At 45.2% G+C, this 993387-nt stretch overlaps 119 protein-coding genes, 4 long non-coding RNA genes and 5 other non-coding genes across 222 annotated transcripts; 63 read left to right on the top strand and 65 right to left on the bottom strand.

Moving 5' to 3' along the window:
• The first annotated feature begins 18070 nt into the window (after positions 1–18070).
• Positions 18071–20682, top strand: LOC108031341 (uncharacterized). The gene is made up of 3 exons (XM_017104605.1): positions 18071–18170; positions 18827–19012; positions 19620–20682. The coding sequence occupies exons 1-3, from the start codon at positions 18088–18090 to the stop codon at positions 20680–20682; spliced, it is 1332 nt and encodes a 443-aa protein (XP_016960094.1). The 5' UTR covers positions 18071–18087.
• Positions 20683–39863: 19181 nt separating this feature from the next.
• On the bottom strand, positions 39864–43605 carry LOC108031010 (uncharacterized). Its single transcript, XM_017104209.1, has 3 exons — positions 42414–43605; positions 42209–42332; positions 39864–41586 (listed from the first exon to the last, which is right to left on the bottom strand). Exons 1-3 carry the CDS (start codon positions 43603–43605, stop codon positions 39864–39866), a joined length of 3039 nt encoding a protein of 1012 aa, XP_016959698.1.
• Positions 43606–44410: 805 nt separating this feature from the next.
• On the top strand, positions 44411–59087 carry LOC108031697 (myomegalin). Of its 4 annotated transcripts, XM_044092318.2 has the most exons (13): positions 44411–44808; positions 48781–51205; positions 54147–54298; positions 54361–54495; positions 54586–54843; positions 55333–55672; positions 55738–55824; positions 55886–56036; positions 56100–56409; positions 56645–56744; positions 56967–57149; positions 57690–57833; positions 58322–59087. In XM_044092318.2, the coding sequence occupies exons 2-13, from the start codon at positions 48954–48956 to the stop codon at positions 58755–58757; spliced, it is 4548 nt and encodes a 1515-aa protein (XP_043948253.1). In that variant the 5' UTR covers positions 44411–44808; positions 48781–48953; the 3' UTR covers positions 58758–59087. The 4 variants fall into 4 exon arrangements, with proteins under 4 accessions (XP_043948253.1, XP_016960844.1, XP_043948248.1 ...); XM_017105355.3 differs by lacking the exon at positions 56967–57149 and having other exon boundaries at positions 44412–44808; XM_044092313.2 differs by lacking the exons at positions 44411–44808; positions 56967–57149 and adding an exon at positions 48623–48701.
• Positions 59088–60018: 931 nt separating this feature from the next.
• LOC108031378 (sterile alpha motif domain-containing protein 5) lies at positions 60019–218385 on the top strand. 8 transcript variants are annotated; one of them, XM_044091128.2, is made up of 20 exons: positions 60019–60679; positions 69148–69196; positions 76936–76992; positions 102135–102934; positions 198266–198619; positions 198997–199283; positions 199344–199393; positions 199899–200005; positions 201367–201453; positions 202727–202783; positions 205947–206004; positions 206510–206628; positions 209002–209165; positions 210792–210873; positions 211433–211651; positions 212688–212880; positions 213815–213960; positions 214792–215057; positions 215132–215253; positions 215716–218385. In XM_044091128.2, exons 4-20 carry the CDS (start codon positions 102575–102577, stop codon positions 216156–216158), a joined length of 3114 nt encoding a protein of 1037 aa, XP_043947063.1. In that variant the 5' UTR covers positions 60019–60679; positions 69148–69196; positions 76936–76992; positions 102135–102574; the 3' UTR covers positions 216159–218385. The 8 variants fall into 8 exon arrangements, with proteins under 8 accessions (XP_043947063.1, XP_043947062.1, XP_043947061.1 ...); XM_044091127.2 differs by having other exon boundaries at positions 215695–218385; XM_044091126.2 differs by having other exon boundaries at positions 206510–206739.
• On the bottom strand, positions 121298–121913 carry LOC127011572 (uncharacterized). The gene is made up of 2 exons (XR_007764644.1): positions 121398–121913; positions 121298–121338 (listed from the first exon to the last, which is right to left on the bottom strand). It is a non-coding gene; the product is annotated as an uncharacterized LOC127011572 (long non-coding RNA).
• On the top strand, positions 140813–146499 carry LOC108031376 (poly(A) RNA polymerase gld-2 homolog A). The gene is made up of 4 exons (XM_017104723.3): positions 140813–141109; positions 141165–144011; positions 144258–144521; positions 144581–146499. Exons 2-4 carry the CDS (start codon positions 141357–141359, stop codon positions 145724–145726), a joined length of 4065 nt encoding a protein of 1354 aa, XP_016960212.1. The 5' UTR covers positions 140813–141109; positions 141165–141356; the 3' UTR covers positions 145727–146499.
• A 790-nt stretch (positions 218386–219175) lies between the features above and the next one.
• Positions 219176–225923, top strand: LOC108031938 (carcinine transporter). The gene is made up of 11 exons (XM_017105719.3): positions 219176–219269; positions 220097–220220; positions 221320–221837; positions 221894–222012; positions 222525–222687; positions 222767–222943; positions 223012–223161; positions 223523–223747; positions 224173–224300; positions 224371–224792; positions 225405–225923. Exons 3-11 carry the CDS (start codon positions 221530–221532, stop codon positions 225507–225509), a joined length of 1797 nt encoding a protein of 598 aa, XP_016961208.1. The 5' UTR covers positions 219176–219269; positions 220097–220220; positions 221320–221529; the 3' UTR covers positions 225510–225923.
• A 4591-nt stretch (positions 225924–230514) lies between these two features.
• LOC108031319 (uncharacterized) lies at positions 230515–249334 on the bottom strand. 4 transcript variants are annotated; one of them, XM_050888962.1, is made up of 8 exons: positions 248936–249334; positions 248095–248332; positions 242134–242768; positions 238714–238968; positions 238059–238236; positions 237739–237845; positions 234949–235026; positions 230515–234888 (listed from the first exon to the last, which is right to left on the bottom strand). In XM_050888962.1, exons 3-8 carry the CDS (start codon positions 242503–242505, stop codon positions 234754–234756), a joined length of 1125 nt encoding a protein of 374 aa, XP_050744919.1. In that variant the 5' UTR covers positions 242506–242768; positions 248095–248332; positions 248936–249334; the 3' UTR covers positions 230515–234753. The 4 variants fall into 4 exon arrangements, with proteins under 4 accessions (XP_050744919.1, XP_050744920.1, XP_050744921.1 ...); XM_050888963.1 differs by having other exon boundaries at positions 248095–248316; XM_050888964.1 differs by having other exon boundaries at positions 248989–249334.
• Positions 249335–255063: 5729 nt separating this feature from the next.
• LOC108031152 (uncharacterized) lies at positions 255064–256634 on the top strand. Of its 2 annotated transcripts, XM_050888965.1 has the most exons (3): positions 255090–255168; positions 255235–255464; positions 255531–256634. In XM_050888965.1, exons 1-3 carry the CDS (start codon positions 255120–255122, stop codon positions 256527–256529), a joined length of 1278 nt encoding a protein of 425 aa, XP_050744922.1. In that variant the 5' UTR covers positions 255090–255119; the 3' UTR covers positions 256530–256634. The 2 variants fall into 2 exon arrangements, with proteins under 2 accessions (XP_016959857.2, XP_050744922.1); XM_017104368.3 differs by having other exon boundaries at positions 255064–255464.
• A 688-nt stretch (positions 256635–257322) lies between these two features.
• Positions 257323–258387, top strand: LOC108031185 (uncharacterized). Its single transcript, XM_017104404.2, has 2 exons — positions 257323–257387; positions 257461–258387. The coding sequence occupies exons 1-2, from the start codon at positions 257358–257360 to the stop codon at positions 257797–257799; spliced, it is 369 nt and encodes a 122-aa protein (XP_016959893.1). The 5' UTR covers positions 257323–257357; the 3' UTR covers positions 257800–258387.
• On the bottom strand, positions 258373–259457 carry LOC108031008 (uncharacterized). The gene is made up of 2 exons (XM_017104208.3): positions 259273–259457; positions 258373–258981 (listed from the first exon to the last, which is right to left on the bottom strand). The coding sequence occupies exons 1-2, from the start codon at positions 259297–259299 to the stop codon at positions 258475–258477; spliced, it is 534 nt and encodes a 177-aa protein (XP_016959697.1). The 5' UTR covers positions 259300–259457; the 3' UTR covers positions 258373–258474.
• Positions 259458–262268: 2811 nt separating this feature from the next.
• LOC108031276 (uncharacterized) lies at positions 262269–266314 on the bottom strand. 2 transcript variants are annotated; one of them, XM_017104517.3, is made up of 2 exons: positions 266127–266314; positions 262269–262909 (listed from the first exon to the last, which is right to left on the bottom strand). In XM_017104517.3, the coding sequence occupies exon 2, from the start codon at positions 262896–262898 to the stop codon at positions 262401–262403; it is 498 nt and encodes a 165-aa protein (XP_016960006.1). In that variant the 5' UTR covers positions 262899–262909; positions 266127–266314; the 3' UTR covers positions 262269–262400. The 2 variants fall into 2 exon arrangements, with proteins under 2 accessions (XP_016960006.1, XP_043951460.1); XM_044095525.2 differs by lacking the exon at positions 266127–266314 and adding an exon at positions 263006–263073.
• Positions 266315–267784: 1470 nt separating this feature from the next.
• On the bottom strand, positions 267785–268696 carry LOC108031333 (alpha-protein kinase 1). Its single transcript, XM_017104585.2, has 3 exons — positions 268611–268696; positions 268035–268535; positions 267785–267965 (listed from the first exon to the last, which is right to left on the bottom strand). The coding sequence occupies exons 1-3, from the start codon at positions 268694–268696 to the stop codon at positions 267785–267787; spliced, it is 768 nt and encodes a 255-aa protein (XP_016960074.1).
• A 12449-nt stretch (positions 268697–281145) lies between these two features.
• Positions 281146–285795, top strand: LOC108032224 (farnesol dehydrogenase). Its single transcript, XM_017106086.3, has 5 exons — positions 281146–281363; positions 281423–281588; positions 281642–281768; positions 285205–285340; positions 285451–285795. The coding sequence occupies exons 1-5, from the start codon at positions 281223–281225 to the stop codon at positions 285625–285627; spliced, it is 747 nt and encodes a 248-aa protein (XP_016961575.1). The 5' UTR covers positions 281146–281222; the 3' UTR covers positions 285628–285795.
• Positions 285796–286307: 512 nt separating this feature from the next.
• On the top strand, positions 286308–290398 carry LOC108031817 (GTP-binding protein SAR1b). Of its 2 annotated transcripts, none has more exons than XM_017105545.3 (6): positions 286308–286414; positions 287204–287339; positions 287966–288085; positions 288152–288217; positions 289252–289487; positions 289561–290398. In XM_017105545.3, exons 2-6 carry the CDS (start codon positions 287297–287299, stop codon positions 289675–289677), a joined length of 582 nt encoding a protein of 193 aa, XP_016961034.1. In that variant the 5' UTR covers positions 286308–286414; positions 287204–287296; the 3' UTR covers positions 289678–290398. The 2 variants fall into 2 exon arrangements, with proteins under 2 accessions (XP_016961034.1, XP_016961033.1); XM_017105544.3 differs by having other exon boundaries at positions 286346–286463.
• A 61-nt stretch (positions 290399–290459) lies between these two features.
• LOC108031816 (bifunctional arginine demethylase and lysyl-hydroxylase PSR) lies at positions 290460–292074 on the bottom strand. The gene has a single exon (XM_017105543.3). The coding sequence runs from the start codon at positions 291977–291979 to the stop codon at positions 290756–290758; it is 1224 nt and encodes a 407-aa protein (XP_016961032.1). The 5' UTR covers positions 291980–292074; the 3' UTR covers positions 290460–290755.
• A 539-nt stretch (positions 292075–292613) lies between these two features.
• LOC108031612 (biogenesis of lysosome-related organelles complex 1 subunit 5) lies at positions 292614–293276 on the top strand. The gene is made up of 3 exons (XM_017105203.3): positions 292614–292701; positions 292765–293036; positions 293106–293276. Exons 1-3 carry the CDS (start codon positions 292680–292682, stop codon positions 293274–293276), a joined length of 465 nt encoding a protein of 154 aa, XP_016960692.1. The 5' UTR covers positions 292614–292679.
• Positions 293277–293281: 5 nt separating this feature from the next.
• Positions 293282–294342, top strand: LOC108031609 (uncharacterized). Its single transcript, XM_017105198.2, has 2 exons — positions 293282–293882; positions 293943–294342. Exons 1-2 carry the CDS (start codon positions 293282–293284, stop codon positions 294263–294265), a joined length of 924 nt encoding a protein of 307 aa, XP_016960687.1. The 3' UTR covers positions 294266–294342.
• Positions 294327–295845, bottom strand: LOC108031610 (zinc finger protein-like 1 homolog). Its single transcript, XM_017105200.3, has 5 exons — positions 295501–295845; positions 295324–295435; positions 295060–295253; positions 294799–295003; positions 294327–294723 (listed from the first exon to the last, which is right to left on the bottom strand). Exons 1-5 carry the CDS (start codon positions 295600–295602, stop codon positions 294434–294436), a joined length of 903 nt encoding a protein of 300 aa, XP_016960689.1. The 5' UTR covers positions 295603–295845; the 3' UTR covers positions 294327–294433.
• A 63-nt stretch (positions 295846–295908) lies between these two features.
• On the bottom strand, positions 295909–296921 carry LOC108031611 (probable DNA-directed RNA polymerase III subunit RPC6). The gene is made up of 2 exons (XM_017105201.2): positions 296471–296921; positions 295909–296411 (listed from the first exon to the last, which is right to left on the bottom strand). The coding sequence occupies exons 1-2, from the start codon at positions 296861–296863 to the stop codon at positions 295923–295925; spliced, it is 882 nt and encodes a 293-aa protein (XP_016960690.1). The 5' UTR covers positions 296864–296921; the 3' UTR covers positions 295909–295922.
• A 961-nt stretch (positions 296922–297882) lies between these two features.
• On the top strand, positions 297883–303396 carry LOC108031608 (pyruvate kinase). 3 transcript variants are annotated; one of them, XM_017105197.3, is made up of 4 exons: positions 297883–298046; positions 301445–302834; positions 302897–303053; positions 303120–303396. In XM_017105197.3, exons 2-4 carry the CDS (start codon positions 301466–301468, stop codon positions 303130–303132), a joined length of 1539 nt encoding a protein of 512 aa, XP_016960686.1. In that variant the 5' UTR covers positions 297883–298046; positions 301445–301465; the 3' UTR covers positions 303133–303396. The 3 variants fall into 3 exon arrangements, with proteins under 3 accessions (XP_016960686.1, XP_016960685.1, XP_016960684.1); XM_017105195.3 differs by lacking the exon at positions 297883–298046 and adding an exon at positions 299893–300166; XM_017105196.3 differs by lacking the exons at positions 297883–298046; positions 303120–303396 and adding an exon at positions 299891–300166 and having other exon boundaries at positions 302897–303057.
• Positions 303397–303568: 172 nt separating this feature from the next.
• Positions 303569–306008, top strand: LOC108031090 (pyruvate kinase). Its single transcript, XM_017104297.2, has 2 exons — positions 303569–303709; positions 303762–306008. Exon 2 carries the CDS (start codon positions 303933–303935, stop codon positions 305952–305954), a length of 2022 nt encoding a protein of 673 aa, XP_016959786.1. The 5' UTR covers positions 303569–303709; positions 303762–303932; the 3' UTR covers positions 305955–306008.
• Positions 306009–306165: 157 nt separating this feature from the next.
• Positions 306166–310176, top strand: LOC108032081 (uncharacterized). Its single transcript, XM_017105905.3, has 7 exons — positions 306166–307445; positions 307507–308156; positions 308210–308395; positions 308466–309041; positions 309106–309627; positions 309686–309856; positions 309911–310176. The coding sequence occupies exons 1-7, from the start codon at positions 306276–306278 to the stop codon at positions 310062–310064; spliced, it is 3429 nt and encodes a 1142-aa protein (XP_016961394.1). The 5' UTR covers positions 306166–306275; the 3' UTR covers positions 310065–310176.
• A 393-nt stretch (positions 310177–310569) lies between these two features.
• Positions 310570–311794, top strand: LOC108031007 (protein suppressor of variegation 3-7). 2 transcript variants are annotated; one of them, XM_017104207.3, is made up of 2 exons: positions 310570–310729; positions 310786–311794. In XM_017104207.3, exons 1-2 carry the CDS (start codon positions 310695–310697, stop codon positions 311666–311668), a joined length of 918 nt encoding a protein of 305 aa, XP_016959696.1. In that variant the 5' UTR covers positions 310570–310694; the 3' UTR covers positions 311669–311794. The 2 variants fall into 2 exon arrangements, with proteins under 2 accessions (XP_016959696.1, XP_043950352.2); XM_044094417.2 differs by having other exon boundaries at positions 310610–310729; positions 310790–311794.
• Positions 311795–311896: 102 nt separating this feature from the next.
• On the top strand, positions 311897–312731 carry LOC108031769 (uncharacterized). Its single transcript, XM_017105476.3, has 2 exons — positions 311897–312115; positions 312173–312731. Exons 1-2 carry the CDS (start codon positions 312017–312019, stop codon positions 312611–312613), a joined length of 540 nt encoding a protein of 179 aa, XP_016960965.1. The 5' UTR covers positions 311897–312016; the 3' UTR covers positions 312614–312731.
• Positions 312660–317286, top strand: LOC108031767 (E3 ubiquitin-protein ligase lubel). The gene is made up of 6 exons (XM_017105474.3): positions 312660–312841; positions 312903–313077; positions 313139–313718; positions 313781–313934; positions 313996–314088; positions 314146–317286. The coding sequence occupies exons 1-6, from the start codon at positions 312798–312800 to the stop codon at positions 317141–317143; spliced, it is 4044 nt and encodes a 1347-aa protein (XP_016960963.1). The 5' UTR covers positions 312660–312797; the 3' UTR covers positions 317144–317286.
• On the bottom strand, positions 317232–319305 carry LOC108031768 (carbonic anhydrase 15). Its single transcript, XM_017105475.3, has 4 exons — positions 319035–319305; positions 318074–318271; positions 317755–318017; positions 317232–317676 (listed from the first exon to the last, which is right to left on the bottom strand). The coding sequence occupies exons 1-4, from the start codon at positions 319096–319098 to the stop codon at positions 317290–317292; spliced, it is 912 nt and encodes a 303-aa protein (XP_016960964.1). The 5' UTR covers positions 319099–319305; the 3' UTR covers positions 317232–317289.
• A 1355-nt stretch (positions 319306–320660) lies between these two features.
• LOC108031094 (phosphoglycerate mutase 2) lies at positions 320661–323754 on the top strand. Of its 4 annotated transcripts, none has more exons than XM_050888979.1 (4): positions 320661–320679; positions 322469–322581; positions 322650–323144; positions 323414–323754. In XM_050888979.1, the coding sequence occupies exons 1-4, from the start codon at positions 320672–320674 to the stop codon at positions 323575–323577; spliced, it is 780 nt and encodes a 259-aa protein (XP_050744936.1). In that variant the 5' UTR covers positions 320661–320671; the 3' UTR covers positions 323578–323754. The 4 variants fall into 4 exon arrangements, with proteins under 4 accessions (XP_050744936.1, XP_016959790.1, XP_050744937.1 ...); XM_017104301.3 differs by lacking the exon at positions 320661–320679 and adding an exon at positions 320773–321095; XM_050888980.1 differs by lacking the exon at positions 320661–320679 and adding an exon at positions 320773–321100.
• A 147-nt stretch (positions 323755–323901) lies between these two features.
• Positions 323902–325674, bottom strand: LOC108031287 (uncharacterized). The gene is made up of 2 exons (XM_017104530.2): positions 325569–325674; positions 323902–325003 (listed from the first exon to the last, which is right to left on the bottom strand). Exon 2 carries the CDS (start codon positions 324989–324991, stop codon positions 323960–323962), a length of 1032 nt encoding a protein of 343 aa, XP_016960019.1. The 5' UTR covers positions 324992–325003; positions 325569–325674; the 3' UTR covers positions 323902–323959.
• Positions 325675–328545: 2871 nt separating this feature from the next.
• Trnas-gcu (transfer RNA serine (anticodon GCU)) lies at positions 328546–328627 on the top strand. Its single transcript has one exon. It is a non-coding gene; the product is annotated as a tRNA-Ser (tRNA).
• A 189-nt stretch (positions 328628–328816) lies between these two features.
• On the bottom strand, positions 328817–328898 carry Trnas-gcu (transfer RNA serine (anticodon GCU)). The gene has a single exon. It is a non-coding gene; the product is annotated as a tRNA-Ser (tRNA).
• Positions 328899–329304: 406 nt separating this feature from the next.
• Positions 329305–329386, bottom strand: Trnas-gcu (transfer RNA serine (anticodon GCU)). The gene has a single exon. It is a non-coding gene; the product is annotated as a tRNA-Ser (tRNA).
• A 319-nt stretch (positions 329387–329705) lies between these two features.
• Trnas-gcu (transfer RNA serine (anticodon GCU)) lies at positions 329706–329787 on the top strand. Its single transcript has one exon. It is a non-coding gene; the product is annotated as a tRNA-Ser (tRNA).
• A 5172-nt stretch (positions 329788–334959) lies between these two features.
• LOC108031247 (uncharacterized) lies at positions 334960–337596 on the top strand. Of its 2 annotated transcripts, none has more exons than XM_017104483.3 (2): positions 334960–335092; positions 336993–337596. In XM_017104483.3, exons 1-2 carry the CDS (start codon positions 335088–335090, stop codon positions 337558–337560), a joined length of 573 nt encoding a protein of 190 aa, XP_016959972.1. In that variant the 5' UTR covers positions 334960–335087; the 3' UTR covers positions 337561–337596. The 2 variants fall into 2 exon arrangements, with proteins under 2 accessions (XP_016959972.1, XP_016959973.1); XM_017104484.3 differs by having other exon boundaries at positions 334964–335319.
• An 845-nt stretch (positions 337597–338441) lies between these two features.
• On the top strand, positions 338442–341217 carry LOC108031994 (IQ and ubiquitin-like domain-containing protein). Its single transcript, XM_017105788.3, has 7 exons — positions 338442–339007; positions 339064–339319; positions 339383–339600; positions 339664–340307; positions 340362–340474; positions 340529–340713; positions 340764–341217. Exons 1-7 carry the CDS (start codon positions 338568–338570, stop codon positions 341026–341028), a joined length of 2121 nt encoding a protein of 706 aa, XP_016961277.1. The 5' UTR covers positions 338442–338567; the 3' UTR covers positions 341029–341217.
• Positions 341091–343431, bottom strand: LOC108031996 (FAST kinase domain-containing protein 4). The gene is made up of 7 exons (XM_050888854.1): positions 343391–343431; positions 343018–343215; positions 342238–342954; positions 341926–342175; positions 341591–341865; positions 341470–341539; positions 341091–341411 (listed from the first exon to the last, which is right to left on the bottom strand). Exons 2-7 carry the CDS (start codon positions 343193–343195, stop codon positions 341201–341203), a joined length of 1701 nt encoding a protein of 566 aa, XP_050744811.1. The 5' UTR covers positions 343196–343215; positions 343391–343431; the 3' UTR covers positions 341091–341200.
• A 303-nt stretch (positions 343432–343734) lies between these two features.
• On the top strand, positions 343735–351570 carry LOC108031591 (clathrin interactor 1). Of its 2 annotated transcripts, none has more exons than XM_017105162.3 (6): positions 343735–344095; positions 345111–345312; positions 345371–345731; positions 345796–345892; positions 345956–346713; positions 346980–350311. In XM_017105162.3, the coding sequence occupies exons 1-6, from the start codon at positions 344043–344045 to the stop codon at positions 349748–349750; spliced, it is 4242 nt and encodes a 1413-aa protein (XP_016960651.1). In that variant the 5' UTR covers positions 343735–344042; the 3' UTR covers positions 349751–350311. The 2 variants fall into 2 exon arrangements, with proteins under 2 accessions (XP_016960651.1, XP_016960652.1); XM_017105163.3 differs by lacking the exon at positions 346980–350311 and adding an exon at positions 350621–351570 and having other exon boundaries at positions 343743–344095.
• Positions 351571–351668: 98 nt separating this feature from the next.
• Positions 351669–353675, bottom strand: LOC108031593 (nucleolar protein 56). Its single transcript, XM_017105165.3, has 3 exons — positions 353525–353675; positions 352960–353362; positions 351669–352898 (listed from the first exon to the last, which is right to left on the bottom strand). Exons 1-3 carry the CDS (start codon positions 353525–353527, stop codon positions 351811–351813), a joined length of 1494 nt encoding a protein of 497 aa, XP_016960654.1. The 5' UTR covers positions 353528–353675; the 3' UTR covers positions 351669–351810.
• Positions 353676–353723: 48 nt separating this feature from the next.
• On the top strand, positions 353724–356062 carry LOC108031980 (MOB kinase activator-like 1). Its single transcript, XM_017105774.3, has 3 exons — positions 353724–354166; positions 354734–354900; positions 354958–356062. The coding sequence occupies exons 1-3, from the start codon at positions 354153–354155 to the stop codon at positions 355434–355436; spliced, it is 660 nt and encodes a 219-aa protein (XP_016961263.1). The 5' UTR covers positions 353724–354152; the 3' UTR covers positions 355437–356062.
• A 10-nt stretch (positions 356063–356072) lies between these two features.
• On the bottom strand, positions 356073–357680 carry LOC108031979 (retinol-binding protein pinta). Its single transcript, XM_017105773.3, has 3 exons — positions 357003–357680; positions 356602–356831; positions 356073–356546 (listed from the first exon to the last, which is right to left on the bottom strand). Exons 1-3 carry the CDS (start codon positions 357393–357395, stop codon positions 356348–356350), a joined length of 822 nt encoding a protein of 273 aa, XP_016961262.1. The 5' UTR covers positions 357396–357680; the 3' UTR covers positions 356073–356347.
• Positions 357681–358264: 584 nt separating this feature from the next.
• LOC108031340 (uncharacterized) lies at positions 358265–358567 on the top strand. The gene is made up of 2 exons (XR_006367333.1): positions 358265–358366; positions 358418–358567. It is a non-coding gene; the product is annotated as an uncharacterized LOC108031340 (transcript).
• A 93-nt stretch (positions 358568–358660) lies between these two features.
• Positions 358661–370573, bottom strand: LOC108032210 (ras-interacting protein RIP3). 2 transcript variants are annotated; one of them, XM_017106070.3, is made up of 4 exons: positions 370093–370573; positions 360497–361696; positions 359159–360170; positions 358661–359050 (listed from the first exon to the last, which is right to left on the bottom strand). In XM_017106070.3, exons 1-4 carry the CDS (start codon positions 370099–370101, stop codon positions 358989–358991), a joined length of 2283 nt encoding a protein of 760 aa, XP_016961559.1. In that variant the 5' UTR covers positions 370102–370573; the 3' UTR covers positions 358661–358988. The 2 variants fall into 2 exon arrangements, with proteins under 2 accessions (XP_016961559.1, XP_016961560.1); XM_017106071.3 differs by having other exon boundaries at positions 359159–360167.
• A 4947-nt stretch (positions 370574–375520) lies between these two features.
• Positions 375521–382007, bottom strand: LOC108031799 (uncharacterized). The gene is made up of 2 exons (XM_017105518.3): positions 381476–382007; positions 375521–381418 (listed from the first exon to the last, which is right to left on the bottom strand). Exons 1-2 carry the CDS (start codon positions 381915–381917, stop codon positions 375621–375623), a joined length of 6240 nt encoding a protein of 2079 aa, XP_016961007.2. The 5' UTR covers positions 381918–382007; the 3' UTR covers positions 375521–375620.
• A 126-nt stretch (positions 382008–382133) lies between these two features.
• Positions 382134–382788, bottom strand: LOC108031283 (uncharacterized). Its single transcript, XM_017104526.3, has 2 exons — positions 382550–382788; positions 382134–382490 (listed from the first exon to the last, which is right to left on the bottom strand). Exons 1-2 carry the CDS (start codon positions 382563–382565, stop codon positions 382342–382344), a joined length of 165 nt encoding a protein of 54 aa, XP_016960015.1. The 5' UTR covers positions 382566–382788; the 3' UTR covers positions 382134–382341.
• An 861-nt stretch (positions 382789–383649) lies between these two features.
• Positions 383650–394369, top strand: LOC108031635 (protein abrupt). Of its 4 annotated transcripts, none has more exons than XM_017105242.3 (3): positions 383650–384262; positions 389931–390854; positions 391973–393489. In XM_017105242.3, the coding sequence occupies exons 1-3, from the start codon at positions 384058–384060 to the stop codon at positions 392881–392883; spliced, it is 2040 nt and encodes a 679-aa protein (XP_016960731.1). In that variant the 5' UTR covers positions 383650–384057; the 3' UTR covers positions 392884–393489. The 4 variants fall into 4 exon arrangements, with proteins under 4 accessions (XP_016960731.1, XP_016960732.1, XP_050745387.1 ...); XM_017105243.3 differs by lacking the exon at positions 391973–393489 and adding an exon at positions 393505–394369 and having other exon boundaries at positions 383653–384262; XM_050889430.1 differs by lacking the exon at positions 391973–393489 and adding an exon at positions 390980–391279 and having other exon boundaries at positions 383654–384262.
• LOC108031634 (26S proteasome non-ATPase regulatory subunit 6) lies at positions 394284–395676 on the bottom strand. Its single transcript, XM_017105241.3, has one exon. The coding sequence runs from the start codon at positions 395542–395544 to the stop codon at positions 394375–394377; it is 1170 nt and encodes a 389-aa protein (XP_016960730.1). The 5' UTR covers positions 395545–395676; the 3' UTR covers positions 394284–394374.
• A 491-nt stretch (positions 395677–396167) lies between these two features.
• Positions 396168–398307, top strand: LOC108032096 (AP-2 complex subunit mu). The gene is made up of 3 exons (XM_017105924.3): positions 396168–396499; positions 396562–397000; positions 397058–398307. Exons 1-3 carry the CDS (start codon positions 396323–396325, stop codon positions 397753–397755), a joined length of 1314 nt encoding a protein of 437 aa, XP_016961413.1. The 5' UTR covers positions 396168–396322; the 3' UTR covers positions 397756–398307.
• Positions 398308–398586: 279 nt separating this feature from the next.
• On the top strand, positions 398587–399670 carry LOC108031928 (protein D3). The gene is made up of 3 exons (XM_017105705.3): positions 398587–398726; positions 398797–399405; positions 399470–399670. The coding sequence occupies exons 2-3, from the start codon at positions 399005–399007 to the stop codon at positions 399606–399608; spliced, it is 540 nt and encodes a 179-aa protein (XP_016961194.1). The 5' UTR covers positions 398587–398726; positions 398797–399004; the 3' UTR covers positions 399609–399670.
• Positions 399671–399761: 91 nt separating this feature from the next.
• LOC108031929 (protein D3) lies at positions 399762–400417 on the top strand. Its single transcript, XM_017105706.2, has one exon. It carries the CDS (start codon positions 399828–399830, stop codon positions 400356–400358), a length of 531 nt encoding a protein of 176 aa, XP_016961195.1. The 5' UTR covers positions 399762–399827; the 3' UTR covers positions 400359–400417.
• Positions 400418–400484: 67 nt separating this feature from the next.
• On the bottom strand, positions 400485–402081 carry LOC108031927 (valacyclovir hydrolase). 2 transcript variants are annotated; one of them, XM_050889429.1, is made up of 2 exons: positions 401933–402081; positions 400485–401837 (listed from the first exon to the last, which is right to left on the bottom strand). In XM_050889429.1, the coding sequence occupies exon 2, from the start codon at positions 401744–401746 to the stop codon at positions 401051–401053; it is 696 nt and encodes a 231-aa protein (XP_050745386.1). In that variant the 5' UTR covers positions 401747–401837; positions 401933–402081; the 3' UTR covers positions 400485–401050. The 2 variants fall into 2 exon arrangements, with proteins under 2 accessions (XP_050745386.1, XP_016961193.1); XM_017105704.3 differs by having other exon boundaries at positions 400485–402079.
• A 1356-nt stretch (positions 402082–403437) lies between these two features.
• LOC108031471 (neurexin-1) lies at positions 403438–422611 on the top strand. Of its 10 annotated transcripts, none has more exons than XR_006367362.2 (14): positions 403453–405411; positions 406059–406532; positions 406595–406906; positions 406967–407083; positions 407146–407530; positions 407628–407998; positions 408629–408749; positions 413101–413248; positions 413307–414064; positions 414468–414818; positions 414897–415132; positions 416517–416868; positions 418555–419662; positions 419724–422611. XR_006367362.2 is itself a non-coding variant. In XM_017104923.3 (13 exons), exons 1-13 carry the CDS (start codon positions 404476–404478, stop codon positions 419559–419561), a joined length of 5568 nt encoding a protein of 1855 aa, XP_016960412.1. In that variant the 5' UTR covers positions 403438–404475; the 3' UTR covers positions 419562–422611. The 10 variants fall into 10 exon arrangements, 8 of the variants coding, with proteins under 8 accessions (XP_016960412.1, XP_043947029.1, XP_016960415.1 ...); XR_006367363.2 differs by having other exon boundaries at positions 419721–422611; XM_017104923.3 differs by having other exon boundaries at positions 403438–405411; positions 418555–422611.
• Positions 422612–422825: 214 nt separating this feature from the next.
• On the top strand, positions 422826–423728 carry LOC108031084 (probable prefoldin subunit 5). Its single transcript, XM_017104290.2, has 3 exons — positions 422826–423017; positions 423140–423349; positions 423407–423728. The coding sequence occupies exons 1-3, from the start codon at positions 422919–422921 to the stop codon at positions 423599–423601; spliced, it is 504 nt and encodes a 167-aa protein (XP_016959779.1). The 5' UTR covers positions 422826–422918; the 3' UTR covers positions 423602–423728.
• On the bottom strand, positions 423659–424581 carry LOC108031083 (uncharacterized). Its single transcript, XM_017104289.3, has 3 exons — positions 424294–424581; positions 423819–424241; positions 423659–423762 (listed from the first exon to the last, which is right to left on the bottom strand). Exons 1-3 carry the CDS (start codon positions 424489–424491, stop codon positions 423694–423696), a joined length of 690 nt encoding a protein of 229 aa, XP_016959778.1. The 5' UTR covers positions 424492–424581; the 3' UTR covers positions 423659–423693.
• A 108-nt stretch (positions 424582–424689) lies between these two features.
• On the bottom strand, positions 424690–427045 carry LOC108032093 (T-complex protein 1 subunit alpha). The gene is made up of 4 exons (XM_017105919.2): positions 426875–427045; positions 426479–426632; positions 425533–426423; positions 424690–425472 (listed from the first exon to the last, which is right to left on the bottom strand). Exons 1-4 carry the CDS (start codon positions 426945–426947, stop codon positions 424917–424919), a joined length of 1674 nt encoding a protein of 557 aa, XP_016961408.1. The 5' UTR covers positions 426948–427045; the 3' UTR covers positions 424690–424916.
• Positions 427046–427477: 432 nt separating this feature from the next.
• On the top strand, positions 427478–429816 carry LOC108031280 (mobility group protein 1B). 2 transcript variants are annotated; one of them, XM_017104523.3, is made up of 4 exons: positions 427478–427625; positions 427686–428277; positions 428708–429533; positions 429611–429816. In XM_017104523.3, the coding sequence occupies exon 2, from the start codon at positions 427691–427693 to the stop codon at positions 428093–428095; it is 405 nt and encodes a 134-aa protein (XP_016960012.1). In that variant the 5' UTR covers positions 427478–427625; positions 427686–427690; the 3' UTR covers positions 428096–428277; positions 428708–429533; positions 429611–429816. The 2 variants fall into 2 exon arrangements, with proteins under 2 accessions (XP_016960012.1, XP_050744982.1); XM_050889025.1 differs by lacking the exons at positions 427478–427625; positions 427686–428277 and having other exon boundaries at positions 428734–429533.
• Positions 429817–434537: 4721 nt separating this feature from the next.
• Positions 434538–460526, top strand: LOC108031562 (octopamine receptor beta-1R). The gene is made up of 8 exons (XM_017105108.3): positions 434538–434663; positions 448990–449565; positions 452429–452626; positions 453231–453402; positions 454359–454495; positions 454578–454760; positions 455388–455541; positions 457071–460526. Exons 2-8 carry the CDS (start codon positions 449141–449143, stop codon positions 457332–457334), a joined length of 1533 nt encoding a protein of 510 aa, XP_016960597.1. The 5' UTR covers positions 434538–434663; positions 448990–449140; the 3' UTR covers positions 457335–460526.
• Positions 460346–469520, bottom strand: LOC108031563 (uncharacterized). The gene is made up of 6 exons (XM_050888393.1): positions 469244–469520; positions 467756–468082; positions 462740–462855; positions 461409–462161; positions 460801–460985; positions 460346–460697 (listed from the first exon to the last, which is right to left on the bottom strand). Exons 2-6 carry the CDS (start codon positions 467838–467840, stop codon positions 460628–460630), a joined length of 1209 nt encoding a protein of 402 aa, XP_050744350.1. The 5' UTR covers positions 467841–468082; positions 469244–469520; the 3' UTR covers positions 460346–460627.
• Positions 469521–469862: 342 nt separating this feature from the next.
• LOC108031138 (uncharacterized) lies at positions 469863–471496 on the bottom strand. Its single transcript, XM_017104353.3, has 5 exons — positions 471281–471496; positions 470947–471044; positions 470291–470893; positions 470095–470237; positions 469863–470035 (listed from the first exon to the last, which is right to left on the bottom strand). The coding sequence occupies exons 1-5, from the start codon at positions 471363–471365 to the stop codon at positions 469969–469971; spliced, it is 996 nt and encodes a 331-aa protein (XP_016959842.1). The 5' UTR covers positions 471366–471496; the 3' UTR covers positions 469863–469968.
• A 147-nt stretch (positions 471497–471643) lies between these two features.
• On the bottom strand, positions 471644–472919 carry LOC108031006 (uncharacterized). Its single transcript, XM_017104206.3, has 4 exons — positions 472710–472919; positions 472053–472655; positions 471852–471994; positions 471644–471798 (listed from the first exon to the last, which is right to left on the bottom strand). The coding sequence occupies exons 1-4, from the start codon at positions 472860–472862 to the stop codon at positions 471732–471734; spliced, it is 966 nt and encodes a 321-aa protein (XP_016959695.1). The 5' UTR covers positions 472863–472919; the 3' UTR covers positions 471644–471731.
• A 169-nt stretch (positions 472920–473088) lies between these two features.
• Positions 473089–481236, bottom strand: LOC108031969 (elongation of very long chain fatty acids protein AAEL008004). Of its 3 annotated transcripts, none has more exons than XM_017105761.3 (5): positions 480934–481236; positions 474805–474897; positions 474211–474468; positions 473849–474148; positions 473089–473789 (listed from the first exon to the last, which is right to left on the bottom strand). In XM_017105761.3, exons 2-5 carry the CDS (start codon positions 474886–474888, stop codon positions 473598–473600), a joined length of 834 nt encoding a protein of 277 aa, XP_016961250.1. In that variant the 5' UTR covers positions 474889–474897; positions 480934–481236; the 3' UTR covers positions 473089–473597. The 3 variants fall into 3 exon arrangements, with proteins under 3 accessions (XP_016961250.1, XP_050744907.1, XP_050744906.1); XM_050888950.1 differs by lacking the exon at positions 480934–481236 and adding an exon at positions 475057–475166; XM_050888949.1 differs by lacking the exon at positions 480934–481236 and adding an exon at positions 474956–475138.
• A 3825-nt stretch (positions 481237–485061) lies between these two features.
• Positions 485062–489234, bottom strand: LOC108031970 (adiponectin receptor protein). Of its 5 annotated transcripts, none has more exons than XM_017105762.3 (7): positions 489072–489234; positions 488119–488522; positions 487067–487165; positions 486511–486863; positions 486154–486455; positions 486014–486093; positions 485062–485955 (listed from the first exon to the last, which is right to left on the bottom strand). In XM_017105762.3, the coding sequence occupies exons 2-7, from the start codon at positions 488476–488478 to the stop codon at positions 485821–485823; spliced, it is 1329 nt and encodes a 442-aa protein (XP_016961251.1). In that variant the 5' UTR covers positions 488479–488522; positions 489072–489234; the 3' UTR covers positions 485062–485820. The 5 variants fall into 5 exon arrangements, with proteins under 5 accessions (XP_016961251.1, XP_050744627.1, XP_050744626.1 ...); XM_050888670.1 differs by lacking the exons at positions 488119–488522; positions 489072–489234 and adding exons at positions 487265–487420; positions 487476–487637; XM_050888669.1 differs by lacking the exon at positions 487067–487165.
• Positions 489235–492080: 2846 nt separating this feature from the next.
• On the top strand, positions 492081–497692 carry LOC108032067 (elongation of very long chain fatty acids protein 7). 2 transcript variants are annotated; one of them, XM_017105885.3, is made up of 4 exons: positions 492081–492274; positions 495825–495902; positions 495960–496150; positions 496622–497692. In XM_017105885.3, the coding sequence occupies exons 2-4, from the start codon at positions 495845–495847 to the stop codon at positions 497339–497341; spliced, it is 969 nt and encodes a 322-aa protein (XP_016961374.1). In that variant the 5' UTR covers positions 492081–492274; positions 495825–495844; the 3' UTR covers positions 497342–497692. The 2 variants fall into 2 exon arrangements, with proteins under 2 accessions (XP_016961374.1, XP_050744890.1); XM_050888933.1 differs by lacking the exon at positions 492081–492274 and adding an exon at positions 494747–495101.
• Positions 497693–499650: 1958 nt separating this feature from the next.
• LOC108031997 (elongation of very long chain fatty acids protein AAEL008004) lies at positions 499651–504113 on the bottom strand. Its single transcript, XM_017105790.3, has 4 exons — positions 504011–504113; positions 501812–501990; positions 501187–501752; positions 499651–500537 (listed from the first exon to the last, which is right to left on the bottom strand). Exons 2-4 carry the CDS (start codon positions 501870–501872, stop codon positions 500277–500279), a joined length of 888 nt encoding a protein of 295 aa, XP_016961279.1. The 5' UTR covers positions 501873–501990; positions 504011–504113; the 3' UTR covers positions 499651–500276.
• A 7885-nt stretch (positions 504114–511998) lies between these two features.
• Positions 511999–523304, top strand: LOC108031835 (elongation of very long chain fatty acids protein 7). The gene is made up of 6 exons (XM_017105584.3): positions 511999–512513; positions 514196–514386; positions 514466–514546; positions 516116–516278; positions 516762–516898; positions 522334–523304. The coding sequence occupies exons 1-6, from the start codon at positions 512354–512356 to the stop codon at positions 522598–522600; spliced, it is 999 nt and encodes a 332-aa protein (XP_016961073.1). The 5' UTR covers positions 511999–512353; the 3' UTR covers positions 522601–523304.
• Positions 523305–523883: 579 nt separating this feature from the next.
• Positions 523884–525108, top strand: LOC108031782 (COP9 signalosome complex subunit 6). Its single transcript, XM_017105496.3, has 2 exons — positions 523884–524364; positions 524424–525108. The coding sequence occupies exons 1-2, from the start codon at positions 523987–523989 to the stop codon at positions 525066–525068; spliced, it is 1023 nt and encodes a 340-aa protein (XP_016960985.1). The 5' UTR covers positions 523884–523986; the 3' UTR covers positions 525069–525108.
• On the bottom strand, positions 525104–526317 carry LOC108031783 (diphthine methyl ester synthase). The gene is made up of 2 exons (XM_017105497.3): positions 526062–526317; positions 525104–525992 (listed from the first exon to the last, which is right to left on the bottom strand). The coding sequence occupies exons 1-2, from the start codon at positions 526194–526196 to the stop codon at positions 525282–525284; spliced, it is 846 nt and encodes a 281-aa protein (XP_016960986.1). The 5' UTR covers positions 526197–526317; the 3' UTR covers positions 525104–525281.
• A 277-nt stretch (positions 526318–526594) lies between these two features.
• Positions 526595–528042, bottom strand: LOC108031787 (uncharacterized). The gene is made up of 6 exons (XM_017105500.3): positions 527811–528042; positions 527561–527746; positions 527295–527498; positions 526993–527229; positions 526894–526940; positions 526595–526834 (listed from the first exon to the last, which is right to left on the bottom strand). Exons 1-6 carry the CDS (start codon positions 527964–527966, stop codon positions 526780–526782), a joined length of 885 nt encoding a protein of 294 aa, XP_016960989.1. The 5' UTR covers positions 527967–528042; the 3' UTR covers positions 526595–526779.
• Positions 528043–528066: 24 nt separating this feature from the next.
• Positions 528067–529479, top strand: LOC108031786 (MKI67 FHA domain-interacting nucleolar phosphoprotein). The gene is made up of 3 exons (XM_017105499.2): positions 528067–528272; positions 528335–528679; positions 528744–529479. The coding sequence occupies exons 1-3, from the start codon at positions 528177–528179 to the stop codon at positions 529389–529391; spliced, it is 1089 nt and encodes a 362-aa protein (XP_016960988.1). The 5' UTR covers positions 528067–528176; the 3' UTR covers positions 529392–529479.
• LOC108031784 (homeobox protein Hox-A10a) lies at positions 529473–530363 on the bottom strand. The gene has a single exon (XM_017105498.3). The coding sequence runs from the start codon at positions 530101–530103 to the stop codon at positions 529474–529476; it is 630 nt and encodes a 209-aa protein (XP_016960987.2). The 5' UTR covers positions 530104–530363; the 3' UTR covers position 529473.
• A 570-nt stretch (positions 530364–530933) lies between these two features.
• LOC108031480 (PH and SEC7 domain-containing protein) lies at positions 530934–553415 on the top strand. 10 transcript variants are annotated; one of them, XM_050889250.1, is made up of 17 exons: positions 530934–531648; positions 543640–543706; positions 543785–543838; positions 544303–545108; positions 545173–546300; positions 546812–547060; positions 547445–547640; positions 548040–548493; positions 548564–548950; positions 549008–549171; positions 549235–549332; positions 549391–549666; positions 549726–549863; positions 549927–550138; positions 550394–551619; positions 551776–551887; positions 551963–553415. In XM_050889250.1, exons 1-15 carry the CDS (start codon positions 531511–531513, stop codon positions 550512–550514), a joined length of 4488 nt encoding a protein of 1495 aa, XP_050745207.1. In that variant the 5' UTR covers positions 530934–531510; the 3' UTR covers positions 550515–551619; positions 551776–551887; positions 551963–553415. The 10 variants fall into 10 exon arrangements, with proteins under 10 accessions (XP_050745207.1, XP_050745208.1, XP_050745205.1 ...); XM_050889251.1 differs by lacking the exon at positions 546812–547060 and having other exon boundaries at positions 551413–551619; XM_050889248.1 differs by having other exon boundaries at positions 547445–548493; positions 551413–551619.
• LOC108031481 (uncharacterized protein YdcI) lies at positions 553239–558267 on the bottom strand. The gene is made up of 11 exons (XM_017104958.2): positions 557916–558267; positions 557392–557862; positions 556903–557334; positions 556473–556840; positions 556135–556417; positions 555877–556076; positions 555626–555815; positions 555335–555565; positions 553961–554093; positions 553722–553851; positions 553239–553655 (listed from the first exon to the last, which is right to left on the bottom strand). The coding sequence occupies exons 1-11, from the start codon at positions 558071–558073 to the stop codon at positions 553432–553434; spliced, it is 2820 nt and encodes a 939-aa protein (XP_016960447.1). The 5' UTR covers positions 558074–558267; the 3' UTR covers positions 553239–553431.
• On the top strand, positions 554051–555351 carry LOC108031482 (uncharacterized). Its single transcript, XM_017104959.3, has 2 exons — positions 554051–554710; positions 554760–555351. Exons 1-2 carry the CDS (start codon positions 554142–554144, stop codon positions 555277–555279), a joined length of 1089 nt encoding a protein of 362 aa, XP_016960448.1. The 5' UTR covers positions 554051–554141; the 3' UTR covers positions 555280–555351.
• Positions 558268–558314: 47 nt separating the features above from the next.
• Positions 558315–561225, top strand: LOC108032013 (ribosome-releasing factor 2, mitochondrial). Of its 3 annotated transcripts, XM_017105814.3 has the most exons (9): positions 558316–558527; positions 558591–558753; positions 558810–559102; positions 559156–559525; positions 559581–559803; positions 559855–560366; positions 560429–560642; positions 560699–560848; positions 560910–561225. In XM_017105814.3, the coding sequence occupies exons 1-9, from the start codon at positions 558395–558397 to the stop codon at positions 561072–561074; spliced, it is 2223 nt and encodes a 740-aa protein (XP_016961303.1). In that variant the 5' UTR covers positions 558316–558394; the 3' UTR covers positions 561075–561225. The 3 variants fall into 3 exon arrangements, with proteins under 3 accessions (XP_043946776.1, XP_016961306.1, XP_016961303.1); XM_044090841.2 differs by lacking the exons at positions 560699–560848; positions 560910–561225 and having other exon boundaries at positions 558315–558527; positions 560434–560560; XM_017105817.3 differs by lacking the exons at positions 560429–560642; positions 560699–560848; positions 560910–561225 and having other exon boundaries at positions 558315–558527; positions 559862–559989.
• Positions 561158–562945, top strand: LOC108032014 (uncharacterized). The gene is made up of 3 exons (XM_017105818.3): positions 561158–562430; positions 562504–562659; positions 562721–562945. The coding sequence occupies exons 1-3, from the start codon at positions 561324–561326 to the stop codon at positions 562838–562840; spliced, it is 1383 nt and encodes a 460-aa protein (XP_016961307.2). The 5' UTR covers positions 561158–561323; the 3' UTR covers positions 562841–562945.
• A 167-nt stretch (positions 562946–563112) lies between these two features.
• LOC108032243 (probable 39S ribosomal protein L45, mitochondrial) lies at positions 563113–564425 on the top strand. Its single transcript, XM_017106107.1, has 2 exons — positions 563113–563228; positions 563296–564425. The coding sequence occupies exons 1-2, from the start codon at positions 563184–563186 to the stop codon at positions 564322–564324; spliced, it is 1074 nt and encodes a 357-aa protein (XP_016961596.1). The 5' UTR covers positions 563113–563183; the 3' UTR covers positions 564325–564425.
• Positions 564426–564627: 202 nt separating this feature from the next.
• On the bottom strand, positions 564628–566108 carry LOC122817809 (chymotrypsin A). Its single transcript, XM_044091160.2, has 4 exons — positions 565985–566108; positions 565886–565928; positions 565665–565834; positions 564628–565597 (listed from the first exon to the last, which is right to left on the bottom strand). The coding sequence occupies exons 1-4, from the start codon at positions 566058–566060 to the stop codon at positions 565512–565514; spliced, it is 375 nt and encodes a 124-aa protein (XP_043947095.1). The 5' UTR covers positions 566061–566108; the 3' UTR covers positions 564628–565511.
• Positions 566109–566434: 326 nt separating this feature from the next.
• LOC108031652 (regulator of G-protein signaling loco) lies at positions 566435–586480 on the bottom strand. 7 transcript variants are annotated; one of them, XM_044091004.2, is made up of 5 exons: positions 586145–586480; positions 583940–586080; positions 568499–569284; positions 567307–568438; positions 566435–567234 (listed from the first exon to the last, which is right to left on the bottom strand). In XM_044091004.2, the coding sequence occupies exons 2-5, from the start codon at positions 586070–586072 to the stop codon at positions 566666–566668; spliced, it is 4620 nt and encodes a 1539-aa protein (XP_043946939.1). In that variant the 5' UTR covers positions 586073–586080; positions 586145–586480; the 3' UTR covers positions 566435–566665. The 7 variants fall into 7 exon arrangements, with proteins under 7 accessions (XP_043946939.1, XP_016960772.1, XP_043947012.1 ...); XM_017105283.3 differs by lacking the exons at positions 583940–586080; positions 586145–586480 and adding exons at positions 576307–577363; positions 579655–579795; XM_044091077.2 differs by lacking the exons at positions 583940–586080; positions 586145–586480 and adding exons at positions 576307–577358; positions 579655–579792.
• Positions 586481–586804: 324 nt separating this feature from the next.
• LOC108031525 (uncharacterized) lies at positions 586805–635118 on the top strand. Of its 7 annotated transcripts, XM_017105049.3 has the most exons (13): positions 586805–586898; positions 601199–601590; positions 606420–606622; positions 607713–608148; positions 608640–608990; positions 616756–617147; positions 629886–629964; positions 630026–630129; positions 630190–630327; positions 630391–630615; positions 631182–631388; positions 631444–631654; positions 631719–635118. In XM_017105049.3, the coding sequence occupies exons 2-13, from the start codon at positions 601460–601462 to the stop codon at positions 634210–634212; spliced, it is 4971 nt and encodes a 1656-aa protein (XP_016960538.1). In that variant the 5' UTR covers positions 586805–586898; positions 601199–601459; the 3' UTR covers positions 634213–635118. The 7 variants fall into 7 exon arrangements, with proteins under 7 accessions (XP_016960538.1, XP_016960541.1, XP_016960542.1 ...); XM_017105052.3 differs by lacking the exons at positions 586805–586898; positions 601199–601590; positions 606420–606622; ... (1 more) ...; positions 608640–608990; positions 616756–617147 and adding exons at positions 619074–619334; positions 620264–620326; positions 628287–628537; positions 629209–629760; XM_017105053.3 differs by lacking the exons at positions 586805–586898; positions 601199–601590; positions 606420–606622; ... (1 more) ...; positions 608640–608990; positions 616756–617147 and adding exons at positions 619074–619663; positions 620264–620326; positions 628287–628537; positions 629209–629760.
• LOC108031281 (uncharacterized) lies at positions 588651–590625 on the bottom strand. Its single transcript, XR_001768541.3, has 4 exons — positions 590557–590625; positions 589656–590019; positions 588957–589090; positions 588651–588849 (listed from the first exon to the last, which is right to left on the bottom strand). It is a non-coding gene; the product is annotated as an uncharacterized LOC108031281 (long non-coding RNA).
• Positions 635119–637830: 2712 nt separating the features above from the next.
• Positions 637831–639056, bottom strand: LOC108031526 (glutamate--cysteine ligase regulatory subunit). Its single transcript, XM_017105054.3, has one exon. The coding sequence runs from the start codon at positions 638888–638890 to the stop codon at positions 638018–638020; it is 873 nt and encodes a 290-aa protein (XP_016960543.1). The 5' UTR covers positions 638891–639056; the 3' UTR covers positions 637831–638017.
• Positions 639057–639351: 295 nt separating this feature from the next.
• Positions 639352–640216, top strand: LOC108031273 (uncharacterized). 2 transcript variants are annotated; one of them, XM_050889337.1, is made up of 2 exons: positions 639352–639598; positions 639815–640216. In XM_050889337.1, exons 1-2 carry the CDS (start codon positions 639502–639504, stop codon positions 639994–639996), a joined length of 279 nt encoding a protein of 92 aa, XP_050745294.1. In that variant the 5' UTR covers positions 639352–639501; the 3' UTR covers positions 639997–640216. The 2 variants fall into 2 exon arrangements, with proteins under 2 accessions (XP_050745294.1, XP_016960003.1); XM_017104514.3 differs by having other exon boundaries at positions 639369–640216.
• On the bottom strand, positions 640134–643229 carry LOC108032089 (wolframin). The gene is made up of 4 exons (XM_017105915.3): positions 643086–643229; positions 642928–643026; positions 641301–642868; positions 640134–641241 (listed from the first exon to the last, which is right to left on the bottom strand). Exons 1-4 carry the CDS (start codon positions 643147–643149, stop codon positions 640402–640404), a joined length of 2571 nt encoding a protein of 856 aa, XP_016961404.1. The 5' UTR covers positions 643150–643229; the 3' UTR covers positions 640134–640401.
• A 216-nt stretch (positions 643230–643445) lies between these two features.
• LOC108032004 (nuclear pore complex protein Nup133) lies at positions 643446–647606 on the top strand. Its single transcript, XM_017105802.2, has 8 exons — positions 643446–643716; positions 643771–643945; positions 644013–644516; positions 644572–644884; positions 644943–645781; positions 645842–646520; positions 646584–647125; positions 647185–647606. Exons 1-8 carry the CDS (start codon positions 643541–643543, stop codon positions 647557–647559), a joined length of 3603 nt encoding a protein of 1200 aa, XP_016961291.1. The 5' UTR covers positions 643446–643540; the 3' UTR covers positions 647560–647606.
• A 250-nt stretch (positions 647607–647856) lies between these two features.
• Positions 647857–651085, top strand: LOC108031187 (chorion peroxidase). Of its 2 annotated transcripts, none has more exons than XM_017104406.1 (4): positions 647857–648023; positions 648419–650278; positions 650332–650501; positions 650574–651085. In XM_017104406.1, exons 1-4 carry the CDS (start codon positions 647857–647859, stop codon positions 650879–650881), a joined length of 2505 nt encoding a protein of 834 aa, XP_016959895.1. In that variant the 3' UTR covers positions 650882–651085. The 2 variants fall into 2 exon arrangements, with proteins under 2 accessions (XP_016959895.1, XP_016959897.1); XM_017104408.3 differs by having other exon boundaries at positions 647871–648090.
• Positions 651086–652274: 1189 nt separating this feature from the next.
• On the top strand, positions 652275–654425 carry LOC108032144 (probable cytochrome P450 6d4). The gene is made up of 3 exons (XM_017105984.3): positions 652275–653160; positions 653221–653423; positions 653482–654425. Exons 1-3 carry the CDS (start codon positions 652472–652474, stop codon positions 654135–654137), a joined length of 1548 nt encoding a protein of 515 aa, XP_016961473.1. The 5' UTR covers positions 652275–652471; the 3' UTR covers positions 654138–654425.
• A 314-nt stretch (positions 654426–654739) lies between these two features.
• Positions 654740–656533, bottom strand: LOC108031210 (cardioactive peptide). Its single transcript, XM_017104445.3, has 3 exons — positions 655981–656533; positions 655236–655299; positions 654740–655182 (listed from the first exon to the last, which is right to left on the bottom strand). The coding sequence occupies exons 1-3, from the start codon at positions 656086–656088 to the stop codon at positions 654890–654892; spliced, it is 465 nt and encodes a 154-aa protein (XP_016959934.1). The 5' UTR covers positions 656089–656533; the 3' UTR covers positions 654740–654889.
• Positions 656534–656609: 76 nt separating this feature from the next.
• On the top strand, positions 656610–659295 carry LOC108032132 (uncharacterized). Its single transcript, XM_017105966.3, has 6 exons — positions 656610–656909; positions 657561–657681; positions 658206–658544; positions 658608–658808; positions 658866–658979; positions 659050–659295. The coding sequence occupies exons 2-6, from the start codon at positions 657568–657570 to the stop codon at positions 659167–659169; spliced, it is 888 nt and encodes a 295-aa protein (XP_016961455.1). The 5' UTR covers positions 656610–656909; positions 657561–657567; the 3' UTR covers positions 659170–659295.
• Positions 659296–659300: 5 nt separating this feature from the next.
• Positions 659301–662303, bottom strand: LOC108032133 (uncharacterized). Its single transcript, XM_017105967.3, has 10 exons — positions 662117–662303; positions 661861–662061; positions 661537–661806; positions 661125–661479; positions 660876–661061; positions 660623–660792; positions 660423–660570; positions 660118–660359; positions 659505–659979; positions 659301–659438 (listed from the first exon to the last, which is right to left on the bottom strand). The coding sequence occupies exons 1-10, from the start codon at positions 662258–662260 to the stop codon at positions 659302–659304; spliced, it is 2328 nt and encodes a 775-aa protein (XP_016961456.1). The 5' UTR covers positions 662261–662303; the 3' UTR covers position 659301.
• A 591-nt stretch (positions 662304–662894) lies between these two features.
• On the bottom strand, positions 662895–665964 carry LOC108032256 (uncharacterized). 2 transcript variants are annotated; one of them, XM_050888418.1, is made up of 3 exons: positions 665919–665936; positions 665082–665864; positions 662895–665020 (listed from the first exon to the last, which is right to left on the bottom strand). In XM_050888418.1, the coding sequence occupies exons 2-3, from the start codon at positions 665860–665862 to the stop codon at positions 663018–663020; spliced, it is 2784 nt and encodes a 927-aa protein (XP_050744375.1). In that variant the 5' UTR covers positions 665863–665864; positions 665919–665936; the 3' UTR covers positions 662895–663017. The 2 variants fall into 2 exon arrangements, with proteins under 2 accessions (XP_050744375.1, XP_016961609.1); XM_017106120.3 differs by having other exon boundaries at positions 665082–665964.
• Positions 665965–665998: 34 nt separating this feature from the next.
• Positions 665999–676143, bottom strand: LOC108031692 (protein winged eye). Of its 6 annotated transcripts, none has more exons than XM_017105341.3 (11): positions 675076–676143; positions 674873–675019; positions 672142–672276; positions 671877–671993; positions 669500–671627; positions 668870–669440; positions 668549–668807; positions 667772–668367; positions 667399–667578; positions 667177–667338; positions 665999–667107 (listed from the first exon to the last, which is right to left on the bottom strand). In XM_017105341.3, exons 1-11 carry the CDS (start codon positions 675512–675514, stop codon positions 666829–666831), a joined length of 5013 nt encoding a protein of 1670 aa, XP_016960830.1. In that variant the 5' UTR covers positions 675515–676143; the 3' UTR covers positions 665999–666828. The 6 variants fall into 6 exon arrangements, with proteins under 6 accessions (XP_016960830.1, XP_016960834.1, XP_016960831.1 ...); XM_017105345.3 differs by having other exon boundaries at positions 667772–668340; XM_017105342.3 differs by having other exon boundaries at positions 669500–671624.
• A 235-nt stretch (positions 676144–676378) lies between these two features.
• Positions 676379–679599, bottom strand: LOC108031975 (cytoplasmic aconitate hydratase). Its single transcript, XM_017105769.1, has 7 exons — positions 679543–679599; positions 679396–679488; positions 679165–679334; positions 678378–679107; positions 678223–678323; positions 677390–678161; positions 676379–677327 (listed from the first exon to the last, which is right to left on the bottom strand). The coding sequence occupies exons 1-7, from the start codon at positions 679553–679555 to the stop codon at positions 676495–676497; spliced, it is 2712 nt and encodes a 903-aa protein (XP_016961258.1). The 5' UTR covers positions 679556–679599; the 3' UTR covers positions 676379–676494.
• Positions 679600–679952: 353 nt separating this feature from the next.
• Positions 679953–681585, bottom strand: LOC108031079 (E3 ubiquitin-protein ligase Rnf220). The gene has a single exon (XM_017104285.3). The coding sequence runs from the start codon at positions 681377–681379 to the stop codon at positions 680153–680155; it is 1227 nt and encodes a 408-aa protein (XP_016959774.1). The 5' UTR covers positions 681380–681585; the 3' UTR covers positions 679953–680152.
• A 195-nt stretch (positions 681586–681780) lies between these two features.
• Positions 681781–686169, top strand: LOC108031850 (transmembrane protein 47). 2 transcript variants are annotated; one of them, XM_017105604.3, is made up of 7 exons: positions 681782–681914; positions 683916–684184; positions 684260–684335; positions 684389–684575; positions 684652–684801; positions 684861–684923; positions 684989–686169. In XM_017105604.3, the coding sequence occupies exons 3-7, from the start codon at positions 684285–684287 to the stop codon at positions 685147–685149; spliced, it is 612 nt and encodes a 203-aa protein (XP_016961093.1). In that variant the 5' UTR covers positions 681782–681914; positions 683916–684184; positions 684260–684284; the 3' UTR covers positions 685150–686169. The 2 variants fall into 2 exon arrangements, with proteins under 2 accessions (XP_016961092.1, XP_016961093.1); XM_017105603.3 differs by lacking the exon at positions 683916–684184 and having other exon boundaries at positions 681781–682280.
• An 895-nt stretch (positions 686170–687064) lies between these two features.
• On the bottom strand, positions 687065–688325 carry LOC108031849 (mitogen-activated protein kinase kinase kinase 7). The gene is made up of 5 exons (XM_017105602.3): positions 688267–688325; positions 687908–688210; positions 687668–687847; positions 687476–687611; positions 687065–687416 (listed from the first exon to the last, which is right to left on the bottom strand). Exons 1-5 carry the CDS (start codon positions 688318–688320, stop codon positions 687247–687249), a joined length of 843 nt encoding a protein of 280 aa, XP_016961091.1. The 5' UTR covers positions 688321–688325; the 3' UTR covers positions 687065–687246.
• A 159-nt stretch (positions 688326–688484) lies between these two features.
• LOC108031696 (endoribonuclease Dcr-1) lies at positions 688485–695686 on the bottom strand. The gene is made up of 5 exons (XM_017105354.3): positions 694790–695686; positions 692899–694727; positions 691226–692834; positions 689066–691167; positions 688485–689006 (listed from the first exon to the last, which is right to left on the bottom strand). Exons 1-5 carry the CDS (start codon positions 695598–695600, stop codon positions 688596–688598), a joined length of 6762 nt encoding a protein of 2253 aa, XP_016960843.1. The 5' UTR covers positions 695601–695686; the 3' UTR covers positions 688485–688595.
• LOC108031191 (uncharacterized) lies at positions 695679–697781 on the top strand. 2 transcript variants are annotated; one of them, XM_044095515.2, is made up of 5 exons: positions 695679–695820; positions 695881–696712; positions 696770–697375; positions 697434–697487; positions 697544–697781. In XM_044095515.2, exons 2-5 carry the CDS (start codon positions 695888–695890, stop codon positions 697619–697621), a joined length of 1563 nt encoding a protein of 520 aa, XP_043951450.1. In that variant the 5' UTR covers positions 695679–695820; positions 695881–695887; the 3' UTR covers positions 697622–697781. The 2 variants fall into 2 exon arrangements, with proteins under 2 accessions (XP_043951450.1, XP_043951451.1); XM_044095516.2 differs by having other exon boundaries at positions 695730–695810.
• On the bottom strand, positions 697525–700231 carry LOC108031974 (protein vreteno). Its single transcript, XM_017105768.3, has 6 exons — positions 699855–700231; positions 699392–699805; positions 698524–699340; positions 698273–698457; positions 698022–698215; positions 697525–697963 (listed from the first exon to the last, which is right to left on the bottom strand). The coding sequence occupies exons 1-6, from the start codon at positions 700157–700159 to the stop codon at positions 697794–697796; spliced, it is 2085 nt and encodes a 694-aa protein (XP_016961257.1). The 5' UTR covers positions 700160–700231; the 3' UTR covers positions 697525–697793.
• LOC108031973 (chromobox protein homolog 3) lies at positions 700216–701293 on the top strand. Its single transcript, XM_017105767.3, has one exon. It carries the CDS (start codon positions 700405–700407, stop codon positions 701113–701115), a length of 711 nt encoding a protein of 236 aa, XP_016961256.1. The 5' UTR covers positions 700216–700404; the 3' UTR covers positions 701116–701293.
• On the bottom strand, positions 701129–702284 carry LOC108031972 (mitochondrial ribosome-associated GTPase 1). Its single transcript, XM_017105766.3, has 2 exons — positions 702019–702284; positions 701129–701959 (listed from the first exon to the last, which is right to left on the bottom strand). The coding sequence occupies exons 1-2, from the start codon at positions 702215–702217 to the stop codon at positions 701187–701189; spliced, it is 972 nt and encodes a 323-aa protein (XP_016961255.1). The 5' UTR covers positions 702218–702284; the 3' UTR covers positions 701129–701186.
• Positions 702285–702547: 263 nt separating this feature from the next.
• LOC108032191 (O-glucosyltransferase rumi) lies at positions 702548–703781 on the bottom strand. Its single transcript, XM_017106047.3, has 2 exons — positions 703564–703781; positions 702548–703510 (listed from the first exon to the last, which is right to left on the bottom strand). The coding sequence occupies exons 1-2, from the start codon at positions 703676–703678 to the stop codon at positions 702579–702581; spliced, it is 1047 nt and encodes a 348-aa protein (XP_016961536.2). The 5' UTR covers positions 703679–703781; the 3' UTR covers positions 702548–702578.
• An 11-nt stretch (positions 703782–703792) lies between these two features.
• Positions 703793–705296, bottom strand: LOC108032190 (O-glucosyltransferase rumi). The gene is made up of 2 exons (XM_017106046.2): positions 705111–705296; positions 703793–705044 (listed from the first exon to the last, which is right to left on the bottom strand). Exons 1-2 carry the CDS (start codon positions 705244–705246, stop codon positions 703945–703947), a joined length of 1236 nt encoding a protein of 411 aa, XP_016961535.1. The 5' UTR covers positions 705247–705296; the 3' UTR covers positions 703793–703944.
• A 3925-nt stretch (positions 705297–709221) lies between these two features.
• LOC127011579 (uncharacterized) lies at positions 709222–709933 on the bottom strand. Of its 2 annotated transcripts, none has more exons than XR_007764664.1 (2): positions 709789–709933; positions 709222–709664 (listed from the first exon to the last, which is right to left on the bottom strand). XR_007764664.1 is itself a non-coding variant. In XM_050889058.1 (2 exons), the coding sequence occupies exons 1-2, from the start codon at positions 709915–709917 to the stop codon at positions 709381–709383; spliced, it is 360 nt and encodes a 119-aa protein (XP_050745015.1). In that variant the 5' UTR covers positions 709918–709922; the 3' UTR covers positions 709222–709380. The 2 variants fall into 2 exon arrangements, 1 of the variants encoding a protein (XP_050745015.1); XM_050889058.1 differs by having other exon boundaries at positions 709842–709922.
• Positions 709934–713817: 3884 nt separating this feature from the next.
• On the bottom strand, positions 713818–716344 carry LOC108031354 (endothelin-converting enzyme homolog). The gene has a single exon (XM_017104623.3). It carries the CDS (start codon positions 716083–716085, stop codon positions 713854–713856), a length of 2232 nt encoding a protein of 743 aa, XP_016960112.1. The 5' UTR covers positions 716086–716344; the 3' UTR covers positions 713818–713853.
• A 108-nt stretch (positions 716345–716452) lies between these two features.
• On the bottom strand, positions 716453–718957 carry LOC108031355 (neprilysin-4). Its single transcript, XM_017104625.2, has one exon. The coding sequence runs from the start codon at positions 718612–718614 to the stop codon at positions 716524–716526; it is 2091 nt and encodes a 696-aa protein (XP_016960114.1). The 5' UTR covers positions 718615–718957; the 3' UTR covers positions 716453–716523.
• Positions 718958–719065: 108 nt separating this feature from the next.
• LOC108031356 (neprilysin-1) lies at positions 719066–721273 on the bottom strand. Its single transcript, XM_017104626.3, has one exon. The coding sequence runs from the start codon at positions 721199–721201 to the stop codon at positions 719141–719143; it is 2061 nt and encodes a 686-aa protein (XP_016960115.1). The 5' UTR covers positions 721202–721273; the 3' UTR covers positions 719066–719140.
• A 419-nt stretch (positions 721274–721692) lies between these two features.
• On the top strand, positions 721693–732499 carry LOC108031357 (ubiquitin carboxyl-terminal hydrolase 46). 2 transcript variants are annotated; one of them, XM_017104627.3, is made up of 2 exons: positions 721693–721805; positions 730862–732499. In XM_017104627.3, exon 2 carries the CDS (start codon positions 731073–731075, stop codon positions 732342–732344), a length of 1272 nt encoding a protein of 423 aa, XP_016960116.1. In that variant the 5' UTR covers positions 721693–721805; positions 730862–731072; the 3' UTR covers positions 732345–732499. The 2 variants fall into 2 exon arrangements, with proteins under 2 accessions (XP_016960116.1, XP_016960117.1); XM_017104628.3 differs by lacking the exon at positions 721693–721805 and adding an exon at positions 730669–730771.
• LOC108031352 (uncharacterized) lies at positions 721693–750359 on the top strand. 6 transcript variants are annotated; one of them, XM_017104619.3, is made up of 8 exons: positions 738007–738417; positions 740709–741620; positions 743354–744183; positions 744304–744862; positions 744923–745112; positions 745788–748307; positions 748555–748896; positions 749010–750359. In XM_017104619.3, exons 2-8 carry the CDS (start codon positions 740999–741001, stop codon positions 749029–749031), a joined length of 5085 nt encoding a protein of 1694 aa, XP_016960108.1. In that variant the 5' UTR covers positions 738007–738417; positions 740709–740998; the 3' UTR covers positions 749032–750359. The 6 variants fall into 6 exon arrangements, with proteins under 6 accessions (XP_016960111.1, XP_016960110.1, XP_016960109.1 ...); XM_017104621.3 differs by having other exon boundaries at positions 738006–738417; positions 743354–744862; positions 745821–748307; positions 748687–748896; XM_017104620.3 differs by having other exon boundaries at positions 738006–738417; positions 743354–744862; positions 748687–748896.
• On the bottom strand, positions 722190–722887 carry LOC108031359 (uncharacterized). Its single transcript, XM_017104630.3, has 3 exons — positions 722795–722887; positions 722656–722732; positions 722190–722594 (listed from the first exon to the last, which is right to left on the bottom strand). Exons 1-3 carry the CDS (start codon positions 722810–722812, stop codon positions 722327–722329), a joined length of 363 nt encoding a protein of 120 aa, XP_016960119.1. The 5' UTR covers positions 722813–722887; the 3' UTR covers positions 722190–722326.
• On the bottom strand, positions 723285–723929 carry LOC108031360 (uncharacterized). Its single transcript, XM_017104631.3, is given in 3 exon segments — positions 723285–723632; positions 723635–723752; positions 723815–723929. Coding segments are annotated over 3 exon segments (351 nt in total). The 5' UTR covers positions 723827–723929; the 3' UTR covers positions 723285–723411.
• Positions 723991–724956, bottom strand: LOC108031358 (uncharacterized). The gene is made up of 2 exons (XM_017104629.3): positions 724837–724956; positions 723991–724776 (listed from the first exon to the last, which is right to left on the bottom strand). Exons 1-2 carry the CDS (start codon positions 724846–724848, stop codon positions 724030–724032), a joined length of 759 nt encoding a protein of 252 aa, XP_016960118.1. The 5' UTR covers positions 724849–724956; the 3' UTR covers positions 723991–724029.
• LOC108031004 (uncharacterized) lies at positions 727033–727624 on the bottom strand. The gene is made up of 2 exons (XM_017104204.2): positions 727610–727624; positions 727033–727545 (listed from the first exon to the last, which is right to left on the bottom strand). The coding sequence occupies exons 1-2, from the start codon at positions 727619–727621 to the stop codon at positions 727132–727134; spliced, it is 426 nt and encodes a 141-aa protein (XP_016959693.1). The 5' UTR covers positions 727622–727624; the 3' UTR covers positions 727033–727131.
• Positions 750360–761988: 11629 nt separating the features above from the next.
• On the top strand, positions 761989–764130 carry LOC108031317 (neurogenic locus Notch protein). 2 transcript variants are annotated; one of them, XM_017104564.2, is made up of 2 exons: positions 761989–762071; positions 762757–764130. In XM_017104564.2, the coding sequence occupies exons 1-2, from the start codon at positions 762054–762056 to the stop codon at positions 764128–764130; spliced, it is 1392 nt and encodes a 463-aa protein (XP_016960053.1). In that variant the 5' UTR covers positions 761989–762053. The 2 variants fall into 2 exon arrangements, with proteins under 2 accessions (XP_016960053.1, XP_016960054.1); XM_017104565.1 differs by having other exon boundaries at positions 762054–762071; positions 762760–764130.
• Positions 764131–773730: 9600 nt separating this feature from the next.
• LOC108031277 (transcription factor SPT20 homolog) lies at positions 773731–775386 on the bottom strand. Its single transcript, XM_017104518.1, has one exon. It carries the CDS (start codon positions 775293–775295, stop codon positions 773820–773822), a length of 1476 nt encoding a protein of 491 aa, XP_016960007.1. The 5' UTR covers positions 775296–775386; the 3' UTR covers positions 773731–773819.
• A 4880-nt stretch (positions 775387–780266) lies between these two features.
• Positions 780267–787242, top strand: LOC127011546 (uncharacterized). The gene is made up of 3 exons (XR_007764569.1): positions 780267–780643; positions 780854–781287; positions 787096–787242. It is a non-coding gene; the product is annotated as an uncharacterized LOC127011546 (long non-coding RNA).
• Positions 787243–805630: 18388 nt separating this feature from the next.
• LOC108031225 (calcium uptake protein 1 homolog, mitochondrial) lies at positions 805631–807247 on the bottom strand. Its single transcript, XM_017104461.2, has 2 exons — positions 806328–807247; positions 805631–806272 (listed from the first exon to the last, which is right to left on the bottom strand). The coding sequence occupies exons 1-2, from the start codon at positions 807092–807094 to the stop codon at positions 805774–805776; spliced, it is 1266 nt and encodes a 421-aa protein (XP_016959950.1). The 5' UTR covers positions 807095–807247; the 3' UTR covers positions 805631–805773.
• A 19478-nt stretch (positions 807248–826725) lies between these two features.
• LOC108031211 (GTP-binding nuclear protein Ran-like) lies at positions 826726–827895 on the top strand. 2 transcript variants are annotated; one of them, XM_044094261.2, is made up of 2 exons: positions 826726–826844; positions 826965–827895. In XM_044094261.2, the coding sequence occupies exon 2, from the start codon at positions 827082–827084 to the stop codon at positions 827730–827732; it is 651 nt and encodes a 216-aa protein (XP_043950196.1). In that variant the 5' UTR covers positions 826726–826844; positions 826965–827081; the 3' UTR covers positions 827733–827895. The 2 variants fall into 2 exon arrangements, with proteins under 2 accessions (XP_043950196.1, XP_043950198.1); XM_044094263.2 differs by having other exon boundaries at positions 826788–826844; positions 826970–827895.
• A 5352-nt stretch (positions 827896–833247) lies between these two features.
• On the bottom strand, positions 833248–834133 carry LOC108031222 (GTP-binding nuclear protein Ran-like). Its single transcript, XM_044094334.2, has one exon. It carries the CDS (start codon positions 833981–833983, stop codon positions 833354–833356), a length of 630 nt encoding a protein of 209 aa, XP_043950269.1. The 5' UTR covers positions 833984–834133; the 3' UTR covers positions 833248–833353.
• Positions 834134–863436: 29303 nt separating this feature from the next.
• LOC108031698 (hemicentin-2) lies at positions 863437–926916 on the top strand. Of its 2 annotated transcripts, none has more exons than XM_017105358.3 (11): positions 863437–863707; positions 879239–879928; positions 913798–913950; positions 918176–918376; positions 918514–918635; positions 921006–921156; positions 921903–922000; positions 922548–922669; positions 923531–923711; positions 924861–925034; positions 925191–926916. In XM_017105358.3, exons 2-11 carry the CDS (start codon positions 879700–879702, stop codon positions 925407–925409), a joined length of 1650 nt encoding a protein of 549 aa, XP_016960847.1. In that variant the 5' UTR covers positions 863437–863707; positions 879239–879699; the 3' UTR covers positions 925410–926916. The 2 variants fall into 2 exon arrangements, with proteins under 2 accessions (XP_016960847.1, XP_016960846.1); XM_017105357.3 differs by having other exon boundaries at positions 863437–863732.
• LOC127011524 (uncharacterized) lies at positions 872073–876265 on the bottom strand. The gene is made up of 3 exons (XR_007764529.1): positions 875321–876265; positions 872415–875207; positions 872073–872360 (listed from the first exon to the last, which is right to left on the bottom strand). It is a non-coding gene; the product is annotated as an uncharacterized LOC127011524 (long non-coding RNA).
• Positions 887903–888973, top strand: LOC108031699 (elongation of very long chain fatty acids protein). Its single transcript, XM_017105359.3, has 2 exons — positions 887903–888310; positions 888373–888973. Exons 1-2 carry the CDS (start codon positions 887912–887914, stop codon positions 888802–888804), a joined length of 831 nt encoding a protein of 276 aa, XP_016960848.1. The 5' UTR covers positions 887903–887911; the 3' UTR covers positions 888805–888973.
• A 4273-nt stretch (positions 926917–931189) lies between the features above and the next one.
• Positions 931190–932657, top strand: LOC108031228 (uncharacterized). The gene is made up of 2 exons (XM_017104463.3): positions 931190–931456; positions 931511–932657. The coding sequence occupies exons 1-2, from the start codon at positions 931280–931282 to the stop codon at positions 931805–931807; spliced, it is 474 nt and encodes a 157-aa protein (XP_016959952.1). The 5' UTR covers positions 931190–931279; the 3' UTR covers positions 931808–932657.
• Positions 932658–942163: 9506 nt separating this feature from the next.
• LOC108031169 (uncharacterized) lies at positions 942164–942800 on the top strand. The gene has a single exon (XM_017104389.3). It carries the CDS (start codon positions 942210–942212, stop codon positions 942693–942695), a length of 486 nt encoding a protein of 161 aa, XP_016959878.1. The 5' UTR covers positions 942164–942209; the 3' UTR covers positions 942696–942800.
• Positions 942801–946490: 3690 nt separating this feature from the next.
• Positions 946491–964557, bottom strand: LOC108031959 (sodium/hydrogen exchanger 9B2). 3 transcript variants are annotated; one of them, XM_017105748.3, is made up of 11 exons: positions 964160–964557; positions 963279–963548; positions 956514–956874; positions 952089–952376; positions 951851–952033; positions 951601–951776; positions 951398–951504; positions 949267–949455; positions 948027–948170; positions 947606–947707; positions 946491–946872 (listed from the first exon to the last, which is right to left on the bottom strand). In XM_017105748.3, the coding sequence occupies exons 1-11, from the start codon at positions 964173–964175 to the stop codon at positions 946627–946629; spliced, it is 2082 nt and encodes a 693-aa protein (XP_016961237.1). In that variant the 5' UTR covers positions 964176–964557; the 3' UTR covers positions 946491–946626. The 3 variants fall into 3 exon arrangements, with proteins under 3 accessions (XP_016961237.1, XP_050744774.1, XP_043950258.1); XM_050888817.1 differs by lacking the exons at positions 963279–963548; positions 964160–964557 and adding an exon at positions 960284–960300; XM_044094323.2 differs by lacking the exons at positions 963279–963548; positions 964160–964557 and adding an exon at positions 959098–959284.
• LOC108031961 (odorant receptor 94a) lies at positions 952544–953830 on the top strand. The gene is made up of 3 exons (XM_017105750.1): positions 952544–953286; positions 953349–953715; positions 953777–953830. Exons 1-3 carry the CDS (start codon positions 952544–952546, stop codon positions 953828–953830), a joined length of 1164 nt encoding a protein of 387 aa, XP_016961239.1.
• LOC108031960 (odorant receptor 94b) lies at positions 954650–955944 on the top strand. The gene is made up of 2 exons (XM_017105749.1): positions 954650–955744; positions 955891–955944. The coding sequence occupies exons 1-2, from the start codon at positions 954650–954652 to the stop codon at positions 955942–955944; spliced, it is 1149 nt and encodes a 382-aa protein (XP_016961238.1).
• Positions 964558–965957: 1400 nt separating the features above from the next.
• On the bottom strand, positions 965958–976200 carry LOC108032130 (uncharacterized). 3 transcript variants are annotated; one of them, XM_044094000.2, is made up of 5 exons: positions 975274–975602; positions 973767–974086; positions 972423–972512; positions 968754–968925; positions 965958–967382 (listed from the first exon to the last, which is right to left on the bottom strand). In XM_044094000.2, exons 2-5 carry the CDS (start codon positions 974079–974081, stop codon positions 966262–966264), a joined length of 1698 nt encoding a protein of 565 aa, XP_043949935.1. In that variant the 5' UTR covers positions 974082–974086; positions 975274–975602; the 3' UTR covers positions 965958–966261. The 3 variants fall into 3 exon arrangements, with proteins under 3 accessions (XP_043949935.1, XP_050744773.1, XP_016961453.2); XM_050888816.1 differs by lacking the exon at positions 975274–975602 and adding an exon at positions 974664–975267; XM_017105964.3 differs by lacking the exon at positions 975274–975602 and adding an exon at positions 976035–976200 and having other exon boundaries at positions 965959–967382.
• A 1656-nt stretch (positions 976201–977856) lies between these two features.
• On the top strand, positions 977857–981182 carry LOC108031113 (uncharacterized). 2 transcript variants are annotated; one of them, XM_017104325.3, is made up of 4 exons: positions 977857–978129; positions 978194–978262; positions 979579–979701; positions 979825–981182. In XM_017104325.3, the coding sequence occupies exons 1-4, from the start codon at positions 977968–977970 to the stop codon at positions 980749–980751; spliced, it is 1281 nt and encodes a 426-aa protein (XP_016959814.1). In that variant the 5' UTR covers positions 977857–977967; the 3' UTR covers positions 980752–981182. The 2 variants fall into 2 exon arrangements, with proteins under 2 accessions (XP_016959814.1, XP_050744772.1); XM_050888815.1 differs by lacking the exons at positions 977857–978129; positions 978194–978262 and adding an exon at positions 979480–979511.
• A 6145-nt stretch (positions 981183–987327) lies between these two features.
• On the bottom strand, positions 987328–992664 carry LOC108032177 (uncharacterized). The gene is made up of 3 exons (XM_017106031.2): positions 990986–992664; positions 989814–989975; positions 987328–988430 (listed from the first exon to the last, which is right to left on the bottom strand). Exons 1-3 carry the CDS (start codon positions 992453–992455, stop codon positions 987606–987608), a joined length of 2457 nt encoding a protein of 818 aa, XP_016961520.1. The 5' UTR covers positions 992456–992664; the 3' UTR covers positions 987328–987605.
• Positions 992665–993387: the final 723 nt, after the last annotated feature.

The following is a 993387-nucleotide window of genomic DNA, read 5'->3' as shown; positions in this document are numbered from 1 at the left end:
TATGAGTACACTTAGAAAATCGTAAAGCTAAGAATTAAAATCGATTAAATGGCGTAGGAAACTGGGTAAAAATTGGAACATATTTTATACTAAAATTCATCTTTACATTTCAAAAGTAAAACCATTCTTAGAGACTTTTTTTCACGAATAAGAAAATTAGTTACAATAAAATCTCCATTCCAAAATTAATATATCATTCATAAAACAAATTCAAGAGCATTTTTGTCTTGATATCAAGAACGTTTTCTTTTCGAATAAGTAGAAAGGGCACGGATTTTAACTATTTTATATTTATTATTTATAAAAATATTGATTGTTTTTGAAATACATTTTTTTTAAATTTATCCCAACAATACAGTGTGGTTATACAATATTTTTCCCAGTGCACTGCGAGCTGTCTGTTTGTCAACATTGGCATCTCCCCTCCATAATTGCGCATTAAAGTGACAACAAAAGCGTTACATTTTCCAAACCGATGGTTTGCCTCCGTCAGCCACAAGTTCCATCTGTCTTAATCGAACGGAAGACCCTGTAACGTTTTTGTGGCTGAATAATAGAGATATACATGTTGACGAGGGCTGCAATTGTTTAAGCACCTCCTAGCCCCATAAATTGCGTTGGATCGCAAGGTCGCGGTCCCCTGCGAACTGAAAACCGTCGATAACCAAATGCGAGTAGCCATCCGTGCAGTTCACCAATACCCCAATGGAGGCACATAATATTGTCGCTTCCGAAGCGATGTCGTTGACAACGCTGAGCTGATGTAAATGAGTTTAACGCGGCGCGTGCAACGTTACGTATACGTTATGCTGCTCCAGCAACAACAAACAGAAGCCTCTCAAATATTTGCCTCCTAGTAACTACTTGGCAAACAGTAAACAATCCCAGAATGCGTGTATCTCAGGAATACATACATGTTCGTTCGGGATTTGCAAGCAAGAACAGATGCTGAGCTGGGATAGTCCTAGGCAGGAAAAGAAAAGTTTTTGGGCCATGAAAAACATAACTTAAGAGTTTAATTGAAGGAGAGTGGTATTAGGTAAAATAAATGAAAAACTTCAAGCATTGTTACCAGCTTAAAGCTAAGAAGACAAGGACCAAAGTCAACGAAATGCTTTCGCAGAATTTATCGACTTCGAAAATGCCGATATTAAAGAAGTGAAAATGCTTTGACAGAACCAAACTTATTGATGACTGGCTTAAAATTCCGTGAGGTCTTAGATGGCATAACCATGCCAATCAAAAAGGGCAGCACTTTTATTCTTCCTCCGATTTTTCTCAGCTAGAAGCTGCCATTTCCTACCCTTTTGGTCCAGTATTGATTACGTCGAATTTGAGAAGCCCCAGGATGACTACAGGGTAGTTTATCTGCCTAGCAACTTAAGGACCTTGAGACGGAAAATGCCTGCAATTGAATTTGTGTTGACTTCTATTTGATTTCAGGTCAATTTCATTTCTCTTGTGCCTTATTTGTGCAGAATTAGAAGGAGATTTTGGGGCGCAGGTGAAAGGTGAGCCAGCTGGAGCGGCGCACAATAGTAGCTTTCCTTTCAGGTTTTTCAAATAAATTTTAACTTTTTTCCCGTTGCCAATAAAATGCTAGCCAGAAGCCGACATTGATTTATTTGTATGTCCGTTTGGCCGGGCGTTCGGGTGTTGTGTGCTTTGTGGCACCGCCTTTGGTAATGCCGTCACGTGCTGGGCAAACTCTTATTTGTGCCACTGGTTGAGCTTTATTTGAGAGGGGCCCTGGCCACACAGCAAATTTACATAGCATGTTTAAATTATTATTATTCCCCCATCGCCGATGGCTTCCCTTCTCTGAGTGCTTTCTTCTCTTCCTGCACCGTTAATAAATAAATTTAATTCGAATTACCAGCATTCCATTATCGAGGGGATTATGTCTGGTTTTTATTCCCAGCTGAATGCCATCGCAATTGAGATGTACGGTGGGCTTTGCTCGGAGCGTATGCGTAATTAAAATGCGTAATGTGGCAGACATCTGCAAATCAAAGCTCCACTTTCCTGGAAATCGGGGCAGCTCACCCAAAAATCCTTGAACTGTGGAAGTGGCCACAAATTCCTAGATCCAATTTAGCAAAGGTGAAATTGGCAGGAGTGAGCAAACACAAATATTTTAAATAGTTCTTGCCTTCGGGCAAACTTTTGACTCTTTGAGTGGCAACTCGAAGGTTGTTCTTTAAATATAGATGGTAGGGGTATTTTAAATGTATTTCCAGGCCAGAATGAATTTTTTAAAATGTTTTCTCCGTTTTGTACTAGATTTTTATTTTACCCTTACTACTAATCAAGGCCACTTTAATTCTGAGGAACAGCATTCTGGCTAACAAGGTCTCCAAAAGTTTAACTACTGCAAAAACTTTGCGATGACATCTGCAGTAACTCGCATCTTAAGGTTTTAGGGCGTAAAGAAAAACTTTCGAAAGAAGAAAAAAGCAGCTTACAGGTAAATGTAGCTAAAACTTTCAAGGCATAACTTTCACCGGAGTGGAAATTCCTTTGTAAACATCTAGACAACAGGTTGAATATGCCGAGACAGGTTCAACGACATTTAACCAAAAATTCAGTCAACCGAGCATGAAAATTAATTTGTCGCTCTTTAGTCAACAATGAGATGAAATAATGAGAATTTGAGTTAAGTATCAATTTGTCATTCGGGAAACCAATGCGGAGGACATGGTGATGAATTAATTAAGTCACGACTACTGACAGAGCAAGGTCTTAATTTAATTTGATTCAGCAAATTAATTAGCAGAACGTCTTATGATCTGGCAGTCAATTTCAATTTTGGTAAGCCAGCTGTAAATATGTACACATTATAATTGACTTTTTCCTGGCAATCTCGCAGCTATTTGTTGGCAAATACGAGGGCTTTAAGCAGAATAAAGGGTTGCAGCTCATCCGGCCATGCAGTTTCGTCTGCCAAAGGCTTCTTAATTAATCGCCGACGGATTCAGTGAGCTCCGTGTACGGCGAGTCGGATGGATAACCATTGCCCCCCGAGGTTATTACTCTCGCTTTCATTATTTTTACACCTGCGGCAGGGGAAACATGCTCCATAAATCGGCCAAAAAGGTGGTTCGTGCTGGGTCACCACTGACCCATTCGTTAACAATTCAACAGGAGCTGTGGCGCCGGAAACGAATGCGACCAGTTCTGGCAGGAAAAGCAAAATGCCCCATTGTTACTCACCAGTTTTCCGTTTCGCAAGCAGACTGACGGACATGCTCGCATAAGTATGCAACACTTTTCCGCTTTGAACTTTGGACTGCGTCGAGTTGGTGGGAAAATGTTCAGCTGATGCCACTCTGCCATTCGGCGTAACAACTTGAACTCCCCGGAATTTCGGTTGAATTTCACAGAAGTTGCCGCGGCTGCAGCTCGCGCTTATTTGCAGTACCAACAAGCCAGTGGGCCGGGGGCGTATGAGTAACGAACCAAGGTGAAATGTTTTCGGCCATGGGATACATGCAGTTTAAGTGCTGCAAAAAATATTAAAATGAATAACAATATTTGTACTTTAATTTTATTTTCATTTGTAAATCTTGGGCGTTCTAATAATTTATTTAAAATTATAAATGCGTTTAAAAACTAATGTTTAAATCGGAATTAAATCAATTTAATTTCTATTTCGTTAAAAACATAAAACCAATAAAAAACAAAATATGTTGGTAAGTTTTGGGAATTTATTTAATTTTCTAATAATTTCTTTATTTATTGTAAGAATTTTATATTATTTTGCTTTGAGGATTTATTTATAACTCTTTAATTGAACCAATAAGAGATATATACATTTATTTTCCAGTGTCCTTGATGTCCGAGTTATGTGATATTTTGCTTATGAGATGCGCAAATTGAATGTGTTCTGATCGGCTTTCAACTAAGCCTGCTCTTAGGTATGCTCATTGATTTCGAACTGCTGTTATTACGATTCGACCAGACTGGGATTTAACAATTAATAAGATTACTCGTCAGTGCTAATGAGTTTACTCCACATTCAAGCTTCATTATTCCGGGAGTTGGTAATAACACAATTGTCCTTGAAAACTGTTTGCCAGAGCTTTTAGACCTTGTTTACTATGAATCTCAAAATCTTGAAGGCATCTATTGATTTTTAAGCCAAACGATTGTCAGTGCAGCAAATGTCGGGTTTCTCGGTCTAAAGTGACGCTCACCTGCGAAATTGGAAATGACCACCTGTCTGCACGTGTTTCGCTGTATGTTTTTTCTGCGTTTTTTTGTGGCCAACCGACCCTGAGAGCAATGAAAGTGATTTGTTTCTGACAGCTGTGTGGGGTTCATAGCTTGAGTTGGGTTAAAGGATGGTCGGCGGTGCGGTCACGTTATATTTAGCTAATTACCTAATTACACACCTGATTGAAACGAAATACCTGATGAGGTAAAAGCGTGAATAACTTTGAATGGCGAACCCACCCCTTTTCGGTTTATAATTAAATTGTTGAATTATAAATGCGGTTCTTGCTTGCGTGGGCTATAAAAATGTGAACTGACCATTATAAATTATTATTACGGTATTATAAATACGGCTGCCAATTTAAGCCAAGAGTTACTATAATTTTCTTTTATTTTGTATACCCTGGACTTTATTTTTACATCAAAATATAAAACGGGTATTTGGCTCCTAAACTTTAGTATTTTTTTATTGTGCAAAGCTGGCCCTCTAAAACTCGGGATTAATGTTCAACTCTTATACTAGAACTTAGGAGTGGACCCGAAATGATTTAAGGCGCAGCCTTAGGTTAAACCGTACGTGGTGGTCCTTCGGCTTTCCTTGAGACCCTCTGGATGACTCCCTCCTGGCCAATCGCATAATGGCGCCGGCTCTAAGTGGGCTTTCACTCGAGACAAGGAATTCCCTTTGCATCCGATGAATGCTCCATCCATCCTCGGCCAGGGATTAACTGCAGCCATGTGGGACATAAAAGTGCCGAGGCCCCATCAGATATATGACTAGGTCCCTCAGTTTTATGCGCCCCCATTTAGCAACCCGACCACCCACTTGGTTTATGGCCCTACCATAAGGAGGAGGCTATGCTGGCATTTCTGATATATTAAAAAGTTTTACAACAATAAAACAAACAGATTTTAACGGCTGTTTGTATAGGTTTATTGGGTTTTCCGCATAATGCAATACATCTTTCATAGAGTCCCTCAAACGTCCGCCTCCCGTTGCGATATTAATAGCATTAGAGGACTAGAAAGTGGCACCACTTCCTTCTTGCCTTTGAGTTTCGCCCCCTTGGCCGCCTGCCTGTTGACTTCCTGTCGTCATTAGTGATGTTTGCCTGTCGCCGCGTGACGGCCCATAAATATCAAAGTTAGATTTACAAGAATCGCATTCAATCGGAGCTGAGCCCGGCAGGTAGACTAATAGAATTCCAGCCAGGCAGTGGCACTTCAAAGTGCTTTGTTTTCCGTTTCTTGGGCAAGCAGCACAACGGGGAAGAGGCTGGCGAAATGTTTGCCAGGTCCAAAAACTAATTAAAGTCGGTGTTTGGCGGTGTGTTCAGGTGAAAGCAGTAGCCGGCTTCCTATTGCCAGAATTGGAAACTTCAATATGCATACGTAATTGCGTTTGTTGTGCCACAAAGCGAATAATATATATGCAGTCACTTTGTCGGCACAATGAAGATGTGGCAAATGCATATTAATGCCATCATTAAATTGTGTTTTTCAAATGAAATGGAAACCATTATCAGAACTGCACTTTATTGTGGCTTCAGTCACAGGTGAAGCGCCGATTTCGCAATGCCATGTGACCCTTTGCCGTTGAGTTTAATGACTGCTTAACTATAGTCCATAATCTATATATATTTTTCAGTTAGTCCCTTGTAAAATTAACATCACATTGAGAATTTTGATCCAAATTGCTCAGTACCTTTGTATCAAAGTATTTCAGACAATAACTTCTTATTAAAAATAGAAAATCCTTTAAAGTAGAGATATGTATTACTTTTGCAAATTAAGAAGTTGACTTGCAGCTTTAGCTGACATTTTCTAATGGAATATATCCAAGCCATATTTGTTGGCAATATAAAAGCCACATCCCAGAGGTCCTTAAAGCACAATTAAAGACCCCTAAAGCCGCCAGACATGAGACACTCCCTCGCCAATTGACAAACACACTCTGGAAGCGCGAATCCACGCAGACTAAAGCACTTTTTGCCGCATGTAAGTTGTTGCTAAGCGTCATCGTCCTGGATTCCACAGATTTACCTACCTCAAAAGACTCGGGAGCCGGATGAGGGTGGGCGGGATATAGTCTGACGCCATAAAGATAATTGGCGGCGGATGGCGGCTCATCAGCACGTTAATGCCCGCACGTAGTTTAGTTTAAACAGGGCTCAACTAGCTTAATGGTCAGTGGAATAAGTGTGTCGAACAAAAGTCGGGTGAAGTTGAATGGGCATTGAACACCACAGGTCCAAGGGAAGCGTGCTTACATATTAATTACTTCTGGTGGTCACTTCGCATGCGTGGGGAATGTGCCATTTGCTGTGACCGAAGGTCCTGTCTGCCCTGCAGTCGAAGTTTGCTCTGAGGCTCCGCCACAAGTTTGACGTTAAGCACATTCTGGGAACTCGAACTAGCTTGTTTATTTTTCCCAAAACCCTTCTATTGTTTTGGCCGACATTCTGGCACTTCGCTGGCGTTTTGATGAGCAGCCAGCTGCTCCAGTTGTGATTATAACATTCAAATGGCTGGCAGCTCCAGCTGATGATTAATTTAAAACTTTTGTGAAGAGTTCTAAAGCATGGAAAAATATAATTTCATTTTTAAGTTATCAATAAAACTACTATAAAAATTCGCCACATTAACATATCCACATTTAAAATGTAAAGGGTGGTTATGTGAATGCTTTTGACCTATTCATAAACCTTATAGTAGGAAGTACAAAAGACATTTATTTATTTGCTGTTTAATAAGAGTTTAAAATTAAAAATGGTTTATAACTGGTTATAATAAAATAAATCTGGCTTGTCAACTTATTAATAATTAAACACACTTACGAAAACCTAAAATATATATTTTAATTTTACTTTATCGAGAGTTAAAAATTGAAATAGTTGTTAAAAAAGTCAAAGTAGCTTATTTAAAAATGGTATATGTCTATCAAAATATTTAAAAACGATAGTTATGGCGCCTAAATAAATAAGTGATGCCAATTATCTACATTATTTAGCTGATAAACCTACCACATAGTGAAAGCTGCCAAGGGTTGGAACTTGGTAAAGGAAAAGCACTGTTTAACAGAGTTTTTTGGTATCAACACGAAAAGCTTTTCCAACCCGATGTCTGACGTTTGGTCAATGCTATGAAAGTATAGTTTCAAAAAATATTTTAAACTGTCAAAAAAGAAGTTAAAGAGTTTTAAAAATATATTTGAAAACAGCAAAAGGAATTGTATTCGGCCTAAAATATTTATTTAAAAACCAAAGCCAAATTGTACAATGCTTTTAAATTTTTATATATTTACACCAGTATAACAAAGACTTTTTGAATGACAGATGGAAAATTATAACTTCAAATGTTTATTTTAAAAAATATCTTTACCTTAATTATGTAATTTAGTAATTGCCGTTTAAATTAACCGAATAGTTATGAAGCAGTACAATAAATTAAGACAAATTATGAGCTCATCGCAGAACTATTACTGCCCCGACTCAGGTCCGATTCCGATCCCTTACCATCCCCCACTGACCGAACCCACAACCACTACCACTCAGGACGTGACCCATGTTGAGCTAATAGAGAGTTGGGTTTTGCGCGAGTTCGCGCTTTTGTGAAGCGCGACAAAGCGCCAGGAGCCGAGATGAGATGAGGAACTGCGCCTGGGATCCTGCAGCCGCTGCTCTGCGGAACACTCAGGCTTTTGCCCATCGGCCACTGCCGCCTTTGATTTGATTAATTGATGCATTAAGCTCATTTACGCATAATTAATGCCACTTCAATGTGTGTTTGAAATATTTTTTGCCCGCCTTTTTTGTCCTTTTTTTTTGATTTGCGAAAATGATTTTTTATGCGCCGCTGTGAAATGCAGCATAATCAGGAATTCAAGTCGTGCGACAACAGAAAAACTGATTTTCCAGCCTCGGGGCAAACGAAAAAAGAGGTGCAGTGGGAAAATAGGAAAAGCGAAGAGAAGCAGAAGAAGCGGAAGTACAAATTCAACATCTTGGCATGTTTGTCTGTTGACTGACAGTGCACTGTGTGTGTGCCAGTGGGTGTGCGGCAGATATGTCCTCTGTCTGTTTGCAGATACAGATAAGATGTCTCCTATATACGTGCGGGGTGCATATGCTGCACATAGAGTCGCAGCTAAGCCGAAGCTATATCTGAGCCACCTGGAAGTGTGGCAGTCGCAACTACGTGACTCCCTCGAAAAGAGCTCGGGAAATGCCGATTTTTATGAAGTTTATGCCACACAGGGGAGAAATATGTGTTATACATGAGGTTTTTTAGTTTTTGGTATAGTATCGAATCTTTATGGTGGTGAACCCTGTACTAATAAGATATGCCGGAGGAGCTTAAGGGATAAATCGTTTTGATTGGAATTTGAGTAGGAAGTTGTTGACACTCCACTAACATCACTTTAAAGGCTTAAATACCTCTTCACAATAAACTTCTTTGACAAAATATCTAATAAAACTTGTAGTATGTTTTCTTCATGTGCACTCTTTGCCAACATCTCGAAACTGAAGACAAAATGGATGCGGTATGCTAATGCAAAAACTTTTTCATTTCTTGTCTAATTTGGGTCATTTCCTTAAAGTGCAGCTGGCTAAGAATTTCAGCCATGTCTTGGAGCGAAAGCAATTACAGATAAGATCGACTCATCTCGCAGGCCTTTGGCTTCAGCTAAAGCCCAAGCTGTTTGCCAAGTGTTGGGAATTTCGCTTTTCACACTTGCCACACTGAGTGGCGATAAGCATCGGCCACTGTCACTTGCATTATGCCCGTCGCCACACTAAGCACATACAAATTGCATTTGGGTTTCGCTTTCCTTTTGCCCAGTGACACAGATTGATGACAGGCAGCTGATTAATTGCAATTTGCGTCATAATTCCAGCAGCCAGTCCAGCCAGGAGCCCTCTTCCTTCGCTTCGCTTCCCTCTCTTCCTGGCCATAATGGTTTCCCAAAGGTTGGCAGCGGCGAACAGGAAGTGCAAGGCGCCTGGGGAGCTCAAGGTGCCGCCAGTCATTGAAGTCTCCGCCTGGTAAGGTTGGAAAAACTTCAATAAGTAGTTTTTAATTTAAAAAAATTAATTAAATTAAACTCGTTATTTTAGTTTTCAAGACATTGAAAAAAAAAACATAAAAAAATGTAACTATTTTTTTATGAACAAATTCTAAAATAGCTTTACATACCTTCTTATAATACATTAACAATTCCTCAAATCAAATATCTTGTTTAAACACACAAAGTTTTCTGTAAATTCCATTTAAGCTAGTTAGATAGACATTTTTATCTATATAATAAGCTTCAAATAAATCTATATTTTATTATAATGAAAATAACTTAATTTTTTTATTTTAAATTGTATAAAGAAAACAGATAGACACCTAACTAGCTCATTTTAGATTTTATTAGCCGGACAATTTGCTCTCACTGAACTAATTATTTAATGTTTTTTATCTTATAGATTGCAATTTATATAAATTAGGGACTCTGCCGAAAAGTGACGGAATGCCTTCTCTTGAAATATAATTATCATAAACTAGACATTCTTGACACAGCACATCCCCTCGCCCCAAAACTTTTCAACCCCCCATAGTCCCAAAGCAAACGTCCCGACCCCTATTTCGATTCGGGATGAGAATGAGTGGAGGCCCTGCATTTCGCTGATGAGGGTAATTAAAAAGTTTTCACACCCCCGCAAGAACCGCAGAATTCAGGCAAATTGGTTGAAATGCAGGGATTGTAATCGTTTTAAATCTATAGGGTTAGGATGAGCTGCAGATGCGTGTGGAATAGCTGCCACTGCTCTTGACTAATTCCCACAAGACCCGGCCCCCGCCCACATCCTCCGGCATCCCTTTTGAGTCATCGAGAATGACGACGTCAACGACTTTGACTTTGTGCAGCAAAAACTTTTGCGTCTGCCAAAGTTTTATGACAAATTTTTGTGATTATGCAGCCTGCTCTGTGCCTCCCCCAAAAAAAGGAGCCAAATTTCCTATGCATTTGTTTGCCGGGAATGCAAATTAGATTTTAAATAGTTTTCGGTTTGATTGCAGAGCCGTAGGTCGTCGTCGTCCATCTGCCCAGATCAAAAGCCTAATGCCATTTCAATTTGGGTAATTTGAACAAGGGGCTGCCTTAAAGTCTGCCGCTGGACCTCGGCAAGCTCCATGGGGTCGAGCCACCCTTAAATGCATTTGACTTTTGCTTTCAAGCACTGCAATTTCAAACCCTCCCTCCCCCGGAATAATATGCCCACCCCTTGCGGCCACAAAAGCAACTAATTAAGAAATTAAAATAAAAAAAAAATGGTCAAAAAGTGAGCAAAAAATTCGAGAATGCAGTTTGCATGCAAATTTTATAAAAAATTTAACACAACAGCCAGCCGAGTGCAGCGGCAAAAAGTGCAACTCTTGCACAACGCCTATGAGTGGGAGGGGCCAGGCTGGCCCTAACCCCTGCTGGCCCATCCCTTAACCCCTTGCAGCCCCCCGTGTTTTTCGCAGCAAAACGATGACAATGACAGAAAATTGCACAGCTACAGAAATACCTTAAAGGTCTTCAAAAAGGCAGCTGCCGAAGGGTTGAGATAGGCTTCGGTCTGGTGGGAATGGGGCTCGGGGGGCTCACCCGAACAAAGGACCCTGGATACCTGCTCCACCCAAAGGACAAATTGCAAAAATCCGCAGCTCCGTTCTCGTTTTTCGGTTGCCCTCAAACTGTGTTTTGTTTTTAAGTTTTTCCTTTTTTTCGCCCCGCTCTGTAGGCAATGCAACGGAAATGTGAATGCACCGTAAAGTGAAGTGAAAAATACACTTGAATTTTCCTATTTTTCCCTAACTGTTTAATCTGCTCTTCTTTTTTTTATGCTCATACTGGGATTTTTATTGTAATTTTCGAAGGCCAAAAAAAAATGTAGAAATTAAAATGAGCGTTGCAAACGGGGAACAAGCGAAGGCATCATAATTTTCCCAGCCATCTCTAAGCGGTCTTGGAACGAGGAGGCTGGAAAAGAGGGCGTGGCATGTGCATGTACAACAAGAACAACAGCGGGCGGAACAACAATGTAAGCGCCCACGTACCAACGCCGGTGCAGAAAGGTGCCCTCGGTGGGTTTTCGATGGGTGGCAAATGGGTTTTTCAACTTGTTTTTGTTTTTTTCCTTTTTTTTTTGGGCGCAGGTGAGGGGCTAGGCGACTTGTTAGCGTGCTGCTTGTTCATCAACAATGCAGCGTTGTCGCCGCTTCTTCTTCTTCCACGCCGTCGTCGTCTTCCAGGAAAATTTCATTTTCCATGAGGGTGGCTCAAACACACACGACAAGAGTGCCAAAAGCCAGGCCAGATCCGAAATCAGGGCTGCCAGAAAAACTGCAGCTAGCTCACTGATTTCGCTTAATTATGCCCTTGGAGAGAGCAGCTCGGGGAGCATTATATGGTTCTGTAAAGAAAACCGTACATGTATAGTTTCTTTTTTAATATTTAACGGAAGTTAACTTTGAACATATATACATTTTACAGTACTGTTAAATATCATCTACAATTTTTATTTTAAAAGTATTTTGAATACCAAGTAATGACTTTCTTTAAAGGTTTTTATTTAACAATTATTATCTGCTCATAACATATCTCTCATTTAATTGTTGTTTTTGAACTTTGTTATGCAATTAAAACGATAAATTTTATTACATAAATAAATAGAGTCGATTCTTCGATACTGTCTTCGTTTTGAAAAATTCGTTATAAATTTTTTAATTACAAAGTACTTAACTTAAGGACCTCAACAGAACGATCTTAGATAACAAACATAAGAACATATAAAGAAATCATAATATTAAATAATATATATTTATACAATTAAATCAAAATTAAATAACCTTCTAAAAGTAGGTTCACCAACTAAAAAGGCCCCGCATTTATCACTTCACCCACTATATTAGGTTCAGTTTTTTTTAACCTAACTATCATCTTTAATAGATAAAATAATATATATAAATAGAAATATAATTATTATTATAAACTGTAATTGTTTAATATAATAACACTATTTATTTTTAAGCCATTTAGGTATTCTTGGTTTTATTCAGTTCATTATAACCTTATATATCAACCGCACTTTCTTGAGTCCAAATGGCACTATCGACACACCATATTCTTGATTTTGTTTAGGCTTCCAGGGTATTTAATATTCACCCCAACCCAAGCACACGTCCTTTTCTTATGCACTCGCTTAATCTAGCTGTCCCTTTTCCCCACCCCAACGAGCTGGTGTTGCCGAAAAAAAGAAGAGTACGAAATTAAAAGAATTTTTGTTAAAAGCGCTTCAAGTGGGTACTACGATGTCGTTGTTGTTGTCCTTCCCTGGCTTCGCAATCCATCCACCTGTCCTGCCGGTGGGTGTGCGGTTGTGTGTGTGTGTGTCTCTTGACTCGAAACACCTCATATTCGCCCGTGTGTGTGAGTCTATGTGTGCGAGTGGGCGGTGGGGGATTCCCCGTCCCCGGGCGGCCCTCACCTGAAACGCGGGTGCAGTGACACGACGACAGCTTCGCGCTTTTGGCTTTGACGTTTGCTGCTTGATTTTCAGCTGTAGCTTTTAATTTTTATTTTAATTTTAATTTTTTGTCCGTTTTTTATTTATGTGAATAATTTGTGGGCGACTCGCGAGAGTGTGTGGGTGGTTCTTGGCGAGTGCGAGCGTGTGTGTGTGCCAGGGAAATGTGTGAAGAGGCATGATGATTTGTTGGATCTGTCTGTGACAGGCATTTTGGATTCCAGCTGCCAGCCGCGAAATTCTAAAGGTTTTTCTATGGAAAGCGATTTGAATGTGACCTTTGATAATCCAATATTTAGTTTATCAATCTGCGGGACTCATTTATGTTACGTGGGAAAAAGGATAATTGGCATATTTGAATTTCTATGCTTTCCGAAAAAAGGTTATTTACGAAATTCGTTGAAGGATATATCATATGGAAGTGAAATGTATTTACCTACTTATCTAACTTATAACTTATAAATATTTTACCATAATTATATGTTATAAAAACTCGTTTTATTTATGTTTAATTTAGTATGCTATGATCAGATTTCGAATTATGTGTGAACTAATATTTAGACTTCTGTTTTTCTCTCGAATTTAAATGCTTAAAAATTTATTAAGATTTTACTAAAAATAAATTTAGTCTATATAATATGAGAATCTGGTGTTAAAAACTATATATAAAATATATACAAAAAAAATATTATATATATCTAGTTCTCTTAGATAATAATAATATTTCTCTTAAATAAATATAGTTTCACTACACTAAAATATTTGGTAAGTGTAATCCCAGTGTGTTCGATGCATGTTCCTCCGTGTCAGTGCCGTATTTGCCAAAAAAACATTTTTTGTGATTTTATTTGGATTTTAATTTTGTTGTGGCTTGTACTTGGCTTTTACATACTCCCCCTAGTAGCCCCAGCCCAGCCCGTTCCGAGAATCCCACTCCCGCTGCCGTTTGCCTCTGGGCCACTGCGATGCTGATGCCACGGAGCTCTGGTGCTACCTGGCTTAGCATTTTAGCGATGCATAATTAATCTTCGAGCGAAAGGTATGAGTCGCTTTCACCCTATCCTGCCCAGCGCCACTTCAATAAAATATCTTTTATTTTATTTTTAGTGCAGCTTTTCACTGCTGAAAAAATGTTTTTCATGTATCTGATGATGCCCCCTTCTGCTGAGTGCGGTGAAACACTGGGCTGGCGATGTAAAAGCGCAAAAATGTGACGGGCACGCTTGAGTGCGGCCCTCGTTCCCCGTGTTTTTGGCCCTTAAACCTTCTTCGTTTTGGGCCCGAACCCCTGGCCATGTTGTGTATTGTTTGTCAAACAACTTGAGAGCCGAAAGCGCCCCTTACCTGTGGGCGTGTGCCTCAATGGGGGTAATGACTTATGGACTATCCCAGATATATCTGATCCCAGAGCCAGCGCCAGTCGAAGTTACAGCGTCTTGGTTAATCAAAGGGTTAGCTCAAGTCAGGGGTCGAGTCGGTGTTAAGGGATAAGCCATGCATGAGCGGCGGGGCCATTGTTGCGTGGCCTTTTTAATTGGCCAGCCGGATGTCGGGTTAATGTTGCTGCAAATTCTTTCGCACATTTAATTATTCGCCGGCAACAAAACAAAGGCGAACGCATTACATTTTTAATTTGGGAGCGGAAGAGCGGGCGCCCGGAAAAAACTGCTTAATTTTCAGGAGTGTTTGCTTAGATTATTTCATTAAATTGACCAGAGACGATGGGCAAAGGACAAAGCCCGACTGGCCTTTGTCCAGGATCCGGGATTCAGGATTCACGATTCAGGATCCTGGATCCGGGACAATGCCGACAGAGAGAGAGCGGACAAACAAAAGTGTTGGCGGATAGCAAAAAGTTTGGCCAGACTCCCAGGACTCCTGCCATAAACGCCAAGGACTTTGGCCTGCCAAGGGGGTGGAACGTGCACTTAATTAAAGATAAGAATTAACTGCTGATTAGTAGTTCTTCTTTACACTTGACACTGTGCTCCGCCAGTCCTTCTGGTCCTTCTGTAGTGGTAGTCCTTCCGATAGTCCCGCTCCATGTCCAGGCCCAAGTCAGAGTCCAGGCACGTACTCCTCAGCGTCTTCGTCTTGGCTGCCGCCTAACGAGTTTTTATTTTTCTTTGCCAGTCCGCCGAAAAAGTTTATTTAGCACTGCCTGCTTAGGGGTTTCAAAGAGCTAATGTAGCCAAATGATTTATGCACTGGCCCAGACACATTTTCGCTGGGGTGGAGCACATGCACCGGCCGCATTTGCGATAATTGATGTCTAGGCCTTCTTTGATGTCCTTCCTGGAAGTACCCTGATTTCTGAGCCAAGAATGCCGGGCCATTGCGGGCTGAAACTGCCGGTTAAACTATTTGAGCTGGGCAAAGATACCCTGAACTTAATTCTTAACTGCCTTTTTTATTTCATAACAAAGTATTTCTATCAAGTCACGGGTATCACACTAGTCGTAAAATGGTTTGTATATCAAACTATATCTATGATACATAACCATATATATTGGAAATATAATTCTAGACTTAGTAAAAGTGTGAAATATAATATTTAACAATCTTAGCTTACACTGACATTAGCGAATTTTTTAGAATTTAAGAAGTTGCTGGTGACCAAATACTCTCCAAGGATACAGGGCATTATCTGTGTCGACTATGATTTACCTCCGGCTTTTGTGTACAATTTAATGCTCCTACGTGTTAATCACGGCAATTAATGTGTGCCTCTGCCTTTGTCCCCCATCTCGCCACTCTCCCAGCCTCCTCGATTGTCCTGCGAACACATACCCCGGGACAGATACAGATACAGAAAGAGCTACAGACATTGCAGACAGACACCGACGCAGAACGAGCTGGAGATATAGATGCAGACCCATAAATATCTGGCACGTTCGGCAAGGCGAAGGGAAAAACTTTCGTTGGCACTTGGCTTAAATGCCTCATTTTCCAGTCATTAAATTTTGCTGGGCGCTCACTGACCAATTTCGGCGGCCATAAAATCTTATAAAAATGTTGGTGGCAATTCGCCTACTGGAAAACTACAATATGTCCAAGTCAACTTGTTATTGACTCTCAGTCCCGTTCCGAGGAGGTCCTGAAATATGTTGACAATGGCGCCAGCAACAAAAGCTAAGTATAAATACCCTGTCCACAAAAAATACAGCCCCCCATTTATGTTCTCAAATTTTCAACCCCCCGAGGCATTTGACTTTTTGATATGCTTCCTATATTTTTTTGGAAGCATCAGCAAAAGTCCTCTGGTTTCTTTTCTATAGTTTTTTTCCCTTAACATTTCCTGGAGCGAATTGGGTGGGGGAGCGCGACAAATCAAAGCGTTACAAAGCTGGAAATGTGTGGAAAAGTTGCAGTGCAATTTATTATACGCTTTTGATCCTGCGATTCGGGCTGATGTTGTTTTTCTTGCTTCCACGTTGTTGCTGGCACTGCGGAAATGTTAAATATTTGTTATTGCAGTCTAATGTTTCCGGTTTTACTAAAGACAACAGCCAGGGACTTTTTAGATCTTGTGGTAAATGATGGTACATTTTTACACTTCTTTTTTAATATATTTAAAAAAATATTTTTAATTTATTCTAGAAGTAAGGAACTATTTAATAAAATATTTATCTGAGTCCATATAGCAGTATACTTTTTTCCCAAAATATATATTCTGCAAAATTTTAAAAAGGGAGATAAATAATAATATAATATTGATAGTATATTCGAGAAATTTTTCAGTAATATCCATATTTCTGATATTTTCTAATATTTAAAAACTTTAATTTCTTTTTCTTTAACCCTACCCTATATATAAACTCCGCTCAATACAGAAATATATTTTCTGGCAATGAAAACTATTAGCCCCAGTCATAAATCTTGGGGTCCAAGGAGGGAAGGCCAGGGGGGCGTGGATGTCAGGGCAGGGAATGCAATCACCCGGGCCGACCCGACCGAAAGCCTGGCTCTACTAACCGCACAAGGGACCGCAAGAACCGAGCTCCATTTGGCCGCGCGCAGACAGTGGCAAAGTCAGGGCCAGACATGGCACAATTATGACAATTTCTGATGCATAACGCTGCATCCATAGAGCTTTTAATGCAATAAACAGGCGACTGCAGAGTCATTAACACTGACAACCATCGGGGGCGGGCTGGCGAAGATGCCAAGGAGTGTTCCCGGCCTTTGTCGTGCACTAATTGTCTGGCCTGGCCGAAATGTGCAGCGCATGCATGCAACGCAACGCTCCAATTCAGGTGTGTGTCAGTTGGCCGATGTCGCCGCAAAACACTTTGCCGGCAATTGTCAGCTGGCAGTTGGGTACGCGTTATGAGCAGTGATGGGGATGGTACGGATCTATTAACAAGGTACAATAGCCAGTCGAGGTTCAAAATTAAATAGTATTTCTGCTTTAAGATTTATTTAAGCTGTTGTATATATTTTTTAGATTTAAAACTCGTGTATTACAAATAAATAATATTTTTCTTTATTTCAAATAAATACTAAAAGGTAACGGATAACTGTATGTACTTAACAGAAATGTGAAGAGTTTTGAATTCTATTTAAAGGGACACCTACAAGTATGCAGCGTTTTATGTTAAAACAAAAAACAGAATTAATTAATTTTAAATACGAAATTCTGAGGCCAATAAAAGTTTTTATATGAAATCGTATTAAAATTGAATATTAAAAAAAATACATATCCATAAAAAATAGATAAGATTTTATTGTAAAAGCTTAGAGTTCCTAAATACTTAAATTTTAATATACCTACATTTCAAATACACTTTGTTTACAATTTTCTTGGAATATTCCAGTAGTACCTAAGAAAATCAAAAGTTCTCGGAGGCAGGTACTCACCAATGTCTTGCAGTACAACCACTCACCATCACTACCATCGAGTGGGAGCAGTGCTGAGGCCGTTGCAGTTGCCAGTTGCTAGTTGTAGCCAAACTCACTTAGCAGCTGACAATGACAGGCCCCCTTATTTGCACCGCCGCCCCCACAAGTTCACCTGCGTTAATAGCCGCCTGCCAGCCAAGTGTCTGGCAAAGGCTTTGCCCAGTTGCCTAAACGACATTGTCACTTGCGGTTGGTTGGGCGCTCCATCTCCTGCTGCTGCTGCTGCTCCTCGTCCTGGTCGGCCTGGGCGTCCTGCTTCCTGCGGCTTCTGCAGTCGAGTTGCCGTCGGTTTATGGCAGGTTTAACACCAGCCGCAATGAGACACTGTGCCGCGAAGTGATAAACATATGCGCGTTTTGGCACAAATCAATTAGCAATTATTGCGAATCGTGAACTCAAAGACGGCCAAATGACCAACGGCCAAATGACGAATCAGCTGAATTTGCAGCAGCGGCATCCGTTGTTGCTAGCCATTCCGGGAAATAATTATGCGTAAGCCACGGCCAAAGGCATTCAGTGTGTCTATAAATGTATCGTATAGCCCGAAGTCAAATTCAATTTGTTGAAATTAATGAGTAACACATCTGAAAAATATATGCTTGTAAAGTTTATTGATTTCTTTTATCTAAATTGATGAAAAAAGTTTGAGTCTTAACCTATCTGTAACTCTTTACTCATAATTATAATTTAAAATGTTTTTTAGTAAACAAGCCTTTTTAAATAATTTGTTTCATTTTTTTAAGTTAAGTTTAAATAGAATATCAATCAAAATAAATTTTATTTTATCATGCTTTGATTTTGTGAAGATATAAAAGTGTTAAAGCACTACAAAATCACAGAAACATATCATTTATGAATGGATTTACTCTGAAATGCAAGGGAAAGCTCTTAGGCATTGCTAAAGAATCTGGCCCCATTGCTTACTCAAAAGCAACAGGATTAAGTGTAGCCTTTGACTTAAAGACTTAATGATGAAGTGTCGGAAGCATCTCCCACCGACGGCGATCCCCGGGCCCAACAGGAACCGCAGCAGGCGCGGACTGATACCTCAGGCACTTAGCCGGGCTAATGTGGGACACAAACAGGAGCGGCATCTCTGTCTCCGCCTCCTCTGCACCACTCATTCCCCGTGTCGTCTTCTCTTGCAGGCAAACGCAGCGCATGCATTACTATCCCAACCACTACTACCCGAGCCACTACTTCCCGGGCCATTACCACCAAGGACACCAAGGATTCCAGGGGCAGCTGGGTCGACCCCCGCTCCAGGCGGCCGCCAGCAGCCACAACGGTGCTTATGCGGCCACGGCGGCTGGCAGCGGACACTCCGGCTACGGGTAAGCAAAGAGCCACCCCTACACAGACAGAAAACCAGTGCAATTCGATTTTAATTTGAAAGAGACAGCATGATTCATATGATTTACAAACTAAGTCATTTCCACATTTCAACATTTTTTTAATTTAAATCCAAGTATTTTTTAAAAGCTTATGGTTCGTTCTTACACATTTAAGATTAATCCAAAAATCAAAAAGTTTTGATATTTTAATTTTAAGTAAAGCTGCAATTTTCATTCATTCTTCCTTTTTTAAATAATAGATAAATAGGATGACAACCTTTCGAAAGTTCCTAATTCCAAGAAGACAAACAAATGTATTTAAATGTTTAAATCAAAATTAAATTTTGGTATGTTATAAATAGTATCAGCTGGCAAGAGCTTTGAATATTTATGAATAAAACAAATATTTTATCAAATTGTTCAAAATTTTTCTATTTGAAGAGACTTAAAACTTAATTATCTTCTTTGTAAGTGATGGATTAGTTTGGCAACAGCTGTTTAAATTCCCTAGTTGCACTTTTTCCTCTGTGTAGTGAAAGCCAAAGTCAAACCGGAACCCCCAATCCCAGTCCAAACAGCGCGCCCTAATGCAAGTTTGAATTCGCAGCAGCATCGAGCCGTCGGTGGAGTATGAGCTGCCGCACGACCCACCCTCGGGCAGCTTCTCCTCCTACCACACCAGCAGTGCGGGCAGTGGGCCCGCATACCCGCCGCACCACCCACAGGAGGCGCCACCGCCGCCCCCGCCCACCAAGTCCTCGAAGAAATCGAAGAAGAGCGCCGGCTCGGTGATGAACGCCCTGACGCTGCTCTCGTTCTTCTTCTTCGTGAACATGCTGCAGAACTGCCTGAAGGATCACATGGCCGACATGAATCCCACCGTGATGGTGCTCACCGCCAGCGGGACGCGCAACCGTTTCAACAAATTAGCCGAGATGAACTCACGCGAACAGACCTCCACCACGGCCACCGAATCGGCGGCCGCATCATCTTGGAATCCGAATCTGCATCAGCATCCGAATCAGGCTGCTTTAGTTCCGGCCGCCGAGCCCAGTGTACCGCCCTCCATTGTTATGCCCACGGTGGTGCTCCAGTCGCCCTACAGCGGCGGACTGCCGGAGGTGGCTAATAGACCCCACCAGCAGCAGTACCCGCCGCAGAACTCCCATTCGCAGAACCCTCAGCAGAAACCCCCTGATTATCGCCCCCACATCGTGGACGATGATTATAATTACGGGCAGCGCAGACCTCCGCCCCAGACCTACTCGACCACCTCCGATTTGTATCCTAATCGCACACACATCGACCACTCGTCCCGGCCCGACTTTGAGTCGGACTCGGCGGGGTCCGATTACTATCAGCACCACTACAACCCGTATGCCGGCACAAATTCCCGCCGGCATCCTTGGTCTTATGGCAGGCAGCGTTACTCATCCGCACCGTGGTCTTCAGCTTCGTTGGGCGCTCAGTCGGGCGTGAGCTCTTACTTGGATAATGCCCAGCGCCGGCAAGGTGATGATGACGATGGTCATGGTTATGGCTATCGGGATGGGGATGGGGATGGGGATCGGGATCGGGAGGGAGGTGGCTATTGGGCTGGCGACGAGGATGAGGATGGTCAGCAGCGGCGACGCGGCGATGCCTTCTACACTCGCACACGCATTAATTGAATGCAAGAATCCCGCGCACATTTCTATGTTGCATGGCGGGGATTTGCTGCATTAACCCATTGCACAAAGTGGGGTGGAAAAGTGTAGATGGGTAGGATGGTTCCAATGGATTTTTCAGCGCTCCATAACCAGCGTTTATGGCGTGGAGCGCTTTATGGTCTCTAGATCTTTTAAGTGTGTTACAAATTCATTTTTGCTTTTTTAAATTCAAAAATATTAAAATATTATGTGCAGATATTAAAAGTTAAGTAAGTGTTTCTCTTTAAATTTGTATTTAATTTATAAAAATAACAAAGAAAACACTATGTTCAACCTAAAACTCTGTTTTAAATGGCTATGATTTATTGTTCCTTTGGGTTCAGTAAGTTTCATTCTATAATTTTGTATTTTTAAAACGTTATAAAAACAAATGTAATTTTTTTTAACGCATTAAATGTATGAAAGACTGATCAGCTCTGGTAGATTTGTATTTATTATACACAAAATTAGTTTTAAACATGCTTAAACAACCTATTTATTAAAAAAAATAAATTTTAGACTGCCAACAATGCTAAAAACTACAACAAGCAAAGGGTTAAAAACGCTAAGCTTACATGTACTTATAATTAAAAGCAAACAACGCGCATAAGAGCTGACAAAAAATGAATGGAAAAAGGCGAGGCGAGCAGACACACAGCAAGTTGGAATCGTAATGAAAATAAATGCTAATTTGTTGCACAACAAATTAAAAGTGCCCCCAGACTTTGCTGGGCTAAGACTTTATTTTATTGCCTGCCACAGCAACTAAGTTGCCATTTGCCCGGCTCACTCTCCGTGTCTTTCTGCTTTCCCGCTTTTCTAACTCAAATCTGGTAGATTTTTACCTAGCCACCAGGCTTGAGTCTGCTCACTTATTTAGTGCGACTTCGTTCTTGGGCCCCGCAATAATCACGACCAATGAGCCGCAAAAGCAAACTCGTGTCTGCGAATCGCGCAGGAGGGGTAGCTTTAATTAAACAATTTAGCGCAATTTAAAATGCATTTTGCCATTTGGCGCGCGTGCACTACAAACAATGCTATCAATTTCAACAACTTTGATTAAACGTCATTTGCAGTTGCCGTTGCATGTGGTGGCTTTTCCCCGGGCTGGCCTGGGAAAGTGGGCTGGGAAGGGCTGAAGTTGAAGCTGGCAATTGGCATTGTCAGCGCTTTGCTTCATTTGCAATTAAATGCACGCAGCAGATGCAGCCGCCGCAGTTGCAGTTGCAGCTGCAGCTGCAGAGCTGCATTTCGGCCGCAGTCTCAGTCGACACTCAAAAGCGTAATTTAAAATTCTCTTGGCTGCCATTTTTCGAGGCCCTTTCTTCGCTTTGTGTCGGTGATATGGCTGGTTGAAGTGCCCCTGCCACCGCCACTGCCACCGCCTCTGCTGCAGCCAGTTTTCCACGCATCGCGACTGGCTGACTGACTGGCTCACGGCACGGTCCACGGTGCGTATGAGTTATGCAACGACTGCAGCGAGCAGGAGCTGCAGTAGCTGCAGGAGCGGCGGGAGCACCACCTCACGGCCAAATGAAGTTAATATAAATTTTGCTTTACAACGGCAACCGGCGAACGAACGTGTGCGGCTCGAGCGTTTATATATACGGCTCTCTGCGCCCCATATATTTAAATAAATTTATGACTTTAAGTGCAAAGTGGCAGCTAATGCGTGATTTTTGGAGCCGACACGAGCACGTAACTGGCGTAAGTGCAGCTCAATGGTGGTGAGGTGGTCTAAAAATGGATGCCAGCAAGGTGATCGAACCGGTTGAGGATGACCAAAGACTTGTGGATTATCTTTAAATATTTTAAATATTTGGAGATAACCAAGCCAATTTTTAAGAAAATATAAGAAGAACGTTTTTTAAAAGTTAGTAGAAGTATGAGAAAGGACGAAAAGTAATATATTTTTAAATTTATATACTATTGATTTTTAACATATGAATCTTTGAATAAAAGTTTATTTTAGATTGAGAACATGCTGTTAATATTACTCAAAGCACTTTGTCAATCGAAGAGCTTCCATTAAATTTATCAAGGCATCATCTGACAGTTGTCAGTCACTAGAAACCTTTAGTAGTCAATAGTCAATAGGTGTTCCATTAGTAGATCTAGAACAAGTTAGGTCAGTCTAAACTAACAACGGAAATAGAAACGACGGGAATTTCAAAAGAAATGTCAGCTGTTTTTAAAATAATGTTCATACTCCTTTTGAGTTCAATACTTCTTCAAGGATCCGAGTTTCCACAGCTTAAATATCTCAATAGAATTTTGCGAATCACTATGAAAGAGCATAAGTACGAATCGATGTTGATTGTTCAACACCATCAACATAGCAATTGCACTTTGCAACACTGGAATCCTCGCGGAGCTGCCATTTTGCGGACGGCCACCTCAAAGGGATTGACCATCGTCGGCCACCTCAAAGGGATTGACCATCGTCGATAATTGGCCAAGAATGCATGTCTTGCAAAATAATTCATTGTTTGAGTGGCTCTTGAGCAGGTTTGTTATGTTTATCCAGGAGTCCGGAATTACCGGTCACTGGCAAAAAAATATAACTGAACTTCTGGAAAAGTCGTTCAACATGACAGTTTTTCCTCTCCCCAAAGCTCATAAGATGGCATTATCTATGGAGCACCTGAAGTGGTTATGGTATCTGCTTATCCTGGGCTACACAATGTCTTTATTGGTATTTATCGGCGAACTCCTTCTAAAGACACGTGGTGTAAATATATTATAATCATAATTTGATAATCTGAAATACTTATTAATAAGAAATTACATATTTTGTTAACATTATTAAAAATAAACAAGTACATCTCCATTAATTGGATTAAGGGGTCTAGTTTTAAAACAAGGGAAATTTAAAATGTAAAAAAAAAAAATTAAGCATTAGTTTAATCGAATTTTAATTTTTTTTATTATTTTAAAAGCTTTTACATTACAACAATTTTTTAAAATCATTAACCTCTACTTTCTAATATTCCATCATTACATAAAATCATCAGTTTAAGTAAATTAAATTCAGATATGAAAGTTATTTAAGTATAATTATAATGATTAAATCCATTTTATGTCAGCGATTGATGTTTTAGTGCCTTCTTAGAAATCGCTCCATAATAAAAACAAAAGTGGCTATACCGTGGCCAAGTCCCAGAATAAACCACAGCCACATTAGGTCCTCAAGGCCTATTGGAACTTTCCTTTGCCTGGGACTTGGATTTAAAGTTATATTGAGCGCTTTCTTCATATAGTAGGTCGAACTGTGTATCCAATGTTTCACGATTCCATTTTCCCGAACCATCCGTAAAAATCTTGAAAGTGGCCAGTCGTAAATTTAGTTGTTTCCCAGAACATACATTCTGGGAATGCCCGACATGATAATCAAATCTTTTGAGTTGCATAGAATGCCCCTTTTAATGGATTTTTGATAATTTTTCAGCACATTCCATTTTTCCAGCAGCATAATATAGGCATATGAGTCATTTAACGAGAGCAATAGTTGCAAGGCTTCATCATTGCTCACAAATATGGCTCTAGGTATTACCTTCTCAAAGAACCAATCGCCGATTTTGTTTTCAATATAGGTGCGAATGGCATGTCCCACAATTACGGACAAATCACTGTCCCGTAACTCATCGAAGTTCTTTACCTGGGGATGGTCCCTATTCATGGTCAGCAGGGCACTCAACTTGCAGCCGAAAAAGCTGCTAAAGACCAGTCCGAAAACGCTAATAGCCAAAAAGAGTTGTCTAAGTGAAAGGCTGGAGCGTCGGCTAATGGGAAATGACAGTCCCAAAATTGCCCTAAAGGCACGAAGATTCAGGAGCGGATTCAGGGAGGTCAATCGGTATGCATGGCCATGAAAGCGATGGGTCACCATCAGTATAATGGTTTCCACAACCACAAAGGTGACATAGACGGGTAGAAGGTATAGAAACAACCGCTGGACCTTGAGTTGTCTGAAGACGTCTCCAACGGTCTTCTTCCTGCTGCACGGCACTACTACAATCAGTGACGATATATCATATGGATTCAAATTTCTGACATCCGTACTGTTGGCCGTAAGCTCCGAGTGCAAGTAGATGTCAGGTGTCGCATTAGGGTCACCGCGTTGATGTTTCGAGTTCCCCATAATTTCGATGCTCAAATTGTGTCTCTTGGCGAACACAATGATTTCGCTGTCTTGGATTCTACTTAAAGGGAACGACAGGGTAGCGTTAATCGAAGCGTAAAGTTTGATTGAGGAGTCCGAATCTGGCTGCACGTAGGCCTTTCTGCCTCTGTAGTTGATAGTATTTTCAAGAAAAACTGATGTGGAGTTCAAGACATTTTCCTTTCGAACAAAATGAGCGCGTGGAAATGGGTCTAAGCACAAAACAATGGGATGCTCCTTCTTTCCATATTGCTCATTTATAATGAGCACTTTAATGAACTGATTGGCATTAATTAGGCACAAGATATCATTAAGAAGCTTCTGCGTAACTTTATGATGTACCCACAAGATAATTCGCTCCTGTCGCATTCCTTCGAAGGCTTCGGCCACATTTTCGAGCAGCCTGATGTCGGAATCCTTGCCGACGCAAACCAGGCAAAGGGCTATCATACCGAAGTGCCTTCTGGTCTCGACTTTAGTAAGGTCATCGAAACGTACAGTTGGAATTTCTCTGTTCTTCAAGTCCTTAAAGATACAGTCCTTACTCAGATGATGATTAAGCATCAGCATCGTATTGATTCGGAACTCGCGGTTTATGTTTGCAATAAGTTTGTTGAGAAAATCCACCTGGGAACTCTCAGTCGTGACTCCAGTGAGGATAATAATTAATAAAAGGGCGGATTTATCCATGTTAACTACCGCTTTCAAGTACTACAAAGGAATTACTAAAGTGTTCTGACTTTGCTATGGAAATTTTTTGCAGGGCACTGTAACTTGAGGACAGGCAGCTGTCCAACGATTAACATCCCTTTCAACAGAGCCCATTAGGTTAATATATCTTGATTACTTCGACTTTCCTCGAAGTAGTGTGGTCTGAAGATGTTTTCTCATTAACGAAAATTATGAACGTATCTTATCCTTTGTTCATATTTGGCCCATTATTATTCAAAAATTCCCATCAATATAAAAACAATAAATTTTAATTAGCGTGGAATACAATAATAATGTATACATAATAACATAATTGAAACATTGCTGTAGACATCGATTTCCTAGAAGATTACAGTAATTAGGTATTAAGAAGCGATATGATACGAGTATATATTTATCATTTTATATTATTAACATGTAATATGGTTGTTCTTTCTAATATGTTTGCAGTCCCTTGCCCAACAGATCTTCATTTTAAAACCACAACTGATAATGGTATGGCAATGCCTAAAATGGTCCACAGCCATTTGAAGTGATCAAATGATAGAACCCTAAAGTTGACAAAATACATTTATAAAGATAAAATAAAAGCTTACACTTTTATTACATAAAGATATTTAGGAGCTTGCAGCTTTGTAATTGTGTAAATGATTACGAAGGTGATAAGATTTTTATAATAAATATTTCTTTAACTACTTAAATAAAATGTCCTTTAGCCGCAGCCATATCTCCATTAGATTTTTTGATTTGAGCCCCCAGAGTAACTTCCAATAAGAAAACTATAATTGCAAGTGAGTATCCACAACCAAGAATAAGCCACAGCCATTTGAAATGACTGAGGGATAAAGGCCTATTGGTTTCTTGATGGTTGTTTTGGCAAATCGTGTCGTTGCCAAAAACTTTTTTAATAGTATAGGGCACAACATTGATCCACTGATTCATCATGCCATTCTCGTCCAGCCGCATCAAGAACCTAAATAGGTCTCTTTCCAGTATAGAGTTATTCTTGACAACATAGGTCATGGGCACACCCTGGATGACAGTTAGAGCCTCGGAGGTGCACAGCAAGTGTTGGCCACACATTTTCTGGTACTTATCCAGGACCTGCCAGTTCTCCGTGTACATAAAGTACGCGTTGCTGTCGTTAGGAGTTAGAATCATTCGTATACGATCAGTCTGGTTCACAAATTTCACGTTCGTCAAGTTGTGCCTGACGAATTCAGACCCAGTTTCACTATCAAGGAACGGCTTAAAGGTCGGTCCCACAATCACGTTCAGTCCGCTGGCTCGTAAGTCCTCAAAGTTCCTGACGGAAGGATTTTTGGACAGTCTAATGAGGAGGGCACTCAGCTTGCAGCTGAAGAAGTTGCTGAAGATCAAGCCAAAAACGCTGATGGACAGAAAGAGTTGACGCAGCGAAAGACTTGATCTGCGGCTTATGGGAAACGACATGCCTAAGATGGCACGAAAGGCACGGAGATTCAGGAGAGGGTTTAGATGGGTCAATCGGTATGCTTTGCCGGACATCCTATAGGTGACGAAAATGATAAAGGTTTCCGCCAGCACAAAGATTGCATATACAATACAAATATATAACAGCCACGAGTGCACATCCAGATGCTTGAAGACTTCCCCAATTCTCCACTGTTTTCCGCAAGGAACGACAACCAACAGCGAGGTCATGTCGAAGGGGTTCAAATTATCCAAGTTGTTGCGCAGCCGAGTGTTCAGTTTGATGTCAGGTATCACACCACTCAAGTTATACGAAGCATCCAAAACTCTCACACTCAAATTGTACTTAAAAATAAACTCGATTACTCCATAATCCTTAACTCGAACTATAGGTATGAATATCTCAGGGGCTAGTGGGAAATTGAGTTTATTGGCCGCGCCCCAATCAGGCAACACATTAATGGTTCTTCCTTTAAGGTTTGTCTCGGGATGGTGAAAAATGGGTCCTTCAATCTCGAATATCTCATCGATCCGATTAAAGTGTGCATTGGGAAAGGGATCCAGGCGTCGTATAGATACTGTTTCCTCTTGTTCGTCCTTGACCTCTAGGATGAGCATTTGAAAGAACTGAAGTTTCTCCACTTGGTCTGCAATCCCTTGAAGCTTTTCCAGTGTGATGTTAGCCTGAAACCATAGGATTATCCTTACATATCCCATCCGATTAAAGTTTTTGACCAGGTTTTCGAGAAGAGCCGTGTCGGTAGCATTGCAAATGCATACAAGACCCATGGCTACTTGGTTGAAATGTTGCCGGACTTCTACAGCTTCGAGTTCGTTAAAGCGCAGAGTGGGTATCATACGTGGGTTCCAGTTTTGGAGTGCACAGTCCTTAGTTTGATGATTTTGTAATATTAACAATGTTTCCACTGTCGCTTGGTTATCAATCTTTCGAAGCAGTTTGTTAAGGAATACCAGATTAATATTTTCATTGGTACCTCGATTAATGTAACTCATTAGTAAAGTAAAAACTGCAAACCTAGATGCTAAGTCCATGTTGCCAAACCTCTTATGTGCAGTGCAAAGAATAGACTGTAACATTGCTTTAAAACTGCTCAATTCCACAAATGTCCCTAGTGGAGTGCCCTATTCATAGGATGACAGCTGACAGCAGATAGAATGAACGAGAAGTCATTAAATTACTACAACTGCGTCAGGGGCTAGTAAGTATTTCTCATCGATTAAAAGACTTCATCACTAGCCAAACTTTAGTTTAATGATCGAATTTAATTGATTTATTAAAGAAGTTTTCAGTAATTCTTAGACAGCTTATAATTTCACTTAAATGAATTGATTAAATTATATTATTAGTTCATATATTTCATATACGTTTTTGCTTCACAAATACAATTTAAAAACCTTTATTTTTATAGGGCGTTTATGCTCTTTGATGAGTAAATATAAGAGGGCCTTGGGATACAAAGCAGTACAATTTGTAATGTTATATTAAGATTACGTCATGTTTAATATATAATATAGCATATATTGAATCTGAGCAGAACAGTAACGAATACTTTAAGCCACAAAAATATGATTCCTGGATCCCAAGTTCCAGTTCCTGCGATGATGACCTCCAATACAAATCTCGATGATAAAGACGAAAATGGCGAGCCCATGTCCACATCCAAGAATAGTCCACAGCCACTTGAAATGGGCTAAAGATAAGGATTCTACCCTGTGCTCGGCGTTATCTACAATGGATACATTTAGAGCAGATCTCAAATTGAAGGGAGCTCGCTGAGTCCAGTGCCCAAGGATGCCCGCCTCCTCAAGTTTCAATGAAAACAAGAATAAAGGCCAGTAGTACACGGAGTTATTTTGCGCGGTGTATGTCCTGGGAATACCTTTTATGATGGTCAGGTCCCTCGTCCAGCAAAAAACCTTTTTGCCGTAGAATTTTTGGTAGTTTCTCAAGCTGTACCAATTTTCCATTAGCAGAACATGTGCGTAAGCGCTATCGAGGGAAAGCAAAAATCTTATTTTTTCGTCCTGTGTCGTAAATTTGACATTTGTTATGATTTTAGTAAAAAAGTCAGATCCAAGTCTACTTTCAATGAGAGAACGCATTTGCGGGTCTACGAGAAGCGTCAATCCACTTGATCGTAGATCATCGAAGTTTCTGACCTGATTATGATGGGCGTGTTTTGTGAGCAGGGAACTCAATTTGCAGCTGAAGAAGTTGCTAAAGACAAAGCCGAAGACAGATATGACCAGGAAAAGTTGACGCAGCGAGAGGCTTGATCTCCGGCTGATGGGAAAAGACATGCCCAAAAGTGCCCGGAAGGCGCGCAGATTCAGCACACGATTTAGGCTCGTCAACCGATAGGCTTTGCCGGACATCCTATGGGTCACCACGAGTATGAAGGTCTCCGCCAGCACAAAAATTCCGTAGACTAGAAGAATTTGCAGAAGCCAGGACTGCACGTCCAAATGTCTGAACACTTCATCCATACGCAAAGCTCTTCCACAAGGAACCACAACTGTTATGGCTGATATATCGTAGGGATTAATGTATTTTATATAAGTGTTTCTTCTGAACAATGAATTGAGTTGAAAGTCAGGAACTCCCAAAGAACTCGACGTATTTTCGCTGGTCACTTCTAGGCTCAAATTATACCTATTTGCGAAATCCGTGACTATTTTGTCTTTCATTCGGTCTATTGGAACTCGAACTGTAGGTGTCAACCACATGTAGCTCTGTAGGCCAGTTCTCCAAGCAGGCTCTACAGTAGCCGTTTTTCCCCTAAAGTTGTACCTCTGTTTTGGAAAAATTGGGCCGTTTATTTCGAATATGTTCTTAATGCGTTGCATGTGATGACTGGGAAAAGGAAGTAGGCGGAATGCAGTCAATCTTTGTTCCGGATTGTCCATCGCCTCTATGACAAGAAGCTGCAGAAAACCGAGCTTCTCAGTTTGATTGGTAATTAAATGGAGCAGCTCCTGTGAGACGTTCGTTTCTATCCACAAAATAACTCGTTCTTGTCGCATTCCATCATAATCCTCGGCCAGAGCATCGAGAAGTACAGTGTCGAAGTGTTTGCCAATGCAGACCAGGCTCAACGGCCGATGATTGAAGTGACTTCTTACCCTTGCTATAGCCAGTTGATTGAACCGCAAAGTGGGTATTTCCTGCTGATGCCAGCTGAGAAGAGCACAGCTCCTGGACTCATTGTGATGTAGTACAAACATAGTCACCACTTCCTGCTCCTGTCTAATTTGTTGTATAAGTTTGTTGAGGAAACCCACTTGCGGGCTCTCAAACGTTCCTTTACTTATAGTAATGTTCAAAACTAAAAATAAAGTGATTGTAATTGGTTTTACCATATTTCATTACTACTTCAATGCAGAGTGGGCAATAAACTGAAGAGACTTCAACTTAAGGACATCCATGCAAAAATGCACTTAGCGGAGTGTCTATCTGTTGGGTTGACAGGTGACAGCGGATAAGTCTAACGAAAACTCATTAACTTATAAGTCAAACCAACCATTACGAATGAAAACATATATTTACCCAAAAGCACAAAACAAAGCCCGTAAAAATATATCAAATTTAAAGGCAAAGATGCAAAATCATATTCATGCATAAAATTAAATAAAATGGAACAAACTTTATTTGCGATTATATAGAAGTACAAAGGTGCTTGATGAATATGATACAAATATTCAAGAATTAATGTAAAACTTGGTGTTTAAGACAATACATCATCATGTTTCGTAGCTATTGGAGCAGCGTCCTTGGGCTGCTTTAATTTCTTTGAATTTGGGCTACCTCCGCGGAGCATCTCAATGAAAAATACCAGAGTGGCGATTGCATAACCAAATATCAGAAGACACCAAAGAAAGTTGAAGTGTTCAAAGGAGAGAGGAGTGGCCTCGTGTCGGACATTACTTGCGCTTGACATATTATACTGCCTGTCAAGATTATCCAGAAATTGCCTTTTCCAATGAATGTTGAGGCCAAACTGATGGGCTGCGAGAACAAAATTTCGAAGTGGCCACGTGTATATGGAGTTCACGGGCATATAAAACATTTTCGGTAGGTGCGAGACAATGGTCAGATTGCTGGAGTCGCAGAAAACTTTAGAACCTTTTGATTTTTGATATGTATCGAGAATGTGATAAACGTCATCTTGCATAACATAAGCGAAACTGTCGTTCAATGTCAATATCAGTTCCATTTTCTCCTTTAAGCTGACTTTCTCGACTTTGGGCAAATCCTTGTCCAGAAAGTGAACACCGAACTCTTCTTTTATGTAGTGTAAGAGGTCCCTATTTATCAGGATGGGTAAGCCACTGGCTCGCAGCTCCTCGAAGTCCTTGATCTGGGCATATCTAGAGTGTTTTGTAAGCAGGGCACTCAGCTTGCAGGCAAAGAAGTTGCTGAAAACGAGCCCAAAGATACTAAGAGTTAGGAAAAGCTGGCGCCGAGAGAAGCTCCATCGGTGATTCACGGAGATAGACAGGCCCAAAATGGCACCGATAGCGCGTAGGTGAACTAGGGGCCTTAGGTAGTACAGTCCCCGGGAATGGCCTTCCAACCGAACATTTACCACGAGCATAAGGCCCTCCACCATAACAAATGTGACATAGACGGGCAGGACGCACATGGCGCATTCAAGGAAGTTCAGCTGCTTGAAGACATCCTGAATGTTCTTCTCCTTGGCACAGGGCACGACAGCGATCAGGGAAACCGCTGTTAAGGAGTTGGCACTCTCGCTGGCCTCCCTCTTGGAAACGAAGCGAGGACTCAGCGCCAAATCAAAGCTTTTATGGTTCGTTCTATTCCCAAATCTTAGCTTCAAACTTAAGTTCGTTTTTTGAGCGAACACAAGTATCAGCTTATCTTGGGAAGAGGCTATGGAAAACGTACCCATGTGTTTAAAGCTAATGTTGTAGTGCAGAACAGTGTCGGCTCTCTGCATCACAGTGGCCGTCTTTCCTAGGAAATTTACTTTTTTGTCCAGAAAAATTCCTTTAAAGTCTGAAGTTTTTCGGAATCTCTCGAAGTGCGGTTCGGGAAAGGCTTTAAGTTTAATCAGTTGCCAAGTTCCGTTTTCTGTATTTTCCTTTTCCAGTATTAAAAGCCTTAAAAATGAATTTTCCTCCGCAAGCCTACCAATTTCCTTGAGAACCGATTCAGTAGCCTTTATCTGCATGAGTAGTACCATTCTTTCTTGCCGCCTGTGCTCATAGAGCTTGGCCAAAACACGGAGCATGCTGACATCTGACCTTTGACTTATGCAGACCACGGCCAATGAATGGGCTGCGTTAAAACTTTTCTTCAGTTCAAAGCTGGAATGCTCATTCGCCCGCACTATTGGAGTGCCGCAGGCTGACCATTCTTCGGTCACACAATTCTTCGCTCCATGATGCTGAAGTACCAGAATAGTTTCGACTTTCAACATTTTATTCATTTTCCTGACCAGTTCATCCAAAATCCTCAGCTGCTGGTGCTGTTCTTCACAACAGAGAGCTGGATTTAGCAACAGAAGTAGCCAAATCTTCGATATCCAGTGCATTATGGTATAGTACTACCAGGACCTTCTTCAAAAAGAGTTGGGAGAAAACTAACCAATATGGTTTTTCTTGAAGTGAGACCCAACAATCTGATGCAACCTCTAGTAACTTCTTGATCGACAGCTGTCCTAACATCATTTTAAGTTTCAGAAGGTCCACTTAGCTTAATAAGTGTCAGTTGATTGTTACTCTAGTGCTTAAGCTCTTAAAATGTTGAAATAATCTTTTAATCGACCTAAAACACATGCAGAGCTGTGGATAAAAATCATTGGCTAAAACAAGGAGTGTTTTCCCAAATTAGTGGATGGGTAAACCCCATTTTCGCTGTAGTTCCTAATTGTTAGAGTTTTCTCCGATTTTGCGGGAATATCGCTTTCAATGGCCATTAAATATGGCCGCAAATAATCTCACATCTGTCCGACTGGCATTCCGCCGGTTCTGTCTGGCGGAGAGCCACAGACAGTCATTAATCAGGCGGCAAATTGTCACAATTTGTGGCAATTGTTTGCCTGTATTTGTGCTGCTGTAATTATGACAATTTTGCTTAATTGTTTTTGTTGCGGTCGCCGATGCCGCTGTTTGTTTTTTTCCCGCTTCTCCCTCACTTATTTCACATATGATTGTTTACATTTAGCAATTGTTGGCCGCGCATCGCAAGTCGCTCGCTTTGGCTTAACGATGCTAATTTGATTAATTTCCCTTTGGCCGACACACGTCGTATACGTAATGCCCATAATCCGCCCCGTTACAGTTTATGAAACGTTAATTAGGACTGATAATTGCCGGGGCATGGGAGAATGTTAATTGAAGCACAGCACGCTGTTTTCATTATGCCGATTGAGCGAGGCACGATTCAATGGAATGTCAATCGGGGGCGATAATGACAGTTGGCACTCAGTTGCCGCTAATTGTATGCTAGCTTAGCATAATGTGCGTGCTTTAAAGCGATTTGCCAGCGAGCTGGTGTCGAAAATAAGTTCATTTTGGGTAATCCTATAAATAAAATGTCAATTTAAGAGAAAAATCTACACAAATCCAAGTCAATTTAAAGTGCGAACCATGCTTTACAGTATTAATGTTACAATATTGTCCCATCAAGGCTGACATCATGGCCACTCAATCAGTTGGGCGGCCTCGAAACCGCACGGGAAAAAAACTGAAGAAAATTTCATGAAAAATTGAATAAACAAATCTGATTATGCGTCGTGCACAGAGACACTCGGCCGCACACTCGCACACTCACAAAAACACTCGCTGTTCAATTTAGAAACCGCAATTTGTATTTTCCCCTGTCTGATATCCACATGCGCATGTATACGCATTTATACAGGGATGTGTATGCTTTCGGTCCAATTTCCAGCGCTGACAAATGCAAAACCCAGGCATTTGGCCGTCGGTTCACTCTAAATGTTATTTATAATAGAATTTATGCCTAGATGCCGAGCATCTATACCACGGCCTGCAATGAACTGGACCAAATGCAAATGGCAGCCTGTCGCCGGCGTCCCAATTTTATTCGAGTATCAGATTTTAATACCCTAAAATCGGATTGGGGGTGGGGCATACTATATTTTTGTACCCATACATTTTTATTTTAGGTATTTTTAAAAAATTCCTTACAATCTTGATAAGTTTCCTTTTTTAATTAAGGTTGGTAGGATTTATATAGCGAACCTGTAAATTTAAATATTTAAAGGCAAACTAAAGTTAAGAAAATATATAGGGTTTGGGCTTGGAATTCAACATATTATTTAGTTTATTATTTTGTTATGATATTGTAATTCAATATATTATTTAGTTTATTATATAGTTTTGCTCAAGATTAAAAATCTTCCTAAAGTAATCTTAGGTTAAATTAGAATTATTTAAATGCATTTTGAATGGTACTTCCAAGGCTCATATGATTGAGCAGCTTTTCTTCTATTTGTTTTCGTTTTCCCGGCCGGTTTAGGCAACCGCAGAATTCAGCAACAGCAATGGCGGACGGCGTTATAATGAACCATTTTGTGGCCGAAAATAGAAAAAATAAATGGTCGGTCCAATATTCGCAAAAAGTCCCAATTTTCTTTCCGAGATGCATTTCCAAATGATTCATAAATTGAAACTGAAATTGAAATGGACACTGGGCAAATAGCATTTGACATTATATTAAAATAAAGTCATAAATTGGGCAAAATGTGTGCTATTTGTTCGTTGCCACTTTCCGCTTTCTCCGACTTTCCCCGCTGCCATCTCCCTCTCTCTCTCCCCCTCGAACTGTGTTTGTGTGCGTGTGCCCCGAAGCGTTAAAATTGCATGAAGGCAAATCTCAATGGCATTTATGCGCTGTTGTGGCGCCGCCATTAACACGGTCAAAAATGGCGGAACGAGTGTGGGTGTGTTGGGGCATTGTCAGCCATTGTCAGCAGTGGTGTTGGCCACACAACAATGGCCGCTGGCGGCATGTGTCAACAGCTGTTGCACCGCCGTGGCAGTTGCATAATTTTTGGCCTCTGCCGCCACTTGCCCACTCGCCAAGCGCTAAGTGAACAACAAAACTGCAGGAACAACGGCGGCAAATGAATGCATTGGCAAAAGTCAATTAAATTACAAATAGGCGTTTTTAAATTTAAACCAACCCGCCTGGGTGTCACCACTTTTTCCGATTTACAGCTTATTTAGTTTGCAAATGCGGATCGAAAAAGAAACATCAGTATGTACGGTTTCCCTTACGATTTTTACTTTCTCTTAAAACTAAAGTTATAAACAATGAGAAAATAATATCTAACTCAACAGCTTTGTTAATAATATATAAGTACTCGAACTTAAAATGGAATTAATTTGTTCTCCTAACAATTGAAGAGACTTAAGATTTGAAGGAACCTAATTATGTGGTCTATATAAACCAGAATTATTATGTGAATTTATTAATAGCGAGCATTTATTATTTAATAGGCAATAACAAAGTTCGAACCCCATTTATTTAATAGGAAATATTTGAATAAAATGTTAAGCCTTAAATTTCATTATTAAATAATATTCCAATTAAAAAAACATTAACATCCTAATATCAAAATATTCTGAAAATTTCGATAAATAAATATTACTATCAAAAACATGCATTTTTAGTGAAATATTAAACAAAATGTATTTTTAACAATAAAGATTTTTTCTTTTAAATAAATGTTGTCCAAAATAAAGAATACATTTAGGTTGAAGGACCGTATTTTTAGTTTATGAACAACGTTCAAGATAACTTTAAATATTTTAGCGCTCACTCTCTTTTTGTGTGTGCGTGTAAATAGTTCACACGGCCACTAAAACGGAAGTCGCAACGCACACTCGCACACACTTACGAGGCATTCCCGCAGTGCGTGTGTGTTAGTGTGCCAGGGCAGGCGCTGCAAAGTATGCTACGAAATATTTTCAGTTTCATGCGCCAAGGCTTTACATTCATTGTGTGTGTTCCCGACACGCCCCTCGCCCGACATGCCGCCCCCTCGCCCAGCCCCTCTGTGGCAGAAAAATGGAATTGTTTATTTGCTTTCGCCTTTTCTTATTTAAAACTATTTTATGTGCCTGCTGTCCCAGCGTAAACTTTGCCAAAACGATAGAAAGTGCAAAAAAAAAGGAGGAAAACTACGAGCAGGATAGGGAAAGTCCTGATAGGGCGGCGAGATGTGCAGCAGCAGCAATTGGAGTGTGAAACGTTTTCACTTCCGTGTGCCTTTGGTCCAAGTCTCCGTCGCTCCTGCAGCACTTTCCTTAACATGCACATAAAGTTTAGTCGATTCTGTTGCTGCCTTCGTTTCGGCCATGGCTTACACTCGCTGCCGTTCGACCAAAATCCCATTTGGCACTGAATTGTGTGCACACATTGAATTTGTAGCTAACTTAAAACCGGAGCAATCTATGGGCATTAATAGATATTTTATCTCTGCATGTGTGCCACCGTACTATATATATCCACAGTGTAATTGAATTGCAAGAGCTTGAGGTCCCATTTTTACTTTTTCCCCCCCTTATTTGGGTTTTGTAAACTGATGTTGGTCGTTGGTCAGCCTACACACGAATGTTGGGTTTGATGCAGTGCGATATCACATAATAGGTAATTAACATGGTTTTTATATTATACTAGCCTTCAAGGAATACTAATTATCAGTGACATATCACCATTGTATTATCATAATGAATTTAAACAAAAAATCTAGGACTGATAAAATGTGAGTAACAGGAATAGAAGCCTTCAAAGAAAATAATGTTGTTTAAATTTTTAATTCTACCTTTTCGATCTATTAAGTTTAAAATTTATTGTTGCATACTTTTAGTCACCATTAATAGCTTTTAGGAAAAATGAGCAACTCTTGTTATTTTCCGTTAGGTATTTTTGTAAAATGGTCCCATTTTTCAAAACTGACCTTGTTTTTGGGCTATAATTATATTTTTCCCTGTGCATTTGAGGCCCTTCAACAAGCAACCGAAGATATCCGACGGTTTATGACGTGTTTATTCGCCACAACAATTGCGACACAATTGTGCCACATGCAGTGACATTTATGTGACCAACTTGAGTGCGAGAGAGATGGATGGTTGGTTGGCTGTTCGGCGGTCAGAAGCGGCAGGCGAGAGAGTTGTCTATGAGTTATGGTTCTTCAAGCGGCAACTGCAACCGCTGCATGCAACGTTGACACATTTTACTGTGTGTGTGATTAATGAAGCATGCCAAGAAAAGCCAAGTCAGGCACGTGACAATTGCGGCTGCCTTCCAGTGTTTGCTTTAATAGTTTAGGCCGGAAAATGGCTTAACTTTATGGCTAAATAGTTCATGATGTTGCGAAATAGTTTACTAATTGTGGATAATATGGAAGTAGACCGAGATATAACAAGGGATTTATCACGCCCAAATTTTTCACATTTAACTGCTGAGTAAGTTAAAAATAAATGAAAAAATAAAATCACCTTAGTTTTATTTTAATGTATTTTACCTCCATTAAACCCTAAAATCCACTTTACACAGCCATCCGCATGTAAATAAATGTGATCCATAGAAGTGAGCACCTGTCTTATTCAAATTAAAATCTCTACAGATTTTAGGCTTCGACTTGAGCTAGGCAAATTGGTTTTATTGAAAACGAAACTGTAAAAGGATTCTGGCTTGCCACCACCTGCGCGCCAGTTAAAGCCCGGGAAGGAATCTCTTTTCGGCCGGCAACTCCTTGGCAATTGAACAATGAAGTCATAATACTCTTTTCGTGTTCTTCCTCGCAAGCGCATGGAAAGGCTGTGTGAGCCGGGCTAAATGAAATAAAATGCAATAAAATAACAACTTAACACCTTTGGCGCAAAATAGACAGAGCGAGCATAAAAGGGAACTGCCATCGGAAGACCCCGAACCACCACCCACATCCACCATATCCTCACAACTCACCCACACAAGTGCGCAGGCAATGCAAAAAGCAAACCGTAAGCGCAGACTAAGCCGATTATAGCACGAAAGTAACGGCAATGATGGGCGGCATGGGAGTTGGGGATATACACTGGAAACATTACTAGTTGAGGTATTTCCTCAATTATCATAAGATATGGTGAAGTCTTGAAAACAATTCAGAATTATAAACAAGGAATTCCCAAGGTTTTGAAATCAATATTAAAGGCAAAAGTCTAAAAGTATGCAAGACTAAGTTTTGATTGCAGAGGTTCCATCGCTAATTCGATTAGACGACATTTATAACTAAATACTTTTAGCCACCCTTGTAAGTAATATCAAAACAGCGTTGATAAACAAACAAAATATAACTAATAATATTATTGGATGACATTAATGCGGAAAGATCCACAATTTTTCCGCTATGACGACGTTAATTTTTTACTGCATTCTTTTAGGCACCTTTGTAAGATATATGAAAGTACTGTTCATTATAATAAATAAATATAAAAACTATTTATGGAAATTAAAAATGTAGTTGCTTTCATAAATTCAAGTATAAAGTTAACTTCAAAAATACTTCTTCCTCGATTATTTTTCTCAGCGGAGTGTGGGAAGAGGGGGAGTCACTTGGCAGGAAGTGCGTGGCGGGCAGACAGAGACGGAGACACAGTTATAGACAAGGACGGACTAGGAGTCAGGCAGGCAATGAATTATCGCACTAGCTGCGCCAGCAGTCGAGACAAAAGTGTTGTAAAAAATGTAGTACTATTAATTTTCTTTGCATATCTTATTGTATCTTCATAAACAGACACGCACACAAGCCAGTCTGGGAAAAGAGGCAAAAGCAGTTGGATGTCCCGGCAGGGATAGCCCTCAGGAAACTGGCTTAGTGCTAAGAGATTTCTAATTCAGTTGAGCAGAAATAAATTACTTACCGTAATTGTTTGCCATATAAAACTGTAGCAAAACACCACTGAGATCTCTGAAACGACTCCCCCTTTTCCCCATGTTTTTTTTTTCACACAGTTCTGTAAAGGGATTCCAACAGCTTCGCCTGATGCGTAAGGAACATCTTAAATATCTCTCTGGGCTTTGGGGAACTTTAATAATTTTTGCAAAATTTATTCACTTGTTTACTTTTAATTTATCTACCGCACACTTATAGTTGACACGAGTGCAAATTAATGCCCTTTCATTTTGTGCTTTATGTGAGCATAAATAATTGTGCAAAGGCAGGCACAAATTTGCGTCGATTACAATTTTTAATTATTTTTTAATGAACTACGAACGGCAAAAAATATTGACAAAAAAGAATATGGCCGCTGAAAAAAACCTGTCCTTTACATTATAAATTTATGCGTGTTTAAAGTGAATTTATTGCTTGTTTAATTGTGGATAATGTGTCAGTCGCAGACGACCATCAGAAATCCCTTTCAGCCCCCGGACCTCCGGTGGGTAATGAAAATTTTCACTTTTATGATCTCAGCTGGGTGGTTGCTGCAGTAATAAAATCATGGCGCTCTGGCTTGGGTTGGATTAATGTGAGATTGTCCGCTTATCGGGGATCTTGGGAGTTCTTTATCACTCAGTTAAGGACTGAAATTGCTGAATGAAATAGTAGTTAATTTAACTACTATTCTATTACCGTGTTTACACGCAGACGTTTATGAAAATCAATTCACAAAAATTTATGTGTGGAAAATAAGACGATATTTCACAAGGCGTTCTAAGCCGGAGTTTTATTTCTAGACAAAATCAGCGTCCTGCAATTTTCGTTTGGTTTTTTTTCATTACATAAGATAAGTACTTAAATACACTTAATGTCTTTTGGACGAATAAAATTGTTTCATTTTTCTCTTAAGGTTTTATCCACTTTTTTAGAAAGACCTCACCAAGAAATACTACTATCGAGATGCTATAGCCCACAATGAGCAAGTACCATAACCACTGAAATTGTCCGATGGAAAGAGCATTTTTCTGCCCGCTGATGTTGGGGATAATAGTTTGATTTACTTTCTTTTCGAGAATTTTTGGAATCCTCTCAAACCAGTGGTTGTAAAGTCCAGACTCTTGCATAGTCGTTATGAACCTGCTCAACGGACTGTGATATATGGAATTATTTTGCTGAAAATGCATTCTCGGCAAATTCTCAGCGATGATTAAATCCTTAGAGGAGCAGAAAGCTCGCACTCCTTTGGATCGCTGATGGTTATCCAAAGATTGCCAATTGTCGGAAAACATGATTACGGCGTACCTGCTATTGCATAGAAACACAAGCTTTACTCTCTCTAATAATGGCAAAATCCTTTTTCTCGGCATATAGTGCTGATAAAACTCATTATTGAACTCCGTTCCCAAGAAATCGTTTGCGTATTCATCGACTAGTACAACCAAATCACTATCTCGCAACTCCTCAAAGTTAGTCACTTGGGGTCTGTGAAAGGGTTTTGTGAGCATTGCACTTAGCTTGCAGTTTATAAAGCTGCTAAACACCATTCCGAAAATGGTAATGGCCATAAAGAGTTGACGTAGCGAAATGCTCGACCTTCGAGGTTCCGGAAACGATAGGCCCAAAATGGCTCTGAAGGCGCAAAGATTGACAAGTGGGCTTAGGATCTTCAGGTGGGAGGCTTCTCCAGAAATCCATAGGGTCACCTTAATAATAAAGAGCTCAATCAGCACGCAAATTACATAGACAATTACAATGTACAAAATCCATTTATGGATACCAGACTGCTTGAGAACATCCTGGAAACTCATAGAGGTGCCACAGGGAACCACAACCACCAGCGACGAGGAGCAGAATGGGTTCACATAGTCCGTTAGCTCGGAGTAATCATTTTTGGTAATGATACGTTTTTTTAGCTGAATATCAAAGCGATCTTTGTTTGTGGGGGTTTCCTTCTGAAAGTGCAAAGTGAGGTTGTGTTTCAGTGCAAACCCAATGACTTCCCAGTCCTCGATTCGGGTGATGGGGAGCTTTCGCAAGTTCTTATGTGTGTCTCCCATTTTTGGACTCCAATTATAATCATGCTTCACAGTAGCCGTCTTTCCTTGGAAATTGTATTCTACGCGTTTGAAAAGTGAACCACCGAGCTTCGAAATGTTTTCGATTCTGTCAAAATGGGCATGAGGAAATGGATTCAGGCGATGACATGATACCTCTTCCTCTGGATTGTCATTCAAGACAATGAGATTCAAAAAGTTAAAATCTGTGGATTTTCTTGAAATCTTTTTGAGAAACTCCTTCGTAGGCTTCATTTGTGTCCACAATATTATTCTCTGTGTTCGCATGCTCTCAAAGGCTTCAGCCACATTATCCAACAAATTATTGTCTGAACTTTTTTCAATGCAAATAATGGCCAACGCGCGACTGTTAAAAGTATCTTTCATCCTGAACGTTTCAAGGTCGTTGGTTCTAATAATGGCTATTCCATGGGGATTCCAGTGCTGAAGAGAGCAATTGTTGTTTAGGTGATGTTTGAAAATCACAATCGTTTCAGTTTTTTCCTCCTTGATTATATTAAGAACAAATCTGCTCAGATACTTGAGCTGCGGAAACTCAGTTCCTCGCGCTGGCCTTAGAAGAAAAACTATTAGTATCAAATGGATTAGAGAACCCATTGCCCTTGTAACTCGCGTGCCTTCTGCTTTTTAAGGAAGTTTAGACTAAACTAACTTGAATCTATTTCGGAAGTGGTCATTCACTTAAGTCGCTATCAACGAATACATCTGAGATAGCAACTGTCAGTTAAGCTAGAGTATGTTTTTATCTGAGGTTGTATCCCTTAGCATATAAAAAAAAACCCTGGAAGTGGAAATATTCACTATTTGGTGATGGCAAATAAAATTGATTGACTTTATTAACTTCACAAATATTTGAATATCTTAATTTTAAACATTTAAAACATCGATTTGTAAGTTTTTTTTATACGATCGCATTACCACTCTGTATTTTCCTTGAATTTTTTCCGCATTTACTAATTTTTTTAAGACACATCTCGACCATAAAAACCAATGCGGCAATACTGTGCCCCATGATCAGCAAGTGCCACAGCCAGCTCAGGTGTTGAACAGATAGGGGAACAGCGCCGGTCCTAAACCTCGGAGGCAATGTCACATTAAATATTTGTTTTCGAAACATATTAATGCGTTCTGTCCAACACTGGGGAATACCAGACTCGTGAAGATATATCATAAACCGTGACAGCATCCATTTCACAATGGAGTTGTTGCCCAGAACGTACATCCTTGGAATATTCCAGGCTATGGTTAAGTTCTCTGGGCCGCAATATACCCTTTCGCCGATAGATCGCTGATAGGAGTCTAAAGAGGGCCAAAGCCTTGTGAGCATTATAAAGCTATAAGAGTCGTTTAAGGCTGTGAGCACTTCGTTTAGTTCCCTACCCTGAATAATCAAATAATTCGGTATGACCTCGTGAAAGAACTCTGGGTCGATTTCACTCTCTATAAAGGAGTGGGTGTACTCGTCTGTAAGGGTTATCAATCCGCTGGCCCGCAACTCCTCAAAGTTTCGCACTTGGGCATTGAGGGCTGGCCTTGTGAGCAGAGCACTCAGCTTGCAGCTAAAGAAATTGCTGAAGATAAAGCCAAAAACGCTAATGGCCAAAACGAGTTGACGTAGTGGAGTACTGGATCTGCGAATCTCCGGAAATGATAGGCCCAAAATGGCCCGAAAGGCACGCGGATTCAGTAGGGGATTTAAGTTGGCCATCCTGCCTGTTTCGCCGGATATCCGGTGTGTTAGCCACAGTATGAGGCTTTCCATCGAAACAAAGGCCACGTAGACCGCCAGAAGGCACAAAAACAGTGTCGGTGCACCCAATCTCTGGAGGACATCCACGAAACGCCACTGCCGGCTGCAGGGCACTATAACTATCAATGAGGAGGCGGTGGAGGGGTTTATGAAGTCCATCTGGTTGGGAAAGTTTCGTGTTATAAAGCGCTGACCGAACTGAATATCAAAGTCCCGGGCCGTTGTATCATTTTCATCACACAATTTCAAAGTCAAGTTATAGGTTCTGGCAAACTCAATGATTTCGAAGTCTTCCACGTGAGATATGGGTATACTTCCAGTCAAGGTGCTCACATAAAACCGAATGTTTGAGTCCGCACTTGACCTCACGAGGGCCGTCATACCATAGTAGTTGTAGCCAGATTCTAGGAAAACTGGACTTTTGATGTTAGATACATTTTTAAATTGAGGAGTCGGGTACGGATTCATTCGGTACAATGTTGGATTTCCTTCGGTATTATCGGCCATTGCCAGCATAAGTATTTGAGCAAACTTAAACTTGATGGACAGCCTGGAGATGTGATCTAGTAACTCCTTAGAGGGTTCTCTTTGGCTCCACAGTATGATTCTTTCCTGCCTCATGGTGTCTAAGGCGTCGGCCACGATTTCCAACAGCTGGGAGTCGGACTCAGAGTCAATGCAGACTAGGACCAGCACCATTTCATTAAAAATACCCCGAACCTTGATGGAAGCCAACTCATTGGCCCTCAGGATGGGAACTCCTCGTGCATTCCAATGTTGAAGGGAGCAGTTTCTGTTCTGACTATGCTGGATAATAACCATCGTTTCAATAGGCACTTCTTCTATAATGATATCAAGGAGCTTTTCTAGGAATTCCAAATGCGAGTAATTAGTTCCTTTTTTTATAGATGTAAGTAAAAGGAGTATGAGCAATATGTTTTGAAGTTTTGCCATTTTCTTAGTTAGTTGCTCTAGCTTAGGACAGTAGAAACTAAACTGAGTACTGCCAAAGCACTTTAGAAATGTCCTCCCCTGAATCAAACGCTTCTGTGTCAGCCAAACCAACACCTGTCAAATGTTGTTCAAACTTTGCTGGGCAATTAATTTAATTGAATTTTATAAACTCTAACACGTGGCGTTCTTACAAGTAAGGTCTTTTAATCTCAAGCAGTAATAAAAAAAACAATTATTAATTGTTTAGTTTTTCGCAATTTAATTATTGATTTGATTTTGATTATTTGCGCCACGAATCAAACAGTGCAACACCCAAAATATCTTCCTTTTGTTCGGGGAAATAATCAAACTCAAGTAATGAAAACAATCAAATCGGTTGGCTTTAAATCTGCCAAATCAACATCAAGCTATTATTGCCTTTCTCCAGCCGCTGATCTGGGAATGTTTTTCCACATTTTCGCTTTGTGGGTCAGCTGGGCGGCCTGTGCCGCTCCATTTGTTTGTGCAACCATCGAGATCTGTTTCGGTTAACCGTTTCCATTTGGCCCCTGATCGACGTCGAGTGGACCGCCAGCATTTAAGTCTATCGATAGCCCCGGCCGAGCGACAATTTTCCTCGGCAGCAGCACTTTTCCTCGGCCAAAGTGATCAGCTGCCTCTGCAGTCGTGTACCGCTTGCTGAGCCGTTTGGAACGCGAGCGCCGTGAGCGCCATTGTGAAAAGTGAAAAATGGATTTTCCGCCCTGGGCAGTCGATGCGCTTGGGCCGCCCGAGCATGTGCCGTCGCCTGTCAGCGATTAACAAGTGTTTTCCCCAGTTTTCCCCACCCCCCGTCAGCCATCCCCAAAGAAATCTTGTGGGCGTGGGCCAAGCGGAAATGAGAAAATTTCATTTTAACAAATATTAATTGTCATTCAGTGTCAAGTCAAATTGGAATACGTGTGTGTGTTTCTGTGTAATTGCGTAAATAATCTTTTAAAATAATTACTGAACGTTAATGTGTATGACTTATAAACAGTACTGTTGAAATTTCATAAATAATCCTGAACAAAGTCCCTTCAATTTGTTCAAGTAAGTTAAAGATCAAAAAGTGTCTTAAAGTGCCCAGCAAACGTATTCTTTGTTTTTCAAAAATCATTTAGGGTGAATTTTCTTTACTGCTAAAATTATAAATAAGCTTAAGGATTACAAAAATAATAATAACTTACAACAACAATAATAAGCATAATAAACAATAAGAAAAGTTAAAAAGGTAGGAACATTTTAGCAGTTTAGTTTACAAAAAACTCATTTTTCTTCAATTAATTTATTAATTATTATTATTATTTCTTTTTAATTAATTTATTTATACAAATTTAGCTTAGTGTAATTAAATTTAACTAAATTATTTTATCAAAACCTGAACCTAAATGTAATAAATTTAAAGAAATAACTCAATGAAAATGCCATGAAAGCGTTTTATGACCCATCACTGTAAATACATATTACATATTTGTTATTGTTTGGGCTGCGCTGCGATGCACACGATTAACTCGCTCAACACCTCAAGGCGGGCCTGTCGCAATCAATTTTTGTCGCCTGTCGCATGCCATAATAGTTTCACTAATTTTGAAATTTATTAGCGCCGTAGTAAACCGTTTTTATCACCTCCACGGGCCGCGGAGTGGAAAAGTCGAGCAGTTCAGAGAGCACACGGACAGTGTTTTGGAAAATCTTTAGCCGCTAGGCAGACGGACAGGCAGAAAAACATTAACCCGTCCCTGGGAGACGGAGCTCTGTGGCCGGAATGTTTTGGATCCGCTGCCTGATCTGGCATCAGTCAATGTCAGCTGGCCCAGTGCCAGGTCGACCGTGTGGGCGGCGACAAACAAACAATCGCCTGGCCGAGGAAAAGCAAATAGATGTTGAGTAAAGGGAAAGTGCTCGAAAGTGCTGCATATTCTCCATAGAAGTATATCTCGATGATCTAACCACAGATGAAACTGAGAGTACATACACTCCCCTAGTGCTCCACTCCCCTAGTGGGCTTGTCTTTCTCGGCTAGAAAAATACATTTCAATTGGACTTTTGCCTCCACACGTCAAGATTCAAGTGTTTTGTTACGATCCATATTTAAATCGTTAATGATGAACTGTGCGTTCCGTACAGCAACTGACATAAAGTTAAAAAAAGAGCTTAGATTGCATTTTTTAATTTAAAACAAATTTATTAAAATTGCAAAGTTAACTCTTTATGTATACCTTATAATCTTAAAAAACAAAATATTATACAAATTATTTTTCTAAATTTTATTTGAAGAATTTGCTCAAAATATAGTGTATACTATCTTTTATCTGAAGTATCGATAAAAAAAATTAATAATTTATATTCTTTATTTTTTCCTATTGCCTTTTATTTATTTTTCTCCTTTTTATTTACAAAATTTGTTTATTCGTTTAATCTTTTTTAAATACAAAATAAAGAACCCTCTAGTTCCGAAACGCACTGTACACATCTAAACGTGTTAATATGTATTGCCATATATTCCTCCTCAATTGCTAACATATGTTCAAACGTCGACAAAAGCATGCCAAATATTCCTGGCATATTTTTTGTTTCTGTCATTTTTTTGTCATATTATTTTAATTTCTATCAATTTCTGCCGCCTCCTACGCCGCAGAAGCCCGCCAAGAGAATAAATATTTTAACACATTTTTTAAAGGAATTTTTTAATGGATTTTATTGACTGAGTTTCTGGGCCTTTGGGTCGGGGCATTGGCATTGGCCAAGAGCAAAATTTATTATACATTTATCATTTAAGTATCGCATTTTGGGCCTTTTACTTTTGTATGTCTGTTTTACTTCACATTGAAAATGTTTATGATTTCTGAACTTGTGCAACAATTGGCAGATACAAAATGTAAATTCCACAATGATATAAAGCCTGTGCCAACTGGTTGAAGGCTGTAAACTTGAACCACTTATGAAGTGGGTCAGTGTTTTTCTAACAACGTTTTAAGGAAATAATAAAATTTATTTATTTCCTTTGCCTATTGATTTTGATCTTTCATATAGGAATTTCCATTTCATAGCCTTTATACTCGACTGCATCATTTCCGTTTTCGAATTTCGTGCCAAAAGTAAGAGCGTCATGCACTTGACCAGACCAGAACACCCAGGTCTTGCGAAATCCACCATTTCCACCTCCATTTCTCAATTTTATATATGAAAATATTTCGGAGGCGCTTGGTTTTTATCTATTTAAAAAAATCGGAAATATGTGCAAATTGCGCAGCTGTCTACATGTGAATCCCAAAATGCAAATTGTTCTCCGAAACATAAATTTTACTCTTGGCTTTCCTGGAATTACTCTGATTTAATTTTTATTGATAGATTTAAATTTTTAGTTTTTATTACCCGAAACTCGTTGTTTGGGAAATCATTTATATTTATATTTGTATATCCATCTCGATACATCTATAAATCTTCGGGAACATCCATTACATTGATCTGGCGCCCGTCTTTCGAGGTGACGTCAACGAGAGCCCTACGAGAGAATTTGCTTCGAATAGATATTTTTAGCCAGATTCAGTTGGTTGGAAAATCTGCGACTCTGTGTTTTATTTTACTGCTGCCTATAATTGGTGCGTTTATGTGCGACATGGAAGAGAGCATCCTGAACTTGAAATAGAAGGAAAAGGAGGAGTTTCTGGGCATGGAGGAAGTGCACTGGGATTATGATGCTGTGCTCGGTGCAGCGAGATTGGTTTATTTTTGTCGTGTTCGCTGCAATTTGAACTTTGGTTTGAGCGGAAAGACTAATGACTAAGGAGTGGCGCTGACTCAAGTGCAGATCTTTAAAGGGCACTGGAAAAAATATAGGAAAAGCAGAAAGAAGAATTTTCTATCATTATTTTACTTGGCATACTTTCAGGAGTTTTTAAAAATCACAAAACGAGAGGAAGGTGAAAGTGCTAACAGAATAGAATAGCTTTACCCCCAAAACACGTGAGATTTTCCAAGTTAAGCACACAATGTCGGTGAGTAATTTTCGCCTTCCGTCTGGGATTATTCAAATGCCTTCATAGCTGTCGAAGCCTCAATTCTGAGCTCTGGCTTTCAACAATGTACATTCTACAATTAGCAAATTGTTGTTGCTCATCGGATGACACATAATGACGCATTGCTTTGGCCCACAACAATGGGTCGGCAAACTGGCTCCCACTTTCTATCCATCAATTAATATTCATAAGCAATTATCAAGCTTACCATAAACATTGTATTTAGTTTCGACGGCCTGTGCGAGTGTGTGCTCTTCTGTAAGATAATTCAAATGAATTATGCCATGTGCCTTTTTTGCGATAAGTGCACTTGAAACTATTCTTTTCAGCCCAAATACTTAATTGAGTGGAAGTGAATATTTATGGCTTCAATTATTTTGGAAGCTCTTGATAAAGTCATAAAAACTTGAACGCCTAAAAAGAATAAAAAAATATTTACGGAAAAATTAGATAGGTTTATATTATATTGGCAAACAGAAACTTTAATTTTAAGTCTTAAATATTACAAATTTTAAATAGAATTAATAAGGAATACTGTCCGACAATAAGGAAAGCGAAGGAAAGGTTGATTACCTAGGGGTAAATATATTAAAAATATTAGGAACTACAACATTTTGTTATGGAATCATAACCTTATGTTATAAAATTGTTTAAAGAAATAACTATTAAAAATAATTTGGCATGCCTAACAATTTTCTGCCTGTGCACTGAGACGCCTGCTTGAACACACGCCCCAATGTAGTTACTCATATTTGTCCAGCATTATTGTCATCATCACGATGGTGCCGCTGGCAATAATGATGGCGATCATTATGGCCACAGTAGTCGCCTCTCATGGAGTGCCGACTGAGCGGCAGTCGCAGTTTACCCGCCGACCAAGTCGAATCTGTAGATCCGCCAAAAAACAGGGCGGAACGCGTGCGGGTAAACTAATTAACGCCAATTAATCCGCCCATCCACTAGCCACAAAAACTGATGTGAAATTGTAAAATATTTTCAACAGGTCGAAAGCATTTAAAACACAACAAAATACGAGATAATTGCAACAAAACAACGATTTGTTTATTACACGAAAAGCACACACAACGAAACGAAGGGAAACAAATGGATTTAGAAATAGTGGAAAATTAAAATAAATAGTTGGGACAGAGAAAGGCAGCCACAGAAAGAGCGAATATGTTTAATTTGCTGCGAAGATCGCGTCGTGGAAAAGCGCACAAAATCGTCGACGAGGAGGAGGAGGAGGCGGACAGACCCGTGAGATACAGTAAGATAGGCGAGCCATCTCTTCGCGAAGAGCGGCCGGGAAGAGCCCGCCGGGCGGTGATCGAAGAGCTGGAGGACTTTGCCAGCGACTTTGACGACGACGCCAGCAGAAAAGGCAACGGAGACGGCAACGGCGACGAAGAGCGTTTAAAATTAGCAAAAACAGCTGCTAATGGCCGCTCCGACAATTTGTATATAAATAAAATGGGCGGAGATGCGAGGACGTGGTCGTTTTCCTCGGGCGGTGATCGCAATGCGGCTCCCAGCAGTCAAAACGAGGCAGCCAGCGAGATCGCGAGCAGAAGCCATAGTGGTCAGCTAATTGGCACTATCGAGTCCGAAATCGATGGCCCTGCCACACCAATAACCCACCGCCAAACGCGCAACGACATCGAACCGCAAAAGCGACAATCCCTGCTCTCCATAGGCAGCTTCAAGCTAACCAATAGTAAAGATAGTCCGGTCAGCACAGATACTAGCGAGCAGACGAAAAAGCGCAAAACCCTGCAGAAGAGTCGCGATTTTCTGAGCGACATTTTCATGGCGCGTGGTCGAAACCATCAGCGGCAGCACCCAAACCAAAACCAAAAGCAGCAGAAAATCCCAGCCGCTGGCAAGGCAAATAAATCGAATAAAAGTAATGCCAAAGACGTAATCGCCGCAGCCATAGCCACACACCTTGAAACGAACTCCGACCCCGCGCTCGCATCCCCGACTACTTATCAAATGACTTTGGCTAATAATAGCGTAGAGAACAGCGGCCAGCGAAGAGCGCTCGAAGAGAAAAGTAAGCCAGCTGGAGGGCAGGAAGAGAGCTCCCCCAGTTTTCCCGCAGAGAACGTGGGTTTTCCCGAAAAGATCGAGCCGGAAAAAGAAGAGCCGCCAGCCATGCGTTCCTCGGCGTTCCTCATTCGAGCGGCAAGCGTTGAGCGGCCAACAGCAATTGCCGAACAGCAACATCAGCACGGCAATGCAACTGCTGCCCCGCAGCAACACCAAGCGCCACAGCAGCCACATCAAGTGCCATCAAGTGACATAACCATGGGCCAGACCAGTGCCAAACCGAGCGAAATCAGCTCGGCCCACAGTTCGCGCGCCAGTACGCCGCGTGAGTTCCGTGAGTCGGTCGTGAGTGCGCCGCAGGCCCCGCCCAGGCACCAGAAGTCACCGGAAGTGCCCAAAATCACCGTCGAGGATTGCAGTTTTCCCGACGAATCGCTGAATAAGTCACAGGAAATATTCTACGAGCTGAATGAGCCGGCTGAAGATTCACTTAATATCGAAGAGCTCAACGAGGCGCACATAGAGACCCTGGAGGACGAGGTCTTTGCCACGGACATACCAAGTACTGTCTACCAAAATTCGAATGGTCGTCCCTGGACTCGCTTGAGTAATGTCAAGCTGGAGAATGTCCAGGAGGAGGAAGAGCAGGAGGAAGAGGAGGAGGATCAAGACGAGGTTGATGAGGCGGTGGACCTTGACTATGAGCCCCATATGAACAGCAATCAAGCGAATGGCAACTCTCGACAATCTGCCAGTAGCGAACGAAGTGCCCTCAAGAGTGACTCCAATCTGAGCAGCAGCTACGCGGATTCCGGGATCGGAGATCAGGAATCTCCTGCCCCGCCCCAGCATCCGCCGCAGCCACCGCCCCGCAGCTCTTCGCACATGGCAACCACCCAACAGCATGGGAACCACACCTTTATCCGTGACGGCAACTCCACGGATTGCGAGGAGGCCTTTCTGCAGTGCGACGAACTCGGCGACATTGAGCATTTCAGCGAGTTCAGCGAGCGATTGGTGTGCATCGAGAGCATCAGTCTGCCGGATGTGGTCGTGGAGTCAACGACCGCCAATGCGACCGCATCAGGAACAACGCCTGCAGCCACAACAGCATCACCATCGCTGGCAACCACAAATGGCGGCGATTCGCAGATCAACATCAATATTGCCAATGGAGCGGGGGGCAACAGCATGGGCAATGTGCACTTCATACCCATCCACGTCGAGGGACGCAGCCGCAGCAACAGTCCCAAGCAGCGCAGCAGGGACGACAGTTGTCTTGGCCAGGACATGACGCCCTGCATCGAGATCATCGAGGATGGCAGTGTCCTCAACAAGCCAGTGCGCCAGGAGAGCCCCTTCGACAGTCAGGAACTCAGGTAAGCTGAATCTAACGGGGGCAGTATAAATTTTCATTTAGTCTGGAACTCGCATTTAACAACTACTCTTGTAGTAACGGATTGAAAAGAAAACAAGTTACATTTTCATTGATAGCATATACTTTCTCTGACTTATAAACATCTAGTAAAGTTCAATTTAATTAAAAATATCGATCAGGAAATTATACAAATTCAAAACAACGACGTTTCCCTAATGACGTATACTTGATATTCGCTTGTTGTAGCAGCTGCGGCTGCAAGTGCGGCGTATTTATTTAATAGCAAGCGCATGCCAACAATTTCACCATTAACATGGCAAGGTGCAGCCAATTTATCTTGATCTTTGTGTCATGGAACATGCTTTGTGATCGGTTTTTCTTACTGGGAAATCAGTCAGCGGAAATTTCCCTCCCACTTTCTTTGTTTTTTTTTTGCCAATCTGATTTGCGTTGACTTTTCCAGTCAGGGATGACTATTTTTAAATGGATCAGAACACATTTTATACACAATTTGATTGGGGAAATATTTTGTGGCATGTGCCAATCAAAAAATTTGTATGAAGTCAGATTCTTTGAGGCGTTAGCAATATATTTACTTTAGAAAGTTAAGTTGAATATCAGCTTAAGACAATATCTATTTCAGTTCTTTATGTTTTCATGGAAAGTGTCAAGAGAGTGACCCTCGTTTGAAGTGATCCGATTTGATGGATAATTTTCCTTAACAAAGTATTCGGCATGAATACCATAATTATAGAACCGAATTCCTTAGAATATCCCACTTGTTTTGGCTAGTGTCTCTCATTACGTATACGCAGTGTGAAAGGTGGCATTGTTTGGCCTTCGCCGATATGACAGATTATGACAGCCGCGCGGCAAGTGTCTCATAGCCAAATGGCAACAATTATTTCGACAATTTATATTTATGTAAATTTTCGTGTTTTAAATAATAAACATTGGATTTGCGTTCAAAATCGGTTGAACAAATGAACGGAGGCAAAAATAAATTCACTTCGTCATTTCTCGTTTGGCTTTCCTCCTTCTAATTTGCAATTTTTGTTGGCAACATGTTGGTCATTTCCCACGCTTGTTTTTTGCGCACCCTCACAGGAGGTAGTTGTAGTTTTTTTGGACTTATATGTATTTAAAGGTATAGAAAATCATTCTAGTTAAGGACATCAGATCAGTATAATACAAATTCAGAATACTTTGTTGAATATGTGACAATGTATTAAATATTTTTTGGATTATAAAAGCAAATATATATTTATTTTGGATTTTAAGAAAAATGTTTGCATTTAATTTTGTTTACCTCTTGTTATTTTAATGCTTTATTTCATTTTTAAATATGCACATTGGCATTTATAAGCAGTGTTTAAAATAGTAGATCGCTTTCTAGAGTATCTAAGGCCTCTACTCACCTAATCTTCTGAATTTTTCCCCCAATCATATTTTCTCATGTGTATAGAACACGATCTGCCTGCTCTAGTTTTATTCGCCTTGCTTATTTTAGGCGTAGTGCAAAAAGAGACATGTGAATTTGGAAGCGTTCATATTTAGAGCAAACTTGTGAGGAAATGCTCAAGGGGGGGGCGAGCACTTGTGGAATTTTATTTGGGTTGTTCTTGATTTTGGTGGATAATTGATTGGGCATGCGGGAGGAGCATCCTCCACTTGGCTAGCATTGAAAGATTGTTTATTCTATTACGCCGGCACATGCGGCGTATGCGTAATTTGCCCCGAATAACTAATGGGCATCTTCCCGAATCTTCGGTGGCTGTTTCCTTCTCTTCACCACCCGATGTTTATCTAATCCGATTTAATTATCAACTTGGGCATAAACAACGAAAGAATCCAAGCTGGCAACTATGCATTCGCCGCGGAAAGTTCACAGGCACCGGCAAAGATGCTCTTGCCAAAAATAATTCAAATAACTTTAAATCTAAGTACACGGGATGCATCTGTCCTTTGTGTATCCATCTTATTCTCATTTTCTAGATTTCTCTGTCTATCTTTATCTCCGACTATCTCTAGAGAAAAGCTGGGCACGCGTGTCACAACATTTGATAAATTTGCATTGTCTATACTGAAAATATGGGCGACTAAAGGGGACAGTGCAGGACATCATATATAACTTTAATTGAAAGACTTTAAGAAATGTGTTGATATAGCTCAAATACGAATGAAATATGTACGGAAAATATTGATGACAATGGAACCTCCGCATCGGAATAAAATATAAAAACATTATGATATTTTGAAAAGCACTTCTGACCACTAATTGATCGTGAAATTATCAGGTTGGCACTATCGGGACGCACTGTATCTTTTATAGAGAGCAACTGAGAGTTGGCAAAACGCGCGAACAAAAACAACGGAAAATCGTTGATTTAAAAATAAACTTTGCGCATTTTCGCAGCAACCGAGAATCGACTAGGATAAATTCAATTAAAACGTATTTCATTTTTGCGTTGAAAAGCCAAAACAAAACAAAGCACAGGCCAATATGCATATTATATAAAATTGTATCTCTGCACCTTTGTCTACGTCTGCGTTCGTTGTATCCGTAGCTATACATCTGTGTACGTATTGTATCTCAACAAATTATGGTTGAGGAAGACGTTGGCACTGTTTTTACACCTCATTCACGTTTAACGAGCTTTTCCATTCAAATTACGTCAGGCCAATGTCTAGCTATAGGTATAAACGCTGGGACGATAATATAAAAATAATAATAATTATTATTTTTCTGTGGTTTTCCGTTTATTTATTCCTACGCTTCGTGCTGCGTGCGCGAAACACGTTTGTGATTCATTTTGTTTGTGTTGGGGATTATTCAGTGACAAGATTTGTTTGAAATATATTCGTCTGACAGTTGAGCTGATCTGTCTGGGGATTTATGCTTCTATTCCGAGTGTTACTCATCCTGCCATTCGCTTTCCCAGAAAGGAGCTGAAACAGCAGAAAGCCCGTTTTGCCAGCCAATTGGACGAGGCCCACAAGAATGCCAGCCAGCTGGAGGCCAAGGTCGGCGAAATGCAGTTCAAGATCCAGAAACTGGAGCAGGAACTGTCCGTCAAGCAATGGAACGTGGAGAGTAAGGATTGCATTTTCAAAACAGTTTTAGGATACCTTTTAATTTAATTAAATATTTTTCAGGACTCCAAAGTGAACTAAGTGCTGCCCACAAGGACGATGAGTACGTGCGGAAAAAGCTGAAACTTTTGGAGGATGAAAAGGTTCACCTACGTCACAAGTACAGCGAAAATCAAGATGAATTCCAAATCAAATATGGTAATATAAGATTTTAATATTAAATGTTTTAAAATTTCAAAAAATGTACAACTATTTTATTTAGTAATTTATTTTATTTAATTTTTCCAGACGAACTCGAAGCTCAGTATACCGAACTAACCGAGAAGTACAAAGAGACCCAGGGCCTGGCCAAAAGTCTGCAAACCCAGCTGGCCTGTGCCCAAGTCGAAGCTGAGGAATGGCGACAGCAGGTGGAGAAGATCCGAGCGGAGCTGGAGGAGCAGATACGCATTCTGAAGAACGCCCTGGAGAACTCCGAGGCGGAGCGCAAGATCTGCGAGGACAAATGGCAGAAGGAGTTCGAAATGCTCAGGACACACAATCGAGGTGGGATTGCTATAGAGATAGAATGATCAGGGAATATTAAAATTTCAATAATCCCTTTTACAATTTAGAAGTATTGTATTTATTACTTTAAGCAATAACCCTTTCGTTGAACTTAAAAATATAAGCAATATTGATGGGCTATCAAAATTTTTTTTTTTTTTACAATTTTAAATATGTTAAATTTTTAATTTAAAGAAAATGGATTTATCCTAAGTATCTTACAGACACAACTTTGGACACAGGAATAATAAAGTTATTTGAGACTTTTAATTTCAAAGACCTAATGTAGATCTCATAATGTATAATTTTTTTACTTGTACACCTAGACCAAGAGGAGGTTCATTTTTATTGTTTAGTAAAAATATTCAAAATTAGGTTTTTCTGAAGTCCTAAAAATCACCTAGTGGATAATACAAAATTCCTTTAAGATACATTTTGCAAACTAAAAACTAAAAATATAAAATAAATATAATATCGATATATTTGTAGAACGCGAGGAGTCCCTGATGACGGACTGCGAGTGGCAGCTGCGCCAGATGCAGCGCCAGTGCAAGGACAAGACGGACAAGTGCAACTACGAGCGGAAGCAGGCGAGCGCCAAGGCGGAGGAGCTGGAGCTGGAGCTGCAGTCCCGCCGGCGGGAGTCCGAGATGCTGCGCACCTGCCAGGCGCAGGTGAGCTCGCTGCGGGGCGTGGTCAGCGAGCAGGAGCAGTCCATCCAGACCCTGATGGACCGCATCGAGAACCTGAAGGCGGACCTGCAGTCGGCCAACGAGAACCTCGAGACCCAGATCGAGGCGGTGCACAAGATCAAGTATCAGTGTGATAAGTGGGTATCTCTGGGATACATCTTTAAACAAATATATTAATAATGTATCCAAATTCTTCCTCAAGTGCCATCTACGACAAGGAGCGTCAAATGATCTACAAAATCGATGAGGTGCGCAACGAAGCGGCCGCCTTCTGGGAAAACAAACTTTAGTAAGCAATTTCTTTAAAATATGTCTCGGATATGGTTTATAAATTGCATTTACTACACCAGCACAGAGATGACAAGACTGACAAATGAACTGGAGTCCGTGTACGTGGACGAGCGCCGGGAAGCGTTGGACAAACTGCAGAACGAGCACATCGAGGAGCTGAGGGCCCTGACCAATCGCTACACGGCCAACGAGGAAGAACTACGAGCTGAGGTTAGATATCTTTGTAAAATAAAAGGAACATATTTTTAATTATAAACACCAAATCCCTTCTAGATCGAGGACCTGCACGAGAGCCTGGAGCTGAAGAAACAGGACTTCCTCAGCCTGCGCGAACGTTCGGACAACGCCCTGCTCCAGACCCGCATGCATTTGGATAAGGCCGACCGCGAGTACCAGAACGCCATGTGCCGCGAGGAGGACCGCCGCGTGGAGCTGGAGGAGAAGCTGAAGAAGGAGTTCGAGGCGGAGAAGGCCGAGATGGAGGACAAGTTCCGCGAGCGACTCGGCCAGGTGAAGGAGGAGTTCGCCAAGGAGCTGCAGCTCTCCACGCAGGACATGGTCGAGTCGCACCGCAAAGAGCTGGGTGAGATGCTAGTTCCCCCCCTGGGAACGATTTAATGTTTTACATAGTAATTTAAAAAAGCTTAAAGTTGTTAGTCGATAAAAAGAATTTTTCCAATAGAGGGAAATAGTTTGGATAGAATAGAATAGAATAGAATAGAATTAGAAAAGTACTAGATTATTAAAATATTGTTAAAATATTTATAAATATACAATACAATTTCTTAACCTTTGGTTCTGTTTCCCCTAAAAAATAGACTCTCAAAAGGCCAAGTTGCAGGCGGAGAAGGACGAGGCGTTGCAGGAACTTGTGGAACGACATCGCGCGAAAATGGCCGCTGCCGATGAACGAATCAAGTGAGTGGCAAGTGGCCAGTGGCTAGTGGCATGCCCCGCCCTATGAACATAGTTACCCCATAGTACCCCGACCACTGCTCCCTACTAAACTGCCCAAGGAACCGCCGGCTAATTGAATGTCCGCGTCCCACTCATTTGTCACCTCTGAGGCCTTGATCTCGATTCATTATCACATGAACTTGTATTCTGTTTCTCTCGTTTCACATTTATTCATTGGATCAGCATGGATCAGCACTTAGGTCGATCGACAACCTCTCCGGCCCTGTGGGCGTTGGCCAAGGGGGCGTGGCCGTATATGCCGACTCTATATGTGCTATATCTGACCATGTCGCCGCTGATCGCCATTGCATGCTTAGTGTTCAATATTGTGGCTGTGCTCTATGTCAAATACCGCCACCTCCTGATGCGCCAATAAAATTCTGATCCCCCGTTTAAGCTTGATATAGTCCTTGACTTAGTATGCGATTCTAGGGCTTGCAGAACATTGATTTAGGTGTCTAAAATTGGAAAAACTTTACCTGTATATCAAAGAGAATGTATCTAATCTTTTATTCAACCAAAATCAACTGCCTAATTTCATTCAAAAATTTATTCATAGTATATAATTTATTCGTAGTATACTATATCCCAAAACCAAACACTATTTACAACTTGTATTTAATATTCATTTTTGTTAGATTGTAGAACAGCTAAATGAATGTTTGTGCACCTGTAGAGTGCTTCAAAGACCCCCAGATTATCATATTTTTTCCTGGAATGCAGCTCCTCAAGCGTTGCCCTTTCGGAACGATTCTCTTAATATTTTACTTTCTCTTTCTCGCTATGTGTGTGTATCCAACTCAACCTCTGCCCACTCTATATAACCTGAATAACCGAACCCCGAATCTGAATCTGAATCCGAATCCGACCACGAACCCAAATCCGCCACCCCATCCGCGTCCGCAGCGATGTAGAACTTCGGCACCAGCGCAATCTCAAGGACCTGAAGGCGGCCTACGATGCCGAGAAGGCGGCGCTGGACAAGCGCGACATCAGCAACGCCAACGAGATCGAGCAGCTGCACCGCAAGTGCCGCTGCCTGACCAACCTGTAAGTGCCCCCACCCAGAGCCACCCACCCACCTTATCCCCAAAGTCGGGTTCTTAAGTCCATTATATTCGATCGAAAAACTAAGTATTACTGAGATTTGGAATGCAAAAATGCATAGTTATAAAGTATAATGATATGCTATAGGGTTCATTTTAAAGAAACCTTTATTATAATGATATACTTTTAAATTCATTAAGGAAACCCCTTATTATAATGATATATTACAGAATTCATAAAGAGGAACTCATAAAAGAAATTATATTTTATATAATTATATATAAATTATATAATTTTATTTTAATTTCACAATGAATTTAAGAACTTGACCGAAAGACTTTATATCTTTACCCGTCTTATCCAAACTTGTTATACTCCTGCTTGTCCGTGTTGTGGGATGTTGTACGCTAAGTCAGTGTCCAGTATCCGCTTAAGGTCCACATTTCTGATACTTTAATAACTAAACAATTCTATAACCAATATAACCCTAGGTTCGAGGAGATGCGCATGCGGTACGAAAGGCGGGATCCTCGAGCCGAGGACCTGCGTGAGATATCCGAGCTGCGAACACGATGCGAAAGCCAGGAGCGGGATCTGTACGTGCTCACCGACCGCCTGCGGGAAATGCAGATTCAAATGTCTGAGATGCAACAAAACGGCGACCGGAAGGGCGGTGGCAAGTCGGTGAAGAAGCCGCCGCCCAAGTCGATAGCCACCAGCTGTGACGTCATTTACGAGGAAAACGAGGAGCGCGAGTCCCCCGAGCAGGAAAATGGGGAGAACTCCTCCCAGGGCGATGACGACGAGGAGGAGGAGGAGGAAATCGATCAGGAGCCCAGCGATACCGAGTCGAACCACACGATCGAGGTCAATGGAAAGTCCGACCGGATCAACGAGGACGACGCCCACCTCATCACCGCCGTGTGATCGACCTCTTCTTAAATATCTTCCAATTTTGTGGCTGTATTCTTCGAGATCCCCCTGGAGTGGGTGTTCCAGGACCAAGGACGAGTGACCCGGGAGCTTTGGTGCTCTATGTGCTGCCCCCTGTATCGCAGGATACGGAATTCGACCCACTCAACAAAACCGCTCAAAGCTTGAACTCATAAAAATTGTAAATGAAATTTCTGAATTGGTTTCTGAAACCGCCAAAAAAAGAACGAATAAATGTAAATATTTTTAACAATAAAGAATAATTGTGTGGGTCTATTGGGAAAGTCTGTTTAACTATTTAATAAAAATTTTGTATGAAAAATATATTTTTATTTATTATTTTTAGTAACCAAATCAAAAAAAATTTTTTATTGGTAAAAAGTCAAAAATTAATTACCGAAAAATAAATTTATACATGGGTTCTACAGCCCGCTTTCTTTTTACATGTCAATTTACATTTTACGCCAATTCTATGTAACGCTGACAACCCTGTCTCCCAACTGCTTATTGCTTGCTCTCAATACACTCTCTTCCTCTCAAATTCAAACCAAAATGTTTGCAACTATCTCGCTCCTACGCACGAACTGTATTGTGAGAGAGTGCCAGCAGAGCGGAGCTAAAACAACCGGCTGTCCAGGATATCTTATCATTATTTTAGCTCAACGCAATTTTAAAAATATATGTGTACAAATTTATATAAATATGTATAAAAAAACTTAAGAAAAACGTTTGCTTAAAATTTAAATTCGTATTGAAAGTTCAACATTTTCTGAGCTAAATAGTTATTTAACATGGAACTCGCTTAAAAATTACATTTCAATAAAACTTTTTTGTATACTATATAACTTAGAAACTTGTTTTTAAAAAAGCCTAACTTGACTTGAGTATTTATGATCCATTATTCATTAAATTGGTTTAGAAGAAATAATAAGTACTTTATAAATGATTAAAGATAATCAACTAGATACATTACCGTTTCTCCAGTTTTTAACAATTTTTTTGTAAATTAAAGCCCAAAAAAAAACTTTCGAAAGTTAGTCCCAAAATATTGAAAATAAGCCAATGTTAATGCTAGCAACTGTTAACTCAACAGATGTTTTGGGCTCTGTTAGCTCCAGAGAGAGAGAGCGCGCCAGAGAGCGCGAGCGCATGCGCCCGAGCGAACGGCCGAGTGTACTAAACGATTAGCTCGTTTAGATCGGGTCCCGTGCACGAGTGCAGGCGGCTCACTCAGCGCCCGTTGCTGTCGCTGCGTCGCTCAGTTTGAAAACCAAACTCGAGGAAAACGGTCGAAAAGCGGTCGAGGCGGTCGATTGGGAAACCACCTCGGAACGGTCTGGTCGCGTGAAAAACTGAAAAAGCCGGCAAAACGCAGTTGCGGCAAAACTGATAACTGAGTCGAAGAAAGCAAGTGTTGTGATTGAGAAAAGCGGTGGCCAAACGAGCTGGCCAGTAACCAATAACCATTTGCCATCAGCCGTCGAGGAGGGGGAATCGTGATAACAAAGCGGAGACGAAAGAGCAGGCCCAACCGGCAGCAATTTGTTAATTTCAAGCGTCGTGTGTGTTCCTCTCCTGGCCACGGTAATTTACAAGCACTTCAATTTGCATTCTGAGGATACACTTTGGGCACATAGTTTGGCAAAATCGAGGAACAGCAAGGTCGTTGGGGTCAAATGTTGTGATGCAAGTGACAAAATCGAAATTGGAGTAAATAAGAAGCGAGTATGTAATTTTTTGAGCATCTTCGCGTCGCGTAACGGTAAATCCCTCGGCCTGCGTGTCTCTGTGTGCGTGTTTGAGTGTGCGTTTTTCGGTTTTGTTTTCGTCTCCTCCTTGCCGTCCTCCTTTACCACCTTCAATTGCCATCTCCTAATTTCCTCTGCGAAGCGAAGGGAGAAGAACGAGAGCCAAAAGTAAGTGCCGCTACTTATATTCCTTCTATGTGTTATTGTAAAAGATTTGCAGCCATGTGTGTGACTGTGTGTGAGGGAGATTTTGGGTGTGCGAGCGCGCGTATGTGTGTGTGTGTGTGTGTGTGCAGCCTCCACCAAGCGCCGCATTTAAAGGATATTCCTAATCCGTTTTATTGATTGCAGGGCAAAAAGGAGAGGAAAAAATAAAACGGCAACAACAACAAGCACACAGCTGGAGAGCTCAAATTGTTTGCGTCTGCCTACGTGTGTGTGCGTGTGTGTTTGCCGTGTTTAGTTGTTGTTCTCGGCAATCTGTGCCGCTTTTTTATGTTTTTATTCCCCCTCCATTTCCACTCTATCCTCATCCTCCGGGGTTGTAGTTGTTGCTGCCCCTGATTTTGTAGTGCCTGCTGTTTTCGTTTCTCCTCTCTCTCTCCCGTTCGCCTTCTAATTCTGACTCTTTGCCGGCTTTTTGTTGTTGCTGCCCACAGATTTCCCGACAAATGTTAATTATTTGTGCATCGCTTCCTTCTGCCGCTTTCCATTGAGCCTGATTTTTTATCATTCTCCAATTGTCAATTTCCACTTATTCGGTGCGACTCGAGTTGACATTTTGAAAAACTGTTTAAATTATAAGCAAAAATTGCATAGGCTACATACTAAAATAATAATACTACTTAATAAAAACGGCAAAAAGTTATATTATTATCCTTAAAAAAGTGGAAGTTATAATTGATTTACATAGAATTCCTAAAGATTTGTACAATATCTTACAATAGAAACTCAAAGAATATTATTGAAAGTAGTTTTGAACTATTTAAAGATGTCGAATACTAAGAGATTCTTAAAATATCATTCAAATACTTTTAAAACAAACAATTTTAAGACATAGCATATGAAAACAATGGAAACGTGGTTTGAAATTGTAAAATAAGATAAATCTACAGTTTAAATATTTAACTAAACCTAAAAAAAGGAAGTGTTTTTAAGTTGTAGTTTCTTTTTCAATTTGAAAACAATGATTTATTAAATTATATTAAATATAATGAATTGTGGTGATCAATCTCGCAATGAAAATCATTGTTAGTTTGTGAGATAATAAAGTGCTCTCAATTTAAAACGCTACCTGCGCTACTGAAATGTTTTTAAACACCTGTCGAGGCAGTGTGAAAATAAAACCTAAAGTTGCTGACTTTTGGACAGCGAAATGAATGTTTTTAAATCCCACCAACACACCTCTTCGCACATTTTTGCGAGTTCCTCTTTTACGCGCTTATCTCTGCCTATAACACTTGTACATTTTCGCGGCGTTCCATATCTCTGCGAATAACTTCATCAGAAAATTAAGCGAAATATGCCAGGCACCTGCCCCCGTGGGCATAGCTCAATAATCACATCAAATGTCGCCACTGGACCGCCTGGCACCCTTTGTGCCCCGGGAACGCCACTGCCCGCAGCAGTGGTCGCAACACCTCCTTAAGAGGTGTGTCCAGTCGCCCTGGCCGCCCCCCGCCCCTGGCCCCCAAGTCGCCCGGATCTGCGCGCTACCCAGCTTTTCAGCTCCCCAGCTAATGCCGCACAGCTGCGCGCCATTTAAGTCGCTGACAAGTGTTTTGCCGGCATCTCCGGAATGCGACGGATACGGCGAGGAGGAGAGGCCTGGCTTCCAGCCACCATGCTCCAGGTTCCGCAGCCACAGAAGCCGCAGCAAAAAGTGGCAGCCAACATTGCTACCAATTATGCGATAAGCGAGCGGCGTTCTCCCCGCGCCAGCTGATGCCATTTCACCGCGCAGTTGTGAGAAAACTTTGGGCAAACACAATGCGGGCCAGCAAATTAGATGCTTCCAGTTTGCAGGTCTCCAAATACCTGTGTTCATTGTCCAGCATTTTAATTGATTCAATTAGGCATTTAGTTGTGGGCCAACAAAATGTAAGTGTAGCGCTCTAAAGTCTGCAATTAGCAATATTTTGAACGATTACTAAAGCCAAATTGCAGTTGTCGGTACACTTTTGCACTATTATTAAGGGAAATTAAAAGTTTGCTTATGATACCTGCAATTATGATGGCAGCAATGTTGTATTTCAGCTGCAATTTGTGCATGTTTGATGGGTTCATTCAGGAAAATGTTTAAGAGAGATTAAAATCAAGAAAAATATCTTTATTAGATGTACTTTTTGGATTGGTAAAAATCTTTTTAAATCTATAACTACTTCCTCAATTTAAAATATCTACATTTGAAAACAACCCGATATTTTCGAAAACGAACTTCCCGAACATTGAGGAAAAACAAGTGGCTCTTTAAAAAATCCATAGACCACTAAAAGAAAGCAAAAGTCGCAGCGGCGATTACACTTCCCACACTTTCCAATTAAAGCCCATTTTTTTCGCACTTTGCCAGCGAGTTCGTGCAACTCGCAGCCGAACAACGTGTTAACATGGCCAAAAGCGGTGGGAGACCCCGGCTAATGAAGTGATTAGACTGCGATTTCGCCGATGTTGTTGCCCTTAAAGAGTATGCGAAAAAAGCATAATAATAATGGAAAAGCAGAAAAAAAGGCGAAAAAATGAAATTGGATGGGGAAAACTAACAAAAGGCCGCGTGCGCAGCCATCAAACGAAACGAAAAGCGTGCAACTGCAACAAAAACACCGGCAAGAACAAGAGCAGAGGAATGACCTTATATTGCAACTGCAAGTCAAACAAAGGGCCGCTAATGGGTGGTATTGAGGGGGTTCTCGACGGCCAGCGGTCCACGAGGCGGGGCGCAGGAAGGTGCAATCCCGGCGAGGAGCGAGGAGCGATGGGCGAGAACCGGTCGATGCCCATTGGAGTCCGCCGCTCTCCCGGCCAAGCGGCGCGGCTACTGCGGGGCAATTGGGCCAAAAGCATAAAAATCAGTCAAGAGTCGCCTCCGCCAGCTACGCTCAGCATTAAAAGCGACAAACAAACAAACAGACGGACACTGAGCGAAAATAAATAAAATCCCCATAAAGATAATCGTGGGTATAAAGCGGATTTATGAGTACTGAAAGTGAGGTATGCTCGCGAATCTATTTACTTGATGGTCGGCCACCGGCTCGAAGGAAACCTAAGACGGCGTTAAATAATTACCCGGGCTAATTTTTCTCCGCGGTGTATAATTTACAGACTCCTAAAGTCTTAAAACAGCTATCGAAGTATACTATTACATTTGGTAATTCAGTATAAGGTTTTAAATGTGGTTGTAATGTTTATAAAGTTGGAAAGTTCCGTTTTATTTCCCTATTAAAGAGAGATTTTTGTTATTTGATAAAAGGAATTTGCAGTTTATAGTACATCAGCCTTTATCTTTTGATATGTTATTTACTTTAAAGACAAATTCCTTTTCACTTTGGGAGAATTCTTTAATGGAGTAACCTTCAATATTTCTCGCTGTGGAGGAACTGGAGTGCAACTCCCCAACTGGGAATGGGACCGGGAGTGGGAATAATACTGTGCACTGTGGACCGGGGAATACGAATGCGACTCGGACTCGAACTCGAACTGGAGCTGGACCTGAAACCTGGACACTCGCATCCAAAAGGCCGCCCGTGCGAGCGCAGGCAGCGCTGAAATCGATTTTCTCGCAAACTTGGCCAGGACGGGCAGCCGCAGGGCCAACAACTACTCGCTGTCCTCGGTCCTCCGTCCTCCGTCCTCCGTCCTCCGTCCTCAGTCCTCGGCCCTCTGTGCTCTGTGCTGTGCTCCACATCGCCCCACTCCAAGTCCCAATCCCGTTCGCATTCCCACTCCCATTCCCATCTTCCGCCTGCTCCTGGGCCTCCTGTTATTCTGGCTGTAATGGATATGGTCCAGGCGCACGCGGTTTTCGTACCCGAGGTTCTCGTGGATTGTCGGGGTATATTGGATCATCAAAATTTAATGGTCGGCGGGAAGAGCCTAATGGTATATAAACTGTATTTGGTTTAGAGAATGCATGTTGTCCCATAAAATGGAGATATGTTATTGGCTCTGAATTGAAATTATTTCTGATTACCCATAAAGACTTTAATTGATATAGGAAAATAAAGACAGCTTTACTATCTTGAAACTTACGCTAATCCTGTAATTGGAGAATATTTTTAAAGAATTGTTTTACGATAAATAAACTTTCATTATAAGTATTTAAAGTATATTAGTGTTTTTAAAGTATCTTGAAAAGTATCTTCAAATCTAATCACTTCTTGAAATACATTTTATTATAACACTATCCACTGTTAGTATATCTTATCTGAGAAGAAGAAAGCTACTCAACGGGTATCGTGTAGTCGAAAAGCCCGGCTGTGGCTCACTTACCGCTTAATGATGATGCTGTTAATGATGATTCCTTTGATGGGGATGATGATGACGGTGCGGATGATGATGGGGATGATGCGGCGACCACGGTTCCGCCGATTTCGCTGCTGGGGCCTGCTGGTGCAGCTAAAATTGCAAGTCAAACTGTCGTCGCTCGGCGTTGTTTAGTTGTTTTACTCGTGGCATGGCGCTGCTCCTTCTCCACCCCTTTCACCCCGACTCCCCGCCGGTTGGTAATTGCAATTGCAATTTTCTCCAACTGCAAGTCCGGCTCCTCCGTCCGACTGCTTCACCGGCTCCCGCTCTTGCTGCTTCTGGGGGTTAGTAAATCTGCAAATCGCATTCGCCTAGCAAATTTAGTGGCAGCCGGAGTCAAGTCCATTGCTCTGAGTTATTTAATTTGGGTTATAAATAAATTTGTTTAAAGCAATAATTCGCCTTTCGCCGGGGGAAGGCACAAAGAAAAGGAAAGGTTTCGCTGCAATGTTTGCCCAAGACCCATAAACATTGATTTTATTACATTAGTTTATTGGTGGAATGTTATCTTTTTGAGGTCTTTCCGAGAGACAGCCATTCGAATGGATGACAGCGACCAATTAAAAAGCGTTTTAAATTCAGTACTTGAAAGGGCAACGCTTCTACTTGTATTCACAGCATAAGTTTGCAATAATCGGTTTCGAGTGCCACACTCACTAACGAATGGTACTAATTGAAATCATATTGCATCCACAGGGTGGCATGGGGGCGGAGGAGGAGGTGGGCTGTCAGAAGGCCAAACCAATTCCCGAGAAGAACAACATAATTCGAGGCCAGCAGGACGCGGGACGAGCACCACAGCCATGTGATGTGCAGCAGTGCAGCAGCATCCAAGTCGGGAATCGAGAACGGAGCACCGAGAGGCGAGCATCTAGACACGCAAGCAGCAGCGGCGGCAACGGCATTTGCATTTGGCCCGGACAGCAATTACCGAAGCAATTACCTCATGATTCTCTGCTGGCCCGAAGCCTTTGCCACCTGCTTGTCTGGGAAATCTCTGGGTGTCTTCCCCTGCCTGGGACCCATCATATTCGCAGGCAGGGTCACAGTGATAGCACTAGATGCGAAATCTTAAAGATATTATGTTTTGTGAAACACTGTTTCTGTTGATCATGTACAAACAAAATTTAATAGATAGAAATTTAAGATTAAAAATGTGCCCGAAGGCAGTAATGAAGTCAACGTATAGATTGAAGACTTTATAGTATAAAGACCATACTTTCAAGATTCTATATATTTAAGGGTCTAAAATTGCCATTATAATTCTTTGAATCTATGGAACTAATGAGTTCCTTACCAATAATAATTAATTTTTTTGCAAAAATATCATAGCTGCTATTATCTTGCCCACACTTGTGGCTGCGTGTGTGTTCCCAGCAGCTTAACTGACGTGACTGTCAATAGAAGGAAAAATGAGGAGGGGCTGGTGCTGGGGCGGCGGCTCTACATCGGGGGCATGGGAGCCCCCCTCGCGTTTTCATGTTTTTCAAGTTGTCTGCAAACGACACCCGGCGACGTCGCCTTTGCACTGATTTTTGCCTTAACGCTGTTCTGCAGGCTCATCAGAGAAGAACAACAACAAATCAACAAGGACGGGGGCATCAATGACAACCAAACAACAAGCAAACAACATCAGGGATGGGAAGTGCAATAGAGTTGTACGACTTGGGGATACCTGGTACTTCTGGGGGTTACTTGAAGTATGTGTATCTTGAAGGTGGGAAAGGAACTGTAAAATCATAAAGATACAATAATATCTTTAAGATTTGGTGTTTAAAAATAAGCCTAGCGGATAAGAAGTAACTTACAAGGGAAGAAATCTGTAATCCTTAAAAATCTTGGAATTGGGCGGATCCACCAGGTATAGGGCTAACCTTGGTATCTAGGAGATACAAGGACGGCGACGACGACGGAGGATAGACCTTGGGCTGCATCTTGCAACCCTTTGGCAACCCTGCGCCCACCCCCTCCCGCACATCCTGTGTACATAGGGACGGACCCGCATCATCTCATTCAGAAAGAGAGCTTGATGCATTTTTGCTTCCTCCTCGGGTGCTCTGGTTCCTCTTCCTGTTGTCGCTGTTGTTGTTGCTGCTGCTGCTGATGTTTTTGTTTATTTTGTGTTCCGAGTTGTTGTTGTTTTTGCCATTGCTTTAATTATTGTTCCGTTTCGTCTGGCATTGCCGCTGCACTTTTTCTTCGTGTTTTTCTGTTGTTTTTTCATCAGTTTTTGTTTTGGTTCTTGCTTTTTTGTTTTTGTTTTTGTTTTTATTTGGTTTTATTGCAGTTCTTCTGCATTTCAGAGGGGGTCAAAGGGGAGTGAACATAATACAATAGGCGCACCGAATTGCTTTAATCATTCACAGCTTGGGGCGGATGTGTAATGGATACGGCTGATTGAAGAGGGAAATAATCATGTAGAGAGCACAAGTGCATCGGTTTCGATGGAGTATTGATTTATCAGGCATTTTTGACTGCATTTATTCACTAAATTATATTGGAATTCGCTCAAAAAAAATAACGAAGATTAAGTAAAATAATCTGGAAACTAAGTATTTTACCGAAGGAAAGATACAAATTAGAAAATTAGAATACCCCTGAAGATCCCAGGTACCTGTTAGAAAGTACCCACCTTAAGAGGATTAGTCCAAAAACGAGGGCTCACTGCACTCTGCTCGATTGGCTTCGCTTCACTCCCTCGATAAGATCGTTGATCCATTAATTCGTCTCGGCGCTCTGTTATTCTTTGTGATCTCCCACCCGAATCCTCTTTTTTCGGACAGTGAATGATGCCAGTTGGTGATTCATTTCGACTTTTGTGCGACTACTTCTGGCATTGTTTCGGTCTGTGGGGGAAAGTCTCGCATGTAATTATTTTAAAGCGTTTTCCATTTTTTTTTCTCCCTTTTTTTGCCATTAAATGTCTGTGGAAGTGCAATTGCAGCGATTCTGCCGACTCTCTCCCGTGAAGTTCTAAAATCCAAAGCCAAGCCCAACCGCCCAAAAACATTTCACTTTTCTTTGTGCCAAAACGAGTAAAAACAAAAATACAAATACACAAATAAAATGCAAAAGTTCGAAGCCCCCGGAACGCTTTTGCCGGTTGCTTTAACTGCCGTGGCAAAAGGAGCAGCGGCAGCAGCGGGGAATAATACAAAATAAAAGCCGAGCGAAACGAAATAAACAAATCAAAATGGAAGGACGAGCCACGAATGCAGCCAGGACCTCGAGTTTTCCAGGCTCCTCGGCGAACTGCAACGTTCCAGATACTTTTTCATTGCAGCACAGCGAAAAATATCAATAAAATAATAATAAATATTTAAAAAATACCTTCTTTATTGTTTAACAGAGCATTGACATTTTTTTTTTTAGATATCTTGTATACTTATTATAAATTTAAAAAAAATGTATGAAGTTTCTAAGCAACATAAGTATCTTTCCAACTTGAAATCCTATAAAATAGTACAATTTTTTAACCGTATAAGACACTAATTTTTATAGTATAATGTAAAAGTAATAAAACTTTTTTCTCTGTGCTGCTGCTAGCCATTTTTGTGTGACTTAAATTGCATTTTATTTCTGCAACGTTGCAAAACATTTATTTACTTTCATGGTTTGTTGAGTATTTGCCAAGCCACAAGGAACTACTGCAACGACGAGGCATGAAATTCGCCAAGGATAAGGACGATGATGACGATGTTGTAATGCAATGATGACGATGTGGCAGAGGATGACGACGTCGTCGGAGTTTCAAACAGGCGAGCGGAACTGTTGACTGCTTTTGAACTTGTGCGTCGTCGTCCTCGGCAATTGCATCCTTAGACAATGACGCGTCCACAGAAGGCGGCTGCAGAATGGGTTGAATTCGCAGAGCTGCGGACATTTTGACAAGCGACAGTCTCCTTATTTTATTTTTACTTTTTTTGGCGGTTCGGCAAGGGTGTGCCCTTTAAGTAGCAAGCGGATTTCGTGAAAGGGCTTCAGATTATTATTACTTGGAATACCCTTTTTAGAATTTTGTCTTTTGAAAAAAACGTTTGAAATTCAACAAAATATTTTAAGAAAATTTGTATTATTATTTGCATTGCTAAACACAAATTCATCTTTTCTTTTAGATTTCGAAGACCAAAACATTGTTAACTTCATTTTAATACCTGACAAAATGTAAGTATTTTTTCTAAATATTTAATAACATATTTTAAGTCAGAAAGTTTAATGTATCAGAGAATGAGTGTTTTTTTTTTTGTATTTATCATAAAGAGTAAGACTTTTTCATGAGTATTCCAAACTTGGCGTAGCCAGGCATTTTGCCCTTGGAAAATTTGTTGCCAGGCGGATTAAGCAGATGAAGATTTTTCAACACGGCTGCGATTGAAATTGATGAGGCCTGCGCCCTGCAAGTCGCCTCGGCTGCCGCAATTATGCGCTAATTAAATGCTACATAATTTTTGTGAATACCGAAGACAACTAAAAAATGCATAACATATGTTGTGCAGCCCGAAAACGCTGGGATCTCATCCAGTCCCGGCTGAGTACCAGCCTCAGTCTGGGTTCCTCAAACCCAAACCCGATGGAGAACCAGAACCGCTTTTGTGTCTGGGTGAATTGTGGCCTCATGCCTTGGGCTCGGGGCACAAGAAACAATTTTCAGACACACACAAAGCGAAAGAAGCAGAAGCGGCAGCCATAACCATAACATGTTTTGTTATTAATTATAGTTTACGCAATGCAGGGGACAGGCCGAAGACAACAACAGTCACAGTCACTCAGGGATCGAGGCTGGTTGGATGGCTGACTGCCTGACTGGCTGACTGGCTGGCAGGAAGCTCGACTTGACCATGTGCTCCTCCTCCTCCGGCCTCGGCAGATCCTCCTCTTCCACTAAAAAAGGAAAATAAAAAAGAGTTCACTTAATTTGACGCACAAATGTCAGTCACAAGATGTTGTTGAACCGCGCCAGTTGTTCCCCGGGTTCGTTCGCCTTCCGCACGACTGCCTGTCGTTACTTTAGTTGTGAAAATAACTCAATAACTAATCCTTTTTGATGGTAGAAAAGGGTTGCTTGTTTGCCCAGGGCATTCCGAAAAGTCAAGCGAGGAGCATGTGGCAAGAGGCTTCACTCAGCCGCGGCGGACTTGACAATAAAAATTATCATAATTATATTTAAATTAATATGCAACAAGGCCCGAAAAGAACAGAAAAGAACAGCGAAGAATAACCCAAGCCGGCAATTTCCGCGCTCTCGACAAATTACAGGAAATGCCAAACACCAAAGGGGTGCTTCTAGCGGTCTTTTCGGTGTTAGTTCACAAACTGTTCATATTAATTAGGAGCCTCGAGTAGCTTCACACTCTGCCCCGAAGACCATAGAAGACCATGGCAATCCATAGAAGTCGCACCCACGCAGAGCCATATATAAAACACATTTATGACACAGCCTTCACGGAGGGGGAACATATTTTTTATGACCGTTTCACTTGAATGATTTCGTTTTCACACCTTTTAATCAATGAAACATAGGTTCAATGGGTAGTTCTAGCTGCAAAAGAAGCATATTTATGATTATTGAAAGTGGATAGTATTTATATTTGTGTAAAAAATATCTATCCATGCAGAGAAAAACTCCATATTTCTGTTTAAATTTTCTCCCCGTGCAGAGATAGAAATCCCTGTTCGAGCATTTTGTACAAATCTTTCTGTACTTCAGTTTTCCCGATAATCCCGGCCGAGCTCAATGTCATTATCGCTCCTCAAACTTCATCGAATGACAGTCAAGAAGTTGCTAAGCCCACCGACAGACTGAGGAAGACTTTAAGCCCCTTTCGACTCAGTTCCAGCCAATCAGGCCAAACGAGATGGTGGGGCAAATTAATCCGAGAGCAAGACAAATAACCAAAACTTGTAACAAATGCGAGCGACATTAATTATGCAAACAGAAATAGAAACAAACAGGGGAGCCAAACAAAGCAGACTACAGACTTCAGACTAAATCGTTCACTTTGGTTTATCTAAATCATGAGCGGCGTTTTAAAAATCATTAATCATCGGAGGCTGATGAGTCAGGCGATGTGAGCATGGGACAAACGAAATACAAACAAAGTACAAATGAAATACAATTTAGCATAAGTTATGCCCGGCTTCGAATTAAATAATTAAAATCACATTGCACATATGTAGAATTAACTTAATTATTTAATTTATGCCCACAGAGATGTCATCAAAAATGCAATAAAAATCCGAAATCCGAAAACTACAAAACATTTGTCAAAGCCGCCCGCTGATCGGGCTGAAATTAAAAATTTGCATAAATTTGCAATTGAATTGCAGAGAGCGTGGGAGTTGACAATATTAGTTTTTAATTGCCATATAAATTATAAATAAATTCACGCGTCTCTCGCGCAGGCATTTCAAACGCGAATAGTTTGAATAAATTATAGTAATTCCTCTGTCAGCAACTGAATTTTGGGCTGAGTGACTGGCTGGCTGGCTGACACCTGGCGAAAGAATCGGCCGAAAAATGCATGACAATGTAAATTAATTAAAATATTTATAAGCCTATGCCAAAAATCCGAGAGGATGTGGCTTAGCTAATTGATAATTAAATGTCAAATGCACGCGAGGCTGGCAGAGTAGGTAATTGGAAGAAAATTAGGCAAATACATAGGGATAGTTTGAGCTTTGGATAGGAAATATTTACTCTATAAGGTAATTTATTGGTTCCCACCATTTCCCCAACTAATCACTTCTAAATTTACCATTTAGCTCTGGGCTTCATTAGTTTAACCTCTGAATTTGTTTATTATTTATGACTTTCATTAGGCTTAACTGTTATCCCCTTTTTCCGCGCTTACAAGCATTTAAATACTTAATAAAAAACAGCTAAAACAACAAATGAATTAAGCCTTTGTTTACATTACGAAACTCATGTTAGATTTATTGGTTATTTTTTTCATTTCATTATTGCCCCGGGGCCTGGTCTATAATTTATTTAATGAAGCTCTTAATGTGACTCGATTGGAGTTTTTGTTTTAGTTGGTCGACAGTTGGTTATTTTCGTTGCTGCCATTGCTCGCTGGCCATAATAATGGTGTTTAGTGGGGCTTTGGGCTATTTGCATTGCATTTTCCCCACCATATGCATAATGAGTTTAATTGTCGGTCCGTTACTTAATTGAATACATTAATAACAAAAGCGCCGAGGACCCGGGCCATGTGTGTGCTTATGTGGATTACGGACCGAAACAACTCGGCTGACATTTAAGCCCCGTTTTCAAGTCAAATTAAAAGCAAATAAAATCGGAGAGACCAGGTTGTTAGCTTCGCATACATGGCCAGGAGTCAGCGATTTAGATAGCAATAAAATGCAGCTCACCTCGCTGAACTGCACATGCTCCATTACCAATTCAGAAATCTTTCGGCCGCGGCCAGAGAGCAATGGGGAAGCATGTTGCAACAACCACGTCGACAACAGTAGAGGAGTCACGAACTGCGGCCGGAACACAGTGCAGCGCGGTGCAACACGCTGCAGCAGCGACTGCGGCAAGAGCAACTGCTGCCACAGCAGTATCACAAGCAAATGCAACAGCCACAACAACAGCAACATCGGCAGGAGCAGCGGCTAAATAGTAAACATAAACAAAACATTTATGACTATTTACAGTTGAGCCCAAGACTTGAACTCCAACTGCCAGGGTTTTTTTCTGTCTTCAGGGTGGGGGCCAGTACGTGAGCAATATCTCCTCGTGTTGCTGCCGCTGCTGCCGTAGATGTTGCTGATGAAGTTCAATGAGTTTTCGGGTGTGAAAGGGTCAATTTTGTAAATAATAACGAAAAACTGTGAACAGCAAACACAACAGCAGCGGCAGCAGCTAGGCAACCGAAATCGAAAATGGAAAATAGAAGAAGGAGGGGGCAGAGTCCGAGGGTCCCCGGGTCGCAAGAGCTCATAAAAATATCACACGCATATAGGAAAAGCATTTGCGATAAGCATTGCACTATGCAAACACCAGAGACAAATATAAACAGGCACCGAGCACACAAGCGGAGCACCTAGAATTCAGGTACAGTGGGCACAGGGGCGAGTGGACGAATGGAGGGAAATCCCGAATGGAATTAGATGATATTGGTGCTTAAAAATTTTAAATAAAACTGCATTGTAAAACAATTAAAGATACATATTTGGAAAGGAAAAAAAGGATTTGAAAATAGGATATAATATGATATAATATAATACTTCTGATTAAATTAAACTGAATACTTTGAAAAAAATGTTTTCGAAAAAAAGTTTAAATAAATTGAAAGAATTTTTTATAACAATTTCTAAACCAACAGACAATATGATAAAAAAAGTTTAAATAAATTGAAAGAATTTTTTATAACAATTTCTAAACCAACAGACAATATGATAAATAGATAGAGCTCCGAATTGCACAATCTAGAAACCACTAATGACTCATTCTGGATTAACACACACGAACCACTTAGCAAGCGATCACTGTTGACAATAAAGCTCAGTTGCTATCAAAATTTGGGAGTGGGCAAGCGATATGGCGAGGGGACATAGGGTTTACATCGGGCCAGACAGACTGCCGCTTTTTTACGATGCAATTAAATATTGTGTTTAATGCATTTGTAAATAATAATAAATAAAAAACATTTACTACAGCAATCACGATAATGCAGCCGGGGGCAATAGTGTGGGGAGGCGGCGATAACGCGATAATGAAGCTGAAGTTTCGAATGCCCCTCACATGGCGAGTTGCTTTATTTTCCTACAGGAAATAAAATTGCCATAAAAACTCTCTGTCTCTGTCCAAGCGTACCTCATAAATGCATATAAATTATGACAGTAAATACGAGTGGGGGCATTACAGCGTTAAGCGAGGCTCATCTAACCCAAGCCCGGCCTTTTAGTCCAGCTGGCTGAGCATTTGACGCGGCAATTCGGTTTTATTGCAGCCGTCGATTGTCATCATAATCGAGCATTTAATGGCAACTTCAGTGCTGTCCCACATGTTTGCTCTACGCTTTTTTACTCAATTTTTTCTCTCTTTTTCGGGGGAAAAGCTTCTGCTAATTGATTTTGAAGTGTGGGCTTCCATTTGACATGCATAATCTGCATTTAAGTGTCTTGGGCGCCAGCGCTGACAATTGACACGGGATTAGTTTCGGGGCGAACAATAAAAATTACTCCTAAGTGGCTTTGAAAATATAACGAATTTATTGAGCTCCTGTGAAATACATGTTGTTTCAATTTTTGAGCTGGGAATTAAGATTTTATTGCTTTGAAATGCCTTGTCAGGGGATTTATTTTGCCTTTCTCTGCTTTAATTTAGTTGGAGCAAAGTTATAATAATCCGTTTGAAAATTTTGCTGTGCAGGCTTCTTTGAAAATATCTCAAATTGGCTTCAATTAAGGTGAAATATCTTGGAGGAATAATAAGTCTAGGCTTGAAAATGCTTAATATTTGAGAATAATAAAAGTAATTGTATAGTTTTAGTGGCACAATAATACCGTAAGAGTCCTTGTACTTGTAGAAATTCACCCAAGGTTTCCGCACTTACGAAGCATTTACATCTTTGACTGCCCTCAAGGGTCCTGCGTTAGTCCTTTATCCTGCCGCGCAATCAATGCAGTTCCCCTCGATTTTTTATTGCACATCTGAAGTGTGTGCGTGGCAGGATGCAAATGCAGGAGGCGGACCAACAATAGAGCTGTCAAAGATCCAAATGTCGAGTGTGTGCGTTTTTTCCCCGCTCTTAGTGCGCTTCAGTAGGGTTCTCAATCGATTCGCATCCGCAGGCTACTTTGGGACTCTTTGTTTTGACTAGCGGGGCAAAAGAAGCTTAAAAACCCCTTGGCATGCGTGTGAGCCTGGGGTTAATTGAACCCCCTCGCCGAGTGGGCTCGATGTCACATAATACTCAATCAAATTAGGGCTCAAGTTGACTCAAGTAATTAAATCTAAAACCAACAATTGCCGCACTTGAAACCCAAGAAGAGGCACGCACACACGCTTCGGGCCAAACTAGCCGTAAATAGCAACAATTTTCATATTAATTTTCATAATTTTCCAATGTTGACAGCAGAGCAAACACAAATACACGTTGGCAAACAAAGGGCAAGGAAAGGAAGTGAAAGGAGCCGGGGCAGGGGCAGGGGCAGGAGCAGGAAAAAAGTGTAAGGGATACTTGGCAGGACAATGGGGGGTAAAACACTGAACCTTGGTCACTTGTTGGTCAACGACAACCTGCTGAGAGAACGGGAGTGTGTGTATCTGTGTGGCGACAATTTGCCTAATAACACTGGGCCAAAGAGGGGCAAGTTGCAGTAGAGGAGGATGGGGAGGCGTGTGTTTGCCTTGCTTTTCAAACCTCTGCCCCCTGCGTTGTGGTTAGTTTGAACTGTTGACTTTGCGGTGAGCACTTTAAATTGATTAAGTTGAATTTGTCTAGCGGCGCCACCGCCTTGCGGTCTTAACCAACCCACCTGCGCCCCCAACTATCCATCCGTCCATCCACCTATCCATCTAACCATCCCACTAGTCGGGTACTTAATGCCACACAAACTGCAGCTGCTCTTTGATTAATTCATGTGTGGAGTGCGGCACCGAGGAAAAGAGTCTGCTCTGCGACTCCGCAACAACTCGTGAGACATTAAAACACTTGAATGCCAAAAAACTTTGCAGCAATTTGTGTCGACTTGGCCAGAAGGAGTTTGCAGCCGGAGCTGGAGTTCGAGTTCGCGCTCGACTTTTGCTGAAGCCTCAAACTCTGACTCTGCACGGAGAGAAAATTGCGGTAAAGAGTAATCGTAATTTGGATGTTATACCTAACAATGTAACAGGCTAAGGCTGAATACCAATAATTGTGGATTTCGTACATATGAAATATAATATATCTTCGAGTTTGAGTTATCATAATAAGCGAGTGCAGTCAATTATACATCAGAGAAACAATGTTTATGGTACTATATCAAAGCTTAATACCAAAAACAGCGGATTTAAAGTTAACATGTACTTTAGTATAGGTAATCATAATCTGATCCCTAATAATCTGTGTTTTTTAGTCGGAATCGGTTTAAATTTCATATTTACTTATTTCTCCGTGTATCCTGTCACTTCGGCTGGTTGGCTGACAAAAAACTTTCCAAGTCAAGCGTTGAAATTAAACTTTAGAGCGAAATTGTGAGTGCCCCAGACAACAACTAAAGTTACAAGTCACACAACAAAGGCAGTCAAGTGAGCGGACAAGAGGATCGACGAAGGGGTCGCACAAGGGGGGCAGCTGACGATGAGTTGGGAATGTCATCCCAGCCGAAAATTAATTTTCCAACGCCCAGAAAGAACACCTCATCAACTTTGTCATTTTTGCGTATTTTGCTCCACTTAAAGTTTTTGCACCTTTAAGAGCGATGCTCACCTTGTCGAGCGATTTTTGTGCAACGTCATTTCATGCTTGAACACGATGAACTGACCAGAAGTTGTAAACTGTGTGTGTTGCGGGAAAGATGGCCCGAAATGAAACTTTGGCTGGCTGGCCAAACAAACCACAAGATTCCTCTGCTCCGGCTCGACAGTCTGCCAAGTTCTCCAAGTGCCCCATCCCAGGTTTTCCACACCTTGCCTTACACCTCCCGATTTCCCACTCGCATCTCGCAGCTCCACTCCCCTGGCAATCATATCAAAGTGTCAATGTACATGGTCAGGCTGCCTTGGACCTGCACTTTGCATTTGGTCAGCACGAAAACAAACTCAAACACGAGAGAAAAAGGTGGTCCAAACGAGGCAGAGTTTGAGATACTCTGGGATATATAAGAAAATTACCAACTACTTGATTAAAAAATAGATAACTATTTCTATTTGATTTACTAATATTTATTATTGTCATCTCTTTTCGCTTCAGCTGTATAAACTAAGGACACTGGCTTTTAAAAATGACATGCTGTTAATATCTATCAAGGTGAGTTAAATAATTCTACAAAATTTAATTAAACTTAAAAGGCTGCTTTTAAAACTCCCTTGATGAAATATCTTTGGTTGTATGTAGGTTGCATTTGCTCGCTCTTTTTCTAATTCAATTCAGCATTTTGTTGGTTCTTTTCTTAAGCGCTTTAATTAATGTCTTGTGGCCTCGACGTCAAGTGTTCACTGTACTGGGTAAAGTACTTCTTTTAGTTGCTTTCGCTGAAGAGCCCACCATGTCTGGCATGGGCCTACAATCGACGACGCCTCCACACACTCCAGTTCCAGAGTCCCCCTGCCCCCTGAGGTGCCCCCTCTCGGTCGCCGCCCCTGTCCCACGCCCTCTGTGTCACCGTCCCTGTCCCCCTGTCTCTGTCTCTGTCTTGTCCTGATTCCCGCGCCCCAGCTACAATTGCAATTTGTGCACTTTACGCTGCCAGTTTGAAAATTGTGCACACATTCGTGGGGCGCAGTGGGAGGGGAAAGTAGTGGGCGGGGTGGGGCAAGGAGTGGGGGGGGGGGGGGGGAGGTCTCGGGCTGAGTGAAATTTTTGTATCTTGGCGAGTTTGCGCGGAAAATGTTCCGAGTTGTCGTTGCACTTGAAAAATAATGTCAACTAAAGGCTAAGTAATCGATGTGGCGTCGAAAAATGTAATTAAAAGTCTTGAAAAAATTCTATCAAGATATAATTTTATTAAAAAAGAATAGGTTTTTTTAATGAATATTTTATTTGCGGCAACTGCAGGCTTGTTCTTAAAAAGTAACCCTGCATATTTAGATCTATTTTTCTTGAAAAGTATTATTTTTGTAGGTATTATAGATAGAAATCCTACGAAGATTTAGAGTTTGATACCCACCTCTAATATAAAATGCATTTGAAAAACTTTCCTAATATTACAAAACGTGGTTAATTAGATATAGAAAATGTGTAGTAGGTATAATAGATATGGTTACTTAATTTTTCTCTCTGTACTCCCGACCGAAATCTGCTAGTCATTGTCGTTTGAGATGCGAGCGTGCAGCTCTAGCTGCATGCCACATAGTTGCTTCTCACTTGAAAAAGTTGCTCATTTTTACACACTTTATTTTTGGTGCACTCCGGGTTTCGGTTCAGCTTGGAGCTTGGAGTTTGGGTGTTTGGCTTCGTTCGCTGCCATGTTGTACTGGGCTCCCTTGTTGCACTTACAACTTGGAACATTGTTTCAGCACTTAGGCGACACACACAAACCAAGGCAAACTAAGCGACCAGGTGAAAGAGGGTCCAGGGGTGGCGGTGCAGCTGATTGAGGGGGATCGGGATTCGGGATCCAAAAAAAAGGGGGCGGGGGTAGATGAGCAGGGCAACGGCATTCACTTTGCCCCCCACAGAGATGTGTGCGCTCAAATGTTTAAACATTGTGGCAGCCGCAGGAAAAAGTGGGAGGGGTTCTCCACAAAAGCAATCCCAAAAACTGAACCCAAACTGAACCAATCCACACACAGGTTCAGGCAAACACACACACAGAGACTGATGCTGCAGCCTTTTGTTTGAAGTTTGTCTTCGAATGGAAAACTTTTGTGAAAATTAATTACGAATTCGTGAGGTCAATCGTTTTTCGGTGATAATCGAGTGGGTGCCAGGCTCGGGAGGGAGTTTTCATGGGCATGGGGGCGGTACAGGTTGTTTAATAGCGCCTTCCAGCAGGGGGCGGCTGTCCCCCGGCACTTTTCCCCCTCTCCTTTTGTGGTGCCATGCTGAGTGTGTGAGAGTCCGAGTGCATTTTTGGTATTCTCACTTCCAACTTTGGATTTTCCGAGCCAGAGTGCCTCATCATCGGCAGCCAAATGGGTTTGGGATCTCTTGGGGGCATGGGTTTCTTTGGATACCCTCTCCCGTAAACGGATAATCCATGGAATCTTTAGAAAAAGTCTTGAACTTATAAAAATCACCTTTTCTTATTTACCTAAACTGGTTTATTCGTTGTTGATTTAATTAAGAAAGTAGTTTTTTATTTTCGATAAAATCATATTTTATAATTTAATCCAATTTACATATTTCATTTGAACTATTTGGTGATCATATCATATTCACATTCTTCTTGCTTTTGCCCACCTTTTGGTATATTATTCATAATTATTTACTGTATTTATCTCACCAGTGTAAGTAGCTATGAACTATGTGAGGACCAAGAGTAGATACTTTAAGGTTTTGCCTCCTTGAAGTTCCTCCCTTCATTGTTCTTTGGCAGTTTGTTTCTTGCTGTTTGCTTATAATTTGGTAATTTGCAGTTTTGTCGACGTCAACATTGTCGTGCCAAAGATTTTATAATTTTGTTCACATTTTCGGAAGTGGCTCCCACTGATGTTGCTGCTGCTGCTGTGCAGCAATTTCAGTTGCTGTTGCTGCTGTTGCTGTTGCATTTTGCATAATTTTCCATTTGGCTGTGGCTGGGGCTTGTTGCGTGTCTGCCCCGGCAAGTCGTGAGGCGTAATTAAAGAGTTTATTTTATGATTTGCGGTTCGTTGATGCTGCTGCTGCTGCTGCTGCTGCCGCTGCTGCTGGTTGCATCTTTTGCTCCTCGGTGGAATGCCTGGGTGGCCCGAAAGTCGAAGTTGATTTTCCAGATGAGCGTCTTTTTTCCCAAAGGTGCCTCGCAGCTAGTCGGGCATGGCATGCAGCCTTCGGTTCGGAGGTTCCGAGGAGAGCTATCCAGCCAGCCAGCCAGCCAGCCAGCTAGCCTGCCTTTGACGTTGTCATCGCACTTGTCAGCGGCACGACATTGTCCCCGCAAATCCCCCGACTCGAAAGCAAAAGCAAAACCAAAACGTTTTCGTGTCCTTTGCCAGGCCCTCGAGCCATTCGATGATTCTGCGTCGTCGTCTTGTTTGCTTTGGCATATTGGGGAGACATCCCCGACAGGCACTAATTTTAACTAAATAACTTTGATGAGTTGGCTTTCGGGCCGCAAGGCTTAAGCCAGCCGGAGAACCTTTGCTCCCCGAGCTTAACCTTTGTTTAACCCATCTTAAGCTTTAGTTTTTTTTTTCATATTTCAGCTACCAACATATTTGTTTAGGTGCTCTCGATGGGATGTCCCTTGGAAAAGGATTGTATTTGTGTATTTAATATATTCAACGCACATATGGCGTCGACTGGAAACCGAAAAACCCCTGCCTAAATGCTTTAATTAAATGAAATCTCATGGTTTTCGGATGGATCAAGGGGATGGCAGTTGGGGCGGGGGTAGAGGAAGGGAAAGGACATTGGCCGGTCCTGTAACACGTTTCACAGTTGCACGCACAACTATGCGAGATGCTGGTCCTGCGGCGGGGGGGATGGCGGCGCTACGGCGGGGCACCCATGGATCCGGGGGTTGTCAGAGGTCCGGCATTCAAAAATTGAAAAACCAAAATTTAAGCTGGGCCAGCTTTTTGAATTTATGACCAAATGTGGCACACACTCACACGAAATACGCATGGGAATGCATGTAAAAACTATAAAGGATCAGCCAATGCTAAGGGGTGCCCGGCTTTGGGTTGGGGTAGTTTTTCCCTGCCCTTTTCGGGGTGGCGATTGCGTAACACGACGTAATGGCATGAGCAACGGACATATATTATATGTGTGTGGCGGGCCAGAAGGGAGCACATCTCCATGTTGGAATGGAAAATACATTTGATTAAAAGTTGATAAATTACCTCCAATGCATTACTGTTGGCACAGGGCTTGTTGGGGAAAACTATACAAAGTAGTAAGGGATTTTAGGTGATACCATTAGATATTACTATAATAATTACTATTTCCTGCTATGCAGTTTCTGAATACCTATTTACGAATGAATAGCAGGATGAAGATACAATCCCTTCGAAAGCGGCCACACAATGCTGTTCATTTCTTAGGGATTCGGAAGGATAATTTTCCTAACCACTTTCAAATTACTTTGTATCCGTTCCCCGCCCACTGCAAATCCTCTTCGATTGCAGCATTTTCGATGCCCAGTTACCTAAGCAGGTATTTCCCATTGGCCCAATGAAGATAGCCACATGCGCTGGCCTTCCGAACGGACATTCTCGCCCTCCTTTAATCCCAAAACCAAAGTCGGTTGCAGGAGGGACAGGACATGTCTCCTATCTCCATCTCCTGGCATAATGTGACACGTTTCGGGGTTGTTTTCTAATCCCAAAACGAAGCAAAGGCCAGAGCGAAGAGGGTTTTCGGTTCGCCTAGAAGAGGGAGTGTGCTGTGCCACAACCTGACACTCTGGTGTCGGAGTTGTGAAATCAGGCAGCAAAAATTGCTCGGCTTACCTGGGCAGCAGCAGCAGCAGCAGCATTTGCTCATCATATCCCAGATATATCCCAGGGATACAGCCCAAGTGGCAGCTGTAAGATGGACACACAAAAAGACAATTATTCATGTATGCATTGGACTATAATGCTCTGCTCGGCTCGAAACTCACCTGAATGGCTTGAATGGCCATGCAGCATTTCACTTTGCATTATGTAAAACATTTTCACAGGCGACAAACATTTGCATGATTAACCATAATTGAAAATCCGAAAGAGGCGGCGGCGGCGGTGTGGCGGTGGCAACTGCCTTCCTGGAGCGTAAGTCCAATCAGTAGCGCTCCATTCAACTCAATTTATCTACGCATGCCAGGCAGCCAACCTTCGGATTTCAGATTTCAGAATTCGGATTTCTCAGCAGCTCCCCTTTCAGTGCGTCATTTCAGCTCGGTTTAGTTCAGCTAACTTGAGTGGAGTGGAGTGGAGTCAGTCGCCTACGTTGGGTGGGGATTTGCTTTTCCGACTTTCGGTGCTCTTTTTCTCTGGCCGCCTTGGAATGCGATGATGTTGTTAGGACTTGTTCTGGGGTCTACCAAGACTGGCTTTCAAAGTTTCATCCAAAATGGGGCTTAAAAATGGTTAGAAAGTGGCAGCCCATCATCATGTAATAATTATGGATGGTCGGGAGAAACTTTCAGTTAATAAAGTAATTTTATAAATATTTTAATCATTTTTGGTTATTATTTAAAGTGGTTAGAGATACCTGAACATTTAATTTTAAATCAACTAGTTCCATTAATTTTATTTAGTAGGTAATTGAATCCCGGGTAACCTCTTAAATTTTCTACCCCAGTATAAAAAGTTGTATTCAATAATAAATCCATTACAAAATCGAGGTTATATAATTAAAATGGTAGAAAATCCATTGTTACAAATTGAAATCCAGGTCACTTGTTAATATTTTACTGCCATTATAAGAGTTCCAATTATATGGAAATATTAACGCGATACTTGGGGAGTGGTAACCCCTTTCGAGTTGGAATTCCCGCTTTTGTTAGACCGACAGCTCTGACCTGTGCCGCCCCGCAACTGTAATTTAAAACTCATTCATAATTGAATCTCGGTATGTTGTGCAGAGTGGAAAATGCTTCCTGCTCATTAATGTTGCAGGGGAACGCAGAAGGAACTCGAACTCCAGCTCGAACCGGTGTAATATTGAGGCGAAAGGTAATCAGTCAAGTGCAACTTTTCCCCAGGTCTTGCCTCATTTTTGCCCCCGAATGCCAGTGGCTTTTGTTCTTTGGGGCTAATGGGAGGCTTCCTGTTTAGATGGGGGTTTTGTTGCTTTAATTAGTTGATCGCACGTGATAGAGGCCCGGGGCCCCGACTGCTGCCACTGCTCGCCGGCCATCGCAGTCGCTTTTGTTGTTATATTAGCACTTGTCCAGCTTTAAATTGCTTGTACAGATTATCTATGGAAAACTCACACTCAATTTGCGCTCCAACTTCGGCGTGCATATATGAGGCATAATCTGTGCAAAATCTTAAGTAGCTTACAATGAGGGGCGTTGGTTTCGGCCTGGCCCGAAGACAATGCAGATGGGATGGCGGAATGCTGGGATGGGGGCTCTGTGCCCCCCCGTATTACCACCATCGTTCGTCCGTAGCTACGTACACTTGACCGTCCAGCAGACATTCTCTATCCTTGTAAGCCAAAGGATACATAAATTGCAGATGTGCGGAGCCCGAGGAGCGGACAGAAATTGCTTGGCAAATGCACAGCTGTTGCCAACAAATCTACAAGCAATTCGAGTTTCCACTGAAATAACAATAATATCCACACACATATATTGAGGCAACAGCAGTTGTTGCTTCCGCTCCATGTCCTTGTCGCTCCTCGTCGCTGTTGTAGTGCTTGTACATATCTGTTGCTGTTCTAGTTATCCTTGTTCTTGTAGTTGTTGCTGCCAGTTGGCCAGTTGTCCTCCCTGCGTTTGTTTGTAATTTGATGCGCGCTTTTAGTTAATTGTGGCATCAGGACATGAACATTTCGGGCTATGCGCAATAACTAAGCCTCTTTCGCCAGCGGCCTATCGCTCGCACTTTGCTGACTCATGCGGTGGTACAGTGCGTACTGAGAGTGTAGGTTGCTTTCAAATACAAATTTGAGCATCAAGAAAAATTTGATAGATTATTGAATAATTCAAAGCATTAAATTAATGTAAAATATTTTCAAAAACCTTATGATATTAAATTATAACTCGAATGAAAATTTTTAAATATTTTGTTATTCAAAAATATTTTTCAATTACCAATTAATTTTTTATAAATAAGTAGAATAAGTAATTATGCGCTTAATGAACATTTTTCAAAGCCCAAAAAGCCTTAGCCAATATATTTTCGCAACGCACTGTACCGGCTTGTGTGTAGCTTCTGGGAATTGCCGGCCAAGTGACATTTTGTCGCAGTTGCTGCTGCCAAAGTGGGCTGGCCACTCGTATTTCTCGGTTTTTGATCGCTTTGTTAGGCCAAGCCGGATCGGGGTTGGAGAACATTGGGTTTTAAATTTGCACTGCACTTGTCACTGCCCCTCCCCGGCTGGGCATATTTTAGTTAATTAATTTTGTGGTCAAGTGCATGCAAATCGTCTGATATAGATATGGATCCCACAAATATACGACTGACTTTGATTGGCAAGTGATTTTGAGCTGTCTGGGCGGTTTTTGCAGTCTCCTCCGTCAGGAATGCAATGGAGTCACCCCCTTGATTTAATTGCATTTGCCCAGTGCTGAAAAGGTGAAATGAAGCCTATTAGGCTCTCCGATGCTGGAATGTTTTTGTGTGAATTTATGTGAATTTAAAACCGAAGCATTCTGCATTATTGCTCACAAATTCACACACAACCAATCGAATATAATTGGAAATTGCGGTTGGCCTTTCATGTTGAGCTGGAAAACTATGCTGCTGCCTTCTCAATGACAGAAAATAACTCATCTTTTGGTTATTATCAATTATCAAACAGATGGCCACTTTTGAGTCGATGAGGTAAAAGTAATTGATGCAATGCTGCATCTTGCCATGAAATGAAATTGGGAATATTTAAAAATTTAATTATAGAAGGAAAATTTATGATTGCTTTTTTGTGTGCCTTGTATAAAATAACACGATTATTTTATTAATAAATAACGACTTGTTTATCAAATAATTTATGGATATTTTAATGGATAACATATTTGGATTTTTATAATTGCATTATATGTCTTGCTAAATTACCATAAATTCTGGATTATTCACTGAACAATTTTCCTACCGTTATTCGCGCTGTAGAACAGAAACTCCGAATGTTACCTGATTAATTAATGAATATGGCCTCACTTCCGCCAAAAACTCAAGGGCCCAAATGGCCTTGCCCGAACCAGGCCAAAATGCTGAAACCACTTCAATTTACCCCGATTTTCTCATACTCTCACCGCCGCGCTCTTAACCCGTGCTCTCATTACTTATTGAAGCACTTTACAAAAGTTACAAATTTACAATATTTTTCGTCGTAATTATGCTTGGCATATGCGCGCATATTTCAACAAGTTTGGCCATTCAACAACCCCTGATATCGGGGTTAAAAAATGTATCGAAGTACGAATTTCCATCACTCTCAACAGTTTTCCCTCCGCATGCAAAGCGAAATGGAGTGGAGTTTTAAGAGCTGAGACCCAAACCCACTTGACCAGTTGGACATCGTCCGGGAGGCACATTAGTCATCTTCGGCTAAACGCTATTTGAGTTTCGCATTTCAGACTTTTTGTGCCGGCTGACGATGCTGCTGGGGCCTTTCTTTTATTGGGTTTCTCGAGTAGGACGTTGGGCTTCTCGGGTCCACTGATTAGCGTTTTGCATGCGAAATGCATAAATCACTTTGGGGGCGCGGAGAAAACGAGTGGAAAAAGAGGGATATTCCATTCCGACGGGGCTGCAATTGCCATTTGGTCTGCGGCGACGTCGTTGACATTTTTATTGCCTGAGAAAATAGAATTTTTTTCTTTATTTACTCCTCCTCGCCGGGGTTGCATTTTTCTGCACGCTAAAAACAAGATTTAGCTGCATAAATTTGGTTTTTATCGCAGCTAAATGGCCGCAAATGCTCAGCGGTTGATATGCTGGGCTAAATAAAATATATTGTCAATAAATAATACAACAAAATAAATGGGTGGGTTGGATGAGGCAGTGACACGAGGTCCTTGGCAGTGGGCGTTGATCTCGATGGCCAAGTCATAAAAGCTGAATATGCAGGGCATGAATCATGGTCTGTAATAAAATTAACTGATTGTTAAGAGCAAATAAAATGGCCCAGAGGACCAAGTTTAAAATGGTAAGGGGTTGATTGGAATATATAGTTTTAAGGACTTTAAGGCAGAGATTTCACATGTTCTATGGTAAAGATAGATAAAGCTAGCTGCCAATTAAAAAAATAATCAAGATAGTTATTTTCTAATTACTCGTTATTCCCTCAATTACGTAGGCAATAATATAAATATTTAATGGCGGTCCGCCCTCAAGAGCATCCCCTTCTTTTCTTTCCCATATCTCCTGGCTCCACTTTGACCCTCCTCGCTGCGACTAATATGCAGCATAAAGTCGTAACTTAATTTACTGCTGGGCGAGAGGAAACTACTGTGAACGGGAAAAGCTAGAGCCAAGGCTAAAAGTGTAATAAGGAAAAGTCTTTTACTAATTGAGGCCAAAGAAGCAGCGGCAGCAGCAGCACAAATTATGAGCACGAAAAGAAAATAATAATTTTATTTTACAGCTTCTTTTTTTTGGGGTTTTTTCTTTTCTCTACCGCCAGCCAGCCGGGTGTGCTTTGTTTTTGCTGTTGCTATTTGCTCCTTAATAGCCGTCAAGATTCTCGGAAAGAAATAAAGCAAACGGCGCAAGGCACACAGAAGAAGCGGCGAAGACGAACCCTTTTCTCAGGCTCCCCAAATGTGCGCAAGCGTTGAGCTGTGAAAAGGCACAAAAGCAACACCACAGCAGCGGCAACGGCAGCACAGCAGCAACATCAGCCCAGCACAGCAGCAACACTGCAACAGCAAAAGCAACGGCAACGGCAACAAGAAGTGGCTGCAACAGCGACGCGAGGCAGCCAAGTGAAGTGGCGTGTGGCGTCATCAGGTTGCAGATGCTGCGCCGCTGCTGCTCCCTGGCTGCCTGAAAAAAATGCGTTCTACTTAATGTTGCATGCATTTATAGCAAATATTTCCCATGCCCCACGCCTTGGCCTGCCCACAATTGCTAATGATGCAGGAGCAGTGCGGCACTGCAAGGAGCAACATAAGGAGTTACACCGAAAAAAATGGTATAAAAAGAAAAGGATTTATGAAATATTTTATTAATAATAAATGTGGCCCTTTGACACTGGCCTAGCTTTTGACAAACTTAATGGATTTTAGTCAAGGCAACCTAGACAATAAATGACCACAGATCAACTACTTATAAAATTATAATATAAAAAAGATAATATTTTATAGATTAAATCCAATACAAATATTCGAACTTATTAAAATCAAGTCGATCAGTAAGATATGTATATAATAGTAACCATAATCCAGAAATAGTTTCCTGAGGTGTAACATTTCGGGATATATTTCGGTGCAATATTTGCGGTGCATAAAGCTACCCCGTTTCTCCGGGTGTAACTTTCACAGGGAGCTACAGCTCATAGAACCCATTCCCAGCTGCTGTTGCCGCTGCCAGTGCAACTTAGTTGGCGCTCTTGTCATTAAGCTGCGCAGCATTTACAGTTCTTGCCCGCTGGCCCCGCTGAGCTTGGCTTACTGCTTTTCGATTTAACTGCTGATAGCTTTTGAAGTTCGAGTAAGTTACGTAGTGCACTTGGCGCACACTTATCTATCATTATCATCAGTAACACACACACACAGCCACAGCCGCAGCCACAAAGGCACACATCGTGGCAACTTTTCTATTACGCTGCAAACTGCACTTATCGTCATCATCAGCGGCAGCAGGCGCAGCGGCAGCCGCAGCCGCAGCAGCAACATCTCCTGCACAGCGGCAACATCTCGCCAGCACAGCAGCAACATCCCTACCCTCGGCAGCTTCAAGTGCAGCAAGACGATGATGACGATGCATCCGAGGAAGGAAGCGAGGAAGCACTGGGCCGGGTAACGTCCACTCTAATCACTATATGCATCAGCCTTGATGGCATTAGTTGGACTGCTGGGAGCCGGAGCTGCCACTGGGTGGATGCCACTTGAGTTGTTGCCATCTCAGCTCTCAGCTGACGAGGATGACGACGAGTGCGGACTGTTTGGCAGCTGTTGAGTCTCGCTCCCGCCGAGCGGTGCAGTGCGTTTCGGCGATGTAGGGTCAGATTCATGGGTTTTCAGATGGCAGATCGAATTCAGCTGACAACATTGGTTGATATTGGGTGTCATGAATTATTTCCGTAAACCGTATTCCCTAAAAGTTATAAACTTTATATCAAAACCCACACACTTCTCTGCCCAACGGAACTCAGGGTAAATTACTAAACTAACTTGGCTGCAGCTAAACTAAAACTGTTAATAAAGAAAGTTGCTTTCGATAGCCTTGTTTACTTATAATTAGAGTGAGATATTTCTCCATCAAGCAACTTGGCTGCCGCAGTCTTCTTTGGCGTTCGCAGAAAACTGTATCTATCCATCTCGCTGGCCCTAGCTTTTTCTCGCTCCCCGGCCTGCGGCCTAATTTTGTATAATTTTTTTGTATTATGAATTTGCTGGAAAATTGCAATTTTATGTGCAATTTCTCGTGGCCCTCCTACTGCAACGCCCTGCTCCTTTGCTCAGCCCCGCTGGCTTACATTTATTAGAATAATTTAATTGCTTATTAAATCATCTTTGCCTTCATGACTCTTTTTCTCTTCTGTTTTTTTTAGGTGAGTTTGTTGATCTACTGCGGGGCCTTTGGACTAATTAGTTTTGCTGTTGTTGCGGCTGCTGTTGCTGCTGCTGCTGCTGTTGCTGTTGCTGCAACTGCAACTGATATTGCTGCCGATGCTGATGGTGATGCAGCAGTGGCCGGTGCAACTTTATTAACCGCTCGGGGTTTCAATCTGCGGCTGTCAAATTAAATGAAATTTACACTATACCGTTAAATTGCCAGGTACGTTAGAAAATTGCCCGGCCAGGTCCATAAATTTTTACACAGACCCCTTTGTGTGCATTTTAAAGTTGATGCGGGCCAACGAAAAATATTTAGAAGCGACTGGGAGCGCCCGCCTCCCCAGCATTTCTTTCTGCCCCACGGTGGCAGCATCCGATTTTGACACAATTTTGCAGTTGAGCGGCATAAAAAATAAATATAGTTATAGTGCGGAGTGTAGAGGGTTGTGGAATTGACGGATTCCCCCGGCTCCATGCTCTACGCTGTATGTATTATGCATTTCGCATTTCGTCATCCATCCCTTCTGCCACTGAAATTCCAGCTGCATGCCTCAATGCACTTTGCACTGGAATAGAGAAATTCCACTATTTGGTTTCTATTGCTCTGGTTGTTTGTTACCCCTTTCATGCAACTGGTTTTTTGTGTGCATCGAAAAGGAGAGGCACAAAAAAATAATGCTTACAGCAAATATAAACATGGAAAAAAGTTGAACAAACTTTGCTGGGTTTTCGTTTCTTTTTTTTCGCTTCAGCCTTCGGGGCGGAGGTTTGAGTCCGTTCAGAAAACAGAAATGAAGGAGTACAACAAATAATGCCTATAGAAGGCATAATATACCGATGGCACTCGCGTGGGATTGGTCGTTTTAGGGGATACACTTTCACTTCCAGGAACTCCCCACGTGCAGGAAGTTGAACTGAAAGTTTAATTTAGATTTTAGTGTTTGTCTTCGGGGGGATAGTAAAATTTATGGCACAGTTTTTAGAGGGCTTGGGCATTAAGCATTGACTTCGGATAGCTATGGAAGAGAACAACTTTTGGATTATAGGATAATCATTATGTAGATTAGATGTTTGAATACAGATTGCCTTTGAATAATGATTTCTATATTAATTAATTTTGTAATACCTTTAGGTCTAATACCAATTCTATATGCCCTGGCCTTTAACAGCTCTGTGCTACAAATGCTGGAAAAAAGAGAAAAAAAGAAAAGTAGAAAAATAGAAAAATAGAAAAATAGAGAGCCATGAAATGGAAACTGCAGTCCAAATATGAATCAAGCCGTGGCCCAGGCACGACCCAAAACCAAATGGGCCAGAAGACCAGAAACAGACCAAGAACAGAGGAGGCTTTATGGCCAGCAGTCTCCCTCCGCCCTCCCCCTCCCTTACCAGCACTCCCTGGGCTTTTGGCCAACTGGTCCAGAGATGTCTGTTCTGCTCCGTTCTGTCGACTGCGGCTGTTGCATTGTCTTGTGGCTTTGGCTGCAGTTGCACTTGGCGCTGCTGTTTGGATTTATATTTTTTTTGTTTGTGTTTCGGTTATTCCTTTTTACATTTGCCGGCTTTTGCCTTTGACCAATGGCCAGGGCGTGTTGCCTGTGTGTTCCCCGTGTTCTGGCCATGTTTTGGTTTTGTTTAAAAACATTTCTACATACTGTCCGACTCGCTGTGTGTGTGTAATGCATTGTTGTTGCACCGTAGTTGCAACATGCTCTTACACATGTCCAGCTGACCTAATTTCCCGAATATTTAAATTTTCATAAAGCCCGAACGAGGTTTATTACATTTTTTGTTATGCTAAATTCATATTTGAATTTCGTTTGTGCTGGGAAATGTTATTCCCGAAATGCCATGCGAGTATGAACCAATTAGGAACGCAGAGCAGCGTGCCTCAATCAAAAATGTTATTTGGCCGCAAAAGTCCTAAATCAACAAGGACATAATCCAAATGCCCCTAAAAGGTCGCAGAGTGTTGACAACATCGAACCATGCTGTTGGTTCAAACTAAAGTATTTGTGTAAATATTGTTTGGCTGAAATTTGATTTCTCGGGCTAATGCTAATTTTCATTCTGGCAAAATCTGTAAATAAACAAAACTTAACAATGGCAATTGTTGTTTTCCCCGCTTTTCACGTTTTCCGGGAAAAATGTAGTGCCACGAAAAACCAACCACCGAAATGAACGATGGAAACATGTTTTCATTAGTCGAAATTATTACCCCCGAATGCGATTTGATTTTCCATATTGTCCAGGACACGCTTGCCTTCCATCCCGACTATATCCATCCATCTGTCCAGTCATCAATACTTGTCGCACAAATCCTTTACACCATCGGCAGCACCCCAAAGTAAGGCCGGGAAGTTCATTTATTTTGTGTTTAACAGCATTTAGGGATTCGAATTTTCCACGCATTGTCTTATTTGCGCACCCCGAAATCCGGGGGTTGCTAAATAATTTATTTCTTTCTTTTCTGCCCGTTAATGCCCTTCAAGTGTTCGCTGGAAAGCGCAAAGTCCTTTTTAGGCCTCCTGATTTGTCCGTGGATTAATTTGACCCTGAACCGGAGTTTTCATTCGGCCTCTCTCTCGCTGTCTCTTGTTGGGATATTTAATTTATTTGGGTCTTTTTGTCCAGAAACTGACCACGCAAAACTTTGGCCTTCAAAAAAATGTTTTCAAAAATAATACGCTACCCTTGACCAAAAAAAAGGGGAAAGGAATAAAGAAAGAAATCAGCGCGCAAAACCCCAAAAAGCAATTTCTATGCACAGGCAACAACATAAAGTCAATTTTTCAGCACGAGCCCTAAAAGAAAACACACAGGGAAAAAAATGTGTAAAAAAAAGAATACGAAATCCGGGGCCAAAGTCAGGCTGCCAATAAATCCGTAACGAATCCTTTTGCCAACAGCAGGGAAGGATCTACGCTTCAGTGCATTTTTGATGGACGTATCCGAGCGTAGCATATTGATGGCAAGTTTTGCGCATTTTACGGATATTGCACAATTCCTTTTTTACTCTTTATTTGGCTCTGCACTCTCACTTGGCGGGCGAAAAAAATGATTAATTATACAGGCGAAATGGGCGTGATTGAGGCAAACGCTGTGCGAGGACTTTTAATTGGCTTTTGAGTCATCGACTAATAAAGATTAATTGTTTTTTAAAAGCAAAAATGTTGACAATGCGGCCAGTCGGGGTGGAAGGAAGGTGAAGGAGAAAGGCCCATGCGAGGGAAGGGGAAAGATGAGTGTGGAAGTGGCAGAGTTTCGGGGCCAGAGGACACTCGGATGCGTCTGGATGTCCAGGACATGCCAGTTTATCTATGTCAGCACAGTGGTACGCACTCAATTGGAAGATTAAATGCAAGCCAAACAGTCTGCTCGCGGTCTGGTTCGGGTGTGATCGCTTGGCTACAGTGCGTTGTGTGGCTATAAGGCGGAAGTTTACAGGTTTTATAGATGATCTGTTTCATTGCATGGTAACATACCGATATTTTCTCATTACATTAAACAAAAATAAAAGACAAACCATTTTTAAAGGTGTCTGTAAGCATGCAACACTTTTTTATAAACAAAGTTTGATAGATTCATATAGGTCTTTATTTTTTATTGCATACTCTTAGGAACCTTTGAAGGTGATTTCAAATTATTGGATATTTCTGCAACATTCTCCAAATAAGTGTCTAACTATAACAATATTAGCCACAGTACATTTTATTAATATACGTATTTACAAATGCATTACAATGTATTACAGCTTATACTATTGTTAGGCACTGTAGCCTTTTGGTCTCCGTTTGTGGCACTTGCCAATGCCGCACTTTTTTCTCGTTTTCCTCCAGACAATGTGTTATTGTGTTCCCCCGCTTCTCGTTGTCGGTTGCACATGCGGTGGTGGCTACTGTGGAGCGTCGTCCATTGGCAGGTCGAACGGTTCAAATGGGCCGCTCGATGTGGCTGATGGTGCTGCTGTTGCTGCTGTTGCTTTTGCTGCTGCTGCCTCATCCATTTTTGCGTATGAATTGCAAAACGCCGCACATATTTCACGTTATTGTTTGGTGGGGCTCGGTCCTCCGACCATCCGTCCGTCTGTCTGTCTGCGGCTGCGAGTGCTGGGCAAAGCAGGTAACCCTCCTCCGATCCGATTCGATGCTATCCAATGGCATTCCAAGTCGTGCCACACATTTGATATATGTTTTGGTGTCGAGCATGAGTTAACTGTGTCACAGGCATCGTAAATTTTCGCCACATTTTCCAAGGGTTCGATGAGTGGAGGGTGTGGAGTGCAGTGCATTGAAATTGCTAGAAATAATCGCAAAACGATGAAGTCGTCTTCTGCAATATGAACTTCAACTTGGGCACCGAAACAAATGATTTATGTGTGTTTGCATTTTTGCGGGGTGGTCGCACTTAATTATCATATTTCTTTCTGCGCTCCCTGAGATGGGAAAATACACGTAGATGTATGGACAGCTAAATTAGTTGAGTAGTTGTTTGGGGACTAATTAGGCGGCTGCAATTGCACTTTCAAGTGGCTGACAACAATGACAGGATATGTATGCCCACCGTAAATATACCTGCATGTGTGTCGGGGATACGTCATGAAAAATGATACACAAAACCCGCTTTGGCCAAGGGGCAGCTGCCCCTCGGTTGGATGCCTTCTGTCTTTTATTTTCTGCCTCCGAGCCCTTTTGTTTTTTGCCGCCAATGGGCCTTTTGTTGTTGTCGTCGTCGTCGTCCCTCTCTGTCGCTCCTTTTCGAGTGTAATTTCGTTAAATATTGTTCATTTTAGTTGTGTAATTGTGCGACGTTGTCAAATGACAACTCCACCTCCGTCGCTTCCTTCACTTTCGTTTTTCAATTTTTCATTTCAGCCGAATTGTTGGTTGTCCTCTTCGGTTTTTTCCCTTTGCGCCGTATTGTTCTTGCCAGAGATCAGTTTACAGGCTACAAGGAACCCAACCTGACCGAGGGTCGCGTGGGTATCGGATGCAAACAGATATATGTACATCTGTAGGTATAGTCCTTCATCGTACCTGCCTGGGTCTTTAGATCGGCAGCCCTGTCATATGAGGTTTGAGGTATAAAAGTGGCTTAAAGGGCAGCGCCACATTTTGACATGACATTCTCGGGTTTTTATCTGATCCAAAGCAGCAGTCAGTCGGTTGGAAAATTCCCTGCTCTTCCCTGAAGCAATTCCAATATATCGCATCGTAATTTTCATTAATGGTCTGTGGCGACTCAGTTTTATGGGGCATCTGTCTGGGCTGCGACGAGATTCTGCTAGGCTAATCAAAATGATGAAATTTCAATTCTTCGCCGTGGGTTCTTCAGTGTGAAATTTGAGCTATCCGATGGGTTCTTAGGGTAATGCGGCTTGACACTGATTTGGATATGTTTTGAGTGCATAGATTTGACATGATTGAGATGGGGATAAACTGTTAGAAGGTTAGGATCTGATGGAGAATGGTATAGGGGTGTTTTGGTGAGGATCTCGGCGAGATCTTGATATGCTTTTTGAAAAGGTCCAAACGGAAATGAATTTAAGCGGAGATTTTAAGGCTTGATAGTGGCATAATATAGATATTTTTGAATATGATGATTAGTTTTAAATGAAGCATAAATATCCTGATAGATTCATATTAATCATTGAGAAAAGCAGAGGCCTAATACTTGCTATGATTAATTAGTAACAAAAAGGTACCCGCATGAAGTTTTAAATAAAAGTTTCAACAGTAAACATCTCAAGGGCTTTTCGGTCTTAATTTATAGAGGCCACCTTATGATGAAAGTTGGTTAGAGATAACAAATTGGCTCGATCATGAGGCGGATACAGTTTTTAAAAGTTTCCTAAACATAACAAATTGCTGCGATCATGATGATGGCCAATGATCGATATACCTTTAGCCAAGGTCTTTGTTATCGCAGTCACGCCTATCGTTCGCTTGTAGTTTCAATTGTATCTGCCGGATCGGAGCTGGGAGGCCCCCGTTTAACCCCCTGCAGCCCCTGGGAGCTTTGCCAATATCCCGTGGCGAGTGCGTGAGTCGATCGAAAGAAACGCACTTGGAAGTCATTAATCAAGGCCCACTTAAACAGATTTAAACGCTTACGAATTGTAACGAGCCCGACCACGATTTATTTTTTGTGGGTTTTCTTTCTTATTTCTCGCTTTATTATTATTATTATTGATACAATGTCGTTTGTGTTAACCGTTGCCATAAATTCACTTTATTCGAGCATCGGAAACGATGACGACGACGCATGCGCCGCTGCCACAAAGACGGCGATGAAATCTCAATAAGAGGAGAAGCTGGGGACATCAGAAAAAAAGAGATCGCTGGCAAATCGGAATGTAAATTTTGTCGCTTCTCGGGAATTGATTTATATCTGCAGCAAGTCTGTTGGCGGCGGCCCCTCATTTGGTTCGGCTTGGATTGGATTGGCTCGGCTTGGATTGGCTTGGCGTACTTCACTCCACTTTATTATTCAATGGAAACACAAGTCGGCCTGGGATGCTGATGAACCGAATGAAGTAAAATTAAGCAGAAACTCAGCCCCGACAATACCCATAAAACCGATGGCAAAATCAAAGCCATAGCCACCGTAGTAAAGTCCCAGGCCGGAGCTTTGAATTTCAATTAATTTGACTGACTGTATGACTGATGGTCGATGGACTTGCCTGCCCGAGGGAGGAGAGGCTCGTAAATGTGGGCATTTTCATTTTTATGGGTTAATTGCCATTGTACGTTTGGTTCGCTTCGGTTCAATCAAAGGCAAATGGCAAAAAATAAAGGAGGACAGGAGTGGGAAAAGAGCCCAAGTTTATTTATCTTCCGACCGGCGAGAATTTGTTGTGATTTATGTGACTCCTTGGGGTTACAAAAATTGATAAAAGATGTGACAGCCAAGGGAAGACAATCTGGCACACTGACAAAATGCTAAATTGGAAATTAATCAATGAAAATTGAATGCCAAATTAATATTTATGGGAAAGCTTTTTCCCAAAAGCCGAAGACCAATTAATGCCATCAGATTTAAATATGAAATATTATTCCGATTTGCTCGTATCGCATAAAACGGGGCAAAGGAATATTAAAAAAGGCATTTATGCATTGGTTAACAATGGGAAAAATCAATTATTTTAATAAATGGCCAAAGAATAATAACAATTAGGCCTGAGTGCTCAACTTTTTATTAAAAAGTTGTATATCAACGCAAAATAAATGTTGCTCTGCAACTTAAAATGCATTCCGCACAACAATTGCCCGTTCATACGAAAAAATTGACTTAAATCGATGTTTACAAAAACTTAAAGTTTCCCCATTCGGCCACCGCACACACATCAAAATAATAATCATTGTAATTGTAGTCGGAGCCATAGTAATAATCATAAAATTGTGAAAAATATTCAGACCAGTGGACGAGTAAATTGCCTTGCCAACTTTTGACCGTTTTCCCCCGATTCCCCTACCAAACCTTAACCCTTGTCGCCGCCCGTCTGCTGTGCACAAATTATGCCTGCATTTAAGTAATTGTCGCAACCGATGACAACGCTGCTGTTGCATGTCCTCCACTGACTATCTCTGTCACTTGCATTGACAACAAAAAATACGCAAAATGTGTGCATATATATTTATGTATAGTGTGGAAAGCAGGACCAAGCGAAATTCATAAACTGCAGCGACGACAAATTGATAGAGGGCGGGGGGCAGAGAATGCACCTCGTATAAAATTTTATGAAACGCCATAAAAATATTTATAAAATTGTCACCAAGCTCCATGTTTACGAGCATTTAAAAATAATATTTCCAATAATGCGAAAATTATACTGATAAAAAGGGAATACTTAAACCGATTGCACGAAACGGAAATTACAGAGATCGCTGAGATAGAAGCGTATGGTGTTAAAGATATTTAATGTTCAGTGGTGTTTACTTTTTTCTTAGTAATGAAATTGTAAGGAATTAAGTTTTTTATACCAATATTTTGAAATCATTAATCATTCCTTTTTTTTTAGGAAATCTCAATATGATTGCATTTTCTAAAAGAAAATGCCAAAGAATTTCATTTTTCTGATGTGACACTATTATTTTCCATGTACAACATACCCAATATTATACCATTTCCATCTGCAATTTAGCTCGATTCCTAACCATTTCCTTTATGAGTTTTAGAGGAGTACGCTTCATTGATTTCGCTTAGCTTTTGACAGTTGAATGCATTTTTGATGCTCACTTTCTGAGTGGGGTTGGTGCAGATACATAATGTGCACATGTATCTGGCGGTCCGGGCTCCGGGTGAATAGCGTGAGTGTGTTGCACGTGTCACTAACCCAGCAGGCGGTGCATGGGTGTGCAAAATCAGGAGAATACTTCACACTTGCTCGACTCCTGGCCCTGGCTGACCCAAGGCGATGCCATGCTGCACAGCCCAAACGAATACACGCAACTCCGAATTGACTAATCCAAAAAGCATTCCTGACACTTGCCCGGGTTGCCTTCGTTACTAATGACTTGGCACTTTTCGCAGAGGCAGGACAGCAGCAGCAGCAGCGGCAGCAGCAGCGGCAGCAGCAGCAGCAAAATCAGTAACAGCAGGCAACCTGTGTGCCACGCCCTTGGCTGTCAGGCATTTGTCATATTTCTGTCAAATAAGCGCTTTTAATATTGATAGCTGCCGCCTGCCACTGTCAACAGGATGTTGGCTTCAGCGCGTTTTCAGCTGAGGAAGTGGAGGACTCGAGCTGAAGCTCCAGATACTCCCCGACCCGAGCCCAGGAATCAGCTCAGTGCAGCTCGGAACGCAATCAGGCGTTTTATGTGAGCAGCTTAATGTGAATTTATTGCATTTCAGCCAGTTGCCACCCGCTTCCTGCTCTTCGCCCTTACATAATGAGTCTCCATTTATTTCCTTTTCATCTTTTATTTTTTTCTGCCTTTTCGTCCGCTTGAAAAGAAATCAATAAGTATGCAAACGTCCCTCGCTGAGCTGCCAAATTTTGATTATGAGGGTTAACGATTTAACATTTCAAGGGGTCAGCGTAATGACGAGGATTTATAGATGCCTCTTTGACTTAACTGTAGCGCCATTTGTTTCCTGGGACGAGCCAACAAATAAAGACAAACAAAAATGCTAAATTATGGAGCATTAAAAACATTAACTTGACTCGAAAAGTTGAGGTTTTATTTTAAGGCAACGTTTGTTGAAGCCACCTGCGCGTTTTTTCTTGCCAGTATCTTTTTGTTTTTGACCACCCGCTGCGGCGGAATACCAAAAAAATGATATAAATTTATTTATACTGCGCCCCAGCTTTTGGCTCTGGGGCATTTGACTTTCGCGAGTGTGTGTTTCTTAGGGGGTTTTGCAAAAAATGCAAAATGCCAAAAGGTCATCAGCTTTTGGGCCCAGCGTGAAGCATTTTCGCTGGGAGAGCACAAAAATTATGATTGCAACATTTCAGGCTGCGCAGGGCAATGGGCTTGGGAGATCATTATTAGGAGGCCGCAGAGAGGGGCTTTTTTTTTATTATATTCAGTTATAGCCCTTGGTTATGGGCTATAAAACTAGAGTAACAACATCAATCGGTGGCCGTGATACCACTTCAATTGGCGGCAATTAAGGGGTGAGCCTGGGGCCATAAAACAGCGAGATAGTGCAGTTCTACATGGGAAGTCAAAGTCGTTAGGGGCTTTTGATTGGGCAATATAAGAATAATTGTCTAAGGAGATTTCATTGAACCAAGCAACTAAATAAAGTTTTTTAGCATTTTGCCTCAATTGGCTTAATCAAAAAACTGGATCACAAAAATAAAACCAAATGAATGGCTACAATTAATAACACTCAAACATGGGCTGGTATTATTAATGACAAACTCTAATTTAGATAGAAAGGGCAGTAAATAAATGAGACTTTAATTGAAATGCTAAATTTGTTTTTATTAATTAATAAAAAAAAACACATATATCTGCCAGTAGTCTTTATAAGTTGACATAGCTTCCATTGCAGTTGTCCTGATTTATATTTTAATTAAAATACACATTTAAACGGAAAATTAATTAAATGAACATGTTCTACCTCTATTAAAAATAAATAATTTTGTTTGCTATTAAGCCTCAATCAATAGGTTTTTGGGCCCATCTCCTTGGGGACTTCGGCTCAAGATACATTTATTGCAGTCGGGCCCACCTCACACGAGTCAATTGCTGCTTAATTGCCAGCCAAGACTTCTTGCATTGCGACCTGTCCCCTTGGATCGTGTCCGAGCAATCAATTCCTTAAAGTTTACACAACAATTGCGGTTTAATTAGAGTCATGCATACTACATTATAAATGCCAAAGCCAGACATGTGTGTGAATCTGAATCTGAGTCTGGTTTGCCTTTGGTTTTCGCCCGGAGACAGGGACAGTTTTCAATATTTATTGCTGGGTGTGGCCAACAGCCCCTCTCGGCCCACCTGGCATTAAAAAGGGGCTAGTCTGAGTTCGAAATTCGTAATTAATTTATTGAATGCGTTCGCCTGCTTTCGGTTTCATGTGGATGTGTGTTTTAGCCCGGAGGTTGTAAAATTTTAATGTCCACTTCATTATCTCGACTTGAAAATCTAATTACCAAAAGTGACTGCAGTCAGGTCGTTCGGCCCAGTTCCGTTCCCTTTTCGGGACATTCTTGAAGTGCCCATTGCCCAATGTATATATAGGTATATTATACACATGTGTGACAGGGAATCGTTTTGGCTTCTTTTTTCCCTGCAGCTGACGCCACACAAAAGTCAAGAATTTTCTGGGCTCAATTAAAGAGTCGAACTGAAACCGAAACTTGGCTGGCTGCCGACTTGGCCGGGCCTTTATTATCTTGATGAGCGGCCAAACTATTTTACGAGCTCAACAACAAGTTAATTAGCCGTTGGTATTAATGCCCCCAGTGGCGGCAGTTGCTTGAAACAAAAATTTTATGTTGTCAAATGGATTTTGGCCCCTTCGCCGTTCCACTTCCTATCATTAATGAAGACGCCCTGGCCTGCTGGCAATTTATTTGCTTTTCCCCTCCCTCTCGTCGGTATATTTCCGTATAATTTTGATTGCCCACTGACTGCGGGGACTATGCAAAAATTGTATAAATACATAAGTATATACAGATGTGAATTCCAGTGTTTGCTCAGCTAATGATTATAATTAGACTGCCCCGAGAAGTGCGTGGTCTTGGCCATCCCGTCTTACTTGCCATTAAGTCAAAGTCGTGGACCGGCGAGCGTGTGAACATTTTGTTTAGGCCGTTTCCGTTGCGCACCTGCAGAAAAATCAAAAGAAAAATAAGAAAATAAAAAAGCAAGAAAAATAATGATAAATGAAATCAACAAAAAATTGTTTCGCCTGGCTGTGCAAATAATTTTTAATTAAATGGCAATTGCGCATACGCCGCGTGTCCCCGCGAGATGTTGGATAGATAAATCGCCAGACAGCCAAGTGCCAGCTGACACAGCTGTTGGCGACGTGTTGCAACTGCTGTCGCTCTTGCCGCGCTGCAACTGCAACACCGACCGAACAATCCCAATTGTAATTTGCTTGGCCGTTTATTGAGCCGCAATTTGATTTGCCCGGCAACACCTCTCACAATTGTCTTAGGCTAAGGCCAAGAGTCAAACACGATCCCAGTGACAGCGTTTAAATGTGGAAAAAACAAAAACAAGAAGACCGCCAGACAGACAGACAAATTGAACTGGCCGAGGAGACCCTAAAAAAGCGAGAAAATCTGAGAAAAATCGTTTTGGTATAAAATGCGTTACGACAACACGCCCACACGATATCAATTTGTTGTTGACTGAAGACAACAACTGCAACAAGTCCGGCCGCAATTTATTCGATGATGTTGCATTAAATTGTTGTTCAGTTCGGCTTAGTTTTCTTTTACTTTTTGTTTTTCATCTCCACCCGCTGTGAACTGCGTGGGCGGAAGATACGAAATTAAACAGAAACAAAAAGGAAAAACCAAAACAAAAGCAAAACAAATCGAGCCCCCGACAAACTTTGACCCCAAAAACAAAAATATGCAAAGCCAATAGGTCGGAAGTGAAAGGGTTTGCTTGGGCTCGGGTCTCATGGGGACCAGAAGCGTTGGCATTTAAGTTGATGTCGGCTTTATAATAAAATTTAATATATTATGATTGATTTATTGAAAAAGTTTGAGACGGAGTTACTTAACAAAGAGCCGTTGAAAATAGGCTTAATTGTAAGCTTCAAACGAAAGAAAATTAATAAAACAACGCAAAGGAATAATTAACAATCAATTAAAGCCATAAAAACCCTTTACATGTCGTTGCCAATAATTCTAAATGAATTTCCCAATCAATCTGCCATCGAACGTGCGCACACTTTAGCCACACATTTTCCATTAAATCATTGAAATAAAAAATACCCCAGCTCGTAATTGATTCCATAGACTCTTCAAAATCACTTTCCCAGCAATTTGCGATTGATTTCCGCTTAGCGCAGCAAGTAAAAGTTCAATTCATGACATTTGGTCGACAGTTTTATTGGTGAATAATTGGTCATCATTGAAGTATTTGTACGGCGAACCGAATACCATCGAACCCGTCCATGATTGATCTATTCAATGCCAATGAAAATGAAAATGGAAACAAAGCAGCTGCCACACCAGGCAACAAAAACGAAAACAGCCAAAACGACAACAACGCAGCCACAAAAGCAAGGGAAAAACTAGGGAAGAGCGACTGAAAAAACAAGAAATCAGCTTAGTCACGGGGAAAAGAGGTGGGTGGGTGGCTCTGATTCTGATTCTGATTCTGGGGAGTGGAACATAAATTATATGATATGTTTGTCCCTTGCGCGAAAGGTGTGGGGGTGGTGAGATTGGGCGAGGCCTTCTGGATTATGGGAACGATTATACCTGGTAGCTAGAAGCGGGAAAGGGTATATTGGGCTAACGAAGGGTTATATGTTGGGGATACATTTTATAGAGGAACTTTTTTTTAATGTTTTTATTATGATACTATTTTTTCTTATTTTTATAAATTTTTTTATTTTGTTAGACTTTGGTTGATGGGAGTCCCAAGTTCCATAGCTGGACATCTTACCATGCGTTCCTTTTTTACTGGCGGCTGCTCGCTGTCGAGCCAAGCAACCACTAAAATAATCCATTAAAGATAAACTAAAAGCAAACACTAAACTTTGGTGCTAAGCCCGGGGAAACCGCAGGGCGCCCACAACACACCCACTCGCACAGCCCATGAATGGATTGATAATCAATCATTTATCAATGAGCGAGGGAGCCGAAAGCGCGGCACACGCCTTCCCAGAAAAGTATCGCCTGTGTGTGTATAAGCTTTTAGTTTGCGTTTAACGCCTCATGGATTCTCCAAAGCGGAAGCCACTCTTGGGTGGGGGTTGCCATTCGAATACATATATGGTATGATGGAGTGGTGGAGTGATATGTGAGCATGGGCAGGAATGCACGCATTATAAGCCCTTTACCTAGATAAGAAGTTCCCGGCCAAGAGAGTGTGGGAATTTCCGAGGGGGTGGAACGAAGTGAGGGCGTGCAGTTGAACAAACCGCAGCTGCTGCTGCTACTGCTGGATACTGGATTTAATTAATTCTCTAGCATTCTCCTCCGAGTCTGATTTGAATCTCGGCTGTGCAACGTCATCAACATCAATTGTGGCAATAGCCGCGGGCTCTATTGATTTGTGCGAGATATATTATGGTGGGAAAACCAGATTTTCCCGGGCGCAGGGTAGGCTTCGGTTAGGTTATATCATCTATTTTGCATAGGCATATGCGGGCACACCATATGCGGCCAGCCATTTCAAATTTATGCAATTTTCCGGCCGCTCTCTCTAAATTATTGAAAATAAACGCTTTTCGCGCTGACTACTAAAATTCCCCCATTTCTGTTTTTTCCCAACCATTTTTGCAGGAGCCATGCGGAGTAGCGGCGGCGCCAAACAAAATGTGAGGATAAACCAGCGCTGGAGCCTTCTGGGATTATGCTAAAAATGCTCAAAGTGCGATATAAATTTTTATGAGTGTACGCGTTGAATTTTTACGACTGTCTGGGGGCGGGGGAAGCACCAACAAAAATTAGAGAAAATGCTCCAGGGAGGACGATTTAAAACAATACAATAGCTTAAAGTGGCAACGGAAATTGCATGCAAGCAGGAGGCGTGGCACTGAACGCCCCCCGGAGCACGTGACGCGCGCACACACCAGTACGGCGAAACTAATAGACGCCATTTTGTAACAGTAATTGGCAGGGCACACGTAAGCAGCACAGCTCCTTACGCCAAGGAACCACCCCAAGGATACTAACCAGAAATCACCGGGAAACACCATACACACTCTCACCTCATCACCATCATGGCCGTTAGCAACATTGTCTGCGAGTGGCTAAGAGCTTTGGGCCTGGCCCAGTACGCCGAGAGCTTCCTGGACAATGGCTACGACGACCTGGAGATCTGCAAGCAGGTCGGCGATCCCGACCTGGACGCCATCGGCGTCGAGAACCCTGCCCATCGACACAAGCTGCTCAAGAGCATACGATCGCTGAGGGAGAAGGGCGCTGCATCCGTCTACTTTATGCTCAACGATCCCAACTCGCTCTCGGGCAGCATGGAGATCCTCTGCGAAACACCGCCCAGCAACGAACTGGAGCTCGTCCTGCGGGAGCAGCTGGAAACGGACGGAGTCCGTCTCACGGCGCACCCATACTCAACACCGGTAAGTGTTTTTCATATGATATTAATTAAATAATTGCAATGTAAAAGAAAAAACCAAGCCCAAAGTATACCTAGTTGAATGTAATGTAAGCCCCTAGAATTCCTTATCCCCCGAAAAGTTGGCAAAATTCCACTTGAAAATCTGGCGTCGAGCATCATTAACATGCCAAATTCGACTCCCCTGGCTGATACAGAATCCGAGGCGAGGGTTTAAATATCTATTAAAAGTATCCGCCCCTGCCTGTCATAAAACTTTCAATCCAGCATGTTGAAATAACCCCCCGAACACACCCGCTGCAAGCAAAACTTTGTCCCGAGCTTTCTATTACGAAATCCAATTGCAAACAAAACTGAAATTGCACTCGCCCGGTCCCCTAAACTATGGAACATAGCCCCCCCCTCCCCAGTATCTGTGGGTTGGGTTCCGGTTGAACCCAGTGGTTCCATTTACCGCCCACAACAAAAGGGAGGCGAACGAGCGGGGGCTGTGCTCCCTGGCGAAAAACTATTCAATGTCAGTTTACATACTTAAATTAAAATTCTCGACATGCGAAGCAGAATCAAATAATGGAGGAGGGCAAAGGAGCACTACGACCGTAGAACGGGAATGGGATTCGGCATGGGGATCCCAGGGGCAGTTGCATCGTTGGCAAATGTCAACCCGGTCCGGTCCGCACTTGACAGTAAAATGGAGAACATTAAACAGAGGCAAAGCAGGCAACTCCACCTTCGGTCTCTGGACTAAGGCTCCGGTCTCCTCTCATCCAGATCCAAGTGCTCAACACCAACTCTCCGCTGACCAGTGGCCAGTGGCCGCCTTTTGTGTGGGAATGGGGGAAGCTTTTAGCTTTGGCCTCGCAGTGCAGCGAGTATATTGTATACCCCCTTATCCTCGGACTCGAGATTCGAGACTCGAGTGTCATGTTGCTCCATGCCGGTCTCCATTGTTCTCCACTCAGCGAGTGCTTCGCTCTTTGTGCCCCTCGTCCAAGTCCCCCGAATCCCCGAATCCCTGAATCCCAGAAACTGCAACTCCAACTCCTGGCCAAAGCATCTCCCAGGTAGGCGACATATCATGTGTTACCAAAAAGGCACCGATGGCCCCAAAAATGTTTCATTTTCTGACCAGCAAATCCACAGGGCGCACTGAAAAATAAATTTAAAGAATATTATTAAATCGATAAAAAACATATTGAATGACAAATAGGAATATTAAATTATGAAATAAAAGATAAAAATATTTTATATTGTTAAAGTAATTTTTATTGTTTTCTAAGAGCATCGTAATTTTTTCCAGTACAAGGGAGCATTTAAAAAATACCTTAAGCCTTTTGGCTTCAGGTTCTGGGTGCTGGGTTTTACTGCTGCGAGCCTTTTGCATTGGGAGCCCCGGCTTGAGTGTAATTAAAATAATGCCAAAGAGCAGACAAGTTGCCGGATAAATGGCAACATTTGATGGACTTCGTCGAAGCTATGGGAAAAAGGCTAAGTATAAAGCGGCAGCCCCGGCGGAAGTTTGATTTATTATGCAAAAATATTTCGCAGCTTTAAGTTATGGGCCCCCCAAAAAGAACAAGAAATCTTAGAGGACGAGAACCCTTTTCAGCGGAGCTGGGGCCGAAGACGAGGAATTTTGCACATCAGCTCAGTGAAATGTGATTTATTTATATGAGGCAGGATTTTGCAAAAGGACGGGGTTCTGCGGATGGAATGCCCGCAACGTTGGCGGCACAAATCACGTCATTGAGTTGTTTTCATCAAAAGGGCAGGCATGCAGAGGAGTCTCAGTTTCAGTTTCAGTCCCTCATTCATTCATCCATTCGGTGGGGCAGTCAGCCAGCCAGTCAGACACTCCTGCCTCCTCCTTGGCGAGTATTTTTATCCCGAAAACTATCTTTGGGGCCTGACGACCGACAACCGACAGCGGACAACCGTCGACGTCTTGCAGTTTTGTATCTGCGTATATATCGCTGGCATACAATTTTTATTTATTACTCATTCAGCTGCAAAATTGTTCCTTAATTGCCCATATCAGCTGAGAAATGAAATTTATTACCTGGCGTGTGTATATCGCCAGTGTCCAGCCGTCTTCCACTCCGAGTCTCTCCTGTCTGTTTGTATCTCGGCCTGTCTGCCGCATCATTATCAGGCTGAACACAAGCCGAAGTTGGTTGGATTCCCTGGCAGCAGCAGCAGCAGCAGCAGGAGTGGAGGCATCGCCAGATATTCCCCCAGCTTCATCGACATCATTAGTTTTGTGCGCCGTGCCGACAACGTTTTGTATATTTACTTAATATTGCATTCGGTGCTCTTGGCCGAAGAAGCCATGACCATTTATCTCGGAGTCCGAGGAGAGCAGCCTTCTGTGATTTCTGATTTCTTATGCCAATTTACTCGGGCTTACTCGTCGTTGAGGTTGCTCCACATCGTCGGATGAGCCGGCTATTCAGCCATCTGACCATCCAGCCATCCAACCATCCTCATCATGCAACATCATCATCTTCATCCGAAGCCACCATAGATCAAAAGACAGTTTGCTTTAGTTTTCCCTCCTCGCCGTTGTATAATTTTATTTTATGTGCCTTTAGCCTTGACCAGGTCAAGTTGGTTGGGTTTTGGGGTCGTCTCCTGTATATTCCCTCTGTGTTTCATTCTTCCTGACCGACGACCGGCGACCGACTGACTTGGCTGACTTTAAGTTATTTCTGCACTGGGGCCTTTATTGATTTGTCCTCTTTGATCTTCTGCCTGGGCTGTGGCATGATTTCATTTTTATGAACTTGAGTCTTGAGTTTGGATTGTCTTTTGCCCCTTTCCTTGGCTCTCTTGGATTTTGCGTAGCGTGGCAAGTAATTGCCGCAATTCAATTTTTTCACTTTGCCTACGTGCTGTGTGGCTTTATTATTGTTGATTTAACTCGCCCATTATGGCGGAACTTTTGTAGGAAATTGGTCAGTCGGCCTGGTCTTGTCTGGTCTTGCTGCTCATTTACTTTCGATTATGTGCTGCCCCTGAATTGAAATTAATGGGCAAATATAAATCATGTTTGTGGGAATTATGGTTTTGGTTTCATATCTCCAAGAAAAGCCATAAATTAAACACCATTGGTTATCTCCGAAACTAATTTTCAACAAAATGTGTATTTCCATTAAATATGATAACCGATTTTAAAAATTTTAAAGCTGCTTTTCAGCTCCCAACTCAATTTGTTTTATTTGCGAGGGGAAAGTTTAGTTTATTATTTACCTAACCAAGGGTTCAGACCATCACCCCAGAAACTTTGACAGATTTCTTGTAAATCTCCATTAACCATCCCCCAGAACAGCCTTTGGCCAATTAATTTTGGTAAAATCTTTAGCAGCTTGAGTGATTTTTCTTTCATTTACCCGCATTTTCTTCAATATCTGCATTCATCTTGAGCCTGCATTTTCCAGGGTCTAGAATTAAACTTTTGTCATTGCACTAATTAAGACAAAAAGAGGGAATTGTTATGGAGTTTACCCACCCCCCAGGAAGCAGCAACATCAAAGCAGCCAATTTCCCAACTTGAACCAGAAAGGGGGAAAATTTGCATAGCTTTCACCATTCAACTTAATCAAGCATTTAACACCAAAAAGTAAAACTGCGAAACCATTCATTGCTCATAAAAAATTAAAGTCTAATTGTGCGCGGCGGCGAAGGGAAAATGAGGAAATTGGTGGAAATGCCGGGGAGTTGGCAAGTTGGGGTTGGGCCAAAAAGGGAAACCATGTCCGGGGCAACATTGTATTTTTTGTTTTGTTTTCCTTTCACACCGCCTGCCATCCGTTTGGACCCTAAACTGAATGGCAAGCGGGAAAACCCTCTTCAAAAATATCCTCCTCGGAACACAGGAGCGCAGGAACAGAAACTGAAATTCAGGAGCAACAGGAACAGGAGTGGGCAACCGAACCGTTTGCTAACGTGCTGCGGCTGCGTGCTTTTTAATTAATTTAATTGCAATTTAATTACGCTTGCTATTTAATTAAACACATTGAACAAGCGAACGCGAACAAGTTGGCCGTTACGTTTCGTTCCGACGTTTGCTCAAGCCCAATTGCATGTAAAGCTGGCTTTTGGTTTACTTTCCGGGGGCGGATCCCTGGCCCTCTAAAAATTTGGCAATAGTTTTTCGGTGGCTTCATTAGACCCGAGTGCACAAGTTTAATTGATTTGTTAGCCGGAAGAGGTTAATAAGGAGTTTGCCTTTTCAGTTCAGGAGCAATGTGAAATAGGGGAATTTGTTAAATAGTTTTATTTGGAGGTTAATTTAACTGGTGATTAAGTTAAAATTTGTTGTGAATTGAGATGATTTTATTTATTTATTTATTTGTTAGTTCGAAGAGGTTAATCGCCCATCAGCTTAGGAGTGTAAAGTGGAAACAATCGGTAATTTAATGTGAAGTTAAATTTAACTGAAGGTTATTGGAATTACCCATTTTTCTATTTATATGGTTACACATACCGCAATGCGATTTCAACACATAATTTAGTCTACCGATTGCAATGGCTTTTTCCTCACCATTTTCGAGGTACAATGTTGCATCCTGGATTCAGCTGCTTGCTCCCCACAGGCCTAGATAATTTGCAGCTCCGTTGATAATTGACGATTAATTTAATAGAATGCCCAAGTTGGGAGTTGTGGCCACTACTCTTTATTTTTTACCTTCAACTTTCCTGGCTGCCCGTTGTCGGCATGCTCAATTGTGCGAAGTTATTTCGCATTCGCCGCAAAGTGGCACCAAAATGCTGTCGTCGCCTGTCGCCTGCCTGTCGTGGCGGTTGCTGTTTCCTCGGTTTGGTTAGTTCTAAACAACTTGCCACATGCTTCGGAGCTAGAGCTATGGAGCTGTGGATCCCTGGACTTGGCCTTACTTGGAGTTTATCTCATATTTCACATGCCGCCGCAATTACTGCGGCTACTTACTGCTGCCGCTGCCGCTGCCTTTTGCTCCCAGGCCCCAAACAACTGCAGTGTCAACTGGCTGGAAAAAGAGTAGGAGCCGCCGTGTCCGCTGGCTTGAAATGTTTCATAAATACTTGAGCAACGCGGCAAACATTTTGCTTATAAATCAAAAAGTGACCACGGCGGTTTCTCTTTCTCCGTTTCTCTCTCTTTTGCTAGCTCGTTGACAGGCGCTTATAAATCTTGTCGCGCACTTCGCGACCAGCTTCCCCCAGTGGACCACGGTGGCCGGGACCAAGAGCCCAGGCAACGAGGCATCCACCGCCAGCGAGGACTGGAGGACTTGGACTTGAACGTGTACTTCTTGGCCCGGCCAGTTGGACAGTTGGCCGGTGCAGCCTACGCCAGGGCCACTTGTGCGTTTCATATAACCAATTACAGAAAACAGTAAGAGACATCGGAGGGCAGGGAAAGAGACAGCTTGGGAGGATGAGGGGACAGGAGCGGACTCATCGTGTCCTTTATTCAATTTGTTGCAAAGGCTTGTAGCCTTCTCTCATACCCTTGCCCGGAAGGTACTTAACTTTTTGAAGGAAGTACAATTGAATTCAAAAACAATTACATTTCTGAATTTAATAAGTTATCTGCTTAGATAGTAATATGCAAACACTTTAGCTTTCTTCAAATTAGGCTTTGGTCACACTTCGAATAAGTTTTTTCCTTGTTTTTCTCACTTGTCTCAAACTAAACTATGGTAACACTATTATCAAAAAGCAAATTTGTTTAGACTTGAAAAAATGTTTTTTATTTTTCTATTCTTAACTTTTTAATTGAGTATCTTAAAGCCACATTACTTAGGGCACTCCACCATCATACTCACTTGTTACGCTTAAATTTATGTTTTTCCAGGGGAAATATACTCATTGGCAGCAACAGATCCGGCAGAGCTGAAAAAATGGGGGGAAATGCGATAGCTAAACAAATCGCATTCGAGTTGACATAACTCGCTGTCAATGTGTCGTCTGTATGTCTCATAGTTGCTGCTGCTGCTGCTGATGTTGCTATTGCCACGCTATTGCCGATGTTGCTGCTGTTGTAGCAGCAATTACACATTTCACAATTGTGCCACGCTAATGATGGGAGTCCCACGTCCAAAGCGCCATTGACAACTGCCTGTAGATTTTTGTGACATTAGCCAATTGTACAATTGCGTGGAGTGAAAGGCGGCCTAGGAGCACAGAGTACCGACTTCATTTCTCCGTCTCCATCTCCTTTGGGTTCGGGTTTGGGATTGGGGTGATTGTGCTGTCCAGTTCATTGATATGCCCGTCGCTGCTAAATGTCAATTAATGTCATCAACTTAGTAGTTGGCTTCTCCTCGGTCCCTTGCTTGTATTCCTCGTTTTTTTTTTCTTCCTTTTTTTCCAGCCTTTGAACGTTTTCGCTTTTATTTGGGCGTTCGGCCAGCGAGCAGCCTAGATTTATAGTGGGCGGTCCTATAGGCAGATTCCACTGCTCTTGACTTCAACCGCTGAATGATTAACCAGCAAGTGAAAGTTGTTTGCCTGACACATTTACTGCCTGGCAAGGCAAGGAGCTGCATTCAAAGGGATTCGTCCTCGTTCCTTTCTATTCCTCCATTTCTCCATCTTTATCCCCCGCTCCAGTTTTTGGGCCCGTTTTTGAAGCTGGAGCTAATTAGAGCAGTTCCAGGCTGCATGCATAAATCAAACATTGCACAAGTGCAGCGGAGGTCCAGAGGATGTGGTGGTTGCAGATGCTGCCTTGGATTGCAGTTTGTGTTTGCCGTAATTAACAACTAGCTGCAGCGATTAGAAACGAGTTACCAAAAAAAAATACCACGATAAAATTATTGTCACTTGCCTAACGACTGCAAAATACCCGATGATTCGGTGACACAGTGTGACCAAAGAAAGAAAGACAATTTTTGAAATAGTCTATTTGGTAAGGTATCAAATAGTTAAAGTATCCAAATTAAATAATGCTAGGTTTTTGAAATGATCTTTCCTTAAATAAGTTGTTCTCTAAAAACTCCTCGATGAGTATTCCATTGCACCTAAAAATCTAGGGTACGAATGCAAATTTCAGTGAATTGAAAAGTGTTGCAGCTAGATGATGGTAGATATCCAACGACTACCTAGGCTTCTTCCCCCAAAAAACCTGGTTGCAAATGTTGTGCAAATAGTCACAGAATTTGGTGCAAACGCAGCTCGAGGCTAAGTGGAGATGGGGGATTTCAGGAGTCTCTGTTTGGCTCCTCAACTCATGGATTTTTGGGTCGCTTTGGTTGGAGTTTTTGATTTTTGCCTTGGCCATGTTGTCATAATTCTCAGCATGCTGAGATGGATGTTTGCATTCTGGTGGGGCGGGTGGTGGAAAAAGGTTTTCTCCGGGGTTAAGGATGGGGATACGGTCGTTCACGTTGCGAGATGTTGTTTGGCTTACACTAAACGACATAAGCATAAATCTCACTTACCTACAACTTGATTTACTTACTTCTGTCTGTCTTTCTCCCTCCGCTTCTGCCCCGTCGCTTTCCCTGCCTCACTCTCTCTCTGTTTCGGTCTCTTTCTCTATGCGACGTCATAACGAATGTGGCCCTGTCAACATTTCAACTTTGCGCCATTTATGTTGGTCAGCCGCCTGCAGTTTTCTGCTGAGCTTTGAGCTCCAAGTCGTGGACACTGGGTGTGTGTGTTTTTCAGTGTGTGGGAGTGGGTGCTTCACGTTTATTTTTGCATGTGCAGACATTGCCCTCTGTCTCTTCTCGTAGGCGTAGCATTTTCCCTTCCCAGTCTCCTATACAGAGAAAAATAATGCGAAAATTACTCATCATCCCGAACTTAAAATACCAGAACTTAACAGTGTGACCTTGCAATTTGAAAAGCTGGATTTTAAAATTACTATGATTTAGAGGAAAAACATTTTAAAAATTCGTTCAAAATATAATTTGTTTCACAAACTATTACGTATGACTATACTTTTTTCTCCGTGCAGGAGTATTTCATGGGTTACTTCATAAATATATTTCCTGTTTTATGGTGGTCCACTCTCACTCCGAGTCGTTACTTATGATTCATTTGGCAATTTGGGGTCGTCTGACATTTGATATAAATGTTGAACATTTTGTGCAGCCTCATAAGGATTTGCATAATGATGATGATGGCGATGATCATTGGGGGCTAGCTAGACTAAATGGCTGGGGGTTGTCACGGTCCACCAGCATGGGTTAAGCCGTCAGCTTCTTTCACATGACACGCCGGGGCCATAAATTTGCAATTCCCCCGAATCGGTTGGCGACTAATCCCTGGGCTCTAAAACACAGCCAGCCATAGCCACACCTCACTAAATACATTTCCATTTGGCGGACACCTGCACCATTTTATCACCTCGGAAAAGGCTTGTACGCAAAAACAAATTTGGAGCACCCACACAAAGGAGGAAATTTAGTTGTTAAACTCAAACAATTTCAACAATATTTCTGCACATAAATTGCCGCCATTGGAGGGACACACTTAACCCCTTGCGAGCCCCGCCTTCGGTTGACATTGTTGCACCATGCAGTTGCATCCGTTGCAGTTGTTGCGGTGGCTGCTCCCCTTTTTCTCCCTCTTTCTTTGGCTTTTTTTGGTCAGTCAACGACTTCGCCTGGGGGTCATAAATTTCCACTTGGCGAAGGGGGAGGAAGCACCGACGACATTTTGGCATTTTCCCCGCATGTTGCTTCAAGTGAATTATGTTTGGCAGACGCAACTGCAACTGCAACAGCAACTGCAGCAACAATGAGTTCTCATTTATTTATTTGCATTTAACTTTGGCTTAATTACTTTTCCAGTGATCGGAGGAAGAGCATTGATCAGATGCTTGGTTATAGGAGTGTAGTGTGACCGTGCACCTTAAAAAACGGGATTTAACAAATTTGGATCTAAATGAAATAAAGTGAAAGATAGAAATGATTTTCTTTGAAATACGTTCAACTTATTAGGCTGCCTCATATTTCCCTAGACGCCATTTGCTTAGCCCTAATTACTGACCAGACGTAATCCGTTGGCTCCTCCAGCGGCAGCTGCATAAATCCAATCCTTTGCCAGCCCCCTTGATTTGCTCGATAATATTACATTTTCATTAGCCTGTCTGGCTGCCTGCTGGCTGCTTAATTAATTTAAGTTGATTGTGCGACGCGTGGCATCTGCGGAGTGTCCAATAACCAGCCAAATTTCGAGCGCCAGCCGGGAGTCTTATCTCCTGCCGTCTTTCGTCCCTGACTCGCAGTCTGGCGATTCGATTCGATTCGGGACGGTTCGCTTCGCTTTGAAGCTCAGGATGAAGCTCGCTCATCAACGGGTTTTCGCAAGCATATCAGTTTTCATAATTGGCACTGCCCAGAGTTGCCTGCGGTATTTGTTGTTTTTGTTGCTCTTGCCTTTGCTGTTGCTGCGCAAACATTTCATGTTCAAGCTTCCCACTCAAGTGGACATTTGAGCCTCCTTTTCGGCCAGGTCTCTCATCTGAGCTCATCGGAGACCCGGCTTCAGTTCTGGTCCATTGCCATGGCAATGTTTATGTTGTTGCGTTGTATCTCTACTGATATGTGCAGCATCATCACCTCATTTAGATATGCGATATGCAAACGCTTTGGCTACGCTTTACGACTGCCGTAGCAAAAGATACATTGAGGGAAAATAATATTTAAATTGAGATTTAACTTGGAATTTTGAAAATTTGGCTGCAAATATAAAGTGTTTACTGACTTTATATTACTTGCATATCAATCAGATAAAATAGAGATAGTGTGACCATGCAACTAAAACAAAGGGATTTGCAAAAAGTCTTTCTTTCTTTCTTTATCTATAATTTTTAAGAACGTGGAAGACTTTTTTAACAACATCAAAACGAAAATTAATTATAAGTTTCGAAAATAATAAGTTCCTTTTAAATGTTGTGACTACAACATCCCACATTTCTTCTCACTGCATCTGCTTTCAGAGGGTCTTATTTTTTCCATTTGCAACTCGGTTGTCGTTGAACTTGACCCTGAGGCTAAGCCAATGAAGAACATGCGCCTTAAATGCCTGAAACCGACTCGGACACGGACGCTTCCTTTGCAGTCTCCAGACTCCGGTTCCCAGTTCGTGTTCCTTGGTGCCAACGCATTGCACTCAATGAAATGAATTGGTTGACATTAGTAAGCAGACGAGTGTTGTTGCAGTTGCAGATGAAATTCTAAACGGGCAGAGGGACACTGCCTCGGAGGCCATGACCATGAGGTGTGAGAAGCGGTTGTGGGTCTTAGCTGCCTATAAATGGGGTATATATGTCGGATTGTTTAAGCGAAAATTGAGATGGAGTCGGATCGCTTAGGTTGCGAATGGTCATGCCGATAAGATACGGAAATTGAATTGGTGTGCCATATGCGAGAATGGGATTCATGGGAAGGTGCCACCACAAAATGCAGAAATTTATCAGAATAATGGAAAGTAAACAGAATATTGCAAACATCTCAGGGATAAGACGATAATATGTGGACTATTGAGTAGTAAAGTTACTACTACAAATAGGTTTGGCCATTACAGTGTTCTTGATGCTTAATTCATAGCTTCTTGAAATTCTTAAATTTTCTATGATGCACACACTTGCAAAGCAATTTATTTCTATCTAAATGGTTTGAAAATTCCTAGCGTTTTTAAATGTTTCTCATTTTAGATCGTTTAACATCCCATGACCGAGTTAAGTTCATCGTGGCAATTAAGCGAGTTTTCCAGGCGGATTCATGAATATATTCAGTTCCATCTGTCATGGTCTATCAAAAGTGTTGTCACTTCACAGCTGTCTGAGCTGCTTAGGCCCAATTCATATCAATTTTCATGTAGTCCACCCCCTGACTGCAGCTCCATTTCCCAGATCCATTCCCACTGCGTCGTCGTCGCACATTCCCAAACACTCCACTCAGCGCCAACTAATTTCGCATGCCCCGCCATCACGAGTCGAGCACTTCAATCCCCGTTTCCAGAGGCAAGACAAAATGCATAATAATTTCTGCCTTGGTCCCTTTTTTCCCTGGATTCCACCCCATCCTGGCTCCCATCCACAAAACTCCAAACAGACTGAGACTGAGACGGGACTCAACCCAATTCCATAAAACGAAAATCTCAATGGCCGTGTGGGGGGGAGGGAGGCATCCATATCCATATGCTAAAACGAATTCGCCGTGGCGCACTTGTCTAAAATGACATAATTTACGGCGTAGCGCAGTGCCGCAGATACGCCCACCCAACAGGGCGAGGAATTTTATAAATAATATTTCACTTGTACATATGAAAATTACCCAAGCTCTCGCACAGTTGTAAACATACAGTGAGCAAAATGATATCATCAAATAGGGTATATGAACTTTGTAATAACACCATGATTGTTAAAAAGTTATAATGAAATTCAATCTTCAATAACTGTAGGGTTAATGTGACCATGCGGTTGAAAATATGGGATTTCAATCTATTGCTTATTGTTTTTTTTAGAAGTCCGCTTTGTTTATAACTTAATGTATATTTTGAAAACAAGTTTGTTATTAACTTGGTTATTAATTAAATACATAATTAATCCACTTTGCCTTTCTTTAGTGCCCCTGCCTAATTATAATCTAGAAAACCCCTTTTCCCACAGTGGAAACTAGTGGTGCGAATGTATTCATAGGGCGTCGTGCAATTTCTTGACTCTGCTCTGATCTGTCTGTTGGTCTGTCGGCTTGCTCTTATTGCCAAATAAATTCGTGCAGCAGTGAAAATGAAATGTGTAAAATATGTGGCACGACTGTCTGAGCCGCAGGCAGCGGTGGCCAACAGCCACCGGCAAAAAGGAGGAGGAGGCCTTGTGCCCCAAACTTACGGCCCCAGCTCGGGGCAAAAGCCATTTTTATATGGTTTTCACTTTTTGTGTTGCTCTGCTGTTCTGTTCGCTTGTTGATTGTAGTTGCAGATGTGTTGCCACACCGCAGCAGAAACAGCAACACTGCCCTGCCCCAAACTCCAGACCCAGTTTCGGCTGCCGCTTCTCCGCTCGGCCTTAATTAACTGCTTATGAATCTGCATATGCAGAGGCAGTCGTCCTCCCTTTGTGTGTAGGTGCTGCTGTTGCTGCTTGGTGCAAAACTCAAAAAAGTACGGAAAAACACCAGGGAGAAGTGGAGAAGAAGCCAGAAAAAAAGAGAAAACAGGATGCTCATTTAAATATTTAATGAAGTGCCTGTGTTGCTGCAAGAGATCTAGGCTGCAGCTAATCGTGCCAAGCTCCCCACATGTAACAGTTTCTGTTTTTTTCTACACTTAGTTTTCATTTTTCCTCTTCTCGATTTTGGTTTTTTTTTTGGTGGCCAGCACCTCTTGACCCATATCGAGGCCGTCTTTAATTAGAAATTAATTGCAACAAAATCGGGCAGAGTAGAAAGAAAATATGGAGGAAGGAAAAATACAAGCGGCGCCCGGAGCGCCTTGAATTGATGGACATGAGCTTGTTGGCAGACTTGACTTGACACATGCCAAAACAGGCAAGAAACTATGAGCCAGCACTGGTTTTTTATTGGCAATGGTGTTGTGAGCACAAAAAGAAATATTGTCTTAGTTGGGACTAATAACCAGGACTAATAACACTTTATAAAAAAGTAAAATAAAGTTTTGAAATAACAGGAAATAAAATTAAATATTTTTGAAATTTATTTTCATTGCATGGTCACACTAATTTTTGTTAGGAAACTCTGATCATTTGGTAACATTGCTTAGCCTTTGTATTCCCTTTGTGTTCTGTGTACTTTCTGTGGTTTTTTACTTATTTATTTTGGTTTGCATTACATGGACATGCCTTCAATTCAGTTGGCAACACCTTTCAGTCAAGTCATGGTTTGTCTGGGGTCTGGGTTTCGGTCCATTGTCTCGATGACTTCTCTGCAGTTTTCTCTCCGCACCGCCTACACATGGTCCTGGGTGATTTTTGCTTAAATTTATATTTACTTTTGCCTGGCTCTTGGATGGACCTCATGTTGTTATCATGTGACATATGTGCATCAACGCCCCATGTTCGTTCGAGGCCTGTCAACGCGGCCAGGAAAGACACCCGTGGTGGTGATTGTATTGGTTGCTGGTGGCGGTGGTGGTGGTGTTGCTGCTGCTGCTGCTCCTGGAGTGGAGTGGGTCCAAGATTTATGCTGACAACTCAGTGTTTGATTGGCAAATGGATGGGGTCGTGGCTTCGGGGGAGCCAGCGCGTCGTATGCGTAATTTGACAAGTCTTAAAGTTGCCAGTGATTTAATGCCGGAGAATACACACCCAATATATACACACTGAGCTGAAATGCAGCCAGAGAAGTGACAACTTCCGCATGCCGCTAATTGGCAGGAGCTGTGTGGTGGCAAGCTGAGGGGCAGGAGCCACAGGGGGCATCCTTGGCTGGCAATTAACCCGCATTGCCCCAGTCGCCGGGTAGTTGAACTCCAAGCTCCAAGTCGGGCTTTTGTTCTCCTCAATGCTGTGCTTTGCTGTGCCGTGCAGCGCCTGTGCCTTCTTTCTTTTTCGGCAATAAACTAATGAGCGACAAAATGCAAAAGCCGCAGACTAGTGAGAAAGGGTCCAAAGGGGAGGCGTTTCACACTTGGCATGCAATGATACACTGCGCCAAATAATTAAGAAGCCTGAGGGAAAAGAGTTAGCAATGGAAGATTTCTGCACAGAAATTAAAATGTAAATATTATGTTGATAATCTCATGGTAAAGTTAGTGCTTTTCATGTTATCTGCTTTGTTGATAATGAAAATTGCAATCGATTACCTGTTTTTTAAGGTGCAGCCTTGCCTGTTCTGGGCCTTAATTAGAAGGCAACTCCCAGTGCCCAAGTTGGCTTAGACGCTGACGATGACACCCAAACAACTTGCAACTATGCACTATTAACCCTTTGTGCCTCATGTGACTGTCTGTCTGGCCGGGAGTGTGTGTGCTTGTGAGGCATGCGGGTGTCCTCGGCAAATCTCATTTAGCAATTTAGCCGCACACCCACTCGCACACTCGCCCTGGTATCTGGTGATTCTGGCCCGGTTTTCTGGCCCTGTCCCTGCACCCATGGCTCCATGGCTCCACGGATCTGTGGATCCTTGGCTCACGTCCATCAGTCGTTTGCTCGTTTGCCTGCTCGCTCATTTAATTAACAGTCGCGCGCCACGCCATGCCCTCACTCCTCGGAGGAAAAAATAAAGGAGGCTGGGTGGGTTCTTCTTCTGGTTCTTCTCTGAACTGAAGTCGAGGCTGAACTGGAGCCATATCTATAGCCAAAGTTGGAGCCTGGCTCAAGGCGTGCTGCTGGTGCGGCTGCAATGATTCTTTTCGGCCTCTCCACCGTTTCCCTTTGACGGCAGATGAGCAAGTTGCATGTTTTTTTAATTATGAATTATCGTTCCGCCCCGGAGGAGACGGCTGGCTGCTTGACTGACTGACTGCCTGACTGCCTGACTGACTGGCTGGCTCGCATGGAGCTTGTTGCATTTAAATGACATAATTATGGCGCATAAAGAAACTCCCACACAGAAAGCGGCGTCTCAAAGGTAAACTAACCACCCAGCAGCAGCAGACAAAGGGAAATATACACTGCACCTCCCATCCCTCTCCGTGGGTAAATTAATATTTCCGAACTGGCGGCAGACAACTTGAAAATTCCCGCACAACAAAATACGAGTGCCAAACAATGCAAAAAAAATAAAAAGGAATCTTTATTTTCTATTTATATTGTATAACAATTTTTATTTGCACTGCCGAAGCCACTTAACTGCCACGCCCCCAACAGACTGCACTTGAGTATTTTATTTTTATTTTTTTTTTCTGAACAGAGATTCGCAAAATTTGGACAATTGAGAGCGTATTTGAGCGTTAAGGCGCATATTATGTGTGCAAATATATTGCAAGCGAAAAAATTGTATTTCAATTCTATTTGATTTTCATGTATTTCCTGTGGGTTTTCCCTTACTTTTTATGGTGCTGTACTTCAGAGTGAAGGCCACTTGTGAAAACCATTTTCATTATGAGTGCTGGGTAGCCACCAAATATAAAAAGTGGAAGTGGAGTAAAAATAAAATGTATAATAAAACTGCAAATAGAAGGAATAAAATTCCCTATCGATCCGGCACACACGGATATAAAACCGTCAATGGCCTAAACAAATAAAATGATGAGCGCCAATGAAGCGGATGCTAAAATGTTTGACTCTCCAGGGGAAAAAAGGATCCTACAGAAAAGGGAAAGGGATTTTGTCTGCGTGGATGTGTGTTGATTAACAAGTACAGTAGTTATTCTCTAGAGCAGTCAGTAGAATAAAAAATAATTTGAAAATAAATGTGAATAATTTATACTTGAATCCTATTTTTGAATCCTATTTTTACGGTCAAGTTTAGTTTATTGTACTTCTGTACCGTGAGTTCTTTATCCCTTTTATCGTTTATCCACTGTTCCCCAATTGGCATTGATTGATTTCGATTTTCAAGTGCAATGAGCTTGATGAAGCACCCAGCTCCTGCAGTTTTATTGTATTGCATTTTAGTTCAATTTTAGTTGAAGTATTTAACTTAATTGAAATTCTGTTTGACTTTGCCACCTAAAAGGAAAGCGCAGAGCATAGGAAGGCAATGATAATACCGATGGCAACGGCTAAATAAAGCTATTCAAGAAAGGAACAAAACAAAGGATACCAGACATATATCGAATTGGAATTAACAATCAGCTTAATGAGAAACAATGACAGCTGCAGCAGCTAGCTTAGCTTAACTTTGTCTGAAAATAATTATTACGCTTTTAAATGATTATTAAATTGAGAATGGAAAACTAAATTCTCCGTTGCAATTAAAATGCCGCGAAGCCTGAAAAGGAAAAATGCAATAAAAGGGGACAACAATGGCATGCTTTCGCATAAAGGCTAATTAACTATCGATTGTTTTTGTTATAGATTTTGTTTTTTCATTATTCTTTGAGCGAAAATTATTACATGGCAATTATAAATGGCCGGCAATGGGTTTGCAATTAAGCATGCATGAAACCACAAATTTGCATTAAATACGCACGGAGTATTAGCAACAGAATCGAACATAGTTTTTATCTATGAACAAAAACCTACTTTTAAGCTGATTAATAAAAATGCGAAAATTGAACGCAGGCTTAATAATCCTTCGCCAGCTTGGTTAAATTACTAATTAAAAGGGGAAATTAATGCAGGAATGGAATGGGGGCGCGTCGAGGACGTGCCAATGCATAACAAATGATTTTAGTTGCTACAGTTCCTCCGCTCTACGGCATTATAATATGATAATTATATCAGTAAGCTAGGCTCTGGCTTAACTAATAATTAATTTTATTGATCGACGGCAGCATTAATTGCCCTGCTTACGATTCCAAGAGCCCAAGATGAATGGCCCGCTACTTGCGTAACCATTCATCAAGTTCTGGGGGACTTGACAAAAACTAAGCAACTAAATATACGGCAATGCGCAGTGTTGGCGCTAATGAGCCTTAATGGCTTCCCCGAAAACTAGGCAATACTTTGCTGAAAATTTTAATATCCAAACACACGCAGCTGGGAAAAAGGCCTGGTGCGCGGGCCTGTTAACTTGTCTGCATCGTCAACACCTACGGCACTTGATTTATGACCCACCAAGGCACTAACCCCCTAAAAATTCCCCCTCAAATCTGCGGGAAAAAATAAATTCCTGGAGCTGCGACTATTCCTGCGCTATGTAGCACTTAATGGTAATGCATAAAAACGCACTTAAGCAATCCCACGCAATTAATCCAGCATACTGGTTTCTTACCTCTCCCAACTCTGCTTTGTTTGCTTAATTGGTAAACATTTTGTTACACTTTTACGAGCGCCAAGGTGAAGGCAGCAAATCAACCATCAGTCGACACTCTCTGCTCCGCAGAAAAACAGAAGTCGCCGCTGCACACTGGAGTTCGGTTAATGGAGCAACTTTTAACAGCGTTTACACACACCCATCGCCCGTCGCGGCACACACGCACCCAATTTAATGTGGCCCTTTTATTGTTGCCCGCTACTTGCCTTTGTTAATTAAAACACAAACACGTGCAGTACGCATAAAACATTCAGCAGGGAGTCCCCACCTTTCAAGGCTGCGGGGACCTATCCCTCCCTATCTCTGGGCATATCCCAAAACGCACTGCCATGGTAAATGATATCATGCCGTTTTCACTATGTGTTTCATGACCCACATAAAGATACTCCTAGGATTAATTAGAGCTTGGAGAGGAGAATAAAATCGGTCCGCCTCCCCAAGGAGAAATGGTATGTTTAAACTGAATATTCGAGTTCTGGATCTTGGAAAATTGTATTATATTTATTCGCCCATATCAAAAATCACCGAGTTTATGGTGAAAAACACACATTGCTTTAAAAGTAATCTCCCCCGTTTATTAAAATCCCTCCGATTCGTGTACATACACTTTTCCCATAAATGCAATGCAAATTTAATCCTTTTAGCAAGTCGTTTTCATTACATTAACGAGACAAATAACATTTTGGTTTTATCAAAATATAAAAAACATTTTATTTTCAAGGAGCGGCAGCCAACAAAAAATGCCGGTTCGTGCTCCTTTGGCTGTTTCATTTTTTTACGCCTGTTTGTTTTAAGCGGCGAGAATATTTCAGTTATGCTTTTTTCACATGCCCCGGCAATCATATTCGTTTATCCGCATCCATATCCCTTTTCATGTTTGTTTGCCTGCTGTTATGTGCAAAACAATTTCATGTCCCGTTTGTGCCCTCTCTAGGTTTTTTTTTTCGGTTTGTTGGTTTTGCTGCAACATTTTGTGGCTGCCAAAAATGTGCGTGTTTGTGGAAGACGTCGGGCCGCAAAAGGACAACGTGAATACTAAAATATTAAAATATAGAAAACAGCATAGGGCTCCAGAGGAAAGTTTAGAAACTGGTTACAAAATATTTGTTTAATTTTTGATAGGTTTTTTCAACTGTTAACCAGTTTGATTTGAAGTGAAGGATATTCCCATTCCTCCTGCACCCCTCTGTTTCATCTCGCTCAGTTTGTAATTCTTGACCCGCTTTCAATGCCAAAAATATGTAAAATTCTGGGTTGCCCCAGCAGAAAAATGTGAAAATGGGAACAAAAACATGAAATGGTTTCGTCATGAAAGATGCAAAAAGCGTCGACATGCCAAAGGATAACCCCCGAATGTGTGAAGATGAGGGGGGCGGTGGCGGCCAAAAAGAAAGAAAGAACGGAGTGATATGGTTATGCAAAGGAAGGGAAACAAAAATCAAATCAAATCAAGTATACGCAGCGTCAGACAAATGCAAAGTGGCAGGCGGGAAAAAGCGAAAGGAGAATTTCTGAGAAAATAAGCACGAAAATTCCTCAAACATAAATATGAATATGTTGCGCAGCTTAAGGCCCACTCTTTAATGTGCTGAAAATGTGAATTAAATTGAAATGGGTGCGACGGCGCTGGGCTGTGCGAGTACGTACATCCACCAGCAGTCCGCATATTCATGGTGGTCGAGGGCCTGTCACGTTGTCTGCGGTCGACACAACTGAAATTCACCTTGAGCGGCCACAGAAACGATGTCCAGTGCAGTTGGGGCAGCTGCCGCAATCGACCGCAGAGGAGTTGGCAAAAATCTTGATGCAATTATTCATATAAAACGCAACACGCACGAACCGAAGCCAACTGAAACGGAGTGAAACAAGTCGAGATGCAAAAACTCAACGAGTTGAAGGTGTGTGCCCGGCGGCAACAGCTGCGACCCGATCCACCGATGCTCCGATGCTCCTCCCGATCTTTCGAATCTTTTGAATCTGTCTCAACGCCACTGATCCTCCACTGACAGTTTTCCTGGGAACTTGGGCATGGGCACTCGGCACTCTCGGCTCTCGGAACACCGGCCCCAATGCGAAATTCATTTGTCATGCTTATAATTGTCTCACTCCGTTTCGTTCGCCGGCCAAATTGCAATTTTACGGAGCAAGCTCGGTGTATTTTCCTTTTTTTATTTCAGTTTTTTCCCTGCCGCTCTTGTTGTGCGTGGCCCGCAGATTGGCCAAGGCAGCAATTTTAATGAAAACGTTTTGGCCCAGCCCAACACTGGAAGAAAGAAAATACCTCTAACATAAAAAAATGAATATAGGTTCTACCAGAGAATCTCCATTACGTCCTACAACGAATTTGTTTTTTAGACTTGTGTTAGGTAATTAAATGTTTATTATTATAGGAACATTAAGCTGAAGCTCAGGTGTTAGTTAGTCATCTGTAAAATTGTGTTCATGATTTTTAGGAATATATGCTTGAAGGTCGGTTTTAAATTCCACCAAATTTAACACATATATATATATATTATTCAGTGATTTGAATTAGCCATTTGGGGTCTAGTAATTTATTCCTATTTGTTTGTAAGGTATGCTTGACGTTTGGTTTATATGCTCTCCAGAATGTAAGCTATGTACTATTTTTAATTTTCTGCGCTTTATTTCTGACAGTGCCGCCTTCAGTTTCTGGCCAAGATCCTGGGCTGCCTTCACGTAGCCCTTGGTTGGGCCGCCGCCTGTGTGTGGGGCCGCCTCGATTGCTGTCAGTAATTATGCTTAATTTTTGGCTGTTTGTTTGTATTCTTACTTTTCTCGTGTTTTTTTTTTTATTTTCTTACTGGCTATCGGGCATTTTCTCGGAGGCGCAGTGAAAGGGCATTCGTGGCAGTTGAAACATTTATTTCGGCTGGCCAGGAATTCGGCATCCATTCCATCCATCCGGGATGCCGGCTCTTCCCAGGGCTTTTGTCTGTATTAAGTTGTTTGGCAGCTGCTGCCGCTTTTGCTTCCGTTGGGATAAAAACGAGGCTGAAGATGAGGCCGGGGCTGGGGCTGTGGATGAGGATGAGAACGGGAACGAGGATGATGATGCCCGGTTCGTTGTTTAAAATTGAATAATGCCCGCTCATTTGGTTTTATGACATTTCGATAATGATGATTGTGTGTTGGGCTGCCTTTGTTCTGGGCTTAACTTTATAAGGCAAACAAATTGTTGTAATTTGGCCGCAGCGCCAAGAGCTAAAGACCACAAAAGTCGGAGTCAGTTGGGCAAAGACTGTCGACATTGACGGGGTAATTCAATGCAGCGAAATCGTATAATTCCCAGACAGCGGCGATCAAAACGAGGAGGCAGAAAAAAAGCGAGACAGAAGAAGGGAAATAAAACAATCCCGAGCTGAAAATGAAATCGATCATGATTGAAATCGAGCAGAGCAGCCGCGTCCGCAGCTTCGAGAGGGCGAGTGTTTTGTGAAACATCAACATTTTGACAGGCACACAAATCCTCTTGAAAATGAGATTTATAAAACACAGCGCGGCGGCCGCAATAAAAACAGAAACCCGGCGAAAAGGCCAAAGTCATTGTCAGCCGATTCGAGTCGACTCGAGCGTTGCGCTTGGCTGCAAAATCTCAAAGGCAAACAGAACAAAAAAGAGGATATATCAACACAGTAGCGGCCAGAATAATAGTGCAGCAGGTGACTATTGAATAATTGGGTTAATTCCAATAAAAATACCAAATATTTTAAGTATTTAAGTTAACTGATACTCAATTCATAAAGCATAACTTTATATTTGGGCATAGATTTCTTCATATAGATGTGAATCGCAATTAAAATATTTGGTATATATTCTATCTATTAGAACTGATTTATGTTCAAAGTATGACAATGGTTTATTGAAGAAAAATAGGTTTTTAAGTAATTGAAAAAGGCAATATCCGATACCCACTTCCTTGGCCTCTGCTGTGCAGATTCACCTTAATTCGGGCAGAACTGGGGGCTCAAGACCGATGCGGTTTAATGTGTAACATGTAGCCAGGTCGGACTGTCTGTCGACGGTGCGGACCTGCGGACCGTGTTGTTGCCAATGTTGCTGCCTCATGTTGTCGCGGTCTTCACTCAGGTCCCGGCTGGAGCGTATTTATTTTCATTTCGAAGACATTGTAGTGTCATTTCAGCGACCGCAGCATGAAAAGCAAATAAAAGGCAACAACACACCACCGCATCACATTGCAACGCATCCCGTCCAATCCGATCCAATTCGATTCGATGCGATTCAATTCCAGTCCGAATCCGAATCCGTGGAACAATCCCGGGCTTTGCTGCAGCTTTTAATTAAGCCAAAGAGCAACCAGTTGCTGGACGTCTTCGTCTTCGTCTTGGCCAAGAAACAGAAAACAGAAAAAAAAATAACGAAAAGAAAAAAAGCAAAACAAAACACAAAAGAAGTAAAAAACCGAAGAAAAATAATTTATCTGCCGCCGCGCGTGTATCTGTATCTCAGTATCTGTATCGGGCAATATGTATCTCTCGCCTGCCGATGTTGCAGTTGCTTTGTTTGCTCAAGCCTCAGTTTTAGTATCGGTATCAGTCGGACTCGTAGCTGGCATCGCTCTCTGATGACGACGATGATGCTCCTGCCCTCATCCACTGTCCCGCTGAGCCAGCAACACCCCAGATCTGTGGGGCTCACTGTGCGTTCGGATGCGCTGGATTTACGGTTTTCTAGGGTATGCCGAAAGAGTGACACCGAAGGATCAGGCAGATAAATATTTGTCATGTACATATTTTTTTAAATTGCAATAATAAGAAAATAGTTTTGTAGGCATGTATTCAACTATTATTTGCCATTGCTTTGAAGTTATACATTAGAAATATTGGATTTCAAGTTCATTCCCTCCCAAAACTTTTTTAAAAAGCAATATTCTAAGGATAGAATATCCCATATTTAAGTAGATATCACAAAAAGAGCTAAAGGTAAAACCATTTTAGGGATAAAAGGAACATCTTTTAATAGTTCTGGAATAGTAAATGTTCGATAGCACAGCTATCTCTGCAACTTTACAGGGTGCTTCCAAATCGACAGGCTCCCCTCAACTCTTTTTATTTATCTTCCTCTTTTCTACAAACCCAATCCAAACCTCAGAGCTGAGGCCCAGCCGCCCGGCAGCATCTCACGTTCATGCGTGGCCACATTTTTTGCAGCGCTGCCTGCGTTTTGTTCGTTTTTATGGCAATAATTGCAACTTGATGACTTAATTGCGGATGCAACTTGTTTTCCAGCCTCAGCCTCAGCATCAGTGCGGCGTATGCTGCTGCCTGGAAATTGAATTTTTCCACCTGGTCTGTCCCGCCTGGCTCTCTGCTTATTTTCCTTATATTTTTTTAAGCAGGATACGCTTTCATTACTATAGATAGCTAGTGGATAGATGATGGGGGGCAGTGGGGCGCGGCTGCAATTTTCCCCATTGCATAAGCAAATAAAAATTCATTAATTTATGACTGCCAACGGGCAGAGCAAACCGAAGTTCCAGCCAGTTCCCCGGACCTCCTCCTCGGCAGTTTGGAGTTTCGAGTTATTTTTATAATCGCAGCAACGTGACATTTATGCGAGTGTTCATGTAAATGATTATTACGTGCCGCAGACTGAACGAAACCAACCAACCGACGGCACCCCGCTGTCTCCGCCATATATTTCTCGATACCCCCGGAACCCGTGGAACCCCCAGTCCCCAGTCCCCAGTTCCAAGTTCCCACTTCACAGAGTTGTTTGCCCAAGTAGATTTCATTTGATTTATTCGCCCCAGCAGCACTATCTCCCGCTCCTTTCCTTCTTTTTCTGTGGCTCTGCGGCAGCGCCAAAGTAATTTTATGTTTAATTAAAAAGAATTCTGCGTCATTTGCTTGGAGAGCAGACTTTGATGGACATTTTTGCTATTCACGCTGCCTTGCTGTCGATTGTTGTGTGTGTTTGCCTTGCTGTTGATATTTATGTTTAATTATAGTTAACATGTTTTGTGTCTGTTGTAGGTTTCGTAGTTGTGGGCAGCGGAGGGTTAAATGGAGGCAAATGGGAATGTCTATGTCTGTGCACGACTTTGATGTTCGTTTTGTAATTACATTGCGTGGGCCATATTCAAATCGAGTTCGGTTCTGAGATGTGGGGAACGATACAGTGCGTATCGGGGCTGTAAGACGGCTGTCTGTCAATCAGGGGTTAAGTCGGACAGGTTAGTTATAGCCTGTTGATTAATAATGGTTTTCCGGTGCGAGGAGTTCTTAGTGCATTTAAATATAAATTTAAATATATATAGATTTAAAGGTTCCTGTATATGAAAGATTTTAAAAATATATCATTTTTTTATTGGACTTTATTCAGCATAAAAATCTTCCTCGAAAAGTTATCTCGAAAATGTACCCCGAAACGCGATTAAAACTTTCCCATCCAAGCACTTAACTTTGATTGATCGCCGGCCCATCAAATGAACCTCATTTGTCGCCCCTAAAGCTCTTTTTGGTTTTAACTGCAATTACAGATACCCGGAAAAAACACACAATTTAATTAACATTTCTCTTGCCTCTTATTTCGTTTCAGGTAAGTTGTTAAAGCCGACCGAAAAGTCAAACCTTCTTCAGGCCATATCGAAACGTTTTGTCAGACATTAAAATCGAAACGTGGGTTAAATGTAAAACGTAAGTGACTTCAACTTCCACCGAAAATACAAATACAAACCGACTTCCAGCACTCGCGCACAAATGAAATACGGGAAAAAAGAGGGAATCAAAAATTGATAAGACCCGCCCCGCTACGTAGGGAGTTTAAAAACTCATTTAGTGTCCAATCAAGCGGCCATAAAATAAAGTCAATAAATCAAGCATAAAAGTAACAAATGCACGGGCAGTTCACAGATAACACGCACACACGTTGAGATGGGCCTGCAGATACGCACCCATACAGCTGCACTTGGCTGCATTTCAATAAAAATTCGATACGTTTTGGGGCTGGGGCTCGGGGGTTCCTGTTGGGGATTGAGATGGGGCAGCCCTGTGGCCCTTGCCCCTCCCCATCCTCTTTATCAAGGTGTGATGATCACTTGCGTGCCATCGGCGCCTGACTTGCATTTCAGAGCATCGCCACCTCGGCACCTCCACCACCTTTTTATCCCCCTCCCTCACTTCCCCCCGGGAATCAATAAAAATAAATCGAAATGTCACAGCGCTGCATGTTTTCTTCAAGTGTGAGGTCCCGCAGCTCTCAATCTACGGCTACGAAGCACAAAAAAAGCTTTGAAAACTGTAAATGACTTTGTGGACAGCAAAATTCATTGGAAATTCAATCTGCCAACTAACTCTGTGTATTAATTTCAAGAAATTGGAAATTAGTTGCCTTTAAAGCTATTGAATTACCCGGCGGTGGGCGAGGTGAAAAGTGCAGAGAAAAAAATGTTGTGTCATAGCTAGAAATATTCTTATGAAAATCACTTCAAAGTAAACCTTCAAAAGAGGTGATATATATTACAAGTATTAGATTGAAATTCAAATTGCAGGCCAAATATTTTTTGGAACATAAAAATGGAATTTTAGTGCTTCACACTGCACACTAAATATGTAAATATTTGATACTGATATGATGCCAGATCCCACTGATTACATTAAAAGTAAACAACAAAGATGGAAAACATTAATATGGTAATGGGGTTTATTTTTCGCCGTGTGAGTTTCGATTCAGAAAAATCAACAATCGATTGTTCGGGGCCGCACATAAATCCCCGAAATGAGAAATGTGTGGCACACAGCATCGCAGTGCCCCATCAGCGGGGGTCTCCCTGCCCCCCACCTTCCTTGCCTCTGACGCAGTTCCTCTGTAAAGGGTCCAGGCCCAAGCCCAAGCCCAAGTCCAACGACTATCCACAAATTGGTCGTGTTCAGCCTTAAATCGTTTTACGTAGTTTCCATCGAGACAAGTTTCGCGGCCCCGTAAATGTTTGCCAAATGTGGCGCTGTTTGTAAATCACGCACGCTGCAAGTTGCACGCAAGCGTCGTCGATCGATTACCGCTCTCTTTCGCTCCCCATGTTCCCGTCTCTTTCGCAGTCGGACGAGAGCCCCCCACCGTCTTTGGATCGCCGGAGTATGTTAATCTTGGTCAGCCGTGACTTGGCTGGAGTCGCCCCCTCCGACTCCTTAACCCATACCTCCGCACATGGGTTAAAATTTATGCGCTGTTCAAACGGCGCGTAATAAATTTGTTTGCTCTTCAACTGTGTGCGCGCATGTTCATTGAATTGTGGGCAGGGGGGCGGGGGAAAGATGGGCGGGGAAGCGGTACCGAATCGAAACGAAAGCAGGCTCAATCCCAGTACCATTCCCAAACCCAGTTTCCAATTCCGATCTCTGTTCCAATACTGATACACTTGGAATAAATATCGTGGGACCTATGTAGGTTAAGGATTACAAAGGGTAGAGTCCTGCGAAAACTAAAAAACGATTAAGAGATTCAAGGGGACTTTGAATAAAATATAAATAAAGATCTAAGGAATAGTTTTTCCATACCTTTTCTATTCTCAGTTAACTCAAATTTTTAGTATTCTTGTACTGCCACATTTTTAATAGGGATATTTAAACACAGTTATATCTTTTGAATATACTTAAAACCTATTTTAGTAAGTCAAATAATTTAGTAGCTACTTCCTAAGCCCATTTCCCTTCGATTTGCATTGCTAATTAAAGCTCGTTTTAATTTCGCAGTGTAAACGTTGCATTGCCAACGGCCACTTCATTTTGTAGCTTTTAACAGCATTTCAGCATTCTTCTGTATTTGTTTATCTAAACGTTTTATTCATTTGTGGGGCTGCTTCTGCCGTTCTGCTGTGCGGCGTTCTGGAGCTTGAAGATGGGAACTCGCCACTTGGAGGTTGGCGTTCCTGTGGCATTGCTTTATCTTTTGGTCAGTCTCCTGGCTTTTGCAGTTCGTGCTGCCGTTCCTGGCGGCCTAATTGATGCGCACTTGGCTGGGATTCCGGCCCCCGTTGACCCTCCTCCCGTGGCCAGGGCTCCGCTGCGCATGCGCAACATTCACACTTTGCCGGCTTCAGTCCGCCGGTTGTCGCCGTTCGCCCGTCGCCATCACCAAGTTGATTGCACATTTTATTTGCGCATTTATTTGCATTTTTTCTCACACCAAGCGTCCAGTTTAGTTCAGTTCCGTTCCGATCCGTTTGGCTCCCCTTGTTTGTTTGTCTGCCTGGCCTGCCATCCCCATCGCCAATGCCATTGCCAATGCCAATGCAATTCAATTGTCTTCAGAGTGAGCGCTTTTCGTCTTGGCCTTCTTCATTTGTTTGTTTGTTTTCCGTTTTAGCAGTGGCTGCTTGGGGGTTTTCTCATGTTCGCCGCCGACTGAGGCCGCCTCCTTTAATAGTTCATTTAGTTTGCATTTTTATGAAGTCTTTGTGTGGGTTGTGTAATAAATTTAACTCAAGTTTATTTATGTGCCATCGCCGAGACATTTATCACTCAATTTGAAGGCGTAATTGGGCGCAAAGCGACAGGAGGCTGCCACAGGAGTTGTTTTCCTCTGCCTTTCTTGGCCCTCTCGGCTCTCGTCTCCCGCCTCCCGTTTTCCGTCTCCAACTCGACTTAAATCAACTCCGACTTTGCCTCTGACGACTGACAGCCGATATGGCATCTGTGTTGCATATTTTGCATATCGTTATGCACTTGGGCTCTTTGAGTTGAAGTCGGAGCTGCCTCCTGATTGGCAAAGCCGTCTCTGGAGTTGGCCAAAATTGGATGATCCCCTGGCTAAGGGGACATGATCTTAACGGTTCCGCCGCAATTCGTGTCGTGTGGGGACAATTTCATTTAATTTGCATATGCAAAGTTTTATTTTTTATTTTCGCACTGTCAAAGTGGAGTAGCATTGCGACACCCGGCGAGGCGAGGAATTTATGGAAATCCATTATTAATCAGATTTTAAAATCATAATAAATAACTAGGCTCTAACTGCAATGTATTTATTTATCAATAATTTATAACCGAAATTGCACATTTGTTGAGACATTAGCGCCTAAATATGCAAATGAATAACCATTTGGCGGACATTTTAGAGCACACCTCGGTTGGCAGCATTCAGATGCCAAGTTGAATGGATCGAAAAATGTCCAAATTAATTTACTGCTTCATCAAGCATCAATTTTTGGCATTTCCCTCGAATTGTTTCCTGTGCCACCGAAAGCCAAATGCCGGCCATTCGCCATCCGCCAGACAGCAGACGATGAGTTTGCAATCCGAAATTTTATAGTTTGAATAGAACAATGATGCCACATTCCCACACTCGCACACAAATCTAGAAATCTGCTTAGCAAGAGCAATACACGGATGGAGAGATACTCGAACACGTGTATTTCGGCACCTGTTTTCAGCCATCGCACTCCAACAATGGCCAGCAGCGCTGAAAATGTCGTTTAGCAACCAGAAACCATTTTAAACAATAAATAAGCAATTTATGTCACAATGCCAGCGGGAAATGGAAATGGCAAACGAAGGTTGGGGCAGCCAGGCAGTCAGGCAGTCAGTCTGTGTCTGAGTGGGTGGCATGCAAAAGTGCTACAAAAGAATGCTACGACGAGCATTCAACACATTTTGTAATTTCATTTCGCTCACTGCTCCTGATGGATAGTTGAAGGATGGCTGAGGAAAAAAGAGGGGATAAATGAATAAATGTCTGAGCATCAGCAATTTAAGGGGAGCCCTTAGCGCTAAAAATGATTAAAATTTGCCAAGTAAAAAATTAATCCATCTAATAAAAGAGTTATCTACGCGTTTGTTTATATTTAGCTCGCCTGCAGCCACAGTGTTTTTGACCGAAAATCGTTTGCCTCGAAATTGCATTGGACCTATTTTTTTCCATGCCACCCGCGAGATTCCTAACTGCGACTCCGATTCCGTTCCGACTTCCGTCTGGCATTTGTTGCTGTCTGATTGCCCGCAAAAGACTAGTAGCCAAGCGGCGGTGCTGGGGTGCTGCTGCTATATGGACGAGCAGGCTGGGCTGAGGAGCATCATCAGTGGCACATTGCATCCTCGCACTCGCACACGGCGAACAAAAAATCGAATTTCCCGTGCGGACTGATTCGATTTGGCGTTGCAATTTCACGCTGTGTTATTGCAAAGTGGCTGCAACTGTCGGCGCCAGGCGATATCCACCATCTACCATCCACCACCCACTCATCCGGCGAAAGCCCAGCGCACCACCGCCACCACCACCACCACCTACCATTTTGGGCCATTCTAGCCACTCTGGCGATGCCAAAGCCACAGGAACAGAGCAGAAACAGGAGCACCAGGCTGACTGGCAGGCGGGCAGGAACTCGCTCGTTCGGCCACCAAAATAGCAATTTCGATGGCGCACAACAATGGCCAAAAACGAGCGAATTTGCAACAAAAAATACCGAACCGTAAACGAAAAAAATCTCATTTAGTGACGAATTAAGCGCCAAAACAGACAGGCGATTCAGTTTGTCAGACAAGCGCTAGACACCGACATGGATACTTGAACAAGTGCACTGGGAGAAAGTTTGGGGAATAGAAATATTAAAATATTATTTAGAAATTAAGGAGAAGTTCTAGCACTACCAATAAGAGTTACCACAACAAAGGCTAAAAGAAAGTTTAAAACCTCAAAACTAGTTGAGCTTAATGTTGACTAAAATATGAAGGGAGAAAGGGGGAAATGAAATGAAATATCATGTGAGGATCCTTTCCTAAATTGGATCATAAAACTAATTATATTATAATGGGAAAGAAAAAATGTAAACGAAATGTCATGAATGAAATGTCATGTCTTTTTTAGGAGTGCTATAATATTATTATGGAGAAGGAAAAATGAAAATGAAATGTCCTGAATGAAATGTTATGTCTTTTATAGGAGTTTTACATATTAGGAAAAAATAAATACCAGTTTTTTTTCGTAGTGCAAACTTCCGTTAGAGTCCAGGTTGAGGTCTAGGTCCACGTTTTGGGTCCGGGTATCGGTTTGCAGGCCTGGTCAGCAAGTGGGGCGCTGTCAAGTGCAGGAGGACGAACGGACGGGAGTAGATGACTCGGCACTATCTATGGCCTGGCATCGATTGGTTTGCCATGGTCGTCTAAACCCAACCTCTAGCGCTTCCCCAAAAACCCTCTCCTTTGACTCCGTCGACTCGTTTGCTGTTTATGGCCTTAAACGCCATTTTGTGCGCACTCATTCACGCCACGGTTTGACATTGCCATACTGGTGCAACTCGTACTTGGTAGTGGTATCCCCGTGTCCCCCTCCTGTTCCATTGACCGTCTGCCGTAGGATCTATGGATCCATTGTCTGCTCGGGCAGGACCCGTCCTCGTCCGCATCCGCTTCCTGTGGGTGCTGCACTCCCATTCTGACAGATTGTTGCAAGGGCAAGTGCAATATTAGAACATGATTTATTTATGCAATTTTTACCATAAAGCGAGCAATTTTCGTTCACTTTGCAGCGCGCGAATTTTCCCCATTTTCCATTTGGCATTTGTCTATCATTTTCGGCGGAGCGCGAGCTTACAATTTGTTTTTTCGAGTAGGGATTTCCCCCCTGTAGTGGCAGTCATAGTCATGTCCATTAGTCGATGTGTCGGCACGTCAATTTGTTTGGGTCCGTCCTCAGTGCCCTGCTCTTCTGTCGACTTCCATGTCTATCTATCCCATCCATCCATCGTCGAACTGCCGGCACTGACTTGCAATGTTGGCATTGGAAATTATGATATGAAGGGCAGTGGCAATCGCAATCCCGATTCGAATCCGCGGAGTTTTGGGCCTAATAAGTTCTTACTGTGCACTCGCATTTTGGCAATTAGCCGTGGCATACTGACTGTAATTAGTGGAAGGGTCGAAAAGATGAGAGGGTTAGCTAATGGAATGGTTTTCGAAATGCTGTCGGAGTGATGATGGCATGTTGATGAATGTTTCGTTTGATCTTTGAGTCTATCAATAGGAGTGAATTTTGAGGGTATTCTCGGGAGACTTTAGGGAGTCGTGTGTAGTAATTAATTAGGCTATCGACGCATTTTAAAGGAATTTAATTTACGCCACTTTGGCGTTCGGGAACTTATCACCTCCGTGAAAAGCTTTCCATTAACGCGACACCCTCGCTTTTCGTGGTTGAATAACATTTCCCCCATTTCCCTCTAAGCCAACATAATCAACCGCAATCAACACCAAAGAGCCAAAAGTAATAAAAAAAAGAGAAATGCATAATCAACATTTTTATCATTAGCGATAGAGGGAGATATGCAAAGCAGAGCGAAGAACGAGCCAAGTATTTCAGAATGGAGAACGGAGAATGCAGCGGAAAAACTAAGAGGGGCGGGGAAATGAAATGAAGCACATTATAAATGCCAGAGTACATGCTAACTACAACAATTATCCTTAATGTTGCCAGCAACTGCCATTAGGGAGAAATGCGGGTGGCGCAAAATCGCCTTGTCCATGGCTGATCACTTGCTGGAAAGAAATTCAAATTAAAATGCTTCCAGTGCTATGCAAAATAGTTTCAATTTTCCGCCAGAGAGCCCTCCAGGAATGCTCATTATTCAACTGGAGAAGTTCAGCGGAATACAGGACACAGGACACAGGACATTGGGATGCCATTAGAAAGATGGGAATTGAATATCAAGGAATGCAGGACAGGGCAGCGGAATCAATATCGCGAGTCAAATTGCAGTTAATTACGGGCCAGTCGGGAGTTCTTTCCGTTCTCGTGCCTATTGATTCACGCTAATAAACCTCAACCTTTTAAACAGAGGACAAACGCCTGTTAACAAGGCGCCACAACACGCGATGGACACCATTTCCAACGCCCCGGCCAAGGGATAAGGCATACGGAACACCGAATAGGGGTAGTACCATATATATACCATATATACACATGCGGTACGGAATTCTAGGTATATCCTCTGGCCCCTAAAGCCACCCCCTGTAATCAAAGCCAGCTGCCAACTGCCGTCTGCATTCCATTTACCTTGCTCAGAGCACTTTTCAATTATGTTATTAAAACAAGCAAACGGGGCAGTTAAGGACCCTTTTGCAGGACCTGCCCAACATTGCGTGTCTGCGCCGTTTGTTGTTGCTGCTGTTAGCTTTTTTTCCAAACACTCGCTCACATATCGTTAAATATATAATTCTGGCTTTTTAGAATTTCCCAACTCATAAATGCTGCAGCAATAGTAATGGCAGCGTGGCAAACATGAAAATTCAATTATGAATGCCCGGCTTAAGGTTGACGCCCCGTAATTTCCATCCCCATGGCCCCGCGCCGTCCAAGTCTGTGGCTCAAGGCAATTTGCATGGGTAAATATTGTAAATCTATGACGGGTTTGCAATCATTTGCAATCGGAGACCGCAGATGGAATGGAATGAGCGCAGCTATTCGAATCGATTCGCAGACATCGTCTAATTATGTCGAGTGGCAAACAAGATACAGATACTAACGCACACACTCGCTTGCATGCAGTCAGTTGCCAGATGCAAATAAAAATAAATATTTACATTCAATTTCGACAAACGCGCCAGCCACCGAGCGCCAACTTTTGCCAAAGGAAAATTGTGCGTAAAAAGCAGCGGGAGCAGTCGACGCATATTTGTTAACCTCAAGCAACAGACCAAAACCCGGACCCCGAACCAGAACCAGAACCTGCACACAAACCTGAACTAAACTGGGAGAAACTATCCGTAGGAATTATATATAATTATTTGGAGGAACTATATTGTAATATAATATATATAGAATTACTGGATATTAAATGATCTAATATGTTATGATTTAATATGACATAATAAGATATGATATGACATATGAGAATATTATGTCTTTTTGTACTCTATGGAATTATAAGTATCGTCCTCAGAAATATTTTGGATATTTGTTCAAAACACAGTCCTACACAGATATCGTTACAGAAAATACTACGGGTTTCAAATCATTTTAAAATGTGTCTAAAAGTATGCTGTTAATAATAGGTACATTGCTTTGCTGGTCTCAAAACCTAATGTTGCATACTTTTAGACACATTTCTCTCAAGCAATTACCGTGGATTGAAAAGACAAAATGCTTCAAAATATTTTGGTTAGCACCTGTCAGTTTCGCTTACAACTTTTTAAGATTTCTCTCAGTGCCGAACGAGTTCGATTTCGATGCCGCCCAGACAAAATCGATTACCGACTGATTGACTGAAATGCTGGCTCTCTGCGCCCATCGAATGGTTTGCTGCACGTTAAGTTCGGCATATGGATAAATCGCTATGGCTATGAAGGATATATCTATGGCTGGCTATAGCAACAGCAGCTTCGAGGACTGTCAGTTAAAATGGTAATTGACTTTTGCGCGGAACCGCAATGTGTTTGTAAACTTGTTGCCATGTTTGTTGTCTATGTACACACACAACAATTCCCCGTTGCAATATCGCCGCGCTGCACCGCACCGCCCCGCCGCGGGGATTTCCCGCGAACTCTCGAACCCGAACCCGTTTGCAATTTCGCAAAATACTGTGGCATACGCCAAGGCGCACAAGCCGAAGGCTCCGCTCTTGCCATAATGTCATATTAGGGTTTATCAACTTGCATGGCTATGAAAATTTAGAGCGCTCCTGCTCGAAGGACGACGACAGCCTGCAATTTTCAATTTCGCGCACACTTTGCACAGATAATAGAAATTTCTTTCGCTCCTCGAGTTGCTTCTGCCACTGGAGTTTGCCTGCTTTCTCCTCAGCGCTGCGTTTATTGACACAAATCGCAAACGCATTTGGCATAAGTACCGGCCAACAAGCTGCCTGCTTTCCCCCGCTTTCCGCTCTTCCTGCTTTTTCACATAGCCATGCCATTTGTACTTATTGTTTTTCTCCTCACCACCACCACCACCACCCTCTTAAAGTATCTGGGTTATGAGTGGTTTAATGGCAGCTTTGTTGGTTGTTGCCTTCCTCCGGCTTGAATGCCTTGGCTGGTTTGTTCTGGCCAAGTTCTGGTAAAGGAACTATTTCCTAAGCAGCTTAGCAAAATGTGTAATGCCTTGCTTAGACAATTGCTAAAGGGAAGGAATAGATGAGGAAACTGCCAGTAAACCTTAAGAACTTTATCTATTTTCTTCGGAAATCGAAAGAGTTGAAATGTTATGCACAGTAAAGTATTATATCAAGAAAAATAATATACATATTTGAAATATTACCCTAATTAACCGAAATTCGCCAAGTACCCAAAGTAATAAAGCACTTTCCTTGATGGCCTCTCACAATGCCAATCAAATGTGCGGCGAGAACAAGCCATTTCCGACTTGCGAAGAGGGAAAAATATTCGCATAATTATGACTTCAGCGGTTACAGTCTGGCAAATTTTCCATGTGAATGAATTTCGCACAATTACACACGCGTAGGCAGAACTGAAATCCTCAAAAAAAAAAAAGCGGAGAAACCGGGGGAGTGGGCACATGTCGGCACATGACGAGGAGGCAGATCAACTTCATTCACAATTAAGCTAAAAATACAAGCCCCCCAGTTCGCTGAATATAATTTATTGTCAAGTGCAGAGTCACAACATTCAAGATGTGTAACAGTCGCAGTCACAGTCGAAATAATTGGGCAGCGGGGAGGCCCACCAGCAAAATAAGTCTGGATCAGGTCTAGGTGTAACAAAGGGAGAGACTCTGGGAAACACGCAAAATGGGGATGGATGGAGGTGGAGTCACGCTGTCGCTCACAGGGAAGTACAGAAGAAGAACAGAAAGACGCAGAGGGCCGGGCAAATCAACAACGCAATCTTAATGAAGGCAATAATTCAAACAAAATGCAAAATTCCCTTGGCAAGCTGAAGGAGCTGAAGTCACGGCGAGTCACTCACTCCGCAGCGAAGACAGCCGCTGAAAAATTGCCGCCCAAGAAAGAATTCCGGGTTGAAATTAAATTTTTACAAAATCAAATAAAATCCAGAGTGGCAGTCACTCACTCACTCACTAAACTCAATTCCCCCGGGCTCCCGTTCGGGCCACTTCGATCCTCCCCCGATATTCCTCTTATTAATTAGTCTGTATATTTTTGGCATACGCAGCGCAACACGAAATTGTTTAACATTTTATTCCCGGCACATTAAGTGGCAACATTTGTCAATTTGTTTTCGGTTGTAATTTTTGGGCCCCGAGAGGGAGGGTCATCGTCACCACGCTCCCAACACTCGGACTCTTGGGCGTTTTGTGTGTAGTTAATGGCCAAACATTTGCCTAAATAATGAGGCACCGGTGTATTGCTTTGCATTCGATTTGGCTTGATTAAAAATATATTTCATTGTCGAGAGCCGTTGGTTCTGTGTAAGTGGGTCGTAAGTTGGCCGTCACTGGGCACCCGGACTTGTGGGTGGATCGGAATGGGGGCTTGGATTGCATTAACTTCACGAGAAACAACAGCTGAGAAGCTAATCAGGCAAATGTGGCACAGTTTTCGGTAAGGTGAATTCATTAGTACTGGAATACTACGGATACATTTGGGGGGCTGGACAAATGACTAAAGTGGAGTCGTAAGCCAGGTGGCATTGAGTAATGCCCCTTGGAATCAAAATCATTGGGAAACTCATTGGAATTTGAAAGTAAAATGAGAAAATTGTTGCTTAAAACATACATGATAAAAAAATCATTTAAATCGTATGATATCTATAACAAAGAAAGGTTTTTTTTTAAAAGATGAATATTTATTGAATAATAAATAGTTAAATGTTTCTTATTTCAAGGCAATCTGTATTTCTAGTCTTGAAACTATAATAGTTACTTTGTATGCCGAAGACTGAATATTGTTTTATGAAATAACTTTTCATTTGTTCAATTCCCCTTGCTAAGTTTGGTACGAGTATAAACCAATCCAATCTGCTCCAATGTTTGTTGAAATCTAGCTCGCTGCATAATTAAAAGTGGGAAAAAGTGAAAAACGAAAACGCTCGCCTATTTCCTGTCGCGCAGCAATGCAATTTTCACTTTTTCCCGTGTCGCTCCGTTTTCTCATTTTGTCAAATAGCCTCAAGGCTCGGAGCGAAGGCAGTTGGCAGGAGGGCAGGGCAAACTTTCGAAATTTAACGCCGGGCACAATGGGGCAGGAACAGCCAGGAGCAGCCAGAAGCAGCAAGGAGCAGCCAGGAGCAGGAGGCGGAATCATCGCTGGCTGCCAGCCGCAGTGGCGGAGAACAATTACTATGGGGGTTTTTCCCTTTTCGGTCTTATGCAAACAGGAAACGCATAATGAACAAAGTCCGAACGGGCCGAGGAGTCACACTCACTTGCCCGCAGAATGGAGCAAGCGACTCCGGCCCGACTCCTGTTGCCCGGCATTCATTCATTCATTTTTGAGCGGTTTCGTGGTTAACAACCGCTTCCTTATCCTTATTATTTTAATGCCTGCGGCAGCATTCCATCTTACTTACATTTTTCTCCTCGCTGTGATGTGGCTTAAATATTTTAACTACTGCCAGCTACTAGTTGGCTGTCTGTCTGCCAGTCTCCGGCTGTCTGGGCTGGGTCTTTCTGCCCGTAATTGGGGTTAACTGCAGGGAGCAGGTGAGTGGCCGAGGAGTCGGCATTGTGTGTCAAAGTGTGCCAAAAGGAAAAGTACAATTTTCCCTGCCGCACTTATAAATTGTCCGTGCTGGAGTTTAAATTTGGTTTTCCTTCTCTTCAGTTTCATTTTTTTTTTCTAGCTTGGGGCCCGGCAATTAACTGCAATTGAAAGTGAAATTGAATTTGTGAATTTGAGCTGAAATAGACGGACGGTGCGCTGCCTTTGACAGAGTGTCACAGTTGACACGCATGCTGAGGAAATTCAATTAAAATTTTCACTGCAATCGGTACGCTGTCTGTCCCACTCGGTTTTTCGCCAACTCATCGTCGATTCAGTTGATAATTATTTTTACGCGCCGAGTTGCAGGGTAAAGTGCATTAAAAATGCAAATGGCAACACTTTGCCACTTTGATGCCAGTGTTGCCAGTGTTGTCACGTTTGCCGTTTTATTAATTTATTAAATTAAAAACAACGCAAAAGGAGGCAACACCGCCGGGCTGCACTCTGGCATGTGTAATTGTAAATTTATGAGCGTGCCACAAATAAAAAGGAGGCTCAGTACTACAGTAAAGTAAAAAGAAAAAAAATGGCCAACCGACGGCGGGCCAACGAGTTCAACTGGGGCGCACTGTCAATCGTGTTGCATGAATTATTAATTATTTGCTTTTCGCACACACATCCCGATAAAGGGACAGTCCGCGAGAGTCCACAGATACAAAAATTTATACGGCGGCAGTGTTGCAATGCGGCATTCGGCTGTCAACTCCGCCACTTTGACAAGGGAAACACTAATAAAATTATTAACCAAAATGGCAAGAAAAAAGGCACAAGAATTCGTTACATCACTGATTGGCAATAAAAAGAGAAACCGAAATTAGTTTGATCTAATTACCTGTCACGCTTTATTGTCTTTAGCATAACGAAATGGATTTGGGCGGAATAAAAAGTCAGTGCCTAGGATTTTTACAAAGCCAAAAAAAAAATCGAGAAATGAAATAGGTATTTTTGGGTGTGTTGGTAATGTGAGCGTCCAACCCCGGGGACCCACGCAGGATTTACAAAGTTCTCCACCCCTGGGCGCTGCCTTATTTATCCTGCGATTTTCCCCGGGGACACGGGCCACGGCATTTTCCTTGGCTCTCTGTGAATTATTCAGGCCCTCAATCGATGGCCCAAGCATCTTCATTGCATACCATACTATATACTCGTATATACAGTACACGCCTCCCACTTCCTTTTCTATATCCCTCAGTGCTGCTGACAGTTTATTTGCCAAATTGCTTGCATGTAATATGAAACTTTCTTTTTTCCTGGCCATTTCTGTTTTGGGGCTAATTTTTAGTTCAGCAAAAAGAGGGTCCAAAAAAAATGTCTCTCGGTGTGTGCTAAATCGAAAATCTGTAACACGCGTCACACAGCATTAAACGAGGAGGATGGCAGTACCAGTGGGTTTATGAGGCGGAGGGGAGAGCCCTCTAATACGGCATGACTCAACTGATTTCCACGTAAAGTTTTATGGCCGGGAGACCTATCTTTGTTGGTTTATCTTTATTCTTGGATATATGCACTTGAAAAAATAATATTTGAAAAAATAATAATTGTTTTTCAAGATTGTTAAACCATTTAGGGGCTAATTTTTTTATAATTATTGCCATAAAAATGTTTTCTACACATGTACTTATTTTTCAAACACACTGTCATACCATTTATTAGAGATGTGCTCATATTTAAAAATATATTTATATTTTTTTCCTTAAACATTATAAACCTTTTCGAAGTGCATCTGGCGAACCCCTTGTCCTGTGGCCTGACCATAATTCATGAAAACTTTTAAATTTGAAAATCTGGCCGTAGAAGGGCGGAGTAATGGGAGGAAGAGCCCAGTTATTGTTGCGTTATAAATCTAATTAGAATATGTGAGCGTCCGGGGCCCCGTATCCGAATATGCACGTAGACCGAACCAATTCCATCCACCTTCCCCTTCCCGGGGCTCATTTCATATGCTCACCGCATCTGGCCGCATCTGAAAATTGCCAATGGCGCCGCTGCGTCTGGGGTAATAAATTTGATTTGTTTCAAATTACAGAAGAACGCAATTTCTTCTCTTTTTTCGGTTGCATTTTTCGGGCTGAGCCGGCAAATCGAATTGAATTTTTGAATCCTTGGAGCTGCGGTTGCTTTTTGTGGGCAATCTTCATAATTTACATAAGCAAATCAAATTGTAAACGTAATGCGGAGACAAAGGAAGCGAAGGGAGAAAATGGAGTCTGGGCCGACTTTGAATGGAACTATGTTGAGTGGATGGCGTAGATTTTCTGCTTTTATTTTCAGCTTGTTTTGAAAAAATGTGTCAGCTTTTTGCGAAAGCCCTCTTTGTTTTAGTCAATGCGCCAGGAGAAATTTAGCTCAAGTGGTGAGTGGGGAAAGTTGAAAGGATTGCCACCCGGAAAAAGAGAGTGTGAATCCTGCAATAAAAAACCCTTTGAAGTGAAAGTGTTCAATATGTGCGCCACTTGCTTTTTATTTTTTTGCCCAACACTGAAGAACAATCGATGGTTTACTTACCAACACTGCTGGACGGAGTTCCAGACATGACAGGTGAATTTATTACATATGTGTGTGTTGTGATTAATCAGTGAAAATTGCGTAATATTTCTCTAAAAATTGTGGGACAAATCTAAAACCGAGGGCAGTCTTATGCAGGAAAAGGGAAGATCAGAAAAATAGAAACCATCCTAAGACATAATGAAGCCTTTTAGATCGGCACTTTAAGGTAGATATTTTCCAGCACCTTTGTACAAAATAATCCCTTGATTGGCTATTTCTAGAGCCCCTTTCACCCAACCCAAAAATCGAATCCCCATTCGCGTGGCGTTCAGTTTGCTGTCAACTCTTTGCTTACTAGGAGTGACAGATTAAGGTACCGGACACACAACATATTCTTTAGCAATCCGCGTTTGCGTACGCACATATATATAGATATATGTCGTTTGGATCGTGATTTGGCCGTATCGGTAGCAATGTCCACTGCCCTGGCAATGGCAGCAGCGGCATCCTCGAGTGCCACGGCAGCAGCAGCAACAACGACGACCACTAGCAACACCACCAACACCACAGCGTCTCCGGCAACAACCACCAACCATCCCACGCACACCGTCACCACAACGAAGATCGTACCAACGTCTGGAGGAGGAGCCGTATTCATGGAACCGGCTCCAATTTTGGAAGTCAAAGAACCTGCAAGGGATGAGGTGGACGATTTTGGGCCACCATTAGAGCTCAGTGCGCCGAAGCCGCGGAGGCAGCGCAAAACCACAGTGGTGCACACATGCCCCCGACCACCGGGGGGCTACAAGTACTCCATGGAGTTTCTCTACGGGATCGGCAGCGGCATGGCTGGAGTTACCCTCAATATACCCACGCCCTCCTCTATAACGCCAAGAACTTTGAGGACCACGGCTCCCCTACTAACCACCCACATGCCCTTTCTCTCCACCATGGGCGTGCCAACACCGCGTTCCGCTGGCTGCAGTACGTCGGGAATTCGTTATGCCGCTGGAATGGGTATGCCAGGAGTGCCTGGAGGAGGAGCTGCGGCGGGAGCTGCATCAACAAGCACAACAATGACAACGCCGAGTTCCCCGGCAGGATCTGGGGCAGAGGGAGTGACAGGATCCGTCTCATCTGGTTCCCTACCAACCGGTGCAGCGGGCGGAATACCGGCTGCACAGTTCATTTACCAGGGATACCTGCCAACTGGACCCCAGCGTCGTTTGTGGCACACGGAGAACGCCGTCTGGCAGTTCGATCGGAATTATCCCTACAATCAGGCTTATTCCTCGCAGTACGGAATACCAATGATGCCGGTGGGCTTTGAGCATCCATATGGTCAGAGGATTATATATCCGGGCTACTACAATCAGGCCACTGCTGGATTACACGCTACGGTGCCGGGAATGTCGAGAACCAGTCGCCATGTGACCACCCAGCAGCCACATTTGTTGGCCCAACCAGCGGTTCCAGGAGACGCTAATGAGGAATCCCCTCCCAGCCTAACGAATACTCCTCAGGTAAGCAGCCCCTGGCGCTATGGAAGACCTGGAGCACACCGCGATCGCATGGGATCGGCAAGACAGGGAGTGGCCACTGCCGCGGGTACGACTGTCTTCCACAGGGATTCCAAGACCTTCTACAATAGCATCACCGGCGGAATGGGTGGAGGACCTCGATACAAAGCACCGTTTGTGGCAAATCCCCGTAGCTTCCAGAGCGTCGGAACTGTACCTGCTGGAGGAGCAGGAACCACCACCGTGGTGGCCGCAGGAGCTACTCCATCAACAGCAGCAGCTAGCTCCAATGAGCCAGCAAGCCCGGCCAACAATCGCAGCAATCAGGGAGCTTCGACCCAAAACTTTTCCAGAAATCGTCACAATTCCAAGAGAGGCGGCAAGAATTCGGTGGGCAAGGAGCAGCAGACTTCTAACTCCTCGGGTTCCCTGTCCAATTCCTCCTCGAAATCGGCACTAGACAAGCATCCCACCAGTTCTAGTACCTCGATTTCGCCTAGCAAGCATCCCAATCGCATCTATAGGAATCGAATGCGTTACAATGCCAATGAGCCAATTGAGCAGAAACCCCAAGCTACTGCAGCTCCAATGAATAACAATTACCAACCGCCACAGCAACTGCAAAATGCAGGGCGCAGGGCTTCCAAGTTCCAGGGGGGAAATGCCTATCAAGGACACACAGCCAATCGACAGCAATCACGCTACTATCAATCCCGACACATGGACGCCTATGTCTATCAACCCGGTCACTATATGGTCTATTCATCCGGAACACCAGTTCTGGGAGCCGCAGGAGGTATGGGAGGAGGAGCAGCAGGTGGTGGAGTACCCATGCCAGGGGTGGCAGGAGCAGGATCTTCTGGAGGAGGAGGAGGAGCAGGAGCAGTTGGAGGAGGAGCAGCCACGGTCACGGCCAGCAGCGCCACCTCGGAGGGCGAGCAGCCGCTGGACTCGGACTTTGATCAGCGCCAGGAATATGCTGACTTGGGTCTGGATCCAGCCAATGGCGGCTTCTCCTCCGACCTGGAGCCGCACAATTTCAAGCAGGACACCTCCGAAATGGACGCCTACTCTTGTCTGCTATCGCATCCGAGTTCCGAAGTGGACGGCGATGACGGCCACTCTTTCGCCAGCTTGGCTGCCAGTGGGCAGAGCGATGTGACCGAGAGTGACCTTAGTGATGCCTCCGTGGAGTCGGTTGTGCGCGATATAATGGTCAGTTGTTTAGCCAAGGCCACCGGAGCCCAGGAGCCCGATCTAAGTGGGCCGAATCTGGTGCCCTACGGCGACATGCATCACCTCAAGGAGCTGGAGAGGAAGTCGCAGCAAACTGGACTCATAAACGGCTACAGGAGCCATGTGCACCACTCCTTCAGTCCCAGAGGAATGAGTTGCTGCGGGGATATGCTAAGTCAACCCGCAGATGATTTGGTCTACAAACTGGACCCGAATCAGCAGGATGTCTATGATTCTGGAAAGAGCCTTTTGAAGGAGATCGCCGAGGAGCCCGACAACATCTCGGTGGCCTCCAATCTCTCCTGCAGTCCATCCGCCTGCTCCAGCAAAAGTGCAATGGCTCCCAGTTCCCTCAAGGTCAATAGCATAATGGTATGTTAACTTCCATACCTTCTTGTGTCCGATTGTCTAATGGTTTTTTTATGACACAGGATTTGATTACTTCTTTTATGAAATAAAAACTTTTTCGTTATGGACTTGAAAAAAATTTGTAAAGTTGTATGATAAGTAGTTCCATAAATGATATTCATAAAAGTAGTACTTCAAAGTTACCAAAAAAATGTGTGTCACCTTTCCCCATCCTATTTTATTCCCTAATCCCAATCCTAATTCCCAAAGCCAGAAGAAATCACTGAAGAAGAACTTCCCTTGGTGATTCACAATCGGTATTGGCGCGAATTCTTTGGCTATACGCCAGCGGATCGTTTTTTGCTGCGAGCCAAGCAGGTGGAAATGAAAAGACCACCGAAAACCCTGGCCAACAGGAGCAAATGGGAGCCCCTGTCCATTTCCATCTGGAGAAAGTTTCTCGAGGCCCAGCAGACGAGCCACATCTACAAGACCAAGATGCGGCTGTGGCGTTCCATTTACACTGTGGCAATGGTAAGTTTAGTCGGGATGTTGTAATAAAGAGCTAAAAAGGATTATCCACCGATCTTCAGACGAGCTATCCAAGATATGGTCTATATTTGGTTGGCTCCACTATCTCCTACTTTGGCTCCAAGTGCTCGGACATGGACATTTGCATGCTGGCCTGCACAAATCCCAACATCGATCCCCGCATGGAGGCCGTCTATCATTTGCAGTTGATGAAGGAGCTGCTGAACCGCACAAATATGTTCCAGGACTTTAATCTCATCGAGGCGCGAGTGCCCATACTCCGATTCACCGACCGGCGACACAAGGTGGAGGTGGACATAAACTTTAACAACTCCGTTGGGATCAGGAACACCCATCTCCTGTACTGCTATTCCCAGCTGGAGTGGCGAGTTCGTCCGATGGCCCTGACTGTGAAGCAGTGGGCCCAGTACCACAACATCAACAATGCCAAGAACATGACCATATCGAGCTATTCCCTCATGCTGATGGTCATACACTTTCTGCAGGTCGGAGTGAATCCCCCCGTGCTGCCATGTCTGCACAAGCTGTATCCGGATAAGTTTGGACTGCTGCATCCCAGTGATTTCGGATACGTGGACATGAACGAGGTGGTGGCTCCGTTTCAGTCGGAGAACACCCAGTCCCTGGGTGAGCTGATGCTGAGTTTCCTGCACTACTACAGCGTGTTTGAGTACGGCAAGTATGCCATCTCCATAAGAGTGGGTGGAGTTCTGCCCATCGACGTTTGCCGCGCCGCGACTGCACCCAAAAACGACATACACCAATGGAACGAGCTGTGCATCGAGGAGCCCTTCGATCAGACGAATACAGCGAGATCGGTGTACGATTCGGATACCTTTGAGCGCATCAGGGCCATCTTTGTGGCCAGCTACCGGAGGCTGGAGTCGACGAGGAATCTCAGTTCCATATTCGAGGGCTACGACGGACCCACAATCCTGATGCAACAGCCCTCAGTGGACTCGGAGAACGAGTTCTACGAGAGTCAGCACCATCATTTGATGGCCAACAGAGGCTCCTCCAGATCCAACAGCAAAATGCCCTCGCCCAGACCATCGAAACTAATGGTGGACAAAGCAACGACAGCCATTTGGAGTGATATCAATAGAAAACCAGACCAGAGAAACAAGGTCTCCAAGGATATGCGGTCCAAAGAGGACTCTGTGGTCACCCAGCCACACCCTGCATAAAAAAAAAAATATTACCATATATAGAAACCAAACCCAAAAATACACAGCACACAAAACGCACACCATCTTAATGAGAAGAAATACTTTTATATTCCTACGCTAGTCGGGATGTAGAAAAAAATTGCAAGGTTGTGAACGGAAGTTTTTTGTAGTAGTTGCCGGACGCTTTTAAACCGATTTAAATTTGACGTTGGATAATTTATATGTAAAGTAGGAAATTAGATGATTTCGATTCACTATCTGTGAAATGACCAAATAAATAACGACACATCTATCTCAACGCAAAGTCGGTCGCAAAAAAAACACTAAAATCTGCAAAAATGCAAGAAAGAGTTTCAAGTGTTTGCGTACCTCACAAGCTTCATCTCAAGATAATTGCTAAAAAAAACAAAGCCTGGAAAAAGGAGTATCTAAAAATCCAAAAAAAAAACAAAATTCAAAAATGTTAAAAAATATATAAAAACAATTTTGTACGTAGTAGGAAAATATACATTTTCACGATTCCTACTTTTTATACAGGAGGCATAGGGTTTGTAGGTGACATAAATCATAATAACAGAAAAAACACAAAACAAAAAAAAACTTAAAACGAACAAAATGTATCACAAAAACGACAAAATTTGTAACAAAACAGTGTAAAATTTAAAAACCGCGCCAATCTTCACAAAAAAGCTCACGAGTTAAACGGCAGGGTGGATAGCCCAGCCCAGAACTTGAATTAACCTGATGATAGCGCCAAAAAAATGTTATAAAATAAAAGCCCGAACAGGAAAGGTTTTTTCTTTTGAATATCCTTCCCAAAACCGAATGTTTCCATGCATGTGTGCATAAATCAACCCAATGAAGTCATCCATCATCAGGCCATTAAAATCGGAATCCGATCCCAGAGCCCATGCATGCCTTCGTTTCAACACTTGGACTCTCCTGGGGTCTCGGGCTCGAACTATGGGCGAATGAAATTATTTAGGATGCTCAATTTGATATTCCGCTCTGATTAATTCTTAGTGGTCGCCGTCATCATCGAATATCACCCTTGGGACGGGCACACACTCTCCGCATGGCCGAAATTCTCGCACATGTTTCAGTTTGGCAATTATCTAAGGAAATCAAATCAAATCATTGATGCAGCTGTTACGCAATGGAGGATTGGCTAGAGGATGGTGGATGGAGGACGCTGGGTGGTGGTAGCTGATGGACAATGCCACTCTGCTGAAAGGGGGGGGGCGTGGCGACAGGTCCAGGCATTTTCCATTTTCGATCCTAAACTCTGTTACCATCTCCCTGTGCATCTGCATCTGTGTCGCTTCGGTATCGATGGCAACCAAAAATGTCAGTGCAGCAAATTATTTCATCAATTGCAATGCTCGATTTCAGGAGGTGCACAATCGGTGGCCGTGCGTTTTTGGGGTTGGCCGGGTAGTCGGGGGTGTCCTGTCGCTGGGTAATTGATATAATGCCGATGGTTCCTGTCGTCGCCCACCTAATGGCGAAAATTGTCAACGGGATTTGGTTTGGGATTTCGGATTGCCGTTGGGTGGGGGTGGTTGCTTGGCGGCTGTGTGCGCATGGTTTGGCTGTAATGCAATATCGAATGGCAGGCAGCATTGGCTCAGCAGCGCTCCATAATCGTCATCATCATTAACGCAGCCGAACAATTGTCACACTAATTTGTGCATATGTGCAAAAATGTTTGGCAATTAAACGGCGCAGCGAAGTCGTCGCCGAGGTCCCTCAGCCATTTTTCATTCGCCCGAGTAATTAATGTCTTTTGTTAATGGTAATGCATTTGCATTCGGAATTGGAATTATATACCCCCCAACCGGGGCTAAGACAATTTGCACAACAAAGGGCGTTCCGCCGTTCGGCGGAATGCTAGAGATGAACTTCATTAAAATTTTGCACGGACGGGAAAAATTCGAGGAGGGAAAAATAGAGAGCAGCAGCTGCTGCATTAAAATTCCTGTCCGGGATTTGGTCTTTGGTCTTGAATAATTATTCATTGTCATTGTAATTGGCGTGCCAGGCGCTAAATGGAATCATAAAGGGGGGGCTGGGGGTGAAACCTCTGCCTGACAATTTTCATTTTTCCACCAGAGCCGGCAAATTGAAGTTGCTCGATTACTTGGACACTTTTCTTTTTTCCCGTTTTCGCTTTTTGTCCCACCCACATGAGAGGTTTTCCTTTTTGTCTTTTTCTGGGCCGGAGCAAGAGCGATTACTCCCCATGGATCTCGGGATCGGGATTGGGATTGGGTTTTCGGTCTTCGGTCTTGGCTTTTATATTGTTTGGGACACGTACGGGAATTTTCATTCGATGTCATTTCAATTTTGCTCTGCCCCTTTTTTATGGACGCACGGAGACAAAAAGGGTTTGGATTGGTTCGCAAAAGATGCAGCCAGCACAGAAGGACCCGGCATGGGATTGCGTTTCTATGTCTCTGGGCCTTTGTTCCCCCGTTGGTCACTGAGCAACAAATTACCTGAGGCAGGTGGACACTGCAGGACCGTAGAATAAGAGAGTAGACGGCTGAACGAATGAATGAATAAATGAATGAGTGCATGGGGAATGTGTGAGTCCAAGGTTGAGTGGCTCCTGATTGAGTTGGAGCTGCTCGGCTGGCGTCCAGCATTCCCGCTTTATTTTAATGAACTTTAAATGCCCTTAATGCCATTCTAGTTTTTCCAAAACAGCTTACTAAATTACACTCTCTATTTGTTCTTTTAATTGCAGGTAAGCTCATTACGACAAACCTTTTTAACACACCACAAAAGCAGCATCAGGCGGCAACAGCAATAATAAATAATGTTAGCGTAAGTGCTTGTCTACAATTTTAATTAGTTTTAAATGCAATTTAATGCATTTGTTTTTCTGTTTTTCGTTTTCGTTTTTTTTTGTCGAGCCGTGTTTTGGTTTGCCTAATGCCAGAGCACTTAGCATAATTCAGAGACAGAGAGCTGAATTTAAATTTGAAAACAATAAATCATTTCAACTTTGTGATAAATGCCGTGCATAATACAATGTAGATTAGTGTGGGCGAATTGCTCACATGTGTGTGCATTCCCGCACAATTAGAAATGCATTAAATATTTAAAATCCCCGTCCACACATTGTGAAAATGTTCTGCGTGCTTAGAACAAACATTTATTTTGGCATGCGAACACTTGATTGTATTTACTCACCACGAATAGGATCTTAGCCTTATAAAAAATAAAGTACTAAAAATAAAAATGTTTATTACGAATGCGCATAGCGGAGATAATTTTTAAAAGCATAGTTTTATTTGTTCTTCCACTTAAAACCTATCATTTGGGTAGCTTTGTTTAAGGGTCTCCCATAAAAGAGTGGCGACACATGACATTAAAGTCCTTCCACTAGTTTTATGGCTCATTTGGAGTTTGTTTTCCTCAGTTTCCGCCCTGTGCATTTAAAACAACTCAATTTCTGTAATCGCCACGCCTTGGCCATAACAAGTTGGTGGGGAAACAACGTCGACCGAAAATCAATCAAAGTAAAAAGCGCGGAAAGTTGCCTCATAGTAAAGCTTTAAGGCGTGTTTGAACTGTCGCGGCCACGCCCACTGCCGCAGCCTTTTCCGCCGATTCGGCAATCAAGCTCATTTATTATGCATTTTTCATATGACGGGTTTTCTTTTTTCTCTGGCTTTTTTTTGGCGAATTCTGGGCAGACAATTTAAAATCAACCGCAGAAAAAGCTGCATGTCCTGCCTCCTCAGGCAGGAAAATTGTGAAAAACCATGAGTGTGCGGCAAGGAAAGGGGTGAGAGCGAGACGGGGCCCACGCATGCCAGGGCTGCCTTTGTGTGACAAGAGTGACAACCGATGGAAACAAAATCGATCGCAAAAATCCACGCACACACAAATTACCCGCATTTTTTGTTTATATGAAAATTGAAATTCATGCAGGGCCCAGCCCTTCATCATCCGTGTCCGTATCCATATCTGCCCGAATGTATCTAGCTGCAATCCATATCCCTGTCGTATCGCTGTCATCGATTGCCCCCTAACAATCTATCGATAAGGATTTCTTTTTGCACACTTGCGGGTGAGAAAGTGTAACTGGAATCGGTAACGTGAAGGATAAGCCATACTCTCTAAAAATATTGTAAGAAATAAGTAAAAAGTTAATACTTTGAATTCTCAGTATTATTTTATTTTATTTAAAAAGTACTAGAATTAGTTATCTCTTCGTTAAGTGCCTAAATCCAAATAAATATTCTTAAACATATATATTTTTAGCTTTCTTGATCAATTTCACACTACTTGCCAAATAGTTAATCTATTACTTTGCCTGCCGCTGTAGTTCGTTGCATAAATTGTTTCTTTTGCTTTTTGGGAATGTTGAAGAGTTACGAAAAGAGTTTTGGCGAGGGTCGCTTGTTTACCTGGCCCCCGAGGGTTGCCACATGCACATTTGCATATCGCTTCAAGTGCGAGCCAAGTAAAAGGGGTCGCACTTTTCCCGGGGGCGGGGGTCTGAGGTTGGGTAGGCGTGGCACTGCTTATCGCCACAACACTTGCCGCGAACGGGGGCAAGTATTTCCGTTGCCTGGGCACGCTTGTTAGTCGAAGAGCCGCTGGGGAAAAAGTGGGCGGGGGAGTGGGTTGGAAATGAACTGGGGAAATGGGGAAAATGGAGGTGGTGGCTCGGTGGAGTTGCAAGTGTCAGCTCTGCGGCGGAGTTCAAGTCGAAGTTGCCGGTTGTCGCTTAACGATTTCGTGTCATTTTTTGCATTTCCTTCTTGTGCCTGGCTTTCAGTTTTATTTTCCACTGCTTCAGTCCGCCACTCCAAGGATTTTCCTCGTGCGGTTTTCCGCCTTCGAGTGCGGCGGCGGTGGCCAGTCTTATCGCGTGCTACCTGTGTGGCACCTTCAGACAGCCACAGACTGGGAGAGAGTGATAAAAATTAAGGCAAAAAAAGCAAAAAGTAACAGAAAGCAGGAAAAATCATAATAAGAAAAACAAGGCGGCTTCAGGGAAATTCATACTCGTGGAAAATAAATCACCAAGTAGCAGAAGCAGCAGCGCAACTCGTAAATTTCTCTGGCCTCCTCGTGTACGTGTTAAAAACTTCTCACGTGTCAGTCGTTAGGATCTTGCAAAAGTGAAGTAAAGTCACAGGACTCGCAGGACTCCAACGGATGTTCGCTCTATCTGCAATGCAGAAGATAACTTTGGCCCGTCTGCCGGGCATATCATTTGCATTTGGCACCCTCCGCCACAAACGTCTTGGCGCGATTATGAATTTTTGTGTTATACTTATTCCGAAATGATGAATGCGCCCAGAGAGCCCAGAACCAGAAGCAGAGCCAAAAGCGTCTGCAATTAGTGGCCAGGAGCAGGAAAGGAGTGGCGCAACTCCAAGGAGTTGTCCTCGCGAATCAGATCAATTAAAAAGCAACTTACGGATGCCGGTGGTCATGGCGCTGCCTTCCGACTGTCAGCTCCTCGCAGCTCGTCGTGATTAATTTCAGTGCCCATTTGCATGCGCCCTGGTGAATGATGCCATAATCCTTGCTGGCTGCTGTCCTGCCCTGTCCTGTCCCTTCAGCAGCTCCTTTGTCTCAGTCCGGGCTGCTGTTTTAAGTAATTTGTGGCCTTAACTAGAGGGTATTGTGAATATGTTAAGGAGCCAGGGAAATGCTCCTCAGCTGCTGGCCAAAACAAGTCATTTAATGAGGATCTTTCAGTTGTTTCTTTTTCATAATGTATTCTTTAGAAATCGTTTAATACTTGTGTTACAAAATAGAGACCCCATGGCTTGCCTTATTTTTAAGAACTTCTTAGAGAGTATTTAGCCCTTCGGCTCGTTGAGACATTTGAACTTTTTCCCCCTCAGCCCGGTGGTAAAGGAAAGAAATTAAAAAAAGCACGAGCTTCGCCTGCCAGGATAAGGCTTAAGTGTCTGCCCGGACTCAGACTCCTACCTGGTGTACTGCGTCCTTCGTCCTGCAGCCTGCGTCCTTTGGCCGGACCTGGACAACGTTGCAGTCCGCGCTGCGAGGAATATTACAAAAAACGTGCCAAACGTTTATTTAAAAGGATTTATGTGCGTTACGTGCTAAATGTGAAATAATAATTTTTCTCACTCATTCTTTATACCCTCGATGGCTCTTTTCCCCTTTTTTAATACCTTTTGCGAGTGCAGAATGCAGTTAGAGTGGGCGAGCGAATATTCTGCACCCATCTCCTTTCGACTCTCTCTGAGCCGGGCATTAACTCAAGTCCTTTTCGCAATTTTTATTGAGCTGACTGGACGCATGAAATTTTTGTGGAAAAACTCGAGGCTTTCGCACACACAGACTCTCCAACTGAGATTTTTCCCGGCTACGAGACTTAATTGCATTTCAAGTTGCTGTTGTTATTGCTGTTATTGTTGTGGTTTCTTCATCAGCTCCTTGTGGGTCCTAAGTGCTGGCCGAAAGGAAAAGTTTTTCCCAGTTTTCTCTGGCTGCCATTGCCAATTTCTAGCTCTCTTCGGGCAATTTCTTTATTTGTATTGAAATCGAAAATGCGTAGCTGGGGAATACCAGAAATCCAAAGCTGGGAACTGGAGTGAAGAGGATGAAAATGGGCAGGGAAGAGTGGCCACAACAATGGTTGGGACAGCAGTCCAAGTTTAAGTCGTCCTAGTCCATGGTCCGTGTTCATTTTCCCAGTTGGGTTTCTACTTATTATTATGTGCTATACCCGTCTCCCTCTCCTGGCCAGTACTGCCACCTCTTTCTCACGCCATCTCGCTGCCTCTTTCTAGGGCCGTCTGTGCGTTTGTTTTGCACCCCGCACGCATATAGCATAATAATTAGGCGGAGAGTCCTGCTGCCAGACTCGTCCTGTTAATGCGAGACTCCTTCTGTCTGACTTTAGCCCGTCCAGACAAGGAGGGCTATGTGCCAGCGGAAAGAGACGGACTGCGGGATTGGGGGCTGAGGGACTCGGGGGTCACACTTTCCACAGTTCATTTTGCGGCGCACAAAGTTTCTTAATTTTTTCCTTTGCCTTTTGTCTCTGGCAAATGGCAAACACGAAAAAGAGAAAAGTTTTAATATGATTTGCAGTCAGACAGCTAAAAATAATTAAAGCTGGAAAGTCGGAGCAGCCAGCCCCTTAAATGCGTATTTCGTCCTCCTCATCCAGGGAGGGTTCCTGAACTTTACTTAGTCATAACTTATGCATGTGCATCTTGGCCTCCAGGAATTCGCAGGATAAGTGGGCGTGTGTGAATAGTTTTTGCCGTGCCCTTATGCACTGAAATAAATCTGCTTAAATATCGTATAAGAATCTACATATGTATATTCCATTTTCATAATTATGTATTTCATTTTAACATTTCGAAAACAATAATATTGCCTTATAATACCAGTTTGAAAGTAATAAGTAACTAGATATATATTGAAGAAGAGGTTTTCCTTTCTTTCCTTACCCACTTCCCCATTTTATAAATCTTTTGTCTGCCTTTCTGCCGCATTCTTCAAGACACCCAGCGGCTTTCAATGTTCTGTTTGTCAAAGCCAGTTTTCCTTTCTTAATTTTCTTCCGCTTTCTTTTCGAGTGTAGACAATGTGCTCCTTTTTTAACTTTGCCTTAACTTGGCTTTTTGTGCCCAACTTATTACCTTAAACTTGGCGAAAAGGTTGTTGACTGGCTGCAATTTGTTGACACAGACAGACGACTTCTGAAGTGGGTGTAAGGATATGGGCCTGGGCGTGTGTGGATACCTCGTGTATATAGGTGTGTGTAAGGTATATATGTGCGAGTCGGGGCTGTTGTCCTTGGAATGTGACTCTTGGGCATGTGCATGTACCTAAGAAGCTTGCAAATTGAAATTCATATGCGGAAAGTGTGTGTTTTTCCGCTCTTGATATCCACCTGTGCTTTCGCAGTCATTGTTTTGCATTTGTCGAGTGCATCAAGGAAAGCCTCGTTTTCTTTCTCTAATTTTCATTAGCAAAACGCAGCTCTCCACTCGGTTGACCAGGCTGCCATTCTCTGCACATTTCTTTCTCTTTCTCCGGACTCCATGGAGTGTCGAAAGCTTTAAAGGCGCTCAAGTGAAAGTAATCTCCTGCATTTTATGTTTGTCTAATTCAATTAGGCCAACAGAGGAGATATAAAAATGGAGAAGGAATACAATAAAACCCAAAGAGGCTTTTTCAGGGAAAATATCGCAACCAGCGATGCAACTTTAAGTTGCTTAAAGCCTCACTCACTGCGGAATTAAGTTAAGTTGCTATCTCTTCCGCAACGCTGACTAAGGCAATAAAACTTCAATTAAATTAAATAAATCTCTGTAAAAATGTGCAACTTTTCCGCCAGTCGGTGCGCAGGAGGGAGAGCAATCAACAAACAGCCTGCGGTCATCATTAAATGTCTAATTTATTTCGAAAACAACAACAACGGGCAGTACGAACGGGAAAACTGAGTTTTTACAACAGGATTTTCCATTTTCTTTGGCCGGCGCCCAGCTCGTCGTAAAAATTGATTTAATAAAACAGGCACGTTTCCATTTGAAGTGCTGTAAATTTTAATTTAGTTGTTGCTTCTCGCACAGCTGCGACACGCCCACACTTTTCCAAAGGGGGCTGTTGGGATGCTTGGGATTCTGGATACTGGTTGCTGGAGAACATCATCAAAGACGAGAGGAAAACTTTGATAGAGATCACACGACGGCCTTCATTAACAATGGGGAAAAGCGGAGCGGCGGAACCGCTTCGCAGCGGAAGTGACTTGTAAACCATCCTGGTTGTCATTTATTCTGCTTTGTTGTCTTGTTTATTATTATCTCTTATCACTGCAGAAGTTCCACTTTAATGAGTTTTATCTGAGAGTTGGGCGGTGACTCGCCGGAATTGACTGCTATTTTCAAAGGCCGCGAGCTGTGAGCACACCGAAAGAAAAAAGTGGGGAAATACGGACATTCTTGAGGGCAATCAAATGGAAAATATGCTACTGTTACTTTGTTATTTGCCTTGCCTTTGCCCTTTCCCCGGCAAACGGAATATTTATGAATATTTATGAGTGTGACAAAAGTTTTGCGAGACCTGTTTAGTTTCGCTCCGTTGTTTATTTTATTTAAATGCGCCTTCAGCTATGCAATTGTATATTAATTCCCCCGACTCCCGGCGCAAGGTTCCCGCTAGACAGCGACAAATGCTAACTGACAAGACAATTTCGCTGGGGTTTGCTTTTGAGCGCAAAAGTTTTGTCGGTTGGGTTTTAGGACGCAGGATGGTTTGGTTACATGGCTAGATGGTTAGGATCCCTAGCAGCTGACAGCCCTGGCAACAACGGCAAGTAAATACGGCAACAGCGGCTACAACAAAACTTGCCACTGACACACGTTGACATCGAATTATGCAAAAATGGCAAAAGGCGAATTAAAAATGCAAATTCCCAGCGACCAAAGTTGAAGGACAGACACCCCTGAAAATGTACACAAAACTTGGCCAAGGTGTGGGTGGTGCCGGAAGGGCAGGGGCAGGGGCAGAGTGGAAAATGGAAAATGGAACTGAGGGTACATTTATGTCCGAGAACTAATCAAGTCGGCCTGACAGTCGTCGTGGGCTGGATCCAGATCCCGGGCTAGACAGTATTTGATGATGCTTGAATTGACTGCGGCAACTCAAGTGGAAATATCACATTTCGACTCAGTATTTGGGGAAATATTAGCCAGGAAAATGCCTTTCTTCTTGAACTTGATTTTCCCCGAGGAACGTGAACTGAAATGATAATTGTACGCTTGTCTAGTGGAAAATCTTTTTGGAATGGAGCTTTTCGAAATATATTTACAATTTAAATGGGGAGTGCTTTTACAGGTTTTAATTATTATTTATAGATTTCTTGTGAATGATTAAAAATAAAAAAGTGAGGAACTTAGGAAATAACACATAACTTAATAAATAAATTCATTAAATGTTGTTAAGATATAGACCCTTTTTTTATATTTAAGACAATTCAGTATATAAGCTCGAACTAAAGCCAGTGTCAAAAGCCCTTAAGTAATGTTCTTGATAAATTAAAGAGTAATCGTTTGTTCGATCCCCCCGAGTGCAAACATTTCATTATTTCTATTCATTGATTTAGTTGTCATCTCACGCCTACGCTTAGTATGCGCCTCAATTGAAATTGTTTTGCGGGTGGGTTTATTCATGTGATTGTCATTCGCTTACGCATGAAAATGCGCTCTGGCGTGCACATCAAAGTAAATTGAAAAAAATACCTTTGCCGGCATCTTTTCCTCAGTCATCGCTTTGTCAATCTGTCGGTTTTCATATTTTCAACATTTCCCCCAACAAAATAGCTTAACTGCCTGTGTCAGCTGCATGCGGTTGAGGTGGTTCAGAGTGGCGCGCTGTGGTGGCGCCCCAAAACCCAATAAGTATGCAGTAGGGTTTTGCCATTGTCAACTGCCTCTGATTGCTGGCTGAAATGCTGAGCTTCTTACCTGACATTACGTATACGCCATGCTGTGTGTCGCGGGGAGTTTTTATTGCTTTCGATTTTCATTTTGACTGCTCGCACGTGCGGCGACACGACAAGGTCTTCCAGGGAAAACGAAACGGGAAAAAGGCAGCCTGTCCGTCCGTCCGTCCTCTCACTCTGCTCGAAACTTTCCAGTTCGATGGCGTAAATTTTCTTTAAGCATTATTTTATTACATATTTCCCAGGCAGCAGGAGCAGCCGCCTTGTCCTTTTCATCCGCTGCTTGGCTGGGTTTGTTTTCGCTTTGCGTGAAATTCAATTTCCCATTTGCCACACATCCAGTTCATGTAGCCAACTGAGGCTTTTCTTTTCCCTTTTCCCTCTTTTTTTTTGCCAACCCAACACTCTCTATTTCTCCGCCTCTCGATATAAAGATATTCATTCAGCCTGCCACACGACTTCATTTTTGCATATATCTGCGGAGCAAAGGAAGCGGCAAATATAAGCCACTACAGTGCCAGTCGGCACTATAAGGATAGTGCACTGTGGGGTGACACAAAGATGAAATAGGAAAGTCTTAACATTGAGATGAAAATTTAGACAACTCTTTAAAACTATAGTATATGACGTGTTTTATTGTGAGTTCATTAAGCCTTTAATTTTCTAAGATACATTATAAAAAAATGTAGTTAAGAAATATTCTATTCATTGTAGAAATATTCATACTATTTTATCATAAAATGTTCCCTATTTTTTACCAAAGATTTGAAAATTTTGGCTTTTCCTTGACTGATTTATGGCTAATGAAACGGTGACTGAAGGCAGACAAGTTGGGCTTTACATTTTCTCGCATTCGCAGCGCAACATAAATTTAATTTAAGAGGCTTGGCTTTGTCTTACGTGGTTGAGTTACCACAGTTTTTACAGCCCAGAAGCAGCACCCTGCAGCTTAATCGTTTTTCCCGCTCCTATCCTATCCCTACCCTATCCGTACCCCTGAGAACCCGTATTCGACTTTACGCCATCCTCTCGTGTGGGTCTCAATGGCTTCCCGTCTTATCTGCAGACGCCATCGCTGCCGCCGATTTACTTTTCCGTTCGCCGTTCGGTTTTCCAACAACGTTGCAGGGGTTTTCCTAACGGGTGGAAATTCATTGCAAATATTCTTGATTTTTATTGCGTTCGCTCGCAAGTGAAATTGCTTCAAATGTATTTGAGTTTTGCTTTCTTTTTCAATTTTTTTCCCCCGTCCCCACTTTTTTATTAGTTCTGCAATGCTAGACATTTCTGGCCTGTTATCCCGGCTCGTCCTTTTGGCATGCCAAATGCCTGCAAAACAATTTGTTCGTCGCTCCTCGTTTTGTTGTTTTTATGGAATTCCTTTCGGGTTTATTACTCTGTTTTGTTGGGCTCTTCTTGGCGAGATTTGGTCGAAACTCATTCTGTTTATTTGGCCCAAACATGCAAGGGCTTCGGCTTTGTTTTCTTTTCTCGGAGCACTTCCCACATTTTTCATGTGCATTATCTGGACCGATTTTGACATAATTTATGTGGACAATTTTTGCCATCGTCTACGGGATTTCTTTCCCCCTTTACTTTGCTTTTGATCGAGTGTGCCTAAATGTGCATTTTATTGTGACTCATTTACATTTTTTCTCCCTCCCCCTTGAGGTTGTCTTGAAAGAGTACCCGAAAAGCATAAAAGCAGTGCGGAATGCGATGAAAAAATAAAAACAGAAATACAAAATAAAATATAAATCATACGCACCATTTAACAAAGGCGAAAGCTGCGCCATCGCCAATCCGCAATACAATGGCACACATAAAAAGCAGCGCAGCAGCTTTCAGTATCACTTATAATGCCACGCCCCCTCTGCCAAGCGGTGCGGCCGCCCACTCTTGAAGCTGCCATTTGCAACGGAAATCAAGTCGCACATGCGAAAGTAAAAATTCAAACAATTGCGAGTGGCGAAGGAGCAGAGGGAGGACCCCCCGGCCAAATACAAACATTTAAAGTGAAATTCTGCAACATTTAACCCGGGAAAAAGCCATTTGAAAGGCGAAACAAAAGGCAACAAGCTGCTGAGGTAGAAACAAAAAAGAACAAAAATATTCCTTCTTTCAAAAGCGAGAAGGTCAGCAGCAGCTAAACGTAAAAAAAATATCTAATGAATGTTGAAAATCAATTACAAAAGCGAAACAAAGCGAAATCGCAATCGAAACGGGAACAAAAGCGAAAACATTGTGAAAAGCGGGGCTGAGGAGTGGAAAATGGAAAGTGAATATGCTAAAAGCTGCCCATGACGACGATGATGAGGTTCTGGATCCCGAGAGCTGATTGTTGCCGCTCAATTGGTTGAAGGTTCGATGATGATAATGCTGCCCCAACGATTTCCGCTGAAAATTGCCAGCCATTAGAGGAAAATTGAAAAAAGCTAGAACCTTAAGGGAGCCAATAACTGGAAAGTTTGGCTTAAATTTATAAAATGTTAGGAAACCATAACTAACTTTTTACGATAATTAGGCAATGCATTTGAAAAAGTAATTCAATATTGTTTTCGAAAAGTTATATTCTTAAAGTTCGCTTTCTCACATGAACCAAACTACAAAAGTTTGGCGGAGCTAAAACTTAACAACTTTTGGTTTACAATTTAACACATCATGCTACTTTAAACGGCTTTCCGCAGAACTTTCTTGGCCAGCAGCCAGTGCTCCTTGCCCTTTAAGAACGCGGGACTCATGTGGGCACCGCAGTGGGGAAATGGGAAAATGGCAAAGGGAAAAGCTTGCATACTTGCAGGCTTTTCAATAAGCATAAAATAAGCAACTGCAGCGGAGTGGGCGAGCCTTGAGAGTTGAGTTTAATATAATGACACATTTTATGATTGCATTTGCTTGGCCCGGGCCGGCGCTGCAGCTGGTCAATCTCACGTCTCACGATGGGGCATAAAAAGTTGGCCAACCGATGGGAAAATGGGAAGATGTAGCCCTCTGGACGCAGCCAAGTCAGCACATTGTGCAAAAATGGAAGGCGTTGCCTAACGAGCTCTAAGAACTGCTGGTACGCTGTCCTGTTTCATCCTATCTTTGATTGCACTCAGAGAAATTAGGCTGTTTTTAATGATTATTATTTGACAATACTGTTTCTGAGTATAATTTTAAGACGCCTTTTACAAAAAAGGACCGATTTCTCAATGTCATGTTAAGGATCTAGGGCTGATTTCACAAAGTTAAGGTTTTAGTGTGTTTCTTTTACAGAAACTTATCTTTAAGTTAAATGCTTTGGAGACAAACATATATCTTCTCAATAAGAATTTAAATAAATTTAACCAGAACAATGGTATTGCCTAAAACAGAATTCACTCCAATTTAAAGTTACTTAAAAATAAAAAACTGAATTTGTTTTGAACCGATATTGAACAAAGCGACAGGAGCAACATTACACTGAGAACGTGTTAATTGTTGTTAGTGAAATCATTTTTCACAGCAAAGCCCTAGCTTATTTTTTCAGTGTATCCCGCCCTGTCTTCTCTGCTTGTGCCCTTCGTTCGATGGCTGCTTTTGAGGTCTTTTTCTTTTGCCGTGTTCATATACACAATTACCAGCTAAGGCGATTTGCAAAGACACGGCAGTGGCAACAAGAACAACAACGACCTCAGGTGGCTTTGCCCCTGCACTCAAGTGCTGTGTTATGCCATTGTCCTTACCAGCCCTGCCACGCCCCCTTTGGCCCCGCACCGCCCCCGCTGATTGTTTGACAATGTTTACAGGTGCAAATTTCAAAGTGAATTGCTTTTCTATCGCTCGGAAAAGTGCTGCAACACGCAGGCAACCTAAGTAGTTACTGCTTGCCAAGAAATTTTCCTGGAAAATTAGTTCGAGGCGGGGGAAAACTTGAGGAAAAGCCGAGCTAAGCGGATTTGCTTATGGCTGCTGTTGCTGCTGCTGCTGCCGCCTGGTCGTGACAGTTTGTCATACAATCTCAGCCATTAGGCTGATGCCACCTCGGGGATTCCCCCTTCTCCCCAGTGCCCAGCCCACCTGAAGACGGGCCCATTCTTTGGCAATTGACAGGTTATTGTCGTTCGCTTTTGGCTGTCTCAATTTTAATTGAATTGTCTCCCTTTTTCAACGCACAAAGGGCATTTATTAACAATAATTGCATTTTCATATGGAAGTGGAACACAAGAAAACTGTCAGCAAATGTCCAAAACTAATTTATCAATAAACGAGCGAACAAGGCATGGAAAATTGCTTTGGCTAACCATAAATGGTCGAGTGTTTGGTAAACACACACACCCGAAAATATGTACATATTCTGGGAATTTAAGTAAAAAGTTTGCAAAAATAATGAAGCATGGCCCTGGGGCAACGGAAGGGGTTTCTCGATTCAGGGAAAATGCAAATTGCAAACAGGCGAGACAAACAAAATCCCCAAACTAACCAAATGGGGATCCGAAGAGCACACACACTCGTTCGAAACCAACGAAAACAGAAACGGACACACCTAGCTGACCACAGGATCCTGACCAGCCAGGACATCTGTCTGCAGTAACCTCAGCCCCAAAGAGCCCATCCTTCGGTGATCCTTTGAGTACATCTCCCCCTGGCTGGAGGCCAGAGCAAACGCACTGGCACGCAAGCTTACGATTTTTCAAAACCAAAATGTGCAGAGGGAGAAATTAACGTTTAATGTTTAGAGGGATTAAAGGAATATAATTTTTTTATTCAAAACACTTCAAAAGATTATAAATGTGATGATTTTCCTGTAAAAACCTATAATAGAACATATTTGTAATAATATGTTTACCCATTTTATCTCCCAGTGCTTGCCTACCCACTTGACCAAAACTGATTGCTCGCTTTGCTAGCCCTTTCCATTAGATTTGATCAACTGACTGGCTCACAATGAAATTTTTGTTAAATTTTGCAGTACCCCTTGCCCGTTTGGATGTGGGTTTCGGTTTGGGTTGGGGCTTGGTTCTGCGTCTGGCTCTGGATGTTGTCCCCAAAGGATTACCTGGGCTTTGGCCTGTTCCCGTGTCGCTCCGTCTGTCCGCCTGTCGCACAGTTGGCTACCATTTCTGTCCGGGATGCCGTCGCGTGTCACGCACTTGTGGCGCCCCTCCTCCGCCTGTCAATCTCCCTATATTCACACATCCAATCAGGGACCTCCTCATCCCGCAGTGCCCGGTTGCATTTGGAAAAGTGCATAAGCAAAGTCAAGCAACTCTTTCACATTTCAATTTGGATTTTATAACTGTCTCACCTGGCTCCCTGGCTCCTCGATGGGAACCCATCTATACTTGACTCTGGGTAAAAGTTTGCTCAACTTGTTTTCAATAGTTTCCATTGAATATACATGGCCAACTTCCTCCGCTCGGTTTTCAGTTCTCAGTATGCTCTGATTGCTCTTGGTCCGGACTTATTGATTTCCCCGGCCTGACAGTGCGTGTCAAAAACGTAAGGATACTTGTAGATTCGATTCAAGTCAAAGTTAGGAAGGATATACAATTATTAGAGTAACTTTGGCGCTCTGATAACAGCTAAATTGTAAAAAAAAATGCTGTCAAGTAGTAATCAAAATATTTAAGTATTACCATAGTTTTCCTATAAACAAAAAACCATAGAGATCTGAACCGCACTGTGCAACTTCTTGCTATGTAGGTGGAACTTGCATTTCATCGATGCCTTGGGCTGCCGGCCAGAAATTGTTATGTGGGCAGGACAAGTTTATCTACTCGAAACTTATTCAATCTCTAGAGAAATTATCCATTTGCCATTTTTGTTTAGCTGAAACTTAATTTGGTTATTGTTATTGCTGCTGCTCCTGATTGCCAATGGATTTGAATTGCAAATTTGAACTTATGAAACCAAGATTGTGAAAGCCAAAATTCTAATGAAACGCATGTCTCTCTCTCTTCCTTGCAGGTAAGCTGATTGATCAATGAGAATTGTTTGGCCTTCGACACCAGGTTTTTATAATACCTATTCTTTTCTGATAAATACACTCGTCATCGGGCTAAGCCCGCTGTGTCAAGTGCAAGGTTAAAGATCATAAATCAGGCACGCGGGAGTAGCAGTTATTTTCGGAGGCTTGGAAATATAAATGTCCAATTTGCGCTGCCGGCAAGTTTTCCCCACCAAAATGATTAACTTGATTTATGCGTGCGGCGACAAAGTTTCGAAGGCAACGGCCCAAAACGACTCGACTGCCAGGTGGTGGCCGAGAAAAGTTTGGATAAAAAATGGTACACAAAAAGTACAAAAGGAAGAAGTGGGAAAAATGTGGGCGAAAATACATTTGTCGCGTCGCGTCAAGGCGTTAATTTCTTGGCACTAACTTGAGGCTGCCCGAAAAAGTATGCTACACCACTTTTTGTGCGGAGGTCGTGGTGCTCGTTGGTGCTTTTGTTTTTGGGACCTGGAACTATAACAAGCTCCATTAGTTGGCCATGTCGTTTCGACAGCTGCTAGTCGTCGTCTGGCTGCCACTGGCCTCATTTGTTTTAATGTGTCAATTTGTTGACTTTTCCTGCTGTTCTGCCCCCTTTGAGACTTGAACTGCGGAGAAGGAGTCTTCCTTCTCTCCTTCAGGAGGTTGAAGCAAGAAGCCACCTGTAATCTGTCCTCAGACGCTTTAATAAACGTTTAACAATGTGGGCAAACAAACTTGATCAACACAACCAACTTTCCGGTTGTCTCATTAATTTGTGAGGCTTGGAAATTCAGGAAAAGTTATTAGTTTGACATATTTCACGCCTTTTGCATTTGTTTTTTATGGTTTCAAAGGTAATAAACAAAGTTTTTTTCAAGAATTTGAAAAACCATAAATCAATGTATAAGTGTAAACAGGGCTTGTTGCCTTTTTGGAATATATATTATTGAACAGGCCATGAAAAAAATTGTGTTATTATTATTTTCCCCTGTTAAAGTTAATGCTGGCATATTTTAAGAATTTATGGTTTGATTTTTATGCTTCCGCTAGGAAAACTTTGTCGTAAAAATGTTCCCCCTCTGTTTATTGATGCTCTTTGATGAAGTGTTAAGTTGGAGTTGGACACTTTGAGGGATCTTTAAGACTTTCAGCTGCCATATCTTGTTTCCCATTGTTTAAAGCTCACTTAAGGCAACAATTTCGCCTGATTTACAGGTCATATACGCTCCTATGTGTTCCTGTGTGGGATGTGGGCTCCATTAAATTTTTATTAAGTGCAAAATGAAATTGCCTCACTTTTGTTCCCCCGAAAACCCTCCGCATTCACCGCCACCCGCTGTCTCTGTCTTTTGTTTTTGTTGGGGCTTAATGCGCTTTAAGCCCGCTGGAACTTTGGTGGCCATTTAAAATTTGTGCCGACATAAAGCATAAATTATGGCGTTTGCCGGGGACTTATGCCCCCTTCTTCTTCTTTTTGCCTCCTTCCTCTTAAATGTTAAACAAGCTCATATACGACCATGTGTGTGTGTGTGTTGAGCATATGGCGAACGTTTTCCCAGCCATTTTCCCTCCTTTTTCCCGTCGTTTTGTTTATGTGAAACTAGCGCATTGAAATTGCATTTTTAATGCGCTTATTAAAATGATAAAGTGGCCAGCAATAGCCCGGCTAATTCTTCATAGAAAGCTAGACAACTATGGTACTATAGTGTGTTGTGTGTGCGTTGGTCAACCATTTTGTTGGGTCATTAATGTTGTTGCTTTGTTCTCGGTGCATTCGTTTCTGGGTTTTTTAAGTTCTTCTTTTTTGGCAGTCGGGCAAAAGTTAATTAAGTTGCAAATGCCTCGCGTAAGTACATTAAAAACTAATTGCTGCTATCGTTATCGTTACGGTTGGGCATTACCGTTACGTAACGGTAACGTAGGGCTCATTACGATTCGCTTGGCTACGCCCACACAGTTAAAGACTGCAAATTGCCCTCTTTTATGTGAGGAAATGGGGTAGTGGCCTTAAAGTTTAACAGTATTTGGGATACTAGTGGTTTGCCGTGGCTATTATAGGCTTTAGCTTATGAAAATACCACATAAAGGTGCCAAAAAGTATGCTACAATAAATTGTATGCTGATGTATTAAATTTCACTGCATACTTTTGGGCACCTCTTCAATAGTACATGTGCTTATCCCCTGTCCTGTGATAGTTCTGCTACTGTATGGCTGTCCCAGCTTAAATTCAATTTATATTCTCAGTTTAAATAGTGAAACCCAATTTCTATTTTAAAATTGCATTCTTTCTTCGCCCCGTTTCATTTTTAATTCAATCGGGATGAATTTGGCGTCATAATTTATTTATACCAATTACACTTTGCCCTCGAGTCCTGGCCAACAGTGCCCACACCCCGTCCGTGACTCTTTAGCTGATTGTTCTGTATCCTTCTCAAACGGTCGTGTTGTGTGTTTTGTTTTCTGTTTTCGACCTTAATTTCATTGACGCGCCCACATTTTGCTGACATGGCCGCAGACACCCAAATCCACACCCAAACCCAAGCCCACATGGAGATACCCGGGAGCACACACGTAAAAAATTTGTTTGTCCTCACACTTGAGTGCCAGCCACAGCCGGAATTTCGTCCTTTCGCCTCACTTTCAGTTTGTTTAGTTTTTTGTTTTCTCCCCGCTCGGTATTTATTCCCGGGATTGTGTGTGCTGCTCGGTTTTTTTAGTGTTCCGTCGTTTACATTGTCTAAACAGCCGGAGTGCCCAACAAGTGTACGGGTCTTTGGCATAAAGGTATATCGTTCTGCAGATCTCACACCCTCCTCCCCTGAATATATATTTTCCCCATCTCTATTCCCAACTGAATCCCCCTTTTCATCGCACTCTCGGCAGCTTCTCATCTTGCCGGAAAAGTTTGTTGGCTCTTGTTTTTTCGCCGTTGCGCACTTTTTTATGATTTTCAGTTTCAGCTTACCACCCCACAAAAGGCTCGCATGTGTAGGTGTTTATGCACTGGAATAAGAAATGCAAGGAACAATCAGGATTGGCACAATAAAATTGTGTTTGTACTTAGACCTTACCAATCTTAAAATTCGGAAAAATGTGTTTTAAAATATTTTATTTTATGAGTTGGTTTACAAGGATTTACGATTTTTTGCTTGAGAGCCGGACAAAAATCGAAAACAGTATTACCGAATTAAGTATCCGCTTTTCTTTTGTGTACCCCCAAATACATATAGACATATTATGGAGGACTTATTCACCCCCTGCTGTTCCTGCCACGCGTTGTACATTTAATGGCGTTGATATGGTTTTATGACCTTTGTGGCCTGTTACACATACGCCCCCGAAAATTGCATTGTTGGCTTTATTTTCGCCCGCCCCTCTTTTGCTTTTTTATTACATTTATTTTATGTTTTTTATGATTTTGTGCTTTTGTTTCTCTCATTCGCTATAAATACATGTGTGTGTGCCGAGTTTAATTTTCCTTTCGCCCAGCAGCATCACCAAGGAGTCATAATTTCTAAGTTGATTTTCTTGTTTTCTTCGAACGAAAATATGTAGGGGTGTCGACATAGGCTTTTAAAAATCTGCTTATTTTTTATTTCTTCCCCTGTGAATGCAATACATTCACCGCGCTGAAGTGGCGAGTGCATTTCTGCAAATAAAAATGCAATTGGATTTCGCAATGATGCTGTTTGCTTTTGTTTGTCATCGTATTTCAAATGTGACAAATTGAGTGGTTGCCCAACGCAGCCCCATGGAACACCTGTCACTGAAATTTGTTTGCATTTTTAAAAGATTCATTCGCTTTGGGGGGAGAAAAATCGAGATGCGTTTGGTTTATTGATGCCAGACGGGAAAACCGCAACCTGTAAAGGGTGAAAAATATCTAGGAAAAGGGCGAAATGCAGGACATACAACTTGAACTGGGGTTAAGGTTTTATTTTCACGTTCTGGGTGGTTGCCTTTTAAAAGCATTTTTAAATACATAAAGGAGAATGTGGAATTTGAAACACTTTTCAAAGGCTTCGAAGTAAAAGCCTTTAAATACAAAGGTATTTCCTGATAAAAGGGTTTCCTTTCCTGCAATGGGAACGGGTAAACATAACGTTTGGTATCAATTTGATAATGGATCAATTTCTAGGCCAATATTGCCCATAAAATTAGTGTTTTAGCGGCCTGGGAGTACCAGGCGCCATCAAGCCAATCGATCTGCGAAAGAATTTAACGCCCGTCTCTAACTTCCGATTAAGCTCTATTACCTGCCCCATACCCCAGTCATAAATCCACAAAATTGACCCGAAATCGTGGAAATCGTTGATTTATGGCTGCGAAGCAGACAATTCCATCAGGAAATTGCGTGACTGTTTAATTGAAATGAGTCGCAGTTCGTGAGTGCCGAGGTCGGCGTAATGGTATGCAAAACGAGGTCCTTCACTTGGGAGAAAAAGGCCGAGCTGGCAGACATGCCAGACAGTTTATGGCCAGAAGAAAGCCCCCAGTTGACTCGACTTGACTGACTCTCTCCTCGAGCGTGCTCCAAAATTCATGAGCCACGAAAACGCATAAATATAAAGTTTTTCCCTGCTCTCCTCGTACTTTTGCCTTCTATTATATGAGACACGAAAGTGGCACAAAATAAAAGAACCGAAAATAAAAGTATAGGCCAAAACAGTAGGAAACAGGAGGAATAGAAGGCAATTTTGATGAAAATTATGACAATAATTGTCATTAAATCAAAAATGCTCAGTAATTGTCTCATAAATTTACTAAGCAAATTGTGAGGCAGGGCCATGAAAATCAAGGGGAGGGGGCGGGAGGGGAGTTGGAAAAGGGACCAAGTTCCGTGTTGGACTTTGCAAATTTTACGATATCAATAAAAACGTCGACAATATAAACTTTACTTCTGGCTCTCGTGGGCACTACCTCCTTGGGGCATTAAATTTGTATAGCATATTTCTAGGCGCACGTTGGTCTTAGTTCTCGTTGTGTTGGCATGTTTGTTGTTTAGAGCCCAAAACGAGCGCGCACAGCCACAAAAGTTTTTACGACGCCTCATAAAAGCCAAAAGCCGAACTGGCCAAAAGGACTCACTCCTCCTCGAAAAGGTAGCAGCGCCGCCAAGTTGTGCTGCAAAGGATTAGATAAGAGGCATAAACCCGATGGCCCGTTCTTACCTTTTTATGCCCATGCACTTGTCGTCGTCGTTATGTGGAAGGTCGGTCGGTTGGCCGCTAGGTTGGTATTAAAAAACAGCAAACAAAAATGCAAATAAAAAACCGATATAGCGCCTTTAAAAGCCCCGAACCGAACTCCGTCCAGAGGCGATTTAAAGTTCGACGCCCACAAATTTGCACGGTCGTCGAAGAGGAGGAGCGCCGAGAGCATGCCAAAAGTGGGCGGGGTGACCACAGGAAGCCGCAAAGTGGCTTTTTAATGCACAGCAGGAGCAACAACAGGATCAACATGAGCAGTCGGTTCAGCAGAACAGCAATAACGTAATCTACGACCAGCAACAGCAGCAGAAGCAACAGCTAAAGTAACGAGAGTAGTGGCAACACTATTAAACTCAACAGCAGCATTAACAATTAAAGAAACGGGAGCAGCTTAAATAAAAGGATTTCCTAAGGAAACGACCACTGAAAGAATCGCTTTTAAATAAAACTTGCATCATAATTTGATATTTAAACAATACAACAGTAATCACTGGGCTTTTGAAATCACTTAATAAAGTGGCTAAAAGTAGGCAATAAAAGACACTTGTTGTTTTTGAAACAACAACCACAAAAACCAAATAGTTTTATCTAAATAATCAAATAAAAAAAAATTAAAAATATATTGTTGCATGCTTTTGGACACATTGTGACAACGAAAATTATATTGTTGCATACTTTTTAACATTTGATATAATTCAATATTTTTGAAAAAGGAAACTTTGGACACTCTCATTTTCTTTGCATCAGTAAAAACGCGCATTCTTCGAGCCACGTTAACAACGGCGGAGTTAACAGCCACAAAAGCCGCAAAAATTTCAAGAACCGCAGCAAATAGCAAAGGGAATTTCAAACGAAATAGCTGATATTTTAAGAGCAGCAGCGTCAGCCAAAATATGTTGCACACACAGCGACATGCAATTATATGTAAAAATCAGTCGGCAGCGAGATGGATGGAAATCGGGGAAAAAACACAACACTCGCCGAAATTGCTTACTTTGCTGCCCACAAACACGCCCACACTGCGTGTGTGTGCAGGAGTGGTGAGCATGTGTGCGTGTGCACTGCAGGAGTATGTGGTCTGTTGTGTTAATTTAATTAAGGCCTTGTTTGCCCTGCTACAACGCAACAAATTAAATACACATATTTAAAGGCGATGCCGGAATTGGGTTTGCGGAAAATTCCTCAAGGTCGGAGACTAACATATTTATTTGTGTACAGTGTACATTGTACACCCAAGGCTTTAAAAACCCCAATTCAAATTTTTATTTTGTTTTGGCAAACAAAGCCATATGCTGGCCAACACAATTTGGACGCTTCATTAATAATTCAACAGGAGCCGTGAGCAGCAAGGGGCCACAATACAAACCTTTTTCCATCAATGGCCCAAATGTTGCATATCTTTACGGAATACACCATATATAATGGTTGGCTAGGTCAAACCCAAAAAACTGGGCCCAAAAAAGGGGAGATTTATTAGAAAGCGAATATACGAAAAGGTAATACCCTTTCTATTTCATACCTTAAAATAAATAATTAACATCAGATGGCTTGTCAATTTTATGTTGAAAAGAAATTTAGGTTCATTTTTACACCTTAAATAAGTTTTTGGAGAACATTTTCAATGCTTTGAAACTTTAAAAATACTTCCAATTGACATATGCCCAAAGCAAGCTCCTTCTCTTTTTAACTATTGTATCCAAAAAGGTAACCAACAAAAGCAAGTTTCCTAGATTTCGGACAACAAAATCCAGTGATTTATGAATCGGTTCTGCGAAAATCCAAAGGATAACTCAAGTGGCTGTATTATTTCTCGCTTTTCGAAAACATCCATGGGAACCATCCTCCCCTTATTATTTTAGACAGCTTGAGAAATTATTATGTTTTGCTTTTAGCATGATTGAAATGAAATTAAACTGCTTGCCTTGCACGCGTTTCAGTCGTTTGCCAGCTGCCAAGGACATGTGTTGACATAAACAAAATTAAACGGAAGCGAAAAAAAAGTGTTCTACAAAAAATGAAGATAAACTAGAAGACAAAGTTGATGGCGCTACCAACAAAATTTCATTTACAAAATGAAAATTTAGTAAAGGGCGTAAAAAAGTACCCTTAACGTACATTCTCATGTTATGAAATATACTTCTCTGAAGGATCTTAATCGCCTGTGCTCGGGATGCTGACAATTTGCGCGTCTTATTTATGGACAATTTTTTTATTGTCAGCTGCATTGCAGCACACACATCCTTGTACTTGTATCCTTATTGTGTGTGTTTGACAGCAAAAACCTTTTAAATCCTGGTTAACTTCTCTAAATGCTCAGGTTGCTTTTTGAGACTCCCCCTCACATGTATTTTATGCATATAAAGGACATTTATATTGCTCGTGGGCTTGGCTTTGTGTCATCAGCAGCGGTATTTGGCTGGAAGTAAAAAAATAAATTGAAAAGCATTTGAGAAAAGGTTCTTCCTCAGTTTTTTTTTTTGGTTCGTTCCTTATAAATAAACTGAAATTATGCTGATTGTTGGTTGAGCTTTCGCTGATGCCCGGAGACTCTGGCAAATCGAAACAAATGAGTATGGAAATCGGTTTTTAGCTGCTAAGTGAAAATTATGTGTGCAAAGTCTCTGGGGGATTTTGGGAGAAAGGGGAAGGGCGGCCGCCCATGGGAGAAGATGAAAACAGACAATTTAAAATGTAAGGAAAAATGTTCCTGAAAGAGAATAGGAAAAACGAAAGCTTAACCCTCACTTGCAACTCGTTGAGCAACTTTAGTATTATCTTTTTTCCCCCAGCCATTATTCATTCATTTATTCTCGGTTTTCATTTTGATTGCCCGCCAAATCTATGCAAATTAGCCGAGCTTAAGACAAAAATGCTTAACAAAATGAGGGGAAAGACAAAAAAACTCAGACCTACTTATAAGGCATTAAAAATAGTTGGAACCCGGATGACCATGAAATGCAACTGCCAATCTCTTTCAGCTTTTCTCCGGAGGAGCTTAAGTGTAAATGCGGCATATAAATGAACTCATTAAATGCGACACAGGAGGAATGGGTCCCAAGATAATATTTTTGCTATTTGAGAAATGTATTTTTCATTAATTTGAGACATTTAAATATTTACACAGCAGCCGGGTGTATAATTAATTGTTTGGCCTTCAAGTGGCTGACTGGAAATTTTTCACTTGGCTGGTAAATTATGCGAATGGTGCCGCATTTCACACTTTAAGCTGACAGCTGAAGGAGGTGTTGCCGGGAAGGTGAAAATTTATGCAACGAAATTAATTCCATGCAAAAACAATTAAGTTAATTTAGCAAAAGGCGGCAAGAGGCGGCGAGGGGCGGCCGAAAAGCGCAACAGCAGAAAAATCAGGCTCAACTGAAATATAATAAACTTTTTGCTAGAAGTCGGGGGCGTAGTAGTTGATGGGCGGGGGAGGGTCGCTGGGAAATGCTTTAAATTTCCATTGCCATCGCCATCGCCATTTGGCATTGCCATTGCCTGGCTGTTGTTTCGCCTGTGTGTTGTAATACAAACGCAATTAAAACCCGCTGAAGAGGCGCAAACAACAGACAGCCGCAGGGGTGGGGACTTCCGCGGAGCCGGGGGTGTAATTTAAGAGGTGGCTGGATTGGGGGGTGGAAAACTGGAGACGGAAAGTGGGAAAATGGGAAAACGGGAACCAGGAGCCAGCAAATGAAATGAACGAACAGAAAGCGAGAGAAACGACACCGTAAAACATTTAAATGCCGAAAAATAGACAAAAAAGAAATGGAAAGGGTAGCCCAAGAGGCGAGGGGGTGAAAGCAGGCGGAGAAAGGGGGTGCCAGAAGAGAGAAAGGCCGTGCGAGCGGAATTTCGCTTTCAAATTTGCGTTGGCGCGTGAAATATACTTGCGAATGTATGTGTACATATTTTAATGTGTGTGTTTGGGTGAAAGGATTGCGAATTTCACAGTCAATGCATTTAACGTTTCGCAAATGAAAAGCGGGGGGAAATGTTAACAACCAGTGTAATTTTACAGCTGAGCTCGGGCAGGCAAAAGCTGGGAAAACCCCAAAGGAAATGTAAATGCACGGGAAATAAAATACTTTTGAAAATAATTTTTAGGAATTAAATAAATAAATTTATTAAATTATTTATTATTTTTTTAGATGCTAGAAAATAAATACATTACAATTTAGTTGCTGGTAAAGTTCAATTTTGAGGCCAATATTTTGTTTATCTATTGTAAAAACATTTTTGAACAGTGTCACAGGACAGCCCTGAACTAGATAAGATAACTTATCTCATCGGCTGATTGTTGCTTCATTTATCACGCAAATGTCAGGATCCGCTGGCGCAGCTCAAAATGAATAGCGAAAAAAAATACGTTTTTAATTGCATTTCAGCTTTACCACCCTCTCGCTGAGGTGTTAAGTGCCGGAGGAGATAGAGGGCGAGTCTGGAGAACAGTAGCCACCCCCTGGGCGGTGCGCCATTGACATTGACACAACCCCTAGTTTTTCCAACCCTCCCACCTCCGTTTGCAGCTCTCCAATTTTCAGCTGGCCAACTCACAAGCGTGCAATAAATATTTCAATGTCATGCTGCGTATCTATAGGAAACAAGAACAGGCGAATGTCCTCGATGGGGAAGGCATCTAGGTGTGGGTATCGCAGCTAAACCCTTCGTCCTTCGTCTTTAGACCACTAAGCACCCAAACAGCAAAACAAACTTCCAATCAGACCCAAGTCAGTCACCCCCTCTCTGTTTTGGCTGCGACTTTGTGATAAATGTGCTACAGCTTTTTGTCTTTACTTCATTTGAAGTTGGCTTGGTGTGGCTTGGCCAGCTGGAATCGGTTTTTCCAGCTCCATCTCCATTTCCACCGTCCCGTCCAAGTTTGCTGAAAGTGTTGAAGCAGCACTTTGGCAGCGCATCAACGCCAGCGCATCAACGCCACCACCGCCCCTTTTGGGGCCATCGGCATGTTTGTTTTTTTATCTGCGTTTTGCATGTGACTTTGAGTCTCGGAATCTTAAACGTAGTTTAAGCGTTGCCCTTAAAGAGGTTACTTAGGTTGAGGGAAGCGGATGGAGTCATTAAGAATATTTGTTATAGGGAAATGAAATGAAACCATTAAAGGGTTTCGAATAGTAGGAAATACGGAACACTCATTTTAATCTTAAAAAATAATACCTTTTTTAAGATCATTTTGGGAACACTGTATTGGAACTTTGCTCAGATACTTACCTTCGATAGAACTCAACCAAACTTTATTTTCAACAACGCAACTACGTACATTTCCTGGTGTTAAGGGAGCTATTACTCGGCAGAGTATTAAAAACTTCAACTTCAAGGCAACACTTCTATGTAGTGCTTTTTTATCCTGCGCACAAGTTACATTTTTAATCGCGCCTTTGAGACTTCATTAGTGCAACGGAAGCCAGGAGGACGGAGCGGCACGTAGCGCAGGGGGCCAGGGGGAAATGGGATACAGGGGGAGGATTTACCGGGAGGATACGGCGAGACTGAAACATGTGCGACGTTGCTTCAAGTGCAGCTGATGCTGGAAGCCCCCATTATTCCCACTCCCAAGCCATTTTCATTCTTGTTGTCTGCCAAATGGCGCATGAAACACTGGCGAAGAACAGGCACTATCCGCCCGTCTCTTTCCCCCCGAGTGAGGCCGTCTCGCTCTGCGACTGTCTGGGCTCTTGGCTTTGCTTCAAGTGTTGTCTCTGCTTTTTGCCGAAACCCTTTCTCTTTCTCGCTTTAAGTGAAGAGTGTTTGTCTTGAGCTTCAAGTGTGGCAGGTTGTGATTTTTATTTAAAACTAAGCAAACAACCACAATGGTCATAAGGCAATCTCAGCATTTCATCAGTTTTATTTGGGATCTTGAGCAATTTATGGCTGATATTTGCTCACACACTTGACATGGCTTTGCCGGGCAAAACACCTTTTCCCCGCTGAAACGACGTACCGCATGTCGTATGCGTGTTGCGTGCCTTAATTGGCGAAACATAAAATGTGCATAAATTCCAGCATATTTCACGTTTCGTTTCGCTCCACTCTTGTCTTTGTTCGGCGTGGAATCGTAAAAACCCAACATTCGCCAAAGAATTCAACACAGAAATGTTTTCTATATACAATATTTTCATTTCATTTGCAGCTTATTGACAATTGACATGAAATTGCCATTTTCCTCACCGTGCGCTGTTGCTTCTTTTATGCCTTTGTTATGCGACTGCAAATAAAGTAATAAAAGTTGAAGTAAAATCACAGCGCCAGTAATGAAAGCACAGAACATGCAACAAAATGTAGAACATTTTCTCGTTTTTCCCTTCTGAATCCCCCGAATGACACACAACATTGACATTTTTCAGCTCAAAACCCTCCTTAGCCGTGAGTCATTTTCCGCAGAAAGTTTTTTATCAGGTATTCTGGGCGAAGGTAAAGGCAAATAGTTGGCATTTTCGCTGGCCTTAAAAATATGATAAGCATTTGTGTGGTCCTTCGGGCAAGTGCAACCCCCAACTAATTGGGACTTAGCTATGCGATATATAGCTTGACTTTGGGACTTGAGTTCTCAGTCACCCTTTCGGCTGTTACTTTGCCAGCAAAGCCCTTAAGTCTTTAGACTATCCATCTATCTGTCTCTGCTTTTCCTTCCTGATTTTCCAGATTTTTTCGACCCTGCCTCTTCGCAGCTGTCATGCGATATCTCCGAGCTAAAAAATTCTATTGCCACTCCTCTTTGATATATCTCAAATCCCAGCAATCTGTTTGCCAACTGAAACCGAAGAAGATTTATGGTGCCTCAAAAAAAAAGAAAATGCAGGGGAAACAAATTTTGTTGCCTAGGTGTCAAGTGGCGTATATAACAATTTGTAAATAATATTTTTATTGAAATCCAAGACTTTTGACGGGCAGTTTCAATCAGCAAACTGTTGCTGTACAGCGACTCCTTGCTGGTGGTTTATAAATCACGGCGATGATGTCGTCGCTCGTCCTGACTAACTGGCTAGCTGAAGACATAATTAATTAGCTTTTAATGCTGCTGCCGAGACAAGGGATAAATCCGTAGCCAAGGAATGCCGCTGGCAGTTTGTTCCGCAGAATGCAGACGGTAGAACGGGAGAGAGTGCATTTAGTCAGACGGAAAATGATGTCGGGAAATGCCAAGGCAGCCAGTGGCTGTGTTCGTGAATCTGACAGAGAGACTGCGAGGCAGCGGGACAGGCAGACATATATGCCGTATCCTTTGTAGACATTTCGTTAAAAGTTAGCACAGAGCACTGCCAACAATCAAATCAAAAGCAAACAATGGGCAAAAATGTAAGAAAACATAACCAGAGATAAGCGGCTTCAGTTCAGGCAAAAAAGATGGCGACAGACGGAAACGCAGACGGGCGAGTACAACAAAAAAGGAAAATATATATGTATAAAGAAAAAAACAGGATCGGGCCAAAAGGAACAGGACGCGCTGGGTGAAATGGGAGTGCCCGACTGTTGTCTGCTGCAAATACCGCAACATGTACTCAAGCAGATAATGTTAAATACCACTCGAGAGGAGGACGTGTAGCCGGGGCAGAGCAGCGCCGGCAAAGGAAGCAGCAAATCCAGGGGCAACAAAAGACATAAGCGCTATAGCGGCGGCTCTTGGCCCGATCCGAGCTTGCCCGTCGTTCCGAGTCTGCAATTGGTATTTGGGACAGGGAGAGCATGGGACCGGCTCTTGAACTGGGAACTGGGGCTGCTAGTGGAGGAGGTAGTGGAACTGGGAACTGGGTCTGGGGACTGGGACTGGACGAGCAGTTAAAAGGACACCGGCGAAGGACACATGCAGAATGCGAAAAACGAAACCGAAAGCAGCGAGTGCACTGAGCCAAATGAGCCAAAATAAGAAATACTAACTAAACTTCTTCAATTTGTTGCTTAAAACAAAATTCCCAAATAATTCGAGTGTAATAATAAATCAAAGATATAGATATATAGATAGACAGTATGGTGACTGTCACTATTCATATTATCTAACCAAATACCAAATAAGTCCATTGTGTAAACACACTAATCTATTAAGTGCCCAACAACATTACCATAATATCCCATTTTCAAACTCTTAAGATCACTAAACCTGTTTTATATCAAATGATATAAGAATAATCAACTTTTCTTAATCACTTAAGTTCAATATAATAACATAATTATATGTATTTAGTAGTTTATCTTGTTTTGCTTGATCCTGGTGACCACTTTCTTGGCCAGTGTAAAGTCTTCTAATCCCGAAGCACCCTTTATCCGCCCGCTGGTAAGGCCTGTCCTGGCCAGTCAGACACATAAAGCGAAAAAAAAGTTCAAAGACACGCCGAGTCGGGGAGACATTTCCGAGGCGGCTCCACCAGCTTCACTCAGTTAGCTGATTTTGTTGCCACTTCTGCCGCTGCGCCTGAGCCGGAAAATTTAAGCGTAACATTAAATAATTTACAAACAAATGGCGCGACGTCGTCGTGTTCGGCTTAATCGCCGGAAGTACGCAAAAAAAAAGAGGAGCCCAACTTGAATGGGGATCCCGGAGCTGGGAGGGAAAGTGGGTTTTCAAGGGGGCCAGAGCCACAGGGCCAGGGTCGTCGACGCATGTGCATGTGGCAGGCGAAGAAAATCAATAAAACGTGCGAGGATGCGGCGGTTTTGCTTTTTGCCACTTTTACTTTTGCGACGAGGAGTCGGAGACTGATGGCAGGACAAGCAGCTTCCGATGTCGTCCTGCAGCCTCCATTCTTCCTGCTTTGTCATTTGTTTGGCCTGCAGCTAAATTTGCCTGTCTATGTGGTTCTCCAACCTTCCAACCTTCAATCCCGCCGTCCTGCAATCCTCCAACTTCCCCAACCAGGCTGCTCGCCTTATTTTCATCCTGGCATCCTGGCCTCCCCTTTGTGCTGCTCACCAACACACACTCACTTGCCAGGACTTAGGTGTGGCTCCTGGCAGCTGTTTCAGCTCTCGTCCTCGCTCTTTCCGTGCAGGCTACAAAGTGCAACAAACCGAATTGAACATGGAAATTTGCGACGCCACTCACGCTTGGGATGCTCTAGTTATGGGTATTATTGCTATGAAATGCAACGTACTTAACGTAAAAAAAATAAACAAAAAACACAAATAAACTGCAACATTTTATTAAGCTTAAGGCAACAGGTTGTGAAAAAAGATAGAGAAACCCTACTTCTCACATATATAGAATATCTATAAGTATTATATACATAGGTACCAGTTGGAAAAGTCTACTTCTCGAAGGTATAGTCCATATATAGAGTATTTTTTACCCAAAAATAGCCCTTCTATTCATGTTACATTTTTAAAAAGACCCCGAAAATGGGAATTCGTGGAAAAGGAAGATCCAGACCTTGGGAGTGGGTCCTGACAAGCGTTAATCTCGAAATAAAATATTTGTTATGCGCGGCATCGAAAGGGAAGGCTTCGCAGGTCCAAGGCGGGTGCGAATTCAACCACCAAAAAATCGTAGCATACTTAGGAGCTCACCAAGTCGTGAACTGTTCCTTGGGCTTTTTCCCTTTATTTTTTCGTTTTTGGTCTCCTTTTTTGTTGGTGTGTGCCAGTTGCTGATTATCTTTGGCGGCGAAGGCAATGGCAAAGGCAAAGCGCCTTTCCATAGACTTTGCATAAATTTTCAACTGCACAAAAGTTTTCAAACACACTCAGACGCCCGAATGTTTGGGGATATCTTTTACTTCTAAGCTCTGGCAAATTGACAAAGAACTTCACTCGAGTCTGAATTTTCTGTGGCTTCTTTTTTCCAAGGGCCAGGTGTGTGTTTATCCTGTCAATGTCTCGCAGTCGTCTCGCTATTTGCATATCAACTATGCGGGGCTGGGGGTGTGTGTGTGACACGCTAACATTCTGTTTGTATTTCATTAATATTTCAGAGGTGGCGTTGTTTGAAATCAAAACATAAATATTAACATACACGAATTGAAACGCTGTATCGCCGCCAGCGCATTTCCTGCCAACTTCACACACACATCGCAGGCCGCCAGAAAAAAAACCATATAGTAAAAAATCTGAGAACCCTAACCGAAAAAATAGGGAAGAGAAAAAAATATGATATAAATGCCGCCCGCAGAAACCGCAAACCAAACAACAAATACCCGACACACAGAGCACACACGCCGAATAAAAATGTTCCAAAACTCTGAAACAAAACGCGAAGCTCAGAAAAATAAACGAGATTTAACCCGCTGCAATGCAAGGCAAATATTTTCGTATTTTTGTCTAGCATGAATTGGATTTGCCATTGGGATTGGGATTGGAATTGCACATTTTCCAGGCGGCGATTCTGATTTGCTTGTTTTTCATTTAGCACGCAAATATTTTGTGGCATGCAAACGATTTTGTTTCATAATTTTAAGCAAATACGAAATGCGGCGGCACGGGGAATTGACAAGAAACACACAAGAGTTAATTATAAAAGTGATATTTATTATTTATCGCAGAGATATGAGGCCAATTAAAGCGGGCAGATTTATGCGACGTGTGATTGGAAAATGCAGATTTATTGAAAAACGAACAAATGGGAATTGAATAATATATTAAATAGAATGTATAAATCAGTCGATGACTTTTCTAGTTTGCTAATTTACCTTTACTATCTTCTCTTTCTAGGTAAGCGACGGAAGCCCGAATCACCTCCTAAAATTGCAATCAATGTTTTCCTCGCTCTCTCTGTCTATCTGCACACCATCCAATCAAAGTTTGCCATTCCTTCAGTCAAACATTATTTCATTACCCGCATTCGAACCTGCATACTTTCATGATTTCCATCGTTTTTAATGTAGCTAGTATTATGTCCATGCCTCTACTAACAATCCCAACCGGAAACGTAAAAATTGATATGTGTGTGCGCTGCGCTGTGTTTGTTGTAAGTCTCTCTGTGTGATTTTCGTTACAAATTGTGGTAAATATTTAAACATTTTCATTATCATTTCGCAGACGAGCGCGGGAAATCTGTCAGAGATTTGCCAAACCGCCAAAAACAATTTGTGTGCCTAATTAAAAATTTAAATTACATCAAATAGGACGAGGGCGGGCGGGTTCTGAACAATTTGTGCGTGTGACAAATTTCGCCGGCGAACGAAGGCCGAGGCAAAGTTGCAGCCATTATGACATGCATTATGGTGGGTACAGTGGGCCCAGAGGGGGTGGCACTGCGGAAGGACGAAGGACGAGGCAATATGCCACATGCTGCTGCCACACTAATTTGTGCGTTGTGCCAACTTGGGTGCGAAAAACACAGAGAGCGACGCCGCCGAAAACTTTTGCCCAGTCGAACGAAGGAAGGTCCTTGCCACGCCCACTCCCCCCTGCCCCTTCGCAGCCCCCTCGTTGAGTGCAGAAATTAATTGCATTAGAAAAGTTGCCCCAAAGTAGAGGCAGAAAGAGAGAGCTGCACATGTGCCCGGGTGGCAAGTTGCGCTTATTTAAGTTTAGAAATGCCTTGGCAAAAGTTGCCACCTCCTGCGCTCGCTCTCCTTCCGAATTTTGGCGAACAAACGTTTGTCAGCAAACTTAATTTCTGAACTTTTGCCGAGGCAAATGGCAGGCAATCCCCAATTTTGCCCCATCTCAAGCCAAACCCCCGGCCCAATTCGGTGCTTACAAAATGCTCGTCACCAACTTGAGCTGCGCTTTTTCAACGTCTTTCGGAGCTCCAAGTCCCCCGATGTACGTATATTTGCGCATATTTTAAAGGCCAAACTTGCCAGACGCACATTTTACATAAATGTTGCACTTAAATGCACATTTTGTCATAATGTTGCCCTGTCCCACCGTTGGGAGCACAAGTGCTTTCAAGGGGTTTCACTTGACTAACGGAAAACCGAGCGAAAAAAAGAAAAACAAGAAAAGCCCCTGCCTTTAAGCTGCCTCGGAACTTGGAACTTGGCAGCAAAATTAAGATTCTTGTCTGGGCAAGTCTATAACAATTTTCAATAAATAACATTTTGTTTATTTTTGCCTGCAAAAATATTTCCCTCACAAGGGTTAAAGGAAAACTTTGTAACTGGAGGGCGGGAGAGCACTTTGTGCAGTGAAATGGAAATGAACGCTGTTGCCAAATGAAGGTAATGCCAGGGGTTTTTTTTACTTTGTGCATATATCCTTTTCTGAGTGCGTACGAAGGTGTGTGTTCATGTGTCGCTTGTTAGTGCCATTGCAATTGAAGAGAAACAAACGAGGCATTGCATCTGCCCCGGTCTTCGCTCGCCGAGTCACTTTGTATTGAAATTAGACACATTTCCGTTCAATGGAAAATGCCAACGGCTGCTGGCAACCCCTCATCCTTTTCCTTTAGCCGCCCCTTTTGTGGAGCATTGATATGCTCAGAGGTACAGAAAAGGCCGGAGTAATAGAGCTATGCGTTCACCCGGAGGCCAAAAATATCACAGAAACAAAAAAATATAAATAGTTCATTATTATAAGTAAACTAGGTAGTTTGAGTGAACAAACATAAAAAAAATACGCAAACATCAGCAATCATTCAAGAATTTATTCTTTACTTCATACAGCGAATTCTTTAGCATTTTTGGAATTCTTAGCATTGTCATTCAAAAAAACGCGAGGAGTGATATGTTCAAGTGGTAAATAAATATTCAACTAAGCACATAATTTTAAGACGCTTAAATAGCTTACTAAAACCTAAAGATATTGAAACTCCTATTATTTTGACCCCAGCTGTAAAATGCAGTCTTGCACTCGAATGCAGCTGCAAAGTATGCTATAGATTTTTGCTCGAGCGCCTCGCACATCCTGAGGTAATGGCAACGCTAACGGGTGTGTGGTTGTGGGTGGGCGGGTGTAACGAGTGGGTGGTTGGGCGGCTGAGCGAGTGCGTGTTGTGGGTGATGTGTGGGGTGGGGAGGGTGAGGTGCAGCTGCCTGCCTGTCTGTCTGTCTGTCTGGCGACACTCGTTGACATTGGGGGCGACAATGCGTCAAGGCAGCCTTCCTCTTCGCCGCCCACTCACCCCCCATTCGACTCACTAATTTGCATATTTATGCAATTATACGCTACCTTTTGTGCCCCTGCCAACGTTTTTGTACGTACATCAACCCTTTTTCGGGACCCGAAACGCGAACCCAACCTCAACAGTTGGTCGCCGGCCCGGGAAAACAGTCGCTGGAAAACACCGGCAGCAGGGCAGACTCAGAGCCAGAGTCAGAGGCACAGGCACAGCATGTCACTTGTCACGCCAAACACGAACACGTTAAATGTCAACAATGAAGTGACGCAGCACGGCAACAGGGGGTTAAGGCGCACCGGGGGCTAGGGGTTAAGGTGGGTGGCTCACTAGTTGGGTGGATGAGCGGTCATTGTCCCCTTGCGCGCCTACCAACTGAGACAACATCCGCAGCGGCTCGGATTTGAGAAGCACTGAGGGAAACGAAACCAATTAGGGATTGTAAATATGTTGAAAACTTAGGAACTGCTATAAATAATAAATATGAAACATATATATGTTATGTAAGGAACTTTCACCTAAATATTCCATTGAAACCGATTATATTAGAGATCTATTGAGTCATATTTAAAAACAATTGTTTTTTAAGAAGTGAGATCTTAAATTTAAATAGGAGTGTTTTTTATAGATAGATTAATATATTCAATATTCTTGAATTTGGGGTATTTGGGGTATATTAAATTACAGATCAGTTTGCTCATACTCAAGACATTCTGCTTAATTAAGAAAATGTTATTTAATTAAAAAGGGTAGTGAGGTTTTTATATATGGATATGAAAGTATTAAAAATTTGTATATTTTCCAGTGCAGCACCCTTCAAGCCCTTGTCCCCTGGCCAGTCGCCACCGCCCCTTGTCTCCTCACATTTGACACTGTCACAGCGTTTAGTGATTTATTTGATGGTGACATGCGTCGCTGTTGTTGGCCCGCTAAAAAACTGGAAATAGGAAAAGGAAAATATTTCGGAACGAAGCAAACATTTTTGCTTAATTTTTGTTATTTCTATTTGTATTGTCGGTCGGCGAGATGGAAGTCGTAGATGGGAGATGGTGCCCTCGTTCTATTAAATGCAAATGAAGTTATGAAAATTGCTCAGCAGCCCTCAAACCGCAGCATTGTTGCCGCGTGCCAACAAAAAAGGGTCCTGGCGATATCTTCGGCAAATGATCTCAATTTAAAGGGGGAGCGCGCATTATGAAAATTGCATAATTCTGCCATAAGGGTTGTGTGCCGCCACGGTGCTACACCCCTTACTAAAAAACACCGCCAATGGCACTTCAATTAGGGAAGCAAATAAAAACAAATATAAACAACATTTTGTGGCGGGTTCAAACTTTGCACTCAAGCTGTAGAAGCAGCAGCAGCGGAAGCGGCAGCAGCAGCAGCTCCTTTTGAGACTTTTCCAATCCGACAAGTTTATAATCTCGCTGGGGGAGGGGAAGACAAGATCTTGGCCCGGCTTGTATGTCAACAGCTTTAATTCGGCCTTTCATTGGCTGCTATTGCTGCCGTTCGCTTTTCAATTACCAGCTCAATGGCTTCTGGGTAAAATCCTTGCAACAATGCCAGGATGCTGTGGCAGCCAAATAGTTGCACTTTTCCAAGGAGCCAACAACGTCTGGCCGCCCCGCCGCTTTTCCTCCCGCAGCTCGCAGCCCACAGCTTTTCAGCTGCAGCTTTTCAACTTTCAGCTTCATTGAGCATTGGACATTTATTGTTGCTGCGCATTAAGGCATTAGCAGGAGGTTGGCAGGCGGTGGGAAGGGGTTGGGAAGCTGTTCCGAGGGGGCCAAGGAAGCACTAGAGGAGCACTAGGAGCCGGAGTGCCAGTGCCAGGAGTTATGAACGTATTTTTGACTTTGTTCGACACTTTTATTGCCCAAGTGGCGCAGCGTTTACATTAAATCCGACAGCCGATTTTAATGTTTCCCGGTAAATTTTAGTGCATACGTATTAAGGAAGCAATATTTTGGGGAAATATTTGGTAGGGCAAATCAGAGTAAAGGATGAATTCATAGATACAAACTCATTAAGCTGATGCTGATTCCATAAGGGTCGACTACAATTAGATATATGTGCTGTTTAAATGAGATATTTTTCTGTAATAAGTAATCATATACAAATTATTTAAAGTGTGGACAAAGCTTTAAAGTAACATTTGAAATATTCAAATGCTTTAAAAAACAGCCGTTTAAACCCTTGTTAGCCGACCTTTGCTGCTCCCCAATATTGTTATTTATTTATTTATTTAGCTGGTTAATTTCTTGCGGCATTTGCAAGGGGTCCTGGCCTTTTTTGATCCGTCTGCATAAACTTTTTGACGGCAAAGGCGGCGGGGTGGGATATGATGAGTTGTTTTGGGGGTGAGCAAAAAAGGAGGAGCACATACAGCGAATTCCTTGCCTTGCCTTTGACTGACATGATTATAAGTTTGTCTGAGTCTGAGCCTGAGTCTGTTGCCATCCCGAGTCAGAGTCAGAGTCTCAGTCTGGATCTCGTCTCGGCACGTTAACTCAAACGAAACTAATTTAATGCGCTGCAAAAGTATTCAAACAATTGCACAAGGCGACGCCCAAAGTGAAAGCAGCCAAAGCCAAAGCAGTACGAAAAATAAAAAACGAAACAGGCAACACAAAAACTGAACTCGACTGAAAAGGAACATAGATGGATCTGGGGACTTTTTCGGGGGACCCAGAACAACTCGTGCTCACATCAAACGAGCGAATTTCATTTGCCAGCCAGCGAAAAGGAAAAAGTTTTTGTCTTCCCCCGTTGTCTCTCGGTGTTTTTATTCTATACGTATTTATTCCTTTTTTAGAAATATACTTATGTATAGAAATTTCGTGTACCCGATCTCCACGAAACAAATTCAATTGTTGGGGCGTGTGCGTGATGATGGCGCAAAGGGGGCGGGGGCGGGGCCGGGCGAGAGAATGTTAACAATTTTATTTATGTTTGCTTTGAACTTGTCTTCATTATTTGTCAGCGACAGCAGCCAGATGTTTTCCGATTAAATGTTTTCCAGCGGATTTGGTTTAACACTTTAACATGCTGGATTTAAGTGACTCATATACAAGAAGGGAATGTTATAAATCATTTTGATAATATAAATGAAAGCTCCAACTATCACAAACCTTTGGCTTAAATTTGCCCCTGCTTGAAATTAAAATTAGCTTAAAAAGTTCCACCTCCCGACCACGGAAAGCCATTACTCACGAACAACCATTAGGGCACCTTTAAGGCCCGAACCCAGACATGAAATATTTGGGCACAAACTAAATACATTTGTGTTAATTTCCACACACACACACAATCTGCCAGTAGGGAAGGGGGAGCGGTGGCCGAACCCTTTCCGAAAAATTTGCATATGTGTGGCTGCCCCTCGAGCGAGGGGAGGTGAAGAAGTACGAGCCACTCATACATCAAACTATTAAAAGCCTCGTGCAAAAGCCTCCAGGGCATCGCAGCGCAGCCACAACAACCACCTTTGGCATTAGAAAGGGGCACACACTCCCGTCCCGAACGGTGTGTCCTGGGTGTCCTTTCTGTCTTGCCGGCATTTGTCAAATGCTGTTGCGAGGCTTCAGCGCCCCATGGAAAAGTTGCCTGCCAAAATAGCAACAGTTTTTCCCCGCAGCGGGGGCGAAAGTTCTCCAGCAGCCGAAAAACTTACCGCAGACCCCAGCATCTCCACCCCAAAAAAGTTTAAGTGTATTTGCCGTGGAGAAGGAAAGGTGCGCCAGGTGCACATATTTACATACTTTTGGGTATACACTTTTTTGGTCTGGGCCCTTTGGATATTTGCGGACAAATGATTTTAAGCCTTTTGCTTTGGCTTAGATTGTTTCTGGCTCCCCAGACGAGCTGCTCACTAAATTAGTTTCATTTATCTACCGGGGCCGCCCGTACAAAAGTTTTCTAGATTGGAAGATTTCGTGTCGTTTTTTTTGGTTTCTGGTGAGCCAAGCTCACGTAAATTTCCACAGCCGACCCAGACATCATAAACAATCCATGTGGCTATCATAAATTGCTTTTCTTTGGCCATTTCCCCACATTTTCTCAAATCCAAACAAAGTCTGGGTCATTTTTTACGGCTTCCCAGACAGAAGGCGGGGCAGGGCTGGGCTGGGTGGTATAATAATGGGAAACTTTACCAGGGGGTCTTAGGGGCAATTAAAATAAATTATGATGTGCAGATTTACGAAAATTAAGAGATTGTTTTTCCTGCCACTTAAAGCGGAGCCAAAGCCGGCTGAGTGAACTACGAAATTACGTAATAAAGGGAGCGCAGCGAAAGGGGATAAGTGAAATCAACTTGCAGGTTAAACGGCTACGTCTCCTATCTGTGGGCGAAGGATGCCGGGATCTCTGGAAGGAGGGCAACACGTGCTCTGGCCTCATCAGCAGTCAGAACACCTGACGCGACCCCCAAGCACACACACACATTGGAATTGGGTGTGGGTTCGGGTGTGGGTTCGGGTGTGGGTTCGGGTGTGGGTTCGGGTGTGGGAGTGGGTGTGGGGAAAGGGATGGCTGCCTTTGGTTTTTCGAGGCGAATCCCGGCTCCTTGGGCAATCAAGAATTCAGGTCATGTGCATGTGAACTCAATTAAGCAGCACATAACTTACAAACCGGATTACAATCATCATCATCAACAACATCTGAGGGAGGGACCTTTGTGCCCCGTGGAAGATCCTGGCCTCCTCGTTGTTGTTTGGCATGCAAAACAGTGGCCGTAACAGTTGGACCTTTGGATGCCTTTGGTTGCCTTTCGGTTGCCTTTGACTTTGCACCAACCGAGTATGTTGCTCATCCGCCCCGTCGTCCCGTTGGCCGCAACCTTTTTCGGGTGCAAAACAATTTGCAACCATAAATTGCGGACCGTTTTGGGGCAGGGTCAACAGCAGCTGTCGATTGTCGAACTTATTTCGCATGTAGTGCAGGATATGAGAATTTTCACTTGAATAATTAATTGAACGTAAAGGTTTCCTGGGGGTGGGATTTTCCCCTCATTTTCCCCACCCTTGCTGCGGTTGGTTGGCCGTCCATCTGGCGAAAATTGCTGCCCGTTGTCTTCTGTCGTGTCTTGTGGCTCCTTTTCCCTTTTGTTAATTAAGCCATACACTATACACACCAGCGACAGTGGGCGGTTTTCACCATTTTGGGGTTGCTTACCACCGCCACCAGCTACTCCTCATTTTTTCATAAGCCGCTTTCGAGCGTCGCCGCCGCAACAGGCAAAACAACATTTAAGCCTTTTCGTGATAAGCATTTAAATAAATTAAATCCAAATCCGCTTTCGCCCCCTGCCCAGCATTTTGCATTCTAACCGCATGCAAGAGCTCTAATGAAAAATAGCGAGAGTGCCGGGCATAAACAAACACAAACCGACGGCGACAAAGCCAACAACAGGAACCAAAAAAAAAGATTGCAGGCGACATAAAGATTTGTCAACGTTGATAAACAACAACAAAGGCCAGAAATGCGACGCGACTGGATGGCCGAGAGTGTGTGTGTGCATGTCTGCTCTGTGGTGAATTTTCACTGCCCGCCCAGTGGGTGGAAAAGCCAGGGGGCGTGGCAGCTCCCCAGCGGGCAAACAAACCCGAATCAAATGTGCAACTGTTGCGGCCAGGGCTGCCGCCTCAGCTGTCGCTTTGATGGAAAGTGTCAATCTGCCGATGAAGAGCAGACGGATGACAAGTGACAGGAAGTGGGGGTGATATGATCCGAAGGGTACCCTGTAACGCTGCGGAACTTAGGATCATTTAAAAAAGTATCTAGATAATTTAAAACCGCTTGAACAACCCTTCTACTTAATATTTTTCAAAAAATATAGAATCTTAGGACTTGAAATCTTTGCATATACTGAGTTTAAGGATTACTAAGAAATTAAAAAAAATTGTGTAACATATAATTATGTACAATTTGGAAATATAGTTCTGGAACGCTAAGTGAACCTGTCTTTTTCGCAATATTAAATTGAAATTGATAGTTTTGATAATATTTGAATTCTTTAATAAAAACAAATTACCTGTTCTAATGCATAAATGCATCCCATATTGAGTCCGCCTAACTAATTTAATTAATTTAGCTACGACTGCTTGTTTATAATTTACCAGCAGTATCCCTTCTTGCCTTACATTAATGTACCCCCATTCAGCACCATTTACAGGGTATCCAAAAAGTATTCAGCCAGCCGCAAAATAGGTGCCCTGTTAAGTATGCTATATTAATTTGCATTGTGCGGATTTGCAATTGATGCTCTTATTTCAAAGCCGCTGTCTGCGGCTAAATGAATTCAGCCGGGGTGTGAGCTTTAGATTGATATGACAGCGATGCCATTTTGGTGGCTCATTCGAATGGAATGTTTATTGTCGGCTCATTGTTCGGCGATCAAATTCTTTTCTAAGCAGCATTTATCACCCATCCACTCCACTCCGCCGAAACAACGCCCATCAATTCAATCAGAACTCTGCGACACAGCGTCCACCGTGTCGCATACGTTGCCATTAGAGATAATCACTTTTGCATTTTTAATGCCCTGCCCCGGACACACGGACACATAAAATGAAATTGCAATTGCCAGAGCGCCAATAGCTTTGATAAGCCATAATCATTTCGATACCGCCCTGGGGAGGGGGAGAGACTGGCAGTGAGACGGGAAATTAGCATAATAAATGCAAGTCGTGGCTCCATAAAATTTTATTAATTTGCCAGCCATCGCAGCGCTCGCACAAAAGCGAGGCACTCAAGGGCTTAACAGATTTACAGCTCGCAAAAAGCCAAAGCCATAAATACAGCCATGCAAAAAGCGTGCAAAAGTGCACTAAAAGCAGACAATGACTCATGGGCGGCGAGCTGAGCAGGGGCGCAGGGGGCTGGGGGGGTTTGTGTACACCACTTTCTAGGTCAGCCAATTGGCAAGTGCACTAAAAGCCAAACAGCCGGCAAGCAAACGGACAGATAGTTGTCAAGCGGCCGTCGACGTTTCGCAAGGTATGCCGAAGGGGCGTGTCCAGCCCATCGTCACCCCTTTGGCAGCCCCTTCGCGTCCGCACCCGTGCACCACCCCCTCGTGCACCTTGTGCGCCGGCTGTCAACAGTGTCTAACGGGTTGCCCTGGGCCGGGCTGACAAGTGTGTACGCCTCGCAGATGGCTGGCAGATTGCGATTCCTGGGCGCAGACAGTGCACTGCCAAAAATTTTGGGTGGTATTCAAATTTTGGGGCTAAACGTCAGAAAAATGGCTCTTAATTCAAGTAATTAATTAATACTATTAAAAAGATATCTTTTTCTTAAATAAATCATCAAGTAGTGCTAGTACAGAAAACTTATACCATCAAAAGTAAATCCAAATCAGATATAATATATTTATTTGAAATCCTTATTCAATTTGAAAAAATAGGAATCAATGATAAATTTTTTGTACTCTTGTTCTTCTTTTAGATAGATACCGCCCTTTAAAAAAAAAATTCCAAAATCGACTTGTTATTCGCCTATTCTTTAAATAATTATGACACTACATCTTAAAAGGAAAGGAAAGGAAAAAAATACCTATAAATCTTTCTTTTACACTGAGTATTATTTACTAAATCCCAAAGAATTGCCCACCCGTTTCTCGCCGTGTGGCAAGGCCGACGGAGAGCAGCATGTATGCACTTTTCGGCACAAAAACATGGGCAGACATTGTGTCTGGGCCCGTGTTTTTGGCTGGCTTCATTAGGAAGAAGGGTGCACTTGTCTGTTGTCTGTCTGTTGGCTGTTTTCCGTTGACTGCCGACTGTTTCTACGGACTGTTTCTGCCTCCGCCGTTGCCGCTTTTCCACTGCCAAAGTGCCAACAGCCAACAGCCAACTGCCTGCTGTCTTTCTGTTTGCCATTTGCTGCTCTGCTCGGCTCCTCCCGCCTCCGAGGGCACAAACTATTTACGTTGACGCACACTGGGACACGGAACGCCCACTTGGGCACACCCAACTTGAACCTACACATCACCTACAAACGTGCCTCCTCTGCTCCTCCTTTGTTGCCCACTCAAAAGTTCAATGCACGCGCTTTTGTTTTGCAAAAAACTGCAAAAAAAAAACAAAAAAAATGGCGAAGCGAAAAAAGGAAATTGTTGTAGGCCAAACGTTGCCATTTTCTTTTCTCATTTTCCGCGGCTTTCAGCGCCGCACACAATCTGCGATGTCACGCCCACTTTTGGCCCAATGCCAGGGCAAAGTTGGTCTTTGGGTCGCCGTGACTTGCAGCTGATAAAAAATTAAGCATAGTTTTAGGCCAGCAAGTGCTGATTCTGCTCCTGCCACAGCCACTTTGGCCGCTGCTTCCACTGCCACTTGCCCCGACTTGATGAAGAAAGTTTTATTGCTCGGGGGCCGGGAGTCTGCACAAGTCCATTTGCCTTTTTAATTTTAAACAAATATTTTGCCAAAGCGTTTTTCTGCTCCGCTGTCCTCTGGCCCCTTTCTTATTACCTTCCTTTTTTCTTTTGTATTTTTGGTTTTTATTAAAATGTTGACAGCTTGTTTGGCGGCAAAAGTTTCTCGCTTTCTTCGGCTAATGATAATGAAATTATGCTGAGATTAGGCATCTAGCCGGGACTTAAAAAACTAAATGAAAAAGTCTTTAAATTTGAAGGTTGAAATTTCTTAAAATATGTCTTTGTATTTACAAAGTGATTTCATAGATTATTCTAATTATGAGAAGTATTTAATTTAATTTTACAAGGAGATTCCTAAATACAAATCCTGGGGGGTTTCTATAATTTAGTACTATACTAGTAAAAGAGTATACTAGGTAAAGAGCCGAAAAATGCCATTATTGAGTTCTAAAAAATACTCTTGGTAACTCTAAGCCTTGGTAACTTTTTCTATAAAAAATGAAAAACATTTGAAACGTGGCGCATTTACTTCTGTCGTAATTGTATATACTTCTTGGGGTGCACATCAAACAATGCAAATTGATTGCGGGAGAAAAGGAAACGCGTAAATTTGGGCAAATATTACTGCCAGTCAAACGGCAAGGAATCAGGTTCGGCTCCCGGGGATGGAATGGGCCTGATCCGCCCTGAGCCGCAGCCAAAGTCTTGCCACATGCCTGCGCATACCAAGTGGGTGAGTTCGAGGAACAGCAGAAGCAGCAGGAGCAGGAGCACGAGCAGGAGGATGGGTTGCGGCAACATGGCCATATGTGCGGCATAATGAGGAATCCCGGCGAAGGCAAGTCGTGCATGCAGTCGCCGCATCTGACAGCAAATCAATTCATATGCCTGGCCAGAAGCCGCCGAGGAGGATGGGATATATGGGATAGGATCGTCGGGGAATGGGCGAATAAATTCATCAAAACGCCGGGGCCCATTGTTGTGGGCGCTTAACAACTGCAAATATGACTCGGGGGTGCCGCACAGTCGTTATACTTATACGTACACTTATACAATGTCTAAACGGATTCTCCCCGACAATGGACAATGACCGAAGGCGGAACTTAATCCATTTTGTCTTCTGCTTTTTACTCCGACAAATGAAGTCAATTGGATTGCGATGCGACTGGCCGGCCACCGCATCAAAGTAAATTGTTTTAAGCATTCCGACTTGATGCCATGGATTAGCATCGGTGGGCGAAATGACAAAGAGCTTTGGCAACGCCTTAACAACCAACCCCCAGCCCCCAACCCCCAACCCCCACCGCAATTGCAGTTCTTGGCCCGAACTTTGAACCCTCGTCCTCGGCGGCCACATTTATTACACACGCTCATTTGTTTCTCGGCCGCCGGAGCAGCTGTCATATTAAGCAACTTTGACCATTCGAGTGGCCACGCTCGAGATAGAAATCTTTTTTGTTCATTTCGTTTTATGTCCACTACGGCCATGGCCCACGCACACACGCATTTTTGGCAATTTCCTGGCCTTTCCTTGGCCATTTTACTGCCCCAACCACCCGTGTCTGCTGTCTGACCAATGCCTCAATTTGACATTGATGTGCCAAATGTGGAAATTTTCCCTCACTGACCGAGCTGGGAAAGCAAAAAAGTGGAGGAAAAAATAATAGTAATGAAAAGTTGTGGCTCCCATGGCGAAGCTTTGAATACACTTTCCGTGTCAGCCTTAGTAGTTTACTTCATAGAAGTTATCGAAAAACTTAAATAAAAAAAATACTATTTAAATACCAATTTTGTTTAGTATTTTCAAGTAATGTTGTTCTTGAAAAATGTAGTATTTTATATATTATTTTATCCGTTTTTGCCTACCCCTTCAAAAGTGTATCAAAAAAAGGAAGCCCCCTCGTAAGCCGAGAGAAACTGTAACGGCAAAAGGCTGTTGAAATGTAATTTGGCAAAATATTTGGGTGCTATCCTCGCTTGACTTTGGTTTCGTGTGTTCCACCCAAATGAAACTCAATCTGTCAGTCGCTCCGTCTCCGTCTGTCGCCGTCCGTCCCTGTCTGTCTGCCCTGCCAGTCATGTTGCCACCTCACCGCCCACTTTCAAGGCCTACAGGGTCCCTTATACGGGAACAGCACCCCACAAGCCCCGCCTCATATGTGCGTTAGTCATTTTGGCACTTTCTCATGTCGTCAGTCGCTTGGCCTCTTACTCATTCGCACAGCAACGCCTACCCATTTTCATACCACCGCACATGGGAGCGGATTGTTTTTCCCCATTTTCCCCATTTCCCAGCCTGTTTTTTCGCTCCTGTGGCAGATTAGTCTATGTACTCTTGGTGTTGCTGCCACATTTCTTTCTTTTTGAGTTTTTCTTCCCTGTTCGATTGTGCATTTAATGCCAATTTGCTGTGTTGTTGGTGCAGAACTGACAGACCTATGACAAATGTTTGTCTTCAAACGAAATGAAATCAATCAAGGGCAGGCGATTGAAGGAGGGCTCAGCAAGTGATTAGCCGGGGTTTCTTGCCTATTTCTTACTCCAGAAAAATACAGAATACCATTTAAGTATTCCCAGCTAATTTAACTGACATTTGAACAGACCTTGCACTTTGCTCTCTGAACCTAAAATTTATGAATCATTCAGTCTAGACATAATGAGAAATATTCATGCTCTAATCTCCCCTTCAATGGCCAACCCCTGAAAATCCATTGTCCATTTGCAAACTCATTTACAATTAAAACAACATTAATTTTCCTCTAATATGACCTCAAGCATTTGGCTGTCTGCCTGTCCGAAAATTTAAATTGCCAGAGACGCACAAGAACAACAATAAATGATTGTCCATCCTGGAACTCCGCCCCCCTCATTGTGTATAAATGCCGCAAAAAAGTAATTAAATTACGCTGCAAACCCAACCCACGACCAAACCCCAAACCCCAAAAACCAGACCAACCAGGCCAAAACCGAAGCCAAGCCAGAAAACCCCAGGAAAACTTAAAATGCCCCGCCCATGCAACAAGCGTTTAGCCACGCCCACTCCCTTTGGGGGCGGCAGGAGGTCCTGCTGTGTGCGAAAATTTCGCATAATTGCGTCAGGCGAGCGCATAAATTGCCAAAGACAAGCGGCCTGGGGGCACGTGCGTATCCGCAGGGGGGTCGAAATGGCGGCAACTGAAAGGGGAGAATCCATGGAAAAAAGGGGGACGGGGGCGGCAATCAAACGCTGCACTTTGCGTGTGCATATGTCAAATGGAACGGCTGCGGAACCCCCCTCGATGGCATATCAGACACCCACCATCTATGTGCCATCCACCCGCAAAGTGCAAGGACTCGCTGTCCTGGGCATTGCATGGCTGTCACTCCGAGCTGATAAAGGGGGAAATAAGAGACATAGAGCGCGGGGGCGTGGAGTGCCATGCATTTTGCCAACTTAAATTATATTAAGTATGAAATATTATGCTAATTATGGCTGATTTCATTCCATTTGAAGCACAAAGAACACGAACCCAGCGCGCTGCAGAGACAATGCAAATGAATTAAAATTAAATGGCTGGGAAAATGGAAATGAAAATGCGAATGCGAGTGGAAATTGAAATGTAATGCCAGTCGCTTGGCTCCCCCTTCTACGCAACGCAGTACTTTCGCCCTGCAGCTGTCTGACTTTTACACTTTCATGTGAAACGCGGCGTATGCGTAATTTTTGCCTTTTTTCGCCCACGAACGTCGCAACCCTTTGACAATTTCCACGCACTCCAGCTTGCTTTTTATATGTGTTTGAAATGATTTTTCCATCACTTACAAATGAGAAATTAAATTATTTGCTGCTAATGTATGAGCCAGCTGCAGGCAGAGCGGGGGTGGTGAAAATGTGTGGAAATGCCCCGCCCCTGGAGCGGAAATGATACAGCAAAAGAGCCAGAAGGGCAGCCATCTGAAGATGAAATTGTGCGCCGTGTGTCGCGTGGAAAACTAAAACTCATTTCTGGCAAATTAAACTTAAATGTGCCACGTTTTGGATGGAATGGAAGATGCCAGGCGGAATGAGTTGAGTCCGGAAGAGGAAAGGGCTGGTGGAGGATGTGTTGTAGGGGGTGTGTCTGTGCCAGCGTCTCAGTTGTGAAAATTAAAAGGCATTTCCGCAGAATGTCAGCGTCATATTGTAAAACATGAGTATTTAATTAGAAAATACTTTTAGGCAGCTACCTTCCTATAGCCTTCTCTTTTTGCACCGAAGTACACTTGGAGCATAGAATTGAATGACATTTTAAATGATATATTAAATTGAATATGATGTTTTATAAAGTAAGTTCACATATCCCAAAGAGTTTCTTCAAAAAGCCTTCGACATTGTCTTACTTTAAAGTATATCGCAAAGTAGTATAATTTCATTGTATCACTGCTATCATCACTTGATAGACTTTTTCTGCCCGTGTACTCCCCTCGTTTCCTTGTGTCGATACATGCGCCTGGCTAATGAATTCCTCCAGGAAGAGTTCGCCCCAAGTTCTGTGCTTTTTAACAACTTAACATAGTTTTGGTCTCGAGTCTCGAGTTTGTTGCCTGCTCATGTAAGGATGTAAGTACAAAATAGCATTTTCCTTAATGGAAAACCTCCTTCGCCTAGGCTCCGAACTTTGCATGTATGCGGGATATTAACACGGAAAAACCAACAGCCAAAACAGCGAGCTACAAGCAGGAATGGTGTTGGCTGAAAGTGCCGGCCAAGAAGAGGTCGCCGCCGGGGGGTTCAAAGGGCAAGGATAAGGACAAGGACGACGATGATGGCGATGATGATGATGGTGCTCATAATGACGGCCCCTGTGTGGCGATGATGATGATAACGATGATGGCTGTGTTAATGGCCAGGCATTATTCAGAGCCTCATTCCCAGATTGTCACACAGCGATAGGCGAGGGCGTGTGTGTGAGTGCGAGGGTATCTAGATTGCCGGCAGGCGGGGGTCAAAGGAGGCCCAGTGTCCACTGGCCATGTCAAAACTCATTTGCCGTTAACGAGCAGCCATTGTGCTTATAAAAGGATTATTTACAAATCACTGACTTTCAAAAATTGTCAACTGCAGGGCAAATGCCTGAGCAGCGCCCGGCCCCCCAACCCCTGACCCCCGACCGGCTGCTTTGATGTACAATTTATGGAATTAACCCTTAAGTGCTCGCCGGCATCAGACAGCAGCCGTGGATCAACGCTCCAGTTGATTTCTTTCGGCTGATTGCGGCCGAAGCGGAAACGGATCTGCCTTTTCTGCTCGAATCCAATCCAAACCAGCCATCCATCTCACAACAGTTGTGACTTGCAAATAGATTTTGCGATTTACAATTTGCAATTGATGGCCGTCTAAATGGCTGACTGAATGACTAAACCGCCCAAGGGAAGAAGGGGCAGACTTAAAGAGTCTGGGTTCCCCCTAATTGATGCCCTTTGTTTGCCCTGTGGTCACTCTAATTGGTGTTTGCATCTGGCTCTGGAAGTCTTGTGTAAACACGAGATTCTGGCTGACCGGCAGCGGAAAGGAATAACCACATGCCACTCCTGCTCCTGAGCTTCTTTTGTAATTTTGCGTGCGTTGTGTTTGCTCATTAAACGGATTTAGCCAGGCGCAGAATGGGGCAATATCACATCATTGGATTTGTTCGATTCTGAATGCTCTTTGCCGTTTTTTTGAAGAGAGTGAATATGTCGTTTAAGTATAAGGATTGTAAATTTCGAAATAAGGCCTTTTTCCCCCAGAAATTATTATGTACCTTGTATAGTTATTTATGCAAAAGTGTGGATCAGGTGTTGCTACAAAGCCACATACCCTCGCCAACCTGAATTATTATTCGCCCCTGGACGGACGTCATCAATTAGCAGGCCGCAAGTCGAGTGGCTACAGCCAAGTTTGCGGAAAAAATTGACAACTGGGCGGCGAGTGTTGCGACCGGGCCTAATGAGCAAACCAAAACCGACGGCGGGACTTAACGCCACTTGCGAAATCACATGTCAAAAGTTATTAGCCCGGCGTGTAATTTGCGACGGGCTGATTACCGAAATGTACATGAAACAAATAAACAAAGTCATTTGGCTGGGCCAGCAGGAATAACAAAATTCGCTGCCAAAAAGTTGGGATGCTGCTGTCACTGCCAAAATCCGGGGCCAAAGTTGCTCGATCCAAGCCAGCGCCTTTCCGCCCCTCGATTCAGGCTGTCAATATCGTGGCAACATATTTCCTCGCTTAATATTTTCTCCCTACACTTTTTTTTTATTACGCCCTGGCTCCTGTCGCTATTTCAGTTGCTGTTACTGTCTGCGAGGACGTGAGGGCGTTAAACTCATACATCACTTTATCCCGGCTCCGGCTGCCTGGATATCCAAGTCCTGGGACGTTGGCAGGCTCCCTAACTAACTGCCTCGCCTCCCCCCGACTCGCCTGCTGTTTGTCTTGGTCTGGCGCGTTTTTCTCGCACCGCGATGTGTGTCAAGAGTTGCCAATAAAGCGGCAACAGCAGCAGTGGCAGCAGCGGCAGAAGTAGCAGCTCCCCAATTCTCAACCCGATCGCTCCTGCGGAGAAGCTATTGAAAATAAATTTATAACGCATACGTCATGTGAGCCAAGACAGAGTTCGCAGTTTATTGCATTTGTCGCTGGCATTGCAAAACTTCAATAAATTATTTTATTGCGACAGTTATTTTGCTTGCTTTTGGCCCTCGCAGCACTCGTATGGGTTTTTATGAATTTGTTCAGCTCGCCAGAGCCAGCACCATATAACCATGAGCATAAGTGCGATGTATCTATGGCGAAATCCATCTGGCAGGAGCTAACTTTCTGTCAGTTGGCATTTTCGTTCATTTGGCACTCAAGTCTCTGGCAGCCAAATTGCAAATGACTTTATGAATTTGCTGTTACGACTTGGACAAGCTCCGCTGACCTTTTGCCAAGGGGGGGAGAATGGCTTGGCTTGGCATGGCAAAGTATGTATAGTATGTAGTAATAATCAACCCTATGCCGGGATGAAATTGATTCCACATGAGGCATAAAGCCGGAATTGCATAATAAATTTGTGCACGAGCATAATGAGTTGTTGAAAGATGGTTTTCTGGGTTATGGGCAAGGGAAAACCCACAGACAATTGCTACAGAACGGAGACGGTTTATAAGGCATAACATGTTGATTGATACGCAGACAGCCAGCCCGGTGATCCGATCGTTTTGCGGCCATATCAAGTCCCTTTCGCCCAGACCCATTCCAATCGGGCATTAAACACACTTTGTCAGACATAAAGGGCCAAAACACTTTCGTTCCCCTTCATCAAAAGTTGACACTTTGCAAGTTAACCTTTAATGAAAAGGCCAAACAAGCCGGCAGCCTGGAGGGCTCATTGTGAAATTACCCAAAGCGCAAAGGGGGCGCAGACGACAGGAAAAAATAAGAAAATGGAACTCTGGCTGGTAGTGGTATGGCCGAGGGCTAGGAAACTCTTACTTTTCCCTCTGCTGGCATCCTAGTCAAAGAGGCAATAAGTAGCAAAAATTACGCTAAACGTGGCAATTTCCTCGCAAATTGCACAATATATACACAAAGCGAGTTCTTATGCTCTACGCATGTCTGGGCTGTAGGTCCTTCGTCTGCTCAATTTAACTATGGAGAGGAAAATTTGCTAAAATATTAAGGTAGGACTTGAAATACTCTATGATGTTGAATAAAAATAAAGGGAAAATCGAAGTTAACTTTGGTGGCAATTTTTCAATGGCAAGTTGAGGGTATAGCTAATTATCTGTCGGATAAAACTAACATGAAGATAAGATGTTTAAAAATTGAGTTACACTTTCTCAATGTGACACTAATTTTACGCACGATAACTTTCATTCAATAAAAGAGAAAAACAATGTTAATTTATGCCTGATTTTTGGATATAATAAGTTCAAGTTAGCTAACTGACGGTTAAATTAACAAATACTATACTATACTAAAAACTATAATTTTAATTAATAATTTAACAAGACATTAAGAAATCGCCTTAGGAAATACACTCTTTAACAACATTTCAATTAAGATCCTAATTTCTATTCCATTTGGTTAAATCTCGTAGCTCCGTTATGTCACATACAGGGTAATATAATTTTATTACGGCGACAAATTGCTGATAAAAGTCTACTTAAACCGGCAAAAAGAGAGTATAATAAGGCCCGTAGAGCAGCGAGGCACGTATTTTTCATCCGTCAAAGCACGACGCACCCATAACTGGCGCACTGCAGATGCCCAGGTAAAATCCGGGGCCAGGTGCCAAGCTGAAGCCTGTCAATTTCCACATGGCCCGCACATGAGGTGGGTAAAATGGGGCAGGATATGGGACAGAAATTGCGGACGGAGCGCGGCCGGAGGAATCGGGCGATATTTTAATGCGTGTCATATTTGATTGATGCCAGCGCAGCGCAGCGCGGAGCCGTGGAACAATGTCAAGCGTTTAACATTGCCCCGAGCGCCACTCAAAATGTCAAGGCAGTGGGGTGTACCCCAGCCCCAACCCCAACCCTTAATCCCCAGCCCCTTTTAAACCCCGCCATTTCCGCTCTTTTTTCGCCCTGCAAAATTGCCCCTGCAGGTATGCAATGAAAAAGTGCGTAAGGGAAACCCATTGTTCCTGTGATTGAGTGTGTGTGAGTGGGCGGGGGTGGGAGTGTGTGCGAGTGCCTCTGTTTTGTGTAATTTAACATGGCAGTTTGTTAACAATTTTATCAGGCCCGAGATGCTTCGCCTACCGAATAGGGGGAAATCGCTTCGAGAGCCGTAAATACAGCCGCCTGCGTGGGTGGGTGGCATAATTTATGCCCAGACTAAGTGCATTATGTTTGGTGCTCGGGCTTTTAGTTGCCCCCGCCTCCTATTCCGCCCCAAGGCAGACTCAATTATTTGTGGCAATTGGCAGCGGCAGTTGGCGCAACTAATTTGACTTGAGCGGCGTATTGTAGGCAAACAAGCAAACATATGGGCTGGGCTATGTGGGAGTGTATTTAATTATGGCAAGGGTACACGACAACACAAATCTGAACAAGCTTTAATTATATTTCCCACTTGGTACTAAGTACGCTTCTATAAACATAGAAATAGAATAACTAATTTAAGAATAAGAATTCATCCACGCCTCCTTTAAAAATTCTAACCAAACATACTAAAATTGAAAAAGAAAAAACCTCTTAACCCTCGTGTCAATGTGCAACCCGTAGTGAAGTAATGACCTCTGTTAATAAACCACCTAAGCGAATTAACCCCTTAAGCTATTAACCCGGTGACTAGCCCAACCGCTAACCCCATCCAACGCCAACATCAATGTAGCATCATTAACCGCTCCGCCTCTGTGCATTCTCCACCATTCTCCACTCTGTCTCACCCTGAACTCATCTAGTTAGCCCCACTGTAACCTCCGCACCTTATAAAGCATTCATAACATCCCCCAGCCACCAAACCCACTCCATACTTTGCCGACCAAAAAATAGAAATCGAAAACTTGGCCCAGTGTTTCACCGTTCTCTGCTGCTCGTTTCTCGATCTTTTGCAGGATGGACAACGCGGCCATTTAGAGGGCCTGGCATCCGTCTATTGCGAGCTGCTAATGGCTCCCTTCGGGGACATTTTGGCGGCTCTCGAGCAGGCGCGCCAGGCGGCCTGGGCGGAGCGCAGTCCGCTGCACAGTGCCGCCCAGTTAGGGGGCGGCGGCGGAGGAGTAGGCGGAGGCGGTGGGGCTGGCGGCAGCACGGGCAGCGGCAGCGGCGGTGCGGCCAGCGGTGGCAGCGGCGGGAGCAGCGGCGTCCTGCACCACCGCCAGCAGCACGGCCACCGCGGCCACTCGATGCACGGCGCCGGTCTGCCCAATAGTCATAGCCAGCCCATTTATGTGCCCGGAAAGTACTCGGTATGTATGATGATGACCCGGAACCACCCAACCATCCAAACCCCAAACTTCCCGCCTCCCTAATCACCAAAACGAAAAAATCCGAAAAATAGAAAGACTCCATTAGCGGTCCCCTAAGGAAAATATTTACAAAATCAACAGAAAAGGGAATTTTCCAAAACGAAACAAATTGATGTTGGCGTTGCTTGAAAAAATAACAACCGAAAAAACCATTAAGCATCTATCTGAATAAATTTATTTAATTGTGTGTTAAGAATTGTGTAAATATTTTTTGCTTGCTTGCGTTCTCCACTTTCACTTGCATGATGTAGTTGTGTTTACTTAGCCCCAGAAGAGTAAACAACAAAGTCACTAATTTGTTTAAACAATTTTTGCAGCCCTCGAGTTGCTTGTCGGACAAGGAGGAGGATGAGATCTATGGGTTCGGCTATGGCGTCTTTGCACCCCGCGTGGCCAGGGGCGGGTTAACGCAGCAGCAGCAGCTGTTGCAGCAGCAGACGCTGCAGACGCAGCAGAGCATACAGCAGCAGCAGCAGCAGATGCAGATGCAACAGCAGCAGCAGCAGTTACCACTTGTGCAGGGCCAGCAACAGGCGGGAAATGGACCCCATCAGCACCAGACTCTGCCGTCCAATGTCGCCCATCTGAACTTTGTGCAGCAAAAGTGAGTACAGGACTTGAATAACTTCGAATACCCTCCATTGAATGTTGATGCCTTTTGCAGCTGCCTGAGTCCGCGCTCTGCTTATTTCTATGAATTTCCACCGACAGCAGGTAAGTTGAAGGAGGAAAAGCCGTGGAAATACGTTTCTTAACCTTGCTGGGGATTTCTAAGGTCTTTTTGAAAAGGCGATGACGCGATAGTCAAAAGGGAAAAAGGAAATATTCATTTAAGCAAAACAGAAACTCTAAGAAGTGTAGAGAACTTAAACAAACTAAGTAGGTTGATAAATACAGGATCTATAAAGTTGATTGTAACAACAAATTGCAAAAAATACCAAATACAAAAAAAGACATTGTGACAATCGTTTTTAAAGTATTAGTTATATTTTTATGGAATCGTAATGTCGAAACTCTTATTTTCAAGTTCTACAGCACCAACTTGGTTACTTATTATGTTTAAAAAGTAATTTGAACTCTATAATTTGAAATGATAGCCCCCACTGCAAGGTTATGGAGCTCCTAAAAAAAGGGAAAATGCAAATCAGCGCTGACTTGAATTTCCTTCACTAATTCAATTTCTCTCCTCTTTCACCGACTTTTCCCCCGCGACTTTCAGAGGGTCGCGAGACAAAGAAACGCACCACTCTGGCCCGATTGCTGAAAGGCTTGAAGACTGTCAATCGACGGGATCGGAACAATCAACAGAATGGAGCCCAGGCCAGGGTAAGCAAAGCACTCCCTCAATACATTTTCCCCAGAATTTTGCCCCGTTTTCCCGCCATCCCCTGGACCTTCTGCGAGCTGAAACTCATTTTCGCGCTTCGTTTTATGACCGCAAGCAAATTGTTTGTCGTGTCCCGCAACTTTTGTGTCCCCAGCCTTTCATTTGAATCAACTGCTGCGGTAATTCTTTCAATTTATTTGCTCGCATTTCGTTTGGTTTTCTTACCATTCCTTCCACGAGCTGCCCTCTTCTAGGCTGCCATTTTATGACTTTCTGCGTCTTGACTTGAATATTCCGCAGTGCTCTGTGTAGTACACTTAATCTTGGCCCTGGGGACATGTAAATTTTTATGCGCGCAGCGCCAGCTTCTCCTTTTGCCAGCTGAAAAGGTTAAAAATGTTTTGCCCACGGCCATGTCTACATTGCCACTTCTCATCCTGGCTGCAACAGTGGCAGCTTCCTTCCACCCTCCCCCCGCCAGTTGTTGTACACTCGCTTTATCTGCGCCGCTCACAAAGGATTCATTCAGCGCCTTTGATTAGAGCAACCTTTGGGGAAAAGCATCAGGATCGAGGAGCTGGAGCTGGAGCCGGAGCTGGTTGTGGAACAGCTGGCACCGGCGGGGGCACTATTCTTGAGCCGAGCCCGAGCCCGAGCCTGGCAATGAAACTGCGGCCAGGAGCAGAGATAACGTGCCACAGGACGGCGACGCTGCTCATAAATAAGCAAGGACATGCATAAATTTTTCACAAGCAGCGCAGAAAAGAATAAATAAGGCAGGGGCGGAGCGAGCGAAAAAAAAATAAAAATAATAAACTGCCAGGGGGAGGAAGAAGGCAGCAAAAAATAAACAGCCGGTGAAGCCAGGACCTGCTACACAGATAAGCGCAGGAAATGACTAAGGATATGTGCCTAAGTAGCGGCATCCTACTCGGCAGCCGTGGCCTTTCAAAATATAATTAAACAGCACTCACCTGGGCCATGCGTTCGCTCGCTCGCCGGTTCTCCCACCTGATTTGCTATTTATGATAAGAAAACAAACGCATTAACAGCGACCCTGCCGAGAACAAGGGTCGCAGGGTGACCCTAACCTGACCCTTGACTCGTTATTAATTAAAAATTAAAGCCCCGCCGAAAGGTGTGAAATACAAAATGGCGTCCTAATGGCGATAAAGCACGATGCTGTTCTGGCCCTCTTTCAGGGAGCCCTTGATTTACGAGCAGCCTTTTGCCCCCAATACCCTCACACCCTGACCTTTGTGCATACTTGAGAAAGTTAATAAGGGCGGCGATTGAAGGCACGCCCCAAAATGAATTTAAACTTGGCTCTAAATTGATTCTTTCTGCACTTTCCTTCCAGGCGGCCAACGATCGTCTGAGGCACTTTCAAATGATAAACGGCGGCGCCGGCGGACAGCAGCACAGTTTCGAGGAGACAATCCACAGGGTGAGTTCCATAAAAACCTGGATGCACCGATAAACAAAATGGATGTACATTAATAGGACATTTTGGGGAGAAATTCAGGTTTGAGAAGAAGTTCAAGCGGGTATAAAATACATACACTTAAGTAGGCACGAAAGAATAAATATAATAAAATGGATTTCGATTTAAGGCAGGAGTTCTGATTTAAAAATATTTTGTTTTGTAATATCTTTTTATTTCATCATTTAAGAAGTTATAGAAAAAGGAATACGATTGTATGTTTTTAATTACAAATGGCTTACGTGTCTTATGAGTAATTTGTATAAAAACCTTTAAGACCTCAAATGGAGACGGTGATGAATCTTAAAGTCACATTTTAGAAGGAAACTTAAACTCAATAAAATGTCAATTTAGAGATAGTAGAAATAAACAATTCAGTAAAGCTTTTAAAAAATGTATCTGTATTTTAACCATCATATACATTTTCTCCTGATTTAAAAACTATACTCCTCCAGCATGTTAAATATGCGTCTGCTAGTGGGATGTTTGGTTGGTTAGAATGGAATAGTCGCATAAATATTTATGCCGCAAATTTAACAAGCTGATGTTTCTGCTATGCTGCCGCTGCTGCTGCTGCTTGCTTCTGTGTTGCAACAGCTGCGACAGCCAACAAAAATTGTGTTGCAACAAAAAAATTTGCACAAACTGCACGGGGAGCGGCAAGAACAGGGGTAAAGTTTCGCACAAACGCCAACCCCCTTTTCGACTGCATTTGCAATGCAATTTCAACACGAAAGCTGCGGCTGTTGCTTTTGAGCACGTTTACCTGTAATGGCATGCCACCAGCAACAACAACTGCAACAGGAGTTGCACCCAGCCCCGGGGGGAGGTTGGTGGAAAGGAAGAGGAAGTGGCAGCGTGTGGATGCATGCAACATTTAAAAGTTCATTGCCGTCAACATTCATTATTAATGACAGCGCGCACGGCGCCAAACTAAAAACAAGCAGCAGAATGCAATCAACGGCGACAGCAGCAGCAACAGACAGACAGCAGCAACACCTGCAACAGCAACATCAGCAGCAGCAGCAGCAGCGGCAGCAACACCTGAAGCAACAGCAGCTGTAACAATAGTTAGAAAATGCATAATGCATAGCCAAACATCCTGCGATTCAAAGGCACCAACTTGCCCCCTTTAGACTTTAAATTTTCGTTAGCCAAGAAATTAGTTGCCGCATTCATAAATAAACAAAGTCACTCAGCAAACGACAAGAGCTAATAGACAAATTTCCAATTGCAGCTGAAAGTACAAGAGGCCATGCGGAAAAAGGAAAAATTTCAACGTGAACACGAGGAGGTAAGTGACTTGAGTCCCAGCGTCCAACATCCTGTGACCACAAGCCAAAGATTTATGCCTTCAAGATGTCTATTCCAAAATTGATAAATGCGTATGGCAAACTTTTGCAGTGGCCAGGGATAAATCAAGCATATTTGTTCTGGGCACTTTTCACAAATTAAATAAACATAAAACACTCACAGGCCCGAGGGTCGAGAGTTGGCTGAAATTGCAGTGGGCTAGTTGGTTGCACTATTAATTTCACAGATTCCGTAGCCTTTTATTTGCATGCATTAAATACACAAACGGAAGAAACAGTTGCAATTGCACAGGCCAAAAGGTTTTGCTTGCTTTTTCTTGCCCTCCGGCATACAGTGCGTTTCGGTGTTGTAAGACAGCCTTTAGGATAGGTAAATAAATATTACAGAAAAGATAGATTTAAGTGGGCTTAGTTTGGGGAAAAACCGTAATTAAGTTTGTTTATATAAAAAACTGACCAGAAAAGATAATAAAGTTTATGGGCAGCACAGAGCCGCCATAAACTTCTTGATTCCTTTTTGAAGTTATGCGGAAATCCACTCATAAAACTTCGCTTAATTGCGAAGCATAAATGCAAGCAACTTATAGTTGCGTCACGCACTGTTTGCATTCGGACTTGTTTTCGCAATATATAAATGCTACGACTTCTACATGCACAAGCCAATTAAAAAAGCTATTAAAAATATTTGATATAAAAACAGCAATTATTCCAAGGCATAAAAGCCCGAAGACCAGGCCAAAAGCCCGAGCTGCCAAATAAATGTGTGTGCGAGTGTGAGTGGCGAGCAAACATGCAAAACAGAGGCAGACAAAATGTTGAGCGCACAGATACTCACCAACGCACACACACACACACACACACACAGAGCCCAAAACGAGGCAACAAAAACAATGAAGTGCAACGTGGCGAATGATAAACTTTGGACTGTCATAAAAAAAAGAAAGTACTTTCCTCACTTGAAAAACGTTGTCCAAACGAAGGACATGATAAAAACGGATGGGCGTGTCGGTGAAAGAGACTAACTTATTTATATTTATATGTATGCCCAGAGAATTAAATGTGAAAGCCGAGCAAAATATTTCATGTTGATTGCTTGATACCCCGGGCTGATTGATAATATAAGCCCCTCATTCAGCGTGAGCCACGTGGAGAGCTGAGATTTTTTGCCTGGGCTTAAAACCGAAATCGATTAAGGAAATCATTACTTCCACGGCACTCGGCATCTTCAATCAAGTTGGCAGCAGCAGCCAGCATAGTTAATTATGCCAGTTATCAGGCTCAATGATGGATGCGCAGCATGCTGAGGCGAACTTACACTCGCCAAGCACAGGAGCACTGAGAAAAAGTAACATGTGAATTAATAAACTAAAGAAGCGATTTTACATCAAAACTTACAAGGTGACTCAAAAAATGCAATGAATATTAAAAGTGGTATTCGAATAAACTCTTAAAACGCACGAGATTTTACTTACAATAAATTAAACGTGTCTAAAAGTATGCAGTGCCTAAAAATGTATTCGCATCGTAGAAGAATATTTGGAAAAATAATATTGTTGCATACTTTTAGGCATGTAAAATTACATTCGAAGTTATAATCACCGAATATCTCTGATTTTTAGTTTTACTTATCAAACTAGAGAGATATTGCTTATTTTCAGCAACATTTATAAATAAAAGAACCTTCAAATTGATCACGGTGCACTCGCACAAATTGCGTTGCTGCACGACAATTTGTCGACTGTTTGCTGGCAGTCCAGGAAAATGTGTGCTTCTAAGCAAGGGCAATAATTTTTGTGCATAAATGAAAAGCACACAAGAGTGCGGGCTACGATATATAGGAGTCTACTAGTTCGGCGCTAAAGAGGCGGCTGTGGGGGCCAGGGTGTCACATTGTTATTGTTGTTAGTGCTGATGCTACTGCTGCTGCTTAACTTGTGCAAACAACATTCTGTTTGTCTAATTGTAATTGCTGTTTTTGCAGCCCCCACATGGAAAGGAGGCTGTTTTCCATTGGTCCAGGAAAAGCTGGAAAAGCTGTGTGTGTGCCTGTGTGCCGAGCAACATGAAATATTTATGATGGGAGTGGGCTAGAAATTCTTCATTCTACTTTTTTTGTTTTCTGGGGTCTTTGCATTTGGCCAGGCAATTAAGCAGGCGGGCCTCAGACCTCAGATGTGATTAGAATTGTAAGAAAAGTGCCAGTTGCTTCTTGGCCAAGTAAATTTCAATTTGGTAACGGAAAGATCCGACCAATTGTGGGGGAGCGGACCATATAACATCGCAACCCACTGCCATTTGAATGCATTTTAAATGCGACTGGCCAAAAAAGCTTTTAGCTAATTTTTCAGCGCCCCGCTTTTATTGCCCGCTGTGTCTCTATTTGTGTTCTGCTGTTTTCTGCCATGGCCCTGGCATGCTTTTCGCTTTTCGGCAGCAGAAACATTTTCATATATGCTCTCGGAATTAGTATGCAGCACACATAGAATGCCATTATGCTGCAGGACACTCAGGACATGCCGTGCCCAACAACAGAAAAATGGGAACAAGTAGCGCGCTCTAGTAGTAGTCGCAGTAGTAGTAGTAGCTCGGAAAATTGTTTTAGTTTTCAAATGGAATTTTGTAATTTTAACGCCTTTGCTCGAGACTGAGACTGAGCCTCAGAGCCAGCAGACTTGGCTAATAAGATGCCGGCTGTAGAAGCAGAAGCTGTCGAAGCAGCCCGAAAGTTGACAACATTTCGTCCTTTCATTTCGCACAGCAGTCACGTTTGGCACGCAGACAAAGTGCTGCCCAAATACGAGCAAACATGCATACGAATGCGAATCCAAATGCGAATAAAAGAACCCCTGGCGAAGGCGTCGACTTTAATATGGACAAGTTTTATTCAGTCTGGCAGAGGGTGCCAAAAAGTTACCTCTTTCTCTGACCATTTGCAAACTTGCCACACTGCTGATTAGTCTTGATTGAAAGAAATTATATTGAAGGCTCAAAATCAACACAATATAGTGAAATCTTCAAATAAGGTGTCTAAAAGTTGGCCAAAAAATATTTTAAAATTTATTTATGGCATTGCATACTTCTCGACGCCTTATATCTCTTAATAATTTGTTATAAACTAAAGCAACTTTGTTTTATCCTTTATAGATCCTGCGTGACATTCGACAAGGACTGTTGCAAATGAGTCGCGGCGAAGGACGCATGGGTGAGTAAAAAAAGAGCTCTAAAGAGAAGGACAAAGGAAAACTGGCGAAAAAGAGGAAAATCTAGGCGAGTGCCCCGAAAAGTATGCAGCCAGGAATTTTACACTTGAAGTGCTTCCACTGTTGCAAGTTGCAACTGCCTCTGCTGCAGCACTGGCAAAGGGGGCGTGGCCGGTCCGCCCGTCTGGCAAGCGTCACATGCATAAGCGAGCATAAAATCTTATGTCCGTTTCCGGGCCAGAATCCGCACATAAGCCCCGGACTCCGGACTCCAGACTGCGGAGCAACTTGCTCTGCTGCTCGCATGTGGCAAATGGCATAGCAAGTTTTGTGTGCAACGTGGCGTATAATAATATTGTGTTGCAGCCATTCTGCTGGCACTGCACATTTTTCGGTGGCTCGCAAAAAGTTTTTAAAGTTCCTCCTTCTTCCTGGTTTTTCCCCCTCTCTTGGAACTAATCGTAAGCCTTACTTGCGGCTGCTAAACTGGGCTTGTTCTCCTTGCAGACGATACGTACATGTACGACGAGGCGTTGAGGACGGGCGGCGGCATGGGCATCGCCGGCCTGGGCATGCCCATCGGTCTGGCCGGCAACGGAGGCGGTGGGGGAGCTGCCCACTATGCGGTGAGTGCCCTGCATCATCAAGGTCATTGGTACGACGAGCCGCCCTACGAGAGCGATCCCGATGACTTTCTCATGGCCGGGCTCAACTGCGGTCCAGCTGCCACTATACAGGTGAGGTTCATCGTTACAGTACATGGGAAAATACCCTCTAGTAGGGACTAAAGTATAAGTGTAGCATAGTGAAGCCTTCATTTAATTTTTAATCCATATGTGGAGGCAAAAGTTGTAGCTTTAAACACTTACAAATAGTAGAGTTTTATAACCTAATTTTTTATATTTAGATTTTTTTTGTTACTTGTTACTACCTCTTCAAATATTTTGATAGAGCCCACAAAGTGATAATATAAGTTTATCTAAGTTCAGTATTTTCACGCCGACCTTAGCTAGTATTTTAGTGACTTGTTCAATGCGGCCTGAGTCATTCGGTAGAAACAAAAAATTGGCAGCGGCAACATTGTCGCAGTGGCAATCACATTTGAAATTTATGCGCCGCATCCTGTGTCGCCGTTAATCCTGGGTCCTGGTTGCTGGTTACTGGGCGGCTTCCTTCGGGCCGAGGGCCAAACCCGATCCAATACCAATTTCCAGTGCAGCCCGCCTTGATTTCTCTGTGGAATTTGCCAGCCACAAAAGTTGTGAGGGAGTTTCCGCTCGCAGACATTTTTTTCCGCCGTCGAGTTGGGTTTTCTTCAGCGATTTTCGCTTTGTGGCTTTCTTCTATTTGCTTTATTAAATTATACGCTGAATATATTTTTGTGCTGGCGCATTGATTTCTACCCACTTCGATTGGTATGTCCATGTCCTTTGGCATTTCGTCGTTCCTTTGCTGTGTGCATAACTCCAGGACAAACTGCGACTCGAACTCACTTTATTTTTATTGACAGTCAAAAAGTGCATAATTCTTGTTGACTTGCTCGACTTTGACTCTCTCGTTGGTCTGATTGTGGCTTGATCCTGGGGGGCGGGAGTGCTGGAAAACTCTGCGAAAGACGTCGCCGTCTTGAGACTTTCCTTTTGCATAATTTTCTTTGCCCCTTGATTTCTTTTTCCCATTTTTTTTCCTGCGTCTCCGGGAGTTGCGCTTTTGTCGGAACGCATTAGGCAAGTTATCGGGGGAATTTGTTTTCTTAGTCAATTGAAATCACTCAGCGCTGAAGCGTTCGAAGCGGCCCAACTCTCGGGGGCCATTTGTGCGGGCCTCCTTCGCTCTGGGCCCTTTGATGTGGCCACGAAATTTGTTTAAAATTGAAATGAAACTTTTGCGGCTCCCGAAAAAGGTTAAGCTCTCGCGTTTGTGGCTGCCTAACGGACCGAAGTAGCCGGAGATAATGCATTGAAATTGTTGAATTGTCGGTTTGGGGTTGCCTTTGGGTCCAGCCTCTTTGATCAGGGGAACATGATATGGCTCTATGTCAAACCAATTCCAGAGGACTCTCTGTGTTCCCCAAATATTGCGGATTAACCGAACCCGAAAGGAGGTCCGCTCGATTCAAAAAAAAATCTAATTCAGATTGGAGGTTTTTCCACACTCCCTGCGCACCCAAAACTTTGCTGCATCGCCTAAATTAAAAACGAGAAAACTTTGCAATTTCCGTTGCCAACCAAACATACGCAAAAAAGAGGAGCGCGGAAAGAAAACCAAATTTTATGTTCACTAAATTTAAAATTCCGAGCCGAAACCGGCAGCCACATCAAATCACTGGAAAAAACAACAACAGCCAGTAAGGGTACAGTGAAGCCAGGGCAGCCGCAACGGCAAATAAACTCGCTCCTCTCTCACGGCCCCATAAAGTTTTATAACTTTGTTAATTTTTCATAATTTTGTTGCTCTACAGCGGCCAACAAATTCTACTTGAATGCTAATCCCCATGTTGTGCGCACTCTATCTCCCCCTCTTCTTTTACAAATAGGTGCACTAAACAAAAAAATGCGGGGAAAAAATCTAAAACTTAAGAATAAAAACAGATAACCAAATATTTCAAACAAATATTTTAAGATACGTAAACATTTTATATTATGTTGTATATTTATTATTTTATATTATATTATTTAAAGGGCCTCTTAGAATATTTATTTTTATGTATTTTTGACATACTGTAAATATTATTAATATTTATTTATTTATATTTAATCTTACACTCATTCTGGCAAATAATGATTATCTTTAGTACCTAGGCTTAGTTTAAAATAGTTAATTGCATTTTTCACTTAGCCTAATGTAGTTCTAATGTACTTTCATTTCACATCTCACCACGAGCAATCCTAGATGCTAATTTCTCAATCCACTGTTTTGTCTCTCGATTTTAGATGGCGTTTTTCCCCCAGTGTATGTATGCCCCTCACTCACCGCTTTCTTCTCCGCTTTTTTTCCAGGGTGGCCGGGTGCGCTTCTCGAACAACCGCGAGAGCACGGGCGTAATTTCATTAAGATCCGCCGGAGATATTTCATTGCCGCAACGTGGACCGCCGCGTAGAGGTCTTATCGTGCCGCAGCAGCCGCCAAATCCACCGACAATAATACCCTTAACGCACGCCAGGTGAGTTTCCACCCGCGGGGCAGGGAGCTTGGGGGTGGGCACTGCCCGGTTGTTGATTGCCATTATTATTTGCAGTTGAGTTTATGGCCGAAGGGCCGACACCGACGTGAAGGTGGCGCATTAATAAATAAAACGAAGCCCCCAGAGTGGGCAGTTATGATATGGCAAATACAATTGCCGAACTCGAACCCAAGCCCAAGCTCGAACTCGAACCCTTTTCCGCACTTCAAAGAAGGAGCCGGGATCATTGAACCATAAAACTGTGCCACAAACGAGCCCAGTCTGGCGTGAAAAGGCCAAGCCTTTCGACCAGCAAACACTAATAGCCGACTGGCTGACCAAGGCGAAAGCAATCAAACAGCTCAAGTCTGGCATCTCGCATTTATTTGTCAATCGGCAAAAGGTGCGCACGGCGAACGCCCAAACCCACGCAGACAGACAGGAAAAAATCGGTGAAAAAGGGTAGACTTCACTTCATTAGTGCGGTTATCAACGGTCTGCAGGCAGGGTGTTCACCGAGCGAATGAATGAATGGGGGCTTGAATGAGGGAATTAGTGATTGAGTGGGGAGTGAGTGTCGCACGAGGAGGGGCACCACCTTGACTGACAGACGGCACACATATCGAAACGCATCGGAGCGAAAGTCATCAATTTCATATTGTTACGCATGCCACACTCGCTTTACACTTATATATGTATGGATTCGGATTCGGATTCTAGATTCTGGATCCTGAGTCCTCTATCCGAAAGCAATAAGAACAGGGCAGCAAGACAGGCCGGGACACTTGAATGAAATGGCATTATTGCTACTTCAACGCCAATCCACAAGTCAGGGCGCCAGCTCCTCAATCAGCCAGCTAGGTAGACAGCAGGAAGAGGAAAATTCCAGGGGGGCTTCTGGGCTGATGCGAAATGGAAAACGAGGAGCCCGAGTCCTGCGTTTTCCACACGTACGCATACAAAAGGACTTGCTGAAATAACTTATACGCCTCGTGCGCCGCTGGGGCCACAAAGGGAGCCAAACGAAAAGAAAACTTTTTCTTCTCACGAAATGCGGAGGGAGAAGCCAGGAAGAGCGGGCCTCGTGGTGGGAAAGGTGGAAAACAAACAGCAAAGGCAACCAAAAGTGAAAATCTCAACCAGTGTGGAAGCCAAATGGCAAAGGGAATGGCATCTGCCGGGAGAAAAAAATACAAGAAAAAGATATCAAGTATTTATTTATATGACCTTTGTTTGCCACTCGACCTCGGGTCGTGTATACCCACCTTACCTCTCGGCCCGACACCTTCCTGTCCCTTGCTTATTGTTTGCCATCAAAATGTTTGCCGTTTTCGATTTTAAAGTTATTTCTGGCCATTATAAGGGGCAATTTTCAGAGCAGCTTGATGAGAAAGAAAAGATTTTGTGTATAGAAAAATGAAAAGTGGAATGGATAGCAGTTGTTGGGGATTTCACTTGGACTTAAGGTGAAAATGATTATACTACTGAAGCTTTGTTTGGGGTTTAAGAAGCTAAGGTCGTTGGGTTGAGAGGTTTACCTAGACGAAAAGCTTAGGTTCCCCTGGGAATGGATATCTCTATATATTTGGATTCTTCTGTTGCTAATGTTTGTCTTTTACATTGCAGATCTCATGATCGCGAGAGCGGCGACTACGCGGGCTCCATCTCAGACCTTCAAAGCGTTACCTCCAGGCTCAGTGCGGTGTCGGTAAGTTGAGGAACCGAGTTCCTCTCGGATCGGGCTCATTTCACTTGCAGCTTTGGTGGCTCCTCCGACTCCAACTCCCCTACAAATCCAACTCCACCTCTAGCCCCAACTCCGTGCCCAACTGCGACTGCATCTGAATGCGTCTAAATTGATTAAGTGCTCTTTGTGACAAACAAACTTCGCATTTGGCCAATGTCGTCTGGTCGAAAATGGACGATGGCTGAAATGCACGTAGATAGAGGGAAATAAAAACGAGCGGGCGAGCTAGCAAACGCACACAAACTTGAAAAGCTTTTTAGCCAAGTTTTTCCCCCACCGCCCCGCCCCGGGCTTTAGGATTTTTTCCTTGTTTTCCCGGAGTCGGAGTTGGCACTTAAGCCAGCTAAACGTTGCCGGAATACCAACGGCAAATGCTATTGGTTTGGATTTGGAATGAGGACGAGCATGAGGACGGGGGGCAGCGACCATTTCATTTGCAAAGTTGACTTGCCCTAACTTGGCTAATATGGAAACGCACTCAATCCGCTTTTCTCCCTCCCCCGTGTTTTTTCCCGTACAGATTGGCACCAACAACTGCACGGCCCGCTACAGAACCCTGAGCGGCGGAATCGGGGAATCGCCGTCGTTGTCGCCCAGCCCATCGTCGGATTACGAGGACATCGGGGTGACCCGGGGTCACGGATGCCTGCCGCCCAGCCTGCTGGCCGCGAAGGCCAAAAAGAACGGACTGCCCCACGGCAAGGCGAACACCATTTGCCAAAAGGCCACGGTGCATCATGTAAGTTAATTAAACGCTAATGCCAGGAGGGGAGAGCGGCTCCAGATTGCAGGAGGATGGGGAGGCCAAGTGCATCGGGAGATGCAGTCACGGAGATTTTGTTGACACATTTGTGGCCTGCAAAATGTAATTAGCCACTTGGGGGCCTGCATATGCAATTGGCTTCAACCGGGCCTTGGCCACGGCTAAAGCTAAGTCCTTATAATGGCCCCCACGGCCTGGACCACAACTCTTTGGCGCGACATGCACTCTAAATGCAAATGCCAGTTTAATGAGTTTTTATGGCCGCTTGCACTGTTTGGCGCGCTCGTAAAAGTGAAAGTTCGTCTCGCAAACTTTCGATGCGAGTCGAGGCCTGCCAAAAAAATATGAGGAAAGTTTCCTGGCGTCCAGACCTGGGCCTAGGTCTCTCAGCTTAAGGCCAAGAGAAACTAATGCAGGCAGTGCTTAAATCCGAATAACAAGACACCGGAAAATATTTTAATCAAAATTGAAAAAATATATATGTTTTTAAAATTGTTTAAAAAAAATATTTGCCCAAAAAGAACAGCTTTTTAAAACTGATTTATCAGTAAATAGAATATATTGTTTAAATAAAAAGTATTAGTAGATTTGTATTGCGTTTAATTTAAGCGAAAGCAATATTTTAAAAATGTCTAAGATACCTATACAAAAGGGTTCATTCAAAAGGGAGACAAATATATAGAATGAGATTAATAGTTGGATCCCAACAAAATAAGAGCTACTATTTATTTACCGTGTACTCAAAACCAAGGCTCCTGCTCTACGCTCTGCCTTGACGTATTGGTATGTTCGTTTTAAACTTTTTAATGATTTAACTAACAAAACTTTCCTGCTGTTCTTGTTCTCTTACTGGCGCTCCCCTTCAACATGCAATTTATTGCACAACGATGACGACGACGACTGCGACGACGACGCAACCAAACACACGGAAAAAACACGGATAACTTTCACTCCGGCTGGGCTGGCCTGGCCTGACTTTGCTTGGGGATTGGAACTGGAATTGGATTGCTAGTCGGGCGAGATGCGTAGCTCGGCAAAGGAAATTGGCGCATTTAATGAGAATGGACGAAACTTTGTTGCCACAAAGGATACGTCGAGGGATTTCAGCAATTCCCAAGATAATACCGACCGTGGCAGCATGAGCGATCAGGCGTTCGCCTGCTCGGCCAGCTCCGTGGAAAGTTTGCCCAGTGCTTCCGGTTCGAGTAAGTATATATAATGGAGGGATAAGGGATACGGATACGGGATACGGGATACGGGATGCAGGGCTGTGTATCTCCCGGGCTGTGTATCTTTGTCTGAGCTGGCAATTTAGAGTTTTCGGGTTTGATTTCCGTCTGCTGCTACTGCTGCTCCTGCTGCACCAAGCTGTCTGCTGGATGCTCCTTTCCACCGGGAGATGGCCATGGAAAAATTCCCAGACTGCCTTGCTGGCTGCTGGCTGGCTTGCATATTGGTCTATTAACAGTTGTAGTTCTTGTTGCGGTTTTTTGTTGCTCCTTCAAATTTTGCAAACTTAATGAATTTTTAATGCACTTGCTGCTCTGCAGCCTGGCCTCTTGGGTGTTCAAAAAAAGGGGCCAAGTGCCGATGGGCGATGGGCGGGGCAGATTGCAATGTCTGGGGCGTGGTTAAATGAAGGGCAACCGCTTCCTTTTTAATGAACAAAACTTTTGTCCAAATAAAAGGCAACACCAGAGGGGGTGGCGGGCATGGCCGGGTGATACAACTTTGAAAAGTGCAAGGAAAAATACTTTATTTTTCATGTGGCCAGGACACAAAGCAGGGATTAGCCAAAAGCTTTGGCCAGCAAACCAAACAAAAGCAACGCAAAGAAAACAACACAGCACAGAGAAATAATGGAAAACTTCAAGTGCATATTTGAATATTTTCGGGGCCAAGTGTACGAGTACTCAGTGTGTGGGTGTGTTTGAAAATATTTGAAAAGTTTTTAATTAACCAAACGAACGGGTGTGAGTTCGAGTGTGCATGTGCATGGCTGGCTGTTTGTCCATAGTAAATTCCTAGGGTCCTGCGGCTAATTGGCTGTGGGCGCATTAATTGGAAATTTGCCAGGACAAACTTTGGCCCAAAAGCGGAGCCCAAATATTTATCAATCCCCCTCTTTCGCCCCCGCAGGCACCCAGGCTCTGGTTCGTCCTGGCAGTCCGCACAGCTCGATTTCGGCCGAGGATCGCACCTCGATGGCCAGCTGCATCTGCAAGGCCAAGGCTCTGGTGGACAGCCTGCCCAATCCCTACGACAAGGAGGCGCTTAAATTCAAGGTGAGTTGATATTCCTAAGGGATTACAGGGATTTTTATTTAGAAAGCTTTTGAATTTTAAAAAAAGTGGTTTTAATATGTTTTTTTTTTTTTATTTAATTAACATCTTTATTTAATATAATCCAGGAACAGATCTAATTAAAGCATTTAACCTAAATGTTTTCTTAAGTAAATAATCTCTTAATTATAAATTATAATTAGTTTTCAACTTGGTATATAGGAGTAGATCAAATTACGACTAGTTTCAAGTAAATAATATATTCATATTAGTCTCTTAGGAGCAGCCCAAAATGTCTTCTTTTGAGCCTGCGAATTGGGATAGCCCCCTGTAATCTCCGGGCTAGACGATTACGGTGGGCAGTTAGACGGTCGTTGTACCTGCTTGAGAAGAACGATATTTGGTCTTCAACAAGACTCAGGTTTAGGTCATTGTGAAGCGTTTGGCCGCTAACGAACCACTCACAGCCAGTGATTTGTCTTAATGTTTTGTTCTGGACGGTTTGGAAACGTTTTCGGTGGGACGCAGCCGTTTAATATGTTTAAAACTAGAAAAAAGTAGTTTAAGTATTATTTTGGAGTGTCTAAAAGTAGGCAGCGAATAATGATTATTCGTCTTTCTGAATGAATGGTAGTTTTGAATTTAATAAAATAGTGTTGCATACTTTTAGACACCCAAAATGACATCTAAAAGCGATTTCAAGACTGTTGTGATGCTTATAAGAACTAGTTTCCCTGTCCAAAATCAGTTTTCCCCTGCAAGAAACTCTCATTACTACTCCAAAGGATTTTCCCAAGCATGCTTTATCTAATAACATTATTACCCCATCTGCAGAAGGGCGAGCTTATTGATGTGCTGTCGATGAACGCCTCGGGCATCTGGAAAGGACGATGCCACGGCCGCGTGGGCCACTTCAAGTTCATCAACGTGGAGGTGCTGCCGGAGCAGCGGATGAAGAACTCCAGCAGCAAGACCCTCGCACCCGGCTCCCGCCTGGCCAATCCCGGCAACGGCAGCCACAACGGCGGACCCTGCTCCGTGGAGGACCTGCTCATTCGCATCGGACTCAAGGAGTACACCTCCGTGTTCGTGCTCAACGGGTAAGTGGTGTAGATGAAACAAATTTACCAACAATATTTTTGTTGGATTGTTTCACCTATCGTTCCATTTGCAGCTACGAGGACCTGGAGCTCTTCAAGGAACTGGAACCCGCCGACCTGGACTACCTGGGCATCCTCAACCAGGAGCATCGTGCCAAGCTGCTGACGGCTGTGCAGCTGCTGCATGACATTGAATGTAAGTCCAGCCACCGGAAACTCCCTTTGAAACCCCTGAATTCTAGATATTCTATGCATTTGTTATCACGGTAATAAAGGCTAACGTTAGAAACTTGGACATAAAATTAACTGCTCTTAAACAAAGTTCATGTTTTTGTAATTTGTTAAGGAATTGTGAAATCGATCAATTTAAATCTAAAATTTATTTGGCGTTGAAGTACTACAATGTGGTCTTTATCGGCTTCCAAAGCAATACGTTTTCTGATAAGTTTTATGCAGCCATAAACGCGATTTTGTAAATTAGTTTTGAAAGCCTTGTTTTGCGTTCGCCCTTTGCCGTGAGTCAGTGCTCAAATAGATTAAATATTGATAAAACCTAACCTAAACCACTGTCACCATTTACTAAACACCAAACCCACACCCACTATCATCACCGACCACACATCACTTATACTCACAGCTACAAATTTCGCCCGCACAGGCTCCGACGTGGATATAGCCGGTTCCAGCTCGGAAAACGACGAGGCCCGCCTGAACAACATCAACATCAAGCACGGAGCTTCGCCCTTTGGACGGCGGCACTTTCCCCGCGACTCCGGGTGCTACGAGGGATCGCCGCTGCCCAGCTCGCAGACACCCACGCAGGCGGTGAACTCGACGGACGAGTCGAACAGCCTGGATGACGTGGTGACCAAGTGCTCCAGCGAGATCATGAAGCGTGTGGAGAGCGCCCGCCGCTGCAAGGACAATCCGTTCAAGGCCACGCTGCCGGGCGGAGGACGCCTGGGCAAGAAGTCCTTTCTCGGCGGCAACGGCCTTATGGCGGACGATACGCTCACGCGTGGAGGGCTTAGCGAGAAGTCGAGCGATTCGGGGGTCAGCAGCAGTTCGCTATCGTCGGGTCCGCTGAAGAGCAGCACTTAACATTTGCCCACCATACTGGCCCACGAGTTGCTGCTGGGCGTGGGCTCGGGCATGGGTTTGGGCATGGGCCTTGGCCAAATGGGCCACGGCACTACAGGAACCCTGACGCCCCATGGAGTGGCCACCGCCACCTCGCCCACAGCCCACTCGGCGCCGCTGGGAAACATCTGCAACACGCTGCCGCATGCGCCGAGCTCCTCCAGTGGCGGGGTGTCATCCTCCATGGCCAGCAATCTGCCACTGAACCGGAATCTGGTGATGCTGCGCAATCACCTGCGAAAGAATACGGGCGGCAGCAGCATCGCCGGAAACGGCGGCGCAGGATGCTCGTCCGGTGTGGGAGTGCAGCTGCTGCAGGATCAGGACGACCGACTGGAGGATCAATAACCCATTTACTACATCAAGTTCTTAGTTTAGTCTCCCGTTGAGTTAGGTGTATTTCAATTGCTGTGATTCGATAGTGAAAACAAAAGGCCAACACGCGTCTTTCAGTTCAAATGTATAGTATGTATAGAGAGAGATAGACAGACAGTTAGGGAAAGAGACAGAGAGAGAGATGGGGAGAGGCAGTAGGCAGAGGTAGTCAGAGTCAGTCAATCCTTCCTCCGATAATGTTGGCATTTACACAAATATTTAACACCTATGTATACACATATAAATACAGACTTTACAGACTTATATATACATACACATCTGCAGAAAATGAGAAATTTTATATACTTAGACGTAACAGAAGCGTTTGAAATGTTTTGACTATTTTTAGTTAGCCTCAAGCTGTGTATTGAATGAGACTTGTATGATTTGCCATTTGTTTACTGTTTAATTGCTTTGTGTAAGCATATTTCTCAACGTGATATTGTGAAACGTCCAACTTGAATTGCATTTTACATAGATTCTTTCCAACGTTTTAATAACACACACACATAGAAGTTGATTCCTATTTTAAGGCACAAGTCTGAGTGCAAGCAATAGACCAATTCAATTTTAACAAGCGAGAAAAACAAAATATTTATACACGAGAAAATACAAACGTAGGAAGAACAGAACACCAACTGCCATTCGAAACTAATTTTAATTTGTTAAACTCGTACATATAAGGACAATGTAAAGGGAACGAATGCATCGTGCAAATCCGTCAGAAACTTGTAAAAATTAATGCCGAAAATTGCCAAATCGCGCAAAAAAGTAATGTACGCTAAGCAATATTTTCAAATCGTAGCGAGTCGGGTCCGGATCACTTGTACATATATAGGATTGCGATCCAGTTAGGATTTATTATGCCACTTATAGAAGATATCAAAACGTATCCACTATGAGCGATTTAGCGATAATCAAAAGCAGACAATGAAATTAGTCAGGCAGCGCAAATGTTTTTAATCAGTTTCCAGCAATTAGTTAAATAAATGAACGAGTATTTATCACGGCACAACAACTACGAATAACATATTAAAGTTTAAACTGATAAAATACACATTAAAGAATAGCATAACCTAGCGTAGAGCATACGATTCTAATTTAGCAATTGACTAAATGTAAATGAGTTTATTTGGAGAACGCTTTGACTTCTACTCAGAACGTAATTAAACCTGAACATATTTTGTGAACATAAGATATATCGATATTCGTATTGTAACTCAATTAACTTTAATCGCAAGTAAATTAAATCAAATTTAAACAACAAACAAATCGCACGTGTTACAGCCAGACGAAGAGAAGGTTAAAGCCAGATATATAACAAGAGTATGTGAAATACTGAATTATAGGCATTTTTTAAATTAACTATCCCAAATTACGTTTAAGTGTTTCAACTGTAAATTGTATCAAAGTCAACAAAGGAATATTTATATATTTAAAAAGTCGAAGTGAGAAGCAAACACAAAACGAACACATCCACACAGCATGTGCTGCTAGCATTTTCTAATTATCACTGTAAAATGATGTAATTTAAAGACAGAATATATAAGCAATATTAAAGTTTAACCTAACAAGGAGCCACAAAATTGATCATTAAGTCAACACATTACAATTGCAAAACAAAAACAGTAAAATTCCAATACACAAAGTAAAACGAGAGCGCAAAGTAAAGTAATCAGAGTTCAGTAAATTTTAGAAGAAATTTTCAAGAAAACCAAAAGCGAGATTGCGAAGGAGCGATGATTCATGTTTAAGCATAAATCAAAGTAAAATTCTTTAAATAAAAGTGAACATATCTAAAAAGTAAAGCATAGTGGAAGGTGTTATTATTGGGATGCGGTTGGTTTCTTTACGCCATTTATAGGCAACTATTTTTAAGTAGCTGCCTGGTCATTACCTTTCATTGACTCTTATTGGCATTGACTTTCCCATACCCTTGGCTCTGAACCTATATAATTTTCGATGGGTAGAGCGCTACTTAAGTGCCATCCAGCCTTTGATCGGGCAAAGGAGACCGCCATAGTGGTTCCAAGAAGCAATTGGGACTACACTCTGTCTTCCAGGCAATTGGAATTTAGCGGATGACCTCGGCAGCTCAAGTGATTCACCAAAGCCCAACGAAAGATTCGTGAAATGTAAGCGATCTCCGAACCAGGAACCCTTGAATCTCCGACGCGCTCTGATGGCCCCACCGACTTGGTGTCGGTGTCAGTCAATAGATTAGCCCAGCGCCGACGTAAACTGCTCTGATTAAATTTACAGATCCACTCCTTATCCCAGATCTATACTATCTGCTGTGCCGGTGCTGATAATGACAGTGATGCTGATGATGATGTTTATTCATAGAGTGACAGTCGGCGCTGGCTTAGTTTTTTACAGCGTCTAGTCGGGCGGCCGGGAACTGAATTTGCGCTTAAGTGCTTTAGTAAATTGTTAAATTGCTTTTGTCTTTCGCTCGGCCAGTATATGAAAATATGAAAATTGATATTATTGCATTTGCACAAGCCGAGCCAAGTGGACACCATCTCATTGCCAGCTACGTGTTCTCGGCTTGGTTTCAGTCCCAGTTCCAGTCCCATTCGCCGTCCCAGCCGCAGTCCCAGTCACAGTCGACAGTCAAAAGCGGCAGCAGCTCAAACAGAGCAGCAAGATAAACGCTTGTTTAATCTAATAAGCAAATAGAAACAACGGAGAAAAGTATGAAATTCGAAAGAAATCCAGATAAACTCCTAACGTTAAAGTGCAAGTGCAATGGCTGTTGTCAAAATAGCTATATTTCTCCGGATCCTAATCGGGCTTAGTTTGGAGTTATAGCGCTTAGCCGCCCGACTTTGCTTTGTCTAGTCCCCGAAATAATATTTCTGAATCCCGAAAGCCATCGTCTCGTGTTTTGTCTGCCTTATCTGCCGAGGGGCTTTCGAACTCGGTGGGCTACTGGCTTATGGCCTCCATAAAGATGAAATTGCATCTGCAATCGCCGGGAGGCCCCATATCAATCAAAATAGTTCATTTTATATAAGTGACAGCAATCGAAATGTAAACACTTTTACGACCACCTATATGTTATAATAATGTGAGACTCCCGACTTCATTAAGAACTAATTAACCATTTGTTTTGCTGTACCACCGATTAGCATGATGACCCACCCGGCCCTTATCAGTGATAGTGGAGAAAGGTGATTAGATTCGAGGGCTCAGTGGAAAACATAACCTGCCCAACGGGGCAGCCATCACATTCAGAAACAATTCGGGCAGGTTCAGAGTGCCCGGTTCTCGCAATGGTTATACACATTTGTGTAAATCAGATAGACGTTCTGTTATCAGTAATTCGTTTTATAATACCCGTCTTGGCCTGATAAGTCGCCCCACGGCCCTTGGGGCACTCAGAACAGCACCGCCGTGTGTTGGCCACAGTTGATGAGCTCTCGCAGGCCTCTGAGTCAAAAGTTTCGCCGTTTCGCGACGGGATGTGAAAAGTGCTGTGAAGCTGGCAGAACCCGTTTATATTTCCAAATTTCCCTTAGATTGGGATGAAGCTCGAACAGAATTCATAAATCCAAAAAGCAAAATCAAAAGTGTGAAGAAACCAGGTTTTCAGAAAACAAATCCAAAATAGTCAAGTTGTTGTGCGCACACTTAAAACTAGTGGTAAGTGAAATATAGAAAGTTATATTTTTGAGCGAAAACTACAAAAATATATTTATAAAGCAGGGTAACAATAGTTTCAATTATTTGTTAAATGTTTTTTTCTAAAATATGACAAAAATATTTGACAAATCTAAATCCTTTTTTTAAAGACAGGCACTTGTTATTATTATAAAGCTTAAACGGATAGTTTTTCATTACTTTATATTACCAAATCAAAAGTGAAAAGAACACAAGGCGTCAGAAAATGTATCAAAAATAGTGTAAAGTGGTTTTGCCCCACACAAATTAAAGTTGTGATAAGTGAAATCAAGAACTTGAGCTAATTTGTTGTAAAATAATTTTTTGGAGTGGTTCCCACACAAACAAATTTTATTAAAGCAGAAATTTCATAACAAAACGTAAGTTATATGGTTATTTGTGCTAAAAGTTTAAATTATTTGTAAAATATATTTTTGAGAATAATAAAAACATAGGAAATTGAGAAATCTAAACGCTTGTTCATAGAAGGAAGGTATTCATTATACTTTATAACAAAGCGACATTTTAAAAGTGTGAGGATACCAAGTTTTTTACAACATATAAGCAAAATGGTTTATTTTTTGTCCGCACAATTAAAATTAGTGCCAAGTGAAATATGTTTTTTAAGATTTTTTTCCTTGAGTGCAAACCACACAAACATTTATTGTTAAAAAAATAATAAAACCTATGATATATTGTTCTTTGTGCTATAATTTATATTTATTTGTAAAATGGACTTTTGGGGAATAAACATTTGACTAATCTTAAATCTTTTTCATGAAACCTAGCCATTTATTACCTCTTAGTAATAACAATAACAAGACGTAATTTATATTGTTAAAGCCTTGCAAATGTTTACTCTAAAATACATATGGTATAAAGATAACATCCCATTATCCCTTTGGACAATAAAATAAGAGAATAATCCAGTTCCAAAGTGCTATGATATCCCATACATTCCTCCAGCTAGCAAACATTTGTCAATTAGAAACGTATGGCTTCAAAGCTGCTTATTATTATGAATGGTTTATTGGCTCCAATCATATATGACTTAATGAGTTTTTATGTTCATAATTTAAAGATATTACCAAGTGACTGGCGCCAAGAAGTGTCTGGCGTGGCCAGAGGTGTTTGGCTAGAAGCTACGACAATCTTCCGGAGCTAATTGCCGAGCAATCTCCTCATCCGATCTTCGCTCTGCGCCCCAGATGCCATAAAGATTACATGCTTATCAGACCCTACGACTGACTAAGTACTGAGGCACCGCCACCTGGAGAACTGGTAGTGCAAAATGAGAGACAAGAAGGAACAGGCGAACAGCCGGAAGGCCTCCCAGGCCTCGGGACACTTCTCCCAGATGGACGTTGACGACTCGGAGTTCAACGATCCCTTCCAGACCCTGATGGAGAAGGCCGGCAACCACGGTCGCTACCAAACGCTGTACAATTTCATGTTCGTCGGGGGTTTGGCCTGCAGCGGCGCCATGATCTACATGAATATAATCCTGGCCCTCAACATACCCGATCACTGGTGCACCGTGCCGGGCAGGGAAAACACCAACTTTACGCTGGAGGAGTGGCGCGATATCACCCTGCCCAAGTAAGTAGAGTGTGCATTCATCCAAATGCAATAAACTGATTCTACTTTCTGAACAGACAGGCCGACAATCGGGGCAGAGAGACCTTCAGCAACTGCCTGATGTTCCAGACCAACTTTTCAGAGATCACGGACTGGTCCGCCTGGAACACCAGCCAGCGGACAAAAACTACTGAGGGTGAGAACTGAAAACATTGTTTGTAAGTTAAGGATAATAGACATGGCTATATATTGATAACTTGCAATTTCAATATATAGAATCAGTTTAAAAATTCTGTTACAAAAGTATTCATTTTTAACTATAAAAAACGCTTTAAAGATTGCTTTAGTTTAGAAAACATAAAACGAGCAAGGTTTTTAATTTGTTATTCATTTCCAAGTTAAAACCCAGTGGCAGGAAAAAAACCAAAGCTACAGACCACTCCAAACAGAATCTTGAACAAAGTATGAAATGTGTTTATTTCTGTTAACTTTCTGATAAACCACATCAAGTGCCGGGCTTATTGCCAAATATTTATCGAGCTCCCCGTTTTCCATCAAACAAAGATAAAGTAAATACATACGTTGCCGGATTAGTGGCGAAATTACTTGGCTCTCCTGCTCTGTTTTCTTATAAATATTTGCAACTTTGCACTCGAATGCATTTTACGAGCGCCCCCACCAATCCCGAACTCCCACTCGTCCTTCCAGCCTGCCAGAACGGCTGGAGCTACGACAAGACCTGGTACGAGAGCACCATCCCCACGGACCACAACTGGGTGTGCGCCAAGGATTTGTTCGTGACAAATGTGTTCGTGGTGGGTCGTGTGACGGAGGTGGCCGGTTCATTTATATTGGGACAAATGGGCGACTCGTAAGTAGCGCGACTTCCACCTAACTAAGTTATGGCAGCGCCGGTAATTGAATTTGTCCACTTGCTCCTCCCCTGCCAGCTGTGGTCGCCGCTTCGTGTACTACATCAGTGTGGTCTTCTGCTCGCTGGGCCGCTTTGGTTCCATCATGTGCACCAGCTCGTACACGTGGTTCCTCATCATGACCGGCATCGTGGGCCTCACCGTCAACAGCCTCTTCCAATCGCCCCAAATTATCGGCATGGAGATCTCCCGGGAGTAAGTTTCTCGAAAAGTTTCCCTCCAACTTTTATTGCTGACCCACACTCCAATCCGTTTGTGTCCAGGGAGGACCGCAGTCGGATTGCCTTCTTCCAGAGCTGCGGCTGGTCCGTGGGCACCACCCTGATGCCCCTGCTCTACTGGTGGCTGCGCCACTGGGACTCCTTCATGTGGCTCACCTCGATACCCACGGCGACGTCCCTGCTTTTTTCCAAGTAAGTCACGCAGCCATGGCCCATTCCACACCTAATCACCTCCCTTCTGTTGTGACAGTAATTATTTCTTAAGTTTCTCCATCTTCTCTCATGAGAAGTAATCACAAAGTTTGTCAGGCAATATAGAGCCATTTCTGGCTTTACTAACCATAACCTTTTTGAAGACAAATCCAAGGTTTTTATAACAATTCCTGTAAATAGCCGTGACTTTCTTAATGATTTCTCGGATATTTCAAATCGAACCATCTCAATTCTTCACTTTGTTTCCACTTTTAAACGAAACCATAACTGCTTTAAAGCGCAATACCATACCCATCCAATAAATCCTGTCTCCGTGTGAATAATCGTGAATTTCCTACAGATACGTAATCGAATCGCCTCGATGGTTGATTAGCAAACGGCGTTTCCGCGAGGCCATTGTCCAGCTGCAGAAGATAGCCAAAATTAACGGCCATCGCTTCGACATGACCGAGAAGGAACTGACCGAGATCTATAGTCGGGACAAGCAGGAAGTCACCTACGGCATGGCATCGCTCTTTGCTAGCTGGCGGTTGGCCCGCAACACAATCATCATGGGCTTCAGTTGGTGAGAAATGGGGATGAACTGGGGGAAAACGGTGCAACTTTAATATAGGGACAATTCAGGTCCTAGGTTGGTCTTGAAGCATTCATATTGTTTTGTTAAACAATCTATTTCCTTAAAGGCCATTAAAATAATTACTTGGAATCGAATTTCGAGAATCATCTTTTGATGAAACAGCGTCCAATTTCGATTAGAGCAGAATTCGTTATTAGGGTATTATAAAATTATAAGAGAAAATCCCAAAATATTACTTCTAAAAGTATGTTCTAGAAAATGTATTCGTAAAAAATCCTGTGATTATTATTCCTCCGTCCAACGTTAGAAACTGTTTCAAGATACTAGAATTGACTAGAATTTTTCCGACTGCATTGCGGATTTCACACCGAAAGCAATTTGCATGTCTAACTGCCGATTCACTCCGCTTGCAGGTGCGTGGTGGCCGTCTCCTATTTCACGCTGGTGCTCTTCAGCTCCCGCATGGCGGGCAATCCCTTCCTGAACTTTTTGTACCAGAGCGTTGTGGAGATCCCCGCCTACGTGGTGGGCCGCTATCTGGGTGAGTGCTGCGGGGCGTGACGCCACGCTGATTGGAGCAGTCCATCACCGGCCATCTCTGCTTTTTCCAGGCGATACGTATGGGCGGCGCTTCACCAACTCCGTGTCCTTCCTCGTCGCGTTCGTCACCTGCCTGCCCATCATTGTGTACGCGACGGACGAGCGCTACGAGAGCCTGATGATCTACCTGGCCACGTTCATCAAGTTCCTTAACGCCCTCACCTTCTTCACGGCGAACCTGCAGTGCCTGGAGATCTACCCCACGTGCATGCGGCAGACGGGCGTCGCCCTGGGCACCATCCTGGCCAACGCCATCGGAGTGCTGGCCCCGTACCTGGTCTACCTGGGCACCACCGTGGACATCCGGGCGCCGTACTACATTCTGGGCGTGCTCTTCCTGACGGGTGGCATCGGAGCCCTCTTCCTGCCGGAGACCCTGCACAAGAAGCTGCCGGACACCATGGAGGAGGCCAGTCACTTCGGACAACACGATGTGAGTGCAATCAGGCCTAAGCTCTTACTCAGATTCTCAAGGTGTCTCATTTGATAAAAGAAGGGATGACAGTTTTGTTTATAGTTGGCTAATAATCAATCATGAGGTAAATTCATCTAGTTTCAAATTTGTGATTACGTTTTTTGACTATTAAATTGTAAACAGAATCTCAAAATAAGTAAGAAATTTATTCACTATATACTAAAGACCTTTTAATATTGAGACTAATAATAGTCTTACATTTAAGATAACTATTATATACCTTTATATGTAAAACATTTCTGAGCTAATATTATTCACAGTATTTATTATATTCACACACTCTAAACTATCAAAGGTAACCATAATATCATTGATCAGTTTAATATTTACCCAATCTGGAAAATCAAGGATAAAAATCAGCAAGAATCTTACAAGAAGGCAACTAAGTATGAAAGCAGCCAGGGCAATTTCACTGTAATTACTTTCTCCAAAGTGGCAAGAGTTCTTCAACCTGCTTCCGCTCCATGAGCAATGAGCCACGCTGGAGTTGTGCCGGCACATCTAATTTATAATCTAAATTATGCAAAGCAGCCGTAGCCTAATTTCATTTTTCACAAATTTAATTTACAGAAATTCTTCAGTCTGCCGAAACCGCCGCCGGCGGCGGAGAACGACGACAGCCTGTCATCCCATCCGGAGTTGGCCAGGCTCAGGCGCTCGGAGACGGCGCCCTGAACTCCCGAACACCCGAACACCTGAATCCCAGAATCCTCGAGACTACTCCTTCGATGTCGAAGTGCTCGCTGGCAATCGATTCCCGTATCCGCATCCGTATCCGCACCGCAGCCGTATCCCTACCCGTTCAACGCTCACGTACCCTTGTGATGTTACGTTAAGTTTGCCCCAAGTATTGCGAATAAAGTATTGTTATGTAGGCAGCCGTAATAAGACCCGCATAAATCACAAATCACCCAGCGCCCGACCAGCGGCGCACAAAGAAATCCCGGCAATGAGTTTATCAGCGCATCTGTCAGAAATTTACAAATTACCTGGGGTGGCTAATGCTGTGGCTAATTTAATAAATGACGCCCCGCCAGGACCGCACACATGGCGTATGCGTAATGCGTGGCAGGCGTCTGATTTATGCAAGTTATGTATCAATTTTTATCACCAGTTGCAGGAATTGAGCCCTCGTCCCAGTCCCTGGCTCTCGCCCTGGAAGTTGGCCAAGTGCTAAACTGTAAGCAGCCACTAATACCAAACCAACTGTCTGCGGCAGCGAGAAATACAATGTTGAAGAAGAATACTATGCCGAAGTTGGGATGCACTTGAAAAAGGCTGATAGAACAAATAACTTGGGAGGGAAAAAATCAGTTAACTAAAAATTAAAGAATGAATACTATTTTATTGAGCCCTGAGAGTCTTTTATTTTGGAAGAATTTCTTGGAAACCAGACTTCTTTACCTAAATCCTTAAATACGTATATTAAATATAACCCTCTTTTTTAATACAGTAGAACTGCCATTTAAATCCCCTAATGTCTTCACACCTTATCGCCGCCATTGGAGAGCTAAACTTTCTCCACCAGACTGATATGATCCTGCCCGAACTTACCATCTTGGCCCGGTAAAAACTTTTACCCGTACGGCTTGCCAGAAGCAGGACGTGCAACTTTTGTGCGCAAAGGTGTTTCGTTTTTCAAGTTATTTATTATGATTTATTTGCCAATGTGGCGCGCTGATGTGGCAACGTCTCGGGCGGAGACTGAATCCTGGTCCTGGCCTTGTTCTTGTTCTTGTTCTTGGCCCGGGTATGGAGCCACTCCCACTCCAACTCCGGCTGGCGTGGCTGCAGTGGCGATAAGTAAATTGTTTATCCTACTTGTGAGTTATGTGCTGCGACGACCAGCCAGCAAGCCAGGCCAAGGAGCGAAATGAGGATGGGGGCAGGACTACAGCCATTCAGTTTGATGATCATGTTGATGTTGGCCCTGGGTTGGACCTCGAAACGGAGCTGGCGGAGCTCTCAAATGGCCGGGGCAGCTAACATTGTTATGCTTTCATAAACAGCTGAGCGCAATTTTCTGATAAGCCCGGTCCCGTGCCTCGGTGTGCGCCGGTGTTGGTGGCTATTTGTTTCAATTTATCATAAAAGGCAACGCCGGAAGTCAGCCGAGCTGCAGTTGAATGAACGATGGAGGCGCCGGAGTACGGGTCTTGAGGCGGCTTAGCCGTAAGACGGCCGGCAGAAGTCCTTGGCAGCCGGCTGAGCGGCATTAGAAGGGATTCCCGGCCATTCGCATCGAGGAGCGGCCTTCCTAAGGACTGCATAAATACGGCTCACAATTATCGCTGTCGCCAGGAAGGGCTGCTGCACTGGGGAAAAATCATTGTAGAATTATTAAATTGTTGTTGTTGCCTAAATATGATCAAAAAGTAGAAAGGGTTCTCAGAAAGAGCATTGCTGGACGTGTTGGAGAAAACTTCCACAGTAGGTTTTAAAAATGTCACAGTAAACATATTGTAGTATTTTGGTTAATTATAGGTCCTTTTCAAGTTATTGTAGGCAAACAGCTTAAATTGGCATTAAGTAAAACTTTTTCCAACTTCAAGCTTAAGCTTTTAAGAAATGGGTAAAAGTATTTTAAAAATCAGTCTTTAAAACCACTCAGAATCCGGAACTAGCTTTCCCCCAAGCTTTCTCCCCAGTGTACCCAAATTACCCCCGCTGCTTCGGCTTCAGCTTGTCTTGAGCACTGCTCCTTCTCCGGCTTGGTCCAGTTCGTCCTGGCCTTCCTGGGCCGCCTCGTCCTGGCAGTAATGAAAACAAATGCCCGGCCATTTGCAGCAACAGGGACAATTAAAGAGGCAAACATTAGGAGACTGCAATGGCAGAGCAACGAAAATGAAAAGTAAATCTGGAGTGCATTGCCGCTGCAGGGGCGAGGCTTTTACTACACATTTTCCCGGGCTTTTTCATATTTCACGCAATTGAGAAGGAGCCAAACTATTTGCAATATTTCAGGCTGCCACACGAACGAAATCCAGACATGAAAAATGCAATGCTTGCTTGGGCTTCCTTCAGTGGGCGGAAAAGCGGTGGAAAGGCGGTGTAAAGGCGGTGGAAATGCGGAAAATTGGGTGGGATTGGGCGCAAGAAGCGGGTGCCACAACAGTGATTGCGCTTTATTTGTGATAATAAAACACACCATCGCGCCGAGACGACGACGACAACGTTGGAAATGTGCGGCAGGGATGGGGCTCAAGTTGGGGGAAAATCGAACCGCGAAATTGCAACAAACTGCGCGTGCATTGGCCCCCACGGAAGGGGGAGAAGTGCCAGGAAAAGGGGTCAGGACACAGGGAACAGAGCAGAAGTCAGGACCTTGCTGTCGGGGTAAGAATATTTAAGCTGCAACAACGTTGCAGCAAATATTAAAGGAAAACACGGACGGCAGCGGGGCGCAAAAGGATTTACTGCATATTTCATGTTCACAACGAACCAATTTTACGCTCTTCAAATCCTATTAGTCAATGGCCCTGTGGGGATGCACCACCACCACCAGCGGCAGAACCACCAGCAGTAGCATCCGCACTACACAGGGGAAAAAATGTAGTTTGTTATTGATTAAATAATAAAAAAATATTTTAAATCTAAAATAATAGGGGATCCATTTAAATATTTAAAATATAAAATATATATGTGAAATATATATCACATAAATAAAATAAAAAAAAATATTTTATTTAAATCGAGCACTGAAATAATAATTTTTATAATTTTTATATTAATATTCATAATACTAAAATACTAAATAAATATACTAAGTTCTTAAAATAGTAGTGACAACATAAACAAGATTTTAAAATTATTTATTCATAAAATGTAGTAGTTCCTATGCCTTTTTTTAAACCCGATGTTAGTAAGAACCACCTCCCTACTTGATATGATTTTTGCAACTTGTATTGGCAACCTATGAGGATAGTTCCCTGTGCATCCAACAGGAGCTTCGGCGGAATCAAGCAGGACCTTCAGCAAGGCAGCTGTTCGAGAAAGGGTTGAGATCCGGCCGGGCGGTGCGGCGGTGGGTGTGGGGCGGCGCGGAGTGGGTGGTGCAGGGTGATTGGTGATGCCTCGGCTCGGATACAGCGATTTACTGGCACACACTCGAATGTGTGTATCTGCAGATATATCTTTATGTACGTGGAGCGCACTCCATATATAAGTAAGACTCTGGCCTGGGTCAGCTTAGTGTGTCTGGCATTTCCGCACGATTATGCATGTGAGTGGCGGTGTGGTGCCCGCTGGAAAGCCGGTTTTGGTCGGATGGCAGGGTGGCTGGGTGGGGATAAGCCCAGTGGACAGCCCGCAAATGCCCGCCTGGAAACGGTTCTCATCAATCTAGTTACTTCGAGAGCATGAATTATGAAAAACGTGCAAAATGCAAACGGAAATTAAAATTTATAAAAAAAAGCGGTGCAAGATGGAAGGGGTTTTGGGGACTGAGAACTTCCACTCGGTTAGACAAATGTGCTTTGGCGGGGCGGCCCCAGCTTACGGAAATCAAAGGAAGCACTAGCCAAAGGAGCGAAATAACAAATGAAAAAGGCCAGAAGAGCTGGGGAGCTGGGGAAATATGTTTGGGGAAAATTAAACATATTATCCCAGACTTCTGCCGGTTTTTGCCGCACAGCTGTTGAAAAACAAACCTCAACTTTGGCCGCACACAACATTTTTGTCAGGGTCCTGCTGGTGTCCTTTATTAATTTAACAGGCGATGGCAGTGATGCGATGCGACTTTGACTACAACTTGAACTACAAAAGAGGGGCGCAGGGACGCCGACGGAATTCAACAAGCCATAAAACATATGAGGCAGCCGAGTCACATGCATTTTTCATGAGCCGCTGGCTTTTGTGCCCATCGCAATCATCGGACGAGGCCCGAAAAGTCCCAGGCCCGGGGAGTCCCCTGCTCCAACTCCGACTTCCATCCTCCTGGCGACGCCGACAATCATCATCATCCAGCGGAGTCAGTTGGAGGACTCCTGGCTGCTCCTGCTCCTGACTTCACCACTCTTGGCTACACTTGAACTTACAATGACACGTTCGAGGTTCGAATAATGCGGGGATGATGGGCTGGGATCGGGATGGGGGTAGGGATTGGGATACCAACTGGGACTGGAATTGGGGGAGGCCCTGCATATTTGTTTGGGAATATTCGAGTAGGAACCTGCCATTGCATTTCCTTTTTTTGTGCCCACACAACTCTTTACCCTTAGATTCCACACAAATTGCTTTCATTTGTTTTAATGGGATATGGATCTGCAAACTAAGCACTCCGATTTGTGCTGAAGGAATTTGAACACACATATAATAAAATCCATATTGGTGTGTTGAAGAATATATATTTGAATATTTATTTACTAAATATAAATCATCTAAGTGTATCTTTAAGTAAATCATAAGATAATATCATTTAAACTGCTTTGAATTTAATTTAATCTTCACCTTTAAGGTTCTGCTAACAATAAAACAATAATAATTTATTCCAGGCAGTTAAGAAAACGACTTTATCAAGTGCCTTTCATTATCTCCCCAATAAAATACCTTTATGGAGCTTCGTAGGTACACACTATCATTAACTTATATGCCATCTCGTATTTCCCCTTTTTTATCTCAGCTCTCAGACTCCAATGAGAACTGTTTAAATCCCCAGTCCCCACAACTCGCTGATATATTCAGCCACTATTTGTAACCCCTACGACTTACTTCCCTTCCTGCGATTTTCCCAGAAGGAGCAGGAGCAGGTTTAGGGCAATCTCAGCTTGCAGGAAGCGTTAGGGCAATCATCAATCATCCGCCAGCATCTTGAAGATACCGAGGAACACCTGAAGGGACAGCGACATTGATGGAGACCAACACCTGGATTTTCGTGGCCGTTTTAAACAGCCGCATAAAAATAAGTAAAGACTCTGTTTTTTATAAACTTATACCAAAACAGACAGTATTTTCTCTTCATCACTGAAAACTGATCTCTTTTCAATCCAATTTAGGAACAAATTCTATCAAAAACCAAATTAAATATTCAAAATATAACCAATTTATAACGTTGACAAGTGTTTTGGCTAAATGCAAACTAATTTAATTTAGGAAGGCACAGAAAAGCAAAAGCACTAAAATACAATTTTGTAGAACATACAAAGTGGTTCCTATGTTCCTTCTTTTCCAGATGTGTTATGCTTTTAAATTGGCTGCTCCCAGCACTACCACCCATCCAGAAAAACTGCAATTTGCTGCACATTTCGGGAAAACTCTATATTTCCATGCGAACCGAACTTTAAAAATATTTTATTTTACCATATAACGTATGCAAATTTCGCTACACTCTTTTTGCGACTGCTGGGCCAATTTTTTGTTTTGATTACAATTGCAAAACATTTGGGGCATACGCTCGCTAAATATTTGTTTTAAACACTTTATATGCTAGGGGTGTATACATATAACTATACAAATGTGTGTAAATATATTCACTATGTTTATATGGGTAATTCTGACACGCTTTCACGCGTGCTCTATTTTCATAAATATTATTTATTTATTTATTCGGGCAATCAATTTGCGTACTTTTTGTCGTTCTGTTGCTTCTTCTGTTGCTGTTCCATTTGCATTTGAAATGCTTTGGCATTTTGCTTAAACACTTACGTATGTAAATTGAAATTTGTCGATGGCTGACCATCAACTTTTATTGTAAATATTCGCATGTGGCTAAACGTAGGTATAAGTTATTTGCTGATGTATATTTGTGTGTGGACCGTTGGTCGTCAATATCCGTAATAAATTAATAGATATAAATATAAATATCTGTAAGCCTAATTGCCGAGCCTGCCGCCCGGAGATTCGGGCTCAGATCGCTATACCTCTGCTCCCTCATTTTGTTTATTGTGATTTGTTGGCCAAGTACGAGCTGCCGTCTGCTTGACTTGGCAGCTCAATTTCTACACCCTTCCCCCGAAACTGGGTCACTAAGTCTGCCCACTCAGGAGGTCCTAATTTAAATTACGATTGGGCTTACGCATAAATTAATTGTCCCGGACCCCGAGCTCAGGCTGGGATCAATGTCGAAATGCCTCTCTCTTGATTGGCAGTGAATGCTATGGCTACTATCATTACGCTGGGTGCACTGCTCAATCGGTTTTTATTATTTATCATTCGTTTTATCCGAATTAAAGCTAGCATGCCAGGCTGCATTTGACTTTGTATTTTACAGTTTACGCTTTAATTGCCGTCCCTGGTAAGTTTCGGCCGATTGCTCTCATTGTTTTTGGCCATTTAACTGACTGTGCTGCTGTATGGGTGCTCTATATGTACTGTATGTATATGCCTATGTATTGGTAGTTAAACAATTATATGTATATTAAACTGGCGCACAATTTTACACTCGACTGCCCGCTCAGAGTTTGTTGCTTTGTTTTCACTTTGCCTATATTTAATTTCACCTTTTTTCACTGTTTGCATTTTGTTTGTTTGTTTGTCTATACTATTTTCACTATTGCTGGTTGCTGGTTGGCTGTACTTGCTGCATTTAATTTAATTTAAATAAAATGATCATCGAGGCCTGACAGGGTTAATTGCACGTTAACACACGCGAGAAGGCAATCGAATAAAAATGAAATATTAAATGGCCGCCATGGCAGCCGGAAAACTTTGCCTACTCTGTCCGCTGGCTGGGGCAAGTGCTTAAGCTAATTGCACTTTCGGCGACAGGCGGAACCGGAAACGGGCCTCCGAATGGCCGCGAATCCCTTGGCAAACGCACTCACGTAGCCGCTAAATGTTTCAATTTTCTGGCAGCTCAGCGCGGCGCCGCAGACATTTAATAATAAACGCAGCTGCAGCACCGAAATGGCCAGAACTTTCCCGGATGTCTCCCTGGCTTTTTGGGGGTGGGGCAAGTGGGTTTGGGGACGGGTTTTGGGGATTGCAATTGGAATGGGAGGAGGGCGGGGTGCTGGGCTGACAAAGACAACCGCGGGCAAATGGCCATCGACCATTTTGATGCCTCTCGGCCAGAGAGCAAACAAAATTAAAAACGAATTTGAAATGCCTTTGCCAGGCTCAAAAATGCAAATCGCATTCTCTGTCACAAAATAGCGATGGGAAATGGTCTATCATGGCGCACGAAGGGTAGAAATTTCTTTTAAAACAAAAAAAAACAATTCATTTTTTTAATTAATGTAGCTATTATTAAAGGTTTTACTTAAAATAAAAAAAGGAAAGGTCAATTTTAAATGTTTACCATAAAAAACTCAATAGAACCTTTTTAACAAAAAACCTCAAAATTCTTAAATAATAAAGAAAAGTATTGGAAGGCATGTCCTAAAAGATGAGCTCATCATATATGGTTATTTTGTAATGTCCACAAAAATAGTGAAATCTCATATTTCTAATTTAGTGCTATCTTTTGTAAAAAAAATACATACATATTATGTTCATCATATAGGTGATTAATTTTTTTAAGTTAGACAATTTTTACAATATTTTAGATTGTTTAGTTTAAAAAAAAATAATTTTAATAATCTTTATATTATATTCACCAATTTACTAGGTCTCTGGTAATTCGTTGAGTAAACGAGGATAGAAAATAAGTGCCATGTTCCACAAGGACCTCCCATCACTATTGTGCTGCACCAACACACACACACAGGGCAAGAAAGAGAGACAATCGCACACGCACAGGTTGGAGCCGGACAAGTTGCATACTTTCGGGCGCAACATGCAATTAAAATGCAAAAAAGGCAGTGGCAGGGCGGCCATTTCGGCTTCAGGTTGGTTTCGACTCGTTTTTGGCCGCTTCGACCCGCTCCGTTCAGCCTGCAGCTGCAGCTCGAAAAACCAAAGACCAAAATCGATGCAGTGCCAAGTTGAAACGGAAATGCCTGAGCCGAATCCGCATCCGCATCCGTGTCCGTCCGTCCCTCTGTGTGCGTGTCCGTGTGTCTGTGCAACGTCTGCGGTTGGGACAAGTTTGCCAGTCGGCATCTGGCTCTGTGTGAGTGCCGGTGTGCGAGTGTGCGTGTTGATTTAGCGTTAAGCTTGTTGGATTTTTGCGTTTTGTCAACATTCCCCCGGCCAGTTGTCGATGCATTCGCAGACTGCTGCTGCGGCGGCTTTCTCGGGGTGTTCAAATAATTGCCGATAGACTTCGGGGCAAGAGCATTTCGAGATTGATTCTGGTTGGGTGGGAGTACGCACACAGAGGAAAATGGGCGTAGAGGAGTTGTTTTGAGGAAAACTTTAAGCTCAAGTTGTCATGGAAAGTTGTCTTAGGTGGCATTGAGTTTAGATCTATACATCGATATTAAGTGTCTGAAAGTATGCAGTAAAAAAGCTTTTTCATCTTATAAGATTACTTTACCTTTATAATACTTGCATACTTTTAGACTCCTGTCTTTATCTTGATTTGATTATAATAACAAAATGTATAGGAAGTAAATAGTTTAAGTTTTGAAACTGTGACAAAAAGACATCCATGTGTTCTTTGTTTGATTTAGATTTTTTTCTCCGTGCTGTATACTGTAGTGTCGGCTGCAAGGGGAGGTGAAGTGCTGCTTAGCCTAGGCTTACTGTTCATTAATGGTCAGGTGACTATACAGTGGGTACAGGTGGTGATCAGGTTGGGTACGTCAATTAGTCCTAAGGGTAAGTTTAACTGAACACTTGCTGATATTATTCCTATGGCTATTTCTCTGCCTATTTGTAAGTTATGAGTGCACTGATATTGCTTCGTTGGCCTGCTATATTTCCCTTTCTATTTAGCCTCATCATTTAGATTATGATTCTGTCTTTCTTAAGATTTTGTATCACCTGATTGAGAACAATGATTGATTCAACAATTTGTATAAGTGAGTGTCTTTGCTTTTGTGATTGCCGGTTGTCCTGGATGCGGAGTCTAAGCAGCTGCGCTGCTGAGGGCCGAGTCCTAGGGATGCTTTGTATAATTGTTGAGCGGCATCTCGTTCACATGGGTGTGGGCCACCTCCTTGTTCCGCTCGTGGATGGCCATCTCCAAAGGGGCGCTGGCCGGCTTCTTTTGGGCCGCCTTCTGTGTCTTTAGCTGGAATGAATTATTGTGTTTTTAGCAGTTATTTCCTGAAATTAGGTCTCTTATATTTACTCTCTGTATCGTCTTTTCGAAGTCCTGATGCGGCTCCGGTCGCTTCATCGTGCTGCAATTTCGCAGACGTTCGTTGGTCTATAAAATATATAAATTATTTAATAATATTTTAACAAAAATTTTAATTTTCATTGTCAAAAAACGTTGTTTTAGTTTTGCACCTGTTATTCAAATTAAATGAAGTAAATTATACCTCGCCCGTCTGTTATTCCTGCCATTTGTGCCAACCCATGATTACTTCATTAACTCGAGCCAGACCCAACAAATCGACACCTCAAAACAACCGCAGCCAAGACTTCAAATGGGAATGTCAAATGAAAAGCGGCGGACAGCCGAGTCCGAGCAAGTGTAATGAAAGGCCAGCGCTGGATGTTTCCCGGGTCCCGGGTCTCGGGTCCCGGGAGCAGCAGACCGCATAATGAGTGCCACTACTGGCGTTCGGAGGAGCTGGGACACACGCTCGCCGGGTGACCTTTGCCCGGGGGCGAAAGCACAGCCAGGGAGAATCACGAGCTGTGGCCAAAGAAAGGTAATGAGTGCCAGAGGACACGCCGCACACACAAAAGAAGTTGTCCCGAACACGGAGCACGGAGCACAATTGTCGCCAGTGCTTAGCCCAAGTCATTTTCAAAATTGACCGCAAAAGTCGGGAGCAGCCGGAGTGGACAATCTGCAGCCGTGGTCCTCGTCCTCGTTCTCGGCGGCGGCAAATTGTGCTTAAATATTAAATGAACAGCCGGCGAAGGAGCGGGCACACACACAAAAGGAAAACCGGACAACAACCGTAAAACACGAAAAGTTATAAACTCTCCCAGGACCGGAGGACCCCGAAAAGTACGGGGAAACCGAAATAAAAAGACACAGAAAAGTAACCAAAAAAACCGAGGGAATTGGGTGGAAATGGAAAAGTGCACGGCGAGGACACACAAAACAAAACACTTTGGCACGCCTGAAATAATAAAAACAAATGCGAGCGGAAAAAGGACAATCGTGTGTAGGGGCTCCACCCGATCCCCACCCAGGTCCTCGCATCCGGCATAACAACCGCAGCAAAGCCGAAACCCGCCAAGGTGCAAATGACCAGGTAACGTGGAGTTCCAGGGACGTGCTCCTCGGGTCCTTGACAACGCCCCCGACAATGTGATTGGCGCACTCGTCCCCGGCTTTGTCCTCTGCGATGCCCGTTCTCGGTGCACTGGGAAAAACGATCCTAAAGAGCGAGCTATCACCAGAAAATCTGTATCTTGCTTAGTTTTTAAAAACATATCATCTGTTTTTAGCTTGTTGATAAAATAAAATATTTTTTTGGTCTGCAATTATGATAATAATTATTATTATAATAAGAGCCTACAATTACTTATTAGGCTTTTGATCGCATTACAGTAGTACAAAAATTAAGTAGTTGTGTTTTCTGCGCCCGATATTTGGAATATAATTTATAAGTTATAATAATTTATTTATTGTTATTTATACATATACATTAAATCTCCGGCATTTTATCTCCAATATAAATTGTATCTATATTTGACACGCATTTTTTGCGAGTACAATCCGCATCCTGTTCTGGATGTCCATCTGTATCTGGCACTTGCACTTGCAGGACCCCCTCCCTCATTGGCAGCTCATATCTCCGAGTCTGCCATTTGCATCCGGCACATGTCCTTGCCGCGCCGCCCTGTCCTTTGTCCCCTGACCCCGTGATCAGCAAGCCCACTCCCTTTGCCACTCCCAATCCCGCCCTGCTCTTTTTGCTCCGGCTGTGTTGTCATTGTCTGGTCTCGACCACTCGCCCAGCGCAAGTCAACGCAATTAACGGTAATTGCCTTTTATCGGCTTAGCCTTGATAAAGTTTTCCACCGCCCCCGGGCTTTTCCGCCCCTCCCTGCCCCGCCCCACGCTTTTCCCAGAACGCGAACTTTCCTAGTTATTGCTGCTATTGTTGTTGTTGCTGCGGCCATCGTTGTTATTTGTAGGTTTAAGCGGTTTTTATATTTTAATTTAATTTTATAAGTAGTCCCAGTGCTCCGCCTCCTCAAACCGGCGAACTTGTCCATGGCAAAAATTCGACATTAAACAGAGCAGCAGCGGACGGTCGGGCGGGCGGGGCTGGAAAAGTTTTGTTTTGAATGCGGCAAGGAAATGCTTTGAAGTTGGCTCAAAATTATGGAACTTTTCATGGCTTTCCAGAGAGATAGGAAGCGGAGGAAGGGAACCCGCCCGGTCCCGAATTAAGGAGCCGGGAATTAAACTGCGACCGAAATGCGAAAACTCCTTCCATTTTCATAATTCTGGGGCAGCTTAGGGGGTGTCAAGTGCTCCACTAATGAAAATGTCGCTGTCTATATGGCGCCGAACATAAGTGTCGCATGAAAACTAAAGTTTAAATATTTTATTGCACCACCTTTTCAGTCGCGACATTAAAAATGAAATAAACTGTCTGTCACACTAATTATAAAATTAATGTATGTATATGTTAAGACCTGATTCTTAAAATTTGAAATACCAATTAAGTAGCTAAGTAAAAGAGTTTTTCCATTAAACAACTCTTTGTTTTAAGTTTTAGGAATTTTCTTCATTTATTTGTTTGATTTTCCCTTTTTTTTTTTCCCTCCCTTTCTCAAAACTTTTCGACCTTTTTTTACCACCACAAACAACCCAAAAACGAGCCTAAAAGCAGGCAATAAAATCGGCTTATAAACCGGAAATGACAAAATCACACACGGAATCGTCTCCAAATAAAAGGCTTACCTTTGTTGTAAGTGGCACCCCATTTGCGACCTCCAAACTCACCTTCAGCTGCATTCCCTCCGTGGCGTTCAGCTCGTCTCCGCTCTGCCGAAGGCCCTGCAAAAACCTGGCGAAGACCGTCCTCCGCTGCTTGTGCTTGCTGCGACCCTCTACCCGTCCAATTCCCATCCGGATCCGAGTGCGAGGCAGTGAGGCGAACAATCAAACCGAGAATCAAACAGACATTCATTTGATTAACCAGACAGTCAAAGTTTAAGCGCAAACCAATTTAATTGAATTAAAAGCCATAAAAACCAAACAGCCGCCAAACTGTCTCTAACCGCAAGCCGAGTACCCCCTTCGCAGACTTAGCTGCTCCTCACCTGTTGCCGAAAAGTCGTAAAAGAAATTGGTCCGTGCTCCAGGATAGCTGTGCTGCATCCCGTTCAGATTCAGAGCCGACTTGGAGTCGATGGCGTTCCGGGCCATGCGGTTGGCCAAGTCATTCTGCGTGTAGCTGTAGATCTCGTTCTCCTCGCGATTCGACAGGCAGCTGGAGGGCTGCACGTGCACGGAAAATGAATTTTAAGTATGGATAAGAGATATTAGAGATCAATGTATAATGGACTAATAACCTTTGTATCTTTACAACCCATCTGTACTATAAAAGAAGACCCCTTTTAAAAGGGGTTTTAAAGTTTTAAAATAAAGTATAATTCATATTTTTAAACATATTTTTATATCACAAGAAAGAATTATAACAAAATCTGTACCATAACGCAAAACGTTTCTAACTCAGAGCCCTAGTGAAGGCGAAAACCAGACGCACACACTAAAATATATCACTGACTTAAGAGACCCCTTACCACTGACCCAATAAATTTCTTTCGGTGCAAGTACACATAAAAGGGCACACATGCGCATGCATAATAAACGAAACGGAACGGAACGGAAATGAATTAGAGTCTGATTAGCTAAGGGTCGTAAAAGCCTCTCCGGCCGTAAAAGTCAGGGGCCGAAGCCGGAGCATCTGCTTACCAAGTACTTGCCGGGCACATAGAGCGGCTGGCTGTGGCTGGTGGGCATCACCGAGGAGCCGACCAGGCCCGTGCCGCTGCAGCTGGGCCCGGCCATGCGGCGGGTCAGGGTGTGCCCCGTGGAGATGCGCACGTGGCGCTCCTTCCACTTGGACAGGCGCACCTGCTCGATGGCGTCCAGCACGTCCTCGTAGGGCATGTTGATCTGCTTGCTGTAGTGGGCGGCCAGGCCCTCCAGGTAGCCCCGCTTGCCCTCCTGCAGGGGGGAAAACAATCTAGTTACTTCAAAACAATAACGGAATAAGATACATTATATACGAAAGATTCAGATACAGTTAGAGGCAGAATATAAAATATATATTATCTTTGAAAAACAATATAATTTAACTTATGTTTCGAATAAATGTTCTTGCCTAAACCCAATTACAGAATCGAGATTTCCCTCTGTGCACCGGAGAGTTACTAGTTTCAGCAGTCTCCCCTAAGTCCCTAACTCCCAGTCTCAGCCGCAATCCCCTAAGGCCAGGGTCAAAAGGAGTCGGCAGGGCAGGCGCACAAGTGTTAATATCTTCCGGTAATTAGCGTGAGGTTGCCACTTAAATGTGCCCTGTTTGACATTCAAAGCGGTCACTGAAGCGGCAGCATCGTGCCCTGCTCCTTTATGCAGCTCCATCTGCAGCTGCCTGTGCATCCGCATCCGCATCTGCATCTTGTGTGTGCCCAAGTCTATGGCCATGTCTGCACCTGCATCCTCGACTCGAGAGAACTAAGCCTGAACCGAAGGCGCCTCCCTCCAGCCTGGCAAATTCATTTAGCGTCGCATTCATGTAATGCACATGCAAACATTTGTGCTGAAATGCAACTTGTCTGCAGCTGTCAGTCAGTTAGACACACAGATACTATATAGTACTACGTAGACCCTCCCAAGCACCCAGCGCCCAGCACCTCCCAGCTCCCACACACCCAGAGGGCTGTCTGTCTCATCAGCGCAAAGTGCAATTAGTTGAAGTTGGAGCCCGCGCGTCAACATGGCCCAGACGAAGTGGGGTCGAGGGGGCCAGAAGCCAACAAGTCCTGTCTAACTCCTGCAGCGCCCTCGCATCCTGCAGACACCTTTCTTCGCCGCCATTCGCTATAATTCCATTTCGGGCTTTAAGCTGCATTTCAATTTGCTCCGCCACAAAGACAACAATCGTAAATATTTAACCACATTTTAGCGCTCAAACTATGCCAAGTACAGAGCCATAAACTTGTGGGGGACAGGAAAAAAGCTGACAGCTTGCGCTAATTAAAATGCAAAGCAGCAAAACCTGATGACAGCCTATGACAAAGTTTTCACGCATAGCCACGGAGCAGTCTCAACACTTTTCGACAGGAGCAGGAACAGAAATTGGAGTGCTGATGCACACAGAAAATGTGCAGCACATGCCAGGACACTATGCATAACTACTCAATAAATAGATGTAGGGGCATATTTTTCTATAACTTAGGAACAGGGCGTCAAAATTTTAAGGCCAAGATTTTTAAGAACTGCTTTGACTAAAAAACGCATCTTTAAAATGCATCTTAAGTGGAAAGCATTGCGCCTTTTTTTGTCTTTAAAAAGTATTAATCGGTTTATTTTTCTGGATTTATATTTGCAACCTTTTTTGTTATTTTTTACTTGCACATATTGCTATAAATTTATTGACAATATTAACTCTGATTTTTTTAGTTTTGTTTTTCTCAGTTTGCCTAACAAATTCAGCACCACAATCTGTAGCTGGAGCGGAAGCCTGCGGAGCGTGGCCTGCATATTAAGCAGCTGCATCGGCATCTGAAGAGTGTCTGGCAAACTGTCAGCACTCCATGCGTGCTCAATGGGCACGCCTGCCACGCCCATTGCCCCCACCGCCCCCGAGGCTGAAGCACACGTGCACATGCACCTCCTCTGCTCACCGCTGGAAATTACTTCGAATGGAGATGGCTTTGCATCTATTTGCATTGCATTGGATTGCAGTTCTTTGGCGGAACGCAGGCGGCCCTGAACCAGTGACACGTTTTCAGGTATGAACAGCCAGCCAACAAAGCGCGGACAAAGCACCAGAAGTCATCACTGCCAAATGCCTTTCAATGCACATTTCTTTCACACGGTCACAGTGGTCCTGCCAGCTAGAAAACTAGATCAAAATTGGACAGGAAGCACAGAAAAACGAACAGAAAAAACGAACTTTTAGGAATAACACAGAGTAATGATTCATTTGTAAAACTTAACCTTTAAGTTGGTTAAGGTTTAAAAAATATCTGGGATTAAAGTATAAAAGTTCCCCAGTGATATTTATAATTGTTGTTTTTATAAGATAATCGCAAAAGGACAGGGGAAAACAAACAGTTCGTTATCCAACAGACTTCTAAAATTATTTTATATTTTCAGAGCAACACAAGAACTGAGTATTGTTAAATAACATAATTTCGACTCTTTTTCCCTCCCTGCCTGTGCTGCCATATTTATAGGTACCACAGAGTTTGTCCTGCTGGAACCTGCAATTTGCTGACCCGGCAATTTCGGCTGATCATTTAGTGGCTCCCCTTTCCCGCGCCCAGTTCCACTTCCCCGCGGCGCGACCACAATGCAGAGCTTTATCTCTAAGCCAGCAGCAGTGACCAAAAAATACGCGCCAAAATAAACAAAATTAACGCAATGCAAAATCATTTCCCGGCCGGGGACCAACATGCATATAATAAAATAAACAAAGCAGAGCAGGCCGAACAGCAGGAGCAGGGTGGTCCGAGGTGGACATGGCGAATGTTGAGGTGACCCAGCGGGACTTCGCTGGTTGGCCACTCGGTTTAACTAAATTAAAATCGTGTTAATTTCACATTAGAGCGCACACAGCACTGGCTCCCCGAACGAGTGTCACACGTTGCACTGCATGCTGGGCCCACCCACCACCGCCCACAGAAGCCCCCTTTGCCACGCCCCCGGGGGCAGGATGCAAATTGCCAGGGCCCTAAACAAAACGACCATAGATAAGAGCAATCGCTGGCTGGTTGCTCGCCACACTTGGCTGGAATAGTTACCCGAAGCAGGAGTGATACCTTAACAAAATCATAAAAGAACAACCAAATAATAGTAGCCATAAAGGGAAAACTGGGGTGAAAATTACAGTCGCCAGTTGTGTGTGTCGGCAAAGATTTAGATGTAGAAATATTAAAGTTAAAAATATAATAAAATATAACTGAAGAAGTGCCACACAAATTACTTTTAAATATCTTTAAGATGTCTAAAAGTATGCAACAAGATATTTTGAACTAAGAAGAGCAATGAAAACACTCAAAAAGGATAACATTCTTTATTCTCTGCATACTTTTGGACACCTAAATTGATTAACATTTTAGAGATTTGTCTGGCCTCTTAAAAGGTATATAACCATGAACTCACCGGCGTGGAGTACGGGTGGGCGGTGAGCCGGATGCCGTCCGCCTCGAGGTGGCGCTTCATAACCGCCTCCAGCTCCTTCATGGTCACCGGCGTATCACAGTCGGAGGCCAGGATCTCGTTGCTGCTGCTCAGGGCCTTGGGGTCGTTGATGAGCACGTAGACAATGGCGGCGCCCTTCTCCCGCAGCATGCGCACGCTCTTCAGCAGCTTGCCCCGGTGCGAGGGGTTGTCCACCCCGATGGCGTCCAGGTCGATCTCCCCGATCTGCTTGCAGATCTCCAGCTCGTCGTAGCCGTTCTCCAGGAAGCTCTCGCCGTAGTGGGCCAGTCCGATGGTGCGCAGCCACTCGCAGACGATGTTGTGGTGCGGCATCGTGGTGCTGGCACTCGTGCTCGCATTCGCGTATCACGTGGCTCCGCCGGGAAACGGCAGGTCCAGCGGTGCGAAGGACACCTTGTTGAGGCGGTGCGGCTTCGTCGAGGTGCTGGCACCACTGGCTCCGCTTCCTCCACTGGACGCAATCCCAGTCGCCGGCGGTGGCTCCGGTTGGTTGCAGCTGCTGGCGGCACTGCTGCAGCTGCTGCTGGAGGTTGCCTTCATAGCAGCGGCGACGGGAGCGAGTGGCGCGGAGTACTCTGTGGCAGGTGAAAGTTCAACAAATTTAATAATTTATAGATTTAATGAAGCCATTAAGTTAAATGGTGCAAATTATGTGCATATCCGAAAATTGATATTTTATTTGATGGGTAATTTACAATTTAATAAACGGATAAAAGGATGTTTTCATTTCATTTTTTCATAATATCTTAAAAACATACAGAAAAGCAACGTCAGAGAAACAATTCCACAAAAATACCCCTAGAAACATTAAATGGAATTTATTTTTCCCTACACCATAGCAAATAAACATATTGTTTATTTTGGCATATTTAAGACTAATGCCCACCTACCAACATATGTTGATAACCAACAATGATAAGAGCTTTTGTAAATTGATTTTAAATTACGATACATATTTCAGTACTGCTATAATTGCGGGTTGAATACCATGATTTAAAAGCGAAAACATAAAATTAAAAATGAAATTGAAACTATGATATTTGCGTTCTCGCAACAATTGCAAGCTGAAATACGCTTTAGATTGTAGCCCAGCTTGAAACATAAAATTTAATTGAATCGCCAGTGGGAGCGCAACGAAAGTTATGGTTTCGATTGCCAAGTGCGACGGTGCGTATGCGTAATACGGTTTCGGCAACTTCCGGTAGCCATTAAACCCGCCTGACAGGTGTAGGTCAAGGGGGGAAGTGCCTGGCTCCGTGGAGTGGACGGCGGGGCATGGCATATCAATTTGCGTTAATAGCAGTCATTGTTCACTCGCAACGAGGGAAAGGGAGTTCGAGTGGCCAAGAGGCCTCTGCCCACAGAGGCCTGCCTATAAGCACTTAATGATAATGCTCGGTCATGTACACGAGCCACTAAAACACTTGAATATGCTTAGCCCCGGAAGCCACTTGCATATGAATAAGCCACTTAAAATGACAGATGGACCCGTGCAGACGGAGGAGGCTTCTCCAGGGGATGGGTGCGGGCGTGGCCGGATGGCTGCGCCCCCGGGTCACAGACAAAGGACAAAGGGAAGTCGTCTAACTATTTGTGCAACGCCCTTTCCCCCGAAAGCGACCCCGATCCCTGTTTGTTGTCTCCGGGTGAGTGGTGAGTGGTGAGTGGCGAGTGAGTGTGTGTTCGGTTGTAAAAATATTTTTGCTTGTCGAAAAATGAAATGCAAATGTCTGCTGGCAGCAGAAATATTGTCCAGCCGCCTCCTCCGCCAGGTGGCCGGGCCGTCTACATCTGCATCTGGCCCGGAAAGTGTGGTCCAAGGAGGCAGACAATGGCATAATGAAAATAATGTGGCTACAGTTTGCTCACACAGGCAGCTGCAGCTGTCACTGAGTGTGCTAGATTGAAGTGGCTCGGTGCTCGGTCTTCCAGGTCCATTCCCCAAATCTCGTCTAGCCCGTGGATTTATGTACAAGAAGTTCGGGGCCGAAGTGAGAGACAACTAATTGACTGAGCTTGACTTGGCTCCGCATACCTTTCATATTGATAAACACATGCTAGACAAGATGCCAGAATCCCGGACAATGGGGCGTATGAGCGACCTCCGGCCGAGGGATGAAAGTGATGAGGCTTTTAGCAGATGAAAGGCCCAGATTGCTGGAAGGGTCAGAAAGGAACTTGGGCAGGAGGAATCCGATAGCCCGGGCAATTCAGAGCTATTTTAATATTGAAATGATTTAAGATATGAATTGATAAGGGAAGGAAACGGGCGAGGCTTCAAAGAAAACCAAGCCTCGGCAATCGGGGCAGTTAAGCTTGCCCTTGACTGTTGTTACTCGAAAGTATCTTTAAACTCTACTTTACTTGATTTTTTTAAATATTTAAAAATGCTTTACTAACTTCATTATTTTAATAAATTTAAGCAGAATATTCTCCAAATTTTATTTAAAATATACTGAAAAATAAACTCGATTAAAACCTGGATTCGGCGAACCTTGTTTCGTTGCCTTCAGCTTGCCTTCACATAAATATTTCAGTTTCCTTGTTTAGCTAACTTAGAGATAAAATTGCAAATCTGTAATTCAGTTATGAGGGGCCTTAGCAGAGTGGTTCCAGCCTCTTGCCAACGCCCCTGAGCTGCTGCAGCTGCAAATATTTAACCACATGCCCCCCTGCCCCCATCCCAGCCCCCCGGAAAACTTTCGGCACATTGTTAGCATAATAAACACATAATAAAATGCAAAAGGCAAAATCAGTAAAGTCAATTTTGAAGATGTTTTGCATACGCAGCCGTTGCAAGCAGCTTGCCAAAGTTTATTTACGAGCTGGCCGAGCGAACCCCGTTCCGGCCCAAAAAGGTTGCAGTTCTCGGTTAATGAATGGCAGTGGTAGCCCTTACATAAGGCAAATTCCGCCCTGTATATAAGATATACAGAAAATGTCATTTATAAGATGCTACGGGTCGAGTGTAATTACATGAAAGCTGGCCAGAAATTTGCATATGCCGCAAACTGACTACGATAAGCGTCCTAAATTTTCAATTTCATTGTTTATTAAGTGCCAAATAATTGTTTGTGTGCAGTGAGGTGAAATCTGTGATCAAAGGTGTTCGGCCAGCCCACGTTTTCCGTTTGTAATTTGCAATTTCCTGAGTTTCCCCAACTTCCCCTTCACCGGCAAGTGAGACTTCCTTCGGTGTAATTATGAGCAGTTTGTGGCCCCTGAACCGTGTGAAAATTCGCAAATGCAACGCGCTTTCTCTAATTACCGCCATCGATTATCGCCTTAGCTCTCCAATTATGAAACCCTAGACTTTCCAAGGGGATCAAATGCAACTCCTTCGCCCACTTAGGGCCCACTGTGCTGAAATTAAACAGAAACAACACTCACGAGCCCAGATAAATACACCACACATGCCCGCTCGACAATGGCCCCATTGTTTATGGCTTTCACACAAATTTTTATGCAAAAGGCAAAATTTCAGCCGGAGTAATTAATTTTAATATGAAAGCCAAACATGCGCGCTCTAACAATTGTCATATAATTTGCCGTCTAGACAGTGGAAATTTAGTATTTTCAATTAACTGCAATGGCAACTGGGCGCTGCACCAGCCCCCTTAACCCACGCCACCCCCTTAACACCGCCTGCCTGCAACAATGCGCACAAAAAGGCGCACACTGATTATTTCCACGGCGAGGGGCAGGAAGTGGAAAAGCGGAGCGGAGCCTTTCTGGCTGACTGCCATGTTGACATTGTTGGCTCAAAAAATAAAAAGGGGGAAAATAAAAACAACTAAAGTTCGAAGCAAGAAAGTGTGTGTTCCCTGCAGTCCGACTGGCTGGCTCACTTTCAAATGCACAATTATTTATTTTAAGCTCGGTAAATACTCGAGAAAATAATATTTTTCGTATATTTACTTAAAGAAACTATAAAAATATTTAAAAGTGACACTTTTGGATTTTTTGTTGAAACTCTAGATTATTTTTTCTAAACTTTCTGCCCTGGTGATTAAAAATACTAAATAAATGAAAATAAGTATTTTTAAAGAATTTTTTTTAAATATTATTTTGATTAAAGTAAATGTATTTTCAGTTTAGAATTAGTTTATATTGTAAACTTGGAAGTAAACTGTAACCCTTGACTCTACAAATTTGTCCAAAGCAGAATCTGTATTTATAATATATAATGGTTACTAGAAAACTCCTTTTCATATTATTTTTAGAAAATATTCGTTTGAGATGAACAAATATTTATTAACATTTTAAATATTTACTTGCCCTTTAAAATGATAAATAAAATGTAAGCCCGGTCTCCACAAATTTCTCCATAGCATATTCACCTGTTATAGTATCTTATGGATACCAGAATACCCCTTAGTCGCAGGGACAGCCAGTGTGAAGGGGAACTCAGCCCACCTGCGAGTTCGGTGGGAAACAGCGAGGTGGAGCCGGCATCCGATCCCCTCTGCACGGACGCCCCTTGCAGCCTTGACTCCGGAATAGCAGGCGTTCAGCAGACGGCAGAGCGACGTCCTCAAGGTTGGCAACAAAATTGCACTGGCAGTCACTCGAAAGGGGTTCCCGCCGGGTGAGCCAGGGGGCTCTGGGAGGGATCAGGGTGCAGCCTCGTTCGTGTGCCAATGTCAGTGCACCTGGCACTGCACTTGCCACTCGGCACTCACTTCGACTCGCTGCTGAACCCAACCCAACGCAACTCAACTCGCCTCGACTCGCTCCCTTTCCCAGGCCAACAGTGCGTACTGCGGTGGCCGGGAAGCCTTGCAAAAAAAGCGGGCCTACCCCACCCGTGGCCGGCTTCGATTTCACTTTTTTTTCGGTCCCCGGCTTGCACTCGTTTTTTAATTGAAATTTCATTTGCCCCGTTTGTTTGAACATAATTACGAATCGGGGGACTTTTGTCGCTTGTTATGCAAATTTAAGACCGGCTCATCCCGAGATGAATGAGTGTGAATAGACCGGGGGATGCATGAATGCCCGGCTGGAGCTGCATTCCCATCTCTCATATTTTCTTTCTTTTTTCGGCTTCGCTGCGGTTTCATTGTGGTCGGAGATGGCCCAAAAAGGATGGTTTCAGCCCGGCTGAAAGGATGAAGACAGCCTGCAGCCAGCCGAGGCTCCATTCAGCTCCAAGTATTTCTATGCTAAACAAATGAGCCCAGAACTAAAACCCATTCAAATAGTGAAGTCGGCTGGGGATAAACCAAGAAGCTCTCAAAGTTTGCCAAATGCATCACTTAAACTGTGCTACTTAGAGATCGCAAGTTGCAAAATGTTTCAAATTAAAGAACCTTTCAATGTAGCGAAGGGAAATTAGTCTCAGTACTTAGTTTTTGTCCAGCTAAATGCTTTCGCCTGAAAAAAATTTTTTTTTAAGTATGGCAATAGTTTTTTTAGTCTCGGATTTTGCATAAATTACTATACTAAAAAATCGTGCTTCTGGCAAACTTTAATTAATTATGCGTACTTTTTCCTTAAAAAATTCTTTATTTTATTTAAGCTCTAGCTAAAAAAGAATTAACAGAAAATAATAATAGTTAGCCTCAATTCGCTGGAAATGTAGCGTAGCTAAACTTGAATTATTCAAGTAATAAGCTTTGGGATAATAGGGATAATAATTATTCAGTAGATGTGAATTTTAACCGGAGTATTCTGAACTTCTTATAGTTCCTCGCCATATAGCCACGTTAATAACCTATTAAAGCAATCTAGCGAGACACAACTATCAATTTGACATCGATCCGGGCATTAAGCTCTATCCAGGATTAGCAATTCACGCAGATTTAGTTCCCCTCCCAGCCAGCCGGAAATCCGGCAGTTAAACCCATTGACTGCTGATTGAGTAATCAACGAATCGACCCCGTAATTCCGCAATTTACTTACATTGTGAGCCGTAATCAGTAGGTGAGCCCGGAACGTACTGCCAGGAACTCTCAAGACATGCAAACACCCGCGCACACTCACACGCGACTGGGCGGTTCAGGAGTCGCTCTGTAATCAAATGCTGCGGCACTTCATTTGCCGGGGACTGGCCGACTGCCCCGTGCCCGCAAAGACATAATCCCAATGGCGCCCACTTGTTGGGACTCGGCCGCAGGACAAGTTCTACACGGAGGAGAAACTAAACGAAAATGTTACCGATTCATAATTATTAAACTAATGGATTTTTCAGATCCTAATGAATCCCCCAAAAGAGAATACGCCTATTTATCTTTTATGACAATTTTCTAATATGTTCTCCTTTTCCAGTGTTACACATCTTTGATTTTATTTTACTTTAAATACAAATCTAAAGTGATTCAGCCTTCTATAAACTATTTTCCTAGTATATATGATGTTTGATCCCAATATGTTTAGTGAAAAACAAAGAAAGTTATTTTAAGAAAAAATCGTATGAACTGTGTCTACAAACTTTTAATATTTTTGTATATCAACTTCATATTCTATGTATTTGACAATATATAAGTAAGAAACGCCGCTAATAGTCAATTATTGCAAAGTTTTTTATACAATGGTATTAATATGACAATATATAGGTTATGGTTTTTATGGCATCTTCGTAAGTTTTTATTTGTTTAATATTACAATACAGGGAAGCCAGTTTTTACTATATAGCTACAAAATGCTTGTAGAAAGCTGTATTTACTAAGTTTATATTTTCTGGCATTCAGCTATGAACTCTACTTTTTCATTAATATTATTAGTTATGAATATGAAAACATACAGATCGAGGTTTTTTAATTTTTCTCTCGGTGTAGAGCCTGCCCGATCACTCACGCACAATTGCCGGTCGTTTGATTTACGGCATCGGATCCTGAAAATCCGGCCGTAGCCTGCGTTTATTTTTTCGGGTCGCCGGCAGGACAATGGCTGGCAAAAAACGGGCGCGAAAACGGTCACCGGAAGTGGGGTCGCCAACCGGAAACGCGGAACGGTGCAAAATGGCGGGCAAATTACGCGAGAAGCGGCAGTTTGCTGCCCGGCTGACTTTGATTCCGATGGCGGAAGGTGCTCGGCGAGACGTCCAAAACAAGCAAAGGCAAAAGGGCGAACTGCAACGAGCAATTGTGCAACCGGGAGCGGAGCAAAAAACGCAACCAAAGTATGCAAAGCACGCGAGCGTACTGTGGCACCATCGGCAGAACACGGCCTCCTGGGCCTGGGCTTTTGCCACTGCCACTGCCGCACGGCCTCTGCCGCTGCCGGAGAATCGAGAATTGAGAATCGAGAATCGGGCAGGGCAGAGCGGAGCGGAGCTGAGAACTGAACCCGACTCCTCGAGGAAGGCCGCGCCGTGAACATTAACGCTGGCGTTAACGCTAGCGGGCGGACGACGGGAGGATGGGGCCGCCGGGGTCTCTGGCTGGTTGCAAGTGCCCCGTTGTAAGCGATACCCAGGAGGGAGGTTTTTCCCAGCTTTATATTTCGCTTTTTTTTATTATTTTTTACTTTTTTGCAAGCCATGCATTCTCTTTTTATTCTCGCTGCAGCCACCCCGAAGCGGAGGCTTCAGACCAAGAGCGGAAAGTAGGTGAGGCACATGAGTGAGGCGGCGAGTGTTTACCCCGGCTTAGACGGCTCTGACAGGCCGTCTGGGCTCCAAAGCATGAATGAGTTGTGGAAGCAAATGAAGTGCCGCGCCAGCCGACGTTGCAACCCGCAGCGTGTTTAAATATAGCAGAGAACGAGCGGCAGCAGCAGCAGTGCAACGCGTGCAGCAGCAGCAGCAGAGCAGCCAGCAGAGACCAACGCTGCGATGCACTCAAAAAAATACCTAGTATAATTACCTACCTTGTAGAAAACATTCTTGGATGAGAAGAACACATTAGAACTCATTTATATTATAATCAGAAATGGGTTCAAAAGTATTATATCCCGCACCACATAAAGTTAAGATCAGTTGAGACTGGCTTTAGGTCCAATGTTATATCCTTGATTGGCTTTTCGCACAAATTAATATGATTTTTTGACAGTGAGTTTGTAAAGAACTAGGTTTCATATCATTATTTCCCAATTATAATAGAACAAATTCATAACAGAACTTTTAAGTTAAAAAGGATACACCCACTTGGTATGTTCCCCTAAAATAACTTAAAGGCAAATAGATATTTTCAAGATTTTCAGAACATTTTCAGCAAGACACCTTAGTTTTCCTCAGTGTGCCAGGATGGTCGGCAGCCGCTCACAGGCTATCATGTCACCGCTGGCGTCCTCATTTGTCTGTTTGCCTGTGTGCTTGTGCAATTTTTATTTTAATTTCTTTTTTTTAGCGAGACTGGCAGTCAGTCAGTTTAGTTGCGAGCGAGCCTGGGCATATTTTGTGCTTCATCATCTCGGCCGCTGATGATGACACATGCGAATGACTGCAAACAAATCAGGGGAGCGGCAGTTGCTGCTGCTGCTGATGTTGCTGTTGCAAGTGCCGGTTGGTATGCTGCTGTCATCAGCAACATTTCGCTGGAACTTTCTCGTGGAGCGGGCTTCTATTTGCTGATGCAGACGAATGCGAAAAGCGGGGGCCGACCTTGGTGGGTGGGTCTAGACTCGGAAAGAGCTCTCCCACGGTAGTTCAATCAGCGAATTACGCCGGATTCGAGTGTTAATAATGCAGATGTATAGATACCCATGCAGACTAATCAGATTAATTACAGCCTCCCGGGGAATGCAAAATGAAAGGGAAGGAGAGTGTCCTAAGCCCCTTTTCTGGTTTGCATCATGCTAAACATTTTCAAAATTAAATTGTTTAAGTAGACCTAATCATTACAAATCTATTTTATACTTTTCATAATTATGATTATGATCAGTATCAGTACATTCTAAAACATTTAAAAACGTTCTAAAACGTTCTAAAACATTCTAAAACGTTTAAAAATATATAAATCCACGTTGGAGATTAAGAAAATAATAAAGGGGTTCCTGTGAAATTATAAAACAAAGACCCCAAGATGGGGCGGTCATGGAGCTGGGATCCGGAATCCGAATCAGACTGATTCCAGGGCGGAAGGCACGGCCTGCTTATGGGCTGTCCGGGGCACGTACTTGCGGTGGCAGCCACATAATGAGAGCTGGCTGCGGCACAAACGTGCCATAAACTGTGGCACGCCCCCAAGCCCCTCCGCCCCTGCGTCTCCTTCCCCCTTCAGACCTCCTCAAAGCAACCGATGAATATTCCATGTGGCATGCGTTGACAAAGCATTCGGGCCTCATCATCTGGAGCATGAGAGCATATCATATAGGCAAAGTTTTCCTCCTGCCAGCGCACTCGGGGATCTGCACATACCACATACATAGTCGCCGTACATCAGGAGGGGCCGCGAGTCGGGACTCAACTTTTATCGGTCTTGTTTTGATAGTTGACTCGCTGCTAAGCCTATTAAGGCGCTTGAGTCGTCCAACAAGCCAGAGGCTTTTGCACCAACCGGGTTTCCACGGCCGATCCATCCCTAGCCCAAACCCGAGCCCAAGCCCGAAACCCTTTGGGTCTATGGCTTTTTCTCTGATTTTTTGTTTTGTCTCCCTAGGAAATGATAGGCCCCACAAGGGAGCTAAGCTCTCGTTGCCGTGTCTGTTGCTGTGGCTCCTGTGTTAATTATGGGTGGTGCGGGTGGTTGGGCTGGCTTTTCGGGTGGGTGGAGGTTGGTCTGCCGGTGCAGGTGGCTGGCTGCTCGTTAGTGACGTCCTCGAAGGGCCTCATCTCTTTCTCCATCCGCTCTGGCTGCAATTTTCTCAAGAAGCCGCACTTAAATGGCTTCCTATGCGGGTGCAAACAAAAGCTGCCAAACACACACACACACATGTCTGCTCCCCTGCTTTCAGTGTGTGTGTCTGCGACAGTTGCAAAAAACAAAAAAAAAGTTGCAAAAAATAAGGCAAAAATCGCTGCTTCAAGTGGTGGTTGAATTTATACTTTTTCTCCTTGTTTTTGTCTTGCAACGTGCAAATGGAAAAAGAGTTGCAAATTTGTACTGCTGATGTTCTGCGCAACACATGCGCCATTATGCAATTGATTTTTCTTCGTTTTTTGCCAGCTCGCCAGTTTGCCAACGCTGTTGCATTGTTTGCCTGCCCCAGCCTGGCTCCTCGGCTTTCTGTTGCCATTATTTTCCCTTTTTTTTCGGTTCGCCGGGCTGCCAGAGGTCATTCAACCTGGCTGCCACTAATTTGCCGCTGCCCGGGCAGGTGCGCCTAATTAAGCAGATCGCCTGCCGCCAGCTAAAGCCCAAAAGTCGGCAACAAAGCGGCTGGCAAACACACACAGGTGTCTAAAGTGACGCTTTGTATGGCGAAAAATAAACTGAAAGAACACGCACACAAGCGGGCGGAAGAAGTGCACGTGCTCTATCTGCGCGCCGGTTGCATGCAACTTATGCAACTTGTGCCACTCGGCCGGGGCTCATAACCCTGAATGCACGACTGCAATGAATGCAAACAGGCTGCGAAGACAGACAACTCACAGACGCACCCACACCCAGCTCAGGGTGGAGAGGCCTCTGCGCCAGAACGGCCGCCCACCGCCCGCGCAGCCTCCCACTCTTTAAAAGACTTGACTGCAGCAGATTGCGTATACGCAGCATTGGCCACTTGCATTATGAGGCGGCCCCTGCTCTCGAGTCGGCGTGATAAGCCACCGCATCTCGGCATCTGCATTTCCATCTGCGACAGCTGCCCGCGTTTTGTGCGTTTTTACACTGCAATAAATGTTGTGATCCCTAAATCATTCTGGTGTGTGGTTATAAGATTTATACTTGCACTTTATACTCGTCTAAAATAATATGAAAATAAAAGAAAATGCTGAAATAGATGGGAGATAATATTATATTCTAAAGTATCTTTTAACAAAATTGATTTTAGTTTATCTGAATTTTAGATTTTAAAATTAAGAAATTAATTAATGTTAGGTAAGAAATAGAATCTACTTATAGTATGGCACTTTGAACATGTAAGAAATAGTAATGTCCTTTGATTTGTAGTTTTATTCACTAATAAACTCACTATTAAACATTTAGATTTTTCTTCAATTCATCTAACTTTTAGATTTATAAAATAATTAAATAATATGTTAGCGAATCTTTTGGGAGAGAAATGTATCTATCACTTTATAGATACCAACTTAAAATATCACCTACTTAAAATTATTGAAGCACTTTTAAGAAAAAGTAAAGTCATTTGATTTTTAGGTCTTAAAACTAATACACTCAATATTATAGTATTTTGAGGAAAGTAAATTAATTAAAATTTAAAATGTTCTTTTACGATGCATTCTAGCCAGAACGTTTTAATTTTAAATGTATCTTTTCTTAAAACATTTTAGATGCTATGGTTGATAAACAGCTGGTTGTTAACCCTTCAAATATTTCTTCTCAGGCAGTAACTTCTACCTTGAACAATTCTTCGAGTGTGCTGCCCCGCCCCCCTGGACGCCTCCGCTGATCTCCGCCGCATTCATGGCGAATGTCAAGTGTTGGCAGTTGGCTTGCCAAGATGTTTTGTTTGACGCCGGAGCAACGCCAGCAACATTTGCTGTGTCAAGTGGCAGTCAAGTGCATTTAACAGGGCGCGTCTTTGATTGACGTTAGCCCGCGTTCGGAACTGCGGCAAAGGACGCAGGACTCGGAACTCGGGACTCCGTATGCCGCACGCAGGACGAGGGCAATTGCCAAGGAATTGTGCTGCAGGCGAACGTCAGCAGCTGAATGCGTGCAATTGTCAAACGGAAACGCTGAAGCGCAGAAACAAAGGCGATGTCAGCACAGTTCAGGGGCCAAAGACGGGCTCCTTTAATGTTCAAGAGCAGAAACCTTTCCGCTGTTTGTCAATCGCTTAATCCGGTCGAATGGATGTTGCAACAGCGCAGGCAGCCAATCAACTGGTTTGCTGCATATTTATGAGCCCATCTGGTTAGCCTAATTATGTGCGAAACGACACTGGATGATTGGTCTGTCTTGTGTAAAGTTACAACACAGCAGTCCGAAGATGCAGTCTCTCCTCTCCTTTAATGAACGCATTTATTATCGGCAATCAAAGTATCATTATATCTCCCACCCAATCACGCCGTATTTGGATGGTGTACCAAAGAAGATCAACACTTATGGGAAAATTATGGGCCTTAAGATGCCGCACCCCAAAACAGATGCTATTTTTACGGCTCGCCGTTGGATAAATCATCTAAATCGACAGACAAATACAAACAGAAATCTACGAATGTATCTTTGCACATTTGAGGCAAGATCCAACTTTTACTTTTCACCGAGCTTCGAAACCTAACGCGCTTCGCAGAAAGCACAGACAAATGATGCGAAGCAAATTAAATTACATTACATTAAACTTGGCCGAAGCGAACCGCACTGAAGTGGCTAAACGCGGAAAGGCCGAAAACATTTTCACGGCCCTCACACTAAAAAAAATATATAAACTATCAGAGGTAAACGATTTTTAATAATAAATAATTATATTACCTACAATACATAAACTGAAAAATAAAAAACATAATATAAAAGAGCCCCTGTCACATTTTTGGAGGCCATTTAGATTTGAAAAACTTTTCTTTAAGTTGTATTTATTTTACATTAAAAATATTGTATATGATATTATCAAATTTTCTTGATGTTTTTTTGTTTCGCTATATTTCCTAGATCATTCTTTACTTTAATCGAGGTGAGAAACAATGTATTGTTGTTCTTAATTTTCATTTCGCTACATTACTGGCATATTTCTTGAATTCAGTCAAAGGTAAATATTATTTTTTATTACAAATCCAGTTTGTTTCCTGCTAAAAACATTCAAAATGTTAATGGTAATGAGATATTTTTCCAAGTGCGTGGAGAAATGCAGGCAGACAATGAAGAGCAGGCGAGCAGCGAGCTGGCTGGCACTTTAATTATGACAAAATTTGCGTGAGTGATAGTCAAATGATGCCGCAAGCACCGACGATCGCTGAAGTGTTGGAGCGGGGAAAAGGTAAACAAGTAAAAAACCAACGACGCAGAGACAATAAATGGAAAAGAAATTATGAAATGTGCTCAGAGTGTTACCACAAATCAAAGCCAGTTGGCAGAAGCGATGGCAGTCGGAGCAGCAGCATCTTGAGGTATCCGAAAACCCGTTTTCGGAGTGATCTTCTGGCGGGTTGGCTTTGCGGCTGTCTGCCCCGCCGGAGTTCATTTAGCTGCCAGCAGGCGAAGAGACCACAACGCTCCGTTTACCCCCAAAAAAAACAGAGCAAGATGACCTCCCTCTGGCTGTTAATATCGATGGTGGGTTCACTACAGGCTTTCCCTAGGATTACCTTGCCTAAACTGGATTTATTTCTTAACCCACAGCTGGCCTTGGTTGGCAGCCAGGAGTACCATTACCATCGACCCCAGACTCCTTTCGGGGTGGAAACCTACCATCACCAGGCTCAGTCAAAGCCACGTATCCACAAGTTCGTGGTGGAGACCTTGGGTCGCACGTACGGCTTGGAAACGCAGCGGGCACCGGCCGTCTACGAGGATCACCAGACCCAGATTGTGCAGGCTGTGCACCAGCGTCAGGTGCCGCAGTATCAGCAGTATACCCAGTACCAGGCTCCCCAGCAGCAGTTGCACACCTCCAGCTACCAGAATCCCCTGCTGGTCAGCACCAATTACCAGGCGCCTCCTGTGTCCGCGCCTCCTCCAGTGCCCGCTCCTCCTCCGCAGCCCCTCAGCTACTACGCGCCACAGCAGCAGCAGCTGCAGCCTCAGCCTGCTCCCATCCAGGCTGCCAACTACTACCCCCAACAGCAGCCAGCTCCGCAGCCACCAGCCACCTATCTGCCTCCTCAGCAGCCTGCCCAGAAACTCTTCTTCGGCAATCCCTTTCCCTATGCCCCAGTCACCACAGGATCGGGACAACAGGTCCTGGACGCAGGACACGGGTCTGGAGTGGCGCCCAATGAGGTGCAGGCTCAGCTGCTGCAGGCCACGGGATCGGCTCAGCCGGAAACCCGGGTGGGTGACCATGTGGGCCAGTCGCAGAGCTCCAACCTAGATGGCTACGACTACAAGCAGACCGTTGCCGGGGACACCAGGGACTACCAGCGGTTCGTCACGAGCTGCTCGGGAGGTGGAGGCTGCCAGCAGAGGGAGCTGAATCCCGGCGAGGTAGATGAGAGCCACCAGAGGGTCCTGCAGACTGTCAGGGCCTCCACCCAGGCGCGCGTCGAGGGCTGCTTTAAGAGCCCGGTGGTCTATGTGCCAGCTGGAGCAGCTGTCAATGCTCAGGGTCAACTGAGGCCCAGGAACCGACGCATCTTCGAGCGCAAGGAGCAGATCCTCTCCAGATATCCCTACAACTAAGTCCCGCCTCTCTAAACACTCACCGAACTTCACATCGAATTTATTAGTTGTTATGCTTAGTTGTCCGCTCGTTGATTGTTGTAAATAAATCGACCGAAGATTACTTTTTAACCGATTCGCGTTTAAGCTAACAAGCCCAAAAGTAGGCATATTGTATGTGGGAAAAATCAAGTAATTCAGCAAATATGCTAATCACATAACCTGTTGTTTGTTGCTTAATCAGCTCGATGGTGATATTTCATTGTGCGATTGCGTACGGCCGAGCCATCGAATGCTAATTAGCCAAAATGGGATGCACAGCGAGAAAATGAGAGGTCGAATGGCCAAACCATAGATGCACATGTTTATGTGTAAATGCAAATGGGGTAAACACGAGCCAAACGTAAGGGAAATTTTTAACAGCCATAAATTAGTGTTGATAGGGGGGAAAATGCAAAACACATTAATCAAAACTGTCAAATCAAAGCAAGATTTGTCATAGTAAAAGAAAGATACGAAAAGAAAGAAACGTTTATTGTATAACTTATTTTTAAGTTTTTTATTTAGGATAAATATTTTTAATTCACCCAATTTCTGTCTCTGTTGTCAATGTTGCAAAAAAAAAGTGGATACCATTCACGTTTCTTTCACAAACAAAACAACTGGTTTCTCTCTCTGTCAACAATATTTTTTAGCGCTTAGATTATGCCATAACCGCTAGCATAATTGCATAATAGGTTCTAAGGGCAGGTGAACAGCCATTGGGAGACTGGAACCGGAGAATCCAGCCTTAGTCAGTTTTTGGAGCCCGAAGCGACGAGACATACTAAGAATCCGGCTCGCAGAACCATGAAGACGACTTTGGTGCTAGCATTTGTGGTAATCATAGATCAGAGATCGGAATATCCCATAACTGGTTTCCAAACTCATGACGTGAAATGCTCTCCGCTAGATGATGATGCTCGGAGTGACATTGGGTTTTGTGTTGGCCGATGCCGATGATGGTTACCTATATGCCCTGCCATCAGGTGAGCAGCTCCAGGAAATCCAAGAGGTCACTCGTCCCAGGAAGCACCGCCTGAGGCCACGTGTCTACCCAGTGCATCCCTCCCAGGGTTGCGGGAACTCGGAGGAGGCGGATCACGCCGCAGCTGTCATCACCTACCATGCCAACCGCCCCCAACCGCGTCGCATTTACAACCACCAGGAAGTCCAGGTGGACAGCTCGTTCTTCGAGCCATCGCCGGAACGGATCGAGGAACTCAAGCGGATTCTGCTGGATCAGGAATAAAGTGAATGTTTTTTTCGAAAAGTGAGATTGGTTTCCTTATGAAGGGAGTACGTGTCTAGACGCTTCCCTCAGTAGTGACCATATGTGAATGGTAGTATTCATTGCCCGCCACACAGACCATTTACGTTAAAACTCAAAACGTTTTCGGAGAACCAAAAGTGACTTTAAATTTATACGTAAAATCAAGTTAATTTACAAACATGGCATGAGTCAACTAATGACTTAGTCTCCTATTTAAGATACATTTTTGTGCCAACATTTAGGGTAGTCTGCGAAATGTATTTCTGAGATACTTTTTTCTTGTGATCAATTAGAACTGCAAAGTAAACAGTTAAGTGCAATCTATTTTCTGGGAAATTTAGGATGCTTAATAAATTTATTTTTAAATTATTTCTTTGTCAGTTCTAATACATTTAGAACGTAGCTAAAAATACCCAGAAAAGTATCTCTCCGGAATTGGTCTGCTTTCGGTCATAAAGTGAATGTTAATGGTTTCCGACCAATTATAAGAATCGAATGGCTCCAGCAAAAAGTGGCTGAAACAGCATTCCAATCGAAACAACGAAAATCCCATTGCAGTTAACAATAAATAAATAATTTATTTGTGAGCTTAAACCAAACGAAAACAAAAACATAAACATACACAGTCGGGCTGGAGGGGAATGCCCCATCCATCTAGGCATCGTAGTTGTACTTCTTGCTGTTGCCGGGATTGAGGCTGTACAGATCGTAGTCGAACTGGTCCCACTCCTGGTGGTCGGCTCCCCTGGGCTGGGTGCTGCCCTTCTTCAGCTTGAGCAGCGCCTTCTTCTCCCGGTTGACGTCCACGTGGGGGACCTGCTGGCGGGCCCGCTTCTCCTGGGCGGTCAGAGGCTGGGGCGCCCTCACAGGAGTGTGGCTCAGGAACTGGGACTCCTCCATGCCCAGATCGGAGTCGGGGCTCATCTGGGCGTCGTAGAAGTCGGCGAAGTTCTGCAGCTGCATGGACTCGGCCGGATGGTGGTCATAGTAGTCGGGCATGATCAGGTTGTAGTTGCCGGTGAGGGTCATGGGTTCCTGGGGACTGGGGGCATAGGCGAAGCTGGGGGCGCTGCCGGCGGAAGCCAGATCCCTGGGGCGACTGTAGCGAGGAAGGGCTTCCGAGAGGCTCAGAAGCACAGCCAAGCTGCAGCTGAACAGGATCTTTATGGGAGGTAAAGGATAAAAGAAGCATTTTTAATTAATACTTTGAGAACCTTTAAGGTTTTAAAAATTCATTATTGAATGTACCCAAAAATTAACCAACATTTTTGTTTTTTTAATATAAATAATTTGACTGGAATCTTACAAAAGTGGTTTAAATCCAAAAATAATATTAATATAATATTAAAAATGGTCTCAACAAAAATTTGTATATTATTTATATATTATTTCAATAATATTGGTAATATATTTTAAGCCACCAAGGTTCAAAAATTCACTGAAGATGCTTACCATTTGAGTGTTATATTTGCCAGCCATTGGGAATATAAGTGTATTAACGCCAAAAATGATTTTATATAATTAGCTGGAATGTTATTTTAGCACTTTCTTGGTGGTTCACACTTGCTGGAGGATCGGACGTCTGACTTTATTCCCCGTCGGTGCGCTTAACTCGAGCTCTTAAACCAGTCTAATGTTCTGAGCCGTGCGATTTTGTATTTAAAGCAAACGCCAGGCGAAAGCCGAAAGAATTTCATTTCATTTCGTTTGATTTGTTTTGTTTGCCAGCCTCGGCTTTATTGGCATGCAAATCCGGTTTCTAACTTTGATTTCCAGCCGAGCCGAGATGAATCTGATTCCGACGACGATGCTGATGCGGAGGCTGAGGCTGAGGCTCCGAGATTCCGAGGTTCGCGGAGTGAGTGACACACGACGAGCCGGGGAGCACAGGTCAGGAACACCTGAGGAAAGCCGCGGATCCAGCACTCCGGGATCGGGTTTGTGGCGTCAGGCACTGGGACTGCGGACCGCGGACAAAAGAAATGCAAATCCGGCCGAGATGCTCGACTATGAGGCGCTCGCGCTGACACACTTTTGATGGGATGATTCATGGAATGTGCGCGGCAATTAATCCAAATTGTACGTAATAAAAATATTAATTGCACTCGCGTTGTACCACTGAACTTGGGTGTTTCGTTTCGCTCGGGGGTAATTAAGTCGGGGAGGGGATATGTTAATTAACAGATTACAAATTGGCACATCAATCATTGCTCTTTATTGCCTCGCATTGATCTGACGTTTCAATTTTGTCAACCGCCTGTCACTTTAAGCACTGATAATCCTGCGGCGGTTCAATAACTTCTCGCCACATCCCGTCGGGAAAATCCCAGGCCAGGCAGTGCCTCTTGGAGCCTGGAGCTCGGCTCCGAGATTGTATCTTAATCCAAACAGGTAGCTCTGCTGAGCTTGCAAATAAAGTAACAAGAAATTAGAGCACACTTCAATTTGCGCTCTTTAATTGGCGGCCTCTTAAGATCACTTTAGATAAGAGTTAGGAAAATCTAAGCCAGATTTGCAGTCTTAGGTCCAAAGCTCAGCTCTTTGATACCCAGTATTTGAAAGGAATTTAACAATCAGTTTAATAAACTTTTGACAATCACTTAACTTTATTACTTTGCAAATATTAAAGTATTAATGGAGTTAATAAATAAATGTACCTTTAACCAATTGACTACCTTCTCAATAATTCCTGAAATATTAAAACTAATTAATGTTAATTTTTTGACATAATACAAATTAATAATACAATATACATGTTTTTATATTTATAAAAAAGCACAAATAAATTCCGACTGAAGTTTTAGCATTCCTTTTTGTTTTTGTTTACTTTTTACCCTGTAGGAAGTATGTCTTGTGACTTTTGGGGAAATCTAAGATCCGAGAAATGATGACAAGCCATCTGGAATCCAAGACAAATCGTTCCACATATTTTCTTGGCTTAGGCGGATGGCCAACTGGGTTTAACCACAGTTTATTTACAGCTTTCGATGGGAAGTTGTTGGCAGCCGACATCGATGTTATTTCCCGCAGTTCAGAAATAAATTAGCGTGTTCCCATGTTTTATATTTAGTTGGAGTGTCAGGCGCACTCGCTCGTGAGTGCCAGAGGGAGACGGCAGGCCACCCCCTCGATCAAAACGAAGGCATAAATAAGTTTTAGTGTCTCGGGGAAGCCCGTTGGCCGGTTTCAGCATTTCGCATTTCTCGCATTTTTTTGGGGAAATATTTAATGCCCCCGGCGAAGTCAGAACTCATTTAGCTCTGTTTTAAGCACTTACATTTCGTTTCATTTAATTTGCTTGCGATTTATATTTTGCATATGCACAAAGTTGTTTTGCCTCCTCTTCGTTTTTCCTTTTGTGTGTAAATTGGCCCGTTTTTAATTTTTATATATTTTTTATACTTTGTTTTGTCATTTTGTGCACATGTTTTGGAGATCAAAGACATGTTCTCGAGCTTTGCGAGCAGTGAAAACAATGTATTTTTTGTCTCTGGATTACAATATGTAAAACATTCCGTTGGGAATTTGCGTCAGAGTCGGAATTGTATACTTTTGCTTAAGCCTGGCATAAAATTTCAATTATCCGGGGCAGGATTCCAGCCGAGGGGCTTTTCTGGGAGGCGAAGGGGCTGGGTGTCCGCCTCTGTTTGCGCTTAACTATTTGCCAAAGCCCACGCCACAACGCCGATCGAGTTGGCAGCCTCAAAGCAACGTGCCCCGGAATACAACCACAAAATTACTTACTCGCCAGACACTCCCTGCCCCCAACCTCGCCCGAAAATCTGAGGATACTCCGCCGCCTCTGCGGTTGCCTAGACAAACGTTTCCCCAACCCAGCGCCCAGCCCAGTCCCAGTCCAAGCTGTAAACCAAACCAAACCAAACAGCCAAGTGTCGCCTGGGGCAGCGCGTCATTATCGATGCAGGCAGCGACGAATGCAAATCGCATTAAATCTAATATGCAACTTGACCGCAACAAACTGTGCACATCATTTGCCATGGACCCACACAAACCACCCCGAAACCCACCGCAAACAATCCACTCTGCACCGCCCACAATCGAATCTCCGCCAGCTGGGCGCTGGTCAGCTGGAGACCTCAGACAGACTTGCACCTCGGGTTCATTGTTTTCCTGCTTGTGTCCAGATAAAGTCACAGTGGCCGGATAAATAATCACCGCTCACAATAATTCACCTGCACTTACCTTGATGAAGTTATGATGCCTTGCAATGCCAAATTAAGCAGGCAGAGAGCAGAAGGGAATTTGAGAATTGAAAATTACACAATTGCTTTAATTGATTTGGAAAATTGTATTCCCAATATGAGTTATTGGGCTGCTGTTAACTATGGCAGAGATTTACGTTAACGGAGTCCTTAGATTAATTAATTGAAAATATAGGTTCAGCAATAATTAAATGCTTGGATTTCCCATGCGTATATGAGGTAACATTAAAACCTTCAAGGCATTTTATTAAAATAATATATTTTATATGAGATAATATATCTTAAACGCCTTTACATATCCCGATAGTTGTCTGAAAAGTCCTTTTGAAATAAATGACAAAGATTTAAGGGCAGTATCTAGTGCATGCGGTACATCAGCCTGGGTCGACGGTGGCGCTGTCTGGTGATGACCTCCTGCACATCCTGAACCGCCGACTTGACGAAGGACATCGCCATCTGGCCATACATGTACCAGGCCCTGTAGGGACACTGGTCGAAGCGGATGAGCGCCTGCTGCATCACCATGCCGTTGGCCAGGACGTTGGCCAGCAGGACCAGGACATAGAAGCAAGCCACGCCCGTGATGACCATCTTGTGCTGCGAGGGATTCTCGCACCGCTCGTTCCACTTGGAGAGGGCGAACACGGTGACGGCGCTGAGCGGAGCGGCGGCCACGGCCATGTAGGTGTCGAAGCGGTAGCTCAGCACCATCACCGCCGAGTACTTGACCCGCAGGAAGAAGGAGTCCACGAAGATGCTGAAGTTCATCTGCGGGCGGACCAGAGCGGCCAGGAGCAGGACATACAGGACCAGGAAGGCCGCTCCCTGGCGCACGCTCACCTCGATCTGGGCCATTTTAAATTAGGCTGGGGACAGAGCAGTAATATCTTTGTAGCTTTTACTTAAATAAATGTACTATTAAGCTTGTATGAATGGTTGTAATCTCAAGGATTTTAAAGTACCTTCATTAGAAAAATACCATTTTGACAGAAAACAATATGTAAACTTTACTATATGAACAAGAACAGTTTTTATGACTAAGTTTATAGTATTATGTTTAAGTTTATAAATGTATTATTATGATTATGTCTATAAATCTATTCTTAAGCCATTTAAATCGTTTAATGTATAGCTATTAAACCTTCATAAATCATATCAGTAATTAAATTGTTATTGTGCATGTTATATATCATACAAAGCGTATGTGTTAAATTTATTTTTTATGTGATTACAAGGTATTTTTGTTAGGGTTATAATCATTCCTTTGATTAATGAAGCAAATAAAAATAAAGATTATAAAAATATTAAAATATATTTAATTCCGCGCCGTATCACTCCCTCATTATAATTTGAACCCGACTCGTGACCAATCTAGCTGTCCGATCTTGCCCAACTCCGGCTAACCCGCTTGCTCGGACTTTTGCCTGCCCAATACCGAGTACCCTAATTAAGACCCACTCCCCCGGGCGGCTGGTCGGTGCTTGTTCAGACCATCCATCAACCCAAATAGACTTCAATTAACTGCAGTTCATCAGCCTCCGCAGACGAGTGTTTCCCCACCTTGCCGCAGACTTCTTCGGTTTCGACGACTCATCGAAGCCTTTTGCAATTACTTAACACATTCGAAATGTCATCACAAATGCACTGGCAGTCGCGAAAAGCTACCCACACTCCCTCGCACAAGTGGCCAGCAGTAATAACCTCATAATATGGGTCATTAGCGCAGGCGGAGCAAGTGTTGGGGCAACCGCGGCCACGCCCATTAATTACTTGCGTCTCCATCGATATACCCAGTGAATCTGAATCTTCACACTTTGCAAAGACCAAAAAACGCGGCGAAAAAAGGAAGGGAGTAAGGAAAACGAGAAAAGCGGAAAAGTCAATGGAGGCGAGAGCAAAAACAAGCGGTGAAGCTTAATTAATTGTGCATTTTCCATGCTGGCGAACTGTAGTGGAAAATTAACTGACATGGAAAATGGGAAAATTAAAAATGCCAATGGGGAAAATCGGACAGAGCGCAGTCTTGGCGACAGCGTCAATAAATCAATGCAAATGCCCTAACAATGCCGGCTAATTGCGAAATGATTAAGCGAAAGTGGCCGAATCAAAATTCAAAATTCATTTCCATGTGCCTGTAGTGCCGTGTGTGTGGGTGGTAGGAGCGGGGTTTGGGTGGCAAAGTGGCATTGTGGACCACCCGTTGACAGCGATAAATCAGCAGGTGTAATGAGTCAAAGTTATCGTTGTGCATGGATCATTAATCACACACGCATAACAAATTAAGAGTACATTATTCCATTGCCGCACCAGCACGCACACACATTTGAAAGAGCGGGGCGCCGTGTGTGCGTGGTCCTTAGTGTTGCATACTTTTAGGCCTTTTAGCTGACGGTTTGCTACCCTAAACCAGGACATTTCATTATAGTTATCACGGGATCTTTAATATGCAGAATGGGGGGGTATATAATAAATTTGTTCATATATTTTATAGGTTTATACATTATTTAAGGAATTAAATATGTGCGTGGCCCTTAGTGTTGCATACTTTTAGGCCTTTCAGCTGACGGTTTGCTACCCTAAATCAGGAGATTTATTAAAGTTATCAGGGGATCTTTAATATACAGATTGTGGGAATATAAAATAAACCTATTAAAATTATTATTTTACCAAATTAGACTCCTTTAGCTTACAGGACTCTAAAACCAAGTGTCTTAAAAAATAAAGCAGCTAATTCCAAAGCGTGCCTGTTGCCACGATCCCCAAATCGAGCTCTAGTTTATTTTGGCACCCTGACTTGGAGCATTCTCGCAGCATCTCTCTATTTACCCACTCGCTAATTGTAAATGCCAATCAGGACAGTGCCAGGACCCAGCTGACAAGACAAAGCCAACTGTCTCCGAGCTCCGCCGTCAGTTGAGTGCGGCTGAGTGCTGGGGGGCTGGCACTGGAAGCGGGTTTGGATTTAGGTTCGGGACTGGTATGGGCTGTCTGGAGCTGCAAACGGGCCAAAAAGCCGGAGAGCCGGGCTGAGTTCAGCTGGCTGATTGCTCCAATTGCCAGGCGACCGGGCACGCACGGCTGCCTCATACAAACTTGCAACTAAACAGGACTCTGCGACTCTGGCACTCCCTGCTCCATGCTCCATGCTCCATGCTCCAGGACTACAGGACTCACTCGGCAGGAGCAACAACAACCGCTTCTGTCAACGCACAAAAGACAGCGCTGACGTAACGAAACGGTTAATTTAGAGTACGACAACGACAACGACAACAAACGAAGGCAGTTCAAAAGCCGTCAGCGCGAGATGAGATGAGGTTGCAGATGGGCACAAAGAGAACAACACGGAGCAGCAGCAGCAATATTTACACTCGGAAAAATGAGGACTTGTTCCTATAAAATTGGGTTGCGAAACAGCCCTTAAGCAGGACAACTTAATTCCTAAAAATGCACTGTTTCCTATTTAGGGGACACACATAATCTACATTGTACATATATAAACTACCCTATGAAGTAAGCACCTTAATATATTATTAAGAAATCACCGTTCTTAGCATCACAGAAATTTTAATTAATCATTTTAATTATCAATTTAAGCTAGACACATATATAAAGTTAAATTATTACTTTATAAAGCAAAACATAATATTGAAATGCCAGTAAAGTCTTAAGATCTGATCTTTATATTTAAAATATTTTTGTTAAGGCTGCCTACATTATTCTCAGTGCACTAGCAACTACAACAAAAGCAGGAGCTTTGTGCCATTTGCATAGGGGCGTGCACGAAGTCCGGGATCTGCAATTACAAAGCACCAGCTCGAGATTGGATGGAGGCTGGGATGGGATGCGATGGTTTGAGGATGGGTACGTATGGGAGATGAGGGCGAGGGAACCCGGAACGGGCTCTAGATCCTAGTCATATAAACCATTTTTTAGTGCGCTGCGCTGGCGAATGTTTAGAATTTAATTAGCCACGCTCCCTGATTATGCGCGCATGAAATTACAGCCCTCGAATGGAGCCCTATAAAATGTGTATCAAAGTGCCGATGACAACAAAGGAGCCACCTCCCAAGCCACTCTACTCACATCTGCAAGACGTCAAAGGGTCGGAGCCACAGCCACAGCCACATCCAATCCAATTTCAGTTTGATTGTCAAAACCTACAGCGAACGGGTACTAAGCTCGAATTTTGAAGATATTCTTTAACATTGCCAAGTACACATTTTTGTATTAATTTGGAATGTTTTAAAATGGTTTTTTGACTCTGGTGGAAAAGATTGCTGGGTATTGGTAAAATAAATATATATATTAAATATTTATTTTATCATTATTTTGTTTACAGACAATGGAGTTCTAACTACTTAATAATCAATCTATACATTTTAATTGTAATATATCTAGTGAACTCTATTGGTTGTCTGGTGTTTCTCCTCTACTATCACTTCGATGCCAGACCTTAGATAAAACCCCCTAAGATGTATCCGATTGAAGACCCCCTCCTACCCACACCCTTCGACTATTCCGGTCATCAACTCCTTGCGGCCAATGCAAATGCAGGCAGCTGCTCCGCTGACAGCACAAACAATGGGCGACACTTCAGCACTTTCATTTTCCCGCTCGAACACTTGCGAAAAACACTCCGCCGCAGACTCAACGCTCCGGCACACATACATTTTGCGGATTTTTTATTTATTATTTTGCTTCTTTCTTTTTGCGGTGGTGCCGGTGGTGCTGGTGGTGCAGTTCACCCACACAGACGGCCCACAATTTGCGAGTCGCACTCAACATGAAGTGTTTTGTGCGGTTTTTTCGTGTTGCATGTTTTATGCTCGTACGTATATTTTTAGAAATTGTTTTTAGTTGCATGTTTTACTTTTATGCTGAGTTCTGCGACAGCTCGAAACGAGTCCTGGTGGGTGAGGACCTGGGCGGTGGTGATGGCCTAGGTTCACTTCGCACCCAGTCGGGGGAAGCCCAAGCCATGATGACAGATAAGTCACATATTGTTCGGGAAAATTCCGGTCTGCAGAGGGTGACAACTAAATCGGTTAACAGATTTAGCACAGATGGTATTGAAATTAAGAAAACCAGCTAAAAAAATGTATCTTGATAAGATAAACAACTTTAACTTTTTTTTTGTTTAATTTATTTGCACAAGGAATTTCTACAAATATCTTCAGGTTAACTTCATTTAAACCGCATGTTGACTTTGTTGAATGTTTTTTAACTACAAATTTTCATACGCTTTCTAATTTTAAAAGAAGAAACAATAGTAACATATGTTAGGAATATTTAATTTTTATAATATTTATCCTTCAGAAAACCTTTCCATTTCACATTGATTTCATCAAGGACCTTCTGCAAATATATTTTCACGGTAGGTTAACTTATTTCAAACCTCTTTTTCTGTACATCATACTAATCATTAACTAAAAGTAGTTTTTAAACTCAAAATATCTTTAGGTTTTTAAATTTAAAATTTTTTAGTTTAACTGGTAGGCAAGAAAGTGACTCAAATAAAGACAAGCTGCCTTTTTCTTCGTATGAACAATATCCCAATAACCTTTGAGTCGTTTCAAAAATAATCTGCCCCAGCTGCCGTTCTCATACAGATGAGAATCGAGTGCACACACATGCACGGCCACCAATACCCACACACGATCGACCGCCCCGAAAGTATGCAACACTCTGCCCGACTCTCTATGCGCATCTTTATTAATTATGCCAGCGATTTAATTAAAAACTTAACCAGCTGTCGCCTTGAGCGCCGTGGCACTGAGCAGCGGCACCGCCTCGTAGCCACTCCCCAAGGAGGGCGTGGCGGGCGTGGTGGGCGTGGCACCGGGCCTGCCTGCAACAGCGGCAACTTGCGATGGATTGCCGCTGAGCTGGCAACTTGCTGGCGCTGCAACTCTCGGGGATGGGCTAATTAAAATGCATTGTTTAATGCAAATAATGGATTATATAAGTTGGTAGTTTTCAGTGTTTACTTACGGCGGGTGGCTCTCGAGACGCGGCGCCCAAACGGCTGCGGCTGGCGGCGCCTCAGCGATTTTTGGCCCGGCTCCTATATATTGTTGTTCAGTCTGAATTGGCTTTTGCTCCGGCTTGGGCCTGGGCCTGGGCCTGGGCTTTGGCTGGAGGCCGGGCTGCTCAGGTTGCAGATTGACGCCATTGAACCCGGCCAATATCTGAGGTGGTTGACCCGCGGCGTTTTCATAAACAAAAAAGTGTTGCCCCCCTTGTTGCGGTTGATTTGTGGCCTGTTGTTGCTGCTGTTTTGGCTGGTGTTGCTGGTGGGCTGGCGGATGTTGCTGCTGCTGCTGCTGCCGGGATTGCTCCTGCCAATTTGGCACAGTTTGGCCCAGTAACTCGAGCAACAATGGCGCCAACGCCTCGCTGCCCGTGATTTGCTGCAGATGCTGCCGGAGAGCGGCTGCCTCAACCTGCACACCCTCCGCCCGATTGATGCTCAAAGTGCCGCTGCTGTGGCTCCTGTAAGCAAATAGTTTGCTCAATAGATTGACCCGCCACTGGGAGCCACCGCCCACTGGAATCCGGACGACCTACTTTGTCAGCGGCTGTGCAAACATTTGCGAACCAACTGCCAAACAAACCGGCAGCAAGTGGAGCAGAACGAGCCAATTTGGATACATATTTAAAGGCTTATTAGAGCTAGAAGACCTTCCCGTCGAAACGCTGGCCAAGAACTAAACTCCGACTAACTAAACTCCCCCATCAAGTGTGCTCCGGGATGTGCTTGATTATGCCCAGCCATTCAATTGGGTTTCTTGTTTTCGGGCATTAATTATTTTGCAGCTAATTATACAGGCACATTAATATGCAAATATTATGAAGTGTGAACATTTTGATATGCCCCATTGGCTTCGGTATGATAATTACGAATTTGGCTTTACAAATCCAAATAGAGGCAGCGATCCTCGAATGACTGGGTCTCAATCGGGCTAAAAAAATATGACTAATTAAGCCGTCTAATCGAATAATACACATAAGCTGTTTATAACTGCTAAGTAAATTGGGAACACACTAAAAAAGAAGAATACGAAGTGTTTATAATAAAAATAAGTGGTCCTAAAATTATAACTAAGTGAAGAACGCCTTCAACATTGTACTTATTTCTTAACAAGAAGCACTTAAATTAAGTAACAAGCTTGGCTTAAACCTATGGTTATGCCTCCATAAACTATATGATTGCAACACTCTTAGCGAAAAGAGCTCTTAAACTGGAATCCATAAAGGCAGGCATCTCAAACTGTTGCATTAGCATACGGGTGAGAAGAGCCGGCCATAAATCGGAGCTAAAATGTCAACCGGCTGGCAGAGGCTGTCAAACTGTAAAGTGGCCCTTAGCTCAGGCTCCCACTTTCCGCTCTCCGTGGATGTGTGGCAAAATGTTTTTCCATTAAATTACAATCCCCCCAACCCCCTCCGGCGGAAAATCCCCCCTCAACATCAATGGCCTTCGTCTGCGTGTTGGCTCGACCAGCAAAGTCATGAAATTTAGTGTTGGCGGCATAATTAGACCATCAATTGCGGAAAACTCATGACAGTCATGAATGGCCGACTCTGTGAGCGTGTGTGTGTCCCTGTGTTGGTGTGGCCAACCGCAGGGGCGGCGGCGGGGGAGGGGCGTGGCCAGGGGCTAGGACACACTCTCCGGAATAAAGTAATATGGGCCCCAAGCATAAACTCATCAGAGTCGGAAAAGCTGACAGCGATGAGGACGACAGCAGCAACAAGAGCAGCACATCATCACACGGCGAAAAACTTAATTTGATTATGATTCAATTAAATGGGGTTATGATCACTTGGATATATTTTTTAATACAATTTAATATTTCAAAATCATTCTTAGGACCTTTTTTTAACATCCTCAAATAATATTTCTTGGCTAAATCACCAAAAAACTTCTACAGATCTCTTGGGACCTTCTAAAATTATAATAAAATATTAAAAAATTGCTTTATTGTTTTTAATACAAAAATGGTTTGTGAAATTGAATTTTCATTTTTCTCGGTGCTCCAAAGGCTGCCACAAAAGGCGGCCGGAATTTCGACGATGGACGGGACTGTTGCTCGCATAGCCAGCAACAACGACTACTCTGGGCCACAATAAAGTCGGAATGCAAAGCACAAATGCTACTTTTGCTGCTCATAAATATTCACTGGAATATATATTCGGTCTGCGCCGCTCTTAGCTGTTGTCCTTGCGGGTTCGCTTTCATTTTCCGCCGCTTTTCGGCCAAAGGCGCAAAAGTGTGAAATGGCCAAGTGCGAGTGTTCATGTACATATATTTTCTATTTTTATGACGATTTTTCGGTGACTGTTTTAGCCAGCCGAGTGTGAAAGCTAAGCACATAAATTACCGGCGAGCGCTGCGAGAGAAATTAAAAGCGCAGTGCACAGTGGCCGAAAACCAGAAAACACTTAAAATATGGCAACAAGCGCTCGCAGGGGATCCCCCTTTCCGCACACACACACAGCCGAGGTCAAGGCCATAGGTTCACTGTGAACTTGAACCTGGAATGCAAAGCGAAATCCCGACGTTTCTGTTAAAAAAATTAAATTTAAATTTCTTATTTTTTGTTAAATATTTTCAATTGGTTTTTCTTTAAGCCCACCAAAAGGCATTACTATTTAGCGACAAACAACTGTTGCCATGTGTGTGAAGTGCGGCTCGTTGGCGCTTTTTAGCAAAATTACACGCTCTAATCCACAACTTTTGAGAGGACCCAACCCCCCCGAAACATGGGAAAAAAGGGGAAAGCCCACGTCGAGTAGAATCTCTCAGGGAGAGATGAAAGGCGACTGCCGAGGGCATCAAGGGCTGCAAGAATGCGCCAGACAGCGCCAAAGACCTAAACGCAAAACAAGCAAAGCCCACAAACTCAGCCTGAAAGTATGCAAAACATAATTCATGCTGATGGAATTGTATGCATGAATATATGAGGAAAGCCCCAAATCCCAGACTCCAGGGAGCAGGGAACCCCAGACCCCAGACCCCGGCACCGTAACCCCTGGGCTGGCTAAAAATCATATGCATCACGTGATTAAACGCGTCATGCATGAAAATGTAAAATATTGTGCAACCATATAGCTCACAGACAGCGTCGGGAAAAGGGGAACCCCCGGGTCGGGTTGACTGGCTGGCGAAATAAAAAACGTTGAAAGGGGAAAAAATTAGACCCCGCACATCATGTTTACTTGACTTGACTGGCAGTCTGGTATCCGTGACCAAAGCAAACGAGAGCAAACAAAACGCCTCGGTTACAAATTTTTCACAATTTTTCCCAGCCCCTTTGCCCCGTCCCCGCCCCTGGGCCCGATTTAAATGTAGAGAAATGGCGGAGATGGAGCCGAATCTGAATCTGGTGGTGATGGCGATGGCGATGCTGGTGCTGATGCCGAGGCTTCCGCTGACGGAGATGAATCTGGGCAGCACGTGCCCCAGACGCCGCCAGACATTGGCTTGAACTTGGCCATAACCAGACGTTGTTGCTATTTGTTTGGGAACCCCCTCCGAATATGGAAGCCCTTTTTGGGCAAGGGGCGTGGCTCCGACTGCAATGGCCATTTGCGGCTTTAATCGAGTCGACCTGAAGGTCAAAAACAAGCGACAAACGTGAAAAAAATTATGAATAAATATTCATACGCATTTTTTAGGGTTTACTGATTTGAGGCCACAGCTGGAATATGCGTTTTATGAATATTAATTAAAATTAAAGTATTTTTTACGTGGCTTTCACATGAAGCCTTTGAGCTCGGCTAAGTCGATGTATTTTAATGGTTTTTCCATTTTACAAAAAATGAAATTAATTAATTTAATTATGTTCTAGTTTTTTATAATTCAAACATGAGCTCATTTATAATTTTAACATTGGCAATTGATAACAAACAACAAATGGACAAATTCGCAGAATAATTTTATAATATTTCGCTTTAATTTTAACTACATTAACTACATCTTCAATGGCTACTCTTTTGAACTGATTTCTATGCTAAACTGGTTGGTTCTCTCCTTTAAGGCACTCACAATCCGCATTGCAAGTTGCCATACAAATTATGCGCTTATTGCAATTGCGCTTTTCCGACTCTTTTCTAACTATCTGATGCCAGCCAGCCATATGGAAATGGCTTGAAAGGGAGTTCACATACAAAAAGGACTTAGCAACTTTGGCATACTTTGTGGCATGACTGGAGGAATTTATTACTACCCCTCGGATATATCATTCAGGACTGGCGCCGGGCGCACTTCTCGCGAATTATGTCAGCGAAAAAAGCTGAAGTTTAACTACTTTTCTACGACTTTTTCGCAATGTAGCCAGTTAAAACGGAGAAAGCAGAGAGCGGTGAAAGGGCAAGCGAACTTTCTTCATTTGCCGTGCCGCACACTTTGTCGCAGTTGCCGCACTTGGCTTAGTTGATTATTTTAGTCGCCTCTTTAGAGCTCCTGCCGCAGCCTACAAAATGTGACAAATCCCCGCCTTTCTTTCTCCGTCCACGCCTGACACATATTCGCCTTTTTTCTCCGGGCCTCGAGCCCCAGTTTTTCGCAGCAGTGCGGCCAAATTATTGCGGACACGTCGCATCCACTTGCAGATAGAAGAAAAGCGGGCCAACAAAAAGGAGTAAGTATCCCAGATTTGAAAGGGCTTGGGAGACCTAAATGCAGTTTAAATTTGGACTTTCCCTGACCAAAGAAATAGAGAAAGAAGCTGCGAGGGAACCTTTCAATTGTAATAATTTGGCTTAATAAAAATCACTTTAATCCTTTACAACCAGTTGAATTTTATTTTATACATTTATAATTTATATTTTATTGATTTTATGCATAACATAGGGGTCGTAGATGTAAAAGCACTATTGTAATTTATTTAAAAAAAAATTGATTGAAAGGCTTTAAATCAACTTAGATTTACCATACCCCTGTAACCTACAAAGAGACACTTTAAATAATGCATCAAAAACTGTAAGAGACCATACGTGCGACTCTGAGGCCAACTACTTGCACATTAGGAGCAGCTACGGGCAGCCAGTCTTCATTAGGGAGTCCATTGAAATTTAGCATGTCCAGGCTCTGGGCAGTGCATTGCATACTTTAAGACCTCCTCCGTGGACCGACTGGCAGACCTGCGGGAAAAAAGAAACTTTGCTTTGCAGCAAATCAGCGAAAGCGCCAACAAACTATTAAAAACTTTCGCAACAAGATAAAGTTGCAGGACCAAGATTCCTGCTCCTTCGGCTGCTCCTGCTCCTCTTCGGGCTCCTGGTGATGGCATCCATATCTGACGAGTGCCAAAAAGCAAAAGTTTCCACCGCCAGTGCTGCATACAATGTTTGTGCTGATTGCAGCACAGCAAATGGCTTTTGATTTCACAAATCAAAAGTTTCTTGTGCGCGCCGCACGTGATTTATGCCTGCGGCAGGAGCAGGTCCAGATTCGGAAAATCTGCCAGAATGAAGGACGCTGCTGGATGCTGGATGCAGTGGAAGCTGGCCAGGATCGCCATGTCGGCGACATGCACGAGTGCCCGGCTGTAAAAACTTAGCCCAGCCGAGCCCGAGGGTCAGATGAAAAGAATCCAGTGGAGTAAGAAAGACACAGAGGATATTATTACCAAGCAATGTGACTTGCCAAAATGGATTTTTGTAATTCTTGGATATAAGAATTTTATAAAAAGTATTTACAAATTATAGAATTTTTTAGGGCAAACAAATAAAGTTTATTTTTCTCCGTGCAGCAAAAGAAATCCGCCAAGACTTCCAAGGGAATACTCCAACTAAGTTGCCCATTTTGTTTGCAGCTTAATGCACATTTAGATTTCGCTCAACATCCTAATGGCAGCTCATCAGGCAGTCGAAAAAGTGGCAAGAAGCTCCCCCTAATGAAGGCGGAATCCTCAGCATCCTCAGCTCCTTAACACCTACCTCTAATTGCCGGCGAAAGTTGTGCCGCGCAATGAAAATAACATGGCAGACCTTATGGGGCCGAAAGCAGGTGAACAGCTGGCAGCCGAGTGTGCGGGTGTTGCATGTGGCAATTTACGTCTTAACGTCTGCAACTCATAAATAACATCAAATAATAGCCCTGCGCGCTATCCTGCTTCGGCCCGCTCGCTAATAAAGTGCCGGGAACAACAAAAACAGTCGCCAGCAACTAGCAACATCAGCGGCAACTAGCAGCACTTGCAACACTTGCACACTTGCAACACCCACCAGCAACTAGCAGCAGCATTCGAGTTGCAGCTTGCCAGCTGCCACCCGCAGCCCCTAAAAAGTTTTGTGGTCGTGCATCCGCTTAGCGGTAAATGCAGCGCAGTTAACTCTTTATGGCAGCGGCTTGTAAACACGGAAATGGTCACAAATATAGCATACCCTATAGGTTTTAGGGAATTACAAAATAGGTTTAGTTTATAACATCATCAAATCACTTTTAAAATCACCCAAAAGTATGCAAGGATATTGCACAATTTTGTTAACATCACGTTAAAAATCACTTTTTTTTTTTTTTTTTTTTAATTAACATCTTTATTTAATATAATCCAGGAACAGATCTAATTAAAGCCTTTAACCTAAATGTTTTCTTAAGTAAATAATCTCTTAATTATAAATTATAATTAGTTTTCAACTTGGTATATAGGAGTAGATCAAATTACGACTAGTTTCAAGTAAATAATATATTCATATTAGTCTCTTAGGAGCAGCCCAAAATGTCTTCTTTTGAGCCTGCGAATTGGGATAGCCCCCACTAGATTTCTAAAACCACTTGAAAATAGTGTCTTAAAGTATGCAACAATAAAAAGAGTGTCCTTGGTCACATGGACTTTTGGATGGTTTATGATGCTTGCATATTTTATGGCGCATATATAATCGATTTCAAAACACCTGTTGTACCTATCACAATTACAAATGTGTTACTTCGACCGGAAAAGTCTATGCTGGTTGAATACTTTTTTAAAGTATCAGAGAAACATTTAATCTAAAATTTGTCTTGACTACTCCTAAATATTTAAAATGCCATACAATGCAGCCCAATCCACTTCGTTCACCCTACATATATTTCGCTTGGTACCCACTTATCAGGTGGTGGCTGCGTAGCCTGCTAACAAATTTAGGCTAATTAGTTGGACTTAAGCGCGGCTTATGTGCCGTCTAACGGCCCCCTTTCCCTTCATCTCCCCCAACTCTCTAAACTCTTTCGTCCACAACTGAAAGCACACTTTTGGGCGGACGAGCATTTAATATATGTAATTGCAGTTGTTGTTCTTTCAGGCCACAAAACAAAAAATACCCTAAAACGTTGGCAACAATTTTTTGGGGACAAACTCAAAATTACTGCGGAGATTCACGGGCAAGAGGAAAAGGGGAAACACACGCAAATTGTCAGTAGACCGCAAAACATGCAAAACATTAAGGCCACGTTCTAGCACTCACACCCCATTTCTGGCTCATCTGTTTTGCCCTGTCATTGAAGCGTAAATGAGACATTTGCGACGCTTGTTTAATTAAAATAAATTTCAATTTAATCAAAATTCGTCTGACGACTGGGGAACGAGCCAGCCAGCAGGACGAGTGAACACCGTTTTGGAATTTCGCATTAAAATTGTTGGCATAGTTTTTAGAGGTCTCTAAAATGGATTCTGTGCCGTCATCGCCCCTGACAACTGTCGCTCTGCGAGCTTTAAAATTCCGACCAACTTTTGTAACTGCCTTTTGGTTAGCACCTCTGCCCATCCCCCACCGAGTTTTCTAAGTGCCCAACTCCGTGTCATGTCGTACAGGTGTCAATGTGGGCGTGGCACTTAATTAAATCATTGTGTCAACCTTTGATTAATAGTTTATGACAAATATTTCGAGGATTGTGTGTGACGCAGCGTCACTTAAGGTGTAACTCACTTAAACTGAAGACGGCCAATTGGAGAACCATTTGGAGTGGGTACTGATTTTGGTAATTTAAATTTTAGGGAAAATTTAAAATGCAACATTAAGAAAATTATCTTACTACATCTTAATTATATTTTCTAAGAATGTCCCACAAAGAACTAGGGTGATAAAATAAGACTTATATGAAATTTTAAGTGTCTAAAAGTATGTAGTATTTAGAATCACGAAAACTGTTTATTAACTGCATACTTGTATGCCCCTAAAAAAGTGATGTTTAAATCCTATTGATATTTCCTATCCAAAGAAAAGTTAAGTATCATAAAGTTTCCAGTGTTTTCACTTCTTACTGGTAAAACAAAAATTAAGCAACCTTTTAAAAGCTTACACATTTTCGCATATTATTCGATGCCTTTTAAATATTGTTTACTTAAACAAGTGCTTGCCCAGCAGGCAAAAAAGTTCCTTGAATACACAGACTTTACAACTTTTATTTCACGTTTTCCACACAGATGGAAGTGCGAGAGCATGCGGTAATTTAATTAAATGCTTAGGCTTGAAAGGAAAGTTGTTCTAATTTAATTGGACATTTTGTTTGCACACGCCGCGAGTATTTCAACGCGGCCATTGTTTCCATTTACATTTGCGGAATCCGCTTCTTTTTATTCGATTTAGGGGGCCACATGGCGTATGAGTGATATGCGTATAATAAAAACGTAAGCGCTAATTGCCGAAAATGCTGGTAAATGCAATTTAAGTTTTTGGCTCCGGCAAATGTGTTATGGCAATTGAAAAAGGAAAGCGACCGGATGCAGTGGATGGAAAGCCCGGCGAGGCCATGAAACAAGCATATTTGGGTTTAACCGAAAAATAAACAAGGTTGGGGGAGGTCAAGGGTCAGGCTACACATGTACGCAGGGTAAATTCTTTTCCACACCCCTGCGTCGTGGGTTTTTTGCATGCCACGGGGCGCTGAGCCGAAAAGTATGCAACAATAAATTCTGCCACGACGGGAGCTTTTCATTTATTTGAAACACCCCCCGGAAAAACCACACCCACACCCCATTTTAGCACCCGCCAACGGTGAGCATTTCGGGCAGAGAAAGGAAATAAAATCGGGCAAACTGTTGCCAAACTAAAAACAGTTGTACGCCAATTTTCTATCAATTTTCATTGGCGTTATCAGGCAACACTCACAAAAAAGTCAGTTTTTATTTTCCTTTGATTTTTTTTTTTTTTTTTTTTTTTTTTTTTTTTTTAATTAACATCTTTATTTAATATAATCCAGGAACAGATCTAATTAAAGCCTTTAACCTAAATGTTTTCTTAAGTAAATAATCTCTTAATTATAAATTATAATTAGTTTTCAACTAGGTATATAGGAGTAGATCAAATTACGACTAGTTTCAAGTAAATAATATATTCATATTAGTCTCTTAGGAGCAGCCCAAAATGTCTTCTTTTGAGCCTGCGAATTGGGATAGCCCCCTGTAATCTCCGGGCTAGACGATTACGGTGGGCAGTTAGACGGTCGTTGTACCTGCTTGAGAAGAACGATATTTGGTCTTCAACAAGACTCAGGTTTAGGTCATTGTGAAGCGTTTGGCCGCTAACGAACCACTCACAGCCAGTGATTTGTCTTAATGTTTTGTTCTGGACGGTTTGGAAACGTTTTCGGTGGGACGCAGCCGCCACTCCCCAAATTTGGATTCCATATCTCCAAGTTGGTGCGATGATTTGTTGATAAATGTGCCGCTTGCATCTTAGAGATAGTTTGCTTTTCTTGTTTAGCATCCAGAATAATTGGTTCCGCTTTAGGTTGCACATTTTGACGACTCTGGCAATATGTTCTCGGAAGGTTAGGCGTTTGTCCAGTGTGAGGCCTAGGTATTTCGCCTTAGTCGCTTGCTCTATGTCCACATTATTAATGTGGACCACCGGAGTTGTTTTTCGGCGTAACGTAAAGCAAACGTTTACGCATTTGCTTTCGTTGATTTTGATATTGTTCGCCGTGGCCCATTTCTCGAATTCGTTGAGGTAGGTTTGCAGCGTTTGTGAAGACTCGGTCTCACTGTTCGAGGAGCTGAGAAAGCAGACGTCGTCAGCGAAGCTGGCCAGCAGCATTTTGCTGTTGTCGTAGGTCATTTCTTCATAGCTTGGCTTGGGGATGTCTGCTGTAAAGATGGAGTACAGTAGCGGTCCTAAGACGCTTCCTTGGGGAACGCCAGCTGTAATGGCAACATTTGCAGAGATTGCGTCTCTGGACTGGACGCAAAAATCTCTGTTTGTGAGAAACGATCTGATGAGCTCAAACAGGTTGGCTGGCAGCGCTGTTTTGACTTTGGCTAGTAGTCCCGGGATCCAAACTCTATCAAATGCCTGTTGTATGTCAAGAAAGATGCCGTTGCAGTATTCTTTATTGTCGTAGGCCTTCAGGATGTGATTGACTACACGGTGCAATTGCTCAATCGTACTGTGGCCGGCTCTGAATCCGAATTGGTGCATTGGGATAGTATCATTGTCTTCTAGGTGTATTATAAGTCGGGAAGCTATCAGCCTTTCCATTACCTTCGATAAAGAGGGCAGGAGGCTGATAGGCCGGTAGGAGCATGGATCCTGTTCCGGTTTCCCTGGCTTTAGAATCATACTGATTCTAGCACTCTTCCATTTTTTGGGAAAGTATTGCACTCTAAGTATCGCATTGAATATCAATGTGATAAGTAATAGTGCTCTCTTGGGAAGGATTTTAAGTACTGCGTTGCTTATTAGGTCATGACCTGGCGCCTTTCGACTTTTGAGGGTACGTATCATGTTTGAGACTTCTTCCAGACGGATATGTCTTATTGGAGGTGACATCTGGAAAGGTCCTTTGATTTTGAATATGTTTTTGTGTTAAGAAAGGTTTGCTATGGAAATTAGGAACTCGTTTTATCAAAGTTTAATGTGCTTTTATGGATTATGGTTTTAAAAAAATGGTTTTAATTAACTAGACTTTTTAAAATTTGTGTATATTTTTATAGGAATTAAAAACGATTTTTCATTACTGTCACTGTATATAGCTGAAAACAGCTTTTTGTGTGAAGACTTGTGTTTTTTTAAATTAAAAGTTGTTTATTATGTCTTTAAATAAAGCTTTTGGTGAAGAAATGATTTTTTTTAAATATTGTTATATATTTTATGGTCTGATAAACGTACTTCATTTTTTGCACGAATTTAAAATCTGATTGGTTTGATGTGCAAGAAATGAAGGCCACCACAAACTGGAACGTTTTTGCAGTGCAGTAAAGGCACTCTAAGTGCCAGGAAAATATTTACAATTGTACTTCTGTGTGCAGCTCAAAATGCCAGCCACTTTGATGACCCACAGCCAAGACTGCAGCTCCTCGTTCTGGCCACTTTCGGTTTATGGCCCATAAATTCTGTCGCCTTGCCCGGCTTTTCCCCCAGCTGCCGGGCAATTGCAATTGATTTGCATGGCTCGGCCGGCTGTTAGTTAACAGCCAGCACAACTGTACCACACAAATGCGAGGGAATTTATGGCCGGCCAATCGAAACAATTGCCTGACTTCTGGCCGATTGCAGCCATTGAGCCACAAAGGACTCCTGCTCCGTCTCCTGCACCTGCATTTCATGGCTGTCAACTGCAACGTACTGTCCTACCAAAACCCAGTCTAAGTGCATTTTTTGGTGCATCTCCAGTTGAGACTGACATGCAAATACTTTCCACCGGCCGAGATAAAGTTGATTTTTGATTTGCCAGCAGACTCACTGAGCCGTGGCCAAGAAGCCAGCCAAGTGGCACTTCCCCCCTCATACCATCATCTGGCCGAGCTGTTGTTTGGTAATTACAAAAATACGATAAGGCTCGGAGCAGCCCGTTCGACTGGAAAGCGAGTTCAAATGCCTGGGCGAATATTCATGGCCTGGCGATGAAACTATCAAAACATAATGGAATATGTTATGCCGGATTATCGATAATGCATATTTTTGTGTGTGCCGAATTGGGGATTGACGAATGAATTGCTTGCTAATATTTGATAAGCGGGAGTGGAATAGGAAATGGATATAAGATACATAAAAAGCAGTTTTTTTTTATTATTTTCTGGGCTTCACTTAATTTAAGGTTCAACTTCGAAATTAATTACTTTAAGAAACAACTTCAGCAGAATTTTAAAATTCCTAAATAAACAATCACACCTCAGTGGGGAAATCCCACGCTTAATAAATATCTCGCAATGAAAATAAATCTTAAGAGTATGAAACCTTCGAGTGTTTAGAGGACTTCCACTGTTGCCAAGCCATTTTGCACCCACCCCACGTGGTCTGCCCTTTGTGAATAGAAATATGAAAATAATCCCCAAGTGTCAGCCCGAGAGATTAGTGACAACAAACCAAAGCCGCAGAGCGAAATGAGATTTTTCATTTGGTATCAAATATCCGCAAAACCGACCAGGAAAACCCGAGCTGACAAAAGAAAACGTTAAAAAAGGAGGATAGCTTAAACTAGAAGTGAAATGCAAGCGAGTGCAATGCTCCGTGAATGGGAAAGGGAAAGGAAAGAGCCGGGGCTGAGGCACAAAGTGCAACTAGGCAAATGCAAACTACAAACTACAGCCGCACAATGCAAACACGAGTGGAATGACAGCCAGTAAATTGCAATCAATTAAATCCGACTTCTCCCGGAGAGACGCCTGCCCCCTGATCCCGTCTAAATGGAAAAGACGCCGATAAAAATAGAACATTTTGTTGAAAACCATTAGGAGGCATTGTTTTCTAATTATGCTTAAAGGTTTTGGCTTTAAAGCACTTGGGATTAAATTCCTTGTAGTGTCTATAATAACAGGTTGTATTGTCAATAAATATTTTTATTTTAAGGTCATGGATTGTAATTTAAGATTTTGAAATACATGATGAAAATTTCTTTCATTGAAGAAAAGGTTCTTCTGCCACAAACAAATTATTTTTTAGCTCATATATCAAAAAAATGCCAATAAAATATTAACAAATTATTTTTTAATGTGTACAAAAATTCCTAATTAATTTCTTTTTATTTTTATTGTAAACTCATATAGCATATTAATTTAATAAAGTATTTCCTTCCAATTTGGGCTTGACTTTTTGGTATATTAGACCCACTGTGCTGCATTTGCAGCTGCGACAGATGGAGCAACGATCTTCTCATCATCATCATCCATCAGCAGTTGTCACTGGCATTCGAAGCCGTCCGGTTATCTCCGCTTGAACTACATCTTGTCTTAATAGATTCAACCCATCTCCGATATGGAAAATAATTTCTACTGGCGGAACAAGGTGGCCGTGGTCACCGGCGCCTCTGTGGGAATTGGGGCCAGCACAGCTGTGGAATTGGCCAACGCGGGAATGGTGGTTATAGGACTAGCCCGTCGAGCGGAGTTGATTGAGGTAAATCATTATTTGTTGATAAAAACCCCTTTAACCCGAAAATTTTAAATATATTTAAGGCTCTCAAAGATCAAGTCAAGGGCGAGGGCAAGATATTTGCCCGGCAATGCGACCTCAACGACGAAGAGCAGTTGATCAGTGCTTTCAACTGGATAAGGGACAAGTTTGAGGGCATTCACGTGCTGGTGTGCAATGCCGGCATCCTTAAGGCCAACTTCCTGAGTGGTAAATGCTTGAAAAATATAAAGTTTTCAATTTTTGAGATAACATTCCCGCAGAGTCGCCAACCAAGGACATAAAGGAACTGTTCGACACGAATGTCGTGGCCACCGCCAGCTGTCTGCGGGAGGCCCTGAAGCACATGGCTGCGGTCAAGGGTCGCGGTCACATTGTGGTCATGAACAGGTGAGTGTGGGTGACCCCAGGAAAATTATATCTTCCTCAGGTAAGGCATACTGAGCACGGAATGTCGATGAGCTGAAAATATCCAACAATAAATCTGTTGTAATAATGAAAGCAATTTTAGCGGTCCAAAGAAATTCACTTAGCATTTCATTAGTGCATATTGATTTAAATATTTATGATCCATGGAATTTAAACTGTTTTATGGTAAAATATGTTTTCTCTTGCTTGTCATGTATAGTGGGTAAAATATTTATATTAACCAAGAATTTGAGGGTCTTTTGAAATCAAAATAATATTTAAATTGCGACTTGATATAGCTCTTTAGTACTTAAAAATCTATGATTTTACATCTTAAATATCTACTTATCTTCTCAAAAACTTCACATATTTAAAAATGATTAATCATTTGTTTGCAAATCGTTTGCCACCGGGGTGGCCACCCCTTATACACCGAAATAACCATGTTCGTTTTGAGTTCCTTCGATAGTTTCGGCTTCAACACTTGGAGGCTCTATTAGTCCTCCCAAGAGAAGCCTGTCCGGTGGAAAGTGTCGGAGGCCGGCTGCAAGGAGGGAGCCTTCGATTGCAAGCTACACTTGAAAGGATTGTCTGTTGACTCGAGACAATTAGATAGAGCTACAAAATTAGCACAACGGCAAACACAGAGAGCCCCTCCCCTCGGGCGTATTGTTATCATTTCGGGAGCGATGTTTGCCCAGCTGAAATGGGAAAATTGGGCTTAAATCGAAATCAGTGCGGCGGTGTGCGGAGGCAGAGTCGGAGGTAAATCATTTCGCACATATTTGCTTTATAGTTTTGCTTGGGCCGGGCAAACAACTGACCAAAGCGGCTGCCTTGAGTGGCAAAATATTTGCCAAATTATGTCCTACAGGGTGTTGCATGGGCGGGGCCTAGCAGGGGCTCGGCCCAGCGGCGGCGGCGGCGGCGGCCGCGGAGAGGGGCTTAATGAAAGTGCAAACAATGCAGCCGGTCAGTCAATAGCCGAGTTTGGAGCTGGTCAGCTCAATGCGTTCTCCATGGGCGGGGGCGCGCACAAAGCTGAAGGGTTCGCAGTGGTGGGCGCGTTATTTAAATTAAATTAAAAGCCAGGCGGCAAACAAACAGCACAACGGCACAAACATTTATTGATATTTAAATGCTGAAACGCCGCGCGCGGAGGGGGCACGCACCGTGCTCTTGCGGTGCGGGTGGTGCATTAAAAGCTTTGCATGCCCAATGTGTTTGTCCCAAACAACTCGGCATCAGCAACAGCAACAATAACTCAATTATTCAACATAATTAAGTATATTGCATTAAGCCGAATGCGTATTGCATTTGCATTTGCATTTCGCATTCCTCCATTGGCAGTCGTCGATGTGATTTTTATTATTTCATGGAATCCCATGCGTACCGCATTTAAAATCAAAAATGTTGCGCATTAAGCCGCATGTTTGATTTGCGCTATGGCTTTAATTTCAAATTGCATTGATTTAATTTTAATGAAATTTACTTGAGTGCATGCGCCCGCCCACCGCCCACCGCCCAATCAGATAGCAATTATTGCCATTGCCAATGCCACAGCCACGGCCATTGCATTCGCCCATGAGCAAAAGGCAAAATTGAATAATTGCGTATACGCACTGTGGGCGGCTGTGAGTGCGCCCGCCTTTTTTCCCGCCTGTAAGGCCACTCGGCAGGCGGAAATGTTGAGGCAAATTCAACAAAGCCAACGTCAATCTTATTTATTGATTGCCTTTTAGTTTATGCAAAGACGCCAATTTATTCGGGCGAATTTGGCCTGGCAAACAGTGATGCACTCGTTTTTGTGAACATTAAAAATCTGCTTAAACTATTTTATTACCTTTCCTAAGCATATGTACAGTGACTTACTATCAAAATTTGATTTTTTTCACTTTGATAATTGTATACAAATATTTTAAAAAGTAAAGATTATAAAAAAAATAATTGGAAATTTGTAAGTCATTACCGTAGCCAAAAAATTCAAATTTGTTTAACACCTCATTTTTTTTAATTAAACTTAAATATTTAAAAATTAAAAAAAAAATACCAAGGAAACTTCATACTCCCTCTAAGAGAAAAAAATCATATAAGAACGTAAATAAAAATATCGTTTCTTGAATCATTATGCTAGTCCATAATTCTACATTTTTAATAGACTTTTTTATAGTTTCCTTGAAATACGAATACAAAAATTCAAAAATGCACTGCTTTCTTGTATTCCTGGGGAGTCCTTAAGAGAGTTCTTTGAGATACCTCAGCATGGCGGCCACTTCTCACCACGGAGTCGGAAAGTGCAGCCTCGTAGTGCATTAAAGACACACCGTAAACACGCATTTTCCGGAATTTTCATACGCATTTTTCCGGCATAATGAGCAGCGGACACAGGCGTATTGTCCGCAATCGAATACAATTGAGAATTGTGCACGGGCAGGATGTGCGGAAAGGGCGGCGTAAATGCGACTTCGAACTTCGCAAACGTTAATTAATGAGAAAATGTATTTATTTGGCGGCGTGGCGCGGCAAAGACAATCCCGCTCTGAAAAGGTTGCTGAGGCGTTGCTAATGAGCGTGTGACGTTGCGGGGGGCGTGTACCTGTGTGCGCCCGGGGGCGTGGCGGGTGGGCAGGGGGCGGTCGTCAATATGCATTTCGCTTAATGTCAGTGCAATAATATTAAGACTTAATTAATTAAAAAATGCAAGGGTATGCCGGCCGGCCAGCATATGCAGCGTCGTCGGCAATTGTTTGCATTAAATGCCACGCCCATTGCCCCTCCCCATAAGTACAACCCCCACTCTTGAAGCTGCACTGTAAAAATAAATCTGTTAGTGGGCTTATAACAACAAATAATACTTGCAAGAATCGCATTAGTTACATAAACTTGTTTTTAATAAATAGGTTTCAGTATTTTAGGGGAAATAATATAAAATAATTCCAAATATTTTTAGATCGCATGACTGCAATTATTTTAAAATCATAATTTATTAAAATTAAAGCATATTTTTCTGAGTGCGTGGGTTAAATTAAAAGAAGTTTACGCAATGTTTGCACAAAATGCACAGCGACATATGCAGGCAGGTGAAATGCTGGACGCAGAATGCAGAAAACTGAAAGCTGGAAACAGGCATGGGACATCCGCACACATTCTTTGAGGCATGCAAAGTGGGTTTTCCGGGGGGTGCGGTGGGGTGGGGTGGGGTGGTCTGTGGGTGGATATTCTGTAGGTCCCGTCAGCTGCTGACCGTCATTTTCCGTAAGTGTTCGACGGCGACTTGTTTTTTGCTGCTGTTTTAAGTGCTGGGAATCCGTTGTGTTGACTTTATTTACCCACTCGCCCGCCGTTTGTGACCCCTCTCCACTGTCTTCTCCTTTTTTCGATGCTCCTCCGCCGGGGACACATGGACATATGACAACAGCGTGCTCGGCCACCGGATTCCGGAGGTGCCGGTGCCCTTATTCAGCGTTTATCCGGCCACGAAGCATGCAATTACGGCCCTCTGCCAAACGGTGCGCCAGGAAATACATTTTCTCAAATTAAATATTAAATTAACGGTAAGTTAAATGCAGTGCATACACGGCGCCCGTCCTCCCTTATTGGGGAGTCGCGGCAAACATGACGCGTCTGGCGGTGCTAACCCCTTCCTTGCTCCCCACTCCCGCAGAGCATCTGCCCGGGCATGGTGGACACGGACTTCCTCAGTGTTTACTCGCAGGCGGTGGCCGAGCTGCCCAAGCTGCAGGCGCAGGATGTGGCCAAGGCCGTGCTGTTCGCGCTGGACACTCCCGATGGCGTCCAGGTGGAGGACATCGTCCTGCAACAGATGCGGAAGGTCAACTGAAGGCCCGGCTGGGCTCTAAGAAAAATATTTGTTACCTAAAGGAATTCTGTATCTACTGTTTCCATATCTTATATTCAAAATGTACAAATTAATGCTCTTTTTCTGTGCTTAATTGAGTTAAGCTCCAAAAAGCTATGAAAATAAAGGACAATATTCATGATATAAAAATGGGCTTTGATAATTTCCGTAAAAATTTATTCATCGGCATAAGACAATTTTTTGATGAGGTTTATAATATAACCAAAGCATTTTTGAATATTACTCGTATCGCATTCTAAAATTGAAGTTTTCAAAGTTCATTACACAAAAGAGAGTTTTCATAAGTTTGGAAAATATGTTTGATAGGCTCAAGAAAACTTGCCTTGTTGAGTTAGATAGTTATAACAACACTAAATTAAAATTAATAATGTTTATAAATTTTAGATATACGAAAAATATAAGATTAATTTTTTGGATTAAGGCATAACAATTTAAACCTTATTTCTCATATAAAGTAAGATTAGAAGATTAAGATTAGAAAATATCTCACAATTTAAATTAAAACAGAGATGCCATCTGAAACGGTTAGGCAGTGCTGCCAGACCCGCGCAGGATAACCGCACTTAGCCAGCTCCTCCACCCGCCCTTAGCAGATACACCCTCCTGCTCAGCAAAGTCACCGCCTCGCATATCGATTACACTACATTTCAGCCAGCCGATAGCACCCCCCGATTTTTGCAGCTCCCGCCCGTTGGTCACACTGGGCTTATGGTTAAAAAAACTGAACTGACTCCAATAAAAACGTGAGGTAGAAAAAGCGAATTGGGTTGACAATTGATACACACAGCACCTGCACGGTAACCAGCAGCGAAATGCGATCAGGGCGCGCGGCGGCAGCAGCAGACGCAAGCGACCATGTGGCCACGGCAGGCGCGGCGCCCGCAGAGGCAGCGGGATCGAAAATCCCGAAATGCGTCCACGTAGTGCAAAATCCGAGCCTCGAGCCGATCCGGAATCGGATGTCTGGGCGCTTTTCCAGGTCGAGGGCGCGGCTGGGACGGGGTGAGCCTGCGATCCCAAGTGTGATTACGAAATGTGCTGGTGCCCCGAAAGGCGAAACGATATTATAAAGTATAATATGCGTGTTACCACGTAGTTCCGCACACAGACAGCCAGGCACACGCACACACGCCCGAGCGCGCACACACACACGGCCGCAGCAGACAGAGAAAGAGTGAGCGAGAGAACAGATGTGGGAGAGGGAGGGGCGAGGAGACAGAAAGAAAGTGCTGCCCAGTGGACAAAGAACAGGTTTTAACCCAATTAACTGGGCAAAAGCCCCGAGATGTGCCGCCAGAAGCAGAAGGAAGCTACATCCGCAAGGTCCCCGGCGGTCGAGTGTGCCTGTGTATGTGTGTCAAGGTTCCGGAAGGCGAGCCGCCGTAGAATTGATTTCCTATAAGCCGTTGTTGTTCTCCTTGCCGTCGCTGCTGCCGCTGCGCCCGCCTTGTGGTTGCAGCTGGACATTGAACCTGAGTCTAATTGCGCACTAACCCCCACTATCTATATATCTCTTCGATCTCGTGTGTCCGTACAGCCGTCTAGCCCAGCAGCTCTCTTCCCCCGCAAAACACACACACGCTGCTTTTGGAGCCTCTTGCCCGCAACCGACAGCCACAACAACATCAGGATGTTCATCTGGGACTGGTTCACCGGAGTGCTGGGATACCTGGGTAAGAGTCGCCGTCTGCGAGGTCCCCGCACCTCTGACATTGTGCCTTGGCGCGGCGTTTCTTGAGCGAGTGCCAACAAAGCAGCCAGACAAAAGAGGCCGAAACTCGAGTGTCGCACAGCGGAGGTCAAAGTGATAGCTCTAGAACAGGCGATTATCTCGAGATCTTCTAGTGAGATGAGAGAGAGGGGTTAGCGAGCTTTCGTAAGACTTAGTATCACTTTATATTAGGCTTCTGACAGATTAGCATAATTTGCTGATTAATCAGGCTATCTATCTGGTTTTCGAACCGCTTAGTCAATGGAAATAGTTTTGCTAGTTGCTAAAGCCTATACACTATCTATACTTCTAAGATTTGTAATATTTTTCAACCATATTTCCACCTACATTTAATTCAGATAGTGCTTACAACCCCTAATTAATATTCATTCACTTAAGTACATTTGGGAATTTGGCGGCAAAACCAATTATTAACCCCGCTCCTAGAGCTATTATTTCGACCTCAAATGTGTGTTGGCATGTGGCTACGCAAACACAGGTGATCCGTCACTGGTGTTGGTATAGCTGCGTATAATACTCGGCGGCGATTAACTAGAATAAGCCCATTCAACGCCTTCATCGTTTCAGGTCTGTGGAAAAAGTCTGGCAAACTATTGTTCCTGGGTCTGGATAATGCTGGCAAAACCACACTGTTGCATATGCTCAAAGATGATAAGCTGGCGCAGCATGTGCCCACACTGCATCCAAGTGAGTAGCCTTCGGGTGACATTTCCCGGCTGGATTCCTAATCACTCGCTTTAATTGTCCCTGCAGCATCCGAGGAGCTGTCCATCGGCAACATGCGCTTCACTACATTCGACTTGGGTGGCCACACTCAGGGTAAGTGCCTAATCTCCACCGGAGCCACGGGGAATGTGCATCCAAATATTTGCTATTTTCCGAACGTGCCCACGACTAAATATAGATCAGCATGCGAATATCGCAGGGCGACACTTGCATAAAGCGCCAGATGCACGACAATCAGCGAGAAATATAGCACAGCGGGTCACCCATACAGACAGTGGGTCTTACGCTCTGTGCATTTGTTGCGTTCAATCAGCGTCACACACTCGAACGCCCATCCAAGCAATGCCATTACAGTGGTCTTGAACCTAGAATTTAGTTTCAGGTGATAGATGTAGGGACATCTTTCAACCGCTTAATATCCACCAATGATTCCATTAATATTTATGGTAATGTTTCCTAAGAATCTCTTATAGAATTCTCCCATGAAGGGGTCAAAAAATAGCCTCCCTCCCCACTGTGCATCTATAGGCGAAGCATTTATGAATAAAATAAGTATGAAGGCAAACACTCTTTATAGATAACAAACACAAACAAAAGCAAAATGCCAGCTGAGCGAGAACAAAAACATGTTTGTGGACGGAGAACTCATGATTTCTCACAGACGCGACTTAGTATATGTGTATAAATAGGATTATTAAATTTGGTAAAATATTATGAAATGGCTTCTAAGGGGCAATTGTTTTTGATAAAGGAGCCTAGTGCTTCGCTATAAGTGCAACTTGTCATCGTGACGATCGCTTTGCGTTCGGAGCTGGGTAACCGTGATCAGACTAACGTAGAGAGAGGTTCGGGAAACGCTGTCTCAACAGCGGAAAGATATCACAACTTGGTGCCTGATAACAATGATTCGCGTTTTGTGTGTTCCAGTGATGTTATATAAATTATAGATTGTGGGTTGAAAAGCAGCGACTAGTGAAGTACACTAATTAAAATAATTATTCACTCTGAAGAAAAGGAAAAAAAATGAGGTTTTATTATCCTAAAAATAGCTTTTAACAAAGATACAAAATATTATTCTGCCTCTGTATTTATTGTACCATATTATATGTATTGGCTTTCGTTTTCAGCACGACGCGTCTGGAAGGACTACTTCCCAGCTGTGGATGCCATCGTCTTCTTGATAGACGCCTGGGACCGTGGTCGCTTCCAGGAGAGCAAAAACGAGCTGGATTCGCTGCTCACGGATGAGGCGCTGTCCAACTGCCCCGTGCTCATACTGGGCAACAAAATCGATAAGCCCGGCGCGGCCAGCGAGGATGAGCTGAGAAACGTGTTTGGACTGTATCAGCTAACAACCGGCAAGGTAAACAAAGCCCTCCTCCGCTCTGTTGGCCATTTTTCCCACAAAACATAATTCATTTTCGTTTGATTTTCAGGGCAAAGTTGCACGCGCCGAGTTGCCCGGCCGCCCGTTGGAACTGTTCATGTGCTCCGTGCTGAAGCGACAGGGCTACGGCGAGGGTTTCCGTTGGTTAGCGCAGTATATCGATTAAGTCAGCATTAACAACCACCACAACACCATATAATTCAACAACACTCAAACCGAAAACCTGGCTACAAATTTAAACAATTTCGACTACAGAAGCAGAACCGCGAGGAAATGAACCCAGCAAAGCCCCAACCGTCAGACCTTAAGCAAAACGAAGCTGCGTGCGCAATTTCTAATTTATACAAAACAATTACAACTATTTCATAATAATAAAAACCACAAAACAAAACAATGTACAAGAGAAAAACACAACACAACATCAGAGTGCAAACCACTTTTCTATCTAGAACATCGGGATACAATAATAAGGAGCTGAAGGATGAGAGGAGTGCGCGAGGGAAACTTTTAATAATAATTATGAATAACAAATTGTAGCAAATTAAAGGTGATTTATTTAAGAGCATGTGCTTTCCACGACGCTGTTCCGTAAATAAAATTGAGCTATCTACCTTTTATTTAAAGATACGAATTGTAAATGTCACCACTGATTTCCTTTTTAGTTTAGTTTGGCTGCAAAATATTGTACACACCCAGACCTTCCATTGCCCGTTTCCCCTTCCGATAATAGTATATCATATTTTAGCTAAAATTTTTAAGTTGCATGTCATGGATGTACTTTGTTTCTTTTTATACGATACGAAAGGGAAAACCATTTATATAAAATCGCATTTTTGTTTGCAAAATAATTCTAAATAAAACGGAGAAAAGTAATTTTGTAAAATAAATTTGGTGGCTGTTTTTGGTTTGGGTTCAAATTGTTGACAATGATAAAGCACATCGGAGGTATACAAATATATTGAATTTATTTATTTTGCAATTAAGGTTTAGGCTAATGAGTCACGTTGGAGCATCTATTGAAATCAGGGAGCAGGCTTTCGATGGGGGCGAGCACGGAATCAAACAGCCGCAAACATGCTTGTCTAGGTAGAAAAATATTACAAAACCCTGGTACGGCCAGGCTGCGGATGATGGTGGAGACCCTAGTGCTAGCTGCGGTGGCAGCGGGGCAGCCGCCGCAGCAGCATCAGCTGCCGCTGAAAGAGGCGCATGAGCAAGCCTTTGCGCTTGGCCCGCTCCCTGCATCAGGAGCGCGAAGATCCGCCCATGGAACCGGATCCCGATCCTCCGCCCGCCATGCGTCGCTTTTTCTTCTTCTTGGCCGTGAGACTCTCCTGACCACTGTCCGTGTTGGAGTCGCCGCCATCCTCGCTCTCCTCCGACGACGAAGAGGAACTGCTCGAGGAGGAGGAGCTCGAGTTGCTGGAGCTGTCCGAGGCGAAGCCGGTGCTCTCGTTCAGGTTAATACTATCGGCGATCTGGGCCAGCTCCGGCCGCTGCTCTCGCAGCACGCGCAGCCACTTTCGGGACAGCTTGGGGCGTCCGCGAACAGTCTTGTGCCAGACGCAGGGAAAGTTCGTCTGCGAACTGAAGTTCTGGGTAATGGCAATGGTGTCGTCCAGATTGAGCACCACGTGCCACCAACCGCCGGGCACGAAGACAGTCTCGCCCTCCCCCTGGAGCACCTCGATGGGCCGGTACTGTTCCGGCCAACTGGGCAACTGGGTGCGCGGATATATGGTGCTGAACCAGGTGATGGCCTCGTCGCGCTGCTTGCCGCCCATGGCGCTGGTGACCTTCAGCAGCTCCTTGGGCGTTTGGGTGGGGAATAGGCACCAGCGCTTGTGGCCGCGGATGAGCGTGTTCCAGGCACTGGTGCCCAGCGGATCGATGTGGATGCCGGTGCCGGAGCGAGCAGGTCCCATGACAAACCACCGGTACGGCGGACGGCGGTTCTCGCCGCAGTACTGAAAGAGGTCGTCGCGGAAGTACCGGGGCACCACATAGTCATCCAGGAGTTTGCGCCGCCGGTGGTGCTCGCCGAAGCTGCTGTCGAAGATGTACAGCGGGCTGTCGTCGCGCGTGCCCTGCATGTACTCCACATAGTACTTCATCTTCATCTTGACGCTGTAGCCCTCGTTGTCCTCGCCGCACTTGAACTTCTGGTTGCGGTACTTCTTGGCCAGGCGGGCCAGTGTCCACTTCTCCAGCGCCAGCCAGCCCTCGGTGCAGCCCCGGATGACCACCGGCTTGTAGGGCCGCTCGAAGCGCTCGATGAACTCCGCCTCCGGCACCTCCGACTCCACAATCCGCTCTAGGTTATCCGTGAAGTCCCAGAAGGGTTCGAACTTTTCGCAGTACCGCATGGCCGACCAGGCGTTCTCGCCGTCCAGCTCCGGGCGAGCCTTGCGCTTCACCTCGCGGGTGCGCTTCCGGGAACGCTTGGGCAGTTTGAATTCCTCGCTCATCCTGGGGAAATTGGCCAATTTTCAACGGGCTCCTGGATTTTCTAACGCAACGTGAGTGCAGTGTGGCCAGGCGGTGCAAGTGTGAACATGCTGCTACCGCGAGTGGGGGCCACACCTGGTCACTCAGCTGGTCGTGGAAGCAGGGCTTCTGCTTTGCCTTTCCAGGACATTCCGGTAACGGGACTTTTCGGGTGGTAGTGGACGTGGGCCATTACAGTATCACACGTTTCTGCATACATTTTTTTTAACTCACGACGGAAAGTTATTTTCATTTAGCACCAGGGCTGCTAAAATAAAGCGTGACCAGAGTTTAACTTGGAAGTTACTTTAAGTGGTAATTTAAAATTAAGAAATCAAAATATATAAATATCATAAAATGTTGGATTTATAATTTTCTTTTTTTTTAAGTGGTGTATTTTTAATCAAGTTTTGCTAGATGGTACAACACATGTGTTCATAACAAGAGTTTGATTTTTCATTTTTAATAGTGAATATAAGATACTTTTCAAAACTAAATTAGAAATACGTATTATTATTGTTCTGCTATCAAAGGTTTATTTATACGGATTCGTAACTATAAAACTTAATCAAAATAAAGTAAATACCAAAATCATCAAATTCCCGTTAGGCTTCTCGGTTGTGCGTCCAGCCCTGGTTTCGGTGGGATTTCTCATGTGACAGCTGTGGGCAGAGAAAAATAATGATAAGCCAAGTCGGACAAGGTGTAGTTTCTGCCAATATCCAATCGAAAATCATTGATAACCGGCCTTTTCCGCTTTTCCCAGAGCTCTCCAAGGTGCCGCTTCGCATTTTAGACCACCGCGTATTTGTAAACGGCGAAATCGATACCTTCCTGGAGAACTTTGAGGTGCGCCGCAACGACAGCGAGGTGGAGAAACTTTTCCAGGTCACCGAGACTGTGGGATCCCTAAAGTACGATCTCTCCGACCGGTGCATTGCATCCGGAACGCAAAACCTCGCCCAACTGGACTCGCAGGTCAACCTACTGCTGGACGGGGTCAACGCACTGCTAGCGAAGGCAAAAGTGGAACGAACTGTTAGTGGGCCACCGCCGTAATCTCTGCCCCTTTATCATTGATTAATTGCCCTTTTTACCGGTTTCCAGGCCAGCACCCAGTTGCAGGAGGCGCGACTGGCACGTGAGCAACGGCGGGCGGAGTTTCTGACCAATTTGGAGCACGGCTATCGCCGCATCGAGAACTCATTCGAGGAGAAGGAGGAGGAAATCGCCGAGCTCTACTCGGACCTGCAACTGAAACTGAACATTGCCAAGTAGAAATCATGCTGAAGTCGACGATCGTGGACTCTCGGGTGCGCCTGGTGCCATCGAAGAAGCTGCTGGACTTTCTGGACGCCCAGAAAGAGCACTTCCAGCAGGTGCCAGAAAATGTGGCCAAGGTTATGAAGCACAAGGGCCTCACACTGCCACTAAGCACCAAGATTATCAAGGACAACGAGGTGGTCACCCAACGGCCAAAGATCGACCAAGCTCTGCTAAAGAAACTAACTGAAAATATAACCAACATACCCGAAAAGCCCGTCAATGACAAACCGGATTCCCCAAAGGAGAAGGATGATGTTGAAGCAAGTGATGAGTCACCAGAGCGATCGAAATATGTTCTGTATTTAAGTGACCTGCACTGGCTCTCCTCCACGCTGATTGAGCTGCGCAGCCGGGACCATTGCCAGGTCTTTCTCCACCAGCTGATCGAGACCTGCGAACTCGTTCTGCCCGAAAACGAGATGAAGCCTCGCAATCCCGAGTTGGAAGCCCGCTGTCAGCGCCTTCGCGCGGAGCAGCACAACCGGGATTACTTGAAGATGACCAAGAACGTGGATGCCGGCCTTAAACATTACCCAGAGGATACCATCTCCTATCAGAGTGAGTGCTGGCTTGCTTGAACCAGTTAATTATTTTCTAAACGTTTGTGCCATTTTCCAGTTAAGAGCCTCAACAAGCAGATCATTGCCGTGGTGCAGTTTATCTTCTCAGTGGCCGCTGGCTTTACTTTCGGTTTCTTTGGAGTCAACTTGATGGTGGGCCCGCTGCCCTTCGGCTTTCGCATTCTGCTCGGAGTGATTGTGGCGCTCATTATAGCTCTGGCCGAGATGTACTTCCTGGCCAAGAAGCTACACGAATACGATGAGGTCCTGGATGCACCGAAGCGCAAACCGCAGCCATCCACGCCGGTGAAGCGCAAGGTGGTCGTCCAACCGCCCGCCGAGGGCAGCCAGGTCCAGACTCTGAAACCCCATGCTGACTAGACAATTAAGAACTTCAATTCGTTCTCATACACACATCCTTGTATTATTTCGCGTTGCAATGTTAGGTTATATAAATAGCTGTAAAAGTTTTATTCTTTCGGGATCGGGGATTTGGATATCGATTATATGCTACGTATGCTTGTTTCGATTATGAACCCCAGGCAAAGCCTATTCGTAGTGGTTCGGCTGTGGATTGGGGTTGTTCCAGCCCTCGTCCTCCAGGTCGGAATGACCACGTCCCAGCCAGGCCATCAGGTAGACGAACAAGACAAAGGTAAAGATGCCGGCGGTCACTAGGAACCAGGTGCGGCGCCACGGCGGCCGCGAGGAGGGCGCATAGAAGCGGCGTGTCCAGCGAGAAAAAAGTTCCGCAGGAGTGCGGCGCTGGTACTTGTTGTCGTCGCGGTCCGTTCCCCCGATGGGCGACTGACGTGGCAGCAGCGGTCTTCTGCTGCTGGCTGTTGAAGGATCAAAAGGAGTTAGATAAAATCATAGGAAAGTACTCTAATAAAGAGCACTCAAAGGTATCGCACCATAGTCGCCCGCGCTGGGCGGATTAAATGCATCCATAAGGAGCACGGAATGTGGACTCGCGGCGTCGTGGCCATTGGGCTTCGTGCGCTCCCGCTCGCCCCCGGAATGGATGTGGTGCACTTTGGTCATGTTGCTGACGGCCGCCTGGCTGGACACCTTGACTGGCTTGATGACCTTAAGGCTGCTGCTCTGGTCCTCGGAGAGCTGCAAGACATTTCGCGATGAAATCGAGAGAAAGAGTGAACTCCTTGAAAGCCTACCAGGGCCAGTCCCAGGCCGTTCCGGCCCCAGTTGACCTGCGCCAGGAAGTTCTTCAGGGCATCGGCCACCGGCGAGACCAGGTTGGAGTTGGGGAAGATCTCCACGTTGCAGGCGGGGCACTGGTGACCCCGCGGCGCTGTGTTGGCAGGCAGGGCGGCTTGGCGGGCGTTCAGGCAGTCCCAGTGGAAAACATCTGCAAGTGGCAAGATCAAGGGCTAGCGTTTAGTGGCTGGATTAGCTGAAGGTGGATGCAAGATCCTTACGGTAGCAGACGAGGCGCACACAATCGCCCTGCTCCAGTGTGGTGCCGCACAGGGTGCAGTTGGAGATGTAGTCGCTGTCCCGCAGCCACTGCAGATACGACTGCACAATGCACTGAAAGGGAGTACCAAGAATTGCAATCTACAGATATGATAAAGCTGGGATTAGGAGATTTCTACCTTCGGGTGCGACTGCACCATGCAATGCTCGCACACATTCACACGGTGCTCGAAACAAAATTGGTTGGTCACCAGTCGCTTGGGACACTTGCACAGACCCATATTTACAGATTCGTTTCGGAAAGCTATCGCATAGTAATTCCCAATTCAATTAATTCGTATTTCTTTTCGCTGCTTTGGTAGGATTTTTCGAGTTGGCATTCACAGATCCGACAGCCACGTATCTGTTCCTGCGCTCCGGGCGAATGGCAGCCAGCTGACGAATATCGTGGGGGTGAATGACAAGATACGATATAAGTTTTGGGTGTTGCTTTTGTGGATTTAAAAAGTTCGCTACAGTTTGAATTTTCCAAATGTTGACGAAAAATCCAGAATATTTGTCAAACTTCCCATCAATCAAATACGACCTTTCAGGTAACTCCTCAGTCCAACCAATCTCGCATATATTCACAGGTTATGGCAGTTACATCGCCGCAGTTGGAGCAGTTCTTGATGACGGGACAAATGCCGCAGGGCATCTGCACCAGTCCCGTGGGTGGCAGCGGGGAGTTGACCGCCCGGTAGACGTGGGATCCATCCTGCTGACGCACCCGCTCCGCATTGCCGTCGTACACCACCGTTTTGAGGATGGTCTCCAGGTCGGCCTCCGCCAGCTTGACCTTGCTGATGCCCAGGTCCGAGATGAACTTCTGCACCTCGTTGACCGTGCAGCAGGACATCTGCTTGAAGGCCAGAGGACCCTCGCGCTTCTTCTCCGCACTGTCGCGTTTCATTTGCAAGAAGCGCAGGCACTGCTGGTTCAGCACATCCACGAATTCCACCTCGAAGTCCTGGTCCTGGTACCAAGCGCCTCCCGTGATGGACAGATCCGGCTCCAGGTTGTATAGCATATAAACCTTTTTTTTGCTGGCCTGGTGAGTTATTTCGTAATAAATATTGGGTATAGCCGGTGTATCATCGTGTAACCTACGTTCACCGACTTGACCGCCTTGATGAGCTTCTTGGTCTCCAGGTTCTTGAGGATCTTGTTGAGCTGTATCATGTTCAGGTTGGACTTCATGCGTATGTCTCTGATCCAGATGCCCTTGTTGCCGCCCTCCTCCACAATGCCGTAGACCACCTTCTCCTCGTTGTCGGCATCCTTGGGCAGGGCGCTCTTCTTCTCCGGATCCTTGGCGCGGTACACCAGCTTCTCGCCCTTCTTCAGGATCTCGATTCCGCCCTGCTGCAGCAGTATGTTCAGGGCCTCCACCCGCGTGGCCGGTGCGACATCGGGCAGCGCCTTGGTCAGGTCATCGTTGGTGGCGCCGGCCGGAATGCCCTGGATCACAGCCAGCAAGAGTTGGGACACCTCGGTAGCCATAGTCCTGATTTCTGATGAATGCTGTAGTGAAACGTAAAGTTAATTAGAAATATCAACATGCTTACCGTATAAATCAGAATCAAAACAAACGGTTCGCGGCGAACGGCAAGCAGTCCAGTGTGACCGAGCCGAGAAAAATACCCTCCAGTCCAAAAATAGATACTATTTCAGTTTAAAAAAATCAAATTTGAAATTCTAAGGTTGCGGTCGGCTTATAATACCATCAAATTCTGAACTTATTTTTTTAAGCAATTCAGAACTTACATCAAAGTAACAACGAAACTTATGCAAATAACCTGTAGTACAAAGATGCAGTTTAAATCGTTGGCTACATTCCGTCGAAGAACTATTAATAAATTGTAGTGTACTCCACTTAACAAATAATATTTTCAGATCATTTTTTCTTGATCCGCGCTATATCCGTAAAAAATTTTAAGCAAAATGGATATTGCTCGTCCTAAAAGAATATAAACGAATGCTGGAGCTAGCTGTTGTTACAGCATTAGTTATAAAGGACGAAAAACTAAGAAGCGACCTGGATTTTATTTGGTTGATCCGAATTTGGGATAACGTCTTAAGAAGGGACGATGTAAGATTTGTAAATAAAGTATTAATACCTACTATAACAGTTGAATTAAAATTAATACAAAATAAAATTTAACAGTGACACTTACGGTTGCTTACGTTTGCTTACGTCAAACCCAACAAAAAAGGAGTAAGATGGGCAGGTCGAAATTAGTATACCCTCGCAGTTATAAGAAACAATCAACGTTAGTAACACCATGTTACATTTCAAGGATTCTGATATTAGTGATATTGAAAAAATCAACGGACAGACGGACGTCTTGTAATTCTGATCAAGAGCGTATAAACTTTATGGGGTCGGATACGTCCTTCACTGCGTTGCAAACTTCTGGCTGAAATCATTATACCCTCTGCAGGGGTATAAAAATACTGAAAAAGTATCGTTCGGCGGTTGAAAAGCTTTTTTGTGAGTAGCCCTGGTATTGTAGAAAGCGTCGATGCTCTCCACCTCTATTGCTTTAAATCGCCGGACGCACTGTTTCTGATTGGTTCTGATTGGAGTGTTCGCTGCCTGTGCATTTAAGTCGATTAACTAATTCCAAAACAGGAAGAGCAAATACATCTCTCCGCGAGTTCACCTTTACTGTTCGAAAAGCAGGTAATTATCAGACCATCTGGGGGTGACCTCAACCGAAGGTGCCTCCATCATCCCATTTAAGAGCCTTGAAATCAGCGGCAAATCCCTTTGTTGTTGATGATGCAAGCAATTTCTCCGCATTATGTTGAACTGAGTTTGCCGCCGCGGAGACCCACTCACACAACCGCCGGCGAGCTGAATTCGCACACCCACACAGTCGCAGAGTGCCTCGTTAGCGGAATGTGTAAAGGTGAAATAGAAGTCATTCCATACGAGCGCGCTTCAAGTAGAAAGCCCCACACCAGGGCAATCACACCCTGTAGAACACGCCACTGGAACAATGCAGCAATAACAATCTCGAACTGCTGTAAACTTCCACTATCGCAATTGGCTAATTCCCTGTGACGACGGCTCTTGATGAGTAATTTCGCATAAATTTCGTCTGCGCCGGGTGTCTCAGTGATAAGCAATTGTTGTTGTAGGCCGAGCTTGAAACGTAACGATGCCAACGTCCTTTCCAGTACAAGTTCAAGGTTAAATTCCCCACATACATAACACATATTACATATTCACCTAACGGTGAGCTCTGGAAAAGCACTTTCACTTTCAGAACTTTTCTCTTGCGTTTTCCCGGCGACGAAAGCTGCGCGTTAGAAAGCTCTTGCGGCACGCTTTTTGCGCATGCTGCTCTCGATGGGCGAAAAGGGAGGCAGATAAAAGAAAAGCTATTGAACTGCTCACGCACTTGCATAATGGCGGTGCGAGCGAGACGGAGCTGCTTTTGGGGCGAGATTAACTTGTCAAGGTCAGCGCCAGTGGAAACGTAGGTGGAAGTGGGACAGTGGGCTCCTTCACGTTTTTTGACAGCTGATAAGGGATCCCACAGCTGGTGATCGGTTTTTGTTTACCTCGCACACACCATCATCACGTGCTCATCTGACTGCACATATTTTAAAAATTAATAACACTCGATGATTCGTTGAACCCTCCGATTGCCGGCTGCGGCTGGCCTAGCAACGAGCTTTGCGCCAGTTAACTCCGAAGCTCCGCGCTCTTGGATAGACTTTTTGCATCCCCTGCTCGAAGGGAGTTAGAGGATGTTGGGTTCTGGGGTATCCCGATCTTCTCGAATTTATTTAGAGGCATTAATTCTACATTTTATCCGTGAAAATATTAATTTCTCAGATGTTTCGCACTCTTTGGTTGTACTTATTGCATCCCCTGCTCGAAAGGAGTTGGGGTGTGTTGGGATCCTGATTTAATTGAAATTATTTTGCCTAAATTTTTTTTTTTTATTTGCGAAACTTTTAGCATCCGCTCCTCGAAAAGATTTAGGGTATTATAGGAAAATTTTTTACCAATGTTTTTCCTTTTCCTTCCTTCTAAGTATAATTAACATTTTTATAATTTCTTAAATTTTTTTCATATAATGATATATTTAACATTTATAAAGATTTCCTTTACAATTCTAATAAAAGCTAAAAGTTGAAATACAAAATCGCAAATATCACAATTATTTTGAGGAAATATATCATAACAAAGAAACCATTGACACAATACTCATAGTTCCTCTTAATTGGAATTGGCTTTTTACACCACTGCCCTAGGCCTCATCAACTGAGTATCTGGGATTTCAAGTCTACGGTCGAGTATACCCTGGGATACACCCTTCCTGCTAGCTTCTCGCGAAAGTTGGCTCTTTAGGGGTGGCCTGTTGCGTCCGTCTCCGCCTCTTCGGGCCCAAACTCTCTTGCGGCTCTCGGGGCTTCTGCGCCTCTGCTCTCTTCTTTTCGGGCTACCGACATTCTGAGCGCTTTTGCCGCGGCTCGGGAAATTTTCCGCTTGCCAAAAAATCTGTGCGGCAGTCTAACTTTCTGCCTCGTCCTCGCCGCGTCCGACTTCTGATATATCCGGATTTTCGGCTCGAACTTGGAAGATACATAGCCAAGATACTCAACTCGGCTAGCCGCGGCCCTGTGTGTGTTGTGCGTGGTGTTGTGAGTGCAGCTGGAAGGCACAGGCGTCCATATCCCCGGACCAATCTTGACTGCAAGTGCGATCCCCGTTGGTTGCGTACTGCCCCTTTGGTAGCCAACAAAATGGTGAACGTAACCATCTACGACGAGGCCCCGCAGCTGAAGGTACGCCAGTGTCACGGGTCTGGAACTCACCCGAACTGGTCCATAAAGATATACATAATCAGTTGGCAGGCGGGTCTCCACGATGTCAGAGTCTCTGGGGGAAAACGAGAATTATGCAACTGCAACTGCGAAAATTCTGTCGGTCGCGGTCGGCAGAACTGACCTTCGGCGGTGCAGCGATGCCGACGACGACGTCGCTGCGCACTTTTCTTCCGCATGCTGCTTTCTCTCGTCCACTCTCTCCCCTGCTCGGCCTTTCTACGGCCCTCTCTCTGGGTCCTCCCACAGCCACCCACTCAAGCACTTCAAGTAGCCTCACTTTGTTTACATCAGCATATTCAGAGCGACAGATTCCGGGTATAGAAAATAGATATAGTATAAACATTGAAGGAATATCATTGTTTTTTAGATCATGCTTAAAAAAGACCTATTATTTTATTAAAATATTCGATTTATTAGACTTCGAGTTAAAAGGGTAGTCAAAGGGTGATTTCTAATGGGTTAGAAGCGTTCCATTTTGTCCTATTTGATTTTATCAGTGGCTTTTTTACATGCCATAGAACAAAATCATAATGGAATATCAGGGCCAAGCGTTATCATATTAGTTCGTGTTGATATTAATTAGTACGATATTGATTTATTTGAACTACCCTATATACATATATACAATATTTATGGTCACAGCGTTTAGAAAAAATCGATTGGTTGGGCCAGCATTTGGGAAAACCTATGTAGCTGTGCTGCCTAGTCGCTTCTATTTATAAGCTGGCAGTAAAACTTAATTTGGTCGATAAAAACATTATCGATGCCTATTCGTAAAAAAGCGTAAGGGTTATAACCACTACTCCACGTTTTCGGGCCCTAATTGTGTTTCATAATTTCCTTACAATATTGCACAAGGGGTTGATTTAGATTTCAGGGAACTCGTTATTTCGGCAAAAACTGGAATTGTGAAATAGATTGGTTTTTGTTGCTATGGAAAGACTGCTGACTACTTGTGTAAATAGTCACTTGTGCCGATATCTAAAGACAAGGATTGCGAAACTTAAAGCAGTTGTTTACAGACTTGGAATTGTCTTCGATAAACCAACTTAAAAAAGTTTAAACCATTTTAAAATGGAACAATGCCAATTGTGTAAATTAATTTAGCCTCAAATTGAATAATTCCGATTAATTTGCACATAAAATTTATAAAAATAATGTTTAAACAATTCCCCCTATACCCGATTTTAATGCGAATTCACCAAACAATGTAGTATCACTTTTCTGATCTTCCAGCCCAACGAAGTACCGCAAAACATGGCCGCCGGAGCTGATACCCAACTGGAGCACATGTGCCGTCTGCAGTTCGACTCGCCTGTGCCCCATGTCCGCCTGTCCGGAATCGTGTGCACCATCGGACCGGCCTCCAGCAGCGTGGAGATGCTGGAGAAGATGATGGCCACCGGCATGAACATCGCTCGCATGAACTTCTCGCACGGATCGCACGAGTACCACGCCGCCACCGTGGCCAATGTGCGTCAGGCGGTGAAGAACTACTCGGCTAAGCTGGGCTACGAGCACCCCGTGGCCATTGCCCTGGACACCAAGGGACCCGAGATCCGCACTGGTCTGATCGGAGGCAGCGGCACCGCCGAAATCGAGCTGAAGAAGGGCGAGAAGATCAAGCTGTCCACCAACAAGGAGTTCCTGGAGAAGGGCTCCCTGGAGGTGGTCTACGTGGACTACGAGAACATTGTCAACGTGGTGAAGCCCGGCAACCGGGTGTTCGTCGATGACGGTCTGATCTCCCTGATTGTGCGTGAGGTGTCCAAGGACACCATCACCTGCGAGGTGGAGAACGGTGGCTCCCTGGGATCCCGCAAGGGCGTGAACCTGCCCGGCGTGCCCGTCGATCTGCCCGCCGTCTCTGAGAAGGACAAGAGCGATCTGCTGTTCGGCGTGGAGCAGGAGGTGGACATGGTCTTTGCCTCGTTCATCCGTAACGCCGCCGCTCTGACCGAAATCCGCAAGGTTCTCGGCGAGAAGGGCAAGAACATCAAGATCATTTCCAAGATCGAGAACCAGCAGGGTATGCACAACCTGGACGAGATCATCGAGGCCGGTGACGGTATCATGGTGGCCCGTGGAGACCTGGGTATTGAGATCCCCGCCGAGAAGGTCTTCCTCGCCCAGAAGGCCATGATCGCCCGTTGCAACAAGGCTGGCAAGCCTGTGATCTGCGCCACCCAGATGTTGGAGTCCATGGTGAAGAAGCCACGCCCCACTCGCGCTGAGATCTCCGATGTGGCCAACGCCGTGCTCGATGGCGCCGATTGCGTCATGTTGTCGGGTGAGACCGCCAAGGGCGAGTACCCGCTGGAGTGCGTCCTGACCATGGCCAAGACCTGCAAGGAGGCTGAGGCCGCCCTCTGGCACCAGAACCTCTTCAACGACCTGGTGCGCGGCGCCACCACCATCGATGCTTCTCACGCCGCTGCCATCGCTGCCGTCGAGGCCGCCACGAAGGCCAAGGCCGCCGCCATCGTGGTGATCACCACCAGCGGCAAGTCGGCCTTCCAGGTGAGCAAGTACCGCCCACGCTGCCCCATCATCGCGGTCACCCGTTTCCCCCAGACCGCCCGTCAGGCCCATCTCTACCGTGGCCTGGTGCCACTCATCTACAAGGGTGAGTCTTCCGCCATCCCAAGAGATGCAATCTTTCTATTCTATCTTGTCTTGTGCTCGCAGAACCCGCTCTTAATGACTGGCTGAAGGACGTCGATGTGCGCGTCCAGTTCGGCCTGCAGGTGGGCAAGAAGAACGGCTTCATCAAGACCGGCGATTCCGTCGTTGTGGTTACCGGCTGGAAGCAGGGCTCCGGCTTCACCAACACCATCCGCATTGTGTAAGTTTCTGTTTTACTATGAACCCTTAGAAATCTCTTATTAATCCAACTTATTGTCCCTTTCAGCACCGTCGAATAAATTGTATCGCTCAGGAAGTACCTGGAACCGTCGCAGCTGCCGCGGGCGTCGCGTTGATTACTCTTAATAACCAAGTTAATTTATTAATTACACAATATTCGGAATATTGGAAACTGCAGGAGGCTGCTAGACCCGCTGTCAGAAGCGCCGAAGGCCGGCCCGGGCCTCAAACAGACACACAAATATAATATACCATTGTTGAATAATATAGATTTCTTCGAAAAGTATAATAAAGTCATCACTGTATTTATGTATGTATGGAAACTTGAGTGGAATTTTGTTAGCAAGGACTTTCATATTATCTTGTTTAATTTATTGTTTGAGAATTGTGCTGGCAAACTAAGGGATTGCTCTGCATGGGTCATAAGTTTTAAGCTCACTCGTTCAGTTCTTAGAAAATGTATGACTTTTTACGCTTTGACAAATAACATATTAGACTCTTTTGGTTTTGGTTTCTCAAAAATTCCTCAAAATTCATCCGTACGCAAGAATCGTTTGCCAAAGGGCAAAACCGCCTGTATGTTCCCTGTCGAGCCTTAGGTATCGCTGCTATGGGAGCAATTGCAAAAAGAAGAAGGTGAGTGGTGGGTGGCTAGGTCCTAGGGCAACTACTAACCAATCTCCGCTAGGAACCGCCGAAGTTCCGGCTGGACCGCGGACCCTTTGCCTCCCAGTTGGACTACCAGTCGCGGCTGCAGTACCAGGCACCTGCTCTGAGCGTGCCCCTCAGCGGCATCATATGCACCATTGGGCCCTCATCCAACTGTCCGGAAGTGCTCCTGGAGCTCATCCGAGCGGGGATGCGGGTAGTGCGTATGAACTTCTCTCACGGCACCCACGAGTACCACTGCCAGACGATTCAGGCGGCCCGCAAGGCCATGGCCATGTACGTGGAGCAAACCGGTCTGCCCAGGACCGTGGCCATTGCTCTGGATACCAAGGGTCCGGAGATTCGGACGGGCAAGATGGCCGGTGGCAGTGATACCGCTGAGGTCGAGCTGAAGCCCGGGGACAAGGTCACTTTGAGCACCAAGAAGGAACTGGCCGATAAGTGCACCAAGGAGAACATATACGTGGACTACCAGCGGTTACCCGAGCTTGCGAAACCGGGGAATCGAATCTTTGTGGACGACGGACTAATTGCACTTTTGGTTAAGGAATCCAAGGGGGACGAGGTGGTCTGCCAGGTGGAAAACGGTGGCAAACTTGGCTCTCGCAAGGGAATCAATTTGCCGGGCATTGCGGTGGATCTGCCCGGGGTAACCGAGAAGGACAAGCAGGACCTCAAGTTCGGCGCGGAGCAGAAGGTGGACATGGTCTTTGCGTCGTTCGTCCGCGATGGAAAGGCGCTGAAAGAAATTCGCCAGGCCCTCGGACCTGCGGGTGAAAACATTAAGGTCATCTCCAAGATCGAAAATCATCAGGGGCTAATCAACATAGATGAAATTATCCGAGAATCGGACGGCATAATGGTGGCCCGAGGTGATATGGGCATTGAGATCCCAACCGAGGATGTTCCGCTGGCCCAGAAATGCATCGTGGCCAAGTGCAACAAGGTCGGCAAGCCCGTGATTTGCGCCACCCAGATGATGGAGTCGATGACGGCCAAGCCACGACCCACACGTGCCGAAGCCTCGGATGTGGCCAATGCGATCTTCGACGGATGTGACGCCGTAATGTTGTCCGGTGAGACCGCTAAGGGCAAGTATCCGGTCGAGTGCGTCGTGACCATGGCCAAGATCTGTGCCAAGGTCGAGGCGGTCTTGTGGTACGAGAACCTGCAGAACAGCCTCAAGAGGGAAATCCGGACGAGTGCCGCCGATCACATTTCCGCCGTGACCACAGCCATCGCGGAGGCGGCCACGGTGGGTCAGGCCCGGGCCATCGTGGTGGCCAGTCCGTGCGCCATGGTGGCCCAGATGGTCAGCCACATGAGGCCGCCGTGTCCCATTGTGATGCTCACGGGATGCCAGTCCGAGGCGGCCCAGTCCCTGCTCTTCCGGGGCGTTTACCCACTGCTCGTCGAGGAGATGGTCATGGGGAGCCTGAACTTTCGACGCATCATGCAGTCGGGCCTGAAGCTGATGGGCAAGATGGACATCCTTGAGCCGGGCCAAAAGGGATCGGTGGTATTGGTCAATGCCATGTCGGCGGAGAAGATCACCTTCCGGCTCTTCACCATCCGGCAGCAGACCAAGGAGGAGCGGGATCAGGAGGAGCGATGCCGGAAGCTGGCCCAGGAGCAGCGCTGCAAGGAGCGGGCTGAAAAGGAGGCCTGCGAGAAGCACAAGCAGGCGGAGAAGTGCCGGAAAATGTTCGAGGCGGAGAAGTGCAAGAAGAAGCAACAGCCAGCGGCGTGCCCGAAGAAAGAGTGTCCCAAGGAAGACGATGAGATTGCGAAATGCATGCAGATGGAGAAAGAGCGGAAGCGGAGGGAAGAATCCGAAAAGTGCTGCAAACTAGCTCAGGAACAGGAGTCTGAGGATTGCAAGAAGGAAGACGAGTTGGCCAAGTTAGAAGCTGCCGAGGAGGCCAAGCGTGCAAAGGAGGACGAGAAAAGGGAGGCGGAACTCATGACCTGCAAGCAGATTTGCGAGCAAAGAAAGAAGAAGGAACAGGCTGAAAGGTGCAGAAAGCAGGAGCACGAAAAGAAATTGGCAGAAATTGAGAAGAAATGGAAGCAGGTCGCGGCCAAAAGAAAGCAGAAAAGGGAAGCCGAGCTCTGCAAGAAAATGGCGCAGGAAGAGGTTTTGAAATCGGTATGCAAAAAGCTGAAGGAGTCTCTCTCGGAACCTGACGACTCGAGCAAATGCAAAAAATAGGTTTAAAGGACTTAATAAATTCTGTAAATAAAGTAAATTAATAATATTTTAAAATGATTTTTTTTTTAATCAAGGGCTTGTGTTAGGCATCCACTGAAGATGCGCTTCTTCGCCCACCTGGCCACCAACACAAGGCACTCCACTCAATCGATAAATTGCCCGCGAATCCCAATTCAAAATGCACAATCGATAGGTTCATGGATAGGTTGCCTATCGAATTGCGCCACGCCATGTAAACAAATCACGTTGAATTTCCTCAAGTTGTGAAACATTAATGCTAAATAAGTTACAACTCGGCTATCACCAGGAGGAGCTAGTACCATGTCAGTGCCGACGACAAAAGCTACCACGGCGACGGCAACCCACGCGGTTGTCCAGGCCGTGGAGACCTACATTCAGAACCAGAATTTGCTGGGCGAGATCGCCGAACTGGACGACATGCTTTACGATCTGGTCGTAATGCACAAGGACAACGAGTTGGCCCTGAAGCGGGTGCTGCAGTGCATCCACAACCTGTTGCAGACGAACAGCAAGTGGAACGTACGCTTCGGCCCGAAGGTGTTCCACAAACTGGTCTCTGTGGTGATTGCTGACAACCGGGAGGATTCAGTCAGCCGGCGGCAACTTTTGGCCAACTTGCTGGTCTGCGTGCAGCTCCACGTGAGGAAGTTCCCGCGCATCGAAGCCAAGTTCGTGCTGCAGCAGCTCTGGTCGCTCAGCCAGAGCATTGAGCACCAGCCTCATGCGGGCCAGATCTTGGTCCACCTTTTCGATGATTTTATCAACAACCTGGGTAAGGATTGCGCCCAGGAGCTGCTGGCAGTGACCCAGAACCTTCTGCAGTCTGAGGTGCGCGAGGATCGTCGATCGGCCTATTTTCTCATGCACAAGTTGAAAGAGATCGAGGAAGTGCGGACCGCCGTTCAGTGCAGCGAAATTCAGTGGAGCGCCTATGTGGGCATCATGGAGAACCTGGAGGAGCAGCAGTCGCACCTGGTGCTGCCCACTTTGAGCACGCTTCTGCCGCGCTTGGGATTGATGTCTAACGACTTGAGTGAGGATTGGCTCGGCTGGCTAAGGATTCTGTGCATACGGCTCTTGGGCGACAACAACATCCTAGTCCTGCGTTGGACCTTGAAGTACTTCCTGTCACATTTCAGCTTGGCTCGGCTATCCCGCTTCAGTCTGTTGACAGAATTCCTGGCGGCCACCAATCGAACGCAGCTTTACAATCCGGAGGTGGCCGACTGCCTCACTCAGGAGCAAATAAATGGTTTCATGGCGGAATACCCGGCAGAACTTTTGCTGGAGGCCCTGGTTGCAGTTCCGTGGCATTGTGTACCCCTGCTCCATTGGCTGATGGGCTGGGAGCTAACGCAGTTGCCGGTGGTGTCCAAGGATCTGTTATTCCAGCTATGCGCCCGCATTCGCGTCCTTCAAAATACCGTTTTGCGTGGCGCTGCTATTAAATATGTCATCTTTTCGTTAAGTGTAAGTTGAACTGCCATATAATTTTTATCATTAAATGATTTTTTTTGGTTGCCTTTTCCAGCACACAATAGAAAGTCTGTCTTTGGGCGACTACCTGCTGTTCATTGAGTCTTTGTACAACACAATCGACCGATTTGAAGAGCATTATCGGCTAATAGACAAGATCGAAAAATGCACCGATTTAGAGGAACATATTGCTAATTTCAACACTCGTTGCTGCGAACTTGTCTCTCAAATGGACTACAAGTACGAAGTGTTCGTTGCGTTTTTAAAAAGACTACGGACAGTGCCGAAAGCCAAACACGGTTGGTGGCGTCTTTTACCCATATTTCTACACAGGGACCTGGATAGGCCCGAGGAATATTTGGATTTCTACCGCTCTGTCTATTGCGTAGATACATCATTGCTTGAGAGTGGTGTGAGTCTGGAGGAGATGCAGCGGCACCTTTTAGATCGCTTAGATTGCCAGACCAGAGAGGAGAAGTCCTTTGTGCGCGAGCACTGCGTGGATCTCTTTGTGAGGATTAACCTTTCAACGTGGAGCAAGTTGGCGGAGTTGAACCTTAAACCCTTGGAACTCTTGGATCAGGGCACTGAAGCTACATTTTCCACCTTGACAAACAGCTTGACTTCGCACAACCAACCACTAGAAGATGAGAAATTGTTGCCCGCTTTGATTTCGCGGGTTGGGAAGTTTAAGCCTCGAGAAGCGTAAGTAACAAGAGCCAAGTTTTTGCATTTCGTATATTCAAAATATTTATTAGGCAAGACATTCTAAAGTATGCGGTTGACAATCTTGGTGCAGAAGAGTATGAGGAATGCGTAGTGGATGTTTTGCAAAGAAACACTTTCCTTTTGGGCACCATGAACTGTGAAGAGTATATTAAAGCTCCGCCTTCGTTTGTTCTAAAAAAATTGCTGGAAGGAGAAACCACTACTGGCGATGCTCGGTAAGGGAGTTAATACTTATATTACTTTCTTAACAAACCACCACTTACAACAATAATATTAATTTCCTAGCATAGAACGCGCTTTTGAGCTAACCTTTGGCCAACGTCAGGATCCAGAAGCCATGTCTCGATTGCAATTTATTTCTTACGCAAAGAACAGCAGCGGCTTGGATGTTAGCTGTATCTGTGACGATTTGCTGAGAATGAATACCGAATTATCCAGAAAAAAACCTCGTTACTTTGCCAACTGCAAGGAGCACAGAACGAAAATAAGAATTGCAACAGCTCTGCTTGACCTAAGCGACAGGTGGAAATGGTCGGATGAGTTGTGGGAGGCCGTCCTGTGTCCCAGCGATCAGCCCAACATTAGCTTTATGTACGAGTACCTTGTATCCAAAATGTTGCCCAGCATTGGTCCTTTATTGGAGCAATTAAAGCTGCTCTCAACTCTGAAGCCCAGCCAACAAATGTCGCTTGTCTCTGTAGTACACATATACTGCTTGTCGCGCTGGGAAAGTCTTAAGGAAGAACAACTAACCACAATCGTTGACGTCCTCTTGCCTCTAACAATGGGAGCCAATTTTCAGACCCGTCTGCTGGCCCAGCTGGTTTTGTATCGTATTTGTACTCAGTGCGAAGAAAGCAGGTAATGTGTTTTCTATATGCCATCATTGTAAAATTATTTTTTAATAATAGGTATTTATCTACAGCATGCAAATGCCATTTGCTAATGCGTTAAAGAAGTCAATCGAGGCCACGTTGGGCGACAAGTTGGATGAGTTTCAAGGCGAAGCTCGACTTTTGTTACCCGAGCTATGCTTAGAGTGTCCCACATCCCAGTCTGGTGCGATTCTCTGGATGACGAATGCACCATTTGATGAAAACATTAGTTTCGTCAGCTGTCGATACGCCTTTCGAGTAAAACTTGAACGCGCTCGCGAGGCGTTTAAAGTGAAAAAGTCGGGACTGACACCAGAGCTGTCGTCGCCTTTGGGGGCTTCCAACGGAAATGTACAGAGAAAAATGAATCCGGTTGGAGATATATACCCGGAGAGTGACTTTGTCGATGCGGGCAAAGCGCCTGATAACCGCGAGCTCATTGTGGTGGCTTCCCTGATAGACAAATTACCGAATTTGGGTGGACTGGCGCGCACTTGTGAAGTGCTGGGCGTTAAGACCCTGATATTGGGTCTGAAATCACAGGCGGAAAAAAGCGATTTTACCAATTTGAGGTATGTATAAACGCCAATCGAACTATACAACATATCGCATTTAAACTTAATACTTTAGCATGACTGCGGAGAAAACTTTAAACATAGTGGAGGTTAAACCGGAAACTCTGGCTGAATTCCTACTAGAAAAACAAATGGAGGGCTACAAAATCGTTGGAGCCGAGCAAACTGCACACAGCACAAACTTTGTCGACTTCAAATTTCCCAAAAAGAGCATTCTGTTGTTGGGGTAACTAGTTAACTTGGCTTATTATTTCGAAATTTATAACATCCTATCTCTCAGGCACGAAAAGCACGGAATACCAGCGGACCTCATTGGATTCTTGGACTACGCCGTTGAAATCCCACAGTTTGGCTTGGTGCGCTCCTTAAATGTGCATGTGACTGGATCACTTTTTATTTGGGAGTATTGCAAGCAGCACTTGACCAAGGAGTAGTCCCATTTGTTGGCGCCCGATACTATAATCCAAGATTGCCTTATGAAACTTTGTACATATGTACCTTACTGTTAAAGCAGTATAAAATAATAAACTCTAAAATTTTAATAAATTATTAAAAACCATTCTTTTGTAAATATAATTGCGTACTATCATTTTAAAAGTCCATCAAGTTAAATAATACAATATTAATATTTGAAATAGTTGATAATTTGCGGCTTGTTGTTATCGATAAACTGATTTGTTGTCGATTTTCGGCTCGAACAGCTGATAGTCGTTGGCCTAGAGTATTAGATACCGTAGATTAATTTATTTAAATACTTATAATAACTATAATTATAGATAATTACAATATTACAAATTGTGCTAAGCCGTTTTTAGAATTATAGGCGTTAAAGTGGGCATGGCTGACAAATATGCACTTCTTAAGGCCAGAAAGGTTTTCACCTGCTATATACTTTACGACGAGCCCAATATACCCTATTAATTCAAAAGTAACGGGTATGCAAATAAACCACAAGTACATGGCAAAAGCGGCAGTGTTATTGAGACCAACAGCAAAAGATGATTTAAAAACAAATAAAGTTAAAAAAAACATAGTACAACAAATAACAATTTCACGAAACAACCATGAGCTTCTCAGAAAACACCTCCGATTCGGAATGGTGAGCACCCTAAACTTAGAGGGAACTCTAGTTCTTACTAAAATCAACTTTTTTAGGAAGGCGGCCAAGGTGAAGGTGCACAGGACCATCAAGCAATCCTCCAAGAGGGAGAAGGAGCACAGGTCCCCCAAGCCCAAGTACAACCAGAAGTTCTGCGAGAAGTGGCTCAAGATCTTCGAGCCGTGGCTGCGACGTGCGGCCGAGGATCCCAGCAAGCCCTTCTGTCGCGCCTGCCAGTGCGCCATGGACAGCAATCGCTGCCACCTCGTGCGCCACGAGCGGACCACCAAGCACAAGCGCAACCTGCAGGCCCTGCTCACCAAGGGCGAGGGGGCTGTGGTCCAGGAGTTCAAGATCCGCCAGAAGCGCAGCAAGTACTATCACCAGCGGAAGTCGGCCATGCAGCGGGAGAAAGAAGTGGAGGAGGAGCCGCGGGTGGAAAGCCCGGGCCTAAAGCCCACTCCGGAAGATGCTGTGCCCATGGTTATCCTTGCAGAGCCTAACTCCCCCTCTTCAGCCATCGAGCAGGTAACGGTGCCTAAGCAAGAGCTTCTTTCGGAGACGGAGGCCCCCACAAAGGGGGCTGAACTCTCATCCAGCCTGCCTAGACGGAGTGAGTCCTCCTCCGTCGCCTCCAACCAAGAGGGCCTCAAGTTACTCATGCAGATTCATCAGGACAAGAACGAGCTGATGGACTCCTTCCGCGAGCTGATGGGCAGCCAAAGAGCACTGAATCAAACACCGCCGCCCAAGGAGAAGAACCATATCGACCTATTTTTTGAGAGTGTCAGTTCCAGTGTAAAGGCTCTGTCCCCTAAGTTGGTGGCCGAGGCCAAGATGCGGGTGTCGCAACTGATCTGCGAACTGGAGCTGCGCGGCCTCAGCGAGAACAGTCCCAAGGAGGCGATGCAGCAGCCTAGTTTTAGCGGAATAAGTTGAGCGAGTCAATCAGTCTTATGACTGATTTTTGTACATAATTAAATACATTATTTAAATACCAAGTGTATTTTCTGTAAAAAAATAAATCATACTACAAGCGTTACCTTTATATTAAGCTAAATAAAAACATAAATATAAAACATTTGAAGAAATCTTATTTCTTTTTTAAAATTCTTTTTCAAAAAGGAGGAAGGTAATCGAACCCATCTGATTATCGATAGGCAAAACATCAGGTCATCGGCTTCCATCTACAAAGCGAGACTGCATTTAGTTGAATTATGTATTAAATTTTACTAAATAGAGAAGTTTATAGCCTTAAAGGGCTTGATAGATATTAAACACATTAGCATGTGGATCCGGCCGAAATTGTATAAGAAGAGGACCACCAAAAACGAGGAAAACGAGCAGGAGGAGACTGCATACGTCAAAAAGGAGGATTATATGAAGGTAAGGCTGGAAAATGTCCACATAATTTACGAGGATTAACATCACATGCGTTTGCAGTGCGGGAGGACAAAATCGCTACTCACCAATAGCATCACCATATCACCAAGGAGAAATCAGCTAGCCTACTCGATGCCGATCCCCCAGAACCGCCAGGAACTGCTCCAGAGCATCGGTCGGGATCGAGAGGTTCTGGGAGCCTACTTCCAAAAACTGTCCTCGCAGCGAGAGACATCCACTTCGCCTGATGCAGCACCACCTAATCCTCCTGCTCCCCAGAGAAACAGCTACGACCTCTTCTTTGAAAGCGCCTGCATCAGTGTCAAAGGCTTGCCACCGAAACTGGCCGCTGAAGCCAAGAGCCGCATCTCCCAGATCATCACTGAGTTCGAGATTCGCGCCATCTCGGAAATGGAAGCCCAGCAGGAGCGCCAAATGCAGACGCAACCCAGGGTGGATGGTGCAACTGGGATCGTCTACGAGTTTCGTCCATGCTCGTAAAGTAGGTTGGGTGTTTGCCTTAACTCATCTCATACAGTCACTTCACATTTGGACGTCATCTTACTCTGGACTATCAAAATTCACAATAAAATTTAAAGCGTTCTACATTTAGTAAACACACAGGCGGTCATTTGGTCGTGTTTCGGCCCTAAATTGTTTAATACGTTGATTTAAAGTTGGATCGATGGACGGAAAGCTGAAAGTATGCATCATTGGCGCCGAGGGCTGGTAGGTTCTCCAACTGCCAAGCTGTACCCTCATCTAACTCAACCGGGATTGCATTTTTCAGGGGCTCGGCCATTGCAGCCGCCGTGAGCAACAATGTCTTGAAGGGAGACTTCGACAGCCGGGTGCACATGTATGTCTACGATGAGATGATTCGGAACAGCGTCCTATCGGAGATCATCAACAGTCGTCATGAGAATGTCAAGTATCTGCCTGGGATCAAGCTTCCCAAAAACCTGGTGAGGGCACTATCTTTTGGTTCTGCAATGCGAAACAGAATGAAATGAAAATACTTTTTAGGTCGCTGTTAATGATCTCTTGGAAGCTGCCCAGAATGCAGATATCCTGATATTTTCCACGCCACATGAGTTCGTCAAATCCTACTGCAACATCCTCTCCGGAAATCTGAAGGAGTCGGCCTTTGCCGTGTCCATGACCAAAGGCATGGTACGCGTCCGTGGTGCGGAGATTGGTCTCGTGTCGCACACCATCAGCGAGCGACTTGGCATTCCGTGCTACTCGATGATGTCCGCTCATAGTGCCATGGAAATGGCTCAAGGGAAGTTGTGCGAGGTTACCATCGGTTGCAACGATGATGCTCATGCCAAGTTGCTGACTGCCGTCCTGCAAACCAACAACTGCCGAGTTATTTCTGTTAATGATGTTGATGGAGTGGAGCTCTGTGGAACGCTGACGGACGTCATTGCCCTGGGAGCAGGGTTCGTCGATGGGCTGCGACTGGGCGAGAACGCTCGGGTGGCCGCCATCCATCTGGGCATTAAGGAGATGATGCGGTTTATCAAGACGTTCTTCCCGTCCGCCAAAATGTCGACATTCTACGAGAGCTGCGGTGTGACGAACTCTGTGGCTTCGAGCTATGGTGCGTACAATGCTAGGAAATGTAATATATTCGTTTTAAACATTATTTACCATCCTCTATAGTCGATAAAAACGCCACCTTCGCAAAGAGTTTGATTACCTCGGGGAAAACTATCGAGGAAATAGAAGCCTACCTACACAAAGGTCGCAGGATACTAGGACCCAAGGTGGCCAGTGATGTAAATGTATTGTTGGAGAGGGAGCTAATGCAACACGAGTATGTCAAAACAGTATAAGTTGAAACATACATATACGAAAAATTCCTTTTAAACATACAGATTTCCGCTTTTTACGGCCATTCATCTCATTTGCCAAAATGAAGCTTCGCCGGACCTTCTGGTGGAAGCACTGCGAAATCACCCAGATTTGAGGTATAGTACTCACGCCTTGTCCAAGATAATCTTAAGCCATCCTTATTCTTTAAACAGCAATTCGTCGATATCGCAATTACTTATCCATGAGAAGGGTGAGCCAAATGTGGACCAAGTGCTAGGTCAGGTAGCTGACACCCTTCCCAAACTGAGGACCGCCTTAGATAAGGTATTGGCGGAGGCCGGAAATGAGAATTTAAAGCACTTAAAGGTGACGGAAGACTGGACGGAAGTTAACGATTACGACGTCGAAGAAACTGATCGCCGACAAATGGCGTCACAGGATGAGATCGAACAGCTCCCCAGACAACTGAGTGTGCAAGCTGCCCGGCTTCATAATGACATCCGAGAAGGGAATGTGCAGGTGGCCTTCAATATGGACATCGAAGAGGGCGAACGGCATGTGCGGCTCTTGCTGGAGGAGGACAGAGACGAATTTAGAAACCAAACGGGGTCTTTAATATCACCCCGATTGGTTGCAGGCCAAGAGAGTGATAATGGCAGGATGGGTCAGGGAAACTTCATAAACTCTTCCTCTGATCACATGGCCACCAGAGGTCCAGATACGCCTGATGTCCTTGACCTGAGTTCCGAATCTGAGCCACTGAATCCGTTAAATAAAAATAGCAAGCCAATGGATGATGCGAAACCAAATCCCTCCAAACTTTTAGAAATGGCTAATTTGAAATCTAAAATCGACGAACAAGAAGCGGCTAATTTTAAAGCTCAGGAAAATCTAATAAAATCAATTAGGCAAACTATTCAAGCTCTCGGTGATAAAGAAAAAATGGAAAATCTAATCGCTAGCAGTCAACTAAAGGAGGAAGCTTTCCAAATGAAAAGCCAAGGAGAGGAGGAAGCTTCTCAATTGAAAGGCACAATGGATGAGGAAACCTCTGAAGCAAAAACAGAAAAGGTGACGGAAACTTCCCAACTAAAAAGCCAAACAGAGGAGGAATCTTCTCAAATATTCGAGGAAACTGTTCACATAAATAATGAAATGGAGGAGGAACCTTCTCAACTGAATAGCCAAATGGAAGAGGAAGCCCTTGAACCTAAAAAGGAAATGGAATCGTCAAAACTGAAAAGCCAAATGGATGAGGAATCTTCAGAACTGAAAATCCAGATGGATGAGGAATCTTCAGAACTGAAAAGCCAAATGGATGAGGAAACTTCAGAACTAAAAAGCCAAATGGAGGAAGAAACATCTCAACTTAAAAGTCCATTGGATGAATCCGAATTTATAGGTAAAAACGCTGATGAAGAGTCACTTCTAGAAGAAACAACAGGTAAACATCAGTACAAATTGAGATCAAATACTGAAAACCTTAAAGCTCTTATGTTCAATGAATCCGAAGAGCATTTGGAGGCCGAAAAGCATGTTGATATGAAGCTGCAGGACGAACACGATTTTGATTTGGACGAGGAGCCAGCCATAGAAAAGAAAAACCGTACTTACACTAAAGAGAACATGGAGCTGGAGGAGCTGCTCGAGTGGCAAAAGCTAATGCGACGAGAAAAAGATAATTTATACTCCTCAGCAGAACTGGAAGACCCCGCAGCTTGGGAAGAAAACTCCAGGCTCCCGATCGAGCATGAAGACAGATTGCAGGATATGAGTAGCAACCAGAATGCAGAACTCATTCAAGTACGAGCTGAGAAACAGGTCAGCGGAGCTGAGGACCAGAGTCTGTTGAACAAGGTGGACGATGCAAAGTTTCGCTACTATAGCGAAAACAAAGCTGGTGAGTCTGGTACCCATGAGTGGGATTGGTTAAAAAACAATGAGGGGATCGAATCCGAAGAGCGCATGACCGAATTTTCCACCAACGAAATAAATGAAACTCTCAGCAAATCCGACCAGGATAAGCTGCAAAATCTTACACATCAACTTAATGAAGCCTTGCAGCATGATTTGGACATAATGTCGGCTAGCCGGGGTGATGAGTCCAAAGAAACCCTGTCCGGTGAGGACTTCGATCCCGAAGCTGCTAAGAAAATCACTGAGCAGCCTGGAAATCCCACTCCCTCCCAAATTCCCGCAGTGCCATTGCCGATGCCTTTGCCCAACAAACAGTCCCACATCCGCGAGGGCACTCCACAGTTCCAGAATCAGCCCCGATCTATTCCTCCACCGTCGCCTCAAACCAAACCGCCCTCGCCCAAGGAGCAGCAGCCTCATCCCATCAAATTTGAGCACATGGATGAAGTCTCTCAGCCTGAGATGTCAGTTGCTGACCAGGAGGTCCCTGAGATGTCAGTTAAGGACCAGAAGGTCCCGGAGTCTAAGAAGGTATCCAAAATAGAGCCCGTAATTGAGCCGGTGGTAAAGGATGCTTCTACACCGCCACCAAAACTCAAAGGGGAAACTTCACCTACAAACAGCCGGCCACAGAAAATAAGTCACAAAAGTGACTCTGGTAAACCACCTGGAGAAGGCACTCCTGCAGAACAACGTAAGACTACGGGAACAACTGAAAAGCAACGGAAAAATATAGAAAACCAGAAGGCCCAGCTGGAAAGAATGGGCAAAAAGATCAGCGTTATGCGAAAGGGTCAGGACCGTCGGGTCAGCTACAGGGGCGAAAACCCCTTCAGGGGGCAGCCAGATCTAGACTCGAGGCCGCCGATGGACACCAGCCACGAAAATGAAAGAGCGGGGGAGTCCCAAGGACTGGGCCACCAGCGTCGCAAGGTGGTGGTGACGGCGCCCTTTCATCCCCCTATCAATCCACGAATGCGCGTGCCACGGCCACCCTTCGATGGACGGGATCATGAGTTCCACACGATGAGCGTCAGACCGATGGGGGAACACTTTGTTTCGACGGTGAAGTGGTACCCCATGCCCGCAAGTCAGAGGCAGAATCGCACCTCCTTGGTGGCCACCATTCAGGCGAAACAGTTTGGCGCACTACCCAGCCAGGGACAGCCCATCCCGCGACCCTGGTTGAAGATTCCCTCGGGAATGCCACGCACACCCACGTTTACAAAGATCATTTGCGCCCTCCAGTTGGGACTGCTGGCCACCTACCTGGCCCAGCGAAGGAGGGACTAGTCGCTGGTTAAGCAGCTAAGGATGCAAAGATTTGACGAACCCTAGCTCGGCGTCTCGATTCCCCTGATGCAGGCACAAGCAGCTCTAATGAATATAGAATACTTTAATTTTTATACAAATAAAGGGTGTTACGTCTCATCTTATGGCTACAACCAGATCAGTTCTTGCAGCTGCTCCGTCTGCACCGGCACAAAAGGTTGTCGATGGAAGACCAGCCTGTTTTCCTGCGACTGTAGTGGCCGGAAGTTCTTTTGCAGCGGGCGACCCAGGTTGTCGCGGAGCTGCCAGAACTTGGGCAGTTCCTGGTGCGAGATGGGCAGCACCTCGCCGAACACATGCCATTGCACCACCGGAGAGCAGGGTGGTGTGGTTAGGGAACCCTTGTACGTGAAGAAATTGCCTCTGTCCAGGTTTCCCAGCAGCGACCCCAGGGTGATCCGCTCCTGCACCGTGTAGCTGCTGTTGAAGTTTCCCAAATGGAGCAGGGAACTAAAGACTTCATGAAGTCCGGGCTGGTAGAACGTGGGACCCGCCTGAAACAGAATGGGTCGCACAGTACCAGTATATCTGAATCTGAAATGTAGTTGTAATTAGTTGTAATCTTCACTTACCCTCACAACCTTAAAGAGCACAGCCAATACGGTCACTCCGTCGCTTTTGTTCAATGCTTCTTCAAGAGTCAGATACTTGGTGTTCCGATGGACCATGTGCATCTCCAGATCAAATCGGCGGCCGTTGAGCACATGCTCCGATCCCTTGCTCTCCGGAGACCCCCAATGGAAGTGCACACCCTCAGCCTCGTAGCAGTCTTGCATCAGACCCCCGGTAATATAGGGTCTCACGCCGTAGACGGTCGCCGGAACCTTAAACTCAACTATAAGCAGAATGTATTAGTTTTCCATTGCGGTGAAAGGCAATCCTTATAAATACCCGTGTGTCCATTATTTGTCATGGTTACTAGGTCATCAAAAAACTCATCGTATACCCCAAATACCAGTGGGGGCAAGCTGAGAGGTATTGCTTTGCGTTTGCTGATGGCAATTGGCGACTGATCTGAACCGCCACACTGAGGGAAGTTGTCCTGCCACCTCGCTGGCGCTTTGTAATCGAAGTCATTGGACCTAAAATCTGAAAAATATTTAAATAAATACAAAAATAACTTTCTAAATCAAACGTCAAAGGCATGTAAATTATAATTAGATCTGGTGATTTTGGGATACACCATGAATTTTCCATTATATTTATATTTCTTGTGTAATCTCCAGATCCCAAAGGGCTGGTCACTTTGCAAACCATTAGGAAGGCCGTTGAAGCAATTTCTGCACTTGCCAATTTCCAAAAACGTCTCCGCAATTTCAGCGGTATCGCAGAGCCTACGGTTATGTCTAAGCGTAGCATAATTGCTTGATTTCGGGTCCGGACCATGGAAACCTCCTTTTGTTTACATTGTTCCAAACGACGGATCGCACACGCCGGTCTTATAACAATGGATGGTACTTCGACATCTACTCCGCCCCCGAAATTGACGCGCTCATTGGCTTTCATGGGGCATTTGTGGATGCAAATTTAATTATTGTTATTATTTACAAGCCACCGGGTTGTTTGCTATCCATTAGATGAACCGCGATGAGACAGTTTTATGGGCGTCGAGTGTGACATTCGGCGGTTTGGCTGGAGGAGATGGCTCATAAATTCTCCTATGAGCATGAGGCATGCGTAACAGGCGGCGTTTCACCTCAAAATGTCTCAAAATCTGGGGTACTGGGTCTGGAGACTGGGCCTATTCGATCCATTGATGGATGTCTGGGGTGTCTCAATATCAAGGAGATCCACTGCCGTATTGTGTTCTTCGGATGCGACACAGCTCACTGGTTTGCATTTCGGTACTCACTTGCGGCGAACGGCAAGAGAAGCAGAATGCGCTGATAGAAGTCGTCAAAAGCCGGAAAATGCATTTTCCACCTGATCACCCGCTATAAACCTAGACCAAATTCGAAGCACGCCGTAACCCCTGACCGAAGAGCAAAGCTAGCCACGCACGCGTCTCTGCAGACTGAGCCACGATCGGCTTAGGCCAAAACCTTTATACCAAAGGGCCCAGTCTGCGGGGTCTTGGCTTCCGTCACTGGTAGAGCAACATTGTCAAACGCTCGACGGAGCAGCTATGATGGTAATCTCGACTCGAAGTCGTCGTACCCGGCACTGGAGTTCGGGCGCCATTACCCCAAGATTGCAAGCTATAATTGAAAAACGGGGTTCGATAGGGACAAAAAAGATTACACAAATTGAAATTCTTTGACATAACTTGTGCAGTCAGTCGTCCATTATCTAGGTTTTGCTGCTCCTTCCCCAATATATCATCCTGCTTATAAAAAATATGTCTAAATATACAAACAAATGAAACATTTCACATATTTAGGTTGAAGGGAAAAAGCTTGTTCCTTTCTGCTGATGTAATTGACAAGAAAGATTAGTTGGGTTATTAAAAACTTTTGTCGTAATTTTAAGATTTAAGATATCCTCTAATGCTGTCATATAGATCAATTTTTTTCTGTTTAACAGTGGCGGATCCAGGAGTTGCTTATAAGGGTATATACAAAACATTTGATAAGTACAAATAAAAAATTTGAAATATAATAAATATTTTGATTGTAATTTTATATATTTTTGGCTGAATAAAGGTAAAAAAATTGGAACACAGCGCTTACTTTACTTGTATTATCTTAATACTATTTTTTTTTTTTTTTAACCTGAGTGCGGGATACGTATTGTTATTTAGAATAGGAAAGAGAAGATGTAAGACCAAAGGTACTTGGTGTTATATTATTTATTTTAACTCACTCCAACATTTTTATTTTAAAAGACAATTATAATTAAATAATTAATGATATACCCCGCAATAATACTTTTTTGTAACATAGTTAACATGCCTTATTTCATATCACCCATAAATCATGTTTATTTTGATCTCTGCTTATGACATCCTCTCGTCACATACATGCACAAGTCACATTTTAGGCTTCTTGTTGGTCCTTGAATTATGTATATGTTAATTTCGAGCTTGGCTTAGAAAGGCAGCCAGACTGCAGACTCTTGAGATCCAGTTCTCAGTTGAACCTCTGTTGCAGCTGCGGAACGCAAAGAGTTTTCATTATTTCCCAGATGTATCACACAATCGAAATATAGAACATGGCTTGTATAATTTTTACTTTTACAATACGAACTTGAAACAGCTTTCAGGTGAGTTTGTTCAACAAATCAGCTAAAATTAAATACAGAGTTGCAAATCGCGCGTGGCAGAATCTTTTGGCTAAAAGAGACAAAAGTTTTTTGCATTTTCGTTTGGTAGATTTAAATGAGTAACTAAGAGTGTAACTAAGGTCAAATAAACAAATTATAGAGTTTTTTTCTATATGTCAACAATAAAGTGGAGATGCTAGAAACGAAAACTTATTGTTGACAAAAAGGTTTATTCGATGTGCCAGATTCTCCATAGTTTTTTCTACCAAAGCAACAAGTAACTATGGGATGTTTGGGTAAGACTTGGACCAAAACACCACTTGAAAAACGCTTAATGTGCATTCGTTTGCTATTTAGCAGTCCAGTTGACGGGAATGTAAACAGTTCGTTTTAACTCAGACAACAAAAACAAGTAAAAAATTTCAGTTAATGTTGTTATTATTATTGATTTTCCCCAGTCGATTCGAAATTGAGCGTAAAACCCAGCGAATCAGCTGTTTGGCGGCAGCGAGAGGAAAACAAAACAATTAAATATCCGCCGCAGCCGCAACAAAAAAAACAACATAAGAAGAAAACAACTGCGCCGCGATAAAATTGTTTGCCAATAAGAATCGGGCTTAGTGCGAATTGGCATCCGAAAGATACAGGAACGCGGTGGCTGCAGCTGCACCAGGAAGACCATGGTTTTCTTCAAGTTCTTGAAGACCAAACTGTAACGTATATATAAAAGCACACCAGATCAACGTAAACACACGCGAATATCAGAAAACACAAAAAGATACAAAAAAGATACGATAAAGATACGCGAAAGATTCCAAAGGGAACAACAATGCGCGAAATCCAGGCGTAAGTATGCGAAGGTGCGGGGGCGTTGTTTACGTCTAGGAAGTATCTGGTATCTCCATTTCCAAGCTGGAGGGTACCTGGCCGATATAGGTGGGGAATCCGGAGGAGAATCACAGGGTGAGAGCCACTGCGAGACAGAGCGGAGATTGGGATTGAGAATTGAGATTCGAGCGAGAACGAGGCGAGCAAAACACCAAAGCCGAAAACGACGCCAAGCCAGCAAATAGTATCTGTGTGAATGAATGGGCCAGCTTCGTGGGGGTGTGTTCGTGTGATTATGCTGCCGTCTGGACATCAGAATCAGATAATGCGAATTATATTTTGTTTTTGTCTCGTCATGTTGGCCGAGCCGCGCGCTTTTTTGCCGCGCTTTGTATCTATCAGATACACTAGCCAAAAATATGTGCGGAATGCGCGGTGTTTTCGTCGGATGTCGGATTTTGTCTCCTATTCTGTTTTTTTTTTTCGTCGGGGCTTCGCGGGGAGTCCGCCGCTGGACCGCGCTTCAATCGCATCCGGACGGTGTCGAGGTGAGCACACGTTCGAATTCTCCAGTCTCCAGTCCCCGGCGCTCGGCAGTTGTATGCGCACGAGTGTATCTGTACCTTCACCCTTATCATCCGCGAAACGACATCCGCCGGCAGCCATGAGGTATATGTTCCTCTCCAGATTGCAGTTCACCCCCGGCTAATCGGGCGGCTAAGCCCCGCACTAAACTTTATGGTGGATAAACCAAAGCAGCGAGGCCAGATAAGGGCAAAGCCAAAGCCAAGCACCGAGTGCCACTGCATTCGAATGCCCGGAAAACCCGTGAAGCACCTAACATCAACAACATGTACCACCAGTAGCAAAACTGTGATCCAATTGCATTACGTGTTTACCCTTTTACTTTACACTCGCATAAGTGAACGCGATCACTTCGTTCCAAAGTTTTAAGTCCCTGGAAATTACAGGCAGCATTACTTAGTCAATATGTTTCTTATAACTTCATTTGGCATCATCGTTGAGGTGGCGAATAATATTAATAATAACATCAACATGTAAAATAATATCATTCAGAAATTATCATGTTTAGTGTAACTTCCTAAACTCAAACCTTTTATGAACTTTTATAATGTCTTCTATATAGCGACTTGAAATTTAGGACGTCCTACTTACAAAAGTTCAACTGTACATATTTCCACAAATACTTAGATATTTGAATTTTGACCTAACCTTATTATCTCTTCCTATTTTCAGCTCCCAATTTATGACGAAGACAAATCGCTTGGTGGTTTTGCGGCACGGCGAAAGCGACTTCAACATAGAGAATAAGTTCTGTGGGTGGCATGATGCGCCGTTGAGTGAATTCGGTGAGATTCAACTATAAATACTTCAGTGATATCTGGTTCATATAAAACCATTAACTCTTTAACATTAGGAATCCAGGAGGCTCTGACAGTGGCGATTCCTGCGCTGGCCCAGTCCCAGCTGGAATTCGACGTGGTCTACTCATCCGTTCTAAGTAGATCGCGACAGACTGCCGAGCTGATTCTCTGCAAGCTCAACTGTGCCTATGTGCCCATAAAGGAGGATTGGCGGCTGTGCGAACGCCACTACGGAGACCTCACGGGCTACCGGAAGCGGAAGGTTGCCGATCGCTACGGGGAGGAGCAGGTGCAGGCCTGGCGACGAGGATACGACTGTGTGCCGCCGCCCATTGAGGAGAGCAACCGCTACTACTACACCATCTGCAGCAATCCCATCTTCGACGACGTCCCACCCGGCGAGTTCCCCCTCGCCGAGTCCCTACACATGTGCGTCGACCGGGTGAAGCCCGTCTGGAAGGAGGTCAAGCGGGAGGTGCTCAAGGGCTCCCGGGTTCTGATGTGCGTCCATGGCACTGTGGCGCGCGCCCTTGTCCAGCACATCGAGGGTGAGTCATCTATAAACAGAGAAACCATAAAAAGTCAAAACCTATTCTTCCACTCTCTTTGCTACGATTTTTGTAGACCTCTTCAATTTGTTCTGACTTATTCCCAAAATAGACAAAAGCTTTTATGCTGGGCGATAGATAGACAAAAACTAAACTTAACCTCCCCAAGCAATAGACCTCATCTCTCTATAAATATATCATCTTAACCGCAACCAATTCAGATTTATATTATTTAATATTGTTTTAAATCGTCCTCCTTATCTCCACAGGAATCTCCAACGAGGCCATCGAAAAGGTCAACATTCCTAACTGCGTGCCACGCGTCTACGAGTTCGACTTAAACACGGGAGGCTTGGTGAGCGGCGCCATAAACCTGGGAGATCAGGAGTATATCCGGCGGAAAACCGCCCAGGTGGCAGCCATTGGCGACTGACTGAGGAACAGTCCTCGACTTTTATGGGATTTACATACTTGAGCCCTGCGGAGAAGTTGTTTGCCTTCGCTGCTGGAAGTCTAAGGAGCTCTGCTGTTTAGGATTATAACATTTATTTATTTGTCTAACTTGTCTGATATTTTCCGCCAAAAATATACAATTTATACAAGACATAAATTATGGAAAGGATTTCTTTTAAACGAAGCTTTCTTTTGTATTAAGCGATATACTTTGGATAATCCCAAGAAAAAATCACCTTATGTTAAGGAAAATATACTTTATTAAATTATTTTGTAGGCCTCATTAAGATCCAAATGAGGACCTAGTAAATGCGTTATGTAATACTTTCTGTTGGTGCCACAGCCATGTGCAGAAGGAGCCTTCAGTAGTAGCTCTGCTCGTTGTAGAGCGGACTCAGGTTGTTGGGCAGGATGTAGATGTCCTCGGGACGACCGTTGAACACGAAGGGACGCTTCAGGGATGTCAGTTTGGAGTCCTGCTGGGGAACTGGCATGGAAGCCAGGCCGAAGCTCTGCTGGGAGCCCCCGTAGCCACCCATCGAGGGTGTCGCCATGGGTCTGTAGGGATTACTGGGCGTGGGTGGCCGCATGCCGAATCCGCCTCCCCCCAGGCCCGGGGTCAGGGCACCCAGTCCCTCTCCCGGGGATCCATTCACCTGGTACACTCCAGTGGGCTTTCCGTTGGCCAAAAAGTTCACGGGGAGATTGAACACGGATCCGTAGGCGGAGAAGGAGGGCATCGGCTGGTAGGTGAGCAGCGGAGAGAACCCTCCGCCAAACGGAGACGTCGGCATGTTGGGCAAAAACATGTAGGGCGTGGGCGGTAGTCTCACGTAGTAAATGGGTGAATTCCGAGCGGCTGAAGGGTGATTGGCCGCAGGACGTCTTCCACCGGCAGCTCTGGACATCACCACGTCCTCGAGGTCGTTGCTCGGGGCTCCGGAGAAGGCGGGATAGAACATGTCCGGAGCCAGGTATAGGGGAAAGGGGATAAGCACTGGCTGGGCGTAGCCAATGAAGGGCAGCATCTTGGGCATGGCTTCGTAGGGATTCCCGTGGGGCGCGGCATAGGGACTCCAGGGAAAGTTGGCAGAGCTGGGCAGACGGGACTCCTGTTTCGACTCCTGCAGCAGCTGGTAGGGATCGTGATCCTCCTCCTCCTCGGACTTGAGTTCCTGCTGCTCTGCCAGGTTATCCTGGACATACTGCTGGGCATGGATCTGCTGTCCCTGCGGCAGTGGCTGTCCTGGCTGCTGCCCCGCCTGCGAGGACTGCACCTGCTTCTGCTGACTCTGCTTCTTCACCAGCTGGGCGAGATTGGCAGCCTGGGTTTCGGCCACTAGCTGCTCCAGCACCAGCAGCACCAAGACGATGCTCCACATGTGGTTGCCCATTTCAGGTGGTAGCTGTAATTGAACCATGGCATTGCCGGTGAGCTAAACTTCTGCTGATCTCCAACTGACCCCAAAACATTCGAGCTGATTTGCATGCCTCCAGCTAGTTTCTCACACTCCAATTGCGCAACCAGCGGATTTTCCCTGGCCAGCACAAGTAAAAAACGGAAAAAATATGAGCAGCACTTGGGATCACCACGGCTGGTTAAGATCGCGGAGAAATATGTGCTAGCAAAGTGGGTAAAATCCCAGGCCTAATAACTCCTTATTACATAAAGTACCCTAAGTTGAGTAATGTGTAGCTATTACCTTTCTACTTGGAATTTAAGCCGACGGATTTGTTAATTTGTATGTTGTTTAATATATTTGTAAGCCGACTCGAGTTTGTTTAAGCTCAGAAGATTGTTAATAGGAAAAGATACCAGATAAATTATATTTCCATAAATGGTTTATAATATCTTAGGTGGAATATGAATTCTCTGAATTATCTATTACTTAAAGAACTCTGAGACCTTACACCTTCTCTAAAAAGGACTCTTTTTCTTTAAAGTTCACTTTTCACTGGTCCAAAACTCACCTGTCAATAAGGAAGATATCTATAATTTCTCAACGGGATCGGAGAGTCCTGATCGGGATGCCACCGATTCAATTTGCCCACTGCTCGGCAGGCGCGTTCGACTGGAAATGAGTGTGATCGCGGCCGGAATCGGGGCTTTATATAGTGGGGGCCTGGCCCGGGCAGAATCCCCACATTCCCAGTGGCTAAGGCTCAGCCGGCGTCGACGGCGCTGCGCATGCGCAGAACTGAAGAAGAGGCAAAGCGAAGTGAAGAAGTTAAGTGCGCCGAGTGTTTGGGCCATAAGTTTGTTTGCATTTGGCCGAGCTTTTCTCAGCGATCTCGGGCCATGATTTTGAGGTTCTGTGGCAAGTGATAAATCGGCTAATTGCCAGCGGCTTAAACGCCGGCTTAATTAGCCCGACTGCGCATAACCCGGCGACGGAGTAACCCTGCCAGCTGCAAAACAACCATATCCACATGCAATTGCTGCATTTTGCTATCTAAAGCCAAAGGTATGGCCGCAGCGATGGGGAATCGCGAGCAATGTTAATTACCACCGGCAAAAGGTCCCCGACTAGGGTAACAAGAGCCCTCCGAGCAACGCCCGCGATTATGCATTTTAATTTTTATGACAGGGCAAAAGAAGACGTCGGGTTGAGTCGGAGATGGGCTCATTAGTCAATGATATCCGCCTGGCATTCCACATGGCACCTAGCCCAGCACCTAGCCCAGCACCTAGCCCAGCACCTAGCCCAGCACCTAGCGCCCAGCATAGAGCCATAGAAGCCGGCAAGCCGTCTAAAGCACCTGCTCCTGCTGATCTAAAGATCTCTTCCCAGTTGCATAATTGGGCATAATTGTGCGATTGCATCGGCGTGCCTACATATTTAGTTAGTGTGCAACTTTATTGTCCGCCTAACGATTACCAAGTGAGAGCCAGTCAGCGATGCCAGTCAAAGTCTCCCAGGCTGGGAGCAAGAGAAGGAGAAAATATGGAAAACGTCTGTCAAACAGGTCATAATTATGCCAGATTCCGCAGATACTCCGGAGCAGATAAACCCGGCAGGCACTATTAATATTCTAATATGAATAATTTGTTTATTTGTCAAAGCCAGCGGCACTGGCGCCGGCGTTGAGATTAGAGCAATAATAAATTACGCAGCTAATTAAGCGGCGGTTGCAGCAGCAGCAGCAACATCCACGCAGATGCAAAAGATACAGATACATGCCGCAGATTGCGGCGGCTGCCGCAACAAGCGACGACAATAATGAACGGTTCGTGTTCTATGTGTGTATTACTATTACCCAACGAGAGGCACTATCATAGAGTCCGGTAGCCAGTACGAAGAAGCCGGGCCTAAAACTCCAACCGAAACTCCGCACAAAGCCCAAACCAAGCCCAAAGAGCCCAACTTGGCCAAGCCCCATGCCACACGTAATTAGCCTTGGAATGTCCTTGTGCACGTGACTAGCCCCGCTCCCCGGTTCTGCGGGCCCGAGGATCCGAGTCGCCCTGGTGTGGGGCTAAATATAAAACGCGCGTGCCTGCGGATCATCAAACTTGGCCACTTTCCTAACGAAGCCACGTTAGGTGACAATGTTGTCGATGCACTGCGAGAAATCTGTAGGTCTTGGGTTGCAGGATAAATGCTTGAGGTACTGCTATATAAATCTCCCTTATATCAATGATATTTATGAAAACATATTTTGGACTATGGAAATAAAGAATAAAATTGATGTAATGTAATCATTATACATTTTAAGGTAAATTATATCTTCTGGCTTACTATTGATTTCATATTGTATTAATTCGATGCAAACTTCTTCTTAGTTCTAAAGAATATTTAATAGCATAGAGTTTCAAAAAGTTGTTTAATTCCTATATTATTTCAAAAGCTTTCTTTAGTGTATTTGTTTAAAATATTTTTTTTATAGATATCAAGGCTAAGATTAAATATTTTTAAACCTTTTCCTTTTTAGAAGATTACCCTAGTTTGGAACTCTGACAACACAACTTGGTAAGTACAAATATTAGATCAATTAAGTCATATTCCTTTACTTAGTACTCTTCAGTGTAGGATCGGCGTTGCTATCGCGGTATCGGCATTCGGAACGTAAACAACTAACAGCTATCAGGCTACAAGGGTTCATTAACACCAACTGACAGCCTGGACACAAACACGGCCCAAACAAAACGCCGTGGCTGTTTGGGCCACTGCTACTGCTGATGGCCATTGCCATTTAAGAGGCAGAAGCTCTCGTATTAAATCATCAGCCCCATCATCGCTTCGCTACCGACACACTCGCTTGAGCATGGCCCATCTAAAGTAAACCACTTTTGTTTTTTACACCACAGAGAGAGATATAAAAAGAAATCGAAGCCAAGACAGAAGATCGGCAGAGAACTGGGTCAGAAGCGGCACGACCGCCGGCCGAGAATCTGAATTATTGAAAACCCCTCAGGAAGTTGCCCTCCAGACGGGCTAGGTAAACAAATTACTCGATGATTATTAATATTTAGCATACCTAAACCAAAATACCCTGTACTAAGCACTATCAAGCTTACCGTAACGAGAAATTTCCAATTCTGTTTACATGTTCTCATAGTCTAAAGGATTTCCTAGTCTTAAATACCCTCTTTTGAACCCTAAGCTGCACTTAAGATGTCGCCCCCACACGAGCCACACTCAGCTACTTTCTTTAACTGCAAACAAATGAACGACCTAGGCAAACAAATCTTTAAAAGCTTAATTGTGGTGCTTGCAATTATTTTTGCCAATGCCATTGACACAGTTTTTGATAAACAAACAATTGAGAGTTTGCTAGAGAAATGGAGCAATCACTTCCGGATAACGTGGCTGTGATACGAATCAGTTTAGTTCACTCATTATCTCTTTCGATAGGGTTCAATTGGTTTCAGTTTTCTTGGGTTCTTTGATAAGAACTTGGTTTGGTTTTGCGCCAAATAGTGTTTTTCACAAGCTGACTCTCCAAAGACGAGGTGGCCGAGAGGTTAAGGCGTTGGACTGCTAATCCAATGTGCTCTGCACGCGTGGGTTCGAATCCCATCCTCGTCGAAAGATCCTTTTTAACATCTTTTTGGGAATTTTTTAGTTTTATTACTGCTTTTTATTTTAACCTATATATAACACAAGCCGGATCATCCATCATCTAGAAATATAATTAATTTATTTTGTAAAAATAATTAAACCGTAACTATTTAAAAAAAAAGGTTACAAAAGAAAGTGGCTACAAAAAATTAATTTCGACGAGGATGGGATTCGAACCCACGCGTGCAGAGCACATTGGATTAGCAGTCCAACGCCTTAACCTCTCGGCCACCTCGTCAACTTGGAATTAGCCGTTTTAGATCGTTTTTTGAAATTGGGCTTGCAAATATTTTGCACAATTAATAAAGAATGCCATAAATGTCCTTAACTTAAATGTCCTTTAACGATATGTAAGTACCATTCATTTTAAATTAAATGTAACGTATTTAACGAACTCAATTAAGTAATTTTAATTGTGCGGTCTCGTTTTAAGAATAAATAAAATGTGCGGGTAAAATAAAAGTACTTACACTTATTCATCTATAGGGGTGCCATAACAATTTTAAATATTAATAGGTTTTATTCAAGCTAAACGTAATATTTTGGTTAACAACGTGAACGGTTATTCTTTTTATTTATTTTGGCATTAGTTAAAATTCTAAATTAGAAACATAGAAACACTTAAAAAAGACAAAAAGTTTCGTCGACGAGGATGGGATTCGAACCCACGCGTGCAGAGCACATTGGATTAGCAGTCCAACGCCTTAACCACTCGGCCACCTCGTCCAGTGACTCGGGTAGGTCCAACAGGGCACTAGTTCTGAGCGAACCACTATGGCACATTGTTACCGACATCAAGCAGTGCAAGACAGCATTAGAACATTATTTTTAGGGCGTTTCAAAGATCTTTAAGCCTTATTGAAACTTGTTTTATACATCTTAATATAAGAAGTTTATGTTTATGTTATTTTATTTTACTTACATTGTTTTTTTCCAGCCGCATTTAGTGTTTGTTTAGCGGACCTTTCACCGTTAAGAACCTCCACTGCTTGCCGCCAGAGCAAGCGGTGCACGAAATGAGCATTTGGCTGCCAAGGTCGCATATGACGAGGTGGCCGAGAGGTTAAGGCGTTGGACTGCTAATCCAATGTGCTCTGCACGCGTGGGTTCGAATCCCATCCTCGTCGTGGTCTATTTTGTCATTTTTTCGACTCCGATTTTTTTTGAATAACGTTTTTTTGTGCTACCGTAAAACAAAAATAAAGTTTATTTATAAGAACCGACTCATTAAACCACACACAACGCTCTGAATCCAGATGCTAATCGTGTTTCAATTGAAACTAAAGTTTTACGGCCTTGTCCCCTGAAGGGAGACAATAATGGCCGGCCGAGCGGTTTAAAAGCAATGAAATAGATACATTGATAAGGGCTTAAGTGTCTCGCTGATGGTGGCATTGGATGATCTTTTGCTGGGGCGATAAGATGAGATGTGTGTGGAGGACCGTCGCCAACTAGATGGATTCTCCAGAAACGGGGTTTATTGACACCGTGGAGGGGAGATAGCCACGCAGAAGTGTGACTTCGGTGGCCATTAATGGCTCGATGGTCACTCAAGGTCGACGGATGGGTTCGTCCGTGGGGCGCATCTTTTTTGCCAACTCTCATTTAGGCCAGCTACAAAGATGGCAAATACGAACAATGCCCACTCTCGAAATTAAATTCCAATTGAAATAATAGTTCGCTTTTGCTGCCTCTGGCGGGCAGCCGAAACAATATAAGCCGCCGGGTAATTAACGTCGTTTCCAATGATTTCTTTCTCGTCCGCTGGCCGGCAAATAATTAATGCATTTAACGCAATTACAATACAAACATCGGGGTATATTATGTTTTCCGTTCGGCTGGGGTTTCGTCTGCTTTTCCCTTTTACTGGCCAACTGGTTTTCAATTATCTAAAACTTACTTCTCGGTCATTAATGGAAAAGCCAAAGAATTTTTGCGCCATTCGCCGGGCGACGTGTTAAAATCTCCCAGCCACTGAAAAAGGCCATAAAGCCATCATTAACGATCTATCCATATATCCATCTATCGCTTGCTCTGATTGTTGGCCGCTTGGAAAGTTTCGCAGGTCGGCTTTATGGCGGGTATAAATCAACGGCTCCGAGAGATATACTCGGCTATCGGGGAAAACAGAGGTCTTAATCCGGCGTGGGAGGTGACGGTTTCTTTGAACGAGCTGGTCAAGCTCTATATGGGCTAAGGATTCGCCCGTCATGTCAACCATGTCGAGATACTCATCTTTAAAGACAAACGATCTCTCTGACAGCTGAAGGTCGAATTTATTGCTGGTGAATTTTATCTTGCACGCCAAATAATAATTACCAATTTTTTTTGATTAAGTTGCCCTTACCTTGACATATTTTGATAATTTCCTACAATTTTTTACAAATATAGATTATTAGGACTAGTAAGGACAAGTCAAGAAATATTTAAACCAGAATATTTAAACCAGAAGAAATATATTAAACCATATATTATCAGAACCCGGGGATTCCCCTCAACTTGCGCCTGCTCTCTTGGGGGCTCACTCTTTCTTTCCTCGCTGGACAGCTGGAGGAGCTGAAGAGCTCTTTCCCCGAACCACTTGAGCCCCTGGTTATGACTCAATAGAGCCAGACTCAATGGGTCTTGACTGCCGCTGGCCGACTGGCACTTCAATCCAATCCAAAGCCAGCCAATCGCCCCCATTCGGTGTCGGTGGAGGCCATGCTCCGCTGGAAATCGCAACGCCCATTTTAAGCTGCTCCCTGCCCCCGGGCACTTTCACAAATCCCGCGAAGAATTCGCTAAACGTTTTGGAACGGATGAGCAAATATTGAATCTTGCGGCTGACAATCGGTGGCCGGCCAGCAGGTCTTTTCCTTTCGTTACACTTTTCTTTTTGCGTGCTCCACAAATATTTGACTTTCGATGAAAGTCGCCGAGCTGGAGCCGCCGACGTGTTGGCAGCTATGACCCCGATAACCGGGGGCTAAGCTCTCAGAAATGCCAAGTGCACGGCCGAATCGGGATGGTTGGCATTGCGTAAGTCCAGTCTACAACTTCATTCCGAATGCACTCGATGGAGATCCGATGGAGATCCGATGGGGATCCGGTGTGGATCCAAGGTGGTGTCCACATGCCAAGCACCCCGAGTGAGAAAAGCAAACAAATACGGAGACAAAGCCCCTGCTGGAAGTGCCTGAACTCCGCAAGTGAGTCAGTTTATGGGCTCTGCGGGTTTAACGAACCTGCGAATTTATCGACAATAAAAGATTCGCTATAATTGGCCCATATATAATCGCTGCGATTTAAGCCGGCTGATTAGTCGGCTCAACTGTGACGTAGCGCTGGCGGTGGGTGTTCCCGCCATTCATCTAAATGGATCTCGGATCCCCCGGCCCGGCGCTGTGTGTCTTTATAAGCGGCTAATTAAAACGTTGCCAATGTAAATGAAGCCTTAGAGCGCCGCTCTCCCCTCCTTTAACCTCTTCGACTCCACGGCATGCTGGCAAATGCTTAAAAATTCAGTAGCCAACACGCAAGCGCCAGCAGGCCAGGCCCAAAGACACAAGAGCCAAGAGTTGGGAGCTAAGAGCTGAGCGCTAAGAGTGTGTTTGTCATTCAGACCCAAGACACCGGGCCAAGACCGAAAGACTGGCTTCCAGCCAGAAACTCGGACCGAGTCTGCTGATGACTTTGGAAAGGTTGATAAGCGCGGGGTGGGTCTGGTGCACGGGAAAAAACGCAACAATCTGAGTAAGATCCTTATCGCCAACCGAATTATGTACCTTACCTGTGACTTATTAACATAACTTCGCGATCATTCTTAAGCAATAAATGTATATTTTAAATGGGACCAAATTTAAAATAATAAATGAATTCTAAAATGTAACTGATTTTTTAATTTTAAAAACTGCACTTGTGAGATAACTAGATAAATACCCGAACATCAAACTGTGTATCTCAATGCACTTCCTTAGAATTTATAATTTTTTCACATGCCTAACTATAGTCAATGAAATCTCTTTTACCCATTTTTCTAAAAGGACGGAGAATTTTTCCGCCGTGAGCACCTTCTTTGGCCTAGTGTTCATTTCAAAATCTAAGAAAAAAATCGTGTTTAGTTCCCCTTCCTAAAAGACACACATTTTCTCAACGTGCACTCCCAGCTGTCTGTTCTGGTGCCCCGTGCCCGGCCATCTATCCTCATTGCTTCCGTCAGCATTAAACATATTACTCTTAATAATGCCTAAAAGTAGGTTCACACAAGGCGCCCGCATGGAACTGAATCGGAGTCAGTATGGGTATCAGTATCAGCGGCACGAAGACGCTGCAGATGCACCGGGAGCAGATCAGGCGTTTGCAGCTTGTTCGTGATTTGTGCTGTCTAATCGCTAACAATTACAATTAGGCCTCTGACTGCCCGTTCTTCTGGCAGGTGCTGCGTGCAGTGGGCTGTGAGAACGGGCATATGCCACACGGGGATATGTATAGATGCCGATACCAGTGGCCATTTGGCACATGCGAGAGCTTACGCACTTCAACACACACTTTAAACCGGAGGCCTAATGGCCGGGAGTTCTGCCGCTGGCGCGGCTAATTAATATTTCAAGTGCCTGGCCAGCGGAGACAGAAGTCGGGGAAGTTGTACGCTTCCAATGTTTGCGGTTATGTCATTTGTTTTTCATTCAGCTCCCCAAATTTTAGACAGTCTCTGTGGTCGAGAGAGCTGGTGAAAGATGACTGGGCCCTGGGAAAGTTGGAAATGCCTTTATGTAATCCCTCATCGCGGCAATTGTGTTAGTTGCTTTTACTTGTTTTAATTAGCGGCTCATAAAACGGTGCCTCGAAGGGAAGTGATTTGACTGAGGCACGTTCGCCCGAATTTCGCCACGAATTATGAGCATTTTCTTTGATTTACCGGGGGACTTTCTGGCTCATTGGGTCACAGCTTCCACATCTGCCACGGGCACCGGTTGCAAGGTCGAGCGACTTCCCTCTCAATCATCCCAACACTCCCAATCAGCGTCAGCAGCTCACGCAGAAGTGTTTAGCAAAATGCCCCGAACACCATTTGCCATTCCAATTAAATTATGATGAGGGCAGAAACGCACAGATCCCTTGGAGCGCCACACGCATATGGTCTGCTGGAGCTGGAGCCGGAGCCGGAGCTGCCTGGTGGCCTGTCAATAAGGCGAACCGAAAAAGCACCCATAAAGCCACCCGGAGAAGACAAGACCCAAGCCCTACCTCAACGAGGGCTTCGTGTTACCGCCATCGGCTTTTGTTGTCGTAGGTTCATTTGTAACTAATTTGTGCAGAGTATCGGAAAGACAAAGGAGCTGCCAGCCGGACTAGTCTTAACCCTCTTTCTTATGAATAATAAAAGAATAATAGCTTATCGCCAATCCTGGCCATCGGAAGCCTTTATTAAAACAAAAACCCATGGTTATCATATTTAATGGAGCTTTATTGTTAGTTAAGAGCATAATGAAGGATTTGTAAAAAGCTTAGTAAAAATAAAAATAGATTTGGCAAAAGTATTAAATAAAAAATAAACACCGAAACTCACAAATTAATTTGCATCATCCACCTCATGTTATCAAAACAAGCCGAGAAGAGATTCAAATTCATGCAAATACATACAGTTTTGTATCTGTTGTGAAGAAATTTGTACCAATTAGGTAAAGATTTAATAATGATCTTAGCAGCAAAGAATACCTAGCCATAAAAGTAAAAGAATAATCGTTGTTGGGGTTTTATAGAGTGCTAAACATAATTATAATTTGGTTTAGGTGACTTTAAATAATGAATAATAGGGGGTAATAAAGGGTTCAGAGCCTGCCACCTGGCCTCGCACATCTCCAGAGGGTTAAGGCAGCTACGGAGCTGTAATCCAATCGAGAGCAGACCGAGTGGTCAAGTGGTGTTGGATTTCCTGCCCAGTTCTGGTCGGGCAGCCGAGAAATGCAGAACTGATGAATTTGTTAGGCAAATGGCAAGCGCGGAGCAGGCAAATCCCGCCAAGTGCAATTGCCAAGTGTAACAGTAAGTGGACAAACAATAAACTGGCTAATTTATGGCCGCTCATCATCCGCAGATCATCCGCCATCCGGCGAGCCAGTTGGCTCCCCAGTCTCCGTCGGCTGCGCTGCTCTGGCATGGGAGGCGATGGGTTGGGACCTCACACAATAGTAAATCCAGTTGCCGCCGATGACGACGGAGCGGTCGGAGCGGCGGAGCAGCGACGCCGGCAGAGCGGCCGACTGATTTTTGATTTAAGAAGAAAATGAGAAAAAAACAAATTACAAACAGTCCGCAGATCTCATTTATTTGCGGCACTCCGAGCCGTTCACAACGCTCAAAGGCTGCGCGCTCGAGCTGAAATAAAAAGTAACGCCGAGGCGTCGGCAAAGCAGTGCGAGGAAAGCGCGAAAAACCAACGCGAATGAAGTGCGCCTTAGATACGACACTCCAAGTATAATTTAAATAACCAGCCACCAGCGTGGCAGAACGTGCGCGCAGCATTAGGCATAAATTAATTTCCACAATCTAGCCGTTCAAGTGATCATCTCCGCTTGAAGGACACGCGGGCCATAAATTGCACAATCGGCAAATATAATTAAGGAAAATCAGCAATTGACTTGGCCAGCCGGCAGCTGCAGTCACAGCCATTTAAAGTGAGTGCGATTAGAGCACGGTCGTATGCCCATAGAACGTTAAATCATTTGCATTCGACGGCTGGCAGGCGGTTCATTAATAAGTTTATAATTGCCGCCCGTCCGCATCGAGTTCGCTGCCAGAGTCTTTCGTTTGCAGCGGGCTCGCTCGCTTCGAGTTCGTTGCCTGAGTCTTTCGTCTTTCGTCTTTCACCACAGAGAGCATGGTGGGGAGCGTGATATGATTAATCATGGCCAGCATCAGGAAAATGACCTTGGCAATGCTGTTGATATAGGCGCAAAATAAAACAGCCTCAGATAATTGAAGTCAGTGAGTGGACAAATTAAATTTGGTTTCCAGTTTCTAGTTCCTGAACTGCGCGAACTGCGAGTCATTAGGGTTTCGAACAATTAAATTGTAATGAGCCTAGGCGCTTAAGGTGTGTGGTCTCCCGAAGTTCGCACTTGGCTCTTTGTTCTATTATCGCAGCGATCCCTGATCACCCCGACATCATATATCATGCGGGGCTTGTGATCGGCCAACAGAACAAAATCCCCACTTTCTGCAATTTATCTGATACACGTTTTTTTTGGGTATTCTGCCAGAGCTAAGAACTAGACAAATGTCTTTATCGGAAAAACATGTCTTCCTGGTGATTTGCATAGCCCGCAAACTGCTGAAACGGTGGGCGAACCGCAGACGCCCCTAGTTAGCCCCGCCAGTCGTGTTATCCACTTCGATCCCAGGTTTTTCGGCTGTTGCGGCGATCAATTTATTTTCCACTGGCTCATTAATCACCGAAGCGTTGAAACCTGCGCCGCGGATGGCGCTCGACTCGCTCATTAGGGTAATTGCTCTGCCGGCGTCGCTTTGATTAGCGTGCATTAAATGCTTTCATTTAAATCAAATCGAAACGAAAATCATCTCTGGCCCGTAAGTGCCTCGGTTTCCATGTGTACTTGTGTTCGCTGCACGGGTATGTGGGGAACGTGAGAAACTTTACAATGTAAAGGCGAAACATTTTGCGCTTTGATGCGCACAGACAATTTATTTGTTATTAAATTATTCGGCTTTGGCATGTGACTTGCAGAAAACCGCATTGGCCATTATTACCATTATTTTGATTGCGGGCAGTCGAGTTCGCCACTTCGGTTGCCACCCCATCGATCAAAACCGTGAACAATCGGACAACCCGTCGAGTGGGGCGTGGGTGGCACTCAGCACTTTCGTTGCCTGTCGCCTTGACATTCTCTCACCTTTCATAAGCCTTGGCCAGCCAGATTTCTAGACCTATTCATTGTACTTGAATTTTAAAATATATAGCTGACTACGTTTTAAGGATATTTAAATAACAAACTATGAATTATAGTTCATTCATTTTTGTATAATTAATTTGATTAATAATCTGATTTTAATGTAACGTTGTTATAATCTTTATCTATTAATAGCAAATAGAATATTGCTCGAGTTATGACAATTGACTTTTTTAAGCTTAGATGGGAAAATTTTAATCAAAGGTTTATGAAAACTGGTTTGCTGAAGTAGGTAGGATAGATAGATAATTTTGTTTAAAAAAATGTTTCGAAATTACGAAGTTTAAATAATATTTTCCATCGTTTTAACAAGCTGGCTTAAATTTTTCTTGCATTATACTTTTAAGTCTAACTCTAAAAACCTACCTCTCTCTACTTAGAATGTCGCCGCTGCTTCCATGGGCATCCCTCCTCATTTTGGCCAATTTGGTGGCAGCTCGGCCCTATTCCTATGGCCCAAGGGCAGAGGCGTCGCCGCCCACGAGATTGGCCAACCGGATTGTGGTGCAGTCGCCGTCGCTGGACAACCTGTACATGGACTACGTGGTCACGTCGAAGCCGCTGAACCTGCGCAAGTACAGCAAGAACGGCAGTAAGACGAAAAAAACGAAAAAGGATTCGAAAATATACTACATACCCGTACCCCCACTGCCCTTCCGCCACATACCCGGCATCGGTCTGGACTATCAGCCGATGAAAATCAATCCCATCCTCCAGGAGGCGGAGAAGACGACGAAGAGCCCGACGGATCGTTCCTCGACGACGACATCCAGACCCAATCTGGACCACCGGGGTCCCAGTAAGGTGCTCCGAGTGCAGCACCACAAGGACTACTACTTCAACGGACGCCCACATCGACTGCAGGTGGCCCATGCCGACAAAAAGTCCGGACTGACGGCCCTCAACCTGAAGTCCAACTTTTACTACAACAAAAATATTATTTATTAGTACTCTTAGTTAGCAAATAATAAAATTATAAAGAAACAGCCAACAATTGCTTTGTTTTTCGGGGCTCGCCGAATATGTTAAGCGGCTTTTGTATGGAGCCCGCCCGAAAGGGGAAATGGCAAAACCTTTCAACTGGATCGCGTTTCCTACGAGCCGCATTGACACAATCCCCCGAATTGGGTCAAAAGAAATCGCTAAGAGCTGGGGGCCATTAAATTTGATGATATCTGTTTGGATCATGATATAATAGTTAACCATCATTATTAAGACGGCTTCCGCATCGGCAGCCCCCTCGGTGGCTTAAAATCATCTTCACGTGTGGTCCGACCATCTCTCCAATCCATTTAGTAAAAGTAATTACTGTCACCGTTGTCATTGCGCATGCCGAATGCTTCGTTGTGCAATAAATAATAACAAATAATAAGCCGCTGAGAGGTGGCAGATCGAGCTGGGAAGACGCCGAAAATGGGGCAATTAGAAAATATTGTGGGTATGCAAATTTGTAAATGCCCAGTGAAGTTGAGGAGCTCATTAGATGATTGGGTGCTTTCACCCGTGGAAACTCACTGCGAATGCGTGAGAAAAGTTAAACACAGTCGGAATTCTATAAGTAGAACGTAAAAGGGCGGGCTCAATAAAATTGGGATCATATTGATAAATCATAATTATAAATTCGTTTAATTAGTACAGTGTTCTAGGAATAAATAATATTTATACATTTTTAAAGCATATTTCAGTATATTAAAAAGGTCTTTTAATGGCGTGAGTATTTCCACTGTACTCGAACCCCACGAAATTAGGGCTAAACGGGTTTTTGGCCCTCAACCCGTTGCCACAACAGGGCGCCTAGCAGCGGCTAAATGTTATTGAACAAATTCGTGGCTCCCACCCAGGGCCTTCCTCTTTTGTACTCCATCTCAGCAGGCAGCTTTCAGGCCTAATTTGGAAATACCTCAGCTACAAACTATTATTCTCCTCCCATCGATAAGTATATTTTGTGTGGCAAGATGAGCGTGGAGGAGCGTGGCCCGGAGTACGTGTGCAATGTGCAGCTACATGTGGAACCAAGCGAACGGCCCAGGTTGCCACCGGGATGTCCGCCTCCTTTGGATTCCCGGAGCACCGAATCGGAGCCGCAACACTCGGAAGAATGCTGCGTGGAGCTGGAGAATGTGACCGTTAAGTTCCGGCTCTCGGAATCCGACATCCTGGCCCAGGTCTATCCCAACTGCATGACTCTGGGCGAGGTGAAGCAGGACGTTGCTCGAAAATTCGAGGTGGAACCGGGTTGGCTGGTTCTGCAGCAGGATGGTCGCATCCTCTGCGACTCTGTGCCCCTGAACTCCACCGCCCTGGATGAGTTCGGCATCCACGAGTTCCAGCTGCAACTTCTTAAAGAGGGTACAGAGGATCTGACCTCAAAGTTGGATCTGGATGTCTACTACGAGTGGGTATACGAAATTGCCCCTTTTCCAACCCATTACTACCTTCCCTTCGTACCAGCAAACACCGCCTGGCGGACTTTATCACCGTCCACATCTCCGGCGAGGACACCCAGGATGGGCACTCCAAAACTGTGGTGGTGGAGATCGAAAATGCGGCCATAGTCAAGCCCTTCCTGTGTGGCTACCGGGACAAGAACACTGGCAAGGAGTACCTGGATGCCTTCACCCAAACTGGACCGTACTTCGACAAGATGAAGTACCGGAAGTACAAGTCGCGGGACACGCAAACCTGGGAGCACAAGGAAAAGATTCTGGTGGGTCTTAACAGACATTAGTTTAAGGATATGTGCAATCGATTACCCCTTAATCCTCTCCAGAACACAGCCCACGAGCAGTCGGTGCAATGCCATCTGGATGGCATCAACATTTTGTATGTTTCCGCAGCCCATGACTTCACCATAGTTCCTGGCAAGTACCAGACCTTTGCCCAGAGGGAGCGGGCTGAGCGCAAGCTCGAGAAGATCTTGCTCATACAGCGAAACTGGAGGCGCTGGATTTTGTGGAAATATATCCACATGCGAGCCAAGGAATATCGGTGGGTGGTGGTCTTATCCATGAGGGGTTTACATGATGTATTCTTTCCGATAATCCCTTCCAGTCGTTTGGTCCAGAACCGCGAGCAGGAGGATGAGCGATATGAGAAGTGCGTGGAGCAGCGAGTGGAGCGGCATCGCATAGTTAAGCAGTTCCCCCGCAACAAGGACGACTTTGACCTGCTCTATGCAGAGGTGGGCCGGTGGAAGAAGGCGGAGCTCAAGAGGATCACGGCCAACTATGAGGGCCCTGCTCGCATTGCTGAGGTGAACATCCTGCTGGACAAGGAGATCCAACTTCTGAACGGCGTGGAGCGGCAGCGCAACCTCGTCTACAAGGCCATGGAGGAATTCCGCAATGATCAGCTGTTGAAAGAGATGGGCAAGCCGATCGAGTGGATCGGTTACAAGGACTCCAAGATCCACATGGACCTGTTGAGCACACAGCGGGTGCGCTTCCTCACCGAGATTTACAAGGATCTTCGAAAGCCGCGCACCAAGGAGGAGAGGTTGGACTTCATACGTCAAGTCATGGTAGTGCTCTTGGAGGAGACTTGCTTTCCAAACTTTCCCGAGCTCTTCGATCTCTTCGAACGCGAAAAGAATCTGCTGCTCTATGCTAAATCCTTCGATGTGGAAATTTTGCGAAAGCGCCAGACTCATCTGTTCTTCGAACTGATTAAGTTCCAAAAGGGCGAACCCAAGCAAAGTGAGTATTGATTAGAGAAATCTATACAATTAAGTCTGAAGTGTGAAACTCCAGAAACTCCATCGCGCATGTGCATCGTATGCAAGAAGGTCAAGACCTATGCCGAGTTTGCCATTAGGACCCGCCAGAGCCATGTGGATACCTGCAAGCACTGCTACTATCTAAAGGTAAGTACTATCAGTATTAAACTGTTTAAGCTGATTTCTATAAATATTACATAGCTTACGGCTACAGAGAACACGGTGTACCAGTCCATCCTGCGGTGCATCCATCGGGATGAGCGCAAGCGCAAGTGCTCCACATCCTTCGCCTTCGTAATGCAGCCAGATGATGTGCGTCATATCATAGACAAGATTTGGCATGGGCACTCGGCTCTCAGCAAGACGGAGAATTTGAGTGAACTAAGGTAATCTACATACTAACTTATAATTTAAACTAAAAATACTTGTACTTCAGATTGCCGCGTTGGAACAAGAGCGATGACTGGGCACCTTGGAACTGCATTTGCCTGACGGAGCGGGAGACGCGAGATCACTACAAGATCGACGACATCGAGAAGGTCTACGACCCCAAATTCGTTTTGCACATCGGCAATCTTCACATGCTGGCACGCAGCCTGTTCCACACCCTGGCTGCAGTGGCCACCGAGTTCCAGGAGACGGGTCAGTGGTGGAAAGTGGGCATGAACAAGCAACGTTCCAGTAAACTAGATGCTCTCTAAAATACACTTAAACTTACAGCCTAAATTATGCTACAAGACTCACGGCAATATAACAGACTACATTATTTGGGTTTAGCTTGTAATTCAGCGCCTAATTTAACATTTACAAAATTTAAACAATTCAAATATTGATCAATCATGACAAGGAAAATTAAATAAGCTACAACTGCAATTATTTGCTACTTGCAATCGCCTTGAACTTCGACTCCAAATACTGAACGCGCTTCAGTAGTTTGTCACTGGTGCTGAACTCGTTGTAGGGCACGGGGATAACATGGTAACCACTCTTTTCCAGCAGGTCAAATGTCAGATTCGTGACGCCGCTTCCGCTGCGATGCGTGCCGTGGCAAATGTCATGGAAATCAATAACCATCAGCGCAGCCCTAAAATAAGGATTTATGAATTAGAAAAAGAAAGTAAAAACTATTTTGATTTATTTACCTAATCGCGTTGGGGTTTTCCTTGTCCAAAGGCAGGGGGTTTTTGCTAGCATCAAAGTGGACCAAAGCGTCTGAAACAAAAACCAATTAGGAATTTCCGATTTTTAGGACGGCTTCCCTACCTATGAGGAAGCCCATTTTACTGTCCACCGCGCTCTGCAAATGATTGCTGGCCGGCAGCAAGCTCTTGAGGGCATCCAGCATGCCATTAACAAGCACTTGTTTTGTTTTAGGATGCGCCATGGGCACCTGGTAGGCAGGACTGTCGGCAGCCAACAGTGGACCCTTGTAATCTGTGGCTAATAGCTGGGCGTAGCTGTTCAGGTTGAGTAGCCTCATTTTGGACGTTGCTGTGACCCCAGCTTTGTCCTTTTGCAATGCCTCTAGGAAGTCCGCACTGCATGTACATTTAAATAGAGGATCAAAGTGTGTTCAAAAAATAAAGCTAACAACAAACCTTAAGACGGATGCCAAGTGACTGTGTTCCACTAGACCCAGCATTGTGAGTGACCACACAAAGCTCAGCCACTCGGATTGCTTTGTAAAATCCTCGCGGACAATGGATTTCACCAGCTTGATGCTCACTTCCTCTAGCTGGGCGCTCTTGAAGTTCAGCAGCGCCGAGGTGAGGAAATAGGCGCTGAGATCTTGCGGTCTGCAGATTTCACTGTTTTTTAAGAGCCACTGCGTCAGCGATTCCAAGATATCTAGGGCAAAATAAGATATATGAAGGACGAATATGATTTAAAAGGTCTGTGGGAAAACTAACCCAGATCCCGGTAGCGCAGAATGCCCAGACTGGTGATGATGGATCCCACTACGGCGGACTTTTCCACATTCTTAGGCAGCGCCGTCTGCACATCCGCACACACCTTGGCGCCCAGCACCGAGTCCTGGAAATTCAGCGTGGACATGGCGAACAGCACATCAGCCGACTGTTTCAAATCCAGTGCCTCCGAGGCGCTGCTAATGTTGAATGCCAGGGAACGCAGGAGAGGAGTACTACGCCTCTTTCGCTGGGCCAGCGTGCTCATAACCTTGACCATCTGGGGCAGACTGATACTGGCTATCAGCTTGGCCGCCTCATCGTCACCAGCTACACCCAGGACGGTGTTTAGGTCATCCGTCCGGAAGCCGGAAATCCGCTTGCTGGTGGAGTTGTTCTCAGCAATAGTCTTGTCGTTAGCAGCGCCATTACTTTTTGGAACCGTCCTGCCCAACATCCGGCAAATACGCAGGAATCTGGTGTCGTTCTCGAATTCTGAGATCTTCACCCGATCCATGGTGCTCCACTCGGCCAGGATGGAGACTATTCTAAGGGCATGCTTCCTCGAGAAGGCGCTGTTGTTCTCCGTGATGCCCAGCAGTCCATTGACTGTTTTGGCATTGATGATGCGCTCATCAATCTTGCTAGAGGCCAGGCTCTTGCCCTCATCTTTGGTACCGTCGTTTTTCAGAGACTCGAAGGCGGCGGCTACCATTTGGCCTGGAAGCGGGGGAGAGTAGCAACCAATTAATACGCATATTGGCGGTAGGAGCAACTACTTACCCCTGGGCTTCCTGGCCTGCGCCTCTGCAGCCGGCTTGCGTGCCTCCGACTCCACAGCATCGGCTTGTCCCGCAGTGGGATTCAGTGGAACGCCTGCCGCCCGCGCATTGCTGCTGTAGGCGGCACGGCGGTATAACTGGGCGGCAAAACTGCCGGCGAATCGTTGCAGTCCCAACATTTTCAGTCAATCTACACGCTGCAAGAGACCACAGAAGTTTACATAACCTTTTTGTTTACATTTTAAGCGGCCGAAAGTGGGCTCTTTCTAGCATGCCAGGGTTACAGCAGTATGTTTATGAATTGGTAAGACGTATTCCCTTTGAAATGATACATGTTTCATTTAGTAATTGCTTTAATTTAAGTAAACTTTCCTAATTGAACGTTGAGAATCCACAGATGACGGCAGCTTTCAGCTGTTTTTAGCCAACACTAATAACAGACCGCCTGGCCAAGCTTTTGCAACACTGCTTGGCTTCCAGTGTTGCAGCTCAGCTTTTTATAACTAGAGTTAGACGTTTCCGAATCCCGATAGAAAGAACTTTTTTGGCTATTACTTTTACTGCTTTTATTTCTCATATCCAAGCACTATATTTATAGAAACTGCAATTAAACAAATTTAATACAATTACTAAAGATAATACTTTTATTTACTGTATTATTAATGTTTTCATACTTCAAGCCGAATTCAAAGGTGATAGCACAGTGGCAACCTCAGATTTAGTTGCGAGTTGGCAGCACCTTTTGCAACACTGGACACGACAGCTCACCAAAAACTAGCTGCTCTGCTGTGATTTTGTTTTACAATTTTCGTTTAAATTTTTACATTTTTGTTTGCGGCGGATAGCGCGGGTGCGAGAACAGAGCGCAGTTTCCATGCAAAAGTGCAAATCGGCGGCTATAGAGCAAGCAAAAAACGGCACGCCAAGCGAAAACGAGTTCGACGTCTTGTTGTAGTTGGATTTTCCAGCCACTTTTCGACGAGATTGTGTGAAAAATTCCGAAGCATTCAATAGCATAGCTCCAAAATGGTGGATAAGTTCATCAGCATGTGGAAAGTGCGCGAATTGGCGGACAAGGTGTAAGTGATTAGGAGTAATCCTAAATATGCATTTATATGTAATGAGCTGTGTGTATAACATTCCCTCGAGTCGAAGTGAATGTAGAGACTCCCACGCCCCAACTTCGCGAGCTCCCTTATTTCCCGCCACACCCCCTGCTCCTCATAGCTTTTCGCAGTTTTACATCCTGCTGAAGTCCCTAATAGTTCATTGGAATTTCCTATTCACGGATGCACTGCATCGGGGCGCTGGATTAGGTTCACTTTTTACCTGTTTTCAAGGTTGTTCGCAATTCCAAACGAGCTTTACCAACACCACCACCGCATTCCGATATGGATATCCGTGTGTGCATGTGTGCGTGGGGCTTTATCAAGAAACAATTTGTTTGCTTTCGACTGCCCAAATATAACAAAATGCTTCCACCTGTGCTAACACTTCCCACTTCCAGGCCTTCCAGTGAAACGGGTGTTTCTGCCGCGCCATCGAATTATTAATTACCAGCGTCCCCTTTCACCTGCCCCATTTATGGGGTGGTGGCACCTGAAAAGGTGGCTTTTGTTCCACTAATTCCAAGCCCATGGAGTTCCAGTAGTGGGCTCGCAAATCATTAGGTTAAGTGCAGTCCCCATTGGGAGAACGGGTACTGTTCCTAGGGCTTATCTCGAACTGATAAGGAACCACTTTCTGGCCCAGTTGCGTCAGTTGGCCCTCTTCCATCACGTTTCGAACGCCTATCAACGTCGCAGCCAAGTCGTATTACTTATTTGCCTCTATCTGGGGGCATTATGAAGCCGCATTGTCACACACCGTTTATTGTAAGATACGAGTTCTGATTAATCAGTTTGATTATCATTTAGGCCCTCCATTGAATTTATCAATGTGCCTAGGTAATAAGCCATGCTTAACTTTACTACAACAAGATTACTATAGTAGTATGGTTTAGGGGGAGGGTCTACCTATCTAAATGAAATTAAATCTATTGGCGTTGTTTTTTATTCAAATAATAATAAACTAATAATTTTAATCTTTTTCCAGCACCAATGTCGTGATGAACTACACGGAGACGGAGGGCAAGGTTCGGGAAGCCACCAACGATGATCCCTGGGGGCCAACTGGTCCCCTCATGCAGGAGCTGGCCTACGCCACCTTCTCCTACGAAACCTTCCCGGAGGTGATGTCCATGCTGTGGAAGCGCATGTTGCAAGACAACAAAACCAATTGGCGACGCACCTACAAGGTATGACCTACCAAAGACAATTATAAATACAAAAATAAAATCATTTTCCCTTTTACAGAGCCTCCTGCTGCTGAACTACTTGGTGCGGAATGGCTCGGAGCGAGTAGTGACCTCCTCCCGGGAGCATATCTACGATTTGCGCTCGCTGGAGAACTACACGTTCACCGACGAGGGCGGCAAGGATCAGGGTATTAACGTTAGGCATAAGGTACGAGAGCTTATAGACTTTATTCAAGACGATGATCGATTGCGGGAGGAGCGGAAAAAGGCGAAGAAGAATAAGGACAAGTACATCGGCATGAGCAGTGACGCCATGGGCATGCGGAGCGGCGGCTACAGTGGATACAGCGGTGGATCTGGAGGAGGCGGCGGTGGCTACAACGATGGTGACTACCGCTCTAGTCGTGGAGACAATTGGTGTAAGTTAGCTAATCCGCTATTAAATATTGTTGTAAAACAAATAAACAATGTTAATCGATGCAGACTCCGACAAGAACGCCGATAAGGATCGGTATGAGGATGATGATACTCACTATGATGGAGAGCGCGAGGGGTCCGACAGCGACTCACCCAGTCCAAGGTATGTCATTGCCTTATCTTCCTTTACACAGACTTGCTAATTAAAGTTGTATTGGTTTCACAGACGTAATTATCGCTACAATGACCGCGCCAGTCCTGCGGAGGTGGCTAGCGAGGTCAAGCCCTCCAGCCTGAACATGAACATTCGCTCGAAGGCCGTTAGTTCCCCAGTTTCCAAGCAGCCCACTTCGACGGTATCAGCCAAGCCGGCACTATCCCAGAAGAAAATCGATCTGGGTGCGGCAGCAAACTTTGGGAAGCCAGCACCTGGCGGAGCAGCTGGCATTCACTCGCCTACTCACCGCGACACTCCCACCAGCGTGGATCTTATGGGCGGCGGCTCGCCGTCACCGTCCACCTCCAAGGCTAACAATAATACGCAAAGCAATAACAACGATCTGCTAGACGATCTGTTCAAGACCTGCTCGCCACCTCCAGCGCAGGAAAAGAACCTTAACAGTGCCGCAGTGATCGTGGACGATGATGATGACTTTAATCCGCGGGCCAGCGATGCTAGCCAGCAGGAATTCGGAGACTTTGCCGCCGCTTTCGGCGCCCCCTCAGCAGGATCGGCGATTTGCGAGCCACCATCAACGGGCCTGATTCCGGCTGCCAACGATGAGTTCGCGGACTTTGCAGCATTCCAAGGCGCGACAACGTCGACCTCTGCTCTGGACGGGAATCTGCTGAAGACGGCCACCCCGGCGAACGATTCCTTCGACCTGTTCAATGCTGCCCCCGCGTCGACGGCAGCGGCCACAACGGCCACAGATCTCCTGGCGGGCCTGGGCGATCTGTCCATTCACCAAAGCATGCCCATGGGTGAGTTACACCTCAGTTCTCGTAGTGTAACTTAGTATTAACTTAGAATTAGTATTAGGATTAGAGTAATTGTCTTGGCTTTAGTCAATTTATGACGTATTTAGGAATTGCTGCATGAAGGCGCGACCCCCGAGCTTGACTAGAGCCATTATCTCTACCTCGAGCTCCCCAGCCTCACACAAAGATACACTATCACATCCTCTCACACATAAACGGCAACATATTCCAATCGGATGCACTCGTTCTCTTCTCATTCTCTCTCGCAGCTGTCGAAGAGCAGTTGGCATCCGGTAATGATTCGATGTCGTCGCCTTCTCCGCTGCCGCCGCCGGAGGCAGTGCGTCAGGCTTTGGCAAGGGCGCAGAAACAGCTACGTGACCTGAAACAAGTCCAAAGCGCATCAGCTGTCGCCCAAGTGGCAGCCGTTCTGAGGGAGCTGCATAACTCAAACGCATTGCCCGGCTTTGCCACCCCAGAGCAGTTGGTGGGTCTCGATCGGCAGCCCTACGATTGGAGTTCGTTGGTCAATGCAGAGTACGCAGCGTTGCTGGGCCAATTGGTAGAGCTATTCAATCAGGATTGGCCGGAACCCTCGCGGGATGTAGACGTCCTGAACCTTTTTAAACTCGATCACAGCTTCGATTATGTACGCGTTGCATTTGAGACGCTTCAGGGAAAATTGGATCAGTTTCCCGGAACTATTACGGCCTTACTGGAACACATGCTGAAGGATGAGAGCCTGATTTCCATCACCTTGCTGCACATCGCCCGCCAAAGAGGGTCCTTGATGCTGCGGTATGCTGGGACTATCAAAGTAATGCCAGAGCGGCGCGTGGAGGAGTTTGATGCCCAAGTGAAGGCGTTCTTTCAACTGATTATCAGTCTTCCCGCCCAGGTGGCCAATCGACTAGGTCGCAAGCTGCCGGAGATGTTCGCGCCCGTTTCTTATCAGCAGATCCTTCTGCGCCAGTGGCTGAAGTCCTTGTATTTTGTGCTGCAGTGCGAAGATGGCGGGGAATACTTTGATTTGGAACCCTACTCATGGCTTTTGTCGCAGCTTGTAAACTTAATATTCCATGGTCCAACTTTGGAGGGTTTCCTACGAGTGCTTAAGGACTACGCGGTAGCTCCCATTGGAAGGAAAGTGGTGCGCAGCATAATGAGGGAGTTGGATCCCGCTGCTTGCCTGAAGACAGCTCAATCGGCACTTTCAGCTGAACTGAATCTCTACATCCTTATTGGCCCGGCTGCCTTGGAAGCTCCTCACTGGAAGCACTGCCTGCTCCAGAAGGTGCCACTCCAAAGGACACCCGTGGAAAACAAACAGCTCAAAACCTTGGCGACGTATCTCAATGTCGTTGCTCCTGCACATCTGCAGGTGCTTTTTAACCAGTTGCTCGGAATCTGGTCTAAGCGCATCTCCTTGCACAAGCTGAGCAGCCAGGAGCACTTGGCTATATCCAAACTGCTTGTGCTAGCTGGAAAGTGCATTTTCCGGAGTCTAGAAATGGATGTGGACACCAAGCGTCAGCTGCACGATGGCCTTAGTAACCATCTGCAGTCGCCGGATTCACTGCAGCGACATGTGGGTATGAAGACAGTGGAGCTAATCTTCAACTTTATGGCTTTGCCCGATACAAAGGAGGAAGATCGTCTACGCTTTGATTACGAGACATTAATGGATACACTGCAATGGCACATCTTCGAGGAGTTTGATGACTTGGCACAGTTTGAAAGCCCGAGCAAGTCCAAGCTGGATGAGAAGCCTGGCAAGGATCAGCTGGAAGAATTAGAATCACATCTCAAGGACTTTATGGGTAGTTCAGAGAAGAAGGAGCAGCACTATCGGCAGAAGATCGAAACCAAAGCAAAGCCAGCTGCCAAAACGGAGAACGTAAAGATGCAGTTGGACTCGGATGACGATGAGCCACTGGATGAAGACGACGATGATTTGAAGCCGTACGACATGTCTAATGATACAACAAGCACCATTGAGACGCGTCCCAAGTTTGTAATGGACTTATTGCACCTGCTCCGAACTAAAGTGGAGAACTATCAGGTGTTTGAAGGGGCCTTGGGCACAGCGGAACAGCTCATCCGCGGCCAGCTGGCCAGGCATGATACTCAGTTGGCCTTGGATCTGCTCCAGCTTTTCCTAGTTATGGAAATGCAGTTCTATTATGAGCACTTTGAGCGAACACAATTTAAGTGTTGTGTGGCCATTTGCGTCGCTCATCCTGGTCCGTGTGCCGAGTACTTGTGCCGCCAGTTTCACACGGACAACACTACCTATGCAGCAAGCGTGCGTATTTTGATCCTCCAGGTGCTGGCAGCAGCTGCCAAAGAGCTTTCTGGCGATGAGAACAAGCAAGATGAGAATGAAATCCTGGATGTAGTGCCTCCGGCAGCCAAGCTGCCTCGAAAGTTTGAGCTGCAGCAGGAGGAGGAGAATCCTGCCGCGCGTCTAGCCGCTGCCCAAAGGATCATTCGCGAACGACTTCGGGCCAAGACCAAGCGGTATTTCAGCAAGCCAAAGTCTGGGGATCGATTGGAAAGACCAAACCCCTTTCACCCGGTGGCCGGCACCTTCTTTTTCAGTTTGGTTAGAGGTCAGAGGACACGGCAGATGCTCTTCGTCAAGTACGAGAACATATCTCACGACATCGACACCCAGTTGCTTGTGAATCTGCTGCACACCCTGTCAGTGCTGGTCATGTGCTCCCAGAACTGTCCACTGTTGCCGGCGATGACCCGCGAGATCTTCGATTTGTGCGCCTTTGTGCGTTTCAATGCCGAGGCTCGCGTCCGCGCGGCCACTCTGCAGCTGATAGGTATCGCCCTGGTCACCACACCCAGCCATGTGCTGGCCCAGCACTTTGCCGAGTCGCTGAACGAGCTGCAGCGCTGGCTGGAGGACTTTATAAGATCGCCCCTCGTGGGCGGGGAGACTTCCGAGGAGTGCCGGAATCTGGCCCAAAGCATTCTGGACACCTGTTACAGGCTCTTCGACTCAGCCGCCATGGAACAGGCTGCCTAGCTTAGCCATTTTACCATATTTTTTATGAATCCAAAACTACAGAATCCTAAGATATCTTAACTATAGAAACTGTATTCTAAATACATAATCCTTATCCGTTATCGAATAAATATTGTGAAATATTTATATTACTATTCTTGACTGCTTACAGATTGAAGTAACTAATGTTAATGAATATAAGAACCATCCTTTGATTTTCTTATACTTTTTATATTTCATAAATCCATTAAAATAATTTAAGACAATTGTTAACTAAGCCCAACACACCAACATTGAACACTGTGTCCTTGAACATTTCCTTAATGTTATAAAAGCATATTCATATTTATGGACTCCGAAGGGAGATTTATTTGCTAGAAATAAGATTGTAGTTCGAGAAATTATTGTTTACTTCTCGCTATCCAAGCCATTGTATTGCAGGTATACCTATACGGATTAACTTCATTTAAACCACTTTCTTTTGTTTATTTGTTTTTCTCTTACTGCATATTTGTATTGCAACCACACACACATCGGATCCAATTTTATTTCTCAAATATATATGTACTTAATTATGGTGAATTGAAAAGCATTTCTCAATATTCCGGGCATTGTGCGGCCACCGCAGCCGCGGACTCATTAGGTAAACCAACCCCAATAAGCAGCCATAAGCGCAATAGCCATAAAACAGATACCAACCTATTCTTTGACTATGTAATTGCACTTGATTTGCAGCGCAAACGCTTCCGAGTAGTGACCACCTCATTAGCCGATCACCAAGTAGCCGCATTTGCAATTCTATCGAAGCCACACATTCAAAACAGCTTTTTGTGAAACAAAACCGAAAGTGGAAACCTGAATAACATTACTACTTTTGTTTATTTTTTCCAGACAATATGCTGCCTCCTATCGCCGCCGTCACGGGCAATAATCTGCTCCAGCCCATGTCGGTGACCAATAATAACAATAATACCAACGGGGGCGCACTCACCGCCGCCTCAAGTGTCCAGCCCACCAACGTGGGTGCCACCTGGTCGGGCGACCTGAAGGGCGGCAAGATGAACATCGACCTGGACAACCTGCTGATGAGCAAGTCGGGCAAGCCCAGTGCCCCGGCTCCCTCGATGAACGCCCTGAAGACCCACAGTCCGGCCAAGGCCCCGCTGAATGTGCAGACGGGCGGCGGCTTCTCCGGACTGTCGCCGATGAGCAGCCCCAATATATTCGGGGCTCCGGCGCCCCAGCAGAGCATTCCACAAAACCAATCAGCATTTGCCAACTTTGGAGCGTTCCAGCAGCAGCAGCAGAATCACAGCAATAATAACAATAACGGCTCGTCGGCGTTCGACTTGTTTCAATGATATTGTTTAGACTAATTTAACCCACCCCAGCCTTGAACTACTCCCGAAATTTCCACTCTCACATTCACATTTCCACGATCGCTTACCTTGTCAGTTCTATATATTATTTACGTTCTCCCCAAACCCTTGCTGTACAAAGTTTGCGAAGCGTGCAATTTGTTGCTAAATTTATTGTTAAACAAGTTCCCCCGATGCAGTTTTCGGATCGCACCCATGAATTCCACATCCGTCCTGATTGTCCACTCGGAATTTGAATGTCGTCATCAAATGCAATACAGAGTAGTTGAATAATGGTTGTACTGAACGGATTTGTTAGCACAACGCGCGGACGGACGGCTGAGCGATCCATCATTGAAATTGTTAAACAAAATACTACAAATAATGAAATCAAACAATTCTAGCAATAGTTAACGTTACGATGTGTCTGTATATAAATTGAATGTAAAACAAATACGAAATATAAAAGAAATGAAACCAATACTTTGGAAAGTGTTTTTCGAAACCAGAAGGTCCAGTTAAATATTGATGTACTATACTAAATGTTTAGTAGTGTAAGCCCAATCAAAAGTCAAAGCAAATTTCAGGGGTATACCCTCCAAAGTATAAGTATGTTTATTAAAATTGATTTGGGATCCATTTGGGTCAAAGAAAATACAAAAGAAGGAAGTAAAGTAAAAGGTTATGGTTCGAACTAAGACTAAGCTGAATGTATGGAGACAATTACGCCACCACGGCTTCCTTGTTTTTGTTCTTCTTTTTCTTCTTCTTCTTGGGCTCTCCGTCATCGTTTCCGTTGCCATTCTCGGCCTCGGCGGCTGCTCCGTTTCCGTTGCTGGCGCCATTGGCCTCGCCTTCATCCTCCGCTGCCCGCTTCTTCTTCTTGTTCTTCTTCTTTTCGGACTGGGGAGTGGCTGCCGCCTCTTGGCCAGCTGCCTCGATGGCCTCCTTCATCACCTCAATGTTCTTGCGCGGCACATCGCCAGACTCGTAGAACTTGAGGCGATCCTCGACCTGCTGCTTTAGGGTGTCGCCAAAGACGCTGGTCGGCTGCTCCAGGAAGCAATCGATACGCGACGCGATGGAGCACTTGTTGGCCAGGAAGCGAGAGATGCGGCCCTTGTTCTTCAGGCCAGCGCGGCCGATGAACGAGGAGTGATAGATAAGACCATACTTAGGCGTATTAGAGCGGGTCTTCAGGGCCCGGAAGAGCGCCTTCTCGGCTCCCAGGATTTGTACTGTCGATGCGGGGTACTTGGCCAGATTGGTCAAGCTGCCGGCATGGGAAATCAGGCGAGCTCCAACCTGGTCGCCAATCAAAGACTGGAGATTGGGCGCCACCAGGTTCATTTTGTTGTGCAAGTAGGTGGACAGCTTCTTTCGGTACTCGGAGAGCTTCACAACGCGCTCGGCGAACAGCTCAATGTTCATCAGATCCACAATGGAGATATCCATGCCCATGGACATCTTGGCGGCGTCGATGATGGCCTGAGCCTTGGCAGAGTCCATAACGATCTTCTCAAGATCCTCCAGCTGGTCTTGCGTGAGGTTCTTGCGATCCTTGATGAACTTGGCCGACTTGGCGAACATGTAGTTGTCGGGAACGATTTTGACCAGTTCTGGGAAGTGGTACGAGTACCACTCGCGTATCCGCATGGAGAAGGTGTTCACATCCTTGTCCAGCTGATCCAGCAGGGCAATCGACTGGATGATCATGTTGTCGGAACGATGGACATTGAACTTGACCTTGGCACGCGAGTAGCTGTGGCCCAGACCCAGCTGAGCAACGCCAGCTGACTTGTCGGTGAATCCTGGAGAGAAAAAAGTTTATAATTAGATATACGATTTTTTGCAAAAGAGAGACCACCATACCTTTGACAAGCTTGGCGAAATGGAATCGCACGCCACGCAGGATCTCAGGAACAACTCCGAAGTGACTGCACTGCACGCCAATGGCCTCGGTGATGGCGGCTCCCAGCTTGGCATCCGCAATGCCCAGGGTGCACTGCTTCTTCTTAAGCTTGGCGAAGAAGTCGTCCAGGAAGGTGAGCAGATCCTGCGGCACAATGCCCTCCGAAATGGCATTGATGTTTTCCAGAGCAGCGATGGCCGTCTTAAAGGGCGCAAATCCAGCCAGCTTCACAATGGAGTTGAACTTGGCGAGGTCCGTCACCGAGGACTCCACCTGGGGCAGGAACATGGACACCTCCTCGAACTCCTTGACGGAGAAGAGCGAGAAGCCCGCCGCGTGCTCGTACAGCACGAACAGTTTCGACTGGAGTGGGGGAAATGGAAATTGATCAGTTTGGTGCGGTGGCAAGCACATGTGTTTGGGGTGCTCCGCCAGTTTAGGTTAGTTTTCGCCGGGAAAACATTTATTCCTTTCCGGCACTCCAAGGAGCAATTAAAGATATGTCTACAGATATTGAATATTTACCATATTTATGCCGAATGAATGCCGTTTTTATAAAGAATTACGCAGTTTTATCCACCCACGATGCTTCCACAGTTGTTTTTTCCACGTGCTAACCTGAAAGTGTGACCGCAGCAGGCCTGTGGGGGAATGTCAAAGAGATACCAAAAAAATACCGAGTACCGTACTCAGTTATTTCAACAGGCTGGCCACGTTGATAACCTGTCGCGTTGTCCCTCTCGCACCTTCAGCAACTGTCTCTGTGTGAAAGCAATTTTATTTTTATTTATAACAATTTTTGCGTTTATAAACAACAGAAACACAATAGCTGGCTCGCCACTCTTCCTGGAACCGCTCGCATCAGCTGTTGGGCTCCGGCATTACATAGTTAATAGAGCAGACCGAGCAACTGGAGCCAGATACCAACGTTTCCACCTCCATTTCCCAGTCGTCCGCAAAAAGAAACCTGCTGCCAATTTCAGCCACTTTTGTTGATCGTTATTCGGCGATAATTGTGTGGAAATCGGCCAAATAAAGCTGCCGACACGTCACAGGAGAGCCGGGAAAGCGGTGTGGCACTCGCCGGAATAGTCGACGCACAGGAAAATTCCATTGGAGGCCAGTGAAAGGCGAAGCAATTCAACTGCATGCCATGGACTTCTTATTGTAAGTTCTCGGGGGAAAAAGGAGCAACAACTGCGGTCCCTGGGAGCACAAAGAAAGCTCTGATCACCCCACCCACGATTTCCGACCTTCCGGCTTTGTTTCCCCTTTTCGGGGTGATATCCCCAACTCCTGTACAGTGTAACTTCCCTAACTCAATCGGGGGTGTTCTTGACTCCCACCAAATTCAGTATTTACTGCCCCAGAAACCTATTCCATTGGTAAAAGAACCATAGATAAGGTTAAAAGTGAGGTTCCCACATTTTTTTTTTTAAGTTTTTGGGGGTGTAACATTAAATATTTTCTCCCAAAGCGCGGTCAACCTCTGAAATATTTCAGATTCAACAAAGTCTTGCAATTCCAGAAGACTTTCGTACCTTTGACATGTTTTCAGTCATTTACACAACCTAAAAATTGTGGAAATTTTAATGCAGCTTAAATAAATTTAATGTTAATTCCTTGAAAAAATTATGTTCAAGAAAAACGCTCTCGGTGCCGCTTATGCACATTCTACTGTATTACTGTTTAGGGTTGCTGGGGTCGTGACTTATTGCCCTTCTCTTTCCACAGCGGTTCCCGTTCCAGCAAGACTTTCAAGCCCAAGAAGAACATCCCGGAGGGAACCCACCAGTATGATCTCATGAAGCACGCGGCAGCCACGCTGGGGTCGGGAAACCTGCGCAATGCAGTGGCCCTGCCGGATGGCGAGGATCTCAACGAGTGGGTGGCGGTCAACAGTGAGTATAGTATTGGATAGCCCTAAAAAGACCCAATCTAAGCTTAATCCCTCGCAGCCGTGGACTTCTTTAACCAGATCAACATGTTGTACGGCACCATCACCGAGTTTTGCACCGAGGATACCTGTGGCATCATGTCGGCTGGCCCGAAATACGAATACCACTGGGCCGACGGTTTAACCGTGAAGAAGCCCATCAAGTGCAGCGCCCCCAAGTACATTGACTATCTGATGACCTGGGTTCAGGACCAGCTGGACGACGAGACCCTGTTTCCCTCCAAGATCGGCGTGCCGTTTCCAAAGAACTTTCACTCCTCCGCCAAGACCATACTGAAGCGTCTGTTCCGCGTGTATGCGCACATCTACCACCAGCACTTCACAGAGGTGGTGACGCTGGGCGAGGAGGCCCATCTGAACACGTCCTTCAAGCACTTCATCTTCTTCGTGCAGGAGTTCAATCTGATTGAGCGGCGCGAGCTGGCCCCGCTGCAGGAGCTCATCGATAAGCTGACGGCAAAGGACGAGCGGCAGATATAGGAATCACTGCAGGCGGCCGGGAATCCCAGGGATTCCGGCGGTGGTGGCGTTGGCCTGGGCTTGCAGTTGGACTTGTGATGGGAGCGCTCTGGTAGACTTGTGTATTACGCTTTAGTTAGTTACCGCCAATCCTTTAAAGTTTCGTTCATTGCTTCATGGGGTGCCACCCACTAAAAACAACACAAAAAAAAGAAAAGTGCACCGAACTATAGCGGGCTAATTGCTGATCCAGAGCAACTACTATATTTTTTATATGTGAATCGTAAACTTTAAGGAGTAAAAATCATATTTATATGTATATGTAAAGGAGAAAACAAAAGCATCAGCAGCAACAGCACGCCTTCTACCACTAACACCTCCCGCTTTCGAGAAACATCCAACATTACGTTCACAAACTATGCGTGTTTCCTTGTTTATCGTTTTCTTTCTGTATGTATTGTATGTATTTATTACTATTAAACTATCGCTATTTAGCTCGGAGTCGTCCAGCGGATCAAGCGATTTTGTAATGCGAACCCCTGCAATGTGAGGCGATGGTCGACAGCACCCAATAACTGATAATAATTGTAGACTTGATAAACATTTTTGATACGTTTTATACTAATAAAGAGAATATTATGAATAAAGTCAGCTCTCTTTTAGGTTTATCGTGCAATGACACTTTATTTGGACACAAAAAAAAACACCGATATCTATTACCATGATGAAAATACCCCTTTTAAAGAGGTACAACGTAATGCCTTACAATATAATTGCAATTTAGTGGGGAATTACTGAGTACTTATAGCACCCTTCCATAAAATATGACAACTGATATGCGCCTGTGTGCATTTGCGCATTGTAAATGTTTGCGACTAATCTATAGCATTCGGCTAATCGCCCTGTTATCACTGTCGCCACACTAACCCCAATCACTTGAGCTTGCTTTTGTATTTGTCTTGCTCGACATAGAAATTGGCGTTCTCCTCCACCAGCTGTTTCCACTTGAGACCCAGTTCCTTATAGCTGAGTCCTTGGCCACCCAGTTCTTTGGGCAGTTGATCACAGGTCACAGAGGTTCCCTCCCGCCGCACGAAAAGTCTGGATCTAATCTTCGGCGTCATGAATATTCTGAAGTGGTATATTATTATGACATATTTTAGATATAGCATATAGTATTACTTACCTGAAGGTATTTAGAAAGAAGTTAACATGGCGCGGGGCGTTGGTGAACTCCAGTAGCTTGGGCTGACAGGGATAGGCGGTCCAGCTTTCCACGGACCGCTTGATCAGCTTGGGGTTCATTTGGAGGGCATGGCCCAGTTGGACGCCCTGCATGTCCAGAATCGCCACCATTCCGCGGGCACAAGTCTCGGGCTCGAGCTTTAGCAGCAGATCCAATATCATTTTGCTGGTCTGGGAGGCAAAGGTCGGATATGTGTAAATGGTGAAAACATGTTTATCAAATATCCATAAAAAGAAAAGGAATTAATCAGAAAGTATAATGACATTATAACAAAGTCTTTTCTCTGTGTATATTGTATATAGTATAGACAAGATATATAGGCACGTATTTCCCTGACTCACCTTAAAGACATTGTTCTGGCTGTGGAGCTTGGGATCGTGTGCCGCTGTCCGGATGACCACCACCATTCTTTGTTCCGCATCCGGACCGATGGGTAGGAACACCCCCAGATTGAGTAGCTCCTGGATTTCGGGCAACTTGGGATCGCGATTATCGAACCACTCGGTGCGCTCCGCCCTCATTTGGTAGAAGGTCTTCAGCTTCTTCTTGGTGCGCTCCACATCGAACTTTGAGGTTCTGAGGAAGAAGTGCAGGTTCTCGAAGGTGTTGCACCCGTTTACGTGCGGGTTGTCCAGGAGCCAATCGCTGAGCTCCTGCACCTGCGCCAAAACCCGTTCGGGGTCACCATCGCTGGAGGCCACTTGTCTCTTGGCACTGCTGCTGCGCGACCACATGGCGCTCTTTTGGGGACGACGACTGTCGGCTAACTAAAAGAATTGTTTATAAACAAATTGCGACATGCACTCGCCAGTCGATATAAGCTTTCCAAGCTTTTACGCGTACTCAGCGTTTTTTTTAATCGCTCGTTTCGTCAGCACTTCGCACTGGCGGATTCTAAAAATACATAATTGCTGATCCATTGCAAGCTTAATTGTTGCGTTTTGGCGCAATTGGATTAATTTAATTCGAATTGATTGGCGAGAAGCGCTGACTTTGTGGCCTGTGTTTTGTATTTTGAGCTTGCCGATTTCGATAGGCCGGAAGCACGCTCGTTAGAGATGGGAGACTTTGAATGAGCTTACATTCTCTGCTAACCCGCTGTTAACTCCAACTTTGTAACGGTTCTGTGATCTTTTCTTAACAGTGAGGAAAACATTAAAATTAAGTTTTACTCGTTTTTTCTATCTTGGCAAATAAAAAATGATTTTATATTGCACAATTTATATGCATTAACAATATGGAACAAAAATATTATTAGCTTAATATTTACATTAAATAGATATTTTTGACGGTTAATGAAAAGGTGATATTGTAACTATTTTAGACTGGAATGTTTAATGATTTTAATATATTTTATTGGTTAGTCCAATATGAATAGGAACTTTGTAAAGACTCCTTCCTATTTCTAAGCTAACACTTCATGCTTTGAAATAAAACTAATTAGAATACTAACCTAGTTTGAAGGCACAGAACAAGGCTTATGAGATAAGACGATGTGATTGATGAGCCCAAGAGGAAAACTTGGTTAATTTGCATGCAGGTATGCCACTTACTTTGGGTATATAAGCCCAGCATATTTGGATGGTTCTACAGTTAAGATTCAGCATTATCATCATGTTTTCTCGTGTGCTCTTGGTTTGCTTGGCCCTGTTCGCTGTGGCATATGCACAACCTGTCCCTGGGGATACGGTCGATGTCAGTGATGGTGAGTCCACATACTTTACACGCTGCAGCACTTGGTTAACCCTCTTTTTAGTTCCCCGTTCGGGTCTAGCTCGTCCTTTGGTTGTTCCCGAGCCAGACGATAATCCCCAGCAGCGCACTTTGTTTCTTCTCCTCCCGATTCTATTCCCGGAATACTATTACTACTCGTAATTGAATAAATAAAAAACATTGATCAAGCTTATTTTACTGATTTTATTCTCGGTTTGGTAATTTACAAGCTAGAAAAGGGAAAACATATTATTTTTCTAAAAAAAAGTTACTGAAAACCACATCGAGTTGTACTTTAAGATAAACTTTATTCACATAGAAAATAAATAATGGTTACACTTCAACACTTTGCTCTGCCAATTGCCTCACCATAAGTTCCTCCACATATCCTCCGCATAGCTCATTCTGCTCGCTTTTATGTAATTCTCTTAGATCGACGCTTATGTTTTAAAATAAAGTGTATATTTACAAAGATGTTTTTACGCAAAACTTAAGTCAACTTGTGGGGCGGTAGACATTGGTTTTCTGGGTGAAAAGGACTCAGGAGCAGGAGGTGTTTGGTGGTGCGGGATGGTGGTGCTGGTGGTGGTGGTGCTTTTTGGTGGTGCAAGTGCTCAGAAGGCCCCGTTGAAGTGCAGGTTTTGTGAGGCGAACTGCGGTATCCCGTGGTTGAGAGCTAAAACTTTACTGATTACTTTCAATTCGTCAAGATTTCTTAAGCTGCTAAATTGACTAAGATGATTGCCGCTGGGGCCACTCGGTCTGCTCTTAAAGTGTGCATTACCTGGACTAATGTCGCCGCTGGCTTTTGGTTGCTGCTGCTGCTGCTGTTGCTGCTGCAGATATTGCTGGGCGTTCTGCTGCAGCTGGTTGCTCAACTGGGGCGTCAAATGCTGCCTGTAGAAGTTCTGATTCTCCAGGCTGGGATTGGTATTTAGGCCAGGCTGTTGGCTAACAATTGTGGTGGCAAAGGAGTTGCTGGGCTGGATCTCCACGTTGGCATTCAGGCCAAAGTTGCCCACTCCCGTCTCCTGGCGGAACTGCCGAGCCCTCTGTTGCTGCTGGAACACCGCATTGCTGACGTAGTTGGGCACCAGCAACTGTTGCTGCTGTACGTGTTGCTGCTGCTGCTGCTGTTGAAATGGCTTGTAATTGTTGTGGGGCAAGGCCTGAAGTGGCGACGCCTCGGCCGGTGCAAAGTTGAACTGATTGGAGGGCTGCACCTGGGGGCTCTCGTTCGATTTCTGCAGAGATTGCTGCAAGTTTTGGTAAATCTGCTGCACTGCATTCGCCGGCGGCTTCTGGTAGTTATTCGCGTTTATGTTGCCATTGTGCAGGGCGAATTTATGACCCGCAACGGCATCGCGCAGCGGCAATTGCTGCTCAATTGGATATGTGGGATAAATAACAGTCTTGGTATGTGTGCTGGGTATAAATTCCACCGAAGGTCTTATGGAGTAACCGCCGCCCAGAGAGGGCGGTTGCAGGCCCGTCTGAATGGCCTCCAGCGAACCATGTTGCTGCTGGACTTGCGGCAGTTGCTGTTGTACGTGGTGCTGCTGCTGCTGCTGCTGCTGTTGCTGCTGTGGCTGCAATGTGCTAGGTTGTGCAATGGGGGTGCCCTGGAAACGGCTCTGGGTCTGCTCCTCCAGCAGCTTCAGCTGGCGCAGGATCAGAGCCTGTTGCTGCTGCGCCTGAACCTTCAGCTGGTAGATCTGCTGCTCCAGAGCTCGCTGCCGCTCGATCAGGTAGTTGTTCACGCTGGGCGGCTCAGCCAGATTGTTCAGGGGTTCCTGCTGATATAGATGAAGTAGTTTTAAAATAGACAAACAAGTATTTTAGATTTTGAAATAAGGACTAAAGTATACTCGTACCTCAAATAGATATAATCATAGTCTCGAATTAGTTTTTCAAGAACAAAATAGTCTCAAAATCATCTAATCTTGAAATTGAGAAATCTACATTGATTGAATCATGGCTCACTTTTGAGATCAAGAGAAACCGTTTTTCAGGGCATTATAACTATTCTAAGGTATTAGTAAGATAATTCTTGAATATTAAACAAAAAGGTATTTGAAAATCGACCAAATTGCAGATGTGTTTTAATGTTATACTAGCATACCTTCACATAGTTGCTGGTGGAGCTGGCCAGGAAGGCGGGAGTGGTGGAGAAACCGCCGCCGGCAGTGGTACTGGTGCTCGTGCTGACCTGGGTGGTGGTGCTGCTGCTGCTGGTGGGCGGAAACTGTGTGGGCAGCGCAGTGGCCGGTGGCTCCGATTCCAAGACATTCAGCTTGGTGATGGTGGGTCCGATGTGGGGCAGCTGTTGCTGTTGCGGTGGTGCTACGAAATTGCTGCTACGCTGGTTGCCCGCCAGCAGGGGGCGGAACTTTTGGGCAGTGCCCCGCTCGTCCAGATCCACAGTGAAGGCGGTCACCAGTGGAGCTTCCTGGATGCGAATGTCCTGCTTGTCCACCAGCTCTATGTTCTCCCCATCCTCGTTGTGGGTGGGTCTGGGTGTGGTCGTTGTGGTTGTCGTCGTCGTGGTGGTGGTGCGACGTCTGGTGGTGCGGGGTCTTGGCGTGGTGGTTGTGGTGGTGGTTGTGGTGGTGGTCGAGGATGTGGTGGTTGTGGGTGTGGTGGCCCTTCGCACATTGCTGATCTCAAACTTAATCTCATGGCTTCCGCTGTCGTGGGAGATCTCGTTGCTGCTCACGGATCCGGAACTGGAGGAATCCACGCTCCGGGTGAGCTGGCGATTCTCCGGACCCTCGGCCGTCGCTGATTTCGGTTCGAGTGGCAGGGAGACTGCAGTGGCGGTGGGTGAGTTCTGTTTCCGTAGCGTGGTCTTCTTCCACAGCTTGGAACGGTCAATGAAGGAGGATAGCAGCTGCTCCTGGGCGTTCTTCTCGTCGAAGGTGGCCGTGTAGAACTGGACAGTGGGCACCACAGGTTCCGGCTCGTTTCCCCGGGTGCTCTCCTCCAGAATCTCATCCTTCTCGCGGTGTGAGGGCATGGTGGAGGTCTCTGTTTGGAGGAGAAGGGACCGGGATCCACTGCTGCTAGCATTCTCCTCGCCACTTTCCGTGGCAGCCGCCTCCTCCTGCTCCAGTTTATCGATGGCCCGCAGTAAGGCCTGCCGCACGGAGTAGTCCAGCTTCTGAATGGCCTCCCGGGGAATGATCTCGTTGCTCTCCGTGCTGGAACTGTCCACCTCCGCCTCCTTCTGCTCCCCACTCGACTCGGCACTGGCCACATGGAGCTTCAGAGCAGCCAGCAGAAGAATCGCCAGCAAAGCCCAGGGCAGGCTGTTCAAATGTCTCTATTTAGGGAAACAACGAAACCAAGAGAGAGGAAACATTAATGGATACGCTTAGACTTAATAACTTAATAAGGTCGGCAGCCTTCTCTTGGGGGTCTTAGTTTCAGGCCTCATTTGCCCTAATGGCCACTGATGCTCGGCTAGTTGGAGACACCTTGGGCGCCGGAGCACCTGGGAGCTTGGGCTAATTGTCTGTGACACCTCAGCCATTAGTAAAAGTGGGTTTTGCCGAGTGGCTTGCGGATTTATTCAGCTTGTGCCATTTTTCTGCTACATTAAGTAAAATTAAGTTTGGTAATTCTTTCAAAATAATTCGTATAAAAAATCGCTTGCAAAAATGCATAAAATTCACCTAAACGAATTTAAAAATGAAACTTGTTACATCTAGTTAGCGAATTAAAGCGAGGCATGTATTTGTGATCCATATTGGTGTTATTCGTGGGATTTTTGTAACAACATAAGGTCTACGAAAATTTCATAATTTCGAAAAAAATGTTAGAGATTTTGGTAACTTTACATAGGTAAAATAGTGACATAAGATATATACAAATTTTTTCGTTAACTTGCATAATAAATTTCCTGATTTTCCTGGAATTGTGGTGAACTCTTTGGAATTTCGAGTGCATTTCATTCGCCAGATTAGAAGCCAAGCCCAATTGCGGGAAAACTTTTGCAAGCTGGTGGAAAATGCAAGCACGGTCTGCAGCCTGTGACCCCTTCTGCTGTGCCAGCCAAAGCCTGCTAATCGCGGCGTGGAAATCTTTCCGGCACTTGCGCAGATGGAAAATCATAACGCATTGTACATAGTTTTTGCTGGTCAGGCTGCCCACTCATGGCATTCGGTTTTCTTTCCATTTTTGGGGGGAAGCTCTGCCTTTGCCTTGCTCAATTTCCCATTTTCAACAGCTTGGCGATTGATTCCTGGTGGTTTTTCATGTGCTTCGGCGAGACCGTTTGCAAATTGGCCGGCAACTGGCCGGGCTTGTTTTTCTGTGGCCAAGTGCTTAGGCTAATTGTTGCATCAACGACCGGGAATTCGGCTGGCTGGAGAGCCAGACCATCTGACCACCTGTCGCCGGAGCTACGTGGGTTCCTCGCTGCGATTTGGTTTTATTTTGGGTATTGCTTTCTGGCCTGGCTTTTCTGGCTCTTGGGGGTTCACTCTGTGTGCTGGGCGCTGGGTGCCGGTGCCCAGGATTGTGTGGCAGTCACGTTGCTGCCACTTGGCACTTGGCATTACTCCGCATTGCTGGCCAAATTTGAACAATCGTGGCCCAGTCGTTGCCTGACTGGAAATTATTTAATCGGCATCAGCGGCGGCGGATGGAATGAAAAGCCCATTTGATTCGCAGCAAGGATTCCAGCGATTTGCGATGCCAATGTTGCATAAATCTTCGCTGTGCACGGGGAATAATTTCTAAATATTTTAAGATGATATCTGAGATGATTTATATTTAAAAAAATGAAATTATTGTGCGAGAAACTTTTAAAATTTATGAACTTAAAGGTTTAATGATAAAAATACTTGTTGATTTAATGACCTAGTATAATATTTCACACACCTTATGCAGTAAATACTTAATATCTTAAAATATTAATGAAACAATTAATTATTTAACGTACAAATAAATTATAAGCTATAAATTATAAAAAAGTAAACAAGTATTTGGGGAGGTTAAAAACTAAATTTTTAAACATAAAAGTGGAAAGATTTAAATACTTGTTGAAATATTAACTACCCCTTAGAAAGCTAACAAGATTGAACACTTGTGAAAGACTTAAGAGTTAAAGCCTCAATAAAATACTAATACTTTGCCTGGACTGGGTTAAGTGCAAAAATTATTAAGTCAATTTTTCAGTTTTTCAGACCCTGAAGATCATCAATCTTGTCCGTTGATTAAATCTTACGACTCTGCTCAACACCTTTGACTGGGGCTCGTCCCCCAAACTTTCTACTTGTCCGCCTTCCAATAGGCGAAGTCGTCTCCTTTGATGTTCAATGCTATAAAATCGAACATGACTCGGGTTTTTCACCTTCAAATAGGATGGCGAAAATAAGCATTATTGTTCATTTCAGTTGAAACTGGCATCCGCCCGCCGCCCGCCGCCCGAGCCAAGGCCAGAGTTCAAGTTCTGCTAAAGGGCAAAGCATTATGGACCACGCCAACGGCCAGGAGGCAGAGGCAACCATTTCTGATGGGAAGTAAGCCCGGTCGGCTGGCGTTTCTCCCCACAACTTGTTTGCTATTGACTTTCCGCCTGGCTCTCCGCTTTTTGGCCAACGAAATCGATGGCGTTGTCTGCCTTGCTGCCTGGCCGCTCATTTGCGTCAATTTCACTATGGAAATCATCGTGAACATCAAGTCAGCCAACCCAATGGTCGGACAGTCCGTCAGTCGCGTCAAGTTGGCGCTAAGCTAATCAAGTTTATATGTACCGGCTTTGATTTCGCGGATCGGGCTGGGAAAAGGTACGAAACAAATGGCCGGGGAGGAGGATTCACAGGCCCACGGCACGGCAAAAGGAAATAGCAATCATCATAAATCGTAATGGTCAGTTGGGAATCTCAGCAGCTATATTAAAAGGCAGGGGCTCGATTGCATGTGGCCGTTTCCATTTATTTCATTTCGGGCCATTTCCCTGCCATGTTTGGCACTCCGAAACACGTAAATTCCATGCGGCACTCGCGGAAGTGCTTAATAGTAAATATTTGGGATATACGAGGGTATTACTGATTATGCTGCCGTAAATAAATTTGAATGCATTTTACAATTTTCACAGGTGGTGGAGGGTCCTAATGGTTTAGTATCACATTAAGCTTTAATACTTAAAAATTCTACAAAATGCAAAGTTAATTATGTAGACGATTTCACTTTAAATTACGATGAGTAAAGAAATTGAAACCTATTTTTATAAACATTTCTCTGAGCTAGGTAAATACCTTGTGCATTTTTAAGTAACTTTTTCATTATTTGCTATTTATTTTTAGATTTCCATATAGCCAAGGGCTAACAAGCCTGGCAGCAATTCGAAAATTTCTCCGTTTAAACATCGTGCTAGTTCCCAGCTAAAACCCAATCAAAAGGCGCCGCGAATTTCCGTTTTAATTGGATGAATATATTCACATGGCAAGTTAAAATTAAGAGGCGCGTAAAACGCCATAAGGCAGCTCAATAAAATTCCTTTAATTATCCATAATTACCCTCGGTGGCCGCTGGGTTCCGCAAAGGCCCGCGGTCTTGGCTCAACCGCAAACATGCGGCAAAGTGTAAAAAGTGATTTAACAACAATCGGACATCGCCAATAAATTAGCAATACCTCAATGGATAATGGCCCAGAGCTGTCTATATAATTTATCCATCTCTTGTGTGTGGGTTGAAAGTGTTTTCATTGTTTTCCCCCCTCCCCAGGCATCTCCTCGGGCCAAGAGAAGCGGCAGTTGCATAATTCGAAGACTGACCAAAGCCGAAACTTCACTTTCGACGTGCTGGCCGGACTGGGTAACCCAGTTCCACTGGACAACAATGAAAAAGTGGCACATCATATTCGCGTATGCCAGTAATTCGAGCTGTCAGTTGGGCGGGGGGAGTTTGTGTTTTTGATTTCCCCGTTTTTTCCCCCTTATTGTGATTAATTTCACGCCTGCCGAGCGCCGCTGCACCTCAGATATTTCGCATTCTGCAGATGCATTTTGCATTTCGCATTAAGCAATGCCCAAGCCCGCGGCGGTTGCATCCTCGGCCGCAGCCACAAGACTCCACGCATTATTAAGCAGCTGGCTGGCTGGCAAGATGATAAAGCCCGGGCTTCGAGAGCCGGCCGAAAGTGGTTTATCTGGCTCTGGATGTAACAGTTCGCCTCATAACGCAATCCCCAATCCGAAGACCCATCCCCTCGCCAATTGGCGAGCCAGTGCAAATTGGCGTCCATGGCTTATGTGGGCCAGCATACGTATTAATGTTGTAAAAATTATGTTGTAATCCCTCTGCCCCGACAAAGTCGTAAAATGCAACCGCATTTAATGCTGATATATTTCAATAAAAGCTTGTTCAAGACAAGTTCACACCCAGATAAACGATTGATGGCCTGGAGGGTGAACCCTTGCGGGTATATTCATCTTCACACAAAGTTGGTATAAACGGCCCATTATTATGATATACAAATTGGACGGCATTCATAACCAAATTTTTGTCAGATAATTAATACAATGGGACTGATCAAAGGCACAGGCGTTACAGAAATCTTCTTTGGTTGAGATACATGATCAGCTAAAGCCAAATGTAGATGTCACCTAAATAGGTATCTTATGGTTTTAGACTCTAATAAGTTTCTTAATGGGCTATGGTCGAACACAAAGAAGGTTCCGTTTATAAAAGAATTTAGAAGAGGGAATATAAGGTAACTTTTTGAATAGTCTCTTAAAAATATATATTTAATTCTCATAATTTACCAGCATTTCTTAATAAACACAACCCTCCTTTAGATCCCTAGATCCCATGTGAGAGCATGCACAAATCGATGTCTCCGCTGCTATTTAGTAGCCTTTATCAATGATTGTCTTTCCTTGGCTCGGTTGCCCAATAAATTTGTTACAGTATTTTATGGGCTTTTAACTGCCTTTGTGGCTACCAAGCTGCCTTGTCCACGGACCCATAAAAAACCTCCGGAATTGCGTGTGTGGGCCTCGGCAGCCTCTCCTCTCAATGGGAGCCACGCCACGCCATACCACACCATCCCATCCAGCGCGATACCAGATAGCAGGTCCCGGCCAGCCCATTTGCATATTTCACACTCACAGTTCGAGGCTGACGCGCCCTGATCTCAGCTTTGTGGCATTGCTTCCACCCGATACGATATCAATAAAATCGCTGGGCCTAGGCTGTTTTGACATGGAAGCGAGCTTTAGACTTTTGATTGGCATTGATTGGGTCGCTGGATGTTGACCAATAACGCGAGATATCGTATCTCCTCGGAAATCGGATTCACAGCTGTTTACATTTCGATTAGGGCCCATTTTGCAGACAGTTATTTGCATATTTATGTGCATTTAATTGGGTTTTGGTTTTCGTTTCGCCTTTGGCTTGTGACGGTTATATGGCAGATCGCATCTCAGCCATAAGGTTATTTTCGGCTGATTGGCCAGAGGTCAAGTTGGCCGATGGACCGCCGATAACCAGCTGAAGTTCAAGTCTGCGCATCAAATTGAATTTGCCAGGCAGATGATAATGATATTATGCCGTCTGTTGCAACAGGTTTCCAGCAGGCATATGAATCTTCATTTTTTCGCCACGCCAAACTCTCGCTGGCCGAGTGAAAATCCGCGGAGTGAGCTTATTGACCAACGCTTTGGGCCACCTTCCCCGCAGCGTTTCATAATAAAAATAAGACAAAATTACCGATGTGCGCATATTACGATAAATTTCCGCAGCCCATCCTCACCAGTCGCAGTCATGGCGCTAAAGTTTTTCCAACCTATAGAAATTTCTGTTTGTTTTTGGTTCGCGTAATGTCTGCCCATTGTTCGGGGCTCGGGTTTCGAGGGGGGCTGCCGGGGGAGACCTCTGTATTTTCTTTTACCATTTTTCCCCCGCTTTTTGTTTTGCTCTTTACATCTAATGGCGCGTCGAGACAAAAATGCAATGTCAATGGCATCATTGGGCCGTGTGCTGGGTACCCGGCAATTTCGGTTTCACTTTTATCGATGCCCGGGCATCAGGCCTCCTCGGCTACGGTCTCGGGAGATCCCGCTGTTGAGGAAGACCCGTGATGAAGATGCTGCCGGTGGCAGAGATCATCGGTGGCCAGTGGAAGTGGTAAGTGCTGGGCATAAACAGCCTTTGTTTGGCCTGTCTATACGGTTACACATTATTATGTAAATCGCTTACATTGTGTGTGCGGCGTCGTGTGCCAGTTACCACTTGAGGGGCACCAGCCGAGCAGCCACAGTTGCCAGTTCGAAGTGCTGCTGTTGACCTTTCGGCGGCCAGATGCGTCGATGGCTTTGCAAAACAAAAGACTTAGGCAACGAACTCGGCGCTAAACTCCCCCTAAAAGCGTTGCATGACCGCCAGCCCATCCATTTCCACTGCACTTGCTGATTCCACAAGTGGCGATGATTTATTCGAGGGGTTTTACCCCTCCGCCGCCACTCTGGCTGCCCATCATCTATCATATGGTAAATTGTAAATTGCTATTTTGACAATTGCACAATTTCGTGCAGAGTCTGGTCTCAGATACAGATCTCCGCGCACGACATGTGTGTTCGCCGCTCGGTGTGCGGGCGGATTTTTCTTGTTATTTATTTCTTGTTGAATCCATGAATTGGATATCTTGTGAATGAAGCGCCGATCGTGAGTGAGTGTGCGGCACTTTTACTTTTGTTGCGGCGGCGGCGGGTCAACAGTTCCGATAATCAAAATCGCAATCAAAGTAGCACTCCCCCGATCTGATCAATCACTGCGAAAATGGTAGCCCCGCGGCGCTCGAAAACGTTAATTGAAATGACCGAGTGAAACTCACGGGTGATAAAATTCCTTGTAACGCATTACCCGGGTTATATTTCGGATTTTTGGGGAAACGATAGCCAATGACTGGGATCATTACTTAACCAATTGTATTTTACCATGTGCGGGGACGGGCTTTCATTAATGAGTAGTACATTTTCATGTTTTTGAATTGTTGATGTGGATTAGAAATTACCACAAAGGCGAAATTGTATTTGGTATTGCGTATGTACTTTCTTTATATGGCCTAACAAAAGAAGCAATTAGTTTTGTTAGTTTACAGCGATGAGCTCGGATATTTGGGGGTGAAGACACCCAATGACTTTCTGAAATTAGGCACCTATATATTGATATTATTAAGGCATTTGTTTGGTAAAACTATAAAACTGGTCTAAAGGTGTGATATCAAAAAGATCCCTAATGGGATTTTCCGTTCAATTTTAAAATTAGAGATTTCTTCCTTAGTTTTTTTGAGCAAATAGGGAAAACCCCACGGCGCATCCCTTGACACCGACTGCCTCTGGATGATTTATGACCCGATGGCTAATTTTGGGCCGGTGAAATCAGCGGCCGGCAAGGAAGCCGCCGCTTTTTTGCCAGCTTAAACAGAAAAGCGAAAAAACGCAGCATAATCAATTTTAAGCATTGTCAAACTGCAATTATGCAACGGTGAAAAGTGAAATTTTATTGCATGTCAACAACGGCAGACATCTACACACATCTTGCGTTTTGGGACGTCTTCGCGGATGACTGGTGGATGGGCTGGGATTGGCCGTTTCTTGTTGTTGCTCTGGCACTGGCACTGGGACTGGGACTGGGAGTCGATCCGGTTGCTCGGTTGCTCGGGTCCAGTCGAAGGCTGCAGCCAACTCTCAACTCTGGCTGGCGAACAGGTCGCACTGGCCATTTGAATTTGCCCATAAACTGTCGATTGCGCAAGCTGGAAATCGGATATGTCCGGGGTGTGGGCTTCGACCTGGCTGACATGCGGGCCAGAAGGCACATAAATCCTTGTGCAGACTTGGCCAATCTAATTGGGTTAAACGACCGTCGCTGCGACCAGCACCCGAGATTTAAACGCCTATTATAACCACCATCATCTCGCACTGCGACCTCAAAGTCACGGCTTTATCGGTCGCCTTTGACGGTCTTAATCGGGCATAGTTTCCAAATGGACTTTGAGTGATTAACGGTCGTAAAACAACTCGATCGGTAGCTGGCACACGCATTAAATGCGGCTCACATGTCGCTAATTAAATTGTTTTATTGGCTCCGAAATGGAATCATTAAACGGCATTAAAAACCCATTACACAAATGAGTTGGCAGATGACTTTCAATAATTTGGTCTGGCCAAAAACTGAGAAATCCCATGCATATATTCATGGTTGGGCTGTCTGATCGATTGGCGTCGATCGAAGCTGTCAGATCATAGTCCGCAACTCCCACGCCCGGGCTGTCGAAGTGCCAAAAATGGGAGGGGCTATTTGTATGCCTTACTAATTTACTTAATTCAATTAGCAATCTGGGAGAAATTTCTGTTGAGTTGAACAACAAGAGTTAGGGGATCATCAATTAAAATAATGCTAAGTGATCGCTTCGTGGAAAACAAGTTATCAAGTTAAATCTTTTTAGAACAAAGCTTAGTAAGGTATTAGTATTATTTTTTAACCAAAACTATTAAAGATGCTCCGAATTACCATTTGACCATAAATAATGATTGTAATTTACATCTTGTTTTCAGACCTTTAGAAATTTCTTAATACCAATAGTTTCTTGTAAATAGCCAATAAAAATGTTAAGTTGTCAAGGTAAGAATACCTTTTAAATATATTTCAACTTATAAATAAAATACTTGACCACTTTGTAATGCAGTATTTTACACTGGTACTTACCACCAGCATTTTGATGATGTATCTCAGTGGGATATATCCAAATTTATGGCGCTGTAATCCGATGGCTTGACGACCACTCCGCAGCACTTTCTGCCTCGCCTCCAGATGGTGCACGCAATAAAATCGTAATTTTCGAATCGAGTCAGAAACATAAACTAATCAAATGCGAATTAGCTGCCAACGTTTCCCCTATTGTACTTGGATTATATTCATTTGATTTGTATAAGGCCAATACGCCACGGGCAGTTGGCCGATGCTCGTTGCACTTTATTTTCGTTTAATTGCCAAATTTCGAATCGTTATTTTCGAATTAGCGGACAATAGTTCACACCGGGCGATAATTTTCGCGGCTCAGAGCTAGCAAGATTTTGTTTTTCTGATTTTCTGCTTAGAGGTTGTGCTTTATTTTCCGTTGTTTTCTATTTTGTGGGCGGCCAACCGCTGGCGGAGGGAAACTGAGCCAAACCAAACCAAACCGTCTGAACGCTCGATGCAGACTGAGGCGCGAACGACTCGAGGTTTCCTGGCCGAAGACAAAAGCATAAAGCCACAGCCAAATCCACAAGCGAAGGCCTGAAGATGCTGCAGATGTTGCTGCCGGGCGGCAACATGTTGCTGGCGTGCTTGGCATGAATGAAAGCCAGCGACTCCAGCTCATTATGGCCAACTCTCGTTGTTTTTTAGGCTTGAACTTGGCTGGCAGCCAACTGCAAGCCCACTACACCTTTAATGGCCATCATGACGCAACGGAATTCTAGTGGAACTGCATTGCCTGGGGGTTAATTAAGTTATACACATTTACATTTATTTATATTTGGGATTTTATGCTGCGTGTCTCGCCGGCAGACTTTCTCGGCTTCGCGGCATTACCCAACGTCTCGGGTTTCGCTTTCGACCAAAATCCTTGCCCACAGCCTAATGAGCGCTCCAAGCCAGTTTGGGCCAACTCACACACGTGCCGCAGATCAAAGTTTGCGCTCGGACGCGGACTCGCTGGCACTTCCTCCTGGCCGGGTTGGCTGGCCAATTTTTGGGCCACTCCGCGGCGCGAATTTCTCGCGAATTAGCGCCAATCTAGCATGTAAATTAACTCATTTCTGGAGACGCATGTTTCAATATTCGATTTCCGCCTGCCTTTTCCACTTCCGCTCAACTTTGCCACTTGCAATTATTTCTTCGACGCGGCTTCGATGAGCAACTGAGTGCCAAACAGGCCAGACATGGAAACATCACCTGCCCATCTATGGTAAAAATGCGGTGCAAAACAAAAACGGACCAAGGAAAAACTAGTGATATTTAATTAACAAAGTTTTGAAGATAAAAAAAAAAAATAACCCACAGATTTTTCTATTCAATTTTTGGAACATTTAATTTAAAACAAATCCATAATAGTAGGACCAAGTATATTTAATTATAAGATACAATTCAAATCAAGGTAGAAAATTATCATAAATGATTCATATTTACATCAGCCTTTCCCTATAGAAATTAAAAGGTAGTTTATATAGAATAGTTTATATAGAATCCTAAAATATACTATTATTTTCCTAGTTACAATATTTCACATTTATTTAATTACCTCGATAGGTGACAGAAAATCGTAGACGCCCCATCTTGATATGTGTTGTCTAAAAAATTCGACAAAATATTTTTAAACTTTTGATGAACACAATTCATGGAGGTATATTTTCAATGTAACATCCATATTCATGAAAACCAAAAGGGAAATATTTTAATTGGCTATGAAACTAATGAATTCATACATGATTCAAAACAATATCGCAGAAACATAAATTTATAAATGCAGATTATTCAGAAAAACAACAGAAAATGTTTAAATAGGGTGTTTAGTTTTTGAACCAAATAGGTTTTCTTTTTAAAGTAAATAGGTAATGCACCATTGCATTTAATAACATCTCTTGGGTATTACCAAATCGTCGTTGGTAGCTGCCATAACACCTTTTGGGTAACCGTAACCTGCCTGGGAAATCACCAGTCGGCGGGGGAGTGGGGCCCCAGGCCCATCCTCTGTCATTGGGGAATCGGCAGGCAGTGAAAAGCACTTTCCGCCACCCGACTAGTTTCCACATCCACATGCCACTGGGAGGAGAGTCTGGGGTCGCATCTCTTAGCGGCAGATTATTTGGCAAATGCTTGGTAAAGACCACAGAAAGCCACAAAAGCGAGCCAAAAAGCAAACATCGAACACGCCGAACGTCGAATGGCAAACCAGCTTTCTTCGTCGTGACTTTTGATATTTGAAATGATGCCGAGACGCCTCGACGCCGCTTTTGAACCCGTTTGCACCCTTTTCCAACTGTTCCATGCGTTTTCCCCCGCCTGCCGGTTTTCAATTTGACTTTTCCGATTCCATGTCGTTTGCTGCTCTGTATGCTGAACAAATTTTGATTGCGACCAGGACACAACGGTGGCCACGTTCGCCCCTCTGGAGGCTGAACGTGATGATCCGCGGGCCGTTTGGGTGGGGAATGGTCTGCAAAGTAACGCTATCATACACTCAGACATTCTGGGGGTCAATGCAGATTATATAGATTTATTTTGGTCATTTATGAGGCAAGCCTGGGAACTTTAATATTTATTTTAAAATTTGTAATAAGTGATTTTGAAACGTTTGAGATTTTTTTTACAAATATCTTTATGTCTTGCGTTTTTTAATTTGACCATTCTTTAAAAAGTTATAAGAAAGTAAAGTGTTTTCTCGGAAACAGCAATTTACTCCATGCATATATCCATCTCCCTCGCACTGCTTTTGGCAGGGGAAACGGGTAACTAAAAGTATAGTTGTATTTTTTTAGTGGAAAAATGATCTGATATTTAAATAAATATTATTGAAGATTAAATAATTTTTTTATTAAAGCAATAATTAACTTTAAGCTATTATCCCGCTTTTGAAATTTAGTTTTTGAATTGAAATACATTTTTTTTCTGTTCTTTTTGTAGTGCAAGGCAAGTGGAAAAGGCATGCTGTTGGTCTTAAAGCTGAACTGGATTCCTAATGAAGTTTTGCGGTTACGGATTGGCATCCGATCAGAGGTGATCTAAGCCGCCGTGAATCAAGTCAACCGCAACTTCGACCCCCCCACCGAGCTCCGTTTGGCAGCCCACCGCTGACCTTAGCCACTTGCCTCAATTGGCCACGCCCCTTGCCCACTACCGTTTACCAATCTCCCATGGACCGCATAATAAAGTCATCCATCTGGGCAAGCGATCATCGATATCTAGGCGCCTGGGGCTAAGCTTTATTGTGACACTTGATTGAAGACCCCGCCCGAGCTCTTCGGGCCCCAGGAGCCATCACAGGCCATCCCAGGCATTTATGATTGGCAGGGGCAAATGAAATCATAAATAGCAGAAAGAGCAACGAGTTCAATAAATGGCACAAACGGACAATCGGGAAATTTGTTTATAAATAAATTTGTATAAATTGCATACGCTTGGCATAAGACAAAGGCCTTTGTGCGCCAAGAAATAAACGTGTCAATGAGGGCCGTGGTAATAATTTAAAATGCAAATAGACGAAAAAGGCAATCTCGGACTGTCGTTTAAGGTGTGAAATATGAACGCGGCAGAAGCAGCTCTAATCTCCGGACCCCATGGGAGGCGGCGATCCGAAACCCGAGAAAAGATTTGCCAACGCACTGCGGATAATCATATGCATCCAAATGTCTTTGGCTGCGAGGGGCCCGGGGATGCCCATAAGCACATCCACTCTCGTTTTAAACATTGGGGGTCTTCGGTTACATTTCACGTTCGGGGCCTTGTCAGTTCCGGATTAGACAAAATTGGTTTTTAAGTAAGCTAAATCAATCATTTGACAGCAGCCTAATTGTCCCGCGATCGGTGGCCACGCCCACAAGGGGCTCTGGGATTGTCTTCTGGTTTTGGGACAGCTACCGTCTGACCTCTTGAACCCCCCTTTTTTTTGGCCCATTGTGGACGGTTCAATGCCATGGCAGCCCGATTTTCTTCGGCTATTTTTCACCACGATTGAAATATGTTCGGGAACTTAAATGTCAGGGAAACTTGAAATTGAAGGATTTTGATTGATGCGTGAAGTAAGTGAAATCTCACATGCCTTTATAAAGAGAAATCTCATTACCATCGTGTGAAAATACAAGAACATATACATGCTGATACACTACAAGGCTCAATATAAACAAATACTTAAAAAATAATGTCAAAGCAGCTAATTAATAGGGCTTACGGTTTAATAGATGTATTAATTAACTATTTCTGGGAACTTATCAAAAAAAGTTAAACGAGATAAGCGTAAAAATAGAAAAAAAATTGTGTTTTAATTACTTTGAACAAATATTAAGCAAGGTTTATTTTTAAAACAATGCCTGGCTGATGGGCTTCCACCTCTCAATCAACCCAATAAAAACTTGTTTTCCCAGCAACCTTATGAAGATGTGGCCACTTAATGCCACCTCGATTTACGACCCATTTTTTAGGGCTTAATGATTATAACTAGTTAGCCATCCAATATTAATATAATCCATCAAATGGTATAATATGAGATGATTTCCGAGATCATTTGCTTTTTTTATTTGCTTATTCCCATGTTGTTTATGCCCCGGGCCCATCAATTTATACATTTATGCGATCCACTAGGTTTTTCAGGCCAAAGATACATTTGATACGTTTTGGGATGACGTCCGCCTCATAAACAACAAGCTGCCAGGCAATATCAATCAATTATTTGGGTTCCACTCGCATCTGCAACTCTAGAGCCCGGCCGACCCAACCCCGGGTTTTATGTAACGAAGTGGCTTAGATTTCGAGACATCTAGTAAAATCATAAATCTTGTGAATATTTTCGTTCGCCGATTGCGTCAACTTTGCGCACTTTGTTTTACATATTAGAAATTCAAAGACCAAAATCAGTTGGGTTTTGTTTTGTTTGTTTTTGGCTTAAGCTCTTTGGGGTGATTAACATTTTGTTGACCCAACAAATTGTAGGTGGTGCCTGGGGTCGCGGAAGATGCAGACCTACCTTATGGATAGATGGTACAGATGGAGGGTGAACGCCCACCTGTGCTGCGTGTGAAAACGGATTGGCCAAATTAACAAACACTAAAGGGTTTTGCCATGGTCCATACTCTGTCTTCGGATTTTCCTCTTTTTGGGCTTAACCGATCTTTTGTTATGCTGATTGCTCGTAATTTGTCATACGCTGCGGGCCGGCTAATGAAGGTTGACGGGGCTTATGGAGCAGTCGCAGACATGACAGTTCATTTTCAACACATCTGTGAGTGATTCGCTTTGAGGGGCAGTCGCGAGTGACTCCCACAAATATTGATACACTATGAGTTACGGCGGTAATAAGTCAGACTGAGCCGCTGAGAGGAGTACTTAATCATCGTACTCGGCAACTCCTAACTAGCATTAATATATCATACCATGGTTTAAAATTTCATTGCATACAATTTAATAAATCGAAGACTCTTTATGCCTATACGGTAAACACATTTCAATAGCTTAACCTATAGCGAAACCTAAACTTCCTACTCTGCTGAGTCCGCCAGCGGCTTGGATTCCTCCTCGCTCTCCGTCTTGTGGACTCGTGCCCACTCTATGACGTACTCGCGCAGACTGGACAGCGCGAGGACGGCAGGAGCCTCGAGCTGTTGATCCTTGGCCAGCCAGTCGCAGTACTCGGCACGCGAGCAAGCGCCAGAGCCGCCAAAGCTCCTCACGTAACGCACTCCCGCCAGCTGCTCCGGCCAGTGCCGAGAGATGCACTCAAACAGGACATCCAGTTGGGCGGGGGACAAGGCACGATGCTGGCCACTGGCCGAGCCACTTCTCCATAAAACGTTGAGCAGGCGACCCAGGCCGGGAATAGAAATCCGTGGCGAAAGCAGAGGCAGCAACTGCAGCACCAGCCGATGCACTCGCAACTGGACATGGTCGTAGTCCAGCAGTTCCGAGCGAGAGGCGGCCAGGGAATACCACAGATTGTTGATGATGCTGATGACGCCCTCGATGATGTCGAACTGATGGAACTCCGTGTCGCGTATGACGCCTACCAGCCAGGACAGGATGCCTACGTGCTCCAGCATGATCTTCACGGCTCCGGGGATCTTAACGCAAGTAGAAAGCACCGATAGCAACAGCAGGTTCGTTTCCAGAGTTGCCAAGCTGGAGCCGTAGAATCCGAGCAGCACCTTGAACGTATTGGTGGATACCAGCAGGAAGAGATCGGCGCTGCACTTGATGCCGCACCTCAGCAGCTCCACAATAAACTCGCGGTACTGCTGGTGCTCCGGTTCCTGGGAGTAGAAGAACACATTGAAGTCGGGTATCGTCTGGAAGTTGAAGCTCTGCTTCAGCCGCAGATACATCATGAGTCGTTTATACAACAGATGCGTTGGATCTGTGCTCAGATTGAAGCTGTGGGCGATGAACAGAGCTGGGATCAGGGGCACCCTAGGCGTTCCTCCGTGCGTTCTTCGCTGCGCCAGCCAGGAGTTCCTCAGCTCGCTCAAACCGGCCTGAATGTTTTCGTAGGCCTGAGTCCACAGCGGACGCTCGTAGAATTTGGAGAGCTCAAAGTGGGTGCGATAGCGTTGCTGGCAACTGGCAGCAGCCAGTCGCATGTCCTTGTCCAGCGAGGATAGCCCACAAAAGGTGATAGCTAGCAATCCATTCTGCACCGGCCAGCGGGCCCACACCACAGACTCCGGTGCGAAGCAGTGCATCATCAGGGGCAGCAGGAATGCGGGATCGTAGCAGGTCTCGTAGACTTTCTCGCGCTTCGGACAGATGCGCCGCAGCTCCTGTGGGAAATCTTCCTGGCCTTGTTCCACCATTTGCTCCAGAAGATTGTCGCCGAAACTTTGGTATTTCTTTGCGGGATTTTTAAACTCCACGGACGGCAGTTGTTGGCTGGCATGCAGGCTCCTCCAAATCGGGAAGTTCTCAATGGTGTACTCGCTGGTCTCCCGAACAATCAGGGCCAGCACCTGGGCCACGTTCGTCTCCTGCTGCTGTAGCCGTGCGCGCTCATTGTCGTCCGCAGCTCTTAAAGCATAGTGGGCCACAGCGCTTTCGCCCCAAATAAAAGGTCTAAACTTATCCAAACCCACGTCGAAGCGTTCGTAGTGCTCCAGCAGAGCCAATCCATAGCGATCCGCAGTAGACAGTTTGGCATGATAGGAGCCCAGGATCACAGGCACGTGGCCGGATTGCAGGGCACTGGGTGCCTTTCTGGCCAACGCCTCCATGAGCTGCAAAATATGTGTTTTGGTTTCACTCTGGGTGCCCAATAGATGATCAAAGCAGCAGGAATGAGTGCAAATCATTTCATACAGAAGTGCTGGTGTGGGATCCTCCTCCTGCTGCACTTCCTCGTTGTAATCCTCATACATTCCGTCACACAAAAAGGCCATCAGCTTGAGCACAAGCCCATTGGTTTCATCCTGAAGAGGCTGTCGTTCCGGACCAAGATGCAGGGCTAGCTTTAAGCAGCTCTTGCAAAAGTTGAGCCACTGCGGGTTCTTCAGCAAACGACTCCAGTCCAGAGGTAAGTCCTTGTTCTGATTTCCTTTCCACCATTCAAAACAGTTCCAGGAGATTTGCTCCAGCTTGGGCAGGTCCAAAGCCTGCTTCTTCAAATCCAGCGCCAACAGCTGAACATTGAGGTTTATGTAGTTTACGAAGACGTTGGCTTTCTGCTTCTCATCTTTGGCGGCAGCAAAGGCCTGCCAGTAAATCTCCCGTAAAACTCGCACTTGGAAGAGCTCCACGGAGTCGAGTTTAAGCTGTTTCTGGCAGTAATCCAAGCACTCGGACTTGGGCATGCAAAGGGCAATAAGCAGGGCACTGGCCTCCGCATGCTCCCGGTAGATTAGGGCAGCCTTCTGAGGCTTTTCGATGCTCTTCATGAATCCGTTCTTGTATGTCTGATAGCAACGTTGAAGCACAGCTTGAGGTAGTGGGTAGTTTTTGGTCAAAGCAATATCCAGGAGGGGATACACCAGCTCCTTCTGGTCCAAGTTGCTGGGCAGTAGCTCTGCGAATTTATCGGCCAATCGGGGTTGACGATCCAGTAGCAAACTGGCCAGACGTATGGCAGATTTGCTCAGCTTCCGAGAGGCGGTAAAGAAACAGGCAAAGAAATCGCTGTCGCACTCCTCCAGGTGGTGATGGTAACTAAGCAATAGCTGCAAAATGGCTGCCTCCAAAGGTTCCAGCTGCTGTTCACTTAGCTCGCAGAAATCTTTGTAGAAGGTCAGTAGAACCTTGAATGACTGCTTGCAGTCGATTGGCTCCTTTAGCGTGGTAAGTCGCTCTAGAAGGCGTAAAAGTAAGTCAAAGTAATGATTGGGTCTACCATTCGGAATAAAGTCCTTAGCTTGCACCTTGCTTGTAAGTAAGTCCAGCATCTGAACGCATTCACTAGAGTTCAATTCAAAGGAATCCACTAATGCCACGAACTCGACGAGTTGCTGTTGATGCTCCAGTTGATCCACCGATGTATCCAAAGCAATATCTAAGGTCTTGATCAAGTGAATTCGGTAGTTGGCAGCATGGCTCTCGAATCTAGGTAAAGTCCGACAATGCTCCGACAATTTCCTTAAGAAAATAACATAGTTCAAGCGAGATTCGCTCGTCTCACTTAGCATTTCAGTGGGGTGCAATGCCCACAGCCGAATGCTGAAAATGTAGTGAAGCAAATTCTGAGTGTGCGTTTCGTCCTTCTGCTGCTCATCCTCCTCCAGAACCTCTTCCCTGCCATCGTCAACCTGGGTGGCAATTTGCAGGAACTTAATCAAATAATTTGCCGTGAGTTCAGCTTGAAGTTTACTCAATCGCTGGCTGGTGAAAAGTTGGCTGAAAACGAAGAGAAGATCCTGAACGTACATCATGTTGCGACGCGGATTGCTGAGGCTGAAGTGTAACAATAAAGTCTGGCCCTCGCCCAGCTGCAGCTCGAAGTTCTTGTCAGCCACCTCCACCTTAAATAGCTGTTCGAAAGGCTTTGAGTCCTCATCTATGATTGCCTTGCGCATCTGTTTTAGAAGGGGCCACTTATCGGCCAAGATAGATGGAAGTTTTTTCGGTTTTTCCTTTCCGGTGCCAGGCAGCCAACTCTTCATATAATCACTGTGCTTCTCTAGGTGATTCTCGTATAGTTGCAGCACTTGCTCCGGCTTGCTGTGATAGTGGAATAGCAAAATAAATACTAGCTCCACATAGGCGTCGTAGGGTTCCTCCAAATCAACACCCTGCAGCAGCAGCGGCATCGTATTGCTCAGGGTCAGTGTTTCCACGTAGGCCTGCACCGTTTGGCCCTGCTCGATTTGAGCGAAGAGTTTGCTCAGGTTTTTGGTGTTAACGGCCGTTTCCGCAATACTTAGTTTCGGAAGCTCTATGTTCCTCCAATCCAAGCTGAGTATTGTCAGCAGGATTTCCACCACGTTGGTCACAGTTTCCGCATCAAATCCGATGAGAGCCTCAAGCCAAATGTTGATCTCATGCCCGCAGGAATCAAACAAGCCTGTGTTGTGGAACAGGCGGTTCAATATGTTTCCAGCCTCTGACTTGATGGACACATCATCCAACATGTAGGCCTTTACGAACGATTGAAATACCTTGCCAAAAAGATCTCCTTGAGGGTTTAAGGACCGCGGAAAGAGCAGAAGGATGGTTTTAATCGACTTCAACTCTAGTTGAATCTTTAAGCGTTCCTCCGGTCTATTTAGTTCGTCAAAATCGGTCTGATAAAGAGGTCGCAGTACTTCCAAATAGTCCAGAATTTGACTCGTCTTGTTCACAAAAGCTCGATTCTCCTTGCACATTAGCAGCACCAGGTCCAAAGTGACCGTTAAACACTCCAGCACGTTCACTCCCTCTGCGGTCTGCTGTTTGATGGACAGATACAGAGAGTACAGAATGGACTCGATCGTGGGAAAGTGGACCAGTAGGTGGTTTAGCAAGTCGAACTTGAATTTACGCAGCGAGTTGCCGGCCTTTTTCGACTGCTCGCGGACAGCAATGGCGTGCACATAGTGGCTGTACTGTTTCATCATGGAATGAAGAAGGTGAAGCACAGCCACTCGCAAACGGAAGTCGATATGGGTGAGGTACTTCTTACCAGTGATGTGTAACAAAGCTTCAATGGGCAGACACAGCTCCTTGATCCAAAATCCGAAATCGGTTAAAGTCATCTTATCGAAAGCTGTTGACAGAGCACTCGGAGGAACTGCATCAATGATTTGTGCCAGGAAAATCAATGCCTTGGGCAAATCCTCCATCTTTGTCCTGGCCGGACTGAGCAGGCATGAGAAATTCCTTACGGTGTTGCGCCCCAAATCCGGACAAGCTGTCAGTGTTTGGATGACCAAATCGGTTTTGCGGGGATTATCGTAGGGCTTGTAAAGGGAACCGAGCACCCTGCCCTGCAGTTTGTTCTGTTTCTGGCGATAGTGGGTCATGGCATCGAAGCAGACACCGTGCTTGCGAGAGGTCAAGAGGACCAGTAGCAGTTCGTGAACTGCGGCCGAGACGGCTTCAGCTTCCTTTGGGTTCGGTGGCTGTCTCATCTGCTTCACCTGCTTCTTACTTTTCTCAAACAGCAGGGGAAGGCCGTTGGGTCCCTCCCAGTCGTAGAGCCGGCGGAGGCTTTTGCAGCACTCCAAGTCGAACACCAGCACCTTCTTAGTCTTTTGTATCTCTGGGTTCTCCAGCACATATTGCCTTAGTGCGTTCACCACCACGCATACGGTTACATGGTCATCGTAGACCAATCCCTTGGCCAGCACGCCAATCAGTTGTCCCCGGTCCAGGATATTCCTGATGAGCAGCGTATTGCTATCGACCAAGAAGGCCAGAATAAAGTGTATATACGCCTTGCGCACTGTGTCCTCGTTTTGGTAATCATTCTTCGCATGTGACAGCATTTGCTGCATCACAGTGACGTTGGAGAGCACGTCGTAGGAGTTTAGAACCTGGCGTCCCAACTGGGGTTCCACGCATACGATGGCGGTAAGCAGTTTAAGGGCGTTGCGCCGATGACTTGGTCGCGAGGATTGCAGCAGATTTTCGAGCACTCCGCCGTGAACCTTGAGGAAATAGCGACAGCCATGAACCGCCGATTCCATGTGGTTTTTCTGGTTGGTGAGTATTTCCATCGCAACCCGCTGCAGTGCCTCTGTGAGGTAGTCCACATGAAGAATGTTGCTCTTGTCGATCCTTTCGAAGGCCTCGGCCAGTTCCAAGGGTTTGCCGCGCTTCTCAATGTACTTGGCCGGCAGTTTGGGTCTGGTGGTGGCGCACATGTGCAGGAAGTGTCTCAGTTCTGGGATGGAAAATCAAAGGGTTAGTGGGTATTTGATTTTTGAATGCCCGTACCCACCTGTAATAAAATTATTGCTGCGCAGCTTAGTGCGGAAATGCATCATCTTAAAGTCGTTGGGAAAGCGAATGCTGGTTTCTTCCGGCTCAATGCCGGAGTCCGGACTTATCTCATCCTCATCCTGCTGGACATCCTTCCGTTTCTTGTGCTTCTTGGAGACAGATTCGGTCTCCTCCACTCCCACCTGTTGCTCCTCATTTTCCTCTGTTGTTTTCGGATGTTTTACCTTCTTCTTTGACGGAGTGGTGTCTGCAGACTCTGTTCCATTTGTTTCCGGCGCGGTTTCATCTAATAATCCCTCAGGTTTATTCTTTTTTTTCGCTTTCTTTGGCGTGTCGGACTCCTTGGCCAGTTTTTTGGGCACCTCCACTTCGCCTTCATCCTGCTGCCCTGCCTCCGCCTCGTGGTGCTTCCTCTTCCGCCGGTTGGGTTGAATGGCCATTCTGACTTTGTACTTTTTATTATATTCCCCTATTCACCGTCGAAAATCGCTAAAACTAAAAGTTAAACCAAAAACAACCGCACACACGTGCTGGCGGGGAACGGTATGACCGTTTGGAAAATACTGAAAAATACAATTCCTCCGCAGTGTTGGAAAATGCGACTTTTGGCGCGCAGTTAAAATGTTAACTAGCGCAAAAACAGATACTTATCCAAATTGATTAAAGTTTTTATTTAATTTAGCAATTAGCTTAACTGTGAAACCATTAAGAACGTATTTTTACAAAAAATAATAACAATGACAAGGTCATGCGTAAGGAAAATCCGCCAGCCACACGATCGTGACTCATGATCCATACTGCCATTTGGCAATTTACACCTTTCACCTCGACGTAATCGCTTTTCTCTGTTGATCTAAACCTGATCTAGTCATCCTCAAGGGCCGCATTGGTAGCTCCTCCGGGTCCCGGAGCCGTGGTGGTCACCGCTCCGGAGACAGGAAATTCCGGCAAGGTGGAGCGCTGCTTTCCCGGAGCAGGAGGAACCGCGGGAAGGTCTACCGATTTGCTTGTGCCTGCAAACACACCGCCAATTAGTCGCTTTTGTTTGTGCAGATATCTGTAAATCACTTACTAAAACAACAACCCATTGTGATATACTCTTGAACGATTCTCCGGGCGAGTGGGCTAATTTGCTAAAAGTTCTTAGAGCACTAAATCAGGCAAACCAAATCGGTGGCCAATTGACGAGGAATGCGTATGTGTGCACCTGTGGCGTGCAAACGACTCATGGCTTATTGATAAGCTTCGCTGTTACTTTTATTCTCTTTTTGTTTAAAATGTAAAGTGGGTTATATATGACACCATGGGCAGGTCTGCTATCAGGTTGTAGTTCCCAACGGGCTGCTCGAAACAGGTGGGAGAGAGCACAGAACTATGTGGAGAGCGCACACTGCCAGTCGGATACAACCGGAACGCAGGGACCAACAAACCAATTAAGATAAGCGCTTATCAGGGCAAACCGTTTTCAATGCTTTGTCGTTTGGCGCTAAAAGTTCAATTGTCAAGGGTGATCGGTTATCGAAGTATCGAATAAAATCGTTCGGTTAAAAACCGTTATTTAACCCGGTTCAAAGAATCCATAAACGGTAAAAATCACATTTCTTACATTCATTAATTTTGTAAATAAAATAAGACTTAAAAATCATGAAATTGAGGCGAAATTCTTTTAAAATAAATATAAATAAAAACTTTAACAAGAAAAAAAATTGTTCATGATTTATTTATATAAAGCTATGTTAGTGTAAAAATATAAGATAGCTATTAATTGGAGCGCTTGCAAGTAAGGCTTTCGACTTGTCTGGGACTTTTATTTCGGAACAGTTTTTCGAAGAAGGTAGAGTATTTTTTAATGTTGATGTTAGTTGGGTTTGCAATAGTGTTAATGGAGTTTTTAATAGTTAGTGTTGGAATAATGATGGGGCTATTATTATTATTATGTTTTTAACCCTTTTTTTTGGTAGAGGTTGGTAAGGTTACAGTTGGATACACAAAAAAAGGAATCATATCATGTGCACAAAAGAGTATTTTTAAGGTAATATACTTACTACTTTTGATAAATTGAATAAGATATATAAAAGGAAATTTTGCTACTAACCAATGTGACCATGCCTGATTACCCACAAAAATCCCCCTTTTCACAGCTCCCTCGAGTTGGCAAGGGGGCGCGGGGCGGCGCGTTCATTATCAGCCGGAACGTAAACAGCGTCGCTGCTTTTCACGCTTACCGATAAAAATGTTTAAATCACACTGTGTTAATTAGAGCCCAAATCAAAATCAATGCGCCTGTGGACGCGAACGACTCGAGATCGTGTGCGCGTGAACGCGGATTAAGTAGCGACATTAACAGAAAACAAATAAAAACAGAGAGCGACGAGTAGCAGAGTGCGTGAGAAGGCGTGATTTGTGATTTTTGGCCCGTGAACGAATCACGAGCAAAGCGGATAAACAAAAGCCATAAAAAACAGATTCGCACGAGAATCGAAGAGGTCTGTGCGAGTAAATTACACTCCGGAATTGGCATTGAAACTACGTTTGGAGAAGTCCAGTCCCATCCCCCCTGGAAAGAGGCGAGCGTACGCCATGGACGACGAGTTCAAGCTGTGCTGGAAGAACTTCCAGGACAACATCGCCAGCGGCTTCCAGAACCTTTACGACCGCGGCGACCTGGTGGACGTGACCCTGGCCTGCGACGGAAAGCTGCTCCATGCCCACAAGATAGTCCTGGCCATCTGCAGCCCCTACTTCCAGGAGATCTTCACCACCAATCCCTGCAAGCATCCCATCAGTGAGTACCTTCCGGTCCAATCAATACACTGCCCCGCCGGCGACCTCGGTGCGCCACCTTTAAATGCTAAGTTGTACTGCGGTCAGCACCGTACATATGGAAATCACATATGCTCCAAGTTTTCCACCGCTTGATCAGATTCCCGAATGAGTAATCCATTATCTATCGGCTAGCTCTCTCAAGAGTTTTTTCGGCTATACCTACGCAAGATCATGGTAAAGCCACCAAGTCCCCCAAATATGTTTTATACTGTCTATCGTAGCCCTGGCCATGTCATACATATGTGTACATGATCATGGTGTGGCCACTTGGGTCTCCACATATTGTTACATAGTCTAAGCTCAGTTCCCGCCATGTCATACTTATTCATGATCATGCTGACACCACTTAGTCCTCCAGTGACTCCCCCACCAATTGCTCAGGTAATGTCAGGGAAAGGTGTCCACTTGTTACCCTGTGTATTGGTTTTAAACATTTCCGCACCATTCCTCCAGAAATCGGTCAGTTTATCACTGGGACAGCGGTGTCAGTTTATCGAGGAGCCCGCCCGTCAGCCTGTCTGTTCGTCACTCTTGTCAAATGCTTAGATATAAATCAACCTTTGTGTTAAATTCCATGACACATTCGCTGGTTATCAGCCCGGCTCCACCTCCAGTTCGATTTCGAGTTCCATCGGAGTCCCAGCCACGGCAGCACGTGAAGGGTCTGCTCCAGGGCGATACAGTATCACTTCCGTAAACCCGACGTTACTAACGCTGGATTTAATACCATTTAATCTTTACTACTCCATTTCAGTTTTCTAAGTTTCCGCTGCAGTTCGATAGTAGCAATCAATTAGCTTTCATACAAAGCCATCTTAAATGGTGATGGAATAGTGCTGATATATATATTTTTTTATGTTTAAAAATCCGAAATGCTTGTCAAGTATATATTCTATATTAGTAAATATATCAGTAATTAAGTATATACTCTGTCCGATCTGAATGCAGTTGTAAAAATCCACTTTTCTATATACTTGAGTCAAATATCCCACGACCAAGATCACGTTTCTAAACACTGCAAAATTTAAAATACTCTTTATTGACTTATTTATGAGTACAACAACCAGCCAAATTTAGGATTACGATCGACTGCCAGTGTTCCAGATATTGGAGTTCGACCGTAGAGCCATTCTGCTGGTCGTAAATCTAAAGACAAACAGCAGCAACCCACAAAGAATCGAGGTCTGGTGATAATCCTAGAGCGAGCCGGGTGCCGCCACGTTGTCTATGCCCATGTGGTAGCTGCCGAGGTCCTCCGCCTCCAGAGCCGCACTCGGATTCGGATTGTTTACCCTCGCCACGCACGGGAGTATCCAGCGAGATAAGGTCCATGGCGAGAGGGGGAGCCCCTTCGCTCCGATCGGGAGATTGGGTGCGTTGCTGACCTCATCAAACGTACTTCAAATGGACTCTCGAACGGTGGTATATGGATATGATATCGCCGGAGCCCCTCCCGGTCGGTTCCCGGTCCGATTCCCGGTCCGATTCCGATTTCGTTCGCGGTCGTGTTGAACACGGCTGCCTGCTGCACGGTGGCTTTATCTGATCAGGCGGCCATAAAAAATAAGGTTTTATCTTTTCAAGTAGCAGCAGAAAGGTGCTACCTACCAACGGCGCTGCTACAAGAGGTATTTCCAAAGATAAAGAATATTAGTATACCCTATAAATAACGCCCAGCGCGAGCGGGGGCAAGTTATTAAAAATAGACCAAATAGTCCAAACAGACCAGCCAACGATCAAGCCAGCCAACAGGAGTCATCGAGGTGCTAACAAGCCAAATGGCTCTGCCTCGCCTCGATGTTGCCTTGTGTGCTGTGTGTAACACGCGGGAACAACAATAGTCTAAATATTTGTATCTTTTTATCGCGTTTAACAATCATTTATTGCCCAACTGAGCAACTGGGTCCGCGTCAACCACTCGAAGACTTTAGTTGCCCAGATATTGATTAGAGAGCCTCGCCCGGTTGATATAGGTACGTGTTCCCACCGCTGCGGGCGTGTAAATCAATCCACGCCGTCCGGGCCACTTGGCCCATTATATCTGCCCAACGGCCGCAGTCCCGGTCCCCAATACAATGCTAATCCTCGAAAATTATCTATTTATTATTGGCATAAACAAGACGGACATCGTCTGGGGGCGGCGGTTTATCAGCCCTGCGTTTAGTGCCAGCCACTTTACTTTGGGTATCACTCTTGATCGTAAAATAAGATTTTGAACTTATTGCTCGTTAGATAACGCACTCAGACAACCGCAGCATGTGCCGTGGGTGATATTGGGCCTCTCCAAGAGCCAGGTCCACAGCCCCGCGCCACCTGGCCATTTCCACACCCGCTCCCATTCCCACTCCCGATTTGAAGTAGCCACGGCGATCGCCTGTAGCCGCAGTTGCTTACCAGCCATAAACGTTCGGGTTCGGGAAGATAATATAATATCGATCGCTGGACTTGTCGTAAATACTAAATACCCAGTGCTAATAATATATTGCCGAACCGTGACTAAAGCAAAGACGTCGGGTTTTTCAGTCGAGCTCCAGAGGGGGTAAACAATTTTTATGAAGGGGTGCACTATTTATTTCGCCAAATTATTTCATTTTGGACTAGGTTGAACTTTGAGTTCCCTAATCTATAATTTGCCTATGTCGATGTTATAAGCTTGCCAAGATTATCGAAGGTGCTTTAGGAGCCAAGAAAGTAGGGACGAACTGAGTGGATTGTGTCATAAATTGACTGAGATTTATTTGGTTCCTAACAAGTATCTACGGTATTTATTTTACTAATATTGTACTTGACAATATTTAGCATAAAAATAAGAATGCCAAGTATACAAATAATAATAAGTAATAAAAGAACACGGAAGTAATAAGATGTACAAAGCATATATATACAAAGATATGTATGTGTCTTTAACTTTCTGGTCTTTTACCATTTAAAAAACGATTTCTATTTTTTTCATCTGTTTTTAAAAATTCTGATTTTTTTTAAATTTGAAAACCTTAAATTTCTAACGTTCCTCTCTAAAGAACGAAAATTGAGAAATATATTATTTATATAGAGTACTATACGCAACTAAAAAACCTAAATACCTCTTAAGGCGAATTTATGAAACCCTTCCACAGTTTCCGCTCCTGGGTTACCCAATCGATCACATCAATAGCTGTTTACGTATAGCAGCACTTTATGGTCTCTTCATATTATATCAAACTTTGACTTTGGGCATATGAAATTTCATAAACGCTTTTATTGGCCTTTTGTGTTGACAATTGGTAATTTATGGGCCAGCAAGAAGCCAGAAGCCAGTAGTTAGCAGCAGTCGCCACCATAAGACTGGGCAATCGGCTAAGCTGGCCTAATCCCTGTCCAGCTGGGCTCCTTGCAGACATTGGCCACGGACTTCTCTGGGGCGGGAAGGGGTGGCGATGGGAGGCTATGACCACCCTTTTCGACGTTGGGTTGGCTGGGCTGTCGCTGGGCTTCTTGGTTTTATCAGGTTGTACCACCACCAGCACGACAATTCGATTCGACTACTCGACTATTATGGCGTTCGGAGATAACAAATATTTATGAATGTTTGTGCGACGACATTGTCAAAATGAGGCAGCCCACTCCAATACACGGCCGTCGGCTGTGCGCTTCGACGAGGAGCACTACACACAGAACCTATTGGCGTTCTGATTCGATAAACATTTATCATAATCATAAAACAAAACTGTTTTCGAAACCGATCGCCTGCGATCCGATTGGCGGAGCCGTTCCGAGTGGGCGTGATCTTGGCAGCGAGGGTGTTGGGCCCGAAACAAATCGAACGCGAGCCCAGGAAGATATCGCTGCAGTTCCCCCACCCAGCCAGCCCCCGGCCTGGGTCCGAGCACCCTCGATCTACTTTCGGGCCGCTCTGATATCAGCGGAGATCACCGCGGGTCAGGCGCCCATTTGGGCACACAGCGTTCGAGACGGGATGATCTGAGTTTTGGGTACTGTCGATCTGCTTATCAGCAGCCCGCACGGATTTATCACGTTCTCCGTGAACTCTGGACAGAGTTTATCTACAGGCGGGGTCCGCGAATGGTTATTGATTCGAGGGAATTCTGTGTGTGGATCTCTTTGTCTTGATCCACGGCCGGGCTCTTTATCTCCGGCGATGCTGGCGATGCGCATATCTGTGCCGCAGAGCACGGAGAGGTAGGGCAAACGATAGTGATAGTGGGATGTGGGATCGAGCAGCCGAACGCCGACTGCCCCCTATATGTAATCCCGTATCTATCTGGGATCAGCAGTCGCTGTGTGTACTGTACCCCGGGGTGGAGCAACGTATAGTCCGGATTTTGATCTTCGCCATGCGATCACTCGGTCGAATACGGACATGCCAAGGCGCAGATAGATAGATAGGCGAGACAAAATGATCCGTAATGACGACTACGGCGAATGATAGGGCACTCTGATGTCGTCGCACGGCCAGATTAAGCAACCGAGTTTGTCTGTTGCTGATCGGCGATTTAATATTGTATTTACATACAGCCGCACACAGGCGATCTATGTACGCCGGTCTGTGTAATAAAATTGTTATTGAGAACAAGTGATAATATTGTTTTTAACTAGATGTTGATGCTGCGAGGGACGCGCACAGTGGGCCGGCGGCGCGGGGAAAGTGCTGATAAGGATCGCTTTCAGATCAGCGATTTTTAAATGATCTCTGGGAAAAAGTCCGAACTTGGAACCCCCGAAAGCGTTTTAAGCACTTGAATTATTTTAGAAATTTATAAATGAGTAATCTCGCCGTACCTTGTTTTATTTGTTTTCGTTATTTACATTTTAATGTATCTATATATTATTTAGACATGCATTCATATAATACAAATTATTAACCCTAAAACAATAATCTTACGAATTTATATTCAATTCCAATTTGTTCAAAATTGTAATCAGGAGGTCCACAATGGGGCACATTTCGACATCTTTTTGAGATGCTTAGAAACAGGCGAACCAATTTTACTACTTGCTGTGAACTTAAGTATTAAAACTTATGTGGCATGATCTCGAGTCCAGGGGTAACAGATAACAGGTCCGCACCACTGTGGATCGGCGTCGAGTCCGGACTGTTTCCCAGCTTCTTGGGCCGCTTCGAGAGCACGCGGATGATATGTCAGGCTACTTATTTTATAATTATGGCTGGGCTACTGCGCTGCTGTTGTTGAGTTTATATTTAAGTTTCCAGATTTCTTATCGTAGCCGTTTTTATGTATTGATTTAGTATTTGAACGTTTCGATGATAACATCTCCACTACGAATGACCTCCTTTCCACTGATGTTTTTGTCGCTGCGAGTCTTAATGTAAACAAGCAATTACGCTGAATAATTTTCGGGAGAAGGGGAAACCTTAAAATCTGGTTGTAATCTCCTTGGAAATATTTAAAATTCCCTTAAATTTAAAACGCATTTCAAATATTCCCGTTCCCCAAGTTGTTGACAAACATCTTCTGGGATTTCTTTCTTTAGCTAAAATTATTATTTAGCAATAATGTTTTTATAATTCCGAAAAAATACAAATTAGATTACACGTTTTTAAAATATTTCCCAAATGGCTGACAATCTCTTCAATAAATTTCCCCAAATTCCTTTATCTCTTCCAGTCATACTCAAAGATGTGAGCTTTAACATTATGATGGAGCTGCTGGAGTTCATGTACCAGGGCGTGGTGAATGTTAAGCACACTGAGCTGCAGTCCTTCATGAAGATTGGCCAGCTGCTGCAGATCAAGGGCCTGGCCACCAACTCCAACTCCTCCCCCGGATCGAGTGTCTCCGAGAAGTCCTCTAGTCAGCCCCAAGCGGAGGAGTCGAACAACAGCAACCATCACAACTCAAACTCTAATAGCAATAACAATAGCAAAACAGAAGCGGATCACAATGAGTCCAAGGGACAGAGCAATTCGAGGACAACTTCGCCGGGCTCTGCCAGCAGAGCCTCCAACGAAGCCAGCCACCTGTATGCGTCCAGCAAGCGGCCGATGCCGTCGGATTTTGGCAGCGATTCCCTGTCCATCTACTCCGGCAAACAGTTGCGGCGCTCCCTCAAGGATCACGGGTCCGGGGGAAGCGATGGCGGCGGTGGCGAGAACGCGGATAGTGCAGCTGGCTTGGACAACAGCCTGAATTCAGAGGAGTTCTTTCTGCCCCCCATTCCACACATTACCATGGGCGAGCAGCGGTACGACCTCGGAGCCTTGAAACGCGAATCCGATAGCCACCATCATGGTCCATCATCGAGCGGTGGAGGCGGGAGCTCGAACAGCGTGGGCAGCCTCACCTCCTCGGCCTCCCCGTCTGCACCAATCCGAAATCCCTTTGGCCCGGCCTTCAGCATGGACAACTACAACTTCTTCAAGAGCAGCAACAACAGTGGGCCCAGTGGGAGTTCCAATAACTCGGTTGGTCCCGGAGGCATCAACAACAATGGATCCGTGGGCCTTGGCTCCGGCACCGAGTACCCCAACGAGCTGTACATGCCCAACGATTACTCCAAGAACTTTGCCAACCACATGGACATTCCCTCAGGTATGTGGCACTCTTTTGACCACTTTTCTGTTGCATGTAGCTCGGCACTCATCTTTGTTTTTATTTTATGCTTTATAAGATTGGGTTTTTGTTTTTCATTCATCGTTTGGCTTACATAACATCAGCATTCATCCCACGAACCCGCTAGCCCACTCACCAGGAATGGAACCAATTGGAAACCTAACAAAGCCTCGATTGATTGTAGAGGGATATTTGCTGATTTAACTGGGGTAAAAGTATTAAGCAGAAGTGCTCGAACTGAAGGTATAGTTAGATAAACAAGAGATAGCTCTGATTGGCCCCGAGATCCATTTGTTCAACCGACTTGGCAGACTGGTAGGCCTCGAGGCACATGTTTTGATAAACATATGTATATCTGAGAGGCTAGAAACTTCTGAAATACATAAAAACCTACTTAGATTTCAGTTCTTTATGTTTTTATCGTAGCTAAAAAACTACTTGAAATCTTTTTATCAAATTAAAAAAATCATAAAACATTGTAAAAACCTTTGGGTAGAAGTAAGGTGAATTTGTTTGTAGAATAAAAAATCTGTTTTTATTCTTCATTTCATTCTTTTTAAAGTAATCCCCTTCCGATAAATACACTTATGCCATAGCCTTTTCCTTTGGGTCTTTAAACTTTAAATTTACTTTGAAAAATTCAACTTGCTTTTTGCCGACTGTAGTGTTTCCCAAATTGAGTTTAATTTAAATTGAGTTTAATTTTTGAAAAGATGTTAGGAAGCACCCAAGAATAAGTTGACTGTTTTCTTTAATAAGATCTTGAAGAACTACAAATAACATTCAAAAACAGATTCCTACAGATTATAGCTCTATAACATTTTAGCCGCATTTTACACACATATAGTTTAGTGCTTTTACTACATATTTATAAAATTGATCTTAGTTTTGGTTGCTTAACTTGGTAAATTAAATCCTTTAACGCCTAACAAGCCGCACAGTATCAACGACACGCACACTCAATCGCATATTCCAAGAGGGGAAGGATTATGACTCCTGCCCCACTTTACAATAGCTTTCCTTCCCCCTGTAAATAACCCCATTTGAGTGATCCAGCGTAGAACAGACCACTAATGATCCACCATTGTCCGGAGCAGGCGGCAGCAACATGGTGATGCTGTCCACCACCTCGCTGCTCCACGGCAACTGCGTGTTCAACCGCAACAACACGGTGGCCACGCAGCAGGGCATGAAGACCTACTGGCTGTGCAAGTCCTACCGGATCAGCATGTGCCGGGCGCGGTGCATCACCCACCTGGGCAGGATCATCTCCGCCACGGGCGTCCACAACCATACGCCGCACATGCGCGGTGGTCAGGGCTCATCGGCAGCCTCGACGGCCTCAGTTTCTGGGACTCCTTCTGCCTCTGGGCCGATTCCCAGCCAGGCGGGTTACTCTCTGACGGATGGTGGTGGCCACCTGGGCTCGGATCTGCAGCACGGCAACCGAGTGAGCAACATGTTTGCCAATCAAACGCCTCCGCCGCCGCCGCCACCACCGCCACTCCCAGTGGCTTCAGCGCCGCACCACCCGCATCACCATCACCACCTTGGACAACCGCTGCCAAACCTACTGGTCCAGCACCACCCGGCGCCGCCACACATGGAGCAGCACGGCGGCTCGTCTAACCTCATGCACAATCCTAATCTGATGCACCTGCAGACACAGACGCACCACCACCAGCAACACCACCAGCAGCACTCGCCACACAATCCGCCACCTCCCCAGCAGCACAATCTGGAAATGGGTGGTGGCTCCGGCGCGGGAGCAGTGCTCCTCTCGCCGGCGCACCTGCAGCAGAGTCCGCAATCCAACCGCAGCAGCCACTCCCTCCAGGCACCGAGTCCACCACCACAGCCCGTGGAGGAGCAGCAGGCACTCCAGCAGCAGCAGCAGCAGGAAGGAGCCACCGCTGAGGCAGCCACGGATCCCAGCGCAGCCCACGTGATCAACTCCATTACCATATCCCCCAACAGCAGGCACACCTTCAAGATGGAGAACATGTAAGGCGGCCGGCGGGGGAGTCGCCACAGTCGCCACACTGCCTCAACAGCGGAGAAGGAGGATGAGGAGGAGTAATTTATTTTTGCCTAGCTAGAGTTTGTAGTAGAAAATTGAATTTGATTCGAAACTGAGAGATAGTAACCAATGTAAATACCCGAACAGATGTGCATAATGTATTTGATAAACTAATGCGAAACGATAAACCAAAAAGTACTAATGGGCGCTGTGAAATGAATCCCAGATGAAGCTAACCAGAGTAATTTTGGATGTGTTTCCTGGCCCTGTGCGTATATCAATGGGTATTCCAATGGCCAGCCACCAACTAACCAATTAGAAATAGGCCTTCGTTTGTAAGATAGAATAATTGCATTTTGGATCTGATGTTAAGAGATATTACGTTTGCAGTGTCAGATCTCAAGTGTTATTTAATTCCTGTAACCACCTGGCAGGTAAGTGAAATGCATGACTCACATAAACACACATAATTGGGCTCATTCGTGTACGTCCCGGCATCCAAAACCAACCATAACCAACCGAGGGAACGGAGCAAACCACTCCAAGCATACCCATCAGCAACCTCAGACCCGAACCGATCCTCACTAGCCTTCTCGTCCTGTCTTGTAGTCGCACCCGGCGAGCACTGGTTCAAGGGCAAACTGGAGTTCATGCTGAGCCAGCGGGGCAAGCCGCTGCTGGTCCACGACGGCCACACCTTCGGCATCCAGTACGTGCGCAAGGACAAGAAGTACTGGCAGTGCAACCTGTCGCGCAAGTTCAACTGCAAGGCGCGCGTGACCACCACGGACACCGGCGACATCATCGTGACTAACAACGAGCACTGCCACACGGAGATACGCCAGCACTTGCGCAAGGACTACCAGCGCAACAAGGTGATGATGAACGCCCTGATCAATCTGAGTACAAACCAAATGCGGCGCAACAATATGGTCGGTCTGGGTGGCCTGCCCATAGGGCCGGAGGTCCTGGCCCAAGTCCAGAATCTGCACGACATGGCGGCCAAGGCAACGGCAGAGCAGCAGCAGCATCATCAGCAACAACAGCAGCAGCGACTCAGGGCTCAGGAACTAGAGGAACCGCTGGACTGCGGCCTCCGATCCTCGGCGGCTCTAGAGGAGATGGCGCGCAATTTCATGGCCAAGCCGACCATCGCCTTTCCGGGCAGCGAGGGCGGCCACAACCTTGCCCACGAAACCAAGGAGGAGCCGTCGTGGAAGGAGAAGAGCGAGGGCGACGCTTAGGCTTAGGCAGGTCAATCGAGAGTTAAGTACAAAAATGGAATGATTGCAATAATACTCAAATACACTAAAGACGGCGTAACCAAAACAATTCCAAAGAATTTAGTTAATACACAAGCGAGCGTACAATCCACTAGAGCATTTCCATGAGTTTTTATCGTTTTTATTATTGTACGTTGCGTTAGCTTTACACTGTAATAAATGTTGAATTTGAATAAACCTTTTTATATGAACTACATTAGATGTTAATCACGCGGCTCAGCTTCTGGATGCGATTGAGCAGCAGATCGCCCTGCTTGATGGTGGCCTGGTACTGCCAGTTCTTGTTGTCGGGTCGATTGGTCTCCACGATGCCGCCCACACGGTCCACCTTGGCGTGCAGCCGTCCGGCGGCGATGAAGCGTGCCAGCTCCTGGTCGATGTAGTCCACGGTGACGCCGAAGGACTCGGCCATATACTGCAGGGTGAGGGAGCGGTAGGACTCCAGCAGCTGGGTATAGCCCAGGATGCGCATCTCGCGCACGTAGTAACGATAGTGGGGATGGATGAGGTAGTCCGAGCGCAGCTGCTTCTCCACGCCGGCCAGGTGCACATAGAAGTTCTCGTACTGGCAGTTGTACAGGGCGAAGAGGAACTGCTTGACGTCGGGCAGGCCGTGGAGCACCTCCTGGATCTCGGAGCCCTTGATCACCTTGTCGCGCAGCTCATTGCGGGGCAGGGCGATCATGGCCACGTACACGGTGTAGCGCACAAAGGTGGGGTAGTCCATCAGCTCGTAGGAGGTGAAGGTGCTCACGGTGTCCAGGAAGAAGGTGGCCGCCGCCTTGAAGTCACGCACCGCCACCGAGTAGACGCCCTGGTAGACCTTCAGCCGGTTGCGGCGGTCCCAGTCGCCGCCCTCCTCGATCAGATACTTGGCCTTGTCGATGTTGCGCGTGATGAGGTCGTGGTCCAGGTAGAACAGTCCCAAGCGGATCAGGTGGAACACAATGTCCAGGCGGTGGCCGAGCGACACGGTCTTCTCGTAGGTCTTGCGGAAGGCGGTCTCCGCCGCAGCCTTGTCGCCGATGCGGCACAAGTACTCCGACTTCTTCAGATTCGCCTCGCGCACCTCCATCTCGCCCAGGTTCTTCTCCGCATCCTCGATGGCCGCGTCCAGCTGCTCCACCTCCACGCGGTTGTTCTCCTTCATGCGGGCCAACAGATCCTTGTCCACGGCCCAGCCGAGTTCCGTGCAGATGTGCTCGTACCACGGGGCCATGTTCTCCGTGCGAATCGCCTCCAGGAGCTTAGCCTTCAGCGCGGCATCCTGCTTGTACTCCGCCAGCGTGAGCAGAAACTTGGTCTGGGCCAGCTCCAGGTTCGGGTTCTTCTCCAGGCCCTGCTCCTCCAGGTTTTCGGCAGGCATGGTGATCGATTTGCGTCCTTCGCTTTGTTTAGCACAGAGAAATAGTTAATTTTTTCAACAAAATATTTTTGAGAGTCATGCACAGTGTGACCAAAGCAATCTGCCGAATAAATATACCCCGGCGTTCAAAAATATACCTTTTATGATTTTCATGTTTACAGCCCAAAAGCTGAATGTCTTGACACTATCGGTATTTTGAACTAAAAACTAGAGCAATTTTGTAAAAATTATTTTAATGATTTATTTTGTCATCAAATTAAGGCACAAGTCTTAATCTAAAACATAAATTCAAGAAAAAAACAAATCTACCCAAATTTTAATAGTTAGCAGTAGAACAAGAGATCATAAATTGTTCTTATTTATTTTTATAGCAACTTTGACTTTTTGTGACTAAGACAAATTATGTTTCCCAAAATAATTATCATAATAATTAAGATGGTCGAGATTTAAATTCTATGTAATTGTTTCGAAATTATAATCCGCATAAAGGACCCTAGATATAATAATGTTATATTTTTTAGTTATTTTCGCACATGATTTAACATTTACAACTCCCATAAATACGCAAAGAAAACTAGTGTCATGGTGCTATAATTGAATGACCATCGCGATTTTGGTATTTATTGAACCACGAACGGCCACACTAAAGGGGAGTGAAATTGATTTTCTGATAAAAATTTTCGCTTGAAGCTCCAGCATCGGACCACAAATATATCTTATATTCCAATATATAAAGATATAATTTCCGACTTGGACTAACCTTCAGACAGCGCACAAGATGATCGGCGGCCTGTTCGTCTACAACCACAAGGGCGAGGTGCTCATCTCGCGGGTGTATCGCGACGACATCGGTCGCAATGCCGTGGACGCCTTTCGGGTCAACGTCATCCACGCCCGCCAGCAAGTGCGCTCGCCAGTGACCAACATTGCGCGGACCAGCTTCTTCCACATCAAGGTGGGTGCTCCAGGTCCACATCCCATATCCCCGCCCACTCACCGCTCCATCTCCTCCCACAGCGGGCAAACATTTGGCTGGCGGCTGTGACCAAGCAGAATGTGAACGCCGCCATGGTCTTTGAGTTCCTGCTGAAGATCATCGAGGTGATGCAGTCGTACTTCGGCAAGATCTCCGAGGAGAACATCAAGAACAACTTCGTGCTCATCTACGAGCTGCTGGACGAGATCCTGGACTTTGGCTACCCGCAGAACACGGACTCCGGCACCCTGAAGACGTTCATCACGCAGCAGGGCATCAAGTCGGCCACCAAGGAGGAGCAGATGCAGATCACCTCGCAGGTCACCGGCCAGATCGGCTGGCGTCGCGAGGGCATTAAATACAGGCGCAACGAGCTGTTCCTCGACGTCCTGGAGTACGTAAACCTGCTGATGAGCCCGCAGGGTCAGGTCCTGTCCGCCCATGTGGCCGGTAAGGTGGTGATGAAGTCGTATCTGTCGGGTGAGTCTAAATAAACCATCTATAAACCATTGGAAGTTAACAATCTCCCGTTTACAGGCATGCCCGAGTGCAAATTCGGCATCAACGACAAGATCGTGATGGAGTCCAAGGGACGGGGTCTCTCCGGCAACTCAGAGGCGGAAACCTCCCGCTCCGGCAAGCCCGTTGTGGTGATCGATGACTGCCAGTTCCATCAGTGCGTCAAGCTGAGCAAATTCGAGACGGAGCACTCGATCAGCTTCATCCCGCCGGACGGGGAGTTTGAGCTGATGCGCTACCGAACCACCAAAGACATTTCGTTGCCCTTCCGTGTCATTCCGCTGGTGCGCGAGGTAGGTCGCACCAAGATGGAGGTCAAGGTAGTGCTCAAGTCCAACTTTAAGCCCTCGCTGCTGGGCCAGAAGATCGAGGTGAAGATTCCCACGCCACTGAATACATCGGGAGTGCAGCTCATCTGCCTGAAGGGTAAAGCAAAGTATAAGGCCTCGGAGAACGCAATAGTGTGGAAAATCAAGCGCATGGCTGGCATGAAGGAGACCCAGCTGTCGGCTGAGATCGAGCTGCTGGAGACGGACACCAAGAAGAAGTGGACCCGGCCGCCCATCTCCATGAACTTCGAGGTGCCGTTTGCGCCATCCGGATTCAAGGTGCGCTACCTCAAGGTGTTCGAGCCCAAGCTCAACTACTCCGACCACGACGTGGTCAAATGGGTGCGCTACATCGGACGCAGCGGACTCTATGAGACGCGCTGCTAGAGCGGCCAGCCATCGCCATCACGTAGCAAGAGTATCACAGTTGAATTTAACGAAATGAATGGAGAACGTGTTACCGCATCTATTGGTATTTCCTCAATCAAATTGAACCAGCAGTTAATGTATTCCAAGATTAGTTCCAGCAAGCCCGGAGGACGGCCGAGTAGCGGCTCTCCCCCGGACACCTTATGCCGTAAACCGCACACACTGCCTCCGCGAGCACTGGTTATGCGGGCGGGGCGTGTTCCCTATAGACATACCACTAGGTACTATGATTTACCCTACTATGTAATTGTAAACTATGTTGTTTTATATGCGTCGCGGGACGCCTCTCAAATCTCACGCTCACGTTTTCACAACTCTAATTATTATTTGTATTATCGTATTATTAATATATATATATTAATCATTATTTTCATTGTGCGAAGAACAAAGGCGAAACATGCAACTAAGCGTATTAGTAGACCAAAACTCTCTGTCAGCGCTATCAATATGATATTCAAGTGTTAATAATATTCGAATTGTTTAATAAATTAGCATGATATATATACTAAACGAAGAGGGGCTTTCTACTCTGTTTGGATCTGAAGTCAAGCCATATATATGGAAAGGCCATAATATCGAACTGATACACTGTCGGCCTATAATAAAACAAAAAGGTACCATTTCAACCTCATAAATGTACAATATATGACTTTATGATCCCCTGCTGTCTTTGCTATCAGGTGTGCACATTGGTTCAAAGTCAGCTCAGTTTTAAAATATTCAAGTGGTTATTATATGGGTTTGGAGTAGTGTCATCGCCAAAGAAGTGAAAACAAGTTCCCACCTGTGACTCATCGTAACAACCATAAAGTTGTTAATTTTAGTGATCTTTGCGTTTGCAGTAAAAATGCCTAAATAATGCCAGTTCGCATAAAAGCTTTGCTATCGCCGGAGGGCTTTTCACAATTTTCCATTGGCGACAAATCAATGTGGGTATACTGACCACCAAATCGGTTTACCAACCACAACAAAACCAATCCATAAAACTATTATTTCCAGGCGTTAGCTGTTGCCAGCGAGGGATAACCTTGGGCGGTTTCAACATCCAGATATTAATTAATTGGACTGGAAATTTTAATAAAACCGAAAGACATCCGCTGTATCAGTCAGAAGCTTTCGCCTTGTTATCATCCAGCCGGCTTGGTCATCAGTGATAAGACAAAAACAGTACCGTCATTTTCACCGGCTGACTCGACTGACACGTAACATGGATGACATAGTGCCCGATGTTGTGGATGCGGTTCCCGCTGGCACCGTAAAGGTCACCTATAACGGAGGCCTTCAGGTGGACCAGGGCAACGAGCTGACGCCCACCCAGGTGAAGGATCAACCGGCTGTCGACTGGTCGGGGCTGGAGGGAAAGTCCAACCTGATTACCCTGCTGATGGTAGACCCCGACGCGCCCACTCGTCAGGATCCCAAGTACCGCGAGATCCTGCACTGGGCTGTGGTCAACATTCCCGGCAGCAATACCGATCCCTCCGGGGGCTATCCCCTGGCAGCCTACGTGGGCTCCGGTCCGCCGGAGGGCACTGGCCTGCATCGCTACATTTTCCTGGTCTACCGCCAGGAGAACAAGATCGAGGAGACGCCCACCATTTCCAACACGTATGATATACAGTTCAATCCTTATCAGTTAAAGTAATACTGACAAGACTCTTTGAATTCTCAGCACTCGGGCCGGTCGTTTGAACTTTAACGCCCGGGACTTTGCCGCCAAGCACGGATTGGGGGATCCCATCGCCGCCAATTATTACCAGGCCCAGTACGATGACTTTGTGCCAATCCGGAATAAAACGTTCACCGGCTAGATTTGTGCATATATCACGCCGGACTTTCTGTGCCCAGTCAATAAAGCCTAACCAATCGCTTATCTATCTATCTATGCGTCGGGGTGTTAGGTAAAAAGTGCACGGAACTGATTAGGCGACGGTCCCCGTCCGGCGATAAAAGGCCAGCCATCGGGGATCCGGGCCAGAGTCACCTCGCTAACGCCACACCGAGCAGAAGCAGCAGAACTACCAGCTAACATGGACACCGCCGGCATCATTCCCGACATCATCGACGTCAAGCCCGCCTCCAAGGCCACCATCACCTACCCTTCCGGCGTTCAGGTTGAGCTGGGCAAGGAGCTGACTCCCACGCAGGTGAAGGACCAGCCCACCGTCGTCTACGATGCCGACGCCAACTCGCTGTACACCATCCTGTTGGTGGACCCCGACGCACCCAGCCGCGAGGACCCCAAGTTCCGTGAGCTGCTCCACTGGCTGGTGATCAACATCCCCGGCAACAAGGTGTCCGAGGGCCAGACCATCGCCGAGTACATCGGAGCTGGTCCCCGCGAGGGAACCGGTCTGCACCGCTACGTCTTCCTGGTGTTCAAGCAGAACGAGAAGATCACCACCGAGAAGTTCGTGTCCAAGACCAGCCGCACCGGCCGCATCAACGTCAAGGCCCGCGACTACATCCAGAAGTACAGCTTCGGCGGCCCCGTGGCCGGAAACTTCTTCCAGGCCCAGTACGATGACTACGTGAAGACCCTCATCGAGACGGTCCAGTAATCTGGCCACCCACTGATCAGCTCTCTGTGAAATAATAAACTTTAAATATGTACTAGTAATCATACAAAACTGGCCTTACTTTCTAGAGGGTGAAGTTGTGATATAGTACTCGACTTCCGTCGCATATAAGCAGCTCAGTCTCATTCATAAGCATTTTTATTAGATAGTGTTTCGGAATTAGTTTGGCCTTGCCGAGATTTACATTTTGCTTCAAAGTGAATCAATGTTTCTGCGAACTTAAGACTGATATCTCTTCGTTTAGTAATTCTTTTGGAATATACTATACCACAGCGATATGGAATATTCCTACACATTTATTGACCTTGATTTAAATTATTTCAAATGTCACTTTCATTTATTTTTCTGCTGCGAAGTTAAGTGATATGATTATTCTTCAATTAATTTCGACATGATTCACTTAATTGATAAACAAATTTCCTTAGCTTAGATATGAATTTGATTCATCAAAACTATCAGGTTCATTTCTTTAAGTTCGACCTTTGGACAGCTGCCTCCCCATTTAAGATAACTTTTTCACTTACAGTCGATATGATAGAAGTCCAAATACTATCTGCCGCTGAAGAGTCGGCTTACAAACCACTTGTAGTACTTTCGAAGTGTTTTTTATCTTTTCCGTTTAAAATGTGACTTGACTTTAAAAGATTTCAAGTTGATTCAACTATATAGCTAATCTATTCCTTTTTGTTGAAGAAATCAGCCACTAGTTTGTTGAACTCCTCCGCATAACGCAGATGGATATTATGCTTGCCCTCGGGGAACTCGTAGTACTCTGCCTGGGGCAACCGCTCCCTTAGCCAGGGAATGTGCTCCGCCGCTATCATGGGATCCTTTTTGCCGTGCAATATAAAAGTGGGGGCCTTTATTTGTTCAACCTCAGAGCGACAGAAGTCGCCATCTCGTTGGTCATAGAAGGCGCAGGCGGCGTCCACCCATTCGGCCCATAGTTGGGGAAACCGCTCCACGCCGTACACCTTCTCCATGGGTTCCCGCATCCGCGGCGACCACTTGGCCACATCCCGGATGTTCTTGAGGGCCTTGACTTCGTCGGCGTTTAGGTAGGCACCTGCTCCCCAGATGGCCAGTCGATCTACAGCCTCTGCATGGCGGCCTGCCACGATGAGCGCCGTGATTCCTCCATCGCTCCATCCTAGAATGGAGAAGCGAGGCCTGTCCAAAGCGCGCATTAAGTCCACGGCAGCCTGGGCATCCTCCCGAAAGAATTCCAGACCGAACATGCGTCGCGGGGGCACCGACTTGCCGTAGCCCGGTGGATCCCAGGCGATGATCGTGTGTCCCGGCAGCAGCTTCGGCAGCTGCTCGATCTGGGGCTTAAAGTCGGTCCAGGCGGAGCCCAGGGCTCCGGGCATGAGGAGCAGACTCCTCTCACCACTGCCGCTCTCCACAATGTTCAAGTCGGAGCCATTAACCCGTACCTTCCGCTCCGTGTGCACCAATCGCCTGAAGACGGGCGCACGGAAACCCAAGAGTCGGCCCAAATTGCCCAGCATTACGTAAGCGGGATCGGACAGGGATTTTGGAGTATGGCAACTTACTTGGTCGATTCTCAAGGGCTCTCGAGATGCAGTCCAGAAAACGGTTTGCGGCTTGTCCAAATCCCAACACACGACGTCTTGTAAAGTGCACTTGATAAGTGCCGCTGATAACAGCTGATTGATAAGAACAGCTGTAAGTAAACGATCGGATCAGTGTGGCTGTGGCATGCGGTGACGCAATATACTACTGCCTTTAAAATAAATATACTAAGAAAAAATGTTTTATTTTTCGAAAAACTGTTTTTGAAGTCTGGTTTTCAAATATTTAAGAAAGATTAAAAAATAAGAAAGATTAAGAATAATAAGATTTAAGAAAGTAGCCGAAAAAATAGCAGATGTATTATCCAAAAACTTTTTTAAAAGGTACCCCTGAAAAAGTGTATTAAAAAGTACAAACATTATTTAATTAGTTTGTAAATGATAATACTTTTTAATGGAGCTTAAATACGTTGAGTTTTAGTGCTGTTCTTAATATTGGTAGATCCCCAATCATTTAAAAGAAGTGGAGAGTTCCTGAAATACGCGTAGTTAAAAAGCCCCTTAAAGTTCTACAGAAAAGGAACCCGCTCAATTTAAATAGAAGCTTTTTGCTCCTCCTCCAGCTTTTTGGCATTCCCAGTCCCGTTAGTCCGCTCGAACGTCACGGCTCCGAAGGACAATGGACAGCACGTGCGGGCATTTGTTTAGCCTTTAGCGTGCGTTAAAAAATTATTAAAAAATGTAAGTGCCAGCGAGCGGGGACCGAGTCCCGATCCCTGGCGTAATGGTCAGTGCGTGATTGGTGTGCTCAAGTTAATGTGTTCCCCAGGACGACCAGGATTAATGGAGGCGACGGCCTTGCAATTGTGTCCCTGAAGAGGCCAGGGAGTGCGAGAGGGAGGGGGAAGGGGAAGGGACACACACCCACACACAGCCAGAGAACAGGACCGCACACATTCCATTGCCAATGCAAATGCAAATCGAATTCGACACCGAGTCGTCGAAGTTGCGTAGTAAATGTCAAGGAATTTACACGGGTCGTCTCGGAGATAGCATGAGAGTGTGTGGGAGTCGGTGGGTGGGGGTGGTGTGGCCACAGGACACGCGTATGTGTGTATCCGTGTGGCATCTAATACGCTTTAGTGGTGCAGGTTATGAACCTGCGTGCTGTGCGCTCATTACGCATGTGTGAGTGGGCAGCTGGTGCCTGTGTGTGGGTTTGTGTGTTAGTAGTACGCATATGCATGCCTCGTGCGAAGTAAGCGAGCTTTTAATTTTTGGCATTCCCACACACTACGCCTAAGGACACGGGTCCATTAGTTTTCATAGCATACTTTTTGGGGCCAAACAAAAAGCAGCTCAGTCTTCGTATCTTCCAGTGAGTTTTCTGTACTTCTATACCCTTCTAACTTATTTACATTAAATATTAGTGTAATAAACATTTAGCTTCTCCTGCCAAGTGCCATTACAGCGTCCTTCCTCCAGTCGTCTAGGCCGCAGCAGTGGCTCTTTGTGAATAAGCTGGCGGAGCTTTCGTTATCCGCTGGAAACGTAGCGAGGAAATTAAGTTTGAAATTGCAGTTCAGTCTTGTCGTGGATGCAGCGCGGATCGATATCGGAGCCCAGAGCAGCGGAAGGCGCTGCTAGCAAGTTTCGACACACAACATTTTTGTATACCTCAAAAATGGAACCGAAAAATCTCCAAAAATAAATTCACCCCCTGCAAGGAAAACGCGTCGTGCTGAAGCCAAAACTAAGTAGTTACATAAAGCGAAAACGACACAGACAACGTTCGAGTCCAACGGAATAATTGTGTAATTGAAAAATAGCAGTGTGTGCAAAGATAATCGTTTCCAATCGGCAGCTTAATCGATACGCATGAATAAGTGATTAGTTTGACGTGGATTTGAGGTGGAGCGCCCGTTGCAGGGGTCTTCGCAGTGAGGTGCTTGGAAAATTTTTCGCCTACATCCGCGACATGCAGTGAAAATTTTTTCCGATTTTTAGTATGTACATGTACGTTGGAGCGCTCGTGGGCGCCACAACCTCGGGTGGCAGGGGTCTCCGGCAAGCTTTCGCAACCCCCACAGCCCCCAGTGCTGGTAGTACAGCCGCCGCGGCCGGAGCAACGGCTATCTGACCCCGCATCGGTGCGAAACATGTGTCCGTGTCCAATTAGTTTGCCAAACATTATGCAAATCAAGTGTGCGAATTGCCAAAAACCCAAGGTGCCCAGCATTAAGGACCAGAAAAGCAGGCAATAAACGGTGCAGTGCCGTTAACAGTCGACGGGTACCGTTAACAGCCGCAGCCAACTTCGCCTGGCCGAGCTTTCGCTCCGTCGCGCTCTCACGCTCGCCTCAGCAGGCGCGGATAAGAACGGATAGGAGTCCTCTTCCAATCCCGAGTAACACCAACACAAGGACACGCGAAAAGCTCGCGCTCAAGGACTGGAATACGCGAGGAGCAAGAGAGAGGGCTATAGAGAGTCGCTTTACGTTTACGCGCGCAACGTGCGTAGGTGCCTCTGTGTGGGTGAGGGCCCCGAGTGGCCGTGCGTGTGAATGAAGGCGCCACAGCAGCCACATAGTGCAACATATCAGGATAACTATGCTCCTGCGGCCATGACAGCCAGGACACGGCCCAACATGGACAGGGATCAGCAGCGAACTCGAAATCCGGCTGAGCTGAGGCTCCTGCCCGCCTCCGCCTCCACATCCACCTCCACCTCCGCATCCGCCTCCGCCTTCGAATCCCCGGACTTGCGGTTCAACAAGGCCCGCTGCCGGCGGAGAGGCGAGCCAGTGCCTCCGGTGATCGTGGAATACCGCCGCTCGTACCGCGTGCTCATCGTCAGCGCCCTGCTGGTCAGCCTGGCGGCCAGCTTCGTGACCCTTAGCGCCGGATTCCAGCTGGACGGCTCAGGCAACTCCGTCTACACCTTCCGCAAGTGGTACACCGGCCTGAATGGCACCCTGGAGCTGGAGTTCAAGACGGAGCAGCCCAACGGACTGGTCCTCTACACCGACGACGGCGGCACCTACGACTTCTTCGAGCTGAAGCTGGTGGAGGGAGCCCTCCGGCTGCGATACAACCTGGGCGGTGGGGCGCAAATCATCACCGTGGGCCGGGAGTTGCACGACGGCCACTGGCACAAGGTGCAGGTCCTGCGGAACGACGAGCAGACCTCGCTCATCGTCGACGGCGTCTCGCAGCAGCGGTCCACGAAGGGCAAGGAGTTCCAGTTCGGCAAGTTCGCCAGCAACTCGGACGTCTACGTGGGCGGAATGCCCAACTGGTACAGCACCAAGCTGGCGCTCCTGGCCCTGCCCAGCGTCATCTTCGAGCCGCGTTTCCGGGGGGCCATCCGGAACCTGGTCTACGCCGATCAGCCGGGCGGCCCCACAAGGCGCCAGGAGATCAAGCAGCAGCGCGACATCAAGTGCGGCGATGTGCCCTGCGATCACGGCGAGCTGACCGCCCGCGAAAGGCCCCTCAGGGTGAGTCCTTTAACAAGATTTTTTTTATGAATAACTGATACCTCTAAGATCATAAACCACTAGGCTCCAAGTACCATCTACTTTTATTGATTGAGTAATCTCATTTGAATTCTAGATCTTTTTATTATTTATAATACACAGTAATATTTACCAGTCCCCTCTAAAATTCTATTAGCTGAAACTGTTGGTAAAATAAAAACCTATCTGTTACGTCCCTTAAAATTCATCCTGCATGAAATCAAACTTAATTTAGCGGAACCCCATTAAATTATAATTATACTGTCCTAACGTTTTTGTATTTTGAGATTGTTATTCGTAACCATATATTTTGATAGCCTATTACAGAAGTTTCTCAACCAGTTAGTATGAGTGTTGTTAATACTCGTATATTAATATATTTCTATCATATTTTTATCGCATCCTTTGAAATTCAGAAGGGAATATATTCCTAGTTTACTGAGACCTATAAAACAAAACAGTCCAAAATATATCCAAACCAATATTTTACTTAATCCCCTGTTCTACAATTTCGTATACCTGGCCGAGTTTATTGGTTGAGGTGTTTGTTCATTAACATACCTATTTTAAATCCAAGTGTTCCCAAAATGTATCAATATCCATAACACCCACTAAAAATCATCCTCCAGGGCGTTCGGGGCAACACCACCGATGCCTGCGAGCGGAACGATCCCTGCCAGCACGGCGGCATCTGTATATCCACTGATTCCGGTCCAATTTGCGAGTGTCGAAACCTCGAGTACGATGGCCAGTATTGTGAGAAGGAGAAGGCGCCATCGGAAGCCACGTTCCGCGGTACACAGTTCCTCTCGTACGACTTGGGCCAGACGGGCGCCGAGCCGATAGTGAGTGCCCAGGATGCCATATCCTTCTACTTCCGCACGCGCCAGCCGAACGGCCTGCTCTTCTACACGGGCCACGGCACCGACTATCTGAACCTGGCGCTGCGGGACGGAGGCGTCTCGCTGACCATGGGACTGGCCAACGGCAAGCAGGAGATGCACATCAAGCCGTCGAAGGTGCGCTTCGACGACCACCAGTGGCACAAGGTCACCGTGCACCGTCGCATCCAGGAGATCTCCTCCATCACCAGCTTCTGTCGCGTAGGTATCTCTAAGATTTGGTATGCAACTGAAGATAAAGCGGATTCTCTGTCATCCTCCAGCTGGTCACTGTGGTGGACGATGTCTACACGGATCACTCCCACATCGCCGGCAAGTTCACCATGCTCTCCTCCTCGCGGGTATATGTGGGCGGTGCGGTGAATCCCAGGGCTCTTTTGGGAGCCCGTGTCCACACCAACTTCGTGGGCTGCTTGCGCAAAGTGGAGTTCTCGGCGGATACACTCAATCTGAACCTCATCGACCTGGCAAAAAGCGGTTCCAAGCTGATTCAGGTGGCTGGCAATCTGGAGTACCAGTGTCCCAGTGGAGATCCACAAGACCCTGTGACCTTCACCACCCGCGAATCGCATTTGGTAGGTTTGGTATATCTTTATATTATATATATAAATATATCACATTCATTTTTCTTATAGGTTCTGCCTCCTTGGGAAACTGGCAAGCAGAGTTCCATCAGCTTCAAGTTCCGCACCAAGGAGCCCAACGGCATCATTGTCCTGGCCACGGGATCCAAGCAACCAAGGGCCAAAAACGTGAGTTGACTCAGGAAAGACGATTATCCCGTGCCACTTTGCATAACCCACATATTCCTCAGCCCGTTTTGATTGCCATCGAGCTGCTGAATGGCCACATCTACATCCACTTGGACCTGGGATCCGGAGCCTCCAAGGTGCGAGCCTCGCGACGTCGCGTGGACGATGGCGACTGGCATGACCTGATTCTCCGGCGGAATGGTCGCGACGCCAAGGTGAGCGTGGACGGGGTGTGGAACGACTTCCGGACGCCCGGCGACGGCACCATCCTCGAGCTGGACGGGCACATGTACCTGGGCGGAGTGGGACCCGCCTACAATAGCGTGGCCTGGCCGGCGGCCATTTGGACGGCCACGCTGCGCCAGGGATTCGTGGGCTGCTTGCGTGACCTGGTGCTGAGTGGCAAGGCGATCGATATAGCGGCCTTTGCACGCGTCCAGGATTCGGGTGAGTAGTCCTCGCAGGAGTGGTCACGCCAGCGATGGTTCCATTACTGATAAACCGTAATCCGTAACCCGAAACCCGTAACCCACTCGGGGAGCAGCCTCCGTGAAGCCATCGTGCCATGTGCAGGCCAACGTGTGCAACGGCAATCCCTGCCTGAACGGAGGCACCTGCCTGGAGGGCTGGAACCGGCCCATCTGCGACTGCTCGGCCACCTTGTACGGAGGACCCACCTGCGGCCGGGAACTGGCCACGCTGGCCTTCAACGGCAGCCAGCACATGACCATCTGGCTGGGCAACGGACAGGGCACGAAGACGCAGACCGAGGAGCTGGTCATCCGCTTCAAGACCTCCCGTCCGGCGGGCCTGCTGCTGCTGACCAGCGCCGAGTCCAACTCCCCGGACCGGCTGGAGATCGCTCTGGTGGCGGGAAGGGTGAGGGCCAGTGTGCGGCTGAGCGACCGCGAGAAGGTGAGTTTTTGCGGGGAAGGTGCTCAACGCGACCCGACAGAAGTCCTCTGCTCCTGAAAATCGCCTTTTACTTTCGGCCTTGGGTAACTTAAATTAAACGAAGGATGTGTTTGAAATCCTCAACATTTATTTTCTCTTTAGGAATCCGAACTTTATTTAAATGTGTTTTTTTAAAACATTATCCAGAAGAACCAATTTTTTGTCGTTGTTCTTTTGCACATGGTTTTTTAATTGTAGTAATATATTTAGATTAAATCAAATTATGTCATTTTTTTTAATTAGACGTCGGATTATATATATATAACACTCTTTAAACCTCGCTTTTTCCGTGTTCCTTGATTGGTTAAAAATTTGTTTTACAAAACCATTATTCGCTATAGATTTAAGTTTATAATGATATATGTAACAAAAGTATAACTTACTTTTTGTTGTTAATATTTAGTAGTAAATTATCTGCATTCTATGTTTCAAACGATAAGATATATACTCGTATTTAGGGGATATAAACCTATCCCCTATACGGCTTAAGTTCCTCACCCACATTTGACTAAGCCAAGGTCAATCCGAAAGAAAAGGCGATTTTCAATGGCTTCCGGACAGTCTCTGAGAGAGTGTGCTAATCCCTTGCAGAACCTGCTGGCCGGCCAGTCGGTGCTCAACGACAACAACTGGCACACGATCCGCTTCTCGCGCAGGGCCTCCAATCTGCGGCTTCAAGTCGACGGGGCTCCCCCCGTCAGGGGTATGTTATGTATGTATCAACAGCACATCTATGCCCTACTACGTGTCGTGCCGTGTCGTTTTTTTTACCAACCAACTAAACCAACCAATGAACCAACCAACCGACAACCTACCAACTCCCTTCGTAGGGTCATAGGAGTGTCCCCCAGCGATTAGCTTCCATGAAAGGTGCTCCACGCACCACCTGCAGGTTCAAGTTCAAGTAGGAAAAGCCCCTCCCCGCCCCCAAGAACTCAGCAGGAAGGTGTGTGAAGGTGCTTCAGGGCAGTTGAAAAGAAAGGAGACCTGAGAAAAAGATACAAAGAAAAAGATATAATATATATATATAGGGAGAAAATCAATACAGAAGGAAAGTGCAGTCGGCGGCGCGTCTTCCTGTTTTTAAGTTCCACTTAAACTTTTCAGTTGAGAGCTTTTCAGTTAACACGGATTCTCACACCAACACAGCCTCACGAACACGCACACATACGACACATGCGATTACACCTGAAGAAATGCAGTGGAAGTACTGTCGAAAAGAAGAACTACCGAACCGAATTTGAAAGTATCTAGCATATTTATTACCTCTCATTTCTCATGACACATTTCTCGAACTTCCTTCCCCCGATGATGATGACGATGATGATGAGGGGGAAGAACTGATTTGACTAGACAGCTCTATCCGTAACTCTATCTATCCACCTATATCTACCTCGCTCTGTACCTCTGAACATCGTTAAGCATCTGCAAAGTATAGTTTGAACATCATAAGACACCCGGCTCCACATCCACACCATTCCACACATTGTACGCCTCTCTGAAAGTTTGTTTAAGCATACCATGTGCTCATGCGATGGGTCGAAGACCCCTCGGATGGGTGGTGTCCTTCGATCGCATTCTCAACTAACCATTCGTAATGATTTTTTATATATTTTGCTCTTGTAAGTTCCTCTCAAAACTCTTTCGAACATCTCGATGTTGTGTTTTCATTTGCGATACTTACTTACTTTGTTTGATTTCCCAATTACGATTGCCAATTCAATTCCAATTACAACTCAATTCCAATTCCTAAGCCCACACAGAAAGTATTGTAATCGATAAGCGTAAATACGAAAGCAAAGAAAGTTGGACAGCTGTAAAGTTTCAGCCTTAAGTGTTATAAATACCTTATATTGACTGTCTTGTAAATTGTTTTGTCCTTGATGATCGAGTTATATGTTTGGTTTTCATTGAAGATCTGTTGTGTTGTTGAGCGAATAGCCCGGGGAACCCTTTAATTTCTAAGCTAGCTAACGATGTTTATCAGAGTTTCTATTATATAATTTAGTCAGTTGTTTTAAGAAGCCTATATTTTTTGCTTTTTCCATTTTGATTTTTATGTTTCGGCGCCATTAATAATCCCCGGGACTGGCTCAGCAACTTTAAAATACCTTATGTCCTATGTTCGCTCTTGGTTTTTGTAAATATTTATCTGGAAAAGAGTAATCGTTTGCAGTCCTAGGATAAGCTTAACAATGAAAACAACTTAAATAATTGCTGTACCATAATTTAAACGACACGTGCGGTATGTTAACGTTAAAAGGTGTTTGTTTCAGACTTCTACCGAACGAATGTAGAACAGCGAACAACAACCATGGTGTTCCGAGCACTACGACAAGTAATAACAGTGTCATATGCAAATGCAATTCCCCTATCACGAGCGTGATCTAAATGACCTTCTTTGAAAAAAGCGAAATGCGACCGACAAGCGAGAAAAGTAAAGTACTAAAGAGCAAAAATGAGTAAGGCGAACAGTGCAAAAATGTCGGGAACGCAACGTAAATAATTTCAGTGTACAATATCGTTTTTCGTTTCATGTTTTAGGCGAGAGAAAAAAATCGACACGCAAGAACTCGGGGAAACATTTTTTTGCCCAAATCGCTCGATGAAAGTCACGCTATCGGCGAATTGCGATTGCGATTGAAGTGGAGTTCCATTGCAAAATGGGCATTAGCGTTGGCATTAGCATTTGCATTAGCATTAGCCGTGGCTTATTGAGACGAGAGGGCAAAACAATGTTTGAAAGCGCCCAGGGCTGTAATTTTGCACCATTTAATATGTAATTAGCTTTGTGTTAAGTAAACTCAACTATCGTAAACATCAATACAACAATACCGCAACCGCAACCAACTTGCAACTAACTAATCAAGCCTAACGTGTCTCACGTAAAATTAGATTCTTGTTGTGTAAGTGTGTCCAAAAAATAAACACAGAACTGAAAATAAGGAGAACCGAAAGGCAGGCGACGGAGAAGGCTACACTGAAAAAGAACTACCTGGCATTAGGGCTACTCTGATGTTTTTCAAGTACAAAAGGATCTGATAAAGGTCATGTTATACTAACGTTTCTATTGGCTAGGAAACTCATTAGTCACGCTAAAATAGTATATTATTGATCGATAAATATGCAGTAATAAAAAAAATCACTAGTACCACATAGTTCCGAACTTTTAAATAAATTCAGAGTTAATTGTTATTTATATAAACTTTTCACAACTTACGAACCTTAGTAAAACTCTTAAAGATGAAATAAACATTGAAAAACTATTTAAACAAGACCAAGTTAAAGATTAGGGAAAGTTAGGAGTTTTCCTTATAGCCGGATCCTGCTCCTGCCTGGAACGAGAACACACACACACTTAATGTCAACTGGAAGTCTCGCACACCTGCACAGGCCCATACCCACACTCTCTCACGCACCGTTGCACCAGAACACACACACACGTGACGCGTTTGCATGTGAGCACCTGAATATTAAAGAGAAAAACAAGCAGCAGCAACGAAACTATGTAATGCCCATTAAGTAAGCAGCAACAGCCATGACTGTCAGTTGGAATGAATGATATAGCCTGTCTAAGACCGCATGACCTGCTCACGAAATCGGACCATAGCCCCTGTACAGTGTATAGTGTATATCTTTGTTTCTCTATATCGAACCGTATCGTACTCTATCGTATTCGTATCGCTCGCCATCGCATCTCTCAGCCCCCTCAGTCCACTCAGCGATTCAAGTGTATGAATAAGTAACTGTAAATGCGCCAAATTGCCAGCTGCAAGAACAGTGGCCTACTTCGACTTCGCCCGCCAACCACCGCCCACCACCCACCGCCCACCTCATCGCCCCTTCCTTCACTCTCTATTGCTCTCTCTCTCTCTCTTGCTGTTACTCTGCTACTTCTGTCTCTGTCGCCGCAGTCATTTGCATGTCAAGATGTCAATCATTTCGGAGGCCCACGCGTCGTATGCGCAATGTGGTCGCTCGTTAAGGCTAATGCACCCCTATTAACTTAGACGTAGTCGCCGCACACACACTCAGCCACTCGAACACACACACGGAACTCTCCAGGGCGCAGATTAACACATTTACAGTAACAGAACACACGGACAGCTTACCAATACTCGGAAACCCATCGATGTTTAGTTCAATGTCGTTAAGCAAAGACCGAATTACTTTCCAATTTTCGTTTCAATTATTACCAAATACTATCCCTGACCTTTTGAGTTGCCCTTTTCTAGACCGTAGGTTGCCTCAGTGAACCCTCTCATATATTATACTTTTCCTCGGTTCCCACGCACAGCTGAGAGGTGAAAGCTCAATGAAATTATCTGAAATGTCACCGCCACCGTAATCGTATTGAAAATGTATCTCACACACCAAACTAGTCTAAGAAAATGAAAAATATATATATACTCCGCAAAATGTCAACCAATGCATATTGCATATTCGTATGTAAACAAGAACAAAATGCGCACCAACTAACCTAATCTAATCAACTTAGCGAACTCTTTACTTTTACTTAGTTTCCTTTGGTTTGCGCTGTGGCAGCGATTTTCGATTACCGATTTCGTTTGGACTCTTAATTAACAATTAACAATTAATAACTACAACTACTATCCGTACCAGTACATTGTATGTATTGTATCTGCACATTTCTTTAGTATGTACAAAGCTGCAACTAACTAAATAACAATACTCCAATCGAATTCCAACTACATTCAGCCACTTGTCGAGTGAAAATACAACTGCTTGAAAATCTATGAACCAACAAAACTAGATCTATGTCTACTAAAACCGCATTCCTATATCTACTCTATATATTCTTATATACTCTTTGACTACTACATATGCGTATGTGCTTCTTGTCACCAACTATACTCCATATACTACTCGTACCAACTCTACCTATATGCCAATATATAATCTATCCATATGTAACTGTAACCAGTGTTAACGGTACTCCGCCTAGTCAACAACTTAGAGCCAGCCGATCCTGGCTAGACAAACCCCGTGGCGAGGCCCCCCTTTTTATCCATATCTTGTTTTTGGACATGTTCCTTCCACAGCCGAAACGATCCTGGGTCGCCACAGCACCATGGAGATCCGCTCGATCCACCTGGGCGGCCTCTTCCACGCCGAGGAGGAGATCCAGATGACCTCCACCATGCCGAACTTCGTGGGCCAGATGCAGGGCCTGGTGTTCAATGGCCAGCGGTGGGTATCGCCTGGGTCGAGTCCGATTGTAGACCTCTATTTTTGCTTTTACCCTCAGCTACCTGGACATCGTCAAGAGCCTGGGACCGGAGCTCTCGGCCCTGCCCAGTGCCACCTTCAAGCTGACGGCCCGCTTCGTGAACTCCCCGGCTGGGCAGCCCTACCACGCGGCCACCTTCCGCTCCAAGCACTCCTACGTGGGACTGGCCATGCTGAAGGCCTACAACAGCATCTCCATTGACTTCCGCTTCAAGACCGTGGAGCCCAATGGGCTGCTGGTCTTCAATGGCGGAAGACGCAACGACTTCGTGGCAGTGGAGCTGGTCAATGGTCACATCCACTACACCTTCGATCTGGGCGACGGACCGGTGACCATGAGGGACAAGTCGCGCATCCACATGAACGACAACCGCTGGCACCAGGTCAGCATTAGGCGCCCGGGACCCAAGACGCACACGCTGACCGTGGACGACTCCTTCGAGATCATCAGCCTGACCGGGAACAACATGCACCTAGAGCTGGCGGGCATCCTGTACATTGGCGGCGTCTTCAAGGACATGTACTCCAAGCTGCCGGCCTCGATCTCCTCGAGGTCCGGTTTCGAGGGCTGCCTGGCCTCCCTGGACCTGGGCGACGCCTCTCCCTCGCTGACCAGCGACGCAGTGGTGCCCAGTTCCCTGGTGGTCAGTGGCTGCGAGGGACCCACCAAGTGCAGCCAGAATGCCTGCGCCAACAGGGGCAACTGCGTGCAGCAGTGGAACGCCTACGCCTGTGAGTGCGAGATGACCTCCTACACGGGACCCACTTGTTACGATGGTAAGAATAAATCTAGGGAAGCTCTGAAAGGTGATAATTCAATATTTAAGGACACTTTTTGATTCCATAGTTTTGCAAATTCTTAACAGAGAGTTAAAGTCCCTGCTACACTTATCTCTGTAACTGAGACTTGCGAAAAACCATTTTCTTAACCGAAGCTTTATATGTTAAGGAAACGTTAGCATGTTTTTATGTTAAGTATTGATTCTGATAAACGTTTCCAGGAATTATAAATCCTTAAAATAGTAACTTGATTGGTTCTGAGATTTTGAACACCACAAGTCAGTAACCGTACTAAATATTTTCTATTTGTTTATCAAAATAATAAGATTTCAAAACACCTTACTTTCAATTTTCGAATCATTAGTCCGTTGATTTAAAATCTATATATTTGCGCCCCCAGAATCGATTGCCTATGAGTTCGGCAACAACAAGGGCATGGTACAGTACACGTTCCCAGAGAACGCCCAGGCCGACACCGAGGAGGACAACATAGCCCTGGGCTTCATAACCACCCGGCCGGACGCAGTGCTCCTGCGGGTGGAGAGCGCCACCACGCAGGACTACATGGAGCTGGAGATAGTGGAGGGCAACATCTTCATGGTGTACAACATTGGCAGCGTGGACCTGCCGCTGGGCGAGATCGGGACGAAGGTGAACGACAACGCCTACCACGTGGTGCGGTTCCAGCGGAAGGGAGGCAACGCAACGCTGCAGCTGGACGACTACAATGTGCAGGCGCTCACGCCGCAGAGTAAGTGGACGGGGGTTAGACACAGCCCTGCTGCGGGGGTACTTAACTCTGCTTTCGATCTTCTTCCCCACCTGGCAGGCCATCACTCGACCGTGTTCAATACCATGTCCAACGTTCAGGTCGGCGGCAAGTTCAGTCGGAACGGTCGCAGCCGCATCGAGCGACCGTTCGCCGGCGTGATTGCCGGACTGTCGGTTAACAAGTTACGCATCCTGGACTTGGCCGTCGAACGCGACCCCCAAATCACCATCCGCGGAGATGTTCAATTGGTAACTGGAGTATTAGATAGAAATGATCTGCAGAGAATGCAGCAGGTTAGGGAATTTATTTGAAATTTTATTTGAATTCCTCTCAACTTTCAACTTTCCAAGTATTTTTCTCATCGTAAACCAAGTTTATTCAAAATTCTTTCTTTAATTAAAACCAAAAAAAAAAGAAAATCTAACCAAATTATCGTATTAATCCGCTTCATGAGTTGTGGAACCCCTTTTCCCAAATGATTTGACATGATTTGATTGCACCTCCGAAATTCGAAAACCGATTCGAATAATGTACAGTTCCCAGCACTATCCTGATATTTTAAATGCATATCCGTTAACCGTATCGAATCTAACTACATCTGTACATTGAAGTCATCGTCATCATAATCAAATCCGGGAAATTCGGTTCGACATTCAGTACAAACGTTAACCGTTCTAACTAACTAAAAGTATTAGCTAACTAACTGTATAACCTAGTGTAAATGCTGCATTTGAATTGACCTTATGATTTCCCTCGGGCGCCTTCGTTTTTACTGTAACGCTTTTAACGCACCAACCAATTAACAAAAAGAAAACAAAAGAGAACCGCCAGATTTTCCACTAACCAGCTACTTGAGTTTCCTGAATTTGTATCCATTGCTGCACAGCACATTAACCGATAATTGTGAATATATATACAGCCATATCAGCTGATACGATTTACTATGCACTAGAACTCGTCGCACTTATGCCGCATGACTCTAATCAAAGCTCACATTAAACTTGAACACAAGCCAAAGCACAAGTATGGGAAAGCCAGTGGAGGTTCAAGGTATCATAGGTAGTACTTTGTACTTTTTTGAAGATGATTTATACATCTAATAAAACATCATGAATTCACCAGCAACAAGAAATGTGGGCATTAATATATAATAAAATTGAATTTCTTTAAAATACAAAACCCGGATAAGAAGTATAACAACTTCATAACTCTACACACAGAATAAATCGTTCTCAATAGCGTTCTCCCGATCTATAAGTCAGCTAAGACCGATTCAATCTCAATTCTTCATCCCCTAATTTTCTTCCGTCTCGAAAAACAAAATCGAGAAATTTTTAATCTTGAATACAAAATATTGAGAGCACTTTGGACTTGATTTCAAGAACGGGGTTGGGGAGTAAAAATAAAGAAGAATTTTCATTTGAGACTATTCTCTGAAAGCAATATAACATATTTTATTGTTAAAATAAGCTAATTATTACATAAAATGATTGTTTTAGTTTTAAGATCCTAATATACCTAAAAAGGCTCTCTCTTCACTGGCTTCACCTGCTCACACGCACCCATATATACTTAACCAAACAGCACCTTACAACAAACTTACTAATCCAGTTAACAAGCCCATACAATAACCATCGCTTGGCCCGGCTGCCGCCAGATCAACTGAAGTAAAATTAGACTTTGAACTCTACTCGACAGACGCCGGCGAGTGGTTATCCGGGTGCGCTGGACGATCTGATCTTCTCGGGAGCCGGATCCGGATGTCGCGGCGACGACGAGGACGAGTGCACGCCGCCATTCGAATCGGGTAGCGGGGACGATCTGATCACACCGGTGTATGTGCCGCCCACCAAGCAGACAACCACCTCCCAGCAGGGGAATAGCCTGAGTACCGGCGGGAACAACAGTGGCGGTGCCATCACCAACGGCACCGAGCGGGCCTGCGACGACGAGGACTGCGTCCACGGCTCCGGCGACTACGGGGAGACCACGGAGCAGTTCACCTCGACGAGCACAGCCAGGGGTTCAGGTGAGTGCCTTAGCCGGTGTGTGTTGGTCTCATTTTGTCATTGGCATTTGGATCAATCACGGAAGACACTGAAAACTAGACACCATACAAAGACATACACTTCATCACAGACATTAGCTAGCCCCACTCGAAACTCAAGTTAAGTATACGCCGTAGTAACGTAGCCAACGTGTTAACGATTAAGCTGTGGGTTTCATTGTGTTCGAGTTCCAGTTTGAGTTTGAGTTCGAGCTATATAGCCTGCCATCGAAGCTCTCCATGTGTAACCGCCTAAGCATAACCGTTTAGCTAGTGACGCTTTGCCTTTTCAGTTTTGTTCAGTGTTCCACGGAGACCGAGGATACCCCAGTTAGGTTACTGCCAATGCAACGCCAACGCTTTGACCGCTTACACGACCACATTGAAACAGCCAAACAGCTCTGAATATAATATGTATATGTATCGCCTCTATCGCACCCCTCGCAATGCATCAACCCAACCAGAAACCAACCAATATCAATCAAATCGCCGTGTCATCTCAGCTCAGATCAGCCCAGAAAAAAAAAAAACAAAACGAAAGTATCGCTACAAACGTCGCCTATATCCTTCATCTCCACCTGTCGCCGATGATCGATTGCCTTCTAATTTGAACTGACAACGAGTACGCCTTATGTGTCTCTTTCAGAATGTGAAATCGCCTTCATATTTCTGACTGTGATCGCGCCATGGATACTCTGTAAATTCCCATAAGCAAACAACCAATGCAACCAAGCAATGCACTTAGGCTAAGCTTCCAACTAGACCTCTGTCTATCTGTATAACTAACTCTAGCATTACGAGAGCTAAGCCACCAGCTAAACCAACAGCAACAGCAAAAATAATGCAACTTCAACAACCAGAACAACAACTACCAACTATAACAGCCAGAACAACAACTACAACAACCACACCGATCATTGGCGAGGGTTTTTGGCTGAGCGAGGGTTAAGCGTTAAGCGATAAGGGTTAAGCGTTACAAGCAGGCACTCCATATGCACTTATGGGTGTCCCGATCGAAGATGTATATGTTTTGTACATAGTAGCGATAAAAGCAGCGTCTGCAGGTGTAAGATGTGATTTTCCCACTCCTTCTCCTCCTCCTCCTCCTCCTTCCTCGATTGCATAGTTCTACGTTCTTCCAATTCCAATGTGTACATATCGTGCGAAAAAATCGAAGGTCCAGCACCCACTACAAGAAAGACACACTTCAACATATCTCTCAATATCTAAATCTCTAATCCTCTCTGTGTTGAATAAACTATGAAAAGCAAAGCACAACTGGCGGTTCGAGTGATTTCTGGGGGGAAGCTAAGTAACTCAAGAACAGGGATCCTTAAGTAGGTGATACAATACAAGATTTTATTATAAAATATTTCATTTTAATTTATGGCTTTAAATATTACTAATAATTTGGTCTTAACTTTTGATACTTTTCGCAGTGAGGTACTGTAGATACTCTGATAATTTTACTATCTTATCATAAGTATTAGTAAAATATGGTTGACATTTTAAAAATCAAATGATAGATCATTTTCTTCTTAAAAATGGGGTACTGAAAATAACTTAGTTAGATGTGATGCCACTAAACGCACACCCACACTTGCAACAGACATCTTTAAAGAGCACCCACTTGAGAACACTTGAATAAACTCAACCGACTGCTTGCAGAGTCCAACAATGAGATGGTCACGATCACCACCACGGGGCGCAGCGATGTGACCACGGAGCAGCAGCAACACGGCAGCAGCAGCAGCAGCAGCAGCGGCAGCACTCCCTCCTACGCCACCACCCAGTCGAGCAGCAGCAGCAGCAGCGGAGGAGCCAGCACTCCGGGCCAGGTGAGCACCACCAGTAGCGCGGCCACCACGTCCACGCAGCGCTCCACCAGCAGCAGCACCAGCACGAGCACCAGTACAACCTCGACGACCACGACCACCACCACCACGCAGGCCACTCCGCCGCCGGAGATCCGGAGCACGGTCACCGAGAAGGACACCACGCCGTACGACGTTTACGTGGCAGGAGGCGGCCTGGGAGGCTCCGGGCGCAATGACCACGACCGCATGCAGCTGCCGGACGAGCACCACCCGCTGCCACCACTGCCGCCGCCCATCCCGCCGCAGGATCCTCCGCCCTACGGACCCTATGGCGGCAACACCTACAACACCAACATGAACAACTACCGGCCCAAGGGCAAGGGCGGCAGGATCAACTCGATCGAGGAGGAGCGCACTGCCATGATCATAGGCATAGTGGCGGGCATACTCATCGCAGTGGTGCTGGTTATCCTGCTGGTCCTGTGGCTCAAATCCAACGGCGATCGTGGCTACAAGACGGAGAGCGAGAAGGCGGCCGCCTACGGATCCCACAACCCGAATGCCGCCCTGCTGGGCAACACCAGCACCAACGGCTCGTACCACCAGCAGAGGCAGCACCACATGCAGGGAGGAGGAGGCGGCGGCGGAGGAGGAGCTGGGCAGCAGCAGCACCATGGCCAACAGCAGATGCACAACGGCCACAACGGAAACGGAGGCGGTGGCGGCGGCGGCGGCATGATGTCCAGCGGAAGTGGGTCCCTGGGCTACGGCAGCGATGGAAGACCCCAGATGGCGGGCCTGGTGCAGCCGAAGGCCAAGAAGCGCGACTCCAAGGACGTCAAGGAGTGGTATGTGTAAGGCGGCATGGTCGCCCGGGAATCATCGTCAAATTAGCAATAAATGCAAATAGTGCAAAGCGAGCAGAAAGTGAAAGTCCCCTAAGATACAGATAAATACAGGTAGATGCAGAAACAAACATACACACACATAAGCGTATATAAATATATATTTATTTAGCAGCCTCATAACGTTAATTAAACAATTAGAGAGCGGACACAGTGGGACACTGGGTGTACGTGTACAAACGGAAGCGGAAGCGGAAGTAGAAGCGGACGGAAGGATAATAATAGCTAGCTGGGCAATACGCGGTTAACGACGGCTGATAACGTTAGCAGCATGCAGATAGCAGATAGCAGATAGCAGATAGACACGCAAATACTTTAGACAAGTGCGTCTGGCCAGGAGCATTGGTTCGCCCCGAAAGTAACGTCTAGATTACGCCTAAGAAATTATAGCTTCAACTCAAGACTTGCTAATAGATCTACCACTGGAGAGCAGCCACAGCCGTCAGCGAATAGGCATATTAATTACACTAAACGAATACCACTATATATATTATATATATCACAGCGTTACGATAAATTATGCCCACTAGCCAATCAAGTAATTGTGTAAAATATTTCGCCACAAAGTACGCTATGAAAAGTTCGAAGGAGGAAAACCCAAGAAGCAAAAAAAAGAAAAACCAATTAAACCACAAATCTTCTAGCAAAACCACTAAACAATTTAGCAAAAATTCAATATAAACGTACTTAAAAATATATATATTTATATGTAAACGTAAAGTAACGAGGTTCTGAGTGGGTTTTTCTTCGCGTGTAAAGTTACAAAATGTGGTGCTGTAAACGTAGGAGACAAACATTGGTTGACTACAATAATAGTAATAATAATAATAATGACGACGGGGAATGCAAGAATTTATGCTACGGATTGTTTGTTGAATTGAAACCGGCTTTAATTAGTTAAACGATGTAAATGAGATAAGGGATAACCAGGCGAAATCGGATAATACGATGCGGAGGGCACAGTAGATACCCACGATTTGGTTGACGTGATGACGACGATGCGTGATGCGACTTTTTCGTTTGCGTGCAGCAACTCGATGCGATTTTGTGTTAGTCCCCTCCACTCCCGAGCCCAACACATATACTTTTTATATGTATTTGAGACTAAATACTGCCACCCAGCCGCGTGCAGTATGAACTCAGACATATCAAGGAAAAGACAAGACACGTGCCACAAGACACAGGACACAATCACGCGCCACACACCCCAGGACACTCTGACACACTGAAGCGAACCTACCTAGCTTTTCTACCACAACTGCTATGCGATGTGAGCGAACATTACTTTACCGCCTCAGCGCGAGGAGATCAAGCAACAATTTTACAGTATTATAGCAGCTTTAAGCGTATTTTTCGAGGCCCACGTGACGTATACACAATCGGCAGTCACCAGCACACACACACGCTGACACCGACGCCAACACAGATACACCCACAGCAGCACACACAGCGAAATTCGACTTTATGCAGCCGCCATTGAACTCTGTATACATATATCCAACCGCATATATCATTTTGATGCGCTATATTCAAGTTTTGCCTCACTATCAGTACCAATTAGAGTATCATTTTGGATTAGATATACAAGATACGAAAACCTATATACACTTGATATACTAATACTAATACACGCACACTCACCTCACCCTCGCACACACACTCACCCACTCACCACTCACGCATTCGAAACTACTGGACATACTTCTCTCAAATTCTGAAAGGAAAATAAGGCGAGGTATGCTGTATATACCTAGGACGTACTATATATACACGAACATATATATATTTAACAACTAACAAACATATATACTGCATTTCAAGAAACTTTTGATATATTTTCGAGTTTTTTAAACCCTTAACTTGTATACAAAGGATGCGAAAGCGAAAACACGAGACAAACTAGCGAATCTAGCTGAAATGAACACCTAGGACAATTACAATTACAAGTCACTCATAGCGAGACACAGTACATCACAGTACATAGGCAGACAATGGAAGACACACAATTATATTATACAAGACATACTATAATAAATGTACATCTCTATACAACATATACTGGCATACGGTATCAAGTGCGAATATGATTACTATGTATTACGTCCCTTCGATTTGATAATCCAAATCCAAACGAGAAACCACAAGTTTTAAACGCTGTTAACCTGATAACCAAAACCATTCCCACTTATATATGTAACACTCTCTCCCGACAACTTTCTCTCTATCTCTTCACAATGTTAATGCTGCACAATGAAAACTCTGCATTTAAAGTAAACCACTAACGTTTATTCATTTCGATTCAAGAGAAAACCAAAACCAAATTAAATATAACTAATTATACGAATTTGCCTTGCGGTTTATCAGCGAGCACACGATATTGAGTCCCCGAGTTCCCACGATAAGGATATCGATCTGACTCGCCCCAAGAGCAAACTTCTTCATTGTTTCCGGAATATTACATTTTATTAGAGATCAAAAGCAGTTCAAGGTAAATGTTATGTATGTATGATATGGGGACAGGATCGAGAAGGACGAGTACAGTTAGTTGTATGGGTAACAGTAACATAGTTAAAGCATGTAACGTAATAGTTCAAGTCGACGAAGGAGCAGCGGGTGCGAGTGGGAGCGCATTGGGCGAGGAACGATCGCTAGTATCGGTACTAAAACTTACTTCTACCTAGGCTTAATATCATTGTTATCTAATCTATACATATATATAAACCGACACACAACACCCCCACATATAACAGAGAATATGTATATGAACTTGTATTGGACGCGCGGCGCTTGAGCTGTGCCTACTTATATATATATTTAACAAATTGTAACGTGTATGTATATGTAGCGGCAGTGATTGTTAAAGAAAATGCTTTGTTTTGTGTTAGATTTTATAATTTACGAGGAAACCAAAAACAAAATTGTAAAACGCATACAAATACAGAATGACTGACAAAACACAGAATTATAACATTGCATATAATAAATACAATAAAAATATAATTGAAAAAACGTTGCTGGCTTATGGTTTGGGAACTGAATATTCAATATTGCAGCGCGCCTCTATTTTAAAAATTGGCGCCAATTAATCCGTTTAAGTATTTAAATACAAGGCAACCCTGCCGTAGAGCTGTTAAGCCATCGACGATAGTATCGATTCTAGGTCACCATGGTTTCTATCGATATTATCTATCGTTTAAGTTACGATAGAAGTTTGCAGCCCTGTTAAGCGGAATTCGCAAAGGTGGCAACTTTGCGAGGAATAAAATAAAGTTGAAATTTATTTTATAAATTATAAGTTTAAGCACAAACGATGGCTGCCACCCCAAGCGCCCCGGGCAAGGCCGAGATGATCGACCTGACCAAGTTGAGTCCGGAACAGCTGCTGCAGATCAAGCAGGAGTTCGAGCAGGTGAGTGCTCCGCATGTAGGTGTGCGATGAGTCAGGAGGAAGAGGAGGGAGGGGGCTCCATGGCGGAGGGGCGCCGCAAATGGCACATGCTTCATCAAACCCGCCATTTATGTGCTTCCCAGGAGATGACCAACATACAGGACTCGCTGTCGACGCTGCACGGCTGTAAGGCCAAGTACGCTGGCTCCAAGGAGGCCCTGGAGACCTTCAATTCCGATTGGGAGAACCGCGAGATCCTGGTGCCGCTGACCAGCAGCATGTACGTGCCAGGACGCGTCAAGGATCTCAACAACTTTGTCATCGACATCGGCACCGGCTACTACATCGAAAAGGTACGTCTTCCACATCCAAGCCCTACCATCTGGTTATAACATCTGTTTTTTCGACAGGATCTGGATGGCTCCAAGGACTACTTCAAGCGGCGCGTAGAGTACGTGCAGGAGCAGATCGAGAAAATCGAGAAGATCCACTTGCAGAAGACGCGCTTCCTCAACTCTGTGATCGGCGTGCTGGAGCTGAAGCAGGCGGCCGCCGCCAAAATGCTGCAGGCCCAGCAGCAATCGGCGGCCCCCCAGACCTCCTAAGACCACGCAGAACAGACACAGAAAGCATTAAATTATTAAACTTATAAACGAGATGTGTGCATTTAATTAACATAGTTTATTAAATTGTTCGGCTACTTTTTGGCTTCCTCCAGGGCCACAGTGAGAACCTTAAGCTTCTGTTCGTACGCGGACTTTAGATCCTGAAAGGGAAGTATGTATAACTAGTGCTAAGAAATATGCTGTCAGCCCAACGCACCTTGAATATCCTGGACTGGGTGTCGTACTCCGATCGCAGCTTGTCGTACACTCCCTTCGAGATGGCCAACTTCTTCTCCGTGAGCACACACTTGTCCTGCTCCGCCTTGATCCACAGCTGGCTCTTCTCCAGACGCGCCTGCGTGTGCTCACACTCGGCGGTCTTCAGCTGCAGCATGTCCTTGGTCACCTGCAGTACATCCTTAACCGTCTCCACCTGGGTCTTGAGCACGGATATCTGCTGCTCCTGCTGCTTGTTTACCTTGGTCTTCTCGAACAGCAGGGTTTTGGCTTTCAGGAGCAGTTCCTCCTGCTCTTGCCTGGACTTGGGTGCATCTGTGCCGCCCAGCATGACGGACTGCTTGAGGGACTGCTCCAGCTGGACCACTCTCTTTTTCAACCGCTCATTCTCCACCTTGGCTTCCTGCAATGAGGGTCAGTGATTGGGTGCAGGCCATGGAAACGGGTCAACTAACCTCAAAGTCTTTGCGGAGTGCCCCGATCCGCTTTCGGGACTCCTCTAGCAGCGCCTGCTTTTCGCTTTCCAACGTGAAAACCATGTCGAGCAGTTCGTTCTGCGGCTGCTCCGGCGGATGCACTTCCTCCTGACCATTGCCTGTGATATTGTTGTTTACATCGCCGCCAACGGCTCCCTCCTCGGTATTATCGGACATTTTAATGGAGAAAACTTTTTAATTCTAAAAACTCGTTGAGCAATGTGCGTTTTCCGTGCCTTTGGGTTGTGTTTTCTTTTTGTATTAATAGACCAAATAGATGCAGACGCTATTTATAGGATATCCCACTCTCCGGCTCACTCTCTGCCTGCTCTGCTCTACGCTAGATCTCTCTCCCGAAATAACAAACCATTTCCCTCCAGTTTAGTTTGCGCCTCAGCATATTCTGAAGTTCAATTTATTATACATTGAAGCGTGGATGAGAAAGGATTACTGATGTGCGGTGTTAATACAGATCGCGAGGGGCAACACAATTAAATTGTGGCTACAATCGAATGGGGCGACAATTGAAAGTGAGTGATTTGATTAAAATTAAATGCCTAAACAGAGTAGAAGAAATGTGCTTCGCTCGCAGAGGAGAATATCTAACCATCCAGCTCGCCGGCGGCGCAGGCATCGGCGTAGCTCTTGCCGCTCTTGTCCTCCGGGTTGAGCTTGATCATGTCGTCAATACGCAAAATGGTGATGGCGGCCTCCGTGGCAAACTTCAGCGACTTGATCTTGGACATGGCCGGCTCCAGAACACCAGCCTTCTTGTTGTCCCTGACCAAGCCCTCGATCAGATCCAGGCCGGTCCACTTGAGGTCCGAGCGCTCGGGCTTCGTCTGGCTGGAGTTGTGGTAGGAGCGCAGCTTGGCCACCAGATCCGTGGCATCCTTGGCCGCGTTCACGGACAGTGTCTTGGGAATGACCAAAAGCGACTTGGCGAACTCGGCAATGGCCAACTGTTCGCGGGAAGCCAGCGAGGTGGCGAAGTTCTCAAGGTAGATGGATAGGGCGGCCTCCACGCAGCCGCCGCCAGCCACCACCTTCTTGCTCTCCAGCACACGCTTCACCACGCACAGGGCGTCGTGAACGGAGCGCTCCATCTCATCACAGTAGAAGTCGTTGGGACCACGCAGGATAATGGAAGCAGCAGCACTAAAATTGGATAGGAATGTAATAAATGACCTGTATCTGCAGAATTAAATCTCCACTTACCGCGCCTTTGTGCCCTTGATGAGAATAAGCTCATCATCGCAGATGCGCTCCTGGGCCACCTCGGCGGCCTCACCCACCATAGAGGCATCGAAGCTCTCCTCGCCGTCCATGTTGGTCAGCGAGGTCAGGAAGGCGGCGCCGGTGGCCTTGGCAATGATCTTCAGATCACTCTTCTTCACGCGTCGCACAGCCATGGCTCCAGCCTCAACGAAGTACTTCATACACAGATCGTCGACTCCACCGCTGACGAGGACCACATTGACACCGGTGCCCAGGATCATGTTGATGCGCTCCTTGGTGATGTCCAGCTCGCGGGCACGGATGGCCTCCAGCTTGTCGGGGTCGTTGATTAGCACCTGGACGCCCATCTTCATCTTGGTCTTCTGCAGCGAGAAGTCCAGGCAGGCGATCTTGGCGTTGACAATCTTCTTGGGCATCTGCTGGGAGGCAATGGTGCAGTTCAGGGCGTAGCCAGGAATCAGCACGGACTCGCGGGCAGACTTGCCATGGGCCTTCAGGACATTGATGGCCTTGATCGAGTAGGCGGTCTGTCCACGGGGATCTGTGATCTTCACCGACTGAGCGGCGTCCACCACCATGGCTGAGAAAAACTCAGCGTCGGCGCCAATGATCTTGGAGCTCATCGAGGTCTTGGCAATGTTGATCAGGGAATCGCGACCCAGCTCGTCCACGGGGGCGGTCAGGTGCTCCGAGATGTACTTGCAGGCCTCCTTGCACGCAATGCGGTAGCCCGAGATGATGGAGGTGGGGTGGATCTTCTGCTTGACCAGCTCGTCGGCGTTCTTCAGCAGCTCGGCGGCTAGGATGACCACCGAGGTGGTGCCATCGCCGACCTCCTCGTCCTGCAGCTGAGCCAGCTCAACCAGGACCCTTAAAATTTATAAGTTAGTTTGTGCTCAAGGGGTTTTACTGCCCGAGAACTTACTTGGCCGCCGGGTGCTCCACCTCCAGCAGTCGCAGAATGGTGGCTCCATCGTTGGTCACTGTCACATCGCCGATGTCGTCCACCAGCATCTTGTCCAGACCCACGGGTCCCAGGGAGCTCTTCACGATGTTTGATATGGACAGAGCAGCCATAACTGAAAGGACATGGAATCACAGTTGCAGTCATAACCTCAAACTGATGGGGATCGTCTATTAGAGCTTGGAGGTTCCTGAGTTTAATTTGTGCTTTTGGTAAGCCCAATAAACTCTTATAGAACCACCCTTTCCCGATTTTGTTCCGGAACATTCCCCACGCAGAGCATGACCGCCCGATGAGTAAGAAACGTGCTCCGCCGGCAGACGCACCGCAGATGTTGACAAAAACCGGGATTCTCACCGTTCTGTGTGCGCACCGATGCGCCGGACTGGCGGGTGCCAGCAATGGACAAAGGAGAGGCCAGGGTCGACATTTTCTTCTGGGCTTCGGCGACTTTTAATAAAAAACGAGATAAATCAAATACGCTGAAAACCGCACGTTAAACCGCCTGACTCACTTAGTAGAGATGCAAGAAAATCGATATCACTTTCGATAGCATCTGTGTCTTTTAAAAAGGGCGATACTTTGATGTGTTTTTTTTAAACATAGAGGTTTTCATCAAATAATACAATTTATACATTTATTTAATAAAATAATCGCCTAAGTAAGTTATATTTATTCTTAGTTAATAAAATCCTGGTTGATAAAATTGTAAACCATCTTCAAGTTATCGACGTTTATCGATACCTTCGATTGTTCCCCTACCAGCCCTGGTTACAAATATAGCTGTAACGTATATTTAAATTTGGGTGGTTCATCTTTCGGATTATTGAGGTTTCGGCTCTGCCAAATATGGTTCCAAAAGTAATAAAAGAGCAACAGCAAAAACGATTAACGATTCTGACCTTATTTTATAGCGTAAAACATCCTTTGGCGTCTAAAACTTAAATATAATCGTTAGGTACGTAGTAGGCTGTGAAGTTTATTTCGTTGTGGAAGTCTTGTCGACCTTAGACTTTCCTCATTCCTTTTCTAGAGCTCAACGATTCAAAGTCAAAAACCAGGTTTCCGTAATTCTTATAAATAATTTTATTAGTGTACAAATTTTTGTGTAAGTTTTGAGAAATTCAAAATCTATTTTTACCTCTACTAAAGTTAAAAGCATTTTTAGAAACAATGTCATCCTGTGGAGCTCGTCCGAAGAGACCCTTGACTGCCTACTTGTTGTGGTTGAACTCTTACGGGCGCGAACTCATCAAATCGGAGCACCCCGAGTTCAAGGTCAAGGAGGTGGCTGTCCGGGCCGGTGAATTGTGGCGCAGCATGGCCGCTGAAGATAAGTCCGTGTGGCAGGAGTCTGCGTCCGTGGCAATGGCGAAATACAAGGAGGACGTGGAGCAGTGGAAGTTCCAGGTGGAACTGCAGATGCATGACGTTCCAGCCCCTTCGCCCTCAAAATTCCCGAACTCTTCAGACCCGGAAACCCTCTTTGTGTACGACAGCAGGGATAAAACTTTTTCTCCGATCTGCAGGGATTGTTACTTAAAGTCGCCGGGTTCTAACTATAGGTCGTCCTCCTAATACTCTTCTAAATTATTGCGTTGGTTCGTCTCGCCTCAAAATGAGAAATTCTTACAACCGGGAATTTAAATTAAATTAAATAAAAATAAATTTAATTTAGATTTGACTTCAAAGAGAAACGAAATATTTTTTTACTGGTCTTGCATAAGTGATTTTATGCCAAAAGTGTTGCTTTACACTATGTGAGTTCAAATGTATAATCAAATATACAATGTATAGTAGTCGCCTTTGCACACCCTCATCGTGCGCTTCGTCACTATGTGAACCGCCGTCCATAGTGATAGAGAAATCATATATGGTTAAATATTTCAAAAACATTTGTTTCTTTAAAAAAAATTCTTAAAAATTATACCCAACAGTATCTAAACGTAAATTGATCGAGAGAACAATTGCAAACTAAACTAATCCAATATAAATACAGATATTTAGGTTAATAAAAACAAAGTCATTATTAAAATTTATTAAATATATCAAACTGTTAATATTAAATTATTCTTAGTATTCTATCTGTGCAAAAATGATGCGCCACCGCTTAAACACGCTATTAAGCTTGTGATAACAGAATCCACTTTTGGGAATTTTTGCTGTGCTAAAATTCGGTGTCTTCCTCAGACATAAATACGGTCATCGATGTTCAGTCAGTCGAACCGTAGTGCAGAGCAGGTCGGATTCATTTGATCAGTGTCTTTCCGGTGCTCCCGACGTCCCAAAGAAATGAAGTCGATCACTTTATTTTTAACTTTGTCGGTTTTGCTGTCGGCAAAGCTGAGCCTCACCGAGGCAGCCTCACCGAGGGACTATTACCAGATTCTCCAGCCCGTCGTCGCTCACTTCAAAGAGTTCAAGCAGAAGGCCGACCAAAACCACAACCTGAATTGGAAAATAGCTGACTTGCAAGAGAACATTAAACTTCTAAAAAGTGAGCTAGCAGCGGCTGATGCCCAAATCACAGTGAAAAGAGACATCATAAGTGTACAGGATGAAAAAATCCGCAACTTGCTGCAAAGCAAAACCGTGAATTTGTTACACGAAAATATTAAGAACTTGCAGGATGCGCTAAAAATGGCCCAAGGTGAAATTGTAAGCCAAAGTGTATTGTTAAACAACCAATTTGAGAAAAGCACGGCGGAAAAGGAGCTGCTAAAAAACCAAATCGCGGGTCTAAGTGAGCAACTGCAGAACTTGAACCGTGAGTGGGAAGTCGCTAAAGGTGTCATCAAAACGAACCAGGAGGCCATCACGTCAAAAAACGAGCAAATCCAGAGTCTAAGTGCACTGCTCAAAATCAAAGACAGTCGCATTGACGAGTTAAAGGCTCAGATTTTGCTCAAGGACGACGAAATCTCTAGCCAAAAGGCGAGGCTAGAGCGCATACAAGATTTTCTTGCTGGAGTAAATCTGGAGTAATCTGATTTTGAGTGTTGTAACCATAACGCTTGTAAGTATTTTTAACTTGTTTAAAATTATGTGAACTGAAGAACTTAAAAAATTGTTTTTATTCATTTTTCCATGTAGGCGTAACCAGATTATCACTTGGAAGCGACTGAAGACATCGGTTTGAAAAATACTTGGGCTTCCCTAGCCGCGTTAAAGTGCATACCCAATAAATCCAATAATTTTATAAAGTTAATCGATTACCTCAGACAAAATATGAATTGTAAAATTTCCAAAAAAATGCCTGTATCAAGGTTTTTAATAAACGCATTTCGAATAAAAGCATATTAATACGTATGTATGTAGTATCACAAAAGTAATAATCAACCGAAATGTGGCGCAGGCCAAAGATCAAGACAATAATTTAAATTATATATTTTGTTTTTTCACAGAATTTAATTTCTACACATTACCATTCATTTCGACAAATCATGCAATCATGCATTTAACTTTAGAAAGTTGGGAATGGTTATTGTAAATGCACAATCAGTTCCTGGATTCGAATTTCTGAATATCAAAGTGTCACGCCTATTTTCAGGCGCTGAGATTTTTTACTCGAAACAATTTATTGTTTTATGCGGAAAAGTTGCTGTTTTTGTTTACAATCTGTGGTTGTGAACAACTCAATTATTCAGTAGAGTAACAGAAATCTGATATTAACGTTTCTAGTGTTTTACTTGATGTTAGATAGTTTAATATTGACTGAGTTTTCGTCCAAAAGCGTAGATACTTATTTTATCACAACAAGTGCGCAAAGTAATCATTGCCTTTGGTTTTCAGTTTGGCTTTTCATTGCAAAACAAGTCATTAGATTTTATTATTTTCGCAGAATTGTTATTAAATGATTTTCGTCTAGAAGCGTGGATACTTGTTTTATCACTACAAGCGCGCAAGGAAATCTTTGCTTTTGGTTTTCACTTTGTTCCTTGCCTGCTGTTTTAGCCAAAAGCTAATTCAGCTTTTTGTTTTCCGTGCCGGCACGTCGTGCAATGTTTTTGCTCTGGCTGGTTTTTCCTGCTCCTTGCAATTAAAGCTGCCAGCTCTTGCTACTTTTTTCCTTCCCTCCTGTCGGCTCTGCCTTTGGCTCTGAGAACCAAGACTGAGTGTCTTAACAATTTAGGGCGCTATAATAGCACATAAAAATATATGCAAGAGTAAAATTGTTGCAAAAAAGTAGTGTCGCTTTTCACTTATATAGCCCCAAAAAAATGTCACAAAAATTTAAACAAATTATGTATAATTATAAAACTTAAGTCATTATCAAAAAACTCATATGTATGCTTTTATTATTTTCTTGTAATGAGTTTTTAAAAATATTAATTAGGTTTTAAAAGTTTTTCTAAAAAATAGGTCTTGTATGGCTTAGATGTGCTATTATTTTGACAGCTATTATTTTGCCTGACTTTGGTGTATGCCAATATGTGAACCTACACACTTACATGGCCACAGCTGATAATTGCAGTGGAGAAAACGGCAATGCCTCCTGCAATAAAAGTCACAATGGCGACAGCTCACGACACATTGCCGGCGACCCACCCCCACCCCCACCGTCCCCGCTTTCGCCTTTCTTCCTTTGCCCGATGTGTGTGTTTGGGTGTGGGCGTGATTGACGGCCGGCGGGCTTTCCCAGTGGAAAGCCAGTGCCGTGGCTGTAGTTATTGTTGAATTCAATTTGCCGTAAATGTATTGTTGGCCTGGCTCGGCGCTCGGGACTTGTGGTCGCTTCTGTTGCCTTTGGTTACAGCTCATTAGCAGCAGCTCACTTGCACACAGTGTGTAATATCACTCAACCACTTTTCCGAGCAAGCGCAGATAACCTTGGGTTAACTTAAGTTCAAAAGCAACGTTCGCCCCAAAAAGGGGTTATAGGTATAATGGATGTAAGCTAGTTAATACATCTTTAAGGAAATGTAGCCCAAAACAATGCAGTATTACCAACAACTAGCCATGTTGACAGAACATTCTATAACAATTATAGATAGTATTTCTATATTTGGTAAAATATTGTTATTTCCAATGAACAATGATTAATGGAAGTCAATATATTTTGTATCAAAGGTAGCTTCGGAAAGTCGATGTGGTTTTACACTGGCAAACTAAATGGATTAGAAAGATTAATACTAATATATTGCATCATACTTACCTTGAAAGATATGACCAACATTGTAATTCCATCTTTTAGCATAATAAAACTCAGAACACCCATCGTATAATACCTTTTAATTGACTTTTTTCAAAGGTCCTTGTAATATTCGAACATTTAACAGTTCATTAACCAATTTAGGACACAATAATTTTGTATCTAAAGGTTTAATAATCGAGACCTGCCCGTACAAGCCACAGCCATTAAGTCCGACTGAGTGCAAACAATTCCGATTGATTTATTGTCGCAATGGTTAATACGATTAAGCGATGGTGTGTACAGTGCGAGTGAAACAAAGGCCCAGTGTTCGGTGGCCATCACAATGGGTCTCACCTGTACTTCTTTGAAAGGGAGTGTGTGTGTGTGAATTACGCCATAGCACATGTGTGCGAGGGCTTTAATTGCCAGTCGGTTGGGCTCAGTTTGTCTCGCCGAGTCCTGCGGCCGAGGAAGTGGATGAGGATGGGGAAGTGGATGTGGATGTGGTTGGGATTTATGCTTGTTCTACATGCATGTTGTACAAACAATTCAGCTGTAACTGCGACACACACTCGCTGGCAAGCCTGCCTCAACACTCACACGGGCGCACACGTACGATGGGGACTCGGTATGCGTGCAGGACGACCTCCATTTAACACCAAACGTGTCATTTGTGGCCATTTGCTGGCGGTACGTATGTAGGTTTAAATGTGCTCTGCTGCCTGGCTGCTTTACGAGGCTCTGGCTGCGTTTTGTGGTCTATTAAGTGGCTCGCACTAAACCAAAAAATCATCTTTATGCGGCGTGTGCAACACGGCGTATGAGCGTTATGCCTCAAGTGAGCAACAAGCGCCGCCGAATGTATGCCATACTTTCACCGTAAAGCTTAAGTTCCCATTGGATGGCCAGTAAAACGCCTGAGTGCTTTGGTTAACATGGAAGGGAGTGAGCATTTACTATGTGTATAAACTAAAGTTCATTAAAAGTAAAATCTGAGTACATCTCGAAAGTGAGAGCACAAAGTTGTGATACACTTCCCTCGGCGAGGCAGTAAAACAAAAGGTTTTATTTAGCATAGGCACACAAACTACTTACCTGGCACAATGGTCTATCTGGATCCACAATTTTAGGGCTCTTATTAATCCAGCTCTTCTGAATTGACACACCTGTAATACCCCCGACCGAAGAGTATAATAAAAGCAGTGAGGGATAAAGCAGCTTTACAGCAAGGGATGATAAGGAGAAGAGCCTCAGCTACTGGTAGAAAGTATATCTGAGCAAGTTGGAAGGTTCAGATCTTTCAATATATATATAATAATGTTTCATTTTCAAATATTAAGTTGAATTACGTTTGTCTGGCGATAAGAGTACAACAAAAATGTATTAAAGGGGATGAAAAAAAAAACAAAAAGGTTCCAGAGGGTAAATCCCCGCACTGATATGATGAGTTGAGAGTACCAAAACACTGAAATAGGTACAGCCACTTGGCCACCGCTCAGCACTGTGCTCGAAGAAGATGTTTACGACCCTGCCCGCTGTGCATGCAACAGGGGCGCAGGCGGCGGGTCCGGCGGAGAAAGCTGAAATGTCGACGGCTTCGCCTACGCCAGAGATAAAGGCGTCCAAGAAAACTTTCTCCCGCCGCCGGAACCGAGGCGAAGCAACAGTGGAACACCGAGCCAAGGCAACAGACACCGCCTGCCGCATGTATGGGTTGCAAGAAGCTGTCTATCTGAGCTAAGCCCGCTCCCGGTTATGTGAGTGTATTAAAAGCACATAAAAAGCTGGCCAGGAATAGCCATGCCCGGTGGCCCGGTGGCCCGGTGGCCTGGCACGGCTTTGCGGAAAAGTGAGCAGCTCGACGAGCTGAGCGATGCACAGATAAAGAAATAAACAAATTAATAAAAGGCAAATAATGAAACAAGACGGGAGCACGAGTCATAAATTAAATAGCAACAGCGAAAATTACTTATACAAAGGCGACTCCGAACTCCAGACGAGGACGAGAAAATTGTCCTCTTTGCGTTGTGGCTGTCAATTTTTCGTGGCATACACACAGGCGCGGGTCCTCGACAAAAAGTTTGGTAAAAGAAGGAAAGAAGCCTGCCAGGCAGGGAATACGATGTGGCAGGAGCAACTGGGTGCCAGCACGAATAATCTACTAGCGATTTATTTGAGACGGAGTCGGAGTCGGCTCCGCCGCCCCGGCTGCTATTTTGGTTACTTCTTTTATACACAAGTACCTTTGGGCTCAAGGGTATATTGGATTCTGGAGTACTATAATATATCTCTGACAAGTACTGAAAGAATGTTCTTTGGATTGAGTACCTAAACTGAATACATAATATTATAGTCTTGTTTTCTTGCAAATATTTTATAGTTCGCCGTATAAATAATATAAAAACATTAAAATTATATAAACACTATATTTGAGGGGGCTATTCATAGTATTATGTTGGAAACTATAAAAAATTTGTGACTAATTATGAATAAAAATTCTTTAAAGTGAGTTCTAGTAAAAATATAACATTTTAGGTATATGTTTTAGCTATACTTATAAAGAACTGCTTGAAACTATAGTTTACATTGTAAATATTACAAAAATATTCGTATATTATATTATATTATATTATATTATAGTAGAGCTCTGAAGTAAACCAGTCTGAGGTACGGAAAGATTTAAAAACACCCCGGGGACTTTAAGGAATCCAATAGTCGGGTCACTCGACCGTGGCATTCTTCCCTGTTCATATTTCTAATTCAGCTTACTTTCACCGACAGCGATAGAACCGACGGTGACGACGACGCAGTCGCTCGGATCCGCCAGCGTTTCGTGATGGGAGCTCGGCTCCTGGTCGGCAGCCGCAGTCGTGCGTTGTCCTTTGCTGGTGTCGGTTGTGTCCGCGCTCCGGTGGCTTTGCTTCCCCAGAAATCCTGAATCAGCGGCCTCGACTTTCTCGGAGCCTGCTCGGGCACACACCTGTGCGCTATCTCCCTCCACTGGCGAGTAACGTAAGCAAATTTGCACGTAAATTGCGCTAAATTATCCTACAACACAGCGAACATTTGCCTGGCGCGGATTTCGCGTGCGCCAGTGCCCTCCAATCCACTCCACTCCACTTCACACCGATCCCCATGCTCGTCCATGCCATCCCCATCCATTTTCCTCAAGGGGAGCAGTGCAGAAGGCAGGAAAACACGAAATAACCGCTAAGTGTTTTACAACTTGAAGGCGTTAAGTTGGCCATCCTGGGCCCTCCAAGTTTTCCCTGGCCTGTCTCGCGGGTCTTAGGCCAGAATGGCAAACAAAAATCTGTGTAAGCAGCTTTCCGGGTGGCTCGGGAGAACCCGCTAGCCATCGGCTTGTCAACGGCTCTGGGTCCTTTTTTATAGTTGCCTTATTGAATTTTAAAGATCGCGGAAAGTGTGGCGTTTTACATGCATAATGAGGGGCCCTGGCTTCGCAGGGCCTGCGAAAGTGGAAACGCGATGGCATGGCAAGAACATAAATTAAAACTTTCTCTTTTAACTCAATTAACAACTTTCGTGTGCACAAAAACAATGCAAGCTATTTACCTTTTTTTAATGGAAAGTTATTCGTAATTACGTACTCAAACTAGTGCTAATTAGGCTGACTTTTTAACATTTTGTATTTGCATAAAGTTGGCGGAGTTAGTGCAGGCAAAAAAGTCAGTTGTTTGTTATTATATGTATATAATTCAGCGGTTTTAAATATTAATTTAAGGAGTTTAAAGCGGTAACATCGGTGTTCTTCGAGCTATTTAGGTTATAAAGAAGCCAATTTATTATATTTAAAAAAAAGTCGAACTTATTATTTAATGTGTATTCAAAATTATTTCAATATTGGTTAAGTTATAAAAAATTATTACATATTTTAATTGTAATAGCATATCAACATCTTTTTTTATAGTTTATCTTTATATCCCTCATTGATCCGCAGATGTCTCCTTTTTAATAACAAGAAATTGTTCCTAATAGTCTTAAAAAATGTTAAATTTTATTCACTTTCATAGAACTCTCTAAGGCTTTGATGGGAGATATATTTCCCAATTTTGTATAAAGTAAAAAAGTGAATTAGTATGCAATACCAAAAATGTTCTTAAAGCTCCCACAATCAAATCCTGGATCCCTCTTTGATTCGTTGTGTTTATTTTTCACATAAAAACCCCTAAAAATCAGTAATGAAAAAACTAAAACACAAGTACGTAATTGACTGTAAATACGTTATTTTAGGCATTAAAAGTACGCAATACCGCCAGCTAACATTTCTAGGGCTCCCCCTAAGTGGCCCCCGGGACGTCCTGGATCTCGGCAGGATTCGTTGATGTAGGCTCTTACTCGCCACTCGGCGGCTCGGCGAACTGCGCCCAAGGTCCTGGCACTTGTCAGCAGGAGGGATTACTCCATCCGCGCTGCTTGGCTGGCCACATTTTATTGTTTGTCAGCATTTACATGTCCTTTTCCCTGGAATCGCCTGCTGCGAGAGTGTGTGGTGTGTGCGCTGTGTGTGTGGCGGTAATGGCCGCGACAGTTTTGTTGTTTCCTTGTTAGCCACGCATAAATTTTAATAGTTTTGCCATGCTTTAAGTGGCCCCGGGCCGTGGCTGTCCGCCTCCTCACTCCGCCTTTCACCACACGCTTTCACCTGCCTTTCGAGTGGCTAAAAATAAAGCCCGAAACGCCGACGAGCTTATCCTTGCCTTGAGCTGTTCAAAATGGAATTATTAATATTTCACGTACCGAAATATAGACATGACCGACTGAAAATGCCTTCCACACACGGCTGGCTGCGGCAATCCCCGGCTTTCTCCTGTCTTCTCCTACTTTCTCCCACTCGCTGCCACTCTCTCCGTCTTCCCCACACACAGGACGGTTGTTTATTCGCGCATCAGGACTCGTGGGCCTTTTTAATCATAACGAAATGCGGTTCACCTATATACTCGTACATATAAGGCGGGGGCGGTGCGTGTGTTGTTCTGGATTTCCATTAGCGCATTTCATTTTAATTAAACTGGCAACTGTCACGTAGTCGATCGATTTGTTGGGCATTAGGAGTGTAATTTGGTCTCCAAACCGCCCCCTCCCCCGCCGCGGCGACATTATCCTTAGCTTTTTTGATTTGTCTTACCCAACTATGAGCAAGAAGTTGATAAAGTAAACTTTCTGGAAAAAGTTCAAAAGTTTTTCGGCAAATTGCGGTCGTCCACCAGAAATACGAGTACACACCAGGCGGAGGCAGCCTTACGGGATGTTCTGGGCCCGGACTCCAAGTGGAATTTGTGGCCACAATTTCAATATTAATTTCAGCCCGCAAGCCACCTGAGCGAAAAGCAAGGGCAAACAATCGAAATTTTAGAAAAATACCTGGGAGCCCAATTTGACCCAGATCGGCGAAGCTATCGCCCAACAATGTGTAAACTGTCTTAACGAATTATTTGCCATAATATTTTGCCGGGACCAAAGCGGTTTGCATAGTTGGGCAAAGTTTTCGGCTCTTCCCCAAACTCACACTTCGATGCCGACTCTCAATTAAACGCATTTTAAGCGTTATGTGCTGCCAAACTTTTGTGGCAAAGTACTTGGGTGTCGGGATGAAGTCGTTCGAGGGCGGGGAGGACAGAAAACTTTTTCAATCGATGGCATAAAAGCCACGCCAGGCAATTAATGCCCCGAAAAGCAGGAAAACACAACTGTGAGTGGAAATTGGCGTGTTTGTCTGCGATTGTTGTTCGTGCCTTTGTTTCTGGCCGGGAAATGAAAATGCCAACGGGGACGAGGATGGGCATCCCCGTCTGCTTTTGAAGTAGTTCATTAAGTGATTGTTTGATTGATGGCTCATCTTCATCCGATTTGATTTTCATTGCCGATACCGCACTTTGTTTGGCCTTTAATTGGCCGGCTGAACGGGGCAAGCAGCGTATAACCGGGCTGTTTGCAGCGTCGTTAATAATAGCCCGGCCACGGGGTCAACTATAGACATGCGACCTTGGAGAACCCATCGCTGCACTTGCAAGTCGGTGGAAGCAGCTCGGTGGCTGGGTTTGATTGATGACCTGGCTGGCGATAAATTGGAGTGTGTTATTAATAAGCTTATGGTGCAGCTATAGTGGTCCTTTGTCCGGCATTTGATTGAATGACATTTCAATTATCTTATTTAGCAACGAAAGGTTAATGGAAAATAAGTGCATGTGGTCAGGCATTTTGAATGACACTGTCCACTATTTAAGGGATTACATCGAAGGGAAAAGCATTTGGAAAGACTTTTCACAGCATCAAAAATGTATTTTTAAATTAAAGGAATATATTCATTTGATATGTAAGCTAAGTATGTCATATATTAATCCTATCTCCACTAGTTTAAGCTGATTGCCGTTTTTCCCTTTCCAATTAATTGCTCAACACTGCAAATTGCCACAGCATAATATGTCAAATATCCTATTTACCTACATAATTACTCTTTGTATAGTTATTCAGTCAATTTGTAGATTCAATTATGTGCATGATTAGAGAAACACAAATCGCAATTCCAGTGAACTAACTCAATCAGCTCGTCTGCCGAAAATCAGCCACGTTACGTATACGCAGCGGATGCCCGTTGACAATGTATGCCCAACTAACTAGCTGCCAGCTAGTAGACAGGCACACAAGGCCATTGTGCGGATAGGTGGGTGGGTGGTTGGCTGGGTGGATGGGCGAAGGGGTAAGGAATCAGCCATTCATAAACACACAAGCACCACCAAGCACCACCATCCCGGCCTGCTCATCTGTCAGCTGGAGTTTGGTTAGTCGAACGTTTGTTACATTTCGCTGGCTAAAAATACGAGCTTGTGTATCCACGAGGTACTGGATCTGCCAGTGGGGCACCAGGTGTTCCAGGGCTGCGACGATAGTAGTTCGCTTATCTAATTATAGCTTCATTACGGCGCTGCCTGATGGAACTCGGATGGACCGGGGCTGGGGTAACCAATGGCCCTCCGTGAGCCAGCGAGCAGCCGAACCTCCCACCGCCGAAGGACAGACGCTGGCAAGTAGGCCATGTGCAACCCATTTGGCTCTGGCCTAGACATATTATTATCTCGCCAGGCAGTCAGGCAGGCGGTGAGGCAGCCATGTAGTTCGGTTTCCCAGCTCTCGATTCCTGGGCCTGTTAGTCAACATAATCATCGTCATCAGCGGACGAGTACATTATCGCAGGCACTGGCATGATAATGAACCCATAGCGCGAAATTGCAGCCATTAGTTGGCCCAAAAACGCTGGCAAAGAGGCCCTTCGAGTGTTTACCACTTGGGCTCTGGCATTTTCTTGCTACTGCGGGAATTCTACGATAAAAATGGGGGGAAAAAACGAGAAAAGCAGAAAGTGTCGACCCAGTGATTTGATTTTATTTGATTTGCCTTCACTTTTCATGTGATTTTTCGATTCCTTTCGCTTTTTTGTGGACTTCTTTTTTCTGGCTCTTGTTGACGCTGATTGAATACAAATACAAATATAAACAAATGGCGCTCACCTGCACGTAAATAAAAGCTTTAATACATCAACAAATAATGGCATGTCTGACAGTCACCTCGATGGCCCGCCCCCACTTCCGTTTCCGCTTCCCTTTTTATATTTTTCTTGTTTTATTTTTACTCTCCCCGCCCTGCGAAGCTGGCAGCAGTGGCAGCAAATTCGATTTTCAACATTTTACACTTTGATTTCGTTGGCGCTGTCCTTGTCATTATGTGATTTTGGTATTTTGCGCAAAAACACACAATAGAAGTAATGGAAAGGGAGGCAGTGGCAGTGGGTGTGGGTGTGGGTGTGGGTGTGGGGATGCTTAGCAGGCGCCGCCTTGAAAACTCCCCGTAGAGCATTTGGCTTTAATGGCGCTCGGGGTTCGAACTTGCAAGGATATTGACATGTTATGATGCGTGGCCGAGCTGCCATATACTTGGCTATCCGGACCCATATTAAATGTGCGAGCTGCGTGCCTGGCCTGGTAACTGCCGGCAGGAGCGGTCCTTTGTCTCCGCCGCCCGCCTCCCGCCGACCCCGATGCAATCCTCCCCTCTTATATTAATTCAATCACTTTGGTTGCATGCTCCGCTTTATGGACAGTGCTCGGATCATCAAACTCCCGCCTTTTGACCTTTACGGCTTGGAACACATTTATGGCTTTCAGTTCGGTGATGAAACTTTAAATTTCCTTCCCTCCTGGCCGCCCCGCAAATCGCAGAGAAGACAAAGGGACAGGCCATAAGCCTGCTGGGATGTATCTATATCTATATTTATCCCTGTTGCGGCGGATGCTGAGGCAGAATCTGTTGTCCGTATTGTTTCTTGTCAGCTTGAGTTTTCGTGATTTTTCATGTGTCTGTCAGCAGAAAAGAAAAGCCCCTTCCCATTGCCCTTCGTCCTCGGTTTTCCCACAGAATATCCGAGAGTTGCCCCCGAGCATTCTGCGATTGAGTGGGGGAATCCGAAATGATGGGGATGACCTTTGCCAACAATCGGTTTCCATTTCCAAATCGCATTATATATGCTGCACCAATAAAAGTTAAATTGTCCTCCGACTGCGAGAGGACATCAATATGGGATTTCATATTTGTCTGCTTAATATTTCAGCGCGACCGTGAAAAGGACATTGAAAAAGGGACTTTCAAAGGGGAACCCCCAGTGCGATTTATCAAAGCTGTTTTTTTCTATGTGGCGAATAAAAACGGAATTAGACAGTGTGGCAGCAGCGAGTTGATTGAATCCAGAATTGAGTTCACATTGCGCAAACTTTTTGCCACCACCATTCATTGCTAGCACTCGAAAACGACTGTAAATCATTTATTGAAATGCATTTCTTAGTGGGCCAAAGTTTAACAAGTTTTTAGTCGCCCAACGTGTGAAATAATTGATGATTCGGGTTCTGTTTTCCATTCGAAAATAACAAGTCACTTGCTCACCCAAAAACACAGACGGCCATAAGGTCATGTGAGTGGCGGTCTCCGCTTTCCATTTGATGTGTTTTCGATTACATTTCAATACGTATTTCTGGACACCGAACTTTTCTGGCTTATTAAATGTTTATTTATGGCCAGAATGCGTGGCCCGACCTTCCAGCACGTGCCACTTGAAACTGTCTGAAGAAGGAGTCCGGCTGCAGTTACAAGTTTAATATTAAAAATTGAAATCTAATGCCTAGGAACGCTGACTCGTTACACTCTAAGCCGAATTTTAACATTCGGAAAACTTATTTTATTGAAATCCCATTGCGTTTTATGTTTATGCGCGCCCCAGGAAGAAGTTCCAAATCTCAAACTCAATTTGTTAAAAGTACGTAATTGTGGCTAATGGCCCTGGAAAGTTGGCCCAGCCGGCTGAGGGAGGATAACTCCCAATCAGATGTCTACGCACACTTGGAGCTGGCGTGTGTGCCGGGTAAATAAAATAGGTAGAAAATTGCTGGCGTATTAGCCAGCGAAATGCCATAAAAATGTGCTCACATTTATACACTCGAGTGTGCTCCGGTGTCCCATAAAAAGTCGGAGCCCGGGCGCAGAACAAAGCAGAGACATTCGATTCACTTGCGTGCCCGCACTCACCCAAAGGTACACTGAAAAAAATGCTAAGTTAAAGCCGCCGAAATTTCTAGAGACTCTGTATATAGTGTATATAAACCTTGAATATGTAGAAGAAAAATTTGAGAGTGTCTTGGAACAAATGTCCGTAGCACCTCGGAAATTCTGCCTTTTTTCATGGTTAGTGTTCTCCTGAATTCATTGGAAATATTATTTTTCTTCAGCTGTGACAATAAATTATTGTAAATTAGTTTGCGTACATTTCTTATCTCAGATAAAATAATGTACATAAAATATAATATAAAATTTGAGAAAATTCCATTCTTTAAAAAATGGGTTGAAAATAGTCTTCGAACTGTACCCAATTGTTATGATAAGGGGTCCTGTTTTCTCTCTGTGCAGCCTTCTTTTTGGGCCAGTTCCGTTCAGAGACAGAGGCACGAGCACAAGCACACTCACTAACTCGCAGGGGTATAAATGCAAATGGCAATTGACTTTCATTGCGGATGGATACGGATCGGGTGGCCAAGGAAGGGGCGGATGGGAGGGCCCAACCTGGGGACCTGGGCACCGAGCACAATGTCAAATTCAATCGCCGGCGAAGGTCGCGCACTTGGCATGAAAAGGCCAGAGCCCAAAGCCAAAAGCCGAAAGCCGAACCAAAGACAAAGTCAAAGTCGAAGCAAAAGCCATCGACATTGAGTATCGACTTAGGTGAGTGACTCCACTCCGGAGTCGCCGGAGACGAGAACCGGGGAACCGGAGAGCCGTAGAACCGGAGAACCGGTGAACTGGAGAGCCCGGCGGTGCCATGTACGTGATTTCATGCTAATTGCTTGGGCACTGCAGCGGCACTTGGTTTTCTGGCACCCAGTTTTCCTGGCCAGCGGCCCTGTTTTCGCTCCTGGCCAAATACTCTTCGGCCGTTTTGCGCTCCGTTTGTCAGCGTCGTCTGAGGAGCTGGGGAACCTTCGAATTGTCGCCAACTTCTCGGGGCCGTGCAATTAATTAACGCTAATGAAGCTGCCTCGGACTCCCACGCCCGTTTGTCTGGCAAAGTTTTTATTTGGACTGCACACTCTTCCAGGCGGGTGGAGGCGGTGACTGAAGACCACCTAATCGCTCAAGGTCTTGACTGCAGGTTGCTCAACTGGCAGTCGGAAAAGAGACAAAACCAAAACCAAGCACTCGTGCCAAGAGCAGGATGCCTCCTCCTCCGCCTGGCCCACCTGCCTCTGGCCCACCTGAAACAATCAGCATAGAAAGTAACAACAATTGAGCAAAATACTTTCCTGTGTGCTTTTACTTTTAGCCAGCTCCTCCACTGCCACATTTCAACCCCTCCATTTATTTTTCCACTTTTCCCCATGCCAAAAGCAGCAGCAAGTAGTACAACAATGCCCTCTCCATGATGTTTTTGTTTTGAGCGGGTCTCTGGGTGTGTGTGTGTGCTTGTGTGTCCTTGATAAGGATGCATCTTTCTATTGTTAGCTTGGCATTTTGAAAAATGCTCTCAACGTGTAGCTCGCACTCTCTGCGTTGCCTCTTTTTGCTCAGCCCGAAACGAAAGCCAGCGGCTTTTGAAGTATGTGTGTGTCTGCCTATGTTACATGACTGCACGTGCTCCTACACTCCCTCCAGTCCTTCGACCCCCAGCCCACCCCCGCTGCACTCGGAAATAATTTGAAATGCAAAATCATGCGGAAGGCAGGCGCAGTGCGGCAGACGCAGGCGGCCCGCCACCTGCTCACCGACATCCGTGTGGCACTTGTTGTTCTTGTTTTCGCTGGGCCCTAAGCACACTCAAACATACGGACACAGGGACATACGGACACAGGGACATACGGACAAAAAGACATACGGACACACGGGCACACGCACCCGCAGACTCGCAGATACTCGTGTTCAGGTTCAGGATCTGGGCAGTCGTGCGTAGCTTTTAGCAATTTGATACCCTGTAAAATGGTTCTGCCGTGCAGTATTAGTACTGCGAAGAGTGGCGTCCGAGAGGGGCTCACATTTAAATTATGGCCTTACAAAATGTGGCGCCCCACGAGGGATCCTGTTATGTACTTAAAGTGTTAGGCAAAGATACCCCTATTTTCCCCATTCCATTGGTTACCTTCTCTAAAGTTCCTACTCGGGTGCCAGTGTCGTTCTCTAATGATCTTAATCCTTTGGCTAAAATGGAAAAAACTGTACCTTGAACGCTATTTAATGGGAATCATCCTAGCCATTCCTACTCTGGTGCCAATGGTGCTTTATAAATTGTACAGTTTAAATACCCTTTTATAAGATCGGACGAATGAACATAAACTGTTGGACAAATAGAACAGCCCCACTATAAACATATTGAATGAGTACCTTCCCCACCACTCCTGTTTGGGCGCCACTCCTGCTAATGTGTCAACAGAATATGCTGAATATTTGAAACGTCCGCTGGGAAACGGCACCCTGTATATCAATTAAAGCGTGGCTAGCACGTTTTGGTCGTTACTTTCCCCTCTTCAAGGGGCAGCCCTGCGAATTAAATTTCCTTTGTCCGCTTGTATGCGTATGCTGTAAGTCATTTCCGCAAGTTGTAAATTTATTTTAATAAAGCTGCGGTGCGTGTGAGAATGCTTGCGCCCCCCTAGCTGTCAAGTGGCAGGGCAGCGGTCAAAGGGACCCCAACTATGACGGGGCATGTGGGCAAACAATTTTCACACTTTTTGGCTTGGGCCAGCGGTAACCGTATAAATGATATAAACAACAGCCCGAAGAGGAGCGACATGCATCATGGATCCACGGAGCCAGTTCCTCGACGCGACGCCGCGCTCTACGTGCAAATATAGTGAAATATTCAACAGCTCCGGGGGCCTGGTTCGCAGTTCCACCGTTCTGCCACTCTGGCGAGGCAATGGGACTGCCAGGGAGCACTCATATTTGTGGCTTGTGTGTAAGATAAAACCCCGCACATGTGGGCCCGGGCGGAAGGCATCATCAGCAGTGGCCGCCGCAGCCAGCGAAATTAATTAAAAATTGCATAACCGCCACTTTTATGGGGCCAGCTTCCCTACGCCGGCTGGCCATTGCGAATGCTCAGGGCCCGGGGCTATGGCTACCCCTTTTTTTAACTTTCTTAATGTCTGACCCATTTTCCGGCAGACGAGAATGCAATTTAATTAGCAGCCTCGCAGCGAAAATAGATAAAGTACATAGAGCACCTAACAGGTAAAGCAGAGCAGAGTGTTTCCCTATTTCCATTTCATTGTGGTCACGAGCTAGTCAATTTAAACGTTGGCTCTGCCAGGGCTGGCTTTGCAAAGCCATTGTAAATAATTAATGAATTAATTAATTCCATATTTGCCTACCCATAAATGGTTACCGGTGACATTTCCCATTCAAACGTTTACTTTGCATTGTAATTTATACGGAGCATGAAATATGTATGGCCTGTTTTCTGCTGACTATGTTTATTTTGTAAATATTTCCAAAATGCTGCTCGAATTATGCAGTTCATTATTCAGCCGGGGACCACTCACTCCGGCCCGGGGAATCCACACGGTGAAAGGCCACAGGAGCCGCAGGACACGCTGTCGTTGTCGTTGGCTGTGCTGTCAACGCTCCTGCCGTCAGGCCCCAAAATGCAGGCCTGAAAAATGCCAACTAAAATGCTCATCTATTTTCGGCCAGGTGTGCGTCTGTGTGTGCGGATAATGTAAACCAAATACACAGACACTGGGGGAAAAATGGGGTTCTTAAATAAGCTATGCCGTTGAGTGACTTGTTCAGTAAATATATTGTTACTTTGGTACCTTGTTTTGGGGTACTTACAGCACTTACGACATTTCAATTATAAATGTTTTTCTTCTGAGTGCTTACATATTTTCTTATGTATTAAATTCGAACTATTATATTATGAAGAGTTAACCGCAAATCATTTTGAATAGTTTTTCCAGGTTTTCGCACTATTGGATTTGTCATTAATTATCTACCCAGAATAAATCACCACATTCTAAATAAATCATATTGATAATTTAATCCTAATGTAATGTTCGAGTATATTTGCATAGTGCCTATATAAAGAATACACATATTATTTTTCTCATTTTTTTCCAAGTGTCTGCGCAAACTCTTCCCTATTCTAAATGTTTTGTTATATGTTCATACACCTAAGCTGAGAATTTATAAAATCCCATGTTTTGGTATGTTAATTCCAATCTCATTTCTGAGTATCCTAAATGTTATGTTAAATCTTGAATTCTACCTTGAAATACCTACCCAGAAAATTCAACAAATTCCTATTATAACATTTTGATAAGTTGGTCGAAAACTTGTTTTCAAGTATTTTTGCTTAGTGCCCAAATAAAAATGCTGCTTGAAAAGGGATCGGGGTTGGGGCAGCAGTGCAAATAGAGCTCGTAATGCTGCAATTTAAAATGTAAATGCGAACAAGGCCAAGTCCGCTGATGGCCAGCATATGAATATGTATCTGTGTATCTGTGCGGGCCGCAATCGGGGCGGCAGAGGCGGGGGCGTGGTCTGGGGCACGGCCAGATGAATAATTGAACTTTCACTTCCGCCTTGTCAGCCTGATTGCCTTCGGGGCCTCTGCTGGTGGCTCCTTAATACAGATATATACAAGTTTTTCTTTCCGTTTTTATTATTTTTTTCGCTCTCTCTGTTGTTTGATTTAGCAAATGGCCGACATAAACGCAACAAAGTTAGCTTTGTTTTCCTTTGGCGACCCCGAACCACAACTTTTTCTCGGCTGACCGCCGTCGATTTATCTTTGCATATTTCCAGGCGTCCAATTAGTTTCGACTCGCTGCCGTTCGATTCGTTTTCCGTTTGGATTCGATTTGTTCTTGGGATGACAAGCGTTTCAGCCCGGTTTCATTTCCTCGGGCCGCCTTTGTCTCGGGGCTTTTTGGCACTCAATTAAATCGCTTTTCGAGGGACATATTTCTGAGCCCGCTGGCCCGCTGGTCCGCTTGTAATTCCTCCAATGATAAATGACTGGCTCCCGATTGGGTCACTCAATTAGAGGGCGCTGCGTGTGCTTAAGTGGCATCTTCGGGATTAAGTCTAAATCGATTAGCGAAAGGGATGAAAAAATAAGGAGCCCCTCGAAGATTTGCCGGTTCTTTGCATAAATTAAAAATTAATTAAGAGCCATGGAAGACGGACCAGGGAGCTCTTCGAAAAGTAATTAAGGCTGACCATCAATCTGGGAGCCGCAGACGAGCCCAAACCACAGGAACCCAAGCCAAATCCGTGACCAAACAAATGAAAGATTCCAAATTAAATTCTTTTTGCGGCTTTCTGTGGCCAAAAGCAAACATCAACGCTTGTGGCCGGGCCCAAGTCGCTCGGCTGTAAATAAACAGAGGCAAATTCAAATAAGCAAAGAATAAGTTAGAATAAATAACTAACAAGCCAAAGTTGCTCTTAAGTCCCCGAGCTGACTGCACTGGCACAATGGAGCAGGCCAGAAGCGAAATAAATCACATCCATTCACAATGCGAGTGAAGCGTGGCGGGTCCTGGCAAGGACCCATCCCCAAACAACCCAGCCAACCCACCCAAAATCCACCCGAAACCCACCCAAACCACCAACCATCCAAAGCCAGCCAATTTCCAGACAGTGGACGCTGGCTGAAATATTATTCGGGCCAAAATATCCCACAGATTCTATTTGATGTTCGTATTGATTGCGTTGATTGATTTAAACTTCAATTGAATTGCTGGCAGTTTTCGGGGATTCACATGTATATGATCGCCTGGGTGCGCTCCCCCGGGCATCCGCATTTGCATCCAGAGCCCCTGTATGATAACTTTGAAAGGTCAAACGCAGGCAGGAGTCGCAGAAAGGTAAGATGCTGGCTCACCGGAAAAGTGTATACATATATTAAAAAATAACCGTTGATACAGACGGCACCGGCTGCGGATGAGGTATTGTGATGGCTCCCCAGTCCCCAGCCCTCCGACCTCCGCCCGGTCTCGCAGCCAGACAAAGACTTGGCATTGTTGTGGGGCATTGTCAGTGCGTTTGACAAAAGCACTCGGTGGGCGAAATTGGAGGAGTGCGGGCGGAGCGCGACCTGCGAGTACGAGCCTTTTCAATTCGTTGTCCCTTATTGATTTAAAGTTCACTTCAGTCGCGGTTGCTTTGTTGGCGAGTGGCGGTGGCGGTGGCGGTGGCACACAGACCACACGAAACCCATTTCCCCGAAGGTGCGGCATGTATACTACCTACACCCACCTATGTGCCGCACGCAAATAAACACAGTTCCTCTGCTGACACTCGTATTTGTTATCCGGAGTTTACTTAGTTGGCCGACATGGGAATTACACGTTCCGTTCCCCGAAATGTTTGCCTACTCCGAGGGGAAAAAGACAGATAGAAGCACTGGCCCATTTGAAAGGCAAATGGAAGAGTGTGGCCCCCAGGCAGGGAGGCTGATGGGCGGCTGGCATCGATTACCAGGCCAGCAAATTGCAAAATAAATGTACATAATTTGAAAATTGACATTTGCTAATGATAAGCCTCCGCTGATGCTGGAATATGGCCGGGATGCGGGGAGACAGCGAGCAGCTGCCATCGGCTGGCCGGGATGAGTGGCAACTTAGGCAGGCAGCAGCTGGTGCCATCTCGGAGAGGAAGGAAGCTAAGTTTCGACGGGCCCGAGCGGAAATTTCCTCCCACGGCTCCGAGACTGAAGCTGTTTATGGTAAATTAAACCAATTGAGTGGGATTACGTTTTGCGCACTACAGCGACGCCTGCAAGTGTTTTCCCGCCTCCTCGACAGGGTTTCAATTTCATTGTCTGCCCGAGCCTGCGGCCAACGAAATTTATGTACCTACCCATCAAAGCCACAAGGTGTTTATGGGCTTAGCTCGGCTATGATTTTGCTTATTCTGCCGCCTCCGAGATTTGCATGCTCCACGACTTCTGGAGGCCTGGGAGAGGGCCTGGCATGGGGATGCGGAGCGAGGGATGAGCTGGCGAACGGAAGACAAATGGCCAGCACGTTGCGGTTCATTTGGCTGTCACAACAAATGCCGAATTGATGCAAATGTAAATGGATATCGAATCCAGGCAAGCGTCGGCGGAATCCCAAGCAGAAGTCAAGGGATGAATGCTGAGCCCAGGGAACCTGATACACTCTCTCAAAGGTCGCTTAGAGGGATCCTAATCGGTGTGAATCCATCGGGCACGTAGCCAGGCTACCGAAATGCCGAAGAATATTTACTTTTCTTTAAAAATAAATGTTTCGTTGCTTTAAATGTTTGATTGCTGAAAACTTGGATTGGAGATTGATGGCATTCCGTTAATTTTTTCTTAGGGAACTCCTTTCAAAATTGTTTAAAAAGGGGTCTAAATTTGTGACTAGGATTAATAAACTATATTAATTATACCACTTTTTTCCTAATTTTATTTAACTTAAACTAGTGATAACAATACCTTAAATGTTTGGTTACTAAAAGTGAAATGGGTTTAAAACATGTGTTTAATATTTCAACTTTTTATTTCTATTATTTTCGGGCTGAAATTACTCAAATATTTTTAATTTTAAATACCCGTCAATAAAAAGGAATGTTCACGTTTAAATCCTCCCATAAATGCCAACTATTTGTATTGCTCTCTACTTAAGCATTCTGCAGACTCCAATGCGAAAATACCACTTTTGCCATCAACAAACTGGCTTACAAACTGCTGGCCCTTGAAAAGTGCGCTCATAAATGCGGCAGCGAATAAATCGAGTTTCTTTTTCAATTGCAGGACTTGGCAAGCGATTGGCAATAATAGCGGTCATCAGAATGAGAGCAAATGTCAGCCGGGCAGCATGTCGTCCGCATTGAGAGTCCTCTTCCGTGGCACTAGGACAACATTTCGCTGTGGCAACTGAGGGGCACCGCCTGTGGCCATCACCATGACGCTTCTGCAGAGACTCCAGGCCATGTCGGCCACCACAACCAGGACGATGTTGGAGGGCAGCATCGGAGGCGGCATCGATAGCATCGGCGGCACAAAGGAGCCGCTGGCGGGCAAGCTGCCCGTGCTGGAGGAGTCCGCCTCGCACGCCCGTTATTTGAAATTCATCGCCGACGGGCTCATCGACGAGGGACTGGGCAGTGCGGTGGGCAGCGGGAGCAGCATCGCCGTGTCCGTCGAAGATGTCGTCGCCGGACAGGCACAGGACATGCAGGCGGGCGAGGGATCCTCGGACGACGCCGACGGCAGCAGCCATCTGGCATTAGTCTTCGTCAAGTGTTTCATTATTGGTTTCATCATACTGGCCGCCATCCTGGGCAACATGCTGGTGATTGTGTCCGTCATGCGCCACCGGAAATTGCGGTGAGTCCTTGTGGCTGTTCCTCATCCTCCCTCTCCCCCTTCCGCATCCGCCGGCTGGTCATGTGTGTTCATATGTCTGGGTTGGTTACCATTGGCTCCATTAATTTGTCGCCCTGAATCAAGTGGTTTTTACTTACCAGCCACGGTGTCGGTTTCGTTGGATTGGATTGTCCTTTAAAAGAGAGCAGGGAAAAGGGTCTTTTGCTTAGACTCAAAAGAGCATGGTCCTTTGGCACTTGCTAATGTGTTGACTTACTCAATGGGCTTAAAACAGTTTAATTTAATATAAGACAGTTAAGACAGTTTCTGTAGTTGCTTAGCTCTCCACTAATTGACCTATTTAGTATATTATAAATATGTTTTGGTTTAATATTTAAATTTTGCTTTTTAAGTTAACGTTTTTTTTTTAAATCCAGTTAGTTAGTGGAGTTAACGGTTAATACAGCCATATGATACTTACCAAAATGCCTTAATACATCAAGTTTACCTGCTTTAATATTTATTTTCAAGTTTATAGCCCTTTTTGTAATAATCTTTGAAAATCTACAGCCAAAAACAAAGGCTCTGCTCACCACATTTATTCCCTTTATGTTCCCCTTTGTTTGTGAGCAATTGCCTGAGTTGTAACCTGCCACATTGTCCACGAATCGCGGATGTTGTAGCTGTCAAGGACATGACTTGGCCCTGTAGTCCCCCTTTTTCGGGCTTAGGTTCCTTTTTATTTGCACCTTAATGCCGAGCGTTTTTGTGCGATTTGACCGCGCTCGGCTTGCGAGTCGTTGGAGCAGCTACCTCGTTTTTGCGGCCATTAATTTGTCATCATTTATCATATTTTCCATCATTTTCGCGTGTCAAGCGCACAGAACTCATCTTGTCCGCCTCCCGAGCGCGCGGGGCGTGGCAGGTTGACTCCGCAGCCAGTTGGCCAAGTTAAATGCTAGATACGTGCGTAATTACATTAGAAATGTTAATAAGGGGCGAGCATAAAAATATTGTTGCCTACTTAGGAGGGCGCCATTGGCATTTACTTTATGGACGGCCATATAATTTGTCAATTTTGCGAATTGCGCACCGCCTCCACATGAGATACACACTTGGCCAGGTGGGCGGCCGAGGAATATGGCTGCGAAGAAGTGTGTGTACGTGTTTCGGCCGCAAATTCATAAGCCAGCAGCGCTGGCATTTAAAGAACCCGACATAAAACACTCGCAGCGAGGCGACAATGGTGTAATGGCGCAACCTAACCCCGGGACATTCAATGTCAAGGCGCAGACTATTAAAGCGGCCCCGAGAAAATGGCTTCCACTGTCATTGCCGTTTTCCTTTCGCCTTGGCAGCACAGCCGGCCGACGCACACCTGACATTTGCGGCTGCCTCTAAGGATGCGACTGAGGATTCGACCGAGGATGAGGATGAGCCTCATTTAGCCTGCCAGGGACAGGCAATTTGGGACCTGGCCCTGACTTCGTCTGTGCCATGTTGCCGTTTTTAACCCAACCGCCCGGGCCAGCATCTCTTCCATTGCCGTGCTCATTGTCATGTGCGTTTTCCGCACCATTTTCACCTTTTGCGCCTCGCTAGGCAGTTTAAATCATCACGGCAAATTAGACTTAATTACGAAACAACATGTATTCCCACTTAGGCCCTATGTTACATCTGCCACCAGCCCATGCCGAGTTCCTGTGACCCAGGGAATCTCTTTTTTCTGGCTATGCCAGCTGGCCGACATTTGTGCGACTTTGCCGCTTAAACACTCAACTTGAATAATTCATGTCACACAAATCGATAGATTGGGTGACGAATTAAAGTCGGGCCCAAGATCAAGTGCGGACAAGGCTAGGGGATGTCCCTCCACTTTCCCTATCAACTCGACTCCCTCGGAAAGTGTCTACTCATAATTGTAATCAAACCTGACACCCATCAGGCGACCCCTTCGTTCCCACGCACCCACTATGTAAGCGGCTTTTGGGTAACGCCTCAATAACATTTTCCGCATTTTGCCTTTGTGCTTTGCGGCGCTTTAAGCCTGCCCCCGGACCCGGATGGTCGACCTTTCGGGCCGTCTGCGGTTGGCTCAGTTTGCGGCCGTAATTAGGTTTGCGGACGGTGGTTGAATGTCCAGGTGAAATATGACAAAATAGCCAGCGATTGTTAACGAGTTTAGTGGACAAATCCTGAGTATAAACGAATATAAAGGGCACACAATCCATGATTGATGCAGTTGAAAAAGTTCGTCCATTCAAAAGTTTATCTTGCATATTAAACCGTTTAGTCTGCGAGAAAAACTTTCATTTGCGAGTCAAGTCCCCGCAGACATTCTGCTTTTAAACTTGTATCTCAACCGCCCATTCGGTTGCGGTTATGGCTGCGAAATAAGGGGGTTGTGCACGCCTGATTGTTTGAAAATCCATTCTGACGGACGATAAACGCATTTGCTGCTCCACATTGCGTATACGCCGCGTGCACCTAATTGACTTAACGTTTTGCGGTGCCACGCAACGTTGATGATCGCTGGTGGAAGTTGTGGTGGCGTTAAGCTAATTATTAATTAACCCATTAAACAATGAAATCCACTCAGAGTGCCGCTGTGCCACATTAAACAGCGGGCGCACGCGGCGTATGCGCAATGTGCGCCCCAAAGTTTTCAACTCAAGTTCGCTGGGAAGACTGAGGAACGATTAGCGCTGTGAGCAGTGAGCGACTCGAAAGCTTAATGCACAAATTTAATTTGAGAACTTGGCAATCTCGATTCCACTGGCACTCAGGCTGCCTCCTCCCGGTGCCTGGCTGTGTGGCTTCCGCCTTGGATCCTGCTTAGACTTATCCCGGCTCTCGCTTTTACCCCCACTCCCTGGGACTGCAGCATCATTACCAACTACTTTGTGGTCTCGCTGGCCGTCGCCGACATGCTGGTGGCCCTCTGTGCGATGACTTTTAATGCTTCCGTCATGATCTCGGGCAAGTGGATGTTCGGATCGGTGATGTGCGACATGTGGAACAGCTTCGACGTCTACTTCTCCACCGCCAGCATCATGCACCTCTGCTGCATATCCGTGGACAGGTGAGTGCGGTTTACCTTGCCATGGCTAATTGATTTAACTGTTGAGCATCAAGGGAATAAGTATAAGATATTTAATAAATGCATTACACATACCTTAATTACTATAAAAAGTGCGGCCAGCAAAGGTCGTATAAGAAATGTAATAAGTGCAATGCACGTACCTTATTAAGGAATTACTTTTACATATAAGGAGAGGTGGCATGCAATTGAATATTTATTTATATTCTTACTCTGCGGCAATTTTTTCAATATTACTTTTTATTTCTTTTATTGGTGCGCCTAAGAGTATGCTATGATAAATTGGTACTGCCTACTTTTAGGTGTGTATTAGGTGTGTTAGATCTTTCCACGACCTATTCATATATCGATATTAAATAATACTAATCCTATATATAGTATTTAAAATTGTGAATTTCCTACAAGAAGAGGTGTCATGCACTTTAATATTTAATTATCTCATAAATGCGCCTATGCTGCAATACAGTTTCACCGCATACTTTTAGGCACCTGTGTAAGTTATTGCCAAGACTTATTAATAAATAGTACGCATTTTTTCCAACATAAATTGTATTTCAAAGTATTTCCTCTTTCTACCTTCGTATAGATACTACGCCATCGTCCAGCCACTGGATTATCCGCTAATCATGACGCAGCGGCGCGTGTTCATCATGCTCCTGATGGTGTGGCTGTCCCCGGCGCTTCTCTCGTTCCTGCCCATCTGCTCCGGGTGGTACACAACGACCGAGAACTACAAGTATCTCAAATCGAATCCGCACGTGAGTAGCCCACATAAGCCCCGCTGCCGCTTAATGCATCTAATTGGACAATTAAATTCACCATTAATGCGATGTCCCACATTAAGGGCTGCCCTGCCCCCACCAGATTTGCTCGGGAGGTTGCCCCCGGTGGGCCTGCATTATTTATTCAATTTTCTAGCACATCAAACTAATAGAAAATTCTAATTTAGTTGAAACGGTAGCAAAACGGTATCGACTTTGCATGCATTTTGCATGGCATCTCGGCCACGTGGGCGTCTGTGCCTTTGACTTCTCCCCGACCCACCTAAACGGAAATTGATTTATGTTTGTGGGTGGCTGAAGCAGTTTTACGCCTTTCAGGCTGCCAGCCGACAGGTAGCATATTTATTACCCCATTTTATTGGTTTTCCCGGCAAATACTTGGCAGCTCCTCCGGGGGATCTACCACCACATATATATATGTGTTTCTAGACGTCAGCAGCTGCTGCTCCCACTCCAGTGCGGTGGCTATCATTGCGCAATAAAACGCTGATGTAGAAATAAATGTAGGTAATTCCATTCCGGTTTGAAGGCAGGCTGTGCATAATTTTTGGCTTTGCCTCCAGTGCCACCGACGCGGAAGGCCCTTTGCATACATTAGCCGCCGCGAGTGGGAGGGCTCTAATTAGTTTTACTTGTTTATGCTAATAAGTGTCAGCGCAGGAGACCAAGCGTACTGGCCGTAAATCCGATTAGATGTCTTCTGGTGGCCTTTTGTCATGCCACCGCCGTAATGCACGGTGTAATTGAGTTTTTATTGTCGCACTTGGCATTGCATTGCCCATACGCAACGTTGGCCACTGCCGGGCATTGCGCTCCATTAGGGCTCGCCACTGGCATTCGGCCATGGTCCAGTGTCCATTTCGATTTATTTATAGTCGCTAATTGAGTTGCCCGTCGTCGGTTTCGATTCCGATGCCAATTTGCCGTTTCAGATATGCGAGTTCAAAGTGAACAAGGCGTACGCCATAGTCAGCTCCTCGATGAGCTTCTGGATCCCCGGCATCGTGATGCTCTCGATGTACTACCGCATTTACCAGGAGGCCGACCGGCAGGAGCGCCTGGTCTACAGGTAACCACCACCAGCCCTTCGAGTGGCCCATTCATTTGGCCAGCGCCAATTAACGCTAATTACTTGTGTGTGTGCCCGGCAGATCCAAGGTGGCCGCCCTGCTGCTCGAGAAGCATCTGCAGATTAGCCAAATTCCCAAGCCGCGGCCCAGCATCCAGGTGGAGCAGTCGACCATCTCGACGATGCGGCGGGAGCGGAAGGCCGCCCGCACCCTGGGCATCATCATGAGCGCCTTCCTCATCTGCTGGCTGCCGTTCTTCCTCTGGTGCGTATGCTTGATGGCCCAAATTGGGCGTAAATACTCGTATCTCTAATGCTCTGAAGCCGCAGGGTTGGGGGGTTTTCAATTAAGTCGGGCTTGCTCGAAATATTTTTTTAGGAGATGGTAAAAGTACATCTAGAATTTATCTATCTGAATATTAAAATATGCAGGGTGTACCTGATTGGTAACATTTTATATGATATTTATTACGCAGTTTTAAATAGTTTTATATAATTAAACTTTTTTACCAAAAGAGTATATAAAAAATATACAATATATACTTGAGTATACTCATTTTTCGTCAGGATGTATTTTAAAAGTAGTGGTTATTTTATTTCGTATATTTTCTCAATACTTAGGTGTTTTTCAAAAATAAAATAGATGATTTATTTCAGTCCCTTAATACATTTTAAGAAAATAAAAAAATAGGTTTATCTAATTTTAATTATAGGATTTTGTTAGGGCAATGCGACATATAATAACTATAAGAAATTCGAACTGAAGGCTTAAAGTGTTTTTTCCCTTATAATAAAAGAATTACAGTTCTAGTATCTCAAAAACAAATTGAATACAACTTGAAAGTGAAAACTAACCCTTCTCACCCTCCACTCGCCCCTAATTGAATGCCAGGTACATCGTATCCTCGCTGTGCGATAGCTGCATCACTCCGCGCCTGCTCGTCGGCATCCTGTTTTGGATCGGCTACTTCAACTCGGCCCTGAACCCCATTATTTATGCATACTTCAACCGCGACTTCAGGGCCGCCTTTAAGAAGACCCTCAAGGTGAGTTGCGGGCTGGCCTTCGAGTAATTTGCATTTATTTTCGACTTCGACATCTTGATGGGACTTTTATTCTATTCAATTTCGCTTTGTTCGGGCATCCAAACTGAATTCTCTGCACCACCTTTAGACTTAGTACAGGGCTTCGGCCACCGCTGCAATCGCCAAGGACAGGGCCACCGCCACCCCATCCACCCCATGCACAGAGGCGGCAGCGGCAGCTATATCGACGGCAATACCAGCTGGCAACACGGCCGCGAGTGCGGCAACAGCGGCGTCCAACCGAAGAGGCTCACGTTTAGCGTTTATTTTGGTAGCTATTGGCTCAAGGATGCACAGAGAACAAGCACATTATAGTTCAAATTTCATTTACAAACAGTTGAATAGCTAGTTCTTATGTATAAAATAAAATATTTAATAGTTTAAAAATCGATAGAGGCATCTTTACTACTTTACTTTATTGGATTTCAATCATTTTATTAGAAAAATCCTTACTTATCTAACTATATTTTTGTCAGCTAAATATCTTTAAGATGCAAAAATCCTGAGATACCAATAAGAAAAGTAAGCCGTGCTTTTTCTCTGTGCAGTCCTGTGTTCAGCGGAGAGTGTAGACGCGTAGCGTTCATATTAGCTGATTGAAATGCTTCATCTACTGGTTGCTAAGCAAGAAAAATAGCTTTTCCACTGCCTGAAGAACTGAAAACTCTGCACGTTCTTTGCTCTACTGCTCTACTGCTCTGCCTGCCTGCGCCTGCTCTCTGTCTCTCTATCGGTTTCCTGCGGGACGGGATTTTGGGGCCAGTCCCGGCGTGGGCCTTCTAATCGCTTCAACACTCTGCTTGCCACTTACCACGCATACAGTACACAGTACCATCTACAGCTCGAACATCTACCATCTCTCCTTCCACGCACAGTGGCGCCCACTGTGCTGCTTCGTTGCCTCTGGCCCGGCGAAAGCTAAGCGCGCCAAAGTATGCAACAGAAGCAGAAAGCACAAACGTAATATTTAAATTAAAACCGAACCTTTCTCTATACGTACGCCTCACTCGCACACCCACACCTCCGCCACACAGGCGTAAATGCTGATGATGAAATGTTATTCTTTCTCTAAAAATGCTCCCTTTTATGCTGCACACTTTGACACACCACCAACACCCAGACACCCGGGCACACGGACGGGTCCTTGTTCGTCCCTTTTTTCCTACGAATGCGCGGCCTTTCATTTCGTTTAGCATTTTTTGTGCGTGTGCTTGTCTCTTTTGTATTTTTTTCCCCGGCCGCCCTTAGCCTTTGTTTTTTGTGTGTGAAACCAAATTGTCACAGACATGTGCCGCCACCGAACCCAAGAACCCACCACCCCCTCCCCCGGGGCCGCCGATTGTGGCCCGTCCCACGCGGCGTATGCTTAACCTCTGAGTGCTGTACAGTAGCGAGCTAACTCTATTAAGTTACCACACATAGCGAACTCTAAGCGAAACGGGCGAGACTATGTGGATCCACTGATGGCACGGCCTTGTTTCTCCCCGCAGAGCCTCTTCCCCTACGCCTTCTACTTCTGTCGGCGCAACAGGGGGCGGGACGACGACCGGGACCTGGAGTTCGGCGGCCCCAGTCGGCGGGGCACCAACGGAGCCCGCGCCGGCTCCGGCTCCGCCGAGCTGCCCAACTGCGTCAACTCGACGGCCTCGTCGGAGATCCACATGAGCGTGATGCGGGCCCGCCAGTACGCCGTCAACGTCACGCCCACCACGGACGCCCAGATGCAGCAGCTGCACCCCCTCTACACCAACTAGGACGCACTTGATCTCAGCTCCTGTGCTTCACAACGTCTGTTCATGAGTGCGCAGTGCTCTCCAAGTGTTCTCCAGAAACCAGATTGCCAGCTCACAGATACACTACTCGTCAGAACGAAAAAACATTCCTCAAAATAGCTGCTAAGAGGGCTAAAAAGAATTTAACCACAGGCAAAACAGCTAAAGCAACAGCAACAATACGACAATCCCACAGATTATAGAAAGCCTTCAAGAACAGCAAATTGACGTGCAAAATGAATTGAAATACAAATAGAATTATTTCGACATACAATTTACTCCGTGACACGTAAATTGTCAGAAATTTCATAGAGAGGTGTTTATAAATGCGCATGCAGAATAGATATATGAATTGAATGTTTGATATACGTATATAAAAACAAAAACGAGATGTTAACCCAAAAAACAAATATGAAATAATACTCTGAAGTAAAAAGTAAACAGAAGCCATAGTTACACTGTAGGTGGAAGGTCTGGTTGAAGAGTTCTTTTGTCCAAAATATTCGTTGATAAATGTTGGATTTTTCTATATGTTACTTACTCTAAAAACCCGTCGAAGAACAAGATTCATTTAATATGTGTTCTACTTTTATTCGATTAGCGAGTAAAGACTGATCAGTAATCAGTGACTAGTTTGATTAACTCATGTTGTAAATATTCAAGGCACTCAACCAGGTCTTTAGTCTACTGTTAGTTACCTAAAACTAAGGTTAGCGAGGTGTTCTTATTTTTCGTATAACTCATATACTCACTTCTCTAAAGGGATTGGAGAAAGTTCATTTCGATCAAGACATTAAAGATAATCTACGCCATTAAATTAAAATCAAAGTATATATGACATAACACATAACCAAAGAGAAGATTCATTCGTATGCTGTAGCATATAGAAGCTAAAGCACTACTAACATATCCGCTGGGTCTTTTAGCCTCAACCTTGATGTTTCCCGACTCTGAGTCCCACACTGTTGTTGTAGTCAAGCTAGCGCCTTAGGGCTATATACTATATACGATCTATACCTGTAGCCGAGTACTTGTGTACCTCCCCTCTGCAAATAGATGCAAGCGACCTTCCTGGAACTGTTTTGTAATCTTTTGAGCAAGTGTGACTAATTCCTATATCGCTACTCTCTTGCCTGGACAATCTTAACGAAGCACAATAAACTAAATCCCCAGACTCCAAGCCTGTTTAGTTGACTTTCGCTTTCGACTCGAAATTAGCTGAGTAGCAGATATAAGAGAAATTATCAGTGACTGCCACGCCCCGCGCCGAATTCGTCGCCGCCCTTGCGCCCATAAATCAAAGGTGTTTCTGCGGAAAGCTGGCTGAAGTTGTTTGCCCAAAATATCAAACCGTGCAGAAAATATATGTACGACATGCATAAAACGCCGCCGTTTTCCTGCGATTCACAGTCATTATTTAAAGCGCCGGCTTAAGAGCTCACCGCCGCCGACAAATGAGCATCTGCCGTCTCTGTCGGCGTGACTACCCCTACTACCCCTAGAACACCCTACTCCCCCGCCCCCAGTGGGCGTGTCAATATTTGCTTTATTTAACTCTCGACGCTTTGTTTAAACTGCGGAACGCCCACGAGAAAGTTGGCAGGCGGCGCGTTGATAACATTTGAAATGTAGCCAAATATTGTTAACTAAATTAGCGTCGAACGATAAGAAGGCGAAGTACAAAACGCGAATGCTCTCTAAAGTTTAAACAGTTTTGCATTGACTAAAATAACTTGAATGTATTTATTTGTGGTACCTGCGTGATTTCATTGTTGCCACAAGTGTTTCCAGGTGCATTGCACTTTAGTAGAAGTTGCAATCGTTGAACGAGGAAGTAAGAGTATCTATCTACAACATAGAATTTGTATGTTGTGTGTAATATTGTTATTAAAATGTAAGCACTTGCAGTTTTTAAGTTGTTCATTATATGTTATTTTACATATTGTATTCAGCATCTGTATTTCAAAAAGCTGTATGAATTATAAATGTATTTCCTCGTTTTCAAAACCCTTGTACCCCTAAAATGAGGGTACTTTTCCGGAGAAGTACGGCGCGTGTCCGTAAACCACCTGGATCACGGCGGCCATAACAAAAACAGCCATAATTAACGAAAATACGATTTAGTTTAACCGCAAATTGGCATGTCAACTCAGGGGAGCATGTGACTCTCGAATGAAAACAGACTAAAAAGTGGCGCAAGTGTCGAAAAGTAAATAATTAAATAATGGCAATTAGGTAAAGCTCACGACGATTACAGTCGCCCGGCGAGGTATGCTGACGAGTCACTCCATGATGCAATCCCAGATAAGTTGACACTTCACGCACATTCCAGATAAATCCCCGAGTCCCTTGGGTGACGATGACTGGTGAAACACTTCTGCCAGCGACTGTAGTACGATCTTATACGACTGATTCATTTTATTTCGTTTTCCTACGATGCGATAGAGATACAAGGTACCTAAGACGTAACCATAACAGCTGAAAGAGGCTCAATGTTCAAACAAATTTACTCATGCAGATGCACTCCAAACAAAAATCGAAGCCAAAACAAGTTAAATGTCCAACAGAAGCGCCGAGCTGAAGCTTATTTTGTAACAGAAACACACACTGAGTGTCTAATAATAATGGTAGTCGAATAATTGTTGAATATTGTATGTATTATGCATGTGAATAGTTGAAGTCAATGCCATGTAAAGCAAAAGTAAATAAAAGATAATTTTAAAATCAGACCACATGGAGGTAATGAAATATTAATGCGAAACTCATATATTCATAGCTAACTCGGCCACACGGCATTAAATACAAAACGCAAATAACGAGCGGAAAATGTTAATTAACTTGTGAAAAACATTTACAAACCACAAAAAAAGAGAACAACTAGCACGGATCTTGTGGTCGATTGTCGGTCAATTTCGGAACTGTACGCAGATACCTTCCAAGTTTCACGAGCAACCATTAGGCGAAACCCCTCGACTTAAGTAAATGTTAACATGTGCGTTTTTCAGTGGAAACTATATTAAATTATACATATATATTTATTATACAAAGGGATATGTTTACGGTGTATGCATGTATTGTATATAGTATCGCGATACATATAAATTAATGAAATGAAGCAATTACAATCGTATGGAATAAAGTAAAGGTAATAATAAAAAGGTTCAAAACATCATATGAGTTGCTGCCTTTCATTTCCACCCCACCCCATCGGTTCCCACGACGAACTCCACTCCGGCTCAGGTAGAGATGCGATGGATGGCCGGCGGCTGCTGTCGCTACGAGTGGTTGTTACTCCTGTACGTATCCCTAAACTTCTTCTGAATCAACTGATATGCATTGTAGACCCTGTTGATTTACGACCGCCAATCGTCGGCGATAAGCCAGAAGCAAGAACGAAAGCAAATCGATTTAGTACAGGAAGTGTTAATAAAACCCAGTGGTAACCAACCTCTCTTTCGCCGCCTTGAATGACTTCTTGCGCTGCTTGAGACACGCCTTGTCCTGGGCGGCATCTGGGTTGGGCAGATCGGTGGGCGATATCATGGTTATGTTGTCCGGGTGGCAGAAGAACGCTATGGAGTGCCGACCGCGGGCCCGGATCGTTTCCTGCTCGGGTATGATCACGCGGTGTTGCTGGGGGTGTAGTAAAATGGATTAGAGGGATTAACTCCACTTGAAACTAATATTAGTTATAGGTTTTAGCCAATCTGTATGTTGACAATAAGCAATAAGGAAAATTAGCTTGTTATTAAGTCAATATATCAAGCTTTAGTCCAATACATTAATCACTTTATAGCTTACTAACACGTTGTTTAAATACATTTTATTTCCAAAACAGATTGAAAGCTGTTGGAACGTTATATTTATAGCTGTATTCAAAACAATATAAGCGTTTCAGAATGATAAGAAAGCCAGGTGTACAAGCACTTAAGTAAGAAACATTTTTACATCAATCTATGTAGGAAATTGAAGATACTTTCTTATCAATAAGAACTTCCTTTATATTATTATTATTATCTTTTATTTATTATTATTACACAACTTTTAGCTACTCACCAGTGCGGGATACCGCCCCTGTGTCCAGATGTTCAAGATCTCGCCGCAGTTGACGAGAATGGAGCCGGGCAGGTGGCCCACGCGGTTCCACTTCTCGCTGCCGGGCAGCCTCACCTCCAGGCCGCCCTCCGAGTCCTGGGAGAGCAGGGTGAAGGTGCCGTAGTCCACGTGCGGCGGGCACTGAATGACGGCTCCGCTGCCCAGCTTGTGCTCGAACAGCTGGCCGTTGGTCCCGTCCACCTCGTTGAGGTCGTCCTCGTCGCGGGGATTGTGCTCCGGCCGGAAGTCCGGCTGGTTGGACAGACAGCGCTGGTAGCTGTACTGGCAGCGGCCCTTAATCACGTCGTTCTGGCCGGGCTCGTCGTCCACGATGGGCGGGTAGTAGAGCATGCGCAGGGAGCTCATGTTGTCATGGTCGCCGGACAGCATGTGCGAGTGCTTTTCGAGGAAGAAGGTGTGCGGAATGTCCAGGGAGACGGCCAGGGCCTGCAGGATGAAGCTGGCCAGCGCCTTGAAGTCCGTGGCCAGGGTGCTGATGTGGTCCGCGAATCCCGGCAGCGGCTCCTCGGGCAGATTCTGGGCGTTCAGTGTGCTGATGTTGAAGGCGTGCCGCAGCTCCGGGGCCTTGCCGTCGAAGCGCTGCTGGCCGCGGCTCACGTAGCCGTGCTTGTCGCCCTCCGCGCGGATGTAGTGCTGCCTCACATCCGGCGGAAGGTCCACGAAGTCATCCAGGTGGTCCCAGGCAGTCTTGAGCTGTTCCAGGGGGAAGGAGGAAATTCCAGATTAGGTGGATTGTTTCATTTTAGATTTTACCATTATATATTTAACAGAAAACTAGTGTGTCCCATTTTAATAACATATTTTTATTCTGATTAAGCAAGAATGTTCTTAGATGGTGAGCTTTCTTTGAGCTTTATCATCAGCGGTTCTCGGAATTACGGGTACATTAACCTTGAAACTGTTTTACTGTTTAATCTCTCTAGAGATAGGGTTCCCCCTGGAATAGGAGCTATTAATTTCAACTCCTATCATGCTGATATGAAAAGCATATATATTTCCTTACTGAGATTTTAAATTTACAGATAGCTGGGTAAGTTATGACGCTATGGTTATTTTCTACTTAAAGTCAGAGATTAAAGTTTGTTCATTGAGTAACCAATGCATTTTAATATTCCCTGGAGAACTGATCTGGAGATTCTTCGTATCCAACCACAATAAAATTTTAATTTAAATAAAATGTAAATTATTAATATTATTAGTATTACAATTTAAATATTAAAACCTAACAAACCGAACTTATATATTATTCGTTTATTATTCTTCAGTCTCACCTTCTCGTCCGATATGCCATGGTTGACCAGCAGGGCCATGCCCTTCTCGGAAAGGGCCTTCTTCAGCTGGTGGCCCACGCGGTTGACCACAGACTTGACCGGCACCTCCTCGATACCTGAAGCGAAATCGGGATAAGAAGAGATTAGTGGGCGTGGGAATAGCCAGCGGAACTGCCACTCAATCGCTAATTGTTTTGTGGTCGTCGGTTTATGGCCACCCGAACTGTTTTCCACCTGGCCATCATAAAGTGTGGGCCTGGTTTATGGCAGATTGTTCACTCCGTGGCCGAGGGCAATAAATAACTGTCTCGCGGGCACTTGGCCGATGATTTGAATGTCAGGGCCCATTGAGAAGTGTGGCTGAGAGGCGTCCACATCCACGTGCCGCCCACCGAACACGTAAGTCCCCCACTCGGACGAGATAATCGGGCACTTGGAATCTTGAACAACCCCCTATCGCAGCCATGGCAGGCAAAATGCGAAGTCGATAATGTGCACAGCCCAATGCAATAAAGGTAAATGCAATCAATTTCAATGCAACGAAGGCGGCATTGACAATGCACGCGGAAAATTAAATAGAAAATGCGCGGAAAAGCCGCAGCGGATGTGGCTGCGGTCCACCCCGCCGACCGCTTCGTGCGCCAAAGATGGACTTTCAACCAGATAGGCGGTGCCTGATATCTGCAGGAAGGGTGTAGGGAACCTCCCCTGCCAGAAACCTTGCACTTACTCACCGGGGGACAAGTCATGAATGAAATCGGGGAATGCAAAGCAATCAAACACTGCCACAGAGCCACACCGGGCGTATGCGCAATCTATAAATAGAGTTCCCCGCTGGCGGTTACCTTCTGGCTGCCTGCCCTCAGCTCCCCATTTGGCCTGTGACGCACTGAACCCGGTTGCGATAAGGGTTTTTAGAATTTCAGCACTTAGCATTTCACAAATAATAACAATTACGCCTCCTTATCATCTCATTCCGGGCGAAACGAGAGCCCTGTCGCCAGGCGGGAAGTACTCGAACTCGCACTCGCACTCGTAATATCATTGTTATTTGCCCAACTGGCGGGCAGATGATGATGCGGAATACTGATGAGTCGGCGGAGAGGTCAGTCGGGCGAACCGAATGATTCCAATTGACGCCACCGGTCAGCCAGCGGATCGCCTTTCCTTTTCATTGGGCGGCGGTCCAGTTGAGCTTCGTTATTTTCCGTGCGGATTCTCGTTTTCAGCTGGCATGCAATTCAATTAGGCGGCAATTGGGATGCGAGTCGCTTTTCAATTTGCCGTTTTTCGTGGTTCCCGGCCAGCTAGTTGTCAGTGCTAACTTGTCGCTAATTCAGCTAATTGAGTCAGCGGATTCACTCGACTCGCTCGCCGAGGAGGCCAAGCAGCCCGAAGATCAACTGCCAGAATTTCTCGACGTCTCGACTTGTTTTCCCCATGTTTCATTGTGTTTTCCCATTTGATTGGCGTCCGCTGTACAAATTTATTGCTGAAATTGATTGGCTTTTATGCATTTATGGTCGGACATCAATTGCGGGCACGCGTTAAGCATTTCTATAGTTTGTTTTCGACGCCATTTGATTCTGTACACTTGTAATTCAATTGCAATGGGCAAACGAACTCTGGTTCCACTGGGAAAAAATGCGAGCCCGTCACGCGGATTCCATATGAACATGTTAATTAAATTCTTGAGCTTTTTTCTGCCTCTTTTAAATAGGAATTTCTACATACCCATCATGCGGGAATAACCCCTTAAACAAGGCCCTCAAATAGATCCCAAATTACCACTCGACTCCCTCGGTTGATTTAACTCGATTCAATATTTATAGACCCATTGAGCCCGCATATATGTACGTGGCAATTTAGTTGCGGAATTTCGCCGAGAAATATGGCTGTGCAGTATAACTTATTTATAGAAAACTGAATTGCGGCCATTGGAAGCGGCTTTAAGTGGGGGGAAATGGCTTGCAGATGTCGGGCTAATGGAAAAACAATTTCGATGGCATTGAAACATGCGGAGAGGAGTCAACGGCATCGCGGTAATTGGCCGGAATAACATTATCGACTGTGAATTAAAGCTAGCATCAAAGTGTTGGAGGCTCCAGCTGTCAATTCGATTTGTCCAGAGAACTCAATTCAGGTGGCGTGTGTGGGGGGTCAAGAGAAATCCGCCGGCGATTTCTACGTATTTTCAGTTGGCCACAAACAGGCAAAACGCGATTGTGGCCATTAAACAAAGCGCCAGGCACGTCGGCCGGACCAAGAATCAACAGGTTTAAGCTGGTTTCGATCGGTTGTGGTTGTGGCTGTGGCAAAAGCCCAACTACTTAGCATGCCCGAGCCGCCGTTGGCCCCTCTCGACGCTACGCATTTCGGTGGTATCACCTGTGGCTTCCGAGTAAAACAAGGCGAGGTCCCCCAGTGACGCTGGGCAGTGAATCCCCAGAGTGCCAAAACAAGATGCGTCACGGAGCGGCCGTTTCCAAACTGGTAGCTGGTCACCGGCGGTGTGTAAATAAAGCTGCAGCGATCAAATAATGCCCATTGCATTCACAACAAAATCAGGTTTCGTAACTCAAACAATTGTAAATACTTTGAGGCGTCTTGTTTGAGTTTCCGCACTGACTACAGTGACATTGGGCGCGTAGAGATCAAAACATTCCACAAATGCCACAAGTACGCGTTCCAATATAGTTCAAAAACCTCTCCAACCTCTGAGGGGCGCACAAAAAGCAAAAAACATAAACAAAACAAAGGGGAGAAAAATCCAATTGAAGTTCCGTTGACATAAAAACGCCGCAAGGCAGCGATTTAATTGCTTCTAGCTGCTTTGGGGGTCAATGGCTCCGGACGGGCGGGAAGGTCGAGAGAGTGCTTCCACCAAGGCCAGGCCGCACTGTACCGTACCCTCGGCGAAGCTACGGCCAGATAAGCAGGCAGTGCGTATGCGCCACCTCTCCACGGCGCATTGGAGTACCCTGCCTTCTGGAGGAGGAGAAACTGTGTCACGTATCGGCGGAGACCCAGTTAACACAATGGGCACGGCTCCGAAATAGGCAAATGGAAAATTTCGGGCTGGCCCAAAAAGGGCAGAAGAAACGCCGCGCAGAACAAACAGAGCCATTAAATCTGCTGGAGCGGGTTTGAACCCGGTATCTTAGAGGTTATCCACACAGCTCGTGGTAATCTGGGCAGCACAAGCACAGCGCACGATCTAAAATGTATTTCTCTTCATCTTTGAGATACACAATACTAACTGAACTACTTCAATTATTATTTATCACACTAAGCTTGTAGAGTTCCCTTAGCAGTATGCATTATTTATAAGCTTCCACACATGGATATAAATATTTATAAGTTTGGTTTATCACACCAGATCGATCTATAAATGTGGAACTGAATTTATTGAGCACTCTGTGTTTTTAATGAACCACAACAAAGGAAAATCTCCACCGTTTTGGAGAGCAATCACTCGGACATTACTCATGATTTATTATGGTAGTACCAAGAATGGCAGGCTCCCATAGCGTGATACTGGCCGGGTTTTCATGCACATAAGTACTCCATAGATTAACTATCTACTTTCAATTAGTCGACTCTGAACGATAAGGTATACATTCTACGTAGTTTCTTAGTCAGATTTCTGCCAGTTGACTCGAAGATCACATTTGCATTTTTCACTCGATTCCGCTGAGAACCCCAGCTGCCAAAGATCAGGTGTCGGCTGCACAAGTCCGTAATTACTTATAATTAACTACGACGTAGCTACTCCGGCAAAATTAAGTAACTGCAATTAGGGAAGCCCAGTAGCCCTGAACAATTGGGAATAGTCAGCCGCACAGAACTGTCGATGACTCATAAGCCCAGCTGACGGCGGAGTTTTCAAGTGCACAAGGAAAATACTAATAGTAATAAATATATTTTTTATATTTGTATTGCTACTGAAGAAATCTTGATTCTATCAAAATACTACACTTCCCAGCTGTTTAATTTAAAAGTGAATATATGACTTGGACCATCAAAATTCCAAGGAATGCTATTTGAAGTGTGGAATATGTATATATACCATCATATCCCGAGTCCATGATTCATTGGATTTTTAACATTTTTTTTTAATGTTTAAGTTGCTACTGAAGTAATCTTTATCTATCAATATTATACACTATATATCGGTTTAATTACAAAGTTAATATATGACTTAAATCATAAAAATTCAAAGGAATGCTATTTGAAGTGTGGAATATGTGTATGGACCATCATATTGCGAGTCCATGATTCATTGGATTTTTAACATTTTTTTTTAATGTTTAAGTTGCTACTGAAGTAATCTTTATCTATCAATATTATACACTATATATCGGTTTAATTACAAAGTTAATATATGACTTAAATCATAAAAATTCCAGGGAATGCTACATATTTGAAATGTTGAATATGTTTATGGACCATTATATTGCGAATCCATGAATCATTGGAATTTTAACATTTTGTTTTGCTGTTTTTATCGTAGTTCTTGGGAATTTTAATGGTGATATCAGTAGCTCTCAGTTTTTTACCATCAGAAGATTTTCTATGCTAACCAGAAAGTACTTCCGCTGGTAAAACACAAATTGAAGAGTTCATATAGTAACTTTAGAATTACGATTCATTTTATAAAGAAAAACCCACCGAAAATATTATAGAAATAAGTTGAAATTTGTTTCCCCTGGCTTTTGTTTGCACAGATGGTTTCCATTTCACAACAAACTTAGCCGTGAACGTGGAATAGAATTTATCGTGCCCGGAGACGCCTAATCATTTCCACCTCTCCGAGACAAGTCGCAGATAAGTGTTATTTTTGAATGGAAAAACCTGCCCATTGATGGCCGGGTGCCGCCTGTTTCTCTCCGTGCACGAGCGCTGGCCTAGCAACGGGTTGGAGTGGCGATCAGCCGCCTGCTCTAAGGGGTGGCGCTAGGGGGGACTCTATGGTGTACACACAGGGCCTGTGTGCACCCAGATGGGGGCACTTACCACAGTGGGCGAGATCGATGATCGGCACCACGCTGCGCGAGAGGAGCGTGTCGAGCTTGTCGTCGCTGCTCTTTGTTTTTATCATTTTGCGGGAGTGGTGTTGGCGGTGGTGGTGGTGGTGGAGTCTTCCAGAGGGTCTTCGCCGTCTAAAGTTCTTTGGTTTCCGATTGTCGCAGCAATCGAACACTCGCCGCGCTGGTGCTCGCTTTATCTTTATCACTCGGGGGACTCACTGGAGTCTCGGCGGCTCCGGGGACGCAGTGCACTTCCAGCGGTGGCAGATTAAATAAAACTGAATGACAGCAGCGCCCGAACTCGATTATTAGACTGGTTATGCCGGGCGAAAAGAAAGAAAACCAAACAATCAAATCGCGCATCCGAGGGTTTTATTTTTGTTTAAATTTCGTGTTTTGTTTTTGCAACGGCTATTGTGTTTGTTTGGCTGGCAGGCGAACGCTTTGACAGCAGAACCGGGCATGAGGGGGGCGCTCTGGGGTTTACGATCCGATACAATCCGAAATACGAACGGCTGATTGGGTGGTTGGGTGATTGGCGATTCTAGAAGGGCGCGTGGCGGACGAGGGGCGATCGAACGATCGCGGCGCGCTTCTTGAGCGGTCTGTTCACCCGTTCTGCTTTTCGGGGGGCTCTGGGTTCTGGGTTCTGGGTTCTGGGTTCTGGGTTCCAGCGCTTATCGCTGCCGACTGGCTACACCTTTGCCTCGGTTTACGATTTTATTTTGCAAAGCCCACTGATTGCCAGAGGTGTGTAAGGTGTATGGGGTGTACGCAGTTAGATAAAACCTAATCAAATCAAAAATTGTGATAACTAAATTAGCACTTGTCGTGCTGGGGGAGGGGCTGGGCGGTGCGGGGCCTCGAGCTCAGTACTCGAGAGACCACACTCCGGCTTATGGTGAGCAGGGCCGAAAGGTGAGACCATCCAGAGCCGTCAACAGGTAGCCCCGTCTCGGTTTGCTTTTGCAATATTTGCGATGGCTATTAACGTGGCTCAGGCACAGGCACAGCCATACACACAGATGTACACTTGGGCATGAGCGAGATACAGATACTCCGCTCTGGCTTGTATCTTGCATCTTATGGATCGCATTGGTTGTATCTGGCAGATCCCGTTTGCCGCCTAACGGCACTCGGTCTCAGGTGTGAGCCCTCCTGCCTGTCCCTCTTTTCACCCCTAAATGAACCAGCTGAGCGATCGACCGCCGCTGTTGCCAGGCGGCTTGTTCGGGAAATGCCGGATGAACAAAGTCTGGTCTTTCAGTCTGCCAGTCTGCACTCGGCTCTGAGGGGTAGGGTTCGGGGTCGGGCCTCAGGGGCTTAAAGATACACATATATGTGCCCGGGGCATGAGTAAGCGTTCGCCTCGCCTTTCGTTGCGAAAACACTACGCCAGCGAGCAGTCACTAAAACTACTCGAAGCGCCTATTCAGCTGAAATGCTGCGATCTAAGCCGAGGGATTTTGCTTACAGTGAAAACTCGCTTTCTTTTTTCGCACAGGTTTCGCTTTTCATCGAACACCCGACCCGACGAGACGACAGCGCACAGCGCACAGCAGTTGGCCAACAATCTACTTAGTCAATTTTCGTATCGCCTTCTGATGCTTTTTTTGCACACTTTCCATCATTTTGTAACACACTCCGCTCGCGAATTTAACCTAGATACACCTGAACTGGCGCAGAGAGGAACGGCGTCTGTCTCAACTCGAAAACATTCGCGATCCGCGATCTTTGGCCGTTTCGAATCGGATCCAGTTCGAGACCGATATCAGGCCTATCGGTAGTCGCTGTGGGGCCTATCGATATTTACACAGGGCCTGGGGTCTCTGCGATCGCGTAGAAAGACCGTTAACATTTGGATGTTAAAACTGGTTTATTTTACATTGGCAATGTATAGATTACGAATTTTTAACGATAAATAGACTTAAAAAATTAATTTAAGACTTAGAAATGTATATTTTAAAAGTTATAAATAGCTTTTGTTTTAGATATTTTTAGGGAAGTTTTGAACTCGAATCATTTACATGTAACAATGTAAAGCCTTTTATTTCCCATAATTCACTAAGCTTTGAACACATTTTATTTGATTATTACTTTATTATTATTTGATTATTACTTTATTCAAAAATTGCAATTTGTTTACCACTCCCAATGAGTTCTACAGCTGCAATAATCTTTTGCCCCAGATTCGTTGGTTTATTGAGATCGCTGACCGTAGGTGTCATTAAACTTTTTCTGTATCAGTTCATAGGCAGTGTATACTCTTAGGGTTAGGAAAAGAAATATGAGATAATGTTTCATATTAAACAATACAAAACTTACTTGTCCTTGCTCGGTTCCTCGACTTCACTCGAGAGATCGTTGGGAGATATCAGGGTCTCATTATTGGGATGGCAAAAATAGGCAATGGAGTGCCTGCCGCGAGTTCGTATATGATCTTGTTCGGGTATAACCACGCGATGAGGCTGGTGAGATATAAGATAATAAGAACGTTTCCCAGAGCTCTGGAATAACCCACCAGGGCATGGTATCGCTGCTTGGTCCAGATGGACAGGAGTTCGCCGCCGTTGATGAGTATGGCTCCAGGTAGATGACCCACTCGTTCCCACTTCTCGCTGCCCGGCAGTTGCACCTCCAAGCCGCCTTCGGAATCCTGGGCGAGGAGGGTGAAGGTTCCGTAGTCCACATGGGCACCGCAACGAATGGCCCCCTCACTCTGGCCCGGTTCGTCGTCCACAATCGCCGGATAGTACAGCATCCTCAGGGTGCTCATGTTCAGATCATCCCCTTCCAACATCTGGGAGTGCTTGTCGATAAGGTAGGACGGTGAAATCTCCAGAGCCACCTCCATGGCCTTCAGAATAAACGTAGACATGGCCTTCAAATCCGTGCAAAGGGTCGTAACCTCTTCTGCGAATTCTGGCAATGGATCCCTCGGAATATTTTGTTCATCCAGCTTGCAAATGTTGTAGGCGTGGCGGAGCTCTGGGGTGCTTCCATCGAATCGCTCCATCCCCGGACTGACGTATCCATAATTAACCCCATCCCTTCGCCTGTAGCGATCCTGAACCTCTGCTGGCAGGTCCAAGAAGTTGTCGAATTGGTCCCAAACAGCTTTGATCTGTGGGCTAAGAAGGGTTAATAAAATTTACCATAATGTATGCCCCAACCTACCTTGTCTTCTGCTATCCCGTGGTTGACCAGGAAAGCAATTCCTTTTTCAGTGAAAGCCTTGTGGAGTTGCTGACCCACCCGATTGACTAGGGACTTTCCTAAAATTGTGAGTAATCATTAGTAATAGTTACTTTTTTAACACTTATTATTTAATATATATATTCAGATACAGAGCATTAGCAGGGCTTATCAACCCATGCCCTCATCAACTGCTTTGATTTCAGGGATGGTGGTTAATTTTTGTAAACAACGCCTCGCCCACTGTGTTATTCTTTTAGATTATTTATTCTTATTACATTCAATTAACTTAATGGGATGGGATGTGGAAACTTACCGCAGTGGGCGAGATCGATGATCGGCACAGCGCTGCGCGAAACAAGCGTTTCCAACTTGTCCTCCCTTATCTTGCTGTTTATCATTCTTGGCAAATAAGCCCCGGAGAGGTAAACCAAATACGAAACAGATTGCGTCTGGAAATTTTCTGCTTGCTCAGACCTCTGGGTACCTCCGATGCGAACTCGACAACCTTCTCCGGCAGACTGACCCAAACAGAGCGAGGCATTTGCATTATTTCTAATCGCTACGTACCTACCTTTCTTTCAGCGATCGAACTCCGATGGTATAGCCTATTCTAGGGATGTGTGAAAAAACATTTGTATGATAAACGGGGGTTATCTTTTTTAAATATACCATAGAATTCCTACTTTAATACCATTTATTTGCTTTATAAAATATATAACACTGGTTGGAATTTTGAAAAATACATAAGGAATTTTACTTTTTTCTTAAGAATAGTTATGACCGTATGCGCCTTTTGCCAGAGCCATACATATATCATATGCGTTGTATATCCTGAAAGAAAGGGAATTGGTAGGCATTTTAATATCTTAAATACCTCTACTTACTCTCGTGGGGCGGACTCCTTAACTGGAATATTTAACTCTTCAGGATCGATCAGTGTGGAGTTGTCAGGATGGCAAAAATAGGCAATGGAGTGCCTGCCTCGTTGGCGGGTGTCCTCCTGATTTGGAACAACCACTCGATGTTGCTGTGGAAAGTAATAATATCAGTATTGTAATGTCTTCATCTTAAGTTTTTGTCCTTACCAGGGCGTGATAAAGCTGATCCGTCCATGCAGCCATGGTTTCGCCGCAGTTTATGAAGAGTGCTCCCGGCAGATGACCCACTCGCTCCCATTTGTCACTGCCCCGCAGCTTGACCTCCAAGCCACCCTCCGAATCCTGGGCCAACAGGGTGAAGGTGCAATAGTCGGCATGGGCCCCACACCGGATTATATTGCCATGATCTAGATCTTGCACCGGTGGATAGAAGAGCATTCGCAGGGTGGTGAGGTTGAAGCGATCGTCGGACAGCATATAAGAGTGTTTATCGAGGAAGAAGGAGGGAGGAGCGTCCAGGGAAAGTGCCAAGGCCTTAAGGATGAATCTACCCAAGACATTGAAGTCATCGGTCAGTGAGTTTAGGTGGTTTGTGATTCCAGGGAGCTCCTTCTCGGGTAGAAATTCAGCCTGCAACTTGCATATATTGTACGCATGCCGCAGTTCCGGAGTCCTGCCATCGAATCGCTCCAGTCCCGGACTCACATAGCCGTGATTTTCGGCATCCGGAGCTTTGCTTCTTTCATAGGACAGTCTGACGTCGTTTGGTAGCTCAACAAATCCATCGAAATAGTCCCAAGCTGTCTTGATCTAAGTGGCCTTAGAGTTAGTTTCTTAGCCCTATGGATTAGATTTACAATGTACCTTCTCAATGGAAATTCCATGGTTTATCAGCAGAGCATAGCCCTGTGCTGAGAGAGCCTTCCCTAACTCTTTAGCCACATTCTCAATGCTGTGCCCTAAATCTATAATAGCAACAGCATTTCGTGAGAGCAGAGTATCAATACTTGATTCCATTTTTGTTTGAGACTATCAAAGTTCCTTATCAAGTGAGCCGAGGATGATGTTATTCCAATCACAAGAAAAGTAAGACTGAAGCCCAGACAAAGGTTTTGATTTTAATGCAGGGAAAGAGATTGTATGTATAGTTATTATCTTATAATATACTTTTAGGTAGGTTTAGCCAAGTAACACGTGTGTAGAAATCATGTAGATATCTCCAAATAAGTAAATATAACCAATGTTTACATATGAATCGTTTTTTATTGTTGCAAATAAAATATACAAAGTTACATTTCATCATTAAAATGGGCACTTCTTTGCTCTGCGACAGGCAAAAGTTCAGAGTTCTCCGACCTTATCGGCATTGCCATTCGCCTGTCCAATTTCGACCTCGACTTTCACAGTCCATAGGATAAAGTCTAACACTAAACTATAATATTTGGTACTATTACACTATCCCAATACAGAAAGTGCAGCGATCTCTTGCACTCTGCAATGGCGACTGATCCGAACAAGTACAAAAGGGGCCGCTATCCTCGAACTAACGAAATACTACGAAACAAGCTTACGCAACTACAGATTGTATAATATCCATCTTGACCTATGTATACCTAGGGGGAGGATATTGGGGGTGGTTGGGGAGGGGATTCTGGGATGGGTTTGGGAGTGGGGTGTAAGGGATGGGATTCTAGGGAAGGACCATAAAAATAATTGAGCATAGCTTAAGGTAGCGCCAACTAACGCCGCTTCCTACTCCTTTTTCGCCGCCAGCTTGGCCTGGGCAGCCGCCTCCTTCTTGTAGTTGGCCACGTAAAAGGCACTGAACATGTAGGTGAAGAGGCCGGCGTTGAAGGTCAAGAGGGCGGCAATGGACTTGGGGAAGTTGCAGTTGGGCTGGAATTGGATCTGCAGCGTGTGCACGAAGATGATCAGGAATTGGACCTACAAGGAAGGGAGCATTTATTACCAGATCCAGGATAAGCTAAGGGGAAACCACTTACAATCTGCAGGATGGTGATGTACTTCTTCCACCAGAGGTACTTCTGCACGGCGGGTCCCATGGCGGAGAGCAGGTAGTAGGCGTACATGATGATGTGGATGAAGGAGTTGATGAAGCCCAGCAGGGTTCCATGGCCGCCGGCGAAGTACTTGACGCCAATGAAGGCGCACACGGGCATCAGGGTGTGGTGGTACAGGTGGAGGAACGAGATCTGGCGCTGCTTCTTGCGCAGCACGAAGAACACGGTGTCCAGCAGCTCGGTGATCTTGGCAATGTAGTACAGCCACACGGCACGGGCCATCTACGAAGGATGCGGGGTATTAGCAGGGTCTTAGGAGGGTTACAGAGCGGCTATAAGCTTACCCTCATGGAAATCGGATCCGACTCGTAGGTCACCGGCTGGCACTTGAAGTTGTAGTGGCCGCCCCAGCCGCCCTTGTAGCCCTCGTAGAAGAGCACCCAGCTGAGGAGCACCTGGACCGCGTTGTAGACCAGCAGGGTGTTCTTCAGCTCGAACGGCTTGCGGTCGCGCATGTAGCGGGGTCCGGCGTACAAGCAGAAGTACAGGTAGGCTCCCAGGATCATGAACAGCGGTCCGGGGGCGTTCGAGAGGAACCAGTTCTGGAGAAGTCAAGAATGATTATATTTCGATTAAAATTATGGATTAATAAGATCGTAACATCCCAGAACCTTTTGATTTATTAAATTATAATGATAAAAATGTTTAATACAACTTGAACCAATGAATATTCCATTATATAATGTCAAGTTCTACAAGCCACTCTACCATTTCCCATTGATGACATGACAAAGAATATTTAAAAATCCACAAAATATATATAGTGCTGAGTTTACACATTTCCCCTTATAAATGCAATATAAAATTTAAAATAATACCCTTCGGTTACCAGGTGACTATACGTATTTCATTATGCCTTCGCCAGCTTGGCTACCCACCTTGGTGCGCAGATCCTCGTGCTCCACAAAGAAGTTGACCATCCGATCAACGATGGTGTTCGTCTCGTTCAGAGTGACCGACATCTTGGCAATCTGTAAGTGCGGGCAATCAATAGATTAGTTTGGATTATGCAGTGCCGTGGATTAGCACCTTCTACGACCGTGGACCGGGCGGTAGAAGCAAAACGCATTCGATCTGTGTTTGATTTACGCGCCGTGAGCATTTCCTGTTAATCAACCAGACACACAAACCCAAAGTAATGCTGCCCAAGGCGAGACCGCGCCTACGCTTCGCCAGATCGGAGTATATATGTGCGGAGCTAGCCGTCGATATTTGCAGGCCCATGATACACTGATCGTTGCGGGTGCGAAATGTCGTATTAGTGGAATCGTGTAAATCAGGCGTAGCGTTGCAAATTTCGGAATGCCAATAACCTGGCGGCTTGATTTCCGTTGAGTTTGCGGAAAAAGCCACGGGCAAACAGTTTAGGCTCGTAATTTATCGAGGGTTTATTCGAGCTCTCAGAGCCAAACTGTCGCCTCAGCAATTGCAATTACCCGTTGCGCATTAAGTTCTTTTTTCAAGATTATGATTTACATGTATTGTTAAGTGGCAGTCGGCGGCACTGAGCAGGCCGAAACAAGGGACTCGAAGCGGTGGCTTACGTGCACAGAACTGGTTTCGAGCTCATCGCTGGCTGCGTTAACTTGGCCAAATTAGCCACTTGTCCCCGACCCTCCTCCTGGCTAGTTTTTGTCCAGGCCTTTGGGAAAAACCCAGGAAGCAGGATAGTCCAAGGACAGGCTGTCGGGCCCGTGCATCATTAAGTTTATGGCAGGGCAGTCAGGGAGGACAAACCGGTTGATAGTGATTATGGGTTCGACAGCACAAATCATGTCTGACTTTAAAAGGGAACCCTTACTGCCACAATTAAATCACAAATCTTAAATGCTGTCTTACTATTATGTTATTATTTTAGTAAAGATGCTCTTCTATTTTTTGTAATATTTTTAGATGATATTTTATCCCCCTCATATATTTACCACTCCCTTGAGTTCGCCCCTTCCTTTATTTTTACTTAAGACTTGAGCTTTAAGCCAAGATCCTTAACTGATTTTTTAGAATTATTTATAGATCATATTGTGTATCCCCATGGGACCATTCCTTTGTCTTCTCCACTGACTGTCTTTGTAAATAACCTATAGGCAAGGACAAGCTGCAGATACATGGCAACATGATGGGCATTGTGTTAAGGAAACCAGTTTTGGGATGCAGTTTGTGCAACAGTTGACGATCGTGATTATCGGTCGGAGGGCCCATCCCAAAATTCTTTAGCAACGGTGACTAGACGGTTTCGATGCCCGCTGATATCGGTCATTATCCGGCCATTATTCGAGACGACATCAATGGCTCCTTGACGCACCGACTCGGCCGGATAGCTGGCCCAGTTCGGCTCCGTCTAACCCACTTGGCCCGGCCACTGGAATCGTCGTTCGGCCCGGGCTTTATTAATTGTGTGAGCACCTGCCATCTGCGACTCCGGCTCGCACTCCAAGTGAACGCCATTATCGAATTACCCAGCGTTTTCTGTGCAGTCATCGCTCTCAGCGGAGCTGCGCGCCAAAAATGCATTCATTCAGCTGGATATTGAGCTATTGACTAACGAGAATTTCGACCGACTTATTTGCATTATTTCGAGTGCCTGTGCCGAGTGCTTTTGCAAGGCCGCCCCTTTCAATCGCCCAGAGCAGCCCGGCCAATGGTGCCTCGAGGGTGTGAAGTTGTGGTGCAAGAGGCCCACATGGCATGGCCACATTCTGCAGTTCAAGAAGGATGTAGAATAACAAATGATTTATTTGTAGGAAGAACTTAGCTTTCATTTATCTTGTATATCTCAATGCTAATTCTAAACCCGTTTTATGTGCCTGCGAGCGTTAATAATTTCATAAACATTATTCCGCACGTAAGTTTATGCCTGCTCCAATAACCTGTTAATGCAATTTCTACTCGAATTTCACCCGCAAAACTCAAATGAAACACTAAAAGCGAATTGAAATATTATATAATCTTCTACCGGTTTATTCTTTATTTATTCAGCGGTCGAGGCTTGAACTTGGACTTGGTTTTCGGTGTTCGGTTTGGGGGACTTTCGACTGCCAAGTTCTTTTATGACCACTAAACAGTCATAAATAGTTAGATAAGATGGGCAGAATTCCAGTTTTGTTTTTTGGAGAGGCCACCGTCTCCGCGAGATTCTCCCCGCCTGAACCTTCCGGTCTCTGAGATCAGCCCCGCGATGAGTATCTCGTCATCGGAATCGCTGTAAAGTTTTGCATATCTATTTGCCTATTGATTGCCAGAATCGTCCGATGTTCAAATGCAAATTAGTTTGGACTTTATGGCCAAAAACCAAGAGTCAGCGTTACTTTGCATGCTGATTTTTAGAATGTGCCGGCGTTAAATAGTTTACGGCTCCGAACGGAAAACTCCGGTTAGTGGGACCCTGAGATCTGCTCTCGTTTTGCATAATGTCGGGGGAAAACATTGCGCAAATCCTGGCCACTTTTCCAATAATACTGCTGACGGCCGTTTGCATGCCAATTAGCGATCGACAGTGATCGAGAGTGCGTGGCAACGACAGAGTCAATATTATGCCAAGCCAAATAATGGCAAAGCAAATAGGTGTATAAATACATATCACCCGCCCCCTGACGTCACATACCAGTTTATTATAATGCGACAATCAGCCCGTTCAGAAGTCGGCCGATAAATTCTGGACACGCGTCGGGCTAAAGATTCGCACGTTTTGTTCTGTCGCCAAGCTGGCCACCATTTTTGGTCGCCCAAGCACATGGGGCGTATGCGCAATGCGCGGCTCATTATGCTGGGGGCGGCGGAGTCGGGCTGTATTCTATTTACAGACTCTACTATGGACTCTAGGCTGATAAGAGGCCGCACGGGAAGGTCTCGGCTGGGGGGAAAATGGCCCGGAATGTGGAGGACGGCACTCGTAGCCAGGGAGGTGGGGAAAACTATTGAATCACTCAGAAAATAGGAAGTGTCTAAGTCCCATAAATATGGAATTGTTTTCCTTTGAAGCCCCAACGCTTGGCTATATTTTTCCCAGTGTAGGCCAACTTAAGAGAAGACAAAATACCCAACTCGAAGCCGGAGCGGCAGCCTCTGATCAATCGATTGAATGGACCCCAGGCAATGGCATCGGCATCGGCAACGCATTTAAAATCTCTGCGAAGGTCGCACGTTTTGAGGAAACAAAAAGCGGAGACGCGGAGCCGCGGAGCCACGGAGCTGATCTCTTGCATTGGAGAGCAGCTTGAGATTGGGCTGTATCAACACCATCCGCTCCCAGTGCGGATGCGGATCTGTCGGGCGTGGCTAGCCAAACACATAGCTATGTATACTTTATGGGGGGCCCCATGCGTTGGAGGCGTATTATCTGTGCCTCAGTCTCTTTTCGTATGCTCATTTGAATTTTATTGGCTTTACTATTTTGCATTAGCCTTAGTCTGTGCTCTGACCTTGAACTAGTGGCTAGAGTTGGTTGCTGCAGGCGCATAAATTAGTCGATTTAGTCGATTTCACTGACTTCCGCGTGGCGGGCTGAAAAGTAAAAACATTCCAGAAGGAATGCCACATAAGCTAACTAACTCCCGGCATTCCCGTCGCCAATTAACTGGATTTACAAAGTTTCCATTACTTCAGACTACAAATGTCTGTAAGTGCTAATTGAGTCAGTAGTCATTGGCTATATGTCTAGTTCGATCGGGCCTGATGTGTGGGCTATGCGACAGCCAATCGATTGGATCGGCTGTTCTACACCCTCCATTGACGGAGGCGGCTCGAATGTAAATTATTCCAGATGCTTTCTTCTCTCATTGGATTATTCAAATATTGGCAATTTGTCTTTATAAATATGCAATTTCCCGTGAAGGTTCCCCAATGCATTGCACACGAAAAACAAGTCAAAGTTCGTCGCCTCAGTCTTTTGACTGGGTAGCGCAGAATAAATTACGAAAGGAGAAAAAATAGCCTCTAATTGCGCATGCCACAAATCAAATAGATCGCTCGATAGGCAGTCGCATCGATCGGCGACTACACGACGGGCCCTTCTTTTAATTATGATCAATTAGGTTCTCCAGCCGGGAAAAATACGCGACAAGTAACAGCTTTCGATAGGCAGTCATCAAGTTGTTCTTCACTCAACGATCATTGCTTTGCCCATTGTTTGCTTCTCTTATTAATGTCATTGCACTTGCAGTCGCAAGAATCATTTGGTCCAGCCCAAGGGTGCCCAGAATGACCCAGTCATGCATATAAGCAGGCCGTGTGCCTGGGCACTTGCCTCCCCCTTCCCATGCGTATTCAATCTCTGCGACTTCTGACCTCCAATATTTGCCATTGTCATCACCTACATCATCATCATCATCGTCACCGTCGCCGTCGCCTTGTTCTGCCTGGCGAATTGTTTACCTTGCCATTATTATCAGCTTTTTCTGGCTTTTGGACAAGCCACCGAGTGCCGCCTTGTTGGGCAAACAAGTCACTTGGAAACGCACTCGGCCGAGATGAAACGATGAAGAAACCCCAAAACCAGATGGAAATTCGGTGGACTTTTCGGCTCGCTTTATTGTAGGTGTGACCGCCAGCGCATGTGACCCCAATTGGACTGAAAATATTAAAAAGTAATTTGCCGGGGCGGGAAATGTCACCGAAGAGTCGCCACTCGCCCACCCCGCCAACGTGCGAACGGATGTGCAGCAGAAACCTTTTCGGACCCCGATCCCAAGACACCATGGCAGTTTCGCTCTCCGCCTGACTAACTATCTCCGCGGGTGTTGACGCCAAGAAAACAACAATAAAATCATAAATAAACAAAATGTGCGCATGCGTGAACGTCACCGTCGCAGCCCTTTCCCAAGGGCAATTCCAGCCAAATTATATTGGTGAAAAATTGCTGGCAACTGTGTATGATGGCACGGAGCGTGATCTTCGAATTAGGCTTTTTATGAATGAATGGCATCTGCGGCCGTATTTCGAAATAAAAGATCAAACGTCTGGCAAAGCCAATAAACATGTCATGTTCTTATCACATCGCAACTTGGGCCAAAGTGTAAACGCAAAACGGTCGAGATGGTATTGGGATTTCCGCCGATGTGTATCGCTCCATTTAGCACTTCTTCTGATTGTTATTTATATCGCAAACTTGTCCAGTTGTTCCCATTGTGTCGAAAATGTAACGCGAAATTCAGGGCTAAACAAGAGGGCACAGAGATGATATAAGGCTGCCTGAAATCGGATGCCATATGCACGCAGAGAAAATACTATCTTAAATAGTAACTGACAGGACTTTAAAATTTAATGGTGCATTTTATGGGCGCAATTTATCAAGCCAAATTATAGAGATTTTAATTTGAGTTTTAATTTTTCAAAAGATCTCAAAAAAAAATTAAAATGTGAAGTTTGAACTGGCAGAAATTTAAAATTTAGTGGTGCATTTTTTAGCCAATTTATGTATATAGAAATTTAAGGATTAGAGAAAAGCGAATAAATAATGTTGAATATTTTTAAAATAATGCTAGCTATAAAAAAACATTATTAAAACCATAAATCAATTATAAATGCAGTTAAGACTTTTTTGTAATTTTTCCCTGTGCACAAAACAGTGGTAATGCAACTGCCAGTGGCAGCTTTTATCGGGCTGAGATGCGTTCGCCTTCATCTGCGAGGGATTACAATAACGTTTAAAATTGATCAATCGCCGTGCGATTTGCATATGGGCCACATTAGCCGTATGATTGACTTGGCCCACTCGAACCGACTTGCTGGCCATCCTCATCTCCGGCCATTTCAGCTGGTTTTGTAAGCCCGTCTTTTTCTTTTTTCTTGCCTCGCCGCTCTGCCATGTTATTTATTTATACAATATTTAGTTTGTATTTTTCTTTCGAATTCGTCCGTGCCCGGGTCTTTGGGCTTGGGTGTCGTTTCGCAATGACCCCAAAAAAAAATGTCTCAAATCTTTAACAGGTTGCCGTCGTGTGCGCATAACTTAGCATAAAATCTGAACACAATCTTCCATTGTTTTTTCCCTATGGTTCTTTAACACTTGCCTTTCTGGTGAATTAATTTCTGGAGGGGAGCCAGAAAATATTGAACGTCGGTGATTTATTTGCGGCACGACACAGCACACGGCACAAACGAATGCACACACAACCGACCCGGCGAAGGACAGACACTAAAGGCACTTTCTGTTATCCTTCGAGGCGATATCACGCATACGCGGCGTTGTCGATCAGAACTCAGAACACGAGGCGGCAGATCTCGGGATCGCGTGCTCCACGGCTACCCAGGTTACCCAGCGATTACTTGGCAGTTGAGGCGCCGACAGCAGACTAAGCGATATCCGGGCCCTACAAGCGGTCTTGTAGCGATCGTATCACGGATACGAGTACGAGCGCGGTGCTTTCGGCCAAGATTCGCAGTACAGGTCTGCCTACCCGTTCGGTATTCGGCCAAGATCGTATTCGTATTCGGCCGATGTTCGCAGCAGGTGAGCAGCACTTGCCACGACCAGAATCCCGACGCAGATACATTTGCACATGCAGATGCGGATACAGATACATTTCCAGCTGACTGACAGTCGTTGCATGTTTTTTAGGGCCGATTCTAGGATCAGCCCAGCTAATCGCCCATCGGGCATAAAATATATGCAGAGTGGTAATGAGAAGTCGATAATTAACTTAATGAAGCACCACCTTTCGGCGGTGGAAACGAATTATTTATGAGTTTGCAGCTGGCAGTGAAGCAAATCATAACAGAAACCCAGCCCGACTGCATCTATCATCGGCTGGCCCATATGGGTCTGCAGCGGGAGTGTGGTGTGCAAAATGATTGTGCAATTAAATGGCCCCAAAATGCCTCTGGCCCAAAGCCTCCAGTGGCCACTTGATGGATTTCAGCCGCGTCATTCCCTCGCTCACTTGCAAAGTCGCGGCTTTTCGGTCGGAAAGTCGCAAACTGCATTACACCGCGTACTAAGGCATTGTGTGGGGCTGAAAAGAAGTCTACAAAGGTCCATATGGACGCACTGCCTCCGCGTCGAAATGCAAGTCTGACATTTGCCAAAGTTGGGAAAAATGCAGCTAAGTGCGCTTCAATGGGTCGTCGAGTGCTGATTGCCGGGACACACCCACGCCTTTATGGCTCCAATGTGCACTTCGCCGGCTCGCCGCAGTCCGAGATCCGAAATTCCATCGATTCATTCACAGATCCGCTGCTGCCTTAAATCTCGCGATTACGATTAGGCCGATGCCCAATTCGATTTCAGCCGAGCTTCCGCAAATGCGAAGGTCGCCTCCGCCGGCATGTTGGCATGCCCGACGCGTGCCCGAATCTCATTTTGGAGGGGCTCTGTGCGCGGGGCTCATTTCAATTGCTAAATATTTTTGGCAATTTGAGGAAGATTCTACGCAGCTCGTTTTACGCCGACGAGCCCCGCGTTTGAACCCATTTCAAGGCGTGCCGAAGCACAGGAGAAGACATTCAAACTTCCCCAAACTACATTTTAAGTAATATCCTAAGTTCTACAAATATTTCCTATAAGATCAGTGCTATCTTTAGTTGATAATCAAGCAATTTAAGCATTCGCATTAGACTTTTATCGTTCCGTTTTATGGAACTTCAGAAGTTGCAAACAAAGTCATAAAAGAAAGAAGCCATCAAATAATTGTTATGGTGCCTTAAAGACAGAAAGAAATATTAACATTTAATATCACAAATCTTCAAACGTGACATTTATTATTCAGCGTGAGCCGTGGAAGTCCGACTGTGTTTCCCCACAGGTGACAAAGCCAGCACTTAATCAATCAGTTCATTGTTGGGCGCCGATTTCCGTAAATTTTCCATCCGAATTTTCACCTTTGTCTTCAGTCCAAAGCATTTCAAAGTCAATGTCGCCTGGCGGAAACAAAAGACTTCGGACACGAACTCGCATCGATGCCCCGGAGCATCGGTTTATAGGCACCGCTGCTGTTCATTTAACGACTCATTCGATTAGAGTTTTTTATTCAAAGCATCTTTACATGGGCAACAACAAAGCGATAATAAACAAAAACATCTCGTCTGTGGTGGGCATTATACGGTTTTAATGTTTTCGAACTTGACAAGATAGCATAATTTGCATGAAAATGATTGGCTTCGGTATTTCTGCAAGAATAGGATTGATCGTTAGGCGGCGGGGCAAAAAATTCTGCCTCCTCTTTGCCTTATTTTGCTCTTAATTTAGCCATTTTCGGTGGTTTTTGTCGTTTTGCTCGCTTTTTGTGGCAATTCTGGTGCGCAATCGCCTGCGTACATTAAAACTCAATTAATGCGTAACACTTGGAGAACGCTGATGCCGATGGTGGAAGGTGGAAAAAACGCAGCCAGAGCCAGCCGAATCTCGGCGAGGTGAACTGAGGCTGATTGGAAATCAATGAACCAACGAAATGGACTCACAGCGGATGCTGTGCGACAGCCTTGACCATAACACTTAAACGCCAAAAACCTTCAAAGACCAGTTGCCACTTGCTGGCTGTCAGTCTGCGTATGAGTCTGGGCCTGGGTCTGGGTCCGAGACCGAGTCCGAGTCTTACCCGCAGTCTCAGTTGGGCTACTCTATGTTTATTGAATTCAACGCGAAAAGGCAACTGCACAAGACCATTAATAAAGCGCTGAAAGCCGAATCTGGGTGGCAGCCTCAACTGAACTCTGCATATGAGTACGCATTTGGGGTCTGCCGCCGCCGACATTGAACTGCACAAAGCACCGATACGCGGATGCTGATGCATATCTCGCAGTGCCTATGACAGCCAAGTGGCGATAGCTTCTCTTCCGGATAGCTTGGCCCACTGAGCGGTCTCGCAGTCAGTCTAATTATGTGCAATGAGGGTAATTAGAGCTCAGACCTGTGCGTGCGTTGGCCTCTGAACATCGTATTTAACTGAAAGTGAAAGCCCATTTATAACTGCGTTGCTGCCTGTGGCAAATCAAACTTGAGTCTAATGACAATCTTTTGACACTTGTAAGGGGGTTGAGTAAATCAGTGCCAAACAGTGTCATCGAATAGCTCAAGACCCGCCTTCGAAAACAAAGGCATTTCCCCATCTGGCACCAATTTGCAGCCACTTGATTTGCATTTTTATAAAGCGCGGGCTTGGGGATACAATACTGCTGGGTGTTTTTATGCACCTCCGCACCACGGTTTTTTTAAACGTAAAATGTAAAATACGCTGGCTCTTAGCAATATTTTTAGATTTAATGGCACTCGGGGGCGGATCAGACGAGAGTTTGATGGATAAATCGATTGTAAAGAAAAAGCTGCACATTTATTCCACATAAGGGAAGTAAAGTATTTTATATTACCAGTTATTAATAATAAGATTAATAAATCTGTACACATTACCAATAATAATAACAATACCCTAAAAATCCAGCCACCGAGACCGCACTGCACATTTATTCCACATAAGGGAAGTAATGTATTTTATATTATTATAAAAATAATCATTTAAATAATGAGATTAATAAATATGTACAAAAGATGATAATACCGTAAAAATCCTCTCACCGAGTCCACACTGTACCATTAGCTATGCACATGCTTACGAGTCATTAAGGTATTTTTAAAATATTTCTCTTTGACTTTGGTTTTCTCCATTTTGCTCAACTTCCGAACTGATTTTCGCCTTATTTCGACCGAGTCACTTGCCTTTTTAGCTGCTGAACTTGAATTTTTGAAGTAAAAAAACTGCAATCGCATTTAGTTGAAAGACACGTGCCGAAAAGTTGTCAAGTACAAAGTTCGATCGTTTGCGAAAGGCAGAATAAAAGGTTGATTCGTTGTATAAATCTAGCGCACGGCGAAGACAATGACGCCGCATAGAACACAAGGCAGCGGAGGAATCAGATCGAGATCCGAGATCGCGAACACTAGACCACGGCTGCTCACTTCACCAAGGGGGTCAAAGTCAACTCAGCATTCGCCCAGTCATCAGCGGCAAATGCTCGCAAATGCCCTCGCCTAGCACACCGAAATCCACTAATAACCCCAATGCGGATTTCTAGTTCTCTGGGGCGATATTTATGGCCAGGCATTAGGGTGACGGCAACCGAATTGCCAAATCGCAATCAGCCATCTTAACATATACCTTTTGACAAGCAATAAAAAATATGGTTTAATAAATGTCACCAAGCGAGAGTTTAGAAGTCTTTTCAGTTTTTTATTGTTTTGATTCGCATTATGTTATGTGAAAGATCTGCAACTATAATGTATACGGTGATATAATATCGAGGGTTTCATTCGCGCTGGTTCTGCTGTCCGAGTGCATGGATATGGATGCGAAGTGTGTGATGTGTAGTGTGTAGGTGTGCATGTTAAATCAGACCCCATTTAACGACAAAAATGTATGTTGACTATCCATACAACCCTAACAATTCTAAGCGGTATATTCTAGTTCCACAAAGGGAGGTTCTAATTGCATAACTTAAAGTAGAAATTGCTTGGCTGGCTTTTTGAAAACGTTCATAGCAACGGTAACCCTGAGCGGAAGCCACCTCGCGATGGCTCCTGGCTTATGTTTAGCATATTGCCAATTCCAGATGCAAGCATTCCTGCACTACCCCAAAGGTCGATCAACTTAGAATAACATTAAGTAGACGATTCGGAATTTTATAAATAATTGTACATATATTGATTACTCTACTGCAGATTTGATTCGACAATCAACTGTGTTTGCTAGGTTTCTTTATGTAAGATTTTGATGCTAAATACGCGGAATTTGACTGTGTATGTCTCTTGAATATGGTTCCGTCGAATTTGAATAACAAGGTACAAATGCTCACCAAACGCTAAAAAGGTTGCATTGTAAAACTGCACTAGTTCGCATTATTATTTGTATGAAATGAAGGGGATTGTATGTGCTTTCACGGTGATTGTTCCTTGGCATCTGCTTCAGCATCTAGAAGGTGATTGGTTCGATGGGAACGGTGCACTCGCTGTACATGACGCGGTACATGGCCATTTCGGAGATGCCGTGATAGTGGACAAAGGCAGCCGCAATGACCAGGATGTGGAATATCTGATGAGATTGGCCCTGCGAAATGATAGAATATTAGGAGGGTCCAAAGGTCAAAATTATTCCAAATGCATACCCATATGTCGAACTTGCCAGGGAACCAGCGCTCGGGAACACGGAGAGCATACAGCAGGGCGCCAAGGATGTAGAGAAGGCCTACAAATTATATATGGTCATAAAGTTTTCATTATTTAGTCCCTTTTCAGCCACACTCACCCATGAGAATCAGCCATCCAAGACTGGCGCGGCTCATCTGGCTGAACCAGCCCTCCATGATGCTGTAGTGGATCGCCGGAATCACGCCGGACAGACCAAAGCTCATGAACACGCCAGCGCGCAAGGGCCGAAGGGCCGGCTCCGAGAACTTGTCCCACAGCGAGACAACGATGGAGAGAACGCCCAGAACGCACACCACAGACAGGTAAATCACCTTCGGCTGGTAATGACAGTAGAATCCATAGTAGAGCCAAGGCACAAAGGAGCCCATGATCAGCAGCGCAATTCCACAATAGTCAAGTCTGTAGATATATTAATGGATGAATAAAAATCCACCAATAACCCGTAATAACTTACTTTGAAAACAGTCTTCCCATCTCTACCGAGTGACAGCTTAATGTGTGAAATGCGAAGGAGAAACCCAGGCACACGATGGCCCCGATGAAGAAGGCGCCAAAGACGATCTTCTCCTGCGTTTGAATCTCAACCGAGGGCCGGGAAATGAAGTACAAAGCCACGCCGATGAAGGCAATGCAGCCCAACAGATGTGTCCAGATGTTGCCGGTTTCCGTGTGCACGCGGAAAATCGATTTGAAGCAAGCGCGGAATGAGGGGAGCGGTGGCCGGTGGCCGCGGTGTAGGAAGTCGTTATCCTGCAGCCACTTGGGTAGATTTTTGTAGTGGCACACTTTCCAGCTGGCCTCCCAGACCTAGGAATGGTATAAAATTAAAATTGTTAATGGGTTTATGCAACTGGACAACAATAAAACTACAAACCACCACATAAAATAAAGACAGTCACAAGACGTACACTATTTATTTAAAGGAAAACAAAAATGGCAAAAAATCAAAGATCTTGACAGGGTATCCTCCACTTAGGCCATTCTCCACCAGGCTTAAACCCTTCGCTTACCTTGCGCACAAACTCCTCTGCCTGCTCGGCGGCATTGTGGGCCAACGCGCCCAAATCGATCTCATCGGAGAGAACGCCAGCCTTCAGCACTTCCGTCATCTGTGGGATAGATTGATAAGACATTAATACGTCCTCAAAACGGATACGATAAGCTTAGACTACGGGATAGCAAAGAAACTAAAAGCGGATGCGACTAACGACTTGTTTTTCAGCTTGCGCCTCGATTGGGTCCTGCTGCTGAGGGCTCTTCGGCTCTTGACTGACATCCGGCTCCAGATCCGGGTTGACACGCACTACAACCTCCGGCTGGGTCTGCATATTGAGCGTGTAACAGAGATTCGAACAGAACTAGAACTAAGTGTGCGAAACAATGAGCGTTCGTACTTTGAAGCTTCTAACAGTCGCATACTCAGTCGGCTCAATTTGTTTAGACGTTGTTGGCGGAACAAGAAAGCACCGAATGCGTTCTAGCGATAAGATAAGCGCGACCGAAACAGTCTTCTCTCCGGGCATTATCAGCACCGCATCGAAGTGATTTTTTTCTATTTTTTCAGTATCTGTCGTGTAAGGGCCTACACAGAAGCTTTTCGAATTTAATCTGAGCCTGACCTCTCAGCCAGTCAGCGAAATCTGCTGATTGGCCAAATTTAAGCCTGAAATCAAGGAATTATACTTGACAGCTTTTGAGCAGGCATTAAAGGCATAGATAGATAAGGTTTTAAATTGTTATAGCTCTGCAATAGGCAACAAATTGAGCAATGGTATTTAGTGAGTCATAAACCAAGAGAAATGGTCAAGATAAGGTTTTACCGCCCTCCACGGCTATGGTACATTTGAATGTGGCAACTAGTCACTGGGCCAATGCAACATTTGTATTGATAAGAGTTCGACATTTAAATGACTGCCTGCGCAGTCGGAAAATTGCGACTAACAAGTGGCAGACGATAACCACATGGCGGGCGGGTCAGCGATAAGAGCTCGAAAAATGTTTTGTTGATTTAAACTTGTACTTTTCCACCTGGGGGGAGCAGAGGTTGGTAACCCCAACTCACCTCCGCCTCGATCAGCTGTGTGTCCTCCGGGGTGGAGGGCAGTGGACACCCAGCGTCGTCCTCCTCTACCAACTCATCATCGTACTCCAGGAGGTCGAGATCGTTGGGGCTGAGGGAATCCTCGGGGCCCCAGCCCCGACGCTTGCGCAGGATCATCTGCACCTGCTCGAAGATGTCTTCGTCAGATCCTGCTGAGCGCAGAGTGGCCGTGGTGGTGGTTTCTCCCTCGGCCGTCGCATTTCCGGCGGCATCCATGCCAAAGGTGGCCCTGGCCCGCGTGGTAACCTCAACTTCAGCAGGCCCACTGCTTAGATCGGCCGTCGAGCTGTGTCGCTCGAGAAGAGTGGTGGCCGAGTCCATGGCCTAGATGATCCCGGATCCGTTGGGCACTCCGCAAATGGGTTCTGTAATTAAAAGAGTTTTGCTCAATACGATACGCTCGAATTTAGTTGCTCGCAGGCAATGTGAAACGGTTGTTCGTTCAACGCTAGCTTAACTGGGAAATGTGATATGTACTTATTTATTTGTTTATTAGTCTGTCCCGATCGCCTGGCTATGCAGTATGGAACGACCTTTGTATTCCCCAATGAATCGGTTTGTGTACAGCGTATGTGTGTATCTGGTTTTCGTGAGTTTGTGTTGCTTTGTGTGTTTATCACTTAGGGAATTAGCTGCCAATTAAGATTTTACATAATGGGGTCCAAATGGGACGCGCGGTTTTCGGTGGGTTAAGGAGCAAGTGCGTTTTCGGGGAAACCTTCACAGGGAAAATACGATTCCCCCGAAACCCAGTCGAAAGGCCACGTGTAAAGGGAACAGCACCAACTGGTTTGACCCACACCTGCTCCCCAGTTGCGCAGTTCATTTGCGTTCCCATTTTCCCTTCCCGAAGTTTCAGGCCGTTGAAGGGTTAATCACTCGATTTCACTGGCAATTCGTCACTACTCACTTACCACTCGAAAGTCGCGCAATTGACGTCACTTCAACACCAGGCCCTGGAGTAAACACTGGCGCGGAAAACTACTTACTGCACTTGTTTCAATTATATACAATTGCAGTTTTTCATCTGTTTTCCCATACAACTTTTTTTCTTTATTTCTTTCAGTGTGACCGTCTGCGGGAAAAGGAAAATCTCTGGAAAACATATGTTACACCAGAAATGCAGTCACTCTTGGCTGCAACAGCTGTTAACAGCTGTTAACACTGCTTCGTATGTACCAGCTCGGTAAATCAGTATGGCAACTCCCAAAGCAGCCCGCCAAAATTTGAAACCGCCGACCACAAATTCTCATTGCTCCCGGTAAACAAGGTGCTTTCATTATTAGCCAAACATTGTTGGGAGCCCACAACTTTTTAATGGCGATCAAAGGTGATAATTCTACTGTTTAAATATTGGTTATTTACCTAAATACTTCACATACAATATACTTTTCATGAGAAATTGTCGACCGTGACGAAATTACAAGACGTAAATTATCAGAATACAGTCTTTCTCCTCAGTTCGTCAACAACAAAGTTACAGAAAAATTGTTTTAAAAACTTTCCTAAAACCCCTTATCAAAATCAATTAAGAATGAATCAATGAAGTCAACTCAAAACTGGTAGTGTTGAAATGGCAAAGTGAGTTCCCGTGGATTTTACCTACTTAAGTTTGCATATATTTGCATTTCACTGGATGGGTTCCGGAAAGCCAGAAAGCTCGTCGCGAGCACTGAAAGAAGATAATGTGTTATATAACAAAACAAGAACTAGTGGTTTTTAAATTTAAATAATAAAGGTTTAAGTTAAGATGTCAAAATTAGTTAATATTAGCATCTGCAGTGGAAAGAACTTTATTCCCTTAGAAACTGTTACCAAAATCATCAAGAAACTTTGCAATTAAATTTTTTAATACTCGACAAATATCAAAAATTGTATAGCTTAAAAAGTCTATTAAAACAATTATATACAGAGATATATTACTATTTATATATTTTTAACTATATTAAAACGTAATCACTGTTTTGAAAATATTTTGATAGTCAGGAAATATAACCGGCCGTCTAGGCCTATAAAAGTTCACTTGTTTGGCCGCTTCTCAAAAACTCAATTTAATTACTCCTTAACAGCCCCCATAGAATATTTATTGCAAGGTATAAGCAAATAAAAACTAATACGTTGAGGCATTCGTCTTTGTTTCTTAAAATCGTTCAAAATTAAAAAAATATCCATAGAACTAGTTTTCCTTGCTTTCCTCAGGGACAGCACAAAAAGACGAAGCCCTATTGACGAATCCGGGCCAATACCATCAATCAGCTCTCGGCGTTCTGACCAGCGCCGTCAGAAACTCGGCCAAGGAGCAGATTTCGCACAGACCCCGGCTAGCGGTTTAATCGACTGTATTAATATTAGTAGCGCTGAAGTTCAGGGTCATGATCACGAAAGAGAAGCGGCGATAATACGCGCCGCTTGAATGGCGAGCGGCGATAACAAATGCAAAACGGCTTGTTGCTTTTGGCCCGCCGCCATGTGGCTCAAATGGAAATGCTAAAGACCCGGAAGAGCGGCGACCAATACAGCTGCAGTGCATCGACTGCGGCAAATATTTGAATATTTGGCCGGGCACTTAGCACGTGGGTGGAGCAGTGGGTCACACAATTCGGGACTTTGGGAAAGCGAGTGAAATTCCCCATCGGTGGGCCGGCTAATCGCTTCCCATCGGCCCAAAAATGTGTTAAGTACGCCCGTAAATCCCTGTTTGCGTAAGTTAAGTAAGTGCCCGTAATAGAGTTGGGGCGTGTCGCCTACATTCGTACCTCAAGTATGTGTGCTGCCCATTGAGTCCGTCTCAATGACGTGACAGCGATAATAAATCAATTGTCCAGCGGTTTATTTAAAGCCAATTTGGCTGCTAGGAAGGGGTGCACGGAAAAAAATCAGCTAAGTCGGTCAGCCATTTTATAGTTTTATTTGAGGTTTTTACATTATTAGAGGGTTTAAGAAAGTTTTTATTATAAACTGCATAAATATTTTAATAATTATTACTTAATATAACATAAGGGGAAATTTAACTTGTTTTTGGAAGGTTGTTTGCTAAACTTTAGAGGTGTTCCATTTAAATTGTTTACAAATAATTTATTAGAGTAAGATGAAAACTGGGGTTTTTGTTATCACAACATCAAAACAAAGTATTTGGGATGACGCAAAATCCAGGTAACCTAATTATCACTTAATAATTAAAGTCTTAAAACCCGGCGTATATTATTCCATCCATTTTGGCATTTTCCCTAGGAAATGCATCCCTACAAATTTCAGTGGCATAAAAGCAAAATCTGAGTAGCTTTTTGTAGCTGCATAGTATTTATTTATGATTATGAACTAAGTTGCATGTTGTATGTTTTGTTAAATAAGTTTTCCCCATATATTAGAGATACCTTGCATATTCAATTTATCATTAAATGTACTTAATTTTCTCTGTGTACCTTTTTGCTACCCTCTTTGCTTTCGTTTTCTTTTTGCCGCTCTTTTCGCGATAGGATCTGCATGCTTTTTTGGCCAACCGGGAAAGGGTTAATAAACTTGTTCAAAATAAACCAAGAGAACCCGCTCGCATGTAGCTGCTATCGTTGGCAGTTTTGCTTTCTTTTCTCGCCACAGACATTCGCTTTAATGGCTTCAAACTTGACCTTAGCACCAGAAAGCCAAAAATCACCAAAGAAACCAAAACCTACTAGTGCTAAACTGAAAAAAGAAAAGAGCGCGCAACTCGAATTGGCCATTAACGCGACTTCGACTTGCATCGCATCGAACCCGGCCGAGTGACGCAAAAATGTATTAAAAAAGGTTAAGTATACGCCGAGCGGGCCGAGCGTCGACTGCGCTGCCCGCCGCGGCGGCGACGGCGGCGTCAAAAGTTGGCCGGTCCGCGAAGCCCGTTCATTTTGTTTATTTATACAGCCGAGCGGGTAGAACTCCATATTAGTGTCTTCTTGGCGTTTGCCGCAGTCGAGTCCGAGCCTCGAGTCCGTATCTGAAGCTGAGTCCCCAGGCTACGGTCGTGCGACAGTGTGTGTGTGTGGCAGAGCGTCGTGTGTGTGTTAGCCCAGTTCGAGCGTCGAAGCAGGGAGCCCAGAGCCCAGAGCCCAGAGCCCAGAGCCCAAAGCCTAAGAGCCAACAGGTACGGAAGTGACATCCATTTACTGGGGGAGGTTGTGAAAGTGTTGCCTAAATTAGAGAGCAGTTCTTGGCCAAAGTGGGCTGAAACTGGATTGGCCGCGTACGTTGCCAGCCCAAGCCTGGCTAGTTCTGCCGCTGCAACTGCAACTGCAACTGCCACTGTCTGATTTTTCTCGTCGACCTTAACCCAATGCATCGTACATAGATTAAGCGCTGAAAACTGGCTTGAGGAGCTGCAATTTTGCCAGTCAGCCAAGGCCAAGACTCTGGCTGCAGCATTGAGGCGGCCAAAACTAAACGATTTGAACTTGTAATCGATTGCGATTCAATTTGCAGCTGCACCGGCCGAGGGGCCTTCCCAAGCCACCCAGCAACCAGCCATTATGCACACCCCCTCGCGAAGATGACCACATTTCATGGTTAGGCAAACAAATTAGAAGTCCGAGTTCCCACGAAGAGGCCGTGGGCTGTGTATCCGTTACAGTTTCTAGCGAAAACACAGACGCTCCGAAGTTTGGGCCAGGAAAAAATCCAATTAACGCCGCAAATATTTGCCAAGTAATTAAAGGTTGTCAGTCGGCCCGAAAAGTCACCAGCCACAAACTCTGGCTGGCTGTGCACAGGGAAAAATGGTATTTTAGGGGGTTTTCTAAATTTCATAAATAGAAACTAATAACGTTATAAAGCATTTTCAACAACAGAAGTTTCATTACTAAGATCTTGTTTTTAATTCCAGTATTACTCATTTTTTAGATCGCAGTATCTATAAAAAAAAATTGAATATTTTAATAGAATTTTAAAAATATTTCGATAATAATAGATATTTGATCATATCTTTTTCCACCGTGTGGGTTATAGTTATGGATGTGTATGTGGCGTTTCTGCGGTTCGCCAAGTGCTGGCTGACGCGGCGCGATTTGCTGCCTCCTCTGTAAATGCCTCGGCTGGCAGAAAAAATTAATTTACAGCGCTAAGCAAGCATGAAACCATAAAACATGTGCACTTGACACAGGCAAAACTAAATGATTAACCTGTTGCACTCTTCGAGCCACGTCGGGAAAACAATGTGCACGGCGTTGGGGAAAATTAAACAATTTTCTGGCTTCTCGACCCGGTGACATACCCTGTACTTAGAACCCCTGCTTTTTATGGGCTCAGCCATTGGGTTGCCGTGCACCTGCAACACCTCCAAACTTCTGACGCCCCATGGGTAAGGGCTAATGTTAATGTATTCGGGAATTTCACATGGCTAATTGCTGTCATTCGGCGAACACTCGAGTGCGTGTGAAAATCGTGCTACGAGGCGTGTAATCTATAGAAAACATCCGCCCATTGGATTGCAGTTTGCACAGGGAGCCAGCTAGTTTGGGGATTTTGTAACGACCAACAAACAATCTTAAGAAATATAAGCTGCATATTTATGTTGCCAAATTTTCATAGTATAGTTTCCTGTGTAGACACGTGGCGACATGGCCCCAAGAACACCCCTGCCTTCTATGCGCAATCTTGCAAAATAAACATGCAAAACTTGCAGCTCTTGCCTGTGGCACATTAATAACATTTAAATCGCAGCAGCAGCTACAGATACAGATAGACGCAGTCAGATATAAAGACAGATGTGAAAGACTAATGCCCCACCGGCCTTCATTAGATTTCGAATTAGTGGCAAATTAAGTTGTTTTTACCCGAACCTTTTATTTTTAGAGGCAAAATCGTAAAAATTAACGCTTTTTTCGGTGCTTTTCCGCACCGAGACAGACGGACAGCGCTTTTGGGTATTTAGATACTTTTCGAATTAGTCACAACGTTTGAAATTATGGCAGAGCCGTGTTCGAGTGCTGGATAAACCCAGTTCCGAGTATCGAGTATCGCCTCCGTCGTTCTGATAGTGCTGACAAGGCAGCCCGGCTCTTAAAGGGTACAGAAATTGGCAAAAGCGAAAATCAATTATGCATACAATACACATAATTTTAATGCGTGCGCGGCAGAATGTGGCTGTTGCTTCTGCGTTTATTTTTAATTTATTTAAGGCGGAAGACTTCGAGCTGCTGCCGGCAGAGGTGGCCTTTTGGTGCTCCGAATCTGTGGCAGAAGGTGCTGGGGGTTTCCCAAAAAGGGGGCCTACGCCATCGTCCCATAATCCCCGGGGGGCAGGGCGATCAACGTCAGCAGCTGCGAAGGCAGCCAGCGGAACACTCGCCTGACTTTCAATGGGCGTCACATTTTTGGTCGACTATGTGCGGTGATGATCGTGAATATCGTCGTTACAGTGAGGGTGATGCGGCAGCCAGCTCACTTTTCCTGTCTCCAGTGTCAGTCTATCGCAGCCAAGTGCCTTGCATACGAATCAATCAGCAATCTGGGAAAGGCTAACCCAATGGGTGTATGGACATGGGAAGGCGATTGCGATGGCGATTGGGATTGCTTTAACCCTGACAGAGACCCAGTCTCAGTCGCTGTCGATCGGCGGCAGTCAGCACATATCAATCATACGCCGAGTGTGTCCAATTAGCGGCTGCTGCAGGTGTTTGCTCTGTTCTTCGGCCCGACTCTCCACATCCAATTACACGCCATGTGATCCATGAAGAGGGCTGCAGTCCCATGAAGAGAACAAATCCCCAGTCATCGCAGAATCATTATAGCGGAGCAGGCCCTGCCTTCAAAGTAACAAACAAGAATCAAGTTCGAGTTTCGTTTCGATCGGATCTGCGACGTCCCCAACTGGATATCTTTTAGCACAGCCCAGCAGCTAATTATACAAGCCAATCTGTATATATAGATCTCTTCGAGAATCTTCTGCCGAGCGAGTTCCGGTTCGAGTTGGCTAGGTCAGTGGTTAACGCAGAGAACAGCCACCGAAAACATTATGTAATGACCGACGAAACGGGTTCTGGCTGCCCTGTAATTGAATACATTTGATGGTTCATTTTCAATCAAACTCTTTCCGCGTGCAATTTAAATAACAATGTGAGGCAAGAACATGGGTGCCATTGGCTAGAACATTAAGTCCGTGTGCTGCGGCGATTGTATCTGAAAAATAAAAAACATACACCGGTGCCCGGATAGATGCCAAGATGAATGCCAAAGTTAGTCGAATCTTTAGTGCCAAGGCGAGAAATTCAAATGAAGCCTTGAGTCCGGCTCTGTTCAGGTTTCCAAGCCACTGACTTGCGGTCGTGGTTTAGTCAAGAATCCAAGATCTTGAAGGCATCTTCGTTTGGCCGCCGATGCGAGAGAGGTGCCTAGCTGTAGGGCTAATCTCTGTGCCCCGACTTGCTGTCGTCATTCATCACTCGATTGGGGATAACTCAATAGGCGATTTCTTCGCGCCTTTCATTAATAAATCATTGGCGTGCCTCGCCAGAAATTCCGATGCACAGCACGCTCCTCGGCGAGCCGAGCTGGAGGAAACGTGCCGAGCTTCTCCAAGCGATCGCGACTTAGAATACCTTTTTTCATTCAATATTTTGGCAACGCGGCGTGCGGACGTCGGGCTCTGAATTCTCGATTTTGGCCGACAATTTCTAAAGCTCGTAAACCTTTTCTTCCAGTTGCCAATTGCAGAGCCAGAATGACGACCTACATGAAGATTGTCGAGGAGCGCATCTCCGGCCTCTCGAAGGGAGTGGGTGAGTGGAAATATGACCAAAATATATATTACACACTAATGTTCGATTGTGCCCCAGATGAGACGGTGGACAGCTGGTTCCTGATGAGCTCCCCCGCCCCCGTGGTGGCCGTGGTGCTGGTCTACCTGGCCTTCGTGCTCAAGATCGGCCCCGAGTACATGAAGAACCGCAAGCCCATGGACCTCAAGCGCATCATGGTCTTCTACAACGCCTTCCAGGTCTTGTACTCCATTTGGATGTGCCGCACGGTGAGTCCATAAAACCAAGCGCTCCCGATAAATGTATTATTCATTTTAATAAGCCACGCGCAAGATTGGTTTGGATTTTTGGTTAACTTTTAATATTCTGGTCTTGAGCCGAAAGATACAATTAAAATTTGGCAATTGTCAGACTATTAAATTGCGGAGTAGCGTTGCCTTTCAATGAATGAACTCTCCCAATTCACAAATCACAAGCACGTGAACGTCCAAATGGAATTTAAGTTAAATAAAACTATAAAAAGGCGTTTAAAAATCAGTTAAAAGTTAGAAATAACAGTTTTATAACGGTGCCTCAGAAATCACTTAAGTGTCACCTCGTGATTTATTTATTTTACTGCACATAAAAAACCTACGCTGAATGGGCTTCCGATGACATCTGAGGCAACCGCCTCATTTATTATTCAGTTATATTATAAAAAACAATATATACTATAATAATATTCCCTACCCTTCTTGCAGTCCATCCAAGAGAGCAACGTGATGGCCTCGATCCTGTCGAAGAAGTGCGAGATCAACCGCACCAGGGAGCAGAACCTGACCCTCTACTCCGGCGCCTGGTTCTACTTCTTCTCGAAGATCATCGACCTGCTGGACACGACGTTCTTTGTGCTGCGCAAGAAGGACAACCAGGTGTCCTTCCTGCACGTCTACCACCACACGATCACGGTGCTCTTCTCCTGGGGCTACCTGAAGTACGCTCCCGGGGAGCAGGGCGTGATCATCGGCATCCTCAACTCCGGCGTGCACATCATCATGTACTTCTACTACATGGTGGCCGCGATGGGACCCCAGTACCAGAAGTACCTATGGTGGAAGAAGTACATGACCAGCATCCAGCTGATCCAGTTCGTCCTCATCCTGGGCTACATGCTGACCGTGGGCGCCAAGGGCTGCAACATGCCCAAGACGCTGACCTTCTTCTTCGTGGGCAACACCATCATCTTCCTGTACCTGTTCGGCAATTTCTACCGCAAGACCTACAAGAAGGCCAAGAGCCTGGACGGCGGCAGTCGCACCACCGGCAGCAGCCTGGCCCAGTCCGCCCTGAGGGCCGCCGGCGGAATGGGCTGCATGCCCCAGACGATGAACGCCGGCAAGCACCTCCTGCAGAACGGACAGCCCGGCAAGGCCTACCTCGACTTGAACAACAACAGCGTGAAGCCGATGAAGCTGGAATGAGAGCGGTGCCGCCTGGTATCATTGGGCTTCAGTTATTTAGCATTACGTCCTTAGCGCGGGGTTTAGTTCGTAACTCTTATCTTTACCTTTACCTTTACCATTTATCAGTAGTCTGCGGAGAACAACTTGTATAATGTTTATATGCCGGGCAGGCGACGATTCCAACCCAAAAAGTAGCTAGAACCCTAAGTGAGTGAATGTGGCCAAGTCTGACTGAGTACGTGTTAATGTTTTTCTAGCTGAGTGTGAGTGAGCTAGTGTGATAGAGCTTATTAATGAAATGCAGCCGTAAATCGCTTCGCGAAACAAGAAGAATTCAATAAAACTTTGATTTTGTATATTTAATAAAAAGCCAACGCTGTGTCTGTGTTCTTTGCCGGCGAAATTCGGGTTTCGGGCTTGGCATTCTGGGGTTCTGGGATTTTCTACTCTGCACGAGGCTCTCGGGTTAGGTAACCAAACCGGATCCCCTTGGAAGCCATTATTTATGGCACCACCACTGGTGGCACAGCCTGGCCACGCGCTCCAACCACCCTAAAAAAAAATATGCAGATCGGGAAGACATCGCATATTCGCCGGCCATAAAGCATGATTAATACCTGTCGATTTACCACTGATTTGCCAATTGTCCCAGCCAAGAAATAAGATGGCCAAACAAGTTTATCAGTACTGCGACCCATTTCAGAACACATTGGTTGGAATATGCATAACAACCTTTCTTAAAAATATAATTGGGATCTGAAGAATTTGAATAAATTTAACATTTTTAATTACTGACGCCCTCCCTTTTTTTCCCAGTGTGGATCTTAGTACGCGTGCTGGGGTGATTATGCAACACTAAGTCCCCGACCCGTTTTCCTGCCCGGCTTAGACACCCTGGCGACGATTGGGAGAATGTCTTTGCCAAATTAGAATTTCTAATCAATTTTTTCCCTCGCCTTGACTCACACACATGTAGCAGTTTTATTTATGCAGATTGCGAATAAAAATCGCTTGGTGATTATCATCATCGGAGTCAGAGTTCAAGGGCCTGAAAAAGAGTTTGATATGTATCATCTAGGTAGGCGTGTATTTATAAACATGCCCTCGCCTTTGCCGAATTTGCATAGGTCAAGCTCTTTTCTCCCGCCGAAAAACAACAACTGCCTGAAAGTATGCCTCGAAACGTGATTATGGAAATTTTTCCGAAGTTCCTCCGGTTCTGTTCTGCTCCATCTCGGATCGGGGCTGATAGAATCTATGGTGATCAGGCCATAAAACTGGAATAATATTGGCATATCAGCTCCGGTTGGGCCAGATGATAGACCGAGTCTTGGCTCAGAGGTTCGCTTTGTTTCTTTCCCGTGTTTGTGGTCAAGATCAAGGTCAAGCCCCCAAACCGGCTCCATTGAATACTGTGCGCCGTATCCGCACTTCGGTGGCCGCAACCCCACTTGAAGATGCGTTTTCACTTCCGCTTCGGTTCCGTTGTGACTGATCGATCAATAAAAGGCTGTGGAATTTATCAAAATCGTATCTCGTCTGCCTCTCAAGGTGCCTGCGAAATCAGCTCTAATGAGTGGCGAAGTCGTGTTCCCAGAGCCTCGTAAAAATTCATGAACTGGACCTGCTGCATCACCCCATCACCCGATCACCCCACAGACCTGTTGTTCTAGCCACGCCCTTTCATATTCAAATCAGCCATCATCTTACGGATGTCTTGGCTTCCGCTGCTGGATGAAAAGATTCGGCTCTATACACCAGCTGGTGCTTCGATTTAAGTCGGTTCCTTGAGAAAAGGTTTCCTCAAGTGATTTATCTGAGGTTAAACAAGATCATGAATGGTTAGATTAGCCAGGGAATAGGTGTGGCTGCTCCTCGGGAGATGCCCAATGCTATCTTCAAGACACATAAGATTAAGTTGGTATGACTCTATAAATAAACATTGAGCGAACACCGCTGATTACAGGAAATGGCTTTTTCTGCAATACTTTCAAGGCCAACATGCGATTTATGCGCTCATTATTCCATCAGTTAAAATGGATCTGATTTATTTATATAATTTTTCAGAAGTACCTATTTAAGTAGTTTGCGACCATTATTTACAGCTTTGTTTAAAATAAATGGAATGCTATGAAACAGAAATATAACAAGTTCAAGTTCAAGATCTGAAAAAGGTATATGGAAATATTTCTGCAAATGTGTTCACTTCAGATAAACCAGTAATATTTTCATATTTATTACTCCAACTAGGAAAAATCGTACTGGAAGGTGTATCTTTATATTTTCACCTGCCAAATTCCCATCCATCAACCAAAGAATACACCTCATTGTTTTCTCGATATTTTTGTAGAAAAATTCTAGATTTATTTGTAAAATGGGTTGTGTTTATTTTATGGGTTTGTTATTTGCTAGTTTTTCACTTGTTTTATGCCTACTTTACATACCACACGTATATAAAATCTAAAGAAAACACATTCGCATGCGTACCTACACTTATTTACACAACTAACGCTTCTTCTGCCTGTTTACTTAACTTAGTTCAGTTTTGGCCGAAAGACATTCGACTTCTTTCATTTGGTCCGCCAGATGCGAACTTCAAACGGAGCGAGCGATGATGACGATGGCTGCAAAAAGCAATTTCGACTGTTTGAACATTTACATTTACGTTTACATTAACATTTACATAATATGTGTATCTGTGTCTCGAAAACCTCATTTGCTCTACTCGACTGTATATTCGTCTCGTTTCTTATTTTCTTACTTTGCGTGCTAACGTCTTTTTGGCGGCGGATTACTTAAGAAATTAGTCAACAAGGTTGCACATAGAACATGGGTGGCTCTCAGCGGGTGTTTGCCCCGCTTTTGTACGAGTATTGAAGGGGATTGTGGGTGGTGCGGGCGGGTGGTGGGTGAGGTTGGGTGGGTGTGTGGGCGCTGACTCTGCAGACCCCCTCTACAAGGCCTTCTGCTTCTCCTGCTGCAGCTCCACGGCCTTGTTCAGGTCCTTGGCACAGCCATCGTTGTTGTTGTCCGCCGTCAGAGCCTTCGCCTTGGCGGCCGCCTGCTTCTTCTTGTAGGACTTCTGGTAGAAGTCGTTGAACAGGAAGTAGAAGAAGACGGCGTTGGGCAGGGTGAAGCACACCGACCACCTGGGGTAGCCACAGTCCGTGTACAGCAGCTGGGTCTGGTGGATGAAGGCGCAGCAGAACTGGATCTGGGGGATAGTGGTGAGGTCACAGGGTTAGTGGTGGCTACAAAACGGAGTCTTTTAAGTCTCATAAAACGTTATTCATGAAGAAAACTTTCCCTCTCAACATGGTAAATATAATAATTAGTACAGTTAACTAATAAATTAACTAATAATATTTACACCCAAACGAAGTGTTTAACCTATTATTTTCCTGCAGTATTCTAAAGATAATATATAATCCAGCAGAAACGTTCTTGAAATTAAGAAGCATGTACTCTTGATTTCCGTTTTGGTTTAGTGCTTCAGAAGGAAGTGGTGTCGCAAACGGTAATATCTGTCTGTCACCTATCCGAGAAGAAACGTTCTTGAAATTAAGAAGCATGTATTCTCAATTTCCGTTTTGATTACTGTTAGGAAGGAAGGGGTATCGCAAACGGTACTAATATCTTCCTTAGCTGATTGAGAGTGACTGTTCTTACTAACTTGTTGTATGTGTGCAAATTAGACACATTTATCACCTTTCGGTGGAACTCTAAACTATAATTCTAGACATTTTAGCACTTTTAACACAGTTATTAACTGTTACGTTGTTCTACATATATTGAGGGCCGTAATTATTAAATTAACCCTTGCTAACCCCGCAAAGTGCTACAACAAGGAACTCAGTACTCACCATCTGCAGGTTGGTGATGTGCTTCTTCCACCACAGGTACTTCTGCATGTGGGGTCCGAAGGCGGAGAGGAAGTAGTAGGAGTACATGATGATGTGCACGAAGGAGTTGATCCAGCCGATGAAGGTGCCGTGTCCGCCGGGGTAGTACTTGCTGGTGCCCCAGCTGATCATGGGCATGACGGTGTGGTGGTACACGTGCAGGAAGGTCACCTGGCGGTCGTTCTTGCGCAGCACGAAGAAGATGGTGTCCAGCAGCTCGGTTATCTTGGCCAGGTAGTAGACGTAGACGACGCGGGCCTCGCGGTAGGCCTTGGGCGTGCGGGACCAGTCCACCGGCTGGCACCTCCAGCTGTAGTACTGCCAGATGATCACGCCCTCGTAGACCATCCACACGCTGAGGGCCACCTGGAAGAAGTTGTAGACGAGCAGGGTGCGTTCCAGCTTGAAGGGCTTGCGGTCCTTCATGAACCGGGGTCCCCAGGACAGCACGAAGAAGAGGTAGAATCCGAGGATGCCCAGCAGGGGCAGCGGCGACTTGATGAGGAACCAGTCATTGGTGCGGGGATCTACAATTACCCAGTTATATTCCACTCTTGCGTTCTGCCAAGCAAAAAGCCCCACTCACCCGCCAGATCTGTGAACAGAAAGTTCCAATAGTCCACCTGCGTTGCGTTGACGGCTGCCATTTTTAAACTCTACAGTGGCCTCTTGCTTCCACAAACACGAGTATTGAGCTTCGATCGCTTCGGTGTGAAATTCAAAAATCTGCTAAGCCTGCGTCGCAACGAACGAGTTTTGCGAAATCTGAATGGGGGAAGATCGGAAGGGAGTCTGGATGAGCGAAAGATCTTTGCCAGTTTCGTAGCTAAGTTATGGTAATGCCATTCTCGAGCCACAGCCACAGCCACAGCCGCAGCCGCAGCCATGGCATTTGGCTGTTGCCGAGCCCAGAAATATAAATAAAATTAAAATAATAATCAGACGCGAGGGAGAATAGCGAGTGTGACGGCGGCGGTGAAATGCCGTGAAATTATCATGTAACAGCAACAGTAAATTATATTCATTATTATGAATTAAACAACCGCGGCGCACAACAGCCCGCAACAAATTGGTGGCCACCTCATCCAGTCGCATACGGTTGCCCCATTGCCACACGGCCCGGGCAATTGGGTGCCGTCTGCCTCACGTGTGGAACGCATAAGACTGAGACCCACTCCCAAAGCCAAAGCCAAAGCCAAAGCCATGGAAACTGTGTGTGTGTTGTGCAGCTCGTAAGAGATTTTAACAGAAGCCGCTTGCAAAGTGGGTCTGAGACCGACTGAAGTGCTCCTCCACTCCCGGTGATTAATCGTCCCGAAGAACTGGCTCTTCGAAGGACCATTAGAGAACCGCAGAGCCAACGAGCACGAGTGCCATGCTGAAATCCACACAATCACGTTCGTTGACTTGAAGTCTCACACTTGAACTTGGCAGAGGCCGATTAAGACCACAATAATCGAATAGCATTATGATTTCTTTCGTCGTTTTCGAGGCTATTCTGATCGGCTTCTTGGTCCAGCGTGGAGTGTGCGAAGTGTGAGGAACAAATTGAAATTATAAATGAGTGAAACGGAGGTATTTCGAAGGGCAAGTTGGCCAACACTCCAGCTATCAGCCGTCAACAGGTTTGGCTCGGCTCTCCGGTCATTTCCTGCACCTCGGCTGTGGGCCATTTGAATATTGCCCGCAACATTTGGCGCAGAATGGGGCCAGAAAATCGGGGGGTGACAAAAGGCGGCCATAAGCCAAAAGGTGCTAAACGCTTTTGTTGCCAAGAAATTCCAGTTTATCAATTTTCAGTCGGAGCTGCGACCTTGCCAGCCATTCCAGAAATGGGTGGGAATCGGTCTACGAAAAACCCTACAACTGTCGCATCTTTGGACGCCGTCGTGTCTGGCTGATCATCGCCGGTCATTTCGGAGGCATTTCCACTTGGTTAGTCATTTGGTAAATGGCCGAAGATCGCAGACCTTGGGCACGCCTAGAGCGAGCAAATAGAAAATTGTGTCACCTATTGCCCAACTGTCGAAGCCGAAAGCCCGAAGGCGGCTTGGTTTTGGCAAATTAAAATGTGGCGCAAAAGTTGAACGACCTTGACAGGTGCGGATCTTCAGTCACCTTATGAGGCACTTGTTCTAATTCAGCCAGCTCTACTTTTTATGGGATAGAAAGACGCGAAATGTGAAAAGTCATCTCTTTGTATCTGAGCTATGAGATAGTGTTGTGATCACAATTCAATGGATGTCGAAAAAGAAACTTATCAATGATGCAATCTTTAATAAAGATTTCCGAATATCCTATGATAGCTTGATAGCGAATATCTAATGATCTTGTTAAGCAAAGTCTGGATTATAGACACTTTTCTTAAACGGAAAGAATTTCCTTTTAAGCCAGGCTTGAAAGTGGAGTTACTTTTGATAGATAGTAGTTCTCCCATCTATTATATCTTTTCTTATGTAGCTGCTTTGGGGAACTCTACTTGAAGCCCGTGGTTACAAAGACACAATTCTACAGTTCCTCCTCTCGATCGCTTCGATCTGATTGATCACTCGGATATAGGGACACACACTGGCACACACAACTGAAGAGCTCTGGCACCTGTTGCAATCTCTTCGATTGCCGTGCACTTAATTTTGAGCGACGACAGCGACAACGCTTAATGCTAACACCGTGACAACTGTTTTTCAGTCTGGTTCCATCTGCTTCTTTTCTGGGGCCGAGGCGAGGTATTATAGTATGGTTTGGAGTATAGTATAGTTTGGTGTGGTGTAGAGGAGGGAGAGACCTTTGCTGGCATCCGCTACCCACGAGACTTGTACGCGCACTGAACTGCTCCGCCGAGGTGTACGGAGCTATGTATAAAAATTTCGACTAGGGTTCGATTTGGCGCTGCTGTTTCTTGGCCGCTGCTCTTCGATTTGTTTTTGCTTCAGCTTCAGCCTCAGCCCCAGCTTCGGTTTCTGTGCCTGTTTCTGTTTCTGTATCTGTTTCTATTTCTATTTCAGTTTGAGATTCAGATTTAGTTTTTGTTTAAGCCGAACCTTTGTCTCGGCCATTCGGCATCTTGCTCATCCTCATCTCATCTTTGACTCCGGCTTTAGCTCTGCCTTTGGTCGAGATGTTCTTTTGTGCCCCGTGGATGTGGATTCGATTCGTATGCGCTATAAGCAAGTGTATCGAACGATCGCCTGGTCTCGTTTTCCTATGACAGTGGCGTTGACAATGTTGACATTGTGAGCGTGCTTGCCGGCTTTTTGTTGCTGCTGGCCAAATTCGCCTGGCTTTTAATTCGTTTTGTATTCGGCCGCGCAGCCTTTGTACAATTAAAAGAATCATAAAATATTCCCCAGTAGTTGTCACTTTCGATCGATTGGGTCAAAGCGGTTGCGGCAGAACTTTGAGGATGCGGCTTGTTGTGCCTTCAGTAGGCCTCTCCAAGTTTTGAAAAGAAATAATAACAAAACCCAAACACATGATAGATAAATTGTATTTTTAAGTGGAATAAATTTTTTTGCAGCTAATGTTTTAAGAATTTGAGTACATCGATGTTTTATACATAAACACTTTATAAGTGTTAAACCAAACCAGTATATACGACGAACATTTTTTTACTAACAACCACAGAAACCAGAATTCTGCAACCAAATGGGGAAATATTCTTTGTATATATTGCCCTAATGATACTTTCATTTTCCCTCAATTAACTGCCTTCCAAACACCCGCAAGTCATCATTGAATTCTCGGTTCTCGCTTGTTTATCCGTTCCCCTGGGCACTTTCATCATTAGCCAGAGAATGAAAACAAACTTAGCAAATGGTCTCGCATAGCCCCAGAATGAAGTGTTCATTCTATTCGGTTTTCTCTTCTTTGGTGGTTCTTATTTTTTTATATCTACCCCGAAAAACCGCGTGCCCAACCTTGACCCACTTGAACAACTTTTTCGCGCTTCATCTCCACCACGATGAACTTTAGAACCGAAGCGAAATTGCGTACTTGGTTAATTATTTCGTTGACCTTTTTAAGGGCCAGTCAGCGAAATTCTCGAGACTATTTTACAAGCCACTCCATAACTGTTTAAAACAAGCCTAAAACATTGCTATTGACAGCAATAAATGGAGTGATTTACAGCCAGAAATGCCTGCCTGTGCGCTTGGTTCCGGAGAGTTTGTTCAAGGAGACTGCGTATTTACCTGGCCATTTACATACAAATTCTTGGGCCCTAGGGCTCCGATTCCGATTCTAACGACCCACAAAGATCGGAGTGTTGCGATTGAGGCCCACTTCCGGGTCAAGTCTGCTGGCTAATGAAACCGAACCAATAGCAACGTTTTGGCCAAGACTCCAAACCGAGTCTGAAAGCGAAGCGGAGGCTGAGGCTGGGGTCACCGAAAAGCTAACTGTGTCACCGGCGAATTGAACTTGAACTTGCCGATTAACTTATGCGTATCGCGTCCTAACCAGTTCGAATCCGATTGGACTGCATAAGATGTGGGTGAATGTCGACCGGACGAGGTGGCGGGTGAATCCCTTCGGCTCCCAGGAATCAATCATACGCCGTGTGCGCCGCCGCCCTGCTCTTCCGGTATCGCATCTTAGCAGCTATGTGCGATTTGCATGCGTCTTTTGTTTGTCCAGCAGCCACATAGCAGATCGTAATGGTATGCAAAAGACGTTAGTTTATTATCAACGGCGCTGCAGACGATTCATGCGATCGAGCTCGACACATTGTATACGAGGGGGACTGCCAGTTATGCAAATACCTTCCGCAAACATTTACATTTAGCCAACAGCCAAACTGGCCAACAAACCGTTAAACAATTATGGTCGAATTTGTTTGTATATTCACGCCAAATTGCGTAGACAAAACTGTCACTCGGGCCACAATCAAATGTGCAAAATCTTTTGCTTGTGGGGTTCTTAATTGGCAATGGGACAGAACATTATAAAGTAATTATTTATCTTGTTAATTTTCAGTTTTCAAGGGCTTCAAACAGTTTCGAATCGATTTCCTAGGCCCAACAAGTTCTGCAAAGTTAATCCAGATAACTGACTTTATTTCACTGCCTACAGCACTGTATGGGTCGTAAGATTGTTAACAGCAATTGCAAATGGGGCTCTTAAATGTTTAATTGGCCGCATTAAAGTTGTTTGCGGTCTGCCGGCCTGAGTTCCGAGCTTGGCTTTTTCACACGCTGCTGGCGGCATCTAGAGTTCGAGTTTTTAAAGCTTGGCTTAAAGCTCGTTGGCAATTGGGAGTTGCCAGTTTGCTGGAAAAATATAGGTTTAAATACGTAGCCGTTAAAAAGTAAGTTTGATTAAAATTAATAAAAAGGAAAGGAATAGTTAGAATGTAAAGACTTAATTTTTGAGATTGAGTAAATAACTACTGATGATAAAAAACAAAAAAGGCAGCTAGCTTGGAGCATTTGGATTTTTATAAAACTAAAAACTAATTGCAGAAATTAGGATAATGTTCCTTATTAATTTAATACCGATTATGTTCGAGGAAAATGAAATATAACTATCGCAGCTATATGATATAGACGTCCTAGCTTGCGTAAAAGGGTCATATATATGGATAGATCGCATCCTTTATTAGGATTATAATGGGATAAATACACTTTATGGCGTCTTAAACGTCTACTTACTTCTACTTCACCCTCTGCTAGGTTAAACAAATAAAAACTTAGAAGACCGATTCACAAAATCACTCAAATTCATGTACCTAATGATCATAACAGGGGATAAACATTTTCTTCTGGAATTCCCCAAGTAGTAGAGCAATGGCGTATTCATAGTTGAGATCACGAACGTCAAATTCGGTTTGGTTTTGGTAAACATTAAAAATGCCCACTAATGACTTTTTACAAATAACTGATCAAATAACTTCCCTACGGACTAAGAATCCTTTTATTAATAAAGGAAAAATAATAAAATAAATATTAATGAAACTTCTTATTTCTTTGACTTTAACTTATTTGAAAATTCAAAGAAAAAGGTCACTGAAAAAAGAAAGGTTCAAGCAATAAGTTTTAATTCATGTCTTCAACACTTAGTTATTATAGGAGATACATTCGCATACACGTGACTTAATTAAAGCCTCAGCCAAAAACTAATTTTTGCGTTTATCCCCAAGACGGCATTTGATTAGAAGACACCCAATCGAGAAAACAATGGGTAAATGAGCAGTTCCGATTAACAGATTACATGACAGGTCGCCACTGATTGGGATGGGATTGTAAGGGTCGATGCTCTATGGCCACTCATCCAAAGTGGCTCGTTACCGAGTCAATTGCGCAAATCGAACTCGTTTGCCAGCGCGGAAATACCGGAGCCGTGGCAAAGATACATATTTATATATAGATCTAACTAGCGGGCCTCTCGCGAACTCTCCGCCTCCGATCAATCGAATTTTTGGAGTCGTAGCTGGCCAACTATCCACCAGCAACTACCGTTGGCTTGCCCTTGGGAGGAACTCGTTTCGAGCGATAAATCGAGGGAAAAACAAAAAGATTAATATGTGGAGAAAAAGAAATCGCACTTCCGTTTCCTGATCGATCAGATGACGGCGGGGCAGAAAAGCCTAAGAAGCTTAATGGATTCGATGGCGCAGAGCGGTTTTCATTTAAATGCATAATTATAAATTCTAGTCTTGATATTTTCTGCCAGCTTTCGAAACGTATCGCAGCAATTCACCGTCTGTGATTTTTGCGCTCGACAACTGTGTCAAGTTCAGAGTAAACTTTTAATTGCTAATTGAGTGACGAGGGATCTATTCTTGGATCGGTCCGCTCTTAATTAGATTCAAAATTGTGTATCGCGGAGTTTTCAAGTTCAACACTCGGCGGCGACATGTGTTTGCCGAGAACTTTACCATTTGCCCGCCGTCTCGCCTCATAAACCAGAAAATAAAACGCCAACTGCCCGGTCGAGTTCATATTTTGGCTACGAAATGGGGGAGCATCTTCTTCATTCACCGGATTGGTTTGGCTGTAACTGAGCACACGTTTGACCAATTGATTAGCGGCCTTAGCGGCACTCGGCCTCCAAACCTGTTCAGTGGTGTGATCCAGGGGGCTAAAGGGTTCTTTATGTTGGGGAACTGGATTAGTCCCAAAATAAACTATTTAATACTTTTTATGGTAATCTGCTTTCTTGTCTTCGGTTTCGATTTAAAATCTTTATTTTTGCAGTTCCCTATTGGCACCAAATTTTTACCTAACTTTAAATGTTATTTTTATATTTTTTTTTAATTTTAAAAGTTATTATTAGAGTTTAGCTTTAAGTAAATTATTTTAAGCCCCCTTTCACAGCCCCTGACCATATTACTGAGCGTGACCATCGAACGTGCCATCTTCTCGACTCCACCAATTCTCTTGGGCCATTACTCAACTGAATCTGGGCAGGCTACTTGCGGGTTTACCCATTCAATTAGGGCCAAAAGTGGTGTGCTCGGCAAAAGTCTTAGTCGCGCAAGTGCGTGTATATTGAGCTTGAAATTCCGAGTGCCCAAATCATCTGCACATGTGATATAAATATGCTCGACTGTTTAAATTAAACTCTTGTCTCTTTTCGGGCCGTCCCAAGGTCAGGGCGTGCTCGCTTTTCTGCACCAAATTGCAACGCCATTAAGACTAAGTACTATATGTGGCCAGATCTGCAGATAAGCCCTCGCAGACAGAGTTGACATGAAGGATTTGGCAATCCAATAATTAGCAGCGATTGCGAAACTCGAACTCCGCACAAAAATGTGGCTACCTCGGCGTCAGCGTCTGTAACAGTTTAATTGGTAATTACTATTTACAGCTCCGATAATCGGGGGGCTGACCGGCGGCCGGCCTTTCGAAAAATTCCGTTATCAATTAGAGAACGCCGGCGGTCAGCGGTCAACCGGCGAGCCCGGGATCGAGCGTTCTAAGGCGCTCCAAAAACGCCCATAGTCCGACGTGTTAGCACCCACACCTTATTCTATTCAGCGCTAATTAATTTATGATTGTTAATTATTTGCTACATAGCTGCACTTGCTAATTACAATTTCTGCATGCTCATTCTATTGTTCCGCGACTGAAATGCTCAGTAATCAATTGGCTAATCGATAAAGCAAACATTTTGGCGTTTTATGTGTTGCTTAACGGTTAAGAAGACATATATAACAGCTTGATAAATATTTTGGTTGGTGTTCCACAAAAACAAGTGGAAAAACAGAATGGGTTTGTTATTGTTATTTGTTTTTATACAGAACCTTCTAGTCAGTAAAAATCCCAATCTTAAAAACTTTCCATTTCTTTAACCTAAAGTAAACATATTTTGTAAATATTTACTACGTTTTTAGAGACTAATATTATTATTGTAAGTAATTTTTTAAATCTATATTTCGATTGTTCCATTGCCATTTAAAGGGGCATTACAGAAACTTTGAAAATGCAAAAACTTAACTAATTACTTAATCAACCGATGACGAACTTTCTGGCTAAAATATCGAATTCTTGTCAACACCAGGGCCATTAATCAGGCGAATAATAAGCGACAAACATTTAGCATTTGCCATGATGAACATATTCAAAACATATTGATTATGATGAACACAAAGCTGTTTCGCCAATGGCAAAATCTCACATTGATGGAACGGAAACTTGCAAAAACGACGCACAAAATCACAACAAAACTGGAGCTATCAAAGCATGCATTTATCATCGAAATCTTGGTCCGGTTGGCTGGCGGCGTTGCCTTCTGTGACTTCTTTGACTTCCGATTAACCTAGACCTAGGCCGTGAAGTGCCGCGGGGCTGTTACCAAGCTCATCCACGCTTAGGAGCCGGAGAAAACGGAGAGACGAGCGTGGCCGATCCGCATTCAACCGTTAGCGGTGGCAGTGGCCAACGTCATCCTTGCCGGCTTCAGCTGCGTCTTCGGCTTCGGCCCCAAACATGGCCAAAATAATCAAGCCAAAGGTCGAACCGCCGGGCTGAACTTCAAAGAACAATTTACTCGGCGTTAATTTGTCACAAAAATGAAACGCAAATGGTTCTGTGCGATACTCAATGGCACAATTACGGGCAAGATACTCGAATAAAGACCTCAATGAAGGTTTCGCCGCACGTCCGATACTTGACACGGCTTAACGACTGGCAAACATAGCCCAGTGCCTTTGCCTTGATCACGGTGGATCTCCACACGTTCCATCCGCGGATTGATTATGGATCTGAGGCCACCTGCCGGTGCCACCTTGACACGTTTACCACCTCGGAATCGAGCCCTCTGGATGATAGTCCAGATGCCAACCCCCCAACTGGCCGAGAACATATTTAGCATATCCACATCAACCAACCCCGAATCACCACCTCCAGGGCCGATTGGCCGAGAACAGGTTAGTCTGCTTGTAAGCATGAATGGGAATTACAAAAAACACTCGCCGCTCGAATAAACATCGCCTGAGGTCACCCGAAGACAAGCCGGAAGTCCAGGAATCAACCTAGCGCAAGCCTTTAATTTAGTCTGTCGCAAAGTAAGGCACATTCGCATTAAAGTTGCCATTAAAAACTTGTTTAATGTACGTGCTTCGCTGGTGGACAACTCGTTTATCCCCATAGAAAACGAAAATAAAACTATGCGAATTACAATCGTCTGCGAAGTTTATTTGCCACAGGGGCTTTGGGGTGAAATGGGAGATGGCAGGTGGGGTTCCCCATGGTTTTAGTATTAATCGCTTGGGATGGAAAGGTTTTAATGGGGGTTTTAATAAACTAATTAAATAATCCGATGAACTTTAGTACTAGTACAATACCTATTAACAATTTTACAGGGCAGCACTTAAATAATAGATTTTACATTTACAGTTTCATTAAACTAGAATTATTTTATTATTTTTTTAGAAATGTTCTTCGCACTCATAAAACTCGTAAATTGAAAATAAAATTTTACTTATTATTCCTATTTGTTTAAAAAAATAACACATTCATCACTTTAAACTTAAATTCAACTTCCTTGAAAAAGGTTTTTGCAATTATAGTCATAGCTTCCACGGGTATTTATTACGCATATGATATGTCGTAACTTCTTCCTATGAGGCATTGGAATATTCTGAAATAAAAATCGAATTGAAATATTGATGATAAATTATATAAAAACCTTCCCTTAGAAACTTAACATTTTTCTTATTTAAATTTAATTCTTATCAGTGTTTATCTGTTAAAGACACCTAACCAATTGCCTGTTTGAGCTGCTAATTAATCACGTATTTCAGCCAAGATGGCAAATACAAATTCTTTGCAGACTGCATACCTCAGCCAGACGAAATTTTCATTGGCAAACACCAGGGTTCGGCCATATCTCAGTGCATTGACCTATAAAAAGTCGAAATCACCTGGTGGCTTCAACCACCGGCAGCAGCAGCATCATCTGCGCCGAATGTTGAACGTTGAATGCCAAACGGAACATGCTAAAAATCGAAAAAACTCGAAAGCGACTCAGTGGGCCAAGCACACACACGCACATAATGGGGGTTTGGGCCAGCACACACGTGCGGAGCAGTCACAGGCACGGATACAGATACAGATACAGCCAGAGCCAGTAAAAATTGCATGCAGTGCGGCGCCAACTGAACGAAACTTCCGTTGTTCTATGGCGCTTATTCGGGGCTCGTTGAGTTTCCGAAGTCGGGCTTTATCTGGCACTCGCAGTAGTTGTTGTGGGCCGCCAGGTATTTTGCACAAGCGATCATGACGACCGCCGCTGCTCAGCCTCTGCCGCCGCCGCGGCCGCTGCTCTGCTCCGGTGGCGCTGCGAAAAAGTTACTTTATCTTGTGATTGCTGAGAAGTTTTAGATTCAGTTGAGCATAAACATTCCTACGGTGTGGTGGTAGAATCCAGCCAGATCTGCGCGGATATATTCGAAATCGAATTGAGCAATATCCAGTATATTCAGCAATTCAGCGAGTCGAAAGTGATTTTTCTGAGCGTGAACAGTGATTCATTTGCAGGCTTGAGCGCAGCATGCAAATTCCTGCGGCGAGCCTCTGACAAAACCAAGAACTGAAAAGTAAACATAAAGGAAACGCCTCGAATCCCAGCGTTTTTCGGATACTTCAAGTTTCGGCAGCAAACCAGGAGCTAGAACCCAGCCATCGCCATGAGTATGAACTACCACAACTACAACAGCAGCTCGCGATTCGACATGGTCGTGGAGATAGCCAATATCGCGCTGGATGAGTTCAAGACCCATCACATAACGCGCAACTACACGGGCCTGGTGCAGCGGTACTACCAGCTGGTGGAGGAGGATTACGGCGGTAGGTGTCGTCGAGTGCTTGAGTGCCCGAGTTTTTCGAATATTTAGTGCAGCGGCTGGCTAAATTACAAATCCATAAAAATGACGAATTGCCATGAAATTGTCATTTTTATGGCTTGCAAATCGTAACGAAAACGTAAATGCCAAACAAAACGAATAAAAAACAGCAAACAAAAAACGAACAAGCTGAAGAGAAGAAAGAAATGAAAAAGGTTGACAGACAAAGCCAAAAGCTAAGCCAAAAACTTCTAGGACAATTAAAAAAGGTCTCTTTTCTGTGTGTGCGCGCTTTAAATTGCGACCTTGGCAGTGTCAATTGTATTTTTGACAATTATTAACGTAATTAAAATGTATTTACATTGCTTATCTTAGACATTTTTATGAAGCGACCGTCGACATCGACGACTTTGGTTTCGCCGTGTGCAGCTGAGCATGTATTTATTATTATCAAGTACAATAGCAGCCGGAGCACTTCGAACATGCCAAGTGCCTCTGGCGTCTGGTATTGTGTTCCGTTTTCAGAGCCACTTGCGGAGTGTGCCCCATATTCACATTCCAGGCACTGCGAAAAGTCACCGGTGAAAGGTCAATGGCAGGCAATTGCAATTAAAGGCAGTGCAAATAGTGATTTTTTGGCTTAGTGACACTTAACGGGGTTAAAGGAGATTACTTTGCGCCAAAATCATGCTTACATAGCAAAAATGTTCAGCGTTTCTGGCAACAAACAAAAGACCTAGAACACGAACTTGAAAAAAATAAAAATTTGGGTGGACAAACAAAAAACTTAGGACACGAACTTGAGGTGCTAACAGGGAATGTTTTTCTACAATTTCTTTTCCCTAGAAATTTAAATTTTAAAAAATGATTAAATCACATTATTTAGTTAGGTAGAATAAATAAATATGTAAGGATTATCGATTAATTTTATTATAACATTACAAATATCCCAAATAAATGTGAGAACATTTTTTTTAAAGAACATTTACAATAAATTAAATCAATTAAATATTTAGAAATACAACATTAACTATGTAATTTACAAAAATTTTAACGTTTTCACTGCATATCAGAATTAAAAAGTAAAGAAATTTAATATGTTGACTGCGCAGCTTCGAACCCAATAGGTTGCTCAGTTCAACAGGTCAAGAATTCCCGGCATAATAAGTGATCCCAAGCTGCCAATGGAATATTTGCAGTAAACAAGCACTTATTAGAAATATTGTTGATCTGGAAAATAAATCATAGCCACTTCTGAAACCGCTGTAAACAGTGCTATGGAAAAGTTGGTGCACTTCTAGAATGCAAGCCACTGGCAATTAATTCGCATATGGGTTCTGGGGGTTCCTCTAGATTACCGACCTATGACGTCGGTGTTTACTAAGATGTGGAATAGTTCCCTTAGCGGCATGCCAGTCTCACATATTTTCAACTAATGCCCGTGTATAGGCGATTGTGCTGACACTTTAAACGATACGAGTGACAAGTAGACTTTATATTTAGCCACGATTTCATTCAATTGAATGGCTTTGCTTGGACTGGCTGTCCCAACACGAAGTTCCATAAACTAATGAAATGCAAATCCAAGCTGTTTCGACTCGTCTCTGCATTTAAAACAGGCAAAAGCTCAAGCAAAATTAATTAAAAACTAAATTGCGGCAATTAATTAGATGGTTAAATTTACAGATCCGCGAGCAACGCGCTTCCCGCTGATGGAGCACCCGATGTTCACCTTCGGCATGGTGGCCGTCTACTTGTCCTGGGTCCTGGTCATCGGACCGCTCTTCATGCGCGACCGCAAGCCCTTCCAGCTGCGCCGCACCCTGGTCGTCTACAACGCCTTCCAGGTGGCCCTCAGCGGCTACATGTTCTACGAGGTAAGTTCTGGAAGACCTGGCGGTTAGCATAGCGTTCGTCCACCTAATGTCGCTCCCCTTCCGGTTTCCCCCCGAACAGCACCTAATGGCCGGCTGGCTGAACTACTACAATCTGAAGTGCCAACCGGTCGACTACTCCGATAGTCCCAGCTCGAAGCGGGTAAGTGCTCACAACCGGTCGGAGTCCTATTCTAAAATTCTACAGCAAATGCAAAGTCCGATCGAAACTCGCTCATCCCCTATCGAAATTCTATTTCGAGAGGCACGCGTGGACTTAAGGAGTTTATGGTCTCCATTATATAATTTGGCATTTGTCATTTGGCCGGTTGGTTTTTCGGTTTTTATCGGTGGCTCTTTGTTTTCGCCTCACCTTGCCGGCTTCATCTTCCGCTGTTGGCTAGCAAGTTCGTTGCCTCTGGCTCTTGTGATGACTCACTGACTCCGCCAGACTCAAGAGCCATTTAGTTGGGCCGTAAAGTTCAGCTCAAAGCCACTTTTTTGGCCAGTCATAGCGCAGAAACGTAAACAACTACAAAATGCAAACAAAAATGTTTTTAATTATGCCTCTGCGATGGCACAAAGTTCACATTCAAATGTACTGAGCAGGGCAATTAAGTGGCCAGCTTCTTAATCCAAATTCTATGTCTAATGGCTTTTCGGGCAGCCATCGATTGTTTCCCCTTTCCCAGGCTACTCAGCTCGGGCAATTAATAAATAATTGTGTAATGGAAGCTTAAACTTCGAAGTTAAATGCATAATTTTATGCCAATTTGTCTGGGCACCGCAAATGAGGCATTTAAATGTTCGTAAAATTGTAACAGTGGCAAAGCTAACTGCGGGTAACCTTTACACAGATTTTTAAGCACTAGTAATAATTTTTAAAAATGGTTAATACAACACATGCATTAGATAAGCATAAATATTTTTAGCATTCGGTAGACTTATTACTTCCATGGAATCTTTTTATTCTTGTGTTAATCTAGCCAAAGTCAATAAGTCTCCATTGCAATCACTTGAACCACCAGTACTACCACTGGAAAAATATTAGAGACAGCCACACCCTCAAGGCCTTTCAATATTGCCTATGTTACAATAAAATTAACAACATTTAAGCGGCTCTAAACAGTTCAGTTTGTTCCGCCGTTTGTTTGCAATTCGAATTGTACTTCAGCTCTGTTTGCGCTTTGAATCAATAGAGCATAAATTCTGTGAAAACCGCTGACCAGTCCGGACCTTTTTCCACTCATTCATTGATCGGTTTCACATCCGCAACGAACCCAACAGATTTGAAGAGCAAAAGCCCAACCGAGCCCACAAGACAAGTCAATAAACTCCGTTGGACCCCAGAGTCATTAGCGTCTGTCATCCAGTTTTATGGTCATTTCCATAAGTCCACGGCGCCTTAGCGCAGTCGTAAAAGACAGCATTGTTTACATTGCGCATACGCAGCGTGCGCCCCAACGATTCACCTGCAAGCCAGCAGAATTCTTGGGCGGCAAATGAAAACAAAAGTGTGAGGTGTTCCGAAGAGAAGAGAAACACCGCGAAACGAAACTAAACGCGGTGGAACGAAGACTTTGTCAATGTCATTGCGCAAGTTCTTCTGCGGTTTCTACGCTAATTGGGCACGTTGCCCGATGGGCGCGAGTTGCACAACGACCTTGCTAGGTCAACCGCACTGATAGCCCACTTGACGCCCCGTCTATAACTCTCTATCTCAACCCGGCAGATGCTCAACCTGTGCTACCTGTACTACCTGTCCAAGCTGACCGAGTTCGCCGACACCATGTTCTTCGTGCTGCGAAAGAAGTCGTCGCAGATCACCTGGCTGCACGTGTACCATCACTCGGTGACGCCCCTGGAGACCTGGGTGCTCGTCAAGTTCCTGGCAGGTGAGTTGCAGCCGTCCGTCTGGCAATAACAATCAAGTTAGGCTTAAAGTCCATAAGTTGTCACATAGAGTTAGCTTTTGTTGGCTGGCATTTTTACAAAATGAATTTTATCTGCCATTATTCGGTACGGAGTGTAGGAATGGGTATATAAATAAGATTATTGGTAATAAAAATCAAGAACACCAGGCGTTATATTGTCTAGTAGCCAAAATGATGAATGAATGAATTTAACTTATTTGTTAGTTACTGATTAAATATTTCATTAAATACTAGTTTTATTGCGGTCATTCGATTTTAACTATTAAGGAACTACAATTGTTAACTAAAGTGAAGGAAAAACCTTTAATTGGTATCTTTAAACATATATTTGCATTGTATCTTAGGAAATTTATAGAAAAATGGTGTAGCCCAAAGGACTTTCAGATTGTAGTGCTTCTCCCAATTTATCCCCACCCTATAACCCCACTTCCCCATCTCTTGCAGGTGGAAACGCCACATTCCCCAATCTGCTGAACAACTTCGTGCACGTGTGCATGTACTTCTACTACATGATGGCCGCCATGGGACCCGAGTACGCCAAGTTCCTGTGGTGGAAGAAATACATGACCGAGCTGCAGATCGTAAGTACTATTACCGAGACTCATTAAAATTGAATCAGTTCCAGCCCAGATACCGCCCGTAAATCAAACGAAACTTGTTCAGAAGTCTGGGCTGGCATGTGCGAAATGTATTTTTCGGACATAGATCGAAGTTAGTCGCTGTTGGCCAGCAATTGCCGGGCTGATTTGGCCAAGACGCTGCCAAAAAACCAAGAAATGCAAACCAGTTAGACCGGCAGTCGTGCCTCAAAGCTAGACTCCCGGCCAGCCTCTGCCACATAAATTGGCATTATTCAGTGGGCCCAAAGGCACGCACACCACCGCATCCGCCGCGGAGACCAGTTGCTATCCGTGTTTATATTGCCAAAATAAAATGTTGGCCAATGCTTCTAGCCGACTCTTGCATTTGTCTAAAATTCCGAAATGCCACTGCGAAACCGAGACTCGGCCTCCGCCGGTTTGTTTGCAGTGGAGCTTAAGTTTTTGGCCAAACTTCTGGGGCCAAAGGCCAATCTCCTGAGCATCGATCGCACATTCTGGCCGATTACGACACATCGAGATCCGAAAGCAAGAGTGAGGCGAGACCACAGCGAATCCAGAGATTGTCGCCAATCATGTGGTCTAGATATCTCGTCTGGTTTCTGGTTTTTCCCATCTGATTTCTGAGCTACTGCCAACTTGGTATTGTATTGGCCTGGCGCTCGGAACTCGGCTTCACTTCAACGGTTCTCGCTGACCAGTCGTTTTTATGTGGCCACGCACTATTGAAAACCCAAATAGTACGAGCGTAGCCGGTAAATAAGTTCCATTGCACTTCGGCTTCTATTTTTTCCATCCCTCTCGCGTTTTCAAAGTTTCGAAATTCTTGAAACGAATGGAAATATGGCGAGCTTAGTTTGTTCTGCCGCGACTGGCCTCCTTCGAATCGAGATTCAATGCTGTAGTTGTTATTGTCGCAGTCGCTAGTTAGTGAATTGCCTTGAAGCTCTGCTCCACAGTTGAGTTGTCAAACGTTCGGTGACTAACTTAAGTAGCAAGCACAGGTTTTTTTGTAGTGGCGGTGCAGGAGGCGAGCAGTGGGGATTCTCGAGTTGTATTCAGAAACTACAAACAGTTGGAAAAAATGGGACCACTGACAAAAAACGAACACTAAAGCAAATATCTCGAAATATGTACTTGTAGAATTCCTTAATTTTATAGAAAAAACAATTTCTCATTAATATCATAGTTTATAGTCCTGAATTAACTGTAAATGCTAAATTTAATTAGAAAACCTTTTTAAGCATTCATGGCTATAAACAGCATTTTTGGCTAGAGCTGTAGAAGTGTTTCTAACATATTTTACGAATGTTAAACCAGTTTCCAAATCAGATATTCCTAAAAACAGTTTACTTTACAATTAAAGGCAATTGTTTGTTTTTATACTACAAACTCTCTAATGGTTGCATAGGGAAATGAAAGCAATTAAAAATATTAAACGACTGAATAAAATTGTATGGAAGTTGCAGAATGAAAAGAAGTTAAAAGATTTTAGGTTCCAAAAATTGGTCGTTCAGTCGCTATTAAGGAGTGCCAACTGTCTCCATTTTATGCGTCTGTAAAATGTTGCATAGGTATTCGATAAAGTGCCTGTTTTGACTGCTTTTTTATGGTTGTCGTAGTGCAGTTTTCTTAATGTTTTCCAATTGCTTTTCGCTGAGTTCTACACAGAAAAAAACAAAATTAGTTTAAACTTAAAAGAAAAATAAAAAAATATCAAAAAGCTGAGTTGTAGATGGTGGAAGCCAGGGGTAAGGGAAATTATCAAAGAAATTGGCTTTGGGGCTTAGCCTAAAATACTTGGGGTCCTTCGATATCAGTCATTTTTCCCAGTGCACATCGCTGCGCTGCACTGACATTTGTAATGAGTGGGCGAGCGCATCATATGGATAATTTGAGTGTCATGCCCAGTTGTTGTGATTCTAGCTGGCTTTCAGTAAGTGTTGCCAATTGGCTGCGCAACCAGTTGGATTCCTCCGGTTCCGCTCCTGCCGGCCAATTAGCCGCAAACTGCCTGACCACACGTCGCAAGTGCTCCACATTGCAGCCAAGAGCCCGGCCCAAGTTGAAGTTAAGTTCCGATTTGCCGATTCCGATTGCCGTGTGCAACATTTCGACGAGCCGGCCGCGGCTTGTTGCAACACATCCATCCCCGCCGCTCGCCGAGGTAGGCCAATTCCAATTCCAAATCCACCGAGAGTTTCCACATTTGCGGCACCAACTAACCAACCAAGCGGCCAACCGACCAACCGACCAACCGACCCACCGATCCGACCAGTTTCGATTACATTATCATTTCGTGTTCGTTCCGTTTTGCGGCAATGAATGTCGAGCGGCAGCGTTCACTTTTGTCCAGCACCGCGACGAACTTGCCACACCAACCGGGTGAGTGTCTATGTCGGCTATATGTTGCGGCTCTATCTGGAGTCCCCCTGCTGCTAGCCGGGTCTTTTGGGCCAGGCGATGGCGACCACTGGGCAGACTACTCATGCAATTTGGCACGGCGTGTCTGGGTAAAAGTCAACAAGCAGCCTGCCACTTTCAATTGCCGGTGCGGCGATCCAAGTCGATCCAAGTCGCCAGTGGAGATCAGTCATGTTGCAAGTGCAACTGCCTTTTGTTTGCGATCGCCAGTAGCCGGCACACGCGGCACAGCGTTCAATGATCTATGGCAAGATTGCGCAACAATAATTGTGCCGGAACAGTGGGATAGTTTGTAGAAAAAATAAATTAATATACGAAAATGTTGGATATTGATAAGAACTCAATATGAAATTTAAAATTGCATTTTTTAAACATTATTGAATACATATATCCTACATCGAAACAATGTTTTCCAAACAAACAGTACTAGTTACTTCTTAAAATCAGGCTAAATAAATTCAGTCATAGATCAAAGACATCCATTATTGTATTTTACAGATACAATAGTGTTAAATAGTAAATAATAATTGTTAGCGCACACATCTGACTTGTGCTTTTAACCTAAAATCAAAGTAGTTAAACTAGGGCTATAAAAGTGTGTTTAAACTTCAAACTGTTATTAAATGCGAAATAAACATTTTTATACTGAACAAATTGATCACAAAGGCCACTTTGGCTATAATCTAAAATATATTTAAGCCAAAAATAATGCAAAAACAGGCTAGAAAGGGGCTTGCCTAGATGGCCTTACGAAGTTTAGATGACAATATCCATTTAAGCGAGCAGAAAAGATTTATGAGCACTTAGCATGGGTTTGCAGTTAGAAATCAATTGATTTTACAGGTCAGCGACTAAAAAAGTAACTAACTATTTTTGTATATTAAACTGGCTTTAGCAAGAGTAAAACACAAGCAAAAGCTATTTCCGTTTCTCAAGAACTCGTACAAGAACTAACAAAATCTTCACTCTCAGATTTATAATGGAAAATCCGGCACGAATCACAAACAAGTGGCCGAGGTCAAAACTCTTAAGAAAACGTGCAAAAATAATTTAGCATTTAACTACAAACACTTTATGGAAGATGCTACTGCGATCGAGCTATAAGCTTTGCATGCATAATGTGAGGAAGAAGCGTTTTGACACTGTTTTAATTCTATGGAGGCTGTTTACACTCAATTTATAAGGAAGCCGGACTGAAGACCTGCCGGACTTCTTATCGAATCTACTGTAGATACATTGCCCCATTTCCATCAATCACCTGTGTGTAGCCCACGGTGCTCGTGCCGCGTGCAATGGGGCATTTAAGCGTCGACGTTGGCTTTCAACGGACCGCAAGAGGCAAACTTGGCCAGTTGCAGTCGGCATCTTGGCCAACAGTTGTTGCCGCCGCTGGCTCAGTGACTTTGCTGCAGTGGTAATGGAAACCTGCAGCGCTTGGCTGGCCAGCGTAATATTTTGTAGGTCACCGAAAACTGCACACTGTCGAGATTACTGCACAGGAAAAAATATTTCAAGTAATTATAGTCGTTAAAACAAGACGGAAAGCCTTGTTTCGGGGCTGAAGGTTGAATGCATGTTAGGATTTTAAGATATATTCTCCTCTCTTTTCTTGTATCTATTAAAAATATGTTTTATTGGAATATGTTAAACACTAAACCCATAGGGTGTTAAATATAGCATTTAATTTTTTTTCTTCTAAATTTTAAATTGTCTATCGCCTATTACCAAGCATGCGTGAATATTTTTCCGATGGAATTCGTATTTTAATCCATTGACATTCCCCTCTTTATTCTACTTGAACTGCACATACATGCCACTCAAGCATATAGCGAATTCCTCAGCCTCACTTGACAATTCTTCGTCCAACGTAACTAGATTTTCAAGTCAATTGACATTCCTTGAAATCCAAGTGTGTCTTACCAACTAGAATCTCAGCACTAAGACTCGTGGGAGTGGGTGCCATCAATATGTGTTATGATCGATCAATATCAAACAGCAGCGATAAGTATGGGCTTGCAACACGCGCCAAGCCTCAAGCCAGCTTGTTGGACTTGGCTAAACATAGCCACTATAGTGGCTCAGCATCGCGGCTAGTTAATAGCCGCATATCGGGAAACTGACACTCCGGCTAATTCTAATTCCGAACCCAATCAATGTGCGCTCATTGTAGCCGCACTGAGTGCTTTTTGATTGCCCGCCCAGCTCAAGGGTGCTCCACTGCCAGCCGTTTTATTAGCCGCATTCAAAGAGCCGTAACCCGGGCTGCAAAAAAGTTATGACTCGGCAGTAAGCGACTTGGCTAATTGGATGACGTTACAACTTCCGTAACGAGACTGGCTCTCTGCCCTTCGCCAGCGCCAATGACCAGAAAGAGGTGGGTCAAGTTGAGCTCTGATTAAGACCCCCGTTGTAATGGGCGTGTGGGGCGTGAGCTCTCTTCAGAACTTTCCCAGCATTCAGGCGTAACAAGTTCAGTGCCAACGATTCCCACAACCCCTTAATTTGTGTGATTAGGTATGACCACGTTAATAAAGTTAGAGGCTAGATAAAAATTACATCAACCATTTAAATGCGGACTTTTCTCGAGCTTCGGCGATGTGCTTATATGAAGACTATATTTTTGTATGCTTCTTTATAATTATTTTACAAGCGAAGTGCAGTTAAAATATAAATTAATAAGAAAATATTAAATAACTAAATTTAAAGAGATTAAAATATATACATATGTGTTCAGAAAGTTATATTTGATGTTTTGTGAAGAAATTTAAATCAAATATTCCATAAATAATATTTATAATAAATATTGTAATTTAAAACCTATGCAAAAATAAAAATAATTAGATTAAATAAATATAAAATAACTAAAAAAAAAATACATTTCACATGTTTAGTAAGGTCTACGTTTTATCACTACCTAAAGTATTTTTTAACCACTTCTTCTTTTTTTATAATACAAGACTGACCTGAAAATGAAATCCTTCCCCTTCTTCTAGGCCCAGTTCGTGCTGTGCATCTTCCACACCATCCGCGCCCTCTTCAGCAACCAGTGCCAGTTCTCCAAGTTCATCTCTGCGCTGCTCCTGCTGAATGCCTCCATTTTCTTCTGCCTCTTCATGAACTTCTACATGCAGAGCTACAGGAAGTCCAAGGCGGCGCAGCAGCAGCTGCAGCAGCAGCAGCAGCCACTTCCGGCCACGCCCTGCAAGGCGGACGACAACAACAACACGGCGATGCTGACGCACAAGCTGAAAGCCAACTAAGGCGAGTGCGGAACAGAAATCAGTCAGATGTTGACGGAAAGTGCTTCCAGGGATTGCCCGAAGGGGGAACAAATTTTGCATAAACGGATCAGATTGGTGATGGCAACGGACGGAACGGAAGTAGTTTTGGTACAAAGGTTTCAACTAACGCTAAGCTAAGCTTAAGAGCCATACATACACGAGCGTGCACACACACAGAAAAGGAAACGGAAAGGGAAACAGAGGAAGTCGGGAGAGTCCGCCGGCCGATGAAGGAGGACCCGGGGCGTATGCGCAATTTGAGCTCCAACTTGATTACCCATTCACCAGCTCCTCCTAGCTTCGCTTGATTGCTTCGCTTCGCATTCTGAAATTCTCAAATTCTCGTATTCTCGCCATCTGTGGCTGCTGCAATCGCACATGTGTAGAACCGTACAACAAACTGGGTCAATTTTCGAGATCTGACTAATGTGTAAGTCGCCTAATTCTAGAACCTCACGAACGAAGCGCGTTTAGTTTTAATCCCCTTAGGCTAAGTGATTATTGTAATTGTGTATAGACGATTTGTAAATAGCCTGTTAAATGTTAATGTTAAATATTTGTAGTCCTAAGCCAACTAGTCTAACTGACAACATTCGCGCGAACAAATACGGCGAGCACGAAATTAAAACGAAGACAAATAAAAGCGAAGAAAAGATAAATAAAATAAAACGAAAAAAAACCAACCAAGTGGGTTTATGTTTGTTCTGTCTTCTCGGCAAGGAAACAGAGCTGTGAAATGGCAGGGTCGTCGTCGCGGAAGAGATCAATAAATCTCAAGAACTGACAATAGAATATCAGATATCGGAAATAGCGGATTATATAGAATTGATAGTTTGGTCTATTTTGATTCGCTGCTAGATGAACAAAAGAAATAATTCAAAGCTTGAGTTATAAATTATTAAGAAAATAATTGTATCAGTAAAAAGACTTCAACAAATTATTATAAAGTCTTTGATTTATCGAAAAATGAAATTTAAACTTGGTTAAATTTAAAAAATTTAAAAATTTATACCGTTATTTAGTTTTTTTAAACTCGGAAACCCCTTTGTTAATAAATAAATGTTTGTTATATATGGTAAAAGATTTTTAAGGCTTTTTTAAGTATCCGGAAATGGATTTGAAATTAGTCGCCATTTTTTTTCGCAACATGGCAACGCTGAGCCTGGGTTTGAGTCTTCACTGAAAATTTTAAGGAAAAATTATGGGTCATTCTGCCCTAATATCGAGGTACTATAGCGCCCGATAGGTTCGCACAAATAATATCGAAGAACGATAGACCGATAGCATAGCCGGAGCTTATCAAACAAAAGGAATAAACTTAGCTTTCTAGCGCAAACTACGACTAAACAAAGGCCCCCGGACAGCATGGAGCAAATGGAAGTGGATGTGGACATGTCGGCCAAGCCGAGCACCTCGTCCTCCTCCGGCGGGGCCAGCAAAGCACAGGAGCCCACCCCAAACCCACAACCGCAGCCCCAGGGAAACATAATGGCCGCGGTGGGCACCAGTGGCTCGGTGACCATTTCGCTGCATCCCCTGGTCATCATGAACATATCGGAGCACTGGACACGATTTCGGGCGCAGCACGGAGAGCCGCGACAGGTGTACGGGGCCCTGATTGGCAAGCAGAAGGGCCGCAACATTGAGATTATGAACTCGTTCGAACTCAAGACGGATGTGATCGGGGATGAAACGGTGATCAACAAGGATTACTACAACAAGAAGGAGCAGCAGTACAAGCAGGTGGGTTCCCCGGGATCAACTCACCCGCCATCACTGTCTAAGGCTCCGTTTTTCCCCAGGTATTCAGCGATCTCGACTTTATAGGATGGTACACAACGGGCGAGAATCCCACTGCCGACGACATTAAGATCCAGAAACAAATAGCCGCCATCAACGAGTGTCCCATCATGCTGCAGCTGAATCCGCTGTCCCGCAGCGTGGACCACCTTCCCCTGAAGCTCTTCGAGTCCCTGATCGATCTGGTGGACGGCGAGGCCACCATGCTATTCGTGCCCCTCACCTACACACTGGCCACCGAGGAGGCGGAGCGCATTGGCGTGGATCATGTGGCCCGGATGACCTCAAACGAGTCCGGCGAGAAGAGCGTGGTGGCCGAGCATCTGGTGGCCCAGGACAGCGCCATCAAGATGCTTAACACACGCATCAAGATCGTGCTGCAGTATATCAGGGACGTGGAGGCCGGCAAGCTGCGGGCCAACCAGGAGATTCTGCGTGAGGCCTACGCCCTCTGCCACCGACTGCCCGTGATGCAGGTGCCCGCCTTCCAGGAGGAATTCTACACGCAGTGCAACGATGTGGGACTGATCAGCTACTTGGGCACGCTGACCAAGGGCTGCAACGACATGCACCACTTTGTGAACAAGTTTAATATGCTATACGACCGCCAGGGATCCTCTCGCCGCATGCGGGGCCTCTACTATTGATATGCAAACCTCTATTAAAGCTTCTGAGATAAATATACGATGGGTGAATGCGGTTTTATTTCAGCTGCCGAAGGGCAGGCTACATACGTATACGGGTGGCATCAAGCGATATCACTTTCTTCCTGAGCTTCCAGCTCCTCTAGCTTCGTAAATTCAATTCAGATGCACAGACAACATTTCCTAGACACTTAATTAGGTATTTTCGCAGCGGAATTAGTGGTTGTAGTCGTCCAACTTGAGGCTGGCGGCGTACTGCTGCAGGAACTCCACCTCCAGCGGGTGCATCTCCTTGGCGGGAATGATGAGCGAGTGCAGCGGCCCTCCCAGATCGGTGGAGCGCATCTCGAGCAGCGTGCTGACGGCGATCTGCTGCGATTCCTGGCCCACACGGGCCAGTCCCACGCACAGTGACTGCTCGTTGAGCACTGTGTTCTTCTCCAGCGAGTCCTTCTTCTCCACAATGGACAGCAGCTGGTGGGCGGCCTCCGCGACGGTCATGAAACGCGGCGGCATGTACTCCTTGCGTTTGCGCATCAGGGACTCTGGCGTGGGCTCCTTCACCTTGATGTCCAGCAGACACAGCGTGTGCATGTTGTGCAGGCGGTTTAGCTTGATCTTGTCGTAGAAGCTGTCCGGCTTCCAGGTCTCGTCCCAGTAGGGAATCGACACGGTCTCGCCGAATTTGTACAATTGCAGGCCGCAGCAGCCCACGGCGTTCATGATCGAGGCGTTGTGGATGACCTTGTAGGGGATGTTCTTCTCCTTGGCGCGCAGTATGAAGTCTGTGTGGGTGGTGGCGCCGAAGGGGTCGCCCACCACGAGCAGCGCCACGTCGGATTCGCCCGCACCAGCCAGGATCTCATCCGCTCCCTGCTCCACCAGATCGCGGTCGGCCAGCAGGAGGGGTCGTCCGTAGAACTCTTGCTGCGGGCGGGAAAGGCAGAGGTGTGATATGATGTGTGCAAGGGTGGGTGCTCCGCGCTAGATACCTACCATATCCTCAAGGCTGCAGCCCAGAATCGAGGTGTACATCTCCAGGTAAACACGGCTGCATTGCTTGACTATCTCCAGACCCTTGACCGTGATGTCCTTCAGGTCGCCAAGGCCGAGGCCGATTAGGTAGAACATGCTGGGCGACTGGTGCGACTGCTCGGCCACTGCAACTCCTGCCAAATGTTGTTAAAAGCGCTTTTTAAATGCAGTCAACAACACGTGCCGTGGGGCGTTGTGTGACCGCCGCCAGAGCGCCAAAAAATCCAGCTGTGGCGAAAAGGTACTAAAAAAGACTGGTTGGGAATTTATATTTAAATATCTAATTTAACTTTATAAAAATAAGTTAAATAGTTGGAAAGCTAATAATAACACAAAGCTAAAAGGAAGAAGCCATTAATTACCTCATAATGAGTACAAATCGCTTTCTCCCTGACCAATACTGCCAGACATTTTAAAGCTCAGTATGACCTTACACTGCAGACAAAAAGGCGGGCGTTTCAAATTTCAAGGTCAATACTAATCAGTTTCATTTAAACATAAAAAATTGTAATACCTTTTATTAAAATAAAAAAGGCTTAAATTACTACTTAACAAATTAAAAGTTTGGTCTTCTTTTTTGATCTCAGCTGTATGCTTAATTTACATAATACCTTTCTCTTAAGTCAATGGTTACTAACCAATTTAGGAATCTTTAACAGTATCACACTTCATCCAACATCTATTGAGACTCTGAATTCGCCAGCTCGGAAATCTTGTAGTTGCAAAGTTGAGGTCTGCGGGGAGTAAAGATTAAAAATAAAACCATCGCTTTTAAAGGTACACATGAACTTACGTTGTTGTGGCTCCGCGAACCACGCAGTACGCAATGTAACGCTCAATCTGGAAATAATAAATATCAAAAGGGTTTCCTGGGGAAAAAGTACTCACATACCATCATTTCGAAGGACCCGAAAGCGGCCGTGTGATCAAATGCCTTGCGCACTTGAAGGAAGTATTTGTGTATCTCGGCGCCCAGGTTATTCGTCCAGTCCACACACTCCTCGCGTATCCGGCGACAATTGATGATCAGGCTGAATGTCCGGACCAGCATAAACATATCCGCCTGGCGGCCACTGTCCGCCAATTGCTGCCAGTTGATCAGTTTGGCCATTTCAAAAGCTTTGTGGGCCTGAAAGGGTGAAGTTTACATAGGGAGATTACTTAAGATGGTTAAACAACCCGTCCTATGCTTACATATTCCTTTCTATCCAATTGAACTGGTACTCTCGTGTACTGAGACATGATTGTGAGCAGTAGGGCCACGGCAATATTGTTGCCCAGGCTGCAGGAATCCACCAAGGCGGGAATGGCGGCCTGCATGTCCAGAACCCTTTCCAAGCGCTCCAGTCCCACGCCGGTCACCAAGTTGGCGTATAAGCCAGTGGCCATGTAGTTCATCTGAGGAGAGACATATCAGGTGAATACATAGTTTGACATAGTTTCTATGCGGGATTTGCTACCTCTTCCGAATCCAGCGAGTCCGGCAGATGGCAGACCGCATCCACTAGCATAAAACGCTCCTTCATCAGCAGTAAGTTGTCTCTTTCGTAGGTCATCATCATAATGGACAGGGTAAACAGGTCCAGGAGATTCTCCAGATTCAGCTCCAAATTTCCCGATAAGGTGGTCACAAAGCAATCCAGTAGCTACATAAGTTTATTTACCATTTAAGTGAGAGTCACTTAGTTAACAGAAAATAATATCAATTACCTGCTTGGCGTCTGTGGTGTCATTCGCATAGGGAAACAGGTCCTTGATAGACGATTTCCCAAGGAAGGTCTTGATGTCCTCATGGTTATAGCCAAGGCGCATTTCGTCCTCTTCCTGAAAGGAGTTATTTAGCGACGCCGCAGACACATTCATCATATATTGGCGGCAAAATAAAATGCGCAAAACAAAAGAAAAGAACCAGAAAACAAAGAGTGACCAGGCGCCAAGATCCGACAAAAGCCACTAACTCATAGAAACGCACTAACGCCAAAGGTTGCTTCTTCTTATCGCTCTTGCTCCACGTGCGGCGGTTTTTATATTTTTACTGAGTTTACTCCCGATTTTAATTATATTACTCGACTTAAAATGCCGCCTGTCAAGAAACCCAAGGCGCAGAAGATCGAGAAACAGGCCACGCCCAAGAAAACCATAGATAAAACCAAAGATGTGGTCTCCGGACAGGTGAGCCCCCACAAAAACAACTGTTCCTCCTGGTGGATAACCGTAAACTGCATCCATTTTAGCTGAAAAAAAAGGTGGCCAAGGCCAAGCCCCAAAAGCCAAAGGGTCCGGAACGCGGCGTGGTCATTGTGAAGCACCTGCCCCACGGATTCTTCGAGCAGCAGCTGCGCCAGTACTTCCGCCAGTTCGGCCGGGTGCTCCGCGTCCGCTTGGCCCGATCTCTGCGCACCGGCAACAGCAAGGGCTACGCCTTCGTGGAGTTCGAGTACCCGGAGGTGGCCAAGGTGGCCGCCGACACCATGGACAACTACCTCATGTTCCAGAAGGTGGTCAAGGCCTCCTACATTCCGCCCGAGAAGCAGACCTTTAACTTCTTCAGGACCTCGTTGAAGAAGGTCACAAATAAGGTGAGTCTCTCCTTACCGATCACATTATGAAGTTACTTACCCTTCAAATTCAACCCCTTTGCAGGCCGGCAAGGAAATCTACGTCTCGGACGTGACCAAAGCCACCCAGCGCAGCGTGAAAAAGCAAAACAACTGGGACGAGTCCGCCTGCCAGAAGCGAACCGTGACCAATCTCAACAAGATCAAGAAGCTGCAGGAGAAGTACAAGGACTTGGGCATTGATTTCTCCAACCTACTGGTTGAGCCAGTAAAGAAGACAAAGAAGGGATCAGAGGAAACTGAGGCATCTACGAGCAAGGCAGCAGCCAAGACAGCTGGCAAGAAACAGAAACAGTCGACGAAGAAGGAGCCCAAGCTGGAGGACTTGCTGGGCACCACCATCAACGAGGACTCTGACGATGAGGACTACGTAGACGCCTCCGATGATGAGTCTGAGCTGGAGGTCGACGAGGAGGAGGCGGAGGACAGTGAGCAGAACAGCGATGACAGTGATGAGGAGGAGGATCTGCCGCCACCGCCCAAGAAGAAGAACAAGGCTAGCCTGGCAGATAAACTGAAGCGCAAGCCAGGCACCGGCGGGGTCCAGAAAAAGAAACTAGCTCCGCCTGCCAAGGGCAACAAGAATGCCGCCACCCAGAAGCTGCAGCTGGCCGCAGCAAAGTCGCTGGCCAAACCCTTGCCCAAGGGAAAGGCCAAGAAGTCCAAGAAGTAGCTTAAAATACCTTTACTATAGTTGTTAAGTAAGCGAAAACATTTTGTAAGATGAATTCTGTTAAAATATGTCCTTGTACAAACTAGAAGTGAGTTTTGATGGCGCTGCCCTGCTCCTCCTGCTTGATGCGCTTGCACTTCATGCGGCGGTTCTGGAACCACACCTTTACCTGCCGCTCCGTCAGCTCCAGGGCAACTGCGATCTCGTAGCGACGCAGACGGGTCAGGTAGTTGGAGTAGCAGAACTCGGCTTCCAACTCCTTGAGCTGCATTTTTGAAAAGGCTGTGCGTTCCTTGCGATTCGAGGAAGTGTTTCGCAGTTTGGGAAGGTCTTGTCTTGGAAGATCCTGGCCAGCAACTGCCTCGTTCTGTAACCACTGAGCGCTGGCTTCGCTGCACCAATTGGCCTCTATTTTATTGCAATCCATGTAGGCTGAAGTTACACCTTGAACGTATCCATAGCTGCAGTCCGCGTATCCCTCGGTTTGATTGAGCCACGATTTTGTAATGTCCTCGTAGTAGCAAGACTCGTAGTCTGCGTTCGCGTGGGAGTTCTTCATTCCGGCTGTCTTCACTTCTAGGGCCAAGCAAATACTGAGATCTCGGACTCGGGGGTGGCCGCTTATTAAGGAAGACGCAGCGTGCGCCAGGCAATCTGCTTTTTCACTTAGTCGCAAATGATGTGCTGCTGATATGATAATTGTGCGCAACATCTGGAGCCCGAGTACGAGTATGAGTGGTTATGACACCCGCAGATCGGCTTGTTGTCTTTGCCCACGAACTGTTGTCACAACAAACCCGAATCCGAGCCCGATCCCCCGTCGTCCGGTCAGGAGCGGAAGTGGACGCATGAGTCAAGTGCTTTGTGCCACCAACTGCGGAGCTATAAAATTTGAATAGACAGCCGATGCGTCGGCGGATCGTAAAATCGAGTCGGAGATTTATCTGAAAGTCGCAATTGCACGCGCTTTTAGGCTGATGCGGCGGATTAATCGCAGCTACCGAGCGTAGATCCCAGGATTTTGCTTACCAGAGTGGAGTTTGATGTTGTAATTGATGTGCGAATCAGCGCGTGCCCCAGAAAAGCTGAAAGGGGAATAAAGTTATCAATAATTAAGTTCTTTAAATTGTTGGGATGTAAAATAATTGATCAGATTAATAGTTACCAATTTTTTAATGGAAATATAAGTTTGTTTTAAATGTACAACGATGTAAACATGTATTATAATTTTAAAATAAATACTCCCGATCAATATTTATGTAAGGCTTTAATTTATTAACCAAACACATACGGCAGTATGCAAAAGAAGGAGATAGAATTTCATTTAATCATTTTAAATTACCCGCCATTTGAAAATTTTCGAACTAAAACAGTGTTGGGAAGTCCGTGCAGGGTTGTGTCTCCGCTAAGGAGCTGCCAGACTGCTGAAAGGTGGCCGTATCTTGGAAAACTATCGGCAAGCGATAGTTTTGGTATTTATGGAGGCCCACGCAGTGGTATTTATCTCCCGGCCGCACGGTATTTTCGGTCGCTGGCCGCGCAGTCACACTCCAGTACAACGACAACTAACTAGTTAATTTACAGTTTACGTACAATGCGCTAGCTGGCATCCACATTCGCCCCAAAATGTGCGGTTAAACTCCCCCCGCGAACCGCAGAGCGGCGGCGAACAGTCGGACAAAGCGACCGAGACGAAACGAAGCGAGAAGAAGAAGGGCAGATTAAACAAGTTTGCGTGGAACGGAACGGAAAATTGCGTGAGAAGAAGAAAGCCACAGCGTCGGATGCAATAATGCCAAATGTTTAAACAAATTCGCCCAGGCGTCGGAGACTCGAGTCCATTTTTGTTGCGTCCGTCACCCGTGCGTGCGTGTGAGTGTGTGTCCGTGCTGTGCCGTGCCGTGCCGTGCCGTGTGTGTAGTGGCAAGTGAGAGTGTCTCGCCCCGAGTGCAAATGAAGTTGGCCAAGCCCAAAACGAGAATTAATTAAAGCGACTAGCAAAGGTGCCCGGCGCGGAGGATTAACTGCGCCCAGGGGTCAGCCCACAAAGAGCGAGAGACCAACAGACTAACCCTACCGATCGGGGGCAGGACGGGGCCGCGGCAGGATCCCATCCGAAATGAGCGAGGAGCTGAAGGTGGTGCTGCGCCGCAGCGAGCAGCATTCCGGTTTCGGGTTTTCGCTGCTCGGAACCACCGGACCGCCACATGTCATCTACGACATCGTCGAGAATTCGCCGGCAGCCGATTGCGGAGCGGTAAGTGTGGCATATGTACATCGCACTCGTGTGTGCTGTGCATTCAGGCTGCTCCCGTCCTTTGTGTGTGCGCCAGTCCATTCCCGTCTGGGACGGGAGCCAAACCAACCCACCCACCCACTCGCCCACCGGTGACCCCCGCCCATCTATGACTTCATCAACCACCGGGCCATGAAGACAGCAACAGCCACAGCCACAACACTGCTCTGGCGCATTTCGGCCTACAGTAGAGCCTGCCCGAAGCAAACATCAACCAAGATGGCCTTGGGACTTCCCAGGAATTCTGTATAACCCTTTAGTGTTTCATTTTCCATGAGTGCAGGGATGTTTAAAATAATAACTGCTTAAATTGTATGAAAAACTGAGATAACTTATACTAAATATCATCTTTTAAATGATACTTTCCAAAAAGTTAGCTGATTTTCAGGGGAAATATGTAACCTCAGTTCAATTACCTAAAATTTCACAATTTGTGAACTTCTAATTTCCCTGGAAACAGCCACTTTCCCGGTTAAGATCCCCGAAGACGCATTTTTCTTGGAACTGTTTTTGTTGTCTTACTTTTCAGAGAAGGTTTAAACGATAGCATTGTGTCGCCTGTATATTCGTACTCTATTTTGCATATTCAAGTAGGAATAGTATCATCTTTTGGTATCACTTTGGTTATTTTTAAAAATGCCGAATTAATGTTCTTCATATATATGTACCAGAATCCCCCAAAAAGTCTAGTGACATGTGCAAGCTTTTAAGCGGAAATACAATTATTCATCGCGATTTATCTAACCCGAGCTGCATACGTACGTAGATAAGAACAACTTTGTGTGGCAGCTGGCGGTTTGTGTTTTAGGATTCGGCCTGTATGCAAAGCGGCCCGCCCCTCGTCTGCTGATAAGAACACTTTCCACTTTTCCATTTTTCCACTTCTTTTTACGCTGATGACCATGGCTGTCTGGCGTATGTGAAAGCATTTCAATTTGCACAGCGGCGAACAGCGAGGCGAGAGTCCTCTGCTGGCGTGTCATCATTGCTTGCCGCCCGTGATGTCATCGCGGCCCTAATTGGTGGGCGGCAAAGGGGGAGTCTGCGGGCGGGGGGACACACAAAAGACACTGTATCAATTTTCCGGCTTGCTTTGCTTTTATTTACTATTTACTGTCACCGCGGCGCATCTGAAATGCTTAGAGCCGAGTGCAAAAGGAAAACAAGAGCGGGCAAATACTGGGAACAAAGTAAGGCAAATATTTTTAAATGAAATGGCAATATGTTTGCTTGCTCAATTGTTGCTGCCCGAGTAAAGATCAATTTGTGGTCAATTTAATGGAATCACCGATGGCTGGAATTCCTGAGATATAACTATGTAAGTAGCTTTTCAGTCATCAGATACTATCTGTGGCAAACATAGTCGAAGTAGGGGTTAAGGTTCCTATGAAACAGCCTTATCCGCAGTGGATATTTACATAGCCTAATCTTATCTCGGTGAATTTCGGTAAACATTTCAATAAAAGTATGTAGTGGCTTTTGGCCATTACCATGGATTTCTGAGAACTAAAAACGCACCCAACGGATATTGGATAAGCATGGACCCTACGTGGGGCCCATTTCAATTACTATCAATCTCCCGGCGCAACTCCAATTCGAAAGAAGTGCAACGCACAGTTACGTATCGACAGAATGCAAATGCAGCGCTATAAAAAGCGATGCAAAGACAACATTCTATAAATAAACCTTCTCGGGCAGAAGCAAACACACACAGGCTGACGCAGGGACGGACGGACTCAGACTTACTTTGTAATTATCGGACGTGGCAACCATAAACGATTTACACGAAGACCCAAACAGAACTTTAAGTGTACGCAGCCGATCACCGAAAACTTGGTGGCGAGCAAACAAACGAAATCCGTGAAAGCAGAGTGCAAAAAACGCGTTGGGAATTTAAATCGCTGAAATTATTAAGTAATTCCCCACAAGCCAGGTATGACGAAAGGAAGAAGCAAATGCGCCGGGGTAATTGTCTTCAGGCAACGAACTGACACGGACCCACAGATACGACCGCACACTTTATATACAGATGCAGCGGCACGCACTTTTCCAATTTCTTATCGCTTTCGCTTACAACTTGTTGTTATTTTCGTGGCCCGTCTTGTTTTGCGGCCGCTCGACTTGTCCTCTATCTCTGCGCCGCGCACTCCTCATAAAGTGGGTGCGCAAGTGTCACTCGGCACTTTGGGTATCGGAAAAACACATTACAATACCACACTCCTTGGGGCGTTTGACGAATTACTTTATTCGGTTGCCAGGCACCTCTTAATTAAAATATTGCCTTGTTTTTCGCTGGTACTAATGATAAACCCCAGTTCAAAAATATATGGGCTCAAAAAATATATGTTTTTGTTTTTATTTCCTCAATAAAATATACAGTGATGATAATATTTTGTGAGTTAGTCCATGGTTTTATAATAAATTTGTTTTTATACCCCATCTGAGAGTGTTTTTTTTAATATTCAGTGATAATAAATTATATTCTGATAATGATAATATCTAGAGAGTTTAGTTCATAGGCTTATAACAAATTGGTTTTCTTATAACACGTGTGGGTTTTACCCCCTCCTAACCCATTCTTCTGAGAGTCAGTAGGTTCTAACCCAAGTTGCACGCAATTTTACCATATAAAGTTTACAGTCTCTAATTACTTGATGTTCTGCAGACCCCTCCCCACTAAATTCAAAGCCTAATGAGTAACCACCTCGTCGGCCCCCGGGTGCAATTAGTTTTACTTTTTATATGCCGTCATTCTGGTTGCGGTACAATTTTATTTTTCAATGAATGCACAGACATACACACACTCTCCGCTGGGTGTGTACCATCCGTATGTACGTGTGCTTGTCCACGCTGTCGTCGGCTGTCTTTTGTCGCCTTCGCCTTCGCTTTTCCATTTTCCACAGCCATTTCCACTTCCATTTTCTTCTCTCTTCTCTGCTTTTCTCTTCTCCTCCTCAGTCCGCTGCAGTCGCCGTTTGTTGTTGTTTGCCCATGCATTTTCCCCGCGTTTGTTTATTTCCCTACTCCTCCAAGTTGATATATCAAGTATGCCCCACACTCCAGGCTCCACACTCGCGCGACGACAAAAAAGTCTGCGTCTCGAAGTGACTGAGTGGCAAATTGTGCATTAATTGCCAGGCGACTAAAGTACTCACATTCAATTCTATTCTGATTCATACTGACACTCACTCTGAGAGATAAACCCTTTTTGGGGGTTTATTTTAGCAGAGACAAGGTGGAATTCCTTGTTCATAGATGGGAAATGTAACTCTCAAAAGCCTGGGCATAGCCTCTTAATTCACAAAATAAAGTTAGATAGATAGTGAAGTTGAAATGTTTAAAAACAATCGGAAATCGATAAACAGCTCAAAAGATGCCGATAAGATGGTTGTTAATTTACCTCTGTCGTTAATGTTCAATTCATATTTCAGCACTTACTGTTTGCAATTCTTTGTTTATAGATGAAGAGTATTGGCAAAACTACTTAATATATTAAATAATGTTAAAAAGAAAGTGAGTATTGCAATTTAGAAAAAAATAGAAATCGAAAATAATCGATAAATATAGTTGTAACTAGTACTGTAATGTTCATCTCAATCTGCTTTATTCTAAAAAATATTCCTTTGGAATACTTGTTTTTAAATATTTGACCAAAATTTCTGTTACTTTACTTGTTATAAAATAATGCTAAACAGGTAGTGGGTACTGCAATTTTCAAAAATAATCAAAATTCGAAAAAACAGTTAAAAAGACGGTGATTGTTACTTAAACTGTGGTGAATAAATCAGTTTTATTTTAAAAAATATTGCGTTGGAATACAGTTTTTTATATTTTTTTAAATATTTGGAGCTATACATAATAATACGGAATTACTTTATTATTATTATTTTTGTTTATCACTGTACTACTAGATCACTGGAAAAAAGACAGCGAATTTTTGGGTTAATTCGCTCATCCCCAATTATAGAAACAACAACTCGGTTGTTGGTGTTTTTGGTTTTTAGAAATTATTTACTTTTGTTCAGTCATTAATCATTTGGGGTGCCAAGTAATTTGCTCTCTCCTCGCCTGTTCAAACTAATTTTTCGCCAGCATTCCGAAAACAAGAGTTTAATATTCGCATTTTTAGGGCAAACAAAAAATAGGAAACATGCTGAGGCAGAAAAAACCTTTAAAACGGCAGCTGTGTGTGCCTCGCCGGATTCTTTTTTCGTTCGCTGTCACTTGGGCCTCCTTCGAAAACTGTAGCTTCTTTTGTTCTCACTGGCGTTGTTGCAAAATTCTAACGTTATGCTTAATTACTCGTTAACTGGAAATGACAAACGACTTTTCACTGTTGCCGCTTTTGTTGTCATTGTTCCCTTTGTGGTTGTTGTTGTTCTTGTGGGGCTCCGCCCGCTGCTAGCAACAAATTAATTGCCACCGACAAGTCGCAGACAACAAAAAGGCACAAGCGGAAAAAAGTAGAAGAAGCTCTGGCTCATATCTATTTATTGATTTTCCCCGTCGGAATGGAATGGGCATGTTTGCCGTCCCGATCCCGATCATCGCTCTCTCCCCGTCTTTTCTCAAACTGTGGCTAATGACAATTGACACGTTCAAGAAGTCCCCGGCAACGACAACACACTGTCTGGCAGGCCGGCCAACTTCAAGCTCTGAAAAGCACAATCCAGCGGCAAGCGCTCACTCGATTACAATTGCGAGATGGAAGTAAATGTCAAGAGATTGGGAAGCCACTTTAACTTCTGCTCTTCATGCCCTTTCAGGGGCTCTTCTAGTTCCATCCATATTAGTATCTAATAGATATCTTTGTATCTCTATCTCTTGGATCTCTATATCTGGGTATCTATTTCATAGATATCCTTTTTCTGATAAAAGATACTTTTAAGACGAAAGATACAAATTGTGTTTTTGGTTCAATGTCCATAAATTATCACGTATGGGAAGGATGATATATCATATCATTATTATATCTTAACAAATAAATGCAATATATTATATATCTATAATTGGTTTGGCCTTACAAAACTGTTTCTTAACCATTTATAACGGCTTTTCTTAATTTTGAATGCATGTAGAACACATTATGAAGATGATACACAGTAAAATATAACGACTTGTAATGGATTACTTCTTTACTAGGGCATTAAATAGCTTACTTTCGAATTGGGCCCTTCTGTGCATTTATTTCCGCCCCTCCCTCTCGGTTCACTCGAAGTCAAAAGTGCAAAAAAGTAGAGTAAACTCGCTTTAATTGAATTACAAAAGTAGGAAAATTGCGCACGCGTTTATTAAGTTGGTTTTCTTGCTGCTCTTTGCTTTCTGCCCGATGGAAGGCAAAGGCAGGAGGCCCAGCCCAACTAAATTCAGCCGGGCTCAATTCGGTTCCCTCCCAGCCGGCTTTTCTTGAGCTCCAGCTCCGGGGGTGGCACCTTCTCCCGCTGCTCGGAGGTGGAAACGGAGTGGATACTCTTCTCCATGAGGACGGCGATGGGGTGGAGATGGCGGCCCGAGGTGGACGAGCGAGTGCTCTGTGTGCGCTCCGCCGCTCCGGTTCGTTGCACGCCACGGCACAGCGCACAGCAGTGGCACAGCGGCAGCAACTACAACAGTCAAAGAAATAATAAGAACAATAAGTGCATAAGGCACTCACCTAGCCGACGCTCCAGAGATGCCAAATAAGTGTGGGCTCACGATTTCAATGTCCAGTTCAGGCTAAGGCCGTGTTTAAAATTTAAAAATAACAAACCTTGACTTTTCCACCGCCGTCAAAAGTGTGATTCATTTAGATTAAGTACCTCCATATTTGTCAAATTGTGGTGTTAAGCGTAGACCATTGAACTCTAAAGGCATGACTTTACTTTGTATCCTCACGTAATAACATTTTAATACTTTTCGCCAAAAATTAAAATTAAAACTTGAAAGTTACAACTTTAAATTCAGTTCAAAATATATGTTATGTTTTTAATTTTATATATTCCAGATTTAAGCTTTCTTGAAAAGCCTTAGCAAATTACGAATTATTGACTGTACTCACATTTTCTAAAATCAAGAATTAAGTGTTCTTAATTCTTTTCTTGCGAAACAAGTTCCTTTGCCCTCGTTCCAGAAAAGTGCTGTTACTGAAAAAGCGAAACAAAATAACAATTTAAGGGACCTTTTGGTGCTCTTTGATTGTACTCGCAATTTGTAAAATCAAGAATAAAATGTTCTTGATTCCTCTTTGAGAAGCACTCCGTAATTGGCTACAGTCCATAGATTTCTTACAATTAACATTACATATTAACACATTAAGGGATCTTTAAGTGCTTTTTGACTGTACTCATAATTTAAAAATCAAGAATAAACTCTTCTTGATTATTCTTCGCTAAACTAGCCATATTTGGCTACAATCCGGCCAAGTGGCCACCACCTCTTCGTACTGCCTGACTCAGATTCAGACTCAGGCATGCAAAAAGTGCTGTAGAAAGCTTAGCGGCGAGCGGTAGCAGTAAACTTTGCGCTAAATCTCGAGCATTTATATGCGGCGTTGTTTTTGTGCTCGCTGGCTCGCTCGCTCATTATGTGCCCACTCGCTCGTTCGTGTGTGCGTCCAAGCATTGCCGAAGATGCAACAAATGCGGCACGGAGGCCACCTCCGTCTCGGGCGGGTGCAGTGCATCCGAGTCGGAGTCGGACGGTGCTGCCACTTGGCGGCTGTCTGCCTGCAAATGGAGTGGCAGCACTTCTTGTGCCATCTCACGGCATCGCATCTCATGCCATGCCACCCCTTCTCACCTCGCCTTATTGTTTCCTTCCCCTCTTTTGTTTGGAATGCTCAATTAGCCGGCCTGCCTTGCCCCCCTCTGCTGGGTATCTGTTTCCCCTTTTTTGCGACTTTCTGGCCCACATTTGCAGTTTCGCCTAGGAAAATGCGGCTACCAAGGCAATTGCAAATCAATAACAAAAATAAACCCAGGCACACTGCCTAAACATGGGAATAGCTTTGAAAAGTAAAGAGAAAAGAAGTTCTAAAATTGAAATCAAAATATAAAAAACAATTTTTCAGATAAAAAAATAAAATGAAAAAAATATATATATTTGTATAATACATTTAAAATCCCTCTTATATCTATGTATTAGCCGAGATCATTTTAAATAAAAATATGTAAAAGATACTTTAGTAAATAATTTTAAGAACATTTAGTTAGGCTGACTAAATTCCCTCAGTGTTGCCAACAGTCCAATAAAACTCAGACATGCACAGGGTACACAAACTTTTTGTTTGAAAAACATTTGTTGTTTGTGTCTCTACTTTTCGTTCTTGTTGCAGTTTCATTTTTATGCGTTTTGCACAATTGCAAATCCCGCACGAGCCGCACTCACACAGCGCCCGTAAATTCCACGGGTGGATCCGTGGAGCACACACAACCCAACAGGCCGTCTATTTAAATTTTCCGGCATAGAAAATGCGCACATTTTTCGGATATTTACAAGGCAGAAAACATAAAACAACAGAGGCTAATTTAGCAGGCTAAACATTGATTTAAGCCTGCGATAAAATAGCGTGTGACGCAATAGTTGCCCAGCCTTGAAACCTAAGACAGCCAAAGTTAGTTTACAGAAAAATATAATATTTTACGGAGATGGTATAATCAATATTTTGGTTCTTCATGGGAAAACCATTGTTAAGAAGAGAAATCCATTAAACTTTCCCAAGTTGCTTGTAAACTTTACCCTTAAATTCAAGTACCCACTAAAAGCAAAACAAGGGGATTTTTATATAATATCTTATTATAGGGCAATGATTCCGTGAAATGTGTGCCCGTTAACATGGCAAACTTTTTAGTTATCCAGTTGGAAATTGAGCAAACAACCTGCCCCAGAATCCGGAGAGATCTCGGTGAAATAGGTTTATCTTGGCCAAGTGAGAAGGCCATTTCCCAAAACCCCCATATCTGCGGTGACAGGGCGTGAATCACTCAATCCAAATCTCAAGTTGAGCCATTGGCACAGTTCTGTGCAAGTTAGCACTTCATTACCATAATGGGTTCCCGCGCCGGAATCACTCCGCTAAGCGGCAGGGCGATAGCATCGCCATCGCCACTTCCATTCACCGACTTCCGATTCCCGCGATTGCACAACACCCACCGGAGCATGATAATGAAATAAACCAATTCATGCTAATTTGCTGCTCCCCCTCTTTTATCTGGTGCAAATATGAAAGGAAATCCACAATGGATGTGCCTGCAAGGTCGTCAAAATAAATAAAACAGCGGCCGAGCGCTGCGTATAGTATGTGATATGGGGGTATTGGCTTGTGTGCCCGTGCTCCTACTTATTTGATTTGCTATTGTCCGGGGCTCTGCACATGTTTATTAGCCAAACATGATAAGAGATATCGCCGCAAGAGAACCCCTTTGCGTCATAGCTCAAAGTCGTTAATTGGTGTTGGGGGAATTGAATACTCCTGGATTCCAAAATATACTATGATGCAATCGCTTCTAATTTCCCCTTCTGCTGTTTTCTTTAGCAGAAAGCAAGGAACCGGGCTATTATGTGCTAAAATTAGTGCAATTGGCAGTTTTTTCGCCCGTTTCGCTTGTAATAAGGGTTGTGATTGATGTCCAGGGGAAACGCTGTGCCCCTAAGTGCCCTCCCGAAAGACAGAACAAGGTAAACAAAGCCAGCGAAGCCGTGTAGAATGCAAATAGCCGGAGAAGTGGCAAAATCATTAGTCCAATAACAGGCGGTGAGCTGAGAGGGCCAAGAGTGGGGATAGGTGCCAAGTGTCTGGCTCTATCCGCACCCCTACCTCGTCTGAGTGCGTCATTTGCGACGCCCACGTGGAAGGCGGACGACTGTCTCTTATCCGCCTGCCTACCCCAACATTGATTTTCTGGGCTCCGGCGAAAAGAAAAGAGGTTAGTGGGTTCTGCCATTACTGCAGTCTGTCAACGACTCTGCGGCACTAGACCGCCGACCATGCCCTCCATCCCGTGGAGCCGGATAACCGTGTGGCGGTGGAGGCACTGCACGGAACCGTACTCGACTAGGTCGTCGTAGTCGCTAATACAATCAATCAATCGCCTTGTTTACCCCCACACAGCCAGTGGGCGGGCTGTTGTTGTTGCCCTTGTTAATTGGTATTGGCTTAGTTCGTGTCAATAAAGCGTCATTGAACCGAAAATCAAAACACACACAAGGAGAGCGCCGAAAAAACGTGGAGCCATTGTTCACTTGGCATTAATTTGAGACTTCAAGTGCTCGGTAATTGAAAGCCGAATGTGACGTGAATGCTAAATAGTATCTGGCGCTGGCTTTATCAGCCTCGGTGCGTTCACAGGCGATTACTGGGAGTGAGGAATTTCCTGATAAGCTTCTCTTTATGGCCATTAGTGTCGTGTTCAGATTCCCTGAAGGTAGTCCCCGTAAACACCTGTTCTAGGGTAAACATGGGGGTTCTCTGAACCCTTTTCCCCGTTGCAAACACTTTTAAAATAAAAACTTCAGTTACAGGAAATAAAAAATGAGTTCTATAACTGATAATAAATATACAACAATAATACTGAAAGAAAATCATGATTGAAATGGATAGGAATTTCTTTAAGTATCCAATGCCTAGGTTTTTGATAAGAAAAGGGGTTTCTAAAACTTATAAATAATACTGGAGTGCTATCTTCTTAAAACTACAGATTGAAAACTCACCCGAACTGCAACCTTTCTTTGTAACTTTTATGTCAGCAAATCTCATTGCAGCACAATCACAGTGATGGTTTGTTTTCCCCCCTCAAAGTGCAGCTTATCGTCCTGTGGTCTTGTGGTACCTTCAACGCCAGTTGACTGTGTTTTCCCTTGGAACAGGGCATGACATTGCGGATAACAAACAAGACTTCCGACCAGACCAAATACGAGTCGAGTGGATGGGTCGTAAGAAATGCAGGAGAGCCTCTCCCCGATTGTCATTGGTGTCGTTGGATGTGAAAACAAATCAATTCGAACCAATTTCAATTTGAGCAGCCAGTGGTGCAGCCGACGGGGTGGGGGTCACATGCAGGTCGTCAGGGGGTCACGGGAGTGCGGATGGGAGGAAAGTGGGAAGGGGGGCAGAGCGGCAGCCGAGTGTAACTGATTGATTTAACTTTTAACTGTGCAGCCTGCTGGTTGTTGGCCGTTGGTTGCCGGCTGCTGGTTGACTAGCTCGACTAGCTTGACTGCCTGCCCGACTCAACAGCTCTGGCCCCAGGGGGCCCACTATCTCTACGCCTGCTTACAGGGCAGCCAGCTCAAGAAGAACGCCACAAATATTTTATTAGATGATTATTATTTAATGGGCTTCACTTAAACATGTCACGCCTTTAAAGCTGGCTGACCACTCTCCTAAAAGATCGAAGTTTCTTGAATATATGTTTCAATCAATTTTATAAAATCTATATATTTGCCAGTATGTATATATATGTATATATATTTAAGATAGTATCATACTATAAAAACATAATCATCATCAACAAATTACCATGTCCAATAGCACCTCCAAGTAAACTTATAAATCAAAGCTTTACAGTCTCTAGTACAAGTTTCGCTGATTAGCTTGTGCCACTATCCAATAGAAATGCAGTTGACAAGGGTCGAGTTACCGGGGTTCCACTGTGCTCGTATCTTGTAGCTATCGTTCGCTGCTCCCCTCCGGAGCGTGAAAGTGAAATGCAAAAGCAATTTCTTTGGGGCGCGTAGCCCTGTGTGTTTGTGTGCACCTGCTGCTGGCTGCTGGCTGCTTTCGAGTGCCTAATCGAATCTGGAGGAGCTTCCTCGGCGCTGGCAGCCATTAATCGCGGCTTGTTATCAAAGGCGGCGAACACGAATCCAAAGTGGCCAGAGGTGGTGCTGCTGGTTCCTTTGTCGTGTTATGCAGATGCTGCCACGGGGAAAACATCAAATTTGCATTACGAGTTTGACTTTCTTTCATTTTCGCCCAGAGAATTGCACCAGGGGTGGCTTGGGCGGCCTGGGCGGCCTGGGTGGCTTGTTTGTTATGCAACTCTGCCGCTTGTCGACATTTTTTGGCTGGCACAATTAATTTAAGCACCGTTTTAATTGAATTGCATCGCCGCCCGCGGCAACAGCAGCTGAGCAGCAGCCATATGTGGCACCCACTCTCGCTGCGGCTGCAAAGTTCTCCGGGTGCTCTCTCCTAGCCTATTTTTCCCCCCGATTCTCGCTCTCTTCTCGGCCACGTGCAGACCTCTCTCGTGCAGACACAGGAATCGTGGCTTCGCCAGCGACATAGTAAGAGAGCATGGATTAGTGCGACTTTTAGTTTTAATTGCCGCCCGCAGTTCGCGTCAAGTGTCTCCGAAGGAAGCCAGCACACCCAACTTCCTTTAGGGCGTATAGACCATCCTGGGCATTAATAATAAAGGCCCGGGTGCGGCCAGGAAACCCCTGGAACTAATTATGCAATAATAGTATCCAAGTAATTTGTGCTTCTTGTGCATGCATTTCCCATGAATCCAGAAGCGCGTGTGGCGCACTCAAAATTGCCCCGACTCGCAGGGCCTATGCTGTGTTACATAGCATATTTATTGAATAATCTATGAGTGCTGGCCGGAGGTGAAGGTTCCACGTACCACTCAACCCCGGATACGGACACAGAAAAGCTCTTCGGCCCGTTCTCGTACGTCAGCAAGTAAATAAGGCGCCAATGTCGTCCCACGTTGTGATTTCATGCTGCTTCCCCCCGCCCATTTTCCGCATTTCCACGCGCCTCGCAACGCAGGCCCATCGAGAAGAAAATTAAAAATAGTTTACAAGTGCCGACAGCCGGGGTTTGGCTATGCCTAACATGCGAATAATAATAACAAAGCCAACTCGAGCCGAAGGAAAATCAATAGGCTTTGCGTTGTCAATACAATCGAAGGGGCATTGCCAGTGATTTGCCTACTAAATGTGCCTCTTTCGGTCCTCCATTCGCAGGTTGAGGCCGGGGATGTCATCCTCAAAGTCAACGGAACGGATGTCCATCGCTACACAACGAAGGAAGGTGAGTTCCCGAGGGGAGCCGTCGGCGTAGTAGAGGCGGAAAGCCGTGAATAATTAACCAAAACATATTCCCAAACAGTTCTCAAATGCCTGCGCCTGTCGGAACAGCTGGTGACCTTGGAGCTGAAGCGAGGTAGGTGGAAATGTATATCAATCTTCAAGGATGCAAACTGGTTTCGAACCACACTGAACCAAGCCAAACCGATTCAATCTAAACTGAACTAAACCGAACCGATCCAAACCGCTTTGCCGATGTCTTGGGTTTTTAAGAAGATTTTTTGTTTGTAAATGGTTAATGACTCACAATAATTAAAAATAATGTTGTGTCTCAGGGTAACACGGATTAGGAATCCAAAAAGGAATTATTAAACGCCAGAATATGAGTAAAGTCGCTTTAATACACTCTTGTATAAAATCATAAAAGGTTAATTATGATTTAATAAAAAAGTTGTTAACCACTCAACTATCACAAGAGATTTCACTTATAATCGTAGTGCGACGAAAAGCGTATTTCCCTTAATTTAATATTTTTAATCGGTTTGCATCCTAGGTAGTTATCTTTAAAGGCAGATAGGTAATACTCTATTCTTTCCGCAGATCCCAAGCTCAAGGCGCGGATCAAAGAGCAGCTGGCCAACACGCAGAGTCCGCACTATGTGGACATTGAGTCGCCGAACATCTACGACTACCACAGCAACAGCACCAACTCCTCGCCGAATCACCGGGCCAACGCCGGCGGAAAGGGGACGGCGACGACCACGCCCTCCCAGAGCGGACTGCGCTACAAGTCGCCCACGCACTTGCCCTCGCTGCGCCAGAACTCGTCGCCCCTGCTGGCGAGTGGATCCACCACGACCACGACCACCGCCACGCACACGCACACCCATAGTCGCAACTCCTCGGCGAGCTCCACCAAGATCAAGGTGGTGGAGACGAGCATCACCACCTCGACCACGGGTATTGTGGGTCTCGCGTCACCCACCGGCAGTGCTGGTGGTGGAGTTGGCGGGGAGGCCACCTCGCCGACCTTTCGTCCCTCACGCATTCCACAAGCGCTGACCAAATGTGCCGTACCCAAGCCAGTGCCCGTTCTCCATTCGCCACAGAATAAGCGGCCACGCCCCTCGCAGATTCCGACGAAGGCGGCGAACGGCAACGGTAACGGCCATACCGCCCAGCTGCCGCCACAGTCGCTGCAGCACTCGAACAGCTACAGCGGCAGTCCGGTGACCAGGCAGCGGTTCACGGACAGGGAGCAGGAGCGGGAGCCGGAACCCAACTCGGCGCCACCGCAGCCGGCGAAGGCGCCACGCTTTGAGGCTTATATGATGACCGGTGACCTGATCCTGAATCTGTCCCGGACACCGCAAACCAGCAATCCCCTGCCCGCCCAGGCCAAGAAGGTAAGTTATTGGTAAACCACCATATAAACTCAGATAAAGATGACCTAATCAAATCCATTTGCAGGTGGACAGCCTCCGGGATTCGCCCAGTCGCTTAGTTAACGCGCGGATCAATGGTGCATTAGCACCGCGTGCCTCCGGTGAATCCTCGCCCACTTCCTCCTCCTCGGTGGACTCCCCCACCAACACTAGCTCGGATTCGGTGAAGCGCGAGGCGAAGCTGCTGCGGAAACAACAACAGCAGCAGCAGCAACAACAACCTCACCAACAGCAACAGCAGCGGGACAGCATCAACAACAGCTACAATCGCAAGGATTCGCTGACCAACGACACGTTGCTAATGTGCGAGGAGCTGGAGCCGGACGAGGAGGGCGAGTATGTCCTGGAGGAGGACAACAAGCAGCAGCGACAACGCCAACAGCAGCACCGATACCGCCAGCAGCAAAACCAGCAACGCTACGAATACTACCAAAACGAGGACGAGCTGGAGGAGCAGGAGGAGGTGGAGGAGGAACGCGAGGAGGATCAAACGCACTATGACATCACCAACATCGACACCTACCAGAGCGGTCTGGGCCGGGGAGACGAAGATGACAGCGATCGGCAGTGTCTGGTGGACGATGACGACGATGATGATGCCTACGACGACGAGGAGAATGATGCCGGCGACGAGGACTACTCGACCAACTCGCTGGGCTCCGGTTCGGCCAAACAGAGATTGCGGGCGCTTAAGCAACGGACCGCAACCCGCCAGCAGCAGCGAAATCGGGATGCCGTCGACTGCGCCGGACGCTCCGGATCGGGATCTTCGTCCACCACGGTCAAGAGCGAGGCTGGCGGCCTGGGCCTGGATGAAACCTCCTTCTCAGTGCCAACCTCTCCCATCTCGCTGTCAACGCCGCTGATCGACAAGGAGACGGCTAACTCGGTGCCCACCAGCCCGGAGCCCAGTTCGCTGGTCCCAGAGTTGAGCAGCGGGGCTGGCGCCGGAGCCGTCGTGGTGCGCCGACACAACGGGCATGTGGTGCGGAAGTGCGATGCCGCCGGTTTCCGCACCAGCAAGTCCGAGGACCATCTGCAGCAGATCCAGCGCGAGGGCATCGCCGCTGTGATACCCATCGACATCGATGAGGATGTGAATAGCTCGCTGAACACGCTGCTGGACACGCGTCAGGACTCCGAGGACTCGCAGGTGAGGCGTCGCCGGGCTTAGGCACTCCCACTCCACCCAGGATAGTCCGCCGGATAGAGCTAGCGAACCATCGAGCAGTCGAATTTTCCTCCGCCAGATCTCCCCCAGAACACTCGACACTTGTAGTTGATGAGTTACTATCCCCCTTACGCTCCCCGTTCTCAAGTGCTTCTGTAGAGTACGGTTTTCGTTAACTGGTTTCTGTAGTCTGTTGTCTATTGTACATCTATGTGTTTTGCGTGTGTGTTAGCCATTGCATTGTTCCATAAGTCAAGCCATACCATCCAATCTCATCCCTAGACCTACCCCCAACCCACTGTTTTTCTTGCTCACTTGTTACTTTGAACTTTCCTACTTAACTTACTTAATTACTTACTACTAAACTCTCTGTCTATCTTACTCTCTTGTTTCGTGTTTCTTTCTTTCGTTTTCTCGTTTCTCTGTTTCCTACTTTGACTCTTCTCGAATCGATTTGATATGCGCAATTTATTGTCCCCCGTGAGCTTTCTAGTCGATGGCCACTGTAATTGTAAACAACTCGTCACTGGCCTCGAACAACAACGAGGGCGAGCAGAACGACAACCGCAGCAGCAGCAGCAGCTCCAGCGACAACAATAACTGCGGCAGCGGCAACACCGGCGAACCAGCGACATCCGCAACTGCAGCAGCAAGTGCAACAATCACGACTGCGACTGCAGCTGCAACATCAACGAGAACGATGAATTGCAGCAGCAAATTAAACTATATTTTATGCAAAAAGGTTGCCATTTGCATAGTTGGCATGCTGATTAACGTGACTTTTGATTTGATTTCGTTTCGATTTGCCACTTTTGATTTCTTGCCTGCGCTTGGAAAAGTTTTGTATGTAGAAGATGAGAGCCTCTCGCCACCAAACGCTTGTCCACAACGTACACACACCACAACACATGACACCCAAGTTTCCGACACTCTCACACAGAACAGACACCGAACGCTTCCAGCACTCGGAAAATTGTTTGGGACTCCTCAGAGAGATTGGGCAACGGCAAATGGAAATTCGAGATCTGACAAACAATCCATAGAGCATAATATCGATTAACAACATAAAAAGAAAAAACCCTTGTTATTACTGTATCACTAATCTCTGGTTTGTTGCACATCCTAGGCTTCGGATCGCGACCGGATCGTGTGGACCTATAATGCCCCACTGCAGCCGCACCAACTGGCGGCCCTCCAGCGACAGCAGCAACTGCAAGAGCAGCAATTCCAACAGCAACAGCAGCAACTCCAGCAGCAACATCAGCAGCAACATCAGCAGCAGCAGCTCCAGCAGCAGCAACAGCAGCAGCAGCAACTCTACGGTCAGCAATCGCATTCAAATTCACATTCAAGTTCCATTAGTTCGTCGCCCCAGCACTCGGCTGTGGGCAGTCCGGCCTCGCCCACGTCGGTTTCCTCGTCGGTGATGTCCTCGTCAGGCTCCAAGGGCGCCCTGGGCCTGGGCAGCAGCAGCAACGGTCCCATGGCCGCCGTGCAGCAACAACAGCAGCGGGAGCAGGGCGGCCAGGTCGCGCATCCGCCCAGCGGTATTCCCGGCCTGCTGAGCTGCCCAGGCGGCGTGCCCGGGAACAATGGTGGTGGTGGAGGCATCTGTGGTGGTGGTGGCAACAACGATCAGAGCGTCTCAGAGGCCATTTCGAATATATCTAGTCCCGACTACCAAGACGACGATAACTTATTAAGCTCTCGCGATATTCTAGGCGGCATGGTACTTAGCGATCCCAGTGACTCGGACTCGACCATCCTCGTCTCGGACGCGGCCGCCCAGCAGCGCCAGCAGCTCAAGCAGCAGCTGCGCGCCCAGCAGCAACAGCAGAGGGACAGGGAGCGGGAGAGGGATCGGGATCGGGAACAGTCCGAGCACAAGGTGGTCATCCAAGTGCGGGGACTGGACAGCAACAGCAGCGGTGGCGGCAACGGCCGATCCGAGGAGGATGTGGTCACGCTGACGGACGAGCCGCTGGGCACGATGAACGTCGGTATGCGGGACGCCTCGCCACCCGTTTCCGACGATGGCAGCGATGTGGAGTCGCTCCACTCTTATCACTACTCGCCCAAGGCCGTGGACATGCCCTCGGCCATTCGCCTGGCCAAAAGACTGTACTCTCTCGACGGTTTCAAGAAGAGTGATGTGTCGCGACACCTCAGCAAAAAGTGAGAAAACTAATTCTTAGTGTAAAACTTGTAAACTTAAAACTAAACTGAATTTTCCCGCTATTTGCAGCAACGACTTTAGTCGAGCGGTGGCCGATGAGTATCTCAAGCATTTCACCTTCGAGAAGAAGTCCCTGGACCAAGCGCTGCGTGAGTTCCTGCAGCAGTTCTCACTGTCCGGCGAAACGCAGGAACGGGAGCGGGTGCTGGTGCACTTTTCCAAGCGCTTCCTCGACTGCAATCCCGGCACCTTCAACTCGCAGGACGCTGTGCACACGCTGACCTGTGCCATAATGCTGCTGAACACGGATCTGCACGGCCAGAACATGAATCGCAAGATGAGCTGTGCGGAGTTCGTCGACAACCTGGCAGATCTCAACGATGGCGAGAACTTTCCCAAGGATGTGCTAAAGTCGCTTTACCAGGCCATTAAGACCAAGCCGCTGGAGTGGGCGCTGTAAGAGGAGTAAATTATATTAAACCATCATTTTCTCATCATAATTTACAATTTCAGAGACGAAGAGGCGGGAGATCTGCAGCAGCAAAGAGCCAACAATAGTGCCCTGGGGAATGTGGGACAGAATCCCTTCCTCGATCCCCCAGAATTGGCCACTGCTGTGGAGTACAAAAAAGGCTATGTGATGCGTAAATGCTGCTACGACAGCAGCTTTAAGAAAAGTAAGCTCCATATTAACGATGTAATGGCAGGGATTATAATATAATAATATCATTTTTTGCTAGCTCCCTTTGGAAAACGCTCTTGGAAGATGTTCTACTGCACGCTGCGTGATCTTGTGCTGTATTTGCATAAGGATGAGCACGGTTTTCGGAAAAGTCAAGTGAGTATAATGTTCTTCTTGTGTGGGAACTATAAGTAATTTCCAACCTTATCCACAGATGTCCGACAATCTGCACAATGCAATACGCATACATCACGCACTGGCCACCAAGGCCAACGACTACACCAAGAAGCAACATGTGTTCCGTCTGCAGACGGCCGACCAGGCCGAATATCTGTTCCAGACCAGCGACTCCAAGGAGCTGCAGTCGTGGGTTGAGACGATCAATTATGTGTGCGCCGCGATATCAGCGCCTCCGCTCGAGGGAGGCGTGGGCAGCCAGAAGCGGTTCCAGCGGCCACTCCTGCCCAGCAAACAGTCCAAACTGTTGCTGGTGAGTACAGAAAGATAGTTCCTCCATGATCTGTTATTCATATTTTTATGCTGTTGCAGAAGGAGCAGTTGGATTCGCACGAGGTGCAGTTGGCCCAGTTGGACCAGGAGCTCAACGAGCACAAGAAGGGTCCGATTCCCAGCAAGGGCTTGGCTTTGCAGAACTACAAGGAGAAGGAGAGCTACCTGCAGTACGAAGTAAGCTTTACCCATGACCCTTTCGAACTGAGTCGATTTCTAATTTATTTTTTTGTACTGCAGCTGAGGCGCTACCGCACCTATGTGAGCATCCTGAGCGCCAAGATGCTAGCTGACCAGCAGCAGCTGGAGCTGCAGGCCCAGCAGCCTGCTCCGGGGGCGCACGAGGAAGAGGCCGACACATTCCCAGTGGGCACCACCGCCTGCCCGCCATCCACGCCGCAAAGTATTAACCAGAAGGATCTGCAGAAGGAGCAGCAACAGCCAACGAACAGGTACAGTCAGCAGCAGCGCCCAAGCGGCAGCAGCTCCTCGTCCGCCGGCCATGTGCAGCAGGACATTGGCTGACGCGTAATGGGAGTTTTCTCAGCTTGTGTGGTTTAAGCGATCGCTCCGATCCACTCGTTATGTTCCGTCACATCCTTGGCTATATGTTTTTTCTGTACTTTCTCCGCTTTCGTTGTTATTTTGTGTTGAGCTTCCCCGAGATTTCCTTTCTTTCCCTTACTGTTGTGTTGTTCATTCCGCAGAGCTCCCAGGATCTCAGTGTCGACCAATGTGGGTTGGCGCAAGCTGTTCTGGGACTCCGTGTGCTGCGGTGTTTTGTTGTGTTGCTGGCATTACTGTGCTGTTATCACTGTTATCACCTAATCCGTTCTCTGTGTAAATATATTTCGTGTGCGTTCCTTTCGTTTTGCATTTCGCATCCGCCTCATAATACGCCCGCATCCCCACGAGTACAAGCATTAATTTTGAATAGTTTTAACTACGATACGTATAACAATAACTGAATCCAGACTTAAGTGTTGCGCGTAGGCAATTAAAACCACGAGGAGGCAGAGGGACCCCTAATGTAATTAGTTCTTATGTGAATAATGGTTTTATTTTGGAAGCAACCACAACCACACAACATGCTGTGAAAACTCAATGAACAATTCATAATCGATAACTAGGAATTTAGAGACCCAAACGTGCGAGCGTTCGAAGGGATTCGAAGTCAAGATTGGAATAGTTAACTATAGAAAACCGTTTTTTGTAGCACTAGTAGTAATCCAAAGTTTTGGCGTTAAATGTATACAAACAAAAACTATATTTAGAAACGAAATTTAACGAAGAATTGTAGAAAACACAAATGTGGTTCATAGTAGCAAACGTTTACGTTTAAACCTAAGCTAGAGGCATTCTAAATATACATGCAAACAACATAATCACCGACGAAAAATAGCCTCAGACATGTTTTACAAACCCGCAAACATCCAGAAGTTAGAGATACAATTTTAAGTAGACAGAATCAATTGAAAAGCCATCCCACACTCGCTCACGACACGACACTACACTGATTGCGGCTACACCGCTGTACCACATAAGACTCATGCTAACCCGACGACATTTGGTGACCCCGACCCCTAGGTGAAGCCAAAGCAGTTGCCGTTACTCGTTGCCCGTTGCCATTCCGTTACCCCGTTCAAATGCGTTGCTACGTAACACCCAAATGCAATGTCCCAAGTGAAAAGCAAAACCCAAATGGAAGAATTCTTCAATCTTACAGATGGTTCGATGTCTTCTGCTGCTGTAGCCCAATCTGGCGGCACTTGATCCATTCGAAAAGCCATTAACCAACTTAGTCTCTTGCCAAGATTTAGCGTCAGCCACAGCACAGTCCACGAAGCACCGCGCCAGAGGCTAGTGATCCGCTCCAAGAGCTCCAGGTGCTCCTTGTAAATGCCCCGACCCGTACCGAGCGCCTGTCTTAAATGTGAGCAGGCCGAGGCCAAATCTCAATGTTAATTGTTAACTCCTCAGTGTCTAGCTTGGCTTAGTGCGAACCTATACGAATATCCACCATCTGACACCCCGTTTTTCGTTTCCAATGCCACGATTGCTAACCTCGCTTATCGTTCTACACTTGCAGAAAAGAGAAGAAAAAGAAATAATTAAGTTTTATTTCGCTCTTGATTTCGATCATTTCAAACTCGCATACCAACACACACACCTCCACCACAGTCCCCGCCTTCTGGCCATCGGTAAGTCCCACGCCCAGATTGAAATTGCCAGCGATTCGACCCAAGCATGTAACCTATGTTTTCTCTTCCCACCAGAGCAGCAGGCGATCGAATGAATGAATTTGAATAGAATACTCCGAAATGCCGGGCTGCCTCCGCCGGGAACACAGACAGATCAAACTCACAGAACCACTGAACCACTCACCCACTCGCACACTCTGCACCACTCACGCCACCACCCACTTACACTCAAGCGTTGCGGCTGTGCCGTGCCTGCCACAGAAGAAATTCGGAATTTGTGCACTTTCAATTAGTTGAGACCCCAGGAGGGGGGCTAAATGGGAGATCATTTGAGACAATTAGACTACCAACACGATAATTAACGAGGGAAAGTTTTACGTTTGAAGGTCGTTCATCAGAAGCTATCGGCAGCATCTCGAATTCGAGCATTTGATACCATAAGTACGGAGCTACTTATCCAAAAGCGGGTACTCGAAATCGGTCTCACCTGAGTTGAAGATATACAACTATTCGATTCCAATTTGAATTTGAATTATCGTTCATGTCTGCTTCGCCAAAGATTCTGCTGGACGGCTGCTTAGGAGCGAGAATGAATACTGCTTATACACATAGACTTATTATTACAAGAGTTGATAAACAATACTTACATCATTACCTATGCTATCATTATAAATGATAAAAATAAATTATAAATTATTGAACAATATCTCTACACAACTAGAAGATGGAGAACATCGGCCGTAACAATAAAACACAATGAGAACCAGGACAAGAGCATTAGCATTAAGCCTAAGCAATTACTACCATACCATGTACGACTTGTTTTTGGTCTTTGCGATACATTATCACATTATCTGTGTAGGTACACTTACTCTAATATTATGTACGGATTAAAATATTTATTTAAACACTTATCGGTTGATTACGCGACATGTCCATGTAGCTAGAATATGAAATTGATATCGATTACGGGGTAGAGAGAGAAGAGGAATCAATAAATTTAAATGCATCATATATTTTTGAACATATTATCATTATTGTATTGTGTAATTATGTAAATGCAGATTATATAACATTGTTTATAATAATTTTTAACAATTCTACTGAAACGGCAATAAATTCGAGAAAACACTAACTGAAAAGCGAAAGTGAAAGCAACTTGCCTGCAAACCAAGCGCCTAAATGTACGCATATTGTATATTTATTTAGTCACACATTTTAACTGGCTTACGAGGGCATCACTTAGTTTTTAAAGCAATACCCTTTTGATACCGATTCACAAGAGCATTCAGTTAAGAGAACTTGCGAACAAATGGCGAAGAGGGAAACAGGATGTCGAACGCGGAGACGGTGATTTTTATGTGAACATTTATTACTAACTGATAAGCTTTGAGTAAACTTAGGAAAGCCGTTATACTATGCATATACACGTATACATATATGAACAATATATAGTGTATCTATGAATGCTCATGTGAGCAACCAAACAATTACGATATGAATCATTAAATACTTCCGAAAGCATTAAGTCCCGCAGTTTGTCTTTAACCCTCCGTCTTGAAGGTGAACGAGGTGTCCGTCTCCACCAGCATGTTCTCCAAGCGCAATCCCAGCTGACGGCGCTGCAGATCCAACTTTACCACCGACGCCACTATCCGATCGCCGATGCTCAGCTCGCTGTTGTTCATGTGACTGTTGTGTATGAGGCCATCGCGCTCCACTCCCACGTCCACGAAGGCACCAAACTGGGTCACGTTGGTCACAGCTCCTGGAATTCCAGAGAGTAGGGATAAGTTCTAAGCTTTAAATTGGGCCTGCTTCGCCTGTCACTGACCTGTGACTACATCGCCTATGCTCAGATCATCCAGCCGTGTTAGGCCCTGTTTGAAGAGAGGTCTCTTGTCCAAATCGGCTCGATAGTCTTGGAGCAATTCGCGCTGCAGGGCAACCAGCAGAAATTCCAACTAAAACAGAAAAATCCAATTTACTCAAAGAATTAGACCAAGTCTTTTAATGTTAAAAGCCAGTTCTCCGCACTTTAGAAACAAGAATATAGGGAAATAGCTGACTTACCCGCTCCATGGGAAGCTTGTGCTGCTTGGCTATGCGATCAAGTTTCGACTGGGACTCTGAAAACTGCTTGATGCTTGCTATAAAGGCAGCCTTGCCTACATCTGACAGCCTTAAGTTACATTCCCCCACGATACTGAAAAGACGAAAATTATTTAGCTTTACAAAATTAAAAATTATTAAAATGATAGCCGATCTGAAGCGGCTGTATGACGAGCGCTGGCACTATCCTCCAAAGCTGCCGCCGGCCAAGACAAAGTATGTTGCCTGTGGAAAGGTTCCCTTTTACGGGCACAACGACAAGCCGGATTACCGGCCCTGCTGGCAGCATCCGCTTAATGTGCCGAACCAAGCTCTCTTCGGAGTTTGCTGGGAGTATCCGCCGGAACGGTACAAGCGTCGCCCACTTCCGCCTCCATGCCGAGGATCGACCATTCCCATCCACTTGCTAAAGCCCACCTTCAAGCATTGTGAGAACATCTACACCCGGTATGATTTTAAGCTGGAGCAGTGCGTGCATGAGCAAATTCTGGTCGTTGACCAGAAACTAAAGAAGCTGAGGCACCAGCTGGCCAAGGCCAAGCCCTTGCAGATCGAGAAGGTTAAGGAGATGCGGTACCATGGAGTGCGCTATCGCATTTTGGTGGGCTCTACCGGATGCACCAAGATCTATCCCGAGTACCTAAGCCGGATGACCGAGGAGCGGGAGCTCTGCGAGTTTCAGAGGGCCTACAATCTGGTCAATCAATCCAAGTAAGTTAAATGTTGGTGGCAGTGGCATCGCTAATTGTGAACACTTTAGTTCTGATTTGACCAAATCGTTTTTGGACATGCGGGAATCCAAAGAGGAGTTGGAACTACGCCTGACCAGACTAGACCGATCCCTAGATAGTATATTTTTGCAAGATCTAGACTCGGTGCTGAAAATGATCGAAGACCTGAAGACGTACTTCTTTGGTGTGATCGTAAAGCTAAAAACGTGGGCGGAACTGATGGACCCGATGAAGGAGCACTCCATCGAAGACTATCTGGCACTTTTGTGTCAGGACTCTGACTTCAAGAGCTTCATGAGGGCTGGCATGGAGAATTGCACCTGCAAGCGGTGCGACAAGAAGGATCCCCTGAAGCCGTATCTTCCATGTTGGTGCCAGCACCCCGAATCCAGCGATGAATCAGTACTTAAGAAATTCGATGATGATTGTCCAAAGATCATTGCTGCCGTCGTGCAAAGCGACAGTGACGTTGTCTTTGAATCTAGCACTTCGATGCTAGTGAAAGCGGAAGCTGAGAAGGCCAGGATTACAGCGGAACAGGCGGAGTAAAGTGCTTCATAATGTGCTATACAATATCGTTTGTTGTATAATATACTTGGCCTACCTTTCAGCCACTTTATAGCTCTCCGGATGCACCCAAGTACAGTCCAGCGGGTTCTGAAGTCGTCCTCCCACGCTTAGCGGTTCGATGCGCACAAAGCCGGCGCACTGGACAAACGACTTCTCGCCTATAGTTCGCACCGATAGCAGATCCTTGCGGGACTGAAATGGTCCCTTCTGCGTTCGGTACTCAATGATCTTCTCAGCCTTCTTTTCAGACAGGCCAGCAATGTGCCTTTAAATCGGGAAACTGTTAGATAATATTTCTCATGGGGGACTTTCTGCAAAAACCTACTTGAGCACACTTAAACTGGCTGTGTTGAGGTCGACGCCTACATAACTGACACATTCAGACACAACGTCCTTCAGCGATTCTGTCAGAATCTTCTCGGAAACATCGTGCTGGTACATGCCTACTCCCAGGTGTCTGGGCTCTATCTTGACATACTCACTCAGCGGGTCGTTCAACCGACGCGCTATGGATACTATAAATAATTTGAAGTTTATATTCATATTATTTTTTAATGCTAACTTTATAGTACAAACCTGCACTCCTTTCGTTAGTATCCATATTGGGAAATTCCTTAGAGGCCACATCGCTGCAAGAGTAAACAGAAGCCCCGTTTTCGTTAACGATGCTGTAACGAATGCTTCTGCTGTCCAGAAGGCCGGAGTGGAACATATCGGTTAGCCAGTGCTCCGTTTCACGACAGGCAGTTCCATTGCCCAGGGCAATAATTTGGCAGCTTTTACAGAAGTTCAAATTAATAAATTGTTCCGAAAATCTAACTACAATTAATATACTTGTGATCCGAAAGAAGCTGAACCAGTTTTTGTTCGGCTCCACGCCTATTGGACCTGGCTCCATGAGGGTAAATTACACCCGTGTCCAGCACATCGGCCGTCTCGGATATAACCGCCAGTTTGCAGCCATTGGTGTAGCCCGGATCTATGCCCAAAATGCGCTCGCCTTTGAGTGGAGACATCAGCAGCAGTTGCTTTAGGTTCTTTGCAAACACATCGATGGCTGCCTTTTGGGCCTTTTCCTTCAGATCGGCGCGAATCTGTCTGCACATCAATGGCTGCACTGCAATGACAATTATTTATTAACTTCCCATGAGTTTTTATTTCGTTTTTATTACACTTTTTTGAGTAGCATTCCTCCAGGGATTTTGTAAACACTTCCCTTCTTAGTGGATACTGCAGACCTTCGTTCATGTACTGATCTGTTATAAAGCGCATCAGATCTCTTTTGAGATAGTCGCTGGTGTCTAATTTGACAGAAAGGAACTTGTGTTTCTCCCCACGATTGATGGCCAACATTTGATGGGGTTTTATGGTTTTAATATCACCCTGAAAGTTGAAGTAGTTCTCAAACTTTGAGCTGTCCAATTTTTTGTCTGCGATGCCGTTGGCTGATTTACTTTTGCTTGCTTTACTTGAACTAGCTTTGGACGATGCCGACTCCTTGGTCTTGCTGCACTTCAGGAATACCCGATGCACATTTTGTCTGGAATGGATACGGATATAGAGAGTGTTGGCAATAAAATACAACATACTTAGTATGCTTACAGTCTGCGAATTTCCTCCAACACATTTGTGTTCTTGCTAATGTTGTGTATAATAATGTTGCATATTCCACTCATCACCAATGCTTCCGTGGCCAAGTCCTCGTTTCCGGGGTCCACTATTTCTTTAAGATTTACTTTAGGAACTGAGCCGTAGAGCAAACGGTCGGCATACTCCTCCAGGCCCAAAGCTTTCGCTCGTTCCGCCAAAGTGCCCTTGCTGGCCGGCTTGTAAGGAGCGTACAGAAACTCCAATTCCTCGTTGGTCTTGGCGCACATCAGCTCCTCACGGATTTCAGTGTTTAGGACGTTTTCACGCTCCAACTGACTGACGATGTTCTCCGCCTTCTTGCGGAGATCTACGATCTCAGTGTACGTGTTGCGAATGTCTCTCAGGCGATCTGGAGCTATGTGATCCACCAGATCTCGACGGTAGCTGCAGGTATACAACAATTGAGTGGAAGTTCGGGTACATAATGGTTAAGAAACATACCGACATATAAAAGGAATGGTGTTTTCGTTCTCAAACAGCTGCACAATGTTCTTCGCTGCCTGCGGCTGTATGTTCTCCGTTTCGGCGAGAAGCTCGTGGATGTTCCACACCTTGCGCCGCTCCCAGAAGGAACTCCGTCCAGTGGTGGAGCTGGGTACAGGTCCATCTGGTTGTGTCATAGCTGACGGAGGTACCAAGTCTTCCTTCTGCGGATCATTTTCCACCACTTTTTCTTTTCTGGCACGCTTTCTCTTGGGAGCTGTAGTTTCGGAACTCCTTTCATTGGTGGAGCTAGCTGCAGAACCTTTATGTCGGTTTGTAGATGAGGATTCAATCTGGACATCAAGTTCGACATTGTGCTCATTAGGACAAGCATTTTCGTCTTCTTTTTCCTTTCTGGCCCGTTTCTTCTTGGGGGCTGCTGCCTCAGTTGGTGAACTCTTAGATGTGGGCCATCGTTGGCGCTTGCTCCTGCAAAGGATTCCTAAATAAGCAATATCCTTAGTGGGTTAGTCATTACTTACCCGCCTGCCTGGGCATTTACAGCGCGGTCTATCCTGCGGTTCTTGGTCTCTGGCGGCCTGTAATCATCGTTTTCCGTAAGATTCAGTTCCTCATCCGAGTCGGAGAGCTCAATTACCAGCTTTTTTGTGGCTGCCGCGCGTCGGGGTCTTGTGGACATTTCGAATGTATCAACAAGTCGGTAAGATGGGGTTTCACAAAGCAGGGGTCTACTTTAACTATTTCGGGGATGTATTCTCAAGTGTTTATTAATATACATAAAATAAATTTTTATGCATAAATCAGTTGTAAATCAGTTTTAAACGGCTAAAGCAAAGGGGTTTAAAAATTTGGCGTGCCCTAGATAAAACCGCAAATACTCGAATAATCGATTGGCAGCAACAGCTGATTGTGGTCTTATCGATAACGATTGCAGTAAAACAGCTGCTAAGGGCGGTTTTATTTTGCAACGATATTTTCTTTTTTAATTTTATCAAAGAAAATGCTGAGATATGGACTGCAAATCTGTGGGAAACGAGGACATAGATTCCCCTGGCACCTGACCAATCAAAGCTGGAGACGCAGCTACAGCAGCAAGATCAGGAACATCGGAATACTAGCGCACATCGATGCAGGTGAGCTAACTGAAAAAATATCTGATTACACTAAAGTTTACCTGGTAAATATAACCACGTTAGGCAAAACAACGACCACGGAACGCATGCTGTTCTATGCGGGCAAGACGCGGGCTCTGGGTGAAGTGCATCGCGGGAATACGGTCACCGATTACCTAACCCAGGAGCGAGAACGAGGCATCACCATCTGTAGCTCGGCAGTCACGTTTCCCTGGAATGACCACCGGTAGGGGTTTCCTTTGCTACTCCTGGTTCTTCGCCTAGCTCATACCCTTTATACAGCATCAACCTGCTGGACACACCCGGCCACATTGACTTCACCATGGAGGTAGAGCAGTCCCTCTATGCGGTGGATGGAGTGGTCGTGGTTCTGGATGGCACAGCTGGCGTTGAGGCCCAAACAGTCACTGTGTGGTCTCAGGCGGATAAGCATAAGCTTCCCCGCCTGATATTCGTCAACAAGATGGATCGCCCAGATGCGGACTTCGAAAAGTGCGTCAGCGATCTGAAGGATAAGCTGGAAACGCAGCCTGTTTGCATACAGTATCCGGTAAAAAACGAAGAAGGAGTTTTGGGTAAAGTCTCAATAATTATCTTAAAAGTATACTTAATCAAAACTAACCTTTAGCCATCAACGATGTGATAACCCTGGAGCGACTAAGCTGGCAACAAAAGGACCTGGGTCGCAGCTACAAAAGTGTTAAGCTAGAGCCCTCAGATGACCTGCGCCAGCTGCAGGAAAAGCGCAATCAGCTGATTGATCAGCTTTCGGGATTGGATGACGAACTGGCCGATGTGGTCATCAGCACGGAGAGCTTCGATAAGGTGGACAATTCACTAATCGAAAGAGCTCTTCGACGGGCAACCAGTCAACAGAAAGTTGTGCCAGTGCTGCTAGGATCGGCCTACAAAAACGTAGGCATTCAGCGGCTGATGGATGCTGTGAATGCCTATCTGCCCGCTCCAGAGGAGCGCAACCAAATCTACGACTGCTTTGGGTAGGAGTGTAACTAAGATGCAGAATTCTTCTATGTTAAAACTCTCTTCATGCAGCACAGAAGTGGCTGGCAAGGTCTTTAAGATTGTACACGACAAACAACGTGGCGCACTGACCCTGGTACGGATTCTAAGGGGCGAGATTAAACGCGGTATGCGTTTGATTTCAGCTCGCGGCCAAGCAGAAGTTGTTTCAAAGCTTTATGAGCCTTTGGCGGATGAATATCGAGAGATAAGCGCAGTGCAGTCGGGTGATGTGGTGATCTGTGCAGGTCTCAAGGTAAACGATTGAAAATACATCTAGTTAAGCACAGACTTAATAAAAGAGTAGTCCACAGTGACGGGAGATCTGCTGACCTCCAGCCAGTCAGCCTTGAAGAATGCTCAGAAACGTCTGAAACAAAGCCTGGGTGCTGTGGCAAGCAAGGATGAGGAAGATGATGAGCTTGACGAGTCAGACGAGCTATTTGCCATCGATCCTCAGATACCCGACGCCGTATACTTCTGTTCCATCGAGCCCCCCAGCGTATCCTCACAAACGGCCATGGAGCAGGCATTAAGGCAACTGCAGCGGGAGGATCCCAGCTTGCGTGTCAGTTACGATTCAGTCACCGGACAGACAGTGCTCGGTGGAATGGGAGAGCTGCACATGGACATCATCAAGTCGCGTATCTTGAGCGAGTACAAAATCGACGTTGATCTGGGTCCACTGCAAATTGCCTATAAAGAGACTATTGATTCCCCTGCGCTGACCACATTAAGTGTGGAGAAGGAAATCGCTGGCAGCAAGCAGAATGTCAGCATTACGCTGGAGGTGGTCAAGAATCAAACGGAGTTGTTCAGGTAAGCTAAAACCCAAGATCTCTCCTTTAAATCCGTTCTAATTGTGTAATTTTCCATCAAAGCTTAGATAAGTCGCCGGAGAACTTGCCAAACCTCAATACGCTGCGACCACGAATTCTGCAGGTTCTTCGAAAAGGCTCAATCAGTGCCCTGGAGCGAGGACCACGCGTTGGTGGACAGGTAGTGGAGACGCAGATTCGCCTGCACAACGCTACTATTGGTCGGGGCACTGCTGACTCTTTTGTCATGGCTACGGCAGCCCAGTGTGTGCAAAAGGTACGTTGAAGCGGTGACATATACTGGAGTTACGAATACCATCCTCGACTTTACAGCTGCTAAGCACGAGTGGCACCCGGCTGTTGGAACCCATTATGTCCCTTCAAATCGTAGCACCCAGTGAACGAATTTCCGGCATTATAGCCGATCTTTCACGGCGACGTGCGCTGATCAACGATGTCCTGCCGAAGGGTGATAAAAATAAGGTGAGTGTATGGTTAAGTTAATGTTTCAAAGACTTTTAAGAAACGCACTCTTTTTTTTTAGATGATTCTGGTAAATGCACCTCTGGCGGAGCTCTCCGGTTACTCCAGTGCCCTGCGCACAATTAGTTCCGGCACAGCCAGCATGACGATGCAGCCATGTGGCTTCTCTTCCATGAACTCTGCGGACGAATCTCTGGCGGAGCGAAGAGCCCAGGGCCTAGAATAGTATCCAGTGCACTTAGAATTGTTAGATAGTTATACTCCGCCCAGCAGGCGGACTGTCAACTGCCTGCTGCCCTGATTGGGCGAATATTTGTTTGTAAATTTTGATCTGTCCAGCAATAGACTTTTTTGTGACAATACATGTCGGACCCTTATTTTGTTGTTCATTTTCAGACCCCCAGCCTTAAGTTTTTTGAAAGTGTTGTAAATTCGCGTCACAGATTTTTTTTTGCCCGAAGCGCTATCCGCAACCATGGCGTTCTCCACTCAAAAGGAGTTCTTTCACGTGCCGTTTAGTAACGAGACATACGAATTCGAGTGCATCGATTCGTGCGTTAAGCTGAAGAGCTATCCATCCACCATCGACGACAGATCATGGTCGGCAAACGAGGACAAGAAGTCGCAGTTTGTGGCCGATCTGGTGGCCTGCAATTCACCGATTAAGAAGCAACGTGATGAAGATGGAAGGCCTTTGCCTAGAACAGCGGGGCCAGAGGATGAGTACGGTAGCAACTTGGTGGTGGGCGACAGTCTGATTAACGCCGCCGACGACACTATCGGCCGAATGCAGGATCTGATGATTAAGAACAATATGCTGCAGAAGAAACTAGCCGATTCCGATGATAAACTGAGGACGGCCAACCAGGAGAGCGACGAGATCAAGCGGATTATGGACCAGCGCTATGACCCGGCCAAGAGCAAGGCCCTGAGGAAAAAGATCAAGCAGCTGGCCGACGACAATAAGATCACTACGCAGGACGAGAAGGAGCTCAACGATCTGCAGGCGGCCATCGACGATATGAACAAGGCCCACGATATTCTGGAGGCGGAGAATGCCAATCTAAAGAGGCTGATTGAGAAGCAATCAAAGCGCTGTAAGCTGGACAGCATCCCTGTAGAACCGGAAAAGAGCACCGACATCCCGTACCTGCAGAAGAAGATCGACGATATGGGCAAGGAGGTGGCCCTTCTGCGTCAGTTCGAGGACGAAGTGATGAAGCGGTGTGCCAAAAAGTGCGGAGCCGAAGGCGGCGGTGGCGGTGGTGGTCCTGCTGCTTCCGGCGGAGGTGCTCCTGGCAAAGGCAGCTTCTCGCCGAACAAGGATGCCGATAACATCCAAAAAATCCTGGCTGATCGCGATGCCCTGCGCAAGAAGTGCAAGGAACTGGAGGAGCTCGGCGAAAAGGTCAACCAGCTGGAGCAGAAGGCCAACGAAGCCGAGTGCCTGACGAACAACCTCGAGGACAATCTTCAGCAGCAGTGCCACTGCATGCAGCAGTTGCAATGCGAGATGCAGGAGATGCAGAGCTACTACGAGAACGAGGTGGACAAGGTCAAGGGAAACGAGGAGATACTAAAGGTACCTATGTCCTGGATCCTAAATTATTATATAATATTAATATAACAAGTGGTTTCCCTGCCTCTATCCCCAGTGCCGGTGCAATCAGATGAAGCAGGAGCTCGTGGCCGCCAAGGTTGCCGCCCAGCGGGCCCAGTGTCTGCAAATGGAGATCGATGTGCTAAGAAACGAGCTACGCAAGCGGGACATAGCCCTCAACGCGTACGACTGCCAGTACCAGCAGCTAATGGTGAGTATCGACAGGGAGCTGCTGGGACGGACCATCTAAATGCCTTTCATTCGGCCTCCAGATGAAGGCCAAGATGTTCAAGAACGCCGGCTACCGTTTCCTCGACGATCTGCCCCCCGATTGCAGCGAAGGCTGTACCGATTGTGCCGAGGAGGAGGAAGAAGGAAACGGAGAACCCTGAAACCGGAATAGCTTTCCTTTTGTTCAGATTGTTTCCAAATTTCCAACAGCAATTGATCGAAATCTACAGTTTTAACAAATTAAACCATTCATGAAACCGCCAAAATTGCTATATGTAGTTAATTCGTTTTAATTTTAGGTTCACAAATGTTTAATCTTGCCGTCCAAAGATTTTACAAATGTAACGAAATATTTTTTAAATTCAAAACCATCTTGTAAATAATCGAATGATAAATCGATAACGGTTTGTTTACCTAATCGAATGTCACGCGTTAGTGCATTTCGGTGGTTCTTCAATAGTTTGTTATTGCGGAGTTCCCTATTTATATAATAAATAAAATACGATGGAGAAGCTTGCGTCGGCCAAAACGTGTCTTAAACTGTTGCAGGTGAGTGGGCAAATGGTTGGGAAATCAAACATACCTCTCGTAACAAGACCGTCATTGATAATCCCAGGTTGTGCCCGGCGTGCAGCAGGCGGCCACCATTCCTGGTGGCCTGGCTCCTCCGCTCCAGAACCTGATTCAGATGCAGCAGGTGCGACACAGGCAAACCAAGCACTGGCAGCCCGAGTTCAAGCGGCTGCGCAAGCTGAAGTTTGTGAAAATGGATCTGCCCAATCTGCGAGAGAAACAGGAGGATATCAGCAAAGAGGAGATGCGCAGCCGGATGAAGGAGCGCGGTGTTCTGCCGCCGCGTCCCTGGATGGAGCGACCATTCCACATCAGCTGCACTGGGGGCATCTTCGAGGCGTATGTGCCGCCGGAGGGCGATGGCAAGAAGTCAATAATCTCGACATCGGGCGCCAAGCAGAAGCTGGAGTTTCTGGAGAAGAAGTCCAAGAGTCTTATGGCCGTGCGCAAGATTCGCTCCTACGAGGAGAGCTTCAGCACCGACGAGTTTGGGTCCGAAGCCCAGGATATCTACATCCAGGCGCACACGCACATGTCCGCCAAGGAGAAGTACAAGATCCGTGAGTTTGTCACCGAGCGCTGCTATCCAGAGATGATGCACAACGTCAAGGACAAGACTATTCGCTGGAAGTTCCTGCAGTCCCTAGAGCCACCTCGCGTCGTACATGCCCGCGTCACAGAGGTGATCACAAAGGAAAACCAGTTTGCTCAGGTCACTGTGCGTTTCCACAGCCAACAAATGTTGGCCATCTACGATCGCTTCGGCCGGCTGATGCACGGAAGCGAGATCCTTACCAAGGACGTCTTGGAGTATGTAGTGTTCGAGAAGCACATCTCCAATGAGTACGGTAAGTGGCGGCTACACGACAAGATTATCCCCGATTGGCTGCCGCCCAAGGAGCCGGCCCCCATTACCTATCGCCTCATCGAGGATGTGGAGGAGGAGCCTCCAAAGGAACTGAGCGCTGGCGAGGAGGCAAAACAACTGGAGGCAGGCAGCGAACAGCCCAAGGAGCAACTGCAGCTTGCCTCGCCAATTGAGAACCGTGCGAAACCGTCTCTGACCATTTGATTATACTTTTTGTGGGCCGCCTGGCGGCTCAGAAGGATGCGCCTTAGTGTAGCCGAATGATTTTTGAGCCACCACGTTGTTAAATTATAATTTTAAAAACATTTTCATTTGTTTTTATTTTTCGTGTTGTTTGATGAATCAATACATTAATTTATGTATTTTTTGAAAGTAGGTTGATTGACTGGTCCCACCATTTATAAAATACCACACATTTTCTTTTTACTTTACATTAAATTTTATTCTTAATTTATAATGAGAAAATATTTTTAAAAATGAAACTTTACATAAAGACATTTTTCGCTTAGGTTAACCTTGGACAATTTTTCGGGCTCACAATTTAAAAAATTGAACCCAGTCGCACGCAGATCAAAAATAGTAAACATTATTTTGCGTAATTATACTGACTGTTGCTCGTGACATAGCTTAAATTTCATTTACAAAAATCTTATTCTGCTAGAAATCCAACTACTTAGGATACTTAAAAAACCTTTTTAATTTCCTTTTGAGGGCTTTAAAACTCCGGCCGATGCGCGGTAGGTGAGTTCATACACTTGGGATTGAGGTCTGCTCTGGCCTATGGGTTCCTCGTCTTCATCTGCAACTATTTGTAATATCCAATCCATAAAATGTTGAATATCGGTGAAGACGATCACCCCATTCCTAAAATGGGTTATTATGCCAACCAGGAGATAACTATTGATCCCATACACCTTTTTATAAATAACTCATGGAGTTCAAGGTGGCGTGAGGTAGGTGCTTACGGTCGGTGATCAGAGTGCCTTTGATAGTGCCCTGAAGAAGGGATACCTCCCAAAGGCGCACTGTAATATTACCCGGCCAGTGGCTGCCGCACTCCTCAACCAAAAGGGAGTCGGAGTCGTTGTATTTTTGCACCATTTCAGCAATCCAGTCTTGGTAGCTCTACACCTTCGTGAAAACACCTCTGCCATTACACTGGGTTGAACCGTAGCTCAGGATCCCGACCTGCACGTAGCTTTTATTCCCCTGATACTCATAGTCCGCCGCCATCGGCCCCCCGGAGTCGCCGGAACAGGTATCGCCCCCATTGGATGACTCCGCACAGAACTGGTCGTCCCTGGTTAACATGCTCTCGCATTCCCTGAGGCTTTTTCGAGTTAAGACGACGCTCCTAATTATATCGCTGTACACCAGTACGTCAGGGTTCGTCAAGCCCAGCCGTAGGCCCTACCTTTAATGTTATCCGGGAAGCTGACAGCCCTATCTACGATTATGCAAATAGGGCGGATGTAGCCTGCAAATATATTAAGCATTGGAAAACTTAAAAGTAGAAGCAGAAGCTGAGTATGAGTACTTCTTACTATTATAATCAACCGTTTCGCTCAGCTTTATAAGGCCTATATCGTACATCCTAGGAAAAGTCTTGCTTTCAAATCGGGGATGAGGTATCACCTGGCTCACGGTATACTCCCTTACATTTGTACGTATCGGGGCTCGGCACGATCTATCCTTCTCCCCAAGGCGCACGAATCTAGTCCAAAATAGTTAGAGTGCCAGCCATCAAAGTTCCAAAAATACTTACCTTAAGGATCTATGTAAGCAATGAGCTGCTGTTAAAACAAAGCCTAATTAAAATAAGATAATTAATATCTGGTATTAACTTTAATTTCCCTATGCTCACGATTGGTAATAAGCGTTCCGCCGCTTATAAATGCCCCTTTACTACTGTATAAGCTGGCCATCCACGCCGTGTCCATTTCCCGAGCGTCATGGCCTAGGTGTACTAGTGAGCCAAGCTCTATATGACCCTCGCATGCCTTATCCAGGAGATAGTCCCTGGTGGATGAACAGGACCGCGAACAGAGCGATCGAAAACAAAGACATCATTTGCGCCGGAGAGATGCTGAGCTACTGAAGCCGACTCTTAAGCTTAAGCGTAAAAAACGAATTTTTATATGGTTGATAAGGTTTGATTGCTTTATAAACGCATTTTATGTGCTGTCAAAAATACTTATAAGTACGTGTTATCTCTGGGAAGAACAAGTCATGCCAATCGGAAACACGTAATAGTACTAAGTAAGATAGTTGATAACTAAGAAAATCCTTCCTCTCGCAAATAACACACATAAGAGGTATTACATGTTTGTGGTATATTTATACAAAATGTAGTAAAGCTAGAGCTTATGGTTGCTAGTTATAAATACAGGCGTTCACTCAGTAGATAACATAAAAAAGTTCGTCATGGATAGGGTGGACATTTAACAGGGAAAAGGATATACAGTATCAATAAATAGTGCACATACACACGTATATATACAAGCCAGATCAGTAAAGCCATTTCAAACACATGGGCACCCCCGTATCACACAAAGCTGCTGCTGGGCTCGTCGAGGTACGCACACCGCGAGCCCGCCTCCTCCAGAGACTTTCGCCCCAGTTCCAGTGGAATTTTGCTCACAAACGTTGCCGGCTTGGATGCTTCTTTGGGCGATGTCGGCACCTGTTTGCTGGGGGAGAACTTGTTGCAATAGTTGCCCGTGGGCTGGGCCACGGCCACGCCCCAGTTCGAAGGCTTGATCGGCAGCACCTTTGGCTTCGGAGGCAGCGGGGGCGGCGCTTTGGCAAATTCCGTTTGGTCCTGCGCCTCGGCAGACAACTCAGTCTCTTGCTCCTGGTCCACCTTCATCGGCGACACCGGCTGTTGGCCCCGGGTGATGGACAGACGTGGCGCCGGCTGGGGGATCTCCGTGGGCGTGGTAGGCCCCTTGCTCACGGGACTCAGGCTGGCGCGCACCTTGCGCAGCTTCGAGACAGCTGCGCTGAGATTCTCCTTGTTCTTCAGGAAATCGGGCAAATCGAAGTTGATCTCGGTGCCACGTTGATCCTCCAGCCGAGCCAGCTGTGCCCGCTTCAGGCCCTCGAGTAGTTCATCTGGAATTGCAGAAAAGAGAGGAAAACAGTCAGCTTGGCACTCTTGGGCGGGGGCACGGCAAGGCTACCCACCTTGGTGCTCGGCTACTCGCTCCGTCACCTGCAGCTTCACGCCAGCCTTCAGCTTGGCTATGATCGGCTTCTTGGGGTCCGCGGCAGCCTGGGTCGTCGCCGCCTCCTCGGACTGCTGACTGCTAGTGGACTTCTTCTTGAGCTTGGGCAGCTTGCTGCCCGGAATGTTGGCTCCATCGCGCTGCTGGCGCCGCATGCGTTCGAACAGCGACGACGTCTCCGAGGGCGCCTCGTTGGACTTCATGGAGCACAGATCGGCGGGCCGCGACTTATCGGTGGCCGCCGCATCCGCCTTGCTGGCCAGCAGCTCGTTGAACACCTTGTTCGTCAGTTCATCCAGCTGGCCCTGCGGCAGCGGCTTCATTGGTTTGCTTTGCTTCGGCGGCATGCTACTGCCGCCGCCTGCCTGAAAATCCGAATTGAGCAGCAGGATGCGCAGGCGCTGGCCATCGGCCATGGTCACCGGCTGATTGAGGTCCAGCGGCGCCTGAGTATCCCTCATGACCACCTGCACCTGCTCCATCTTGTAGTTGTACTTGCTGAGTATGGGCCGGATCACCTCGTGCAGCTGCTTCTTGGGCTTGCTCTTCACCGATATCACCTTGGGATCGGGCAGGTCCAGCTTGAAGGCCACCCGCCGCTCGATCACCACCTCCTTGCCGGCCAGCAGTTGCGAGGGCTGCTGCACATCTATGGACTTGGTGCTGCCCTGGAACACAATGTCGTAGTACGGATACACAAGGTTCCGCTTCTCCAGCAGTCGCTCCACCAGCTCGCCCACCGTTTCTCCCGCACGCGTCTGCACTATGGTGGTGGCTCCATCGGTGAGGATCACCCGGCACAGCGAGCACACGCTCTCCGCACTGGCGGCGCCGGTGGCTGTGCCCGCGTCAAAGGAGGACAACGAGGACCTGGAGCTGTGTATATCGCTCAGGGAGTTCTGCCCGGAGACGAGCTTAAGGGAGGCACTGGTGAGCGGGGCAGGTGGCGGTAGTGGTGGGGCCGGCATCAGCGAGTTCTGCAGGTCAGCCATTATCTCGGTGCGATCGCGGGACTTGCTCCGCGTCTTCCGGTGCCAGGGAAGCAGACTCTTGCGTCTCCGATCCTCCGCATTGCTAGCCGATTTTTTGAGCTACCGAAGAAGGAGTGGGTTTAAGTAGGTATTTCAGATAAATATGTAGTAACAACTCACCTTGGAGAAGGCACCCAGGTGAAAATTTGTCTTCAGAAGGTCGTCCAGATCCAGACCGCTGTAGGGCAGAGGCTGGTTCTTCTGCTCCGCCTCCACGCAGCTCTTGTACATATCCGAGCGGATGAAGCGCTGGTAGCTGTCGAACTTCATCAGATTGAAGATCTGCTTCTGGGCCGGCGCGAATATATCCGGAGCGGCGCCGGCCAGCTTCTCCTCCGTGAGGCTGCGTGCCTGGGAGTCCACGTTGACGGGGTCACTGCTGTTGTTGGCCAAATGCTTGCCAAAGATCTCACGGGCCTGGACCACGCGATCCGCCTCGGACTCCAGCAGACGGTAGCGCTCGCAGGCGGTCCAGAAGTAGATGTTCTCCGCGGAGAACTCCTTCTTGAGGAACTCGGAGAAGGTCTGCATGCCGGCGGCGTCCTGCAGCATGCGCTCGAACGAACCGCCCCAGCTGCTGGGGCAGCCGTGCTCCTGGGCCGCATCCTCTGCAGCTACGGAGGCGGTGATGGCGGAGGGCGGGGCCGGCGTGGTCAGGATCTTGGGCACCTGCAGCAGGCTGAGCTGATGCTGACTGCGCGCGGACTTGAGGTCCGAGTCCAGCATCAGGGTCTTGATGTACATGTCGTTGTCGGAGGCGTTCATCGAGGCAGTGCGTCTCACTGGCGACGCCAGGCCCGGCTGCTGCAGCTGTTCTTTGGCCACCTTGTCGGAGCGGGGTGTGCGGAAGGAAGACTGTCCCCAGGCTCGGCGGAAGGGCGAGGCATTGGCGGGCAGAGCGCGATTCTGGAAGGATCAAGAGCAGAAGCGGCATTAAATAAATGTAGGTGGATAGGGATTATATAGATCATAGATAATTAAGATGTTTTAGTGAGTGGAAGACCTTAAAAATGGAAAATCACATTGAAATAGGAATATTTCTACTAATATTATTTATTTTCTCAGGAGAAAAGTGGTTTATTGCTTTGTAAACCCTTTATGTTTCAATTAAGGCGAACTTGTTGCAAGTGCAAGTACGCAATAGACTAGGAAGCAAGACGTCGATTCATGGGCCATTCACAGCTACAAATTGCGGGCATCCAGAAGAGACCGTCATAATCATGGTCAGACGGCACGATAAACTTTTGAACTCCCAAGCCAAGTCATAAATTTGTTTGTGTGACGCATGGTGGGTCGTTTGCCCCTCCCCCTCCGAAAACTACGAGTGGAGTATGTTTTCCAATTGTGTGTTAAGACATTCTGGAGTGGTTCCATGGGAGTTGCCTCGAGTCGAGGTCCCCTATGCCGATGGTGATTATGACGATGGTGGGCCCCCTACCCAGACCCATGGCCATAGCCATCTACTTACTGCACTTGGGGCCACGATAATCGCTGCTCAAACAAGCCGAGAATCTCTCCAGTCGCAAACTGGTCATTGTATTTGTGCATTTCCCACCGACTTTTCGTTTAACGACAGCTCTTGTGCGCCATCCCCTTATGGCGAGAGATTAATGAATTCCACTCCTAGACCCATCATTCTATTCAGATCTCGCGTTTCGCAGAAACCATAACTCACTCCCAGCTCAGAAACAACACAAAAATACATTTGTTTTGTCGGCCAGCTCCGATTGTTACAGATAAAAGAGAAAATTTCAACACTTCCGGTTGGTTTTAGCTCACTCTCTGCCCGAGCCCAAGAAGGGGAGAAGCAATTTTCACCCGTTTTAGGCCATTAATAGAAACCAATTTGTATCGAGCTGGGCAAGTTCGTTTCATAATTTATAAATTGGTTCGACACACGCTGGCAATTGAGCAGATTGTCGTCCAGTGCTGGGAAGCTATCTCCCTGCACTCATGTTTTTATGAGCAAGACATCCAACGAACTGCGATTTCATCACTGCAAGAAATCCCTTGTGACGCAAAAGATATGCCAGTAGGATGTAACCCTATCGCGCTGAGCGAATCCAAATTGAAATATATGGGTCAAAAGGCAAGAGGCACTTTGACACTACTTAAGCTGCACTGGGGCTTGACTTGGCTTTTCCTCGAAATGGGGCCTTAAAATTTCTGAAAAATCTCCCAGCGCCGCAGAACAGGCTGACAAACACTCATCAAAATCAACGAGTAAAAGCGGCGAGGCGAACATAAATCAGCGCTGATTGCCAAACAATAGGAGGCTGCTGCGGGGGAAAGCGGGGGTCCGCCGGCGGTAAGTAGGAAGTGAGCAATTTGGCAAAGAAATAATTAAAGTAAATACGTAAACGAGGGCTGGCTAATTCGCAGATTGTCGACTCCAGGCTGCCAATGCGAAATCGAATGGCAACGGAGGCAGGGCAACCGAATTCAGCAAGAGTGAATCGTGCGAGAATGAACCACCAAGAAATCGCACAGCAAAAGTACACCGAGAAAAACACCAGCCATCTCCACTCCGTTCCGCTCACTGGCCAGCAAGGCGGGTGCGGGCGGGGCATATTTCTCCGCTTCAGTGGACACTGACTTGGACATTTTCCGGTGCCGCCATGGGTACGTTCACATCCACAGGCCCATTTACGAGGCAACCCTCTCTTGCTGTCTCCACACATTAAACTCATCATTGGACACTGCGAGAAACCAGTCACTTTAATAATCACACTTTAACAACTATAATTGTTTCCTTATTTATGATGTAGACGTTTCTTTAACTGAAGGGCTTCTTAGGTGATTTCTGTTCATAATTAGATTTAAGTTTTCACCCGAATTTATAATGAAAGATTCAAATTGAAATAAAAAATCTATATAATGTGAAGGATTTTCTAAAATACTTAACTAGATTTAAATAAGCAAATCTCCTACACAAGTTCTTTGGCAAAAATAAGCTTCTTCAGAGAAGTACAAGTTAAAATTAAAATGTTTCATTTTGAAATAAAACAACTTGACAACTTCAAACTAAACTGAAGTTATTGAATGCTATGTAAATCGATGGAATTTTCCCCCAGTGCACTTATAGACTCGGCCCAACTCTCTGGCTTGCCTTCATCCACATCTCCCGCTCTCCCACCGGGTGCCAAGTCATTGAGCTGAGTTTGCATTTCGAGGCGGCGAAGAGCTGAAGGCATACAAAGTCCCACGAGTGAATTATCCGCAATGGCTTTCGGCTCGGGTTACCACTCTCCAGCGCCTGGCCACAATACCATTTTTTCCAGATGCACAACCCGATCCCGATCCGTGGCACCGATCGGCGAACCTGCCGCCGCCTTCTGGGGTGGCACTTAATTAGCAGGGCTGCGGTAATTGGAGTCTGGAGCCGATGGAACCGCAACGGTCTGCTGGACACGCTGGAAAATTGAGATCCATCGAAGGGTTTCGGTTGGTCATTCTCTCGGGGGCCTCCACCTCGGCGACTTGGCGATACCATCCGCAATCTGGGCCCCAGACACTTGAGAATATCACGTAGTCGCGTTCGGGGTGCCCACCCGTACCCGTGAGTCGCACCCTCCCCACATGCTTCGGGCAAATATCACGCATATCTGTTTCTTGGGAAACACATTTCAGGCGATAAACAGGGCGGGCAAATATGATATCAAAAGTACGTATGACGAAGAAGGTTTTGGGGGTCCCATTCCAAGACCACTCAACGCTCAAATATTTATCTCCGTCTAGAGTTCGCCGAAGTGTGCCAGAAATTCAGAGAACTTATGACAAATCATACGTACCAGCCCTTATTTTGTGGAATGCATGTGTTTTCTGTACTCATACAGCTGCGGGTAAATTGGTGGCCCAAACAGATGTCTTTAATGAATGGCAAATTGTATGGATCTACGCGATTAATGGAACACATGGGTTGGAACCGCCGAATGAGGTGAGGGAGGTGGCAACTTCTAAAGTGTATCTTTTACTAGAAGACCTTAAGTCCTCCCTGTAACTAGTGAAACGGGCTGTACATCTGTTTAGTTACTATGAAGTGGAATTCTTGCAGATATACATTTGTGTCCCCCATTGTGGGCATGAGTGTGCTGCACACTCCCTATAGAGGCAACAATGAAAACGAATCTTATCTAGCAAAGGCCTCCGATTCAAAATAAAGCGAAAGAGGGCGGCTTGGGGGTGGCTCATGCGAGGAGGGAGGAGAAGATACAGATAGAGACGGCGGGTCTCATTAGAAATGCAAATGATAAACTAACCATAAGCGCTGATACACCCGTGGATCTGGCAGAACAAACCTTCGGATTCTCTGGATTTCTTTTCGCTATTTACGCGGCTTTTCGAGATTTAATTTCGGTTTTATTTCGTGGTATTCCAGGCCCAGGTGTGCTGGTGTGAGTGCGTGGGCAATGCAATGGCAAAAAGCGAAAACGTGACGCTTTTGTCAACTGGCTGTGGCTACAATTTCGCACTGGAATTCACTGCTCGGCACGGCACTTCACTCTTTGGACTTTATGTAATTGCTTTATTTCACTTGCATGTACTTGTATCTTTCGGAAAATGGAAACCGCGCGGAGAGCCGCCAACCCGTCGATTCAAACGCAAAAGTATCTGTGAAGTTGTCGTCGTTAAGCCAAGAGATGTTAAGAGTCGAGATTCCACTAACAGAAATGTTAAGCACTGAATGTTACTTACAAGGGAGAGAGCTAGAGAGCGAAATGGAAGAGGGGATTTTGCCAAACATCTTTCTAGATTATTGGTGAATTTTTATAATTTAACTTAGCGAGATGAGTAACTTAGTAAATTATACAATTTAATCTACAAAACGCAGTTAAAGACAAGCCACTGACTCAACAGAGAGCGGGAGAGTGATCTTGGGGCCAACAGCTGGTTTAACAGTTTAGGGGAGGCAACTAAAACTGGATTTCGAAATTCGAATTCGAATGGTTGTGTGTGTGTGCGCTGCTTACTCATTTTCAATGGGAATGAGAATGCCTTTTGTTGTTTTTTCTCTCTTTGTGTCTGCTTCGTACATTGCTCTTTGTTGTTATTATTGTTGTTGCTTTCGCCTATTTGCCTGACACCGGCTGCTGGAAATTGCTTTTGTTGTTTGGTTTGCTGCTTATGAATGAACTGCACACACACAGCTACAAGTTTGCACAGCTTGTTGTGGGTGTGTTCGTCTCTCCCTCTCTCTCTCTCTCTCTCTCTCTCTTTCCCCAAGTGACGTATTTTTTGCTTTGCCTTAATTAAATGTTTTTTTACTTTTGGCTTTTTGCCCAATTAATTAAGTTGCTTAGCGCTTTTTGGCCACATTTTATACAACAAATGACTCGCTTGCCCATTTAAGTAGGCAATGCAATTGGCTTAATGAGGCAAAAAGCATTTGTAGTTTGCAAAATAAAATTAAACATGCCGCCGAGTAAATAAATTGCTCTAAAAATAGCCAAAACACGCTGTCAAATAAATTAAGCGATCACCCCCTTCCAGTGGGGTAAACAAAGAGAGCCCCAGACAATTGGAATAATTAAAGTGCCAAGCAAAGGCAACTGGAATGCGGGCGGCTTTGGCTTTGTTGTTGCGCATTTGGTTGATAAATTAAGCAATTTGCAGATATACAACAGTGAGGATGGGCGAAGGGAGGGGTGGCAGGGGCTGGGAAAGCGAGCAGAGCGCGTGGAAGACCCCCATCTGCGCCAATTTCCCGATCATGTGAGAGCACTGGAAAACACTATTTCTTTTTTTCGCCGCATGTGCGTTTTTTGTCTATAATTTCACAGTTATTTATGATTTGTTTGGCTAATGGCAGTCAGCAAAAAGCAAAGGGAACCCATAATTTTCCACATTTTACGCACTTTGCTCTGGTTTGTTTCTGCGTTCTGTGCGTGAACGAGCCTATTCCAGCCAATTCCATCTGTTCCGTTCCCAAATCCACAAATGCAGCAGCAAGCCTCGTTGTACATTTGTGAATTACAGTGGAACTCAGGTAAGACGGATATTCAGAGAACATAGAAATGTATCTTATCGCAAAAGCACTTTATATTTGTATCTATAACCAGTTAGCTAGGAACAAAAAAGTATATACAAAATTGTAGTTTAAGAGATAATTTTAAAATTTTTAACATGCAAAAAATAAAATAAACCCTAATATACTTTTTATTTTGCCATAAACTAATATAAAAGTAAATTTCAACTATCTTAAACCATTTCATTTCCCCTATTATTTAAATTTCCCTACTACAGATGCTCGCCTGTATCGGCTTTTTGAACAATTGCGCACATTAAATTAAATATCCGGCATGCTGCTTGTTTCCACTGCTTCTACTTGTTTTTCGTTAATTTTATGGCAGATAATGCGGGTCATATGCGTTCTGAATACTCCAGGCGGAAGATATACGTACGAATGTATCTGTACACACAGGAATCGGTGGGATATGCGGATGGAATCTTTACAATGCCCACAGACGTTTAACGACTTTTATAAGGCCCAAAGTGTGGGCAATTCGAAGAGAATATTTACTTAATTTCTTTATTGATCAATGGAAATGGTAAATATTGCTATTGGCGTGGGCTACTTCCCCACTTGGCAACCGACGGGGCAAGTGAAGACCACTCGGGCTCACTGAAAAGTGAAATGCGGCACGCGACGCCCATGCAAATGCGATAATTAGAAAGTCATTATGGCACGCAAAAGCGTTTCCCCCATTTGGAATTAGATGGGGACATCTTCCCTCGAGGTGACGAATTGCCAGCGCTTAGGTAAGGGTCTTTATTTAGTAAGAAATCTACTGGTGAATCACCAGAAAAACATTGAGGAACCCACGAATTCATCGATATTACCAACTAAGGAACTGTTACCTTAAAAAATATCTTATTCTAGGGAAAATATGATTTAATTTTTTCCTCTTTCGATTATACAAAGCCATAATCTCTGCCATCTCCTATCTATATCTCTAAATGTGCGTAGATCTTGCATTCCCTTCCTCAATTCCAGCCCTGATCCTGCGCAGTATCGAACGATGATCGATTTGTGGCATTACAAACAAATGAATTTTATTGGCCAATAAACTAAAAACTTGTGCTAGTAGCGTACGTCTAAGATGCATCGCAGGGTAAACACCATAAAACCGACGAGCTCAAAGATCACTTGGTGGGGATCATTTTAGGGGTTTCGCTGGAAGCCAGGTGCCACCATACGGACAACCATCAACGGATTTTACGGACACGAATTAATGGCAACTGATTGACGACGACTCGGGCGTAAATAAACAGCTTCCACCGAAAAAATTATGAAGAGTTTGTCGTAAACAAATTCGGAACTGAACGAATCGGAACGGAAAGGAGTGAAACGAATCGAGGCGGATAACACTGGCGCCAGCTGGGGCAGTACACTCAACATCCAAGAATGCCCTAAAAACACCATAAATTCACAAATATTTCTGAAAATATCACTAAGGGGCATAATTCGCTAGGAAACTATACATTCTTTACTTAAGTTCGTCATTATTACAGAGATTTTCTGTAAAACTTGAATCTCTTGGACGCTCGAATAAAATAAGTAATTAAAAAATGATATTATAAGCGAAAAAGAGTATCAGTTTTGACTAATTTCAAAAACATATTTTCATCGCTTGTTATTTTTTATTTTTTTGTGTTTATAATTTTGACACTTAAAATATGTTTTAAAACAAAATGAGTATTCTGTCTTAAAAATAAAATATACAAAACTTTTAAATATTAATAATTTTAACTTAATACTTGAAATGCAGTCTTAATGTTTGCCCATTAGGTAAAATACTCCAAAAATATGAGTAAATTATGTGTATTTTAGTCTTACTGTTCTATCATGTAGTTTCAAATATGTTGTTGAGTGTATGCCCAGGCGAATAGTCCCCTTGGGAGCTGAATGGAATCTAGAAGTGACTCACGCGCATGACGTTGGTGCTGTCGCGAAGTGGCGGCGGCTTGCTGAAGTCCATCTGCTGCACTGCATCCGGGTCGCTGAGTGACCGCCGCAACGTGGTCACCGAGGCCCGCTTGGAGTGGAAGGAGCCGCGCAGGAAGCGGGCGAACTCGCAGGCGGCATTCCTTCCGGCCCGGCAGACCGTCCGCGGGGGCGTCACCTTGAAGCTGGGCAGGAGTGGGGCGTGCATCTCGAACGAGGAGTCCGGCGAGAGATTGCGGCTGTTCGAGCTGCCCGACTGCGAGGTCAGGTTGGAGCTGGCCGAGCTGATGCCGTCGTCGTGCTCCTCCTCGTCCTCGGAGCTGGTGGGGATTTCCCCGGCAGCAGCCACCGGCAGAGGGCTGCAGCCCAGCTGCTCCTGCTGATCCCGGGTCACCCTGATCAACACGGGGGAATCAGCCCTGGTATCTAGCTCCGGCTCAGGCTCACTCAATTTCCGGCTGCCGCTTCGTCGCTTGGTGGCCGAACTGAAGAACTGCAGCACGCGGGAGGCACTGCGGCAGCTACGCCGCTCTGCTTGGACACGGGCCATGGCCATGGGTGGTGGCATCAGGTCCTCCGCCTCGGCGCATCTCCTGGGCAACGGGCTAGCCGGCTGCTCCTCCTCCTTCACGGTCGCCGGTGGGATGTGTATTTGCGGAGAGGCACTGCGTCGCCCACTGGCACTCTGGTAGAACTCCCTGGCCTTGCGGCATATGTAGGGCGAGCTAATCTTGGACTTGGCCTTCGGGGTGCTGGCCTTTCGCTCCTCGAAGTCCTGGACGAAGCGGGTCAGCTGCTCGCGATCCAGCTCCGTGAGGCAGCGGTGGCGGACATGTTTGGGCGTGGAGCCCGGCGAGGAGCCGGAGCCCGGACGGATCCGCTTGATCTCGAAGCTGCTGTCGAAGGTGCCGGAGTCGTTCAGCTGGCTCAGCGACTGCACGAAGCGCTCCACCATGCTTGCTATGCTCTCCTGGGTCTTTGGAATCGATATTCTGGAGCCACTGCCTCGACCGTTTGTATTGTTCATGACGCGCACTGGCCTAAATGGGTTTGATTTCAATTCGATTACTATGGGCACTTTGAATGCTCCACCACTGGGCAATTAAAACGCAACGTTCGCGGGGGAGGCACTCCTCCCTGTTCTCTGTTTCTGGATGTTGGCCACGTTCACGCTGCTCGACTGTTCGCGTACGACTGAATTTCCCCGGCCAAGTGGCCGGCCAAAGGTAAACTTTTCACGCAAGTGGGGAAAAGCTATGCAAATTCGGGAACGCGTCTCTCTGGGACGCCTGCGCCCTCGGGACTCCAGGTCCCAGACACCAGACTGCGCCAAAGTTGAGTAAGCACTTTTTATGGACTCTCCGCCGCTTAACTGCTTTCTTCATGCGATTCGCATGTGGAATACCTAAAGACTGACGGAAATTGTCACTTGTCGAAGTATCTGTCGGTGGAAGTGGTGCGTCACCTTTGAGGAGGCCCACAAGGAGGGGCCAGTGGGATTGCGCAACCAAAGAGTGCGGGATCAGATGCGTTTATCTTTGAAGGCAAATCGAACCACATAATCCAAACAAAGAAGTAAATGTTTAAATTATGTTTATGGCCCAAGTATATGGAGCACAACTAATGGGCGCCCATTAAGAGGGCTCTTTACTCGCCTCCCCCTATCGGGCATCTGGCATTATTGCCCCTACTCAAGTCAACAGCAAACCTTATCAATATTCGGGTATCAAAATTAGCCTCGGAATTCCCGTGTAAACAGCGCCAAGAAAAGTGTGACTGCGCAATATGAGCCAAGAACTTAATAGCTCTGACCCAAATGGAGGAAAAAAGTGTATCGGCGGAGACACACGAGAGTCGTGACCACTCAGGTTCCGAGGGTGATATCCCTAAGCATGTCTGTGAGAGTGGTTCAGGTGAGGTGTCTGAGCTCGAAGCTGCTGGATTCCTCGGAACTTTCCATACTCAAGAAATTGATATATACGAAATTAAGACTTAAGTCATAGTTTACAGAGTTCTGGATTCATATTGTTTACAAAATGAAATAATGGCGCAGGCTCAACCCCTTTTAAACTATTTAATCTTGATTCAAGAAAGTCGCCTGACTCTACGTTTTGTTGTTTTCAGATTATCATAAAACAATATTTTTCATTGAAAATGGAGGCGTGACTAAGCGAGATTCATCAGGCACCAGTGACGCCAATAGATCAAAGTGATTTCTCGAACTGCGACTCATTGCTCTCGCCACGACGTGTGACATCATTGGCCAAGTGAAGGAAGGAATACTTCCCCCGGGAAAGTGATCAAATCGATCGCCTTTCGCGAAATTCGGGGAAATTCCACAGGAATCACGGCCTCTGTAATAAATCTCCGAGGCTGTCTGGGGCTATTCCGCTGAATGGCTCGGAATGGGCAGAATATCGGCCCTTCTACTATTTTTGGCACTTAAGTGGAAGAGGAAACAAGGCAGTGCGATCTGTTCGATTCTCGCCCATCGGTTTTTAAGTGGAATTATTTTCGCCGCGAATTAGTGTGTTCGTTTACATGAAGAGCAAATAAATAACGCACTCGTGGGCTGTTTCGATGGGGAATTTGCGAGGGACCAGTCGAGCGCGATTGGCGATTAATTCGGAATAAAACGTTGCGTTTTTATTGCACAGTAGGCGTGTGGAATTCGCTGGCAATTCACATTGCTTTAAGTTCTTCGGGGAAAAGTTTATAAACACATTTACGCACACCCACTCGCTGCTAATTATCAAATTTGTCTTGCGGGAAATACCGCACCATCATATTTTGTCGGCATTTTGGGGTGCACGCGTTTTGGCCGCGGTTTGCGGGCGGTTTTCTGGCATCTACGCGGTTTTAGCCATGACGTCGATTGGGGATTTCATTTGTTTGACTGTTTTTCATATCAAGGCAACGAAACGGAATGTTTTCGATGCGTCTGAGTGTGCGGTGGAATTTCGCCAGGTTTATGGGACGGGGAAAACATTTCCATTTCGTTTTGTTTCGCCTTAATTTGTATGTTATTTAGCACATTCTATTTTCGGGCCAAAGAAAAGCACACAGAAAACAGGCCACAAAGTTCAATTGACTGCTGTTTTTATTTATCCAGCCAATATTTGATGGGAGTGCGAGATTTTATTCTCGGGTGGCGTTGATGGATTTTGTGTTCATTCATTGCGGGTTTTTGGGTCCAAGGTGAGACGAGCAGTTAAACCAGGGGAGTATCTTTGAAGTTTTTAGCATTGCGAGTTTGTGTCATGTGATTTTCCCATTTACTGTTCAGTTTTTGAAACATAAACTATGATTTCTTTAGGACTCTTGAACGTACACTTTTGTGGCTGCCAAGTGAATTGGCCCAGTTAACCAGGTAATTTAAACTATTTGATTATGAGTCTCGGCTTTGTAAGACAACCGAATAAACGTGGTGATCGAATGAACTGCGCTCGCTGACTGACTCAGAGTGTCTGAACGATGTCCGCCGTTTAGGTCGCTGTTAACCTGGCTCAAATGGAAGGCAACAACACGCTGCCCATGGCAATGAGCAGCTGAGACAGCAACAGCGCAGCTGCTGAGGCGGCGCAACGGGAGCGAGCGGGAGGAGAGAGCGCGTGCGCGCGTTTTTCAACCGCGGGCTTGCAAGCGGTTTCGGCCGCTTTCGCTGTTCTAGCTCTTTGTTGTAACTGCTGTCGCTGTCGATGGGCTAGTCACAAAAACCTGAACATAACGACCGACTTCGGGGTGGAAAATGAGCAGCGGAGTCAGGTGTTTTCCTGCACTTGCTGAATGCATTAATTCGAAACTGCATGCCGTTCAATAACGATTTTATGCCCCGCAATTCGCATACTGATTGGGTTATTCCGAAAGATACCTCGGCTAGAAAGCTATAGTAGCCCTTTATACCCTTGGTACGCGTCACACTATGCTAAAAGCCCTAAAAATGTTAATTGATTTAAATAAGTAAAGGTTATAATGATAATAATTAAAAGTTTACTACGTCAATAAAAACGAAGGAAAGAGTTTCGAAAAAAAAGTGTAAGATATTCCCCTTCGAGTGGAAATTTTCCAATATAAAATAAATATGTAAAACAGACCATAGTATATCATGTTAATTTTTTGAACTAGAATTCAAATTTTTTATATAGGAGTGAAGATATATAAAATCATAACATATTGAGAGAATATATTATACCTTACAGTTTAACAATTGCAAAATTGTTCAATCAAGTGCGACAATATTTGTATCTAGAAAGTAAATATTAGCTTTCATTTAAAAGATTTACTTAGAGATTTACAAATGTTTAGTATAGAAGAGTAGATACATCAAATTAGAATAGATTGTGAGAATATGTTATACCCTACAGCTTAACAAACAAAGAAAGTAAGTATTGGCTTTCTTCTAAATAATCTGTACCTCTTCCAAATAATTCTGCCCCTTGACAGATTTCCACTTATGGTTCAGGTTATATATAGATTGATTAACTGACAGAACGAGCCCGCACCACCTGATCTAGGGCCCTTTCGCTGGGTTTTTCCAGACAACTGCTTTGGGTCATTTCAATTGGCGGGTTACGTGCCTGGAGCGCAAGGTGTTTATTATTAGCAGCATTTCGGCGTCTCTGACGTATGTACCTCGGACCGCCCCATGTTCCATGTGTAGTGTAGCGCTGGCTCTTGTTTTCGCTGCTATCAGAACATGGAGGCACTCGGCCATCGCACACATACGGCTATGTTGGATCGGCTAAATATAGTGCACTTTAAAAATAAACACTTTGTCTGTCACTTGCCATTTGTGTTTGGCCTTTGGTATTTCGGGCCGAGTGCCAGTCATACTGATAAGACCGACGATGATGGCATCCACACAACTTTAGGCAATAATTTCCAGCGAAAATTACACGTCCGCCGCATCTGATAGATGCATTGGGCCAGATAGTTTGGAGGTTTTTCCATTCCCACAGCGTCAGGTGGCAAATACGTTACGAATTCGTCGGGCCTTGGTAATAGAAGTCGCCCACAGAGGCCAAATCGTGGCTAGCCGCTGCACAAAACTTGAGTTACCCAACGAAGCAGTACAGAAATCAACCTGTCAGATAGCCAAATGCAAGAACTTGACTCGTACCCACTTCCCATGACGATCCTCCGGCCAGGAAGGAAGCTAAGTAAGGTTCACCCCTGCTCTTTATTCCCTACCTTTTGCCTGTAGCACGAGGGTTGTTTGCCTTGCACCTGTGACGGCATGTGCCACTCCACCTTTTCGAGGGAAACCCAGGCAGGTTGCCGCCAAAATGCCGTCTGACCGGAGTCAACCTGTTGGAACACCCGGCCAACTAGGTCCCGATTGCGTGTTTATAACTGAAATGAAGTCAACTCTCGAAAGTGCTCTTGACATGCTTACTCATTAGTCCCCAGCTGGCTATCGTTCTCGGAATCTTTCAACTAAACTGCCAAACTTGGGTAGTTCTAGTTCTAGTTCATTTCAGTTAGCCCCATTAGGTTACCAAAGTACGTTGCTAATGCATACCAGGATTTTATCAGATAAAGTAATGATGGATCGATTTCTGAGTGCTGTTTGGCAAGCACGTTATTAATAGATGTTCTTTGATTATCTTTGTGATAATATTTGATTTTGGGTAAGGCAAATGTTTGATGATCACAATTAACACAAGGAAGCCCTTTCTTGGGGTAAAGGAAGTATGAGGGTCGCCCTTAGCTAGTCCACCGAACACGTAACATGCAATAAAATTAACAATCTACCAGGTGTCACACATATATTTATCCACAAACAAAAGAAGCACTGTGTGCTGATGGCGACCATGAGAAGAGAAATAGAGCATTCTATCTATGAAAAGTGTAAGAACGTGCTGAACTAGGCAAACAAAGTAAAGCCCCAGCACACAAAAAACGAAAGAGATTACTAATGCCAAACACTATGTATTTTTTTACACACTTTTGTGGTGAGTTAAGGAACCTTCCGATAGAAGGGTGAATCGGAAAGAAGTCGGCCAGGCATAACCCCAGTAAATATCGTGATAGTAGTGATAAATAGTTATAATTAATGTAATTTATGGTGGCGATTCCCATCCTCTCCCCTAAACACAGTTGACTTGTGCATAACTACAGCTAGGTTTCCCATTTCCCAGTCATGTTTGTTTTGGGGGAGTCATCGATCAGGTGGGAACCTATAAGTGTGAGATGCCTCCGCCCCAGCTTACCTCGATCTCCTTCTCCTCGGAGTACAGGCCACAAACGAGTTCTCGCAGTGACATTTTCGCATCGGGGCGCCTTTGTCTGGCTGTGCGAAACAATTGAACTTGCAATTTGTACACGCTTTTCTTGTTTTATCGTAATGACAATTTATTTATATTTATTTCAGTCACAACCGCTGACGGGGCTCCTTGAACTGGCGCTGAACTTTTTATGGAGCAACTTTTGGCGACGGTGATTTTATTTATTTTCAATATGCACCGCTTGAAACAAAACAAATAATCCAGAAGATGTGGCGACGAAAGTGAAACTGCCGCAACGCCCGACCGAATCGCACAGAATCGTACGAAAAAATCGCGTGTTGTCAAATCGAAAATCAAACTAAATTACGAATAACCGCCGGGAACCGGGGATGGGGGGCGGCTGGAGGAGCGAAAAGGTCAGCCGACGTCGACGCCATTAATTGCTTTAGATTGAATTAAGCCCGGGGCAGCGGAGTCGGCGGAGGCGTCGCCGCAGCCGCTCGGGAGGAGGCACTCACTCGAACATACACCCCTCGGTTTTGGTCGTGACCTACGCCCATGACGTCATTGGATCGCAGCACTCTATTTTTAGCCGGCGATTTCCGCCCTTATCACCCATGACGCGGTCGGTTCCCCAGAGCCCGATAATAGCGATCGGAGCTACAGTGTAACGGCGCGGCTGTAAAGCGAGCAGAGCGAGCAGAGCCGCGAAATCGAATCGGATTGGGGATAGTGGCACCGTGGCCACCTTTTGCCAAAGCCTCGCGTTGACTACTGAAACTCCGGGTAGCCCGACAAAGGAATCGCCGATACATGGCCCACCAGCGCCAGAGAGTGGCGGAGAGCTCGGACCCCTTATCTGGGGGCCCGGAGAGGAGCGCGGAGCGATAAGCTCCGAGAACGCAGGTAACTTGGAGCGGCGTCCAGGTAAACAGATTTTCGCCCGCGTACAGGAACGGTTCAGGGAATCAGGGGGTTCGATGGTAAATCGACTAATGATTTTGTTAAAAAACAGACCCAAAGAACTTTAAAGATCAACAAAAATCTATAAAGTCTGGTTAAGCATATTTCTAAAGTTTAGGAAGTCTCCTTGACTTATGGTCAACTGTTGTGCAATATTATATTGCCTCTTTAAAAGGAATATATAAATTTTAAATTGTTATATCTTCAATGAACTCCCTTTAAAATAGTCCCAATGGGTGTCCTTAACTACACATATCTAAAAAGTCTGGCGAACAACTAGTATGCCCTCTCAAAGGGAGTTCTGATTAATTCAAATTTCAGATAAAAAATATTTCGTAAACAAATACTCGCATTTTCTAAAATTCCTTAGATATGACTAACAATCTAAACTTAGTAAATAAGAAAACAGCGAAAAATTCCACTTACCCCCGGGTCTGGTTCACTGTTGGTAGCTTCTAGGAGGCAATGCGAGGACGAGGAAGCCGACAGGCTGTTCCGATCCTTGTGAGACTTATGCAGGTTCTGCAGGCTGGCCCACGTGTCCATGGGCTGATCGGTGCAGGCTCCACTGACTGAAGACTGGACGCTATCGATGGCTTCGAATCCCAGCGAGTGTCGCGAACCAGGCTGGCCAAACACCTGGGCACTGAGCTTGTGCGGCGTTGTGGGTGTCTCCAGTATTAAAGATCTGCGCATCTTGCGGGGCACACACGCTGGATAGGCGAATGTGTGACCCTCTTCCAGCGAAGGAGCAGCCGAGTGCAGCGAGATGTCGTCCATGGAGGCCACGGCGCCTAAGCCACGCGGCGAATCGTCCACAAAGAGGTTCAGTACATCATCACAGGAGCGGGTGGATGTGAGATTCGTGGCAGGACTCTTGATCAGATTGAAGCTGGCCAGCAGATTGGGCCGGCGCAGCGAAGAGCTCTCCTGCGGCGATGTCAGCAGGGCCGCATGATCGGGCATGGCCCGCACAGTCAGTCGGTTGTCAGGAATTCCCACTATCCCCTGCGGTCGAGCTGGCGCCGGATGAGCCGGTGGCCCAGCATGTGCTGCTCCTGCTGCCGCACCCCGGAAGTCCACCACCAGAATGCGATCCGAAATATTCGTGCAGTCGTTGTTGAAACCAATACCGGAATCCGAATTGGAGGTGGTGGTGGAGATCTCGCTGTGGTTCGACGGCTGTGGCGAGTGTGCGGCTGCTCCAGCTCCTCCAGCAGCGCCAGGTGCACCAACATCAAAGTCCGCCTGATGACTTCGGCTGGCAGGCGGCAGGATGCGCATGGTGTACATGCTGCGCACCAGATTCACCACATATTCCGAGTTGTTGGGGAACTCCAGGCACAAATTCGAGATGGGATCCCTGGTGCACTGAAGGCGGAACTCATGGGCGCGCTGCAAGTGCTGGGCGTGTTCAATTAGCTTGGTGTCGATGACGAAAACATGGCAGCTGTGGGAGATGCTGATGTGACCAGCGGCTGCTGCGCTGCCAGCACTCGGCTCGTACTCCTCCTCGATCTGGGTGTTGTGCACGGCGCTGGTGACCAGACCGAAGAAACGATTCTCGCTCTCCGACGAGGAGCTCACAAAGTTCAGCCTGGCCGAGGAGTAGGTGGCCAGTACTCCGCCGCCGGCGCTCTGCAGGCTCAAGCTGTCCGGCGTGATGCACATCAGCACAATAGTGGGCTGACGCTTCTCCTGGCGCAGCTTGCGAATGCACGAGCGCACTGTCTGCAGCTTGGAGCTGTGGGAAATCTGCTTGGGCATCTCAATGGTGCCCAGATAGCCCACAATAACGCGATACTCCAGGGCGGCACTGCCCACGGCCCGCACCATGGCGCTGACATTGGCCACGTCCGCTGCTTTGGACAGATTAGCTGTCAAAGGGGCGTCCTCCAGTACGGGTCGCAGGGTCAGGTGATCCGACGATGCCTTGGAACTCTGGGGCTCCGCAGCCTCGTGTGGGTTTAGCTTCTTCTGCGGCGAGTTTCGTAGTCTGTGGAGCTTAGCCTTGTGATGGAGGAACCTTGGCTTGTGCCTCAAACTTGCGGCCAGCAGTTGACCCCTCAGCGTGGCGTGGGCGTTCTCCTCGTCCGAGCTGTCCGAGTAATAGTTCTCGGCGATCTGCATGCGTATGCTGCCGAAGGAGTTGCCGATCAGCTGGACGACGGTCTCGTGCGGCAACTTGGACACATTGAGGCCATTAACGGAGATGAGGAAGTCGCCGGAACGCAGGCCAGCTTGCTCGGCGGGCGAACTGCTGATGATGCAGGACAGCCGGCAGGGCTGCTGCCCGGAGATGGTGAAGCCGAATCCGTTGTAGCCACGTCGCACTTCCACGGTGCGGATGCCATTGTAGTTGTAGTTGGGTCGCTTCTTCCGCCGCCGCTGCTGATGCTGGTTGGTGGTGCCCGAGGGCGTGGCAGTGGTGGCGATTGGCGCAGATCCAGTGGTGACAGCCGCTGGCGAATCCTCTGCTGCAGCTGCTCCCGTTCCCGCTCCCGCTGCAGCGGAGCCACTGGCTCCCGTTATGGGCAGAGGCGGATGATGGTGGTGCATGGCGCTCACTGGTGGGAAATCGAGTAGTGTTAGCTGGTAAGGCAATCTTGGCCCACATCTGGACATACGCACCTCTCGCATGGATGGAAGCTGCAACCTGGATCGCTGGAAATGGAATGCGGTTTCTGTCGCTGCCCCTTTTCGGATCTATGCCCCCTCTCGCTCGCACCTGCGCCTCGTCTATGCCAACTATGTAATCAATGGCACACACACAAGCGCGCTGTGTAGCAGGCGTACTTTGTTGCACTTCTCTAGGCCTCAATTCGGTTATTGGAAGGGTTTCCTTGGCTGAAGGGCCAATTTCACACGGTTAATAACTTGGTCTTGACCTTATCACTCATTTTTTAAGACATTAACTGCGTTTAAATCGGTAATTAAAATATATGTCTACAATGCGCAAGCGTAACTGTGAAGTAGGGATGGGAGAATAGTTGATGACCATTCGATAATTTGCACTCGATAAGTTGCAATCCGGGACACCAACCGCTGGTGTAAGTCTTCGCTTACTAGACTTCAATCTAGTACTCCAACCATTAGCGTTGCCAGACTTTGGCCAGCGCCGTTTCACAGCAACCACCTTTTGCCTTGCAGCGCCCTTGTCGGTTACTTTTCAATTTGAAAGGAAAAGCTTTAGCGCTCGTCCTTTAAAGTCCTTCCGGCGAGCTTCGAACTGCGTAGCATGTTTGCCCTGTTTGGCTCACGCCGAGGGCCTCCGCTTCAGTTACATTGGGACTTTCAAACGCATTGGTCGAGCGCGCGCACTTGGAGAACGCTGCGAAAGTGTTGAAACAGTTTTTCAAACCCAAAAACAGCAGTTGAATGAAATGTAAAGTGTTGTTGCGCAAAGGACTGGCAGTGTGCGGAGTTGTGATGGAATAAAGGCTGCGAATCAAGCCTAGCAGGGCCTGCAAAAGTGAATCCCAGTGAGCGTGCTCTGGTTGGACCCAAGGAAGTACGGACAAAGAATTGTGCGAGCAGCGTGGAAGATGGCGACTGTGGCGGAAACGGAAGTGCCGAATTGAAATGCCATTTAAGCCAGGCGGGCCAGCGATTTGCCCCACTTCTTCCACGGCCGAGTCCGGATTCGTCTGGTCGGGCCACTCAGATTTCTGCGGGGGGACTGGCATGGGCAGAAATAAAAGAAATATACGGCAGAGCACGATCCCCCAGACGGCACTTGGCGTCTGCGTTGGCGGGCCCCGCTCTTGACATTGATTATATTCATGAGGCCAAGTCATAAATTCCAGCCCCGACTGTTTACGGTCTCCACTCCCCGGCCCATTCCCCGGCCCATTCCCCGGCCCATTCCCCCAAGATGTTGCCAAGTCGCCGGCGGAGTGCCAATAAAATCATTAACTGTTGCAGCGCATTAAATTCATGGCCCAGACGATGCTGCCGTTCAGGCAGCAAACATTGCCATAAAACCTCGACCCATTCACGCCATATTTCATCTCGACCTCCTCACGCCCCCACCTCGAGATCTCCTAATTGCCGAAGGTCCTGCGTCCCAAAGGGCGTGCGAAAAACTATTAAAAGGCCGTTGGGCCCGCGCATCCTGGGCCATAATTAATGGCGACAACGACTTGATCGGCCGATAATTAATTTATCGTCATTTATACTGCCAAGCTGGCTAGCAGCACACACATATGCACCTCCCACGGGAGCTCGTAAATGGTCCAGAAGTTCGGTTTCTTTTCAGTCGCCTCCCCGAGTAATTGACTTTAATTTCTGGGCCAGCCAAAGTTTTCTGCTGGCAGCCCAGCTAAACCCAAGTTTTCCTAGGTTCTATTGTATTATCTTGGCTTTGGCTTTGGCTTTCACCCGCACATGTTCCATTTCCAGAGAAAGCCGCCACATAGTTGGCTCCACAAATTAGTTTGGCAGTGGATTTGTCCGGCCACTCGGATGCTCGGCTACTAAGCATTTGCATTCCATTCCTCAGACTTTTCCCCCGCCATTGGGAAAACTATTTTCCTGCTAAAAGTTGCCAGAAAAGTTTCTCGGTGGCGACAAAGAAGTCAATTGGAAATGATTGAAACCTAATTTCCCAAATGGACTGAATACATAAATCAATAAATTAGGTGTTTTTTAAGGAGGGCAGCGGGTGAAGCACCTGGCTATTAGGGGAGCTAAATGTATTTAAGGGTTAATACTATCGATCGATCTGGGTTTCGAGTAATGAAAATGCATTTATTAATGTTCCCATTGTTCGTCGAGTGTTTTTCTTTTAATGGCTTGTAATGAGCAGCCATTTTGGGTCAGTTATTAATGGATTTTTGATTGTATTAAATGATGTCTACTCAGAAAACGCTATTAAGGATCTGGTATACCATTTAACAAAGTATAGTATTAATAACATTTAAGAACTTAATAGGTCCCCGATATTTAAATTTTCTCCTAATTGAATTTTCCTATTTAGGGACTTCACCTTTGATTTATCAGATTTTCCCGCAGTGGCATTTTACATACAAAGTAATTAACTTATCTGGAGACCTTGCTATTTCAGCACTTATTTAACTTGCATCAAATGAAACGCCCTGATTGAATTTTTGCAATATATTTACATTCCCCATTTATGTGTGTGCTGAAATTGTACCATAAATCCCCCCATGCCATCAATTTTTGAACGAAAAAGAAATGCTTTCGCTTCAGTGGACCGCAGTGAACTGTTAAGAGCAGTGGAACTATGATGATAGAACGCTTTTTATCCAGGCAGCCTGACCCACCAGGTGAACATCCGAAATCTCCTCGATTAGTGTGCAATATTGTGGCCCTCTCTCTGGGAAATAAATACGTGAATAGTTGAATTTCACTGGAGTACTCGAAACTTCCCGCTGTTTGGATCCCTTGGGTCCTTCTTTTTCCCTGCCATCGTAAAACTCACTTTGTTGGCTTTGTTCCCACTCTTTTTTCGCTGGTCCTAAGTCGCCTGCGTCCTTGTCTTGATTTCGGAGATTGTTTTTGCCCACATTTCATTTGTTCGCAAAACTTTGTGCATTGCGCGGCACTGGAAGGTCGCTAAAAAAATTGACACAATTTAAACTTTTCTATAAACAAAAGCAATGCAGAGGCAGCCGAACAGAAAAGGTTAGCCAAACGAGCCATTTGTCCCGCTGCTGTTTACTTTCCTTTTCGGCCCTTTCCTTCCCTTTTTGGCTGATTTTTGTGTGCTTTTTTCGGCATTGCCAGTTTATTATGGCACACACAACCGCCAAATGCTGCCGGGGCTTTTATTTTCGAAATTTGTCAAAAGGAAAGGCAGCCCAAGCGTTTATTTTTCCGCTCTGGTTTCTCAATTTCGCCTAAATTGCGCGCATTTGAAACAATTTGCCACCGGGCAGCGCCCACACATGCACTTTTTCTTTTTACACCAGGCTGCATTCTGCGGCTTGGCAGAGATTTATGCAGGCTTTTCATAAAGCTGACAACATGACGTATGATTAATATCGCTGCCTGCTCGCCGGATTGTTGTACTGCTGCATTTAATTAAATCCGCGAGAGATGATTAAGTGCTCATTTCGCCAGCGAAACAGCCGGGCAGCCCTCCAGAAACACACAAATACCAAGTTGTACAAGTACTCACCTACAATATAAATAAATTGCTATTTCTGGGGCCGGCTCCTTGGCAACTGGGAGTAATTGGAATTGCCACTAAAAACATAAACAAGGAGCACTAAAATTACATCAAAGGCCGGCAAGGACGTTGCATATTCCACACAGGGTATACTCGTATGTATGGGAAGTGCTCTCAATGAATTTGTGCATTTCATGACAATGACGTCGCCGGCGATGCGTTCCGAGAATTCCGACCATATATACTGGATACGGGTGTGGGCTCCTGCCTGGCTGACATTTCTTGGCCTTTTTTGGTCCGCCATATGTGCGAAAATGCCAACGTTCATTGCAATGCAATTAATAAGGCTTGCAGCAGCTGAGGCATAGCTATGCTTTACGTTTATAAAAATAAGTGTACGTAAACAAATGGTTGAATAATTTTGGAAATTTAAAAGGGGAAATGTTCTGCTTACTGAACTAATTATACTAATCTCGCACAGCTATAAACTACGAGATTTTAAGCAAATTTATTTCGGGACCACAAATAATTTTGGCTTATATCACTAAAATTGCTTGGGCCAATTAAACAAATTTGTTATTGCTTAGATTATAATGAAATATATTTATAGTCTGCATTAGCTCTGAAAAATAGTGTTGCTTTAGATTATTTGGACTTGCCTACAGTGAAATATTTTTAGAACCATTATAGTTGATATAAAATATAAATACAAGTTTGTAAATTTGAAATTTCAATTAATTTTTTGGACCACTAAAACAGATTTTATGTTGCTTAGATTTCAAATAACTATTTTACAACCCATCATAGCTTTTAAAATATTATTTTAGTTTTAAAATTCCCTGCATTTATTTTGGCCGTTTAAAAAAATGTTACTTTGTTTGTGTTATAGAGAAATATTTGTATTACCCACCTTACCTCTAACGATTAGTATTATTTTAGTTTTTGTTCGCTTTTAACAGATTTTGTAATCACAGAATTTTATTTGGCCGCTTGACCAGATTTATACTGTCTGGATTACAAGGAAATATTTGTACAACCCATGATGGCCTTAAAAAATATCACTACTTAGTTTTTGTTTATTTTACTCTTTCAATGCTTTTCTTTGCTTAGCATCCCGAACGAGCGGCCTTCGTTTTAATTGATACAAACGGCTATTTACATTCCACTTTTTGCGACTCTCCATTTCACTTCCAATTTATATTCATAGGCCAGTTGAGTTGTTTTATTTATTTCTGGCCTTTATGCAACCGACCTGCGCACGCCAATTAGAGTGACATTTTATTGTGCCTTTGTTTCGTTGCGGTCCGCTGTAATTACACGTTCTGCTTTTAATTAACGCCGCTAATTAAAGATGCCGGGCTAAGTGAAACAATTTTCAAATTCTCATCTCGCAATTTCCGGCTTGAAACTGCGGCCTCCGTGAAGCAGAAGCCAAAGGAGCCCCAGTCTATTAGTATGATATCCTTGGGGCTTATCGCACAGCCTTATTACCAATTCGGTGGCTCTGTCTGCTCCACTTTTATGCTTGATTAATGCCCGAGATGTGCATTGGATTGCGCCGGGATGCCTGGCTAAGACAATGGCAGGCGACTGGCCCTGGGAGCAGGGAGCTGCCATTGATTTGTGCCACCTGGCTGGGGAATGGCCCGGCTTCGGTTGCCCGGCGGAGACGCATCGTAAATCATGAATGTGAAAGTCGTGCTGGCAGCCGGCCCCCCGGAATGTTTTCCGGATTTTCCCTGGCCCAATCCGGCGATTACCCAACTGCCGGTGGCGCTTTTATGGCTCTCCTTCTGTGTTTTTGGCAGCGCAAAGTTTCGCCCATCGATTCGTTTCTTCGTTATTGGTTACAATTGGAAAGTTAGCCCGGCTTTATAGGCAAATTTCCCATTTCCCAGGGCCAAAAGGTGTTGGAGGGCAGTCGTAAAAAAGTTTGCCCCCCCACCTCCTTATCCGCATTCCCCCCGCCATCTCCATAGTCATCATCATCGTTATTATTATTATTCCTCTGCTTTCACACACGTACAACAACGGAAACATTCATTCACGCGAACTAATGAAGTGTCAAAAATGGGCGCCCCGAAAAGTGTGCTACGCTTTTTCTTTTTAAAAATATTTCACAGTCGGGTGGAGGTGTGTGTGTGTGTGTGTGTGTGTGGGAGGGGGCGTGAGTGGGCGTGCGGGGTCCCGTGACCTTGGACTGTAACTATGAGCGAGTGCCGACTAAAATAGCTCTATAATGCCGAGGCGGGCGGTCCATAAGGGCACACACTACCATGTTTGTGTGCAAATGTTTGCAGTTGAAGGCAAAGCGCGGGCAAACAATAAGCAATGCTGACATGGATGGTGCTTAGAGTTTGTCCAGTGGAGTCCTGCCCCCCACACAGGCATGTGTAAATATACCCAAACTAGCGTAACTCAATCGCCTCCGTGCCATCGATTCAATTTGTTTTGATCCCGCCTGGCTGCAGCCAAATTACAATTACACTCGGCTTTCCTTGCCTTCAGCTCTCTCCAAATAAGAGGGAAGTCGAATGGCAGAGTCCTTGTGGCTCAAATTGAACGTAATTGTCTTTCGCTTCCCATGTATCTCGCCATCTCTAGTTTCCTTTGATCTCCCTCCTCGAATATGTTTGGTTTTATTTTGTTCTGTGGTTGATTTGTGTATCTATTTGGATTTACAAATTGTTTTTGGCTGCGCAGTCAGCGAAATGGGGGGTAAAAAGGATATAAGTGTCGGAATATTTTCCAAAGAAAATGCCTGGAAGTATCTTAACCAATAAATCAAGATAGGTATTTTAGATATTAACAGGAGAAATACAGTTGAGATGGCATACATCGTTTGATAAATGTTTAAAATTTGATAACAAATATATTTTATCACATTCATATAAAATTACATTTAAATTAATGTCTGATAAGCACTTTTTATGTATTTTTAAAATTTGTGATCAAGAGTATTTGAAACAGTTCAAAATGTTTTTCCCCATAAGAAAAAAGCTCCTTCATTTATTTTGTAACATTTTTAAGAATATATTTCGTTAATAAAATTCTTGAGCAGTTCGCAAGTTACATGAAGAAATCATTTAAATAATAATAATGGAAGAGGGGTTCTAGGAATTTTACATATTTTTTTAAGATTTGAACTTTTCAGGATTAGCCAAAGATGTTTCGACCATATATTTTAGTAAGGCAGTTAGGACTCCTTTTTTCTTGCAGTGCCCGTCTGGTACCGCCATCGATTTGGTTATGTAAGCGGCGGTGGATTGGCTCGCAGGGAAATTACATTTGTAGGTCGTTTAGGCTCGGCGCCCCTCACTCCCTTCCCTCCTCGCTTCGCAGACTTCGCACATGGCCCTGTCAATATTTTGCCAACTTCAACGCCAAACTGTTTGTCGATGGGGTATCCCCGGAATCCCCCCCAAAAAATCTCTACGTCTGTCATTTTTTCCTGGTACTTACGGCTTTAATGTGGCCCGAGCCGATGCTGGCTTGGGATTTGTTTACTGAAGCGCGAATCTGTTTTATTTTTTGCTGTCGTGCGTCTTGTTTTCCTGCCGCTTCCCCCCGGACAATCCGGTTTATCTGTCTCACGTGTTTGTGGGACATTTGCCTTTGAGGGGATTTCCCCAATCACCCGCCTGGGCTGCCTATCCCGTCCATCAGCCGTGTTGTAAAGCTTTGACCCACCGACAATGCCAATCATCACGCATACGCCGTGTATCCGTGCGCGTGGCTGTTTTTATACCGCTCCCACTTCCAGGAATTTTCAAGAACTTACGAGCTGCTGCCCAGTTAGCCTGGCCATATTGTTATTCCGCATTTAGCATAAATGCCCGCTCGGCTGCTTTCGATTCGGGGCGTGTGTGCTCCTGCCAGTTCTTAGATAAATTTAATTACAAAATGCAATTATTTTCGGGCCCGCTCGAGTGAAGGGTCTGCAATTGAGTTTTCGGTTGCCAAACCAATCGGTTTTTCGATCAGTCTGGGAAATGTAAATGAAAATGCACTACTTTAAGGGGGCAGACGTGCAAGCACAGGCCGCCTGGCTTTTCCTTTCTAATTCCACAATTATGCTAACGCAGGGCAAAATGGAAATTTCGTGTTTGTGTTTGCCTTGCCTTTTCATTATTAGGCGGGGGCTAGAAAGTGAAACATTAATTGTGTTTATCTCAAATTCCATTTCCAAATTGCCTCTGCGGCTGTTTCAATTAGTCGGCCAATTAACACTTTTCACAGAGGGTCTCTTCGAGCTAAGTAACCCAGTCTGGGATTAGGCATTCTGTGTGCTTAACCCCAAATTGGCCGGCGTTCATCAATCGTTCAATCGCTTCTGACCCGGCCAGAGAATAATTGGCCACTTTCTGGATGGCGCTTCCCCCTCGCTTCTTTTTCCCCCCATTTGAGGTCAAATTGTCAGTTCACTGGCAGTTGCCTCTTGGCCAAGGACTGGCTAATTATATTTGCTCTGCCCCAAAGCCACACATTACCGAAGAGCCACTCTATAATTTTGCAACTGGGAAAGGCACTGGCTAAAAAACAAGATGGCAACGTGGCGAATACGCAATGTGTCACGGCAATTCATTTGCTGATTAGCCGCGGCAAATTGTTGGCAGCCCGGAGAAGGGATGGGAAAAAATGGGGGAGCAAGCAAAATACTGCCCAGGGCCAGTGGCCGGAATAATAAAGCCACAAATAATAAACAACCGAGCGTGTCCGCGTTCGAGTCCTGCCATGTAGTCCTGTTGTCTCCGCGTTCCTGCTCCTTGCTGCCTAGGCCATTCCGCACTCCTGCTCGCAGTCGGAAATTTCAATTTAAAAGCTTGTAATTTTTCAAGGCCCCCAACCATCCCCCCACTCTATACCCACAGGGGTGGAGGGCTTGTTCATGGGTCTGGTGGCCTGGTTGTCACCGCGCTTCAGCATCATCATCCCCGGCTGCGCATATGTGAGCCGTAGTCCTGGCCTTCTCCGTCAGCGTCCCCATTCGCTCATCCATATTGAATAGACAGTAAAAGTTGGTCTAGGAGAATTTTTCACGAGCTGCCAGCCGGCTTAAAGGTTCGAACTCGGATTCCAAATTCCACTTGAAAGTTGAAAGAAATATGTTAATCGAATTTCAGAAGAGCAAATGCGTTCACTAGGGCACTTATGTCTGAGCTCAGGGATTAATGCTCATAGTTGGCTTTGCATGGCTTATTTAACTTTTCAGAGCAGTTTTCCTTTTTTATTGTTAAAGTTCAAATTCAATGGTCATATTTACTTTTCTTGCCTATCTTGAATGGAAAATAAGTTTTCAAGAATGCTAAGACAGCAAAGGAAAAATGGTTAACTTTTTTTTTAGGATTTTAAAACATTTAAAAGAAATTTAAAATGCTTTAAAATGTAAACAAAAATTAAAACTTATTTGTTCAAAGCCCTATAACTTTCCTTGAACTTGAACCCACATTCAAAATTATTTGATATATAAATACATAAAATATTGTTAAGGTGATGGTCTTTTTTTCTCTAGTTTGGCATCACCTTTTTCTATAGTAGGAGCTTTAGCTGACTTTTTTGTATACTCCCTATACCCTCATTCATTCATTTATTAAACACGATTCTAACATTAAGTACCAGAATATGTTTTCTTCAAAAATTCATGGAAAATGTAAGATTAAGTGACAGTTAATTGCCTTGCAAACTATTTCATTTAGCGAAACTTCACTGTCCACAGAGCTAGTTGTTGTTTGCCAGCGTTGGTTGGCTTCTTTGTTGGCTTGTTTGTTTTTTGCCAGCTGCATGCAGCCAGGCATGAAATCTGTGCAACCTTCCCCTCGGTCCCAGCCCTCCATTGCCCTAGTGCGCCAGCCAGAGGGCTAAATGTCCTGGACCCGAAAGCTATGTGTTTGGTGCTTTCAGAAACAAAACTACCTTCGATGTGTGTGTGCTTGCTGGGCGCTTTTGCGCCAGTCAATGGCGAACGGCGGCATACAATTTCAGCTAAAAAGAAAACAAAACTTGGCAACTTGAACCATAAATGTCGGGCAAGTCAGACGAAAGACAGAGCACACAAGTGCCCGAACCCCCGGCGCTGGTATAAATACACTCGAAGGCTGGCATTTTCATGGCTGGACGCCAGAGCGAAACTAACGTGCGGACGACACTCATACGCCCCGTTGTCGCTGTCTAATATGTGTCTGACTCGCCCATCGCGCTGGTTTTATATAGTTTTCCGAGCTGCCAAGTAGCGAATGCCTGAATGTAAATTTTGGGAAAGCAGGAACCCCCAGGGCAGGCAAAACACCTCACTTCGCCGCTTCCCTACCGAATTTCCACCTCCATCTGCCATGCTCCAGCCAGAAATCCCAATCCTCTTAGGCCGTCGCCTTGTTAACTTGTCGCATTATTAACGCTCATCGCTCGTCCTGGCATGCTTTGTCTTGACGGCTTTTGTTGGCCCGGCTATTTGCGCTGGAAAATTGTACTCAAGTGCTAATGTTGCGGGCCGTGGAGGCAGATAAGGTCATACATTGTGCTCAGCCAGACAATGCCAGACTGTTATTCTTCGGCAGGTCAAGTGGGATGGCGGGCAAAGACGTATGTCGGTATCTGAAAATATAGCCACCCACCATACGTCCATAGGCCCATGGGCAGTCTGGCAAAAACAATAGACTTCAACTGTCATTCTAGGCTAGGTGTATCGAGAGTGTTTTTCTTAGATAAGCAGTGTGGCCCAGGAGGCCAGACGAAGTCCTCTTGATGAAGCCACTCAAATTTCGGTGCTGCCTGCAAGGATAACACTATAGGTGGCTGGGAGCTAGGTTTCCAGGCAAATTAGCCACAAATTTGTTGATGAATCAATGAGTTTTTAATTAAAAACCAATATAATACATTGTGTTTAGATTTGATTTAGGCTCCCTTTCTTTTCAGCAAAACCAAGCTAAAACAAATAAATAATGCGGAGTACTTTCAATAATACTGCGTAATTTATTATTAGTGCTTTCAGCTATAAATATAGATTATTTATGGACCAGTCTTTTATATATAGTTAAAACAAAGTGGTAAAAGTCCAGGCAACCATTTAAGCAACAAAAACATTAAGGCATTTCAATAATGCCACATACTTTTAGAAATACGTTATTATTTATTATAAGAGCTTTCAGCTATAAATGCATACGACCACTCTTTTATAAACAGTTTTGAGAGGGGATTTCTATAAAAATAAACAAAGCTTTGAACGATATTTTTCACCCTCATAAAGGAAACGAAAATCATAAAGACTTATAAATAAATGTATTTCATACCTTTAAATATATTCTTGGCTAAATGTATCGAGAAAATACAATTACTAATCATTTCCGAATCTTCTTTAATCGAATAGCAAATAACATTTAATTAAAAAATGGGAAATGTTAATGTAGAGCAAAATCAGATTTGTTAATTAACCAAAAAAGTACGAGGCTTAGGCATTAAAAGTGAAGTGCCAACATTCGAAATTCAAAATTCCCCATCATCGTCTTAAGGCAGCTCATACCAAATCCCACTTTGGTTGATTCAGACAAATTAGGAGGAAATTAGCCCAACGCCTATCCAATTCCAGTCCCGAAATCCTGGCCCACACACTCTGAGACAAAATGCGGCATGTTGACAATTAGTCCTTTAAATTGGGCCTCCTACGATCCTGAGTTTCTGAGTTCCTGTGGTCCCCCTGTGTGTTGGGCTTGTGTAGCGCTGAAATGAAATTGATTGTACTTCTCGCTGCCCCACTGGGAAATCTTGAGGGGGAGTCGAAAGGTGGGTGATTGGAGGGCGGTTGGAGGAAGCCAGAGGTCCGTGGGTGGTGTTTATAGGTGTGGCAGGCAGGATCTAAGGGCAGAAGCTGAGCAGCTCGTTAGCTGGAGGTGCCTTTTGGTATTTGCCTTCGTGGCCAGTGGACAATGAGACGCAAAGCCAAGTAATTAAGACAGTGACAAACACTCAACGGAACCACTTAGGCGGGAGCAAAGCAGGCAGCCCCGCACGTCAGACAGAGACGGAAAGGAGGCCAAAGGACAAAGGTCAGCGAGCCACTTGGCTCGTGTTTATGCGCCTTTTATGCTGCAACTTCATTAAATTTCACTTTTATGAGCGCAAACAAATCGTTAAAAACCTCTCAAAGCTCCTGCACAATGGAGGCCACGCCCCTCAACCGCCCCGAACCGCCCACTTCCCCTTTCCCCCCTCCCCCCGCGTCAGGGGCAGACAACTCGGCCAGGAAATGTAGCCGGACAACGGTTCTTTTAATTACTTTCTGCATAAATTTGCACTCGCTTACGCTCTCTGGAGATGTCTGGACCAGCTGGACGCTAAATGGGAAACAAATTTGGCAGATACAGGCGGGGGCAAAATAGTAGGGAAAGTGGCGAAGAAAATGTCTGCCAGAGATTCAAAAAGTTAGGCAACCTATCATGTTTCACTTCAATTTAATAAGCGTAAAAAAAAGGTTATATGCACAATTTAAAAGAATAGCCTTCGGCTTAAAAATTTTTACTTTAAATATCTTCTCAATAATTTTCCTACTCAAAATATTTTTTTTTTAATTTAATTTTGTTTCATAAAACATTTAAAAAATACAAACTTAAGACATTAAAGCTAATTCTCCGGAGTTCTAAAAATATATTTTTAATATTTATTATTATAAACAAGAATGCTAGTAAGAGAGAATTACCAAGATTAAAGACTTTTAGTTAGACAGGTAGATACTCAAAATATTTTCCATCAATTTTGAGATTTTATAGGGAAAGGAAATGATGAAGCTTCTGGTATTTACGAGTCTATAAAGGCAAAACGCTTAATCTAATTAAAGTTTTAAACAATTTCGAACCAGCAATGATAAATGGTTTTCCCTAAAACACTATTAACTTGGTCTCAACTGTTATGTTTGTTTCCCAGCTTAGAGCTTTGTTTTTCCCGAAAAAAGAAATTATGCAGAGGAAAGTGCAAAGGCGAGAGGTTCTCCAAATGTTGGCCCATAAAGGGAGTTGGTCGCGTTCGCACTCGCATTCGCATTTGCTTTCGCTTTATGCGAGGCACTTGATGGCAAGGCAGGGATCCTAATGCTCCTGTGGAGCTCCTCCGTCGCCACCCCATCCTGCCCACCACCGACGCACATGTGCGAGAGTCCTTTGGGTGTTGTAGCACATGCTGCCGTTCGGCGGGGTGTTGTCCTGCCCTGCGCCCCTTTGGTGTTCGCTGGCAAATTGTTATTTAATTATGGCATCCTTGCCGCGATGCTGAGACGCCGTGTGTCCTGATGTCCCGGTGTCCCGGACCGCAACCAGTCACGTTCGGGCGTTCCGGTAATGGCGAATAAATCAACAGCGGAAGCGTTGCAAGTGACGTGCCACCGATGTGGTCGCCCGGCTCCACCTGTCCTGCCCGGGATGTGTCGTTTATCGTCCTTTGCCCCGCCCCCACCCCCGGCAGGACTCGGAGCGCGAAATGATTGACTTTAAAGTCAAATTGCGCAATCTAAGCCAAAGGCGTGCCGGAAATGACTTGCAGCCGAGGCACAGACACGGGTTTTGGCCAGCACAGAATCCCTCCCGGCTTCCAATCAGCGGCGGAGCTTGCCGTGACATTCAATTAACTCGATTCCAAGAGTGGAGTGGAGCTCCGAGCTCCTGGCCAAAGTGGCCAATGTCTCTTGCATTCCGGATAGTATGCGGGAGGCGTGGGGGAGCATTTCGGAAATTAATACTCGTGTCATCTGCTGGTGGTGGTCTCAAGTTTTGCGGTCTCCTGGTTCTGTTAGTGGTTTCAGTTATAATAAAAAAAACAGTCTGTAACTTGGACAGTTTCAGCTTCTTTAAAAAGTTTTTCAACTTTCAACCTTTAAGTTTTCCATATAAGGTTACACTTTAAATACTTTCCTTTTTCCAGTTTTTACTCGGAATTCTCTCGATTTTACAGATTAAATGATTAGTTGTTCTGAATATAGAATAAGGCAGGTGATTTAACAATAAAATAATTTACATGTTAGTTTTTAAAGTTCAACCTTAAAGTTGCTCAAGTTAATACCACTTCGTATTCCTTCTCTCTCCCTATGAAGTCTCATGAAATTATAAAATTCACCTAAGTTTAAGGACAAACAAAACATTATTAGCTCGCAGATTCTATTAATATTTTAGGCCCACGAAAATAGATCATTAGACTTATTAAACATAGATACGTAAAATAGGTAATCAATCTGAAGATATGGCAATTAAATTCTGGATGACAGACACACATCCCTCACTAACATCTATCTCCGGAATTTTCCCAGCTCAACTTTTTGTCTTACTCGGCGCGTGACTCTGACATCCATCTGGAGCTGACAGCTTCCGGCTGTGATTATCAAATCAAGATATAATTGCTTCGATGCCCCATCGCCCCAAAACCATTACCCTCATCAGGAGCGGAGCTGCCTGGTCAGTTATTTCAGATTTCAGAGCCAAGCAGTTGACCCAGATACGACATCATAATCATTTATCCTCCGGATTTGCCCAGGGTTGGCAGGTAGCAATCACCGATGTCTCAGGACTGCCACCTCGTAAATAGTTTTCGATTGCCGGCGAGCAAATAAGTCAATATTAAGTTAGCCGATAAGTCGCCTTTTGTGGCATGTCCCTCAGCTCGGCTCCGGGTTTTGGCTGCGCAGCAATTTCTTATCCTTTGTCAAGGCGACTGTCGCACACAGAGCAGCCCGCCTGCCTGCATGTGAGCTTGAGTTTGAGTTCGAGTCCTGTGTCCTGCGTCCTGCGTCCTGAGAGTGCTGAAAATGTTTTCAAAATCCACTCAAGCTCACTTAGGAGTCACCGCCGACAGCAGGTGGAAAAGGGGGTGGTGCTCAGCTGAGACATTCAACTTTATGCTGCGAACATTCTCAGGGATTCCGGGGATTACCCTGCCCCCGTTTGCACACCAATAAACTTGACAGTTAATCCGTAATTGATCTGGAAAAAGGTACGATTATGATAATGAAGCTAACAATGGGAGTGCTGATGGAGCTGAAAGTGACAGTCGGGGAACATCCAAGTCCGAAGAGAACTCAGAGAGTGACCGAAAGTAAAGCTCCTTGTTTATGCGCACTTTCCTTTGGTTCGTTTGAGGTCGCCATTTTGCCAGCCACATGAATTTAAATTTTTATTCGACAATAATAAGGGAAAGAACGTGTCAAGACAAATGTCCTTGGGGGTTTAGGGGCCTGGGAGCTGGGGAAATTCGTTTATGGAAATGCGTAAAACGCCAAGAAATTCGCAACTTACCTAAGCACCCATAACAGCAGATCATAAATAAAACAATATCATCCATATGAATGCTTACGTAGCGTGTGTGAAAAGTGGGAATGGGGGGTTCAGCAGGTTTTCCGGGGCCCTAAGAGGTCCTGCGACAAGTAAGCAAAATGTTATTTGCTTCTTGGCACGCAATTGCCAGACACAAGCAACGAGGCAGCTGGGAACACGTGCAGGTCCTGCCAGGATATGTAAATCGAGGCGTGTGTGAGCACGCTCGTGGATATAACCATGTTCGTTATGTTCGCCCCCATCCAGAGCCCCGCAGGATGGGGATAGTGCAAGTTCTGGTGTAAGTGTAAGGAAGGACGAAGGCAAAAGCCAGAGCCGAAGTGAGAAATCCAGCAGCCAAAGGACTACGCCAGAAGCATACAAATGCCAGCCATGGCGCAACTTTTCATAAGCGGCACTTGCGGCTTACAGGCAAAATAAGCGGGGCAACAGCACCGGCAAAGAAGAAAGGACACCCAGCTCGCGCCACAGCAGCAGCCCCAGCAGGAGTCGCGAGCAGCAGCCACAATGGAGCAGGACTCTGCAGCGGGTCCTGCCAAGAAGAGCGGCACCACCCTCTCCGTCGACCGGGCCGCCTTCCTCCTGCTGCGCGTCAGGAAAGTGTTCAAGAAGAAGCGGCAGCAGCGCAAGGAGCGACAGTAAGTCGAATGTTTGCCATTACTTAGCCACCGCGGGGGGTGGTCGGGGCCTTGGGCGGCTCTTTCGGGGGAGTAGCCACCCGGATTTGCGGATTTCCCACGCAATGAATTGTCAGCCAGCCGAAGGCAAACAGAGTTAACAATCTGTTTGAACGGCGGATTGGAAGCGGATTGGGCCGCAATCAAAAGCGATTTAGTTGCCAATCAATGAGCTCGGTCCGAAACTAAATCCAATTCTAGCGATTATTTCATTTGGTTCCCCTGAAATGCATTTTTTAACTACTTTTAACTTTAACTTTTCATGGTTTACTTACAGTTTATGATTTTTACTTTTATCTGCAAGTTTTTAATCAACAAATTATGATAAACTTTGATTTGCTTCGTATTATTTAATAATTTTAATAATTAGTAATTCTTGGAGAATGATTATTTTATTAATATTCTTTTAAATTCAATTTGAAAAATTGGAAGCATAGTGTACGTATCACTTGATTTTTGATTTAAATCTTTACTCATAATGTTATAGTATTTAATTCCTTAATTTCCAAAATATAGAGAATATTATCACAAATGTTTTTCGTTCGAATATCTATCAATAAATACACATGTGAAGACCTAAACAGCTCTCTCAACAAAGGATTACTTAGTTTTCTTTCTACACCCATTCACGAAGCGAAATAAAGAAGATTTTCCTTTGAATCAAGAACACACAAATAAGCTAAGAAGATTTGCTACCAGCACATCACAATAAATAAATACAAGCAGTAAATATATATTTCAACAGATTATTTTTGCATATTAAATTGTACATTTAACACATTTTAATCCCACCTTTTTGCTTGAAATAACACTTAGTTCTCAGCCAGTTTGGCAGTGGCAGAATGTAGCAAACACCCCATTGAAATTTAAATTCCCCCAAAATCTTCAGGCTTTCAGACACCCAATTTGGGAATTCCTTGGAATCTCTTTAACTCGAGAGTGTGAGCACTCCAAGCAGCCTGTGGAAGCGAAAGGAAAGCAGCTTTTAGGTGCATTTCAGCCGGGTTCAGTTGGGTTTCGGGCATCGCACTTGCAGGTCCGGATGCAGCGGAGCACCCTCGAAGTTGCTGATAAATAGCTCCTCCCGGAGCCTCAGTGGTTAAGTGTATTTTTTGGGCGTTCGGGGCAGCTCCATGCCGAGGGGGCGTGGCGCACCAATCTCGATTCCCATGCACGTCCCGCCGCCATTGCTCATTTGTTTGGTGGGAAAGCTGCTCGGAAAAGCAGCTCGTTAGAGATTCGCAGCTATGTTTATCCGCAATTTCGCCTGCTCCGCTTTATTGCTTGTGCTGCAAGGGAGGAGGAAGGAATTTTCGTCATTCCCTTTTCGCCTCACTGCATCGCGCTGTAATGAAAATGCTTTTTATTTCCCGGCATTCGCATGCTCAAGGAGCAGGGCGGGCTGAAGAATGCCGAGCGGCAAACTCAATTAGGCACGAGCCCGCTTCCCTCTCGCCTGAAGTTCACCCACTTGTCCTGAAGTTCGCGAGCCCACTGCCAACCCTTCTTAGCCCATTTTAAACGGGGCGTGGCCGGGTGTCCTTTGGGCCGAAAAGGGCCGCCTTCCGATGATTTGATTATACGTACAACATTTGCTCTAATTATGCACGCACATGTAAACACAGCAGCAAATGCAATTACACGGCGCCCTCAAACACACACATCCCAGGGATTACAGGGCGCACACACTGCGTATGCGTAATTTGGCAAAGCCTTTCGGCTTAGTTGGCCTTTTACACACAAAACGAGGCCCAAATGAGACAGGAATGCCGTCGTCGTCGCTGATGTTAATATGGTTGGGTAATATGGCAGGGAGATCTGAAGGAACTTTATTAGTTTTCCTGCGAGGCATGCATATAGGAATGGGGATAATCTGCGGAGAGTAATTGATTCATTAGAGGTGCAACGCAGTCGAGTGATTCTCCTTCTTATTGCTTATGATCCCCACCCTCTGCCGCCCGGCTCATTAAATAACACCTCTTCATTATCAGGGGTGTAAACTTTTATGCAGGCCCCATCTTAAAGCACTTTTCCCGGCAATTCCGGCAGCATGTTAACCTTTTTTCACTCCTTCAGTGGGCTTCCCCTGCCCTTTGCCCCGCCGCTGGGTAATGTACGATTTACGGTTACGAGTATTTCACGTCAATTATGTAGATCCGCTTTGAGTTATGCGAGTGGGCTGTGCCGGGTCGCTCACCCCCGGGGCAGCCCCTCTCGTGGACGGCTTTGTTGCGTTTTCGGAGCTCCCTGCTGCGACCTGTAACAGCTTGCCTTTAGTGGGTGCTGCGGCATTATTCGCCCCGTATGGGTGCCTTTGTGCCCGCCACTCAGCACTCCCGAAAGCGCCGCCGGCAACCCCAAGCCTCTCCAGCTGCACGGCGAAAATATTTTCCCAAATTAGGCAGTTCACGGAAATTTTGGCTTATCCTATCTCCTGAATAGGGGTCACCTAGTGGGGTCAAAATATACTTACAGTTGAACTTCCGTAACTCAAGCTACCATCGACCAGATACAAAAAATTGATTATAGTTGTCACAAATTATATTGCCTCATGTCAACAATGTAACTTTGAGTTAGCAAAGTTCGAGTGACAGATTTTCAACTGAATGTACTTCATAGATATACCTGGTGAAAATCAGTCTGATTTTGATATAGTGACTAGTGTTCTGATGTATGTATAGATTGATATATGGTTTAAAAGAAGAAAGTTTTAGACTCCATTAAATTAACATTTTGTAATAACATTTTACGGAATTCGTATTAATATTTTTGACACTTTTCCTAAAGTAAAAATATATACTATAATATCTACTAAAATGTAACTCCTTGCTTAGTACAGAATAAAATATGAACTTATTTATTTATGTATCTCTTATGTTTTTATAAATAATTATTTTAGTATTCTTATTTTTACTTTAATTTATTTTCAACCCAATGAAAGTGTTTACTTCTTTATCGTTCCTTAAACTTTAGAGTTTTTTTAGATTTTTTTCCTCAATACAGGATTTCCTTATTTAGTATACAAATAATCATTTAGATTTCTGTTTTTTTCGGTGTGCTGTAAAAACAAAAGGCGTGTTGGGCCCTCCAGCGCCTTAACTTTTTTCGCCAAGGCATTATGTAATTTCGCCCTTATTTATGTGTGGACATTGTGTCGCGTGTTGCTCTTTTGGCAGCTTTAACCAAGTATGCCGGCAGTCCTCTCAAGTTGTCCGCTGTTGTTTCGTCGCACTCCGTCGGTGGCAAGGACGCAGATAAATTGCTTACACGATTCCTTTGCCTCTTGGTGCAGGGCTGCAACTTTGCAGCAGTTTCCGCCACGACGGAAGGGGAAAGGACTAAGTGCGGGTGCAGCAATTGAATGTGTTGTCCCTGGCTGGGATCTTGTAAATGCCTCTGGGTGGGAAAAACTTTGCTGATTTCTGTTCGTTTGCCAAGCTGCCAGGCTGCTATCATCATCAATATTGCAGGGGGGGATTGGGGCAGCCGTGGCAGATATTCAGGCGCCTTGCCTTGGCAAAATGTCAAAGTCAGAAATAAATCAAATAAAAAGTTTTCCATTTTTTTTTAGCATACACAGCTATCGTATTCCCTTTTTTTTTTGTATTGCACTCATATATACATATAGTTCAATTGGTGGGTGGCTGGGTGGGTTGCTTGGAATGGGTTGCGGAACTGCTCCATCAGCTCGACAATTGCTGGCGGAGATGGTGGCGGAGGGGCTGGGGGAGCCAGAAGGACAGACGCATCTGGTGTAGGCGTCAAGTTGGGAATCGAGTTCGAGTGCCAGGAATTCAATCACACATCAGGCTGCAGGAGTAGCGAGGCCTCGCCATGCAAAAATCGGGGACCGGGCTTGCCAGCTGTCGCCGGCAGCGAATGATATGGGGATGGCTTTGCAGGCCTGTGAGGTGTGGAAAGTAATTTCCACACAACAATCAAATGTAATTCACATGCGAGCGCAAAAAATGCGCAAAGCGACAGCTGACAATCGCACTCTTTCAGCGCACAGTGGGCGCAAGTAATAAACAAATTTAATGCCTGACATTCGGGTGGGCCACAAAAGTGTTTCTCAACCCAGTAAAAATATCAATAAAATCAGGAATGGATTAAAGTACACCGCACAACTTTATTTGCTTTTAAATTTTGCTTTACTGAATTTGTATAAAAACTTACATACGATTTCTTCTAAAAATATAAGTGAAAAATGAAGTGAAAACCGACAAAATGAGACTTAAAATACAAAGTTTGTTTTCTCTCTTTTTCCAACTATTAAGTTGAGCTTTTGTAAGATTAAAGAATAACTGAATAAATGTATCTTTCCAAGCAATTTTAGTTGATGTTAAATTCCTCAGACAGACAACAAGTTAGCATCTTAACAAGCACTAAGGAATCGTTGCTAAATTAAAATGTATTTGAGTAGTAGTAGTATTTGAGTAGTACATGTTGAACTGCCAAAGTGACTCTCGTAGAAGTGCCACCAAGAACACAAGGCAGTGTAAAACTTTCGAAAAATAGCCCCCATCCTCGCTCAATGTGCAAAGGAATACATAAGTCCTGGAGGAGGGGCGGTGGGTGCCAGGGGGGCCTATGCAAATGAAACGGAAATGGCATGGAGCTGTGCAATGAGGACGGGAAATAATTGCATTTGCTTGCTGACACTCCCGACTCGTCGCACTTAATAAATAATAGCATTAACTTATTATTGTCACTTTCTTCTCGGGCTCTTCCGCACCCTTTACTCACCCCGTTCCACCCCTTTTTCACCCCTTTTATCCTGTTCATTTCAGAGCCCAGCAAAGTGCCGCCGCCGCCGCCGCGGGTGGTGCAGGCGGAGTGGGCGGTGGGGCAGGCGGTGGTTCCGGGTCGCAATCGCGACCGGGCAGCCGCAAGCTGCCGCCGCCATTGATACGGTCGCGCACCCTGCCCGCCATCATTGTGCCAGGACTTCCGGTCGTCTCGCTGCACACGGACAAACAAACATTCCAACTGGGTGCGTATAAGTGTATATACTTGCCACAGCCCTCGAAATGGGTTAATTACAATGAAATCCGATGGAACAACAAGCTCATTTTCCCCACACATAGATAATTTACTGTAAAATCGAATTTCAGGAGTTAATGTCGCATAAATAATAGTGGGGAGAGAAAGGAAAGATACTTTTTGTAGAAAGTGCATTAAAATGTGTCAAAAGGTCTATTAAAGATTTAAATTAAACAAGAGATGTTATGTAATGATAACCTTTAACTTGGAAAACTCTATTTTATATTTTAATGCATACAAGGCTTTTTACATCTCGTGTTTTAACCACAGTTTATGTACTCAAAGAGTAGAACGGTTTAATTGGGATAGCGTAGAAATTGATTGATTCTAGTTGAGCCCGTAATCAGGCCAAGGGCATCCAGTAAAATCCATGTATATGCATTTTCCTGCCTGATTTGAGAGCGGCTTTTAAGGGCTTATTTGCCTGCCCAGAACACCAGCTCTTGAATGCCATCGAATGCCTTTTTAAATTGTGAATTGCCGTTCCCACACAAAATAATTTTCCGGAATGGGCTCGAAAACATTTTCATGTGCACGCCACCAAAGGCCAGATTCGATTAACTAATTGACCAAAGAGCAGGGAAAATATAAATATAATTTCAGCGCTGCAATGTGTGCTACAAAAGTTATACAGGGGAAAGCTGGTCAATTATATTACGAGAATAAATTAAGCAATAAAGTATTTTAAATTGAGGGTTTAAGTATTTAAAATACCAACTCAAGGCTCAATCGGATTTAATTGTAATGGTTAGACGATTCCCAAAAAAGTTCTTAAAGTCAAAAGTATGTAAAACTATAATGAAAACGCTTTGCACAATTTCCTGTGGCACTGGGCACCCACATGTATGTGGGCTTGGCATATTGTGCCAGCAGAGTGTGTAATTAAGAACTTTTGACAGGTTTTCAGCACGAGTTATGATTAATATAATGAAAGTGCATTTAAGCCACACACGACAACCTACATATATGGGCATGTAGTAGCTTTCATGTGTACTAACCCACTTGTTTTATCTGATTGTGCAAACTATTCACCCGCACAGACGAGCGCTTGCTGGGCAGCAAAAGCCGCAGTGGCAGCGCCAGCGGTCATCGGTGGTCGCTGCTCACACGTGGCAGCAACAACAGCGCCAGCAACAACAACCCCGCCAGCAGCAACAACAACAACAACTCGCATTTGGCCAACAACAACAACACACTGATGGTGAAGTCACTGAATTTGCCAAAAGACGATAGCAATTTGGTCTATCGCCGGAAGTCCTCGGGCAGCACGCCCCACCAGCATCAGAGCTCGCACCACCATCCGCACCACCACCACCACCACCTGCAGCAGCAGCAGCAGCAGCAGCAGCAGTTGCATCAACAGCAGCAATTGCAGCAGCATTTGCATCTGCAACATCTGCACCACCTGGGCGACTCCTCGCTGTTCCAACTCTCCGATGACTTTGAGTGCCACGCGGACGGGTCCCTGCTGCTCAGGTGGGTAATAATTAAATAAGAGAAGCCTCATTAGGGACTTTAGTCGTATTAAAAGTGGCAGTGGAACGTATTATCCTTTTAGTATCAAGGGTAACAAACATTCCTTCTTCTTTAGCAAAAGCAGAAAGGTTATAAATTATGCCTCAGAAAAGGTAATATATTACCGTCATAATCTAACAACATCCCTACAGCCAACAAGTTCTGATTTATGGCACTAGATTTAGGGGGCAGCTCATTATTATTTGAGAGGACTTAATATAATAATCTAGCTTTTGTTTATAAAACAAGTTCTAGCAAAGGTTTAGGCAAAGCAATACTAGATACTATTTATAAGGTGGTGTTGGGGATCAGGATCTGTAATATGTTATAATCAACTAAACTCTATAAAAAATTGTATTTTAATAGAACATTTTAACTGCATAAAGTGTTTAATATTAATTACCATTTATCTAGTACACATAGTATTATAAGGATACCCCTTCCTCTTACAGAATCCCAGCTCCTCATGTGGTGGCAGCCCGAGCCTATCGACTGGCGGCCCGAAAGCGAGCGGCCGCCTCCTCGGAGGCCTCCACGCCGATGTCCCGGGAGCACACCCTGCACGAGATGCCCCTGGCGGAGTCGGCCAGCTCGGGATCCGGCTCCGGCTCCGGCTCCGGCTCCGGCTCTGGATCGAGCACGACCTTCACACGGCTGGCCAAATTGCTGCATCAATCAAGCGCCCTGGCAGGCAGGTCCAATCTGCAGCCACCGCCGTCGGCTGACAATGCGGTCCAGAGCCTGGGCAGGGGACTGGGCCTGGGGCTCGGCGACGAGGCGCCACGTCGTCTGTCCTGGGAGAGGTGCGTATACGTAATTTACAGCGCAACATTCCCCCCGGCCACCTACTCCTCCCGCTCCTCCCCCTGCTCCACCACGACCACCGCTGTCTGCGCTGTCAACTTTCACCTTGACTGCTGACTGCTCTGGTGGCGAACTGCTGCAATTAGCTAATTTCATTTGCGCCCTCGAGCTGGAAAGCTGATCTCGGTCGTGTGTCTCTGGGTCCGCCACCTAATGGCCGGCCATGTGAGGACGGTGGGACCGTTGGAGGGATGGTCTGATGGTCAGATGGACGGGTGGACTGGATGACAGGACAGCAGCTTGGTCTGCCTTCGAGTGCCGCATTTGTCTTCATTCGTTACGGTTCACGGCAGGCTAATGGAGACACATGCAGTCGCAAGACTAACACGCCCGGGGCATCTCCAGCCCCTTCCAGCCACGTCCCTTTGCCACGAAGCTGGCTTAATTAACGTCACTCCCGCCACACGATAAGTTGCACAAATCAAACCCCAGCTATTTGACTTGCAGGTGGAATTAGGCGGACTTAGATGCCCCCTCCTGAAGGCAAAAGCAGCCTCAAGGGGAAACCACTAAAGCCATAGTCCCAACAATACGTTTCAGTTAGCATTTAGTTCATATGTTTCCATTAATTAGTGATAACCTTCAATAACTTTGGTTTAAGTACTTATTTCATGGTATAAATAATTTTAGGGAAAGTACTTTTCTAGAAGAAATATGGATAAACTACAAGATACTCTTCAGAAAATATATAGTTATATTTATTAGATTAGCATTAATTAGTTTGTTTTTGTTTAATTGTTTGGGGTTGCTAGGCTTGTCTTCAACTACGGCTTGGATTTCGGATCAAGAGTGACCTTACATCCGGCAATTACGTCAATTTCCTCAATAAAAACAAACCCAAAGCAACGCAATTAAACGAAATCCGACTATAAAACACCACGCACTGAGTTAATGGTCGTGGCAGAAAAACAACAAGCTGAGCTAAGATCACTCTACTTATGAATTTCATCTCAATGGATTATGGTACATTGTTAGGGAGGGATATTCTTAAGTGTCCTTTTGCAAGAGGTTCATAAAATGTTGTGTGTCAAATCTATCGTAAAATAAAAACTCCTTCAAGATTATGGGATGCCACGGAACTCTTTAAGGGAATCAGCAGAGAGAGTCTCGAAAGAAAAGGCAGTATACCAGAAGCTCTTCACTTTAGCTGTTGTTTTGCTTTAAGATGCTGAATTCGGGAATATATTATATTTGCGCATTTTTGATGTGGAATCTGTACGGAGTGGTAAAATCGGAGAATAACACAGATTTACCAAGGAACCACCCAAGCCAAAGTGAAGGCCTCTGCCCAAGCACATTGCTTCCATTGATTGAGCCCAATGCCAGGCTTATTAACCTGTGGAATGTGATGTCAGTCAGAGTGGACAAAATACTAAATGAAACCGCAGCTAGATTGGAAAATCTGGAGAAGCAGCAGGCTGTGATGGAAAGTCATTTGAAAGCCATTCAGGAAACCTTAAGTGGAATTAAAATTGCAGTGGCAACAAAGGAAACGACTTGGACAAAAGTCATACCTGCCTACTTTGAGAAATTCGGTTCGAGATACTTTCGCATCGTTCAGGAAGAGAAAAATTGGACAGAGGCTGCCATCACCTGTCGTGTGATGGGTGGTCATCTGGCATCCTTTCAGAACCAGGAGGAATTTGACGCCATTAGTGCAAAATACCGAAATCAACCTTACTGGCTGGGCATAAACAACAGGGTTAACTCAGAGAACTTTGTATCCCTGGCCTCGGGCAAAACGGTAGAGTTTTTGAAATGGAGATCGGGACAGCCGGTCCATCACCTCGATAAGGACTACCGCTACGTCTATATGGCCGATGGCAAAATGAGCATCTACACACTTTTGGGCTCGTATCGTTTCATCTGCCAGGCAGATGAAGTGTAATTTATTTATAGAGTTCTGCTTTCTCATTTAAAAGCCAGCAAATGTGATTAAAAAGTAATCCCACGATTAATTAAAAGAAATATTTATTTTTGTGCGCCAACCGCGCACTGTGAGTAAATCAAATGTAATGCAACTTATTTAATTGTGGTTTAATTTGTGCGCCTGTTAAACAACGCTGAATAATTTAGCAGTGGGGGATGCATGTTAAATTGGTTTTCCTAATTTTAGCACACTTGCTAATTCCGAATTCACAAGCTTCAACGGGTTTTGTGGGCGAATCAAACTAGTCCTGATTAATTATGTAAGCACTTTTATCGACGTGCAGCTTGGGGCAGGACCCAGCCCAGACCGGCCAATATCACATGTCCCTGACGGGATTAAGCAATTTACGAGCGACAGGACTGCGCCTTGAACTCCCACTCGCCCCGGCACTTCACAATGGACCACTTGCCGTTGACCATGGTCAAGAGTGTAAAATCATTTTGGCAAACAAGCCACAGGAGGTGCCCATTTCCCTTCCCCCGACACACTGATTGCAGCGCTTCTGCCCGCCTCTGCCCTTCGCCTCCTGACAGCAGGACACTGGATATACGTACGGAGTACACTGGGCTCTGGCGCAACAACGTCACTGTTTTATGTGCTTAAACTTTGATATTTCAAAATGCAAAAACCCCAAACCGAAACAAAAGGAGCCCGCTCTTTTTGGGGCGTGTTATGGCCCTCGTTGTTGTTCGGTTCTGTTCAGTTGTGTTCTGTTTGTATTGCGTTACGTTGCTAAATTTAGAGCCAACGAGCTTGTACGCAAGTAAAACAACGTAAATGGCAAGAGTGGAAGCCAGCAATGCGCATAATAATAGCTGCAGAGCTCGGCCAAGACGGAGTGAGTGGCCGCGGGAGTGGGCCAAGAAACTCCCCAGTTGGGTCTTAGTCGGGGTTTTTTCAGTCCTCACTGGCTTAATTGTGAATGCATTATTCATGAGCCAACAGCCAAAGACAAAGATGGAGGCGGTCCGCCGAACCTTCGCCATTTTAAGAAAGTGTACGGGGAAGAACATGGTAGTCGACAGAGGAATATCTGATAATTCGGCTCTGCAGGAAAATTAAAAGTTTGAAAGACATGTTGGCAAATACAATGTTTAATTCCATATTAATTTTTAAAATTGTCAATTTAAAGAAGATAATCCTAGCGAACACATTTTTAATCGCATTCCCTGATTCAAGTTAAAAAGTTGACACTTAAAATGAATTCAAACAGAGGTTTCATTCAATAATCAATTTCCGGCTGATTTACTTTCACACACAAGCACTGTGATTGTAAAACAATGCGTTGTCATTTGCAAGATACATTTGTTTGCTAATGGATATGGATTTCTGAAAGCGCACAGAAGCTTTAACAATGCGTTCTGCTCTGATTGGGTTAATACAACTGACAATACAGATGAAAGGCTTTCATATTTAATATGCACAGTGGAAATTTGTCACTGGTTTCCGTGGTATTTCAAGGGCCTCACAGAAGTCGCTCAACAGTATGCAACGATTTTTGGCTTTTTTATTGCATACATTTGGGCACCTTTTAAGGAGACTTCAAAATGCTAGTAATATATTCTATGACTTTTTGAATGCAAATCAACAGAATACTATTATTTGCCACTTCTGAGGGAAGCCTATTATACCCCAGCTCTCTTCCATCAAGAGGTTTGCGAAGATGGAGAGGACGCGATGCGGAGCCAATAAAATCGTGTCCTGCCACCGCGCAGCGAGTCTGATGTTGTGGATAAAGTTTGTGCGTCTTGTCGCCGCTGCTGCTGCGGCAGGAGAGGCCACTAAACTAGCTGGCACAACAAGATGCCACTGGAAGTTCGAGTAAACGAACCATAACTGAAATCGCGCATACGTCATGTGCGCCACGCACACACTCTGAGGAGCCACCCACCCACACAGAGATGCGAAAACAAATACAATGACAAAACTCATTAGCTGACTTTCGTGGGCGGCGGCAGGTTATGTAGTGTAAAATTTTATAAATTGCACGCGGCTCCGCGGAACAACAAAAATGGGGGAAAAAAGTTGTGCTAAAAGCCTCAACGAAGTCGCCGACTTGCTGATGTCAACATCAATTTGTGTGGCACGGCCGCCATTCTGTTTCTGATTTATTTTCCGTTTCACTTTGTGTCCTTTGAGCGGGGCTCCGCATAAAAGGTCGGCAAATGCGAGTGGAAACCCCGCTCTGATGATGAGCGACAGACAACAACCAGAAATTTGCCACATGTGCCCCTGAAAGAGTCGGCTGGTTGGAGTTGGCCAACAGTCATTAGGCCTAATGTGGGCCTCATTTGACCAGCCAAAAGCACACACACCCACATATCGATCCCGGGTTAACTAACTTCCCATGTCCCAATGCACTTTTCACTCACATCCAATTACCGAAAATGCGACACAAAGCCATGTCCCAGTCAATTGTTTTGAGGCTGCCAGCCCACATCTGAGTCCACAGGCAGCCAGCCCCTATCAAGACCGTTTTCCACACCGGACTGACAGCTCCTACGCCCTTCAGCGAGCTTAAAGGAGCCTTCCAAGGACATGGCCAAAAATGTCTAGAGCCAAGCTCGAAATATTTAAGCAGGCAAGGATTGTGTGCGTGAAAGTGTCACCTGTTCCTAGCACATTGCCTGCAAATCACTTTTGAGGGGGGAGTTGTGGGAAAAGTGTAAATGGGGAGTCCAAATGACAGACAAACCTGGCATGGAAAGGCACTCACCGGGCAGAGTGGCATACGAGTTACAGGGAGAAAAATTGGGACTCAAAATGAGAATTTAAAAGTGGTTCAACTTCCTAAAACTTCATCATATGATTTCGAATTTCACAAGTATATAGGTGATATATATTCAAGTTATGATATTAAAATTGTATGTTATTTTACATATTTGTATAAATGTGCCAAGAGTTGTTGCTATAATGCCTTTCTTTTTTCTGTGAGTTCATATCTCATCATTTAGGTGGCTTGTTTCACGACCCTGACAAGTCAAATGCCTGGCAGTCTTGTTGATTTTTCGATATGCCATTCCCGGCAAGGGAAAACACAGACTAGGTTTGTGTGGCCCAGCTCTTGACTTATGGCCACCAGTTGGCAGTTGGTTAAAGTGCTTGGCACTGGCACGTATGTATGCATAAGTTAATAACAATCATTACTATCGACGGCTTCCAGATCCAGCCCTATCCAGAGCTACACTCTGGGGTTTGTCCCAAGCAGGCTAACGTCTTATGGAGGCTTAGACTTGGATAACCGAGCACTCGGGGCATATGGTCGCCTGTCATTTCTCATCTGCATCGCAGGCCGCCGACGATGAGGTTGACAACTAGCAAGGGCAACGGCAACATGCCACAGCGGCAAGCCAAGTCAAGTAGAGCTAACTAGGGTCTACTTTGCCGCCTGTCGCCTGCCGTGAAATGTGTATGTGGCTTGGGCGTTTCTTATATTTCTTGCCACCCCGAAACCCACCCCAAGCCAACACCTACTCAGCCCCCAAAATAACCCAGCCATCAGCCATCAACGACGATGACGAGTACAAGTTTTTGCAGCACAGTTTACTAAGGGATTTACACTTGGCATAAAAGGAAGTCCTCAACAAAGGGCAAGAAATTAATAATAATGACTTTATATTATGATTAATAACAATCTAAATTTAGTAATCAGAGACAATGTTATCAACAATATACATATTTTTTAAGATGCCTATATAATGTGCATTTTAAGAGCTATCTAAATCAGTTATTCCATTTGTATCAAGTTAATAATGAAGTACCTAAATTTTTCCGCAGTATAACAAGGCCAGTGCCAGCCTGATTGGCAAAGGGTTTTCTTTTGGGGCCGGGGAAGCACTTCGTTTGTCGCTCAAAAGCGTCGTAATTTGATTGAATTTGCGTTGATTAAGCGTATTTAGCTGTTGGCAAATTATGAATGTGTTTAATTGCAAACTCACTTAATTGTCTCGTGGGTAGGAGAACCCGAGCGAAAGACGGAGATCGGATGGAGCGACTCCGGGTTTGTTATGGTTTCGGATTAACAGAATTAGCTTGTGTACAAATGCATCTACGTGTGTACAAGGGGTCTTCTGGTGTCCCCCGAAACGTCGCCCCTTCCGATCTCAACTTGACTTCACGAGGGCGTTGAGACAGCCGACAGCTTTTGCGGTTTTAATTGAAAATGTTGCGCATACGACATGTTGGCGCAGACACACATCCGAAACTCGTATTAATATACGAGCTTTCGTTGGAGGACGAATTGGTTAGCAGTCGCTGGCACAGAGAAAGTTCAGCCCAAGGCTGGAGCGTGCTTAGTGCGGTCGAGTTCCCCAACTTGACTCTGATTATGCAAATGCTGAAAATGAGCAAAAGGGTGCCGGCGGAGGCAACTCAATTTGTGCACGGCCTGCGAATTAATTCAGCAAAATATGATGCTGCAAAGGGAAAACAAAGTTCGCAACTAAAGTTCGATGTGCAGTCAAAGCATGAAGTGCCAGCCCACCGCGGTTCCCAGGCAGCTGGCAAATTAATCCATTACTAGGCCGCCAAGTGGACCGTAAATTGCAGTTTACTCTGACCCGCCAGCCACATCGCTCACCTCGATTCGCAGGCCATAAACTTGGCCAGTCATGGGCAAAAGCGTGCCGGCCGAACGCAAGAAAAGTGCGGGAAAGGCGCAGAAAAGTGTTTGACTTGAATGAAGAAATACGCTCGACCGGCTGTGAACATGCGTCAACTTTGTCAGCATTACCCACAGCAACACATTAGCACCAGCTGGAGGTGCACTCGGAGAAAAATCAATCTAACTAGGAACAAAATAAACAAATCCACCAGGCTTACATACACACAAAAAAATTGTATGGGTTATATTTATTTACAGTACAGGAAAACACACTGTATTCTACTCCTGATTTTCTTACTATTTACTAAAGAAAATACCATTGATGATGATGGATGATTAACTATTTTGTTAGTCAAATAGGTTGCGACCATTCAAATATTATATTAGTTAATTGTATTTTATTTGTTTCTACTTTTATTTTTTTCTACTATTTTTACAAGATAAATGTATATATACATCTATTTAAATTTTGTTCTTGGTTCACAATTTGAGATATTTGATTAATATTAATGCTTTAATAAACAAATTAAAGAATCGAAGTGATTTTTATCATATCATTTTATTTTAAAATTCTTACTTTAAGTCTTTTGTTATTTTTAATAGGTAAAGTATATCTTCCTATAACAGTACCTTCTGACTAATAAATTTAAATTAAAATAACTTAAGTAAAGTATAAGCTCTAATACTAATACTAAAAATACTAATTTTGAAGTTAACAAAGCATAGATGAAGACCCCATATTGGGTGCTTTTTCAATGAAAGCTAATGATTAACATAAAGGGCGTTTTAGGAGTTTCAGTACATGGAATAAAATTAGTTTCTTGTTTTTGCAAGTATTTTTTCCGTGCATTGCACAGCAGTGGCGACACTTGTGCCGCTGCCCGGCGAGCGGGCGGCTTTCTCCTCTTGGCCTGGCCATAAAAAACGGTCACATTATGGCAAACTAGGCCGGCCAGTGACCGCAGTGGCACTTAATGGTCTGCGGGCAGCTCATTAAAATGTCAGACAGCGTGAAGTAATTACGATACTCTGCAAGTTTGCACTTGTTAGAGGAGAACCCGTGGCCCAGCCCTCCCCCGCAGGAATCCCCGCCAGAATCCATTGAGTTGCTCATCGTGTTTCATGACTGTGGTTTATGTGTTTCCTTTTCCCTTTCCCCCTTTTGTTGCAGGCGCAAGGACAGCAGTGCTCTTCAGCGCTCGGCCAGCATCGACTCCTTTGCCGAGATTGTGTTTAGCGAGTCGCCGCGCCCCTCGCTGGCCGTCACGGGACCAGGTGGCACCTCCTCCTCCGGCGGCCCCTCGCCGTTCAGCAAACGTCCTTCGGCCAGCAGCCTGTACTCCACCTCGACGCCCAGCTCCTTTGGCTCGCAGGCGCAGGCCCAGCTGAATGTCAATTACGGCGACCCGCCAGCCGGATCCGGATCGGCGGGAGGACCGGGCCCAGGTCACCATGGGGCGTCGGGCGGCGGCAACGGGAGCAGCAGTGCCAGCAGCAGCCGGCGCGAAAGCATGCTCAGCCCCTCCTCCACGCGCCGCTCCAAGCTGACCAGAATCATTAACGGTGAGTGCGGAAAATCATGCGGAATCCACAATATCTACTTTGTTGCCAGGCGATGCGTGCCATATTGTTGGATAGAGTTTGGAACTATCTTTTGGTGTTGGCTCAAACCCGGAACCTTTACTATTACGGCTATTGCTGCTATCTTATAACTCGTTTAATCTCCATCAATGACTAAAAATAATTACACTCAACAAACATTCAACTCAACTTAAACAAAGGTATCATATCAATCATTTTGAAACTTAAACGAAGGTTATATATCAACAATTTCTAAACCCAAGCATGTTTTATAATTTTTAATTATTTAAAAGGGTTTAAGTTTAAAAAGATCATATTTATATGGAAAAACAAACCTAAACATTACTAGGCACTCCTATTAATGTCCACAAAAATGACTAAACATGACTAATATTTCACAGTTCAGAGAAAGGGATTGCATTTAAATGTATATGAATGCCTTTGCCCTTTGTCATTTGCTTGTCAAGGTATGAGATATGTGCCCATATCAATAATGAATACAAAGATAATTTAATAATGGATTGCCCTTCATGGATCCAGTAATACACATACGAAATCACTGATAAATCGTGAATGCTATACTATACTATGGCAATTTACCAGCTAAACCAAATAATGTACCTTACCCATCACTGTCGGGTTGGGGAGTGAACTTCCTGACCAGATGGGGAAATGGAAGTGGACGGAAGGAGCTCATCGTTCTGGTCATCGGTGGCTTATTTATTTCGCTGCAGCCGGCTGATTGAAATTCAAATGCGCACTCGAGTTTTCCGGATGGAAGGCAGGGCAGGCGCGGTATTAAATCGATTGCCACTTGGGCCGAGTGCTCCCAGCTCAGAGTCTAAGGGATTGGAAATCAGAGGGAGGCGAACAAATCAGAAAATCAATTTAATGCAACGAACTTGAGAGTCCACACAAACTTTTGTTAAAGGTGAAACACTTAGCATGGCCGTCGATCAAAACTAACTTTTAAGGCCTTAAAACACCCAACAAGCTAAAGGTGAAAACTTGTGCTTCGGTGCTTCGTGGTTCAATCGGCTGGAATAGTTACTAGAGTAAAACCAAAGTTGTTGAAAACGCTCAAGCGGCTTCCTTTTAACAAAACTTCACGACCAAACTTTTCCTGGAAATCCACTCCAAAGCCTATCAGAGTAGAAGGGAAGTAAGAGGAAACTGGGAGTGCAGTTCGCAATAATTAGGGAATTTATTTACGTTTGTGTAATTTTTAAAAAATTATGTAATTACAGTAAAAAATTTAAATTGTATGGTTTATATATTTTTTTCTTTATATTATATTTTCTGTGTAATATTATGTATCTGAGAATTGCTTTTGATAAATATGTTAATAAAGCCGGGTTTCCTCTCCCAGCTTCCGAAGGGATAAGGCTTTTGCTGCGATAACGAGAAAATAGATTTTCTTACAGAAAGATCTTTTCTCACCCACACTAATCTGTCCCGCTTTATCGCTGCCCCAGCAGAGGAGCTTCCAAGTTGCAACGCCGCGGAGAGTGTCTTAAATCACGGAAGGTTTTAATTTGTTTATATTTAAATTATTTTTTACCTTACATGTTTCTTCAAAAGAACAAAACATCTTTAGTGCTACATAAATATGAAAAGTATGGCTTATGTAAGACTTAAACTTTAAAGGATAGAAAGATACATAGATAAAAATCCTTTTTCAAATCCTTAAAAAATAGCTAAACTAGCTATTTTTCTCTATATCTTTCCGCCAAAGATGGCCTTTCTTGGCAACACTGCGACTAACTGTGAAGCGCTGACCATTAGCGGCCAACGCCAACGCCAGCGTCGACGGCGACTGCGACGCCAACGCCGGCAGACAACAACGGTAGTTCCCCACGATGGCGATCGCAGGCGCAACAACTAACTTCGTTTTCTCTCAGCGTTTTCAGTCAACGATCGTCTTTTGAGCGGAGAGCGCACTGCGCGTCGGCGTCGCGAATAAGAAATCCCTTTCGATCGTTACTGTTTTGAAAGCCAGCGCTCCAATTGGTTATTTCGCATCCACTGGATGGATGATCAACTATTTGCTTGAAAGTGCTGAATAAGATCCCGGAATAGTGGCGGATTTGTGAAAATTGTGCAAATGAAAAAACGCGTCTCTTTGCGTTTTGTTTCTGCTTCGCTTGCTGCGCCTGCGTGTGTGTGAGTGTACGTATACGCTGCTACCTGTTTGAGCCTGCGCTGTGTGAGTGTGCGACAGAGAGGGCGAAAGAGATCACCTTGTTGGTGTTACCTGCTCGAAAAAAAGAGAGAGCCGAGAAGAGAGTGTGTGCGTGCCGCTGCTTAAGAAGTGTCAAAAAACTAAAGGCATCGCTTTCGTTTAAAAAAGTCACTCAAAACCGAAAACAGCGTTTAAAAACACAGTAAACAGCCTCGGGGCAAAGAGAAATTCGTGGTGTGTGTTTATTTGCAATGTTAATTAAATATTACGTGCCAGTAAAAACTGCAATTTGCTGGGAGACAGTTGGGCTCTAACGGTAATTGGATTGCATGTCCAACTTTTGTGGGAGCCGCAACAACAATTGCTGCGGCGTAAGAAAGAGAGGGGGCAGCGAAAGTGAACTTTTGCTTTTGCGGCAGAGGGGGGCGGGGAGAGCGAGCAGGGTGAGAGCAATTTACTCACGTGTCTATCAAACTGTCTCCCTGTTGATGCGTCTTCTTCTTCACTGCTCGCCACCCCCTTCTTGATGCAACATAATTATGTGCACAGAAAGAAAAAAGTTAGATCCATTTAGTAAAAAATCAAAACAGTAAACACACTATAAATTTATATTGTAGCAAATTCTAGCTTGGTAATTGCATAATAAATATTGATAAAATACATCGAAATAAGAAGGTTTTTAATATTACTTATTTAATATGTTAGGATTCGGTGTATTTTTGTATATTAAAAACAACAGCAGAGCTGCCAAATGTAGAATTCAAAATACTTGACTCAACAGCTCGATCAAATTTCTTTCTGTGCACCCTGCTCTCTCGCTCACACGCACACAGCCGCAAGGAGCTGCAACTGTAAAAAGCTTTTTGCAAGCCGACTGATCTTTGTTGTTGTCTCATTTGTTGTGTTGTTTTCACAGTCGACGTTTTCATTAAAGTGGTTTGTGCTGCAATTTTAAATACGCTCCCCGCACAATGAACAGGTAAGCTCACGCACACGTACGTACTTCACCTTTAGCACACACACACACACACAACCCCACAAGACACACACACTTCCACACAAAGGCAGCCTCTACTTTGTTGTTGGGGTCTTCTGAGGGTGGTGGACTGGGGGGCGGGGGGTGAAAATATGCAACGACATGAAAAACTTGAACTATTGCAACATTTTTGCGTTGTCTTGGCTTTTGTTAACCAAGGTTTATTCACACCGCAGGAAAGTCAAAGTTGTCGGCGTCTGAAAAGGAAAATGTTTCATCTGTTAGTCGGAAAAACCCGCCACCGTAAAAATAAAATCTCTCTTGAGCTAAGTTTTTCCTCGTTTTCTACTGCTTTTCCCAATGCATGTTGGGCCTTGCGGTTTGTTTACGAACTGCAGTTTCTGCCGTTGACAGCTGCAATTTTGCCTCGGCACGCAATTTTCCTAGGCCACCAAGTTCCCATTTTCCACCCACTTTGCAGCCAATTCAAGCTGAAGTTCACGCTGACCATTAATATTTCAGCGGTTGTTTTTAGCCGTTGTTTCTATCTCGGTCCGTTTGGCAAAACAAACCCGTAAACCGCCAGCGTTTCCGCCCATAAAGTTCTACAGACGTATGCGCCTCTTATATTTCGGGTTTTCGTTTACCGTGAAATAATAAAAAATAGTGCACAGCGAAAGTTAGTGGCTCTTAAGCATGGCAAAATAAGTTTTTCCTCGACCTGTGCACAGGGGAAAATTTCTCAAAGATAGAAAATGGGTAATGTTTTGTTCAAGAAATCAACTTATGACTACTAAAATTTTATTATAAAGGTTCAGCTTATAATAATTAAACTGTTTTGTACTCTAGTCTCATCTTAAGCCCCTTAAGAGTCAAATATTTATAAAAACATTTATTGAAAATTATATCCCTTGTCAGGGCTAGCATTTTCTCGTTGTGTAGCTAAGTTCTGCGATCCACAGTCACGAGGAAGAGAATTTTTGAGGGTTCGGGAAGGTGTACCGACCTGAAGCACTTAGGAACGACCCACAGGCCAAAGTTTGTGTTTGCGCTCGCTATTCTATTTTATTTGGAGTTGTGCACTTATTAAAAAGTTTTAAATGTTTGATTAAAAAAGAATTCATCGCAAAATTTGTTGTGGCACATTGCCGGCAACTTTTACCAATTCCTTAAGTTTGTTTACTTTTAGCCCTCCCTGCTTCTCCGCACTTGGCCGCCCATCCTATAGTTATCGCATTTGTTGGCTTTGGCAGCTCAAAACTTGCGCGGCTCATGGCTGAAAGGCAAACATAGGCAACACAGAACAACAAGCCCGGCGAAGATATCAGTTGTCGTCGATGTGTATTGTATAATTCGTCGGCAGATAAGGTTTAGAGCCCCGGCCCCGGAGGTGTGCTGCCAGTGATTAAGGTAGAATGTGTGATTCGTGGCGCTGGACATGGTTGGCCTTTTTGTAAAACGGGGGAATAGCGTGACTTGTGTGGTAACGAAATTTGAATAGGAACGGCTCTTACAGCGCTTGAGTTCGCCGAACAAAGGAAGCTTTGTGGCTGCCTAATTCGTCGTATGACAAGTCTCGATTTCCAAGCCGTTATGCATTTTCCACGGCGTTTTGTTCAATGGCTTCATCGTGGCCCCGGTTCCAGAACGACCCCGCCCACGCCCGACTCATTTAGTTCCAAGAAACGCTAATTTATCGAATCTCTGGCCTCTGCCCGAAATAGGAGCAACTCTTTAAAGGCCTCCGCATCGATTTTCGGACTTCGAATAACGCGACCAACGAGTCATGCAAATGGTTAAGCTAAAATGGTCTCCAGCCAGCGCCATCAGGCCCTGCCCCCAAGAGCAACCCAGCTGACCTTAGTCGCCTCTCCAGTTACCTAAAGCTATGTCTATAGCTAGTTCCCCGCTTCCTGCCCCCGTTTTCCGAGTGCGGAGGGGCTGCTCTCATGGAAATCGCTTTACAAAGCAGATAAGCAAAGTGAAATCAATCAAAAGACTTTTATATCGGACAATATAAATGAAATGCCTGCCGTTGCCGTCGTTGTAGCTGTGATTCCCAACATATCTTCGACGGCTGAATTGAAGTTGCGCTCGTCACGTTTGTCAAAGAACGCAATGAGCACGTAGAACCCACACGGCGAGCCCCAATCCGAACCGAGTTCCAATCCCGAAACACGGGCCACCCGGGCGGATATCCAGCGTCATAGATACAGATACACATAAGAGAATGCAAATGAATGGCTATGGGCTGTGGGCTGTGGGATATGGGCGGCACATATGTCAAATGCTTTCTAGCTGCCGCAGAGAAAAACTTGTGCGACTTTTGAACTTAATGCCCCCAAAGGTCACACGAACAGGCTGTGGGGCACGCAATTGTGGTAGTGGGTGACCCAAATGTGCTGCCGGAGCTCGGAGCTGTCTGTCAGGGCAAACTTGGTCTTCCAAGGAAATTGTTACATGGCGGGGAATTCCAGGAAGTTCGAAAGAAACGCAATACCAATTTCCATTGGGAAGGTAATAACCGACGTGAATAAAAAATCGTTTTTATAGGTGTCAAAAGTCAGAGGGCAGCATCTTTTGCTGGAAAAAAATATTGTTTTCACTTTGGCTTACAATAGGAAGGTGTTATATGGCTTATGTTTTAAAATATAATTACCAACCCCTATAAAAGCACGGGAGACTTTCAAGTATTTTGAAATAAATACTGTGCTAAGCCACAAGTGACTAAGGGAGTTATTAAATTAGTGGAAACTTTTCCTGTGTGCGTATGTAAGCCATGTTAATAGTGGAACTCGGATCTCGTATCCCGCATAAACTTTTCAATTTGCGGGCCAGAAGTCTAAAATCCAAAAAATATCAACGCAAAAACCGAGATCCCTTTATGCACGACAGATTTGCGCCTTGACCCTGCTCAGGGAACAAAAAAAGAGAAATCCCGCAGCAGCAAAAAACAGTCAGCGGCCAAAACTTTGTGCAAATCGCGCTGGATTTACATAATTTTAAATGCTGGCTTATTGGTTTGTGTTTGTTTCCACAGCGGATGAGGCGCGGGATGGCGGGGGAAAATGGGCCGGGCCAGGCCAGGAAGTGGGGCGAGTCCGAGTGACCCGGTGGAAATGTTTATTGCCATTTTGGCCGGACTTTTTAGCCAAGAGAGTGGGTTTCTTCTTCTTTCGCAGTTTTTTTTGTCTCTGCTACGGCGACGAGGGTCCAATTTGCATATCTGATTAATATGAATACATTAGTTCCGTGATTTGGCCCAGTAAACCAATAGAATTAAATGCGCTTGCTGATTGCAGAGACAAAGGTCAAGTTAAAGCTCCGCAGAAATGCCTGGGGGTCTGGTTACTTAAATTCAATTAGCGCTTCCGCCGAACTCCTCATAATGCGATTTGCACTCGAAATCAGAGGCACATAAAATATGCTTTTTGCTTGCGGCCGTCCGAGTTCTCTGCCTTTTCCCCATTTCCATCGGGGACTCCGCACCGAGACAGACTTTATAACGTTCTCCGAGCAGCTTTTATTGAGGAAGCGACAAATTTATTTAAATTAAGTCGAAAATGCTTGGTTGCTCGCTCGCCTGGATGCTTGGCTGGCTGGCTGGATGGCTGGCAACTTGTCTGCCGCTCGTAAGTTTGCTAAATGTGTGGTAGATTTGACAATTATGACAGCGCAGAATGTAAGATTAATTCTGCATAATTTACGGGGTCTTTCGAAAGGGGAGTCGTGCCAGTAAACCCCATTACTGGGGCTCCCTTGCCGTCTCTATTAAGTGGATTATGTTGTTCTGTGTACCCAGTGGGATTTGGGGGATTTGGATGACCTCCATCCTCCGTCCTCCCATATCATCCACCCCACTCCTCCAAATCTGTCGTCGAGAGAGCCTTCGCCGTGATTTATGTTGGGCAATTTTGTGCGGCGTAGCTTCATAAATTTTATTATCCTGCAATTGCAAAACCGAGTGCCTCGGGCACCCCGGCCTGCCTCGAGCCCCATCTTGTGACTTTCGTCTTCGCCACTGTCACTTTCTTTTTTCAAGTTTATGGGTCAGCAAATTTTATTTATTGCACACCCTCAATTGGCTGTTTAGTTTGATTTGGGCGGGAGGGGAAGACCCTAACTCCCTGATATTATCAGCCAAATAGCCCTAAGCTGATCTTATTCGTGAAGGGGAAGATTGTTGGCTATATTATTGTAGAGCACAGTCATGGCTAAAGGAAAGATTAGGCAATTCATCAAAACAAATCCTAAGTTTGTTTTTAATTAATGCCTAAAACATTTTCCAAACTGAAAATCACTTAATTACTGAGCAGCTGCATTAAAAATATACTCTTAAATATAATAACATGCTATCTTGCAAACCATAATAAGTGTTTAGTCATCGGCAGAGTTATTTGCGTTTGAAACAAAGAAAATTGTGGGCGAATTATCAGCGCTCCCAAACCACTTATTGGAATGAAGATATAAGAAAAATGGTCTGAATTCTTTTGAATAAATACACTACAAGAATCATCTCGCAGTCAGATAAGCACAAATAACAAAGGAAACCAACAAATGCCCAAGGTATTAGTTTTCATTTCGTCGGTGAATCAATCGATGATATGTTTACCAAGCCTGAGCTGAATCCGAACCTAATCTGAGTCTTGAGTCACCCTTCGTCACTGACCTCGCCCAAGCGTTTAAATATTAATAGACGATTTCCGAGACCCACTAATCCCCAGCATTTCCGCGGAGCTAAGTGGCTGTTGACAGGTGGACCAAGACCAGCGTGCGACACTCATCCGCAGGGGAAAATGTCTAAAATTAGCAAACAAATGGAAGTCAAACAGAAAAACACACGCGTAAATAATAGCAATTCGAAAAATGAAACCAGTTTCGGTTCGATTGGGGGTCTCGTAGTCATCTTTCGTTTTCGGGGTTCCAATTAGTTTTCCCACTTTACTGGCCTGCAGCACTTGGCGAGGCTAATCAGGGACTGACTCTCGACGACTCCTAGACGCGACGTAAATTACATTTATTCCATTTGTCTTCTTTGCCCGGGGCGACGACGACACCTATAGAACACCAGGCGGCGACAGACATCGATAAATCAGGGCCCGGAATCGACGACGGCGGCCGCAGGAGCTGCTGCATTTGTCCTCCAAGGACCCCGGCTGATTTGTTTTTGCTCTGCGAAGCCTGAAATACCCGATAATTGATTTTACAACCCACCCTCCCACACCCGTGCGGGCAGCACAAAGGCATCCTTGGGAATTTTTCGGGAACCGCCACAGCTTAGGCGAGTTTAAAGGCAGGTATATGCAAATGCGGTCCTGTCTAAAATTAAACCAAAAGCGCGAAGCCCAGTAAACAGGGATCAAGTAGATTGATATTTCCTGAAAACAACCTTTAGAGGGTAGGTAGCGCTGGAAATTCTCTGAGGGAGAGAAGGAGAGTCGTATGAGAGTTCATATAAAGAGAACAGCTACCTAGCGACCCTCTATAAAGGAAGTACTTTAAAACACAGCTGAGGGGATAACAATAGTTCAAGGACTGTTCAAAAGACTGTTTAAACATGACTCATATACCTAGTAGTATGTTAATTTAATTTCGTACTTTTGTTAGTAAAGTGGAATTAGTATGACTCAAACCAATTAAGTATGCGATCAATTATGTTTATATCTTATCCACTTTAATCTGATATCTAAGAAAAAACAAATTTTTACTATAAATGAATGTTACAATCCAGGAAATTTCATTCATTCACCAAGGAAATTTCATTTATCTGGCCTCGTCTGTACTCTGAGTGATCGTAAGAGATAAATAAGAAAATAAAACTTTTAATATAGTTGAGGAGGTATTTAATAATAAAAAAATGAAACCTACAATCCAGTTGCCCAAGGAATTTCCATGTCAATGCTAGTTATCTGACCTCTACCGTACGCCGAGAGATCGTGAGAGATACGTAAAAGCAGCGAGAGCCTGCGTTCCAGAGAGCCTGTGAGCAGGGTATCTGCTTCAGAATCACGTCCCGAAACTGCTCTCAGTGTGCGTTTGAGCCACGGGACGCGAACAACGGAAAATCCTGGAGTAAAACCCATAATCGATCGAAAGACGGAAAAACTCGCCATTCGAAGGACATGCCTTCCCACAGAACCTAATTCACGGAAAATATCTTAAAAAAAAAACGCGAAAAAGGCAAAGAAAAAGTGAAACAGTTCGCGTGACCAATGGAGCGTCGCAAGGCCCTCAGTTCGTATGCCAAGCTGAAGGATCAGCAGCAGGCGGCGGCTGAGGCAGCGGATATCGTGACGCCCCAGAAGGACCCTGAGAGCGGCGACTCGCTGCCCGCCCTGCGCCGCTCTCACTCCGTCCGCTCCTCCCTGCGGCGGCTAAAAAACAAGCTGCACAGTCCCGCCCTGCCGCTGCAGTCGCCCTTCAAGCTGCGCACCCAGCTGCACATGCGCAGCCGAAGCTCGCGGGGATCGGCCACTTTGGACAAGAGCAAGGCGGCCAAGGCACTGCGCATGCTGGGCGATCTGGATGCGGTGGCCGTTCTGACCACCAAGGTGAAGGGAAAGAACGAATTTGTGCCAATGAAAAGGGAGATGAACTCGGAATCCTGTGACCTCGGCGAGCTGGGCATTGAACGGCTCATGTCCACACTGCCAGTGGGAGCCACGCTGCCTCGGAAGGCCTGCAAACTGCTCCAGATACCCGAGAGCTACTGCCGGCGGGCGGATCGGGCGCCAAAGGCCACCCTGGACTCGGACCTGGAGAAGACCTTGAGTGGTGAGGAATCCAGCTCCGTGCTGGCGGACATAACTCGACATGCCCAGCAGGGCATCTATGGAACTACGCGCATGCGCACGGCCACCATTCGGAAGCCGATGCCCTACCTGAACAGTCGTAGGTGTCCTTTAATCCTTGGACGAATTCAGAAGTGTGGTTTAAGTGCAAATTAAGGTTCCCGTTTTAAAGTGTTTAGTGAATGAGAAAAATAGTTTGATTAGGAATTAGAAAACAGATTTGATATTAGTCTAAAACCAGCCAAACTGCGCTTTGTTTCTATCATTTATAAACTGGGATAAAATCGTTCTGCTTCAGGAGACAAACAAGCAAATCAAATCCCCAAGGAAGGAACAGCTAAAGAAATGGGTTCGAATGGAATGTTGATTTCATTGTACCAAAGCCGCTCTTCTACCTGAGTTGTTTGTAGGTGCCCCTTTAAATCCTTAGAAAACATAAAAGTGGTGATAAAGTAGTTATTTCCTGTGGAGACCGAGTGCGATAATAGTATTATCATAATACTATTAAGAACTGGGTTAAAGGAGTTTATGAAGGGGAACGAAGACAAGATGTTCGTATTCCTAAAAGAGAACAGCAAGCTAAACCGTTTAATGTGCGTTTAAAGCAAACTTTATTCGTGAACTTCTTTCTTGCCAATAAAACCCACATTTTGCCAGCTTAGCAAGCGACTAAAAAAGTGATTCAGTGGGAGTTTATCTATATCTAATTTATGTTTTGATGTCTTTGTTTGTGTTTTGCCCAACACTTTTATTGCGCATCCATCAAGTTTTGATTTGGGATTTTACTGCCCCACCAAGTAGGTCAGTGAACTATTCCAAATGGTGTGTGTCACACGCAGCGAAAGGCAGCTGTGGGTCTGTCTCAAGGGTAGGGTTTCCCAGGCCCGATATCCCCGTGCTTTATCATTACATCACAAAGCGATTTTTCTTAGTAACTCGTTTGCATTCGTCTTTGCCATGCATACCATTTGTTTACCACCGTCGGCGGAACCCGTAAAACGGGTGGGAGATTCGAGGCGAGGATAAATATTCATTTCACAAGAGTGTGCATAGATACGTAGATACATGCAGGGTATAGGCTATGGGGTATAGGCTGCACACACACGCGAAGACAGTAAAAACTGGCTTAATCCATGGCCAAATCGGGTCGTTAATGTTGTGCGCTCTTGCAGATGCTACCACAGCGATAGCACCAAAGTCCCCAATATGCCGCAGAAGCTCCAGATGAGCAGTTGTCTGCGTTCTCCGGCGGTCTTCGTCCGCCAGAAATCGTTTCACACGCTCAACGAGCTGACCAGGTTCTGTCAATTGAAAGTGTCCCCCCATCGGGGAGGTGCCACCGCCACGACCTCCTCACCGACATCATCATCATCGCCAGCAGCGGCGCAGCAGCAGCGTCGCCACAGCCACTATGCCATCGATGGTAAGAGATCGGCAGTTCTCTGGCTGCCCTTAACCCGTATATGCTATATGCATCGCACTGGAGAAGCCCCCATGAGGGGTAATTAAAAAACAGAGCCGCACCATATCATCATAAATGCTCGCTCACACAACAACCCACATTTATATCCGCTGCAGGGCAGGGAATTAAAGTCAATTGGAGGAAAATTGGTGGGTGGCTGGCTTCGTTGGCTGGTGGGTGGATGGTTGAGTGGATGGGTGGGTTTCGTTAATTCGGATTCGGGTCCAGGTGGGTTGGCTGCTTCACTGAGACCTTACTTAACACACTCCACTCACACGCTCTAAAACAAAACACACATACTTGGCTTGTGCATAATTAATTTAATTGGCTTTGGTCATCGGCAAAACGGCATCGGTATTCCGAATTGCATTGAATAATAGTGGCGATGAATAGAGGGGAGAGTGGCATTAATGTTTAATATTTAATTAATTGCAAGCAGAAACGACCATTATTGTAATTAAATTACATTTCCACTCACATAAAAACGTGGTGCTCCTGGTCATTTGCCATTGTAAATATTTGCATACCCACATCTGCGTTTAATTTCTATTTATCCCTTTATTTGCTTTTCATTTTTGCATTTCATTTGATATCCCTTATTTATTTGTATTTATTTTACACAAATCACATAGACAACATATTGCCACAAGATAAACGTGACGGGGATACCGATAGTGTCAGGCTGCGGGAGAAGCCGTTGAATCCGAGTGCCGGCAACAACAACCAGGACAACTACCCCACCTACTATCCGGCTCCACTGCTGTCCACCAGTCGCTGGTCGGAGCAGCTGACGCAGCATGCGACGGTAGCCAAGATCAGGACGGCCATCTCCTGTCACTCGCAGGATCTCAAGGAAATGGAATTCCTTCTGCCGCACTCGCGAACCGACTCGCAATCCAATTCGCAATCCCAGCTGTGCATCTCGAGGCACTCGCAGCCGAAGAATGCCAAGCTACGGGATGACCACGACGAGACGGGCTCCTCGGAACTGGACTCACCTCCCCTGGGCGATGAGAATGCCTCGGCGAATGGCCAACTGTCGGTGCACAGGCAGCCGGTGCAGCTGCGCAGCAAAATCCCGGGGAACACCCCTCATCCGCGAGCCAGCAAAATGTCCAAGAAACAGCTGAAGTTGGCCCAAGCCCAGCTGGACAAGCTGACGCAGAGCAATCTGCATTTGCATGGTAGGACTTACACATACCGATCCCTGGCACGCATCGCCACCGTATCTAATCTCTAGAAAACTGATTTTTAGGCTTAAATAAGATTTTCCACAGACCACTAATTTAGTTTTACACTTTATTCACAGCTCTGTTCTCGGCGGTGGAGCACGGTCATCTGGAGAAGGCGAGAACCATCCTAGAGTCCACCGACGTCGATGTGAATAGGTTAGGCTGAATTCCTTCCCTTAAATCTGAATGTATTCTAATATTTCAATAATATCCTCAGCATCAATAACGACGGCCTATCTGCTCTGGACCTGGCGGTTCTCAGCAACAATCGCTCCATGACCAGGATGCTGCTCCAGCACGGCGCCATGGAGGGCTCTCAATGTAAGTGGCTTGTGGTTTCTCGTTCGACTGCTCTTTTTATCGATCAATCTCAATCCCCAGTTTCCGTGGACACCATTGGCACAAAGCTGAACGGCCTGCTCAAGGACGCCGAGTCGCGGATTCACGATCTGAGTGGACCGGAGGGTCTGTGCCCGCCCATGTTTGCATCGCGTCCCTCCATCTCAAGCATCATAATTGGTGAGTGGTGGCCATCGAGTCAATTTAAAGGGAGCACTTAATCAGAATCTAAATTCCCTGCAGGCAACTCAAGCGCCTCGGTGACTGGCTGCACGGGCAGCGAAGTGGAGAAGCAGATCGGCATCTGGGAGCGGCGCGTGAAGGGACTCCGCCGCCTGCAGCTCGGCTGGGATCAGGCCAGGCCACCAGATGCGCCCGCCTCCGTGGTCGTCGACGTCACCGGCGACAATTCCATCAGCGTCCAAATCCTAGAGCCCTTCGAGGGGGCCATTGGCACGAAGTTCAGAGGTAAGCCGCAGGAACATCAAGTGGCGGGTTCAGTCGGCTGTCCATGGGAGTGGGACATGTGATTGCGGCTAGGCTGTCATGTTGCGGTTGGGAAGGGGTTCTTGATTAAATTCGCGCTGTTTGTCGAGCTAAACCCTTCTTGTTTGAGGTGTCTCTTTTATGATTTAGGGAATATTACATTTATGTTCTTAATTTGATTGAGATTATGTACATTTTTGAATTGAAAAGATGTCAGTAAAACCCTAGATTAGGGTTACAGTTTATTATAGTTTTATAAAGAATGTTTAAACAATCGAGTATCACTGGAAATACGGTGTTATAAAACTGACTGACTATAAATCGGTATAAATAAACAAGATGGCCTAGAACTAAAAGACGTAAATTTATATTCTGAATCACCATAGTCTGTGTTAATAAACTAAAAGTATTTGTTGATCTGATCTAAAGTTTGTTAACGATAATTTTTAATTCTACGAACAAAGGTCTTTACATTAGTTATTATTTACGCATTTATATAAACGTTTTTGAATTTAATGGTTTTATACATAAACTTTGAATATTTCCAGTTCAATGGTCAACCCGTGCGGACTTTAACAACGTAGTCGGCGAGAGTGAGTTGCTGGAGTGGATCAGCTTCCATGGCACGATGGGCGCCCAGTGCCACATATCGGGCCTCACCCAGGGTCGTCGCTATTTCCTGAGAGCCTCCTGCGGAAATGTCAAGGGATGGGGTGCCTATCGCACATCGGTGCCCGCTAGTGTGGTGCCCTCAAGTGAGTTTAAATAAGGTATTTAAGTAAACCCATTAAACTATGTTCTCTTAAACAGCCTGGAGGGATTTGGACAATCGAGAGGATCGATTTGTGGGTCGCCACCGTATCCTGGACAATCTGTTTACCGCCGTGCGGTTGGCCAGACCCGCTGACGTCTCCGAACTGACCTTGGATCCTGCGAACGCCCAAAGACGCAATCCCAAAAAGAAGACCACTATCAAGCAGTTGTTCTCGGTCACCTCCAAGTTTCAGAAGACACTGAGACGGTAAAAATAATGTGTTTTTTATAACAATTTTGGATACTAATAATTTCCTTATTTCCCGAAACAGCGGTATTTACTTCTCTTGCATAATACACTGCGACGATAAAGTGCTGGTCACCAGCGAAGACTTTCCGCCGGTTATCGAGGTGGATGAGTCCTACCCCAGTGCCCTGCACATGGACTACTATTGGCTTATGAAGGTGGCCTGCACATGGGAGGATGTGAAGTCCCTACGTTCGGATATGGAGCGCAATCTCACCTCCGCCGTTCACTTCCGCACCAAGCTTCTGTCGGCGGTCTGCCAGATGCAATCGGCACTGGGCATCTCGGATCTGGGTCAGCTCTACTACAAGCCACTGCGGGATGCCCAGGGCACCGTGGTGCTGACCTGTGTGCAATCGGTGAAGAGCCAGAAGGCAGTCTCCATCCTAAACTCTCGATGGCTGCCCGTCAGCAAGCTGCAGAAGAAGCTGAGTGCCCTTCACGAGGACTACACCATCAATGAGCTGCTCATCTCCTCCATAGGGGACCAATTACACTACCAACAGGCGGCCCTGCAGAGATTAGAGCCTGGACTTTACCTGGGCTACCTAAAAATGCAGTGCTCCATGGACCAGATCCAGGTGGTGGTCCCTGTGAAAACGCCTAATGTCCTGCCTCACTGCAAGGTGCGCGAGAACAGTCACATCACCGCCGAGGAGTGGCAGGTGCTCCACCGATGCAGCAGCGATCCTCTACGCCTGCCCCTGGACTTCAGCTCTCAAGGAGTTGACTCGGCTTCCGGAGGAACAGCAACCACAGAGGTTCAGCGGCTATTTTTGTACGATCTCACCACTGCAATGCACAAACTGTTCGCCAGTATGAACATCAAGGCCGCCGAGGCAACCACCCACCGCCTGTACGACGTGGAGGTGATTGAGCACAGTCCGGACATAAGTTTCTTGGTGGTCTGTCCATCCGCCGAATCCTCGTGTGCCGTGCCCGGCCAGTCGGAGTTGCTGCTACAGAGAGATGATTTGGCCAGCTTGAGTATCCAGGCCTTTGAGATGATTCACCTTCGAACCTATCAGCCGGCCATTATCCAGAAGTACGCACGGTTGTCCTGCATCCTTGAACTAGACACTGCTCTGGCCACGCATGCTCTCCGTGAGGCCTTCTCCAGCAGCGAGCTGCAGGCGGCCAAGGAGCGTTTGGCCACGCTGCAGGAGCTCAGTGCGAGTCTGACGATAGTGTGGAAAAGCGTACGCTGGCTTATGGATGTGGTGGCCTATGCCAGGAACAAAAATGCCCAGCCCTCTCTGGCGATGCGAGAAATCCTGGATTTTGCACAGCAGCGACAGGATGAGTCGGTAACGACATCGGCGGTGGGTTCCGCGAGCAAACAGCTTCTTCAGCTACCCATCCGAGAGACCAAGTTCTCCAAGACGGGCCAGGGAAGAGGCAGTTGGCCAGGACCAGGAACCAACGAAGACCCCACGCAGCGGCAGCCGGAACACTCCAAGTCGGAACAAAACCTGGAATTGAGTGTTATTACTCCAGTGGAACCTGCGAGCAAACCAGTTCCTATGCCACAGCAATCCCAGCAGCAATCGCAACAGCAGCAGCAACAACTCCAGCAACCGCAACTTCTACAAGTGTCCACCACCAGCGAATATGCCGGATCCATTTGTTCAGAGGTATCCTTCCGTAAGAACAGTGGCGACTCCATGAGCTCCACCTACACGTCTCGCAGTTTCTACTCCGCCGTTGACTCAGCATCGGATGGAAATAGCACGAACAGTGTGTTTGCCATTCCGCCTTCGCGTTCCGATGACACCCTGGCGGATGCACTGCGTCACTCGCAGGCGGTGGCTGCCCAACGCAAGCGAACCAGCTCTAATATAGGTTCCCAAACCAATCCCCTCATCACGGTGCACAGCTCCAGCTCGGCTCCATATCTGGCTGGGTCCAGCGTATCCTTGAGAAGCGGCAACGGAGCCTTCGCCACGGATTTGGAACACAAACCACTAAAGCCAGCGACAAAGGCATCCTCCAGTGCCAACCTTCGCGAGGGTGGACCCTATTTGAAAAGCACTCTTGCCGAGCTGCGTGCTGTGGGAGGCGAGGAGCCGGTGGCCAGTACCTCGAAGGCCTCTTCGATGAAGAGCTTGTCGCGGCAGAGCAGCGAAGAGGACTCCGCCAGCTGTTCCAGCCTTAACGCAGAGCAGGCACCGGGGATCATTCAAGTGTACACCGCCTACAGCACGGGATTGGCCAGTGGAACCAGCCTGAAGCTTCACGTGACACCCAAGACGACTGCCCGGGAAGTGATCAACCTGGTGGTGAAGCAACTCAACATGGCCGTCGTGCTGAAGGGAAACAACGGGCCCATCTACGGACCCGAGATGCTGGAGAACTTTTGCCTGGTGGCGGTGATTGGAGCCCGGGAACGCTGCCTGCGAGATGACTTCAAGCCGTTGCAGCTGCAGAGTCCCTGGAAAAAGGGGCGTCTGTACGTCCGACAGAAGCATGAGCTACTGGCGGCCATCGAGCACTCCAACCGGAAATCGCATTTGATCTGAACAGCCGGACGCAAAACTCACTGGAATCGGAGAACTACCGAAGGAGTAAAGCTTTTAATTTAGTCGGTGGTGACAATGAGATCTCTAGAGATTGTCGAGTGTCGGGAAAACATTCATTCACCACACACTTTGTTTCTGAAACTTCGGGGATTTAACTGCAATCCGGGATTTTCGTATCATTCCTTCCGGGTCTTGTAAATTTAGTTGTGTTTTAGTCTTTGGGTTGCTCCAATCACAAATCCCAACTCCTCCCACCCTCTGCAGGGCAATGATCGTTGACCAACTCCCGAATTAGACTGAATTACTTATGTATGCTGCAATGGCAAACTGATGAAATTATATTTGAAATGGTATTATATTTTGAGTAGTTATACATTCTACATTACCCAGGCAAACACACACACGAATCGGACTAAACAAAAACCAATTGTTGTTAGTTGTTCTAGGGTAAAGAAGGTTACGCCCGTACATAAGTAGTATGTATGTTATATAAATATTATGCGTGCATCAATGTATTTTATTGTATGTATTTTGTAGTTTAGTAAACAAATGTTTTGATTGTATTTTTGTGGCATTTTTAGGGGCACATTTTTTGATCTAAATGTTAAATCGGTAAATACGGAACACAAAACCAAACCAAATCGATGGCGATACTCAAAGAACAGATGTCAATATGCATTTTAAGTGTCACTCTTGATGTCTTTGATGTGTGTGTGTTCTAAAATATTGCAATTCCATTGGATTAAACATTAAACAAATAATTTAGCTGTAATCGATTGCTTAGTATGTAACAAAAATCACCGCAACACAAAAGATAACGAAAACGGAGAATATTTTTTAAAAATATATTGGCACAACTGAATGTTGAAAAAGAGAATAATAGGCAACCGCAAATCGAAATTAAAACGTTTGTATTTATTAATTGTAGCAATGATATCTCAAAGTCCGACCCTATCTACTCCGCTCGGCAATCGGCTCGCCGAGCTTCCTCTACACTTGATAATCCTATCCCCCGTTTCCACAATCTACTCAACTGTTGGCCCACTTAGAACCCATACTATTAACGTGGCTATCTCAATGTGCAAAGCCGTATGTGTCTATAAATACTACTCTACTCAGTACTCTCTCAATAGGAAGTAACATTAGTAAATTAGAGGAAAATTCTTCAGATACGCGTATTTGTTGTGAACCGGTAGACGAAGAAACTGTTTCATTGTCAAGCTCATAATGTCCCAATTAAAGTTTATTTCCATTGGACGACACGTCGAATTTAGATTGGAGTCGCAGGTCGTGAAAAGTATACATTTTGAATCTTATGAGAAACTAGACGAGAACACTTACTTTAAAAGAATGTGCAACACAGAGTCCATAACAAAGATATCGAACTATTTAAGATGTCTACGACCAACAGACGATTTTTGTACGTTTCATTTCTTCGTTTTGAGATTTTGAGATGGCGATACAGACGATTTTGATACATTTTTACTCTATGGTTTACCAGTCCTAGGGCTCGAAAAACAGCAAACAGCAACGAACGTAGCTAAGTTTTGACCACAGAAAACCCCAATGAAACGGAAAACCCCTTGCGTTCTCAGCCCGGTTTCAGATTTGTCTCAATTCGAATTTGAATGGTCCCCAGAATGGTCGAACGAACAACGAATGTAAACGAGTTACGAATCCAAACTGAGTGGCCAGTTTCAGTTTGTTAATTCGGAATGCCAATTAAACGATTTCAATTGCCAGACACAGCGTCCGTCCCCAGCAAAAAGAGCGTTTGGTTTTCGAATGGAGCGAAATTATACAGAGTATTATTTTGAATTGCGATCTAGTGAGATTAGTTTTTACGATGCAATCTAATTGTAGCTGTAGCTAATTGTTAATGGCCTATTAAAATGCGAAATGTAAATGTAACCAAACGCATTCAACGAGTCTTTCCGCATGCGAACATGAAAAACACATCAAGCAGACAATTCCTGTAATTAGACACATATAGAAGATGAAACTTATCAAGTGTAACTCAGACCCAATGTCAGTGCATTATCGACTACCTGGTGTCTTAATGGCCTAAAATATATGCGCGCGTTGCACTCCGAGTGAGGAGCTCAAGAGCGGGCAACTAGCTTTGGCTAGGACAACGTGGGTACGAGGCATTCAAGAATATTCAATTAACCTAATAAAGACTCAACAAATGTTATGGTGTAATTCCAACGGCTTGTTTTGCATTTCACGCGGGGGTGCTTAGAAAGCTCTGGAATCCAGATAAATTAATGATATACAGCCGAAAGTGCAAAATCATTGTGGGCAAGTCAGCCGGAACATAATGATGGGTCGCGTTTTGAGCTGGAAGCGGTTTTATGGGCCCGCGTTACGTATACGCCCCGGGTGGTGCTCGGCTGATCAAGCGCTTATCAAGCGGCACTGCACTTGCACTGCGATTTGTCTTACAAAATGGCAAAAAATAGCTAATAACGATAACGCGCTGATTACGCCCGCAACAGCTATGGCATTTCACCAGCTGCCCAGATAGTGTCCGACGGGTTTGTCTGTGTTCCAGAGCCTTCTTCCGATGCTTCGATTGCTTGGGCAACATGTTGCCAATGTTCATTTTGGAGGCCGATGCGTCATCGCACCGATGGATACCCATTTGGTGACGAAACGAGCCCGGAGCTGTAAAGATCGGCAAACAAGTTATACTGAGTCAGTCTCAGCTATCTCTCCCGGCTGGCTCTCTCTTTCCACTCGGGGGATTTTGGAAACATACAAGTCATTCTAATGGGAGAAACAGCGCGATAAGTGCGCTTAGTGTTTGTATTTCTCTTGCCACAGCACTGCCATCTATTTATATGAGTTTCCAGGTACCTTTATTAAGATACACACATTTCGAACCGGCCACATGGCCCTTGAACTTTGCCCCCGAAAATTACACGTTCCCTTTCGCACCCATCTTCCTGGCCGCGGTCATCAATAATCCACTCGGCCACCAACTTCAATTAAATGCCCCACTTACAGGTCTTGCCCGTGCCAGCCGTACCACCGCCGTCCCAATCTCAAATCTCAAATCAGGGATCTTGACTCACTCCACTCGTATACGGCCCCTGTAAATTTCCCCAACTGATTAGTTTGCTTCATCCGGACAGATTCCACATATTTTTGGTGAGTATTTCCATTTATTGTGGCGGGATTTATGGCCGGTGGTTGTTGCACCTTTGCCAGTGCTGATACCATCTAAATCACCAGTTATATATTTAATATATCTGCCGTTGTATACAATACTCTAATCAACAGCGGGCCTTTTTTCTAATTGTTTTTTTTCGGTTCGTATCGACAGGCGAGCGGGTCAGCCACGTGATCTGGCTGGGTCGTCGGGCGAGACGCGTCTGCCTTTAATTAGATTTGAGTCCACCAGAAGTGGAGGCCTAGACAGCGATTAGCGGGGCAAATAGCTAGCCAGAGCCACAAGGAAATCGCCAAGCGCACTTGTCGGCAGCGGCCAGAGCATATAAATTACACCAGCTGGACGTATACTTAATTTGTAACCGAGGCATTCAAACCGGTTGGGGCTCGAACCGCTGACCCCCGGCTGCTGGCGGCCAGTGGCCAGTGACACACAATGGCCGATTGTCGTTTTTGAAACGCTTTATGTTCAGAATAAGTATTGAAAAATCGTTTACAGTTAAATCAATCGATCGGCTCCGAATCCTCAATCTGGGTTTTGTATAACAAACAATAAGTACACCACTGTACACAGCATACATTACAAACATTAAAACTATAGCCTAGCATCTGGATGTGGGAGTTACTTAAACTAATCGCTGGACCGCGAGGCGCCCACGATGTATCCCTTGGCGGTGAGGACGCCTCGGCAGCGGACGTGCACCTGGTAGCGCAGTGACCAGTCGATTGTGTAGCCGGGCGCCAGGGCGGAGAACTGCTCTTCGGGCAGCAGGAGCTCGGGATCGCTGTGCGTGTTCAGCTGGATGTCGTGGGCGGTGCAGAACTCTTGCAGTTCCGGTGGCACAACGCAGCAGGTGGACAGGTTGACCTGGGCAATGGTGGGCGCCACCTGGGCGCTCTTGTGCAGCTCCTCCAAGGCCGCCGCATCTAGATCGGCAATGCCCAGCTGGGTGATCTGCTGCTTGAGGGCGTACTGCTCCAGGGTCTGGTAGAGCTCCTTCAGCTCCGCCACTCCCTCCTCTCCGTTGCGCTGGCTCCAGTTGCTGGCTTTGCTGGCGGCTAGGCCCTCGGAGCAGGGCGACTTGGCCTGGACTCCGGCTGTTGTGGCCACCGGCGTTGCGCTGGCAACCGCATTCGGGTGGTAGGCCAACACCACATTGTCCACGTGCGTCACACTGAGTATGTTCAGCAGCGCCTCGACCGCCTGATTCACACACTCCGTGGAGTGGCTGTTGAGGAATATCTTGGCGCCGATGCTGATCTCGTTGCGGCCGTTCTCCGTCAGGCGGGTGGTCAGCTCCTGGGTGGCCCGCTGCACTCGGCCGTGCAGCTCGTCGATCTCCTTCTCCACCACCACGCGCTCCACGGTGGGATCGCTGTGGAGCGTTATCTTCAGCCCGTCGTACAGCTCCTCGTTCGACTTGCGCTGGCCCAGTTCCGTGGCGATTATGTTGCCCGTGCTAATCACCACGTTCTGGTACTTCTTCGTTATGGTCGGTATCATGGTGACAAGTGTTCTCCTTTTTTGGTATCTGCTGTTCTGCTATTCCGCGGCCGTCAAGACAAGTGCAGCCCTCTCAGGTGGGTGAAACGCGTGTGTTCTCGAGCACCGACCGCCTGGCCACTTAAATACACTTTGCACCGAAATGGGGAGAGCACTACGTTCGCGGAGAGCTGATGGTGGCCGATAGTCGATTGGCCAGAGAACCTGCTATCGATGGATCGCAAGGGGTTCACTAAACAGGCAATTAAAAAAAGTAGAATTCCAAACTATCGTTTTTTAAATTTAAATAACATTTATTTTATAAAATTCTTTAAAAATAATAATCAAATCACCTTGTTTTTGATTAAAATAAGTGCACGAAATGTATGAAACTTACTAGGTTTGTTTTATTGTAAACTTTAACAAAAACCATTTATATTAAAATTATAACACGGTGAATAACCTGGTAAAAAACTTCAAAAAAGTTTAAGATCCAACAAATTTGTTTAAAAATGTCATACCTAACAAGTTTAATAACGGTCGCGAGCTGTCAAAAGTGACAGCTTTCAAAACTTCAAAGCAGGTTCGAGGACATTTATAACAACTCCGGCGAGAGGAATCAAAACTCTGGGATGTGTCGCCGAGCAGTACGCGAGTGGCTGGTGCTGCTGACCATGGAGAAGTACATCGGCAAGTTCCTGGAGAGGGGCTATGACAGCATTGCGAACTGTAAGCTCATTGTGGCCAGCGATCTCGTCATGCTGGGAGTGGATGATGCCACGCACCGGAAGCTCTTGCTCGATGGAGTGCAGTTCCTGATCAACGCGCCCGAAAGATTCATCTGCACGGAGCCCTGCGAGCTTCATCACCATCCCGAGTTGAACATGGATCATAATGCTGTTTCCTCAAAGTGCTTAAAAAACTATAATTTCCTGGAATCCCCAGCTAGCGAGGACGATAACCCTCTCTTTGGGCCTATGGACTCACCAAAGGCGGCCAGAAGAGCTTTAGATCACGAATTCGACGATTTGGATTTGGGGGAAGACTTCCATCTGCCCTTGGATAGTATCACCTTTGAAAAATTATCCGACGAGGATGATCCGCTTCCTGTAATTATGTCGGATTAACACAGCCCAATTGTAATATTAAGCTTTATATTTAAAATTGGTCACGAGATAGTTCGATGTTTGTTAATAAGTTGCCAAAACCAATAAAATGATTATGACCAAAAATGTACCTTCAAATGAGCTATAAGACACACGGACTTCAATTTAATACAACCAACTCAAGCTTTAATAATCTTTACATATGTATAAGAACCAATAAAACAGTGGAAACCACTCGGCATATTTATTTGTTCTGATTTCTTAAATTATAGTTGCCAACAAAGCGTTCATATTCTAAATGCCACGCTAACAGAGAGGAAGATCCTCTTGGATTTGAAATAAATACATATTTATAAGGACCAATACAAACTGGTGAGCTGATGCCAAGGAACCCTCTCTCCTTGGGGTCTTTCAATGGGAAGGAATTTACTTAAATATGATTAAAGGATTCAACAAGGCGTTTAGGAAATACTTGATGCCCCTCATCAAATCCTGCAGACGAGCATCCATGGGAGACGCAGCCACCACTCGTTCGATGGTGGCAGTGCCCAGATCTGGCGACCGACAATTGACACACTCGATGGTTTTCAGTTGCACTTGCACACTGTCGGCCAGAAGGCGCGAGTTATGCAAAGTTCCGTAGAAAGCCACAACATCGCCTTCGCTCAGGAGCCTTGTGAAGTTTCCGAAATCATGGTGAGCTCTTAGGATCACATCAGTGGAGGTGGAAGTGGAACGACCCAGGAGACGGCTAGTCTTCTTGGTGCCTACTTTCACAAGCAGTTCATACTCGTATCGATTCCACCGCTGCAGGGTGCAACTTCCGCTCTGCGCCTTTAGCGTTGTGATTACGCTCCTCCACTCCTCACACTGGGCATCCAACTTGGGATCGCACCTGAAGTGCTGCGATATATTCTCGCCGTGCACACAGCGCAGCAGCCTGCCCAGCCAAACGGGAAGATAGTTGGCAATGACATCCTCCAGAATATTGGACACTCGCGAGATCTCCACTTTGGTAATGCTGCCCTCCCAAGTCACGGGCATTCCATTCAGATGGGAGCAGCGTAGCTGCGCTTTGATCTTGTTTGGCTGCTCGTTGACTGGTTGGGCACAGAGAGCGTGAAAGCGATCCCAAGGCAGAGTATCCGTCTCGGAAAGAGAGTGTAGACCCACTCTGGGCATGGCATTGAGGCGGGGTGTATCCTTGAAACTGGACGTCATGTAGGGAAACACCAACAAACAGGCTGTTGTGACCGCCACAATGAGCTGAAAGAATACTGGTGGTTATTTTGTTATTCAAAGAATTTCATCCAGCTAGTTTTTACCTGCAGCATCGTGATGTATTTCTGGGTGGCTCGGTTCAAGGCTAGTACGCAGGATAGAACCACTACCAGCGCACAGGCGAGGGCAGTACTTCCCCAGCGCAGTTGCTCGCTGGCCAGTCCCAAACTGTCGATGGCCACAAAGACAGGCACTAGAAGAGCCACGATTCCAAACAGCGGCAGGAACAAGACGATTCCGGCCAAGCCAAGGGCTGCTCGCATCACCCCAAACATGGTGGCACTCTGCGAGGTCGCGATGCACACCTGCAGCCAGCTTAGCGTGACGCAGTGAGGAATTAGGTATGTGTAGACTCCATGCCAGCGGGAGCGCTTGGCCATCATCACCAGCAGCACGGGTATGAAGAGATACAAAGCGGTGCGGCAATTCAGGCAGAACTCAATCCCATTGCCAATGACAAAGGACGAGAAGGTGGGTACACGTAGATCCAGAAAGCGCCACCGCGTGGACACAACCTCGTCCATTTCGTAGGGATACTTGGCAAGCACATTCACGGCAAAGGAGACTATCACTAGCCAGTCTGGCATTAGGTGGGAGGATGCGTACATGGACACGCCCATGGTGAGGAAGGTGAAGGCTCCAGACACAATGGTTAGCTCCGAGTGCGGCAGCCAGGCGTCGGTCACCAGCGGATACACGATCAGGTTGCAGATGAAGGCACAAAAGTAATACAGGTACGGCTTCATATTGTTGCGCAGAAAGCGCTGCTCCGCAATGTCGGCCTCGATGTTTTGATCCCCGTAGCTGAGAAACAGTCCAGACCAGATGCGAAAGTCGACGAACTGCTGTTTTGTCTTGAGCATCTTACATGTCGCCCAGATCATAATGCCCAGACTGAGATAATAGCTGACCAGAGGCAGCATGTAGCGGGTGCTCCACCAGGAGAGTGCGACAAGGACGCTGCAGCGAACGCTCAGAGGGACGACGTTGGGAATGGACACAATCACGTTGAGCAGGCGGTGGTAGAAGAGGGTGAAGAAGATAAGCGGGTGAAAGATCATGCGGTAGAAGCAGGGCACGTGGTCTAGGCTCCTCGGATCCGGCACGGACAATGTAAGAGCATCATTAACGCTGGGCATCTGTCCGGCACTGTAGTTGGAAGCAGCCGAAACAAGATGGGCTTCGGTGATGAGGCGCCGTCGTTCTACATTGGCTACGCCAATGGTGGACACATCTTCGAGGGGTTCGCACTCTGGCTCGGCATCCTGTTCTCCTTCGCTGCTGGACGAGGAGCGGTCATCGTCGCGTCGACGCCGCTTGCGCTGCAGATTATAGATTCGGCGCATCTTGCGCTCCAGCTGCTTGGGCGTGATGTGCTCGTTGCCATTTGACAGGCAGGCAAAAAGCTCCCGGGCTGCTTTTCTCGCCGCACGTTCGCCGGGAGTCATGGCCAGACAGCGACGCACTTCATCCGCATTCTCCGCCGTTATTCCGCTGCCATCGTTGTAGCACTGGCGGAGCAGCTTGGCCGCATCCTCGTGTCCATTGTGGGCAGCACTCACCAGCCAGTTGACGGCCTTCTGGTTCTGGTTGCCTTTGGCAAGATTGGGCTCTACATGAAATAGGGAATCTCTGTTATCTAGTGACTCTCCGCCGGGCTCCTCCACTCACCTATGGCATTGTTGAGCAACTCCTTGGCCAGATCGTATTGCATCTGGGGACATCCCTCATCGGCAATGTGATGCTTCAGTTTGTTTAGCGAGGCACGATCTGTAAGGGAGTACAGCTCCATGTTTGGAACGCTTTTCATGACAGGCTTTGAGATTTACCTTCCAGATTCCAACGCCTGCGCTTCGTGACACCTGTCGGTTCATTTTGTGTCCAGGTGGCCATTTATCTGGAGTATTTTCGTTTTGTTTACGAAAATCTATGAAATAATTCTCAGCCCGACTTGACAGTGACGGCATCGTGAGCCCACTTCTAATAGGGATGGGCGATGGTAGTCACGAAAGTTCCAAATAAATAATAATAAACAAATATATTTTAAAGTTTAAATTAGAATCAAAAGTTAGTAATATATTACATACCTTTTAAATCATTTTTTTTAAGTTTAAACTGAACGCAATGTCGTGACTTTTAATCGATAGTTACACGCTGTGACTTCGATATGGCGCCACTGCCAATCGCCTATCGATACGCACACATGCCGGCTCGGTTGTTTTGCAAAAAGTAATTGTTTATTTATATTTATAAGTGATTCCCAAGCGGCCACCTGCACAAAATAATGGATAGAAACCTACAGAAGCAACTGTACGGCGTGTCGCGCGAATCTTCTCCGGGTTTAAGGAGATACAGCATGCCAGCGGCTTCGGCGGACAGCACGCGAAAATCCTTTTTTGGCGGCAACGCCGGTTGTGCCCAGCTGCCGGGAAACTTCAAAAAGACTGCCCTGACCAACAGGTAGGTGCTCCTCACACACTTTGGACTTCTGCTGACCATACTTTCCCTTTCCAGCCGGCTCGTCTCGTCAGTGCGCTCCACTCAGTCCATTCCCGGCATCCGATCCGATTATAATGTGGTCGAGAGCTTTGGTTGCCCCCTGCCCGTGGTGGTCAATGAGGCGCTTACTTTTGCGGGACCTGGAGCGGGCACGGTTACTGCCAAAGTGACCCAGAATGGTTGGGCTTGGGTAAGACATCACAGATTCACATCCAGCAGATTCACATCCAGCAGATTCACCAATTGTACTCTTTCAGGTGGTTCAAGGCAGGCGCCTATTGATTTGGCAGTACAAAGACACGGCCAAGAACAGCTCGCCACCACGTGTGGGCAAACCTGCGAGGCGTGGAGCTGGCCTGGCCCAGTGCCGCGAGCTGACCCTGCCCTACAGCGATCTGGGTCACAAGAGTGATTTGATAAGCGTTTTCCAGACGGAGGGCCAGCAAATGGCCTCTTGTATTGCGGTGTCCGCCACCGGAGAAGTTCGCTACTGGTCGTCCATCGCACACGATGGAAACTCAGTGGATCTCTCGATCCTTACCGGTCAGGAGTTCGTTCAGCTGCTCAGTCTACCAACGCAGCAGGGCTACCTAGCCGTGACCACCACCTGCAACCTTGTGTTCCTACGTGTGGGTCTTACCAATGGCCGTTACACTCTGCACCACAAGACTATCAAGCCTGCTACAAGCTTTCTCGGTGGCTTTGGCAAGAAATTTGCTTCCATTTTGATTGGTATGAACACGGGTGGGGACAAGGATCAGGTTTGTATCGCAATTTAACCAATTCGAACACATTTTTAATAGGTTGATTTTCTAGACATTAGTTGGCATGTGCTGCGAGAGCAATTCCGAAAGTGGAGAAACAGTTGTGGCCGTGCTCTCGGACCGTGCAATCCAGCGCTGGAGTCTGTCCAACAAGGGCAATACCGAGAATCTTATTTACGAGGATGGGGAAGTGGTACGCAGGATACGCGAGGAGTTCAAAACAAAGTTCTGGAACGTCCGGCTTCCAGCGGACAATGTGGAGATTGATCTGCATCTGCTAGACTTCCATTTGGTGAAGAACAAGGCATATATACTGGCTGGAGCTGTAAATGCGGCTCATGCTCCACAAATGTGCTACGCTCTGGGTAAGGAAAAGCTTTGGAAAATATAAGTCCAGTAGAATTATAATAATTATTATTTCAGTGACGGGAAGTGCTCAAACGGAAAGTATGCTCTTGGAGTCGTTCACACCGCTCAAGATCAATAAATTCTTCAGTGCCAAGACTGAGGAAGATTGCCTCAGCCTGCGCTTCGTTGTGGGCAGCAGTCATATTTATCTGTACACGCCCAAAGTAGTGTATCCGCTGCACTTGTCCAACTCCGTGCCCACGGCAGAGCTGGAGGCCGAAAATATCGAATTCCTCCTACATGACGATCGGATATTAAGTGCCGCTATCTGTAGCCAACTGCCGTTGTTCTTTAGTCGCACACACGGACTGGTTTCTATTACGCCCGGCGATTTTGACGGTTCCGAGATGATGAACATGAGCTCCTGCAATACTCCCGACCTATACGCGCCCACTTCCTTCAATGCCAGCTTCGGAGTTACCGACCAGTCCGCAATAACTGGCAGCACTAACAACCTCCACCTGTTCGAGCTCGATCCGGATGAAATGTACAATGAACTTTGCGATGAAGTGGGACAGCTGAAGGCTGCATTCCTTTACCATCTGAAAAGGAACAACAACATGGTCAAGACCATTGTAGGAGAGCTGCTGCGCAGCGTAACTGGAGCCGATCCGAATGGTGCACCTATGGATGCCTACAAGTTGGATAGAATTGTCATTACCATCGCCGAGGACTTGGCCGAAGACATTCCAATATCCGATCCTCGTTGGGAGGAGGCTCTCGGGGATCAGGATAGCAATCGGCATGCCATTGGCAGCTCGCGTTCCATGCAGATAATCAATCAGTTAAGGGACAAGATTATCGCTTTCCAGCATTTCATCGCGTTTCTGCACTCCAGTGGAGTTTGGGAAAAGGTATAAATCAAGAAAACAAATATTAAATAAAACTTATTAAAAACATAATTTTTCTTTCAGTTAAATGCCATACCTTGCGGAAGTCATTTGCTGAAGCCCACCAGCTTTATTCTTTCCGATATCAGTGAGAAGATAGTGGCTGCCATGGCTCTTCGTTCTTTGCAGACCAAAATGCCAAAGCTAATTGAAGAGGCAATCGAAGCCACTGTAGCTTTGTGGGACGAGAAGCCCCACGGCAGCCTAACGTACCAGGATATATTTTATGTGAAGCTGTCAAAGATACAGAACGTTTTCGAGGCCCTAGCGGATATTGCCGACGAACGAATTGCTGCCCAGAGCCAGACCACAGTTTCAGTGGCACACTTCGTCAACGAAATAAATTCCATTGTCCTGGACATTTTGGGTCAGGTGTTTAGGCACAGGGAACAGAATGCCAGTAACTTTAGGCTGAGCAACGACAAACTATCGTCCTACGAGAACCTTCCTTGGACTGCGATGGCCGGAAGCGCCGGGGTCCGTGACACTCTCACCCGCCTCATCGACATTAGCGTACGCTATGGCGGTCACTGCGTTAGCGAGACCGAGCTGAAGCAGCAGTTGTACCAGCAAATTTTCGAGTTGGTGGATTTGGTGCTGGACGGACGAAGGACTTATTTGGAGAGTGTGCGCGACTCAGAGAAGTTCAATGTGCTGCAGCAGCAATTTGAGGCCCAGCGCAGGGAACTCATCTCAGTATTGAGTAAGTAGTATATGTACAATGTATATTCAGTTACAAAATTTAAAATTGTTTTGTAATTTCCAGTCAAAGATCGTCAATATGAGTACGCCGCTAAACTGGCCGAGAAGTACTTGGACTTCCAGAGTCTGGTGATCATCTGCGATGAGACGCAGGACAAGGATCGCCTGGACGATTACACTCGCAAGTACGAGGAGTTCGATTTCTCGCAGTTTGCCATCAACTGGCATCTGCGTCAGAACCGGCACGGCGAAGTCTTCGAGCGCTTCAAGGGCAACCAGACGGCGCTGGCGCAGTTCATGCGCGACCACCCGTCACTGGGCTGGATCCAGCTAATATTCAACGGTGACTTCGAGCGGGCGGCCAAGGTACTGTACGAATTGGCCCAATGCGAAACGGAGTTCGTGGCGCGCAAGAAGTCTATGCTGTCGCTGGCCAAACTGGCGGCCTTCGCGGCAGCCGATTCAGATTTAACCGCTCAGGTGGAGAAGATAAATGCAGATCTAACACTGATCGAATATCAGTCGCAATTGAGCCATGACGTGTTGCAGAGTTTTGGCTTTGATACAACGGAGCAGAAGGTGCTCAAGGCAGAGGAGATAATCAACGTAAGATAGCCCAAATGTGGCATAATTATCTAAATTAATCATTCAATCCTTAATCACAGCTAAATATTGCCGAGGAGAACGACACAGCCAGCGAGACGGAGTTCCGTAAAGCTCTGGAGCTTCTGAGCTACGTGGAGCAGCCCTACGACATGCGTCACAAGATCTGGTGTGCTGCCATAAAGCGCGATAACTGGACGGACTACGACCCCAACAACGGAGTGGATTACATGCAGAAGTTGCTCTTCTTCAAGATCATTGAAATTTCGCAGCTGATGGGTCAAGAGTCCGAGAACTTCCTGCCCCCCATGGAGGACTTTCTGGAGAGCGTGGAGCTGGGCGATTTGCCGCAGCAGAAACCGTTCCAGTATCTGCTGAAACTGACCTACGAGTATGTGGCCGACATGTTCAGGCAGCCAGAAGATATGGAAGTCTAATCGTGCACCTCAAATGTCATTTATTAAAGTTTACGTTAAGAATTCAAGATGACGGCTGGTGTTCTTGGACGGTGGACAGTTGGCTGCCTTGTTGTTGCGTCGCTCAAACGCTGGCATTATAATATATTATAAACTAAGTTGCTTTGTCACAGCCAGGCGCTGCCGGCGAAAGTATCTGAAGTGTGGCGAGCGGAGAGCCGGAAGCCCGCCAAGTGTTCGGGGCAACTTTAGAGTCGCCCTGGCCCACAGCTCTGCTGGCTGCATTTGCCGCCGGTGCGCATCAGTTCAGCTCTGATCATGACCGACGAAACAACGCCGCTTACCGAGGCCGTTGCCGGTGGCTCAGGATACGTCGTCCTGCCGCCGTATCAAGGACCGGAACGCGTTTTTCCCGGTGGTGTTTCTCCGCGCTCGCGTCGCAACAAGATGCGGCAGTTTCAGTGGTGCATGGGCATCACCTTTATGTGAGTGCGAGAACATCATATGTCGGACATCTACAGAAGTTGGGTTAAAAGTACTGAATCTAAAAAGGTGCATCGTGAAGAATTTCCAAACTAATTTTTCATAGTTTAGGGGTGGATTGACTAAATATTAACCATTTATTAAATACTTTTTTTTGTTTATCTTTAAAAGATAAATTGCCTTGTATACTAGGGATAAGTGTTTATTTAAACTGTCCATTTGACTTGGTGCCTTTAAAGGGTTGATTTAAAGAAAAATTTGTATATAGTGGAAAATCAATTGCCCAACCCCTTCCACCAGGATATTCAATACCCCATTATCAAGCCACTGTGAACGTTTAGTCGTAGCCTAACCACACCATGTTAACCACAAAGTGATTTCACTTTCCCAACCGCAGAGCGATTGTAATTACCGCCCTGTGCCTGGCCCTGGTGTACAGCGATTCCCTTGGTGGTGCGGATGGGGGTCCCAGTTTTTTCTTCGGCGTCAATGGATCGGAAATCGAGTTGCCGCCCAACCAACCTCTGCCAGACGAACCGGCGGCTTATTGGGCCCTGCAACAGGCGGCACTAGGTCACCATGATGGCGCCCAGGCGGTTAGCGCAGGGATCAAAGCTCTAGGGGATCGGGAAATACTGGAGGAAGGCTTGCAGCCTAACGAGGTGAATACGCCGGCCTTCCGACACTATCGATCCCTGAGCACGAATCCAGAGGCAAGAAAACTGGCACGACGTGGTTATGTGGAGAACCAGGCCACTCTGGATATAGCCAAGAGATTCAACTACACCAAGCAGCCAGGACGCAGCAATATCGGCTGGGGACCTAAGATAGTCCTGCCTGATCCCACGGTTCTCCGATTGGATTGCGATTTTAATGCCCGCTATAGAAGATCCACGGGGGTTTGCAACAACAAAGAACATCCCAGGACGTATGGAGCCTCCATGGTTCCTTACCGTCGCATGGTGTCTCCAGATTATGCCGACGGTATTGCAGCTCCCCGAGTTAGTCATCATGGACGCCTGCCGCCGGCTCGTCAGGTCTCCCTAAAGATCCACCGTTCCAGCTACGAGACGGACTCGAATTTCACCGTGATGCTGGCCGTTTTTGGCCAGTTCATGGACCACGACATTACAGCCACTTCACTTACCACCTCGCAGGAGGGTGAGTCCATCGATTGCTGTGTGGCTGCCACACGTGAGCAGCATCCGGAATGCTTTCCCGTGGACATCCTGCCCGACGATCCGTACTACAAGCAGTACAACATTAGTTGCATGAACTTCGTGAGGTCCGCTCCCGCGCCCACGGGAAGATTCGGTCCACGGATGCAACTGAACCAGGCCACGGCCTTCATTGATGCCTCCGTGGTGTACGGCAATCTGGAGCAGCGGCAGAATCAGCTGCGCAGTTTCATAAACGGATCTCTGCGGATGTATCTCACGGATGATGGTCGCCAGTTGCTGCCCATCTCCTCGAATCCGTCGGATGGTTGTAATCGAGTGCAGATGACCCGACTGGGAAAGTACTGCTTTGAGTCTGGCGATGATCGGGCCAATGAGAACCTGCTGCTCACATCCATGCACCTGCTGTGGGCCAGGCATCACAATTACTTGGCTCGGCAACTGCAGGAGGAAAATCCCCACTGGGAAGATGAGCAGCTTTACCAGGAGGCTCGCAAGATTCTAGGTGCCCAAATGGCGCACATCACCTACAATGAGTTTCTGCCAGTGCTGCTGGGAAGGAATCTCAGCGAGGCCAAGGGTTTGCTGCCGGCCAAGGATAATCTCGATGCTCCGGACACTTATGACCCGGAAGTGGATCCGAGTATTGCGAACTGCTTTGCAGCAGCCGCTTTCCGCTTCGCACATACGCTTCTACCGGGATTGTTTAATGTCTCGCGGGATAATAGTACTCCCGAGGCCATAGAGCTTCACAAGATGCTTTTTAATCCCTTCTCCCTCTGGGCGGAGCATGGGATTGACCACGCCCTAATGACGGCGGCCAATACGCCGGTAATGCAAGTGGATCGCTTTTTTTCGCTGGAGGTTACTCAGAAGCTTTTCGAAGGAACCGCCGAGGATAAGGTGCCTCTGTGCGGTCTGGACTTGGTCTCGCTGAACATTCAAAGGGGTCGGGACCATGGGATACCCTCGTACCCGGTCTTCCGGCGTCACTGTCGCCTTTCACCAGTGGACACGTGGGAGCAGATGTCCCAGGCCATAGACAACGCTACTTTGGAGACCATCAGGCAGATTTATGAGTAAGTAAAGTAATGATCCATTGGGTAAGCAGAACGATAACTCCTTATTTCAGATCTCCGCAGGATGTGGACGTTTACACGGGTGCTCTTAGTGAACCACCACTGGGAGGAGCAATCTTTGGTCCGCTCCTCAGCTGCATGGTATCGGATCAGTTCCTACGCCTCAAACTGGGCGACTCCCATTGGTACGAGCGGAAGATGGGGCCACAGAAGTTCACCAAAGGTTAGGGGCGATTGAAATTGACTTTTCTCTGATAAAGAACCCGTTTCTTAAAAAATAAATCTTCTTTTCCAGCCCAACTAGCGGAGATTTACAAAACCAGTCTGGCAGCCATCATCTGTCGCAATTCCGATGGTATAACCACAGTGAGAAAACACGTAATGCAGCGACTGCATGATAAAGGCAATCCCCAAGTGAACTGCCAGGATTTAGAGGGATTCAACTTCAATTTTGAGCCCTGGTCAGAGGACAAAAAACCGAGGGAACTGCACAGTACAGGAATAAGTAGGGGATCCTCTTCAGTGCGGGTAATGTCCAATAACACGGTCAAGGGAACCCATAGGACAGCCAATGTAACTCTTCATATTGATAAGGGTATCTGATTTTATAGGAGAAAGCAGTAAGTCACCTAAGAAAATACAGCTATACAGTAAGGGTGAAAATAATCCTAATGAAAAAATTCATATCATGAAAAATTAATTTAATTTATTTTTAAGCCATGAGGACAAGAAGATCGACCATTATTACAAACTAAGATTCCTACGTAAATCACCTTCGACTGTCAAGATTTATAAAATAAATGTAAATTTAACAATATTTAGTAACCGGCTTCATCATCAAAAAGCAAAACAAGTAATGCAGTCGAATTAAAAAGCTAGGTAAGTTGTACCAAGTTAATAAATTACTACTTTTTTAATGTTGATTTAAAGTATATACATTATCGATCAGAGCAATCAGTATTCTCATCAGTGTTATGTCGGACCTTTCTTAACTTTTCTTAGACCGGTCTCTAATGACAATCTAATATTTTTGAAATTGTCGGCTCGAGTTAATTACCTAAACCTTACGATTTGAGTGGAAGTAAGAAGTATTGAATTTCTTACCTTTGAGTATTGCCTTCCTCGCCGTTGATATGTATGATGCATTTTTTCAATGGTCTTAAAAAAGAGGTATTGATTTATGGTAGGATGATAGCTCATCTATAAAACAAACTAAGGAGGTGGAAAAAAAGAGCTTCCGATAAGGGTATATTAGTTTAGCAACCTCGTATCGTTAGGTATAATGTTAAACATCTCCATTTTTATGGTGCATGATGTAATTTATTTGTTTAATTCTTTGGTTAGTTAAACGAAACAAAATATTTTAGGCATTGTAAAGTTCCTTAAAAGTCCGAATTAATTCATTTTGAATGGTTGGTAACGTAAACAAGTAGTTGAAAACGGTGAAGAATCATTTAAACCGGTTGACATGTAAACAAAACATTTGAAAGCTTTGTTCGCTTAAAGTAAGAGAACTTAAATGACTCTGAAGCCTCTCCTAATCCAAGCCGAATGCTACGACGCAAGTGATTCACTAGGCATCGATCTGGGTTTCATATTCCACATAGCTGGTCAGGAGACCACTGGATCCACTGCATCCCTTACCATTAATGAGTTGGCACAGTATGCAGAGTTGCTTAAGCGCTAGCAGGATGAAGTTGATGAGACGCTGGCCGAGAACGACGGAATGACTAGATGAAGTTCTTGGAAGATGAAGTTCTTGGAACTGTATTTGTAGGAATCGCTGCGACCTGGATGGTCTTCCCAACCTGAACCGCAACTATAGTCCAACTCCCTTCATGCCTTTTGGCGAAGGTCCCAGGATTTGCATTGCTCAGCAGGTGGGACGGGTCATCAAACTGCTCCAACTTATTCAAATTTTCATATTTCATCATTCCAAAACCCAGGGTGGTTTTAAATTATTTTTTCAATCTAAAAAAAAACTTCGTTTTAATAGCAAATTTCATCATGTTAGGAAGGGAAGAGAACCGTGAACACCATTTCTGAATTCATTATCAAGAGAGCGCGTTGATACGGAAAAGCACAAATCGGCGACGAATTTGACCATTTAAATGGAAACCCAGCTCTTTGATAGTCAGTTGAGTGTAGACCTTCTTCGAGTAACGTTCATGTTAAAAATCCCATCGGTTGATCATGTTTTCGCTGGCTTTGCTGGCCCTGTCTCTGCTGACATTGGCTTGGTTCTATGTGAAGCACCATTATGAGTTCTGGGAGCGAAGAGGATTCCCGTACGACAGCCACTCCGGGATTCCATTCGGATGTCTGGACAGCTTCTGGAGGCAGGAGAAGAGCATGGGCTTGGCCATCTACGACGCGTATGTGAAGAGCAAAGAGCGCGTCTTGGGCATTTACTTGCTCTTCCGACCGGCGGTTCTGGTCAGAGATGCCGAGCTGGCACGCCGAGTGCTGGCCCAGGATTTCGCCAGCTTCCACGACCGCGGGGTGTACGTCGATGAGGAGAAGGATCCGCTGTCGGCTAATATATTTTCCCTGCGAGGTCAGAGCTGGCGGGCCATGAGGCACATGTTGTCGCCCTGCTTCACCTCCGGGAAGCTGAAGGCCATGTTCAGCACCTCCGAGGACATTGGCGACAAAATGGTGGCTTTTCTACAGAAAAAGCTGCCAGAGAAGGATTTCGAGGAGGTGGATCTCAAGAAGGTGATGCAAGACTACGCTATCGACATTATTGCCTCGACCATCTTTGGCTTGGACGTAAACAGCTTCGAAAACCCGGACAACAAGTTCCGGAGACTGGTGTCGATTGCCAGGGTCAATAATAGGTTCAATGCCTTATTCGGTATGATGATCTTCCTTTTGCCCTCGTAAGTTATACCTTAATTCGTTAAGTTTCTTTCATCTAATGGGTAACCATTTTCCTGTAGAATGGCCAAGTTCCTGTTCAGAATTGGTTTTAAAAACCCAGTCGGTCTGGCCATGCTGGAGATTGTCAAGGAAACCGTTGAGCACCGAGAGAAAAACGGAATTGTGCGCAAGGATCTGCTCCAGTTGCTTATTCAGCTAAGGAACACGGGCAAGATCGAGGAGAATGATGAGAAATCCTTCAGCATCCAGAAGACACCAGATGGTAGGTCACCTAAATGCTATTCCAAATGGTTAAAAGCTAAAAAATGTGTTATTTTCAGGTCATATCAAGGCCATTTCCTTGGAGACCATCACCGCTCAGGCGTTTATATTCTACATAGCTGGTCAGGAGACCACTGGGTCCACTGCAGCCTTTACCATCTACGAGTTGGCGCAGTATCCAGAGTTGCTGAAGCGTTTGCAGAATGAGGTGGACGAGACGCTGGAGAAGAACGACGGCAAAATCACCTACGATTCCCTGCACAAGATGGAGTTTTTGGAGCTGTGCCTGCAGGAAACCATTCGCAAGTATCCGGGTCTTCCCATCCTGAACCGTGAATGCACCCAGGACTATACTGTTCCCGACACCGACCATGTGATTCCAAAGGGAACCCCTGTTGTGATCTCTCTCCATGGTATTCACCACGACGCCGAGTACTTCCCAGATCCAGAGACCTATGATCCCGATCGGTTCTCGGAGGAGAGTCGCAACTACAATCCCACTGCCTTCATGCCATTTGGAGAGGGTCCCAGGATTTGTATTGCCCAGCGAATGGGTCGTGTTAACGCCAAACTGGCTATCATTAAAATTCTGCAGAACTTCAACGTTGAAGTGATGAGCAAACGCGAGATAGAGTTCGAAAACAGCGGTATTGCACTGATGCCCAAACATGGAGTTCGAGTTCGTCTGTCCAAGAGGGTGCCCCACTCCCACTAAACCGATGAAATACAATGGTTAAGTGGCCATAAATTCGCTTTGATTATAGTCAATCCGCTAAGTGCCATTATGGCAATAGATGAAAAAAGATAACCTTCATAAAATGTAGCCATTTGTCGTTGAATGATCAACTTATAAAACTTAGATTAATGCTTTAGGTCTTATATCAAATAGATTTAAATATTGGAAAACTGTCCTTTAATAACCACAGCCAATTGTTTTACTTTAAAAACCTATTAAAATAAAACATTTTCAAACAATGTAGTTTGTTCATACTTTTTAAACATTTTTAGGTGCAATCCATGGTTAAGGCCTCTTATCGCTATCATAAGTTTGCAATGATAGGAGAGCCCTCTGCGATTACTGATTACTAATGCCACCCAAAGATACCATAGGCTAACATATTTATAATATTTCGGCAAAAAAGAGTATGAGCTGTACAAACGGGACCGTGAAATTGGGAACACTACTAATCAGGAAAGTCTAACGATTGTAGGGGGGATATTATTAGATCGACCTAAACTAGCCATCTGCCAATATTCTAATCGTTAAACCTACACAAGTAAAATTTCCAGTCTAGACCAAGAACACAAGCCCGAAAGTGAGGTCAACAATTTTTTATTGAATGCATGCCAGTGATGTAGAATCTTTCGCACTTCGCAGAGTCATAGATAATAGCAATATGTACAATAACAAAACCAGTGTGGTAACTATCCAGTCAGTTAGTTTTCCAGTCCTCCGATCGTTGCGATTCATTTGTTCTCACGCTCCTCCAGCTGCTGCATTTCCTTCTCGTTCTGCAGCATTTTCTGCTTGTTCTTCTGACGGAAGATTTCCTTACTGGCTTCTTTGATGGCCTCGAAGATTTTCGCCTGCGACATAATTTGCTTCTGCACGTTTTCCACAGCGGGCTCCGCATTGATATCGATCAAGTCACTCAGACCCTCGGACAGGTAGTCATTGTTATAGGGCTTGTCCTCGACTTCGTTGCGTTTGAATAGTGAGAATGGGGGATACGAGGGGTACGTTCGCTTGCGTCCACATCCTGCAATGCTCCGGGGTCAACAACTTGTAGATGCATAAATTTTGTTGAATTACCTGTAAATGCGTTGCAAAAGGGTCGCTTCTCGTACTTCCACTGTATAACGCCACTGAGCTTGTGCTGAAAGAAATTAAGTGTGAAAAATTAAAATGAAATGAATGTGTTTTGACGTTTGAAATATATAAGAAATATAAAAAAATTAATGTTTAGTTACTACAAAAAAATGGGTCCATTACCATTATTTAAAGCCTGAGTGTAAGTTATGTTATTATACTATTGTTACAATGGTAATATTCTATGGAGTTACAATTTCTAAGTCTGAACATAAGTTTTATTATTATATAAAATAATCTTAAACTTAAAAAAACAATTAGAGCATTGAATTTAATTTAAAATTGTAAAGAATTCAATAATATTCAACTTTATTTTAAAAAATCATTCAGAAATTTTTATAATTTTGAGGAATACTATCTATACAAACAGTTGTTTTTTCGAAAAATTTATTAATTTATGACTGAAACCCTAAACCATTTAGCCAGGAAAAATGCAATACTAGTAGGGTCTTACTCTTTAAATTAAAATTGCTTTAAAATATTTACCATATAATTACTGCATCAATGCTTAAGCACAGCTGTACGTTATCAATGATTAATGTAGGTTAAAAATGGAGGGATTTCGAACTGGTATCGCATTTCTTTACGTAGTTACGTGGCATTCGATTAAAAATAGCTGCATAATTTCACCACAGCTTTTCACACCTTGTTTGCACCTTATGAAATAGTTAACCTAAAGATAACTCACGTTTGCCATGTTGTTGCCCTCGTTTTCCCTTTCCAGCGTGGCCTGACAGGAGATGAAACAAACCAGGAGCGCGATTAGCCGCAGGGAAATTTGGAGGGAAGTTCTCATGGCGCAGAAGGATGTCGGCGAATGGTTTCAGGAAGGATCCAGTTAGCAACCGACGCGCTTAACACTCGAAAGCCAAATGAAAGTAGCCCCAGCTCGGGCCTTGGTCAACATCTCGGCTACGCAATGTGAGACTTGTTGCTTTCAGAATGCGACAGGACCTCCAGCTGGGCGTGGAATGTATTTCGGTTGCCACTTAATAGCTTTTTGTGTTTTTCCCGACCTTTCCCAGCCGGGCCGCCCCCGCAACGCAATATTGCACTGACGGTTGAAGGATGGTCCTTGCCCTTGCAGAGGGTAATAAAACCACTGCAGATTGGATTTGAGATGGTGTTATGTTTATGTTGAATCTTTAAGCATTCTCAGCAATATTCCCCCGATTCGTTCGGTGTAGCTGCATTGGCTACATTTCGCTCGCGAGCGAACTGAGACGCGTGGCTATTTATAAAGACCCGATCCGAAATATCCGAAAACCCACTCACAGATCGCTCATTCGCCGCAGAGTGTGCATTTTCCGAAAGTTTTCCCCACACTTCCACAGGACTTTTCCGAATAAACAGAGGCAATTTCGAGTCGATTCTCTAGAGAAACGGTTCGCGTGCTACTCGATCTCCGGAGTTCGATGAAAAGTTCTACAAAAGTTGCATGATCTGGAAAATAAATAGCCAACTATTCATCTCCGGAATTTCGAATAAACAAAACGCACCGCCGCCAAGAGATATTATTTGTGCCCTAGTTGAGTTTTGACTTTTGTTTCTTTGGCTTTCCCACGAATCGGTGTCGAAAGTGAAGGAATTTCTGTGTCACTTCTACTAAAATAGCATGTGAGTAATTTGGAACCTATAAATTATGCAAATTAATGACAGTACCAAACATTTAATTTGATTATAAAGACCATAATTCCGTCAGCTGGGGGCGGGAGAAAACTCGGAAAATCGTTTATATCACATTGCATGCAATTTCGTGTTGCCAGTGAGAATCTTCTGTACCTTGTTTTTGTCTACGTAAAGTAAAAACCTAAAAATACCACGGCTATTTTGAGTTTTCCTCAGTTTTACTGTCACACTTCGGTTTGACAACTTTTCCTCTGTCCTGTCTCTACCAATTGAGTCGCCGGCAACCGCTTTTCCCATTCTTTTTCGTTGATTTTGTTAATTAATCGCGAGCACCGCTAAATACATTTCCGCTTCTTTGTTTATATGAAACATCGAATTCCTCGCATATTTCCCTAGCCGAAATTGTAAACATTTCATCTCGCTTGAGCGGTAATTGGTGCTGAAATTACAACATTATCGCGAGCAGGTCGTAAAAAATAATTTCGAATAAAAAGTGAAAAGCCCTGCAATTTTATGGCCCTGCCGAGTGACGCTGCTGGTGCAGCCAACGCTTGTTGTGGCCGCATATGCGCACATTCCTTTATTTTTAAGTATAAAATTGATTTCATTATTATAATTTCCTCACTTCTCTATAAATAGACCAAAGATGTCAGAGCCCGCAGCCCAACAACAGCAGCCGCAGAACGGCAAGGAGCGCTCCAAGTCCACGGAGGAAAAGGAAGTCCCACGCGAACCGGCGCTGGTCCTCAAAGACATTGACGTAAGTCCAGAAAAGCGGAAAAAATTTGAACTCAAAATTGTAAAACTATACATGCAACTAAAAGCCTAACTAAAATGAGGGATAAAAATAAATTGAGTTTATTAAACATTGCAGACAATAGTTTCAAATGAGGTACTATTTTACAAATGATAGTGCTATTATAATAGAACATTTTATTATATTTCTAGTTCGATTTCAACATATAAAAATTATTTATTAAAATTTTTGTGTGTGCGGATGACATGCAAATTTTCAGAGAGCTCAGTTTAATGTAAAAGCGAAATTATGCTCGAAAAATTCTACTCAAAATTCACAAAAATTATTTCACGCCTGGCCATTTTAAGATGGAACAAATAATAACAATTTTTTTTGCATATAGACAGACACAAACTTGGCTATTTGTTTGTAAACAAAAATGTGCTTTAATCGAACTACACTTTTCAAAATATGGAAACGTGATTAATCAATGGAATTTTCAACTTATAAACATCCAATAAAATAAATTACTATCTTTGGCGACACAGATAAAGACTGAACTAGAGAGCCTGGTGAAACTGCTGGACGGCAAGATCTACAAGGAGGAGGAGGTGGCCATGGAGGAGCTGCATCAGTATTTGATCGAGGACGACGGCTCCTGGGCGCTGGGCGACAACTTCCTGGTCTTCGTCCAGCGGGTTCTGCGTGACAATCAGGCCTTCTCCCCGGACACACGGATACACCTGATCCGCACCCTGGCCTATGCGGCGCTCAAGGACGACGTGATCATTATTCTGCACCAGGATCGCAGGGATCACACACTGATGAACTACGCCCAGGACATTGACAAGCAGACGCCCGAGGAGCAACAGGCCTGGGCCATGTTTGTGAGTATAAATCTCTAAGATATAGTTGCTTTTCCAGCTCCTCATGTTTTTACATATATCTAGATGTGCAACCTATTCGAGAACCTGGGGCCCTCCGAATGGCTGCTGTACATTTCCGAGTGGGAATACAATGGCCAGACCATCTCCAACATACGAGTGACCACCAAGGTGGCCGTCCACTGCATCCTGTCCAACTGCCCGCAGCTGAAAAACATTGGCAGCATGATCCTCTACAACATCGCTATCAAGGAAGTCAAGACTGTGGTAAGTGGGTTCTAAACTACCATAAATGACATATCCTAAGGATATACCTCGCAATAGGTCTTCGATGACATTGCCGTGGAGCTGGCCATGGCCATTCTGCAGTTCTTCCAGAGCAGCCCCAACGAGGACCAGATCTTCCGCACATTGAAGGCCCTCGCCCGTTTCCTCGAGGTATTGACCCACATTCAGCTTGGCCCAAATAGACAGCTGTCAAACTATCGCAAATTTTCCCATTTTTCAGGTCTCGCAAGACGTGCCGATGATCATTCAAATGATTGGACCGCATCCAAAACAATTCGCCGGCAAGAGCGAGCGCGTGGATGAGCTGATAAAGATCATTAGTCGCAAGGTGCCCGCCTAAGGGAGACTGTTTCCAAGAAAAGAAAAACCATAACCATAGTTGCCCTTTTTCTAATATATAATACTCTAGACCCTCACTTTTGTAAAGCATTTTAGCGACTCAATAAACATTTGTACCCCCTAAGAAGGCCAACTACATGGCGGCGTCTCCGCAGCAGAGTTTCAGGAAGGGGAATCCGTTGCCTCCACTGGCGCGAAGTTGCAGCCAGTGCTTCTGGTTGGAGACGAACATCTCCGAGGGCAGCTGGGTGTCCTGGGCGGAGGTGTCCTCTGCAAAAGCCATACAAATCCTTACTAGAAAGAATCTAATTCCTTATTAAGGAAGTAAAAACTTACGCGCCTTCTTGTCGAACTTGGGCGACTGCGTTATGGAGATCACATCCTCCGGCTTGCGGAGCAGTATCTTGCCCACGCCCTTGCACATGCGCAGCACCTCGTGGTTGCTCAGCTTCTCCAGCTGCTCCTCATCCAGCAAGGTGCAGGCCAGGATCCACTCGCGCACATCATCGAAGTCATTCAGCAATCGAACTGCTCCATTCACGCTGAAACGGATGCGTTTCTGGTAGATGAAGTCCAGCCAGGCCTCGCAGATGAGCTTCAGGATCAGCTTGAGGATGACAATGTCCTTGGTGGCTCGTATGGTGGGCAGATAGATCTCGTCCAGCACATAGCCCACGTAGAGGCTCTTCTCGTCGTTGTTGTACAACTCGCGCTGCCAGAAGTTGGCGGCGGGAAAGCAGAGCGTAAAGTTGGCCAGGCTGAGGACCCGGCAAACTGCTGACAGGATCTGAACACACTCGTCGGTGGTTTTCTAGGAAGTAAAAGGTAAGATGTTACTATAAAATCTATAAAATTTTAAAGATGATAAAGTCTAAGGAAATCCATACCCTTTAAAAACCACAACATGTAATGGATCTTATAGTTATTAGAGCCCTCGAGAAACACCCACCTTAAGCTTGTCTATATTGGCGTTGACCTCGGCGATGAGCTTGGTCCGCAGGGCCACACAGACCAGCATCAGGATATCGCTGAGGTCGGCAGTGAGTTTCGGCAGTTGAAAGGTAATGAAGACATTCAGGCACAGCTTGACATCGTGCTCCAGGATCTGAAAAAAGCGGTCCATTTTCCACTCGCAGCAAAGCAGCTTGGCTTGCTCAGTGACCCATAAACGCATCGAGTGCACCGAATGATCTGGAAAAAGTAAACCAAAAATTAAAGAATGGAATTCCGATATTAAACCCACCCCAGTTTTACCGAGCCTATGTAGTATGGGTATCTGCTCGGCCACCGGCAGCAAGCTGGAATTATTGTGCGCCTCCAGATTGGAGAAGTATTGGTTACTCAGGTTTACTAGGTTGGCGAAAATACTAATCCATACGGTGCCGGTTGGGGTTCCAAATTCCTAAGATAAAAGTAGGAATTGAAGCATATGAGATTTAATATAAAGGTATTACATTTTTGGGGCAATCGCGGTACTGCTCTGCTACCACATTCACCAAGCGACTGGTGTTATTTGAAGATATAAGAGTGAGGCGGAAGAGCTGATCCCAAATATTGTTGCAAACGAATCCTGTAAGGATTTCACCAATTCCACGAAGTGTTGAGAAAACGGGCTCGGGGATGTCTAAAGGAAATATTCAATCATTGATTAAATTGGTAATTTAGGATTGGAATAATAATATATATTATATTATTATTTTTTCTCACCGTTCACACTTTGATGATAGAGCCAGCTGCGTATGGAGTCGATATGGGTGAGGCGATAACAGGACACTGGGTTGTCTATCCACCAGAGCAGTATGTGGTCCAAAATAATGCCCACATAGGACCAAAGCAATCGCAAACCCTTGACGATGTAAACATTCATGTCTACAGGCCCTTTTTTGCCATTATCTGGAAGATAGGAAAAACAATAGATCAATTTAGGAATCCTGATAGTGCTCCTAAGGAACACACCGAAAATGGTAGGACTAATTTCCGTGGCCTTGGCTATCAACTGGGCTATGAAGACCCGCTCCTTCTGCAGGAAGCTCTCCGTGTGCTTGCAGCGCAGGCTCTGGTGGTCATGATCCTGGACCTGGAGACTGGCATCCGCCATCTGCATCTGCATGGACTTGTAGTCCTGGGCGGAGTCGCAATACGGTTGGTAATCGCCGGCGGCAAAGGATATGTTTAGGGTGCGCAGAATCTCCAGGCTGGAGGAGGTGGACTCCAGGTTCTGCTGCTCCCGCCAGGCATCCTGCTCGCCCATATTAAAGAGACCAAAAACCAGATCCAGAGCATTCTGCTCCACCCGGGTCTGGGCCACTAACTAATGGAGATAAGTTCGTTTAAAATGAGTTTGAAGTGAAATATAAAGGATCCTTGCCTGCAGAACGTAGCCGAAGTCAATGGGCTTCAGAGCCAGGAGCAGGGCAGGATACATATTGCTGCAGACATTGGCGGGCATTTCCTCTTTCCTCTTGCCGCCCAACTTGGGTTCCTCCTCCGCTGGCTCCTCCTCACCTGGTTGACTATCCACTTCCGCAGGAACCAGGGGTTTTTCTACCTTCCGGCACTTGTTGTACAACTGGGTGATGTGCAGCGCCCAGTTCAGCCACATCTCCGATTGCATTGACTTGCGGAGCAGGAAACTCAACTGAAAGGGGGTTAAGATCAATATAAACCCGGGATTGGATAACGCTATACCCACAGTCCGCTTGAGGACAAAGGTGAGCTGGCAGAAACGTCTGTCATTGAGATCCATAATCAAATGGAACTTCTTCATCAGCAGCTGGTTGTAGGGACTCCTCTTGATCTTCTTCGAGAGCGACTGGAAGTCGGCATTTTTGGTCTCGTCCTTGAGGTTCCAGTACTGCTCAACCACCCGCTCGCACTCCTCCAAAATGGTGTCCTAAGGGGGTTTTAATTAATTAAAATCCTACTCACATCTGAGAGCCTCAACTTACATGTTCGCTGAATATCGCCGAGTTGACATCGATCACTATGCGCTTGGTAATCCGCCGCAGCTCCAGGCCCAATTTGCCGATTTCCGCGAACGTGTGCATCGGCTGGGATTTGTTGCGGCAGTACCACTTCGGGGTGGTGCTCATTTTCGGTGGGGCCTGTCCGCCGGCGGCGGAACGACGGCTACCCCTGCTCCCCGGGCTCCCTAACTCAACCTGTTTCTAGACAAATCGCTTTTTAATTATAGTGTCTCCCAGGCACGCATCCCTATATCCGTCGACCCGCGTCTTTCCTACTGCCCGTAGAGCCTGGCGAATGCAAATTTTCCGACTGTTGGATCGATGCCAGGTCTCGTGACCCCCGCAGCCAGGCAACGCACGCATCTGACAGCGGGTGGAGGTCCCAAGAGCCAGGATTTGATGGGGGGCGGCGAGGCCCTGGGCTCCTGGCACCCATGTGAGCCCTTTGAACATCATCGATAGACACGCATTCGTCAGGCTGTCCTCTAAGCAAATGGGTTATGGGGTCGGGTTGGTTTCGGAAAACCCAAAGCAGTTACTAAAGTAAACTAATACTAGCCGGTTATGCTTCGCAAACTTCTTTATAACTTGTATGGAGAAAGTTAAATGATAATTACTTTGGAAAGAAAGTTAACTTGGCAGCACTCTTAGAAAAAATACTTACGATTATAGTTTCCCCGACAGAGAAGGTGTTTCACTACTCGTACACGTAATTTCGTAAGACTTTCATCAATCTCTTTCCCAGATTAAACCTTATGTATAGAATTTTAAAAATTTTATTCATAACAATTGCCACTTCTGCATAGACTAACAAATTTCTTTCTAAGCAGCGAAGAAGATTAAAACTAAAACCAGATAATTTTGGAACATCATTCGAAATTAGCTAGGCCTGACTGTCCCCAACTAAGGCAATAGCACCGTCTAGAACCTGGACTTGGCGCGTACGGGGTGGTTTAACCTCCGTGGTGTTGATAAGAAAAGCCTTAGCGATCCAGGAGCAGACCAGCAGGATTATGATGAAGACATGGGTCACCAGAAGATGGTCCAACGATTGGCGCACCTCCTGCCAGGAGCCTCGATTGTTCACAAAGTAGCAGAAGTAGAGGCTCATGGTGTCGTTCATGAGGAACAGGCAGATAAAGATGGACCGGGTATTTTTGCGACCGAAGGCTACCAGAGCGTAAATGCTCGACATAACGATAATTGATGGAATGAATATCTTAAGCAGGATAAAGGCCGCAATCATGTGGAGCTGGAACTGGGGGAAGAAGAGTCGCGAGGTGATGGGTTTGAAGGTAAAGTTGAAGAACCAGTGGCCGGTTCCGAAGGACACGTAGAAATACAGCAAAATGAGAGCCGCATAGCGATAGGACAGCCTCAGGTGCTCCAATGGACTCAACGTCCTCACATTTTGGGGCTCCTCTTCCACTTGGTTCCCGTCCTGATCCCCATCTTCATCCCTATTCCTATCCTTGATCTCCACCGCTGTGTTGCTCTCTTCATAAAGTTCGAGGCCCAGCACAAACTCGGTTACCATGATCTGGACAAAGAGCGAGGCCATCGATATGGTTAGCATAAGGTGTACCGTGAGCATATTGAAAATGATCAGCTCTAGGCGACGCTTTAGATCCTTTGTCCCACTATAAGGAATTGATAGGAAGGCAAAGGCCAGGTACGACCAACAGGCCGCATAAACATAGGTGCAGACTGGCTGATCCGTATCCCACAGATAGATTCCGTATGCTGATGCCAGCATTGCAGCAATGTTGATGATCCAAACACGTTTCGCATGGTGATGCCTTAGGATAAGGGGACGTACCACGGATAGCACCATACTGAAGTACACCACGTGGATTTTGTTCACGTAATCTCCTACAGCATCGGTAAGGAAATCCAAACTTGAGTTCTGCTTCACCACCAAGATACCACTGAGCAGGATCACGAGGGCCAGCCAGAAAAAGAATTTCAGGGAGGGCCTGAAGAAGGCCCTTCGGTTGTTGAGGCAAACCAGCAGGAAGTAGAGCAGTCCAATGTGGGTGTTGTGGAAGGCCATCAATATCAAGAGGCCAGCGGGCACAACGATCCCCACCAGATGAAGGATGGCGAACTGGAATATAACGCCATTACCTCTTAGAGGACGTTCGGCCACGGCTATGATGAGGATTCCAAAGGGCAGCAACAGGTAGAAAGCCGTCAGGTAGGGCACCCTCTGCAGAATCATCAACTCCAGGAGCAACAAACATCCCAAGGCCATCAGCAGAGTGCTCCATGATAGAAATCCCCTACGTGCCGATCGCGGTTGGGTGGACTCCCGTGTGAATTGCACCAGCAGAAGGTAAAACCACAAAAAGTACGAGGCAGTGGTGGCCACCAGAAGGGGAAAGTGATAATACCCATGATAGTACTCCAAGCATTCCTGAGCCAGCTTGGCTATCTTCTGGGAGATCTTCAGAGCCTGCTCGTATTGTTTCTCTGCGACTAGAAATTGTATCCTAAGCGGATATCCATCAATCTGCGCCGAGTCCAGGCCCTCAAATTTGGGAAGGCACAGATACAGGATGCCGTCCTCATGGCGCTTTATCAGAATCCTGGCCTGCGCCAGTAGTTGCATGGCATTCAAGTGGAGGGCTTGCAGTTCGTACTGAATGCTGGTATTCAGGAATCCCAAGGGCAACAGGGCTATGTTGTTCATCGGAGGTGGAAGCCCAATCAAAGCGGACATTAGAGGCGCCAGTTGTATTTGCTCCAACTGGTAAAGAGGTAGAGTAAGACCCTCGTTATTGGCAGTAAAGTTCTGACCGGGATCGGGGGCCACGTCCTTAACACCAGATCCCCATAGGATGAAGGGCGTTTCCACCTCGCGATCTCCGCCACCGCCATGCTGACCTAAAATATAAGGTTTCGTCGGTAAAGGTAAACAACTGGCTTACTCAAAGATCTAGCCCACCCGCATCATTCATGCCATGATCCGCTGTCACCAGATAAGCCGTGCGACTGTCGTTGAAAACGCTCTCGAAGAGCTCGTAGGTCTGCCGGATGCCGCGTTGGGTGAAGTTCAGCTTTTCCTCGAAATTCGAGCCGTACGGTGTGTGGGCGTGGCCAGCAAGGTCGATATCTGCCAGATACACAAAGAACACCACAGATGTGGCATTTCGCAATGGTCGCACATTCTCCTCCGTGGTTAGGAAGTTGCGCACCCTGTTGAAAATCCACTCATCCAGCCGAAGTCTTCCCGATATGTCCGACCTGGCGAAGGTTTCAAAGCGCAGAGGAGCACCACCGGTGGGCAGGTGGGTGAACACTTTGGCAACCACATCCTGAGTCCAGCCAATGGCGTTCCTGCTGCGATTGAAGACGGTATCAAAAGTAGAAGGATTCCAGCCAAAGTTTGTTAGTGCTGCGGCGGGGTCTTCATTAAATCCCCCAAAGATGGCGATATGTCCGGGTCTGGTCACCGTCGGCGGACAGGCACGCGAGATGCCCAGCAAGCCGTGGCTGATGAACAGCTCCCGCAGATCCGGAACTGAACTGCAGTTATTCGCCAAGACAGACTCCGCCCTCAGACCATCCACCACAAAAACCACCAGTCGATCCGCCGGCGGTTCCAAGCCCAGTTCGCGCAGTGTACTTAGTGGTTTAAGATCCGACAACACGGTCGATTGGAAGTAGATGCTCAGGATGGAGCCCAGCAGCAGGAGATGCACCACCAAGGCCTGAACACTCCACATCTCTACAACATGTATGTAAACTGATTGAAATAAAAAATGTGTATCCAAGCTATTACTTGAATTAAATTTCCCAGGTTGTCTTACACTCCGAACCTAAAAATATACTCTTCCAACTTTAAAATCCAAAGGCAGCGTGTTCAATATATCCGGCAAGTTTATTGATGTAATTAAAGATAGGTTTGATTTTATACGTTGCTGTTCTTCTTGAATAAACGAACTGTAAATATTCAACACACACATCTGCTTGATCTCTCATTTATCATTTATCATCTATACTTATTCTCTCCTCTGTACACATCAACATCTGGTTTTGTTTTGCTATCACATTGAATTGTTACATTTATAGTAGTAGTTGCTGCATGTTGCCTGCTTAAAATCTTTAAAACACGTTTTAAATTTCATCTGAAACATGTAGGTATACACGTAAATTAACAAGTGTTTCACATATCTGTAGCTATAGCCTGGGCTCTAAATGTGGGCTGTGTTTGTTTGTGGTTGGTTGGTTGTGTTTCTTTTGTTATGTGTTGTGTTCGAAGGGTCAAAGGATCAAAGGGGCTGCAGAAGCACACATTTCGTTTGTAAACTTTCGCTGAACTTGAAGTGAATTAAGTTTGTCGTCGTCAAAGCGCCTTTCCTGTTTGTTTTTCTGTTTTTTTTTTTACAAAATTACACTTAAAATTGCTTGCGCTTCTCGTAACTACACATTAATTTAGTGGTTGTTGCTTAGTTCCTTGTTCTCTCTCGTTTTTTCTCTCGCCAGTGTCCTTTTTGTTGTTTACCATTTTTTGAGTTCTCGAAATACATAATACATTTAAAATATATAGAAATAATATTTGTATACATATAGGTATATATCTGCTTTCCATCTGGTCACGTATAGTAAAATATATGTATAATGTATATATATTGTATATATATAGATCTGTATGCACTATGCCTAACCACGCCTATCCATTCACTTTTCGCTTAATCCTCGGTAGTAGTTTCTGTAGTAGTAGTAGTAGTATTATTTGTATCCTGCAGCTCTTCGAGAGTTGGAATATCGTCTTGTAGTTTCAGCACTTGTAACCTTGGGTTATAGTGCCCGGCTAAATAATATGTATCATTGTTATCGTATATGGATTGATATTGCTTCGAATCGGCACCGAACTTGTCGAAATAACTGCCAAACTGCAGCACCTCGCACCGATGCGAAATTGTCTGCACATCGTTCTCATCCTCGTGAGGCGATTCGAATAGAGCACCCTAGTAAAAACATAAAAATGTTATATTAAGAACTTTGCCTCTGGGTTATGGTTTCACAATCTACCGTACCGGAAATTTCAACTTTGGACAGCCGTTCGTCTCCTCCGGGTGATAGAACCACGCCACTCGCACCACCTTGTTGCCCGTGGTGGTTTCCCACATGGACTCGATGCGCCCGATATAGGGTCGATCTGGTCTGCCCGTCGATAGAAATACTGCACTGTCCCCGACCTAAAATAGAGAAAATAAATTGATGTTTTTTGTATTCAAAACATAATTGAGTGCCCTTACCGTGATAGTCTCCTTTCCCCTTTTGATTGTTTTGTAAAATTGCTTTCTGGCGCGTCCCTTGACGCCCGCCTTGCGATAGGCGGTACCATACCAACCCCACAGCTGCCGTTCCGGCAGGAAGGCTGCTATCTTGCTGCTTCCCTTGGAGTTGTTATGCTCGACCAGATCGTCGCCCTTGGCCTGAGGGTAAAAATGGGATTATTTCAACCCTTCAATTATCGCAGCGCATTCTATTGCAATCTACTAATGAAATTTTTAAGGATTTCGTAAAGCAAATATTACTCATCCCTTTATAAGAAATAACAAATGTTAAGCTCTAAATGGCCAAATTGATTATCAGAAGGTAAATCCTAAGCAATTAAAGGACGCCTACCTCATCGGATATCTCTGACATAAGATTGGATGCCGTCTCCTCTTCCATCTCCAACTGCTCTGTCTTCACTTTCACCTCCACCTTGACACGATTTGTGGTTGGCGGTGGAGCTACGGACATCTCCGCATGCGGAGCCTCAGTCGTTCCCTGCGTTGTCGCAGAAAAGTCCGGCTGGACTACCTGTTGCTCCGGCTCCTCGCTGCCATTCTTGCGGTGATGCTTCTTGTGCTTCTTGCGCTTCTTGTGCTTGTGGTGCTTCCGAGCAGCATCCTCTGCACCGACACCCTCGGCAGATGCAGCTGGATCAGCACCACCATTTGTAGCTGTGGCCGGATTAACCCCATTTTGAGCCTTGGACATCTTCTTGAGACTCTTCTTCAAGCGCTTCTTCTCACTGCGCTGCGTGAATAGCTCCATGGTGGCGGCCAGCGAGGTGGTGTTATCGCTGCTCATCCCCAGGCTGTGATGACTATGCGAGTCCTCGCAGCCAGGCACGGTCAAGTGGTCCTGCGTGACTCCTCCGGGGCCACTCTCACCCCCGCGCAGAGCGCTTCGCTTCTGCTTGCCTACTGAGTAGAGGGGATTATCGTTGTACTCTGTTCCAAGGGGTTGGATGGGAAGGTTGGGCAGGAGCAACGAAAACAACAAAGAAGTAAATAAGGAGGCACGCGCACAAAAAACTAATGATAGGACAGAGGGTCGTGGATTAAAAACTTGTGTAGCCACGGGCTAGGCTATACATAGTTTTATACCCACAAAAGTGCGAAGTATATATACCTGCTATGGGATAATCGCTGAGCAGCAGGCGGATATTCTGCAAGCGGATCCTGCCGCTGTCGCCGTCGTCGAACTCCACACTAACAAAGTCAGGCGCTGATGTAGCCGCATGCGCTGCACTGCTGGCCGCTCCATCGTCCACTTGCTCGGAGTCAATGGCCCGACCAGGATAGAGGCATCGGTACTGCTGACTCCAGTAGGCACACAAGCGCGTACCGACTGGCACACTCTCCACGCTCTTGGGCGCCACCTCGAGGATCTAAAGGGATTTATTGAATCAGCAAAGCTGCAAGATTATAACAATGATCCCCCTCAACTCACCGTATCCTTGAGTATATCCTCGCGTGACATCACATGCGACTTGTTGCCGCGCTCGCCGTCTAATGTGATGGAGTACACATCGGGCGGGCGCAAGGGCTTCATCACTCCCGCATAGAAGAGTCCACCCATGTCGGTTAGAACACGAGTCTCATCGCGGTACAGGTGTTCGCTGGTCAGCTGCAGTTCACGGTCAATCCCGCTAACCCGCCGTTTTGCCTCCGTGGCCGCTGGCTGCTCCCCAGCGGCTCCGCTGGCGATGGCTTTCATCTTCCGTTGCTTTCGAGCCGCAGAAGCCGCCTGCTTGGTGGAGGGTGAGCCGGAGGCGCTAGTTGCAGAGGTAGTTGGGGCAACGGCAACGGCCGCGTCCAGTGCACTGGGCTCCAGGCGGACGAACGACGAGGTACTCGGTGAGTTGCTGCTGGGCAAGGGATTGGGCTCCGGTTGGGGCTGCTGCAGGGACGGCGGCGGGGGGAACGAGTGCGTCTTGTCCGGGAATCGCAGGAAAGTGGACGTCGTGAGGTTACTGCTCGAAAACTTGGGGAACTTGTAGTCGCGCAGCGGTGATGAGGTTCTGAAGGGACAGAATTGTTTAAGCTTTATGCGAATGAGTCTCAAGTGTAAGCAACTTACCCCAGGACACTGGACAGCGTAATTTGCGGCTGTGGCAGACCAGTTGATGGCGGCACCACTTGCTGGGCTGCCAGCTGTTGTTGGAGTTGGAGCTGCTGCTTGGAGCACTTCTTCTTTTTCTTGTGCTTAGAAATCTCGTCCAGCTTTCGCTTCTTCTTGCGATACTGCCGCGTAACGTCCGCCAATCGCATACGCATATTGTTGTCCATAATGCTGAAGACCTCCTGACCAAAGCGCTGCGCATAGCTGGGATCCATGGCGTGCAGAGCGCTACGCAACTCCGACTGCAGCTGCTCGTCCTGCAGGTCCACGTCCTCCTCCGCTGGAGCAGACAACTGCTGGCGGCTGCTGCTGTGCCGCCGCTTCTTCTTGCTCTTCTTGCTGCAACGCGCCGACTTGCGGCTATCGCTGCCCGAGGATTTGGAATGTTTGTGCTTCTTGCGCTTCACGGGAGTCAGCTCGGCCACGGCACCAGCCGACGTGGATGGCAACTCGATGCCCTGCATCGAGGGAAATCCGGGCGAGCTTAATGGCATCTGAAAGGAGGAGGAAGAGGAGGGGAAGACGGAACACTGCGACTGCCCAAAAGTGAAACAGGACTTGGCCTCAAAGACCGGCGGCGACAGGGCCGTCGTGCCAAGCGTCTGAGGCGTAGGAGTGGGCGTACGCGACGAGGGCGTGGTAAAGAGACTGCTGCCCTGCACCACCTCCTCCTGGATCCGTTGCTCGGCAAGGGCGCACAACAACTTAAGGCCTCCCAGAGGTTCCGGCGCGGGCGTGGGCTCCATTTCCTGCATAGGCGGCGTAGGCTCTCGGGGCATCAGTTCCACAGGCAGCTGCGGCGGCGGTGGCGGCTGCTCCACATGCTCCACCGGCTCCTGCTTGACTCGCACCAGCGGTTTGCTATTGGTACTTATGTTCGAGAGCAGCTCCAAACCGGTCAGGTCCTCGGGGGCTGCCTGCTCAGCCTGCGTGGCTTGGGACATCGTTTCTATTGGTTCCGGGGGAGTCTGCTCCGCCGACTCCTCCTGGCTGGCACTGGGTATGTCACTGGGTTCGGTCTGGGTATGGCACTCGGTCGGCTGGGTATGGCTGGCTTCACTGGGCTTGGTAAGTTCCAGCGGCTGAATAAGGGGGGGAGGTGGAAAGGCTTCCTCTGCCGGATCCTGGGCCTTTGCTGGACCCGGAAAGCTCTCGTCCTCACTGCAAACGGGCGTATCCGTCTGTATATTAACGTCCTGCATCTGCGGCAGAAGCTGAGTCGATCCCGGCACCGGAATCTCGGACAGGCGCGGTGGTGTCTGCGGCGTCAGCGGTGCATGGATCTTGTAGTTCAGCGCCGCTTCATCACAGACCGCCGGCAGAGGCATGGCTGCGGGCAGTTCCCCACCGTTGCCATGCATCGAAAGGTTGAGCAATGCCGGCGTGGGCGTAGTCATGGCAGCCGACTGGAAGAGATGGTGGGGCGTCGCTTGGCCCAGGGAAGACGGCTCCATGGTGGCCGAGGTGGGCGGCGTGGGCAGGCGCATCAGGTTGAGGGCCTGCTCTTTGTCCCGCGCCGCCTCGAGCGGCACTAGAGGTGGCAAAGCCAGGGGCATCGAGTACTCCTCCTTCATTCCCGGCGGCGGCAGGGAGAGAAGCGAAGGAATCCCGGGCTGACCAGTAGCCAAGCTAAGGAAACGGGAGCTGCTCGCACTGAGGCTGCTGCTCGAACTCAAGCTGCTGGCTGCGTTCCCGCTCGGCGTGACCCCCGGGCCAGCGGCCAGACTCAGATTGATTGTGGAATTTGTGGTGGTGGTGCTGGTCTGCTGATTGCTGTGCTGACACATCGTCGAGCTGCCTGTCGCCGTGGCCGCGGCGGCCAGGTACAGCTGCAGGGAGGCATACGATGGCGTGGTGCTCAGCGCCTGGTGACCGCCCATCGAGGGGAAGATGAAGTTGGGCAAGCTGGACAGATTGGGCGTCGGCTGCAGCGAGGCAGCTGCTGCGGCGGCGGCGGCAGCAGCGGAGTGACCGCCGGGAGCCGGCGCCTGGGGGATGTAGGCCGAGGGCCAGACAAAGGCCGCCGCAGCCGCCGCCTGTTGGAACGGATCTGTGGGCGTTAAGAGGGGAAAATTTGATATGCCTGCTGTGCATGGGCGTGGTAGCGATTCAGAGTAGTCGGAGGTTCGGGTTTTGGAGATTGGAGTTTGGAGTTGTCGAGGGAGTGGCGGAGGCGGAGGCAGAGGCAGAGGGAGAGAAGCGCAGTTTAAAAGCATGAATTAGTTTTGTTTTGGCGAATCGAGTTTCGAAATCAAATTAACCTAGGACACCTAGGAGGGTGCTGGCATGCGGAGTGCGTATGTGGAGATCGTCGCCGATCCTCGGGCTGACTTACCGAGCGCTGTTGGGCCGGCCGGCAGCAGCACCACCTGTCCGCGACTGGCCTCCCGCGAGTACTGCAGGCCCACCGTGGCGGGCGACATGGAAATCACTGATTCAATGGGTAATGCATCTACAAAACGCAACGGAAAAGAGAGAACCAAAATAGAGAGGAGGAGACAGCGTGTGACAGAGAGCTCTGATTTGTTTTTCAACTTGTTTTTCATTTGGGGATCTGGTTATTGGCATGCTCTGGAGGGGATTTGGGGGGGCCAACTCACTTGGGTACTGCCAGAAGGTCGAGGGCGCTCGGTTCACACCTGCTGCGCTGAGAGCCAGTTCCTCGGCGGTGGCCGTGCCGGTGGTCATCAGGTCGCCGTTGCCCGTGAAGTACAGATTTCCGCAACTGGTGGCACCTGAAAGGGGAATGCAAACAGAATCCTTGATTATTTGGCGCTATTTTAGGGCGAATGCAGAGCTAAATTCCTGGTAAGGACCTGCCAACCTCTCTGCTCGGCGTTCGTTTGTTTAATAAACTTTCGGGCCTGCCGTGTAACTTTAGTTGTAAGCGAGGGTGTGTATGTATACGTGAAATATTGCAGTGTCCTTGAACTATGCATTTGGTGACCGCGCGCTCCCGCCCGCCCGCTCTCAACCACCCACTCATCCAGCCAGCCATCCCGCCACCCACCTTTCACACATCACAATCGCCGAACTAACCCACCCCCGAGCCTGCGGCTGGATAATTTTACAAAAATTCGATTAAACCGAACGTGATGCTCAGTAATTGCATTACACCAGCAGCCAGAACGGCAGGAAAAAAAATAATAACCGAAGCCGTGGCAAACGGCGACTCTGCCATATGGTCGTGTGCCCAATCCAGTTCGGCGTGTCATGTTGCCAGGTCCTGTCCCATGCACGGTGCTCAGCCTCTTCTAGTTTCCCATCCCCGGGAAACCAGTCGAGCATCGCAGCTAGAGCTCGAGCATCCCTTGTGGCAGCCGTCCTCCTTGTTCCTGACTGCCCCTCCGCGTCCCTGACTACTTCTAAGCAACAGCCACCGCTAACTTGTCTGAAAAAACACCCACCCGTGCCCAGGCCATGAGTAAGCTGTCTTTGGATTCCCGCTCCGATGTTCCTCTGTGCCTCCGCCCTGCGCTGGAGCTTCAGCTTCGGTGGAGCGTGATAACGAAGCCGAAGCCCCCAATGCCCTGCTCACTGCCGAACCATGAGTAATCCGCAACTTTTGCAAACTTCACAAGGGTTTTTTTTCGAGAAATGAAAAGTACGTTTCAAGACCGCAAAAATAGCTTTGCATGGCTAACTAAAATTTATCAACGCAAAGTTTTCCACAGTTTTAAATATAAGAAAATACCAGCTTTAAGCTTCTCTGATAACTGCCTAAGTGAATGGTTATTTATAAAACAAAATTGGGGAAAGATTAGAAATGTATACTGCAAGAAAAGATACGATTTTATTAAGGCGTAGTAGTTTTGGATATAAAAAATAAAATTCCCCACACGCAACAATGAGTTTTTGTTTGTATTTTTATAACAGCATTGAAAGAGTAGTTTTATATATATCAATATAAAAACCCCCCGAAGCAACTTTGTTGTTCTATCTAGTGCTTTAGGTATTATCAGCTTATTCCTAAGAATTTCATGTATAATCGAATATGAAAATAATTTGATAAAGTAGTCAAAGTTTTTAGATATTCTTAGCCCTAACACTACTATTTATATAAATTTAGTTATGTACAACTATTATCACTCTATAAAAACATGTCCCCAAGTTTTTCAAGATCTTCTATTTTGATATTCTTAACAGGGTAACAGGGTAACATAGAAACCCACTTTGAGATTAAAGGGAAAGAACCGATTCACATCTGGTAATATTTTATTAATAATCTGACAGCCCTCGACCAAAGTTGTTGTTCCAAAGATCGTGAAATAATCAAGACACGGGTTATGGTTGATTATTGCACCATTAACAAGCTTCAAAAATAATCCCGAAAAAAAGGAATCTGACTGGGTTTACCGACAAAACACCCCCAGGAACCCAAACACATTCGTCAGAAGAGCAGTGCCAAGTCGGCCAAAGTCAGAGGCGAAGCCTCCCTTCTGCAATCGCAATGTGTTTCACTTTCGTTTTACTTCCGCTTTAGAAGTTCGTATGATTTACCACCGGTTTCCTTGGGCCCACAGGGGAGGGAAACGGGAAGAGTCGCTTTGGGTCGAATCGACTCGATTCGGTGGCTGTCACAACAACGACAGCCGCACAACAGGCGGCCATCATATGATTCCCGGCCTCTCCACTTCGACGGGGTGTTTACGGCGGAGACGACACCCTCGGCTCTCGCTCACTGAAGGAATTCCGCACAGCGTTCGCCGTTTGCCAGCAATCTTATTAGTGGCATAATTGAACGCCGTCCACGTCCTGGCCCTACAAGCATCACATAACGCTGTCCCATGGGAACGCGAGCGCTCCGTTCATTAGCGGCGCTCAAATCTGGTGCCTCAATTGAATTAGATGCCCAGAAGGTACACGGTGGGAAGGGAATGACACGATATGATGATGGCTTTGAAAAGTGCCCTTATCCAGGACCATAATATGGATAAAGTTCTAGCATTTCAATGAGATATTTAAACTCTAAACGTTATGTACATAAGGTATGGGAATTCCCAAGGTATAAGATACAACTTTCAGTATATACAATACAACAAGTAAAAAAACAGGAAAACTAAATGTAAATCGGATGTTTTGGTCCCATAGACAGATGTTCTATAGTTCTAGAAATTTCTAATCATATTAAAAGTGGATGGTTTCCAAAAAAAACCCTTTAAAATGTATTAATTTTAGAGTACTCAGAGGAGGCCGAGAATACCTCAATAACTTTTTAACTTTTTAGTTGAACAACTTTAAAGAATACCCCGTTTTACACTCCTATTGGAATTTGGTTGGCATATAACGCGGTACTCAGCGACTTTTCTCCCTGTGTAGCCTGGCACTCACCGAGGTCAGCGACGCGTATGCCGAAGCAGTTCATGTCCTTGTTGAGTGGTGGCTGCAGGGGCAGCGTCGCGGGGGTGTTTAGGGCCGGCACCAGGGCTTCCTGCGGCCGCTTCCGGGCCACGGCGATGCCAATGGGCACGGAGTTGCCTGGCGGGATAGAGATTAGCCGGCGGACTATTGACCAGCGATTGGCTGACACCTACCTGAGGACTTCTCCAGTTCCGTGACCTTTGGCGAGGGGGCCTCTATTTTGACGAGCGTGGTCAGAGTGGAGGAGGACATGGTCTTCGAGGAGGCGGTCATCGAGGCGGAGGACAGACCCTGATGGTGCACCTGCTGCTGCTGGTGCTGCTGCTGCTGTTGGTGGCAATTGTTGGAGCTGATCTCGGACACCTGGCAGGGCTCGCGCTTGATCTGCACAAATGTGTACGAGGAGTTGGTCTGCTGGTGGTGATGCTGTTGCTGCAGGGGAGCCGCCGTTCCCGCCGCGAAGCCGCCGAACTGGTCCAGCTGCAGCTGGGCAGGATGGGCGCCAGGATGCGATACTGCTGCACTGGTGGGCACCAAGAAGGTCGCCGTGGCGGTGGTGGCGCTCAGGACATCGGCGGCACTGCTGTTGGCGCCCGGATTGAAGGTGGCCATTGGGTGGCGGGTGGCACTATCTCTACCCGGATTTCTGTGTCTCTGGATGTGGTGGCTCTATCTACTCCGCTATATATCTATATATCTTACGGGCCACGACTAAAACTAAACGTCCATTATCCGCACACACACACTACACACGCACACACACACTAGCACTGGCCCACACACACACGCGCACACAGTCTACATTTTTACAGGTTTTCGCTGCCTCTTTCGGATGCAACATTGGCTACTGGGCCTGCGGCAATTCCCCGTAAACAAATGACATAATCCAAAGCGACGCGACGCCACTGGGCACTCTCGATCCTCTATATAGGTCGTCGGATCCGCAGCACCCACCGATCCAAGTGTGCTGGCCCAAAATAAAACCCTGTGCGATCCGAGATCTCTTTTTTTTGTATGTGGGGAGGCGGCGGAGGCGGAGGCGCCACTTTCCTGCTGCGTTGTTGCGTTTTTCCGCGGCTTTTTCGACTGTATTTCGCGCACTGGCTGTGGAGCTATAGGCCAACGCGCGATCTGTTGCCTTAATTGTGTTTTTCCTCTGCGAATTGGAATCAAAATCCTCTGGAGAAAAGTCCACGGGACGGACAAAAAAGAAGCAGCGAATTATGTTAAGTTAACAGCGGTCTAACAGCGACTAATCGATTTTCTTTATTTTACTGTCGATGATTCACCAGCAGGCGTTAGGCAATTCTGCAACGACTGGTTTTGATATCGGCGGATAAGTTATCGATAAAATATAGAGCGGGTATTTTAAAAATATTTCGTTTCATTCTAATTTTGTTTTTTAAAGGTTCGATTAAATTTGAATTTTCTTAAATAATGTTTTTATTAGTTTAAAATTATACAAAATTTAACATATAAAAGATAATAAACCATCATCTCTCAGATGATGCGTCAATCTTTATTAACCGTCACATAATAACAAATAACCGTCAGTAAAAAATGCACATGGAATATAGAAGTTAGCGAATGCACTAATCACCCAGCATTTTGCGGATCATGTAGTTTAGAATGCCACCGTTCTTGTAGTAGGTAATGTCCACCTCGGTGTCGAAGCGCAGGGTGGTTTCAAAGACGACGCCATCGGCCTCGACGGCGATCCTCTGGCCCGGCTTCAGTTCCCCGTCGGGCAGGGCAATGTTGTAGAGTTCCCTGCCAGTCAGATTCAGGGTTTCCGCGCTCTGTCCCGGCAGGAACTGCAACGGAATGATCCCCATGCCCACTAAATTGGAGCGGTGAATGCGCTCGTACGACTCTGCGATCACCGCTTTGATGCCCAGCAGGAATGGACCCTTGGCGGCCCAATCGCGCGAGCTTCCACTGCCGTAGTCCTTGCCCACGACCAGAAGGAGGGGCGTTCCCTCGCCGGCATACCGCTCCGCCGCATCAAAAATATCCATTTCCTCGCCACTCGGCACGTACAGGGTGTTGGGTCCCGTCTTGGAGGCCAGTTTGTTCACCAGGCGGATGTTGGCAAAGGTTCCACGGGCCATAACAGCATCGTTGCCACGTCTTGAGCCGTATGAATTGAAGTCGCGAGGCGTGAGACCCCGCTCTGACAAATACCGAGCCGCAGGACTCCTCCGGGCAATGGATCCGGCTGGTGAGATGTGATCGGTGGTCACCGAATCACCCAGCAGCAGCAGACAGCGAGCCTGCTCGATGCTCTTTATCTGGGGCAGTTCCCGGGTCATTCCATCGAAGAAAGGCGGACGTTTGATGTAAGTCGATATGCCACTCCAGGGATACAACTTACCATCGGACACCTCCAGCGTTTGCCAATCCTTGGAACCCAGCTGGATTTTGCCTGTAAATACGATTATATATAATTATAAAGCCCACAGGTCATATCCAGACAGCAATACTCACTGTAGACCTCCTGGAACATGGCGGGAATGACGTGCTTATGCTCCACCTCCTGAATTTCGCTGCGCGTAGGCCAAATATCGCGCAGATACACCTCCTTGTCGTTGGCATCCACGCCCAGCGGCTCGGTTTCGAAATCAATATCCACCCGGCCGGCGATAGCGTAAGCGATCACCAGTAGCGGACTGGCGAGGTAGTTGGCCCTCGTATTGGGGTGGATGCGACCCTCGAAGTTGCGGTTGCCCGACAGAACTCCACAGCAGACCAGTCCGTTCTTCTCGATGGTGTTCACCACGTTCTCATCGAGCGGTCCTGAGTTGCCGATGCAGGTCATGCAGCCATAGCCCACAATGTCGAAACCCAGCTGCTCAAGGTAGGGAATCACCCCCGACTCCCGGAGATAGTAGGTAACTACGCCAGAGCCAGGTGACAATGAGGTTTTGATGTAAGGAAGTATGCTTAAGCCCTTCTCCACGGCATTCTTGGCCAGAAGACCGGCTCCCAACATCACCGAGGGATTAGAGGTGTTCGTACAGGAAGTGATTGCCGCAATCACAACAGATCCATGGCCAATCCTATAAGTCTTTCCATCGTCCCACTGGAACTCGCCACTGGCAGTCAAGGCACTTGGTGGTACAGCGAATCCCTTGAAGCCCACGGGACTGGTAAGGCACGACTTGAAGTCCGCGCACATGCTGGACACCGACACGCGGTCATGTGGCCGTTTGGGTCCCGAAACCGAAGTGACCACGGTGGACAAATCCAGAGTGACGGACTGCAAGGGATAGAAACGTCTGAAGATAATGATTTCCTAAAATAAACACTAAACCACACACCTCGGTATACTGGGGATCCTGATCCTCGCGGGCATAGTCACGCAGCTGTCGAGTGGCCTTTAAGTACTGCCGGATAATGTCGATCTTCTTTTCGGAGCGATCTGTTCAACGTAGTCAATAAATATACAATATCTGTATTGCTTGGGTGAACTCACTGGTTTGGCGCATGTAACTGAGCGTGTTCTCGTCGATGGGAAAATAGCCCACAGTGGCTCCGTATTCCGGGCACATGTTGCTGATGGTGGCGCGATCTGCAATGCTCAGCTCCGCCACGCCTGGGCCGTAGAACTCCACGAACTTGCCCACGACGCCCAGCTGACGCAAGTGTTTGGTGATGGTCAGGACAAGATCGGTGGAGGTGGCCAGAGGGCCCAGTTTCCCCTCCAGCTTATATCCAATGACCTCCGGCAGCAGCATGGAGATGGACTGGCCCAACATCACGGCCTCCGCCTCGATGCCGCCCACGCCCCAGCCCAGCACTCCCAATCCATTGATCATGGTGGTGTGGGAGTCGGTTCCCACGACGCTATCCGGATACAGGATCTTGGAACCATCGCTGGAATCCTCTTTCTCGAAGACCACGCGGGCTAGGTACTCCAGGTTGACCTGGTGCACAATTCCAGAGCCGGGTGGCACAATCAGCATATTGTCAAAGGCACGGGCTCCCCACTTGAGGAAGGTGAAGCGTTCCTTGTTGCGCTGGAACTCCAACGACTCGTTCTTGGTCAATGCGTCCGAGGAGCGGACGAAGTCCACCTGAACGGAGTGGTCGATGACCAGATCGGCGGGGCAGATGGGATTGATTTTCTCAGGATTGCCGCCCAGTTGGCGGACCGCATCTCGCATAGCTGCAAAGTCTACGACGGCGGGAACGCCAGTAAAGTCCTGAAATGTAGAAATCCCTTTAGAAGGAACATGAAGTGATTCATTCTCGATCCCAACCTGCAGTATAACACGTGCTGGCTTGAAGGAGACCTCCACATCGCTGGTTTCCTGCTTCAGCGATGGCGTCCATCCCAGGATGCTCTGCACATCCTTCTCCAGCACATGGAAATTGTCGCAATTGCGCACCGCGGATTCCAGCAGAACGCGAATGGAAAAGGGCAGTGAATCTGCGCAGTGTATATAATAACAATAAAGATAACAAAAACATTGATAAAGATGACTATTTACCATATTTGTTGTCGATGGAGGGCAGATCAAAATACTTGTAGACGCTGCCGTCCTGGGTGAAAGATTCCTGGAACTGGGCAAAGGGATTGGCACCTGTAAGGAAGACTGGATTAGCTCACAGATCGCTTATTCCCAGTTAAATCTCACCGGAGCCGGACATGGTGGGCAATTGGAAAACCAGGCAAGGTGAATGAGAGAGATGAGCGCGTGAGGAACTTTTAAAAAACAAACGATATTCAAATTGAAATATTCTATTTTTGTCACCTTTTATTTAGAAACCTTTATTACTTATTTAAGAATCATTTATCATTATAAGTATATTGATTTTTCTTTATAAAACGATGCTTTACAAAGAAATACATTTTTTGCAACTTAGAAAATAACGACATCATATCTAATTTAAACTGGTTTATCGGTATCGGTATATCGATAACTGACCGTCAAAACAAGACGGTACACAAAAAAAAATATTTCATTTAAAAATTAAATAAAATAAATAGAAACTATCGTTCCACAGCATATTCTTCCATTAAATATCAGGGGTATAAGCCAACGCGTATTCTTAAAACTCATATTTTTCTGTGGTTTATTGTAATAGTTACATGTTAAGCTTATTGTAATGTCACGTATTATAATCGGTATCTGTTTCTATATAAATAATATGTATACGGTTATCATCTAGAGCTGCGTTAGTAGCAAAGCCGGAATCGTGGCGGAAGCAGTTCGGCAGCGGGGATAACAAGTCGGTTGCGGACGCCTACAGGTAGATGCGTCGCAGGTCCTTCGGCGTTGTTATCGAATTGCACTGCGGGCACAGCTTTCGAGCGCCCAAAGTCTGCAGCCAACACTGCTCGCAGTGGACGTGCCAGCAGGACACAGAGATGGCGGGATTCTTGTAGTCATCGATACAGATCAGGCACTTGTACTTGCCCTGCGCCTGCTTCTCGTACATCCGCAGCTTGGCCTTCAGCGATTCGATGACCTGCTGCTGGTTCTGGGAGGCGGAACGCGTGGACCGCGACGTGGATGGCTCCTCCCTGGCTGGTGGCGCCTCCACGCTACCAACAGTGGCAGTGGCAGTCTCTTGTTCGGCGGCTTCGCTGGAATGATTGGTCTTGGGCCCGTCGCTGGAGGAGATTAGGCGGCGCACATAGCTGGTCACATCAGCCTCGGAGACGTTTCCCTCGGTGTCCTCGTTGACCAGCGGAATCACATCGCCCTCGCCGTACTGCGTTGGCCCATAGATGTGCGTGTCATCCTCGTCCACGTTGAGATCCTCGTCCTCGTCTTCCTGCGCCTGCTGGCTGCCATTGTACTTGATTGTCTGGCCCAGCCCCAAGGCGGAGTAGCCTCCCTGAACGAGGGTGGACACGCGGATGCGCTTCTGTCCCGCCCACTCATACTCCTCGTATTCCTCGCTGTCCTCCGAGTCTTCGCTGGAATGCCGCTCCCCATTAGCCTGGCCGTTTCGGCGGCTCTGGCGCAGGCACTGATTTACATGCTCCTGAATGTTGGACTGCGGAAAGTTGTGATTGCACACGGGGCAGGTGGGTTGACTGGCTTCTGTAGCGGCTGCGGGCGGAGGGACTGCCGCTGCAGTAGGTGGAGGAGCTGCCGCTGCGGGGTTGGGAGCTACTGCTGCAGGAGGTGATGGTCCTGGAGAGGCCGGACGTTTTCTTGTGCGCTGGCGCTGACGGGCCTGCCGGTTGCGCTGCACTCGCTGGAACACACTCCACGGCTGTCTGCCGCCCGATGCAGATCCGGATCCAGGAGACGCGGATGCTGCAATAGACCCGGCAGGTTGGGCCGCCGGATCAGCGACCCTAACGGGATTGTGCAATCGCTCCATCTCCACTTGGCAGTGATCAGCCACCTGACTGCGCTTGATCTTGACGTCGCATGTGGGACAGATCACGTCGTCGTCGCCGCTGCCGGTCAAGTGCTGGGCGAAGTTCTCGCCGTTGGACACCGTGTCCGTGGCCATAGGATCCTTGGGTCCACCGCGAACTCTCTAGGATAGAAACGGGATTCTACGGATTGTTCTAGGATATTGTTTTGTTCGATAATCTGGCCAAGCCACGCGACGCCGAGTTCTTACGTTTTCGTACTGTGGCAAATGGTCACACTGCTTTTCGGGATTTTTTATTCCGTTGTAGATGGTCATTGGATTATGCCGTCTGCAATATATATCGGATAGTTTATTTAACCACTTTTTATACGTTCATGGTGTATACTTAAATTAAAGTAAATTTAAACCATATCATATAATATTAATTAATACAGAGTTTAATTAATTTAAAATCCACTGCAGTGAATATCGTTTTTTTAGAAATCGATAGTCCGCTTCTGGCAACTCTCTGCCTACATCGATAGACCCGACAATACATCGATTTTTGTTCCAGCTCTATGTGGGAAGCCAAAACATTATTTTCGTTATTTTTATTTTTTGATTATATAGAAAAGTCGGTGGTCAAGTAACATGTGAATGTGGAAAAGCGGCAGAGCTTTTCGAGCAGAGTGTAAGTGCACAGGGAGATCCGAACGGCGACAAACAATTTGGCGAAAGTGCAGAGTGTGAAAAGGCAGCGAAAAGAGAATAGAGAAAAAATATAGCAGTCAGTTTCGAGGGCGTGTGTGTGTGTGTGCGTGACATATTGTTAGAAACGGAAAAACAACAAACGTAGAAGTAGAGGAAAAACAACAATGCAGCAGCAGCAGCAACAACAATATCAGCAGCAGCCAGGCAGCCTTGCTGGCTACAACAACAAAATGAACGTCTTGCCCAATTACACGCTCAGCGGAATGAGCTCCTTTGATGCCGAATCGCTGCCAGATTACTCAGAATTTGATTCCGAATCGGTAACCCTGGACTATTACAAGGAAAGGTATATGCCTGAACTTAAACAATTTGCATTTTGTTTTGCTTCCGTTCTCCCCAAACACACACAACACATGCATACATGCGAACATACACATACAGAAGTACCCTCGCCCTTGTCATTGTTGTTGTTTTGCATTTGGCCGTTTGCCCCAATTTTGCCTGCCGTTGCCGTTACGTTCTATATAGCAATTAACCGTTATGATCCTGTTGCCATGCCACTCACCCACACACGCACACATGCCAGCACACAAAGTCCGTACTCGCTCATCTGCGAAATTGTTGTTGTTTCAATGAAGATTTCTAGCCGCTAAAAATAAAACTAAACCATCTCCGAGAAATATCTCGAGATTCCCCAGACGCTTCATATAAGTACGGATACAGGGGGCTGTTGATATAAACGTATCTGGGTTCGCGTATCTGCATCTTAAAGATATTAAAAATTGGCAAGGAAAGGTGCGCGCGTGCGATTTCGGCATGGCGAAGTTTGAATACCCTTCTTACTAAAAAAACCAAGAACTAGTCAGCTCGATAGGGTATTTTATCCTTAATTATAAAGTTCTATTGATATCTATAGATCAACTAAATCCTGTATTATAAGAAACTTTCTTTTAAAACTACAGTTTTATATTAAGTTCTTAAGAATACGCTTAGATTTAAATTGTTTACGACATCATTTCATTTTGTGAACTTTTTAGGGAACTTTAAAAACAGATTGGAACGACTTTACAAGTTAATTTTGATATATCCAGATATGAAGATTTTGAATTTTTTAGATACTGAGTTTTTATGAATGAAGCAGGACTGGCAATGAGGAAAGATACATTTTTCCAAATACCAGATACAGATTAGTGTACTTTTACCTTTAGGTATAAGGTATAACAATGGAATGCGAATGTATAACTAGCCCGTATGCATTTCCAGCATTATTGCTTAGTTGCAGTTGCCTCGCAGCATAATTTATGTGGGGCTGCACCTTGGCACCCCAGCTGCCGTCTTTTGTCGTTTGGGCTTCCCCCTCCGCAGACTCAAATAGTCCGCCGCGCTTCTGTCAGTCACAATAGAGCGATTTTAATTTCAACAATCCAAGCTCATTCAACTGTGGCAACGCATTGTTCTGCAATTGCGACAGTTAATCCATGACATACATGAATATCGTAGATTTGATGCCTGCAGTTGTGGTAAAAATATACATTTATAATTATTGAACATACATCCAACCATGTTACAACCGCTTTTGAATGATATAGATATGTGTTCAGACAATTCTTATTTGCATAACTGGCTTTAAAGTATACAAATTAAAGAACTCTGGCTTTGATGTGCATTTCCTTATCCGTTGTGTATTCTCATTTGTAACAATTCAAAAGTTTTATGGACAGAATGGTTTGGAAGCAGTAACTGTTGTAAGTTGTAGGGTAGTAGCCGCAGATAGATGTTGATGTATGCCCGTAAACCCCCATTGTCTTTGTCGATGTTGTTGCTCGAGTTGTTTTTGCATGTTGCTGCTGCTTTCTTAACTGCCTTGATGAAAACACAGATGTTGTACGAACGTTGTGCGCCCGTCGCTCTAATCGAATGTCACCAATTTCTCTATTTCCTGCCCCGCTAACAAACGATCCATCCCACTTTTGTAATACAGATGTTGAACGGGCTGCTTCCGCCAGCAATTTGAAATTCGAAACGCATTGGAAAAACCTCAGCGCGCAAACCAAAAGCAATAAAACGCCAATTGAAGCATTTATATTAGATTGTTAAAGCCAACCGGCGTAGCATTTACTCGCCTGCCCCGAAAATCAAAACTAATAAAACCCTTCCAACATCACATTAAGCAAACTAACCAAGAAACGCATTGAAACGCATTCCAATTAGTAGCTGCGGGCAGCACTTTGCCTGCAAATAGTCGATAAGGTGAGTTTGGCTGGCCTGTGGAGCTAGTAAATACATTCCGCCCCCCACAATTAATAACCATTATCACGTATGCAGTGTTCTACGTCCACCAGCGGAGAAAATGGCGCCTACTACCACGATTGAGACCATCACAATCACGAGGCCACTGAAGGTATGCAGTCGACTTACAGTTTCGGATTGTTTAACTCTTCTCTGCCCCCACAGGTGATTGCATTTATCTGCGGCGTCATCGTGGTGGCCTTGATGATCATGGCCCTGGCATCCACAGACTGGCTGATGGCCTCTGACTGGCGGCAAGGCCTCTTTGTGCACTGCATCGAGGACGATTCGGTGGCGCCGCTGCCTTTCAACATCCAGGATCCGCCAGGTTGCTACTGGACCCGCGATGTGGGTATGTATACATCGTTATATAAGATCGTACTGAACCATATATTTCTCTAATGCATCAAACTTTCGAATTTCCAAAGGCTACATCAAGGCCACAGCCGCGCTCTGCATCATCACGCTGGTAACGGACGTTATTGCCACAGTACTGACTGGTCTGGGCCTGAAGACGCAGAACCATAATCTTAAATATAAGTTCTATCGTATAGCGGTATTGGTGATGCTCGTATCCTGTAAGAAACTTAACTCAAACTTATGACATCAGAGCTCTAAATATGATTTTATGTTGCAGTGCTAGCCGTGCTGTCCGCTTTGATCGTGTACCCAGTGTGCTTTGCCGGCGAACTAACCATGGGTATGATGTAGAACCTTCTTTGAGAGAAACTTTTTCGTATACTTATGAAATTTTTTGCATTTCAGCCAATCGGCGAGTCTGGGAATTCGGCTGGGCCTATGGCGTCGGCTGGGGCGCGGCCATTTTCCTTTTCGGAGCCGTTGTCCTGCTACTCTGCGACAAGGAGTCGGAGGAGATCTACTATAAGGAGAGGAAAATCGTACATGAAAACCAAATGCGCGCCTAGGCAAGGCCGCACGACCTGCCTGACGTCGTTCTGTAGACTAAGTATATAGCAACCAACCAACAAGAACAACACACACAGACACATAGATTTCGATTTAAATCAGACTCAAGAACAGAAGCAATTTGCAGCTAAACGTATGTGTTATAGTTATAATTGTGTATATCATGACCATTTCAAACCAAAAATCCGTAGCCATCAGGCACCCCACCCACCATCTCATAGTACTCGGCATTTGTTTAGATGAGGTTTCCCCAATGAGTTTATTCTTTGTGTTCGTTTCGAAAGGTAATCGTAGACAAGCCACAAACACACGACCCACATCTATCATGTAGTCAGTCACACATGTATGTACGTCTAGGAATTCTGAAAGCTAATCGCCTTAACCAAACCCCCGTATATACAATTGCATGCCCAATGAGTTCCACAACGTTTGTATCGACTTCTAGAGCTTGCTTTTCCGTAGAAAACTGAGAGCAGGTGGCAGTTGAAATTAGACCTCTTACAATATTGTACTCATACTCAGCTACATATACATAGCAATGTACTCCCCATGTATCTCAAAGCTAATCGTGAGCAGAATCCAAATTAGAAGTTTTATATGTACGTAATCGAAAGACTAGGTAACCACGACATTATTAATCCACAATGTCATCGTCATTGTCAACGTTTCACGCCGATTACGCTTTCAAAAACTGTTTTGTTTGTGCTCTACAGATCCGTTTCGAATATTATAAATTATGTGTTTGTCCCAGTGTATTGTGCGACCAACACCCATTGTACTCGAATACTGTGTTGCTCTCTTACCTTTTGTAAAATAGTTTAACCCAGCTGTCCAGTACCCAACTCGTACTTGAATGTCTGTTCAGTTATTGTTTAAGCCGTCTCTTAAGTGTATTTGATCTTTTGTAACCACCTATTCTTTAATAATTTATTTATATTTGTGTTCTTACCACACTCGAAACATATCACAAGCAATTGACAACAATAAAACGTTTATGACACTTTTTGTTAACACTTTAAGACTTTATTTTCTTTTAACTCCCATCTGGGTAGATTTATTTGTTTACTTTATTTATAAGTTTCTTGGTAAGGAAAATCAGCATAAGGTATGAGTAAGGCATCCTGTTCTATATTTCAATTATATCTCAGTTAATCACTCGAAATTCGTCCATTAAATCTCGCAATCAGTCATCTTGTCGCCTGTTTTGGATTATGTTTTGTTTGTCACTAATTTGAACGCAAACATTTTGATTAGAAGCCGAAGTTAAGTGAAGCAAATGCAACCAAAATTGAATGCGACCTAAATTACAACAATACAAAGGGAATATATATGCTTGAACATCCATATATCCATATATATGAAGACATTGAACAAATCGTAGGCAGGAACGTGCGGTGAAAAAAAGACGAAACGAAAACAATTATAGCGAGTATAAGGACAACAATTATACCAAACCAATTGAATTAATTAAACTATGCTTACATACACGCATGTTATATATAGTTCTATACATAAGTTTAACGTATGTAACATTTATTAAAAACGGAAAACAAAAGGAAACCTATGATTAACGAAACAATTATACTCCAAAACGAAACTCTACGAAGCGTTACAGTTTTCCATTGTGTAACTAACCAACACAAGAGCGAGGATCATTTTGTTTTAACAAGCAAGCAAAATATATATACAAACACATATGAATATATTTATTAAAACGTTTTAACATTTAATTTTTTAAATTTACATTCGATAGAACAAAAAAAAGCAAGTGAAGAGAATAAGTAAAGATTATCAAACGTATTGCTAGTGATCCATATACTGTAAAACATATGCCTAGATCATATTTTATAAATTCCCTATATGCATACCTATACCCGCAGCAAACGAACATAACAAACTATGTATTCCCGCAAATTATACTACAGTTTACTGGATGTAACCTTGAATTGAATATTTGGCGCCCAAACCCACCCGCGTCCTATCCCCGTAATCCATACAATAACCCACACAATGTAAATATTTCAGGAGAGTTTTCAAGAAAATAAAATAGTGTTTAACGTTCACACACTTAGTCGTTTACTAATAACTAATGTAACTTATAAAGCCAGAGGCGTAATAGGACCTGCTTCGCTGACAAACTTAGACATGATGTGAACAATAAGTTCCATGGTATGCCTTCTCAGAGGATCCGTGTCCCAACAAGCGGTCAGTAGACTAACTACATCCTCGGGGCAGGAGATAATAGCTTCTAAGGGCGGCCTCTCGCCTGTAATCATGTTATCCCTATTTTGAGTGGAACGCTTTTTATTTACCATAACCACTTACCTTCACTAATGGCCAAAGTCAGGGCAAAAGTTCCATCGTGGTTCTCAAAAGGCTCCTTGCGCGACAGTATTTCCCAAAAAGTAATAGCCCAGCTGTAGACGTCACACTTTTCATTGATGTGATGTCCATTTAAAACCTATGGAAAGAGGAGGCTTGTTTACTTTTGTAAATTGTAGATTGCAGATCAAGTACCTCGGGCGATTTGTATTTGCAGGTCCCCGCATTCTGAGATATAGATTGGGATAGGTCCACGACTGTGCCGAAATCGCAAATCTTGAGACTGAGACCCTTTCGACATAGCAGAGCATTGAGTGGCTTGATATCGCGATGGATGACGGCTTTGGGTCTAATGGCATGTAGATAAGCTATCGCCTATAAAGCACATATGTACGTATTATTCTGCTCCCCAACTTTGCTGATAAACCGGTGTACCTGAGCGATCTGGTGGGCCCAGTTGAAGGCGTGAGCCTGGGAGTAACTTGGTTTCGAGCCCTCATGTAGAAACTTGTGCAGGGATCCGCCATCAACGTATTCCATGAGCATAAGAAAGCTGTCCTCGTGCTTGGATATCCCGTGGAGTTTAACGATATTCACATGGCTGACCCTTGAGAGCTGGTTAATCTCTCTTTGAATGTATTTGTGTTCGCGGCCCGGGATTATTCTCTTCACTGCGATCTCAATATTTCTCCACTTCGTTTTGTATACGACGCCAAAAAACCCCGAACCTATTATATTCTGAAATGCAGATGCGATTCTTGATTAAAAACAAAGACTAAATTACTGCTGCTAACCTCCTCTCCAATTGCGAATTCGCCATAGGGAATCTCCTCGACAGCCACGTCCATGTCTACTCCACGGCCAAGTTATCACTAATTCTAATCGGTAAAAGTATGCCAATTTATTTGCGATAAGCTCACTGCGTTTGGAGATATCTTTGGGTGACGTTTGGGATCTTATCAACTTCGTTTATTCGACACTTCTCTGAAGGTAAGATTAAAATTCACATCGATTTACACACAGATTCGACATATACAATTTATTCAGGATTTATACAAATGTTATTCTTAAATCTAAAAAGTTTTGCTAAAACCTAGTGAAACACAATTGCAGCGATGACTCTTTAGTCTTTTTTGGCTATTAAGCCTTGCTTTTTGAGCTGGCGCAGAGCGCATTTAGCCGCCGTGCACTTGGCAATGCGATAGTTGCGCCCGATGCCACGGAAGGTTCCTTTGCAGAACACATCCACGGTGACGCGCACCCGCCGCCCGTCCGCCAGCTTCTCGGGCTTGCCGAACTTGGCTGTCTCCGGCTCCAGCTCGAGGAGCTCCCGGATGGGCGACTTTGGCACTGAGTTACTGAACTGCTCTATCTCCGGGCTCATCATGTTGCTGTAGACGTGCCACACCACGTCCAGCGACATGTTCGAGTCGAGGAAAATGGCCCCTGCGATCGACTCGAAAACATCGCCCAAAGCCTTGGGCACCTCAACGTCCTCCGCATCGTCGCACTCCTCCTCGGACAACAAGTAGTACTGAAACAAAGCAGAGTTATTATAATCCGCATTACTAATAAGTGCTATCTATAACCAACCTCCTCACTAATGCTGTGACCATTTTCCTGCTGGATCCTCACAAAGCGGTCAATCACATCGTTGAGACCCGGCGAGAGATGACGGAAGAACTTGTGGAAGCCATGGCGTACGGCGAGAGAGGCGAAAATTGTGTTATTCACCAGCGCCGACCGCAAATCCGTTAGGGCGCCTGGAGAATGCTGGCGGGGATCTTCGTATAAGTGCCGTGTGATGAGGTAATCCAGCACAGCGTCGCCCAGAAACTCCAGGCGCTGGTAGCAATCCGTCAGCCGATTTGGAGTGTAGCTGGCGTGTGTCATGGCTTGCAGAAGGTAGGACCGATCCCGGAACTTGTAGCCCAGACTCTGCTCGAACTCCTCGAAACCACTGAGTAATTGGTCTAGCTCCTCCGTGGCGTTGGGCGCAAAGTGTAGCAGGGGACTCCGTGGCGTGGGCCAAGCGCCGTATACTGTAACCATTTTTTCTGCATTCGGTTTGGTGCTTCCTGGTATTCGCTCCTCCTCATTCGCAGCCTCCAGCTGCTTTGTAAAAGGCAGCACCCTTACCCCCAGCCAGGCCATGAAGAGTAGTGCTCCCCGGGGCCCGCACTCGATGAGATAGGCTCCAATCAGCGCCTCCACGCAATCGGCTATGGACTTATCCGGAATGCTGTGCTGTGAAACAAGGTTGTATGGAATAAAACAGCTAAAATCATTGCAGCTGTCGTTGGAGTCGTCCATCTGGCCGCTCTGGGAACCTCCGTTTTGCCCCAAGCCCAAGGCTACGGCTTTTTCGCGCACCATCTCGCAGATCTGCACGCTGCTCAGGTTCTTGATGTCCAGCAGATCGGCCAGCTTCCAGTGATGCGTAGGGATCTTCGCTTCGATAAGCGCCTTTTCCAGCTCCTTGGGCACGTAGTAACAGGGTGGCAACCAGTTGTCGTGAGGCTCAAACTTCGTGGCTATCATGTACTCGCCCAGCCTCTTGCGCCTTCCTAGGCGGTAAAGATTTAGGTTAGCCACTTGCTTGGAGCGCAGGTGACTAAGCTTTCCCTCGTGCACATTCTCATAGGTGATGTACAGATATGTAGTAATGGCATACTTGAGAAAGGAATCTCCAATGGTCTCTAGGCGCTCCAGGTTAATGCCATCGTTGGCATTGGACATCGTGAGAGCCTGTAAGATAATGCTCGGACTGGGCCCTGGGTGGCCCACTAGATTCGGTTGGCGATCAAAGCTGAAGCCAGCTGGTAACACGGTTGAAGATTTGGCTTTCCTTGGAGTGGGAGGCTGGATTTCATATCGGTCGAACTGCAGCTTTAGTTGCTTCTCTTCCAAGCTCAGACGATGATGATCGTTGTAGTTGTCAAAACTGTCTCCGCATCCCAAGACGCTATAGGTCTCCTGCTCATGCCGAGACACCCAGTCCGCATTTAGTTCCACTAAATCCGACAGCAGCAGCTCCCGCCTGTCACCAAGCTTTTCGGCCAGCAGCTCCTCCTTAACGTATGGCAGTAGTTTCTTCAACAGCTCAATCATCGAGTCCTTTGCGATTTGAGCGGCAGCAGCATCACTTCGCTTCAGTACCAACTGCTGTTCATGGGGCACCAACATCCCACAGCTTTCTATCTCCGTCTTTAGTTTAGCTATGGACTGTTCGTATCTGCCACTGGGAAGTCCGTCTGAGTCCTCCTTCTTCTCCTGCTCGAAGTTGAATCCAATTAGCAGGTTCTTTGTCTGCTGGTACTGCCGCTCGTTGGCATTTGTCGCCTGGATGATGGACAGTTGCTTTTGACGCTTTTCCACTTCCTGGGCGGTTTCGATGGTCTCCGCCTCGTTCTTGGATGTAAAAGCTATGCGTCCCGCATCAATATCATCCGCCACATCGTCGTCATCCGAGCTGTAGTTGTGGTGCATGTAATTTAGCGGTCCTGCGTCGTCATCATCGTAGCTAGAGCCCAGCGAGTTGTCCGAGTCGTAGTAGTTAAAGGCGGGCTTTGCTGGACCCTTTCCTTTGCCCTTGTTACCTTGCTGATTCTGACTGCGCTTCGGAGCCTTTATGCCGCCATCCTCATTGCTCACGTCCCAGAAGGTTGGCGATCCATACCGGGTCTGCTGATCGCCTGCAAGATTGATTAGCTATTATTCCTCTTCCTAGCTAAAGGTACCTAAAAAACTTACAAAACTTAACATTGGCAGGCAGAACTGGAAGGTGAAAAGCGTCATCCTCGTCCTCGTCTTCTTGGTTAAAGGTGGCTATGTCGTCGGCCATGTCGTTCGACCAAGTGCCAATCTCAATAAAATCATCTGCCTCTTGAAGTTTCTCTTCGCCCTCAATAATAAGTTCGATGGCACTCTTTTCAACTTTGTTGGCTTTTGAATCCTCATCTGTTTGGGTCTCCTCCTTCACCGGCTCCTTTTTAACATCGTTTAAAATGCTTCCATTGACCAACGCCTCCTTCACCGAATCCTTTTGCTTAGACTCCCGTGATTTCTTCAACACTTCCGATAAACTCCAGCCAAAGTCCAGCATGGGCCACTCGAAATCGTCCTCCTCGATCTGCTGCCTTCCCAGACCTAGATCTGCAGAAACCTGCTTGCGGATGTCGTCGGCCAAGAGAAGACCATTGATTCTGTACAGAATGCAGGGCAGGCACACAGCTGTTCGCCACAAGGAAGCTGGAAAGGGGTGCACGGTGCACAGCTCTGGCACCAGGATTTGTTTTTGCTCGAGATTTTCCCGCTTTGCCCGCTTCGTCTCCTCCGAACTGGTGGGCAGAGCAACGCCCTTGCGATTCACGTATCGCGGCGTCAGGAAGTTCAAGCGGGCACTCGTATGATCCACGTCTAACAACGGCTGTGAGGCATTCTGTATGGTCAGGCCATACTTGACGAGGTAGTAGTGCTTGAAGGTGCGGTAGTTGTCTCCGGGGAAGCAGCTGAGTGGTGAAAGATGGGGACAGATCTCGGCCACGTAGAAGTATTGCGGTTGATCCTGGTTGCGATACCAGGGCATCACTACGGCATCCTGGAATCGTTGTGCATCAAATGTCTGCGCCTGGCGCTCCTCATCGGGCACTGGCCGAGGCATTGTGTTGCCATTGGCCTGGATGAGCTCTAGGAACTGCCAGTCGATTTGCTTGGCGCCCGCTGGCGCCTTCACCGTTGGCACAATGAAGACACAGTTCTCCGTGGAATCCGGATCGAAGAGCATGAGGAATTTTTGGAGCCGCAGAACGTTGGTGAATGTGTAGTTAAGAAAACCGTTGATGCAAACAATCTGTTTGCTGGTCAGGACCACCCGTTCCTTGGCCAACTCCAGGGAAACCTTCACCTCTCCGGACCGAGTAAAGATCGAGAAAGCGCTCAACTTGGGGATGCGTTTGCTGGTGAGAATGCCGAATCCCTGCTGGGCATCTTCGGGTGGATAAATTTTGCGGCCGCGTGTGTTCTGCTCTTCGGGAATCGGACACTGAAGAGTCAACTGGATGAAGTACAGAAAGCACGGTGATCCGGCCACCGGACGGCAATCGCAGAACTCGGAGGCAATGCGTTTATAGTAGTACTGACGCCGTTTTGTTGTTCCCGGACGAGGCTCATCGCTCAGCTGAACGATCTGCTCGTCCTCCGGTTCCAGATCAAAGCATTCCCAATCGGGCTCCAGGGCGCGGAATCCCTCCTTGCCAATAGGCTGCAACTGATCGTCTAGTTCACCGATCCTGTGCAGCTCTACACATGCTTGCAAGGCTGCCAGCCTGCGGGCCAAAGTTTGGGTGGGCATGGGAAGACCCTAAGAATGGAAGGGTATTACAAAATGTAGTTTAACTTGTATTACAAAACTTTCTCACACTTACCACAATGTCATGCTTTAGTGGTGAGTTGATGGGCAACCTAAGGGTATACTGAAACAGGGTCACTCCAGACCTCTCGGTCCGAGTACAGCGCCACAGAGCCGTCAACTTGGTGAAGGTGTCGCTGGGCAGGCGAGCGCAGTACTTGTTTACCAGGGCTATGGCAGTGCCGAGATCCACGGAGGCTCCGGTCAGGAGGTGCGGCTTGGGTCGATAGGCAGCCAAACAGGCACTGAAACGCTCCGCTTCGCTCTGCTCCTGCTCCGGCGGCTCTGTGTTCGCGCACTTGGATAACAGCATCTGCTCGATCTCGCGATACTGTGCCATTTGATGTACCAACTCCTTGGTGGTGGTGGCTAAACGATTAACTGTTTCGCTTTCCGTAGATGGATCGGTAATATCTTCTGGCTCGACTGGCGTGCCCAGCTCGCACTGAAAGCGCCTCGACTTTCGTTCTGTACTACTCTCACTGGGAGATGTGTTGTTCATGCTAACGGCCTCGTCGCTGGAGTTGCTGGCGTCCAGAAATCCTAGGGCAGGCGATTCGTCCTGGATCTCCTGCAGCTTAATATCGCATGCCGTCGGCGGGTGCTTGCTAAAAACTTCGGGATTAAGTATCTTCACCGTTCCGCGGGCTGTGCCAAAGGTATACGGATCCGAGCCGCAGGAATTTGGCATCGCCGAGTCATCCGAATCGCTGTCCGCCTCTGTAGTATCTCCTGTTCCTGATGCCCCGCAGATGAAGCGATGACTCCGATCGCTCAGTTGCACTGCACCAACAGGCGTGCTTTCGTAACTGGGCGCCACCAGGATAACGTGGTAGGCAGGCGCTGCTCGAGCCCGGCCTTTGCACTGGACGTAACTACGATAGGTGGTGGGCGGATCCCAGCGCACTACCAAGTTGCACTTGGGCACGTCGATGCCCTCTTCCAACACCGAAGTGCCTATCAGCACGTTGCAGTCATGCATGCGGAATCGCTTGAGCACCTCCTCTTGCCTTCTATGCTCCAATTCGGCCTCCTTGGGCTCTGTGGTGGGATCAGCCACCCTGTCCGTGGTGTACTGGCAGCGTAGGAACTTGAGATCTGGGTCACGCCTGCTCACCTCCGCAAGCAACTCGAAGAGCACGCGCGCCGTATGGTTCTGATTGCAGTAAATCAGCGCACAGAGAGTGTCACTGCCATCATGTTGATCCCGGTGATGGCGTCTCGTGTACACTCGCCTCCTGGTTCGCTGTTGGGCATTATTTGACCCACTGCCCGGCTTAGCTTTCGCAGGAGCGGAAGAAGGAGCAACTCGAGGTGCACTTCTGGCCGTCGTTTGTTTGTCCTCTGACGTGTGCAGAATCTGCTCGAGGTTGGCCACCAGGGCTCTTGTCTCCATTGGCTGTTGCTCCAGTTGGTCCACCACCCGACACTTGTTCTCCAGCGAATTCGATAACCTGTTGAAGTCCGCTTGATCCACCTGTTGCCGCATCCTGCGCAATCCGTCCGCCTGGGTGTGCACATCTTCCGGCTTAAAACACCGCAGTGTCTGCAGCAGTCGCCGCACCTTGGGGCTGGAATAGCGTTCGATGGTTTGGCGTGAGTCGCCGCCAGGTCCCTGATGTCGTTGGAATGCGTTGTCGCAGAGGGAGTGCAGTTGGATGAGGGCCGTGCTCACCAGACAATAGAGTAGGTAGTGTCGCTCGTGCGGCGTCTTCACTTTCAGCTTCTCGTTGCAATGGTAAAAGTGCTGGGCAGCCCGCTGGGTGCACCAGGGCCCCATCTCGTGCAGCACGGCCAGAAGCGAGTTGATGACATTCAGCGGGTCCACCTTGGGATCGGGTATGTCTGGAAAGGGTAGATAGTGCGGTTACTAGTTGCCTTCGAGTACTTTCTTTCCAAGAACACACCCTTCAATTCCTCCATGAACTGGTCCGTTCCGTAGATCTCAAATGGATCGTAGCGGTGATCCACCAGAAAGGACTTGTGGGTGTTGAGAACATCGGCCAGCACCAGGGACAGCTCGTCCATCTCGAAGGGGGCGCACTGCACTATGTACTCGTGCGGGCGGGAGCAGTAGCGCAGCACTGTGACGATGTCGCTGGCCGTCTCAATGCGGCAGAGCACATTCCGCTCCAGGGTGGCGAGCATGGCACTCAGCTGCTGCAGCTCACATCCGGCGCTGTGCAGCGGACCAGCCAATCCAAGGATGCGCGGTCTATCCTCCGGGGCAGCTGGGATAATGTGCTCCTCGAAAATGGGCATAATCCTCTGATAGACCGCACTGTCGTGACAATCCTCGAGCACAATCAGCTCCACGCTGCTGAGCAGCAGTTCGCGATCCTGAAGCAGGCGGAGAAACCCTTCCGGCCGTAAGATGGACACGTGGTAGTCCGTCCAGCAGTGAGCAAAGGGAATCTGCATGTCTGGCTGCTCCTGCCACACCCGCAGGTCGGTCAGGTGGGTGAGCATTGTATAGATGGAGCACGGGTCCCTGCTCGCCCCCACCTCGCAGCTCAAGTAGACACTGACCCGACCTCGTTGACGTCCACGTCGCGACAGCTCCTGGAGCAGCTTGAGGGCTATGAACTCCTTGGAGCTGCGGTGGCCCAGGCATATTATGGTGTTCCGCTCGTAGGCCGCGGCCAGCAGTTCCACCTGGAAGTCACGCGGCGTGAACACGGTGGTGTGCAGGTTGTTGTCGCACCAGTGAAACGCCATCGTTGCCAGGGGAATCACTAAAATCGTGCCTGGAGAGGATTTCTGCAAAAAATTCCAAAGCCGGCACTAGTCAGAGTGACCGTTCGTCGGGGTCACCAAAAGGGTCCAACGACACCCTTCACATGCCATTGCTTTGGCCACACTGCGTTGGGACTTGAAAAGAAATTTGCGCCCTCGTTTTTGGGTTTCCCTAATAAATTGGAAGAAAAGGTGCAAGTTGGTTAGTTTCTAAGATATCTTAAGACATGTTCTCATACTAAAGCTTGACCTTCATCCACAGAATCCCAATGCGACGTTCGAAGGCTCCCTCGATGCGCCGGGCAGCTAAGCGCGAAACTGAAGATCCAGCTTCTCTCGTGGAACCACAGTCATCATGCCCCTGGCCCAGCACCTCTCTTCCGAGCGAATGGGGATCCTCCAAGGGCCCCGAAAACCTGGGACCCCGAGAACTCAAGGCTGGAGAGAATCCCCTGAGGGAGAGCCGCATCTTCCATGTGCTCTGGCGCAATCAGACCACCAAAAAGCACAAGACATGGACTGGCAACGGAACCCTGGTGGTCACCGGATCCATAGTAACCCTTAAGGATGACACTGGCAAGGTTGTGGACACCATGACGTGCTTCAAGCAGCGGGATTTCAAGGAGAACGATCAGCTGCAAGTCGGCACCAGAGATGTGGAGGTCCAGGAGGAAATTAAAACACTCGAGGAGTGCGTTTCCCAACGCAAGTTGGAGATTGCCACCTGGTGCCAGAAAATTGATGCACTCAATGGCCATTCGGATACATCGCCACCTTCCGTGGCCAATGCTCCCTTTAGATCACATGTGCTAAAGAAAATAAAGCGCGAGGAAAACTTTATGGAGGTAGAGAAACCATCGACTTGGGGATCCTCCGAGAGTAGTAAACAGCAAGAAACCCTACCTCATGTAAACACTGCTCCCTGTATATCCAATGAGCTGGAGAGGGCAATAAATAAAGTAAGACCCACGGAGGTACAGGATCCTTCCACGTCGAGATTCACCAGTGTGGAATATCTGTGCTTCTTAACTCCAGCAGCACTTCAAGAAAGCATATTTGTTTTTCTGGCTGAATGCATAAAAAAATGTAAAGTAGTAAGTAATATTTATACCACCAAATTTTAAGTGATTTGTAATATGATTTTTTTTTAGGATCCTTTTCTAATAAAGGAAATGGTCCAAGTGGTATGCGATCATCCCGTTCTACTGAAAACTCTCTTCAAGAATACGGACTTTACGGAACTTATGCAGGTATTGGAGCCCAAGCTGCCGCCCTGGACAGAAATGGGCCTCTACGACTCCGCCAAGTTTGAGTTCGTCCATGTAATGCTGGACCACTTAGTCCTAGAAAGGAAAGAGAAATGCTGCATTTTGGCGAACACTCAGGATTGCTTGAGACTAGTTGTGGGCTACTGCCAGAGCTATGATATAGACCATGCGCAGCTGGATAGCCACCAAAAAGTAGCTGTCTTTAACTCCAATGAGAAACCAATGGTTGGCCTAGTTCTTAGCTGTAACTTACCAGAGGTTCGATCTCTGCACTGTAAACACCTTATAATTTATAATCACGATGCCAGAGAGGAAGCCTCCCAACTGCTGGCATGTAGAGAAACAAGCACAAAAGTATACACACCAATCACATCTGGAGGTGGTCCCGAGGAAATGCAGTTCTATAGACGACTTGGTCGGATAACAGATAATAATTCCCTGGGGGATCTTCAAAATTACGGAAGTGGGCAGATGCCAAGCACTGTTTACGTGGGTATTTTGATTATCATATTATTTATAAAATGACTAATTTATTAAAATACCTTAGGAGCTAGACACCTGGACCAAAATTGAACCACCCTTTAGCAATAATTTCTTTGAGGTAAGTTTTCCTTGTTTTTCAAGATTATTTTCCATCATTCAGTTTATATTTTACAGGAATCCACTATCTCTGATAGTCTGGAAAGCCTATTACTGGTTTATTCAAGGAAAACAGTAGCAAATCTTAAAAAATAAGAAATAATAATAGTTTTCATTTAAACTTCAGTAAGTGAACAATTTCGGAATCTTAATAGTCAAAACATATTCTTGGGAATATGTAAATCTAATTCTAATAATACTTATCTTATGCTGTTTCAATTTTTGAAATGTTTAAGGAAAGAGAGTTCTTAAGCTAGCTGTTTTTTTTTTAACTTATTTTTCCACTTAGTGCAAGTTTAAAATGCAGGCTGTCAATTCGAACGCAAAATTTGTTGTCCTTCTCGCTGTAAATTACCTCACTGCAGGTGACGGTGGCTCCCAGTGGAAAACATTGCTCAAGCTGTTTTATTTGTACATCGTTGAGCTCGTCAGGCAAATCTTGGGTGAAACAAATTCATAGAAATATGTTAATAGTACAATGGCAACTAGTACTCACCATTCACGGATAGCTCTTCAGTCATTACAGGGAAGATGAACTGCGGTGGGTAGGCCCTTATGTCGCTGACATGGGTGGGCACAATGTTTCCGTAGTCAATAAATAAGATTCTGGGATAACCATCGCCCACCAGTTCCAAGGAAACACCTCGACACCACTTGCCCTCGTACTTGGCTATACAAAGAGTGCCTTTCCTAAATTAAAAGGAGGATTTTGTTACTTTCCTAAAAAGCATACTGCTGGTAACTTACGGTGGCGCGTAGGTTGTGCACTTTGCAATCTTTTCGCCATATTCCTGTATGTCCCGCTGCATTTTGGTGATCTCGTATGCCAGATCCCTGGCAGTGCAGTATACGAAACCGAAGTTTAGGAACGAGTTGTCCATCACAACTAGATCGATGTTCTTCCCTGTGGGCAAGGGGACATGTGGAAGAAACTAAAACAGAAAGAATTACTTAGCCATGCTAGTCTGGAACTTGGGTATCATTAAGATGAATCTTACGTCCTCCGTGTATCCCAGATCCGACAACGAGGGCTCCACGGGTGTCATGATGGTCTTAAATAGACGGTTCAAGCTGCCGTTAACTTCGATCTCGGTCAGCACCACGATTTGCAAGCTCTTGCTATAGTCGAATTCGCGCTTCGAATATTTTATATCGAAAACCATGGACTGGTCCAGTTCGTACATGATTTCTCTTATGTTGGGGCCCAGAAAGCGCCTCGGAATTCCACGCAACTGCACAGCCACGGGATAGCAAGGCAGTCTTGCTAGATAGGAACTGCATTCGTACAGAAATTTCAGCTGCGTAACTTCAATGCTGCCGAAATCAATGCAGACCACATAGATGTCCTCGGGGTCGTCCACGTTGAGCACCATGGCGCGGAATAGCCTTCTTTCAAACTCGTAGAGCACAATCTGCCCACTGACTGGGTTTGTCTGCAGGTTGGATGCCGTTTTGCCCAGCATCATCACCTCCGAGAGGACTGTGTAATAGGCGATATCCACCTGAATGTCAGCCGAGCGCACATAGACCACGTTGGTCTGCTCGAAAGCTGTGATCCTGACTTTGGACCCGGACAGAGGCAATCCGGTCTTTGGAAACTTTCGGCCCACATTTTCGTCAAGCTCAAGGAGCTCTCCCTTGCCGCAAGTCTCCTTGTGCTGTTCGGCCACATCCGCGAAACAAGAGGCGTTGCAGAAGGGCATCTTGCAAAGCTTACAGAAAGTATCCGTCCAGTTCTGACAGACTACACACTTGCTTATGCCTGGTTCCAAAAGGTTTTCGTATTTAACATCCTTAGCATTAGCAATCGCTGACCTAAAAGATAGATAAGTTATTTGGGGATCTAGCAAAACTGGCTATACTTACACTGGAATGGATCTTCCTGAACGGAAATGCAGGACGACCTGCGGTATCCTTGTCTCATCCGCCAGGTTATAGACATTGTGGCGCTCCAGGGCGAACTCATACTTGACATTGAGATATCGCTGATACGGATCATTGGTGGCTAACAGCGATCCGCCTTGGTAGTCCGCCTTGGTGACCAGCGGAGGCCGGAGAAACTCCGGATGTTTGTGTCTGCCGGCCGAGATGGGAACCCCATGGGGTTGGAGGTCCACAGGGGTCCGTTCAGTTTCCAAGAAGGCTGGACTCGGTTTAGGCATTGTTTCAGTGGCTGCCAGGGATTCGAAGTTGCGTTCCCGCTCCTTCTGGTGGCGACCAGTAACGCATCTGATCAGATTCGGGTATTTCTCCACCCGCAGACGCGCTGCCTCTAGGGATCTTCATGGATAGGGATAAATAATGCTGACTGCACAAATTTGTAACTTACCCAATGTTGAGAAAGTAGACAAAGTAAACGCACGACCCTCGACGGTATTCCAGGCCCTGGACGGAAGTCATCCCAAAGAAGTTGATCAGCATCTTTTCGGTCACAAAGGGACTGCTCTTGGGGATCACCAAGTAAGGATATTTGATCTGCTTGGCGTCGCCTTTCTCCTTCTCATTCTTGAGTGGGACAGGAGCCTCGTCTACCAGAATATCGCCAGACTCGCTGGTGTACTTGTTCTGCGCTTCATCGTAGAAGTCCTTGGCTATTGGATCGAAATCAGACCAGTTTTCCTCGGCAGAGTCCATAGCTCCCAAAGTATTCCGTTTTCCACCTGTGGATTTTCACCTGGATTCGAATTTCACTCCGAGCGCGTGGAATCAAGAGTGTGACTAAAAATACCAACCGAATAGCGGTAAATGTCCAAATACCGAAAGAATGAACAGCAGTTGGTATTTAAAACTCATCAGCAAAGGGTCACACTCGCAAGAGGAAGAAAAAACCCAAGCCATTTTACGAAAATTGTAAACAATCCTCGAAGAACTCAGTGAAAATGGTCAAAAACGAGCCCAACTTCGTGGTGGAGCGCATTATGGACAAGCGCATCACCAGCGAGGGCAAGGTGGAGTACTTCATCAAGTGGCGCGGCTACACGTCGGCCGACAACACCTGGGAGCCGGAGGAGAACTGCGACTGCCCCAATCTTATCCAGAAATTCGAGGAGTCGCGTGCAAAGTCCAAGAAGCGCGGCGAGAAGAAGCCCAAATGCGAGGAGATCCAGAAGCTGCGTGGCTACGAGCGCGGCCTGGAGCTGGCCGAGATTGTGGGCGCCACCGATGTCACGGGGGACATCAAGTACCTGGTGCGCTGGCAGTTCTGCGATGAGTTCGACCTGGTGCCCAGCAGCCAGCTGTCGGAGAAGGATCCGCAGATGCTGATTGCTTACTACCAGAAGATGGCTCCCTACACGCGCCACATAGCGCGGCGGATGAAAGGCGTGCCAGAGGAGCTGCGATTGGCGGCCTCTCGCACTGCCTATCCGCACATAAGCAGTGCTCCCGTCGAGGTGCCACAACCGGAGGTTGATCAGGCAGCGGAGTTGGTCGGCCATCTCGAAGGCATGCCCCAGGTTGACCAGGTGCCTCAGCATCACACGCCCATGGATCTCGCCGATGATCCCGACCTGGCCAGCGTGTCGTACTCGATTCCCGTGCCCGGCGTGGGTCACATTGGCATTGACGTGCCCATGACGGATAATCAATGAAGACGCCAACAGATTCATCTGTTCAAATTTTAATCTTAGCCCTTAAGTTAACGTAACGTACGTATGTAAAGCTATCTGAAACCGCTGGGCTCGTCCAGATTGATGTAGCCCAACTGGCCGGAGCGAAAGAAGTGTATAAACTTTCGCGCGGCCGCCAATAAATTTGTCATCACCTCTACCCTGCCGTCGTACTGCTTGACCTTGTGGAACAGCTCCTCTCGATGGGCGTACTCCGCCAGCACGGCGCTGATATTGTCACTGGGTCCGGAGCTCAGTTTTAGCTTCTCCACGTAGTCGTATCTGCGGTGACTGTTCAGCCAGTAGAGCAGGTAGTCGGCTATCAGATCCTCTCCCACTATGTGATCTGGGAGGCAGCCCACTAGGGCCAGCTTCATGCCCATCTCATCGTCTTTTACGGAGGGCTGCAGGATTCCAGGAGTGTCTATCATGTAGACAGGAGGACTCTCTTGGATTTTGATGCGCTCCCCGACGGCTCGAGTGATCCCCGCCTCTGCGCCCACACGGGCTGCACTCTTCTTCTTGAGATGCACATTCCTCAGGACATTGATCACGGAACTCTTGCCCACGTTGGGCACCCCAATGATCATAAGATTGTGCTCCGCCGCTTGGGTGCGATTGAAGCGACTGCTCTCGCCCACGAGGCGAGTGGCCAAAGGCAGGATGTCGAGCACACCGTGATTCCTCTGATCCTTGCAGTTGGTAAACAGGATGTGCTGGAGCTCGGGCTGCTGTCTCCGCAACTGCTGCAGCACATTCTTCTGCTGCTTCGCGCCCAGAAGATCGACTTTGTTCAGGACCAGAATATGCGGTTTAACGCCACTTCCTGCGGGATAAATCCTTGTTATATAATAGTATAGGAACGGAGTTGGGTTGTTTACCCACCGGTGATTGTGTCAAAGAACTGAGAGTTCCTGCCCGCCAGCGGGATGCGTGCGTCGTGTATTTCCACTATGCAATCCACATTTCGCAGCTTTTGCTGGATTTGGCGCATTCCCTTGGTCATGTGACCGGGGAACCAGTTAATCCGCTGTTTGGCCGGCAGCCGGAAGGCGTTGCGGAAGGGATTCAGCTGAGCTGCCATGATGCGGAATCCATGCAATGCTATCTTATCCAAACCAAACACTTTGAACAGCTGTTGGCCAGTGACGTAACAATTGACCAAAAGGTACGAAATGTAGAGGGGTCACACTGGTTAAATAAATTTAAAATTGCAATCCAATATCCCCTTTTTAAGCTTTAATTAATTATTATGATTACGTTTGGGAATTGTAATAAGTTCTCCTTCGGAGTAGGAAAAAAAATTTATATCAATTCAGACTGCTTGAACCCAACAATTCCTTAAAGTTAGTCCCAACCCAAGCGAGCAGGTGTGGAAACACTGGAATTCGAATTGGGGTTTCGAATCTTCCTCTGTTTTTAAAAATGTTTATTTAATGACAAGATCATATATTTAACCCGCGATACAACTGCAATGCTCTTTTGTTGGATACCTGAAGGAAGCCTGGCTCTATATGCACTTTATAAGTCAATGACTTTGCGTATTCCTGGAGCAACCTCCTCCAGTGGCACTGGACATCCTCCATTCTGAGGTGGAGCCAAACAAACTGGTGTCCCCTATCCGGAATCTCCTCCGCCAGATCACCGTGCTCGCGCAGAAAGAGCATCAGCCCCGCCAGCTGCTCTACATAGGCGTCGCTGGCCACGGGGACGTAGTGGACCCAGGGCAGGGACTTGTACTGGCAGTGCTCGACCAAAGACACCTCTTCGGCGGGATCAGCTTCCATGGGGTGACCAGCTGTATACTGGTCATCGACCAATTCTGGACATCTGAGAGAGAGCCTCCCCAGATTGTCGCATTTCGGGGACGACCGTGAGCCTCTGAAAAAAGCCTTAATTTGCTTCGCATCCCAGGGAATCTTCTCTGCCCTGGCATAATGCTGCAGGATGGGACCTGCGGTGGTCCAGAATGACCAAGCTGGGTACATGATGTATAGGTGACTGACCGTGGTGGAGTAGGAAAACACCGGACCACTTAAGCCGGACAGAAAGTGAACCTGAGGCCAGTCGCACACATTGACAACCATTTCCAGATCTGGCAGATCACCTTCAATATCCAAAAGCAGATCATCTACGTCGGCGCACCGCTTGGGATTCGAGCAGTTCTCCTGGCGATAAATGCGCCCGCGGACTATCTGGTAAAGAGTTCCCAGCCACTTGGACTGTGTCATCATCTGTGGTGTGATGCCTCTGCTTACATAAGGCTCCAGGTTTTTCGTCATGGTTTGGGCATGGTAGAGGCACCTTAGATCTTCTGCTTCACATGGTTGATAGACTGCCAGCGCCTTTATCATTCGCGGCACAAAATTATAGCTAACTGGGGTAAAACTACATTTTAAAACGTTGCTCGAACAGGTGACATCATCTTACTATTATAATTTGAATACTGCGCAATGGCTGTGCATTTTTCCTGGGAGACGGATGCATCCGATGCACAAATTAGAAGCAGGGCTCCCACTAAAAGATACCTCCTTGGCAGGGTCATAATTTGAATTTTGAAGAATTTACATGTTCCTGTCCAAATATACCTAAATAATTTGTGAGTCTTAAAACAAATGGAGCCTGCTATTCATGATTTTTGGAGTTAAACAAAGATTCGAAAGTTTCATAATTATTACATTTGAAGAATACTTAAATGAAGTCGAATATAATTGGAATGTGGACAGTTTATAGAGATTCGCGGTACCTTAAAAGTAAATGCTTTTATGAAGAAGTAATAAAACGTTTGCCTTAATACTAATTTGCTAGTATCTACAGCTCATCTTTTTTCGGTGATATATAGATTAAATGATCCTCCGGCTGCACCTCGTACTTCAGAAGCTTCACATAGCTCTTGAGCAGCTTTCGCCAGTAGCACTTGATGTCCTTCATGCGCAGGTGCTGCCAGATGAAGTCGTACCCACGCTGGGCAATTTGCTGGGCCAGGTCATCGTTTCTCTTGAAGAAAGACAGTATTTCCTCGTACTCCTTTTGGCTGGGGTAGCTCTTCAGCGGCACATAATGCACCCAGGGCTTCAGTTGGTCGTAGAAGAACTCCTGCCACTCGTCGCCGACATGGAAGACCAGTGATTTGCAGAGGAATAAATGCTTCAGCCGGAAACTGGCGGCAACTCCTCGGAAATTAAACAAGAACTTGTACTTGCAATGATCCTCGAAGGAGACCTCATCAGCGGCAGGCGCATCAAGCGTATCTTTGGGTGACTTCCAGCCCTGATTCTTGGTGTACTGAGCCTCCACCAGCTCACGATTGCGGCGGGAGAGAAGGATTAGTGAGTCGCGCTCGTCGGAGGTGCGTGAGCCGCGGAAGAAGCCCAGATCCCGCTTCTGCGACCAGGGAATAGCTGCCGCCCTCTTCTCCAGCTTCTCGCGCATCTGATCCCAGCGTCCGATGCCTCGGGGATGCAGTTTGGTGGCCGGTCCTCCAGCCCAGAAAGTCCAGGCGGGGTACATGATGTCGCGGTACTCCTTTGTCTTGGAGAACGAGAAGACCGGACCGCCGGCACTGTTTCCCCAGGCGGTATTCAGTTGGGGGTAGTCCCTGGTGTTTATCACTAAATCCATGTTGGGTAGGGTCGCCACCAGAGGCAGAAGGAAGTGCTCAATGCCCTGGCAGCGGGCTGGGAACATGCAGTTCTCATCCCGGTACAATCGGTGCCCGTAGACCTTGTATTTGGTTCCATATCTCGCGGAACTTTCGATCATCTGCCGGGTGACACCTGTTGACTTGAAAGGGGCGAGATCCTGGTTCAAAACATTCGCGTGGCAGGAGCAGTCCGAGTCCTTGGGATCGCTGCTGCAGGGCTTATAGTCGGCATTGGCTTTCTCGATCTGCCGACGTATCTTGAAGCTAACTAAAATCAAATAATGGGAGTAACTAAATAACCGAGTAAAATCAAAGCCGGCAACAAGTTGCTTACACTCGTCCTGGCTTGGGTCCTCAGGTTCGCTATGTCCACAAGACTTTTGATCGGCACTGCAAAGTCCTTCATCCTCCGCACATCCTTGTTTTCCAAAACTTATTAATAATGCGATTAAGATGTGATTTATTAGCATTTCTTTAAAGGTAAACAAATTTAGCTTCTAGTGCGGCGTCAGCAATAGGGTTGCCAAGGGCTCATCGAATTATCGATAGGCGTTGAAACAGTTAATAATTTTTCGTTATTTAAATAATTAAAAGTTTGGTAAAATAAAGCAGTCTTTTATATGCAACTTAATCCAAACTACATACTAAATATTCAATGGAAAGAGCAATAAGAAATTTCAAAAGTATGTAGTTATTTCCACCATCTGGCAGCCCCGCCAGCAAAGCAGTGATTTAACTGTTATTTTCCTAGGATGACCATGCCGCTCCATTTAGAAGCAAGCCCACCAAACACCCTCATTCCTTTGCAGGGGAACCCACTAACTGGTCACCCTAAGCGGCTAACTGTTCCCCGATTTTTACTTTTCCAGCCCGTGTGGACACACTGGCCGCTTTACCACTATAAGAAAACCAACAAGAAACGTCGAAAGTTTTCTCCGTGTTAAAGCCAACCAAAAGCCAAATTACCAACGAAAACGACGATTTGCAGCTTGCAAATTATGCGTGCGGCACCCAGTGCAATCGAAACCACGTAAACCCAACGAACGCGAGTGTTTTAGACCACCTGCAACTGAAACAACCACCATTGTACATAATTTACACGAACAATTTTGCAAGAACAACAACAACAAAGGACGCCGCGCTGAAAGAGAGAAGTTGACATAACTGCAAAAGTAAATTGTATCAAACAGTGGTGGGCGCACAAATGAAACCCCCGAAGAAATTCCGGATGGTAAATTTGGCAACGAAAAACTGAAGTGGGAGTGGCACCTGCAGAAACGATGTTGATGTTGTTTTGTTGAGACAATTGCCAAAAAGCCACCAGAAATTCAACTGAAAAAGGTAATACACAATGTTATTTATTCGCAAGTGTGTATGAGTGTGTGTGCCTGTGTGTGTGGGCGTACTACGAACAACAGTTAATTGAGCACTCATCGATTTTTAGCCCCTTATTGTGGGTCGTCAAAAAGGCAACTTAAATTCATTTCACCTCACGATCCGTTCGATCGTCAGATAAAATAGAAAAAAGCAGTTGGAAAAGCTGCCAGCCGTCGTCATTAAGTTGATTTGCCACCGCTGATGCTGCGATTTAATTTACCCATTATCCAGGCATTCGGACTGCTTTCGAGCTCCAGTTTCCCACTCCATCGCATTCCAACTGGGACTTAAGTTTCGGTTTTCGGTTTCCCATCGACGGATTTTCCTCGCCGAAAATCGTATCGCTTTCGTTTTCACATTGGCGGCGTTATAATGGGTTTTTTTTTGGTCCGCGACCTAGGGTCGCACAGCCCCTCCCCCCGGGGCGCCTGCCTGCCCACAAACCACCTGACTAATTAGTGTTGAGTTATTAACTTGATAATTATCGCTAGGCATGAGCGAGGTGCTCCACATTAGTTCTGCATTATTCAGAAACTTCCGTAATGGTGAACCAACTAATGTTTAAAAATTACAAAGGTTTCGGTTTATTTTGTTTTCAAACATATCTAATCGATATAAATAATTCAAAGCAAAAAATATAGTATTTAAATAATTTGTATATTTTTCGATACACACATTATCTAGTAGATGAATTCCTGACTAATCAGTTGCATCTTGCGAATGTCAAACTACGGAAATTCAACTGTAACTGTGTATCTTGCAGTGACTAAGAAATGCTTTTGATATCTTTGAGGTCTTTTCGTTAAACTCGTTTGGAACACCATATCGAAATACTGAAAATAAAAAACAAAACAAAACCCAAACAGTAATCCGAGCTTGGCGCTGACAAAAGCTTCGCTTTGTTTATGGAAATACATATCGTCATAATCAAGCTTTTGGCTCTGAAGTCACACGAAAATCTCTGGGCATTCAAACGTGTCGACTATCTGGGAGTTCGCTTTTCCAATCAATGGTTCTTGGGAGAAGAACTACGACTCATTTGCATACCAATGGCGTGGAACCCTTCGCCTCTAATGACTCGATTGACTACCATTTTGGGCAACCTTTTTCGTTTGAGCAATACCGGAAGTTATTGGAAGTTCTTGGTGTATTGATTACGTTTAGATACTGTTTACACAAGAACGTCTGCCAGTTGGTCTGCCACCGTTGGTCGCTGGCCAACCTGAACAGCTGCCATTAGCCGCAGTCACGCAGTCTGGCCCTTACATCAATTATGTACTCCTTCGGGCAGGCGGGCGAATGACTCAACCCCCGCCCAGAACCACCCAATTCCTCGAACTCCCACTCCCACCCCGCATAGAGGTTGCATGCCTAACCCAACCAAATGATTCATCAAAACGTGGCATAGGCAGTTATGCAGATTCTTTACCTTTATGTCAGCCAGCCCGGTGGCTGTAACACATTTTCATTATGCTCTGCACTCGCTCCCCATTTCTCCCTCTCGAATTTTCACTCGCTTCCTGGCGCAAAGTGCGCCTGCGCATTGGAAAATGGTTTTCCAGGTTTGCTGAGAGGTGTGTTGAATTTGTTATTGTCAGGGTTGGATCAACAGCGTATGTGGGAAGCTATTCTGACAGTACGATTTTAAAATTTGGATGTTTTATCAATGTGAAGTTTAGAATTTAAAATAATTAATTACTGAATCATAAGGGGCCTTTTTATACTGCTTATTTATATGATGAACCTAGAACTCAAGCTCATTTTCAATGTCTTTACTTTGTCTAAGACGATTTCCAGATATAACTCCCCAAACTGTTTGGGAATTTTCCCCGTCTAGTTAATTCAATTGTGCACACTTTCTTTCGTTGACGATTGAAAGTTGGCTGCGAGGAAATAAACCCATTTCGCTGCGCATCGCATGTCCAGCTGCGTCAGCTTCTTTGGGATTCTTTGATGTTTCGAAACCGGCGGTGCGAAGATAATTTAGTACGAGCCTATTGCGTGCCCGCCGACTGACCGCCACTAGATCATTAGCTCATCTGTTGGCAATTGTTAGCTAATGGCTGAAACTGATACAGCAACTGCATAGATGATGTACAATGTCTGCTGGTGTCGTTAACCTCGGAACGGAACCGAACGAAACGGGTTTCCTGCGCTCGCGCAGTTGGAAAATCGCTTGCCTTCGGCAGCGGCAGCGGCGGGGCGGCTCTAATCTGCATAGAATGCGGATCGTCTTGGAAATGTCAACCCCCCAGAAAAACCAGTTCCCGAACCGCCTTCGCCAGTGGGCCAAGCACGATTGGTACTAATCCAGTGTGTTTCGGGCGCATGCGTGACCGATCGACAGTTGGCTTTGTTTTCCCTCGGCTGTTTACTTTCGGGTTATTGATCGGCCAGCGCACGAATCGGTTTTCCGCCCGCTTATCAGCACGCACACAGCGGAATAGCTAATGCGGCGGATCTAGTCATGGGCTCTGTGTCATGGAGCACTCGGCTATCCGGCTATCAGCACGAACGCAGTGCTCCACTTTTCCGACTGAGTTCCAGGGGCTCTCAGCCACTTTTGCTGAATATCACTCTCTGGAATGTCCGCCGGGGATTGTTGTTTCGAATACCCTAGCTGGGGGTGTTATTGGTTCGTTTTGTGACTCCTGCTTACAATTCTTTAGTTTATTGATTAAAATATTAATTTACAAATTGTAATTTCTTATAGCATGGAAATTATATCATTACTAAATGGTTTATTATAAGAAATTTTTGCAAATATTTTTTTTATTTCCTTATACTGAACATGAAATCCTAAAAACAAACGAATCTAAGACCAATTTGTTTCAAAATATTTGAATCACCTAGTAAACTATGAATAGTATGCGAAATTCTTTAGATATTGTATACACTTTGAGATATTTCAGTGTGGGTTTTAAGACAATACGATGTTAAGATTTCATCATTAAAATAATCGTTAAAAGATTTGATTAAGAAATGTGGTTTTGATAAGGAAAAAAGCCTTAAACATTTAATCTGCATTAAAACATATTGTTGATTTCAAAATTAGAGATTGGTTTGGGTGAGTTTAAATGTTTTTTAATAGTCAAAGCTATGGGATTGTACACCTTATTAGTGTCAATAATTAAGTTGCTTTCTTTTGGACATCCGTTGTGATGGTTTTATAATTTGCGCACCAAATTCGAATTGTATTCAAAAATGAGATACTTTTTAAATGAGCCCTAAATGGGCTCTCTTTTCGGCCTATGTTGGGTAGCCCTACGCCACTGGAAGAGTTGGCCCACTGTCTGTAGAAGGCCCGGGGTAAGTGCCTCCGCCTCCGCCTCTGCCGCCTTATGCTGCGCGGGCAGCAGCGCCAGCATAACGGGCGGAGTGAGATGAGAGCGTCGGCCGAGCGCCCAAATGAGTTCCATAGCAGCGCCACACATCGACGGTCGACGTTCACTGCGCTCGCTGGCTGAGTGACTCGTGGTTCGGTCGGAAATCGCCTTATCGTGTGTATCCCCTGCGAAATTGAATTTTGGAGTGTATATAGGCGTACAAATCGTTGCCTTCTCGATTTCTTCGCATTCAAGTGCGATGGAAAACTAAATCGCTGGTTTAGTTTCGTTCTTCTCGCGTCTAATTACCAAATCGATAAGTCCTGAGCAAGGGTTCTGCGCGCCCCCTGAGGCAAACTCACCACACCCACTGAAACCCCCGGAAATCTCCAACTCTCCGGGCTGTATTTCACATTTCCAGCAGTGCGTGGAGTGCATTTCGAAATAATTTTAAGGCGAGCATTGAGTTTCATGTGGCTATTTTGTTTAACTGAACCACTGGTCGCCGAGTGCTCCGCTTTGTGTTTTTGTGCCCAAGATATCAATTGTTTACGCTTTTATCGCTGGAACAAGGCATTCGCTACTTTGTATACACGCATATAATGGATACAGTCACCCTGCGTACGTCCACAATGGATTTGCCATCTTCGTTCGACAAAGATTTGCTTTTTGCCAAGGTAAATGGGTTATTATTGGGAAAAAAATATCTGCCAAGGCAGCCACCAGTTTGCATTTGTTTTGGAAAATCGATTTTCTAAGAGAGAGAGGGCGCTGCTCTCTTTCCGCCTCTCAGCTGATTGCCTGGGGGAGGTGGGCGGTGGGCGGTGTTCAATGGATGGTGGTCTTCCAGCCCCGTTTCCTTGACACGCTACCTTTACCCGCAGATACTTTTCTTTTGCGTGCTGTGTGCAATTGATTCCGCTCCCCAAGTGGATCGCCACTGAGTCACTGGCCCACACTCGCCAAGCTGTTGTTTTCGGTGGCAGGAATCCAAAAGGCCAGGTCGAAGCACCATCTGCCAGCTGGCGGAAGAGGGTTGTTCCATGCGGTCGACGCGATATGAATATTGACCACCCTCTGGGCCGGGAAACTTTCTGCAAGACAGCCCATTTGGCCCTTATTTATTGGTTTCGAGTCCCCTGGAACACCCCCATCGGTTGCAGTCTGATGTCTCCTGTTAATTAAACACGTATGCAGTATTTATGGAGTTTCGGTAGTAAACTGATTGCTTGCCACACTGAGAAAAACATGTACTTTACTATTGAAAACTTGAGAATAAACAGGCAAAAATTTATTCAGATATAGTATTGATAAGAACGTATTAAATATACGTTAAATATTTTTCGAATTTTCAATCCATAAGAGAATATATACTTCGTATAAATATCTCCGTGATGACACAAAACCTTGTTCGGCAAAAAAGGTTTTATATATAAGAAATACCGAACTAATGAGCAATATTTATGACATATTCGCATTTTGCAGCCCATTGCGTCGCCTCTAAACTGTAATGCCTTAGAATAATGACAAATTGTTTTGGACAAATCTAAATATGGGCGCACCTAGGCTCCATACCTACTGTGAGCAAGAATTCAATTGACTGGGAAATAAATTTCATTACTTATGGCTTGCCAAAGTCGCATGTAAAGTATTTATAACCTGTACATATGCACTGTGAATAAATGGAGGCCATATAGGACAGGCCAGAGGCGTCGCCCACATGCGAAGTTGCCGCAGAGATATAATAATAACTCTGAAGCAATATGTGCCGAGATATGTGAGTTCCCCAAGCTTCGCTCTCGTTTCTCCACGTCGCGACGGCTGTTTTTTTTGACATAACATAAACAGTTTTAAATTACAAAAGTGTTTGCACCCAGATTCATATGATATATGAGATCCCAGAGTCTCCCCTTATCTGTCTATGAGAAGTGGTTAAGATACCAAGACCTGTCCATGCCGTCAAGTGCTTGGATATCACTCACATCACTTTTACTGCCTGCAAAGAGTTTTCATTTGCCCGAAAAGAATTTCCCCTTCACTGGCACACCTGCTGGCCATTCATCGATCGGTGTTTGGTCTATTCTCTTGGCCACATTCAAGATCAATTTGTTGGAATGCCTCACGACATGTGTAGAACCACTTTGTTAGGGTAATTCCACTCGTCCGCTGCTATTTGTTTTTATGGAAACTAATGTAAAGACATTTTCGAATTTGGGTTAAATATGTGTGAATGAAATATGGAATCGCTCCTCAAGCATTATAAAAGAACAAGCAGACGTGCCCGGGGGAATCAGTAGTTTGGCGTCTTTGGGCCGCTTGTTTTTTGGAGTCACTTGGCATAGATTGGTAATGCCACTCGAAGACCCACAGGCAGTCAGGCAAACAGATAGATAGAAAGATAGATAGGGGGCAGGAAACTGGGTCATTTGCCTAGCGTCTGTCTTGTTTAAATACTTGTGCCTGATTTATTGGGGACTTTGTAAAGTTGATTAATCAAATTGACTCGTGCGCGGCGTTTATTTCTAGTTTCGTTTCTGTCCGCCGCTGTTTTGGGTATTTTTCTCACATTTTCATTTAGGGCTGGCTTCGTTGTCCAATTTATGGCCCTTAAGAGTCTTTGCCGGCGATGATATTGTGGAATTATGTTGCATAAGTTATGCACAATCTCGGCCAGTGTGCTGGGAAATAAAGCCTCATTAAGCCGCTTTCAAAAGAAGCATAGAAACCGGAAAGGATCCAAGGGGAACCACACCTTTTTTTAAATCCTCTTAAATGTGTAGGTGTTTCAAGGCTGTTCTTCATAAACAAGATTCTTTGGGCCCAGAAAACCCACTGAAAAACAGTTGACCGGTGACAGTTCAACAACCCACCCGTTGATTACCATATACAAAGCCCCTAAGCATCGTTACTTTTTCTGGATTATCTGGTAATTATGGTTATTGGCTTTTCCGAAGCTTCCGTTTCTGGCATTTCTTTCTCTTTTTGCTGATTAACCAGCAACAAACGGAGCCGACGACGCCGATTTGATGGCTCTTGTCTCGCCAAACTCTGATAATTGTGGGGGAAGCGAGATACTTAAAGGTGCCCGGGGGCCATGTGGGGTCTTGGGTTTTTGGGGCTGCAGAGGGGGCAGACACTCGGATGGAATTCCGCGTCACTTTATGGCCGTTGTGCGAACATTTTTCCCATTTGTTTCGTGGGGCCCCGTAATGATATACCCAAGACCATGCATCTTTTTCCTACGAATGTGAATTGAAAATGACTTTGCTGGCTCTTTTTTATTAGGTTTTGGTTTTCTCTTTTTTATCGTGTCTTTTTAAGCGATTACAAAACTTCCACCATTAATTATGGCGATGGTCTTTTTCTCCCATGACGCATCGAGTCGAAAAATTGTATGCCATTTTTGCATAGCTCTAATTGATGATACGCTCCAAGAGCTTACAGAATATTATGCACCGGCCATGGTGCACTTCCGCTCCACTTGGAGTCAATGCGATGCTTGACTGCGAAATCTCGCACATGGGCTAAAAATTAGGTCGCAAAATGATTCTGAACAGTAAACGTGTACGTTCATTCATGAAATACTTTCACGTCTTGCCCATAAAAAATGTCAATATAAGTGGAAAGAACTATTGTTCTTATTATGCAGGTAAATGCAACTTTATAAAAGAAAACTAAAGTTATTTATAAAGAATAGATACAGTTTGAATTCGCTATGTCATGTTATTGCACATTGTTTGGCTGTCCCTATTTATAATTGAGATCAATAAAGGTGAATCAGTAAATTAGCTTAATAAGTTCAATAAAACTATGCATTTGAAATAAAAGGTCAGACGGTGCCTCCTCGATTTCAATTTAAATGTGTGTATAAGTACTGTTTTTATTTAACCTCCGCTGAGTTTTGCTAATAATTCTCTTGTATTCTTTTGTCTTTGCAGGTAAGCTTCATGTTAAACTAAGCGGAAATGCGTGTGGCTCAGTCCTATATGGTCATGGGCAATCGAATGACAGACGGTTCAAGGTCGAGGGAGCTGCCCACATCCGACGGATGGGTAAAAACGAGTGGCATATCTCTTGCTAAATCGGTTTGAATTGAGCTCTGCGTGCTCGAGTGCTTAAAACCCAGACCAGGCCGCAGACACGTCGAGCTGTGTTCGAGGGCTTCGATTGACACAAAATCTGCGAGGCAGCGAGAACCACAAGGGCCTTACTATTTAAAGAGATCTCGGTTAATGCAATCAATGGCAGCCTTACGAGCCTCTTAAACACAGTCCCTAGCTGTTGTATACCCACCGTAGAAAAGCGGCCCACACTCCAATCAATAATTCCACTCTTGACTTACTTTGCAAGTATTTTATTTCCGTCTCCTCGTGATCAGTAAACCAAACACTTGTCTCCACTGTTCATCGGTGTGCCCAGTGCACATCCGAATTCCCGCCCAAACTCATCGGAGTTACTGAGCGGCCCATTCACATCCCACCTCTCGGGTGTGTGCTGCATCAGGGGCATCGATTCCAGAACGGCTTTCTGGTTATTCTTGGCCCAGCAGCGAGTCTGTGCGAAGTATATAAAGAACAGCTGAGTGTTGGTGAAATTCAGCGTCGGCAGCGTTTCCTTGGTCAGAAGTAGGCGCATCGCATTGGGATTCTGCTGCTCCAGCCAAGCCAAGTACGCGTTGAAGGCCAAGTTAAGACCGCTGCCCTCGGCAATGATCTCCCTTAGTCTGGTGGCATTCCGGAACTCGCCAGGTTCATTGTACAAGTAACTGCTGTACTGAGCTCGCTGGCATTCGCTGACATTGCGGTAGCCAGACATGGTCAGCTCGTTCCATTGGGACGTCGCCTGCGGATGGTGGTTCCATCCCTCGTCGTCGAAGGCCTGAACCAATGCGCTGGCCAATCGCTGGCCCAAAAGAGCATATTTCAGTGCCCTGGGATAGTATGGATTGTAGAAGGGAGCCTGCAGCAGACCCCATCCCACCAGGACCATTTGCTGCCGCGGAGATAGGGCAGCTCTCACCTCAAAGGCCTCCAAGCCCTCTCCATCCTGCCCATAACTGTTGCCTTTTAGACGTTCGAACTGCTGATGAGATTGGTATTTAAGAACGATCTCCAATCGACGCCAGTAGTCGTCCGCTTTCTGGAACTGCAAGTCGGAGAGATCTAAAGCTTGGTAGTCCGGCAGTGAGAATCGATATTGCGAAGATCTCGTCCTGGCGGCCCTTCTATCGTTCTCGTCCATCCATTCCACACGGAACTGCTCCTCGAGCGCCTTGATCACATCGTTGAAGACATCGTCCAAATCCTGTTTGGCATTATCGCGCTGCACATGGCGCTGGAACATCTCACCCAGGACCTGGGGAAAGAGGCGTTGCGTCACCTGGACGCACTGGCGGGCACGTTCCGATGGAGCTGCCTCCGGCGGCTGATTCAGTTCGTTGAGGGCTAGGTACATAATGTAGCCACCAACGGTGATCCGGTTGTTGGCCCTGACTGTCCTGACCAAATGTTGTATGTATTCCGGGGAGCGGATGTAGACTTCAGCTGCGTACCGACTCTCTAGAGTGACCTCTACGAACATTTTGAAGTCCAACTGATTGCCCATATCGTTGGTGAGTTGGATCAGGGTCACACCCGGTTTTTGGCGACGCAAACGCTCTTGGCCAGTTCGCGAGCGTGCTCCGTAGGAGCTGGGAGCTGGCCCCAGAGGTTGAGACTCCTCCTCGGTCTTTTGAATATCCTGCACTCCTATTTGCTTGCACAGTTCAAATTCAAAACGGATGATATCTCCGGCAAACCGAGCCGCCTCGCCGGTTTCCAAGCCAAACCAATCGCGCATGTTGTCCGTCACCTGCTGCTGCACCTGTTCATAAACCTCATCCTTCACTTGGGCCACCCGTGTGACCAGGGCATTGCAGTGCTCCTTAGGGATAATGGTTAGCTTGGGCTCGCCAAGGTATATGCTGTTCCCCTGCATATTGTGTAGGTTCAGATCAATATCCAATCCCAGAAGTATGCTCAATCCGTAGTTCCTCCTTAATTCACCCATAGTTTGCACCCACTGACGGTTGTGCTGCCAATTGGAGTTGGGCACATTGCGCAGTCCTCCGTTATCCTTGAGGATCTTCATCAGGAAACGACGCCTTTCGTGAGCATTCGCTTCCACGGCCACGCAAGATTCGTAGAAGGATCGCACTTTCCGGACATTCGCCATACTGAGACCACTGTAGCCATTCGGATGATTTTGTGGTTGAAGGGGCTGCGTGAGGAGCTGCTGCAATTGCTCTGAGATTTTGGACTCCATCACCTGCTGGGCGGTGGCCAACTCTCCCGGGCGAAGCTGCCGCTTGTGATAACCACCCCACTTACCGCAGGCGTACTCGAAGAAATCCGTACAGGGATCGACGCTTAGATTCATGTACTTTTGAACAGTCGCTGCCATTTGTTGGCGCACCATGTGCTCCTCACGCGGATCCTGAAAGCTTCCGCTCATCTGCAGGCGAGTCATGCCGTTGTGTCGGCCCTCAGTCACATCGCAAAGCTGGATTCCAAGGAGGAGCAGCGATTCGAGCAGAAAACTCAACCAAGCGCTTCTGGTAGCTCTCATCTTGGCGTTAAAAAATCGACTGAGCTGTTTGGAGGCTTGATAAGCCACGGATCGGAAGCATCTCCAGGCTGGGCTTGAACCTGGGAGAACTGGGTCAAGTTCGCTCTCAGTCCCTGAGGGTTATCGCACCCACTGGAGCTCGGAAATCCGCGAGAGAAGTAAACAAACACGTCCTCGCCGACGAGATCTTGGCATTGACAGCAAAATATCAACGGTCGCTTGGTGACAAGGCTTTTCTATTATCAAGCTAGCGAATGTTGTAATTCCTAAGCCTTCTAGCTCTTCCAGAAAGGGAAGGCTTCGCGATTATTAGTATAGAAGTCTCAGCAAATCGAGAATATGTCTATTATACCAAGATATCAAACAATTTGTTTAGGTTTGCTTTATTTTCAATTTCCATAGAATTTTTCAATGAGAAGTTATTTAATAAATTTATTCTTAGTATATGGTGCACTTGCTGGCAGGATTCATGGGTGAGCCAATGGGACACCGGAATTCCCGTGCGAATTCAGCTGAATTGCGCAGTGGACCGTTCACCTGCAGACGTGTCCAGGAGTGATTCTGCCGTGCGCTGTAGAGGAATCCCCCCGGTGTTCCTTGGTCATCTCTGGGCCGAATCTCCTCCAGACTACAATGTTGCTGGGCATAGGCCACGAAGAAAAGAGCCGTGTTCGTGTAATTAAGTTCCGGCAGCGTCTCCTTGGTCAGCTTACTGAAGTCGTTGTTTGGCTCCTGGAATCCCAGCCAGGTTAGATAGGCCCGGAAGGCGACATTGAGGGCTCCACTGTCCGTGATCAGCTGCATGGTGGCACTCTCATTGGTTCGCAAATAGTGTTCCACCTGGCGGGCAAAGCACTTGCTTCGAATGTGATACTCCCAGGCTGTTTGGCCATCCCAGTTGTCCCGCTCGAGCAGTCCCACCGACCAGTGGGGATCGTCGAAAGCCATTACCAACTGTTGTGCCAGCTTAACGCCCAAGGTGGCATATCGTAGGGCGTGGCCATAGTGGAGATCGTAGGCTGGAGGCTGCAGCAGGGCCAATCCCATATCCAAACGTCGCTGAACTGGTCGCAGGCGCACCCTGGCCTCAAAAGCATCCACGGGATCCGAGGGAGCCGGCATGAATTCCTCGAAGAGGCGGTTATTTCTGTGCGACTGAACCGCTCCCAACAGCTGGCGGAGATTGTGCCAATAGTTTCCGCGCTCCAGCTGCAGTTTGAGGATCAATGGGCGCTCGTAACTCGACATCTGTAGTTTGATGTTCCTTAGCTTTTCTTGACCCACCCGCTGGCTGCCCTCTACCAACCAGTCTGAACCCAAACTTTGCCTCAGAGCTGTCTTGAGTTTGTCAAACAGGTTATTCAGATCTGTGGTGTTATCTTCCGTCCCAAACTGGCGGGCATACAGTTCCCCCAAAGCCGTCGGCAGTAGTTCTCTTGTGCGTTCCAGGCACTGTCCTTTTCTCAACTGTGGCCGATCATCCAGGGGAAAATTCAGGAAAGACACCGCTCGGTACATAATATAGTTGGCCACCAGACTGATATTGTGAGCACCCACAGTGCGTTTTAGCTGGCGAAAGTATTCCGGTGCTGCCATGTAAACGGGCTTGGATATTTCCCGGTCATAGCTGGCCCTTACATATGAATCCAGATCGAGTTCAAACGCATTTGAGAACTCATTCAACGTTTTGCGGCTATAGTTGGCCACGTAGAGTTGCTCTTCGCCATCCCAGGGATAAAGGGGTTCACCTTGCATCGCGCCACATAGTTCATGCTCGAAGCTGAGAATATCGGCGGCCAGGCGACCGGATTCCTTGTGCCCCAATGCCAGCCAAGTTTTGAGCTCGGAAGCCACTCGAAGCTCTAGGGGTTCGTAGATGGAGTCCCTGATGTCCAGGCGATTTCGGGTGCACAACTCGGGCGGAATTATAGTGCTGGGTTCGCTTAAGTACAAGCTGTTCTCGTTCACATTGCCGTAGTTGTAACCCACGCGAAGTCCGATGAGGATGTCCATTCCATAGCGGAGCCTCAGGCGACCGAGCACACTTAGCCAGTCGTAGTCGTGATGATGCACCGCCCATTGGGCGCCCGGAACCGCTGGGAAACCTCCGTTCTGGGAGATGAACTCGCTGAGGAACTGCTGCTGCTGCTGGCTCTGCTGAGCCTGTGCCGCCACGCAGGACTTGAAGAACTCCTTGGCCTGTCGAGCTATGACGCTGTCCTCCCTCCTCACCGCCTCCTCCAGGAGCAGTAGAAGCTCGCGATCCGTTTGCTGCTGCAGTTTCTCCTCTGGCGTAGAAGTTGACTTCCAGTTGCCACAGGCATAGGCATAAAAGTCCACACAGGGATCGACACTCTTGTTCACATGACTGCCCATCTCGTGTGCCTTTGCACGACGCACCGGCTGTTCCGATTGGTAGATCCGCTGAAAGGGCGGCGGAGAATCCTCGCCAGAAACCCAAGCATTTTGCTGGAGGTGTGGCTGCCAGAGGAGCCACAGGAAAACTGTCGTCCAAACAGCGTCCGACATGCTGCCGGAGCTCGGTGAAGCATTCGACTGCCTTCTACATTTGCAATCGCATTCAGGCAGCCGAGAGTCCGAGTTGATATGTCCAAGGGCCACTGGGGGTTATCGGACTTCAAGAGAGTGTGACGGGTAGAGAAAGAGACTGGCTTCCAGAAACTAATGGGAATGTTGTAAGCATCACAGAGCGTTACTCATCTGAGTCATATTTCACTCAGAAATACTTGCATAACTCGATCAAGGCACTTTCTATAAGCTGTTTTTAGAAGAATTTTTAAAGTGAAGCTATAAATCGAAATATTTTACCTATTTTATTTTAGCTGACTCGACAAAAAAAATTAGACGAATCTTGTTTTCCATACGCAATACAAATTGTGACCCTCATGATCTTCAACTTAGCCAATTATTCAATCGTTTTTGAAACTGTCTTTTAGATAGAACCTCAAACAAAAGCATGAAAAGTGCAACATAGCTTTTATTTCGTAGACTGGTGGTTTAAATCTATTAAAAATGGATGGCAAATATTCTTCTCTCAGTAGAGGGTGCACTTAAAGCGTGCGTTCAGCTTATCCTCTCTGGTGCAACCGAAAGCGTTGGTGAAGGGCTGCGAGTTGGACAGCGCCTTGTTGATCCGCAGCTGCTCGGGAAGCTCGTCGAAGTGCTCCACAGATTCCGGGTAATCGGTGCAGTACAGCTGCGCGTAGCCCAGGTAGAAAAGCTGATTGTTGTCGTGATCGAGAAGCGGAAGTCGTTCCCGCTGGTAGATTGCCGGAGTTTCGGCCGCATTCTTCAGCCACTGCTGATAGGCCCGATAGGCGATATCCAAAGCACCATTATCGGCCACAATTCGACGCAGCAGATCCTTATCGTGAACGGGCTTGCCCTTGTACTCCACAAAGATGGCGTACTGCTCCTGGAAGCACTGGGTGCGTCGGGAATACGAACTCTCCGAGGTGTTGTCCCACCAGTTGTTTTGATAACCATAGGAGTCGTAACGCCTGCCCACGCCATCGAATCCGTGGAGCATTTGGCGAGCGAGGAGCACACCCAAAGTGGCGTACTTCAGGGCATTGGGATAGGCGGGATCCCAGAAGAACCTCGCCTGCAGGAAGGTGATTGGCACCTGGATGCGATTCTTGTGGATCTCGTAGTGCGGCAGTTTGTACACTTCATCCTCGACAACCGGTTCCTCCATTAACTTGGCCAAACCGCGCTGCGTCTTCCACTTGAGGACCTTCACTAAGTTCGGGTAAAAGTGATCCAGGTGCAGGTCAAGCCCGTGCATCTGGCGGATTAACTTGTTGTCGTCGTGGGTTCGGAACTGCAGCTTCAAGGACTCCAGCTTGGTGATGGCCTTCTGCCTGGTCTCCAACGTAAGCCAGAGTAAACGCTCCGAGGCCTGTAGATCCTCGCGAAAGACTCGCTTGATATCCGACCATGTCGACTGCAGCTCATTGATCATCTGCATGTGGTTGTAGTTGCGGTGGAACAGACTCTCCAGCTGATGGGGGAAATACTGCTGGGCCAGTTGGACGCACCAAATGTCCGTTTGCTGGGAGGGCGGCACTCGAGCAGCATCCAAAGCCTCCAGAGCCTTCCACATCGTATAGTTTGCCAGCTGCAGTTTGGGCGTTTCCCTTATCACATCCACAAGATTGGAGAAATAATCCTCGGGTGTCTCGTATATATCCATGTAAAGGTTGTCGTTGAAAATGAGCTGCAAATAGCGGGTCACATCTACAAAGCTGCCATAGGCGGCCTTCATCTCGGCGGCGGACCTCTGGCGAGTGGTTTGCTCCAGGGTGAGCGCGGCATTGTGGGGCAATCCCTTGGCCAGCTGCTGCTCTACTTGGACCACCTGAGAGGACACCTCACGCAGCCAGTGCTCCGATTGTCCCGGGAAATATAGCTTCAGCTTCTTCTCGATAGAACGTTCGTAGAGCTCCCGAGTGCCTTCAAAGTGGTCATTCAAGTAGTGGCGACGTGACATGGGGAATTCGGGTGCGCCGATCTTCAGGCGGTGCATCTTCTCCTCCTTGTAGTCGAGAATCACATTTAAGCCTATGAAGATGTCCACGCCAAGGTTACGCTTCAGGTTGGCCACCACCTGCAGCCAATCGTACTCGTACTGATACCAGGATGGAACTCGAATCTCTGGCCAGCCACCTCGGAAGTCAGCCACATTTTGTAGGGTAGCCAAAAGGGATCGGCTGTCGTTGGATTGGAGGCGGCACGAGCCATAGAAGTTCTTCAACTGCCGATCGGCACTGTTCTCAGCACCTCTTGTGGCACTCTTGAGCATCTCGGCGCTCTTCCTGATATACAGCTCCTGCAGTTCCTCCAGGTAATTGGTCCGCTGGCTGGACAAACGAGCAGGATGCAAACGTGGCCAATTGGCGCAGGCGTAGTTGTAAAAGTTGGAACAAGCTTCCTCCTTGTCCTCGCCCATGTAAGCCTTAATGTGAGCCGCTTTGGCCAGTCGCAGGATGTCATAGGTGTAATTTGCAGCCAAAGGATGTGGCAGAGAAGCATCACATACGCAGATGGAAAGGAGGATGACTCCCAGCAGGAGTCGGAGCGGTTGATAGACCATTATCAGCGGCGGTATAGCGACTTTTCCCGTGTGATCCGAATGATTGCCGAAACGAAACTGAGCGGGAATCGAGAGATGCGTCGATTTTTGACTTGAACAGAGGCTTATCGTCGACCGCTTGATTGGTTAATTAGTCCCATTAACCGATGCAGTGAATTTGCTCAGCCTCTCAATTGCGCGAGTGACCTAAAATTCTAATTTGAGTGCTCATTTCCATCTATTTCTCTTTTTCTCCCGCATCTTGTAATCGCGTTTTGTGGGCTGTATTCGCACTTGACCCTCAAGGTAGCTGCTCGCGGAGCCCCCGACTCTTATACATATATGTCTGTACTCATATAGTTAATGAGCTAATGACTTTTCCGGGCCCAAGGTTGGGGCAGACTCATCATCATCCTGTAGTTGTAGTGGATAATTAAAATTTGTTTGTGCTCACTTAGTTCGTTCGTGCCGTAATTCTAATGATTCCCCCTGCTTCTTCCTCTAATTGCAGATTGAAATTTTCCTCAAGCTAGATTTCTAAAAACATTTTACCACGGAAATTGACTAGAAATTGCCAGCCAGCAATCATCACCAGACAACAGCCATCAAGGAAACTTCACACACGGTAAGGGATAGTTTTTTTAAGCACACATATCACAAACAGTTGCGGTATTAAATATATATATCGATTTCATTAAAAACTAAATATTCTGTGCGGTCCGAAATATCTCTTGTGCTCAAAAATCACTTTAGAACGTGCCTAAAAGCATGCAATATAAATTGGGAACTGAAAACAAACCTCCAAGTTGGTATATTCCACTTTTAGAGCTCTCATCGTATAGGTTTAGTTTCATATTGACCGCAACTGTAAATCCTATATAAGTACACATATTTTCTGCACTCGTAAATTATAATGGCTAAGTGGGCCCTTTGGGACAAAGCCAAGACCTAGGGCCATAACTTATTGCACTGTCATCCGCTTGGAATCCATTAACTGTTTGCCACAAACTTGCTTTCAAAGTTCGATTTATTATTTGCAACGGCGCTGCGAGAACTTTTCACTTTCCGTCTGCATGGAGATGGAATAAATAAAGTGGCATGACTACAGCTACTTCTTAGTCACTAAGTTAATACTTGATGGGCCGCCTAGCCAATGGTGCTTTTTAGTGTTTGTCCATTGAGGCGAGGGTCCAACTCCACGGGATTTAAGGAATAGTTGTACTTCACATGGTAGCCATTGTCATCCGCCTTATAGACGGCCGTTTCCACATAGGCATAGTTCTTTTCAATGCCCTTGAAAAGTGTTGAGGATGTGCGTTTGCCCGTGATGATCAGTTCGGGTTCCTTGCCAGACTCCTCGGAGTTATCCATGAGCTCACCCTTTTCATCTCGTGTTCCGTATACCTCCTTAATGCTACGTATAAGGATGACAAGTACTTTTATATTTGCAAAGTGATGTTCGATCAAACACTCACTGGAACTCGTAGAGCACTGTGGTAGACCCATGATTCCGATCGATGTACAGAATAAACAATATAAACACCACCAAGCACTGGAAAATTTGTTGGACTTATTTTGTTTACTCCAGGTTGTTTTCTGAGAACTTTTACTTACCGTATTGACTCTGATCATTCTAATTCAACTTGCTGAAATGCGCTGAATGAATGAAATCCCTGATGCGATTACGATATTTATTTGTTTTGTGTTCTTGCAATAGTTGCAGTCTATACTACGGAACTAGTTAAACCGGTCGCTAACATTGCAACTGAGAGTTTTTGATCTGGCGATTCTGCACCACTTATTCTTCGGACAGATATAGAGAGAGATATTTATGATATTTCTGACTTTTCTGATGTGCTGTCAGCAAACGCCCGAAACTGGTTTCCTCCGATCGTGCTGTGACTATTTCCATAGGTATTGGGACTTGCGATTATTGACTGGATTTAATAATTGCCCCCGACAACACTGATTGACAGTAATTGCCTCTATTGGAGCGTCTAGTCTTTGGGGGTTTCTGTGTCATCAAAGCTCCGGGAAAATCTCTGGGAAATGCTGGAAATCTGATCGTTTCGAGGTTGTTTCCAAAATTAAAAAACTTTCTGGGTTTGGGAGAGTAGTTTATAGAAAAGTTATAATATATTTCTTTACCCAAGGGAAAATTACGAAACTAGAATTATAAGCCATCTATAAGCTTTATTTGTGTGTCCTTCAAATGTGTTGAGTAGCTCCTGCTAGACCAAGGATTCAAATATTCTTAAAAACTTCGAACCCAATTGTCGTCCAACACTTATGGGAACGGGTCCGCACTCAACCATTGGGTTAGGCACATTTTTATCGTATATTCCACTTTTTATTTGAGTAGTAGTTGAGGTGGATGATGGTGCCAGGGTCGGTAAGGGTACCAAAAACCTTCTCGTAGTGACATCTCCAGGATTGTTAGTTGTACTACTACAGGTTTACATAAGTTTGCATTGACTGCAGACTCCCCAGATAACCGCAACGGGTTTAAAAATCCCAGGTCGATGCTAAAAGAATTAGCGAAGACAACACAGCCAAGGAGGAGAAAAGGGATCTATATATAAAATGGATTGGTTGGTAGTTACTATTTTGTAATGAAATTCCTTGGATACTTACACTCGGTTGCATTTTTATTCTGATACTGAAGCCATAACTCTCTGTCAGTCTATTTTATATTGAGTCCGACTTGCATATTATACGTTCAGGTATATAGTACATAGAAACCAGTTTAGATTCTTAGAAAGATTATGACATATACTTTGTGACGTTTAAAAAACAATAAAAAGACAATATTTAATTATTCCCTGAAGGTACATAGGTTTTTATTAAATTTAACCAGTTTGCGTTTTAACAAGTGTTTTCAAAGTTTGAGCATTTAATCGGGATCCCAAACCTTCGGGAAGAAGTTCGCAATCATCTGGAATTTGGTCACTGTTTTCCGAGCTGACTTCGGTTGTGCTTGTGGTGGAAGTCGGTTTAAAAGTAGGTAAAGGTACAAGTTTTCTTGCATTTTCCCTGTTTTCTTTGAAGATTTCCAGTAATCTTGTCGACAAAGGTACTAAGCGTCTTATGCCCTTGCTAGGAACATTTATGTTATCTTCTTCACCAACGATTTCCGAAGTGCCTTCTGTAGAGGTGGGTTTAAGAGTTGGTAGGGGTACAATCCTCCGTTCTTCAAACTCTCCACCGTTGGGGTCCGTTGTACTTAAAGTGGGAGCAATAGTTGGCAGAGGAACCAACTTTCTTATAATAGCGTCTTCAAGGGTAGTTCTAATGGGCGCTTTAGTTGGCTCCGAGCTCGCAGTCTCAAGGGTCTTGGGTGCTAGAGTAGGTAATGGAACGATCCGTCTTGTGGTGTCGTCTTCGGGTATATTTGTACTGCTGCTCAGTTCATTTAGCTCCTTAATCGTAGTCTTAATGGGTTTGCATAGCTTAAAATTCCGTGATACCTCCTTGGACGAAGGCTCAACATAGTTGTCATCAGATTCCGGATTTTTTGATGACATCAAAGTCGGTTGGCTTGTGCCATATGAATTCACAACGGCGGCCAAGCCAAGCAGCACAAATACACGTAAAATCTATATGAGATAATTTTATTAACTATGTCACAATACAATCCCGTTTAATTGCTTACTTACACTCAGTTGCATATTTGAATCGATACTAAAGCTCAACCTGTCAGGCAGTGGGTTTTATACTGAACTCGATCGTGAGATTTTCCTCCAGCTCTATGAAAACGGGTTTAGAAGTTTAGATGGACTATGATGAAAACCACATGACGTTCTAGGAATCAATTAAGGTCAATAGCGATTTTTTCTTTGTATTTATACAGTTGGTTCTCTTTCTTTATTTTATTTTAATTTTTTTTTTTTAAATTTGCTTTTAGTTTATTGAAAGTTTCATAACAAGCGTTTTTGGAGTCTGACCATCAACGGTGGTCCTTTGGGAAATTCGTATTTAGCACGAGGAGGCACCTCTGTTGGCTTTAAAGTCAAGTATATATAGTTGAATAGTTTTGTAGCATTTTGAAGTCAAGACTACAAGAATAAGTTAGTAGTAAATAGTAAATTTAATCTATTTAAAGCAGCATGTCGTTCTAAAAACCTGCTCGGGTCAAAATCGAATTTTTATTGGTATTTATACAGAAGAAAATTTTCAAATAAACTATATTCTTTGGGGTAAGTGCTTTGTAACGAGTGTTCTTAGAGTTTGAGCATCCAATCTTGATCCCAATCCCTCGGGAACGGGTTCGCAATCATCCAAATGTTGATCTCCGTTTTCCAAGCTAACTTTGGTCGTGCTTGTAGCTACTTTTGGTTCATGAGTTGGTAAAGGTACAAGTTTTTTCAAGAAAGCGCTGTTGGTGGAAGTGCCTTTGAAAAGTATATTACTTTCCGTAGAGCTTGCTAACCGTCTTTCTGCGATGGCGTCTTTTGAAGGAACTGTACTGATGGGCAAGACATTTGAAGTCCCAACGGGCTTGCATTGTTTAACACTCGGTTTCACCTCCTCAGACGACGGTTTATTATTTTGTTCATCCGTTGAGGGTTTCGTTGATATCACCTGGTTTAGGCCAACGGAGGTTGCAACGGCGACCCAGCCGAGAAGCACGAATACAATCTAAATAGGATACTATTTTAGCACTATTCACAAACTGGACTGTAGATTTACTTAATACTTACAACTAGTTTCATGTCGGATTTGATACTAACCAAGAATTGTCTGGTTGTTGCTTTTATACTGAACTCGCTCTTAGTTCAAATCCACTTATTTATACATTCTGCTTATATACCAATTACATATTAAAACGGGTTTAAAAGGTTAGATAGAATTTGAGACATACTTTGAGGCGTTTAAAAAAAATCAATCAAGCCAAAATTAATAGATATTCTTATGTTTTTTAGGTCTTTAAATTCGACCTTAAAAAGCGAGTGCTTTTATAGATTTGAACTAATTCGTACCAGTCCCAATTTAAGAGATCAATAGAATTAACCCCAATCCATCTCTTTTAAGGCTTCTTGAACTGTGTATCAAGCTACTTTTCTCTAAACAAACTATAATCTTTATAGAATTATTTTGGTTTAATTTTGTATTTCAATTCGATTTACTTGCAATATTTTATATTTTTTGCTTGTCACACACAAACAATCGCTTGAAAGTAATTTATTTTATTTTGAACGTAGTAGTAGTTGGTATACAGAAAGTTTCCTATTTAGATTGACTAATTAAAAACTGGCTCAAGTATCTAGATTTATTTTAAAAAGTACTTTAAGGATTTTCCGAAAGTAAAGCTATTGTACAGAATTTTTAGTTTCCTAAGCTTAGGAATTCGTTTGAACGAGAGTTTTTAGTGCAGAAACACTTAGCATTATATGAAAAGGGTCCAAAGGGTTTTTGTCATAAGTTCCTGAACTGGTTGAGGAATCCTTTGAGTGAAAATTCCCCAAAGAAATTAAAAGCTTAGATGCTTCTTCATTCGGGTGTCCTTTTTTCAATTCCAATTCTTCTTTAAGGCCATGTGACTTGTAAAGTGTGGCCAGCACAAGAAGCAGGATACAATTCTAAATGAAATAGAAAAATTCCTAGTTATTTGCAATCTCAACTATATCAACACTCACTATCAATCTCATTTTTACAACGATACTGTTGCTTAAACCCGCCAGAAGTTCATTTTATATCTAATCTGCTCTAGATGTCAGATTATGAAATGATAATGATGTGTATGATTGAACTCTCTATTGCGTGTGAAAGCATCGCAGCGAGTTAAATTACGGCTTTTAGATTATTAAATTTATTTCAATCACGTAAAATAAATCAAATGAGCCACGTCGAAATAAAGTTCAGTATTGTCATGTGTTTAATAAATTATTAGCCTAATGATTAATTTGGTTTCATTCTGAGTGGGCTCTGATAAAGAAACATAAATAAATATCTTATGCGAGAATTTTTAGTAAAGTGGCACTTAGTCTTGTTCCAATAGACTCCGGACCGCAGTTCTCCTCAAGAACTGGATTACAATTGACGGTTGTAAATTGGACATTGGTTGGCTCGTTGGTGGTTCCAAAGTTATCTGGTATATCCTTTGCTGGTTGTCGTCTTAGAATAGATAAAAGTTTTTGGATTCGTGCCTTTGACTTCACAAGCTCTTGTTCACTGATGGTATTCAAGTCGTTATCCTTCGTCCTATGCTTAATTACGTCCTTGAACCACTCAGTTGATGAGTACGGGTCCTTGTGGAGTACAATCTGGGGATTTGAGGTGGTTGAGTCCTGGGCATCCAATTTCCCAACGCCCCAACTTAACTTCACCAAGACGATAATGCATGCAAGGAGTACGCACAATAGGAACTGTAACGATAAAGTGATATTAATATCCTCAGAGATTACAGGGTTGACCGTCATCGATACTTACAATTGCCTGCATGTTCAGTTCTGGTCTGTTATGGAATTCCACTCGGTAGATAGTTTTATATCGACGTGGCGCTGCTTGTTAGCAATGCATAAAATTACCCAGGTAGACAGATCGTTCGCACAGCTTATAGTTTTTAAAGTGGGGCTACCATCTAGTAATATTGTATGGGCGTTGTTTGAATTGGGAAAATCTTTTTTAGATTACTACTGGGGCTTGAGCTTAAGCCTCACTGATTTTCTCTATATTTATAACTGTGAATGAGATTTTCTCACGGGGGTTATTAATTTCAACCCATATTCGATAGCCCAGTCTTGAAAGCTGATTCACTGGATGAGAATTATGAATATATTTGAACAAGTTGGTGTATCATAGTAACGATTAAATTGATAATTCGGCCAAGCTTACTTCTTGGTAATATTGCCACCCTCGGTGGCACGCGTCGTGAGTCATGAGTGTGGCTGTGACTAGTCATTACTAAGGTGCTTAAGCCTGTTCTAAAGGTAAACAAACGAAGCACGTTTTTTATACTCTTGCCTAGAGTACATAGATGTTGTGAATTGGTTTGACAAAAAACTAGATATGTTAAATTTTTAAGATTTTTTGCCTGCAAACAATGTGGACGTTAATTTAGTCATAACTAAGTTTTCGTTAAAGCGATTGTCAGTAAGAATTTTATAGAATATTGCTTAATTTGAATGCAAAATATTGTATGTTTATAAACTTCTCATATTGTTATTGAAACGTCTAACTAAATATCAATACATATTGATTTGGTAATTTTCTTAAAGTGTGCAGTATTTGATAGTAACAAGATGCAAATTCTATCAATTAGTGACATAAACTCTAGCTTGGAAAATAATGAATGAGCTCGATTAGTTCAGCAACACTTTATAATTGCAGCCTTCTTCAAACATATTTCTTATGTAAACAACCTGATTTATACTCTCGTTGAATGAGTTATTTCCAGTTTGGGTTAGAAAAATATTAATACATAAGTTATGGATAATTGCAGTATATTGTAGGTTACTGCAGTAGCTTATTTTAGATGTTCAGTTTAGTATACAAACACCGAAAATAAATATTTGTGTTATTTTTTATTACACAGTTTAAGGCTTCCCCTCCCAGTTAGATAATTTCTCAGTAAAATAATATTCCAGTTTTTATTGTTGGTACATATAAATATTTTATTTGATAATCCAAAATTAATTGACAAAATTTCCCTTAAACGCATGGGGATTTTCTTAAACTGCGTTATAACGTTATGTAACGAAAAGCAATCAATAATATTATTAGGAACTCCTCCCTCAGAATTCTCCTTTAATAATTTAGATTTACCTGTTTTTACAAAAATAAGTCGCAAAAAGCGAATCAATTTGTATAATTGATGTATTCAGGCAATCCTAAGGAACTCATACTTGACTTCGATTACCATAGTTAGTGGGCCAGAAAAAAGGCACTGGAATCTGTTACAAAACTAGGTGTGATCCACATTGGTAGTTATCATAAGATAGAATTATTATAAGTGGCTGGAAAAATCCCCTTAAAACTGGGGTGAAATCAACATCTTCCCGTGATCCAATTAAAACCATAGTACAGATTTTAGCTTGAAAGATTTATTATCACAAGACCAGTGATGTTTTCAATGTTGTATAATAGTTTTTAATAATGACATTTTATAGGAACAATGCCATTAAGTTATTGGCAGTAATAGGTATTACAATACATTTTAAAACGTAATCACTTAGGGATAGTCAGTCGGGAAACTTAGTTGGTTTACTTTGCTTAAAAGGACACTTAAACTAAAATCTTCAGCAGTTTGGCTGATAGATTATTTACTGGTTCCGTTTGAATTCCGTTGCCGGCATTGATGTTTTTAGACAGGAATGAATAAGAATGCGCCAACGCGGCTGGTCCTACGAACGGTGCGGGAAATTCCTTTCCAAGGGCGCCTGGTACTGATGTGTCGGTGCTCCTCGAAGAACAGCTGTATAAGCTGGGAGGGATCTGCTCATCCAAAGTTTGGGAGGATTGTCTGGCTGGCTGGGCTCTCGTGCTAACTGGCTGGTTGATGTTTCTTCTGCTGTCTGGTAGTCGTATCTGTAAGTTTGCAGCGCCGAGCGCCGTGGCTTTTATACGATTCTCGGCGAGCGTGCGGCGGGTGCATCGCCCATGGCACACGACCAGCACTCGCCGCTCCGGCCGTTGCGTGGCATGCGGAATTTTCCCATACAACTGCCATCTATCGGTTCACAGAAAAATCACCGAACTCTCCAATTACGGTCTATAAAATTGACACTATATTTAGCCCTTACCGTCATCTCGATGTCTAGACGCCGGCGTCCGATCCAATTCACCCTGAGAGCCGGCTTCGGCGGGCTAATGTGAAATCAAAACCAGCTGTTCGTGCTGATTCACACCAATGTTTGCATATCTTTCGGTTCGGATTACATGAGAATCTCAGCATATTCAAATTTGATTCACACATGGACTTTGGACACCACACAAAAAATATTTTTATGATTGTTAATTTACCAAAAAACTGTGCTCAATCATCGTGAGTTTATGTACATTCCGGCACGCAAATAATATTGCACGAAATTTCAAAGTCGGCCATGAAAGCTAATAAAGAAAAGTCAATAAAATTTAATATAAAAGTTCGATCTCCAGTAAATGTCATGGCCATTTTTAGAACCTCTTGCAATATATTCTGTCTGTCTGAATTCTAAGCACTGAGGAAAAATAAAATAAAATCCAAACTTTAATTCTGTTTTATGTATTTTTAAACTAATAAGATAATAAAAAATTTAACACCATTTTTACGTCTTACACACTTAAACAATATAGTGCTTCTTTAATATAAGATATTATGGTAAAATGTACTTGTGAAATTCCTAAGTCTTGATTTTAAATGATTTTTTCCTCAGTGAACTCCGAAAATAAATTACGAAAACAAAAAGTAAATCCAATGCAAAACACCCAAGATCAAAAATAATTTTCGAGAGGGGATATGAGAGTTGAATCTTTGAAGATCTTCATTTGCTTTTCCTTACGCATTTTAGTTTTACAATTATTTGCTTAGTTTTTAGTGTCGCCAAATCGAAATTCAAAAAGCGATAAAGTAACACTAATCGAAAAGATAACCACACTAAAGATGAAAGCAAAGTAAATATTAAAGATATTTTTAATTTCTGTTGTTTGTGTTATGCGAAGCAAACTCACGTGTATCCCCTCTTCAAAATTATTTATTTTCAGACAGTATAAAAGTGTTTTGCGCCTCCTCCCCTTCAAATTAATATTGAAAGCAAACTCTGTAGGCCAGATCTTAAATGCTCTAACCAAAAGACCGCGCGATCCTGACGAACGAATAAGTATAACCCACGACGAGGACTAGGACGACTGAATCAAAGCAACCACGGTGTGGTCATTTCTATACCGGTGTGCCGCTGCAGCTCCTGGTGCCGGCATGGGCGCCAACGTTTCGCAGCTGGAGCGGGAGATCGGCTCCGACCTGTTCCCGCCCAACGAGCACTACTTCGGGCTGGTGAACTTTGGCAACACCTGCTACAGCAACTCGGTACTGCAGGCCCTCTACTTCTGCAAGCCGTTCCGCGAGAAGGTCCTGGAGTACAAGGCCAAGAACAAGAGGCCCAAGGAGACGCTGCTCTCCTGCCTGGCGGACCTCTTCTACAGCATTGCCACGCAGAAGAAGAAGGTGGGCTCCATTGCGCCCAAGAAGTTCATCACGCGGCTGCGCAAGGAGAAGGAGGAGTTCGACAACTACATGCAGCAGGATGCCCACGAGTTCCTCAACTTCCTGATCAACCACATCAACGAGATCATTCTGGCCGAGCGGAATGCAGGTCCCACCAACGGAAACCCTAAATCGAATGCCGGCGGAGCCCCAAGTGCCATGGCGAGCAGCATAGCTAGCAAGTCCAGCTCAACCTCCAACTCGAACTCCAACTCCAATTCGACCACGAACTCGAACGGGAACAGCAGCAACTCCACGGGATCACTGAATGCCACAACAAGTGTCCTGGACGCCAGTGGCAGTCTGACGGCCACCACAACTCCCATTGCACCGGGCAATGGAACAGGGACCAACGGGGCCAACTCGGAGCCCACCTGGGTGCACGAGATCTTCCAGGGAATACTCACCTCGGAGACCAGGTGTCTCAACTGCGAGACGGTGAGCAGCAAGGACGAGAACTTCTTTGATCTGCAGGTGGACGTGGACCAGAACACCTCGATTACGCACTGTCTGCGGTGCTTCAGCAACACGGAGACCTTGTGCTCGGACAACAAGTTTAAGTGCGACAACTGCTGCAGCTACCAGGAGGCCCAGAAGCGGATGCGGGTGAAGAAGCTGCCCATGATCCTGGCCCTGCACCTCAAGCGCTTCAAGTACATGGAGCAGTTCAACAGGCACATCAAGGTCTCTCACCGGGTCGTCTTCCCACTGGAACTGCGGCTCTTCAACACCTCGGACGATGCAGTGAACCCGGACAGGCTCTACGACCTGACCGCCGTGGTCATTCACTGCGGCTCCGGGCCGAATCGGGGCCATTATATATCCATTGTGAAGAGCCACGGACTGTGGCTGCTGTTCGACGATGATATGGTGGACAAAATAGAGGCCTCCACCATCGAGGACTTCTACGGTCTGACCTCGGACATACACAAGTCCTCGGAGACGGGCTACATACTGTTCTATCAGTCGCGGGACTGCGCCTAATGCTTTTATGTTATCTCCTAATAGCAGTTAAGTTGAAAGTTTCAAATCTCCTGTGAAAGAGCGCTAGAGCTAAGCCCAAAATTTTATGTCGTTCACTATCTTATCCACGCATACATACTACACAGTCAAATCAATAAAGATGATCATTAAAGAGACGCGCTGGCGTGGATTGCTCTAGGTCAGTGAGCCTCGGTGGCAGTCAGGGCCAGAATCTCTGCGCCGTTTCAGTCAACCCACCTCGGTCACCTGGGGGCTTGCCAATCGCGAGCCGGGGCGCACGTAAACAAATGGGCGATTTCCCGTGCCAAAGCGGTTTCATTGTGGGTCCGAGATGGTAATTTACGAGACGCTGGCCGCGCGCTTAGGTAACCGGCGATCGTTGAATTTCATCAGAAATCCCCCCGCCAAATTGTCGATGGGTCGCGAGCCGATGAGGGAACTCACCACCGGTCACACAGGTGGTTTGCCGCCAACAATTGCCAATCCGGGATGCTCGAGGGTGGGGTTGTGACCCGGCGGATCGGCATCGTCGCACACTTAGTCACGTCGCCACAAGCACGTGATCCATATGCAACATTGCTCAATGGTTGGGAATATGCTAATTCCCGGCGACCCAAGGCATAAATCAAGCTCTACAATTGTCTGGAGTTTTGAGAAGTGTTACTTAACCGATTAGATCTTGGGTGACACGTCGCAGGCTTTGGAATCCGGTTAGAACAATGAGTAAATGTTATTAGTGCGAAATGGGAATTGAGGTCGTAATGTTACGAAATGTTAGATTATTCCAGAAGTTCACTTTGATAATCCGGTAAACTGACATTTCCATTTTTTAGTACAATTTTGAATGGTTTTAATTTGTAATTATGTTGCGAACACTTAGGGATACTATATCAAACTACAATGTCCATAACTTTTTTAGAGGTCTTGGTTAATAAATTCGATTATTTTCATTTCCCCATAAATGCCATTGGTTTTTATCCATTTGCTGATTGCATTTTCGTGGTGTCTTAAGCGTACATCTGCATAACAAATCTATTCATCCACAGATAATGGAAAAAGCTTTCACATGAGCATATTTCCTTTTGCCAGGGAGAAAACTGACATTGACAGTTTCGTTGGTTATGCAAGTGAAATAACTTAGCCACTCGGCGATGCAACGGAGATTCAATTTGTATCTTTTTGTGTTATTTATTGTTGTAAATTTCAAGGCTCTTCACATGCAATTGGTGGTGGTGTTGTCTTGGCCAGTTATCTATGCATTGGCAAATGACATCGTTAAGCAACGCCAAACCCACGGAGAGATGGTGGGCAAGTTGAACAGGTTCAACGGAAAGCGAGCCTGGAGGCATATTTATGGGTTTTCCTAATGACGTGTGTTAAGCGTGGAGTGAAGTGTATTTGACTTGGCTTTAATTGATGGGATGGGGTTTGCAACCAACATCCGAATTGATTAACCCACAACCTTTCATTCACTTAAAGCAATTTATTATAAATTATAAATGGTAATATTGGTTTATTTTCAACACCAACTGTGGTCAAGTCAATTATATTATATTACCGCCTATTACTCCGACCTTGTGACCATCAATAAATTGATTAACAAACACTATGTAATACAAATAAATAATTACATTAAATAAGAGTTAAAATGTTATGTAAAAATGAATATATTTTCAATGACACAGTGACTAAGGTTTGTTTTTTTTCTTATGATAGGTTTTATTTTTATTTAACTAAATTCGGAATTTTAAGAGACAATGAGTATTACAAAAATAACTTGTGGTTGGGTTAAAAAATATATTTTTTGGCTTTTTTAAAATACACCCTACACTACATATAAGCCAGAAGAGCATTTCAAGTTCGATTATAATAATATCTTTATCTGGAACATTTTTTTCGCAAGTCTTGTCATTGGACGGACTTAGCAATTTGTACAGAGACAAGCGTTAAACGCCATTGACAAGCGAGGAGAGATGGCATGGTGTGGATGTGGATGTGGATGGTATGGATAGATAGTTGCACGCACCGAGTGGCTGCGTAGACTTTGGTTTCTTGTCGCCTGTCTTGAAAACTCCGGCTCGTGGCGCACTTGATCGATCGGTTGTATCTTATGGCGCGAGTAGACTATTCCGCATTTTATGGAGCGGTAATTACGCATGATTTCGACTTTCACTTTATGACAAGAAAAACCTCACTTGACGCAATTTCTTTCAGCCTGTGAAATATGTCTGGTGCGCTTTCGGTTTTGTTGTTTTCTGGTCGCATCTGAGCTAAATTGACATTTGACATATTGCTGTTGTCAAGGTCTGCAGCGGCAGCAACCTCAAAACCAGCAGCAGGAACACATTCATGTGGTTGTCAAGCCATGTTGCAACATTTCTCCGGTCCCCGCCCATCTGTTTCATTTTGGGCCGATTGTGAAATTGTCAATATGTTGTTTTTTTAATGTTCCCGCTGGTTTGTTGTCAAACTAGGAAGCGATTCGCCTGCTGGTTTGTGTAATCGAACCAGCTTTCTAGCGAAACGCGTGTAAATCTGAGTTTTGTGTCGGTTCCCCATCGATGGTTTCTGCCCTGAAAACTGAGCCTCTTCGAGTCTGTTCTTCGGGGATGAGCGAACAAAGAGTCCTCCATTTTCGACGCCAGTCTTTAATTAGCTCGTTGGCCACATGTGGCGCTCTGCGGCGACACCCTTTTCGCAGCGATCTTTCGAGATTTGTCAGCGAGGGACTGACATAATTACGGCCTGTTAGGAAATTAAATATGTCATTAAACACGCTTCTATAATATTTGCCTTTGCTGTCGGCAGAATGATAAATGACCAGTGGCATAGAGCTCATTTATCAGCGAAAGCAATCGGTAATTTGAAACTAGAGAAAAGAAATTTTAAATTTACGCAAAAGTTAGCTAAGCCTTAAACTTAGTTCAATATGGTCAGTCAGAAAGTCTTCCATAAAATGTTAACTGCTATTGTTGCATTTGTTAGCTTAAAGTTAATATATCTAATTATTCTTGACTGAAATCCCCAGATTAGTGTGATGAACCTATGATCCCATATCATCAAATCACTTTATAATCGGATTCCGTTAGTTTGCTGACATAATCAATGGTGAAATGCTTGACAAATCTTGACACTAAACTTATTATTAGGCTTCCTTAAACTGAGACCTACAGGTTTAGATGTATTCTATAAACAACGGTGACACACTGCATTTTTCTTATAATAATCGGTATTTAGTAGGGCTTCATTGAGTTGCTAAACAAACCGTTCAGTGTGCGCTAAAAATCCTGTAGAACTATTGTTATTATTTATACTCTAGTTTAAACGATTTTGAATAATTAAACCTATAGACAACACGGCATTTAGCGCCAGAAAATGGCCATTATTATCATATTTTATGCATGGCATTTTAATTTTATGGCTTCCTCATCCTGGTCGCGCGAATCTCTCTTTTTTGCGTCGCAGGTTGTGCGCAGAATTTTCGCGCAGCATGGGATGGGATGATGATGACCCTTAGCCGGGAGCAAAGTGCAGCCCCGTGTTGGGGAGCGACAGCCACATCAGCTCATCCCGTCTTCGAGACCATCGAGGTGATGGACCCACCGCAAGGAAAGCGGAGCTGCACTTTTGTTTACTTTGGCAACTTATTTTTGTGCAAGACCATTAAAACACGCTCATGCGGGAGGTCAAGCCGTGCACCAAAGACACAGTCTATATCTATACGACTTTTACACATCCGAGGGTGGATTATTTCATGCTAATTTGGCGAGGGCCACAATTGGATCAGCAGTGGGGGGCAAATGGATTTGTCATACCTGAGTCTGGAAATCGGCGGATGAGTCAGCGGCTGCAGTTGTGGAAAAACAAGCAAATTCAATTAGAACTCAGAACCAGAGACCATCAATAGGGCAGGGAAATTCTGGAAATCCACCTAAAAGTATGCCATGATAAATGGATTTTCCAGCCAGCTGAATTTTCACCAGAAATCTCTCTCATTGCGATCGAGGGGCTGCTGTGTCTGGTGTTTTAATTTATGGATTATGATCGCCATTTTCCCCCTTTCCACACCCCCAACTTTGGCATCCGCTGAGCTTTTGAAGCCGACAATAATTAATTGACAAATAAAAGCAGCGAAAAACAAAAAGCGACAAGTTTTGCGTTTGTTTTATATACACTCTTATATATACTCTTTTTCGTATCTACATGTAAACAAGGCAATTGTTGTTCATTGAAAGCGATATTTGTGTGTATCTTCATAACATTCGCCGCCTGTTTGAGGTTAATTTAATCAGCGCACACTAAACCCATTTGGGTTGGCTCTGCAAAACAGCTGATAATAGATAGGGGGTATGCATATTTATTTACAGGGTGTCTGTGCCGGGACTGGCGATGATTACTTAATGTATTCAACCCATTCATGCCTGGCTCTTGTCTCCAGTTCGGAATTCATGGGGGAAATTTATGCGCATTTATAATAGTTTTATTGGAAAATGTAGTACGCTCGACTGAGTGATCGTCTGCTTGTAATTGTTAATGAGCACTTGTGCGCGCCCCCGTCCTGTAACCCCCCTCGAACTCCGATTCTGTGATATAATTTTATGTTCGGTGTTGAGTTTCCACAGGGGGCATGTGTTGCCCTTGCTTGCAGCACGTGCACATGCCTTCTATCGGGGAACTCGATCTTCTTCCTGCCGGAAGCCTCGTCTTCGGGCTCTTCGGGGTCTATTTACCACCCTCGAAGAGGGGCAGGGATGTTTATTTGGCCTGACAAAGTAGGCACTTGGTTTTCCACTTGAACAGCTTCATTAGTCGCAGAGATAAATCAAAATCTGCAGTTGATTTACTTGCCAGATGGTCGGTGCTTATCTCGGTGATTTATTCGGGCAAGGAGAAAATATTACAAATAGTTTTCTCCAGTTTTCAAATTGTTTCATATCAAACGGGATCTTATCTAGACAAGGCAATATGATAGATGGATCCCCATTGGGTAAAACCGAAAATGTTTATGGAGTATCTAAATTTTTTCTTAAATATATTTTCTGCTATTAAATACAGTAATAATAAAGCAGCACACTAATCAATATCGATGACTTGTTAGTACTGATAGATTAACTTTACCTATAACATGGCATTTTAGGTTAGATTGTCGGCTTTTGTATTCAGTTCCCTAACTAAAAATTGCAATCAGCTCTTACTTGTGATTTTACATTCTGCTTTTGTAATAACTTAATAATATTGTTTGTTTAAATGTTCTGATTTTTCCTTCTATATATATTTGAAAACCGATTCCTAAATGTTCTCTGTCAGATCGAATCCCATGGTATCCAAGGGGTTGCACTTGCTGCGCCACAGATGGTGCTATTACCCGTATCCATGAAGTTTGTCGCTCTCGATTTCACTTTGCGCTCGAGCCCCTTCAGTTCTTTTCTTTTTGGGGTTAACTCTGCGTTGCACATTGTATAATGTTCCGTGCGCTACTTCGTGTGTTTCGGGCGCTTTTCATTCTTTTCGCTCGGATACACCCCGAAGATACTCTGGGAGGTGCCCTCTCACAGATACTCTCGCACACAGGGGCCTCGTCGCTTTGTAGTCGTCGCTTCGCCTCTTTTATTTTCCCATTTCGGATTGTCGTGGTCCGCTCGCGTATTTTCATTTTCAGTCAGTCTCCTTGGGCTGGTGCAACTGTGAAAATGTGCGGAGCGTGTCGCTTGTGAAAGCCTTGATTATTTCCATATATATTTTATTTTTCGTTTCACATTTCGCTTAATTTGTTTACGCGTTCGTCGTTCGTTTGTTCGTTCGCTCGTCTGGTGTGAATAATAAAGTCGCAGAGATACTTGGTGTGACGCAGCAGCCCAATCAAAGTGGCATCACTTAAAGGGCTTTAATTGTGCGTGGGCCCAGCCCCACTGAATTATCTCCGAGATACTCGTTAGATTGGCCATCTTAAGTGCATCAGTAGCCGAAAGTCTGTGTGTGTGCTTGTTTTTTAGTGTCTGATACGAACAAAGGAACACAAGTTCTCTTCGACAACGACAATATTTGGGATTATCTAATACGCATTCCGTTTTGGGTAAAGTAGTGCCAGCACTTAACAAGTATTTATGAGTTTTCTGCAGTAGGAAGTGAGATCATGCGAAATATCTAATCGGTTTGAGGTTGTCAGTTGCATTTCTACCCGCCTTAGAGCTTATCTTATCAACTAAAAATAGTTTGGCATGCCAAAAGTGTTTATTTATGCCAAATCAAAGCGCTTTCGACCTGCTGATAAGCTGCCTGACGCCTGTCAGTAGCAACTGTATCTTTGCATTTGCATCTGCATCTGTTTTTAGCCAGCTTCGCAAATAGCTTTGACCTTTTCGCCAGCCAAAAGACTTCCGCGTCGATATGCACACATGCGTTTGATTATTTCGTAATTACAATTGCCACAAACTAGAAACAACATCGACAATGTGGCTGCATCTTTCTCTATCCCTATCTGCAACTGCAGCCGCATCTGCAGATGCATTTTCTGGGGCTGCCTCATTTAATTGGCGGCCTAACGTACTCCACAGAAAGAGTTTTGTGTGCTGGCATTTTCTGGCCGCAATGTAGGCCAACAAGTACGTTGAACTAAACTAAAATGTTTTCATTCCCTAGAACAATGTGTGTACTTATATGTTGGCAGAAGAGGGCTTCCCTGTGCGGCGTTTTAAGGGTGTGACACCATACTATCTTTAGAGAAGGAATCTCAATTGAAAATATATCATTGTAATTAATATTTTCTTGATTTCTTGATTAGTGGATTGTCTACAGCCCCATCACAGGCCAAAATAATGTGTCACTTTCCACAGAATTACGCATTCTGGGATGCAAACACCTAAATAAACATTCTGGAAAAGTTCAAAATGTGATTGAACCTCCCAGGTACACCGAATTGCTCCAACTTGGGGGAAAACTGTACTTTCCCATCATGTTTATTTTTGCGCCGGCCCCGGCGCAAGGTGCAAAGAGAAATCCAAATGAGTTGCGTGCGAAATCGAAACGCATCTGCAATTTTCACATTATTTTCGCAGTGCGTCGGCTTCTTTGCTTTATGTTTATGATGGTTTCAAGAACTTCATGGCTGATGGCAAATACAAGGCAGCTGGAGCGTGGCCATGGACAAGTTGCCGCCGTGTTTATCGGAGCTGCTTAAATGCGGCTTCGATGCAAGAGCACTTTTCTTGATATCCCCTCTTTTCGCAGAGTGTTGCTTTCCATATATTTTGGCCGCTTGCCAGATGTGGGAAACCGTTTGGCATTTTCCGAGGCAGGTCCTTGGTGCGCCTGAGCACTCCTCGGTGGCGTTCTGCCCGCTCCTTAGACTTTCCCTTTTTCGATATTACCCCACAGTCCTGAGGGTTTCTTTTTGGGGCGCTTTCCCCGGTGGGTGGTTGCCATTTTGCGATTCTTTGTCTGCAACGCTACACTCGAAAAACGAGCAAATTTAGAAAAAATACTGCAAGTCGGTGGTATTTAGTATTTTTAAGTTATTTTTCTTCTTGCTTTTAGGATAGATAGATATCCATCTAAGTGTTTCCCAAACGAATGCAATGGCTTTTATATGTGCATTTTCCGCTAGATAATGGGATAATCTCTTTTGCTGATGTCAGGCATCAAATAAGCCACATATACCATATAATCTCATTATGCCAAGCACCAGGTGGATCTTTATTTTTTGGCAAGCTCGTGTGCGCTCTAGATAGATTTCAATAGCAAACATTATGACACATGCTCGCTGAAAGTCGTACGACAAGTTAATAATATTGAACTTGGCTAAGTTTTTCGGCCAGCGATTTAAATTTAGACACCTGCGAACCTGGCCAAAGCTTCAAGGCGAAAGCCCTGTTCAACAGGGAAAGTCGTTTCCATGTTTTCTTTCTCTTCTATTTTTTTGGCGGAAATGTATACCCATAAATTAGGCGCCTTGAGGGTTTGCTCCTAACGCTCTTGCTAACGAGCCCCGACTGCAGTTAATTGGCGCGGTAGCAAGGCAAAGGAATTGCATTTCGAGGTTGGCCCAAACCGCAGGGGCATAAATCGCCGATGGTAACAGTAGCACAACTACTGCAGCTTTTGTTTATAGTATGCCATCTTGTTATTGTAGAGGGATAATTTTAGGCGCTTTTCGTCGAAACTCCGCATTAAAGTTTTTGGGAAAACATAAAAGTTCCGAGCCGACTGCAGAAAACTCGTAAATTATTTTTATATGCTTCTCACACCGAAATTATAACAACAGACCCAAAACTTTTTGTGCGCTGAACAGTGTAGCAGAGCACAACACACTCTGTGTTATTTTTGTACATACATATCAGTATAAAACTTGGTCCATGTGTCGTATAGAGAGAAAACTTACGCATCAAGCAAAACAACACTTATAAATAGCACAAACTACGAAGAAATCAAAATGAAAAGTGCAGCAGCATAGAAAACCGAAATCCAAAGGAAATCCAAACAAAATGTGCAACCAATCAATGGAGTTGAACCGCTTAAAAAAAAGAGCCAATAACTAAAAATAAAGAACAGTGAGGAGAAGTAAGAGACTCTGCCAAGAACTTGGCAACACCATCGCAGCGTTGGTCCGCAGAGGACTGGCCAAAAATAAACCGGCAGCAACATTCGCTTGCAACTAGATGTTGTTGCTGCTGCTCGCCTTCATCATGCGATTCGTAGACATTTCCAAGCGCTGTGCCGCCTGCTCCAGGGCCGGCATCGATTGCCCGCACAACGGCAATGGCAACACCAACAGCAACAGCAGCGATGCCAACGGCAATTCGGCCTGCTGGCAACATGTTGCCGGTGCCACCAGCAACAGCAGCAGCACCAGCAGCGGCTGCGACAGCAACAGCTCCTCAAAGGAGAACTATTATGTGCCACAGCCACAGCAACATCGTCAGAGGGCCAAGCCCAGCAGCAACATCGGCGTGACCCCGCAGCAACTCGAGCAGATTCGCTTCTACCAGCGCATGCAGCAGCAGCAGTTGCAACTCTTGCAGCAGCAATTGCTGCAGCGGCGTCGCCTGCAACAACAATTACTCGCACAGGGCGTGCCGTCTCCGCCGGCGACAACGACAACGTCGGCGGGTCTCACCTGCAATCAACAGTATTTGCGACAGCAGCGACTGCAGCAGCAACACCAGCAGCAGCAGCGATATGTGGACCACAATAGCAACGGCAACAATGACAATGACTATCTGAACAACTATCTGAACAACAATATTAACCATCAAAACAATGGCAAAGTTGTGGGCCAAGGTGCGCAGTTGTTAAGTCTTAGCTTTTAAATCGAATACCTTAGGCATATTTACTAAGAAATTGCATTCCTAACCATTCACAATATTATTCGAAAGATGTTAACAGATAGTACAAAACATATTGCATTACCTTTATTGAATTACATTTTAGGTTTATGACATATATTTATGAGTATTGAGGTTTATTTGTAGACGCATTAATAACCATTAAAGAAAAAATATGACGTATTGCAGCTTAAAATAACTTTTAACTGGGTCGATTAGTAATGAGGAAATTGATTAAAACAAATTATAAATTATAGTAGTTATTGCTTTAAAAGAAAATAGGAAAAAAGATATCTTATTGCTTTACTAAATTTCAGACAAAATATTTGATAGATATTTATTTGTTTATTAGGACTCCTGAAAACGAATTTCATTTTTGAAGCAATTATACTTATTCGATTAACTTTGCTTTGTTCGATTAGTGGAGGCTTAAAATGTTTGTCCTCGTAAAAAGCGTCGTCCACGTTGTTTCTTTCTGGGCTCCGCCCTGACGCAACCTCTTGAACATCTCGAGACGGGCTTTTGTAATTTCAATTAACTTTAATTGAGCTCCGGCAAATGGCAGTCAGCAGTTGGCACTGGGCCTGGCCATTGCCCCGATGTTGGATCGGACCACCCTCCTAGCATGACTACATATATGCATCCCATCTACACACAAAATGCATTAAAAAATATTTTTATTTGTCCGTAATCTTGCGCTGGCCCAAATATGAAATGACTTTCCATTTCATATCTGTATTTTGGGGAGGGAGAGGATGAAAGATAGCTGGGCGGGAGAAACATGTGCTTTGCCACTTGTCGGCTGCAGGAAAAGTTCCCTCCGACGGATGGAAATCTTTTGAAAACTATAATCTCTTGTGTCTGCACTTTCTGGGAGGTTCCCGGTCTCGCTTTCCCCCTTTCTGCCTATAAATTTGATTTGTTTACGCCCGGAGTTAATTTTAAATTTAAATTCTGTGCCCGATACCATAATGAATTGCATAAGAAAGTCGAAAGTCAGCTGGCAACTGCAATCGATAGCAGTGCGGCAAACAAGGAGGTTTTGCTGAGCACTGAATTACCGCCTTGAGACATGCAATACCATTAAGTTTAACCTTTAATTGCCGCCGGCGGACAGGCATTGCATGTCGCATGAAGCGCTCGGGAAGATGGGAAAATGTCACATTTTCCAATTGAACTTTTTAGTGGCAATGGCACAGAGCGATCCAATCCGATGCGATCCATGGGTGTTGACTCGTAAAAATCTCTCAGACGTATAAAAATAATTTTTACAACTTTCGGGATAGAGGGAGGCTGTCACCCAGATAGTGTCATCCTTATTTGCTGGAGCGGAGCGGTGGCATCGTAAAAATTAATTGAAACATGCCAACAATAGATGGGCGCCTCCGTCAGGTTTTTACGGTTCCGAAATGTGTGGCACGCTAATGTCCATTAGGGGAAGGAAAGTGCAAATGGGAATGGGAGTGGGAATGGGGATAGATCATTAGGCGGAGTTAGGTTCGCCCTGGTGCTGTGGCATCTTAATTGAGCCAAGTTCAGTGTCAATGCTGATTGGACAATTAACATTGGGGGAGCCCTGTGGGGGATTATCGATGAGGTATCCTAATTAGCGAACAAAGTCTTTACGATTTGGGCTTTAAAAGTATAGAACCTCTTATTAATCATTGCAATCCTCTCTTCTTCTTGCAGGAACCAAACTTCGACGTGGCATGACAGAATTCTCAACAAACAACGATCACAGCAAACCGCATTTCACCGCATCTCAGCAGAAACCCCTTCAGAACTCACCCATCCACCAGCAGGCATTCACCCCATCCAATCCCAACTCTCACCCACATTTGCTTCAGCGCTTGGCCCAACAGCAACAGCAGCAGCACCAGCACCAGCGCCCCCATAAATTTCAGCAGACCCTGCCCTTTAGCCAGCTAAACAACGGCAACAACACGGCTGCCCACATTCTGCCCGGATCATCATCACCATCGCCACATTCCCCGCTCAGCTACCGGAATCCGCTGAACAGTCCCAGCAATTCGCCATTCAGCAACACGGCGCACACGACGATTGGCAAGCGGTACCAGCAGCAACAGCTGACCGATCGCCTGCTGCAGCAGCAGCACCTGCAACAGTGCCAGCAGCAGCAACTGCAATCGCTGGGCAGCGATGTGGAGGAGGATGCCGCCGGCGAGGAACTGAGCGAGGAGAGTCTCAAGCAGAATGTGGCCATTGTGCTGAGCAACTTGGATCGGTATAACAACGCGTTGCGCAGCATTATCCTGAATGAGCAGGTGAGCAGCAGCCTCATCACTCCCAGCGACAGTCTCCTGTTTGGCGAGGACTCCAGTGGTCTGCTCTACTGCGACAACGACAACACCAGGAAGCTCCAGGGCAACAATAACTTTGTCCTGGGCAAGATGGCGGCCACACCGGAGTCGGACTACAACAGCAATGCCACCACGCCAGGAGGTCGCAGCAACGAGCAGCAGCAACAACAGCAGCAGCAGCAGCAGCAGCAACTTGGGGTAGGTGGGATGCTTTGTGGTGGTGGCGGGATGCGGGAAACTACTAATGGCGGTGGCAACAATCTCATCTGCTCGTTGGCCTCGTCGCACGACTTTACTCACGACAATTCCGATTACCAGTGGTTCCTGGATTACGGCTATCGAGATGGCTGCGGCGGTATGCAGCGAAGTGTTTTGAGTTCCCTCTCGGCCTCGTACAATGCGATGGGGGATCTTATTTACTACGAGGATCTGGCCAAGAACCTGGACGCCAATCTGGCCGAGGTGGACATGGAGAGCTTTCGGGCGGAGGACATACATTCCCTGCTCTCGCAGCTCCCCGCCTACTGTAAGAGCTTGGGCGGGGCCAACAGTCGCCTCCAGCAATCGCTGCTGCTCCAGCAGCAGCAGCAGCAACAACAGCAGCAGCAGATGCAACAGCAACAGTTGCTGAACCAGAGCAACATGATGCCGCACAACATGTCCCAGACGTCGACTACCTCCACCAATGAACTGATCGACAACTCCTTTTGCAAGTCGGAGCTGCTCTTTTCGCCGGTGAGGGAGTCGCACATCTCGGTGGATTCCCTGGACATGGACGCCTATCCGGATGACGGGGAAATCATACTCACCTGCAACAAGGACAACTACACGATCGCCTTCGAGGGCAGTGTGCTCTACTCGGACGACAGTTTCTATGGTGAGTAGTTGGAGTATCTACTTGGGAGATCTAACTCATAATCCCTCTTTGGTTTTACAGCGGAACCTAGTGACTTAGCCGCCAGGAACAAACAGAACTGCATTAACTTGCACAGTAATCTGGAGGAAATAGTGAAGCGCAACAAGGCCCTGGAGGTATCCATGTCGCGCTCGGCCCAGGCCTTCCAGCCCCTCTGTCCCATGTCGCCCAAGGGACAGGCGGCCACAGCATCAGCGGCCCGACTGCAGCGGTAGGTACCCCAAAAGATACACACCCCACATCAGAAGCTAACATGATCCTATGGATTGGTTGCTGCCTGGATAGGCCTCTATATAAATGTATAGTTTTCAAGAAAACACACTAAGTATGAGATAACTAATGAATGGGATGTTACGTGCAGCTTCTCAGTGCCAAACGTCATCATCAAGACCGGCGGATGTTACACATTTTCCCCTTCCTGCAGTACGCTCTCATTGCAATCGTGTGGGGTCATTTCAATTGAATTCAATTTAGTTCCATTTGCCTGCCGGCTGAAATATTAACGTATGGCCGCGTTCCGGGGGGAATTTCAAATGGGAACTGGGTCTTTTTGGCGTATATTCCACACGGGCATATGCTAACCTTCAAGGGCTTAGGCCTTTGGATCGCGAAACATGGCCAGGCAAGTTAATCCCTAGAAGAACCAATTACGGGTTTAGCCCGCTTAAAACTCATTCACAAAACGATTAGCCAGGGTGGAAAACAGAAAACCCAAAACATTATGCAAATAAACCCTCAACAGACGCCGGCAGGTAGGGAAGTCATAAACCCTAGCAGCTCTCAATCCAAAAATCCAACACATCTTCCTACCTAAAACCAAGAAAAAGAAAACCTTCCGCCAACAAAATTGTAATCCCAAACACCCGACGTGTCTGTTGTGGTAAAGACGCTCGTTACTTCTTGTTTCGCCCGCCCGCAGGTATCCCTCGGGGAACAATAACACGGAGACCATCACCATAACCAGACACCTACCACAGTGCTCCGTGCGGAAGAGTAGCAGTCTGCCCAATTTGCAGAGCGAGGAACTCATGGCGGGAAGTTGCCAAAAGGAGCAGCGACCGGAGGAAAGTGGACAGCAGGCAGTTCCATTGAATGTCTCCCAGGCAATCAGCACCTCTACCATGGAGTCGTGCAAGTCGAGGTCCAGGAATCTGCTGCCCATGTGCCAGATGCCCATATCCATCAGTGTGTCCATTTCGGAGCGACTGCAGCAGCAGGCGGATCAGCAGGTGCCCAGCCAACAGATCACACCCACATCACAGCAACCACAGCAGCAGCAGCCGCACCACTCGCACCACCATCGCCACAAGCATCGCTGCAGTTGCTCGCAGGAGAGCCAGAACTTTCACATCTCCGGCTCGGCCTCCTCAGGCAACTCCTCCAATCCGCCGGCCTTTAATCTAGTCAAGCTGTTCATTAAACAGAAGAGCAGCAACAGCAGTGGCGGTCAGGAGGATCTGGGGGCCCAGGCGAGTGCGCACACCTGCATGGACGTCTCCTCCGGCTGCTGGCCATCCAGTGATGCAGCCAGCTCCAGCAGCGGCTCCTTGGAGCAGCGTCTGCGAAAGAAGAGCATGAACGACTCGGGCAAAGGATCGGCAGTGAGTCGTCATGACGAAGAGGAGCACTATCCAGAAACGGAGACGCCCAGACGACAGTTGAGGGCCCGATCCGAGGCTGTCTTTTACGATGATGTGGCTACCTCCAGTTCCACGGGCTCTTTGACGGCGACCAATTCACCAGCACATCGTCGGCGCAGCATGCCGCTCAGGAATCCCCAGCTGTACCAACTGGCAGCCCAGGTTTCCACCGGCAGTCAGATGTCCTCGGAGGCGAGCTCGGAGCAGCTGACCCAGGTGCCCAGGCGAGCGGAGGCGGGATGCGGGACCAGCACACGACCTTTGTCGTGCGCCTCCAGCTCTGAGATGATCACACGTTCCATGCAGACCTCCTGTGGATCCCTGAGCACCACCCGGAGCAGCGTGAGCGATCGGTATCGCTGTGTGCCGCCCTCGTTCCTCGAGAAACTGAATAACCTCGGCGAGCAGTGCCAGGCGCCCATTTACGTGATCTATCCGAACTACGCCCTACCCGATTTGGGTTTCGTTAAGACTAATGCCAGCACTGATGTGATCTTCCAGCCCTTCAACTACAAGATGACGCTGGATGGAGCAGCTGGTAGCACCAGTAGCTCGGGATCTCTGAAGAAACAGCGCAGCAACAGCCAGAGCGCGAGCGAAGATGAGATCCTCAAGACGCTGGACTACAAGCACATTGCCGACTGGCAGTCGTTGGCCACCTTGCTGCCGACGGAATACCGCCGTCGGTTGCAGCACATTCCGGAGGTGAAGCACCTGGTGCGGCAGCTGGACGCGGAGCTATCGCAGCGTCCGCTATTCTGTATGTCGCCACCGCTTCGCCGAAATCGCACACACATCTGCGACTGTGCCAAGTACTTCCAGGGACAGCAGACTCAGATGGATGAGGCCTCTAGTTCGGGATCCAGTCAGCCGCCCAGCTCTGGCTATCGCGGCTCATCCACGCTGCTAACCGACTCCGAGCTGGATGTGGATCCGCTGAAGCAGATGTATGTGTATCAGTACGACCAGCAGCGCATGGACTCGGGCGTGGAAACGAGTCCCGGCAGTCAGTTAACTCAAACCCCGCCGCAGCCCATGCCGAGGAGTATTCTGCGCAAGGCTCACTCCGCACAGGCGCGCTCCAAGCGCAATTCCATGATCGAGGCCCAGCAGACGCAGAAGCTGTCCAAGCTGGAGAAGCGGCGCAGCTTGCAGGAGCCACCACATAACTACGGACTGGGCTCCACCGACGAACTGGCGGATGTCTTTGAGGAGGAGGAGCACAGTCAGCAGGCGCAACCGGTGAAGCAAAGGCTTTCACGCAAAGATCTCGATGCCAGGGCTAGGGCGGAGAACTTTTTGGCCTCGTTGCCGCGCTCCGAGCTCAAGTACTACGCCGAGATCGCGTCCATCCTAGAGTCTTCCGGTGAGCAGGTGACCTACGACGCTGCCGCACTGAAAAAAGAGGTGAGCCGTGTGCTTAGCCAGCAAAAGAAGGTGTCCTTCAATGACGAGGGCGTGGCGGCCGGACTGCAACAGCACGCCAAGCGCTTCGCCACGCCTCCCAATTCCCCCAACATCTCCGTGGCGGCACTGAAACGTGACACCCTGGATGTGCAGGAACAGCGAAAGATAGAGAGCAATCGCTTTAAGCGCCTGCAAATCCAATGGGAGCTGATGAGCAAGGACTCGAGTATGCTGAAGGAGCTGGCCAGCGAGGCGGCCACCAAGAGCGGCGGCTCCACGCCCACCTCGGCCACCTCAACGGGTTCCAACTCTGCGCCAAGGTCAAGGATTCCACGACCAGTGAGCTACCCAGCGGGCAGGTCAGTATTTTAAAAGTTAAACTTGGGTACTGGAAAAGCAAATGTGTAAACTTTAAAAGGATCCTATATTATTTTTTAAATGATACACACGTGCAAATCCTCTAATGAAAAATTCAAAATTATTCATTTTGGACTTGGTTTATTTACAAAATTTATTTCCTTTCATTTTTGGTCAACCAAACCGCCATCCTTGCGTGAAATTATTATTTTGCATGATGTTGATTTTGTTTGTGGGTCTGATGCTCAGAAGTACCACGCCCACTTCGTCACGTACTGCCCCCGTTAAGGCCACGCCGTCACCGGCTCGGCCAGCCAACCCCAAGACTGCCACTAAAAGCCACAACAAACCCGGTCTTTTTACCTCCCCCCGCCCCAACAGAATAACTAGCGCTCAAGAAGCAGCCGGCGGAGCCAAGGTCAGCACTCGATCGCCCAGCAGGATGGTGCAGCCGAAGCGTTACAGCCTGGTCGGCGCAACCACGCCCACATCCACAACACCCACGTCGGCCAGGGCACGTACGCCCACCAATCGAGTGGCGGTTACGGCGCCAAATACGCCCAAACGCCAGGCGGTTACCCCATCGCCCAGGTAAGTGGTGATTCTTTGGGTTGGAAACGACATGAAAAGGTTGCCGGGTCTGCCCCATAAGATTCCCAAATAAGGTATAGCTTATAATAACAATGCCCATCTTCCTCTTGCAGACCCACATCGCGAGTGCGTTGAGCGTCCACTGAGTCCAAGCGTCCAAGTCATCCCAATTAGTCAACGGCAGACAACAGATAGCAAACCCCAAGCGCCCCAAGAAACAAATAACAAAAGGAAAAAAGCAAACAAAACATATTCAAACAACAAACAATGCAACATTGTAAAATTCTAGACTAAGGCTTTGTGTGCGGCTCGATTGCTTAGTTACTGTTGGCCCGGAAAGTGATATTTAGATGGGAGATGAAAGAGCATTGGTCAGGGATCACGGATCACGGAGCGAGAACTGATAGCGAGACGTGCTGGTATCTTTTGATTGATTTTGTTGTTCTGATTTGCGGTAGAGCAGGCACATCTGCGAGAAGTAGCTAAATTTTCTTTTTTTACAAAGTATACATAATGAAATCTATACATATGCCAAGTACGCGTAAATTATACAAATATTTTGATGTATATACACACACATACGATATATATATGAATATATATGCGTAGACTCGCTTTTTCACTAGCTACTCAAGAAGAAATGACAAGGATAACTTTGCTACCCACAGAAATGGATAAAATGTATAAATTATTTTCTATACCCTATGCAAACAGGCATATACAGTCAATACTCGGCCTACGATACACAGATTACTTGAATCATACCCAAGCAGGGCAGAAGAATAAGTTATATTGGGTACCAGTATACAATAAATAAAAGCTCAAGAGCGGACCCAATCGATATAACGCCCCGGGTGCTAGACTAAAAATATTTTGTTGCTATTTCCATGCTCACGCTGATCCACTCCCCTAAAGAGAAAAATGCGGGAAAAATTAAGGAGAGAATTTTCCATATGGCCTTTGATTCATTAGCGATTGGTTATTGAATGCTTCGCAGTTTTGATTTCGTTTTACTCGCAGGATCTGTTTTTGTTTGCGTTTTATGCTGAGATTTTCAATTCGTTTATAACGAGCTTATGCTGTTGGGCCCAGGCTCAAAGTGATTTCAAATTGTACGATATATGTTTACAGCTTTGCCTACTATTAATATTACTCTTTCATTTGTATCTATTTTATACCTATCACTCTGTCTATGACGTAACTTTAATTGGTTATTTAACTGCTGGAAGACATCGTCTAATTTGTAAGCCTTAAGTCAAACACTTTTCTATCCTTAATTGTATAGCTATTCTTATTGTATTATGTACAAGCGGAAGAAACACATATTATAGATTTGCGGGAGAACTTATCACCAAATGGATATGCGGGAGTATATTATGTATTAAACCGAAAGTAAAAAATGTATAAAAATACAAAATCAATAAAAATATTAATAAACAAGCAAAAAGTATTACGAAAATAAAGTGAAATAAGTTTTTTCTTTAGAAATGCGGTTGGGCATTAAAGTCTGTAATTCATCGGAATGAAGCTTCGTAGTTCTAAACAAGTTTAACAATTAAGTGAAATATTAATTTCAGGGATTAGTTTTTATAATTTAGCATATTTTACAACCAAGTTGGCATAAAACAGTTATGAACAGTGAATCTCAAACTGCGTATACAATTTTTTGTTTCAGGTCTTAAAACTTTACATTTTGTATAACAGCAAACATTAGCACGCAACAGTCAATCTAAAACTGTGCTTGTGTTATACTCAAGAAATGGTTTAAGTTGAACACAAAAACAAGCACTTAGTTTCAATATTAGCACAATAAAAATATTTTAATAAATATAATATAATGTAAATTACGTAAGTTAAAAGAGTCGTTAAAAAATGAATTATTTGATAGAATGTATTCCATTTACATTTATTTTTTAATTTTTTTGGTGCTGTTTACGATCTTCTGTGAAAACTTCACATAGGGACAATAAAATAGTAATTCGAATCAATTGATCGCATTTAATGTGAATTACTTAAATAGCTTTATGTTAAATGTAACGATCCTCTGAGCCATTAACAAGAAAAACCACTGCCTTTATTTGTATATAACTTGCTATATATGTTCATATCTCTAGGGATAACGTTTCTTCATGCTCCTGTGTTTCTATTTTAAGATGCCTTTGTTTAGACAAGAAAAGCCCCCAATTTATCCAGATAATGATTTTCGGATTTATCCGGAAGCCAAACGCGCTTAAATTTCTTCCGAGCGGGAAAGCTAATTTCGCTGCTTAGCTTTCCGAGAACAGGAGCCTAAACCTGAACCCTTTTGGCCCATTTAAAGCAACATTATTAAAAGTAATTGTAATTACCCAGGCACATGTTGCGCTGTGCGTGTGTGTGGGTGCGCACACACACATATGCAGGGGCTGGCTGCTTTTGCATACATTTACCTAATTAAATAAAATAATGAAAACGCAAAAGTTGCAAAAGGCGCGAAGTACGGCTGGAAAAGTTACATAAGGAGCAGCCTTCGGCCCACCGAAAATCATGCACATATTCGTACGCAACTGTTCACACATTTGCCTTGAAATTGGGAAATAAAATTACGCAGAAATATTTTCAAATATTTATTATGGAGCCTTGGAACATGTGTGTGCGAGTGTGTTAGCTTGATAATTATCATTAGCCATGTGGCAGTCCTTGCCACTCCTGCCAGTCCTGCACTCCCAAAAACGGAGCCCAAAAATGCCAGGGGGTAAGTATATTTTCAAATTTTCGAAGCAAGAGGTATATATTTTTTTGAAGAAATATAAGACTTTTTGTCTAGAGAGAAAAGTTTTTTCCGAAGACTTTTTGCATAAATTTAAAAAAAAAGATAATAAACTGATTATAAATCAGGTTTAGTTTTAAAAAAATATTTTACAAATTTTGTTATCATCATATGTTATTATCATACGTATGGCCATCCAATTCTTTAAGTGCTTCCAAAAATTGTGCCAAGGCAAAGGAAAGGGCTGCTGGGACTGCAGAGGAAAGGAAATGTTTTGTTAAGCAAATATTTTCACTTTTCTTTGCGTCTTCGATTGAAATTTGTTGGCCATTAAGTTTGCTCATTTGGGCCGCGAGTGTTGCCAACAAATTTGCATATGAAATTTCATTCCGGCTCGCTTTGGTGCGTGGCTTGAAATGTAATTAAAAGTTTTTGTTTAAACTGCGAAAACACAACTGTAATTCTCAAGAGCAATGTCGTTGTTGTCAACGCCGTTATTGTCGCCGTCCTCGTTGAGTGTGACACGCCCCTCCCAAAAACCAAAAAAAATATTACAAACAAAAAACAAAAACGGGAACATGAAAAATAAGTCGGTCAAATAAATTTTGCTGTCAAGCGGAAAGCAAAAGTGCATAAAATATGCACATTGCACTGAGAATGAGGCCTACAGTACTTGCATTCACATATTTTTACTAAAATAATTACATGCACATGACCCGCCAGCAACACGAGCAACAACAAGTTATGACTAAAGACATGCCTCGACAAAGGACATGAGATAGGCGGTCGCAGCATGTCCTTTTTCGGAACAATCCGAGCGGGTAGTGCGCTACTGGGACACAGTTTGGTGTATCTAAATTTTAGATACAAATTCATATCTCAATGGTCGTTCACAGCTTACCAATATTTAAGATTCTTACTTTCCGTTGATTATATTATATAATTCCATTCAATAATATAGTTAGATATTGACTGCAGTCTACATTTCTATAAGATAATCAAATTGTTATAAAATTGGAATTTTATTCTATATTTTCCCCAGCATTTTCGTAATATAGATTTATATATTAATAAGGGATTCTTATTCTTTCAGGAGCTCATTAGTATTTGATTGTAAACATTTTATTTTAATAATCTTAATATAGAGAGTATCTATAGAGCCGACCCATAAATGATGCCTCATTTCACTGTCCTTTCTTTGTGGTTTTTGGCAGTGCCAGGACACGCCACGTCGAATGCCAGGAGCGGGAAGCCAAACTTTTACAGCGCCTTTGTTTGTCGCTTCTGCTGCCGGCAAGTGGCATCATTAACCCGTAGTCCGTAGTCCGTACTCCCGTAGCTCGAGCCCGTACCCCCCCTGTTCTGTAACCCGTAACCCCCAAGCGCCGGATCCAGTGCCCCGTGGGCCGTGGACACGCGATGCACAGGGCGCCGCTTGGCAAACACACCAAATACCAAAATGAAGCAATAAAAGGCCATAAAACGAAATGCAATTGATATACAAAAGGGAAATTGTAGACAACACGGCACATTGTGCCGTGTGTTATGGTGTTGTTTTGTGTCAGAGTGCCAAAGTGAAATGCTTTTTGGCGAATTCGCCGCAGGGGAATCCCCGGAAAGCGGAAAACGGCGCATGCTCGACAGTTGGCACCACTTTCGGTGGCTCTGTGCCGTGGGTGGTGGTGGTGATGGGGTGGTATTGTTGCAACCGCAGCGAAATCGTCGACCGCGATTTGGCCGGTGGGTTTTGACCCAGTTTACATTTGCTGGCACTGGCGCTGGCGCTGGCCCTACTGGACATCGGGCTGCCCACCACCCACTGCATTGTTTATGCACCCCACCCCCGCAGACACTCGCGTTTTGTTTTGCTTGCTCTGCGGATGTTTGATTTAAAATTTTAATAAACTCAAACACATCGGAGGGGCTGGGGCATTCAATTTCCTGCTGTGTGGCAGATCGAAAGTAGCACGATCGATGCTGGACATGCTATGTAAGTAGCTTACTTACAGTGGTCTTTGAAAACAACAAGAATATAAGAAACGACACCTGCAGAAATACTTTCTCTGCCTTCAACACCTAATTTCTATTTCTATTTATTTCATAATATCTTAACTTTATACAAATATTGAATAGTGCAAACCTAGAATAACTGAAACTATAGAGGTTTATTTATAGCGTGTTTTTTCTAAAATCTAAAGCGGAAATGTGACCCAATAAAAAGGTATTTTTCGTAAAAAACAACATTTCTAAAAACAAACCATTTAAACTTTGCACACGTATGTTCTAGTTCTGTTTGTTCTTTGTCTATTTGCCCAATTTATACACATTTTCCAAAGGGGTTTATTTTGAATGGCCATTGTCGTTTCAACAAAGTTTGTTTAGAATAAAAATAATAAAAACATTCTATGGTAAAAACACAATAAAATTATGTGGGTTCTTTTGTGGCAAGGTATTCGTACAATTTAAAAATATAGCCATCGGAAGAATTCTTTTATTGCTATGATTATGATTTGTGTAAAAATTGTAAATATTATACCTCCGCAAATACACATCCAATAGCAATTTATTTCGCAAGTCACCACTGTGTGCATTTATGTTGTCTGAGGTTCCCTGTTCTTTTCACTTTAGGTCAGGGACTTTTTAACATTTTATTTTTCGCATTTTTCACTGCTGGCGAAATTCGCACATGCACTCTGGCTCACTTTCACCTGGTGAGAGGGTTGCTGGCCGAACGCAAAATATGCAAACAATTTCCAATTAAAAATCAATTTTATGCTTCAACTGCAACTAAGTGCAAAATAGTTGTTGGTATTGGTCGTCGTCGAGTTGCATGCTCCTCTAGCAGGTTCATAAAATGCGCAAACATTAAGCCAAAGTTTTCAGACCGAGCTCCCTTCCCCGGGCTTTTCCGCTTTCGGCTATTACCATCTACAACCCTCTGTGGCTACTTTCGAGTTGCAGCCGCAAAAGCATGGAGAAATCTATTGGAAAAATTAAGAAAAATACTTGAAATTGGTGCAGCTGTCAAAAGGCTTAACGCACGAAATTTGCCATCAAGTTTCAGCCAGTTATCGTTGGGCCAAAGGATGGGGAGGTGAAAGTGGCGGATGAGGAGGAGGAGTGGGCCAAAGTGGCGGTCAGGGCCAAGAGTAACGGCAGCTGTTGGCGGAAGCCATCTGACGAACTTGACATGCTGCCAAAGTTGAAGCGGAAAACCAGCAAGTGACTGTCAATGTTGCCACAGCTTCTCGCAGGCAGATCAGCTGCACTGGGGAAAAATATTACAAGGCAAGTAATTTCTTAGTGAGGTATTGATTACCAATATTAGTTAGGTACTCTTTTTTTGTACTATTATTTTTGCGTTGCAAATTTTATTTTTAATTTATAAATTATACAAGAGAAAATAAGTTCTACATAAAGGGCCTCTTTATTAAATGGGGTTTCTTATAGGGTAAGGCGTCTAAAAGTATGCTGTACAAAATATTACTTCATAAGAAATCCAAATGACTTTTTGGTTAAGATCTCGTAGCATACTTTTAATCACCTTACAGGAGTCTTGAGGATCTTTTCAGCACCCTTTGTATGTAAACTAATCTCTTTAAATAAAATTCAATCTATTTTAGGCGTTTTTTGATCGTTTATTTATAATACATTTACAGCTGCTTATGGGATATTTTTCCAGTGTCCTTTCTGAGTTGTACTACACAACTCAGAGGGGTCTTAAGGGTTGTCCGCCGCTGCCACTTATCGCATAACATGCGTTCCGCTCGCCGTCAAGTTGCGTAATTGGCGAATTGATTGCCTATCCGGCAATTGAGAGAAAAGATATGATGGGGGAGGTGAAAGGGGCGAGGGCAAAGGCCAAATCGCGCTTAGAAAATTTTCATAAAAACTTTTTATGACCGTCATTCTGCGGTCCGCTACAATTGTTGCCAATTTCCCGGGCGCAACCGACGTGTGGCGTGCGTTTTGGGAGCCGATGTGCTGGTTTCGCGGGGGTCCAGCTTCGAGTGAGCAGCTCAAAGTTTCGCCAGTCAAACAGTCAGCTCGGCCACATATCCAATTACGTTTATAGATATTACAGGAATTGAGCAAAAAAAGGAGAGCAGGAGAATATACGCACAATGTAGCCATAAAAAGTGTACGTATACGTACAAACCTTAACCCTAGCTGGCTAAAACGAGGGGCGGGACAGGAGTTGGCAGCCAAAGTGTTGCTAAGTGCACGAGCAGCGAAACATTTGAACTTTCTGCTAGTTCAAATTGTCAGGGGTCTTAAAAAGTTGCGACTAGCGGGCTGCACCAGCCATTTTGCTGATCATCTTGCGTTTTAAGCGCGGTCAAAACTTAAAGTCAACCCTTGAACGGGCAGTTTTAGGAGGGGGTCAACGTTCAGTTACGCATCTTAAATATTTAATGCAGCAAAAATCAATTGCTAATTTAGGCATTCGGTCAGTTAACGACAGAGTTGAATGCTTCATGGTAATGGCCATAAATAGCGACTCATCCCTGTGCCATTATTGTCTCCGTGTCCCCGACAGTCGTGTACATTTTAAATTAGCTGCTCGCTTCCAGGAATCACCCCCGGATACGGACTTCAGCCCACACTCCCACAGAGAAAGCAGCAATAATCAGCTCAACTCCAACGGCAGCTCCTTCAAAGGAGTCATCGTGTTCATTCGATTGCGCCGCACGGAACCCTGGTCTAGAGCGCTCTTTAAAAGTCTCCGGGCTCCGATGACATTTTGTGGGCGTTTGGGTGGCTGGCTCCCAAGCCGGCCCACAAACTGGCACTCAGACAAATTGTCGCTAAAACGTTGAAAAACGCTGGGTAAATACATCACTTGAAAAATGCAACAACGGATAACTGTTTGAATAAGGTGAGATGTTGAACATTATTATTTGGTGATATAGATCTTATTCTTTATTTTATAGAAAAGCAATCAGGGGGTCCCTTTTGTTAAAATATTAATAAATTATAATAAGATATTATAGAAATAATTTGTTAGTTCTTTTGAAATACTATATTACTTCATTACTTAAAAAAAACACACACATATTCAGATTCATATTTAAATGTTTTAGATGTTTAAAAATAAAAAATTATTTTTAGACTTAAATTAACGGTCTTTAAGTACTAAATGCTAACATTTTATAAAATCCAGAAAGAGACAACTCGCACAGAGTAAACTGCGGTTTTTCATGTGCGCTTCCTAGTGTTAGTTGGCAACCCTTTTCGCCGGGCGCCACATGACGTATACTCGACGCGAATTAGCTGTAGGTAAATGCGCCTTTGGAGACCGAAAACAGAAAGCGAAACCAAGGTAAACAGACCTGGGGAACGAGACCCAAAACTAAACGCGTCGCTTGTTCTACAAAATTAAGTATTACATGTTAAGTACCATAATTTGTATATGCTGGCACATTAGAAGCCGCACACGGAGGCAAACACACCCCCTGGAAATGTCATATGATTAAAAAAGGCGGAAATGTAAAAAGTGAAACAACGAACCCCGTTGCGTGTGTTTATTTTCTGCTGTAGGTATGCGGTACGGTATGCTACACCTGGCTAGTTGAAGCCCGGTAACTATGTCCCAGGAGCTGCTCGCTTGACTTTTCAGCTGGCCCTTTTATGAGCGACTAACTAATTAAGATAAGTGTGTCTGATTTTCATATTAATGGCATACAAACGAACCCATTGTGGCGCTCTTATCTTAAATGTTTGGGGCCAAGCTAAAGCGTCAAATGTTGGCCACTTCTCCGCTCCACTCCGTCCTGCACCCCGCACCAGATCCCTTCCTGAATCCTTGTGCGTTCTCTGATTTTTCAAACATGAACATGAAAAGGCCAGCGGGGGGCTTTCGGTGAAAAAATGAAAATATATACGTGGGAGGATGTGGAGGGGCTACTGCAGCGGACGTGGCTTACATGAGCATGTGTTTTTAAGCCTCGTTGGGCACAAAACAATTAATATTGTGGCCCGCCCACAAGCTCACCCACAGCTAAGCACAAATCAGCCTCCTGTGAAATGTGAAACACAAAAGCTCGGGCGGCGGTGGAGGTGGAGGTGGACGTGGCAGTGGCACCACTACCACTGCCAGCAACAACAACAGCGACCGGAAACGGAAGCGCACAACTCTTTGCGCGAATTAATCACACAGCAACAGCAACTACAACTACAGCTCCGACTACAACTGCAAATACAAGCGAGAACAAGAGCAACAACAGCCAGAAACCCAGTGAACAGCGGCAAAATCAGCAGAGGAACGACATGGACACGCATATAAAATGTGCCTCGTCAGCTCTTCAGCTCATATTCCCTCACACGAAGCTAAAATAAAGTGGTACGGTGGAGCCCTGCCAAAGATTCACTCCTCTTATAAGTACCATATGACAAATTATAAATAAAAATACTAATCATATTTTCAAGCTTACTCGTACCTAAGTCTTTAATGCTAAATGAATTTATTTGACCAGTCCCGCTACTTGCAATCTATAATTTAAAATCAAATTAGTGATATTATTTAATTTCCAATTGTTTCTGTATAGAAAACAAATTTGCCAATAATAAATTTCTTCCAATAATAAATTAAAGACAGCTTAACACAAACAAGATACAGAATACAAATTAAATTAGTTGCTATACTAGTTGCTATTTTTCAATAATGCGAGTAACCGATTAGAGAACTTATGCAATAAATTAATTGCTGAAATCGATTGTATATTTTAAGAGTATATACTCAGAGTATAAGAGTAAATAAATAGGATTTGTTTATATAACTAGTAATTAGAATTTTAAAATAATTTGTAATAAATATTGCTAGTCCCCAAAAGCATTTCATCAGCTTTTCTGAGAACGGTAGTGTCTTCTGATTGCGCAACTTTTAAAGTATCTATTACGGGCAAATCATTTTCGTAAGCTATTTCCTTGACCCACGCAATCAGGCCGGCTGTAATCCATTATCATTTCAATACCTAATCAAATCTGGCGCAGGCGATTCCCCCGAGAGGATCTTCACTGTGGCCCAGCGCGAGTGCGGTCACTAACTTCCCTGGGTCCGCCCACCAGGACGCCCCACCAACCACCGTCTTTGGGGCCACCGCTCCACCTCCTCAGCGCAACCATCCACCCACCCACAAAACGGCAGTGCATGAAGCTAATTAAATATGCGTGCCTTGCCTCAATGCCCCGGCCGCTGGGGGGATTGCGTGCCCAGCGGCTCCTGCCCCTTGACCTCCTCGGAGGCACCTTCCCTCAAGTACGCTGCCCCACCTTGGCGGGCTTTAATGTCCCCCGGTTTATAGTCACCCCCCCACATACCTATCCTGCCCCGTATCTGCCTATTTCGGGGGCATATTTGCTAATCATTTTACGTGCTATACGGTTTATTGTTTTTTAAAACGTGGGCGTGCCGGTCGGCGGAGTGAATTTAACGAGCGGCGGCTGGGACAGCGGTCCTTTGTAATGCAAATTAAATAAACATGATTTTTATATGATTTCGCCGTGCGAATGCATTGTCCTTGGGCCCGCAAGGACTCTGTAAGGACTCCGCACTCCCCACTTTCCACACCTCTGTTCGTGCAAGTGTGGCGGTGTCAATTTTATGAGCCGTCAGTCATTTCGCATTTCGCCAAACTCTGAACTCCGAGCAACGCCTTCGAGTGTAATTTAATTGAATAATTAAAATTTTTATTGCTGCCGTGTGTGTGTTTCTGCGCCGCCTTGCATGTGTTGGTGGGGAGGATATGCAAAGCGTGTCATTTTAATTTACGACCATGACGTTCAGCACAGCCAGATAATAAACACGCTCGCAATTAAGTATACGCCGGGGCGTACTCCTGCACATCCAATGCCGAGCATCTCGGCACGCAACCGTCGAATTTTGGGAAGGAAGGCGGCTAAGTTGGTCAGCAGCAGCTAAGAAAACTGGTGCGGTTCTGACCAAAAGAGGCAAGAACATGGCCACTTTATGGTCAGTTATTAAAAAGTATAAAGAAAGCGTAAATAACATGCAGTTGGGGCATGTTTAAAATTAAGAATAATAAAATGTTTACGATAAATCATTTTCAACATGGTTGTATAGTATTTTTTAAAATTAGCAATAATAAGTGCACAGTTTTATTTTATAATTGAAAAAAGTTTCTAATTATAGTTATAAGCTATAATAAAACATTAAAAAAGTCAATTATTTGCACATGTTCCATTTCAAATTATAACAAATGAATGCAATTGAAACATTAATGTTCCATAAAAACATTTTTTCCATAATTACATAATTACAAAATGAATTTCATTTTTGAATACAACAGATCCGCAAGTGATATATGCAGTAATACTTTTCTTTGAACCCGCAAAATGTGTCGAGAGTGGCAAATTCTTTCGTTTTTCATCGAAGATAACCCATTTGGGCAACGTAAAATTCCAACTATTATTTTCCGGTTGACATAACCAGGTTTGTGGTGTTGAAAATGGTCCAGTTGACAAAATGTAAGTGTGTGCTTAGTGTTGTTGGCACTCGTATTTAGGCACTGAAATTCCAATAGCCTTTGTTGCACCCCCACAGTTTCAATAAACAACAATAAAACTGTGCATAAATACAATGCAAATATGAGCACGTTGCACAAGGATATTCGACCGACAGGCGTATCCGCTTTGCACCCCAGCCCGCCGCCCGAAAAACTGGCATTTCAAATGCATATTTTGCGTTTTTATTTTTAGTTTGGTGCAAAAAAGATATATACGGGCTGGCAAAATATTACACAACATTTGAAAGAGTTTTTAAAACGACTCGAAAGCAAAGCGTCCAGCACAGCACAAAAATGTGAAACAGTTTTATTTATTTTATAACCCGCTCAGCGCTGGCATTTGTATCTGTATCTGCATACTGCACGCTGCATATGTATCCGTATCTGCATCTGAATATGGATCTGCATCTGTGCCCGTCTGTGTCATTTGTTTGAGCTGCGCAGCCCGAAAAAAGCGAGAAACATAAATGGAAAGCGAAAATATAGTATTTAAAAAGCGATTTCATGTTGTTTATATTTGTGCCAGCTCAAAGCTATTGATTGCTTCGGATCGGTTCCACAGAGAGGAGATTTAAATATTGCATGTAGAATATGGGGGGTAACAAGCAGGTAATCGCGTCGGCCTCCAACTAAGTTACATCATTTCTGCATTTGCGAGCAGTGGGCAGCGCGCAGCGAGCGGAGAAATGGAATCATGTAATTGTAATTGAAATGAAGTAAGCGTGAATTTCGCTTAAAAAACAGCCCGAAAAGTGACTGCCAGGGCAGCGGGAGCAGCGATAAGAGGCCAGGGCCCAGCGCCGTAAGTCTGGGCAGCTGGGAAATGTTTGTTTCCTTTCAAATCAGTACACTTCCTTTTGGCCTGGCCTTTCTTCCACCTCGGCCTGGTCCGGAGTCTCGGGTCTGCAGCTAAAGGCAGCTAAGGCGGCCAAGGAAAATAAATGAAAATCACTTGAAAATACTAACGAGCTGTTACGCTTGGCAAGAAAAATATAATCAGCAGCATCATGTCTGCAGGTGCACTTAAAAGGCGTTCACTTTTACCCCGCCACGCCCCATGGCTGAGCCGGAGCAAAAACCATGCCAAACAATGGTCTGCAGAAAGATCGAACCCAAAAAAAAGGCTGTTAAACAATTAAAACTAACCTTTTTTGTGCAAAAGGTGAAGGCAAGTCCGAACACAATGGCAAATGGAAATGTTTAAGGCCTGAAGCAGGCGAGTCGCAGCCGTCAGCTTTTGTCCGGCGTTTCCCGAAGCGGTCCAACCACTTTGGGCCAACCTCTCCGGTCCCGTCCACTCAAGGAGTGCGGCTTGCTTTTTCTTATTTTTCCTCGCGAAGGCCACCAGAGATCGTGATCGTGGCGAGAGCATAATGAAGCTGCACTGGCATGGAGGCGCGTGCCAAACAGGCGGACTCGAGTCGACTAATTCCTTGTCGTTGTCATGGAAAATGACTTTGAACTTTATTGTTTTTCCAAGTGTCGGGATCCGGTTTTTCGTTATGATTTGGTTATTACATTTTCCTTTTCTTCTGCTGCTCTGCGATTTGAATTGATCGCGTAACTTAATTCATAAATGCACAGCGAAGCCGCTAGAGAAATGGCAATGGCAAGTGGCCAAGGAGACAGGCAACAGGCAACAGGCAGCTTTTAAAGTCGGGTCAACAAATGGCAAACACTCACTTTTGGCCGACCGCCTTCTATCAACACAGCTGAGGCTGCGAATTGTGTAAGAGTTTTCCTCTCAGCGGATCTGTCCCAGTCGCAGGCCATATAAAACGCCGACCCGTCCGCATTTCGGGCACATTCCCATCGCAGCAGTCGGGCAGCAGTCATCAAGGTCTAATCCCATCCCAGCCAGAGTTCGAAGCCCACCAGGCCAAATGGCGAACGTTAATTTGGTGAGTGCGGAGGGGAACGGCGTGGAGGGGAGCGGAGCGGAGCGAATTGCAGTGGCGGAGTCAAGGAGTGCAGTCAAGGATATTAAAAATGCATTATGCAAAAATTCTGGAATACAAAGCCATGCCATTCAGCACTTTTTATGGGCGATACTCTGGAATACTGGGTATAATGTGTGCCAGGAAACTAATAGAAAACAGAGAACAGAATATGTGAAGTGAAGGTATCCAAGTCAAGATAAACTTGAGATATAAGTGATCACGTCTCTTGCGCTTATAGAGAGAAGTTATCAGGGGATTGTGCATTTAAATTTGAGCAAGCCATTTTTTCGAAATAATGGGGATATTGCATATTTGGCAATTGGATAGAAAGGAAATAAGATGATAAGTATAATAATTAAATTTAAAATAATCCAAAAGGTTAAAGAATTTTATTTGCATGTTACGAAATTTGTCGAAAAGAAGAGAACAGGACATTTAGACATTTAGAAACTATCTTTTTTTATATACATGATCAAGAATATTGGAATATTTTTTTCGTTGGTTACTTTCTTAAAGATTATTATTAACAGCCCTAATATAATTAGTAATCGATATTTTTTAGTCGAACCTCTTCCAGCTAGTTGCTCTCCACCTAGCTCGTCTGAAGTGTTTTGCATATTAAATCGTTTTGTATTATCCTCTGCAGCAGATGCCGCTCATCGCAGCCGCCACCACCATATTGACACTAGTGAGTGGGGCCACCTCCTCCCCCAGCGTCGCAGAGATGGCCAGGAAGCACCAACCGTCCTACCACAACATGGGGTCTTTGTTCGACAATCGATGGCTGCCCATGGATCAAACGATGCAGCAGCCTCATCCCAATCATCGGTATGGTTCGGCCAAAATTCCAGGAGGCGATGCGGGCGAACGGCGTGCCTACGGCAGCAGTGGCATCCATTCCCCAGGCCCCCGGCAAGGATTCGCCTCGATGCTGAACGGGCTCACAAATCTCTCGGGCCTGGGGCACATCACCAATGGCTACGGCTCGGTGGCGCCCACCCACACGGAGGCACTGGCCCTGGGCTCCACCAAACAGGAGATACCCATTTACGAGGAGCACAATGAAGATGCCGCCGCGGTGGCCGCCGTGGCAGCAGCTGGAGTCCATGACTTTGGCTCGGAACACGGCCAATCTGGCGGCGGATCGGAGAACAATGAACAGCATTCGCAGGCCTACAATTATCCCGGTGACGGCGGTGGTCTGCTGCCTGGCTACGGGTCGGCGGGATCTGGCGCCGAGCAGGGCTATGGGTCCTGGTCGCCTGAGGAACAGCCGGAACAGCAGCCGGCCCATCCGTATGCGTACGATAAAATCTCAACGGGGAATTTCCTGCCGCATTACGAGCCGGGTTCTGGATATGATGACCACCAGGGGCAGCTTTACCACCAGCAGGCGCATCTGCAACAGCAACTGCAGCAACAACACCAGCAACAGCAGCAGCTCTACCACCAGCAGCAGCAACAGGAGCAGGAGCAGCACTCTTCGTACTTCGGACAACATGACCCATCCGCTTCTGGGTCCGGATCCGGATCGAGTGCTGCATCGGCTTCATCCGCCGCGGGCGGATCTGGTGCCGATGACTACGAGGAGCACCCCGATGCTGGCCAGGAGCAGAGCTCCAACTACTTGTCGGAGGCAAGTGGTCACGGCCAGGGCCACCACTCGCATCACGTGGATATCATCAACTATGTGCCGGTGAAGCACGTGAAGAAGCAGCATGTGCCGGTGGAGAAGGAGGTGAAGATACCCATTTCGCATGCGGTCATCATACCAGTTCGCAAGCCAGTGCCCATCCACATTCCGATCACCAAGAACGTCCAGGTGCCGGTGGAGAAGGAACTCAAGGTGCCGGTGGAGCGGCTGATCCCCGTGCCCGTGGAGAAACACATCCCGGTGCCGGTGGAGAAGCATGTGCCCTACCATGTGGTCAAGTATGTGCCCATCAAGGTGCCCAAGCCCTTTCCCGTCAAGGTGCCCGTCTTCAAGACAGTGCTGCACAAGGTCAAGAGCTGGTGGTAGGACCCAGGACGCGTGAACCCTTGCCTGCACTCCTGCACTCCAGCGCTTCTCATTTGCATCCAGAGCACGCGAATTCGGTTATAGTTATAAGCACATTACGCATACGCCACCACGCCACCGCCTCCCCCGCCAAACCAAAGCGAACATCATTATGCAGTTTTGCACATTTCGTATTCCATTTTTAATGTCGAGTTTTAAAATTCATTTAATCCTCGTGATGTACAACAATTTTGTGACTCATTTAACATTACAACAATTTGCATTAAAATACAAACACGAACGGAAACAGAAACAGAAACAGAAACCGAAACAGAAAGGCAGACGACACTCACACATATTGCAAGACCGAGGTTTTTAGCAGCGATTTTACGGTGCATTTGTCATGGACATAACCCTTTCCCCCACTTGGCACCTCATCCCAGGCCCCGTCCTCATTTATTTAATTTCACTTTAAGCGCACACAATGAAATTTGTGTTTAATGAAATGAAATTCATCTTCACAAAAGGCTCGCGCACTCGGCACCGTTGTTCTCAGGCTGCCAAATGCCATTTCCAGACCATTACATCGCCAGCTCGGACCGAAATGTGGGCGGCTGTCGGGGCAGCCTTGAGGAAAGGGGTTCCCAGGGCTGCCGACTCCCCGACTTCCCGGGTCTAATTAAATTAAGTGCACACCTTTGTTGTCCCGCTACGCGCTGGCATGCCGCTCGTGCCGGCCCATGTCCTCCGTCCCATGTCCTGAGTCACCTGTGCAGCAACTCCGCTTTGATTTGCAGCCCGATTGAATTGGCCAAGGGACTCCTGCTCTGCCACCCATTTTTTCTCGATTTTTTGCTCCTCAAAAGTATGTCACTGCCTTTAAATATGCACTGGCCAGGGCACTGGAGTAGCCGGCGGGCCAAGCTTGCATGCTGAAAGAAGGAAAGAGTAACATATCGTTTTCAGTAAATTTTCTCGCCAGCAATCCTTCTTGCCAGCACGCACAGCCTCCTCTTCAAACAAAAAGGGACTTTCACTGAAAAAAATGGTAGTGGGATTTTTCTTCCTTAAAATAAGATGGGTTTAAAAAGTAAAATATATAAATCTGAAGTGTATTTATAGCTTGTTTTACTTTGGTTAACATAATAAAATAACGGGGATAGTATACAAAAAATAAACTGCCAAAAAAATATTATTATTACATTATTTTTTAATTTAATATAGATCTTATGGCAAGAAAACGTAAGGAATTTAGAGTATAAAACGTTCTTTTAGTTTTTCACTGAAGCGAGAAAATGGACCTATGTCTTCATACTAAAAACATTATTAATCTTTTTCTATATTTTCATTTGGAAAAGAATTATAATTGTTTAAAAAATATAAATTTCCCGTTTAATTTTTTTTTTTAACTTAATAAACTAATACATTGTTCTTTTTGACCTATTTTACTAGTCTAATGAAAGAGAACCGCTTTTTAGAGCTGCTTCTTTAAATATTCAAATTTATTTTAAAAATTAAACATTTTCTTACAGTGTCCCACCGGCAGTTCGTCCTTTGTCCCGTGTGTGTCGCTCTCGACTGTTTGTCGCTTGGCGCGGATGCGGATGCGAAAGCGGATGCGGATGCGGCTGCGGTTGCTCGGCCCTCAGTTGTCAGTCACGCGGCTGTCTGTGACTCCTTGCGCGAACCTCCTCCTTTGGTCCTTTCGGTGCTGCCGCGTCCTGTTCGCGTCCTGCCACTCGCGACTTGCTACTCTTGCTCCATTTACTGTGTATTTTTGATGTCTAAATTGCATTTTATTATGTCGCTCGTTCGAGGGAAGGCGGCAAAAAGGGCGAAACTTCTTCGCCTGCCACATATGTTCGTTCGTTTGGCGATGGGGATGGCAATGGGGATGGGAAGGGGGATTGTGTGTGGCTGCCGTTGTTGTTGCGGTTGTAAATTTTATTTATCATTTAACATTTTTTACGCTCTTTATGCCCCTCCAGCCGGGCGGTTAGTCAGGAAGCAGCCCCGCCCAGCGACACACTTTAAGTGACTTTTCGAGTACTTTATTTTGCATACAAAATATTTGCCTTGTCGCCATGTGCATGCGTGCGTATACGTAATATCGCTGCCAACTCACTTGGCTCCTCGTCGGTGGGGCGGCGTTATGTGGTTCCTCCAGCTCCTGCCTGCTTTTTACACACTTTTTATGTTAAATTAAACATTTAAAATGTTATTATGATTTTTATTTCGCCGCTTTATTAGTACCATTTTTGCGATACCGCAATATTGTTTTTACTCCGCCATAAAAGTGCCTGATATTTAATTAACTATTCAGTTTTCTCTCCTCTTCAGTGGCTGTGTATTATTAGTTTCTGCACAGTTTGCCTTGTGGTGGGCATAAAATTAATTAATTTAAATTAGAGCCAGCATTAGAAGCGAGTGTGTGAGCATGGGAATATGTTTGCTTGATATTGCTGCCGAATCTCCGTGTGGATGACAGAAAATCATTGGTAGTTGGATAACGAGCGAACTGCACTAATTATTTTGCCAAATAACAATATCAGTATGTGCAATTTGCCGGGCATTCAGATGTTCAATTAAATATGATTTTCACCAGACAGAGTGGAATTTATGTGAAATCTTTGCCGGCCAGGTGGCAAAAAGGTCGAAAAACGGCGAAAACTTTATGGCGTGCAATTGGGAATAGATGGCCAACAACCACACTCTCACTTCCGCGTGGCAGTAAACAAAACTGTTGGTTTTAATAACGGCCAAGTGCATGTGTGCCATGTGGCTGCAATGGAGGGCAGGGGAGCGGGATTTCGGAGTCAGCTGCCACTATGTTTGCACTTTTATTAAAAAACTTTTGCATAATGAAAGTTTTGAGCTTGCTCTCCAAATTGTAGACGCAATATATAACTCACAAAAAAGTTGAGTGCGGTTCAGCTATTTATATAAATATTTTTGCACAACTTTTGGCCAAAAATGATTTTTCAAGTGTTTATGATGCTCAACTCCGGGGCTTTGTCTCCTCCTCCCACGCCTAGTGCACATTAAATGCCATTCATTTCGTTTAGGGAAGTTTCTATTGATTGATCGTAGGGTTTGGGTACACGGGAAACATACTGTTGATAGATTAAGTATTTTAAGGAATATTCTGTATGTTACTATAAAGAAAGGCAGTGTGTAATATTGGTTTTTACTATTTAAAAAAGTTTAGAAGTATCTTACTTTAAGATGTGTAGTATAAGGGGATGAAATACTATTGACATACTATACTATTCAGTTGGTTAAACAATATTCCTTTCAAGGGTACGTATTATACCTGTTCTTATAGGTAAAATATTTTATTAAAATGGTAATAGTACCCACTTTAGTATCCTAGATGGTTGTTAAATCTCCCCTTAATCAAATTCCTTTCCCTGGGTACGCTTACACCCAGCCCTCCGCACTTTTACCACTTAGGTGGTAATATATATGTTTGCCGGGCTGTGCGACCGGCAGCACCAACAATGATGGCTATATAATGGGAATGCGAATTTTTATTGTGGCCACAATGGCTGGCCGGGATGGGCCTGGCCTCGCCGCCCGGTAATATTAGGAGCACTAAGGAGGCCGCGCTGAGGACTCTCTCCAAAAGCAATGATACTTTTATCCCCCCATGTCATTGCCACGTAAGTCCGCCACTCAGCTCGATGGCTGGTGGCTCAGTCCTCAGTGTTCAGTGCTCAGTTGCCAGAACTGGGTGCTCGGTCGCATCCTCGAGGCCGCTGAAGTCTACTGACGGCTGCTGATGGGCGCCCCCATTGTCGCCGTCTTCGGGTGTGGATTTTCGGGATATGCGGCGCTACATGTTATGAATTTTTTAGGGGCTTTCGTCCCTGCCGGGCGGCCGCAGACGGGCAGACAATAATAAAAGCCGCTTGCACGTGCACAGTCGCAATACCCGTGCCCGAGATTATGTCTGCGTTTTGCCAAATGATTTACACTTCGTCTGCGGGCCGGGCTCCTTTTCGGATCAGCTTGGTGGGTCCTGGAGGTGGAATTGGCACTGGGATTGTCCCATCCTGTCCGCAGCGCGCTAACGGTATACCAATTACCAATTTGCCTTTGCCCCTCGCGGAATTTTCGAATTTGCGATGATGCCCCTGCAGGTTGGGAGCCTGAATCCTCGGTTTTGCCCACCGGAAATTGCCTGACATTGAATGACGGCATTAGCTTCTCCACTGGCTTATGGCAATCGCTCTTAAAGCCGGCCAACGCTGATTTAAATGTGCTTTGTTTCTTGGCAAAACAGATGGCTTATGTGGGGACTCGAAGGTCGAGCTCGCATAAGGTCACATAAGGTTACGGTGGAATAAAAATGTTGAAATGCGGCTGGAATAAACTTATTTCCGTTTGGCAATTATAACAAGGTAAGCTAAATAAGTCTGCATGCATAGAACAGGAATAATCCGTTCTAAGCTTCTACGAAAACAAATCAAATAAATCAATATTTCTCTTGAGAAGCTTAACTGTGTTTAATCTTTTGTGTGTATTAAGTGAAATTATTAGTATCCATTGTTCCTTTCTTGTTCAGTGATATATTATACTGTTGATTTGTTAGTTGCTACTTTGAGTTAAGAATCTTTCAGATGAGTGTCAGCAATCAACTAATTTGGAGAAGGATTCACCTAAAGGTTCTTAGAACCCAATAATAACATACATTTTTGCCTTGCTGTGGGCCAAGATATGCCAACCATTACTTTTATCTACCCGATCGAAATGAACTTTGGCCCTGCCATTGGGTTCCACGTGTTTTCCCAGTTGCATAACTCGGATGCAGACGGAGAATCGCAGGTCCCTCGAAGAAGCAGAGAAAACCCGTTTGTTTCGCCAGGTCGCCTGCAGAGGGCGTTGCGCAACGGAAGTGCATCGCAGCTATAAGATACATACCGACGTCATGTAGTTGGTAGATTCTCCCCTGCAGTTGGCTTTTATGGCACTCGAAATGGGTGTCTGCGTGCGGCTCAAAGGTGAGTGTTGTTTCTTAGAAGGTTCTTTGGTTCTGGGTTCTTGGTTTGCCGGCTTTGCCATAGTTGTTGCCACTTTAGCTGGCAACTTGCCCCCGTTGTTGTGCTCGTGCACTTGCTGGCTTTCGAGCCAGTCAGGCGTGGCAAATTGCAAACTAATTTATTAAAAACGGATGTATGAGCAGAATTTATATATTGCACCGGCGCTGCGCTTCGGCTTCAGCTCATTGCGCTGCAATATGGCCAGAGTTCATAATTTCTCCCCAAGGCTGGTGGGTAAATAATGTGCTGTCAGCTTGTCAACGGCTATGAATTCGAAGCCCCCTTCTTTGTTTATTGTCTGAGAAAGTTCTGGCTGTTGATTTTAAACATTTTTGCTCATTATGTGCTGGGAACACCAGCAGCTCAGCAAGTCAGCTCGTCAGACTGGTCACAGTTTGGGTTTGAAATATGATCCGAAACCGGCGTTGCAAACGTTTGCTTTTCAGCCATTTAGTTTCATTTCTCAACTGACTGCTGTCAACTGCAGCTGCAGATTTTGCTTCTGCTGCATTGTCTCTTCTGACACCGAGATGACAATTCTCTAGGCTAGCTAAAGGTAATCATATCTCTGCATTTTCCAGTACGAGCTGTCAATCAAAGTGAGCTTACCCCCACTCCCGACTCCATTTGCCCTGCTCAAAAGGCAAAATAGATTGCTATCTGATATTCGAGCACACGTCAGTGAGCTTCAATTAGGGACATCTCGGATCAGAGCTCGGACACGAGATGCAAAAGCCCCTTGGTTAATTTGCGAGCGGGCCAGATGAGCTGCTACGCTCCAGGAATAATGTGGCATGAAAAATTCGGAACCCGAAACGACAAAAAGTTGCAGCAGCAGTAGCAGGAGCGGCAGCAGCACTTAATTGCCAGTTCCCCCGAAGGGCCAAGTTGTGAAATATTGATACTCGTACTTATGCATAAAGGCCCTGCCATCCCGGCCGTACCGGCACTCCATTGCCACGTATTGAGCTCGATAAAACCAGCTCGTTTCGAGGGTCTCTCAGCTCATTTTAAGCGCACTTTAATGGCAATTATACGCCTGAGTAGCTGTTTGTGTTGGCAAACTTTTCGGGGGGTGCCGGGGGGAGCGAGTAAAAAGCGTCAACAGCACCAGACACTGGCAAAGCCGGCAAGCAAAACAAACACACATCGTACACTACGCCGTACTATACTATATCTACTCGCAAAACAGCAGACGATCCTGCAGGATGTTGTGACTCGACATAAATCCTTTGGCGTATAAAATACTTGCAAACATTTTGCTGCTGCACGCACCAGATTATTAAAGTTCTGTGTAAATAGTTTATGGTAATCATAAACGAGATACCAGGCGTTCTTGCTTTACGAGCGATGGGGCGTAAGAATAAGGTGCTGCGTCCATTAAAAGGGGCAAACATGAAATATCACTCATACGCCCGGTTGTCCGCCCTGGCTTTTAGCTCTTTTGTATCTACAAAATGCGGGGGGAAGTTCCGTTGCCACCGCGTAACTTGGCCATTTGTCAATTAAAATGATCTGGAAAGGCGCGGGAAATTCGACCATTGCACATCAAAAGTAACAACCTGCCACCTGAGTCGCAAATTTTTACGATGCACATCAATTTTGCCAAACAAAAATGGCTGCTTTAGAGCACAGAACTTTTCGCAGGGGGGCTCCCGAAAAGGGTTAAAACTTTGCTTTTCCCGCGCTAAATGATGCCCTGCTGCCTGTCATTTTTCAAAGGACTCCGTCTGGCACCCTCGCTTTTCTGACCATTAAACGCTGCCGAGCGTTTTTGTAGCTGTTTACGCTTCTGGCTTCATTTTGGCCGCCCGGCAATTATCAAAGTTTGAGCCAAAAGTGCTGATTAATTTTTAATGTATATCTTTGTCGCCGTGCCCTTGCCAACCCCCTTCCCAGCTAGGTTACCTGCCCGAAAGTGCCGAGTCATTTCCGAAATTATAAAGTCATTTTGTTGCCCTTTCGAGTGGGGTATTGGTGGGGATGAACACAACAAAAGCGGGCGCTGATTTAAGCGCTTTCGCCTTTTGGTTCTGTCATCTGCCTGTATCAAGTGATCATCGTAATGTGCACTCAATTCCAAGATATCTTTTCCAACGTAAAAATACTTTAAAACTACTCTTATTGATATGCCAACAAACAAATTCAAATATTTAAATAAAAAAGGAAAAATATTTGGAGAAACTCATGAAGGTACCTGCTAGGAATTATTTTAAAAGATTAAATTGTATTACTCACTCTCACCTTCTTTACTTTCCTTGAAAATATGGATGGTTATATTATTTTTAAATGTGATTATAAACATTTAGGCACATAAATTAATTTACAGAATGACCTATTAAGTTTTAGGGTGTTACTTTGATAAATATTAAAAATGTTTTATCAATCAAAACACCAGAAAAAATGCATGTCTGTTAAATACCTTTACAATTAAAATCAAACCAAAGGATTGACGGCAGGGGTCAGGCAATCGCAACCAATTTCGCGATCTGGCCTGGTTGAACCGGTTGCTGGGGTCAGTGTCAGTGGCAGGGTTAAGGGTTAAAGGGCACAAGGGCACAGTCGGGAGTCTCATCAGCAGATTCGCGGTCAGCTATCTGACCGGAGCGCCATGTTCATTGCGTTTTGCGGCTTTTGTCATTGGCCTGCGAAGTGGGACTGCTGGATTTGGGCTCCGCTCGCCGGGACCGATACCGAACACCGAATACCCAATGCCCATCGCCCATGGCCCACTGCCCATGGCGCACTGCCGCCGGCTGCGGTGGCCAGTGGTCAGATGAGCAAAATTCCTAACGAAGCGGTTAATGTGGGCAGTGCAATTATGAATTTATGCGCATTTATCCGCCTGCGAGCGCCATTTGCTATTTGCATTTGTAGATGTTGGATTGCAGACAAGCGTTGATTTGCACGCATGCTTATTATATTTGATTTTTAGTTGGTTTCCGTCGCTTTGCGGTTTCCTTGTGCATAGGTACGTGGCATATAAATGCTAATAATGTGGCCGGCAGGAATTAAATTGATAAAATTGACCACACGGGGGAAACATTTATCAAATATAGAAAATGAATTCGAAAAGGCCTCACAAATTAACAAATTTTAATAAGTTCCAAGTTCTTAACTATCACTAATTGTGAACATAAGAATTTTACAAAGTATTTTAAATTAAATTAAAGTCACAATTGGCATTTATATATATTTTGGTGCCATCAAATCTATTTTTTAGTTAGTAAATCTAGCAATTCACAAAATTATGGAATTTTTAAAAAAATTGGCCTAAATTTTAGATACATTTTATAAAAAATAGATTCATTTTGAAATTGATATTGTTTTTTTTATGTATGTTTAAAAATTGGGGTTAAAATTTTGAGTGGTTTTTGAGGTATTTGAATTAAATCTAACTGAGAGGTATTTTGTGTTGCGCGTAGCCCATTAAAAATCAATAATTGAATTCCTAAATCTAGGGGTCATTTTCCCTTTACACTTTCTTTCAATACCGCTTTAATGTGAACAATTATATTGGGTGTGGTGTAAACTTCTAAGATGGAGTCGAATGGCTCCCACGTCAATTAGAGTTAATTTCATTAGCCGGCAATAACTTGCAGCACTTTCCACCAAAAACTACTGGCCCGACTTTCGCGACCCTTGCGGAACTTTACTTTTTGGCTAATTTTGTTGCTGTTTCGTTAACGCCTCGCTGAAGTTGAACGTCGCGTTTACTTGTGCGTCATTGTTGCCGCTGCAGCTTCCGTTGCTGCTGCTGCCCCTGCTGCTGCTGTTAAAAGTTGTTGCTGCCGGAGTTACATTTGGCAATTAGCCGCTGCATTTTCCTGCACTTTCGCTACTTTTGCATTGCAGCAGTCAGTGCCGCTTTCCCCTGTCCCCTGTCCCCTGGCCATGCCCCGCCCCTTCCCATCGCACTTCAATACATATTTATTAGCCGCATTTGTTGGATTTTAGCTCAATTAAAAAGTTTTACTCGGCTACTTTTCTTCATTTGGGACCTGCCTTCTGACTCCGACTTCAACTTCGACTCGGAATGTCTTGTTTTGTTTTGCTGGTAACTGGGACCTGGGATCGGGGTTGGGTTCTGGGAGCTGGAAGCTGTGGAGTTACTCTGCAGCACTAATTGCAATTACTTTGCCCTGACTCTCGGCGGTTAGCATCTAAAAATAAAGAGCTGAGCTGAAAATGGAATACCCTTGCCCAAGCCACAAAGAAGTTTCTACCTTTTAAAGCGGATTTCTCAATGTCAATGAGTTAAAATGCTGTTCGGCCTTATCTGACAGAAAACCTTAACTAGGGGAAATGTGCTATATAGAATAACTATAACTAAACGAAAAACTTTAACCTGACATTGAGAAATAGGTTCTTAAGTATTGGAAGTTCGAAGTGATATAACCACTTTTCCTCAAGAACAGATTATTTTATAAATTCTAAAATATACATAGCATGACATTTAAGACCTATGAATGGGTATTGTAAAGATTTCAGGAAGTCAGAAATATTTTTAACCAAATCAAAGCCATTCTTCTTTAAAAAACCCTCAAAGCCCCTCGAAAGAGTATTAAAGAGACGAGAATCGCTTGAAACCAGGTTAAGAATTTATTATTTAGGACTTAACATTATATGCATACATAGTAGAGTGTTGAAAAGGCAGCTGCTGACCTGTCAGCCCAGCAGATGATTGCCGGTGGCACTCCAGCCGGGCGCCACGTAGTGGGGTGGCTGCTTGTGCACCACCGTGCGCACCACTGGCACTTTGACCGGATACGGATAGTAGACTGGCTGCACCACCGGCTTCTCCACTCGGTAGGGGACCCTGCGCTCCACCACAAAGGGAATGGGTCGTTCCACGGCCACTGGCTTCACCCGCTCGATGGGAATCTTCACCTCCTGCAGCTGAGGCACTGCCACCGCCTGGGCCACCGGTATCTTAATGGGCATGGGCTTGGGTATGGCTGCGATCACGGTGCGGGGCACTTGCACCTGGATGGTCTGCTTGTAGGGGACGTGCTGCTTCTGGTAGTGGGTGACTGGGACACTCTTGGTGATCTCGATGTGCTTGGATAGAGGCAGCCCAGCCACGGCCTTACTGCTCTCTGGCGTGTGGCGAACACTGGTGGTTACGGCCGGCAGATCCGCCACTTGGGTGTCCCTGTGGGAGTACAACAGCTGCTGATCCTGGGCCACTCCCAGGCGCTGTTGTTGTCTGTGATCTGCAAGAGATTGGTGCAGCTGTTGCTGCTTCTCCTTTTGATATTGCTGCTGGTGTTGCTGCTGGTATTGCTGATGTTGCTGCTGGTGCTGTCCATGGTGTCTGCCCGGCAGCGCCTGACTTTGATGGTGGCTCGACAAGGAGGCCTCCTGCTGACGCTTCACTGGGTTAGCCAGTGTTTGGAGCTCTTTGAGCCGCGCATAGACACCGGAATTATCCTCCTGCTCCTCCCGCTGCTCCTGCTGCCTGTTCTCCCTGTTGTCCCGGTTCTCCCGGTTCTCCCGATAATTGGAAATTGGTTCGAAATGGTAATGACCGGGGGGCGACGTGGGAAAGGCCACACGCGGCCGATATGCATAGCTTTCGTAGTGATGGGGCTCCCTATGATGTGGCTCCTCCTCGTAGCCAGCGGAATTTGGCTCATAATTTGCCGTATTAATGACAAAATCGATATTGGCCGATGGGTCGCGGCGCGGCTCCTCATCCTCGGTGAGCTGGGAGTGCGAATGCAGTTTGCCGCCATAGTAGAAGGGCGCAAAGCCATTGGCCGTGGTGCCCAGGGAGGAGGAGGCGACAGGATGCGGATGTGGTTGACTATGGTGGTGGGTACTGGTGGCCAGGAGTTTGTGAGCATAATTTCCATATGTTGCCAAGTCATCGGCCGTTGCAGTGTCAGTGGGGCCATAATAATTTCGCGTATATCCTGTTAATCCCGTCAACGAATCCGCACCCGCTTCCTGGTACTGGTGTAGGCCGTGTTCCCGCGGCAGGAGCGGGAATTCCGGCAGGGCCAGAGGCAGTGGGGCATCCAGGGCCTCCATTGTCATGGCCAACGAGAGCCACATTAATGCATAGATCATTAATGAACTGTTGGCATGTGGGCCATTGCCTTTCCCGGATTTTTGCGGTGGCCCCATAACGCTGGGCATAGTGTGTGTCCTGGCTTCTGGCTCCTGTGTCCAGTGTCCCAATCCTCGAGCGGAGTGCGTGTTTTGATGCAGCTGGCGTGGGTGTTGGTCGGCTTTGAAATGCAAATTCGTGTCATCGCGTTGGTGTTTTTATAACGCACACCCTTCGTTTGGATGGAGCGCACTACTTGTAATTGGATACTCGTTGGCACTTCAAGTTCAATGGCTCCCGGCCCGCTGCTCTGGATTGTGTAAGTGGAGGCCCTCACTTTCACTCGGCGGAACAGTTGTCCGGTTTGTCCCTTTCAGATGCAAGTGAGGCGACCCGCTGTCCGTGCAATCCGCAATCACAAAGTCCGCAGCCACCGCAATTGCAGTGCCGCAATGGACATCGACCTATTGAACACTGGGTTGAGGTGGTGTGGGGAAAAAGCTAGTCTGAGAGAATAAACCCGGTCTTTTAAAATGCACAAGAATTTTATTTGTTGATAAAGATAGTTTTAAAATTTTGTTCGAATTATAAGAAAATTTTATTGTATATAAATTGATTCCTACAGATTTTGGCTCCTTGTGGGTCTTGCTTAAATGGCTGGATTATTATATTTTTATTCAGGCAACAAAGAAAAAGAGAAAAAAGATGTGCAGCTAAAAAATGCTAATTTTATTATTTTTTAAGTCAAAACAATATTTTGTAATGTAGAATATGCTGTAAAAAATGTAATTACCAAGCTCCGAAATTATTAAATATCTTTTTACCAGGGCTAAAAACTTTCCCGAGTTTCCTCCATTTTAACCAGATTTCCCCCACTTCTGATCACTGTGCTCCGGTGGGTTCGGGCTCCCAGCCGCATCCGATTTCACACTGTGGAAGCTTGCGGTCAATGTCGCGGCCATTTCGATGTTTGATTGCTCAAATGGTGACGCTCGGTGACGTGCGTTTCATGTGCTTGCGGTGCGGTCTTTGCCAAGTGCAATGGCAATCGCCGGGTATCCGTGGCCACGCGAAACCCGTTTAAGATCTCGGGTTGCAGCACTTTCTGTTTTCAATTGGATGCAGTCGACGACATTTGGTATCGATGTTCTTGCATAATTTACCTGCCACCGCCTCCTCCCCCGTCACGCAGTCACTCACTGAGACTGACAATACACTTTGAAGCAAAAGTGATTCAATTTTAAAGAACCTCTGAGAAAATGGCATTTTCCGCAGTTTTAGGGTGCACTCAACAAAACTCTTGCTTTTAAATATATTATAGATATTATTATTTGACCTAACGTCGGGTTATGTATAACATCACTTTTTGAAAGCTTAGTAGAATTTGAAAAATATTTTGAGTTTACTAAACAAATTTGTAACATATCAAGTATCATGAAAAATTGTATTTTAAAATATTGTTTATTTATTGTTATTTACCCTTAAGCTATCTTTTATTATTCTTTTGATTAAATTGGCTGGATAGGGTGGCCCGACTGCCACATACTCTGGTTATCACTTTCAAAGTGAATAAGAAAATAAATATTTCCCGTCTAGTAACAGTGTGTGGGACGGAATGGAAAAGCTGTTTGTGAAATCTGATACCTACGTTCTGCTTATGGAAAGTGGATGCCCAAATTGGCTGGGATTTTCACTCAGTGTAAGCGCCCGAAGCGGGAAATCAAATATTTCCTTGCCAGCTAAGAGAAAGTCGGCGAAACACGGAGATAAAGTGAGTTCTTTGGGCTGCTAGCCGAGCATCTTTGGATCATTCATCATTCTGCTCTGCATTTAAGTTTGAAAAGTTCGCCAGGTTGGCACCGCCACCTATATATGTTTCTACACCAGCCACGCCCCCTTTCACCACCTACCGCCCACCACCCACCGCCCCGTCACCGCACTTTCGGCACAAAGTATTTGCACAATTGCTGCTCGAGTTGCGCCCGAAATGACAGCGCAAAGTACACGTAAAGTGTATTTTCACATTGAATGAGGTTAAGCTTCGTTAAATTTTGCTCAGCGTCGCTGTATAGTTAGACCCCCTTGCACGCCCCTGGAAACCATTTTTTGAGTATGTGCGGGTGGGTGGTTACTTGTTGGATGCAATTCTTTTTCGCTTCTTTTTCATTACTTCAAATGCTTTCAAGCCCTGTGAAGCATATTTTAGCAAAGTTCCCATAGAAAAGAAGCCAGCCAGCCAGCTAGCTAGCTAGCCAGCTCGATTGGGAGGGGTTCCATTCTGGTCAAAAAATATATATAGAAAAAATGGGGGTAAAAATCCACCAAACGATGGCAAAGTTAAATGCTTGCATACACATACTTATTAAAGTTCAGAGTTTCCTTTGGCACTCTCTGCATAAAATCCATCATAAAATTAACAGGCGGAGAGGAGCAGCAGCGGCAGCAGCAGCAGCAGCTTTTGCTGTGACACTGAAACTTCATTAAGTCACGTTAAAACGTTAAAATGAGGAAACGGTCGAGGGAACGGCAGAATCCACAAGTAAAAACAGAAGCCAACAGCCAAGGCAGCTTGCAAATAGCCAAGAAATTCCAGCTATGGCATAGTTGGCCAACGTCGCCGCCTGGTCTTTGTTTGACCTGGTGGGTGGGATCTGAGGGGGTGTTCGGGGCTTCTATGGGGGCTTTCTGGGGTCCTGGGTCGATGGAGAGGTCGGCCCGGTCAGCGTTGCATGCGAATTTAATCAAGTCATGCAATAGAATTTACGGTTCCATTGCCTTTCGGCCGTCGATGCGGCGGTCGTCGGTTGCTGGTCCACAGATTGGGCCCGAAACTTGGCCTTGGCTATAGTTGAGGGCCTAATGCGAACTGACTGACATGGCTGTCCTCCCTTCTCTTACCCTACACAATGTCCCCTGGCTTTATTCCTGGAAATGCGCCGCCTGTTTGTGTTTTTGTTCAATGCTTCTTTTAAACAATTTGCGGTCCTGAGGTCGCGGGGTGTGGGCCCAAAGTTTCTAGGACATTTTTGGCACAGCAAAAACTCTTATGCGTGATTAAATTCTTTAAATTAGAATTTATAATTCGAATTGGGGACATTCTTCCCATATTTTTAACTTGATATTTGCATAAAAGTGTGTGAGGAATGGTAAATATGAAATGGCATATGTCTTAGGGTAAATATCAAGAAAATTAAGAAGAATATAAGGAAACTTATGATGGTTTATTATTTTGCATATTTTTTATATGAGATAAGATAGGTTTATAATACTCGTAAATAAGCCTTGATCTTAGAAATACGTGTTTTTTATATTAAACTACTTGTTTCCAAAGTTTGTTAGTTTTACCTACACAAATATCCCTTAAATGTTTCTCATTTTCCTCAGTGATAGGTACTTTCCTTACTTACCTACTGGTTCAAGGAACTTTTCTGGAATGTCCTGGCAAAAGTAACTGGCAACTGGCGGCATTTCATTGCCTGAATTCAGCCCAAAGAGAGGCTCTGGAAGCCAGGCAGTTGTTGACTCAGGTGACCGAGGACACAGCCTCGCGTTTTGTGTAAACTTTTCGATTGACTTGAATGTTAGCGCCGCCAGGACCTTCCACCGCCTGCTTTTAAATAAATATCAACAGTTCTAATGTGCTGAAAAGTGACCGCGGACGAAAAAAGAGGAGAAGGAAAAATAAAATTTTTCATTACCTTTCCTTTTGGCCAAATTGCGTGTGAGGCCTGGGCCTCTTGGCCAGATTCCTGTGCTGGCCTGCTGGAAATTTGCAAACCGCAATCAAAATTCCGCGCCGCGGCTCTTAATTGGTCTTTCTTCAGGACGGAGTTTCCCGGCTCTATGCCTTTTGCTATTCCTGTCTTGGCCACCAGCTCCTATTTCATTTGATTTTCTTTTCTTTCGGCTTGTTTTCGCCCACGCCCCGCGCAAATGCAAATTTCAATTACGCGTATTGCGGGGCCAAATTGAAATGCCTCGGAAAATATTTTCCTGCCCTCGGTCATAAGAAATGCAGCGCGGTCTTCGCTTCAGTTCAGTTCAGTTTGGTTAAACAAATTCCCCTTTTTCGCCCCGATCGGCAATCGCGTGCATTTCATTTGCATTTGGAATGCGCGCCGCAAGTTTGTTCCTACTTGAAATTTATTTGCTAATTTTGTAACATGTGTCCTGTGTTTGGGCTGAGTTGAAAACTTTTTCCTCGAAATTTGAATGGCAAGTGGCGGGATGATGGGACGATGGGGCGATGGCGAAATCCATTTGGCCACTGCGGCTAATGAAATTTTCATTTTCTCGACTGGCCGAAAAGTTTGCCATCTTCTAGTTGCGGCTTCTGTGGCTGCTCGTTGGCCAGCTAGGAATTATTTCATTTAATTGCCATTGAAATATTTAATATTAATTAATGTGCCTTAATTGCTTCGGTCTTCCGGGGGCGCAGTGGCGGCGGGTCCTTCAACTCATTAAAAACACATCAGCTCGAGGCTCGACCTCACACATCTTGGTCACGCTCTTGTGGCTGGCGCTCATCATATTAGGAGTATTAATCTTAATAATTGCTGCATATTGCCGGCAAAGAATTCCGCAAAACAATGCCAAAAGTTGGCCAAACAAAGCCACACAAGCCGGAATGTCCTTTCACATTTCATTCCAAGTTTCTGGCCATCTATTTGTCTTTCATTTATGACGCGAGCGTCTGACTTTGTGTCTTTAACGTTTGCCGAATTATTAATGAATTTCGCCCTTGAGTCGGACTTTCCTTGAGGTCACGGCTCGTGCACAAATAGAATTCCACATCAAAGGAAAGTTGTGAGTTTAATCGATTGAAGAAGGTGCACATGGAGATGCACAGAAACGATTTGGGATCCATTTATGTTGAGTATCAGGGTTGGAACTACCTACATATTTAAATAGGAATACATCGACTTTAATCCTAGTTACTTCAAGGAAATGCTTAATTTATGCTTTGCAATAGGAACCAAACTTCATATACTATTTATCACTATCTAAGTAGACCGTTGTTTATATGTAAGAGCTATCCCTTCATTAGAATTATGAGTTCGATTAGAACGCCTTGTTTGCCAGTCTATTTGCCACTTTGTCCGTAGTTTTCCATCTGTTATGTGGCATTATAGCCAATTCCCCGGCCATTGAAAGTGACGTATACCATCCGATTATCGGGAAACCGACGACAGAGTCCTAACGAAAACGGACATTTCTGGAGCGAGCATGCCGGATCCGTAGCCGTAACGTGGAGTAACTGATACCAGGAGGGCTTTTAGCCAGCCCGAAGCCCGGTCATCAAATGCAAGGGGCATTGATGGACTGCATTTGATTAAATTAGTGTGCATTTGAGTTGGAAACGCTTCGGCCTTAATGGCTGCCACATCACTCAGCCGGAATTTACTTGTGCTGCCTCCGAGAATCTAACCAAAAATATGTGAGCTTGCGTTCGGCGTGTGTGTGGTGTGTGGACCGCGCAATGTAATCGTAGTTAAATTGAAAAAGTTTAGACCATTTGTTTTATTTTTATAGTTTGTATTTCGTACACACGCCCCACTGAGCGGCCGCAGTTCGCATCGTGCTCACTGCTAGAATTTAGTATTTTATTGAGTTGTTTTGATGGTTATTTAATGAAGTGCAATTTCAGTTTTCGCACACTCAACACCACGATTTATTCAGGGACGGTGTGTGCATGTGGGATGTGAATATATGCCAGTGCGGACCGAGCGTGGATGTGGATGTCCAAATGGAAAACCGGATGGATGGCGGAAAAATACATGCGGCTGAGTGATTGCTGTATAAAATTAGGCATGCTTTTCAAAATGCAGCTTCGATGTGCTTTTGTTTTGTGAGAGGTTTGGGTGGGCCGCGCCCCCGAAGCCCCGGTTGCATTCGTTTTGGCACGTTTCAACATATTATTGAGCGCAATTTCTGTGGTGGCCAATAAATCAGTTGCAAAAGCGAACAACTCAATCACTAACCGCATGTGTACACGTTCCTGCGCACAGTGGGTCGAGCGAGTGAATTATGCACCGGCACTTCCCAGGCACCGGATGTTGCATTCCTTTCCCATTGCTCCAGGTAAGTATCTGCCATCTTGCGGTCGACGGGCCTAAGTACGCCATTATTTGTTCATAACTCCCGGACGTGGACTTGCGGACCACAGTTCGGACATATTTGCAGTTAATTTGCATGCCTCCGGTTTGTTGTGGTCGGCCTTTGAAGGACAATTAAACGCTAATGTGATTGGCACTCGCTTCGAGTCGACCAATACACACTGACATTGCGCATACGCCGTGTGTGCCGGAGCTGCTTTTTCCCCTTTTTAATGCCGATTTCCTGCCGCATTCTGCCTTTCGCTCTTGGCACTGCAATTAAGATTAAGATATTTACCCTTTTTGGCGGGGCAATTAGGTTTTCAGCAACTTTCCTTTCAATTAGTTTTATTGTAGCCGCTGCGCTCCGCGTGAAATGCCTTTAAAAGCGCATTAACTACTGCGCGAGTCCTTTAATTAGCTTGGCAGGAAGTTGCGACTCGGCTGAAAGCATTTTTGTTTCAGGCCACCGCGTACGCCGCGTCTAATTATGAGCAATTAGCAACTTGAGAAAACTGCCAGCGAAAAGGAAACATTTATGCACCTTTGCCGATGCCAAAGCCGCTGCAAACTACGAGTGTTTTCGGTGGAAAGCCTCGAAAATGGGGCGATAAGATGGCAGAGGGTAGATACAGATACATAGCTGGAATTTAATTAAGTAAACATAATTAATTGGAAGATGTCTATATGTCCGAAAGTTCCAGCCCCTGGATGATTTAATGAAGTCATTAACATAATCTGAGTTTTACATGTCGATGACAAGGACAGAGCTACAGGGCGAGCGGCAGAGGGTCACAGAGGGGGCTCACATAAATATTCATTGTGTTGGTCTCGAGCAACATGTAAGCAAAGGCAAAGTGCCATAAGCGGAAATCAATTTCTCAGAACCGAAAGTCATCTGGCTTTGGTCCTTGGATGAAACCAGGACCAGAAACCAAGCCACGAACCGTCGACACTGCTCGAAAATACAGGAAGAAAATCGAGGAAAGTTCCTGAAAAAGAAATTGGGAATTATAAGTGTAAATTGGGAATAAGAGTGTATTTTAACTCTTAATTTAATTTATGCTACTGCCTTAAAGCAAAGAAAATAAAAAGAACCTTTGCTGAAAAAGAACTTGGGAATTATAAATGCAGAGTAATAGTAATCAATATTTTGTTCTATTCTCTTTACTTTAAATTTCAATTACCAACTTCTTCATATTTTCTTCCAGTACTTCCGCATTGGGAAAATGAAGCAGAAGTTATTGGCCAGCAAAAGACGATGTTGTCTTGGCCCCACAGTGTTAGCTCAGAGTCCGGCCACGCCCTCCCCCCCCACCGCCCGCTGCGTGGGGGAATTGTCCTTATTGAATTTCAATGACACATAGCTCGAATGCCATGTCCTTTCCGTACGCTCTCGCCCACGCCGCCTGCGTATTTCTGTGGCGATGACAAAAGCCAGGATGAACCGAACACGACTGCCTTCGGAATCCTGAAGCAGACACAACAACTTGTTGACCGGATGTGTGGCGGCAATAAGTACATAAATGGGATTATTTGTGTGAGCCGTGCCCAGGAAAGTCGTAGTTATATCGTTATCTAATGATATTTGCCAGCTACTGCCGCAAATCTAGGCGAAATCTCCGCCTGCCAGCTGCAGCCGACTGCTCTTGATATATTGAAAGTCGCACTCCTCGCTGACGGAGGGTCTGGAAAACTGCAAAAATAAGTGAAACACAGCCCGAAGTAACTCGGCGCGTTTTATTTATTTATATTGAAATTAAGTTGCGCTCGGCTGTAGAAATTGTTGCGGTTGCCTCGCCGGCAAACGGTCATTCATGTTAACCCTTGTAGCCAGTTGGATTCGCTTTTTTCGCTGGCTCGGTCTTATGGCGCTGCCCTTCTTTCTCTTAACTGCTTAAATATTTTTGGCTCTGCTTTCATGGACCAGCAACCGCCATTCAGCCCGGATTTGTTTGGATGCGGGAAATTTGAATGTGAGAAATGGGCTGGCCCACGCCCTACCCCACTTTCCACTTTCCCTCAACTCCGCTTCCACCGTTTGCCTTTAATTTATGGCCTCCACTGCATTCGCTTGTGTAAATTGCTTTGTGGTCTCGCCGTTTGCAATTCATTGAGAGTTGATGATTTCGGCTTCTTACCCGGCTATCTGGTTGAAATTTAAAAATTTAATGAGCTGCCCAGTTGCGCAGGCTTGGCCCTCGAATTAGAGTGGACCTTGTGAGGGGGTTGTGAATTTGAGAACCAGAATTTAACTTATACTTAAGAAGCCAATATTCTCCACTTTAGACATGTTTAGAAAAATTGTATTATTTTAATACCAATGATTTAATTTAGGTCATTGTATTACATCCAGTGGTTTTTCCAAGGATAAGGAGAAAACCATAAAAATAATAAAATGTTTATTTAAAAAAAAATAATTCATTTTTTATTGAATATCCATTGGTTTTCTTAAGTTTAAATGCTCAATTTTTGTCGATAAACAAATACATTTTAATTTAATTTTACTAACTAATTAATTTTACTAATTTTATATTCAATTTTTTGGTAGTGAGAATGGACTAACTCCCTTCAAAGCCTTAAACTTTAATTTTGACTTTGGTTGGCAAAGATACGATTATAGATTCATTCTTCAGACGTCCACCCCCACTCTGCCCCATCGTACTTAATCCTTATATACCATACACATATGTAAAACAGCCTTGGGCATGCCAGGTGCACGGGTGCGCTGGGGTGCGGGCTAATCTCGCCAGCGTTCCAGTTTCCTGAGCTAATGGTGGCACTGACCCATTTCGACCAAACATTTGGGACCCGTCTGTCGCCCCTGAGGTGTGTCTGTGTTTGCCCTCGCTGCGCCCCTTAGTATGGGGCAGCTTGGTTATTTGTAGGTTGCCGACTGTTCGCTCTATGCATGCATAATAAAAGTTTTACGACAGCAGGAGCAGCAGCTAGAAATTGTCGCACTCCAGTTAATTTCGTGAGACGGCCAGGACATGGGGACAGGACGTCAGGACGTAGCCATGGCAATCATCGTCGCACAATATCCTGATGCCATTGTGCTGGGCGTTTAACTTATTAAAAGGCCTTCTATGCCAGCGATTATGTGGCAATCGAAAACATTTGCATTAAACGCTCGCTAATTGGTGTGCTTTTGTCATGGAAATGTGCACTAAAGACCAACTGCCTTGCATGTGCACCCTCCACACACACACACATGCACACAAAAGGATATTCGCATAAAGTGCAATCAGTGAAAAAAAGAATAGGAGGGAAAAAGGCATTGCATACAAATGGGCGCCGCTTGCTCCGCTTTTCCCGCTTTCCCGCCTTTCCCGCTTACTGGTTGGCTGGCATGAAAGCAATTTCTATAAAAATGCGTTTAACGGCACACAAAGCAACACATTTGCCGCATTTATTGCGATTTCCCGTTAACTCGCGCACACACTCCACACACAAACATGCGGAGCGGAGCAGGAACAGGAGCAGGAGCACAATGAGCTCTGCCAGCGATCGTCTGGCAGGATATCGCTTAAAATCCCGCCTTTGGTTTCGAGTCCTGCCCGGCGGAGGCTGTTGCCGTGATAAATGGATCGGAAAATGCGCGTAGTTAGCAGCAGCATTCGCTGGCACAGCGGGAGTCCTTGTTTGCCGCCCTCCTTTGTTGTGCCTTTGTGCGGCAAGGACCTCCGCGCAACGAGCTCATTACAATGCCCTGCCAACCGGAGTCGCCCCAAAGAGCCGTGCATCTTGAGACACCTGACCATAAAGCCACGGCCCCGGAGTGCGGCTGATTGGCTTGGCTGGTGTTGTGTCCTAGGAGCAGAGAACTCGTGGTTCTGTTCTCAGGACTCCAGGGTTACCTTGCACTGAGGCTCCTTGGGGCTCCTTGCTAGATTTATATAGATTTATAATATTTATATATTTTGTGTGATATCCCAACAAAGGTCTACCTGCTTCAGTAAACACTTTAACTTTGCTAGTATTATAAGCCGAACCCAAAATATTTCGTGGCCTCTGTACATATCGTACTAGATTTTCTCGCCGTGCACTCGTGTGTCGCCTCATTTGGCACTCCGTTCGAGCGGTAAACGATTACACCTCAGCAGCTAGTGGCTGCGGATTATACGTGTCAAGGATATTCCATATATACTATATGAAATCCGCTCTCTCGAGCCTCGAGCACCAGGATATGGAGCGTGTTAAGTGACTTCGGAATTGACTAGGTACTCTGTGAATCAGCCAAAATAGTTTCTTTGGCAACTGGCACTTCATCATTTCAAAGTTTAGGCCATAGTTGGCGAACGGAATGCAGATATTTTTCTTTGAGCTCTCTTTTTGCATAACCATTTGTTTGCCTAACATTGGTTTATTTTCCATTCCGTTTATTTTTCCAGCCGTACCTGCAGCATTGATTCCATCATGCTATGCATACTATACTGTGTGCTCTGTGAATTTTCACAACTCATTTCATCAATTTGCGCCAGGCTCAGCGCAGCCAAGGTGAAGTCAAATTTGACAAATAGCTCGAGCTCCTACGCCCACAAGTTTTCCCATATGAGCGCAGGATCCGCACACTTGGCCCTAGTTTTTTCTAGTCAAATTCCGGAGGCAGGTACTCGAGTATGGCAGCCTGCTGCCAGCACATGCACTTCAGTTTGCAGCTCCACGCTGTTTGATAAACGATTCAAAATTAACTTTGCCCTGCAATGAGCTCCGCTCCTCGGCTCGCCAGGATCTGGCCGAAAAGTTTCCTTCGGCGGCGTTGCGGCCTGGGTTAATCAATTGAATGTGTCAGCAGCACATGAGCCGGGCTCTGGTGGAAAGTGCAGCGCCGCCTCGAGTGCCAAATTGATGGAGCACATCCTTGGCTGCCAGCGAGTCCGGAAAAATCTTCATAATTTTTCCAAGGCAGGGAAAGTTTGCGACCATCGGAGCAGATCATCTTGCGGATATACAAATAAATTCAACCAGATTAGATAAGACAAATCAACCGTCTCCTAATCTTACCTGTGGCAGTTCCTTTGGCCATATGGCCCACACATAAGTGTATATATATGTACGCTGGCAACTGAAAAATTTGACTGCCGAAAAGTTAGCTAGATTAACTTTTAGCAACTTGGCTCGGAGGCTGCTGCCAGCCTAATGAAATTTTCTCTCATATTTTCTTTTGCCGGAGCAACTTTTCTGATACTGGCCATTTTTTTGAGTGCGCGGTTTAGTCACTTCTTTTTGGGATGGGAACCGCTCACACTAATTTATTTTGTTATTGACATTTTTATTCTCACTCACTAGTTGTGGCGAGGCTTTTGGCAGTTGGCAGCTGCATTGTCGTTTCTTCAGGAAATGCCAAAAGTTTTCGCGCCCATAAATTGTCCAAAAGTTCTTGGTCACACTTTAACATTCTGACCAGGCCAATTCAGTTGTTACACTCGAAAAAAATAGGCAAAATGGAAAAATAATGTAAAGGTAAATAATTTGCAAAAACCTTTTTGAAAGACAAATATTTAAATTGATACGCAACATTTCAACATCAAGTTTGATATGTCTCCTTTAATTTTATTTAATTATTATTTTTTTAATGTTTTTTTTTAAGTAAAAATTAAATTTTGTGTAAATTTATAGTTATAATGGGAAATATTAAATTAAACTGATATATTGTTTTTCATCAACATAAAATATTGCTTATGGTATTTAACTTACACTTATTTCTTATGTCGCGATACTATTCCATTTTATTGTAATTAGTGGATTGTAAATATTACTTTATTTATATTACTAAAATTATATTTCCCAGTGTATCACCCTGGACAGCTCCTCGATTCGCTTTCGCCCATTTTGATTATGTTTAGTTTAATGTTGTTGGCTGGCAAGTGACCCCGGCACAAGTCACTTAGATGGTCAGGAGCACCGAAAGCTGGCAGATGTTGGACCGATGATGCTGATGTTGTTGGCCAGCTATTCCTTTTATTGTTTGCTCAAAATTGTCATCAATAATAATAAAAGTACGACGGCGGAGCGGGCCCACAACAATGGGCATCGGGATGCGGATCCTGCGGGCCACTTGTGATATATAATAAATGTTGCCATGTCTTCTACTTCTACTTCTACTTATATTTCTGCTCCACAGCTACTTCTGCAGCCCGTCCCCTCGTGTGCGTATTAATGTGTGTTGTTCATGGAATACACTCTTGTATTCATTCGACCGCAACTAAAAATGTAGCCCGTAAACTTTTCCGTTGCTGTTTTATTTTTCTTATTTATGTCCAAGTTTTCCCCCTCCATTCTGCTCACTCTGCGAGTCCTGTGTGATGTCCTTTTCATGGACTGGCACAGGGACTGACTTGCTCACTTGCCGCATTGTGACTGCGTCAGGATTAACACTCGGCTGCCGGCGGAGGTGTTGTCCAGGGCTCTGGACTCTCGGACTTCTCCGTAGACTTCTTCGATGACGACCGCCCAATGGCCACACAATTCCCAGCGAATTTCGCTTTATATGGCTTTTTATTAGCGTTGAATTAAATTGAGCGACGCATCGAGTGGCCCGAATGCCTTGGCATCCTTGTGGCCGGGCCTTTGATGGAAATTGCTAATGAAATAAGTTTTTAGTTGTGCGATTTTATTTCGTTTGCCTGGCTTTCTTAGCCTTATTTATTTGACTCGGCCCAGCCAGTGAGGTGTGACGACGGCCATGACGCTGACGGAGCTCTGGAATGCCATCCATATCCGGCTCGAAACTTGCTCCATTAATTACTGTCACCGAGTCCTGGCCCAAGCGCCGCATCTTCCCGCCACTTCTCCGGCACTCGAGAGTCCGGCTAAATCAGTGGACATGGCTAATTGAATGAGAGCGCTAAGCGCGGTGCACTGCACATCGAGCACTGAGCGGGAATCAAATGCTGACCACACACCGCCACGTGGCACAGTGGGTAATCTGAGGGGGTGCCATATCCCCCACCCACCGCCTCGAGCCACCGCCACCGCCACTGACCAATGATCTGTTAAGTTGCTAAAGTCCGCCGTGGAAAAGCGAGGCATCAACAGCACGACCACCAACGCCCTGCAGAGGGCAAAAGAAAACTCAGTGTCATTCTGCACAGTGAAAAAATGCATTTTCTATTAAAATATTAAATTTAAAAAATTTTAAAGTATTTATTTCAAGTTGACATTGTAAGATTTTAAAATAAATAGGGAGCAAAGAATAAAAATTATATAAAATATTTGTTTAGAGAATTTAATTTGTATGACGTGTAAAAACCTATGATAAATAATTGCTTCAAAGGGAACTTTGGTTAAATTCGTCTTTCCTAATCACAACTCGATTTTAACTTATTATATTTGAGTGAAGTTTTCTGATATAATAGTAAGAGTATACTTTAAATAATTTTCTGTTGAAATGCTCGTTACCAGCACCTCATCATATTAAATAGAATATTTTAATGGAAAACACTAAATTGTTTTCTGCGCAGAACTGCATTTGTCCCCATCATTGGCAATCACAATACATCATCCTGACATAACGTGACCTAAGCTCTAATGGAAGACCCTAATTGCGCCTGATATCCCAAATTAATTATTATATTACGAAATTTAGCTGGTGATTTTTGCGTGTGCTCCTGTGCTTGCGTCTGCAACTGCAGTTTCCCTGATAGATTATGGGTAGTTGAGTGGGTGGGATGGAACGCCCACCCTGGAAGGCGGTGCACTGCAAGGTGAGGCATGTTCAATTACTTTGAACAACTTCGAACAGCGGGAAGGCCATGTCTGTGGCAAATGCAAAGTGCTTGAGAACTATGCCATCGCCGGGGGCCATCCACGCCCCATCCCAAGTTTGTTGGCCGACATCGATGATTATAAGAAAAGTTCTCGGACCGGGGTAAGAGATAATGCGAAGGCTACACGGAAACAAGAACTATAATTTGAATAAGCTTAATAGAGGCTTAAACTTTGGCTCTGCCGCGAAACTAATTAGTGCCCCGCGTATCCATCAGTTCAGTTTCCAAATGTGTGGCCTTGTTATAAACTGGTAAAGTTTTCATATAATATCGAAATGAAGTGTTTAAGCTGTACATTTTCAGGGCCTTCAGATCCCTCTGGTTTCGAATCTATTGTCAGCGTGCTCTTTTAATGAATTTAATTTCGGTCCCCAGAAAATTAGTCTTTCTGCTTAGCCTTGACCAGGATGAAAGAAGCCACTGCATTTGAATGTCGGAGCTTTCCCGCAAACGAGTTTTCCATTTTCTCGTTGCGGTTAACTGCACTTCTTAGAAATTTCAGTCGCAGTTGTTATGTGCGATTCAAATTGATTTCGAGAGCCTTGAGAGTTGACGAGTTTTAGTTTATTCCAATTGCGTTTGCTCTTAAGAAAACTTTTGAGGGGCAGACTTTAAGCAGCAAGTGCTTTGGCCCGCGCAAGCGATAAAGGCGGGAAAAAAGAGCTCAGAAATTCCATTAACGTCAGTGCAAAACGACGGCACGAGGATAATGGGTCAGGCCATGGGCCAAGTTGGGTGGTATATACACGGAGGGGGATCTGGAGTGAGAGCAGCCAGAGATAGTGGAAAAAATCCGTATTTAAATTTCTTTTACAATAATATTTACCTACAATTCCCGCTTCGACACCTAACTTCCGCACGAACGCTACGATGCTCCGCTTGCCCTCCATCCATCCTCCTCCGGCTGTCCACGTCCGATGGAACCGTTGGGGTGGGCTGGAAGCCCCCGGGGGTGAGCCACTTCCGTGTGAACTAATTCCCTTGCACTTCTGCTTCCGCTTTTTTCTACTTTTCTATACACAGACGAGGTCACAATAAAATAACTAGTCTTTTGTTTGGTAAAAGTGTATTTTGTTTAGGGTAGGACGAACAATAGTTCCATTATATCAATATACCAAGAAGAATTCCTCTAGAAAATAAAATATTATTATTGATTTAATTGATCTACGTTTTAAGATAAGAATTAAAAATTAGATATCCCTTTTTTTAATTTTAGGAAATCCTTTCTTATCCTCCGCAATTGTAGATTGATTTTGCACAGCATAAAACTCTGTCTTAATTCCCCCACCCCCACCCGCCGTACGCGCTTTCCTCAAGCACCACGCCCACTCTCGCCCACTTTTTATTGTTATTGTTTGTAATTGAAATGGTGCAAACGTACAAGCGATAAAATGTAAAACCAAACGCAAGTCTCGACTCTGGATTTCCTCCGGAGAGGTGGAGACGGTGGAGATGGCACATCCCCACATACATATAGACCGGGGCTGGGGCGCGGGGCGTGGCCCAGTCAGTCATCGCCATCCATCGATTGCTCCATTTAACAAATTTCGATTTCCGCATCAGATTTTCGCCCCATAGCGACTTCCTGTGCGAAGTTCTCCTTTGGTTTTATCGCTCCTCCTATTTCCACCCCCGGTGGCCAGAGACCAACTTGCGGCTTTATTGACGCAGCGAATATATTTTGCCGCCACTGTTTTCGCTCCATCGCTGCATTTTTTAATTATTGAAATTCCTGTAATTTGAATACCTTGAGGCATTCGTGGCGTGTGGAAAGCCATCGATGTTCGAGTGGCTTTAGCGATTGGATAACTGTATTAAGCGCAAATTGCATTTAAGACTCCGTGGGGAACATGAATTAGCTATTATTTTGAAGGCTCTTGGTAGGTAATTTCGAGTTGAATTAACTGTTTGGCTGGGCTTGAGAAGGAGGGTGTCTAAAATAAAGTCAGCGAACAACACAAACCCCTTTCCAAAACTGCTAAAAATATCCCCTTTAAGGGGTTTATGCTGTTACCCTTGAAGTAAAACAGGTTAAACAAATTTTGAGTTCAAAAAGTCTTACTACTCTAGAAGATATATATTATTTCAATAATATTAATGCTAATTATGTACAATTTTCTTGGGATATTATACGAGTATATTTCAAAATGAGTCATCGTTTTTGGGGGCATTTTTAAAGTGCATTCCTACGTCTGATCTCCAAAAATGTCCATCCTAGCTTGATTCAGAGCAATTTGTACTGAAAGGGGGCTCCTTCCTCTCACCCTGAAAGGACCTTGCTTATGCGCACATAATTACGGACAGCTGGCACCGAAAAGAAGCCACAATCCTGACAAAAACACAGATAAATAGTTGCTGCTCGGTGCCAGGGGCTGGGGTTGGGACTTGGCAGGGGGATGGCAGATCCAGCTCGGCCCACTGCAATCATTATTATGCAAGTAGCACTGGGGACCGAGGGAAGACAATTGCACAACTACCAGATACTCGTATGTATGTGGGGGCCCCTCTGGCCGGAAAGTGGAGAGCAGCCGGCACTGGAGCTCACGCAGCTCCACAATTATACGCCCCGGGTGGGCAGTGGCAATCCTCAGACACGAATGCACGCAATCACCAGCTCATCCTGGCGGGCATATGTGTGTGAGGGCGGGCCGAAGGAGCTGCAGGACCTTCCGGGGCGGCAATGCTCTAGCCATTTTTAAATCTTGGCCAGCAGGCTTGTTTGCCGAGCTGCGAGAGAGGGCAAAGTTCAGTCTCGAGTGCAAACAGCGAGTCACGCATGTGGGATGGCGACCATCTTCTCAAGAACTCGAACTCGAACTGGAGTTGGTGGTGGATTCCGGAGATTGTGAGGACTACGAGGACTCCGAGGGCGGGTGACGTTTTAATTTGTCCTATGAAAATATTTGCACACGACTTGCAGCTACAGATGTAATTGAATTAAAATCTCGTCCGCCGAAAGTCGTGTGTGTCCCGGGGCAATGGATTTGTTTTGAAGCAGCCGCAGCTACATGATTGCCACAGCCTCGCCGGGGTTCGCCAGCCACCACAGCATTTCCACATTTCCACTTTTCCGCCGCCCGCCGGCTAAACAGTTTCAATTTCAGTTGCGTTCGCCGCGGGGCGAAAAGTGAAAGTTTGGCCAGCGTCGGCGAGTGCGTGTGGGATTAAAACGAATTTTCGGCTAAACGGAAATCAACAGCAGCTACAAAAGCGCCCTGCGGCCCTCTCAGCATTTGCAATTTCATCTAGAACTCGTCCCCCGAAAACCGAAAAACTCAAAACCTCGCCCACTCATCAGTCAAAAGTGGCGTTTCCAGCGAAGATAAACTCTTCAAGTGGCTAATACGCTTTCGCCACCCACTCCCAATAGTTTGAGATCTTAATTATTTGATTAAATGTTGAGCCCCCGTTGTTTGCGCCCTCAGCGCCTGCATACAAAATTAAATTATTAAAATGTATTCAATGCCGAAAAGCCAACTTAATTCAATTTCGAAAATATGCCGTCCACCTGACAACGGGGCGAAAACACCGAAAAAATAAGGGAAATTGAGCAGGATTTCACCAGGCGAATTTTGGATACCCTTTTTAAGATACCTCAGATACTTGGAAGTCCGCAATGGACTTATATTAAAGAATAAGGATTATTACAGGATTTGTTTTAAAAATAAATAATAGTAACAATTTAAGCAAACAAACAAACTTTGAAGCTGCATTAGCTTTCCTGGTAATGGATCCAAGATCCAATTTATTAAAGCTATATTCTTCACCAACTTGCATAATCATTTTAAAATCAATTCACCCCTTGAGAGGGTGCGAAAAAGAAGTGTCTGCGATTTGCATAAAATTGATAAACAATAGCTGACAACGGCGTCTCGTTTCATTGTTTCCATGAGTCCCGCCAGACTGATAATATGCCGGCGATTTGCAAAGGATTAACTCATTCAAGTCGGAGTGTCGAGAGCAAATTGAATGACGCACCGGATCCGGCACCCTGGACCACGGGCCCTGGAACCTGGACTCCGTGGAGCGGGGGCGATTGTTTGTCTATGAGTCTGCCGGACCGACGGATAAAATGGACGTGTGGCTGGGCAGAACTCAATGCCAGAGGTAATACGAGTGGCTCATCAGAAATGTACGGGTAACTTTAATGCTGGCCCGGTGGTTGATTTCTGAAAACTTAATTGCAAAAGGTCGAGCAACTCTCATTACCTATTCCCTTGCAGACAATCCGGAGGCCAACGCAACTCCCTGAGTGCTGCCTTGAAATGGCACAGCCCTGGCTCGCACTTGGTCTTGGGCTTGGGCTTAAATCGGATTTAGCACTTTGTTGGCTAACCAGAATTCGTAATGCACCGAGTCGTAGTCGTCCCACACATTACCTTGAATAATTTCATACGTAGTTTAGTTTGGTGCAGGGCAGTCGCCATAAATATGCAATAACGTGACGCAAATGAATCCACGCCAAGGTAAATTCATGACTGTACTCTTGCCTCACTTGCCACATAATGTGTTTATGCGTCATATCTTAGGCGGCCATAAACGGATCACAAAGTCACTGAATACATTCTCAGTATGCACTGAAAAAAATACAGAGCTATCAACACACTTTGGATTCAAAATTTCATGTTTTTATTAAATATCAAAAAAAATAATTTGACATTTAATTTAAAAATAGTTGTAGGAAGCCAGACTTTTTTTAAATATATTCTTTAATTTAATCTTTTTAAGTGTCTAAGTTTATTGTTTGTTTTTTAATAAGAGTTTTAAGTCCTTAAAGTCATTTTTAATTATTAATAATAGTTGGTAAACTGATAAAAAAAAAAAGGATTAAATTCAATCTCTATTTGTTTCTTTACCTTATTCTATCTTTTTGTTATTTCCGGGGACATTATATTAAATTTCCATTCTGTTTTTGCAATCTGCAGTTCCCGTAAGTCACCCGTATAAACCTTCTAAACGACTGTTCGCTTTGCCAAAGTTGTGCAGATTTATTGGCAGTCTTAAAAAAAGCACAGACACCATTACAGCAGCCCGTAAAATACTCGTGCTCAGTTATGAGCCGAAAGTAAAGCGAAAACTATACCGAAACCGGAGCAATGTGGTTCCTGGCGGAGGTGGTCCCCCGAAACCGCAGCCCACTAACTAGAACTTGAACCAAAACCAGGACGCAAAGGTAAGAGCCGGGGAAGGAGCAGCGCTCCACGTTCCTCGTTCACTTTGCCATCAATCCGAAATGGTGACAATTGGCAGACAAGGCGAGCGGAATCGGAATGAACATGTGGCAGGGACTGACAACAGAAATGGATGAAAAATGCCAGTATATTCAAATGATTTGCAGTCGTCGACTCGGGGACGCGCAACCTCCACAGCTCTAGAGCTCCAAGGCTCCGTGCCTCCGAACCTCCGTGCCTAGTCCATGTCCGCTCCTCCTCGCCTCGCCTTCCACCTCCTGGTGGGGGAAATAATTTCCGAGAGATTTACATAAATACACAAGTTAAATGCACATTTAGCATTTTGAATTTGTAATATTTTTGCAGTTTACCGTCGAGTGTACGGTGGTACCGCCAGCGTATGTATATATCGCTTTAGATTTTACGAGTATTTTCTTTTTTGTGTTAGCTTAACGGCTCGTTTCATGGCATTGTCGGACACGTTGTGGAGGCGTGCAAAAGGTTTGCCGGATTGACAGAGCTCCGGTCCGGGCCAGTTGACCCGGCCTGGCCAGGGCCGGCGGAGGGAGCACCGTCTGTGCTGCAAATATATGCCACATAAATTGTGCAATTGTTGTACGAGTGCGTCCTGTGGAGAGGGAGCTCGGCTTTTGGCCCGATCTCGCTTGACGGCAAATATGCTGTGCCACTGCTGTTTGCCTAATGAAAATCGTTGTGATTGTTGTCACAGCAGCAGGAACAGCAGCCAGGAACCCGGCACCCGGCACCCTGAACTAGGAACCGAGACCCCGGAGGAGTGGCGCCTCCAAGCCCTACTGATTTGGCTGTACGACATGGCGTATGAATTTTAATATTTAGACCAGTGCCGACCGTGTGGCTAAGCCAGAGTGGCTGGCTCATAGGTAGATGGCTCTGCATTCTTATGCTCTCGTCTGTTCATGTGCCAGGGAGTTTATAAAAATATTTCCATTTTGCATGCACTGGGAGAAGCGTGTCCCACGAACAAAGGAACATTTTAAGTACATTGCTAAAATAAATACTGTGCACGTAATAAATACAAGTTTAGTTGTCAAAATTGGGGAGGTCATGTTCTTAATAAAAGTGCGCAACAAAAAGTTTTTAAAGCTTTAATATTTTTACAGTACTATGAGTTCCTCTGCTATTGTTATTCTTAAAAAAATACTTATGCTACCTTTGTTTTTATGAACTCTTGAGATTCGAAAATCTTTACCAATTCTTTTGCTTAAAATAATTTAAAAAACTACTTTTATAAAGTCATTCCTTAACCTTATAGATCTCTTCTAAATAAGATGATATGTAATGACATTCGGTACTCAAAATGTTACCAAGCATTGTTCCTGAGGAACGCAGTGTTTTTTAGAGTGTAGAGAACCTTTTCCCTGGCAACCCCGCCCCAAACCCAGACTCAAAACACCCCTTTCCGACTGTTCTTTATTATGCGCCGGGCGGTATCCTTTTTTATTATCTGCTTTTTGCCGCTCGGGCCGCTTTGTCCTGTCCGAACTGTTTTTGTATTGTCATCAGCATCAGCAACAAAACTATTTGTCTATTCACTGCCCTTCCTTTGCGTGCTGCGCTGTGCTGCGTCCGCTGCTTTATTATTATTATTATTATTTGAGGAGCTCTATCTCTCAGTTGGATTCTGCTCCTTTCTGTTTGTGGTACTGGCAGGGCTTAGCCTTCACCTTTTTGTGCTGAGTGACCAAGTTATTAATATTTATTCTCTCGCTCTGGAGGTCACTGAAATGATTTGCTAAAAATGTTATTGGAGAGTTTATTGCGACGAGCATTGTCTGGCGGGCTTAGGTTGCTCGCCGCAGCGTGATTGGCTAAGTCGGCTAGTTTTCGGGCCAAGAGTTTTAAACTGAGCCAGACCCAGACCATCTATTGATATCCCTAGCCCTATACCCATCTCCATCCATTGAGGGCATTCCGAACTTATTTGCTTTGACGCGCAGCCTGGCCATCCATCAATTGGATTGAGTCCCTCCATCTGGGCCTGCATGCGAGAGCCCTGTTAATGTGCCGAAACGAAGCGGAGCCTCAGTCGGGCATATTTCATGTGTTTATCAATGCCGCCCCTGCCTTGGCCCCCGTCTAATGAGAGATTCTCCGGCCGGGGGCAAGATTTATGCGGCCACTTCAGCCGGGGTCATCCCTCATGTCGAGTGTGGGCAAATATTATTCCAGTAATTAGTTGAGCCCAAGAGGGACCTTCGACCTTCGCAGTGGATAACCGGCCACCGAGCTGCACAGAATGTGATGGGTCGAAAGCCTGGTCAGAAGGCATTTTCCCAACCGAATTTCTTCTATTTACCTGTGCGTTGCGTTGGCATTGGGAAATCGACATGCTGAACCGGCAGGATTTCCCAGGTTTTCCCTTACGCAGCCCGTGTGTGTGTGTGTGTGTGTGTGTCTGTGCGTTATTCTTTCCCATTAGACATCGGTTAGCTCCTCCAGCCCCCGAAAACATTGTGGGCAATTATTTCAATTGTTCTGCTCCAACTGACTTGACCACTCCCAACCCAATGGACTGTGGTGATGCTGGATGCCCCGCCTCTGGAGCCAACTTTTCCGAACGGATTGCGGACTGTGTGTGGCCTACTCTCCTGCCCCCCTTCCCCATTGTCAATTCAATTCGGGTTTGCACAGAACTGCATCGATTCCGATTTGGTTATACAATACTTTAGCTGGCAAGTGGCCGGCCCCCTCTGGGCAAACACCCCGCAAATTACTTTGCAATTTGTTCTCAAGCTTTATTAAATTTGCCTCGCATGATATGCACATGTGCAAATTGACATTGAAAGCAGTCGGCGCTCTCATAACCGATTTCGGTATTTTGCCTGAGTCAAGCGTTTTTCTGCCTTGTCCACTTGAGTCCTGAACCACCGACTGTGCCTTCCTTGTGCCAATTACTAATCCAAAGCGAAACGAAACTAAAGCCACACACTCCCCCTCCCTTTGATGCGATTGGCAAATTGAAAATTGGATTTGCCCAACTCGAAATGCAACAACGGCAATCAAATCGACGATGTTTGGCTGAAAGTATTTGAGCCAGAAGTTTTGCAGCAATTATAACTTTGAGTCGGGGCGCGGGGCGAGGGTCGAGTTGGCTGCAGGCTTTGTGTGAACTTACATAATTAGCCAGCTGTTGATGGCCGGGACATCCTGGGAGTAGCTGGAGATTAAATCATTCCGACAAACCAATGCTAGATGGCTGTGCATATCGGCGGGTAAATGATTTTTGGCTCCGCCAGCTGGCAGCCAGCGGCCTGGAAACGGAAATTCCAATACCAACAGCGCAGCGTCGTTAACTTTTAATTAATATGCAAATTTCGTTAATGTGTACACATTACAAAGGCAGCCTCCTTCCCCGCAGGACCCGCAGCACTCCGGTCCGAGTGTCAACAGGCTGGCAAAAAGGCGGCAAAGCGTTCGCTTGGTCGGAGTGAATTTTGCGAAATTTGCATGCGATATGTGGCGGCGACCTCAATTTGTTCCGGCCCGGAAAGAGATTCCCTCAAAACAATCAGCGGCAAACCGACAGCCCGAATAGCCGGCGAACACGATCCATTCGCGCCCAGCGATTCAGTGACAATTTAATAAGTAGTTTGGCCGTGTCATTAGCATGGAGACCGTCATTAGCGTAAAGTATTTCAATTAGTCGGCGGAACACACATGTAGCCATGCGTTGGCTGGCCCGAATGCTGATGGGTTCACTTAATATTCCCGGCCATGACACTTTGAATTGCGGGCATAATGTGTTTTGTACTTACAATTTCAAAAATCTTTGCCTCAGATAGTGCTTTTAGATGTCCTAGGAAGGTTTGTCGGTTTAATCTTTAATCTTTATTGCATTAAGATCTCTTAGATGTACTTTAATTTTGTAGCTCTCCTTACCATAATTTTTTTAGATTTTCTCCAATAAGGTTTTTTTAAAGTAAATGTTTTTTATCAAAGGAAAATATACCGCTTTATTTAAACCTAAATTTACTTTAACCTTTTTACTTTTCTTTAATAAAGAGCAGATACATATAGACAGATATAGAATAATAACAGTTGCGAATGGTATTGATAGCTAGACGTATTCATTTTTATTAAAATCAGAGGGTTTGTTTTTGGTATTCCAAACAGGAGCTTATAAAAGTCAGTATATCCAATATCTCTTAACATTAGCACAATATTTCCACATATTATTACAAAATGGTAATATTATTACAAAATGCTAGTAAGCCTTTCTAATACCTAACACAAATCGGAAACGCAAGTATCCTACGTGCATCCTCGCGATTACCTTTTATCATTCTGGAACCACCAACTGATCATTATTTCAGCATTATTTCTGCGAAATTAATTTCATTTTTATGTAGCCTATCTTAAAGCGCGCTTCCGCTGCAGGTGAGAAAAGCAGGCGGCGCCTTGACCACAAAATTACGTGCAGCGCGCTATCATTGCCGCAACCCGGCAAACCTGGGCGAGAGCCTGGGACACAAGGACACCTGGACACTTGGACACCGGGACACCTGTACACGAGGACACTAGTGCAGGTACGGACACATGCGAATATTTCCAATTAAGGTCGCGCTCGTGCGCCATACGGTAAATTAAATTGCGCGATGGCCGCGCATGCAAACGATGCGTACTTAAGTGCCGCTCGCCGACACCGCCGCCAAGCCAAGCGATTCAAATTGAAAATAAAAGCAATTGCGATTCATAAAATAATAAATATAAAATTGATTTACGGCCTGTCCGTTTGGCAGAGCAAAACGAGCAGAATTGCGGACAGAAAGCGAGAATGCGCCACGGCTTTTCTTGCCGCCAACAAGTGAGAGTGAGCCGTCAGGATGCGTCGGGATGCAACAGGGGCAACAAAGGCGCCCGGACGGACAGATTGCACGCAAAAAGTCGATGTCAAAAGCAGTCGTATGCCGCAATGAATTTGCAACGAAATGATTTTTATTTAAGCGGAATTGCGCCTGGCTTGACGGACAAGAATAAGTCGTGGAAGGATACCCCTTAGTCGCTCCAGTTTCGCAAAATTACTCGACTCTGGAAAATTGAGTGAAAAGTTTCAAGATTTTGTGAACAACACATCCGATTTCTTAATATAAGTAAGAGTAAGGGTCTTACTTAACCGTTTTCTCAATGTCATGTTAAGGTGCTGGTTTGTTATCTGCCAAGGAAAGCTAATGTAAACTTAACATGGTCTGTTATCTCACTTTTTGATGTTATATTTGGTCTGTTTAAACTGAAGGTTAACTGTTGTTAACAGTGTTGTTTTTAACGGAAACATTTAACTACAACCCTTCGTCTAGTTGATAGAGGTGATATTGAGATACTCCAGGATATTTAATTATTTATCAAACTGGAGTTCCCTTTTTATAATTTTACTATTTACCAAAAGAAAAGAGTCCGACTTACTTTCCTTTTCGCTCCGTATACCCCTTCGCCGTCTGAGTGTTGGGTAAGAGCCGAGCCTGGTCACCTTGCCCCACGCACATCAGTCTGCTGCAGAGATTGCAAAATATTTGTCATAATACATTTGAGTTCATGCCGGGCGGAGATTATTTCCCTGTTCCGGAGCCGGGGCCTCTGATTGACACATGTCAGTGCTACGAATGGACTGGAGTCGAGAGCTGTGGGTCCTGGCTCTCCGTTCGTTCTCTTCGCTGCCGGGATACGAAGCCCTCACCCAATCCCATCACGGGGTCAGTTGTATCGATGTGCTGGCACATTTTTTATTCAAAAGGTAGCCGGTGGAGGAGCATCAAATAAATAATTGTTTGGCATGTTGGCCATCGAAATGTTGGCCGGCGAAAATGGAATGGAAAAGGCAGGGGCTCTGGCGTCGCGCATGCCTTCGCTGCATTATCACACATCCTGTCTAGCCTGGGCGGATGGGCGGTGGAGGGGGAGAGTGGGCGTGGCGGCGGTCCTGCCGGCCAACGAATGATAAATGATTGCCATAAATAAATGCGTTGCCGGCAAGGCCGCCTTTTAATCGCCTGGCACATTTTATATTTCTTAAACATTAATCATCCGTTGTGATTTTCGCTTTCCCTTTCCCTTTCACCTTTGCCTTTGCACATTTCATATTTTTTGGGAACATCACTTCCCATCTATTTGGCTTTAATTTATTAAAAAAGTTTGCAGGCCCAAGACGTTCAGGAATTGATAAACTTTTGCGGACCCCGGGCATTAATTATGCATTTGCCAAACGGACATGAGCCCATATTAAATCTAATGCATTTGGCCTGTTGGTAAATTAATGCGTTTGCCATATTAATATTTTATGCAATATTGCCTTGATTGCGGCTTGCACACATATTTATTGTGGTTAATTTTGATTTAAATGTGCAGCGCCGAGGGCTGGGGGGTTGAGCTTCCCGTTTAGGGGTAGTTTTACGCCCTTCGGACTGGATTGCGCAGGGGAAATGTTGCCGTGTTGCCAGGGAAAGCGGCCCTTTTTCGGAGTAAATGTTGAGAAGACGGCGAAATACTTTTGAAAAGTGCGCGGAAAGCGCGTTTTTCAATAGCAAAGTTATTCATTTTTTATGACTAGACCAGGGTGAGGTAATTACAATTACTGTTTTAATTAAAAGTGTATTTGTTTTTTTCAATAGTCTCGATGCGCCGGGAAATTGGTCTGACCGTAATCAGAATTTAAATTGCGTAAGCTACAATCTGCAAATAATTTACGCGAATACCTATTCCAGCCATTGTTCTGTTTCATTAATATTAATACAACATTTTACAGTCCATTGACTACTTATTTAATTGTAATTTGCGCAATACCGCAGTCACCGAGCGGCACACTGATGCGGCTTAATAAATGCAATATTTAATCGCGAGGCTGAAATTAACAGTCCCTGGCTCCTGGACAAATTTCAATTTAGCGGCCAGCATATGAAACATAAATAAATTACGGTGGCCACGTCACTCGCCTATTTCATTAAGTTGTACTATAAGTGCATGCAAACAATTATGAACTTATGAGATAATTAACTGCAAAAACAAAGTCATTTGCATAAGTAAGTCAATAAGCGCCGAGTAATTATAAATTATAGCGGATTCCGCTTTGTTTATCTTATGTAATCAGCTTTACGTGCTTAAATAATTAACATTGAATATGTTTTAATTAATTATGTGTGCGAGCTAACGGAAAGCTATTTGACGGGCCGGTTAATGAAATCGAGTGGGCTTAATCGACAAACAAGGGTTTTTCAAGTATTAAACAGAATGTAAATATAAATACTTTTGGTTCGACAACTTGTTGGCCAGGCTAAGTACGTCGCACGATATCCTAACAGGGTTTTCAGAACACCAGGCGAGAGGAACCTAATAGACCCCCTAACACCATCGAGAGTTCGTTAACAGAAGCGATATGGGTGCTCATCTATATGAATCTCACGAGCAAACTGGCACGAAGGGGTGCCGGAAGCCCCGGGCACCCGGCTCCCCGCCTCGGGAGCTAACCCATTCCCATCCCAGGCCCACCTCCACCTCCGATCCGATGGCACACACTGTATTAATGCGCTTCATATGTCAGCAGGGGCCATTCATCATCATTACGCTGATGCCAACTGGCTGGCTGGCTGCTTGGATGCTCGTTTGGGCCAAACAAGCCGACACACCAAAACACACCCGTAGTTTATGAGCGGAGCTCATCAGAGCAGCCGGAGAAATGAGTTTGATACAAGCCTGTTTGCTGGCAAAGAAAAAGTTTAAATAACTTTTACCCGGTTTCATGTCGCAGCATTTAAAATGTACAAACGTTTGCCTCTGTCTGGCGGAGTGTGTATGTAAATTGGCGTCAGCGAGGGGGAGGGGGAGGGAGAAAGTCTGGCCTGGTCTGGAAAAAGGAGAAAAACCAAAACCAACGTACTGCCTGTTGTTATGTGAGTGCTCTCGTTGTTGGCCTTGTTATCAAAACGTTCTCGCTTAAACTTTATTAGTTTGACATGTGTGCTTTTAGCATTTTAGGCACGTTTGATGAAACGTAATCAAACAAGCCGCAGAACATTCTGTCCTCTGTGGATTTTTGTACCTCTTAGGGGGAGAGCGTAGGGGTATATCGCATAGAAATATGTATTAGCTCGGAAACGTAGTCAATCTCTATATTTATGGAAGCTATAAAAAGGCCATTTGATTTGATTAGTAATTATTTCTTACTACCAAAAAGTATCTTTATAAGAGCTACTTAAGACGATAGGACTACCTTTTCCTTCTACATATTTTTAGGATGTTTTCTTAGCTTAGCTATTAGTTATCTTAATCTTGGGCTATTGCCTCAAAAGTATTTTTTTAACCTTTATGGTAGAACTTGAAGGTATCTCGTAAATAACATTTCAAACTCATAATGTATGTTTTAAGATTATATATTTGATAAGTTATTACCTCTTTCTAATCACAAATTATGTATATATATCGTTTCACTCATAACACAACCAGGCTATTATTATTGTTTTATTGGGTATCTTAAAGTTGTGTACGCGTAAACGCGAAAAAGTTCACTGGCCCGACTGTCGCATATTTAGGGAAATTTAAAAAGTAAAGGGCAATCTCGGGGCCCCCTAAGAGCACTTGTGCTAATACTTGTCGCAAGTCACAACTTGTAAGTAAATGTAGCTCTACCAGAGCGCAGACTGATGCAAAACTTTGCTCGGCGACATGTGAATCCTTTGTGTCCCAGTCCCTGTCCCCGTCCCCGTCCCCGTCCCCATCCGATCCCGATGGCATGGCAATAGTTAAGGCTTAGCCACTTGGCAGTGTGTCGTCGTCGCTCGCTGAACACTTTAATCGGCAGGAAATGATGTGAAAAACTTTTTAATCCCTTTAAATGCCAACTTTTCGATGCGAGTCGCAGTGCAGGCCGCTGAAGCGGTGCCAGCAGGGCCGGAAAAGGGCTCAAGCCAGCCAAAGTCGTGAAACTTAATTATCCACCCTACGCCCACACCCCAAGCCCGCTCAGGTGTGGGGCCGCAGTTAATTTAAATGCTCCTTAAAGGTGTATTTATTGGAGGCATTTGACTTTTGAGCAGAGAGACTTAGTGCTCTGCGAATCTTTGATGGTAAATAAAATGTGCAGCTGCCCAAATCAGGAACTTAAACACCTACCGCCCACCTGCAAATACATATATGGGTATATTCTGGCCGATAAGCGCCTGCATATTCATAATTCAGATAAGTGTCGCTTGTCGGGTGGCCAAAAGCCACCCCACATCCGCCCAGCGGAGCATTAGGGCAGCCCGAATTCATGCAAATTACGTTAAAGTGGAGGTGGTGCTCGAGGGCAGAGCTGTGGAAGGGCTGGTGCTAGTGCACCTGAAAATTGTGTGTTTCCCTGCCCGGGCACAAGTGTGTGTAAAATAATATTTTTGCACATTCTACGCCTTAAAACCATAAAATTGCATAATTTATAAATTTGAATATCTCACACATAAAGGGGGCCAGGCCAACAAAGGGCCCGAAAAGTGGCATGAATTTATATGGGCCTGGCCTGTGGGAGGCGAGGAGCCGGGAAATCGTAGGAAAATAGGATGAAAATAGGCAAATAGGCAGAGTCAAACGTTATTGCTTCGACCGAGCATTTCGAACACAATTTGGCCAGCTGAAAAACGAGAAGAGACAGAGCCGTTTTTGTTTCAGGTCAGTCAGCAGAATTTGTGGTCGAGCACATGAGCAAAGTAATTTGGGTTCGAAATTTAAAATGTTATAAACGCCCGCCTCCGTTGCGCCCCGGACAACAACTGGGCTGGCCAATATTTATTTAAAATTGAGTCTTTCCTGTGACTTATTCAAAACGAAATCCCATTGACAGTTGATGCTGATTCCTTGATTACACGCCACACACTGGGCCCCACAACAACCTCCGAGAGTGCAATAATAATTTCTGATTTATGGCTTACCAGAACAGTCCGGTTCGCATTCGCCCTGTGTTTGCCAATTTAATTGATTTCTGGCCTGCCACTCAAATTTGTGGCATTTCTTTCTAATAATTTTCCAGACCTTGCGGTTGCACTCGGGGCGTGGCCGGGGCAACTTTGCAACTGCTGCCGCCCTCTGAACTTCCATGTTTATTTTTATCGCACTTCCTTGACGCGTCGAGTTTCAAAGTTTTGCGAACAGACAACTGCGAGGACTCGGTTTCCCCCAGCAGCTAGTAGTAGTAGCTATAGTAAGTACATACCACACGTGTAAACACCCATGAGTTTGATTTTTGTAAAGTGCTGTGTGAAAGTTGCCAGGCGGCAAGGTGGTAACCTCGGCATGTTTATGAGTGCCTGAACTACAGGGTTCATGGACTGCCGCAGCTAGTAAATTGATAAAACTTTCAGTCCTTTTCGCGCGCATAAGTGATAGCCAGCAGGGGGGACTAGAGGAATAATCCCCATCGATGGGGCGTAATTTTAGGCCCTCTTTTAAGCAGAATATTAACAACTGCTTAATCGATTTGGGGCTAACCAGACCGAGTTGAAACCAAAACTCATTTTACAAATGGAATTCCTGAAGTGCCAGTTCCTTATCTATGGCCTGTCGTTAACAGCTCCTTGTGGATGTAAATACTAATTATTATTTGCTGCAACCTTTTCCCGGTTAGACGTGACAACGGATTCGTTTCATTTAATAATGTCGACACACATTTCCGGGGGTAAATTATACAAATGCCTCGAATGCCCGGGAACCTTAATTGTCCAACGGCCATCAACTTGTGGCTGGCTGCCAATGTCCAGATAAAATGTGTGCGGCAAACTATTGTCTCGGCGTTCTGGGCCCTCCGTCGAGTTGCTCGACCCCCGACGCTCACCCGTCGACCCTCGAGTGCGTGCTACCGCAAGTATTTAAAATTGTTTTGGTAAGTGCTGGTTTACACCCGCTAGCCCAGCCCACTTTTGGCCGCCAGCGTTGGGAGCAGGTGATAAAAGTTCAAAGTCATGTAAGCCACGTGGTCGAAAGGAGGGGATTGGGGTCGTAGGACCCCTTTCAGGCGCGCTGAATCTGCTTTATATTTGAATTTTCCCATCGCTCGCACGCAACTCGAGTGTCGGGACAACAAAATGGATTTCATCCTGCAGACTCGCTTCATTTTTCAACTCGTTCAACTTGGCGGCTTGTGAAGTTGAAACGTTTCAAGACAAGAGCAAACAGACTGCGCTTTTCTGAGCCCGGCATCCTCTCGCCGCCCTAGGATTAAGTCAATTGTGGGTATCCGTGTTTTTGTTTTGCACATTGAGAGAAAATACTACTAAAAATCATTTTCTATTTTTCCTAATTAATTTAACCCCTTTCCGATAATATACACTTGTGCCAACGTTCTTTCCAATGCTCGAATCATGCCAAAGAGTCATCGCCATAGAAGATTGCGTCGTTCTATGCTATAGTACTATATGTATTGACAATTAAGGTTGTCAAAAAATCAATACATATGTAAAATAATACACAGCTACAGTTGATACAAATATCAAGTCAAAGTTACGTTTAAATACAATTCCTCCCAGTGCAGTGATGTCAGCGAACTAGAAGCGGTTCCCTTATGTGAATTCCCTTCTTTTTCCAGGATGGTAGTACTTTCCACAGGCACTTGCAGACAATGCATATCGTGGACGAGAACCTCAGGTTGGTTCGCAACGGAACGGGGTGCATCCACTGACGCCTCATCTTGGTAAAGTCCTTGCGCTGAATAATGTTGTCGCTATCACGATCGAAGATGGAGAAAATCACCTCGGTAAGATGTTCGGAGAGTTTCACGCCGGTCACCACGTAGGAGATGTGTCGCAGTGTTTTGGGTGAGATGTGCGCCCCGGTGAAGTAGTAGAAGGCCAGCTCGTTATCCATAACTCCCACATCCTGCACAAAGCGAAAGAAGGCCAGGAACTCCTCCAGGCTTATACCACGACCCATGTTGCCAAACTTTTCCTTGACCCGCTTAAGAGTTTCGCGAGTCTCGCTGCGGGAACTTCGGAAGCCCAAGACCACCTTGGCAAAGTCCAGCTCGGAGATCACAGTTCTGGAGAGCATGCATCGGAAAAATCTAAACTTTTATCCTATGAAACTACACTCACCTGGATCCCTTCAACAAGCTCTCGAACTGATGCGTGTGGATCTCAGTGTGCAGCTCTTGCAGGAACTCCAGAAAGTCAGTAGCCCCCATGGTTCTGCTCAGTCGCGAGCCAAAGAGATACCTCTTCAGGTGTGAGTTCATCACGGAGGCCTCGCCCTGGGTGATGGCCATAAGCACCTGCTCCATGTCCTCGATGGTCACGTTGCCGTCACCATTCGCGTCGAACAGCTTGAAGCCGATTCTAACGTTTCGCTCCGGAATGGACAGCAGGATGGTCAGCAGCACGTAGTCACTGTAGGTCAGCAGGCCCCGCCCCTCGATCTTCAGGAAGATGCTGTCCTCCCCGACATCCGGCTTCCACTTCCTGGCCGCCTTCTCATCGAGAATGTGGAACTTGTCCAGGCCCAAGTTCTCCGGCTGCCTGACTCCTGGCTGAATGGATCTCATGAAATCGGAGGCGGTCATGTACAGTTCCCATTTACCGTACTTGTTCCTCATTTTGATGGTGGCAAAGTAGCGGAAGATCTTCGTGGGATGGGAGAACAGTCTGAGGCGGTTCTCGTACTGCCTGATGGTATAATCACGGAACGAAGCTCGGTGCGAGCTTAAAGGGCGCTTCTTCGGTATCGTAGTTTTTTGTTTCACCTCTTGATCAGAGGAGGCTTGCAAAGCGAACGGCCAGCTTTCCCCAAGGCTGTCACTCAATAAATGCGAGAAAACTGAAGTAGAGCGTGCCCCAAGGAAAACCAGTGGCCAGAAGCGCGTCATATTTGGCTTTTGAAACTATCATAAACAGAAGAAAGCCACGAATGATGGAACTTCGAATTTAGCTAGTGGTGCGGTGAAAGCGATTTGGGTTTGCTCTGAATTTGGGTCAGTTTTGCTCTCCCTTTCGATTTTTTTGCAGCCAACTCAAACTGATTGATGTTGCCAGGCCTCTTGCTGATTTTCCCGCACTCCCCCTGGACCACACACACACGGCCGATGGAAAGCATTAAAAGTAATCAGCAGCGCAAATGTTTGCACTCCGGAAATTCTGGTGGTGATGGTGCACGGTTCTTGGACTTTATAAGGCCCCAGGGAAATTTGCGAACAATAAACTGGGCCGGGCGGTGAAGGGGAAAAGTTTGCTTCGATTTGTGGATTTCCCCTAATTCCTGCACTGGATTTCTATGCATTTATGGTCGGTCAGCCGGCAATTTCGCCTGCCATTGTACTGAGGTGCTCGGCGTGTCTGAGAAAGTTGCCCCCAACTTCTTATTCTTCGTCGGGGTGCGACTGCGAAGCACCCTCGACGGCAAGTTTCGTTTTCGATGGCCCTCGTTGGTTCGCAAAACTTTCGATGGGCCTTCAAGTCCTGCATTTGGCTAATAAAAGATGGCTAAGACGTGTGGGTAGTGTGTATTTCCAGAAAAAAAGTAATAGCACAAAAATGAGCAAATGTAAAATGCAACTAACTTTTGCATTTTATTGCATTATTGTATTGTTTGCATAAATTGTATTTGAGGAAACACAAAAGATTTTATTATAATCACAAAATTAATCCTTTGTTGAAAACATCATAGTTTTATCCTTCGTTTAATTTACGGTAATTAGAACATTATTTTCATTTAACTACCACTTTTCCTAAAATATCCTTTGTTCCAGCTTATTTGAATTGTCTTAAATGGAATTATTGTGAAGCATATTTTCATGGCATTAATAAATGCTCAAAGGCTGAATAAGTGTTTGTTTAAGTTAGCTTAACTGGCTGAACAGCTGTTTGTCGACAACATAAATTATTCGTTTTATTAAATTCGCATAATGCTGCTGTAAATGGGTTTTTTGTAATCAAAATTCTAAATCAATTTAAAATATTTCGTGCAATTAAATATTAAAACAGTACGCAAATTCTGGTAATATAATTATGGCCCTGGCTACAAAATGTCTTTGAATCTGATATTCATGTGGTTTCGGTATGAAAAAGGGACCGAAACGACAATATGTAGCTGATTTTGTATTTCCCATAACAATATCGTTTCACAAGCTGCATTTTTGTAAACGCTGATTGACAAACGGATTGATTTCGAAGCCACGTCCCGAATGTTACTTTAGACACGGTGTTTGACACTTGATTAAAGCCCGACACTTGCCGTGGAAAAGTCCGTGCTGCCCCACTTTGCTCACGTAGGCCCATGGAAATTCCCAGGCGACGGGGCGGAGTGTGGGTGGTGTTATGTGGGTGGTGGGATGGGCGGGAGCGAACGTGGCCAACCAGGTGAATAATGCTCGCCGTGGCACTTAAGCCGGGCCAAAAGTTTAGGCTTCCCTTTTGTCAAATGGCTGTCAACCCGAAGCTCAATCCTTTTGTCCGTTTCGTTGGCCTTTCATTCTGGCATCCCGGTGTCCTGGCATCCTGGCATCCTGGCATTTGCATATTGTGTGTGTGCCCGCCCCACATAAACAACAATCAGAGCATAAACAAAGGTGGCGCCAATGCCAAAGCCAAAGCCAAAGCCAGCCGAGCATTCGGCGCTGTCGAAAATTAAGTTAAACAAAAAACAGCCGCAGTCGCAGTGCAGTGAAAGTCAAACGGAAACGGATACGCCCCCAGGCGGAATGACAGAAATTGTCACGTTTCTGCTCTTTGAGTGTGGGTGACAAATAGGACACCCCGCACCCCGCTCCTCCACCCACCACCACACACACGTTTATTGCTTTGATTTAACATCAATTGTAAACTGCTTGCGTTTGTGATTTGTCATGTGTCACAACCTGAAAATGAAAATGGGAAAGTGGAAAGTGGAAAAAGGTGGAAGGGAAGTGGCGTGGTGTTGCCTACTTAAATGCGCGCAAAATTAATCTACTACTTTCCGCGAATGTATGCCTCTGCACAGAGAGAAATGGTTGGAGATGGCAAGCCAACTCATAAGATATAATTAACTATACCCTAATGAACAGAACCAAATGCTACGAAGGTTAAGTTCATTACAAATCAATATTAAAATGGAACAAAATCAGTAAGATAATATTTCTAGTATGAAACAATTTTCAAAAATTGTAATAAGAGATAACTTTTTCTTTTAATTTAGGGAATAAATTTAAAATTAAAATATAAATATCTATATTAAATATTTGAAACTTTTAAGGTAGTAATTTATACTATTTCTTAAGCTTTTTAAATAATTCCCAATCAGTTCCTAGGAGTCCAGAACTTTTTCAGAGCTCATCATTCGATCTGTATTGTGTTAATTTTTTCCCTGCCCTAAGTCCTCAATTCCTTAGTTAAGTTTCAAAAATAATTCCTTACCAATTCCTAGTAGTCTTTTATTTTCTCAGTGCTTTTTCGTTCGATCTGTATAGGGTTAATTTTCCCTGTGCTAAATCCGCGATGCCTTGCATATGCAAATTGCAAACCGCTTTCGCCATTCGGCGGATTTGTCATGACCACTTGACACACACAGACTTCCCTTTCAGGACCGGCAGGCTTTTGGCGAACTAATATGTGCGATGTGCGGCATATGCCAAGTGCAGTGGGGGAAACTTTCGGTTTCTCCCACTCACTTTTATCGAACTGCTGCACAGTAACGGCTTTCCAATCGGCTGAGCGGAAAAGCCGGGAAATCGGTCGAGGAGTTGTCTTTCTTCGGCGACTTTCATTTCCCCCTTTTGTTGCCGCATTGCATTTCTTTCACTTGCCTGCCTCCCAAGACTTTTAATTTTATAAATTGTCTCGCATATGTGCGGTGGCGAGGGCGCGGGCGAGGGCTTTCCTTTGTCGCCGGGCTGCCATTGTCGGCAGCTTAAGATTTTGATAAGCCATTGAAAAGTGTGTCTATAAGCACTCGAGCATTCAAGTGTCGTTCGCTTTGTTTGCCTTAACTATAAATGGCTTAATAACAGATTTCGTAGCGACAGTTGATGTCTTCAGCTCGCTTTTTCCGCTTTTCCTGCTTTTCAATTCTTTTCTTTATTTTCTACAATTTTCTGCACTCTCCCACTTCACTCCTCTTACTATAATTTGTTTGCGTTTGCATGTCGTTGGAGGAAGAGAATTATTGAAATTTGAGTGGACTTCAAAGCGATTGCAAAAATCGAATTAGAACGCAGGCGAAAGCGGCAAAAAGACAATGTAAAAGGACTCTTGTCCGTCGAGCGTGAATTATGTGATTTATGGCGGCGGCTTGTTTGCCAAACGCTTCGCAATTACATAAGCACTCCCATTCCGCCCTCTTATCGGATCCAGCGACAAAAAACAACCCCCAAATAGGCGTAAAATGTGAAATAATATTCGCAGGCCATCGTATGTTAACTGCGTTTGCAAATATGTTTGCCAAGAAACTTTTCGCGAGGGCTCGTCTGGGGTCACTCAGCTCGAAGGCAGGGTATTCGCAGTCCTCCATCACCCATATGCTGGTTGGAATTTTATTTTTTGGCAAATTTGTTGCCTCAATGGACACACAGCGTACTTCCGCCTTCTGCCGGAGCTCCTTCTTGTTTTTTTGTGTGTTTGGTTGTTGTTTTGCGCTCGGTTCCCGGGTAATAATTCTAGATTTATGAAAATTGTTTTTCCGTTAATGTTTGCCATGTTTTCGACGTTTTTATGTTGCCGCTCCAAGATGAAATTTACCCGAATGCACACGCACACACACTCAGCACAGAATCTGCTTCACTCGATGAAGTATATGCACAGTTGTGGGCAAAATAATAGCACTGCTTTTTGATTATATCGTTTGACAATCAATATGTTATTTTTTAACAGAAAATTATAATTTATATAATTCGGAAATGGTTACTACCTGAAAACCCTTTCCTTAAGTTAGGTTCATTTCTGAGTGATATGATTTCCACCTCAGCTGTGTGCCAGGAACTGTAAGTATTGTATTTGAAGAAGGACATGTTCCTGGAGCGAGAGGTCCACATTCCTGGCTCTGGAATGTGATCCCCGCAATTTTCGGCCATTTCCATTACGGTCCTGCACCCACTCACTCGTCCCCTGACTTTTTCCGGCTGGATACGAAAGTTTTCGCCCAGACGCAGTTTGCAAATTTCAAAATTTGATTTCTGGATCCCACGAAAGGGTTGTTCGGCATTTGATTAAATTTCCACCAGACCCCTGACATTGTCATAAATCTTTCACGACTCTCAGAGGGGGTGGTGCCTCGAAAATTGCTGCATGCTTTGCTGGGTTTTATGGTGCGTGTGCAGTTAGGAGAAAGTGCGTGGTAATGAGCCTCCGTCCTGCAAATCCCGAGCTGATAAATGGGCGCAGGACCTGCCCGACCAGCAGTGCCTTTGAGACCAGCACCTGCCGGTGAAATCTCTGGCCCGGCCGCTAATTAACAATTAACTTACCCGGACAAAGGCAAACAAGCCACAAACAGCAACTGCACGGCATAGCCCACAGTCGCTGCAATTATTTTTGCATGCAAGTAATTATTTGTGCAAATAAACAAACGCAATCAAATGTAAATTGATAATTATGCAAGGCTTGTGGCTGGTAATTATGCCCAAGTCTGGTTGTGATTGCGATTGCAGGCCGTTGAATCCGCAAGATACGAACGCACAGTCTGCCGGCTGGCCAGTTTCAATTAGGGGCCTGCTTTAAGTTTTTACCCAAGCCCCAGCGAGGGCTCATCCTGTGGCCAGCAATTTGGACCGCAATCTGTTTATAGTGTCAATTGTGAAAGTGAATTTATCTAAATCTACTTTTCCGGCAGCAGCAGCTGAGTAAGTTCATTGGCCAAATGCAAATGTAACGAGCGGCATTTGCATACATCGAACTACCCAAGGATCGACTGCTTCCTCCCCAGTAGCTTTTTTGTGCTCCCTTTATCCTGCTCTACTTCCTCCACTGGCACACACTGTGTTCTAGTGGCTGGAGACAAACAGATATCGATTTTGTCTCGGTGTGAGTGCGTTTCCTGCTAGTTTTGCACTTCCGCTTCCGTTGTTTGGTAAATTTGCAATATCCTTTCGATGCGGCCAGCCTCGAGAGGAGTTGGCCCGACCCCCATCTCCTCGTTCCGAGGCTGAGAGGCCAAGGCAAGTCCCATTAATACCGCCTATTGACTGTTGACTATTTCTGCATCTTTGGGCCTTTGACGGGTCAGTTTGTTTTCTGCCGGTCATTCGACTCCCTTTCGAGTCAGCTCTGTTTCAGCTACATCCACTGTTCTCCTCCTTCCCAAGCTGGAAGTGCTCAATATTGCAATATACAGACTTTTTCTGCCTCCGGCACGCCTCGAAAATGTCATTTCACATTCTCACTCGCCGGGCAGCCAACAGGCGAACAAACACTTTGCATATTTTAACCTTAAGCGGATTTTGCGTTTGCAAATCAGCTAAAATTTGCTACCCCCACCGAGGGCTTTTGTTTCAAAAGGAGTGCAACGGCTGCTGTTGCTTCTGGTGTTGCAGGATGCTATCCTGTACTGCTTTCATTGTCTGGTGGCGAACCGCAGAGGGTGACGCAGCTTCTTCTGCGCCACTTTGCTTCCTGCTCCAAGGGCAGGCAGCTGTTGCCCCTTTTTGGACTTTTTGGGACCGACTTCCCAGCTGCCTTTTGCTACGCTCTATGAACTGAAAGAAAATTCCCTTTCGTTGGCACTATATCGAAAGTGCGAGAAAACAAAGGTTAAAACAAAGTTAAAACATTTGCAGTACTCAGGAATTAATAAACATTACATATATATGTGCAACATTTTATTTTTGGCTAATTTTTACTAAAAATAATTATGCTAACCCTTGCAAAAAAAGTGAAATTTGGATTGCCAATCAATAGGCATTCCCACTTAAAAACTTTTATTTTTGTCCAATTTTCTCCAAAAATAATGAATGAAATAATGTTTTCCTACGTTTCGCAAAAAATGATTATGATAACCCTAACTAAAATTCTAATTTTCCACCCAAAAACAATCTGTATTTTGGACGAAACAAAAAAGGTAATGGTCAAAAACTGGAATGCCGTACCTTGCTGAACTCGTAAGAAAATTCCCAATCAATTGGCACTCGCACCTAAAAAATTTTATTTTTGTCCAATTTTCGCAAAAAATTACGATGATAAAGAAGTGAAAAATTCGGAAATTTTTTTTGTTTTTAGAATCAGCTGGAAAAGGACTGCGATCAATTATCTGGCTTTTTAGCTGTCCAAAACGATGCATCTTTTAGGTTTCGGACCATTTTTGGACAAGTTACACCAAAAAATGTGAATGAAAAAATCGGGTTTTCGTTAAATAACTAAGATCTAATAAAAAAATTACCTTGATGAAAGCTGAGGGACCCAAATATAGTCAAAATAAGAGAAGTGCTACCCTTTCATCTTTGAAATTCGGTTGATAATACCTACCAAATCCTAAGTGTATTTTCCTGGCTATAATCTTACTTTCACTTGGTGTCATTTTATTTTATTTAATCTTCTGCTAACAATGTATTTTGTTTAAAATTGAAATGATATTTTGCTGCTGTTCCTCAAAAATAGCAAGTCCTCTTTAGTTTTCTTCAGTGCCCTTGCATCTTGCTTTCAAGGACCCCTAATCGCCTGTGTCTTGGTCCCTTGGCGGTTCATTCGCTCGGGGGCTTGGGTCTTGGATCTTGGGTGGGTGCACCTTGTTAAATTTTGAATTGGATTGCCATCTCCCGAGTTGGTTGCAAGTCGCCTCCATGTCTCGCACGTTCGCCGGCTGCGTTTATATTTATGCAGTTTACGTGTCAGTCGGTCCAGGCTGGTTCCTTCGCAAGTCCCTTCCTTCTCAGTCTTTTTCTGTTTCTGGGTCGGTGTGTGCAACAGCATTTGTCATATTTGGCATGATGGTAACTACTTCCGTGTGTTGTGTGCCGGGTGCCCACCCACCAGCCAAAGCCAGTGCATTACCTTCGATTGCTCACGTCGCCCCAGAAAATGTTGATTTCTGGCGACCTGAAAACATATATAGCCATGGAGCAAAGTCGTCTGGCAAATTAAATTTAAACAGTTGCGACGTGCAAAGTTGCTGTGCGCCAGGGATGAACATTTTTCTGAAACTTTGTTAGTTGAAAAATTGGTTTCTTACCGCAAATTTTCTGAAGTATTTAATGCGGCAGAAGGCTGGCTGAATTTTCGCTGCAAGGAAATGCGTTTGACTTCTCTAGAGATTTCGCAAGTTTTCATTTCGTTCACTTATAAGTTATTCCCTGTATCTTGTGGAAATTCAAGATGACAACCGGAAATTGATCTAGAAGTTTTTAAAATAAAAAAGAACTTTTTTAAATTGCTATAAAATTAAAACATATCCGTGCAGTAGTATAATGAAAAACGTATTTTAAATATAATCTACAACCCTTTTTAAAATTTCTTTGAAGAAAAAAGAAAGAATTCTGCAAGTAAATATTTTTATTTATTTATTAACATAATTAAAAAACAATTTATAAAAACATAATTAACATAGTTTCATATCTTAGTATTTATTTGCTGTGAAATTATGTTGAAAATTTTTAAGTGCAAAGCTTGTGGCAAAGTATAAACTTCTCTAACAATCTGGATCAAAATATGTATTTTTCAGGATGGTCAAAATTTTAACCCATTTTCATGTTCGATTTTTCTGTGTTTCAGTATGGGGACCCAAAGTGCCACTTGGGTAATTTTATTCCGATTTAGACGTGCGATACCTTTATGGACTTGTGGTTGAATTGTCTAACAATTTACATCAAAATATTTATTTTTCAGGATGGTCAAAATTTTAACACATTTTCATGTTCGATTTTTCTGTGTTTCCAATGACTTTCAGTATGGGGACCCAAAGTGCCACTTCCAGATTCCATAACTTTGGTAATTTTATCCCGTTTTGGACGTGGGATACCTTTATAAACTTGTGGATATATTCTCTAACAATCTGCATCAAAATATTTATTTTCCAGGATGGTCAAAATTTAAACCCATATTCATGTTCGATTTTTCTGTGTTTCCAATGACTTTCAGTATGGGGACCCAAAGTGCCACTTCCAGATTCCATAATTTGGGTAATTTTATTTAGTTCACCAATCAATATCCTTCCTTAAATAAATTGTCTAGTAATAATAAGTACACTTCGCTTCATATCTTGATTATTTTTTGTTTAGAAAAGACCCGTTTCCGCAAGTGCACCGCTTATTAAGCAGAATAAATTAGACTGGCTCACCGCTAATTTGTACAGGTGACACGGCCGCAGCGCAGATAAATTTCCAGGGCGGCCATTAGTGGTGCCGTCTATCAGTCGCCATTAATAACATTCAACATCCAAGATGCACATGCGGCTTTCCGAGGGGGCAGGAGCCGGGATTGGGCGTAGCTGCAGCTGGAGCTCCCAGCAAGTTGCTCCCAAATTGCACTTGGCACTTTGCGGCACAAACAGAAATTGGCCCTACCAATAACATTGGGTTTAAGCCGAGCCCGGGCCTGTTGACTCCGGATTGCCTTGGCTGCCTCGGCTGTTGCTGCTCAAATGGCTAAACCAACAGACAGCTGGCAGATGGAGGCCCGGGATTACCCGGGATCTGCTCCTCGGGGCCTGTTTTGACCAGGCCGTCATTATGGCCCATCTGTGGGCGTTTACTGGTCCTGGGCCGCAGCCCCATTTGTGTGTTTGAATAGGGCGCGTTTGTCGGCTGGCTGGTTTTCGACTGGTCAACTGAATGCGGAAGAAATGTTTGCAATTATTTATTAATTTCATTTGGTACCGCTTACCAGGCGACCAGGCGACCAGCCGCCCAGCCTGTCATGCCAGGGCGCGCACTTAAATATTTGATTGAACATTTAAATATTATTTTAATTAATTTTGCAAGTTTACCTTACTGCATTGTTTGCATTCGGCGAGCTTATCGGGGCGATCGGGGCTATTTGCCAGGTCATTGGCAATTCAATACACAATTGCCCCAACCATGCATAATTTATTTAGTGGTTTATTGCGCTGTGGTCGGCTGTAAATGGTATATGCCCTCCTGTCAGAGGACGACGACTGCCGCACCCGTCGCTGCACAATGTAATCATTATGACACGACCGCAAATTTCAATAAAGAGATTTTTTGGCTTGTCGATCAATCATAAAGGCATTTCCAGGACAATGTTGCTTTTCCCCTTCCCACTGGGCACTCGAATGCAGTCTCCTTGATTATTTCACCCTTTTTTCTGCTGCTCGCCCAAAAAGTCAGTTTTCAGCAGGTGAGTGCAGAAACATGCAATTAGTGCCGAAGCCAACCGAGGCAAGAAGATGGCCAATGGCCAGTGTGTGGGCCGAAATGCGATCAAGCACATACGCACACACACTGCACACCCACAGCCTGGCGAAATAAACTAAAGTGCCAGTGAGTTTTCGGCCGTACACCAGCTGCTTTCTGAATTTCGGTGTTTAGCTTTTAGCGCCTAAAACTATGCTTTAGTGGTCAAGTGGAACAAACAACAGAATCCGGCAGCACAGGGCCAGACTGCAAAAATCCCTGGAAAACCAAGGCCAGGGTGGTGCCGGTGGGGCTAGCTGAGTGGCTGGGTGGGTGAGTGGGTGGCTCGTTGGAGGCCAGCATGGGGCACAGGTGGTTTGGGGGCCTGGCGGGCTAATGGAGGGCCCACGTCTGGACATTTGCAACATGGTTTATGTGCTGGACAATGCTTTTTGCACTCAATGAGGGCCTGTACATGGCCATGTGCTCGGGTCCCTGCACCACGGGTATGATTTACAGCTTGCAGCTTAAATATTAAATAAATGAATAAAATATGCGGTGCCGAGACTGTTCCTGCTGCCCCCACTTATGTGAATCCCCCATCTTTTTCGCTCCGAGGGAAACCAATTTTACTTTTAGGATCAGCTCTTGCATGGATAGAAGGTTATATTTTAAGCTTAAATATAGAATGTAATTTTATTCTTTGTACGTATTTTTCTAAGGAACAAACAAGGTATATGTTTACTTTAAAACGGCTTAAAAATGTCATGATATGTAGGATGACATAAGCTTGGCAAACGGAAATATCCTAGAATTAATGAAACTACCTGTTTATAGATCTGAAGATCGATATTTCAATATTTTTTTCCTTTAGGCCTTTAGCAAACACTTTAAATTCTTGAATTCAACTGCAGCGGCAAGTGAACCTTCCCCTTTTGCCCATCGACATTGTATGTATTGCTATGCAAACGAGCAGTGAAGTGCACATTAAACTGCAAATAAACGATTTCGCCGATGAAGCCGAAAAAAGTGCAGTGGAAAATGGCAGACTCGAGGAGCAAGGACACTTGACTGGGCGATTATTTTTTGGCCAGCTGGCTGGAGGAGAAAGAGGAAAGCGTTTAAGGAAAAGAAATTCCCCCGATTGCTTGGCGCGTGCTTTTTGAGGGCAATCGTGTGCGTTGAATGGTGCAAGCCAAGAATGTCTACCTGTTCGTCTGGAGCTTTACTCCTGCCCTTAATTGCAGCTTCGATTTGTTGATTTCGCCTGGGGAGGGGAGTGCGGGGGGTGGGGAGCGGCAACTTCCTGCCGATTTGCAGCGATTGAAAAATTAATTTGGAACTAATTGACTTTCGGGCACTCAGATGTCTAATTTACGACCCATGCAGGAGGCCCCTGACCCTCACATCACATCCAATCCCAAAACCATCCCACTGCCGACGAGTCCTGGCCGGCACAAAAAATGAAGAGCCCTGAGAAACGGTCAGCATTTCGGCAGGGCTCAACTCTCTCTCGGCAATGGCAGCGTTCCATTTCCGTTAGTCTGCCGGCGTGTTAATTGCATTTGCGTGTTGCAGACTTGGCCAGCGAAAGGGTTTTGTTATCGGGGTCCGGCACTGCGACTTCTGCAGCCAGTGGCAACAGCAAACAAGGTTGTAAATGCCAGTTGGCAGTCGGCGGGGACACAGACACTGGCTAAAGTGACTTCCGCTCGCACACACTCGCCCAGGACACACCCCACCCTTAAACACACATCCCAGCACACACGGTTTGAGCCGCAGACACAGGAGTCGGTCTGTCAACGAGAAGGCTCATTTACTTGGTCCATCATTGTCTCCTGCAGCGATGCCAAATTAGCCGGTTTTCAGCTAAATCGAGCATTTTAAAAGCCCCAGCTCAGAAATAAAAATTACTTCAAATATCTTCTTCGCAAGTTAAAATGGAACTTATGTAACCTTATTAACAAAGGTAAGAGAAAAATAACAAATCTTTGAAGTACTAATTTTCTCAGCGAAACTTTAATTTTTGTGGCTATTCCGCGGACCGCCTGCGCTTTCTTCTTGATTTTTAAAAAGGGCACATTACGCTATCTACCTTTTTGAAACATAAGTTTACTTTGAGCTTGTCACAGGTCCTGTACTAGCCACTTTGGATAATCTGTTATGGCCAGCACTGACCTCCAAGACCTCACTGCGACAATGAGCACTGTGTGAGTGAGTGGTGCTACTAGAGCTGAGCTCAATGCACCATGGGTCTTTGTGCCTCGTTTCCGGTCATCGAGCTGCGTCTCAGCCCTCGGTGCCTGGCATCATCATCTCCGGCAGTAATTGCCTTTCAAATAGCGCCAAACTACGAGCTAATGAAGGCCTTGAGTGCATGCGTAATGGTGTAATAATACCTCCTGCCCAGCAGGATGGCTGGATAGCCGGCTGCCAGCAGCCACAATAACGACCCCATCATCGGACTCCTCTGCTAGTCGGCTTTCATATTGAAGGTAGCCCCTTCTGTTTTCTGGCTTGCTGACCCTCTTGTTTGTTTATTGGTGACGCAAAGTTCTTGGGCCTGCTGTCTGGGCGCAAATTGATTGCCATTGACACACTACTGTGGCACATTTCACTTTTATCGAAGCAACATTTGTTTGCCAAGCAGCCCTGTTAATTAATCCACAAGTCCTCGACGTTCTGCCACCTTTTCGGCGTGTACACACTTGTACGTACATAAAAAGCTGGCTGGTTTTTCCATTTGGCCTGCAATTAAGCTGGTAAAATGTTTTCCTTTCTAAATGCACAGAGAGCAGGAATTCAAATATCTATTCCCTCGGCCGCAGTTCAATCGTCGTAATTGCGGGCATTAAAATAAAATGAAAATTGCTTCTAATGCGGCAATTTTCAGTTGCTGCACCGGCAAATGCCCGGCCAAGTGAGTTCAATTAAATATTTATTGCTCCTCAATGCTGAAATCCTCTTTTGTGGGAACGGTAGTGCAATTTGATATTGAAGCGTTTTGCTTCGGCGGCCATTTATTTTTTACTTTTTATTCGCTCGCCTCTCGCACAAACGATTTTTTGTCATTTCACATTCTACTTTCTATGGCAAGAGGAGCAGTAAAGAAGGAGCAGCAGCAGGAGCCACGCACACAATGTGTCCTTGATTGGCCGGCAAGTCCAGGTGGGTTCGCTTTTGTGTCCATTCCATTCCATTCCAGCCATGCCGTCCATTCTCTGTCGAGCTGAGAGAAGAGCGTGAACCGGCAGGCAGCAACAATGACCGGGTCGAGAACAATGGCCAACGACCTGGCCAAGTCGCCCTCAGTCTTTCAGAGTCTTTAAATGTTAAATATTGTGTAAAAGTAGCTGCTCCGTCGAGGGCTGATCACTTTCAGGTGTAAACCGCCCACGAAACGATTACATCCCCGCACGTAGACAGAAAATACGTTCAGATAAAGTGCGTGAGTGCGGGCGACAGGAAGCGTTGGGAGCGAAGAGCTGAAAGCCGGCGTGTTACGTAACCACAGTCCCTGTCTGCTCCACCCGGTTCAACTCGACTCCTGGTAAAATGCCAGAAAAGTATGTTAATCAGTTGAAATGCCGAATTTCGATACAACGCCCCCAGAGAGGCGCCGTCATCAACATCATCGGCATCATCAGCCAGCAATGCATTGCAGGTGGTTGGATGATGATACACTCGAAAAACTACAGCTCGAAGTTATGATGGCTGAGTTGTTAGAATTGTTTTTCTAACTTAAATTTAATATACTTTTCTTTAAATGAAAAACATATAAAATGTAAAGGTAAGTGTGTAAATAAATAAGATTATTTTTTATAGAATATTTGGCGCCCAACGTGTGGCCTTCTAAAGTACAGTTTGCAATACAAACGAAACATAACACTTATTGTTATAAAAGAATTTTAGGGAATGGTAGTGGGAATAATATTGAAGTGTTGCTTAAATATGAATCCCGTGAATTCCTAGAAGCCTATTTAATCAGAGTGCGTTCTCCTGGCTTACAAGCTTTTTCCGCGTGCAGGTGGGAGCTGTCGTTTTATGTTAATCATACGCCACGTTGGGCGATAATAACGCGGCAAACAAGCAAACAAGATGAAATACGCGTGCCGCATGCGTAATAAATTTTATCAACATCCCAGCCAGAGCGAATACGTAATGAGTGAAGTTTTGTTTGGCACTTGAAATGCCACCGGGAATTGAAATGCGAATGGGAATGGATATCCGAATTAGAATTGCTAGCTATCTGTGAAATGCACTGACGTTTAGTTTATCGGCACAAGTCAGGCCTGGCATGATGTATTGGCTTTTGGACGGCCCACCAGCAAAGTAAATAAATATTTATGGCGCGCTGCCGGAAAAACCTTTGAACGCTGAACAGAGCTTTTCCTTTGAGTGGAGCAATGAAGCAATTTATCGATTGCCCGCAGAGATTACTTGGGCCGTGCAATTATATATTTCTTTTAATCATCGCTTTGCGATTTTATTGCTCCAATGATTTTAATTGCCAGCGAGGAGGTGGGTGCGACGGGGCACATATGTACGCACGAAACGCGAGTGCGACAATTTGAAAGCAACATAAATTTGCGCCGAATGAAACCCGGAAGTCGCTTGTCACACGTACTTAAGCATTATGTTAATTTATATGCACAGGCCCGCTCGCAAACTCACGCATCCAGCGCGCAAGCGACTATGAAATTTGAAGCGACAGAGCGTCGTTTAAGCCGGAAACAGACAGCCGGCTGGGAATCTCTATCTATGCATATCTGTATCTGTGCGAGAATGTCCTGGCATTCGGTTACTTGGCAGCCATGTGAATCGGAATCTCAAGCACATGCAGCTAATTCTCCATCGCCCCCGCTCGAAGCACCCCCTTTTCAGGACCATGCACGTAGCCATCTTGCGGATGCGGATGCGAATGCGGCTGGGAGGAAGCCGCCTCGACGATCACTTGTCGCGCGACTCTGGAAGCAGAGGCATATAAATTTCCCCTCGAGGTGACACTTGGCAGATAAATCTCTGTTAGATTTACCCGAAACAATATCTGCGATGTGTATTTATCGCGGGCACGCGCTGTATCTGTATCCGGTGGCCTAAAGCCAAAGTGGTGGCGCTGAGCTTTTATACCTGGTAATTGCAGTGTATAACGTTTTGGTCCTAGAAATAATGAATCAATAGGAAATAATATATATAAAATGTTCTATAAATTTCAACTAATACTAATTAAGTTTGTTTGTCCGTAAATCTGTTTGTCCGTTTGTCCTCAAAACAGTTGGTCCGTTTCTCTCCTTATCTGTGTGCCCGTCTGTTTGTCAGCTTTTTCAGCTGTCCATTTATCCCTAGGTTTATTTATCCCCTCTCCGACCCGCATTTTTCTATAACAACCAGCCTGTCCGTATGTCCTTTTGCCCGCCGCTTTCCGGGAAACGCCCCGAGTTATGCAACATAATTTAATTAGGGAGCAATAAGTACAGAGCATCTCCTTGTCGTAACCCACGACTACTCCTACAGCCCTCTGTCTTATTTCCGTTCCACTTGGCCTAATCCATGCGTGTGTGTGTGGGAGTGCCGAACAGCTGTTGCTAAATGCCTTTGATCATTATGCCATGCGCTGCATAAAAAATGACAAGGATTCCTGGGCAAAGGAATCGCCCGAAACCGAAATCTTGACCCCAGCAAATGGCCGCACATAAAGAAAACTCATTAAATCATTTAGGCAGACGCCTTTGACACAGTTTTTGTTGTTTTCGTTCTTGCAGGACACCGACACCCCCAAATGAAATAGATGAGCGCACATAAACCACAGCACTCGCTAACTGGAAATGGAAGAGGTTCTGTGGTCAAAGGCAAAATGGCCAAAAAGGTGGCAAAGGTAAAAGGACAATGCTCAGACAATGGCCTCAATATTTCTCCTTCTCGGATCGGACCAACAAAAGGCAGACCTCGTGGCCTGAAAAATCACCAAAAATAAATTTCAAATTGTTAATAGAACCCTTCGTTTCCTGCTCCGCATCCCTGTTCTTGGGTGTATAATTACGGCCGCAGGAGGTGGATGTCCAAGGCTTTGGTTCCATCGAAGCCGGGGAAATTCAATTAGAGAGGCACACCAAACAAGTTTGATAAGCAAATTTTAAGTCTGGCCAAGACAAATACAATTTGTGTTGCAAACAAAGTGCAGGGAAGTGCTCAAAATTGATTATTAAATGCCCAGGAATGGCTTTGACAAATATTTAGCAAGCAATTCAATGCAAATTTCATCGGCCGGAACAATGCGAGTGCTGCCATCATGGACTTAATGCATATTAAACCATGCGCCATTAATAAAACGTGCACAAATGCGAAAGCACAGGCGAAGTCTGGGTGGTTGGGTGCCTAGATGATTGGGCGGTTGGGCGGCCGGCTAGTTGGGTGGTGCGACTGTCGGTGGTCATCGTCAAAGTGCCATAAACAGCAGACAAGTCCGGTGTTCGGACGGGTCACAGTACGATTGAGTCCTGGCCCTGGCACGGACTATATGTGTTTGTTATGAATAGCTGCAGACGTGGAAATACATGCTCACGGTCTGAAATTAAGCACAAGCCGTGCACTGATAAAAATGGGGCTCTTATTTTAAGAAGAATTGGAGTACACTTCGGAAACATTATCATTACCTTGGCGTAGGGATTGGATTCCTCTTTTTTCGTTGTTACTCCATTTTCTGATTCAGGAACAGTTTGTTTCCATTCCGTCCATGAAAACATAGTTTTGAACAATAAAAAACTCAACTACTTTAGTTTCTGGGTGTAGATACAAATAAAGTTGTGACCTAAGAAAAGCAGTTAGTTGTGGTACTTCTACTATCGTATCATCAGCAACCACAAGCAACTTCACATTTATTAGTGTAGGAATTTCAAAAAATCGTATTTCCCATTTTTATCTACCTACATAGAATATATAGTTTTATCATCAATATTTTAATTTTATTCCAGGTGTCCTTGATTTTTGATCGTCTTTTTCCCAAGTGTTTGTACTACAAGTGCGCGTCCTTTGGTGTAGGCGCACGTACGCCTGACCAAGTCGGTTGCCCATCTGTGGGGCTAACCCAGTTCCCAGGCCGGACGCCAGGTGGCGAGGGGATGGGCTGATGGGATGGTCGGCTAGTGGTGGGTCAGGAGTTGGCCATACGCACGTGAGCGTCCGACTGATGGCCCATAGAAAAGTGCGGCTGGCCGCAGGCCGAGCGAACGTATGTACGTGGAATCGTAGCCACTCAATGGACTCCGACCCGGACCCATGCCCGTTCCACGCCTCCACCCGTACCCGAATCCGTAACCGGATCCGGACTCCAAGTTCTGCTCGTTTTCGGAACGCATTTATGCACGAACCCCAAGTGGGACATGTGATTATTTATGTCGCTGTTGATTATGAAGTTGATGACCTCTCGGCTCCATTGGCAGGCAGTTTTACGTAATCTCCCAGAGCAGCGGGTTCAGTGGGGGATTATGGGAATAGAAATGGGTTGTATGGAATGGAATGGAGCTGAATGGATCGACATGTGCACTTGTGCGCCGCAGTGTTTCAAACAAGAGGTCCTTATGCTATGCAAATTGATTGATAATCGCCTTGAAATTCCTGCATTCGATGCATGTTCTTGGAGAGGACTTTCCCCCAGTGAATGGCTTATTTTAATCCAAATCTGGCACATATGAATAATTTGATGGAGCCGTAATGCGCTTGTATTGGGAGGCAGGGGCCCCAGATGCTTTGAATCCACTTACACGAACAGAGTTGTCAACTATGAACATGCATATGTAGCTAAATCAGTTAGGTAAATATACCATAAAATAGATATGTTCAAACATAAATTCATATTTAATACATGTTTTATAATCAGTCTTCAGTAAGAAAGTATACTGGTGTAGAAATCCAACTACCTTCTTATATCTATTTTTAGATACACTTACGGTAACATGCCTGCAAGTAGGTGATCGAAACGTAATTTAATTTTGATTATAGGGTTGTAATAAACGTAAGGCTATTTATATTTTACATATCTGATGTTTTTGATAAACTAAAATGTTTTCCCCTTACGTTTCAGTGAGTAGGCTATAACTTAGCTACACCGGCAGCTCTAATGATTGATTATACATTTGAATGAATATGCATTCACAGGTCCTCCACAATTGTAATCAATGTCGGTTTACACTATGAGTGAAATTGGATTTCCGCCAAGGAATAACAGTGCTCTTGGCCCTCTCAATCTTATTGCTCCGCATCCTTCGGCCCATCGCCCGCCCCTGCCCAGACTCCCACATCCTGTTTATCTGACACGCTCCATCAATGCCCTACACGGCGTATGCGTGTTACCCTGCAACGTGTAATCTGGCCCATCGATTGAATAGGGTTTAGTGCAATTCGAATGGAGCACCCACACCAATGAGGCGAACTTCCATGCAACTTTGGCCTTCAAAAGCGTATGCAGCTGAAATCAGAACAGTGCTGCGTGCTCATTAGTCGATTTGCGATTTAATTAATTTTGCTAAATTGGATTAATGAGATGGTTGCCAATTAGAGATTCATTTCGTGTTTGGCCCCCTTTATTGTTGCTCATAATGCGAAATGGGAATTTACATAAATTAATTTGAAATTTACAACATTTACATATGTACGCAAATAATTGGAAAGATGCGATGATTTGCCGATAAGCGCGTCGCTCTCATCCTAATTGAAACACCACTGCACAAATTGGTCAAGTTTCCGGGATGCTGCTGTTAGGTGGTTGCAATGCAAACATCGAATATCCAAGCGCCCAACCACCCAACTACAGGACCGCAAAAACACAGACGACCCCACAGCCATGATAATTTGCTCGACAGCGAACTCGTAAAAGTGCCCGCCTCGATAGCCACTGAAACATTAGTCTATCGGAAACTCGATATTTTATTGTTTTCCCAGTTAAGCTCTGGACACGAGGACATGCTTCTCGGACTATATCAAATCAAACAGACACTGGCTCACCCGCCCGGTCGCATAAACAAACCCATTCGGACATCGTTTCTGTGGAACCCCCTTGGGAGTGGTCTACACTGAGGAAAAAGGGGGTTTTCCAAAGTGCACAAAAGGATATTGAAAAGCATATTGAAATAAAACTGCAGAAGCGTTGCTAACCGGATGATTTTTTCAACATTTTTTAAATTGAATTGTGTACTTATTTGGTCACACTTTCCCAAAGCTTTGTATATATTCGTGCAGTGTGACCTTACCTTGTGTTTTACAAGTCAATTTTCTGAATCATCATTTTATGAACTTATTTTCTCACAGCGCACACCGTATTTCCCATTGGCAGGGGAGCTTATGAAACGACTGGGAACTGGATGTCTGAATGATGGTCCGACGGGGCTGCCTGGCTGACCCTCACGATAGTCGATTCAAACCGCATAGACTTGGTAATGTTCCTTTTTCGGCCAGACCCTAAGACGCACATTTCAATTTATTGCAATTTTTATTGCTGAAAAGTTCGTGCGAAGATTTTTATGCGTCGTCAAGTGGCAACGGGCCAAGGAGCTGGGGTTTTCGGGGTAGTGAATAATGCGCTCTGCACTGTCCGGGCTGATAAGAAAATAATAAACTTGGCCAATGGCAAAAACATTTCACAATTATCGTACCCAGTTCGAGAGTGAAAACTTTTTCCACCGCCCCACGAACCACTCTCGGCGAATGTCTGCTCGACTTTGACTGTGCTTTCCAATTCTTAGTCGGACTCGCATTCATATACGTTTTCTTCTGCTACTGCAACTTGCACTTCCGCTTGGCACTTTACGCAGACAGCCAGATAGCAGCACTAAACACATAGAAATATGTGCCCGATTTACCATTGTTGTTATTTAGAGAATTTTTGTTATTTCCGCTTTAAGCTTTTCGCACTTTATGGCGCTGACTTCCGCTGAAAGCAAAAGTTTTCCCAACTTTTGTTTTGTTTAGCGTGGGTGCCGTGCTATATACGGTATATATATGGCCCCGCGCTTACATTGACATTGAAATATCTGAAAGGTGGCAAGCGAACCGCAAAGCAGCAGGAGACACAGAACATGGCGATTTATTCCTGGAAGCGAAACTGCACTTCAAAACATATATATTACTTATTTTTCGCACTATCTAGCATAAAATAAGGTAGAACCCGCCACCTATCCTATAGCGCCCTCTAATGGCGTGAAAACGTCAAATTTGTTGCATGTGCTTGCAATCTCGATTGAATTCGAGACTTAAGTATGAAATAAAATATAAACTGATATCAAGTTGCGTTGTGAAAAGTGTCATTTCTTAAACTTTCATTATTCTTCACTTCAAACACTCCAGACACTCTTACAAAAGTTCAGCAAGGGCAGTTGTGAGTTCCGAGCATAAGTTTCGATTTATTGTTCATTATTTTTATAAAAATATTTTAAAAATTTACAAAAAGTTATCTAGTTGCGTTGTGAAAACTGTCATTTATAAATTTGTATTTCAGAACAGATCAAACTCGAAGACGCTTCATTCAAGCGAAGAAAGTCGAGAGATTCAAACGTAGATTTCGAGCAATCCCATTCTCCCACCTCATACAAAGTGATCGTGAGTTCTTAGAAGAATGGCCCAGGAAGCTCAAGACATGCCCACCTTCAAGTGCGTGCTGGTCGGGGATGGCGGCACTGGGAAGACCACCTTTGTCAAGCGCCACATGACGGGCGAATTCGAGAAGAGATACGTGGCCACCCTGGGCGTGGAGGTGCATCCCCTGATCTTCCACACCAACCGCGGGGCCATCCGATTCAATGTGTGGGACACCGCTGGCCAGGAGAAGTTCGGGGGCCTCCGAGACGGCTACTACATCCAGGGCGAGTGCGCCCTCATCCTGTTCGACGTCACCTCGCGCGTCACCTACAAAAACGTGCCCAACTGGCACCGCGACCTGGTCCGCATCTGCGAGACGATTCCGATCGTTCTGTGCGGGAACAAAGTGGACGTCAAGGACCGCAAGGTGAAGGCGAAGAACGTGGTCTTCCACCGCAAAAAGAACCTGCAGTACTACGACATCTCAGCCAAGTCGAACTACAACTTCGAGAAGCCCTTCCTCTGGCTGGCGCGCAAGCTGGTCGGTGATCCCAACCTGGCGTTCGTCGCCATGCCAGCCCTGCTGCCGCCCGAGGTCAAGATGGACAGGGAGTGGCAGGCGCAGATCGAGCGGGATCTGCAGGAGGCCCAGGCGACGGCCCTGCCCGACGAGGACGAGGATCTGTAGGCCCATTTATACATGGTTCTCTGGGAGATGTGGCAGAATTTCACACACACAACTCACATCACACACCTTAATCTTAATCAATTAAATTAAATTGTTGTATTCTGGCCGCGAATTCTTACGCACTTCAAACTTTAATGTAAAATAAAAAATAGTTTGACAATTTTTTGTTCTTTGATACATTTTTAATACACTTAAAAAAGATCACCCTTAATATTAGAAAATCGCTTGTGACTTAAAGATAATAAATAATATTTATTATGATTACGATTTATGGTCATGGCTGCTTATGGGCGTTGGAGTAAGCGTATCTATAAATATACTTTTTTTATTACACTTAACCTTAAAAGAATATTATTTCTCTCAGTGCGCCCTTGTACAGCCATCGATTGACAGCAAATTCGGAGGGAAACTGACGAAAGTACGCCAGGCGAACATGTTTAATTCATCGAATGCACTTGCAGACGTAACCGTAGTTTGGCATTGTTTTCCCGTCCGCTTGGGGAACTCGTTCTCCTGTTGTGGCTATTTGACTTTTGAATTTTCCTGGCAACTTTCGTTGCATTACAATTCCCTTTCCCGTCTCCTCTGTCTCCTTCTGTCTTTTACATTTTGATTGTCATGGCAGTTAGTGTTGTTCGCTCGGTTGTTTGATATTCATCATACGCCACATTGGCTGGGAAAATCCCCACGAAACGCAGCTCAGAAAACCGAGCGCAAACAATCGTGCAACCTGACAGATGGAGTCAGCTTAAGTGCTGGAAGTAACGGCGAAAAAACTAACGAAACTGCAAACAGGCGAAATTAAGAACATGAAGGGAAACTTTGGGAAACATTAAACAATTAAAAAGTTTGCTCTGTTTGGCCTTCGTTGCTCTTCGCTTTTCACTTTCCGTGTAATTTGTTCGTTTGTCAGGACGAGTATCTTCGGCTATTTGGCTCGCAATGCCCGCAGGTGCAGCTGCATGAACTCTTCACTTATTAACTGGGCTTCCTTCGGCGCGGTCCTCCGCCAATTAGCTGATTACTCTCTGCGTGAGTGTGAGTGTGAGAGTGGTGTGGGCGGCAATATTTCAACTTTCCTAATAATAAAGTTGTTGCTGGGGAACCTTTGGGCCAGCACGCAAGCGGCCACTGCCACTGCCACTGCCCCACGACCCAAAACAAGGTCCGTCGCTGATGCGAAAAGCCGTTAACTGGCCAACGAGCAGCATAAACTTTGCTAAAAATGTTTGGCTGCCAAAAGTTGGCTTACTAAAAACAAAGCCCCGCCGATGAGAAATGAGCTCGAAGTGGGCCACACAACATGCACTATCCAAGGGCCAGTGGGTTAGGATGGGCGGTCTTTGGTCCTCCGCACCAGGTCCTCAGTCCTCGGTCCATGCAACATGCAGCTGGCTGCCCCAAAACCCAGAGCTCATAATGAGGACGCGACAACGCCAGCGAGAAAGCTTCGTTTTTATACCGATTGTTCTCTATGAGAGGAGGGTATATTCTCATGGTATTTGGCTACGACATCTATTAAATTTAATTTTTTTGGGTATTTTATTGATTATCAACGTGTTCTGTAAAGTAATATTCTTTCGAGAAGGAAGTCCATCAACTAGTCACTTTAGCTTTTCATACAGAAGAGCTTCGTTTGTTAAAATACAGGATATTTTAAGTTTTTGATTAAAAATTTAAAACAACTTTTTAAATACTATGTCTATGTTAGATTTGAAAGGTAGGCTTTGGATTTCGTCAAATTTTTCTGTTCATTCTGAGGTATAAGGTCTGCATTGGTATTGTAAGGTATTTGTTAGTCGACTGCTGTGACCAACAATAGTTCTCAAATTTTTTGTTACTTTTTGGCAACACTTGGCTCTGGGTTCGAGGCGACAACGACAAAAGGCAACACACGCTCCAAATGAGGACGTCGGCATGCCGCTTTTGAAGTTGTTGTCGGGTCCTGCCCCCGGGCAGTCCATAAAGTCCAGCCGAAAGGGATTGCGGGCTGAATGGGGAAAGGATGATGTATGCGAGAGTCTGCCTTTTGACGACAAACTTTTTCGGAGCATAGTTTGGCGCTTTTTTCCACGACGACGACGACGACAACAAGGGGGAGCAGGTCTCGAGCTGGCCGGGCGAAAGAGTTTATTTTTAGGCATGTTTACAGATATTAAATACATTGTAATTAGTTTGGCACACACTCTCTGACAGTGAGCGAACATATTAAATTAGTTGGCCATAAATTCAAGACCCGCTTACACGCTCCGCCGGCGATTGAATCGCTGCATAAATTGGTCAATACTTGCAGGCAGTCTTTTACCCCAAGGCACTTTAGTGTGTTCGAGCAATCAATTTCGACATCGACTACCAATAAATTCTGGTAGAAACACAACCAACTTGGCCCGAAACTTTTTCAATTTGCACACACACACACCAATCATGTGGCATTAGTGCCTGTGTGGGTGATGTACTCCTCTGCGAGTGTGGTTTAATTCTCTGTTAAATTGCGCTAAAAACCCAAATGCTTCCCCAGCATATGCAGCCCTTCCAAAAGACCCCTCGGTGCGGCTCGCATGCAGCAGCGATTCTTTAAATGCCCGAATCCGACTCCCCGGCTCTTGGCCCTTGCAGCGTCATCATCATCATCAACCTCGCAGTCATCGTCATAACAATCATTTAGCTGGGGAGCTCTTCGTGGGCCAAGTGTTTTTGCACATTTCTTTCGAGTGGCTAAATGCGCACTTTACCAACAATTTGTGCATGCACATTCATAATTGTCTGAGGGTAAATTAGTTCAAGTAGCGCCGGAAAAATAAGTCAACGCGGCTTCCCTGCAGTTGGTTGGAGCAAACAAAAAACTTTCAACATTTTAGTTAAAAAACCCTGCCTTGTGAAAAAGTCATCTCATCAAATGAATCCATTATTTTCATTTCATTTGCCAGCAATCGCATTTGAAATAATGCACCACAACTGTTTTCCATTAAATCAGCCTAATTAACAGACTGTAGAATGTGCATTACTTAATTAGCTTAAAAATTGATTTAATCAAATCGTTGAAACTGAAGAGCAAAAAATACACTGCGGACTGCACAACCATATGTGCAATACACGTTTTATTATCAGATGTATGAAGAGCCGTCGTTCATATATCATTGCCCTCCGGTTTTCCACGTAGCAAGTCCTTCGCCCGGCCATAAATCCCCATATTCATAAAATTTCGACAGAAACGTTCTTCAAGGGGAGAGCTGAGCAGAACAGAACAGGATCTGGCTGGTTCATGAGTCGGTCTGCATTATTTATCTGCGAGAAACTCGCATTATCATTTTAAAAATGCTCAGAAACGACGTTAAAGTGCGATATTTCATAGGCGTAGACAACGGCGGTGGGAGAAGGGGTCGGCCTCAGGAGCAATTTGGCCTTGGCTGCTGGCGGCCCCATGAAAACCCTCGAAAGAAAATATTCGAGAGGCGCCGATGAGCTGCTCGAGGTTTTCGCATGCCGCACTCTCTCAGCTGAGTGGCTGCAGTCGCATTTTGGGCGGGCTTAATAGTGATGACGGATACTTAATAAAGAAAGTAAGTACACTGAATCGAACAAAATGTTAAATAAAATAGTAATGAAGTCAATACACTTTAAAAGAAGGAATACTAAGGGTTTAAAATCTCTTATTAAGATGCCCAAAAGTATGCAATAGTAGTATTCCACAAATTGCTTATAAAGGGGTCAAAAAGTATGCAACATAATATTTTACATTTCCATATTCCGATAAATTCTTTACCAATGGATGTCGTAAAACTACTGATTATAAAAACATAAATTAAAAAACATTTAAAATCTTTAAAATTTAACATAAATAATTAAGTCACATTTCAAGTTCCCCAAAAATTAGCTCCTTAGCTCAGTTTATTCTCCAAAAAACAATTACTTCATATACAATTTAATTCGTATACAATTTAACTGGCATCTCTGGTGTGTGCGAACAATATCCAGTGCATGCGTTTAATGAGCTGCCGCGATGCAGCGCGGATGCCGTTTTGTGGGCAGTTTGGTTAAATACTCGCCGTGCAGGCGGCTATTCGGGCCAGGCGACGACAGCCGCGACAAGGACTTCAAGTGGCCAGAAGGACGAGCAGCGGCCAGGAGGTCAACGGGGCGCAGATAAGCAAGGAGACAACAGCGCTAACGACACCAACAGCCAAAAAAGAAAGCGGGAGAGCGCGAGGGCAGAAAGCAAAGCGAAGGGCAAACAACTTCCGGCCCAGCGACACAACTGCGATGGCGAAAATGCGTGGAAAATGTGTAAATGACACCGAGCAATTTACAATAATTGCTGGCCGCGTCGCGGGCAGACAATATAAGGCAGGCCAGCCATGTCTCCAGATGCCTTAAAGTGCACTTGAACTTAAGCAGCCGGCACAGAACACTACAGAACAGGACGAAGTCAACCGGGCGGCCAAGGCCTCTGGGAATCCGGTGACCAGATTCCAGCCAAGGAGGAATTGTGGGCGGAGGCGGAGCCACGGAGCAGCCATAAACGACGACGAGTCGTACAAATCTTATTAAAACTTACAGCTGCAATAAATAAAATAAATTTATTCCATTATGTTAACCAAACACGATTTACGGATTATAAAGATGATTTATAATCAGATCCAAACACCGTAATCCACTTGCATAAACAGGCCGAGGCGGGCCAAAAGGGGAGCAGAGCTGGGGAAAGCGTCGACAGAAACAACAACTTGGCAAAAACATGAAGCATAACAAGCAGTTGGCGAAACCACAGACCGAGTCCCCCGGTCTCTGGACTCGGACTCCCCACTTCCTACTCCCCATAAACGGATGCCAGGCAGTCGCCTTACCTGGCTCACGGAGGTGGCCGGCTTATGGAAACTGAATCGATTTCAATATTTACACAGGAGCCCGACGTCGGCGGCCAAGGGAAGGCAAGACGTATTCCGATCCGACCGATCCCAGTCCCAGCCGTCGTCGCCAATCGAGCGAATGTCGGAGCACGGAAGCGGAAGTGTATAATTTAAAATTGACCCCAATGCGACGGCGATGGGCGATGGACGGCGGACGACGGTCGACGGGGAAAATCTGTGCAAAAGGTTAAAAAGGTGCAAATATGATAAGCACCAGCGTTTCCCTCTGTTTATTTATTTTTCCTCTTTTTTTGGCCAAGAATGGTCGCGCCTAAATAAGCTGCGACTTGGCTTAGTCGGGCTGCTCTTCTCAGCCGGCTGGAATTTCGCTAGATTAGCCACACACCGCCAATTGAATGTGCATAAAAGGAGCCAATACAGGGCGAAAGCTCTTAGCCAATGCATTCGACTCTCGCTCCCAGAGCATGAGTTACCCATCAATGTAGGCAGGCACTGAGCGAAAAATATAAATATAAATTGTTCAAATGTAGTACATTATTTAGGCCTGGGTTGCTTAGTTGGCCTTCAATTCCTACAGTTACTAAAAATGTATCCAAAAACTAAAAATTTCTCAAATTTTTTTGTTTTGCATTGAAGTTTGGGTAGTGTCCAGAATACAACAATTTAATTTAATTGATTAAGATTAAAGTGTGTGGTGTGAGTTGTGTGTGTGAAATTCTGCTACATCTCCCAGTGAACCATGTATAAATGGGCCTACAGATCCTCGTCCTCGTCGGGCAGGGCCGTCGCCTGGGCCTCCTGCAGATCCCGCTCGATCTGCGCCTGCCACTCCCTGTCCATCTTGACCTCGGGCGGCAGCAGGGCTGGCATGGCGACGAACGCCAGGTTGGGATCACCGACCAGCTTGCGCGCCAGCCAGAGGAAGGGCTTCTCGAAGTTGTAGTTCGACTTGGCTGAGATGTCGTAGTACTGCAGGTTCTTTTTGCGGTGGAAGACCACGTTCTTCGCCTTCACCTTGCGGTCCTTGACGTCCACTTTGTTCCCGCACAGAACGATCGGAATCGTCTCGCAGATGCGGACCAGGTCGCGGTGCCAGTTGGGCACGTTTTTGTAGGTGACGCGCGAGGTGACGTCGAACAGGATGAGGGCGCACTCGCCCTGGATGTAGTAGCCGTCTCGGAGGCCCCCGAACTTCTCCTGGCCAGCGGTGTCCCACACATTGAATCGGATGGCCCCGCGGTTGGTGTGGAAGATCAGGGGATGCACCTCCACGCCCAGGGTGGCCACGTATTTCTTCTCGAATTCGCCCGTCAAGTGGCGCTTGACAAAGGTGGTCTTCCCAGTGCCGCCATCCCCGACCAGCACGCACTTGAAGGTGGGCATGTCTTGAGCTTCCTGGGCCGTTCTTCTAAGAAGTCGCGATCACTTTGTTGGAGGTTGACGGCGGGAAAATTGGATTGCTCGAATTTACGCTCGAAATTCAGGACTGTGTTTGTTAGAATGGGGTGTCTTGAAGTTTGAATTGTAATATGATACAATTCAAACCAGCAAGTATGTCATAGTTTCTTTATTTTAAGTACAAGTTTTTTAAAAAATAAATGAGCACTAAATTACTTAAATTGAAGAAATTAGCTAAGCATATATTGTAATATGATACAATTCAAACCAGCAAGTATGTCATAGTTTCTTTATTTTAAGTACAAGTTTTTTAAAAAATAAATGAGCACTAAATTACTTAAATTGAAGAAATTAGCTAAGCATATATTGCAAGTATAAAATATTTTTTATATACTTCGAATTCCTTTGAAATTTTTTCAGTGCATCAGAGCTTTGCTGGGCGAAGAGTCCCTGCCGGAGTGTGTAGGTGGAAGTGTGCCAAATGACTCCGGCCCTCCACCTCCTCCTCCTCCTCGACCTCCACCTCCACCTCCACCTGCATCTCCGTCCGGCGGACTGCCGGGTTTACGGCTGTTTGGCTGCAGCAGCTCAGTGCGGCTCAGCCGAGATTGAAATGAGGTTTTCAGTGTGTCCTCGATGGAATGCGTGTGCCAATGTCGTTCGAACTCCGGACCGATGCCGGTGCAGCTGAAAAGGGCATGCTATTTGCATATCATTACGGGACGGGCGGTGCAGGTGATGTGTGTGTGGGCCTCTACTCTGGGGGTCGTCATTTCCACGCCATCAAACCGAGACACTCGATAAATCAGTTTGACAAATACACAAATCGATCAGATTGAAATTTTGCGCGGGTGTCGAACGTGATTTCAGTTGTCGAGCCCTGCGATTTGTGCACTTAAAACTACGGTGGAGTACTTGGACGTTTGCTTTTTAGCCTGATTACTATTAGGCCATCGCCTAATTAGCAATGAAATGCCAGAAATGTCAATGCCCATCCAGGTCCGGAGATCTCCGAGGCTACGGAGTTATCTGGAGTAGAGTCTGCCCGCCCAGTTGTCTGTAACTTTGTGCGGCTGCTTGTTTCTTGTGATTTAATGAACTCATTAACATAATCTTAACATCTCATCAACTCGTCAACAAGGCGAACTCACGCCAAACACGCATGTGTGTGTATTCCGATGGTTAGTTAACAAAGGGTCGTGGGTGCGAGGGTGTGCAGGGGGTGCGGGGGATAGAGGTCCTGTGGCAGACAACATGTTGCATGCGTAAAGCGGTGGCATACGACCTCCGTGAGTTATGTTACGGAAATTGCGCTCATGTAACCATGTAATTATTGCGTTGCAAGCCAAATCAATACACAGGCCTGGAACTCGTACTCGTGCACTCGAACAAAAGGTCATTAAATTTGGGCCACACTGGCTTGTGAAACGAAATTGTAGGTGTACTATAATATAAATAGAAATTTTAATTTTCATTGCTTCCTGCGGGAACAAACTCCTTTCGGAAGTGGTATTTTTTATGACTAGTTTATGATATAATACGAAAACTAATTTATTGAAAGGCGGAAGAGCTGGCATTACAGTTCGTGTTTGACTCCTGAACGAAAGAGGGGGTGTTGCCCAGTTGTTTTTGCCAGTGCAGTTGCTGGGCACAATAATAATCATTATGGCCACAACCGACAACTGCCGAGACATCTGAGACAACCGGCAACAGGACGAGGCTGAGTTTCTGCTGGAATTTGTGGAAATGCTTAACTAATTGGGAACACCCGATAAGGACGGTCGTGTGTGGGAGTGGATGTGTTTTGCAGTTCATCAACAATTAGGTAGTCGTGCATCGCTCCTCGGCTCTGCATGTTGTAGGTTGTAGGTTGTAGGCAGGTACTTAGTGCTCAGCTCGTTTAAGGACCCATAAAATGCGAGCTTTGCAGTGCTTTGACTGATTGCATCATGCGGGGCTCGAGGGCTGTAAATCACGAGCCGGCGAATTAAAACTCAAGCGCATTAGGGCAATATCTCTTTGACGTGGAGGCAGAAGGATAAGCCTTGAACGCGGAGGCGGGTCTAATAAATTTCATAATCTGCATAAAAAAACCGCTGGGCCCCGCCCCTCGGGGGGAGTTTTATAATCAAAAGTACAGAATGAAATATACACGCGCACACATTTAGATACATCTTGGATCCGGAGCGACACCAGCTTGTTGAATACAATTATGGCATCCCGGCGGAGATTGAGGCGGCTCCAAATCCCGCCCCCTCGAGATGATGAAGTTGCCACTTAGCTAGTAACAGCAGCAACAATAACAGCAACACAAGTGCCACATTAACAAGGCAGCAACAACAGCGGCGGGAGCAGCAACAACATAATCTAGGGACTTTTTATTGCCCGAACAGGCGGCAGGACGAGCACTCCACTCCGCTCCGCTCCGCGTTGCCCTCATCCGCGCCACTCCCAAAGGGCAAAGTGCTGCAGCAAGTTTATATTTAATTTCTTGCGCGGGAGGCCCAGATGTGTGGCATGGTTGGTGGGGTTGTTGGGGCTCGGTGTCGGAGGCGGGCTCCTCTCCATCGAAGGTTGCCATCGCCACCCATCGGGAGTTCAGGTGCGCCGGCAGGCGACGTGTCGCCATGGATCAAAGCGACCTGGCAGCGGCGGACAACTCGTCGACGGTTATGAAAAATTACCAGCATGAAAGGACTCAAGGAGCCGGGACACTGCGACAAGTGAGTCGAGGCAAGAGGAGTCGAGTCGAGTTGGCCTGAAGGACGACGGCCGAAGGGCTACGGGCCTGAAGGGCGTGCGAACGCGCGAGTGAGCAAATAAGCATGGCCGAAATGAGTCCTCGAAACGGTGTCGAGCAGGGGGCGTGGCAGGGGACGCAAATGGGGCAGAGGACCCTTGCAGATCAGGGCGCAAAATGAGGCAGGTGCACTCAGGAAAATTCCAGCTTAAGGATGGGAAGCAATAATATAAAGGGACTTTATTAGAAGTTTAAAAAAAATTTTGATCTTTTGTATATTTCTAAAATTGTGATACATTAAAATTAATATTCAGACTATTGATAAATCAACTTCATTTCTTATTATTTTTAGGGTAATTTCCCAATTGAATTGTATATTCTACAGCAACATTTTTATTTCCCACAAAAATAATTTAAAATCAAAAAAAGGCCGAATATTAGATACATATTCTAGCAGGCTTAAAATATATACATTTTATAATAATACGCTGCATTTTCTCTTCATGTAAGGCTTTCTGCTGCTGGCAGGAGGTTGGCCGTGCAAAAGACAATAAGCGCATAAATTACGCCCGAAATGTGCAGGTTGAAAGGTGGCGAGCAGCCCACACACACACACACCTACCAGGCCCACACCTACGGCCGAAGACACACTCACACTCCGCCGACTGTCTTTACTTGTGAGGTTACAAACGTAATGAAAACGTAAATCCCAGCGCGGCATTCACAACTCAACGCAATTTCTTTTGGGCCGGCCAACGCATCGGCCTCCTCTCCGAGCTTAACCGTGGCTCCGGGTCTTGGAGTCCGGGTTTTGGTCTCGGTCTCCGGCTTTTGCGGAATACAGAATACGGAATACGGACTCACGGATACTGATTCTCGTACGCACAGTTGGACACAGCGAAAAAAGGTGGATTTAAATTCATAAATAGTGTTTGAAGTGCGACTTATGCTTATGCTTTAAATACACCTTAAAATAAATCGATGTTTTTTTTTATTTAATTTGTTTAAATGAGCTATTTTATAAAGATGTTCACGTGTGATGAAATAGGTAGGCATAAAAAGGTATAAAGTATCGATTAAGCCGCACTAAAAATATTTTTTTGTGAGTTCACCTACAGAAAGTTATCTCAGTTATCAGGATAATAGGAACTTTGGTTCAGTTTCCCAAATTACTTGCAGAACCTGCACTTCAGCTGCGTTTTTCGCTGTGTAATTCGGGGATATCTGCTGCCCGGACTCCGTTCATCTTCCCGAGGATCCGTGAACACCGCCTCACTGAGCCCATGAAATTTATTATAGTTGGCTGGCAGGTCACCTCCACCTGCCACGCCCCCGCCCACTGCTCAATTCCCGGACTGGGCGGCAGCGTAATATTTTTATAAGTAGGCAAGGGTCTTTGCGGTTGGCGCACTGCTTGAATGTATGGCTGGATCTTGCCGAGTCATAAAGTAACTCGTCTTTTCCGCTTACACTTTTCGTTTTTCCACTTTATTTTTCTTTTTCATTTTTTTCACCTGCCCATAACGGAAATTACATATTTCTATGTTAATTTACAGAAATAGAAGTGCAGGTGTGGAAGGCAGCAGCGCCCCATTTTTCGCCTTGTAGTTTTTCCTCGGTCGTGTATTATGCGTAAATTGCCGCGGCGTTAGCGACCGCAAAGTGTGTCGGGGAAACTTTGCCTAATTAGAAAATCACAGCGACCAGGAGCAGACTGGAGCGTTGGCAGCAGATTGCATGCTTTTCCAGCTTTCCACTGGGTTTTTCCCGCTCCCGACGCCCCACTCCCTGGAATCTGCCACCGCAAACCTCAGTTTTACGGCATAATTTCGTTGCGTTGGCCACGTTTTGTGGCACTGGCAAGTGCTAACAGGACTAACTGGTAACAGGTACGCGGTAAGAGGCATCCTGGCAGCCGGGTAATGGCGAAACAGGGCAGCCAGCGCCAGCCGAGCGGTTTAGACCGACCAGTTTGGCATGCAAGGGGCGGCGTTGTGCAAGTATTTCTTTCATTATTCGCGCGCTCCACAGGTTGCAATGCAATTAGTGCATAAAGCGGCGTTCGCACGCATTCCCGCTGCCATTGGCGCTTAATGAAATAAATATGTTTGTCGCTGTGGCCACAACAAAGGCGCACAAAAAACGGACTCGCGCCATATTTGTTTGGCATTAAGTGGGTACAATGGCCGCCGGAAACGGATATGGATAGTATGGCTGTGTGGGTGGGTGTCTGTCCATGTGTGTGTGCGCCCTGCGTTAGGCAAACAATTTTTGGCGCTAACCGCGGAACCGAAAAATTGATGTTGCCGGCTTCAACGGCGAGCTGCAAGCAGCAACAAACAAAACATCCAACAACCGACAACGGCGAGCGGTCAAGAGCCATTCCAACTGAACATTAACGCGTTAATTGCATTTTCATGTTTTCCGCCGACTGTTTATGTATGCGTGTGGGCACGCATGTTCGCCTACATGTGTGCGCGTATGTTTGTGCGGTCAGTTATGCGTTGGTAATAGCAGTGCACTCGAAGAAATTAAAATAATTATATATTTTTCATATATGAATAGATTAAAAAATACATTTGTAGCAGCCTTTATATTTATTATTAGCTAAAATGTGCTTCTCAAAAGTATGCAACAACAATTTTCATCAAAATCCTTTAACCATATTATTGAAGTGCTTTAAAACCTTAATTTGCGTTATAAAGCTTTCTTTGAGGGGTTTATTTTTATTCTTTTTTATAATTGAACTATACCGTTTTTTTTGAGCTATATTCAAATAAAATAAATATTTATTGATAAATTGGCAAATTCAGTTCACGCCTCCTTTTCAGTGGATTCTGTTTTTATGTAGTCACTGACATATGTTAAGATTTAATTATTTCACAATGGCGAATATAATCAGGCAATTCGCAACGAAATACCTAAAGCCTTTGATTTATGCGCAATAATCAGATCTTTTTTCCGTGCACGCTTGTTAGTCTGGCGAAAGACGGATGCCGCCGTGGCACATAATGCGTTAATGAAGCGCACTGGGCCCGCGAGCCGCCCCGCGCCGCCATTAGTCAGCGGACCTGTCTGCGATTCCTCTAATGGCCTAATGAGTCCGCAGGCCACACAAACCCAATAGGCAAACAAACAGATTGCCGGCGAGCGCGGGTCAGCTGCTATTAGCTGCAGCAGTGGAGTGGCCGTATCCTCGGCAGGATCAGGAAGCCCAAGTGCGGAGCAGGAGCCGGAGCCGGAGAAGCGGGCCAGGAATAACAACAGTTGTCAATGTATCATTAGCGTGCTCGTCACTCGCTGGTGGCCAGTTACTGCGGCAGGACAAACACGGCCCACAGGCCGCCGACTGATGCAATAGATTAGCCCTATCAGCAAATGACAGTTCCATCGGCGCCCAGTCCTCCTTTCGCTTTCAGAATAATTGCCAGGCCCTCGGGGCCCGGAATTCCAATTCCTGCATGGCTAATGAGCGCGGCTTCTTTTTGCACAGATTTTTCGGGCCCAGGGAATTGCTACAAATGCGGCAATTGGATTTCACGCCGAGATGATGAAAAGTTTTCACATTTTAAGTGCAACCCTTGCAGATGTCACCCTCGAATCATTAGTGCCACTCAATCAGGAGGAAAGAGCGCGGTGGAAGTGGCTTGTTGCACCACTTGTTAGCCCAATAATTGCGGCGCTCTCGAGTGGTGGTGGCGAGTCTGTCCTGTCTGTGTTAACCGGCTGAGTGTTTCCTTTCTGGCCCTTTCCGCACTTCAAAGGCGAACGTTTCGCACCTTTGTGCTCTTCGGCGCAATGGTTGTTTGGTTGTTGGCTGTCGGTTGTTTGTTGTTCCTGGCATGTCAAACACTAAATGTCTTGAGGGCTTTTCCCGCCGTCGCTTCGCAATTTCGTTTCGTTTCATTTGTTTTGAATTTGAATGCGGCTTCTGTTTGAATTGCTGCTGCCGCTTGGTTATGCGCCGTAATTCAATTTTGGGGGTATACTGAGCTGGAAAGATGAGGGGAAAAACGTGGTTAAAATATTTAAAATATATATATATATATATATTTTTGGCAGTCGCTGTTGAATTTTCGGACCATTTAATTTTCTTCTTTAAACATATATTTTTTACTTAAATCGTTTATGGTATAGGTCAATCATTTCGTTGATGTAAGAACTAATCTTAAGTGAGTAACCTGTATAACAGTGTTTTCAAATATATAGTTATATGTTTTATATGATCTTTACAGAAACCAAGCTCCCCAAAATACCCTTTCATAGTGGCATATCCCTGCTACAGCTGTGGCTGCTGGTATTGTTGTCGTACTTGTTGTGCATTTTCCACAGTTTGTTTGTCCAAAAGGCAATTTGAGTGGCAGCGTTTGGGCTGCGGGTGTAGTGCGTGTGTGCTTTGACTTGTTTGTCTATTAATTATGCATTTTTGCGCCCCGCACATAAAGGGCCCCGTCCGACGGTCGGAGTCAACATTTCCGCTTGATTGGCCACGCCCACTCGATCTGGCTTCCGCCTAAATCAGCGTCACGCAGTTGGAAATTTTAATTGTTTATTTGCATTCAATTTGCATTTTAATTTGGCCATATGTTGCCAAAATCAGGGATATATTTTTCCAGAGCATTCCCTTTTTTCTAATCCCCTCTTGGCGCAATCACAACACCAAACACCCCAAATATATACACATGCGCTTATATGCTTAATAATTTAGTTGACTTATGGCTAAGCACACACGAGCGTCCCGTTTGGGCCATCATTCAAGTGGAATCGCTGCTTCATTGGCATTTTGTCAACACGGTAGCGCTTTTTGATGTTACTAAACGAGACGAGATGAAATAATTCCAGCTGGCTGTGATTTATGCGCTCCCGGCTTATTTCCCATAAATTTGCCATTCCGAATATGCAAATTTGCAGCTGCATGTTCAGGCTCCGGCCAATATTGGTTGCCTGCGTTTGTTGTGGCTATTTAAATCCCACCTTTTGGCCGACATCTTAATCATTTGTGGCGCCTCGAATTAATTACTTAATGCGACATTTATGCTCGAAGTTATGCACAGACTGAACTGCCGCTGGGATTCGGTTTCGGCCCTAAGCTGGATTTCGGGGCATCAATCAATTGAGCTGGACGGTGTAATTTCCCAAGTTGCACTGCGGCTGGAGGGCTGCTGCGGCTAATTGAGATAAATACCCCTCGAATTCAGTGCCTGCATGTTGCAAATTGCTGAGAGACACTCTCAAATTCATTTCGCATGGCAAATGAGTCTAAACAATTCAACTTTGCCCTCTGCCCGGCGGAAAGAGTCCCCCTTCCCAGTACTTTACTTACTTTCTTCTTGATCCTGTTGGGGTTAACTGAAATAAATGCTGATTGACTTTTATTGCTCTGTCATTGTTGTTGCTGCTCCGTTAATAGGGCCATAACATTAACGCCCTTCCCACGATTTACTGCACTTCTGCAGTGTGCTGGAAATATTTAATAAATACCCGCACTTGAGCACTGACAGGGGTTGCGCAAAAGAAATCGGAACTGCAAATTGTTGGCAGGCCCCGATAATAAAAGTGCCCCAAACTGACATGGTGTTCGGGTGTAGCAACCCCCCTGACATGAAACAATAACAGTAAAAGTATTGACTGGATTTTCCGAGCGGTTGCATTTCGTGCGAGAGCTTCTATTGTATCGCACAGTTCGGATTCCCCCTTCAGGCAGGGGCTGCAGTTTAAAGTTATTGGATGCGAAAAGCGCCGGGCCCGCCTTCAATCTGAAAATTGCTTTAATCTTTGAAGTGCGCGTGTGTTCGGGGCTTATCTGTGAGCGCCCCCATCCCCGACTTCCCGGAGATGTTGATAAGCTGTGACAAACTGCACTTGGATAAGCGCTAACTTCTCCCGCAGTCATCAAATTCTGTATATTTATACAGGGTAGTCGAGGAGTGCAGGGGTATATTGCTTTGGGTAAAGTATTGTCGGGCATGGAAAAATAATATATTATATTTTTGGGTAAAGGGGTTTAGATATATATAATATATTGTTGTTTAAAAAATGCGTTTGACCTAATCCCCAGCCAGAAATGGGTATTTGTCAGTCGTGGATTGTAGCCAAACCTCTCCGAGTTGTAAACTTCGTTCGCTCGCAATTTTCAATTGCCGATCGTTTGTCGGCGATAATATCGAATGTCAATGTCAATTTTCGCCCCGGGAGGGTGGAGTTGCCTTAACTGATGATGTGAACAGAGAGCTCTCTGCACTTAATGCAGAGCCGTGCTCGAGTTGAGGCAATTTTCGAGCGATTTGTAAGCGATTGCCTGGAATTTATTGCCCGGAGACAAGGGGTTGGGTCTCTTTGCGCAGAGCCATCCTCCTAAGCCCCAAAACAATTTCAGTAACTTTCATAATTCAAACTACGCTCGGCTCTGCGATTCAGCTGCTGCAAAGTCGAGTTTGTGCCACAGCAAAAGGCCAAGTGCTCGTTCAATTTCCATTAACATCCGCAGCACGAGTGGGCCAATAAAATAAGGAAAATATGCAACAGCAGCAGGTAGCGACGAAGAAATGGCAACCACATATATAAGCAAATGCGCCAGACAGGTGGCTTGGCTTTTTGTATTGACTGTTATTTGTTTTCTAAACTGCCGCCAAGGCTGGGAGCGAGTGCGGGGTGGATGTATATGCACTTAAGTGTATTGAAAATTATTGCAAAAATATAATTGAATTGCCTCGATACTCATGCGGGAATCGCAGGAACACGAGTTTGTTGGCCCTTTTGGAGTGGTTTTGGTTTTTTGGCCAGTCGCGCGCTCTTTGATTTATTTTTTGGTGGGCACTTCTCGCCAGCCTCGGAATGGTGGCTTAGACTCTGTTTTTCTTGGCCCTCTAGTGGCCAGCACTCAAATTTGGCAATGGGCGTAGGTTTTATTTTCTACGCTTTTTCGAATGTTCGTCTATTTTTTTCGAGAAAAAAGCATTGCAGCTAACATATTTGCTACCCTTTTAGACAAAGTGAAAATTCAAAAGCAAAAATTCGAAAATTACCCAATGAAATATTTACGAATGAGTGGGGGGGTTGGAATATTGCCATCGAGCTATTAGAATAGGTCTAATCCGGCATCGATTTCACAGGTTGCTGCGAGTTTTATTGCCGCACTACATATTTGGTAAAATAATTTATGGGGGTCGACGTGCGGGGCGGGTAACTATTCAGCTCAGCCGATACAAATAGAGCTGTGTAGATGGGATCTGGGATCGGGGATCCTTGTGTGAATTACGCGCCGCGCCAAAGGGTTCAGCGCCTTAATGGCTTTATGAGCGCCCCGGGGCAAACGGCAACGAGGCATTATTATTATGTTTACGAGCAGGAGCAGAAGGGGCAGGAGCAGCAGCAGGAGTGGCAGGAGGAGCAGGACCTGGCTCACATGACTATTTACCGGGCCACAACACAGAGAGCGTTCCATTGTCGGCTGGAGCCGCACAGCCGAATGCTGCAGTCATTAGCGCCGCCTGTCTAATGAGCTTCCCGGGGGTTGACTGCCTCGGGGCCCTTACAGCTATCCTGTCCCGAATGTCCTGTCTATCGATGCAGCTCCCCCTCCGCTGGCACTCCCAGTGCACCCCCTTCGGTTTTGTTATCGGGCAACTGCAATCGACACTGTTCCCCATTATAAACTGCGACTAATTTGGTTTTTGGTGGCGGCAGCAGCGGGGCGGCTTTATGAGGATGTCGTGTACATCGCACATTCATTAAACTTGGTCAAAAAAGGAGGGTGAGCGGGTTGTGGGCAGGGCTTAGGCGGCCGGGGGTGACTAAGGCTCGAAGGCAGAGGCAGAGCAGCGGTCACTTGCCCATTTCCATTGCCATTGCTATTGCCATTGCCAATGCCTCGTCTTTATTGTTGCTGCCGTCGTTAGTTTCAATATTTCAATATTTTGACATACGCGCCGAAAGTCAGGACCCGCCTTGCCTTTGCCCCCGCCCCCCGAGACGAAGGACCACACCCTGGGGCTTCGCCAACAGCCCTTTTCGGGCGGGTATACACTGAGGAATGCCAAACCTAAGTATCAGAACTGTTTAGTTGTGCATAGAGATGATTGTTAGTTCAAGATTTACAACATTATAGTTATGAATAAGAGTAAAAAGAAGGATACATGTGGGGTGGGAATTCTCTGGTGTGGGATGTTCTTTGTTATTGCTTCCCAATACTCAATGGATTTTTCTGCATGTAGTTTTTACCAATAAACTCTTAGTGGATATTTTCCCAGTGCATCTGAACCCTCTCATTACGGATTGCCGGAGACGCCGCGGGATATTCCCGGCGACTGCTGACGTTCGCTGTCGGTCGGTGTTTTCCTCGATGTTCCCAGTGCCGCCGGGTGGTTTCGATACTACTGCTACGCTATGCCATATCCATGGCTTTAGTTCTAGCCGACGACGACGATTCCTTGCCGAAATTAATTTTAAGTAGGTGGACAGCATTTCGCCGCCGCAATAATTCTTCATGTAACTGGCGCTGCTGTTATTTTGGTTTGCCTCTGCGTTTTCCTTTTTTTGGCTTTGTTGTTTTGGTTGCGTCGAAAATTTATAGCGATTTCTTTTCTGGTCTTTTGGCAGCCCCTCCGCGTCCGTCTGGCCATCAGCCGCCTTCCGTAATGAATTTTTATTGTGATGGCGCGTTTGGCTTCACTTCCTGGCTTCCCTTGGCCGCCATCCCCGACTCAAGGCGGCTGCGCTTTATCCCCGGCTGTTGCATATTCATGATCTCTATCTTGGCCAGAGTGGAGGAGGAGGAGGCCTCCCCGCTGCTGCTTTTCATTTTAATGGCCTTGCCTCGCGCACAAATAAACATCACTCATTTTTGGCCAACTTCGACCTCGCAACCTCGAGGGTTCTGGTGCTGGTACTGGCCGTAAATTTATGTATGGTCGAGAGAGTACTCCGTCTTTCCCTTCCATATGTCGCACATTTCGAAATTTTCCATCCGGGTTTCCATCCGTTGCTGTAATTGTTAAATAGGCAAACGGAATCGGCTTGCAAGTACTTAAGGACGAGAAGACGCTGCCCTAAAAGCAATTTCTTGCTTTATTCTGCGGCATATTTCTCCATTAAGCACACTTTCCGAGTGCTCGAATTGAGGTGTGTTCTCCCTGGTAAGAGGGCGGTGTAAATAAATATTTATGCCAAGAACATGACGGCATTAGAGCAATAATCTTTGGCCGAAAATAGCAACTGGCCTGGGAATACTCCTTTCGCCCTATCCTAACGCCGCTCGGGTTTAATTTCCCATTTTTCTATCTATCCATTGAATTAAAATTAATGATGCCTGAAGACCGAAAAGGTGTAAAATGCACACAAAATAAAAATTTATTGAACACGAAATTAAAGTGAATAAAACTTAATTGGAAAAGTCGAAGTTTATATACTCTGGCAGTTGTAAAAGGCATTTTCAGTGGGAATGCCTAAAATCAAAAAAAAAATTAAGGTGTCTGGAAGTAGGCAGTAAAAATACTTTCCGATTTTTCAAATAATGTTGCACACCTTTAGGCACCTTTTAAAGGGATTTAAGTTTGTACGAGAATAATGTATTGAAAAATTGTATGACATAAAAAGTAATATTTTTTTAAGGTATCTGTGAAACTTTAATCAAACTAATAACACCTTTTGAAGGGGTATGGAAATAATCGCTTTCAAATGTTCAAATTTGTTGCAAATTAAACGTCAGCGATTCTACTGGCATAGAATTCGAAATGAATGATGTTTTGCGAGCAAAAAGCAGGGACGCGAGTCACGTGCCGCTCATTAAACGCATCACTTGAAATCTGAAAAATCAGCTGCCAGCCCGCCTGTCAACAACTGGGACTCAATCGTCGCACGTTGCAGGGTCCCGGGCCGCTCGGCTTAATTACCGGCGCGTCGCAAATCTGCGGCTTAATGCATATTTCAGGACTCCTCCTTCCAGGACGGCCGGGCGAAGGGAGGCACGCGGGCAACCCTTCTCGGGCCGCCTTTCTTGGGTCCTGTGGAAAAACACGTTTAGACTTGAAGTGCGTTTGAGCGCAAATTAATTAGACCAATTAAAGCGGCTTAATTGAGTTGTTGCGTGCCAGGCACAAGGACACAGTCGTCAGTCGGGAGTCGGCAGTTGGCTCAGCATCAGCCTGCTGGGAAGGACCTGCGCCCCCGCATCCCGCGCACAGATTTGCAAGCATTTCACCCAGCCTTCCTCGAGCTCTTTGTTTTATTGCCACTCCGGCTTCTCCGGCTGCTCCGGCTGCTCCGGCTCCTGGTTATTCCAGCACTCGGTGCTGGCTTATCTGCAGCGGCATTTGACAATCTGCTGCTGCATTACTTAAGTCATTTGGGGGACAAATCAGTCCGAGTGCCGTCGCTGCCAAAAGGACACTCGCCTTTCGTCCTCGTCTTGATCTGATTGCTCCCTTCCAGCCACTCCGGCTAATTGCATCCATTTGGGGCAACGTCCTGTTGTGATTTTCATTTGGCCAGAGCTTAACCCTCTGGCATCACCAAACGGAAAAATAATTATATTTGATAAATCAAATTACATTTTTTCTACAACTTCACTGTCGATTCAATATGTTCTTTATTGATTTAAAAAGACACATTATTTTGTGTTTAGCCAATAGCCATTTATTTGCCTTCTAAAAAACAACACAAAATTATTAATTAACCAATTACAAGAGTGGTAAAAAGCTACCTTCATTAATTATAGTTTTTATAATGTGATTTTTTTCAACAATCCCAAGGGAAAGCCCCTTCCAGACAAGCCCAAACTGGGTTAATCACCCCGTTTTTAAAAGAGATATACGATCTGGCCGCTGCTAAGACGACATGTCTTTCGCAACATTAGCCACAGCGAGTTTCTCAAGTTTTCACTATCGATATATACATCAAAGGCGACAGCGGCAGGCGTTGCACTAGCCGCAATAACTTCAAAGAACGGATTGCTGAAGAACGGATGGCTGGGGATGGGGATGCTGCTAACAAAGTTCTCGAAAGTCAAAGGGAGCCAAAGTGGCAAACGGGTTGAGACACTGGGATATAAAGGCGGCCAAGAGGATGGAGTCGAGGGCCGTCAGAAATTCCCTAAAGTCGCATAACTCCAGCCAGGCAGCAGTGGAAAAGAAAAGTCGAAGGAGGAGCACTGAGTGCGGAGTACGGTCTGCCAAGGAGTAAATTCTAACCGAAAGGAAAGCAGGAATTGCGGCGCGAATCCTTTCTGCTCCTCAGCTCTTCCTCTGTTTTTGTGCGTCACCAGCGCCGTGGCTGTGGAAAAATGGTTAAAGGGAACTTTTCACATTATTTTTGAGCCATTTCGACCTCATTGAAGCGCAACACAAAGCAGCACAAAGTGCCACCAATGCCGCAAACGAAAGCCAACATAAACTTCGGCGTGTGTTGGCCAGTGCTGCTCGGTAGGTATTGGGAAAAGATAAAAATAAATAAGGTACAACACAACTTTCTTGAAAACCTTCGTACAGAAGAACGTTTTTTCCTACCTCTACAAATAAAACTTTAAAAATTTTTTATTTTTTAAAATATTTTTAAATTAATTGTGTATTATAATGTGAAATGATGATGATATAATTTGGAAAACATTTTTATTTAATTCTGTATTACATTATATTTAAAATAGCTAGATAATAGATAGCACTGTAGGTTTCGGCACCAGTAACAGAACCGGGCTAAAGGGGGCGTGGCAGGCACCGTTTCCCCATTTGGGAAATGGAGGCAGCAGCCTGGGAGCTTGGGCCAAAAGTCTTGCAAGGAAATCTATTTGTGATTTATACTTGGCATTGGAGGGAGCACAACTTGCTTCCCCTTTGTTGCACGGCTCCCATAACCAAAATTGCGGCTGCCATTCAAGAAACGGGGTGCGATGGGGCTGGTAAGGGTGGTGAGGATGGTGGGGGTGGGTGATGTGGGCAAAGGTACGTACATAAATGCGACGGCAGGGGGCGAAAGGGACCGCAAGACGGTGCTGCAGCCGCACAGCCACGGACCATGAAGTGCAGGTCAACCCCCAGGAATCCGGCCAGGCGGACGGTGAGGACTCCCTTCGATGACGCCTAACGACTTGTGAAGCAATCGAGTTGAAAGCTGAGCTCACTGGCCGAATTCCATCGTCGCCGGGCTACAAGTTTGGGCTACAGTTGCGCCATGATTGCGCTGCCGTTTCTGTTTATGCAACTCAATAAATCATGGCCCCATCCGGCGGCTAAGTGCTCCGCAGGACCCCCGGCAAATGAAACGAAACAAAGGCCGGGAAAGCCATACGAATCGAAGGCGGAACAAATAAAAGGGGAAACGGACGGGCGGAATGAAAGCCGAAACTGATTTCACGCCGTGCGAATATCAATTTCAAATTTGCCCAGCGCACGGCTAAAACACAACAATAATAGGGGGCGGCATTCCCAAGCAAACCAACAGATACTCTGCCTCTGAGTATCTGTGTCTCTGAATTGAGGTGACAAAGGGTTGCCCCGACCCTGCCGAGCACGCGTCTAATGAAGTGCCGAGCGTGCGCCGAGGGCTTGCAGATTGTCGAGTGTCCTTCAAAAAGTCTAGCTGCACTGGAAAAAAATGTAATAGCAATTACTAACATTCGATTTAGTTTGAATTACAATAATAAATAACTATCCTTTGGAACCCCAGGAAATTAAACATGATTAAAAAGTTCAAGTTAATATAATGATAGATATTTATTTCCATAAAAAGATTCTGCGTTTAACTATTACAACACTCTGCTTTTCTTTCTTTTCCAAAAAGTTTTCATTAAAATTTAATTAATAATCGTGCTCCTTTAAGTATCGAAACATTAAACTAAATGATTTTCTACTGTTCTATAAGCAGAATATTTTTTTATATTAATTTAACAATTCTAAAATTTTTTTGTCTATAATAAAATCCACGTATTATTTTTCGAATAAATATTTTTTTAACATATTTTTTAAAACGACAATTACATTTGATAACACTCATTTATTTACCACTGTAAAAAAAAAATACTCTTGTTTTAATCGTGTTCAGTGCACTTCGAGTGCCATTAGAAGGAGGATCTATGGGATGCAACAGCAGGAGCTCGCCTTGTGTTGCCATAATCTGTTTGACCTTTCAATGGGATTTGGCCAAGTGCTGCGGCGAGCGGATGCAGCGGCAGTTTTGGCCGCTTGCCTGTGTTATCTTTAGCGGTACCCGTTGCGCGGTCACGTGTCGCGCACTGTGAGCGCATATATATGCGGACTGTATCCTGGCGGGCGGATCAACTATCTCCGGCAGATGCTCGGGCGGATACCGGCTTTTGGCACAGGACACCATTGTCGCGTTGTCGCCTCTCGGCGGCGGGGAAAAATAATCAGTTTCCCATAAATTCAAATCAGTTTTGCCCCGACGCGATGTGTGCGCTGCGCTATTGTTTTGCGAGAGATTTATGTGTCTGGAGCGGCGGAGACTGAAATATGAAGCGCACACATAATAATTCGCCGTTTTTACCCTGCTTCGACTGCACTTTTGGCAAGAAAGTTGCCAAGACAAAGACGCTGCTCCACGAACCACGCACTTTCCACTCGCGCATCGAATGAAGACATTTGCCAGCCAGACAAAAACACTGCCAGCAGCCAACTCCTTGCACCCCGCCGTCGGGCCATCATCACATTCACATGCAATCATAATCAAGGACCTCCTTCTCATTGTGGAACTCTGATTTATGCCCCACTGGCGGCTTTCCAAATTTAATTACAAAGCGTCGCTTTGAAGCGCCCAAAATAGGCAGAAAATTGATAAACAATGAAAATTGAATTGTGCGCCGCGCGCAAAAGAGCCGGCTGAAAGGAAAAGCCGAGCGAAACGAGGGTTGCGACCTGAGTTGGTCGCGGTCGAGGCTTCCCGAAAGCGAAAGTAACAAAGGGTTGCCCTCGCCCCGCCCCACCCTCCGCACACACTCCACATAACTTGTTAATAAAATAAACAAAGTTTATGTGCGCAACCCCCGCACGAAAAACACACGCACGTACACACCCACAAAGTATCCTTATAAAAAAGCAGCCCGCCCCGCCATCTTTTCGCGCCCCGAGTTCGCAACTTCACGCGGAGAAAAGATATAACCGAATCAGCCTCATATTTCCAATGAAGTTTTCGAAACTAATCTATTTAGTGTCAAAATAAATCGCTACCAACTCCGTTTTGATCAACTTTAACTTATTCGGGATTTTATAATAGTATATTTAGAAGATATATATTGAAGAAAAATATTTAGTTCATAAATAAATAATCATAGAAAATATTATAATTATATAATATTTAATATTTAAGAAAAATATTAATTTCATTGATGGTAAATCATATATATATTTATTCTCCCTGAGCTTTGATCAATCTCTTATGTATTATAATAGATTGTAAATAATGTCGTGTTTCCCTTTGATTCTAAAATTCTTCTCCCTAAGTTTTGATCAGTTTTATATTTGGACCATCATAATAGATTATTTAAAAGATATATCATTAGGAAAAAATTGGTTTATTAAATCTTAAAACTTAAAAAGTTATTATTTTTCCAGGGATTGGAAACATACTAAGCTACCAGATTGTAATACCATTTACCACGCTGTAGCTACAACATCTTCTCTCAGTGCCGTTTCATATGGCAAATACATTTGTCGCCCTACAAATCACATAATCGCTGCCGTCGCGCGACTTTCAATAATCAAATTTAAAATATTCCTTCTACACATTGTTCGCCTTTCGCGGGGAAAACTCGCACTGGGGGAGGATTGAGTTTTGGGGGATTTTCCCCGCACTCGCGCGCTTTTCCAGGACCACTTGCTGGTTGTTTGTTTTGCGACGCTTGCATTGGATTGCTGGTCCTGGTTCGCTTTGTTGTGCGACTTTTATTGAGATTTATTGCAGTTCATTGGGAGGCGCCGTGCATCCAGCGACCCCCGTCGAGCAGGTATTTTTTCCCCAGCTGCGTTTTTTGCGGATACCCTTCGGGAAGCCATGGCGAGCTTTAATAAACTGCACTCATGAAGCCCGGGCCGAAGTTTAACCGCGCTTAAAAATGCATTTAGTGGGTGAGAAGAACCTGACTGGGGTGCTGATTAGTTTTCGCACCGCCCTCAAAGGGTATTCGCGCTTCAGCACTGCGGGCAGATTTTTTCCAATTCCATATTCACTTTGTCTATGTTTGCGTATAATCTCTGGTTTATTGAACATGTGCGCAGCATGGCAGTAGCTGTGAAGAGAGATTTATGGGTATTCCTCGGCAGTCGAGGATGAGCCGCGCAGCAGCTCACCTTTAAGCATACGAAATTATAGTAAATCTTGGCCGGGAATCACGGGAATCGGCCAACACCCTCGGCTCTAATTAATTTCATTTGGACTTTATCAAACTCGAACGGGTTCGGGCTGGGATTTGGCCTTGGGCTGGGGCCTGTCGCCGAACCCTCGAGTAATATCGAATTCCAGTCGCGACTTGATTTGACTTCCTAACTGCCCTGTCATTAGTCCGACAATCATTCGCTCCGTACGCACAGCTCATTTCATTACGGCGTTCATTAATTTGTCTCCCATTTCGGGCTGTTTCGCTCGGGGTTTTCCCCTTTATGGTGTATTTCTTTTTTGCCCCCGGTTTTTGGTGCGTGTTTAAATGTTTAAATGCGAGCGCGGAGAATGCAGGTTGGTCTCGCTATGACGGCACCATATTGCAGCAGTCGTCACCCGGCGGACGAACGCGGGGTGGAAGGCCAAATTTCACGGGGGTGGACTGACAGAATGACTAACTGAACGAATGAATGCATGACTGGGCGACTGAGGGACTGAGGGAATGGCAGCGCCTTGGACGGTGTCTCACATGCAACGGTAATTTGTTTTCATTTAGCTTAACGCTTGTATTTGGCATTTGGACATGCACACGGCGCACGGGCCAAGGGTTGGTTTGATCCACTTTCAGCGGTGACCGAAAGTTGTACAGCGAAAAAGTAGCCAAATAAAGCTGCTTTTCTCCCTAAACAAGCTTACAGAATCATAAATATCATCTTTCAAAGATTCGGTAAGCATGGAACATGGAACATCGTGCACCCGATCTTAAAAATTATATGTGAATTACCTTAAAAACGAGATTGCTGGACTCGGCTTGCCAAAATGCGAAATCAAGACCATTTTTATCTCTATTTCAAGAACGGTTCATCTCAAAAAACCTACTACATAGTATTTTCGTCTTGATTTCAAGAACATTTCTTCTCAAATAAGCTTTATCTTAAATTTTTTCGTTTTCGGTAAGGTACACAAAGTTACAACAAAGATCTAATGAAAATATATTCTTGTCTTGGTTTCAAGAACGTTTTTTCTCAAATAAGTTATATATTGGATTGTGCTCGTTCTCAATAAGATTTACAAAGTTATAAGCAAAGGTCTAATAAGTATAACTATAATATGTTTTACAAAACGACAAAAAAAGTTTTAAGTTCAAATTTAAATCTATATTTTCCGTGTATTTTATGCTAAGAAATAAATACGAATATTGCTTGTTCCGTTCTTATTCCCCAAAAACATGTGAAACTTAGCTAGATTGCCACAACTGTCCAGGCTTATTACCTTGCCGCATTTCGGCAGTTTTAGTTCCCCGGCTTGTTTGGCCGCGGCTCTTTGGGCCGCTTCATAAATGTCATATGAGCGGTACGTTTCAATTAATATTGTTTGTGGATCGTTTACAGCGGCTGGCAAGGGTTTTTATTTTATTTTCGGCTTTCCCAGAACTCGCGTGCTTTGGATGTGATTAATGTGGCGTAACATTCGGCGTAAGTGATAGACATTTGTACACAGGCCGGCCTTCCTCGTTGGAAGGAGGAAGTTCCCAGTTCCCAGTTCCCCGAATCCGCTGTTATGAAATTTTAATCCCATTCAGGAGCAGGGAGCCCCGCGCGTCTGCGAAGTTTGATTCCCAATTGTCTGAAGTTTATTTTCTTGCAATTATCAGTCAGACGCAGGAGACTTGGCGCTGACAAGCCAAAGTCGGGGCCCGAAACGGGCTCCAATGAATGGCAAATGTCTGGGAAAGTTCTGCGTTCTGGCCCACAACGATTCGGCGTCGCAGAGGGCCGAGCAAAATGGCAGCGGAGCAGGATCGGCCTCCGAATCCGCATCCAAATCTGGGCGGCAGGAGTTTCGCTTTATTTTTATGCTTCTCGAGCGGAAGCCGGAAGTTGCTGCTGTAAAATATGGAGAAGAATATGCAGGAAATGCAAAGTTTTGCATCCAAAAATTTCGCTCGCATTCTCGGTGCAGGATATCTTAGCCCAGCACTACAGTAACAATTGGGGCTAAAGTCGAAACAAAATCCTGGGTGCGATGGCAGATTGAACGAGGCGGCGCAAGTCGGCGGTGGGATTCATTAAAAACATTTCAAGTTTAATGCAAAAAGTTCAATGTCACAAAACAACGGCAGGTCCAAGTGTATATTGTTTGTATCTTTTATGTCCCCCAACATCCGTTCGTAATGAAAGTTTCTCGTCTGTTTTTTCTGTCTTCTGTTTCCCCCCTGCGCATAAAAACCCAAACAACTGAAACTCTTTGGCAGGACAACTTTCAGTGTCTGCCGCCCTTTTTCCTTCGAGTGTTGTGCATAATTTTCGAATTCACTTTTATGTGTTGGGGCCCAGCACTTTCCTCGGCAAGAAATCGACTTCCTTGCCGGCTTGGATTTACTCCTCGATTCGCTTATATGCGCTTAGCATGAAACCGTCCAGTCCCACCCATCGAGGGCTAATCATAACGAGATCGGCTGGAAGGCCCGGGAAACCTGCCGCATCATTGCAAAACATTTCTTGCCGCCATTTCGCATTTCCCTTTGACACCCCCGAGTGCTCGGCCTGCTTACTGCAATCGCAATCGCCGCTCATCCTGCCCAGAACTCCGACGGGGCACGCCCCTGATCCGAGTGCCACACACATTTGGGTTATTTCCAGTCCCCGGTGCCGTATTACCTTTTTTATGTTTATGTGGCAAAAAGTGGCGAATCCGATTCGAGCGGCAAAGCAGCCTTCTGCCCGTTCTTGCTACCCTACTTTTTTCCGGGGCGGAAGTTTAAAATGTTCACATATCTGACAAATATCCATTATCACGCCACGTACTCGAAGTTGTTGTGCCTCAATATTCGTAATTTATAGTTGATGATATTGCAGAAAATACCCGCCTGCCTTTGCACCCTCTGTCAGAGGATTCCACTCTGGTTTTTTGCGCCGTCGCTCGGTCCCTTTTGCCAATTCAGCTTTTAATTCGTCAATGCTATTTAACAGCGGCCAAAGTGCGGCCCACGTGTCCGTCCTGTCCCAGAGATTTCCCCGGACCACCCACTCCCCTGTCTGCCGGGATGACTGTCGATATTGTCGCCCGGCGAGGGGGAAGAGGAGCGAGGCAGGGACTCAGGCGGATCTGCACTGGGAGAAAATGTTAGAAACAGATTGTGAATTATATAAAATTGTAAGAGCCTTTACTGAGGAAATGCTTAGGAGGAATCTTTAAGATTTGTTTTATTGAAAACCATAAAAAATAAATAGTACGGAAAACCATATCTATATTATTGGTAATTTTAGGACATCGTTTCAAAGAAACATTTTGAAAAAATGTGTAACCATTATTTAATAGGTAGTATTTTGCTGTGTCCTTTAAAATTCAATGTCTTCTATTTCTATAACTTACATTAATCTTAATTTTCGAAAGGCGCAATCTTGATAATTGTTAATTTATATATTTTTCAAAGTCTCCTCTAGTTTTAAACCTTTTAAATTCATATCCCTGATACGGACAAAAAACACACACGTTGTTTTATTTCAAAAAGTATATTTAACATACCTTTTCTAAAGAAGTGACAAAGCACTATCTGGATTTGAAAACCTGTTTTCAGTGTGACAATCAAAAATCGGTGGATAGACGTCGGCGTCTGGCCCGCATATGGAAGGCGCGTACGTGCGGAACATTTGACGATTGGACGCCATGAGTTGCGCATTCGGCGCTGAGGGATGCGGATGCGTTTAAATCTCGATGGCCCGAACCGAGCTTGGATTTAAGCCGATGAGCAGGCGGAATGACGCGCAATTAGCAAGGGCCAGTGCCGGCAAGGAGGACCGAGAGGAGTTGTAGGGAGATTTGGAGCTGGAACGAGAATCCAAGTATCGCCAGCAGATCGCCCAAGTGGCCATCAGTCGGGGGGTCGACCAAATCGGACTGGCTCTGATTGAGTGGCCATCTCGCAAAACGGCCAACTAGGACACTCAACCCGGAGAGCGGAGGGGAGACGGACTAAGCCGGGGAATAAGTTGATGTCGAAGGATGAGCACTTGTGCACTTGGGCGCCCGGCAAAACCACAAAGCTAATTAGCTCTCAGCGGCACATTTCCGCACGTTTTAATTTTCCAATTTCCTTTGTGATTGCCCTGGCATCGGCAGACGGCTAGGCAAAAACTTAATGATTTCCCAGCACCAGAGGAGCCGGAGCTGAATGCTCGATTTCTATTTATTCGGGGGGCTGCGGGGGCGGGCGTTCTGCTGCTGGATCAATTAAACTTATCATGCAGATAGCTGTGTGTCAGGGTGTGCTGCTGCATGAACTTTTGCATTTCCCACATGGGCTGTGTCTACCGTTGCGTATGCGTAATATTTATGTTTCATTCCGAGCCAAACGCACACATCTGCTCGCAAAGGGTGGCGGGCTGGGGGTTCAGGGGGCTGCAAACTCTCCCAGGCAAACAAACAAACAATTAGGCAAAGCATTTCCATGCTGGATCTCAACCGGAATTATTGCCAGCTGGAATTTTGCGAGCGCTCCGTATATTTATTACAAATGTTTATGCTAATCCTGGCCGGGGCTCCGTTTCGATTCCCGGAAGATGTGAGCATCAATTAAATACTTTGCCTGCAATCCGGCCGCAAACAAATTGGCCAAATGGAACGAAAACAAATCGAAGACAGGTCGAAGATTGAGGCAACGTCGGTTTGCATCTGAGAGGTTTCTAATTGGATTTCGGGGTAATCAAAGGGATTTGCTCCAAGACGTCCTGGCCCCCGAATGGGTATGCAAAGTGGTCGTGCACCCCCGTTTAAATGGGCGATTCCTGCACGTTGCGAGGACTTGACATCGCCTAATGTCCGAGACGTGAATTGCATAAAATCGAGATCCCCAGACGCGTCAATGTCGACCTCGTGACACCAGCGGAAATTGTCCACGTCTCGCTGGCAAGTGCATCCCCGGTTGGGCAAAAAAAGTGTTTAATATTCGGGAAAAAGTTAGCACATCTTTCCGGGCTGATATTCCTTTTATGGAGCTGGCCCAACCGTTGTCTGCATACCAATTCACCGCCAACTCCTCCGGCCGCGGCTTAATTATTTTTAAGCAATATTTAATAATCTCTTACGGCAATTGTTCATCTTTATTCACTCGAACTTATCGCCCCGACATGTGTCAGCTGTCATGCAAAACCGCAATAAAGCTCCTTTGCCCGTCGCCGAGGATGACGAGAAAATCAATGCAATCGGGGTGGCAGGGGGATGTGGAGGTGGAAAGCTTCTGGGAAATCTGCTGCCAGAGATCAAAGTGCCATTGTGCAACACAAGGACTCCGGTGGAAAACAAGCAGGCGGCTGAAGGGAAAAGGAAATGCCAGCGCCAGGATAATGGAAAAGCGTAATCGCGTAAAATTTGCCTTGTACCGCGCGCCGTGATAAATGATTGTCATAAATAAAAGCGCAAAGCGGTCAATGCCGAAACGGCGGAGCCCAAAACCGATGGATATTGATGCTTAAGAATTTTTATCGCACGATTTTGTACGACCTACTCCTCCACTTGGACTGTGACGACCACTCTGCCTCATCCTCTGACTCGTCCTCCGCCCCTGCCTCCGACCTTCCCTTTCCCACTGCCTTGGCCTGCGCCCAAGTCATTAATCACAAATCGGCACAGCGAAAAGCCAAAAAACGAATGCCATTTGTAGCAATCCAATCCCCTGGTGGCGGGGGGATATCGCCTGTTTTGGGCCACCAGACGATTAAAGTTTTAATTGTTGGATCTCCGGCAAACTGGGACTACAATCGGAAAACTGTCCAAGAAGTTTCCCTAAGTACCAGATACTTAGCAGTTTTTACCATCCCTTCTTTTATGCTGATGGCATGCCAGCCTTTTTTGTACGAGCTGCCCTTAGTAAATATCCAAAAACTAGCATTGCATAAAATAATATATATTAATTTACCTATAATAGTTGCCCTGACCTTGGCATTGCCTCTTGGCATTGCTATTCATTCATACGAATATTCAACAAATACCTTTTTATTTAAGTATTTTAAACAATAATCAATAAAAAATTACATAGTTAAACCCAGTTTAAAAATTAATAATTGTATAATAAGCAAGTATCAAATACATTGCACAAACATTAAACCATTAAATATTTTATGTGAGCTAATAAAATATGCAGTATTTGTTAAATAAGCATCATATTTGTCAGCCAGATGGTTCTCTGTAGCTTTAACCCAAGTTTGAACCCCTATTTGGGCTTGGGTCAAGGTCCAGGACCTGCTTTCCATAGGTGGAAACGCCCCACAAAGCCACATAGGCGCCCGGGCACGTACTCCCTGGCGAAAACCCGGGAAAAGTCGTCTTCTTAATCTTAATTGCGGCACATTAGCACAATAAACCAAACGAATGGCCGACATTATCATAAATAATAAGGCAGCTTGGAATGGCTCAATGCGCGGCAGGACATCCGACCGACGTCCTTCCGTCTTCCCTGCGGGGCGCGGAGGGTTCTTCGGTCCCTCCTAGGATTCTGGTCAGTCGTTGATTTTTGGTCCGGTGCTGAAATATGAATAGTGTAATGTGGCAATATTGTGGGAATGATGTGGCCACGCCCGCCGGAAATGAGACTCAGGGAGTCGCCCACGCTGGCACACACACATGCCATAAATCGATGCTAATGCATTTTTGCATGTCCTCGGCTCCTTGGAGAAACTTTAGCCTTATTAAGTATTAATTCATAGTTCCGCCTGCAATCGGTTTGGTTAATAATTCAGCTCGGGGGGAGCTGTCCTTCTGGCCATTTCAATAACATTCCAATCGAAACGGTCCGTTGCCTTTAATTGATGCAGGACATTTCCGCCGTCGAAGGACGAGGATGAGGGAGTAGTGGGCGTTTTGCCCAGATGCGATTTTATTGGATCCCCGTTTGATTGATGACCTGGCCAGGGGAATATCTTTAATTGATCTGCGAATTAGCCAAGCATTGTTGCCGTCGCCGAGGCGTAAAAAAGCAGCGTGTAATTATTTGCCACTAAAGGGGGGTTAAACCTCAAAACAAAATTGCAATTACCGCACCGAGAGCAAAATAAACAGATGAGTACTGGGCAGACGGGTCCTGCACACAAAACATCTACAAATGACAATTCTAAGCGTATAAATTATTGCCTTTTAACACCTTTCACCCCCTGGCAGCAAATGTTGTTTTTACTGCTGCAGCGGCAGGGGGTGGGTTTTCCCCGCCCCGCCCCCTTTCCCATTTGGGCGTATAAAGAAGTCAGGGTTGCAACATGAAAAACTATTAGCACTTTTAACGTTTAAGCGGATTAAGAGCTGCAGGAGCAGGCTCAACGAAGGACATTTAAGTGCGAATAGTACCGGACTGTCGGTTGTCCTTGTCGATGCTGCTTTGCTTTTCCTGCTCCTGCTGCCGCTGCTGCTTCTGTTGCATGTCGCATGTGGTCGGGGCTTATGCCAGAAAGTGTCAAACAAAAACTTTCAACAGCCTCCACACACCCTTTTGGCCAGGCTCTCTCCCAAATTCAACTAATTTGCCAGCACACAAACAACAACAAACACCAGCTGCTGGAGAACAGAACAGGAAAAAACGGGAAAACAGCAAAAGTAACCACAGTAAAGCAAATAAACAATGCAAAACCCAAAAAAAAGAAGGGAAATGGGAAATGTGGAAATATGTGCGAGTGTCGGTGGAAGGCCGGGGGCGGTGTCTGCGGCGGCTGTTTACATTGCAAAAAGCATTGAAGTGCAGTGAAAACAGCACACGGAACAACAGCTACACTGCGCGGAAAAGCGTTATCGAATCAAGAAAGTCAAAAAAAGAATAATAGGTATTGAATCATCTTTATGTACAATAAAAATCGTGTACTTCATCAGAACGATAGGTGAACTTAAGGATTTGAACCAAAGTTTGTATTATTCTTTAATATAGAACCGTTGTTATCTTCATCACTTAATATCCTTATGATATTATTACCATTCCGACACTATAAAGACCCTTAATAAAATATGGTAAGCCACACTATGCAGATCATATCTCCCTATTATGTAAGTTTCATTAATAGCACAAAAATGACGAATAACAACCACTACAAATTTTAGACATATTTTCAATCAATGTATCATTATTCTTTGACTAACTCATTTTCTAAAATAGATTTTTAAGGAAAATAATATTTAAGTATTCAAGTTCTTTCTAAGATATATTTTGATTTATCGCCTTCCTTAATACCTATCAATGAATTTTAATAACTGAAACCATATTTTCTTCCAGTGCACGATTTACCCAAGGGCCGTGAACAGATTGGCCTTCGGTGGAATCATGCCTGTACGCATATCCCGACTGGACTTCGTTGAGGCATGCTTAATGCTATCAACACCATTACCGGTCGAGTGAGCGGCCCTCGAGCGGCAGCACCACCTTCGGCCAGCACTGCCGGCACCACCGACCCACCCGGACCCGGGTGGTCCCGGTCCGTTGTTGTCAATTCAATTCAATTGTTTTGCCTTTTTGCGCAAATGTCCTGCAATCACGGCGCGGCCTGTTTGCCAGCCGCTTGTTTATTTGTTTGTTTGTTTGTGGGTCCGCCGGTGCAAGTACCTCGCTGCCACCCAGCCAAATTCCATCCCGCAGGCACCACACCACCCCGTCCCACGCCCGGATCGCCCTCAACTGTTGCCTGTTTGTAACGCACCCGCATTGTGACTTCCTGGCGACGACAAAGTAAATCGAATCCGAATCGTAATCCGCTTGGCCGTCCGGCGGCAGCTGAGGGCACCCACTCCCTATGCGGCGCAACATATAACCAATCCCGCACTCAGGTGACCAATCTTAATGTTCAATATTGAATTTCCCCGAAAACCTGAAGCGAATCGTGCGTCTGCAACTAATTGAGGAATGCTGCAATTGCTGGCGGGATGCAAAAGTGGGGGGAGCTGCAGCAGCTGCGTGATGAATCTAAGTCCAAGAGTCGGAATATATGATCTTTGTACATCTATAAATTTAAGACTAAATGGTTTCTTTACAATTTTCACTTCAGCTATCTGTATGTATGTATATCTTAAAGTATATCTATCTTTTTGCTTTCCCTTTGACGTAAATTAATGAGTGTCATCTTCAACGATTTGAATGTAACCTGATTGGTTTCGAATCGGCTTACTCCTCAAACTAATCAAAGAAAATGTACAACAAACGACAGAATGAAGTCCTTGAACAAATGAACAGAAACATAAGACAAAAGATTAGGTAATTAAAGAGATGAAATCGAAACTTAATCGATTGTGATTGAACTCAGTATTTCCGAGTCGATTTGCCTAATTTAAAGGGGCACTTTAACGAGTCGGGGGAGGAAAGATTTATTTGTAGGATGCGGACGAACTCAGCTCATTTCACGCTGACCGCCCCGGCTTGTTTCACTTGTTTTAGCAGACACGAGCCAGATTGCGTAATCGTTTTTCATCCGCGAGGACCCCAGAGAGTGGGTGCGTACCTGTGCCGCCGCACCCACCTGTTTTCCCCCACCTTCCACCCACCCTCCGCCGTCGGCACGCTGTGCTTGATGTTCGCATTTTCGAAAAACAAATTTATTTTCAAGCGCGCCCAATAAATTGAAACTGACTGACCCGCCGCCGCCTGTTGACCGTTGACTCGGCAGTTGTTTCTATTTCCATTTTCCGGGAAAAATGGGAAAAGCGGGGGAGGATTATGTCTTTATGTGCATATTTTGGAATTTTATAACCGTTGCGTTGCGTCGCTGACAGTTCGCCGGACGGGGGAGCCCAGCGCGGACGGATTCCTGTTTTTTCACTTTGCAGCCAGATTCGGCCATTACTTCTAATGAAGTCAAAAGCCCCGCTGCTACAAGAGCGGAAACCGAAACAAAAACTGAAATAAAACAAAGACAAAAGCGCGCCGGGCCGTGGGTGGGGGCCGGAAAGGTTGGAAAATATTCAAATTAATTTCAGGACATCTCTCGTTGCGCAAAGTTCCTTTTGACCAGGTTGTTGTCGCCATATTTTGCGTGTCCGCCGCCGTTTTTAATCCTGACTTATGGACTTCCATATTCGGTTTCGTCATCAGCGTAATGCCCGTGCAGTCAGTCGGTTGGTTGTCCCCGGTTTTCCCTTTGTCCTCGACTGGACAAACTGCTGACTCGCTCTTCAGCGTTATATCCGGATGACCCGCCGCTGGCTCCTTGCCCCCGGTGTAAATGTGGATGTTGATGTTGTTCCTGGTGTTTAGTTTTAATTACACGCGAGCCTGCCTCGGTGGTCACGCCTGGATAACTTGATTTCCTGGCTCCCCGGCTTTTCTTGCTCGGCCTCATGTGAAAAGTGACAGCGTTCCACCTGGGATCTCGCCACGTAACTTTCACTCACCGAAATTAGCAGGACATGCCGCAATTTGTCTCCCAGTTCGAAATGTTGCGAAGCGCTTCGAATGTTGCCAGCGAGTTTCCAGTGCGGCAACATCTTTTCGGCCAGCCCCTCGTTTCGGATCGAAATTCGGAGTGGCGTTCGCGGCGAATATGAGGTAGGGGTAGGTTTTTGTGCCTCTCCATGCGAAAAACTATGGAGAGTGAGTGGCGAAAGCACAGAGCTGCGAGCGACAGGTTAACCATGTTATATGACAAGTTTACATGATCAAAGGAATGTTCCGAGAACAATGTGATTGATGATATAATACTAGCCAATCGCCAGGCTAACCTGGTCAATATATTGTTAGATAGATTAAAACTTAAGAGTAATAATGTAAGATTTATTAAAGGGGTAAAAGTGGTAAAACTAAGCCCCACACAGGAACTTATAGAACATCAATAGTACTTGTCGGGGCCATCGACTATTCAAGTAAATTAGATAAGTTGGTTGTTTAAAGTACTTATGAAAATATACAACATTACTAAATTATGATTTAAGATTATTAGATATTTATATATTATTAAAGATGAGCTTGTTCGCTGAACGCACTGCAAGCCAGGATATGGGGTGTCATGCGAAATACTTGATAAAAATGCAAGGACACAAACCTCTATTTAATTTGAAAAATACAGGTACCTATCAAAACAATATGGTATTATTTGATATTCCCTTATTCCATCTATTGCAAACAGGACCATTCATTATCTTCCTAATGGGCGAAGGCGAGTCGCAGCTGCCAGGTCTAACCACTCGAGTTGGTAGAACCCAATTCGCCGTGGCACAGTTGTCCCGCGGCGAACTGGGCGAGAGCCGGGACCTGCTCGCTCTCTGGGCAGCGACCCCGCTCTCCGGCGCTCGGCCGTCCTCGTGGGCGTAGCCGAGGCCCGCCGAGGCCGCCCGAAGCGACGACTCGAGCCCGAGCGCAGGGCGCTGAGAAACGACGGCGAAGCGCCAGCCGTGGTTCAGTTGAAAGTGAACCCTTCGACGCAGTTGACACGAATCGCGCGCGACTCGACTCGCCTGGTGGTATTTTCAGCAGGAGCAGAAATCCTGAGGCTCAGGCCAAACCCCAGCAGGACATCAGAGGTGCCCGAGAAAGGATTATGGTTACTTGTGCAGTGTGTTAAACGAAACCGAAGCAGTGGCCCTACTGCAACTAACTAAAGTACGAATAGTGGATAAACTAACCGAGCTCAGTGGGCGATAAGAGTGCAAACTTTAAGGATAATAAACTTGAAACGATCGCTCATCACGTGAGTTCCAGTGGCGCTGGCCCAGGTAATAATTTGCAGCATATTAGTGAATTCTTGCGGGAGCTGTTCGGAGTGAAATATTCAAATTGGCAGGGAATGTCGCTCAGCGTATAAACGTGTACGTGCTGCAAGGACCCGCCTTGCCAGTGTGCCAGTGTTTACATTTTGGATTTTATGCGATAATACTCGACGCCATCAGCGGCAGAAGTGGGTGATTGGGTGGCGCGCTGGCTCGCTGGCTCCGTGGCTGGGTGGCTTTGTGGCTCCCATCCAAGCCCCGCCAGCTGCCAAATAAATACAGCAACAATAACACTGGGCGGGCAATAAAAGCCACCGCCAAGGGCTCAGCCGCAGAGCGGTCTTAGCCAAGAAGAGCGTCTGCGAAAGTAAGCAAAGTAACAAAACCAATTTTCATTGTTTTGCGGTGGCTCCAAGTCGCACTTTTTCTGCGGGCGAGAGCAGTATCCGCCTCAAGAAACCAAAAAGTATAACAACATTTTCCCCAGCACACACACACACTCACTGTATGGGAAAACAAAAGGAAAATGTGCAAATGCCGACATGAAATGAAGTAGAACTTGGCATGTGGCGTCCCTAGTGTGTGTTGGTGTGGGGTGGGTGGGATAATGTTTGTGAAAATGAGAAATGAAATAAACACATGCAATGGCGAAAGGCGAAGTCGCAGTCGGGCGAATGGGAGAGCCACGTAAAAATCCGCCGAATTTAAATACTTGAGAGCATTTGCCGAAAAAGGCATTCCTGCCGACTTTCCCTCATTTGGCCAAAAGTTTTCCGCCCCGAGAAGAGGTAAATACCCAGAAGCTGTGTAAATTAGGATCCAGGCAGACTTAATCCCGAGCAGCAGCCATAACAGGGATATCATGCGAGGCGGCGGAGTGGGCTGCGGATTCTCTGTGGCATAAATAAGTCGTTTGCAGCTGTTCGTCGGCATTTATTTGGCTGCCTGTTCGGGCCAGCCCAATTGTTTCTGGCATACGCCTGCAAGTATTCCGCATTCGAGACGTGTACACCAATTTCGTATGCTAAAATTCTGGGGCAGAGTGGTGTGGCATAAGTGGGATCCCAACCACAGGGGCTGTGGCAGCCCCAAAGGGGCGAAGACACGCGCTAGCTGCCATTTAATGCAATTGATTTGTGCTGCCTAATTCGGTTAGACGCGCTTGTAAAATTCCAATGTGGCGGCGATTCGGGACACTGGCAGAAATAGCTAAAGGTTCGCTCAAATAAATATTTCCCACAAACATTTTTTATCGTATATGTTAAAGTGAATCACAAACATGTTTTTCATAAAATCTAAAATATGATTTAAAAATTCAATACCAAGGCAATTGGGAATTGAAAATTTCAAACACAAAGAGGATTACTTAAAGCTGTTGGAGATTTTGAAGTACACGAATTTTTAAGTGATTCAAAATAGTTTTTCGACAAGCTATGAGGATAGTTCTGATTTCTACCAAAAGACAGATGATTGAAAACTTGCATGAAGTGTACTTTTCGAATACGAGAGTAATCCGATTATGGTTTTTTCCTGTGCAGCAGCCATAACACTTGCAAGACAAGACAGCCTATCAAGCAATTTTGGCCCGAAATTGCCCGTTTTAATTCCATTACGGTTGGGGAGGGGGCGGCGGGGCAAGGCCACTTCGATTGTGCCACGCCCACAGCCACTCGTGTGCCTCCTTTGTTTCAGCTCCTTCTTGATGGGGGATTTCCACTGCCGCCGTCGCACACACGCACGGCCCAAAAGTTGATTGATATTCAATTGGTAGGCTTTCCCAGTGCGTCTCTCCTCCAGCCTGCCTCCTTTGTAGGCCGCTTGCGGTTTGGATTTGCTGCTACACGATACGCTTTAATCTGCTCAGCAGCCCAACGACCGGGGCAATAGGAAAAGCGGCGAACATATTGCCGGATTGGCTTCGAACGGTCGGTCACGCCACAAGTTGTTGGCCCACTCCCCTGCCACCCATCCCATCCACTCTGCGGGCTTTCTTTTCTCCGGCCTTAAGCGCTTTAAGTAATTTATAAACGCCTTTCGACCAGCCGAAACAAAAGCAATAACAACTTTATTGGATTTGCTTTTCTGCCCTGCACTTTGGACCGTCTTGCTCTTACGAGCTTGCCCTCGACGAAAGTTGCGTTTTCTTGTGGCAGGGCGCTTTTCCTTTGGTTTTTCCGAGCTGTGTGTTAATTGAATGCGATTAGGCGGCCAGAAGAGCGTTTTGCTGAGTGGCGAATGGTGAATGGTGGTTGTGGGTCGCCAATTGCAGGAGATAAATTGTAGCTAAGCTGGCTAACGAGCTCCCAGTGGTTGTCAAGGTGACAACGCACCACTGGGAGCAGCACCACCCACGACCACCCACCCGGCCGCCATTCATTGGAAATTCAATGCGGTCGCCATATCATTTACGGCATCGCCCATTAAAAGCCAGGAAGCGGGGGCTCCAAAGATTCCGTGACCACATTTTTAACATTTTAATTATGGCGGCGCGAAACGCGATATCTTTGCCTACTCATATTCCGCGAGATGCGCAGATAAGTCGGGAAAATCAATAGCAATTTCCAGCGACAAAGATGGCGAACTTGAGGGCCTTTCCCGGGGAACGTTCGAGCACTAATGCTGCCTACCCACACAGTACATCCTACCTCAATTCACTCGGCATTGCGGTCGAAGGGCACTTTGCACAGTTTTTCCTGCCAATTTGCTCAATTTGTATTTCAAATCATGCCGGCAATTTAAATGCCCTGAGACGGTCTCTCGAAGCCTCGTAGTCTCGAAGTCCCGAGGGGCGGGTCTGTACATCCCCGTGCAAGCTCGATGCCCTACGAAACTATGCCACCTTCTTCCTGCTTTCCCATTTCTTTTCGGGAGGCTTTCAAAGTGATATATATTACAAAGACGTGGTTTAAGTTCGGCACAAAGTGGCAGGAATTTCATGAATTTCATTTGAATTCGTAATTGGTTTTCCTCTTGCCGCATCGGAATCGTGAAGACGCGGCCGCCTTGGCATCGCTATTTTCAGCCATTTTATTTATTTAAATTTCCGCCGCTGCCTGTTTTTTATCTGCCTAACTCCGAGTTCGTTGGGCATTTTTTAGGCCAGCTCTTGCCCAATATTCTTGGCCAATTTAACAAACTCCAAGTTCATAGTTCGCTCGTTGGCATAGGAATAGAAGTCACATGAAAAGAAAAAATATGCTGTCTTAAATAGAAGAAAGCAATATGAATTATGTATATCTTGACTTTAATATTTTAATTCCATTGTTAAAGTTTAAGACACCATTTCAAAAGTGGTCCTATTGCTCCGCTCTATTTATGTATTTTTCTAAGTTCTATCAACCCCTTGAGCATTTTTTGCCGTGCACATCTTGGACTGCCTCAACTTGCAACTGGCAACTCCCATTGCCGCACCAGAAAAGATACAAAATTCGCCGGCAAGTCGTCGTAGGGCCTGTTTTCCTCACGTTTTCCGCTAGCGCTGCATTATGTTGTTTCATTTTCGAAGGCGGCGCACGCCCCGTCGTTGTAGTTGTTGCAAAGTTTTTAATTAAATTTTATGTTGACTTTTGTGTGTCTGTCCCGCTCCGCTCCCAGTTCCCAGTTCCCGGCTCCATTCCGTAGGTTCGTGCCTCGATTCGTTTCGCTTCCGTAATGTATGCCGCCTCTTGCTCCAGTTTACACACATTCTGCGCCCTGGATGCTCCTCCTCCAGGCCAGATCCTCCAAAGCCCCACTCCTCAATCCCCCGTTCCCGCCACGCCCACTAGGCTCCGGCTGGCAAGCCTCGACTGTCATTATTGCAATCTTTGTGAATGCTCAACGACTTTACACAAAATATTTAGTAGCCTGGCAGAAATTTGTGTACCAAAATATTTGCGTACAAATTTGTTTATTGAAAGCAGCAGCTTCTAGGCGGACGTCGATGACTCTCGGATACTTGAAATGTTTGTCCAGGCTCCGAGTTCTCGGGGCGGATTAAGTTTGGCTCGAAACTTTTCCCTCAAATTTGGGGATCCATTAAAAAGTTGCCTGTCGCAGAGACAAGACTGTGATTGCCTGGATACCCAAGCTCCGCCGATAACTTTCATTAATTTGCCTTCGGAGCCTTGACTGCGGAATGCATGGCACACATTAAATCCGTAATTATCTGCATTAGTAATGGCTTACGAGTGCTGTGCAAAAAATGAGGACATGATCCTGATAGGGCGGAACGCTAATGAAACCAGGAGTGAACTCCGGGAGGTTAATGCGACTTTTGGGGAATTTTCGGGCTGTCGGGGAGCCCAGCAGCAAACGGAATCCCTCGCAGCTACGTTGGAAGCCATTTTCACGCCCAATTTCAGGCAATTTTTCATTGCCATAGCCAAGGTTTTCACTAATTACTTGAAGCGCCCTGGCCCCCGGGAAAAACTTTGCTTGTAATTTAACAAATCATTGCAAGGGTTACACATTTCACTCACTTCGTAGCGGCCAGGGACCTCCGAGGGATGCTGGGGGAAAGTCCCTCGAAAGTATCCTTCCTCCGTGTTTGGCTGCGCAAAAAGGGTTCTTTCTTGGCCCGGCTTTTCGGTATTTTCCCGCTGTTTGCATTTCTAAATGTGCAAATAAATGTATTCAAAATGTGTGCCATTGCTTCTCGGTGTTTATTTTCGCCCTCCTTTCAGTTGCATACTTTTCAGCGCCTTGAGTTTCCTTTCTCCTCGGCGTTTGTTTCCCCTTTATTTTCTGTGTTCAAGGCATTGTTGTGACATGAAAATAGTTTTATTTGCATTTAGATTATTTTCTTTATTTTCGGCCCTGATCTCCGAATGCCACCATTGGCACTTTTGAGGGTTGCCAGGTGAAGGTGGCTCCTCGTTTCTTTGATTCCTGTCCCGGCTTTTGTGGGATTCCCCCTGCCCCCAATCCTTTTTTATTTCTTCCGAACAAAAATAACCTTATCTCGGTGGAAAAAGGGTTGGCCATTGTATTTCAAAAAGATCGAGCACTGATAACAATTTTCACTTTGTGGCACAACATCTTTGTCGTGGGTAGGGCGCCACAAAGGGAAGCCCAAATTAATCAAAATATTAAAAATAGCCAGTGGGCCAGTTGCAAATTTCATGAATTGTGGCCACAAAGACATTCGGCGCTGGCTCTTTAAGCGCCGCCCAAGATTCTTTCGGGGCTTTCACGGAGCTAAGCAGCTGCGGAGGCCGGAGAAAAGGTCTGGCTCTGCCGGAAAACCTCAATCACGCAGAAACAATTTCTCTGGTAGAGAAAAAGGCGAGAGCCCCAAGGAGCGGAATGAAAACAAAGGCTGCGAAAAGCATTTTCCCCAAACAATGGCTGGCCACCAGCGGTCGGGTCTTTCGGTGGGTCTCCTTTTTCCGGGCCTACTCATCTGGAGCGGCAGCGGCTTTTGACGCGCCTTTTGAGCTCGGGAGCGGTACGGGCAGTACGGCAAGTATGGGAAGTTCGGGAGGGCTCTGACCACCCTAGCTGGAGATTTTTTATCGGTCCTGCAAAGTGCTAACTGGTCTGGCTTTCGGTCTGGTGTGAAATTGATTTAATGAGTTTTTTGCGAGGCAAGGGAAAACGTCGTGTTTTGCTTAAATTAAAGTTGCAAAGCTCCTCAGCTTGCGAGGCGTTGGTGTGTAATGATTCAAATGCTGGACAGAAAGTGCCACAAGGCAAGTTTGACTTTGACATGCTCTTTGATATTAAACATTTACAGGCCAAAATTGAGATACGTTTTCCTACTGTCGCACTGGGGGAAATATGCACAGAACTTAATTTATATCACATAGATGCACTACTTAATTTAAGAAACGGGTCGTTAACCGCTTTACCTCAGCAATAAATGTACAATTTTACATATTATCCTTATTATCGATTTCAAGGGGTTAGTTTTATAAATACAGAAGAATCTGCAGTCTTTTAAGTTAGGTAACCTAAATTCCAGTGGATTCTGTAGTATTTTCTCAGTGCCATAACGCAAACAGAACCCGATTTGTGGACTAGGGCCGGAGCTAATGGGCCGCCAGTAAGTGGGTTGCGGGCTGGCTAATTGATAGCGCATAATTGAAAAGCCATCAAAACGTAACAAAATGAGTCGAGAGGCCAGGAATGCGGAAGGCGGGAGCAGGAGAAGGGCGGATGAAGCTGTCACTTTGTTTGCGTACCTGACACAGCTAGTTAGCTGCCATTTGCATACCGAGCGGTAATTACTGCAGCCTCCGGCGAAGAGCCTTCACTCCTGGTGGCAGTTAGCCTGCTCCCGAAGAGTCCTTGCCGCCACCCGTGCTCCTATGTGCTTTGTGCTGCGAAATAATTGATATTATAATTTAGCAGCGAGGCGACTTTTATGTCTGCAACGTGTGCCGTCGGAATAAAATACTCCAAAGAGACGAGGCGGCGCGAATTCCCCAACACCGCCATCCGACGGATGCGGATTGGATGTGTGGCGGAGGGACATGTGCGAGCTGAATTGAAATTAATTTCAACTACTTAAATGACTGTGCTGCGGAGGCGACGACTCCTGCTACTGTTTTATTTATTGCCTTTGTGTGTGCCAGTGATCGCACATTCCGCCTCAGTTTCAGGTTCAGTTCGTTTGAGTCCCAGTTTTTAGTTTCAGATAGTGCCACCCAGCCAGACATCCACATCCTCGGTGGCCTTCTCGTCATGGCGTGCCGGGTAGTCCTGTCTCGGTTATTAATATGCAAAATTAGCGCTTCACGGTTCCTTAATTAAAATTCTGTCAACGACGCTGACTCTATAAGCATTCATTAGTTTATTGAGTTGCTGTCACGGGAGAGAGTGTGTGTTTTTGTGTGTGGCGACAGGCATTTCCCTGATGAAGCCATCGCAGGGCTCTCATTACGCTCGAGTTTAATGCGTACACAGGGGGAAAATGTGCCATTATCAGATTAAAATTTATAGTCCCAATTCAGCACATCAAGTATACTAGTTCACTGATGCAAAGTAGAGGTTTGAGTATTCTACTTAAAAGTTTTGGAATTATTTTATAAGTTTTACAAGTTCAGTCTTTTTTCCCTGTGCACTTTATCCCCCATGACAAACAGGTACTGCCATTAGCAAGAGTTAATTGCCGGTGGAGCGGTTCACAAAAAGTCAATAAGTGCAATTTATTTCATCGATTCGATTCCATTCCATTCCGAGGGGATCCCATCACCGAGTTGTCATACATTAGGGCTGGCGTTGTCCAACTTTCACCAAAGAAAATCAAAAGCAATCTAAACACTAAACACATTTGGTGAAATAATTTGTAAGCACTCAGACATCATTAAAGCCGGTAGCTCTGGGTCTGTGGGTCACAGAGATGGCCCGAATATCGGCCAAACTTTTCCAATAGTCCACCGCAAAGGGGCCGGGACACGCAAGGAAACGGACCGGCTGAGGGAAAAAACTTATAATTGAATATTAAGACACTTTGGCGTTTAATGTGGTAATTAGAGTTAATAACGCCGAGGCAGGGCAACGGCTTGGAAGAGGCAAAAAATGTATCACCAAGGCGCTCCGTAAAAGAGCCAAACGGGGCAGAGGTACTTTCAAAAGGAAAACTTTCTGCCCTTCGGCAAGTCTGGCGGAAAGGCATTCAGCCAGCGCCTAAGCAGAAGAGCAGAAAAGCGGAAAAGCAAGCAACAGCTTTTGTGTCCGCTTACACACTCGCCCACAAACACCGCACGCATATTCATAAAGCAAATGAAAACTATGGCGAGCAGGGAAAGAAAGCTGGCAAAGCGTTTTGCTGGCCACGAACGAGAGCGCCGCCCAGGAAGTCGGCCTAACCAAGCGCCCGAAGGAGGCTAACTTGCGCCAGTTGGCCAGGTCTACACTAGGAAAATACATCGGATTCCTTTTTTTTTTTTTTTTTTTTTTTTAATTTACATCTTTATTTAATATACATTGGATTCCTAATCTTACATTATGGGGGGCGCCTGTTAATTCAACATGGTTTTAAATGTCCGAAAGTATGCTTCAACATATTTTACCCTAATGAAGATTTAATTTATCTTTCATTCGCAGCATACTTTTAGACACCTTTTGTGACATTTTCACATTATTTTTACTTACTTTCGTATCTTATATAAAATCATTTTGTAACAAAACAATATTCAGTAAAATTAAATTGGTTAAATATTGTTTCGTTTACTTACTTACTTTTACAAAAATTGAATACAATCGATGATCCGTGAAATAAAAAAAAAGCATCATCTTAAACCAACCCAATTTAAATGTATTTTGTTCGAATTGAATAATATCGTTTACTTTTTTTTATTAATGTAATGCATTATTCAGATTTTTTCAAATATTTATATAATTTTATGTATTTACTGATTTACCAACATTTTGCTCCGTGTAAGTTTCTGTTTTTACATTAGGCTTCTTTTTTCCCAGTGCTGCAGACGACGAACTGAGGTCCTAAACTATATAACTCGCCGCAGGCTAGACGCTGCCCGCCGTTGAAATTTCAAGACAGCAATTTTTAATTGCCTGGGCGGTGTCTTTCCCGCAGAGCCAACCCTCTGAAACCCAGCCCTCCCCCGCGAAGGTCGTTGTCATTTATGGGGCCGACAAAACCATTCACGGCCCGGCCTGTCAGCGTTTCTCGGGCGTTCTGCTGTCCCCCTGGGCAGGGCAAACAATTAAAGAGCGCAAACAGTGAATTAGATGTTTACTCACTTGCAGCGTGAAATGGATCCCGCAGCTGGAGGACTATGGAACTGGATAGCTGGAGAGTCCGCAGAATCGAGATACGGAAACGTGTCACTAAGCCAATAGGCGTAAGCTTTTTTCGGCCCCTGCGACCTGCCCTGGCCATCTTGGCCTGCCTTCGCCCCTCTCCCGCTGCTCGACCACTTGCACTTCCATTTACATAAACAATTTGTCAAACTGTCAGTATTTTGTGTGCTTTTTTGTGTCGGCCGTCAGCGAAGACAGCTGCCAAGGTGGCTGCTTCTTGGCCCGCCAACTTGGTCAATTTGCGTTGTCAACTGTGATGGAGCCGCGGTCAGTAACCCAACGCCTTTGGCAGGAAATTGCAAACGAAATGAACTTGTTCGCACACTCCGCGCAAATTAATGAGCGTGACAGAGGCCCAGGGCGCGGGCTGATGGGTCAGGGGTCAGCCGAGCTGTCCATCAGCCAGATGGCCAACTGGCCGACTGCCGAGCCAGACAGGCAAATCCGGGGGGCAGCGTCTTCGTCAACATGCGTTGACATTCTAATGACACTTACTTGACATGCTGTTTGTTAATGGTAATCAATAAATTATCTGCCGTGCCTCCTGGCCCTGGATTCGTGTTGTCAAAGGCCATGTTTTTGTGTGTGCTGCTGGCATATAATTGATTTGGCCGGGCGGGGAGTGGATAAGCCGGTGATTTATTGAGTCGCGTCTTCGGGTCTTTATTTAGCCGAAGGTATTCCAATTTGTTTATTAATCACAGCTGGTCTGGTCTGGCCTGGCCTGGGCTGGGCCTCGCTTAGTTTGACTTGGCTTTCCTGTTGACAGAATCGTTGCATGTCATCAGATATCCCGCGGCCTTGCGCCGTTCGAGTGTGTTTTTCGAGTCTTCGGATAGTGGTGAAACCCGAAAGCCATTTGGGCGTTAAACAAAGAGCACCTGCTGCTGGCCTTTCCAGCGTTTGCCAGTGTGTGTGCGTGCCCGTCACACGCTGTCATGCGAATTTCCTGGCCAAAAAGGAAATCCTAGCACGCTTCTGGGACGGGTCTGGGACTCGGATCCCCCGTAATTCGGGCAATCAATATTCGCAATAACGTATTATTATTGCCGTTCTGCCAGCGGCATTTCTCTGTTGCTCCACTTGGCTTTGGCTCGCGTCCGGATTGGGTTTGGGATTGGGACTTAGCCTTGGCTCGGGCTTGGCTTCATCTCATCCTGGCCAGCTGACGCCACGGGAAAACTGACACATAGACAGGCGAAGGGAAATATAACTAATACGCCCCGGAATCCTTTCCTTCGAAGCTTCCCATTTGTTGTGTGTGCATTTTTGCCTGTTTTCGCATGTTGCGTATTATTTTTATGTCATACGAGGATTTTCATTCAATCTCGTTCGTTGTCTCCTACATTACTATTTCTGTTTCTGCTGCTGCTCCTGGTTTTGCTGCTCCTGCAACTCCGGCTGTCGCTTTATGGCACAGTCAACAATTTTATTTGTTATCCATACGACCCGTTGCCAGTGCCCAGGACCAGACCAGCCTCCTGGAAACGGTTTCCATGTTTCGTCACAGCCTTTCCGTGCGAAACTCCCCCTTTTTTGTGTTTGCTGCTGCGCTGTTTACAATATTTACTTGGCCATTTATTTATTTGTAGGTGTCGAAAGGTTAACTTCCATTGCATATCGCTCCCGCATTGTTCTATTATTATTATTATTATGGCCAGGGTTTTGTTCTAACTGCTGATTGCCATTCAGAGTGCGGTTGCGGATTTCATTCGGGGCTCCCTTTGTGCTTTTTGTCTCGGTGTCCTGTAAAAACCGGCGACATTTCGCCTCTCGCCGTCGATTTTTTGACTCCAAAATAATGGTTTGGCCTGCGGTTTTTTGTGTTGGCAATTTTTCATGCTGTCATTTTATTGATTTGATTTATGGATTTCGTGTGCATCGAATTTGTTACAAATGTCGCCGTGCGCCAGGGGCCAGCGAAGTCCGGTGCGGCTCTAGGAATTTGCATTTAAGCCCTCGCATTTAATGTCCCTTCGCAGGCTTATTTTTACTTAATTCAATTGTGCGACCGGAAAGCTCTGTGCGCTTTAAACGGTGCAGCAGCCTGTGGCTTAGATACAAGAGTGACGGGTAGATGTGGAGCCCGGCCGTAGGCCTTGTTGCCACAGAGTTCTTCCATGCAAATATTTTCCATCGGGAGCGACGACACAAGTGCTTCGGAAAATCTCCCAGCATAGGCGATGGAGGGGCTGCAGAAAAAATGTTGACGGCACAAAATAGCAGCACAAGCAGAAATTGCATCCCCGGGCACTGCAAGGGATAATCCATTTCGGCATAATAAATAAAGCAGTAATTGCCAAGTGAATACAGCGCCAGTCAGGATCTATGAACTCCGCCATCCTGCCCCTCTACGTCCCAGCCCCTCGCCATGCGATCCCATGTGTGTGTTCGTCCTGTTCTGTGGCAGCCTGCATAATAGACGAATTATGTTTGCCTCAGCAAAAATGCAAAGTATCAAGGGCCCAGGAGCCGAGATGTCGGGATGCCGGGATGCTGGGATGCCGGGCTGTGCCTCCTTTTGCCGGCTGGCTGCATATTAAAGCAGCCGTCAAATGCCTTAATATATGCGGAGATTACTTTCATATTTCATGTACGGGCATTCGGGGCACCTCCGCTGTCCAGTGTGCCAGGCCAGAATTTAATTTTCACTGCTTGCGGACAGATAACGCAGAATTTAAAGCCCCTGCACCACAGTTGCGGTCGGCACTATAGTCCCGGCAGGCTGGCGACCTGGGAATAGGAGGTGTCGCATGTAAACACATGTAGGTGAGATTAAAACATGACAAGTGGCAAAACAAGTTAGATAAACAAAAATCAGTGGACGTTTTTATAAAATATAATACCTCCCAGTTTAGGCGACTATCGGAACCACCTTCCTGACCCCATCTGTGGGGGACATTCACATGCAAGTCGAGTGCTGGATGGGTGCTTGACGTTTGCTTGTGGAAAATGTCTGTCAACTTTGTAGACCCGCGCACACGTAAACCAAGGGCCGTCAAGTGAGTGAGTTTCCACCGCTTTTCCGAGCGTAAGATTTTCCGAGTGTGTGCCAGTGTGCGTGTGCTGCAGATAACCTTTTGAACCTTTGACAAACTGCTGCAGCGAACTTTTGCCATTCGTTTGGATAATTTTAATAATCTTTTATCGAGCGGGCTGGATCTACATCTTCCTCTACTTCTATCCCGTCGTTCGTCTTCTCCACATCAACTTATTTTTTCCTTTTTTTCATTAAAACTTGTCAACTGCATATTAGGTGGGGATCCGGAGAGAGAGATCCCCGGCTGCCATCTTGCCACATTGTTGTCGTGTCAATCCGCCGGAGTTTGTGGCAAGTGTTCGGCTTGAACTCTGCACGCAGCGGCCTTTGTGTGCGTGTGTGAAGAGCTCCGGGGTTATCCCCTCTTTTTTCCGATTTTTTTACCAGCCGCCTTTGTGCTCCAAGTCGGCAACTTTGTGGCCCGCCTTGTTAATCATTTCTATGACAATGTGGCGCTCGTGGTCGCCTTCGTCGTCGCCGTCATCCTCGCAGAATTGCAAATAATTCACTGCCAAAGGCCGTGGCATACGAAACTCACAGAGGGAAAGGGGCTGCAGCTTGTGCGTTTCTATTAGATATGTTAGCCATGTTCCCCTCTGTGATTACACGCCTCGAAGGTTGCTGCTGTACAAAATGAGCTTTGCCAGCTCCGCTTTATGCAAAACTTAAGGATTGTTTCAACTGGCTAAGCATACCCTGTAAACTAGGGGTGTACTAGTGTACAGAACTTGAACTTCTCGAAATATAAATAAATGCTGGAAAAATTAAAAACGAGTAGACTTGAGCAAAAATTCAGAGGGAAGTCCGAAAAATTCAAAGAAATTTAATTTTAACGGACAGCATAAAAGCACTTACTTAGTATTAAGTATGGGATATCTTCAAGCTCCATAAGCGTACCATCCCTGTACACTGACCACTTGAGCCCGAGGCCCCCGCAGACCTCAAGTCATTATTAACCGCCGATGAAATGGACACCGAGCAACTCCCGGTCGAGGCCCTGGAATTTATCCCCACTTACTTGCTTTAATGATGCCCTCGACGGTTGCCAGGCGAAACTGGCAGCCCGGCAAGGATGGAGGACCCGGCGATAGGGTGAAATTGCAGATTTATAAATAAGCCAAAGCTCAAATCGAATCTGCAGCTGCAAGCTGGTCCCGCTGCTGTTTTTCCTGCCCGGCTGTCTTGTTGCCGTCTTGTGCCACTTGTTTGCCATTTGTTCGTTTAGTTTACAATGCAATTAACCCATTTTAAAGTTCCGCCAGTCAACCGCAGGGGGCGTGGCGCGGCGAGGGGGCGGCTAAGGCCGTGGCTGACAAAAGACGCAGCTATTTCTTTTGCCCTCCCTCGGATTCACTTGCTCCGGCGCACCCCTTTGCCGCCCGTCAAGTGAAAATCAGTTTCACAGCAAACCAGCAAAAACTAATTACGACTTGCTCTGGCAAACTTGCAGCTGGAAATTGTACCGCAAAGTGCAATTTAGACGAAAGTCGAGGCTCCAGCAGGAGGCGAAAGTCGACTCAAGTTGCGCGGTTTCCTTCTTTTTTCTGTTTTTGCGACAGTGAAACAGCGAAGCAGGGCGCGTAAAAATTAAAAACCAAACCGTCGGCGTTCGGACGTGGCAATGTTGTTTTTAAATAATTAAATCCGCTTTATTAGAATATTAAACTTTTACGGCGGCTACCGCCGGGCAACCGCAGTCACCGCAGCGACTCGACGAGGGCCCGATAAAATGTTAAAACATTTAGCCGGCGCTCTCTGACCAGCCGAAACACCAGGATCAAATTGCAGGACTCCAGAAATTTGTAGCCGGGCAGCCAGGGCATCCTGCGACGCCGTCGGGCTGGCCGTGTCGTAAATAAGGGCAGCAGCGCGCAGCATGTGGCTCACATATAAAAATCTGTAGGCCAAAGCCCCATAAAACCGATAACCTTGGCCCTCCACAACAGTGGATAACAACGGCGGCTGCACAGGGAGAAAAAGGGTGTACTGAAATGTTAGTTAGTCAATTATAGAGACTTTTGTTAAAATTGTAGGCGCTCTTCAATTATAATACAAATGATTAATACAGCATTTAATATTGATGGCTTTTATAACACATACATTACAATTATTATAACTTTTAATAAGTAGATTAGGTGGAATTAAATACAATGAAATTTGAATAGTAACATTGGGAACATTTTATAATTAAGTAAAATGTTCTAAGTTAATGTAAATTATGAACTAACGTGAGAAGTTATAAAAGCATTTTTAATATTGTAAACTGTAGTTGGACATGAAAAAAGGGAGCTTTCGGTCGGAATACAATAACACTTATAAACTTAAAATCAAATTGTAATTTCGAGGATTCGATTTTTCTGCGAGTGCCCATCTTCTCAGGCTAATGCTCCTCCATCTGCACCTCCACCTCCATCTGCACCTTCACCTCCACCTCCATCGGTGGCGATGACAACGGCGGCAACCTGGGCCTGTCCTGGCGCGTCTTTTGTTGCCGTTTTATGCGCCGTCCTGTTTATTTACGGCTATTTACCGCCTACACGATAAAAGCCTTTTGCAGGCCCCGTCGCGCATAAAAGCGGAGCTATCCCGGCTATCCTGCACCCGGGATCTCCCGGCGAGGTAACTTTTGAGTAATTATATGGCCGGCGCAGATTTGTAGCGGCGCCACCTACGCGACCTACTTTGCGCGGACGGGCTAGATACAAATATTTTATTGCTCCTCCAGGACATGAGCCGCACATAAGCGCACCGCGCGGCGTACACTTGATGCCCGGGGTAATAATGAAAGCGATAGATAATTATGGGGCTGCCTTGTGACTTTTAATGGACTTTTCAAGCCTTGTTCCCCGGATGAAAGCGAACGCGACTGGCTCCATCGTCCGCCATCGGCTGCATGGGGTTAATCTAAATTTATAACTTAATTTTTTCCCAGCAGTCCCGACCCATTCCACTGACCAGGACGTCCTGCTGCTGGGCCGCAGTTTGTTTTTATGGGCTTTTCGAGCGCATTTCTCCTGCTTTCCCCCGTAGTGCGCCCTGCACGGAAGCGATAATGAAATAATTTGAACTTTTCAGTTTGCTGATTTTTCTTCGGCTTACCAGGGCCATGTGTGTGTATATACGGCTGGGATAACGCAGCAAACTCATAAAATTATGCAAAACTTTGTCATTAAATATGGCACAGAATGGCATGGGGTACACGCCTTCTCCGCCCGAGGAACAATTTGTTATTTGGCTTTGGACTTTGCTCTTGAAGTGTTGTTTACCCGGCTCGCCTTTCTGCAGCCCTTTTGTTTCTGTCCAAATTTCCATGCGGGATGGGGATGGGGTCGGAGAACCGAGGGGAAAAGGTTAAAAAACGGAACTTTTATAATTTAACTTGTGTGCTAATTGCACTTTGTGGGGTAATTTTGCGTGTCAGTGAAGTTTTGCAGACGCATTTCGGTGCCAGTGTGGGTTGAGGGGGCGCATGCGAGTGCCACACACACGGAGATATCCTGGCTTTAATGTTCGCTTTGAGTTTGAGCACCAAAACCATTCCCGAGCACCACTGCACTCGAGAGTTTGTGGCCCAGAGTGGAGCGGAGTTTAGTTTAAAGATCGCATAAAGCTGTTTTTCCAGCTTCGCCTGCGGCGACGAACTTTCATGCTCTGCATCTGCCAGGTTGCAGCTAGAGCTGAAAAATAAAACTATTATTTATTTGTTTCCACATTTCCGTTACAGATACCCAGCAAAAACCAATCCATACGCAATTTACTTGGCACTGCCACCAGACAGACAATAATTAGTTGCCCGGCGCAACAACAAAGAGCTGGCAATAAAAATTAATTAGAAAATATTTCGCATCACACAGCAGCAATTTGTCAAGGGAAAGCGCACAAAAGTGCGCTGTACATGGGAGCTTGCCGTCCGGTCCCTCGCTCAATTTATAATTAGAGCTCGGAAAAAGCGGAAAAAATAGAGAAACCTCGAAAATAAACTGGAAAGCTGGAAATTAAACAAAGCGGCAAAGCGGCAAAGCGACTATGCAAAGTATGTTGGCGCCTAACCAAATGAAAACTTAAAGCGAGCAAAAAACCGAGGGCAGTCCGCAACTCCAGCAATTTAATAACAGAGCTGCAACCAGAGGAGAACTCCGCTCCGGAACCGAGTAGTTCCACATCATACGCGCCGGGCGCGGAACAATGAAAATATTTTCGCGCAGCATACGTACAGGCGCCTTGGCCCCGCCCACAGCCACAGCCACCGCCACCGCCACCGCCGCCCGCGGCTCCAGGAAAAGCAGCCAGAGACGCCACCGCGCTCCGCTCAAAATGAATTGCCCCATTCTGATTGTAATTAGCCTCGGATGGCTGCTGCACGCGCACGCCGGAAGCGGCGGGTTCGCCGTGGAGGCCGCCATTTCAAATCGAGGTAAGTGATTCGGATTCGCGGCCCACTCCCCTGAAATACCCATGAAAACATATAGAGCGGACCCCGGGTTCGAGTCACATCTCGTCCGGAACAATAGTCCGGCGGAGTGGGGCAACTGAGCCCTGGGTGTGTGCAGTTTTGCTAGTGCACTCGAAGAAAACTCCAAGCAAATAAAGAAAGAATCCTATCTGGGTTAAGCTGCAATATTTCAGTGCTAAACCCATTATATCTTCTCATCATAGCCTCAATATTAGTAATAAGCTTTAAAAATCTGAGATATCCATATTATATTAACTTAACAAAATTATTATTTCCTTAACAGACATTTTGCATATTTTATTAAATACATTAGCTGATCATTTCCATTTATCATACAAATATGCTCGTCAAGCCTGCATTTTTAATCCCATGATTTAGTTTCCTATAAAACTGAGTTCCCTGTGTACTTATTTCTACATCGTTTCGCAGTCATCGCTTTTTATTTCGCACAGCACTCAACGCAAGTTGCATTTATGTTTTTACATAATAGAGAGTGCGAGCGGGGCCAAAAGCGCTGGCGGGGTAAAAAAATAATGTAAAAAATATAATAAAATACGAGAGCTGGCTCCCATTTCCACTGCCACTCTCCCCGTAATCCCTCTTTGCTATTTTAATGCCAATGTAACGCTGCATAAATCCAGGCGCCGGGGTCCTCGAGCACGTTGTGGTGTTTAATGCCGGAGCCGCTGGCGAGGAGCGCGAAAAAATAGAGTGAATCCCCACCGCGGGATAGGGAACGGGGCGAGTCCGAGGTCATTTGCGGAGCGGTCAGCTGAGCCACTGCCTCCAGCCGGGAGCTTGGCCACCCACTAAGCCACGAAGCCCCAGACCTCAACCACAATTAATAACTCGTTATGGCCGCGGAAACTTAGGCAGTTGCCGCACTCTCTCTAAATTTAAATGCCGAACTTTCAATTGCAAAGTTTGTGCCCCACCCCCAAAGAAAGGGGGAAACAGGCGAAAATTCTGCACAAATAGTTGGCTTATCGCGGCGCAAGTTTATCTGGGACTCGAGTCCATGGTCTGCCACTTTGCTTTGCTTCTATTAGGCCATGAAAAACATGATATAAATTGAAAACTCAGGTGCGCCGCCAGCGAACTTTAAAGCCAGTGAAACGGCGAGCACGGGGCGTATACGCAACGAACGAGCGAGCGAATGAACGAGCGGGCGCGCCCATAAAAACAAATTCGCCATCCTGGGCTATATTTTCCTTCGGCAACTTTTGCCAACCAATCGATAAATTTAAGAGCACAACATTTGTCTCCATTATCGCAAAAATCCGAAGGCAAACACTGTGCAAAAAATGCGGCAGAGGGTCGCAAAAAATGGGAAAAATAAACGAAAAACTGCGGAGCGCATAAAAGAGCCATCGATGCGTGGCACGGTTTTCGGACTTTTCCAAGGTGGGCGGGGCTTAGAGTGGCCGGGGGTTTCGGGCTACCTACTCCACATTGCCACCTCACTGCAGAGCCATGGGGCCACCCAACCACCCACAGAGCCACAAAAGGGCGGGCACAATAAAACAGAACAAACCAAAGACCAAAGACAGACCTGTTCTTATCCCGGCTACATCTGCAATATAGAGTGGACGGGGGAAGCCAGTAAAGCTATATCAAAGGTGAGAATGTGCTTTTGTCACTGATCATAAATTTCTTCGTGCGCCAGTTACCTTTAGCGTTGGCCCTGTCCCTCTGGATGTGTTTGTACAGACGCAGAAATATTAAATAAATTGTGGAGAGAAAGTTATAAAAATATATAGGGTAGAAAATATACAGAAGTAGATTTCATATCGAATCATCGTACAACTTAATATCAAGAGTAGTCACCTAGAAGTGAAATATCTTTTGCTCCTTGGGGTAATTATCTAAGATACCCTGCTTACCAGACCTGCACTCCTCAAGTTCATCACAAAACTCTTGAATTTCGAACCCTTTTCCCCGAGTGTAGTCAAAGCAAGAACGAGGCAATAAAACGTAACAATTGACATTGGAACACGGTGAAAAGGGAGCCGAGTTGGCAAAGGAAAAGCGAAGGGAAAATGGGATTCTGCTGGCTCTGATAGCAGCAAATTGGCGGGACACTCGAAGGGGGGCGCAAGTGCGAAGGTTGCATCGCCTTGACAAATGTTTATTGAGTAACACGAGCCATAAACTGCAAGCGATCCACCTCCGCCCGCTGGCCAAACTTCCAGCTCTGACCCATTTTCATGAGCCAGGAGCCTGGCACCATGTACCACCCCCTCCACTGCCCGCCTCAACTTTTCTGGCATCAGTTGCCTGTTCGGGAATCTGGTGCACGTGATGCACTTGAAGGATGCGCAGTGGCTCACATCCAGCTACCATTTTATAAACTGACAACAATTTTTCATAAGACTGCAGGGGCGGCGGGCGAGCATCATCAGCAGACAGCAGCAAACACAAACAACAGCTGTTTTCCGCCTCGAGGGCTTTTCCGCCCACCGCCTCGCTGCCATCCCCCTCAACTCCCACCAACGCTGCATTTTTGCATATCTTGCTGTTTTGTTTGGCATTTTTAGTGATTTCACTTAAATTTTCATAACAAAATATGCATAGTGCGTGCTTGCAGCTCACTTTTGGCTCAACACAGCAGCTTTGTTTGTCGGGCGGCGATGTGGTGGGTGGCTCGGTGGGTTGATGGGGGGTTAGGCCGCGGGGATCGGGCCAAACTGGCAACATGTTCTAGCTGTCATATATTTTTTCAACAGATTTTTGTATACCCATCGCCACCGCCGCCGCCGCCGACGCTCCCCCCACAGATTTCCTCTCAGCGGCTAAAACCGCATTTTGTATGTTTTTGCAGATGCTTTTGGGAAATTGTTCATGGGGTTAGTTTTCCCGCCCGCCAATTCGCTGGCTCCACTCCGCAGACTCTGAGCCATGTAAGCTGGGGGGATCGCGCCAGGGGCTGCCAAACGGCCTGACATGGAGTACGTGTTCGTATGCAGTCCTCGCCTCCATTTGCTGATCCAACACTGCGGGAAAGTCGTTGGTGGAAATGTGAAGGGGATTATGAATATTGCTTGAAAGAGCAGTAAAATATTTATGGATATGTTTGATTTATAAATATATATTTTATATAACATATAGTTAATTAAAAATTATTTTTATACATTATTTAAGGCAGAATCACCATAAACTAGTTAAGAATTTATTCCAGAAAACATCTCATATTAGAAATACCATTTTCTCAGTGGATTGTTGCCGCTGCTCCAGCGCTCCGACTATAGTATTATATTTGCGAATCCCTTTGGGTATGTTGCCAGCAATAAATTTCCATCAGACGCCGTCGCCGTAGTCGTTGTCGTTTGTGCCAGGCGTCCAGGATTTTTCCAGCCTCTCGCCGACCGCGCCTCCACTTCCATTAACTCTGGGGCTGGTACTACCCATACCACCCATCCCAACCCAACCCATCCCTCCAGTCGCCGGTTACTGGGGAAACAAATCTCTGGCTCAGCTGGCGCATTTGTTGGTTTGTGTTGCGGTTTTTCCGAATTCGTTTTGATTGTTTGTCATATTTCCGTGCATACAATTCATTTTCTATTCGTACTCCCATCTCCACTGCCCAGAAAGCGGCTCGCTGGACCTGGCCCCGTGGTGTAGGGCTCAATTACGTGACCAATACGGCCCGTGGCAGCTCTTCTCGCCGGGTTGAGTTGACAATATTCCGGCTAGGCCCAGCTGTTTCCCTCGCTCCTCGGGAGCAGCGTATCAATGAAATATGCTCGATGGGGATGGGTGAGGAAAAAAGATGAACGATTCCCCTGGAGGGCCCTGGGCGCATAACTTAAAACAAATACGAAACTGCAAAATATACGAGCGGGCAAATGGAAATTGAAAATATCATATTACCAGGGGATTGACGCCGACAGCGCAACACCGACGACTGTAACTGAAGGCTTCACTTAGCGGGGATTTCGCGGGATCACATAGAAGCTGTCTCCCCTTCTCCATATACAACCCATGTAAATTCGAATATTAGCATAGGGTCCCCTGGGCGATGCCTTGCGATAATTATGGCAGGCAACCCGAAAAAGACGCTGCTGGAAATCCCCAAGAAATTTATTAATTAGCACCAGAACGGGAAGGACCGAGGGCGGCACCGCACTCATGTTCTGTGGCCCGAAGTCCCTCCACTCCGCCCCCATTTCACCAATTAAAGCCAATTTCGCCATGTTTCTTCAGTTGGGCGGTCGCATTCAGATGTGTTTTCCTTCCTCCAGCGGGGATACATGCTGGTTTCGGGTTCTGGGAGGGCAGGGGGAGCCCAGGAGCTGGTAGCCGGGTAGCCGGGTCGGTGGATCGGAATGGGTCCGTAGCATCCACTAATCGCATTATTAACGCGCCGTTAACATTTTGCGACATTGACTTGAACTTTGGAAGTGACTTTCATGGCTAAGGCATGGGGCCAATGTGGAGTGGAGTGGCGCGATGTGGATTTGCTTGGCATTCAAAATATGCTTAGAAGACATGGCCAGGGCCAACATTTGTATAATACCCTTGAAGTTTTCGGCATTTGCCAAATTCCGCTCGAACGAGCCGAGCTGCCAAGGGGAAAGGGGAGGAAGTGGCTCCACGAGCGGGCCATGTGCCATGGCAATGCCAATCGGAGGGCCAATAACGAGTGTCTTCGGACCGGCCATAATCATAATAATTAATACCCATTTACCTTCTTTTGTCGGGCTGAAAATCAAGCCATTATCGTCCATCCACTTGCCGGGCGATAATTACGGCCCTTCGGAGCACAGATTGTCGGCTGTCCCGAAAATTATGCACTATGTACTAATGGCAGTCCTCGGAGGTGCAATGTTTGGGGCGGCAGGTGGGTTGGGCAGTGGGCCGCATAATGAGTGCGCATAAACTTTTATTGCTATTCCTGTGGAGAGTGCGCCGTGGTCAAAACAGGTGGCACAATGGCAGGTGCACCGGGAAAAACCACGGAGATAAAATCTATTTGAAATGGGAGTTGAAATGGGTGCTTGTAAGCCCCGGTTCTCGAAAGGTAATACAACCCCAAGCACTATTATTGCACCCCTTTCGTTTTATATTTTTGATAATAAACGTTTATTTCCATGTGGAAAAAATACAGAAACTTACTCAAAAATAATTGATCAAATGTATCAAATATTTATTTAACTAAAAACAGATACTTAAATCGTATTACAATTCTTCTATAGCTTCCATTTGAAATCATTGATGAAAATCTCTTTGAATTCAGAACACAGCTTTGTATTTGTATCTCTTCCACTGGAAGAACACAGATAGTTTGACAAAAGAAGCGCCAACGAATTTAAAAAAAAAGCGAAAAATTTTAATGGACCCCTTTAAAGACACATTTTTTTAGATCCAATCTAGCGCACGAAAATTGATATAGTTTTTTCCGCAGTGCTGGTGCGTGCCAAGCAACAATGCCATTGACAGTGGGCAGCAGCAGCTGGCGGAAAAAATCGGCGGGCATTTTCCCATCCGCCGAAAACACTATATATTTTTCAGCGTTTTTAAATAAAATTCCCGAGGAGCCGGGGGAAAAAAGTATCAGGCCAAATGACTGTAATTTGCATTGGCAACTCACACAAAGGACGCGGCGCAGTTTAACACCTGCATGAGTGTTGGTCGCCTCGTGTTTGTGTTGGGCTTTTCCATTTAAACACAAACACCCACGCTGGAGTGTGTGTGTTTGCACGGACTGTTTGCTGCACGTCACAAAAGTTTCCTGTTGAATTTCCCTTCATTTCCTGGCCAAAGAGATTATTATTTTCATTTCATGCCGGGACCAACGAGACAGAAGGCTATGCATATTACTCGCACCAGGCGGAGACATAAGGGGGCGTGGCCGAGGTCTCATTCGCGCTTTCATATTTATGCTGTAGCCCAAAACTGTTTACTTACTCGCCTTCATTAACGCTTCATTCGCGGCGGACTTTTAATTTTCAGGGCGACCTGTTAAGGCCGGGGTTTTTCCTTTGACCGGGCAACTCCGAGCCGTATATCCGCACATCCGCACATCCGCATCCTTCGTCTTGGGGCCTTCGAGCCGTATATTTGCACACTTCCGGTGCGCGCAAAATGATTATCATTATTATTTCTGTTGTTTGCTGTTGTCGTTACCGCGGCCATTACCGTTATTGCAACAGCACTGGCTTGCTCCTTGGTCCCTGCTCCTGCCATCCGTCGTCCTGCCATCAAGTTCCGAAAATGGCCGCCAATCGGAGGGAGCGTGCGACGGTTATGGCTTATTTGTGCAAATGAGCTGACGGCCATTACATTGTCCGTGGGGAGGTGAAATGCAAATGATTGTTTTGGCGCTGGCTGGCTCAATGTCTGCCGCACAACAAGGTCACCGCAGGAGCCCCAAGGACACCCGTGTATGTCCTGCACACACACACACGCACACTCGCATCAGTTGCGGCTTAAGGACACGAGTGAAAGTAAGTGAAACGGCCTCGCCTGACTTAGCCCACCTGCCCTCGCCTAATGGCCACTAAGGCCGGGAGTACTGCTGCCCCTTGATTGATTCTCCCCTATAAATTGGCACATTTACTTATCGAAATAAACTGGAGAGAACTGCAAACTTTCGACCACAAAATGCTGGCCAAGTTTGCACGTTGCGCAAGCAAATTGCACCTGGCTTCAGTTTGATTGGCCACCTGCAGCCCGCTCCTTTGCTTCCAGCCAGGTCGTAAAACACTTTTGCCTATTTCGCTGAGTTGGCTTTGCCAGCTCCTCCCCGCTCCAGGTCCTCCGAGTCCGCCAGCTCTCCAGCTCCTCCTGATGTTGTTTTTAAGGGCCATTTGTCCGATGCCCGCGGCTATTTACAGCCATTGTACAGACTTGGCGAATTTATCAAGCATGGCGGAGTCGCTCAGTGGGTCACTGGATGCAGGATAGTGGATGGTGGATGGTCGGAGGTTGGAGCACAGAGGATGCCGGGATTCTGGATGCCGGATACTGGATGCTGCAGCTGACGTTTCCGCCCCTTTTTCCGTTCTCTTTTGGCTTAATTTCAAAACAGTTGCGCTTATATTGGCAGTTATGCTGCAAATTTATTGGCATGCTTTGTAAACTGGGTTAGTTGCATATATCTCGCAGCCGCAAGCTGCGAGCCAAACGATTAACGTTGAGTAACCCAAATTGATGTCACCACCCATCGCCCTCAGCCCACAGCCCGCCGCCCACTTTTGCCCGCTGGAACATCATTTTTTCCCACTCAGCAAAGTTTCCGCAGCGGCTGGTTATAGCCCATAAATTCCCATACATTGTCAAGTAATAGCTAAACCCTGTTTACCCCCTGACAGGCACAAGTTCATGGAGATAAAGAAAAAATGTTGCAGAAATTTTGGAGAGGTTTTTTTGGGAGAGATAACAAGCTATTTCTTCACTTAACTGAACAGCAGAGGTTTTTAATAGTGGATTGGAGTTCTAGAATGCATAAATCTTGTTTTAAGAAGAGAGAACGATTCTAAACTGAATCCAACATATTCACACCAAGTTAGGATTCTTAAGATTTGAAATGTTTTGGGGTATGAATTAAAAAATTAATTATACTTTCCCTACTTTGTTAATTCATAAATTCAACTATTTCTTTACCTCATGTTAAATATTTTCAAGTAATCTCTGCCAAGATATGTGAGTAATTAACTTTCGAGATCACCAGTACTTTCCCTCAGTGTTCTTTGAGCGCAAAACCCAAGGTGTTCCAAGTTTTAGACCGCTGACAATAAACGCGGTTCTCTCCGGCGGTGCAACGCCTGACTCGGGTTAATCGGGCGTGCGTGGTGCTTCCCATTTATCGGTCATTAACATAGCCAGCCGGCGTGCTCGGCACACTGGATGGTCGAGCAGTTCCGTTCAGAAGACTGAAGACCTTCGTGGGCTGCAATCGCTTTCCGGCTGTGCGGCAACGAGTATTAAACAATCGAATTCAGGATGAGGCACAACATGGTGGCCTACCTGTACTGCCTGGTGAGGGATCTGTACGCCGAGCACGGGGATCCCCGGGTGGCGCACCTGCCCCTCCTGGGCAACTTGTGGATCGTGCTGGCCATTGTGGGCGCCTATGTGGCCTTCGTGCTGCACTACGGACCGAAGTGGATGGAGCACCGCGATCCCTTCGAGCTGAAGCGCGTGATGCAGGTGTACAATGTGGTGCAGGTGCTGACCAACGCCACCATATTCTACATAGGCCTGACCAACACCTACCTGCAGCCGGGCTACAGTTGGACCTGCCAGCCGGTGGATCACACGGACACCTCGCCGGCCATGATGCGGACCCTCTACGCCTCCTATGCGTACTACATGCTCAAGTATTTGGATCTGCTGGATACGGTTAGTTGGGCCCGCTTCCATGTACCATATGTTCCTATCTAAACCCTTGAGTACTCTCCAAGGTTTTCATAGTGCTGCGGAAGAAGAACTCGCAGGTGAGCTTCCTGCACGTCTACCACCACGGCGGCATGGTCTTCGGCGTGTCCATCTTCATGACTTTCCTGGGCGGCTCCCACTGCACCATGCTGGGGGTGATCAACCTCCTGGTGCACACGGTGATGTATGCCTACTACTACGCCGCCTCCTTGGGGGCCGTCAAAAACCTGCTATGGTGGAAGCAGAGGATCACGCAGCTGCAGCTGATGCAGTTCGGCTACCTCACCTGCCACTTCCTGCTCGTGATCGTCCGGAACCCCTGCCAGTTCCCCGTCTTCATCGCCTTCATCGGGTTCATCCAGAACATCTTCATGTTCTCCATGTTCTTCGACTTCTACTACAAGACCTACATACGCAAGCAGCGGAAAGCGGCGGAGACCACGCTGAAGGCCAGCTGAACTTCGGTGGAATGTAAGGTTCAAGTTCACTGCGCGTCATTTCCATACTAAATTGTGTAATAAGCTGGTCGGTCGCTTATGCAAATAGGCCCCGATCGAACCCCAAATGCCTGGTATAAATAAACATTCGGATTGCGCCCCAACCCCTCCGCCTCATCGCCACAAAGAATACACTCTGCTCAATTGTTTTGCTTTCGCCTTGGTAATCAATTTCAATTTGCCAGCGGCTAAATTTGGAGGCTCCTAAACTTTCCCCGGACTTTCCCTAACTTCTTCTCGGCCGCCCGGATCGCCTGGGAGACTCGAGGGCCGGCGACAAGTTATAAAGTAAGTTCGCCTGGCATATCTTTTATTAAAGGGTTAAATGAAATATCGATGAAGTCGGCACCAGTTATGGCCGCCACGTGCTCCCGCGCCGCATTTATGTTGGATTCCGGCCATGTGTCGTTGGTATGTGGCCCAGGGCCACCTTTTAACTTTCTGGCCAATGTTGTTTTTCCTGTCCCCTTTCAAAGCCAAAGAGTGGAAAGCCCGCCGCCCATGTTAAACACATTTGCCTAGAAGGCTGCCTCATGCACGGCTTATTCATATTTTCCCAGCTCCATTTTTTGCTTTGGCATTTTTTCTTTGGCAGAAGTTTTACATCTGCTTTCGCTCCCCGAAAAGAAGGGAGCCAGGGGGAAAAGCGAGGAAACCGCTTTAAAAATGCTTGTAAGCAGGGCGGCGAGTGGAGAGCCGCAGGGCGGCGTTTGAGCCTCGTTTAGGCCCGCCCGCACAATATTTTTTCAGTTATGTAAATTCGGCCCAGTCCGGCGATGACGTCTCCCGGGCTCCCCGGGCGCCCCAAACTTTGCTGCCCAGTCGAGCGGAATCCTTCGATGGCAAATTAAAAGCCAACAAACCGAAGGTCGCCTTATTTTTGCGGCTGGCGCAAATGGAGCTTATTAAGTGGCAGCAGCAGATCATTGCCAGTCGTTTGTCAAGCTCGTATATGTGGCCAGGGGAGGTCCTCCTACCACATATAATATGCATGTGGGCACTCAAAAAAACATAAAAAACCTTTACCTAAAAAATCATTTAAAAACTCTTAAAAAGAAATGATATCGATAATCTCCAAGATGGCAATGATTTTCCTTCCTCGCAACTCCTACAAGGTTCAGACTATAAATCTACTACAAATAATTCCTCAAACTAAGCCTATTTAAGCTAGTTTCCCAAACAATTTAGGCAGCATTTTTTCAGAGTGCTGCTGTGCGTTTGGAGGGAACATTAAAACTTTTCTAATAAGGAACTTCTGCGACTGAAGCCGAGCGTAAATATGCCGGGCGGAAGCTGGTCGGCGGATGTTGTGCATGTTCTGGCCGGAACTTATGTCCGGGTTCATATGTGCTGGCCCCACAATGTGGCAGCCAGAACCGTCATTAACATCAGTACAAGCAGCAGTGCGATCATTGCCAAAAAGGGTTCGATGAACTCGCCGTTGGTGCTGCTCCTGCAGGGATATCAATCGGGCCAAAGAGATTGGTTACCGAGCATGGCGTACATGGCGTATGCTTGATATCTGCCCGCCATTTATGACTCGCATGGCATTTAAGTGCTGGCCGTAAAACTGTTATGTAAACTACGACTGCGAGTGCGATGGCGATTGGGAGTGCGAGTGCGCTTCTTTACGGCCACTCTCTGCAGCTACGGCTATGGCCATTACTCAGCATAAACTTGGCCGGGACCGGAGGACGAGGCTCCCTGATTGTGTGCCCATGTACTGTGCACACAGGCGGACTAGCGACTGGGGCAGGACCTCGCTGGCCCACTGGCCATTCGAATCCTGCGACAATGTTGTAGCCGAATGTAAATAATAAGCACGGCAACGTATGCTCCCATTTATTCATGTTGTACGCTGAGCACACACTTTTACGACACGTGCTCCAGTGCATTCCAATCAATTCCCAGCGGGTTAAGGCACTTCCAATACGTGTTTTCCTTGCCCAACTTTGGGCCCACCCCCCCGGCAATTATCCAAAATATAGGCTAATCCTGTTTACCTTTTCGAATTATCAGGAGCAAATCAATTTGCCATTGATGTTGGGCTCGAACATTTAGCCAAAGGGCCAAGGGCTCTTTATAATCGCATAATCCCATGAAAATGAACCCGAATATTAGGCGACCCGAGTCCGGAATCTCTTTCATGTGTGCAGGTAATCAAGTAGGCCTAAAAGGCCACATTTCGCTGCTCCTTTCACCTGTTGCCGTAATGAAGAAATCTAAATTCCATTAAGTTTATGCCGCTTCCGTTCGCAGTTCAGTGCTCAGTGAAAAGCACTTAGAGTGACCTTTTCCACCCCGCAGCCCACGCGTATCCCACGTCCCAGGCCCCAGGCAGCAGCTACAATGGCCCCAAATGGGTCACAACATTTTCGGTAAGCTCAACGTATTTGCCTAATGGAGATTAGCCGGCATTTGGCTTTATTTGAATTCTGGTTGGCAATTTATTGCCGATGCTTATCGATTTTTATCGATGTCTCTGCTCGTCGGCCAGTTCCCTGGCGAATGTCGCACTTAAGCACTTTGTAGCTTTTATCGCCGTCATTTTTGGTCTAACGAAACAATAAATCCAGTGCTTCGTCGTGCTCGAGTGGCAGGTGAATTGCCCGCCCTTAACTTAGTTGAAATTTGTAATAAATTTGCGGCCCAATGGGCGGGCTTATCTGCGGGCCGGCAATTTCGATAATTTGTAAGTACACGGCGCCGTAATTAAGCGCGATTTGAAATATGTGACAGGCGGACCACGCATGTGTATAACTCTCGAATAAATCAAAGTAATTAACTGCACGGGCGGCATGCAACAGGTCACGGGGTCACGCGGCACAGTTAATGTGGAAAGTTATCAATATCTGGGTTAACAGGGGGCGGGCGAAAGGCGCACAGCACTCAGAAAATGTAAGGGAAATATATCCTGGCATTAAAATATATTAAATATACAAAATAATTCATAAAATTGAACATAAGTATCAACCACAAGCGCCCACCATAAAAATCTTTAATTTCCTTCTTTCCTTTCTTGAACATTACCAACCAAGATTACCAACCAAAAGTATCTTCCCAAGCGCCTTAAATTGTTTGGTTTTTATGCACGTGTAAGGAGAATCTACTGGCATTTTTCCGAGTGCAAATGTTATTCGATTCCGAGCGGAAAGCCTTTTCGTGTTCATCCGTTCAATCAACTCAATTAATATTGATGGGGCGGTAAACGAAGAACAAAAGGCGGAAAAAACAGAGCTGTCAAGCGGGCAAGTGTAAAAATCAATGCCCAGCTGGTCATTAATAATGCACTGCCAACTAATGCACTGCTAATATCTACGCCATTGGCATTTTCCGGCCAGCGGGAAACTTTGTGTTTGACTTTGACAAACTTTGTGACGCAGCTCGGACTCTCCGGAGCACTTGTGTGCCAGCCGGGGAGCAACTTATGACTTATCAATGACCGAACTCAGGCCACGGCCAGTTCACTTGGCTGAACTTTCAGCTGGCCACAGTCGAAGTCGCACTGGCAGCTGAAGGATTCGGGTCTCGGGACTCTGGACGCAGGACGCAAGTCCAGGACAAACTTTCCACCTTGGGCTGTCCTGCCACTCGCTCAGTTGCAGCCATAAATCAATACATTTCGATTCCTCTCAGCCGGATGCATTCGACTCGAGTGGAGTCGAAGTGCTCCTGCAGAGTAAATAACCGACAAGGACTTTGCCAAGGACTCGAGCAATCTCGGGCATAAATAAGCATTTGTGTTGCGAAGAGACAGCGAAGGGCCTTCCCCGCCAGGAATTATCTGCCGGTAATGGAGATTCACAGGCAGCGGGCTCTAATGAGCTGGAAACAAACGCCCTCTCGGATGCATTCTGAGTGACTGGGATCCAGGGATCCAGGGATCCCGCCATCCCGGCATCCCGGCATCCCGGGCTCCCGAGTAAATCACGTAGCTCTTGCACTCATTAGCCGGCGGAGTGGTGCCAACACTCGATTCCGACAGCGAGTGGGAAAACACTTTAGCACTGCCAAATGGCTGCCACCGCGGGGTCGGGGAAATAAATGCTGAAATAATATGCTTTATTGTATCGCCAGGCGTTGCCATGAATTTTGTTTCGCCTTTATATGGCTATTTATTTTTATTAGGCCCGGCCGGGTCACAGGGGTGTGTGTGACCAGGTGCTGGCGTGCCAAGACACGGCTCTGCCAAAAAGCTCTCCATCCCCTTGCCAACTACAACCTGCCCCCGGTGCGAGTGTTTTTACAAGGGCGCCAACAAAGGCAATATCCATCGACTGCTGCTCCTTACCAACATTGGAAATCGCCCCAAACGAGTTGTGGACAAACAGATACACAATTGGGTAAACTTGGCCAGAGCAAATAGGGAAGAACATTTGGACAAATAAAATAAAATGCTAATACCAGTGGCCGCAAATATTGTGCCACACAGTGCAAAAATAATAAATATTACGCAGGCAGAGGAAAACAAGTCCAGAAAGTTTGCCTTTTGCATGATTGTGTTGTAGGGGATGGTCGAAATAATCAAGTTATAGGCTATTAACTTTGAAATTGCCTCGGTTTTGGAGAATGCAACCTATCTTTAGATATGCTTATAACACATTTTAGTATGTGATTTTAATTTTTTGATTATAAAGTACATTATTGCATCATTGGGGATGTAAAAAAGATTATAGATGTGTAGTATTGACTTCAAATATACATATTTTTCTATTGGTATTGCAAGTTTGGAAGAAAAACACGTCTTAAAGGATTGTTTTAGCTTACTTTAGACAGTGTTTACATTATATTTATTTTGGCAATTCAGTAGTGCTTAGTAGTCTCCAAACCATGGTCCTGTTTCATGTTCCTCTTTTCCAATCATACACTGTCACTGTCAACTGAGCTCGGATCGCTGGACAATGCCTGGGTGGGGTGGCCCGAAAATAGTTGCCGCACGTTTGCACACAGAGTGCAGTAAACATAAACTACAAGTGCAGCGACCACGCCCCCAACCGCCAGAACGCCCCTCGCCCGAGCACAGTTGGTGCTAATAACTTAGTTTTCTCCTCGGTTTTTCCCCGTTTTCCCTTTGTTTTGCCCTGCTTTCGTGCTCATTTTTTGCCTCCTGCAGCGACGGGGGACCAAGTTCAAAACTTTGTGGGCCCAAGTCCGTCGCACTTTCGCCTCACTCTGCCACGCTCCGCTCCATGGGTCAGGCGCATTCCTCTGTTTATTTGCCAGAGCTCCAACAATTCATCGGTCATGCAGCTCACGTAGCCACGAATATAAACCAAAACCGAGAACTAAAACTAAAACACAGCCGGGGCGAGCAAGAAGTTCTCCTCGAAGGATGAAAGGTGCCCGGCGGCAGTGGCAATTGTGCTATTTAATTAAAACTACATTTCGCCTCTCGAGGAGCGGCAGAAGAAGGCCCCGCGGACACTTGATGCCTCGAAATTAGACCCGAAATCATTCGGGGCGGCTGGGTCGCAGTCGTAAAATCATGGCAAGCACCGCGCGAACCTCCTTAATTTGCCCTTTTCACATAATTTACTCTTTCAATAATTCACACGCCACCAACGCGGCAGCACGCGTAAATTGCGGCCAAAACACGGCCAAGAAATTAAAAATACAACGCGGCCGGCCAAGGAGGGCGGCGAAAGGATTGCTCTGACAGCTTTACTAATTGGTTTGTTTTACTCGTGACTCTAATTAAAAAATTTACTTTACGACTCCGGAACGCCGCGGAAAAGGAGCGGACGGTACGCCGGCCGAGTGCGGAATTATTTTTCGGCGGCCCGGGCCAAGGCAAACAGAGCAGCGAAAAAAGCGGCAAATAAATAAAAAATTAAATGAAGAAGGACGAGGGACGAGGGACGAGGGACGGCGCACCGGAAAAGGAAGAGGCAGCCCAAGACAAGATGCTGCGGCGGCCGGAAGTGGTCACTGAAATGTATGAAAAACCTCAATAATGGCGGCGTAAATTGGCAGCTGAAAGCGCTGGCCCCACCGCCATTGGCTGACCTCCTGACCCCCAATGCCCGACCCACGGCATTGACATCAGCTGCGCGGCGGAGAACATGTTCCATTCGGCCTTATCGCCGGCCACAAATCTGTGACCAGAAGCTGGGCTCGGTGCCAAAATGCGCCACCTAATGCCACACATTTAATTAGGGAGAAATGGGAAAATTGAGAGAGGACAGAAAGAAAAACCTCAACCGTTTTCCGGGTTCGAGCATAATTTTTTGCCATCATTTAGATGGAGATTATCTGGGCTCGAGGCGAGAGATGCGCAGGAAGGAGCCGAGAAAAAAGGGATAATTGTGAGAGAATCGCTGTTTGTATTTTAATTAAACGCTGGACCCGAAGAAAGCCCGCCCTTAGACGTGCCAAATGTCATCATGGAACTTTAAGGAATTAAAATATCCATCTGCCAGACGGAAAGCACTTTCTTGGCCGCAACAACCGTAGTCGCATTAAATCGAATTAAATGCAATCAAAGCAAGGACTAACCACCCAATCCGTCGGGGCTTCGGGCTCTAAAGAGCTAATTTATCGGGGATAGTGAAGCCTCCTTCTTTTTCCTCTATTTTTTCGCCCGACAAGTCGGCGGAAGTTTCCGGATCGGAGGAAAAATAACATGCCATGGAGAAGGGGGATAATTCTGTTCAATGATTGCAATTTCAAGCTGCGCGTACTCTCGAGAAATCAGGCAAACATTTCGAGTATTTCGGTTCGATTAGTTTTTTCCGGCTTTCCGCCAGGCCGCAGAGGTCAGTGGAGGTGGCCACGGCTCGGAGGCGGCTGTCTGGCCAGGTGCACTGGCAGTGGCCCGTGTTTTCCCATGTCTGGGCCCGAGTTAGAGTTAGAGTTAATGTCCATGTCTGCGTCTCTGTTTATCTATCCTTTTTCGGTGCACAAATTGGAAAAGTTCCACGGGGCACTCGCAAAACAAATCCGCCGGAGCAAAAAACCAACTCCATTTCCCATCTATATTAATTTTCAGCTCGATTCGCTCGTGCTCAAAGGCGAGCGGGCTGAAAGGTTCTTTAATTTCGCTTAAATTAGTCGACCATTTGTCAGAGAAGCGAGTGGCAAGCGGCTTTATAAATCGATAATTGTGTGTGCGTGGGCACAGTCACTTGCCTCGTTCCTCCTCTACGTGTGCTTTCTCGGGACATAATGTGCGCCATAATCATCTCAAAGGACACACAGGATTTGCATATTAAATACATTTCCAGGGAACATCACATTTCGGGCTCTTTTTTTGCTCTTACCGCCCCCCCAAGGAGACCATTTCACTTTGTTTCCTTTAAACAGACAGTTTTGTTAAAATCAAGTACCAAGCGGTGGGCGTGGCAGGCGGCATATGTACGCCTTCGCGAGATGTCGTCATCAAAACGACAAATAAACAACCCACATGTGCGCCAGTACATTTCTCGGCTGTATGAATAAGTGTAGAGGCCGAGGAAAATGAGAATCCTGCGAGATTTCCTCCTCCGCCGCTGATATTAAAATCTGAATTTAGCCGAAATTCATTTACTTATTGACATAATTTAGCGTTGCATACTTCTTGGGGTTGTGGCACTTGCTGATAAGATATTCGCCTCTTGCGAGGGGGAAAGAAAAGCCAGCGAAACAAGGAGAAATCAAAGCTGGGAGTTGTCACACCCCTGGGACCTTGGCGGTGGTATTTTTATCATCGGCCCAGAGATAGCAACAGCGCCACGAGCCACCCAGCCGAAACCGAATTGAGATGCTAAGCACTGCGCTGAGATTTCCCATTTGTTCGGAGGGCTGGGGTGCTCTGGGCTTGGGGTTGTGCCCCAGGAATGTCGCCGAAGACCGCAGAACCCAGAAACGGGTGACATTGAGACGCCGGCGGTAGACAAAAGCGGTAGATAAATTACGGCAGCACAATGGTGGACCTCTCAGCTATCGGCCGGGGGAATGAATGACTGCAGGAGGATGAAGTTTCGCTGGCATCGTTCCACTTTCATTCCAGCCCCCATTACCGCAAAACCGAGAAACGGTTGCGTGAAAAGAAATAATGAACACCGCCCCACCGAACCCACAGCTCAATCACCCGCCACCCCGCCATCAGAGAAGCCAAGGGTACTACCCTTTGTTTTTATTATAAGGCGGTAAATGTACCTTGGAAAGATGATCTGATAATCAAGAAATATAGAAATAAAGATAAATAAAAATCTTTAGTTTTTAAATATTTTTGGTGTCAAAAAGTATGCAGTGAGTAAGGAATTGTCGAATGTGTGAGTAAAATCAGTTTACTTTACAGCTTTAAATATTTTGTTGCATATTTTTGGGCACTTCAAAAATTTAGACCTTGACTTTTTATCATTTCGAAATGTACCTTGGCTTATAAAAGTACCCACAAGTGCCAAGGACAACAATACTTCCCATCCCTGTCAGCCACCCACATTTCCCCCTCGGAGGCAAGGAAGTGCCAGGTGAGATTGCTGCTCCTGCTGCCAAGATTGAGATAACGCGCGAATTTGTCGCGCTGGCAGATTTGAAGCAGTGACTTTGATAAGCCGGCAAACGGGAGCCAAAGTTGCCATTGTGATATGATGGTGCCAGAAAAGCAGCAGGAGCTGGAGCTGGAGCCGGAGTCTCGGGATGCCAATCACAATATCGCAACAGGACCGCTGGGACAGTTTCGCGCCTGGCGGCAATCGGTTACAGAACATTCCAGACGATAAGTCAGGAAGATGTCGCCGAGGAGGATGACGGATCCATTAGCCTCCAGTGCCTGTGCTTTGCATACTAAGAGCCAACACGTTCTGGCCAAATGAGAAATGGAACGTCAACCGAGTGGGCTTATTGATTTAAGCGCTTTTAATTGCAGACAACAGTCGGGGAGCCAGAAGTGGCCACCTCGCAGTCCTCTCTCGAATGGACGTGGATGTGGATGGATGGATGGCGCGGAGTCACGGCTACGTGATCGTGCCTTTTAATATGCAGGCGCATAAATTAGAATATTTAAATTGAGTTCTTTGACACCGCGTGGCCGGGCGAGCGAAATTATAGAAGCTTATGTTTTCAATTAAACAGTTTTTGCACATCAGGTGCGTTTAATGCCACTCAGACGGTCAAACGGCTGACGGGGTGTTCCTGTATATCCTGCGGGCTCGGGGTGGCGGTTGGTGGGTGGGGTGTGCTGCCAAGGACCTAATGACAAGGACAACTGAGCGCGCCATCGTTAAGCTTTTTAATGTACAATTTCTGCCGCCAGACGAGGAGGAGACCAGCTGCTGTCAGCGGAGACAATGGGAAAAGCTGCTGAGCTGGAGAAAACCGAGAGCGGCGGCAATGCTCTGGGGAAGAGGGATATATATTAAAGCCGACAACCCAGAAGTGCCGAAATTGAAATGAGAAATCGAGCCCCGCTTCCCAAGATGGCGTTAAGTATTTTCTCATAACCAAGCTAATCACTGAGAAAAACAGAATGCTAAAATCAACTGAGTTCGAAATTTAGGAACTTTAAATTCTACTTTGAAAGTAATATTCCTTGACAGACTACGATCTTTTTTCCTAGATCTTTCTTATTTTACCAAATGGAAGACCCTTTGGTTGCCATTAATGTACTCAAAATGTTACTTTACTGCTTTTTTGTAACCATTTCCCCGAGTGGCTCCCTCCAGCAGCAGGTGCTGTCGAAGATGCCCGGCAATATGGCCATAAATGTCTGCAACTCGTTGGAATACCGATGGGGCGGGGGGCGGAGGGCGTGGGCGTGGGCGTTGGATTTGACGTGGGCGTGGCTGTCAACCCGACATCATCAAGTGCAAACAATGAGCGCTTCAAGTGGCTGCCTGGGGGAAGCTCGACAGGATGAGGACGACGTCGTGGATGGGGACAAGAGGCTGGCTTGTTTAATGAAAGGACACAGAGTGGCAGGCGAAAGCAAAACATATGAGCAAAGGACTGTTTAATGAATAGCCCCGGGTTAATATTTGACTTGCCTTCTTTCTGGCTCGCTTTTTGTTCGGCTCTGGGCAGAAGGGACAATATTGAAGTTTCTCGTTAGGAGGAAATAAAAAACGCCACCCAAACAACTCTGCCGAAGGTTGGCAAACAAAGCAGCTTTTGTTTTCAGTTTCCAGCAGATCCTGAGATGCCGCAGGTGCAAACTTCAAAAGGAGCTGAGGGCATGGGCACGGGCAAAGGACAGCCACTGGGGGGATGATGACGGTAATGAGACAAACGGATCGCAGTGGGCCATCTTAATACGATTTATGTACATAACGATGGACACATGATGCATAAATCACTTATCCGGGGATCTGCTCGACCCCGGGGTAGTCATTTAGCTCAGACGACGGCTTATCAAATACCATTTCGATTCCCTGTCCCTGTTCCTATCCCTGCTCCCAAGAAAGGAGCTCACATGTCACCCGGTCGAAGTGAAAAGAAAAACAAATATCTGGCGAGGAATAGCAAGTTAATAGCAAAATGCTGTCAAAACACATCCGAGACATACAAGCTCATTGGCAGCATCATTCATCTCTGCATACGGATTGTAAATACGGGCGATATGCCAAAGAGCAGTGGGAGAATGTGGGTGGGGCATGGGAGTGGTTATGGGTATGGTTGCAAAAGACGGATAGATGGCCATCTAGGACACGCAGGACGGCAAGGAGACACTTGTTTTTGCCTTATCTGGCTGGCAGCTTGTTGATTTGCATCTGTTTTTCCACCGCTCACAAAATAACGAAGAGCAATAACCGAGAGGGGCAAGAATCCAGCAGACTCATTTCCATACGGGCCACAGCAAAAAAAAGAAGGAAAGAGGAACGCAGAGCCACAGGACTCTCCCCGCCCCCAAATGGAAATTGAATGGATTTTGATTTCATATTTTTGCTGCTGGCATATTTTAAAATTTGATTTACTTGCCACATGCTTAGACGGAACGAAAGCGAATTGCCAACTCCATTGGTTCGCCGGGCGAGATAATCTGTCAGACTTTAAGAATTATGCAAATTCCTGTACTGCTTTGGCTTTAATGTGGTTTGTTTATGAACTGTCTCAGAAGTAAATAACACAATTATTTTTAGAAGATGATGGTGACAGGCCAATCCTTGAATTCCTTCTTTAGATCAACTCATAGAAAGGGAGAAAAAATAATGTTATTTGGAGTATAACAATTATGATTCGAGTAGAGGCTATGTTAAGCTGTTCAAGGGTCATCTGGAATTCGCAGGGGCTATTAACGCCGAGCCAGTTAAACGTCCCCGAGGGACTCACGCCACTGCAGGGGTGGGGAGTCCTTCGCGGGGTCTTGGGTCCTGGGCACTGGGTCTTGGGCTTATCCGAGATCGGCGGGCTGCTTTGCATAATCGCTGACTGTGACATGGCCTTTTAATGTACGACACACGCAGTGGCATTCGGCCCACTCCCCCGGGGCCACGCCCCCCGGTGGGTGGAAGCCTTCTACGCCCCGCACAGTTTTATTAATCGACGCGTGTCACTTATTAGCCGCAGGATTTTTCATGTGCCCCGCACGCACATGGCAGGGGCAGGTGGGCGGGGGTAGTTGGGCCGAAGGACGTTCCTCAACCCTTTGACGGCAAACAAGAGCGGCATTTTGCGCTTTGATAAATGAGGCACACACATTAACCCCGCTGCAGAGAGAGAAGTAAAAAACAGGGCTGGCAATCGCATAGAGGAATCAGCAGAAAAGCGACTACGACAACAATATATTATAATTTTTCCTTTCTCCAAATTAGATGTGCATGTTTACCACTCATATTTTATCAGATAAGTCGCAGACTAAAATTACCAGTTTACTGGCACGATTCAAGCTCCTAGAAATGGAAAATTTCCAATGAAAATCGTTGGTACTCGCTCAGAACAGAACTACATTCGACATTGTTGTGGCCAACAAAGTTTACCTATCTTGTTAGCGCTGCAACAGCACACAACATTTAATTAATTACTTATTTTTACAATGGCCAACCGTTTCTGATTCGTTTTGTATTTTATTTTATTTATTTGCAGGTGAGTTCTGGCCGGACAGACGAGTGGTGAAAAACAATGGGTAAACATAAATTGCGCAAAAAGAGCAAGGCAAACAGTGGCAGTTGATGTTATTTATTAATAGGGCGTTTATTGTTTAACCTTGTGTTGTGTAAGCCGAACTTAAAAACACGCAGCAAAATGGGGCGTTTCTCGATGGAAACCGAACCGACTGATTAAAAATGCAATAAATTCAAGCAGAGATGCACTGGCATGTCTGTCCGGGGGATCAGTGTGTGTGACAGCCGATGCATGAAAAATGCAAAACTGCAGGGGTGGCTCCGAACTGGTTTTCCAATTCCAACTGTTTTCGAGCAAATTGCCGGGCAGAGTCCGCCCCGAAAACTAATCGCAAATGCAACCCGACATGGGCTCACAGATTCCCATCCAAATCCACTCAATGCAGCGGCACAAACTCAGTCCGAGATTGGCATTTCTAATTCAATTATAATTGCCAGCTCATCGCCCCGAAAAACCCATCCCGACCGCAATATTAAAGTCTTAAAAATGCATTAAAGCCGCAGCTCAGGGCGCCTGCAGCCGCCCGACCAAAGCGAAAATCAATAAAATTTATTACATGTCACTTTTGCAGAGAGCCATCCTTTGGTTTCCCCTGATTCCTTTGGTGCACTGATAAAATGATATTATTTTACATTTACTTTCTCAATGTCATGCTAAGGTTCTAGTTTGCTGACTTTCAGAAAAATTAAATTGATTGAAAGACTCAAAAATCAAACAAAAAAAAAAAATCAAAAATCAAACACAATATTTAAGAAGCGTAATTTCTTTGAAACAGCAATCTAACTCAGTGACAAAAGTCAACCGGACATTGAGATATCGGGTCTAAAAGGGCTTAAGTGCAAGAATGGCAAGAACTGTTGGAAATTGTCCGATAAGATAGGTGTGAGTAGGACCATAAAATTGTTTACCACTATGAAATGCAATTCTAATTGCATTTTTAATTTAAATACATTGTAAATTTCAAATCGAAAGTGATATTTAAAGACTGGCTCTTTATTCCCAGTGCCACCAAGCAGTTTGTCTATCTGAGCGCGCCAATGCGGTGGCTCGTGTCTGTGTGCACACATTTGGCACAGTTTTCAATTTCATTTTCCATGCTGAATTAAAAGCAAACTACACTCGAATGCCTGGCACATGTGAGCTAGCGTTCGAGTCTGAGGCAAGGAGCCTCGTCCTTTGCCGGCGAAAAATCGAGTCAACTAAGCAGCATTCCGTCTGCTGCCGCAGGATTATTCCTTGCCGCCTTTTTCCTTCTGTTCGCCCCATTTGCTGCAACGACTTGCTGACTAACTGTGCCGGCAACGACAATCTCTGGCCCTGTGCATCTGGATCTGGAGGGCTGAAAGGCTGCAAGGCTGAACGGCTGAGCGGCTGAAAGGCAGCCTGCCTGGCTGGCTGGCTGGCTTACTTCCTTTTGGCCGCCTCCACTCGTGTGCACAGCTTGTTTCCGTTTCCGGCGCAGACAACATTTGCTTGGCCCCCACTTGGTCGCCGATAACTTTCAAGTTGGCAAACTACCCGCAGCTGTTCGACCCAGTTGCATTGACTTTGATTCGGCATTCCCATTGAAATGCGGCCCATTATCGAGCGCACTTCTTCTGGTCCTCTAAATTAAAGTAATTAGAAGGTGAGCCTTCTTCCCCAGCTGACACTTGGAAGAGCTCTAGGCGGCATTACATTGGCACATATCAAAATCCAATGGGGCCCCATATATAATTGATTGGCAAATATGCAGGCCGGAGACTTAGACCAGATAGAAATACCAGAAGCAGACAGAGCAAAAGGCACTGGGATATAAATTCATGCATACATAAGCAGGGATTTGACTTGCCCTCCCCAGGCTGAAGGCCTGAAGAGTCTGAGTCCTGTCCAGCCGACTCGGACATGGCCATTAAATTTGGCTTAAATATGAAATAACTTCGGTCCGGAGAGAGACACCAGTCTGGCGAGTGTTTATCTTTAAAATTTCAGAGGACCTACGAGCTCTGCGGGGTTGACAGATTGTCCGGGGCAGCGGGCGGAGCTGCAATTTCTGCTTGATTTATGCCCAGCAAATGAAACCACAGGCAACCAGGACAGCCCTCCTTGGCTGCGTGGAAGCTCTTCTACTTGGGGCAGGATCTGAAAAACTGTTGCCCAATTTGTCTGGCTGCGTGTGGATGCATTTCCATTTGCCTTTGACTTGAGCGCTCCGGCCCAGCCCCACTTCTGCTGGTATTTAAACAATCTAAATGATGCTCTTGGTCCTGCCGGCAAATTGAAATTTACTGCCCCCTCTTGCTTGACATTGCTAAATGTTTGTTCGGTTCCCCGGGCTTTGGCTTTATCCTTCGCAGTGTCACCATGTCGGCCCTGGAATCACCTACCTACGCTCGTATGGGTAGGGTCCCAGACCCCAACCGACCTCATTAACATTTTGCTAACAAACGCACCACAAATTATCCCGTTTAATTTATTTTCAAACTCCCCGCCCGTCCTGCAACTCTGAAAGAATTCAGAAAAACGGAAAACTGTCGACCACCGGGCAAACAAGGGACGGGAAACAGCAATCACAGACAGAGGAAACACTGCTAAATAAATGAGCAGAAATAAGCGCAATGCAAAGTAACAGGCAAACATTAGTTAGCTGAAACTGAAAATTGGCCAACGGCCCACGGAGCAGGGGACGGGGATTGGCTTTGGGATTTGGTTTTTCTAAACCGCATTCCTGTTGTGATTAAATGCACGTAATTATCCCGACTAATAGTGAAAATGCGGGCGGGACAAAGCTCCTTAAACGGATGCTGTCGGCTTATCAAGTCGAATCCGATTAGGCGCCTTAAATTACCCAAAAATCGGGCATCCAGCTTATGGGCCATAATATATTTATTGTATGACGGCCGAAAGTTATCAGAAGATATCAGAATGTTTAGGGCCTTCGTCCAATCTCGGTGGTGGGAGGGCGGCGACGGCCTTTGTTTGCTCTTCATATTAACAATATTGCGCCCGACGACACTCGGCTGACCCTCATAATAAAATAATAGGATTTGCGAGGCGGCCAACATTTGCATTTTGGCCTCAAAGAACACACTCGCCTGGGCAAACAGTTAACACAAATATGAGGCGGGCCGAGAGACAAAGGTCGTTCGCCAACATGGCCGCCTCCTCGACTAGGCCACGTTTGTGCGGAGCGCACATTAAGATCTTACTTACACTTATATCATAAATTCAACATAAATTTTAATAATTGTAAGCCAAGAATATATATATTTTGAATTATCAAACCCAAAAAATATTTATTTAAGAATTGTAGTATTAACAAGACATCAAAAGATATAAGGCTTTAAAAATTCAAAAATAAATCTTTTAAATTCCATTCATTTTAATTTTGAATTTGTAAACTAGAGATATTTATATCGTGGGTATTAAAAATGTTTTCAAGTTTTGCTTATTTTAAAAACTATATTTCGCAAACTGTAAATTTCATGAAAACGCCGCATAAACGTGGCATAACAGCTATGTGGGTGTGTTTCTGTGTGCTGGATGAATTTGCCAAGTTTTTGCACTTCGGGCTATTCGCCGGATAAAACTTTCCACCGCCAGCTGACTGGAAAATAAAACTGCAGACAGCCCTTGCCCCTCTGTAGGGGGGAAAATTCGATTTGATCCCCCAGTCGTAGCCACTCACCTTTTCCCCCTTCGCGAGTAGACTGACTAAGCTTCCTCCCGCTGCTGCGAGGCGGTAATTAAAAGCAATTTGTAAGTTAAGCCGCCGCACACTCACGTTCGCAGTTTGGGCCCGAAACACAGTAGCACAGCCTGGATTTTGGCCGAATAATAACCGGAGAGCCCGGGGCTGTTTAGTCGCCTTGCAAGGACCGGCCATAACGGAGCATTAAATTTATCAGTTCGTTTAACAGCGAGAAGCGGCAGCTTAAATGCTCAACTTTGGATGGCGGCGGCGGAAGCGAGCGAAGTCAATTTTTATTGGGCTCCGCTTGTAAAAAGGAGCAAATCTGATACACGAAATTTCAGATATCTACAGGAAATAAAACAAAACGATCGTGGGAGCGAAATCAAATTGAAATTTCTCGTCGCTGCTCCAGACTTTCGGGGGGAAAAGGAAAAGGCGATGGCTGGGAAAAATCAAGCAAGCCAAAGAGAAATCGAGCGAGCCATAAAAGGAGGAAGGTGGGGAAAGTGGGGAAATGGGGGAAGGGAAAAGCATCTACCAACTACCGACTACGAAAAGCTTTGGACAGGAACTGGACATGCGGCGCGGAAATGTCTTGGGCAAAAAAGTACGAGTACAAATGCTCCGCGACAGCCAAAAAACGAGAAATGTGAAAAGTTCAAAGACGACGGGGCCAGAGAAAAAATGAAAATTGAATGGCCACGCTCGGTTGGTTTTTTCATCGTGGATCCTGGGGGAAGGAGGTCCTTGTGCCCCCGCACCACCCCGCCTTTCCGCTTTTTGTGCCAGCGCTGTCGTCTTTTGCCCGAGCGACCAGGAAGATGGCCATTATACTTTATGCAAATCTTGCGGCAGCTTTAACAAACCTCCGTCCCGGGCCCTGGAAAAAACCGCACAGGAGCAGGACGAGCGCAAGCGAGAAGCTGCTCCTTCGTCCTCGGTCCTGGTCCTCGGTCGCTCGGTTGGCCAAAAGCCGCAGCAGGAACAACAACCAGCCGGAGCACCACGCATTTTAATTTAATTAATTTAAATTCTTAATGTGATATCTGGCGCCACCCACTCGCCACGCCTCTAACTCGTAGGGCAACTATGTTGTATATTTAATGCCATTTTTTCGCTGGCACTGCAATTGCTTAATGTTTCGTAAACAATTTTGAGGCGTTGCAAATGAATGGCCACCTCCGCTGCGAGGACTCGAGTGCCGAAGTCTTCCGAGCAATTGAAATTGGAGTGCTGCCGGCAAATGGCCTTAAAATTCAAATTAGCTCCGTGCACGAGTGCCCTAAGCCGGCATCATTACTCATACGCCGTGAGGGCCACCGTTTTTATTTTCCGGGTCCTTCCGCCTTCGCATAGAACACGCAGAACTTCGAGAGTGTGTTCGTAAAATATTAGTGAAAATTCCTGTCAATATATAACCGCAAACATTTCTGTCTATTGAGAAGTTTGATTTACGGCCCAGGATGTGGATATGGATGAGGATGTAGTGTGGATGTGTCCTTGTGGCAGATAAATGGCTTGTTTTTCCCCACTTCCCCCGCTTATTAGGCGAGCATGTGCGTGCGGTTGAGCGCGTGTTTCTGGGGCAATTGCCAGCATTTCCCGATATTTTCTGAGAGCCATAACTACCCAGGCAAGTCCGCACGTTTGTGCGGCTTTAATATTTTTATAACGCCCGCCCTCCGAGGCCCTTCTATCTGCCTTATGAGCTTAACGCACACATATATTGCTTGTGGGCGAAAGGATTTTCCGCTCGGCTCCTTTGCTCTTTCATTTTTGCTTTTCTCAGCAAAGTAAAGGCGGGAGTATTGTTTTTATTATTTAATTTAAAGGGGTTGCCAATGTGCCTGAAATATAAAACGGCCAAATAAATAACAGGAATTCATAATAAGTTTATGGGCGGCCCATAAGAAGCTGCCTGGATGTTCAGGCATGACAGGGCAATAAAACAATTTACGACGCCTCTTTCGAACCCCGTATAGAGTGCCAGCTCCATTCGGAATTTGGCGTTTGAAGAGGCGAGTCAGTGCTCACACGCTTATTACGCATACGCCAAGTGCAGCGTCAACAAGCGTAAATCAAACGTGGCTCAACTCGAACTGGAACTCGAGCTCAGAATGGAACTGCAACTGCAAATGCAAATTGAGAAAACTGTCAGCGGCAGCAGCGGAGGAATCCGAGGATCCGGGGCTCGGGACCCGGGACTCGGGACTCGTGACTCGCAGGACTCACAGGATCCGCTGTAGTGCATGCTAAGTGCAAACGTAAACGAAAATAGCTCGAAAAAATAGCTTTTCGCCTGCGGATTTATTTGGCATTTCAGAATTTAATGCGAACTCTGCTCAAATAATGTTATGCAAATGATATGTGCATAAAAGTCAAGCTCGATTCTGACAGCGGCCACGCCCCCGCCCCACACGGGGGCGGGGATGAGCTGGAAAATGTGTGGCAGCTTGGCAGCTCAGGCAGCACATGTGAAACCAGTTAGAAAGATGAATAGATTGACTATCGACAAGCGCGAAAGCTTGACGAGTTCACGCCCACCGCTGCATCGGCGGGTGGGAAAAGCGGGGAAAAGCGGGGAAAAGCGGGGAAAAGCGGAAGTAACGAGGGAAAAGCAACGCGGGAGAGCTGACAGCATTTGCATATTTCGGGTGTCAAATGGCAGGACTTCTCCACCTGGCTGATGGAAGCCGATGGCTTTGGGGCTGGGGTTTCAGGTCTGGCTTCGGTCGGTGTTGGGGTTGGGGTTGGGGTTTCGGGTAAATGGCATTCGCTGCTTGAATGACATTTCACTCGTACGCTTTTTGTCATTTTTTCTGCGAAATTGCTGGGAAATTGCTGTGCCGACGTAGCAGGTCCATGGCACGTTTTCCACGCCTCTGTCGTTGACGTGCACTTTTCCGTTGCCCCAGCCCCCGTTCTCCCCCGCTCGAAAGGGGGATTTTGATAAATGCACTTACGACTCCGAAGTCAGCCAAGTCACTAGAGCTTACTAACTGTGATGTGCGGGGCCTTCTTCTTCGAGGGGGTGCCACATCCCATCCCCTAATGGACGGGGTGGGCCCGAAATTGCAGGCAATAAAAGTGAATTGGCCGCTGCTGGCTGCGCTTTAAAATCAACATTGCACCGCGGGCTAAGAGTCGACACCGTAAATAATTTGCATGCATTAAATATGCAACAAGGTAAAACAACAGAAAATGCAATATGCTGAGAGTGTGGAGTGAGGGCTGGGGCTCTGGGTCTGGGATCTGGGTTCTCCTGGCTGGTGTGGCAACGTGTCCCGCGGCTCTCCGCTCCATATGCATGGAAATCTCGGCTAACAAGCCAACTCCGCGCCAAGAAGCTGCCAAACAAAAAATACAGAAGCCAAAAAAAAGCAAAATGTAATGAACATTCCCCAGTAAACTAAAATATTTGTTCCTCGCTTCGTTTTTGGTTAGTTTTCCTCGGTTTTCTTACTTACCCCCGCTGTGCATATTTTAAAATGCATTGAAATGCAGATAGCACGCCAGGTGGGCGGCAGTGGGGGCGTGGCAGGGGGGCGTGGCAGGTGGCGAGTAAGCACTAAACAAATGGCAAAACAAGCAAAGATGCTGATCATATACAAACACACCGCACATGCCCAATATGCCCAGCACACAGTACCCACGACACGTGGCAAAAGTTTTAATGAAACAAAGTGTGGCTGCTGTTGCAGGTAGCTATTGCTTCTGCTGCCGCTGTTGCTGCTGCAACTATTTCTGCTGCCAGGGGCGGAGGTACCGAGCTTAAAGGGGGATGTTGCAAAAAAGTATACAATTGCAAATTTTATTTAAATGTAGCCAAAGAATACTCTTATTATTATTTTTAACTATTATAACCTAGATTATTTGATTATTAAAAAGTGTAAATATATTTTATAAATATGACTTTGGCAATCGTATGATTTAGTTCGGGGTTTTAAAATATTAATAAATAACGGAAAAAATATGTAAACTTAAAACGTAAAGCTTCCCATATAAATAAGTAAACAATCAAATACAATAGATTACTTTACATACTTATCCCTTTGATTTGGAAGCAAAACTCCTTTATATTAGGTTGCTTAAATGTTTTCAGAGTGTTTCGGGCTCCTAGAAAAAGTCTGAACCTTTTTCCAGCAGAGTCGTGGGAAAAACGGTCTGGCGTGTAAACGGAACCGCAGAACCGAATCGGGGGCGGAGGCAAGTTGCCGTGGAAGCTGCAACCACGCAACGGAAATGAGAAAACGCTGCATGTGCGGGCTCTGCGTCCGCCGAAAATAATGCAACAAATTTAGAGCGCTGACTGGGAAATGGAGTGCATGCATATATCAGTCGCCGGTGACAGCGCTTCCAGCTGCTCCTCATTGTCAACCGCAATGTCGCTTGCCGGCACAAACAATTCGAGTCGCACGAAAGTGCAGCTGAAACTAAAACTATAGCTGCAGCCGCAGGAAAGCACAGAGGAGCATCGAGGAGATGCCTCTCCAGATTTCGGCAAAACAATTTCAAATGCCTCGCATCGAATCGATTCAAGCGGGTGGCAAGCGCTTCCGCTTGCCCCAGCGGCCACGAAAGCTGAAACTGAATCAGAACTGAGCAGATCCGAGTGGTTGGGAACAGAGGCCTCCGGCGAAAGTATGCCAATGCGCTTCGTTTACGAAAGCAGGCGCAAATGCCACAGTCACCGCTGCTCGCGAGGCTCAACCGCCATTACCTGGTTAGGGGGCCGGAACAGAACAGCCTGAGAACGGGCGACGGGCACAGGCAGAACAATTTTTACCCCTCCTTCGGTACTACGATTTCTAGAGCAAAGTGTTCCGAAAAAATATTCCAGGGGGGTTCAAAAAACTTAGACATGTAGTATTGTAAAAAGGTACTATATATTAGTTTTATTATACTAAGTACTATAGGTATATTAAGTTTATAAATATATTACAATTTTTTTTTTCATTTGTAATCTTTCTTAAGAGCAAAATGTTCCGAAAAAATACTAGGAGGGTTCTAGAAAGATTAATCAATAATACTTTATGCTGTTTTACTTTAGAAACATTTAGAAAAAAGTGCCAAACAACGCTATATTGATTTGGCATCATGTTTAAAGTAGTATTTGATAAATAAATTTCATTTTATTTGACATCATCCTGACAGAAAGCACTCCCCTCTCTCTCCAAAAAATTATTTATAATATTATTTATTTATTTATTTATTTATATAATTTCATAAGTAATATTTAATGATTAGTACCGTATACCTGTTTAGATTTAAATTTCTGATTTTTTAGGGGTTTTACTTTTCCCAATTTACCACTCAATATGAAACGATTTTGATAGATCAAAGGCATTTCTTCCAGTGCACCTCTCTGCGAGCAGCTTCGCTGCTTATGCAACAATGTGGACGGGCGGAGCGCACCCCTTCTCGCCGCCCCTCGTCATGTCGTTAGCTGCTAAAACCCCGCCACGTAAAGTGTGTGTTTGTGCACGATATAAATTATTTAAGCAACAAACTGTGCTTTTCGCACCACCTTCGCTGCAGAATGCCGAGCATATCACCGCTCTCCGCTGGCAGGTGGAAATCAATCGGCACGGAAAGCGGATTGAGTTTCCACGCCATTGTCGTGTGTGTTGCGAGACAATGGGTATCACATGGTCGAGCTGGAAGTCCGCTCCGAATCGAGTCTATTGTGCGGTGCAGCTGCAATGTTGTATGCATTTTTGATGTAAGTGCTCGACGTGCGAGTGTGCTTGCGGGGGCTCCCCCCGCAAGGGTGTGTGCGTCGGGGCGAGTGCGCACTGTACGGTGGACTCGTGGACTCATGTGACACAGTTTCCGCGACAGCGAGGACAAAACCCGTGCGAGCTCATTTTTCAGCACGGACAGAGAGAAAGTGTTCGGCGCGGAAGTGGCGAAAGTTTCTGCGTTTTCTGCAACGCACGCGACTGGCTACGTGAGTCAGTGGAGGGCATAAATTTAAGAACTCTTAAAACGAGCTCGAATTTAAGTGCAGCTAGCGGAGATTGCAGTTCTAGTCATTATGCTGATGGACTTGCAGCTTTGTTTTAGAGCAGAAATCTTCGTTTCAGCTTAATTTTAGCACTTGAAGCCATTTTAACACGGAAAAGAGATCTGTAAACTTAATATTACCCATTTAAAATCTTCAACAGAAATTTCTGCTAAAATTTCCTTCTATTTCATATTACAAATAGTTTACTTTTAAGAACTAATAAGTAGTATTCTATAATTCGCACTTTTGTGTTGTAATCACAACATTTAGAAATACTAAGTGAAGAGGTTCCTTACCTACATTTATTACTTGGTAACAAACTAAGGCTGCCACTTTTTTCCCCAGTGCAACATTACGGATTTTCCGCATACGAGACAGCAATAAAGTTTGCCGTTCCATCGGAGCTTCTTCCCTTTGTTTCCACCAGCTTTGCCCAGTTTTAATGAAATTTCGTGCATAGTTGGAAACCACTTTAAAATTGTTTAATGCGCCTAGGCCCGCCCACACATTTTGGCCTTCCTGCCGCCCCCAAAAAAGGCTTACGCACACCCCCGTCCCGGCTCACACAAATCACCTTCCTGCCATTCGGCCTTCTCGGTGCGAAGTGGTTTGCATGTTTAATGCATTTCATGCATGCAATTTAAGGCCAACTGCATTTTTGGTCATTTGAAAAATATGTGCTGGAGCCTCGACATGTGCCACTTGGGTCCTTTTGGCCCGAGTGACCGGCAAGGCGAAAGGAGGCGGCTACCCGGGAGTGTTGCCCGAAATTCATATGCAAAACTCTAATTTCGGCAGCCGCCTCAAAGGGGAGGAGGGGCCTATCGCGCCGCCTGCAAAGCCAGACATATTTATGCAGGCCGAGATATTAACGCAGGGGTCGGCTCGTATTTCGACAGGCAGCCGAGGCGCTCGAGAGTGTCCTGAAAATAAGAGAGATTTAAAGGGCCCCTCCAGGACCCGTTCGACACTTTTTATAGACGGTGCTTCGGGGGTTTTAGGGGTAGATTGCTTTCCTGCAGATTTATGTAACAAAGAGAAAGAGGAGTTGGTGCTGTGGCTTATTTAGCTTGTGGCCCTATCTAGACCACAGAATTCGCTGAAAATATAATGGGTTTATCCTAAAAACTTGTACCACAAAACTTAAGGGTGCTGAGTATCTGTTATTCGGCTTTACCACTCCCTTACTTTATTACTCCCCCTGAGTGTGCGTCTTAAAGTTCATTTGACTGCAAAATTTGTGCAATTTCACACAAGCGTGCGCTTTTGTGCCGAGACAATATAAAATCTGAGGGTCGACAAATTCGCACGGGCCATGTCCAGCATTAAAGCCCCAGCAATTTTCGCCCGCTGCCTTTGTGTCCTCACCGCCCACTCCCCACGCCCCAGCCCACCCCGCAAAATGATGATCTGCGAAAATGTCCTTTTATGTCCGCTGGGCGCTAAGGACCTGTAAAAGTGTCTCTTAAGAAGGGGGCGGCAGGAGCAGACAGGTGGGTCAAAGGGGGCGGCAGATGGCCGTGTCCAGGGGTGTCGTAAAAGATAAAACGAGGGGGTGGCACGGACGCAGACAAACACACAGAACAAAATGGGAAAAGTGCAGTCGGCGGAGGGGCAAAGACTTTTGGCCTGTTTGCTGATGTTGCCGTTTTCTCGGGGCGACTCCTTGGGGCGTCTTTGGGACCGGAGCGCAGTCCTGCAAGTCGCCCGCTGCAGCAGTTCCTGTAATCAAATTTGTTACGCTGCGTTGGTGTCCTGTTGCCGCGCAGGACCTGCTCTTGAACTGCATTTAGCCGGGCTGCTCTAAGCATTTGTTACGCTCCGCTGCGCTCATTTGTCGCCGAAAGCCGGCCAAACAGATACTGCGTGCCCGGGTCAGACTGCTTTTCTTGCCGCCACAGGAAGTGGCTTTAAGCTGCCGCTGCCTTTGCTGCGGGGCGACAGCAATTTGCGCGTTGGCCATGTTGCCGCGGACGGGCCAGGACGGGACAGGACAACAACGTTGCCCCCGAGGGCACGGCGAGTGCGTTAACACACTCTGACGGGTCACACGCACCGAACACGGAGCACCGAGAGCCGAGCAGCCGGGTCAGCGGGGCCAGGACGCAGGAGAAGTGGCTTCCGTCCATATCCGCCATATAAAGCTATATGGCCCCCATCTCCTCTCCTCACACAACGCGCCAACGTTCCGGCTTGTGCGTACTGCGCGTTTATTGCCATCCTGGGAGTCCCGGGGTCTCGTCTCGCCGTGAACGCGAAGGACTCGCTGCTACATTTTTATGCTAATTGAAACCCATTCAGACGGAAACAAATTGCCATCGATAGATGGGCCCTCTAAGCAATGAGAGGGCGCACTCAGAAAAATACTAGTTTGCTTGGCCACCAGTTACCGCGAAGTGGGAGAGTGCTAAACGATGGGTTGGACTTACAACGACTTTGATTTAGGAAAGTTAGATTGAATTTAATGTTTAAATCTTTGTTATTTCAACCTCTAAAATAAAAAAATAATTTTAGAGATGGGTGAGCGAAGGAGGTACAATATTTTAAATCATTTAACATTAGTTTTATAAATTGCATACTTTTATGTTTCTTTTAATAGTTTTAGTAAGAAAAGTATTTTTATTTTTATTTATTTATTTTAAAAATTTTTACTTTTGCATACATTAATTTGATTTGATATTTAATATTGATTTGATATATGTAATTTATCATCCATCCTATAATATAGATAGTTCCAGTGGCCTGTCACATTTATTTCGGCTTTAAATCATGCTTTAAAACGACAGAAAAAATGCCTTTGATTTATAAGACAATTAAGTGCGTGAAATACAGCCGGGTCCTAATTATAATTTATTTAATTTGCTATTTGTGTATCATGGTTACGGCGGTACACTTTCTAATTAGTGAATTCAGCAACAATAGCCAATTAAATTGCAAAAATATTTGGCAGCGCAATTGTTTAAAATAGCTGGTGAATACTCCAAATGTTTCGATTTATTCTGTTGAACATATGTAATTAAATCTGGTTTTGCAGTGGCCAGTATTTGAATTGACGGGTAAACGTTATTGTGATTTACTTATTCGATGGTTGCACATTACTTTGTGACACCGATATGGCGTGAGCACTAATTGGTGTGTGCCCAATGGGCTTAGTCGCCCTGATATTGCTAAGTTTATTTCCCGTGTATGGCCGCAACCTAACCCGCTTTTCCGATTTTCCACTTTCCATTTGCAGGCAGCAACAGCCGCTCGATGAGCAACGTGCAGCAGTCGGCGGTGGCGCCCTCCACCCTGACTGCCGCCCTGCCCCGCTTCATGTCGCGCGGACACACCTACCGCGCCGTCGTCGGGGACACCCTGGTCCTGCCCTGCCAGGTGGAGAATCTGGGTGAGTTTCGGGGGACTACAACGGGCATAATTAATCCGACGCCTCGTGTACGATATGCGAAAATGCGATCATAAAAATAGGTGTAGAGCCGGCCTCCAGCAATAATAGTAATAATAATAATATTTTCGACGGGCGGCAGGCTGTGCGAATTATGCAAAATACATGCAAATTTGTTTAGGCAAAATGTCACTTCACATAAATTTAATATTCGAGCGCGGCGACAACGCTTGGCCAACCAACAGCTGTCAGCGGCCCGTCGCTCTGGCCGTCCGACACATCGACACATTTTCCCTTCGCATTTATAAATCGGCCGGCAAAATATGCAACCTCACACATATTGGCAGCAAATAAATTTGGCTGATTAACGCCGCCCGCCGCAGAGGGATGGTCACTGGCCGCTGCTCGTTTGTCATGGCCAGATGGAGTTTAGTTTGGCTTTGGCTTTGGCTCTGGCATCGATTGGATTCGATTCGCCAGTTGATAGATTTCCACTCCGGATCCGCATGCGAATCCGAGCCCGAATCCGATTCCGAATCCGAATCCGGCCTACTGCAGGCAGTCAAATGGCAAACGAAATGCAATCCAAGCGTGAATGCAGCTGGGCTGCAAATAAAATGACATTTGATTGCCCATGGATGCATGAATGGCTGCTCTGCCGTTTGAGAGACATATTAAAATATGCAGCAATGCCAGAAATGTCTTTCTCGGCCTCAATTAGCAGGCAGGCTAATGCAAAAATTTCCAAACGGATTGCAATGTATGCGCTTTGATGCCCGATGCCTGACTTTTGCATATGAATATCTTAATTAACGAAATTCCGGAGCGCACTCAAGCGAGGACATATGATATACCTGATGGCTCAAAGTCTCCGGCACAAAGGCAGCTCGATTCAGGTCAAATTGGGTTTGCTGCCCGGGATAAGTTTGTTATTTCGCTAAGTGCCGCAAAAACTTTTGGCCAGCCCCCCATCATGCTGTCATTCTATCGTCAATGTGGTCAATATGCTGGGCGTTGTTGGCAAACAAGTGGCTCGTCAGAGGCAGGAGGAGCTCCCCGCCAGGAAGTTGGCCAGTTGGCCAGTGGATAATGCCAGGAGCGGGGCCATTGAAAATCGAATTTCAATCAATTAAAGGCGAGCGCCATATTTGCCCCGACTAAACAATTTCCACTAATATTGACCGAGCTGATGGCTTTCCTTCGCCCGAGTCATTATCGCCGCGAACCGCTTTAATTTTGACCCAGTTGAGCGAAAAACAAGGGGGAAAAGTTTAAATTGCGACTGCTGTTGACATGCCAATAAATAAAATGCAATTAACCGTTCGCAGCAAATGAAAATAAATTGCACATTGATGGCAGCGACGACAGTGCGCGCAGCATGCACTCCAGCCCAGATTGACATCAGTCAAAGTTTCCCACTCCGCGATTGTGGAAAGCCAATGTGGATCAAACGGATGGTGCACGGCGCGAAAAGGCGGGGTACTGGCAGAGCACGAATTGGGAAAATGTCACTCTAGGCATCGAAAGGTGACAAATAAAAGGAAAATTTTTGGCTGTGAGCCCCAAAACATTTCAAAACATAGCCTAGAAAAAGTGCCCTAAGCTGAAAGCATTACTATGACATTTATTAATTTATGTAATTAAAATAGCCGGTGTCATAAGGTTTTAATTGGCAAACATCCAGCAATAGCCTTCCTACTTCAAGCAGTACTTGCCTGCTTTTTCTCCCAGTGCATATCCAACAAATGCCGTGTGAGTTTCCGTTTGTACCAGCTTGTTTGTGCGTAGCTTTTTCTCTTGCAAAATATTTTCATTTAATTCGATTCACTTGCCGAAGCATTAAAGTGCAATGATTTCCCATTAACGCCTGATGTTTCGACTTTTTGCGAGGCTGTTTCAGCTGTTCAACACACATTTCCAATCTGCGCCTTAAGCTGTCACTCGAGCTCAGCTCGGATTTATAATTCGCTCGGCTTTATAATTCTCTGTATGCATCGCCTGGCAGGTGATGTTGATTCGTTTGACTGGGGCTTTAACGGCAGATTGGCATAGAGCAGCATCCTGCTGGTAATTAAGCTAGAATATCTCCAGAAGTCTCCTGCCAAATAATCAAGATAATAGCGAAAACATCAGCGGCAGGGGGTAATGTGATATGTGTACTATACTCCGGCTCCCACCATTTGTTGCCGCATGTCTCCCCCGCTGCACTTTAACCCTCGTTGACGATGTTCCCGCTTGTCCACTGGGTGTGTGTGCACTTTTTACACTGCACTGTCATCCATCCGCTTCAGCTTTTAACGACGGGTGACATGGCGAGGTTTGATTGCAGCTTTCATGCCCCAAGAGCCCCGGCGAGGTCAAGCAGAAAGAGGGCGGCGGGGCAAGCCTTTAATCCAATAAAAGAAATTAAGTATCAAATGGTCTATGAAGCCGTTCGTTGATTGCCGTTCGCCATAGTGCGATATACGTACTATACGTACATGCACCTCACTCGTCACATTCACCATGTGCGAGTCAAACACGTATACGTCATGTTGTCACCCGGTGAATGGCAGACAAAAACGCTCTGAATAAATATTGAGCGCGGTTATAAATTGGATTTTCATTGGTCCACAGGCCAGCTAGAACGTATTGACTTGCCAAATTGCTTTAGAATCTATTGAGAAAGGGTCCCTGGAAAGGGGGCGGCTCATTTAGGAATTCTTGGCCGTCTTGCAGGAGCCCGAAAATATGAACACTTTGTGGGTTCAACTCGCCTGCAAATTCATACGTCGATATTGACGGGCTATAAAATGAAATTTTTATGGCACTCCCCACTCACTCCAATAATATCAATACACAGCCATTAGGCTCTAATAAAATGCAGGAGCGAAAGCCGGCGAGGACTAATATAAAATCAAAATAAAACCCTCCACCACCGCCACCTGCTCCCCCGCAAAATGCCGGGCAATTGGAGGTCCGGAGGTCTGGGGTCGATTCAATAATAATCGAGCGCCAATAAAATGATGATTGCTCGGGTTTAAGCCGCACTTTATGGGGGTCTTTTTGAGGAGGTATTTTGGAGCAACTTAAGCGAGTATTTTATTTGCATTTGAAGAGGGCCGCGTTTCTTTTGCCCTCGACTCCCGTTAATAACCGGAAGGAAAGAGCACACTCATTATGGAGGCGAATGCATTGCAAAAGCGGCATTAATAATGCATTATTTTAAGCCGTGATTACTTAATGGCAGCTTAAGGTCAGGAAAATGTCAGCTGCCAGAGGGGGAAAGTACTCACCCCCACGTGTACAGTAAATATGTGCGGGCGGAGGTCGGGAAAATAAAAACATTTCATTAAAATTTCATATTTCGAATGCTGGAAATCATATCCCAGCAAACCGTTGACCGTTCAACCGAAGGACGAAACCGCCCCGCCCTCCCTTACATCGGGTAAACGTCGGCGACGTTGTATTTACACAACTCTGATTTCGGTTTTACAGCACGTATACGTAATACGTCCGTGCGGCGCTCTTTCACGTTTGTTTTTTTAATATTTCCATAATAAATACAAGTTCATAAATTTTTTGGAGGCCGGCTGAGCGGAGGAGGGGAGGAGGGCAGCCCGAACTATGGGCTGTCGGTCTCTCGTTCAGGACTTAAGCACACAAAATAAATAAACATATTATACGCCACTTAATCTCATTTAACAAATTCTCGTTTGCCTTTTTGTGGCGACGACGACAATAAAAGCGATCCGAGTGGTATAAAATATGCAAAGAGCGAAAAGAATAAAAAAGCAAAGAATTATGCCAACAACATCTGCAAAATTATGTCATTTATATGAGCAAACATACTAAAAAATAGATGAAAACAGAAGCCCACACATATCCTGCTGCTCCTGCCGTTGGCAGGACCTCGGCTCGGGATAGACAAACAGAACGGAATCTGCAGAAAGATGGAGAGATAGATACGTATCTGTGAGGACGAAAACTATTTTCGCTCGCCTGCCGCCACCTTCCGCTCTCCACTCGCTGCTTGCCGCTTTCCACTTTCCTCTTTCAACTTTCCCTGCCACAGTGAGTATGTCTACGCTGGCAGCAAAATGCTTCATGTTTATATTGCGGCATTTTACAATAAATTTCGTAGCCAACGAGAAGACACATTCTGCTCTATATTTTTCATCTGCTTACAGGACCCCCTCCCCATTTTTCCTATTCCATTTATATATACGTACATCTCTATCTCTTGCAGGCAATTTCGTTCTTCTGTGGCGGCGAGGAACAAATGTGCTCACCGCCTCCAACATTATGGTTACAAGGGATGAGCGCGTAAGACTGATAGATGGTTATAATTTAGAGATATCCGATTTGGAGCCCCAAGATGCCGGGGATTATGTTTGTCAAATCAGTGACAAAATAAATCGTGATCAAGTGCACACAGTTGAGATATTGGGTGAGTACACGTCGGCATGTTTGCACAGCATTAGGGCACAGATTTCCATTTGACAAGTGCTCCTAAGTCGCACACATCAATTAGCCACTGGGTTACTGATTCACTGATTTACTCACTTTCGCCCTTTCGCCCCCCAGTTCCGCCCAGTGTGCGCGCCATCCCCACATCCGGACAGCTGCAGGCCCGCAAAGGAGGACCCATCACGCTGGAGTGCAAGGGATCTGGTAATCCGGTGCCATCCATTTACTGGACCAAGAAGGTTCGTTACACGCCGCAACTGTTTCGCAACTGCTTCGCATCGTTATGTAAATTTAAATTGCGTTCTGCTCGCAGCGCGGGGTCAGTTGTTAAGTTGTCGAGCACTTTCCCTTTTCAGATTTCACTTTCACTCGCTTTTAAGCTCTCGAGAGCCCGCCAACTTTCCGGGTGAACGGCGAGGGGGGCGGAGAAAAGTTGCTCAGCCATTTTGGATGGCCAAAAGTTCGTTATTAATTAAATGTGATGCGCCTACATTAAAGTCACACACAGCCCGGGCCAGGTCTAGATGCGAGTGTGTTGTTTGCATTATAAATCAACAACACATCTCATCACTCACAGTTTTCAGCACTTTCCCCGTCGAAATCTCCGCTCGGCAGCGGGAGCAAACAAAAAGCGAGATGATAAATCGCAGGACCCCAGCAATCTACGATTGCGGCATGTGGCAGTAATGGGGGCAATTATGAATTCAACAAACACATAATTTTACGCATGAGCCAACAAAGGGATAACATATTTGCCAGCCATTCAAAGTGGGCCAAGGCGGGAGCGGCCCAAATGAATTTATGCCGACTTATATGACTTGCAAATGCGGATGCGAGTTGGCAATTAGTTTTCGCTGCTAATTTCGAGAAGTTTATCAAGTTGCCAACTGGAGCGGAGCGACACAAAGGCAACCGGTTTCATTACCATTACCCAGTTCCCAGTTTCCAGCTCCAAGCTCCCATTACCCATAAACCATTGTACTGAGCGGAGCCATTTACTCGGCACGGGATGGGATCCGAAGCCGAATCTGGCATTGATTCGATGCCAGCGAATTTACACTAAATCACTGTCAGCAACAGCCACTTGCAAATGCGGAGAAGGTGGGCTGAGATTGCAGGTTGCCGGAGTAGGTGGTCGGTAGTTGGTAGTCAGTTGCCAGGAGAAGTGCTTGCCCGGGTTCAAAGCGTAATTAATGCGATATGCGATTCATAGACCCACAGAATATACCCGTACAGGGGGCCCAAGGAATTGCCGGTTGACCCAGTCACTGTCACTGCCATTCAGGCAGTTGGCCCACACACAAAGAGGCTTACACTTGGAAAACGGGTCAATAGTTCAGGAATAGATTAGTTCCATGAAGGGGGAACACACTCTTACAAGGCTTTGGTGGCCGTGTGACACTGTCTTACATTTCGATTCATTGAAAACATGGTGCTTATGGCCTTATGACACTGTGTTAACTTTCGACTAACTGACAAGATGTATTATAAAATATGTGTTTTAACTTTTTACATAAATGAACCTCCTTTCATTTGGCTACCATATATTTTAGAATATTTACCGTGAGTGTCATATGACCATCAGATGGATTAATAATCTGAGTTTAGTACAACTTCTATACGACTTGGTACTTGAAATCTCCAAATATTCCAATTTAGAGATAACTTATTTGCATATTTTACTAGCTTTTCTCGCAGTGCAACTACTTTATTCGCACACAAACTTTCAATAAGGCGAGTGTCGGAGTAAGCACTCCTGAGTGGGAATGTGTGTGCCATATACGTCCATGTCAGGCCCCAGCATTTGGGAAAAAGTCTCGTTTGCATTACTGCACTTTGGCGCATTTGACATTTCCGTTCGATTTGTTTGCTCCTCCTGCTCGGCAGGCACGATGAGTTACCTATGTACTGTAAGGGAAGGTCCTGCTAGACCTCCTCCGCCTGCACCCACTCGCCTGGAGTCACTGCCAAGTTGGGTGTCACTCCATGGCGCTGCGTTCCATTTCAATCTGCCCCGGCGTTTCCGTCCTGTTTTCGGCTGTCTTTGGAGCACACGTTGACACGTGTTCCCCCAGGGGCGGCACTTGGCCCAAACCAAGGCGAGCCAAGCCAAAGCAGCCAAATTGAGCCAAGCCAAAAGCCGGTTGCCAAAGAAAAGACGCTCGCAGCCAGAGAGCCAGAAAGCCGGAATGCTAGAAAGCCAGAAAGCTGACTTGCTACAACGCCCTTTCTGGCCCTTTGAGACCCGCTCCGATGTCTGTGTTTACATCCAGTTTTGCATGCTCCACATCCAATATTTGTGCAACTTGCCTTTTGGCCCCCGCCCCCTGACCCCGCTCCAGCTACACTGTGCAGCAGGAGCAAGTTTTTCGCCCCTCGCCGGGTCGATGTCTTCATTTAGGTTTTGTTTCGTTTCATTTCATTTCGCCTCCGCACTCCCTCGCCTGCCAGCAGCATTTGTCTTTTGACATTTGCTACTTGCACTCTCGCCGACTTCATTTTTGCCGGGCCAAAAGATGTCTGCGATTGATTCAATTTGTTGCCACTCTGTTTACAAAGCGTTACAGAATACTCCAACCCCTCTTCCTGTTTTTTCCATGTCCTTGCAGAGCGGCGCAAACAAGTCCACGGCCAGGATCGGCGACGGGCCCATTTTGACCCTGGAGAAGCTGGAGCGCCAGCAGGCGGGCGTCTACCAGTGCACCGCCGACAACGGAGTGGGCGATCCGGTCACGGTCGACATGCGGCTGGATGTGTTATGTAAGTACAACTAATGCAATCTACAAAAAAGCTTAAGTTAGGATATCAACAACTAGGAATTTAAAAAATTACTTAGAAACCACATAGAATATTAATAAAACTGAGCTTATTATCATGAACGAATTTAAAGGTTTTTAAAAGTAGTTAAATTAGTTGAAAGGATTCACTTTTTATAAGATTACCACATATTTATCAATTGAAAACTACAAAAATATATTAAAAGATTGTTTAAGTGTAAATGTACTGAGTATCTGCGCAGCGCAATCTGTCATTTATCATTGCGTGAATGAAGCAGCAAGTTGAATCTATTTTTCGGGCATAACTTAACTTTCGTTTTGCAACTGCAGATGGAGAAAAGTGAAAAAATTCTCCAAGAGTCTCGCGGGTCTCGTAAATCAGTGCCTTAAAGCTGCTGACTGCAGCGGGAATCCGCATCCAGACCAGAAACCGCTGTGCAGATACAAGCCCCGACTCGAGATACTCGATGCATGCAACAATGCGGCACGAGCGATTCGATATAGACAAATGCGGGCCAGAAAACAATTTGAACGGGAACAGAAAGCCGAGACCAATCGCAGTCTTAGCAACTGTATATAAATTGATTTTTGACTGTAATCAGATTGCTGCTCCGTGTGCTAAATTCCTCCGCCTCTCTTTTTTTCTTTCTCTGTGTGTCCTTGCCATCCCCGCCAACGTGCCATCCTGCCGTGCCGCAACCTGACGGATGCCCGGGTATCTGGGTGCAGATCCCCCGGATATTCAAGTGGAGAAGTCCTGGATACACTCGGGCGAAGGATTCGAGGCGAAGCTCGTTTGCATTGTTTACGCTGATCCAGTCGCAACGGTTTGTTGGCTCTTTGAATGCACCGTTCCATTCGTTCCATTGTACCCAGATAGTTTTTGTTATTTTCGTGGATTTTTAGATTATTACGATTACGGGGCCATGGGCAGGCAGCCTCACCCCGGCCTCCCCACGGCCCCGCCTCATGCAAGAACTTTGTTTTCAGGTCACTTTTCCCAGTTTCCCTTGTTTTTCCTGTTTTCCTGCTTTTCAGTTATTCAGCTTTTCGGTTCTGTTCAGTTGTGTTGTGTTCTGTTGCCTCTTCTCGCAGGCTTTGTGCCAGCCTGGCCTGCCATTCCTTTCTGCGATGTCTTGCTGTGGCAAATTAATGCCATTTTTATTTGCCCAACTTTCGTTTCATTTCGTTTTTCATTTCGCTTCGAATTGTGGCAGGAAGAAGTTACTGCAAGTGGGTCAAATTTTGAGTTGAATTTATTAGTTGCAATCGCAGTGGCCCTCAATTGACATGTGATTCATCTTCATCTTCATCTTGATCTGAGTCATCCGCATCGCCATGGCAAAAGCTAATCCACAGACCTTCTCGCTGCAGGTGTCCTGGTACCAAAACTCATTTCCGATCCAAACGACGGACAGACGCACCATGAACACCCGGGCCAACCGGCACACACTCACCATCCGGCACATCCAGCAGGAGGACTTCGGAAACTACAGGTGAGCCTGGTCCTGGTATCTGGGATCTGGAATCGACGGGGACAACTTGTGGCTTACAATGAACTTTGCTGGCCAGCGTTGATTTAGTCAATTTGGCAACTTTGGCTACAACTTATTTCACTTTTTGCCAGCCAGTTAGCAGTTCGAAGTTGCCACTTGTCTGAGTTTGCGCCCGGGGAACGAGGCTTAGTGCTTGCCACACGGAACATGGCAGTACAGTGGCACACTGGTACAGTAGTACACCCACGTCCGGCTTTGGGGAATCGTCTGTGCTGGGCGGGGGAGGGCGTGGCCCACCCATTTTGCGGACAAACAAGTTTTCCACATCAATGTCAATCTGTCTGAAACATATTAAAGAAGCGGAAGTTTCGCCATGTTGACACAACATTTCATGCACAAAGTTTTAGCCATCTTCCTCCAGTGGGGAAGTGGGGCATTGGTGGCGATGGTGGCCCACCGAACCACCAGACCACCTGGTCACCACCCACAGTGAGTGGCTTTTGTGCACACGACGTGTCGACGTGTTTGGATTAGTTGAGTCGAGTTCCCCAGTCGGTTGCCAGCCACTTGCCGGCTGCCAGATCGATGCGGGCCCAAGTCCACGGGGCGGATGGCTGGGCCTCCGTCCCCCGCCCGGGCCAGCGCCCCACGTGGCGTATGAGTAATGCTGACAGAGTGTAATGCAAAATTAAAAGGAAATTACATTTTGGCCGTGTGCAAAAGTGATTGCAGGCAAACATGACGCATCCAGAAATTAACAAGCCAAATAAAAAACAAACAGGAGGGCGGAATCCGCGAAACCGAAAGCCAATTAAGGCAATTAACCATTTAAGCCATATGCTAATTAGAAATCCCTTTCAGCTGCGTGGCGGACAACTCGCTGGGACGCTCCCGCAAGTACATGGAGCTCTCCGGCCGCCCCGGACCCGCCGAGTTCTACTCGCCCAAGTGGGGTCGTTCGCCGGACAGCTACAACCTGACCTGGAAAATCGATAGCTACCCGCCGCTGGAGGAGGTGCGCCTGCTCTACCGTCGAGTGCTGGTGAGTTGAATGGATTGGTGGGAGGGCGGGCTGGCTTACGAGGTGGGAAGCCACTGGCAATCCGATATGAAAGGAGTATATTCAATTAATTAATTGTGAAATATGCACAAAGCCCGATCCGCCAGACTGACATCTAGACAATGGGCTGGCTGATGCTCCTGGATGCCTTGAAAGGCAATCCGATACCTTGATGTCTCGTCTCGAAACGGCTTTTATTTTGGGAGAAGCCTGCGCTCACTAATGAAGCACGTGATTAAAATTACATTCACCGAGATGTCTAAAAAATCGAGCACCAAAATGCTGGCAAAAAGCGAAAAGAAGCCCTTAAGTAGAAAATAGAGGAAAATGAGTAGGGTGCGGTACAGTGAGAAAATTAAAATATTTGGGAACTATAAATAAAAATAGTCATTACATTTACAGCAAATTTGATTAAAAGTTAGATATTTGCCTTTTTTTTAAGTTTTAGTTGGATTTAATCAATAAGAATCTAGTTTTCATATAATCCGATGTCTAATTATATCTAGCATCTCAACAATGCATTCATTTCCTTTATGAATTATATAGATGTGGGATAGGGAAGCAATTAAAACATTGGCGATAAGCTGAGCTGCTTAACGATAAATATTACACATAATACTCTCAAAATATTAAGCGAATATTTCCCCTGTAGCAGAGGTAGACAGAGCAAAGTGATTTTTAATACGAGTATCAGCGCAGACACGTGAAAATGTCGCTTAATTGCGACTCTGGGCTATGCAGACGGGCAAATCGGGGATTTAATGAGATTTCAGGCCACGCACACTTGGCGATGAATGTCAAACTGCAGTGGCTTGCCACGCTCCGCTGATTGGGCGGAGATAATTTTTCTGATTTTTTTCCCGCATTCTGCGCCATTGAAGTGCAATTATTGGAGGACTTTCCGCCGGGCGGGACATCAAGAGCCTCTGGAGGGGGCCGAGCAGGAGGCTTAATTGATGCGATAGCTGTCATAACTTGATCGGGCGCTCGCAGCGGAAATCATTTGGTTTCCTCGCGCAGGACATAAAATTAATTAAGGAATCAAAGGAAAACTGTCAATGGTGGAAGCCGGCACTTAATTTGGCTCTTCTGTGCTTCTCTCTTCCGTTTCCCCGCTTTCCCGCCGGATAGATGAACGATACTTACCAGCAGCCGGGCAGGTGGCACGACTTCATCCTCACCCCGGAGCACCGACCGGCCTCGGAGCCCCTGACACACATCATGTCCTACACCATCAAGAATCTGCATCCGGGCGCTTACTACGAGGCAATTGTGCAGGCCAAGAATCGCTATGGCTGGAACGAGGTGAGTTTCCCGGTACCTACACCCTGCCCTAACTCGATGCCAAAAGGCCGGCATAAATCTAGTCGGGCGGCTACTTAATCTTGATTCTGTGCCACTTTTCTTTACTCAACCTCTGTCCGCTCTTCTCGCTTTCCCCCGCCTTTCCCGACCCCGCAGGTCAGCGATATATTTCAATTTATCGTCGCCAGCAACAGCCAGGACATTGCCCCCGAGGACGCCGAGGTGGTGGCCAGCTCCAAGTCGCGCAGCAACGGGGCCTCGGTCGGCAGCCTGCCAGGATCCGTGCCCCACAGCCTGCTCCTCCACACGGTGCTCCTCTTGGTCCTGACCTTGAGTAATTGTCAGTTCGACAGGCGACGACTGGGCCTGGGATAAGCTCATTCCGCAGCAGTTCGGGATCTAAGTATCAGGAGTGGAGCACAGGTTGGCGGACAGGAGCGGAGGCATCCAGGAACACCAAAGAAAATTCAGAAAAACATTATTGGACTCCGCACACCGCCGGCCAAAGAGCAAGTGAATCTAGCCCCAACTAAAGAGCAAAAGAGAAAGCTGAAGGAAATTAAAATAAAACCCATGTAAATAATTTTTCGAGCGTTTTGTCCACGATTAAATTAGCACACACACACCACACACATAAGCCGGAAAATGGTTAATGGAAATTGCGATTCGAGAACGCAAATCCACTATCCAAATCCCACCCCCAGTTCCATCCCCATGGTAGAATAAGCAACTCGAACTAGGTCATGTAAATATGCATTAGATATCTGAATGTGAACTGCATTTTACTTCATAAATGCCGGTCTGCGGCTCGGTGTGCAGGATTCGTATGTAAATTAAGCGAACATTATATAGTGATATTATTTAGTTTCGAGCGAAACCATAAATAACAAAATACCGAGAAGGAAATAAACGAAAAAACACTGGAATAAGCCACACCGCAAATGTAGTATGTAAAGTATTTGCCACTTACCACTTGCCATTTGTGTTCCGAATTCGAGTCCCTTAACGTTTCATTGCCACTCTTCGATTGCAGCTGTAGTCTTATTTTAGCCAGTAAGAGCACCCATAACCAAGCGATAGCGACGCAGACGCAATTCAATACAATGTTTTTCGATGTAAATTAGAGTTAAGCAACGTGTTGTACCACCAAAATCGGAGAAGTCGCCGGAGTCGGAACTAAGCTAATCCCCATTCGGAATATTAGTCGGAGCATTTGAATGTGAATTTTTGCATACATATTAGCGGCACGCGAACGCCTCGAGCGGCGGGGAGTGTCAACCTGTAAATACATGAATATGGTACTTATTGAGTGTTACGAACCCAGCAGGCATTTTATCAGCTTTTGCACCTTTCCAATTGTACGAGGTACGAGCCCCGTCGAGTCGAGTCCGAGGCGAGGCCGTACTGTTTCATTTAGGGCACACAATAGAGGTCAAAGCTCACTGTATATTTTATAGGCCGCGGCCCTCGAACTCGTATTACCCCATATGCAACAACTCCTGTACTTAGCATGTCGAAAGAGGCCAAAAGCCGACCTAAAAGGGAATCGAACCGAAAACCAGTAAAGCGTTACAATTTATCTACATAAATGTGTATGTGTGTGTACCTTACATAGCCAGTTGAATGCAGGATGCAGGAGGATGCGGATCGGAGGCGTTACTACAGATTAACAGATGCGAGGATCCGGAGCGATCCGATCTGAAACTAAATACCAGTATAATTCAGATAAATCAGAAATAGATAGCACCTCGGCAGTGCGTGTTCATTAAAAGTGAATTCATTACTTACTAACTACATAGTACGATGCTAATTGTATGATTAATGCGCATAAGAACCCTAAAATATTCGAAATAAAATAAAGCATTAGATGTAAACTAAACAAGGTTGTCTGTTTTACTTGCTCGGGTCTACAAGTTTAGATTATTATTTCCCACAATTATATTTACTTTCCATGTTCCCAGCACAAAGCAGAACTTTTCTGGACTTCACAATGGGACGCAAATCAGTGCCAAATTAGTATTGCAATTTTTCCTCAAGCGGCTTTCAGGGCTTGCCATTTTAAGGGCCCTCAAGTATTTGCCTGCCCTAATGCAAGTTCCAAGTATGAAATTTAAATGTGTCACATCCTTTGTGCCAGCCAGCAGACTCGCAAACTTTCTGCAAATTTATATGAAAATACATAATCATCGATGGAACTGCCTGGCTTTTTTGTCGATTTTTGCGAGCTCTCTGCCCGGAGCTCTTCAAAGCTCTTTTCTGGAAACCCAAACGCTGACCAGAGGGCAGGGGAAAAAGGCAGGGCGACTCGACATACGTGCACGGTTTAAATTATTAAAAGTTTTGCATTCGGCAAAAGTTTATGCATGAAATTTCATAGGGCGCACAGACTACTTGAGCTGCGTTTTTATACAGGCGGATACCACCGTTGCAAGTTTCATTCGGAACGGAACGCAGAGGATGTCCGGATGCCAGTTACTGGTTGCCAGTTACCAGCTCCAAGTTCCTGGGACTCCCCGTGCCCTGCCCACCTAGGCATTTGCATGTTCCAGAGGCCCACTTGACGCCCCCGTCCAAGTTTGCCGGGCGCAAACTTAGTGACCATTATGCATGCAAGTCTCAATATATTGCACATGAATTTTAATGAAAACTGTGTCGTTGAACTGGCCAGGGAAATGGGGACATTCCGCAGAAATGTGGAGGTACTGGAGGGAACTTTTGCAAATCATATCGCATAATTGGCGAGCCACAAGCGACTCTTTCCAGCCATTTGCATTGGCTCCGGCTGCGAACAGTTGGCCCAGGGACAAGTTTTGGCGCATATTAATTAGCTCGTTTATCATTTGAACACTTTTCTGACAGCCAGCGAGCGGTGCACTCGAAGCAATGTAAAATTAATTAAGTTGCGCCACAAGGAACTCTTTCGCTTGCCCCATCCGAGCATCCTTGCCGCACCCGCCACCGCCCCCACCTCCACGTCCGCATCCACATCCCTGGCAGTTGCCATTGGTATTCATTTCAAAGGAGCGTGGCAGCAATAAAGAATCGCAGCGAAAAACTGTTAACTAACGAAAATGAAATCATAATTAATATTGGTGAAATTGGCAAAGTGCAGTGGAGAGTGGGTGGTGGCGGTGGTGCACTAACACCCCCAGTTCTCACCCACCAATCCGGAAAAAAGGAGCCAGTCAGTCAGTCAGTTAGCCCGGCAAGCAGGCGTCAAGGCGAGCAAGATCCAAACTTTTATAATTAAAATTTTGCAGCTCGCTATTTTCGCTTTTTTCCGAGGCAAAGCCAGGCAAAGCAAGGGAAGCAAGCAAATCATAAAGCTACATGGCAGCCAAACTTTGCCGTTCAAGTGCGAATTAAATTAATTTTCAGCTGATTTGATTTCTCCAACAGTTATTGCTAAAAATGCAAGTTCCACAATGGCCGATGGCCGCTGGCCGCTGGCCGCTGGCCGCCGGCCGAGGGGAAAGTTGCCGCCGACGTCGGCCAATCAAAGGAATGTCCGGCAAATTAAACTAAATTGCCAAGAGAATGCCGATAAATTAAATTAGCCGGGCAAACAGAGACCGCACAGAGCCAACTATGGCAACGGATGTGGGAATATGTCGAAAAGGCGAGTCCTCCGGTTGCCCGGGCAACGCACAATAATTCAATGAGAGCACCGCGGATGGGTGAAGGAGTCCTGAAGTCCTGGAGTGCTGGAGAGCTGAAGAGCTGGAGAGCTGTGTTCCCAAAGTCCTGCGACCAACCGAATTTACATAATTCTTCGGGGCGGCCAGAGTGACGGGCTGAGGGCGGGGCAGCCTGATATTTATGGCGGGCAACTTAATGGCGGTTTAAAACGTTGCAGCCGAGGAAAGAAATCGCTGTAGGATCCCTGCTCCCGAACAACACCCCAGCATTATGCTAAAACAAATCTACATAATTTAGGAGTAGGCTGCCAGGACAAGACAGCACATCCCCCGCCCCGCCTGTCACTGGCGCACAAATCAAAAGGCAGCCTCCCTGCGAGAAAATTGTTTGCGGATGCTAAGAAAAATTTGTACATCAATCGATTTTGTTTGATTTTTTCCCAGCTCGCCGATGCCTCGCCTTCGCCTCTGCGTTGAGTTGGCCGCAAGAGATTTGCATAATTCATGGCGCTGATGGCTGGTGAGGATGCTATCCGGGGATCCGGGGCCCGGGCCGGGATGGGATGGGTTTCTCGGCCGGAAACGGGGTGGCGGCCCGGCTGAGTGATTGGGTGGGGCCAGAGATGTGTCTGCCTGATTGCTTTGAGTGGCTCATTTCGCACAGTCCGCTCCTCGTGGAGGGGGCAAATTGGAAAAGTATGTCTATGGCCTGCCACCCTGAGCCCCTCGGCCCCACATTTATTTCCACGCTCCTCAGAAGGCCGGATAATTCTCGCCTCGACCTGCGTGCCGCACGTGAGTGGAGCACTCTCGTATAGTTTTTTAATCAGCCTGCAACATGCAAAACCAATGACAGTTCCCCTGTCTGCGTGCCGCAAAGAAATGCCGACGAAAAGCAAACAAGTTGGCCCGTCAATTTCAATTTATATTCTAATGACATATTGTTCCTGCCATTTTCAATTCCGCCGCCGACGCCGACGCCGACGCCGCTCGGGTGACAGAAACCAAAGCCAGGAGATGGGGACACCAACTGGGGATCTGGTAAATTTAAAAACAATTTCCCAAACTCGCCCCAGAGATTCGTATTATGTTTAACTCATTTTCATAAAGCGCGGACAAAGAGACGGGAATTGTGCGAAAGCGAGCTGAAATTATAATGCCAAAACAGCAACAACGGCAGCTGCAGAAGCCCAAACTCCAAGCCGCGACAAAGTTCAGGCAGAACAAAAGTTTATCTCGTACTTTGTTTGCATACACAAAGCCAAGGAGGGGCCTCTCCGCCGCCCAGGACTCGCTGCACAGGAATACGCGGCGGAAGCGCTGCTCTGCGGTGGCCACTCCGTCCTCTGGCCCCCCTCCCCTGGCCACCTATCTCCGCCGGCCTTCCCGCCACCAGCTCTTGGCTAAGACAAAGAATCCCCTCCCAAACCGCTCTGTTCCGCCGCGCGTTGAGCGATTCCTTTTCACAGAGATAAATGCCAGAAAGTTGGGACACGACCAGCAGCGCACTAAAACACCTGGATATGCACTGGAAAAAATAAAGAAGTGGCGTACACCCAATATCACAGCGAATTTATCAGTTCATATAATGTAGTTTCTTTGTTTTTTAAAATTATTTTTAAGCAATGGGAAATGCGTGATATGGATTTTTATCAATAAGAACTTAAAGACTTAATCTAAAAAAGTACACATACGTTCCTCTTTCTTACAAACACTTTCCCTGAGTGTAGCCAAACTGCAATCTGCTGCCACTCCGCCAGTTGGAAAGTGGGGCTCATCCTGGTCGGATTCCAGGCCCGGCTTTCGGCCTTTAAAGCTCCGTTCGCCCCAGTCCTGCCTTTGGCCTTAAGACGGCCATGTAAATAATAATAATTTACAGCGCTGCATTGCAAATGACATTGACTTTTCGCCCCTGCAGTTTTTCATATTTCGTGCGGCGGCTGCCTTGCGTTTTGCGTACCGCGTCACGCTCGCTTCCTCCGGATTGCCTGTGTGGTGCACATTTCGAGGCGGACTGCCCCTCGTCCGCCGGCAATTGACCAATGGCTGCTTATCAGGCGAGAACATGTTTCCATGGAATTTCATTAGGCTTCACCTCGTCCTGGTCCTGGTCGGCGTCCCTCAGATCCCCCTGCCCCTGGCCAAAGGCCTAATGGTCGGTTGTTGCCCTTTTTTTATTACGTAGCCACCGCTTGTCGCACCGGCCGCGTTGGCTAATGGCGTTAGTTCGTTAGCCCGGCGATAAGATTGGGCAGAAGGAGTTGTGGCAGCCCGCTCACAATCACCAATGTTTGTAGCAGGAAGCTCCTTAATTATGAAAAGTGTACAAAGTCCGTGTTTGGCTTAAATCTACCCCTAGTTTTCGGTAAGGACGTCACTATTGATTGGCCACTGTGTTGATTTCCTAGTATTTATCATCACTCACATTTTTAGATTTAATGATATGGATTAGATCTTTATTATGAATCCCATATAAGTTTAATATGAGTGCCTTTTTCAGTAATTTCTGCTTTGCCTTAATTGTCAAATTTATGCAAGTACTGGTTTTTTAATTCCCAGAACTATTACCTTTTGCATATACCCCAACAAAATCACTAGTTTTTCGAAATGGGTTCCTTTTTCAGTCGACCGAAAGTATCTCGGGACTCCCTCCTCGCTTACAAGAACTTTCTCCGATTATACAGAATGCAGCACAGAGAAATGCTGCCGAATGATGCGTTTCTGAATGCAGCCCGTCTTTGGGGCACCTTTTCTCAGGCTCAGCGGATGCGATATGCCCAGATGGTAGGTCACCAAGCCCTACTCCTACTTTCCCTAAATTTCCAACACATTTCATAGAACTGTGCTATATCCGATGTGGTTATGGCTGAACCCAAGCCGGGGACTGCCAAGACAGCTAGAAAAGGTGTCAAGAAAGATGCCGCTCGTAAGAGGACCACCAAAAGGAATGTTACGGGTGCAATAGGTGATGCCGAAGTTGATGATTCGCCTACCTCAAATGGTTTTCTCAACTTTGTGGACTTTTACCAAGAGAACCACGGCCAGATATCGAAACCCGTGGCCCTGAGACAGGCGGGCCGCGTCTGGAGCGATATGACCAAGGATCAGCGCGACATTTTCCGCTCGGAGACATAGGGGATCCCCCTGATCCCCTCGAGGCCATGCCCCATGCATGGCCGCCTGTCACGAGAGAATCCCATTCGGAATCAAGCCTAGCCAAGCGGTTACACAATCGCCGTGAGTTCCGCGCCCCGAACACATGTATTCCAGCACGCAAGCGGCGACACGAAAGTCCAATAGTCAGCCAGGAGCGAAAGTAGGAGTTCTGGCAGAAAACAAACAGAGCCACAATCACTCACATTTAAATTAACATTTCCCGCCAACGATTATCCTAATTGGGAGCTGGCCTTAGCCTAGTGCCGGCTTCTTCTGGCAGATGCGGAGCCTTGGCCATTTGCTACTTACTACTTACGTTTGCCTCGGTGACGGCACGCGAGTCTGCTGAAAAATGGATTTAATGCGACGCGAAACAAGCGCGGCCCCATAAAAATGAAATGCGGATAAATCAAATTAGCATTTTGTACAAATAGCAAAGCATTAGCCTTCGCATGGCGGCAATTTGTAATGCCAGAGCAGAAGTAAGAGGCTCTGGAGCCTGGGAAGAGGACATGCAAGCGGTTCCTTTCGGGGCCATGCCCAAAAGTGATTGCATAATTACCCAGTAGAGGTCCTAGACCGTTTTTGTGCCCACACAATCCCGAAATGGGAATTAAAACTAATGACAAGCCAGACATCCCGATTCAATTAGGCTCCCCTCTCCAGGCCAGGATGGGCACTCTGGAACTCAAGTACCAGGTCAGCCCCAGGTTTATGTGGCCCACATCCTCGCTCTCGGAGCAAACGTTCGTGTTTTACTAGGGCGACTTTATTGCAACACAATGGTATTTTAAGTGCCGACAATAAACATGATTTATTACCCCGCAAAGGCCTCGGGCATGTGAATCTGCTGGGTATTTTGTTTCTCGGCGGTAATTAGAATAAAAAATGCATGCGATTCGAACCCGAATCGCCGAACCGAAAGATATTCCATGCTCCGCGGCATGTGCCTACATCAATATTCACTCTCAACCTAAATTATTCACCTGTACTTTCGGCGATCCCAGCGTGAGAGCTTCGATATTCATTAGGAAAGCTGGCCCTGAAAACCTTTTTACGGGCTAACAACTTCGGGGGAAATTTTTAAGTGCAGGCAAGTACAAGAAGGGAAGCTGCACAAAGTTGAGTTGAGAGGCGAAACTATGCCAAATGTGCAAAATGAAAACTTTTAGGCAAACAATGAGGAAAGGCAGCAGAAGGGGCGGGCGATGTCAAATGTGGGTTAATATGATTTATGGAAATTTGCCAGCTTCGCATTGGGAAAAGCACTCGACCTGCTGCTGCTGCTGCCTTTGCCACCGCCTTTGTGTGTTTGCCTTCCCAGGTGGCTGATTCACCTGCCAGCCCGAAAACACCCCCCGTTCGAGCCACATTCGTCTGCTGGCTGGGACATTTTTACTTTTTGCTCAAATTTGTCAACTGAAACAGTTGACGTGAGACTCAATGCAGCCAGCCATCAGCCCGCATAATGCCAGGCATTTTGGTGTCATTGTTAAGGAGCATCCACAGCCACAGTCACTTCGCCACACAGACTAATATACACAAAGAGAAAGCCATTTGCCAGCCTCGGCAATGTCATTGTCATTTCGGCCAGGAGCAGAGCCGAGCCGGGCCAGGAGCTGGTGAAAGGTTTTTCATTTGACAAATGCTGATTAAGCGGCCGACTGGGGCTGAAAAATATTTACTCACGAGTGCTGGAAGTCGGGGATCTGGTGTGGTATCTGGGCGTGCTATCTGGGCATGGGAGTCGGAGGCGATGCGCCCGAGCAAGTCATGTGTGTGCACTTTAGATGTCTGGAACTGGTCTAGGCCCATTCAATCAAGTCGAGCCACGAGGATCTGGCAGATGTTCGAAATATGTTCTCAACATTATCCAGATTGGCCTGCGTTCCCCGTGCGATTCCCCGGTGTAGGGTGTTCGGCGAGATTGAAAAGTCAACATGGCCGAAGGTGACAACAAAGCCAAATAAATGGACATGACACGCATATTTAATACGCGAGCCACCCCACGTGCACCGGGAGAAATAGAGCTGTCAGTCATGACTATTCAATCATAAAACATGAAATGTGTGATACACTGCTTGGTAGATAAACCTGGTTTATGTCGTATTTGTTCATAAAAATGTTCAATTTTACTTTGCCCTTACCAACTAACTTTTAGCACATACGTTTTTTTAAGAAAACTATTACCCTCCAAAACTCTTCTATCGTATCTTGTCTGTTCTTTTTGGAACCTCTTATCGATCCAATTTAAGCAACGTTTTTCTCAGTGTTCTCCCCCTATTAAGGCCGCCCCTGCGCGTGGCCTGTGTCACATTTTGGCTGATAGGATCGCTTGAAGAGCCAGGGGTGGCGAGCTGCGCCGCCAGACTGCTTGTTATGATATTTGTGTTGCCTTTTTCTTGATTTTATTGTGTGAATATGTGGCACATTATTCATGATTAGGTTGAGGTCGTTTACTCGTCGTTGCTGTGTGCCTACGAGTGCGTGTGTGTTCGCCGTGGTGTTTACCCACATTGATTGGCTGACAAGCTGGAGGTGAACAGGCCGGAGGTGGGTGGGACCTGGAGTCCTGCCGGAGGATGCCTGGCAACGTGCCCTGCCCATCCATCTCGGTGGTAATTAGTCGAACCGGATCCGCTTTCGGGCTGCATCCCCGAGCAAAAAGCCCGTGCTAATGAGGCCAATAACTCAATTGCGGCTAAATAAAGTGCCAGAACGAGGGCCACACAAATCTCGGAAGTTTAAAAGCGTTTACACACCATTTAAATCAAAATTAATGCCGGCTCCGAGTGCTACCTGAAGCGGGAAGTTCCAGTTTCACAGCCCTAGAATCCAGAGCATCCATAGAGCCCGGTAGTTGTATTAGCCGGCATCATTTCGTTTTAATGACTACGCGCTTCGTATAAACTTTTTAATTACAAACTTCAATTACAATTAACGAGCGCCGAAGCTGGGCCAAAAAAATGGGGAGAGAGCTCTCCTTATCGCGGCATTGTTTTGTTTTGCCGGCCCCAGCGTTTGCATAATTGGCCTGCCAAGGAGCAAATCTTTTCAATGGAACTTCCTTGGCCCGGCAACCCATCCGAGGATAATTAGGAATAATAATTACCTCCCGAGCTGCAGTTTATCTCCGTCTGTCTTGGCCATCATTTTTCCAGGGCCCCCTCCGCTCGCCTGGTGAAAATGCAGATGCAGGGCAAAACTAATTGCCGATCGATATTTCACAATTATGTGGTAATCCACTCAGGGAAAGCACCGCATTTAAATTGAAATGCGGAAAAACAGGACTTTAAGTCATACTCGTGTGTCCCCAAGTTTGGCCGCTATTTGTTCTGCTCGAACTGGAAACACAACTCGGCAATTGGCCAACTTTGTTTCACTTTCGCAGTCGCGGCTTCTAATTTCACTTTTTCCTCCCCCGCTGTTGACAAAATAAAAACTTTTCAATTTGACTTCTTGTTTGTCGAAATGCGAAAGTTTCGCATGAATAAGAAGGGACCTGGCCGGCCGGCAACAAAGGACGTGGATTGTGGACTGCGGACGGAGTACTGCGGACTGGATGTTGGTCATGTTGACGGCTCAAAGAAATTTAAATTTGGCCTGGATTCAGAAATCATTAGGCAAGTGAGCAGTCGAAGGTGCGACGTGGCCTAATGGCAGGCAATTCAATTATGCCATTGTTGCAAGAGTCCTTTCAGGCTTTTCCAGCCACTCCATTTGCTGCGAACAATTTTCAATTTCCAATTTCCATTTCCATCCTGCGACGCCAGCCAACAGCCAGCAGCCATCAGCCAACAATATCCCACGTTGGGCTATTCAATTTCGTCAAACACCAGGCAATAAATTGTCATAACACACGAGCGGAGGTCCTTTTCAATCGAGTCCCCCCAGGCAGCCGGTCGAGATTCAAAGGACATATGTGAAAGTCAATCAATGCGAGGGCCCCGAATATAATGGAGCCCTGCATTATCCTTTCCGCCACCCCGCCGTCGAACAGGCCGCAATGTGTGACAGTATCTTTGCATGTCTTACTGACATTTAACATTTGCGTTTCGTGTTTCATACTCGCTTCGCGGTGAGTCCTGTTTGCAGTTGCAAAATACTCCATAGATAGTCTGTTCCTCTTTTTTTCGGTTTTTTTTCGGATGTGGTCCTGGCAAATAGACAATCAGCGCGACGGGAGGGCCAAATTGAGGCAACAACAGCACTGGGTGCAGTGCCTCGTTGTCATACAAGTTTTAGATTGCGTGCACATGTCCCTGGCAACCCATCCGGATAGCAAATTGAAATTTTTTCCACCGATCGCAAAACAAAACAGCTCAATAAAAAGTGTCAAATTGGGCAGCAGGCCCCCTTTCCGCCGTCCCTGTCCCAGCTGCAAGCGGCGCGGGGGAGTCCTCCGATGGCAGTCGAACTTTAGCAATTGGCACTTGGCCCTCGAATGGCCTCAATGGGCACTGAACAAAGCAAATCCATCAATCAATCCAAAGTGTGTGGCAATCTTTTAACTACTCATTTATGCGCTTCAAGTGCCCTCGAGCCGTGGCTTTTTATCGGCGAACTGCAGCAGGGTGTTGCGATTAATTGGCCCCCGATTATACGGCCTGCGTTCCGCCTGTCGACTCCGCCTGCAGTTGCACTGCGAGTGGCAGTGGGTTAATGGTACAGGGAATAGCTGCAGGTCAGCAAAATATTGCGTTTGGGATTAATAATAACTCATTTATTGATTTTATTTCCTTGAAATAAATATCCTTATTTCGAAAAGACTAATGCAGTTAATTTAAATACTACTATATATTTAAGATGTATCTAATATTCCATTTAACGATTTATTTTAATCAGCATATAAAATCTTTGAGCTATTTTTGCTTAGCCCATAGTTATTATTTATAAACAGTCGTTTCTCATTATAAGAAATAGTACAAATTTATTGGATTTCATGATTAAGTCCATTATTTTTATTAATAGCTCATTAAAACGATTAAATCCAAAATAACCACCTGCTATTTTAGAAATTTATTTAACTAATATTCGGTTTTGTTTATAACCTGGATAAATTTAGTAAATCAAGCCATGATGATGGCCTAATCTTAATAATTGATTCAGACACTATCGAACTGTGTTGTTATTTATTAATGTTATGAAAAGGTATACATTATTTTGGAGGGCCTACAAAAATACCCCAAATTAAGAGCTGTCAATGCATTAAAAACCTACAACTAAAGCCCAGTTTACCCCGCAGTAAGTGCAACCGGCAGCTGTAGTAAAGGCCCTCAGCCGCTTTCCACATGCGTAATCCCCCACGAGGAAAAGAGGTGGAGCAGCTCCTCCCGCTGGGCTGTGCATCGGTACAACAATAACTTTGGCAAATACGCCGCCCAGCGGCAGCTCCAGCCGGGCGGCCATTGTGCGAGTGTGTTTGTTTGCTGGCCAATGGACCGACGTGACGTATACGTAATATTTCATTTCATTTGTACAACGCACAGGCGAGGGGCTCTGTGTGAGTGTTTGCCCACCGTTGGCCTGGCGCTGAAGGACCCACACACCCCTCAAAGGGGATCCTCTGGATACCATATAGTACACCATATATATGCAAGGATATGGAGGAGCGACTTCGGCGACGCGTACACGTGCCTACATCGTTTGCACAAAGGTCCAACACCGTTATTTATTTAATTGCATTCAATTTGCGGTTAATTGTTAAACAATGGCCAACAATGACTGCGCTCGGCCTTTGACTGCGTTCGTTTCGCATTATGGTGGGCGGTGGGCCGGGCGGCGCAGGGGCGTGGCGGTTGCTTGGCCAGTTGGCCGAGTGCGTCGAGGGCGCCGAGAGTGTGTTTGTTATGCAAACAAGTACGAGTGCGGTTTTAATTGAACTCAAGTGAGGCTGAGCGCTGAATGGCCGCTCGATTTTTACATGAATGCGGGCAAGTGTGAAGCCAAGTGGAGAGCGGAGAAAGTGGGGTGGAAAGTTGGCGGGGCGGGACGGCTGCCTAATGAGCGGAGCTCGAATATTTGCACAAATAAAATGTAATTAGCTTTTAAGCCAGTCCAGTGCAGTGAGTCCGGTCCATGGTAAGGCCATAAAACACAGCAATTTGTTTGCTCTGGGCGCCGAACAAGCATATCTATAGCGGATTTTATGGCTCGGCGGCAGTGACAAATTATAGAGCAAACGGCCGTGGCAAAAACAAAAATAAATAACAATCAGTTTGCCGGGCTCAGGCCATCCTCCCGACCCGAGTGGAGCGGCGAAAGTGCGCTTATTACCATTTACCGCATGGCAGCGAAATTAGCGGGCCTAAGCCCAAACCATTGTTATCGCCCTCCTGCCGCCGACCAGAAACATTTGCATTCGAATTGCAAATAGAGTAACTGCGGACTGCATCGGACGCTAATCGGCCGAGTGTGGCCAGGAGTGCCAGTTAGCATCCAATTAAAATGCGGCTAAAGTGCATCAATGTAAATACTGCAGATCGCTCACTGCCTCTGCCGCTGCCGGGGCAGAACCCACTCCCGTGTGCGCATTCAAAATTCAGACAAAAACTATAATCGCTTTGCCAGGGATTACAACACACAGGAACATGCTGCGGATCCCGCCCTCTATTCGGGTTCGGATTCTGGCTGCCCTCCTCCTGGCTGGAGCGGCATGCTGGCCGAGATTTTCGAGGACCGACTGACCATCCAAATCCGTATCGATTCCCCGCCCCCGCTGCGGTCATGTGCAACATGCGAATTATTTTTACGTTTATCGCAAATTCAATTCAATTGCGATAATAATAAAATTTATTCGCAGCAATTTGTTTTGGCGCTTGCTGGCAAGCATTCTGCAATTTAGTGGCTGTCCGACAGCGAATTATAATCATGTGCCTGGCTGGCTCGGCTCGGCTGAAATTGAAATTATATAATCACATACACCAGTGGCCGAGTGCGGACCCCGTCATAAATATGGCTGCCATTTTAATGGCCAACAAAGGGGCTGTATCTCATGGGAATAGACAGAAACCGAAGAAGCAGTCTAGCCTTGGGCCGAAACCACTAGCCCCCAAAAATAGGCCATTAAAGACACCTTGAAGGGTCAAGGGACACGTGTTCTGCTTTTTCAAAAACACAGAGCCTTGAAAGCAACCCACTTATTGTCATCAAAAAGACAAAGGGCAGGGTATCTTAGGGATATAAGACTTATGAAGATTGTAGCCCCTTGGATATTGTAACACAACCCAAAAGTGTCCTTGAATTTCGACTTAGCTGATCATAAATTGAAGACTTAGAGATCAACTTATTATAATTCTCATAATTTAATTTATGACTAAGCTGCAGAACAGGGTATCCCTTCGTCTATACCTAACTCATCCACCACCATCTTATCGCCTGTTTATCATTGTGTTTACCTTTGAGCATCTTTTGTTATGTTTTATGTCCGCCCGCCGGCTATTTGTGCGCAAAATGCATTTGTTACGATACGGCGTTCATATAAAATAAATTTAATAGATATTTCTTCCAGCTTGAACCGAATCGGCAGTGCAAATATCGCTGCGATGTGGCAGTGTTTCGGATAGAGCTGCAGCACAGTGGAATGCCGCCGCTAAAACAAACATCCGAGTCATCAGCCGGAAATGGGATACAAGCTGTGTCCTTGTCTGGCTTTCCTTCTGCGAGCCCTGACCCTTAGCCCCCGATACCAACAGATTCGTTGTGGCAATAAATCCCCCAAGGAAGTGGGTGGCACAGAAAAGGAAGAACACGAGGTGGCAAAGAGTTGCGATTGTGTAAACAAATATTTGCAGAAGAGCAGTGGCGCAGTACAAAGGGGTAATCATTAAGCGAAAGTCTAGATTTAACTTTGCAAAAAACCCGAAAAAATACCTAAGGTTATTAACATCTTTAAAGCCGAAAACTTGAAGTCCCTTTTCCCCAATGCTGTGATGCCACGTAGCCAGGCCAGGGCAGCGAATGTTTATAGCACTAATTTTATTTGTAAAACTAACAAAAGAAGCAGCAAGGACTGGGCAAATAAATGTGTCTCAGAAACGATTGAGCGCACAGAGACAGTCGTATAAACAGAGGACATAAAACTCATACGACATGTGGGCCGGCAGGCACTTGGCGAATGCGTGAGCGTGGGAACATGGCACTTCATTCACGCCCCGGAAGTGCCCCCTCCTTGGACAGCCGGGTAGCTGGAGAAGTGGGATACTCCATCCGGACAGCAGTTCAACCGAAAGCCAAAGACAAAGAGCAGCTGAAACAGAATGCCCGGGCTACAGTTGCGCCTGCCGAACAATTTATACGACTATTTGAAGTCGGAGGACTGAGTAAACGCTGCCTAAGTGTGCGTAAATCTATGAGGACGCTCAGTCGTCAGCTTCCGCCTCGTCCGCCTCCTCCAGGACCTCGAGCCCGGGAACCTATCGAAGGATTTCGGCTTCTTCATTGTCACCCGGCCACTGCTCGTTCGTCCTCCTAAGTGTTAACACATCGTTGCCATCGTCGCCCCGGAATCCCATTCCCCAGTTTGTTTTTATGTTGTAAAGCATTTTCATTTGTTTTTTGTCGCTTTTCTCTGCCTCTTCCTCCCCCTGCGATTGAGATATTCCCTTCTGTTTGGCTTGAAATTGATAGTTTTAGCCAGATTATGATCTGTTTATTGTGCAAAGTGCTGTGCGCCGGCGAGTGGGCGGCAATTAAGCCGCCTTTACGACGAATGTGAAATGTGTTTCCCTCGATAGCCGAGATGAAGGCGCCTGGTAGGCGTTGTCCTTCATGTTCGATCGACTGATAGAGTGCCGGCGACCTTAACTTAATTTACTCCAAACGGCAGGCCGAGCCACCTCCAGCAGCGTGAACAACGAGAATTGAACTTATTTCCGGCGGAAGTATCAGCATTCGGCAATTTCCGGCCTGCTGTTGTCTTAGCCTCGCTTTTTTCTCCCCCTGGCCGGGAAAGTTTGCCCGGCAATAAATGCTAATACATATTAAGCGATTTCCCATCCAGTCGACGGGTGGTCACAGTTCGCCACGTCCGAGGCGAATCAATTTTCCGAGTCCAAGTGTAATTAATGCCGCTGCGGACCGAAACTAGATTCGGACTTGGACCAACTACTCAGCGCCCCCGTCGAACTGCCGAACGGCTCAATTGTCAGACCGAGCACTTCCATTAGCCAGTGCCTTCATTACGGCCCGGCCATAATCATCATCATCAATAATCTGGCTTTGGAAACACATCACAAATTAATTTTGACAGCTCTTGGCAGCGATTAATATCAATTATTCAAATAGTTTGGAGCCAGCTGCTGGATTTCAAAGGAGCGCCCGCCCCCACAGCCCCGGCAATGAGCCGCTTCATTAGGGCCCATCTCGAAAGTCACCAGTATGCCATGAGCTGAGCCGGCTTTTGTTGGCCACTGGTCAGAGCCAGCACGGCCCATTGAAGGGCAGCCGGTCGCTTTGTTTCCAATAATGAGCGATATCTGATGCCCTTGACGTGTTGGCCACGTTCCTACGACGCCCAGTCAGGCAGGCACATAGGATTCCCGGCAATTGCAAAAGGCTTCTTTAGGCTACCAACTCAATCCATAAGCTAAGGACCTCAAACTTGATAATTTCAGAAATTTAATGAAGATTATTTGTGTCTTGAATGATGTTTGACCTTATACGGATTCCACACAAATCCTATAGAAAACCGGCAAAATAAACACCAATTATTTAAAATCCAGATTCAGACCAGCACAGTTCAATAAAAAAACAATTATTTGAGCGGCATTTAGATTTGCAGTTTAATCTCAAACAGCCATCGGCCTCGTCCAACAGGGAAAATAGCGCCGCTCTCTTTACCAATAGTTCTTATCAATTAAATCCACTTAAAGCGCCATTGACAAATCAGCCGCCCATCGACATTATCATTGGAAATTCGTGTCGATTTTCGAGCGCGTTTCCTGCCCCGGTTATTTTCTATTATACTAAACTGGCAGTTTGGTCGGCCCATGGCAGGCCGGAATTATGCGTACGCGTGTGTATGAAATACCGAATTGACTAATATTTATTTATACAATTTTGCGGCTCACAGAATGCAGATAATTCAATTCCTGCGTCAAATTTGCCAAAATGTGCGCGGGGCGCCGGCCCACCGCCGCTCACCTCAAATGCAATTCAATTTGGCGATAAACCAATTTAAAGCTAACCAAAAATGAAAGAAAAACTGTATGGCATTATGGGTGCGAGTGTATGCGATGCGGGCAGTGTGTGTGTCTGTTTATCTGCCTGCCGCGGCTCTGGGGTCAGAGGTTATCGGGCGAATGGTCGCCGATTGCGGCTCTGCTCGTGAAGGCGGCCCTGTCTGTAGTCGAACAACAGTCGCAGTGCAAACAAGTCGGCGATGAAGCAGCTTCTGGTGGCTTTGCTGGCCGCTCTGCTGGTAGCCGCCGTCCAGGCCGGCATTCTGGGCAGGATTTTCCACCGGGAGTCCACCTCCACCTCCACGTCCACCTCAACCTCCACAACTACAACCACGGAGGAGCCGCGTCGTCCCTTCTTCCTCAACAACAATATACCCGCCATCCAGGAGGGCTGTGAAGGGCAGTTCAAGTGCAAGAAGAAGCTCACCCAGGTGCCGGCTCCCCGGCCCTGCTTGAAGTACTGCCTCCACCGCGTGACCTGTCCCAACAACCAGACCACCACGGCCAAGCCCAACCAGTGCGTCGATCTGGACGAGGAGCAGGTGCTGGCCTCCTACCAGTCCCCCACGGAGCCCCCAGTCGCCGGGAAACCCGCCGTCAACACCATGATGGTGGCCATGATCGACTTTCCCTGCCAGCCTGGCTACCTGCCGGACCATCGGGGCCGCTGTCGGGAAATCTGGTAGTTCGGCGCCATAATTACTAGGTATACCTGTGGAATTTTTATATAAACATGCATAGTCTGAATAATCACAATAAAACCCCAATGAACTGCCGAGCGCCAAAGATCATCCCCGTGTTCGAGCACTGTGAAAAGTTGATAAGTGTTTGGGGTAAACAACGCTGGTCACAGTCACAACAAACTGCGGGGTTTTGTGATGAATGGCGGACTTCGCTATCAGTGGGTTAAACACTTGAAGCATTTGGAAATACCAAATAAACACAGTGTGGGAAGTACTCGGTTTCAAAAATTGGGCAGAAAATTTAGAGATCATCTAGATTTACCCTGGAGAACCTGTTTTCCTGCAACTCAGAGACAAAATTCGTTAAAATAAGATAGCAATTGAGAATGATTTTCGTATGTTTAAATATTTTTTAGGAACACAGATATTATATTTCTATTATTATATATATTTCTTTATTTTAATTTCTTAATGTAATTAAGTTTTTTTCCGAAGAAAGCCTAATTAAAAGTTTCTAATATCAGATATGAGAATCTTTATGGATTCCTCGGAACATAAAAATGGTGAATGTTTTTGTAGACCGAGTGAAATGAGGAATTCCGGGAATTAGGCTATTTGGTAAGAAAATGCATAAAAGCATGCCCTATAAGGAACATATTTTTTCCGAGTGCATTTCCCCAGTGGGTGCTAGCTGTTCGGGAATAATATTTTCGCTGTCGCGACACGCCAAGTGTCAAACACACCTCCAGCGGCAGGACAACAGTCGCAGGACGCGGACATGAGTGGCGGAATTAAGGACTGAATGGGTGAACAATGGCAAGGGGGCTACCTCCGGGTGGGCGGGGCCTGGGCGGAGTCGTGGCAGTCAACAATTTTGTCTAATTACAGCACGAGAAACAAGAAGCCAGCGACAAGCCATAAAAAATATGCCATTTGCACGAAAATAACTGTGATGTGCTGTGACCTGTAGCCCCTGGCATTGATAGCCCGCCGCCAGCGAGGACTAGGGGGAGCAGGTCCTGGGGAGCGGAAGGAGCTGCCAAAAAGCTAAGCCACAGATACAGCTAACAAATGGCTTAATTCGGCGAGCAGCTTGCCGCGGAATGCCGAGCGATAAAAAGTACATGTATTAAAATTAACGAAACAACAAGAGGCAGACAAGGAACGGCTTCGGGAGTGGAGAAAGTGGATTTCTGGAGGGTCTGGAGCCGCCCTCCATCACGTGATTGACGCACATTTTGAGCCAGCGAATACAACTGCTAATTCGACGCACCCAACTAGCGGGAGGGGGAGAAAGCCTGCGTGGAAGTGGAAATTTTATGTGTCTTCGTCATGTTAATTGTTTTCCTTTGTTCGGCTTTGTGGGCTGTTTCTGGTGCCGCCGCCCGGGCTTTGTTGTAAGCCATAATTTGCGCGCTTATAACTCAAAAGTTTCGCCGTCAAGGCAAACGCAACTAACTTTATTAACTGAAGGAGCGGGCGCCAGGTTTGACTTCATTTGGACCCGTTCTTTTTGTTTTCTTGATTTCCGTTTCCGACCACGGCGGACCCACGAGGAGGACGCAACTTTCTTTGGCTTGTTTTTATGGTAATCGGCGCATAACAAAAACCGCAATACGCTTCAGCCACAGCCCCCGCCCCTGCCCCTGCCCCTGCCCGGGCCCCGCCCACCTGTGTGTCTTAGGGTGGCTCAGTGGGTGGGCGGTGGCATGGCATTTGGAAATTAAACTGCGCATAGTCCTTAAAATTTTATAACTTAATTTCTGTTGGTCTGGCATTTTTGTGAACTTTTTGATTTGATTTCGTTTGGCACTCGCACAACTCCTTTTCGCCGTATCGGTTGGCTGTCTGTGGGTGGCTCATCGGGTGGTTTTGCTGGCTGGCTTTTCTGGGTGCTTGGATGGCTGGGCGGTTCAGGTGGCTCCTGGGCTGGCTTGACGTGCCTGGCGTTCTTTTTGTGCCGGAATTCGGCATGCGAATTAGAATAATAAACTGCTGGAATTTATTTGGCGCAGGAAAATGCTTTGGCTGCGCTGATAAGGTTGATCTATGGCCGCCGGCATTTCAATGGCCGCGATAAGAGCAATGAGTTTTGAAGGATTATGCCGGTGGCAGCGTAATTGATGTGATGCGAACATAACTCAATGGGGCCGTAATTGCGCTGCTCCAATCTGGCTCTTCCGGCACTTCATTACGGCCCTTGGCCGGCCAGCGGATGCTCTCCCTGTTGTTTTTCCTCGGCTATTTGCGCAAATATCCTGCTCCTCCAGATGGTTTCATTATGCTAATTGCACGGACATCAACTGCGGAAACAATGCAACTAATAGCAGAAAGCAAAGGGGCAAAGGCAATCGCAGTGGCAGCAAAAAACTGCCAGAGCACAGGTACAGAGCGGTTGGGAAACCAAAGAATTTTCATTAAAATTTTCATTTAGTTGCGCAATTATTTTTGTGCAGCCATTTTAATAACACTAATTTACCTTCAATTCCCAACTCTTTTTCGAGCCACACAAAGGCCACCGATGGCACAGTGATGGCTGTGCGAGAGGGACGGGCCATCGAATGGTGGATGCGAATGCGAAAGAGACAGGGACATGCGGTCATAAATATGCGCAGCTGCAGGATAATAAAAATGATAAGTTTTTCTCCCAGTTCTACCGCCTGCTGCGTTTTTGCCGTCTTTTAATTTCATTCCTTTCAGCATTCACTCATCCGGCCACAGCTGAAGCTCAGCTATTACACTGGGCAAAAAGGCATGGCCTGCCATTAAATGTTTTAAAATTCAAACTCTTATGAAATAGTTGCTCTTAGAGAAGATTCCTGAAACTCTGTATCTGTAAAGTAGGATTATTCTCCCTTTGGTTAACTTAACTTTCAATAAGCCTTTCTCTGACACACTTTGCATTCACTTTGGTAACTAGCCAAATAAAATTCCAAAAAATATTTCTGCATTTTGCAGTGTTTCGGAACCTAATTGGTGACAATTTGGGAAAAAAGTCCTCCTTTTCCCGGTACCATCGGTTGTCAGGCGACCGCAGCAGCAACAAAAACCAAGAGCATCAAAGGCGGCAGAACATCAAGTTCATTCTAAGCCGTTTGCATTGCAAATTCTGCATCGCCTGTCGCCGGGGCTGGCTGGTTGGCCCCACAATCACTTTTCAATTAAATGGCATTCTTCCCTCCTGCCTTTATTTTGTGTTTTTTGCCATCGCTCTAGCTCTTCCGAAGCTCGGAGCAAAATGGTTCTGCCACAAAAGCAGCAGGCGTAAAAATACATCGGCGAGAAGGCGGGGGAAGGAGCCGTCAACTGTTCTTTGAAAATAACGAAATCATTTTGGGTTCATTTGTTTACTTGACCAACTCGAGGAAAGCCTCTCCAAACGGCCTCGGCTCGCAATAACAGCTTGTTCAATTGTCAATCATTAATACGGATTGATTCGACACGACACAACAACTCGAGCCAGATTGACACGGCGGATCGTTTAAGTCCCCCGAAATTAATTATAAAATCAATTAGCAGGGCTCAAGCCCCAGATTAACACAGATCCAGTCATAATTAGGTGCCGAAAAGCTTTTCTTCTTTTCCTGGGCGGGACTGAAAAAAAACAATAAAATCCCAGTTGGCCAAGTGGCCCATTTGGGGCGTTAGTCCTGCGGGATTAGGTCCAAAGTTTGTTAATTCGCCGAAATTTAAGGACCTGGCCTTACAAGTAGGCAAATAACTGGGAATAGGGAATTTGGGACCATAAAAAGGTGCTCCGGATTGGAAACGAATTGAAAAGGGAGCCTTTGAGCAAAATATGTTGGCAACATTTCGCATTTATTTTTATTTGGACTGCGTATTACCGAATGCGACTAAGTACACGTAAGTATAAGTACGGCATGGATTAAAACTTTCGACGGGAGGGTCGCCTCCAGACCTCCAGATCTCCGGATCAGGACCCCTTGAAGGCGTTGGTGCTGGGGCTGGTGGGCGTGGTGGGGGAGTCCACCGCCTCCACGGCATCGCCCCGCTTGAGCCAGTGGGGCGCCAGGCGCAGCATGAGGATGGCGCCCAGCGGAGCGGTGAATATAATCGCCAGCACCGAGATGATGAGCACATTGCTGGCCAGGGCCAGCTGCTCCGCACTGGCCACGCTGGCAGCACGTGCCATGTCCAGAGCCACGGGACCCAGGGCGGCCTAGAGGAGAAAAAAGGGGAAAAGGGCTACAATTAAGCACTGGCCACCGCTGCGTATGAGTGATATGCGATATGCAGCGGATTCGGAGTAAATGCGGTTTGCTGTGCAGTTTTAATTAAATCAGTACGAGAAAGGTGGACAGTGGACGGTGAAATATGCACCGCATATTAGGGAAAGTTAGACAGGCGCACATGTGGCCAACTCAGCTTTTTTGGGAAGTAAGTAAGCCAGCGGAACATTTAAATTTTCGGCCAGCCACAGAGACGCACACTCGCTCGCACAGGCGACATAAACAAAATGTCCGCTTGCGGTTAAACTGCAAACAAAGGGCTGGCATGCCAACTGCAGCCGCAGGAGCCAAGGCAGGAGCGGTGGCAGCAGCAGGACCTGCGATGACTCCGGCCGAGAGAGAACATGACCTGCAAATACGTGTATAACTTAAGCATGGGGAAAACACCAGGGCCAGGACAACCTGGTGGCCGGCCAGGACGGGCGGGACAGGCGGACGGGCGGACGGGCGGACGGGCAGGACGTCCAGGACGATCAGGACGACGGGCAGTCTGCTTGTGGCAAGCGAGTGAAATGGCCGGCAATGAAATAAAAAGCGCCAGCAGGCCAGGAGACAACGGATGGGAAATGGAAAATGGAAATGGAGTGGGGAAGGGGCAGGGGCATGCGAGTGGGAATGGCAATGGGAGCCGCAGCAACATGACACGCGGAACGGGAAACTTACTTGGACAGTTGCTTTGGGAAAACCGGAAATTGTAATGTAGGCACGTTCCTTTCTCGACAGATTTCCGCCATATGTGGATAAATATGCAAAAGCCAGGCGAAACTGAAAACAAGAACAAGAAAGTGGTCATCTCTGGTCGGTTTTTTCCCCCAGTTTTCGGAGGCAGGTAACATTTGCATTGCGGTGCCGGAACATTTTCATTTCGGTTCACCCCCAGTCCCAATCCGGAATCTCCACTTGGCTTTCTGTTTTCCACTTTTTTTTTTGCCTCACCAGGATGGACGTACCCCACAGGACCGTGGGGACCCGAGTATTCCCCGCACAAACCGGCTGGGAAGCGAAAGCGAAAGAAATTAAATAAGTGGCCGGGGCGAACATTTGTTGCACCACCGGCCACGCCTCCGGCGACCATTTTAATTACCAAACTTCCGACGAGCACCAACAATGCGCCATAACCGATTACATGGCCCTGCAGCACGTTGAAATTAATTTCCTTGCCAATGAGCGCAAACGAGACGGGCTTGAGGAACTTCCACATGAGGTCCAGGCGCTTCGGAACACTCGCCTGCAAGGGGGGAAATCAATAAGTTGTTATTAGATCGGGCAACCGGTTCATTATATTCCCCATTTAAATCAGGCCATCAACGGCCGGCAGCGAGGAGCAAGCCAATCGGCTTACGGAGCGTTGCCTTGGAACTCAAGTGCAGGTCGAGTGCAAAAACCCCGCCTTTCGCAGGATCTGGGTTAAAAGTTTAAGGCAAAGGTAAATGGGAAGAGCCAACGACCCAACCAAAAAAACAAAACACTTGCTCGAAACAAATCGAGAACCGGCAGTCAACTCTGACATGGGACAAGGACGTGATGTCACAAATTACCTAGCAAAAATCCCGCACATACAGCCGCTTTTTTCGGCTGCAGCGGAACAGACATAAAAAATGGCACTACTGCCAGGGAACATTTTTCTTGACCCGAAACCAAACAAAACAGAAAAGAAAGGAGCGAGTGGGTCCAATAGCCCGAAAGCACTCAGAAACTCAAAGGTTGAGGCAAAGCCAAAGTCTGGAGCTCAGAGGCCCAGCCAACTGGACCACTCCTGATCCTTAAAGCACGGAGAGAAATATTGGAGGAGAGCTTGCCGGTTTCATTTTTAAGAAGTGTTAAAATTAACATTACTTGACTGATTTAAATTTTAAAGAAAAAATTAAAACTTTTAACAAGATAGAGATTTCATGAATAATATTAATCAAGAATTGTATTATTTTATATTGACTTAGACATGAAATAGTACGTTGAGATAGTATTCAAAAATCAAACCGATAAGATTTAAAAAACGAAATAATTTCTTGTAATTCTCCAGTTTTTGTAGCTTGAATATAATATTAAAAATGGAGTCCGAAAATTTGTTTATTTGATTTTTACAAATATATTTATTTAAAATAAATTAGATATTATGGCTCTTCCTGTTTTTAAGATATCAAATATTTTATAAAAGCTGATAAGAACTATATTGAAAAGAGGATGGAAATATTTCTGTTGACAAATAAGGTTGGTGAGACCAATCCATAAACCTCACTGACATGACTTTGACTAAAAATGATAAGCTCCCTTATTTGTTTCTTGCACGAAAGCACCCCCAGTTTTTCCCAGTGCGGAGTACTCACAATTTGCTGGGCCTGCAGCTGCGGGGGCGTCAGTCTGGCCTCCTCCCGCCGCCAGCCAATCCTCGCAATAAAGGCGGTCGTTACACAACCCAGAGCTCCTGCCGACGTGTACCCGATGACGCGGCTGCCCATCACGGCGATGGTTCCGCCCAAGACGGTGAGGACGAAGCGGAGCCCATTTGCGTACGTCTGCGGAGGATGCGAGAAAGACAGATATGAGGAGAGTGAATGGCAAAACAGGTGAGTTAGGCTGGCCGGCAAAAAGGCGAAATCACTTTACAAAACTCTGATGGAAACTGCTTTTTTAGCCGCCCACCTGCGTTGTTTGTGCTGTGTGTGTGCGGTCAGCTGCGTATACGCAACGTGTGCTGCAGTCAAGGAAAAACGAGGAAAACCCTGCCATCCCATCCTATCCTCTCCTCTTCCTTTGTTTTTGTTTGCATATAGCATTTTTTCCCAGGTCGGAAATTGTACTAAAATGACTTCTACAACGGTTTAGATCTGATAAACCTCGCCTGCAACAGTGTTTTCTCAGCCGGCATTTTTGGATATTTTGTAATATCTGCAGTGTCAACTTGTCAGTTTTCCCGGCTGGTGTTGAGAGTGATTGGGATCTTTTAATTTACCTGCTGACTGCCCCACTGGCCCGTTGAGGCACCGCAAATGGCTGCAATTCAATTTGCGCCCTCGCCTTTGTCAGATATTTTCATTTACCTTTAAACTGGTCGTTCTGGCAAAATGGCTTGAAATTGCCTTCGACATCGTTAGGTCTCACCAGTTTTTATTATGGGAAAAACTCAAGTTTTCCCTCACACCAGTGCATTTAATTCTACATCTTGAGAGGCCGCCACCTCGTTGAATTACAAACTTTTGCGAATATTTTATTGAAAAATTCTGTCAACCGGCGCGGGAAAAATAAGTGGCAAAAGGTGACGTTGAATGCAAAATTACAGAGAACGGCGTAATAATAATAAAATAAAGGCGGTTGCGATGACATGCGAAAAGATGCTGAGACCGAAACCGAGGCCTGATGACAGCCCCCTTTCCGAGCCACCATCCCCACTATTTGAGCCCCTTTGGGGGCGGCAGCGAATAGCCCATGGCGCATATATATGGTATGTGTGTGCTTGATGGGCGGCACGAGGTGGTTTCTGGGGGGTGTGTAAAATATGCAAGGATGCAACTTCAACGGCGCTCAGCGTGAAATTTTTGTACAAACTGCAGCCCTGCGTGGATGCGGATGTGGATGCCACTTGACGATGGCAAAGGCGAGCGCGACTTGCAGAAAACAAAAGTTATGAGAGCTCGATGGGAGTGTGTGTATAAGGAGGCTGGCTGGGCGGATGGGTGGTGGGTTGGCGTGGCTGGCTGGGTGGCTGGATGGTGCAGCCCATTCAGTGCACCACCACCCATGGCGTTTGATTATGCGCGCCATTAGCGGTGTAAGTTGCGGCAATGAGTTTTGTGGCTCTGGCTGCGGCTGCCTCGATGTCCCCGGCATAACTTCACATAGATGCTGGCAGTAACTGTCGTCGCAAATGTCGCCAGCTCCGTCGTTGTCGTTGTCGCTGCCGCTATGCATGTAAGTGTCTTTTTATGCAAAATGCACCCACACAAACAACCGCGCGGGGGGCCAGAGCGGAAGCCATCACTGCGCGAAAAAGGGGCTCATAAGAGGGCATAAATAAGTTGCCCTAAGGTATTTCAGTCCTCTAAATAACCCAGCTCGGTGCCAAAGAATTACCGTACAATCGAGTTCAAACTATTAGAAATTCCTATCTTATGATCCCTTAGTGCTAAATAGTACTCCTATACCTGGCATGTGCCTTATCTTACAATTTGTATTTGAGATATTCTTTTTACTACTATTTTCCTTTATAAACTATTTTCCTGAGTGCAGTCTTCTGAAGCCCCACGTACATATGGCGCAGCTCGCGCCTCCCCAGCCCCCGCCCAACTCCCTTTCCCCGGAGACTGGCGCGCGTTTTGCATCATTAAATGCGCTGATTGAGTGTCTAAGTGTTCACTGAATGTGCATTTTAAGTGCAGCCCGCTCGAGGACGAGCAGCAGGACGAAAAGGACTCGCAGGACGAGCTGCGTCTGGGTCCGCGCCTTTGTCTGGCAGCTTACCGCGTTGCGCGACGGCAAGTACTGGAGCATCGTGCCGTAGAGATAGCCGAAAACGAGTCCAATCCCAATGCCAATGGGACCCTGCAGCACTTGCTGCGTGAGCGAGGCTGCAAGTAAGCGGAGTGGGGGTTTATTTAACTTTGACACTCATTCCGACTCTGATTCCGATGCCCGACTCCCCGGGCACGGCGGGTGGCACTCACTCGTTGAGAATATTACGCTGATTATCACGCCGAACATGAAGATGGCCACCACATCGTTGCATGTGGTCATGGCGTAGATGAGCGTATGGATGCCGCTGTTCAGGCCGAGGCGATCCTCCTTGAGCTTCAGCATCACGGTGACGACCACATTGGGGGAGACGGCGGTGATGACCAGGCTGTAACATTACCCCCGGGCCACCGGGACCATTAAGGCTTCCGTTAACCCAAGTATTCCATTAGCCACACTCACCCCAAGGCGATGCCCCACAGCCAGGGCATGGAGAGCGTGAGGTAGGCCAGTCCGGCGATGGCGGCCACCTCCACAATGGTGGGCAGCAGGGTCAGGCGGAGAATCATGAACCACAGCCGCTTGAAGGCCTCGCCATCCAGCCCCAGGCCAGCCAGCAACATGATGTTGATCAGGGCCATTTCCCTGTAAGATGGGGGAAACCACATTATATGTTTCTCGAATTTATTTGATACCTTACCTCAGAAACAGCTCGAACTTCTCATAGCCCTCGAAGTTGGCCAGGCGCAGGTTGGCATAGAGCACGCCAAAGAAGAGCATGCCCAGCATGTCGGGCAGGTGGACAAAGGTCACCAGGATTCCAGAGATCTGGGCGCCCACGAAGAGGAATGCGATGCGCATGATGACCGTCTGTGGCAGCGCGTATTCCGGCAGCAGCACCCAGCCCATGGCCCAAAGGCCCACGAAGATGGCCAGCAGGGCTACCAGCTCGGAAGAGTTCACCCAATGCGAGCGGATGTATAGCCACCTAAGAAGGAGTTCGGGGAGGTTATGAATATACTTAGGAACCTGTTTCTTTATAAAGCCTATCGTGTGTCTCTTCCTGAATTATGTACACGTAATTGCTGCTAATTACCGAGCCCACTTAGAGCTATAAAAGCAGCCGGCCCTTGGGAAAATATAACCAGGACTAAAATGGAAACCCACAAGGAGCGCATTGAATCCATGAGCCTGATTCTCCGGGTCATGCAAGTATTTGGCCTCTGGCCCTGGTCCCTGAAAGCTGGTGAGGAGTGGACTCCCTCCGGTTTCCTAAAGCACAACTATCGGTTTCTGCTGCACCTGCCCATAACCTTCACCTTCATCGGTCTCATGTGGCTGGAGGCCTTTATCTCAAGCGATTTGGAGCAGGCTGGCCAGGTGCTCTACATGTCCATTACCGAGATGGCATTGGTGGTAAAGATCCTGAGCATTTGGCATTACAGGACTGAGGCCTGGCAGCTGATGAAGGAGCTACGAAATGCTCCTGATTACGAACTTCGCCAGCAGGAGGAGAAGGATTTTTGGCGCCGAGAGCAACGATTCTTCAAATGGTTTTTTTACATATACATCCTGATTAGTTTGGGTGTGGTATATAGTGGATGTACTGGGGTGCTATTCCTGGAGGACTACGAACTGCCCTTTGCCTACTACGTTCCCTTCGAGTGGCGAAATGAGAGGAGGTATTGGTTCGCCTATGGCTACGATATGGCGGGAATGACGCTGACCTGCATCTCGAACATCACCTTGGACACTCTGGGGTGCTACTTCCTGTTCCACATCTCCCTTTTATATCGCCTTCTGGGGCTACGATTAAGAGCTCTTAAAAATCTGGAAGATGAGGCCCATTTTGGAAAGAAGTTGCGAGGCATCTTCATATTGCATCAGAAAGTTCGAAGGTCTTGTAATATTTATAACTGATTCTCGTTCGTTTTTCTCTAATATATCTATAACTTCTCAGGTTAACCCGCAGTTGTCAAAAAATCGTCTCTCCCTATATACTGTCCCAGATCATTCTGAGTGCCCTGATCATCTGCTTCAGTGGATACCGCCTGCAGCACGTGGGAATTCGGGACAATCCCGGCCAGTTCATAGCCATGCTGCAGTTCGTCAGTGTGATGATCCTGCAGATCTTCTTGCCATGTTATTATGGCAACGAGATAACCGTCTATGCCAACCAGCTGACCAACGAAGTTTACCACACCGATTGGCTGAATTGCCGGCCTCCGATTCGCAAGTTGCTCAATTCCTATATGGAGCACCTCAAGAAACCGGTTACCATCCGAGCTGGAAACTTTTTCGCCGTTGGATTGCCCATTTTTGTCAAGGTTGAAACCTTACAACCTTTGTACGCCTTCGTCTCTGAAACTATTTTCTCTGATCTTGCAGACCATCAACAACGCCTACAGTTTCTTCGCTCTGTTGCTGAATGTATCAAAATAAATTGTTAAATTACAAAAAAAAATAAATAACAAATCTATGTATTATTGAATATTAAACACCATTTATTTTTGAAAAGAAAATAAAATCTATTATATTTTAAACTAAAGTTTTAATATATTAAACGGTGGTTTGGAATAGCTTTCCAATGCAATGGTCATGTGCATATCCTAGCTGTCTTTAAAAAACAATTCGGTAAATAGTTTTCAGACTTAACAGTGTTAAATTTTTATTTCTTAATCTTCAAATCCTATACGTTTTCTATAAACATATTTGGACTCTGAAAATCAGACCTCTTTACTGCTGCTCAGTCGTCGATGCACTGATTATAATGTTTTAGTGTTCAGGAATGAATTCTACAGTGATGGGGTTATTTCTCCTATCATCTTGCCTTCTATTGCGTGACTTACACATTTAGTAACGGGCAACAATTAATAGAAACTAATGTCGGGAAGCTAATTATTGTAATTGCCCTGCTCATTAAATGTGTAAATATTTTGGCTGGTTACCTAAGCAAATCAGGGACGGAGAAGCTCGAGAACTTAGCTCACAAAATGAACCGGTTCCTAACTTTTCAATATAATAACTAACAAATGAATTGTGTATTAAGGATGCAAGTTTAATTTTAAGGAACTAGATAGGAACTAGGATGTAAAAAGTGGGTTCCTGTAGGAACAAGTTCGATAATACCTCCCTAGTTCAGCCTCATTAAAAAATATATTCCCAAGGTGACCTATTAGGGCTTTGAAAAACTACGAGGGTTATAAAAGCCGGATAATCTGTTGGCTGTTCATTAAGTAAATTCAAATAACACTTCTCATAATGGAGTCTACGAATCGTTTAAGTGCCATCCAAACCCTAATAGTGATCCAGCGTTGGATAGGTCTTCTGAAATGGGAGGAAAAGGAAGATAGCCTTATCACCTGGTTAAAGCGCATTTATCCCTTTGTGCTTCACCTGCCGTTGACCTTTACATATATAGCACTCATGTGGTACGAGGCCATCACTTCATCTGATTTCGAGGAAGCTGGTCAAGTTTTGTACATGTCCATAACCGAACTGGCCCTGGTCACCAAGCTCCTGAATATTTGGTATCGACGCAATGAAGCAGCCAACCTTATCAACGAACTACAACACGATCCTGCCTATAATCTGCGCAATACCGAAGAAATTAAATTCTGGCAACTAAATCAAAGGGGATTTAAGCGCATCTTCTACTGGTACATCGGTGGCAGCCTCTTCGTGGCTGTGATGGGATATATAAGCGTGTTTTTCCAGGAGGAGTACGAGCTGCCCTTCGGATACTACGTGCCTTTTGAATGGCGCTCCAAAGAGCGGTATTTCTACGCCTGGGGCTACAATGTGGTGGCCATGACCCTGTGCTGTCTATCCAATATTCTACTGGACACTCTGGGCTGCTATTTCATGTTCCAGATCGCCTCGCTCTTCAGGCTGATAGGGATGCGACTGGAGGCATTGAAAAATGCACCTGAGAAGAAAGCCAAGCCTGAGTTGAGAAACATTTTCCAGCTCCACGCCAAAGTCCGCCGATTGACGAGGCAATGTGAAGTCCTGGTGTCGCCCTATGTCCTATCCCAGGTGGTCTTCAGTGCCTTTATCATCTGCTTCAGTGCCTATCGACTGGTGCACATGGGCTTCAAGCAGCGACCCGGGCTCTTCCTGACCACCGTGCAGTTCGTGGCCGTCATGATCGTCCAGATCTTCCTGCCCTGCTATTACGGCAACGAGCTGACCGTCCACGCCAATGCTCTGACCAACAGTGTCTTCGGAACCAACTGGCTGGAGTACTCCGTGGGCACTCGAAAGCTGCTCAACTGCTACATGGAGTTCCTCAAGCGGCCGGTCAAGGTGCGAGCCGGGGTGTTCTTCGAAATAGGACTGCCCATCTTTGTCAAGGTAAACTAAGCAAGGGGTGTTTGCCCTTCCGGTGGATATTAAACCGTATTATATTTTTAAATTCCACTTAAACACATCCCTTTGGAACTGGAAACCCTCTTAAGTACCCCATATATCACGGCCTTTTAACCCATAACTTTTGGCAGACTATCAACAATGCCTACAGCTTCTTCGCCCTGCTGCTGAAGATATCCAAGTAAAGTGAGCGCCCCGCTGCAGCGCCACAATGGGGCACCCACCCACGAGTCGGATACGTAATGCTGTAACTCATACGCCGCGTTGTTGTGAACATGGAGAATAAACGCCTGCAGCCAACAAGGCATTTCGCCAGCTATTAAACTAAGTGTCGCAGCCAAAAAGGGAACAAGGAATCGGGCTCGCCAGCGACTAGACGTCGGGGGATATGAGAATGAGATATGCCTGGTAACAGGACCCCGGCCCCATCCTAGCCCCATTCTGATCCCATTCCCATGCCCAAAACAGAGCGGAAGCACGCGCTGCTGCCTAGTGCAGCGGCAACTTCCACGACGACATTGTTGGGGCGCCCCACAAAAGGAGCACAAAATACGAAATACAGAACTCAAATACTGTATACAGTATACAAAACGAAGAAAAGGCAGCCAACGGATATGCGAAAAACGCGTGCAATGCAAGTGTGAATGGCGGCGGCGCTGTCCCGCCGGAAGTGCATTCAAAGGGTTAAGCGCAAATCCGCACAATGGCAGCCCGGCGAAACCCGGAGTGCCGGCCACATGAGCTTTTCACTTACCATTTGGGTCCTTTGTACTCCTCGCCACGGACTCCGCCAGGAGTTTGGGTCTGAGTCTGAGTTTGTGCTGGAGCCGGGTAGCCGGAGCTTCCCCCATTGTTGCCGGCACCATTCTGTGTTGTATTTGTTAAATTTAATGATGTCGGCGTTAAAATTATTGTTGCAGCGTTTTGTGCGGCGTCTCCGCCCGCATCCTCTGGGCTTTTCTGTATGTCTAATTTGGTATGCAGCGGGCGGGGGGCCGGTATGTCGCCTTGCGCGTCCTGGGGCGCTGCTCCTTGTGTCATATTGTCACCTGGCGCCAGGGCCCTGTTGCTGTTGTTGTTCGGCTGCTGATGCTGCTGCTGTCTGCTGCGCTGAGCTGTAAGTGGCAAACAGATTTAAATGTCTTAATAGATATGTCAGCGTGAGGTGCAGTGGGAGAAAATGGGTAGGTCTTATATTTAAAAAAAAATGTGACTAGAACCTGGAATAATTTAAAAGCACTTTAATTGGTTGCTCAAAACATGCCCAAAGAATTATATATAATAATATCTTCAAATAGTTATTAATCATGTCTAAAAGCATGCAACAGTTTTTGTAAGGGACATAAATTCACTTAGAAAGTCAGTGAGTTCATTTTACTGCATACTTTTAGGACTTCATAGAGATATTGGACTTTTTCAGTACGTTGCTTTCGAGTATTCCTTTTTTCATGCTTTTATGCCGTGTATCTTCGGTAAAACCAAGCAGCGTGGGACCATCGACTGGCTTATAAGCGCAAGCAGCTGCATTTAGCCCATTTGGCATTCACTCCCGCTGCTCATGCATAACGAAAGCCCACCAGCAGTTGGATCGTTTAAATTGCAAAGTGCAGCAGACACACAAGCTCGTCGCCACTCAAGGCGATGGCGAAATGAAGATTGCAACAAAGATTGACAATCGTTGATTGCGCCGAGGAGGCACAGGCGGAGGCACGGGCACAAGGACACCGCTGCTGGCAGGAAGCTGTCATCACCTGGGCCAGGACGAGCACAAGGACGAGGCCAGACAGACAGACAGGTGCACGAGCTCCGAGAGTCGCCTCCATAATTGGCTTCATTGTTGCCGCGACAACTTCACAGGTTGAGAAAGGCGCTAGGTGCTAGCTGCTGGGTGCTAGGAAATACATAAATATTTCCATTTATAATTAGCGCACTTAATGTCGGTTCGCTGGGAATCCGAATGGGAATCGGAGCCCAGGCCATTCCAAGCAATTGACGCCTCCACGCCGGCTAATTGGAGTGGAGACTGATATTTGCATATGAAGCGCCGCTCTAATAACAAGAATTTACAACCCACTTCTCATCTCGATTACTATGCACAGCATACAGCATCGACTTTATATTCTGTAGGCCCTGCAATCAGCACTTGATTTCTGATTCGATTCCAGATTCTTTGCCCTTTTACCCGTGTTTGTATTTGAGTTTAGAAGACAATCTGCTTGTCATTTGTCGCCACTCGAATGGCTACGTGTTAATTGTGCGCAAATATTTAGCGCCAATTCCCGCCGGTGCGAACTCCACTCCAGTTCCACTTGTTCGGGGTGACAACTCCGCTGTTTGCGCATCGGTCCATCGATCACGTGTCGATTGTGATTCAGCGCGTCATACGACTCTTTGGCACACACGGCCAAATTGATTGCCGATGCTAATTGGGTGTCATAATGCAGGCAGTCCACATCTATATGGCGGATGCGAAATCTCAGCTAATAGAGCTCGGATTATTCCGACCGCAAATAAAATATTTACTGAATTCGATTAAAATCCCATTTTACGTATTCTCGTAGGCCGATGCAATGTACCAAAAGCAGTGCATTATTGCCCTTTTTGTTTAAAGTGACTCAATTTCACCATTTTAGATCTCATAATCTGAATATTATAACTAGCACAGATATACCAACATTAAAATCCACACAAGGTGACTTGATATTGGTTTAAAGTCGAGTAGAACATCATGCTCGGTGCTTTTAGATATATATATATTTTTTATGCACAAAAATAAATTCAAATATCCATAATTCGATTTTAAATCCCTCTTAAGAAATTTTCATAGGCTGGCGCATTGTACCGAAAATGGTTCATTCTTCTCCTCTCTACTAAAAGTGAAACTAATCTCCAATGCTGAATATCTGAATATTCAAAAACACATAAACACCAATTAAAGAATGCAAAATAGGACTCTTACTATAAATTCTCGATTTTCCTAGACAAAAAAAGTTAACAAAAATAAAACTAAATCTGTTGCAAATGTCTGAAAGAGATAACGAAAATAAGCGATTCAAAACACCGGCCATCAAAATAATCACCGACAAAGAGAGCGTCTCTAGCTCTTACAGCTACACATCAAAACAAAATTATTTGAATTATAATTTCATTTAAAACTATAAAGTAATCTGCTTTGGCAACGCGGAAGCTCTGCAAGACTTTAATTTAATGCACTTTTTAAAAACAATAACGAACTGAAGTACTGTAAAACCCAGAGCGCTAATAGAAATAGTGATTCCCAACAATCAGCAAATGAAAGTCGGAAAACTATGAGTTTCCCTGACGTTAAAGTAGCTCACCTGGGCAGCGGGTGAATAAATTAGTTTGGCTTAGCCACAGGCCTCATAAAGCAGGCAGTATTCACTGGCATCGCATATTCCCAGTCAATGCAAATTGCAGTCTTATTGGAATCGCTTCATAACCGAACCGCAAAGATTTAAAGCCAAACACCGACTAATCGCGACCAAAGGCAGCGGCCAACTGAGGTGGCAGCGTTCTATGGAAAGCTCCTCAGCCTCTGTAGTGTATACTTTTTATCTTATGCTAATAAAGAACGTATATCTGGCAGCTCGAGACGCTCTGGTGGGCACGCGAGCGAAACGCACAAAATATTTGTTTAATAACTTAAAATTAGCGAGCAGACGGCGATTGAGAGAGCCGTGTGTGATAATGAGCCCATATGGCTGGATTAGAGGCTGGAATTGACACTGAACTGGAGGTGCTAATCCGAAGAGCTGTCGAAAACCGATCATGATTAGGTTGTTATATTGTATTCACACTGATTAAAGTGCGTTGTAGGCCCCGGGCTCTTTCCGTAGTTTCCCTGGGAAGTAATACTCCGCGGAACTCCGCCCTACAAGCAAACAGTCGTTTGACCCGGGGCCCAATTTTGATTACGAGCATTTGCTTATCAATTAATTAGCCATAACCAACAGGAAACTTATGTACGCCCGCCAAATATTTGCCAATTCAGCGGGCTAAACTCCCGACTCGGTGCGGTTCAGTTGAGTTGAATTCATTATGGTTGCCAGACCATCGAATATTTACAAGTTCAATGCGAAGTTCGCGTTTGAACTACAACAAATATTTAAGTTTTGCTAATTAATTTAAAATAGCTTCGCCATAACAAAATAGTCGGGGGCAAGTTCGAGGGGGCGTGGAATGATAACGGCGGCAAGATTTCCTCTCCATCTTTTTGAATTATGTGCCTCATTTAAAAGTTTTTGCGGCACTTACTTTTATTTTTTGCCAGCTTCTGTCGCTGCCTCGCAAAAAATGGTGCATAAATTGCGCAAAGGTGTCAGCGAAGATAGCGCTCAGGTATTGTAAGAGAGCCCTTTCGGAGGTCTTTTCGCTGCCGAGATATTTCATATTTCATATTCATGCGCTGCACTCGCAGCGCGGCAAAAAGAAGCCGTTGAGCCAACTTGAACTGCAAGTTGGGCAGGTCATTAAGGCTTCTTTGGCCGCCCCATTGATTATTACCTTTGGCAGTTGCCGTTTCAGTTGCCCGGCACGGTGCCACGCCCCCTATCGCTGCCCGCCGCCCACTCGCCGCCGGCACTTCTTGGCATTTTATCTTGTCATATTTTCTGCAACTTTCAAGTGACCAGGCACGAAAATAATGCAAAAGTTCCCCCAGGCCAGGGCCCTGGCTGCCGAGCATCTCGCTTTTCAATTGCCGAAGAAGTTTCCACACAAATTACGGCCACTGGTCGCAAAAAGCGGAGATCCTGCTCCCCCGGATGGTGCGGGAAAAAAGCAATGGCTGCAGCTGCATTTCCGGCCAAAGTTTTTGTCATTCGGCTGTCATGTGCGGACTATTGCGTGCGAGTGCGAATCTGAGGTGTTAATTGGAGGCTAGGCGAGCTCTGCTCCGGACGAGGCAGGCTGTAAAACTGAACAACACGATATTCGAAAAAGTTCTTTAAGGTCCGATGGAGAATTTATTGCACTTCTCGAAGTTGCAAAACTTTTCGCCTGTCACTTAACATTTAGATTGTTATTTCAGTGCGACAGCAGCAGTGCAGGCCAAAAAGTGCCATAAATTGCTTGGCAGGGGCGGCGGTGTTTGTATCTCCGGTGATTTATATCAGTTACTCAACTATTCAGTACTTACAGGCGAACGTCAGGTGCTTTTTCAATATGTTTAAACGCTAAATTGCACACGGTGATGACTTTTGCTCCAGCTTCCCTTGCATCTTTTCCTTTTTTCCCACGCCCAGGAACTTGAAGTTCCGCCTGTCTGCGTCTGCAACTCCATCTCAGTCTGCAGCATATATCAAATCACTTTGCCCGTACGCAGCACACATTTATTTTATTTATGTTTACTTAAGCGTGCCGCCTTTTAACTACGCAGCCGGCATCCTTGGCGCGTCCTGAAACCCGAATCCGATTCCTACTTGCAACTCCACATTGCGCGCATTCTGAAAATAATTTCTTTCTGCGGAGGAGTGCATTCCCTTGTCACGCACTTCCTGCCCAGAGTCGAACCCTCGCCCCAGCGATTCGCATCTAATTTAGAGCTCATACATCGCAAATCAGTGGAAACTGGCACTTTCTTGGCCCGGGGCTGGCAACGAAATAAATATAGTAGGGAAACCAGGTCATAAAGTGCCTGAATAACGCTCTGCAAATAAGGCGACAGATTGAAAACGCCAAACAAATCCGCTGGCACAGTCTGGCAAGTGGTCAAAGGTGAAATGGAAAGCCCCGACTAAGCGCAGTTTTAGTAATTAGCTGCGGTGCAAGTGCAAGTGACGGGTCCTTCAGAGCCACTCAAAAGGATATGCTGTTGGGCAAAACGCATCAGCATTCCCGCCAGCGTCAATTCAAATGGCGTCGAAAGGGTTTTCGTGACGCTCGACATTCAGCCATTCATTTGGAAATCATTATGCCGAGTCACAGCCATTCTGGCATTTATAAATGTCGCACACTGCGTATACGTAATGAACTGACTTGCACGGCCACACACCCGCACACCCACTCAGGGGGCGCACGGGGCGAATGCGCAATGCACTGCATTTATCAATAGCCGGGCGAATGTTTGTGTGCCGAGCGTATATCATGTTGGCTTTAGTTAACAGAAATGTCGCCGCTTCACTCACCAGCAGAGGCGACATGTGAAAAGCGGGCGCAGGTGTGCAGAAGGGCACCCACCCACCGGCCCGGTGGTCCTGGGCCCCATTCAAGGTTGAGCTTGAGGAATGGCCCGAGACGCTGCATTTAAATGGAATTTATTTAATATAAACGAGCGCCTGCACATGCGAGCATTACTGCGGCCCGCAGCGGTGCGCAAACTTATTTAAATATGACTTCCCGAGTCAAATCAGAGCCAGCGTCGAAACTAGAATCAGAATCAGAAACAGCTGAATCTGAATCTGAATCGGAATCGGAATCGGAATCAGCGGTGCAGCCTTCGAGGGCCCAACTCGAATGCAAAGCGAATGCGAATAGCAAATAGCAAATAGCAAGTGGCAAATGCGAAATGCGAAATGAAATGCACAGGAAATGAGCCCCGGCTAATGCATATTCATGGAAACATACTTTGCCGAGGGCCGCGGGCTTTCGCCACTCGTGTTAGCTGTCTGATTGTGGGCATTTGGGCGCAACTAAAACGGCTCATTATTCGTGTGAAAATTCCACATCGGCCATGGCCCAAAGGGAAGTCCTTTGGCCCGGACCCTCTTCCTTTTTTGGCAAAAGTTGGCGAAAGCCCCCGCGCTGAAACCCCCGTATTTGAACAGATGCAAAACAATTGCAACTCCGGGGGCTTTCAACAATAATAGCTGTTTAGTTGAGGGCGAAAAACCAGCAGCGGCCACCTGCCAAAACAGAGGAGCGTAAACAAAGCCCGGCCAGAGCCAAGAGCAGGGTCCTCCTCCTCACACATGGCCAGCGGCAGCGTTGCAAAAATTCCACGGGCCAGGGGGAAGCCTAGGAAACGCCCGAGTCTGAGTTTGAGTTTGAGCCGGGACAGCAGCTTCTCGACTGCCAATCGCAGACGTTGTGGCGTCAATATGCGGAAATATTACGTATACGCCGCATTCGCCGCCGCCCGTTGTGCCAAGATGTGATTGTGCGGTTCACTTAAAATCGAAATGCCTCAATCAGATCCTGCCAGCTCCGAGAACGGGCTGTGATTTAGCCAGGATCCCTCCTTCGGCGGCGAAACAAAAAACCCCAACTTTGCATAAACAAACTATGAATATGTGCTGAAGTGCATATCTGAGCACGCATTGTGCACTTGGCTGTCGGAGCCACTTCGCTTGGCTGGCCAACAAAGCGCTGGCACAGAGCTGTCTCTCCTCGGCATCCTCTTCCCAGTTCCGGTCTCCGTCCATGGAACACATATATTTGTTCTTCACAGTGGATGGGTGGAAAAGGCAAGAATTTCCGGAACAAATACTTTTGCCTTGCTTCAACTCGGCATTTTTTGAGTTCCCCATGACGACAGGGCACAATTAAACATGTTACTCACCTTCGGAGGCACTCTGGCCTGGGGTTCCATGGGCACGTGGTGGGGGCTGGGGCCTGTTGCCCAGGAGATGCTCCTTCTCGGGCTCCAGGATGCTGGCGGTCACCGTTTCGCTGGCCCGCCGCAGCATGTGCAACGGCGTGAGATTGGCGTCCCGCTCCCGCTCCAAGTCCTGCTGCGAGGACGAATCCTCGCAGGACTCGTCGAAGGGGTTGCTGCTCCGAAAGGCCTGCAGGGGCGGACCATCACTACCAGCCACCACGTCCATTAAATCTGAAGGTGTTGAAATAAGGTTAAAATCTGTTTACAGGTGATGGGATTCCTCAGTTCCTCAAAACTGTATTAATTCCTAATTTACTTTAAATATGTTTGAAATAGTAGGCCAATCAATAGAATATTTTAAAACAATCATAACATAACTTTAAATAAATCGTTTTACCCTAATCATAAGCACATTAATATCCTCCATTAATAAAAACCATTAACATGATAATCGCCTTTAATGTTCTTGAAATTTTAAAAGCAGTATGAAATGAGCATTAATAATTCTACAATCTGAAGTTTATAAATTAAAGAGATTTTGTCAAGGCGTCGTACTTAATGGACCATTAATAACACACCTGAAAATAAATATTCTTATAAATCTCCCAGTCGGGTGAAAATTAACAACATATTTAGCATTTATTTGGAAATCCAGGTGGAAGAGTGAATTTTCCACTGGCTAATATCACAGAAGCTGTACTGTGTTTGCACACGATTTATTTATTGGCACTCCCGCAAAAAGTGGCATTTAATTGATTAACCATAAACTCGTAAATTAACGCCGAAAGTGAGAGCCGAGAGTCGCTCGTGCTAAATGCTAAAAACACCGATAATTAGCTTACCAAAATCGCTGCTCATGGCGACCGGCTGTTGAGTGTCGGAGCAAAACAAACCGGAGTGGATGAATAAACGTGGAAGAGCCACCGCTGACGCAGTCGGTCGATGACGTAGCCGTCTGTTCTTGACTCGAACTGACAGCCGAAGCGAATGGCAGTGGGCCAAGAGACTTTGCTGGGACCGAGACAATCGACCACTTGGAAGACCGGCGAATCGGCGAATATGGGAACACAGGGTAGTGGCACGCGCGACACGACCGCCGGAAAGGCGGAATCGAATGGAAGTAGCCCAAGACCCAGGAATGGGGGAGCCCGGAGCTTCTTTTTATTACAACACATGCACTGGCAAATATTTGCCCAGCGCATTAATTAGAAAAGCAATTTAAACAAGCGATTGGCGAGCGGAGAGCCAGCGAGCGCTCTTCGATTAAAACTAATTGGCAAACAAACAGCGGGGCAAAGCAAACCCCAGTCGGAGAAAAGTGAGCGGAATGAGCTTGTGGGGGAAGGCATAGAGCATGCTTATAGAACTCTCTTATAGAGGGGAAGTCCACGCTCCCCTCAGCTCTCTAGGGCAACCCAATCAGCTGATAAATAATCGACATACAATCATAATTTATCCCAAGAGATAAGGCCTGGTTATTGATAGACCTTTAATCAAATGGGGGTGTTATATCAGCGATCCAAAGGTATTTCGTGATTAAATGCTTTCACTTTTTCAAGTCAAACTGCCTGACCTACCGTATTCCAGAATGTTACCACAAAAACCAGTAGAACAACAGGATTATTAAATTTTTATTAGTTTTAAGCTTTTTACAATATGTACTCTTTTTTCTTCAGAAAATGCAACCGCAGCGCCATTAAAAAACGTGTCGCTCGTCTTGTAAATTGTTTTCTGGAAATTTGCATTTTGACGGCCCATCATATTGGGCTTATTTTCACTGTCGCCCAGTCCGCCGTAATTTAATTGCTGCGCCGGAATATTTTTAATTTACCTGATGGATGTGCGGGGCACAAAGATAGCCCATCGCCGTGACGTCACCGCCATTATCCGTGCTTCACTCAGATCATCTCCTCATCATCCGCGTGGCAAAAAGTGTCGTTTGCGACAACATTTAATTTATTTTAACTATGCACACTTTTTCCATTGTGTGCAGTGCCGAGTGCAGTCGGAGTTGCAGTACATAAGATGGCCATGATGATGATGGCTCATCAAAAACAAACAGGCGATAGTGTGGAAAGGCAGGACACTGGGACAGCAAAAAAAGGATAATAAAACATCCTTGCCCTATTTGGCATGCACACATGTTGTTACAGTGCTGTGATTTTTGTTGTATCAAATTGGAATTTTTTCCTTAAATATGGTAAACATCGATGGCGCAGAGATTTATGTATAGCGCCGCGTTGATGAAAATGACTCGCCGCTGCATTGACCGTGTTTACTGTTTGTCAGACAGGGCAGCAATTTACGCCCCCGCTTTTCGCAGGGGCAAAAAACATTAATTTGCATGCAAGTCAATTATCAGGAGGCAGCAAACAGACAGGCGCTGGCTACCATGGCCGTTGTCGGTTTTCGGGTTTCAGCACAAATATCAGAATTATTTTTGCACCAAAAGGAGGTACTCGCGAAATTGAGATACTCTTGAAAGGGGGTTTCCCACAAGAGAACTGAATTGTACAGCAAACGTATCGCTGCCCTTGAAAAGCACCCACGTAAATACATACCTCTGATTAAATTGCACTGCTTTATAGAGCATCCAATGGTTGATAGGTCGCATTTCACCTTTCACCTGCCACGACTTTCAAACTGCCAGGCCAGCACATTTCTAAATGTTTTTATTAATTAAAAATATTGCAAATTAAACACATTTCCAAATTGCGTTTTGCATTTTTCGTATAAATACGCGCGGGTTGAAAAAATGCAAATATAATTTACAAAGCATACAATTCAGATTTTTTATTTTCATTGCCCTTTGGTTTGCTCCACAGCTACCTTGGCTACTTTGGCGGAGCCAGAAAAATCAGTTCGTGGAAATTCTTAGACCTAATTAGCTTTAAAACTACTCATATTCCTATACTTTGGGACCAGTCTTGAGGGCTTGGGCGGTCTACCTGACGGTCACCTCCAAGCTGGCGCCCAGGTTGCTGCAGGTGAGGAACTGACCGGAGGCCCTAATCTCTGGCCAGCTGCGGCGCAGGGAGTGAGCCGGTCCCCGAAACTGGAAGCCCTGTGTCTCGATGACAGCCTCGAAAGTGGGTCCTTGCGGTGATTGCGGGTGGTCCAGGTGCCACAGGAAGATGGCGTGCTCATCGCCGCCAGCGCCGCCGGTTGCAATGACAGCCAAGAAAAATGTGTGCACTCTGACGTGGCCGAAAGCGCTGGAGGAGGAGGAGGAGGAGCAGGATGTCTCCTCGCTCAGCCGCAGGCAGGCCACGCTCTCCTGGGGCAGCTGGGGGCGGACGTGCAACCGCTCGCCGAACGTGCCGTAGATTTGCAGCACCGCCAGGCGGTGGTCGCCGCTCAAGTGGCGCAGCAGCTGCCACTCCCGGCGACCTATTGACCCCGCCTCCCGTTCGGCGGGGGTCACTCCCTGATTTACTCCGGATGAATGCGCCTGTTTATGGCTCCCCGCTGATAAGGATGCACCTAGTGAATCCCCAACTGCGGTGTCCTGCATCGCGACTGTTGACAATTTGTTGGCCAGTTGGTGGCTCTGGCCGCATGATTTCCCAGTGGGGCAATGATAATTTTGATACTCCTGCTGCTGCTCCTGCTCCTCCGGCTGGCCCACCTGCCCACCATTATTCATGGTGGCAACTTCATCGCTGCGCAATCCGTCTTGATCTCGCCCTGTAATCCGCCAACTTTTCTTACTCAACTTTAACTTTGGTTTAACGAGCATATTGTTGTGACCTTCCCCCGAAAAGTCCGCGTCGGTCTCCTGGTGCTGCACTTTTATCAGCGTGCACCGTTGCAGGACAGCCTCCTGGCTTTTCCTCCTGATTTCACTGGCAGTTCGGGCCACAGCATTTTCCTCAGCTTCCTTGGGCTGCGGGTTTTGGTCCACTGAAACTGGCAGTTGCCTGGAGATTTGCTTGCCGCACTTCGACTTGCCGGAACTCGACTTGGCCAACGCCATTTTCGGTTGATTATGATATTCATTTGTGCACTTGTTGACGCTGCTCAGTTTTTGAATGCCCTGGGCCGCAGTCACCTGGCTGGCTTTCCCTGGAAAGAACCATTAGAGAAGGTAAATACAATAAATACGGCCACGATACCGAGTCCACGCACAGTTTCCAAGTTTTGCTACCATTTTCGCTCGTTAGGGTCCTAGGAGTCGCCCCAACTCTTGACGGAGCAGTTCAAGTGGCAAATGAAAATGGGAAAAAGTAAATAAATGTGCTACATCTATATCTATGCAAGTATGAGCCATGGGCGAATCTCGGCGAAACATAAAGAATGCACACTTAATGTAGAAGCAATAAAAACGCACTAAGCACAGCATAAGCTGGGGAAAACAAAGCAAAATAACCCGAAGTGGGGAAAAGTGGCAAAAAATGAAGACCAACAAGGAAAAACAAATGCAGACAACGGCGGAAAATTCTGTTGCTGCTTGTTACCTCCGCTGTAAACTTCACTCGAAGATAAGTTGGCGGACACAGATTGAAAATGGCAACAAGGGCGGCTAAACTTTAAACGAAGCCGCCCAGTGGGCCGAGCCCCAGTAACGCAATGCCGGCAAGATGGCTGCGGAGAAAAGCGCGGAAAACTTTAGCAATTTATGTTACATAATTATGCTATAAAAAGAACAACAGGCGAAGATGAGCCATTGCGCTCAATTTCAAGCACTCTTGACTCGGCTCCGCTTTCTCGTCACATTTTTCCTTTATTTACGCCGACTCTCGCCGAGATTTAAGTGAAACATTGACACTTGCCGCCGTCGAAAAGTTTGGGCCCACCTAAATGAGGACTCCAAAACAGGATGTTGCCAATGGGCACAGGCTACATTAGAGCAGGGCGTGGGCAAAATTTAGGGGCAGGGTGTGGCCGCTTCAAAGGTCATACTTGACATAGACACCAGTTTGAAATTGAACCGTCAAGATGGCAATCATTAAAATGTTAAATTGGTTTCAATATATATTTTATGCTCAAGTATAGAAAATATTCGATATATTAGATAAAATCTGTATTTCCTGGAATATTTTGCTATCCTATTTGTCTATCTGAAGAATTGGCGGTGGTAATTTTGTTTAACAGAATAGAATATTCTGGTCTAAAGTGCCTAACCTGACTGCAATATAGGGTTCAACATTGAATAACTTTAAACTGTGAGCAGAAATGTGTCACTTTAAATTTAAACAAAAACTTCTAACCTGATTTAAATTCAATTTAAATGAATTCAAAGAATGAGGAGAGACAGAACTTACTGCCCCACACCCACCTCTGTCCCTGCCATCCTTGAGGACCCCTAGACGCCCCAGAAAATGGCAGAAACAGACAGCTGTTGCCTAATGACAAGGCTAATTCGGGTATCGCTTTGCGCAGATTAAATAGATAAAAGTCGTGGATACACGTCCTCGAAGGCCGGTCAGCACTTACCGCCGTCGCAGGGGAAGCTCTCCGCCAGCAGGGTGAATAATTTGTCCGACAGCAGGCAGCGGCCCCTGGGCCCCAGAGGCACCCGGCACACCGGACACTTTACGGAGCGACTGCGGCAATTATTGCAGAGCACGTGTCCATTGCAGCACTGCCAGCCAGGTGGTTTGATGACCTGATTTCCAGGTGATGTGGAGAGCCGGGGAAATGGAAAAAGAAAAAGAAAAGAAAAGAGTAGCCCATTCAGTGAGTGTGTGTAATTGTTGAAAGGATCCGAGGGGGGAATTATTTCAATTAATTATAAGTATAATGGCCAGCGAACCCATCCCATGGCCGTGCCCATCCCCACGAGCTGGCTCTGAGCCCGGCTGCCTGATTGCTTCATTATTATTTTCCCAATTGCATTTAGGCAAAAACCAATTCTAGTCCTCATACGTCATACGTAATGCACAAACGGCAACTAAATTTGATTATTGCCCACATTTGCTCCTTGTTTTGCCCCCGGAACCTGGGCGTCCTTAAGTCCGACTGCAGCCTCGACTGCTCCCCTTGGTAGCGACATGAAAAATGTATTATTGTACTGGCAGCGCTGTGCGCAGCAAGCTTTCCATTTAAATTGAAAATCAAATTGAAAATATTGCAAGCGGATTTAAAATAATACAACTGTGTTTGATGCGCACCCAAATACTTTTGCGCATTTGAAGTCGGTCCCTCACGAAAGCACAAAAACACAAAAACACAAATACAGAAATTCGGAAAATGAAAAATAGAAAGACAGGAAAATGCAGAAGATAGACCGTGGGACTGGGGAATATGTATCGATATTTGGCCAATGCTTTTTGTCTCCGCCCGCCTGAGCGTGTATTCAGCCAAAAACTGCTGTAAATATGCAGGCGAACATAAATTTGCTACGAGCTGAATAGAGAAACAATTTCTGTTCGGCAGCTTTCCTACTTTTTGCTGCGATTTGGCCAAACTGCAATCGAAGTATTACAAATGTAAAGCGATTCGATTGCAATCTGACCAGACAAAAACACCAAGATAAGGAGTGCATGTGCACGCAGAGAAAGCGATCTGATTGTATCCTCATTAAGGTAAAAATCAAAATGAAATTTAATAAAATATACAGGCATATAGGCGATTTAGTGGCTAAAAAGCCCTAACTTTCTAACATGCCTGACAAACAGAACAACGAGCTTATTTGGGGATTAGGGAAACCTGCACGTCTGGCAGATATTTTAATGTTACTCGCCTTTCATTGTTTTTAATTGGCTTAAATGGCATGAGCAAATGCTTTTAATTTTAATACCCCAGCATGCATAAACAAAGACTCCAATTAGTGATAGAAATCAATTAAATGCAGCTGAGCGAAAGCAGAGTGGGTGGCGAATGGGAGCTGCGGAAGGGGCAGCGGAAACGGCCAAGCCGACTGGTTTTAGTTTTGGTTTCAGCCCACTTTTCCGCAACCGTCACCGGGCAGTCGAAACTGGCATAGCATGCTTTTGGGCATATTGTAAAGTATCTTGGACAGTATTGATTCGACTGGCAGTGCCCACTCGACGGCCACTTTATAGAGTTTATATTAACTAAAACGCCGCCGGGCTGATCGAAAATGAATTAATCATACTGCCATCAAGAGCGAAGGCTGAGCTGTTTGTTTGCAAAATTTATGGAAATTAAATGGCCTGCAAATTTATGCATATTTAAATGGAACAAAAACAATTTCAAGCCCGATTTAATGTCAAACAAGGAGCGGCGCAGGCAAATCCTTATCCGGCAGGACGCAGGCTAATGCAGGCGATTAGCATTGAAGGGAATCGAGCGAGCACAACTATTGAAAATCTAGCAAAACAAAATCCCTTAATAACTTAATGGACTTGTGTGCGAGTCTGCATACATGGCGCATAACGAAGGATGTGCCACATACATGTGCAGTGCATATAAGTTTGCCAGCGTGTGCTCATAATACAATATAATGCCGGCTCCGTGCTGGAGTAATAATGACCAAATCCGAAGGACTCCTGCTCTCCGGCTTGGCCGCAGGACGGGCGGCATAAACTGATTTCGGGTTAATAAACAAATTATTCAGTGCAGCTGCAAGTGGAGTTCAAGCTGCTCTGTGGCCAGCTGGCTTCGGAGGCGTTGCAGCGTGGCCGTGTGCAGGATATCTCCGGGATGTCCTTGCCGGGCTGTCCCGTCCTGGCCCATCCTGGCCCATCCTGGCCCATCCTGGCCCATCCTCGCCCAGCCTGGCCCTCCCTGCACATGCTTAATTTATGGCTACACACTGACACTCCAGCACACTGGGCCAACGAGATCTGCTGCAGGCGAGAATTTCATTTGAAAATAACTCTGCATTTTAAATGGCCAGGAAGGAGGGCTCCCGCCCCTCCGCTCCGCCCACTCCTTATCTTGTCTAATTAATTAAATTTATGTTTTTGCTGACAAGCTGGGCATAAATAAATTTAAAGCCGGCCCTCGCCACCAGCTTCAATTTAAATGCACAACGAGCTGTGGGCTCTGGGCGCCGGCCATCACAGCGCATCAAAAGCAGCAAACTAAAATCAGAAGCTGGCCCGCAGGCGATTGACACGATTATTCACACCGACTTCCGCTGCCGCCGAGCCAGCCAGTCCCTGTGCCGTCCGCACACTCGACACACACTAATCGTCAATATTTGATTTTTAAACGACATAATCAATCACACGGCCCGCGCTGGATGTATATATTTTGCGAAACTAATCAAATCACATGCCAGGGCAAACATTTATCAAAAACCTACTCGAATGTGGGACAGAAAATAAAGCAGGCTAGCAGCCGGCCGAATAAAAAACTCGGCCAGGCAACATAACCGACGGCTATTAACTGGCAGCATGGAGAGCCATGTGCGTCGTTTGAGTAATTGAGTCAACAAAGCGGGGGCACCTGGACGCAGGAGGGGCTGGGACTCCAGGCCCATGGACCTGGGGAACTCAGGGGCACGGGGCACGCAATCACCGGCAGCCCGACGTTGCAAACTTTATATACAGTCAAGTGATTAGCAACAAACTTGCGCAGCCAAATCAACGCAGGCCCGGAAGAGGATGGCACTGGGATTGCCAATGGAACTGCCACTGCACAGAGAACAAATCTGCTGCAGTATCATGTTTTCCTTCTTGGATTGTTATTACTTTGGGAGCACAAGAGGTATGAGCAAATCAGTTAAATAAAGATTAAATAACTAGTAGATGCCAACCCCTGATCTAGTATATTCCCAAAAATATTTGGTTTTTTATAGAATAAAACTTGCATACTATGTATTTTAATATAAATTAGGGTATCCCACTTTAGAACTACTATTTTATAGCAACGCCCGTAATAACAAGACCTAGATAGATACCATTTCCATTATGTTCCCAGCGATATTTTTCTCATAGTGGGATTGGCAGCAGCGGCTCACAAAGGCAAACAAGGGGCCAACTGGCCAACTAAGTTTCGGGCGAGTTGGGTCGAGAGTTCGGGCCCAGCTAAGTTAGATAATGACGAACTAAAACTAAAGCCAGGCGGGCTCATCGATATGCAATGCGCATGCAGGCGGCTGCAAGGGGATGCCCTTACGGCCCGGCCTGCCCGCCCACTCAAACATCCCGCATTCCGCATCCAGCATCGCCCACACGGCTCTATTCCACTTACCTCAAGGCACACAGGACACTCCAGTAATTGGGAAATATGTTGCAGGCATGTTGCGAACTTTTGCAGCGATTGTTGATTAATGCCGTGTTGCTGCAAGTACAAGAGGCAAAGGAGCAGTGGTTAATTCAAGGATGCCACTTCAAGGGCGGGCGACACTGGGGCAAATTGAATCAATTGAATCAGACGCCTGCACTTAATTATATTTAAATTTTTGGCGTGGGCCCCACCCAGTTAATAATTCAATATGAAAGGCTTTGATTTAAGCCGATTGCCATTCAACGCTGCATGCGATTATCAAAACGACCCGTGTTTCAATTCCCATCGAAAAGGACCGCCTGCATTCGAAGGACACACAATGTCCTATGGCCGAGTGCGGTTGCAAGTTTAATCTGTTTAACGGGTCAATCTGGCACACATTCTGTGATTCACAGCCCTCGGCACTGATTGAAACGGACTTTCCCTGCCAACCACCTGTGCAGGTGAGTGTCCACCTCGTGTGTGCGAGTGTCCTTAAATTTCGACTGCCTCGGCGAGGACATTTAGGTCAATTGAATTGTAATAAAGTACACATAATGTGTCAAGAACGAAATTGCATTACTTCGATTCAATTGCATTTAATAAAGTAAACAGCTTCTTGGTCGACAGATAAACAATTTACAACGACACACGGACATCTGCATGGCCGAACACCTCGAGGCTCGCCTCAGGACCTCGGTGTATCTAGACATTGAAGTGGACCAGAGACACGAATAGAATTCAAGGTCATCGCTTGACTTTTTCATTTTAATAAAATTTTAATAAATTTAATGTCCAGAACTGCTGTATGACTTTAAGGCTTGCCCTTGGCGAATATTATATGCATTCTGTGATATGTGTACACAAAATTATATCTTAACTTTTAGGACAAAGCATGATGACTTTCATAAAACATGGTAAATAAAAAAATACTATAAAATTAACTTAAACAATGAGTAGATTTCTCTAATAAACCCCATTTTATAGGTTCATCCTAGGACAAAACTCAGGCAACTATGTTTATTTTTGCGCAATTAAGCACAAGTAAATAGCATTTGATAACCAGCCAAATGCGATAACGTTCGGTTATGGATGAGTTGCTGGTTACAGACTAATCTTGCGTATTTCTTATGAGCCAAGAAACCTTGGCACGGGCTTTGTTCTGGGGCCCACAAGCAAGCGGACCAAGTTGCAGCGACTAACTGCTAATTACTGGGCCAAACAGTGATTAAGTCAATCAGCATTACGTAACGCTGGCTGAGGCACTCGTGTAAGACAATGGCCCATATAGGCAGCGCACCCCAACTGGGCCAACAACGGGCTACTTACCACAGCATGAGATGCCTCGGCAGGATCCCCACTCTGGTCGATGGCCGCCTGCTGGCGCCACATCATCAGGGTCACGACCTCGGCGCCGCTCTGCCAGTGATCCTGCAGCCGACTGGCCAGCTCGCTGATCCTCAGGCCCAGGACGTCGGCTCCGTTCAACTCCAGCAGGGTGTCCCCCAGCCGCACGCCGCCCCTCTCCGCACTCGACCTGGCCTGCACCCCGCTGACCCAGGGATACGGATCCCAGGGGGCACGACTCAAGTTCAGGCCCAGGGTGCCGTTCGCGCAGGCGTAGATGGTGCACAGCTGAAGCATCGCGTCTGTAATTGGTAATGACGGGGGCTCAAATCAGATCTGGCACTTGGTCAGCCAGCCACAAGGTCGCCCCTTGCCTTGGCCAACATAAATTTGGCCAATTTTCAACACTTGGGGCGTCTGCCAGACGCACACCCCCGCTCACCTAATTACCTGGGCACATAACACACATATATAACTGGGCAGACAGGGGCGGGGGCTTTGAAAAATGTTGCCAAACTGTTTTATTTCGCTTGTCTCGCAGGGCCAACACACTGCTCGACATGCCCATCACGTACACACTCGCATTTATTATGCCCCCGAGTGTGTGTGATTGGGGCAACCTGAGCCGGGAGTCCTCTGATTTCCAGCTCCCGACCTATTTGCACCTTTCGGCAGCTTCGAGACGAAGCCCAATTAATTAGCCAGAAAGTTTGGTGCCAAGTGGTCGTAATTACGCATACGCCACGTTCGCCAGGCGTAAAATTTGCCCACATAAATCACAAGTTTACCGGGGCCAGCGGGGGAAAGAGAATAAAAATAGAAGGGGTTTCTTGAAAACTTTTGAGCTCTAACGAAAATCAATTAAGCCCCGGAACTCACATATATCTGCTATAGTATGCGGACCCAGCTGTTCTGCCAACTGGACTCTTTCGCTTAGTCACTCAGAAGTCGAAGCCATGAATTGCGTCAGATTCGCTTGGCTGTCAGCTTAGAAGATTCTCGCTGCGAAATTGATTATGTTTCTGCACTCCAAACTCGGAGTGGATTGCGAATTTATAGCTTCCTCTCCGGCCGTCTACGCACGCGGATACAGATGTGAGTATCTGCCAGATACGAGTGCGAGTGCGAGTGCGGCAAACTTGTTCGAATCACTTCACTTCACTTCTACTGACATTGGCCCTGAAGTCGCTGTGACGTCGGTTTATTGAAGTGGGCACAGCGCAAAGTAAATAAGTCATTGAACAACAAGCTGGCCCTCAATCAATTGCGCCCGAACCCTGTAAGGGCAATTAGGAGCCCCATTTGGCTTAATTGTTTTACAAAGCTGCGCCCACTACTGGAACTCAACCGCAAGCCATTGTCTCTTTTTGGTCAGGCCAATGAGGCGCATCACTGGCTGACAATTGCGCAAGCCCCAAACAGAAGATGACTGCCCCTGGTAACGCTCCAATTCGGGCCCAAACTTAATTGGCAACTGCTGTATTTATACCGTAAAGTTGGCGCTGTTGTAGCGGATTGTGTATCTCTTTGGAGGAAGCGAACCGAGCTTACACGCGTGCGAATTGCAACTGACTGCAGCACGCAGTCGCCCGCGGGCAAGGCGGCTTGCACACGATCTCGCTGCCCGCTTTCGTTTTCAGTGTATTGGGATTGAGTCAGTCAGTCAGTCAGCAAAACTGGCGAGGCGAGACTAAGACAAACTCACACGGAGTTGCGTCACAGTTACACGAAAGAAACCGCAAGCGAAAAATAAAATCCAAGAGCCACAAAAAAGCGCCTGAGACAGAGACCCAGAAACCCCGAAGCGGGCTAAAAAGTTGCGCATGCGCCATTGACGCTGCAGCGCTACAATTAGCCGCCTGGGAGCTGGAGCTCCGTGGGATTGCCGTGTAAAAATTCCGATTCCGACGTGATTTGCGCTTTTCGCCTCCGTTTTCGCACAGTGTTTGGATTTGCGCAAGCATTGCGTATGAGTACGTGTGATTTATGCGCTGCTCTTGGCGCGTTTCTAATTCAATTTAGACCCGTTTGTTTGCTTTGCAGCTAGGAAATAGAAGCAAACTTGTTTGCCGCTCTTAATTATACGAGCAGCGCGCAAATGCGTTTATAATTGTGCGTTACACTTCCGCGTTTCGTGGGCCCCAGCCGGACCTTGACCTAAGCCAACGTTAACCAACTTGGAAGTTGCTTGGGATAGCAAGGTCACTTGGGGCATTAGGTCTCGCTGGCTTTGTGCTAGCAATTACACACCGTTTTTTCTCTTAGCTGGTTAATCAATTTTCACAACTTTGGACACGCTAGGTGGTTTTTTCCTCTTTTAAGATCGTATCGTAATAACTTTTTTGGCGCCGGCGCTTCGCACTTCGCGTTTGCTGGCGGAACTTGCGGCGCTTGCGCACTTCACCGATTGCCAGTTGCGAGGAAACTGAGGCTCGCCGCCTCCACAGCTGACCAGCAGACCTACTAACTTGGCTCAAACCGAGCGCCCCCTTGCGGCAGAGCTTTGAACCAGCTGGCAGCGAGCTTTTGAACTGTTTTTCAAACAAATCAAGAGTTTATACTTTGAGAGGCGGAATTGCACTTGAATTTGGCCATTTGCCTTTGGGCCAGGCCTAATTGCCGGCCGATTAATAAAAGTCAATTACCTCTCGGGGTGGGCGTTCGCTGGGGGAACATGAATTTTGATGTTATTGCCTGGTTATGGCCGAGTATTTGGTAATTTTGACACCGTTGACGGCTTTTGGCTGCCGAACGCTTCTGTGGCCCACTCGATGCCGCATAAATTCGGCCAAATCTAATTGAACTGGCAAATTGAAAAGCCAAAACGAAATCACACACCACAATGCCGTCCAGGGTCACTTTTGCTGGGCGCAGAATTTAATGAAATTGCCAATTTCAATGCTATTTGGGCAATGTTTCAGGCGAGCTCCAAACTCGCATTGCCGCCTCAATGGCAGTTAAACAACAAAAAAGCGAAAGTCAAATGGATTGCGATGGTTTGCTGGCCATGCCGTGCCAAATCCATTTGTCAGCTGCCAATTTCCATCAGTTATCATTGTTAGGGTTAATGGACGAGCTGGTTTTGGGAGCGATTATTTATTTAGGGCCCCATTGTTTATGTTTATCGCGGCCTGACACCTTTGTGCAGGGCCACGTTTGCTGCCTTAATTTCTTCGGCAATTCAAACAACAATATTTTGGTTCACTGGTCCGCCACTCAATTGACAATGCACTCCCATTTGGCACTGGCGACGCGCAATTAAGCTGAAAAACATCAACACATCGCTGTTTATTTCAAATTTAATTACAAAGTCGCAAAACTTTTAAAGTAAACAAAACGAAATTAAACTGATTAAGTTCGTGTGCATTACTGCTAATAGCGATTTTATCCGATTACACTTTGTGTAGGTTGTGCCTAAAATTTAATTTGAGCGTTGGGTGAAGCCTATTTTTATTGTGTTGACTAGATTGAAAATAAAGTATTTCTTTCCCGAAAACAACATGTTTTCTTATAGGAAAAAATTATTATCTGAAAACATTTGATTGTAATCATATGTGCCTTTAATGTTGAAATACGAAACCACTTTAGTTTTTCATGAAAATTGCTTCATTCAGCCGTGTTCTCGATTTCACTTCCGCAGAATTGCCGTAACTAAACTCACTTTCAAGTTTTTCAAGCCAAACCAAGACTTCTTATGACTTAATCGCTGTGAAATGTTTTATTTATTCATGCTTTTATCGCATCATATCGCTTTATAGCGCACCCAAAAGCCGCTGCCAGCCGAAAGTTCAAATATTTACCTAGCTGCGCAAGACTAATTTCCATGATCTCAGCTGGCTGTCAGCATCGGATCTCCGATCTCGGATCTTGAGTCTCAGCTTACAACACAGCGTCATGTGGCCCAAACTGTGCGAGGGGCAGGGGTTAAATGGTTGACGCTGAAGGTGGGAGCTACGAGCTGGTCAAAAGCTGAGGCCAAAATGTTTGTCGCCGATGCCGATTGCGTCGGCCCAGAGCGCTCAGTGCTCGCCGCTCGGCAACTTTTCAGGCGGCCCACTTTGAGCCAGCTGGCTCTGAAAAAAACACACACGAAAAACAGTTTGCCAACTGAGAGCGCACGTTGCACACGTCGCTCGCTAGCCGCGTTTTGCCTTGGTTCGTATCGCGAGTTTCCCAGCCAAAGATGAGGAAATCATGGTCAGGACTCCAGCCACCCCCCACCGAAAGTGACGGGGAGAACGAGATGGGCTCCTCCGTGCGCCTGCTGAGGATCCCCAGGGCTGCCCCGGCCATGGAGAACTACGGGTTCCAGCTGACCCGCAGCAAGTGGGATCCCTATCCGTGGGTAATAATCCAGTCAGCAGTAGTAGCTCCCACCCCCTTCTAATAATAGATCCCCCAACCGACAGGTATGCGAGGTGGCCGCCGGCACACCTGCCGCACTCTGCGGCCTCAAATCCGGCGACTGTGTTCTGGAGGTGAGTACTGCCAGTTGCCATCGACTACTGACCACTGGCCACCATGGTTTCAGCTTTGGCCAAAAAAGGGGCTTGGCTTGGATTATGCAAAGTACGGGCCAACCGGGAAAGCAACACCAAAGAGTATGAATAGATTTGATAGCACTGTCTACCCAATAACTTGGGCCTTAGAATTAGCAATGCTTTGTGTCGATCAGAAAATCTTTACCTTATTTGGGCTTAAAATGGTAGACTCGATAGTGATATCTTATTAAAAGTAAGATTTATGACAAAGTGCTAAAAAATATGGTTAGAAGGCGTAAAAAGTTTAGTATTTAAAAGATTTCAGGTTCTTAACTTCTCGGAATACAACAATTTTACCCTTTCTTTTTGGAAACAAGTGACTTATTAAATGTAAATGTAAATGGTAGCAAGGGAAAACAAGGGTCTTCAGCCCAGCAACATTTTATAAAATCATATATAATTAATCATATACGTTAGCCATGTTAGTCACAAATCACGCAAGTGTCATAAGGCCTTTAGTGACGTTAGTTGACTCAGATTTATATTTAAATTTGCAATACTCATTTAAATTAACCTCGACTAAGGGTCACAACTTAACTAAATTTATAAGACAGCAAAAGTACATCAACAAGTAGTTGAAAATGTGACATCAAATAATTATATTATACTCTTATAGATGCAAATAAATTAATTGGTAATGTCATTTAAATTACAGATAGTTGGAGGTAAAGTTGTTTAAAATGGAAGTTATTCATAGAAGTTGGACTTTATATTTGAAGCCTGGACTTTGCAGTCGGCTAAGTACCTGCCTTTGTTGTTCTTCTTGGATATATTGCTTGCTTAAAATAGCAATGCAGTAAAACTTAATTGCTTCTCATCGGGGCTATTCAGCACTTTTATTAGTGGAGGGTTTATGGGAGGGGGAACTGGGCACCTGAAACAGCTGGCGAATGCAAAAACCGCCCTAGACTAGCCTAAGCTAATGACACAACTCAAACGTTAACGCGACTAACTGACGACGAAGATTAATTAGCGCTAAGTAAATATTTAAGCATTTAAAACAAGCAAAAGCGAGCGACTTGCAGTTATCAGATAAAATATCTTAGGGTTAACAGTTCCCCTTAACAGAGAGTTAACAGCGCAAGCGGTGCTTGGAATCTGAAAATGTGCTGGCCATATTTCTCTATACTTATTTGTTTTCATAAAGCCAGTCTGAACGCAAATATTTAGATACCTGATACACAATGTATTCTTGGAATAACAAATCCACCCCAGAATTTACTCTTAAAACAGTGATACTTGTATAATTTCAGGTAAATGGTAAAGATGTTCTGGGCCTAAGAGTGGCCGAAATTGCCAAGATGGTCAAGAGCCAAACAGATTGCGTCACTATTCTTTGCTGGAACAGCGAATGTGAGAAGGACTGTGATAAAAATGTAAGTAATATAAAGATATAACTTTCACTCATATAAAGACGATGTATAAATATCCCTTAATAAACATTTATCTGTAAAATCATTCGTACAATTAACTGAAGTATCTTTTGTGCAAATCCCCAGAGCATCTGCTGCGCCCCCATGCCCACGAGCTTGCGACGCCTCACCCTCGTCCTGGAGAGCATCCTGCGCCTCGTCGAGTGTCCTGTCTGCGGAGTGACCATCTCTCCGCCGGCGATGCAGTGCCAAAACGGACACCTGCTCTGCGTGGACTGTCGCATCCGCTCCGAGCGCTGTCCTGTCTGCCGGGATTTCTACACGCCCCGCCGGGCTCTGCTGGCGGAGCAGATTTTCCTGACCATAGCCAACGCCTTCGAGATGTGCCGCTCCGAGGATAAGCTGCGGCAGAAGCTCTTCGCAGGGATAACAAGACCGGTGGTCAGTGGGCGACAGAGCAGGATAACAGGAGGTCAGGCACGGGAGGACACCTGGCGAAAGCGCCGACCTGTGCTGCCGACGAACAAGTTCCTAACCAAGCTGCTGGAGGGCTGTGCCTACTCCACGGACAACCTCTCCCCCTCGAATGCCGCCACCCTGCTGCGGACTAGCTCCACGGATGCCAATGAAATCCCGGCCAGGACATCTCCAGTGACAGCCACGCCTGCCGAAAGGACAACAATGCATGCCACGGATGACGCGAGTGCGGAGCATCCTTCACTCTCGACGAATGATTTACAGCAGGATGGGGTTAAGCCGACTGCCGAGGGCGGTGACGAGGAATCCGGAACGGACAGCAGCAGCCACAGCTCCGCCGCATCCTTGCATCCTCCACCATCCTCCGCCGACAGCCCGGCCATCAATGAATCTTCCGGGATGCAGCCCATTCACATACCTCCTGTCACTCCTAGCCAAGATTTGCCCCAGCAGGTTGTCCAAACTAAGCCGGCCTCGCTGATGTACCGCTGTCCCTGCGAACTGCAAGATCCCCAGGATCCTGCAAAGGACCTCCACCAGAACTGCTGCTACAAATCCGCTTTCCGTTTGCTTTGAGCTCCAGCATCTCAAGCAACAGCATCCTCTTATCAGGCGGGCATCCTCCTTCTCCTCACCAAACTCCTCCTGTTTTCCTTACTAATTAAATTAAACGCCAGTTGCTTGGCCAAAGTTGCTTATCGCGCAAAGAAGTGAGCCCGGCAAAGGAATTGAATGGGTGTCGGGCCAGGACAAAGGCTTCGGATGGAGATGCAAAGAAGTTGGTCCAGCACCCAGATATGCTCCACTGCCCGGTGAACTGCAACGAGGAGTTCAACTCGGCCAACTTGAGTTCTAATTTAATCACTCCTGAACGCTCCAATGACTTTGTGTCATTTGGCGTCAGAGTTGCGCTGCTCGATAATGAAGCCCGGGCACTCTGCTTTGGGGGGTTCGTTTGACAGATGCATGTCTTCGATTACAGAGAAAATAAAAGGGATTTTTAAAAATGTATTTTGATTTTTCTGGAAAAATTAAACATTTTTTTATACAAAAGTGTAAAGAAATGTGAATTTTAATTGAATTTTTAGAGTGCCCAAAAGTATGCAACAATATATATTAGGTGAAATATGCTTAAAACATTTTCATGCGAATATTTATTGCATACCTTAAGGCACTGGAAAAGGTAATTCAAGACCAATATTTCCATATATTACCCCGATTTTCTTTCCCATTTGAAGCCCTACATTTCTCGCAGTGCAGGGCCAGCCACGGCTGCAGTCGGCGACGCCACCCGCAGATGCAGGTCAATCAGGAGCGAAGTGAAGGATGCCGGACAAGCGCGTAATGAGCTTTATTTGTCAACGGGAGCAGGCGTGGAACCTGTCGCGGCAGAGCCATAATGACAGCCGCAGTCGGACAGCCATTATGCCGGCCGTTTACCATTTAATATTGATGCACAAGGCGGCCAAGGCGGCGGATGAGCCACGCCAGCAGCAGGCCCTCAGTTGCTCCGCTCCAACCGCATTCTTATCGCTGCAGAAAAGCCTCCCGCTGGCTGCTCCAGGACGGGGCTGCTATGAAAATGTCATCAAAACAGGAAGTGGCAGTTTAATTTAAGCGCGTTAATTGAATTTTATTTTCTGCTTTGTTGATGTCCCGCACAAAGGCCGGGCCGAAGACCAAGTCCGAGCAGGAGCGCCGAGTTCGCAGTCCGTGGATCCGCGTCCGGCTGCGGAAATTGATTTGCTGGCTGTGCTGCTGCTCCTGGTGCAGCATTGTGAGCCCGGCCTGGTCGGACTGGTCGGAATGGCCGGAATAAACGGCCATATCCCGTGGTGTCGTCACCTGACAGAGTCGGCAAACTTTAATTACAAACTTCTATGCGCCATTATGCACTGCTGCGGCTGCTGCTCGACGGCTCGGGGAGCGTGTTTAAATTGCTGTTATTGTTGCACTTTCGTTTCGCGCAAGTCTTGCGGCACACACAGGCCGAGCCACACGCTTTCTAATTGCATTTCATTATCTATTGGAAATTACAGCGATTTCGAGGGTCGATGATGGCACCGCTAATGGCAACCGTAACAAGTGCTCCTCCACGTGAAACGCTGCAATGCAATTAATTTCGCTGTCGCGGGTAAAAGAAATCACTGCGAAAACCGCGACAAGTGTGCTTGTGCTTCCAGTTTTCCTTTTCGCCCCCGGCGAAGCCCCGCATAATTTGCAATGGAAGCCCAGACCGATCTATTGGTTATTTAATTAATGTGAAGCCCTCATTATCGAGTGCAATTTACCTTGGGTAAACACAGAGGGCTTGGGCTTCAGCCCTTAAAGCATCGCCACTCTGTTCTGCCTTCAATTTGCATCCATGGCAGCCCAGCCGGCTTGTTTAAGTTCTCGTCTTGCATCAGAATAAACGGCTCTTTGGGGCAAGTTTCGGGACCGGCTAAGTGGTAATGGCCAAAACAATAAATTCACTTTGGAGCAAAAATTTCGCTGCCACGCCCACTCGAGCACTTGCCGCACAAGTGGAGGTCACGTCAGTGCACCACACGGCGTATGAGCACGGGTATGCGTCTGAGTCCCAGTGCACTCGGCCAAATTGGGGGCACTTTGTGGTAAAATAAAGGGGTGGATAAGTTAAACATAAAAGGAATTTAAGTCAAAATATTTTCTAAAATTGTACTATAAATACAAAGCTTATCTAGAGTACACAAATAACCATTCAAACGATTTCTGTCTGAAACCAATAATAATGATGTCAAGAAGTATGCAAACAATTTGTTTTAACCAGAATGTTGTATTTATTTTTTCGCTGCATACTTTTTTGTCACGTTTATAGGTGATATGAACCTAATAATAATTATCGAATTTCCTAGAAAATTGAAACTTTCATTGGACTTCTATAATTATATTTTCACGTAATTCGTACAAAATTACATGAGAGCCTGTGGTAATGTTAAGCCCGGTTAAAACCAAGTAAAACAAAACCTCTCCCGGGATGGCAGTTAGCTTCCGAATTTTTACTGGTCTTTTCTCTCCGTGTAGCTTATCAGGCAGCGACCGAAACAGTCTTTACAGAGTGTGTGTATAGCTTAGCAACAATGTGACCGCCCCAAAGCGAAGGAAAGCGTGCAACAATTTGGAGAATCCTGCCCCTTTGGCGGCGCATCTGTTTCGTGTGCGGCCGCAACCTTAGAAACTTTCTAACGAGCATTTTGCAGGGCCCCCCTCTGCGATCTGCCCCCCTCGCTGACGCCCCCTTGGCCTTTGTTGTTGCACGCCTTCGGCTGCCGCCTGGCGGGCTGTTATTGTTATTGTTTCTGCTGGCAAACAACATGTGCGGTTGTCATAAATTTAACGCCAAAAGAGCATTTTAAGCAGTCAGCCAAAGACCGCCTGGCAGGGGACTAAGTCTTCTAATTACTCCGAGGGAAAAGTTTTGGCGAAAACCCCTGATTCATGTGAGTGTGCGTGCATCTCCTCGTGGAAACTTTGACGAGTCGCCCACCGGAAGCGGGAAATGGGAAATGCGAAATGGAAAATGCAACCGCCTGCGTGCATAGTATTTCCATATTTAAATTCGTGCGTTCGAATATTTGAAACGGCAACGGGCAACTGGCAACTGGCAAACGGCAAATGGAAATTATTTATTTAATTAAATATTAAAAAACGTGCTGTGGCCATCTTTTATTGCATTAGTCGCCATGAGCTGGGCCCCCGGGAGCTCTCTGCGCCGGGTTCCCTGGGTTCGGTGTCTGTAAAATATGGTGCACATATCTATCTGATTTATTCAATTTTTCCCCCATTATGTGGCGGGGTATTTTTGCTTTTATTCTCGCATGCTCGCCGAGCTTCTGGTCCCGGCACAAGAAACTTAATTACGGTTGAGCGATGTCGCAAGAGCCTGATTAAATTAAAATGAATATGAATTGCATTCACATTCGCATTCACTGTCGCACTCACATTCGCATTCACGGCGCCTGTAAATAGGCAACAAAGCGATTCAGCGGACGACAGGTGAGTGACACATTTCACACTGGGATTGAATTAATTGAAACACGGGGTCCTTTAATCGAAAACTCATCCGGACTGCCCGGCGATTACCCTGGAATGTGGTGCTCCCTCGGCAGCAAATTAAACCATATTTTCGCAGCGAGTAAAATGCAGACTCCAAAGATATATCGGCGACCACAGCCGGCGGGGGCAGCCTTGGAAATTAAAATTAAAATTCCATTGATTAGAAAATTGTAAATGCATGGAATTTTAGGATATCGCTGTGTGGCGATCTTTCGATTTGCATAATTGCGAGCCAAACCGTCGCAACGCACCGAAAATCTGAGCCACAACAGCTGCAATGGCCGCTGGATTGGGCGATTCGGGGGATTCGCGGGATTGTGGGCGGTGCAGATGCTTATCGGGGTGTAACTTTGCACCGACCCGGTGGCCACTGCCCATAAATATCAAAAATTCTAACACATGGCTGGGTCGGAAGGGGGCTTCGGGCTGCCAAGGTTCGCCTGCAGGTGTGGGAACCCGCGAACCTGTTCGCTTTTTGCATCCCGGCAGGGGACTTTTTAATTAAAATAAAAACGAACAGCGAGGGGCAGCAATGGAAATGCCACATAATTGTCGAATTGTTGCCACTTGCCACGCGTGGTGGGCGGTGGGCGGTGGGCGTGGCCGGCTGAAATGGCCGTTTGCTGATTAACAAAAATAAATTGTGAGCGGGACTTTGGCATAACAATTACTCCGCCACATGTGAGGCACATATACCGATGGACATTTTCATAAAACTTCCCGTTCTCCGTCTGCGTGTCTGCGCTTTTTGTTTGCGGATGTTTTCGCTCGGCTTGTAAATATTTAGCCGCCATCCGCCGCGATGTGTGTTCGCCGACGCCTAGCTGCACCAGTTTGCCCTTTAACCCCAAAGCAAAAAATTCGATTCGGCTCCAACTGAAATCCGGTCGGGGAGGGCGCCAGGAGATAGCCAATGACCACTTGTAGCCCAGCAGGCAGTCCCGCAGTCGAATTCGATGGCCAGGAATCGCGGGTGATAGTAGAAGTGTATTTGTACTCAGGATCGTTAGTATAATACCTAAAAACTTTAATGAAAAACACAAAAAATATGAATTATTATTAATGTTTCTTTTAATTAAGAATCACGAAGTGTTTTTGTCAAATCATATCTTACCAGAAGAAACCATTCTCGATCCTTACAATCCGAATTTTAAGTTAAAGATTAAATAGTTAATACAATTAAATTCCAATATATCAAAATTTATTTTGAACCTTTACCTTCTGGGTGCAATTTTTGAGTTTTCACGATGTATCTTAAGAATTTGTTTCGGTGATCCTGATCAAAAGGGGTCCCCTTTTCAATTTTTTAGTGATCCTTGAAAAAGCCTAGTAGGGGGTATCTATTTTTTTCGCCGACTATGGTTTCCAATTCTACGAGAGCCAGGGACGGAGTACTAGAAAGTAGGCAAGCAAAAAGTCAAAATCATGCCTTTGCTCATGTTTTATGTGGGATATTCCGTTGTGTTCTGCTGGGCTGCTTTTAATTGCTTTACATTTTTGTTTATTTTGTTGACGCTGTCCCTGCCATTCCCTGTATATGTAGTGCATATATGTGTGCCGTTGTCTGTCGCCGTCTGTGTTTGCGGGCTGTAATGAAGACCCGTGTCGGTCTGCATATTAACTGGCACACTTGCAGCATTTTTAAATGCACAGTGCACCGCCCAGCCACCCACCGAACGACCTCCCACCCACCCAACTCCAGCCCTAAGCATTTTAGGGCCGTAGTTGTACAGCGAAAACAGAAACGAGCCATGGGTGCGGGAAGGGGGTTTCCGGGCAAGGGCCAGGGGGGTTGTGGCTGTGCGGCAAGTAAATTTGCGCACGGCTTTCATTGTCTGTCATAAGCATAAATGGTTATTAATATTAAAGTTCATAACGGGCAATGTTAACTGCTCATTTAACGGGGCCATGCTTCTGGCCACTTTATTTTTGCCTGACTGCCCTCCGCGCCGGGCCACGCCCCCAGCCGCCGCTGCTCATTGATATGTTGGCAGTTGTTTACACATTAACAGCCCGCTGTGCACCACAACCATGGCCATTTCCAACCAGTTAACGAAAGAGGCCATTCGAGCCTTATTAAGTCACTAAAAATGCATCGGCAGTGCAGCGGCCAGTTGGCACGCTGGGGTTTGAGCCTTAATATGATCATCCTTAATGAGATCCCCTTTTACAGCCGGTATTTTCCATTGCAGGACCCAGCGCGGTATATTAAATCAAATTAGGCGACTGTCGCGCTGATTTTAACCCCTGCCATAGCGACTCGGTGGCCCGAACGAACTGCAATCAGTGCGCGACCTGAACCCAAATTAATTTAAGACTTAAGCCGATTTTTATGAATTTTATATGCAATGCAAATTAATTCGGTATATGTAAGCGAACGAGTGAAAAACCGAGAATGTGTTAAAAGCGAATAATAAATTAACTATATACCAACGTATAAATGTGGCTCGCTGGCGTTGTAAATTATTTTTTGAATGCACAGCAATTAAGTAAAGTCAGACGGGCAAACATGAAACGGAAATCCCAACATGTTGTGCACGTCTCCCTGTCCGATTTTCCGCGGGAAAACCATCCAGGTGTGAGATATATAATCGAAACGGAATGGATAGGCGTAATCACGACGCGTTAACAGGAGTTATGTATTCAGGAAGGGATTTATGGCTGGTTAAAGTTTTTACTGGCAGACAGACTGATCAGCCTAATGATTTTTTCACTCGCTCGTTGTAGAAAACCAGGACAATTAAGGATAAGGATGTACCAATTCAGAAAACCATTAAGTTAATCTGATTTTGAATCATACACTCCAACGAGTTTCAGAGAACAAAAACACACACTTGTTATACTTACCATTTCATTGAAGTACCATTAAATCTTTTTTAATCCAATTTATTAACTCTGGACGCAATCTTTTTATTGTCCTTTTTTGCCTGGGCACTTTATATGTTTACATGTTTCGCCAAGCAATTAAAATGAATATTCAAATGAAATTAAATATTCAAACGATAAGAAAAAAGTATGCAAATTAAGTTATATTTATTAAGGTCAATGCGTTTGTTGACAAACTTTAACGAGGCAACTACAGGTAGTACTTAACCGAGAGTGTTCTATTCTAGTCTAATTTACGATTGGGAAGAGTGTGGGAAGACGCGGCTAATCACTGGATTTGCTGAAATTCAGGAACGTTTCTTTTGGCGAGTGCTAATCTACTACTAAATACAGTATTTACAGAGGCGGTGTCTTACTAGTGGTAGGCATTCTTATAAGGGCTCAGGCACTGAGATCTTTGGACATTGAATCGCTGACTTTTCCAGGTGGGCGCTCTTACTACAACTAAAGTCGGAGTTTAACTTAACCTAAATGAATTGGGGAAAGTCCAGCATGTCGAAGCTGCTGTCGAACTCCGGCTGCAAATGGAAATTAGCCGCTGGCTGCGGGCTTTTCGCAGGCGGCTCGTAGACATCCGCCAGATATTTTGTCACGTACTCGAAGGACACAAACTCGCTCAAGTGGCACTTGCCGTCGCCGTTGGCCTGGTTATTATGGTTATTGTTGGCCAGGCTAATTCCATTACCAGATGACGCGCCCGAGGGCTTCGCCGTCGTCAGCAATTGCTCCAGTTCGCTTAATTGATTAATATGCCCATTGTAGTGGCCGTTGTGGCTGTTGTTGTTGTTGCTCCCGCTAAGCACTTCCGTTTCCGGTGCGGGCGCCATGTTGCCGCCATATGTTGCAGTTGCCGTTGCGGTTGCCGCCACCGCTGCAGGAGCAGCAGCACCTCCACTCTGATTGTGCTCAATGATGACAATGCAATTTGACAACTCATTAAAGTTCATTGAATTGTTATTAGCTGCAACACCGGTGGTGCCGCAGTTGCTGCGGTTGGCTGTCCCCGCTGCTGCTGTCGTCCTGTCGTTCTCGGGCCGCAGCAACGCCTCGCTGCAACTATTGCTGCGGTGTTGGCGCTGATCCCCCGGAGCAGGTGCCCCCGCCCCCTCGGAGTGACGGCGGGCCTTGGCCGCCTTCCTGGGTCCGGCGGGCGGGGCGGAGGCGCCGCCGGCCGATTTGCGGCGCAGCTGTCCGTTGGCGTTGCGCAGCGCGTGGTTCTTGACATGTTTGCGGAGGCTGGAGGGATCCGTGTAGCGCTTCGTGCACCCCGGCAGCTGGCAGGCATACGGTTTCTGTTCCAATAGAGCGAGAACGGGTAGAGCGTTGCGTTAGTACTTGTATTTGCCCGCGCTGCGAGTTCGCATGCGAATCAAACCGCAGCGGCAGCTCGGAGCTACACTGCCGCCGCCTAAAACTATGCAATTGATTTCTCGCGCTCGCCCTGCAGGCGCTCCTAACTCACTCACACGCACACGCGACACACTCACGCCCGCACACAGCACACAGCACACACACCCACACAGTCGCACACCCGCTAACAGATGGGCCAGCGTATTTGCCAAGTCAAATCGTTTTGAAATGTCATGCTGCATTTTGTTTATTCTGCCCAGGCAAAAGCCGCGGGCCGAAAGCGACAACAGCATGGCGGGGCACTGGGAAAAACAGTTTTATTAACTTGGGGAGTTTGAATTTTGCTTGAAAAGCGAACCTATCAGGGGTAATGAACGGCCTGAATGGGTCCAATGATTTCTAATTTAATCAGGTGTAAAAAAATTGAATTTGTAAGAATTCCGAAAATATGAAAATCGATGTTATATTGCTTTTAATCGTCCAGAAAATTCCTGGCAACTACAAAGAATAAGTGATGATTAAGACCATCACGCGAATATTAAATCGTTTCCAAGTATAAAATGTTCCTAAGATTTCATCTCAAGCACTGACTAATCAGTGATGTCATTTCGCATCGCCTCCAAAGAATCAGCTTGGTGACAACGCGAGTTCTTGGAACACCTGTTTCTCCGAGTGCGTCCCTGGCAGTGGCAGCCGCGCCAAGCCAGCACACATTGTGTCCTTTTGTGATCCTGATTGGCTGCCCTGCCCCCTCAGCCAGGCAAGGAAAGTAACTCGTTTAGTTTATTCGATTTGCCTGCTGCTGTTGTGGCTCCTGTTCCCCTTGCTGCTGCCATTGCTGCTGGCTGAATCGGTGGCCTTTTCAGCTGGTTTTGACCTTTTTTCCGGTTGTCGTACGCGCTGACGCGGCTGCTGATGCCCCCGCCCTGCCCATATATTGCTGTGCCGATTTCAGGGCGATTCCTATTCCAGCTGCTGTTACTTTGGCCATCGGGCCCGCTCTCACAGATACAAACTATAAATCACTCAGGCAGCGAAATGCGAAATGTGCACATGTCACGCTGGCAGCAGCAACAGTGGCTCCTTTCTTTTTTTCCCTTCTTTCTCTCCTTTTTTTGGAGTCCCAGAGTGGCCGCTTAGAGCCTTGGCGGCCATTAAATCTTAAAGCCGCTCGCCGGAAAACCCCAGCTGCATCTTCTGCAGCCGCGAGCTCTTCAATTTCCTTTTGACACGCACTGCAAATTGCCGGGACCCATGGAAACCCCCGCCCGGCCAGACCCACATCCGCACTCATATGCATATGGGAGTTATATGGGGAGACTCACCGTGTCGTAGTGGGTCCTTTGATGTTTCGCCCGATCCGAGCTATTGCTGAACGCTTTGAGGCAACCTTTATACTGGCAGCCATAAGGCCGCTCGCCCGTGTGCGAGCGTTGATGAATTTTCAAATTTTCCAAACGCGAGAATGCTTTATTGCAGCCGGGAAACTGTAATGGAAAAACAAAAAAGAAGGGTGTCATCGAGAATTGCAATTACCATGGGGGGCAGGGGCTGGGGCTACGGTTATTGGGGTGAAGGAGGCTGCAAGGAACGGCGATAACGAAGGGGCAAAGGCACGAGAAGAAGTGCTGGAAGGACGCATAAAATTGTGACGATGATGCTGTTACTGTTGCTGCTGCTGCCCGCAGGTGTCGCAGCCAACCCCTCCCACCTGATCCCATCCCAGCCTGCCACCTGAAATGGGAAAATTACGTTTTTGCAACAGAAACAGAAACATGTGTAATGGCAAAAGGCAGCAGTGGGCCAAGTGGGCGCTGGCCGAGGCCTTTCGATCGCAAAAAAGCAGGCAAGAATCCATCAATTACTCAAAAATCAAAATGAAAGAGCATGCCAAAAGGGCGGTCCATGGGATGGGATGCGATGGGATGCGATGGGATGAGATGGGATCCGATGGGATAGAAGATGAAGCGAGTGTTCGCCCTAATAACATTACCAGCAACTCTATTTCAAGTGGAGTCCGCAGCTCTCGCCCTGTCAATTCCTGTGATTGCCCTGCGCCGCACAATTCATCATCCCAGCGATGGCGCATCAAATGTCAACACGTGCATGATACAAACAAAAAGGAACCGAAACGCACGAAATGGGTTTCCTAGCTGAAAAGTCTTGTTTGGACGCATAAACAAATGCGCCAGCTGGGCCACGAAAAAATCCTATCTATTGTTTGATTTTGAAAAATGATATTCTATGAGGGACTCGAAACGTTGGTAAACAGAGTGGAAGTTCGAGTATATCTATGGTAAACCGCAAAGCTAAGTTAATAAGTTCCTTACAAAAAAGGGATTTTCATTGGAACACTTCATGAATTTCCATACATTTCCTGAATCTCAAAGGGAAATTCCTTTTTAACTGGGTACCCTGATTAGCTATTTTCTTAAAAAATTATTCTGATTGCTTGTCAGAACCAAACCCCAGCCTAAGATCTAAATGGCATCCTTACCGGGCATTTGTTGGGCTTCTCGCCGCTGTGGACCCGCATGTGGATGAGCAGCTTGTAGCGGGCGTTGAAGGGCTTGTAGCGCCTGGGGCAGTCCAGCCAGAAGCAGGAGAAGTCCTCTCCCTTGCGCACGTCCACGTGGCACTTCTCGATGTGCTCCACGAAGGCCTGCTGGTGCGGGAACTCCTCGTCGCAGCCCGTCCAGCGGCAGATGAGGGGAATGGCTTCCGACTCCGCTCCGTCTGTCTCGTGATCGCAGCAGGTGGAGTCCGGCTTGGGATCACTCTCCGCCGGCAGGGCAAACACCTCGTTGTCCAGGTCATCCTCCTCCTCGTTGTAGTTCTCATCGTCCTCGCTGTCCAGGTTCTGGGTCTCCTCGGCCTTGATGAACTCATCCGCCAAGAAGTTGCAGCTCTGGGCCTGCATTTCCGGTTCCTGGTGCTGCAGATCCTGCTGCTGCTGCTGGTAGAACTGCTGCTGCTCCCCGAGCATGAGCTCGTCCAGCTCGTCAATGGTCCAGATGGCCTTGTGCTCCCGATTGGGCTTCTCGATGGCCTGGGCCATGTTGTTCTGGTAGTTCTCGGAGGCATACGCCGATCCCTGGTAGAGATTCGCGTAGTCCTCGTAGTTGCTGGCGCACATGGGAATGCATTTGGGGGTGCCGAAGGTGGAGTTCATCGACGGGAGTTTCGTGGGCGAGGCCTCCTCTTTGACCCGCTGCTCCTCCTCCTCGAACACATTGCACAATTTGGGCGAGGCGCCACTCGATGGGGCGCCACCCGCCGCCTGAATCTCGCCGAGATTGAAGTTCAGCCAGGCGTCCAAGTGCGGTGATGAGCATGGTGATTGGTTTTTCGATTGGCAATTAATCTCGTCATAATTAAAGTAATCGATATCCAGGTTAATGGAGTCATTCGCCGGCTGCACGGGATACTGGCTGCTCTGGGCACTGCAGGGCGTGTAGGGTGTGTAGGGCGTGTACGGAGTATATGGGGTCTGCGGGAGCTGGAGCTGACCTGGCAGCTCCGACTCCCCTGTTAGCCGCGCTATATCCTCCGGTTCGAACCGAAAGATATCCTCGCGGTTCAGCTGGGTGTACTGGCCCTGCTGATAGGGCATGCCTGTGTTTCCCGCCGCCGCGCAGACTATGTCGTCCTGATCCGAGTCCTGCTGCTGGTCCTGGCCGGCATAGTTGTGGCAGTCGCTGAACACCGAGTTCGGGGTCTCGGCGGCAAAGCAGAGATGCGAGAAGTCCGGAAACTGCAGCTCACTGGAGGCGAAGTTTCCGCCCACCGTCTCCACCACCTTGGCCGGCACCCGGAAAATGTCCCGCTCCCTGCTGCCCACCGCAATGTTGGCACTCAGCGGGGGCGACATGAAGCCGCCGTAGCAACTGGCCGCCTCCTTGCCCGAGATCTCCGACGTCTTGACGTACATGCCGCCACTTTGGCTGGTCTTCAGCGTGGATGACATACTATATTCTCTGGTGATTTGCTTCTGTCCGTTCTTCTTGGCCGGCCGCTTTCACTTTCGCATTTCCGGCAGTTGTCTGGGAAGGTTGCCAATAATTTTTTCCTATTTTTTACGGCCACCGAACGCGGGAAATCCCAAGAAAATCAAGCACTAACGCACACACGTAAATCCGAGGGGCTTCTAGTTCTTCTAGCTCAACACTTGCGATGTTCACGCCACCGCGATCTGGCTGACAATAAACCGGAGAGCCGCTGGGGCACGATATTTAAATGCCCGGAACGGGATGTTCTACGGGATCGGGAATGGGTAGCAGAACGTGGAGCGTTGGATCCTGCCTCTGCCTCTACTGCAGTCGGCGTCGATGTCGGCGATCGCTTTTCCTGCCTTTGGCACGCACACATGTGCCACCGCCACCGCCGCTGCCTCGGTCGACGTCGGCGTCCCTCCACCTCACCCTTGCCCTCTGCCCTGCCACCCCCACCCCCAGATTTTCCGATCGCTGCTGTAGTTGTACTCCTCTTGTTTTAGTCGCAGTGCTGCCGCTGTGGTTGTTGTTCTTGTTAATACTGTTATTTTAGGCCTTTGTTTGTGTATAGAAAATATGCGTGCGCTACACCGAGTGCCCTGTGGAAAATGGGGAGCACCATGAGCATTGCAAAGGAATATTAAAGTGAAATAATGTTACTAATTAATAATATTTTAAATTATTTTTTCTGAAATAATATGTTTTAGTTTTAGACTTTTTTGTAATAATATATTTTGCACAGCAACACCTTCTCTAATCCATTAAGGAAATACAAAATAAGATATAAATTAGATTATTTAAAGGAAGCATCATATATATATTTATTTCAAATGGGTTTTTATTGGCGGAGCTAGGAAACTAGGAAAAATTTCACTGTATATTTTTAAAATAGTATTATTTAAGGATC

The sequence above is a fragment of the Drosophila biarmipes genome, chromosome 3R (genome assembly GCF_025231255.1).
Source record: "Drosophila biarmipes strain raj3 chromosome 3R, RU_DBia_V1.1, whole genome shotgun sequence".
Taxonomy (NCBI): domain Eukaryota; kingdom Metazoa; phylum Arthropoda; class Insecta; order Diptera; family Drosophilidae; genus Drosophila; species Drosophila biarmipes.
The sequence above is the reverse complement of the archived record's forward strand: the minus strand, read 5'-3'. Positions and strand labels throughout refer to the sequence as shown.

Coding starts and splice junctions, on each gene's coding strand:
- LOC108031341 (XM_017104605.1), top strand. CDS start 18,088: ATGACCAACGGCCAAATGACGAATCAGCTGAATTTGCAGCAGCGGCAT. Junction 18,171..18,826: donor ATTCCGGGAAATAATTATGC/GTAAGCCACGGC, acceptor CTTCTCTTGCAG/GCAAACGCAGCGCATGCATT. Junction 19,013..19,619: donor AGCGGACACTCCGGCTACGG/GTAAGCAAAGAG, acceptor TTGAATTCGCAG/CAGCATCGAGCCGTCGGTGG.
- LOC108031010 (XM_017104209.1), bottom strand. CDS start 43,605: ATGGTTATTATCCAGCATAGTCAGAACAGAAACTGCTCCCTTCAACAT. Junction 42,333..42,413: donor GAATTATTTGATTATTCAGG/GTAGGGAACTAA, acceptor GGCCCTCTTTAG/ACTCCTATCAGCGATCTATC. Junction 41,587..42,208: donor GTGAAATGGATGCTGTCACG/GTTTATGATATA, acceptor TTTTCTTCTAAG/GCCAGCGCGAGGAACTGAGT.
- LOC108031697 (XM_044092318.2), top strand. CDS start 48,954: ATGTTTAATTTGCTGCGAAGATCGCGTCGTGGAAAAGCGCACAAAATC. Junction 54,299..54,360: donor CAAGCAATGGAACGTGGAGA/GTAAGGATTGCA, acceptor AATATTTTTCAG/GACTCCAAAGTGAACTAAGT. Junction 57,150..57,689: donor AAATACCGCCACCTCCTGAT/GCGCCAATAAAA, acceptor CCGCGTCCGCAG/CGATGTAGAACTTCGGCACC.
- LOC108031378 (XM_044091125.2), top strand. CDS start 102,575: ATGGCCGTTAGCAACATTGTCTGCGAGTGGCTAAGAGCTTTGGGCCTG. Junction 209,166..210,791: donor ATACCCTTAACGCACGCCAG/GTGAGTTTCCAC, acceptor TTTACATTGCAG/ATCTCATGATCGCGAGAGCG. Junction 210,874..211,432: donor CCAGGCTCAGTGCGGTGTCG/GTAAGTTGAGGA, acceptor TTTCCCGTACAG/ATTGGCACCAACAACTGCAC.
- LOC108031376 (XM_017104723.3), top strand. CDS start 141,357: ATGTCCACTGCCCTGGCAATGGCAGCAGCGGCATCCTCGAGTGCCACG. Junction 144,012..144,257: donor TCAAGGTCAATAGCATAATG/GTATGTTAACTT, acceptor TAATTCCCAAAG/CCAGAAGAAATCACTGAAGA. Junction 144,522..144,580: donor CCATTTACACTGTGGCAATG/GTAAGTTTAGTC, acceptor ACCGATCTTCAG/ACGAGCTATCCAAGATATGG.
- LOC108031938 (XM_017105719.3), top strand. CDS start 221,530: ATGAGAGACAAGAAGGAACAGGCGAACAGCCGGAAGGCCTCCCAGGCC. Junction 221,838..221,893: donor CGCGATATCACCCTGCCCAA/GTAAGTAGAGTG, acceptor CTTTCTGAACAG/ACAGGCCGACAATCGGGGCA. Junction 222,944..223,011: donor GGCATGGAGATCTCCCGGGA/GTAAGTTTCTCG, acceptor GTTTGTGTCCAG/GGAGGACCGCAGTCGGATTG.
- LOC108031319 (XM_050888962.1), bottom strand. CDS start 242,505: ATGCCGCACCACAACATCGTCTGCGAGTGGCTGCGCACCATCGGACTG. Junction 237,846..238,058: donor TTACGACTTTTCGGCAACAG/GTGAGGAGCAGC, acceptor TTGGACGGGTAG/AGGGTCGCAGCAAGCACAAG. Junction 235,027..237,738: donor CGGAGGGAATGCAGCTGAAG/GTGAGTTTGGAG, acceptor TATATTTTATAG/ACCAACGAACGTCTGCGAAA.
- LOC108031152 (XM_017104368.3), top strand. CDS start 255,120: ATGATGCCGCAAGCACCGACGATCGCTGAAGTGTTGGAGCGGGGAAAA. Junction 255,465..255,530: donor TCTGGCTGTTAATATCGATG/GTGGGTTCACTA, acceptor CTTAACCCACAG/CTGGCCTTGGTTGGCAGCCA.
- LOC108031185 (XM_017104404.2), top strand. CDS start 257,358: ATGAAGACGACTTTGGTGCTAGCATTTGTG. Junction 257,388..257,460: donor CTTTGGTGCTAGCATTTGTG/GTAATCATAGAT, acceptor GCTCTCCGCTAG/ATGATGATGCTCGGAGTGAC.
- LOC108031008 (XM_017104208.3), bottom strand. CDS start 259,299: ATGGCTGGCAAATATAACACTCAAATG. Junction 258,982..259,272: donor GCAAATATAACACTCAAATG/GTAAGCATCTTC, acceptor CCTCCCATAAAG/ATCCTGTTCAGCTGCAGCTT.
- LOC108031276 (XM_017104517.3), bottom strand. CDS start 262,898: ATGGCCCAGATCGAGGTGAGCGTGCGCCAGGGAGCGGCCTTCCTGGTC.
- LOC108031333 (XM_017104585.2), bottom strand. CDS start 268,696: ATGTATCCAAATTGGCTCGTTCTGCTCCACTTGCTGCCGGTTTGTTTG. Junction 268,536..268,610: donor TTTGCACAGCCGCTGACAAA/GTAGGTCGTCCG, acceptor ATTTGCTTACAG/GAGCCACAGCAGCGGCACTT. Junction 267,966..268,034: donor CGTCTCGAGAGCCACCCGCC/GTAAGTAAACAC, acceptor CATTTTAATTAG/CCCATCCCCGAGAGTTGCAG.
- LOC108032224 (XM_017106086.3), top strand. CDS start 281,223: ATGGAAAATAATTTCTACTGGCGGAACAAGGTGGCCGTGGTCACCGGC. Junction 281,364..281,422: donor GTCGAGCGGAGTTGATTGAG/GTAAATCATTAT, acceptor AATATATTTAAG/GCTCTCAAAGATCAAGTCAA. Junction 281,589..281,641: donor TAAGGCCAACTTCCTGAGTG/GTAAATGCTTGA, acceptor ACATTCCCGCAG/AGTCGCCAACCAAGGACATA.
- LOC108031817 (XM_017105545.3), top strand. CDS start 287,297: ATGTTCATCTGGGACTGGTTCACCGGAGTGCTGGGATACCTGG. Junction 287,340..287,965: donor CGGAGTGCTGGGATACCTGG/GTAAGAGTCGCC, acceptor TCATCGTTTCAG/GTCTGTGGAAAAAGTCTGGC. Junction 288,218..289,251: donor CTTGGGTGGCCACACTCAGG/GTAAGTGCCTAA, acceptor TTTCGTTTTCAG/CACGACGCGTCTGGAAGGAC.
- LOC108031816 (XM_017105543.3), bottom strand. CDS start 291,979: ATGAGCGAGGAATTCAAACTGCCCAAGCGTTCCCGGAAGCGCACCCGC.
- LOC108031612 (XM_017105203.3), top strand. CDS start 292,680: ATGATAAGCCAAGTCGGACAAG. Junction 292,702..292,764: donor GATAAGCCAAGTCGGACAAG/GTGTAGTTTCTG, acceptor CGCTTTTCCCAG/AGCTCTCCAAGGTGCCGCTT. Junction 293,037..293,105: donor AGGCAAAAGTGGAACGAACT/GTTAGTGGGCCA, acceptor ACCGGTTTCCAG/GCCAGCACCCAGTTGCAGGA.
- LOC108031609 (XM_017105198.2), top strand. CDS start 293,282: ATGCTGAAGTCGACGATCGTGGACTCTCGGGTGCGCCTGGTGCCATCG. Junction 293,883..293,942: donor GGATACCATCTCCTATCAGA/GTGAGTGCTGGC, acceptor GCCATTTTCCAG/TTAAGAGCCTCAACAAGCAG.
- LOC108031610 (XM_017105200.3), bottom strand. CDS start 295,602: ATGGGTCTGTGCAAGTGTCCCAAGCGACTGGTGACCAACCAATTTTGT. Junction 295,436..295,500: donor TGGTGCAGTCGCACCCGAAG/GTAGAAATCTCC, acceptor ACTCCCTTTCAG/TGCATTGTGCAGTCGTATCT. Junction 295,254..295,323: donor TGTGCGCCTCGTCTGCTACC/GTAAGGATCTTG, acceptor TGCCACTTGCAG/ATGTTTTCCACTGGGACTGC.
- LOC108031611 (XM_017105201.2), bottom strand. CDS start 296,863: ATGGCTACCGAGGTGTCCCAACTCTTGCTGGCTGTGATCCAGGGCATT. Junction 296,412..296,470: donor AGGCGGTCAAGTCGGTGAAC/GTAGGTTACACG, acceptor ATAACTCACCAG/GCCAGCAAAAAAAAGGTTTA.
- LOC108031608 (XM_017105195.3), top strand. CDS start 300,125: ATGGTGAACGTAACCATCTACGACGAGGCCCCGCAGCTGAAG. Junction 300,167..301,444: donor ACGAGGCCCCGCAGCTGAAG/GTACGCCAGTGT, acceptor CTGATCTTCCAG/CCCAACGAAGTACCGCAAAA. Junction 302,835..302,896: donor GGTGCCACTCATCTACAAGG/GTGAGTCTTCCG, acceptor TTGTGCTCGCAG/AACCCGCTCTTAATGACTGG.
- LOC108031090 (XM_017104297.2), top strand. CDS start 303,933: ATGCGGGTAGTGCGTATGAACTTCTCTCACGGCACCCACGAGTACCAC.
- LOC108032081 (XM_017105905.3), top strand. CDS start 306,276: ATGTCAGTGCCGACGACAAAAGCTACCACGGCGACGGCAACCCACGCG. Junction 308,157..308,209: donor AAGTTTAAGCCTCGAGAAGC/GTAAGTAACAAG, acceptor AATATTTATTAG/GCAAGACATTCTAAAGTATG. Junction 309,628..309,685: donor AGCGATTTTACCAATTTGAG/GTATGTATAAAC, acceptor TTAATACTTTAG/CATGACTGCGGAGAAAACTT.
- LOC108031007 (XM_017104207.3), top strand. CDS start 310,695: ATGAGCTTCTCAGAAAACACCTCCGATTCGGAATG. Junction 310,730..310,785: donor AACACCTCCGATTCGGAATG/GTGAGCACCCTA, acceptor CAACTTTTTTAG/GAAGGCGGCCAAGGTGAAGG.
- LOC108031769 (XM_017105476.3), top strand. CDS start 312,017: ATGTGGATCCGGCCGAAATTGTATAAGAAGAGGACCACCAAAAACGAG. Junction 312,116..312,172: donor AAAAGGAGGATTATATGAAG/GTAAGGCTGGAA, acceptor ATGCGTTTGCAG/TGCGGGAGGACAAAATCGCT.
- LOC108031767 (XM_017105474.3), top strand. CDS start 312,798: ATGGACGGAAAGCTGAAAGTATGCATCATTGGCGCCGAGGGCTG. Junction 313,719..313,780: donor CTCTGTGGCTTCGAGCTATG/GTGCGTACAATG, acceptor CATCCTCTATAG/TCGATAAAAACGCCACCTTC. Junction 313,935..313,995: donor AGGGAGCTAATGCAACACGA/GTATGTCAAAAC, acceptor TTAAACATACAG/ATTTCCGCTTTTTACGGCCA.
- LOC108031768 (XM_017105475.3), bottom strand. CDS start 319,098: ATGCATTTTCCGGCTTTTGACGACTTCTATCAGCGCATTCTGCTTCTC. Junction 318,272..319,034: donor TCTCTTGCCGTTCGCCGCAA/GTGAGTACCGAA, acceptor AATATTTTTCAG/ATTTTAGGTCCAATGACTTC. Junction 318,018..318,073: donor GACAAATAATGGACACACGG/GTATTTATAAGG, acceptor TTCTGCTTATAG/TTGAGTTTAAGGTTCCGGCG.
- LOC108031094 (XM_017104301.3), top strand. CDS start 321,064: ATGGTTTTCTTCAAGTTCTTGAAGACCAAACT. Junction 322,582..322,649: donor TGCGCCGTTGAGTGAATTCG/GTGAGATTCAAC, acceptor CTTTAACATTAG/GAATCCAGGAGGCTCTGACA. Junction 323,145..323,413: donor CCTTGTCCAGCACATCGAGG/GTGAGTCATCTA, acceptor TTATCTCCACAG/GAATCTCCAACGAGGCCATC.
- LOC108031287 (XM_017104530.2), bottom strand. CDS start 324,991: ATGGGCAACCACATGTGGAGCATCGTCTTGGTGCTGCTGGTGCTGGAG.
- LOC108031994 (XM_017105788.3), top strand. CDS start 338,568: ATGAGCGTGGAGGAGCGTGGCCCGGAGTACGTGTGCAATGTGCAGCTA. Junction 339,008..339,063: donor GATCTGGATGTCTACTACGA/GTGGGTATACGA, acceptor CCTTCGTACCAG/CAAACACCGCCTGGCGGACT. Junction 340,308..340,361: donor AAAGGGCGAACCCAAGCAAA/GTGAGTATTGAT, acceptor GTGAAACTCCAG/AAACTCCATCGCGCATGTGC.
- LOC108031996 (XM_050888854.1), bottom strand. CDS start 343,195: ATGTTGGGACTGCAACGATTCGCCGGCAGTTTTGCCGCCCAGTTATAC. Junction 341,866..341,925: donor CACTTGGCATCCGTCTTAAG/GTTTGTTGTTAG, acceptor ATGTACATGCAG/TGCGGACTTCCTAGAGGCAT. Junction 341,412..341,469: donor GAAAACCCCAACGCGATTAG/GTAAATAAATCA, acceptor TCCTTATTTTAG/GGCTGCGCTGATGGTTATTG.
- LOC108031591 (XM_017105162.3), top strand. CDS start 344,043: ATGGTGGATAAGTTCATCAGCATGTGGAAAGTGCGCGAATTGGCGGAC. Junction 345,313..345,370: donor ATTGGCGACGCACCTACAAG/GTATGACCTACC, acceptor TCCCTTTTACAG/AGCCTCCTGCTGCTGAACTA. Junction 346,714..346,979: donor TCACCAAAGCATGCCCATGG/GTGAGTTACACC, acceptor TCTCTCTCGCAG/CTGTCGAAGAGCAGTTGGCA.
- LOC108031593 (XM_017105165.3), bottom strand. Junction 352,899..352,959: donor TTTCGCCAAGCTTGTCAAAG/GTATGGTGGTCT, acceptor TTTTCTCTCCAG/GATTCACCGACAAGTCAGCT.
- LOC108031980 (XM_017105774.3), top strand. Junction 354,901..354,957: donor CGAGTGGGTGGCGGTCAACA/GTGAGTATAGTA, acceptor AATCCCTCGCAG/CCGTGGACTTCTTTAACCAG.
- LOC108031979 (XM_017105773.3), bottom strand. CDS start 357,395: ATGTGGTCGCGCAGCAGCAGTGCCAAGAGACAAGTGGCCTCCAGCGAT. Junction 356,832..357,002: donor GCCAGAACAATGTCTTTAAG/GTGAGTCAGGGA, acceptor TTTGCCTCCCAG/ACCAGCAAAATGATATTGGA. Junction 356,547..356,601: donor TTCTTTCTAAATACCTTCAG/GTAAGTAATACT, acceptor ATACCACTTCAG/AATATTCATGACGCCGAAGA.
- LOC108032210 (XM_017106070.3), bottom strand. Junction 360,171..360,496: donor CCACCAGCAACTATGTGAAG/GTATGCTAGTAT, acceptor CATCTATATCAG/CAGGAACCCCTGAACAATCT. Junction 359,051..359,158: donor CAGCGGCGACATTAGTCCAG/GTAATGCACACT, acceptor GTAAAGTTTTAG/CTCTCAACCACGGGATACCG.
- LOC108031799 (XM_017105518.3), bottom strand. CDS start 381,917: ATGGCCATTCAACCCAACCGGCGGAAGAGGAAGCACCACGAGGCGGAG. Junction 381,419..381,475: donor CAGCAATAATTTTATTACAG/GTGGGTACGGGC, acceptor TTTCCATCCCAG/AACTGAGACACTTCCTGCAC.
- LOC108031635 (XM_017105242.3), top strand. CDS start 384,058: ATGGACGACGAGTTCAAGCTGTGCTGGAAGAACTTCCAGGACAACATC. Junction 384,263..389,930: donor TCCCTGCAAGCATCCCATCA/GTGAGTACCTTC, acceptor TATCTCTTCCAG/TCATACTCAAAGATGTGAGC. Junction 390,855..391,972: donor CCACATGGACATTCCCTCAG/GTATGTGGCACT, acceptor TGTCCGGAGCAG/GCGGCAGCAACATGGTGATG.
- LOC108031634 (XM_017105241.3), bottom strand. CDS start 395,544: ATGCCTGCCGAAAACCTGGAGGAGCAGGGCCTGGAGAAGAACCCGAAC.
- LOC108032096 (XM_017105924.3), top strand. CDS start 396,323: ATGATCGGCGGCCTGTTCGTCTACAACCACAAGGGCGAGGTGCTCATC. Junction 396,500..396,561: donor CCAGCTTCTTCCACATCAAG/GTGGGTGCTCCA, acceptor CTCCTCCCACAG/CGGGCAAACATTTGGCTGGC. Junction 397,001..397,057: donor GATGAAGTCGTATCTGTCGG/GTGAGTCTAAAT, acceptor TCCCGTTTACAG/GCATGCCCGAGTGCAAATTC.
- LOC108031928 (XM_017105705.3), top strand. CDS start 399,005: ATGGATGACATAGTGCCCGATGTTGTGGATGCGGTTCCCGCTGGCACC. Junction 399,406..399,469: donor ACGCCCACCATTTCCAACAC/GTATGATATACA, acceptor TTGAATTCTCAG/CACTCGGGCCGGTCGTTTGA.
- LOC108031929 (XM_017105706.2), top strand. CDS start 399,828: ATGGACACCGCCGGCATCATTCCCGACATCATCGACGTCAAGCCCGCC.
- LOC108031927 (XM_017105704.3), bottom strand. CDS start 401,887: ATGCTGGGCAATTTGGGCCGACTCTTGGGTTTCCGTGCGCCCGTCTTC.
- LOC108031471 (XM_017104923.3), top strand. CDS start 404,476: ATGAAGGCGCCACAGCAGCCACATAGTGCAACATATCAGGATAACTAT. Junction 406,533..406,594: donor CCATCACCAGCTTCTGTCGC/GTAGGTATCTCT, acceptor GTCATCCTCCAG/CTGGTCACTGTGGTGGACGA. Junction 408,750..413,100: donor CCCCGTCAGGGGTATGTTAT/GTATGTATCAAC, acceptor TTCCTTCCACAG/CCGAAACGATCCTGGGTCGC.
- LOC108031084 (XM_017104290.2), top strand. CDS start 422,919: ATGGCTGCCACCCCAAGCGCCCCGGGCAAGGCCGAGATGATCGACCTG. Junction 423,018..423,139: donor TCAAGCAGGAGTTCGAGCAG/GTGAGTGCTCCG, acceptor TGTGCTTCCCAG/GAGATGACCAACATACAGGA. Junction 423,350..423,406: donor CCGGCTACTACATCGAAAAG/GTACGTCTTCCA, acceptor TTTTTTCGACAG/GATCTGGATGGCTCCAAGGA.
- LOC108031083 (XM_017104289.3), bottom strand. CDS start 424,491: ATGTCCGATAATACCGAGGAGGGAGCCGTTGGCGGCGATGTAAACAAC. Junction 424,242..424,293: donor CACTCCGCAAAGACTTTGAG/GTTAGTTGACCC, acceptor CCCTCATTGCAG/GAAGCCAAGGTGGAGAATGA. Junction 423,763..423,818: donor CCCAGTCCAGGATATTCAAG/GTGCGTTGGGCT, acceptor CTTCCCTTTCAG/GATCTAAAGTCCGCGTACGA.
- LOC108032093 (XM_017105919.2), bottom strand. CDS start 426,947: ATGTCGACCCTGGCCTCTCCTTTGTCCATTGCTGGCACCCGCCAGTCC. Junction 426,633..426,874: donor ATCGGTGCGCACACAGAACG/GTGAGAATCCCG, acceptor ATGTCCTTTCAG/TTATGGCTGCTCTGTCCATA. Junction 426,424..426,478: donor GTGGAGCACCCGGCGGCCAA/GTAAGTTCTCGG, acceptor ATAAATTTTAAG/GGTCCTGGTTGAGCTGGCTC.
- LOC108031280 (XM_050889025.1), top strand. CDS start 428,810: ATGAAGTCGATCACTTTATTTTTAACTTTGTCGGTTTTGCTGTCGGCA.
- LOC108031562 (XM_017105108.3), top strand. CDS start 449,141: ATGACGCTTCTGCAGAGACTCCAGGCCATGTCGGCCACCACAACCAGG. Junction 452,627..453,230: donor TGCTGCATATCCGTGGACAG/GTGAGTGCGGTT, acceptor ACCTTCGTATAG/ATACTACGCCATCGTCCAGC. Junction 454,496..454,577: donor CAGGAGCGCCTGGTCTACAG/GTAACCACCACC, acceptor TGTGCCCGGCAG/ATCCAAGGTGGCCGCCCTGC.
- LOC108031563 (XM_050888393.1), bottom strand. CDS start 467,840: ATGATAAAAACAAAGAGCAGCGACGACAAGCTCGACACGCTCCTCTCG. Junction 462,856..467,755: donor CATCGATCTCGCCCACTGTG/GTAAGTGCCCCC, acceptor ATTTCGCTTCAG/GTATCGAGGAGGTGCCGGTC. Junction 460,698..460,800: donor TTCAAGGCGGCGAAAGAGAG/GTTGGTTACCAC, acceptor GTAAATCAACAG/GGTCTACAATGCATATCAGT.
- LOC108031138 (XM_017104353.3), bottom strand. CDS start 471,365: ATGATAAACAGCAAGATAAGGGAGGACAAGTTGGAAACGCTTGTTTCG. Junction 470,894..470,946: donor ACGGGATAGCAGAAGACAAG/GTAGGTTGGGGC, acceptor CTTAGCCCACAG/ATCAAAGCTGTTTGGGACCA. Junction 470,036..470,094: donor GAGGAACCGAGCAAGGACAA/GTAAGTTTTGTA, acceptor CCTAACCCTAAG/AGTATACACTGCCTATGAAC.
- LOC108031006 (XM_017104206.3), bottom strand. CDS start 472,862: ATGGAATCAAGTATTGATACTCTGCTCTCACGAAATGCTGTTGCTATT. Junction 471,995..472,052: donor ATCAGCTTTATCACGCCCTG/GTAAGGACAAAA, acceptor TACTTTCCACAG/CAACATCGAGTGGTTGTTCC. Junction 471,799..471,851: donor AAGGAGTCCGCCCCACGAGA/GTAAGTAGAGGT, acceptor CCTTTCTTTCAG/GATATACAACGCATATGATA.
- LOC108031969 (XM_017105761.3), bottom strand. CDS start 474,888: ATGTCGGTCACTCTGAACGAGACGAACACCATCGTTGATCGGATGGTC. Junction 474,469..474,804: donor ACGAGGATCTGCGCACCAAG/GTGGGTAGCCAA, acceptor TGACTTCTCCAG/AACTGGTTCCTCTCGAACGC. Junction 473,790..473,848: donor ACATCACCATCCTGCAGATT/GTAAGTGGTTTC, acceptor CCTTCCTTGTAG/GTCCAATTCCTGATCATCTT.
- LOC108031970 (XM_017105762.3), bottom strand. CDS start 488,478: ATGGACTCGGCCACCACTCTTCTCGAGCGACACAGCTCGACGGCCGAT. Junction 486,456..486,510: donor ATGGGAAGACTGTTTTCAAA/GTAAGTTATTAC, acceptor ATATATCTACAG/ACTTGACTATTGTGGAATTG. Junction 485,956..486,013: donor CTGGCAAGTTCGACATATGG/GTATGCATTTGG, acceptor ATCATTTCGCAG/GGCCAATCTCATCAGATATT.
- LOC108032067 (XM_017105885.3), top strand. CDS start 495,845: ATGACGACCTACATGAAGATTGTCGAGGAGCGCATCTCCGGCCTCTCG. Junction 495,903..495,959: donor CGGCCTCTCGAAGGGAGTGG/GTGAGTGGAAAT, acceptor ATTGTGCCCCAG/ATGAGACGGTGGACAGCTGG. Junction 496,151..496,621: donor CCATTTGGATGTGCCGCACG/GTGAGTCCATAA, acceptor CCCTTCTTGCAG/TCCATCCAAGAGAGCAACGT.
- LOC108031997 (XM_017105790.3), bottom strand. CDS start 501,872: ATGGCAGCCGTCAACGCAACGCAGGTGGACTATTGGAACTTTCTGTTC. Junction 501,753..501,811: donor TCTGTTCACAGATCTGGCGG/GTGAGTGGGGCT, acceptor GGGTAATTGTAG/ATCCCCGCACCAATGACTGG. Junction 500,538..501,186: donor ACATCACCAACCTGCAGATG/GTGAGTACTGAG, acceptor ACTATCCCCCAG/ATCCAGTTCTGCTGCGCCTT.
- LOC108031835 (XM_017105584.3), top strand. CDS start 512,354: ATGAGTATGAACTACCACAACTACAACAGCAGCTCGCGATTCGACATG. Junction 514,387..514,465: donor GCGGCTACATGTTCTACGAG/GTAAGTTCTGGA, acceptor CCCCCCGAACAG/CACCTAATGGCCGGCTGGCT. Junction 516,279..516,761: donor GCTCGTCAAGTTCCTGGCAG/GTGAGTTGCAGC, acceptor CATCTCTTGCAG/GTGGAAACGCCACATTCCCC.
- LOC108031782 (XM_017105496.3), top strand. CDS start 523,987: ATGGAGCAAATGGAAGTGGATGTGGACATGTCGGCCAAGCCGAGCACC. Junction 524,365..524,423: donor AGGAGCAGCAGTACAAGCAG/GTGGGTTCCCCG, acceptor GTTTTTCCCCAG/GTATTCAGCGATCTCGACTT.
- LOC108031783 (XM_017105497.3), bottom strand. CDS start 526,196: ATGTTCTACCTAATCGGCCTCGGCCTTGGCGACCTGAAGGACATCACG. Junction 525,993..526,061: donor GCTGCAGCCTTGAGGATATG/GTAGGTATCTAG, acceptor TCCCGCCCGCAG/CAAGAGTTCTACGGACGACC.
- LOC108031787 (XM_017105500.3), bottom strand. CDS start 527,966: ATGATGAATGTGTCTGCGGCGTCGCTAAATAACTCCTTTCAGGAAGAG. Junction 527,747..527,810: donor ACACCACAGACGCCAAGCAG/GTAATTGATATT, acceptor AAACTTATGTAG/CTACTGGATTGCTTTGTGAC. Junction 526,835..526,893: donor GTTCGCGGAGCCACAACAAC/GTAAGTTCATGT, acceptor TACTCCCCGCAG/ACCTCAACTTTGCAACTACA.
- LOC108031786 (XM_017105499.2), top strand. CDS start 528,177: ATGCCGCCTGTCAAGAAACCCAAGGCGCAGAAGATCGAGAAACAGGCC. Junction 528,273..528,334: donor AAGATGTGGTCTCCGGACAG/GTGAGCCCCCAC, acceptor CATCCATTTTAG/CTGAAAAAAAAGGTGGCCAA. Junction 528,680..528,743: donor TGAAGAAGGTCACAAATAAG/GTGAGTCTCTCC, acceptor ACCCCTTTGCAG/GCCGGCAAGGAAATCTACGT.
- LOC108031784 (XM_017105498.3), bottom strand. CDS start 530,103: ATGTTGCGCACAATTATCATATCAGCAGCACATCATTTGCGACTAAGT.
- LOC108031480 (XM_050889247.1), top strand. CDS start 531,511: ATGAGCGAGGAGCTGAAGGTGGTGCTGCGCCGCAGCGAGCAGCATTCC. Junction 545,109..545,172: donor TGCCCGCCCAGGCCAAGAAG/GTAAGTTATTGG, acceptor ATCCATTTGCAG/GTGGACAGCCTCCGGGATTC. Junction 548,494..548,563: donor TCGCGACACCTCAGCAAAAA/GTGAGAAAACTA, acceptor CGCTATTTGCAG/CAACGACTTTAGTCGAGCGG.
- LOC108031482 (XM_017104959.3), top strand. CDS start 554,142: ATGATAGCCGATCTGAAGCGGCTGTATGACGAGCGCTGGCACTATCCT. Junction 554,711..554,759: donor AATCTGGTCAATCAATCCAA/GTAAGTTAAATG, acceptor TGAACACTTTAG/TTCTGATTTGACCAAATCGT.
- LOC108031481 (XM_017104958.2), bottom strand. CDS start 558,073: ATGTCCACAAGACCCCGACGCGCGGCAGCCACAAAAAAGCTGGTAATT. Junction 557,863..557,915: donor GTAAATGCCCAGGCAGGCGG/GTAAGTAATGAC, acceptor AATCCTTTGCAG/GAGCAAGCGCCAACGATGGC. Junction 554,094..555,334: donor AGCTATAAAGTGGCTGAAAG/GTAGGCCAAGTA, acceptor TCGTCTTTTCAG/TATCGTGGGGGAATGTAACT.
- LOC108032013 (XM_017105814.3), top strand. CDS start 558,395: ATGCTGAGATATGGACTGCAAATCTGTGGGAAACGAGGACATAGATTC. Junction 559,103..559,155: donor AAACGAAGAAGGAGTTTTGG/GTAAAGTCTCAA, acceptor ACTAACCTTTAG/CCATCAACGATGTGATAACC. Junction 560,643..560,698: donor CAGCCCAGTGTGTGCAAAAG/GTACGTTGAAGC, acceptor TCGACTTTACAG/CTGCTAAGCACGAGTGGCAC.
- LOC108032014 (XM_017105818.3), top strand. CDS start 561,324: ATGGCGTTCTCCACTCAAAAGGAGTTCTTTCACGTGCCGTTTAGTAAC. Junction 562,431..562,503: donor GAAACGAGGAGATACTAAAG/GTACCTATGTCC, acceptor CTCTATCCCCAG/TGCCGGTGCAATCAGATGAA. Junction 562,660..562,720: donor GCCAGTACCAGCAGCTAATG/GTGAGTATCGAC, acceptor TTCGGCCTCCAG/ATGAAGGCCAAGATGTTCAA.
- LOC108032243 (XM_017106107.1), top strand. CDS start 563,184: ATGGAGAAGCTTGCGTCGGCCAAAACGTGTCTTAAACTGTTGCAG. Junction 563,229..563,295: donor CGTGTCTTAAACTGTTGCAG/GTGAGTGGGCAA, acceptor TGATAATCCCAG/GTTGTGCCCGGCGTGCAGCA.
- LOC122817809 (XM_044091160.2), bottom strand. CDS start 566,060: ATGGACACGGCGTGGATGGCCAGCTTATACAGTAGTAAAGGGGCATTT. Junction 565,835..565,885: donor TGCTTACATAGATCCTTAAG/GTAAGTATTTTT, acceptor ATTTTGGACTAG/ATTCGTGCGCCTTGGGGAGA. Junction 565,598..565,664: donor CGAAACGGTTGATTATAATA/GTAAGAAGTACT, acceptor ATATATTTGCAG/GCTACATCCGCCCTATTTGC.
- LOC108031652 (XM_044091004.2), bottom strand. CDS start 586,072: ATGCACCACCATCATCCGCCTCTGCCCATAACGGGAGCCAGTGGCTCC. Junction 568,439..568,498: donor ACCTGGGTGCCTTCTCCAAG/GTGAGTTGTTAC, acceptor CTTCTTCGGTAG/CTCAAAAAATCGGCTAGCAA. Junction 567,235..567,306: donor GCGAGTAGCCGAGCACCAAG/GTGGGTAGCCTT, acceptor CTGCAATTCCAG/ATGAACTACTCGAGGGCCTG.
- LOC108031525 (XM_017105049.3), top strand. CDS start 601,460: ATGGAGCAGGACTCTGCAGCGGGTCCTGCCAAGAAGAGCGGCACCACC. Junction 601,591..606,419: donor CAGCAGCGCAAGGAGCGACA/GTAAGTCGAATG, acceptor TGTTCATTTCAG/AGCCCAGCAAAGTGCCGCCG. Junction 629,965..630,025: donor ACCGACGTCGATGTGAATAG/GTTAGGCTGAAT, acceptor TAATATCCTCAG/CATCAATAACGACGGCCTAT.
- LOC108031526 (XM_017105054.3), bottom strand. CDS start 638,890: ATGATACCGACCATAACGAAGAAGTACCAGAACGTGGTGATTAGCACG.
- LOC108031273 (XM_017104514.3), top strand. CDS start 639,502: ATGTGTCGCCGAGCAGTACGCGAGTGGCTGGTGCTGCTGACCATGGAG.
- LOC108032089 (XM_017105915.3), bottom strand. CDS start 643,149: ATGGCCACCTGGACACAAAATGAACCGACAGGTGTCACGAAGCGCAGG. Junction 643,027..643,085: donor CAGGCGTTGGAATCTGGAAG/GTAAATCTCAAA, acceptor ACTCCCTTACAG/ATCGTGCCTCGCTAAACAAA. Junction 641,242..641,300: donor AATACATCACGATGCTGCAG/GTAAAAACTAGC, acceptor GTATTCTTTCAG/CTCATTGTGGCGGTCACAAC.
- LOC108032004 (XM_017105802.2), top strand. CDS start 643,541: ATGGATAGAAACCTACAGAAGCAACTGTACGGCGTGTCGCGCGAATCT. Junction 643,717..643,770: donor AAGACTGCCCTGACCAACAG/GTAGGTGCTCCT, acceptor TTCCCTTTCCAG/CCGGCTCGTCTCGTCAGTGC. Junction 644,885..644,942: donor ACAAATGTGCTACGCTCTGG/GTAAGGAAAAGC, acceptor TTATTATTTCAG/TGACGGGAAGTGCTCAAACG.
- LOC108031187 (XM_017104406.1), top strand. CDS start 647,857: ATGACCGACGAAACAACGCCGCTTACCGAGGCCGTTGCCGGTGGCTCA. Junction 650,279..650,331: donor ACCATCAGGCAGATTTATGA/GTAAGTAAAGTA, acceptor TCCTTATTTCAG/ATCTCCGCAGGATGTGGACG. Junction 650,502..650,573: donor GCCACAGAAGTTCACCAAAG/GTTAGGGGCGAT, acceptor CTTCTTTTCCAG/CCCAACTAGCGGAGATTTAC.
- LOC108032144 (XM_017105984.3), top strand. CDS start 652,472: ATGTTTTCGCTGGCTTTGCTGGCCCTGTCTCTGCTGACATTGGCTTGG. Junction 653,161..653,220: donor ATGATCTTCCTTTTGCCCTC/GTAAGTTATACC, acceptor ATTTTCCTGTAG/AATGGCCAAGTTCCTGTTCA. Junction 653,424..653,481: donor CATCCAGAAGACACCAGATG/GTAGGTCACCTA, acceptor TGTTATTTTCAG/GTCATATCAAGGCCATTTCC.
- LOC108031210 (XM_017104445.3), bottom strand. CDS start 656,088: ATGAGAACTTCCCTCCAAATTTCCCTGCGGCTAATCGCGCTCCTGGTT. Junction 655,300..655,980: donor AGGGCAACAACATGGCAAAC/GTGAGTTATCTT, acceptor AATTTCTTTCAG/CACAAGCTCAGTGGCGTTAT. Junction 655,183..655,235: donor CTTTTGCAACGCATTTACAG/GTAATTCAACAA, acceptor GGAGCATTGCAG/GATGTGGACGCAAGCGAACG.
- LOC108032132 (XM_017105966.3), top strand. CDS start 657,568: ATGTCAGAGCCCGCAGCCCAACAACAGCAGCCGCAGAACGGCAAGGAG. Junction 657,682..658,205: donor TGGTCCTCAAAGACATTGAC/GTAAGTCCAGAA, acceptor TTGGCGACACAG/ATAAAGACTGAACTAGAGAG. Junction 658,545..658,607: donor AACAGGCCTGGGCCATGTTT/GTGAGTATAAAT, acceptor ACATATATCTAG/ATGTGCAACCTATTCGAGAA.
- LOC108032133 (XM_017105967.3), bottom strand. CDS start 662,260: ATGAGCACCACCCCGAAGTGGTACTGCCGCAACAAATCCCAGCCGATG. Junction 662,062..662,116: donor CGGCGATATTCAGCGAACAT/GTAAGTTGAGGC, acceptor AAACCCCCTTAG/GACACCATTTTGGAGGAGTG. Junction 660,571..660,622: donor ACCGCGATTGCCCCAAAAAT/GTAATACCTTTA, acceptor CTTTTATCTTAG/GAATTTGGAACCCCAACCGG.
- LOC108032256 (XM_017106120.3), bottom strand. CDS start 665,862: ATGTGGAGTGTTCAGGCCTTGGTGGTGCATCTCCTGCTGCTGGGCTCC. Junction 665,021..665,081: donor TCATGGCATGAATGATGCGG/GTGGGCTAGATC, acceptor CTTATATTTTAG/GTCAGCATGGCGGTGGCGGA.
- LOC108031692 (XM_017105341.3), bottom strand. CDS start 675,514: ATGGCCACCTTCAATCCGGGCGCCAACAGCAGTGCCGCCGATGTCCTG. Junction 669,441..669,499: donor ACGCTGTCCAGTGTCCTGGG/GTAAGTTGCTTA, acceptor CTGTCCCTTCAG/AACCTCATCACCGCTGCGCG. Junction 668,808..668,869: donor AGGATATACTCAAGGATACG/GTGAGTTGAGGG, acceptor AAATCCCTTTAG/ATCCTCGAGGTGGCGCCCAA.
- LOC108031975 (XM_017105769.1), bottom strand. Junction 679,335..679,395: donor CTCCATCGACAACAAATATG/GTAAATAGTCAT, acceptor TACACTGCGCAG/ATTCACTGCCCTTTTCCATT. Junction 678,162..678,222: donor AGGATCCCCAGTATACCGAG/GTGTGTGGTTTA, acceptor TATCCCTTGCAG/TCCGTCACTCTGGATTTGTC.
- LOC108031079 (XM_017104285.3), bottom strand. CDS start 681,379: ATGGCCACGGACACGGTGTCCAACGGCGAGAACTTCGCCCAGCACTTG.
- LOC108031850 (XM_017105603.3), top strand. CDS start 682,099: ATGCAGCAGCAGCAGCAACAACAATATCAGCAGCAGCCAGGCAGCCTT. Junction 684,336..684,388: donor CAATCACGAGGCCACTGAAG/GTATGCAGTCGA, acceptor CTGCCCCCACAG/GTGATTGCATTTATCTGCGG. Junction 684,576..684,651: donor CTACTGGACCCGCGATGTGG/GTATGTATACAT, acceptor GAATTTCCAAAG/GCTACATCAAGGCCACAGCC.
- LOC108031849 (XM_017105602.3), bottom strand. CDS start 688,320: ATGGACGTGGCTGTCGAGGAGATTCCCTATGGCGAATTCGCAATTGGA. Junction 687,612..687,667: donor GCAAATACAAATCGCCCGAG/GTACTTGATCTG, acceptor CTCTTTCCATAG/GTTTTAAATGGACATCACAT. Junction 687,417..687,475: donor GACTTTGGCCATTAGTGAAG/GTAAGTGGTTAT, acceptor ACATGATTACAG/GCGAGAGGCCGCCCTTAGAA.
- LOC108031696 (XM_017105354.3), bottom strand. CDS start 695,600: ATGGCGTTTCACTGGTGCGACAACAACCTGCACACCACCGTGTTCACG. Junction 691,168..691,225: donor GCCTGCCAATGTTAAGTTTT/GTAAGTTTTTTA, acceptor TCAATCTTGCAG/GCGATCAGCAGACCCGGTAT. Junction 689,007..689,065: donor GTCACAGCATTAGTGAGGAG/GTTGGTTATAGA, acceptor GCTTTGTTTCAG/TACTACTTGTTGTCCGAGGA.
- LOC108031191 (XM_044095515.2), top strand. CDS start 695,888: ATGCGACGTTCGAAGGCTCCCTCGATGCGCCGGGCAGCTAAGCGCGAA. Junction 696,713..696,769: donor GCATAAAAAAATGTAAAGTA/GTAAGTAATATT, acceptor ATTTTTTTTTAG/GATCCTTTTCTAATAAAGGA. Junction 697,488..697,543: donor TTAGCAATAATTTCTTTGAG/GTAAGTTTTCCT, acceptor TATATTTTACAG/GAATCCACTATCTCTGATAG.
- LOC108031974 (XM_017105768.3), bottom strand. CDS start 700,159: ATGGACTCTGCCGAGGAAAACTGGTCTGATTTCGATCCAATAGCCAAG. Junction 698,216..698,272: donor TGCACAACCTACGCGCCACC/GTAAGTTACCAG, acceptor CTTTTAATTTAG/GAAAGGCACTCTTTGTATAG. Junction 697,964..698,021: donor TGAAGAGCTATCCGTGAATG/GTGAGTACTAGT, acceptor GTTTCACCCAAG/ATTTGCCTGACGAGCTCAAC.
- LOC108031973 (XM_017105767.3), top strand. CDS start 700,405: ATGGTCAAAAACGAGCCCAACTTCGTGGTGGAGCGCATTATGGACAAG.
- LOC108031972 (XM_017105766.3), bottom strand. CDS start 702,217: ATGGCAGCTCAGCTGAATCCCTTCCGCAACGCCTTCCGGCTGCCGGCC. Junction 701,960..702,018: donor GTTCTTTGACACAATCACCG/GTGGGTAAACAA, acceptor TTTATCCCGCAG/GAAGTGGCGTTAAACCGCAT.
- LOC108032191 (XM_017106047.3), bottom strand. CDS start 703,678: ATGACCCTGCCAAGGAGGTATCTTTTAGTGGGAGCCCTGCTTCTAATT. Junction 703,511..703,563: donor GCAGTATTCAAATTATAATA/GTAAGATGATGT, acceptor GTTTTACCCCAG/TTAGCTATAATTTTGTGCCG.
- LOC108032190 (XM_017106046.2), bottom strand. CDS start 705,246: ATGCTAATAAATCACATCTTAATCGCATTATTAATAAGTTTTGGAAAA. Junction 705,045..705,110: donor GGACCCAAGCCAGGACGAGT/GTAAGCAACTTG, acceptor ATTTGATTTTAG/TTAGCTTCAAGATACGTCGG.
- LOC127011579 (XM_050889058.1), bottom strand. CDS start 709,917: ATGCACTCCACGCACTGCTGGAAATGTGAAATACAGCCCGGAGAGTTG. Junction 709,665..709,841: donor CGGGGGTTTCAGTGGGTGTG/GTGAGTTTGCCT, acceptor TCAATTTCGCAG/GGGATACACACGATAAGGCG.
- LOC108031354 (XM_017104623.3), bottom strand. CDS start 716,085: ATGAGAGCTACCAGAAGCGCTTGGTTGAGTTTTCTGCTCGAATCGCTG.
- LOC108031355 (XM_017104625.2), bottom strand. CDS start 718,614: ATGTCGGACGCTGTTTGGACGACAGTTTTCCTGTGGCTCCTCTGGCAG.
- LOC108031356 (XM_017104626.3), bottom strand. CDS start 721,201: ATGGTCTATCAACCGCTCCGACTCCTGCTGGGAGTCATCCTCCTTTCC.
- LOC108031359 (XM_017104630.3), bottom strand. Junction 722,595..722,655: donor ACAGTGCTCTACGAGTTCCA/GTGAGTGTTTGA, acceptor CCTTATACGTAG/CATTAAGGAGGTATACGGAA.
- LOC108031357 (XM_017104627.3), top strand. CDS start 731,073: ATGGGCGCCAACGTTTCGCAGCTGGAGCGGGAGATCGGCTCCGACCTG.
- LOC108031352 (XM_017104617.3), top strand. CDS start 740,999: ATGTTGTTGCTGCTGCTCGCCTTCATCATGCGATTCGTAGACATTTCC. Junction 741,621..743,353: donor TGGCAAAGTTGTGGGCCAAG/GTGCGCAGTTGT, acceptor TTCTTCTTGCAG/GAACCAAACTTCGACGTGGC. Junction 745,113..745,787: donor TCAGCGGCCCGACTGCAGCG/GTAGGTACCCCA, acceptor GTTGTGGTAAAG/ACGCTCGTTACTTCTTGTTT.
- LOC108031277 (XM_017104518.1), bottom strand. CDS start 775,295: ATGCCCAGCGTTATGGGGCCACCGCAAAAATCCGGGAAAGGCAATGGC.
- LOC108031225 (XM_017104461.2), bottom strand. CDS start 807,094: ATGACGCGCTTCTGGCCACTGGTTTTCCTTGGGGCACGCTCTACTTCA. Junction 806,273..806,327: donor AGCTTGTTGAAGGGATCCAG/GTGAGTGTAGTT, acceptor CATGCTCTCCAG/AACTGTGATCTCCGAGCTGG.
- LOC108031211 (XM_044094261.2), top strand. CDS start 827,082: ATGGCCCAGGAAGCTCAAGACATGCCCACCTTCAAGTGCGTGCTGGTC.
- LOC108031222 (XM_044094334.2), bottom strand. CDS start 833,983: ATGCCCACCTTCAAGTGCGTGCTGGTCGGGGATGGCGGCACTGGGAAG.
- LOC108031698 (XM_017105358.3), top strand. CDS start 879,700: ATGAAAATATTTTCGCGCAGCATACGTACAGGCGCCTTGGCCCCGCCC. Junction 918,377..918,513: donor GCACACAGTTGAGATATTGG/GTGAGTACACGT, acceptor TTCGCCCCCCAG/TTCCGCCCAGTGTGCGCGCC. Junction 921,157..921,902: donor CATGCGGCTGGATGTGTTAT/GTAAGTACAACT, acceptor ATCTGGGTGCAG/ATCCCCCGGATATTCAAGTG.
- LOC108031699 (XM_017105359.3), top strand. CDS start 887,912: ATGAGGCACAACATGGTGGCCTACCTGTACTGCCTGGTGAGGGATCTG. Junction 888,311..888,372: donor ATTTGGATCTGCTGGATACG/GTTAGTTGGGCC, acceptor GTACTCTCCAAG/GTTTTCATAGTGCTGCGGAA.
- LOC108031228 (XM_017104463.3), top strand. CDS start 931,280: ATGGGTTCCTTTTTCAGTCGACCGAAAGTATCTCGGGACTCCCTCCTC. Junction 931,457..931,510: donor GGATGCGATATGCCCAGATG/GTAGGTCACCAA, acceptor CACATTTCATAG/AACTGTGCTATATCCGATGT.
- LOC108031169 (XM_017104389.3), top strand. CDS start 942,210: ATGAAGCAGCTTCTGGTGGCTTTGCTGGCCGCTCTGCTGGTAGCCGCC.
- LOC108031961 (XM_017105750.1), top strand. CDS start 952,544: ATGGAAACCCACAAGGAGCGCATTGAATCCATGAGCCTGATTCTCCGG. Junction 953,287..953,348: donor TTGCATCAGAAAGTTCGAAG/GTCTTGTAATAT, acceptor ATAACTTCTCAG/GTTAACCCGCAGTTGTCAAA. Junction 953,716..953,776: donor GATTGCCCATTTTTGTCAAG/GTTGAAACCTTA, acceptor CTGATCTTGCAG/ACCATCAACAACGCCTACAG.
- LOC108031960 (XM_017105749.1), top strand. CDS start 954,650: ATGGAGTCTACGAATCGTTTAAGTGCCATCCAAACCCTAATAGTGATC. Junction 955,745..955,890: donor GACTGCCCATCTTTGTCAAG/GTAAACTAAGCA, acceptor AACTTTTGGCAG/ACTATCAACAATGCCTACAG.
- LOC108031959 (XM_017105748.3), bottom strand. Junction 952,034..952,088: donor AAGTTCGAGCTGTTTCTGAG/GTAAGGTATCAA, acceptor CCCATCTTACAG/GGAAATGGCCCTGATCAACA. Junction 951,505..951,600: donor CAGCGTAATATTCTCAACGA/GTGAGTGCCACC, acceptor GCTTACTTGCAG/CCTCGCTCACGCAGCAAGTG.
- LOC108032130 (XM_017105964.3), bottom strand. CDS start 974,081: ATGCTTCAGCTGTGCACCATCTACGCCTGCGCGAACGGCACCCTGGGC. Junction 972,513..973,766: donor CCGAGGCATCTCATGCTGTG/GTAAGTAGCCCG, acceptor TTGTACTTGCAG/CAACACGGCATTAATCAACA. Junction 968,926..972,422: donor AGTGTCCTGTGTGCCTTGAG/GTAAGTGGAATA, acceptor CCTGGAAATCAG/GTCATCAAACCACCTGGCTG.
- LOC108031113 (XM_017104325.3), top strand. CDS start 977,968: ATGAGGAAATCATGGTCAGGACTCCAGCCACCCCCCACCGAAAGTGAC. Junction 978,130..978,193: donor AGTGGGATCCCTATCCGTGG/GTAATAATCCAG, acceptor CCCAACCGACAG/GTATGCGAGGTGGCCGCCGG. Junction 979,702..979,824: donor AGAAGGACTGTGATAAAAAT/GTAAGTAATATA, acceptor GCAAATCCCCAG/AGCATCTGCTGCGCCCCCAT.
- LOC108032177 (XM_017106031.2), bottom strand. CDS start 992,455: ATGTCATCCACGCTGAAGACCAGCCAAAGTGGCGGCATGTACGTCAAG. Junction 989,976..990,985: donor AGAAGCCCAACAAATGCCCG/GTAAGGATGCCA, acceptor TTTCCATTACAG/TTTCCCGGCTGCAATAAAGC. Junction 988,431..989,813: donor AAAGGACCCACTACGACACG/GTGAGTCTCCCC, acceptor CTATTGGAACAG/AAACCGTATGCCTGCCAGCT.